We start from the raw sequence: 1,153,433 nt of genomic DNA on the forward strand, positions 1-1,153,433 counted from the left end.
GAGATAAGAGGGAGAAATGTTGGATGTGGTGGAAAGGGAACAGTGGGATGGATGAAGAACAAAAGTTAGTATAAATCTATCTTTTCTTTCTATTTATACTACAATACTTTATTTTGAGGACTGCTTCTTTAATGTTTCTATGGACTGTACTGTACAAGATCTGAGTTTCATACAAATTCGGTTTAAAAAAACAAAACTTGTTCTTAACCTGGGGACTGCCTATACTGTGCAATTTTGGAGACCGCACCTTCAAAAAGATATAAATAGGATGAAGTCAGTCCAGTGGACTGGTTAGCAGTCTTTGTCATAAATTGTACGGGGACAGACTTAGAGACTTTAATATGTATACTCTGGAAAAAAGATGTGAGAGGGGAATATGATAAAGACATTTAAATATCTCTGTGGCATTAATGGACAGGAGGTTTCTTTTTCAAATGAAGGAAAACTCTGGAAGGAAAGGGCATAGGATGAAGGTAGGCTCAGGAATAATGTATGAAAATACTCCTGTACAGAAAGAGTGGTAGATGCATGAAATGGTCTCTTGATGGAGGAGGTGGAAACAGACTGTATCTGAGTTCAAGATAGCATGGGACAGGCATGAGGGTTCTCTTGGGGAGAGGAGGAGACAGATGCTGTAGAGGAGACTGGATGGGCCATTTGGCCTTTATCTGCTGTCATGTTATCCCTATGTTCATTGTGGATGTCTTGAAAACCTGACTGGCAAGGGGGTACTCCAGGACTGACTTGGGAAACACTTGTTCAGAATAGAGAAATTACACGGTGACAAAATTCATCACGGTTCCTGTCCCAGCGGGATACCATCTCCATGTCATTCTTTAAAGAGAGGGGGAAGAATTAGAGTATGAATGGGCCCAACCGCTGATCCTTAAGCCTTGCATTGAAGAATGCTGGTTTAGAAGGACTGAGGTTGAGATAGACACTAATGACACCAGATGGTTAGAACATAAGACCATAAGCGTTGCCATACCAAAAGTCCATCAAGCACAGTATCCTGTTTCCAGCAGTGGCCAACCCAGGTTCCAAGTACCTGGCAAAAATGCAGAGTAGCGACATCCCAGAGCTGAGATTGTAATATCATAATGCCTCATTCTGCCAATGCCTGAGAGCCAACCTAAACAGTGATGTCACAATGGCTTGATTGTCCTGTACTTGGCTCACATAAGAATCAGAATATGAATGGGCCCAACCACTGACCCTCAAGCCTTGCATTGAAGAATGCTGGTGTAGAAGGATTAAGATTGCGATAGGCACTAAAGAATGACACGGGATGATTTCCCGCAGTTGTTCCTGTCCCGGGGACCAAAAAAATATTAGGTGGACTCCTGAAGATAAAATGAGACAGTTACTTCCACTATTCTCATTGCTGTAAATTTGAGAGATTGAAATCATACCCTACTCATTTCCTGGCTGAAGGGTGAAGTTAATTGCAGTCATGCCCAAAATTAACCTATTTGGAGACATTGCCACTTCACTTCTAGGCTGTGCTTAATTAAGTGATTCCCAAACCTGTCCTTGGGGAAACCCCAGCCAGTCAGGTTTTCAAGATACCTGCAATGGATATTCATCGGGAGGCAGTGTATTCAAATTGATGTAATGAATATTTATTGAAGATAACCTGACTGGCTGGGGATTCCCCAAGGATAGGTTTGAGAATCAGTGGCTAAAGTGTTGCAAAAGAATCTTTTTCAGTTGGAAGCAAATGCCTCCCTTTTCTTCTTTTGGAGATGATCATTTATTTTTTGAGGGTGGTTTGAAAAGTTTGGTTAAAAAATAAGTTAAACAACGTAGTCTCCTTTGAGGGCTATGCACTTAAGACTCCTTTTATCAAGCCGCGCTAATGGTTTAATGTGTGTAATAGCGCACACTAAACCGCGGGACGCGCTAGCCGCTACCGCCTCCTCTTGAGCAGGCAATAGTTTTTGGCCAGCGCAGGGGTTAATGCGTGATGAAAAGTTGTGCATGCTAACCCCGCTAGCGCGGCTTGATAAAAGGAGCCCTTAGTCCAGTGAGTTTCCAGTCTTTTTTTTTATCATAGAAAAAATTGTTTACGAAAAACTTGGAAACTCGCTGAACTAAGTTATAGCCCTCGATGGAGACTATTTAACTTGCTTTTTTACCAAACTTTTCAAACCATCCTCATATGTTTTTTCCAGCAGATGGCACCAATTAGCCTTTTCAATTCAGTTTAATAGAGATTTGAAACACAAATGTCAATAGGAAAATATGCTGCTCCTTTCTTTTAAATTTTTGACATACGAGAAGCTGCTAAAAAGTTCTCAGCCCAACCAAGAAGAGAATGATGTGGTGCCATGAAACTTACAAGTTATTCCACATTTTTCTTGATACTTTCGTTTCAATTCATATCATTGAAACGAAAAGTGTCGAGAAAAGTGAATCAACTTGTAAGTTTCGTGGCTCCACATCATTCTCTTTGTGACTGGGCTGAGAACTTTTCAGCGGCCCCTTGTATTGTGATGTCATAATGCCTCATTCCACCAATGCCTATGAGCCAACCTCATTGTTGATGTCACTATGACTTGGTTTCCCTCTACATGTGCCCATAGATGCATTTGCCTTGCTGAAACAAAGTGTCAAGAAAAGTATGGAATGCTAGGCTGCATAGAGAAAGGAATTGCTACCAGAAAAGTGGATTTGTTAATGCTTTGATTTTATTTTTAATTTGGTTAGTTTTATATCCCATCCTCCACAACAAGCTCAGAACAGGTAACAAGTTTGACATAATGCATAGATGAGTTATGAATTTTCATGTGTACAGAAACATTAGATATAGAGAGCCAGGTTTAGCATACAATTTGGTCATTTTACGTTAACATATGGTTATTTCCATCTTCAGTTAACAAAGTTGATCTAGTTCAATGTACTTTAGAATACATATGGTTGGAAGGAGTGACTGGATTTATGGGAAGAGGTAAGCTTTAATTGTTTTCCTGAAGTTCAGAAGTCCTTTGAGGGATCTGATATGAGGAGACAGTTGATTCCAATAGCTTGGCAGGAAGTGGGAGTAAGAATGGTGTCTGGTGCTCGGGAGTTGGAGGGTGTGACCAGGAGGTATTTGCAGACATGTTACCTCCTGGGAGCAGAATGGTCTGTTTGGGACGTATGGAGGAAATTCGGTTGATATGTATCTGGGTACTGTGTTGTGTATGGACTTGTGTGTTATTACTAGGCCCTTGAAGATGCAACATTTGGTAATGGGTAGCCAGTGGGCTGAAAATAGTGCTTCTGAGACAGTTGTGGGTGTGGCGGTTTTTTAGGAGTCTGATTGTTGTATTTCGTGTGCATTGTAGGTGCTGGAGATTTTTTTGCTGTCAATCTGTTGAATAGTGTGTTACAGTAGTCTAGGGGTGCCCAATAGGTCGATCGCGATCGACGGGTAGCTCACCAAGGCAAAGTGAGTCGATCACCCAGGACTCACTTTGCCTTGGCGATCTATTGGGCCGATCAGTCTTCCTCTCCCCGACGTCAATTCTGCCATCGGAGAGGAAGTTCGGGCCAGCCAATCGCTGCCTGGCTGGGCGGAACTTCCTCTCCGATGGCAGAAATGACATCAGGGAGAGGAATGCTGATTGGCCCGAAGCAGGGAGAGCATGCAGCGGCGGTGGCGGCTTTGGGGCCTGCTATCCATTGGTGTCGGTTTAGGTCCTGTTCCTCGATGGCAGTGGCTTGGGGAAGGGCAAGGAGAAAGAAAGAAAGGGGGCAGGCAGGGAGAAAGAAGGAAAGAAGAGAAACAGAAAAAAAGAAAGGGGGCATGAAGAGAGAAAGAAAGAAAGGTCAGGGAGAGAGGAAGAAAAAGTTGGGGGAGGGAATGAGGTGTGGAGGAGAGGAAGCATACAGGCTGAAAGAAAGATTGGATGCACAGTCAGAAGAAGAAAGTGCAACCAGAGACTCATGAAATCACCAGACAAGGTAGGAAAAATGATTTTATTTTAAATTTAGTGATCAAAATGTGTCTGAATTTATATCTGCTGTCTATATTTTACAATATGATCCCCTTTTACTAAACCGCAATAGTGGTTTTTAGCGCAGGGAGCCTATGAGCTTCGAGAGCAGAGCTGGGCATTCAGCGCAGCTCCCTGCGCTATAAACTGCTATCGTGGTTTAGTAAAAAGGGAGGGGGGGTATTTGTCTATTTTTGTATGGTTGTTACTGAGGTGACAGTGCATAGGATCATCTGCTTTGACCTCTTTGAAAAAACCCCAGAATAGGAATGATAACAGTGTGCGTTGTGTTTTTTTAAAATTTTATTGTTGGTAGATCATTTTGACTTGGTCATTTTAAAAGTAGCTCGCGAGTCAAAAAAGTGTGGGCACCCCTGCAGTAGTCCATGCGGGACAGGACGAAGGCATAGAGAAGTTGTGTGAAGTCGGTTTCGGAGAAGTAGCTTCTTATTTTCCGAAGCTGGCAGAAATAGTGAAATGAAGAGGAAGATTTCCTGAGAGAGGTGAGAGCGCAAGGTTTGCTTCAAGAAGTATTCCCAGGCTGTGTGCTTGGTCTTTTGCAGTTAAGATAGTGGTTTCCCAGATAAGAAAGGGATGGGACCTGCAAAAATAAATAAATTAATTTAGAAGCTCTACATACTGCCATGGAATATCTGGGCTTAATGTGCAGGAAAGCCCTTAGCTAAAATGTGTTAAGCCCAGATCATAACGCTTTTAGTAAAAAGGCCCCTTTAATAAGGTAAAGGCAGGGCCAGAATTTTGGGGAGGGGGGTGGTGGAAACAGGGCAATTCCTCTGCTACAAGGGGGGATCTCCAAGTCTACCTGAAGCTGAAGATTGCTGATGGGGTTTGGGGCCCTTTCCCAAATTCCTACCCTAGGTAAAGGCAGCTGCTTTCAAAGATCTGGGATAGAGAATGATATGGGGACAAATTTGTCCCCATAGGAACTCAATTTCCCTGTCCCGTCCCCAAGCGTTTTGTCACTGTCCCATTCCTGTAAGCTCTGCCTTAACCGCACAAGCCTTGAACACTTATGATTTTAAAGTGTTAGAAGCTTGTGCAGATGATGACAGAGCTTAGGCATTGGTGGAATGAGTTATGACATCACAATCTGAGCTCTAGAATGTTGCTACTTAAGGTTTTAAAGTGTTAGAGGCTCGTGCAGATGAGGACAGAGCTTGCAGGAATGGGGCAGGAACAGGAAAAGAACTCGCCGGGATGGGAAAATGAGTTTTCGGGCATGGGTTTTATGTGCTTGGGCTTGGTGCTTCCACTTAATCCACTTCTCAACTACTTTTCAAGAAGACTAATAAAAACTACTACAATGCTTTATCCAAGCCTGAAATTTAAGAATCGAGCATAAAAGCCATGGTATGATTTGTTAAAGATGTGTGGTTTGTGTTTTGCCGGGGGAGTTTTGTTTGGTTTCTTGCTTGCATGATGTTTTTCCTAGCCTGGTATTTCTTCCCATCAATAAGCCACATGAAATTTATATCCATGGGTAAGAGACGTGTTGCTCCAAAGGTACACCAGCAAACTGGCTTGCAGGCTTTTGTACTTCCTTCGCTTCTGCGTTTCCCAGAAACATATCTGGTCTTTCATGGTATAAATATGATGTGTTTTAAATAATTTATAAGCTACTGCCCACATTATTTTTGATTTGCAGTTTAGGGTCAGGATTTCTATTTCCCACAACCACACTCCTGCTTTTCCCCTTGTTCTACCACCAGATATTTTGGGACATATTAGTTGGTTCAGACTCTTATTTAGTAAGTTAGTTTTATAATCCGTACCCCCCTCCCCCCCCCCAGGAGACTAGAATGGGTTACAAGGATGTCTATGCAGAAGTTTTCTTGCTTTCTTTTTAAAGATGCATTTGATAGCTAATATAACTAGAATGTAGGACTAGATTAGGGTTTTCTACTAAGCCCTATGCTTTAAACTTTCTGTTTTTTATTTCTTCCCCCTCCCTAATGTTGTTTTGCCCTTATATGTTTCCTTTACTATTTTTTAAAATTGTATTTCTTTACCTACTCCCTTCCTTCTGTATCATTAATTTGTCTTGTCAGTCATATTTACATTGTCTGTTTCCCTTCAACTATTGTAATTTAATATTTTATACTTTGTACATCGCTTAGAATGTTAATAAGCGATTAGTCAAATATTTAATAAACTTGGAAACTTGGAAGTTTTCAGGAATAACACACATGCTACAGAAAATTGAAAGTTTTTTTTTATATATAACATATAAGCTATGGGAAAACTTAGAATAAAACATCTTTTTCAGAGAAAGAAAAATCGTAAAACCAGAGGACATAATTTGAGGTTGAGGGGTAGTAGACTCAAGAGAAATGTAAGGAAATGTTTTTTTACGGAGAGGGTGGTGGATGCTTGGAATGCGCTCCTGAGAAAGGTGGTGGAGAGGAAAACAGTGACGGAGTTCAAAAAAGCATGGGATGAACACAGAGGATCTAGAATCAGAAAATAATAGTAAAGATTGAAGATCTAAGGCCAGTACGGTGTGTGTCTGTATATGGCCATTTGGTGGAGGATGGGCTGAGGAGGGGTTCAATGGCTGGGAGGGTGTAGATGGACTGGAGTGAACCTTGACGGAGACTTCAGTAGTCGGAACCTAAGAACAGTCCCATCAGAGCTTTGGATTCTTGCCCAGAAATAGCTAAGAAGAAGAAAAAAAAACCCCCAACAAATTTTTAGATTGAATCAGGTTGGGCAGACTGGATGGACCATTCGAGTCTTTATCTGCCGTCATCTACTATGTTACATGCTATAGTGAATCTAAATGCTACAGTATCAATAGGAACAGTATACATATGTTACAGAAAACTGAGCCCTTTTTTTTTTTTTAATGACACGCATGCTATGGGGGGTTGAGAACACCTATGCTTTAGTTAAACTAAGAGAATGCAAACTATATGGAGTCTCAGAATGGTCTCTGCATGGCCTTAATAGATAAGAGAACAGTATTGGCTGATAGATTCAGGTGCCCCGAGTTATGGCGCGCTGGTTCCCAGCCGGTTAAAGTTTGAGACCAGGAAGCGAGTTGGTTTGCGAACAGGAGTGTCATTACCGCCTTCTGGAAGGACAGTAGGTTGTCAGCTTTCCTGATAAGGGTGTTGGTTCCATAGTTTAGGCATGCTATATTGGTACGATCGCTTCCGGGCTGTTTCCAGGTGGAGGCGGTTTGTTGGAGGGTTGGACAGCCTGAATTCAAGTTGCGGTCAGAGGAGCCACCACGGTTGGTAGATTAGGAAGGGGGGGGGGGGGTCATGCCGTGGAAGTGTTTAAAGGCTAACATTTAGTTGTTTGAAGGTCCTTATTACATATTCCATTCTGATGTTTTATTCAATTGTTCCAATTTGTATCTTTATCAGAGAAAAAGCACTCATTGCTCTTCATGAAAAGTTTGTAACTACTGTAAATACTTTAGATACAAGCACAGGGCAGAGGCACTTCCTTTATCTGCTCCTAAAGGGCAGTGTTAAGGGAAAGAGAAGGTGAGGGGGAAGAAGCCTCGTTAAGAGGGAGAGAGTCGGATCACAAATACTGCGAGAGAGAGCAGAAAAGATCTGAACACAAACGGGAGGGAGAGTGTAGGAAAAAACATTCTTGAACTGAAAATGTTCCCCCCACTTCACCCCTAAACCTGCCGCAGAAAACACAAGGGAGTAACACCTTACAAGATCCACTTCTTTTGAAGACTGGCTGTGGAAATTGAGATTTCTCAAGGTAATATACTAATACATTCTGAAATAGTTCTAGCAGCAGGATCACCAAGTTTATTCTTTACAGAAGGTTAATTTCCCTCCTAAAAGACCCCCCCCCAAAAAAAAAAACTCCATCTGATCCCCATCCCCCATTTCAAATATTTTGCGGCAGAGGAACATTTTGGGAATGGGTCAGGTGCTGCGGTTGCGGGGGTTCGGATGGGAGGGAAGGATGGACGGTCAGCGGGGGTTCGGCTGGGTGGGGGGGCAGGTGGAGGCATTGCTGCAGGCGAATCCATGGACTAGGGCTTATTTTGGGGGTAGGACTTATATCAGGGGTGTCAAAGTCCCTCCTCGAGGGCCGCAATCCAGTCAGGTTTTCCCCAATGAATATGCATGAGATCTATTAGCATACAATGAAAGCAGTGCATGCAAATAGATCTCATGCATATTCATTGGGGAAATCCTGAAAACCCGACTGACGTCCTGGACAGGGTTGGGATATTAATGTCTTTCAGTATATAATACATGTATTTTTCCCTTTTGCAATCCCTTAATTATTCCTTTTCAGGCGGCTTCAGATGTGTGGAAGCGATGGGATTAGCCAGGTGTTACAATGCTGGTATCAGATATCAAATTCAATGAGTGCAGGAAGAATGTATGTATCCCCTCTCTTTTCTAGTGCAGTGATTTGGAAAGTTGGTAGAGGGATTTGTGTGCTTGTAGGAGGAAGGAATGCTCTCCCTCCCCCTCCCCCCATCATCCATAAATATTGCTAACTGCACCATCCCAAGGTAGTACAATGAAAGGGGGGCTGCTCCCGCTCTTTCCCATCACTCCACCTTCTCCATTTCAACGTGATGACATAAAATTGTTTTAGCTGTAAATGAGTGCTGAAAGGATTGCGTTTTGCTGGCTAGCTCGTGAATGACTTGGAATCTGAAAAACCTGGGGATGCTGGAATTTTGACTCTACCTGGTTTCCCCGAAAATAAGACAGTGTCTTATATTAATTTTGGGCCCAAAAAACACACTAGGTCTTATTTTTGGGGATGTCTTATTTTTTTTTCCATGTACATGATCATCTCTTCCTTCCTTTCCTTCACCCCAATTCTTCCTCTTTCCTTTCTCTCCCCCACATGTGCAGCGTCTTTCCTCCCCTCTCACCCATCCCCTTGTGCCTTCCCTCTGCAGCATCTTTCTATCCTCCCATCCCTCTGTGCAACAGAACCCTTGCCCAGCTTCCCTCCCACCCTCCCATCCCTTGTGCAGCAGAACCCTTGAGCACCCACCCCACCGCGCAGCTGAACCCCCTCTGACCCTCCATCCTACACTCCCATCTGAACCCCGCCGACCGCAAGCCCTACATACCTCCCTCCAGATCAGCATCAGGCCAGCAATACTCTAAACAGGCTGTTTCACAGCCTTCTCTCATCGGGGCCTTCCGTGTGCCACGTTACTGATGATATCATCAGTGATGTGGCAGAGGGAACTCACTGAAGAGAGAAGGCTGCTAAGCAGCCCATTTAGAGTGTTGATGGCCCAACGCTGCTCTAGAGGGAGGAATGTAGGGCTTGTGGTCACGGGAGTTCGGATGGGAGGGAAGGATGGAGTGTCAGCGGGTGTTCGGCTGGGCGGGGGCACTGCTGCAGGCGAATCCATGGACTAGGGCTTATATCAGGGGTGTCAAAGTCCCTCCTCGAGGGCCGCAATCCAGTCAGGTTTTCAGGATTTCCCCAATGAATATGCATAAGATGTATTAGCATACAATGAAAGCAGAGCATGCAAATAGATCTCATGCATATTTATTGTGGAAATCCTGAAAATCCGACTGACCTCCAGGACAGGGTTGGGAATCACTGCTATAAAGAATTGCTAAAGAATTTTTCTGTCTTGCATATTTTCTGTTTTTCATTCTGCATTCATCTAGTAATTTCCCAAGTAAAATTAAAAGTGAGGTATACTTCCCAGTGAACTGAATTATAGAGGACTTTTATTTACTTTATCTTAATTGTGTTTTGGCCACCATCTTTAGCATTATGACACTGGTGCGGAATATTCTAGATCAGGGGTAGGGAACTCCGGTCCTCGAGAGCCGTATTCCAGTCGGGTTTTCAGGATTTCCCCAATGAATATGCATGAGATCTATTTGCATGCACTACTTTCAATGCATATTCATTGGGGAAATCCTGAAAACCCGACTTGAATATGGCTCTCGAGGACCGAAGTTCCCTACCCCTGTTCTAGATGAACTGTGTAAGTGCTAAGGAGGAAGGGAGCGGCTGATTAGTTCCATGCCCTGGTTAGCAGAAGTTTTCATTGTACGAGTGTTAGAATTGGGAATGTTAAGGAAGGTATAGATTTACCTGTCTGGTTTAGACTTGTTTTGTCTGTTACTCACCTAGGTATAAGGCATAGCTGTTTTCGCTGAATTGCGATTTCACGATGTAAAGCATTGTTTTTACTTTGTAACTTGCCTGGAGCACATATCTGGCGTGGTGAGTAATTACAATTGGAACAAATATTGCATTGTTTAGATTTGCTTTTGTACTCGTCAAAGATGCCATCTAGTAGTTTAAACTGCTACTTCAGTGCACAGTGTTAGTAGCCATACTGGTTTTGCAGACAGGGCAGGTTTAGCCATTAGCCAAGAATAGGTGATCACCCAGAAGAGTAGGGGATGGTAAAGGGCAGCTACAGCCATAGTAACACAATAGATCCCAGTAGCCATGCAAACTCAGTGAAACACCCCTTTTCCCCCCTAATTATGTTAAGTATGATGTCCAACTAAATATCTCTACAGTGGGGACGTGAAGCCAATACCAGACTTCTATGGTCTGTGTCCCATATGAGGCAAGACTAGGATTACCATATTTTGAGCGGTAGAACCCTGGACACATGGCCCCGCCTCGTTCTACCTCCTGTCCCGCCCCAAGCCCCACCCGCACAGCCTCCTTGCCTCTTCCCTGATGAATGTCTGGGTTTTCCTGGTATCCCTAGGCAAGGCGGATCAAGATGGCTGGAGTAGATTTTGGCGGCACCTCAGTAGCTGGGAAGTAGGTTCCAGTGCAAGGCAATCTCTTTTGGCAAGGATGGATTAGAAGCAAGGATGCATATTGTATTCCAAATTAATATCCTCAGAGTACCGGTCTTGCATATCTCAGGGGATGGGAAAGACATAATGGAGCTTAACAAAAGTAAAATGTATGTGTCTGGTAGTGCTTTAGAAATAATTGTAGTAGTAACAAATGCCATTATTTCTTTGTAGGATGTGTCAAAAATTATATAAGCAGGTCTTTTTAAGTAAGATACTAAATCAGTTGATGCTACCAGTTAAATTTATTGAATGCAAACTATGCATTTATATAATTAAGATCAGTAGAAGACGATATGTTAACATTAAAAATGGCAACTTTGTTGCTTCAAACACAAAATCAAAAATGACACAAACCCCACTGGAAAATCAAAAATGATAAACTACAAAAATTGGGGGGGGGGTGAAACCATCAATATAAAAAATCATAAATCATTATTCAATGCTAAGAAAAATGGTACGACTGAACTTATGTTCAAAATATGAAACTCATTTGTGGTGAAACCTCAGAAATTAATTCCCCAACTCATTATAGGGCAGCCTAACCTGATCCATTTGGGGGGTTTGTTGTCAATCACAGGTCAATCACCACCTCCAACCATAATGTGATATTTTGTCCAATTAAAACAATAAATATTATGAATATAAATATTCTTTAAACATTGTAAATGGGGAACTTAGCTTTGAATAGCAATGAAACTTCACAGTCATGATCTCAATGGGGCCTGTTTTGCCCTTAGCTTCATCAGGAGATCAGAAAGATCAATCGTAACTAAACATGTTCCAACCACATTTAACATCCAATAACTGATTGGCAAAAAGTTCAATTTAACCCGTGTCAATGTGCAATCGTCCTCACTAGGGCTTGTACTCCATAGAGACCATGGGAACTTCGGCCTAGAATGGCGTCGGCATACATAGACGCTTTAGCACTTTATTTTCTTAGCATTTAATGATTAATGGTTTTTGATATCGATGGTTTCACCCCACATTTTTGTAGTTTATTAATTTTGTTGCTTCAACATTGCCTCAATCAGTGGTGTAGAAAAGGCATGTTGGTGGCAGTACCAACACCCCTCCTCCTCTCTGTCCCACTCCTCCCCTTGCCAAGCCCATGCCCCCCTCCCCCCTACTTCTTGTTCACCGCCACGAGCAAGAACTTCAATGTGCTCCTCGTGACCATGTCGCCTCTCCCGCTGATGTCACTTTGGGGGCCACGCATAGGAAGTGACATCAGCGGGAGAGTCAACGGGGTCGCGAAGAGCACGTTGATGTTCTTGTTGTTTGCAGTGGTAAACAACTAGAGGTATGGGGCAAGGGAAGGGGTGCAGACACGGCAGGGGGGATGAGGGCAGGGGAGGGGGCACCTCAATAATGAATGGGTGTCATTTACTATGTTACAGGATTGTGGTGTTTGATCATGAAGGATTGTTGTGTTGAAATGATCATGACTGTTGAGTTCATTTATAAAAGTCTTGGGTTTTGGAGGTGGGCTGTGGCCCTGAAAGTTTTATGGGGGGGGGAAGAGTTAATGGTGAAGGCTCATCCAGGGCACCCACGTATTCTTACACCAGCCCTGTTCGTGGACTATGGTACAGTATCTCTTTATTGGCTCAACAGACAAGAATTATCTAAACATAGGTTCCGTCTCAGATTCTGACAAACACGGCAGTTTTCTAATCCCTCCCAGGATCAAAAGCATTTTATTGATCTTATGTAGCTATCTAAATTGTAGAGAACCAATGCAAATACTGCTATTACCCAGCACTACACTTCTACATATAAGCCCAAACAACTAGAAGGGCTTGGGTCTCAGAAACGGAGCCTACGCGCAGCAGTGACACTTTGTGAGTGTCACTGCTGCGCGTAGGCTCCGTTTCTGAGACCCAAGCCCTTCTAGTTGTTTGGGCTTATATGTAGAAGTGTAGTGCTGGGTAATAGCAGTATTTGCATTGGTTCTCTACTATATATTTATATATACTGCTGGGGTATTGTGTTGTAGTTTATACGCTATCTAAATTGTACCATCATAAAAGACGATAGTTCTGTACTGTGCTGCTTTTAATCTTTGCATATGAGATTATGGAATATATGGAAGGGGGGGGGTTGCACCCGCAACAACTTAGAACTTTGGAATGGATGGATCTAGTTCTACTTTTAGAGTTGCAACGGTGAAGGGCGAGGGCAAAGTTGCCATTTTTATCACATGTCGTCTTCTACTGCTCTTAATTGCTACTGGGCTTTCTTAATACTACCGCTGCTGCTATTTCTATAGTGCTACCAGACCCACGCAGCACTGTGAAGAGCCACAAACAAGACAGTCCCTGCTAGAAAGAGCTTACAAACATGGGAACTAAACCCTGACTGAGAAGACCTGCATGCACTGGTAGCTTGAGACATCTGTCTCGGAGATGCACAAGATCCGCATACCAAGGCCAGTCTGGGGCTACCAAGATCACAAGTCCCTAGTGAGATGCGATTCTGTGGATAACCCAGCCCAACATGGGCCATAATAAAACCAGAAAACAAAGGGGGGGGGGGGGAAGGCTAGATTTGGTCTCACTATGGCATGAATTACAAAGTTACCAGGTCCATTATAATATTTAACAGCTGGTACAAAAATAAAAAACCCTTTTCTAAGGGATAGGGTATCTACCTCAGGGGTCTTTTTATTAAGGTGCACTAAGCAATTTAGTGCATGTGAAATGCAAAGACATTCCTTATATTCCTATGGGCATCCTTGGCATTTAGCGTGTGCTAAATTGGTTAGCGCACCTTCATAAAAGGACCCCTTAATTCTCTTGGTAACATACTTCGGTATTCTGGACCTGTAACACTAAAAGCCCTATTCCTTCATCTTATTTTTAGACTAAGCCAATGCCAGAACTTCCAATAAATTACAGAGAACAGTGTGCATATTGGGCCACAGTGCAATATAATCTACTAAACAAATATTCCAGTTTAAAAAAAAAATGGAAAACCTTAAAATCATGACCAATTAGTTTAAATAAACAAGGTTCCCTTTATTGGAAGCCAATGAAGTTTTTCTAAGCAGGGGATATGCACTTTCTCCTTTACTGCCTCCCAATAAAAATCTATCTGCTGTGTGAGGAGCTGCTGGAAAGTTCTCAGCCCAACCAAGAAAAGAATGATGTGGAGCAGGGGTGTCAAACTCAATTGCATAAGGGGCTGAAATCTGAACAAAAAGGCTAAGTCACAGGCCAAATTTATAATTAAGATACTTAGGGGTCCATTTATTAAGGTACGCTAACCGATTTAGCACATGCTAAATGCGCACCTTAATAAAAAGACCCCTAAGTGACTAAGGCTTAGTCTTAGTAGAAGTATAGGGTTACAACGTCTCCAACCCCATGCCGGCTCTGTGGTGTAAACAAAATTAATAAAAAAAACTTTTCTTCTCTCTGTTAGGGCCTAGTTCACACTTGCTGTCTAACATCAGCTCTGGCAGTATACACATTTCAAATCTGACATATTGTAGTCACAAAACAGAAAATAAAATTATTTTTTCTACCTTTTGTTGGTCCCAGGCTCTGTTTGTCTTCTGATAACTTGCTTGCCAGGGTCTCCTGCCCATTTATCATTTTCATCTTTCTCCATACTAACCATTCATCTTCCATCTCTTCCATCGTCCTCCCCTTCGGCTTCCCTTCCCTCCCCCGGAAGGTCTGGCATCTTTCGTTTTTTTCATTTCCATCCCCTCAGCTGCAGTGATGGACCCCATCATCCTCAAATCCACCTTCTCTCCTTTCCTCAACTACCCTTTCATCCAGCATCTCTCCCTCCTTCCCCATCACTCCAGGGTCCACCATCTCTCTCTTCTCCCAACTACCCTCTCTATCCCCCCTCCACCCCATCCCTTGTGTCCAACTCCTCTCCCTTTCTGTTCCTTCCCTCCCTCCATCCCATTGTCCACCATCTCTCTCCCCTGTTTTATTTCATCCCACCCTCCCCTCAGTCTGGCATATGCACATCTGAACCCTTCCTTCTCTCCCTCACAGTACTTCTACACCAGGGACCGCTCCCCCATCTCGAAGGCCTGCTTATTTTCCCCTTTCTTCCTGGTCTCACCTTCAGATTTGGCCTGCCGTTCCTACCCTCCCTCCATCCCGGCTTCCTGGTCTCCTCTTCAAAGCAGTCAGCTGAGGTTCTCCAGCTGGCTATAGCGAACCTCGCAGGCTGCCATCAACCTCGGTAGCACGTTCCCTCTGCCACAGTCCCTCTGATGTACAGGATCACGTTAGAGGGAACATGCTACCGAAGTTGACAACAGCCTGCGAGGTTTGCTACAGCCGGCCGCTAATCCTCAGCAGGCTGCTTTGAAGAGGAGACCAGGAAGCCAGGATGGAGGGAGGACCAGGCGAAGGCAGATGCTTGTCTCCCTCCCAGTAACCACGATTCTTTTCAACACTAAAGTGTAATATTTTTTTTACTTTGTACAGTACAGTATTTTGTATTAAAGTTTTTGGGTTGTGGAATGAATCATCTGAATTTCCATTATTTCTTATAGAGAAATTTCCTTTGATATATGAGTGTTTTGGATTACAAGAATGTTTCCGGAATGAATTATGCTCGCAAACCAAGGTTTTATTGATTAGGGAAACCAAGCCATTGTGACATCACTGATGAGGTTGGCTCTTTGGCATTAGTGGAATGAGGCATTATGACATTGCAATACAAGGGGCTGCTGAAAAGTTCTCAGCCCAACCAAGAAGAGAATAATGTGGAGTCATGAAACTGACAAGCTATTCCACACTTTTCTTGATACTTTTTGTTTCAATGATATGAAACGAAACGAAAAGTGTCAACAAAAGTGTGGAAAAACGTGTAGGTTTCATGGTGCAAAGCAAAAACAAAGAAATCCAACGAATCTGCAGTAAAAGGTGAGCACCAAAATCAAACAAACTGCAGAATGGAATGTAGAAGGTACAGGAATCTTTATTTAAAAAGCATACAAAATTGTAATCCTTAAAAAATGACTCTCATATACATGGAATACGGTGGACGCAACACGGTCCGTGTTTCAGAGAAGCACTCCTTCCTCAGGGGGCTTTGTATCGAAAGCAAGAAATTCTCCTTCTGAGCAGACGCATCTTCAAGGTCGCTATCAGAGTTAATTGGGCTTTAGGAGGAAGGAAAATGTTAGAAACATCTTTTCAATATACATATACAGTGATGTAATAAGGGAGGATGACCTGCCCCAGGTGTGGTCTTCCTAACGGCATGGCACCTCTCCTTCTCTCTGCCCCACCCCCCCATTCCTCTCTTTGCCATGCACCCCTTGCCTTCCCTCGTACCTTTTTTTTTTTACTTCCCTGATGCGAGGTTACTGCCTGCGTCAACATCGGCGCTGTCTCTGATGTCACTTCTGGGACCCGTGCCTAGGAAGTGATGCCAAAGGATGGGTGGACACCAATGTGGGCACACTGTTCATGCCAGAGAAGTTAAAAAGGTAAGGGAAGAAGGTGGGGGAGGGTTGCCACTGCCCCAGGCTTTGCACGCCACTGTAACATTCTATGCATATATGCAGTATATATGTGTGTGTGTGTGCACAGAATGTTAGAATGGGCCAGGCCCATAGTGTGTGTGTAGATACACACACACACACACACACACACACACATACATATATATATATATATATCACATACACTATGGGCCTGGCCCATTCTATCATTCGATGCATATATATGTATATATATATATATATATATCACATACACTATGGGCCTGGCCCATTCTATCATTCGATGCATATATATGTATCTCTCTATCTCTATCTCTATCTCTATCTCTATCTCTATCACATACACTATGGGCCTGGCCCATTCTAACATTCGATGCATATATATGTATCTCTATCACATACACTATGGGCCTGGCCCATTCTAACATTCGATGCATATATATGTATCTCTATCACATACACTATGGGCCTGGCCCATTCTAACATTCGATGCATATATATGTATCTCTATCACATACACTATGGGCCTGGCCCATTCTAACATTCGATGCATATATATGTATCTCTATCACATACACTATGGGCCTGGCCCATTCTAACATTTGATGCATATATATGTATATCTATCTCTATCACATACACTATGGGCCTGGCCCATTCTAACATTTGATGCATATATATGTATATCTATCTCTATCACATACACTATGGGCCTGGCCCATTCTAACATTCGATGCATATATATGTATATCTATCTATCTATTATATATATCTATATATACACATGTATATAATACAGTTGGGACCATAAGGCCATCTAATGTGTCCCACATTCTTTCTCAATAGTGTAGACCAGGGATGGGCAACTCTGGTCCTCGAGGGCCAGAATCCAATCGGGTTTTCAGGATTTCCCCAATGAATATGCATGAGATCTATTTGCATGCACTGCTTTCAATGCATATTCATTGGGGAAATCCTGAAAACCCGACTGGTTTCTGGCCCTCGAAAACCAGAGTTGCCCACCCTGGTGTAGACCCAAGCTAATATCTGTCTTTGCAGCTAAGGATCTACAATGTATATAGCACTGGCAGATGTACTACAGTTTTTATGTACACATTTATTCTATGCTTTCTTCGATCAATGCTAGTTTTGCATCTACACCCATCTTCAGGGTGTAGTACAGGGTGTAGTACCTAGTTCAGGGGTAGGCAATTCCGGTCCTCAAGAGCCAAAGCTAGGTCAGGTTTTCAGAATATCTACAATAATTATGCATGAGATAGATTTGCATTAGAGAATGACACAGTGACGGTTTACCCGCGACCACCGCGTTTAGCTGCGGGTAACCCGCCAAAACGGGGAACAAAAACTAGCAGTCGCTGCGGGGACGGGGACAAGGCCATTCACCGCACCGTGGAGCGGTGAATGGTCTTGTCCCCGCAGTGAGGCATGAAGGATCGCGCGGTCCCCGCAACCCACACCCGCCTGCCCAATCGATCCTAGTGATTAGCCAGCTCTCTCCCTTCTCCTCACCTTAGTTTGTAGGTTTTCTTTTTCTGCGACCCGCACGCTATCAAAGAGCCGCGCACCCGCTGTTGCTCAGTTTTGATCTGCTCTGATGCAACCGGAAACAGGAAGTTGCAGCAGAGCAGAAGATTGAACACTGAGCAGCCGCACGTGCGTGGCTCTTTGGGAAAGCGTGCAGGTCACCGAAAAAGAAAGCCTGCAAACTAAGGTGAGGAGAAGGGAGAGAGCTGGCTAAACACTAGGATCGATTAGGCAGGCGGGTGGGGGCTGCGGGGACCATGCGATCGACCGTGTTCCCGGCTCAAACTGGAAGGAGGGAGTGAAAGGGAAAAGGATTCTGGGCCAAGGGGATGAAGATGGAAAGAAAAACCCACAGCAGGAAAGAAAGGGAAGGACAGTCAGGTGAGCCAGATGCTAGAAGCAGGGGGGGGAGGAAGAAAGAGGGAAAAAAGCTAGATGGGGTTGAAAAGAAGAGACACACTGGTATGGAAGAGGAAGATAGGGGAAATCTGGACACAGGAAAGTAACAGAAAGAGGGGAAATTATGTGCATGGGGCATAGGGACAGATACATAAAGGGGACATGCCATGGGGATGGTATATGGACAAAGGGTGTGGGCAATGGCAGATACATAGGGGAGATATTAGAAATGGGGAAAATAGGAGCACAGAAGCAAGATGGTTTGTGGGGATGGGACAGGGACCGAGCTCGCAGGCTTCAGTGGCTTGCACAAATTACATTGTAACGTGCCATGAAAATAAGAGGGAGGAAGGTAGATAGATAGGCCACGCGAGAGGAGCTGAAGGGTGGTAGAAAGGAACAGATGGTAAAGGAGGGAGGGAAGGGTGGTGGTGGAAAGGAATAGGACAGACATTGAAGGAGGGTGGAGAGGAACAGACCCTGAAGGGAAATGTGGAAGACAGAATGGGAAGAAGACAGATGCCAGACTATGGGGGAGCGGAGGGAAGAAGATGGGTGCTAGGCCAATTGGGGGGGGGGGTGAAGGGAGAGGCACAGTAACAGCAAATGGAAGACGCAGAGAGAAGACACACAGTGGATGGAAGGAATTGAATGAGAAGATGTGGAAAGCAGAAACCAGACAACAAAGGTAGAAAAAAAAAAAAATTCTATTTATTTATTTATATTAGTTGTGTTGATAAAAATTTATAAACAAAGCCCTGCCAGCTGAACATCTCTTTCTCTAGTTCAGCAGCAGGAACTTTGATTTATAAGAAAGGAATAAGCTAAATATTACAGTACTAAGGCTTGTATGGATGCAGCGGTGACGGTGACGGGGTGGTGAAGGGAATGGCGGTGACGGGGCGGTGCAGAGGATGGTGGGCCAGGGACGGGGCGGTGACGGGGACAGATTTTTTCCCCGTGTCATTCTCTAATTTGCATCTCAAGGAGGCAGTGCATGCAAATCCATCTCATACATATTCATTTTGGATATCCTGAAAACCTGACCTGGCTCCGGCTCTCGACTGGAATTGCCTACCCCTGACCTAGTTCCTTGATGGGGTGTGGGGTAAAAAGGTTAGGCTTGGCTCTACCAAAGTCTTAGAGAAGGGGGTCTCAAAGTCCCTCCTCGAGGGCTGCAATCCAGTCGGGTTTTCAGGATTTCCCCAATGAATATGCATGAGATCTATGTGCATGCACTGCTTTCAATGCCTATTCATTGGGGAAATCCTGAAAACCCGACTGGATTGCGGCCCTCAAGGAGGGACTTTGTAATCCCTGTCTTAGAGTAACGGTGGTCCACATACTTCCCATAAGTAAAAGAGGTAGTGAGACGCAGCCTTTTAATTAATACAATTAGCAGAACACAAGTTTTTGATTACTAAGCCCTTTGGCCCAATTTTTTTTAATTCCAACAAAGGATAACAAGAATTAGCCCAAAGATCCATTGTTGGTCTTGGCATATCGATCTCATGCATATTCATTATGGATATCCTGAAAACTTGACGGCTGGGGTGTCCCTAGGACAGGTTTGTGAATAACTAATCATGGATTCTGGATATGAGAAAACAAACTAGCACTGATATTGCCCATCCTCTGCTATATTTTCTGAATAAGATGGAGGTGGTAGTTGGTATACTGTAGGGGAGTGGGTGGGGAGGAGGAATTTGGGGGGGTTGGTAAGCCTAGCTAATGGCTGCATTACAAAGGTAGATGCCAAATATACTAAATTGCACGTTGGGTTCTGAAAACTGTCTTATCATAAAATGACATTTTCTAGCTTGTTAAATACACTCCTGTTTGAAATACTCCATTGCCCCAGGTACATTAGTCAGATTGGGAGCCCCCCGGGACAGATAGGGAGAAATGTTAACCGCTTAGGCCAGGGCTATAAGTGGTGTATAAATACTAGAAACAGATTTATTACCTCATATCGGCTTCTTCTAACCACATTAAAACAACCATCTCCTTTGTTCTATACGGGATGAAATATGGTGCTCGTACAAATTAAACCCTCGTTATCCCACCCACTAACGAAAACATATCCACATTTACACCGAGCCATTTCCCTGCAACATCGAGTGTCCCCCTAATCTTTCTAATTTTGACAGAGTGAAAAATCAATCCACTTGTACCTGAGTGGAGTAGAACGGGTACAAGTGGATCAATTTTTCACTCTGTCAAAAATGACAAAGACTAGGGGGGGGGGGGGGGGAGACACTCGATGAAGTTAATAGGGAAATACTTTTAGAACCAACAGGAGGAAAATTTTTTTCACTTAGAGAATAGTTAAGCTCTGGAACGCATTGCCAGAGGATGTGGTAAGAGCGGATAATGTAGTCTGTTATTGAGAAAGACATGGAGGTAGCCACAGCTTGCCCTGTATCAGTAGCATGGAATAAGAACATAAGAATTGCTGCTGCTGGGTCAGACCCTGCTGCTGTGCCCAGCAGTCCGCTCACGCGGCGTGCCCCCAGGTCAAAGAGTCCAGCCTCTAAAATGAGTCCAGCCTCACCTGTGTACGTCCCAGTTTAGCAGGAACTTGTCCAGCTTAGTCTCAACTTTAGAGAGTGCCCTCTCGTTCTCCCTACCTTGGAGAGTGTGAACAGTCTGTCTTTATCTACTCCTTGGATTGGCCACTGTGAGAACGGGCTGCTGGGCTTGATGGACCATTGGTCTGACCCAGTAAGGCTATTATGTTCTTATCTTACATATGAACTGCAGCTGGTTAAACTGTTACCAACACTGTTCAATATGAGGTTCCAAAAAAAATCTGCCCGTTACTTGACCATTTCAGCATTAGTACAGCTTTAGCTGTCTCTCCCTTTCCCCCAGCTTTCTGCATTTGGGAGGATTGGGAGGGGGATCTTCTCTTAATGGGTAAGAAATGCTTCAGAGTGCTCCTGCTATCCAAACAACAACAACAAAAAACGCTCAAGTTTCTGTTCCAAAGAAATACGACTTTTTGCTGTGAAACTTCTTTAGCGGTTTCCCAAATGGTATAAAGTGGTACCTCGGTTTGTGAGTGTTTCACAAGACGAGCAAAACACTCAGCAAACTTTTGACTCGCAAACCGAGCACTGCCCTGATCAACGAGCACTTACAGCCCAAGAAGCGCCGCTTTAGGGGATTCCTCTTCCGTCTTCCGGCCAGCCTTCTACATTGGGTGTCTTCCGCAGGTTGGAGGACCTCTGTCTGGCCCTGCATGGCCAGGTGCTGTCCCACCTGCGCGTTGCATGTGACGCGCACAGCGTCAATCATCGGCGTTGTGCGTGACGTGTGGGTGGAGCGGTGCTCAGCTGCGTGGGCTTGGGTGGGAGCTCTCCAGCATGTGGGGGGCATCCGACGTGGAGGGCTGGCCGGCGGATGAAGGAGGCATCCCTCTGAAGCGGCACTGTGGGGTTCTCCGGCGGCTGGCATCCCCCCCCCAAAGCGGCACTGTAGGGTTCTCCGGCGGCTGGCATCCCCCCCCCCCCCCGAAGTGGCACTATGGGATTCTTCTTCAGATGACCAACGGAGGAGGCAGACGGAGGAGACGGTGCTGCAGCACCCGGCACCAGACAGGTATAGACCTCGGGTTCTAGAATGAATCGTTGCTGTTGCCACTATTTTCTATGGGGAACTTGTTTTGATAAATGAGCATTTTGGATTACGAGCATGCTCCTGGAATGGATTATGCTCATAATCCAAGGTACCACTATATTTTAATAAGGTGCTGATTCAATACTCAAGTGGATTCAAAATAGCCAGTACAGCTCTTTTTAAGCTTGTATGAGAGTTGTGTGTGAAGATGAAGGTTTCTCCTCTTGATTATTTTGTTTGCCATCATTACTATGCTTTTACCAGACCTTAACCTTGTTTGCAAGCTGCAGGTGTGACTCTTCTGTGCTCCAGAATATTTTCTCAGCTGCATTTACCATATCTACTCATATAAACTGAGATTTGGGGGCCAAAAACTTGGCCCAAAAATGGGAGTCTCTGTTTATATTCAGGTCTGCTGGTCTGCATACCCCCTCTGACCCTGTCCAGACCTGCTGCAGCCTTCCTGTGTGCTTGTCTGAAGCCCTGGGAGTCCAGCGATGAGCTGGAACATGAGGATCCTTCCTGTGTCCTGTCCTGGTTGACTCTAAACTAGAGAATGAAACGGGGACAAATTTTTTCCTGTCCCTGCGAGTTCTTTTCCTGTCCTTGCCCCTTTGCTGCAAGCTCAATCCAGTTCTGAACAAGCCTCAAAACATTTTAAAATCATAAGTATTTGAGGCTTGTGCGGTTAAGGCAGAGCTTACAGGAATGGGACAGACAGGGAAACCGAGTTCCTGCGGGAACGGGGACAAATTTGTCCCTGTGTCATTTTATACTCTAAACCACCCTACCTTACTGATCCCTGTAGACCTTACCTTTAAAGCCCTGATGGTCTAGTGGTGAAGTTGCCAATCACTGTAAATGACAGCAGATAAAGACCTGAATGGTCCATCCAGTCTGCCCAAACATGGTTAAATTCTTGGTTAAATCATCTTTCCATGGCATTTCTGGGACACCAGACCATAGAAATCCACCCACCACATTTCAGATGGGTGACCCGTCAAATGGGTACACGACAATTGCGCTCTGTCAAGGGCAGGAGTGATCTTCCTCTGCTTCTGTCCCATGAGAGCCACAGTCAAAAATGCCCTGAGTTCTCGTTGCAGTCTCGTGAAACCACAGGAACTTATGGCAGGCATTTTTGATCACAGCTCTCACAGAGCAGGAGCATAGGAAGATTGTTCCTGCCTCCTTCACCGCTGGACCACCAGGGCTTCAGACAGGCCTGTAGTGGGCATTGGGGGACAGGGAGGGAGGAAAGAAAGGCTGGGTGCAAGGCAGGGCACTTGAATAAAATCCTCTCTTGCAGTCACTTTTTCTGGCGAGGGTCTGTCTGCGCTTTGCATGTGCAACCACCAGGAACAGCTGCTCTGCTAGCATGTGATTTCTGTATATGGATCTGTAGCAATCTATACGTGCTGTTATCAGGCTGCATTATTGTTAGTCGTCAAGGGCTACTAGGTTTGTAGGATATTCCTTATGAATAATGCATAAAGTTAATTATACGTATATTTTAATGCCTTGTTTTGGAATGAAAAATTAATAAAGATTTATTAAAAAAAAAAAAAAAAGAATTAGTATGGAAAGCAGAATCTTGTCAAACCTGAGAGAAACCTATTGTTTCCAAGTTTTAAACAAGGGTAGGCCTCTGCTCTAATGGAGTAGTTCTCAAATCAGTCTTTGGGACACACCCAGCCAGTCACGTTTTTCATGAATATGCATGAAATAGATTTACATACAAGGGGTGTGGCCCTAGGACTGAGTTGAGAACCCCTGCTCTAAGGGATGAAGTAAAATAGTGTGGGCTGGGCTCTTCTATGCTTTGTTGAGGAATGCGAGATAGATTAGTCAAATTCTTTCCTTCCCTTCTTGATATGCCAGAGCTGTCCAGGAGGTCCCCCTGCTAGTCAGGATATTCCTAATACACATACATTGTTTCTCTATACTTTTAAGGTGTATAGCCTGGAAACCTGACTCGTTGGAATTTCCCCCATGATTGATTTGGGAACCAGCAAACTAAGGTATCATATATACTTGAATATATACTGACCCGAATATAAACCGAGGTAACTTCCCCCCCCCCAAAAAGAAAGAACAACCATTTATGCATTATTCATAAGGAATATCCTACAAATTTGGAAGCCCTTGAAGACTAACAGTAAAAACCCAAGGTCCTTGTGAGAGATGCAGCCTGATAACAGCACAAATAGATTGCTACAGATCCATATACAGAAACTACATGCTAGCAGAGCAGCTGATCCTGGTGGTTGCACATGCAAAGCACAGACAGACCCTCGCCAAATCCAGAAAAAGTGACTGCAAGAGGGAATTTTTTTTTATTCAAGAACTTCAACCACCTGACACCCCAAAACTGCATGTGCCTAATGGGGTATGCATACATAGAAACATAGAAAAAAGCAGCAGAAAAGGGCTATAGCCCACCAAGTCTGCCCATTCCAAGTATCCCCTCCCCTGAATTTACTCCCTTAAAGATCCCACGTGAGTATCCCATTTTCTCTTAAAATCCGTCACGCTGCTGGCCTTTATCACCTGGAGTGGGAGTCTGTTCCAATGATCCACTACTCTTTCGGTGAAGAAGTACTTCCTGGAGTCGCCATGAAACTTCCCTCCCCTGATTTTCAGCGGATGCCCTCTGGTGGTCGAGGGTCCCATGAGCCAGAAGATATCATCTTCTGACTCGATGTGTCCCGTGATGTACTTATATGTTTCAATCATATCTCCCCGTTCTCTTCTTTCCTCAAGTGAGTACAGCCGCAATTTTTTAAATCTTTCTTCATACGTGAGATCCTTGAGCCCCAAGACCATCCTGGTGGCCGTTCGCTGAACCGACTCGATCCTCAGCACGTCCTTTCGGTAGTGTGGTCATACCATCATCATAAGTTCACGGCAACCTTGTGTAAGGCTAATTTCATTGAAGAATGCTGTGGCATGTATATAAAATCAGAAGAAAAAAAAAAGGCAACAGTACTTAGCTATTCCCAATGGGAGCTCAGCCCTTTCCCTGTTTAAAGCTTTATTTGACAGGTGAAGGCAACATTAATGCTGAACTGGTGAAATCGGATTGCAAAGGTTTTCAACTCTCTAGTCTAGACCAGACACATATTCTAGATGCACATTTGCTAAAGCTGATAGGGGGAGGGGGGAATCAAAGACTTCCCAGAAATGAGTGAGCAGGGAAAACTATAGCCCCGAGGGAAATTGCAGAAACAATGCTACAGCAGCAAAATATATCGTGCTGAATCCTGCCACCAGTACAAACCAGAACCATCCCCTAGGAACTATTCTTCTTGTTCTCGGTGTAGTGTGATTTTTATTTTACCTTCACTATTACTACTGTATTTTGTAAATTCTTTAAAAAATGTAACCCTTAAATGGAACAAGATGCCAACCCTTGTAACAGTGGTGTGGGGGGGGGTGTCCCTCTCCTGCCCTCTTCACCACCCCTTATGCCCGCCCCTTCCCATACCTTTTTATCTCCGGCGCGAGCAACCAGGAACCGGTTGCTCGCGTCGGCTTTGGCGTTCTCTCCGACGTCACTTCCTGGGCGTGGCTCCTGGAAATGACGTCAGAAAAAGCGCTGAAGCCGAAGCGAGCAGCAAGTTTGTGGCAGTGCGCGCTGAAGATAAAAAGGTACAGAAAGGAAGCAGCATGTATGCGACAGGGGGGAAGAGTGTGAAGGGGGGAGGAGAGCAGGAGCAGTGGCAGCGCCCTGAGGAAGACTGTGCCCGGAACGGACCATTCCCCCACCCCCTTTATTATGCCACTGCCTTGTCATGCCAATAAAGTTACCTGAATCTTAGTGAGCTAAGAACCACGGACCCCTTGTTCAAATCCCACTGCAACTTATTGGGATCTTGGGCAATTCACTTAACACGCCGTTGCTTCTGGTAGAAGGTACAAACGTAGCAGTTGATGCAGACGCGTACTGCAGGTGAATGAACACGGGGTCTGATGCTCAAAGCTAACGGTGATAGTGGGGGGGTGAGTTGCAGGTTAGCGTGCAAATTATTGTGCGCCAAGGCATTTGTTCAGCTGCATCAAATTGCCACCCCCTTCCAAACAAACAAAAAAGTTTCTTGGGCACATTTAAGCACTAGAAACAACTGCAGGGCGAAAACAGCCTTGAAAGGGTTATTTGAGAGAATTGGTGCTTAGTGGCACCCTGTCCTCTAACCAACGACCCTGCTCCAAAATTAAGAAAGAAAAGCAAAGCCCTGATAGTCTGGGGGACCTCCCCCCCCCCCATGTTTCTCTAAAAAAATCCCTGGGCTCTAATGGCACCATGACCCCTCCCAAATCCTCTCCCAGATCCCCTTATCTCGACAGAGGCAGGAGCAATGCCCACTCACTCTTGCCTCTGGGGGCAGCATTATAGGCTTTGTTTGGTTGGTGCATCCCATTTTGAAAATGATGACACCTGGGGTTAGGAGTGAGGGAACATTGCTCTTACCTCTTTTGAGGTTAAGGGATTTGGGGGGTCTTAGGGAGGGGTGCCACTAAACCCCAGAAATGTTTTGGAGGGGGGGAGTGAGTGTCAGGAAGTCCAATAGACCAGTGGTATTCAACCCAGTCCTCAGGGACCACCTGGCCAGTCAGGTTTTCAGGATATCCACAAGGAATATGGAGGGCAGAGACTTTGAAAACCTGACTGGCCAGGTGGTCCCTGAGGACTGGGTTGAATACCAATGCAATAGACCAGTGGTTCCCAACCCTGTCCTGGAGGAACACCAGGCCAATTGGGTTTTCAGGCTAGCCCTAATGAATATGCATGAAGCAAATTTGCATGCCTATAACTTCCATCATATGCAAATCTCTCTCATGCATATTCATTAGGGTTAGCCTGAAAACCCGATTGGCCTGGTGTTCCTCCAGGACAGGGTTGGGAATCACTGCAATAGACCACCAGGTTTTTTTTGTTGTTGATGGGGTTTGGGGAGGGGGTCTTCTGGTTCACTTGACCAGCAGTGCTTTTATTTTTAAGTGCTGGGGGGTTAGCTATGTTATTTATTATTTCCCTAAAACCTAGGCAGCTTACAATGAAACATCCAAAGTCACTCAACAGCCATTTACAAGGCTAAAAAACCCCAAATTATTTATGGCAGTGGTTCCCAACCCTGTCCTGGAGGACCACCAGGCCAATCAGGTTTTCAGGATAGCCCTAATGAATATGCAGATTTGTATGCATCTCACTTCCATTATATGCAAATCTCTCTCATGCATATTCATTAGGGCTAGCTGGAAACCCGATTGGCCTGGTGGTCCTCCAGGACAAGGTTAGGAACCAGTGATTTATGGGACTGGGGGCTTGTATACTGCATTTTTGTGGCTTTGACATTCAGGGCTCCTTTTATCAAGCTGCGCTAGTGGGGTTAACGCACGTGACTTTTCATCATGCGTTAACCCCTGCGCTAGCCAAAAACTACCGCCTGCTCAAGAGGAGATGGTAGCGGCTAGCGCAGGGGTAGGGAACTCCGGTCCTCGAGAGCCGTATTCCAGTTGGGTTTTCAGGATTTCCCCAATGAATATGCATTGAAAGCAGTGCATGCAAATAGATCTCATGCATATTCATTGGGGAAATCCTGAAAACCCGACTGGCATACGGCTCTCGAGGACCGGAGTTCCCTACCCCTGGGCTAGCGTGTCCTGCGGTTTAGTGCGGCTTGCTAAAAGGAGCCCTCAAAGTGGTGGGCACTGGAAGCTTCAGTGACTTGCCCAGGGTCACAAGGAGCAGCCCTGGGATTTGATCTCACAACCTTTGGGTGCTGAGGCAGCAGCTCTACCTTTCCCAATCAATAAAATTAACAAAACATTTTTAAGTATACAAACCTTCCTAAATACAAAAAGTCCTCCTTTTAATGAAATACCTTTTAATGAAATACTTTTTGGACAAAAAGGTATGTTTTTAGTAACTTCTTAGTTAGGATCCAAGAATATGCTTTTATTTTATTTTATTTTATTTTTTTTTTTGGGGGGGGGGGGGTGTTACCTGATGCTACATCGAATGCACCAAGGTGTGTAGGTGTGGGGTTCAGTCTGACAAATAAGGGAATCTTTCCCATAAATGGTAGTACAGGTAGAGATTGCAAAGCATTTAGAAAGTTCCCTTATTAGACACCCACTCAGTGCATCTCTTTGCTGGTCTTTGCCTTGCAGGGAACAAGGGCAAAACTTAATAAATGGACTTTAGGGCAATGTGGCAGTGGCACCCAGAGCAATTGCCCTTGTTGCCACCTCCACTGATGCAGAGACTTCTTTTACAGGCGAACATAAGAATAGCCTTACTGGGTCAGACTGATGGTCCATCAAGCCCAGAGGTGGCCAATCCAGGTCACTAGTACCTGGCCAAAACCCAAGGGGTAGCAACATTCCATTCAGAATTCTAAAGATTCTAGAATCCCAAAGCGTAACAAAGGCTCCAGAGCCCCAAAGAGTAGCAACATTCCATGCTACCACGTCTTTTTAGCTCCCCCTACCGCCCAGTTTCTCGCGGCTTCACTCCAGTCACTTTACTGTTCCGAGGCGCTTCGGCGCTCGCTCGGCAGTTTCCGGCCGCGCTTCGCCCCGCCCCCTCCCTCGTGGGCTGGGAAACGAGCGGCGGGCTCCTGGAACGCGGAAGGAGGAGGAGAGCACGCGCGCGCCCAGCCACCCGGCTGTCTGGAACGCGGAGCAGGCAAGTTCAGCGAAGGGGGGGAGCGCGCGCGCGCACACGGCTGCCGCACACCTGGAGCAGGAGCCGCTGCCTCTGCCCTCGGTGCCCACCCACCTGCCCCGGAGCGGCGAGGTGAGCTTGCGGCGCACTCGGCTCCTCCGAGGGGAGCGTCTGCACGGGCTGAACTCAGGCGGGGACCGTGCGCACTTGTTGCTTTTTCTGTGCCGCGGCTCGTTCTCTTTACCGAGGGTGAGTGCGCGCGTGCTGCGGTGGGGCTCCCTCTCCAGGTGCGCTGCGCTCTTCTCGGCTTCGGTGAACTTTTCCTCTGTGGAGCGCGCTGCAGCCGGCTCTACTTTTCTCCATAAAACGCCTTCTCCTCGCCCTTACGCGCGTTGTAGTGCGTTCTCCTTACCGGTGCGTTTGCAAAGGTGCCCCCTCCCTCCCATCTTTCCCTACCCTGTGTTTGAGATGATACCAGGGCTGTCTTTTAGTCTAATTCCTCTCCCTTCTCTACCTGCGCGCTTTAGTGAAGTGTTCCTGATTGATACAAGCAGGTTATTAATGTAACTCTTCTCTCTCCCCCCCCCTCTTTTGCTGGTTTGATAAGGGGCTCCTGACTATCTCACAGATTAACCCTTTCTTGCGTGCATTCCCTTCCTATGCAGTTTTTTAGTAAGCTGTTCCTGACTGACATGAGCTCCTAAGAGCCCATTGTAGTGAAGTCACTTCCCTATCTGTGCACTTTGGTGAGATGTTTCTCTCTCTCTCTATCTTCTCACAGGCTGCCAGCGCTTAACCTCTCCAGGCCCCACCCCCTGCAGCCATGCTCCGCGCCTGATCCTGCTCGTCGACAGTGGCTGTCCCGAGGAAGAGCCCGCTCTGCTGGAGACGACATGGCGAGTGGCGGTGGCTATCGAGCGAGCAGTGGCACCACAGACTTCCTGGAGGAGTGGAAAGCCAAGCGCGAGAAGATGAGGGCCAAGGCGCAGAGCGAGGGTGGCCCGGCCCCCACCATTACCGCCGAGGGCAGCTGGAAGCCGGGCCCGGAGCTGAACAATAACAGCGCCCCCCCTGTCGGCCCCACCTCCTTACTCAAAGCCGTTTCCAGGAGGTTGCCGACGGATGAAGAACCGGTCCCCGGTGCCACAGCTAGCAGAAAGGGTCCGGAGAAAGTGGGGACGGCAGTAGCGGTGGTGGCTGGGGCCCCTCAGCAGCAGCTGCTGCCACCGCCGCCTCAGGAAGGACTGGGAGTGTGCACCTCTGACGACAAGGATTCCCCTCCAGCTAAGGCCAAAGACAAGGGCAAAAGCTCCGGGCCCAGCGCTAGGAAGGGCAAAGGGCAGATTGAGAAGAGGAAGTTGAGGGAGAAGAGGCGATCCACAGGTGTGGTGAATATCCCTTCAACAGAGGTAAGAGAAAAGACAGGGCAAGAGGGTAGCTGTGTGTAAAAGGTTCATAACTTGTTGCCAACCAGCTGTGTGTGTGGGGGGGGGTGTGGGGGGGGGAAGGTGGGGCTGGTCCAAAATGAAACCGCTCACCTGTAAGAGCAACCACATTTGTTCCACTTGAAAATTATTTGCAACCAAAGAAATAATAATGTTTTTAGGAAGAGCTGCTTTGTTTTTCCAAGCAAATGGTGACTTTAACTCTCTGTGGTTTCTTTGTGAACTGCCTGGACACTTATTTCAAGATATACCTGTATAATAGGTTGGTGGAATGAGTCATTGAAACACGGCATTATGTTATTAGGTGGTGTTCTTTACTTTTAATCTTCCCTTTTTTTAGAAGGCAATCTGTGCCTGCAGTATTGATTTATTGCCAAGAGGAAACTTTTCCCAGTACTGCTCAAGTTTTAGCGTAGACCTAAACTGACACTTCAAGAACTTTATGATTTTTTTTGTGTAAGGGAAATGAGCTTTCTGAAGTTGATGTATACAGTGGGTTGAAAGTTTTCCTTCTGGGAAGCGAAAACATGTCACCTCCCCTTTCTTTGTAAAGCAAAGATTGCTTCACGCAAGTATGTTTTGGCATTGCATGTTTTGGACCCGACCTTGGCCTAAGGCAATAACTACTTTAAACATTTTTGAGCCTAATGGAATATCAGACTGGTGAGCATAGTTTAAAACCACGGTATTTTTTATTTTTATTTTTTTAATTATTATTTCACATCAAAAGTGCATTGGCACAAGTATATTTACTATTCTCAGGTTTGACAGAAATTGTAAAAATATTTTAGGATGTATTTCAGTACATCAGAATTAGAGAATGACATAGGGACAAATTTTTCCCCATCCCCATGGGAACTCATTTTCCTGCCCCCTTCCTGCAAGCTCTGTGGGGCGCAGTGGTTAAAGCTACAGCCCCCAGTTCCCTTAGGTTGTAGGTTCAAACCTATGCTGCTCCTTGTGACCCTGGGCAAGTCACTTACTCCCCCCATTGCCCCAGGTACATTAGATAGATTGTGAGCCCGCCAGGACAGATGGAAAAATGCTTGAGTACCTGGATAAATTCATGTAAACCGATCTGAGCTCCCCTGGGAGAACAGTATAGAAAATTGAATAAATCTTCACAAGCCTCTCAAACACTTTACAATCATAAGTGTCCGAGGCTTGTGCAGTTAAGGCAGAGCTTACAGGAATGGGACAGTGACAAAACTTGTGGGGACGGGAAAATTGAGTTCCTTTGGGGGGGGAGGGGGGGAAATTGTCCCCATGGTCATTCTCTAATCAGAATCCTGTTTGACTACTTGGAAAATGTGATATTGAACTGATGAGATGAACATAGGAACATAAGAATAGCCTATGAGTAGCCTCGCGACACTGCCCCTGGAAGTCTCGACAGCTATTTTCGTGACAGAGCAAGGGAGGCGCGAGTAGGATCACTCCTGCCGCGTGCGCTGCCGTTAGACCACCAGGGAAACAAGGTAGGCCTGGGATCTTTCCTGTGGGTCCTGGAGGGAATTGATGGTATCTTTTCAGGGAAGGAGGGGGAATGTTGCCTTTTCTTTGGGGGGGAGGAGTGAGCTGAAGATATCTGAAGGGTGAGTTGGAGATGCTAAGTTAATATTTCTCCTGTTTTATATGGCACTTCATTGACCAGGTTACCTGGTTAAAGATCATGTACTACCGCAGTTGTGATCCTGTAAGATACGTAGCTATTTTCTTCCAGGCTCAAAGATTTTTGTTCAGTTAGGATTTGCCATAAATCTGTAGCACCAGAAATTTAGAATATTCTGCCTCAGGAGCTAAAGGAAATTTTTTTTTTTTTACATTTTTGCCGCCTAACATTTGCAGTTTAACTTTACACAGATGTGTGCATGTTCTTTCCCCCTCCCCGACGCTTGCTATGTTGGTACATTTTACTTTTGTGAGTTTCTATTAGTTAATTGCTCGTACTCCTTTATTACGTTCCAAAGAACAAAAAGATTGCTTAATGTTACTCGGAACACTTTTATTCTATAAGGGGTGGGGTTACCAGACGTCTGGGAAAACCTGGACATGGCCTCTCTTTTTTAGAGGACTGCCTGGGTGCCCGGATGGACTTGTCCGGGTTTTGGAAAGCTCTGGCTATGTCTGGAGGGCCTCTGAGCATGCCCGGATGACAAGGACATGGCCAAGATGTCCGAAATTTTAAAAATATGACTTTTGTGGGCAGGACTTGGGGGCGTAACGGGGTAGGGCCATGCATCCGGGATTTTGTTGAGCAAAATATGCTATCCCTCTTAAGGGGGCACAGAAACACTTTATAAAGGCAACGTAAAGCACCTATGTTCTTTATAAAATAATCTACCTTGAAGCTCCCATAGGCTGAGACCACCTTCAAGGGTATGTACAGTATGGGGCTGATTCTGTAAACGGTGCCTAAATTGGCCGGCGCCAGCCCTGCATCAGTCGCGCCTAGGTGCCATTTACAGAATCAGGGTTAGCAGCGCCGATGTAAACACTTAGGCGCCTGGAATGTAGGCCAGGGTTTTGAAGGCCTACATGTCGGGTTTTTGGAGAATAGTGCTTTGTGGTACCTAACTCATGCTCCGCCCATGAGCGCCCACTTAGACGTTAGGCGCCGCTAAGCGCATTACGATAGGCGCCTGTTGCCCAATTAAATTTTTAAAGCTAATTATTGAGGCTGTTAAGGGTATTTTGCAAATTAAGTTGGCGTCCTTTGTAGAATTGGCCCCTATATGTACTAGTATGAATCAAGCCGATATATGTACATTTTGATTACATTCTTGCGCTACTGCTGTTCATGCCTCTGCTTTGCCTATTTCTTATCGGAGTAGAGAAAGTGGCCTAATATTAAGTGCAGCAACCTGAGAGCCAATGAATCTGGGTTCAATTTCACTAGAGGCAGGTCTTGTCAGACCAATCTGATCAATTTCTTTGGGCAACCAGAGAATTGGATAGAGCAGGGGTGTCAAAGTCCCTCCACGAAGGGCCGCAGTCCAGTCGGGTTTTCAGGATTTCCCCAGTGAATATGCATGAGATCTATTTGCATGCGCTGCTTTCATTGTATGCTAATAGATCTCATGCATATTCATTGGGGAAATCCTGAAAACCTGACTGGATTGCGGCCCTCTAGGAGGGACTTTGACACCCCTGGGATAGAGGGAGAGTGCTAGAGGTGGTATATTAGATTCTAGCAAAGCCTTTGGTAGTGTTCCACACAGGTGGCCCCAAAGTGACGGACTGGATTGAGAACTGTTTGAGTGGAAGGCGACAGAGGGTAGTGGTCAATAAAGATCACTCCGAGGAGAGGGATGTTACCAGTGATGTGCCTCAAGTTTTGGTTCTTGGGCCTGCTCTTTTTAACATTTTTGTAAGCAATATTGCTGAAAGGCTGTCGGGATAGATTAGCCTCTTTTCGGATGATGAGTAGACACCCCTGACGGTATGAATAACATGAGGAAGAACCTAGCGAAGCTTAAAGAATGGTCTGAAATTTGGCAGCTAAGAAATGCAAGGTCATGCATTTGGGTCTGCAAAATCCTGAGGGAATGGTACAGTTTGAAAGAGGAGCAGGGCTTGGATATGATAGTATGTGATGATTTTAAAGTGACCAAACAGGTTGAAAAAGCAATGGCAACAGCTAGAAGGATGCTAAGGTGCATAGGAAGAGGTATGCCCAGTAGGAAAAAAGAGGTATTGATGCCTCTGTATAAGACTCTGGTGAGACCTCATTTAGAATATTGTGTACAATTCTGGAGGCCGCACCTTAAAAAAGATATAAAAAGGATGGAGTCGATCCAGAGGAAGGCTACTAAAATCTTTGGAGGGCTTTGTCTTGAGGCATATGGGGACAGACTTAAAGATCTCAATATGTATACTTTGGAAGAAAGGCGGGAGAGGGGAGAGATGATAGAGATGTTTAAATATATACATGGCATAAATGTGCATGAGTTGAGTCTCATTTGAAAGGAAGCTCTAGATTGAGAGGGCATAGGATGAAGTTAAGATGTGATAGGCTCAGGAGTAGTCTAAGGAAATACTTTTTTTTTACAGAAAATTATTGAAAAGGCGGTAGATGCGTGGAATAGGCTCCTGGTAGAAGTGGTGGAAACAAAGACTTTCTGAATTCAAGAACGTGTGGGACAGGCACATTATTACATTGTCTTAACTTTGATTGTAATAATGCTGTCAAGACGGGCACATATTGTATTTACCTTTTCTTCAGTCAAAGGTTGTCAATATAAAAAATATCAAGATCTCCTGACGTTTCAAGCGGCAATAAGGGATAAAGATCTGAACTCTCTAATACCAGCCTCTTGCTCATATCGGCATTTTAGGAGACAATTGAAAACATATTTGTTTACAAGATTTTTAGGAAATTAATGGGCGAAATGGGGGCGGGGATAGGGGGGTCTGGATTTTATTTAACCAAAATCTGTTAACCCTATCCATAGGCCATTATTGAAATGGCACCGGGCAATACATTGTTTATTCCTAGGATAAGCAGCATAAAATCTGTTTATTTCTTGTGATCTATCTGGGTATTTGGGACCTGGGTTGGCCACTGTTGGAATAGGATACTGGGCTTGATGTACCTTTGGTCTGTCCCAGTACGGCAGCTCTTATGTGAGCCAAGTATAGGACAATCGAGCGATTGTGACATCACCGATGAGGCTGGCTCTTAGGCATTGATGGAATGAGGCATTATTCAAGTTTATTAGGATTTTATATACCGCCTATCAAGGTTATCTAAGCGGTTTTTATAATCAGGTACTCAAGCATTTTTCCCTCTCTGTCCCGGTGGGCTCACAATCTATCTAACGTACATCACAATCTCAGCTCTGGAATGTTGCTACCATTTGGGTTTCTGCCTGGTACTTGGGACCTGAGTTGGCCACTGTTGGAAACAGGATACTGGGCTTGATGGACTTTCGGTCTGTCCCAGTATGGCAGCTCTTATGTTCTTAATGTACAGTATTAACATTAAACTGTTAAGGTACAGTTTTTTAAAATTCTGTTTTATAAACTGCATAGAACATAATAGTATTGCAGTATAGAAATAATTTTTTTTGTTATTGTCATTTCTTGTTTATTAAATTTCTTAGCTCTTAATACTAACATATTCTTCACGTTGATTTATGTATCGTAGCTAGTCTTTTGTAAACCACATTGAACTTTACGGTAATGGCAGTATAGAAATAAATTCTTATGGTATGTTATCTATTTTTTTCTATTCTGAGATTGTGCAGAGTTTTAATATGACATCTTGAAAACAGCCTTCTGTAGAAAGTCATGCATTGTTCTTGACACCACAAACTGGCTTTGCCTTTGCCAGGAGATATGTAATCTTATTCGGTTTTTGTCATTCGTTTTAAACATAATACTTTGCATTCCAGAGTATGCACCTGTGTTTGTATAGCCTTTTCACAAACACAAAGTGTACGTGCTTAGGTTCTGGATAGATTTAGCATCAAACTGTACTTAGCATTCCTGGCCTCGCTTTCAATCCACAGAGTATAAGCACTTTCTTTCCCAGGTAAGCACAAGAATGCGTGGAGCAAATTTCCATTCCATGTGGCATCCACCACAAATAAGCCACGCCTACAGTATTTTAATGTATTAGAAGCAACAAGACAATTTAACGTTTCTGCATTTTCTTTGTTTCAGGAAGTATTAGGGTTTAAATATTCTGAAACCATCTTTTAGCTTTTTCTAGCATTTGGAAACAATGTGTGCTTTTTTCTAACAAGGTGTGTGATAATGGTAGACACTCTTGGAAGTACATTTTTCCCTCCATATCTTCGGGGGTTAGGGTCAAGGATGGCCCGCAAATATAGAAAAAAAACGGAAATAACTTTTTTCACTTTCATATTTGCAGGGTTTGTAGTTTAGCCTTCGTGAATACTGTTAAATCGCGAATAAAACTTATCGTTTGTATTCATGATTGTTAAAAAAAAACCCCAAAACGCTGCCATCATGCTGAAACAAGTGCTGAACTTTTCTTCCTGCATCCCTTTCTGCACACTTTTCTCCGACGCTGCTGTTTGCCCGACCATGCTGACAAAAAGCGCAAAACTTTCTTCTCAGCACTCCAGGATGATGTCATTCGGTGGCGGAGTCAGTAAGATGAAAACCGCAAATAATCAAAGTTGCGAGTGCCGAACCCATAAATATGGAGGAATAAGTGTATAAGATTTGGAAATAAGATCATAGGAAACAAGTAGACAAAGCTGATATTTTGAGCAAGCTATTACTTTTATCTAAGGGGCTTTTTTTTTTTTTTTTTAACTAAACCACAGTAAACCCTAATGCATTCTTATTGCAGGCTAAAATGCACTGCTGTGGGGTGTGCTTAGGTGTCCCTTGATAGTTGTGTGAGCCTGTATGGGGGTGGAGAGTAAGTACTGCTAGTCTAATTGGTTAGTATGTGGGCTTTGCTGTGTGCTGATTGGTGCAGGATTGGTGGGTGAGCCCTTACATCCTACAAAATACTAATGGCCATGTGCTAATGGGAAAAATTAGCGGGTGGCCATTATTGCAAAAATGGAAAAATCGGCCATTTAGCAGTGCTAAAAGTGGCCTTGGCATGTGGGAAAGATCCACATTTGGGGCTAGTGCATGGCACTTTTTAGCACTGCTTAGTATAAGGGGGTCCTTTATTTCCAGAACATTCTTTCCAGCCATAAAGAAATTTAGACATTCTTCGTAATTGCATTTCCTTGGTTTATCAGGTATAGGTTGAATGATATGCTGTGGTTATTCCATGATGCATGATGCCTGCTTTCTTTTCTAGTGAGCGTTTGCCAGCACACAGGACAACACGAAGAGATGATGAACTGTGAATATTCTCACAGGCAGAAACAGAGAAGATCAATAATATCAAAGAAACTGCAATTTATTTGATAAGCCAAACCCAACGTGGCCACGTTTCGCACCCAGGCTGTATCAAGGGGAAAATGCTAGTTTTTACAGTAAGAGAAAGGTGCCATCTTGGCTTTTTGAATGTGGGAGAGTGATTTGTCTCAAAAGAAGATGGGGGGGGGGGAAGTGATTCCATTTTTTCCCCTTCTAGCATTTTTTCCCCTGACGCAGCCTAAGGGCGAAACGGGGCCATGTCGGGTTTGGCTTATCTAATAAATTGCAGTCTCCTCGATGATTTTGGTTTGCTCTGTGGAGATATTTGATACTGAAGCTATGGTGTGCTGTAAAATTATTCTATGCGGGATGAATGACTTTTTAAATCTGGAGTCTGGTTCAGTTAATGGTGATCATACTTTCAGCTACCAAGAATCATTTAAAAAGGTCTTGCGTAGAAAACAGATAAAATGCTATAATACTGTTTTAGTTAATTTGAGGTTTATCCTAAATGGAAGCGAGTTCTCAATGTATAGTGAAAGAAGCATAACTTGCATTACTTAACAAGACAAATGCTGCTTTTAAATATTACTTTAGTTCCTGTTCACATCTGAAAGGTACATGACAATTGCGCCCCGTCAAATGCGCGCCCCAACAAGTGCGTGCAGGACAATGGCGCCCCGTCAGTCGCGCTAGTGTTAGGGTAATGTTTAGATGAGGAAAGGGTTCCCATAATCCTCATCTAAACTAGATACCAAGTGAATATTTTAAGTGTGGTGGGTGGGGGGTGAGGGGGTTCCCTCTGCACCCTTCCCTCAAAAAGAGGGTTACTTTGTAACCCTCAAAAAGACAAAATAGTATCCGCTGTATGGAGTGCGATTGATGGAGCGCAATTGTCATGCACCCATTTGACGGGTCACCCATCTGAAATGTGGTGGGTGGATTTCTATGGTCTGGTGTCCCAGAAATGCCAAGGAAAGATGATTTAACCGAGCATTTAACCATGTTTGGGCAGACTGGATGGACCATTCAGGTCTTTATCTGCTGTCATTTACTGTGATTGGCAACCATTTGGGGTTCCCTTGATATGGCTTTATCCTGTTATATGCAAGGTAATGAGTACTACTCGATGGTGTTTTGCTTGCTTGCAGGTGCAGTGGTTGATGTGGCATTGGTGTGTTACAAGGGACCTTTTGCTGCTTGGGCAAAAGCATACTGGACTTTTTGAAGGAGCACCTCATCTTATGTTTGTTTGTTAAAAACTTTATATACCCCCTAATGCCCCAAAAGGATCCAAGCGGTTTACAATGTATAATTCAAAACAAATTGTGAAAAGAACTCCATTGAAAAATAGAAAAGGAAAGAAAAGAAGAGAAAGTGTTGTTGTTTTAAATACATAAAAATTCTATAACAATCAAATTATCAATAATAAAAATTAACTAATTAATACAATCTGAAAATTTTATTAAATTAGCTGCATAAATACAGATTGCAGTCCCAAACTCGTTCCTTCAATTTCAAAAAGCAGTTGGAAAAAAAAATGTGCTTTTAGATGTCTTTTAAAATTTATAAACAATTCTTCTTATCTCTATTCTAAAGGCAGATTGTTCCATAATCTCTAGTTGAGGCAAGATTGGCCTTCGAGATATGGGGAACAGCTACCCTATTATCATTCAAAGATCGTAATAAACACCTTGGTGCATAAAATAACACCAAGTTAGAAATATACGATGGTTGTAACTGAAATAATGCTCGATGTGCCAACATCAAGATCTTAAATTTGATCCTAAATTCCATTGGCAACCAATGGAATTTCAAATACAGAGGTGTCGCATGGTCACGAATGTATGCATGGCCTAATAGAATTGCAGCATTCTGTACTGTTGTCATGTTCTTATAGTTGTCCTGTTCCTATACCTATCTTATGCTTGTCACTGGCAGAATTCAGTTTTCTCTACAGCCACCTGCTAGTAGGAAGGGATAACGCTAGGGTTATCATATTTGTGAAGCCCCACCCTTTGCTCCGCTTCTTACCTAGGCCTGCTGTGTGTAGCAAGCTATAATTGCACTCCGTGCAACTTGCCCTCCATGGCACCCCCATCCTTGTTTTGCGGCCATGATATATCAGGCTTTCAGTTGTGAGTCTATAAAATACTGAGTGACGTGGACCAACCCTTGAGTTGATAATCGTGTGGAAACGACATTAAACAGTCCTCCAGCTGTAACAGATCGGAAGCATCCAAAATAGCAGGCTCTGTGGACTTTATTTCAAAGCACAGCCATGGAAATTAGCTCTCTTTCCTGACCATAGTCAGGTTCAGTACCTCTCCCTCCCAACTTTTTAAAGAAACATTCAGCAAATGGTCATGGGGAAGGGGGAGCAGGTGCAGGTGGAAGGGTAAGGGCCAGATTTGGAAGGTTGCCAGACGAGGAAGGAACTCCGGAGCATTAACACCAACCCCGGCCGGGATGATTTCTTTTTTTTAGGCTGGTGCTGCCGCCACCCCTTGAAATGGGGAAAACCAGACTAAAGAGGCGAATTGAGTAAGCCGCCCAGACGCCCGATGGAGCCCTTTTAAAAAAAGGACATGTCTAAAAAGGCCATGTCTGGGGAAACCCAGACATCTGGTAACCCTAGATAACACCGATCTGTGCAGAAGGGTCTCGTTAACTAAAGAAAAAAAATGATCCGATAAGGCATAATTTCTCCATTATGTGTTATGTTTTTTCTTCCTTCCCTTCTGGTTTATTATTGGAAGCTGCTATGATTTGATACAAATGCCGGTCTATCAAATATATATTAACTCCACATTAATAATGACATGTTTCTTTTTGCAAACATTAGTAGAGAAAATGAAATCCGTATGATGTATACCTGAGTTGCTGAGTTAAATTTTTAGGTACCCTGAGCCTAACTGTCTTGATAACTGCACACAAGGCTCTAATTATACCGTATTTTCACGCATATAACGCGCGCGTTATACGCGTTTTTACCTACCGCGCATACCCCTCGCGCGTTATATGCGTGAGCGCGGTATACAAAAGTTTTAAAACATAGTTCCCACCCCGCCCGACGCCCGATTCACCCCCCCAGCAGGACCGCTCGCACCCCCACCCCGAACGACCGCTCGCACGCGATCCCACCTGCACCCGCATCCACGATCGGAGCAAGAGGGAGCCCAAGCCCTCTTGCCCGTTCGACTCCCCGACGTCCGATACATCCCCCCCCCCCCCCCCGGCAGGACCGCCGACTTCCCGACAATATCGGGCCAGAAGGGAGCCCAAACCCTCCTGGCCACGGCGACCCCCTAACCCCACCCCGCACTACATTACGGGCAGGAGGGATCCCAGGCCCTCCTGCCCTCGACGCAAACCCCCCCCCCCCCCAACGACCGCCCCCCCCCCCCCAAGAACCTCCGACCGCCCCCCAGCCGACCCGCGATCCCCCTGGCGACCCCCACGACCCCCCCACCCCCCTTCCCCGTACCTTTGGTAGTTGGCCGGACAGACGGGAGCCAAACCCGCCTGTCCGGCAGGCAGCCAACGAAGGAATGAGGCCGGATTGGCCCATCCATCCTAAAGCTCCGCCTACTGGTGGGGCCTAAGGCGCGTGGGCCAATCAGAATAGGCCCTGGAGCCTTAGGTTCCACCTGGGGGCGCGGCCTGAGGCACATGGTCGGGGTTGGGGGGAGGGGGGTTTGCGTCGAGGGCAGGAGGGCCTGGGATCCCTCCTGCCCGTAATGTAGTGCGGGGTGGGGTTAGGGGGTCGCCGTGGCCAGGAGGATTTGGGCTCCCTCCTGGCCCGATATTGTTGGGGAGTCGGCGGTCCTTCGGGGGGGAGGGATGTATCGGACGTCGGGGGGGGGCATCAGGCTTTCAGGATGGGGACAGACCTTCAAGGGGGGACAGTGCACGGAAGTCAGGGGGGGTGAACGGAGAGTCGGGACAGTGCACGGAAAGTCAGGGCGGGCGAAAGGAGCGTCGGGCAGCATGCGCGGTATACCCGTGAGCGCGGTATACCAAAGTTTTTGTACATATCATCGTGATTTCTGTGCGCTATACCCGTGTGCGCGTTTTATACGGGTGCGCGTTATTTGCGTGAAAATACGGTAATATCAAGCTGCCTGTAAATGTTCCAAAAAATGTATATTATGCAAAAATAATTATGTACATTTTGTTCAATATACTAGAACACCAAATCCCCTTTTAGGGATGTGGGGCAAGAGCTGCACCCACACTCTTGCATGCAACAGAATAAATGTAGAATTAGGTCAGTCTGGAAAAGCCATTGCTAATACCAAGAAATGAACTGTGAGAAGTACTTTTGAGATGTGCTGTTTAGGATCCTGTTTGTCTGTCTTGTCTGTTTAGAATTAGATTGTAAGCTCTTTCGAGCAGGGACTGTCTTCTTTGTGACTCTATACAGCACTGCGTGCGTCTTGGTAGCGCTGTAGAAATAATTCACAGTACTGTAGTAGTGTGAAGAGTTTCAGTCTTTGGGAAGCAGAGCTGAGATTGTGATGTCATAATACCTCATTCCACCAATAAGAGCCAGCCTCATCAGTGATGTCACAATGGCTTGATTGTCCTCTTCCACCCAGCCAGCAGATTAACCGTTCCCCTTAACTGTATCCATGACATCATGTTTGTCTGTCTTGTCTGTTTTCGAGCAGGGAATGTCTTCTTTGTGACTGTACAGTGCTACCTACATCTGGTAGCGCTATAAGAAATAATTAATAGTAGTAGTACATATGACCTGGAACTTGCCGCTGGTGGAGACAAAGTGCTGGGCTCATTGGATCTTTGTCTGACTCAGCGTGGCTGCTTATTCTTATACGTGTCTCTCCTGTGCTGCTGTTCATTACCAACACCCATTCTTAACTACTGTTGGCCTCCCTTAGTTTTGCAAAATCTATGTTGCAGCTTTCCTTGAAGGGGAAATAAAGGCTGTGAAAGAAATTTTTAGGATCTGAACAAAAGAAATGGAAGTCGGAAAGAAAAGCAACAGGTTGAGAAATCAGGGTTCCAGTTAGAGAAATCTGAGTCTCTTTCGGGGGCAGACTACAAAAGAAGGAAACGAGCCATTAAAATTCTTGCTTCCTTTTGTCCTAATGGCACAACTTCAAGTTTGGTATCTCGTTCGCACTTTTATCGTAGGTTGTTTTTCAGTTTGGGAGAGAGAAAATTCTATCGAGATTCTCAGCTCAGTGAGTTGCATCTAGGAAAGTTTAAATTCCAAACGAAGGGCTAATTAAGAAAAACGCCGCCGGCGCCGCCTCCCTCCCCCTTCCCCCCCCCCCCAAAAGGGAAATAACTTTTGATGACATTGGAATGCCAACTCAGAGGAGGTGCTCGTTATGTAGCGTTTCCTAGATATTTTCCTCTACCCATGGGGCAGTAGTAGCCGAGACTGTTCATCCTTGTCCCATTGTCCGTAGGTAGTGAGTCTGGAATTTTTCCACACAAAGTGACTCATTGTCACTGTTTGTACTTCAGTCTCTTAGCAGCACAATGCCTCGGTTAAGAGAGATTTCTCTAGCTACCTAATGCTTTATATTTATTTCTCTCTAAGTTTTTGCTCTGTGGGCTGTTGCGCTTTGGTTTATAAACAAGTAGTCTGTTAGTTTTAACATTTTACTCGCAATTATAATTTGCATGTAGGAATGTATAAAGTGGGCACCGTCCTTCACCTCCAATGTTCTGTATATCACAGAGGTGCGGCCAGTCTGGAAAAGCCATTGCTAATGTCAAGAAATGAACATTGAGAAGTACTTTTGGGATGTACTGTTTGTCTGTTTGGGATTCTGTTTGTCTGTCTTGTCTGTTTAGATTGTAAGCTCTTTCGAGCAGGGACTGTCTTCTATGTGACTTTGTACAGCGCTGCGTGCGTCTGGTAGTGCTATAGAAATAATTGAGAAGCAGAGCTGAGGTTGTGATGTCATAATACCTTATTCCACCAATAAGAGCCAACCTCATCAGTGATGTCACAATGGCTTGATTGTCCTGATTAACCATTCCCCTTAACCGTAGCCATGACATCATGTTTGTCTGTCTTGTCTGTTTAGATTGCAAGATGAACGAGAGCCCACCAGCTGCTTCACAGCCGGGGTGGGGGGGAGGTGCGCCACTTCAATATTGCATTTTCAGTTGCTAGGGACAAGTAGGTTCCCTGGAATCCTGCAGATCTTTCCTGTCCCTCACTATTGAAAATGCGATACTGATACAGCACCTCCCGCTGGCAGGACTATAGCTGGAGGACTCCTACTTAGCTTTGCGGGAACAAGGGTAGCCAGACCTCCAATTTGAGGGGCACCCAGGGGTGAACTTGGGGGGTGTTGACATATTCCTCACTCATTCCTTGTACATTTGCTGGTGGGGATTCCAAGGCCCCACCAACCAAAGAAATACAGCTCCTGAGCCACTCCTGTTTGCCTCGCATTGCTTCTTTAATGCAGTTGTTGGCAGTGTGCCCTTAGCCACCAGCGGGACATTTTTCATAGCTCCCTGTTGTCCTTCATGAGTATGCTTTCCATGTCTGGTAGTCTTTCGGTAAAACAAATAGGAAGCTCTGCTCTCACCCAAGAATATTGATCATCCTTCGCCCAAATATTTGCTCCATTGTTCAGACCCTATGGGGCTCATAACTGAAACTTAAATACATCTAAAAACCTATCCAAGTTGGCTTTTGGACAGTCTTAAAGATAGAAGGACCCAGGCCCATAAGCCACTCTAACCACTAAATTCATGGTAGAAAATTTGAGCCCACCAAAAACCCCTAAGACCCTACTGTACTGCCATAAAGGTGCCACCTGCAGCCATGAAAAGCTATTGGGGTTGTAGACAGTGTGTATAGGTGTAATAGGGACAGTGTGTGTATGGGTGGGTATAGTGGGTTTTGGGGGGCCTTACCATAACCTATAAGGGAGTTCTGGTGAGAGATTTAGGCACCCTTGCTCTGGGTGTCCAGTCTATCACAATACTGACCCTTCCCACATCCAAAAGGTCTTGTTCTGGGCATTTGGGACTTGGATAGATTTTTGGTTGAGAATTTGGTTTAAAGATAGACGTATTGGCGGTCTAGACGATCAAACGCCTGGACGTACAGATAGACGATTTTCGAAAAACGGAATAGTTTAGATGTACTTTTCGAGAATGGACATTTTACCGGTGCCAACTTTGGATGACTAGCGCCCTACGTTCAAATCGGACTTAGACGTTTCTTTTGATTATGGCCCTGAGATTTTAAGGCTAAAAAGTGCCTCGTGTCTCAGCCGAGTGGAATGAGCCACATCGGGGAAGAGTTGAATCTTTTGACCACAAAAAGTAGATTATTTATTACTAAAATAAGCGACCTAATCGCATTTCTATTTTAGTTCTGGTGTAAGTTGCATGTCACTCAACAGCAGCTTGATTTGCCTTTGACTTAGCCATTTCTGGCAAAACACGGCCACGTTGGGCACTTTTTGTATCCCGGGAGTACGCTGAATAAAAACTGTGATTTTATTATGTATGGTCTAATTCTTTATTAGCCATGTTTTCTTACCATTTTGTGACCTCGTATCCCCTCTTCCTGTATGTGTTTCCCATGGAAACAAGTGTTGCTCAAACATTTTCTCGGCACTTTCCCTTGGTCAATGCCACTGTGACACCCATGTCCTTGCCAAGTGCATCATAATGAACATGCCTGCATAGTGTCCGCATAGGTTTTGACCCCAAACCTGGCATGCATGACCTACATTTTGGGAAGCACAGAGATAAGGTAGAGCCTGTCAAAGCATGAAAATAGATTTCCCACACAGGTTTCAATTTGAGATTTATTGTTACTAAACTAAACCTTAGGTTTGTATACCGCATCATCTTCACATTCGTAGAGCTCGGCACGGTTTACAGGAGATGGGATAGAAAGGAGCTACAATGAAGGGATAGAGGACCAAGTATGAAGAGTTTTTTGAGGACTTAGGATGTCATAGATGGGAAAAAGAATCAGATTTTTGAGAATAGCCAGGTCTTCAGATGTTTGCGGAAAAGTTGGAGGGAGCTCATGTTCCATAGAGAGGAGGAAAGGTTGTTCCAGAGCTCGGTGATTCTGAAGGGAAGGGAGGTCCCTAGTTTTCCTTTATGGGAGATGCCTCTTACTGAGGGGAAGGATAGTTTTAATTTGTGGGTGGATCTGGTGGTATTAGGGTTTGAGGAGTTCCAAGAAAGAGGATACATGGATACATGGAGGGAGGATCCCATGTAGGATTTTGAAAGCTAGACAGCTAGCTAGCATTTGAAGTGGACCCTGGCGATTATCAGTAGCCAGTGAAGCTTGGATAGAAGCGGAGAGACATGGTCAAATTTACTTTTTGTGAAAATCAGCTTGGCCGCGGCATTCTGAATCCGTTGGAGTCTATGAAGGTTTTTCTTAGTTAGGCTTAAGTAGATAGAGTTGCAATAGTCCAATCTGGAAAGGATGATGGATTGGACAAGGACGGTAAAGTGATTTTGATGGAAACAGGATCTAACTTTCCTCAGCATGGGAAAGCTGAAAAAGCATTTTTTTTACCAAGGAATTGAGGTGGTCTTTGAAGGACAATGTAGAATCAATAGTGGAGCCAGAGGGCAGAGAGAAGGAGGTGGGTAGTTGGTTAAGTTTTGGACCAAGCCAAAGGAGTCTTGTTTTGGACTCGGTTAGTTTCATTTGAATAATATGGGCCCAGGATTGGAGGTTCGTTATACTGGAGGCTATGTTCTCAGAAAGGTTGGTGAGGTTCGAATCAGTCTCCAGGAGGACGAGGATGTCGTCAGCATAAGTGTAAATAGTTTCAAGGGGGGATAGGTGGAGGAGTTTTAGGGAGGTCATGTAAATGTTGAAAAGGATGAGAGATAGAGGTGAACCTTGCGGGACTCCACATAACGGTTTTCAGGGGGAGTATGAGATGTCATTCATGTTAACAGCGTAAGAACGAGAACGTAGGAATTTTGAGAACCAGTCAAGGACTGTGGACTTAATACCTATCTCAGAGAGTTGGTATACGAGAATGTCGTGATGGACAACGTCGAAAGTGGCGGAAAGGTCGAATTGTAGGAGAACGGCAAACTTATTTCGAGAATGAAGTTGTTGAACCTTTGAGATCAAGGAGGTCAATAGGGATTCGGTGCTGAAGTTGGGACGAAAGCCATATTGGTAAGAGTGAAGAATAGAGAATCTCTCTAAGTATGATGAGAGTTGGGTAGATATGATAGACTCTAGCATCTTGGTTAAGAGAGGAATATTTGCTATTGGGTGATAGCTGGATGGTGTGGAAGGGTCTAGGTCAGATTTTTTCAGTAGAGGGGTCAATGCAATATGACCCATTTCTGGGGAAAAAAGGCCCGAATGTAGGGCGGAGTTTATGAGTTTGGTAATAGCAGAGATGGCCAGTGCGGGAATTTTCTCGTATAGGTAGGAGGGGAAGGGTCTAAAGAACAGTTGCAGGATTTCAGTTTGAGGCAGAATTTGAAAACCAGGGATTCAGATACGTGCTCAAAGGAAGTCCAGGATCTGTCGTCTGGGATAGAGTTGGAGACCGTTTGGGTAGAATTGGAGTCGGCGGTTATTAGGGAGTTGTAGGAGACTGAAGGTGGGAAGGAGCATCTCAGGGTAGAGACCTTTTCGTTGAAGAATTTTGCCAGAACATCAGCTGAGGGAGAGGAGGGGAGCGAGGTGGGGTCTTTTTTGGAGGTTAAAGAGCACCAGATATTAAATAGTGTACTGCTCTGGTTGTTGGATCTGGAGATTTTTTTGCCGTAGAAGTTCTGTGGTCAGTACAAGCAAACATACAGCAGGACAGTCGGAGGGAATACTCTTGAGTATGTATAAGACTTGCATACACTGAGTCTCCAATGTAGTTGCAAATTCTATCTCATTCGTATTCATGTGGTGATCCTAAAAAACAGTCTTGCTAGGTGTGCCCCTAGGATAAGAGGAAGCATTGCTCTAGATTTGCTGCTTTGATATACAAATTTGTTCATATGAATTCTAAATTTTGTAATTTGTAATTTGTTCATATGAATTCTAAATTTTTTTTTCCAAAAGTTAGTTAAGAGAATGTTCTGAGAATGGGAGGAAATGAGGTGTATATTCTCTGACAAAACCAAAAACCACAATTATTTTATTTATTTATTTTATTTCTTCATTTGTGCTTTGTATACACCTATAAATATTATCGTTTTGATCTTAAGCAGTGCTGATGCAAATGAAAAGAACTGGAAAAATTGTTGAAAAAAATAAGACATTCTAGTGAGACTGAGGAATTAAAACTATGAAACTTCCAGTAAGATCAAGTTTCTTTGATTGGCCAAGAGGTGACCAAATGAGAACAGCCAAGTGCCCAAAATAAAGGTCCATTGGAATATCTTTCTTCAGTGAAACATGAAGAATCTGATAAGGAGGAGGCTCAGTAGCATGTGGTAAAAGAAAGAAAGCTGTCGCAAGGAGCTGCAGTGGCTTCAGTTCCAACTGAAGCGCCTTGTGAGTCCGGGCAAAAAAATGTCTTGTGTCCCTGTTTTACCGTGTCTACTATTTTATCTTCCATTTGCATCTTTGCTTTTCTGACTACTCGACCAGCCTCTCTTAACCTTTCCAGATATTTTTGCCTGTTTTCCCTCTTTCTGCAATCTTTTGTAGTTTATGAAAGCTGATCTCTTATTCCTTAATCTTCTCCACTACTACTTTTGAGAACCAAACCTTTGCAAAGTCTCAAATATATAAGTGGTTGCAGTTGAAGCAGGCCATTCAGAAGAGGTTCTCTGATAAGCGTAACTTAAAAACTCAGTATAGCTTACCGGGTCTGTGCTTCCAGACAGATTTCCTGAGGCATCAGGCAGCCAAGTAGTATAAATTAATATCTGAATTTTTGAATAAGAAACCAAAAACTAGTCTTAAGTACATTTGGAACATTTGGACTAAGCAGCAGATTTTTGCGTCTCAATGGCCACGAATTTGGACTTGGAGAATGAGATGTACAGCGTCAGCATCTATGAGACAAACTTTTTTTTTTTTGTTGTTGCTTTAGTTTCTGGATCCCTGTTAGATTACAAAAACTAGATAGTTCTAAGTCAAATAGATGCTGGCAATGTCATCTCGATATAGGGACACTAGATCATCTGCTTTTCTTTTGTCCCTTGATACTTAACTTTTGACGGTCAAATAAATAGCATACTGGAAGTTCCATTGGCATTGACGTATGACACTGTGTTGTTTGGACTCTTGGCCATCAATAACTTGCCAATAACTTCACATAACAATAGACTACTGCTCATCATGATGGGAGTTGCCATGCAGCTTAGTTTAGAAAAATTGGGACAGGTTAAACTATAGTTTTTGGTGGGAATCCTTGTGCCAAACTTATAAATTTTAACATACGAGAGCAATTCAATTGGGACATTATAAGAAATTTAAGGATGTTTGGGACCCATTGAAAAAATTTTGTAAAGATTAATTATTGGTTTTAGCCCTTTGATTATACACATCCAGGGGGAGGGGGGATATGCCTTTAATTTATCATCTGATGTGTTAGTTTTAATCATTTGTATTACTCTTGCTTATCTTTATATTGTATGTAAGGATGGGTGGGGGAGGGGGAAATATTTATTTATTATATCATTTGATGGAATTAAGTGTTTGTTTTGTACATTGTTTGATAATATGTTGCACTTGATGTTGGTTTTTAAAAAATGAATGGAAAAAAAAGATATGGAAAAAAAAAAGAGAACCAAACCTCTTACTGATATATCTTTTTTAAAAAATTGATGTTAGGTATTTATAGCCTATCAAGATTATCTACACGGTTTACACGGTTGAATATATGGATGGCCATCAACATGGGGTTTTTGTTCTCATCTTTAGTACAAGTATAATAGGTATTAACCAGGAGCCATGAGATCTTGGTTACATTCTAAGAGTGTTTGCTTGAAGGAGCAGGCAGTTCTCACCTAAACTAAAAACTAATGAGGATCAGCCAGCACGGTTTCAGCAAAGGCAGGTCTTGTTTGACAAACTTGCTGCACTTCTTCGAGGGAGTAAACAGGCAGATATACAAGGGCGACCCAGTCGACATTGTATATCTGGATTTTCAGAAGGTGTTCATCAACGACTGCTTTGGAAAATTGCGAGCAATGGAATCGAGGGTGAAATACTCACGTGGATTAAAAACTGGCTGGAGCATAGGAAACAGAGAGTGGGGGTAAATAGACAATACTCGGACTGGAAGAGCGTCACCAGTGGGGTGCCACAAGGCTTGGTGCTTGGATTCGTGCTCTTCAACATCTTTATAAACGATCTGGACATTGGTATGAGTGAGGTGATTAAATTTACGGACGATATGAAGTTATTCAGAGTAGTGAAGACACAGGGGGGTTGCGAAGATCTGCAACGTGACATAATCAGGCTCGAGAAATGGGCATCGACATGGCAGATGAGGTTCAACATGAATAAGTGTAAAGTGATGCATGTCAGTAACAAAAATCTCATGCACAAATACAGGATGTCCGGGGAGGTACTAGGAGACACCTCCCAGGAAAGAGACTTGGGAGTTCTGATCGACAGGTCGATGAAGCAGTACATGCAATGTGCAGCGGCGGTGAAAAGGTCGAACAGAATGCTAAGAATGATAAAGAAGGGGATCATGAACAGATCGGAGAAGGTTATCGTGCCGCTGTGCCGGGCCATGGTGTGCCCTCACCTGGAGTACTGCGTCCAGCATTGGTCACCATACATAAAGAAGGACACGGTACTACTCAAAAGGATCCAGAAAAGAGTGACTAAAATGGTTAAGGGGCTGGAGGAGTTGCTGTACAGCGAGAGATTAGAGAAACTGGGCCTCTTCTCCCTCGGAAAGCAGAGATTGAGAGGGGACATGATCGAAACATTCAAGATACTGAAGGGGATAGACTTAGTAGATAAAGAGAGGTTGTTCACCCTCTCCCAGGAAGGGAGAATGAGAGAGCACTCTAAAGTTAAAAGGGGATAGATTCCGTACAAACATAAGGAAGTTCTTCACCCAGAGAGTGGTAGAAAACTGGAACGCTCTTCCGGAGTCTGTCGTAGGGGAAAACACCCTCCAGGGATTCAAGACAAAGTTGGACAAGTTCCTGCTCAACTGGAAAGTACGCAGGTGAGGCTGGGCTCATATAGAGCACTGGTCTTTGACCTTGGGGGCCGCCGCGTGAGCTGACTGCTGAGCACAATGGACCACTGGTCTGGCCCAGCAGTGGCAATTCTTATGTTCTAAACTTTCTTTTCTATTATGACTTTCTGTTGAAGTGTGTGTGGGGTTTTTTTTTTTTTTTTTTTTTTAACCCTATATGGGCTGCCTTAAAGCACATGCATTGCAGTCCGAGTCAAATGTGAGACAGCTACAGAAACCTAAGAAGTGTCAGTATGAAACCATTTGGCTTATGCAGATAGTTTATCTAACTAAATCTCATACTGTGAGTTAAAGCAGCATTCCTGACTGGCAGATTTTGATAACCCATAAAACCCATTCTAAAAGACTCCCAGTAAGATGGATTTTTTAGGATGTTCATAATAAATATTCATGAGTGTATGGGTACCGTTGTTTGCAGATTCTCATGCATAATTATTGCAAGTATCTAAAAGCCTGATCAGGGTGTCCTTTAAGACCGAGCTGGGAAGCACAATACTGCACCACATGTAGGAGAGTTTTAGGACTTAGTTTACATGTCTATTTCATGGTGATTGTATAGTGCTGCGTACACTTTTCAATGCTATAGAAAATAGTAGTACGTATGACTGCCTTTGCTTTTGGATGCATAATGGCTTACCAAACTGCAGGTCTTGATCCCAAATGGAGTTGCAAAATCCACATTTGGGGTCACTACCCGGGTGGAATGAAGAAAAAAGTCATTGGCTTGTGCATCCTGATTAAACCTGTGCTATATATAACTGGATGATACTATGTACAGGCAGTCCCCGGTTTAAGAACGCCCGACTTACGTCGGACTCGTACTTGCAAACCCGGGTCCCTTTCTGTGCCTACGCGCCCCCTCTTTCTCCCTTCCTGTCCCAGTGTGACCCTACTCCCCCTTTCCATGTCCCAACGCGCCCCCTTGTCATCCCATATTCGTGCCTCCCTCCTGCGGGTGTTACCTCCGCTGGCCGGCTGCTTTCTCCAACCGCACTTCTCTTCGCAAAGCCACGAGCAGCGGCTCCTGCACATGGCTCGCCGCTGATCCGGAAGCCTTCCTTCCGATGCCCATCCAATCTGCCCATCCGCAGCATCCATGATCTTCTCCTCTCCCTAATAAATCCCGGGTTCCTGTCCCACATTTTCTTGAATTCAGACACAGTCTGTCTCCACCACCTCTACCAGGAGACTATTTCACCCTTTCTGTAAAAAAGTATTTCCTTAGATTACTCCTGAGCCTATCGCTTCTTAACTGCATCATATGCCCTCTCATTCCAAAGCTTCCTCTCAAATGAAAGAGACTTGCCTCTTTTTGAATATCTTTCTGAATCCAAGGTATGGCTCCTTACTGTGTGAAGCAATTTTGGCTTTTTTTTCCTTTTGCCCTGTTTATGTTAAACTGGGTTGTCTTCCCTAATGGTCGCTGGTTGCGTGTTAACTGACCTAAAACTCTGTCATCTCTATGGTATGTTTGTACTGCTTATCTCTGCTGAATTTCTCTCTGTAACAGACCTAATGTATATCATGCTCGGTTAAAAATGGTTCTTGCTATGTGATAATGTTTTGAAGGTAAACAAGTGCTCAGAGGACTGGTATGTTGATAGTGTGCATTTCGTATGAGAACTTTGAACTTTTAAGTGTGTGTATGTGTAAACATGATTAATTAGGTGCCTTATGACATCTTTCAAGCCTCTTAATAAAATTGGAATTTTGTTTCATGGATGTATTCCATGTTTTTGAAACTTGTATTTCTTATTCAGGTTAGTAGTAAAGGGAGCTGTTCCCATATGTAGGGTGGTTTTTTTTTTTTTTTTTGTTTCACAGTACATAAGAATAGCCATACTGGGACAGACTGAAGGTCCATCAAGCCCAGTATCTGTTTCCAACATTTGCCAACACAGGTCACAAGTACCTGGCAGAAACCCAAAGAGTAGCAACATTCCAGAGCTCAGATTGTAATGTCATAATGCCACATTCCACCAATGCCTAAGAATCAACCTCGGTGATGTTACAATGGCTTGATTGTCCTATATTTGACTTGCATAAGAATATAAGAATAGCCATACTGGGTCAGACTGATAGTCCATCTAGCCCAGTACCCAGGTCACAAGTACCTAGCTAGATCTCAAGTAGTAAAACAGATTTTATGTGCTTTTCCTAGGATTTTCCCAAGCCATCTGAATAATGGCCTATGAACTTCTCTTTTACAAAATTATCCAAACCTTTTTTAAACCCCACTAAGCTAACTGATTTTACCACATTCTCTGGCAACGAATTCCAGAGTTTAATTACACGTTGTGTGAAGAAATATTTTCTCTGGTTTGTTTTAAATCTACTTCTTAATAGCTTCATTGCATGTCCCTTAGTCCTAGCATGTTTGGAAAGAGTGAGCAAGCGATTTTGATCTTGTCTGCACTATTGGTCTTTTGCTAAAAAGCAAGAGGGTAATGCCAGAGTTAGGGTAAAGTGTGAACATCTTGTCTAACAAGGAGAATTGGCATATTTCCAGATTTGAAGGACTCACTGAAGAGAAGAGGAGGTAAAATGTCCATATATGAATTTCTGGCAAGAAAGAAAAATGTTGATTTTGATGGAATGCCCAGTAGGAATGACTTAGCATTTTGATCACCTGGGGATTCGAGTCCAGTTCTAGTGAATATTTGTGGGAGGAGGAAATATGATCTTCAGGAAATTATTTCTCGAGAATAGTGATACAGCACAATCAATCTCCCATGTAAATTAGTCTTATTTAAGTTAGAAAACCCAATAATTGATATAAATACAGTAACTCTCCTTCCTCCCTCTTGGTGATCCATATTCAGTCTGTTAAAGTTCACTCTAATAGTGTCTCACAAACTTTTTGAAGCTGCCGCACACTAAACTCAGGGCCGCGTATGGAGGGTGCGGACGTCGATGGGATAACATCATACACATGTGTGATGTCATCATGTTGGTGCTTGAGCGGAGGCCCTCCAGATGGGGCCCTGAGCTTGCTATTACTATGCCAGTAAGGAGGGGAGGAACGGGGGGGGGGGGGGAGGAGAAGGGGTGCTGGTGCCAGCTGACTGCCTACAGGACGTACCCCTCGCCATGAGAGGCATGTCCTGTAGGCCAGTGGTCCCCAACCCTGTCCTGGAGGACTACTAGCCAGTCGGGTTTTCGGGATAGCCCTAATGAAATGCACGGGGCAGATCTGCATGCCTATTATCTTCATTACATGCAAATCTCTTTCATGCATATTCATTAGGGCTACCCTGAAAACCTGAATAGCTGGTGGTCCTCCAGGACAGGGTTGGAAACCACTGCTGTAGGGAGTCAGCTGTTGCTGGCACCTCTCCTTGCCAGCATCTCTCGGCACACCCGGAATCTCGCCGCAGCACACAGTTTGTGATAATACAGAATGGTAGACCCTTGAAAAGGTAGCCTTAAATAGTAACTTTCTCATTTCTTGTGGTCTATAATGCTATATATTTATGAGATATTTCAGCATTATTAAAGTGTCTTCTATTTTTCCGACAGTCTCCCTGACAGATGTTAGCTCTATCAGGAAGGAATGAGGTAGAGGCTAAAGCTTTTCTATGTTTCTATGTTATATATGGATATTTTTGAACTATAGGTTAGAGAATGTCACGGGGAGAAATTTTTCCCCGTCCCCGCCCCATTCCTGCAAACTCTGTCCTCATCTGCACAAGCCTCAAACACTTTAAAATCATAAGTGTTTGAGGCCTGTGCAATTAAGGCAGAGCTTACAGGAATGGGGCAGGGACAGTGTCAAAACTCACGGGGGAAATTGAGTTCCCACAGGGATGAGGAAAAAATTGTATTTTTCTTATTATATGCATGCATATATTATATGCATATATTATATACATATAATATATATATTGTATTTTTCTTATATTATATGCATATAACTTGGTGATTTTAATGATTTGCATTGTTTGTATATCAATTTAATTGTGACCCGCCTAGAACTCTCTGAGTATGGCGGTATACAAAATAAAATAATTATTATTATTCTTTACTATAGGTATTATTTAAGGCTGCATTATGATTAAAATTATATTTGTGATTGTGTGATTAAAGGTGTTATGTATTTTTCTCCCACTGCAGCTTCTTGTGACTGAGTAAATCACTTAACCCTCCATTGCCCAGAGTTGCAACAAGCTGCAGAGGGAAACATACTGTTAATCTCAATTACAAATTTTAATTGAAATGCAGCCCTAAAAAAAAAAATCAAAGAATTAAAAAGTAATGAAAAGATAAGAAATTGAAAAATTACAAATTGACCTCCATCTTTTACAAAACCGTAGCACGTTTTTTAACACCGGCCAAGGTGGTAACAGCTCTGACACTCATAAGAATTCTATAAGCATTAGAGCCGTTGCCTCTGTGGCCAGCGCTAAAACCATTTTATGGTTTTGTAAAAGGATGTGTGTGTGTGTGTGAATAAACCAGCATGCAGAATAGCTATAAACGATCATACTGTTTCATAGCCTACATTAGGAAAGCAAGCCTAAATAATATATTGCAGTGATTAAAAATGGAATGTTTTCAGTTACATATACTCCCCTCGATTGCAGCTTTTTGAACCTTCGTTAAGTTAATTGACATTGTATGTTTACCATTGGCAGTATCAATCCAGGTTCTATATTTGCAAGTATATTTATAGTTTCTTTGGCTCATATATATATGTTTTGGCATATTTCATTGTCTCTTGATATTTTGTATGTTAATGTATTGCTTTTATTTATTTATTTTTTAATATTTAATTTACCTGTTTTTATATGTAATCAATTTTATGATATTTTGAACATAGATAAGTTTCAAGTATGCACATATTTATCACATTCGTTTCATATATGCTACTGGCTTTTAATCATTTACTCTGGCTTATACAAAGCTGCGGTAGAGATTTCTACAATGAGCTGGTGAGGTAAATACTCCAACTCTCATTGAATTCCTCTGAGTTGGAGCATTTACCTCACCAGCCCAACTCCATGGCATATAACTTATGACACTATGCGTAAACCCACTCTTTTGGAATGCTCTTCCAACATACCTCCGTCACGAACCCTATTTAAGTCTAATCCGGTCCTGTGAATTACAGGACCAGAGGCAACATGGATTCACTAGAGATAAGTCTTGTCAGACAAATCTGATCAATTTCTTTGACTTGGTGACCAAAGAATTGGATAGAGTGCTTGTGGTATATTTAGATTTTAGCAAATCCTTTGACAGTGTTCCACACAGACGTCTAATAAATAAACTGAGTGCTCTTGGGATGGGCACCAAAGTGACGGGCTGGGTTAGGAACTGGTTAAGTGGACTGAGAGTAGTAGCTAATGGAGATCGCTCTGAGGAAAGGGATGTTACCAGTTGTGTTTCTAAGGATTCTGTTCTTGGGCCTGTTCATTTTAACATTTTTATAAGTGATATTGGTGAAGGGCTGTCGGGTAAGATTTGCTTCTTTGCAGATGATACCAAAATCTGCAATAGAGTAGACACCCCGGATGGTGTGAATAACATGAGGAAAGACCTAGCGAAGCTTGAAAAATGGTCTGAAATTTGGCAGCTAAAATTTAATGCTAAGGAATGCAAGGTGATGCATTCTGACTGCAAAAACTCGAGGGAACGGTACAGATTAGGGAGTGAAGATCTTATGTGCACGACAGAAGAGCGGGACTTGGGTGTGATTATATGTGATGATCTTAAGGTAGCCAAACAGGTTGAAAAGGTGACAGTAAAAGCCAGATGGATGCTAGGGTGCATAGGAAGAGGTACGGCCAGTAAGAAAAAGAAGGTATTGATGCCCCTGTATAAGACTTTGGTGAGACCTCATTTAGAATATTGTGTACAATTCTGGAGACCACATCTTCAAAAAGATATAAAAAGGATGGAGTTGATCCAGAGGAAGGCTACTAAAATGGTACGTGGCCTCCATCATAAGGCATTTGGGGGCAGACTTAAAGATCTCAATATATATACTTTGGAGGAAAGGCGGGAAAGGGGAAATATGATAGAGATGTTTAAGTACCTACGTGGCGTAAATGCGCACGAGTCGAACCTCTTTCATTTGAATGGAAGCTCTGGAATGAGAGGGCATAGAATGAAGTTAAGAGGTGATAGCCTCAGGAGTAATCTAAGGAAATACGTTTTTACAGAAAGGGTGGTAGATGTTTGGAACAATCTCCCGGAAGAAGTAGTGGAGACACAGACTTTGTCTGAATTTAAGAAGGTGTGGGATCTCTTAGAGAAAGGAAGAGAGAATGGTTACTGTGGATGGGCAGACTAGATGGGTCATTTGGCCTTTATCTGCCATCATGCTTCTATGTTTCTATCTTAAATCTTTTTTATTCAGTGATGCTTATGATAAGCATATTAAAGCGTACCATATTTAAATAAAGATATACTTATAAAATAAATCAGAGATGTTTTTGTAAAATTCCTTTATCCTTTTTCCTCTTGTAACTTTCCCTCACTTTCTTTCCTATTAAGATACTTGTCCTACCTTTTTACCTTATTGTATCTTATGTTTACTCTTACAATTAATGTAATCTTATGTAATTCTTTTTCCTTTTACTCCCTTTTTATTATTTGTAAACCGCTTAGTCTTATAATGAGCGATATATCAAAACCTTAAACTTGAAACTTCTACCGCTGTGAAAGGAGTCCTTACTGTATTAGTATTACTATGTTACTTGTTTTAACTGTTTACGGTATGTATACATACTATACAATTTGGACTCCCGACACAGGCATATTTTGCTGAAGTGCAGCTGTGTCAGGTTGTTGGAGATGGATCTACCTTTGAATACTATCACGTTTTTAATTGGAACACCAATGCCCGTTTCCTCTCCATGGTTGTCTCCACTCTTGCTATGTTGGTTGCTCATCTGTGGAGGTTGGTTCTTCTATTGTTGATGTACATAACACACAACGAAATGAAGACAAACACCAGAAAAAAAAAATCCAGTTAGGTTAAAGGTTTGAGTAAGACTTGTATCATACAATGATCTTCTGCATGTTACATGTTCCCAGCCTTTTCTTTCTATTTTAATAACTGAAGACTAGGAAACATGTGGAAGTTATTATTGGAAAACTGAAAAATAATCCTTAACTCCATCTCAGCATGTTCCTCAAGAAAGAGAAGTCTGAGGTTTTCTAACTTATAGATCCTGGCATAAGAGATTCTACTTGGGGCTTCAGGGTCTTAATGAAGTGAAAACGTAAATGAGAACTCTGTAGAAGGTACTATGTTCAAAAGTGTTCATTGCTTCAGATGATGTGGATTATGTATTTTTGTGTTCAGTATCAAATATCAATTTTATTGGCATATACCACAACTAAAAAAAAATTATTGAAGTGGTGGAGTATGTGTATATTCGTGTTTAGCTCAAGCCTTGGATCTGTAAGACCTTTGCTTGCTATTCAGTTATGTTTATGAGAGGTAGTTTCTATTTGGTTTATCTTGGTGACCCTGACAAGGAAGCTATGACCAATGTGAACTGGTTTTACTTCCTGGTCAAAAGTCAAACTACCATGCTGCTGCAGTGTTTTGGCTTTTAGACATGAGCTGTACCAGGATTGGTATGGAATATTTTTAAATCTCTTTATTCAGAAACTGTACCATATTCACATTTCAAAGTGTCTGTATTTGAACATCAAAATTTAACTTATAATCAAGATTCAACTAATCTCTATGTCGTACATAATTTCCTTCTCATTGAGAAAATAAGAACACGAGAAAAGCCATATTGGATCAGACCAATGGTCTATCTAGCCCAGTTTTCTGTTTCCAAAAGTGGCCCATCGAGGTCACAGGTACCTGACAGAAACCAAATAGTAGCAACCTTCCATGCTACTAATCCAGGGCAACCAATGGCGTCCCTCATCTGAATAGCCGACTATAGATGTTTTCTCCAGGAACTTGTCCAAACCTTTCTTAAACCTAGCCGTGCTAACTGCTGTTACCACATCCTCTGGCAACTGTTAAAATGAGTAAGGACATAGTATGACCCTATAATTTATTGATTTGTGTTCTTTGTAGGTTGAATTTGATTTAAATCAAATCGATTTATATCACTAATCAGAAAGACTTGATTTAAATCCTGGTTTTCTTATTGCCACTCAATATTGCCAAAAAAGGAATATTTGTTTCAATTCTCTTTATAACAACTGTATCAAAATGACAGTAACATGCAGTAATAATAACTATGGTTTAGCTCAAATATGACCGTTCCTCAAGGCAGTCTTTAAGAAATATGATGAAATCAAAACATTTACCAACCTGAAGATCCTGCCCGTTCAAACATGTTCCTTTTGTCATTAAATTCTACTATTAAGATCTTAGGAGTAACATTGGATCAGAAATTAACTATGTTAATGAAGTTATACGAAAGGGATTTGCTGCTCTTTGGAGATTACGATCTGTTTGTTCTTATTTTGCTACTTTTTCATTTCGGATTTTATCCCAGTCATTGAAACTTAGGGCTACTTTTACAAAGCCGCGCTAGTGGGTTTTAACGCGTGCAACTTTTCATCACGCGCTAACCCTCGCGCTGGCCAAAAAACTACCACCTGCTCGAGAGGAGGCGGTAGTGGCTAGTGTGGCTGGCGGTTTAGCGCGCGTGAAACAGCTGCCACACCTTTGTAAAAGGAGCCCTTAGTATCTTGGATTATTGCAATCTTATTTGTTTTACATGCCCTCAGAAACACTATAATCAACTAAGTATAATTCAAAACTCAGCTGTCTTATCTTTTGGTTAAAAAAAGTTTGATCATTTGTCATCATATTATAAACAACTATACTGGCTTCCAGTTGTATTGTTTTTGTTTTATTTGAATTTTTTCTGAATTGTTGAATTCTGTTTGTACACGCACCACACAAATGACCAACAATTCAGAAAAAAACTCCAAAGGAAACGAGCAAACAATGTGACTTAAACCAAATTCATTTTTTCAGGATTGTCTTCTCTAATGATTCTGGCCAGAAATGTTTTCAGTACGTGTTAAGTGCTTTGAAAACATATAAGCCCTGTAAATCTTGGATTACCTGCAGGTTGTAATACCTCTGAATAATTCAGATGTAGTTTTCTTAGCGTCTGAGCTGTAGCATCCTGAACCAGCGGGTGTTATCCCCTCCTACCAGCGTATAGAGCTAGAGAAACTGATCTTTTCCAGCAATATCACCAGCATAAGAGTAATGGTGCTCACTGAAAAACTCTAATAAGCCTAATAGGTCTCCATCCCCTCATCCGTCTGCCACCCTTACATCTCTGCAGCTACAACAGGTAACCTGATTTCCCTGTATTTCCTGCAAAGGGAGTAAAGGGGAAAAATATATATCAGAAGGCATAGCCGGAGGAGCAAGTTCAGGGGGATCACTGGAGTCTCACAGAACGAGAAGTTTGAGCGTGCCGGCAGTGTTTGTGCAGTTGGAACTTGAACAACCTGACTTGGGGAGGCAGAGAGGATGTCATTCACACAATTCACAGGGCTGTAGTATGGTACAGTGTTTCCCCCCAAAATAAGACAGTGTCTTATATTAATTTGGGGGTCCAAAAAATGCATTAGGGCTTATTTTTGGGGGATGTCTTATTTTTTTCATGTATAACAATCATCTCTCCCTTTCCTCCACCCCAATTCTTCCTCTTTCCTTTCTCCCCTCCCCCCCATTTGCAGCATCTTTCTTCCCCTCTCATCCATCCCCTTGTGCAGCAACTTTCTATCCCTCCCTCCCATCCCCCTGTGCAAGAGAACCCCACCAATCCTCTTACCCATCTTCTTGTGCAGCATCTTTCTATCCCCCCTGTGCAGCAGAACCCCACTGACCTTCTCACCCATTCCCTTGTGCAGCATCTTTCTATCCGGCAGAGGGAGGGCCGCAAAGCAGACCCTTCAGAGCGCTGCCGCCGCTACTGTTTTTGGAGGCCTCGGAGCGGAGGTATGTCATTCTCATGGTGGGAGGGTTGGTGGGTTTCTGCTTTACAGGGGGATGGGAGGGATAGAAAGATGCTGCAGGGGAACACCGCGAAGCAGCCCATTCCGAGTGCTGCTGCCACTGCTGTTTTTGGAGGTCTCAGAGTGGAAGTATCAGTCCTCACTGGGGTGTGGATCGCTGAACTGAGTAGTCCGATTTTTTTTTTTTTTTGTCGAATTGGGCAGCACTAGTGTCAGGGATAGAGTCGGGGGGCTTATTTTTGGAGTAGGGCTTATATTAGGAGTATCTTTAAAAATCATGCTAGGGCTTATTTTCAGGATAGGTCTTATTTTGGGGGAAATACGGTATTTCTCCTGTCTTTTATGAAGACAAATTGGTACACAATAACAAATACAATCATTGGTGCTAAGTCGGTTGGATTATTGCAATATTGTTTACTAGTATTTAAACCCGTTACATTAACAGGTGCTAGATTTCTCCCCGACCCAACGTCTCCCTTCTCCATCCCACCTTTCAAACTGTTATTTAAAGTTGGCGACAGCAACAGCAGCCAAGTCCCTCTGCCCTTCCTGACGCGACTTCCTTATTCATGCCTGACAATTTGAAGGTAGGATCGTGTGGGACGCTGGACTGGGGTGGTGGATTGAGAGCCAGAGTCCCCGCCGCGTCTTTAAACTTTTGTGGCTAAAGCCGTCTCTCGCTTTGACTGATTGCAGTAGCGCTGTATGGTGTGGGGGCTGTGGCTGACAGGAGTTATGAGGTCATCGGTTGTGGGAGGTCGATATCACATTGAGGAGGCGAGGGAATCGTCTGAGCAGGGGCAAATCTTCTGAGAAGAGGGGATTGTTAAATTGGGTCTGAATAGGAGCAGTAAATATTTAGCGCAGCAGTTCAGTTTTTTAAAACTTTAAAGTTGCCGCGGTGGCTCCTTGCACAATCCCCGCCTGCATCGGAAGCCTTCTCCGACGCAGGTGCGGCTCATGAGAGAAGCCGCCGCAGTGGCTTTAAACTTTAAAATAAACTTCGGCCGGTAGTGCCGTTTTTCGTTGATAGAGGTCTGGGAGAGCAGGGAGGCCAGCGAATTTGTCTGCCCAGCGCTCTCCGATTTGTCTGGCGGCCACTGTCAAAGGTAAGCACGCATACGCACTCCTGCTGGCCACGGACCTACTGATCACAGATCAGAGATCACGGAAGCATGCAGGTAAGAATGCGCATGCGCGGCTAGGGTTTTATTATATAGGATTTTGCAGGTACTCAAAACAGTCTTTCTAGATTACGTATTATTCAGAATATAGCTGTTTGACTTATTTTTGGTTTGAGAAAGTTTCACCATGGTACTCCTTTTTTTCCGTGAGCCTGTTGAGACTCGTGTGAAATTTAAGTTCGGATGTATTTGTTATAAAGTCTCAACTGGTCTTGTACCCAACTATCTTATGGATTCATTCATTTTTGCTAATTCAACGCGTTACCAAAGTTCACACGCTTTTTTCAATTTTCCATCAGTTAAAGGCTGCCAATTTAAAAAAGTAGCATCTTTTTTTTTTTTTTCCTATCGAGCAGCTTGAACCTTAAGCTAATGATATCGACCTCTCCTTCTTATCAATATTTTAGGAAACAATTGAACACATATTTGTGTTCTAAATTTTTAGGGAATTGAAATATTTTATTCAGCTGTTTGTTTATTTAATTTTTGTAAATCGCATAGAACTTAACGGAAATGTGGTATAGAAATCGATTTTTGTTATGTTTGTAATACGAAAAATAAATAAAAAGATCAGGAATAGTAAGTTAGGGGGAGGGGAGAGAGTAACATATGAACTGGATCTTTGCTTAAGTATGGGTGGGAGCAGTATATATGAATGAGGGAAAGTTACGGTACCCCCAAAGGAGAGACTTACACGAGCAAAAAAATGGGAGGCAATGTAGTTTTTTGCTTGATTGTGGCAAAGGTTTGTGTTGGGGATTTTCAGGACTTTCTGCCTGTTTTTTTGCTCCTGAAATCAAGAAGGCTTAAAATTATGTTTACCTTTTTTAGAAGCTTCAGCTCACGTTACCTCACAGATGTTGAGAGCTTTTGTCACTGGAGATCTGATGATTTTGCTTTTTTTGCCAAAAAATAGTCAGTTGTCTTAATTACTTACGAGTAAACATCACATCCTTTCAAACCACAGAAGAGGTCAGAAAAGAAGATTTTATATTGTATATGAAATATACTTGTACATAGCACATTCTGTTCTGTTTCAGAGGAGGTCAGCTTTCTGATCAAGAAAATCTACTACATAAAAGTCTGGTACAGGTCGTGTGTTTCTGCAAATTGCCTCCTGTTAAAACATGCGGTGTTAATTTTGATACTGAGAACACACGGTAGTGAAAAGTGTGCACCAGGAACATATACGTGCTGAGCTCATACTTAATGATTTGGTGTTCTTTACTGTGCAAGACCAGCCAGATCAATGGTTGATCCCCCTATCAGCAGATGGTGGTAAAAATCAGCCCCAGGCTTTGGTAATATTTTCTTCCTCCAACAAATGGGTGCAGTGTGGACTGGTACAGAAGGTGTTTCTTCTTCTAAGACAGTGTATTGCAAACTCTGTGCCGTCAGAGATTCCGGGTGTGCCGCGAGATGCCAGGGAGGAGGAGAGGTGCCGTGCCGACTGACCGCCTACAGGACATGCCTCTCGTGACGAGAGGCACATCCTGTAGGCAGCCAGCAGGCGCCTGTATCTCTCCTCCGTGCGTTTTCCCTTCCAGCACCCCTCACTGGTGGCTCAGGGCCCGTCTGGAGGGCCTTCGCACGTGCGCGGACATTGATGCTACGACGACATGCATGCGTGACGTTATCGTGGCCATGCCCGTGCACTTCTGGATGCCTCGAGCCGCGGCCACCACTTTTAGTGTGCCGTTGCTTGGCAAAGTTTGTGAGACATTAATACCTGCATTACTATGGGTGCAATCTGTAGCCCTTTAGGCTGAGTCCCCCAGTTGACCTGTTGGATTTTGCCCTGCCTTGATGTTTTGGCATGTGGTCCCTGATTTCTGTTTGGACAGGACAATGATTAATTGCATATGCCTGGTTATGGCAGCCGGTATGGAATCTGTGGGAGCTGGTGGTTAAGCAGTGCAATCATCTCCCGTTGTCCCACTTGGAATGTGGATGGAGCCCTGGTACTGTCAAGAGGCAGGTTTGTCTTTCAGCAGGGGCATCACGTTTGGGGCAGTCAGAGATAGTGACTTCTTCTGAGACTTTCTCGTAGTAATGTAGCAGTCAAGAGTCCACAAAAACAGCATGGAGAAAACTGAACCAAAAATACAAACAAAAACTGAAAGAAAAAAGAAAGACATACTATACAAAGCAAATAGGAGAAGAATCCCAAGACACAAAAAAGCTATTCCAGTTACTAAAAGAACTCGCAGACACCAACCCCTACCTGACCAATAACAACACCCTCGGCTACCCTCTTAGCGACATTCTTCAAAAACAAAATTGCAACAATCAGGTCCACTTTCAATGGAACACCTACGCACCTAGAAGAGATCACAACACCCCCCCCCCCACAGAGAAAGAATCAGTTGCAGCAGACAGAACTTGGTCCCACTTCTCACCTATACAATGGTCGGACCTTAACAAACTCTATAATAATACAATCACGCAGCCTGTGACCTCAACCCATTGCCCCCCATACCTACTGAAAACCTCCAGTACACTATTTTGCTCCCTGCTTTTGCAATGGATACAAACTTTACTCACAGACGACCTTTTCCCACAAGACCTCAGCGAAATCATCATCACTCTGATCCTAAAAGAACATAAGAACATAACAACATAAGCGTTGCCTCTGCCGGGTCAGACCAGGGGTCCATCGTGCCCGGCAGTCCGCTCCCGCGGCGGCCCCCCAGGTCCATGACCTGAAAGTGTTCCCTACCTAACTTAAAATACCCATACCCTGTTCACTCAATGTCCTGTAAGGTAAATCTCTATCTGTACCCTGTTATCCCTTTCGCTTCCAGGAAGTCATCCAGTCCCTTTTTGAACCCCAGAATTGTACTCTGTGGTTCAAAAAGGGACTGGATGACTTCCTGGAAGCGAAAGGGATAACAGGGTACAGATAGAGACCCCAAAGGAGCAACAGATCAACCATCCAAATACAGACCCTTAGCCTCAATACCACTTTATGTCAAGCTAATGGAAGGCCTCATAGCTAAAGTCCTAACCTTATACCTAGAAAACCACAACTTACTCCATCCTACACAGTCTGGCTTCAGAACCAACTACAGCACTGAGACCCTACTAGGAACACTCATGTACACCGCTAGACAACACCTCAGCAAAGGCAAAAAAATGCTGATTATTCAACTAGATCTCTCTGCAGCTTTTGACCTGGTAGACCATGACATCCTTCTACAAACACTAGACTCAACAGGAATCACTGGCAAGGTACTATCATGGTTTAAAGGATTCTAACAATAAAGAACTTATAGAGTTAAAACAAACAAAGAAAAATCAGAACCATGGTCCAACCACTGCGGAGTACCCCAAGGATCACCTCTATCTCCCACACTCTTCAGCCTATACATTGCTTCCTTCAGCTCCTGCCTAGACAAACTAGGCCTAACCTCCTACAGCTATGCAGACAACATCACCATTCTCCTTCCTTACGACCAATCAGCTCTCTCCATGGCAGACACAATACACAGAGCACTTGAAAGTGTAGCAACATGGATGAAAGAACACAAACTAAAACTAAATCCTGACAAAACAAAATTCATCCTCCTCCAAGATAGCAAAACCCCAACCATAACAAACCTAGTAATAAACTAAATCTCATACCCAATTCAACCCACTTTAAAACTCCTGGGAGTGCTGATAGACAGAGGCTGTACCATGCAGCCACAAATCAACAAAACAATTTAAAAAAAAAATCATTTGCAGTCATGAGAAACGTAAGGCAAGTTCGAAAATTCTTTGACAGAAAACAGTTCCAACTCGTGGTACAATCCCTAGTCCTAGGCCTAATTGACTACTGCAACATACTATACCTCCCTTGCCCAGCAACCATGATAAAACAACTTCAAACAATACAAAACACAGTCCTAAGACTTATCTACTCGCTGAAGAAATAAGACCACATCACAGAGGCATACCACGACTCACACTGGCTCCCAATACAAGCAAGAGTACTCTTCAAATTCTACTGCCTGCTATTTAAAGCCATAAACGGAGACAGCCCAGCCTACTGGAACAACCGACTAATTCAATCCACCTCAACCAGACACAGGAGAACCCACACACCATTCACACACCCTCCAACCAAAAATGTCAAATGAAAAAAACTGTATGGCAGCCTCCTAGCCACTCGAGCAGCAAAACTTGACCACCAACTCTCCAATTTACTGACCTTGACCACAGACTACAAAACCTTCAAAAAAGAAACAAAGACCCTACTATTCAAAAAAAATATATAAAACCAAACTAAGACAATCAGATCCATTCCAAGCATCACCTGCAATACTCTCTAATCCTTAGCAAATTAGAAAATGTCCAGACTACTCCTTATGTACTTCTAAATGTCCTGACAATTCTTATGTAATCCACATTGAACCGCAAGGTAATGGCGGAATAGAAATCACTAATGTAATGTAATGCTACAGGAAAAGCACCCACCCAAGCTCGGGCATAGGTTAATATATCCACAATCTCCTTCCAGAGACTTGTTCGGGACCCCTGAATCGGTGAGTCTGATTTGGGGGGGAAACAAATAAATTCGAATCGATTCACCGAAGTGACTTGATGAATTGGTTCGAATCGGTGAGTCAGGCAGCACTAATGACAACTAGGAAGTACCCGCTAGAAGGCACTTCAGAGCAGTGCTTGCTATGATAGCAGCCAAATAAAGCTGTGTGACCCCCTGGGAGGTACGGAATGATGATCCCAACCAGAGAGTCCCAACCAGCAGTTTGGGAATCTCTGCATTGGCGCTTTCTCTAAAAAAAAAAGAAAATACTGAAAAATTTATATACGAGGCAAAAAGATTAAAAAAAAAAATTATTTAGGATCATACCTTAAGGCTGTCACTGTGTAATAACTAATCTGAATAGTTTTTGGGCTCTTCTTACTAAACCACAGAAGAACTACTTACTGCGGGCCACTGAGGTAAATGCTCCAATGCTCATTCAATTCCTGTGAACGTCGGAGCATTTACCTTGCCAGACCGTGGTAAGAAGCTCTTCCGCGGTTTAATAAAACCCAGCGTTTATGCAGTTAAGTTTAACAAATAAAATGCTAAATGAGAGAGGTTAGCTAACTACAGTAGTTTGCACCCCCTTTTTTTAAAAAAAAACTTCCTGGATATTTCTTCCAGACGTTATTATAAAGTACTTTGTGGACGAGTGTCCTGGTTTTTCATCTGCCTAATTATTGCAGTTTTACCGATTCCAAAATAAAAGTTAACAATGCATTCATATTTTTTTAGGAGATGTCATGTTAACCTTTGCATGATAAAAAGTTAATGTCCATTTCTGTTCACTTAAGGAGTCATTGAAATACATAGTAACATAGTAGATGACGGCAGATAAAGACCTGAATGGTCCATCCAGTCTGCCCAACCCGATTCAATTTAAATTTTAAAATTTTTTCTTCTTAGCTATTTCTGGGCAAGAATCCAGAGCTCTACCTGGTACTGTGCTTGGGTTCCTATTGCCAAAATCTCCGTTAAAACCTACTCCAGCCCATCTACATCCTCCCAGCCATTGAAGCCCTCTCCAGCCCATCCTCCACCAAATGGCCATATACAGACACAGACGTGCAAGTCTGCCCAGTACTGGCCTTGACAATGGATTTTCACTGAAGGAGTCAGCTTAGAACCCATGTTTTAAGTTTAGAAACATAGAAACATAGAAAAAAGCAGCAGAAAAGGGCTATAGCCCACCAAGTCTGCCCATTCCAAGTATCTCTAAAAAAAAAAAAAAAATACAGTGTCTAAAATCATTACTATGAAATGGGAACTTGGTGTTGTAAATTGAGGAGGAATCTAAAGTGTTTTTGAAGCAATTCATCCTTTCCTCCAGCTAATCTGGCAGTGTGACCTTTGTCTAGTCCTTCAATTTAGAGAGGAAGAAAGACAGACACGGTTGGGAAAAAAAAATTCTAATGAGTTCAGCTGAGGTAACAACACATGATAATGGGAAAAAAAAATTCCTTTTACTAAACAAGGACTTTGGTCTGTAACAAATTGTGTTTTTTGAAGCGGAACAAAGACTTAGCGTGCTTGAGTTTGCAATAAAAAAAAAATACAAAACAAAGGCGGAGGCTGGGTTGCAGCCCACAGGCCATCTGCATTGAGTTGCTGCTAAGATTAATTTCTAAGATTGGGATAACTGAATTCTTTGTGGGCTCATCCCTTATTTTTCAGGGCCATTTGGGCCTAGAAGTAGTCTGGAGGAGACGTCCTTAGGTCTTGGGAGGAAGGAAAGCAAGCTGCTGTTGCTTTTGTCCTAATCTTTGTTGTGCCAAAAAGTAGTGCCGAGTGCTTTTCTGAAAAAAAGAATCCCTTCTATCCCTTGAGCTGGGGAGGACATCAAGTATCGTTAGGCTAGCGAACTATGAATTCTCTAAATTAAATTTTATTTTAATCTTCTGTAATACTCTCAAAGATGTTTAATAGATCTGGCCCCTGGATCCATTTCTGAGGTACTTCATTTTTTTTTTTTAAATTTAATGTGATCTCTATTTACTAGCATGCTTTATTTTCTGTCCATCCTGCTGCTATGTTTGAGACTTTAGGCCTTTTTCAGTCAGTTTTTTGGATGGATTCACCCTTGTCAAGTTTCAAGTTTATTAGGTACCGCCTATCAAGGTTATCTAAGCGGTTTTACAATCAGGTACTCAAGCATTTTCCCTATCTGTCCCGGTGGGCTCACAATCTATCTAACTTACCTTTTTATAGCTTCAAGTTTCCGCTCTATAGATAACACAACTTTTTTTCCTCTTTTGACTTGCTGTTTCAGAGAGAGCAGGGTCACAGATGAAAAGTCACATCAGATCTGGAAATAAGAATAATAAAAACACTGTAAATGTGAAAAGAAATGACAGTAGGACTATATAAGACTTCACAGGCCCAAGAACCTTACCAAGCAGTGCTGCCTTTGCAAAGAAAGCAGGGTCTTGGGTAAAATGTCAAACAGGTTTAAGGATATGAGTGCTGCTCTTCTTTAGCATTTATAAATGTATAAAACTTAATGTGCCCAAGAATCTTGCCATGCAGTGGTCTTTTCAACTGAACGTGATGATAGGAAAGAGAAAGCTATATGCTTCTGAATGACGATGCTGCGACGTCAGCAGAGACTCGTCGGATAAGCGAGGCTTCACTGCATCTTAGATTTGGTATTTTGTAGAACCTTCACTGGGCAAGACTGGAGTTGTTTCTGATCATGGTTTTGATTTCCTTTGATTGTTATGGGATCAGCCGCTTAGCCTCTTCTGCCTTGACTCGAAAGATGACTTCAGGATCCCTTGGGGCTGACGAGGATGACGTCAAATCCTGGCACATCCCTGGTGTCAGGTCTATGCTGTTCAGTCTGACTGGACCCTATATCGGCACCCGATATTGAGGCAGGGGGAGAATTCCTTGACACCGGTGTAACTTAGCAGTGCCAAAAAGTTCTCATGCTAGGACTGATGACTCCCTTGGGTTCTTTTCTGCATTTTAGAGCAGAAGAGACAGTTGGAGGCCTCATGATCAGTTCCTAAACACAGCATACACCAATTGTGCAGGTCAGTCACAGAGATGACCTTGATACACAGAAAAACACTTCTTAAAACCACTGGGAGTTTTAAAGGACGTCGGAGCAAAAATAACCAAAGTGAAATCAAACAGCTCAAGTTTTATTGTTGTTGGTTTGGGTTTATTTCTTTTTGGGGTTTGTTTTATTTATTTCTTTTTTAAACAAATGTATCCAACTGAGTGGTCAGGCCTGAAAGGTCCAAATAAAATAATAAAAAGAGGTTCTGTGTTTCACGAGAGAGAGAACCAGATGAGTTAAAAACAAAACAAAACACATGCTGAGGAGAGCTGGCAGAATGCAGCTGCTGTGTAGAAGAAAACACGCTGCTGGCCCTATGCAAATGAGTCGGGTGGGAAGATAACATGCGGGTTACATTGCTGTCAAAAGCTCCTGAAGATTCTGGAATGCTGGGTAGTGTCCATGCCAAGCACAGTCAGGTGATGTCATTCATATGTGGTAATAATGTATGTCCTGCTGTCCATGGAGAACACCTGCTACAGGTGAATAATTTGACTGGAATATTCTAGGAGGTATAAATAGTTATTCTGACAGAAGTGTCGTGTTCAAATATCCAAGTTTCAAATAAATCCTTGGTAGTCTGAAGCTTAACTACGTGGATTGTTGTATGGATTGTAAGGAGCTTGCTGAGTGTGTGAGTGGTGCCAGTTATCCTCCAAGCTTTGCTAATCCCAGCTCCTGCCCTCGGACCAATGAAACACATACAGTGGAACCTCGGTTTGCGAGTAACCCGGTTTGCGAGTGTTTTGCAAGACGAGCAAAACACTCAGCAAACTTTTGACTCGCAAACCGAGCACTGCCCCGATAAACGAGCACTTACAGCCCAGGAAGCCCCGATTCGGGGTTTCCTCTTCCGTCTTCTGGCCAGCCATCCACGTCGGGTGCCTTCCGCAGGTTGGAGGGCCTCTGTCTGGGGCTGCACGGCCGGGTGCCGTCCCGCTGCGCACACAGCGTCAATCATCGGCGTTGTGCGCGGCGTGCAGATGGGGCGGCACTCGGCTGCGTGGGCTCGGGTGGGGGCTCTCTAGCATATGGGTGGCATCCGACGTGGAGGGCTGGCCAGCGGATGGAGGAGGCATCTCTCTGAAGCGGCACTGCGGGGTTCTCCAGCGGCTGGCGGACATTAGATGCATCCTCCCAGAAGCGGCACTGTGGGGTTCTTCTTCAGATGACGGACGGAGGAGGAGGACGGAGGAGACGGCGCTGCAGCACCCGGCACCCGACAGGTAGAGACCCCGGGTTCTGGAATGAATTGTCAGTGTTGCCACTATTTTCTATGGGGAACTTTGCTTTGATAAACGAGCGTTTTGGATTACGAGCATGCTCCTGGAACGGATTATGCTCGTAATCCAAGGTACCACTGTATATATATTTTTTTGTAGTCCCTTGACGCTCACCTGAAAACCTAGTGTTTCACAAGGTGGGAAGGAGATGGGAGAGAGCTTGCTTACTGGCTCTTAAGTTTATGGGCCGGCTGCTAAATTTAATGAAAATTTGTTGAGACCTGATTTAGGTGGTCCGATTTTGTAAGGGTTTGTCTATTCTGCTGTCCATGGAGAATATTTGCTACAGGCTATTAATATGGTTTTCAAAGAGGACAGAGAGAGAAGTTCTCATTACCCTTCCACGTCTCCTTGGAGTTGTGTTTCAGTTATGTAAACCACAGTTCTTCAACCGCCGGTCCGCAGAAAATTTCTGCCGATCCGCGCAGGGCCAGCAAGATCAAGTCGGCAGTTAAATTTCCTGTCGACTGCGGTTCCTGCTCACTAATGTTCCTCCCAGCCTCAGGCGATTAAGAAAGGCTGCCGACGTCGGGGCCTTCCCTCTCTGAGTCTCGCCTGTTCGGAAACAGGAAGTTGAAACAAAATAGGTGGGACTCAGAGAGTGAAGGTCCCGACGTCGGCAGCCTGTCTTGTTCGCTGCCCCTGCCGAGTTGCTGAAGAGGGCCGCGGGGAATTTATAAGTAGAATGGAGAGAGCTGCAGATACAGGTGCAGGTGGAGGGAGATGGTCAGCGTGTGCGAGTAAGATCCTGGGGAGCCTTCACAGTGACTTCCTCCCCTCCCACCAGCTCTCCTACTTGCCAGGGCAGTGATTTACCGGCAACTTCCTGCAGGCAAGTACTGAGAGCTGCTGGAAGGGGAGACAGCCACTGTAGGAGGCAGGGAAGCTGCTGGATAAAGGGAGAGCTGTTACTGGACTTGGAGAGAGTTAGAAGGAGAGATGCTGCTGGGAGGGGAGGAGGGAAAGGGATGGGAAGAGAAGAGAGTTAATGTTGGATAGAGGGAGGAGGGAAGGGAGAAGAAGGAGAGATGCTGCTGGAAGGGGAGGAGGGAAAGAGATGGGAAGAGAGTTAATGTTGGATAGAGGGAGGAGGGAAGGGAGAAGGAGAGATGCTGCTGGGAGGGGAGGAGGGAAAGGGATGGGAAGAGAGTTAATGTTGGATAGAGGGAGGAGGGAAGGGAGAAGAAGGAGAGATGCTGCTGGGAGGGGAGGAGGGAAAGGGATGGGAAGAGAGTTAATGTTGGATAGAGGGAGGAGGGAAGGGAGAATGAAAAAAAAGAAGGAGGGAAGGGAGAAAGAAAAAAGGAAGGAAACAGCTGGCAGGGAGATTACAGGAGGGGAAGGGGGTCAGGGTGGAATGGAGAGATCAGATGAGGGAAAGGGGAGAGAGGAATGAGAAAGTAGAGAGACATTGATGCTGGAAAGGGGGTCAGCAGAGAAATGAGAGAGGGATAAAGATGCTAGATCTGGTGTAGGAGAGAGAAAAATGAAGAAGGCAGTGAAGCTGGAATGAATGATGTAAAAAGGAAAGAGGAGGAACAGGCTGGATGGACAGGGAAGAGGGGCATAGAAAGAAGTCAGTTACATATGGAAGGGGGAGAGGGCAGACATTGGATGGAACGGGCAGATGCTGGAAGGAAAAGAGTGAAAAGAAGATGAAAGCAGAAACCAGAGACAACAAAAGGTAGAAAAAAATAATTTTATTTCTATTTTGTCATTAGAATATATCAGATTTGAAATATATATCCTGCTAGAGACATAACTGGGGACTGCAGTATTCTGTTAGCATGATATTTCTATGTAGCATTCTATAATAACTTGGCTTGTTCAGTTTTCTTGATAGTAGAGGGGATATATGTGAAGGGGAGGGGAGACGGGTTTTGTTGGTCCGTGCTCTGTATATTTGTATTTATAAAATCACAATTGTTCAGAATATTGTTTCTTTTTATACTTTAATAAAATACGTTCAATATAAAATCATAATTGCGGCTTGTGCAGATGGGATCAGATGGTTTGCGGGGACCGAGCTCGCGGAGATGGGGCGTAAACGGGGTTTTAAAATTTTAGTCCTAGTAGTTTGCCGGTCCACAAAATAATTCTTTTATTTCTGCCGGTCCACGGGTGTAAAAAGGTTGAAGAACACTGATGTTTTTACAAAACTGTAGTGCAGTTTTTAGCACTGGTCGCAGAGGTAACAACTCACCGCTCATAGGTATTCTATGAGCATCGGAGCTGTTACCGCTGCAGCCAGCGCTAAAAATCGCACTATGGTTTTGTAAAAAGAGGGGGGAGGGGGTAAGTTAGAAGTTTTTTTTCCATGTGAGCTCTTTATCAGAGAGTTGTCATCCAGATGTGAGGACATGTATCCTGCTGTTCTTGGAGATAACCTGCCACACGAAGGCAGCTTGTGTTCCTGACCATTAAACAGAAGGTGGTGGTAATGGTTTGGGTTGAATTTTAGTTTCTAAAGAATATTTCTGGACTTTGCATGTCTGATTTCGATATGAGAGGGCTATTCTTGTGGCCTAATAGCAAAACCGTGCAAAAAAAAAAAAAAAAGTAAAAATCTGGGTTTGAATATTAAACACATCTTAAGCCATGTTAAACTAGCCATCCTGTGGCGAGGATTCCCCACTCTCTTTGCAATGATAATTCCTGAATGTGTCCCGACTGTTAGCCATACTGTGAGCTGCTCTGAACTGTAAAGTATGGGCGGATTATAAATATAGTTCTTCTTATTCACAATGATGCCACTTAGAGTGATTGTCAGGCCCCCTAGTGCAGAATTGTTGCTGCGTTGACGGAGCTGGATAGGTGGGGGTAAAAATGAAAATTCATGTTGTGTAACATGAAAATGATCTGGTTCCTACTGCAGCAAAAGTCAGATGGGAGCAGGAGAAAGGGAGCTAGCTGTTCATGCAAAAATACTACTGTGTTTCCCCCGAAAATAAGTCCTAGCATGATTTTCGGGGTAGGTCTTAATATAAGCCCTACCCCAAAAATAAGCCCTAGTTATATTGTCCCTAGATTCGCCGGCGGCAGCACTTCCCCTGCTGCGCAGCCGAGTCCCCGCTGACCCTCCCATCATCTCTCCCTCCCGTCTGAACTCTACCTTGCCCACCCTCCCACCGTGAGCCCGACATACCTCCCTCCAAACGGCATGTGTCGGCAGCACTCTATAACAGGCTGCTTCGCGGCCTTCTCCTGCCGGGGTATTCCCTCTGCTGCATCACTGATGAAGTCATCAGCAACGTGGCAAACAGAAGACCCCGGTGGGAGAAGGCCACGAAGCAGCCTGTTTGGAGGGGGAGGTATGTCGGTCTCGCAGTCAGCGGGGTTCGGATGGGAGGAAGAGATAGAAAGATGGGAGGGTCATCGGGGGATGTGAGGAAGGGAGGGATAGAAGCTGTGCAAGGGTTCTGCATGAGGGAGGGAGGGAAGGATAGAAAGATGCTGCAGAGGGGGATTGGTGAGAGGGGAGGAAAGATGTTGCACATGGGGAGAGAAAGGAAAGAGGAAGAATTGGGGTGGAGGAGAGGAAGGGAGAGATGATCATTGTACATGAAAAAAATAAGACCTACCCCGAAAATAAAACCTAGTGTGTTTTTTGGACCCAAAATTAATATAAGACACTGTCTTATTTTCGGGAAAACAAGGTCGATGTACAAAGATTGCTTGTTCTTCTTTGAGTGGTTGTGTAAAATGCATTTCAAAATTTCCAAGTGTGTAAATACTAGCAACAATATATATTTTGAATGACAGGATAGCAGGCTGTACACTGTGATTTACTTATGGACCTGCATCAACTCGGCAGATTTTTTTTTTTCCTCTGCATCAACAATGAAGCCTAGTGAAGTGTTTAGACTGAACGATGGAATGCAAAGAAACACAGTAGTATAACAGCCTAAACTGGACCTAGAAAAAGGAATTCTGAGAAGCCTAGGAGTTCAACATCTTTTTACCATATAAGGAAACTGATTTAACCATCTTAACTGAGAATATGCAGAAACTTTTATCGTTCATTTTTTTCCCCCCGCGTCTGTTTTAAATGGGATGTTAAATAATTGAATACACATGTAACCCTCAGTAAAGCACACACACACACACACAAAAAAAATCTTAAGTGCAAGCTAAAATTTGCAATGTAACTTAAGCTGCACACACAGTTAACAAAATAGTGCAATATCAAGTACGAGGAGAATTTGTGTCAACGCCAAACAAAATCCTTTTGTTTATCTTTGACAAGATTTGAGAGGTCCTGCAGCAACAGTTCTCATTTAAAAGCCTTGTTTTAGTTACTGTTCCCACCTCCCTCTTCCTAGGGATTGTGCTCGGGTGATTTGGGTATCTTTGTTGGCCCAGAGAGCTGGAGAGAAAAGTTCTCCTTTAGACCAGGCCTTGGCAAATTTTTACTTAAATTTAGGAGAAAGCAGCTGAAACTTCTCTTGCATCTCCTTCTCCAACCCTCCAACACTGTCCAGTGATTATTTTATTTTTTTTTTTTTTGTGGGGGAGAGGTGGGGAAGGAGAAGGTGGGCTGTAATTTCCCTGCTGAATCAGCAGTAGCTCTTTCAGAAACTAAATTACCTAAGGCTCTTTTCATATCCTGTGCCCCTGGTCACAAAAGAAACTTGAGGTGAAATCAGTACCTTAAGGTGCCTTTGCAAAACACTGGCAGAAGCCACTGGCTTCCCTTCCCAAAGGGTGCTGTTATCAGCTGTGTGGCAGCAATGTGTTTTGATAGATTTAGGCAGGGATCTGCTTCACCTATGTCCAATTACCACCAATAATTGCCTGTTAAGATCCCAGTTATTGGTGTTAATTAGCTCATTTTGTTAAATTGCACGCACAAATTAGACAAACACCCAAATTTGCATGCACAATAATTAGGATATATGAGAGTGATTTTATAATTGTCCACATAGATAAAAGGAAGGTACATACTTTCACAGCAAGGACTTTACTGGATTTTTCAGAGTACTTTTCACTCTGGAAATTATCCCAGGGAAAATACTTTTCACATATATATATATGTCTGTATAAGTAAGTGTGTAGAAGTAGTTTTGGATTGGCCCACAGTTTTGTTGGGTGGGCCTTACCAAACTAACTCCCTGCTGCCACATAATTTATCCTGCATCTTGCCCCCTCTCCTTCTGCCCCTGGATCTGACATTTGCCACCATCCTTCCCCACCTGCAGCCTGGTCTGCCCTCCTCTCCCCCTCCCCCCCCACTAGTGTACCTCAGTTCCTGAGTGACAGTGGTGACATGCATCCACTATTCCTTAGCATAGCAGCAGATGAATCCAGAGACAAGTGGGATAGCTCACATCGACCAGCAGGTGGAGATAGAGAAACTGATTAATAGTTGGTCTTATAGACTGGTGTTCCTCTTGTCCATTCAGTTTGCTCTATCTCCCAGCAGGGGTTGGAGCTATCACTCTAGCTCCTGGATTCTGGCTATACCGAGTGAATTGGTGGTCAGTTGGATTCTTCTGTTGGGACTAGTTCACTTCAGAAAGACTGGGGTGCCTGGCTGTTCGGTGCCGGCTTTGGGAGCTACACCTGGGCCCTCCCAGGTCCCTTCTCCACCCTCCCCTCCGGCAGATTGAGGGGTTAACTTGGGCTCTACGGTTGTTCTTTAAAGGGCGTTTGTTGTTTGGAGAAGATTTAGATAGATTGGTGAAAGATTTTGGTGATACCAAAACCCAAAGATTGCCGGAAGATAGGCCTAGGCCCCCTTTAAAGTCATCAGCCTCCAGACAGCATTTCAGGGATGTTAAGAGATATAGGACAGGTAAACCATTCTTCCGGTCTACGTATGATTCCGCCACTTCTTCGAGACCTAGGTTTTCGCAGAAAAGTTCCTTTCGTACAGCGAAACCTCCTTCAGCTCAGCCTGCCCGTGCCCCAACAAGTCGCACGCCACAATGACGGGGTCTTGGCTCCCTCCGCAATTCCCTTAGGGGGGCGGCTGTCGGCTTTTTCGGCGGAGTGGGCCAAAATCACGTCGGATCAGTGGGTGTTGGAAATTATTCAAGAAGGTTACAAGTTAGAGTTCGCCTCTCCCGTCGTCGATTCTTTCTTGGAGTCCCCGTGCATTGGGGCGGCCAAGGGAGACTCGGTTCGACAGACTCTTCAGGTCTTTCTGGATCTTGGGGCGGTAGTGCCGGTGCCACCGGAAGAGGTGGGCCTCGGCACGTATTCCGTATACTTCATTGTACCCAAAAAAGGGGGATCGTTCAGACCGGTGCTGGATCTCAAAAGAGTCAACAAATTTCTCAGTGTTCGCCATTTCCGTATGGAGACGGTTCACTCAGTTATTGCGGCGGTACGACCGGGGGAGTTCCTCACGTCCCTCGATCTCAAAGAGGCGTACCTCCATATTCCGATTTGGCCTCCGCATCAGCGGTTTCTGCGGTTTGCGATCCTAGGCCAGCATTATCAATTTCGGGCGATGCCCTTTGGTCTTACAACGGCTCCCCGCACATTTTCAAAGGTGATGGTGGTAGTGGCAGCATTTCTGCGCAAAGAGGGAATTCGGGTACACCCTTATTTAGACGACTGGTTGATCCGCGCCTCTTCCAGGCAGGAAAGTTTGTCGGTGACTCAGAGAGTGATTTCTCTCCTTCAGTCTTTGGGATGGATCATCAACTTTCCCAAGAGCTCTCTGTCCCTGTCCCAGTCTTTGGTGCATCTGGGAGTGAGGTTCGACACGTGTCGGGGGAAGGTATTTCTGCCCCGAGACAGGGGGGAGAAGTTGATTACTCAGGTTCGTCTACTTCTCGGGTCGCCCAGACCTTGAGTTTGGGATTATGTACAGGTTCTGGGCTCGATGGTGGCGACTCTGGAGGTGGTTCTCTGGGCTCGGTTCCACATGAGACCATTACAGAAGTCTCTACTCTCCCGGTGGTCCCCGGCATCTCAGGACTACGATCGGCGTCTCCAGTGGAGTCCTCGAGCGGCTCTCAGCATGAAGTGGTGGCTCAACGAGTCCAATCTGTTCCGAGGGATGCCACTAGCAACGCCGGAATGGGTCGTGATTACAACGGATGCCAGTCTTCTGGGCTGGGGAGCTCAGTGCCTGCAAGCATCGGTGCAGGGGGTATGGTCCTGGGAGGAGGCCCAGTGGTCAATCAATATGCTGGAGTTGAGAGCTATCAGGCTTGCCCTTCGGGCGTTCCAGTCCGTGATTCAGGATCGCCCGATCAGGGTCTTTTCGGACAGTGTCACGGCGGTGGCGTATATCAATCGTCAGGGGGGTACCCGGAGTCCTCAGTTGGCCGAAGAGGCAATGGGGCTGTTTCAATGGGCGGAGCAGCATGTTCCTCTTCTCTCGGCGGCACACATTGCAGGTCACGAAAACGTTCAGGCAGACTTCCTCAGCAGAAATCTTCTCGATCCAGGCGAATGGGAACTGTCAGCGCGGGCGTTCGATCTGCTGATCCTACGGTGGGGGCTTCCAGAAATAGATCTCATGGCCTCGTCCCGCAATGCAAAGCTGCCTCGGTTCTTCAGCAGATGCAAGGAGAAGGACTCGGAGGGAGTAGATGCGTTAGCTCTCCCATGGCCTCCGAATTCCCTTCTGTATGTATTTCCTCCTTGGCCAATGATAGGTCGAGTGTTACAACGCATCTCTCTCTTTCAGGGCAGAGTGATCCTGGTGGCTCCGGATTGGCCGCGTCGGCCGTGGTACGCGGATCTAATGCAATTATCAGCAGGCGATCGGCTAAGGTTTCAGGTGACTCCGGACTTACTGACTCAGGGTCCAATCTCCATGGAAAATCCGTCCCACTTTGGTCTTACGGCCTGGCTATTGAACGGTCGCGGCTAAGAAATAGGGGCTATTCAGAACAGGTGATTGACACTCTTCTTCAAGCTAAGAAAATTTCTACATCTACCTCCTATGCTAGAGTCTGGAGAATTTTTGAGTCATGGTTTAGGAGGCAGGGTATTTTGCCCTTCAGGGCGTCTCTTTCGGCTATTCTTTCTTTTCTGCAGGAGGGAGTAGCTAAAGGGTTGGCCTATAATTCTCTGAAGGTTCAGGTGGCGGCCATTGCTTGTTACAGGGGCCGGGTTTCTCGCTCGGCACTCGCATCGCAGCCCGATGTGGTTCAGTTCCTCAAGGGGGTTCATCATATCCGGCCTCCTATAAAGCGAACCTGTCCCGCATGGAGTCTTAAACTTGTCCTTGAGAGGTTAAGGGCGGCGCCTTTTGAGCCTTTGTCTACGGCTACGTTAAAAGATGTTACGTTGAAAACGATTTTTTTGGTTGCTATGGCTTCTGCAAGACGAGTGTCGGAACTGCAAGCGCTATCTTGCAGGGACCCTTTTTTGCGTATTTCGGATGCTGGAGTGTCTGTGCGGACGGTGCCGTCCTTCCTGCCTAAGGTAGTTTCTTCCTTTCATGTGAACCAGTATTTATTCCTCCCGGCCTTTCGGAGGGAGGATTGGGGAGAAAGATACTCGTCATTGCGTCTCCTGGATGTGCGCCGGATGGTTCTACATTATTTGGGGGTGACTAACGACTTTCGTCGGTCGGATCACCTGTTCGTGTTGTTCGCGGGCAAAAACAAGGGTATGGCTGCGTCTAAGGCGTCCATTGCTCGTTGGGTCAAAGAGATGATTGCTTCGGCTTATTTGTTGACGGGGAAGCAAGTTCCGGAACAACTTCGTGCTTATTCGACTCGAGCATTGGCTACGTCCTGGGCGGAGTCAGGTGGTCTGTCGTTGGAGGAGATTTGCCGGGCGGCTACTTGGTTTTCGGGAAATACCTTTTCGAGGCATTACCGTTTAGACGTGGCTGCCCGTGCGGATGCTAGTTTTGGCGCTTCGGTGATTGCGGAGGCGGCATTGGCTTCCCACCCGGTTTGAGTTTTGCTTTGCTACATCCCACTTGTCTCTGGATTCATCTGCTGCTATGCTAAGGAAGGTAAAATTATGTTCTTACCTGTTAATTTTCTTTCCTTTAGAAGCAGCAGATGAATCCAGAGCCCCACCCCTGTGGACTATCTGTCTGTGTGTTAGGTGGAACTTTTTCAGTGGGGTATTGTTGGTAATTGTATTCTTACATTTCTAATTTAAACATTTGCTACTGGAAAGAAGTTTTTTGGATACTCATTCTCCTATCTTTGGATGCTTGGACAAGGAGCATAACTGAATGGACAAGAGGAACACCAGTCTATAAGACCAACTGTTAATCAGTTTCTCTATCTCCACCTGCTGGTCGATGTGAGCTATCCCACTTGTCTCTGGATTCATCTGCTGCTTCTAAAGGAAAGAAAATTAACAGGTAAGAACATAATTTTACCATTGTGCTGACCCCATAGGCTTTCCTCTGCTGTGTCCCGTTAGAAAGAAAACAGGAAGTGACCTCAGTGAGGGTAGAGTGCTGTAGAGGGAAGTTTCCGGGGTCAGTGCAGGAAGCAAATGCCTGTTGCTGCTTCTGCCTGTAAAGATATGAGGTTTGGGAAGGGGGAAGGTTAGAGGAGGGAGCTTCCAGGCTGTGGGCTGGTGAGTGGGGGGCAAATGCCAGATCCAGGTGTGGGGAAAAAAGGTGGCCATTGCTGAATTGTCTAATGTGGGCCTGGCCCACCTGTAGTTAAGCCACAGGTGTGCAGTTTCAAATTCAACCCCATGCCCTGCCCTGCCCCCCACCTCAAAAGGAAAACTTCCACCTACAGCAAGTAAAAAGTGCACCAAAATTTTAATACATGTACAGTAAAATCTTGGTTTGCAAGCATAATTTGTTCACGAAGCATGCTTGTAATCCAAAACACTCGAATATCAGAGCAAATTTCTGCATAGGAAATAATGGAAACTCAGTTGATTTGTTCCACAACCCAAAAACTTTAATACAAAATACTATACTTACTTGTATTGTAAGATCTCACTCATTTAGAACAGTCACTTCACTCCTGCAGCGTCAGAGAGAGAAGAACCATCGGCTCAGTTGTGATGTGTGTATATTGTATGTACTTGTATTGCAAGACATTGCTTGCATATCAAGTTAAAATTTAATAAAATGTTTTGCTTGTCTTGCAAAACACTTGCAAACCAAGTTACTTGCAATCCAAGGTTTTACTGTATACTATACCATCATATACCACTGCAGTTTTTATGGTACCATCTTTCAGTGGGTAATGCATTGTTTTACTGTTATAAATAGCTTTGAAAATTGCCTTTTCTAAGTTACTGATAGAACTCAAGCTTGTTTTACTTTTCAAATCATAATATCATGATCCAGCTCAGTTATCACTGTTAACAGTGGGACCTTTAAGAAAAACAAACTGTCTGTGTGCAGCTCTACTTGCTTTTAATTTAATTTTCACAGGTTCTAGTATAAAACCACAAAATAAGGGATCATTGTTAACACTTAAGTTATACCTTTTGACTTCCCCCCTCTTTTACAAAGGTGTGCTAAGCTTTTTAGTCCGCGCTAAACACTAACGCGTGCATGTTATCCTATGGACATGTTAGCGGTTAGCGCATATGTTGATTTAGCGTGTGCTAAATCTGCACTAAAACGCTTAGCGCGCCTTTGTAAAAGAGGTCCTTGGTTTTCATAGGGCATGTCTCTTAACATGTGTAGCACCGCTTATCCCAGGACAAGCAGGCAGCCTATTCTCGCATATGGGCGACGTCATCGACGGAGCCCGGGTGCGGAAGCCTCGCAAGCAGACTTTCTTGTAGAAACTAGAAGTTTCGAGTTGACCGCACGGCGCATGCGTGAGTGCCTTCCCGCCCAGCGTTAGGGCGCATCTCCTCAGTTCTCAGTTTTACGCGGAGCCAAAAAATCCGTCTTTGACTCTCTGCATTTAACTTTTTCATTTTGTGCCTTCTCTACCTCGTGGTTTGTGGTGTTTTTCTTCACGAATCGCTGTTCGTACTTTATTTTATTTCTAGTTATTTTGTTTTTTTTTAAATTTATTTCTTCCGTTCGGCTGCCGGGGCAAGCTGTTCGGCCGCAGCCCAGGGGCTTTGACCTTGCAGCGGCTGTTTTTCCTTCTGTTTCCTGGCCAGCGACAGGCTTCAAGAAGTGTAGCCAGTGTCAACGTGCGATTTCTCTCATGGACCCTCACACCAGGTGCCTCAAGTGCCTTGGGCCACAACATCATCCAAAGTCGTGCGAACGCTGTGCTACTCTTCAACCTTGAGCCCTTAAACGTCGTTTACTTTCAATGGAGAAGCTCTTCCAGATGGATTCATCCACTTCTTCGACTCCGAAGCCGACCTCTGTCTCGCCTTCGACCGAGGGGCCTGCTGCCTTCACTGCTTTGACTTCGAGCCTCATCAGACCTTCTTCGTTTGCAGCGGCTCTTTCCTCGACGACATCTGCTATATTTTCCCCTGTATCCTCAGGTCAGATAGCTCAGCAGACAGTTCCACCGGTAGTGCTTAAGGTGCCTAAGACTTCCAAGTCGAAGCACATTTCCACTGCCTCGGTGGAACCTCCAGCCAAGGCAGGTGGTCTGGTTTCAGACGTGGATCCATCTTTGCCGGCTTCTTTCCAGACCATGTTAGAGCAGCAATTTGTTCAGTTCCTCACCAACATGGGACCGAAGCTAGCTACTCTAATCCAGCCTGGGCATTCTGCAGACTCCCGTGAGGTTGAGCCTCTTCCTGTGCCTCAGTCTGAGTCTACACACTCTATGCAGGAAGTAGAGTCTCTGTGAGTGTCTGGTCTGGCATCTAAGCACGTGAAGCAAGGAGCATGTTCTTTGCCAGTGCCTCGGCAGGAATCCTCACACTCCATACAAGGACTAGAGTCTTTAGGAGTGCATCGAGGTTCCTCTATCAAGCCTCTGGAGCTTTGATCTACAGCCTCTAGTCCTATCCATTCTTTGGTGGCATCGTTTGCTTCCGTCTCCGGGGCGAAGTCTCCTCGATCTTCGAGATCTGCTTCCAAGCACCGTTCTCACCGACGATCGAGGCCTTCATCGAGACATCCTTCCAGGCATAGTTCTTCTTCTAAGGAGCGTCCTTCCTCAACTAAGCCTCGATCTACACCTACTTCTACTAGACCGACGACTCCTCATTCGAGGTCTCCACTTCCATGCCTCGAGGACTCAGCAGCTTCCATAGCCTTGACCAAGTCTCCCTATTCTTTTGAGGCCTTTTTTCCAGCCGAAGCTTCATCTTCAACCCATGCTGCCTCGACGACCTAGAGTCCTTCTCGAGGCACAGCATTACCGAATCAGCTATCTTTCTTCTCTTTTTTTTGTCAGATAGCTGTGGACTTGGACCTTCAACTGGATGCTGGTTCCAAATACTCTAAGGAGTATCTCGAAGTCATGCATCTTCCTCAACCTCCGGCAGAGTCACTTAAGCTTCCTATTCACAAGCTTTTGTCTCAAACTTTTACCAGATGCCTGGAGACTCCTTATGCAATTCCAGCTGTTCCAGGAAAATTGGATTCCAGATATAAAACTCTCCATTGTAAAGGATTTGAGAATTCACAGTTATCTCATCAATCCCTACTTGTGGAGTCTTCTTTAAAAAGATCCCATCCTTCCAAGGTTTATGCTACAGTTCCTCCTGGAAGAGAAGGGAAAACTATGGACAGATTTGGACGTCACATCTATCAAAATGCCATGATGTCCTCTAAAGTCCTCAATTATAATTTATTTTGTCACTTATTTTGAGTTCTTCATTGCTCTTTTGCCTAAATTTCTTACCTATTTAGACACTCAAAAGCACTTTGAATTTCAGGAAGTCATCGCTTCTCTATCACAACTCAGATTACATCTACTTCAGTCGTCTTATGATGCCTTTGAGTTGTCTGCCCGGGCAGCTGCTTGTTCTGTAGCAATGCGTCGCCTTGCCTGGCTTCGTACTATTGACATGGATCCTAATCTTCAGGACCGCTTGGCTAATATTCCTTGTGCAGGCAATGACCTCTTCGATGAATCTATCGAGGCAGCCACCAAGAAATTGTCTGAACATGAAAAATACTTTGCTTCTTTTGTCAGACCTAAGCCAAAGCCAGCTCCTACCAAGTCTATACGTCCTCCTCCCATTTACCAGAGGCGTTTTGCTCCAAGGACAGCTCCTTACACTCACCCTCCTCCTAAGAAACAGCAGCCTCAGAAGCAACAAAAATCTCAACCTTCTCTTGCACCTAAGGCTTCACAGCCTTTTTGACTGTTTAAAACAGAGCATAACCTCCACCGTTCTGTCTCTGACTTCTCTTCCCCCTATAGGAGGTCGTCTCCATAATTTTTACCACCGATGGACGACAATTACATCCGACCTCTGGGTGTTGTCCATCATCAGGAAAGGATACTCTCTTCATTTCACTCAGATTCCACTAAGAGAGTATCCTTCCAGTCCATCCCAGACTGCCCTTCTTCAGGAAGCTCAAGCTCTGCTTCATCTCCATGCCATCGAATTAGTTCCTTTGGAACAGCAGAACATGGTTTTTTACTCCCGTTACTTCCTTGTTCCGAAGAAGACGAGCGATCTGCGGCCCATTCTGGATCTCAGGGCTCTCAACAAATTTTTAGTCAAAGAAAAATTTTGAATGTTGTCTCTGGCATCTCTTTATCCCCTTCTAGAGCAGAACGACTGGTTATGCTCTCTGGATATCAAGGAGGCCTACACTCGTATTCCTATTCATCTGGCCTCCCGTCAATATCTCAGATTTTGGGTGGGGAATCTGCATTTTCAATACAGAGTGCTACCCTTTGGCCTCGCTTCTTCCCCCAGAGTGTTCACCAAGTGCCTGATAGTGGTAGCAGCAGCTCTAAGGAACCATGGTCTTCAGGTATTTCCCTACCTAGACGACTGGCTCATCAAAGATTCCACATATCAGGGGGTTATTGTAGCGACCCAATGGACTACGTAGTTCCTACAAAGTTTGGGATTCGAAATCAACTTTCCCAAATCCCAACTTCAACCCTCACAGAATCTACAATTCACCGGAGCTGTTCTAGATACTATCCAACTCAGAGCATTCCTTCCACAACAACGTCTGGATGCTCTCCTTCAACTCTGTCATACAGTGTCTTCCCGCTCTTCCATCTCAGCGAGACACATGATGGTACTACTAGGTCACATGGCTTCTACAGTACACGTGACTCCTTTTGCCAGACTTCACCACAGAATTCCTCAGTGGACGCTGGCTTATCAATGGACGCAAGCTTGCGACCCACTTTTTCAACACATAAGTCACTCCTTCTTTGAAACACTCTCTCCGTTGGTGGATGCTCTCTTCTAATCTCTCCAGAGGCTTGCTGTTTCAAACGCCACCTCATCAGAAGGTCCTCACGACATTCTTCGACCTACGCTTGGGGCGCTCATCTCGATGGTCTTCGTACACAAGGCCGCTGGACCAGTACGTATCATCAATGTCACATCAATCTGTTGGAACTCAGCAATTTTCAAGGCTCTTAATGCTTTTCAGCATCATTCGGATGGACAACCAAGTCTCCATGTATTATGTCAACAAACAGGGAGGGACGGGATCTGCCTCCCTTTGCCAAGAAGCTCTGAAGGTTTGGGACTGGGTAATCCGCCACAACACCTTCTTCAAAGCTGTCTACATCCAAGGGGCGAAAAATTGCTTGGCGGACAACTTGAGTCATCTTCTGCAACCTCACGAATGGACTCTCCATTCCTCGCCTCTTCATCACATTTTTTCACAGTGGGGAATGCCTCAGATAGACCTCTTTGCAACACCCCACAACTACAAACTGCCTCAGTTCTGCTCCAGTATATACTCTCCTCATCGCCTCGAGGCAGATGCTTTTCTTCTGGAATGGACGAATCTCTTCCTCTATGCATTCCCTCCATTCCCTCTCATTCTCAAGACTCTGGTCAAGTTGGAGAACGATCATGCCACCATGATTCTGATTGCTCCTTGGTGGCCGAGACAACCTTGGTACTCATTTCTACTTCAATTCAGCAGCAGGGAGCCATACCTTCTACCAGTTTTTCCTTCTCTGCTTACAGAGGCAGGGATCTCTGCTTCATCCCAACCTGCAGTCTCTACACCTGACAGCTTGGTACCTCTCAACATGACTCCTCTTCAGTTTTCTCAGTCTGTCAGAGACATTTTAGAGGCTTCTAGGAAACCTACCACTAGACAATGCTATCACCAAAAATGGACTAGATTTTCTACGTGGTGTGTTTCTCATGATAAGGAGCCTCAACTTTCCTCCTTATCTTCTGTTTTGGATTACCTTTTGCACTTATCCACTTCTGGCCTCAAGTCTACATCAATCCAAGTCCATCTCAGTGCAATTGCGGCTTTCCATCAGCCTATTGAAGGGAAACCCCTCTCTGCTCATCCGGTGGTTTCCAGATTCATGAAAGGACTTTTCAATGTCAAACTTCCTCTCAAACCGCCTCAAGTGGTTTGAGACCTCAATGTTGTTCTTGCTCAATTGATGAAGCCTCCATTTGAACCAATGTCTACGGCTCATCTGAAGTATCTCACTTGGAAAGTGGTGTTTCTCATTGCCCTCACTTCTGCTCGAAGAGTCAGTGAGCTACAAGCTTTAGTTGCTGATCCACCTTTCACTGTTGTCCATCATGACAAGGTGATCCTCCGTACTAATCCTAAATTCCTCCCTAAAGTGGTTTCAGAATTTCATCTCAACCAATCCATTGTTCTTCCAGTGTTCTTTCCAAAGCCTCATTCTCATCCTGGAGAATCAGCTCTTCATACTCTGGATTGTAAAGGTGCTTTAGCTTTCTATTTGGAATGCACCAAACCACACAGAACTGCTCCTCAACTTTTTGTCTCCTTCGATCCAAACAAGTTGGGGCATCCGATCTCTAAGCGTACCATCTCCAACTGGATGGCTGCTTGTATCTCATTCTGCTTTGCCCAGGCTGGATTATCCCTACACAGTAGAGTCACAGCCCATAAAGTCAGAGCCATGGCAGCTTCAGTAGCTTTCCTCAGATCTACATCTATTGAGGAAATGTGTAAGGCTGCTACTTGGTCCTCGGTTCATACTTTCACTTCTCACTAATGTCTGGATGTTTTCTCCAGACGGGATGGACAGTTTGGCCAAACAGTATTACAAAATTTATTCTCCTAAAATTGCCAACACTCCCACCATCCCATTCTGGTTAGCTTGGAGGTCACCCATATGTGAGTATAGGCTGCCTGCTTATCCTGGGATAAAGCATAGTTACTTACCGTAACAGGTGTTATCCAGGGACAGCAGGCAGCTATTCTCACAACCCACGCACCTCCCCTGGTTGGCTTCTCTGCTAGCTATCTGAACTGAGGAGACACGCCCTACGCTGGGTGGGAAGGCACTCACGCATGCGCGGTGCGGTCGACTTGAAACTTCTAGTTTCTACAAGCAAGTCTGCTTGCGAGGCTTCCGCATCCGGGCTCCGTCGATGACGTTACTCATATGTGAGAATAGCTGCCTGCTGTCCCTGGATAACACCTGTTAGAGTAAGTAACTGTGCTATTCCATCTTACTAGGCATTGTTTTTTTATAAAGTGATAATTTGCTTTTACTGTGCTTCCATTACTGTTTACAGGCATGGAAATAGATTGTGCTAAACTTGTATGACAGATACAAGGCAAATTTTATTTATGGAAAATCTATTTTATTAAAAATCCAAGCAGACAAATAAGTGGAAAGTATAATACAAGCCATATAACAGGATTCCAATCAGTGAAAATATAATAAAGACAATAAATCCCTGCTAATACCCCAAGTGCCCCTACCCACCAAAAGTAAATCTCTCAACCCACCCAAACTTCACCAACAAAGTATTTCATAAAGAGAAATGATGACAAAGCAAATAATCTCAGAGACTCACAATCTAATCACAGATTCAATTTAAGTATTAAACTACGAGCTTTAGAAGGACCAAAAGTGTTTTTTTACCTTTTAAAGATCAAACAAGCATCTCTAACTTCTTATGTCATCAAACAATGCATCAATTTTTTGCATTGTCAGAAAGATGGCGACGCACCTTGCACCCACAAATGTAATATTTCAGGCCCACATACATACTTTTTGAATAAATAAGCGACAACCTGTAGTGTGCATACCCCAAAGCCTGAAGTTCCCAAAGAGAACACATTTAGATGTAAGGACTAAAAGTCGCCCAACTGATGTACCCAGATAGTGAAAAAGATGCCCCCCAGAAAAGTTGCTCAGAACAAATGTGTTAAAGAGCCAAATTCGTAGCAGATAGCCCGAGAACAACATTGTTTTAAATTCAGTAAGAAATCAACTCTTGGGTGCTTGCTATTGCATTCAAAAGGGCCTCTAATCCATTGACCACTTGGTAAATAAACAAGCTGTAAAAAGAGAATGGACTTGCAAAATATTCATAGAGACTGCCTAGAATTGCATTGTTACTTCTGAGTGGGCATTTGCTGAGCCCAAAATTATTGTAAACATTGTTTTTCTATATAGAATTTTTTAATAGTGGGGTTTAAACAAATTTTTTTATTAATTGTTGTATTTGAATTATAAATGCTGTTACACTTATTGTAAGTTTTTTTTTAAAATGAATAAAGAATTGGAAAAAAAAAAAGACATTAAAAAAAAAAAAATTTTCTGGGAAATTTGTGTTACGGTCCTAATCCCAATGTTTTGTTTTCTCAGTGAGATGTAACATTCCTTGTAATAATGCTTGGAGAAACTTGAGCAATATTAAGAAGATAAAAAGTCTAGGTCTGTGGTTCTCAATCCTGTCCTGGGGGACGCCCCTAGCCAGTCGGGTTTTCAGGATATACCTAATAAATATGCATTGAAATCCAAATAAACACAAGTCCAAATATAAATAAAAAATAAAAATACATGTTTGTGATTATGATGTGTGCAGTATGAGTGGTTTTGGGTGGTAATGTACAGAAGACAAGGTAGATCATTGAAGAAGTGGAACCACCAGTCACACAAGAAAGGTAAGTACACACATACATTTTTAGAATTTACATTATGAATGGGGTCAGTTCCAGAACAGCTGTGTGACAAGGAGGAGTGGTTCAGGGACATTAATGTGGCTATAAGGGACCCTTGGTAACCCTTGCCTCACCTGTGACATTCTTGGTTATGGGTCTGATCACATCACATCCCAAAAAATTAAAATTATTTTTTATTTTTTTAAAATTTATATTTGGACTTGTGTTTGTTTGGATTTCAATACAGAGCATACACAAGTATTGTTTATTGCTTGCACTCCTAGTGAGATGATTTAATGAATATGCATGAGACATATTTGCATGCCTGTCTCTCCATTGCATGCAAATCTCTCATGCATATTCATTAGTGATATCCTAAAAACCCAACTGGCTGGGGGGTCCCACTGGTCTAGGTCAAAGACTGTCTCAGTCTTGCATATCTGCCATTTTCTACTCTTAATTCAGTATGGTATTCCAGTGCAGTTGAAGGGACATATTAACCACTCAGCCTGTATGTTGGTCCCCTCCCCCTTGTTTCATGTCCGTTCTTACCACAACCTCTGGAACGCATTGCCAGAGGCTGTGGTAAGAGTGGATAGATGATTTTAAGAAAGGTTTGGACAATTTCCTGGAGGAAAAGTCCATAGTCTGTTATTGAGAAAGACATGGGGGAAGCCTCTGCTTGCCTTGGATCGGTAGCATGGAATATGGCTTCTCCTTGAGTTTTGGCCAGGTACTAGTGACATGGAGAGGCTACTGGGCTTGATGGACCATTGGGCTGACCCAGTAAGGTTATTCTTATGTTCTTATGATGTTGCTTGAAGCTAACTGGTTGGTAGGAGTTTTGTGAGTCTGAGAATGTCGGTGTACATTTTGTACTGGTCTGGAATTTTGTGTGATCAGAGGAGAGGAATTTGCTTTCTGTTTTGACTGCTTTAGCTAAAATGGTAGCAAAAGAAAAAAAAAGACCTTCATGTTTATGAAATATTTCTGTTATGTTTGCCCACAGCTGACACTTCTCAAATGTGTTTTTTTTTTTTGTTGTTGTTTTTTTAGAGTCCTGATGAATACGACGACGATGAATCGGGGCAGAAGGAGCGGAAAAGGGAGGATGCTGTTACCCAAAGCAACACAATACAGAATGAATCTTTCAGTGTAGATCCCAATGATTCGTATGTACAGCAGGTGAGGAATTAAACCTCAGTGTGAGTGAGGATGCAATATGTTGGACTATTAACCTATCTTAACAATGTCTGTTATAGACCATGAAATGGAATAGAACCATTAGTTTATTGCTCTTGAGATTTTGTAGTAAAAAAAAAAATATTCCTTAGCAACAGCAGCAGATGAATCCAGAGACTAGTGGGGTAGCACACAGGTGGAGATAGAGAACTGATTTACAGGTGTTTCTCTTGGATGGAACGTCTCCTGCACCCTCAGTATACTCTATCTCCAGCAGGTTGATTTTTAACACTTTTCAAATCCCTAATTGTATGAGAAATAAAATACACCTGAAAATGAAATTTTTAACCATCTAAGATGAGAGCTATGTTTCAGGAGAACTTCTGTGACTTGAGGTTTCCGCTTCACCTCTTAACAGTGTGCAAGTAACTTGATTTTTCTACCTCCACTTAAAAACAGTTGTTTTTGTCATTTTTGTGCTAAAATTGCCTACCACTCCCATTTGGTCTTTAGTTTTCATATGGGCCAAAGTAACTGTATACCAGTGCATAGGTGTGGCTCACTGGTTGAGCTGCTGCCTCTGCACCCAGAGGTTGTGAATTCAAATCCCAGTGCTGCTCCTTGTGACCCTGGGCAAGTCACTTAATCCTCCACTGCCCACCGCTTTGAATGTCAAAGCCACAAAAAAGCAGTATACATGTCTCCATTCCCTTTCCCTTTTATCAAGCCAAGTATCCTGTTTCCAACAGTGGCCAACCCAGGTCCCAAGTACCTGTTAGAAACCCAAAGAGTAGCAACATTCCAGAGCTGAGAGTGTGATGTCCTAATGCCTCATTCCACCAGTGCCTAAGAGCCAACCTCATCAGTGATGTCACAATGGCTTGATTGTCCTATTCTCAGCTCACATAAGAACATAAGAATAGCTATACTGGGCTAGACTGAAGGTGTGGCTCACTGGCTGAGCTGCTGCCTCTGCACCCAGAGGTTCTGAGATCAAATTCCGGTTCTGCACCTTGTGACCCTGAGCAAGTCACTTAATCCTCCAGTGCCCAAAGTGACAAAAATGCGGTATACAAGTCCCCGTTCCCTGTCCTTCTCCTCTTTCAAGTAAATAGAGAGAAGGGTGCCTTAAGATGGATCAAGGAGTCTCCCCCTCCCACAAATATTTAGATACCTCGCATTCAGCATCTGTTTACGAGTAGATTGTGCACCCAGCAGAGCTGAAAATTAAGGATTCTCATCTTTGCATTCCTCTAGGTTTATGTATTGTTAATAGGCTACACTTTGCCAGAGAGCTTGTAAAGACTGATTTCAGGGATCTCCTACAGATTACCATCTTGAAAGGGCACTTTCATTGCCTAGTTAGCAGTGCTCTGCATACTTCTGAGCCAAATGATCAGGTTCTTACAGGCAGGTATTTTGTAAGCACATAATACAGAGTCCAATAACACATTCTTGTCTGTGGTGGTGACCACATTCCTTCTTTTATTCGGCTCTTAAAAACTAGAGAGAGAGAGAGAGAGCATGGAGCATTTTTTTTTTTTTTTTTACATCAAAATGTATAGAATCCTTTTCATTTTGGGGGAAGTAGAGAACTGTGTCCATGGATACTTTTCACGTTGTCTTTACAGACAAATAAAAAAGGCTATAGACTCCTGTTTTGTCTCAGGCTTGCCTACGTCAAATGCATATAAAATTTGTTGCCAAATACTTTGAGATTTAGTGCCGCGATTATACGGTATTATCTTTAAACCTTATGCCCTGAGTAGTCAGAATTTTCCGTAGTGGATGAGCACAGTTTTTGTGTCTTAATTGTGACTGCTATAACAAAACATTCTTAAAACCCCGCTTTCTCTTGAACCCATACCTTTCAATTTTTAACCCAGCTAGACTAAATTTCTTGTTTACTACTGAAAACTTAGCCCATTATGTGATCTTGGGCTACTGTACCTGAATGTACTGTACACTGCTTCAATAACTTTCAAGCTTCCAAGGCATATATAGGAAATTAAATAAAGTGTGCTCCGTGAGGGACTTTTACTGACAAAATATAGACCAGCGTCTTGCAAGCTTTTCTACGCCACGGCACACTAAACTCGGGGCCACTCTGGAGGGTCTCCACACATGTGCAGGTGTCCACATGATGACATCATGTGCATGCATGACATCATCAATACATCAGCGTCGGCGCTTGCGCGGAGGCCCACCAGATGAGGCCGTGAGCTTGTTAACCCTAAAATGACTACGCCGGTGGGGAGATGCGGAGAGCAGGAGAGGCGCCGGCACCAGCTAACTCACCTACATGACATGCCTCTCGTGGTACACCCAGAATCTTAAACCAAAAAAAAATTCTGAGAGAAATTATATTCAACAAAACATAAAGGATTCAGCAACAAAAAACTACTACCAATGAATCCACTAATTTAAACACAATATAAATAAATCCAAAAGTTAAGTCAACTAATATTGATCCAAAAAATACTTATTTTGCAAGATAAGTATTTTTTGGATCAATATTGCTTGACTTAACTTTTGGATTTATTTATATTGTGTTTAAATTAGTGGATTCTTTGGTAGTACACCTAGAATCTTGCCACGGCACACAGTTTGCGATACACTGGTATAGACGGAAGGAACTGAGAATTTACGGTAGTTTAAAAAAAAATACCATGATAATTTCATGGCCTCTTGGAAACTTGCTATTCATGTTCCCCTGGACCTGTTATGACATGTAGTTCTGGTGGCCGTATATTGGCTGAGGTAACCTTGGTATGAGGTCCTAATGAGGCTGAAAGTAGTGGAACCACTTCTGCTTCTTTGGGTTAGGGGTCTGCTGGGTCTTCCATCTCTATTAATCCCTGTCCATCTCCATACTTATGACCTGGCTATTAAAAGTGCAAAGCTATTAAGTTGAGGCTCTCACTAGAGAATGACACGGGGACAAATCTGTTTCAGTCTTCACAGGAATTCAATTTCCCCATCCTGTCCCCATGAGTTTTGTCGCTGTCCCTGCTCCATTCCTGTAAGCTCTACTTTAACCGCACAAACCTTGAACGATTTTAAAGTGTTTGAGGTTTGTGCAGATGAGAACGCAGCTTAGGCATTGGTGGAATGAGGCATTATGACATCACAATCTGAGCTCTAGAATGTTGCTACTTAGGATTTTAAAGTGTCTGAGGCTTGTGCAGATGAGGATGGAGCTTAGGCATTGGTGGAATGAGGCATTATGACATCACAATCTGAGCTCTAGAATGTTGCTACTTAGGATTTTAAAGTGTTTGAGGCTTGTGCAGATGAGAATGGAGTTTGCAAGGACAGGAAAAGAACTCGCGGGGATGGGGAAAAACTTGTCCATGTGTCATTCTCTAGTTCTCACCCCTGGTGATTGAGACCATGGTGAAAGCTAGAATGTTTATTTTGGTTTGTTTTCCCCTCTTGGGGAGAGTATATTCCCACTGGTGTGACAGAACTCAGGGAATGACATAAGGCATAACTACTGTTTAAATTTCATTTTTAAGGATCACTACTATTGTTAACCTTTATTTTCAAGTAAACATTTTAAGATTAGCTAACAAAAAATATAAGGTGATAATTTCATTCAGTTAACTTCATGTGTTTTTTTGTTCTAGCATTATTTGCACATATTAGACATGGTTTTTTGTTGTTTTTTTCTGGTGAGTCACCTGTGAAGCTGCAAGATTATCTAATATAGTAGACATGCAGCTTTCTCAGCATCCTCTTATAAAATTGATTTAGTGTTTCAAAGGCTCAAATGCCTTTAATTGTGTGAGAAAAAGAAATCTTAGGAATGCAGCGATTTACAATGCAGGACTTCCCATGAAGTAAACAGAGCAGAAGACCTACTTGACGCCAGCCTCCTCAGAGCTTTATGCTCTAATTTATGTCAGGAATTTGATTCAAATAAACTAGTTCCAGACCAAGAAGAGTTTCCTTGGCTTGTATTGCATGGAACTTAAAAAAAAAAAAAATCACAAAAAACTGGATAAAATAGGTATACCGTACACCTTTTATTCAAAATTTCATGAACTGGAAACTCTTATTTTCTCGAGTCTTTGTCCTTTTGGTTAAATCAGAATCTGTTGTAATCCCCTTCCCTATAGTTCAATCTTAATTCTTTTTTGGTCCAGCCAGACGACCACTGAACTGTAAATCTCTATTTTCTTGAATGGTCTTTGTTCCAACTGTATTACAAATGGTTGGGTACACTTGAGCAGTGCTGTTCTAAAAATAAAGGTGTTGGCACTCGACTGCACAGCTTTAGACAATAAGTTCCCTTCAGGCCTATGTGAATACTCAGAATGTAGTTGTACATGGGTCTGGTAACCTCCAAGGATTCACTAGCCAGTTTGATTTTTAACATCTGGACCTTTAGCATCACTGTGACTTGGAGATGCCTGGCGGTTTTTGCAGAACCGGCAGACCTTTGCACAGAAGATCTCTTGACTTTGCGTTCTACCAAAAGAAGTGTCTTATCTATCTACTGTATTTTCACGCATATAACGCGTGCGTTATACACAATTTTTACAAACCGTGCATACTCTTGCGCGTTATACGCGTGAGCGCGTTGTACAATTTTTTTTTTTTCATTCCGATCTGGCATCCCCCCTGCGAACCGGCATCCTCCCCCCCCGCTCGCGTCACCACCCGTTCCCCGCGATCCTACATCCCCCCCAGCACCGCAAAACATCTCTTACCCGATTGGGCACCAGCACCAATGCACAGGACGTGCCAGTGCCAGTGCCCAAAGATCCTCCCTCGTTGTTGCTGGGCTGGGCGGTGCAAGGGAGATCCTCCTTGTTCTTTGTGCCGGGCTGGACTGGGCTTTGAGCATTTGCGCATGCTCAAAGCCTTCTGGTCTCGCTCTCTCCGAGAATCTCAATCTGAGAATCTCGGAGAGAGCGAGACCAGAAGGCTTTGAGCATGCGCAAATGCTCAAAGCCCAGTCCAGCCCGGCACAAGGAAGAAGGAGGATCTCCCTCGCACCGCCCAGCCCAGCCCAACCCAGCAACAACGAGGGAGGATCTTCGGGCACTGGCTTTGGCACGCCCTGTGCATTGGTGCTGGTGCCGGTGCCCAATCGGGTAAGAGATGTTTTGTGGTGCTGGGGGGGACGTAGGATCGTGGGGGAGGGGGGGGTGACGCGAGCGGGGGGGGAGGATGCCGGTTCGCAGGCCAGAAGAGTAAGCGGGAGTGGGAGGAGGTTATAGCAGCATGCGCATGCGCGGTATACGCGTGTGCGTGCTATATAAAATTTTTTTTACAGAAATGCTTTGGACCCGCATGCTATACGCGTATGCGTGTTATACACGTATGCGCGTTATATGCGTGAAAATAAGGTAATAATGGTTGTGCAGTTGGTTGAAGTGGTCCTTTCTGGCTTGTAGGGCTATAAGAGCAGAATGCTTTCAGTTGAACAGATTAAGCTCAAAGCCCAAGTGTAAAAGGCACTTTGAACGAGTATAAGTTCTGAATCTTATACTGAATCTGAAGGCAGAATCGGAAATCGGTCTTCTGAGACATGAAGAAATGTATCTTTTGAGATAAAAAAAAGTAAGAAAGAAATATGAGAAAAAGTATTGGAGATAAAATCGGGGAAATAGATGAAGAGACTGTTTTCAGAGCTGTTATGTCACGGTGATAAGCCTGACTTGATCTTACTTGTGGACAGAATTGTTATTCAATTCTGAAGAGTCGGAGAAATTCAAACAAACCTCTGAAACACTGGATGATGTAATAGGTCAATTCGACAAATTGAGCGGTAGCAAATCACCTGGATTGGATGGTATACATCCAGAGTGCTGATAGAATTGAACTTGCAAAGCTATTAGTAATTTTTCTTTAAAATCCAGCATAGTAGTGGCCAACGTGACACCATTTTTTTTAAAGGGTTTGAGGTAATCTGGGAAATTATAGACCGGTGAGTCAGACGTCAGTGCCAGGCAAAATGGTAGAGACTATTATAAAGAACAAAATGACAGAACTTATGCGTAAGCAAGGATTAATGAGAGAAAGCCAACATGAATTTAGTCAAGGGAAATCTTGCCCTCACCAATCTACTGGATTTCTTTGAAGGGGTGAATGAATATGTGGATAAAGGTGAGCTGGTTAATATTGTGTATTGCACAGTAAAACCTTGGATTGCAAGTAACTTGGTTTGCAAGTGTTTTGCAAGACAAGCAAAACATTTTATTAAAATTTAACTTGATATACAAGCAATGTCTTGCAATACAAGTACATGCAGTATACATGCGACACATCATCATAACTGAGCCGATAGTTCTCTCTCTGACACTGCAGGAGTGTAGTGACTGTTTTAAATGAGCGAGGTCTTGCAATACAAGTACGCATAGTATTTTGTATTAAAGTTTTTGGGTTGTGGAACGAATTGTCTGAGTTTCCATTATTTCCTATTGGGAAGTTTGCTTTGATATACAAGTGCTTTGGATTACAAGCATGCGTCTGGAACGAATTATGCTCGCAAATCAAGGTTTTACTGTATTTGGATTTTCAAAAGGCATAACAAAATACCTCATGAAAGACTTCTGAGGAAATTAGAAAGTCATGGGATAGGAGGTAATGCCCTATTATGGATTAAGTACTGGTTGAAAGACAGAAAACAGAGAGTAGGTTTAAATGGTTAATATTCTCAATGGAGAAGGATAAATAGTGGGGTTTCCCAGGAGTCTGTGCTGGGACTGCTGCTTTTTAACATATTTATCAATGATCTAGAGTTGAGAATAACTAGTGAGATAATTAAATTTGCTGATGACACAAAGTTGTTCAATCGCAAGAGGATTGTGAAAAATTGCAAGAGGACCTTGGGAGACTGGGCATCAAAATGGCAGATGACATTTAATGTGAGTGCAAAGTGATGCATGTGGGAAAGAGGAACCCGAGCTATAGCTACGTGGTGCCTGGTTCTATGTTAGGAGCCCAGGAAAAGGATTTAGGTGTCATTGTTGAAGATATATTGAAACCCTCCACTCAATGTGCAGCGGCAGCTAAGAAAGCAAATAGAATGTTAAGAATTATCAGGAAAGGAATGGAAAACAAAGATGAAAATGTTATAATGCCCTTGTGTAGATCTATGGTATGGCTTCAGATACTGTGTGCGGTTCTGGTAATCGTATCTCAAAAAAGATATAGCGGAATTAGAAAAGGTACAAAGAAGGGCAACAAAAATGATCCCTTCTTTTTATCATTTTCGTTGCCCTTCTCTGTACCTGATAAAAGGAATGGGATGACTAGGGCTCTTCAGCTTGGAGAAGAGATGTCTCAGGGGTGATATGATAGAGGACTATAAAATACTGAGTGCAGTGGAAAGGGTAGATGTGAATCACTTGTTTACTCTTTCCAAAAATACTAGGACTAGGGGGCATATGATGGAGCTACTAAGTAGTAGATTTTAAACAAACCAGAGAAAATATTTCTTCACACAACATATAATTAAACTCTGGAATTTGTTGCCAGAAAATATAGTAAAATCAGTTAGCTTAGCGGGTTTTTTATAAAAGGGTTTGGATCATTTCCTAAAAGGGAAGTCTGTAGGTCATAATTGAGATGGCTTGGTGAAATCCACTGCTTATTCCTTGGATAGGCAACATGAAATCTGTTTCACTACTTGGGATCTAGCTAGGTACTTGGAACCTGGGTTGGCCACTGTTGGAAACCGGATACTGGGCTTGATGGACCTTCTATTTGTCCCAGTACAGCAATTCTTATGTTCTTATGTGAGTCAAGTATAGGACAGTGAAGCCATTGTGACATCACTGCTGAGGTTGGCTCTTAGGCATTGGTGGAATGAGGCATTATGACATCACAATCTCAACTCTAGAATGTTGCTACTATTTGGGTATCTGCCAGGTACTTGGGACCTGGGTTGGCCACCATTGGAAACGGGATACGAGGTTTGATGGACCTTCGGACTGTCCCAATATGGCAATTTTTATGTTCTAAGCTAAGAATAGCAGCAGACTAGTTCAATAGATAACTTTTTTTTAGGCATGGGTTAGGCGTATTCTATTTAACAATGGAGTTCTTTTTTATTTGTTTTTATTTGATTGTATTTTGTAAACCGCTCGGACCTGTAAAAAGAATGAGTGGTATAACAAGATTAATAAACCATAAACCATTTTTTGTTGAATTGGAGCTTTATTGAGTTGAAATCTTAATAGTGTTTGCCACTAGGGGAATATAGGGAAAAGGAAATCAGGTACCAATCCTCTAGGCAAAGCAGAACAAACAAAAAGGAGGCACTGGCGAGGTCAGATCCAACCTGTGGTCACGATTCCTTTATTCACAGATTGAATCAAAAGTTTAATCACGAGTCTTTTAAGAAATAGTAAAACCAGGCAAAGTTCCAAAGAAAGTCCCGACTAGGATCCGAGTTTCGGCATCTTCTTCAGGGGACAATTTATAAACTTGCAAACGTGCTGTGAACTGTAAGTGAAAACGCGTCGGTGTCTCTACATCCAAAAAGAAGCGCTAAATAAAGGAATCTTGACCACAGGTTGGATTTGACCTCTCCAGTGCCTCTTTTTGTTTGTTCTGCCACTAGGGGAACCCAGGTCTTTTTTAAAATGGAGTCTAAGGTAACAGATTTGGATGATGATATCTTTACAGCAGAATGGAAGCCAGAAAAAAAGCATTGAAAAACTAGTTTGAATGTTGTATTGCTTATTACTAAATAAAATTTTATTATTAGCAGGAGTGGCCTAGTGGTTAGGGCTGCAGCCTCTGCACTCTGAGGTTGCAGGTTCCAATCCAGCACTACTCCTTGTGAACCTGGGCAAGTCACTTAACACTCCATTGCCCCAGGTGCGTCAAGATTGTGAGCTTACCGGGACAGATGGGGAAAAATACTTGAGTATCTGAATGTAGACTATAAGCTATAAGCGATGAGCGATATATAAATAAAATAAATACTCAAATTATATCTAGAAAAGATCTCTGGGAGCTGCTCTAGCTATAAAGGCTCTGTTTTTGATATGGATCAATGTATAATAAAAGTGAATGTCAAGGGCATAAGCTAACCTGCCATATACTTTTATTTTTAATCTCAAAATAATAATTTTTATTTAGGGGTCCTTTTACTAAGGTGCGCTAGCCGATTTAGCGCACGCTAAACGCTAACATGTGGCAACGCGTGCATTATATTCTATGGAAGTGTTGGCATGCGTTAGCATTTAGCGCACGCTAAATCGGCTACCGCACCTTAGTAAAAGGACTACTTATTTATTTAAAAACTTTATATACTGCCTGGAGTTGCATCAGTTTCCATATGAACATACATAAAAACAAAGAACAATGCTAATTACTCTTCAAAATAATATCAAAACACATAAGAAATGGGACCTACAAATCTTCAATAACGTATTTGATAAGGTGTTAACAAAATACCCAGACAGCGTTAGGAAAGGCAAATCAATACCCCCCATGGATTGTTATAAAAGTCATCTTTTTTTTTAGTAATGACTGGGATTGCTATACAGATGATAACACATAACTGGAAAAATCATGATCGTCTTAATTTCTCTTTTTGGTGGGCAAATTTATGTTCCACATATAAGAATGAGAAAATAAATGCGGATTTATTAGGACAGGGCCATATATTTAAAGTGGTGTGGGAATCATTGACATCTTTTATGAATGCAGTAAAATTGGATTGTTTCTTTAATTTGGTATACTTCTATTCACATCCAGGATGGGTGGGAGGAGGGAAGGAATACTTTAGTATTATATTAGACAAAGATTTTGAAAGTGTAAATATGTATCTAGTGTTGATTTATTGATTACTTAATGGAAGGGTGGGATAAAGATATTGTAGGTATATATTTATAAGATGAAAATGTGTTTTGTTCTTTATTCTTTGATTGTTAAAATGTATATTGCATTGTTAAGTTTTTGGAAAATTAATAAAATATTTATGAAAAAAAAAGGAAAGACAAATCAAAAGTATGCGTCTACCAACAGCTTGGTTTTTAACATCTTCTTAAAGCTGTATTAATAGAGCTGCTTTAGGGAATACTTTTCCTCCCTTTTGGTTTTCTACATTTTATTTTCACTTTCACTTTCATTTTTAAAATTGTTTATTAATTTTATATAACAAAATATAGCTGATATACAGTGTAAGAAAACCCCAAGAAACTATACATAAATAACTTAAGACCAACCCCCCCAACCCTCCCAAATAAACCCTCTCACCCCACTATCCTGTATGTGTATAAAAGGATCTTGAACTGAAACCAAATCCAAAATGGTGCATCTTATGCGAGTATGTTATATTTAAAGAGAAATTAACATATGTATCTAGCGGACTCCATGTTTCTTTAAATTTTTGAAACTCCCCAGATTTTTCTGACATCTCTCTTTCAAACCGATAATACTGACATTTTAAAAGGGAGGAAATCTTCCCAGTTTAGGTAGGGTCCAGACAACTTGATGTGCATTGAGAACTTTAGAAGAGGGTTTTGTGCTAATAAATATATCTCACTCTAGGTATTGAATGCTCAACTTTTTTGTTCCACTTTATACTTCTTGTGGAAACCTTGGGCTTTTTTCAGTAAAAATAGTTAACATTCCTTTCTCGGAACAGATGAGATTCCAAAGGGGCATGAATTCTATGCAAAAACTAATGTTGTGGGTTTTTGGGGTTTTTTTTCTTTAAGGAGTCTGCAGAGTTAACTTTGCAAAAGCATGCCCTCAGACTGCTTTCTAAGTTAGAAGGTCATTAACAAATCCCCTCCCCATGTACAGATTCTTCATCCCAACCGAGAATGAATTGTCCTCAGCTCATGACTCAGATATTATATTTGAACTTAGCCAAAAAAGGCTTGTTTTTTTTCCATAACTCCGGGAGGGTTTATTGCTGGCATAATTAACTTACTGGATTCAGTAGGAGGTAATAATGCTGCTTTAAAATGACATCTTTTTGGCTCACGCTGCAAACATACAAGGAAAGTTTTGTCCTACCAACATCAAACTTAACCAGAACCAAATATTCTGCCAAGTTAAATGTTCTTGTGGTAGAAATATAACTTATATTTTATCTTTGTTAGAAGGTCTTTGGTTGTACAGAATGTTTTAAGCAATATCTGAATACACGTGCAGGATATATACAGGCTTCAAAGACACATTATCTTATGAGCAGATTTTCCTGTTTGCTTCAGATGTTTAGCCAGTATCATTGAAGTGCATCTTCAAAAAGGACCTTTTTAAAATGTAAACAATTCCTTCAATGAAAAGTACATTTTATTAAACACAGATGATGCAAAGAACATAAGAGATTTCTCCTTTTTTTTTGTCATCCACCAGACCAGACAAGAATGGATGGGTTAGTCTCCTCTACCAGCAGTTGGAGACAAAATAAGCACTTGTGTCCTGGTTCTTCTTTGGCCTCCCCCATTTCCTCCCAGTGTTACTTGTGTTAAAAAAAATAAGGAGGGGAGGGGGATAAACCCTCTACTTTTTAAGGAGAAGCTGGCTATTCTCTTAGGCTTAGGCAGTTGTCCGGGTCTTGCCACATCTGAATAGGTAGAACTGACGTTTCAGCCATCGTGCTGTGGCTTCGTGCATGATGGCTGAAATGTCAGTTCTACCCACCCAGATAGGGCAAGATCTGGACAACTTCAACAATCGAGAGGTTGGTTGTTGTTTTTTGGGAGGAGGGGAAAAGGATCTGTGGCATTATTTGAACCTGGAGACAGAAGGGAGTTCTTGTGTCAGGACTTGGAGCAGAGAGAGGCCTTGTTGAGTTCAGCAGAGCAGCAGAGTCTTGTGAAGTGGTGGTGAGGCCTGTGAGTAGGAGCAGCAGTGACCACAGATAGAAATGCCATTTGAGAGCTCCCAAGCTACTCTCGTTGCAGGGGTCGCTGAAAGAACTTGGGGCTCTTCAGTTTATACTGCAGTGAAGCAGTAGGGTGTGCTAATGCGATGAGCTGCACTTGGGGACCTGAGCTGGCTCCAGGAAGAGCCTGGCTGGGTCAGATTTGAAAGGCATTTGCCATTTCCCTGTAGGGAATTTTCGATTGCAGGTGGCAACACAGGAACAGCTGAGGGTTTGAATGTATCCTCAACAATGACACCTAGATCCTATACCTGGGCAGTGACTCCTAACGTAGAACTCAGCATCACGTAGTCTAGGGCAGTGTTTTTCAACCGCTGTTCCGCGGCACACTAGTGTGCCGCGAGATGTTGCCTGGTGTGCCGCAGGGCCGCCATCAGGGCAGTACTACCAGTCCTGCATTCAGGGGCCCGGAGCTGACAGGGGGCCCGAGGCAGGGGCGCCAGTAGCTTGCCAAGGCAAAGTGAGTCGATCACCCAGGACTCACTTTGTCTTGGCGATCTAATCTATCGAGCCGATAAGTCTTCTTCTCCCCGACATCAATTCTGCAGTCGGAGAGGAAGTTCGGGCCAGCCAATCGCTGCCTGGCTGGGCGGAACTTCCTCTCCGATTGCAGAATTGACGTCAGGGAGAGCATGCGTCGGCGTCGGCTTTGGGGCCTGTTATCCATTGGTGGGTCCTGTTCCCCGATGGCAGCAGCAGTGGCAGTGGCTTGGGGAACGGCAGGGAGAAAGAAAGAAAGGGGGCAGGCAGGGAAACAGAAGGAAAGAAGAGAAACAGAAAAAAAGAAAGAAAGGTCAGGGAGAGAGGAAGAAAAAGTTGGGGGAGGGAATGAGGTGTGGAGGAGAGAAAGCATACAGGCTGATAGAAGGGGAAGAAAGATTGGATGCACAGTCAGAAGAAGAAAGTGCAACCAGAAATCACCAGACAAGGTAGGAAAAATGATTTTATTTTAAATTTAGCAAAGTGGAGACAGTATTACCACAGTTTTCAAAGGAATTTGCCCAAATAACTTAATAGTTAACTGGGTAAATTCCCAGAGATGAAAACTTCCCTTCACTTACTTTGCACAGTTCTGAATTTATATCTGCTGTCTATATTTTACAATATGGTCACCTTTTACTAAACCGCAATAGTGGTTTTTAGCGCAGGGAGCCTATGAGCGTCAAGAGCAGCGCTGGGCATTCAGCGCAGCTCCCTGCGCTAAAAACTGCTATTGTGGTTTAATAAAAAGGATGGAGGGTATATTTGTCTATTTTTGTATGCTATAAAAACCAAATACAGAGAGAGACTGAGAGCTGTTGACGAAGAGCTACGTGTGTGTCTTTCTTCGATTCCAGCCAGAATATCAGCTTTGTGTTCAGCCAAACAGGCCCAGGTTTCGCACTGAATAAAGTATTTTATAATTTTTCACTATTCTGTTTACTTAATATTTCATAATAAAGTAATTATAAAATACTTTCTTTGTGTTTATTTAATTCCTATTCAAGAGAATTACTTTATATATAGTCAATATAGGCACAGAGTTAAATTTTTTAACATTTTCTAATGGTGGTGTGCCTCGTGATTTTTTTCATGAAACAAGTGTGCCTTTGCCCAAAAAAGGTTGAAAAACACTGGTCTAGGGATCATCTAGACCCAGAGTTAGGCAGGTCAGGTTTTCGGGATATCCACAGTGAATGTGCGTGAGACGGTGGCACAGCAAAAGCGCACTGGACATTGGCATACCAACAATTGCGTGCCGACATCTGCATGGAGGACGAATGTACGCCGCTGGTTCCACTGCTTTTATGCCTTACCGTTAGCATTCTGAGGGGGGTATCCCCCCCATTACACTTAGAACTGCTCACACTCCCGCTGGGGGGAAACCCCCCCCCACTATACTAAAAACTCCCGAACAGCGAGAGAATGGAAGTTTTCAGTGTGCTGGGGGTGTTCCGCCTCCCCCAAAGCCCCCTCCCCCAGGAGCGCCGACCAGTTGTAAGTGTACTAGGGGGGGTTCCCCCCTCAGAATGTTATAACGGTAAGACGTGAAAGCGGTGGAACTGATGGCATGCCTGTGTCCTGCACGCTTTGTCAGTGTATTGCATGAGACAGATATGCATACCTGACCTGCCTGTGGCTCTCGAGGACCGAAATTGCCTACCCCTGATCTAGACTGTAGTCTGAGTATTGTCACATTGTCTATTAGTTTCAAGTTTAGGCATTGGCTGGCACAGTCAATAACATTCATGGTTTTGTTTTTTGTTGAGGCACTGCATAGTTGCTTTTGCTGGGTGCTTAGGAACATTGCTCTGCTAATTTCAGGCCTATGGCTGAATCTCAGCTAACCCGTATTCAAATAACCGGCACTCTCAACCAACTGGCAAAAAAAAATTGTCGTAAAAAAAACCAACCCAAAACAAAACAAAAAAGTCTCCCATGCTCCTCAGAAGATGCCCAAAGTGGTGCTCCTGACCCAACAACCCCCCTCCCTCCTTGCACCCACAAATCCTCCCTTCTTCCCGCTCCTAAGCATCGTGGTGGCCACAAATCTCCCTCTCTCCCTCCGTTCCCAAAGCAGCAGAGCTGGTCCTGACAACTCCTCCTCCCTTCCTCCCTCACCTTAAGCTGGTAAACAGGCAGTTTGTAGCCTGCCCCAGCAGGGCCTTTCTTCTGCCATGTAATGCTATTCGGTGCTTTTTAACCATTGCACAGCAGAGGAAAGGCCCTGCTGGGGCTGGCCATTGGGGAGAAGGGAGAAGTGAAAACGGGAGAGAATGCTGGACCTACAAGTGGGAGTGGGGGAATGATAGAGTGAAGTGGGAAGGGAGACAGAACTATTTTAACAGTAACTCTCAAAATAACCAGAAATTTTCAGTTATCAGCATCCACCAATCCCCATCGGTGCCGGATAACTGAGATTGTATCTAGCATCTGCTTGTATCTTGTAAGATCCATCTTTCCTGTGGTCTTGTTTTTAACAAGTTTATCCTGCCCCCTACTGTTACAGAACACTGCAATATAATGTTGTCACTATCATGCTTTACTGTAGGAAGGGTGTTAGCAGAGTGACATATTTACTTGACACCGAGACCAAAAAGTTCCACTTTGGTTTCATCGGACCACAAAATCCTTTCCCACATATATGTTATCTCCTGATGTTTCTTTGGCCTTATGTTTCTTTGCCAAGGCCATGTGGCACACATAGAGTGTTTGTTTGTTTTTGACAGTGGATTCCCTCTTGCCTTCATTCCATACAGACCATGTTTGCAGAACAATCTGAGCCAGAACCTTCTGTAGGTCTTATAAAGTAAATCATAGGCCTCATAGTGAGCTGCCTCAGACATTTCCTTAACCTATGGTTAAAGACTTCAGAGGGGAACGTCTGATTGAGGCAGTGTCTTAGTGGTGCCATACTGTTTCTGCTTTATACCGGTAGACCTAACAACGCCCCGAGGGCTTTTCAAACACATTGCCATTTTTTTCATATTTATTCCTAGTTTGGTACCTTTTCAAATAACTTTATTATCCCAGGACAAGCAGGCAGCATATTCTTGACTGATGGGTGACGGCACCGACGGAGCCCCGGTACGGACAATTTTAGAGTGATTGCACTCTAAGAACTTAGAAAGTTCTAGTTAGGCCGCACCGCGCGTGCGCGAGTGCCTTCCCGCCCGACGAAGGTGCGCAGTCCCCAGTTTCTTAGTTTCCGTGGAGCTAAGAAGACGCGTGTTTCCAACGGCTGTTGGAAATTTTTTCATTGTTACTCGCCTTTCCCGCTCGCAGCGTTATTTTCTTCGAGAATTGTTCTCTTTCTTATTTTATTTCATTTGTGTTAAAAAAAAAAAAAAAAATCAATTTTTTTTATTTTTTATCGGTCGGCCCCGGCGGGGCCTGTTGGCACCATCGAAGCCTCGGGCTTCGATTTTGCTACGGCCGTTTTTCCCTTCATGCCCCCTTCATCGGGTTTTAAAAAGTGTCAGCGGTGTGCGCGCCCTATATCATTATCCGACCCGCACAAGTGGTGCCTACAGTGTCTGGGTCCGGACCATAGGGCAGAAACGTGCACCCGCTGTAGTTCTCTTCAAAAGAGAACTTTAAAAAATCGTCAAATACAGCAGCGGATCCTTTTCGGTACCGCTATGGAAGTTCCACCGGTATCGACTCCTGCAACTTCCTCCAAGTCGACATCGGTAGTGTCGTCACCGCAAGATCCATCGCCGGTGTCGCACCCCATAGGTAAGCCGGCTAAGAAGCCTTCCCCTACTGTTCTCGGGCCGCCAGTCGAGCATGCAGTGAGCCAAGTCCTGCAGACTGCGCGCCGGCCCCGTAAGCGCTCCGCTCCCATTGAAGTTACTGCCTCTTCATCAGCATCGACTTCGCCTGAGCGTCGAGCTGCACCGCAGGTACCGAGCAAGAAAAAAGCGGTACCGGTGCCATCGGGACCGACTCTGGATGAGTATATTGCTTCCATCCTACAGGTCCAACTTAAGGAGCAACTGCAACAATTGCTCCCGGCTCTGCTGACTCCGAACCTTCCAGTGTCGGTACCTACTGAGCCTTCGGTGCCGATTGTCGACCAGCCTCTTTTATCGGCATCGACGTTATCGGGACCGCAAAAATCTATATCTATGCCTGTTCTGTCGGCAGAGCCGAAGTCTCTTCGACGTACGGCTTACTCGGCTTCTGATCCAGTACCGTTCTCTGACACCCGTACCGCTGTACAGTCACCAGGTACGGTATCGACACGTTCAAGGAAATCGGTACGCAAGACCAAGCATACCGAATCCTCCACTCCCCTTTCTCAGGGCCGTCTTCAATCGGTACGGGACCCTGACTTATGGGATGACTCTGACGATCCCCTCGTACCGAGGAAGATTATTCGTCTGATGAGGATGATCCATCGGTGCAGGATCCTGCTAGTAAGCCAGAGCACTCCTCCTTCACCAAGTTCCTAAAGGAGATGTCAGACACCCTTTCAATCCCTCTAGAGTCTGACTCTAAAAAATCCAAGGCATTTCTCGATGCTTTGGATTTTGACCAACTTCCCAAAGAGTTTTTGAAGTTACCCCTCCATGACATCTTGAGGGAAACTTTTTACAAGAATTTGGAAACTCCTCTAACTATTCCAGGAGCCCCTAGGAAACTGGAATCACTTTATAAAGTGATTCCTATTCCAGGGTTTGACAAACACCAACTTCCCCATGAGTCTCTGCTGGTGGAGTCGACCCTGAAGAAATCTACGGGAGCTAGTGTATATGTCTCTGTCCCTCCTGGCAGAGAGGGCAAGGCCATGGATAAATTTGGGAAACGTCTTTACCAAAATGCGATGTTGGCTAACCATTCAGGTAATTACGCGTTTCACTTCTCTTTTTACCTGAAACATCTCATCCAACAGGTAGCCTCTTTTCAAAAGTATATTCCGGACCGAAAAGTTCCTGCATTTCAACAATGCACCTCCAGCCTGTTGCAACTCAGGAAGTTTATGGTCCGTTCAATTTATGATACTTTTGAACTGGCATCACCACTGCTATGTCTGTAGCGATGAGACGATTGGCATGGCTTCGAGTCTCAGACCTGGATGTGAACCACCAGGACCGGCTTGCCAATGCGCCCTGCCTAGGGGATGAGCTGTTTGGGGAGTCCATGGATACCACCACGCAAAAGCTTTCTGCCCATGAGACACGGTGGGACACCTTGTTGAAAAATAAGAAGAAGCCTCCTCCTCCTCGTCCATTTAGACAACAACCATCGTATCAGAGGAGGTTTTCTGCTCGGCCGGTTCAGCCTCATCCTCCTCAACCTCGGAGGCAACGCCAACAGCACCAACAGGCTCGTCAGCAACAGCCGCCTATCGTAAAGCCTGCCCCTCAAACTAAGCCGACGCAGCCCTTTTGACTCCCTTCTCCAGGGCATTGCCAGTCTTCCTCCCTCCTGTCCTTTTCCACAGCCCATAGGAGGTCGACTTCACGTTTTTCACTCTCGATGGGAAGTAATCACCACCGACCAGTGGTGTGCTCTCGATCATTAGCCCAGGGCTACTCCCTCAACTTTCAGACTCCTCCGCCCTTAGGCCTACCAAAAGAATCTGCTTCCAACAAATCTCAGTCCCTCCTCTCTCCGCTCAAGAGGTCCATCCCTCCTTCTTCTCAATGCCATCGAAGAAGTTCCTCAAGATCAGCGAGGCCAGGGATTTTACTCCCGGTACTTTCTAGTACCCAAAAAGACCGGAGACCTCAGACCAATATTAAATCTCAGAGATCTCAACAAATGTTTGGTCAAGGAGAAGTTCAAAATGCTATCTCTTGCCACCCTATACCCTCTTCTCTCTCAGGGCGACTGGCTATGCTCCCTCGATCTCAAGGAGGCGTACACACACATTCCTATCCATCTGACGTCCAAGGCAATATCTACGCTTTCTCATCAACCAACATCATTATCAGTACAAGGTGTTACCTTCGGCCTGGCCTCCCTCTCCCAGGTGTTCACCAAATGTCTGATTGTGGTTGTGGCCTATCTCCGCTCTCACAACTTTCAAGTCTTCCCTTATCTGGACGACTGGCTGATCAAGGCTCATTCTCCTCAGGCGGTTCAGCTTACCACCAATCAAACCATTCACTTCCTTTGATTGTTGGGGTTCGAAATCAATCTACCCAAGTCACACCTCATTCCAACTCAGCGACTTCAATTCATTGGAGCCATTCTGGACACTATTCGGATGAGGGCGTTTCTTCCACCAAACCGCCTTCACACCATCCTTTATCTCTGTCAGCAGGTGTTTCAGCAAACTTCCATCTCTGCAAATCACATGATGGTGCTCTTGGGACACATGGCCTCCACAGTACATGTCACACCCTTCGCACGTCTCTACCTGCGTACTCCTCAATGGACCTTAGCGACCCAGTGGTCCCAAGCGACGGATCCTTGTTCACAACACATATCTGTGACCTCGTCTCTTCGACAGTCGCTTCTTTGGTGGTTGACATCTTCAAATCTATCCAGAGGTCTGCTGTTCCATCTACCTCCTCATCAACTAGTCATCACCACGGATTCCTCCCCCTATGCCTGGGGAGCTCACTTGAACGAGTTCCAAACTCAGGGGTTTTGGACTACCCAGGAAAAGAAACACCACATCAATTTCCTGGAACTCCGAGCGATGTTTTATGCCCTCAAGGCATTTCAACATCTTCTCTTTCCTCAAGTACTACTCATTTGCACAGACAATCAAGTTGCAATGTACTACATCAATAAACAGGGAGGGACGGGCTCCCGCCTGTTGTGTCAGGAAGCCCAAAGGATTTGGTCTTGGGCGATAGCTCGTCACTTATTTCTGAAGGCTGTCTACATTCAAGGGGAACAGAATTCCTTAGCAGACAATCTCAGCAGAATTCTTCAACCTCACGAATGTCTCTCGATCCCACGACTCTTCAGTCCATTTTCACTCAATGGGGCACTCCTCAAGTGGACCTTTTTGCAGCTCCCCACAACCATCAGCTGCCCCTGTTTTGCTCCAGACTCTACTCTCCTCACCGTCTGGTGCCCGATGCATTTCTCCTGGATTGGACCAGTCTCTTCCTATATGCATTTCCCCTCTACCGCTCATGCTAGTGGACATTGTTCAAACTCAAGAGGGAACGGGCCACCATGATTCTGATTGCTCCACAGTGGCCCAGGCAACATTGGTTCTCCCTTCTACTTCAACTCAGTTCCAGGGAACCCCATACCTCTTCCACTGTTTCCTTCTCTGCTTACTCAGCATCAACAGTCCCGTTCTGCATCCCAACCTGCAGTCTCTGCACCTGACAGCTTGGTTTCTCTCGGGCTGACTTCGGCATCATTCCCTCCTTTTCTCAGCCTGTCCGTTCTATCATTGATGCTTCCAGGAAACCGGCCACATCTTCAGTGTTATCAACAGAAGTGGTCTCGGTTTTCTTCCTGGTGCCTCTTACATCACCATAATCCCATGTCTCTAGCAGTGGGACTGGTGTTGGACTATCTTCTTTCCTTGTCTGACTCTGCCCTTAATCTACTTCTATCAGAGTTCATCTTAGTGCAATTGCTGCTTTTCGGATGAGCTGGTCCATGGAAAACCCCTCTCGGCTCATCCTTTAGTTTCTAGGTTCATGAGGGGCCTTTTCAATGTGAAACCACCTCTTAGGCCCCCTCCTGTAGTCTGGGATCTCAATGTGGTTCTTTCTGCTTTAATGAAGCCTCCTTTCGAACCTTTGGCAACAGCGCATTTCAAATTTCTTACTTGGAAAGTGGTCTTCCTTATAGCTCTCACTTCTGCCAGGAGGGTCAGTGAGCTGCATGCACTAGTGGCCGATCCGCCTTTCATGATAAGGTGGTCCTCCGTACACATCCAAAATTTCTCCCTAAGGTTCTGTCTGACTTTCATCTTAATCAATCCATTGTCCTACCTGTATTTTTTCCGAAGCCTCATTCTTATCCAGGTGAACAGGCTTTGCATACCTTGGACTGTAAACGTGCTCTGGCTTACTATCTTGAATGCACCAAACCTCACAGATCATCTCCTCAACTGTTTTTGTCCTTTGATCCTAACAAGTTGGGTCATCCTGTATCTAAACGCACCCTATCCAATTGGCTTGCTGCTTGCGTTTCATTCTGTTATGCTCAGTCGGGCCTGACACTGGAAGGTTCTGTCACGGGCCACAAGATTAGAGCTATGGCAGCGTCTGTAGCTTTCCTCCGTTCCACTTCCATTGAGAAAATCTGCAAGGCTGCTACTTGGTCCTCAGTTCATACTTTTACATCTCACTATTGTCTGGATGCATTCTCCAGATGGGATGGACACTTCGGCCAATCTGTTTTACAAAATTTGTTTTCCTAATGGCCAAACCTTCCCTCCATCCTCTTTTTGTTAGCTTGGAGGTCACCCATCAGTCAAGAATATGCTGCCTGCTTGTCCTGGGATAAAGCACAGTTACTTACCGTAACAGGTGTTATCCAGGGACAGCAGGCAGATATTCTTGCGTCCCTCCCTCCTCCCCGGGTTGGCTTCTTAGCTGGCTTATCCTAACTGGGGACCGCGCGCCTTCGTCGGGCGGGAAGGCACTCGCGCACGCGCGGTGCGGCCTAACTAGAACTTTCTAAGTTCTTAGAGTGCAATCACTCTAAAATTGTCTGTACCGGAGCTCCGTCGGTGCCGTCACCCATCAGTCAAGAATATCTGCCTGCTGTCCCTGGATAACACCTGTTACGGTAAGTAACTGTGCTTTTTGGCACCGCACCATGTTTGGTAATTTTAGGTCTTTGCATCAGATTTGCAAGGCTTGGTGCAATAGGAAAGCTTGATTCTTCCGCCATTCTGATCAGCTCAAGTTCTATGCTGAGTTGTAACTATGGGCCTATGAGGTAATTTTTGGAAACAGCTAATTTTGAGGATGCCTGTGATAAGAGGATGCAAAGGCTTTAGCAAACAAGACTTTTTGGTTTTGTATTTTTGATTATTTTCTATTTCTGCAACTGTTTGTTCATGTTGAAATTACACAGAGTTCTGGCATGGAATAGTCAGACTGGAAAGTCCCCATGGCCTTTTTTATCTGTTAAGCAGAGTCCTATTTTAATGTCTTTCAAATTGTACAGTGGTGCCTCGCATAACGGACGCCTCGCACAGCGAACGCTGCGCATAACAAACTTTTTGTCTTGCTCCCTATAACGAACTTCGTTTCACACAACGAAGTCGCCCGAGGGGCCCGGGGGGGGGGGGGCGGAACTACTCTCGCCGCTTCCTAATGTGAGCCGGGAACAGCAGCACCCTCCTGTCTGAATGCAGTGTTCCATCATCTCCCTCCACCTTACCTTAGATGCCGAGTTTTCGGCTTTCTTTTTCGGCCAGCCACACACTTTCAAAGAGCAGCACATGCGCGCAATGCTCTGTTGTTCAATCTTCTCCTCTGTACGCAACCGGAAACCGGAAGTTGCAGGAGAGGAGAACATTGATCAACTCCAGCAGCTGCGTGTGCACAGCTTTTTTGAAAGCGTGCGGCTGGGTGAAAAAGAAAGCTGGCAAACTCTGCATATTAAGGTGAGGTGGAGGGAGGGAAATGTAGGGCTGCAGAACGAATTATTTTGTTTTACATGTATTCTTATGGGAAAACAGGGCTGCAGAACGAATTATTTTGTTTTACATGTATTCTTATGGGAAAACGCGTTTCACACAACGAACTTTTCGCATAACAAACTTGCTCCTGGAACGAATTAAGTTCGTTGTGTGAGGCACCACTGTATTTGTTAACAATATTTGAAAAATGTGCAAAGGTATGAAGACTTTTTTTTTTTTTTTTTTTTACAAGGCACTGTAAATTACTTTAAAGTAATTGGTTTTAAAATTTAGCACTAGCTTAGAAGTTATATTTTTTTCTGCAGGAATATTATAAGACTACATCCTAAGATCATTCCTTGCGGCAAAATAACTCTCCAAAAATTATTCTAACAGGAACAAATTTTGCATAGGGGTAAAATTGGTGGAAAAAACACATCAATTTGAAATTTGGTTAGATTAAACAGGGTTTCAGAGAAATAAAACACGTAAAAAAAAGGTCCAAAGCACATGTATGGGAGAAGCCATTACTGCTTATGGTTATGCGGTATAGAAATACGATGTTATGTTCTACTGCAAAGAAATATTGCTACACTAAAACATGGCAGTTAATGGTTTGCTACTTTATTGCCCTCGGCAGACCAGACCAGTCCAGAACATGTAGGTTATGTCCATTAGCCAGCATGAAATTAGAACAAAATGTTAGCACTGTCCTACAGACCCCCTGTATTGGATCTCAACTTGGTATCCTCTCAATTGATTTCTTCACCGTTTGAACCACTTGCCACCACTTTTTTTGAAATTTCTTACATGGAAGGCACTTTTTTTTAGTTGCTATTTCTTCAGCAAAAAGATTGTGAACACAAAGCTTTAGTCCCTTATCCTCCCTACCTAAGTCTTCCCTACCAAAGTAGTCCTCCAAACCTCATCCTAAGATCTTACCCAAGGCAGTACCATTCTTTCAGCACAACCAACATGTTCTCCCTGTCTTCTTTTCAAAGCCACATAAGTCATCCAACAGGGTCATCCTTGCATACTTTGGACTGTTGTTGGATTCTTATATTACCTAGACCAGTGGTTCCCAACCCTGTCCTGGAGGAACACCAGGCCAATCGGGTTTTCAGGCTAGCCCTAATGAATATGCATGACAGAGATTTGCATATGATGGAAGTGATAGGCATGCAAATTTGCTTCATGCATATTCATTAGGGCTAGCCTGAAAACCCAATTGGCCTGGTGTTCCTCCAGGACAGGGTTGGGAACCACTGACCTAGACCATACAAAGGATCTCCATCCATCACAGGTTTACTTTTCTTTCCAGCCATATTCCTTAAGCTATTCAGCCTCCAAACATATCTGATCTACATGGATAGCGTGATGTGTAGCATTCTGCTTTTGCCAAGCTAATCTGGATCTCCCTGTTCCTATTGCCTTGGAGCATTGTCCACTTCTATGGCTCGCTTCCAGCACATTTATTTGTCTATGTTTATTCAGGACTTATATACCATCATTCACGTAACTATCAAAATGGTTTACAGGTTAGTAGAAAGATAGGAATCCCTTTGCAAAAATTGGACAATAAAGAAGAGAGAAAAAATTTCACCAGGTGTTAGACCGATTGCCCCCCCCCCCCCCCTAACCAGGCAAAGGGCCTCCAAGAAATTCCTGGGCAAATAGTTGGTCTTTAAAAGAGCATGGAACCTTGCTAAAGAGAGTTCTATGCGTATCTCAAATGGTAGATAATTCCAAAGAGTGGGTACAGTGGCAAAGCATTACTGCCTTGACAACGCAGCAAGATATGACTGCAAATGCAGACCAGTTATGCTTCAGAATCTTTTTGCCTAATTACTTTCTTCCTCCGCCGCTTTTTTTTCAACTGGATTGTCAGTAGCACCTTTGACGACCCTCAGCTTGGGGAGGCACCAAATGTGGCTACATTATCCTGCCTATTGATGGAGAAAGCAAGGTTGCTTACCTGTACCAAAGTGGATAACAGGATAAAATGCCTACCATCCCCCCTCCAAAAAACAAAATTGTAGATCACTCAATTTCCATCCTTTTTTTTCTATTTTTCTTGTTAAGGGACTGGCTGAAGAGAGCAGTGATGTCATCAAGGCAGGAAGGATATGGTGCACCACATTGGTTAAAAAAAGAAAGGGCTGTTCTGCATACCCAGCTCAAAGAACATGCATCCAAATGTGTCTGCGCTATTCTTTTATTCATGGAGAAACCTCCCCCCCCATTATTACGTTAATAAATCTGGGAGCATTGTGCATTTATGGCAGCAAAATCACAAAAGTAGCAGGTAGAGAATGGGGGACAAAAGTTTCCTGTAGAGTTCTTTTCCTGTCCTTTCCCCATTCCGGCAAGCTCCGTCCTCATTTGCACAAGCCTCAAACACTGTAAAACCATAATCGTCCGAGGCTTGTGCGGTTAAGGCAGAGCTTACAGAAAAGGGGCAGGGGGCACCGACAAAACTCACAGGGACGGGGCAGGGAAATTGGAGTTCCTGCGGGGAGGGGGACAAATTTGCCCCCGTGTCATTCTCTAGTAGCAGTTCCTGAGTTGAGCTTGCTGTCTTTTAAAGGGGCCAGTGTTGGAATAATTCTCCCTTTCCGTGACAATTCCCATCCTTTAGACCAGTGATCTCAAACTCGCGGCTCGGGGGCCACATGCGGCCCGCCAGGTCCTATTTTGAGGCCCTTGGTATGTTTATCATAATCACAAAAGTAAAATAAAATTGTTTTGATCATATGTCTCTTTACCTATAAATTACAATATTATTATTAAAACTTAGCCAAAAGGAAAGATTTATAAACTATAAAGTGTTTTATCTCATGCAAAATTGTCATTTCTTTAATAAGAAGAAATTAACTATTCTTTCTGCGGCCCTCCAAGAACCTACAAATCCAAAATGTGGCCCTGCAAAGGATTTGAGTTTGAGACCACTGCTTTAGACCAATGGTTCCCAACCCTGTCCTGGAGGACCACCAGGCCATTCGGGTTTTCAGACTAGCCCTAGTGAATATGCATGGAGTAGATTTGCATGCCTGTCACTTCCATTATATGCAAATCTCTCTCATGCATATTCATTAGGGCTAGCCTGAAAACCCATTTGGCCTGGTGGTCCTCCAGGGCAGGGTTGGGAACCACTGCTTTAGACACCTACCAGGATGGGAAAGGAGGGGGAGGTTCTCAAGGATGGTGCCTTGTTGGCTGGCAGCCTCAAAATGGTGCCTCTTGCCTCCCCCCTCCCCGGTCCTCCCGTTGTAGTACCACAAGACTACTGCTAGGGATCAAGAGAGATTAAGTATAAGATATGTTATTTAGTTTGCATTAAGTATCTCGTTTCACAGGCAAAACATTCATTAAGGGCAAAAAAAATGCATACATTTGCCATTTAACATGCATTGTTTAGCCCAAAACATGACTTATTTCATTAATGCACATTAGTAATTACCTCTGTTAGATGACAGAGATTAGCTATTCTTTGAATAACATCTCAAAATAAAAAAATTCTTCTGCCAATGCCTTCTCTTAGCTGACGTCTTTTTTTTTTTTTTTTTTTCATTTAGAGATGCTGGAAATTATAGTGCAATGTTGTATAGTGTTAAAGCACTTAAAAAAACCAAACTTTTCAAAGAATTAATTTGATTTCCTTTTTCAATTTTAGGACTCCGCAAAAACTGTTTCGAGTCGATTTAAAGGGTAAGAAATATTTTTCTACCAAGAAATGGGTAATGTTGTAGGTTCAAACCCCTTGCTGTTGTGGGTTCAAACCCCGCGCTGCTCCTTGTGACCCTGGGCAAGTCACCCAGTCCTCCGTAGCCCCAGGTATGTTAGATAGGGAAAATGCTTGAGTACCCAATTGTAAAACTGCTTAGATAACCTTGATAGGCAGTATATAAAAACCTAATAAACTTGAAACTTGATTTTAGTGCATCTGATGGTGGAGTGCTAGCAACACAATTTTATGTTTATGTAATTGGCTTTCAGCTGAATGATCCAGTGGTCTAAGTGGTATTGCGGGCAAATATCAAAAAGTTTTCATGTATACTGTGTTCTTTCTCATATATGTTCTTAATGATTCTCAATTGACATAGTTTAACTCATGTCCATCCTTTTCCCTGTTGTTTTCTTTTTTTTTTTTTTTTTTAAATATTTATTAGAAATTTTTTGGTTTAATATAAGAACAGCAAATAAAGGCATAATACAATCATAAAGAACACTGTACAAGAAAAATACTCAAGGCAAAGTCAGCTTACCACCAACGAGAGGCAAGCACGAAAGCACAGTAATTGGCAAAGTAATACATAATGAGCCCTTCCTGACAATTCAGCAAAAAAACAAACAAAAAAAAAACAACAACAAACAAACAAACAAAAAAGAGAAAACACCACCATCAGAGAATACCCCCCCAACCCCCTCTCTCAAACCACACAATGTAGACTCGCGTTTCCAATACAAGGCAATAAGGCATTTAGCGCTCGCAAGACCCAGTCGCACCAATTTAGTCTGCCAAGGCCATGGTCTCACATTTTGGGTCCCCAACAAGCAGTCTTATGGCAAAAGCAGGACCTATTCCTGTATCCATTGAATGAGCTCATTTGTGACCATTTGCCAGAAGGCCTGGATTATCGGGCAGTCCCACCAGATATGATAGAAGGAACCGGATATCATCCCACAGCACCAACAGACATTAGGAACCTGGGGGTACATAAGGTGCTCCCTGTCTGGAGTGTAATACCATCTAATTAAAACCTTATAAGCGTTTTCTTGACTTAAGACACAGGATGATGCCCTTTGCATCTCCTCACAAATCTGTACCCACTCATCAGTCTGAAACCTGTGCTGTAAATCTGACTCCCAACATTCCTGGAAAGGAAAGTGAACTACTTGGTGACCCCTCAAATATCTATATATTACAGAAATGGGACAGGGAACCTTACCCAGTAAACCCCATAAGTTTTCTAAACATTCCCCTTCCATAAATTGCCCCCTTCCCCACCCTACTGAAATTATAAAATGACGTATTTGCATATACCCCAAAAAATCACCCCAAAACCTCTCATCTCTCCTGATCAGCTCAACAAAGGTAGGTAGTTTCCCCCCTCTAAGCAAATCCCTGAATGTAATATACCCCCTTTCCTCCCATGTACAAAATATCCCCGAGCCTACCCCCCAAAAACTGTGGCCCACCCCGTATAGGAGCCAGCATTGACAATCTCCTAGCACGCCCCTCGATATGATGAAATTTCCCCCTATGTGCACTAAATGCCCAAAAAAAGGATTCATCACCCCTCGTAATCTATCGACCTCCGTAGAAGAAGTCCACATCCAATGCTTCAACAAAACAAACGGAACATAACTCTGTTCAATTTGGACCCGGGTTTAAAGTCCGCAGTAACCCAGTCAAGCACCATCGAAGCTGCGCCGCCAAAAAGTACTAGTGGAGATTTGGGACAGCTCTACCACCCTCCTCTCTAGCCGCCCAAAGCACTGATTGGCCAATCCGTGGTGCTTTACCCCGCCAAATAAACAAAATTCTCTATGTAACGATTATAAGACTCCCTGGGAACCGCTAGCGGCAGTGATTGAAATAAAAATAATAACCTAGGTAATATATTCATTTTAATCACTGCAATACGTCGCCACCAGGACAACCATAACCCTTGCCAGTGCTGTTAATCTGCTCGAACCTATCGCATTATCCTAGCATAATTAAGTTCATAGAGTTTCAACAAATCATGTGGAAGCTGTATTCCCAGATATCTAATACAAGTCTGTGCTCTTTTAAATGAGTAATCTGTCACCAATCCCTGTGCTGCAGCCTCCGTTATAGAAACCCCCCAAAACTCCGATTTATCCAAGTTAATGGTAAATCCCGAGACCTGATGAAACTCTTGAAACACTTCCACTAATACTGGAAACGAAGAACACGGGTCACGAACATGTAAAAGAATGTCATCAGCAAACAAAGATATTTTATATTCCTGGCCCCCCATATGCAATCCCTTAATAATAATAATAATAATAATAACTTTATTTTAGTATACTGCAATACCACAGTTCAGAGTGGTTCACAATGCAAGAGACTGTACATATACAGCAAAGATACAGAGAATTAATTGTCAAGTATAATGGTAATCAGTTTCAATTACAGGAGAGTACCGAGAGGGGAAGGATAAGCCGGAGGAAAGGAAGTACATTGGATTGAGGGGGGAGAAAAGGGAAAGACCGGGGGAGGAAGAGAGGTGGTTAAAGTTTGGTCCGTTTGGCCGGGAGGGAAGGGGTTAGAGAAATTTATCAAAGAGGTAAGATTTGAGAGATTTCCTGAAGGATTGGTAGGATGGAGCAGATGAGATGAGGGAGGTAAGGCAATCATTCCATCTGCCAGCTTGGAAAGAGAGAGTTCTGTCAAGGAATCTCCTGTAGATGCATCCCTTTGGAGATGGGTAGGCAAACAGATAAGACATTGCATGTGCGGTTCGTACTTGGGAATTCAAATTGGTGTGACAGGTATATCGGGGATGAGCCAGTTAAGGTTTTGAAGCAGAAGCAGGCAAATTTGAAGATGACCCTTGCTTCTATTGGTAACCAGTGGAGTTTTCTGTAGAAAGGGCTAATATGTTCTGACTTTTTGAGACCAAAGATGAGGCGGAAGGTGGTGTTTTGAATGAGTCTCAGACGTTTAATGGTTTTCTTGTAGGAGCCCAAATATATGATATTGCAGTAATCCAGGGTGCTTAAGACTAGGGATTGGACCAGTAGTCTAAAGGAAGGGAAGTCGAAGTAGTGTTTGATGGTATGGAGTTTCCAGAGAGTGTGAAAGCATTTTTTGACCTGGGCATTGGTATGGTCTTCAAAAGTTAGGCAGCGGTCCAGGATGACTCCAAGAATTTTGATGATGGAGTTGATTGGGTAAGTAAGTCCATTAAGTTGCAGGGTGGTGGTCGTTAATTTGTGGTTAGGACTTGCAAGGAAGAATTTAGTTTTTTCTGGATTAAGTTTTAGTTTGAACCAAGTTGTCCAGTGTTTGACCATGGTGAGTACAGATGAGATGAGTTGTTCTGTCTCTTGTGACGATGAGGAGATAGGGATGACGATTGTAATATCATCTGCATAATGTAGGATTTCAGATTTTGGTACGATAGCATGTGTTCCTAGTGATGCCATGTACATATTGAACAGGGAAGGAGATGGGAGGAGCCCTTGAGGAACTCCACAGGGGTTGCACCAAGTGTGGGAGAAGGTTCCCTCATTGTGGACTTGGTAGGTGCGGTTTTTTAGGAATCCTGTGAGCCAACTTAGTACCTGTCCCGAGATGCCCATAGAGTCGAGGCAACTAAGCAGAATGTCATGGTCTACAAGGCCTGGTTCCTAATATAACATGCCAACGGCTCCAAGTATAGAGCAAACAACAGGGGTGACAAAGGACACCCCTGTCGCGTTCCACAATGAATATTAAAGAAATTAGTATAAAATCCATTAATACGGAGGCATGCACGCAGTGCCATATAGAAACTTTTAATCCACTGTCCAAACCCCCCACCCAACCCCATCCTGTCAAGCACAGCCCAGAGAAACTCCCATCGTACTTTGTCAAAAGCTTTCTCTGCATCAATAGAAAGCAAGACCATAGGATATTGAAAGGTCTGAGCCCCCCACATCAAATGCAAGGTGCGACGTATATTATCTCCCACTTGACGTCGCTGAATAAAGCCGGACTGATCTATGTGGATCAACTCCGGTAAAACCCGGCCCAGTCTCGTTGCCAGCACCTTCGTAATAATCTTAGCATCTACATTAAGCAATGAGATGGGCCGGTAAGAACCACAATGCTCTGGATCTTTACCCGGCTTTAATAACAATGAAATACCTGCTTCCCCCATAAATCTCGGCAAGGACTTCCCTTCCCTCACCCCATTACAAACACGTACTAATAATGGGCATAATCGGTCACCCAGCCGTTTATAAAAGAGATTAGAAAGACCATCAACCCCAGAAGACTTATCCCCCTTCAAGCCTTTAATAACATCATGAACTTCTCCCTCCGTAACAGGGCGGGCCAAGTCGGCACCAACAGATGGGGGTAACCTAGGTCAGTGTTTTTCAACCGCTGTTCCGCGGCACACTAGTGTGCCGCGAGATGTTGCCTGGTGTGCCGTACGGTCAGGGCCGCCATCAGGGCAGTACCACCAGTCTAGGGAGAGGGGCGGTCCGCCCCACGTGGACAGGAGAGAGCTGGACGGGGGACCCGCGGAGTTCAATACATCTCGAGCCGCGAGGCTCGTCTTCTGTTCCTGCCTGCCCTGCAGCTAACATATAGCCGATCGCAAGCGTTCCCCGATGTCAGCGCTGACGTCGGAGGGAGGGCTTAAGCAAAAGCCTGCCCCCCGACGTCAGCGCTGACGTCGGAGAATACTTCCGTTCGGCTATTTGTGCGCGGCAGGGCAGGCAGGAAGCAGAAGACAAGCCTTGCGGCTTGAGCTTCGTTTTGCTGAGAAAGTTGCAAAGATGGGCTGGGAGGCAAACACGGAACACAAAAGGGGGAGGGAGTGCGTTTTGGACACAAGGCATGAACTTGGGAGAGAGGAAGGGAGGGAAAGAGATGCTGAGGTGGGGGAGGGGATGCGTTTTTGGACACAGAAGAAATGGACTTGGGAGAGAGGAAGGGAGGGAAAGAGATGCTGAGGTGGGGGAGGGAATGGGTTTTTGGACACAGAAGGCATGGACTTGGAAGAGAGGAAGGGAGGGAAAGAGATGCTGAGGTGGGGGAGGGAATGCGTTTTTGGACACAGAAGAAATGGACTTGGGAGAGAGGAAGGGAGGGAAAGAGATGCTGAGGTGGGGGAGGGGATGCGTTTTTTGGACACAGAAGAAATGGACTTGGGAGAGAGGAAGGGAGGGAAAGAGATGCTGAGGTGGGGGAGGGAATGAGTGTTTGGACACAGAAGGCATGGACTTTGGAGAGAGGAAGGGAGGGAAAGAGATGGTTGTGTACACGGGGAATAGAAGAAATAATTTTTGGTCATAGGGAGGGAGTGAGGTACAGATAGTGGCATACCAGGGTGGGGGAGGGGCGGTCTGCCCCACCCCGGGTTTATGTCCCAAGGGGGTGCACAGCTGGCCACCCTCCAGTGTTGTCCCTAGGCCGGCAAATTGCGGCTCTTTAGCCACTTGAGTGCCACCGCCGCCATTGGGAACAGGCTGGCGCCAAGTTCTCCCTGCTTTTCCCTGTGGGGCCGGCCAACTCTCGCCACTCGCGTCAATTCTGACGTTGGAGAGGACGTTCTGGGCCAGCTAATCGCTGCCTGGCTGGCCTAGAACGTCCTCTCCGACGTTAGAATTGACGACGGGTGGCGAGAGTTGGTCGGCCCTGCGGGGAAGAGAAGCAGGGAGAACTCGGTGCCGGCCTGTTCCCGATGGCGGCAGTGGCAGCCTATTCCCCAGTGGCGGTGGCAGCATTATAAAATACTTTCTTTGTGTTTATTTGATTCCTATATATTTATATATAGTCAATATAGGCACAGTTAAATTTTTTAACTTTTTCTAATGGTGGTGTGCCTCGTGATTTTTTTCATGAAACAAGTGTGCCTTTGCCCAAAAAAGGTTGAAAAACACTGACCTAGGTAAATCTAGCTTATCCAAAAATTCCTCAATATTTCCAAAAAAGCCCAGGTGATCCCCATGGCATGTTGTTTTCTTTATGAACTGCTGAAGCCACTTCGCTTTTAGGAATAAAGGAGAAGCCTTTTGAGCATAATGTTGCATTTCATTTATTTTTACATAGCATCGTGCTATTCTGGTCTAGACTGACAGGTTCTGCCACTCTATTAGCAGCAACCTGAGCTATCTAGTGACATCACCAATAGGAGTGGTGCAGATTGAAACTTGACAGCATTTCTCTGACTCCAGCAGATGGTGTCGATTGGATTGGTGTAGCAGGATTCTTCAAAGACCTAATTACCTGTGGTGTAGTGTGGTTGAGCCCTTGGCCTTGTGAAGTTAACAGGGATCAATCTGCGGGCCGTTGCTCTGATTGAACTTGGGGAGTTCTCTCCTCAGCCCCAGGCTTTCTCCCACAGGTCTTGACTTGGTGTAGCTAGTCAGACTGTGGTCCCGAGGGGGTTCACTTGCCAGTGGGAGTGAATAGAATGAGCCCCCTACCCACAATGCCTTGCTTCAAAGAATGATATTGAATAGAAGAGAAACAATAAGGTTTAAAACAAAATAAAAAGGAAAGGCAAAAAAAGCAGAGAGCTCATTTCAGGACTGACATAGTGAGTAAATGGTATCTGTAATATTTAAATTAGGCTGTAGTTTTTGTTGATTGAAATTCTTGACAGACTGATGGATGGGTTGTCCCCCTTTCTACTTTCCTTAGTTTTTTTTTTGCCTCTTTCTACTTGGTTTAATTTCAGTTGTTTTGTTATTGGCCAATTGAGTTTGGCTTTGTTTTATCAGTACTGGAATTGGAAATCTCTGTGATGATTTGGTTCAAATGGTGGACTATCAAAACACAAAACTTAACTAGGAATCATGTTTATCTTAATTGACTGTTAATAAGTGGGCTAGGAATTGGTTGTATCTAGGTGTCTGTATACAGATACTAGAACTACTGTATAAAACATAAGATTGAAGTATCAAGATTGATTGATTGATTGTTTTTCGAAGATTTGTGGGAAGAGCATAACCAGTAGTACACTAAGATACAAGAGTAGAAAGCCTTTCAAAATTTTACAATACATCAAGCTAGAGGTGGTGGGTGTTACTCATATACTAAAGATAAGAGTCAAGTAGGATAAGAGTTGTACAAGAAGCAGGCTGCTTAATTTAAGGTCTTTAAATAGAAATTCCACAAAAGACGAAGAGGGGTTTTAACAGTGAGAGGTATATTTCTCTTTACCTGACCAAGGTGCACATAGGGAACAATAATCCTAACTACAGATACATAATACTGGCTTCTGAGTTACAGTCACTATCACCACCTAAGGAAAAAAAATCTTGGAGTGACTAGAATATTAGGAGCTGGCCAAAACGAGATGGAGAACAAAAACCGAGAATATCATACTTCTGTTTAGGTCCCTGGTGCAATCGCGCTTTGAGTCATATGTGCAGTTCTGATCGCCCCATCTCAAAAAGGAAATAGCAGAACTAGAAAAAGTTCAGAGCAGGGTGATGAGACATGATAAAGGAAAGAACACTTCTGTCATGAAGGGAAGGCTCTTAAGCTCGCATGATTGGCAATGGAATGTTGACAGAATTTTATGAAATCAGGAGTAGGGCAGAATGGTTAAATGGGAATATGTGTTTAACTTTTCAAACACTAGAATAAGAGGATACTCCATGAAGCTAATAACCGGCAGATATAAAATAAATCACAGTGTACCTCCCCACACACATGCATTACATATTTAAGCTTTGAAATCTGTTGCAGAAAGATGTGTTCAAAATGATTACTTAGCTAAGTGGGACTCAGCAGATATCTGTATGTTCTTCTTGTGTGGTTTGCTGTTCTATAAATACAGGAGTTGCCTTTGTATTCTTTAATTATATTGTACTGTAAACCATTTAGACCTGTTGAATGAAGCAGTACATCAAGATGTAATAAACTATAATGTGGGATTCATCAGAAGTTTGGACGAGTTTCTAGATGAAAAGTTTATTTTAAAAAAATGTATATGAGCTGCATAAAACTGGGGCGAACCATTGCTCACTCTTTGTGTAGATTTGTCATAACACATTTTAAAAATGTAATTACATAAACAACAAACATAAATAACCTGACATAAAGGAGATCTCTCGGTCTGGAATTTGGTCCTCAAATGCAATATTGGGGTGGGGGGGGGGACTTCATATTTGCTATATTTGCAGTACAGATGAATTGTATAGCATTCTAAATTTTGACTGAGGCTTCCATGGTGTCAAACACCGGGACAGTATTGGCCCTCTTGGAGGACCAGAAGGAAACCCAGAAATAATATAGGTTTTGGGAATAGTTATAGAAAGAATCTTTGCAACATCAAAGTTATATATTTTTTAATTAATCAGAAGGCTTGTAGTCAACTCATTTATTACTAAGTAATGTTAATGCACATGTTAGATCATATAGGACAAGCAAATATGTGACTTCTTGTTCCCAGATACTGAAAACTGGCACTGTTGAAATTTTGGGCATTTAGAGGGAATGAAAGAGAGCTCCTGCATTACAAAGACTTGACTACAGTAAATGCTTGAGAATCTGCAGGGGCCCTGCACTCGGAGGAATAACTCCTGTTCATAAATCTTTGCTTTTACAAATTTGTACTTAACCTTAGGCTTGAATTTACCCCAAAAGAAGGGTTTGCACTGGTCTGTAAATAGATTCTGGGAAGAAGGAAATGGATACTAAGAAAAAATATTGCAAGGAGGCACTGCAAATCCAGTACTAAATCTTCCAAAGTTTTTTTTCTCTTCATATTTATTTAACTATTTAGCGCACTGTAAACTGGATTTTAAAGCTTTCAAAATGTTGGTTTTCTTTTTCTTTTTTTTACATTGATTTGATTTCTCTGTTTTTAATCCTTGAGGGAATACTTCAACCTAAGTATTCCTTCAAGGTTTATAAACAGAAAAATTAAGTCAATGTAAAGAAAAAGCAAACCAACATGAGATGAAGTACAGAAATGTATCTAAAATATTTGAAAAGGAGAGCAGGATGATGTTTAGGTGCTTTTCGGGATTTTCTTGAAGGGCCTGGTAGATGAGAGAAAACCTGGCCTGGTTGATTAAAGCATGAATTGCTTAATTTAAATAGTGAAAGAAGCCTTCAGAGCACATGGTTTTGTGTTTGTATCTGCGTTTCAAGCGTCTATTATGCCTTCCATTGGTATGGAAGAAAAATAACATTAAAATAAGTGTGATAATAAATCTAAACATTAGATGCAATTGTTAGCCAATTTCAACGGATGGATTTTACAGTTTAACCACAGGTAAAAAGTATTGCCGTGCTTCAGTGTTAGGAACAGTGGAATAGGCACTCAGGGGGACCTGGGCCAGTGGAAGTGCTGGGGGGGGGGGGGGAAGTGGAGGTTTAGAGGCCAGAGCGGCTTGACAACTTCTGCTGCTCAGGCCATGCAGACTAGACTCTGGCAGGGGGACTCTTTGGCTGGCAGGCTGTGAGCATACCCGCTGGGTTGTTGGGGTGTTACCAGCAAATCACTTGGTTCTTGGTTGTCTCTTAAGGCATTTTCGTTTCATTTTATTTCATTTCATTTATGACTGTAATATAATGTATATGTATTCTTTTAGATCAGGGGGTCTCAAAGTCCCTCCTCGAGGGTCGCAATCCAGTCAGGTTTTCAGGATTTCCCCAATGACTATGCTTGAGATCTATGTGCATGCACTGCTGTCAATGCATATTCATTGGGGAAATCCTGAAAACCCGACTGGATTGTGGCCCTCAAGGAGGGACTTTGAGATCCATACACACTGTATTCAGTAAATAAGCTCATATCAATCTCGGGTTGATTTGTACTGTTCCCTCCCCACTTCTCTTCCAATTGTATATTTATTGTGGGGTTGTTTTGTTCTCTGGATTGTGTTTCCAGTGATGCCAGTTTTGTTTATTTATTTTTTGGGAGGATAGCGGCAGCAGCAGTGGGGAGGTTGGACTCAGGAAGTGTTTGGCCCCTTCCAGTCCACCCTTGAGCCCTCCACAAAAATCAGCTTCTGGATGCATCCCTAGTTAGAAAGATGTGTAGATATAGCATACAGCAACACGCTACACAGTTGAGTCACCAGGTGCCACCAGGTAAAGTAATTTTTTTTTTTTTAATTCTTTATTGATTTTCCACATATTAACAGCGCAAAATACAAATATAACAACATATAATATATCAATAAAAGCACATTCGGTTTACAAATATACATGAATACCCATTTCCCCCCAACCCATCCATCCTCTCAATGATTCAAATATGTAGTAATTTAATCCCACCCTCCTCCCACCCACCCTGGATGTATATTCTCAAAGGACCCAATTAAGATAGATGTATCCCCCTCTCCCTGGATGTGTGTGGAAACAAAAAAAACAAAGATAACTACAGTGAAGTAACAAAAGACGTCAACGGACCCCAAACCAGTTTAAACAAATTACTATGCCCTAAAATGTCAGCATTCATGTTTTCATATCTATAGCTGGAGCATAGATTGGCCCACCAAAAAGGAAAATTTAGGCGCTCATTATTTTTCCAGTTTTGAGTTACCATCTGCATAGCTATCCCAGACATAATTAAGAAAAGCCAGCATTTATATCGGTCTATCGGGAGTTTAATATGTAATAATGTACCACATATAACTACCTCATATGTCAAAGGAATTGTTGTTTCCAGTATGAGATTAATCTGTCCCCATATTGACTTCCAGAAGTTGAGTATCAAAGGACAATAGAACAACAGATGATCCAGTGTCCCTATGTCCAGATGACAGTACCAGCATCTATTAGATTTAGAACTGTCGATAACTTGTGTAACCTAACAGGGGTCCAAAAAGATCTATGTAATAAGAAAAACTAGGTTTGTCTCATAGATGCTGATGCTGTACATCTCATCCTCCAAGTCCAAATTTGTGTCCATCGAGACGCAGAAATATACTGCTTTATCTCGATGCTCCAAATGTCTCTAAGACTGTGTTACAGTGAAATCTGTCTGCAGCTGTTGGAACTACTTTTCCCATAGAAATGCATTGGGCAGTTATTTTGAGGAACTTTTTCTGTGCAATCCCTAGTTTAATGTGGCCCACTTTTAAACTCATTTTTTCTTTTATTTTGCACCCTTCCTCCCCATTGACTGATGTAGACAATAAAATACAACTTCTTATACTCTGCAAATTTCAATATGGACTCATTGCGGCTTACAACTACATTTATGATATAGCATTGTTGAAGGTGAGTTCAGCATTGCCATGTCGTTTTAAGGATGTCAATCCATGGGAAGAAAAAGGCTGGGAGGAGCTGAGTCTCCTGGGGAAGAGAAAAGTCTTTAATCTTTTCCTGAACAGGCAATTTGTGCTTAGTCGTCACAGGTGGGCCAGCAAACTGTTCCAGATATGCGGACCTAGGAACTTGAAGGTGGAGTTAAATATTCTCTTCCGACGTACTCCTTGAGAGGATGGAAACGGTATCTTAAATCGTTGCGTGGTCCTTGAATTAAGGAAGGTGTGGGAGACCGGAATGCTGGAGTTTTCTCCGAAGATGGACTTGTGAATCTTCCTATAGTGGATTCTATTTTTTCACAGGAAGCCAGTGTAGTTTGTGTAGCAGTGGGCTTGCCCTTTTGAAGCGGTAGGAACGGAGGATTAGCCCTGCCACTGAATTTTGAAGCATTAGTAGGTGCTTTAGTTCTTTCTCTGTGGCACCATAGTAGAGGGAGTTGCAGTAGTCTAGGTGGGGTAGTAAGATGGCTTGCGCCACCTTTCTTAAGCTGCTTTGGGACAGGGCCGTTCTGATTGATCTTAGTTGCCTCAATCAGAAGAAGAAACTTTTCGCCGAGGAATGAGCTAGCTTTTGAAATGAGGGAGGAATCTAGTGCAACTCCTAGCACCTTTGTGGAATTAGGTTATCTCGCCTGTAGGTAGCACCTAGTTCCTTAAAAAGTAGCAGACTATAGTCGCTGAACCAGAGCACTCTGGTTTTGTGTTTGTTGATTTTAAGGAGGTTGTTATGGGCCCAGGTACCCGGGCTCTCAATGACAGCTTTTATGAGATGCACAATGCCTTCTAGCGATTCTTTAGCTGCACAAAATATGAAAATGTCATCTGCATAGGAGAAAATGTGTGATTGAGGGAAGGGAAGCCTGTTGCCCACTGCTCTTAGGTAGATATTGAACAGGGCTGGTGAGAGCAGGGAGCCTTGTGGGACCCCACAGGAAGGTATCCGGCTTTTGGATCTTTGGCCGCCCTTCCAGACCTCATAGAGACATTATTTTGACTCTTTCGTATAATTTATTTCCAACATACTATTGATTTGGAAAGAATATATTTTGCAGTTCCATTTGTTAAATTGTCATCTTAGTTTATTTGTTTTCTTTAAAATTTTCTTAATTTTTCCAATTTTAATTGTTTTTCAGAGCCTACAATTTATTTACTTAACTCTGTTCAGTCTCTGTTACTCTGTAACTAATATGAAACCATCTTGTTAGCACCTGTGGGAATGTGAAGCATTTGCCATGTCTGTCCATCTAGTTAGATTTCAAAAATACTTCTCATGGCTTCATATACAGTAAACAGTTGGCTGTTTTCATCTTTTCGTAGGCTGTGAAGATGAGTCAGTTTACAACTCTTTGCTTTTTTTTTTTTTTTTTACGGAGTTAACTGTGGATGTCTACCATAGACTTCTTCCTCCTACCACCACCTTTCTCCTTCTTGGACAGGAACATGCTCCCTGAAGAGCATTTTGTTATCCTCATCTACATTTGTGTGTGAACTAACAAATCGATTCTGGAACAAAATCAAACCAGCTTTGTCACTAGAAGCCCCAATGATGAAGTTACGACTGCCTTATTTTGGTCGTACTGTCAGAAGAGAAAGATAATTGGAGAAGGACATCATGTTTAGAAGGATTGAAGGATGATGGCTGGACACGTTGAAAACAACCGTGGGGATGGTGCTGCAGGATCTTAACGGACTACCACAAAACCAGTTTTCTTTTTAGATCTGTAATTCATCAAGTCACTAGACCTTGAACACGAGTCGATGGCACCTAAGAAGTGTTTGAATAACCAAAGAGAAAACTAAACACACAAATGTGTTTTCAACCCATATTTGAAAATTAAGCCCTAACTAGGTAAATCTTTGTCTTACAAATCACATGGTGGTTATAAGTTGATATGTATGTTTTAAACATCAATCATATTTAAAAAAACAAAACAATCAATTGCATACTTTTAAATAGTAGTCCATGTTCTCCAATATGTCTCCCAATTTGATGCACATCCTGTTGTTCACATTTTCTTAAATCTGCCCCTTAATTCTGTTTGGATGTGGGTTTGTTTAGTATTTATTCTTAAGAATTTGTATTTAGTGCTTTCACTCTTAACTTTGCAAATTGGCAAATTCCAGGGCTGCACCAATCCTTCTATTAATTTATTTATTTTTTGTATTTATACACTGCTTATAGCCTAAGCAGTTTACATTCAGGTATCTGGAGTATTGCGTTTAATTCTGGTTTCCTTATCTCAAGAAAGATATAGTGGCGCTAGAAAAGGTTCAAAGAAGAGCAACCAAGATGGTAAAGAGGGATGGAACTCCTCTCGTATGAAGAAAGACTAAAGAGGTTAGGGCTCTTCATCTTGGAAAGGAGACGGCTGAGAGGAGATATGACTGATGTCTGCAAAATCCTGAGTGGAGTAGAACGGGTACAAGTGGATCAATTTTTCCCTCCATCAAAAATCACAAAGACTAGGGGACACTCGATGAACTTACAGGGAAATACTTTTAAAACCAATAGGGGGAATTTTTTTTTTTTTTTTTTCACTCAGAGAATAGTTAAGCTCTGAAATGCATTGCCAGAGGTTTTGTGTTAACCCTTTCAGGACCATAAGGATCGTAGGCCAATTTTTGTGGTTTTGACGACATTTTTATGGTAAAAAGGGCTTGCAGGTGCCAAAAAATTGATTTTTTTTGTGAAATATCATTATTTTTTTTTAAAAAAAATCAAACTTCTGGCTTATGGACAGTGTGGCAAGTGAATCTTCTCGTCAATCTGGCAACGATGCTAATGAATGAATGTCGGAACCAGTTTGTTTACATAAAGGCAGTATCATATGGAATCCATACATATCAAATTTAGAACTGTAGACTATCCCAATCAAAATTTATAGGATTTTAAAGTTATGGGACAAATATGTCCCTTGGTCCTGAAAGGGTTAAGACAGGTGTGGACAATTTCCTGGAGGAAAAATCCATATTCTGTTATTGAGAAAGACTTGAGGGAAGTCACTGCTTGCCCTGGATCGGTAGCATGGAATGTTGCTACTCTTTGGGGTTCAGGGATCTTACGTTGCTCTTTTGGATTCCAGAATCTTGCTATTATTTAGGATTCTGAATGGAATGTTGCTACTCCTTGGGTTTTGGCCAGGTACTAGTGACTTGGATTGGCCACTGTGAGAACGGGCTGCTGGGCTTGATGGAGCATTGATCTGACCCAGTAAGGATATTCTTATGTTCTTATGTACTCGAGTATTTCTCCCTATCTGTCCTGGTGGGATCACAATCTGACTAATATACCTGGGGTAGTGGAGTGTTAAGTGACTTGCCCAGGGTCACAAGAAAACAGCGTTGGGCAGCCCCTAAGCACTGGAAATCCATGTTCTCTGCCTCCATCTGCTTGTTGGGTAGCACTGCCCCACTTGTCTGGAGTGACCTAACAAGACTAGAGCAAAGGAAAAAAAATAGCTAAGAAATGTCACCTTATTTTCATTTATTTTTTAATTAATGGAAGTTGATATTCATGGATAGAAAATATACTTAAAAAAAAAAAATCTGTATACTTTAGAGCTTTTCCAGACAATGACATCCGGTGAAAATGCTTGAGAAAATGATCCTTTCTAACCTTTTTAAAAATCTCTTGGGCAACTTCCAGTCTGCCTTTTTTATTCTGGTCATAGCACTGAAACGCCTCTCATTTCTTTGCTCAGTAACTTTTCTCCACTGTGCGGATAGAAGTTCCTCTTTCGTCCATAAAGCAAATGAGGAAAACGTTAACCACTTCAGTTAGAGGTGCCTGGGTGCATATGTTTGTTTATGTAAAACTTCAAATCCCACATTATAAAAACGTCAATGCGGTTTACAAAACAATAGCAATCATTAACTCAGAATAAAAGGAAAGCCCTATACAGTATAATCTCGTTATAACAGACTTCAAAGGACCTGGAAAAACAGTCCATTATATCCAGAGTTGCATTTTTAAAAAAACTTTATTTTATAGTAGCGTGCATGTGTGAGCAGAAGCTTTTCCACGTCAGTTTTCACGAGGGAGGACACAACCAACATTCCGGAGCCCGAGGAGATCGTAAAAGGAGAGCAGGATGAAAATCTGGTCCAGCTAGAGGTGAGCAAGGTGGATGTCCTCAGGCAGATAGACAGGCTAAAGAGCGACAAATCGCCAGGTCCGGATGGCATTCACCCAAGGGTACTCAAGGAACTAAGGAACGAAATAGCTGAGCCACTTCGACAAATATGCAACCTATCCCTAAAAACTGGAGAGATTCTGGAAGACTGGAAAATAGCAAATGTCACGCCCATCTTAAAGAAAGCCTCAAGGGGAGACCCAGGAAACTACAGGCCGGTGAGCTTGACCTCGGTCCCGGGAAAGATGATGGAAGCACTGATTAAAGACAGCATCTGGGAACACATCGACAACTATGGGCAGCTAAAGTCGAGCCAGCATGGCTTCTGCAAGGGCAGGTCATGCCTCACGAACTTATTATACTTCTTTGAGGGGTAACCAGCCAGGTGGATAAAGGGGAATCCATAGATATCATTTACCTTGACTTCCAAAAAGCCTTCGACAAGGTGCCACACGAAAGACTACTAAGGAAGCTATGGAACCATGGGGTGCAAGGGGAGGTCCACCGATGGATCAAAAACTGGCTGGCGGACAGGAAACAGAGGGTTGGAGTAAAGGGACATTACTCAGACTGGCAATGGGTCACGAGCGGAGTTCCACAGGGGTCGGTGCTGGGACCGCTCCTATTCAATATATTCATTAACGACCTGGAAGCAGGAACAAAATGTGAGGTTATTAAATTTGCAGATGACACCAAACTATATCGCAAGGTCAATAACATGGAGGACTGCGAAGATCTCCAAAAAGATCTGACAACACTGGAAAAATGGGCCAAAAAGTGGCAAATGAGTTTCATAAGAACATAAGAACATAAGCAGTGCCTCCGCTGGGTCAGACCATAGGTCCATCCTGCCCAGCAGTCCGCTCCCGCGGCGGCCCAAACAGGTCACGACCTGTCTAAATCACCAGAAGGTGCCCCCATGCCTCCTTGGTTTCCTAATTTAGTCCTATCTTCCTATCAAAGTCCTAGCCCTCCGGTCTTGCACCTGCACGACCTGGTTGGGTTTCTACATTTATTTTCTGGTTAGCTTTCTCAGTATCCCACGATCCCTTTATCCCTCAGGAATCCATCCAGTCTCTGTTTGAATCCCTGTACCGTACTCTGCCTGATCACTTCCTCCGGTAGCGCATTCCAAGTGTCCACGACCCTCTGGGTGAAAAAAAACTTCCTTGCATTCGTTTTGAACCTATCTCCCTTCAGTTTCTCTGAATGCCCCCTCGTACATGTTGTCCCCTTCAGCCTGAAGAATCTGTCCCTATCCACCCTCTCTATGCCCCTCATGATCTTGAAGGTCTCTATCATATCACCCCTGAGCCTCCTTTTTTCCAGAGAGAAGAGCCCCAGCCTATCCAACCTCTCAGCATATGGGTAGTGTTCCAGCCCTCTTACCAGTTTCGTTGCTCTCCTTTGGACTCTCTCAAGTACCTCCATGTCCTTCTTGAGGTACGGCGACCAATATTGAACGCAGTATTCCAGATGCGGACGCACCATCGCTCGGTACAGTGGCATGATGACTTCCCGCGTCCTGGTAGTTATGCCCCTCTTTATGATGCCCAGCATTCTGTTGGCTTTTTTTGAGGCTGCTGCGCACTGTGCAGATGGCTTCAGTGATGCATCCACCAGCACACCCAAGTCTCTCTCAAGGTTGCTTTCTCCCAACAATGCCCCCCCCAATTTGTAGTTGAACAACGGGTTCTTTTTCCCTATATGCATAACCTTGCATTTTTCCACATTGAAGCGCATTTGCCATTTGTTTGCCCAGTCTTCCAGCTTGTCTAGGTCCCTTTGCAGGTCCTCACACTCCTCCCTGGAGCTAACTCTACCGCACAGTTTGGTATCGTCTGCAAATTTTATAACCTCGCACTTTGCCTCCTTTTCCAGGTCATTGATAAATATGTTGAAGAGTAACGGCCCCAGCACCGATCCCTGTGGCACACCGCTCGTGACTTCCCGCCAGTCAGAGTATTGTCCCTTTACTCCGACCCTCTGCAATCTACCCGACAACCAGTGCTCGATCCATCTGTGCACATCCCCTCCCACCCCGTGGTTCCACAGTTTCCTAAGCAGCCTTTCATGTGGTACCTTGTCAAAAGCCTTTTGAAAATCGAGGTAAATGATGTCGATGGGTTCCCCAATGTCCACCCGACTGCTTATTCCCTCAAAGAAGTACAGAAGGTTCGTTAGGCACGACCTTCCCTTACAGAAACCGTGCTGGCTTGTTCTCAGTAGGCCATTTCTCTCAATGTGCTCGCAAATGCCGTCCTTTATCATAGCTTCCACCATCTTCCCTATAATTGAAGTCAGGCTCACCGGCCTGTAGTTCCCGGGGTCACCTCTCGATCCCTTCTTGAAGATAGGTGTGACATTCGCCAATTTCCAGTCCTCTGGTACCTCTCCAGCTTTCAAGGATAGGTTACAAACATGCTGGATTGTGCCTGCTATTTCTTGTCTTAGTTCCTTCAGAACCCTTGGGTGGATCCCGTCCGGACCCGGTGATTTGCCGCATTTTAACCTATCTGTTTGAGGACATCCTCCTTACTTACCTCTATGTGCTCCAATTTTTCAGCCTGTTCCCCACTCATGAGCTCCTCTGAGTCCGGTATATTAGATGTGTCTTCTCTCGTGAAAACCGACGAGAAGAACGTGTTCAACCTCTCAGCTACCTCTTTGTCCTCCTTAATCACTCCCTTCCTATCCCCATCGTCCAACGGCCCCACCTCCTCTCTCGCTGGTCGTTTCCCCTTTACGTAACTGAAGAATGCCTTGAAGTTTTTTGCTTCCCTGGCCAGCCCCTCTTCGTATTTCCCTTTTGCTTTTCTAACCTCTCGGTGACATTCTTTTTGGCATTTCCTGTGCGCCTGTTGATTTTCCTCCGTTGGATCCTTTTTCCATCTCCGGAAGGATACTTTTTTGTCATTTATTGCCTTCTTTACTTCTGCTGAGATCCAAATCGGGTCCTTTGACCGCTTGTTCTTGCAGCCTTTCCTGAAACTGGGGACGTATGTTTTTTGTGCTTCCTGCAGGGTGTCCCTGAATAGGGTCCAGGCGCTTTCCACAGTCTCCATCCTAAAGATGTTTCTGAGCTTCCTCCCCACCATTTCCCTCATAGCAACATAGTTCCCTTTCTTGAAGTTGAGCGCAGTTGTTGCGGTTCTCTTTACTATGGGTGTCCCTCTTTCTAATGTGAATCTGATCGCATTGTGGTCGCTGTTGCCTAGTGGTCCTCCCACTTCTACCCCTCTTGCAGGCCCCCCTAATCCGTTCAGGATGAGGTCAAGGGTAGCACTCCCCCGCGTCGGTTCCTTGACCAGTTGCTCCATGAAGCAGTCCCTCACAGCTTCTACAAATCCTGTTTCCCTAGTGCAGTTGGAGTTACCCGTACTCCAGTCTATCCCTGGGTAGTTGAAGTCCCCCATCACTGTTACACTTCCAGCCCTGCACTCCTGTCTCAGTTCAGCTTCCAGATCGTGTCCGAGTCCTTCCGGCGTGCCAGGTGGGCGATAGTACAGCCCCAGTTTTATGCCTGCACCCTTGTTTCCCGGCAATTTGACCCATAGCGATTCCAGCCCCTCTGCCTTCGTTGCCATATCCATCCCGACCGAGTAGATAGAGTCCTTTATATATAGTGCTATGCCTCCCCCCTTCTTGTGGGTCCTGTCTCTCCTGTAGAGCTTGTACCCCGGCAGCGCCACATCCCATTGATTCTCCTCTGTCCACCATGTTTCTGTAATTCCAATTATATCCAGGTCTTCCCCCTTGGCCACGACCTCTAGTTCACCCATCTTGGCCATGAGGCTTCTTGCATTTGCGTATAAGCACCGCAGGTCCCGTCGTTTTTCCTCCACCTCTGCATTCACCTCTGCAATCACCTCTGCATTCACCTGGGCCGCCTCTCCTGCTCCCTGTACTTCTGTTTTGCCCTTTGCCTTTACCCTCGTAGCTTTCAGCTTCTCCACATTTCCGCCACCCCACTTCCCCGCTTTTCCTCTGGGTTTTCTTGTCCCCTCCTGGGCCCCGGCCTCTGTTCGATCCCCCTCGTCTTGTGTAGCCCCTATAATGCCCTCAGCTTTCGCCCTCTTGCCACCCAATCCCCCTGTGTCTCCATGCACCTTGGTCTCCACACAGCAAGCTCCCTTTACCTGTTGTTTCCCTCGCTGTCTGATCCTGAGATCCACTGGTCTCTCTACTTCCTCCGTGCAGTCAGCCCGTTCAGCATCTGTTCTGGATACTGTTGTCCGAAGCGTCAACATCAGATCAGCTGTCGGCTTTCCCCCTCTCCTCAGTTTAAAGCCCTCTCGATCTCCTTCCTCACATTGGCAGCCAGTAGTCTAGTTCCCTCTGTGCTCAGGTGCAGGCCGTCCCGCCGGTAGAGCTTACTCTTTCCCCAGAAGGACGTCCAGTTCCTTACAAAGTGGAAGCCCTCCTCCTGGCACCATCTCCTCAACCATGCATTCACAGCCTGGAGGTCTGCCTGCCTTTTTGCATCTGCTCTCGGCACAGGCAGGATCTCTGAGAATGCTATCCTCCGGGTACTCCGCTTCAGTTTTCGTCCCAGGACCCTGAACTGGTCAGTCAGCGTGGCCATGCTGAAGTTCCTCCGGCTCACATCATTTGTTCCGACGTGGATTATCACCGCAGTCTCCTCTGTCTCTGCTCCGTCCAGGATCCTCTCGATCCTATCAGTGACGTCTCGTGTCTTGGCCCCTGGGAGACAAGTCACTAGCCGATCCTCCCTTCCTCCAGCTACGTGACTATCTACCTCTCTCAAGATCGAGTCTCCCACCACAATAGCAGACTTCCCTTTCCTCAGCAACCTCCTCTGCCTCAGGTCCGTGTCCTCGGTGTAGTGAGGTGTCTCACCCTCGGGGTCTCGGTGAGTCACGGTCTCCTCCTCTTGTGTGGTTCCTCCGCTAGGTCCTTCCCCGGTGTCGCCTTGTGTATCCTGGGTCTCGTCTGCCGACATCTGTCTGTGCAGCTGCTGGTCCTGTCCTTCCGCCTTCCTATAGGCCTCCTCGATGAATCTCTCAAGGTCCCTCACCTGGTCCACAATGAGGCCTGCTCCATCTGTGTCCTTGGTTGACCAGCTCGTCTCCTCTATGTTGCGCAGTCCCTCCAGTCCCTCCAGTTCCTGGACCTTGACCCTCAATCTGCCGACCTCCATCCTCAGGCTTTCCAGTTCCTGACACCGACCGCATATGTATGCCCGCCTCCCGGAGGGGAGGTAGTCATACATATGACACTCAACGCAGTAAACTGGGTAGCTCTGCTGGGTTCCTGTAGCCTCCATTTCTTTCTCCTTGCTCCTACGGTCCCTCGGTGGTTGAGAGTGGCTTTTGGCGTGCAGCTAGTTGAAAGGGTAGAGAGAGAGAGAGAGAAGAGTGAGAAGTTGCAAGGGTAGAGAGAGAGAGAGAGAGAGAAGAATGATAAGCCGAAAGGGTAGAGAAGGAAGAAAGTGGTGAAAAGAAATATTTTATTTATTTTTTTTTTTTTTTTTATATTTGGGTTGAAGTTAGGTTTGCTGCTGGGCTGCCTGGGCTCCTTCTCAAGGCTCCTTCGCCGCGCGCCGAACGGCTGGGCGCCGTTGGCTCCCTTCCTCTTCTAGTGGAGCCCGGGCCGATGCGACCTGTGACGCGCGGGGTGGGCGGAGCTAACTCTCGCCGCGACCCCGATCTGCCTGCCTCCCCAGTCCTCCTTTCCTCAGCGTCCCCGGCTCACCTCTCTGCCTGAAACAAAAAAAAAAACAACACAGAGAAACAACTCTACAGCCAGCAGAAGCGCCGCTGCAGGTCTCCTCGTGTCCCGGCTCCCTTCCTTTCAACATAGGGAAATGCAAGGTCATGCATATAGGGAAAAAAAAACCCAATGTTCACTTACAAAATGGGGGGGATCAGCGCTAGGGGTGAGCGACCTTGAAAGAGACCTGGGAGTGATGGTAGACACAACATTGAAGGCATCGGCGCAGTGTGCCACGGCCTCAAGGAAAGCAAACAGAATGTTGGGTATCATTAAGAAGGGTATCACGACCAGGACAAAGGAAGTCATCCTGCCACTGTATCGTGCTATGGTGCGCCCGCACCTGGAGTACTGTGTTCAGTTCTGGTCGCCGTACCTTAAGAAAGACATGGAGGTACTTGAGAGGGTCCAGAGAAGAGCAACTAAGCTAATAAAGGGCATGGAGGACCTCTCATATACTGACAGACTGAAAAAGCTAGGGCTTTTCTCCCTGGAAAAGCGGAGACTTAGAGGAGACATGATAGAAACCTTCAAGATCATGAAGGGCATAGAAAAAATAGACAGGGACAGATTTTTCAAATTAAGGGGATCAATAAGTACAAGGGGGCACTTAGAGAAATTGAAAGGGGAGAGGTTTAGAACAAACGCCAGGAAGTTCTTTTTCACACAGAGGGTGGTGGATACATGGAACGCGCTACCAGAGGATGTGATAAACAGGAGCACGCTACAGGGGTTCAAAGAAGCTTTGGATAGGTACTTGGAAGACAAAGGGATTGATGGGTACAGATAAGAGTAAAGGTAGATTATAGGGATGGGATTAGAGGTAAGTTACAAAATTAATCAGGGACCACTGTTCAGGCACTAGGCCTGATGGGCCGCCGCGGGAGCGGACCGCTGAGCAAGATGGACCTCTGGTCTGACTCAGCGGGGGCAACTTCTTATATTCTTATGTTCTTATGTTCTCTGTCGCAACTTCTGGTTGCGTCAGAAGAGAAGCTTCCGCCCACACACGCATGCTACTGCTTTCAGGCTCCGACGGCTTTGAAGAAGTTACTCAAAACACATCGTGAAGGTAAAAGGGAGGGAGGGAGATAGATAGATTCGGGTAAGTAGGAAGGAGGGAGGGGTGCCAATGGGCGGTGAGGTGGCGAGAGGGAAAGGTGGTGGAGGAAAGGAGTAAACGCTGAAGGGGGGTGGAGAGGAACAGACGCTGAAAGGACATGGGGAAGACACAGTGGGCAGAAGACACTGAAGGGAAATGGGGGAGAAGACACTGAAAAGACAGAGTGGGGAGAAGACGATGGAAGGGAAGAAGACAGAGATGGGGGAGTGGCGGGAAGAAGATGTGTGCCAGACCAATTGGGGGATTGGGGGGGGGGGTTAAGCGAGAGGCACAGTAACGAAGCAAATGGAAGACGCAGAGAGAAGACAGACAGTGGATGGAAGGAATTGAATGAGAAGATGAGGGAAGCTGATCAGTATGTTCCTGCTTAGCAGGAACAGGAAGTGCAGGCTGATTTTAGGCAGGACTCGGTACATAGCCCTAAGAAAAACAGTTTGGTCCCTTTAAATCCTCCATCTTGTAAACTGCTGACCAAACAGGATAGAAGGCAGCCTCAGGTGCAAAGAGCCCTTCCCCTGCGTAGGAATGGGCGTGGCACAGCAGCTCTTGAGCACTTGGAGAGCTGGCTATTGAGGAGGAAGGGAGAGTCAAAGGAAGCTCTCATGTGGAAAGAACCTCCACCTTCTCCAGAGCCCATGGATGTGGAAATGCTGAACCCAGAGTCAGAAGAAGCAGCCCTGATAAACCAAGAACATGAGGAAATGGACTGGAGTGCTTTATCAGAATTGCTGAAGAGATGAAAGTAAGCTGATTGAATGGTGGGCATTTGTTTTGAAAAGCTTTCTTTTTGGTGAACTTCCCTGTTTGAGGGTTTTTTTATGTTTGACTTCTGGGACAATAATTAAAATTGTGGTGATGGTGTGAAGAAGTCACTACTGTATAAGTGAATGCTCTATGCATGTTAGCAGAGGGAAAGTGTGCTGGGAATTTACTCTGCTTATTTGGAAGTTGTTGTTTGTTTGTTTTTTTAAGTCAAAATGGCTACTGCAAGCTGAGGCTTGGCTGCAGTAAGGGAAAACTTGCAAGGATCTTCCAAGAGTATGGAAAAATCCTGAAGGCTGGGGGCAGAATCTGCCCAACATCTGTGTGGAGGGATTTGAGGGTTCATTTTGCTCCTTGTCCTGATAAGGAGCCATTTTTGGCAAATCCGTCAACCTTCTACTCTGCAACTCTGAGGAGAAGGGAAGATCTATGACATTGCAAGGTGATAAAAGTTTTTTTTGTTTTTGTTTTCATGGAGGACTACAAGAGACTGAATTAAGTTTTGTTTCAGTACTACTACAAGGAAATAGGACTTACCTGGGACATAAGGTGAACTATTTTGAGTTCTAATCAGACCAGGCTGATGAGCGCAGCATTATTGAACTGTCAATTAATGTTACTTTAGCTTTTTTTCTTGCTTTCTTTTGATCCTGACTGGATAACAAATAAACCTAAGTTTATCCTTTTGATACTTACCTGTGAGAGGCCATTCTGTTCAGGATGCAAAGTGTAAGCTATCCACCACAGGACTTCCTCCCGTTTGAGGAAGCACGTTGGGGCTATTTAGTGGTTGTGTGCCGGTCCCTGCTATGCCTTAAGGGACAGCCACGCTACAATATTAGTTGTGTTTATACAAATATATAAACAAAGCCCTGCCAGCTGAACATCTCTTTCTCTAGTTCAGCAGCCAGAACTTTGATTTATAAGGAAGGAATAAGATAAATATTGCAGTACTGAGGCTCGTATGGATGCTGCGGGGATTGTAGTCGCGGGGACGGGGCAGGGACAGTGCTCGTGGGGACGGAGATGGAGCGGGGATGGGGGCGGAGACAGTGGTCATGGGGACAGGGCGGGGACAGGGACGGTGGTTGCAGGGGACAAATTTTTTCCCCGTGTCATTCTCTAATTCAAAGTAGTTTAACTGGCTAGAAGAGGTTAGTTTATAGTACCATCTGATGGGAATTTAATACTTCTTTTTGTTGGTTTTTTTTGCTCCGAATGCTCTTGTTCTTACATATTTATTGTACAGTGCTGTGTACGTCTGGCAGCGCTATAAAAATGATAAGCAGTATTAATTGTTTAGGGGAGGGGTGGCTTCCTGCAGGGACCACTCCTGAATCTCTGTCATAAAATTTAAAACAAACTGAAGAAAATATTTCTTCACTCAACATGTTTATAAATTCTGGAATTTGTTGCTAGAGAATGTGGTGAAAGCAGTAAAAACAGCTTAGATAATTTCCTGAAAGTCCATGAGCCATGACTTGGGTAAATCCACTTCCTAGGATAAGAACATAAGCAATGCCTCCGCTGGGTCAGACCTGGGGTCCATCGTGCCCAGCAGCCCGCTCACGCTGCGGCCCAACAGATCCAGGACCTGTGCAGTAATCCTCTATCTATACACCTCTATCCCCTTTTCCAGCAGGAAATTGTCCAATCCTTTCTTGAACCCCAGTTCCGTACTCTGCCCTATTACGCCCTCTGGAAGCGCATTCCAGGTGTCCACCACACGTTGGGTAAAGAAGAACTTCCTAGCATTCGTTTTGAATCTGTCCCCTTTCAACTTTTCCGAATGCCCATTTATTCTTTTATTTTTGGAAAGTTGAAGAATCTGTTCCTCTCTACTCTTTCTATGCCCTTCATGTTCTTGTAAGTCTCTTTCATATCCCCTCTAAGTCTCCTCTTTTCCAGTTACTTGTGACCTGGGTTGGCCACTGTTGGAAACTGGGCTTGATTGACCTTCATCTGTCCCAGTATGGCAACTCTTATGTTCTTAATGTATTGATCTATTTGTCTTCCTCTCCTCCCCTTTCACTTGCTATTGTCTTCGTTGTGATCCAGAGCATTAAAAAAAATAATAAACATGAGAATTCGGGGAGCCTAGAAGAGTGAGAGAACTCTAACACCAGAGGGTGGGTTGGAACATGTTTGGGTGATCCAGGCAGGTGAAGCCCTGTCGATGGCAATGCATGACTCTGTAGTCTTATCATGCCGAACTACAGCAGTTTAGTTTGTCCACTAGCTCCTTTTACCCCATCTGCAATAGAAATGCAGTGGGACAGCCGGCAAGTTCGGGGAAAGATATTTTAGGCTCTCAGCTTGGTCTTTAGAGAACGAGTCTAGGACAATTCATCATGGCCGTTTCAGCGTTATGAACTGACCACAGTGAATTTTCCCATTCAGCATTTGGGGGCGATTCCCCCCAAAATTTATACCCTCCCCTGTCCCCTGGAAGTAACGGGCGAGCCCCCTTCAGCCATCAGCACCCAGGTGCCCTTGCCCAGCTTGCCCTCTCCTGTCGCCTCGGTTCATCAGACAAGATGTGGGGGGGGCGGCAGCTCAGCCCTGATTATATTGCCTAATTCAGTGGCTGCAGTGTAGGTAACTGAGCACCGGAAGGCAAGAAGGGATCCCCGCCCCAGGCTGGGGCCTTATCGGGAGGGAGAGGCCGAAGAGAGAGAGGGGACTTGGAGAGGGAGTCGGCCCCGGAGTTGCCATCATGGCTACCAGACATGTTTCAAGTTTATTAAGATTTTGATATAACGTTCATAATAAAGCTAAGCGGTGTGTGTAAAAAAAAAAATTATATAAAATTACATAACTGTTACATAAAATTTAGGGGATAACACCGTGTCTCGCATATGCATAACATCATCACGTCAACATCCTCGCATGCGCAGAGGCTCATCTGGTTGCGACTCCGCTGTTACAGGGATCCGGGAGAAGAGGAGAGATGCCAGCCAGGATGTGCCTCTCGCCGCGAGAGGCACGTCCTGTAGGCAGGCAGCTGGCGTGGACGATGCTCCTCCTCGCCAGTGTGTCACGGCACACCAGAAATCTCAGGAGGCGCACTGGTGTGCCGTGGCACAGTTTGCAATACACTGGGTTAACATAATGACAAACATAGAATAGGGTAAAGGGATAGAGGGCCAGGGAAAAACTACAATATCTTGATAAGAAATAAAGCAAAGGAAAGTTACAAGAGGAACGAGGGTGAAGGAAATTTTATACATCTTTAAATTGTTTTATAAGTATATCTTTGTTTAAGTATGGCACGTTTTAAAATGTTATTTCATAGGCATCATTAAATTTTAAAAAAAGTTTTAAGATTCAGGGCATGGACGATTCAGCGCTACCATTTTATCGTGGCTGTAATGAACTGTCCACGATGAATCATCCGGTTCCGTGGCTGGACTACCTTGTGAGCTATTGTGGGAAGGCTTCAGTGCAAGTGACAATCTGACCAAACAAAGCATGCAAAATACAAGAAGCTTTATCCTCCGTAAGTAATTTTTTTAAAATCTTTGTCACACATTCATATATCCATCTTTCCACAGCGCAACTAATGCACCTGAAGAAGACATTTCAAATCGATACTCTCGAACAGAACGGACAGGGTACAACCGTTACAACAGGGAGGCTAATTCTTCGACAAATTCTGTACAGAGTAGTGGTTTGGAGAAAAAGATTGAAGAGCTCGAAAGGGTACGTGTATGTCTGTCAGCTTTCTAGTGATGATTTGTGTCACTTTAAGGCACCACAAAGGAGTCGTGAGGATGGCGCCTATCACCCTCGCTACGCCACTGTTATATTCCGCTCTTAATGCAAGGCGGCAAAGCAGATTGCAAGAAAGCCTTCTCATGTAAAGGGATTTTACAATTTGTAGTATATTTTCAAGAAAGCTGGTGATGCTGATTTAAAAAACACTCTTCAACTATAGTGAACACTCTTAAAGTAATTATAGTAAATACTCATATCATAGTATAACTAGATTGTATGGACCGTCAGTCCACCATCAGGGTATAAACCTCCGATTGTTTTTACTCTTCGTCGGTCCAACCTTTATTATTATTAATTTTTGTCAAAGTTTTTAGCTGAATTTTTCGTAAAACAATCAGACTGTATCACTAAAAGCTAAAGCTAAGTGATAGTCTGATTTGTTTTATGAAAAATTCAGCTAAAAACTTTGACAAAAATTAATAATAATAAAGGTTGGACCGACGAAGAGTAAAAACAATCGGAGGTTTATACCCTGATGGTGGTCTGAAGGTCCATACAATCTAGTTATACTATGATATGAGTATCTAATATAATAAAGAGCTAGCCGTGTATGCGCACTCCTATTTGCGTGTTCTGTGTGCATGTAGGTCTGTGGCCGAAGGAGTGCGCATGCGCGCTAATACGTCACCAGCCGATCGCCTCCACAAGCCAGACCGCAGCCAGACGACGATCTCCGTTCCTCCTGCCTCCGCCGATCTCCGTTCCTCCTTTGCCGCCCACCCCCTTCTCTTCCCGCGGGCCCGAATGGCGATTCCTGCAGCGTGTGCATCAGTCTTCACACGCTGCTTCGGGCTCTTCTACTGCCCTGATTTGCTCTGCCGCGTCTCTGATAATTATATTGACTATGGGGTCCTTTTATTAAGACGCGTTAACTGATTTAGTACTAAGACACCCATTATATTCTATGGACATCTTTATAAACCTGTTTGTTTTTTAAATCATACAATATATGATATTATTGAAAGGTACAACTGAGGCTTGTATATATATGTATATACTGGTACATATATATACAAGGTACAACTGAGGCTTATATATATATATATATATATATATATACTGGTACATACATATATATACAAGGTACAACTGAGGCTTGTGTATATATATATATGTATATATGTATATATATATATATATATATATACACAAGCCTCAGTTGTACCTTGTATATATATGTATGTACCAGTATATATATATATATATATATATAAGCCTCAGTTGTACCTTGTATATATATGTACCAGTATATACATATATATACAAGCCTCAGTTGTACCTTTCAATAATATCATATATTGTATGATTTAAAAAACAAACAGGTTTATAAAGATGTCCATAGAATATAATGGGTGTCTTAGTACTAAATCAGTTAACGCGTCTTAATAAAAGGACCCCATAGTCAATATAATCAAATAAGGGCTCCTTTTACTAAGTTGTGATTGCTGTTTTAGCGCGCGCTAGACGCTAACGCCAGCATTGAGCTGGCGTTAGTTCTAGCCGCGTAGCGCAGGTTTAGCGTGCGCTAAAAACGCTATCGCAGCTTAGTAAAAGGAGCCCTAAGGGCTCCTTTTAGCAAGGCACGCTACGTGGGTTAGCGCGTCGGACATTTCATCACGCGCTAATTCCCGCGGCAGCCTAAAATCCTAACGCCTCCTCAATGGAGGTGTTAGGTACTAGCACGGCAGGCGGTTTAGCGCGCGGTATTCCTTGCATTAAACCGCTACCGCGCCTTTGTAAAAGGCGCCCTAAGTCTTTAAGCCGAGTGGGGAATTTGTATAGTTACATGTTTGGAGTCTTCACTCGCTAAATGAACAATGGAAAGATTCTTTTACACTAGTAATATTTTTAACAGGGTGTTCTAAACATGTTGCACTTGGGTATAGGCTTATGATATAATCTGAAGTGTGTAAAATGTTAGCGCACATTTTATTTTAACCGCTTTGATTTGCCCTTTTTTTTTTGTTACCCTTTTCTTTCCTCTGTTGGGGAAATATGAAAAGTATGGGTTTTGTGTTTGGTAATTTTATGGCTGTAAGAATGTTTAAACAAACTGAGATGCTATATGATTTTACACAATATTTAATTCCCTATAGGTTAAACATAACTCTCTTTTTTATTGAGTGTTTTATGTGTATTCTTATTAGGAACTGGCAAAAGAGAGACAGGAAAATACAAGGTTGCTGAAGATGGTACAGGACAAAGATGAAATAATAGGAAAAATGAAGGAAGAAATCGACCTATTAAATAGAGTAAGCCCATGTTCTGGTCTTCTGACAAGATGAGAAGCTTATGTTAGGACATGAAGCTGACTAATGCTGAATTTTTCTGTAGTGTGGCCAAATGTTTTAATGGCTGCAAAAGGAATCCATATTAAAATACACTACAGGTAGTTTCACTCTGAAAATGAATTTTATATTTTTAAAAAATTGTCGTAACACATTAAACTTGCTCAGATATCGGGCTTTGTTATCTGGATAATGTTTTGCATTAAACATCCACTGGAGTCCTTTTTTTAAGCAACTTCAGATCTAATCAAAATCTTTTATAAAGACTTTTTACCTTGAAAACTAGAGCCTTTTTCTAATGTGGCACAGCGTGAAACATCACCAGAGCTGAATGCGTTTTGTCCAGAGGAGATGTTTGAGCATTCAGTAGAAACAGTGTTTACATTATTCTTGGGTAATATATATATTTTTTCATTTACACATTATTGGACATAAAGGTTCATTATTCTGTTGTTTTGAAGAATGTTATTCTGTCTGATTAGTCCCAACTTTATATTAGTACCATTGGAAATCCATTTCATCTAGTGTTTCCCTTTTTCTCTTAATGGGGTCCTTTAATGTGCGCTAACCAATTTAGCGCACGCTAAATGCTAAGGCATCCATTATGTCCTATGGGCATCTTAGCATTTAGCGTGCACTAATCTTTAGCCCGCGCTAAATCAGTGCACCTTAATAAAAGGACCCCGATATGAATAAAAGAAAAAAAATTCAGTAAATCAAAGCAAAAGGTAAAATCGTAAATTGTTATGGTATGTTTTTGCGGCCTGTAGTTTTGGAGTGAGCTTTATTTTGCGATGGAGCACCAATCATGGTGATGATGAAAAAGTATTTACCTGCCTCCTGATTTCCACAATTATTGTATACAGTATACCCCCGCAAATTCACAGTTCGCGAATCGCGGACTCAATCTTTCACAGTATTTTCCGACCGCCTCTTCCTGGTACGAAAGTCAGGCTACACCAATCAGGAGCTGCTTTGACATGCCAGAGAGCGTGTCAAAGCAGTTCCTGATTGGTGTAGCCTGACTTTAGTTCCCGGAAGAGGCGGTCGGAAAATACTAAGAATGATCCTGCACCTGATTTTCAGCACCCAACGGCGCCCCAGCTGCCCTCCCCTGCCTCCAATCTGCTCCTAAACCGCATTTGCAGGTTTTCAAAATTTGCGGGTGTTCTGGAACGAAACCCCTGTGAATTTCAGGGGGGCCTACTGTATATCAGACAGAATGGTTTCTGATCTTTAAAAATAAAATGTAATGTTAGACAAAGGAAACCTGAATAAATACATAAAATCCAACACTCATATCACCCATATGAAAAAATTACAGCCCCCTTAGCTACTCAACCAATTAACCAAACTTAATTGATGAAGCTGATTGATTGAAAATACCCAGGCTTGATTGCAGCTATCTCTACTGAATTTAAACCTCACTGTATATTAAACCTTACCATGAGAGTGACATAGTTGTCACAGAGTTTCTACAAGAACACTATTCCACAATCAAAGAAAATTCCAGAAAAGTTGAAAAAAAGTTCTTGAAAAGGGTTAAAATGCATTTCTATGGCTCTGCCACTCCACCAAACCACAGTGAGAACCATTATCTCCAAATGGAAAAGACTTGAAACAGCAGCAGATCTTCCCAGGGGTGGCCAGCCTGCCAAATTATTCTGAGCGCAGCAACAAGTCATCGAAGAAGACCATCCAAAGAACTGCATGCCTCTCTAGCCTCAGCTAAGGTTCAGTGGTTCATGACTACACAATAAGAAAGACTGGGCAGAAATGGGATTCATGAAAAGAGTGGCAAGGTGGAAACAGCTGCTGTCCAAGAGTAACATCGGTGCTCATTTCAACTTGCAAAAGCATACCTGGATGATCCCAAAGCCTTTTGTCTTTTGAGAATATGCATCCCGTTATGTCTGGTATAAAGCAAATGTAGCATTATGTTTATTGGCTGTTTATAAGAACATAAGAATTGCCATCTCCGGATCAGACCCTGGGTCCATCAAGTCCGGTGACCCGCACACGTGGAGGCCCCGCCAGGTGTACCCTGGCATAGTTTTAGTCCCCATATCATAGTATGCTTCTCAAGGGAGATGTGCATCTAATTTACCCTTACCCGTATCACTCTATGCCACTCTTAAGGAGATGCACTTCTAGTTTACCCTTAAATCCTAGAACGGTGGATTGCTTTTTAATGCATAAATCAAAGCAATGTGCAAAATAACAGCAAAATTAAATTAGTAAAAAAACCCAAAAAACATTAGTTTACAGAAAAGTCTTCCGTCATAGAAAGGCACATTTACTCCATTATTTAAAAAAAAAATAAAAATAAAAATATACACATTATGCCTCTCCCTTCAGGAACTCAGTGTCATTAAAAGAATGCTTCATTGAAAAATGAGTCTTAAGATCAACTAAGTATTTTTTTAAAGATGGTTCAGCCCTAATAGTGCGGGAGAATTCCAAAGAAAAGGGTCCAGAAAATTTGCTTCTTCGCGTGGCTTTGTAATAGGCCTATTTAGGATTTGGCAAGACCAGCCTATGATCATTTATGGACTGTAAACAATGGGCAGGAGTATAGGGAATAGTTAATTTGGCCAGGTATTCTGGGAGGCCAGTATGTGTTGCTTTGAGTTAGAGTATCTTAAAATTCTTTAACAAATTGGAAGCCAATGTAATTTCCAAAGAAGGAGGACGTGATTGCCTTATCTAGCGGAACTTAATAAGAATCCAGTGGTATTTTGAAGAGTTTAGAGTCTTTATCCCTGTATTTTGTGTACCGGCATAGATGACATTGCAGTAGTCCATGACATCCTGGACCAATTTCAATTTACAACGGAGAAAAAAGCTTAGATTTCAGCACTGAGGAGATACAAGTTGAAAAATTCAGCCTAGAATTGAGGATAACTACCAGGTGTTTCTGTTGGATGACCAGTTGAATCAGCGTGCCAAATAGCATGGATGCCACACCACCAAGAACACTTGGATTTAGCGGCCAATAAATGATGTAAATAAATAAGAATAGGATGGATGTGGGACCAGTAATCCAACAGACTGCTGTTTTATTTGGATTCAGAATAACGTGATTCTCCTTAAGCCATTAAAAAACCCCATTCTTAAGCAAATTTGAAGTAGTGAAAGATCAGGGAAGATGTTAGAAGTATAATGAATATTGAGATGTCATCCACATAAAAATATATGCCCAGTCCTGATGTTTGAATCATTAAAGCTAGAGGATTCAGGTAGATGTTAAATAAAACTGGGGAGACGAGGAAAAAAGATCAGATTGAACATTTGAGCAAAGAAATTTAGATTCAAGTTCATGTTTCAAGTTTTATTGAGTTTAATATACCGACCATCAAACATGTATCTGGCCGGTTTACAATGCTAAAAAAGAGAGAAAGAAAAAAGGTAAAAAGTATTTATATATGGGGAGGGGTGAACATTAAAAGACAATAGACAAAAACTTACATGAATTTGAGGGTATTAAGGAGAAGGAAAGGTCAATAAATACATTATTAAAATTAGAGTTAAAAGAAGGGAAGAGAGGGGAAGGATATGACATGAGGGATAGGGTCGCTTCGTAAAAGCGGTTGAGATGATTTTGCTGGATTTGAGGAAGGAAGTATTTAAAGATTATGATATGCATCTTGAAACAGAAATGATTTTAGTTTGGTCTTGAATTTATCAAGAAGATTTTCATGACGAAGTTGAGGTGGCATGGTGTTCCATAAGGTTGGAGCGGCTACAGAGAAGTTCATTTTCCTAGTGTAATAGAATTCTTTGATGTGGGATTCTGTAGAAACGATACAAACCAACTTAACAGAGTCCCTCCCAGTCCAATAGCTGAAAGTATTTTTAGAAAAAGGCCACCTATAGACCTAAAGATACTGTTGGTGCAATAAAAACGACTTCTAGTTTTGTACAGTAAGGTTATCATACCAATAGTCAAACATGATGGCCTAGGGGATACTTCGTTGTCTTAGTACCCGGAAAATTTGCCATTATTGAAGGAAAATGTGTGGTCATCTGTCTGTTAGCTGAAGCATAATTCGGTTATGTCGAAAGACAATAATCCAAAACACAAAAAAAGCAAGTCTACATTTGAATGGCTGAGGAGAAACAAAATTAAGTTTTGGATTGATCTTGACAAATTACTCACTTGAACCGAATGGAAATGCAATGGCAGTGCCTGAAATGATCACAAAAACCTACGAATATTCTAAATTAAAGCAATTACACTAAGTTACTCAGAATTATAGGAAGCATTTGGTTGTAATTATCGCTGCTAAAGGTGGTGCATCCAATTTGGTTTAGGAGGCAGTGACTTTATTTAAAATATTTATATGCCGCATGTCCCAAAATCTATACGGGTTACAACCAACATACTTAAGCATAAATAGTCCATGGAGGGCTCACAATCTTGAGTTTGTATATGAAGCAACCGAGGGTTAAGTGACTCTTTGTAATTTGATGATTTTTTTTTTTTTTTATGGAGGCTTTTGTGTATATTTGTGAAAATGAAACCATGAGTTCAAAAACTTCTGTTTCCTTCCTTAAGGACCTGGATGATATAGAAGATGAAAATGAGCAGCTGAAGCAGGAAAACAAAACGCTCTTGAAAGTTGTTGGCCAGCTGACAAGATAAGAAGAGCGGAGCCTCAGAGAGGAAAGAGTTTGAACACTACTGATATAAATTTTTAGGGTTAAAGCAAGGCTAATACTTCCTGCATTGTCAGAAGTGGAGGAATTAAGTCTTATATTTATTGCCAGGCATCCGGATGGGTGTCTCTTTACTTCGTACGTAAATTTGTATTGCCACTGAAATAACGTCAGCCTTCGGGTTTATTACTTTCGCTCTCACACTATGATCGAGCATCAAACTGGCCTTTGAAAATTGAAATTGCAAATAGGTTTGAAATATTTTAGCTTCATTATCATGTTTGAAACAATGCATGGAAAAAAAATTAATGTAATTAAAGAATTTGTTTGCCATTCATTCAGATGATATGAGAGAACCTGTTTTCTAGTTTCTGTTTTTAATATCAATTTTGAGTTTCAGAAGTGCACCTTTTTAGAAAAAGGTCACACTTGTTTCCTTCTGCAATGCTTCTACTCTGGGTTTGCTGGTAGTCTGACATGTCTTTCTGCCAGTCATGCTCCGGTCCCTCCTATCTCCTGTTGCTTTCGAAAGCAAGGCATGACAAAGGAAACTTTCAGGCCATTTTAATTCAGAATATTTAATCCTGCTGACTTAAAGGAAATAAATTCAGTAGGTTGATGCTCAGTGAGTGGGAGGGGGGCGGAAGTCTGTGTAAAGAAAATTGCTGGAAAGGAATGTGCCTTTATTTCAGGAAAGACTGCAGAGTTGGCTACATCTGAAGCTTGTAATCCTTAATTGCTTGTAAGTGACTTTTTTTTTTTTTTTTAAGCGTTTGCCCAAAATTGATTCTTAAAGGTCCTGGGACAGGAAACTACAGTATCTTCCTAAATATACATGGATATGTGACTTTGGCCAAACTAAATGAGAAAAAAAATGAAATAGGAGCATGCTTTGCATAGATTTCAGAATATATCGTCAACCTTGGTTTAGTTTAACTGTTATTAGATGAGTTGAAGATTTGAACTCCAAGCAGTTAAAATGAAGTTTAACACTTTATAGAATTAATTGATCACAAGTTCTGACTATTTTTATATAAAAACTATTTCAAATCTAGGTAAATTGTGTAGCAATTTTCTGTGTAGCAGTCTTACAAAATTTAATACTTTTTTATAAGTCCTCATTTTGTGAGTTTTCTACATTAGCTCTTGCTTTAATATTAAAAAAAAGTATGCAAGGTGGTAAATCAAAAGGCCTTTAATTTATAAAGGGCTAAAATGTACGTTTACTGTCGTAAGTCTGCTTTTCTATATTGTGTATTTAAATAAAGCCTGGAGCTTTAGTATTTTGCAGAAATGTATTTTATGTAAATACATAACATATCTAACTTTCTTAGATTTTTAACAGGTGAGAGCAACATGGGTGGTGGTGTTTTTTGTTTTTTTGTTTTTACTTCTAGAGTTCAGTTAGGTCTGTAAGTGCAAAAAAAGGGAAATTGTAACCTTGGAAAATGTAATTGTGCAGTTTACAAAGAAATACTGCCATTTCTGTTTTGTTCACTTCTCTAATGATAGGAATTTGTCAAGCACCTGTGATACTTTCCAAGTAGGTGGAATATTTATACAGTCTGAATATGCTGCTTCTAATTCAAGTGGAATCCACCTGTTTTGGTCTACAACAGGGGTCTCAAAGTCCCTCCTTGAGGGCCGCAATCCAGTCGGGTTTTCAGGATTTCCCCAATGAATATGCATGCGATCTATGTGCATGCACTGCTTTCGATGCATATTCCTTGGGGAAATCCTGAAAACCCGACTGGATTGAGGCCCTCAAGGAGGGACTTTGAGATCCCCGGTCTACAACATCCCTGAGCCTTTATCAAGAATCATCAGGGATTTCCCCCCCCCCCCCAATTGTATCCGTTTTCAACTACTTCTACTATTAATTATTTCTATAGCGCTACCAAATGCACTCAGCGCTATACTGAGCCACAAAGAGTAAGAAAACACTCCCTGCTCGAAAGAGCTTACAATCTAAACAGGCAAGACAGACAAACAAGATGTCATGGATACAGTTAAGGGGAACGGTTAATCAGTTGGCTGGGTTGGAGGGCAGAGGAGTAGGGTTAAGGATAGAAAGCTATATCAAAAAGATGGGTTTTTGGTCTGCTTTTAAACAAGGGAAGGGGCTTGACGGACAAACTCGGGTAATTTATTCCAGGCATAGGGGGCAGCTAGATGAAAGGAATGAAGTCTGGAATTAGCACTGGAGGAGAGGGGTAACATTAAGAATGACTTATCTGAAGAACAGAGTTCTCTGGAAGGGTGTATAAGGCGAGAGAAGCACAGGAGCTCCCTCTAGAATCATGGACCCTATATCTAGTCACTGGGTAACGATGTTGCTGCTATGAATGCTACCGCAAGGAATGGAAGTCTTGACCTAGGAATTAAACCCAAGTCCTTTGCATGGCAGCACAATGCTGCCACTGAACCGCCGTATTCATCCCTAAAGTTTTGTGTGTGTGTGTGTGTGTGTGTGGGGGGGTTAATTATTTAATTGTATTATGTAAACCACTTGGACCAGTAAAATGAACGAGCGGTATAACAAGATTAATAAACCATTTGTTGTCAAGTGAGAAGGGATGGGGAACAAGTGCACAGCATTTATTAAAAGCATTTAAAGCAGTGAAATTGTACAATAAGTGACACCTTCATTGTGAACTGCAGATGTATGAATAATACTATAACATCCAATTCATATTCTTCATTTTTGAACTGCAGTAGATATTAAAATTTATTAAATGAGCTGAATAAAGCATTTTAGCTGACAGGGGTTTATTACATAAGTGAAAGTGGTGATTCTAAATCAGAAAATATTTAAAAAAAAACCAAAAAATTTAAAGTAGCTTGGGCTGTTGCAGAAATTTATTCCGAGTACAAGTTTCCCATAATGGATACTTCAGATTTGAAGTTATGGTGGCGTTATATTGGGATTAACAAACCATTAGCAATCGGGACAGAAAGAAAAAATGGATACCCCTAATGTGGCACCGGAGGTGCCGGTACCCGAAGATCGTGCTGCTTGCTGGACTGGGCTTTGAACGTCTGCACATGCTCAAGGCCTTCTGGCTCTCGTTCTTTCCGAGAATATCGGAGAGAGACAGGAGCCAGAAGGCCTTGAGCATGCGCAGACGCTCAAGGCCCAGTCCGGGAAGAGGCAGGATCTTCGGGCACCGGCACCTCTTGTGGGTTAGTTCTGTGTGCCGGTGCCACATTGGGGGGCGGGGGCGATGCCGGTTCGTGGGCTGGGGGACTCGCAAATCGAGTCAATGCTCGGTTTGCAAGTCACAATTTGTGAAAATGTTTTGCTCGTCTTGCAAAACACTCGCAAACCGCGGTACTCGTAAACCGAGGCTTAACCGTACTAGCATATCTCACACAGGGAAGAGGGTGAATTTCTCCACAACTGCTCTGCAGCACTAGAAATAAGTTGTTGGTGAAGCTATTATAAATGGATTATATTCTTATTACTGTAGTACCAATGGGAGTGTCAAACTTTGACTGCTCCTTGTTCGCTTATTTCCCACATGCCAGTTTACTGTGAAATTCCTTGGAGGGACGAGCTAAACTCTAATAGTTTCAAGTTTCAAGTTTATTAGGATTTTATATACCGCCTATCAAGGTTATCTAAGCGGTTTTTCACAATCAGGTACTCAAACATTTTCCCTATCTGTCCCGGCGGGCTCATAATCTATCTAACGTACCTGGGGCTATGGAGGATTAAGTGACTTGCCCAGGGTCACAAGGAGCAGCGGCGGGGTTTGAACCCACAACCGCAGGGTGCTGAGGCTGTAGATCCAACCACTGCGCCACACACTCCTCCAATAATACATGAAACCCACAAAAGAAGCAGACTGAGATATAATTGTCTTTTAAGATGAGAAGCTTGATAGGTATTTCCATTGAGGTGAATTTTAAATTTACCATAACCATTATGAAAATAGTGCTGCTTTTCTCATCTAGTCACCTTGTTTGAAAAACATTTACGACAGGTTAGCGCCGCTAGCGGCTGCATTTTTCCCCTGCAAAAGCTAATTCGGCCTGAATGAATTGTACCTTCGGTGCGTATGAGCTTTTGGTAGATTCATCGTTTGATCATGCATGTTAATTCTGTGGAGAGGTCTGTGTAACGGAATCCAGCCTTCCAAGAGAGCGAGAGATCTCATTGTTTAAAACTACAAGGTGTTAACATTCTGGTAATTTCAACAAAATTACTTACCAAAATTATCCTTACCCACGGGCAGTAGATAGGTAGAACAGAAATTTATTTTACATTTTATTTACATCTTAAATTTGGTATTTAATTAGTAGATGAACTCGTTTGTTTTGTTGTGTTATACTATAGAATTTATCATGATTTTGACTTAAGTACTTTTGCATTTTTTGCAATGGATATGAACTGCAGCTGTGTGTTTACCAGAAACATTTTCATCAAACAGTTTAGTTCAGGAGTAGGAATGTCCCTCTTCGGCCTTCGCCAGGTCAGGTTTTCCCGAATGAATATGCATGAGATCTATTTGCATACAATGGGAAGTAATGTGTGAAAAAAGATCTCGTGTTAATTCATTGGGGAAATCCTGGAAACCCGTCTGGATTGCAGCCCTCGAGGGCCGACGTTGGACAACCCAGGTTTAGTGATTGGAGACAGTACAGCGAGCAAAGCAAAAACATGAACTGTCCTCTCTGTGACCTTGTGAGATTTTTGGTTTATTCCTTTGTGTAAAGGAGAATCCATATCCATGGTGCCATAAATCAGTGGTTCCCAACCCTCTCCTGGAGGACCACCAGGCCAGTTGGGTTTTCAGGATATCCCTAATGAATATGCATGATATAGATTTGCATACCTGTCACTTCCATTATATGCAAATCTCTCTCATGCATATTCATTAGGGCTATCCTGAAAACCCGACTGGCCTGGTGGTCCTCCAGAACCGGGTTGGGAACCATTGCTCTATGACAGTGGTTCCCAAACCTGTCCTGGTTTATTCCTTTGTGTAAAGGAGAATCCATATCCATGGTGCCATAAATCAGTGGTTCCCAACCCTCTCCTGGAGGACCACCAGGCCACAGGTTTTCAAGATATCCCTAATGAATATGCATGAGAGAGATTTTCATATAATGGAAGTGACAGGTATGCAAACCTCTCTCATGCATATTCATTAGGGATATCTTGAAAACCTGACTGGCTGGGGGTCCCCCAGGACATGGTAGGGAACCACTGGCTTATATAATGAAAATCATGAATAATTCATCAACTATGCAGAGAGGAAAATTATTGGCTAGAAAGAGGCATCTACAAATAATTGTGTCTTGGGTAATTTTCTAAACATGCTCTTATCACTACAGTTTCGTATTTGGCCCACAAGGGAGTTCCATATTTTAACTCCTGCACAGCAGTGTTTTGTTGTGGGGCTTGGATTTTCATGTTGTTGTTTTTTTTTTTCTGATTTGCTCAGTTTACCACATGGGTTAGGAGATTTGATGTTCTAAGCCAGGGGTGTCCAACCTGCGGCCCCGTGAAGTATTTTGTGCAGCCCCGGTCGAGTGCGATGCAGTGTTTTCCTCTGCTGCCCCCGGGTGTTTACCGTCTTGCCGGCTCCCTCCTCTGTCTTGCTGCAGCGTTTGCGCGGCCCCAGAAACATTTTTTTCAGCCAATGCGGCCCAGGGAAGTCAAAAGGTTGGACACCTTTGTTCTAAGCAGTTTGCCCACCACCCTTGCCCTCCCTAAAAATATTTTTAACAGCAGTAGTTTAATATCAAGCAAGGTTTCAAATTAATTCACCTTTTATTGAGCTGGAGACAGGCCAGGTGAAAATAAAAATAATCTACAATTGAATGACTTCAGGGGAGTAAAGTCATCCTAGATTCTGATTCAGTTTGAGCCCATCACCTACAGCTTGTTTGACCTTTATTTCCATGAATGAAATAGATATTGATTTGGCTGAGTGATCCTGTGTAATGTTAATAGAACATAAATGTTTTTTTGTCTTTCTGTATTGTACATTTGAGTTATCCTGTTGACATGGCACTAAGGCCAAAATTCTCTACAGTGTGCCGTAAATTAGGTGGCAGAAGGTGCCCTAATGCCGCCTAACTTAATTGTTTTAATTGGAGATAAACACTATAATAATTATCCATGTTGTTTAAAACCAATTAAAATCTAATTTTAAAAAAGTAGGTGTTTGCAAGTGCTTACAAGCAACGGTGTACAACTCCCGTCCATAGAGGCGCCTATGTGTAAAGTAAGTATGGTTATGCCAGAAGTGGATGTAGGCACCCCTATGGATGCAATTCTTGTTGAAAGTAGATGCCGGTAAAACTCTGGCCTACATTTCCGGTGCCTACTTTGGACATGGCTACAATTCTCTAAAGCGGTGCTGTCGTATGATTGGCACACAGTCGGCATCGCTTTTCTAAGCAGCCACTGCCAACAGCACTGTTTAAAGCAGGGGTGTCCAACCTGCGGCCCCATGAAGTATTTTCTGCGGCCCCGGTCGATGCAGTGTTTTCCTCTGCTGCCCCCGGGTCTTGCTGGCTCCCTCCTCTGTCTTGCTGCAGCGTTTGCGGGGCCCCAGAAACATTTTTTTTCGTCCAATGCGGCCCAGGGAAGCCAAAAGGTTGGACACCCCTGGTTTAAAGGATCCAGGTTTTACTTCATATATTGGGAGGCAGGCTCTAAAGTTTGGTCATTACACCATCTATAAAGTTCAGAGATTTAAAGCTTTGGATTTATACCACTTATTACTTTTTTTTTTTAACACAATACTCTAAGGCAGCTAAAATAGGGATAATTATGCAACAATGGAAGAAATTCTTTTCTTATTTAGGTCATCCATATTTTTTTTTTCTTGTCATAATTTTTCTTTAAAGTATTTCAAAAAAAGTGCTTTTTGCAACAGTGTTTTATTATTTTTTTCTTTTAGAAGATGGGAGCCATAATTGAATTACAACAGGATTGCCTTCCAATAAGACAACTTAGAACCCTTTTTGCAAAGCCGCAGTAGCTACACCGAAGTCCATTCAGTTCTTATGGGCTTTGGTACATTTACCATGGCTACAATAGAAAAAAGGCAAGCGCCATGTCCAAACCAACAACTCTTAATTTTATTGTGTAAGAACACGTCCCAACAAGGATCCTAGTTTCGGCATATGAAAATGCCTTCCTCAGGGGACACTGAAACTTGAACAAGTGAGATAATAAAAGAGATAATCGTCCGCAATAACTTGGCAGAATTGTTGTTCAGATGGCAGATTTCTGTGGGGGAAATGTATACTTTGCTTGCCTTTAGAACAGGTGTCTCAAAGTCACTCCTTGAGGGCCGCAATCCAGTTAGGTTTACAGGATTTCCCCAATGAATATGCATCGAAAGCAGTGCATGCACATAGATCTCATGCATATTCATTGGGGAAATCCTGAAAACCCGACTGGATTGCAGCCCTCAAGGAGGGACTTTGAGATCCCTGCTTTAGAACATCTAACACTAGCTGGCGCTGTTGAGCCCCTCATGTGCACAACCGATAAAAGATTCTTAAATTATTGTAAGAGGGTTTTTGGGTTTTGTTTGTGTTTTGTTTTTATAAATGAATTGTATTCAGTTCTTTTAGCTGGTTGAAACTGAGAACATTGGTTGCCCCTTTCATTTTCACTTCTGTTTTAAACCTGAAGAATAAAGATTAAAATATATATGTATAGCCACGTTACACATGAGTGGTGGTATACTCTTAAGCAATAAGCAATTCGTTTTCATAAAGAATTGTTTTACAAGGTGGTATATTTTTATATCCTTTTATTTTGTGTAAGGACAATGCTTAGAGATTTTTTTTTTTTTTTCTGATCCTGCTGTACAATAGCTGTAACATTTTATCTTACTTTCAGGTTTTGTTTTTTTGAAGTGCTGGCATTACTGTTCGTGTTCTCATTGCAGTTTATTTTCTGCTGTCAATTTTTATAGAAATCACGGTTAACTTCATAAATGCTACGGTATCATAATCCAGAGTCTTTTAATTGTTTATATAGAGAAATCATTTGATATTTCACAGATGTATGCATGCACAAAGTTGAACTGTCACTATAAATAAAGATTTTAATATCCATGTTTTCCATATTTTTTGTTTGATTTCCTTCTCACCTGGTGATAATTTAATAAAATTATCCTTAACCGATGATGCATATGAAATATCCCCAGTTACCTAAGTATCTGTTCCCCATTTCTGGTTGAAACCCCAGTCACAGAATTGGAATTTTAATCCGGCTCGTACATTTCCTTGGGCATCATGTTGTCTAAAATTTCATGAGATCATCAAAGGTAGTATTTAACAAGTTACCAACATACATACAATAGATACAGTCCAACGTAGTGTTTCTAAACTTTTATATATGACCCCATTTTAACACTTAAAATGCAAGTGATGCTAGAAGATGAAAACAAAAGGACACCCCCATCTACTCCCCCCCCCCCCACCTAACTTACCCCACTTGTCAAAAGCATTAAGTAGCAGAAAACAGTGGGGTCCTTTTACTAAGGTGGGGTAACCAATTTAGCACGCGTTAAAGATTAGTGCACGCTAAATGCTAACGCACCCATAGAATCAGGGCTGTGGAGTCGGAGACATTTTGGGTACCTGTAATCAGAATCGAAGGATTTATCTATTGACTCCACAGCCCTGCATAGAATATAATGTACGCATTAGCATTTAGCATGCGCTAAATCAGTTAGCACGCCTTAGTTAAAGGATCCCAGTGTGTAGCACATTAATATTTATTTATTATATTCTTTTTTCACCTTGCAAGCTTTTTCAGATACACGGATTTTACTTCCCTGATGTGATGATATAGAAAACTGGACTCCTGAGGAAGCACTGCCTGCTGAAACACAGATCGTCTTGGATTCTTTTCCTATCAATTGGTTCTACCTTTGTTGAATTTGTGCATATATTAATAGCTGCAATCAAGATCTCTGGTGATAAAGGTCATCCGGACAAAGAGTGCTAGTCATCACACCTTCTTTCGTTCCTTGGTTACCTCTGTTTGTGTCCCAGAGCTTGATTCATCAGAGATACTGTTTTACTACTTCATAACGATATAAAGAAAAATTGCATTGTCATTAAATTTGGTTATTATGACAAATGAGTTTTCATAGTTTCTCATGTGGCAGAGACGGGTTCCTATTTTCTGCAGTAAACAGTAGTTCCCACCACACAATGCCCAGAACACACATTTTAAACCATATATAAATCTAGACTACCAGTGGCAAAATATAGTTGATACATGTTATAATAACCTTCAATCAAAACAGAGCCCAAAGCAAAAATACAAACTTCCATTAGCAGACATGTTTAAAGAGCAGATCTAGGAAGGTGGCCAACAGAGGGAATAAAAAAAAGAAGCATGAAATTGGCAGGCAGATAATTTTAAGGAATTTAAGTACCTTAGCACCAGAGCAATAAGGCATCATCCATAATTCCACTTTGTTTGCTTAACGCCTTACTATTTTTTAAAGTTTTGATGATGTTATATGGAGGAGCTTTATGTGCCTAAATGTTCTGAGTTTGGTTCTGAGTAAATAGCATAAGATCATAAAGATGTCCCTTTTTTTCATAAGGATTACATTTAACAGGATACAGCTGTACTGATGGGTTAGTTATTTGATCTTGCACCAATTCTACTGATGCGTGGCCTTCCTTAAACAACGCACACTCAGAAGAGAAAACGGGCCTGGTCAAGTAGGGTATTATCTGCTGTTAGATTGCTTAAGATTGTATCTGGCATGGATGTTGGCAGCCAAACAAAGCCCTATTAAAATTTATTATCTCTAGAACTCACTTTTATAGCTCTTCTGTCTGCAGAATAAAATCATACTTTAATTTTTTTTCCTCTCTCTCTCTCTACTTTTCCTAGATTATTTGCAACTTGATAGAAAGTCACTTAGAACCAGTAGAGAAGTGCCTACAGTTCATCGCAGATAACTTTTAAATGGCAAAAGAATAGAAAAGCATATGCTGCTTTCTTGGGGGGAGGGAGGTGGAATCTAGAGACAAGAATGCTTCTGTTTTGAATCCATTTTCTTTTCTCTTGCCTCACATTTTCTGGTTTGTTATTTTGTTTTAGCGTCTGTGATGTCTTCTGTGTTGTGCTTATAATCCCGGCCATCGCAGCACTTCATGGTCTTGTGGGGGGTGGGGGGAGGCGTTGACTTCGACGGGACGTTATCTTCGGGATGGCGGCTCCGTCGCGCGGCCGAACCGGAAGCACTTCTCTCTGACGTCGGCTTCCGGATGAGGCGCGGAGCCTTGCGCGCAGGGTCAGTGAAGAAGAGGGTGCCGGCCCGAAGGTAACGCCGGGGGCGGGAAACAACAAAGGTAGGAGGACTGATTTCAGTTTCAATTTAGTGATTGGAATTGTGTCAGTTTTGAGAAATGGCATCTGCTGCCTATATTTTGCACTGTTCAGGGAGAAATGCATTTGTGTCTATTTCTCTGGGGGTTGGACTGTTTGCAGAGTCTTGAATCTTAGGGTTTTGTTTGTATATATTAGTACTTTTAGTTTTTGGTCCCGTATTTGCTTAGGGGTTATCTGTTTTCTGGTAGGAATGAATGTTGAAAAGCATATAGTGTGCTTTGTGTAGTTTAATTTTGTGGTTAACCATTAATAAGATTATATTGTGTGTGTATATATATATGAAAAATGAATGGAAAAAAATAGTGTTAAAATTAGTATTATTGGTGGGGGGATGCGGGGTCTGGGTGGGGGAGGGGGGGGTTGAGGGTTGGCCCACGACTTAGCCCAGTGTTCTTCAACCGCCGGTCCGCAAGGTGTAAAACGGTTGAAGGACACTGCTCTAGATACCAGGAATGGCCTACCAGCAACATTAGTTGCAGCCAAGCCACAACAGAATTTCTTTTTGTAATTTTTATTAACCTGAAAATTCAGTAACAATTCTAACCAATGCAGAACACAATATTTGTTAACCCAATAATAATCTCCTCAACCCTCCAATCCTCTCCTTGCCCCCCTTTTTGTTATGGAAAGCTAAACTAAAGTTCTGGACCCAGTGGTTTTCCTTACACCAAGTATGGATACCACAATAAGTCACTCCTTGGGATCACATTGAATGGTCCCAGCTTCTGGCTCTTTGTGGTATATGGTTCCTACACTTTCTAACCATGGAAGAATGCTTGGGACAGATAAAGTAGTGTGCAGTCAGAGCAAAAAGTAATCCCTCCCCCCCCCAAAAAAAAAAAAACACAAACATGGTTGGGCTGGGGATTCACCCATGATAGCAGTACTATGAATTTGATTGAATGAGCAGGCAGCCTCTCCTGCTGCCTGCTCAACCAATCAGATTCCGTCAAGCAAAAGAGGCATAATCTCAGGAGATTCTCTAAATCCTCAGAATCCTCTTAAGGTGTTGATGGCATTGCTCTGGACAGATACAAAGCACTGTGAGAAGGGCAGATGGGGAACTAGCACAAAAAGAGTGGGATTCTTGTATGCAGAACTCATAATTGAACCCTGTATGATCAATTTGAAGGTTTGTTCAGTGCATCTATCGCCTTTTCCATAAAGAAATATTTCCTTAGATTACTCCTGAGTCTATCTTCTTTCACCTCCATTTTATTACTCCTGTTCCAATTGAAGGAGGTCCGTCTGTTCTGCCTTTATACTTTAGAGATATTTAAATTTGCCACGGGAAAATCACTACCATGGCTTTGTAAAAGGAGCCCAAAGTGTGAAGATTAATGAGGCAGTTTTGAATTGCTTATAGCAAATCAAGGCTAGCATTGGCCTCTGGAGATAGAAGAAATAGTTCACACAGTATTGTAATATTCACAGATTTGAGTATTAGCATATCATAAACTAAGTACCCTTGCCATTATCCAGATAGAGTAATGTTTTTGTATATCTTTTTAAATCGGTTAGCATTTCAATTAAGACTTAACTTGAAACAAAGCACTACATTGAATAAATTTCTGGCTACAGTGTACTTCTGACTGATAATAAAGAAACCTTTTAAGTTTGGGATGAAGTAATTATTTTAATTGTCCATTAATTTAATGCTCCAGACTAGTGGTAGATTGCACACAATTGCAGTTGCTAGGTTTTTTTTACAAAATAGTGGCTAGAAGGTTATTGTATGGCTGCATACTGCATAAAAAGAGCACACAAATTCATCTGAAATTGATGTTTACAAAGAGACTGAAATGCAGAGGTGCCAAGGGGTAGCCCATCCCAAAGCTGGAGATTTGCTACCACGATGCTGGATTTTAAAGGCTGGTGAGTGAAGTTTTTAATCACAGGCCCCAGCCATGTCTAAAACCAGTTCTGGCAGATAATATATTCTGAATATTGGCATTCTAATCAATAGATAGAAAATAAAAATTCCTTTTAATACACCTGTCTGGCAATTTTATTTTTTGCAATCAAATATTGATTCCGGGCTTTGTTTTCTCCTTCCTTCTGTCTTTAATTCTTAGCAGGATCTCCTTACCCATTTGGTGTGTCTTTTCTCCATGGCCATCATAAATTTTCCCTCTGCAGGATTCTTTCTTCTTGTTTTGGGGTGAATTAATGCATTAGCAAGCAAACTTTATATATAAATAAGGTTAAATGGAACAGAAATATGTTAGAACACAGACCACATGTTGACTGGTAGCATGCAAGTTTGGAAAACTGAATTCAATGAGACATTAGACTAGGCCATATAGGCTCTGTTGTGGCCCACCTAATAGAAAATTTCAATGCCTGTCACAATTATGCACTTTGGCTAATGTTTTAGGGCATCTAGTCTACAGATGTTTACACTCTGTAAACCACCTAGTTGTAGACGATATATACATTTTTAAAATGAGATACATAAGAACATAAGCAATGCCTCTGCTGGGTCAGACCAGAGGTCCATCATGCTCAGCAGTCCACTCATGCGGCGGCCCATCAGATCCAGGACTTGTATAGTAACCCTCTATCTATACCCCTCTATCCCCTTTTCCTTCAGAAAATTGTCCAAATCCTTCTTGAACTCCAATACCGTACCTTGTCCTATCACGCCCTCTGGAAGCACATTCCAGGTGTCCACCACCCGTTAGGTGAAGAAAAACTTCCTAGCATTAGTTCTGAATCTGTCCCCTCTTAATTTTTCCGAATGCCCTCTCGTTCTCGCACACAATTTTTTTGTTCGGCAATGTTTGATTACTGCTGGTCTAGAAAAGCCAAGAGCTTCCCTCACTTAAAACTTGGGTTTCTAGACTAAGGTCCATACAGTCGTGTGAAAAAATTAGGACACCCCATGAAATACAGTGGTGCCTCACACAACGAACTTAATTCGTTCCAGGAGCAAGTTTGTTATGCGAAAAGTTCGTTATGTGAAACGCGTTAAGCGCAGTGACTAACGACTGCCTGCAGTGCCTGCGCGGAAGGATGCAATACATCGGCAGCGATCGTGGAAGCTCGGGCGACTTCGTTGTGTGAAACGAAGTTCGTTGTATGAATCATGACATGAAGTTCGTTGTGTGCAGCGTTCGCTGTGCGAGGCGTTCTTTATGCGAGGCACCACTGTATTTATCTTTCTGAAGGGGTGGTCTTCAGAACTGCACACAGTACTCTAACCGCCTCCTTTTCAAAGCTGCACTAGCGTTCTTAGTGCCGGCCATGGTGGTAACAACTCGGATGCTCATAGAAATTCTATGAGCGTTGGAGCTGTTACTGCGGCAGCCAGCGCAGCTTTGTAAAAGAGAGGGTAAATGCGGCCTCACCAGAGACTTATACAGATGCGCTATCACCTCCCTTAGTAAAGGGAAAGTGAAGGGCATTCGTTTGCATTCACCATTATGTGGAGAATTTGTTTTTAAATTCTGACTTTAAATTTCGAGGCATTGCCTGATCATTCTGTTTGTATTACTGCTGCTTTGAAAATAATAATAATAAAAAAAATCAACCTCTCATAAAGACTTCCTTGACGTGCCTCCCTTTAGGTGTGTTAGACTGGGTTTATGTCATGAGTTTCTTTTCATAATTGCTGGCCTTATCTTGTGGAACGTTATTTTGTCTACTTAGAACTAGGCGTGGGAGTCATTAAATGATCACACAATAAAGTTTTGCACACACGCATTCTGTGCAGGTTACAGGGCAGATGGCAAATTTGCCACAATGCTCATCGCATATAAGCAGAAATGATGCAATCTTGGAGGTTTTTTTAAATTTTTTTTTTTTTAACACTTGGAAGACTGGGTTAACCCTCCCCCCTCCCCAACTAAAACAAAGTCCATCTCAAGCAGATTCTGAATGCATCGCAACAGATTTGTAATGATATCTTGGATGGAAGAATTTTAAAATAAAAACCAGAGTTCAACCAGTGTGTGCATGCGTAGCTCAACTAACTGGGACGTCTGATCTTTATCTGCTGCAACAGACTCTGTTTCTGTAAAAGTGGAGGCTGGCCCTAGTTCTCCTTTTACTGGTAAGAGGAGAAATGCCTCATTTGCACCGATGCATCAAGCATTCCAGATCTTATTACAAGCCAAACACTGTCTTAACTCACTGAGCGCCCTTTCATCCACTGCCTCAGATCTTCCCAGTGTTGCCAGATACTTTTTTTTTTTATAATCCCGCCCAATTACCTTGTAAAACTGGGTGCTGAACTTAACTTCAGTGGGGACAGTCTTCATCGAGGGCTATACGCGTAGGCCAGCCAGTTTCCACTTTTTTCGTTCAGTACTTTTCCAACGGAAAGAAAAAAAAGTGGAAACTGGCTGGACTGAGGGCTCCTTTTACCACGGCATGATAGCGGTTTTAGCGAGTGTGCTTGCCGCTACCGCCTCCTTTTAAGCAGGCGGTAATTTTTCAGCTAGCGCGCGCTAATCTTGTGCGTGCACTAAAAACGCTAGCGCACCTTAGTAAAAGGAGCCCTAAGTGTTTATTCTTGAGGGGGGCTGCCCCCAACTTTGTGGGATGGGCTGAGAACTTTTCAGCACCCCTTCATATTTCTTTATATTCCCAAGAATACATAAAAATAAAAATTGCATGATCCGCTATAATAAAAGTCATAATATACCTTATTCGTCTGCAAAATATTCGTCAGGTAGAATGTATTGTGACCATTTACCCATAATGAGTGAAAATTTCATGGCGCTCTGGATCTTCAGTGAGGTGTTTCGGCTGAAAGTGTCACCGGTGCCCCTGCTAAGATGGTGCCAAAAAGATAGTCCACTCCCCTTTTTTAGTAAGTACTGTGTGGCCCTCAAGGACCAAGGTTAGGTTACCCATCTCTGTGTGCACGGGGAACCAGGCCGGAAGTGACGTCAGAGACATAGTTGTGGCTCTAGGTTTATTGTGTTTTTAGTTGTCGAGTGTTATGTTTTCAATTTTTCCCTATTTTTTTCTCACATAAGAACATAAGAATAGCCTTACTGGGTCAGACCAAAGGTCCATCAAGCCTAGTAGCTCGTCCTCACAGTGGCCAATCCAGGTCACTAGTACCTGGCCAAAACCCAAAGAGTAGCAACATTCCATTCAGAATCCTAAAGAATAGCAAGATTCCGGAACCCCAAAGAGTAACAAAAGATTCCGGAACCCCAAAGAGTCGCAACATTCCATGCTACCGATCCAGGGTAAGCAGTGGCTTCCCCCATGTATTTCTCAATAACAAGACTATAAACTTTTCCTCCCGGAAATTGTCCAACCTTTCTTAAAACCAGCTACACTGTTCTTACCACAACCTCTGGCAACGCTTTCCAGAGGTTAACTATTCTCTGAGTGAAAAAAAATTTTCTTCTATTGGTTTTAAAAGTATTTCCCTGTAACTTCATCGAGTGTCCCCTAATCTTTGTAATTTTTGACGGAGTGAAAAATCGATCCACTTGTAACCCATTCGACTCCACTCCGGATTTTGTAGACTTCAATCGTATCTCCCCTCAGCTGTCTCTTTTCCAAGCTGAAGAGCCCTAACCATTTTAGTCTTTCCTCATACCTAGCTGTGACAACAATTGTTTTAATATCTGGGATTTAAGTTATGTCTTTTCAGTAGATGCTCAATGTGATTTACATTATGTCTTGTATATGTGATTTTATTTATCATTTTGTATCCCCTCTTTTTTAACTTGTAAATCTCTTAGAACTATTGATAAAGTGTTCAATCAAATGTTAATAATAATAATTATAGTACAAGGGGGACCCGTCTGTAGATTATAATTGTAGAAAAGTTTAAATTAGAGGTTGAAGGCGTCTTTGAATAGAAATGTTTTTCATTTTATTTTAAAGCGCTCTATTATTGATTTGTCTCGCAGTTCAGTAGGCATAGAATTCCAGAGTGTAGGGGCGGTGACGAAGAAGATGGATGAACGCATTGATGGGATGGAAAGGAGATGTTGGGTATTTGATTTTCGTGTTCTTGAAGGAGCGTACGGCATTAATAGTCTTATCTAGAAATTCTGGATAATTTGTGATGTGTGTTTTAGAAGTTAAGAGCAGAATTTTCTATGTAGTTTTATGGGATATTGGAAGAGTGGTTGGTTGGGTTTTTTTGTTGTTTTTTTTACGATATTGAATGATATATAACTGCCTAGGTGTGATTGACATTGTGGTGCCAGTGTGTAATCATGAAGGCTTATTACATGCACAGAATGGTGGGTGTGGCTCTGGCTGCCTTGAGGGCAAACTGGGTGCGACCATGTTGCTTATTTATTTACAATAAAGACAGTGCTGAAAGCTCAACTTGCTTTGCCCACTAAATCATGTGACTGTGGTATTGCAGAAGAACATACGGTATGTGCAAGACTATATCAAGTTTCAAGTTTTATTTTGATTTGATAAATTGCTTATTCAAATGTACTAAGCGAGTTACAATAGAATAAAAATAAACATACATTTAGACATACTATTTGAAATTTAAAAATAATGGGTTGGACCGACAAACTTACAAACTAATTAATATACAAGGAATGGAGGAATAAAGTTACAAATCAGTGCTTTAAAGTACAGTGCTTTAAAGCAGTGGTTCCCAACCCTGTCCTGGAGGACCACCAGGCCAATCAGATTTTCAGGGTAGCCCTAATGAATATTCATGGCGTAGATTTATATGCAAATCTCTCTCATACATATTCATTAGGGTTAGCCTGAAAACCCGATTGGCCTGGTGGTCCTCCAGGACAGGGTTGGGAACCACTGCTTTAAAGAACCATAAATGGAAAAAAAACATTAGGGAGGGAGTAGTATAATCCTGGAGGGTAACTGCTTTACAATTTGAATATAATTTAAAGATTAAAAGCGTCTTTAAAGAGAGAGCTTTTTAAGTTATTTTTAAAACGACTGAGATCATTTTCCTCTCTTATATATTGAGGCATAGTGTTCCAGAGTTGCGGGGCCATCACCGAAAACATATCATGGCGTCTGGTTCCGATGACTTTCAAGGAAGGGACTACTAAGAGCTTTTGGATTGTAGATCGGAGAGAGTGTGGTGAATAAGCATTCTTTTAATAAATTGTGGTTCATTGGTGGACAGAGTTTTAAATATTAAGAGTAATATTTTAAAGGTGATACAGTGTTCATTTGATTTGGTTCCCTAGCTTAAAATTGATAAAACAATAAACAGGTGCTATAACTCCTCTATCATTAAAACCCTTCTAGATGTAGCCATATGAATTACGTAGCTTCTTTGCTGTACCTGGGGTTTGTTAGCATGGCTTTTACTATGCACTTTTGAGAACTTCTTATGCTTGTTAAAAAGAAAAGCCAGCATGGCAAAAATCTGCAATGGCTGCTTAAGGGGAAAGGGATTGGACCAGGTGTAAGTGGTTTACAAGCAGGTCCGCAAGCATTTTCCCTTTCTGTCCCAGCAGGCTCACAGTCTCTCCGATGTACCTGGGGAAGTAGAGGACTAAGTGACGTGCCCAGGGTCACAAGGAGCAGCACGGGCTTTGAACCCACAACCTCAGGGTGCTGAGGCTATAATTCTAACCACTGCGCCACACACGCTTAGGACTGGATTCTGTAACCGATGCCAATATCGGTGACCGCCTTAAAAATGTCAATCATGCAAAGGTACCAGTTTCAGAATCGCGCCTACAGGAAAGATCGGTGCTGGAAAATGTACATCTCTGGCACCTATCTTTGCGTGAATCACGCATACGTCGGCGCTTCAGGCCGCCGAACGCCACTTCCAGCATTAGCCATGCTTATTCAAAGCCCCAGTAATAGCTCTCAAAAGATTCCACAACATAGCCCCTGCCTGCATTACATCCAAGCTACACCAGTACACCCCCAACCGCCCCCTTCGCTCTGAAGCAGGGAGCCAACTCTGCATCCCTCCAGGAAGGTCCCTCCAGATGGAAACAGCCCGTAAGTGCTCCTACAGCCACTTTATCCCTCGGCAGAACTCACTGATGGCGTCTTCTTTACATCTTTCCTCCCATGTGCAGCATGTTTTGTAACCAATCACGCCCTTAACCTACTGTGCATGTTTTTGCTGTAACCCGTTCTGAGCTTCCGGGAGGATGGGTTAGAAATCAAAATAAATAAATATTTGGCGGCCTAAAGCACCTTTTATCAAGTCACCGTCAGGTGCTTCAACCTCGGCATTTTTTTGCCATTTCCAACAGCGTTCTTCAATTAATTTAGGTGTCTCTTTGCAACGCAGCAGTAAAAATGACAAAGACTAGGGGACCCTCAATGAAGTTACATGGAAATACTTTTAAAACCAATTGGAGGAAATATTTTTTCACTCGGAGAATTGTTAAGCTCTGGAACGCGTTGCCAGAGGATGTGGTAAGAGCGGATAGCGTAGCTGGTTTTAAGAAAGGTTTGGACAAGTTCCTGGAGGAAAAGTCCATAGTCTGTTATTGAGAAAGACATGGGGGAAGCCACTGCTTGCTCTGGATCGGTAGCAACGTTTTGAGATTCTAGAATCTTTAGGATTCTGGAATCTTGCTATTCCTTGGGATTCTGTATGGAATCATAGAAACATAGAGTATGACGGCAGAAAAGGGCCGACGGCCCAACAAGTCTGCCCACTCAAGAACCCTCCCTCCCTCCCTCGAGAATCCATCTTTTAAGCATTCCTCTGGAGCGACCCCACCTGTCTGTCCCATCGTCCCTTAAAGTCGAGCGTGGTACTGGCCTCGATTACCTGACGTGGAAGACCATTACATCGATCAATTACCCTTTCGGTGAAGAAGTATTTCCTGGTGTCCCCATGAAATCTTCCCCCACTGAGTTTTAGCGGATGCCCTCTTGTCGCTGTGGGACCCGTAAGACAAAAGATTTCTTCCTCCACCTCAATGCGTCCCGTGATGTATTTGAATGTTTCTATCATGTCCCCCCTTTCTCTGCGCTCCTCGAGAGAATATAGGCGAAGCCTGCTCAAACGTTCTTCATATGGGAGATCTTTAAGTCCTGAGACCATCCTGGTGGCCATTCACTGAATCGACTCCATTCTCTTCACATCCTTTTGATAATGTGGCCTCCAAAACTGAACACAGTACTCCAGGTGAGGTGAGGTTGCTACTCCTTTGGTTTTGGCCAGGTACTAGTGATCTGGATTTGCCACTGTGAGAATGGGCTACTGGGCTTGATGGACCATTGGTCTGACCCAGTAAGGCTGTTCTTAATATGGCCTTAATGTTCCCTTAGGTGGGTGTTTTTCATACTAAAGTCACTTTTAGTGTAGCAGTAAAATACCCAGTTTTTAAATTAATGCCCATATGCTAATGTTGCCCCCCTTCCCCTGAGATAAAAATAAAAGTAATTTTTTAGTGCATGGTGTGTGCATGATAACCCGGAACTTATTGCAGGACACCTGAGCACACCCCATGATAAACTCTTTTATGGTGTGATAATCACGTTACTGCCTACCATGGCTTTATAAAAGGAAGCCTTGGTGTGTGTGATGGGGGTGGAGCAGAGGTGTGGCTGTCTGTGACAGATAGCATGTGTTATGTTTTATGTTATACAAACAGCCAAAAGAAGAACACCTCGCCTCAAAACACCAATGGTACAGCAGAAAGAGACAAGGGAGATGTCCTTTCAACCAATAGCAAGATCTTTTATTAATTCATAGATATGGTTCCAATAAGCATCCTAGTTTTGGCGTGTGAAAACGCCAGGCCCAGGATGCGCATGTACCAGAACTGCCCCCTCAGGGGGACACTGGTGCGAACAGTTCAAACTGCAAGCACGTTTTGAAAATACAGACAAATGGCTAAGAGCAAAACTCTGAGCGTCGGAGTAAAATCAGGTTTTCAGTTCCGCCTTTACCTATTCAGTTCAAAGATGGATTATATTAGAAGAGGCTGAGTCAGTTACCCAGGAAGTTACAGCACTTTGACATGGACATTGAATAGTGTTGCTAGTACAGGTAGATCAGTACTTTTTTTTTCTTCGCCTTATAACCCCATTGTATTATGTAACATCTTTCTTCTCTCATGTATTCTTTCACCATGTTTCTCCAATTCATGATGTAACTTCCTTCTTCTTGCATTTTGTAATTCGCTGATTGTCCAGCCTTCTTTCTATGTGAACCGCCTAGAAGTCAGTTTGACTATGGCGGTATAGAAAAATAAAGTTATTATTATTATTATTACAACTATTAATAACACCCCCCTCCCCTCATTTTAAAAAACTACAATATTGATTTTTAGTGCAGGCCGGCGCACTGAATGCTCTGCGCTGCTCCTGATGCTCATAGAGTTCCTATGAGTGTCGGGAGCAGCACGAAGCATTTAGCACACCGACCTGCGCTAAAAACCACTATTGTGGTTTTGTAAAGGGGGGACGGGATAGTTAGGCCATAGCTACAAGTTCAAATAGGTCATCATTGGCTCATTGTTATGTCCCAAGAGTTCCATTAGACAGTTTAGAAATGGGCTTTTAGAATTACCAGTTCAGTTACTTTAGAAATGTCTCCATGTCTTGGTACAGAAATGCTTTAAAAAGTTTTCTAAACCTGAGATATTGGTCACAAGATCATAGTGTACGAACAAAGAATAGCCTTCCTGCGTCAGACCAATGATCCATCAAGCCCAGTAGCCCGTTCTCACGGTGGCCAATCCAGGTCCCTAGTCCCTAGTGGGTTCCAGAATTTTGCTAATTGATATTGGATGGATCAGGTGATTTGACTGGTAGACTCTTGGGCATGGGTGGCATGAGGCATTAGGGCATCACAATCTCGGCTCTGGTTTACCAGAGACTAAAACTCTTCACACTAAGGGGTGGGGGGTTACTAGATGTCCGGGAAAACCTAGACATGTCCTCTTTTTAGAGGACTGTCCATTTGTCCAGATTTAGGAAAACCCCGACGAACTCCGGCCACATATTGGAGGGTGACGTCGCATATATCTGTGCATGCTCCAGGCCCCCCCCCAGACGCGACCAGAGCTCGTCGCAGAAGAGAGGAGGCTTGCTGGGGGTGGGGCTGGTGGTAGGACGGGGCAGGGTTTTGTGTCCGGGGTTTTCCTTTATAAAATATGGGAACTCTACTAAGGAGGGAAGTTGTCGATGTTGGCAGCCATTGCAGTACAGTCCCATTTTATGCAACGAGGCCTTGGGCTAAAATAGCATGATTTTTAGTAAAATAAGCCATCTTAACAGTAGCACATATTGTTGAATGCCCCCCTAATTTTTTTTCTTTCTTAAAAATAAGTTTGAAATAAACCAGGAAGGTCTGTGATAAAGTAGCGTGGTTGCTGTGTTAATCTTCTTTAATCAATTGAAGTAAGTGTCTGCTCTTTTTATGGGAGAGAAAAGTCTGGACAATAACAAGGAAACCAACTGAAACATTGTCCTGCACAACCCTAAGAGGCCTGTTAATGCCAACAAGCCTTTAGCAAGAATTTTATCAGGGTTTCTGTCACTAATTTAATTTCACGGACAACATTAATGAACACATTCCAGTGCAACTTCTCAACTCTGACCTGAAGACCCAACCAGACCCATGTTCAGGACATTCGGTGAATGTGCAGAAGATAAGTTTGCAAACACGGGCTTTGATAAACGCTAGTTGTGGGAAGTCCTGTATTACAGTACTGTAGGAAGGCTGCAAGTAGTTTTCAAAGCTTCTGTCTAGCACTGTATCCAATAACTTTGTGCTCCTTTAGAAAACGAACAAAAGTACTGTATATATATTTTTTTCTTTAATGTATATTGTGAAGTAACTACAATTGAAACGTGTTTTACTTTGAAAAACTGAATATATAGTCTCTTTCTGCCACCTGGTGGTGAGTGGAACCAAATGCAGCTTTACCCAACCCTTAACAGCTCTCATTGCTAATACACAGTGATAAAAGAGAAAAGCCTGGTTGCAATAGACACTTAAACAGGTATTTAAATCTCTTTCCTTTTTCTCAAGATAACATAGGGCATTCAATAATTAGATCTACCTCCCAGGGTGAAATATATCCCCGGAGAAGGGATTCATATAATAACGAGGCTAAGTATAGGCAAGATATACACCCCAAGATGATAAAGGGGATGGAACTCCTCTTGTATGAGGAAAGACCAAAATGGTTAGGGCTCTTCAGCTTGGAAAAGAGATGGCTGAGGGGAGATATGATCGAAGTCTACAAAATCCTGAGTGGTGTAGAATGGGAACAAGTGGATCTTTTTTTTTTTTTTTAAACTGCATCAAGATTTACAAAAACTAGGGGACACTCAATTACTTGGTAATACTTTTCAAACCAATAGGAGGAAATATTTTTCACTCAGCAACATATGTTGCTTCTAATCTGCTCTGCCCTGATGTGGCCCCGATCACATAGCTGAAGCCTTGAGTATTGGGTATGACCAGGGCAGGCTGGCGGGTACCTTTTTTCGTGACGTTATCTCTGTGGGTGCCAGTGGGTGTTGAGTACCCCTAATATTACATAGAAACATAAAAACATAGAAAAAGACGGCAGATAAGGGCCGCGGCCCATCTAGTCTGCCCACCCCAATGACCCTCCCCTAGGCAAACCCATTCACTATTCAGAGAAGATTAATTTATATTGGGTTTGGCATCCCCAAATATTTTTAATGGAAGTATTGTGTAGGTTTATTTATATGTTTAAAAAACTGTACACTCCATATTAATGCAAAGCTTGTTTGTATGGGGGAAGGGGAGGGAGGTTTCCCATTTTATGTTTAGTGGCTGACCAAGTCTTGCTTTTTATAAAGAACTCAGAACTATGGGGTCCTTTTACTAAGCTTCAGTAATGTTTTTGCACAGGTTTTTCTCATGCACTATGGCCATTTTTACCGATTTTTCTATTTTTTATTTTTTTTAAAATAACAACCATGTGCTAATGTCTCCATTATCATATGCACTCACACTAAAGATGGTACTATTTAAATCTGTTTCATTTATGGTTGGGAATCGTATAACACAACTCTCCAATACTTTACCCAACCTCCAAAATATCCAGTGTTCCCCTCCGTAGAATTACAAATTGTTAAACATACTCTCATATATTTCAAATGTAACAAAATGTGGCCTCAGGTACACCTCCTCCACCCTTAGTAGTGTTCAATAACGGTGGGAATACCGGTGTTTTCATTCCTCATTGGCTCACATTCTTTTTTTGCAATTATTTAAGTAAACTTTTTTTAAACTTTTAACTTTTTTATCCACCGTGCTCTTTTTAGAAGTTTCCTTGAGATTATTCTATTTAAAAATGTTCAAATAAGTTATATACTTAGCTTATCATGCTACTGGATTACATGATCCGACATGTTTCGTAACAATTTGCTTTATCAAGGATCCCCCAGAGCCATTATGTCCACCATCTTACTCAAAGTTTTTTGCAAGATAAAAAATTTAAAAAGTTTTAAAAAAGTTTACTTAAATAATTGCAAAAAAAGAATGTGAGCCAATGAGGAATGAAAACACCGGTATGCCCACCGATATTGAACACTACGAAGGGTGGAGGAGGTGTACCTGAGGTCACATTTGAAATATATGAGAGTATGTTTAACAATTTGTAATTCTATGGAGGGGAGCGCTGGATATTTGGGAGGTTGGGTAAAGTATCGGAGAGTTCCATTATCATATGGCCATTAAAAAAATGATCACATGAGCTCTTACGGCCACTCATTTTGTAGGTGAAAAGGGTTGACACGATAATTTTGTGCTAACATAGATGCACAGGAGTTTAGCGCAGAAGTGCTCACTCCTTGCCCCCTGACAAATCCTGTTAAAAAAAAAAAATTTACAGGTTTGAGGACCCACTCTACATATAGACAAACTACAGACCTGTTTGTACACCCTGAAGAAAGTCACAGCATGATGGTTAAAACATTTCTTTACTGTGGAGCCCTTTAAGTTGGTGCAAGGGTCACGATACCTAGCAGGGTCCCCAAATAACTCCACACAACCAAGGGATTCGACAAGGAAAGGAATTGTAAGATTTATTAGATAGCAATAGAAGAGGAGCGGGTAAGCTCTTCAAATAGGCACCAATTGGTACAATTAGATAATGCAAGATGTTAATGCTATAGGGTAAATTACAAAGGGAAAGGATGTTACAGGTTACCCCTCCGGATTGGTAACATTTCAATGTCCTGATTTACTTCTATAATCAGTTTTTTTTTTTTTTTTTTATTTTTTTATTTATTTATCATTTTATTATTACATCCCATACAAAGATGTTAAAGGAAATACAAAAATTATATATTTTTCTTAGTTAAAAAAAAAAAACTAAGAAACAAAAAAATGAACAATGAAAACAATCATCAAATACAGTCCACAATTAGAGGAGAAGAGACAAAATTAAATAAAGCCCCTCGGGAAAGGGGAACATATACCCAAGAAAATCACAAATTAGGAAATAGAGCAGGTAAGATGTTATCCTATCCATTAATTAATACCGCATTAATAACCTGTTTCATTCGGACTGTTTAGAGATTTCTTTACCCTCCAGGAAAAAACCTAATTGGGCAGGTTCAAAGAAAATATATCTACTCCCTTGATAGGAGATAAAACATTTACAGGGAAATCTTAACTGGAACACTGCCCCCAAGGCAATCACCTTTGATCGATAATTCAAAAATTCTTTCCTCCTAGATTGTGTCCATTTAGAGACATCCGGAAATATATATATCCTTTCACCTAAATAGGTGACCTGTTTCAAATTAAAATACAATTTCAACAACATTTCTTTATCTTGTAAAAATACCAAAGAGACTAATAATGTTGCCCGCCCCCGAATTTCAATATCAGATGATTGCAAAATGGCTGAAACATCCAATTGTGTTTTTTCAGCTTCCACTACTTTTTCCTTTTGCATTTGTTTTAAATAGTAGATTCTTTGTGTCGGAGGAAGACTTACTTCTGGAATATTTAATACAGTCAACATGAAATTCTTAAACAGTTCTTGAGGCGGCATAAACTTAGCAACCGGAAAGTTAAGGATTCTCAAATTCAAATTTTTTTGTTGGTTTTCTAAGTTTTCAATCTTCCTCAAGATCATCATTTTGTCTGACATTTGTTTAGTAAGCAAATTCTTAGTCTCAGTTGTTACTTTTTCTAAATTTTTAAGATCCACTTGATGTTGTTGAATAGAAGTCTCTAAAGAACTTATCCTAGTGGTAGAATTCATGGAAATAGCAACAAAATTAGTGCATACCAGGTGTAGATTCTCTATTGCAGTCCAGATGGATTCCAGTGTTACTGCCTGTGGTCTCACCAACGGCTTGAGGGAGGTAATAGCAGCCAGATTTTCTGTAGCTTCTGCCCCAAGAGAAAAACTCTGGGCTCCTTCAACCTCACCACCGTTCGCTGCCAAAGGCTCCTCACTCCCTGAACGCTGCACCTCCAACACTGAGGTCAGTGTAGTTGTAACCACTTCCGGGTTAATCGCGGCAAACGAACATGCCTCTCTCCTTACACCGGGAGAGCCCTCTTGCATGCTCTGCTCCGCCGACGTTTCCCCAGGTTTGGGAGGGGTGTGCGGTCCTCGCGGGCTCAGCGAGAGAGACATCTCGCTGTCCAGGCTATGAGCTTCCCGGCTCATAGCAACAGCAGAAACGCCCGATATGGAAGGTAAGACTGTAAAGTCAGTAATTACAGTCTGTCTCGGCGTCGAGGATCCAGAGGTAGGTGGAGGGACACCCCTCTGTTTCCCCCTTCTCTTCGGCATGGAGATGAGTTCGCAGAAAGATTTTTAACCAAAAATTAAGCCTTAGAGATGGGAGTGCTCCTCTTAGCGTCCTGCTCCAAACGCCATCTTGTCTCTCTATAATCAGTTTAACACGTTTACCACTACTTTACATACTTAAGTCTGAGGAATGTAATTTGCATAAATGAGGCCTAATGTAGTAAATTGGTGTGCACACAATGTTACCAGTCTAAGAAAGTCTCCGGAAATGTTGCAGCTGTTTTACGTTGGGTACCATGATCCTCGGCGTCCTTGGCGTTCACGTCCTCACCGGTCCTGGAGTCAGCTCGTCGGCTCTGGAACTCTGGAGCACCTACTAAGCTAGCTGAAAACCAACCAATAAAAGAAAATTCTAATCTTAAAAAAAAAAAATACAGAAGAAAGGGGCTAACTAAATGCGAAGAAAAAAAATGGATCAGGGGTTTCCTATCTATCCCTCCCCAACAGCAATGGCTTCTGTGCCCACATTCAGGCAGACTCTCCCCACCTGTCCTAGGCTCACTGTGAATACTGGCTGACTAGCGCTAACCCCAAAGGCAGGCTTTGAGACGGGTCTCGGCAGGCAGGCTTAAATGCAATTTCTAGGGGTAGACTCCACCAGCTAAAGTTCTCCAGCTTTAAGGGGAGAACATCTTTAAAATTAAAAATTTGTGACCAACAGATTTTCCTGCCTCATTCTAAGCCCCAGCCAATCAGATTTGAGGACCCACTATGCCGATCTATATCTAAAGACAAACTGCAGACCTCCCAGCACACCCTGAAGAAATCCACAGCTCAATGACTGAAACATCGGTTCTATCTACCGGCGCCTAAGTTAATTGAGAAACGCTATTGAAAATGGCAAAAAACATTAAAGTTAAACCGCCTTACCGGCGCCCAACTAAAAGGCGCTGGAAACACTTTATGGCGCTCGACACCACGTTGGGCATGGCTAACTCTAGAAGTGATGTTGGGTGCGATTCGCATCAAAGATAGGCACCGGAAATGTAGGCCTGGAAAACCCTAGCCTATCTTTCTCAGAGGTGCATTTCTCTATATGGTGCAGTTGCATGATTGACAAGTGATCGGCGGCTGTTTTTTTAGGTGCCGTATAGAGAATCCAGGCCAAACTGTGGACCTCCCAGCACACCCTGAAGAAACCTACAGCATTATGGCTGAAACGTCGGCTCTATCTGTCCAGATGAGGCAAGACCCAGACAACTGCAGCAATCGTGATGCCAGCCATGGAAGCCTAAGAGGAGAAATAACGTGGATTAGCACGTGATAATTAGACAGTTACCGCAGAATGCCTGAGTGTGTCCCACGGTACAGACATGCAGGAAGCCATTGCTTGCCCTGGATCGGTGGTATGGAATGCTGCTACTATGGCTTTTTGCCAGGTCCTAGTGACCTGGATGGGCTACTGGGCTAGATGGGCCATTGGTCTGAAGACACTTCTCTGGCTTCCAGTCCATTTCAGAATTCAATTTAAATGTGCAAGTATGATATTTTAAACTTTTACGCCATTAGTTCCTATTTCCTTCAATTCTTTGCAGTCTACAAAACCAAGAATTTCCCAAATGTATAAACTTTCTTTCCCTTTAAAGGAACAAAAGACATTGGTTATATTTATCGATCTTTTCATACGTTTTCACAACAGTCTGGAATGAACATCCTTCCCAGAATAGAACACCTCTCTCTCTCTCTCGCTCTCTCTCTCTTGCTCTCTCTCGCTCGCGCTCTCTCTCGCTCACGCTCTCTCTCTCGCTCTATCTCTGTCTCGCGTGCTCTCTCTCTCGCTCTCTCTCACGCTCTCTCTCGCTCTCTCTCTCGCGCTCTCTCTCGCTCTCGCGCGCTCTCTCTCTTGCTCTCTCTCACGCTCTCTCTCGCGCTCTCTCTCTCGCTCGCTCCAAACTTTCAGAAAATCTTTGAACCCCTTACTTTTCAGCAGTTATTGATTTAGTACTCTGTTAGATCGATTAACTTAGTAGTTCTCCAATTTATTCTGAGCCTTACCTCATATAAAATTCATTATGTAAACTGAGTTGAGCTCCTGTGTACAGGAGATGACCCGGTATATAACCTAAGGATTGGATATTCTTATGTACACCTTTGTAAAGCTGCACTATCATGCACTGGCATCTAATGTAGCATAGTAAAAAGGTCTCTAGATCCCCCTGTCTATGAAAGAGTAAAACAATCTTGAATGAGTTTGCTTCTGGATGGCAACCTTAATTAAGGTGTAGGTGAATCGAGCTCTCACTGTTATTAAAAGCATCCCTCAGCCTCTCGGTGCAGAACACAGAACTGGGAGAGGCTAAGATATGAAGATTTATCATCGTATCTCTAAAAGCTAAAGGTTTAGAGTAGATCCTCTGCTTAATTTGAACGTTGCCCTTGGAAACTGCTTAGTAGGTCTTTTGTCTTTCTACGGTAATGTTTGTTTTCAGAATTCTAATAAAATTTCATGGAGAAGTGATTTCAGGTTGTTTGCGAGAATGTGATGTACTTTATGTTGGCTGTCAGATTTCAGCACAGCCCTTTTTTCTGTAAACTATATTTTTTTAGTTTTGGGAAAACAACAACTCGCAAAATATAAATGCGCATTTTTAACTGCTGGAGCCTATACTATCCCGCTGCTTCCATGCAAGGAAGAAGGCAGATAAGAGTGGATATACTTTGTCTGAAGTCGATGAGAAGCCAGACTCTCGGGCTTCTCCCTGGCATATATGCCAGGGCTGCGCCCCATTCCCTAGATGTGCATGTGAAGCTCTGCTTTGGAAAGCTTTCAATTAGAATGGAAACTTCCCTTTTGTGTCTCTACAAATGTTTTGTTTTGTTTTTTTCCAAAATCCTCATTCCAGTCTGCAGTGCCATGACTTGTGGCTCTAGACTACAGGCTCAGATGTCTCCCATGCCATCCTCGGGGACCTTAGTTGAACACTACAGTCAGTGTTTGGGTCCCTCTTATTAGGGTTATCAGATGTCTGGATTTACCTGACATGTCCTTTTTTTAGAGGACTCTCCGGGTGTCCAGACAGCTTTTCATAACCCGGCACTTTGTCCGGCTTTTGAATAGCTGTTGAGGTCGGGGCCAAGTCTGGAGTGCCATCTGCACAAGCATGGATGTGACGTGGTGATGTCACAGGCATGTGCACAGTGTCATTGCGTTGTATCTACGCATGTGCATATGCACTCCAGACTTAGCCGGAAGAGATGAGGTTTGGGTGGAACGGGGCGGGGCCATGGGGGGGGGCAGAAGGGTACGTGGCTTGTGCGGAAGGGGGTGGGGCCACGTGTCCTCTTTTTCCAGATGCAAAATCTGGTTACCCTACTCTTATTAGGGTTACCATACGTCATTCTTTTAAGAAGGTTTGGCCCTTCTTTTGGACTTCTTCAGATGTAGTCCCATTTCCTCAGCAATAAAATGTGAGAATAACAGAAATTCAACTTCCGGGGCTTGAGCACTATATTCATAATATTTTTCACCGCTCGCTCGCTCCCAGATACCAGCTCACTTCATAGAGTTTCCAACAGGGCCCTGTTGTGCAAACTTTAGATTATCGCTGCAGGACGACTAAGTTTAGGTCGGTTCACATCCTGCCGTAACCATCCTCAAAAAAACACCCCTTTCTGCTCTGGGCACACAGTGGGATTCTGAGGCCTAAAAAATCCGTAGATAAGTCTAAAAAGCAGTTTCAATTATCAGCACTTGGACTACCTGTCCTTTAGATCGTCCAAGTGCCGACTTAGGCGGGTTTTTAGATGTACATTGGTACCTCGGTTTATGAGTGCACCGGTTTGCAAGTGTTTTGCAAGACGAGCAAAACATTTGCAAAATCGGTGCCTCAGAAACCGAGCATGGCTCGATTTACGAGCGACCCCCGCAATCCGGCACCTTCCCGCCCCCGTGATCCGGCACCCCACTGATGCTTCTCAGATGCTCAAGGCCTAGCAGAAGAGGAGGCTGATCTTCGGACACCAGCACAAAGCACAGGACATGCCGGTGCTCAGATGAGGGTTAGAAGCATCGGGGGGGGGGAAGGGGGTGCCGGATCGTGGCAGGGGAGTGCCCAATCGCGGGGGGAGGGGGGTGCCGGATCACAGGGGGGCCTTCGGGGGGAGCAATGCCAGTTCTCGTGGGGGGGGGGGAACGCATCAAAGCGAGTTTCCATTATTTCCTATGGAGAAACTCACTTTGATAAACGAGCATTTTGGATTACGAGCATGCTCCTGGAACAGATTATGCTCGTAATCCAAAGTACCACTGTATTTTTGTTTCGATTATGAGCCCCTTTGAGTCCTTTTTTTGGGATGAATGATTTTTGGTGGCTGAGTCTCTTTTTTTTTCTGGAACCATCTGATAACCCCTACTACTGCTGCATTGTAAGTCAGTCACTGATGTGTGTTCATTAACCAAAAGCTGTGTCTACATTTGCAACAATTAAATAATTCTTTAGCAAAGGTAGCAACCATTTTTATTGTCTGTGTCTTCATTTTGTCATCGCCACAAATATGGTACCCCCCCCATTCCTGATTCAGTGACCCTATTCTTGAAAGCAGATTTTTCAACCCACACCCCCAATACATGATGGGGTTTGCTCCCTTTACTCCCTCCCATCTTTTGAAATCGGAGCTTCAGGTAGCAGAGTGCACCCGATTTAGTTCTCAACAATCCAGCCTTGGCTTGAATGTTCCCCCCCCCTTGGAACTGGGTCATTTGACAACACTGATGCTGATCACTTTGGGACACTTTGCTTTGCTTCTCCACAAGGAAGGGGGTAGATTATATATTGTTCAATCAAGTTAATTTGGTTTTTTTTTCCTTTTAGTAACAGCGACGTTTAGCAAAAGAAAGGATTTTCTCTTCTTGGCAGGAATCCTACAGCTGCTCGGTCTTTTTATAAAGCCAGTGGGAGGATGCTAATGAGTTGCTTTGACCTGCTACCTGTTTCTTTTTTAATAATAATAATAACTTTATTTTTTCTATACCGCCATAATCTTGTGACTTCTAGGCGGTTCACAGTGAAGAGGGCTGTACAATCAGCGAATTACAGGGTGAATATTAGGTAAGAAGTCACTGAACGGTCAGTGATTACAGAGTGCAAAGGTTACAGAAGTAAGCTTAGCAAGTTACATCGAGATGGCTGGAAAGCAGATTTACAGAATTTACAGAATACAGAAGGTGAGGAAGACATCGAATTATCTGTGGAAAAACAGAAAAACGTTAGAAAAGGTGCTTAGTGTCAGCATGACGAGTAAGGTCTTAAAAAAGGGGGAGCAGACTGGCTAGGAAATAAATCTATTGAACAGAGTGGTCTTGATTACTTTCCGAAAGGCGCCGTAGGTCAACCTGGCCTGATCAATGAAGTTGCCTAACCAGGTCTGCTGTCTGCCGGCTTGAGACTTAAAAGATCTATCCAGGAAGGTTCTGAATTTTGCAACTTGTGATCTTCGGGTAGGCAAAGAGGTTGCGATTTTCTGGTTGGCCTTGTGGGGGTGTAAAGCTCGAAATGAGGTAATAAATAGTTTGGGGGCCATTCCCCACACCAGTTTGTAGCAAAAGCAGGAGAACTTGAATAAAATTCGTGCCTCAATTGGCAACCATTGTAGAAGTTTGTAGTAGGGACTGATGTGATCACTTTTCCTGTAATATTTAGTATAGCAATATTGTAGGCTTGGGGGGGGGGGGGGGCAGAAAAGAAGCATCGTTTCATAAATTGCATTTTTTTTACCCTAATAAACTCCAGTTGATACAAAATGGGAAACACATTTCTTTCCTTGTCATTTCAGGACTGCCACATTTATATTGTAAAGAATATGACAAAGTCCAAAGGACCTTAACACACTTTATTTAAGCTCAGTAGTTTTTCTCCCCCCCAGTTGGGTTTTCCTAGGGTTACCAAATTTCTGGATTGATCTTGACATGGCCTCTTTTTAGAAGACATGTCCGGGCATCCGGACGGCTTTTCCAAAACCTGGTACTTTGTCCGGGTTTTGAAAAGCTTCCAGCTCGGGACTGCGTCGGGAGGGCATCTGCTCATGCACGGATGAAACGCGGTGATGTCACATGCGTGCGTGTGATGTCATCGTGTCACACCTGCGCATGAGCAGATGCCCTCCCGACGCAGCTCCGAGCATGAAAACAGGTTGACGGGGCAAGGTTGGGGCGGGGCTGGGTAGAACTGGGCGGGCCTGGGGGAGGGGCCGTGGGTCCAGATTTTACAATAGGTTTTCCAGCTGGACCAGACCCAGCCACTAATAAAGCTGCACTGCCTAATGTTTCCCCTCTCCCATTTTTAGCCTTCCCTCCTGACAATTCAGTGATGGTTTGTGATCAGGACAGAGTCCACAGCAGGGATACTTCATTCCGGTCTTCGAGGTCCACAGGCAGGCCAGGTTTTTAGGATATCGTCAATGAATGTGCATGAGAAAGATTTGCATACCAAGGAGGCAATGGATGCAAATCTCATTGTGGATATCCTGAAAACCTGGGCTGCCCGTGGAACTCAAGGGCCGGAATTAAGAACATAAGAGTTGCCGCTGATGGGTCAGACCAGTGGTCCATCGTGCCCAGAAGTCCGCTCACGCGGCGGCCCTCCAGTCAAAGACCAGTGCCCTAACTGAGACTAGCCTTACCTGCGGACATTCTGGTTCAGCAGGAACTTGTCTAACTTTGCCTTGAATCCCTGGAGGGTGTTTTCCTCTATGACAAACTCCAGAAGAGCGTTCCAGTTTTCCACCACTCTCTGGGTGAAGAAGAACTTTATTACGTGTGTACGGAATCTACCCCCTTTCAACTTTAGAGAGTGTCCTCTCGTTCTCCCTACCTTGGAGTTACTCTGGTCTACAGCTTGCTCCAGAATCTTGTACATGTGTATCCTGGGCCTGGCCATTGAGTGTCACCATTGTGCTACAGCTGTGACATTCTTTCCAGCCTCTGGAAGCTGTGAATATTCTGTAGTTTCCACTCCATTCTCAGTTCTGGTAGGCACAGGCTCCTGTTTTTCTTAGATAAATGTGTAGTGAAATCAGTGGCAAAGCGAGGGTGAGAGGTGGTCGGGACGGTGGCGCCCCTCCTTCACCCTTTTCTCCGTTCACCACCCCTACATGCTCCTTTCCTGCCCCCCCCCCCCCCGCCGTGCACACCTCTTCACTTCCCCCGTACCTCTGTAACGCTTCTGGTTTGAGCAGCAACCCCCCAACCTGCTGTTATGCCTGCACAGGGGTGGGTCCAGGAAGTGACATCAGAAGAAGAGCCGACGCAGGTGCAGCTTCTCCAGCCTGCTGCTCACGCTAGCCTGGCTCCCTCTGAAATTACTTTTTGGTCGCAGGGCCAGGAAGTGACATCAGAGGGAAAGCCAGAGAAGCTGCTCGTGCTGCCGAAGACTTAAAATAGGTACAGGAGTGGGAAGGGAGGGTGCCAGTGAGGTTTGGGGGCATGGAAGGAGTGTGTTTGTATGTGTGTGGGAGGGGAGGTGGCATAGAAAGAGCAGGGGTGGAGAGGAGGGCATGGGGGGGTGCAACTGCCCCAGGCGCCTCCTACCCTCACTGCCTAGCTCTTCATTCTGTTTTAGATTTCCAATCCATTCCAAGGACTCATTTATAGTCATGGAGGTGAGCCAGTGGTTTATCCACAGGGAATACATTAGAGCACAGTTCTTCAACCGCCGGTCCGCAAAAAAATCTTGCCGGTCCGCGAAGAATTCAGGACCCCGCCGCAGCAAAAGGTGCCGGCGTCAGCTGACGTGCAACTTCCTGTTGCCGTCGCTATGCCGGCACTCCTGCCTGCCACCACCGACTCCTTCCGCATATGTCTCCGCACCCCCAGAAAAGCAGTGGCAGGTCTGTGTGCTTTTAACTTCGGCACACAGCTGCCCCTAGGCAGTATTTTAGCGCGGTTTCATGAGGCAGCCTCGGGGCCTTTGGTAGGCCGGCCCACATCGCATCATCGAAGCGGGCCGGCATACCAAAGGCCCCGAAGCTGCCTCATGAAACCGCACTAAAAATACTGCTTAGAGGCAGCTGTGTGCCGAAGTTAAAAGCACACAGAGCTGCCGCTAGCCTACATAGAGGAAACATTTGCTGGAGAGGGAAGGGGGGAAGGGAGTAGAGGTGCTCCTAGACAAGGGAGGGGAAGGGGCCACTGCTGACAGGGGAGAAGGGGAAGGGAAAGGGAAGAGAGTTACTGTTGGATAAGGGGAGGAAGAAAGGGAGAAGGTACTGCTGGAACATTGGAAGGAAACAGCTGGCAGGGAGATTAGAGGAGGGGAAGGAGTCAGGATGGAATGGAGAGATCAGATGAGGGAAAGGGGAGAGACAGAGGAATGACAAGGTAGAGAGAGATTGATGCTGGGAAGGGGGGTCAGATGAAAAATAAGGAAAGAGGGACAAAGATGCTAGATCTGGTGTAGGAGAGAGGGGCATAGAAAGAACGCAGATACCATATGGGAGGGGTAGGGGTAGGGGTAGAGGGCAGACAGTGGATGGAAGAGGCAGATGCTGGATTGAAGAGACAGAGGGCAGACGCTGGATGGAAGAGAGTGAAAAGACAATGAAAGCAGAAACCAGAGACGACAAAAGGTAGAAAAAATAATTTTATTTCTATCTTGTGATTAGAATATATCAGATTTAAAATATGTATCCTGCTAGAGCTGATGTTAGACATAACTGGGGAGTGCAAAGCCCAGGCAGTGCGTCTTTAGCTTCCAGCTGGCTTAGGGCTTTCTCTGACCAGGAGGCAGTTGCCCTAGTTGCACTCCCCCTATCACCATTCCTGCCATGTGTGACTGCGGTATTCTGTTAGCATGATATTTGTGTAGCATTCTGTAATAATGTGGCTTATTCAGTTTTCTTGATAGTAGAGGGGATATATGAGACGGGGGTTTTATTGATCCTTGCCCTGTATTATTTATATTTATAAAATGACAATTGTACAGAATATTGTTTCTTTTTATACTTTAATAAAATATGTTCAGTATAAAATCATAACTATTTGAGGCTTGTGCGGATGGGATCAGATGGTTAATGGGACCGAGCTCGTGAGGACAGGGCAGCAATGGGGTTTTTTAAAATTTCAGTCTTATTAGTTTGCTGGTCCACGAAATAATTATTTTATTTCCGCCGGTCCATAGGTGTAAAAAAGTTGAAGAACACTGCATTAGAGGATGCTTGTTATTATCTAGCCAGTGGTGTACGGAGGGGGGAGGACCGCCCTGGGTGCATGCCCTATGGGGTGCACAGCCGACTGGGTCCAGAACCTCCTGGGACCTGCAATTCAGTGCTGCTGCCGGTGCATCCTCGCAGCCAAGAAAAAGGCTAAGAAGCCAGCGGGAGCGGCGAAAGTGCCCTTTAAGGAACACCCTCCCAATCTGGCTCTATCCTGCCTCCTTCGTTGACGCCACCAGACAGCTTTTTCAGGCAAGGTTGACCAATGGCTGAGAACGCTGTCCAGTAGCGTCACGAAGGGGGTGGGGTAGAGCCAGTTCGTGAGGGTGTTCCTTAAAGGACGTTTTCACCGCTCCTGCCGGCTTCTTAGCCTTTTTCAAACTTTAGCAATGGTGTACCAAGGGGGGGAGGGAGTCAAAAAATGATGGGCTGGGGGGTGTAAAAAATGATGGGTGTGGCTTGGAAGTGACTTGGGATCTGCACAGTCCAAGAAGATGAACAAGTGAAGCCTGGTTAATTGAACTAAGAGAGGAGTGGAACAAGCAACAGGTCAGTAGTGGAAACACAATAGGAGATGGCCCTATAAAGTGAAGAAGGAGTCCTACTAGCATCAGAAAATACTAAGGGAAAATGGCAAAAGGAACAGGAACCTCCTACTAGCTAATCTAGCAGAATTGCTTTGTTTTTCCAGGTCCTGGTCAAATGGTTGCAGAAGTTCAATGCCCTTGACTGGAAATATAAAAGACTGAAACACTTGCATATCCGATAAAATATCAAATATAAGCGATCAGAGCTTGATCCCCAGAGAGAGAACTACTCAAAAGTATTTGTGTAGGTCAAAGGAGTTTCAAGAATTGGTAAAAGATAAAGAGTAGGTTAAGAACATAAAAATAACCTTACTGGGTCAGACCAATGGTCCATCAAGTCCAGTAGCCCATTCTCATGGTAGCCAATCCAGATCACTAGTACCTGGCCAAAACCTAAAAAGTAGCAACATTCCAGCATCTCAAAGAATAGCAAGATTCCGGAACCCCATTGAGAGCAACATTCCAGAACTGAGATTGTGATGTCATAATGCCTCATTCCACAGTGATTCAAAGCCAGCCTCATCAGTGATGTTACAATAGCTTGATTGTCCTATACTTGACTCACGTAAGAACATAAGAATAGCCATGCTGGGTCTAACCAATGGTCCTTCAAGCCCAATAGCCCATTCACATGGTGGCCATTCCAGGTCTCTAGTACCTGGCCAAAACCCAAGGTTCTGTACCCTAGCTGGCTAGGAATTAATAAAAGATGGAACTGCAGCAACTAATCAGCCTCCAACTTCTCCCCTTCCAATGGCGTGTACAAATTGGATGTCGGAATCTCCATGACCTTTAGGAGACGGGGGCTTTATGGACATATTAAAGAAAAAGGGGGAAAGGGACAGAAAACTCAATTCAAAGCATAAATTTGTTTTTTTAATTTGTGACCATTTCAGCGATAAGAAGGACTAAATTAAAGCACTATTAAGTTCTGAAGAATTGTGCTCCTAATTATTTCAAGTAATTACAACATTGAAATGAACGAGGTGAAACAATGTATGCAATCCAAGGAATCCTACAGTGCTGGTTAAAGCCACTGAGGTGAACAGCAGTCTCGGCATCCTAAAGGCTTTTACAGTATTAAGAGCAGAAAAAGAGACATTTTCCATCAGCTTGAAAAGAATTGACTCATCCAAGGCACCCTTCATGTGAACTGGCAGGACTTTCAATCAAAATTCACAACAGACCACCTCTGTGTGATAAATGGAAATGTGTAGAAAGCAACCTATTCTGGGTTCTGAAATGCTCCCATTGTGGCCAGGGCATGTTTGTTCCCAACTGGAATAGCACGATTACATCATTGGCATGTAATAAGATAGTAATACTGATTATTTTTATATCGCATCCGGCAGAACCATCCAAGCCAGTAATGTGGCCTTTGCAACATACCCCCCCCCCCCTCCCCCAAAGCTTCTATCTTGAATCGCAGCTAAACAGGGAAGACAATGGACAGGACACAATTTTGGAGCCCCTCTCCCACCTCTCTTGCATCCTGTGCAGTCACACTACCTGCGCACTGCTCGCAATGGTCCTGGAACCTACGCAGGAACAGAAATGAAGGCTTCCGGGGCAGGCTGACAGCAGCAGGCTCACCTTGCTGATGCTGCTGGCCTGCCCGAAGATTGAAAATTTTAGCAGAGGAGGTAAGTGGGGGACAGGGGAGAGCAGTGGCTGGAAAGAGAGAGCCCCATATCCTGCTGGGGGAGGGGGGAATGGAGGGGGGGAGAGAGAGAGAGAGAATGAAGCACCCATGGGATGGGCATTGCAGGAAGGGGGAGAGAGAGAGAGAAGCATCCTCAGGGAAGGGGGGACAGGAGAGAGAAACAGAAAGCATTAAAAGGGTGGAAAGGGGGACTAAGGAGACGGATGAATGGTGTGAGGTGGGTCAGGGCAGGAGCAAGACTGGTGAGAGGCAGCGGTGGGGCTAGAGGCAGGGCAGGGGCTAGACTGATAGGAGGTGGGGCCAAGAGTCCTCTTTTTTGACTTCCCAAATATGGTAACCCTAGCTGTACAATGGTATAACATTTATTTATTTATTCAATTTTCTATACCATTCTCCCAGGGGAGCTAAGAATGGTTTACTTGAATTTATTCAGGTATTCAAGCGTTTTTCCTTGTCTGTCCCGGTGTGTTCACAATCTATCCTGGGGCAATGGGGGGGGGGGGGGGGATTAAGTGACTTGCCCAGGATGCTGAGACTAGCTTTAACCACTGTGCCACACTCTCCCCCATGCCAAAATCTGCAGTCTTTCTCTTTTTAAAAAAATTTAATTTCTGTCAAGAGCTGAAAATCCAAGTTCGCAAAGATAAGAAGATCTAAACGGTAGCAAAGTCTTGATTGCTTTGTTGCTCGAGTTAGGATAACTACTGCATAAAAAATAAAATTATTTGCCGTTAGTTTTCAGGGACCAATCATGTCAAAGAATGATGTTTGTCTGGGTGGTTCTATCCTTACGCTCACAGACGCTCATAACATTGACAAGCTCTGGCGTACATGACGTACTTGCCATCTATTCCAGTACATACTTATAAAGGGAATTTTTAAAAATAAAGTAAAATTCTGGAATCTCTCATGGCACACCCGGAATCTGTTCAGGGCACACCACTGTGCAGTGGCACACAGTTTGAGAACCAGCCCTGCACCTAGCTAGGGTTGTATCGGAGGTAAATTGGGCCCTGATTTCTGACTGGTTCAATTCCAGCCTTCTCCTGCTCAGTGATACATAAAGAGCACCACCTAGAGACTGTTCTGCAGCATAGCTAGAAAATGTCTGCTCATTAACTGTGTGTGGATATATATATATATATATATATATATATATATATAAAGTCAGGTGTTGTACTTCAATTAACACTGCATCGCATTAATATAAGCCCTGCCTCAGGCTGGTGTGCATTTAGCAGGGCTCACTTGACACCAGAGTTGATTCTTTTCCTCGTTTCTAAACACTGCTTTTTTATCGTTGATGTGAGTTCTTAGGTACAAGAGAGGGTCAGTGCCCAGAATCTGGACATAGAAGGGGTAATTCTACATAGGTTATCTAATGTGAACAGTCAGGCTCTGTGCCTGCCATGGTCCCAGTGAAATTGAATAGGAAAGGTGGAGGAAAACCCAGAAAGCAGTCCTCTCAGGCTAAACCACAGATCCAGATAGCACAGCCTGAGGATGGGTTAGATCCAGAGTGGGAGGATGTGGAGATTCTCCCCAGCCACTACACTCCTTTGAACCCAAACATATGTTGTCAATCTAGTCCTGTGTATAGGAAACCATGCAGTCTCCCTAACAGCCACCGGGGGAGCCTAAGAGAGCCTCAAGCCAGAGCAAGCTCAGGCGGGTTAGGGCATGGCTCTCCTCATGAAAAGCCTGCAGATTTGACTAGGCTGTTGGAGAGGATAGGGAAGAGAAACATGCCTCTCCCCAAGGAGCAGTTTCCCAGCTTAAGTCAGGGTAATGCCTTAGACCCTATGGAAATAGAGGAAGCTTGTTCTTCTACATAATTTGCAGCACCAACTCAGGAGGAACCAATGGAGTTTCAGGAAATGCTGATTCCAGGAGAGCTGTTCCAAGAACCAGAGTTAATGTACATGAGTCTAGTTGCCAAGCACTAATGAATGCAGTGCTGAGTTTGGGACATTGTTTTTGAAATGGCTGTGTTTTACTGCATTTGTTTTATTTTGGTGATATTTTTCTGCTCACTTATTGACTGAACTGTACTGCTTTGGTACTAAAGTTAAGTACCCTGTGTTTAAAACCCCAGCTGTTTGGTTTTGGACTCTGTGTGGTGGTTGGGCACTGGTGCCTGCGAAAGAAACTGTGTTTTTTTCTGGTTTTTCAATTTTACAGCCAAGCTAGTAGGAAGCTGAGTACTTCCACTATTTTAGGGAGAAGTTTGCCACTATCTTGGGTGGGAATTTTTGAAAGCAATTTGAGAAGCTTTTTGAAAAGTCAACTTGTGGCAAGACTCCTGTCCCCAGACCTGCTTGTTAGCAGCTGGAAGCTTCCTTGTATGTTTCTTTTTGTTTGAATGTTTAAATGTTTGGATTGTTGCAACTTAGGGAAGTTGAACTTACCTGGAACCTGCATTAGGCAGGCTAGTGAAAAGAACTTTGGGGGGGGGGGAACCCTTTTTAGAAAAATAAAGTAGAGTTTTGGTTTTGGAGAAAGAAAATCCTGGAAGTTTTACAGGAGTTTTCTTTGATGGTCGATTTTGTTGTGCTTAAATTTACTGGAGGGATTTGGCACATCCTGACAAATAAACCTATGTTGGGAAATTTCCTTACAACAGAACTTGTTTTTGCACTCTTTATTTTTCTTGGGGGAGGGGGGTTATACCTTGCAGGGCTAACTCCATCTTGAGTAGCACACCTAGTCTGTGGCTGCTTGGGGTGCTGTTGGCCATTCTGTGAGACCCCAGTGGTGACACTGTGAGGATGAGAATTATCCAATTATCCCTCTGCTGCTGTTCTTCCCTATAATCTGCTGTTCTGAATATCTTATATGTGAATTTGTATCCTTGTTGCCCATCGTTTGCCATGTTACCGTGGCCAGTAACCAAAACATGTACATAGGAATTTCTACTGCAGCTCTTCATCCTTTTAATCTGTTGTTCTGTCTATCTTCTGTATGTGAAGTTGTAACCCTGTTGCTAAACCTTCTACTGTGTATATAAACTTGCAACCCGTTCTGTGCTCTTCTGGGAGGACGGGCTGCTAAATTCGGCTGGCTAAATAAATAAGGTGAAATTTATAACAGCAATTAATGCACACATATGGCCGTTATAGAATGCTACTTAAAAATATGCTATTATATCGTGGTCACTGAAGGGCCCTCCATCCGAAACCTTGTTACACAAACAGCAAGGAGAAGAAAAAAACCTCAAACTAACGTAGCAGCTTTACTGAACATACCACTTCTAGCCGCTTACAAACATAAAAAAAAAACAAACCTCCACCTTAAATCAAACAAGGTTTCAAAAATGAAAGTAAGCCATTCAGGTGCACACAAAAGGACTCGTCTTAAATATGGGCATCCATCTTCCAGCAACATGTCTCTTTCACAATTATCGTCCCAACCGTCTTCTCAACAAGTAAGGTTACCATATGGTTCCAGAAAAAGGAGGCCGGATTCAGACATCCAGGTTTTACTTCCATTGAAAGCAATGGAAATAAGGAGGACAGACTGAGACATCTGGGCTTTATTTCCACTGAAAGCAATGGGAGTAAAACCTGGGTATCTCAATCCGTCCTCCTTTATCTGGAGCCTTATGGTAACCCTACCAACAAGGAACCTTGTTTCGTCAAAAGCCTTGGCTGCTTCAGGAGATGATCCAAGTCATCTCAAACTGCATGGTTGGAAAATTACTAGCATGGGCTGCCTTGGTAGAGATAAGGCTAAAAATAGATATTTTTCTCATCTTCAGTGGAAAGAGAGGCCTTTCATTTTAAAAGTTGAAAGGGGGGGGGGTGACTGCATAAAAAAGAAGCTTGGAAGGGCCAAAGGGACTCAAGAGACTTACAGATCACTGAAACCACACAAAGGGAGTAAATAGAGAAGTTAACCAGTGGCCCAATTGTCTGTCTAACTTTGGATACCATTTACAGAATGAGGAGGCAGGAAGTTAAGAAGGTGGTAGGAGATAAGAAAAAATCCTTCAGGACATGGAAAAAGGATAAAACTGAGGAAAATTGGAAAAAGCACAGGAAGCACCAAAAAGAATGCCACCGCGTAGTCAGAACAGCAAAGAGAGAATATGAAGAGAAACTTGCAAAGGAGGCACGGAACTTTAAACCTTTCTTTCGATATATGAAAGGGAAACAGCCGGCGAGGGAGGAAGTGGGACCCCTGGATGAGGGGGATAGGAAAGGAGTGGTAAAGGAGGAAAAGGAAGTGGCGGACAGATTAAACACGTTCTTCTTGTCGGTCTTCACAAAAGAGGACACATCCAATGTTCCGGAACCGGAAAGATTCTTCAAGGGGGACCAAGAGGAAAAATTATCGTGCATGGAGGTAAGCCTCGAAGACGTACTCAAACAGATAGATAGGCTAAAAACTGACAAATCGCCAGGCCCGGACGGAATTCACCCAAGAATACTAAGAGAACTTAGAAACGAAATAGCGGAGTTACTGCAACAGATTTGTAACCTATCCCTGAAAACAGGGGTAATACCGGAAGACTGGAGGATAGCAAATGTTACACCTATCTTCAAGAAAGGAACCAGAGGCGACCCGGGGAATTATAGACCGGTCAGCTTGACCTCAGTTCCGGGGAAGATGGCCGAATCATTGATCAAGAACAGTATCAGTGAGCACATAGAAAAAAATAAGCTGATGAGAACAAGCCAGCATGGTTTCTGTACTGGAAGATCCTGCCAAACAAACCTACTGCACTTCTTCGAGGGGATAAGCGGACATTTGGACAAAGGTGACCCCATAGATATAGTATATCTAGACTTCCAGAAAGCCTTCGACAAGGTACCTCATGAGCGCCTTCTAAGGAAACTGTGGAACCACGGGGTGGAAGGGGACATACACAGATGGATCAAAAACTGGTTGGCAAACAGGAAACAGAGGGTAGGAGTAAAGGGACACTATTCTGACTGGAAAGGGGTCACAAGTGGCGTCCCACAAGGGTCAGTGCTGGGACCGCTGCTATTCAATATATTTATTAATGACTTGGAAACAGGGACAAAGTGTGAAGTTATAAAATTTGCGGATGACACAAAACTCTCCGGTAAGGTTAGATCTGTAGAGGAATGTAAAAAAACTCCAAAGGGATCTGGACAAACTGAGTGAGTGGGCAGATAAATGGCAGATGAGTTTTAATGTGGAGAAATGTAAAGTTATGCACATAGGGAAAGGGAACCTGATGTACAACTACATGATGGGGGGATGACATTGGGAAAAGGCAACCTAGAAAAGGACTTGGGGGTTTTGGTGGATAAAACAATGAAACCGGCAGCACAATGTGCAGCGGCCTCAAAAAAGGCGAACAGAATGTTGGGCATTATCAAAAAAGGTATCACTACCAGAACCAAGGAAGTTATCCTCCCGCTGTACAGGGCAATGGTGCGACCGCATCTGGAGTACTGCGTCCAGTACTGGTCGCCGTACCTAAAGAAAGATATGGCGATACTCGAGAGGGTCCAGAGAAGAGCGACAAAAATGATAAAGGGCATGGAAAACCTCTCGTATGCTGAGAGGCTGGAGAAGTTGGGGCTCTTTTCCCTGGAAAAGAGGAGACTTAGAGGGGATATGATAGAAACTTATAAGATCATGAAGGGTATAGTGAAGGTAGAGAGAGACAGATTCTTCAGACTGGCGGGGGCCACAAGAACTAGAGGACACTCAAAAAAATTGAAGGGAGATAGGTTTAGAACAAATGCTAGGAAGTTCTTCTTCACCCAGAGGGTGGTGGACACCTGGAATGCGCTTCCAGAGGGGGTGGTTGAGCAGAGTACGGTTTTGGGTTTCAAAAAGGGATTGGACGAATTCCTGAGGGGTAAGGGAATCCAGGGGTACAATTAGAGGGTTACTATACAAGACAAAATGCTCTTGAGTAATAGAACACTATAGGTCATTGACCTGGGGGGCCGCCGCGGGAGCGGACTGCTGGGCATGATGGACCTATGGTCTGACTCGGCAGAGGCCATGCTTATGTGCTTATGTATAATGAAACAACTAAATGAAACCATCTAACTAGCTTTCTTGTAAAACGTATTTGTAGGTTCTGTTCTTGTTGAAAGAACCATCATGGTGAGAACAGTCCCAATTCTTTGGCAAACACTGGCGTTCCGTACTTTAACTGTGGCTACACCTTCTTCAATACCCATCACTAGATGATGACATCAAATACTATATAGATGATAGGAAACTTCAAGGAACTAGTTCGGTGGTGGTTGCAGGTTTCTGGGTCTCACTGCGTCTTTGTCAGGTAGAAACTGACGTTTCAGCCACCATGCTGTGGCTTTCTTCAGGGTATGCTCTGAAATCTGCAGTGTGCCTTTGGAAATAGTGGGTTCACTGACCTACTTGGGAGCAGGGCAATCCACCAATTAGATTTTTGGCAGGAAAGTCGGTCAGAAATTTGAGTTTTGTTGTGAAATTCCATAGACTGGAAAAAGTCTCTGGTAGGTTTCAAGATGTTCTAACCCGTGGACCCTGATCAAAGACGTAGCGAGACTTGGAAACCTGTAACAAGCACAATGCCAGCTGTGGAAACCCTGAGAAAACATCTAGTTCAGTTACTTAACTGTGAACGCAGACAACACTGTTCTCTCTAAGCTGAGCGAGAGTCCTCCAACCACATTGCTGCCAGTGGAGGGTACTGTTTCAATATTGTACAGTATTCTCAATTGCTAAGGATGGGTATGTACTCTAGAACAGCGTTTCTCAAGTTGGTCCTGGAGAACCCCCTTGCCAGTCAGGTTTTCAGGAATATGCATAAACTTGATTTGCATGCACTGGCTCCATGATATGCAAATTTCTTTCATGCATATTCATGGTGGACCTGAAAACCTGACTGGCAAGGGGGTACTCCAGGACTGATATGGGAAGCACATGCTCTAAACACTTAAAGTTGTGTATATAAATTGTGAGCCGCTTTGGTATAAAGCAGATTATAATAAACTAGCTCTTTAAGCCCGTTACATTAACGGGTGCTAGAGACACTTCCTCCCTTTCCCCTTCCCCTTGCATTTCCCTTTGCACGGTCTCCCTCGTGATCCGGACGGGGTGGAGGGGGCTGCCGGCCGGGGCCGGCGGAGAGGAGCTAGGCGGCTGGAGGAGTAGCAGCAGTTGCTGCCGATCGCAGCCTCCGTCCTACCTGGATTTGCTTTTTTTTCTGCATCGGGAAGGTGGAGAGCGGGCTGCGAGGTTCGCTACAGTGGCTGGCGAACCTCAGCAGGCCGCTTTGAAGAGCAGCGGCAGCGGGAGGGAGGAGTCTCTGGAACACGCGCCTCCAGCTAGCGCAGGCGCCGTGAGGTGTGACACAGAAGCACACCTCACGCCACCAGGAATCACGATCTTTGAAAAGCGCATGCGCGCTTAGCCTTTTATTATTATGGATGCTATAAATAAATAAATAAAATCATGCAGAGCTTGACTACCCTTCGCTATTGAAAACGTGATATTGGAAGAGCACCTCCCCCTTCCCGGCTGCAATGCAGTTGGAGAACTCCTGCTCAGCTTATAGGGAACAGTGGCAGACAGGCATAATGTCATAGTTGGTATACATTAAAAATGGAATCTAATTATTCTAAGGAAGGGTCCCACATGTTTATCAGTTCTGTGGTTGACTATGTTGTTATTCTCGTACAATGATATAGACTTCAGATTGCTTGATTTGAAACTGTAATCTACCAGGCATAACAACTAAATGCATTAAAAAAAAAAAATGGCTATAATTTGGTTAATGCTACAGAATTTGAGGCATTTTGTTTGTCTGTACAATTTTATAAAGTCTTTCACAAACTTTGTTTTTAAAGTATTACAGTATTCTTTGAGGCTGGACTCTTTGTACTGCTCTGCCCTGTGATTGCAAAAATAAGGATTGTGTAGGAGAGAATTTATGACCGAGATCAATTGTAACCTTGATTCTCGCTGCAGGGAAATACTGCAGTACAGTACTTTTGGAAAGAATTTAGAAAAACATACAGAGGAACACATATAATTCCAAGGCATTACCTGAATTATAGTTATTATAATGCTCTTAGCTGTTCCGAGTTGCAAAATAGAATCTTAAGGGAAAGTGGACTGGTAAACTGGTGACCAGACTCATTTAACTGGCTGTCACTGGAGTCTGTTTATTATAGACTAGTGCTGACATTATATCACTTTTTATTTACATCATGGTCACTGTGGACGTTAAATAAGTAACATAGTAACTTAGTAACATAGTAGATGACGGCAGATAAAGACCTGAATGGTCCATCCAGTCTGCCCAACCTGATTCAATTTAAATTTTTTAAATTTTTTCTTCTTAGCTATTTCTGGGCAAGAATCCAAAGCTTTACCCTGTACTGTGCTTGGGTTCCAACTGCTGAAATCTCTGTTATAACTAACTCCAGACCATCTACACCCTCCCAGCCATTGAAGCCCTCCCCAGCCCATCCTCTACCAAAAGGCCATATACAGACACAGACCATGCAAGTCTGCCCAGTACTGGCCTTAGTTCAATGTTTAATATTATTTTCTGATTCTAGATCTTCTGTGTTCATCCCATGCTTCTTTGAACTCAGTCACCGTTTTCCTCTCCACCACCTCTCTCGGGAGCGCATTCCAGGCATCCACTACCCTCTCCGTAAAGTAGAATTTCCTAACATTACCCCTGAATCTACTACCCCTCAACCTCAAATTATGTCCTCTGGTTTTACCATTTTCCTTTCTCTGGAAAAGATTTTGTTCTACGTTAATACCCTTCAAGTATTTGAACGTCTGAATCATATCTCCCCTGCCCCTCCTTTCCTCTAAGGTATACATAGTCAGGGCTTCCATTCTCTCCTCATACGTCTTCTGGCGCAAGCCTCCTATCATTTTCATTGCCTCCTCTGGACTGCCTCAAGTCTTCTTATGTCTTTCGCCAGATACGGTCTCCAAAACTGAACACAATACTCCAAGTGGGGCCTCACTAATGACCTGTACAGGGGCATCAACACCTTCTTCCTTCTACTGACTACGCCTCTCTTTATACAGCCCAGCATCCTTCTGGCAGCAGCCACTGCCTTATCACACTGTTTTTTCACCTTTAGATCTTCGGACACTATCACCCCAAGATCCCTCTCCCCGTCCGTGCATATCAGCTTCTCTCCTCCCAGCATATACGGTTCCTTCCTATTATTAATCCCCAAATGCATTACTCTGCATTTCTTTGCATTGAATTTTAGTTGCCAGGCATTAGACCATTCCTCTAACTTTTGCAGATCCTTTTTCATATTTTCCACTCACTCTTCGGTATCTACTCTGTTACAAATCTTGGCATCATATGCAAAAAGGCACACTTTTCCTTCTAACCCTTCAACAATGTCACTCACAAAACAAAATTCCCTCAACTTTTTGCATTCAGCTTTGGCTCTTCCCCCCTTCCCCCTCCCCCCCTCCCCTCCTTCCCCCCTCCCCCCCTCCCCAGTAGTTTCTGTTCCTTTTACTTGGGTTTCTAATTTATGAAATTACATTTTTCATGGATATAAATCTCTGAGTGGACAGACCTAAATATTTATAGAAACGGAGAAAAATGAAGGCAGATAAAGACCATATGGCCTATCTAGTCTGCCTAACCATGCCATCCACTAGCTCTTCCTCCCCTTAGTGATCCAATGTACTTGTCCCAAGTTATCTTAAATTCAGATGCACTCTTCATTTCCATGACCTCCACCAGGAGGCTGTTCTGAGCATTTATCACCCTTTCTGTGAAAAAGTATTTTCTGAGGTTATATCTATCCCCTTTCACCTTCATCCTTTGCCCTCTCATTCCAGAGCTTCCTCTCAATTGAAAGAGACTCGCATACGCATTTAGGCCACGTAGAGATTTAAACATCTCTATCATATCTCCCCTCTCCCCGCCTTTCCTCCAAAGTATGAGGATATTGAGATCTTTAAGTCTGTCTTGGACAAAGGAGGGAGGATGTGGCCTAGTGGTTGGAGCTGCAGCCTCAGTGCCCCGAGGTTGCGAGTTCGATCCCAGCCGGCTCCTTGTGACTCTGGGCAAGTCACCTAACCCTCCATTGCCTCAGGTACCACAGCCAGGAAAGACAGGGAAAACACTTAAGAGTACCCAATTGCTATTCAATGTATTGAAAACCACTTTGGGTGAATCTCTTCATGAAAAGGCAGAAAATAAATAAAGCCTTCCTCTGGGCCGACTCCATCCTTTTGATATCTTTTTGAAGATGCGGCCTCCAGAATTGTACACAATATTCCAAATGAGGTCTCACCAGAGTCTTATACATGGGCATTAATACCTCCTTTTTCCTACTGGCCATACCTCTCCCTATGCACCCTAGCATCCTTCTAGCTTTCACTGTTGCCTTTTCAACCAGTTTGGCCATCTTAAGATCATCACATACTTTCACACCCAAGCCCTGCACCTTTTTCATGAGCAAATCTTCAATTCAAAGGTTGAAATTCAATGGGACTCAACTAGGCAGGAGCTGTTCTTGCCCAGTGAGCTCTGCTGACTGAGTCTTGACCTGATAATCAGATAGTGCCATTGAATTATCACGTCTGCCCACCTTAGCACTCTCTTATTAGAACCAGGATGCTTCAGGAGTGGAACATTAGCAGAGCCCAGTACTAGCAAGGGTGGAAGGCACCCTGGGCTGTTGGCCTCCTACCCTCTCCTCCACCGCCTGCCTGGTCCACCAGGAAGTGACTTCAGAGGGAGAGCCAAGGCCGGCATGAGCAGCAGGTTGGAGCTTTTGCTTGCGCCGGTGAAGGTGAAGGGAAGGGGCACATGCATGTGGTGGGGGTAGGGTGGGAAGGAGCTGGGGGTGAAAAGGAGGAGAGGCGCTGGTGCCCCCATTAAGATGGTGCCCGGGGCAGTCTGACCCCAATCCTCCCTCTTGCTACACCACTGGCAGAGCCAGAAGTTATCAGACATGTCAAGTTGCCCAGTTCCTAGCTGGAGATTTTGGGACAGTCTTGAGATTTCTGACCATCCCATCCCGGTGCATTATGGGACTCGCAACATTGATTTCAAAGGGCAGAATCAGGCACTACAAATCCCACACTCTTATGAGATTTCCGTTCAGAATTAGGACTGGCCAAAAGTGTCCATTCTGGAACTGGGTAACTTAGCTTCTATGAGTTATCTGTTGTTGATATTTAATGCTGGGTCTCTGATATCTATTTTGCAAGTAGGAGCATATAAATGGTGGTCCTAGTTGTCCAGATTACCACCTATGTACTGACTCTGAATATCGACGGTGCTCAAAAAGCTTCTGGATGTGCCTCAAACCCAGATACGGCCAGCATTGAATATCTGGTTCAAAATCAGCCAGTGGCAGCTAGCATTTTCAAAATACTGACTGTAGGCTGAGGGTTGTCTGGTCAATGAACTAGACCAAATATTTTTTCAAGCTGCATAAAATATGCACTTGATGGAGATGGAAGAAAGACAGATCGTCAGATTTTTCTGCTAAGTTTTGGATTAAGCAATTTTATAACTGGGATCTTATTAATGTTGTCCTCTAGGTGGCAGTTAAGTTTTTGTTTTGTTTTAAATGAACAGGGTTAATTATGTTGTCAAATTCATTATACAGCTCTGCTTCCAAATCTCTTACATCAACTACAAAGCAGAGTCTTTTAAAAGGCAGATGTGAAATAAGCAAGAACGTGCTGTTTGCAACCAAAATCAATGCTATGATTAGCTGAAGGTACTTCAGGCTGTGGATTGTCACTATTTAATGGTACGTGCCTGGTGCTGGAAGCCACTGGCCCTCTGGGTGTCTTCTTGACAGCACAGCAGAACAATAATAAAAGACTTGGTTATATAGCTAACTATTGTACTTTTTAAATAAAGGACAGGGTTTATGCTAGAGGCGGTCACAGGCGATACAGTTTAATGGGCAGGTTTTGGCTATTATTTGGGATTTTAGCATGTGTACAAAGTATTCTTTCAGACCCTACCAAGGAAAAATTCTCTGCAAATGACAACTCATTGAGGAATAGCACACCATGTGTAGCTAGATTGTCCAGCAGGGTGGGTCACAATCCACTTCCAATATACCACCACAATTTAAGATGGTCCTTTCACCCTTTGCACATCTTTTTTGAACCAAGTATAGCCGGAGACTGAGCATTTACTGACACCTATTTTGTAAGCATTAAGGGCTCATAGGGTAATCAGGGGAGTGTGTGGAGCAGTTGTTAAAGCTATAGCCTCAGCACCCTGAGGTTATGAGTTCAAACCCACACTGCTCCTTGTGACCCTGGGCAAGTCACTTAATCCCCCCATTGCCCCAGCTTCATTAGATAGATTGTGAGCTCACCATGACAGACAAGGAAAATGCTTGCGTACCTGAATAAATCCATATAAACCATTTAGAGTCTCCCTGGGAGAACACAAAAGAGTAGAAAATTGACTAAATAAATATTGTGAAAAGTTTCAGCCTCTGATAAGCAGAACTGGTATTGTGACATCATAATGCCTCATTCCACCAATAAGAGTTAACCTCATCAGTGATGTCACAATGGCTTGACTGCCCTTTACTTGGCTCATTTTTGCTACATTTTGATTTCTAGAGTGGCGCAGTGGTTAAAGCTACAGCCTCAGCACCCTGAGGTTGTGGGTTCAAACCCACGCTGCTCCTTGCAACTTAATCCTTCCATTGCCCCAGGTACAGCCAAGGAAAAATGCTTGAGTACTTGAATAAATTCATGTGAACTGTCCTGAGCTCCCTTGGGAAAACGGTATTGAAAATTGAATAAATAAATAAATAATCCTACACTAACCAGATAGCATGAGCTAATGTAGATACGCTAACTGCTTAACCCTGCCCACTTTCTGCTCCTAGACGTACCCACCTCAGACAAAAAAACATAAAAATAATTTTAACGTATGGGTTAGCAAGTGCACATTTGGCACTTAGGGCCAGATTCTATAAACGGTGCTTAAATCAGCAGCCACCTACATGTGAATCATGCTTAGGGCTCCGTTTAACGAATTGCAGCTAACGAAGCCTACCAGAAAATTTAGGCGTCTGCATGTCGACCAGGGCTTAACTGGCTTATATTGTAGACGCTTAAGTTCTATAGTGAATCAAGTCTAACGGCGCTTAAGTCCATTCTAGCGCATGCACACTCCTACCTGCGGTGCCCTACAGCGCACGGAAGACGGGAGCACGCAGGTGGGAGTGCGCATGCGCACTTAGGGCTTTATTATATTAGATGGCCCTTATTGTGTGTCCCGCCGTACGCCATTTTACTTTGCATTAGTCACATGTTACTGCTTAACACAGCTTAGTACAAGGATCTTTATGTAACCACATACACATTTTGGAGATCTATATGGGGGCAAATCAACTTGATATTGGAATCCTCGATTCCATTGACCTATGAGATGGGAATATGTGGGACATCATCACAGACCAAACCATTATTAGACAGGCATAGGGGTGGGCTCTAAAAACTGGAAGAATTGTGGCAGACTCCAATTTACCTTTTGGTGGGAATTTTTATGTGTATACTATAAATATGAGAAAATTTATTCGAAAACATTGTGCCATAATAAGAGGTTAAAATTAATATGGAATCCATTGACAAAATTTGTTCATTCTGATTAGTTGAATTATACCTTGATTTTCCTTTTTAGATTGCATATCCAGGATGGGGGGGGGGGTTATATATTTAACAAGTGTTGTCTGGGATTTTAATTTCATGAATATCTTTTTGTTCTCAATCTAGGGTGGGAGGGAGGGGAATAATTATTTTGGATTAATTTCTGATTGATGTATTATTTGAAAGCACTGTTCCAGATTTGAAAATCAGTAAAGTTTTTATAAAAAAAATAATAATAACCACATACACGTTATTCTGTAGATTCTTCTTTTGTTTTTTTCTCTCTCTCCTATTATTTAATTTTTAAAGATTGTAAACTGGTTAGATGAATTACTGATGAGCAGAGAATCAAATAGTAAATAAACTTGGAACACAAGGGACCGCATTGCCAGAGATTGTGGTAAGAGCAACTGAATCTTTGGGAAGGTTGTACCAAAAACCAGATAGAAATATAAGGCTCTATTTGTGATTTATAAACAGTTGTGCAGAATATTGTCCCTTTTCATACTTTAATAAAAAGTTTTAAATATAAAATCATAAGTATTCGTGGCTTGTGTAAATAAGGGCAGAGTCCATGAGATGAGGGTGGGGGGATGGGAATAGCGCTTGTAGGGATGAGGTGGGGACAGGGACAGAGTTTGTGGGGACCTGGCCAAATTTTGTCCCCATGTCATTCTCTACTTGGAATTCTGTCTCAGTTCCTCCATCAAAACTGGAAGAATTATCTGCAACCAGCCTCTCACACTATCTAATTTGCTTCTAAGTCACTTCCAACCCCCCCCCCAGCACACAAACTTTTTATCTGTTGAATTGCTCCACTTCCAGTGATATTTTTCATGCTTCATCATTTAAGTCAACATTCTTAGCAGGTTCAAAATGTTGTCAGCTTACCTCAAACTGCTGTACCTCTTTAGACAACTCTCCTTATTTCAGATTTCTTTGAATATTTCCCCTGCCTCACTCCACTGGCGTAGTAAGGCCTTGCGGGGGGGGGGGGGGGAGTCCACCTCGGGCGTGGTCTTTGTAAAGGGTGCAAGCACCCGTCCTGCTCTCTTCCCCTCCCCCCCGCCACACGCCCCTTCCCTCATACCTCTTTAATTTTTCCTGCGTGAGCACTATTACAAACTTGTTGCCCACGTCGGTGTCGCCTTCCTGCGATGTCACTTCTGGAACTCACGCCTATGTCAGAGGGATAGTTGACATGACGCGGGCAGCAAGTTTGTGCTGTTCCTCTTGCCTGGAAAATTAAAAAGGTATGGGGGAAGGAAGGGGGGTCAGATTGATTGAGGGGGGGGGAGGGGCATCACTTACCCTCGCTTTCAGCCTTGCACCTCTTCTTTTTTTTAACTACCACAATTCCACCAACAGTTTTTTCTTTCTAAATTGCAGCCTTGGGATGAATGTCGATGTTATCGAGAGGAAATGTTCATAGGCTTTTGAGAGAAACAAAATCATATCTATTAGAGCACCCCTCTGTTTAGGATTCATCCAGTTAGAAGACACATCAGTGTCCCTGTTAGGCGCTCAGAAGTCTCAGGATTATTTTGTACCAATTATCATATCAACAAAGCAAATCAGCTTAAAAGTATTGCAGGTTTATGTAACATTAATCTATGTACTGTACATGTAACCTAAAGCCATGTGATATTCTTGTAGCACACTTTTTATTCTTGATTAATGCTCAGTGGAATGCTATATCAGCTTCTGTGAAATAAATTTAGTCATAGCTCTGTATCCAAGTTTCCAAGTTTGTTAAATTTGATATACCACATTGGAAGAACATTTATGCGGTTTATATTTAAAAATTAAATTAAAATAGAACTACATAAACAATAGTAAAATACCATATATACTCGAATATAGGATGAGATTTTTGGGCCAAAAAAATGGTCCAAAAATGGGGGTCTCGTTTTATATTCGGGTCATCACCCAAAGACCACCCGACCCCCCTCCTGGACTTGTTGCAGGCCTCTCTCGGCCTGCTGTATGACCTGGTAGGCCAGGATGGGAGGGATCCATCCTGTCTCAGCTGATTCTAACAATTTTTTTACCCGCCTGCGTATCTTTTTTTTGCCTTTATGAATCTCTGGTGGTCCAGCGGTGTATCAGGCAGGAGCAAGCTTTCCATGCTCTTGCCCCGCACTGAGCCCCTCCCTCCCTGGATGGCTGCCTCAGATCTCGCAGCCAGTAGGAGCGAGTTTTACGAACTGCTCCCTTAATGTTTTGAAGGGTGTGTCTGGGGCAGAGATGGGGAATTCCTGCGCTAATCAGTTAGAAAAGCTACATCACTGTGCGTTAACTGGTTACTGCAATAATAACAAGTGAGCCTTTACCACCTACAAAATGGGTGGCGGGAAGAACGTACGTTTTTAAAATGGTTGCGCACTAATGACAATATTAGTTCACTTGACATTTGAATTACAGATTAACAAGTAGGGAGAGGGATTTTTTTTTGCCCATAGAAACATGATGGCATTTTAAGGCCAAGTGGTCCAACCACAGCATCCACTATGACAAGGTACCTCACGAACGGCTATTTAAAAAGCTGTGGAACCACGGGGTGCAAGGGGATATCCACCGATGGATCAAACACTGGTTGGCAGGCAGGAAACAGAGGGTCGGAGTAAAGGGCCAATACTCAGATTGGCAATGGGTCACGAGCGGAGTTCCACAGGGGTCGGTGCTGGGACTTCTACTCTTCAATATATTTATTAACAATCTGGAGACAGGGACGAAATGTGAGGTTATCAAATTTGCTGATGACACCAAACTCTGCAGCAGGGTTAGAAACACGGCAGACTGTGAAGACCTGCAAAGGGACCTAACGAGACTGGAAGACTGGGCAAAAAAGTGGCAAATGAGTTTTAACGTAGAGAAATGCAAGGTCATGCATGTAGGGAAAAAGAACCCGATGTTCAGCTACAAAATGGGGGGAACACTGCTAGGGGTGAGTAACCTTGAAAGGGACCTGGGGGTGATGGTCGACACATCACTGAAACCATCGGCACAATGTGCGACAGCCTCAAAGAAAGCAAACAGAATGCTGGGCATCATCAAAAAGGGTATCACAACCAGGACGAAGGAAGTCATCATGCCACTGTACCGCGCGATGGTGCGCCCGCACCTGGAGTACTGTGTTCAATACTGGTCGCCGTACCTCAAGAAGGACATGGCGGTACTCGAGGGAGTGCAGAGGAGGGCGACTAAACTGATAAAAGGTATGGAAAAATTTTCATACGCTGACAGGTTAAAAATGCTGGGGATGTTCTCCCTGGAGAAGAGGAGACTTAGAGGGGACATGATAGAGACCTTCAAAATCCTTAAGGGCATAGGGAAAGTAAATAAGGACAGATTCTTCAAACTGTGGGGAGCCACAAGCACTAGGGGTCACTCGGAGAAATTGAAAGGGGACAGGTTTAGAACAAATGCTAGGAGGTTCTTTTTTACCCAGAGGGTGGTGGACACATGGAACGCGCTTCCGGAGGATGTGATAGGCCAGAACTCTGTACAGGGGTTCAAGAAGGGTTTGGATAGGTTCCTGGAGGATAAGGGGATAGAGGGGTACAGATAGAACTTGAGGTAGGTTATAGGAATGGTCAGAGACCACTTCACAGGTCGCGGACCTGATGGGCCGCCGCGGGAGCGGACTGCTGGGCGAGATGGACCCCTGGTCTGACCCAGTTGAGGCAACTTCTTTTGTTCTTATGTTCCTCCTCTCCCTAAGAAATCCCACATGCCTGTTCCATGCTTTACAAGAGAAGACACATCCAACGTGCCTGAACCGGAAAAAATCTTCAAGAGGGATCAAGAGGGAAAATTATCATACATGGAGGTAAGCCTCGAAGACGTGCTCAAGCAGATAGATAGATTAAAAACTGACAAATCTTCGGGCCCAGACAGAATCCACCCGAGAATACTGAAAGAGCTCAGAGACGAAACAGCGGAGTTACTGTGGCAGATTTGTAATCTATCCTTGAAAACAGGGGTAATCCTGGAGGACTGGAGGATAGCAAATGTTACACCTATCTTCAAAAAAGGATCGAGAGGCGACCCGGGGAACTACAGACCGGTGAGCTTAACCTCAGTTCCGGGGAAGATGGCCGAATCATTTATCAAGGAAAGTATCAGTGAGCACATAGACAAAAAATAATCTGTTGAGAACAAGCCAGCATAGTTTCTGTAAAGGAAGATCATGCCAAACCTACTGCATTTCTTTGAGGGGATAAGCGAACAACTGGACAAAGGTGACCCTATAGACATCATATATCTGGATTTCCAAAAAGCCTTCGAAAAGGTACCCCACGAGCGCCTATTAAAGAAGCTGTGGAGCCACGGGGTGGAAGGGGAAGTGCACAGATGGGTCAAAAATTGGCTGGCAGACAGAAAGCAGAGAGTAGGAGTAAAGGGACACTACTCTGACTGGAAAGGGTCACGAGTGGTGTCCCACAGGGGTCAGTGCTGGGACCGTTGCTGTTCAATATATTCATTAATGACCTGGAAATAGGGACGAAGTGCGAAGTTATAAAATTCGCGGACGACACAAAACTCTCCAGTAGGGTCAGAACTGTTGAGGAATGCAAAGAACTACAAAGTGACCTGAACAAACTGGGTGAGTGGGCAAAAAGATGGCAGATGAGCTTCAATGTAGAGAAGTGTAAAGTCTTGCACATAGGGAAAGGAAACCCAATGTACAGCTATACGATGGGAGGGAGGGTACAGGAGAAGGCAACCTAGAAAAAGACTTGGGGGTATTGGTGGATACAACGATGAAGCCAGCGGCACAATGTGCAGCAGCCTCAAAGAAGGCGAACAGAATGTTGGGCATTATCAAAAAAGGTATCACTACCAGAACAAAGGAAGTTATCCTGCTGCTGTATCGAGTGATGGTGCGCCCGCATCTGGCGTACTGCGTCCAATACTGGTCGCCCCACCTTAAGAAGGATATGGCGATACTTGAGAGGGTCCAGAGAAGAGCAACAAAGATGATAAAGGGCATGGAAATCCTTTCATATACTGAAAGGCTAGAGAAGCCGGGGCTGTTTACCCTGGAAAAGCGGAGACTTAGAGGGGACATGATAGAGACTTATAAAATCATGAAAGGCATAGAGAAAGTGGAGAGGGGCAGATTCTTCAGACTAGCGGGGACATCAAAAACAAGAGGGCATTCAGAAAAACTGAAAGGAGACAGATTCAAGGTGAATGCTAGGAAGTTCTTCTTCACTCAGAGGGTGGTGGACACCTGGAATGCGCTTCCAGGAGAGGTGATAGGACAGAGTACAATATTGGGTTTCAAAAAGGGATTGGATGACTTCTTGAAGGAGAAAGGGATTACAGGGTATAGATCGAGGGTTACTATACAGCATACTTCAGGATTAGGGTATAAACAATTTAGGTGGTGGAGAACTTACAGGTCATGGATCTAGGGGGGGCCACTGCGGGAGCGGACTGCTGGGCACGACGGACCCCTGGTCTGACCCGGCAGAGGCAATGCTTATGTTCTTATGTTCAGTCACCATCTATGTTTCCACCACATCTTCAGGGAGACTGTTCCATTCATCCACCATCCTTTCTGTGAAGGGAGGGGGGAGGGTCTATGAGTGTCTGGAGCAGCGATTTGGTAAAAGGAGGGGTTGCTTTGTCTTAAAAAAGGCACGCTAAATCAATTTAATAAATGTTAATCTATGAATATGCATACAGTTGATTCCTGCATGTTTAACAGTTCTAATACACATAACAAAATTTTTATTAGCAAGAAAGTTTGAAACAAATTGAAAAAAATGTCCAAAACTTAAGGGGGCGGGGGGAATCATAACATGACCCAACAGTGAACCTACCTTTTTCACTGCACATTCCTAAAACATTCATTTAGTGTTTCATGACCTTTGAACTGCATACAACATCATTTGTAAAATCAAGAGTTGAAGCACTTAGATATCAACAGGAAATAAAATATTTTTATTGAGTATCTATTAATATGGTAAGTTCTTTAACAACAATCAGAAAACTCTACTGTGGGATCCACTACACAAAGTAAAACAAAGAAAACCCCCACCTCATCGAAAATGAAGGCGATACACAGCTAGAATTGTCAGCTCGTGGGTTACGAGCGATATGGCAGGAGAAAAACACCCCAAGATTTCTACAGGATACAGAGAAAACCTACACATAGAAACACTCAAGCAGGCAGTAAGTATACACAAAGGCAACTAGGATTTCTACAGTATCGGATTCTAATACTTTACACAGCTTTTGTCAGAAAGTTACATGTGGCTGAGAATGAAATGCTGTCTTGGCCAAATAACAGGTTCACTTAAGGTCTTGACTTAGAATCCTGGTGCATTACCAGTCTTCTGTGGGGCCATTCGGTCAGGCAGTACAGGAGGAGAGTGCATTATATTCGTAATGCAACACTAGCTGGCAGTATGAACCTGCGTATTACAATGGCCAATTTCTATGAGCAACTTATAGTCTGCTAAAATGGAATTGAGTTTCAGTTGCCTAGGCTCTCTCTCTCTCTCTCTCTTTCACACATCAGGTTTGGTCCCTTAAATTTTCATCTAATGTGCTCTATTTTTATCATTCATATTAGTAGAAAAGTTTATCTTATAATAGACTTCACTTGTGCCTTTTCCAACGTGGTGAAGAACAGTGGGAAGGCTAATGGGTTCTCTCCTTTGGGCCACTCTCTTCTCTGACTGAATGGATAGTAAAACCAATTTAGACTTGCCTAGCTGACACAGTGATTTGCCAATTCAATATGGTTTTTCTCATGGGTGCCTTCTGTGCCAGTATGGCAAGTGTGAATCTGGTCCTTTTACCCCGTTGCTGTAGGCTCTCCGCTCTCGTTTCTCTAAATGACACTTCCACATCAACTTGCCAAATGATTCAAGAGAGACGGGTAACTGAACCGTTGCATTAATAAGGTCCTTCTTTATCATTGAAATGACCAAAGGGGGATACCACAGGAAACAGATGTAAACAATTATTTTACAGAACATGAAATATTGGTATTTAGCGATAGGCCTTCCAGGCTATATTGATTTCCCAGAAGGATTTGAAAAATGATTTTCTTTTTTTTTTTTTTTTTTTCAGTTTCACAGCTTTACAGAGACTCCTATTTATTCATACTTAAAGCTACGTCATCAAAAAAATGTAAACAAGGATACCAGGTGACTCTCCATGCCTTAATCATTGACTGTAGGGTACCTGACCACAATCTTTTGCTTCTTAATGCTCAGACTGAAGACATTAAACTACTCACAGTCTGCAAACCAACAAAGGTTGCAAAAAGATTGAAGAGTAATGCCCCAAATGGCCTGTTGAAAGCAGAAGAGATGCGTTTTCCCTTAAAACAATCTTGCCTGTGATACGAGGAAAGAACGCTGGAATGTCGCACAGTGCTTGACAGAATGCTGCAGGGTCAGCTTGCTCTGAACAAGCTCCAAATGGGTCCACGGTAGCTAAACTTGCTTGTGCTATGCTCACCTTCGGCAGTGTGGTACGAGGGGTATGGCAGTATTGTTACGACATCGCTACGGAATAAGCTGATCGCTGTCCACTGAAAGAACTACAGTTCTAAGCACACGACGGCAGTCACAGTGATACACAGAGCAGTCGTTTGAGACTTTCATGGAATGACTAATAGCTTTCTATCAGTGCTATGTACTACAGAATAACATTGAAAAACTCCTGAAATAATCACCCAGTACATACACCAGGGTGTTCTCATGAGTTGGGACCTTGTTCTAGGTTTCTTCCTTTTTTTTAAAGGATAAATTAAAATTCATTAAATACAAATAAGATATATATGTATATATATATATATAGATATATTTATATTTATAAAAAGTCACTAGCTGTTTTGGCTTACTCGAAGTACATTCAAAATTATGGCTAACTTTTCTTCTCAGATGGGGTTAAAATACTGCCCATTTGATATGAAAACCAGTATGTGGCATGCGTGTGCATTGCTAGGTAAGGTAACGCCTTTCATCTTCTCTGATCTGAATTAGCGTGATCAACTATATTTAGTCAACTAAAGCCCAATGTGTACACACAGATATTGTGTGAACTCACAAGAGACCTTCATTCTTTCTTTCATGAAACCACCCGATGTCCACGGGCAGTGGTAGGATTTCACCAGTGCAGCAAAAGGGACCTAACCCTTAAAGCTGGCCTCCATTCTTGCCTTTTCTGAGCCGATCATGTGTCCTTCCCATAGATCACTCCATCGCGTCAACTCTTTCTCAGTGCCTACGTGTAGGGCTATGAGAGTAGCTTAACCTAAGAAACACGGCATACAATATACTGACTTGTGGCTATGTTTGCTTGAGGTCAGCTGTGGAGCTGAGTGCTCGGTTGCTGATGAAAGAAGCCTAGTAGTTGGACTCTTGGAACACCCTCAAAGTTCATTTTAAAGTTGTCCTCCACGGTGGCAGTGGAGCTCTACTAGTGCCTTACAAGTTGGAATTTTTGTCGGAAAGCGGACAATAATAGATTATCAACTCTCCTATATCTCAGTCAATTTACATCATTTAAAATAGAACATCTTATTAAAAACATCTAGTTATGCACAGATTAGGAAACGTCGACAACAAACAAATACGCGGACTAGAAATAAATGTTCTGCATACTGTTATATACAATGGTGTGATACAGTAAATAATTTCAGTCATGCTCTCTCTACACATTATATTGCTTAAAAGAAGGGTGGATTTGGAGAGCAGTGGCAGGGAGGAAAAAAAAGAATGTGGGGCTAGAGCTCTCTACATTTAAGGTTGTGCAAATCAAAACAGAATTTGAAGTATCACTGATCTCTGGTAGGAATACAAGGCTGGAAATTAAAGGACCCATATTACTGAGGTATTTACAGATTCTGGCTAAGGAGCACTCTATGGGGGAAAATGCAGAAAGGCTTTTCAATTTTTATTCTTGACCGCAAGCATCCCGTCAACCTCTTCCTCAGGCTGCAAGGTGTGCCACTGTGCAATGGGTCGCCTGGGGTTGGCAAGCATGTCCGACCAGTGTCGCAGCTCCGCACCAGTGCTGTTGTAGCCCACAAAGACTTTGCCAATGGCATCGTTTTTTCCAATCTTGTCATAGTCCAACACAGTCACAACAACTTGTACTTTCTAGAAGAAGATAACAGAGAGGCAGCAGCCAATTAATGAGCAGCACAGACAAAACAGACAGTGAGGTGGAGGGGGGGGGGGGAGCAAAAGCATACATTGCCGCTGTTTGCAAGAGGGAGTCTGCGTGCGTCGCACAGAAATTGTAATAGCTGCACTCAGTCTGAGATAATATATATACTCAATCTGTTCATTTTAGATGTCACAAGGCGTATTACTCAGTCATGGAAAGAAACCCAAGCAATCAAAATAAAATAAAAGTAATTCGTTCCTTCCCAATTCCATTCTCTTTAGCAGTAAAGTTGCATGAATTGCCAGATGGTCCGATGAAAAACTGGCTATGGATAAATCCAGAATCGTTTCATGCGCTGGAGACGGCTGTTGTTTTAGAGCATTGTAATGTGACAGATATAGCTTTTAAGACTTAAAGAGTCTGGGTGTTTTTGTCTGTATGTTTTTTTAAATGTCTCCTTTCTTTTCTGATTGTTAGCAGGTGAGTTGCCTCTCTCTTCCACTCCCTATCCTGATACCCAGTAGAGATCCTGTATGACAAGACGCCATTGAGAAAAACAAAACAGCAGCAACAATAAGCCAGAGGAATCTTTCTATACAACTCCCTGTATCTTCCTGTGTTGGTAGGTCTTTATTTAGACCAGTGTTTCTTAACTCGGTCCTGGAGCAGCCCCTTGCCAGTCAGGTTTTCAGGATATCCGCAATGAATAAGCGTAAATTTGACTTGAATATACTGCCTCCGTTGTATGCATATTCATTGCGGATACCCTGAAAACCTGACTGGCAAGGGGATGCTCCAGACGAGTTGAGAAAACACTGATTTAGACACAGGCAATTGTCCAGGGCACCTTGAGGGTATTGACACATGTATTAAAAGGAATAAGACTTGATATCTGCCTTTCAACGTGCATCAAACATGCAAAATCACATGCATTTTTAGTGTAACATTATTTCAAGGTAGTACAGACTACATTAAAATCACAGGCAAAGCATACAAAACGCCTCATTATTCCGTAAAACAAACAACACAGCTTGAGTTGTACTTTATAAGCTGCATTACACCAGGAAAATAACGTCAACATGCAGCCCAATGCTCCTCTTAAAAAAGGTTAACCCTGTTCTAAAGTGTCCCCCACTCCCTTTCCCTGGCAAAGACTCCCCACAGAAACATACCCCCAACCCCATCCCCAAAACACACATAAGGTACCGAGTTGAGAGCCCCTCCCCCATTCTCGGTTGGCTCATCCTAACCCCTTTACAAAGACCCTCTATCCTGCTGTAAGCCATCCCTTGCCCTACTTTCTGCAATCTGTGGAGATTTAGGGGCCACAGGCCAGGAATGATCTCCAGTCACTTCAGTTCCTGGGTTCAAAATGGTACTTGTGACCTCTAATAGTAGTTCCACAGTACAACTGCTAGTGGTCAGTCTGCTTGTATGAAGGTCTTTGAGGTTGACTGTCAGTCATTTTGGAGTCTCCAGTAATGCTGCCCGATTCACCGATTTGAATCGATTCACCAATTCCCTTCGGTGAATTGATTTGAATCGATTCATTGTCTGAGAAAATCAGACTCACCGATTCAGTGACCAATACCTCCCCCCCATTAGACCTGACATACCTCTGAGGCCTCCTGAAGCAGCTGCAACAGCAGCAGGGGACGGTCAGCAGCAGCATTGTTCTGAACAGGCTGCTTGCAGTCTGCCCTGCTGGAGCCTTCCCTCTGTTGCGGGGCAGGCTGCAAGTAGCCTGTTTAGAGCAATGCCGCTACTGACCATCCACCGCTGCTGCTTTAGGAGGCCTCGGAGGTATGTTAGGTCTCACAGTGGGAGAGTCTGTGGGGTGCTGCTGCATAGGGGAATGGGAGGGATGAAAAGCTGTTACAAAGGGGAATGGGTGGGAGGGGAGGAAAGCTGCTGCTCAGGGGATGGGAGAGGAGGAAATATGCGGTACATGGGGGAGAGAGGAGAGAAGAAGAATTGTTGGGGTGGAGGAGGGGAGAGAAGAGGGAGAAATCCTATATATGGTGTAGGGGAGGGAAACATGCATAGAGAAGAGGGAGAAATGTTGGACATAGGGTGAAGGGCAGGGAGAGATGGTACACGGGGAAAGAGAAAGAAATGTAGCTCATCATAATGTAGGGGAAGAAGGGAAAGATGCTGCATGGAGGGGAATAGAGAAGTTTGACCCAGGGCACATGGCAGGGAGAGGGAGAGAGAGAGAGAGAGAGATGGTAGACAGTGGGAAAGAAACAAATGTTGGTTATGACAGTGGAAGGTAGAAAAAAGTCATTTTCTTTTCTATTTTGTGACTACAAGATGTCAGATTTGAAATGTGTACTCTGCCAGAGCTTGTGTTAGACAGTGAGCATGAGCTAGAACCTAACAGAGAGAGGAAAAGTCTTTTTTGTTTATTTTGTTTACACCACTGTGCCGGTGTGGGATTGGAGAGGGAAAAGGGGTGGGTGGGGTGGTGGAAAGGCTACAAAATAAAGCCACCAGGACATTAAAAAAAAACCTGATTGGGCAGGAAAATCAAGAGGACGAATCAAATTGAATTTTTTTTCCCTGAATCGGGCAGCATTAGTCTCCAGGGGACCTGCCTTGGCTCTCCAAGCTACAAGCAGGGATTAATGCCCTCACCTTCCAGTCTTGCCTAGGAGTACCAATAGGTTAAATGTGACCCTTTGTACTGATGCTAGTGTTTCACTTTTATGCTCTTCAATAGAGCAAGTTCCAATAACACAGGAGTCAAGAAAGTAAACAGTAATGACATTGGAATATTTTAGCAGATCAATAATTCTAAGAATGCCATTTAGAGTTCTACCTACTGACCAGAGGTTAGGACAGACATGGACAACTCCGGTCCTCGAGGGCCAGGATCCAATCTGGTTTTCAGGATTTCCCCAATGAATATGCATTGAAAGCAGTGCATTCAAATAGATCTCATGCGTATTCATTGGGGAAATCCTGAAAATCCGATTGGATTCCGGCCCTCGAGGACCGGAGTTGCCCATGTCTGGGTTAAGCAAATAGGACTCTAATCTATCGTTACTTTGTGGTTCCCAAACTGAAGCAAGGAAGCAGTTGGACATATAATCCTGCAGTTAGAAAATTAATTTCAGAAAGAGCTTTAATGGAGCTCTAATATCTTCTCTAAAAGGTGATGGAGACCAAAATGCAACAACACTGGTTTCCCAACAGATTATGTCTGCTATGTTGAAATTACAATGAACTGGTAGTTTTACCCTCTTGTTACATAGTTTTATGTAACCTTTCTCTACAATGTGGTGCAACTATTTCCCTTTGATGCTGTAAATCACCTAGAACCTGTACTGGATAAGTGCGATTAAGAAATCATGGTTAGATTAGATTCTTCACGAACAGGTTCTTAACGGTGAAATGCACATCCTGCTGAGTTAAGGAATAAAATGGCCTTTTTATAATAACAAGAACAACAAAAACAACTGAAGATATACTTGTTTTACACTGCTTTTAATGATTTGGAACAACATTTTAGAAAAGACACACAAATCAGAATTCAGATGTCCAGGTTGGGATATCTCAAATTCTGCTAGCATTTTAGAACAGCATTTACCAAAGTACAGCGTTTTATAAAATACAGGGAGAAATGGATGTTAATGCACTGGTTTCATGCAGCAGGAGCATCCATTTTTTGAACCATTTTGAACCATAAAAATCTGAAATATCAAGGGGCACTGAATATAGTAGAGGGTGTGTGTAATCGAAGCTTAAAGGGCAAAGAAGTCAAAGAATTACTGTATAACTGGATAAGACTTCTCAGTATGCAAATAAGCAAAATATATATCTGACTTATAAAATAAGTAAAGTGTCCACATACACTCAGACTTGTGAAATTTGACCAAAAGCATTAGCTCCTATAGCCAAACCCACCGCCCCATCACTGTGTATGACTTATTTTGAAAAAAAGCTTGAAAAGGACATACTGTTCAAGTGCTCAACTAATTTTCAATGGCAAAAGAGAGAAAGAAGTTCCCACTTAGCTTTCAACTGTGTCAGCAGGTCCCAAGGGACCAAAATGGGTCTAGAAACATCTGTGACAGCAGATAAATCCTTCTGTTTTGAAATGCCAGCATGTGACGGAGGACAATATTTAAATTAGGCAGGAGAACAACGTTTAAATTAGGACGGAGGACGTTTAAATTAGGATGGAGGACAACATTTAAATTAGGCAGAAACAAACATATATTTTTCCTAAGCAGCCATAGAGTCCGATATCCCATGCCAGTTTCATAATTCTCGCGACACAGACAAAACCAAAAGAGGGAACAGCCTGAATCAAATTATAACAAATTAAGATTTCATGATGACCGATAAACACCAGCTAGGAGAGAGAGCCTGGATGAACATGGTTTCAATGATTTCTAAACCTGCAATAATACCTGAAGCTAACTTTTTCCACTCAAATGGCTCCATCAAAGAAAAAGCTCTGTTACTTGTTTCCATTAAGGAAAGCTATCTTGCCAAGGGAAGAAGTATAATCTAAGTCCTTCATACTTCAAAGCTCTGGAAGGCTTGTAGATCTGTAGCACTGAGGCAAAATAATGTGAAAGCTCATTTATTCATAATATTCAATAGAAATACAAAGAAAAAGAGGGCCCTTGTGAGAGAAAAGACTTTGCACTAAAAAATAAGATTAAAGTACACTCTTTTTTATGAATGGCAACTCCTCTGGGAAGTCCCTCTTCTCTATGTCCTTTGACTCCTTTTCAAACTCCTGAGTCCGTTCTGCTGTGTTCTTTGCCTGTAAAAGATTGCCTAAGTCTTCTCGAGGGGTCTGTGGATAGATTGGGTTTATTGTGGAACACTGTTTTCTGTAAGTCCGACTTTTATATTGATTGTAACCTGCCATGAGATATCTTTTAGGATGGGAAAAATGACTAATTGTATGAATGTATGATTTATGTCCAAAAAATATAAGGTCTAATGAAGCTATTTATCCACAGATACATAAAATACTTCTTTACAAAGGGGTGCTGCGAAGTTCTCAGCCCAACTAACTTTCTAAGTTCTAAGCATTATTTTGCCACTGTAGCTGAAGAATGTTCTTTTATTTTGCAAACTACCAATTTTCAGAATTGTAATTCTATCTTTTGACATTGTTTCAGGTCATTGATTGAACAATGACAACAAAAAGTGTGGAATTTTCAAGTCCCTATTCTTGCAGAAGAAAACTCCAAAGGGAATCCATGAATGTATGATGCAAACATTGAGTGACAAATGCCCATCTTACTCCACAGTGAAGAAGTGGTGTGCAAACTTTCAGCATGGAGATTTCAAGACTGAAGATGCGGCAAGGTCTTGGAGACCTCAAACGTTATCAACTCCTGAAGTTGTTGACCATGTCCATGACCTGATTGTGGCAGATTGGCGTATATCAGCCAAAAACAATTGCTGAGACATTACAGATATCCAGGGAACATATTAGGTGTATAATCTATGAGCAGCAGAGTATGTAGAAGCCGTCAGCCAAGTGGGTGCCCAAAAGTTTGAATACTGATGAGAAACAACGTCGAGTGGACACTTCCAAGTTGATTTTGCAGCATTTTCAGTGAGCTGGTGCCAACTTTTTGGAATAACTAGTTACTGTTGATGAAACATGGTTACACTACTATGATCCTGAGACAAAACAACAGTCTGTGCAATGGCAGTACTCAGTTTCTCCAAGGCCAAGGAAATTCAAGACCCAAAATGTAGCAGGTAAGGTCATGGCCACAGTGTTTGGGATCATGAAGGTGTTGTAATGACTGTGCCTATCTTCCAAGGTGCCAAAAAGCTAATGCAGAATACTATTATAACTTGCTGTGCCAATTAAAGGAGGCATTGAAAGAAAAAAAATGAGAGGGAAATCTGCGGAATGGAGTTCTTTTTTTGCAAGACAATGCACTGGCTCACAAGGCTGGCAAAATGATGGATGTTTTGATGCAATTGGGGTTTCCTTGCATAGACCATCCACCCACCAGATCTTGCTTCATCTGTTTTCTGTTTCCAAACCTTACAAAGAGTTTGAAAGGGTGACAATTTTCAAGTGATTTGGAGGTGATTGCAGCAGAGAGATGCAGTATTTCCAGTGACCAGTAAAAACAAAACAAAAACTGCAGATCATGTACAAGATGCAGACACTGTTTATTGTAATGTAAATGGTATAACAACTATTTACCAACCAAGTGGACCCAACATTGGTCCGTGTTTCGGACAGATTGCCTTCCTCAGGGGTCCGTGGTAAATAAGTTATTGTAACAAACAGCAGTAAATTGAATAAACAAGTGCCGTTCAACCTCCGATATCGCCTTGTCATTGCGACACACATCTATACCCGATATCGGAGGTTTGAACGGCACTTGTTTATTTCAATTTACTGCTGTTTGTTACAATAACTTATTTACCACGGACCCCTGAGGAAGGCAATCTGTCCGAAACACGGACCGTTTTTGGGTCCCCTTGGTTGGTAATATAGTTGTTATAACCATTTTACATTACAATAAACAGTGGCCTGCATCTTGTACGTGATCTGCAGTTTTTGTTTTGTTTTTGCTGGTTCTTTGGATCACTGCAGTTTTTGTTGGATTCTTTTTGTATTTCAGTGACCAGGCATCAGAGTGTTTCTTGGAAGGGTTTCAGAAACTTCAGACATGATGTGCCAATTGTGTTGAACTTAGGGGTGACTATGTGGAATAACTTGTATGTTTCATGGCTCCATGCCATTCCCTTCTTCCTTGAGAACTTTTCAGCACCTCCTCGTAATAATTGTTTTGGGAGTCAAAAATAACTTAAAGACCCTGATGTATGAAGGAAAAAAGCCTCAGAAATTAAGTGTTGTACCAAACTAAAATAGTGTTAGCAGCACAACTTGTGCAAAATTATATACTTTTTAGTTTCTGAGAAGGGACCATCTGAATGAAAATGTATTATTTTGGTTGTGTTTTAGAGTTTCTCTTGGCTTGATTCTTTAAAAGACGCCTGAAGTTAGTCACTTAAAATGGTGTGCCTAGCTGATCTAGGCACCTCACAATTTTTTTAATTGGCTTAATCAGTACTGATAATTAAACAGCACATTAAAAACCAATTTAAAAAAAATTAATTTTCTAGTAGATGCCTACAAATTCCCGGTAGACATCTACAACGAGGCGCCTACCAGAAAGTTGGTATGGTTAGGGGCAGAATTTGGGTGTGGTTTGACTTAGGCATCAGGAGGTGCCTACCTTAGGTGTACTCATACTCAAGCAACCTGCACTCTTACCCAACCTGCAAAAAAAACCAGTGGCCCACAAAAACCTCCAACTTGTCCTCCCTCCAGCCCCTGAATCAGCAGCAGCAGCAGTTCTGACCTACCAACACCCCTTCCCTCCATTACCCAAAGAAGTAGCAGCTGCCAATCAGCAGAGGCAGTGCTCTAAATAGACTGCTCACAGCCAACCTTGGCAGGGCCTTTCTTCTTCCGCATCACTTTCGACGTGGAAGAGGAAAGGCCCTGTCAGGGCTGGCTGTGAACAGTCTATTTAGAGCACTGCCTCTGCTGATTGGCAGCTGCTGCTTCTTTGGGAAAGTGAAGGGGGTCCAGAAGGCCAGACCCACATGGAGGGAGGGAAGACCTGGGGCAGGGAGGTGGACCAGGAGGGTGTCTGGGGGAAAGGTCTAGCATGTCCAGCAGGGTGAAGGGTAGAGGAAGGGAGATGAATGGATGTTGGACCCATAAGTGTGTGTATGATGGGGGGGGGGGGGGGGGGGGGGGGGGAAGAGAGAGAAAGTGACCCAAACCGGAAGAGAGGAACAGATGCTGGACCTATAAGTGGGGGTGGAGGAATGATAGAGAGAGGAAGAGAGTGAGGTAGGAAGGGAGACAAAACTATTTTTACAGTAACTCTCAAGCAACCGGAAACTACAATTATCTGGCATCTATGAATCTCCATGGGTGCTGGATCACTAAGACTCTACTGTATTAGGACTTTTAGTTTGTGGTCCTGTATTTGCATAGGGTTCATTGTGTGACCAAGGCAGGAATGAATGTTGAGAAGTGCTTATTGGCATCATGGCCCCAAATAGGAAGATATTTGTCAAATCTCCTTTAGGACTCAAAATGGCCCGCGCTTAAAAATTTGCAAAGACCACTGCTCTAGGCTATGAATGTTGCCCTCTACATTAACCCCAACCTTAGATGACCCAGGGGGAGAGCTACACCCTATATCAGTGGTCTCCATCACGTTGCCTCATGGATTGCAAACACTTGGTTAAAATGTTCTTCAATTCCTGTACATGTGTTAATTTCAATCTTACCCACTTGATACTGTAACTGCAAACAATTTCTTATGTGTTGCTCAAGTGTCTCATCTATGGAATTTGCTACTGTTGACAATCCAAAATTATCATTCCCTGGTTTCTCACTTACCATACAAAACAAATATGTATTCATATCATGCTGTCACCTCAGTAACACTAATACAGAAGCCCTTCACTACTAGATACTGTGAAGCAGCAGCAAAACCTGAAAATAATTATGTGACTCAGGAACTATGTAGCATACAGAACCTATGGTCAACAGATCTGCAACATTTCCAGTTGGGGATGGTGGCAGTAGTTATTATCGGAGGTGTGTGTGTGTGTGTGTGTGGGGGGGGGGGGGGGCAGTCAGAAAGCAGGATCTCTGCTCTCCCCAGCTTGGAGGCACACAATTTTTAAGCGTAAAGCTTGTCATCTATACCAATATTTTTGTGACGCACCTCCCAGCTCTTGGGTCACAACAGTGTATCCTGACACACTAGTTGAGAACCACGGCACTAGACAGATAGTACCTTGATAACCAATGTGTTTAAATATTAATTATTGTTTATCTTAGACGGCCAAGGCTTAATTTTTTTTAAATTAACATCATAAAGTGATTTATTTAGGCCCATTATATTCAACAACAATATAGATCAAATTCGTAATCTTTTCTGTTGGCTGATGTATTTTTGTAGATGTTTGGCATTTTGCATTAATAAAAGATGAATCATGTCAATAATTTTGCACTGCACAAACAGTTCTATCAATTCACATCATCTCCATTTTGCTGGTAGCTTATTTTGCAACAAGGCACATTTAACATTCGTAATGAGCTGGGGAAAAATTGAATAAAAGCTCCTTTTGTTATCCTTATAACTTTTGTCAGTGCGCTTCTTAGACAGACTCGATCTTTCTGATCATTTTAATTCCAAACCCATTAACAGAAAAGAGGCACAATCGGCCTGAAGAGTAACGTGGTTCAGCTTTATCGGAAGCTGAATCAAGTTGTCCTTCTCAAGGCCGATTTTGCTTCTTTTCTGTCGGGTCGCATCTTATGCAACTTTTTGGGCCCAGATTCTATAAACAGTGCCATAGTTTAGGCAGCGGTAGGTGCCGTACCACCATGTAACTTAATTGCGTTAATTGGTTTTAATTGATGAGGTAATTAACCGTACTGTTGAAAACCAATCAAAAACTCATTAATAAAAGTAGGTGCTTTAGACATCTACAAAGGTAGGCATTGTAATTGCATCTAAGGAGGCATCTAATGATGCCTAAGGACAAAGTAGGCATGGTTTGGGGCAGAGATGACCTTAGGCGCCATTAGACGTGATTCTTAAAAGAACTTAGATGTCTGCAATGTAAGCCAGCAAAACCTGGCCTATATTGCAGACACCTAAGTTTTCTGGTAAGAGCATAAGAATTGCATTACTGGGTCAGACCAATGGTCCATCAAGCCCAGTAGCCCGTTCTCACAGTGGCCAATCCAGGTCACTAGTATCTGGCCAAAACCCAAGGAGTAGCAGCATTCCATTCAGAATCCTAAAGAATAGCAAGATTCTAGAATCCCAAAGAGTAAACAAAAGATTCCGGAACCCCAAGGAGTAGCAACATTCCATTCAGAATCCTAAAGAATAGCAAGATTCTAGAATCCCAAAGAGTAACAAAAGATTCCAGAACCCCAAGGAGTAGCAACATTCCATTCAGAATCCTAAAGAATAGCAATATTATGGAATCCCAAAGAGTAACAAAAGATTCCAGAACCCCAATGAAAGCAACATTCCAGAGTTGAGATTGTGATGTCATAATGCCTCATTCCACAGTATTTCAGAGCCAACCTCAACAGTGATGTTACAATGGCTTGAATGGCTCACAAAAGAACATAAGAAAAGGCATAATGGGTCAGACCAATGGTCCATCAAGCCCAGTAGCCCGTTCTCATGTTGGCCAATCCAGGTCACTAGTATCTGGCCAAAACCCATGGAGTATCAATATTCCAGAATCCCAAAGAGTAACAAAAGATTCTAGAATCCCAAAGAGTAGAAACCTTCCATTCTATCGATCCAGGGCAAGCATTGGCTTCCCCCATGTCTTTCTCAATAACAGACTATGGACTTTTCCTCCAGGAAATTGTCCAAACCTTTCTCAAAACCAGCTATGCTATTTGCTCTCACCACAACCTCTGGCAAATGCATTCCAGAGCTTAACTATTCTTTGAGTGAAAAAATATTTCCTCCTATTGATTTTAAACGTATTTCCCTGTAACTTCATCGAGTGTCCCCTAGGCAATGTTAACCATGATTCCTCAAACAGCGCCTAAGTGTGCTTGACAAGCAGCCAGCACCATTTTTGTAGGTGGCTGCTGATTTAGGAGCTGTTTAAAGAATCTGGCCCTTAGATCCCTCTCTTCTGGTATCTAATTTCAAACCCATTGCCACTTACTGCCAAATGACAGCTGTTGGCCACTGATTAGTCAACACTTTATGGGGTATTTCGGTGTAAATTTATTTATTTATTTGGTTTGATTTATAACCCATCCTCCCCAACATGCTCAGAATTGGTTACAGGGTTGACATACATAATACATAGAATATGAAATGGATTATGAATTTACATGCTCAGCTGTCTGATGAAAAACAAAAGGAAAATCTGCAGAGATGATGTACAAAGCATCAAGCAACTTTATTAAAATTAATAAAATATGGTGATTTCAATAGTGGTTTCTCATGTGTGAAAATGTGGAACCCAACATGGGCTGTGTTTCGGAGAAACACTCCTTCATCAGGGGTCCAGATGCGATAAAGTCACTATTGTGAGAATCGTCTCTGCAGTTTTGCCTTTTGTTTTTCATCAGTTGACTTGTCTACTGCAGACTTGTTGGATTTTTTCTTTTGTTTTGGCATACTCAGCTGTTTGAATAGTTTGCTAAGAATGCAGGCTGCCTAGATCAAAACTTTCTTTTGTGCATTTTTCATGTGGACGTATTTATATTCGAGAATGGCCAAAAAAGATAGACATACTAAGGACCAAAAACGTCTACCTAGGCCATTTTGTAGATAGACGTCTTGCTGTTTTGAGAATGGACATTTTCTCTACTGGATTTCTGGACGTCTTTCCCAAAACATCCAAACTCATACTTAGATGTCCTATTGACAATTCCCCTCCACACCAGCATTCTTTAACATCAAAGTTGTGTGCCAGTCTGTTATAGAATACTAGCGTAAGTCTGCAGTCACGCACCAAACTGTAAGTTCCGATACTTATTCCATGTCTATGGCTGATGTAAATGGTGAAACTTAAGTGTGGGAGTTGGGCACTTAAATGCAACTAGAGTGTTCGCCCGGTCGGTGGTTCGCGGTCCTGGTCATTCGCGGTATTTTCTGACCGCGAACCGCCGACAAGGAGAGGGCAGCGGGAGAGGCAGGAGAGAGCAGCCGGAGCGCCGCGAGTGCATGAAATCACTCGTGGTATGCTCTGACTGCCTCTTCCTGCACTAAGTCAGGCCTTATCCAATCAGGAGCTGCTTTGATTTCCTGCACTCGCCGGTGCTCCGGCTGCTCTCTCCTGCCTCTCCCGCTGCTCTCTCCAGTCTCCCCCATTGAAAAACCGTATTAGCGGTTTTTCACGATTCGCAGGGGTTCCTGGAATGGAACCCCCACGAATATTGGGGGAGTACTGTATTCTACAAAGTGTGCGCAAGAATAATTGGAATTCTCCTATTCATGTTAATACCCCCTTTTTACATTTGCGAATGAGGAAGTTAGGTGCGCCATTTATAGAATAGAAGAATAAGGGGAATTCATCAACGGACACTAACACATTGGCACACGTTAATTGCATTAGAGTGCACTAATGATTAGTATACACTGAACGCTAGAAATATAATGGGCGTCTTGGGCATCTTTAGCATTTAGGGTGCACTAATGCAGTTAGTACCCATTGGTGAATTCCCCCCTAAGCCTTTTAGGAATGCAACAGCAATTTAATGCCAATTACTGTTTGCTAATGTGTTATTGGTTGTGATGGAGCAGGGCACGGTGCTCAGGAAAGGTTTTATACATACACACATACCACACTTTGTAGCGTTCAGAACAAAAAGAACTCTTTATTAAACAGCAGGGAAGATCCTGTTTGTTCACAAGTTTTCCTTAATGGTTTCTTTTCCAAAGCAACAGCTATGCTTTTCAACTTTCCTGTTATTTTCTGTTGACATCCTCAGTAGGGCTTGCCAAGCCCCAAACCAGTCTTTATCACAGTTGGAAGAAACGGTTTTATGCAGCACTCAATCACTGCTCTGGTCAGGCATTAGAATACAAGCTGAGTTCTCCACATAGGAGAATCTTACCTCTAGCAGATTCTATCAGCAAAACAGGTAAGCTCTTCCATTCAGCTTCCCTAGCTCCTATGTTCCCTCTGGGTCCTCCATATGCAGCAAAGCTGATCCACACTTACAGCCCAGATACCCTCAGCAAAGCTGTCAGTAACTATTTCCCCTTGTGTAGTCTTTTTTTCTCATCTCAAGTGCAGTTAGCTTCCCCAGGTTTCTGCCACAGCCACATCTAGGAGAAAGCTAGGGAGTCCCTCTCTCTAACGATTCTCCTTTGTGGCAGATAAACGCCTCTCTGCTGAACCCCGCCCCCTGACTCAGCAGGGTTACCTTGTTAAGGTAGTTATAAAGCCCAGTGCAGTCTGGGACATGCAGTCCACTCAGTCTTGGGTTGGCAGCCCTTGCTGTATGGAGGTGGAATGGTAGCATTAGCGGAAGATAACCCCTTACTCTTCCACATTGGTATTTATCATGAATTATTTGATAATTAAATGCGAGTTAGTCAATTATGTTATACACATAACAGACCCTAGTCTAGAACTTAGCACCCAACTGGGCCTCTAACTTTAGGGGCCATTTATAGAGTATGGGTGTTTATTTTTTGCCTTTCAGAGCCATTTGGAAGTCATAATTGCATCAAAGAGTGCACGAGATGTTAACAAAGGCTGCCTACATCCTTGCCAGTTTGCACGGTTTCTGCTAAACATTTCCAATATCTAAGATTGAGAACTTTAAAGGCAGGATTGATCAATGTTTACACTGTACCTGGATTTGCTCAAATGGCACTTCAAAACTGAACGACTCATTGTAGTAGGGATTAAGCGTGTTCTTCTTAATCGTGGTTTTCTTTTTCTTCAATCTCTTTCCATTCTGCATCAGATGGATTTTCACATAGGGATCTGAAGAACAGCCATGATAAAAGGCAATTAAGTACAAAACACGATCATCATGCTATTTGCAAAGTGTTTACTGCAGCTCTAAACACGTTAACAGCACAATGTATTAATTTAGCACACGTTGTCTGCCACATTAAACACGGATCCCCAAATTCAATATACAGCACCATACGTTGGCTGTGCAAATTGGTATGCACAGCCAATTTCCATGCACAACGTAATTATTTAACAAGATATATCGGTGCCGATAATTGCCAATTAACAGCTCATAACTGATGCAAATTAGCACTAATTAGATGTTACACACACAACTCGGTAGGTGCATTCTATAAAGTGGTGTGCATCGGTTCTAGTGTGTTAATCTCAAAAGGGGGATGGGTAGATCATGGGCATTCCTAAAAGTTAAGTGCACTGGTATAGAATACGTTTGATTTGCAGGCACCTTAGGTGTAAGTATTTAGGCCTGGTTTTTCTTGGCCTAAATGGGTAAATGTTGCTGATGAGTAGAAACCTAGAAAATGACAGCAGAAAAGGGCCACGGCCCATCAAGTTTGCCCACTCTAATGGCCCACCCCCCTAACTTCTTCTCCTAAGAGATCCCACATGCCTATCCCATTTTTTTCTTAAAATCTGGCACGCTGCTGGCCTCAGTTACCTGCAGTGGAAGATCATTCCAATGATCAACCACCCTTTTGGTGAAGAAATACTTCCTGGTGTCGCCATGAAATTTCTCGCCCCTGATTTTCAGCGGATGCCCTCTTGTGGCTGTGGGTCCTTTAAGCATGATTCTATACGAGTGCGTGCCTTTTTTAGAATTTTCCTAGGCGCAATTATAGTTGGCGTGGATTCTTTTGGCGCTATATATAGAATCGGTCACTGAAAGGGCAATTCTATAAACTAAGTGCCCATATTTACATGTCCCATATGTGTGTAAATGCATAAAATACAAGTACAAACACAAAATATTCGCTTAAATGTGTACTTACCTACCAAGGTGCCAAAAGGGTGCCTAAGCCCCAGTGGCGTAGTAGAGAGGGGTGGGGGGGGCGGTCTACCCAGGGAGCCATCTTGGTGCCAGCAGGGAATAGGGATGCTGGCATCTATCCTCTTCTCTGCCCCGCCCCTTCCCCCTCCCCCTACCCCACTACCGTACGTTCACCCCCATTCTCTTCCCTTCTAAACCTAGCACATAAACTCAGGTGCCTAAGTTAATTGAAGAACCTTGTTATAAACAGCAAAAAAAATGGTGAGGTTGGCGTGCCTACTAGCGCCAAAATAAAAGGAGCCAGAATTTTGCCTATGTAGGCACCTGAGGCTACCAAACGCCAAAGTAGGCGTTGCCAACACTGGAAGTAGCATTAGGCAGCCTAAAGCACCTATTTAGGTACAATTCACACAAAGATAGGTTCTGGAAATGTAGGCCTGGAAAACCTTGGCCTACAATTCCAGCACCTATCTTTCCCGTAGGCGCAATTCTGAAACCAGCGTCGAGTCCTTCAACTGCATTGCTGCCAGTGGGGTGTTGTTGCTTCAATGCTGGATTTTCAATCACTAGGAACAGGCAAGTTCCCTGAAGTCCTGCAGAGCTTGTCTGTCCCTTGTTATTGAAAATGTGATAGTGAAACAGCAACCCCCCCCCCCCCCCCCCCCCACTGGCAAGACTGTAGACAGAGGACTCCCACACAGCTTAGAGAGGACAATGCCCAATAATGCTGCTAGGAATGTAAGCAGTTCACTCATTGGTGAAAAACATTGACTTGTTTTGAAGTAGCCCAAATGGCTGAGAACCAAGGGTGCCCTATTGAAATCCTATTGTGGCTCTTTGAAACCTTGGGCAGGGGGTATGGTCTGCCCCAGGTGCCAGCAGGCAACCTGCTCTCCACCCCCTGCTCCTTCCCCATCCCAAGTTTCCAAGTTTATTAAAATTTTGATAAAATGCTAATCATAAATTCTAAGCTTGTGCCGCTTCCCTTCCCCTGTACCTCTTTGATGCTCATGGCGTGAGCAGCAACCACAACCTGCTGCTCGTGTCGGTGTCGGCTCTTCCTCTGACCCGCCTCTAGGAAGTGACATCAGAGGAAGAGCCGACACTGGCGCAAGCTGCAGATTGGAGTTGCTGCTTGCACCAGGAATGTTAGAGGTATGGGGAATGGAAGGGGCTCGCATGTGGCAGGAGAGGGTGGGGGAGGGGCACTTTAGAAGCTTGGTCGGGATGCAGCGGATCAATATTGAAGGGGGGACTTCTTGATAAAGCCTTTGGCAAAACATGTCGGAGATTACAGGTCCCCCCTACCCGACATAAAAATTTTGAACAACAGCGACATGCGATCAGCAAGCATGAAAAGCTACGGAAAAGAAAAGTTGTTTAAGCATTTGAATTTTTATAACGTTACAGCACTAAGACAAGCACTTGAGAAGCACTTCGAAAGTATGGAAGTTTTAAGAATAGCAATAGCAATAGTAATAATAAAAAAAAAAAGTCTGACGAGGATCAATTTGCCTTGGTATACCTCAACCAGAAATTGATTGGTTGGCGGAAGGCACATTCTGAAGACTTAAAAACAAAATTAAAATTAAAAATTAAATTATTTATTGAATACTTAATATCATGCTATAAACTGCTGTATTTTAGCATTGATAATTTATTGGCGGTTAAGACAAATAAGAGGTTACAACTTTTCACTTTATAGGGCACTCAACTGATGGCAGTTGGACGCTCCAAAGCAGGTATTCTGTAACACCGTGCCTAAATTCTGGGCATGTCCCTGACCCATCCATGTCCCGCCCATGACCACGCCCCATTAGATTTGCATGCTAAGAAATTAGGCACATAATTTCGTGCCCAAATTTGGATGCCCTTTAGAGAATCCAGGGGCTTACTCTCCAATGCCTCAGGTACAAACTTGGATTGTGTTTCCTTAGGATACAAGAAAGTAAATGCTGTATGTGCATGCATGCATGCCTCTTCCCTTCCCACATACCTCTATAACGTTTCTGGTGCGTGCAGCAACCCCCAAGTTGCTGCTGCCAGAGTCAGCTCTTCCCCTGACATCACTTCCTGGACCTGCACCTAGGAAGTGATGTCGGAGAAAGAGCTGACGCTGGCACGACAGCAGCTTGGTGGTTGCTGCTCGCACCAAGAATGTTACAGAGGTACGGGGGGAAGGGAAGCGGTGTAAGTGCGTAGCAAGAGTGGGTGGGGAAGAGGAGCGTGTGGAGATGGGTGCATGGAGAAGAAGGCGGAGGAGGGAGAAGAAGGCGGGGGTGGGTGCTTTGATAGCTTTTGAGCTTACAGGAAGTGTATAAAAAATGAAATATACAGTACAAATAAGAGTACACCATCATAAGCGCGCCGACATTTGTGTGCAGGACATATGCGCGCTGCCGCTTCCGCTGCTTGTAAGCCTTTCCATTAGCGGTGGGGGGAGGGAACCCCCCCACTACATTTACAAGTCCTCGCGCTCCCTTTGGGGGGGCTGGGGGGAATCCCCTCCAAGTACACTGAACTCTCGTTCTCTTTTCCATTTTCGCTGTTCGGGCGTTTTCAATGTAGTGGGGGGTTCCCCCCCCCCACACCTCCAACGGGAGCATGAGGACTTGTAAATGTGGGGGGGACACCACCCACAGCGCTAACAGAAAGGCTTAAAAGTGGCAGAAGTGGCAGCACGCATATGTCCTGCAAGCAAATGTCACCGCGGGATTGTCGGTGCGCCAAAGTCCAGTGCACTTTTGATGGGTCACCCAAATAAGCCCCACTATGCTGATCAGATACCTTACAAAGCCATAAACCTTTAAGGTGCTATGGGTTATGCTGCCTTCCTTTATATCCAATGGTTTATGAAAGCCATTCAAATGCCCGATTCTGGGTTGCCCGCTAAAAATAGTTCTGAGAAAGCCAGAATTTTAACCTCTCTCTTGCAGACAAAAGGGCACCAGGCAGTCAAAAGTCTCCTGGAAAAGAACACGGGGACTGATTTCTCATAAAGCCTTTCCTGTCAAGCACGCAAAAGAACACTCTCTTCCTGGAGCGTTTTGCAGCAGCGAGCTCCGACGCAGCTGTTTTAAAATGCACCCCCTGTAGGCATAAAGCACTACCAGATCACACCACACTCCCCCGCAGGTAGAGAGTAGAGTTGTAACCTTAAAAGGTCATTTCATTCAATACAGTAACGATAGCGAAAAAGTAGAGAGCAGTTAATAAATGATGCCCTGAGTTCCTGGGTACAACGTGCAATAGCTTTGGGAAGGAGAGGGCCTTCCAGCTCTGCTCTGGTCCTTTTCATTCTAAAGATCAGCACGAGACGCTAATGAGAACCACTGATACAAATGATGTATCTGCCAACAGCTCTATCTGCCAAGCCTGCTGCATCCCAAAAGACTCCTTCTGCTCTCTGTTAAATGAGAAAGGCAGTGTACAAGTCCATATTGCTCCAGGAACAATGAAAGCTAAGCAGGTTCCAATGCAAGTGACAATCCTTTGTTGACTGTGCCGGAGTCATTGGGGACATGTTGATTTGCAGTTGCTTCTTTCAGTTTCTAGGAACATTTACCACCTTGGAATACATACTAGAAAAAGTATTTTTCTTTCTTAGGAAATAAGTTCAAAGACAGCCAAGATTCATTTGTATCATATTATAGGTCTCTTCGTGTACTATCTCTTCATTTTGTTGATGATCTCTTACATTGTAATCTGCCTTGAATCCCAGTTGAACTAGGCAAAATATAAATAATAGAACAGAATAAGATTCTGCCCTGCTGTACAGGAAGCTTTGGTACCTTTAGCAGAGTAAGAGGGCTTCTGACTGGTTTTTTTTGCCCCACAATTCCTGGAACAGGGGCTGTGTCTTCCCGACAAGGTGGGAGGATACATTCTTTGGAGGGAAACTCTAGGCTGGTATAAATACCAGCACGAGTTCCCTGATATTTGTTCCAGATCCCTATCCACTGCACCTTAACACAAGAGGACTTTGGCTATAAACCGCTTCAAACTTCACGGTATAGCGGTATATAAGAAATAAATTATTATTATTATAAGTCCCTGATCAATTCCTTACCATCGGAGAAAATCTAGCACTGGTTGCCCATAGCTAGTAGAATATGGTTTAAAATTTGATATAAGACTTCAGATAATTCAGAACACCGCGGCCGAGCTAATCTTCACAAAAAGCAAATTTGATCATGTTTCCCCACTTCTGTCCAAACTTCACTGGCTTCCAGTAATTTCCAGGGTTCATTTTAAATGCGCCTGCCTAGCTTTTAAGATCCTACACGGCATCCTCCCTCCCCTAATTCCTCTATCTTGGAACTCCTCGAGTCCTGATACCACCAGGTCCACCCAAAAACCTAAACTATCCTTCCCCTCGCTAAAAGGTATCCTCTATGCGGGAAAATTGGGGAAATCTCTCCTCTTCAGAATCACCGAGCTTTGGAATAACCTTACTGCCCCACTACGGAATCTGGGCTCCTTCCAACTATTCCGAAAGCACCTGAAAACTAGGCTATTCACAAAAAATGTAATGCTCTCTTCTCCCTATACTCAACCTCCAACCCCATTATGCTGTTCCTTCCTATATTAAGCTCTTGAAAACCGTGCCGAGCTCTATAATTATGGAGAGGATGCGGTATATAAACTTAAGATTTAGTTTAGTTCAGTTTAAGCTGAGGCTCTTTGGTACTTTACACCATCCATTGTGCACTTCGAATCAGAAAGTGCAAAGCAGTTGGATGTTTTGATGTTACGGAATGTGAGTTTTGAGAAGACTAAGGGTGGCTTCATTTTCAGGAACATGTGGGATCGATTGCCCCTAAGCATTTGTGCTTCTGTTTGAAAAGTATTTGAAAACATACTTAAGTTCCCTGTGCCTTTCCTTCTAATTAGAAAGGGTGGGTAATACTGATGGCAGAAGTGAAGCAGTACACTTTGTTGTTGTGTGTGTGCATTTTATGTGTTGGGTGATGGCTTTATGATTGCTTTTATTATACTTCAACTAGGTGGAGGTGAAATGTAAATTCTATAAATAAATAAAGTTGAACTTCTAATCTCCAGGTTGTAGCATCTTCTTACCTCTTAAAGAAAAGGTCCTTGATTAGCAAAATCTCTGACCCTAAATACAGGGAATTGGAACCGGCCATCTTAGTAAAGAAAGAAGCAGGTCGGAGCGACTACCACGGCCTGCCACAAAAAGGTGGGGTGGGGGGGGGCCTCCTGGGATGGGAAAAGGGGCAGAGGGGAAGGAAAATAGGAGCAGAGGAGCCAATAGGGGAGAAAGGGGGGAGGGGAAGGCAAGACAAGCAGCGGGCCTCCTTAAAGTGGGTCATCACTCGGCACAGCCATCTTTTTAATGGCATGCTGGAAGAGAACACCCACCGTCCAACCCACTGCGCTAAATGTCAGCACCTTTCTGGCATAAGTGCGAGGGCAATGGCCGAGCTCATCGCAGCAGGCAGGATTAGTGACCTAGGGGGGCCACGAGATGAGTGGGGGGGGGGGGCACGTAGGAGGAAGGGGACTAGGATTTGTGCCACCCTATAGTGAGGGCTCCTACCCCTTGATGGCTAATGAGAAAGCCCTCTTGGACAGAGGGTCACGTCTGAGAAGTGACCTGCAGTACCCACTCGCGTACTCGCTTGAACGGTGAAAGGGAGATGGGGCTGTCAGCGGGGCCTGGGAAGCCTGGACGGTGGCTCGGGCCCAAGTGGGAGTACAGCATGGCTTGAACAGTGGTGCCTACTCATATACAATCAATTACACGCTCAGAGAATGACTAATGTGGATGGCAGTGGCCCCAGCATCCCCTACTTTGTGTGATAGTGTGTCCCCCCCCAGGTCTAGATCAGGACAGTTACTAGCCAGGGTAGAAATCAGTGATAGATAAGTAGTTATTGTTAGTACTAAGCACTGTTATACCTAAGTAGGAATGAAGTTGCATGTTGGGCGAGAGGCGATAATTACCGTATTGCTTATTGTTATGTAACTATGCTGCGGCCTACAATAAACTTCTCTTAGTGGAATAATTTATCATGGACTCAGACTACAGTTTGTCGGGAAGGAGAGGAGGGGTTCTGAAGGAGCAGGGAGTCCCGGCTGAGGCCTCCCCAATTTGAGCTGTTGGACTCTTTCAAGGGAACACAGGACTACCACCACTGCCTACTGTGGATCAGAAAGAGGAAAGAGGAGCTCAGAGAAAATCGAAACTGAGGAGAGTCTCAAAAGATCAACTAAGGTACAGCCCCCAACACCAGATATCCACCTGGGGAGAACATGGTTTATTCTTATATTTATATATTAAAAATAGAGAATTAGAAGAGGATCTAAATTTTCAAGTACCTTTCTTATTTCTAATCTTAATGTATATTTTCTGTAAACCGCTTAGAACCTAACGGATGTAGCGGTATATAAGAAATAAATTATATATATATATATATATCTAAAGACTAACTGTGCATAATACAAGTTTTGTAAATATAAATAGCTGCTCTGAAGCCATGTCCCAATTATTTGAACTCCCAGTGTGGTTTGGAACAGATACCCAAATTTTGATTTAAAAATAAATAAAAAAATAAAGGTGCTTGAGAATGTGGATTAAAGAGACACCAGTCCAAATATCTTTATAGTAACCTGTCTCGTGACTCACCAGGCAAATAAGGGTTAAAAAAAGATCTATTCTGTGATATAGAATAGCCTGTACTTTCCTTCCACTGTTACTCTGCACTAATTATTAGACATTCGGGAAAACTAGAAGTTGTTTTCTAGAAAACACATGGCAGGTGGGCGTGAGGGGTGATTTTTAATCTCCCCATGTAAGCTTATTTACAAAAAGAAGCTTATTATGCTGTATTGGTTCTTGAGCAGCTCATACATCAATGTTTCTGAACCTGCATGTGGACTGCCGTAGTCTTCATTGTTAGTCACAGTGAGAGGAAGAACTTTGGGCTAGATTCACTAAACTTACCGATCGTGTACTGATGGTTTTGCGATCGTTTCCCGACCCGATTCACTAAACAGCTGTGCAATCAATCTGTGATCCGATCCGCATGTGCAAATGAGGGGAAATGCTATGCATAAGTAGGAAGCCATCGATTCACTAAACAGAAGAAGGAACACCGATTGGGTTTGCCGATCCTAAATGAAGCGACCACTGAGGACCTTGCTGACTCTCCTGCTCTTTGCTGTCCTGCCTCTTTGTGAGCCTGTGGTTTTAACCCGCGGTTTTAAAGCGTGTTCTGTTCCGTAGTCTGGCTGCAAAGCGTATTCTGTTCCATTCTGCCCGCACAAATTTGATTCCTTTCGGGAGCCACCCCTTCCCCTTTGTTTTGACCTTGCTTGTGCAGAGAGCAAACGCATGCGTGGATCGCATCTACAGCCAACCAGGATGGTCTGCGCGTGTGTCGCGATCGCTCTGCAGCGATCCGTGGGGCATGCGTCCGATCCAATCTGCACATGCAAATGGAGACTCTTTAGTGAATCAGTTGCCCGGCAGAACTCGGCCACGAATCGCCCAACAACGATCTAAGCCTTTGCAAGTTTCGTCATGGCAGATGAGAAAGATATGTCTGTAAGAGTATGCCAGAGGTGTGCAATTGAATTTTGTGTTACACTTAGAAAGAGCGGCAATGAAACTCTTGAAATGTTATGGCAAGAATGCCGTAACTGCACAAAAAGAAGTTCTCTTCAGACGATGAAGTGAAAAACGTCGTAGCCACAGCGCTAAAAGTGATGTCGCAAAAACAGTCTACTGCACGTCTTTGAATTATTTTTTTTAAACACTGCAAAAAATGTATTGAATGTGAAGGACGCTACTTTTAAAAAGAAAAATGTTCAGATCCTGTGAAGTCAGCTAATTCTGAATAAAAACAAAACCAGTCTTATTACTTTTTAATCAGCCCTCGTAGATACAAGTGCTTTTTCTGTTCCCAGTGAGTTCACAATCATAACTTACAAATTAGCTCTTTTAAAATTGCCCATAGCTCTTTGCAAGTTGACAAAGCAAGCACAGAAGTATCCCTTTGGAAATTCCTTGTGTGGGCAAAGTACCCATGAGTCTTCAATATTCCAGCAGCTGCTGAAAATCACCTTCCCTTGATGGGCATTGCATGCCTCAACCTGAAACCAGCTTAGAGGAAGCTATTAAAGAGCTGCATTAACAGTGGAGCATTGAAGAGGAGATGCTGATTAAGGATTTGCAGGACTCTCACCATGAATGCACCATTGCTGCAACACTTCAAGCCTGCCTGACTCAATTAACATGTATTGGTCCCAGGAATTGAACATAACCCTACTTTTAGTGTGGATTTAAAACCTCATAGTTTGAAACACTAACAGCACAGATTTAAGTGACTCGTACACAATTAGGTGCTGCTTTTGCATGCTACAGGAGCACTGTGTTATCTGGAACCAGTGGTGTCGTAAGGGGGGGGCGCGGTCCGCCCCAAGAACCATTTTGATAGGGGCGTGGCACCTGTCCTCCTCTCTGCCTCCCCGCTCCTTCCCCGCTCCCTCACTGCCACACCCGCGCACCGCTTCCCTTCCTAGCGGCGAGCAGCAACCCATAACCTGCTGTTATGCCTACGTCGGCTCGTCTTCTGAACACTGCCTAAGACAGACTAAACCATGCTGGAAATTAAAAATAAAGATTTAAGGATTTGCAAGTAAAGAAATTTTCATATTAAGATTCTGTTTATAATTGTTAGAAATGCTCTATAGAATTTTCTTAATAACCAGAATGAAAACCCTCCGATTTACGGGAGATTAGAGAAAGACACTGGCCAATTATCCGAGGGAGGAACAATGGATCTGCCGCTCATCAGACTTTAAATAGCACAGGTGTTGTGGAGACAGAACAAGGACTGTATGATGGATGAGTAATACTATACAGATAAAGAAGACCCTGTAAAGAACGAAGAGCTAAAAATTGGCAGGGAAACGGCTTTTTCTGGTTTATTTGGGATTTTTTTTCTGGCAGATAATACAAAGGACTCAGTAAACTCAAAAGAGATTCTGAAACACAGGGCAGGAAACACAGAGCTCCGACACCATGGTATAAAAATACCGTGATGGGAGCGATTTTTATCCCAGGACAAGCAGGCAGCATATTCTTGACTGATGGGTGACGGCACCGACGGAGCTCCGGTACGGACAATTTTAGAGTGATTGCACTCTAAGAACTTGGAAAGTTCTAGCAGGCCGCACCGCGCACGCGCGAGTGCCTTCCCGCCCGACAGAGGCGCGCGGTCCCCAGTTTCTTAGTTTCCGCGGAGCTAAGAAGACGCACTTTCAACGGCTGTTGAAATTTTTTCCACAAACGCCTTCCCGCTCGCGTAAACCTTTTCGGTATTTTATTCCTTTTTTTCTTATTTTCTTTTTCAAAAAAAAAAGAGAAGAATTTTCTTTTCTTTTTTTCGGGTTCGTCCCGGCGGGGCCTGCTGCCACCATCGAGGCCTCGGCCTTCGATTTGGCAGAAGCCGTTTTTACGTTCATAGTTTATAGTTTATAGTTTATTCAATTTTTGATTAAACGCCTTTTCGATACTACAAAGCGTTGTACAAAGTAAAAAGTATTAACATTTAACAAAAATGACAATTAAACATACTTTCCTATAGTAAACTACAAGACTACAGACCATACAAACTGGGTAAATGTTGACCCGTAGGCCGTAGAAACATAAGGAAAAGGGGGAAGAAATACACTTGTAATAGGAAAGTGAGGAACATCTAAGGGAAAAACACTTAGGAACTGGGGAGCAGTATAAAATTAATAGTTAAGGGAAAGTAGTTCAGTTAAAAGCATCGTTAAAAAGAAAGCACTTTAAATTGCTTTTAAAATTTTTTAGGTTTTTTATTTTTTACGTTCATGCCCCCCCAACCCGGTTTTAAGAAGTGCCAGCGGTGCGCGAGGCCCATTTCTCTTACCGACCCGCACAACTGGTGCTTACAGTGCCTCGGTCCTGACCATCGGGCGTCCACCTGCACCCGCTGTGCCACTCTGAAAAAGAGAACTCTAAAAAACCGCCAGATTCAACAGCGGTTGTTGTTTGGTACCGAGATGTCGGATTCGGCGGCACCGACCCCGACTTCGGCCCCGACGCAGTCGGCACCTACCTCATCGACACCGCGCCGGCGTCGCTTTCCTCAGGTAAGCCGGCTAAGAAGCCTTCCCCGCTGGAGCGCCCTCCGGTCTCAGTGGCAGCGAGCCCAATCCTGCCGACCTCGAGGCGCCCGCGGAAGCGCTCCGCTCCGATTGAGGTTAGCCCTTCGACCTCGGGTACCTCTTCGGAGTGTAGAGCGGCACCAAAGGTACCGCAGAAGAAAAAAAGCGGTACCGGTGCCTTCGCTGGACGAGCGAATTGCCGCCGTCCTGCAAGTACAGCTTAAAGAGCAATTGCAGCAGCTCCTGCCTGCTCTTCTGACACCGAGCCTTCCAGTCCCGGTCCGGTCTGAGCAAGCGGTACCGGCAGTGGAGCAGCCTCTTTTATCGGTATCCACTTTGTCGGTACCGGTACATACAGCTTCCTCGGTGTCCATGCCAATTTTAGCGCCGGAACCGAGGTCTTTACACCAGGCGGTGCAAACTTCGGCACTGGCACACCCGATAACATTTCCCGGTACCGTTTCTCAGAGGTCTGGTAAGTCGACTCACAAAACTCGACACCTAGAACCCGCCACACCGGAGTCACGGGACCGTAGCTTTCAAGTGAGGGACCTTGATCTGTGGGGTGATTCAGAGGAGCCTTTCCTCTCTGAGGGAGAGTGTTCGTCAGGGGACGAGGATCCTTCTGGTTTAGATCCGTCCTCCAAACCTGATGCAACTTCTTTCACCTCTTTTCTCAAAGAGATGTGCGACTCTCTCTCTATTCCCTTGGAGGCTGAATCCAAAAAATCCAAGGCATTTCTCGATGCACTGGACTTTGACCAACCTCCAAGGGAATTCTTAAAATTGCCTCTCCATGATATTTTGCGAGAGACTTTCTATAAAAATCTAGAGACACCTTTGACCATTCCAGGAGCTCCTCGCAAACTGGACTCCTTATATAAGGTCATACCTATTCCTGGCTTTGACAAACCGCAACTCCTCCATGAGTCTTTACTGGTGGAATCTACTTTAAAGAAATCCACGGGGGCTAGTGTGTACGCCTCTGTCCCTCCTGGCAGAGAAGATAAGGCCATGGATAAGTTTGGCAAACGGTTGTATCAGAATGCGATGCTAGCTAATAGATCTGGGAACTATGCTTTCCATTTTTCGTTCTACCTTAAGCATCTCATTCAAACTTTGTCAACTTTTGAGAAATACCTCCCTGACCGTAAAAGATCTGCCTTTCGCCAAACTTCTTCATCGCTCTTACAACTTCGTAAGTTCATGGTCAGATCAATCTATGATACCTTTGAGCTGACCTCTAGGGCCACGGCTATGTCAGTGGCCATGCGGCGACTGGCCTGGCTTAGAGTTTCAGAACTCGATGTCAATCACCAAGATCGCCTGGCCAATGCACCTTGCTTGGGGGATGAGCTGTTTGGAGAATCCATGGACTCCACTACCCAAAAGCTCTCAGCTCATGAGACTCGGTGGGACACTCTCCTTAAAATGAAAAAGAAAACCCCACCTACCAGGCCTTTTCGCCAGCAGTCGGCCTACCAGCGTAGATTTGTGGCTCATCCTTTACCACAGGCCACACAACAACCCAGGCGTCAGAGGCAACAACAGAGGCAAGCTGCTAGACCAGCACAGCAGCAACAACAGGTGAAGCCTCCCCCTTCACAAAAATCTACTCAATCCTTTTGACTTAGTTCTCCAGGACATAGCCAATCTTCCTCCTTCTGCCCACCTTCCGCAGCCCATAGGAGGACGCCTTACTCTTTTCATAAGCCGTTGGGAAACCATCACCTCGGATCAGTGGGTCCTCAACATCATCCGCCATGGCTACTCTCTCAACTTTCAGACACTTTCTGCCCAAAGTCTGCCAAGAGAGTCTGCTTTGAACACTCCTGAGGTTCAATCCCTCCTCCTTCTGAACGCCATAGAGGAAGTTCCTCTAGATCAAAAGGGGCAGGGATTCTACTCCCGTTATTTTCTAGTCCCCAAAAAAACAGGAGGTCTCAGACCCATTTTAGATCTTCGCGATCTCAACAAATACTTGGTCAAAGAGAAATTCAGAATGCTCTCTCTAGCCACTCTTTACCCTCTTCTCAATCAAGGCGACTGGCTATGTTCCCTCGATCTCAAAGAAGCATACACTCACATACCGGTCAATCTGGCCTCCAGACAGTACCTACGCTTCATGATCACTCGTTGTCATTACCAGTACAAGGTGCTACCCTTCGGTCTTGCCTCCTCTCCAAGAGTGTTTACCAAATGTCTGATTGTGGTGGCTGCTTTTCTACGTTCCCACCACCTTCAGGTGTTTCCTTACCTAGATAATTGGTTGATAAAGGCCAATTCATCTCAGACAGTACTACATCCTGTTTCTACGTTTGCTGGGGTTCGAGATCAATCTACCCAAATCTCATCTCATCCCCACTCAGAGACTTCAATTCATTGGAGCAGTCTTGGACACAGTCCTCATGAGAGCGTTCCTGCCCTCCAACCGTCTTCAAACGCTTCAATCTCTATGTCAGCAGGTGCTTCCACAATGTTCCATCTCTGCCAATCAAATGATGATACTCTTGGGCCACATGGCCTCCACAGTTCATGTCACACCCCTCGCACGTCTTCACCTGCGCACTCCTCAATGGACCCTAGCTACCCAGTGGTCCCAAGCGACGGATCCTTGCTCACGACACATATCTGTGACATCATCTCTTCGTCAGTCTCTACAATGGTGGTTGATATCCTCAAATCTCTCCAGAGGTCTTCTGTTCCATCTACCTCCTCATCAACTTGTCATCACCACCGATGCCTCCCCTTATGCCTGGGGAGCTCATTTGAACGAGTTCCAAACTCAAGGACTTTGGACAGCTCAGGAAATGAAGCATCACATCAATTTCCTGGAACTCAGAGCAATGTTTTATGCCATCAAAGCCTTCCAGCATCTTCTCTTTCCTCAAGTCCTCCTGCTGTGCACAGACAATCAAGTTGCGATGTACTACATCAACAAGCAGGGTGGGACAGGCTCTTGCCTCTTGTGCCAAGAAGCCCAGAAGATTTGGGCTTGGGCCACAGATCACCATCTATTCCTGAAAGCTATCTACATTCAGGGAGAACAGAATTCCTTGGCGGACAAGCTCAGCAGAATTCCCCAGCCTCAAGAGTGGACACTCGATCCTTTAACTCTGCAGTCCATCTTCGCTCAGTGGGGCACTCCTCAGATAGACCTCTTTGCAGTTCCTCACAATCACCAGCTGCCCCTATTCTGCTCCAGACTCTACTCTCCTCACCGTCTGGCAGCGGATGCATTTCTCCTCGATTGGTCCAATCTGTTCCTGTACGCTTTCCCTCCCCTGCCTCTCATGTTAAGAACCTTATTCAAGCTCAAGAGGGAACGAGCCACCATGATTCTGATTGCTCCACGGTGGCCCAGGCAACATTGGTTCTCCCTTCTACTTCAACTCAGTTCCAGGGAACCCTTTCTTCTTCCACTGTTTCCTTTGCTGCTTACACAACATCAGGAGACCCTTCTACATCCCAACCTCCAGTCTCTGCACCTGACAGCTTGGTATCTCTCGGGCTGACTTCGACTGATACTCTTTTGTCTCAGCCCGTTCGCTCCATTCTGGACGCATCCAGGAAACCGGCCACTCTGCAATGTTACCATCAGAAGTGGACTCGATTTTCTTCCTGGTGTCTTCTTCATCATTTTGATCCCACTTCCCTCGCAGTGGAGACGTTGTTGGATTATCTTCTTTCTTTGTCTGACTCTGGCCTCAAGTCTACTTCCATCAGAGTCCACCTCAGTGCTATTGCGGCTTTTCATGAGCCAGTTCATGGAAAACTCCTCTCAGCTCATCCCTTGGTGTCCAGATTCATGCGGGGTCTTTTCAATGTGAAACCACCTCTTAAAGCCCCTCCTGTTATCTGGGATCTCAATGTAGTTCTTCCCGCCTTAATGAAGCCTCCATTTGAACCTTTGGCTACCGCTTCTTTCAAGTTTCTCACTTGGAAGGTACTTTTCCTTATTGCTCTTACCTCTGCCAGGAGGGTCAGTGAACTACATGCACTAGTTGCAGATCCACCTTTTACTGTCTTTCATCATGACAAGGTGGTTCTGCGTACACATCCAAAGTTTCTCCCTAAGGTTGTCTCTGAATTCCATCTCAACCAATCTATTGTTCTGCCTGTCTTCTTTCTGAAACCTCACTCGCATTCTGGAGAACAGGCTCTGCATACTTTGGACTGTAAGCGGGCTCTAGCTTACTATTTAGAGCATACTAAGCCCCACAGATCATCTCCCCAACTCTTTCTGTCCTTTGATCCGAATAAATTAGGGCGTCCTGTTACTAAACGTACGTTGTCAAATTGGCTTGCAGCGTGCATTTCATTTTGTTATGCTCAGTCTGGACTGACACTGGAAGGTTCTGTCACGGCCCATAGAGTTAGAGCTATGGCAGCATCTGTGGCTTTCCTCCGTTCCACGCCTATTGAGGAAATCTGCAAGGCTGCTACATGGTCCTCAGTTCACACTTTTACATCCCACTATTGTCTGGATGCATTCTCCAGACGGGATGGACACTTCGGCCAATCTGTTTTGCAAAATTTGTTTTCCTAATGGCCAACCTTCCCTCCATCCCTCTTTTTGTTAGCTTGGAGGTCACCCATCAGTCAAGAATATGCTGCCTGCTTGTCCTGGGATAAAGCACAGTTACTTACCGTAACAGGTGTTATCCAGGGACAGCAGGCAGATATTCTTGCGTCCCACCACCTCCCCGGGTTGGCTTCTTAGCTGGCTTATCCTAACTGGGGACCGCGTGCCTCTGTCGGGCGGGAAGGCACTCGCGCATGCGCGGTGCGGCCTGCTAGAACTTTCCAAGTTCTTAGAGTGCAATCACTCTAAAAGTGTCCGTACCGGGGCTCCGTCGGTGCCGTCACCCATCAGTCAAGAATATCTGCCTGCTGTCCCTGGATAACACCTGTTACGGTAAGTAACTGTGCTTTCAGGAACGGGTGATGCTCAGCATGAAGAGCATGCAAATTATATGCAGAGCTGCCCCAGTAAAAAGGGGAGGAGCTGTGCCTGTCACCTGCTCAGAAGAGCAATTGCTAGGTATAGCTCTTCCCCCCTTCATCCCTCCTGTCAAACGTTTCTTCTGCCATGCAGCTGATAACTCTGCTGGCTTCTCGATCAGCTGAGCAGGGCCGCAACTTGAAGAGGCAGACCTTGAGGCCGTAGGGTTAGGACATCCCTCCTGCTGATCTTTCAACCAAAGGTATTGGGGGGGGGGAGTAAATGCTGGGCTTGGGGGATCAGTGGGAGAAAGGGAGGAATCGTGGGGACACTCTCTGTTCTCCCTGCCGGTTCAGCTGATTATGGCAGGGGAACCTCCGATCAGCTGAGCTGGCAGGATTCTCCAAAGCCGCTGATTGGCAAATTTGGGGAATCCTGCTGGCTCAGTTGATTGTAGATTCCCCTGCAGCGATCAACTGATACTGGTGAGCCGTGGATTTTTCTTTTTTTAATGGACACAACTGTTATGCATGTGTTGGTAATAATTTGCAAAATCTCCTTTCTCATATAATGCTCTGGGAAACAAAACAGAAGATTGGATCAGAAGAGCCACTTGAGGAGGTGATGTTAGTACTGAAAAAGGATTTAAGTACTTTTTGCAGGTCGGTGTGTGGTAAAATCGGAACTCAGAGCACAGGGAGTTGACTAAAGGCTCATTAATAATGAGAAAAGTGAATTAGAAATTGCCTTCTCATCACAAAGCAATAAAACTATGCCGCATTTCAATTTTCCATGGCGAAGTCGCAATGATTTGCAAATTGATAAATAACTTAGTATGAAATTACGCTTTATTTTCTATCGTGAACATATAGAGGAAGGGAGGCTACATTTCCTCCAATATGTGTAGCAAAGTAGAAAGTGCTTGGACAGAGAATGGAACAGTTGTATGAACCCAACAGAAGATTCCAGTTCAGTGGGCATTCCTTGATTTATTTGCATTTAGATCTTGCCCTGAGATAAGCGTGGCTGTAAGAACAACTGAGCACTTTCCCGAGGGAGCAGTGCTGCAGCTGACCAACTGGAAAGCCCTAAATTATCTCCCGATGTGAGTTGGAGTATCAAGCCCTGCCATGGCCCAGTGAGAAAGCTTTATCTGACCTGGGGCTGTGACCATGCAACATCTTTTGCAAATATTCATTAGTGGGAAGAAATATAACTTTGGGAGATGGGCTCTAGAAGTCTGCATGGACAGCATAAAATGTGCTTTAAGGAGGGAAGAGAACATATAGATCTCTTTCTATAAAACAGTGTCTCAAACTTTTTAAACTCTGGCACACTAAACGAAGCAAATGTTTTTCATGGCACATTGTAATTGAAATTATAAAATTGCAAAACCAACAAAAAATAAAATGTGAGAGTTATTTATTTAAAGTTATTTAAGCTGTGTGGGTAATTGTAACAATGGTGAAGCTAAAGTAGACAGAATAGAATTTGCTAATCAATGCGATGGATGAGCTTGTTTGGGAGCGCAAATTAATTCAAAACGTGGCTCGATAGTCGACAAGCAAACCCACATTTCATCATCCACCATCTGCAATTCTCTTTTTTTTTCAGAGCTGAAAATCCAAGTTTGCAAAGATAAGAAAATCCAAACGGTAACAAAGCCTTGGTTGCTTTGTTGCTCAAGTTAGAATAACTGCTGCATACAAAATAAAAATAAAAATTAGTTGTTGTTAGTTTTCAAGGACCAGTCGCATCAAAGAATGATGCTTGTTTCGGCGGTCGTATCCTTATGCACACAGAAGCTCATAACTTTGACAGACTCTTGCATACGTGACGTACATGTCATCTATTCTAATGTGTACTTATGAAAGAAGTTTTTGAAAATAATGTAAAATTCTGGAATCTCTCGTGTCGTGGCACATAGTTTGAGAAACACTGCTATATAATATTGTCATCAGGAGTATTGCCAGACACCCAATTCTGAGTGGGCTTCAGCACCAAGTGGGTAGGCAAAGGAACCCTGTCCCCCAAGCAGCATCTCTAAACTAAACTAAACTAAACCTTAAGTTTATATACCGCATCATCTCCACAGATGCAGAGCTCGGCACGGTTTACAAGAACTTAAAATATAGGAAGAGAAGGAAAAAAAAAGGTTTACATGAACTTATATATAGAAGAGAAGAGTAAGGAGGGATAGAATTACATTTTAGTGAAAAGCCAGGTTTTCAGTTGCTTGCAGAATAATTGGAGGGAGCTCAGGTTCCGCAGCGGGATAGTAAGGTCGTTCCAAAGAGAAGTGATTCTGAAGAGAAGGGATTTTCCCAGTTTGCCTGCATAGCGAATACCGTGTAGAGAGGGGAAGGATAGTTTATACCTGTGGGCGGGTCTGGTAGAGCCAGGACTCGAGGAGTTATATGATAGTGGGATTAAGGGAGGGAGGATGCCGTGAATGATCTTAAAAGCCAGTCAGGAGCATTTGAAATGAATTCTGGAAATCACTGGGAGCCAGGAGTGGGGAGACATGGTCATTCTTGCGTTTTGCAAAGATCAACTTGGCTGCAGTATTCTGGATTAGCTGGGGTCTTTGAAGACTTTTTTTTCTCCATACACCCCCCCCCCCCCCCCCGGTACCTTTCAAATGCTTCAGTGCTGAGCTGGCAGTGAGCAGCAACTCATATTGACTGCTCGCAGCAGCCTTGAACCTTCTCTCTGATGTAACTTCCTGTTCACGGGCATCAGTTTATATAGAATTTCCTCATTTTGCTTTTCAAAAGTAAAGCGTTATCTTAAATGCTTATAGAATTCTTCCATTTCATACCTCTATTTCCTCACTTCTCTTTCCTGTTATTGAAAAGAGAGTTATTTTCCTGTCCTAAGTTTTATCATAAACCGCTTTAATACTGCCAATTTCGGTATTTCAAAAACCCGATGAACAAGTAAAAACATTTTGAGGGTAAATTTTAAGGAGCTGCCTAGTTTTAGGTGTTAAGTGTATGTAAACTCTGGTATTTTAATCATTTGCATGCCAAAGTGGCCTCTTGTAAAATACCAGCTAGCATGAAAATGCACATGCAAATTTCATAATGCATGGATTATGCATGTCGATTATACAATTCCTTAAAATATGCAGAAAATATTAGTGTTATTGTTCACAGGTTTCCCACGTTTTGTGGCTATGGCGAATCTCTCTTGAAAAACAGAGAACTGCTTGTCCTGTTTTGCCCCTAGAGCAGTGGGGGCTACAATTGACCATTGCATTGTGTGTCACTCCAGTAACTCCATTAACTTATTTGTTTATGCTTTTATAATCCACTATACAATGAGGCAGATTACAAGAAAGCATAATCTCGATAATGAAACAAACCAATAATGAAACATCGCACCAAAATTAGCATACCCACACAATCAAAATAGAGAGCAGAAGAGCTTACATATAATTAATGAGCCTGATATTCAACTGGCAGTGCTCAGCTTTCTAGAAGCATTGTAACATGATGGCAGATAAAGGCCAAATGGCCAATCCAGTCTGCTCATCCGCAGCATCCACTATCTCCTCCTTGCCCTATTGGCTAAGGCTCTTAACATTTGCATCTCCTCTCCCTATTGGCTAAGGCTCTTTACACCTGCATTGTGAGGTCACAAAGCATTATGATTATAGAAACAGATAAAGACAAATGGCCCATCCAATCTGCCTATCTGCAGTAACCATTATCCCACATGCCTATCCCAGGCTTTTTTTGATTCTACTAACCACTGCTGGCATTATACCAGAAAATTCAATTCTATAGAAGATGCCTAGCTGATCTAGGTGCCGAACTTAATTTTTTAAATTGACTTACTCAGCACTGATAATCGAATGCACCATTAAAAAAAACAATTAAAAAATATTAATTTGTTGGTAAACGACTATATTGAGGTGTCTTCCAGTGCCTACACAGAAAGTAGGTGTGGTTAGGGGATGATTCAGGGCGGAGTTTGAGCATGGAATGGCTTAAACACCACTAGATACTTACCATAGGCACGTTCATTTAGGCCAAGGCGCGATTCTGTACCTGGCACCGTCGCATGACTGACATGCAATTGGCGGCCAATTTTAAGGTGGCCGTCGACAGCGGTACGGTTACAGAATTTGGGCCTAGCAGGTTATGTGTTGCTGAAAATGACTGAGTGGAGTAGAACGGGTACAAGTGGATCAATTTTTCACTCCTTCAACAATTACAAAGACTAGGGGACACTCGATGAAGTTACAGGGAAATACTTTTAAAATCAATAGGAGGAATTTTTTTTCACTCAAAGAATAGTCAAGCTCTGGAATGCGTTTACCAGAGGTTGTGGTCAGAGCGAATAGCGTAGCTGGTTTTAAGAAAAGTTTGGACAATTTCTTGTAGGAAAAGTCCATAGTCTGTTATTGAGAAAGACATGGGGAAGCCACTGCTTGCCCAGGATAGGTAACATGAAATATTGCTGCTACTTGGGTTTTGGCCAGGTACTAGTGACCTGGATTGGCCACCGTGAGAATGGGCTACAGGGCTTGATGAACCATTGGTCTGACCCAGTAAGGCTATTCTTATGTTCTTAAACAGGTGATTTAACTAACCAGGAGCTGTTTCTCACTGGTTAAATCACTTTAAATCTCAACTTGCACATTCTTAAACAAACACATACCTCCACCCCCCATAAATCCAGTTATTATTTAGATAACATACCCATTCAACCTCTGAAAGCAGGCAGTCTCATCCTAAAGTCTGATATGTACCAGGAAGAACTGCATTCCATTCCCTGGGCCCTGCTATGGAGAAGGAACGATGCCTTGTCTCTTTCAAAATGAATCTATTATAGCGCTTCTGCTTTCATGTAGAAAAAAATACTTACTTGAAGCTGCATGCTGACTTTATCTTACCCATTTGGAAATACAGTATATCATCTACTCTTGCTCTGTCCTTGGGCTATTTAGCAAAGAAACAAATTTGTTATGGGTATAGCAAAACCCTTTTTATGATAAAAGTGTCTCTTTCTGGCGGCATTGTATTTTCAGTTACCACTGTTTATTTCAGATCTTATATAAAAATGGCTCAGGTTTGGGCTCATTTTTTTTTTTTTTTTTAAACTTAAAATTTTTATAAAATTTTTGGTTTGAAAATATACATTACACAAGGAATGGTTACATCAATGTACAACTCGTAAGACACAACCAGAAAAAAAAAATGTTTAAAGTACACAAGTCAAAAGTAGATTGGAACCGCTCTACATAAAATAAACATTCCTGCACCACAAATTCACATCATAAACCAAATACTTCTGTACCCAAAAGTCGGGTGAACCCACTGAATCAGCAGGCACCCCCAATTTGCACCATTCTCCATCTAGAACTCCCTAATCCCCTGCCATGGATGTATAGAATGTGAATAAAAGCCACCACCCAGCATATAAAGCAATCCCATTTGGGTTCCTATTTTGAACTTCACTTTTTTTTTTTTTTAATGGACTGCTCATCCTATTGAGAATGTCCATCATCTAAGACACTCTGAGCAGTGTATTTCACGGGATCGTAGCACAGTTAAACAAGCCGTCATTTCTATGATATCTTTATTAGGAAATAATGCAAAGACTTCATTTTGTCTTAGTTACACAATGCTACCTTTCCTAAAAAAAGCAAACCAAAGAGGCTCCCCACTATCTTTATCATGAGAGCAGCTCAAAGGGGAGAGACTGAATGAATAGTGCAGGAGAAAAAGCCTATAGCCGCGCTTTAAGTATAATAAAACCTATCGATTGCATTATACATGAAAATTGTTCAAAGACAAGGGCTCATTATAACAAGCAGACACTATAAGCACCTCTGATGGCCTCTGTTCAGCCCAGGAACTTGAAAGAAAGCTATGGCATCAAAAGAGATTAACAGTCTAGATTTGTACACCGTCGCTAAAAAGCTCTCACTAGTGGGCATTTAAATAGCATGCCTTTGCACAAAAGTGTGAATTTTGAGAATGAAAAGCATTGGATGTGCTATAAAACTGCCAATGAGATGCAAGATCTACCTAGCACAGAATTCCAAGCTAGGAGCATTAAGTATGAACAGCACACAGGGAAAAAGAGCTACTCGTTTCATTCTATAGGGTGCCTTAGTCAACAAATAACTCTGCCAGTGATACATGGGGAGGGGCCTAAGGTCCTGAGTGACTCAGGATACAGAGGGAGGAGTCTACGGCCTGATTGACTCAGATGCTAAAAGTACCCTCCCCATGATGCACTGGAGAGGGGAAGGCCGGAGAGTATGGGGGTGGGTGGGAGGGGTTTGAAGGGAGCATCTGGTGGTAGACAGGAGTGGGCATCCCTCCTGCCTTCTTTTTTTTGGGGGGAATGGATTGGGGGGGGGAGTGCCTAGTGCAGGGGGGCCTCCATTTTCAGGAGGGAGTGGGCATCCCTCCTGCTATTTTTTGTTTGCGTGAGGGGCCTCTGTTGGCAGGAAGGAACGGGCAACCCTCCTGCCATTTTTCATGTGTGTGGGGAGGCCTCCATTGGTAGGAAGGAGTGGGCATCTCTCCTGCCATTTTTGCTGTCACGGGGGGGACCTCCGTTGGCAGGAAGGAATGGACATCCCTCACTGCCGTGGAGGGGGGAGGTGTCCCGTGCCGGTTATAAATAATATATTAATTTCAGGGCTGAACTATCGGTATGACACGTGACTGGTCATGACCAGTCACTTTTTTTTGGATCTCTAAAAGCATTCGCTTTTTTTGTGCATCGTGAAGTGATATTAGCACATCAGTCACTCTGCAAGTTTACATGACATTTCAATGTTAATGACCTTATTTGTTGGCTGGATTGTAGAATAAGCAATCATGCAGAAAACCACACAATGAGCCATTTTCTGCTTCGGGTTGGCAAATGCGATCATCGCTAAACCAGTCAAAACCAGTTTTTCGTATGTTTAACCTATAACCTGTTCTGAGCTCTTTGGGAAGAATGGGACAGAAAAATGACTTAAATAAAAAAATAAATATTTTGTGTGAAAAATACAGACCTACAAATAACCAGGCAAGAATGACATTCTACCGAAATACCCAGGGCTGGTTTATTTACTGCGTGTTTCAAAGCTTGTCCTAGCTTTAATCTTTTCATTTTTGAACATGAAGGACCATTTTGCCATTCTTGTAATTAGGCCAACAATATCACATCAATGACAGGAAGATGAAAAAAAGAAATGCGAGCTTAGATTTTGTGTGCAAGGATCTGCACTACAAGGACCATTAAAAAGAATTGAGTTGCAGGGTTAAGTCAAGTTTATTTATGTTTCATCAAAGCTGGTATTTATTTCCATGAGAATTCCATACTTTCTCTTACTATATTTCACATTTCTGTTGTTCAGCTAGCAAAAGGCAATTCAAACTCTCCTTTTCTTGGACCAAGTCAGAATTAGAGGTCTGCATGGGAACTGGGATCGTGGAATCCTGCGGGTCCCGCGGGGTTCTCTCGGGAATCCCCCCTCACCCACAGGTCCCTCATGGAGACCCCCCTCTGGCCCACGGGACACCCATGGGGACCCCCCTCTAGCCAACGGGACTCCCACAGGGATAGAAGGCTTTGGAAGCACGGTTCGTCCATATAATATAACGGACATGTCAGCCTTAGTAAAAGAGGGGGTTTATAAGTTAATTACCTGAACAGAAAACAAAAAAAAGGGTTCCACCAAAGAGATTCCACAAGGAAAACAGTAGCACAAACACAAAAGAAACTGTGGAATTGATGATCCTGTCAGAAGTAATTGCTGCTTTTTATGGGGACGGGTGGGAATGGAGGTAATTCCTTACGGGGATGGGTGGGGACAGAGAGGATCCTGACGGGGACGGGTGGGGACGGAGAGGATCCTGGTGGGGAAGGAGAGGATCCTGGCAGGGATGGGTGGGGACGGAGAGGATCCTGACGGGGACGGGTGGAGATGGAGAGGATCCTGGCAGGGACGGGCGGGGATGGGTGGGATTTCTGTCCCCGTGCAACTCTCTAGTCAGAATCTGTTGAATTTTCTGCTTATAACCATTCTCGTGTGAAAAAAAAAATTTATTTATTTATTCACTTTTCTATACCATTTTCCCAGAGGAACTCGGAATGGTTACATGAATTTATTCAGGCATTCCAAGCATTTTTTTTTTTTTAATTTATAAGCTTTTACAATTATCATCAAGCATTACAATCTTGAAAAGATCAGAATATATAAAGAAAAAAGTTTAACATAGATACACAAAAGTGTATTTTAGAAATACTATCTATTATTTTGTCCACAATATTGGAATCAAGAAAAGAAATAAATTTCAATAAATTGAACAAAATTATTCAGATTAGAGTAACGGTAATGGTTATCCATCCTACAACCGATTAACAGGTCATTCTTCAATAGACTAAGGGCTCCTTTTATGAAGGCGCGGTAGCGGTTTAACATGAGTAATACCGTGCGCTAAACCACCGGATGAGCTAGCAGCTACCGCTTCTTGATGGAGCAGGTGGTAGTTTTTCATCCAGTGCGTGATGAAAAGTCACGCGCATTAAACCCGCTAGCGTGGCTTTGTAAAAGGAACCCTAAGAAACCAGCCCTTCCTTTGGTCCTATAAAATCTAATAGGTATTTGGGCTCAAGAAAAGGACAATTTTATTTTGATAAGAAGTAAAGCATTTTGCTGGAAATTTAAGCAAAAAAGTAGCCCCGAGTGCTAGGACTCTTGGCCTCAAGGCCAAGAACTCCTTTCTGTGCCTCTGGGTTTTCTGAGCTAAATCTGGAAAAATTCTAATATTTGAGCCCAAAAACTTGTCATTGATATAACGGAAATATAAACGTAAAACATTCCCTATCACTTTCCAAGGCTAGAGTGGTTCTATCCGTAATTACCTCAAGAGAACTTTCCAGAAATAAAGACAAATCAACATTATCTTTAGATTTTTCCTTAGGAGTAGACTCCCCCCTGAGGTCTCCTAATATCTAAGTAACAAGCCCTAACAATTGGAGGTAAATTTTCCAATGGAATGGCAAGAACTTTAAAATATTTTCTTGCCATCTCAATTGGTGAGATTGACGGGACATTTAGGAAAATTTGAAAGCCTTAAGTTATTTTTCCTAAGTGAGTTTTCAAAGTTCTCCAATTTACGAGAAATAAAGGATCTTTCCTTAACCAGTTCCAATTGGACAGTCTTTACTTTCTTCAAACTTTCTTCTTGTTTCTCCAAAGACTCAATTTAAGGTTGGCGTCCATGATAGATATGGCCTGCCAAAGCGCCTCCATATCAATTTTTTCCAGTCTTTTCAGTTCCCCTAAACTGATGTTTCTACCTCCAGAAGCTCCTCTCACTTCTCCTTCCATGGCGATAGGGGATAGCTGGTCAACATCTCCAGCACCGTCCTGCTGAGGCTCCAGTGCTGGCGTCCCTCTTCTGCTGGAGTCCAGTCCTCCCTCACCAGTCTGCTGAGCTCCTGCAGCTCCCTACACCAATGAACTTCCAGGTTGGGGAGGAGTTGACCTCTGCTCCGGGCTCAGAAATGCCTGGGCAGCTCCTGCGTTAAGATCCCCTGAAAACTCCAGGTTCACCTCCGAAGTAGAGTGGGTCTCCACATTTGAACGGGCAAAGGCAGCCGATATCGTCGGCTGAATCATGTGCTGCAAGGTCCCAGACACTGGAGGGTTAGAGCGAACAGTCCTCTTTCTCTTTCCCATGCCGGGTTAGAGTTGCACTTTAGTGGTAAGTGGCCTAAAGGCAAAAAAGAAGCTCCACAACTCACTGCCTCCCATTCAAGCGTCTGTCTTTGATGCCATCTTGATTCTCCTGTGGGCACTCAAGCATTTTTTCTCTTTCTGTCCTGGCGGGCTCACAATATATCTAATGTACCTGGGGAAGTCTGACAAAGATAAATCATGGTATGGTGAGCATAATTCAGGAAAACATAGTATTACAAAGCATGGCTAACTTAGTATGGTATGACTAGCAAAAATGGTTAGGCAAGCATGCATGATGAAACACAGCATGGAAGATATGGAACGGCAATACTGAACATGAGGCATAGGCCATCAGGCTCATAATAAAAAAACAGAGATGTCCAAAAAGCATCCTAAATCGACTCTTGGACATCCTAATCCTCTGGATGTTCAAGTGCCGATAAGTGAAACCGCCTTTCTGTACATCTAGCGAGGTGTTCCAGCCTCTGTACGTTCAGAGCACGAGATTAGCATGGTGGAAGGCACGTTATGGGCGGGCTGTGGGTGGTCTCAAGGGTGGGTTAGACATGGACGTCTTGCAGCGATAATAAAACATTTTGCAAGACATCGTGGATGGAATTTATATGTTTGGAACCAGACCTGTTTTAGAAGGGTCTAAGTGCCATAAAGGTGCCCAAACTGACCAGATAATCACTGCATGCATCAAGGCAAGATACCCCCACACCCCCACACTGACCCCCTTTTACTACACAAAAATGAGAACAAAAAGGTACACACCTGTCTAAAACAGCAGCATCCGGTATGGGGAAGCCTAGTAAAGCTGCACACAGGTGTCTTAAGTGGCCTAGTGGGTGGGCTAATGAACCATAGAGAGGAGGATCCAGGCCCATAAGCCACTCTAACCACTACATTTATGGTAGAACGTGTGACTTATAACCCCAAATCCTATTATACTGCCATATATGTGCTACCTACAGCCATATGTGCTATTGAGGTGGTACACAGGAGGGTATAGTAGGTTTTGGGGGGCTCACCCTAAATTATAAGGGGGTTATGGTAAGATATACAGCTGGTACCCTATATGTGAAGTTCACAACAGTGCCCTCTAAGGTATCCCATTGCTCTGGCAAGATGTCTATGTGGCCAGTCCATTACTAGACTGGCCCCATCCACGTCCAAATGGTCAGGATGAGGACATTTTTAACCTGGATGGTTTTTTGATCGAAAATGGGGTATAAAGTTAGATGTTCTAGCAGCCTAGACATTCCGGTGGCCAACACGTCTAAGTAGATGATCAATCAAAATTTATATTTGGACGTTAAGCAGTTTGTCATTCGAAAATGGCCATTTTTTTTAACCTCCAACTTTGGAAGTTCAGCTGGAAATGGCCAAATTGGACTTAGACCTTTTTTTTTTTTTTTTAATGCTCCTCCATTTCTAAGCAGGTTCAAGATCAATACTGTCATACTAATGTAATTAGAATCCTTTAACTTATTCCCAGATGCCACCTTGTAAAGGACATTTGACACCATTTACAGAACCCACTTTCTTATAATAAATATAGGGTTGTACAGAAAAATAAACACTTTTTTTCTTTTTGTGGCTCTGGATAAGGGCCTAAGGCCCTGATTGCTCAGGTACACTGGGAGGGACCATAGACTCTGATTGGCCCAGGTACCTAAGGCCCCTCCCAGAGGAGGGGCTTTAGTCACCTAGGTCAATCAGGGTCTTGGGCCCCTCCCCGTTGCATCCTGGGATGCACTGGGAGGGGAGCCTAAGATTATTTCTGTTCCTCTGGATTTCAAGTTCAGTCATGAAAGATCCAGGATGGCCAACCATACATGTACCTGGGGCTTCTACCCCCCTTACATTTATAATCTTTCCCTTCTAGCCTAGCCAACACAGTGACCCAAGGTCCACTACAAATTCTTCAGGAACCCAATTATGATACAACCTGAGTCTCACACCAGTTATTTTTTACAATAAGTTTGTCTCTGGTTATAACGGAGAAAACACTTCTGTATAGCAATTGTTTACCGTAGTTTATATAATGAGCATTGGAATCTCGATCTCAGTAGGCTTTACAGATAAACTTGATAACTATCATTAACCTATCATAAATTGGCAAAGTTATTGGTAAAAGCTATTTTAAATAACGATAAGCCTATCATGATGTGTAGAGGGCTACCAGGGAGCAATCAATGTTTTCCTTTTGAACTAATGGTTTGACCAAGAGCACATGATCACATAGTAGGCTTAGCCAGTCTAATCAGCTTCCATCACTGTAGCTAAGGATATTTACCAGCTAATGGTCATACATGTTTGATCATTTGCAGGTTTATCCCCTTTATGCCTTTGTGTTCGGGTGCTTCATGGAATGAAGGTAATAAGAATTTAAGAATAGTCTTACTGGGTCAGACCAATGGTCCATCAAGCCCAGTAGCCCGTTCTCATGGTTTCAAGTTTCAAGTTTAATCACATTTGATGAATCGCTTATTACAATATCTAAGCGATGTACAATTTAAAAATCATCAGATGTTGGTATTACATAAAATTTAAATAAGTCAGACATAAGACAGACAATTTTTAGACAGACATGAATGAGTAGGGAGAAAGGGGAAAGTTACAATTTTGTTGTTTGTTAGAAATTACATAGAAGGGAAAAAACAGTAGGAAATAAAGGGGTAAGGTAAAATTTTGTTAATTATTGTAAAATGTAAGAATTTTGAGTATATCGTATCGTGAATCAAATTTGAGTATATCGTATCATATATCAAATGCATCTTGAAATAGATATGTTTTTTAAATTTTCTTAAAAGAGACTAGATCTTTTTCGCTTTTAATAAAATTTGGAAGGGAGTTCCACAATGTAGGGGCCATAACGGAGAAAATATCATTCCGTCTGGTGCCGATAATTTTCAGTGAGGGGATTGAAAGTAAGTTCGATGAGGATGATCTTAGAGTACGTGCAGAGTTATATGGAATAATCATTTTTGATATAAATAAAGGTTCGTTGGAAATTAGTGTTTTGTAAACCAGAAATAAAATTTTGAAAGTGATTTGGTGAGAAATGGAAAGCCAATGAGATTTGATAAATAATGGGGTCACGTGATCATATTTTTTTGCTTTGTAAATTAATTTAATTGCTGTGTTTTGGATCATTTGAAGCCGTCTTTTTTCTTTCTGGGTTATGTTAATTAAGAGGGAATTACAATAGTCTAATTTTGAGATGATTAAAGAGTGAACCAAAATGTTAATTGATTTAGGGTCTAAAAAGGTAGAAATTGAACGAAGAAGCCGAAGTCTGTAAAAACATGATTTAACTATTTGGCTAATATGGCTGTGGAATGATAGATCTACATCTATTATTACCCCAAGAATTTTCAGTTGAAATACAGATTCTAGAGGAGTGTTATCCAGTATGAATGGTATTTTTGAAGTTATGTTTCCTTTCCAAGTAAATAGCATAGTTTTTGATTTTTGAGTATTCAAAGCTAGTTTATTGTTTAGCCAGTTTTTTATTAGTTCTAATTTATCATTGATGCTTTTTATTTCTTCCTTTTTTTCTGGATTGAGAGGGTGAATGAGTTGGATGTCGTCTGCGTAAGAAAAGGCTGTAAAGCCTAGTGATTGTGAAATAGTAATGAGAGGCGATAGAAAAATATTAAATAAAAGAGGTGATAGTATTGATCCTTGAGGTACCCCATAAGTAGTAGAAAAATTTGCAGAATAAACGTCATTAAATTTAACTCGAGATGTACGGTTTGATAAAAAAAGAAGTCAACCAGTTAAGGATTTGGCCTTCTATGCCTAATGAATGCATTCGATTTAGTAGAAGTTCGTGGTCAATTGTATCGAATGCAGCAGATAAGTCTGAGATGAGAGCTACAGATTTGTGCTGGTCAAGATAGTAGTGGATATTTGTTACGAGACCGATCATTGAGTATTCCGTACTGTGATGTTTTCGAAAGCCAGTTTGGTTGGGATGTAATGCGTTCGAAGATTCTATGAATTCTGAAAGTTGTTCAAAGACTAGTTTTTCGGAAAGTTTCATTAAGAAAGGTAAGTTAGAAATGGGGCGGTAGTTAGCTATGTCGTCTTGACTGGTTTTGGAATTTTTTGGTGGGCAATCCAGGTCACTAGTACCTGGCCAAATCCCAAGGAGTAGCAATATTCCATGCTACCGATCCAGGGCAAGCAGTGGTATGCTTCCCCCATGTCCCTTTCAATAACAGACTATGGGCTTTTCCTCCAGGAAATTGTCCAAACCTTTCTTAAAACCAGCTACGCTATCTGCTCTTACCACAACCTCTGTCAACACGTTCCAGAGTTTAACTATTCTCCAAGTGAATTTTTTTTTTCTTCTTATTGGTTTTAAAAGTATTTCTCTGTAACTTCATCGAGTGTCCCCTAGTCTTTGTAATTTTTGATGGAGTGAAAAATCGATCCACTTTTACCCGTTCTACTCCACTCAGGATTTTGAAGACTTCAGTCATTTCTCCCCTCAACCTTATCTTTTCGAAGCTGAAGAGCCCTAATCTTTTTAGTCTTTTTTTTATATGAGAGGAGTTCCATCCTCTTTATCATGATCGCTTTTCTTTAAACCTTTTCTAGCGCCACTATATCTTTCTTGAGATAAGGAGACCAGAATTGAACACGATACTCCATTCAATAATCCAGGCTACCTGCAGGCTCCATTGCAGGAAATCCCCTCATGAAAAATTCCCATGCTCTGTTCTGGATGATACATATTTTTTAGTGCATGTTTCAGTAGGATGGAACACATTTACCAGAAATCCTATCTCCAAGAGAGTCCTGGGAGAACCACTGTTAGCATCAATGATACAAACTCACAGTACAGGGGATGTAAGAACACAATACAAAATGCAGTACAATCTAATCACTCTTACCACGTAACATAACATCAATCACATTTACACCTTGCTAATGATTTAGAATAATCAGTGGGAGCATAGTTAAATTTTCCAGAGTCCCTTTTAAATCTTATCTTTTTCAGCAGACAGTCCTAAATCCCCAGTGTCAACTGGGCTTCTATTATCTAAGCAACACTAAGGAAGCAAGACTGTGGTGATTGCTTTCTTTCAAGTTCAGAATATTAAACAATCCAAATGCAGTTTTTTGTCCCTCAGTGGCATCCCGGGTCTTCCGTGAACATTATTTCATGCACCAACGTACATTGTGCTCCCCGTACTTTTCCCTGAGCTTGGGAAGAAGCAGGTCGGCTCGTTTGTAGAAACCAAACAGATGCATTGTTCGGTTTCACGGAGTTACAAATGTGTAAATCTGCACACAAAGACCAATTTTGTTTTACCCATTTACATAGCATGGGGCACAGATTATCAGCTGTTATATTCCGCAGCACCATGGTAACAGGAACATCTGGAGTGGTTCTTCTGTGACTGAAAACGGTCCTCTAGGATTGCCAAGAGCAGAATTCTCTCTTCTTCTCGCTGTGTAATATGCAGCAAAAACTTGACTATTAAACTGAGCAGGAGAGAAACTACTTGCTTTGGATACCTGCTACTGCATTGTCATATGCTCTGTCAACAAAATAATAGGAGCCTATAGAGATCTGAATGGCACTGTAGGATAATTGCACACCACAGAGATTTGTGAAAGGACACCTACATTCAATGTATTATTTGCATTCACAAAATAATGTAAAAGAACCTGCCTCTGGAATAAATACTTAGACTTGCTTTTGGATTTAGTAAACTGAAGGAATGGAGGCAGTCTCCAATGAATCCACCATAACTTTAATTTAATCGGCCTTTGTATAAATTGATTCCTTCCTTGAACTGGTATATTACATTACATTAATTTAGAGACTTCTATTCCGCCATTACCTTGTGGTTCAAGGCGGATTACAAAAGAATTATGGTTGGTCTGTTACAGAAGGAGATCATTGGACATGGCTAGAGAAGGTGAAGAATAGGGCAGGTAGTTTTGGGGGGTCGGAAGGAAGGAGGAGTTCGTGATGTTGAGACTTATTCAGGGATTTCTTGAAGAGTATGGTTTTTATTTCTTTTCTGAATAACTTGTAGTCTGAGGTTGTTATCAGTAGCTTGGAGATCTGGCTATCCAGTTTCGCTGCTTGCGTGGCCAGGAGACCGTCGCAGATTTTTTTTTCCGTTTCATTTCTTTGATTGGCGGGTGTATGAATGGGTTGTGAGTTTTTCTATGTCTGGTTGAGGTATTATGGATGAGTCTGTTGTTCAGGTAAGTTGGGCTGTCTCCACTTATAGTTTTAAATAGTATGCAGTAGAATTTGAATAGTATCCTTTCTTGGACTGGGAGCCAGTGTGTTAGTGGGAGCCAGGCTATTGTGTTAGTTTAGAAGATCTTTTACTAAGATGTGTTGAAATCTGTTGAAAGCAGTTAGCTTAGCAGGGTTTAAAAAGGTTTGGCTAATTTCCTAAAACAAAAGTCCATAAGCCATTATTAAGATGAACTTGGGGGAAATCCACTGCTTTTTTCTAGGATAAGCAGCATAAAATCTGTTTTGACTCTTTTGGAATATTGCCAGTTACTTGTGACCTGGGTTGGTCATTGTTGGAAACAGGATACAGGGCTGACCCAGAATAGCAACTCTTATGTTCTTAAGTAATGAGAGACTTTCCTGTCCGTTAAGCATATATTTGGCAACAAAAGCAAAATCCAACCAATCTGCAGTGAACAACAATCAAAACAAAGAAAAACTGCAGACCAAAGTACAAGATGCAGGCTAGGTTTATGAAAACTATTATTAGTTGTGGTGAGTGTGCTGGAAGAACAGTGGCCCTTTTCGGGGCTGCCTGGTTGGGTTTATTTTTGTTGCGGTTCAATCTTATACCTTTCAAATTAGTGACACCTGATGAAGGCGTGTTAACCGAAATACGGACCGTGTTGGGTCCCCTGGTTTGTACAAAGGTGGTGACACTAACCGCAACTAATAATTGTTTTCATAAATCTAGCCTGCATCTTGTACTTTGGTCTGCAGTTTTTCTTTGTTTGTTAAGCATATATTTACCATGCAAAATTTAAGGCATTTTTCTAATAATTTTTATTGAGGTTATGCACTAATGTTTCATTAGCACATGTTACCTATAAAAAGTTGTACAGAGCAGGAGAATCACCTCCACGAGTCAATCACAGACAAACAGCGGAGATGTCCAAAGAAAATAGATAAGCTGGTGTGTATCATGACTCTGCTTTATTCACTCAGTGACTCGACATGTACATGCATGAGTCTAACGCAAAGTAGAAACACCAAATAAGCATTTGGCCCACTCTATGTGACATGCATGTGAGAAGCTTGTACAGCACTCCAATGAAGAAGCTCAGGAGTGCTGTACAAGCTTCTCATATGCTTGTCATATAGAGTAGGCCAAATGCCTAATTGGTGTTTCTACTTTGCATAAGACTCCTGATGCAGGCTGGTTGGGCCAAAACATGTACACTTAGTAAATTGAGTTATTGAGTGAATAAAGCAGAGTCATGATACACACCAGCTTACCTGTTTTCTTTGGACATCTCCACTGTTTGTTCACCTGTAAAAAGTTAACATGGGAACTCTTATCATCTCATATTTAGGAGGTACTAAGCATCCTTTTTCCTAAGGTGTGCTAATGGATTTAGCACAGAAACATAGAAACATGACTAAAACTTAGTTTTATAGACCGGGTCTTCAACCAGAAGGAGCTCGACACGATTAACAATAAAGTAAACATAATACTTAAACATAAGAAGAATGTAGCTGAAATGACTTAATTTCCAAAATGTTTGGAAAACAAAAAAGTTTTCAGAGCTTTCCGGAATACGATGAAGGGGCCTAAACTTCTCAGTGTAAGCGGTAACTCATTCCAGAACTCAGTTTGAAGATGAAAGAATGACTAAATCTCTTGATAGATCTGTTTTTATCCCTAAGGGAAGGAAATGAAAGTTTTAATTTTTTTAGTGCTTCTAGCAAGATGAGATCTATGCGCATTCCAGTTTAGAGGGACCAGGGTGATAAAGATGACTAATAGAATCTTAAATGCAATACAAACGCACTTGAATTGGATTCTAAGGTATACTGAAAGCCAATGTAATTTCGTAAGCCATGGGGTTATGTGATTGAATTTACTCTGACGACAGATAAAGGTTAAATGGCCCATCCAGCCTGCCCATCAGCAGCATCTACTATCTTCTCCTCTTCCTTTAGTCTAAGGCTCTTAACATCTGCATTATGAGGTCATAGAGCTCTATGCTTAGAGAAATATACAAACATGATGGCAGATAAAGGCCAAACGGCCCATCCAGTCTGCCCATCCATAGCATCCACTACTCCTCCTCTCCCTAAAAGATCCCACATGCCTGTCCCACACTTTCTTGAACTCAGACACACAATTATCATCTCCACCACCTCTTCTGGGAGAATGTTCCACACGTCTACTACCCTTTCTGTAAAAAAGTATTTCCTTAGATTACTCCTGAGCCTATCATCTCTTTACTTCATCCTATGCCCTCTCATTCCAGAGCTTCCTTTCAAATGAAAGAGACTTGCCTCTTGTGCATTTATGTCATTTAGGTATTTAAATGTCTCTAAAATATCTCCCCTCTTTTGCCTTTCCTCCAAAGTATACATATTGAGATCTTTAAATCTACCCCCATACACCTTAAGACGAAGACCACCGACCATTTTAGTAGCCTTCCTCTGCACCGACTCCACCCTGTTGATATCTTTTTGAAGATACGGTCTCCAGAATTGTACACAATATTCTAAATGATGTCTCACCAAAGTCTTATACAGGGGCATCAATATCTCCATTTTCCTTCTGGCCATACCTCTCCCTATGCACCCTAGCATCCTTCTAGCTTTCACTGTCACCTTTTCAACCTATTTGGCCACCTACAGATCATCACATACCCAAGTCCTGCTCTTCTTTTGACCATCCACAGCTGGTGAGATGTATACATGGGCAAGTCCCTGTCGCATGTAGGCACCTGCGCTTTCTCCGATGTCACTTCCGAAAGGAAGTGATGTCAGAGAGAGCTCCGAAGCTGACGTGAGCAGCAAGGTCAGACATCGGGTGAAGCACATAGCGTTTGAGGCTCGAGACAGTGGCGTGTCAGGTGGATTAGTGTATTCTCATAGAGGGTCAAGGGAAGAGGTGAGTTGCAATTGGAAAAAAAAAAAGCCTGAGCTAAATCCCAAATCCCTTATCTTCCTTGTCCACCATTAGACTGCCTGTGGTTCGGTGATGGGACAAAAGCGTGCGAGACTTCGGCGCGCCGGCATTGCAGCACAGACAATTCAGCGCAAGACCCCAGTGCCCCGCGTGCAAATGACTATGAACCGGCTTGGTGATGGGACAAAAGCGCGCAGACAATTTGGCGCAAGACCCCAGCGCGCCGCCTAAAAAGTTACTTTTAAAGAACTCCGACGGGGGTTGTGTGTGTGGGGGAACCCCCCCACTTTACTTCATACTCTTCGCACTGCCGTTGGAGGGGGTGTGGGGGGTACAACCCCCCACATTATAGAGAAAACTTAACTTTTTCCTAAAAAATCAGGAAAAAGTTAAGTTTACTCTATAATGGAGGGTTCCAAACCCAACCCCCCCATGGCAGCGCGAAGAGTATGAAGTAAACTGGGGAGGTTCCCCCCCACACCCCATGTTGGAGCTCTTTAAAAGTAACTTTTTAGTCGACGTGCTGAGGTCTTGCGCCGAATTGTCTGCGCTGCAATTTCGGTGCGCCGAAGTCCTACACGCGAATGACTATGAACCCTGTGGCTCTGGTGTATAGTGCCACACGGAGAGACCTGGACTCATTTTGCACCTCATGCCCCCTCAGTGTTTGGCTTCCAGCTTAGGTCTGTCACAGCAAAAAGTGAACTTGGAATGGGATATACAGTAGGTAGAAAATCCCAAGGTAGCTGTGAAAAAAAGGCTTGGAAGGCCCAGAAGGAGAGGAGAAACCTGCCAGGTAAAATAAAATTTCTGTGTTTCTTAGCTGCACACAGGGCTCAGCAGGTGCCCTGGCAATCAGTCCATGGAAACTTATATATACACCATCAACTGAACGAGCTGAATCACTTCCCTTACATCTCCCAGTAAGCTCTTAAAATAGAGAATGCACTGATAATTAAGTCAATTATAGAAACAATAAGGTAAGTGCTTTTATTCAACAGAAAAGCTGATTTATAATCAAAAACATGGAATCTTCCTCCGTTTTTTATTCTTCTAAGTACAAATGCAAATGAAAATTGATCTACAACAAAACAATAGGAACTGGAGAGACTTTAACTGCATCAAATCACAGGGATGCTGGCAAAAGAAGAGTCTGAAAGCTTTCAAAAGGCTAAACAATGCAACTGTGCTGGTTTTTATTTTTTAATGCCATTTATATTCTTTTAAATTTTATTTTTAATTTTAGTAAACATCTCTGATTACACCTTGCATTTTTCTTTTTTTAAGCAGTTGCGCTGTATATGTTCCCCCTTGAAAAACAAATAGAGCCTGACTGGTTGAAGGGTGTATTACTAGAGATACCATATGGGTGTCGGAATGGAGGAGCCACAGGGGCCATGGCCTCCCCATAGATTGGTGGTCGCCAGTCAGTTATGGCTTACTTTCCTACCCACCCACCCCTCCCCGCGCTGTACTTTTATATCTTTGGGCAACCGCCACACAGCGTCAACAAGCAGGCCTACCCCAGAACCCTTCATCCTACTTCCCGGGGCAGGCCTGCTTGTTGACGCTGCGAGGCAGCTGTCCAAATATTTAAAAGTACAGGAGGAACTGGATGGGGGAATCAGGAGCTGGTGTGAGGCTCTGACGTAGGATTCTGATGGCTAGGGCAGAGCTTTTGGGACCCCCCACCAACAAAACAGCATTCCGTGCCTATGGCTCCAGAAAAGGAGGACAGATTGAGAGCTAGATACACTAAACAGGATCTGTAATATCACGTGGGTCTGCTGCAATCAGATTTTTGGATGTGAGAGCGACTCTCATACCTGCGCAGAGCTGGCAGGGGAAGCCCCAAAGCAGTCTCCTGCCACTCAACTGTTTGGGGCAGGAAACCTTTTTTTTTAAATTTTATGAACATAGATGTTGTGCGTGTTACCTATGCACAATATCTGTCCCTAGTACAAAAAAAAAAAGTTGTGTTAGCTCCGCTCCCAACCACAACTGTTGCAACCTCCCCAACAACCGTGGGTCCCCAACCCCCCCAAATGATGATGGCCGCACCCATGAGAGACAGGAGGAATGCTCACTTCTTCCTGCCTTAGCAACCCATGGCAGAAGGGATGCTCCCCTAAACCTCCCCCCTCCGAACCCCTCTTATACCTTTGTCCAAAGTTGAGAGTAGGAGGGAGGCTTGGTCCCTCCAACTCCAAAGCCTGCCAGTCCAAAATGGTGGGCCTTCTCCTCCCTGTTGCATCATTTGATGCACAGGGAGGGGCCTAATGCCCTGATTGGCTCAGACTCCTAAGACTCCTCCCCTTGCTCAACTTTGGTCTCAGGAGTCAGAAGGAAATGTTGTCATAGGATGACCAACAAGAGGAATATGAGCTCTCGATCTGAGATTCCTTTTATTACACCCGATTATGGACTCTTCAAGCTAAAGCAGAGTTACTTTTGCAGAAACATGTTTGGAACAGGCTATGGGATGAGACCCAGATTGAGATACCATCACCTGGATATACAGGTATTGATAATGTAAACATACCCGATTGAACAATATACTGTATATCTAAATGGGAGACCAACTTATTGAACCTGGAATTTGGAAAGTATGTTTAATAGCCTCCAAAAGGTATCTATCAGTAAAGGTATGAATGAGAAAGGACATAAAGTTCTTTATTGGTTGTACCTCACTCCAGACCAGCTGGTTCAGATCTATGTCAGGTAATCATGTGTGTTGGAGGAGATGTGGAGATATTGGCACCTTCTTACATATTCGGTGAGACTGCTCTGTAATATAAATGTATTGGAGTATGATATTGGAGGTGTGTGGTGTAATAACTGGAATTAAGTACCCTGGTGGAATTCAATATTGTTTCTTACATATGAAACCACCACATGTAATTAAAGCTCAATGTACCTTGCACTACTGTACCGTTACCTCCCTCACCAATTCATGCTCTCCACTAAGAATTAGATCTAGAATTGCTTCACCACTTGTCGGTTCCTGAACCAGCTATTCCATAAAGCAGTCCTTGATTTCATCAAGGAATTTTATCTCCCTAGCATGCCCTGATGATACTTTTACCCAGTCAATATCAGGGTAGTTGAAATTACCCATTATTACTTAGTGTTACCCAGTTAGTCAGCCTCCCTAATTTCTGATAACATTTCAGCAGCTTCCTTTTATCATGGTCGTATACTCCTATCACTATCCTCTTTCCCTGTTACCCACAGAATTTCTACCCATAGGGATTCCAAGGTGAGTTTCTGCTCTTGTAGAATTTTTAGTCCACCTGATTCTAGGCACTCCTTAACACATAACGCTCAGGGCAGGATTAATTCTTCGAGGGCCCCTAGGCACACAAGTACACTGGGTCCCCCTGGCCCTACCCTGCCCCTACCCGCCCATGTCCCGCCCCCATTTATCTGTTTTCTTCTTTACTTCCATTTGTATTTCTTTTTTTTTTTTTTTAATTCAAAACAAAGAAAGATTAACATAAGAACATAAGAACATAAGAAGCGCCATCTCCGGATCAGACCTTCGGTCCATCAAGTCCGGCGATCCGCACACGCGGAGGCCCCGCCAGGTATACACCTGGTTTATTTATAGCCACCATATCTTTATATGCCTTTCTCAAGGAGATATGCATCTAGTTTGCTTTTGAAGCCTGGGACTGTCGATTCCGCAATAATCTCCCCTGGGAGAGTATTCCAGATGTCCACCACTCTCTGTGTGAAGCAGAACTTCCTGACATTAGTCCTGAACTTGTCCCCCCTTAGCTTCATTTCATGTCCTCTTGTCCGTGTCAAATTGGACAATGTAAATAATCTTCTCTGCTCTATTTTGTCGATTCCTTTCAGTATTTTGAAGGTCTCGATCATATCCCCCCGCAGTCTCCTTTTCTCAAGGGAGAACAATCCCAGTGTTTTAAGTCGATCCTCATATTCCAGTTTCTCCATACCCTTCACTAGTTTAGTTGCTCGTCTCTGCACCCTCTCCAGCAGTTTTATATCCTTCTTTAGGTAGGGAGACCAATGTTGGACGCAGTATTCCAAGTGAGGTCTGACCATTGCCCTATAAAGCGGCATTATTACTTTCTCCGATCTACTCGAGATTCCTTTCTTTATCATGCCCAACATTCTATTTGCCTTCTTTGCCGCTGCCGCGCATTGTGCCGACGGCTTCAGGGTCCTATCTATCAGTACACCCAGGTCTCTTTCTTGTTCACTTTTTCCCAGAGTTGCACCTGTCATTTTGTACTCGTATTCCTTATTCTTACTGCCTAAATGCATTACCTTGCATTTCTCCACGTTGAACCTCATTTGCCATTTCTCCGCCCATTTTTCTAACCGACACAAATCGCTCTGGAGTTCCTCACTATCCTCCTGCGATCTGATTGCCCGGCAGAGTTTTGTGTCGTCTGCAAACTTGATGATCTCACTGGATGTTCCGTTTTCCAAGTCATTGATATAAATATTAAAAAGGAATCGGCCCAAGTACCGAGCCCTGGGGTACACCACTAGTCACTTTCTCCCAGTCAGAGAACTTCCCATTTATGCCCACTCTCTGCTTTCGGTTTTCCAGCCATTTGCCTATCCATCTTTGTATATCTCCCTCTATGCCATGGCTTTGTAGTTTCCTGAGAAGTCTTTCGTGTGGAACTTTGTCGAACGCTTTCTGGAAATCCAAGTATATTATGTCCACCGGCTTTCCACTATCAATTTGCTCGTTCACGGTCCTCAAAGAATTGGAGTAAATTCGTCAAACACGATTTCCCTTTCCTGAATCCATGTTGACTGGGTTTCATCAAGTCGTGTGTGTCCAAGTGCTGAACTATGCTATCCTTGATCAGTGATTCAATCATCTTGCCGGGGACAGACGTAAGACTCACAGGTCTATAGTTGCCCGGTTCTCCTCTCGATCCTTTTTTGAAAATTGGTGTGACGTTTGCTTTCTTCCAGTCGTCTGGTATCTGTCCAGTTCTGATTGACAGGTTTGCAAGTTTTTGCAATAACTCTCCGATTTCAACCTTCAATTCCTTCAAGACTCTCGGGTGAATTTCATCCGGTCCAGGGGATTTGTCACTTTTAAGTTTGTCGATCTGGTAGTATATCTGATCCAAGTTCACTTCAACTGTGGTGAGGCTGTCCTCTATTTCTCCTGTAAACAGTTTCTCCGCTTCAGGTATTGTTGAGGTGTCCTCCTTCGTAAAGACGGAGGCAAAGAAGGAATTTAGTTTGTCTGCGATTTGTTTATCTTCCTTGATGTACCCTTTTATTCCCTTGTCGTCCAGGGGTCCCACTGCCTCTTTTGCAGGTTTTTTCCCCTTCACGTATCTAAAAAAGTGCTTGAAGTTTTTGGCCTCCCGGGCTATTTTTTCCTCATAGTCCTGTTTTGCATCCCTCACCGCTTTGTGACATTTCTTCTGCTCATCTTTATGTTTGTTCCAGGCTTCGGTTGTCCTCGTGCATTTCCATATTTTGAAAGAGTCCTTCTTTTCTTTTATGGCTTCCTTCACCTGTATGGTAAGCCATGACGGTTCTCCTTTGCCTTTAGTTCTCCGATCTTTAGAAATCCTCGGAATGTAGAGATCTTGTGCTTCTGCAATAGTATTTTTCAATAGGCACCATGCCTGATCTACTGTTTCAAGTTTGTCCACCATCTTCTCGAGTCGTTTTGTTACCATGGCTCTCATGCAATCGTATTTACCCTTTTTTAAAGTTTAAGGTGGTGGTTAAGGTTTTGGCATGTTTCCTTTTCCCGATGTCCAGTTTAAAGTTGATTACATTGTGATCACTCGTTCCCAATGGAGCCCTGACTTCTACTTCTGTTATCGGTCCCTTGAGACCATTTAAGACTAAGTCCAAGATGGCGTCGCCTCTTGTCGGCTCTTTTTACCATTTGCTCCAGGAAGCAATCCCCTAGCACCTCCAGGAACTTGGCCTCCTTGCCGCAGTTGGAGGCTCCTAGTTTCCAGTCTATTCCTGGGAGATTGAAGTCTCCCAATATAACTACATTGCCTGTCCTGCATACTTGTTTGATTTCCTCCATCATTTCTGAGTCAGTGTCTACCGCCTGTCCTGGGGGACGATAGTAAAGGCCAATTTTTGTATCTGCGCCATTTTGACCAGGAATTTTGATCCAGAGGGACTCCAGCTTCTCTTTCCTGTCTGTTGTAATCATTCCAACAGAATCTATTTCTTCCTTAACATATAGGGCAATACCTCCACCTTTCTGCCCTTCTCGATCCCTTCTATATAGTTTGTATCCCTGTAGTACTGTGTCCCATTTGTTTTCTTCATTCCACCATGTTTCTGTTATGCCAATGATATCCATGTTCTCATGTCTTGCTATCATCTCTAGTTCTCCCATTTTGTTTCCTATACTTCTAGCATTTGTATATATGCATCTAAGTTCCCTTCGTGTTACCTTATTGGACCTTCTACTCTTGGCTGTCCTTACAGTTTTATTTACGGTATCCTTTACTGCTCCTGTGTTATCTTCCATGTTTGCTGTGTGGTCTTCCCCTCCTGTGTCTGAGTTGTCCCTTCCTGCTTGTTCTCCTTTGTTAGCTGTGAGGTCGACCTCTCTTATGTATGAGTAGTAGTCCTTTGTTCCTACGTCGGGGCATCCTGTTGTCCATACCATCGACCGGTGGTCGACTGTCGGCTTTCCCCTGTCCTTCAGTTTAAAGCCTTCTCTATTGCTTTCTTCATGTTGCCTGCCAAAACTCTTGCTCCTTCCTTGTTGAGGTGTAGTCCATCCCTTCTGTAGTACTTGCTTTTTCCCCAGAACGCCGTCCAGTTTCGCACGAAGTCGAAGCCTTCGTCTTCGCACCATCGTCTCATCCAGGCGTTGATTGCTTGCAATTCCCCTTGTCTCTTTCCATCTGCTCTTGGTACAGGGAGGATTTCAGAGAAGGCCACCTTCACCTCCCTGATCTTCAGTTTTCTTCCGAGTGAGCGGAACTGACCCTTCATCTCTTCCCTGTCATACTTCCGCCTGCTCACATCATTTGTTCCCACGTGGATAAGCACAGCGGTGTCCACTCCCCCTGCGCCATCTATGATCCTGGAGATCCTGTTGGTCACATCCTTTACTCTTGCTCCAGGCAGACAGGTGACGACTCTGTCCTCTCTTCCTCCTGCGGTGTGGCTGTCCACGTGTCGTATAATGGAGTCTCCTACGATGATCCCCATCTTCTTTATTCGGGAGTTCCTTGGGGTGCGTAGGTCTACGTCCTTGGAGTAGTGCCAGTCCTCTTCCTCCAATGATACTCTTGAAATTGTTCCCTGTTCTTTGAGCGAGGGGACATCTTCCTGTGCTCTCACTATTCCTCCTGGTGTGCGGTTTTCTCCTACCTCGTCTTCGCTTTCTTCTGTGTTTGCATGGGTGTCTTCTCTACTCACATGGGTTTCCTGAGTACAGTTTTCCAGCCCTGGGATCTCTACGTGGTGCTGATGGGCTTCCTCTATGAACATTTCTAGATCCTTGACCTCGTCGTTTGGGCTGTACTCCACTAGAATCTTCTCCTGTGCTCGGATTCTGTCTTCGAGTTCCATCACTGTTCCCTCCAATAGTCTTACCTGACATTTTCAAGCTATCCCTCTCCATGCATCGATCGCAAATGTATGCCTGGATCCCCGAAGGGAGGTAGTCATACATATTGCAGTCGATACAGAAGACAGGAAAGCTCATCTTCTGACTTCCTTGAGCTTCCATTTCTTGCTTCCTGTTTGAGTGAGTCTGTTTGTGTTACAGTGCCTGTGCCTTTGTGTGCTTGTGTCCCTTGCCTGCTGCTTCCTTGTGTTGCTTGCCTTGTTGTCTCTCTCGTGTGTGCTGTCTCTGCTCTACCTCACCTTGATTGTATGTGCAGGTTGGTTTCTTTTTGTGTCTGTCTCTTCCTTATCTTTTGTGCTTGTCGATTCCTTACCGGTCTGTTCTCCTCTGGTGTTCTTGAGTGTGTAGTGCTCGTCCCTTGCAAGGCCCTTCGCGAAGGCGCTCTCGCTAAGGCGAGCGCCTTTACCGCGCGCCTTCGCCGCGCGCCGAACGGCTGGGCGCCGTTGGCTCCCTTTCTCTCAAAGGGGAGCCCGGGCCGATGCGACCTGTGACGCGCGGGGGTGGGTGGAGCTAACTCTCGCCGCGACCCCGAACTGCCTGCCTGCTGCTTCTCTTTCTTTTCTGGCTTTCCTCCCCTCTCCTCTCCTCCGGAGCTGAAGAAAAATCAACAACTAAGACGCCGCCGCAGTCCGCCTCGTGTCCTGGCTCCCTTTCTCTCAAAGGGGAGCCCGGGCCAGTGCACAGTTTTTCTTCTATGCAACCCCCAAACATCTCTGAACAAAATCCCCCTTCCTTCCCTTCCCACCCAGGAATTTATCTCTGAACCCTTTCCATACATATATAAAAGTGATCAAATATTTGTAATACTATCCGAAATATAAGTCTATATTAATAACCAAGTTTACAATGCCTCTCAACTGCCTCACTCTACATCAACCAAGTGTATGTATGTATAAACAACCAAATCTGTAACTCCTCTAGTACTTTCCACTCCATGTATGTTAATTTGCAATGAAACAACAAGGCAAGCAGACCACCAAAGAATCCAACGTGAAACAAAAGAAGATTGGCAGAAAATAAAGAGATTCAAATCAGGTTAATTCAAGGTGCTCCCAAGAAACATTGCCTGATGCATTTCGTCAAATAGGCTAGTCAATGCTAACAAAAAAACATGTCTTTCATACAAACCAGAACACAGAAAACACCTTCGCCTAGTATGGAATATGTAATCACAAACTAACCTCTCCCCCTTTTACAAAACTGTAGTATGGTTTTTAGCCACGGCCAGCGCTAAAAAATGCTGTACAGTTTTGTAAAAGGGGGGATAAAATAGAAATACGTAGACAAAGGTTAAATAAAACCACCAAGAAGCTGGACTCTGCATACAATGCAACACCACGGAAAACAGCAATGCATGTCCCCTAAAGCAAAAAAATAAATAAATAGAATTTTTTTTCTACCTTTGTCTTGTCTGGTTTCAGCTCTCCTCATCTTCTTGTCACTCTATTCCTTTAATCTTCTGTCCTTCTGTGCCACTTTCAGAAACTGTATGCCTCCCCCTTCCATCTTTCCCTTCACTCCCATTGGTCTGGAATCCATCTTCTTCCATTCCCTCCTCCAATGGTCTGGCATCTCTCTCCTCTCCTCTTCTTCCCTTCCCTTCTCTCTCCCACACTCACACCCCCATGGTCTGGAATTTCACTCTCTCCTCTCCCTTCCCTCCCTTCCATCAGCATCAGCCCCCTTTCGTTCCCTCCAACCCAATTAAATCTAGTATCCTTCCCCCTTGTGTTTTTCCCCCTTTCCCTGCACCCCAATTCCATCAGCATCTTGCCCTCTTTCTTTCCCTTCAACCCAATTCCATCCAGTATCCTTCCCCTTATATTTCTCCCCTTCCCCTGCACACCAATTCTATCAGCATATCTGCCCCTTTTTCTCCCTCCACTACCCTTCTAGGTCAGAGGGGGTCCGCTGAAGAAACAGAGGACCTCAGTGTTTTTTTTTCCTTAATGCTGGCCCCCCGGGAAAGATCAGCAGTGCTGGGCCCCCCCGGCGGGAGATCGACAACACCACCCTCCCCCCGGCATCGCCATCAACCAACCTGAATAAGTGACGTCAGAGGGGGTGGACCGGCAGATGCAAAGAGTTGCTGCAAGGTCCCTTGATGACTGCGTCTGCCGGTCCAACACCTCCAATGTCACTTACCTCTTCTCTGAGCAGAGCCGGCAGACACAGTCATTGACCTTGCAGCAACTCTTTGCATCTGCTGGTCCACCCCCTCCGATGTCACTTATTCAGGTTGGTTTGATGGCAATGCCGGGGGAGGGTGGTGGTGTCGATCTCCTGGGGGGGCCCAGCACTGCTGATCTTTCACAGGGGGGGCAGCGCTGGGGGGGGAGGGCAGCGCTGCCAATCTTTCCCGGGGGACCCGCGTTGCCAAGGGAAAAAAAAAACAAACAAACCGAGTCATCTGTTTTCATCAGGTCCCCCCTGACAACTTCGGGCCCTAGGCACGTGCCTACTTGGCCTATTGGTTAATCCGGCCCTGATAACGCTACGCCTCCACCGTTTCTATCTACCGTTCTACCTATCACTACGATATAACTTGTACCCCAGTATGACAGTGTCCCATTGGTTATCTTCCTTCCACCAGGTTTCAGAGATGCCTATTATATCTATCTTTTAATTTAGTGCAATATATTATAACTCTCCCATCTTGTTTCATAGGCTTCTGGCATTTGCATACAGACATTTCAAACAGCGTTTGCCATATCTATTTACGATAATTTGCAATCTTTAATAATTAGCCTGCTCTGAATTTTAAGGAAAACCATGTCTACTGCGGCCTACATTACAATCTCACTATCAGGATGCTCTGTCTTCCTTTTTATGATATCTTTTAAAGATACCTTATCCCGAACATGCTCTTTTGAGTGACTGTCGGTCTTCCCCCAGTTTCTAGTTTAAAAGCTGCTCTATCTCCCTTTTAATATATTGATGTCATGCAGCCTGGTTCCACCCTGGTTAAGGTGGAGCCTATCTTTGCATAATAGGCTCCCCCTTCCCCCAGTATGCTGCCCAGTTCCTACCAAATCTAAACCCTCATCCCTGCACACATTATCAACAGATGATTTTTTTTTTTTTTTTTTTTTTTAATTATATTTTTCATATTTACATTTCAAGTATATAACTTGTACAGATAGCAATTATAGATCAAATCAATACACAAAAAATACAATATACAAAAGAAAATTTTTTCCCCCCATAATTGCTCTAGTCTCCAAATATATGAGATCCAAAATGTAGATAGCGGAATCAATAAAGATAATCATTAACTAAGGATAACTATGACTGGGTCAAGCTGATATCTAGTTGGAATAGTCACCTCTTATAATTTCTATTTAGGGCTAGTAACTTCTATCCTTTTCCAATCGCGACAATGAAAGGAAAGTGGTCAATTGGGAAAGGTTCAAAGAAGACATATTTTTGTGAGGAAAAATGAACCACACATTTACATGGGTAACGTAGAAAAAAGGTCGCCCCCCCCCAATGCAAGAACCCAGGTTTTAATAAAAAATAATTCTTTTCGACATCTTTGGGTGTCCCTAGCTAGATCTGGATACATTTGTACTTTTAAACCTAGGAATTCTTTCTGCATGTGTTTAAAGAAATTTTTCATAAGCCAATTTTTTTATCTGGGGCCGTAGCCACCATCAGTAGGAATGTAGCAGGTGAAAACTGATTCTGTATCAGAAAGTTCAAGTAAAGCAGTTACGTTCAATATCAGGAGCAATAACTTGCTGCTGAGTTTGTAATTTTCCCGGTAGGTAATAGACTTGAGAAATAGGAGGTAGTAACTCCTCTGAAATTTTCAATACTTCAAGAAAATATCTCTTCAACAATTCCACTTGGAGTGTACAAAGCACTCCTGGTGAAATTTATCAACCTAATGTTATTTGCTCGTGATGAGTTTTCTAGCGACTCTAATTTTCTTCGCAAATTTATGTTATCCTTTATCAATACTTCATGAGTCTTTTTAAAGGTATTAATTTCTTGGTTGATATTTCTTGGTTGATATTCATTAAAGAAGTCTTGGAATCTAACACATTTCTGTTTGTAAGTTTTTTATATCTGTTCCTTGAACCTTCATTTTTATCTTCTAAATGCTGAAAATGAGGATTAATTAATGTAGGCGAGAGTAGCCACAAGGTCCCAAATAGCTTCTAAAGTTATCTCCTGGGGTTTTCTGAAACCAGAGGTAAGCAGAGTGTAGACCAAAGGAACCCCTCCATTTTCATTGCTTTCCATCCCTTGTTGTTACCTTGGATCTCTCGCCCCCATGCAGGAATCTCCACTTCAGAGCCCAATTCTGGAGAGTACTCACCCGAAGATAGGGTATCCAGTTCAGCTCTTGCCTTCTGATGATCTTTCCAGCCTCCTGGACTTGCAGCAGCTGATTCCTTTCAGGCTGCTCCGTCTGCGGCGAGCTGGTGCTCCAAGGATGTAAGGGGCGGAACCCTAGCATTGGGACTCAGTGTGGGTGTCCCAGTCCCAGGGAGAATGCTGCGGGTCCACTCACTCGCGGCATCTCCAGCAGGAGCATCTCCAAGGCTGGCTTGTATCCGGCGAAGGAGTTCTTCTATGTTGCCGAGCCCGGTTCGAAGAGGAGCTCCGCGAGGCCCTCAGCAGAACTCTTCCCTTTCCGTTTCGGCATCGTCCCAAAGGTAACTTCAGAAAAAGTTGTATAGATCACTCCGAGCCGTGCCTCACAGCCCGATCAGTCGGTGGCCATTTTGGATCCAGATAATTGATTTTTATGAAAATTGATCTTTATTTGCTTTATGTTAAAGCTTACAGTGATTAGAAATGGGTGTCTACATTTATTTCATAAAACTTGAAACGGCTGAGGCGTAGATATGACTGAAGTCTACAAATCCTGAGTGATGTAGAATGGGTACAAGTGGATCAATTTTGTTCTGTATCAGTATTCACAAAGACTAGGGACACTTGATGAAGTTACAGAGTAATACTTTTAAAATCAATAGGAGAAAATATTTTTTTTCACTTAGAGAATAGTTAAGCTCTGGAATGTATTACCAGAGTGGTTAATGTAACTAGTTTTAAAAAAGGTTTGGACAAGTTCCTGGAGGAAAAGTCCATAGTCTGCTGTTGAGACAGACATGGAGGAAGCCATTGCTTGCCCTGGATCGGATAGCATGGAATGCTGCTACTATTTGGGTTTTGGCCTCTTTGAAGACAGGATACTGGGCTATTTCTTATGTTTCTATGTGATGAATATTTACAATGGAAGATACCAGTTAACTGTTTTGCATATGAAAGTGTATACTACATAGGTATTACTCATGCACTCTGATTAGTTGAACTTTTCAGGACCAGGGGTTGGGGAATGGGATTGGGATGTTTTGGATATTTCTTTCTTAGAATGATTGTTAATTCAACAAGATGTTTGCAAAGGTTGTATTATATTCGAAACAAATAAAATAGATTTTTAAAAATGGGTTTTGTTACCAAAAGATGTGCTATTTTTTAGCACAGGATCTGGTTTTAACTGCAATGAGACCCCATTCACACATCCTCCAATCAAAGAAGTTAAATGGAAATGATTATATGACGGCCTCCTAGCCACCTAAGCAGCAAAACTAGATAACCAAATCTCCAATCTACTGATAACAACCCCAGACTACAAGACGTTCGGGAAAAGAAATAAAGCCTATACTCTTCAAGAATCCCTGACAAAGTCTTAATACCACAAATACCTTCCTTCCCCCATCTTCTTCCTGACCCCCCCAAATCAACCTGACCCTCTCTTTTACCCCTCTCTAAAAATAACCAGAGATCTTCTATTGTAACCCCTCCATCTATTACTCTTTTGTAATCCACCTTGAACCCACAAGGTAATGGCGGAATAGAAATCTCTAATGTTAATGTAATGTAAAATAACCTGTTTAACGGTAGCACCCCTTAATCAAAGAAAAAATAAAATTTCTCTAGAAATCAAAATCCACTGCTACATGTTATTAAAAGTGAGCCAAGTAGAGGAGATTCAAGGCATTGTGACATCACTGATGAGGTTGGCTCTTAGGCATTGGTGGAATGAGGGCATTATGACATCACAATCTCAGCTCTGATTACCAGAGACTAAAACTTCACACTAAGGAAGGACTTTATCAATATGGGTTTAATGTCAAGATGTCTTATCTTACTGTTAACCCAATTATTATTAAACTACAGTAGGTCTCTTTGCATAAGTTGGAACCTGTGATATAAGTTAGTGATAAAATAACCTGTCTTGACAGTAGCCTTGTTGATAACTCTTCCCCAAAAGGCATTGTTCTATAAGAAAGCCTTCTCTTTTTGTGGTCAATGGATTTACATATTTCCAGATAAGATTTGTATTATGTAGCTTAGGTGGAAGGCCCGAGAAGTAGATGTTCTGGTTCCAGGAGTTACATTCCCTCGCAAATGTTTTGATTTCCTTTTAGGGTAATATTTATGTATTCTTGGAATCTTTGCAATTAGAAAATTTCCCAAAACAGAGAAATCTAAGAGAGACCTTGTTTTCCCTTTGGATTAAAAAAAAATATATATTATTGTTTCCTTGTTATTCTTAATTTAATTGGTGTTGGTGAGTGATGCTCTGGGGGAGGGGGCGGGAGAATCTTTGAGAATAGATTTTTGTAATTTTGGATGGTTGTCCAGATCCTCCATGATATAATTTTTTTTTTCTTATTTGATTACTCTTATATTATTTCTGCATTCTTTCTCCTTACTCTCTGTGATATGGACTGGACTATGTATTTGGTTTTTCTTTGATATTGCCTTTCTAGGATATTGCTGGTTCTCATGAGTTTACATTATGTGTAAGCATTGAAGTTCTATAAATACAATTTTAAAAAAATTCTGGCACTTATATCCAGGAGTAATTCAGTTTAGCAACCTATGAGGTGTCCTTTTAAGCATGCATATAAAGCTGCTTGATTTCTGCCTATTAATGTTATATACTCAGAAAAAAAAAACCCCACTTTAGATAATGTACATCAGAGTACTGTTAAGAACAGATGCATACATTGATGTGTGCGAATAGGTGGAAGGCACACATTCCATTTTAATTATAGGAAAAGTGTTAGAACAAATTGTCTTTTGGATCTTCTCAGCTCGAAAAAGTTTTATTTGCAATAACGATGTTTAAAATAACTTACATTAAATACTTACTTTGTAAAAGCTATGCTTAACTTGTCTCTCTTTTCCATTGCAATCATTTAACCTAAAAATGATAAACTGTTCCATGACACAAACAATTCCCTCTTTCTTTAATATCTCTGTCACTGACACAAAAACACATTGCCCCCGAGTACAACAGATAGATTTGCCATTCAGACATGAAAATATAGAAGTTTAATCAAAATTTCTACAGTACGTATTTCCCCCCTACCTATTGCTTATATACCGAAGATAAGTTAATTTGGAATTGATAGGTGAGAAATAGTTAGAGGACTATCTACTAAAAAAAGCCGTAAGATTTTGCACTTACCCTCCCCAATCTATAATTTGTATACCCAATTTAACACTTATCCCTGGATTCTAATGTAGGTTGCCCAAGGTTGGGCGTGAAAACCATGAGTGCAGTTATTGTATCCGCATGTAAATTCAGCTGTCAATAATCAGTATCTTGGTGCTTATTGGCGCTCATTGGGAGATATCCATTGATCTGCCTTGCACCCTATTCTATGACCTGTGTAACTAAATTTGATAGCATGTAGCTCAAAAAGGGGGCATATCCATTGGAAGGGTAGTTCCTGAAATTTAGGTGCGGCCTACTTTAGGATAGCTTTTGAGCCGTCCTAAATTTGGCAATTAGCCACTGAATATTGCTGGTGCCCACATAACGTCAGATTCCTCCCTAACATCGTCCTCAGATTCGGCCCCCTGACTTGCCCACTTCTTTGGTGAGCAGTCAGAGGTGATGTTCAGGGTCCCTGCCTGGTTTTAATGTTGCTGCATATCGGTGGTTATAAGCAGCCCTAGGGGATTTAGCCAAATTTAAAGTTCCTTCTTTGATTTTCAAGGCTCTTGGACAAAATGAGCTGGATGGCCTAAGGAATAAGGTAGTCTTTGGCGTACCTTGAGAGCTTCCTAAATCTCTAAAGGCTTCCTATAATCTCTAAAGTCTCAAGGATGATTGCTATCTGTAGCCCTTCTGAAAAGAAGCTGTACAATGTGATACCTGTCAGTGAACCTTCTCAGGGAGTAGCCCCCCCCTCCCCTTTGCAAATTCACTTCGACTAGAATCTACTCCTGGTTACCACTGCTTCAGGAAGCAGGCAAAGCTATCTATTCTCTCCACATTTGGGCTAGCTTGCTGCCTCGTAACCAAGACCATTTCTACATACCTTTTTCACCTGTGTATATAAATTGCTGTCATTTTAGCCAGAAATGACCTTGTATGAAACCAGAGCGGAAGGAAACCAGCCAGCTGCATTCTGCATTTCGTTGACAGTCCCCTGAAGCCACTTAGTTGATGAAACAAGGTGTCCTTGTCGGGACCCTCTTTAGTGTGGGATTGGAGAATGCTATTTAAAGACTTTTTGATTCTTTTGTTATAGGCAACTTTATGACACAGTTATTCAACTTGGAGATAAGAGTTTTTTTCTAAATAGACCTATAATGGTGAGATGTATTGTATAGATCTCCTGGGACACTGAGGTCTTTTTCTCCATCTATAATCTTGCCATCTTTAAAGTGATCACTGTTTTGGAGAAGATTTTCGTTTTACTTGCCCATTCTCAATGACTGTCCTATCCATCTTGTTTGCCCATATATCTCATCTGCCCTTGCCCCCTATTAAGATGTTTCAGACAGTGCCACTATCACTTCCATGCTGCGTGTTATAGCTTATCACTTGCATTCTGTTGACGTTTATCATATTTTTGTTATCAAGTTATAGACCTGTTGATAGTTTATCTGTATCAGCCAAATTATTAGAAGCGACTGTTTCTAAGCAACTGATAAGTCATCTAGACTCATATAATCTTTTGCATCCTACTCACTCTGGCTTTTGTAGCTACCATTACACAGAGACTGTGGAACCCATGTATTAAATTGCATTAGGTTTAGTACTTATCACACAGTAACAGCAAAGATTAAAGTGAGGTAAGTGCAAATCCTTTGTGGTAAATGCAAGGGCTATGCCCTCCATCTGTCTTGTATTTATTGCACAGGGCACACAGTATAAGGGCACTGCGTTACATGCCTGGGCCAATAGCGTGGGTCCTTTGGGCTATTAGCCCAGGCCGGTAATGCAGTCTCAGTGCTGCCAAAATGAGAGCTGGCTGGCATGGGGCAGCTGTTTTTTGGCTATTTCTATTACAGCCCCCCAATCCGATCCACCCAGTTCCAGCTCCCATCCCTTAATATTACTAGTTATCATTTCTTTAGCGCTGAAAGGCGTACGCAACGCTGTACATTTAACTACAATAGACAGTCCCTGCTCAGAAGAGCTAACAATCTAATTAGATAGAAGGACATCTCAGGGTTGGGGAGATTATGGTACAAGAAATGATACAGTGGGTATAGGTATCAGACAGCAGTGAGGTGGGAGTTAATAGTTGAAAGCAGTTTCAAAAAAGTGGGTTTTTAGCTTGGATTTGGATACTGCTAGGGATGGAGCATGACATATTGATTCAGGCAGCCTGTTCCAGGCATACGGTGCAGCAAGAAAGAAGAGACGGAGTTGGCAGTGGAAGAGAAGGGTACAGAAAAAAGGGGCTTGCCCGATGAACAGAGTTCACAGGAAGGAACATAGGGTGAACAAAATGCTAGGAATGATAAAGAAGGGGATCATGAACAGATCAGAGAAGGTTATCATGCCGTTGTACCGGGCCATGGAGCATCCTCACCTGGAGTACTGCGTCCAGCACTGGTTGCCTTACATGAAGAAAGACACGGTACTAATCGAAAGGGTCCAGAGAAGAGCGACTAAAATGGTTAAGGGGCTGGAGGAGTTGCCGTACAGTGAGAGATTAGAGAAACAGGGCCTCTTCTCCCCTTGAAAAGAGGAGACTGAGAGGGGACATGATTGAAACATTTAAGATAATGAAGGGAATAGACTTAGTAGATAAAGACAGGTTGTTCACCTTCTCCAAGGTAGAGAGAATGAGAGGGCACTCTCTAAAGTTAAAAGGGGATAGATTCCATACAAATGTAAGGAAGTTCTTCAACCTGAGAGTGGTGGAGAGCTGGAACGCTCTTCTGGAGTCTGTTGTAGGGGAAAACCACCTCCAGGGTTTCAAGACTAAGCTGGACAAGTTCCTGCTAAACTGGGATGTACACAGGTGAGGCTGGTTTCATTTTAGAGCCACTGGTCTTTGACCCGTGGCCCATGCAGACCGCGTGAGCAGACTGTTGGGCACGATGGACCACTGGTCTGACCCCAGCAGTGGCAATTATTTTATGTTCTTATGTTCTTAAGTGAAGAGAGATATTGGGGGGGCTTCAGAGTGAATGCACTTGTAAGTCAGTAAGAGGAGTTTGAACTGTATTCAGAAATAGATGGGGAGCCAATGAAGTGACTTCAGGAGAGGGGTAATGTGAGAATAGCGGTTCTCACAGAATATGAGTCGTGCTGCAGAATTCTGAATGGATTGAAAAGGTGAGAGATGGATGCGCGGGATGGCTTGAGAGAAGTACGTTGCAGTAGTCTAAGCGTGAGGTGATGAGAGCATGGATAAGGGTTTTTGGTAGTGTGTTCAGAGAGGAGAGGTCAGATTTTGGTAATATTACAGGAGGAGGAATGACAGGTTTGGCAGTTTGTTGGATCTGAGCAGAGAAGGAGAGAGTTCCTCATTTGATCTCTCCCCAAATCACAGTTCCCACCTCCCAATACAGCCCTCCATTTGATCCCCTTGATCAGTTCCTACACAATGATACAGCTCCTCCATCTGACCCTCTCCCATACATTCTTGGTGTCCTCGAAAGGCCCCGCTTTGACAGTCTGCTCCCTCTGCATACCAAACACTGCCCCTTCAAGAAACCCCAGTTTCTGATAGAACAAGCCTGACCCCAAAAGAGAACTACAAGTCAAGAAATAGCTTGCTTAATCTCTCCTCTTTCATATCATGCAATTTAATGTTATTACTGCCAAAGAGGATCTGCTAGAACATTTGAGTAGAAAGAAAGCAGCAGCCATTTTGAAAAAGATTTGAAAGCTGCTGGAATTGCGAGGAAAAAGATAACACAGCCATTTTGAATGGAAACTGTTGAGACTCTTTGAGAGAAAGTGGCATTTCACCTCTCTTTTGAAGGAGAATTACATCTGCAGGCTGGATTTGATATAATAGTTTCACTTGTACAGAGAGCTTTATGTTTTTTTAAAGGCAAATGAACTACTATAGAACTATAATGATTTTCACTTCAGAGGAGTGCAATTTGGACTATCACCAGAACTACATTACAAGTTAACCATGGAAGGGATTATCTAAAAAAGCTGGTTGGGACATTTATGCTCCTGGGAATTCCTGTGTATGTATACATGAGTATAACTACTTGATTTCTTGTTGACACACAAACTTATACCCTTGATAGTACACAATAAATTAGTCCAACCTGACAATTTTCTATGACAGCTGCATTTGGTCGAGGTAATAAATATAACAATTTTGAACTGTCTCCCCATTGCAAACACTATACCCTAAACCTCAATACTAACTCAGTGGTCTCCATGGTAGTGTAGTGGTCTGAGATGGGAGTAATGGTGTTTCCTTGGGTTCAAAATGGTACTCCCATATATGAAAAGATGACTTCCCCCCTATTGGTAGTGCTGTGGGATTACCATAGGGGTTATTGGTGCCATTCTGAACCCAAAACCAAGAAAGGCACTGATGTTTTATACTATCAAACAATAAATACCAGTACACCACTGCTAAACCCCACAATTCCATGTTCAAATCACATATGCTCCTCAGAATGCCACACCAAGGAATAGTGTGGTAGCACGTTCCTCACTGGAACATTATATTATGTATATTTTTGAACTAATGTGCACTTATTTACGTACTGTGATTAATAATTTATAATTTATAAGTGACGAATATTATCTAAAGCAAACATTTTTTAGTATTCTGTGCATTAAAGTGACTTAGCTTTTGAACCGGGGTCTGCTTCATTCTCCACCGACGCATTTCAAGGTTTTCTTCAGGGTCGGGGACATGAAGAGCAGAATTATCCGGGATTTATAGCATAACGCTAGTCCGTGGCAAAGTTATCCGATGGCTACATTCCGGTGGGGAATGAAGCAGACCCAGTTCAAAAACTAAGTCACTTTAATGCACAGATATACTCAAAAATGTTTGCTTTTAGATAATATTGTCACTTTATAAATTATTAATTATTAATCACAGTACGTAAATAAGTGCACATTAGTTCAAAAAATATCACACAATATAATGTTCCAGTGAGGACGTGCTACCACACTATTCCTTGGTGTGGCATTCTGAGGAGCATATGTGATTTGAACATGTGAATTGTGGTGTAATGTGGTGTACTGGTATTTATCGTTTGATTCTGAACCCAAAGCAGTACTGGTACAAAATCAGAGGACTGCTGTCATCTCAAACCAGTAGTCTACCAGGGAGACCTAGAGAGGTTGGGGTAAGGGAAGGGTATAGGGGGCTAGTTTTGGGAGGGCTGCTGTATGGAGAATGGATCGCTTGAAAATAGCTCCTATTGAACCCTTGATAAAGCCATTATATGGCGAAACGGGGTCCCATCGGTCTGGCTAGTAATGCTGCATAATAAAGATAAGTGACAAAAACTTACTGAGACTATGTCTTATTAAAATTCAACTGTAAAGTAAACCAGCAACAGTAATGATTTTTGCACATCAAGGAGGAGGTGGCAAGGGTTTAAAGATTAAGATATTAACCCCCTTAATTTCAATATTGCATATGCATGTGTTGCCCCCCTTCTGTATATAGTCCACTCAGAGTGGTTCATCTATATTTGTAGAAGATTCATTTAATCTCACTTCATCATCTTCTTTATTCTGGTAGTGATTCATTGTGTTACAAATTAGACAACACTTGACTTTCACCATGATGAAGAAGTAGGTCCATTTCACATTCACCAGGAAAGTGGTAGGTTTTGCTCTTCTTTAGAACACTCATCTTCGTTATACTGGGGTGGCTGGATGTAAGAAGGCCAAATCTGCTGTTAGTATAAACACTGGCTGAATCTGGTCCAAAACTGTCACTGTCCCAAAGAATTAAAGATCAATAAGAACTGAAGACCTCTGGATGATGTGCAATACAAGGACTGGAGATGCCAAACCACACATGCAGTTCTAAAGTAAAAATAAGAATTCATCATACTGGCACCAATAATCAAATACCACCAAACAATCATAGAAAAAAAACCAACAAACACCTGTCCAGCAACCAGATAAAATCAAATACCATCAAACAAGTTCAAATACCACCACACGTGATTTAATAATTCTGCACACAGTGTAGAATCAAAGCAAAGGCATAGCGAAATGAAATTGCAGAGGCAAGCAAAAGTCACAGTGGTTTGAACCAACTCGAAGGCAAGGCATAGGCAAATTAGAACAAAATTGGCAAAGCCCGCCAAAATCACCAATTTCTTGACACTGTTGTGTGTGTCTGCCCGAAAGCGAACTGTAAAGTGACCAACGACCAGCACATGACACAACTAATATAGTAAGTGTATTCAGGTAAAGTCCAGGTGAATGGATATCGCCAGGTATATAACACACTTCTAAGGGGTGTTGGAGTGGGGGCAGGAATGGATGATTCGGAGAGGCAAGAGACCAGGTATGATGCCCGGGCATGTGGCGTATCATCGCGGGGCACGGGTGGTGGCCCCCTGGGGTAACCACAAACTATTGGCACGAAAACAGGCGCCTCCAATACACCCGCAGGCAAGATTCCCGTAGACGGGGGAAAAAAGACAGGCAAAGGATCAGCAGCGGCGGCAAGACCTTGGCAGACGACCTGCCGGCACGAGCATCTCTCCTAGCGATGGGGCGAGCTGCTGGAGCCAAGTGGGGCTGGCGATCTACCTGTTGGACATGCCTGCTCTATATTATCAACCCTACAACATCTAACTATATTTGTATGGGTAAAGTAGTTCCTAATTCAACATCCTAGCCACATAAACATTGTTGCTATACCTTTGTACATTTAAATATGCTTTATGGTTTCATCCTGTCATAAGCTAACCCCCACCATAAAAAAAAAAAGTTAACAAAATTATTCGCTTCAAGCTAGACTGTTTTCCATACCCTCTTAAGAAAAGTTGTAGATCAGTGCAGACTTGGTACTCCGGATTGCGCTTACAGGTCAAGGCATTGAAGTCTGGGTGACCACATTAGAATCTCCTGTGCTCTTATCTCTTATGCTCCGCCATGGCACCTCCACACGTTTATCACTATACAAGCGCTAGGAAACATTTGTATATATGTTTCATTTCATTATACCTTCACATAAAAGAAGTGACCACAAAATATCACAAAAAGGCCACCAGTCTGTAAAAAGTCATCTGAAAATGTATCTTGTAGCAAGTAGAGCAATTTAAGGCTGATTCACTGTGACTTTTTCCCCACTCTCTGCCTAGGAATCGGGCTTTTAAAATGGTTATACATTTTACCTCTCTAGCACTGATAAATCTGTAGAGTACAATGTCACTCATCTTCCTTCATTGCTTAATTTCTGAGCGCTTACCGTCCGCCTGACTGCATCATCGTTTTCTATTAGCATCTCATATTTCCTGAAAGCTCTTTATCAGTTTATCGGAAAAGTTAAATAATTACAGGCCGTAACTGTACCTCATGCCATCTCCTACATCTGCTGAATGCTGAGAAAGTTTATGAAGATTTTCTTTAAATCTGACACATTACGATAACAGTCAAAGAACATAAGAACAAAAGAATAGCCTTAGTGGGTCAGACCAGTGGTCCATCAAGCCCAGTAGCCCGTTCTCACGGTGGCCAATCCAGGTCACTAGTACCTGGCCAAAACCCAAGGTGTAGCAATATTCCATGCTACCAATACAGGGCAAGCAGTGACTTCCCCCATGTCTTTCTCAATAACAGACTATGGACTTTTCCTCCAGGAACTTGTCCAAACCTTTTTTAAAACCAGCTATGTTAGCCTTTCTTATCACAACCTCTGGCAATGCGTTCCAGAGCTTAGCTATTCTCTGAGTGAAAAAAAATTTCCTCCTCTTGGTTTTAAAAGTAACTTCATCGAGTGACCCCCTAGTCTTTGTAATTTTTGACGGAGCGAAAAATCAATCCACTTGTACCCGTTCTACTCCACTCAGGATTTTTTTTATTAAGGTAGGCGGTTTAGGTCATGGCCTGTATCTCAAATGTGTATGTTTGTGTTAAGTTGTAGATGTTATATGCTAAGACTTTTTTACATCCGCAGTCACTGTGTCTTTTTCTCAGTAGAATAATTTGTGATAGTAGTTAGCATTGACAGAGAAAGGCTTGGACTTGAAAACTTGGATCCCAAGGGGAAGTTTCTTTCCATCCCTACTGCTTTGATTCATGGCGATTGGATAGGATGGAGAGACAGAAAGTGAAGTACTAGCAGAAATTACTACTCCTACTACTACTATTAATTATTTCTATAGTGCTACCAGATGCACACAGCGCTGCACAGAGTCACAAAGAATATGAAAACAGTCCCTGTTCGAAAGAGCTTACAATCCAAATAGGCAAGACAGATAAACAGGATGTCATGAACACAGTTAAGGGGTTGGAGGGCAGAGGAGTAGGATTAAGGATTGAAAGCTATATCAAAAAAGTGGGCTTTCAGTCTGCTTTTAAACAAGGGAAGGGGCTTGACGGACAAACTCAGGTAATTTATTCCAGGCATAGGGGGCAGCTAGATGAAAGGAATGAAGTCTGGAATTGGCAGTGGAGGAGAAAGGTAACGCTAAGAGTGACTTAACTGAGGAACGGAGTTCTCTGGGAGGTGTATAAGGAGAGAGAAGCGAGGAGAGATATTGAGGGGCAGCAGAATGAACACACTTGTAGGTCAGCAATAAGATCTTGAACTGTATGCGATAGCAGATAGGGAGCCAGTGAAGTGATTTAAGGAGAGGGGTGACATGAGCATAACGAGGTTGGTAGAAGATGAGTCGGGCAGCAGAGTTTTGCACAGATTGCAAGGGGGAGAGGCGACACAGCGGGATACCAGTTAGGAGTAGATTGCAGTAATCTAAGCGTGAGCTTATGAGAACTTGGACAAGGGTCCGGGTATGTGCTCAGAAAGGAAGGGGCAAATTTTGGTGATATTGAAGAGATAGAAGCTTGGATATTCGTAGAACATGAGAGGTCAGACTTGAGGACCACTCCAAGGTTGCAAGAAGAGGAGACTGGAACAATAACAGTATTATTTACTGAGATGGAGAAAAGAGGAGGAGCAGAGGGTTTAGGAGGAAAAAAGGAGCAGCTCAGTCTTGGACATATTTAGTTTCAGATGACAGCAGGACATCCAGGCAGCAATGTCAGCCAAACAAGCAGAGACTTTTTCCAGGACTTTAGGTGAAATTTCAGGTGTAGAGAGGTAGATCTGGGAGTCATCAGCATATAGGTAATACTGGAAGCCATGGGAGGAGATCAGGGCACCGAGGTAAGAGGTGTAGAGAGAGAAGAGAAGAGGTCCTAAGACTGAACCTTGGGGTACACCAACTGCTAGCGGGTAGCAGCAGAAGAGGGACCCACCAACACATACATTAAAGGTGCGTTGGGAAAGGTAGGAGGCAAACCAAGAGAGGACAGAATTCACAGAATCCAAATGAGGACAGCATATCAAGGAGTAAGCTGTGATTTACAGTATCAAAGGCAACAGACAGGTCAAGAAGGATAAGGATAGAGTAAAGACCCTTAGATCTGGCAAATGAACAAGTCACTGCAGACCTTAGTGAGGGCAGTCTCTGTGGAGTGTTGGAGGCGAAAACCAGACTGTAGAGGATCGAGAATCTGTTGAGTTGAAAGGAAGTCCAGGCAGCAATGGAGAATAGCACGCTGGAGTATCTTGGATAAGAATGGAAGAAGGGAGACAGGATGATAGTTGGACGGGCAGGAGGGGTCCAGTGAGGGTTTTAGAGATAACACATTTAGAAACACAATAATGAAAGGAGAGTTCCATGATCTCAAATATTGCGTTCGATTCTTGTTGCCTTATCTCAAAAAAGATATAACGGATAAAGGGGATGGGACTTCTCTCATATTAGGAAAGACTAAGGTGGTTAGGGCTCTTCAGCTTGGAAAAGAGAAGGCTGAAGGAAAATATGACTGAAGTCTACAGAATCTTGAGTGGTATTGAATGGGTTCAAGTAAATCAATTTTTTACTTCATCAAAAATAACAAAGTATAGGGGACACTCAATAAAGTTACAGGTGAAATACTTTTAAAACCAATAGGAGAAAATATTTTTTCACTCAGAGAATATTTAAGTTCTGGAACACATTGCTAGAGGCAGGGCAAGATTAAGGCATAGACAAACTATGTACATGCCTAGAGCCCAAATGTATAGGAGGGGCCTTCTCAGATGTGATAATTCAATGGCTCCCAAGGCAGATTTTTGATTTTTACTAGAAGAAAGAAGAGCCAAGGGATAGAGAGGGATGCCAGGAGCAAAGGGGGAACTATTGCTATCCACCTGTTCATTGTCTTCCAGCCAGCAGGAAAGAGTCTGGAAACAGCTCTGCTTACATGCTGCTTCTTCCTTTGTCGATATTCCTCGACAGTCAGACACATGCAGCCCCTTTTGTGGAAGTGGGATGGATTTATATTACGATAGGGACCCAATATATATATTTGCCTAGGGTTTCAAGAAATGGTTAATCTTGCCCTGCCAGAGGATGTGGTAACAGCAATAAACCTACCTGGTTTCAATAAAGGTTTAGACAAATTCCTGCAGGAAAAGTCTATAGTCTGTTATTGAGACAGACATAGGGAAAGCCACTGCTTGCCCAGGGATTGGTAGCATGGAATGTTGCTACTATTTGGGTTTTTTGTCAGGTACTTGTGACCTGGATTGGCCACTGTGGAAAGAGGATACTGGGCTAAATGGACTATTGTTTTGACCCAGTATGGCTATTATGTTCTTATGACTTCAGTATTGATTGGGTAAATGTCTCATTGGGACATACTAGGAAGGTTAAAATTTCTAGATGCCATAATTGACTGCTTCATGGAGAGGAAAAGTTATTTTCAATCTAGTTCTTACTGGAATATAGGTGTCAATATGATCAAGTTTGTCATAATCAGATGAAGAAGAACATTATTCAATTTTAAAATTAGGGGCTATGATATAATTAGGAGAAAGCTAAAAGGGGTGATTGTCAGAGTCAAAAGTTTGCACAAGAAAGGGTGGTAGATGTATAGAATAGTCTCCTGGTAGAGGTGGTGAAGAAAAAGACTGTTTCTGAATTGAAGAAAGCATGGGACAGACACATTAGGTCTCTTAGGGAGAGGAGGAGATAGTGGATGCTGTAGATGGGAGACTGGATGGGCAATTTGGCCTTTATCAGCCATCATGTTACAATGTTCTCTATAACTATAAAGTTCTATGACCTTACAATGCAGATGTAAAGAACCTAGCCAATAGGGAGAGGAGGAGATAATGGATGCTGCAGATGGGAGACTGGATGGGCCATTTGGCCTTTATCTGCTGACATGTTTCTATGTTTTTATGATCTGTAATTTACCATTTAATGGCCATAGTACCTGAGGACTAGAGGATGGCCAAAGGAATGCTGATTTTTGAAATGGACTCCATGGGTGATCTGTGAAACTACATACTAATGAGCTTGATGTTGGTCCTGGGCAAAATATTAGAATCTATTCCATGAAAACATAATTACTTGCCACATAGGTATACGAGTTAAAGGAAATGAGTCAGCATGGGTTTAACAATGGCAAGTCTTGCTTTACTGATTTATTAGATATTTTTTTGAAGGTAGAAACAAACATGTAGGATGTGAGTGAGTCATCTGATATGGAGCAACATTTTAGGTAGAAAATATAAACAGGAACAGAGATATCCAGGTCAGGATGTCTCAAGGTTTGCTAGTATTTAGAACAGGATCTGTTGTTGTGAAAGAGTTTCCTGGACTTGAGGGATGAGGGCATTTGAGGGGAGTTTAAACAAGAGGCAACTAAGATATCTTTATGGTATTAGAGGTCAGTAATTTGAGGACTGCTCAGGTCTGTGTACTATTGCTATGTCTTTTTATGGTACTGCCTTTGAATGTACTACATGTAAAAAAAGAATTTGTCAGGAATGTGAGACCTCTAAAAGAGAGTATAAATATCCAGAAGCATCCATTTTTCAGGGCAATATATCATCCAATCCGCACTTGCAATCAGATAGCCATTTTAATCTAGATAGATTTGGAACCCTGATCGTACAGGAATCTTGGATTGAAGGATGGTGGTGGTAATGAGAGTAAAGCTTGTTTAAAAACAAACCTCCATTTTTTTCTCATATGCTCCTGCATCTGGAATCCTGGTTTTTTAAGCTGTCAGGGTGGTCCTGTATCTGATTTTGTTCAGTTACTTTTCAGCCATCCTTTCATCACCCTAAAGAAAGATGGCTGAAATACCGATCAAGTAAACTTGGACAGCTTCAAGAATCAATCCTTCATCTATCTCATAGAATATTGTTTTCTGACTTAAACACCTGGCATGCATTGGCAGAATAATTTCATCAAGTACATGATGTTTACATCAGCTCATGTAAGCTTCTCAGCAGGCAAGGATGCATAATTTGAAGAGGACTCTGCTTTGGGCTTTCTTTGACCTATAGTTGATGGATTTAATGATTTTCTTCCAACCTACATGGAACTTCACACAGCTTCACATCTACTACAGAGGTGCTAATAGAGTATGCAAAACTCATACCCTGGTTCCATATGTGAATTTGTAGGTTGGTTTGTAAATTGAAAACATTAAAGTTGATGTGTATCTGCCCTCATTTTTCCCCTTAAACCTAAGAGACATACCGTATTTGACTTGAAGCTTTTCATCTAAGACTACAATTCTGAAATCAGTTCTTAACAGACAAGTTGTGAATCGCATGATGTTGTGTTTGACAGCGTTTTCATCTGATGTATTGTTTTGAGGTAAGACAGGGTTATTGAAAAGATAATATTAGAGACAATTCAACACATTGAACTCTCCTTTGGCACTTTCTTTGCCACAGTCAGATTCCTGAGGGCATGCTTTAACAGAATCTATATTTTTTCAGATGTTTATATATTAAGCAGTCAGTCACTCAGTAACTCAGTGTACCATCAGCTGTCCAAATTTGTATACACAGGGTACTGACATTTGTAGCACAAATAAAATGCACGGCATATCGTCCAGTATAAAAAATACACGGATCCAAGTACATTCGCACATTTCCTCGTTTCCAATTTCTGCAAAGAATTAAGAAAATTTATTGCGTGGGATGTCTGAACATACCGCAGATCATATCTAGAATCTAGTTCAGCTGTAATCATTTCTTCGTAGGCCTCAAAAACTGAAGAGGCACATTTCCATTCCTTGTATCAATGACTGATGAGAGGTTCACCCAGACTAGCAGAGATGGCGGGACACAGAGGGGAAGGATAACTGTTGAGAGCCAACTTCATCCTAAACCAATTTCCTATATAAAACTCTTCTTAATTTTCAATATAGCCACTTTCACACTCTTCTGGTATTGCAGCTCATTGAGTTGAAAACACTCAAGAGATTATGCCTTGATTTCATAGATGCAAGAGATAGCCAAAGGTGCTTAGAGCTGATAATATTTCTTGACAGCTTGTGTATTATTGTGGTTTTATTATTACTGCTTCCAGTCACAATGTTAGTGATAAGAAATGCACAACGTTGTTCCCAACTGTTAACTGATTGTCCTAATTCATCATCTAAGTAGAAGAATAAGAAATCAAATAATATTTCACTTAAGAGAACATATGAACATAAGAATTGCCGCTGCTGGGTCAGACCATCGTGCCCAGCAGTCCGCTCATGCAGCGGCCCTTAGGTCATAGACCAATGCCCTAACTGGGACCAGCCCTACCTTCATACATTCTGGTTCAGCAGGAACTTGTCTAACTTTGTCTTGAATCCCTGGAGAGTGTTTTCCTCTATAACAGCCTCCGGAAAGAACGTTCCAGTTTTCTACACTCTGGGTGAAGAAGAACTTCCTTACGTTTGTACGGAATCTATCCCCTTTTAACTTTAGAGAGTGCCCTCTCGTTCTCTCTACCTTGGAGAGGGTGAAACAATCTCTTTTTCTCTACGAAGTCTATTCCCTTCATTACCTTGAATGTTTCAATCATGTCCCTCTCAGTCTCCTCTTTTCAAGGGAGTAGAGGCTCTGTTTCTCTAATCTCTCACTGTATCGGCAATGAGCTGGTGGCAACCCTGACTGTGTGCTCAGCCCACTCTGCCTACCTGGACCCGTGGAACCAAGTTTGACACCAGTTTGAAAGGCTGGGGATGGGAGTGTGGAGTAGGCCACAAAAGTCGCCCTGTGTCAAGAATCCGCTGCCTAATAGCACCATAGCACTGCGAATACTACACAAGCTGCTTCTCTGCACTTTAAACCATTTTAAGCAACTTTATATTTTAGATTTTACTTTAATTTTACCTGTGTTTTAACTGTTCTACTGTTTAATTTTTTTTTATTCAGCTTCTCTTGCTTCTTCTGCCGCCGCACAGCGGCGGCGCGCCAGACACCTCCCCCCAACAGGTCAGCTGATGTACTATAAAACCGGGCCTTTTGCGGCGCACGCCAAAGGAGCGCACAAAAGGAGCAGATCCTGCTCCTTAGTGCGCGCCTTCGTGCGCAAACAGAGGGCGCCACTAATAATACATTTTTTCTCCCCAACAATAAGAATACTACACAAAATAAAATTTGGTTTCATATTTCTTTTATTGCTAAGTCTGCGTTTCTTAGGAATACAATTTTCTACCAATATCTACTCATCACAGCTTTAGGATGTCAGGCAACATACCCACTAATAGTATTTCAACCATCGTCCCCCACAGTACGCAAAAAACATTCCATACTACTCCTCCTTATTAAAAATTCCAATATCTACTTTATCTTATAACAAAACTGAAAACAAATACACTAACCTCTTTAGAATTGGGCTCATTAACACCAGATCAATTAAAAACTAATATCATCTTATAAAGGACGATATAGTCCACAACAATCTTACATTTCTTATTTATTACAGAAACCTGGCTCACTGAAGGTGACGAGGCCTACACTATCATTCTGTTGTCCCCCTAACTATGAGTACTTATATAACCAACCGTCATAACCGCAAAGGAGGAGGTTCTAGCAGTTATTTGTAAACAAAATCTATTAAACTTACATGATCATTCTCCAAAGGCTTCCACAGTTGAATATCTTCATCTCAAATGTAATCTAAATAACCAACTTATTTTTCTACATGCTCTATGTTCCCCCCCCAAATTGGATCAAAATATACTTTCACATCTTCAAGATATTATATTTGATTTTTGCTCCGGGACACAGATTCCATTGATTTTAGGAGATTTTATACATACATTTTGACGATATTTCTAATCCACACACCAAAGATCTACTAAATATTCTAAAGCCTCTAAACATTCATCCAAAAATAGCGGAACCAACACATATAGCAAACCACACACTGGATATGATTTTTTCCCCACCTATCTCAACAACTTACATTTCTGACTTGACCGTAACGCCTGTCCCCTGGTCAGATCACTATTTTATTTCTTTCTCTCTAGAAATACTTAAACACAACTTACCACAATTTTTACCAAAAACCTAAAACCATAACTGCTCGTAATTATAACAATTTGGACGACACAGACATAACTTCTTTTCTTGATCCTTCAATCTTAACGTCTTACACTGATTCTATTGAAAATCAATTATCAGCCTGGAATACATCTCTCTCATCTCTTCTAGATTTTAAAACTACCACCGATAACTAAAACCATTTCTGTGCGTAAAATTATAAACCCTTGGTACACAGCAGAACTCCATTTGATAAAACAGCAATTGCGTTCATTGGAGCGGAAATGGCGAAAAAAATAAAACACCAACTAACCTTCAAATCTACAGGGATAAACGTCACACAGTATAAAAATAAAAATCAATCAGGCAAAAAAAACCTATTATTCTAAAAGAATTGATAAAGCGAAAAACTCTTCTGAATTATATAAAAATTTTAAAATCAATAGATCCAAAAAGTAACATAAACAACTCTACCCAAAAATCTACATTAAAAGCCCAAGAACTAGCTGACTACTTTTGTTCTAAAGATCAACAACATTCGTAATTCCTTTTTGTCAAACACAACAAACAATTCTTTAGTTTCTGATCTAACTAAATCTATTCCAATAGCTAAATGTTCAAATTTTAATACCCCTTCAATTCAAGACATTGAATCCATTTCTAAAGCAAGTTAACCTAAAAAACTCTCGTTCCAACAACATTCCACCTTTCTACCTAAAAAAACATTTTTCACATTTTGGACCTTTCATTCATTCTCTTATTCAGACCAGTTTACTTACTGCCACAGTCCCATCCCAATGGAAGACAGCAATCATTACTCACCATACTTAAAAACCATAAAATTAGCATTAATGAGTTATCTAATTATCGCCCGATAGCTAATTTACCATTTTTAGCGAAATTAACGGAAAAATTGGTTTTAAACCAACTTTCCGAATTTATAGAAAACACAAACGCACTCCATCCAAATCAAACAGGATTTCGAAAATTTCATAGCACAGAGTATTCTTTAATAGGTCTAACAACAAATATCCAATACTTCTTAGACCACCATAAATCTGTCATTCTTTTCTCTTTGGACATCTCTGCAGCATTTGATACCATTGAATCATAACTTGCTCTTAAATAGGCTAGAAGAAATCGGTATAACAGAGAACGTTCTTTCCTGGTTCACTTCTTATCTTGCAAACCGTAAATCAATAGTCAGGTTTAACAACGATGAATCCGCAACTTATTCCTCCTCATTCGGCATTACCCAAGGATCTATACTGTCACCTTTGCTGTTCAATATTTTTCTCTCTCCGTTATTAGTTATCTGCCAGTCCATAGGTTTCATTCCATATTCTTACGCAGATGATATTCAATTAATTCATCCTTTAGATCCAGAAAAAAACACTGAAATCACAACCATAAATCATAAATTGGAAATAGTACAAAACTGGCTCAATGCAAACAAATTAGCACTCAACTTAAATAAAACCAAATCAATGTTATTTTCCTGGAAAAAAGATTTAACTCTATCAAATCCTTTTACTCTTAACAATATCCCACTTAACTTAGTCTCCTCTGTTAAAATCCTTGGAGTAATAATAGACGACAAACTGGACTATCATGAACACATTTCTAACACAGTAAAAAAGTGTTACTATAAATTAAGAATGATTCGCTCAATTGCCAAATTTCTCAGTTTAACATCAATCAAGATACTTATACATTCATTAATAATATCTACACTAGACTACTGTAACGCCCTTCTTCTCAACATTACACAGAAAGAAAAAAGGAGATTACAACTAATACAAAATACAGCCATTAAATTAATATTTAACGCAAGAAAATATGACCATGTTACACCTTTGCTAATAGATGCTCACTGGCTGCCAATAGGTCATAGGATTACATTTAAAATTATATTACTAATTTTCAAATCACTATTATCAAATGAACCTTTATTTATAACTAGATACTTAATCCCACACAATACACAACGATCACTACGCTCATCTGGACAAAATTTACTTGCTGTACCTTCTTTGAAAATTATTGGAACACGTAGATCAGACATATTCACTGTGATGGGACCTCTATGGTGGAACGCCCTGCCACAGTACATTAGAATTGAAAAAGATACCTCTTCATTTAAAAAATTATTAAAGACCTATTTATTTAACGACGCTTTTAATAATTGAAAACTTTTTATATTTCTTGGATATGCTTTTATCAATGCTATGGTTTTAAACATCCCCTCCTTTTGTACCTTCCTTTATTTCTATAAAAAACTTAAAAATTGTAACTTTTAACCTTTTTTTCCTCCCGACTCATGTATGTATAATATGTAATTATTATGTATATTGTTAGTTTCTTTTTATTGCTCTTTATTGATTTTGTACATCGCTTAGTAATTTTAATAGGCGATTAATCAAATACACTAATAATCTTGAAACTTGAAACTTAATGAGTGGCATAATTAATGGAAGCATAGCATGCTCTGGACAGCCAAAATGATGAACTCATCCAGTTTTGAAGATCAGAAACTTCAAGCAGATTACTAAGTTTATGCTTTTTCTATGTTTGATTTATTATATATGTTCTCTTGTGGACCGCCAAGAACTTTGGATTGTATGGTATAGAAATATATATTACATTACATTAATGATTTCCATTCCACCATTACCTTGTGGTTCAGGGTGGATTACATAAGAATTGTCATGATGTTACGATATATATAGGCAGATTACATAAGAATTGTTATGAAATTAGGTAATACATAATGGGTAATATGAACATTTTAGATTTGATAAAGAGTAGATAATATAGTAGGTGAAGCTTGGGATCTAGTCATGTTAAAAAGGTTTTATGTATTTTTTTGAAGAGTAGGGTTTTTGTTTCTTTTTTGAAGGTTTTGTAGTCTGTGGTCGAAGACAGCAGATTGATGAATTGTCTGTCTAGTTTTGCTGCTCTGGTGGCCATTAAGTTGTCATATAGTTTTCTTCGTTTGACATTTTTGGTTGGCGGATGAGTGAATAGTAAGTGGGTTCTCCTGTGTCTGGTTGAGGTGGATTGAGTTAGTCGGTTGTTCCAGTATGTTGGGCTGTCTCCGTCCATAGCTTTAAATAGTAGGCAGTAGAATTTGAAGTATACTCTTGCTTTTATTGGGAGCCAGTGTGAGTCGTGGTATGCCTCTGTGATGCGGTCATATTTTTTCAGTGAATAGATGAGTCTTAGGGCTGTATTTTGTAATGTTTGTAGTTGTTTTATCATGGTCGCTGGGCAGGGGAGGTATAGTATGTTGCAGTAGTCTATTAGTCCAAGGATTAGAGATTGTACCAAAAGTTGGAATTGTTTCCTGTCGAAGAATTTTCAAATTTGTCTTAGTTTCTCTTGGTTGCGAATTATGTTTTTATTATTTTGTTGATTTGTGGTTGCATGGTATAGCCTCTGTCAATTAGTACTCAAAGAAGTTTTAGCGTGGATTGAATGGGGTATGAGGTCAAATTTATTACTAGGTTTGTTAAGGTTGGGGTTTTGCTGTTTTCTAGGATGGATAAAGTTTGTTTTGTCAGAGTTAAGTTTTAATTTGTGTTCTGTCATCCATGTTGCTACTGTTTCAAGTGTACTATGTATTGTGCCTATCATGGTAGGCGCTGGATGGTCGAAGAGGAGAAGAATGGTGATGTCATCTGCATAGCTGTAAGAGGTTAGGCCATATTTGTCTAGGCAAGAGCTGAGGGAGGCTATGTATAAGTTGAAGAGTATGAGAGACAGAGGTGATCCTTGGGGTACTCTGCAGGGGTTGGACCATGGTTCAGATTTTTCTTTGTTTGTTTTAACCCTGTAAGTTCTGGATTGTAGGAAGCCTTTAAACCATGATAATACCTTGCCTGAGATTCCTATGGAGTCTAGTGTTTGTAGGAGGATGTCATGGTCTACCAGGTCGAAAACTGCGGAGTGGTCAAGTTGTATGATCAGTGTTTTCTTGCCTGTACTGAGGTGTTGTCTAGCTGTGTCCAGGAGTGTTCCTAGTAGGGTCTCAGTGCTGTAGTTGGTTCTGAAACCAGACTGTGTGGGGTGGAGTAAGTTGTGGTTTTCTAGGAACGAGGTTAGGGTTTTAGCTACGAGGCCTTCCATTAACTTGACATACAGTGGGATTGAGGCTATGGGTCTGTAGCTGGATGGTTGGTCCATTGTTCTCTTGGGGTCTTTTAGTATCAGGGTTATGATGATTTCGCTGAGGTCTTGTGGGAAAAGTCCATCTATGAATAAAGTTTGTATCCACTGTAGGAGCAGGGATCGGAATAGTGTACTGGAGGTTTTCAAAAGGTATGGGGGGCAGTGGTTAAGGTTACAGGCTGCGTGGCTGTATTTATTATATAGTTTGAAGTTTGACCATTGTATGGGTGAGATGTGGGACCAGGTTTTGTCCAGAATATGGTGGAGGTCGATGTATTTGCGTGAGTTGTAAGTTATTTTTTTGTGTGATTGGTGTGCTTTTGTTATTGGTCCAGTTAATTTTGAAGGAGTAAGTGTAGTGATCTGACCAGATGGAACGGTTCCATTTTCCGTTTGACGTTTGGATCTCTGGTTGTGTGGGTTGTTGGGACATGTAGGCTGCGATGTCGAGTTGGTGTCCTTTTTCATGTGTGGCTTGAGGGTCTAAAATTTTGTATGTTAAGGCCTCGAGGTATGAAAGTAAGGTTTCGACTTGTTTGCAGGATTGATTTTCAAGGTGGAGGTTGAGGTCGCCTAGGATTAAGTTGTAGGTTGTCATTAGTAAGTTTCAGTGTATAAACTCTTCAAATATTGGTTTTCTGTGTTCCAGTTACCTGGGGTTATGTAGCAGAGCATGCATGTTAGTGTTCTTTTGAGTGATGTGCTTGAAAGTTGACAGGCTAGTAAATCCATGTATGGGTTTGTTGTTTTGTCTTGTATTTTTAGATTTATGTGTTTCTGGCTATGATGGCAATTCCTCCTCCTCTTTTATTTTCTCTTTAGACCATTGTTATCTTGTGGCTCTTTGGGCAAACTTCTGTTATTTTGGGGTCTGAGTCAGAAGTAAGCCAGGTCTCTGTGAGGAAAAGGCAATCCAGGTTTTCTTCTTCTATTCAGTTTTTTATGTGTTCTGTTTTGGGCCCTTTTCATCCTGTTGTTTTTGGAGTTGAGGGTGTACCTGACTATCTAGGGAAGTTGTTCCTATTGCATGATCCAAATGTCAAATGAATGTCCCAAGCGTGTTCAGGCAAATCAGAGCCTCCTTCTCTGACAACTGGGCGGACTTGAGCCTTCAACACAAAGGAATGAGGTTCAGTAATTTTCTTTTAGGAGGAAGTCAGTCTAAAGCAGTGGTTCCCAAACCTGTCCTGAGGGACCCCCAGCCAGTCAGGTTTTCAAGATATCCCTAATGAATATGCATGAGAGAGATTTGCATATAATGGCAGTGACAGGTATGCAAATCTCTCTCATGCATATTCATTAGGGATATCTTGAAAACCTGACTGGCTGGGGGTCCCCCAGGACAGGTTTGGGAACCACTGGTCTAAAGGATTCTACTTTTAAAGGAAAAAAAAGGTTTCAGTTTGTTGCATGATGATCATTCAACAGAGTTTTCTTTCAGCAGTTAAAGAGGTAGCACTGCTAAATGTTGGTACACGATAATACAATCTAAATAACATAGATTGGCATGTACTGATAACATTGGAAATCTTTGTTCCCTTTCCTAGGCATAAATGAGTTTCCTTTTGATGTCCTCTGCTGCGAAATGCTGCTTTATGTGAAAGGCCATGTGTATCACATTGGCTGAAACCTGATGAGGAGAAAAGTTAGAGCCAGATAAGAAGCCACAAGGTTGCAAACTATCTTGGGAAATGATCATGTCCTGATGGGCTCTGGCATAGGTTGACTCTTTTTCTTTGAGGCAGTAGCGTAGAAACGGGGGGGGGGGGGGGGGAGGAGAGGTGGGGGGCAGTCTGCCCTGGGCGCCAGCATCCCTCCTCTTCTCTGCCACTACCTCTTCGCACTCCTCCCCTCGCCATGCATGCACCCCTTTCCCTTTGCCGTATCTCTAGTTGTTTATCGCCGTGAGCAACAAGTTCAATGTGCTCCTCGTGACGGTGTCATCTCTCCCGCCGATGTCTCTTCCAGGTGCCGCGCATAGGAAGTTTCAAGTTTATTATGGTTTGATATACTGCTTTAATACCAAAGCGGTTTACATTATAAAACAATTTTAAAACAAATAAAAATAATTAAAAACAAGGGAAAGGACACATATATGTGAATTTGAATTGTCACGACATAGCACAAGAGGAAAAAAAGGGGAGGGTTTAAAATTTATAAAATAAAAAAAATTGAAAAGGTAATGGGAAGAACGGGTGATCCATTTAACGAAATCTCAAAAGTATCCTTAGAGAGAGAGGTTTTAAGGTTAGTTGGACTTTCAGCTCAGCTGGAATCTGTTTCAACTAGGTCTAACAATGCCATTAGCATCCATTCAGAGTTATTCATATTTTTATTTATTTTCCCCACATTTATTCCCACTCTCTGCATTGCTTCTTGGTAAGGGAGGAGGAGGAGGTCCTCATCACATCTCGGTGGGGAATAGGAATGTCTTCTCCAGAACTGGTACATCTCACTTGTAGGTATCACTTTAGTGCAATGATTGGGATTCCCTCCCTCTCCTCCCAATAAATAGTCACTTTCTAATATACTCAAATCTCACACTGAGGAAAGTGATTCCTTTCAGTTAGCCTGCTTTCATACTTTTAAAAGCATTTTCTGCAGGGGGGAAATTTCAGGATAGTTGCAAATGATTACAGACAATCTTTTTTCCTCACCAGATCAATTGAAAACGTAACATAAAGCCTTCATTAAATATTTAAAATAAAATCTGAACAAATAAAACAAACTTGAGGATTATTTTGAACCAATCGTTTTTCGAGGGTAAAAGGGCTTGAAAGCAAATATCTAACTTACGATAAGTAGCATCCAATAATCTGTCGAAGCTACCTCCAATAAAACGCTTCCCAAAAATAATGATCTCCCCGAAAATAAGTCCTAGCATGATTTTCGGGGTAGGTCATAATATAAGCCTTACCCCCAAAATATGCCCTAGGTAAGACTCCTCCCCTCCCATTCCTTTGTGCACCAGAACCTCACCGACCTTCCCACTGTGAGCCTTACATACAGGGTTGCTTCATGGCCCTTCCCGCCAGTGACTTCCCTCTGCCTGCTTCACTGATGATGTCATCAGCAGTGCGACAGAGGGAAGTCCCTGGCGGGGAAGGCCACGAAGGAGCCCGTTGCCAGTGAAAACCTCATTGCATTAAAATGGCGATCACAGTAAAAACCTAAGGAAAAGAAGCAAACAATTACTTTTATTCTTTTGCTAAATTATTGCTATTTGAATTTATTCTGCATCAAACAATTTGGGTGAAGTTACAAAATTTCAGTGACGTGGCAGAGGGAAGGCTTCGGAGGTATGTAAGGCTCACAGTGGGCTTATTCTAAGACTTTATTAAAGCAGCAGTGTTGCAACAAGAACTCGACACGAGTTGTGTTTCGGCTGACTGACCTGCATCAGGAGTCAATATTTGCAGAAAGATATTTCTGCAATCAGCTTGCTCATTAATGTGACATAGCAGAAATTCTCCAGCAAGAGACCATTGAAGATGGCACCAAAACCGACGCTGAAGTGTACAGAATAAAGGTGTACTGTACATGCAATATTTTGTGTGTCTGAGCAGGTATAAATATCTATGACATCAGTCCTGATGATCTTCCACCTTGGCTAAACTAAACTAAAGCTTGGATTTATAGACCGGGTTATCCCCAGTTAGGAGCTCGACTCGGTTAACAAAATTATAAAATAACAAGAAGGTTTCTAGTTAAAAAGATATAGCAAAAATTCATGAGCAGGAATAGCCAAAATAATCATGCCTTAATTCTTAATAACTAATATATCATCTATGAAGGCCCTGTAGATATTTTGTTAACAATAGAGTTTTCAAAGTCTTGCAAAATGATTGAAAAGAACCCAATCCTCTTATTGCAAAAGGGATTCCATTCCAAATCTCCGTTAGTCTAAATATATATGACTGACCCAATTTCCCGACAGATTTTATTTCCTTAAGCGAGGGGAATGAGAGTTTATAGTTTTGGGGTACGCCTTGCATAACATGCTCTCTTAGCGTTCCAAAATAACGGTGCCAAAGGTATAAATATACCAAACAAAAGTTTGAACACAATACATGCACATTTGAACTGAATCCTAAAATGAACAGGTTGCCAATGAGGCTTTCTCAGTAGCGGGGACACATGTAGGCCTGTATCTGCCCGATATTCAATGCTATTTAGCTGACTGGAGATGGTTCCTGGCCGGCTAAGCAGGCATAACTGCTAATATTCAGTGGGAAGTATAAGGCTGTTTTCCACTGAATATTCTGGTTGATGACCTAGCCCAGTCACTGGCTATGTCCTGCCAACATTCGTTGGCTAACTGGATAAGTTAAGTGGCCAAATAGATGTCCTAAATAGCAGGTCTATAGCATAAGAATGGCCATACTGGGTCAGACCAATGGTCAGTCTATCACAATTTCCTGTTTCCAACAGTGGCCAATCTGGGTTACAGTACCTGGCAGAAACCCAATCCAGAGCAAGCAGTGGCTTCCCCCACTTCTGTCTCAAGAGCACACTATAGACTTTTCCTCCAGGAACTTGTCCAAACCTTTTTTAAACTCAGCAGTATTAACCATCACAACCACATCCAGTGGTGTAGCGAGGATGAGAGGTACCTGGGCCGGTGGCACTCCTCCCCGCCCTTTTCCCCTGCCCCCCCCCCCCCATACCTCCAGCTCTTCACCAGCGTGAGCAGCAACTCCGACCTGCTGCTTGTGCCAGCGTCGACTCTCCCTCTGATGTCACTTACTAGGCACGGGACCCCTTCCCCCTACCTTTTTAACTTCGGCGCGAGCAGCCATCGGATTCAGCACTCTCTCTGAAGTCATTTCCCAGGTGCAGGTCCTGGACGTGACGTCGGAGAGATCACCAAAGCTGACGTGGTAGCAAGTTGGTGGCTGCTTGCGCTGAAATTAAAAAGGTATGGGAAAGGGGTGCGCGCGTGGCAGGGGGAGGAGTGGGAATGGAGGGAGGAGAGGAGGAGGGATGCTCAGGGGGACTGTCCTTCGACCCCATACTACGCCACTGCTAGATTCCACTCCATTGCTTAGGGCTGATCACTATGAGCACTCGTAGCACAAACTGACTGTACTGTTATGTCAAGAAAACTCTTTTGGGCTGATATTTATCCACTTTACTAAATGACAAATATCTCCATCAAACTGGCAATCACGTTTTTCATCTTGAAATAGAAACTTCCATTGTAGGCAAAAACCAATAGAATTAATGGGCTTCGCATAATAGAACTCTGCAAAAAAAAGCTGTTTACAGATACTAATAATGCCTTTCGGTTTCTGTATTTTCTCAGCACCTATAGGTCAAATCAATATTCTTTCATTAGAGACAGACAACATGGTTGATAGAGAAGCCAGAAATCTTGTGCTGGATGGACAGGGCCAGCGTTAGGGAAGGACAAATGGGGCAATTGCCCTGGGCTCTAAATCCTGCCCACAGCTGAAGAAGGAACAGCCTGATGGAAGGTTTGAAACTAGAGAATGACACGGTGACAAAATTCATCACCGTTCCCGTCCCCACGGATAACCGCAGGAAACCATCTTCATGTCATTCTTTAAAGAGAGAGGGAAGAATCAGAGTATGAATGGCCACAACTACTGACCCTCAAGCTTTGCTTTGAAGAATGCTGGTGTAGAAGGACTGAGGTTGAAACAGACACTACAGAATGACAGTCTCTGGTATCCAGAGCAGATATTGTGATGTCATAATGCCTCATTCCACCAGTGCCTAAGAGCCAATCACATCAGTGTTGTCACAATGGCTTCATTATCCTTGGCTCACATAAGAATCAGAGTATGAATGGCCACAACCACTGACCCGCAAGCTTTGCTTTGAAGAATGCTGGTGTAGAAGGACTGAGGTTGAAACAGACACTACAGAATGACAGTCTCTGGTATCCAGAGCAGATATTGTGATGTCATAATGCCTCATTCCACCAGTGCCTAAGAGCCAATCACATCAGTGTTGTCACAATGGCTTCATTATCCTTGGCTCACATAAGAATCAGAGTATGAATGGCCACAACCACTGACCCGCAAGCTTTGCTTTGAAGAATGCTGGTGTAGAAGGACTGAGGTTGAAATAGACACTAGAAAATGACATGGGATTATTTCCCGCGGTTATCCGCGGGGATGGGAACAGTGATGCATTTTATCACTGTGTCATTCTTTATTTGGGACCCTTCCAAATTTCTGCCCTGGGTGCCCCAACATGTCTAACTTCAGCTCTGAGGGAGAGGAATAATCTTAACCTGCTTCTTCCCACTGGATAATATGGATTTATTCAAAATGACACTGGGAATGATGTGCTTTTTTGTCTTTTTTTGTTGTTGTTGTTTTTGCCTGAAAAGAAAGAAAACCCCTTGGATTTCAAGTTGTTTAATGAGTCATAAGTGGAGGCAGATTTTAGAAAGAATGTTCTACCCAGAAGAAGGACATCCAAGTCTCATATTTTCAAACAGAATCTGATGACGCAAAGCCTGTTCTAAAATATTGAGACATGGATATCCAAGTTCTGGCTATGTCTAGCACGAACTTCCATTTTACAAACTGAAAACGTTCAAACGATGAATTTATTTATTTAAAATTATTTATAACCCGCTTATCCACAAATCTAAGCAAGGAACAAAACCACATTAAATAATACAAAGAAAGTCAAACGCAAATTAACTAAAACATACAAATTCAAAACAACAATGCAAAACATGGAACATGAAGAGTAAAGTTATTTATTACTTGTTATTTGGAGTAGAAAGAACAGCCACAACTCACACTGCCATATTACTTAAGTTTAAGTTTATTAGGATTTTATATACCGCCTATCAAGGTTTTCTAAGCGGTTTTATAATCAGGTACTCAAGCATTTTTCCCTCTCTGTCCCGGTGGGCTCACAATCTATCTAATGTACCTGGGGCTATGGAGGATTAAGTGACTTGCCCAGGGTCACAAGGAGCAGCACAGGGTTTGAACCCACAACCCCAGGGTGCTAAGGCTGTAGCTTCAACCACCGCACCACACACTCACCCCGAAAAGCGCTCAAATAATACAGTTTTTACTAAACTAAACTAAACTAAGCCTTAGGTTTATATACCGCATCTGCTCCACTGAAGTGGAGCTCGACACGGTTTACAGAGTTTAAAAAATATGGGAAGAGAGAAGAGAAAGAGTTTACAAAGCATAAAAAGAGGGGATGTAATCAGGAGAAGAGATTATTATATGCTAGAGAAGAGCCAAGTTTTCAGTTGTTTTCGGAATAGTTGGAGGGAGTCCAGGTTCCGCAGAGGGACAGAAAGGTCGTTCCAGAGGCCGGTGATTTTGGAGAGGAGGGATCTACCCAGTTTACCTGCGTGGAGGATGCCGTGTAGAGAGGGGAAGGATAGTTTATGTCTGTGGGCAGATCTGGTGGTAGTTGGTGTCGGGGCGAGGAAGGATAGAGGGATTAGGGGCGGAAGGATGCCGTGAATGATCTTGAAAGCCAGGCAGGAGCATTTGAAATGAATTCTGGAAAGTACTGGGAGCCAGTGAAGATTGGTAAGTAGAGGGGAGACGTGGTCATATTTGCGTTTAGCAAAAATCAGCTTAGCCGCAGTGTTCTGGATAAGCTGGAGTCTGCGAAGACTTTTTTTTTCGTTAGGCCTAAGTAGATGGCGTTACAATAATCGAGTTTGGATAGGATGATGGATTGTACAAGGACGGTGAAATGCTTTTGGTGAAAATAGGATCTAACTTTCCTCAGCATGTGGAGGCTGAAAAAACAAGATTTTGCCAGGGAATTCAGGTGATCGTTGAGGGAAAGGGAGGAGTCGATAGTGATGCCAAGGACCTTGCTTGAGAACTCAAGGTGTAGAGCAGGGCCTGTGGGTAGGGTGAAGAGGGCGGGCAGGTGAGCTAATTTTGGGCCGAGCCAGAGTAATTTTGTTTTTGATTCATTTAATTTCATCTGTACTGAGAGGGACCAGGCGTGAAGTCTCATTATGCATGATGTGATGTTCTCTTGGAGGTATGTAAGGTTTGGATCTGTTTCGAGGAGGATTAGGATATCGTCTGCATATGTGTAAATTGTTTCAAGGGGGGATAGTTTAAGGAGCTTCAGGGAGGTCATATATATGTTGAAGAGAATAGGGGTGACAATAACACTAGAGAATGACACGGTGACAAAATTCATCACCGTTCCCGTCCCCGCAATTAACCGTGGGAAATAATCCCATGTCATTTTCTAGTGTCTATTTCAACCTCAGTCCTTCTACACCAGCATTCTTCAAAGCAAAGCTTGCGTGTCAGTGGTTGTGGCCATTCATACTCTGATTCTTCCCTCTCTCCTTAAAGAATGACACGAAGATGGTTTCCCGCGGTTATCCGCAGGGACGGGAACGGTGATGAATTTTGTCACTGTGTCATTCTCTAGTTTTTACCCCTTTTCTAAAAGACCAGAGTATTTTAGATTAACATAGACATAAAGGTAAAGCATTCCGAAGTGGCCCTGGACAGAAAACATAGACTTACGATTCCCCATAAACCTTACCACTGCTAAAGATGAAACCCCTAAACTCGATCTGTCTAAAGACCGTAACTCACGCGACGGACAATACCACTGCAGAAGAGAGCGGACATTTAACGGGTAATTATGTTGAAGGACTTTAAACATCACACAAAGAACCTTAAATTCGACCCACATGCTAATTGTTAACCAGTGAAGCCCACCAAGTATCGGAGTAATATGTATGAATTTTGAAGCGTGAATGATAAGGCGTGCCGCAGCATTTTGCGCCAGCTGCAGTGCTCGTAGAACATATTTAGGGATACCTGGGACAAAACAAGGGACATTGACATCTGTGTGGCAGCATTGGAATATTCATAGTATAAAAGGGCTCCTGCCATGATCCTAGTGAAGCGAATGCATGACCTCCAGGGACAGGAAAAATACCCACTGTGATTTCACTTTTCCCATTCAGTGGAGAATGCTCAATCAGAGCACCTTTCTGAAACCTGAACATAAGAATAGCCTTACTGGGTCAGACCAATGGTCCATCAAACCCAGTGGCCCATTCTCACGGTGGCCAATACAGGTCACTAGTACCTGGTGAAAATCCAAACAGTACCAACATTCTATGCTACCAATCCACGGCAAGCAGTGGCTTCCCCCATGCCTTTCTCAATAACAGACTGTGAACTTTTACTCCAGGAAACTGTCCAAACCTTTCTTATAACCAGCTATGTTAACCTTTCTTATCACAACCTCTGGCAATGCGTTCCAGAGCTTAGCTATTCTCTGAGTGAAAAGATATTGCCTCCTATTGGTTTTAAAAGTATTTCCCTGTAGGTTCATTGAGTGTCCCCTAGTCTTTGTAATTTTAAATTGAGTAAAATTGTATCTCTTTTACACCAATCAGGATTTTGTAGACTTCAATTATATCTCCCCTCAGCCTTCTCTTGTCCAAGTTGAAGAGACCTAACCATTGAGTTCCATCCCCTTTATCATCGTGGTCGCTCTTCTTTGAAACTTTTCTAGCTCCAATATTGGTGACCAGAATTGAACACAATACGCCAGGTGAGATCGCACCATGGAGCGATACAGAGGCATTATACTATTCTTAGTCTTGTTAGCCATCCCTTTTAAAATAATTCCTAGCATCTTTGCTTTTTTGGCCACCGCCACACATTGGGCGGAAGGTTTCATCATATTGTCTACAATGACACCCAGTTCTTTTTCTTGGGTACTAACCACCAAGGTGGACCCTAGCATCTGATAACTATGAGTTGGATTATTCTTCCCAATGTGCATTACTTTGCATTTGTCCACATTAAATTTAATTTGCCATTTGAACTCCCAGTCTTCCAGTTTCCTAAGGGCTGCAAGCAATTTTTCACAATCTGCATGCGTTTTAACAACTTTGAACAGGTTAGTGTCGCCTGCAAATTTAATCACCTCTCTCATCGTTCTAATTTCAAGATCATTTATAAATAAATGAAATTACACTGGTCCCAATACAGATCCCTGTGGCACTCCACTGTTTACTCTCCTCCATTGAGAAAAATGACCATTTAACCCTACCATTTATTTTCTATCCGATAACCAATTCCTAATTCACAACTGAACTTTGCCGCCTATCCCATGTCTCTTTAATTTTCTCATGTCAGAGGCCTAAATATTTTCATCCATGAAAATGGCCATGGATACAAAAATAAAAAAATCAGCCATTTTATTGCTGCACTAAAAATGGCCTTGGTGTGCTGTAAAGACCCATGTGAAGACGTGCTATGTCCACATTGTAGTGCTTCTTTTTAAAAAGGGCCTCTTTAAATGCAATGAAACACTGTATTATTTAACTATGCTGTTGAGATCAATTTTTGTCCCGCAAATTCCTCCACTAGTCGACTAGATTGAAAAGAGGGGGAAACCTTTTTGTATATAATTGGTTCTACCAAGCGGAAACAAAGACAGAAATAAAAATGATTTTAGTGTTTACGAAGCACAATATTTGCACAGTTTGGGAGTTTTAATCCTAACTAAGATATCTTCCTTAGCAGTTCCAAACACTGTTGCAGTTCTTTTAATCTTTTGCATCGGACGGGATATAAATAAATCTTATTATTGTTTGTATCTTTAAACATCATTAGACTAGAAAAGGGATTGCATTCAATAACTCTGCTGGATCTTTTTTTTCTAATTTTATTTGGGGTTGGTACTTCATGATAATTAACTCATTTGCATGTGATCCTGCTGGAGCCCTGGCAGATAATTTATAGATGCGCTCCAGAAAGGCAGGCCTAATGCTTTTGCTTGGCAATTAGCATATCATTGGCAAGAAAGCCCTGCTCTAGACTGCAATTCAAAAAGCTGCACTTATGTACTTAATCCTTGAAGGTCACCCTAATCTAATTCAGGAAGCACTTAAAATACACAATCAAATGTGTTACTTTTTATTTTTTTACTTACTTTGAAACTACTTCTCTCGATACAATTTTAAAATGTTGCATCTACTGTTGCTACAGTCTCAGCCTTCTATATCTATGGTGCCCTTTTACTATAACCGCGGCAAAAGTAGCCTTAACGTGCCCTAACTGCAGGTGTTTTCTGCATGTCAAGGCCTTTTTGCCATGGTGGGACACAGCCAGATTTTCCTATATCTGGAACTAATGGCCATGTGCTAATTGCTCTATTACCCCCACATTCTTTATATGGAGCCTATGGCTGTGCACACACATTGTCACGTGAAGCCAATTTGTGCACACGATTGACCGGACTAATCAGCACCAATTAGCAAATAACACTTCGGAACTGACGCTAATTAAAAGCCATGCACAAAACTCGGAGAGTGCGGTTCTATAAAAAAGTATGCGCCAGCTGCAGTGGGTGAATTTGAAAAGGGGGCGTAGCCAAGGATGGATGGGGGCGTTCATAAAAATTATGTGCATTGCTATAGAATATGATCCGCACACAATTTAGGCACAGACTTTTCAGGTGGTTGGAGCTGGCCTAAAAGTTAGGCGATGCACTGGCGTTTAGTATGCTTCTGTAAGGTGTGCGTAACTTTTACAGAATCACGTTTAATGCTGTACTAGTCCTGTTACCCCTCTCCTAAATTCACTTCATTGGTTTCCCATCCATTTCCAAATACCATTCAAACTCCTCTTGCTGACTTAGAAAAGCCCTCACTCAGCTGCCCCTCACTATCTCTCTTCACTTATCTCCCCCTATGATCCCCCCCTATGAGCGCCGCTCAGCAGGTAAGTCCCTCCTTTCTGTGCCCTTCTCTTTGGCTGCCAAGTCCAGGCTCCATCCCTTCTGCCTTGCTGCACCGTATGCTTGGAACGAACTGCCCGAATCCCTACGGCAGGCTCCATCTCTGGCAGTTTTCAAGGCCCCGTTAAAAGCCCACCTCTTTGAAAGTGCTTTCAACTCCTAACTCCTCTCACCTTGGGTTCTGCAGCCCCAACTCTATATGTCATGTCTGTCTGTCCAAGTTAGAGTGTAAGCTCTTCTTAGCAGGGACTGTCTCTAATTGTCAAAATGTACAGCACTGCGTATGCCTTTCAGCGCCATATAAGTGATTAGTAGTAGTAGTTGTAAGCTCTTCTGAGCAGGAACCGTCTATAAATGTTAAAATGTACAATGCAGCGTACGCCTTTCAGTGCTATATCAGTGATTAGTAGTAGTAGTTGTAAACTCTTCTGAGCAGGGACCGTCTATAAATGTTAAAATGTACAGTGCAGCATATGCCTTTCAGTGCTATACCAGTGATTAGTAGTAGTAGTTGTAAGCTCTTCTGAGCAGGGACCGTCTATAAATGTTAAAATGTACAATGCAGTATATGCCTTTCAGTGCTATATCAGTGATTAGTAGTAGTAGTAGTTGTAAGCTCTTCTGAGCAGGGACCGTCTATAAATGTTAAAATGTACAATGCAGTGTATGCCTTTTAGTGCTATATCAGTGATTAGTAGTAGTAGTTGTAAGCTCTTCTGAGCAGGGACCGTCTATAAATGTTAAAATGTACAATGCAGTGTATGCCTTTCAGTGCTATATCAGTGATTAGTAGTAGTAGTAGTTGTAAGCTCTTCTGAGCAGGGACCGTCTATAAATGTTAAAATGTACAATGCAGCGTACGCCTTTCAGTGCTATATCAGTGATTAGTAGTAGTAGTAGTAGTTGTAAGCTCTTCTGAGCAGGGACCGTCTATAAATGTTAAAATGTACAATGCAGCGTACGCCTTTCAGTGCTATATCAGTGATTAGTAGTAGTAGTAGTTGTTGTAAGCTCTTCTGAGCAGGGACCGTCTATAAATGTTAAAATGTACAATGCAGCGTACGCCTTTCAGTGCTATATCAGTGATTAGTAGTAGTAGTAGTTGTTGTAAGCTCTTCTGAGCAGGGACCGTCTATAAATGTTAAAATGTACAATGCAGCGTACGCCTTTCAGTGCTATATCAGTGATTAGTAGTAGTAGTAGTAGTAGTTGTAAGCTCTTCTGAGCAGGGACCGTCTATAAATGTTAAAATGTACAATGCAGTGTATGCCTTTCAGTGCTATATCAGTGATTAGTAGTAGTAGTAGTTGTAAGCTCTTCTGAGCAGGGACCGTCTATAAATGTTAAAATGTACAGTGCAGCGTACGCCTTTCAGTGCTACATCAGTGATTAGTAGTGGTCAGTACTAGTCAGTACTGATTTTCCATATATAGAATATGGCCCTTAGTGCGTGGCCATTAAAAATAATACTGTGTGAACCCTTACTGCAACTCATTTTGTAGGCAGTAAAGCCTTCATTCTCTAAAGTCCGTCTAAAGTTAAGCACCGATTATTAAAACATAGGCTCCCATTATAGAATCACACTTAACATCTCCTAAGTGTGCTTTGGTAGCGTTCAGCATCCTAACATTTTGGTGTCCCCCATTTACGCCAAGGTTTTCTTCTTCTAAAGTTAGGCATCGATATTGGAGCCTAAATGACACCTAATTCACAAAGAGGTGCCTAAGTCAAAAACCCACCCAAGGTCTGCCTCTAACCACACCCTCGTTTAGTGTAGGCTCCTTGGGCTCGGTGCCTCCTTTCATAGAATTGTTGTGGGGGTTTTTTTTGGAACTGGTAATTTTTATTAATGAATAGTGGCAATTACAAGCATGTAGAGCACAAGCAAATTTGCACAAATCAGAGTGGAATTGTCCAGAAGAGAATGATTACATTACATTAGTGATTTCTATTCCTTGCGGTTCTAAGCGGATTACAATTTAGAAGTCTGGACATATCCAGGAGAGTTACAGAACAAGGAAGCAAGTATATAGCAGGTTACAAATTAGTAGTCTGGACATTTCCAGGAGAATTACAAAACAAAACAAAGAAGCAAGTATATAATAGGTTACGATGATGAATAATAATACATTCGGGATACAGTGGTGAGTTACGCAACGTTGAAGGAAGCAGTTTTCTGGTTACTGATGGTGATTTCTTATTTAGGATTCTGACTATGTAATGGGGAAATGGTTTGCAGAACTGACTAGATGTTACTCTGGTGGTTGTATTCATGAGAGAATAATCTAGTGAGGTTAGAATGATGGGAAGTGTTTTTTGAAAGAAGTATCCTTCAATATATCTGATGATTTGAAGATCTTTATTGTTCAGACATCAATAAAATACAATAAAGATCTTCAAATCATCAGATATATTGAAAGATACTTCTTTAGTGCACATCATTCTCTTCTGGACAATCCCACTCTGATTTGTGCAATTTTGTGGTTGTGGTGTTGTTTACCCCTGTTTTTTTTGTGTTGTGCCCAAGCAAATTACATACAACCTTACAACAAAGAATAACAAAAGGTACCCTGGAGGAGTAATTTGAGTGTGTGTGTGGCAGAGGGGATCTTGCCTGCCTTGGGGGCGGCGGCTCTTTATTTCTCTGTTCCTGCCTGTGACTGGTGCCGTGTTCGGGCAGGTATCTAGAGAGACAGACTGTGATGTCATCCGGGTCTGTCTCCTCCAGTTTAAGAGTGCTGCTGCGCGCAGCTGCAGGGCAGGGCCAAGGGGAATGCTCTAAGGCAGGGGTCTTAAAGTCCCTCCTTGAGGGCCGCAATCCAGTCGGGTTTTCAGGATTTCCCCAATGAATATGCATGAGATCTATTTGCATGCACTGCTTTCACTGCATATTCATTGGGGGAAATCCTGAAAACCCGACTGGATTGCGGCCCTCAAGGAGGGACTTTGAGATCCCTGCTCTAAGGGGAACGTTTGGCCCCTTGGGAGCCCCTTGGAGTCACAAGGAGTCGCGTGGATTGCAGGAAAATCTTGAGCTTGGGTAAGAACTACTTTATAACTATTTTCATGGGTAAAAGGAAGGCAAAACCTAAAAGTTCTACCCCAGCTATGGCTGGCCCCATGGACCGCCACCTGATTGTATTACCACCAGCCTCTGTAACTCAGGATTCATTATCTACATCGGGGGCACCGCTGAGTCCCCTCGATAGAACTCCTCCCCCTCCACCAAAGTCAGGAGCTATGGGACCTAATTCGGAACCTATAGCAGCCTCAGAGGGATCTCCAAACCCGCCAAGTAACTCAAAATTGCAATTTACTTTATTGTCTAAAGCAGGGGTAGGGAACTCCAGTCCTCGAGAGCCGTATTCCAGTCGGGTTTTCAGGATTCCCCCAATGACTATGCATGAGATCTATTTGCATGTACTGCTTTCAATGAATAGTCATTGGGGAAATCCTGAAAACCCGACTGGAATACGGCTCTCGAGGACCGGAGTTCCCTACCCCTGGCCTAAAGCTATTTCCTTATTGGAGGGTAATGGGGGTGAGCAGAACCCACCTGAGGAACCTAAGGACATTAGTTTGAAGGACTTATGGCAAGTTAATATGAGGGTGAAGGGATTATGAAGATCAGCAATTAAACAATCTTCAGATTTTTCACTAGATGTAAAAAAAAACAAAAAACCCCAACTTGAGAACGTTGATTCTAATTTATTACTATTGGATAATAGAACAATGTTAATGGAGTCACAGGTTTCCACACTGCAGCAAGTTTTTATGTCTGTAGCTACAAGATTCATGTATTATCCATTCAAAGTTTGAGCAAATGGAAAATATAGCTAGGTCAGGGATCTCAAAATCCCTCCTTGAGGGCCGCAATCCAGTCGGGTTTTCAGGATTTCCCCAATGAATATGCATTGAAAGCAGTGCATGCACATAGATCTCATGCATATTCATTGGGGAAGTCCTGAAAACCCGACTGGATTGCGGCCCTCGAGGAGGGACTTTGAGACCCCTGAGCTAGATCAAAAAATCTCCGTGGGTGGGTGGGGGGAGGGGAATGTATTATTGTTTGCTAGACTTAATTATCTATATTATTGAAATTAAATATGTACTTCTATTAATTATGGGGAGGGGGGGGTGAAAATGATTATTTTTTTTAAATTATTTGTGTATTTAAAGTGCGTTCTGTGTAGTGTTTATGTTTAAATTCATTGTATGGCACTGTTACCATTTGAAAATTAATAAAGATTTATTAAAAAAAAAAAAAAAAATCTCTGCTTTGTTAATTTTCCTAAGACCCATTTGATGTCTGCCGAAATTTTGCTTAGAAAATACTTTAACAAAGGATTAACAAATACAAATATTGAATTGCTATTCTATACCTCAGAAAAAGAAGGTAACATCGGAAAGGGACGAACCTATTAGTATTTACAGAGTTTGATTTAACAAATTTCCTGGAAGAGTCCCAAGATACTATATTAACTAGGTCTATACTCTTGATCATGTGTTTAAGTGAGTTGGATAGGAATTTGATAATGAGATTATATTTTAAGAATAGATCTATGAAATTCTGTGGTGATCTCGTTTCTATATTTCCTGATGTTGCTAGGGCAACACAATATCGAAGAAAATAATTTCTTAAGTTAAAATCTCAGGTACTAGCTTTGAATGCTGTATTTTTCTTAAAATTTCCTTGCAAGTGTATTATTAAATTGCAACAAAAAGAATTTATATTTTGGGATCCTGCGCATTTGCAACAATTGCTAAGTAAACAGGAACAGAGCAAGGATAAGGAAGTTGAAAATAATTGCTGATCTTTATTAGGAGTTAAAGTAAATAGAGCACATAAGAAGGCTTAGCTCAGTTTATTCTGAGTTTAATATTTTCTTTGTAATATTATGTTTAAGTAACTGCTCCATTATGTTGGGCTAGAAAGATTATATACTGAGGAAAAGGTTTGTTTGCCTGATTGTTTATGGTTGTGTTATCTTTATTCTTTACTGTTCAAGCATTTTTCTCTATTTGTCCTGGCAGGCTCACATAGAGAATGACATAGGGACAAATTTTTCCCCGTCCCTCGAACACCTATGAGTTTAAAGTGTTTGAGGCTTGTGCAGATGAGGATGGAGCTTGCAGGAACGAGGCAGGGACAGGAAAAGAACTCACTGGGATGGGAAAATGAATTCCCACGGGGACGGGGAAAATTTTGTCCCTGTGTCATTCTCTAGGCTCACACTCTGTCTAATGTACCTGGGGCAATGGGGATTAAGTGACTTGCCCAGAGATTTAAACCCACAACCTCAGGGTGCTGAGGCTATGACTCTAACCACTACCACACACTCCCCATATTCTGGGTCAGTAAGGCAAATTTGCAGTGAGAAATGTTTGCAGGGAAAATTTGTGAAAAGATTTTATTGCAAGCTAAGATGCATTAAATTAATGTGTATTAGTAATCAGATGTCCCATTTTCTGCAATATGAACTGGTTACTATTAACGTGTAATAATGCATTAGATGTTGGCACATTTTAGTAAATCTATAACTTTTTCTTGCACATTGGCGTGCCAGTGCTGGTAAAACGTACATTATTTTCTACTTGCGCCACTCTGTCTACTTTAAAGGTGATGGGCAAATTATTTGATCAAAAATATTTGTGTGTCTATTCTGCCAAATTCCTGCAGCTCTGCAGTTCATTGTACACACACATAAAAAGATTCTTCTGGCCAGTGGATAAAAAGTGACTTAGTTCATTAAACCAAGCAAATACATTTGGGATCCAGAGAATGACAATACAGCAATTCTAAGGTCACATTGTTCTTAATGACTCAAACTCCGTGCATACTCTACAGAGAAATTACAAGAATGCCCAGTGGTAATAATTTAATACACAAGAGAAAACTATAAAGGTTGAAAAATGGTCTGGGCAAATGCTTTGCAACCCAGTCTTTGGGTGAAGTATGTTTTCTTGCTATCCCTATATTTCTTACAGTATGTGACATGAATTCCTATCAAATTTCCATCTGTAGCTACTTTAAAACCTCTTGAAACAAAAAACAACAGAACCAAATTGCAGATAGGGAGTGTAAGGCCCATCTAGTCTGCTCAATATATTTCCTTTTTACCGCGATAATGCCTAGTTCATCTCTCGCTATCACTTCTGTACAACTAAAGATTGTCTGTGCTTAATCCATCTTTTCTAAAATTCCTTGTCTTTGCCTCCACCTGTTTCTCCATTGGGAGACTCTTCCAAGCACTCATCAAGCTTTCTGTGAAGATAGGGTTACCAGACGTCTAGATTTCCCTGCCCGATGCGATTTGTGGACAAGAGCGGGGGGGGGGGGGGGGGGGACGGGAAGTAGGATTAGGGTGGGGATGGGCAGAACTGGGCGGGCCTGGGGCAGGTCGGCCCTATGTGAAGAGAAGTTTGGAAATAGGTCAATTTTCAAATTCCACGTCAATGAAGTTGAATCCCTTTTCCCTTTCTTCTTGGAAAAGAATAATGAAGACAAAACACCAAAATGAAAAAGAATCGAGAACCTTATACTGTACACATTTAGGCCCAGATTCTATAAACGGCGATGTCAGCAGCAACCGCCTTAAAAATGGCCGCCGATCGCATGTTAATTATGTGACGGTACCATTTATAGAATCACGCCTACTTTTCTTGTGAATCAAGCCTATGGAGGTTCTTTACGATGCCTCGCCTACAGTGACATTAGGCATTGTAAAGCGCCTCTGTAAGCGTGATGCAGGTGGTGTTTTTTAGGCACCAGTAGGCGCCTCGAATTTTTTTTTTAACCTCTTTTAAATGGTGTTTTGCACTTAATTTAGGAGCTGAGAGGGCGCCTACCGGTCTCTAAGTTAAGGTGCGGTTTATAGAATATGGGCCTTATTGCTTCCAACAGAAATGGATGCAAAATGTTTCGCTCAACTACAAATGTATAAGGCACAAGTGATTAGATTCAAAGATAAACTCAGAGAGCTGACACGGCCGTGTTTCAGCAATGATGTCTGCATCAGGAATTGTGCAACCCATAACTGATGTCACACAGCTTATGTAATGAGCTTCTTTTTGGTAGTGATCCAAACCACCCAAGAGTATAATAGTCAGCACTCTCAGTATGTAGAAACAGGCTTTCAGATTTTCAAAAAGAAATTTGAATATGATGAAAAAAATCAAGGGTTTGAGAAATCAAGATAGTTCTATACTTACACCCGGACTTGGACACGAATACTTGACAAAATTGCATCTTTATCTTGAGCTTATTTCGGGGGGGGGGGTTGAGGACTGGGGGGGCTCTCCTGAAGAACTAACTGGGGGGCCCTCTTTGCTGGAGGTGGAGCTTGGGGGTGGGGTGGGGAAGGGGTTTGTGGAGTTCTGGTTGCTGATGGGTATCAGGGGCTTGATTGTATAATTGGGGGTAATTCTGTGATTTGTAGATCTATTGCTGTGCTCTCTGATTGATGGCTGTATGTTCTGTTATCCATGATATTCATAGTATGGTTTGTATATTTTCAAAACTTTTCAATAAACATTTATTGATTAAAAAAAAAGATAGTTCTTCATGGCAGTTGTATAGTAAGGGGGGGAAGAGGGGCAGTCCACCCCGGTTGCGGTCTTGGTAGGGCCTACTCTCCGCCCCCCCCTCCCGCCGCACTCATGCACCCCTTCTATTCTCTTCCCTCGTACCTTTTTAATTTTTCCTGCACAAGCAGCATTGCAAACTTCCTACCTGCATTGGTGTCGCCTCTCTGACATCACTTCCGGGCCTCGCACCTAGGAAGTGATGTCAGAGGGATAGCCAATACGAAGCGGGCAGCAAGTTCTTGAGGTTGCTCATGCCTGGCAAATTAAAAAAGTACGGGGGAAGGGAAGGGAGGCATGTGCGAGTCGGGGGGGGGGAGGGTTGGGAAGGAGCAAGGGGTGGATAAGAGGGCAGGGAGGAGCTTCTAGGCCCATTTTCAAATTCTCAAATTCATCAGCTGCAGTTGCGATCTGCTAATAAAAACAGTTGGGTAACTACTGTAAATTCCCCAGCTCTATTTGCTATTCTAAAATTAATTTATTATTATCTAAGGCATAGTTTTTTCCCCCATTACCAGCAGCATCATTGCTTTTATGAGCTGCCACAATTGCTCTGTAAACCAATGCTGAGGTGACACTGCATTCAGAACACCATCCAAGAACACACTGGTGTGTCAACAAAAGAGATGTCAGAGTTCCAGAGGCCTGGTGGTGTAGCTGGAAAAGGCACGGTCTGAAAGATTTGGTCTTTGACTTGACTTAAAATGGGTGGCCTTTTGCTTAGAAAGTGCAGAGAAGTGCCTGGCGTCTCTTTCACGATCATTAGCTTGCTAGGAAGACGGTCCTGGAAATCCCTGCTACCTTTCCCTACACACCAGGTTTCAAGTTTATTTCAAATTTATTATACCGCCCACTCGAACCTTCTAGGCGGTGTACAAAAATGCCTTAACAATATACCAATTAAAATATAATTTAGTCTAAAACAAACCGAGGGAAAAAACGATTTAAGGACACAGATGAACGGTGACGGGATAATCGCGCGCCAGACGCCGGTGCGCCGATAATCCAGCGCAGACAATTCGGCGGAAGACAGAAGCGCGCGGGGAAAAAAATAATTTTTAAAGAACTCCGACTGGGGGTTTGGGGTGGCAAACCCCCACTTTATTGGTTAGTGTTCGCCCTGCTGTTGCAGGGGAGGGTGTGGGGGTGAAACCCCCCACATTATAGAGAAAACGGAACTTTTCCCCAAAAAAAATCAGAAAAAGTTCCATTTTCGCTATAATGGAGGTTTCCAACCCACCAAACCCCCCTCCAACAGCAGTGCGAAACACTAACCAATAAAATGGTGGTGGGGGGGTTGTTGCCACCCCAAACCTCCCGTCGGAGCTCTTTAAAAATTACTTTTTCCCCCGCGCGCTTCTGTCTTGCGCTGAATTGTCGGCGCTGGATTGTCAGCGTGCTGACGTCTTGCGCTCCACTGTCTATGAACCGGGAAGAAGGGATTCGAATTACAATTGATAGAAAGAAAAGAAAACACTTAAGGAAAAGAACAGAAGTTTGGGGAAATGAAAATGGAAATGTTACTTAAAACTAAGTTGTCCTGTAAAGGACAGTTTAGGTTACAAAGGCATCGCCTCTTTTTCTGATTTTCTTATATAAATTAGTTTTCACCGAAGATTTAATGTTTGCCGATTCACCAAACAAAAGTGATCTCTTTCTCCAATTTAACTCCATATAAGTAGTTCTCTCATAATTCTTAGTGGCAAGAATGCTTAATGAGCTGTGAAAAGACATCCAGGTGGGTAGTGGAAGGTATTTTTCTCATGCACATCTGTTTCATGATAATATGAAACATCCCTCATCCGTTCCACTCGTTTGTTTTCTCATCCCAGCTACTGAGGTACCTCAGTTCCTACAGCTTAGTCAACGAAACATCGCTCTGTTTTTAGTTAATCACAGATTTTCCTTAGCATGGCCTTGCTATTTTAACTCAGAACATCTGAACTGTTTTTGTTTTTCTTTGACTAGATCAGAGGCTGCCCAAGTCCGGTCCGTGAGATCTACTGGCAGGCCAGGTTTTCAGGATATGCACAATGAATATGCATGAGAGAGATTTGCATACCAAGAAGGCAGTGCAGGCAAATCCCTCTCATGCATATTCATTGTGGATATCCTGAAAACCTGGCCTGCCAGTAGATCTCGAGGACCGGACTTGGACAGCCCTGGAATAGATTGTAAGTGCCAAGGGGCAATTCTATAACTTGACCCTTCAAAGGTGCCTCGATATAGTGTGCTGAATGCCCGCTCTATAAAGGCATCTTAATGCCAGGCTTCCACTAGAGATGACTAGTTTACAGATCTATAGCTGTAATAAGTCAGTATGCTTAAATGCACCATCAAGTTTCAAGTTTAATGTTTTTTTTGATTAATCGCTTAATCGTATTTCTAAGCGATGAACAATTTAAAATTACAATAACTTGGAGACAATACAATACAAAACTATGTATAACGACATAAGGGATTAAAAGTTTAACTGAACAAACTCATAAACACAAGGAAAGAAGGGAGGTGAAATACAAAATCAATATCGAAAAGTAGAACAAAAAGGGAAAAGTACAAAAAGGGAAACAAATAAAAGCTATAATATGATACAATAAAAATAATTTGACCTACGAACTGTTTAGTTAATTACCAAAGGCATCTCTAAAAAGAAATGCTCACTCAACTTCTAGTATTCATAAAATGCACATATATGTAAGAGACAGGCCCATCTGCCATGCAGTTACACACTATAGCACTTTACATGCTTCCTTATAGAATAGTCCTTGTCCCTGGGTTCTATATACAGGCAGTCCCCAGGTTAAGAACAAGTTTTGTTTTTAGCGCTATTCGTAAGTCGGATTTGTTTCTTGCTGCTTCCCTCTGCTCCCAGCTGCTACCAGGGTTCCCTCTAAGGTACAGCATTCACAAACCACACCCTGCTCTTTTACTAAGGCACGCTAGTCGATTTAGCATGCGCTAAATGCTAATGTGTCCATAGATGCATTAGTGTTTAGCACTCGCTAAATTGGCTGGCGCGCCTTAGCAAAAGGACCCCTTAATGTGGCCATTTATCATTCCTGAATCTGCTGCAGGAGAAGTGTAGGAGCCTTTGCCACTGGAAATACTGCTCAGTGAAAACAAATGAAGCCGCAACCATGTTCTTAAGTACGAGTCGTACTTAAGTCGAGCGTCTGTAACGCGGGGACGGCCTGTACATGTAACTGAATTGGCCAATAAGCTGTCAGCCATCAAAAATCGGATGCTAACAACCAATTATTGATGCGGGTTAGAATTTGCCCAAATCCCATAACCCAGGGGAGAAGCATGGGCAGATCATGGATATCCCTAAAAGTTAGGCGCACTGTTATAGAAAACGCCCAATCTGTTTACAGTTTAGGCGCAGCCACGTAGACCTAGTTTTCCTTGGCCTAAATGGGTGTGCGCAAATGTTATGCCTACAGCTGCTATGCATTATTCTATGTATAGTGGGAGTCTTTTATAGAATCACACTAAGCACTGTGCTGATTGGTGCCAATCGTTGAGCATCATATATAGAATTTGGCTCTAAGGTAGGGATTCTATAAATGGCGCCTAGCGGCGCCTACATTGTAGGCAACGCTTGGCACACCTGTCAATCAGATGCTAGGCACCATATACAGAATCAAGCCTGGCGGCGCCTAAATGGACTTAGGAGTCACTAGGCGACCTAGACGTAGGCGCTGCTCCATCAGGCCGGCTTTTCACTTGCCTAATTTGGCGGCAACAATGTCGGACACTTAACGCAACCACACCTATTCTTCGCCCATAACCATGCCTACTGTTTGATATAGGCGTCGTTAGGCATCTTTAGGTGTGGGAGGGTGCTTCCCCTTAAGCATCACTAGGCATCCTAAGAGTTAGGCGCCAAACTCTTAAATTGGTGGTGGTGGTTTTTTTTTTGATTGGCTGAAAACCAGCATGATCAATTACCACACCGATTAATCTAATTAAAAAATAAAAGTTAGGTGCAGATCCTAAATTAGGTGTCAGTAGGCAGCCACAATTAGGGTACCTAGCGATGGCTAATGCAGGCACTATTTATCGAATATGTCCCCAAGTCCCTGTAAGCCAGGTTTCTACCATGGCCCAGGGCGCTAAATGCTCCAACGCGGCTCCAATGCTCAGAGGAACTCTATGAGTGACAGAGCAGCGTTGGGTCATTGAGTGTTCCAGGCCTTGGTAGAAACCTCTACTGTGGCTTACTAAAAAAAGGGGGAGGGGATACGTTTCTACCTGAATCAATGGAGGGTGAAGGAACATCAATGTGAAAAGTGAGATTTGAACCCTGGCCTCCCATCTTACTACTCTAAACTTGTAGGTTTCTGCTTCACTGCACGAACTGTACCATTTCTGTGATTTCCAAAGACAGCCTAGCATCTGGCTCTTAAGAATAAAACATAGTAACATAGTAACATAGTAGATGACGGCAGATAAAGACCCGAATGGTCCATCCAGTCTGCCCAACCTGATTCAATTTAAATTTTTATTTTTTTCTTCTTAGCTATTTCTGGGCAAGAATCCAAAGCTTTACCCGGTACTGTGCTTGGGTTCCAACTGCCGAAATCTCTGTTAAGACTTACTCCAGCCCATCTACACCCTCCCAGCCATTGAAGCCCTCCCCTGCCCATCCTCCACCAAACGGCCATTACAAAACAGTAGAACTAGCCAGTAGTCTTGACCATTAAGCTGCAGATTAACAATACAGTGGTACTTGGATTATGAGCATAATCCGTTCCAGGAGCAAGCTCGTAATCCAAAATGCTCGTTTATCAAAGCGAGTTTCCCCATAGGAAATAATGGAAACTTGCTTTGATAGGTTCCCCTCCCCCCCCCGAGGCCAGCAGCGCTGCTCCCCCCCCCACGAGTACCGGCATTGCTCCCCCCAAAGGCCCCCCCATGAACCAGCACCCTCCCCCCCACGATCCCCCCCCCACCGTCATCGGGCACCCCCCCACTGTGACCTGAGGTCCCTCCAACCCACCCAAACCCTCTTCTTACTTTGCTGTAGCCTCCGCAGCGGCACCGGCACCACCATGTCCTGTGCGTGGTGCCGGTGCCTGAAGATCTGCTTCCTGTGCTGGGCCTTGAGAGTTCACGTTCGACGTGAGAGTTCACATTCAACGTGAACTCTCAGGCCTTGAGAATGCGTACGTGCTCAAGGCCCAGCACAGGAAGCAGATCTTCAGGCACCGGCACCACGCACAGGACATGCTGGTGCCGGTGCCGCTGCGGAGGCTACAACAAAGTAAGAAGAGGATTCGGGTGGGTTGGGGGGACCTCAGGTCGCGGCGGGGGGGGGGTGCCTGATGGTGGCGGGGGGGGGGGGGGTTGTGTGTGCGGATCGTGGGGGGAGGGTGCTGGTTCGCGGGGGTGGGGGGGTGCTCACAAATCGAAGCGCGCTCGGTTTCCGAGGCGCCGATTTTGCAAATGTTTTGCTCGTCTTGCAAAACACTCGCAAACCGGTGCACTCGTAAACCGAGGTACCACTGTATATCAAATGAATGCGATAAAGTTTATAGATCACTTGGCTCTTATGATCACCATAACTGATTAAAAAAAAAAACAAAAAAAACCCCAAACAGTAAGGAGAGAAAACTAACATGGTATAAGATTTCTTTTTTCTCTGTTCAAAGGCCATTACCTTTACGATACTGAGCACATCCAATAAAGACAGAACCACAAATGAGGAAATAGTGGAACAATTTCTTATGTTATCAGCATGCACACCAGTGACTGCGGACTTTTTTTATCATCTAAATCAGTGTTTCTATTGAATTACGGTAATGTGTATGTTTGTGGGGTTGTTTTATTTTTTTGTTTTTCCTTTTAGGTTGTTAGCAAAATTGTGTGAAAGGAAAGGATTGTGTGAGGGCTTGGAAAAGTCTCGCCTGTGTCAGAGCCACCAAACAGGAAGGCATTAGGTCTGTCGCAGATGGATTTAAACTGCCTGATCGCGTCCACCCTTCAAAACTGATACTTTGCGTAAATGTCTCTGAGAAAGGTCTGCCATCGCAATAATGTGCCAGCGACACACTCCAGGCACTGTGTATTCTGCCAACCCCCTAAGCTCATAGAACACCTGCGTCTCCCCTCATTAGGGCTCTACGATGATGCCTTGATTGTGTACTGACCCTTGTTATGTAGGACGGTGTGAGTGAAATGCACAGCTATGCCTTCCTGAAAACATCAGTGGTAATATACAGAAATAAAACACAACATAAAGGAAATAAGGTGATACCTTTTTTATTGGCTAACAATGCATTTTTTGATTAACTTTCAAATTTTATAGTATTTGTAATTTGTATTACAAAACTTACACAGTCAGCATTCTGCTTATTATACAGGACTCATGTATTTTGCTTATTTTCATAGGCATAAAATAAGAGAACTGCCTTAGCACATAAGCTGAATTGAAATATGAATGGGGAAGATAAATTTTGAAGCTATTTAATTGCCTGAATATGACGTTCCTCTACCAGACTAGGGATCTTTTAGAGAATGACATGGGGACATATTTGTCCCTAACCCCACGGGATCTCAGTTTCCCATCTCGTCCCAGTGAGCGCTGTCCCTGTCCCACTCCTGCAAGCTCTGTCCTCATTTGCACAAGCCTCAAACACTTTAAAATCATAAATAGCAATATTCTAGAGCTCAGATTGTGATGTCATAATGCCTCATTCAACCAATGCTTAAGCTCCATCCTCATCTGCACAAGCCTCAAACACTTTAAAATCATAAATAGCAACATTCTAGAGCTCGGATTGTGATGTCATAATGCCTCATTCAACCAATGCTTAAGCTCCATCCTCATCTGCACAAGCCTCAAACACTTTAAAATCATAAGTGTTCGAGTCTTGTGCGGTTAAGGCAGAGCTTACAGGAATGGGGATGGGACGGGGATATTGAGATCCTGTGAGGATAGGGACATATTTGTCCCCGTGACTCCATATGGACTTTCAGATGATTCAAACCTTTAATTAGGTTCAAAAGAACCATTCTGGAGCATGTTTAGGCTTAGGAGTCAGAAGGTAAGATGGGATACCTGACTATGGTGTTTTATCAGTTAAGGTAAGGACTTTGAATTTTTTTTTTCTGTGCATGCCCTTTGCAAATGTAGTCAAATCCAAACAAGAAAGTCCTCCCCCCCAAAAAAAAAAAAAATTACTGCTGTAGATACTTAGAAAGAAACTCCAAAAAGCAGTTGAACCTGATATCCAGGATGTACAGCAAATTTGTCGTCCTGCTTTGATTACAGACCTTTGGATTAACTATCAAGTTAAGTCTGAGTTTACTATTTTATGGAGTTGGCTGGGGGGCGTCTTCTAGCGGGACTCCTGCTTTCTTATAGCGCCTGTGTGATTGATAAATAAATTTATATCACTTCTTCAGTTATTTACATAATTAATTGTTTTGAGCACACGAGAGGTGTCCAGTGATGGTTGCGAGCACAGGTTGGTTGATTTATGTCTTACATGTTAAGCGCTGGAGATTCTTCTCCCTTTGCTGACCTTACACACTGAGGATACCCCGTTTCACATATTAACTTATTTATTAAATTATCTGCTCAGATGCTCTAGTAAGAACCTATTGAATTCAACTGCTTTTTGGAGTTTCTTTGCAAATGTAGGCCACATAAATTAAGCATGTATTTGCAGAAGAGTTCTTGGGTGGCACATTGGCAATTACAGTGGTACCTTGGATTACGAGCATAATCCGTTCCAGGAGCATGCTTGTAATCCAAAATGCTCGTTTATCACAGCAAGTTTCCCCATAGGAAATAATGGAAACTCGCTTTGATACGTTCCTCCCCCCCCCCCCCGAGGCCAGGGCGCTTCTCCCCTCCCCCGCTCGCAAAGTCCCCCCCCCCCGCGTGATCCGGCACCCCCCTTGAGAACAGGCACCCCCCGCCCGACCAACTTTAACTCACCCCCCCATCTGGCACCGGCACGAGAACCGCTCCCCCCGCTCGCAAAGGCCCCTCCCCCGCTCGAATCGGCACCCCCCTGCGAGAACCCTTCTCGAGATTCTCGGCGAGAGGGAGAATTAGAAGGGCTTGAGCATGCGCAGATGCATGCTCATAGCCGGCAGAGACTGGGAAAAAGAAGATCTTCAAGTGGCACCAGCACCGGCACTTGTGGGCTGCGTGACGGTGCCAAAGGGGGGGGTGAGTTAAAGTTGGACGGGCGGGGGGTTCCTGTTCTCGCGGGGGGGGGGGGGTGCCGATTCGAGCGGGCGGGGGGAGCGATGACGGTTATCGGGGGGTGCTCGCAAATCGAGTCAACACTCGGTTTGCGAGACACGTTTTGCGAGAATGTTTTGCTCGTCTTGCAAAACACTCGCAAACTGGATTACTCGCAAACCGAGGTTTGACTGTACATGTATATATGCACACATATATTAATATATGTAAGTATTCAAAACATTTCTGCATGTTTTAGATTTTTGGGCATTACATGCATTTGTCCACGCCTTTGTTCTTTTAAGAATTGATGACTGTAATATGATTTATTGCAGTATTTCATCAACAAACTTACGTCGCCTGCAGACACTTCAGAATTCAGCTGCTCATTTTTTTTGCAAAGCCAAACTATATGACCATGTTACTCTTTTATTGATTCACCTATATTTAGTGGCATAACGAGGGTGGGTGGTGGTACCCCTCTTCCATTCTCTTCCTCCCCCCCACCCTGCCACACGCACAAGCCCCTTCCCTGCTCCTTTTTAACTTCAGCTGAAGAATGTGGTGAAATCAGTTAGCTTTAGCAGGGTTTAAAAAAGGTTTGGATAATTTCCTAAAAGAGAAGTTCATAGGCCATTATTTGATCACATTACACCGATACTTCAGGAGCTTCATTAGCTGCCTGTTAGTATGCGGGTCGAATTTATGGTTCTTTATGTGATACTTAAGGTGTTTCAGCATAATTGTCCGTTCTCTTTTTCAGTGGCATTGTCCTTCACGTGATCTACAGTCTTCAGATAGTTTGAGATTAGAAATTCCATTATTGGTGGCTGTGAGGCTTACGGGGAACTGCAAATCTTTGTTTTCTGTGCAATGCCCGGCGTTGTGGAATGCCTTTCCTCTGGCATTGCGACAATCGAATATGCTTTGGCATTTCAGAAAAGGGGTAAAGCTGTGTTGTTTGAGCGCTTCTTTTGTGCGAGCCATGTGGCAGTCTGAGGATGTGCCGTTCTTTTTTTAGGCTGTTTCTTTTTTGATGTCATGCATTTGTTTGTACTTTTGGGTGATTTTTGTATGTGATTATTGTTCCCTGCTTAGATTTATGGATAGGCGGGTTATATATAATTTTAAATAAATCAGACACAAAGGAGGAATTCTAGATCAGAGTGTCTAAATTTAGGACTCTGAAGGGCATCCATATAGCATCTATTCTATAAGGGAAAGTAGGCAGCTACTTTCCTTAACTTTCCTTAACTGAGTATATATGGGAATATGCGGTTAGGCACAAGCACTTATACCAGTCACTTATACACAAGCCACTTACGTAAGCTCAAAAACTGGTGCCAGAAAAATTAGTTCTAAGCAGTGGCGTACCTAGCATATGTGACACCCGGGGCCCATCATTTTTTGACACCCCCCCATCTGTACAAAAAACATGATTTTTAGTAACAAGCCACATGTCACACATGAGTACCTAGGAAAAGGCAGCATCTTACATACTGCAGTGAGCAGTACATCAATAAACCCATTGTAAAACTAAACAAGCCAGACTAGTACAGTTCAATCCTGCAGTCAATCCTAACAAAAAAACATGTCTTTCGAACACACAGAACACAGAAAACACCTTCGCCTAGTATGGAATATGTCATCACAAACTAACCCCTCCCCTTTTTACAAAACTGTAGTGTGAATTTTAGCCATGGTGGTAAGAGCTCTGACGCTCATAGAATTCTGAGCATCAGAGCTGCTACCACCACGGCTGGCGCTAAGAAACACTCCACAGTTTTGTAAAAGGGGATTAAAATAGAAATATGTAGACAAAGGTTAAATTGAACCAGTAAGAAGCTGGACTCTGCATACAGTGCACCACAGAAACAGTGACACATGTCTCCTAAAGCAATAAATAAATACAAAATTTTTTTCTACCTTTGTCTTCTGTGGTTTCTGTTTTCCTCATCTTCTTGTAACTCTCTTCCTTCCATCCACTGTCTGCCGTCTCTCTTCCCCTATATGGCATCTTCTCTCCTTCTATGCCCCTTCCAGAAACTGTATGCTTCCCCCTTCTATCTCTCTTTTCACCCCCATTGGTCTGGCATCTCTCTCCTCTCCTTCCCTCTCCCACACCTTGCCTCTGCAATCCCTTTCCCTTTTCCCCCTCATTTTCCTTTTCTGCATCTGTCTAGATTACGTTCTTACTACCCTCTCATCAATGTCCTTTTTTACTGTCTACCTAAAGCTTGCCACCTCTTTCCCTCACCCCTTTTCTCCCCATCATGTGCCCTCCTTTTATTTATCCCCTCTTTCCATCATGTACCCTCTTTCTCCAAACCTTCCATCTAGTACCTTCTCCTCTCTCTGTCCACTTCCATCCAGCGTCTACTCCCCTCTTTCTCTCCTCCTATTTCCTTCCTGCATTTGCTCCCTTATCTCTCCCATCTGCACTTCCATCCAGCATAGGCTCCCCACTACCATCCAATGTCTGCCCTTTCTCTCACCATCCAACCCTCTTCAATCAGCATCTGCCCCCTTTCTCTCCCTCCAATATCCTTCCCCCTTATGTCTGCCCCCTTTCTCTGTACATCAATTCTATCAGCACCACCCTTCCATACCACCCTGCCCCCTTTCTTTCCCTCTACCACTCTTCCATTCCAGCAATCCTGTTCCTTTCTCTCCCTTCATGCAGCAAGGTCCCACGATGATTGTAGCTGCCGGCTGCCAGTCCACTCCACTCCGACGTACTTGCTGTGGAGCAGACTCAGCAGCCGCATGCTGGAAGGTCCCATGATGACTCTGCTCCAGAAGAAGTAAGCTACGTCGGAGGGGGTGGACCCGGCAGACGCAGGTGGCAAAGTCCTGCAGTGACTGCATCTGCCGGGTCCACCCCCTCTGAAGTAACTTACTTCTTCCGGAGCAGAGCTGGCAGACGAGTCAGCGTGGGACCTTCCTGCACCTCGGCACGGCTGCTGACTCTGCTGCAGTGAAAGTAATTCAGAGGTAACGTGACCATTTATTTTTTTCATCAAAAGGTGACTGTGTATCCTTTCTTTCATTTCTTTCTTTCTGCACTCAGGCCCAACAATTGTCCATTTCTATTCCCTCCCTCCTTCCTTCCCATGTCCTTAGTGCCCCCAATGCCTCCTTCCTGTGTCCATAGTGCCCCCAGTGCCCCCGTCCTGTGTCCTTAGTGCCCCCAGTGCCTCCGTCCTGTGTCCATAGTGTCCCCAGTGCCTCCTTCCCGTGTCCCCTTCCTGTGTTCATAAGGCCCCCAGTTTCCCTTCCCGTGAATGGCTGGCCCGGAACTTCCTCTCTGACATCAGAATTGACGTCGGAAAGACTTCTTGTAAGCGGGAGGAGGTAGGATCGTAGCGGTGTGGCTGGGGGAAAGGAAGGACAGGAAGACCCGGACCTGGCTGACTGTGCACCCCCCTAAGCCGTGCACCTGGGGTGGACCTCCCCCTCTTGGTACGCCACTGGTTCTAAGCAGTATTTTATTCAGGACAATCCGAAATGAATAACACTGAGCCGATTCTTGTGCCTACGCTTAAGAGCTGCTATGTATGCCAACTGAAATCTGGTATAAATGCCGGCGCCCAACTCATAAACATGAGATATACATACTTTTTTTTTTTTTTTTAAATCAATCAAAAGCTTTACATATGGTAGAATTGTGCTCAGAGACCTGGAGAGGCAAACGGAGGTCAAACCCCCAACCACCTCACCACCCAGTCATTGCCTTATTCTCCACACTTTTTAGCTCATACGATTTCTCAGTGTGGACTGCTGTATGATTCTTAGCGGTCCTTTTATCATGCTGCGGTAGGGGGGTTGAACGCGCGGAATGCGGTGCATTGAACCACCTGCCGCGCTAGCCCCTAACGCCTGCATTGAGCAGGCGTTAGTTTTTTAGCCGTCCGCGGGGGTTAGCGCGTTATGAAATGCCCGACGCGCTAACCCCGCTAGTGCCGCTTGATAAAAGGAGCCCTTAGTCTCTAAACAACTGTTGAAAATAACAGCTTGAAAGCTGGCTAAGCAGCGCTTTCAAGTGTCTTCAAAAAATGAGAGGTGAAGGCTAATCAGAAATCTGACCCTTTCATGCTGGCTAGTAATTCTCTTGAGCCTATTTTTTGGTTTCCGGAAGCAGCAATCGAAACGCGACATGTCGGAACCATTAAATAGATAGATAAGTGCTCTTTTTATTTTCAACAGTTGTTTAGAGACTAAGAATCTTAGAGCAGTCCACACTGAGAAATCGCATGAGCTAAAAAGTGTGGAGAATCGGGCAGTGGTTGGGGGTTTGACCTCCGTTTGCCCCTTCAGGTCTCTGAGCACAATTCTACCATATGTAAAGCTTTCGATTGATAAAAAAGTATATATCTGATGATTATGGGAAGTTCTTTGTGATGTCATATATTGAGTTTTTTAACTTCTCTTGTTTTAATACCTTTTTTTTCACCCCGTTTATTTTGATTTCTAACGGCGCCCAACTCATGGCATTTCAGCGCATTCATGACACAGTTATATAAAACTGCATGCAAATTTTCAGAATAGAAACATAGAATATGAGGCAGAAAAGGGCCATCGGCCCAACAAGTCTGCCCACTCTAAGAACCCTCCCCCCTAAGCACTTCCTCGAAGTGAACCCACATGCTGATCCCATTTTTTCTTAAAATCGAGCACGTTGCTGGCCTCAATTACCTGAAGTGGATGATTATTCCAACGATCAACCACCCTTTTGGTGAAGAAGTACTTCCTAGGGTCACCATGAAATCTCCCACCCTTGATTTTTAACGGATGCCCTCATGTTGACGTAGGTCCTTTAAGGAAAAAGATGTCTTCTTCCACCTCAATACGGCCAGTAACATATGCTCCAGATCCACCCTTGCCCCTTCCCTGACCTCCCCCCCCCTTTTGAGATGCACACTGTTGGATTTAGGCGCTCGGGGTAATAGGATAGCATGCAAGAAGAAGCGGTCGCAAATCCATATTTCACATTAACTTGTTTAGTTGCAAATGCATCTTGAAACCATGTCATTTTGGAGCTGATATTTCAAGCGCCATATATAGAATCTGGGTTTCAAAGCAGAGATTCTCATAAAAAATGGACTTTTGAAAACAAAACATGTTTTGTGCATTTGTGAATACATCAATCTATTCTGTTGTGTGATTTCATTTATGTCTTATGAACGGTTATTGCTTTTCTGTATTACTACACAAGCTGCTTAGGGCACTATGGAGATAATAATATTATAATAGTGTTTTGCCTTTCAGAATGGAATCAAACCTATTTAAGATGAATCTCCGTAACAGTGTCAGTCTGCCAGGTTGTTCTATGAAGAGCAAATACAATAATTATTTTGTGTTTTTTTTGTCTGTGAAAACAGCTCATCCATTCTTTAAGCTTTTGCCATGTAGATCCTCCTCCAGCTGTATCTTAAGCAACTTCCTTTATGCTGGTTCCCTGACTAATTTGTGCAATTAATGTACTGCAAAGGTATAATCAACCTTTCAGCCCATATCTTTTTAAAGAAGTGAGCTCTGAAATGTCAGCATGTACAATAACGCTGCTGATGTGGTGTGTCAGGATGAGAGCGCTGTAAAATTAATCCTCTGGCTTAGCTGCACAACAAGGAGGGAATGTATCTCAAATGCTGGACTAGTGTTTATAGGGAACCAGTGGCGTAGCAAAGGTGGTGCGGACCAACCCGGGTGCTGAGTCGTGGGGGTGCTGGCACCTCTCCGCCCTGCCTCCGCTCGCACCATCCCTCCCCCACATCCTGTACCTCTGTATTATCTTCGCTAGTGCAAACAACTTCTGCCTGTTGTTCATGCCAGCCTGGTTCCCCTCTGAATCACTTCCGGGTCACAGGGCCAGGAAGTGACATCAGAGAGAAATCCAATGCTGGCACGAGATAATGCTGCTACAGCTACTCGCGCTGGCAAAGATTTAGAGGTGGGGGGTGGAGAGCACAAGTGTGGAATGGGGTGGGAAGGAGCTGGGGGGGGGGCACAGAAAGGAGGGTTGGGGAATCTCCTACCCTTACTATGCCACTACAAGCAACAGTTCCATTGTCCAAGGTGCAAAAAAATATATACAGTTTTGACTATGATCCCTCTAGGGACAGAGAAAGTATCTATATGTCATGTGTAAACCACTTTGTTGTATCCCAGAGAGGCAGTATATCAAATTTGACCTGTTGAGCAAAAAATGACTAAAAGTGAGGTTACAAATAACAGAGGTAAAGGCTATAAAAGTTTGGAGGGGGAATTTATTTTTCAAACTTGTTACCAGAGGATGTGGCAACAGTGGTTATCATAGATGGGTTAAAAAAATTGTTTTAGACAAATTCCTGGAGGAAAAGTCTATAATCTGCTATTGAGAGAGACATGGGGGAAACCACTGCTTGCCCTGGGATCCGTAGCATGGAATGTTGCTACTCTTTTGGTTTCTGCCAGGTACTTGTGACCTGGATAGGCCACTGTGGAAACAGGATAGTGGACTAGACAGACCATTGGTCTGACCTAGTATAGCTATTCTTATGTGAGCCAAGTATAGGACAGTCAAGCCATTGTGACATCACTGATGATGTTGGCTGTTAGGCATTGGAGAAATGAAGTATTATGACATTACAATCTCAATTCTGGAATGTTGCTACTATTTGGGTTTCTGCCAGGTATTTGTGACCTGGATTGGCCACTGTTGGAAACAGGATAGTGGGCTAGATGGACCATTGGTCTAACCCAGCGTGTGCTCCAGACCCTTCAGATACAGCATGAGCTTGTCGAGGAAGAAGAGAGGAGGTTTGTGGGGGCGGGGCTGGAGGCTTAACTTGGAGGAGCTGGGGCAGAACTGGGTGGAGCCAAAAGTAGAAGTAGGCGGGGCCAGGGTAGAACAGGGTGGGGCCATGTGTCCAGATGTTTGCGGCCCGAAAAATGGTATCCCTACTCTTTCCCACATGTATTACTTTGCAAATTAAACACCATCTGCCATTTTGACGCCCAGTCTCCCAAAGTCCTCTTGCTAGATATGGGTTATCTGGACAGTCGGAAGCCATTCCTGGCAATCTAAATAGTGCTGAATATTGGGTCCTGAGTGTCTAAATTCCATAGTGTGCAACTGAAAAGGAGGTCAGTGGCATTCCAAAAATTTGAGCACGGTGCTATAGAATAGCACCATTTCTTTGCCTAAATGCTGGCATTTACACCAAATTTTAGCTATTTAAATGTCCATTTATAGATTAGAGTTTAGTGCCAGGATTCATGCCCATTTTGGACACGAGAATTTACATCAACCGATCCCTGGTTTAAATCCCTGTGCCTAAATTAGGTGCAGATGCCCTGAATTCTCTGACGCTGCTTGTCAATCCCAGCATTGTCCCCTGACCCTCTCATGCCCCTCCCATGGCCACGCCCCCTTTCCGGATCCACACGTCTTTATAGAACAGTGACAATTCCAACTACTGCCAATTAACGTCAGTGCTTGTTAGCAACTAATTAGCAGTGCTAGTTGGCTTGTTAAGCAATTAAATTGTGAATACAAATTTGCATATGTATTTTTGAGAGGTGTATATAGAATTAGGAGGTCCCTGTCCAATGTCTGGATCGCTGTTTGAGCTCCTGAGCTTGGATGGCCCAAGACCGGTGCCTGAATCCCCCTCATTCTTTAGATCCAGGTTCCAGACTGTCCAAAATGTGTTCACACCCTTTCTTCTTGTTAATGAGGCCCTGCTGTTGTGACAAAGTCACTGTCCTAGCTATATCTCACTTTGAGGGTAGGGAGCTAGAATCTTCTGCTGCTGGAACGCCTGCTTCTCTCCTGCCTTTACTTATTGCCTGCCTTGCTGATTGTCCAGCCCTTCTTTATTGTAAACTGCCTCGAACTACTACGTCTTTGGCAGTATATAAGAAATAAAATTATTATTATTATTATTATTAAATAGACCATCTTGACATCTTGCTGAGAAGCTACTTCCCTTTCCTAATGAAGCACTACAGCCTCTATTATTCTGCTGGAGGGAAATTGAAATCTTAACGGGCCTGACTCATATCTTGGTTTCTCCCACCCAGGATGTCTTATTCCATAGCTATTTTTTTTTTTTTTTTAGCTTAGAGCAGCAGATTGTAAGAGATAGCAGTCATGCTAATAGTGCTTTACAAACACAGTCTACCCCGACCCTGAAGAATAATTCGAAACGCGCGTTGGGAAATACAGGGGGGACGTGCCAGCTAAAAGATATTCACTACGAAGCTAAGTTTATAACCATTTATTTTATAAAATGAAAAGTATATTTTAAATTATAGATTTATAGTAAGCACAAGAAAAAAGAGTAGGTGCATGGGACTGGTGATGATTGCTGCCATGGGGTGTTATGCTACACCATCGGCAATCTGAAGACCCTATGCTATAGATCATGCTCGACTGTGTGGAAGTTTGTTGGGATTACATATTGGGCCTAAGAATATAAGAACATAAGAATTGCCGCTGCTGAGTCAGACCAGTGGTCCATCGTGCCCAGCAGTCCGCTCCCGCGGTGGCCCTTAGGTGAAAGACCAGTGCCCTAGCTGAGTCTAGCCTTACCTGTGTACGTTCTGGTTCAGCAGGAACTTGTCTAACTTAATCCCTAGAGGGTGTTTTCCCCTATAACAGTCTCCAGAAGAGCGTTCCAGTTTTCTATCACTCTCTGAGTGAAGAAGAACTTCCTTACGTTTGTACGGAATCTATCCTCTTTCAATTTTAGAGATTGCCTTCTCGTTCTCTCTACCTTGGAGAGGGTGAACAACCTGTCCTTATCTACTAAGTGTATTCCCTCCTCTGTTCGAGGGAGAAGAGGCCCAGTTTCTCTAACCTTTCACTGTACAGCAACTCCTCCAGCCCCTTAACCACCTTAGTAGCTCTTCTCTGGACCCTTTCGAGTAGTACCGTGTCCTTCATGTACGGTGACCAATGCTGGATGCAGTACTCCAGGTGAGGGCGCACCATGGCCCGGTACAGCGGCATGATAACCATCTCCAATCGTGTCCCGACCAGTTTGCGAGCCTTCTCCGACCCCGACCCGATTCACTAACTTTCTGCCTGATCCGATCCGCACATGCAAATGAGGGGAAATGGCATGCATAAGTAGGAAGGCAATGATTCACTAAACAGAAGAAGGAACACCGATTGGGCTTGCCGATCTAAAATGAAGTGACTGCTGAGGACCAGTGGCTTACTGTCCCTGCCGACTCTCTTGCTCTCTGCCGCCCTGAAATTCCAGTTTTCAGTCACGTGTTAAGATGTGTGCATGAATCCTAATCGGATCCAATTAACTGCAATAATTGACCATTAGAGCACAATTATATCTAGTCATCAGCTCATTACTCAATTAAATTGTACATGCAAATTGGTTGTGTGCAATTTTAGGTGCTATAGATGGAATCCAAAGGGTAATGGGGCTGAATATACAGATTAAGTTGATCCAGTGACTGCATAGGCTGAAAATCAGGCCCAGTATATTAATTTCTCATCACAAGACTTTGAAACGAATAGATTAGTGCCCTTCTACGAGATTCATTACTTACCACACAAAGCTAAAAAAGGATGGTACAATAAACTGAAGTTAGTATATATTCAGTATACTGTACCGGCTGCTCTTCTTTATACTGCATCTTAAATTTAATTAACCGTCAAATTAAGCTTGACAAAGTTGTCTTGTTCAGAAGACATACTGAGATTTATAGTTAATGTTAAAAAAATAACACCCTTACATTTTCCACACCTTTTTTTTTTTTTTTTTTTTGCGCACAGTGAAAGCTCCACAGCCAGAAAATTATCCTTAGGGCCATATTATTTTTCAACATCAATACAGCTGCAGTTCTGTATAATTGGGATTCTATTTTAAATATAAGCTTTGTAAGGTTTTCTGTGCAGCACTCTTTAGAAGGATTCAGTTGAGCATGAGAAAATACGAGTTTAGAGGCAGAATTTTATAAGGGAAGGTACGGTACCTATGAATTATGCAAGTCAAGAGGTTGAGGTTAATAACTTAATTAAAACATGTAAAAACTTCAATGCTATTTAACGTGAGCTTAATTTGACGGAATGGGAAAGTATTTATAATGTACCTTCCTAGCAGGCTTTCTTTAGCTATTGCTTTCTCCCTTTTTTTCCTGTATGGTTGGTGTGATGGTCCTCGTCGATAAAGGAGACCTATTTATTTATTTAATTCTCTATACTGTTCTCCCCAGGGAGCTCAGAACGGTTTACATGAATTAATTCGGGAACTGAATCATTTTTCCCTGTCTATCACAATCTATCTAATGTACCTGGGGCAATGGGGGAGATTAAGTGACTTGCCCAGGGTCGCAAGAAGCAGCGTGGGTTTGAACCCACAACCTCAGGTTTTTCTGTAATGGCACCTACACTCTGGAAGTCTCTTCCGCTTTATGAAGGGCATAGAGAAGGTGGAAAGGGACAGATTCTTCAGCCTATTGGGAACTACAAGAACAAGGGGGCACTCGGAGAAATTGAAAGGGGACAGGTTTAGAACCAATGCTAGGAAATGTTTCTTCACTCAGAGGGTGGTAGTTACCTGGAATGCGCTTCCGGAGGATGTGATAGGACAGAGTACATTAAGGGGATTCAAGGAGGGATTGGACAAGTTCCTGAAGGATACGGGGATTGAGGGATATAGATAGAGGTAGAGATAGGATTATGGAAGGGTATAGATAGAAGAATAATGGGGATTGAAATGTTTTAGACAAAGGATCACTTGCAGGTCATGGACCTGATGGGCCGTCGTGGGAGCGGACTGCTGGGCGCGATGGACCCCTGTTCTGACCCAGCAGAGGCAACTTCTTATGTTCTTATGTTCTTTATCTGTGTTCTGAAAAATCCTTTCAGGCGTTTAAGTGTCAAATGAAAGCTTACTACTTCAAGATGGCATCTGATCCCGATTCCTGATCATCTTTTTTTACCTTATGGTCATCTGACTTGGCTCCTGATCTCCAGCCTTAATCTATCTCTATTTTTATCTTAAGACTTTGTAAACTTCCCTGCCCTTGTTGCCTATTTGTGTCATGTCTTTGTTAACCTGTCTGTGTTTATTCCCTGTTTGTTTCTCTGGAACGACCTTACTATCCCGTTGCGGAACCTGGGCTCTCTCCAACTATTCCGCAAGCAACTGAAAACTTGGCTCTTCTCTAACATGTAATTCTATTTTCCCCCTTACGCTTCCATTCTATATATGAGCTCATGTAAACCTTTTCCTTTTCTCTTCTTATATTTTAAGTTCTTGTAAACCGTGCCGAGCTCCACTTCCGTGGAGAGGATGCGGTATATAAACTTAAGATTTAGTTTAGTTTAGTTTGTCTGTTTTGATTTGTAATTATTCCCCGTTGTTTTTATATTATGTAAACTGCTTTGATTGGACTTTTTTTTCTGCAGTTTATCAACTAAAATAACTGCAACTGTTAAAATCCGAAGTGTTCGAGGCTTTTGCCGTTAAGGCAGAGCTTACAGGAATGGGACAGGGATAGCGACAAAACTGGCAGGGTTGGGACGAGGAAATGGAGCTCCTGCGAGGAAGGGGGACAAATTTGTCTCCGTGTCATTCTCTAATCCTGGTGCTAAACGCCATTCTAGAAGCGGCGTCCAACTCGGAGTGCTCAGCAGACATTTCTTTTCAGCACTTAAAAATTCGGTGCGTAATACCGCGCGCTAAACCACCGGCCGCCCTAGCCACTACCGCCTCCTCTTGAGCAGGCGGTAGTTTTAGGCCAGCGCGGGGGGTTAAAGCGTGATGAAAAGTCCCGCGCGTTAACCCCGCTAGCGCCGGCTTGATGCAAAAGGCGCCCCTAGTTCTATTTGTACAGGTAGCAGAAGAGAACATAGGGCTCCTTTCACTAAGCTGCGATAGCGGTTTTGGCACGCGCCGAATTTTAGCGTGCACTAAACCCACACTACACGACTAGAACTAACGCCAGCTCGCGTGCGCTAAAACCGATGTCGCAGCGTAGTAAAAGGAGCTCATTGGTACCATCCATTAGTTTGGGCCGGCTATTCATCAAGCCTGAACTAAATGGATAATATCTCTTTGGCAGCTGAATATCGCTGCTAAGGGAGTAAATTATTATTATTTTTTTTTTGTGAATTCTTTATTGATTTCATACAAATGACAGAACAGTATGTATTACATACATTACACTAAAATCCTTACAGGTAACATAAATATCATTCAATAATTTCAGTTTTTTACATATAATAATAGCAGAATATATCCTAATATCTAATACAAATGAAGAATAAAGTTACCCAAATGTCGCTATCAATATTTATTCCCCACCTTCCAACCCCTCACCCCCCTGGACGTGTAAAATAAATGAACCAAAGAAAAGATATGATAAATATATATTATTATATTTTTACAAATTTAGTCAATGGGCTCCAAACTTTATTAAAAACTTCACTAAAACCCTTACACTCTGTAGTAATTCGCTCATATCTGTACATAGTGCACACATTCACCCACCAAAAAAGTATAATTTATTCTATCATGGGTTTTCCAATGACTGGTAACCAATTGAATGGCTATTCCTGTTAGGATCATAAATAGACGTGGGTTTCACATGTAATTCTATAAACTGGAAGCCAACATTTATGTGCTGCTGCCACTACTAATTATTTCTATAGCGCTACCAGACGTACGCAGCGCTGAACAGAATCACAAAGAAGACAGTCCCTGCTCAAATGAGCTTACAATCTAAACAATCAAGACAGACAAACAGAATGCCAGGGTAGGGGTTACTGTTCGAGGAGATGGTTAAGCTGCTGGATAGGGTGGTGAGCAGGGTTATGAGTTGAAGGCTGTCTCAAAAAGGTGGGTTTTAAGCCTGTTTTTGAACAAGGGAAGGGGGCATGGTAGATGGACTCAGGAAGTTTATTCCAGGAATACAGGGAAGCAAGATGACAGGAACAAAGTCTGAAATTAGATGTGGAGGGGAAGGGTACAGATAAAAGCAATTTGTCTGAGGAATGGAGTTCTCGGGGGGAGGGGGGAGTGTGTATAAGGAGAGAGGAGAGATATACTGAGGGGCTGCAGAATGAACACACTTGGAGGTTAGTAATAGTCATCTGAGCTGTATGCAAAGGCAGGTAGGGAGCCAGTGAAGTGATTGGAGGAGAGTGATGATAGTGTACCTGGAGGACTCCTTCTCAGCTTCGATTGGAACAGTGATGGGAAGGAAGGGAGTATTTTGGTTGTTAAGAGAGATGGGGTTTCTTTGCTGTGGGTGAAAGAAGAGGGAGTCTATGGCATTTTCCACTTGACCCTGACTGTGTGTGCCTCAAGGCAGATGCAAAAGCTCATATGGAATGGATTCCAAACAGACCTGTGTTCACAATGGAAAATACCACGTGACTCGCCAAGAGCGTTAAGATCTGCTACTCAACATCTACTCTTTGTGCCCGCCGTGCAACTACTTTTTCAGTAACTGCCCCCATGATCTGGAACTCACTGCCAACTTATATTAGAGAAGAGCAAAATCTAGATAAATTTAAAGGAGCGTTAAGATGTTTTCTTTTTAACGACGCCTTCGAACACTGACTTTTCCTTTTCTGCTTTTTTTTTTTAAGGTATCCAGAGGCAAAGAAGGTTCTCCCATCCGTTCCTATTGTTTCTCCCTTGAATGTCTCTTTCCTGTGCTTTATTGTAGTTCTCCCCTCTTCCCTTTTGTGTAACTGTATGTCGAGTCTGTGTATTTTGTTTGTTCACGTCTATTATTTTAAATTTGTATCCCACTTTTGTCATTGTAAATCGCCTAGAATCTAAGATAGGTGTTAATCAGATTTTCAATAAACTTGTAAACTTTTTTGGGAGAACACTCAAATCATGCATCCACATCCCCTAGAAAAATACATTTCCCAATGATCTAAATGTGCAAGTAGTGGCTTTCTGAAATTGCTATTTCATGTGTATGCAATTTGCATATATAAAGTTTGCCATTTGCATGTATAGATGCTTCCAAAATATGGATAAACATATGCGAATGAAAGTAGAATCCTCGATTTTGATCCTAACTTTAGAAGCATTTACACTACATATATAGCAACAGGAGGGCGAAAGTCCAAAAGAAAAGAAACTGTGGAGGTATATAAAAAATAAAGAACCTTGAAGCCTTGAGTCTGATGTCAAAACTTAAGTTGTGGATGATTTTCACTGTTTTTAAGACTGTGGATTATCTTCTTGCCTTGAATAAAGCCTGCATCAGCAACCTCAGATGCCACAGTTTTGTTCAGTACGTATATAGATCATGCAAATGTCATTTCATTCACAAAATTGAAAGACGTTAAATCACATTTTCCTTGGAACTACTCTACTAGAACCAAAAACACATCTGTTCCCATTCTCTATTACTTTTACGGAGAGGGTTGCAACAGAGTATAACACTAATGCAAGAGATTAGCTGAAAAGACAGTTTGGAACATTGTCACGGAAAGCGGCGTGACGGATGATAATTAATGCAAAAAGATATAGCCCGCTAATGCTGATCTTGCCAGGTGCATACAGGCAGAAGAGGTTCTGTTCGGAAAGAGAGATTATAGAGGGTAGGTTTACGGTGAGGGACACCCTGAAGGATATTGTCCTAGCTATGTAAAGTTTTAGATGATAAATGGTTTTATAAATGGTGATGAGGGACAGCCAGCTAGCGACATGGGTTTTGGGCAGAGGTTTTGGATAGAGAAAGAAAGCTTCATGTCGCAGGCGCAGGAGAAGGTTGCTGAAGGCAAAGAAGTAGATAAGGTTTCCCAGGGAGAATTTGTTGAGAAAAAAGGGGGAGTGGATGGATGACAAAGCCCCGGGAGAAGCCACCGCCAGCTGAAGAGAGCTGGGAAAGGAAGATAAGCTAATGAAGGAAAAAAAGACTCTTTGTAAAGGAAACAAGTCAATATGGAGTGCAGAGGAGAAGCAAAATGCAGTTCCAGTTGGAATGGAGGGGTGAGGGAAACTTCTTGCTGATTCAACTGTGCTGGGTAGTGGAGGTACCATGAGGAGAGAGAGAGAGAGAGAAAAAAAATATCTAAAACTGCCATCTAAAACTCACTTTGAGTACTATAGGAAACAAATTAACAATTTAGTCCAGTTTCCAGTGGACAGGTGAAAATATATTTATTTATTTTTTATTTATTCAATTTTCTATACCGTTCTCCCAGGGGAGCTCAGAATGGTTTACATTAATTTATTCAGGTACTTGAGCATTTTTCCCTGTCTGTCCCGGTGGGCTCATAATCTATCTAATGTACCTGGGGCAATGAGGGGATTAAGTGACTTGCCCAGGGTCGCAGGGAGCAGCGTGGGTTTGAACCCACAACCTCAGGGTGCTGAGGCTGTAGCTTTAACCACTGCGCCACACGCTCCCCTATTTATTTAGGGCTTGACATTCAGCCTTCCTGGTTGACCCTTTGTTTGGCATTGTTGCTTTCGATGGCTCTTATGGAAGATCCCCCGGGGTGGCAATCTTCAAGCTGTGCTATGGAAAAGGCAACAGGAATGGATCTTCAAGAGCCAAACGGTTTAAACAAGGAGATCGAACGGTGGGCGTTTCTGCCTAGGTAGGGGGCTTGGCCCTGGCCAGGTATCCCCTTTACATCACAGTTCTTACTTCAAGTCAAGTTTTTTTTTTTAACTTTGATTCAAAATCCACTTTTCCCGGGTGAATGGCGTCACGTCCGGGTTAGCGTAAGAGTATTCAGTTTTAGTTGCAAAGAGCGTTGAAGAGCATCCCTTGCAGTGAGGTAACCTTAGGTTTTTTGATGTTTTGTGTGAAGACACGGAGTATGAAAATGGTTAATAGCGCATAGAAAGACCTACTTCGGGTTTTCTGAAGCAGTGAAACGCTTCAAAACCCGTACGGCTGCCCGGCCCTAGTACAAATAAGCTATTTCAAAGTTTGAGACATGTGTTAGCTGCTGAAGTTTTTGCTAGTTTGAAAAGTGCTGTGATTGAAAAAAGAAGAGAATTGAACAGCTGGGGCCGGTGCCCAAAGTCTGCTCTCTTTAAAACTTTTTTTTTCTGAGCGCTTGTGAAGATGACACAATTTATATAATTGTTTGACAATCAGGGATTGTTTATTTTGTTGCATTGTATCTCATTATCCCTGGAGATCGCTTAGGACTAGATTCACTAAGCAAACCGATCGTCTACCGATCGGTTTGCGACCCCTTGGCGATCAGATTTCCCTCCTGCACTATTCACTAACCTCTCCTGCGATTCGATTCAAATCCGTGCATGCAAATGAGGACAAACACATACAAATTGGACAGCGACACGATTCATCAACCAAAAATTTAAAACCGACTGGGCTGGCCGATCAACCCAAGAAGCGACTGCTGGAGACCAGTCGAAAACGTCTTTCCGACTCTCCAGCTCCATAGAAGCCCTGCTCTCTGCCCTGATCTGTCTCCTGCCTACATGCTCGCCCCGAATGTCCCCTGCTCTGCCCTGCACCGTGAGCCCGTGGTTTTAACCCGCAGGTTTAAAGCAGGTTAAAACCACGGGCTCGCTGTGCTACAAAAGTAAACTAAACTTTAAAAAAAAGTTGCGGCCGGCCCGCGGTTTTAAACGTCCCCTTGCGCCGATGTCCCACAAATGACTCCTGCCCTGCCCGCCTCCCTCTCTATAGCTAAGCTAGCCCATCCAGCTGTCCAGCCCTGGCCACCCTCTCCCCGCACCTTTTAAACTCCTTGGGTGCAGGAGGGGTGGTCAGTCCCTCCTGCTCCAGCCCTCCTCCGATGCAAGTGCGGCCTTAGGCCACACCCCGGTGCATCATGTGATGCACAGGGCAGGTCCTAAGGCCTTGATTGGCTGAGGCACCTCGGGCTCCTCCCATGGGAGGGACCCAAGGCACCTTAGCCAATCAAGGCATTAGGCCCCTCCCCGTGCATCATATGATGCACCGGGGTGTGGCCTAAGACCGCTATTGCACAGTGGCTGGCAGGGGGTGTAGAAGCAGGAGGACTTCACGCTTCCGCCTGCTCCCGAAGATGAAGCCTAGGAGCAAGAGGGACCGGGCACCCCCTCCTGCTCCCGAAGAGAAGCCTTGCCCTAATGAGCAGGAGGGACCTGGCACCCCTCCTGCTCCCAACAATTTAAAAGGTACATGGGGCGGGTGGGCCGGACCCGACCTGGGGTGGGCCAATCGTGGGTGAGGCAGTGGGGCCGGTCGTGGTTTAATTTGGGGGATGTCAGGCCGATCTCTCCTGCTCTCTGCCGCCCGTGGGTTTGCACTGCAGGGAATGGTGGCAGAGAGCAGGAGAGTCCTGCGATCAGGCAAGAGAGATCAGAGCACGGCAGGCAGGAGAGATCAGGGCCTGGGTGTGTGTGTGGGAGGTGTCGGACAGGGCCAGTGTGTCGGGCCGGTGTGTGGAGTTAGTGTAGGCTCTCCTGCCTGCCCTGTTATGCCCCGATCTTTCTTCCCTGCTCGCCGGATTCTGCTGCTCACTGCCGCCATTCCCCGCAGTGCAGGCCCACTTTTAAACCACGGGCTTGCACTGCAGGGAACGGCGCAGAGAGCAGGAGAGTCCGGCAAGCAGGCAAGAGAGATCTGGGCAGAGCAGGGCAGGCAGGAGAGATCGGGGCTGAGCCCTGACAGCAGTGACAGGAGGCTGCTTCTCCTGTCACTACTGTCAGGGTGTGCGCATGAGCGGGTATCGCTCTGGCCGTGGGCAGGGGGCGTGTTAACGATCGTCCCCATTTGCATTGTGACCAGGCAGACAAGAAGCATGCCAAGGTCCCAGCTAAGCCCGGAGGAAAAGTTAAAAAGAAAACCCGGATGGGATTGTATAAAGGGTGTCCTAAGGGAAATAGGGATGATTCTCAGGTTGACCACCAGGGGGAGCCTGAAATTTCCAAGGACCTCCTGGATGAACAGTATCTAGGCCACCACAGGAGGAGCCCTAGAGCTAAGTTGTTCCCTGCTGAGTCAGCCAGGTTAGGGTGTGTCCCTAGAATATATAAACCAGCAGCTGAGAGCAAACAGTCCGGCAGGCTAGGGAGAAGGTTCAGACCTTTCCTCCCTGAGAGTCTCCTCGAGCCAAGCAAGGGTGATACAGCCTCACCTATGGAGGTGCACAAGGCCGGAGAAATGCTGGAGGAAGTCTTTTCAGATTCTGATCTCCCCATGGAATTGGACAACCTGCCTGAGGAAATAAGTTCTGGTGAAGAAGCCATGGAGGTTGGTTTTTCCACCAGCTGCAACTGCTAACTGGAAGAAACAGTAAGTGTATTTTTCAGCTTGCTTTGTTTGAGAGACTGTTTTGTTGAAGCTGAACCTTTGAGGATCTTTTGGTTTTTCTTTACTGTTTTGCATTTTTGCTTTTATGAAGCTGATATTGTCTGTTATTTTGGGAGAGGTTTGCTGTTACCTGGGTGGGAATTTTGTAAGCTATGTAATAGCTAAATTAAAGCAAACCTGAGGCACTCTCCCTTGCCTGGCAGTGAATTGCATGGCTGCCAGAGGCTTCACTTTGAAGCACTGAGAATAGGGTATCCAGTGCCTTTAACCCTATTGGTTTTTTTTGATGAACTGAATATCCTGCTCAGGAGCAGGCTGATTTAAACCCTGAGGTGAGCAAGAAAGTGAAAACACTTTGGACCTTATATTTGAACTGTTTATTGCTCTTACTTTTTGAGATTGGACTGTTTGAAGTTTGATGGTCTACTTACCTGTTCTGTGGGCCTCATAATTTTCCTGACTTTTATGTTTTGGAAAGAATAAAGCTGAGGCATTTTGATTTATTACCTTTTTGGGACATTGTGATTTTTGTTTTCTAATTGGTGTCAGTCCAGGCCTGCAGGGTGACTCCAGGCCGGGTCACACGCTATTGCTGTTCATTATTGTAACCACTAGAGGTGCTGTGGAGTCCCTTGCCGGCCACAGTGGTGGTCACAGCATGCAGGCCTTTACTGAATTGGTCGGCCAGCATGCAAACGGAAACGGATTGCACACAGTTTGAAGGTTTAGTGAATCCTGGCCTTAGTAGTTAATCTCCCTAGTGAGTGTTGGATCTTATGGAAGATCTATCTCTCCCCCAAATGCCTAAAACTTGGCCTTGTTGCTCTCGTTCAACATCAAGTTACATCAGTGTATCGCAAATTATGCGCCTCCTGAGATTTCAGGAGGAGGAGAGTTGTCCGTGCTGGCCGACTGCCTACAGGACGTGCGCCTCGCGGCAAGAGGCACCTCCTTTAGGAAGTCAACCGGCGCAGATGACTCTCCTCCCAGCTGGCGTCTCTCCTCCTCTCCCTGCACCTCCCGGATCCCTCCACCGAATCGGGTCGTGGCCAGATGGGTGGACGTTGACGCGATGACATCACGCATGCACATGAGGTCATCACGTCGACGTCCACACACTTCCGGGTGCCTTGCGGCCGGGGCACAGGATATAGTGTGTCGCCGGCCGGAAAGTTAACAAGACACTGAGTTAGGTAAAGCAGCTGTTTTCACCATCTGCCAATGGAAGGGTTAAACCTCTTTGAATACTGACACACTTATCTTTGTTTTAATCATAAATATGCAAGGCAAAAACCAATATCAATAAAATTAGGCAACAAGACATTGAAATCCCTCCAACCCTTTTCAGAATTCTTTCAAATCCTAAAATGTCTGCATTTGCTCGACATCTACTTTAGGGCTGTTACACATATGATTCATACACTGTATCTCACCGTTCGGTTATCGATAAATAGGCATTTAAAACATTACCAATTGTAGAACCAGCAGGACTGAAAATGCATTGACTTGATAAAGATATAAACCCCCCCTCCTCCCCAGTATTCAAAGCTATTTAAGCAGCCAGAAATGGCTGCTGACCAATTAAATTGCATTCAGGCAGCTAACGCTGAATATAACTGGTTGTCTCTACTGATATTCGTTTAGCCAGTTAAGTTAGCACCAGCCCAAAACCCCTAGATATTCAGTGCTGGTCACTGGCAAACAGGCGAATGGCTTCCAGTGGGATTAGCATTAGGTTAATCACTGAGCAGTTCAGAAAGTAACTGAAAGTCCATTTGTTTGCCAAGCTTTTGGGCACTGATTCTATAAAAGATGCCTAAAGTTAGGGATCTAGGAGCCTAATTTAATTATTATAAAAGCTTAATCAGCGCCAAAATAACCAATTTACACTTCATAACTGTCTTACATCAAAATGAATTGGGTGTTAGGCGACTAACTCAGTAGGCACCTACTACTTTCAGGTAGGCGTTGCCTACCAAAAAGTAGCCATGGTTAGGGGCAGTATGGGGGGCAGATTAAGAGCATGTTTTGTGTGTGTTTAATGCCTAAAGTGGACTCGGGTGCCAGTATTTAGGCCGAGAAAGCCCTGGAATAAATAGGGCGCGCTTAAGTCGACTTTAGAAACATTGAAACATGATGGCGGATAAAGGCCAAATGGCCCATCCAGGTGCTAGGTGCGATCCTATAAACAGCGTCTAACTGAAGATTGAGAGGCGCTATACACCGCATTCCTTGGCGCCTATGTCGTAGGCGCTGTTTGAAGAATCGGGGCCTTGGTGCTGGATAAGGAGTTTGCCCCTAATGGTTACCGATAGCATGCATGTGCTGTGCAGAGCGAGGCTTGGCCGGTTTTCTGTTTATTCATTCTTAGTTGCTATTAATCTCTGTTTCTTGGTATTGTTTTTACTTTTACATTTTTTTAAATTTTGTGTTTATTATGTATGTGAAATTGTAATGCATATAATTCTTTAAGTGGGCTATAAATGTCATAAATAGCTAACTAAAAAAAAAAAAATTTCTGGCACAACAGAAGGCAACTTCCTGTGCACTTACCTGATAAACCACCTACATCCATCTTTTTCAGATTCTTTGCCTCTAGGATAACAACAGTCAGTTTGCCAGCAGTCGGCACATAGCGGAGGGAAAAGCAGATGTCGCCCAGTTTCTCTTGCTAGGAAAAGAAACAAGGAAATACTTAACTATTTGTCACCTTAACCATCCAGCAGAACAGTAAATAGTTTCACAAGACAGGCCAAGTTTCAAGTGTATTAAAGGTTTGATATCCTGCTTCAAGGTGGTTTACATAATTAAAACAACGGGGAATACATGAAATATGAAAATAAACAAACAAATCACAATTAATCATGAAATACTAATCAAAACATAGAAACAAAAGGGAAATGAGAAAAGAAAAAAAAAGGGGGTGAGACATTAGGTTGGGAAGATTTAAAAGCTGTCATATTTTACAGATTTCTTTTGGTATAAAATGCCTTTAAACAAAATACAAACCTGAAAGCTGGTGAGGAATTACATGCAAATGGTATCCTCATTCTCTGATACCTGAGAAGAGGAACCATGTTGTGTCAAAGCGCAAAGACATTCATATACCTCAGAGGCATACATAATGTACATAATGCATGAGCTGTAAGGAAGGCGTCATCTATGATCGTGTAAGAGGTCACATCTGTACATGTTAAGAAAATACATGAATACCATCAAGTAGTTAACTGTTCACTTAACCTGCTTGCTGCTGATTTACGTGGGCGAAATTCATTTTTACATGTGCAGCACGCAGCATCCAACTCTTTGAAAATTTGCCCTCTCCTCACGTCCCTTGTTTTTGCAATCCTTCTGAAGCCTTAAATCAGCTGCACTGATTAATTTGAGAGCATTTAGAATTTGGACCCTGCCATAGCAGTCTGCTTAGAAAGTATCATTCCATATAATAGATCCACTTTGGAGAATAGAAGAGAAATTTTTACTGTAATCTCATCTGAACTCCAAACAAGGCTGGTGCAAAGCGATAAGGCACTCCAGGGCCCTCCCTCGAGTAGTTTTCCAGCCCCTAAAGCCCCCACCCTTAAGATTTTGAAAATCAAACACAACGTTCACAGTCACCCCAATGCCACCCCTCCCAGAACCATTATGTAAAAACAAATAACTGATCAAAAAGAACACCCCATGAATGGAACCTTTGCTATGCACCTCAATACTATTTAAAGGTGAAAGAAAAAGGTTCAGCATCACAGACATAAAAAAACTGTTGCCAATATGAATGTATATATAGGGAGATATAACGATTTATTATTAAATTCACGAATTAATCTCATTAGGTATGCTATGTGTGGCACTTCTTCACCACTTCTTAAAGGCATTTTATACCAAAAGAAATCTGTAAAACATGTCGGCTTTTAAATCTTCCCAACCTAATGTCCTAATGTTCTTCAAGAAGTATAATGGTAATATTTAGAAATGAAACAAAAACAAAGGAAATACCTTTTTTTATTGAACTAATTCAGAGCATTTTATGATATAGCTTTCGAAGGTAACCCCTTCTTCTTTTGATCAGAAATAAGCAAATATTGACAAATATATGTAAGGGAAACATGAAAGCATTTCAGTGAAGCAGGAGGGGTGGATGGGTGGGTAAGTAAGTAGGAGACAGAGAGTTGGCAAAGCAGTTTAAAAAATTTTTTGTAGTGGGAAAGGAAGCCAAGGTCCTTGTTAAGTCCTGTCTGGGAGGTATCAAAATATTTCATCATTTTAATTTCAAAGGTCATATGTTCTTGGATTGTCATAAAATTTCCTTTTAGTATTCTCACCATAAAATCATTGGTGCAGTGGTCAGTTTTTCCAAAGTAGTGTTCAACAGAGGTAACATCCTGATTGGCACTGTAATTTTTAAAGTGATACCTGTGTAAGTTGATCCTAGCCTTTAGCATCTGGCCTGTTTCACCAGTGTAACATCCTTCTTTGCACTTTTTGCATTGAATGATATACACCTCGTTAGAAGATGGAACATGTAAAGGATCCCCTTATGTAGAATGGTTTTCCCATAGGAATGACCGTGGGATCAGAGATGTGCTCGCACAGTGTGCAGCTTGCCACACCGCAAGGATGCGTGCCATTCTCTTCTTTGTGGGGTTGTGTCGGGAGTTTGCTTTTTGCCAGTTTCTGTTTCACATTAGGTGGCTGACGGAAGGCCAGCACAGGTGGAAAGAAATGAAAGATATTTTCAGCAACTATTAATCTGAGTAAATGGGCTGTTTGGAACTTGCCAACTGTCCCTGTGGACAGTTCTTGAGTTTGTACAGGTGTTGGATCTATGGTTTTGCTTCAGCTGTAACTGCTCTTTGATTCCCCCAGTAGCTGCCACCTCACGTAACTGTTTAGGCCAGTGGTCTCAAACTCGCGGCCCGGGGGCCACATGTGGCCCGCCAGGTACCATTTTGAGGCCCTCGGTATGTCTATCATAATCAAATGTAAAATAAAACAGTTTCTTGATCATATGTCTCTTTAGCTATAAATGACAATATGATTATTAATATTTAGCCAAAAGGAAAGATTTATAAACTATAAAGAGTTTTACCTCATGCAAAATTGTCATTTCTTTAATAAGACATTAACTATATTTTTCTGAGGCCCTCCAAGTACCTACAAATCCGAAATGTGGCCCTGCAAAGGGTTTGAGTTTGAGACCACTGGCTTAGGCTGTCTCAAGGTTATGCAGGCCCTGACTTTAGAATGGAGAGACTCAGGCCCAGATTCTATAAATGGCACCTGGAGTTAGGCACCTAGATGAGTGTTCCTAGCCGATCTAGGCACCTAACTTAATTATTCAATTATGCTTAGTCAGTGCCATTAATTGAAAAGCGCCATCAAAAAGCAATTAAAAAAACAAATGGCTGGCAGACGCCTAAGTCAATAAGCACCTACCAGAAAGTAGTTGTGGTTAAGGGTGGATTCTGGACACATTTTGGTTATGGTTTGATTTAGGTGCCAGTAGGCTCATAACCTTAAGCCTACTCATTTAGATGAAGAAAACCTTGGCATTAATGAACTGTGCCTAAGGTTTCAAGGCCTACCAGCACCTAGCACTGCTTAGGCACCACTAGGTGTGATTTTATAAATGGAGCCTAGCGGATGGTTGACACCTAGAAGTTAGGTACTGTTTGCAGTGAAGCATTTTTGTTTCTTTCGGTCCTTATGATTTCTATATATCCAGCATCGCAAGCCAGTCGTGGAATAACCCCTTAGCCAGTGGCGTAGCAAGGAGGGGGGGCGAAGGGGTGTTCCGCACTCCTCCACCCCTCGCCATGTGCGTGCCCCCTTCCCTTCCCCCGTACTGCTACTTGTTTGCCTCTTCGAGCAACATAGAAACATAGAAACATAGAAACATGACGGCAGAAAAGGGCTATAGCCCATCAAGTCTGCCCACTCTACTGACCCACCCCATTAAGTCTGAGTACTAATGACCTAGTTCCTTAACTTGACCCTCGTAAGGATCCTACTAGGGCATCCCATTTATTCTTAAAGTCAATAACGCTGGTGGCCTTGATCACCTGCTCTGGAAGCTTGTTCCAGTGATCTACAACCCTTTCTGTGAAGAAATACTTCCTTATGTCACTATCGAATTTCCCTCCTCTGAGTTTGAACGGATGCCCCCTTGTGACCGAGGGTCCCTTGAGAAAGAAGATGTCTTCTTCCACCTCGACACGTCCCGTGATGTATTTAAATGTCTCAATCATGTCCCCCCTCTCCCTGCGCTCCTCTAGAGTGTAGAGCTGCAATTTGTTTAGTCTTTCTTCGTACGAGAGACCCTTGAGCCCCGAGATCATCCTAGTGGACGTCCGCTGAACCGACTCAACTCTAAGCACGTCTTTACGGTAATGTGGCCTCCAGAATTGTACACAGTACTCCAGATGAGGTCCCACCATGGTTCTGTACAGTGGCATTATGACGTCGTCAATGCTTTCCTCATGACCACATCAGCTTTCCTGTTGACGACACTTCCGGGTGCCACGCATAGGAAGTGATATCGGAGGGAGAGCCGCCGTGGTTGCGAGGAGCACATTGATGTTTTTACTCGCGGTGGTGAACAACCAGTGGCACGGGGGAAGGGAAGGGGGCGTGTACACTGCAGGGGGGATCAGGGACTGGGGCATAACGGTGTGACTCGGGCAAAATGGGGTGGGGCAAGGCAGGAAAGGGGCCCGGCGGGGTGGGGGGGGGGGGGCGGCTCTCACCATTTCTATGCCACTGCCCTTAGCCAACATAGTTTTCAGGGTATCCACAAAGGATGTGCATGAAATAGATTGGCGTGTAGTAGGGAGTGTGCATGCAAATCTTTCTCATACATATTCATGTCAGGTATCCTGAAAAACAGACTGGCTGTGGATTGCAACAGGATTGGCTTCAAAAACACTGACTTTCTCATTTAAACCACTGGTTTAGAAGAACTGCCTGCTTGCCATTATTGTGAAATGATGGTTTCTGCAAAGTTGATTTTTCATAAATGTTCTGTATCACACTGCGCATGAAAGTCCATTACATCAGTGGTTCCCAACCCTGTCCCGAAGGACCACCAGCCAGTCGGGTTTTCAGGACATCCCTAATGAATATGCATGGAGCAGATTTGCATGCCTGCCATCTCCATTATATGCAAATCTCTCGCATGCATAGTCACTAGGGTTTTCCTAAAAACCCGACTGGCTGGTGGTCCTCCAGGACAGGGTTGGGAACCACTGCATTATATGGAGGGCCTAAAGTTTGTGAATTCTCTTGCAAATAGGCCCTACGCATGTTAAAATGTGTACAGTTTGGTTTATTTTGTCCCTCATGTGCTAAACAATAACCTATTTAGGGCTAGATTCGCTAAGTAAACCGATCGAGTACCGATCGGTTTGTGCCCCTTAACGAGCAAATTTCCCTCCGGCCTGATTCGCTTCGAATCCGTGCATGCAAATGAGGAGAAACGCATGCAAATTGGACAGTGACCCGATTCACATCACATCAACGGAAATTTCACATCAACGGAAGAAGCGACTGCTGGGGAGCAGTCGAAAATGTACTTCCGTCTCTCCAGTTCTATTGAAGCCCTGCTCTCTGCCCTGTCATCCCCGATCTCCTGCAGCCCTGATCTGCCTGCCATGGCTCATGTGGTCATGCACCCCTGGGCTTGCCTGCCCCGAATGCCTACCTGACATGTCCTCTCTGCTCCCCCTGGCTCTGCCGCCTTCCCTCCAGTGCGAACCCGCGGGTTTAAAGCGGGGCTGCACGCCACAGTGCAGCCCCACTTTAAACCCACGAGCCCCCCCTGGAGGGAAGGATGGCACTCACCTCTCCCCCACAACCAACACGGCCCTTGGCCCCCCCGAACGGCACGGCCCTCGCTCTCCCTCCCTGACCGTCACAGCCCACCCACAGCACCAAAAAGTTGGGAGCAGGAGGGGTGCTCGATCCCTCCTGCTCTTAGGCCTCCCACCTCCCCAGCCCACTCCTGGTCATCCCAGGTGGTCGGGCCCAGCCCACCCACCCCAGTACCTTTACAATTGTTGGGAGCAGGAAGGGTGCCCGGTCCCACCTGCTCCCAGCAGGCCCCCATCTTTGGGAGCAGGAGGGGTGCCCGAACCCTCCTCCTGCTTCTCTGCTGCTGAAAATCTTCAGGAGCAGGAAGAAAGTCCTACCTCCTGCTCTCTGGCCAGCCGCCACCCCAATAGCGGCCTTAGGCCCCGCTCCGGCGCATCATTTGATGCACGGGGAGAGGCTTAAGGCCCTGATTGGCTGAGGCGCGCTAAAGATTAACACGCTAAATTCTAAGACATTCATTATAGTCCTATGGGCATCTTAGCATTTAGCGGGCACTAAATTGTTTAGGGCACCTTAATAAAAGGACCCCATAATGCATGCATTAAATGCATTTTTACAAACTGCACCCCACCATGCACTATACCCCTAGTTCTATAAAAAGTGCTGAAAATTGCACAGGCAAATTTGGGCACGTATCCCTGATTTAATCAAATACCAATTTAATCAAATTACAAACTACATAATTAGCACCAATAATTTGTGTTTTAACCAGTGGAAATAAAAAGAAAACGCCCGTGGGTCAAAAACAGGAAGTTGAAGTCAGAGAGTTGGAGCTAACAGAGTAAGCAGTTGCGCTCACATGGCCTGATTCTATAAATGGATTCTAGGTTAGGCACCACCAGGCATCTTAATCGAGATTGTCTAGTGAAGCCTAGCCTAAATCCAAGCGTAATTTAATTTTTTTAATTGGTTAATTGGCATGGTAATTGATCACGCCGTTACAAACTGTTAAAAAAAATGATAGGGTTACGCGCCTTCTGACACCTAACAATGCCTAAATGAAAAGTAGGCATTGTAAGCGGTGGAGAATAGGCGTGGTAAACTTAGGTGCCATTAGGCATTTGAGATAGGCACCGGTAAATTAGACCAGCTTTGGCCAGGTAAAACCTGGCCTAATATACTGGTGCCTATCTCAACGATGCCTAAGGATGGCTAGGTAGGGTTACCAGACATCCGGATTTACCCGGACATGTCTGGGCATCCAGACGGCTTTTCAAAACTCGGCACTTTGCCCAGGGTTTGAAAAGCTTTCAGCTGGGATCAGCCGTCGGGAAGGCTTCTGCGCATGCGTGAATGCAACGCAGTGACATCACGTACATGCACACATGCGCCTGATATTGTCATGTCACATCGGCGCAGGGGCGGATGCCCTCACGACGCCGCTCCAAACAAGTGAACAGGTTGATGGGTGGAGCTGGTGCATAACAGGGTGTGACTCAGGTGAAACAGGGTGTGGCCAGGTGGGCCTGGGGTGTGGTCATGGGTCCAGATTTTACTTTTAACCCTATGCCTAGGCACCACTAGTTGTGATTCTATAAAGGACAACCCCGAGGAAAGGAGCCTCAGGCCGATAGAGGCTGCAGCCTTACAGCTGTTTTTTGATGTTGCAGCTGGTTTGGAGAAGCAGCAAGGATGGGGGAGGCAGTGGAAGTGATGTGGGGAGCTTAGTCTCCCCGAGCACCCATTGCTTAGCGGTAGATTTGTCTCCTGTGAGCGTGACTGGAACATGCATGCATTAGTAATGAGAGCTTAATTTTGTAAATTAAAGCATAATTGCAAATCAAGCAAGAAAAGAAGAATCATGCTACAAAAATTTTGGCAAAGGTATTCGTTGAGGTACGGCAACAGTAGGATTATAGCCCCATGCAGGGGCTATGTGAGACGGATGAGTGCCTCTGCTGGTGTGATTATCTTCTGGAGGTGCTTTATTGCTATGATGAGTTTCATTGTCTGAATAATTCATTTCAGTAAATTACTTTGATCACAAGATGGAGGCCACCGGTTAGTGTTAAGAAAGTTCCAGCTGTGAGGTTCACAGCTATTAACCTATTCCTTTAGAACAGAGAGCTGCCAATCAGAATGCTGCCTCTAATTCAGACGCTTAGCCTGTTTCATTAAATTTATATAAATCCAGGTACCATTTACTGCAATTGAGCTCAGTGGGAATGAAATCAGGCCATAATAGCAACAACAGCAGTTTTACTGCTTTAGAAAAAGGGCATTTTTAAGTCCTTTTAAAAATTAAACTCTCTCTTAATGAAAAGAGAGATCTAGAAAAGATATTGTTAAAAAAAAAAAAAAAACCAGACCATTCCAGTTTGCCACCTGCCTTCACTTATATTTTTTTACCCTGGCAAAGTAGATTACTGCTGCCGTTTTATGAAAAATATGACAAAAGCAAAATTTAGAATATTCTTCACGAGGGCTTGATGTAAAGATGCAGGTATAATCCAACACAAAACTGGGACAGCAATTTTTCAACCTCACAAAAAAGCTGGAGGAAATGATATACAGAATAGAGAATGACACGGTGACAAAATTCATCACCGTCCCCGTCCCTGCGGATAACCGCGGGAAACTATCTTCATGTCATTCTTTAAGGAGAGAGGGAAGAATCAGAGTATGAATTTCCACAACCACTGACCCACAAGCTTTGCTTTGAAGAATGCTGGTGTAGAAGGACTGAGGTTGAAACAGACACTACAGAATGACAGTCTCTGGTATCCAGAGCAGATATTGTGATGTCATAATGCCTCATTCTACCAGTGCCTAAGAGCCAATCACATCAGTGATGTCACAATGGCTTTATTATCCTTGGCTCACATAAGAATCAGAGTATGAATGGCCACAACCACTGACCCGCAAGCTTTGCTTTGAAGAATGCTGGTGTAGAAGGACTGAGGTTGAAATAGACACTAGAAAATGACATGGGATTATTTCCCACGGTTATCCGCGGGGACGGAAACGGTGATAAATTTTGTCACCGTGTCATTCTCTATTACAGAACTACCCCAAAACAAAATCCCACAGATCAAAACACACTCATTTATTTGCTTCCAATAATAACATTAAAAAAATTGAAATGTTTTGAATATGCTCATAGATCATCTTCATATTGCAAAAACAACCATGAAGTTTCCTCAAAAAACTAGTGGTTGTCTTGTAATGTTCTATTCATAACCCTATAGAGTGGTTAGTAACTCAAACAGCCCATCCTAATTAATGAAAGTAGGTGCACTTACCTTACCCTCCCCCTCTTTTACAAAACTGTAGTGCGGTTTTTAGCACTGGCCACGGCGGTAACAGCTCAGATGCTCATAGAATTCCTATGAGCATTGGAGCTGTTACTGCTACGGCCAACATTAAAAACTATGCTACGGCTTTGTAAAAGGGGTGGAGGGCGGGAAGGAGGGATCCCTGACGGTGGCTTCGGCGTGGGGGCGGGCAATATTCTCGGTGGGGGGCAGTGCCACGTACCCTCCAACAAGCGTCTTGCGTACCCAACGACAGATTTGCATATAATGGAGGTGACAGGTATGCAAATCTGCCCCATGCTTATTCATTAGGGCTACCTCGAAAATCCAACTGGCTGGTGGTCCTCCAGGACAGGGTTGAGAACCACTGCTCTAGAGGGCTCATAACCTGTATTTTTATAGGATGTTGGTATGATGATCATGATTGTTGTGTTTAATGATCAAAGTCTAGGGGGTGCAGCTTGTAGGCAGCTTGCAGGGGAAAGCCATACCTGACTCCAGGGTGGGACTGGAGAGAGACAGAGAGAGAGAGAGGCTGTGCCACCAGTTCCTACTTGGGGGGTTAAGAGAAAGCACCTCGAGGAGAGAAGAGGAAAGGGAAGGGGGGGGTTGGAAGGAGAAAGAAAGAGAAAAAATCATCTGCAGGAGAGGGGAGGTTCAAAGGAGAGAGAGAGATGGAGGGAAAGAAAGAAGCACCCGCAGGAAGGGGATGGGGAGGAGGTTGGAAGGAGAGAGAAAAGCATTAAAAGGCTACAGCAGATGGTAAGGGGGGGGGGACTAAGGAAATTGCTGAAATGTGGGGTGGGGCAGGGTGTGGTGTGTAGAGCTGGGGCGGGGTCATGTGTCCTCTACTTTTGTTTTCACAAATATGGCAACCCTTGTTATTGACTAACATCTTCTTTGTATCTAATAAAGCTCTTGGGCCCATTTTTCATCAACCCTCTTTTATTGCATGCCACCAGTCTCATTGGCAGAAAGAGCTAAAGAACAGAGGTCTGCATGGGAACGGGGATCCCGGGAATCCCGCGGGAATCTCCCCTTAACCCATGGGACTCCCATGGGGACCCCACTCTGGCCTATGGGACTCTCATGGAGATGGAAGGCTTTGGAAGCAGGGTTTGTCCATATAATATAATGGACACGTCAGCCTTAGTAAAAGAGGGGGTTTATAAGTTAATTACCTGAACAGAAAACAAAAAAAGAGTTCCACCAAAGAGATTCCACAAGGAAAACAGCAGCGCAAACACAAAAGAAACTGTGGAATTGATGATCCTGTCAGAAATAATTGCTGCTTTTTATGGGGACGGGCGGGAATGGAGTTAATTCCTTGTGGAGATGGGTAGGGACGGAGAGGATCCTGACGGGGACGGGCAGGGACAGAGATGATCCTGGTGGGGACGGGCAGATATGGAGAGGATCCTGGTGGGGACGGATGGGATGGAGAGGATCCTGGTGGGGACGAGCGGAGACGGAGAAGATCCTGGCGGGGACGGGCAGGGACAGAGAGGATCCTGGCGGGGATGGAGAGGATCCTGACGGGGACGGGCGGGGACGGAGAGGATCCTGACGGGGACGGGCAAGGACGGAGAGGATCCTGACGGGGACGGGTGGGGACGGAGAGGATCCTGGCGGGGATGGGTGGGGACGAAGAGGATCCTGGTGGGGACAGGCGGGGATGGGTGGGATTTCTGTCCCCGTGCAACTCTCTACAGTACAGAACCAAACAAATAACAACATTATCGTTAAAGTTCCAATAAAGGCCTGAAACTTTCTTGGAAATTTGGTGCTAATGCATTCCGAGCCAGACTATTAGGACTGTGAATGTTTGTCCTTCAGCATCCCCGACTCCAGTCAGAGAAACATAAGCTGTGTGTGAGAGCCAGATTCCGATCTCCCACAAGTCAGTGCACTCACTGAGCCTTTGGCCTGAGCTTTGCTATGGGACTTTTGAATGATTTATAGACAGTGGCTGCATTAGACGAAATCAATAACAACAACAAAAAAAGTGCTGGAAGAACTAGGGACTCAAGAAAATGCCACATTGGTATTGTTCATTTAGAAAGCCATTACAATCTTCTTGCCTTTTGTGAACCAAAAAGGAAGTAGTGTTTGAAGGCACTTGGTTTCAGACATTAAAGAGAAAAGGACGCTCTGTTATTTCAAAAACAGGGGGTCATGGGGATCAAACGTCTCAAGCTTCAGCTGGAGTTAAAATGTCAACACTACAAACACAAGGAGCAAAGAAATATAGCGAGAACGTTCCCCCTCCCCGGTCTCCATTCACCGCCATGGCAGCTACCAAGAGGCCTCCTCCCGTCGCTAAACACAGTATCCAAACGCTTGCTTAGGTGACATTTGTCAGCTCTTCCTCTCTGCACTGATGCCCGCAGCTGCCTGCTCTGCTTTAATGCTCGCATCTCATTCTGTTTTGCCACTTGGCTTCGCCTCATCTCCTGCCTGATCATATTTCTAAATGTCACTCAAGCTTATGCAGGCCAGTGCACAAAAACAAAATTAATTTAACTCATAACAGAATGTTAATATTATTACTTTTGACAGCATGGAAAACTTATTAACTATAGCTTGTCACAGGGCTTCTTGCTGAATGAATAGTTTAAGCACAACACGGGGATGAAACATAATACATTTGAAAATCTTTCTTCCCCCCCTCCTCCTTTGGATTATAAGACATTGTAAGAAGTCAACTAACATGCTCGTGCGTAATTACAGTAAAATTATATGGCTCTTGTGCTGGCTGGAGAGGTAAATCTTTGGCCTATTATAAGAAAAATGGTAGGACGCCATCCGGCTGCATGCCTAAAATCATTTTATAATAACTGCATCCATGAGGTCTAAATTGCATTAGTAATGTACTGGAAGTCTAAGACATCTATAAGCTACAGACAGAGAATTGCTGCAAGAAACATGGGATTCTAGAGACAAAGTGAAATCATATTTGTTCTGGTGCTTGGGAGGGGGGGGGCATTCAACTCAGTTCAACTCATGGTCATAGTTTGCGTAGGGTTACGGACCCCTAGACCCACCCACATGCCTGCCTAGTTCCACCCATCCCTGCCCCGTTATGCCACAGCTCTGCCCCCAGCGCACCCCTCCCGCTGCCTGTTCATCAGGCAGGAAGGCATCTGCGCATGCGTGGATGCAATGCAGACACATGCATGTGCGTGTGCCTGCGACATCAACTCATTGCATTCACACAGGCGCAGATGCCCCCTTCCTGATGCAATTTTTTTTCAAAACCCGGACAAAGTTCCGGGGACACCACCCTCCACTGGTAGGAATGCAGTTGGAGGACTCCTATTCTGATTGATCACTCTGCCCTGTATTTCGGGGACAGTATCTCTCATGCTCATAAGAACATAAGAATTGCCATACCGGTACAGACTGAAGGTCCATCAAGCCCAGTATTCTGTTTCTAACTGTGGCCAACTCAGGTGCCAAGTACATAGCTAGATCCTAAGTAGTAAAATAGATTTTATGCTGCTTATCTTAGGAATAAGCAGTGGATTTCCCCAAGCTATCTCAGTAATGGCCTATAGGCTTCTCTTTTAGGAAATTATCCAAACCTTTTTTAAAACCCTGCTAAGCTAACTGATTTCACCACATTCTCTGGCAACAAAGTCCAGAATTTAATTACACGTTGTGAGAATAAATATTTTTTCCAGTATGTTTTAAATCTACTACTTAGTAGATCGCATGCCCCCTAGTCCTAGTATTTTTGGAAACAGTAAACAAGTGATTCACATCCACCCCCCACCACTCCACTCAGGGGAAGATTCTCAAAACCCATTGTGTCTTTAACAATGGTCGCTAAACCGATTCCAGCTGGTTTAGCGCGGAAGTATTCTACTGGCCAGTTCTCAAAAGGGCTCACCGTGGTCTTTTCCGAGCTTCCTGGCAGACTCCAACTCTGCCATGCAAATGTATTATAATGAGTTCATTAATATTTAAATAAGTACTCTGGGCGATTCTCTATTATTGCCAGGTGAATCCCTAACCTCACTGTCCTACATTTGTGGGAAAATGTTTCTGACACGTCTGAACTGTCGTAGCCTTACTTTCTGGTCAGTGCCTGAGTGCTGATTTGCCTTATGGGAGGGGCCTTAAGCAATCTGGGCCAATCAGAACTTTGGGCCCCTCCCCTCTGAAATCACTTCTTGTTTGCAGGGCCAGGAAATGACATCAGAAGGAAAGCCAATGCCAGTGCAAGCAGTAGGCTGAAGAAGCTGCTTGAACTAGTGAAGATTTAAAGAGGTACGGGGAGGGCCCGAGTGTGCCATGGGGGGAGGGGAAAGAGGGGGGAGGAAGGCACGAAGTTACTACCATCCTGGATGCCTCTTATCCTTGCTATGCCACTGAGTAAAGGTTCTAGACTTTAAAAAAAAACTAACTTTGTTCAGATCGGGGATTATATCAAGGAATTGTCTGGATGGGAACATCTGGAAGAAGCAGGAAAGCAGTGGGCAAAACTGAAAAGAGCTATTGTAAGGGCAACAAACCATTTTGTAAGGAAAGCAAGTAAAAGTAAGAGGAAAAGAAGGCTGCTTTGGTTCTCAAAATTAGTAGCTGAAAATGTAAGGCAAAAGAGGTTAGCTTTCATAAACTACAAAAGATCGCAGAAAGAGAGAAAATATCTGGAAAAATTAAGAGAAAATGGTAGAGTAGTTAGGAAACCAAAGGTACAAATGGAAGGAAAAAAAATAGCTGACATGGAAAAATGGTGGGACAAAACCTTTTATAGATATATTAGTGACAGGAAGTAGTGCAAAAGTGGCATTGTGAGACTCAAAGGTGAAAGGAAGAAATATGTAGAAGCTGATAAAGATAAGGCTGAATTATATAACAGATATTTCTGTTCTGTGTTCACAGCTGAAGCACTGGGAGTAGGACCACAGAAGACAAACACTTTACTTAGAATTGTTGGCGCTACCGTTGGGAGGGGACGGACCCCCCCCCATTACAGAGGAAACTAATTTTTCCCTAAAAAAGAGGGAAGAAAGCTGTTTCCTCTATAATGGGGTGTTCCCCCGCCCAAACCCCTCAATGGGAGTGCCAACAGTTCTAAGTAAAGTGTGTGTGTGTGTGTGGGGGGGGTTGTTTCCCCCCCCTTGGAGCACTTTAAAATACTGTTTAAATCCAGCGTACTGACGTGCCACTGGATGGCATTTTTGGCGCCTCTTTATCTTGTGCGCTTTCGTCTGTGTACCCTTGGGAGTGATAGTATGTGATGATTTTAAGGTGGCCAAACAGGTCGAAAAAGTGATGGCGAAAGTTAGAAGGATGTTAGGGTGCATAGGGAGAGGTATGGCCAGTAGAAAAAAGGAGGTACTGATTCCCCTGTATAAGACCTCATTTAGAATATTCTGTACAATTCTGGAGATCACACCTTCAAAAAGATAGAAAAAGGATGGAGTCGGTCCAGTGGAAGGCTATGACAATAGTTAGTAGTTTTCATCCTAAAGTGTATGGGGACAGGCTTAAAGATATCAATATGTATACTCTGGAGGAAAGGCGGGAGAGGGGAGATCCAATAGAGATGTTACATGAAGTGAGCCTCATTTGAAAGGAAGCTCTAGAATGAGAGGGCACAGGATGAAGTTAAGAGGTGATAGACTCAGGAGTAATCAAAGAAAATACTTTTTTTTTACAGAAAAGGTGGTAGATGCGTGGAATAGGCTGTGGAGACAACGACTGTGCCTGAATTCAAGAAAGAGTAGGACAGGTGCATGGGATCTCTTAGGGGAAGGAGGAGATAGTGGATGCTGTGGATGGGCAGACTGGATGGGCCATTTAGCCTTTATCTGTCATCATATTTCTATGTTTCTAATTCCACTATATCTTTTTGGAGATACGGCAACCAGAATTGCACACAGTATTTGAGGTGTGGCCATACCATAGAGCGATACAAGGGCATTATAACATTCTATTTGCTTTCTTAGCTGCCACCCCACCTTGAGCAGAGGGTTTCAACATATCCTCAATGATGACAACTAGATCCTTTTCCTGGGCAGCGTCTCCTAACGTGGAACCCTGCATCACATAGTTATAATTTGGGTTCCTCTTTTCCATATGCATCAATTTGTACATGTTCACATTAAATGTCATCTGCCATTTTGATGCAAGGTCCTCTTGCAATTTTTCACAATCCTCTTACAACTTAATAACTTTGAACAACTTTGTGTCATCAGCAAATTTAATTATCTTTAGGTTTCAGCAGGACTAGTGTTGCCAACTGGGTCCAGTTTTGCCTGACAGGGTTGATCTTATCCAAGATTTTCTTCATTGCTTGTAGGGACTTGAAGTTTTGATTTCCAAACTAGACTACCTAAGATAAAACTACAAGTCCCCGCATGCAATGGAGTAAGACATGAAATAGATGAATCCTGTTGGCAGGGCCGGATTTTTCTATAGGCTAACTAGACTTCAGCCTAGGGCCTCAAGATCAAGAGGGGCCTACATTCAAATTGTTAGCAAAATTAAAATTACACTATTCTAAAAACAGTGAACACTAAAACACTGAACCGAAAATAAGGAGAAATTCTACACTTTGGGATCGGAACCGGCTCCGGCTGCAACGGGGCGCCGACTCGGCTTCTCCCTTTCTTTTTTTTGCCCTGGAAGGAGGATCGGGGAAGGAAAGACGTCAGTCCGGAAACAGCTGGGCAAAGCCCAGCCCCACGGGGAGAGAGGCAAAACGTGGATCCGTCAGGACAGGGCGGCCCAGACTGGCATCGGGGGTGGGGTGGGGGGGGGGTTTCAGTGGAAGGGGGATGGGAGTCAGGCAGGCCGAGGTGGGGGGGGTTTAATGGAAGGCAGGCAGGCAGGATGGCATGGGGGGTTTTCAATGGAAGGGGGATGGGAGGCAGGCGGGCATCGGAGGGAGGGTGAGGTGAGGAAGGACGCACTGGGGGCACTATGGACATAGGAAGGGGCAATGTTGTGTGTTATGTTTGATTAGTTATTGTTACAAATACTATATATGGTGCTGAGAATAAATGTCCAAATAAGTATTGTCGATTTTTTTTAATTTTTTATCTGTCACATTTTTTATAAAGGTTAGTACCAATAAATAACATGTTTCATTTAACATATTGATATATATCACAGTAATGATGTATTTTATTATCTCTCATGTAATTTACAAACTTAAAAATGGGAGGTGAAAGGGCCTCATAAGTGGAATAGCCTAGGGCCTCCTTTCATCTAAATCCAGCCCTGCCTGTTGGGCAAATCTGGAGCCAACTGGCAACCCTAATAGAGCCTGGTGCAGTCTCATTGGTCATAGTGGCATAAAGATAGCCCAGATGCCTCTTTTCTTAGCACTTGGGAATACCAACTGGCTCCAGATTTGCCCAAAAAGGTTGATCCAGTCCTGTGCTTACCCCACTGCATTGTAAGGTCTTGTAGTTCTAAATTCCCTAAGAAAAGTTTTAAGTTTCAAGTTTTTATTAGTATTTGATGAATCGCTTATTCGGGTTGCTAAGCGATATACAATTACATAAAATAATGTTATTTACTTTAAACAAGGTAGCTTCGGACTTACAAATCGGATAGATCGGAAACAAGACGGATAGAGGGGTAAAGTTACATATTTGTGGTTTAAGAAAAAAAAAGGTTAAAGATAGGAAAAAACAGTAGGATGGGTAGAAGACTGAGCCAAAAAATCTTCATCTAAAATTAGATATTAAATGCGTAAATCCAGGACTGGCAATGAACTATATGGAGTTAGGAAGAAAGATTCCCTTGATCTCTCATGTAAAGCCCTAGCCAAAACGAGCATGTTTTAAAATTCTATATGCGCCTTTGAGCTGGTTTAATACCTGGTGTGGAAAGATTTCCACATCCACACATATTCCTTTTGTAATGGGCAATGCAAATGCAGATTTTAATCCTGCTCAAGCCACACCCAAACTATGCCCACTGAAGTCTGCATGATATGGATCTCCATATATTACATTACATTACATTAATGACTTCTATTCCGCCCGTACCTTGAAGTTCTAGGCGGATTACAAAAGATACTAACTGGACATTTCCAGGAAAAATACAATGTAGGAGTTATGGTTTACAAAAAAGATAACTGTACATTTCCAGAGGAATTAAAATTCAGGGGGTTGGTTACATTTTTGGGGTGAGGGAATTAAAGGGGAGGGGGATAAGGGGAGGGGTTAGGATGGGGATAAAGGGAGGGGCTAGCTGTATAAATATTAGTGAGCTTTTGAAATCTGATATAATCAACGTCAATGCTGCTGTTTACATAAGGATATGTTTCAAAACTAATGGTCTTCGTATCTAATTTGGCTTTTTGTGGATGATCAGAAGCTCAGTTGCATGTTGTAAAAGTGCTGTAAGAAAACAAGTCAAACCAAATGACTTTTTCCCCAACTGTCTCTTTATTGCTGTTTTCTTGAGTTTCACTGTCCCTCCAATAAAACAATTGGAACGCATAGGGAAAAAAAAAAACCCTTTCAACTTCCTGTATCATTTGTAAGTTTTTAAAAAAAATTTTGTCTCATTTTCTTTTAGACATTTATTTTGTTCAGTTTCATTTTGTTTTTAGAATTAGTTTTTGGTTTTTTTTTAAGGACAAGAAAAATTGCAGCAAAAATACAAGACATAGCTAGGGAGTCACTCATTGAGCCTTCGGCGTGAGTCTTTCTATGGGATTTTTTGAATGATTTATAGACTGTGGCCTTAGTAGAACAAATCAATAATAATTTAAAAAAAAGTGCTGGAAGAACTAGAAAATAAACACTCTTCCTGGAAGGTAGATATCTCCTGTCCCAACCCAAGTTCAAGACTGGTGTGTGCCTGATAGCTATTAACACGGGGGGGGGGGGGGGGGGGAGGAGGAGTTTAATGGAACTAGACAGAGACCTGACATTTTGGGGGAACATAAGAACAGCCTTACTGGATCAGACCAATGGTCCGTCAATGGCCCATTCTCACGGTGGTCAATCCAGGTCAATAATACCTGGCCAAAACCCAAGGAGTAGCAACATTCCATTCAGAATCCTAAAGAACAGCAAGATTCTAGAATCCCAAAGAGTAGCAACATTCCAGGGCAAGCAGTGGCTTCCCCCATGTCTTTCTCAATAACAAGACTATGGACTTTCCTCCATGAACTTGATAAGAACCTAAGAATAGCCTCACTGGGTCAGACCAATGGTCCATCAAGCCTAGTAGCCCTTTCTTACGGTGGCAAATCCAGGTCCCTAGTACCAAAACCCAAGGAATAGCAACATTCCATTCAGAATCCTAAAGAATAGCAAGATTCTAGAACCCCAAAGAGTCGCAACATTCCATGCTACCGATCCAGGGCAAGCAGTGGCTTCCCCCATGTCTTTCTCAATAACAGACTATGGACTTTTCCTCCAGGAACTTATCCAAACCCTTCTTAAAACCAGCTATGCTATCCGCTCTTACCACAACCTCTGGCAAATGCGTTCCAGAGCTTAACTATTCTCTGAGTGAAAAAATATTTCCTCCTATTGGTTTTAAAAGTATTTCCCTGTAACTTCATCGAGTGTCCCCTAGTCTTTATAATTTTTGTACCCATTCTAACTCCACTCAGGATTTTGTAGACTTCAATCATATCTCCCCTTAGCCGTCTCTTTTCCAAGCTGAAGAGCCCTAACCGTTCTTTCCTCATATGAGAGAAGTTCTATCCCCTTTATCACCTTGGTCGTTCTTCTTTGAACCTTTTTTAGTGCGGTTATACGTGGTATATAATTAATAAAATAAATAAATAAATAGGCGTGACTCTTTAAAGAACTTAGGTGCCTGCACCGTAGGCCAGTAAAACCCTGGCCTTCATTACTGGTGCCTGTGTTATTTTGTTAGGCGTGATTCTGTAAACAGTGCCCCGCGGCCTGTGCCATTTTTTATAGTCACCTGATAATTTAGGTGCCGTTTACAGAATTCGGCCCTTATTGTCTTGGAACTTTTTGCTGTATTTCATAAAGTTTCCGTGTGTCTAGGCCAATGGGCTAATAATTTCTTTTAATCGGATTTTCTTGTATACCGTAATAAGCTAAAAGCAATCCCATTAGGCACAAAAATGACTTATAAAATTAGCCACTGAACAATCACATTTTAATCTATCTTTCAAAGTTCTATCACCTTCCTGTTCAGCAGTCTACTCTTTCTTTTCATTGAGTTGTGTCAAAATAAATGTTGCAGTATGAAGAAAATCAATCCTTGGATGGGGGCTGTTGACTTAAAAAAAAAAAAGCATAGATTTTACGTTGGAGTTTGTCTTGACAGTCTATAGATTTTATTTTGCTTAAATCTAATTTATTGATTGCCCGCGGCAGAGATTGGAACTTGTGCTATGGCAGCTTCTGTTTAGGTAAAATTGCCAGCGTTCCAGGTTTGTTTTTATCTTTTTTCGATGTGAGAAATCAAACATGAATCTTGAGAGAGTTAAAACCCCCACTGTGTCTGGTTTTGAAACTGGTAACCTGCAGAGATAGGAGCTGGCACGTTACCTGCTTGCTGCGAGCGAGCTGGAAGCTTAGGTCTGCGGCTTCGTCCCTGAGAAACCGCATTGGCTCTCAGGACTCACACGAAAACCTCTGGGACCAGCACCTTGTTCACTTTAGTTCAAGAGACCCTGAGCTGACACGAGGGCCAATGCAAAAAGCTAACAGGAGCTAAAGCGTGCCCTTGACGAGCAATTTGCTGCTCATTAATGGCTGTATGCTGAAAGGGCTTCGTCGCTGCCGCTGAATAAGTGATCAAGCTACTCTGCAGCACGCAGAACTGCGCGCTGATGTCCATTGCGAGGGCTCAGCGCCAGAAATCTACTGCCAGGTCTAAGACTGGCGAAAAGCCCCTGTGGCTTGGATTGACTCCATTTCCTTCCCCTCTGTCCCACTCCAGCACCTCCCAACCATCAAGATCACCTGATCCCTCCCGTTCCCTCGCGCCTCCTGGCTACAATATTAAAAAATTTCCCATGGCAAACACCACCCCGACAAGAGCAGCTTCCTCCCTCCTGCCCATTTCAACTATTTCCTTGGTGGCTAATAGCACTCCTCCTCCTCCTGACCTTATTTTAATATTCTGTAATAGAATCTTAGCACTAAAACGTCGTTCTACAATTGGCGCTAAATGCATGGTTTTGGGGCATCTAGATTAAGATGCCAATTCAAGGCATTGCTCTTCACATTTGAAGTGGCAGCATCGATTGACCTGCGTCATCTCCCACTACTGTCAATAGTTCGACCACTGAGAATGTCCTTGGGGTATCTCAGAAGATGTTAAGAAAGAAGAGGCCAAAAAAGTAGCCCAAATACGCTAAACTTTATTCAAAGACCAGTACCCAGTCTCTTCTCCTATACCACTCAACGCAAGACATCCTGCCTGCATTAGGGGGCCCTTTTATTAAGGCGCGCTAACCCAGTGGAGGACCACCAGGCCAGTCGGGTTTTCAGGCTAGCCCTAATGAATATGCATGAGAGAGATTTGCATATAATGGAAGCGACAGGCATGCAAATCTGCTGCATGCATATTCATTAGGGCTAGCCTGAAAACCCGACTGGCCTGGCAGTCCTCCAGGACAGGGTTGGGAACCACTGCGCTAACCGATTTAGTGTGTACTACAGATTAGTGTGCGCTAAATGCTGAGACACCCATAGCATATAAAAGGATGCCTTAGCGCACGCCGAATCGTTTTTTCGCGCCTTAATAAAAGGACCCCTCTCTGAGCATCGGAGCAGCATGGAGCATTCAGTGTGGCTCCCTGCGTTAATAACTGCTATTGCGGTGTAGTATAATGGGGGATAAATCCGGAGGATGTAAATTCCTACCTAAAGAGATTGCAAAAACCTCCCTTTCCAAAATAAATTCACACTAGCAACTTAAACGGTACACTGCCTATATCTGGAGCAGCACGGATTCGATTAATGCCTGCTGATCTACGTTCAAAATAAGTCAGAAAAGGCAGAGGGTGCTTTGAAGCAGAGGACCAAGGTAAAGAAGAAAAAAAAAAAAAGCCTATTGAATACCTAATGTGACTTCTGTCTTGCAAATGAAGCCTTTGAAACAGCGAACTCCAGTGTGGATAGCACTATTTATGGTCCAGCATAAAAAACACCCCAAAACCCCACAAACTTAACATGACAAGTTTCCCAAGGGAGAGACAAAACCGATATGTTAAGTAGCGGAGCTTCAAATTTATGTAAACTTAGTTGACTTTGAACTTGAATAGACAAAACAGATTACCAATACGCTTTTTGGCTGTGTGCGTTGGCTTAAAATTATTATTCAGCACAGGCCGGACAACACACAGCGGTTATGTGATGGGCTTAATTTCTCAAGGGAGAAAAAGACCATAATTATCCTTTTTCCTGCTTACAGCATGACATATGGTCCAAAAATGGATTTTGCTAACAGCTTTGGTGAGATCTTCTAGGCAACTAGTTCGAGATAAGGAGCGCACCATGGAATTATAAACTATAAATCAACAAAAACAAATGTTGCATTGCCCCTGAAGCTACTAATATGATTTTTTTGTTTTGCAGTCACTCATGATGTTACTCTCTCTCTCTGTTTTTTTCAATATAATTTATTTTTCTTTATGGTTATTTGATATACCGCCTTTGCTCACAGATATCAAAGTGGTTTACAATACATTGAACAGTAAGCGGCTACTCTATGTAATTTCCCTATCTGTCCCAGCGGCCCATGGGTTAACATAGGATGATACTAGAGCCTTGAGATGCTGCTGTTGTACTTTCATGAGATTATTTTGAGTTTCTGAAGGGAGGGGCTTCTGCACTTATTCAATTATGCACGGACACACTGTACTGCATGATACTTTTTCCTCTTTTAATTAATTGGTCTTCCTCTAGCTGCCTGTCATATGGCCTTCATCTAATCACATCTGACAACACTAATCTGTCTACATCAGAGAGTAATTACACTATCCTATCCACGTCACTCCCACCATTCTAGGTGCCCAAATTTTCTCTCACTTGAGTTCCTGCTCCTTGTATGACTCCTGGCTTCCGAGCCCTGCAGAATGTCAGTGGACCACATTGAGAAATGGAGGGGGCATCACCTTGTGTTTCTCAGTGCTCTGCTGATTGCCAAACTGCTTGTGACCTATGAGTTGGTTTCTGCTCATTGTTTTCAGTGCCTGATGGGTCTGATAAAACTGGTTTCTTATTCAGAGCTGCCACAAAAGTGCTAGAAAGAGGGATTAGGACTAGATTTCCAGAAAATTCTCTCTGAAGAAGGAAACTGAGCTTCTTCATCCCCTTCTGTCAGCTGCCACTATTATATATACATAGAAACCTATCCGGATTAGTAAAATGCTTAGTACTGGTCCCAGTGTCTCCTTTTCTACTGACTTTCTGTACTGCTCAAATTCTTTACCTCCCTTCATCTGGAAAAAAAAAGTCACTGTTTTGTGAATCACTGTATAGACAATTCTACTACTACTTTCCATTCAGTAGTATCCAACCCTTGGATACTCTTAGGCCAGTCCTCGCCATGCTTCCTTTTTTCCCAAGGCTTCTTTCAATTGCTTGATGTTCATTCCTGTGTCATTCTTGATGGTATCCAGCCAACGGGCTTTTGGTCTCCCCTGCTTCCTTTAACCGCTGACCATTCTGATTAGCACGTCCTTTTCTAGTGAATTCGCCGTCATCACATGTCCAAAATAGGTCAATTTCTGTCTGCTAATCTTGCCTTACAGGGACAATTCTGGGTTTATATGATCAAGAACATCTTTGTTGGTGATCCTAGCTGTCCATGGGATTAGTAGAAGTCTTCTCCAGCATCACAGCTTGAAGGTGTCAATTTTTCTTCTATCTGCTTTCTTGAGTGTCCATGTCTAGTAGCAATATGTTGCAATTGGGAACCCAATGACAGTGATCAATCTTTGATGGTGACTGAGACATCTTTGCACTTCCATATTTGGTCCATGATCACCATGGCTACACACTGCAGTGCTAATCGACATTTGATCTCTGCTGTTGAACTGCCACTTTGATCAATGAGGGACCCAAGGAAAATGAAGCTGTTAACTACTTCTATTTCTTCATTGTTGATCTTTATGTGGACTTTCTTGTTGGCAGTAGTCATGATTTTGGTCAATTTAACTGTACAGGAGAGCCTCTTACCTGGTTAAATCTCCTGAGCTGGGCTATCTAATGTAATCTAATCTATATGAGTCTTTCTATGCCTAATTAGGTTCAAGGTAATGTGCAATTCAAGTGATGAACAAAATGCATAGAAGAGCAAAGGAATAAGAACACGGCATGCTAGGAGGAGAAGAGGGAGAATAAGAAGATGAGTCTTTTACAAGGGAAGTATAGTGTAGACGTTAGAAGTACAGTTTGCATTAACTGAGGATATGATGTTTATTGAAGTTGAACAAACTACCGATTATCAATGGAGTGTAATATCTCAAAGAGAAGAATTTTTAGTTTCTTTTGAAATCTGAGACAATAGGGTTCCGCTTTGATGGTTATTGGGAGGCTGTTCCATGTCTTTGTGCCGATTAGGTGATAAGTGTGTTAAATACGTGTTTGTATTTTATTCCTTTAGATGATGAAAGGATCAGAAGAAGTTTCTTAATGTTTCTGGTCGAAGTGGACCAAGAGTTGATGAGGCTGCGGTTTATGAGAGGTTCAGCTGAGCTTACATATAAGATGTGATACATTATGCATGATATTTTGAAGTTAATGAATGTAGATATGGGCAGCCAATAAAGACTGCTGAAATAGAGTGATATGGAATCATTTTTTTTTTCAGTTTGAAGATTAGTCATATTGCTTTTGAATTAGTTGTAATTTGCAGATGAGGGTGGTGTTTGTAGCTGCCTAAAGGGAGTTGCGGTAGTCCAGTTGAGGCAGTACTATCATTTGTGTCAATATTGTGAAGTGATGACTATGGAAGAAAGGTCTGATCAGTCTGAATTGTCTCATGCTACAGAAGGCTTTTCTCCGCAAGTTGGAGATTTGGGGTTCATAGGAAAGGGTAGAGTCCAATGTGACCCCGAGTATTTTGAAGGTGTTATCAATATCTTGTTTGATTCCTGGAAGCAAGGTGATAACTGTAGGGACTGTTTGCAGGTAACTGTGAAGCCACAGTACTTTGGTCTTTGCTGTGTTCAATTTGAGATTTTTGAGTGTAGCCTATGTTTGTATCTTGTCCATGCTATTGGCAGTTCTCTGGGAGGTGTCATTGGAATTAACTCCTCATCTCAATTGAGTGTATCTGCTCAAATTTAGTAACACTTAACTGGACAATGCCACTGAATACCAACATTATCTGCTCCTGCACTATTCGGTTAGTGCAGGGGCAGCAGTTGGGTAGTTGTCAGAGCCAGTACTTAACTGGTGTTTTATTTAAGAGGCACCCTGGCATCTATTCCTAGGTTTGCTCCAGCATCAGCCAAGAGAAGAACTATCCTGAAGAGGGAGATCTATCTACACTTCACTCTGCCTCCCTCTAATGGCAGACTTTCCCTCTTTTCCCTAGGCTGCTATCCCTCTAGAAGGTTCCTTGGCATTCAATAAAAGACCACAATCTCAAATTCAAAGTCCCACTTCTTTATTCAGCTTAATTCAAATGTATAAACTTCCCTCTTTTTACTCAGAAGACTCTTAGGAAATCTCTTGGTTTCTTCTAAAGAATTAAGAGCATGTCTCCTCCAAAGTGAACAAGGCTATAGAATCCTTGTGCTTTAATTAAGATAAGTGCAACTCCAATAATATACATATAATTTTATGACAAGTTATTATTTTAATAGAGTCTGCATTTAGAATATTGAAAACATATTAAGTAGTTCAGACTGATGATGATATTGGTGAGTCATGAGTTTATAACACCTGTGTGAAACGAGTTACCATCATGCTCTGGTGAGAGAGAGATTATTGATGGTTTAAATTTTTGAAGGTGAACTGCATCTCTAAAGTTAAAGGACTGACAGTGTTGAGCTTTATTGGACTCTTGCAAGGAACCTGTGACCTCGATTAGCCACTGTTGGAAACAGGATACTGGGCTTGATGGACCTTTGGTCTGAACCAGTACGACAGCTCTTACAGTATATTCTTATGATTTTTAGTCTTGTATTGAGGTACTATTGACATATCTGCAAGAAGCCTAGTAATATAGCAAGATAAAGACTAATAAAAGAAAAATCAGCAACAAAATAGAAACTTACATCCTGGTGACTCACTTGAGAAAGGATAGTTGTGTACATTTAGCATCGCTATAAAAATGATAAGATGCAGTAGTGGGGAGCTATAATTGATCTGTAAAGAAATTACCCAATGCTCAATTGTCATTTATTTTTGATGAAACTATCAAGAAACTTTCAATATAATTCTACTACAATAAAACAGAAATTATTATGGCTTATAGCTATAAAACTACAAGTACAACATTTATTTTCCTGAAATAGGTCTCTGACAAACCCCAGATAACAAATGATATTTATCATCAGTAGTGCAGTAAGGGGTGGGGGAGGGAGTCCGCCCCAGGCACTATCTTGATGGGGATACCAGCACCTGCCTTCCTCTCTATCCCCCCTCCCTCCCCCGCTTCTTCCCACTCCTCCCCTGCTGCATGCATGCCTTCACTTCCCCCCCCCCACACTGTATCTCTAGCTCTTTGCCGGCGTAAACAGCAGCTCCAACCTGCTGCTGGCGCCAGCATCGGCTCTCCCTCTGACGTCACTTCTGGATTCCACGCCTAGGAAGTGACGTCGGAGGGAGAGCCGATGCGGGCAGCAAGTTGGTGATGTTGCTTTCGCCAGGAAAGTTAATAAGGTAAGGGGTGGGCGTTCGCGCGCGCAGCAGTGGGGGTTGGGGAAGGGGCACCACTGCCTAGGGCGCTACTCACCCTTGCTACGCCACTGTTTATTATTTAAGTGAAATTAACTTTGAGTACATTGTCCTCTATTTATTAAAGGGCCCTTTAAATAAACTTGCAATTACCGTAGCTTTATTGAAGATTTGACTGCACAGAAGCTGCAAATTAATGCATCACCTAGAGAGGATGCTTCCACTCTTCCTTTTTTTTAATTGCAGGTTGTGAATTAATATTCAGATTAATATGAAAGATCTTAGAGGATAATTCTCTTCAGATTGCATAATGTTTGGCACCAGGACCACAGTTATATGCCTAACGTTAGGTGTGAGCATTTAGACTAGCTCAATGGCTGCACCTAAATGTAAAAAACAAAACCATACATCAAATGTTGTCATGATGTCATCTCAAAAACAAACTTTATAGACAACTCAAATGTGAACAAAAAACAAATTACGGAGGTGACCAGTGGAGTACCGCAGGGCTCGGTCTTGGGCCCGATCCTGTTCGACATATTCATAGGAGACCTGACTCAGGGGCTTCAAGATAAAATCACATTATTCGCCGATGACGCCAAACTATACAGCATAGTAAGTAAGAGCACTTTGCCCAACAGTATGAAGCAGGACCTACTTCTATTGGAACATTGTTCCTCGACTTGGCAGCTAAGCTTCAATGCTAAAAAATGTAAGGTAATGCACCTTGGCAGCAGAAATCCATGCAGAACTTATACACTAAATAGTGAGACCTTAGCTAGGACTAAGGCAGAACGTGATCTGGCGATCATTAGCGAAGACATGAAAACTGCCAATCAAGTGGAGAAGGCTTCATCAAAGGCAAGACAAATGATGGGTTGTATCCGTAGGAGTTTCGTCAGCCGTAAGCCCGAAGTCATAATGTACAGATCCATGGTGAGACCTCATCTGGAGTATTGTGTACAATTCTGGAGACCACATTACCAAAAAGATGTGCTGAGAGTTGAGTCGGTTCAACGAATGGCCACCAGAATGGTCTTGGGGCTCAAAGATCTCCCGTATGAGGAAAGGCTGAACAGATTACAGCTATACTCACTCGAGGAACGTAGAGAGAGAGGAGACATGATTGAAATGTTTAAATATATCACGGGCTGCATCGAGGTGGACGATGATATCTTCTTTCTTAAAGGTCCCTCGGCCACAAGAGGGCACCTGCTGAAAATCAGGGGTGGGAAATTTCATGGCGACACCAGGAAGTTCTTCTTCACCGAAAGGGTGGTTGATCATTGGAATGAACTTCCACTTCAGGTGATTGAGGTCAGCAGCGTGCCAGATAAAAGAAGTTATACGAGCACCTACTAATTGTGGCCAAATTAAGAGCAATTATTTCTTGTCAACATCAATTAACAGCTCATGATTGTTACATGCATAACTACTACCGATTTCTAACTTGCACGTACAACTGTATAGAGTCAGTTAACACCTATTTAGGAGGTAGTATGTGGTCCTGTGTTAACACTGCGTTAGTATATCATGTTAATTGCCAAACACTCTCCATATCCACGCATGCCATGCTTCCTTAATGTGGCTCTATGCTAGGGGTGTTAACCCCTGGATTCTGTATAGTTTGTCCGCAGCTAGACAAGGGTCCCAGATATGCGTGTGTAAAATAATTAGTCAATTAGGTGATAACAGTGAATTATTGGTATTAAGCACGTAATTGACAGTAATTAGGATTTACTCTTCCATTCTATATATAAGTTCATGTAAACCTTTTCCTTTCTCTTCTTATATTTTAAGTTCTTGTAAACCGTGCCGAGCTCCACTTCCGTGGAGAGGATGCGGTATATAAACTTAAGGTTTAGTTTAGTTTAGGCATGGATCCGTCCTTTGCCCTAGGCCAGGGGTAGGCAATTCCGGTCCTCAAGAGCCGGAGCCAAGTCAGGTTTTCAGGATATCCGCCATGAATATGTAAGAGATGGATTTGCATGCACTGCCTTCTTGAGATGCAAATCTACCTCATGCATATTTATTGTAGATATCCTGAAAACCTGACCTGGATCCGGCTCTCGAGGAATGGAATTGCCTACCCCTGCACTAGCCTATAACACATAAGGCCAGATTCACCAACCTGCTCGATCGGGCCCGATCTGGGCAGGTCCGACAAATTCAGCAAACTAAAATATGCAGATGGGGGCGATCGGAGGAACGCCCACATCTGCTGGCACAGATTGCTGTTCTGAGATCCCCACGCATGCGCAGACCATCTATAGATGGTCTGCGCATGCCTGTTTGAGCCGCAATCTTTTTTTTAATATTTTTTAAAACTTTTATTATTAGTTTTTAGCCTTGCGAGCCCGTAGTTTTAACCCACGGGTTAAAACCACAGGCTTGCAGGGCGGGGAAGGGCAGGAGAGATTTGGGGAAGAAGGGCAGGAGAAAACTGAGGCAGTGATGTGTCGAGTTTCAGGGAAGGGCAGGAGAGACTCGGAAAAGAAGGGCAGGAGAAAACCAGGGTAGCGATGTGGCGATTCAGGGCGAGCAGGCAGGAGAGGGTGGCGAGTTGGTTAGAGAGCAGGGCTTCCAGAGTAGAAAACGTTTTTGACTGGTCCCCAACAGATGCTTCTTCAGTTGATCAGCCAGCCCAGTCAGATGTGAAATTTTGTGTTGTGAATCGCGTCCCTGCCTACTTTGCATGCGTTTCACCTCATTTGCATGCATGGATTCGAAGCGGATCGCAGGAGAGGTTAGTGAATGGGGCCCGAGGGAAATCTGGTCGCAAGGGGGTCGAAAAACGATCGGTTTGCTTTGTGAATCTAGCCCATAGCATGCAACTTCAAAGAGAGATGTGGTCATGGGAGGGACAGGGAAGGGTTGGGGATGTTTCCAGAACTTAGGCGTGGTTTTCAGGCTTAAGTGCTTATACCCAAAGTTAGGCAGAGACCCCTCAATTCTATAAAGTCCACTTAAAGTTAGGTGCACCTAGCCAATGAAGGTGCCTAACTTAATTGAATAATAGACTTAATCAGTGCCGATAATTGGCAAACAATACCTCATTATTGAGGTTAATTGGACTTAATTGGAAATCAGGCACCAAATTTGCTAGGCGTGATTCTATAAAAATTAGGTGCCTTGTCCAAAGCGCCTACCTAAAAGTTGGTGTGGTTAGGGGTGGACCCATAATCGTGAACTACTGTTTGAGGTAGGCATCATTGGGCATCCTTAGGTGTGGGAGGGCACCTCAACTTAGGCCTTGCTAGGCATCCTAAGAGTTTGGCGTCAAACTCTTAAATTGTTTAATGTTTTCTTTGATTGGCTATATTGGTCTAAGGTGGTCTACATTTACCCATGGTGGTTAAAAAAACGCTGACCACTGTGTGCTGAATATCAAAAATGGATATTCATGACTGCAATGCTCCCTTTGAATCCAGGCTTCTAAATATGTAAATAGCAGAATCCTGAAATTGCCATTTACACTATATATAATCTACTTATTTAAATACTGGTATTTAGATGTGTAGAAGCTGTTCAAGGCTTCTAAAATTACCTCTTAAATGTACTGATTTACATAAGAGAAGGATTATATATAAGTATTATGACTCAGTTTAACAATTGTTCTTAGCGTTCTAGAGAGATTCATTTTTTCCCTACAACTTTGGGCATTCTGTTAATTGAAATTTGACCCAAGTACATTTGTGTACTATGAGCATTCGTTAAGAGCTTTCCTAGGGTCTTTTCACTTTTAATATCTCTTTCTTTCACATCTAGGCGAGCCATTACAGCGACAGACTTCTGAAAACAGTAGATGTCAGCTTCCTGTGGAACGTAATTTAAAGGAATTTTTAACGCAGTCACTAGATGTCACCCTAGAGAGCAATGTTTGGATTATGCTTCCTGATGGGGGCTGTCAATATTGCCCCACAGCCTACTCAATCCTTACTGGCCAGAGGAATGGCAAATGAGATTGTGCATTGAATTTGGACCTCTATATTAGCCTAAGATCTCTCATCTAAACCATGCCATCATTGAACTAAATAATAAAGAGCGTTATGAGGATATAGCTTTTCTTATTCATCGCAACAGTCCAGTGACTGATGGGGAGAATAGTTTTCAACAGTAATGCAATAGCATGAAAGTTTTGCCTCAGGTCTTTATCTTATCAAGTCAGTAATAAGCAAAAAAGGCTTCATCCCAGCTATCGTTATTACCATGATAAACATCTCACTGATTTTTAAGCTAAAGTAAATGTTATACAAATGCAAAATGAGATCCTTTAAACCAAAATAACAGTTTCAGAGCCATTGTAATGGAAAAATATGTACTGCTGAAGTTTCTACCAGTACAATCATTGACTACTATGTTAATCAGGAGAATGCAGAATTCATATTCAGTTTCCAAGAAAATTAATTTTAACATCAGTGATGGTAGAAAAGAAAGGACCACAGAGAAAAATGAAAGTTTCAGTGTCAACTTCAGATCGAACTACCTAAACAAAGGAAACGCAGTGGTGGGTAGGATACCATTTTATACACAAGAATCTAATTTCATTCTTTGTCTAGGTATTTTTAATGCTTCACTGACCCTATTATAAACTTTTGCATGGAGAGAATGGATTGTCATTTTTAGAAAAAATTAAAACTATCCTGGAAGAGGAATAAAGCTACTTATCTGGAAATCATTTATTTTCTTCTGTTTAAGTATTTTATAGCCTTGATTGAACAAAAAAAATGTAAAAGATGATGTGAGAAACTGCAAATAGAAAAAAAACCATTACAAAGGACTCCCAGTAGAAATTTCTACATTCTTGCATGATTTATTACACGCAATTAAAAAAATTAATCAACCAATGCAAAAGTCCATCAAACTACAGACATCATTTCTTGTGTTATCATTATCAAGCATGATTAAACTGAACAAAAGAGAGTAAAGTTACAATCCATCTTAAAAATCTTATATACAATTAGAAATTCTGAGAAAGACCATGTACAAATGGGTAGATGTCTGATATATCAAGAAAGCCTGGGATAGTCACGTGGGATCTCTTAGAGAGAGGAAGAGATAATGCTTACTGCGGATAGGCAGACTGGATGGGCTATTTGACCTTTATCTGCCATCATCTTTCTGTGTTTCTAAGGACACACTGAACCAACATCAAATACAGAATGTAGTAGCAACAGCAAGAATTTGTCATTATACTTGCCTTCAGTAGCTTATGAGTAGAAGAAGGCCAAAAATATATGTCTGGAAGACAAAATGTAAACTACATAGTAACATAGTAAATGACGGCAGATAAAGACCCGAATGGTCCATCCAGTCTGCTCAACCATACACTCTCTATAAATTAATAATTTAATTTAAATAGTCTTTTTTCTTAGATATTTCTGGTCCAGAAATCCAGAGCTCTGCCCAGTAATGTGCTTAGGTTTTATCTACTGGAGTCTCCGTCAAAACTCACTCCAGCCCATCTTAACCATCCCAGCCATCAAAACCCTCCCCTGTCCGCAACCTCGACCGAAATTCCATATACGGGACACAGACCGTGCAAGTCTGACCAGTACTGGGCTTTGCTCCTTCAATCTATACACATTATTTTCTGATTAGAGATCCTCTGTATTCATCCAATGCTTTTTTGAACTCTGTCACTGTTTTCCTCTCCACCACCTCCCTCGGGAGTGAATTCCATGCGTCAACCACCCTCTCCGTAAATGTTACATGAATGCGACGCAAGCAGCGAAACTGGACCATACCATCTCCAACCTGCTGATAACAACAAGCGAGTTTAAAACTTTTCGCAAAGAAATCAAAACCCATCTATTCAAAAAATTTATACAGATGTCATAACTCTAACCTGGATTCCCCTCAGCGTAACTCCCCCCATCCTCCCCCCCTTCACCAGTTACCCTTCTCTTCAAAGCCTCAAGCATGTCAACTGCTTCCCTAACTGAATATATATACTGGAACTGCACTATCTCCTATTTGTACAGCATCCCGAATTGTAAACCCACAGGAAAAGCCCAATCTTCCTTGCCGTATCCCATTGCCTAAACTGTACTGCACCATTCTTCTTGTAACTCTTCTGGAAATGTCCAGAAGTCTCTTTGTAATTATCCTGGAAATGTCCAGTTGTCTCTTTTGTAATCCGCCCAGAACTGCAAGGTTGAGGCAGAATAGAAATCAGTAATGTAATGTAATGTAATGTAACATTTCCTTACCTCTTCTTTTTCAGCACTTTGCAAGTCCCGCCACTCTTCAGTCACATGACCAAAATCTACTGTATTCATAGCCACTTTGACCTCTCCAATGATGTCATGTTTAGAGAAGCGATCAAAGTCGTACACTGCCATCACCAACGTTTTCCCACCTAATTCAGAATATGGCACCTACAGCAAACAAAAAAAGAGAGACACTGAAAAATAATTCACCCCCACCCAACAATGAATTGTGTTTCAAATCAATTTTGCTCATCAGTCAGTTAACACGCTGGCCAACTTGAGCTATGTGAAAATTATGACTAATTTTTCTGCTGTTCTATTTGCTGAAACTGCAATATGCTATTTGACTGAATAAGGGGGCAGTCCATGCACTATGATATACTGAACACCAAAAACATTGTTTTACAAATAGTGCTGAAACAGAAACTGGGGATCAATTATTTACCTCAAAGTCACTTGAGTCTTGGAGATCACAGTCTCAGGACTGATAATAAAAACATAACGATACATATGATATGCTATTTTAAAATGTTTTATCAGCCTAATTTTACCCCTTTCCTCATATTATATACTTTTGTTTTCTTTCCTATCAAAATATTATATTTCTTTTGGATTTTTGCCTTTTCTGGTCCTTTGCAAGCACTTGTTTTATTATGTTCAACTCCCTTTTAACAAACTTTTATCATTGTAAACTGCTCAGACATTTGAGGTATATCAAGATTAATATAAACTTGAAACTTGTAATTTGAAGCAAGGTCCGTGGGGAATAGTGAGGGCCTCCACCAGTGTCTCGCAAACTTCAGGAAGATGCGGCACACTAAACTTTGTGCTGCGGCTGGAGGTCATCCAGAAATGCGCAGACGTCAATGTGATGATTTCATGTGCATGCGCAAAGGCCCTCCAGACAGGGGGAGAAGGGGGTACTGCACATAGAAGAGGAGCAGTGCCGGCACCAGCTGACTGCCTAAAGAACGTGTGTCTCGCCGCAAGAGGCACGTCCTGTGGGCAGTCAGCTGGCGCCTCTCCTCCTCGCTGGTGTCTCGCAGCACACTTGGAATCTCACCATGACACAGAAGCATGCCGCAGTCCAGAGTCTCCCTGCACAAATAGGGGTGGCAGCGCATGGCAGCTTGAGGCAGAAGCAGGCAGGGAAAGGGGAATGGTATGGTAGAAAAGGAAGGGGGAAGAGTGGGGTAAGATGGGTGGCGAAATCTGAGTCAGGCAGAGTAAGCTAGGCCAAAAGTAGAGAAGAAAAGAGGGGGAGTCAATTGCGTAGAGAGGGCTGGAGGCGCCCCTTCCTCCGCTCCTTCCCCGATCCCCCCCCCTGTCCCCCAAATTATTCACCACCGTGAGTAACAACTTCAACATGCTCCTCGTGACCCCGTCGGCGACATACGTGTGGCACCCGGAAGCTGGAGAGATGATGCAGTTGCGAGGAACATGTTGAAGTTCTTGCTCACGGTGGTGAACAGCTAGAGGTGCGGGGGAAGGGAAGTGTGTGCGCATGTAGTGAGGGGGGAGGAGTGGGAAGAGGCAGAGGGGGCAGAGAGGATTAGGGGGTGCCGGCGCCCTCCCCTCCCCCCTTACTACAACACTGGGAGGAGTAAAGCAGCAGTGGCAAGATTCAAAACAGCAGACATGGCTCTCCCGACTTCATAAACGATAGCTAACATTTCTTCTTTAGGGGCCCTTTTACTAAGCTGTGCTAGGTGCTAATGTGTACCTAAAATGTTTTGCATTAGTTATGACATCTGTGCACTCTTTATTTGTCTATTTTGGGGGGTAGGGGGCATGCCAGAGACAAAGAATGGGCACGGATGTACTAATCAGCTAACATGCTAACATTACCACCGCACTAACTGGTTAGCACATCTGTAACACGGGAGCCCTCAGCAGCTCTTAAACTGGGGGGCGCTACGTTCTTATTTTAATGACTGTTGTGCTAATGCTAATGTTAGCATACAGATATAAATGGAATGCATTTTTTAAAAAAGCCTTTTTGACGGCCACGCTAGAATTAGGCTTAGCACACGGAAAAGCCCCACGTAAAGGCGGGCTAAGTACATTTTGTAACATAGCTGCATTACCTTAGTCCTCTTGAAATGTCCAATTATACCAGAGAATAGTATCCCGGCATTTCTAGTACTGCAGTCTAACACTATCATCAAGTACATTGCAGAAAAGAGCCAAATTCAGGCTAATACGCCAGCTGTTCAGATGTGTTTTGGACAGATGTTGAGGGTGACGGTGTTATTAGTGACATTTTTAATATTCAGCGGGAAATGAGGCAGGTCAGGTGAAGTGGATTTGAGTGGATTGATTGGAAATGCTTAATTGAGAACTTGCTTGGACCTCTACTGAAGGGTTGGTCAGTTCTAATTTTTATTGTATAATTAAGGATGCTTTCCGGACACACTTAGCAAAAAAAAAAAAAAAAATTTGCTTATATGAGAGTGAAAACACAAGCCTGGGCAGGCAATTTCTCCTGTTTATATGCATTGTATGTCTTTATACCTTACAGGGCTAAATTTAAATCTGTAAGTTTGATTTTCAAGGTCCTCAGACAAAATGGGCCAAAATAAGTAAATAACAAGCTAGCCCCTTATACATCGTTGAGACTTCTGAGGTCTTCTCAGGAACATCCCCCCCCCCCCCCCCCCAAATTGTACGATGTGATACCCACCAGCGAGCCTTCCACGCTCTGGAACTTACTCCCAGAAGGGCTGCATCCAACTCAAGACTACCTCTACTTCAGGAATCAGGCTTTTCACCCAAGCCTTTAATACATAGGGTGATTGACTCTAAACTCATTCTGCACCAGGACTCTCCCACTGATGTTACTTCCAGGTGCCACGCATAGGAAGTGACAGAGGGAGAGCCGATGGGGTCGCGAGGAGCACATTGTTGACCGCCGTGAGCTAACAACGTCAACTAGTGGTACGGGGAAGGGAAAGGGTGTGTGATAGGCGGGATTGGGAAAGGAGCGGGGTGGGGGGGTGGAGATGAGGATGGAGGAGGGGGTGCCAACACCCCAGGCACCTCTCACCCTCACTACGCCATTGCTCTCCACTATAGGACAAGCTGTATTATAGAAAAGCTTTAGCGTCATAATTATGTTATTTGAATATTCTAATTTGGACTTATTAGATGCTTCATAAGTGTTATTTCTCCCTTTAAGTAAAGTATATATTTTTTAACTGTTTCATGGTAGTCCTATTATTAAGTTTCAATTTACTGATTTTGACTTTACTTCGTTTGTTGTATTTATGTTTACATTTGGTCCGCTCTCTCTGCAGTGGCATTGACCTTCGCTTGGGTTACGGTCTTCAGATAGCTCGAGTTTAAAAAGTTCCGTCATTAGCGGTGGTGAGGCTTACGGGGAATCATAAGTCTATGGGCTCCTTTTACTAAGTTGTGATAGCGTTTTTAGCGCGCGCAGAATTTTAGTGCACGCTACGCGGCTAGAACTAATGCCAGCTCGATGCTGGCGTTAGCGTCTAGTGCGCGCGCTAAAGCTGCTAGCACAGCTTAGTAAAAGGAGCCCTATGTTCTCTGTCCAGGGACTAGCGCTACGGAATGCTTTATCTTTGCGCCAAACTGACGTGCTCTGGTATTTTAGAAAGGGGATGAAAACTATCTTGTTTGAGCTAGAGAGTTGTGTGGGGACAGAAATCCCACCCATCCCCGCCCGTCCCCACCAGGATCCTCTCCGTCCGCACCCGTCCCCGTCAGGATCCTCTCCGTCCCCACCCATCCCTGCCCGTCTCCGCCAGGATCCTCTCCGTGCCCGCCCATCCTCGTCAGGATGCTTTCCAGCCCCACCCATCCCCGCTCGTCCCCACCAAGATTCTCTCCGTGCCCGCCTGTCCCCGTCAGGATCCTTTCCGGCCCCACCCATCCCCGCCCGTCCCCACCAGGATTCTCTCCATCCCCACCAGGATTCTCTCCGTCCCCACCCGTCCCCGCTAGGATCCTCTCCGTCCCCACCAGTCCCGCCAGATCCTCTCCATCCCCACCCGTCCCCATCAGGATCCTTTCCGTCCCCACCCATCCCCGTCAGGATCCTCTCCGTCCCCACCTGTCCACGTCAGGATCCTCTCCGTCCCCACGCATCCCCGCCAGGATCCTCTCCGTCCCCACCTGTCCCCGCCAGGATCCTTTCCATCCCCACCCGTCCCCGTCAGGATCTTTTCCGTCCCCACCCATCCCCGTCAGGATCCTCTCCGTCCCCACCCATCCCCACAAGGAATTACCTCAATCCCCGCCCGTCCCTATTAAAAGCAGCAATTACTTCTGACAGGATCATCAATTCCACAGTTTCTTTTGCGTTTGCGCTGCTGTTTTCCTTGTGGAATCTCTTTGGTGGAACCCTTTTTTTGTTTTCTGTTCAGGTAATTAACTTATAAACCCCCTCTTTTACTAAGGCTGACGTGTCCATTATATTATATGGACGAACCCTGCTTCCAAAGCCTTCCATCCCCGTGGGAGTCTCGTGGGCCAGAAGGGGGTCTCCGTGGGAGTCCTGTGGGTTAGGGGGGATTCCTGTGGGACCCCCACGGGACCCACGGGATTCCCGCAATCCCCGTTCCCGTGCAGATCTCTAGTTTGAGCGCTTTTTTTGGTGTGAGCCATGTGAGAGTTTGAGCTGGGGCAGTTCTTTTTAATCCAGTTTTTTCTTTGCTGTTTTGGATTTGTCTGCATTATTTAATGTGATTTTGTTCCTCGCTTAGAACTTTGTGGATAAGCAGGTTATAAATAATTTTAAATAAATAAGTAATATAGGATAATGCCACTGGATTTTCTAACAAATTATTTATTTGACCCCATATTGATTGGCATGTCAATGAGGGCTAAAAGCCAAATATCCTCTAATAACAACAGGCAGGGGTTGCCATACAACAGATTACGAATAACTGGAAAAATTGGAAGAGGCTGAATTTACAGCTTTTGGTGGAACTCTTTATGCCACATATTCAAAATGGAAAGGATAATTACTGTACAGCAGGGAAATTTTTAAAAATTTCAGGTTATTTGGGAGCCATTAACAAGATACTGTAAAAGATTGAAATTATTGAATAGAATAAATATTAATTCCCTTTTGTTCATACACGTCCAGGGTGGGGTGGAAATATTTTATGATTTCTTTTGTTTTTGATTAATTGTTGGATATAAGGGAGGGGGGGATATTTGATGAAAGCTATAATTTGATTATATAATAAGTAATGTTAAAGTATAAAATGATTGTATTTTGTGTTATACTTATTGTGAGTTTTAAAAATCGGAATAAAGATTTATAAATAAATAAATAACAATCACTTCATAAAGGTAGTTAATAAATCCCAATAAATAAATGCATAAGAGCAGTTTGAGGCTGAAAAGCAGCTATTGGGGAAGGATTTTGACATAAAACACATTCAGCATTTGAGCAAAGGACGTGTGGGAAGCTGTGTAGTGCTGAAATAGGTAGCAATAAAATTACAATAAGGAACATGGGGCCAACCTGGCTCCAAGCCATTGAACGCATTATCAGCCTCATTAAATTCGTGGTTAATAACCCTTGGTATGTAGGCTCAGAAGCCAGTCAGGTTTTCAAGATTCCCACAATGAATATGCATGAGCTACTTCCATTCCATGCAAATATTTCTCGTGCATATTCACCGAGAAAATCTGAAAACCTGCCCGGCTAGGTGTGTCCTGGAATACAATGAATAATTGGACAAGCGGCACAACAATTGGATATTACACAACCAGCGACGAAATCCTCCATTTCTTATTTTAAAAAAAGGGCTTTGAAGAATAGTGGCGCTAAGCGCTATTCTGAAATCAGGTTTAAAATACTGAGTGGAGTGGAAAGGGTAGATGTGAATCATTTGTTGGTTCTTTCCAAAAATACTAGGACTAGGGGGCATGTGATGAAGCTACTAAGTAGTAGATTTAAAACAAACCGGAGAAAATATTTCTTCACAGAGCATGTAATTAAACTCTGGAATTCATTGCCGGGAGAATGTGGTGAAATCAGTTATCTTAGCAGGGTTTAAAAAAGGTTTGGCTAAATTTCTAAAAGGGAAGTCTATAAGTCATTATTCAGATGGCTTGGGGAAATCCATTGCTTATTCCTAGGATAACCAGCATAAAATTTGTTATACTACTTGGGATCTAGCCATGTACTTGACCCCTGGGTTGGCCACTGTTGGAAACAAGACACTGGGTTTCTTGGGCTTCTTGGACCTTCAGTCTGTCCCAGTATAGCAAATCTTATGTTCTTAAGTAAAGGACAATCAAGCTATTATGACATCACTGATGAGGTTGGCTCTTGGGCATTGGTGGAATGAGGCATTATGATATCACAATCTGAACTCTGGAATGTTGCTACTCTGTATTTCTGTCATGTACTTGGGACCTGGATTGGCCACTGTTGGAAACAGGATACTGGGCTTCATGGACTTTCAGTCTGTCCCAGTATAGCAACGATTTTGTTCTTATGTTTAAATGCTGGCATCAAATTAGCCATTCTGTGCACCTTTATGAAGGGCTCCTGATGTGCCTATGGGCACATGCCCTTTTGAGTTATATGCTGGTAGAGTTAGAACATATGAATTGCCGCTGCTGGGTCAGACCTGTGGTCCATTGTGCCCAGCAGTCTGCTCCCGCGGCAGCCCTTAGGTCAAAGACCAGTGACCTATCTGAGACTAGCCTCACCTGCATACGTTCTGGTTTAGCAGGAACTTGTCTAACTTTGTCTTGAATCCCTGGAGGGTGTTTTCCCCTATAACAGCCTCCGGAAGAGCGTTCCAGATTTCTACCACTCTCTGGGTGAAGAAGAACTTCCTTACGTTTGTATGGAATCTATCCCCTTTTAACTTTAGAGAGTGCCCTCTTGTTCTCCCTACCTTGGAGAGGGTGAACAACCTGTCTTTATCTACTAAGTCTATTCCCTACAGTATCTTGAATGTTTCGATATTGAATGTCCCCTCTCAGTCTCCTCTTTTCAAGGGAGAAGAGGCTCAGTTTCTCTAATCTCTCACTGTTCGGCAACTCCTCCAGCACCTTAAACATTTTAGTCGCTCTTCTCTGGACCCTTTTGAGTAGTACCGTATCCTTCTTCATGTACGGTGAACAGTGCTGGATGCAGTACTCCAGGTGAGAGCGCATGATAACCTTCTCTGATCTGTTCGTGATCAAGTCAGGTTTCAAGTTTATTTTAATTTGATGAGTCGCTTAATTTAATTTTTACTAAGCGAGTTACAACATTTAAAAAAACCCAAACATTTATTTTAACATAATGTTTAAAAATTTTAAAACAATAGATAAGACCAAGAGACTTACACACCAACCGAGACACTAGGTGAAAAAAAGGGCAGAACTACAATTCAATATTTTTAGAGTGCAGGAAAGAATCATAAATGGAAAAACATTGGGAGGGGAGAGGTGGAAACCTGGAAGAAGGTAATGTAAAATTTTTGAACAAAATTTAATGATTAAAAGCATCTTTAAAAAGAAAACTTTTTAAGTTACTTTTAAAATGACTCAAAATATTTTCCTCTCTCAATTGCTGAGGTAAAGTGTTCCAAAGTTGTGGAGCTATCACTGAGAACATATCTTGTCGTCGAGTTCCAATAATTTTCAGGGAGGGAACTACGGTACTAAGAGCTTTTGGCTAGTAGACCGAAGGGAACACGACGTACTATAAGCAATAAGTGATTTATTGATAAATTGGGGTTCATTAGTGACAAGAGTTTTGAATACTAGTAATAAAATTTTAAAAGTGATAGGGTGTTTAATAGGAAGCCAGTGAGATTTGATCAGTAAAAGAGTAACGTGATCATATTTTTTACTATTATGAATAAGTTTAACGGCAGTGTTTTGGATTATTTGTAATCGCTTCTTTTCCTTTTGCGTAATATTTTTTAATAATGAATTACAATAATCAAGTTTGGCAATAATTAATTAATATATTTAATGATTTTGGCTCTAAAAACTTAGAGATTGAGCGGATCATTCGTAATCTATAGAATCAAGATTTTACGATGTTACTTATATGCTCATGGTAAGAAAATTTGTCATCAATGATGACACCAAGTATTTTTAAGGATGATACAAGCTCCAGGTGAGTGTTATCAAGAGTGAAAGGGGCACTCAAGCTTATTCCCTTTTTCCATGGAAACAGTAGAGCTTTTGTTTTTTGTATGTTAAGAGCTAACATGTGGGAACTAAGCCATTGTTTAACCTTCTCTAGCTTTGTGTTGATCTCAAGTATCCCCTTTTTAATCATCCCTAGCATTTTGTTCACCTTTTTCGCTGCTGCCGCCGCACATTGCACAGACGGCTTCATCGACTTGTTGACCAGTACTCCCAAGTCTCTTTCCTGGGGGGTCTCTCCAAGTATCGCCCCGGACATCCTGTATTTGTGTATGAGACTTTTGTTACCGACATGCATCATCTTACACTTATTCACGTTGAACCTCATTTGCCATGTCGCTACCCATTTCTTGAGCGTGTTTATATCACATTGCAGATCTTCGCAGTCCCCCTGCATCTTCACTACTCTGAATGACTTCGTATCATCCGCAAATTTAATCACCTCGCTCGTCGTACCAATTTCCAGATCGTTTATAAATATGTTGAAGAGCACGGGTCCAAGCACCGAGCCCTGTGGCACCCCGCTGGTGACGCTCTTCCAGTCCGAGTATTGTCCATTTACCCCCACTCTCTGTTTGCTATCCGCCAGCCAGTTTTTAATCACCCTCGATTCCATGGCTCGCAATTTTCTGAAGTAGCCGTTCATACGGTACTTGTCGATCGCCTTCTGAAAATCCAGATATGCAATGTCGACCGGGTCACCCTTGTTAATCCGCCTGGAGATAGTCAGAAAATTCACGACAGGCTATATTAGACTAATTGCAACAGCACCGAGTGATTTTCTTCACTGTGCTGCAATGATCTTCCCATACCAGAGGACAAAAAGATATTACTAAAGATAAGTGCAGTTTTTTTATCTGAAAGATTTTGGAAATAAGTATTGATGAAAATAATTTATTGAAAGGAGTTTTTTAGACCAAGGATGTGTTTCCTATGACAATTTCATAATTGCCATAGAAGTTCCCCGAGTTTTCCTCTTGGAACACCGAGGTCTTTTCTCCGTATATTTTGGATACCTGCTAGATTGAAGTCTTTGGTAATGGACTTTAGCATATGAATATTTGTTTTGTGGTTCTATGTTAATTTGTAATTGACCATGCCATTAACAACTGATTTAAAAACAATTTTTTTAATTACTAATTAAGATTAGGCATGGATATCCGTGCAGTACCTAATGTCACCTAAGTCGAGGCGCCATCTAACACCTAATAATGCCTACCCAAAGAATGGAAAATAGGTGTGGTTAATTTAGGTGCCACTAGGTGTCAGTAACTTAAGCCAGGTTGATTGAGAACTGCACCAACCAGCACCTAAAAGCTAGGCGCAGTTTATAGAATCAGGTCCCATATGTTGAGTCTGGTGGTATGAAATTCTTAAGTTAAGATATCTATTCAGGTTAAATGCTTGGATATTTACTTACATTATACAGTTTACAGTTTTATTAAATTTGATAGACCGTCTGACAGCCAAAGGCCGCACCTTCAAAAAGATATAAAAATAATGGAATCGGTCCAGAGAAAGGCGATTAAAATGGTTGGTGGTCTTCACCATAAGGTTTATGGGGACATACTTTGGAGGAAAGGCGGGAGAGGGGAGATACGTATGATAGAGACATTTAAATAGCTACGTAAATTAAATGCGCTTGAGTCTCTTCAATTTAAAAGGAAGCTCTGGCATAAGTGGGCATAGGATGAAGTTAAGAGGTGATAGGCTCAGGAATAATCTAAGGAAATACTTTTTTACAGAAAGAGTGGTAGATGCGTGGAACAGTCTACTGGAAGAGGTAGTGGAAACAGAGACTATGTCTGAATTCAAGAGGGCCTGGGATAGGCATGTGGGATCTCAGAGAGAGGAAGTGATAATAGTTAATGCGGATGGGCAGACTGGATGTGACATTTGGCCTTTATCTGCCATCATGTTTCCAATCTAATCTGGAATTTCTAAGTTGTACTATGTGCTAACGGATTCAAGGCAACTTACAGTCTGAAATTATGGGAGTACAAATTGGTATATTGCTAGTAAATAGGAGAAGATACAGTTCTATAGAGAGATAGGAATTGTTCAGTTTTTGAGTAGTGAGTAGTAGACAAGCTGGTAGGTTGCGTAGTATAGGTATCGATGAGATAGGGGGTAACATCTGAGAACTAATTGCTGGTAGAGTATATGGAGTTGAAGAGGTAAAAACAAACATAAAAAAGAGAACTCCATAATGAGGTAGGCAGACCCCAAAAGGACCCACTCTACACACAACAATATAAAACCCACCCAAACCTTCAAGCCCATATAACACATCACTTTCATCCATGCTTACTCTTCACCCGGGGAGGGAAACCAATGCTAACTGAAAGAAAACCAGTTGAAAAACTTGCTTGTTCTTCTTCATAGACTATAGGGAAAACCTAGATTTATTGTATAAAATATTTGGCTGCAATAAGCATTCTAGATTTTCACATTGACAAAAAAATGTGCGCCCTTTTCATTTTTCACACCACAGGGAAACTGGTAGAGAAACACCTGTTTCTTCGTTCCAAGCAATTAAAAAAAAATTATCAAGATGAAAATCTGCATCAGCATTTTCTGAACTAATCAAAGTTAATTTAGCAAGTTACAGTTCAATGTCAGCATTTTGATATTATACTGAATGGATGAAAGAATATAACTCAAAAGTTAGGCCTTTTACGTCTTTTGTGATTATTAATAAAATATAGTAAGATGGTGTTCAACAAAGCCTGTAGGGGGCATGAGATATATCCCCAGTCCCTTTAGCCCAGACATGGGCAACTCCGGTCCTTGAGGGCCGGAATCCAATCAGGTTTTCAGGATTTCCCCAATGAATATGCATTGAAAGCAGTGCATTCAAATAGATCTCATGCATATTGATTGGGGAAATCCTGAAAACCCGATTGGATTCCGGCCCTCGAGGACCGGAGTTGTCCATGTCTGCTCTAGCCCCACATTCTTCAAGGGAAAGGGAAGCGGGATGGGATTTGAGATATCACCTTTCTGTGGTTATAATCACAGAAGTTTGCATACTATATACCAGGGGTTTCAAAGTCTCTCCTTGAGGGCCGCAATCCAGTCGGGTTTTCAGGATTTCCCCAATCAATATGCATTGAAAGCAGTGCATTCACATAGATCTCATGCATATTCATTGGGGAAATCCTGAAAACCCCGATTGGATTGCGGCCCTCAAGGAGGGACTTTGAGACCCCTGCTATATACATATACTTATTTTTGTACCTGGAGCAATGGAGGGTTAAGTGACTTGCCCAGAGTCACAAAGAGCTGAAATGGAGTCTAGTTGACATACTTTATTTCACGTGGGTGGGGCAAAGAAGTATGTCTGGTTAGCTGGTACCATTTACTACTTTGAAGTGAGTAACACATTAAATGCAGGGGGAGGTAAACTCAATCCGTCAGAGCTATAACCCAGGTGGGTTTTCAGGATTTATAGAAACATGAATGCAGATAAAGGCCAAATGACCCATCTAGTCTGCCCATAAATATGTGCTGTGATTTGAACCCATGACCTCTGGAAGATGAGCACAGGGCTTTTACAGCCTCCCTTGTATGCAAAGAGGTCTCATTCATATTCATTGTGGAAATCCTGAAAACCCAAATGGGTTTTGCCCCTCTCCACAACATTACTGCCTGGTAATATGGACAGATTACAGGCCTAGGTAGGGTTACCGTATATTTCTCTGGGAAACCCCAGACACATGACCCTACCCATTCTGCCTCCAGCCCCACCCTGCTCCACCCAGCCATTTCTGCCTCTAGCCGCACCCAGTTCCGCCTCCAGCCCCACCGCATTCTGCCCCAGGCCCCTCCCCCGCAAAGCCACCTCTTTTCTTCCGGACGAGCTCCAGATGCGTCTGGAGAGCCTGGAGCATGTGCGGGTGTGTGTGACTTCATCCGCGCATGCTCAGAGGCTCTCCAGATGCAGCCGGAGCTCGTCGGGGCTTTCCAAAACCCGGCCGGGAGCCTGGACAGTCCTCTAAAAAGAGGACATGCCCGGGTTTTCCCAGATGTCTGGCAACCCTAGGCAGGCTTTGAGATCTTTAGTAAATATCCCATTAAAGTTGTCTTGATAATAGTCCTTTTCAATGCAAGCTAGTAAAAAGATCCATTAAACAGTACAGAAATGATCTGAACAATTAAAGATTGTCTCTGCACTGATATCTTTTACGGGCGAGGCACTGTTTATGCATTTGAAATTTAAAAAATGAATGCTATTATATATATAAAAAAAAGCTCAATAGACCTTATCATCAAAGATATGGGCAAAACATTTTTTTTAAAGAAACAGTTTTGAGATGGAGAAGTTTTGCACATGGAGTAGTAGTTTTGGCTCCTGGGGATCTATCTTTTTGAGCAGTCACAAAGCAAGAAATTGTTATTTTTCACTCTTCCAGTGTAAGAAGTAATCAGTCATCAGAAGACTGAGCATGTCATCTACAAGTTAATAATTCCATACACTTCCAATAGAACATTAAGATCCGCTGAACAGCATTTGCTGACGATTCCTTCCCTTAAAATTATTAATACTAGACGACAATTGATCTTTTCAGTCACGGCCCCCCAAACTTGGAATTCTCTCCCTAGCCACTTAAGGGAAGAACCCAATATAGAGAAATTCAAGGGTAAACTAAAGAGCTTTCTCTTTAAAGATGCCTTTGTAAATTAGTCATTTAGTCTTCTAACTAATTTTATTTTTTCTCTGTAATTTTATTGAAGTAATTTTTATCTTCCCTCTCCTTATGCATCTCCCTTATTTGTTTCTATAACTTTTAAACAAATTGTAACTCTTCTCCATCTCCTCCCTTATGTTCCTAGTTTTGTTAAATTTGTCAATAGTCTCGTTAGTCTTAGTTTTGTTATTTACTGTATTATTCCCCTTATTTTGTAATTTTATTATTATGTACATCGCTTAGAATTTAGATTAAGCAATTAATCAAATTATTATTAAACTTGAAACTTGAAATATAAGGAAGCTACATGTTTACTTATCAATGAAAAATGTTTATGCTCTCATGCTATTTCAATCAGTCCTTCGAAGTGGTTTGCAAACATCACATATGAGAGATTTGAAACACAGTAGGGTTACCAGACGTCCGGATTTCACCGGACATGTCCTCCCTTTTGAGGATATGTCCGGGTGTCCGGATGGCTTTTCAAAACCCGCCACTTTATCAGGGTTTTGGAAAGCCTTCCTCAAAATCACCATCGGGCAGGAGGGCAACACGATGATGTCTGAAGCGCCCATGCCCTCCTGCCTGACCAGAGCAGACAGCAGGACTGGGGTGTGATGGGGCGTAGATGGGTGGAACTCGGTGGGTCTAAGGTGTCTGGATTCTCAGAATGGAAAATCAGTTAACCCTAGTACTGGGCCTATGCAGAAGAGCTGCGCTTACCAGTTTGGTCTTCTGTGCAGGCACCAGTCACAGCTCCTCCCCCTTTTTCTGGGCTACTCGGCACAAATAGAGTGTATATAATCTGCATGCTATTTCTGCTGAGCATAGCCCATCAAAACAAAATTGCTCCCAACCAAGAAGGTTTGGATAGGTACCTGGAGGACAAAAGGATTGAGGGGTACAGATAGGAGTGGAGGTAGGTTTAGGGATAGGATTAGAGGTAAGTTACAAAATTAGTCTGGGACCACTGTTCAGGCAATAGGCCTGAAGGGCCGCCGCGGGAGCGGACCGCTGGGCAAGATGGACCTCTGGTCTGCCTCAGCGGAGGCAACTTCTTATGTTCTTAACCCAGTATTTTGTTTCTGGGTTGCCGGCGCTTTATGTATCGGGCTCTGCTAGTGAAAAAGACCAGTTAGCACCGAACAGGCGATTTAACCGGCCAGGAGACATTTCTGCTTGGTTAAATCGCTTAGAATATCGACCCCCATTGTGTCTTCTTCCCCTGTGCTATAAAATATTGCATGCCCTCCAATTCCAAGATTTTCTGTGGTTCAGAGAAGCATGTCTGAAAGTCAGCAGCTACCAGCTAGATGTGGCGTTCATCTTTACTGGAATGAGTGAGGAAAAGAATGACAGGTAATTATGCAGTGAATACCTTGAAAGTGAATTGCTCATTGAAGACAGGATTAAGGGTCTTTCTGTGGACTTTGGTCTCAAATTTCTTCTTCTTATCAGGCAGCAAGAAGACTTTCACATAGGGATCAGATGTACCACCCATGTCTAAAGCAGGTAACTCAGCTGCCTGGATAATTCCTACCAAGAGCTTAAAGAGAAATGAGAGACGGAGCAGAAAAGAATTTTAAACACACACATCTGTGGCGGGTCACCTATCCACAATCTTCTGCTATTCTTCCAATTTTTCAAGTTCCATTTCTCTCTAGTTGTTCTGCTTTTTAATAATTTTGCACTCTGGCAGGACCCTTGGCACAGAAAGAAAGCCAAACCTCAGACCTCACAAAACCAATTACTGCAGAAGCAGGATCTGAAAGGGCTAATTCTGAGCACAAAGAACAGCTTTTATAAGGTTGATGATTACTGCTAAATACAGAAATCATTTTAGAAAAGAGACTGCAATCAACTGGCCGGTTGCTGGGGCTACATTTGCATTTTTCTTTTCTTTGACAAGGAATTTGTGAATGGGAAATATTCTAGCAAATCATTGGGAACTAGCACTTGTGAGCCGAAAATTTATACTGAACCTCTTAAGAGCACTCAAAATCCCATGGAAACAAAGTTGCATCTGGGAGGGAGGGGCATATGGAGACTTTAGAACAGTGCGTCACCAACTTTTTCCGCCGCAGCACACTTAATTCGGGGCTACATCTACAGGGCCTCTGAGCGTACGCAGATGTCGACCGGTGACGTCACACGCGTGTGCTTGACGTCGTCATGTCGATGTCCGTGCATGCTCAGAGGCCCTCCAGGCGCGGCCCTGAGTTCAGGGGCCTTCCAAAACCCAGACAAACTGCTGGGTTTTGGAAATCCCTCCGTTGCTGGAGGGACAGGGAGGAGGAGAGGGGCAGTGACAGGTTTCTGCTTCGCCGTGGCATACAGTTTGCGATTCACTGCCTTAGAATCTCCTGTGTGCCCTGCCTTCATTTCTTTAGAAACAGTGGCTCAGTTTCTCTTTTCAGTGTCATGAAGAGATGGATGTACGACCTTGTCTGAAGTGATACATAAAATTTAGTGGAAGACCTTTAACACAGATATCAGTCTTCTACACAACTTCTTCATCCCCTATGGGCAAACGACTGGCTGCAGGGATGGTGCAAGGAGATGAACTTCGGATTCCTGCACCATGGAGAAGCATTGCAAGGACTACTGGGACAAGACGGGTTACACCTGACTAGAAGAGGGAAGAACGTCCTTGGACACCGTCTAGCCCGCCTACTTCACAGGGCTTTAAACTAGGTAAGTTGGGGGAGGGTACGGGCACAAATTACCTACCTGGTATGCTAAACTGTCAATACTATTTTGAGGCTGAGACGAGTAGTATAAACACTTTCGAGTCTAGGGAAGGTTCACATTATAATTCTGGGTCACATTGTAATTCTGGATCTAGGAGGAGTACACATTGCAATTCTTGGTTAGGGGAGTGTACACACTGTAATTCCGGGACTAAGGGCAGTACACATTGCAAGACTGGGTCCAGCGGGGGTATACACATTGCAAATAGTGTGGAAGGAGTTCAAGTAGCCCATGCGGGAACTCCCCCACAGGATACACACATTTCCGTATTTGGAATAGGTACACACTGCTCTGGGTCTGGGGAGTCCGGGTCAGGTACAAGATATAGCTCTGGGTCTAGGGAGAATACAAAGTATGTGAATAATGCTAAAAGCGTCCAAGTAATTCAAACAGGAATATCCCCACTAAGACATAATAAAAACATAACATGGAAAGCTATGTACATTAACGCACATAGCTTGGGAAACAAGATACTGGATCTGGAAACAGAAATAAGGAATGCCAACCTGGATGTGGCGGCAATATCTGAGACCTGGCTCACAGACTCTCATGGATGGGACATGGTCATACCAGGTTACAACCTGCTTCGCCGGGACAGGGAGGGCAGATTGGGAGGAGGTGTAGCATTATATACAAAGGATGACATTAAGGTCACAAGAATCACAGATGTCCAATACACTGGGGAATCCCTTTGGGTTAATTTGGCCAGAGGGAAGGACAAATGCCTGTATCTTGGCGTTACTTACAGACCCCCAAAACAACAGGATGACCTGGATATGGAATTGATTGGAGATATAGAGAATATCACCTTGCGTGGGGACACAGTATTGTTAGGTGACTTCAACATGCCTGATGTTGATTGGGGCACACTTACCGCTGCTTCCGGCAGCAGCAGGAGGTTATTAAACTCCTTGAAGGGAGCACATCTCCCTTGGTCAGGTATTCTGCTCTGGAGTCCTGTTCCCTTGATTGTTTGTAAGAGATGAATGCTTTTTTCTTTTCTTTGATGAGGTCTGAGATCTCTGCAGTCTAATTGGTGTTGGAACCAACAAGGGATCAGGCAATACTGGACCTGTTACTTACCAATGGTGAAAGTGTCACAGAAGTCTCGGTGGGAGACACATTGGCCTCCAGCGACCACAACATGATATGGTTCAATCTTGGGAAAGGCTTCAATAAATCTACAACACTAACCAAGGTCCTCAAATTCAAGGACACAAACTTCCAAGAGATGGGTGACTTTGTTCACCAGATGCTTCAAAGCCAAGCAGAAACCAATAGTGTGGAAGAAATGTGGTCGACTTTGAAAGCCACCATACAGGAAGCGACGAACCGTTATGTTAAGCTGGTAAGTAAACGCCGTAGAAACAATAAACCACAGTGGTTCACTGCAGAGATCTCAGACCTCATCAAAGAAAAGAAAAAAGCATTCATCTCTTACAAACAATCAAGGGAACAGGACTCCAGAGCAGAATACCTGACCAAGTCAAAAGCCGTCAAAACAGCAGTCAGGGAAGCTAAATTCAACATGGAGGAATCTCTAGCAAAGAACATCCAGAAGGGAGATAAATCATTCTTCAGGTATATCAGTGACAGAAGTAAAAACTTAGGGGGAATAGTACGTCTAAGAAAACCAGACGGAGACTATGTGGAAAGGGACTCAGAAAAAGCCCAACTGTTAAATGAATACTTCTGCTTTGTCTTCACCCGAGAAGCGCCGGGGCATGGACCTCAGCTACAGACAAGGACTGACTCAATAGACCCATTTAGCGATTTCAAATTCACGCTCAACAGTGTCTACATGGAGCTGTCAAAGCTCAAGGTCTACAAGGCGATGGGACCAGACAATCTGCACCCCAGGGTGCTCAGGGAGTTAAGTGATGTCTTGGCGGAGCCGCTGTCAGCGCTCTTCAACCTTTCCCTTAGTTCAGGTAGCGTCCCATTGGACTGGAAGAAGGCTAACGTTATTCCACTGCACAAGAAAGGCTCCAAGACAGAAGTGGCAAACTACAGACCAGTGAGTCTCACATCAATAGTGAGCAAACTAATGGAAACTCTTATCAAACACCAATTGGATACAATCCTGAATGAAGAGAATCTACGGGATCCCCGTCAACATGGATTTACTAAGGGGAGATCCTGCCAATCCAACCTGATCAGCTTCTTTGACTGGGTGACGGGGAAGTTAGATGTTGGAGAGTCCCTGGACATCGTATACCTGGACTTTAGCAAGGCATTCGATAGCGTACCTCATCGCAGGTTGCTAAGCAAGATGAGTTCCATAGGATTGGGCGACACATTGACGAAGTGGGTTGGGAACTGGCTTGGAGGCAGGGTTCAAAGGGTGATGGTGAACGGCACCCCCTCTGCAATGGCAGAGGTGATCAGTGGGGTGCCCCAGGGCTCTGTTTTAGGCCCGATACTATTCAATATCTTTATAAGGGACTTGGCAGAAGGGCTCCGAGGTAAGATAACATTATTTGCCGATGTTGCCAAACTAAGCAATGTAGTAGGCAAAAGTACAATAGGAAAAAATTCAATGCCCGACAACATGATGCACAATCTACTCTTACTAGAGACCTGGTCTAAGACATGGCAGCTCAGCTTCAATGCCAAAAAATGCAAAGTTATGCACCTGGGTACCCAAAATCCATGCAGGACTTATACCCTTAATGGCGAGATCCTAACAAGAACGGTAGCAGAACGGGACTTAGGGGTGATCGTCAGTGAGGACATGAAGGCTGCCAATCAAGTGGAGCAAGCTTCTTCCAAGGCAAGACAAATCATAGGTTGCATACGCAGGGGCTTCGTCAGCCGTAAGCCTGAAGTCATTATGCCTCTGTATAGATCCATGGTGAGACCCCACCTGGAATACTGTGTACAATTCTGGAGGCCGCATTACCGTAAGGATGTGCTGAGGCTGGAGTCGGTCCAGAGAATGGCCACCCGGATGGTCTCGGGACTGAAGGATCTCCCGTATGAAGAACGGTTAGATAAATTACAGCTATACTCGCTCGAAGAGTGCAGAGAGAGGGGAGACATGATTGAGACGTTCAAGTATCTCACGGGCCGCATCGATGCAGAGGAGGATATCTTCTTTTTCAGGGGTCCCACGGCAACAAGAGGACATCCGTGGAAAATCAGAAGCGGGAAACTGCGTGGTGACATCAGGAAATTCTTTTTCACCGAAAGGGTGGTTGATCGCTGGAATAGTCTTCCACTTCAGGTGATTGAGGCCAGCAGCGTGCCTGATTTTAAGGCCAAATGGGATCGACACGTGGGATCCATTCGCAGAATAAAGGCAGGGGAGGGTCAGTAGGGTGGGCAGACTGGATGTGCCGTGGCCCTTAACTGCCGTCAATTTCTATGTTTCTATGTTTCTATGCCAGGGCTGCCCAAGTTCAGTCTTCGAAAGAGATAAGGGGAAACAAGAACGAGAAAGAGAGGAGGAGAAACAAGAATGAGAAAGAAAGGTGAGAAGAAGAGCATAGGACCTATGCTCTTCTTCTCACCTTTCTTTCTCATTCTTGTTTCTCCTCCTCTCTTTCTCGTTCTTGTTTCCCCTTATCTCTTTCTACCTGTTTTCTTCCTTTCCCTTTCAAGATATCCTTCAGTCAAATGTTAGATATCCCACTTAAGACTCTTCCCTCCATATTTCCTCCCCCTCATTATTTCTTCTCTAAATGCTAGTTTTCAGACATCCAAAACAAGAACAGAACTTCTAAAATAAGAAACACAATGACACAGTAACAAGGTTCGTGGAGCCAGATCCCAGATCCAGGCCTGATTAGGCTGTAAGCCCAAAAGGCGCAGGAGGAAATAGCCCTGATCTCCCAATCCCAAACCAAGAGCATCATAAACCTTTCATCATACATACTCTAATGTCCTAAGAAGCACTCCGGTATTTCCCGCCGTATGCAGTGTTTTCTCAAACCTGATTATTCTGGAAGTCATAATCCAAAGAGTACTGGAGTTTTCCCAGTTTCTCGTCTTGCTTCGGCTCATCTTTCTCCTCTCCGTCCGTTAACCCAGTCTCTGCGTCGTCGTCGTCATCCTTGAGGGCCTAAAAAATACAAATCTGACTTTAACCACGGTTGACTTTGTTGACAGCGTAGTACACAAATGGGCTATCTGCAGACCTATGGAGAAGTTTTTCAAATCAAGCACTAGGTGAGGTATGTGTCTGGTGGGGGGGGGGGGAGAACCCCCTATCATATTTATGTAGATTTTCTATTTTTTACTTCTATTGTGCAAGGATTTTAATCAACAAGCAATTTGAAAGTGATGAAAAAGAGTAAAGGGCCCGCGAGCTAAGCATTTACAGTTTCTTGCAAAGCCTGAAAACCAAATAAAATGTCAACTTGATATTAAAAATCCTTTCTAATCGTGTTGCTTTCTTATCAAGACAAATGTGGATAGACATGCTAACAAACAGGTGAAACTGCAGATTCATCTAAGGAGAACCAGCTTTGAGAAATGTCAGCTGCACTGTCATTCTGCATGCATGAATGGAATATTATATAATGGAATAGAAGATATTGTCCTACGAGGCTACGGTGTTGAATTAAGACCACTGGACCTCGTTTGCTAAGTAATTCCTCCCATTGGGTATTCATGGGAAAAATTCTTAAGGCTGATTCAGACCTTTAAATCTCTGGGGGGGGGGGGGTGAGTTCTCAGTCCTCTCCTTTGAGCATTGTTAAGCTGGTCAATTTGTTTGTGGTTTTACCCGTAGCCTAGAACAGGGGTGGGCAGCCTGTGGCCCTCAGGACAAATGCGGCCCACCAAATAATTTTCGGCATCTCACGAGACTATGAGAAGCACATACAGAAAACTAGAGTTTTGGTCATTTTTAATCTATATTTCACAAATATTTTCTGAATAGCTACTCTAGCAGTTTGTTTCCATCATTTTTGTTAAATTTTTATTTATCACAGAAGGTCTAAGGAGCACTGTGCATTTCTGATTTACGTAATGTCGCAGCCCTCTTGGGATAGCACCGACGTCCATTAGCTCTCTATATATAAGGATTGTCCACCTCTGACCTTTGAAGGTTATCTACATTCAGACTCATTAAAGTTCTCAAAGACAGCTTGTAATCTATTCACACTGGGTGTACGTTATATTTTTTCCCCTATATTAAGGGGTCCTTTTACTAACCTGCAATAAGCATTAGCATGCGCTTACTGTGGCAAAAAATGCACTTCTGTGGGATGCACTCAGGCATCCTGTGGTAGTTTTTGCATGTGACATAGTAACATAGTAGATGACGGCAGATAAAGACCCGAATGGTACATCGTCTGCCCAACCTGATTCAATTTAATTTTTTTTAATTTTTTCTTCTTAGCTATTTCTGGGCAAGAATCCAAAGCTCTACCCGGTACTGTGCTTGGGTTCCAACTGCTGAAATCTCCGTCAAAACCTACCCCATCCCATCTAAACCCTCCCATCCATTGAAGCCCTCTGCAGCCCATCCTCCCCCAAACGGCCATATACAGACACAGACCGTGCAAGTCTGCCCAGTACTGGCCTTAGTTCAATATTTAATCTTATTTTCTGATTCTAGATCCTCTGTGTTCATCCCACGCTTCTTTGAACTCAGTCACCGTTTTCCTCTCCACTACCTCTCTTGGGAGCGCATTCCAGGCATCCACCACCCTCTCCGTAAAGTAGAATTTCCTAACATTGCTCTTGACTCTACCACCCCTCAACTTCAAATTATGTCCTCTGGTTTTACCATTTTCCTTTCTCTGGAAAAGATTTTGTTCTACGTTAATACTCTTCAAGTATGTGCACACACTACCCATGCATTAAAAAAAATCAGTTTATATTTTTTAGAATTAGGGGGCGAGTCTGAGGATAGAGAATAGGGATATTCTGTGTGGGAGAGTGTGACGCAGTGGTTAAAACCATATCCCTAAGCACTCTGAGTTTGTGGGTTCAAACCCATGCTGCTCCTTGTGACCTTGGGCAAGTCACTTAATCAACCCATTGTCCCAGGGACATTAGATTGATTGTGAGCCTACCGGGACAAACAGGGAAAAATGTTTGAGTACCTGAATAAATTCATGTAAACTTTTCTGAGCTCCCTATGGAGAACAGTATAGAAAATTGAATACATAAATAATCAGTTGGCTCGTGGGTTCAAGGTTTCAAGGTTTCAAGGTTTATTCAATATTTGATTAATCGCCTATCGTAACTACTAAGCGATTTACATTTACAGAAAATACATAATAAAAGATTAACAAGAATATAATAAAAATATTTAAAATCAATTTAAAACAAACTAGACAAATTTGGACATGAAACATTGGGAAAGAAGGGGAAGAAATACAATTTATAATAGGAAAGGGGGGATAATTAAGGGTAAATACACAGAATGGATGGGAAAACAAAATAAATATATAGCTGACTGAAGTAAAAGGGCATTACCACAGGTTAACTGATTAGCATGAGAGCCTCTGCTGCCTACAAAATAAGTAGCAGTAGGGACTCGTACACTAAAGGTCGTGTGCTAATGGGAAAATTAGCATATGACTATAAATAGAAAAAGCAGCCATTGTACCTATGTGGAAAATGGTCCTAGCAGATGCGAATGACTTGAATAAGCATGCCCCAAAGTAAGTTCTTAGAAAATTGAAATCTGATTATTTAGGACTCAAGAGTTAAAAGCATTTATGTTCTGCTCTCACATTCATAAGAGCAGATTGCTCGGGATGTATAGGCTGGAGCCCTCCTGCTCCCAGTGTGTATTGCTGAAGCCCCCTTCTCCTGCTTCTTTTTGTGCGTGTGTAGAAAAGCACTACTGCAGTCTCCATTTTGTTAGCTAGCACATGGCTTAGAAAGCATTGATGTCCCATCCGGTTACACTTTGAATATCTGCTAGTCTAACTACAGCTTAGTTGGAGTACAATATTACCCAGTACAGTGTCAGGTCAAAAGCGCGCCGGGACAAAGGCGCGCCCAGACAATTGAGCGCAGTGCGCGCCGCCGCACCGCTCTAAATTACTGTTTTTAGTGCTCCGACGGGGGGGCGTGGGGGGAAACCCCCCACTTTACTTAATAGACATCGCACCGCGTTGTGGGGGCGTTGTGGGGTGTGTGGGGGGTTGTAACCCCCCACATTTTACTGAAAACTTCACTTTTTCCCTGTTTTTAGGGAAAAAGTTCAGTTTACAGTAAAATGTGGAGGGTTACAACCCCCCAAACCCCCCATAACGTCGGCGCAATGTCTATTAAGTAAACTGGGGGGGGGTTCCCCAACAAAACCCCCCGTCGGAGCACCTAAAAACTGTAATTTAGAGCAGCACGGAGGTGCTGGTTGAAGTGTGGATTCTGCATTAAGATCATCTGAACTGTAAGTTTATTTCTTTGTCTTAAGTTTTATATTAAAGTAAGCTTGCTTAAGGAATAACAGAATCCAGCCTGGTAATATTAGAGACTACAGGTTCAATGAGTTTATCTGTCTGAGATCCCTCGAGATAAGCCTGAGCACAATTTTTCAATTAGCAGGACCTGCTACCTGGATAAAGGCCATTGATTTTCAATGTCTTTACCTGGATAGTGCCACTGGAAATCGTTACAGACTGTTCTGATATTAAATGGTCAGCACCTGTGTGGTCCATGCCCAAAGCCAGGAAATATCCAGATAGTGGTGGTATTCAATACCTGGTATTTCTTTAACTATCTGGGCAAATTAGGTATCAAGTGTTATCTAGTTACTGGTACTGAATATTGGAATTATTTGGAATTAATGAAGCGTCATTACCGATATCTTCATAGTGACAAGTGCTGAATATTTGAGTATATATTTAAATGCTAAGACTTGTTTGAAAGACAAAGTCCTAATCTTCTCTTCCACTGTTTCAGTAACCAGCTTATCGCTGGAGAAAGAGCGGCGTTTAGCTTCATTATGGAAAAGAGTGGATATTCTATTAAGGTGAGCAAAATGTTTCCTTTTATTTTTTTCTTCTAAGAGGCTTTATTTCTTAAGAAATGAGATCTCTTCTTTTTTATTTGACTGTAAGCACCCTTATTGTAAGATAATTAAGGGAATGATCTTCCTTTGAGAAATGTTCACCTACTGAAGAATCATTCTATTTTCTGTAATATGAGTTTGTCTAAAACGATAGAAATGTGTCCTCAATTTTTGGCTTGTTTCTCTGATATGGCATTCCTCTTCACACTTTTCACAATGGATCATGTATGCTACAATGCAAAAAATGTGAAGAGATATGGCACAAAATAAAAACTGACGATGCATATCTATCTTTGCACACCACCTTGAAATCAAAATCCTCCTGAGAGTCCCCTTCCCTAGACACTAGAACTCTCTAGAGTGTTCCCCCAGCAGACCCTCATCCCCACCTCTGGTTCCACTTCCAGATCTTACCAGGGGTCCCTGGTAAAGCAGTGGAAACAGAAGCAATCAACACTCACTCTTGCTCTTGTAGCTTCAGATTCAAAATTGCATCTATGACCTCTAGTGGTAGTGTCATGATACTACTTCTGAGGGTCGGAGAGCCTTGGTTGCAATGTCTGAGGGGTGAGGCATCAAGGAGGGGTGTGATATTGGGGCTGAGGGGGATGAATGCTGAAGGGAGTAACAATTTTACAAAGCTGCTTCCATGCAAATATGGGAAAAAGCTGCACACTTTTTCCACCCTGTGCATCTTTGTGAAATTACTTTTCCTGCTGGACATGGAGACATATGTAATCTGCAGAGTGAAAAGGGAGAAGGAGATTTCAACTAATTTATACAGTCAGCATAACAAGTGACAACATGATAATTTCACATTTAGGAAGAGTTGAGCCAAAACAGTATGAAAAGAGAAATGGGAGTCCATTCCATAACGGAACAGTAAACAGGAGCTTCATATTTTAAAGTTCTATGAGTTCACTTCAAAAAGTGGCTAGTTCAGTGTTATCAAAACCCTGAAGTTTGCATTAACTTTTAGCTTTCTTCAGGGTCACCATGACAGTAGCTTCTGTCTTCCATATCTCTTTGCTTATTGTTCAGACATCCTCTGTCACACTGTGCCTGGGAATAACATCATGGCACTGATGATGGAACTGTCTCCTGAGAGTGATTAATGAGTCCGAATATAGAATAAATTCTTTGGTGACCAAGGTAGGCTGCAGGACAGAGGACGTAGGGAGAAAGTGAGGAATCTTTTATCTGGAAAGCTTATTAATCATCAGATATATCCTATTCACCTACAGGAAGTCTGAATCAACCCCTACAATAGAAGCCATAGGTGAGTTCTAATGAAACAAAAGCATTTCAAATGCATCTTCTTTAGATGAATACGTGGACTGAAAGATACCATCATGCCACTAGCAAACGCATATACACAGAAGGAAAAAAAGACCACTCGGTGCAATATTTTTGTTCATTCAAACTCAATGCACAGTGAGGCTGAAATAAATTAAGAATTCATGCATTTTGCTAACAAGGCAACAACATTATCATTTGGGGATTCTGATTCAGAATAGGTAAGGTGAGTTTTTAACCTTAGTATTAAAGCAGGTGAAGACCATCATTTTTACAAAAGCAGGCATAGGTGTTTGAAAGCAGAAATATAAAAAAAAAGCTTAAGTTTCCCTGATGAATTATAAAAATCAATCTCAAGGAATCCTCTGCTCTGGAAAGAGTATCTATGTGCTTATTTTACAACTTATTTCTACACCGCTGCTAGAAATGTACAGTGTTATACCTGTCTATGAACTTGTGCCTATCCATCATAGGAACCAGCAGTGGTGTGGGAAGGGGGTGGTCCGTCCTGGATGCTATCTTCATGGGGGCGCCAACACCGGTCCTCCTCTCTACCCATACAAGGGGTAATTCTATAGTTATATGCTTCTATAAAGGCACACACAGAGCCCCTGATTGGTGCATATTCTATAATGGAAAGAGGGTGCCTATTTTCTTTATAGAGTACTAGCATAGTTGGGTATATACATATGTATGTGTTTAGGTGCAAGAGTTATGCCAGCCATAGAGCTGGCACTATTGTATCTGTGTAGTCTGGTTGCTGGAGATAAGAACATCTAGCCCAGTATCCCATCTTCACAGAGGCCAATCCGAGTCACAAGTACCTGGCCAAAACCCAAATAGTATCAACATTCCATGGCTTCCCCCATGTCTTTCTCAAAAACAGACTATGGACTTTTCCTCCAGGAATTTGTCCAAACCTTTCTTAAAACCAGCTACGCTATCCGCTCTTACCACAACCGCTGGCAATGCATTCCAGAGCTTAACTATTCTCTGAGTGAAAAAATATTTCCTCCTGTTGGTTTTTAAAAGTATTTCCCTGTTAACTTCATCGAGTGTCCCCTAGTCTCTGTAAAGCTAATATTTTAAACATCTGTGCATGCAACTACCATGTATGTGTTAATGTCTACTTTAAAGAATTACTCCTATCATGTCTTCTGTTATATGGCTGAATGGAGCTGTTAGCTACGGTTGTACTCTATGAGGGAAATTGCTAAAGACATGTGAAGCATAATTTTCAAAAGCACTATTTATGTATATACAACCCTGCTTTATGAATGGAAATGCCTTTGAAAATTGCTCTTAGATAGTCCAGGTGCAAATCTGAGCACATATTTTTCTCAAGTGAAATTTCACAAGGTCATTTTTCTTTAGGAAGCATGATGTAAAGACTAGTCGGAAAATACAGTATTTATTTATATTTCTATCCCATCCTTCCAACAGCTTAAAATGGGTTAGAAAAGGACATTCACAGTGTAGGGAGAGGACATGAAGCTAAAGACAGGACTACAGAGGACAAAAGAACTACAAAAGGAAGAGAGGATACAAGGGGATAGTTTCCTAACTATAGAGGGACGAGAAGATACAGATAATAGCTTTCGAAGGGGTCATGTTTTATTTGGAAGTTGCCCCCTATATATCACTTAGTAGCAGTAATGTCTCCTTAGAAAGCTTTGAGCTCTGTTGCCTGACTGTAATATCTAGAAGCCAATGGAACCAGACTGTCTTGTTTTATGTTAGTGGAACAAGTTCACAATTGATTTGTGAACAGTTGTCAGTTGTCAACGCTGGATGATGCTTTTAAAGGCAACTGGAAATGCTCTGGTTGTGATCACAGCCTGACTTGCTTGACATGTCTTTAAAGGAAGTTCTTGGAACTCTTCACTTTCAAGAGAGCTCGTGCAACTGGTCAATGGGAAAGCACATTTTCGAAATGTTTATTGCAGATAAAGGAGTTTATTGGCTTTGCCGGCAGTTTGATGATTGCCCCTTTATCATTGGAACTCTTGTTCCTTGTCTTATCTCAAGATACGAAAATAAGAACATAAGAATTGCCTTACTGAGGGCCAGATTCTCAAAACGTAAGGTTGCCTTTAACGTGGTCGCTAAACTGGTTCCAGCTGGTTTACCCTGCATGCATTATAGCGGCGGATCATCAAAATGGCTAGTCACGGTCTTTAGCGAGCTTTCTAGCAGTCTCTGATACATCACAGAGTCATTCTCCAAGCGCAGTGTCAGCTTTTGGCGACCAAAAATCAGTGACTGGTCCGTGGGTACAGTTCAGCACTGTGAAAAGTTCATCTTGTGGTGTGTATTTTGACTGTGGCTAATGAAACTAAATAAAAATTGCATGATTCACATAAATTATAGGGGCCTTAAACAAACTGGGCCAATCAGAGCCTCAAGCTCCTCCCCAGATGCACTGGGGAGGAGCCTAAGGGCGTACCTATAGGAGGGGCCTTAAACAACCTGGGCCAATCAGACCCTCAGGCCCTTCCCTAGTACATCCCAGGATGCACCAGTGAGGAGAAGGCCCATCATTTTGAAGAGGCGGGCCTGCTGGCCAGAGGGAGTAGGCAACCCTCTGGCCAACCATCTAAGGTAAGGGGGAGAAGGCGGGGATCCTTGATGGCTGCCGCTATCTGTCTGCTGTGAGGACGCCACTGACTGTCTCTCTTACCTGCTGGAAGAATGCCAAAAAGAAGGGGTAGAAGTATCGGTGGTGTCTCCCAACGCTCGGAAGCCCCGTTGCCTGCTGTGGATGACATTTTCAGGCGTCTTCTAAGTGAGGATGCTTATTTTTGAAACATTTGCTGGTCTCCTTTAACTGCAAAGATGACATCCGCTATTGATCAAATGCGATGACCAGATTGCGCAAGCAATACAGATGGACTCAGCTAGTGAAGTTTCTTCTATGGGTAGCTTAAAAATACTGTAGACTGAACTTCATGGCACTAACTTTAATTGGAAATCTTAAGCTCCAACTAATACCCAGGGGGCTAAGGGACAAACATATTTTTAAATAATCAAGCTTTTCTGACTCGCTGGATTTCTATTCCAAATAAATGTGCCGCAGATCTTATTGCGTTCATTGTGGAAACAATATCACAAATAGAACAGGACTAGTTAGTTCACAACAAACTGTTTCCGATTTTGATCAGCAGCTGGAAGATATGCAAGCTTGGTTCTCTGAGTTCAACTATTCTTTACGGCACACAGAGCTGGAGAAACTGACTCGAGATGAATATGGTTGCCGACAAGGCATGCTTTATTCATGGTTACCCTGAGTGAAGAAGGGATCTAAACAGTCCCAAAGTGTGCCATTTGAATCTTCTAGTGATTCTGATTCCAGTGGGAGTAATGGTGATGGTACTCCCAGATTTGACCCGCCATGCCTTTTTTTATTTTTATTTCGATTTTAAAAAATATTTCTTACATAAATATGGAATATGGAAATCATATCAAAATACAACAAAAACAACAGAAATATATACAATTATCTCAAGATTCCATCAAGTCCCCTTTAAGGGAGAGAAATACAACTATCTTTTACACAAATAAAATGAGGCACAATGGGAAATTAATTCCTCAATATCTAAGGTGCAATATTTCACTTATTACTACTCCTCATTACCAGTCACTTCCCATGACTTTTAAGAAATTGCTCGTTGGAAAGAATCAACAAAATAAATTCTTTACTTTAAAAAAAACTAAACATTTACAAGGAAATTAAAAAAAAAAAAAATTGCACCCAAAGCAACAGTTTAGTTTTCAAAGCCAAAAATGTTTTTTGCCTTAACTGAGTGGTCTTGGCAACATTAGGTAATAACATCACCCTTGCCCCACAAAAAAAAAAAATATTTTTTTTTTTTTCCTTAAAATAAAGCTTCATAATCAAAGATTTATCAGACTTACTAACACAAGTTACCAAAATAGTTCCAGGTCTTTTTTTAGAACAAGGAAAGTGTGATTGGAAGCCACAAGGCAGATGCGATAACAGCCTAGTCGCAATCAATGCTCATTAACCAGCCACTGATCCAGCTTTCTATTGCTCAGGAGTGTGGGGTTTTGTTTTTTTTTTGAAAATTGTATTTTTTCCATCCTCCCTTTTGTATCTAGTCATTGGTTTTATTTTACCCCTTTTTAATATATATACTTATTTAAAATGTATTGTAAACCGCCGACGTACTGTTAGGCAGAATATCAAATTAAAAATAAACATGAGCTCCTTTATCTGGGCTTGGGTCTGGTTCTCACAGTTAATTAAGACTCATTTCAAAAACATTCAAAGTCTTTGCCTTTTTTTTTTATTATTATGCTTTTTTTTTCAACTCCCCCCCTCCCCAAGTCAAGTGTCTTCTGTGGTGGTTGTTTAACAAATTGTTCAAATAGAATTCATTAAAACTTCATTTTTTGTTACTAGAGACTTTAGTCAGCTTTACTCAGAGATGGTCACAAATTTGTACATGCTCCGAGGAAAGTGTAAACATATCTTTGCACTGCATGAGGGTAATTTTATATAGCAGGTTGTCTGAATTAAGAAGGGGACAAGGCACCTATTTGGAGCCTATTTTATAAAGACAAAAAGGTGCCCATGTCTATTTATATATTAGCACAAATCTTACAGAACTTATGGGTAATTGCACCTAATTAATTTATATAAATAAGAACATAAGAATAGCCTTACTGGGTCAGACCAATGGTCCATCAAGCCCAGTAGCCTGTTCTCATGGTGATCAATCCAGGTCACTAGTACCTGACAAAAAAACAAAGAGTAACAACATTCCAGAATCCCAAAGAGTAACAAAGGATTCTAGAACCTCAAAGAGTATCAAGATTCCTTGCAGAATCTCAAAGAATAGCAAGATTCCAGTACTCCAAATAGTAGCAACATTCCATGCTACTGATCCAGGGCAAGCAGTGGCTTCCCCCATGTCTTTCTCAATAACAGACTATGGACTTTTCCTCTAGGAAACTGTCCAAACCTTTCTTAAAACCAGCTCCACTATCCACTCATAGCACAACCTCTGGCAACGTGTTCCGGAGTTTAACTATTCTCGGAGAGAGGACATGATCGAAACATTCAAGATAATGAAGGGAATAGACTTAGTAGAGAAAGAGAAATTGTTCACCTTCTCCAAAGTGGAGAAAACGAGAGGGCACTCTCTAAAGCTAAAAGGGGATAGATTCCGTATAAACGTAAGGAAGTTCTTCTTCACCCAGAGAGTGGTAGAAATCTGAAACGCTCTTCCGGAGGCTGTTATAGGGGAAAACATCCTCCAGGGATTCAAGGCAAGGTTAGACAAGTTCCTGGTGAACCAGAATGTACGCAGGTAAGGCTAGACTCAAATAGGGCACTGATCTTTGACCTAAGGGCTGCCGTGTGAGCGGACTGCTGGGCAAGCTGGACAACTGGTCTGACCCAGCAGCGTCAATTCTTATGTTCTTAAATATTTTCTCCTATTGGTTTTAAAAGTATTTCCCTGTAATTTCATTGAGTGTCCCCTAGTCTTTGTAATTTTTGACAAGAGTGAAAAATCGATCCACTTGTACCCTTTCTACTCCACTTAGGATTTTGTAGACTTCAATCATATCTCCCCCCTCAGCCGTCTCTTTTCCAAGCTGATGAGCCCTAACCTTTTTAGTCTTTCCTTGTACGACAGGAGTTCCATCCCCTTTATCATCTTGGTTGCTCTTCTCTGATATATTTACTGAAAGTTCAGTTACAAAATCTGTGAATTATTTATTCTATCAAACTTATCACAGATCCACAGATCAAAGGGGTTGCCATGGGGGCCACAGTGCTCTGATGTTCATAAGTTTAATGTTCAAGCCCAAAGTATGTACAGTAAATTCATTCAAAGTGGTTACCCTGAAAAAATAATGGGAAGGGCTTGGAAGCGAGCTAGGTGCTGTCAGAGGGAGTAGTTAATTGATTCTGTTTCATCAAAAGCCGAAAATCCATTAGTTTGCATTCTGCCATATTCGGCACAAAGTTATGAACTGCGAGATATTATTAAAAAGTATTGGCCAATGTTGGAAATTCACCAAAGTTCGCCTTCAGCAGAGGTAGGAATCTGGGTGAAATGTTGAAAACACAGGGGAGTCTGCAGTCCTTCTCTGGATCGAAATGGGCATTGAGTTTGTGGTCAGTGTGTATATTGTAAGCATGTATATAATTAGAAGGATTCCCATACCCCACAAAGCCAGAAAAAGGTATTATGTAAGGACTAGCAATGACGGCCACACCTACAGTGGTATTAGGCTCTGGTAGGCACTTTTGCAGGCGCAGTTCCAGCATTGTTTTTTAGGCGTCTTGAAATTTTTAAAAGTAGCATTTTAAACGGTGTTTAAGTTAAGGTGCCGTTTAGAGAATATGGGCCTTAGTGGTATAACAAGTATAAAATATACATAAAATGTGTACTTATAAGTTAGGCACAAACACTTAATCCAACCATATGGCTTTTTAAATTCAGTGCACCTAAATGTTGGAGATATGTGCATGACATCTTAGAGAGAGGAAGAGATAATGGTTACTGTGGATGGGCAGACTGGATGGGCCATTTGGCCTTTATCTGCCATCATGTTTCTATTTAATATGTGTGATTCCTGCCTATGCTTCACCCACTCTGCCTATGTGTAAGTTCACCTGTAAAATATATTCTATGTAAGACCCATGTATTGTGTACTGTATATGCAGAACAGTGCTTAGGCAGAATTTTGGTACAAACTCGTGCTGTGCACACATATGCAACAATGGGCTCCTTTTGTCAAGTTGCGCTAGCGGGGTTAACGCACGTGACTTTTCATCACGTATTAACCCCTGCGCTGGCCTAAAAACTAACGCCTGCTCAAGGGAGGCGTTAGCAGCCAGCGGTTTAGCGCACGGTATTACCCGCGTTAAACCGCTAGTGTGGCTTTATAAAAGGAGCCCTATATGGTACTATTCTAATGAAAAAAGTACACAACTTTGAATTTGTGCCCTATAGAAGTACCCTGAATATCTTACAGTAAAGTATACTGCATTAGGCTACTTTTTTTTTTTTTGTTGTATTTCTGCAATGTTGCTTAACTTGAGCTTTCTAATATATTTCTGCTTGCAAATTATCAGAAGAAAGGAAATCCTTTTTGTCCCAGAAGAGAAATCAATTTAGTTCAGCCTTCTGTCACGTGCCAGAGCTGTGCATACAGTAACTCTCAGCTGAGAAACTGCAGCTCTCCGATGGCTAAGCAGAGACTAACAGAGCTTTTAGGTCAGGTCTGCCAAGTAGCAAAATAAACCTACCACAAGGGACAATCCAGAATAGCCATGAGACACAACATAGAAAAGGAGGACATAGAAGGAAGAAACACAAATTAAGACATCACACACGAACATTGGTAAAAGCCATGGAGAAATGACCACGTTAAAACACTGTTTGGACTCATTTCATCTGGTTTAGCTGAGATGCAGTGTCAGCATTTGAGGTTGTCTTTGCCTTCTACAGACAAGATGGAAAAATGTAATACATTTGCATTTTTAAAGCTAACAAAATCTAATGAATGCTCCTAAATTATTAAGGCCTTTCTGCTCTACAAAGAGCCTATTACCACAGGTGATATCCAAATGCAGTACTGTGAATATATTTTGATCACCACATCACATAGAAAAAAAACCTGAGGTTTAATGTCTTGTATGTAAGCTCTTAGAATTACAGTATGAGATAATTTCAGAATACAGTATATTTCTTCTATAATTGTCATAGTATTATTTTTCATATTCCAAAATTAAAGGCCTCTTTTATTGGCATTAATGAGTTAACACAGGGTTTAGTGTACACTGTTAACATGTCAGCTTGCCACATAATGGGGGTCCTTTTATTAAGATGTGCTAACTGATTTGGCGCACGCTAATAATTAGTGCTCATTAAGGGGCAGATTCTCAAATCATGCGTCCCGATTTTAGACAGTGGTAGGCAGCCAATTGGGATGCATGATTTTAGAAAAAATGATGCTGAGGACGTACGCCTGTGAGGAAGGCATCTGTGGTGCGTCTACAGAGCGGAGCAGGTATGCTTAAGCATGTACAAGCTGGGGCGTAAGTGTGGTTTTGCCCGGAAGTGGCCTTGGACGGGCTTAAGAGTCGGTATGCTTCTCCGTAGATGGGAGATAGACGCCTTAAATGCTGGCCTACGTTTAAGGCGTCTGTCCGGGAGTGCAGACCTGATTCCGAATAGGATGCCGCCGTGTGACACGCGATCGGCGGCCGTTCTTAGGCGGCTGCTGATACCGGCATCCTATACAGAATGAGACCCTAAATGTAAAGAAGCCCTTAGGTATAAAATGGGCTTCTTAGCTTGCTCTAATTGTTAGCGCCAGCTAAATCGGTTAGTGTATCTTAGTAAAAGGACCCCCAGGAGCGCTAATTCCCAACTTAACTGCATAGGATGGACTTGGCAGAGAATGGCACAAATCGGCCCAGATTCTATAAACTGTGCCTGAAGTCTGGCACCTATATCGATGCGCTTAGGACTGCTTTTAAAAAACCGCTGTAGAGTTTTCACAGGCGCCTAACTTGGTACCTGCCAGAAAATAGGCATGGTTAGCGGGTGGATTCTGGGAGGATTTGGGGCTTGGTTTGACGTAGGAGCACCCATTTAGGCCAAGAAAACCCTGACTGCTTAGGCGCTGCTGGGCGCTATTCTATAAATTGCACCTAGCGGATTATTGACAGCGGGCCATTGTGCCTAACAGTTAACACAGGGTAATTTACCGCTGTTAGCTATCAACACGGCAGAGATGGTCAATCACCTAATGTCAGGCATTTAACGTGTGGTACACGTACTGTATCACAAATTGTATGCCCCGGAGGATTCCAGGTGAGCCCCGAGATGCTGGCGAGGAGGAGAGGCGCTGACTGACTGCTTACAGGACGCGCCTCTTGCAGCCCCTGCGCCTCTCCTCCTTCCCCTCACCTCTCCTTCTGCAGCACCTAAAATTCTGTAAGCTACACGTGTAGTTCAGCTTAAACAACAAAAGAGACAAACTCTACCAGACTATCATCAAGATCAAAAGTGGGGAGGGTATATAATTATTCACAAAATATTATAAATTCCTTATAAATATATTGGATGAAAATTTGAAAATATAAAAACCGATGATTGAAAAGACAAGCTAGCATTTGCTGTTCTATCATGGACAGGTAAGGGGTGTCTAAGGTCCCTCCACCTTTGTCCAAGATTTCCACAATTGATCTGAGCTATTTGTGAGGAATCTTCATGTCAACTTAGGTTTTTATATTTAAAAATTTTCATCCAATATATTTTTAAGGAATTTGTAATATTTTGCGAATAATTATATACCCGCTCCACTTTATACTTAAGCCAGCTCCATGGCTTATGTAAGAACCCATGCCTAAATGTAGGCATTTATTGTACTTTCCTTTATAAAGTAGATGCCATAAAGGTGCTCAGTTATAGAATTACCCCCTTCCCTATATGTCACACCACTGTGCAAACTCATAGCAGAGGCATGTGCTGATAACTTGAGCTAATTCCCCTGGTGATGTCTTAGCACACGTTAGTAACAATGATCCTTAATGTCATAAGCATGGCTGGTTTCATAGTTATTATGACAGTAAACGATATCAAATTGACTTTTTAACACAAAAATTTTGTTCTGCTAAACTTTTAACTCTAATTTACCATTTATTCTGAAGCCACTGTGAAAATTTAAAAGTCTGGTCATTTATCTAAGACAATACATTCTACAACGTCTGATACTATAAGAACAAGAACAGTATTACATTATGCAAAACAAATTCAACTTAGGTATCTGTCAACAAAGTACAAAAGGCTTGCCCTGAGGGAAGAAAAACACAATACTTATTGTCATTAGTACATTTGCTTATAGACAATTTAAACATTGTGAATTTGACTTTAAAACTGTAGAACCGAACTAACTTGAGAGTAGAGAATGACACGGGGACAAATTTTTCCCTGTCCCCGCGGGAACTCATTTTCCCATCCTGTCCCTGTAAGTTCTTTTCCTGTCCCTGCCCCATTCCTGCAAGCTCTGTTCTCATCTGCACAAGCCTCAAACACTTTAAAATCATAAGTAGCAACATTCTAGAGCTCAGACTGTGATGTCATAATGGCTCATTCCACCAATGCCTAAGCACCGTCCTCATCTGCACAAGCCTCAAACACTTTAAAATCATAAGTAGCAACATTCTAGAGCTCAGACTGTGATGTCATAATGGCTCATTCCACCAATGCCTAAGCACCGTCCTCATCTGCACAAGCCTCAAACACTTTAAAATCATAAGTAGCAACATTCTAGAGCTCAGACTGTGATGTCATAATGGCTCATTCCACCAATGCCTAAGCTCCGTCCTCATCTGCACAAGCCTCAAACACTTTAAAATCATAAGTAGCAACATTCTAGAGCTCAGACTGTGATGTCATAATGCCTCATTCCACCAATGCCTAAGCTCCGTCCTCATCTGCACAAGCCTCAAACACTTTAAAATCATAAGTAGCAACATTCTAGAGCTCAGACTGTGATGTCATAATGCCTCATTCGACCAATGCCTAAGCTCCATCCTCATCTGCACAAGCCTCAAACACTTTAAAATCATAAGTAGCAACATTCTAGAGCAGGGATGTCAAAGTCCCTCCTCGAGGGCCGCAATCCAGTCGGATTTTCAGGATTTCCCCAATGAATATGCATGAGATCTATTTGCAAGCACTGCTTTCATTGTATGCTAATAGATCTCATGCATATTCATTGGGGAAATCCTGAAAACCCGACTGGATTGCGGCCCTCGAGGACCGACTTTGACACCTGTGTTCTAGAGCTCAGATTGTGATGTCATAATGCCTCATTCCACCAATGCCCAAGCTCTGTCTTCATCTGCACAAGCCTCAGCCGCTTTAAAATCCTAAGTAGCAACATTCTAGAGGTGATGTCATAATGCCTCATTCCACCAATGCCTAAGCGCCGTCCTCATCTGCACAAGCCTCAAACACTTTAAAATCATAAGTGTTTGAGGCTTGTGCACATGAGAACAGAGCTTGCAGGAACGAGGCAGGGCCAGGGACAGCAACAAAATTTTCGGGGACAGGATGGGGAAATTGAGTTCCTGCGGGGACGGGGAAAAATTTGTCCCAGTGTCATTCTCTACTTGAGAATCCTTGTGCCCTGCATGTAAGCAGTGGCATAGTAAGGGGAGAGGTTGGTAGACCACCCTGGGCGCCATTGTGGTGGGGGTGCCAGAACCTCTCCTCTTCTCTGCCCTCCCCCTGCTTCTTCCCACTTCTCGCCGCCACATGTGCGCCTTCACTTCCCCCTCACCGTACCTCTAGCTCTTCACCGGTGCAAGCAGCATTTCCAACTTGCTGCTCGCAGCAGCATCGGTGCTCCCTCTGACGTCACTTCTGGGTCCTGCGACTAGAAAGTGGCGTCAGAAGAAGCGCCGACGCTGGCACGGACCACAAGTTGGAGATGTTGCTTATGCCAGAGAAACTAAAGAGGTCTGGGGGAGGGAAGGAGCACACGTGCAGAGGGTGGGGGAGGGGCAGGGAAGGAAGGAGCGGAGGGGGCACCTCCTACCCTCACTACGCCTCTGCTTGTAAATTAATCAGTTCACACCTGGAATACTGGATCGATGCAGGTGCCATAAATGGATTGAACCCTAACAATATTCTAAGCTCCAATTTCCTTTATCTGAACAATACCGTTAAACTTCAGCCATACCTAATGAAAGCAAATTAGAGTCAGTATTCAAAGTATTTTCATTGTCCGCGCATACTGTGGTTTTTATATCATTACTACTGTGTTTTCTGCTGGTAAAGCTGATTGTATTGTTTTGCATTGTTCACAACCACTTTGGTTTGCCTTTGTATTCTTTGTATGCCCTGTGTTACTCTGGTTGACCTCAATAAACATGATTTTTTTAAAAAACAAAACCCCAAGAAATGACCTCTGGTCGTTTAAATGGCTTCTCCGGGGCTAACTGGGCACATTCGGTGACCCTTAACAAGACACTGCTGGTAAAAATGCCTGGTTAGCCTAAGCCTAAACTTGCTACTTATTTCGGGGACGGAGTCAGCATTTAGCCAGTCAAGCGCAAATATTCATCCTTTAACCAACTAACATAACCGCATAAGTAGGACTATATAAAATCCAGTCAAATGTTTAGGTGGTTCATCGTAGCTGTTTAAGTGTTGAATATCGCACTTAACTGGCTATGATTTAGGCTGCCGTATGTGCTCAATGCTAGCGCCGGAACATGGCCTGGCATGGAACATTCAGGAATAAAGCTGGCAGTGGTCAGCAAAACACTGACACCTACTGGCTAGATAATGACTCTGTAGTTCCCACTGAATAGACTGATTATCATTCTATACTTTTGGTGGAAAGTGTATTCATTTTATGCTAAAATAGAAGTCACTGAAGACATTTTTCTAGCAAAACAAGAAATGTGGAAGTGCCCACTCAAGTATAAAGATGACTCAAGGGTGTCAATTATAAAAATGTAAGTAGATCCCCAAAAAATGATGTAGAAGTAGCCCAACAATCAAAGTTTTGTACAGCTGCACCTGATACGCTCCGTGTTTCGGCAAACAATGCCTTCCTCAGGAGTCCATATATCACCTATGTGACTCTGGTCAAGTGTAGCATTAGTTCCATCACACATCCGAATTCAGCATGACAATTCATAATCTAAGACTGTCCTATTAAGCTTTCTAGAAAGAGGGCTTTTGGCAGCCCTGCAGGTTTATTTCCTTTTTCAAGGACTTGTATTCGGACAAGCAGAACTAATGCTATACTTGACCAGACTCACATAGGTGATATATGAACTCCAGAAGAAGGCATTGTTTGCTGAAACATGGAGCGGATCAGGTGCAGCTGTACATCACTTTGATTACTAGTCTAGTTCTACATCATTTTTTTATGATCACTTGTGTCTTTCTGTAGGTTTCTACACAGGATGCTTAATGAGGTGTCTCCTAGCTCAGAAGAAAACTGATGAAAGTATCATAGCCAGTGGTGTAGTAAGGGGTGGGGGGGAGATCCGTCCCAGGTGCTGTCTTGGTGGAGGCGCCAGCACCCATCCTCCTCTCTGCTCCCCAACTCTTTCCCCGCCCCCCCGCCAAGCGTGCCCAATCCCTTCCCTCATACCTGATTAACATTCACGGCTCAAACAACAACCCAAACCTGCTGTTTGCGCCAGAATCGGCTCTTCCTCTGACATCATTTCCTGGATCCATGACTAGGATGAGACATCAGAGGAAGAGCCGACGCTGGGGCAAGCAGCAGGTTGGGGTTGCTGCTTGCACCGCCAATGTTAAAGAGGTACAGGGAAGGGGTGCATGAGTGCGGCAGGAGGGGACAGGGAAGGAATAGATGGGGGTGCGGAGAAGAGGGTGGGGGAGAGGTGCCATATCCCCCTCCCCGGCGTCTCTCACCCTTGCTATGCACTGATCACTCAACCCTTCACTGGTTCTACAAGGTGCCATGCAACGTTCAGAGCGCCATTCATCAAGGGGACAGTTCTAGAACTTGGTGCCTCCAATTAGTCACACCGATACCATTTCCTGAGTGCCAGTTTTGCAAAGGCAGCCATGCGCAAAGACGCTGTTGTGGAATTCTAGTGTAAACCTGACTTGGTACGTGTAAATTTAGGTACGGCCATGTACGCCAGGTTAACGGCAGATATAAATGGGCGTGTCTAAATGGGCCACACGACATGCATAACTTTTAGAATTCTAGAAGTTATGTGCTTAAGTTGGAGAAACAACCATGCCTCTCCCAAGCTCCCCTCGCAGTTACAAGCTGAGTCGTTCATGTGTTACCTTGTAGAATAGTCCTCTCACCGTAGACGGGAGTATCAAAATATTTTATATCCAATTCTCTACTAACAAGTTAATGCTTCTACAAAAAAGAGAATTTACTAATTTAAATTATTATCAAAAAATCTGTATCATAAATATTATAAATAATAGCGCTCAGTAAAAGCCAATGTGAACTATATAATATGCGAGCGCAGGATTCATTTAGTTCATCAAGCTTAAGTCATCATTGCACTCCTCCCTCCCTACCCATAAATAAAGCAGGTTAAACCCAGCAATAAAATAAGAGTAGAGGATGAAATAGTTGTAGCCTCCTGGGCTCAGCTGCAAATCCAAAAGTGCACAGTGCTCTCCATCAAAATCAAAAATCACAAGTTACAATAAATGTTCAAGTTCATTCATCCAATTGTAATATATCAGTCCAAACAATTCATCTATGAAGTCCCAGAGCTTCCTCGACACAGTATGTGATCTCCGGTGAGTTGACACAATACGTGTTTCCCTGTTCGCTTTATCAAGAGGAAGATGTTTGCAGCCTGTTATTGGAATAGAACCCCGCACAGGGCTTCATGGTGGCATTACTACTAGCAAGCATTTTCAGTTTTTGATTCTTGATTTTGATGGGAGCACTGTGCACTTTTGGATTTGTAGCTGAGCCCAGGAGGCTACAACTATTTCATCGGAGATAAGTACTCCTCTACTCTTAGGAGTCCTTTTATCAAAGCGCGGTAGGGGTTTAATGTGCGGAATACCGCACGTTAAACCGCCTGCTGCGCTAGCCGCTAACACCTCCATTGACGAGGCATTAGTATTTTGGCTTGCCGCGGGGATTAGCGCGTGATGAAATGTCCGTCGCGCTAACCCCCATAGCGTACCTTGATAAAAAGAGCCCTTAATTTATTGCTGGTTTCAACCTACTTTATTTATGGGTAGGGAGGGAGGAGTGCAATGATGACTTAAGCTTGATGAACTAAATGAATCCTGCGCTCGCATATTATTGGCTTTTACTGAGCGCTATTATTTATAATATTTATGATACAGAATTTTTGATAATTATTTAAATTAGTAACTACCTTGTAGAATAGCACATAGTGCACTTTCATGCCAATTCTGGTACCTCTGATATTTTGTTAAGTGGTACATAAGTGTAGGCGCCAACTTATAGAACTGCCCTCAGTATATCAAGTTCCCAGAATTCCATAGGAACTCAATAGCTGCTCTCCCCCTGGAACAGAAAAGAAAATTTATCTCCCAAATTTCTTGCTTTGTGATTATGGGATACAATCAGCTAAAACAAAGTGCATTAGATTCAAAACCTCTGTGTTAGCTGTCAATAGATAAGGTCTGTTGACCCATGAAATCCAAACCGATGCAGATTACGTTACCTGGTCTTTCATGGTCTTCCCTAAATCTTTAACATCTTTCATGTTAATGGCATTCTTTCCTCCCTTTTCCTTCCCCTTCTTTTTGTTCTTCTTTTTGAACAGACACTTTTTACAGACACAGAAGCAGCAGGTAAGAATTAAGAGCACTGCTACTATGGCTATGGCTATTAAGGCCCATTGCGGCACTGGAAGAGAAAAAGACACGGCGTAACGTTAATGGGTCTTTAAAACATTTCAAGAATATTTCATCTCTGATCAAGCAATACGAGATGTTAAGCTGTACGTTACAGGTTAATAAATGCATTCCTCAGCAGTTTGTGTTCAGACTTTAGCTCATGATGTCGCTAACTAGTAAGAAGGCTGGCATTCCGTTGGTTAATACCTAAACATGCATGTAGATGACTAATGTGTGTTTTTACCGGTGCTCTCTCGTGATACTAGACATGCATTCTTAGATATCAATCAAATGTTCCATCAATCATACAGTTCATGCCATTTTCTAATGAGCTGCTTATGCATCTTAGAAAATCATTCACTTGTTTTGTGTAAAGCAGCATCTTATGTTGAGTGATATCAATTCAAATAGCCACATCATACTTTTCTTATAGAATATTATGGAAGGCTCAACGTATGGAAGGCCTATACCATGTGTACTTACAGAGGCAACTCAGAGATGTTAGTTTTTGGGGTGGCCAGTATTTATTTTGGAAGCAACGTTGTGTGCATATCCGTACCAGAGGTGGAAGCTTGAGGTAAGATGTAGGGAAAGGGGGTTAAGTAAGGCCATTTTATAATATGGAGGAGATGTATTGGATCAGTGAAAGAGGTAGGGTAGTCATCTGCTGCAGAGACAGACCAGACTGGTATACAAGCACCTCTGAAGGGCTTAATCTATGGGAAAATTTCCTGTCGAGCCTTTATCTAATAAGAGGAAATAATGAGAGAAGATGGGGCACAACGATTAAAATTGATAGTCTTCCAGTATCAGACCAGTGGCAATAAAAGTTGATATCAACCTTTTTATTAGTTGTAATGTTTTCTGTTTAATGATAAATTTGTGTTATCTGCATATCCATTCCACAGAAAGCATTTGGTTTCGTTACCAAAAATCTGCTTCTGGTGAGTCGAAACTGAAGGAATTACCTCTGATTTAACGATCAATAAAATGAAAAATGATCCCTGTTCCCTTTAATCAGTTTTAATGAGGTCATTTTTTGCCAACCCGCTGCCCTGAGTGAGAATCAATCCATTCTAGACAGTGGTTCTCAACCTTTTCTTCATAGAGCCTCCCCCCAATAACTCCAGATGGGCTCTATGCCCTCCCTTCCCCTCGCTTTGCTTTGGAAAATGTAGTCATTATTTCAGCTATTGTAATTAACTCTTACTCATTCAAAGGAATACAACATATGCAAATGTGGAATATTCCTCTCTGTCCTCAGCAGTGAATCGATTGGCTTACCTCGCTGGTTCCTCTTTCATTTGGCAGTGATTAAACAAGTAGTTCCTTTCTACATTATGGGGGAAAGAGGGTGGGATGGAGAGTGAGAGTAGAATCAGACAGTCATGCTCATTCCCCACTCCTCACCGATTTAACAGGCAGACAAGCAGGGACAGAGTAGACAACTCAATTCATCTCCAGGCTAGCTTTCCCTCATGGAGTGCGGAGGGAAAGGAGAGAGAAAGAATCAGATGTTGGTTTGCTTCCTGTCTTACTCTCACCTGGGTAGTGATGGCTGTCTCAGTTTCCCCATATTGAGAACCACTGATGTAGTTTAAGATTGTTGGCAGACACTGATCAAAGGCAATGCATGGGATGACTATCAACCTACCTTTGCAAGTCATAAGGCTATGGGGTTTGATCATTACTCTGCATAGTAAAGAGGCGTAAGTTTGCATAAATTCTTTCTAGCAAGCAAAACAAGTCTCGGGTATTTATTTATTTTTGCCATGCATGCCCATACTAGATTTTCTGCAACGCTAAATGTTTTGCAAGGAAGAAATGAAGCTGACACCTGAAACATGCAATCAAACCGATAATGTTCTCCTTACAGATAAACATTCCTGATGCTGCTTTTGCTTGCCTTATTGTGCACTGAAATAAAAGCCCAAAAAAAAAAAAAAAAAAATAAGATCAAAATATCTGGTAAACAACAGAAACTGAACTAAGTCATTTTCTTTGTTGATATTTCTTCCGCCTATCGGAGCAGTATGATAGCTCTTCGCTGTTAACATGAAAGCCACTGCAAAGATTACCCACGGAAAAAAAAAGAAAAGGGAATTAAATTTGACATGTGGACTTCAGAGCATCACAAAAGGAAAATGGAGAGAGAAAACTGGTTGATGAAAGCAGCCAAAGAGAATAAAAATTATAATTCTCAGAAGACACGTGACTGTAGATATTCCATCTTGAAGCTGTACGGAAGGAAAATGCTTTCTTATTTAAGCAGTTTGTCTTTTTCAGAGCATGGCGATAATATGGACTCTTGTTAGGCAACAACAGACATTTCTAAGTGGTTTTACTGTTAGGCTAGAGGCTGCCTCTTTTCTATCAGCACATATTGAAATGCAATGGAATCATGAGCACCGGAGACAGATGTGAAGCCTTAATGCATTCTTTGGTCATTTGATTTAAAGGAACAGTTTTCAAGTCTGTTCAAACATATTAACCTTTTCTTACACTGATAATGAGAAACAATGAATGTCTTTTATTCAAAAGCTTTGCTCCAAACCTTTAATTGTGTATCTTTATCACCCTAGAGGTCTATGTTCAAATTTTCTTTAAAATAAGTATTACAAGTTTACACTCCTGGCAGAATTCTGCGAGTGCAGAATTTCTGCAGAATTGAGTGCAGACAAGGGCACGTGTTGGCTTAGTCTAGGGTTACCAAATTTTTGGTAATGAAAATCCAGACTCATGGCCCCGTCTAGTTCCACTCGGTCCCGCCCTGTTCCTCCTGAGTCATGCCCTGTTCTGCCCCCAGCCACACCCCTCAACCTGTTGGCTTGTCAGGAGGCCATCTGCACATGTGCTGGTGTGATGTGATGACATCACACACATGTGCAGATGCCTTCCCAACGTTGCTGCCAGCTGGAAGCTTTTCAAAACCTGGACCAAGTGCATTGAGACATCAGTGGGGGTGCCAGCAGGGAAGAGGGCTGGAGAAGAGGAGGGGCACTGTGTCGGGCTGATTGCCTACAGGATGTGCCTCTCGCTATGAGTGGCACATCCTGTAGGCAGTCAGCTGGTGCCTCTCCTCCTGAAATCTCAGGAAGCACACAGTTTTCAATACACTGGTTTATGTGAACCACAATCTCACCAGGAGTACATTTAGAAGACTCAAACACGCATAGTTAAATCACGAGTCTGATAGTGGTGCAAGGATTCACACTACACAAAGAAGATGTAGAGAGCCCACGAAAAGCAAAACAAGTAGACAAAACAAGTGGGAATCAAACTATGGCATGTGTAGAGGTGACAAGTTATAATAAAATGCTCTTTATTCTCATGTAATGGACTCAACACATGCTTTGAAGCAGTTCATATGAGCGGAGCATTAGTATGAGTGTTTTTTGACTGAGCTCTTTATTTGTTTGTAAGATCTGATACAATTTGACTTGGACTCCTGATGAAGGCAATTCGCCGAAACACAGTTTGTGTTGAGTCCATTACATGAGAATAAAGGGCATTTTATTTTAACTTGCCACCTCTGCATGTGCCTCGCATTGATTCCCACTTGTTTTGTCTACAAGGATTGTCAACATATTATCATATATAGCATTTCCTTCTTTAATTTTGATATACACTAAGAAGTACAATGACTGTGGATTAATCACACAACTGAGGACATTGAAGTTATCCTCTTTGTTCGATTAGATTGTAAGCTCTACTGATACCTAGTAGTAGGTATCAGTAGAGTTTACAATCTAATTCCACTCTAATTACAATCTAATTACAACTCTAATTCCAATCTAATTATGTTGATTGACAGTGTGGAATGCTATGCACCATTTCTCATGCCCTTAGATAAGTGGCTCGTAACCCAGTCCCAGCTGGTTGGGTTTTCAGGATATTCTCAATGAATACACATGAGGTTGATTTGCAAGCACTCAATACCCTGGATTCTATATATGGCGTTGAAACTCCAGCTAAATCTCAAAACAACTCCACAAAAATTAATCGCACAAGCGGCGATGCTCACTGCAAAAATAATTTCTTAAACGGAGGAAGAAGCCTCAGGTTGAAGAGAGCCAAATAGTCAGCTCAACTTTTCCAAAATTACTGGCCGACTGAGGGCAGCAACAATGTGGCATACTCATAACATGTTGCCCTGAAGAAGTGGTCAGTGTATCATGAAACGCGGGCCCACTTAGGAGGGGTAATTTTGAAAGGTGCTCATATGGTTGATTTGCCCTTAATTTAATTCATATCAGCATTCTGGAGTTTTTTTTTAGGCAGCTTAGTAAATAAGCGCCTTAGAAATACAGAAATATAGATGGATAGACGAATAGAAAGATACATGCGGCATATTTTGTCTTGAATCTTAGACTGTAAACCCCAAGGACAGATAAAATTTCTACTGAATGTAACTCACTTTGAGTTATTACTGGAAAAGGTGTGAGTTAATTCTGACTAGGGGCCCTTTAACTAAAGCTAAGTGCTCACTAATTGACATTAGTGAGCGCTAAGAAGCATGTGACTCCCATAGGTATAAAATAGGATGTGTAGCAAATGAGCCCCTTAGTTCTCTTAGATATATAAGACACAGCCTAATTAATATTTTAAAAACACACAGACTATGTGGTTTTTCTTAATATTAATTGTTTTATGTCATCTTGAATGGCTTTTAACGTGAAGAGGAAATAGAAAACTTTTATAAATAAATATATATGAATACATTATATGAAGCTTTGGCTGAAACAACTTGAAAGCTTCTTGCTCTGGAAGATGTCACAAGGAGGAGGTTAGTACACCTAGGTCAGGGGTTGGCAACCTGCGGCTCACGAGCCACATAAGGCTCTTCTCCCATGTGGCTGCGGCTTTTCTCCCATAGCCTCCCAGACTTACTGAAGTACTTGGTGGTCCAGCGGGGGCCTTTGTGGCAGGAGCAGAGTCATCTCGCTCCTGCCTCCTAACAACTGCCTCCTAAAATGGCTGCTGTGACCTTTCACTACAGCTCGCAGTACTACAGGAAATGCACTCACAAAAGGTTATGGCAGTCATTTTAGAAGGGTGCCGTGAGGAAACAGGAATGAAAGGGCCAGGTTTCTGCCCTGAAGACCTACGCTGGACTACCAGGTACCATGGTAAGCTGGGGGGGGGGGGGCCCTACCTATGCATGGTGGAGTGGAAAGAGGCAGGGGCCTTGTAGGATTGACCAGCCATTCTCCTGTCCCGAAGATCCATCCTGCTGGACCTGTTCCCTAGGTAGGCCTTTGGGAGGAGGGGGTATTGTGGGTTGGGAGAGAGATCAAAGGGACGGGGCCTAGAGAGGGAAGAGAGCCTTGGCTATGTGTTGGGTTGGGGGAGGGAGAGAGGGATGAGAGTTGCAGAAACAATGCGAGGGATTGTACGGGAGAAAGAGGGGAGAGAAGCTAGAACCTGAGCAGGGAAGACAGTGAGAAACCTGGAATATCTCAAATCCCCTTTCTACCCATTACGGCTCTTTGACAGGGGAGATATGATTCAGACGTTCAAATACTTGAAGAGTATTAACGTAGAACAAAATCTTTTTCAGAGAAAGGAAAATGGTAAAACCAGAGGACATAATTTGAGGTTGAGGGGTGGTAGATTCAAAGGCAATGTTAGGAAATTCTACTTTACGGAGAGGGTGGTGGATGCCTGGAATGTGCTCCCGAGAGAGGTGGTGGAGAGTAAAACTGTGACTGAGTTCAAAGAAGCGTGGGATGAACACAAAGGATCTAGAATCAGAAAATAAGATTAAATATTGAACTAAGGCCAGTACTGGGCAGACTTGCACGGTCTGTGTCTGTATATGGCCGTTTGGGGGAGGATGGGCTGCAGAGGGCTTCAATGGATGGGAGGGTGTAGATGGGCTGGAGTAAGTCTTAACAGAGATTTTGGCAGTTGGAACTCAAGCACAGTACCGGGTAAAGCTTTGGATTCTTGCCCAGAAATAGCTAAGAAGAAAAAAATAAAAATTTAAATTGAATCAGGTTGGGCAGACTGGATGGACCATTCGGGTCGTTATCTGCCGTCATCTACTATGTTACTATGTTTGTAAATCTTGGGTCAAACATTTAGGATAAAATGGCTCTTTTCTTTAAAAGGGTGGATCTCTGTAGAGAGCAGCACTAACAGTGACTAATTCCTCATGCGTAATTACCAGGGATGTGCTAACGTTGATAAGATACTCTTTGAATAAAGTTGCCCTTAAAGTACAAGTAAGATCAAAAACAGTCCTGAAAACCTGAATGCTTTCCTACTCCTTCCCCATAAAATTCACATTTAAGATCATCCTTTTAGCTGAGCACTAGAAAAAATGTTTCTGATTGCTCGTAATTAAGGGCATGCTTCACTGGCTTTTGATGCTTGCCATTCAAATGAATTTCCTTCTGTACGAGGACATATGCACTCACCGAAGCATCATGCTTGCCGTGACAGATGCTTATTATTAGACAAGACATTCCCCACCTTATTGAACAGAAGAATAGCCTTACTGGGTCAGCCCAATGGTCCATCAAGCCCAGTGGCCCGTCCTCACGGTGGCCAATCCAGGTCACTAGTACCTGGCCAAAACCCAAAGAGTAGCAACATTCCATGCTACCGATCCAGGGCAAGCAGAGGCTTCCCCCATGTCTTAATAACAGATAATCTTGACTTTTCCACCAGAAATTTGTCCAAATCTTTCTTAAAACCAGCTATGCTATCCGCTCTTACCACAACCTGTGGTAACGCATTCCAGAGCTTAACTATTTCCGAGTGAAAAAATATTTCCCCCTATTGGTTTTAAAAGCATTTCCCTGCAATTTCATTGAGTGTCCCCTAGTCTTTGCAATTTTGCTGAGTTATTTACTGAAAAGAATACACAAATGACCTAAAAGAATAACAAGTCTCAGGCAGTAGTGAAGCAAACTAGAAACAAGCAGTTCACCAGCTCCCCAAAATAGGATAAAGCAACAGCTAAGAGATAATCCTATCAGTCAGATCACTCACATCGTATATTTAGCAACTAACGCCCTAGCAACCTTACTCACCAACAATGGCAACTCGCCCTCCTAAAACCCTGCTTGTCCTTCTGTTACTCGCCCTCCTCATATCCAATTGGAAAACAGCAGGCTACCATACTTACTCCATCCCAATCATTACAACAGACCTCAGGCAAACTCCACCTGCCAGGAAACCCCACTCCCTCAGAACTCTGACACCATGTCCTAACTCCAGCCTAGAAAGCATCCCAACATTCTGGGGTAAACGACCTCCGCCAAAACCCAAGACAAACAGCCATAAACACTTGACACCCCCAAGAAGCTTCCTCAACTCAATCAGTTCACAATTCTCCTTCACAAATTTCACACCAATAAAATGTGCTTACATGAACATAAGATCAATCAATCCAAAGGTGGAATTAATCAAAGATTGGCTAATCAAAGATCATCTAGGATGCCTATTCTTAGCTGAAACCTGGATCACTTCAGACTCCGACCCAAGCATAATAGATCTCTGCCCAAAAGGATATAAATTAGAGCTTGTCTGTCGAGAAAACAAACGAGGGGGAGGGTTAGCCATCATAGTAAAAAAACAACTTTAACTTAAAAGTCCTAGCCAAGAACTCATCTCCACACCTAGACCTTCTAGCCTGTCAACTCTCCGATAACACACTCTCCGGAAACCTGACCTGCATTCTATGCTATGTCACACCAGGGAAATGGTCCACATCAAAACAAGAACTCGAAGAATTCATTCTCCAGAATTCACTAACTTCCACCCACAACTTACTCCTCGGAGACTTAAATCTCCATCTAGAAGACCACTCCTCCAAACAAGTAGAGGGAATACTCTCATATCTCGATACCCTATCCTATCAGATACTTAACCCCGAACCCACACACGAAAAAGGCCACCAACTGGACATTGCAGCATTCACGTCCCATAACCTTGACACTCAAAACATACACACATCCAACGGTATATGGCACCCCTCCCTCTGGTCTGACCACTACAAATACACTTTCACTATAAATTGGGCTCAAAACTACCACAAACCCGCACCCCAAAAAATCCACATCAACACACGACAGAAAATCAAGCCTACTACATTTTGGGAGAAGGTAGATCCAGCATTCGACCACATCAACCCCAAAGAATTTGTAACTCACTGGCGTACCCTTAGCGAAGCTACTTTGAACGAGCTAGCACCAATAAAAACAAAAAACAAAATCTGTAGACCTTCAGACAAATGGTTCGACGCCGAACTTCTCCATTTAAAAAGACAATGCAGACATCTCGAAAGAATATGGAAAAAACAGAAACAAGACCAAACAAAAGTAGCATGGAGAATCCAAATCAAACAATATAATATCAAACTAAAGGAAAAAAGGAAAGCATACTACTCCAAACTAATAGGTACTGAAAACCCAGACTCAAAAATACTCTTCAATATTGTAAGAAAACTCACGGACACCAAACCTTTCCTAGCTACTCAAGGAAACCAATCTCCTTCAGCCCACCAATTAGCAGACTACTTCAAGCACAAAATCACCAATATCAGATCCACATTCAACAATTCACTAACCCTCCTCGATGAGATTACAACAACACCAACAATAGATGAAGCCATAGTAGCTGACAGAACCTGGACTAACTTCCCCAAAGTACAATGGAACGACATGACTCGACTATACAACAAATATAGTAAAACTTCTTGCGACCTAAACAGCTGCCCATCGTACCTGCTAACAACCGCATCCATCAAGTTCAAAGCTAACCTCATGAACTGGCTACAATCCACGTTCACAGATGGTCACTTCCCACCAGAACTAGGCGAGATTATTATCACCCCCATACCGAAAGATCCCAAAGCTCCAAACAATAATCCAGCCAACCACAGACCCATCGCTTCAATCCCATTATATATCAAACTACAAGAAGGTCTTGTAGCACAATACCTCACCAACTACTTAGAAGACCACAACATACTACACCCATCACAATCAGGATTCAGAAAAAACCACAGCACAGAGACACTACTTGTATCTCTAATGGATATAGCCCACCAACACCTCAGCAAAGGGAATAGGATACTACTTATCCAACTAGATCTTTCAGCAGCTTTCGACCTAGTGGATCACAACATACTACTCCAGATACTAGACGCCATAGGGATCACAGGTTTGGTACTCAACTGGTTCCAAGGCTTCCTTAAAACTAGAACTTATAAAGTAAAGACAAAAGACCACATATCTGACCCTTGGTCAAACCCCTGTGGAGTACCACAAGGATCTCCATTATCACCCATACTTTTCAACCTCTACGTATCCTCACTGGGCACCACTCTAGACTCCCTAAATATAGTCTCATTCAGCTACGCAGACGACATAACAATCCTTCTCCCATTCAATACCCAAGACCCCAACTCATCAGGACGACTGAAAAAAACTCTGGAAACGGTAGAAACATGGATGACCAACCACAAACTGAAACTGAACACGGATAAAACCAAATTCTTGCTGCTAGAAAAAGACAAAGAACCTACCTTAACTGATCTGATGACAAATGCAATCACATACCCAATACAGCCAGCACTCAAAATCCTGGGAGTAACGATAGACAGGAGATGCACAATGCAGACTCATACTAACAAAACCATCCAAAAAGCCTTCTACACCATGCGCAACCTGCGAAAAATAAGAAAATTCTTTGACAAAATACAATACAGGATCTTAGTCCAATCACTTGTACTAGGACTTGTAGACTACTGCAACAGCCTTTACCTACCCTGCCCAGCTTACATGACCAAACAATTACAGACAGTACAGAACACAGCACTCAGACTTATCTACTCGCTAGGAAAATACGATCACATCACTAATGCCTATCTCGACTCACACTGGCTACCGATACAAGCAAGAACTCAATTCAAACTATACTGTCTATTATTCAAAGCACTAAACGGAACAGCACCTCTCTACCTAAACAGCCGCCTAACCCGAAACCTCTCAACTAGAGTAAGGAGAACCCAGACCCCATTCACCTACCCCTCACTCAAAGGCACAAAACGCAAAAAGCTATATGACAACCTACTTGCTACACAGGCCGCGAAAATTGACCCCATCATATCCAAGCTGCTGACCACAACTACGGACTACAAAGCGTTTCGAAAAGATATAAAAACCATACTATTCAAAAAACATATTCCAATATTATAATCTACCATCATCTTCTCTCCCTTCATAACCTCCTGCAACTCACAACCAACTGCAATCTCGTCCCCATAGGCAACATCTAATCTAGTAGCAACGGGCGAAAAGCCAATTCATATCTAGAAACACAGTTTCCCCAAATACCGAAAAATCAGATATAAAAACCTAGGAACAGACGATCTTTTTGGTAACATAAGATTATGCTTTGTAATGTTATGTAATGTAATATAAGGTTATGCGTTGTAATATAACATAAGGTTATGCCTTGTAATATCATGTAATGTAAGTTATGCAATGTATTGGAATAATAAGGTAAAATAACATAAAATAACTCTACGTAAAGTCTTGTAAAGTTATGTAAGATAAATTATGTAAGATAAATTATGTAAACTTAATGTAAGATAAATTATGTAAACTTAATGCAAGTTATGCAAGCACGGTAAGGATAATGTAAAGTAACACAAAGTAACACCACGTAAAGTTATGTAAAGTTATGTACGAAAAGTTATGTAAAGTTAGGTATGCAAAGTTTGTAAAGTTATACAAATAATTGTATTGTCATCGCCTGGAAATGACCAGCCATATTCTAATGTAATCCGCTTAGAACCGCAAGGCACAAGCGGAATAGAAATCACTAATGTAATGTAATGTAATGTAATGCTTATGGAATAGTGTTGCAAATCAAAATGGGTACTCTGTGGGATTTGTTTCTAATAAAGCGTGTTGTATTTTAATTTCTTTAGTGTCAAAACTTTCATATATTTTTCTTTTTATTAGTATATTGTGTTTTTGTAATTTTTTGTATATGTGTTTTCCAGCCCTGTTGGATGATTGTGGTTTTATAAGAACTTCAGTAGTGGTGGTGGTGGTGGGGAAGACATGAGAAACAGGGGAAGATGGCAAGCATTGAGGCCAGCCACAAGATGAAGAGCAAAACTGATCTACATAATAGGAAAACACAAGAAACATACCCCCCTTTTTTTACAAAACTGCAGCGCGGTTTTTAGCGCCAGCTGGGGCAGCAAGAGCTACGGTGCTCCTAGGAATTCTATGAGCATCAGAGCTGTTAACGCCACGGATGATGCTACAAACCGTGCTACAGCTTTGAAAACGGGAAGGATAGCTTTGGATCAGTAGAACATGAAACAAGATCAATAAATAAAAAGACACTTTTACTGAGCAGTGCAAAGAGTGGCTAATGCTATCCTCATTGTGGGACTTTACTTAATGCAGAGGCCACTTGTAGTGCAGCAGTAAAAAGACCCATTTTCCCTATTATGATGTATTAATTTCCACAATAGCGCATGAGCCCCTACTACCATCTACTCTGTAGCCAATAAAGGCTGGATTCTATAAATGGTGGGAACAAAAAAGGGAGTGGGGAAGGGACACAAGTCAGACCACTATAAGGACAATTAGGTTTATTGAAATGTCAACAAGTTTAAAGTAAAAGTACACATAAGAACATAAGCAGTGCATCTGCTGGGTCAGACCAGAGGTCCATCATGCCCAGCAGTCCGCTCACGCGGCGACCCATCAAGTCCAGGACCTGTATAGTAACCCTCTATCTATACCCTTCTATCCCCTTTTCCTTCAGGAAATCGTCTAATCCCTTCTTGAACCCCAATACCGTACTCTGTCCTATCACACCCTCTGGAAGCACATTCCAGGTGTTCACCACCCTTTGGATGAAGAAGAACTTCCTAGCATTGGTTTTGAATCTGTCCCCTTTTAATTTTTCCAAATGGCCTCTCGTTCTTGTAGTTTTTGAAAGTTTGAAGAATCTGTCCCTCTCCACTTTCTCTATGCCCTTCATGATCTTGTAAGTCTCTATCAGGTCCCCTCTAAACCTCTGCTTTTCCAGGGAAAAGAGTCCCAGTTTCTCCAATCTTTCTCTATCTCTATCTCTCTCCCTTTCTCTCTCTCTTTCTTTCTATCTCTCTCTATATATATTTCTCTCTGTCTCCCTTTCTCTCTCTCTTTCTGTTCCTCTCCACTTTCTCTATGCCCTTCATGATCTTGTAAGTCTCTATCATGTCCCCTCTAAACCTCCGCTTTTCCAGGGAAAAGAATCCCAGTTTCTCCAATCTTTCTCTATCTCTCTCCCTTTCTTTCTCTATTTCTCTCTCTCTCCCTCTCTATCTCTATTTCTGTCTCTCTCCCTTTCTCTCTCTCTTTCTTTCTATTTCTCTCTCTATATATTTCTCTCTGTCTCCCTTTCTCTTTCTCTTTCTGTCCCTCTCCACTTTCTCTATGCCCTTCATGATCTTGTAAGTCTCTATCATGTCCCCTCTAAGTCTCCGCCTTTCCAGGGAAAATAATTGCCAATTAACACCTCTAATTGTTGTTAATTGGCTCATTAAGTAAATATGTTGTTTGCGCATCTCAGGATTATAATCAAAATTTGGTACACAAATTTTGGTGACCTTTGTAGAGTCTGTGAGTATATGCTTTAGAAGCTGCATTTAGGTATTCAATTTTATGCCAGATATAGACAATGCCAACTTACAAGAGTATACTATTAGAAGACTTTCACAGGGAATCATTCTTATAGAATAAGCTTATCACCCTTGTTAATTAGGTGCCTCAGTTGTGGTCCCCAGTTATAGAATTGCCCCCAGCTTATGCTTCATTTGGGGGTAAAATTTAGCTGGCAGTGGTCAGGTTTTCCATAAATGCTGACTGCCATTGGCTAAATTAGACCCTGATATTCTGTATTAACTCCTATCTGGGCACTGGCATTGAATATTGAATAGGTGTTTGGAAGCATCTACAAGTTAATCAGACAGAGACAATATTCAGTGCTGTACTTGGAAGTTACCAAGTAAGTCATTGAGTGAGGGGGAAGGGGAGAAGAAGGCGAGAAAGAGGTCAATGCAGGATAATGGTGGTTCTGATGGGGGAGGAGAGAGACGAGGCAATGCTGGATGGTTGGACAGCGGAGGAGAGTGAGAGAGGGGAAATAATAATAACTTTATTTTTATATACCGCCATACCACAAACAGTTCTAAGCGGTTTACAAGGGAAGACACTGTATACAGACAGCGACATTACAGAGAACGTTTGAAATAACCCAGAAAGAAAAAAGACGGCTTCAAATGATCCAAAACACAGCAATTAAATTAATTTACAAAGCAAAAAAATATGATCACATGACCCCATTATTTATCAAATCTCATTGGCTTCCCATTTCTCACCGAATCACTTTCAAAATTTTATTTCTGGTTTACAAAACACTAATTTCCAACGAACCTTTATTTATATCAAAAATGATTATTCCATATAACTCTGCACGTACTCTAAGATCATCCTCATCGAACTTACTTTCAATCCCCTCATTGAAAATTATCGGCACCAGACGGAATGATATTTTCTCCGTTATGGCCCCTACATTGTGGAACTCCCTTCCAAATTTTATTAAAAGCGAAAAAGATCTAGTCTCTTTTAAGAAAATTTTAAAAACATATCTATTTCAAGACGCATTTGATATATGATACGATATACTCAAATCTGATTCACGACACGATATACTCAAAATTCTTACATTTTACAATAAGTAACAAAAAATTTTACCTTACCCCTTTATTTCCTACTGTTTTTTCCCTTCTATGTAATTTCTAATAAACAACAAAATTGTAACTTTCCCCTTTCTCCCTTCTCATTCATGTCTGTCTAAAAATTGTCTGTCTAATGTCTGACTTATTTAAAATTTTATGTAATACCAACATCTGATGGTTTTAAAATTGTACATCGCTTAGATATTGTAATAAGCGATTCATCAAATGTGATTAAACTTGAAACTTGAAACTTGAAATTACATTGGCATGTTAGGTTTATCTGGAAGTGTTTTGGAAGCAGGTTGAGGTATATCAGGTTGAAGTGGGGTCAAAGGAATTTGTCAAAGATACGTTTTTATTGACTTCCTAAACTTTTGGTATGAAGGTGCGTTTGAGATGAAGTTGGTTAAACATTTGTTCCATTTGAATGCTTGGAATGATAGTGTTCTATCGAGGTATCTCTTGTAGGTGCAGCCCTTTAGGGTTGGAAAAGCGAACAACTAGGTCCTGTGTGTATTAGTTGTGCCTGGGAATTTGAATTGGTGAGACAGATAGGTTGGGGATGAACCTGTCATGGTTTTGAAGCAAACTTTAAAATGACCCTTGCTTTCACAGGCAGCCAGTGTAGTTTTTTGTAATATGGACTTACATAGTCTGATTTCTTGAGGCCATAAATGAGACGGACTGCTGCATTTTGGATGACTCTCAGTCGTTTGATGGTTTTCTTGAGAGATCCCAAGTATATAATATTGCAGTAGTCTAAGGTACTTAAAATCAGAGATTGAACCAGCAGTCGAAAGGAAAAGAAATCAAAATATGGGGTTTGGTAGTTCTAAACATTTCTGGTGGGAGTTTTTTGTTCTGTTTGTATGTTAAAAATGTAAAGCATTAATCACATTATTAATGCATTATGGACTAGATTCAATAAATGGGCACTGAAAGAAAATGTCCAAGTTGGTTGCCATTTATAGAATAGAGTATAGTACAGAATCTGCACCCAACTTTGGGTACAAGGCTTTACACCAACTGAAACCTAGTGTATATCCTTGCATATACATAAGGCGCAGATCCTCTGAATTCTATAATATACTTCTTCCTCGGTATTCACGGGGGATAGGGGCAGAGCCAGACCGCGAATTGAGGAAAAACCGCGAATAACTTCTTGTCCGGCTCTGACTCAGCCGCTTTCCCCCGGCATCCCGGCCTTACCTGATGGTCTAGCAGGCTTTCGGGGCAGGAGTGATCTTCCTACGCTCCTTCCCCGTGCAGATCGCCAATAGGAAATGACTGCCGTGAGTTCCCGTAGGAAGATCGCTCCTGCCCCGAAAGCCCGCTAGACCACCAGGTAAGGCCGGGATGCTGGGAGGAAGGCTGGAGAGAGGCGGGAACGTGGTAAACTATGGGATTCCCCCCCCAAAAAAAATTGCAAATATGTGAAACCGCGAGTGTCGAAACCGCAAATGGGGAGGGGGAAGTGTACTACAAACATCTTTAGTGAACACCCCTGACCCACCCATGCTCCTCCCAGTGACACACTAACAGGTTTGCAAATAGAATGGCTTTATAGAATGGCTCTTAGTAAGATGCATACGCAAATCCAAATGGTTGTCAATTAACTTCAATAATTGTTAGTACCCAATTTTTGGAACTAATTAGCTCATTATTCAAATTGCGGGATGCCATATAGAGAATCCGGGGGTAAATGTACAGCCCTAGTTTTGAGATTTGTATTCCTTTACAGACAATAGTTTCATGCTATAATTTCATTAATTAATACTGTCTGTGGCTTTTGGAAGCCTGGACCAGAGAACCCATCTTTGATTGATAAATGCTAGTGTGAAATTGCAGGACAGAATATCCCCAGCACATATTAGCTTTTCTGATTGATTTATGTGAGATTTTATAGGTCTATTGTAAGATATAATTACAACATTCTGTACGTTTTCACTTTCCTGATGCCTTGGACACTAGTGTGGTGTGTGCAATCATTTACTTTGTATTCTAGGAGCCTATTTAATCTGATTTTCTGCTCTAGGATTTGGCAAAGTTAAATTAAGAAACCTCATATATTGTTTTCTAGTCTTCAGTTCTGTTAGAAGAATATAAGTTGCTTTCTGTTTTCTTAGGGAAACTGCCTGACCCATATTTGGAGTGAGAGCTTCCCCCTGTTCCCTAAAGAACCCCATTTTTAAGCATCTGATTGAAAGGTACCATTGTGTCCCTTGCCTAGATTTGTTAGCTTGTAAAGCATATATTTTATTACATTACATTACAGATTTCTATTCCGCCATTACCTTTTGGTTCAAAGCGGATTACAAAAAGAGTTATGGAAGAAGGGTTACAACGTTAGATCAGAGAAGGTTTCCAAGAGAGGGAAAAGTAGGATCTGGGGTTAGGGAGGGGATGGTAAGGGGGGGGGGGGGTTAAGCTTTATTAAGGGATTTCTTGAAGAGTATAATTTTTATTTCCTTTCTGAACATCTTGTAGTCTTGTAGTATATATGTAAATTTTGACTTCCCCATGCTCCACCCAAGCTGTGCAACTTATGGAGGTAGGAAAAGGCATCTTGACTGGTAAGTTTAATACTGTCTGCAATACTTAGAGTCTTGGTCATAATCACGCATCAACTACTAGAGTTTGGAGGGTTTGAAGTTTCTTTGTAAGTCCTGGAGTAAATTATATTACAATAGCCCAGTTTGGTGGTAAAAAGAAAAAAAAAAAGAGAGTTATTACTAAGCTAGAAGTAAAGAAATAAATCCTTTATGATTAATTCCACTGATTGTCTCAGTGAGCTAAATTTAACATGTCAAGTGGAGTCTGTGAAATAGATCTAAAATCCAAATTAAGCTATGGACTGGGGCCTTTGTGTGACTCTTTTGCTTAGCTGTGGAAATGTTCAAACTGTGTGGCATATTCTCAAGGACTTCCTCTGACCACATTTATAGGTGTTAAACCAACTGAAGTCAGTATTATAGGAATCTATCGCTTGGTTTTGTGGTTTCAATATTCACTAAGAGGCCTATTTAGCAAACTGTCCTCCTCCTTTTACTAACGCGTAGTGTGGGTTTTAGCACCGGCAGTGGTGGTAAGTGCTCCGACGTTCATAGAATTCCTATGAGCGTCGGAGCAGCTACTGCTGCTGCCGACGCTAAAACTTGCGTTTCGCGTTAGTAAAGGAGGGGGAGTGTCTTATTTTTTATTATAGGAATTACTGTAACTAACAGGTAATGCAGCACCTTAATGGTTAACGATTCCTGCATTAAACTACCATGGAGGAAGATAGGGAATGAGTGGGGACTGTTAAAGCTGCAGGGAAAGCAAGAGCAGTTGATATTTCAAGAGGTATGTGTTATCTAGTTCAGTGGTTCCCAACCCTGTCCTGGAGGACCACTAGGCCAGTCGGTTTTTCAGGATAGTCCTAATGAATATGCAGGAGAGAGCTCTGCATATAATGGAGGATTTGCTAGGCATGCAAATCTGCTTCATGCATATTCGTTAGGGCTGTCCTGAAAACCCGACTGGCCTGGTGGTCCTCCAGGTCAGGGTTGGGAACCACTGATCAAGTTTATAGTTGATGCATGGTAACGGTGGTTTCTCTGTGTTACCGGCGTTATCAAAATGTTTGGAATGCTTCCAACCAGTAATGCAAAAGTTTTGCACGTACTGTGTAATCAATTTTATTATATGTGCTATGTAAAATCTTAGCAAAGTTTAATAAATGAGATCTTGAATATATACATATAAAACACAGGAATAAGGCTTGGCAGGCATCAAAATACATCTCAAATCAATAGTACCTCAAGAATATAGCATATGCTGTAAAATTTTATGCAAAAAGCTTAAGGAGTGTGTGGCGCAGTGGTTGGATCTACAACCTCAGCACCCTGGGGTTGTGGGTTCAAACCCCGCGCTGCTCCTTGTGACCCTGGGCAAGTCACTCAGTCCTCCATAGCCCCAGGTATGTTAGCTAGATTGTGAGCCCACCGGGACAGATAGGGAAAATGCTTGAGTACCTGATTGTAAAACCGCTTAGATAACCTTGATAGGCGGTATATAAAATCCTAATAAACTTGAAACTTGAAACTTGATAAAATGAAGAAAAAAACACACATCAAACTTGTAATGATGATGATAATAATCTATAATAATAAAACGCTAAGCGCGCATGTGCACTCTCACCGCATGTTCCTTGAGATCTGATCGGTTGGGATGTGCCAGCAAGAGTGCGCATGCGCACTTACTACGTATCCGAAGGTGCGCTAGAGACGCGACAGGCGCGTTCGGCGGTGGGATCTTTAGAGGCAACCACAGAGGGAGAAAATAAAAGTGTACCATAGTCGTCAGAGGGCACGGGTCAGTGGTCCGGGAGTGATAGAAAAGGAGAAGCGAGAGTTGGTGTCACTCGGAGACGGCCGACGCAGCCCCTGTCACCGCCTAGGCCTCCCGGCTACTCACACGCACCCTCCGAAGGGCTGGGGCATAAAGAGCGCCTCCTGCCCCCCCCCCCCTTCCCCGGGACGAACCGAGAAACGGAGCCGGCCCGGCCTCCGCGACAGACCCGAGGAGCCCAGCAACTTTCCGCCCCGGCTCTTGCGCTGACCCCGCCGCCCGGAACCCGAGTCCTTTGCCGCCCCCATTTCCCTTACCGCGGTCCCGACTACGAATCTGGCGATTCCAGCAACGTGTGCAGCAGTCTTCACACGCTGCTTCGGGCCCTTCTACTGCCCTGATTTGCTCTGCCGCATCTCTGATGATGTCATCAGTGACGTGCCATAGTAAATCAGGGCAGTAGAAGGGCCAGAAGCAGCATGTGAAGACTGCTGACATATATTCTAGTGTCTCTGATGACATATATTCTAGCCCCCTTTAATGTAATGGGCTAAAATACTAGTAATAATAATAATGCGTGATGAATGTGCTCAGAACCCCCCCCCCCCCCACACACACACACACCTGTCAATGGAACGGACCAATGGAACGGAGAACCATCATGGCACATTCAGTTCTCTATTTACACCAAAACTCAGATATATAGTTGCCTCATAGAGCGCACAAAAAAGGACAGATATAGCAGTGAAATGAGTGTAAATTCATACCAAGATTGTAAGAGCTGTAAATCAAGTATCCAGCATATCAAGTGAAAAGTAAAAGAAAGGGTTACTTATCTGAGCACTGCTCTAGTTGTATAGAAAGTCCCAATGCTCTATTATTTGCCCATACGAAGGGAAGAAGGACAACATCAAAAATTACGTATATCACAAGAGGACCAACAAAAATTAAATATCTCGACGATGTTGGAATAGTCGGATAGGGAAATGGTCACACCAGCAACTTTACTTCTTACAGTTGCCTTGGCCCCAGACAAAAACTGGTTGCTGAGACTTTATTTCAAAAATAAGTTAAAAGACTTCTTGGGATACAGAATACAAATGTTTCCAGACCTGGCACGAGACACCCAGAAGCGTCGTCGTGAATTTTTTATTTTAAAGCCGGGAGTTATTGCCCTTGGAGCTTCTTTCTTTTTACGACAGCCATGTAAATGTGTGATATTATATCAAAAGCAAAAATATGTTTTCTTTGATCCTATTCAACTGACAACCTTTTTGTCGGCTGCACACCTGAAAACTGGGACAACATGAGTGCTCAATGTTAATTTGGACACTTCCTCCAGTTGATTGAATCCCTGTTTTCCTTTCTTTATATTTCTATGATTTACTTTAGAATGCTCCCTGTTTATACTTCTTGGATCTATGATTTGAGGACTTGAGCTGGAGTTAAGTTTTATTTTAAGAACATAAGAAACGCCTTCGCCGGATCAGACCTAGGTCCATCTAGTCCGGCGATCCGCACATGCGGAGGCCCAGTTAGGTGCTCCTTATTGGAGACCCAGATTTCCCGTATCCCCCGATGTGATTTGCAAGAAGGTGTGAATCCAACTTGCGCTTGAAAACCAGAACAGTAGTCTCTGCCACAACCTCCTCTGGGAGGTTATATTAGTTGGAAATTTTGTGTTCTTTAACTAGCTTCATCTTTTTGTACAAGTGGATACTTGATATGATTATGAAAATATGGTAAAAAAAAAAAAAAAAGAAAGTCCCAATGCAGCAACTTGAGGTCGGGAAAAGAGGTCAATCCAAAGGTAAAAGTCCAATATCCAATCTGGTGCTATTATCATTACAAGTTTGATGTGTGTTTTTTCTTCATTTTCTTATGCTTTCTGCATACATTTTTACAGCATATGATATATTCTTGATGCACTATTGATTTGAGATACATTTTGTGAGTGCTGATTCTACTTCTGTTATTTCCGAGAAATGTTTTAGGTATCAAAATGCAGTCAGTCATTTCCGAAATAAGTCTTATGCTATTAGGTATCTAAGCCGGTTTGCCTATTAACTGTTTGCAGAGCTTTTGTTAAAGTTTTATCCAACCTGAGGTATCACCAGTAACGAACTAATTCTCCGTTTCTTCAGAATTAAAGATGTTGTCTATAGAGAAGTTATAGGCAGAGAAAATGGAAAGCGAGTTCATGAAGCATGAGGAAATCAAACCAAATGAAGCATCCCTCTCAGAAGAAAGTAAATGTTAGGCGTAAATAGCAGTCATTAAATTCTAACACTGGGAAAGATTGACTCGGAATTTAAAGAGGTTGTTGGAGAATTTTTGTAAATATTTATAGATTTTTCAGAAGCAAGTGTGTCACAGCCCATTGCTCCTCCGAGGCAATTTTCCTGTCATTCACTTTCAAGACCATCCAGATTCTTGCTATGAAGAAACGTGTTTTAAATTTCTGCAACATTTCCCGTACAGCCTTTCATCATGAAGAGGCTTACAAAACAGACTCAAAGGTCATGGTCCACTCTGGGGTGAAACTAATTCAGTATACATTTCTGATTATCTTCTTATAAAGATGCTGGATCTGAATCTCTATCCATCTCCCAGCTGCTCTATCTAGCACCCACTATAGGCTTTTCTCCTCCTCTTCTCAAAATATGTAACTTTTCCCCTCCTTTCCCTTTTTACCTTCACTTTCAAGTTTGTCCAGTTAGTGTCTTTGATGTTCACTCTTATCATTTTTAAATATCTATTATTTTCTTCTCTTTTTAAAATTTTATTGTTAACCGGCCAGATACTTGCTGATAGTCGGTATATTAAAAAGTTAATAAACTTGAAACTATATCCTGAGTGTTGTTCCAGCATAATTTTACAATAACAAATGGTACAGTAACATTTGAAAACTGAGTAGGAAGTCTTCTGGGGTACGATCCACCCTCGCATGCAGAAACATAAATAATTTGTGTTTCAGGTGAGGAGTGGCCTAGTGGTAGAGCTGCTGCCTCAGCACCCTGAGGTTGTGGGATCGAATCCCACCTCTGCTCTTTGTGACCTTGGGCAAGTCACTTAATCCTCCTTTTTCCAGGTACAAAATAAGTACCTTTATATATGTAAACCACTTTGAATATGTAACCTCAAAAAGATGGTATACAAGTCCCATTGCCTTTGTGGTCCTTTGAAATGTCTTGTTCCTGATTTCCAATGTCACTCTATCCCCAACCTTTGTGAATGGGAAAGTCCTACTTCCTTGGAAATCCCCTTCCATACCTTGGATCCTTTGTTGCTCAAGCACGTTACCTGGCCCTCACTCCTTTTCCAAGTTGTATCTTTTGATACTTTTGTCACCCTTCTTCTTTGGACCAATATCAGCTTGGCTGGCTATGTCAAACACATAGTAACATAACATACATAGTAACATAGTAGATGACGGCAGATAAAGACCCGAATGGTCCATCCAGTCTGCCCAACCTGATTCAATTTAAATTGTTTTAATTTTTTCTTCTTAGCTATTTCCGGGCAAGAATCCAAAGCTCTACCCGGTACTGTGCTTGGGTTCCAACTGCCGAAATCTCTGTCAAAACCTACTCCAGCCCATCTAAACCCTCCCAGTCACTGAAGCCCTCCCCAGCCCATCCTCCCCCAAACGGTCATATACAGACACAGACCATGCAAGTCTGCCCAGTACTGGCCTTAGTTCAATATTTAATATTATTTTCTGATTCTAGATCCTCTCTGTTCATCCCACGCTTCTTTGAACTCAGTCACAGTTTTACTCTCCACCCCCTCTCTCGGGAGCACATTCCAGGCATCCACCACCCTCTCCGTAAAGTAGAATTTCCTAACATTGCCTTTGAATCTACCACCCCTCAACCTCAAATTATGTCCTCTGGTTTTACCATTTTCCTTTCTCTGGAAAAGATTTTGTTCTACGTTAATACCCTTCAAGTATTTGAACGTCTGAATCATTTCTCCCCTGTCTCTCCTTTCCTCTAGGGTATACATATTCAGGGCTTCCAGTCTCTCCTCATACGTCTTCTGGTGCAAGCCTCCTATCATTTTCATCGCCCTCCTCTGGACTACTTCAAGTCTTTTTATGTCCTTCGCCAGATACGGTCTCCAAAACTGAACACAATACTCCAAGTGGGGCCTTACCAATGACCTATACAGGGGCATCAACACCTTCTTCCTTCTACTGGCTACGCCTCTCTTTATACAGCCCAGCATCCTTCTGGCAGCAGCCACCATTTTTTTCGCCTTTAGATCTTCTGACACTATCACAGCTTAACATAGCCCAGAAATTTAATGCTGGTCACCAGAATTGGCCCAACATTGAATTTCAGGAGATAGCCGGGCTGCATTCTGCTTCTGAACATCAGGCCCCTAGAAACACAATACATGATGAGTTACAAAATCCCTATATAGGTCCTATGCAACTTAGAAAATAGAATCCCAGAGTGGGGACCAGCAACTAACAAAATTCAATAATTAAAACAAATCAAATAAAAATGATTTTAAACACTTATGAAAAAGCATACCATTTGGAACTTGGTACAGTATTCCAAACATATACAGTATAGGCTGAAAGAAGAATATAGACTTAAACAATCGCTTAAAGCAAATATCTTTAACAGAAGGGTGTCTCATTAATAATTGACCCTGGAGTCGAAGGGAATGGCATTAAGAAGACTGAGACTGGTTCTAGAGCATCTCCATGTAGAATAGAAAACACAGTACAAGCCATTTTAAAAGCTGAATCAAAGCAGGAAATGCAAGCAATGCCTTCTGAGCAACGCAGGAAGGGGTCAGGGTCCCCACAATTCCTTCCTCCCCTGTCTTAACTCTGCTTCAGATGCGTCGCTCTACAGCTCCTCCCTAGAGCCCAGCGCTTTGTCCGAGTCAAAGTAAAGCCCAACCAGGAAAGCAATGTGATGCCAACGAGCAGAAAAAAATTCTGATCACTGCTCTTTTCTATCTATCTATAGAAACACCAATCTTAATTCGAGTTGACCCTTTCAAATTCTACTCTGAGCTGTTAAATATGGCTTTCTTCTGTGTATGTATACCTGTAACCCATGTTGACTTTTATTATGTATGTTAACCTGTAACCCGTTATGAATTCGTTGGGGAAGGAAAATCCGGAACCATGGCCACGCCCCTAGGCCCACCCAGTTCTGCCCCCAGCCACGCCCCCACACAGCATCCACACATGTGCTGACGTGATGCAATTACATCCGCGCAGAAGCCTCTTCCCGATGTGATTTTGAGGGGAAGCTTTTCAGAACCCGGACAAAGTCACAGGTTTTGAAAAGCCAACCGGACCCCCAGACATGTCCTCAAAAAGGAGCACGCGTCTGAGGGCTTTTCTCCCTGGAAAAGCGGAGACTTAGAGGAGACATGATAGAAACCTTCAAGATCATGAAGGGCATAGAAAAAAAAAAAAATAGACAGGGACAGATTTTTCAAATTATGGGGATCAACAAGTACAAGGGGGGGGGCAGGAGGGGAATCAAGATGGAGTCGGAGTGAGTCGAGCTATCAAGTGGCTCCTGCTCTGCTCGGCATTTTCTTCAATTTTTCAACTTTTTCTTATAGAATTTACCTGCTATGCCCAAGCGCAGGGGTAAGCAGAGGAGTGTGCTTCCTGCCTCCTCTTCCACTTCACTGACTCGGCAAGCGGCAATAACATCTTATGTTGTCCCAGTTGGAGAGGGCGCATCCGCAGACCGAGGAGGGCAGACCTCGGTCCTGGAAGGCGACGTTTCGCTTAGCCCCTTTGGGCCCGGAGTTCCTCCGCGTCCCGGGATGATGTCGGGGACGCCCTCAGACGCACAGGAAGCGCCGGAATTGATGTCTCCGGCGGCGCTGCAGGTCTCACCCCTGACCCCGGATGGAAACCACAGCTTGCTGACTTCCTTACAGTTAGCATCGGAAACCAGAGGACCTGAAAGTCAGCGGGAAGCGGGGAAAGTGGAGATGGATCCTATGGTGGAGTCCCCCGGAATAGCTACCCCCGCTCCCCTGATTAAACCAGCGGTGATCGACATGGAGGCATTATGGAGCGCTATGGAGACTTTACATAAGGTATGCTCCCAAATTGTACTTTCCACACAAAATACTAATAGTAAATTTAAAACTTTTGAAGAGAAACTCCAGCAACAGTCTCTTAGAATGGACAAATTGGAGAAATCTGTGGCAGATGGGAAGATTACTACTAATTTACAACTTAAGGATAAAGTTTTACTTGCTAGGAAAATTGAAAATTTGGAAAATGTTAATAGGAACTTGAATTTGAGACTTTTAAATTTTCCTGTTTCCAAGTTTCAATCTCCTAGGGATCTATTTCATTCCTTTTTGAACACTGTTTTGAAATTTCCTGAAAATAACATGCCACCATTACAAAAGATATATTACCTAAATTTACCAAAGGAGGATAAAGATAAAGGGAACGCCATACCGGGAGAATTGGATCTCACTGGTATGCTGGAGACATCGCAAGAAGATTTATTGCCTAGAGCCACTTTATTGGTAACTTTTGTCTTTCTTCAAGATAAAGAAGCAATTCTTCGTCTATTCTATAGGACTGAAAAGGTGGAATTTCATGGATTCAAAATTTCTATATTTCCTGATGTATCTAGGTGGACACAAGCCAGACGTAAGAAGTTCTTGGCTTGTCGTCAGTCTGTTTTGAGTTTAGGGGCAACTTTTCAATTACGTTTCCCCTGTATATGTTGCATCACTTATCAGAGTAATAGATATATTTTTTATGAACCCGATCAACTGCAGTTTTTTCTTGAAGGTAAAGTAACCACAAGAATTCCAGATACCTCCATGGAATCAACCCAGCAGGCCATTAGTTAAATAACTCCAACTGCACTCTGTTATTTGTATTGTATTAATTTAGTTTATTTCTTGAAACCAACTACCCTTGGAAGTGATTGATTCCTTCTCCTCTCAGATTGTGGACTTTACTCATAGTTACTATGTGGCATTATTTCATAATTAATATTTGTTTTTCTTATTGGATTGTTATATTTCCTTCAAGTACTGATTGACATGTTAAATTGTAAAAGTATAAATAATAAATGTAAAAAAAAAAACAAGTACAAGGGGGGCACTCAGAGAAATTGAAAGGGGAGAGGTTTAGAACAAATGCCAGGAAGTTCTTTTACACACAGAGGGTGGTGGATACATGGAACGCGCTACCGGAGGATGTGATAAACAGGAGCACGCTACAGGGGTTCAAAGAAGCCTTGGATAGGTACTTGGAGGACAAAGGGATTGAGGGGTACAGATAAGAGTAGAGGTAGATTATAGGGATGGGATTAGAGGTAAGTTATAAAATAAATCAGGGACCACTGTTCAGGCACTAGGCCTGATGGGCCCCCACAGGAGCGGACCGCTGAGCAAGATGGACCTCTGGTCTGACTAAGTGGGGGCAACTTCTTATGTTTTTATGGATGTCTGGTAACCCTGGGAGAATGGGATAGAAAATAAATTTAAAAAATAAAGATGGCATAAGCAAGCATACAACCCACTAAATACTGTGACTTATTTGTTCACACTGCTAGAAAGACCGGGAACACCCCTTTAAAGACGCTTCGTTTTTCTACTAGTATCCAATGAAGTGATTGCAGCACAGAAGAGTTATGACCTAGCAGTAGAGGTGTGTGTTAATTTTGGGTTGGGTGTATATGTTTCTTGCATATGTCACAAAAATCCAAACAATATGTAATAAGTAAATGAATCATAGAGGCTACATCATCTTGTTAAAAAAAAAAAAGGCTAGGCCTTTCAAGGCAAACACAAGCTAGAGTAAGAAACAAATGAGTAGAAATCTGGCTGCCATAACACAATTCGTGATCCAGCAGAAAACCTAAACTTGAAACTCTTCCAGTTTTATTTCCCTTGTTGCCGGACAGCCCTCGGGAGTATATTTCCAAGCTGCCAAATATGTTTCTGGTTCTTAAACTTGATATACCGCCTTTCGTGGCAGTACAGCAAATGCTCAATAAACAAACATGAATACAGCAAAGCAGTTTGCTGTTAAAAGTAGGGTAAAGGAAGGAACAGAAACATAATATAACAGAAAGAGAAGGTTCAGAAAACAAGGACAGAAAAATAATGTAGTCAAATCCAGCTCTATCAGAGGAAAATTAAGGCGTTGTCCAGGTACGGTTTCGAAAAAGACTATCAGCTACCATTAACATGTTTCTCTCATTCTCTGTCTATCTCAAGAAAAAGAAGCCCACAGTGAATAAATATAATGAAGCCTCAGGTGTGCCTGCATTTTGCTGATTAATTATACTCATTTCCGAGCTCATCCTCTGTAGAATTTTCTTCTCTGAAGTAAGAATGGTTTCCCACTAGCCTGGAGGAGATGCACTGCTCATAAAAAGAGTCCATGAAGAGGAGCCTCAGTACAGGGAAGAGAAAACCAGAAGGCTAGGACATGTGTTTTGCATCGCAAAGGCACGCCAAGAGCAGATGGGACACGGCTGTCATTTATTTCAACTCAAAATAAAGAAGGAATAAGAAGATCCAAAGACATGTTTTGGCACAGTATATAACAAATAATAAAACTATGATGATCTGAATAAAGTTAAATATGTTTTCTCCGTGTTTGCACTAAGGGAATGCCTGGGGGGTTGAAAGAACATGGCAACGTGGAGGGGGAGTGATAAATGAAAGCTTTGTACAGGTCATTTCGGTATTTTCTAAAAAGTAGCATACAATTGGGATCTGAAAGCTACACTACCATATGGGGAAAATTCTATAAATGGTACTCAAAACTTAGCACCAGAAAAATTGGGTGCTTAACAGTATTCAATAACAGACATTCCGGGATTGGCGCCCCTTAAAGAATAGCAAGTATCACCTGGATGCATGCTCAACTTTGGGCTCGAAGAATTACATTAACTGAAACCAGATGTAAAACCTAGCGCAAGTTTTCAACCTACCAATGCCCCTCACATGGCCACTCCCCCTTTGTAGAGCCATACAGACCACTTACGCACTATTCCAAAATATGGGCACATACAAGGGGGGTGCTGAAAAGTTTCTCAGCCCAACCAAGAAGAGAATGATGTGGCTATGGCTTAATCAATGATCTGAAACAATGTCAAAACACAGAATTTTGTTTCTGCAAATTGGCACTTAACGAAATAAGATAACACTCAGAATTTAGGAAGCTGGTTGGTTGTGCTTTTGTGTGGAACTGCCGTTTCTGCCCTATTTTGGTGCCTTGCATCCGATAGAACAATTTTGTGTGCTGAAAATTCAGTGCATGAATTAAAATATTGATAGGTTCTTTATTTGGTTAGAAATAGTAATATGTGCTCCCCATTAATGTGGGCTTAAAAGGAATTATGTATGTATGGTTTGATTATGTATTGTTTTATGTGATTTTCCTTTTTTCCTTTGGAATTATTGGATATTGTAATGTATTCAAAATTATAAATTAAAAAAAAAAAAAAAATATTGATAGGTTCTCCTAGTTTTGAAGTGGTAGCCTGGGAGACCTGCATTTTAGCCACAGGCGCCCTCCAGATGCGGCCCTGAACTTGGGGACTTCCAAAACCCAGACAAACTGACAGATTTTGGAAATCTCTCCGGGCACCTGGACAGTCCTCTAAAAGGAGGACGTCCGGGTTTTCCCAGACGTCTGGTAACCCTACATTAAACTATGTTGAATGCCAAGTTTGACATTTTGGAGGGAATTTTCACAAGTCATTTTCACTCGCACATAGCCACTTGTGCATGTAATTAAAACTGCAACCAGCATGAAAGTATGTGTGTCAACCTGATGGTGCATAACTTGCCGATAGGCATCTACATCAGTGGTCCCCAACCCTGTCCTGGAGGACCACCAGGCCAATCGGGTTTTCAGGCTCGCCCTAATGAATATGCATGGGAGAGATTTGCATATAATGGAAGTGACAGGCATTCAAACCTGCCCCATGCATATTCATTAGGGCGAGCCTGAAAACCCGATTGGCCTAGTGGTCTTCCAGGGCAGGGTTGGGGACCACTGATCTACATGGTACAGTTCCCAGTTTTGCATGTAGGTCCTGATTCTATAAAGTCCACCTAACGGCACCTAACTTAATCAATCAATGGCTTAATCGATGCTGCTATTGGCACTCAACATCTCACAATCGACTTTAATTGGACTTAAAAACTTGATTCTATAAAAAGTTGGTCCCAGCCCAAAGCTCCTACATGAAGAGTGAGCGTTGTTAGGGGACGATCATGAGCAGTGGTGTAGTAAGAGGGGGGTGGACAAGGGGGGCAGTCTGCCCTAGGTGCCGTCACCCCCTCCTCCTTTCCGCCCTCCTGCATCTTACCATTCCTCCCCTTCATGCGTGTGGTCCCTTCCCTTCCCCCCCTACCTCTAGTTGAAGTTGTTGTTTATAGCGGTCAACAGCAAGCTCTTTGCGACCTCGGCGGCTCTCCCGCTGATGTCACTTCCGGGCGCTACGCATAGGAAGAGATGGAGGGAAAGCCAACGGGGTTGCAAGGAGCACATTGACCGCCACGAACAACAATTTCAACTAGAGGTACAAGGGAAGGGGGAGGGCACGCACAGCATTCGGGATCGGGGAAGGAGCGAGGGAGGGGTGCCTCTTACCCTTGCTACGCCGCTGATCAAGAGCGTGTTTTCGAATTAGGCACCTCTTTGTGAATTAGGTGTCATTAGGTGCTGATATGGGTGCTTAAGTTTAGGCGACGAAAACCCTGGCATAAATATGGTACGCCTAAATGTTAGGGTACTGAATGCCACCTAAGCATGCTTAGGCAATGCTAATCTTGATTCTATAATGGGCACCTAAGTTTTATAGCATCATTGCCAATATCGGCGCATAACTTTAGATGGATTTTATAGAATCATGGCTGTAGAGTATAAATACACTACTTTATGTTCATATTTAAGCTAAGCAAAAACATTTAAAGTTGCTCTAGAAAGAATATAACTGTCTATGTCTGTTAGACACAATTTCTGCTGCTTACACTAGTTTGATACTATGCGAAAGACCATTTTTTCAGTAACAGCTCCCACTCTCTGGAATGCTCTTCCATCATGCCTCTGTCATGAATCTTCATTAACTAAATTTAAATCCATTCTCAAAATTTTCTATTTAACGATGCCTATGATATGATATATTGAAGCAGGGAAAAAAAAATTAATCTCAACCTGATCCAAGATCAATTTAAATAATTCCCTCTTTTCCCTTTCTTTCTTTCCTATCAAGATAGTGTGGTTCCCCCCCCCCCCCCCCCATTACTTTCTTACCCTAATGTATTTTATGTCTAATTTTATTATAAAGGCAAAAACTGCAGTGGTGATGTACAAGATACCAAGGGCTAGATTCACTAACCTGCCTCTCTGTGCCCGATCTGTGTCTGATCCGCGGCAGGCCGACCAATTCAGCAATGCTCAGCATGCAAATGGGGGTGATCGGAGGAATGCCCCCCCACCGACTACACAGATCGCTAGTGAACGATCCTGAAGCATGTGGAGACCATCTGTAGATGGTTCACATATGCTTATGGAACTGCAAGCTGCTTTTTTTTTTTTTTTTTTTTTTACTACTACTACGCGAGCCCATGGTTTTAACCGCTTGAAACCCGTGTGTTAAAACCATGCACAAGGCTCGCAGTGCGGGAGAAGGGCAGGAGAGTCGGGGCGGTGAGACCGGGCGCAGGGTGGAAAGAGGAGAGTTGGGTCTGAAGGGCTGAAAAGGGCAGGACAGAGCAGGAGAGTCGGGGCTGAAGTCAGGCTGAAAAGGGCAGGACAGGGCAGGAGAGTCAGGGCTGAAAAGGGCAGGTGAAGTCAACAGAGAGCAGGAAAGGTCGTGATTTTTTTTTTGATCGGCTAGCCCAGTCAGTGTTCCTTGAAAACTTTAGTGAATCGCGTCCCTGCCTACTTTGCATGCCATTTCCCCTCATTTGCATACATGGATCGGAGGAGAGGTTAGTGAATCGGGTTGGAGGAAATCGGGTCGCAAAGGGCTCACAAACCAATCGGTACACGATGGGTTTGCTTAGTGAATCTAGCCCCAAGTCTTTAATGAACAATCATAAAAAAATAAATATAGTCATAAAACAGTCTCCTTGATTGATTCCTGCAAAGCGATCATGGTGTAGATGTAACTCCTCCTGGTTATGGTTGTCTTGTATGACATGGACTCCAGAAGCAAAAGTCCTTCATCATCCCAGAAAACAGTTGCTATGACTTTGCCTACAGATTTTTCTGTCTTGAACGTTTGTGGGGTGGGGGATGACTTGTGCTTCCACTGCATTGACTCCATTTGAGATTCAGGATCTCTGTGATAAACCCGTCTCATCTCCAGTCTCCAAATGATAAAAAAAATTCACTTGGTATTCACGGAGCATTGCCAAGTTCTCCTAACAGTACAGAAGTCTCATGGCCTTCTGACATGTGTCAGCAATCTTGGAACCCATCTTGCACTAACCTTGGGCATGCCCAATTTGTCATGAATTATTTTCCAAACTGTACCTTCCAAGATGCCCATTTCTTCAGCTATTTGGGAAACCTTAATTCGTCTGTCTTGGCAAAATTAAATCCTCAATTTTCTTGTACATTTTGTGGAAGTTGCTTCCACAGGTCATCCAGTGAGAGGGTCATATTCAATGGACTCTCTACCCCACTTAAACGGCTTGCTCCAAAATTTTACTTTATAGGATGATAGGGCAGACTCACCATAAACTGCAGTCATGCGTTCATGGATCTTCTTTGGCTTTTTCTCTTCTTTTGTGAGAACTTTTATCACTGAACGGTGCTCCAAATCTAGCAATTTTTTTCTTGATTCATACAAGGACTCTTCTGACATCCTGTCTCTTGAAATGTTAGACTCACACTGAGCAGTTACTGTGCATGAGTAACCTTGAGACATGTCACAACATGCACAGACTTGTTTAAACATGTTTGCTACTTTCTTTTATACTCAGGTAGATAAATTATTGAAACCCTCCTATTTATTTACCCCCAGATTCTTTAAATGGTGCCCAAATTTGCTCACAGTCCTGAGATCTATGCCCAAATAAATTAATTAATCAGTTATTGTTGTTAATTAGTACTAATTTGGATTTGCGTATAAATCTGGCTATGTGCCCATATTCTCTCTCGTGCAACCCAAAAGGAGGCATGGCCATGGGAAGGGCATGGGTGGGTTAGGGTCGTTCCCAAAAATTACACATAGGGCTCCTTTTACTAAGCTGCAGTAGCGGTTTTAGCGCACGTGTGCTAGACGCTAACGCCTCCATTGAGCTGGCGTTAGTTTTTCCACATAGCGTGGGGGTTAGCGCGCGCTAAAAACGCTACCTCAGCTTAGTAAAAGGAGTCCATAGTGTTATACAATTTGGGGGATGTACACCCAAGTTGTGCTCCAGCATTTTCATCAGATTTCAGCTAGTTTAAGACTTTGGGCTCAAGGATCCCCACTAGGTCCTAGTCTTTAAAGTGTGCTCATCCTAAAACACTCATTGAATAATGCTGAGCACTGATTTTTCCCATTGCCATTATCTGAATCCAGCCCTTAGTGTTGGCTCCTAAACTTAATACAGCCCTTTAAATATTGGACTATAATACCTTTTCCCTAAAGCGACAGTGAAAACAAATATTTTGACCACGTAATCTGATTTAGATAAGTAATACAATATGCTCCGTTTATCGGGACTCAAGACTCATATAATGGACAATCTACTGTCACCGACATAAAAAAAATTTGATAGCAATTTCTTTGCTGAATCTGCCATCTTTTTGAGAGGTAATATCTACAGGGTGTTATTTTATCAATATATACGCAATTAGTAAATAACAGAATCTCTAGTTAAAAGTCCAACCACAGCCTCTCTTCTAAGCAAGTGAATCCACAGTGTATTTTTCCTGACAGAAAATTGGCAGGACGGAGAGGTGAAGCAAAAGGTCACTAATGAATCCGAACACTGTAAAGTTCATATTTTTAGTCTTCAATAAATTCCATCCAAAGGAAACACTTTCAAGGGCCTTAAAAACCGAGGCCAAGATTCTCTTTTCAGTTGAAAACACAATGTAAAATCTCCCTCCTGTGAAAGCTTTTAAGTGCCATTATTGTAGAGAACAACACAAGGAACAATTTATTGACCGAGCGCTTCTCAACCCCCCCCCCCTTTTTTTTAAGCTCACCATAATTTGTACCACAGACCTAGAAAAAGAAAGAAAATACAAGTAGAATATTTAGCAGAAGGCATACAGAGTACAGATAGTAATGCAGTCAATTCTCCCTCAGCACTTCGTGCACATTAACTCTTGCAGTGTTTTCTAGGGTAAAAGTTTTTCAAACGCTGCACTTTGTTTCCAATCGGGGGCTGCTCGCTATGTTACATTACATCACATTAGTGATTTCTATTCCGCCATTACCTTGCGGTTCAAGGCGGATTGCATAAGAGTTGTCATGAAGTTACAAGATATATAGGCGGATTACATAGGAATTGTCGAGAAATTAAGGTAATACATGTTGGGTAATTTAAACATTTTAGATTTGATAAGGAGTAGACAGTGTGGTAGGTCAGTGGTCTCAAACTCGTGGCCTGGAGGCCACATGCGGCCTGCCAGGTACTATTTTGAGGCCCTTGGTATGTTTATCATAATCAGAAAAGTAAAATAAAACAGTTTCTTGATCATGTCTCTTTAGCTATAACTTACAATATTATTATTAAGACTTAGCCAAAAGGAAAGATTTATAAACTGTAAAGCATTTTACCTCATGCACAATTGCCATTTCTTTAACAAGACATTAACTATTTTTTCTGAGGCCTTCCAAGTAGAGGTCTGCACGGGAACAGGGATTGTGGGAATCCCGCGGGAGCCCCACGGGAAACCCTCCCTAACCCAAGGGACTCCCACGGGGACCCCCCTCTGGCCCACGGGACTCCCACGGGGACCCCCCTCTAGCCAAAGGGACTTCCACGGGGATGGAAGGCTTTGGAAGCAGGGTTCATCCATATAATATAATGGACACAGCCTTAGTAAAAGAGGGGGTTTATAAGTTAATTAGCTGAACAGAAAACAAAAAGGGTTCCACCAAAGAGATTCCACAAGGAAAACAGCAGCGCAAACACAAAAGAAACTGTGGAATTGATGATCCTGTCAGAAGAAATTGCTGCTTTTTATGGGGATGGGTGGGGATGGAGGTAATTCCTTGCAGGGATGGGTGGGGACGAAGAGGATCCTGACGGGGACGGGTGGGGATGGAGAGGATCCTGGTGGGGATGGGTGGGGACGGAGAAGATCCTGGCGGGAATGGGTGGGATTTCTGTCCCCACGCAACTCTCTACCTCCAAGTACCTACAAATCTAAAATGCGGCCCTGCAAAGGGTTTGAGTTTGAGACCACTGGTGGTAGGTGGAACTTGGGAAGGAACTGATGTTAGGCAACTTAGGTGGAGATGAAGATGACAGATCAGATTGGTGACCCCTTTATCCTTTCATCTTTCGTACATAGAAATAGCACTTTCTAAAGAGAGTGAAAAACTTTGAAATTAGTGCTGTAAGGGCCAGATTCTCAAAACTTAAGAACATGGTCGCTAAACCAACTCTAACCATTCCCTAACCGGCCATAACTACTCCTTCAAAAACATCCCTTTCAGCTCTAGGCGCACAGTGGGACTCAGAGGCCTAAAAAGTCTCTGGATACGTCTAAAAACACGTTTTGATTGTCGGCACTTGGATGACCTGTCTTTTAGGTCATCCATGTGCCGACTTGGTTGGGTTTTTAGATGTATTTTTGTTTTGATCATCAGCCCCATAGTGGTTTGCCTTTTGAAAATGAACATTTTCTTACTGCCGACTTTGGAAGTCCAGAGCCATAAGTCCAAATTGGACTCGGACGTATGTTTTGAAAAGGCCCCTCTTTTGTGTGTCTAAGTGCTTTGAAAATGAGTCCCTTAATGTAATAATTTAAGAGTTATTACTTTTGCCTATTATAAAGACATAATATCAACGTTGGATATGTTTAATGCACATTTAAATAGCCATTCACTGTTGTATAATATTGTTGGGCCTACAATTTAGCCACACCCTTTCCTTTGCATCGTGTCCGTGCTAGAGAACTGGATTACTAAATTAATGGTATGCAGGTGCCTGCTTTTGCAACATCTCTCCTCTTGCTAGTGGGAATTTCAAGTGACACAGCAAAGCTGCTCACTATCAATTTTGCAGAAACTGCATCTGCCAGATTGCCAAGATCCATTTCAGAGATGAAAATCAATTAATATTCTAATTTGTTATCTGTCATTAGTGGTCACAGTGCATTATACCTAGCGGTTTGTGAGACCTACAGGATAACCCTTGAAAACACAAGCTGTAAAATTTCCCACCGTATTTTTAATTCACTCATGATATTGTTTGCTGCAAAATTAAGAATCAACCTAGCGGCATCTCTTTTGAGAGCAGTAGCCTAGGGAATTGTAAGATGCCTGCAATTCAAATCACTTGAGGTGTCAAGTTGAATTTTGAAGAAACCGCTAAATTAACAAACAAGATATTCATCCACTCACCCACTGATCATCTGAAGCACTATGAACTTATCATAATTCACCAATAGAGTGGATTCACAAAGTGTCTTTCTTTCCCATAGACACCGTTAATAAATCAAGCCCATGGGATCAGATGTATTAGTGGATTCCTTCCTTGGTTCATAGACAATTTGGCGCAAGACAGAAGCGTGTGGGGAAAAAGTAATTTTTAAAGAGGTCCGACGGGGGGGTTTGGGGTGGCAACCCCCCTACTTTATTGGTTAGCGTTCACGCTGCTATTGGAGGGGAGTTCGGGGGGTTTGGAAACCTCCATTATAGCGAAAACGGGACTTTTTCTTATTTTTTTCGGGAAAAGTTCCGTTTTCTCTATAATATGGGGGGGTTTCACCCCCCACGCCCCCATGCAACGGCAGCGTGAACACTAACCAATAAAGTGGGGGGGTTGCTACCCCAAACCCCCAGTCGGATATCTTTAAAAATTACTTTTTCCCCCGCGCGCTTCTGTCTTGCGCCGAATTGTCAGTGCTGGATTGTCGGCGCGCTGGCGTCTGGTGTGCGATTATCCCATCACCTCCTTCCTTATTTGGCTCAGATTCTATAAATGATGCCTGGAGTTAGATGCCTAGATTGGCCTGCCTAGATGATCTAGTGCCTAATTTAATTATTAAATTTGGCTTACTCGGCGGTATAAATTATATGTCAGCACAGTAGTTCAACGTTGCTTTTATCGATTGCATAGGATAAGATCTCTGTCTAAACCGGGGGTGTCCAACCTGCGGCCCGAGGGCTGCATGTGGCCCCGTGAATATTTTGTGTGGCCCCGATCGAGGGCGATGCAGTGTTTTCCTCTGCTTCCCCTGGGTGTTTACCGTCTTGCCGACTCCTTCCTCTATCTTGCTGCAGTGTTTGCGCGGCCCCAGAAACATTTTATTTGGCCATTGCGGCCCAGGGAAGCCAAAAGGTTGGACACCCCTGACCTAAACTATTAGAACCTGCTTCTCTGAACATTTTGATTCACTCTCTTGTGATCTCATGTATCAATTATTGTAACGCCCTCTTTAAAGGCGCAACAAAAAAAGAAATAAGAAGACTCCAACTAGTACAAAATACTGCAGTAAAAATTTTATTTAATGCAAAAAAAAAAAAAAAAAGATCATGTCACCCCGTTTTTACATAAAGCTCACTGGTTTCCTATACAACATAGAATCACCTATAAAATTATATTATTAATATTTAAAACCAGAGAAAATAATCAGTCTGAATTCATTAATAATCTACTTATCCCTTACAACCTTACAAGGACTCTGCGATCTACAGCTCAAAACCTTCTTGTTATCCCATAATTGAAACACAGAAATACATTAAGGTCCGCAAGTTTTTCTGTTAGCTCCCCTTCTCCTTGGAACAGTATTCCAAACTATTTACATGAAAAACTTACACTAACAGACTTTAAGTCAAAATTAAAGACATTTCTCTTTCTCGACACTTTTGATATCTTAAGAACAACCTAACACTTAGAAGGAGTCTTAATACTTGTTCCCCTTCCTATTGTTCTTCTCCTTTACATATTTTCTTTTTCTTTACATATTGTAGTTCCAGCCCTCCTTTCCTTCTTGTCTCTGTTTGTTAATTTTTTGTTAGTTTATTCGTCCTTAAAAGCTAGTATTTGCCCTAGTGTTGTGTGTTTTTAAACTGTATTTTAGTTAGTAGATAGTTTTAACATTTTTGTACACCGCCTAGAAGGTTTGATTAGGCGGTATAAGAAATTTTAAATAAACTTGAAACTTAAACATTGAAAAACTTGGTTACATTTTCTAGGTAAAGGCAAAGTGAATAGGAAGCATTTTCTTGTAGACAAAAGTTTCAAGTTTTATTAAAATTTGTTATCCCGCTTATTGCATTTCTAAGCAGCTTACAATTAAAAAAAAATTATAAAGGATACAAACTATAGTCATCACAAGGCTTACATTTGTCTTGGACTATGATTACATTGGGTTAAAGGGGTGAAGTACAATATTTGATAGGAAAGTTAGACAAAGAAGGTAAGTACATGGGGGAGAGGTTAATTACATCTGTGCAGAGCGAGATTCAAAATGTTATAAGTTATAGATCGAACGCGTCCTTGAACAAAAATGTTTTTAGATTTGGTTTAAACCTGTCAAGATCTTTTTCTTCCTGAAGGTGAATGGGCATTGAATTCCAAAGTTGTGGGGCCGTGATCAAAAATATTGATGAGCGTGTGGTATCATAGATTATTTGTTGAGGTGATGGTAGTACTAGGAGATGTTGATTTTGCCATTGGAGTGTTCTGGTAGGTGTGTAGGGGATAAGTAGTCTATTTAAGAATTCAGGGTTATGGGAAGTTTGGATCTTGAAGGCCAGTAACAAAATGGTTTCTACACCCTCTATACCTTAGAGGGCAATGAATTAGGTACAGTAGTGGGTAGACTGGGTGGTCCAAATTTCTAACTGCCCTTTGTCTGTTAACATCCAAAATTAAACCACTATGAAAGTCAGGAAAACACGACTAGATTCACAGGCCCTGATTCTATAAAGTCCACCTAATATTAGGTGCCAAGATCATCATCTAATTCAATTGAGAATAGGCTTAATCAATGCCTGTATTGGCACTCAACACCTCACAATCAGCTTTACTTGGACATAATTGAAAGCTAGGTGCCTAATTAAAAAAACTTGATTCTATAAAAAGTAGGCGCCCTAGCCAAAGCGCCTACACTAAGTGGGCATAATTAGTGCTGGATCATGGGCGTGTTCTCAAATTAGGCACATCTTTGTGAATTAGGCTCTGATATCGGTGCCTGACTTTAGGCGACACAAACCCTGGCATAAATTGGGGATGTGGCGCACAGTAGAGAATCAAATTGTTTAATTGAATAAAAAACATAAATTAATATTGAAAATAAAATTAGAGTGCTCAGTGTGATATCTTATTCAAAACCAGCAGGTTAATAGAATGAAGATGTATTATCATTGCATCATTGCACTCACCTACCTACCAGCCCTAAACAGCTTGTTGGGTATAAGCTGTTCAAGCAAACAAATATCAGTAAATATATATAAAAAAATACGTTGGTTCAACTTTCCTGTTGAGATTTTCTGACGGCGTGTTCCCTCCATTAGGAGTTCCAAAGTTTTTTCCTCCTGATGATGCAATTTTTGGTGAAACACGATCGGTGTGGAGGAAATGTTGGACTTTTTCAGTTTTCACGCCAAGGAGTTTTGGCTACACTTTGACTCTGGAGAAATTTTTTTAGCGGTTGTTTAGATTTGGGGACTCACTTGTTTTGTTGCTACCATTTCCTAACCAGCTATAACAACATGGAACAGTACATTGCACAACTTCTAGTGCCTACGAGCAGCTCTTAAGGACACTTACGACCATCTTGAGAAAACATACTTAATAGTGGTGAATTTTGCATCATTCATCTGTTAATCATTTTCTTCTCAATTCAGCTAAGTATTTTTTTATATATATTTACTGATATTTGTTTGCTTGAACAGCTTATACCCAACAAGTTGTTTAGGGCTGGTAGGTAGGTGAGTGCAATGATGCAATGATAATACATCTTCATTCTATTAACCTGCTGGTTTTGAATAAGATATCACACTGAGCACTCTAATTTTATTTTCAATATTAATTTATGTTTTTTATTTAATTAAACAATTTAATTCACTTTATTTGATACATTATAAAGTTAGTGAATTGATTATCATAATTTTTCTCCAATTTATTTATACTTTGTGCACAGTCTAAGTATCATTAGGTGACGCCAAGCATGAGTCTATAATGAGTGCCTATGTTTTGTAGAATTGGTGCCTATATATGTGCCTAACTTCAGGCAAACTTTACAGAATCAGGGCCACAATGTTTATATTACAAAACAGAACCATCAGTGAGTTGCATGCTTTCAGTTACCTTCTATCTCAAGCCTAAGGGTGTGCAACTTCATCCAAGTGAATTTAAAGGCTTCCCATATTTCTGACCCAATCATGCCTATAGCTACTACTACTCCTGGCTTATCTATGTTTGCCTATCGCAGACGTCGGTTTCAATTGTCCTCTGGGCCTCTGGCCAATACCATCTCCCAGTCCACAAAGAGCCGTCTGGCACAACCTTGTACCCAAGTGTATCTCTAAAGGCACTGCACATGGTGCCTAGAAAATGAGATCTCTTGCATGGTTCCAAAATACTTTGCAACCGTTTAAATATTTAGGGCTGGATTCTGTAACCAGCGCCTATGTTGGTGGCCACCCGGTTACAGAATCATGCCTAAATTCAGCCAAGATAGGCTCAGAAAACCCTGGCCTACATATCAGCAGCCTAATTATGTCGCCGTGGAATCCTAAAGTCAGGCCACAGCAGCCATAAGCTGATCAGTTAAGCCAGCAGTGCTCCCTTATGCTGTGGCTTTGGGGAATCCTGCAGGCTCATCTGATGGGGGGGGGGGAGGGGGGAATATCCCTGCCACAATCAGCTGAGTGGCTACAGCAGGTGACAACCTGACATCAGCAAGAGGGATGCCCACTGCCTCCTGCCGGAATCCCCAACCACCCTTTGAAGTCCCCCAGTAGGAGGGATGCCCACCCTATCCTGCTGGAACCTCCAACCCCTCTCAAAGTTCCATGGTAGGAGAGATGCCCACTCCCTCCTTCTTGAACCCCCCCAACCGTGATAGGATGGGCCTTAGGTGCCTGGGCCAATCAGAACCTTAGGCCCCTCCCTGGTGCATCCTAAGATGCATCAGGAAGGGGACGGCCCACCATTGTGATGAGGCGGGCCTGCTGGTTGGAGGATGTAGGCATCCCTCAGGCTGGCCATACAGCAAAAGGTATGGGGGCAGGGGGGGCTTGGGGGATGTCGGGGTGTGGAGTTCAGGAATATTGCCGGGTAAGGGGTGTCATGAGTTCAGGGAGTTTGGGAATGTCAGGGTGGGGGATTGGGGGTATTGATGGGGGCAGGTAATGGGTTCAGGGGGGTCTGCAGGCAGGAGCGAGTGGACATCCCCCCTGCCTATTGCGGCTTGGGGGCGTGCTTCGGGGGTTCTGGAAGGTGGGAGTGGGTATCCCTCCTGCCGATGTCAGGGGGGGGGGGGGAGTCCCATGCCATAGCCACTCAACTGATCGCAGCTGGGGTATTTCCCCCTGATCAGCTGAACCAGCAGGACTCCCCAAAGTTGTGGCTTTAGGGAGCACTGCTGGCTCATCTGATCAGGGATAACTTCCCCTGCCTTGATCAGCTTATGGCAGGGGCTCTCAACTAGAGAATGATACGGGGACAAATTTTTCTCCATCCCCACAGGAACTCAATTTCCCCGTCCTGTCCCCACAAGTTTTGTTGTTGTCCCTGTCCCATTCCTGTAAGCTCTGCCTTAACCACATAAGCTCGAACACTTGTGATTTTAACGTGTTTGAGGCTTGTGCAGATGAGGACAGAACTTGCAGGAATGGGACAGGAAAAGAACTTGCCGGAATGGGATGGGAAAATGAGTTATAGCGGAAAAATTTGTTCCTGTGTCATTCTCTACTCTCAATCCAGTCCTTGGGACATACCAGGCTGGCCTGGTTTTCAGGATACCCACCATGAATGTGCATGCTTTGCCTTCACTGTGTGAAAATCTGTTTCATGGATATTCATTGCGGATATCCTGAAAACCACATTGGCTTGTTGTGCCCTGAGGACTGGGTTTGAGAATGCCTGCGCTATGGCTTCTAGTCAGGAGCTTGCGCGGCAAAACATTTTGCCTTCTTATCAGCTTCCCAAAAACAATTCCATAACACAACAGTATTTCTCCCTGATTGTTCCTAGTTTCCTTTGGGGGGTCTGAGTCTTAAGCCTCACTGAATTCCGCTTCTCTGGGATTGCCTATTCTTTCTGGAGAGTTTCACTTTAGCTTTTTTTAGAGTTTAAAAGCAGTTATCCTAATTGGCTCTAGGTGGCGGTTCATAGACAACGGCACGAAAGACAAAAGCGCGTGCCGACAATTGAGCGCAGCGTGCGTCGCCGCGCTGCTCTAAATTACAGTTTTTAGGGGCTCCAACGGGGGGTTTTGTTGGGGAATCTCTCCAGTTTACTTAATAGACATCGCGCCGGCGTTATGGGGGGTTTGGGGGGTTGTAACCCTCCACATTTTACTGTAAACTGAACTTTTTCCCTAAAAACAGGGAAAAAGTGAAGTTTTCAGTAAAATGTGGGGGGTTACAACCCCCCACACCCCCTACAACGCCCTCACAACGCGGTGCGATCTCTATTAAGTAAAGTGGGGGGTTCCCCCCCACCCCACCCCCCCGTTGGAGCGCTAAAAACAGTAATTTAGAGCGGCGCGCGCTGCGCTCAATTGTCTGGGCGCGCCTTTGTCCCGGCGCGCTTTTGACCTGACACCCTAGGTGGCAGATGGCTTTCACCTGAGCTCTGAATGTGGTTGTCTCACTTCATGTCAACTCTCTCTCATTGTTCTTCAAACTGTTTTGGAGCTCCCCCTTGTATTAGGCGGTATAGATAACATAGTAAGCACTGAAGCTTATCACATCTATCCATTTATTTATGCATTTGGAGCTTTATTTATGGTAGAGTTTTCAAAAAATCTATGGCAATTCTGTAACACATTTGTATATATATATACAGTATTTTAAAAACTGTAAAAATGTATTATACGTTCTTTTTTTTACATTTCATATGTGTCGAGAACATTTATTTGGGAAAAGTCATCTTCTTAATCAGTGCTGGAAAGGGAAGAAAGGCAAAATGTAAGCATGGGCAGGTAACAGATGGCACACCAGGAAGACTGCTGTATTTCTGCCTCTAGATTGTAGCGAGTGGAGATAGAGGACTAGGGAGAAAAATAGGGATCACAGCGACAGCATAAGGACACCAATTCGCTTGCTTGCATAAGGCACTGAAATACCTAGTTAGAACTCTGAAGAGAGATTAGAAAACAGGGATGGGGAAGGATTCTATGGAATGGGAGGAGATCCCATGAGAGAAGGAAAAGGGATTTAGAGGTTAGAAGCAGAGGAGTAAGAAATGGAGGGGATAAAAGGAAAAAGTACTCGGAGATGAGAGGAAAAGTGGGGGAATCCAGAATCAGAAAAGGGAGGAAGGAAATGCAGGAGAGTAATGGTAATAAATTAATAAATATAGCCATACGTTTCAATAGATGACAGCTGCTCATAAGGCATAACGTGGTTGGCACTGTTCCCTCTAAGCTGAGTGGGAGTCCTCCAAATGTATTGCTTCCAGTAGAGGGTGGTGTTTCAACACTGTGTTAATTCCTCAGAGTTCTGCAGAGCTTGTATGTCCCTCACTATTGAGAATGTAATAGTGAAATAGCACCCCCCACTGGCAGGAATGTAGGTGGAGGACTCCCACTCAGCTTAGAGGGAACATGGGCGATCGGTAAAGAAAACTTTGTGTATGTGCTGAATATTCTAATAGCTCTCAAAATTCTCCACCTACCCAAGTTCATAGACATGGCAACTACATGATGCATTGTAACGGTAACCAACTTTGATAACTATGTCCCTAAGGGCTACTGTTAAGACATTTTATTTTACCTCTAAGTTGTGCTGGATTTTATGCAAGTAAAATCTGATAACCCTACCTATTACAGAATCTGGCCCTAAGTAACTTGCCCAGCATCACAAGCAGCTGCTCTAACTAGGCCAGTCCTCCAGATTTTTGTTAAATTTCTTTTTTGTCACTAATAGTCTTCAGTAGAGCGCCTTCTTTTTCACACCCAACAATATGGACAAACATACAAATGCTTTCAAAAGAACTGGTCACTTGTTTTTAATTCTGTCGATGGCCCCTTTTCACTTACGTGGAATTTTATTCAGTTGATTCATAAACTTCTCCTTAAAATGAGAGAAATTATCCCCCTTTCCTTCTTCGGGAAGGGCTGCCTTCGTGGTATTATTTGGCAGTTCAGACGTGACCGCTGCGGCTGGTGGCATCACTGCAGTCTCCTGGGGGCTCTCGCTCAACCTCATCTCGGCTCCCATGGTATCTGAAGGGACGACATTGGGGAAAGAAAAATTTGAAAAGGTTAAAGCTCATTCCCCCATCAGCGGTGTTCTACTTTTGCAGAGACATAGCTGCGTTAACGGGCACATCTGCTTGCTGAGTAAATATTACATCTTTAGCATATTACTTCATATTGGTTTGTGCAATATTTATTAAGCCAGAGAGACATTTGTTTTTCTGTAAGGCAATACAAGTGATGGTTATTACAGATCTTTTTCTTTCATTATTGCAGGCATTTAAGATCGTGGCTCTGTTTGGTCTTTTGGAATTGCTCAGCAATGGTAATGATTTGGCTAAACGTATTTACAGCTGTTCCATACATCATAGGACACTATTCTGCTCTTATTACCATGGAAGGCCAAATGTTCATTGTTCAGTGCTGAAAAGTATATTGTATATTATATAGAGTGTGAAAAAAGTATCAAGTGATGATCTTAATTGACTCTAGGTTGTTGACAGAACAGGAACTAGTTTGCCTTTTGGTGTTTTTTTTTCCTCTTGCTTGCTTATTAAAGATAATTTTCCTTCCTGCCATTATCTCTGACATTATGGTATACAATATACACTTCTAAATTATTAGATCTAATTGAGACATAGAAACATGATGGCAGATAAAAGCCAAATGGCCCATCCAGTCTACCCATCCACAATATCTACTATCTCCTCCTCCCCGAATTCAGACACAGTCTTTGGCTCCACTACCTCTACTGGGAGACTATTCCACACATCTACCACCCTTTCTGAGCCTATCATCTCTTAACGTCATCCTATGCCCTCTCATTCTGGAGCTTCCTTTCAAATGAAAGAGACTCGACTCATGCCCATTTATGCCATGTAGGCATTTAAATTTCTCTATCATATCTCCCATCTCCCGCCGTTCCTCCAAAGTATACATTCCTGAAGCTACAATACTCACAAAGATGGGGAACTCCTGAAAAATGAACACAAATAGCTCACATAGCAAGGCTTTTTGTTTCTTTTCTTAATTAAAACTTTCTAAACCCTTCTTTTTTGATCAGTGAATTGCAAATCTGCCTCCTTGTGCCTGAATAACCATTTTAGTGGCGTCACCTGAATACATAGTGAGGGATTCATATTCCTTCCTCTTTCTTCTTTAATTCAGGCATTCTTTAATTCGAGCACGGCAGATAAAGAAAGACTTGAACGGTCCATCCAATCTGCCCATTAGTTCATTTCATTAAAAATACATGATTGAATTAACTTGTCTCTTTTTTGATATTTCTGGGCCATAGACTGAAGTCCACCTGGTATAATATTAGGTTCAAACTTCTGAAGTTGCCATCTAAGGTCACTCCAGCCCATCCAACCATCCTGTTGTTTACAGGATAACTACTGTAAAGTCTGTCCAGTAACATCCTCACATTCCAAGTTAGTGGAGTTCCCATTTATTCCCTCCCCAGCCCATCCTACACCAAATCATCACATAGGGGACCAAGTTAGTTGAGCTTCTTCTATTCAAGGGTTGGGGAAAGAACAGAGTGTTCACTTCCGGATGTAGAGATAGACTTGCATTGATTGAAGCCTTATAGTGAGTGCATTGCAAAGTGAGGGCTACTCTGGAGAAGGCTCGTGGGCGGGTGTCACATCGTGTAATGTCATTTGGCACAGAAAAGTTTATTACTGCAAGAATTCATGTGTTTCTCTGTATGAAGCCCCACTTGTAAAAAAAAAAATTCACCCCATCAACCCTTGAATTTGTACCTGAGAGAATAGGACTTAGGGTTGCAATGAGAGATATAGGATTTAAATTAGAGAATGACACGGTGACAAAATTCATCACCGTTCCCGTCCCCGCGGATAACCGTGGTAAACCATCTTCATGTCATTCATTAAGGAGAGAGGGAAGAATCAGAGTATGAATGGCCACAACCACTGACCATCAAGCTTTGCGTTGAAGAATGCTGGGGTAGAAGGACTGAGGTTGAAACAGACACTACAGAATGACAGTCTCTGGTATCCAGAGCAGATATTGTGATGTCATAATGCCTCATTCCACCAGTGCCTAAGAGCCAATCACATCACAGTGGTGTCACAATGGCTTTATTATCCTTGGCTCACATAAGAATCAGAATATGAATGGCCACAACCACTGACCCACAAGCTTTGCTTTGAAGAATGCTGGTGTAGAAGGACTGAGGCTGAAATAGACACTAAAAAATGATATGGGATTATTTCCTGCGGTTATCCATGGGGACGGGGACGGGAACGGTGATGAATTTTGTCACCGTGTCATTCTCTAATTTAAATCCTGATCTCCTTGACTCTCCGTGTATGGTTCTAACCTTTAAGCTACACTTTCATATTAACTATACCGTTTATTTCCCTATAAACAGCAGCTAAAATCTATTTACATAAGCAGGGTTGCAATATATGTGTAAGTTAAATTAAATGTGCATGGTTCAGTTGTAAGATACTGCTGAATGCCTCTGCTGTTTGGCAGCTGAACAGTCTAGATTGTAAATGAGGGATTTTGCAGTTCTGACTTCTAGCTAATTCAAAACTTGAGCAGACGAAATAGTTTTGACAACAATTGTGATGCTACATTTAAAAAATGTAAAAGTGAGGAGAACATCCTAAAGGTAAGACAAAGAATGCATCGACAAATGATATATCAAATGATTCGTTAATAAAGAACTTTCTGTGTGTCAAATTAGGACATGACTTGAACTGAAAACCTTGCACCGTAAGGATAACTAAAGCAAATTGTAACCAGTAAATCGTATATTATGTATATTAAAAAAAATATATATATATTTATTCATTTTAAAATAATTTAATAAGTGAAGAACAATAAATAAAACATTTATACTATAGACATGTATTTTAATATTAGACCCTAGATAGAATCGTCTATATGGACATCCATACATTTGATCATCCAGACCGCCAAGTCGTCTATCTTCATACCGCATTCTCAACCAAAAATTCATCCAAGTCCCAAATGCCCAGAAGACCTTTTGGATGTGGGAGGGGCCAGCATTGTGATGGACTGGCCACCCAGACATGGCAACAGAGTAGTGGGACACCTTACAGGGCACTGCTGTGAACTTCACAAAAAGTGAAGAAGTCAAGTATTAGCGCTAATTGGCTCATTATTCAATTAAGTTGCATGCACAAATTGGGCGTGTGCAGAAACTTGAGCAAGCAACTCAAAAGCGCCATTTATAGAATTCAGGGGACAGTATGCATTCTTTCCCAAAAGTACATCCCATAGGTGCATGTTTGATAGTTTGTGAATGCGTACTGGTTTGCACAGGCATCAAGGGTAACTTGACTTGTATCAAGTTAGGATAAAAACTTGTATCGGAAATAATGTTTGTTAAACCTATAACCCATTCTGAGCTCTTTGGGGACAACGGGATAGAAAATTAATTAAAGAAATAAATAAATCTGGATATATTCTAGGAAAGGCTCAACATCGGGCAGAACCTTTTCTAAAATACTACTGGAATTTGACACATCTTGATCTGGATGTCTCAATTCTGATTTCTATGTTCTATCTAACACCTTTATGGCTACTGTAAGGTGTCTCAATTCCACTTCCTCTAGGGCAGGGGTAGGGAACTCTGGTCCTCGAGAGCCGTATTCCAGCAGTGCATGAGATCTATTTGCATGCACTGCTTTCAAAGCATATTCATTGGGGAAATCCTGAAAACCCGACTGGAATATGGCTCTCGAGGACCGGAGTTTCCTACTCCTGCTCTAGGGGAATAATTTCTTTGCAAAGCCTGTTGGTTACTGCTGACATCTCCTGAAGCCCTGAAAAAGCAAATGCTGCTGGAACATAACCACGGGGGATATGCTTCTGTTTTCAGTCTTTCCTTTAAGATTTTATGTCAAATGAACAAACATACTTTTTCTTCTTTTTTTTTTTCAATATAATTTTTATTAACTTTTCAAATAATACATCTTATACATAAATTAAACATATCGATCAAAAATAAAGGAAAACGAATAACTTAATACAAATTTATACATAAAATAGAACATATACTAATAAACTAAAGTAAACATAAAATAAAGCAAAAATACACACAAGAGCTACAGAATCTTTAATCAGAAACAAAAAAGTCTCATTTAACTATAATAGGTTTCTACAAAAATCATCTAGTGGGGCCCATTTCAGACTGAAATTAACAATGTTATTAAATTTGAAAGCTATCATTTCTTCATATTTCCTAATCATACACAAGTGATTCCACCATTCGTGAAAATTGAGATTGGAGTTGTCTTTCCAATTGCAGGCAATATGATGGATAGCCAGAGCAATCGTGTCAAATATTTTAAAGTACTTTGATGGGATCGAGATATCTGGGCACGAGGAGCACAAAATAATGACGCTGTAAGAGATAGAGATACCACTGTCTAAATGAGTTGTAGAAAGTATTTTCGGCCTAATGCTTGACCAGAATAAATGTACATTAGGACACTCAAAAAGAAGATGTATAAGATTGCCATGCTGAGAATTACATGACCAGCACTTCCCTGATGATGTTGAGAGTTTAAACTTGGCAATTTTATTAGGGGTCAAGTAGGCCCTCTGAAAAAAAAACCATGTAGATTGGCAAATTGAAGCTGACATAGTGGGCCGAGCTGATAGAGACCAAAAGGAGTTCCAGTCTACTTCATCTGGGATTAAATTCAATTCTTCAGCCCAGAGGTCGTCAAAGGGGATTACCACTTCCTTTTCCACTTCTCGCATAATTTTATATAACTTGGATGCGGGAAGGGGTAAAACGTGGACCTCACGGACCTGACGGACCTCGCGGATTTAAAACCGCACGTCCTTAAAAATCTGAGGTCCGTGTCCGTGCCGCTTGCAGTTTCTGTCTCTTACAGACCTCAATGACATTTTAGCTCTGACGGATCCGTATCAGCATAGGGAGGGAAAAGTATTAGGATCCGTCAGCGCTAAAATCTCATAGAGGTCTGTCAGAGCCAAATTCTATGTCGGGCTTAAAGGATAAGCAGAGCGCAAAACGGCAATAATAAGATCAGGCATACATAAGAAGGCTTCTGCTCTGCCACTCCAGCACTAGTCTCTGGCTCTGACAGACCTCTATGAGATTTTAGCGCTGACGGATCCTAATACTTTTCCCTCCCTATGCTGAGATGGATCCGTCAGAGCTAAAATGTCATAGAGGTCTGTAAGAGGCAGAAACTACAAGCGGCATGGACACGGACTTCAGATTTTTAAGGACGTGCGGTTTTAGATCCGCGAGGTCTGTCAGGTCTGTGAGGTCCGCGTTTTACTCCTTCCCCTTGGATGCTCTTTTTCTCCCCTCTAAAAGGATTTGAATAAGCTTAGAGAAGTTAGGTGAAATAGGTACCCTTTTGCTACATAGGGATAGTAAAGAATTAAGAGAACCTGAAATCTCTTGCCAGTTATGTGCCTCTACAGTAGATTGGTCCATCGTTTGTTTCAAATCGTGAATTGGTATAATTTTACCTTGAATAGCTAGTTACCTGAGAAAGAGCCCATATGTTCCTTAATTTGCAAATTTCTTCAATCCCAGATAAACTGTGAGGATCAATGGCGTTGTTAAACCATATGGGAATATATTGTACTTCCATAAAATTACCATTTATAGATTTGTAGAATGTAAGAATATTAGAGGCTGAAGACTTAAGGATCTTTAAGGATATATTAGATGGAAGTTTATCCATGAACGGTACTAGATGTATAGGCAGAGGAGAGATAAGCAGTTTTTCAAATACCTTCCATCTTGGAACATCCCATTCATTTGAGTTTGAAAACCAACCTAGACATTGAGCCAATCTAAAAGCTAAGTGGTATCTTTTAAAAATAGGGAAAATTAGCCCGCCTCTAATCTCAGGCAATTGTAGTTTACGAAGTGCTATTCTAGGTACTTTACTTTTCCAAAGAAACTTACTAATAAGGCTGTCCACTTTCTTATATAAGGAGGCTGGAAATGGTAAAGGTATCGTGCTGAAAATGTAATTTGGATGCTAAAACCATTTTAATGGCTCAGCTTTACCCCACCAGGAGAGAAAAAGAGGAGACCAAGACTGTAAAATAGAAGTGGTTAACTCAATAATATAATTAGAGTTCAGAGGAAGTGTTTTAACCACAGAGGAGCTATACCAAATGCCCAAATATTTGATCTTTTCAGCTTCCCATTTGAAAGGATATTGCGAGATATGATGTTTTTGTATACATGGAGTTAATGGAAGGAGTGCTGATTTACTCCAATTAATCTTATATCCAGAAAATCTAAAAAAATCATTGATACAAGTTAGTAAATGAGGGATTGAATCCAACATGGTATATACAAGTATATCATATGCATAAATGGAAAGCTTAAAAGATGAATTATCAATAGATATACCTTTGATAGACTGGTTTGCTCTAATAGCTATCGCTAAAGGTTCTAAAGCTGGATTAAAAAGGAGAGGAGAAAGTGGGAATCCTTGTTTGGTGCCTTTCTTAAGGGGAAAGTAACTTGATAATAGACTGTTGACCAAGATAGAGGCTTGGGAATTATTATATAGAACTTTGACCATCTGAATGAATTTTTAATCAGAACCAAACCATGTTAAGGTATGAAAAAGATAGTCCCACTCTATCCTATCAAAAGCTTTTTCGGCATCCAATGAGAGTGTCAATATAGGATCCTTGGAATGAGCTTTATGGGCCAAGATATTCCAGAAAAGACACAAATTATCATTTGGATATCTATTGATTGTAAATCTGCTCTGATATCTGTACAACAAGGTTGGAAGAACTTCCTGCAATCTATTGGCTACAATTTTAGCATATATCTTATTCTCTGTATTTATTAATGAAATGGGCCTATAATTTTCTACCCCGGAATGGTCTCTATCAGGCTTTGGAATTACTATAACCGTAGAATCTAGAAAACACCCCTTGCATGAAGTATCCAAATTCATGGCTCCATAAAGATATTGTAGTTTTGGGATTAAAAGATCAGAAAAGGCGTGATAGAATTCTATATTTAACCCATCATTACCTGGAGCCTTACCCCTAGGCTGGTCTTTTATAACCTTAAGAATTTCTTCTTTTTGGATATCTCCACCAACAAAGCATTGTGATCATTAGAAATGGTGGGATGAAATAGATTCTTGGTAAAGTTATGAAACATGGATTCAGAGAACTGTATTTCTGGAGAAAAGAGTTGTGCGTAACATTTTTGAAACTGACCAGCTATGTCTGTGTCTGAGAAATAAGAATTATTCTGGGAATCAACTATATTAGAGACTTTGGCCCTGATTCTCTAAAAGTGCGTCCCGATTTTAGGCAGCTGTAGACGTCCTACAGCTGTCTAATCAGCCAATCGGGATGCACGTTTAAAAAAAAAAAATGCTCCCCAGGCAGGCCTGAAGGCGCCTCCGGGAGCCTAGGGAGACCCGCAAGATGCCTAAGCTCGTCTAAGGGCCTTAGGCTGAACCTAGGCGGCCCTACGCGTCTCCCTAGTAGATGAGAAGCTTAAAAATGTAGGCCAGCAAAATGCTGGTCTACATTGTAAGTAGACGCGGCCGCTATACTTATCGCGGCAAGGGATCTCTCTGCCGCTATAAGTATAGCGGGCCGTGGCCCCTGACCGATCACTGGCAGGAGGGTGCCCAAACCCTCCTGCCCGAAGACGCACCCCCCCCCCCGACACTACCGACCGCCCCCCCCGACACTACCGACCGCCCCCCCGACATTACCGATCCCCCCCCCGACAATATCGGTCGCTGGCAGGAGGGTGCCCAATCCCTCCTGCCTGAAGACGCACCCCCCCCGGCGCTAACAACCCCCACTCCACCAAACCTGTTCTTACAGATGGGTCTTGCACGTCGAGCAAGCAGGCACGCCTTGTCGAAATGAGGCGGGCCCACCCCTTCCCGGCCCATCCCGCCGAAGCCTAAGGCCTGATTGGCCCAGGCTCTAGAAGCCTGGACCAATCAGGCCTTAGGCATAGCGGGTCCGCCCATTCCCACTTAATCTAAGGCCTGATTGGCCAATCAGACCTTAGACTTAGTAGGGATGGGCGGACCCGCTATTCCTAAGGCCTGATTGGTCCAGGCTTCTAGAGCCTGGCCCAATCAGGCCTTAGGCTTTGGCGGGATGGGCCGGGAAGGGGCGGGCCCGCCTCATTTCGACGAGGCATGCCTGCTTGCTCGACGTGCAAGACCCATCTGTAAGAACAGGTTTGGCGGAGTGGGGGTTGTTAGCGCCGGGGGGGGGTGCATCTTCGGGCAGGAGGGATTGGGCACCCTCCTGCCAGCGACCGATATTGTCGGGGGGGGCGATCGGTAGTGTCGGGGGGGGGGAGCGGTCGGTAGTGTCGGGGAGGGGGGTGCGTCTTCGGGCAGGAGGGTTTGGGCACCCTCCTGCCAGTGATCGGTCAGGGGGCCATGGCCCGCTATACTTATAGCAGCAGAGAGATCCCTTGCCGCGATAAGTGTAGCGGGCCGTGTCTAATCTAACCCGATTCTCTAACCCGCGTCTGTAACATGGACGCCGGTTACAGAATCGGGGTTTAGTTTAGGCCGATTCTGAATAGGACGCCTCTCCCAGGCGTCCTATACAGAATCAGGGCCTAGGTGTCTTGCGGGCCTCGCCTTCAATATAGGCGGCCTGCCTGGGGAGCATTTAAAAAAAAAAAACGTGCATCCCGATTGGCTGATTAGACAGCTGTAGGACGCCTACAGCTGCCTAAAATCGGGACGCACTTTTAGAGAATCAGGGCCTAATTGTATTTATTTTGGATTTTAAATACTGTGCAAGCGTATGACTAGCTTTATTATTTTCTGCATAAAATCTTGAGTTCTGAATATTCATAAGCTGAGGTCAATGCCTTATTAAATGTATATTTTAGAGCCTGAAGTTTCGCATATAGTTGAGGAATAGGAGATAGTATATATTCATCCTCTATTTTTTTATGTCTAATTCCAAATCTGATTTAATTTTTTTACATTCCTTGTTTTTATCTATAGAGTAACTAATGATGTATCCCCTTATGGTTGCTTTAAAAGCATCCCACCAAATATCAGGTTTATAATCAGATTCTTTATTCAGGGAAAAATAATCTGAAATTTTTCCCCGGAGGAATGAAATAAATTCTTTGTGTTTTAAAAGTAAGGAATTAAATCTCCAAGGAGGTTTTGTAGAGGTAGATATTATATTGTGCAAATGAAGAGAGACGGCTGAATGGTCAGATATTGTTCTACAGAGAATAGCAGGTTTTGTGATATATTGAATTAATTGGGAAGAGATTAAGAAGAAATCAATACGCGAATAGCTGTTATGCGGATGGGAGAAAAAGTTAAAGTCCTTATCTTTAGGGTACAATAACCTCCAAGGATCTAGTAAATTAAAGGATTTTTTGATATCTATGATTTTCATATTATATTACATTACATTAGTGATTTCTATTCCACCATTACCTTGCAGTTCAAGGCGGATTGCATAAGAATTGTCATGTGTCTGTCAAGTACTCCATCTTGCACCAGGTTAAAATCGCCTCCTATAATATATTTTTGTGCAGAATTTGCTATTTCTGTAGCCACTTCATCGAAGAATTCAGGAGTGTCAGCATTAAGAGCGTACAGGTTCAATATGAAATAAATATTGTTATTGATAGATAGTTCAATAGCTGCCCACCTGCCTTGATTATCATTAGATTGTTTAATTACGTTGGCAGGAAAGGAATTTCTTAATAGGATGGCTAATCCATTTTTCTTTTTCATAGCTGGTGAGGAAACTATAAGTTTAAATTTATTATTTTCCATTCTACGCGAGCCGGAAAAACTTAGGTGGGTCTCCTGCAGAAGGATCACATCAGCACTGATTGAGTCTAGATATCCCATCACTTTTGTTCTTCTTTTTTTTTTTTAATTCTTTATTGATTTTCTAAACTTTAGAAGTGCAATACACAAATATATATCATATAATAAGTTAATAAAAGCACATTCAACTTACAAATATGCATAACCAACCATTTTTTCCCCCGCACCCCCCCCCCACCCAATGATTATTCAATAAAACACAGAAACATAGACTATCCCAATAACCTTCCCTATTCAGATTAAAAATAGCCTCCCACCTTCCTCCCACCCCAGTTGGACATACTCAAAAGTCAAATTAGGACAGCTTAAATAAATTACTGTGCCCCAAACTATCGGCATTCATTTTTTCATATCTATAGCTGGAGCACAAATTTGCCAATCAGAAAGGAAAATTTAGGCATCATAGTTCTTCTAATTTTGGGTTTCCATGGCTATCCAGGTCATGACAAGAAAAAGGCGGCATTTATAACGATCCATAGGGGGTTTAACATGTAATAACGTTCCACATATGACCGCCTCATACATCAATGGAATTGATGATTCTAATATGTTGTTAATCGTACCCCATATTGACCTCCAAAAGTTAAGTATCAAAGGACAATAGAACAATAGACGATCCAGTATCCCTATGTTCAGATGACAATGCCAGCATCTATTAGGTTTAGAACTGCCTAACTTGTGTAACCTAACAGGGGTCCAAAAAGATCTATATATCAGAAAAAAACATGTTTGTCTCATAGATGCTGACACTGTACATCTCATCTACCAAATTCGTGGCCATTGAGATGCAGAAATATACTGCTTAATCTCAATACTCCAAATGTCTCTAAGACCATTTTTTGGTTTTTTTTTCAAGAAATCAGATATTAATTTATACCACCGGGCAGCCTGATGCTCTAATGAATCTATCTGGAAGCATAGGACCTGCAAGCTGTAATAATTTTTTAGATTTTGCCAATCAGGGAACCCCTTTTGAATGGCTTGCTTCAACTGCAACCACTTATAATTTTGAGACTGCAATATCAAATGTTTGTTGCAGTCGTGAAAAATCATTTTCCCATTTGATAGAACATCATCTAGTGTATGAATGCCTGCCTGCATCCAGTGCTTCCAGGTGACCCCAGATCCGCCTATTTGAATCTTGGAGTTTAACCACAAAGATTGATAAGTGGATTTCTCTACCGGAACATCTGTTAATTTATTAATAAATTTTAAAGTTTTCCAGGTGTCAAATATAATACTATTGTCCTTAACATATCTGGGTAATCTGATACTCAACTTATGAAACAGTCGTAATGGGGACATCAATTGCCACTCTAAATATAACCAATCAGGGAGATGTTCCATGAGCTCGGGGAGGATCCAATACATACCCTGATGCATTATATAGGCCTGATGATACCTATAAAAATTGGGAAAATTTACCCCACCCGCCGCAAAGTTTTATGGAGATAGGATTTTGATTTTTTCAGATGTGGCCAGACCCACGCAGCTCAGGAGGAAGGCCTTTTTAGCCTTGAAACCTAGAGTTGTGAGTCTGGGAGCTACTTTTTTTTCCTGAAATTCCCATGTAAGTGCCTCCTGCATATACAAAATAAAAATTATGTTTTTTTTCAATCCAACACAATTAGATATATTTCTTTAAACTCATGAGAAATAAGTTGAAACTAATTTGTTCCGATTTAAAATTGGGAACGTAATTAAGAATATGGTGCATAGTAAATTTGGGGACATTTTGTCCTGATTATTTTCTTTGGTTTTTCTTAATTTTCTTAAAAATAGGAAGTTCTTTCTCTCAATATTGAGGATTAGATGCATTTATTTTAAATATAAATGTATAAAAATTTATTTTTTGTGATTATCATATTTCTAACTTTGTTTGTAACAAATTTTGAAATTCTTAATTAAAAAAAGTGTGAGAAGTACTGTAAGAGTTCAAAACTAACATTGGCATGAGGCATCCAAATATCAGTCTCCCCTTCTCCCCCATCTAGGACCAGACTGTTATGAATAGTATCAATAGTGGAAAGTTATCAGCATTTCCAAAGGCTAAAAACCTCATTAAAAATACTTCTTAAGAAGGATTCCTGCCAACAACAATCTAGCACGAGGAAAATTCAACATAGAGATTGACATGGGACAGTTTTTTCCACCAATACCTAAGCTTCGTCCTTATCTGCACAAGCCTCAAACACTTTAAAATCATAAGTAGCAACATTCTAGAGCTCAGATTGTGATGTCATAATGCCTCATTCCACCAATGCCTAAGCTCCGTCCTCATCTGCACAAGCCTCAAACACTTTAAAATCATAAGTAGCAACATTCTAGAGCTCAGACTGTGATATCATAAGGCCTCATTCCACCAATGCCTAAGCTCCGTCCTCATCTGCACAAGCCTCAAACACTTTAAAATCATAAGTGTTTGAGGCTTGTGTGGTTATGGCAGAGCTTGCAGGGACAGGGACCGTGACAAAACCCGTGGGGACAGGACGGGGAAATTGGGTTCCCATGGGGGCAGATTTGTCCCCATATCATTCTCTAATTCAACATGCACAAATTCTTAGTCCTTGATTTCAGATGTAGAGAAAATAAGTCCTTGATAGAGGAGGTGGAGACTGCCTGAACAGATGCCACCCATGAGTCCAATGTAGCCAGATGTTTATCAATAATATTCAAATTAGTGCCAATAATGCTAATCTCTGGTGGAACACGGTTAATCTCTGCCATAAATATAAGTTAATTGCAGCTAGGAAAACTAATCGACTGATTTATGTTGAGAATGTCTGGTGTCGAATGATAGATTTCATTGCAATAGAGGAAATATATCAGTTATTAGAGGGGGAAGGGGTTATTGACATCGCTTCATCTTTCTATGGTTGGCATTTTGATAGGTTGTTGTTTAGTACATTCTGTTCTATTCCATTCAATTCAAGGCATTTATAACCTGCTTACATCACTCTGGATTCATAGCGGTTTACAAAAAGACATTAACATATACTGTTAAAAATTTACAAGCTTTTCACTAATTGGAGGAAAGGTGGGAGAGGGGAGATACAAAGGAGTTATTTAAATACCTAGGTGAGCATGCGTGGATGACGTCACACACATCTGCGCTTGCTCCAGGCCCTCCAGACGTAGCCGGAGCTTGTCAGAGAAGACGAGTGTGGGCAGAGCTGGAGGCTAAACTGGGAGGGGCTGGGTGGAATGGGGTGAAGACGAAGGCGGAATGGGGTAGGGCCAGAGGCAGAACAGGGCGGGGCCATTTGTCTGGATTTTTGCAGCCCAAAAAATGGTAACCCTAATTTTGACCATTCTGCGGTATATCAAATTTTAATAAAGATAAGATATGTTTCTATGAAAAAAGGTATTCAAAGTTTCTAAATATTTATGAAATATTAAAGGTTTTATGGGATTCTTTTACTAAGCTATGATAAGCACTAATGTGTGCTTGCCTTAGGTTAAAAAGTACTATTATGGGGTGCACTTAGGCTTCCTGCAGAACTTTTATGATTGGAGCATGCTTCACACTTGCTAAAACATAGATTTAAGTGATAGCAATCAATTTGTTAATTATAGTTATAATTATTTATACTATTTACAGTATTTATACTTGTTATTTTGATTTGCTAAGGTCAACAGTTGCCCCTGACAAAGCCTTGTAGGCAAAACGTGGCCATGTTGGACCTTATGTTTTTCTTTATGTATTTAAGTTTCTCCTTGGAACTCACCGTCTTCTTAGCGGACACTCAAAATATAATTTCCACTCGTTCAACTTTGTTGGTAACTCTCTTGTCCGAAAGAGATAAATTGCTAGTTTTAAAGAAGTACTTTAAATATAAAAAAGTTGTTTTTTGTGGGCAGCCAATTCAAATTTTTTCTGATATTATGAAAGCCACCCAGGAACACAGGAAACAGTTCTTGACCCTGAAATCCAGGGTTTAGGCTATTAGAGCAACTTTTTCCCTGCATTTTGATCATGCTCATTTGGAGAAATTTCTATTGGAACATGAAAAAAGGGTAATCAAAACAGAAAATGGATCTCAATATTCAGTTACCAAATGCTAGGGTACATCTTGGGATTAGTGCCCAAGAAAAGGATCTGGGTGTCATTGTAGACAATATGATGAAACCTTCTGCCCAATGTGCAGCGGCATCCAAAAAAGCAAACAAGATGCTAGGAATTATTTTCCAAAAGGGATGGTTAATCAGGAACAAATGACTATTTCAGCTTTATTCGAACTTTCAGTTAAAGAAGCAGCAACACCTGCAACACTGATTTTGACTGTGGCTTTCTCACCTGATAAAGGCTGGATTCTGAGACTTTTCAAAAATAAGAAAAATTAATTTCTTGGATTTAAAATACAAATGTTTTCTGACCTTTCACATGAGACGCGAAGACGTAGATGTGAATTTCTTCTCTTAAAGCCTGGTGTTATAACTCTCGGAGCAACATTCTATCTTAGACATCCTTACATATGCATTGTTCATTATCATACACTCAAACACGAGGTATGTTTTCTTTGAGCCTTTTCAATTAACAACCTTCTTATCGTTGTCACGTCTGGAGAAAGAAAGAACGTGAGCTCTTTTGATTAAAATGTGCTAGTCTTTCTCAGTCAAATAGCTATTTCTAGCTTTATTAACCTTTTCCTATCGTGTGTCCTGGATGATGGGACATTCCAAAAATGTCATTGCCATCGTATGTCCCATACTAATAAAGAGCCAGGAACACAAAATATTTGAATTTACAGACTTATGACTTCCTGAAACCAGGAAGTGACTTCAGAGAAGAGCCAAGACTAGTGCAAGCATCAGGTTGGAACTGCTGATCATGCCAGTGATGAGTTAGAAGCACGGGGAATGGGAAGGGGCAGGAAAGGACGCATGGAGAGGAGGAGGAGAGATGCCCAAGGTGACCTGCACCCCAAACCCCCTTACTATGCCACTGTTAATGCCCTCTTAAATTGCCTAGGGCAACTTAACTGCCAGCATTCAGTGATACTTAACTGGTTAGTGATGCAGAATATTCACAGTTAGCACCTGAGCCAAAACCAGCCATCTTGGGGCATTAAGATAACTGCTTCAATTGGATCACATAAAACACAGTCTTATCTTTAAGTGGTTCAGCTTATGCAGTCAAGACATGAATATTACATAGTAACATAGTAGATGACAGCAGATAAAGACCCGAATGGTCCATCTAGTCTGCCCAACCTGATTCAATCTAAAAATTTGTCCATCCTCCCTCAAACGGCCATATACAGACACAGACTGCAAGTTTGCTCAGTACTGCCTTAGTTCTTCAACATTTACTATTATTTTCTGATTCTAGATCCTCTGTGTTCATCCCACACTTTTTTGAACTCTATCACTGTTTTCCTCTCCACCACCTCTCTCAGGAGGGCATTCCAGGCATCCACCACCCTCTCCGTAAAGAAGAATTTCCTTACATTGCTCTTTAGTATCCCACCCCTCAACCTAAAATTATGTCCTCTGGTTTTACCATTTTCCTTTCTCTGGTAAAGATTTTGTTCTACGTTAATACCCTTCAAGTATTTGAACATCTGAATCGTATCTCCCCTGTTCCTCCTTTCCTCTAAGGTATACATATTCAGGGCTTCCAGTCTCTCCTCATACGTCTTTTGTCGCAAACCTCCTATCATTTTCGTCACCCTCTGCACCGCTTCAAGCCTTTTTGTGTCCTTCGCCAGAACGGTCTCCAAAACTCAACACAGTACTCCAAGTGGGACCTCACCAACGACCTGTACAGGGGCGTCAACACCTTCTTCCTTCTACTGACTACGCCTCTCTTTATACAGCCCAGCATCCTTCTGGCAGCAGCCACTGCCTTGTCATACTGTTTTTTTCGCCTTTAGATCTTCGAACACTATCACCCCAAGGTCCCTCTTCCCCTCCGTGCATATCAGCCTCTCCCCTCCCAGAATATACGGCTTCTTCCGATTATTAATCCCCAAATGCATTACTCTGCACTTCTTTGCATTGAATTTTAGTTGCCAGATATTAGACCATTCTTCTTACTTTTGCAGATCCTTTTTCATGTTTTCCACTCCCTCCTCGGTGTCTACTCTGTTACAAATCTTGGTATCATCTGCAAAAAGGCAAACTTTTCCTTCTACCCTTCAGCGATGTCACTCCCAAACATATTGAAAAAGATCGGCCCCAGCATCAAACCCTGAGGTTTGACTCCACTACTCACCTTTCCTTCCTCTGAGTGACTTCTATTAACCACCACCCTCTGGTGTCTGTCCGTCAACCAATTTCTAATCCAGTTCTTCACTTTGGGTCCTAACTTCAGCCCTTCAAGTTTGTTCACAAGCCTCCTACACTTAACCATATAAGCTTTAGCATATAACCTATAACTAGATATTCAGTGCTAGTGCCTAGACATGGTGGCATTAGGTATCTGGGAATATAGCTGGCAACAGTCATAAAAATACTGACTGCCACCAGTCGGTCTGTGTGCAAAGTTATCCTAACCCCTCCCCAACCCCTCAGGAATGACTCTGGGCAACTGTGAAAAAGCCTACCTCTGTGCATAAAACGCTCTGTTACCCACAGAAGTGTCTTGGAAAGTTGATCTTCCTAGTAGGACTTAGAAATGGACTAAACAAACTTGTTAGCCCTCTGCCATCACTATTTGATCTGTATGAGGTTTGCCACTGCATCCCATGTGTTACCAAAGACTTCAATGAGTGTGGCTAGGACTCTTCAGCTTAGAGAAGGGACAGCTCAGGAGAGATACGATAGAGGCCTATAAAATACTGAACATAAGAACATAAGAATTGCCGCTGCTGGGTCAGACCAGTGGTCCATCGTGCCCAGCAGTCCGCTCCCGCGGCGGCCCTTAGGTCAATGACCAGTGCCCTAACTGAGTCTAGCCTTACCTGCGTACGTTCTGGTTCAGCAGGAACTTGTTTAACTTTGTCTTGAATCCCTAGAGGGTGTTTTCCACTATAACAGCCTCCGGAAGACTCTCTGGGTGAAGAAGAACTTCCTTATGTTTATACGGAATCTATCCTCTTTTAACTTTAGAGAGTGCCCTCTCATTCTCTCTATCTTGGAGAGGGTGACCAATATGTCTTTATCTACTAAGTCTATTCCCTTCATTATCTTGAATGTTTTGATCATGTCCCCCCTCAATCTCCTGGATAGACGTGAATCCCTTGTGTACTCGACCGAGTGGAATAGAATGGGTAGATGTGAATTGTTTTGTTTACTCTTTCCAAAGATACTAGGACTAGGGTCATGCAATGAAGCCAATAAGTAGTGGATTTAAAAATAAGCCAAAAAAATATTTCTTTACTCAGGCACGGTTTCTTGAACTGGTGCCGATTTTTTAGTTAAAAATACCATTCAAATGACATTTTTAACCAAGTTTCAAGAAACCTACTGGTGCCCCAAAAATCAGTGCTGTAATTGAGCCTACGTAGGCGCTTTAGGCCACCGAATGCCACTGTAGGCGTGACCATTGCCAGAAGTGGCATTAGGCAGCCTAAAGCACTCACATAGGCATGATTCACACAAAGATAGGTATAGGCCAGGAAAACCATGGCCTATATTTCTGGCGCTTATCTTTCCCACAGGTGCGATTTTATAAATGGCGCCAATGCCTGATCAGTAGCTGCTTTTTAGGTGGCTGACGATATCAGTGCCGTTTATAGAATATGGTCCTCAATGTGCAATTAAACTTTGGAATTCATTGCCAGAGAATGTAGTGAAAGCAGTTAGCTTAGCAGGATTTAAAATAGGTTTGGATAATTTTCTCAAAGAAAAGTCCTTAAACCATTATTCAGATGGATTTGAGAAAACCCACTCCTTATTGCTAGGATAAGCAGAATAAAATCTGTTGGGGGTTTCTTTTCCTTTCAGAATTTTGCCAGGTAGTTGGGACCTGGATTGGTCGCTGTTGGAAACAGGATTTTGGGCTTGGTGGACTTTCGGTCTGTCCAAGTGTGGCAACTCATGTTTTCATGCAGCTTGCCATTGCAACTGAGAGGATACAGCAAATGGTCAGAAAATTACTCTGGCCAGCGCTCTATACCACATAGTAAAGGATCATTTTTTTCTCTCAATCCGTGACTCCATGCAAGTGACAGCAAAATAAGTGCCACAGATGCCGCCTGCCTCAGCTAAAGATCGCACACGGAGACATTTCTTTCACTGCCACCTTTCTTTGTTCTGTTGCATTTGTGAATTATGCTCCCTTTGTGCACATGTAATTAGAGTGCCGAACAGATGTGGTTTACTTTGCTTTAAAGTGATAGGACTTCTAAATAAAATGATAATGATTCACTGCAGCACTGATGTCATTCATCATAACAGGGACTTTGCTCCACTGAAGCAAAAGCGAGGAAATGGGATGCCAACAAATATTTTGTGCCTAAAGGAATTTAGTTCCATTTAGTGGTAATTCTATAACGGGGTGTCATGATTTAGGCGTGATAATGCTGCACACTGAGCACAAAGGACCTGATTCTGGAAACTTCATCCCGATTGTAGGCAGCAATGGGTGTCTTACTGAGTAGGTGTCCTAATGGACTAATCAGGACGTACTTTGTAAAATAAATCTGTGTGGTGAACAACACCTACACAGTAGGCATTTGACATGCACCTATGGAGGTATATAGGCGCGCCTTCAGATGCCTAAGGCCAGCGTAAGCATGGCTGCAAAATGCTGGCCTACATCTAAGGCGGCTGTCTGAAAAATAGATGCAATTCTGGATGTGGAACCTATTGGTGATTGACACACAGTCGGCGCATGTTTTGCAGGTGCTGTTTCCAGAATCAGGCCCAAATTCTATAACTGTATCTATGGTAGGTGTATATACTGTAGGTGTGACGAACATTTGTAAGTTACAGTATTCTGTGTTTGTAAAATGGATGGGACTTGTATACTGCTTTTTCTGAGAGGCACTTATTTTGTACCTGGCTAGAGTCACAAGGTGCTGCAGTGGGAATTGAACTCACAACCTCAGGGTGCTGAGGCAGCTGCTCTCACCACTAGGCCACTCCTTTGCTCCCAGTGACCTATGTTGCTAACTTCCTCTCTTAGTGTGAAGCGTTTCAGCCTCTGGTAACCAGAGCTGAGCTTGTGATGTCATAATGCCTCATTCCACCAATAAGAGTCAGGTGATGTCATAATGCCTCATTCCACCAATAAGAGTCAGTCTCATCAGTGATGATACAATGGCTTCATTGTTCTATACTTGGTTCACTTCACTTCTGATGTTGTATCTGAGGAGAGTGTGGCACAGTGTAGAAGCAAAAAGTTCTACAGTAAACCTCCGTGAAGGCACGGTTCGCGTATCACGGACTCAGTAATTCGCGGTATTTTCTGACCGCCACTTCCTTATACTAAAGTCATGGTTACACAATCAGGAGCTGCTTTGCCACGCTATCTGGTGTGTCAAAGCAGCTCCTGATTAGTGTAGCCTGACTTTAGTACCAGGAAGAGGCGGTCGGAAAATACCGCAAATGATTTTCAGCACCTGCAGGCACCCCAGCTGCCCTCTCCTCCCTTCGATCAGCCTTTTAAACCTCATTTGCGGTTTTTCAAAATTCACAGGGGCTTCTAGAACGGAACCCGCGTGAATTTCGGGGGAGTCCTGTATACAAAGCTATCAAATATACTGCAAACGTACGTGTACAGAACTAGATCTAGTAGAACTTGGCTAATATTATGCTAAGAAGGGTGGGGACCTAAACGTGGGAACACACCCCGCATCTTGTTGGGTTCATGAATATTATCACCGGTCTCCCAACACCTTCTTGCACTCTAAAGTGGGTTTTTAAAGTTTTATACTCTAAAGTGAATTTTTAAATATTTTTCTTTGTGCTTAATTCACACCCCAAAATTAGTGGATAATCTCTACAGTTGCCAATAGTTCAAACAGGAGAAACACTTAGCTTTACTACTCCCCCATCCTGCTCCTTGTGACCCTGGGCAAGTCACCTAATTCTCCACTGCCCCCAGGTACGTGAGATAAACCATGAGCACACCAGGGAAAATAGGGAAAATGCTTGAAGTACCTGTTTGTAAACTGCTTTGAGTGTGGTTGTAAAACTACAAAAAGGTGGTATACAAGTCCCAATCCTTTTCTCTGATGTCATAATTCCTCATTCCACCAATAAGAGCCAATCTCATCAGTGATGTCACAATGCCTTCATTGTTCTGTACTTGGCTCACTTCTGATATTGTATTGGTGGAGAGTGTGGTGCAGTAGTTAGAGCTTCAGCTTCAGCACCCTGAGGTTGTGGGTTCAAATCCTGCATTACCCCCTGTGACCCTGGGCAAGTCCACTGCCCTAGGTACATTAGATAGACTGTGAGCCCACTGGGACAGCTAGGGAAAATGCTGAGAGGGGATTTGATAGAGACTTTTAAAATATTAAAAGGATTTGATAAAATAGACCAAGAAGAAGCATTACTGAAATATTCTGATGTGACACGGACAAGAGGACATAGCCTGAAACTGAGTGGCAGCAGGTTCAGGACAAATGTCAGAAAATTCTGTTTCACACAGCGCGTGGTGGGTGCTTGGAATGCACTCCCGGAGGAGGTTGTGGAGGAGACGACTGTTCTGGTATTCAAGCGCAAGTTGGATGCACACCTTCTTGCATATCATATTGAGGGATACGGTAAATCCGGGTCTCCAAAAAGGAGTACCTAAATGGGCTGCCGCGTGTGCGGATCGCCGGAGTAGATGGACCTCGGTCTGATCCGGTGAGGGCGTTTCTTATGTTCTTATGTATGTAAACCACTTTAAGAGTGGTTGTAAAACTGCAAAAAGAGAGTACAAAGTCCTAACCCCTTTCCCTTTATTTGCCTAACTTTAAACACAAGCACTTGCACTAGCTCAGTGGCTGGCAGGAGTGCTCGCTGCTAGCTGTCATGGGAGACTTTCCTCTCTGAGCACACTGCCAAAACCTGTCGCCTAGACCAGTGTTTTTCAACCGCTGTTCCGCGGCACACTAGTGTGCCGCGAGATGTTGCCTGGTGTGCCGCAGGGCCGCCATCAGGGCAGTACTACCAGTCCTGCATTCAGGGACCCGGAGCTGACAGGGGGCCCGAGGCAGGGGCGCCAGTAGCTCGCCAAGGCAAAGTGAGTCGATCACCCAGGACTCACTTTGCCTTGGCGATCTAATCTATCGAGCCGATAAGTCTTCTTCTCCCCGACGTCAATTCTGCAGTCGGAAAGGAAGTTCGGGCCAGCCAATCGCTGCCTGGCTGGGCGGAACTTCCTCTCCGATTGCAGAATTGACGTCAGGGAGAGCATGCGTCGGCGTCGGCTTTGGGGCCTGTTATCCATTGGTGGGTCCTGTTCCCCGATGGCAGCGGCAGTGGCAGTGGCTTGGGGAACGGCAGGGAGAAAGAAAGAAAGGGGGCAGGCAGGGAAACAGAAGGAAAGAAGAGAAACAGAAAAAAAGAAAGAAAGGTCAGGGAGAGAGGAAGAAAAAGTTGGGGGAGGGAATGAAGTGTGGAGGAGAGAAAGCATACAGGCTGATAGAAGGGAAGAAAGATTGGATGCAGTCAGAAGAAGAAAGTGCAACCAGAAATCACCAGACAAGGTAGGAAAAATGATTTTATTTTAAATTTAGCAAAGTGGAGGCAGTATTACCACAGTTTTCAAGGAATTTGCCCAAATAACTTAATAGTTAACTGGGTAAATTCCCAGAGATGAAAACTTCCCTTCACTTACTATGCACAGTTCTGAATTTATATCTGCTGTCTATATTTTACAATATGGTCACCTTTTACTAAACCGCAATAGTGGTTTTTAGCGCAGGGAGCCTATGAGCGTCAAGAGCAGCGCTGGGCATTCAGCGCAGCTCCCTGCGCTAAAAACTGCTATTGTGGTTTAATAAAAAGGATGGAGGGTATATTTGTCTATTTTTGTATGCTATAAAAACCAAATACAGAGAGAGACTGAGAGCTGTTGACGAAGAGCTACGTGTGTGTCTTTCTTCGATTCCAGCCAGAATATCAGCTTTGTGTTCAGCCAAACAGGCCCAGGTTTCGCACTGAATAAAGTATTTTATAATTTTTCACTATTCTGTTTACTTAATATTTCATAATAAAGTAATTATAAAATACTTTCTTTGTGTTTATTTGATTCCTATTCAAGAGAATTACTTTATATATAGTCAATATAGGCACAGAGTTAAATTTTTTAACATTTTCTAATGGTGGTGTGCCTCGTGATTTTTTTCATGAAACAAGTGTGCCTTTGCCCAAAAAAGGTTGAAAAACACTGGCCTAGACTACTGCAACTTGCATTTCACAGGATTTCCACTTAACCATCTCTTTCCCCTTCAGTCCATTCAAAATTCTGTTGCACGACTTATATTCCAGCAGAGTTGTTAGGCTCACATCACTCCTCTCCTCAAGTCACTTCATTGGTTCCCTATCCATTTCCACATACAGTTCAAACTTCTCTTACTGACTTACAAGCGTATTCACTCTGCTGCTTCGCAATATCTCTCTTCTCTTGTCTCTCCCTATACTCCTGCTCAGAAACTCCGTTCATCAGTCAAGTCCGTAGGGGGTGATATACCCTTCTCCACTGCCAACTCCAGTCTCCATTCCTTGGAATAGACTCCCTGAGTCATTATCAGGCTCTGCCTCTAGCAGTATTCAAATCCATACTAAAAGCCCACTTTTTAAAAGGCTGCTTTGAACTCCTAACTCCCACTCACCATAAAATTACCTACAGTATATACTCGAATATAAACCGGAATTTTTGGGCCCAAAAACTGGCCCAAAAATGGGGAATCCCGGTTTATATTTGGGTCATCCCACAGTGACCACCCAAACCCTCCCGGACTTCCTGCAGGCCTGCCTTAGGCCGGGACAGGAGGGATCCCTCCTGTCTCCTGCCCCGGCCGACATTAATAATTTCCACCCTCCCTCCTTCCCTCCCTTGCGGTCCAAGTTTCAAGTTTATTAGGTTTTTATATACCGCCTATCAAGGTTATCTAAGCGGTTTAACAATCAGGTACTCAAGCATTTTCCCTATCTGTCCCGGTAGGCTCACAATCTATCTAACGTACCTGGGGCTATGGAGAACTAAGTGACTTGCCCAGGGTCACGAGGAGCAGCACGGGGTTTGAACCCACAACCCCAGAGTGCTGAGGCTGTAGCTCCCGCCACTGTGCCATACACATGTAGGCGCTGAAATCCTCGTTTGTAAACGTAGTAGTCAGCGGCGCACCTGTACTGGCACGCAAGAGCGAGCTTTTTGTGCTCACGGCCAGCCCTGCACCGCTCCTTGATAGGCTGCTGCAAGTTCTCGCGGGATTTGAAGTTCTCACGGTAGCCTATCAAGGAGCGGTGCAGGGCCTGCCGGAAGCACGAAAAGCACGCTCCTGCGTGCCGGTCCGGGTGTGCTGCTGACTACTACGTTTACAAAGGAGGATTTCAGCGCATACATGCTGAACCACCAGGAAAGAGGTACGCGAGGGAGGGTGGTAATTATTAGTGTTGGCCAGGGCAGGAGACGGGAGGGATCCCTCCTGTCCCGGCCTACCACTAGGTGGTTTAAGTTAAAGGGAATGGTTACCATAATCTGCTGGCTGGGTTAGAGGGCAGAGGGGAGTACGAGATAATCAAGACATTGTGACATCACTGATGATGCTGGCTCTTTTTAGGGGGAAGAGAGTACAGGGAAGTAAGGTGGGACAGTGTTCAGAGCCTGGCAGGGAGTGGGGCTTGGTTCACAGCGTGGTAGGGAATGGGACTGAGAGCAGGGCAGGGAGTAAAGGGGCTGGGTGCAAAACCTGGCAGGGAGGGGGCTGAGTGCAGAACCTGGCAGGGCAGGACACTATTAAGCCGTCCGACTTATATTCGAGACAACCATTTTTCCTCCTTTTGGGGGGAAAATTGGGGGTTTCGATTTATATTCGGATCAACTTATATTCGAGTATATATGGTTTGTCCATCTTATCATCCTCTCTGCAAGAAACTCCCCAACCCCTTTATGTCCTGTCTGCTTGCCCAAATTAGATTGTAAGTAGAGAATGACATGGGACAAGTTTTTCTCCTGTCCCCGCGGGAACTCATTTTCCCGTCCCATCCTGGTGCGTTCTTTTCCTGTCCCTGCCCCATTCCTGCAAGTTCCGTCCTTATCTGCATAAGCCTCAAACACTTTAAAATCATAAGTAGCAACAGGTTCATAGTCATTCGCGCGTGGGACTTCAGCGCGCTGACATTGTAGCGCAGACAAATTGGCGCAAGACCCCAGTGCGCCACCTAAAAAGTTACTTTTAAAGAGCTCCGATGTGGGGTGTAAGTGGGGAACCCTCCAGTTTACATCATACTCTTTGTGCTGCCATTGGGGGGTGGGGTTTGGAGGGTTGGAACCCTCCATTATAGAGTAAACTGAACTTTTTCCTGATTTTTTAGGAAAAAGTTAAGTTTTCTCTATAGGGGGGTTGTACCCCCCACACTCTCCCCAACGGCAGCGTGAAGAGTATGAAGTAAAGTTCCCCTCACACCCCCGTTGGAGCTCTTTAAAAGTAACTTTTTAGGTGGCGCTCTGGGGTCTTGCGTCGAATTGTCTACGCTACAATGTCGGCGTGCTGAAGTCTCACGCGCTTATGTCCCGTGCGCTTTTGTCCATCACCGTAGCAACATTCTAGAGCTCAGATTGTGATGTCATAATGCCTCATTCCACCAATGCCTAAGCTCCGTCCTCATCTGCACAAGCCTCAAACCCTTTAAAATCCTAAGTAGCAACATTCTAGAGCTCAGATTGTGATGTCATAATGCCTCATTCCACCAACGCCTAAGCTCCGTCCTCATCTGCACAAGCCTCAAACACTTTAAAATCATAAGTGTTCGAGGCTTGTGCGGTTCAGGCAGAGCTTACAGGAATGGGGCAGGGACAGTGACAAAACTCACAGGGACGGGAAAATCAAGTTCCTGCGGGGACGGGGACAAATTTGTCCCCCGTGTCATCTCTAGTCACAATAGCTTGGTTTCCCTATACTTGTGCCCATTTACTAGATGTGTTTGCCTCCTTGAAACGAAAAGTGTCGAATAACTTGTAGGTTTCATGACTCCATATCATATTTATTTAATTTTCTATAGTGTTCTTCCAGGGGAGCTCAGAACAGTTTATATGACTTTATTCAGGTACTTGTGCATTTTTTCTGGTGGGCTCACAATCTATCTAATATACCTGGGGCAATGGGGGGATTAAGTGACTTGCCTAGGGTCACAAGGAGCAGCATGGGTTTGAACCCACAACCTCAAGGTGCTGAGGCTGTGCTTTAACCACTGTACTACACACTTTATAGAATCACACCTAGTGGCACTTAAAGTGGTCTTAGGCATTAATACACATCCTAATCTCAGGCACAACCATATTTATGCCAGGGTTCTTTTTGACCTACATACTTATGTCCAAAAGAGCACCAACATGTCAAACACACCCACGATCCACCCCCTAACCTTGCCTACTTTCTGTTAAGCACCAAGGACAAGGCGCGTACTTGAAAGTGGTAGGCATCTACCATCCAATTAAGTGCAATTAACTTCAATTTTAAATTAATTGCCAATTATCAGCACCGATTGAACTTTTTAAATAATTGTTAGAGGCCTAGATCAGCTGGATGCATCAATCTAGGCACTTATCTTTAGGCATCATATATCTTGGCCATAAGTGACCAGCTAAAGAGTGAGGGGTATAGTGCAAATATATGTAAATTGTGTCCCATTGAGTCATCAGTTTGAGTTCTGAATATCTACATCCAGTATTTATATATCAAAGTATGACATAGATATCTATGTCAGCTTAACACATTCTTTGTCTTTCACAGCGCATTCTGTAAAGCAATTAATGTAAACATTTCACGTAGTTACAGGGCGGGATGACTGCCGTATAACAATCAAAAGAGGAGGACTAAAATCAATACTGGCAATGTGCTGCACATATAACAACTCAGATTCAATTTCCAGACTGAAGAATGCAATGCCGTGAACTATGATTTGTGAACAGGGCCTCACTCAATAAAGCTTTTTTCCATAGGGACATTAAAATAAAGGTGGTAACCTTTTTATTGAACCAACTTAACACATTTCAGATTGGTTTTTGGAGAGCTGTACCACCTTCCTCAGGTCACAACAAAAGCAGCTCTTTAAAAAGGGTGATGTCATTGAGATATACAAGCAAATCACTGGTTGCGTTATGATGGCGGTATTGGTCTCCCATGCTGTAGACGACCGCTAATAGACCAGTTATAGACATGGTGTAACTGTGGGCACCTACATACAGCAAGGGCATGCTTAACTCGTTGAATTTTTTTGAGTTGAGCACCTATGTGGCAGTCCTGCCCACGCCTTCCATGATCTACCTTTAGAATGCTCTCTTTGCAACTATGTGCTATGCAATTTACATGCACTTAAGTAGGGTTATCGGATGTCTGGATTTATCCGGATATGTCCGGGCATCCGGACAGCTTTTCAAAACCCAGCACTTTGTCCAGATTTTGAAAAGCAAATAGCATTGGGAGGGACATCCGTGCATGCGTGGATGCAACATGGTGATATCATGCTCACGCACACATGCGTATGACATCATCGTGTCATATCTGCACACGCATGGATGCTCTCCCGACCGAGATGAGCAGGCTGAGGGAGGTGGGGCTAGGGATAAGGCTGGGGCTTAATGTGGCATGGTTGTAACAGGGATGGGTGGAACTGGGTAGACCTAGGGTGGGTCTACGGGGTTCGGATTTTACATATGTAAAATCTGGTAACCCAACACTTAAGTATTTTACTGCCTCTTATGCACTTAAGTGTACTCTTGCCCATGGAAGTGGCAGAATTTTGTACATTTATGCATACAAATGGTAAATAAATTTGAGTGTCTGGTTATAGAATTAGGGGGTTTCTATCTTGCTGTACCATATGCCTGGAACAGTCTTCTTGGATGTGTTCAAATCCTGCTTAAAGAACATCTCTTTGAGACTGCTTCTCAATCCAAAACCAGCAATCCTTTTTATTCAACAGGTTTTTAATGTAATGTGTTGAAAGCAGTTCCAATGCCCTTTGATCTAGAGCAGGGATCTCAAAGTCCCTCCTTGAGGGCCGCAATCCAGTCGGGTTTTCAGGATTTCCCCAATGAATATACATTGAAAGCAGTGCATGCACATAGATCTCATGCATATTCATTGGGGAAATCCTGAAAACCCGACTGGATTGCGGCCCTCAAGGAGGGACTTTGAGACCCCTGACCTAGAACATTCTCTAACAATGTATACATGTAAATAGTGTGGTTTAAGACGTATTGTAAATAATATTTAGTAGCAGGGATTCATTCATACCACAAAGACACAAAACTGTTGACATAACACAATATCTGTGTAAATAGTGACATACATTCACACATGCAAAAGGCATACATGGGGTCACTTTTATAATGTCACAGGTGTACAACCTGAGAGGCCCTTTCAGTAAATTTTGGCCAAATAGCGTTGCTGACTGGGCCTCGAGGAACCTCACAGGGGGGAAAAAATAGCATGGGATTGGGTTCTAAGGAAAGGTGGAGGGGGGGGGTGAGATTGACTAAATAATATACACTAACGCCCCAATTCTATAAACGGCATCTAAAAAATAGGCGCCGAGGAATGTGGCGCATAGTTATTGTCAATCTTGAGTTAGGCGCCGTTTATGGAATTGTACCTAGCAGTGCTTAAATTGGCCTTACGCACTGGTAGGCGTCAAAATCTTAAGCATCCCCTATTTGTGCCAGGGTTTTCTTGGCCTAAATACCAACGCCTAAGTTAGGCACCTAGCCATAAAACATGCCAAGACCCATCCATAACCACGTCCACTTTCTAGTAGGCACTTTGGGTCAGGTACCTACCTGAAAGCGATAGGCATCCTACCGAGTTAGGCACCTACCACCAAATTCATTTTAATTTTTAACCATTATGAGTTCATTATCACTCATTAATGGCAGCGATTAAGCTAATTTAAAAATTAAGTTAGGCACCTAGATCAGCTAAATGCATGCAAAGCACCTTCATATGAAGCAATTTGAATATCACAATTTGTGCTGAGGTTTCCCCACTATGAAAAATGTGTCAAATCTGTGAAATAGCAGATAAAGGCCAAATGGCCCATCCAGTCTGCCCATCCACAGTAACCATTATCTCTTCCTCTAAGACAGTGTTCTTCAACCTTTCTACACCTAAGGACCGGCAGAAATAAAATAACTATTTTGTGGACCGGCATCGGTCCGCAGACCAGCGGTTGAAGAACACTGGGCTAAGTCGTGGGCCAGACCCTGCCCATCTCTGCCCAGTCTCCAACCCAGACCCTGCCCCCATAGTCCTAATTGTAACACTATTTTTTCCATTCATTTTTCATATATACACATAATATAATCTTATTAACAACGCATCGATCGCACCGCGGATCGGCAGTTGAAGAACACAGTTTCGGGCCTGATGCACATGCCGGCCCTGTGGACCGGCAGGAAATTTCTGTGGACTGGTGGTTGAAGAACACTGCTCTAAGATATCCCATGTGCCTATCCCATGCCTTCTTGAATTCAGACACAGTCTCTGTCTCCACCACCTCTTCCGGGAGACTGTTCCATGTATCTACCACCCTTTCTGTAAAAAAAAAAAAAAATCTTCCTTACATTACTCCGGAGCTTATAACCTCTTAACTTCATCCTGTGCCCTCATTCCAGAGCTTCCTTTCAATTGAAAGAGACTTGACTTGTGTATTTACGCCACATAGGTATTTAAACGTCTCTATCATATTTCCCCTCTCCCGCCTTTCCTCTAAATATACATGTTGAGATCTTTAAGTCTGTCCCTAGAAAGTCATAAGATTAAGAATTAGTGAGAGTTTAGATGACAGATTAAAACTTTTTTTATTTCAAAAATTTGTTTTATTAGATGAACAGTGATTTTATGATTTTTGTTTTAATTTTGAGAGCTTTAGAATTATTGGTTCAATTAGTGTTAACGTTATAGTATTTGCAGGCTATAAGCTTTGTATAATAACACCAGCATAGTTTCAAGGTGCATGCTTTTTCTGGAAATAGCATATTTTTTCGCTCCATAAGACCCACCCTAGATTTTAAGGAGTAAAATAAGAAAAAAAAGATTCTAAACCAAATTCTCCCTGCCAGGCTCTGCACCCCACACTGAATGCCAAGCTTTGCAACCTTTCCCCCCTCCCTACCAGGCTCTGTATCCTGTCCCTTCTCTGGTGGTCTAGTAGTAGGCCGGGACAGGGCAGACAAGCCTAGTGGCTGGCAGGCAGATAGGGACAGGGCAGGCAGGCAGGCCTCTCCCCTACCAGGCAGGCAGACAGGCCTCTCCCCTTAAATGTAGCCCCCCCCGGGCAGGCCTCCCCTTCCCAGGCAGCCCCCCAGGAAAGCAAGCAAACAGGCCTCCCCCTCCTTGACATCCCCCCTCTAAGGCAGGCAGGCCTTCCCCCACCAGGCTTCCCCGCAGGTAGGCAGGCTCAGCCTCTCCCTTCCTATTTTTAATTCGGCAGGGCAGGCCCCGCCCCCCCGGTTACCTTTTTTTTTTTCATTCCGTCACCCTCCCTCACTAGACGCGGCTGCCTGCCTGGTCTCCGCAAGCAGTGATGGCTGACGTGACTCGAGTCCTCTTCTTTTTCCTTGCAGCAGAGTGGTGCAAAGGGCTGACTGCTTGGTCTTGTGCCGCTTCCCGTGAGAACCGAGTTCTCGCGGGAAACGGTGCAAGATTGGGTAGGCAGCCCTGTGCGCTGCTCTGCTGCAAGCGAAGAGGACTCGAGCCGCGTCAGCCGTCGCTGCTTGCAGGGACCAGGCAGGCAGCATCGTCTAGCGAGGGAGGGCGACGGAATGAAAAAAAAAAGGTAACGGGGGGTGGATGGAGGGGTTGAGTATTCCGCACCCTTATTTCCACCCCCTTTTTGGGGGTGGAAAAAGTGTTTCTTATGGAGGGAAAAATACAGTATGTGGGTCATCTTATAAGAGCCCTTTTCAGCATGGGAAACAGGCTTTTTATTTAGAAAAAGCCTTGTAAAATTAGCATTGAATATGCCCCGAGTGACACATTGAAAGTGGATCAAAGGAATTACAAGAGTGCTGCTGGAATTTGAAGCTCTTTCAATAGCTTACTACTGCAGTGCAGTGCTGAGACACTTTATTTACCACATTATTTCAAGGTAAGGCTTTGTCAATATAAGCAGTGAACTTAGGAACAGGTGTTTCTAACTCATGGAAATTATAACACTAGCTTGTGGCATGCTATCCTGACAGGAAGGCTACTAAAATGGTGCGTGGTCTTCGTCATAAGGCGTATGAGGACAAACTTTGGAGGAAAGGAGAGATACAACAGAGATGTTTAAATACCTACAAGGCGTAAATGCGCATGAGTCGACTCTCTGGAATGATGAAGTTAAGAGGTGATCTGTTCAAGTGAATGGCATTTCTTGTGTATTTTGTGGAGTTTTTTGAGAGACCGATGACTGTGACTAAGTTGTGCTGAATGATGAGGGTTCATTGATTCTAGAATGACACGGTGACAAAATTCATCACCGTTTCCGTCCCCGCGGATAACCGCGGGAAATAATCCCATGTCATTTTCTAGTGCCTATTTCAACCTCAGTCCTTCTACACCAGCATTCTTCAAAGCAAAGCTTGCGGGTCAGTGGTTGTGGCCATTCATACTCTGATTCTTATGTGAGCCAAGGATAATGAAGCCATTGTGACATCACTGATGTGATTGGCTCTTAGGCACTGGTAGAATGAGGCATTATGACATCACAATATCTGCTCTGGATACCAGAGACTGTCATTCTGTAGTGTCTGTTTCAACCTCAGTCCTTCTACACCAGCATTCTTCAAAGCAAAGCTTGCGGGTCAGTGGTTGTGGCCATTCATACTCTGATTCTTATGTGAGCCAAGGATAATAAAGCCATTGTGACATCACTGATGTGATTGGTTCTTAGGCACTGGTGGAATGAGGCATTATGACATCACTATATCTGCTCTGGATACCAGAGACTGTCATTCTGTAGTGTCTATCTCAACTTCAATCCTTCTACACCAGCATTCTTCAAAGCAAAGCTTGCGGGTCAGTGGTTGTGGCCATTCATACTCTGATTCTTCCCTCTCTCTTTAAAGAATGACATGAAGATGGTTTCCCGCAGTTATCCGCGGGGACAGGAACGGTGATGAATTTTGTCACTGTGTCATTCTGTAATTGAGTCTCCCCTTTTTGGGTGGTGCAGGGGTCTTATAATAGGTAGGGTTATTTTGTCTGGGTTTTTAAAAGCTTCCAGATTGGAACCTTATCACAAGGGCATCTGCGCATGCACGTGGCATCATCGCATCACATTTGCGCATGCACAGATGCCCTCCTGATGCGGCTCCAAGCACCAGAAGAGGTGGGGGGGGGGGGGCTGAGAAGGCATGGGGTGTGACAGGTGGAACAAGATGGGGCGGGGCCATGGGTCCAGATTTTGCAATCATAAAATCTGGTAAAACTAATCCTAAGGGTCCATAAAAGATATTCACTTAAAGCAGACATGACCGGGTTAATTTTTCCCTGAAAAGGACAGGGATGTTCAGTTTAATGCGAATCCCAACAAAATCATTAAAGAATTTAAAAATAGAAAAGAATTTAAGAAAATGAGTATATTAATACTATGTACGAAGACGTCTGCAATACATCATCTCCCAATAGGTTTTAATATTCATCATTCTACAGTGCTCGGTCATTCATCAGCCTGCTAATGAAATATCCAACCTCTGATCTTCGGAGAGTGGCATTTATTTAGATGATGAACTACAAAAAGCCATTTGTTTTGTCTTGGTGGAAAGATATGAAAGTCTATGACGAAGATCAGATGTCACATCAAAATAGCTTTTTGAATAATACCAGAGATAAATTGTATAGAATTAAGATAAATGACTCATTTAGGGTCCCTTTTACGAAGCTGCGTTAGAGGTTTTTCGCACGAGCCAGTGCGGTAAATGATCCAACACTCATAGAATTCCTATAAGCGTTGGAGCACTTACCTCCTTGGCCCGTGCTAAAAACCTCTAGCGCAGCTTCATAAAAGGGGGAGGGGGTTAGTTTATTATATATAATTCACTTCCTGCATATTAAGATCCGGATTCTCTAACCAGCACTGAATTTTAAGGTGCCAGAAGGTGTCCAAACTCAGTAAATAAAACCCCAAATGCTGTACAAACAATGTTTATGAGTTTCAAGGTGCCTAAGATCGCGCCTCTGTAGAAGCTTTAGGCCATCTAATGCCACTCTGGGTGTGGCTAACACCATAAGTGGCATTAGTTGTCGTAAAGTGCCTATGTGGGCACAATTCACAACAAAGATAGCCACCAGACATAAGAACATAAGAAGTTGCCTCCGCTGAGGCAGACCAGAGGTCCATCTCGCCCAGCGGTCCGCTCCCGCGGCGGCCCATCAGGCCCTTTTGCCTGAGCAGTGGTCCCTGACTAGCTTTATAACCTATCTCTACTCCTATTCCTGTAATTTACCTCTACTCCTATCCCTATAACCCATCTCTACATTTATCTATACCCCTCAATCCCTTTGTCCTCTAGGAACCTATCCAAGCCTTCCTTGAAGCCCTGTACAGTGCTCCTATCTACCACAGCCTCTGGAAGCACATTCCATGTATCCACCACCCTCTGGGTGAAAAAGAATTTCCTAGCGTTTGTTTTAAACCTGTCCCCTTTCAATTTCTCCGAGTGCCCCCTTGTACTTGTGGTCCCCTTTAGTTTGAAAAATCTGTCCCTGTCTACTTTCTCTATGCCTTTCAGGATCTTGAAGGTTTCTATCATGTCTCCCCTAAGTCTCCGCTTTTCCAGGGAGAACAGTCCTAACTGTTTCAATCTGTCAGTATATGAGAGATTCTCCATACCCTTTATCAGCTTAGTTGCCCTTCTCTGGACTCCCTCAAGTACCGCCATGTCCTTTTTGAGGTACGGCGACCAGTACTGGACACAGTATTCCAGATGTGGCCGCACCATTGCACGATATAGTGGCAGGATGACTTCCTTCGACCTGGTGGTGATACCCTTTTTAATGATACCCAACATTTTGTTTGCTTTCTTCGAGGCTGCGGCACACTGCGCTGACGCCTTCAGTGTTGTGTCAACCATCACTCCCAGGTCTCTTTCAAGGTTACTTACCCCAAGTAGTGATCCCCCCATTTTGTAGCTGAACATCGGCCTGGATAGGGTTTCTCTTTTTGAGGACATATCTGGGATTCCAGAAGGCTTTTCAAAACCCGGCACTTTCTTCAAGTTTTGAAATAGCATCGGGAGAAATAGCATCGAGAGAAATAGCATCGGGAGGGGGAATCCGCGCATGAATGGATGCAACGCGGTGACGTCACACACACGTACACGCGACATCACGTCGCATGCGCGGATGCCTTCCTGCCCAAGGGAGAGGCAACAGGGGCGGGGCTGGGGGGCAAAGCTGAGGGTGGAGCTGGGGCATAACAGGACGAGGATGGGTGGAACTCGGCGGGCCTGGGAGCAGGTCCAGATTAATTTGGTAACCCTAGGCCTGGAAAACCCTGATCTACAGTTCTGTCACCTACCTTTCCTAAAGGCACGATTCTCGAAGTGGCACCGTCGTGCGATTGACACGATTGGCGTCCACTTTTTAGGTGGCCGCAGATATCGGCGCAGTATAGAGAATCTGGGCCTAACTGTTTACCACGGTGTCAGGTCAAAAGCGCGCCGGGACAAAGGTGCGCACAGATAATTGAGCGCAGCGTGGAGGAGCGTGCCGCAGAAAATTACTGTTTTTAGGTCTCCGACGGGGGTGTGTGTGGGGGGAACCCCCCACTTTACTTAATAGAGATCGCGCCACATTGTGGGGGCGTTGTGGGGGGCTTGGGGGGTTGTAACCCCCCACATTTTACTGAAAACTTAACTTTTTCCCTGTTTTTAGGGAAAAAGTTAAGTTTACAGTAAAATGTGGAGGGTTACAACCCCCCACAACGCTGGCGCGATCTCTATTAAGTAAACTGGGGGGGCTCCCCAACAAAAACCCCCATCGGAGCCCCTAAAAACTGTAATTTTCTTCGGCGCGCGCCTTTGTCTTTCGCGGGGTTGTCTATGAACCGTTTACCACGCTTGTGATGACATCATGCTGGATGCACTTGTTTTTGATGAATGGCATTGATTTATAGAAATGCCACCATAATATCTGGGCATCGCGTCACGGGTAGCATTTGTCTCGCTAACTGCTGCTGAATATCGACGTGAAAATGTTCAGCAATTTTTATCCAGTCATTTTTTTTTACACCTTTACCCCATTTCTTGCAGCCTTCATCTGCGTTTGTGCTTTGTAATATTTATTCTGAACAATGAATTCTATACTGCGGATCAAATAAAAAAAAAAACAACTAATATCAAAAATTTGTGTTAAACTGTGTGCAGCCATGAAATTCTAATGCGGCCCAGAGAGAGTTCTCGCTGTTCAAATGCTTTTTCTATGTAATTCAGCGAACAACATCCATTCTGTCAACAATAAAAACATAAAATCCTCGATTGTTGGGGTTTTTTTTGGGCTTGAACATAAAATACATTTATATTTATGAATTTAATTTCTGTAGAAACTACATCTTTAATATACTGTATCTCAGCAATTAATAACTACCAAGCAGATTAATTATGCAGCTGGAATATTTATACTGAATAATGCAACTACAAGGTTTTTAGCTCCAGCAGTAATCTGCTAACATGCCCACCCTTTGTGACACAGTTTTCACAATTCTTTCTTCGAATAATATGCAATTAATATTTCTTATTCCCAGTAATCAAGGGATTAGTAAAATTAATTAGAACATGTGAGATGGCTCAGACCCTGAAGTACCGGTCCATAAGATCTGAGGAGTGCAATTAGTTTCATCCCACAGTGTCAATAATTGTTAAAACTGTGTGTTAAGATTAGTAGTTTAAATCGCATCATTTCCTCAAGGTATTTAAAAAGGTTCCATTAGGCTTTCAAGTATTTTGAATGACTCCATGCTCCCCTTTGTAGTAGGGCATGCTGATCCTGTACATATTAATTTGTTCATCATAATTTCTGATGTGGGTAGGATGCATGGAGTCTTAGAAAAGCTAAGGTATGCATTGAAAATGAAGGTCATCAGTGGATGGCTAATTCCTGTCAAGAGGAACATATCATTATCATTATTATTATATTATATTGTATATATGGCCATTTAATAGATGGTTGTGAGGAGGGGAGGGTACCAGTGCAAGAATAATGAGCACCCTAGGTGATCCTTTGGCCTTATACCCCCCATTAATTTTCACCCCCCCATCCTCCTCTCTGCCACCGCTCCTTTCCACCCACCCCCAACCACATGTGCACACCCCTTCCCGTCTACTGTACCTCTTTAATTTTCCCGGCATGAGCAGCATCATGAATTTGATGTCCATGTCGATGTTGGGTCTCTCTCTGACATCACTTCCTGGTCCTGCACATAGGAAGTGACGTCAGAGGGAGAGCCGACATGACACGGACAACAAGTTCAGGATGCTGCTTGCACCGGAAAAATTAAAGAGGTACAGAGGAAGGGACGTACGCATGGCAGGGAGGGAGAGAAGAGGGCATGGGAGGGGCACCACCACCCCAAGCGTCACTCACCCTTGCTATGGCAGTGTTCACACCCTAGCTTGATAATTGAAATCAACAATTAAGATCATCCCATAAAACAAAGGAAAAAGAATGTGCCAATGATTCTTTGAATTTGTGTAGCTGTCAGAACCTGTTGTTTTCCTTTGATTGCAGCTGTTCTTTGCTGCTCCTAAGGCAGGTGACCATCTAATCTTGCTTATTGGTGGATCCAGCCCTTGTATACTGATGAACACAGATGGTTGAGAATACACAGTAACATAGGTAAAAATATGGCTCATTCAATCTGCCCAGCTGAACTTCATTCACTTTGGGTAGATACACAATTCCAGAATTGAACACAACAACAACCCTTTGCCTAGCTTGTGTCTTTTACCTGACTTGTCAGTCCTCCATTCATAATGGAGGGATTTGGTATGCAAATAACATAACATAATAACAAATTTCTAGACCACATAGCCATAAGTTCAATGCGGTTAACAAAAGATTGTACTATGAAGAATACAGAAAGATCTAATTAGTTAGAAATTTTGAAAAAAGAAAGGTTTTCAGCAATTTTCTAAAATGTTCATAAGAGCTAGATCTAAGTAGAAATCTTTATCGTAGTATGCTGCTTGGTATGAAGGAGTGTGCTCCTGATATTTCTTACTTTTACAGCCCTTAACTGACGGAAACGTAAAAAGGGCATGTGACTTTCTACTGTTCTTATGCGACACTATGAGGAACCTGTCGGCAAGGTATAGTGGAGCTGTTCCAAAGGCAGCTTTATAACATAAGCATCCCAACTTAAAGAACAGCCGGGCCTCAACCGGAAGCCAATGCAACTCACGGTATCTGCCCCAAAGTTGCCAAAAATCTGTTACATGGTAGAACAGCAACATAGTAGATAATGGCAGATCAGGACTGATCTGATTTATTTTTATGTTCTCATAAAAATCACAATATAATATTGTAAGAAAATGAAAAGATCCAGATAAAGGCAAACATTAAATCTTTTACACCACATCAAGGAAAGAAAACAACAGCCATGACTAGACTAGAAATACAAAGACATAATTATAGGAACTGGTACCGTGGCGTAGTAAGAGGGGGTGGGGATTCCCAGGTGCTGCCTAGGTAGGGGGCGCCGGCAACTCTCTGACCCACTCGCGTCCCCGTACCTCTTTAAATTTTTGCTCCCCTCTGAAATCACTTCCAGGTCACGGGGTAGGAAGTGATAACAGAGGGAAAGCCAATGCCGATGTGAGCAACAGGCCGGAGAAGGTGCTCGCACTGGGGAAGATTTAAAGAGGTTCAGGGGAAAGGAAGGCACAAGTGTGGCAGGGGTTGGAGAGAGTGCAGGGGGCACCACCGCCCCAGGTGACTCCTACCCTTGCTACGCCACTAGTACTATTATTTATGCCCAAGAACACAAAAATAGCCATACTGGGCCAGCCCAATGGTCCATCATCCTGTTCCACAGTGTCCAATCCAGGTCACAAGTACCTGTCAAAAACCCAAATAGTAGCAACGTTCCATGTTACTAATCCCAGGGAAAGCATTGGCTTTCCCTATTCTACCTCCAGGAACTTGTACAAACTTTTTTTAAGCTCTGCAACATTAACCGCTGTTATCACATCATCTGGCAACACATTCCAGAGCTTAACTATTCTCTGAATGAAAAATATTTCCTCCTATTGGTTTTGAAAGTATTTTCCTGTATTTTCATCAAGTCTTTGCAAGTTTTGATGGATTACAAAATTGATTGATCACTCAGGATTTTGTAGATTTCAATCCAATCTCCCCTCAGCCCACTCTTTTCCAAGCTCTTTAGTCTTTCCTCATATAAGAGGAGTTTCTTCCTACCCAAATTTGGTTCAGAAGTACGTGCTCCAGCCTAAAGATGTTTTTCCTTATTTGCAGTTACAACACTATGTCCGCACTGTACCACCTGAAACCTTGACTAAGACCGTTTTTGACTCATTGAAAGAAGCGTATTGTTTGGAGGCACAGTCTATGATAACTCTGTGCTTCCATCATAAATTTTGTTGGAAGAGGCCCTGGGCTATGACTTTGCTTCTTTGAGCGAGAGGTGGTCTGTCGATTTGGGGACCCCTATTTCTGTAGAATTGCTGCAAGCTTCATTGAAGTCTTTTAGGCAGTCCTGGGCTTCCATTCCTTTGTTTGAACTGCAACATAAACTACATCTCCCCTTCTAGGGCCTATCATGTTGCCCTTCATCCAGATTCTTGTTGTCCTAAATGTGTGTGTGTGTGTGTGGGGGTGGGGGGGTGTAAATGCCATTTTGGGCCATATGTTTTATTCTTGTCCTTTTGTGTTGAAATTTTGGAAGTCTCTTTGTCATCACAATGCAAAACTTTGGAATACTCGTTGTTTGCCTCATCTGAAGATGCTTTTTACTACTTCAATCTTGACTCATCCTGTACCGAGAGGTCTACGTACTTCCTGAAGCATGCATTATTGCTGGGGAAAAAGTCTACTTTGGTGCATTGGCTTGCTGCACATCCCCCTACCCTGTTGCAATGGAGATCCTTGATGATTTCTCAATTGAAGATGGCACTCTTGGACATTTCTGAGATGGACTCAGTTAAGTGACATCAAGTACAAATTATATGGGAGCCTTTTTGGGCCTCCTTGACCAGGTATGCTGAATATTTGACTGTATAGTGGTTGTCTACTTGTAGTACCTGTAGTACTTGCTCTCATGCTGCTCCATGCCTTCTTTCTTTCCTTTTATTAATTTTTTTCTTTAGGGATGGAGGAAGGGGTGGGTTTTTTGGGTTTATGAAAATTGGTCTGTGTTACTTGTTGCCATTGTGATTTTGGATTGCATTTTTTTGACCAATAAAGAGTTTTGAACATAAGAGGAGTTTCATCCCCTTTATCATCTTGATCACTATTCTTTGAACCTTTTCTAATTCTATTATATCTTTTATTGGTGTTTAAACCCGTTACATTAACGGGTGCTAGAGTAGATGTCTGTCTGTCTTTCTTTTTTTCGATCTCTCTCCCTGCCCCGTCTATCTTTTTTCCTTTCTTTCATTTTCTCTCCCTGCCCCATCTATCTTTTTTTCTTTCTTTCTCTCTCTCCCTGCCCCTTCTATCTTTCTTTCTTTTTCTCCCGCTGTCTTTCTTTCTTTCTGTCTCTCTCCCTGCCCAGACCCTCACTGAAGCCGCTTTCCAGCTTTGCTAGTTAAGGGATCCCTTGCTCTTTCCTCAGTCCAGCTGTGACCAGCTGCCCCGCACACACCTGCCAAGCTACACAATGGGCAAACACATCCCGTCTCCCCTCCAAACCCGTTCGCTCATCCTTGGTGCTGGATTACTGCCTGATGTTTAAACCCGTTACATTAACGGGTGCTAGAATAGATGCCTGTCTTTCTTTCTTTTTCTCTCTCTCCCTGCCCTATCATCTTTTTTCTTTTCTTTCTTTCTCTCTCTCCCTGCCCCATATATCTTTCTTTCTTTCTTTTTCTCTCTCTCTCTCCTGCTGTCTATCTTTCTTTCTTTCTCTCTCCCTGCCCAGACCATCACTGAAGCCGCCTTCTAGCTGTGCCAGCTAAGGGATCCTTTGCCCTTTCCTCAATTCAGCTATGGCTTCCACTTTCCAGTGGCTATCCCATGTCTCTCTTCTCACCAACCCAGGCTCCAGCTCCCAATCAGGCATCTTTTTCCTTCACCACCCAAATATCAGTAGCAGCGGCAGCAATCCTGACTCACCAACCCCCCATTCCTTACCCAAAGCAGCAGTGGCAGCGCTGTAAACAGGCTGTTCATGGCCAGCCCCGACAGGGCCTTTCTTCTACCGCATCCGAAGTGATGCGGCAGAGGAAAGGCACTGAAGGCTTGCCGCGAACAGCCTGTTTACAGCGCTGCCACTGCTGCTTTGGGTAAGGAATGGGGGGTTGGCGGGTCAGGACTGCTGCCACTGCGCTGACGCTTCCCTAGTCGGCGGTTCTTCCCTGCTCAACAGCTTCCTCTATGGAGTCGCCACCATGATGTTTGCCACTTTAAACTCCGTGCCTCAGCATGCGCAGTAGAAGGAGCCAGAAAGCCGCCGCACACAAAACGCCACAGGGTCCTTCTACTGCGCATGCGGGGCCATGGAGCTACGGATCACGGAGGCAGTGATCACGGAGGTAGGAGTGCGCATGCGCGCTTAGGGTTTTATTATTATTATTGATGAGATACGGCAACCAGAATTGAACATAATACTCAAGGTGAGGTCAAACCCACTACTTTCAAACTTAAATGAAAAAAACTTTAGGCAGCATTCTCTTGATCAGGTTTATCAAAAAAAAAAAAAAGTTTCCAAATGAGTGGGACCTACAAATACATATCTATTATTTCCATAAGTGATTATAAAGAAATAAAACAAAAAAACCCCAAAGGAAATAAGGCGATACCTTTTTTATTGGACTAACTCGAGGCATTTTATGATGAGCTTTTGAAGATAACTCTTCTTCTTCAGATCAGAAAAAAAGCAAATGTTGTGACAAATATCAGTATATATAAGGAAAATATGAAAACATTTCAGGGATAGGAAGAGGAAGGGGTGGGTGGGCAGGAGATAGAATTGGCAGAGGTTTAAATGTCTTTATAGTGGGCAAGAAAGCCCTGATCTCTGTTAAGTCCTGTCTGGAAGGTGTCAAAATACTTTATCATTTTGATTTTTGCTCTAATAGAGCTTGGTACTTCTAAAGTAGTTCCAAGTGGTGAAAATTATCCAGGTTGAAGAGGTGGAATCCATTCTTCAGGCGTTAGGAAGACTGCAGTAGGGTAAAGGGTAATTCATGATCCTTTACCAAGCCTCAAGGGTTGATCCACAGGACCTTATATAGTAGAAATGAAAACTGTACCACCACTGGAATGTTTTGGTTTTCTTTTCCCTATTCTGATGTACATAAGAACATAAGTAATGCCTCTGCTGGGTCAGACCAGAGGTCCATCATGCCCAGCATTCCACTCACGCGGCGGCCCATCAGGTCCAGGACCTGTATAGTAATCCTCTATCTATACCCTTCTATCCCCTTTTCCTTCAGGAAATCATCCAATCACTTCTTGAACCCCAAAACCGTACTCTGTCCTATCACGCCCTCTGGAAGCGCATTCCAGGTGTCCACCACCCTCTGGGTGAAGAAGAACTTCCTAGCATTGGTTTTGAATCTGTCCCATTTTAATTTTTCCGAATGGCCTCTCGTTCTTGTAGTCTTCGAAAGTTTGACAAATCTGTCCTTCTCTACTTTCTCTATGCCCTTCATGATCTTGTAAGTCTCTATCATATCCCCTCTAAGTCTCCGCTTCTCCAGGGAAAAAAGCCCCAGTTTCTCCAATCTTTCAGCATATGAAAGGTTTTCCATACCCTTTATCAAGCGTGTCGCTCTCTTCTGAACCCTCTCGAGTATCGCCATATTCTTCTTTAGGTACGGCGACCAATATTGGACGCAGTACTCCAGATGCGGGTGCACCATTGCCCAATACAACGGCAGGATTACTTCTTTCGTTCTGGTTGTAATACCCTTCTTGACTATACCTAGCATTCTATTTGCGTTCTTAGCGGCCGCTGCGCACTGTGCCGATGGCTTCATTGTCTTGTCCACTATTACCCCCAAGTCCCTGTCTTGGGTACTCTCACTCAATGACAGCCCTCCCATCATGTAGCTGTACCTCGGTTTTCTGTTTCCTACGTGCAAGACTTTACATTTCTCTACATTAAACTTCATCTGCCATCTTATTGCCCAGTCCCCTAGTTTGTTCAGGTCCCTTTGTAAATCTTTGCAGTCACTGATAATCTCCTCCTCCCTGCACCTCCGGGCTCTGAAATGCACACGCCCACAGATACACAACTGCTGGCTTCGGTCTAGGGCTGAGACTTGGTTTTTAAGTACCTCAAGCTCTTGTGATGATGTAACCAGTCAGGCATATCCGTGGAGATGCCTCTTTGCTTGGAGTCTCCAAGACAGCTTAGAGTCTTGATGTTCTGTGGCAGGGGCTGTAATGATGTCCCTGATCAGGTATCTACAGAGTTGCCTGTTCACTTGTAACCTCCAAGACAGCTTAGGGTCTCAGCATGCTGGTAAGTCCCAACACTGGCATTTTACAAACTGTCCACAACAGTTTAATATTTCATGCACCTATTTTACAGTGGTGAGGCTCACCAGTTTATATATTGAGCACTGTAGCTTTTACACAGAGCAACATTGAATATACATAAATTTTTTTTAATGTTGCTGCCAGTGTTTAAAAAAATATTGACTCGTACTGGAATAAAGAGCCAGATGGACGTTTTTCTCACCAAGCCGCCTAAATCGCTATTTTCAAAACCTCTTTTTTTTTTTTTTGTTTAGACGGATTTCAATGCTGCTCATCCACAGTTTGTCTAAATCTCAATGGGGTGTCTTAGAGGCATGTTTTGGCTTATGACTTGGATGGTTTTTTTTTTTTTGCCATAATCAAACATTTTAGAAGACATCTAGGACACAGTTTGGCCATTTGGGGCTAGACCTGTTTTACAAACTAAGTTCCAAAAAGGTGCCGAAGCTGACCACTGGATGGATGGAAGCATGACCCCCCCTCCTACCTCCAAAGATGTGAACGAAAATGGGGCATACCCACCTGTATGACAGCTGCAGATGTTATGGACAGTCCTATGAAAGCATCAAGCACGTTCTTGGAGTAGCCTGGTGGGCAGTGCAGTGGACTCCAGAGAAGGGGCTGAGCTTACCAGAAAATAACTCTTGATATCATATCCAATAGAGAATGTCTATCTTTAGCATGATTTCCAATGTACTCAACCCTAAAAGTCTGTAAAAAGTCGGTTTCTCCAACTCTTCAGGGAGATCAAGGTATAACTATGGTAGTTTGTAACTATTAATACAATTGATTTTTTGATTGATCTTTCCCCTTCCTGTAAGCTTGACTTAAATGATGATTCAGTGGAAAAATACTAAAGCAGAACAGAATTTCCATTAAGCAGCTCAGCCTGCAGGAATCTTAATGCCATAGACCAACTCGATCACTGCTGGAGTATGTTAGAGCAGCGGGTTGGATATGTGATGGGCAATTTTGAAACCCTGCAGTTTCCTTTGAAAAGCCTTCAGTGGACTAGTGCTAATAACATAGAGTAACCTACACAGGGGGATTTTTAAATGAAATCCCCTTGCACGCAGCAGTGGGCCAACCTTAAACCTGCCCATGGCAACCATTCCTTTTCCCTGTTATAGAAGGAGGATGGGTGAATTGATATTCTTTCCTCTCAGGTACACAAATTTACCTAAGGAAATCCCTTTCAAAAATTGTTGCCACTAGATGTGTAAACTTAGGCATTTCTTTCTTTCTGTCTTTCTCTCTGCCCCCTGTCTATCTGTCTTTTTTTCTTTCTCTCTCTCTCCCCCTGTCTTCCCTTCTCCCTTACTTTTGTTTTCATTTGTACAATCAACTGCTTCTCCAAAGTTTGCAACACAATTATTTATTTGCCATGTTAGAAAAGCTAATAGCCTCAGCAAAAGCTACCGTGGCAATACCAAATGACAAAAACACTTCTAGACTTGAACTTCCAAGCAATAAACTGGGCACAAAAAACTGTACTTTGGTTCTTTAGTGCATACAGAACACATCTAAACCCTTCACCAGCATTTGAAGATTTTTCCAACGCTCCATAGGTAACAGTAATCTAAGCTATTGCAGTTACTGATGAAGCGGAGAAAGTCAAGCTGAAACTCAGTTCAGGAAAGCAAAAAAAAAAAAAAAAAAGATAGGTGTATTCAAAAGCAGTTGAAATTCCATCCCTTTGTGATGGTCACATAGATAATAGCAGCAAACTGTAATCACTGTATAACATCTTATGCAAACTGTGAATGATGGGGGATCTAGTTAAAAGAGAAAAAAGAAAAAAAAAAAAGGTCGGTCTGCTGACGTTCTAGAAACCACAAAGGGCATTTAGGCATGTCACTCAGAATGCAGGTATCCAAGTAAGACATTTTAGTGTGATGAATAAAGAAGAAGAAAAAAAAGAGATCAGAGATGGCTGTAAATTACAAAGCACAGAGAGTGAAAAAATTCCATTTCTGTCTCAAAAGAAATTTCAGCAAGGGCTCTGGGATACAAAAGATGCAAGATTAGCATCACTAGCTATCTGACAGAATGGTGGTAGCACTATATAACTTATATCTTCCCCAGACTTTGGTGATCATGGCCCACCATGTGATTGATTTACTTAAAAAGATACCGCAGTGATTTGCCATTATCTTTGGCAGCTTCCAACACCTGAGCTTTCCTGGTGGTCTCTTCTTTGAGTAATAACTGGGCCTGGCCCTGCTTCAAAGATTTTACCAGGTTCAAGCTCTCCCAAGAAGGTGAAAGAGCATAGCACAATTTACTGAAATATAGTTGATAATGAGTGATATCATGACTCATGCATGTGATAAAATGAGTCAAAATTCTGAGTTACTGGACAAAACAATCACTGATCACAGCATACTTTGGAAACAGTAGCTCTCAAACCTGTCCTGGGGGACCACCCGCCAGTCAAGTTTTCAGGATATCCTTAATGAATATGCATGAGACAAATTTGCATGCCTACTACCTCCATGCTATACAAATCTGTCTTATGCATATTTATTAGGGTTATCCTGAAAATCCGACTGGCTGGTGGCTTGCAAATTGCTGTATTATAGCCTTTGAACTCTTCTGATCTTGATTTTATTCGTAGAAGATAAACCAATATATTGGTCTACAATAAAAACATCTGAGTTCATTGGCATGAGTTAAGAAAACATAGAAACTTCCAAGTGATCCTGCAGGTTAATGTCCATATCAGAGATTGTTAGCTATGCCAGGCATCTCATGGCAATGGACATTGCTGATGCTCTGGATGATACATCAAAAGCATCAAATGTCGAATGTGCCATGAACTTTCAAGTTTGCAATCAACTATGAATGGTATCCTGAAAGTCCTGTAGATGGTCCGATGGGATGTACTGTTGAAAATCAGCCAACTTCTTAAGAAGGTGTTTGAGGTAGAACATCATGTAAAAGCTGTAGTTCAAAACCCTATTAGTTAACTTAGAGTTCTTATAAAGATGTCAACCCAACTTGTCCATGGTGTGACCCTCACGACCAGGTGGTGCAGTAGCATAAACTCTGGAGCTAAAGGTTTTCTTAAGAATGGCTTCAACCAGCAATGACTGATGTGACAATTGTGGTTTATCAAACCAAGGACAAGATTGAATCCTATGAAGAGAGCCAATTTCCCTTGGGGCTGTAGTAGTGAAAAGAGGAATCACCCAGTGCTTAAGCAGATTATGCAAAGTTTCAAGTTTATCGAGGCTTGATATACTGCTTTAATTACCAAAGCGGTCAATGTTATACAAGATTTAAAGGCAACAAGAAATTCTTTAGGAGGCTTATCAAAATCCAATGCCTCTAAGAGCTCTGCCCTAGGCTCAAGGTCAGATTCTAACTTAATAGGCAAGTCTTTTCCCATGTTTCTAATGAATTTGGTGAATGAGAGCCCCTCCGGAGGAAATATTCACCTGGGAGGTGGAGGCGACGGATCTGAAGGAATTCCATAGGATTATGGAGCTGATAAAGTAGGTTCATTTTCATTATCAAAAAGGTGAGATAGGTCAGTATCAATATCTGGTGCAGCAGGAGACTTTCTGCATGACAGAGGAGAAGGCTGTTTCTTGGAGTGTGAAGCATGACAAGAAGGACTTCTTCTATGACGCTGGCACCGATCCAAACACGATGACGATGAACGACATCATCTGGAACATCTGGATCTGGATCTGTGATGTGAAGAGGAGGAATCGGAGTCACACAAAGCCCTTTTAGATACAGAAGAATGTGCATCAGTATAATGCAGTGTCTTCCTGGACTGCTATGATGGTGGTATGTCTCGATGCAGATCGATGATGAGTGGACGTAGATCTTCGATTCGTCAATGTAGAGTGGTGCTGCCTCGATGTAGATCTGGATCTGGTACCCTTGGGTCTCAAGATTCTATGCTCTGGCTGGGCCAGTACCGAGGGAATCAATGTTTGCATTGGTTTTGAATAGAGTTTAAAAATGTCATCGAGTTCCCTGCTAAGGAACTCCTTCAGCTGGTCTCAGAAGACTTGCACTGGTACCATTGGCTCAACAGCCAACTATGTGTGCTGCAGGGTGTCTAGAGGTGGGTGACCTCGATGAGAATGCATCCCTTGCAGGAGACACTGCCTGCACTGAAGGAGACCATTGGCATCTGCTCTTGGCCTGCTTCAACGGACTCAATGGAATGGAGGCCTGAAACGCTGGCTGGGAAGACAGTTTCTTAACAGGCTTTGATGGAAGAGTTGTATCCGATGTCAATGCCAGTACCGCCAGTACCGATGGACCTGCCTTGTTACCAGAGTTCATCGCCGAACCAAAAAGCTTCTGCTGCTGGGTCTGCTGAGCCTTCAATGAGCACTTTTGTAAGGTGGAACAGCGAGCACATGTATCTACTCGATGTTCAAGCCCTGAACATTGTAAACACCAGCTGTACAGATCAGTGATGGAAACTGGGTGCTGGCACCGAGAGCACTTTTTAAAACTGCTCAGACATGGATGGGAAAATCACAGCAGCGAAGTAGAAAGACTCAATGGTGAAGAAAAAGGAAACACATATAGAAAGGACCAGAAGGCCTGACTGAGGAACTGGCTGCAAAAATAAAGACAGAATTTTCAACATTTTTTGAAAAACTAAATGAAATATACTATTACTAGTCTTTAAGCCCGTTACATTAACGGGTGCTAGAATATATGTATGTCTGTCTTTCATTCTTTCTTTCTCTCTCTCTCTCTCCCCTTGGCCGCTTTCTGTCTCTCTCTTTCCTCGGCTGTCAACCATCACCCCTTGCCTGTTCCACCTGTCCAGCAGTAGGCCTTCTCCCTTCCTTTTACCTCCCCCTGTCCAGCAGCACTCCTTACCTGCTCCCCCTGTCCCTCCTCCCTGCTCTCCCTGTCCAGCAGCACTCCTTCTCTTTTATAACTTTTTTTTTTTTTTTTCAATATGGAACATATTAGAGCCTCAAAAATGAGTCAGGAGGTATTGAATTTACTTTCTTTCCTCTTCCAAAAAAATGTTGGTTTTCCACTCTAAACCACTTTTTACATAAGATGGGAATGGTTGTTTTCAATGTGATCAACCACACCCACATGCAAACACCACCAAACACTTTTAATAAACTTAATCCGGTTAGAACTTGGCATTGAACTTTGGAAAGGACACTGCTGTCAAGAAATACCAAGTAGATGAGACGTATACAGTAAGCCTCAATGTGTGAGAAGACGCCAAGTCCAAGTTAGATTAAAAAATAATCATATCTGCTAATGCAAAGTTTTCTAGTTCGATACATTTTAATAGTGAGAAGTAGGGCCATGGCTTTAAAAGTAAATGAGAATTTCAGGGCATAACAAAACTACAAAGTGCATCCCTTCTTTTACTGCCAATAAACACAAATCAATACATAGTATAAAGCATCAGAAAAAAATAAGAATGCATTCCAATTCCTTAGATGATATCGGATAAGTTTTCACTGTCACTAATATCACCCAATATACCCCTGGACTTGCAAGAAAGAATAGCCCAATTCTAAAGCATCATTAAATGTATTAAAAAAAACCAGCCCAATAGATAGCAACCTCATCTTTCCATCCCACTCTCCAATCACTAAAGAACACAGGCAGAGCATTTCTTACATTCATTTAAATGCGTTTGTACTTGGGTTTATAAGAGAACCAAGTTTAAATTTTGGACAAAGTCCAAACACTTTCATAGCTTTGCAGGGCGCACACGCTCAGCGAGAGGAAACTAAAAGTCTGACACCTGCCAGTCGGGGTCAATGTCAAAGGGAGCAGCTGGCACCAGGCACAGACCGAGCCGGGCTCTTTCTTGCCTTCGATCATCTTCCAAAGCAAGCTGCACGTGGCAGCTCCCGGTGTCCGCGAGGAACCCGGGACAAAGAGGTCTCACCGTGCCCTTTCTAGGTCAGGGTGAAAGTCACTCCTAAGGCCTCAGCAGCTCCGGGCACCATTCCTTTCACGTGCTCACGAGGAGCCAGCGGGTCCCCCGGCCTCCCACACCGGCAGCCCCCCCGCCCCGTCCCACCCCGAGAAGACAAACGGCGCCATGTAGGGCGGAAGCGGGAGGCGGGGCCTCAGCACCGGCCGGGCAGCTCGCGCCGCCGGCACCCAGGAGCTCGAGGCCGGCGGCGGACATGCCTGGCGTGCCATGGTGCAGGAGGAACAGAGATGGGTGGCGGCGTGAGGAGGAGAGCAGGTGGTGACGTAAAATGCGCACATGCGCACTCGTGTTTCCGCGACAGATTAGGGAACACGACTTTTGAGTGCGCATGCGCGGCCTAGCATTTTATTATATTAGATAGAAAAAAACAAGAAAAAAAAGAGCCGAAAGGCAAAATACGACTGACAGGAAGGCAATTTTGGATGGAGTCCAAAAAAACAGAACATCGCTCGGTGGAAAATGAAGAATTGAGGAACCGCAAGCCGACATTGGGTGGGAAGGAACTCACGCATTTGTGATGCAGGCAGTCTCAAAGCTTCGCAAGACAGTCTCAAAGCTTCGCAAAGTTTCAAGTGACAGTGCACTTTTCACTGTCCGTACCGGGCTCCGTGGATGACGTCACCTGCATGTGAGAACATGCCACATGCTTGTCCTAGGATAACCCTAACACGGTTTGATAAAAGGGGTCAAAATGTATTAAAATACAAAAAATGACCAAGAGGTCAATGTATAAACAAATTCCCCCCAAACAGTAGGAATGCGGAAGAAGGACTTGACATGGTGCTATACTTTGGCATCAGGAGTCTCAACAATCAGAATGGCTCTAAACACAGGTGTCTATTGTCTGGGGTTAAATGATTCTCAAAAGGAAATCGGTATAAGTGATTTCCCTGCAAAATGCTCCAGCAATGTGTGTGTTTAAAACTTAGGTGTGCGTATTTAGGCCTGATTTTTCTTGACCTAAATGGGTGTGCCTACATGTTAGCGATGCATATGGCCACTAATTGCAATTCTATACATGGCACATGCCTTTTATAGAATCGCACTAAGCGCCATTATGATCGGAGATGATTTTTTTTTAGACCAGATTCTATACAAGGTGCCTAAGTGTGCTCAGCGCGGTTGTCAATCAAGCGCTACGCGCCTTTTATAGAATCATGCTTAGCGGTGCCTAAGCGGACTTACTCGTCACTAGACATATGCACTGCTCCATTAGGTCATCTTTTCACTTGCCTAATTTGGCAGCACCTATGTCGGATGTCTAACGATGCCAAACTCAATCACGCCTATTCTTTACCCATAACCTTGCCTACTTTATAAGATAGCATTAGGCGGCATTATGCGTGGGAGGGTGCCTCCACTTAGGCGTCACTAGCCATCCTAAGAGTTTGAAGCTGAACTCTTAAATTGCTCATAATTACGCTGGCTTTTACAAAGCTGCGGTAGTAACCTCTACCACGGCTTTATAAAAGGAGCGTGGCTACTCCATTCATTGGATAAGTCTCTCTTGTCTGTTCCCTTCTCCTCTATAGAACACCAAAAAAAAACTCTATGGAGTGACGATGTTCCTAAATGGACTTTATTTGAAAGAGTCAAAGTCCCAAAGGTACACTGAAATCATCCACATAAAATAATTTCATTCACATAAAAATAGGTTATCCACATAAAAAGGTTCATAGACAATCCCACGAAAGACAGAGGTGCGCGCCGACAACTGAGCACAAGACGGAGGCGCGCGCCAAAGAAAATTACAGTTTTTAGGGTCTCCGACGGGGGGTTTTGTTGGGGAGCCCCCCAGTTTACTTAATAGAGATCGCGCCGGCGTTGGGGGGGTTTGGGGGGTTGTAACCCTTCACATTTCACTGTAAACTTAACTTTTTCCCTGAAAACAGGGAAAAGGTAAAGTTTTCAGTAAAGTGTGGGGGGTTACAACCCCCCCACCCCCCACAATGCCCCCACAACGCGGCGCAATCTCTATTAAGTAAAGTGGGGGGGGGGGGGGTTCCCGGCACGCTTTTGACCTGACACCCATAAAAGCCTTAAAGGACCTAGTCCGCTAGGGTTACAGAACCCAACACGTTTCGACAAAAAGTCTTCTTCAGGGGTCCCTGGGGGTCCTTTCTATTGCAAACGCAAGCAGTGTCTCACTTCTGGTTCACCACACAATTGTTTCCCATGTATTCACCTTTATAGGACCCCCCTATTTTTATGTGGACGAATTTATTTTTATGTGGATGAAATTATTTTATGTGGATGATTTTGGTGTACCTTTGGGACTTTGACTCTTTCAAATAAAGTCCATTTGGGAACATTGTCACTCCACAGAGTTTTTTTGGTTTTCTCTGGATTTTCTTCTCTGTGGATATCTTGGGGTCAATTCCTTTTGTTTTTTGCCCTTCTCCTCTATAGCCAACTCCCAACTCCGTCCCTTCTGCCTTGCTGTGCCGTTTGCCTGGAACAAGCTGCCTGACTTGGTATGTTGGGCTCTGTCTCTGGCAGTACAGTATTTAAATCCAGGCTGAAGACCTGCCTTTTCGACACTGCTTTTAAGTCTTAACCCAACCAATTTGTAAAGCACATCTGTTTATCATTCACTCTGTAGCCCCCTACCCTCTCGACTGCTCTCTTTGTATTTCCCTATATGAGCAGCATAAATTGATTTACCATTTTTATCCAGTGTGTCTTTCATAATTAGATTGTAAGCTCTTTCAAGCAGGGATTGTCTCTTGTGTGTTTAGTATACATGCGTACATCTGATAGAGCTATAGAAATAATAAATGGTAGTAGTAGTTATTGCCTGATAACCAGCACGGTCAATTTCCAAGCTAATTAAGCCATTTCAAAAAAATAAATTTGGGGTGGATCCTGAACTTAGGCATTTCTAGGTGACTGCAATTAGGACACCTAGCTGTGCCTAATATAGGCTTAGCATACTCTAGCATTAGGGCCCTGATTTAAATAGTTTTGTCAGAGATAAAGAACAAGGAAAATCTTTCAAAAATACAAATGTCTGTTTCCTGTATTTGTTTTCCTACACTTAACAATAATAAATCAATACTTTTAATGACAACACTGGTTGGTAACACAAGTTTCCTCAAATTCCCGTGTCATTGCTCGCAAAATTCTTCCTTAATTTGACAAAGGTTTTTAAAAAGAATTTTATTTTCACACTCTGTAGAAAACTTCCTTCTCGAATAACAATTCTTATGCTGGCTTGTTTTAAAAAAATGATCACAAATTGTCTCCTGAAAGCAAAAGGGTTGTCTATATGCTAGATCTGAAGAAGTAAAAAAAAAAAAAAAAGAGAAGTGAATTTTAATGTGCTTATTATAAATCATCAATAACACGGTAAAGTATCAAAACAACAGTTTGACATTCAAAATGATCTTACGGCATTTTATTGAAATATATGTCTATCTCACTTCATACAAACATTGCATCTATAATACTTTTGCTTTCAGGTGACAAAATATACTTTGGAAATAATGGAAAAATACAACAGAAAAAATATTTCTTTAGCTGCTTTTTTTCATGCACTGCTCTACAATTTGAAGTTGCTTAATATGGTTGGTAGTAGAGAATGACACAGGAACAAATTTTTCCCCGTCCCCGCGGGAACTCGTTTTCTCATCCTGTCCCCTTAAGTTCTTTTCCTGTCCTGCAAGCTCTGTTCTCATCTGCACAAGCCTCAAACACTTTAAAATCATAAGTAGCAACATTCTAGAGCTCAGACTGTGATGTCATAATGCCTCATTCCACCAATGCCTAAGCTCCGTCCTCATCTGCACAAGCATCAAACACTTTAAATTCATAAGTAGCAACATTCTAGAGTTCAGATTGTGATGTCATAATGCCTCATTCCACCAATGCCCAAGCTCTGTCTTCATCTGCCCAAGCCTCAGACGCTTTAAAATCATAAGTAGCAACATTCTAGAGGTGATGTCATAATGCCTCATTCCACCAATGCTGAAGCTCTGTCCTCATCTGCATAAGCCTCAAACACTTTAAAATCATAAGTAGCAACATTCTAGAGTTCAGATTGTGATGTCATAATGCCTCATTCCACCAATGCCCAAGCTCTGTCTTCATCTGCCCAAGCCTCAGACGCTTTAAAATCATAAGTAGCAACATTCTAGAGGTGATGTCATAATGCCTCATTCCACCAATGCCGAAGCTCTGTCCTCATCTGCATAAGCCTCAAACACTTTAAAATCATAAGTAGCAACATTCTAGAGTTCAGATTGGGATGTCATAATGCCTCATTCCACCAATGCCCAAGCTCTGTCTTCATCTGCCCAAGCCTCAGATGCTTTAAAATCATAAGTAGCAACATTCTAGAGGTGATGTCATAATGCCTCATTCCACCAATGCCGAAGCTCTGTCCTCATCTGCATAAGCCTCAAACACTTTAAAATCATAAGTAGCAACATTCTAGAGTTCAGATTGGGATGTCATAATGCCTCATTCCACCAATGCCTAAGCTCCGTCCTCATCTGCACAAGCATCAAACACTTTAAATTCATAAGTAGCAACATTCTAGAGCTCAGATTGTGATGTCATAATGCCTCATTCCACCAATGCCGAAGCTCTGTCCTCATCTGCATAAGCCTCAAACACTTTAAAATCATAAGTAGCAACATTCTAGAGTTCAGATTGTGATGTCATAATGCCTCATTCCACCAATGCCGAAGCTCTGTCTTCATCTGCCCAAGCCTCAGACGCTTTAAAATCATAAGTGTTCAAGGCTTGTTCGGTTAAGGCACAGCTTACAGGAATAGGGCAGGGACAGCGACAAAACTCGCAGGGACAGGATGGGGAAATTGCGTTCCTTCAGGGATGGGGAAAAATTTGTCCCCGTGTCATTCTCTAGTTGGTAGCCCCGCTGCTCTTGTAAATGTTTGTGATCTTTGACTATACTCAATATACTGTCCAGTACAAATATCTGAAATAATAATAAAAAAAAATAAAACAAATCCAGCAGCTAATTAGGATTCTACATGAACAACATTTCTTTCAGGTCTGTAAAGCCATTACATGACTGCTAAAATGCCTCTCTCTTAGGCCATCATACAATTCTTTGCTATGAAAAAAATGATGCTTTTCATTTCTCGCATACCACTAGCTTTCCACACCAGGGAGTCTAACATCTCATTGAACCTCTGATTTATCAGTTAAGAACCCTGAATATCACCATACGAGTAGAATATCATTATCGATGCATCCCTCACAGACCCTCGACAATCATGTTTGGTCTCATCAGCCTTTTTTTCTAGCGAAAAAAGACCGAGCATTACTAATGTGCTTTCAGATTTCTGATGATAAAGCCCATTAACTGATTTTGCTGCTCACCCTCCCATATCCAGGGATGTCAGGCTGTTTTCTTGGTTATGTATAATAAAGCCACTGGAACTTGAGATGATGTATGCTAGCGCCCTCTGCTCTCTTCCCTGCCGCACGCTTGCCCCCTTCTCTTTCCTCTTTTTAACTTCTCCGGCATGAACAGCATGCCAAGGTCGCCCTCTGCCGTCACTTTCTAGGCGTGGGTCCCAAAAGTGACATCACAGAGAGAGCTGATGCGGGCAGCGACCTCGCGCCAGGGAAGGCAAGGGGAGGAGGAAGGGAGCTGCACCCTTAGTAAGATGGCACCCAGGGCAGACCGCCTCTCCCCCCTTACTACTCCACTGTTTCCCAAATCTGAACATCCTAAATCTAGGCAGCCATATTTTTATTATAATAAATTACTCATGGAAAAGTCAACTTTCAGCCTTCCCATCAAGTTTGCGGACCTATATTACATTATCTAACAACACAGGAACCTTTTTTTTTTTTTTTTTGCAAGGTTGATTTAATTTCAATCATCTTCACAATAAATGCTGCTATGACAATGCAAAGCAAGCGGTCTTTAATTTTGACAGGTTCAGGCTTTAATTTGATAAAATCTCTGCATCTGTGATGTGCTCCAGGTGAGGATATCACTTTACATCATTGTCTAAAACCCCTTTCCTGTCTGAGACTTATACGAATTAAATTCCCATGTCACTGTCCCCAGGAATCCTAACTTGAGCCATTATTTAAATTAGTGTTAAAAAAAAAGGCACTCGTTGAAGACATGGGCAGATATTTTAATCGTGCGCCTTACGCTATGCAATCAGACTGTCCTTTGAGTAGAATGGCCCTCTGAATGCATGGTGTGTCCTTTTAAATGGACTGTAGTTTTATGAGGCAAATTGCAATTTTATGACCATGTTTTGTTATAGTGGCCTCATTTATGAAAACTACTGGCACAATTCCCCATTATTACCTCTCGGTGATCTCAACGAGCAATTGGACATTAATGTCAAATTTCACTTTTTCCAACAGTAAAAGCAGATCGTAAAATGCCAAGCGATACAATCTACCTCAAAATATCAATATCTGTTCTCTGTAATTGATGCTGTATTTGTTTTAAAAGACCAGGACTGTGAATGTAAGGATAATAACAAGTCAGATAAGCATCCCAGAAAGAAGCAGAAATGGGAAGGTCCACCCAGGCTGCCTGTTGTGCTGTTGTAGGCCTTTTGCAATCTGTGACGGCCTTTCTTCCCCTGCTACGAATGTAATTTTATAAAGCGGCATTCAATTTTTATATGTAAATGATTAGAATACCTCTAAACAGGGCCGAAAAACTCTCACCACAACCATTTTGTTTTCCATTGGATCCTCGGTGGGGCACAATAAAATTCTTCGATCTAGATTAAACACCATATTCGTCATTGGTCCATTTCTCTACACATTTCTCTGAAATGTTCTCAGGTTTATAATTTTGAATAATCTTTTTTTTTTTAAATTATATTTTTATTATTTTCAACTTAACTTTCAAGTATTACACTTGTACAGAAAGCAAGAATAGAATGGATATCAAATACAATAGTAATATAATTCCTAAGTTAACAAATATACTATTTATGCTCAAGTCCACAAATTAAGATCCAAGAATTAAAGAAACTTGGCGAATAAAAAAAAAAGAACAGTAATAATAACAGAAAACTGAGAGCTATAGCATTGAGATAGGGGTCACAATATCTAAATTATAGGGCTCAAAGATTGTTAACATTCAGACGAGACATAGCCACGAAGTTGGTCAGTTGTGATGGTTCAAAAAACACATATTTAAACGTACGATAATATACAATACACTTACACGGATGTCTCAAATAAAAAGTTGCCCCCAAGGATAAAACCCCAGGTTTCAAAAGAAGAAATTCACGGCGGCGCCTTTGCGTCTCCCGTGCCAGATCTGGGAACATTAATATTTTATAACCAAGAAAGCTTTTTTGTCTATTTTTAAAGTAAAGTTTTAACATTTTGAATAATCTTAAATTTAATAAGCCCTCCCTACCATCTTTTACAAAACAGCATGGTTTATAGCACCGGCTGCGATGGTATCAGCTCCGACGCACATAGGAATTCTATGAGCGTCAGAACTGTTACCACCATGGCCAGGGCTAAAAACCATGCTACGTTTTTGTAAAAAAAAAAAAAAAAAAGGGGGGTCATTTAGGAGGGAATTAATCAATTGGCGCTAACCGTGAAAGTACGTGCTCAATGCTAATGCCACCCATTACATTCCTACAGACGTCTTTAGCATTTAGGTCCAGATTTTACAACAGCCACCAAAGGTTAGGCGATGATAGCCGTCCTACTGCCGCCTAACTTAATTAGTTTAATTGGGTTTAAGTGGTGCGATAATTGGTCATGCCATTAAAACCCAATTAAACCCTTGTAAAATTTTTTAAAAAGGAGTAGGTGACACTACACGGCCTCCAGGACCAGCGCCTAGGTTCCTGGCAGCTAGTGTCGCATAGTGACGCCAAAGGCCAGAAGTGGGCCTGGTTAGGGACAGTGCTCGACTTCGGTGTCACTATGCGCCATGTCATGTCATGTCACTATGTCACGATTCATGAAGGACCCTAGGTGCTGGACATTCAGGCCTGTAAAACCATGACCTAAATTTCCGGCGCCTAGAATAATGGGAACTGCAAATCTGTGATCGACAAGCGGCTGGAGCCACTTATAGAATCAGGGCCTTAGTGCGTGCTAATCATTAGCATGCACTAACATGGTACGCCTACGCCCATTGATGGATTCCCTTCTTAAAGCATTTATCATAAGGTACACTTATTAGACATCCTTACATTATTAATTTTACATTATCAAAGAGTGCTGTGGCTATTGCCAGCATTCGTTTCCTATACTAAGGGGACCCCTTTAGTCACTACCCCTGAAGCAGCTGCAATAGGTGAAACATGACCAGGTTGAGCTATTTTTTTAAATAAAAGCATGGCCTGGTTGAGCTATTTTTTTAAATAAAAGTGCTCTACTTCACCTTCTGCGATCTATTCTCTTCTTTCTGTATAACAAAGAAACACCAGTGTCATCTAGCACAGCTATGCACAGCTCTTGGTGGCTCCCTGGAGCCCCTTATTAAAATATGTTGCCATGTGAGACCTGTATTAATGACCCAAAATGATTTTTTTTTTTTTTGTTTGCCTGCAATGTATGATTTCTGCCTTATGCACTGGAAAGGAAGGTCAGAGCCTCGGGGAAAGCAGAATCATGCTGGTGATTCACCCAAGGGATGCTGAGAAATGAGCTTAGATAATCAGGCCAAGAGGGGTGGGCAGGGGGTTTCTATGGAGAGCAAGCAATTTTTCTTCGGGACTCAGAAACTGGGCTGCACAATACCAAGAAACAGACTGCAGGTCGCTTATATTGTTAAGGTGAATAGATATATTCAGGGCTTATTTTAAGACTGCTTCTGCATCGCAATGATTGAGCAGATCCCTGGGTGATTAGATAGTTGAAAGGTGTGTATATATATATATATATATATATATATATATATATATATATAAATTAATGTTTGCCGTAACTTACTAAACTAAACCTTAGGTTTGTATACCGCGTCATCTCCACAAGCGTAGAGCTCGGTACGGTTTACAGGGTTAGGTTGAAAAGGAGCTACAATGGTTATAGAAAAGGAGCTAGGAAGATAAAGAGGGAAGGGGAACCAAAAATGAGAAAATAAATTACATTCTAGATAGAGTCCTTAGATGATAGCTCTGCACCGTTTCAACTTCAGGATTCAGATGCACTGAGCAGCGGCAAAGCAAGGGAAGGAGGCACCCGGATAACTACACTATGCACCCCCACACTCTTCCCCCATGATCAGCTGGATGTTTCAACTATCTTGGAGACCTCTGATAAAGAGGCTGCTAAACCCTCTACTAGCATCAGTGGCTCTTTAACCTGATAAAATGTGGATCTTGATAATGTTCTTTAAGAACAGACATAAGAAAGTTTTAGGGGTTAAGACTCAAATATTTCCAAAAGTATCTAGAGATACACAAAAGCGAAGGCGTCAGTTTTTACTTTTGAAAACTGGAGTTACTTTGATAGGAGGGTCTTTTTATTTGAGATATCCATGTAGACGCAGAGTAAAGTATCGATCTGTGAAGTACCTGTTTTTTTTAACCTTCTCATCTAAAAGATATAAATGCTTGATTTAAAAAAAAAAAAATTGAAACTTGATAAATAAAAAAGTAAAAAAAACAAACCCCCCAATCCAACCCTTTTCCATTTCAAACCAAAGACAACTGAACCTCTTGCAGAAAGAAAACATCAGCTTTGCATTTTAAAGATACACCATGACCTTTTTCTCTTGTTTGTTCGGTTCATTCCGTTCACACTAAGAAATACCATTTTAAGTTCTATCTCATTGTCCATTCTCACAAGCATTAAAGATAAAGGACCTGGTCAGCATTGCTATTTGTTCACTTGACTGACCAAGTCTACCAATGAAAAATTCAAAGTATGGGGAAACTATTGGATCTCATTTCCTTGGATACCTTGTATAACAAAATCATTCCCTAGAACGAATTAGTACACCAGTGCTGCAACAGGGTAGCAAACTCCATCAAAATGCTGGGATCATTGCCCAGGAACATAGACAGCAAAAGAATACAAGAACAAAAGGTAGAGACAAAGGAAAGGAATAAGTAAGCATTCCATAGACATCATCTGTTTCAAGGGGATTCTGTTCTTACTACGATACCAGCGTTTAATGGAAAATAGTCGTTTCTTATACACTATGAAGGCCATGAATAAGAACATAAGAATTGCCATACTAGGACAGACCAAAGGTCCATCAAGCCCAGTATCCTGTTTGCAACAGTTGCCAATCCAGGTCCCAAATACCTAGCAAGACCCCAAGTAGTAAAACAGATTTTATGCTGCTTATCTTAGGAATAAGCAATGGATTTCCCCAGATCATATCAACAATTGCCTATGGACTTCTTTCTTTTGGAAATTATCCAAACCTTTTTTAAACCCTGCTAAGCTAACTGATTTCACCACATTCTTCAGCAATGAATTCCAATATTTAATTGCATGTTGTGTGAAGAAATATTTTCTCCAGTTTGTTTTAAATCTGCTATATAGTAACTTCATCGGATGCTCCTAGTATTTTTGAAAAGAGTAAACAAGCGATTCACATCTACCCTTTCCACTCCACTCAGTATTTTATAGACCTCTATCATATCACCCATGAGCCATCACTTCTCCTCATTGGAAAATCATCCCATCCTTTTTATCATTTTCATCACCCTTCTCTGTACCTTTTCTAATTCTGCTACATCTTTTTGAGATATGGCGACCAGAATTGCATACAGTATTCAAGGTGCGTCCATACCATAGAGCGATACAAGGGTATTATAACATTTCCATCTTTGTTTTCCATTCCTTTCCTGATAATTCCTAACATTCTATTTGCTTACTTAGCTGCCATCACACATTGAGCTGAAGATTTCAATGTATCTTCAACGATAACATCCTTTTCCTGGGCAGTGAATCCTAACATGGAACCCTGCTTCACATAGCTATAGTTCAGATTCCTCTTTCCCACATGCATCACTTTGCACTTGCTCACATTAAATGTCATCTGCAGTTTTGACGCCCAGATGATAAAGGGGCTGGAACTCCTCTCATTTGAGGAAAGACTAAAAAGGTTAGAGCTCTTAAGCTGGGAAAGAGATGGCTGAGGGGATATATGATTGAAATCTACAAAATCCTGAGTGATGTAGAACGGGTATAAGTGGATTGATTTTTTTATGCTGTCAAAAATTACAGACTAGGGGACACTCAATGAAGTTACAGGGAAATGCTTTTAAAACCAATAGGAGGAAATATTTTTTCACTCGGAGAATAGTTAAGCTCTGGAACGCGTTGCCAGAGGTTGTGGTAAGAGCAGTTAATGTAGCTAGTTTTTTTTTTTTTTTTTTGAAAGGTTTGGACAATTTCCTGGAGGAAAAGTCCATAGTCTGTTATTGAGAAAGACATGGGAGAAAGCCACTGCTTGCCCTGGATCGGTAGCATGGAATGATGCTACTCTTTGGGTTTCTTTCAGGTACTAGTGACCTGGATTGGCCACCCTGAAGACAGGCTACTGGGGTCAGTAGCATGGAATGTCGCTACTTTTGGGGGTTTTGCCAGGTACTAATGACCTGGATTGGCCACTGTGAGGACAGACTAATGGGGTCATAACATGGAATGTTGCTACTTTTTGAGTTTTTGCCAGGTACTTGTGACCTGGATTGGCCACCATGAAGATGAGCTACTGGGCAAGACAGAACATTGGTCTGACCCAGTAAGGCTATTCTTATGTTCTTATGTGCTCTTGCAATTTTTCACAATCCTCTTGCGATTCAACAATTTTGAACAACTTTGTGTCATCAGCAAATTTAACTATCTCACTAGTTATTCACATCTCTAGATCATTGCTAAATATGTGAAAAAGCATCGGCAAAGACCCCTGGGGAACCCCACTATTTACCCTTCTCCACTGAGAATTTTGTTTCCTGAGACATAATAATGTACAAAGTGGAAACGAAAGGATTAATTCAGAATCATTGAATGAAATACTAAGTGAACCCCTAGCATAGGCTCCTTTTGATCAAGCCGCATTAGGATTTTTTATTGCTGGCCACTGCGGTAAAAGCTCCGATGCTCATAGGAATTGTATGTTGGAGCTTTTACCAAAGCAGCTGGCAATAAATAACCCTAACCTGGCTTGATAAAAGGTAGTCATTATTTGGCTAATTGGAATCATATTCTAGAGTAAAGCTGCATGACTTAGTTTGGGTATATCGATTCCTGTATAAAGATCAAAAGGTTTTGAGTTTGGTCTTCACCTTAAGTTAGAGGGAACTCACCATTCCTCAATGTTTCATGTTCCTTTTATTTTCAGGGGTAGAATAAGCCAGACCTGGCCCCAGTGGCTTTCGCTTGCAATCTCATCACCGAGAACTTCTTTCACTCTCTTGCCATTGATGTTGTCAAGTCCTGATTTATTACCTGGTTATTTATCGTTGACATTATTGCTGAGGATATATGTGTTTTGATAAGCAAGTACAACAAGGGTCTTTGTAATTATGGTGGTTGGGAAAGAGTTAGACGGATGAGATGGGACAACTTGGCCATTCCAGATCCATATGTTTATCTCATCACCAAGAACTTGGTTCACTGTCTTGCCATTGATGTTATCAAGTCCGTGACCTTGATATTTAAATGGATTTGTTCCAGTTGCCCCCAGGATTTCAAGAACCTGATGCTATCTAATCGAGCGAAAGAGTAGCCTAATGGTTAGTGCAGTGGCCTTTGATCCTAGGAAGTGAGTTCAATTCCCACTGTAGCTCCTTGTGAACCTGGGCAAGACGCCTAACCCCCCATTGCCCCGAGTACAAAAAACACCTTAACTGTGAGCCTATGAGGGGCAGAAAAAATACCTGCACATCATGTGTACAACGCTGACTATCTCTAGTAGCACTATAGAAATGATTAGTAAGAAATTTCACTACTATGGGTTGGAGGTAAGTTATCTTTCACTCATTCAGTTTCAAAAGATTTTAACAGACTGAATACATACATTTTTGAGGAACATTTGTTCCTTCAGTGATCTTAGAAAGATCTAAAATTCAAACATCTTCCCTCTAGTAGTGATTTTTTAACTCTTCATTGTTCCACTGGACTGCATTCATAATTTTCAATTTAAGCTGACATTTCAGTCCCGTTTTCTCACATTCTCCTATTATTAATCCACCCTTGAAATTACCTTAAGTTAGCAGACAGATCAGTGATATACCCTTTGGTTTCATGACCTGGCTGAATCATGCTTTTAAGGCACTGTATTTCTTTCCATCACGGATCCGGATAGGCTTTGCCCTGTATCTGGGCAGCACAAATTTTCTGGGGACAGAAGTTCCCACTTTCACCATGTTATTTCAAGAAGAGACTGAAAAACTTCTTTATGTCCCTTATTCATAGGCGTCAGAACGGGGGAGGCCACATGGACCATGGCCTCCCACCCATTTCTTACTTTATATCTTTGGGGTAACTGCTGCGCAGCGTCAACAAGCAGGCGTGCCCCGGAACCCTTCATTCTACTTCCAGGAGCAGGCCTGCTCATTGATGATGCTGTGCGGCAGCTGCCCCAAAGATTTAAAATACAATGCCGGGAGGAGGTAAGAGGTGGAGTCAGGAGCTGGTGATGGGCAGTGCCGTAGGGTTCCACTGAGGCTAGGGCAGAGCGCCTGGACCTCTTCAAACCAAACAGCATCCCGCTGCCAAGACCTTACTTACTGGCATACTCAGTCACATAAGAACATAAGCAGTGCCTCTGCTGGGTCAGACCAGAGATCCATCATGCCCAGCAGTCCGCTCACGCGGCAGCCCATCAGGTCCAGGACCTGTATAGTGATCCTCTGTCTATACCCTTCTATCGCCTTTTCCTCCAGGAAATTATCTAATCCCTTCTTGAACCCCAATACCGTACTCTGTCCTATCACGCCCTCTGGAAGCGCAATCCAGGTGTCCACCACCATTTGGGTGAAGAAGAACTTCCTAGCATTGGTTCTGAATCTGTCCCCTTTTAATTTTGCCGAATGCCCTCTCGTTCTTGTAGTTTTCGAAAGTTTGAAGAATCTGTCCCTCTCCACTTTCTGTATGCCCTTCATGATCTTGTAAGTGTCTATCATGTCCCCTCTAAGTTTCCAAGTTTCAAGTTTCCAAGTTTTGTTAGTGCTTGATAAATCGCTTATTAAATACCTAAGCGATGTACAATTCAGGTAAAAAATATAAATACAAATACATTGACCTTTAAATTAAAAACAAAACAAAACAAAAAAACATACTGGGTTAACACACATGAAACAAGCGGGTAGAGGGGAAAAGTTACAATATATTTGTAGAGGAAAATATACATATAAGGGAAAAAATAACTCAGGGAAGGGAAAAAAGCGAAATTAAGGGATATTAAGCCTAGCGTTAATAAGACAAAATTTATAAATCTGAGATTCATATGTTAAAAGCTTCCTTAAAAAAAATAGGTTTTTAAAGCTCTTTTAAAAGAAATGAGGTCCTTTATGTCTCTAATGTACTGAGGTATAGAGTTCCATAAGGTAGGGGCGATAATTGAAAACATGTCTTGTCTTCTAGTACCAATAATTTTTAAAGATGGAATTTGTTAACAAATTTTTTGAAGCTGATCTAAGGTTCCGTGAAGCGTTATAAGGAAAGAGCAGTCTAGTGATGAACTGAGGTTCATTATAGTTCAAAGATTTAAAAACTAGCAGTAATATTTTATACGGGATTCGATGAGCAATAGGAAGCCAGTGGGAGTCTATCAACAGAGGGGTGACATGGTCAAATTTTTTTGCGTTATAAATTAGTTTGATTGCAGTGTTTTGAATGATTTGTAGCCTCCTTTTTTCTTTTTGCGGTATATTGAAAAAAAGGGAATTGCAGTAATCGATTTTGGAAATAATCAACGAATGGATCAATATATTTATAGACTTAGGTTTAAGAAACTTGGATATAGAACGAATCATGCGTAATTTATAGAAACATGATTTAACGGTGTTCCCTATGTTCTCGTGAAATGAAAGCTTGTCATCCAGGGAAAAGAGCTTGTCATTCTAGGGAAAAGAGCCCCAGTTTCTCTAATCTTTCAGCATATGAAAGGTTTTCCATACCCTTTATCAATTGTGTCGCTCTTTTCTGAACCCTCTCGAGTATCGCCATATCCTTCTTAAGATACAGCGACCAATATTGGACGCAGTACTCCAGATGCAGGCGCACCATCGCCCGATACAACGGCAGGATAACTTCTTTCGTTCTGCTTGTAATACCTTTCTTGATAATACCTAGCATTCTGTTTGCCGCCTTAGAGGCCGCTGCGCATTGTGCCGACGGCTTCATTGTCTTGTCCACCAGTACCAAATCCTTTTCTTGGCTACTTTCACCCATTACCAGCCCTCCCATCGTACAGCTGTACTTCGGGTTTCTGTAAAATTAGATGTAACCCGTTCTGAACTCTTTGTGGATAACGGGATAGGAAACAAAATAAATAACCTGCCATCCGGAATGGAGTTAATAAGCGCCACGGTGTACATAAGATATCAACCATTTTTAGCAGCAAGCCTAACAAGATGGTAGGTTTGACTTAATAATCTCCTTTCCTACTGTGAGCTACCACACCATTGAAGACCTATTCCAACCCTGCTTATTGCCATTAATGAATGTTGATGTTCAAGACTTGGAGTTGTTCCTGGAGGTGTCTGCCCATTTTTATGTCATTCCATCTGCTAACTCAGCAGCATGACACTAATTTCATAGAAAGCTGCTTCTATCAGCAGTTTTATTCTGAGATACTGATTTTAGACTCATTCAACTCTTACTACCTGCCCCCTCACTTTTTTGGGGGGGAGGGTGGGTCGGGGGGTATTCCATATCTATATGCGTACCGATATTCAAAAGCTGTTCATTTACTTGAGTTCTTCTATTGCCTTACTATAATTGTATTCGACTCTGACCTTGTCATGATCCTACGTTATTTAAACGTGTATCCTCACCTCTGATGTATGATCTTCTACTTAACTCCTATTAATCGCATTGAACTTTACAGTGTATTGCGGTATAGAAATAACATTTTATGTTATGTTAATAGCCCATCTAGTACGTCAACAGCCTAACCCAGCAATTTTCTGAGAGCCATAGGCTACTGTTCCCTCAGAACAGCATTCCAATTTTCCTTAGGTTGGCATCAATGGCATGTAACGACTTGAGCCCCTTCCCTTTTGGGTGCTGTGAATTCTATCTATGCAAGCGTCTCCAATCTCTGGGTCACCTGGGAGTCATACCAGAATCTCTGCAAGTCAGCAGGTTTCTACAGATTTAACTTACCAATGAATAAAGAGGGCAAATTAGACCCAAGAGACATATTAAAACTTTTGATAGTTAAACATGTTCATGTTCTTGATTACAAACTAGGGATTAAGACTTTTTTGAATTGTGCAATCAGAGCAAAACATTTTCTGCCTTAGTTTCCAGCTTATTTAAACAGGAAGCATTTAAGTAAATTAGATAGCCAGAATTACTTTAATCAGTGGCGTAAAAAGATGGACTGAATACAGTTTTAGTCAACTGCAGTAAGTGTAGGACCAAATCCAACAGGTATTTATTCCAATTCTGTGTCTAGATGAAAAATAACTTAGCCATTGAAATGCGAAAAGAAAAATTCAAAAGCCCCACTCAGGGAATTACATCTTCTCACAAGATTGAAGAGACACACAAAAATATACTCAGACTATATCACACAACACTTCATGAATACCAAACAGTGCTCAGAAACTGGTGATTATTGAGAGCAAAAACCCTGGACAACTCGGTAGTTTTAACAGATGGCATTTAAGGTTTCTATCATTTCAACGTAATCTGAATATCCAGGAAAGCCACTGATTCAGAGCTCAAAACAGGAGAATCGTGGCCCCCACGATTGCCTATCTCCATGTGTCAGCATTTGAAGAAAAGTTTCTTTACAGCTCAGAATTTTCAAGCATATTTTTTTATGGAAAAGGTACATTGACGACATTTTTTCGGTTTGGTTACCATTTGCTCCTGCTTTTTTGACTTTTTTTTACAATGGCTTAACGGATGCGACTCTAATCTCACGTTTTCTCCTGTTTTGAGCTCTGAATCAGTGGCTTTCCTGGATATTCAGATTACGTTGAAAGACTCGCGATTCATCACGTCACTTTATCACAAGCCTACAGATCGTAACAACTTACTGCAGTATGACAGTCATCATTCGCGCCACTGTGGGGCAGTTCTTAAGGATTGTGCACTACTGTAGACCAGTACAAAGAAAATGCTCAAGATATGTGCACGAGATTTAAAGAGAAGGGGTACGCTGCAGCGGTGATTAGAAAAGCTTACAAATGCGCGTTATAGGCACAAAGAGATTAGCTTTTAGCCAGGTCGGCGTCACAAACCTTGACTGGTCTGGTTTGTATACTGCCTTATTCTTCTCAAGTTCAAAAAACGTAATCCTAAACTTCGGCACATTCAAGTGCATGGGGGTTTTTCCTCTCCCCCCCCCCCCTTCCGGTTTGCATATGCAAGAGGTAGAAATCTGAGAGATAAAGTGATGCGATCGCAATATCTGCTCCCCCCTGCTTCTACACCGTTGCAAAGTGGACATCGACAGTGTGGCCAATGTTCAATGTGTGCAGACATTTTTTTGGACATTATTCATCCCCGTCTACAGTACAAATTTGAACCTAAAATGTCGACAAATTGTAACCCATCTGGCGTAGTTTACCTGATTGTCTGCCCGTGCAATTTCTTTTATGTGAGGCACACCACACGAAGTATTAAATTACGTGTGGGGGAACATCTGAGCAAAATTCGACATGGTGACTTATCTGGCTGGAGAAGGCGCACATGATCTCTGACTTGAAGTATACTATGATGGAAGCCCCGCAGTTACCTCGAGGTGGTAACCTTATGGAAGTATTATGGAGAAAAGAGCAAAAAGGGATTCATGACCAGTGTTGTGTGATATAGTCTGAGTATATTTTTGTGTGCCTCTTCATTTTTGGTAGAAGCTATATAATATAGATACAAGGGGGCAAAATCTGTAAAGCAGTGGTTCCCAACCCTGTCCTGGAGGACCACCAGGCCAATCGGGTTTTCAGGCCTATCCCCTAATGAATATGCATGAGAGAGATTTGCATAGAATAGAAGTGACAGGCAGGCAAATCTGCTCCATACATATTCATTAGAGCTAGCCTGAAAACCCGATTGGCCTGGTGGTCCTCCAGGACAGGGTTGGGAACCACTGCCGTAAAGGACATCTAAAAGTTAGACGTCGTTTAGATGTCCAGCAGCACAACGCTAAGCGCAATTCTATTAAGCATGGTTCATAGACAACCCCGCGAAAGACAAAGGCGCGCGCCGACAACTGAGCGCAAGATGGAGGTGCGCGCCGAAGAAAATTACAGTTTTTAGGGGCTCCGACAGGGGTTTTTGTTGGGGAGCCCCCCCCCCCAGTTTACTTAATAGAGATCGTGCCGGCATTGTGGGGGGCTTGGGGGGTTGTAACCCTCCACATTTTACTGTAAACTTAACTTTTTCCCTAAAAACAGGGAAAAAGTGAAGTTTTCAGTAAAATGTGGGGGGTTACAACCCCCCAAACCCCCCACAACGCCCCCACAACGTGGCACGATCTCTATTAAGTAAAGTGGGGGGTTCCCCCCCCGCGCCCCCCCCCGTCGGAGCCCTAAAAACAGTAATTTTCTGCGGTGTGCGCCTCCACGCTGCGCTCAATTGTCTGCGCGCGCCTTTGTCCCAGCGCACTTTTGACCTGACACCATTAAGCATAGAACACAATAGAGAATTACGCTCAGTGGCGCTCAGCAAATTTAAGCACCTCGATAGTTAGACGTGCTTTATAGAATCACCTTTTAGGTGTCTCATAGATGTCTTCACGTCTATAATGTTCTTGCATTTTAGCGTTATGATGTCATTAGAATGACAATTTTATGCTGTTTTGTTTTGTTTTTTTACATTAAAATGGCATGCAGAAGGCAACCCAATTTTACAGAAGCACCACTCTTATATTTTATTTATTTATCTTTAATTATTTATATTTGGCTGCTTTATCATATTTCCCTTCTGTCCTGGTGGGCTCAAGGGGATTAAGTGACTTGCTCAGGGTCAGAAGGAGCAGTGAAGGGTTTGAACCCACAGACTCAGGGTACTAAGGCTGTATCTCTAACCACACTGTGCCACACACATTCAGATATTAAACCACATGTCAGTTAAAAAGCCAAGCATATATCCTCTTGATTCATAAGCAGTTATGAGGAGTGTGTGGCGCAGTGGTTGGATCTACAGCCTCAGCACCCTGGGGTTGTGGGTTCAAACCCCACGCTACTCCTTGTGACCCTGGGCAAGTCACTCAGTCCTCCATAGCCCCAGGTACATTAGCTAGATTGTGAGCCCACCGGGACAGAGAGGGAAAATGCTTGAGTACCTGATTGTAAAACCGCTTAGATAACCTTGATAGGCGGTATATAAAATCCTAATAATAATAATTTCTCTAGGATAAATATCAAACATGTACCTTCAACACTTGTCCAGTTTCTCTTTTGGCTTCTGTGTTCCTCAATCAAAGCACATTAAAAATATATATATATATTGCATAAACCATCTATTTTTTTGGTGTAAAGAGGACTCCTGTTTGATAATAACGGAAAATGAAGTTTAATAATGCATTACTCAAGCAAAGAACACGATAGCATGTATTGCATACTAAACTTCATTCCCAAAGTTTAAGAAAATAAGAAGAGAAACCCTATTCACAATGGCTGTGGCTCAGAGCAAGTAAACATGTTTGATGCACAACCAATGACTATGTGTTGGGGTACCTGACCATACTACTAGGGATTTGAACCCATGACCTATGGAAGATGGAAACTGTGCCTTTAGCCACTGAGCCATATGTGCTTCCTTTTAGGCAAGGGTCCCCGCCATGTGAGATGATACCTTAGAAGATCATAGCCATCTCAGGATATAAATAAGTTTCTATCTGGACCCTGGAAAGGGCAGAGTACAAATGTAAATGGCAAAGTCCACAACCCATACTCTCTTATGAGACCTAAAAGAGGCTGTTAAGGATTTGGGGGGGGGGGGATTTCAACCCATATCTTGTGAAATAAATACCTTTAACCACTAAGTCACAGGAGCTTCTTTTTAGATAAGGGTTCCTATTATTTTTTTAGTGACATTTTGCCATCATGTGCTTTGCTTAAGTAATGCATTATTAAACATCTTTTTCCATTAATATTAAAGAGGAGTCCTCTTTACCCTCCCAAAACAGAAGCCCCATTCACCTATATATGGATACCTAAGTGATGCCTAAGTCGCGTACACCTAACTCGCGCCTAACATTTTAGGTGAAAATACAGATGCGTTAGGACGCTGAGCGCCATGCAATTCTGTAAGTGGACGTCCATATTAAAATCATGCCCACGCCTATCCCGTTAGGTGCTGCTTTTTCTGGAGGGCGTCTATGAAATTCTGGACACCTATTTTGTGAATCGTGCACAGCCTTTGGACGTCTAACTTTCAATTATTGCTTGTTAAAGTCATTAATTGGGCTTATTATCCAATATATTTGGATGCCTAACTTTAGACGTCCTATATAGAATTTGCCCCAAGGTGCCTTCTCTGCAAACATTTGTATAGGGATTATTCTATCTGAAATTATTACTTTTGCTAGAGAAATTACAGCTATTTCTTATATGATTAAGGAAAAGGAAATGAACATCTGTTCATTATTTAAATTTGATATAGAAGCTTGCACGTAACTTACTACAGGTTTATATTCCACTTCACTAGAAATGATAGGTGTTAATGTCAGTCCTGCAGATCTAATATCCAGCCTGGCAAATACAAAGAAAGAAGTTGATAGCAAATGCTATTCTCTTTTAAACATTCTATTTTGCGTAGACAAGAAGAAAAGCCAATCTGATTGCACGGTAGGATTCCAGTCGCTTCGCTCGGAAAAGATTGGGTTTCTATTGTTTACTAAAGAAGAACATTCTATTGCAATCAGAATGCATGACACAACATTTTATCAAAGATGCCATTGTTGCATCTCAGTATGTATATTCAGACAGGACATTTTGCTAACAATTTCTTGGAACGATTTATGGCCTTTTCCTGTTAACTTTCACTATAGAATTGGATCAAAAATTTTTTTTGGGGGGGGAAGAAAAGAGCCACATGTAACTCATTTTTGTAAAATGGAGAGAGAAATCTAGTTCAAGATAATGCAAAGCAAAGAGGTTAATTGTTACTATACATTTTACAGATGTTTATAATGTAAAACTTGTTTTGCAAGCAATTTCAAAGGATCATATATTAGTTTTCTCATTTTCCATGCATGGTGAAGCGCGAGGTTAATGTCATTTTCAGGTCAATTTTCAAAGCGAAGAAATAAAAAGAAAACAAAAAAATGTTTGGCACGTCATATAGGGGGATATCTACAAATGGCACCTTACAGCTTCCACTACTTAGCTTTTCTCTAGCGCTGCTAGATGTAAGCAGCATTGTAATTTAAAACATTCAAGGGACAGTCCCCGCTCAGTAGAGCTTACAATCTAATCAGTTAGAAAGGACAAGTTGAGAGTCAGGGAATTTCTCAGGCCTGGGAGTGGAGGTTGGGAGTTAAAGCAGCCTCGAAAAAGTGGGCTTTTAGCCTGGATTTGAATACTGCCAGGGACAGAGCTTGATGTACTGACTCAGGCAGTGTGTTCTAGGTGTATGGTGCAATAAGAAAGAAGGAACGTAGCCTGGAGTTGGCAGTAGAGGAGAATAATGCAGATAAGAGAGACTTGCCTACATCCACAGTTAGAGGGGCATAATAATAATAAAAAAGGTTTAAGTCCGTTTTGGGCCTAGAACGCTAGTCGCCCAAAGTCGGCAGTGTCCAAAGTCCATTCTCGAAATATATGTCCCAAATTTTTTTTTTCCCCGAGAATTGTTCGCTTATATGTCCAGCCTTTTGATCGTCCAAACTGCCAAGTCGTCTATCTTTATACCGCATTCTCGTCCAAAAATTTGTCCAAGTCTCAAATGCCTAGAAAAAGATGTTTTGGATGTGGGCGGGGGCCAGCAGAGTGATGGACTGGCCACCCAGACTTGGCAACAGAGTAGTGGGGCACCTTACAGGGCACTGCTGTGAACTTCACAAAAAGGGTGCCACATATGCATCTCACCACAACTCCATATAGGTCATGGTGAGCCCCCCAAAAACACCCCCAAAACTTACTATACTCACCTGTCTACCACTTCAATAGCCCTTATGGCTGCAGGTAGAACCTATATGGCAATACAGAAGAGTTTTGGGGGTGCACATGTTTCACCATAAATACAGTGGTTAGAGTGGCTTATGGGCCTGGGTCCTCCTCTCTATAGTTCACTAGCCCACCCCCCAGACTACTTAAGCCACCTCGATGCAGCTCTACTAGGCTCTCCTATGCCAGGTGCTGATGTTATGAAGGCAGGCATGTACGTTTTTATTCCGATTTTTTATGGTGGTGTGTGTGTGGGGGGGGGGAGCAGTGGTCACTGGGGGAATGTGTGGGGGTCTGTACTTTGTGTCTACAGCAGTTATCTGGTCACTTTGGATGTCTTCTTGGCACTTATACCTTTTTTAGATCGCCTAATTCACAACTTATAAGTTCCATCTAGGCAGAATCATCAAACTTTCAATTATTGTTGCAGGACGACTAAGTATGGTCAGCCTACATCTCGCCCACCTCCCACCCTAACCACTCCTTGAAAAATGCCCCTTTTTGCTCTGGACGCACAGCAGAAGTCAAAAGGCCTAAGAGGAGCGTGTGGCGCAGTGGTTGGATCTACAGCCTCAGCACCCTGGGGTTGTGGGTTCAAACCCCGCGCTGCTCCTTGTGACCCTGGGCAAGTCACTTAATCCTCCATAGCCCCAGGTACGTCAGATAGATTGTGAGCCCACCGGGACAGAGAGGGAAAAATGCTTGAGTACCTGATTGTAAAAACCACTTAGATAACCTTGATAGGCGGTATATAAAAAAATCCTAATAATAGATACATCTAAAACCCATTTCGATTATCGGCATTTGGATGACCTGTCTTTTAGGTCATCCAAGTGCCGATTTAGGCAGGTTTTTAGATATATTTTCACTTCGATTATGAGCTTCTTAGGCACCAGGAAAATCTGCACTAAGGGCTAAATTCTATATATGATGCCCAAAAAATTGGCAGTGAAAAAAAGCACAATTTTATTTATTTATTTATTTTGATTACTATCCCGTCCTCCCAGTAGCTCAGAACGGGTTACAAGCCAACATTCACAATGGAAAAACATTTTAGACAGTGCAAGACTATACAGCAACTTAAGTATATTTTGGACAGTTCAAAGACTATACAGCAACTTAAGTTCAGGAGAGTGCAGAAAGGAGGGGGAATATAAGGGGGTCAAGGGGTAGTTTGCAGTTAGAATTTCAGTTGAAGAGGAGGGTCTTTACTGCTTTCCGTAAGGTCATCAGAGAGTTCTATAGTCTGATTTGTGGGGGGAGTTGGTTTCAGAGATAACATAAGACCTTTGGTCTATCAAGTCTGGTGATCCACACACGCAGAGGCTCAGCCAGGTGTACACCTGGCATAATTTTAGTCACCCATATTCCTCTATTCCTCTCGTAAGGAGATGTGCATCTAGTTTGCTTTTAAATCCTAGAACAGTCGATTCCGCAATAACCTCCTCTGGGAGAGCATTCCAGGTATCCACCACTCATTGCGTGAAGCAGAACTTCCTGATATTTGTGCTGGACTTGTCCCCTCTCAGCTTCAGTCCGTGTCCTCCTGTCCGTGTTAGATGGGGGATGAAGTGGCTGTAGGAGCGTTTGCAGGTGGTTTCTGACAAGAGAGACCTTCCTGGGGGGATACATAGGTGTTTCTCTGTTTCAGGGCAGAGGAGGCGGGTGGGGGTGTAGAGGGTTAGTTTGGATCCTATGTATACTGGGGTGGTGGCATAGATTCTTTTATGTGCTATCACCAGGGCCTTGAAAGCACAGTGTTGGTTGATCAGAAGCCAGTGCTCTGCGTGGAGGGCTGTGGAGATAGGGTCATGGTAGTTGAGGTATGTAGGAGGCGGATTGTTGCATTTTGTATGCACTGCAGGCTACACTTAAAGTTAGGTGCAGTTTACAGATCAGTGCTTAGGTCTGGAAGCCATGACTAATTTAAGCATGGTCATTAGCACCTAGGAAAATGTGGTACAAATGCCTGTGCCTACTTTTAGAAATGGATGCCCTGACTTTAAGTTACATGTATAATTGTAGAATAATGCCTCTGATCCACCTATGACCTCCCCATTTCTGCGCTCCCTTTTGTGACTTGCATGTAAAATTTAGGTTCAGATCTCACACCAAAATTGACATGGGTAACTTGTAATTGATACTAACTAGCACAAATAATTGCTTGTTAAAACGCTAATTATCAACACTAATTACCATATTTTTCACTCTATAAGACGTACTTTTTTCCCCCCCCCAAAATAAGGGTACATCTTATGGAGCGAATACCCAACCCTCCCTCCCCCTCCCCCGGTTACACCCCCACTATCTCCCTCACAAATTCAATCTGGTACAACAACATCTGGTCAGTCCACCTACTTGCTAAATTCCAGCTGCTCTGAAGTAACACAAAGCCCAAACCCTCAATTAATCACAGAAAGAGACCCCAACCACAACCTTCAGACCATCCCTGAACCCCACTGAATTCTGGTCCCACTTCGAACTACTCCCCAATTTCAACACAAGTTTGGAGTTCACTGCAAACTGGAACAATGCCAGCACATTGATCCTGGACAAAATTGCACCACTTAAGAAAGGCAAGAAAAGATGCCACATAATTGAGGGATGGTATGACAAGGAACTAACAGCTCTAAAACGAAAGGCACGCAAACTAGAAAGAATCTGGACCAAAACCAAGAATGAGAAGGACAAAGCAACTTAGAGATCCATGATACATGAATACAAAAGAATGACAAAAGAAAGCGACACACCTACTACTTGAATAAAATAGGATCCACCACTGCCAACAGTAAAGAGCTCTTCAAACTAATCAACACCTTATTTGACGTCAACCAACACAAAAGAGCCCCCTCCATCCAACTTCCATCCGCAGAGACCTTCGCATCTCACTTCAAAACAAAAATCCTCCTACTAAGGTCATCTTTCCAAACCCTCCCCCCTCAATCACCCTTTCACCTCTACATGCTTCCGACTTGATTCAATCCCAACCGACATGTACTGGGACCATTTTGAAACTCCTGACTAGTTCCAATTCCTCTGACTAGTTCCAATTCCTCCGACTCTACAACAAATTTGCCAACTCCTATTGCCGCCTTGACAGCTGCCCACTTAGCATCATGAAATCAGCTCCTGCACCCTTCAAAGCAATGCTCTACAACTGGATTTCACAACAAATGATCAATGGTAAATTTCCAACTGATCTCGGCCACATACTCATCACTCTCATCATCAGAAACCATAAAGATCCAATATCCCTACCCTCCATCTACAGACCAGTAGCCAACATCCCTTTCTTCACCAAATTGATGGAAGGACTGATCCACATGGCCCTGACAAACTACCTGGACAAATTCTCAGCTTCTGCACATACCACAGCCATAGCCTCAATCATAGGTCACATCTCCCATATACTTAGCACCAGGAAACAAGCACTAGTACTCCACGATATCTTACTCAGCTGCCTGGATGCTATCGGCATTATGGGCCAAGTACTAAACTGGTTCAAAGGCTTCCTGAAATCCTGATCCTACCAAGTTGTCAATGAACAAGCCTACTCACAACCATTGGCCAACCCCTGCGGCGTCCCACAAGGTTCACCTCTCTCTCCTACCCTCTTCAACCTCTACATGGCCTCTCTTGGACACACTCTATCAAAACTGAACCTCAAATGATACATTTACGCGGATGATATCACAATCATCATCCCCATCTCTACCCTTTCGTCTGAAACTAGTGACTTCATTACATCAGTCATCAACCAGGTGGCGCAATGGACAAACAATTATAAACTTAAATTAAACCCAGAAAAAACCCAATTCTTCATGGCCTCCCCGACCACCAAAAACACTGAATCCTCACTTGACATAAATGGAAGAACCTTCCCAATCAACTCCACGATAAAAATCTTAGGTATTACCATCGACCAACAACTCACATTTGAGACCCGTACCAGCATCCTAATCATAAAATGCTTTAACCTTCTATGGAAATTACGCACACAAAAACTGTTCTTCGATCCAAAACACGGCGGTGCATCTGATCTTTGGCCTGAAAAAAATCCGATCACATAACCCCATATTACAGAAAACTGCACTGGTTTCCGATCGAGGCCAGAATCATCTTTAAATTTGGTTACCTTTGCTACAAGACACTATTCGGCACCTCACCCACCTACCTCCTGAATCACTTCATCCTAATCTAATCTAATCTAAACCTTAAGTTTATATACCGCATCATCTCCACGAATATGGAGCTCAACACGGTTTACAAGAACTTAAATAATAGATAGAGAAGGAGAAAGGTTTACATGAAACTTATGTGTAGAAGGGAGGAGAAAAAGGGGGGAGGATAGAGTTACAATTTGGTAAAAAGCCAAGTTTTCAGTTGTTTGTGGAATAATTGGAGGGAGCCCAGGTTCCGCAATGGGATGGTGAGGTCGTTCCAAAGTCCTGTGATTTTGAAAAGAAGGGATTTTCCCAGTTTGCCTGCATAGTGAATGCCGCGTAGAGAAGGGAAAACTAGTTTATACCTTTGGGCGGTTCTGGAGGAGTCGGGACTGGAGGAGTTGAAAGATAGTGGGATAAGGGGAGGAAGGATGCCGTGAATGATCTTAAAAGCCAGGCAGGAACATTTGAAATGGATTCTGGAGATCATTGGGAGCCAGTGTAGTTTGGCAAGGAGTGGGGAGGCATGGTCAGATTTGCGTTTTGAAAAGATCAATTTGGCTGCAGTATTCTGGATTAGTTGGAGTCTTTGAAGACTTTTTTGATAGATTTAAGTAGATGGCATTGCAGTAATCTAGTTTGGATAGGATGATGGATTGGACAAGGAAGGCAAAATGTTGTTGACTGAAGTAGGATCTTACTTTTCTCAGCATGTGGAGGCTGAAAAAGCATGATTTTCCCAAGGAATTGAGGTGGTCATTGAGGGAGAGAGAGGAATCGATAATGATGCCAAGGACTTTGCATGAGAATTCAAGCCTGTGGGTAGTGCAAAAAGGGTGGGCAGGTGTTCGAATTTTGGGCCGAGCCAGAGTAATTTTGTTTTTGATTCGTTTAGTTTCATCTGTACCGAGAAGGACCAGGAGCGGAGACAAACTCCGACCCTCAATACGTTGATATTCTCATTCTTGATAGAACACTTTCCTTCTAAGCAGGCATCTGGAACAACACCCTAAGCAACCTCCTCTTAAACTCCACAATGTACCAAGCCCTCAGAGGAGCACTGAAAACCCATCTATTTGACAAGTTTGTCTGATCCTCCAAGCCCCCATAGCCCCTCCGCCCCTCTCTTCCCATTTCTCTCCCCTTTCCCCCCTCTACTCCCACTTCCCCCTCTCTTTTCCTCTTCCCCCTACCCCTTACTTATATTGTTAACTGTCCTCACATTCCTACTTTGTAACTATCCACTTCTGTTTCCACTATTGTACACTGTCTAGAACCGAATAGGTTCATTATCCACTTTGTACCTTTCCGCTACTGTAAACCGTCTTGAATTGAAAAGGTATGACGGGATATAAATAAAGCTTTATTATTACTGTGCACTTAGGTCCAGATTCTGTATAGGATGCCTACATTAGGTGCCCTAATCAAGAGTGCCTAGCTACACTTAACTTTGGAATACACACACAGCTTTTTTTTAATTGGCTTAATTGGTGTGGTAATTGTGACAGTTTTCAGCCAATCAAAAAAAAAAATAAATAAAATCACCACTTAAGAGTTCCATGTAGATGCGTAGAAATGACTAAGTTGAGTCCTCCAGAAAGGCTGAAATATCTGCACTAATTGAGGCGGCCTATTCTTTGCCATGGTTCTCACTCTTCCTTAAAAGTACACATAGGTGATTATTTTTCTTCACAGTGCTGAAGACGAGTTAATTTAAGGCTGACAACTCAGAAGAGACGCAGACTTGGAAAACTGTGACAATAGCATGCCTGTGAATACACTTAGCATCAGAGATAACAGTTTGAAATATTCATGACCCAGAAACAGAATTGAAAATAGAAATGTCATAAAAAGCTGCTACAGCACTGGCATCATGTTTGTTATCACACAAAAATGAAAGCCACATAGCAAGTTCGAATTTAACAGAAACCATTTAACTCTCCTTGTGGGTTAAACCCCACTTTCAGATTCTATCCGTACCAAATAAAAGCCTACCCTCACATTGCTTTCCCTTGAATGAATTCCAACTGCTTTTTATCACTTCAATTTCAAACATATTTGTGCTAATGTGTTTATAACTTGGATAAAGTGCATTTCATTTCAACTAATTCAAGGGGAAATTTAAAAAGAAACTAACATGCTATAGTGAATCTGCCCAAGCTACTTACGGGGTATGCTAAAAGCTTTTAGAGTGCACCTTAAATAGGAGCTAGGGCACAAATAATTTAGAGGTAATTTTTGAAACTTTAGACGGCCGCTTCCACACACAGGACTCAAATCGGTACATGGCACCCAAATTTGGGTCCAACACAATGGGCTCCTTTTATGAAGGCGCGGTAGCGGTTTAATGCGCGTAATACCGCGCGCTAAACCACCGGCCGCGCTAGCCGCTTCTGCCTCCTCTTGAGCAGGCGTTAGTTTTTAGGCTAGCGCGGGGGTTAGCGCGTGATGAAAAGTCACGCGCGCTGAAGCCGCCAACGTGGCTTCATAAAAGGAGCCCAATGTCTTCCAACCAACAAAGGAAATTTGAAGTGAACTTGAGGTGGGAAGGTAGTGGTGAGTTTTGGTCATACTTAATACAGTATTATCTAATTGCAATTATCAAAGTAATTACCGGGCAAAGTCAGTATGGAAATTTGTCAAATTCTTTAAAAGTGGCAATTTCTTGGCCCTACCAATGCTCTGCAAATTATATCTGTTCAGAGGGGTTTGTGTTTGGAGAATGACATTCTACAAGTTGGTGTGTGAGGAACAAAACTATGGCAATTGTCGAAAAAAATTGGATTTACTTTGTGTGACAGAATCATGTTTATTGAATTTGGATATTGAAATTGTGAAACAATGTGGTCTTTTAACTTATTGTTGAAGCTCTTGTAGAACATAAAAAAATGGGTGGGGGGTTCATAATTTATGCAAAATTTTTATGTTATATGCGGATACACACTAATTATGAAGGTATTGCTGAGGGGTATCTAATGTTGAGTTTTCTTCTTGTCTTGCACTGTTCTCCAGAATTGTTAGCAAATTACTCTTCTTACCTGATCTTATCTTTTCACTGCCTTTGAATCTAGTCAAATTATGGATTTTAGGAGATTTTCATATTCCCTTTAGTCCTGATTCTGTGATTATATTTTATTTCAAATTTTGGCATCGTGTTCTTTTGAATAAATTGTAACTAGGGCAACATATGTTGTGGATCAAATTCTTGATATGATTTTTATGCCTGAGTTGTTGATAATAATACATGTTTCATTTCCAGTCATGGTTTACAAGAGACACAACATGATCCCTTTTTTTGGCATTCAGGCCCTAATTCTGCAAAGTGTGTTCCAATTGTAGGCAGCTGTAGGTGTCCTACAGCTGTCTAATCAGCCAATCGGGAGGCACCTTTCTGAAAATAATGCTCCCCAGGCAGGCAGTCTATATCGAAGGTGTCTCCGGTAGCCTAGGGAGGCCCAAAAGCCTGCCTAAGCTCGCCTAAGGCCTTAGGCAGTCCTATGCGTCTCCCTAGCAGAGCGGGAGACCCTTACAATGTAGGCTAGCAAAATGCTGGCCTACATGGTGAGAAGACGCGGACGCTACACTTTATCGTGGCAAGGGATCTCCCTGCCGTGATTAGTATAGCGGCCGCAGCTATGGCTGCCAGTCTCCCCAACCCCCCCCCCGACGTTCGTGGCAGGAGGGAGTCTAACCCCTCCTGCTGAAAGAATCAGCCCCCCCAAAGATCGCCGGCAGGAGGGTACCCAAACCCTCCTGCTAGACCTCCCCCAATGACCCCCCAAGAAAATGCCCCTCCCCTCTTCTCCGCCCCCCCCATCTGCTCCTTTCCCGCCCCCCTCCTGCCATGTGTGCACCCTTCCCTTCCCCCATACCTCATTAACGTTTGCGGCGTGTGCAGCAATCCCAACCTACTGCTTGCACAAGCATCAGTTCTTCCTCTGGTGTGGGTCCAGGAAGTGACATCAGAAGGAGAGCCGACGTTGGTGCGAGCAAGCAGGTTGGGGGTTGCTGCTCGCACCGTAAACATTAACTAGGTATGAGGAAAGGGAAGTGGCGCACGTGCGCTCGGTATTTGGGGGTGGAAGGGGAAGGGGCGGGGGAGGCAGAGAGGAGGACAGGTGCTGCGCCCAGGGTGGACCGCTTCCCCCCCCTTAGTATGCCACTGGTTACACATACCACTTACTGCAAACATAGAAACATGATGGCAGATAAAGGCTAAATGATCCATCTAATCTGCCCATCCACTGTCTCCTCCTCTCCTTAAGAGATCCCACGTGCTATTAAGAACATAAGAACATAAGTATTGCCTCTGCCGGGTCAGACCAGGGGTCCATCGTGCCCAGCAGCCTGCTCCCGCGGCGGCCCTCCAGGTGCTTGACCTGTAAGTTCCCACCACCTGAATTGTTTATGCCCTAATCCTGACGTATCCTGTATAGAACCCCTCTATCTATACCAGTGGTCTCAAAGTCCCTCCTGGAGGGCCGCAATCCAGTCGGGTTTTCAGGATTTCCCCAATGAATATGTTTGAGATCTATTTGCATGCACTGCTTTCATTGTATGCTAATAGATCTCATGCATATTCTTTGGGGAAATCCTGAAAACCCGATTGGATTCTGGCCCTCGAGGAGGGACTTTGAGACCCCTGATCTATACCCTGTAATCCCTTTCTCCTTCAAGAAGTCATCCAAACCCTTTTTGAAGCCCATTATTGTACTCTGTCCTATCACCTCTCCATGGGGGTTTTGCCAGGTACTTGTGACCTGGATTGGCCACAATGAAGACAGGATACTAGGCTAGATGGACTATTAGTCTGACCCAGTAAGGCTATTCTTATGTTCCTATGTCCCACGCTTTCTTGAATTCAGCCACAGTCTTTCTCCACAACCTCTACCAGGAGTTTATTCCATGTATCTACCACCCTTTCTGTAAAAACCCCCCAAACAGCACATGCATTCATGTTCATCAATCAGTCACAAATCCCTCACGTATGCCTTGAATCACATCCAAATAGCAAAGTTAATAACATTTTTTAAATGTCACCTTTTCAGATCTGTAGTCGTTCTCCTCTTCAAAACCGACAAAACTATATTTTAATCATGCCTTTGTTCACAGATGGTGAAACATCAGAGAAAGTAAATGGCACAGGCACGGTTGCTTTTGGGTGGGGTTGGGTAGATGAGTTCCTGCATTTTACCAGAAGACTGTGTACTTACATTTTTGATTCTATTTTATTACTTCTGTATATGCATTTGTTTGATGAAATATAGAAAAGTCAAAACTTTGCTGAGATTTTAGAAATAAAGAGGTTTTATTTTTTTAAATTCAGCTACTTGTCTTGGACTACTAATGTACTAGACATATCTTGCAACATTCCTTAACTGATCTGTGAAAAAATGGCCAGTTTCTTCCAGGGGAAAGTAGGTATTTCACATGTCCATTTGGAGAATGATAGAGAGCTGAAAATTTATTTATAGGACTTATATTCCACATTATCACTCAGTTTCTAGGCGGTATATAGAAAAGTAATCAGGTATTTTCCCTATCTGTCCTGATAGGCTCAGAGCCTAACTGTGCCTGGGGCAATGACTAGTTAAGTGACTTGCCCAGAGTCACAAGGTGCAGGCTGGGATTGAACTCGCAACCTCAGTGTGCTGAGGCAGCAGTTTTAACCATTAGGCCACACGCAAAGGAGGGGAGGGGAGAAAGGGAAAAGTACGATTGGGTTTATCTTTAGGTGTGTTTAGTCTGTCCCCTGTGGATCATATGAGGAAATCTCCTATGATGAGACAGACATGGGAGAAGCCACTGCTTGCCCTAGATCAGTGACATGGTACTTGTGACTTGGATTGGCCTCTGTGAAGACAGAATATTGGGCTTGATGGACCATTGATCTGACCTAGTTTGGGTATTCTTATGTTCTTATGTGAACCAAGTACCGTATTTTCACGCATATAACGCGCATACGTGTATAACACGCATACGCATATAGCACGCGAGAACAAAGCATTGCTGTAAAAAAAAAAATCTATATAGCACGCACACGCGTATACCGCGCATGCTGCTATAACCTCCTCCCACCACCCCCGCTTACTCCCTCTTCTGGCCTGCAAACCGGCATCCTCCCTCCCCCCCCCCCGCTCGTGTCACCCCCCCTCCCCCGCGATCCTACATCCCCCCCAGCACCGCAAAGACATCGCTTACCCGATTGGGCACCGGCACCAGCACCAATGCACAGGACGTGCCAGTGCCAGTGCCCGAAGATCCTCCCTCGCCTGGGCTGGGCTGGGCTGGGCGGTGCGAGGGAGATCTTCCCTCTTCCCTGTGCTGGGCTGGTCTAGGCTTTGAGCATTTGCGCATGCTCAAAGCCTTCTGGTCTCGCTCTCTCCGAGATTCTGAATCTGAGAATCTCGGAGAGAGCGAGACCAGAAGGCTTTGAGCATTTGCGCATCACAAACTGGGGACAAGCCCCCTATAAGTGTTTCAATGCTCTATCATTGCATCATCTCCGTTGGTAGAAAGAGTTCATTTGTGAAACTTGTGAGATGAAATTAACTGTGATAACAAAGTAATTTACCAGGAAGTGATGTAACTATGGGTGAAGAGGCAGGAAGAAGTTTCACTCTGTTATTGATCCAGCTTATGGGGGCTCTCTGAGGAAGCCAACGGCAAAATGCGTTAGAGCCCGCTGGAGTGAGACTGCTTCCTAATCACCCATGCAAGCTAAGTTTCAGAGTTTTTTCAAATACTTGAAACGTTTATAGACACCTTTGGTTTTCAAAAAATTACTTTGTTATCAAAGTTAATTTCATCTCACAAGTTTCACAAATGAACTCTTTCTACCAACGGAGATGATGCGATGATAGAGGATTGAAACACTTATAGGGGCTTGTCCCCAGTTTGTGATTTCACCACCTTTTTCAAGGTTCTGAGCACCTCTATGGTTGAAAGATTCTTTTCATATAAGAAGTTCTCCTTGTTTTGTTTAGTTGTTTGGTTCTATCCTTTGGGGGACGGCGTTATTATATATATTTTGACCCAGTAGTTTTTGATTGATAAATAAATAAATAAATATACAGGGTGCCCACAAAAACACTCCTTGATTTTAAATGGTTACAAAACCAAAATTTATTGGAATATTCTTTCGCTTTTGAGGCTACAGTTTCATCAACTCATAAAGTTTCATATGGTATCTGTTGATTACATACACTTGATGTGCGCCCCACCTGTTACTCGGCAAACATTGATGCGATAATTGAGCTCGGACCAGACTCTCCGAAGCCTATCTGACGTGATTGCATTTCTAGCTTCAGCGATGCGTTCCTGCAGATCATCCATAGTTGCAGGTCGCGGAGGTACGTACCCCCAAAGGAAAAAGTCACAAACAGTAATGTCCGGTGATCTCGGGGGCCACTTGAGGAACACCTGGTCATTTTGTAGTGTTGCGTTGTCTTAAGGTTGTAACTTCTGCACCAATTGCAGCTTATAAGGGTGATAGTGCAAGCGACTGTGTAAGATCTTGCTAACCGTGCTTTGTGGGACTTGTATTTGCTGTCATCTTATTTATAAACATATTCCAATAAGTTTTGATCTTGTAACCATTTAAAATCAAGCAGTGTTGTTGTGGGCACCCTGTATAAAGTACAGGCTCTACCTTCACCTTATGAATACAGTTTAGCAATTTAGGGGGGAATTCATCAAGGGCCTGATTCTCTAAAGAACACCGATCACGCATCGGCGTCCTTTAGAGAATCGCATCTTTTTTTTTTTTTTTTTTCCCTAACAGATGCCTTAAATGTAGGCCTGACAAGTCATATACTGGTTTGTCTAGTGAAACTAACTTTACAAACAAGCTAGTGTTAAATTCATCCACCCTTGGGGGTGTATCTATCATATGTATGGACCTTCAGACTGCAATCGGGTATATACCACCAGTTGCTTAATGCTTCGTCGGTCCAACCTTTATTAATTCGGTGTGTCACTCTCCTATTTATTAAAGTAACATTTTTTGGTTATATATTTTTTTGTATATGTAAAACCTATCATTTTTTCAATAACAGACCATCACTTTGCTTATAGTGAGCCTGTTCTGTCTTCACCTCTCCCGACATGCATGTTTCATAAAGAAACCTTTCTTCAGGGTCGAGAGAAACTGTAAACACATAAAATCATGCCTTATTTTCTCATAAATATAAGACAAACTACAACAGTTAATGCCTTTCCTCAATCATACTTAGAAATAAAAGTAGAACTAGAACCACAGGAACCCTGCGCTTACCGGTTTGAGGGAGCTGCAAATACCTTGTAACATGGCCGCGGTTTGCAAGTTTGCTCATTACATACAGCTGGCCACTCGCACATCATCGGGAGTCTGACATCATCATGCTCCCAGTGCGGGGCTCAATTCGGGTAGAACCGGAAATGACATCATTAAGCTCTCATAGGATAGACAACCATTCAATCTCCTCATTTAGACCTTTGGGAGCATTTTGCAGGCAAGTCGTCTGTCTTGTGCCTACGGAGACGAATAGGGATGCTTATGGACACCTAAGGCCACTTCTGGTGGAAGCCACATCCATGCCGGCCTTGGGCATTCGTAAGCACGGGACAGACACCTACAATGTAGGCATCATTCACAGTATCCATTTTTTGAAAATGTGCTTCCCAATTGGCTAGTGAGACAGCAGTAGGACGCTTACCGCTGCCTACAATCAGGACTCCATTTGTAGAATCAGCCCCTTAGTATATAATAATTATTAGTCTGCGCTATATAAAGGGCCTCTTAGCATTTAGTTCACACGTGAGCTAAATTGATTATCACATGCAAAATTGGTTAGTGCCCCTTGATGAATTCCCCCCCTTAGCAAATTAATCAGCTCAATTTTATCTGCAGAAGTGCTGAAAATTGATGAAGAAGTGAGTTATTAGCTACTTGCCAGTAAATACATAATTCACTTGGAATATTAGGCTCATTATTTTAAAGCATTGCTAGTAAAAGTTCAAGCGCAATATAAATAGTTATTATATAACAATGAAACAGGGGTTTAGTGAACTCTGCCCATCTTCGCTAGCAGAATTTCATTAAACTACATTGAAAATGGTTTCTGGAGGCATGTCAAAAACTATAAACATCTTTCTAGAACAGTTAAATTTGTATGCAAGAATTATAGTATGCCTGATTTAATATGCTTATCGATCCTTGTACTAATTAATGTGCAATTATTTTCCTTCAGCAGTTTAGCTTAATCACAGTCATTTAAAAAAGATATGAACCTTGTGTCAAAGTAATCTTTCAGACATTTGCAAAAATGAAAGTTAAGTTTTTTTATATGCTACTAAAATATTCAGAAATTTGCATGAGTCTTTAAAGCTTAATTTTATGGCACGAAGAATTCAAGAATGTCATTGCTTGGATTTCAGAATAAGAAAGCATGAAAATCACAGAGATGAAGAGAAAGATAGAGAGAGAAACATGTGAAAGTTGTTTGACACTAATTAGAAGTTTGTCCAAGACTTATGCTGGCTTTTACTAAAACGCGGTAGAGCTTCTAATTGCGGGCTGGTCTTTGACCTGGTGGCCCCTGCGGGAGCAGACTGCTGGGCACGATGGACCACTGGTCTGACCAGCAATGGCAACTTCTTATGTTCTTATGTAATTGATATGACACTCATAGGAATTGAATGAGCGTCGGAGCATTTATTTCACCAGCCCAGGGTAAGAAGCTCTATCGTGGTTTAGTAAAAGGAGCCCTTAATTAGAAAGCAGTTTTTTTCTTTGATTTAAATTTTGGTTTATTTAGGGCTCCTTTTACAAAGCCGCAGTAGGTCGGTTGAGAAAAATCTTCACTTCGTATCAGCTTTGATGCGGGAAAAAGCGTTTGATTGGGTGCGTTGTGATTTTTTTTATATGCCACCTTGAGCAAGTATAGGTTTGCGGGGCATTTCATCTCAGCCTTGCAGGCCTTATATGCATCCCTGGTGGCGCTTCTTCTGGTGAACGGTTGTCGGTCTTCGTTGTTTGAGATTTTCCATGGTACGAAGCAGGGGTGCTCCTTGTCCCCGTTACTATTTATCTTGTTGTTAGATCCCACCCCCACCCCTGCTTCGGGCCATCCACCAGAACCCAGAGGTGCAGGGTGTATCCATTGGTGCTTTTTGTTTTAAGGTGGCGGCTTTTGCTGATGATCTGCTTGTTCATATTACGGATCCTAAGCGTTCTTTGGAGGCTTTATTGGAAGCGATACGCAAATATGGGAATTTCACGGGTTTCTGCTTGAATTTGGGTAAATTGGAGGCCCTCTCCTCATTGCCGGAGTTGCGGGATCAGTGGGAGGCTTCATTTCCGCTTCACTGGGCATCTTGGAATGCAACTCCCGGCTTCTCCCGGTTGCCTCTATTCCCTTAATGTTCAGGAGCTCCTTGCTCGTACATCCCAACAACTGGACCGCTGGAGAGATCTGCCACTCACACTGCTTGGTTGAATAGCATTGATCCGCATGGTCATCTTTCCCCAATGGTTGTATGTGCTCCGGATCTTCCCATTGCACCTTCTCAAGAAAGACTTGTGGGCTTTGCGTCAGATCTTGTCTAGGTTTTGTTGGCAGGTTGTGTTATGATTTCTTGGTGGGTGGGTGGCAGTAGGTATATTCCACATTTTGGGTTGTACAGTTTAGCTTGTCTTTTGTGCCACTTAAAAGACTGGTTGTTTAGGTAGCTTCAGTATACCCCTACCTCTCTTGAAACTGCTATGTATGCCCCTTACTCCCTTCTTGCTTTACTTCATCTCCCATCTCGGGATTTGCTTAGGGAGGTCTGTGGCACCGTGCTTTTGGCTTCTATGTGGCATGGGAAGGATTGGTGCGGTGGCTGGGGGGGAATCCGAGGGTGACTGATTAATTGCCCCTTACAGGCAATCCTCTTTTTGTGCCTGGGCTCGACAATTCTAGTTTTCGCCGTTGGAAAATGTTAGGTATCTCATTGGTGGAACATCTATTATCAGCGGGGGTGGGGGGGGAGGGGGGGCTGAAGCCTTTGGCCACGCTCCAGGACTGTCTGGAGCGTTGCTGGGGGGACACTTTTGCCTATTTCCAGGCTAAGCACTAGTCGGCCTTCGTATTCGGCTTGTAGGAAGAAAGACTGTTGTACATAGGAGCATGCTCAGTGATGAGGTATGAGAGGGAGTGGGTAAAAGCTTCTGAAGTTTTGAGGATTCCTACAGATCCTGGCGGCTAGGGGGGAAATAATCCACTGGTCCCAGGATAAAGTGGGACTGTACAAGAGTATTTCCATTCTGACAGAGGCAGAAATTCAGTTATTCTATCACTGCTTATTTCTAAAATGCTACAAGTCAGACAATGCTATACATAATAATAATAACTTTATTCTTGTATACCGCATTACCATGGAAGTTCTATGCGGTTAACAAATGAAGAGACTGTACATTTACAGCGAAGTTACAATTTCAGTAATGTTACACTTACATTTAGGATGATACATTTTCAGTGATGTTACATTTACATTTTAGAAGATAAATTTACGGCAGTTTTTTTTTTTTTTTTTCCGCTAGGTTCCGGTAGGTGGTTACATTTGCTGTAAGTTACATGCTGCGGAGAAGAGACTGGGGGAGAGTCGAGGTCAGAGGGGGAGGCAAGTAAGAGGGTGAATAGATCAGAGTAATTTGTCAAAAAGGTAGGTTTTGATTAACTTCCTGAATGTTTGATAGGGGGGGGGAATTGGAGATGAGAGTTGAGAGACATTTGTTCCATTTGCCCGCTTGGAATGCTAGGGATCTGTCGAGGAATTTCTTATAGAGGCAACCCTTCAGGGATGGAAAGGAAAACAGGTAGGTATTTCGAGTACAAGAGGGGCCAGCAATTTCAAGGTGCTCAGCTAGGTAAATTGGTGAAGAGCCTGCTAAGGTTTTGAAGCAGAGGCAAGCGAATTTAAAGATGATTCTTGCCTCCACCGGCAGCCAGTGGAGTTTAGTGTATTAGGGGCTAACGTGGTCATATTTTTTGAGGCCGAAGATGAGGCGGACTGCAGCATTTTGCACACTCATTAATGCTAATTTGTGACACCATTCACACGTGTAAGTGCGCTTATTCTATAAATCAGCATGTACAAGTGACGCCTAAATTTGAGCACCCATTACAGAATTGCTCTTCACATATCCTATTTGGCTGCCACAACACTGTCCAGTTAGGCTCCGATTCTATAAATGATGTTTAAAGTTAGATGCCTAGATCGAAGTGCATGGCTGGTCTAGGCACCTAACTTAGGCCCCCTTTGATGAAGTCGCGTCAAGCTTTTTTTTAATCACCGGCCACGGTGATATTAGCTCTGACATTCATATGAATTCTATTGAGTGTCAGAGGTTTTACTGCCGTGGCCGGCGATAAAAAAGCTTAATGCGGCTTCATAACAGGTGGGAGGTTATTAAAAATCATTTAAAAATTAATTAGCCAATAGGTGTCTAACTCGGTAGGTGCCTATCATTTGACGTAGGTGTCTATGCCGAGGCACTTACCAGCAAGTAGGCATGGTTCGGGGCAAATTCTGGGTAGATTCAGGGTGGATTTTGAGTGTGGTTTGACTTAGGTGCACTCATTTAGGTCATGAAAACCCTGGCCTAAAGTTTATTGTGCCTAAGGCTTCAGTGCCTACTGATACTTATGAGCGCTTAGACTAAACTAAACTAAAACTTAGTTTAATAGACCGGGTCTACAACCAAAAAGTGCTCGACTCGGTTTACAATAATGTAAGTATAGTACATAAATATAGAGGAAGAATGTAATCTAGAATAGCTTAGGACTCCTTTTACGAAGCCACAGTAGCGGTTTAACGCACGTAATAGCGCGTACTAAACCGCCGGACACACTAACTGCTACTGCCTCATCTTGAGCAGGCGGTAGTTTTCCGGCTGGCGCGGGGGTTAGTGCGTGATGAAAAGCCGCGTGAGTTGAACCCGCTACCACACCTTCGTAAACATAAGAACATAAGAAATGGCTTCGCCGGATCAGACTCTAGGTCCATCCAGTCCGGCGACCCGCACCCGCGGAGGCCAAGCCAGGTGTTCCCTGCTGAGAAACCTTGTTTACTCGTATCCCCCAATGTGATTTGCAAGAAGGTGTGCATCCAACTTGCTTTTGAATCCCAGAATGCTGGTCTCCATCACGACCTCCTCAGGGAGAGCGTTCCAAGCGTCCACCACTCGTTGTGCGAAACAGAACTTCCTAATATTTGTCCTGGGCCTGGTGCCCCTCAGTTTCAGTCCATGACCTCTTGTCCGAGTCACATTTGACAATGTGAATAACGATGTTTCTTGCTCTATTTTGTCAAATCCTTTTAGTATTTTAAAAGTCTCTATCATGTCTCCTCACAGTCTTCTCTTCTCGAGGGTGAACAATCCCAGTTTTCCGATACCTTTTACTAGCTTTGTGGCTCGCCTTTGCCTCTTCTTTAGGTAGGGAGACCAGTGTTGAACACAGTACTCCAAGTGTGGTCTGACCATTGCTCTGTAAAGCGGCATTATGATGTCCGCCGATCTACTTGCGATTCCCTTCTTTATCATGCCCAACAACCTATTTGCTTTCTTTGCTGCCGCTGCGCATTGAGCCGATGGCTTCAGGGTCCTGTCTATCAGTACCCCCAGGTCCCTTTCTTGTTCGGTCTTGCCCAGTGTCATACCTAACATTTTATATTCATGTTCCTTGTTTTTCTTACCCAGGTGCATCACTTTGCATTTTTCCATGTTAAACTTCATCTGCCACTTTTCTGCCCATTTCTCTAGCTGGTTCAAATCTCTCTGAAGTTCTTCTCTGTCCTTTTGTGTCCCAACTACCCGACATAGTTTTGTGTCGTCCGCAAACTTGATTAAATTACTTGTTGTTTTATCTTCTAGGTCGTTTATGAAGATATTGAACAAGATGGGCCCAAGAACCGATCCCTGGGGTACACCGCTCGTTACCTCTTCCCAGTCCAAGAACTTCCCATTTATGCCCACCCTCTGCAATCTGTTTTCTAACCATTTGCCTATCCATCTTAGTATATCTCCTTCTATTCCATGGCTTTGTAGTTTCTTTAGAAGCCTTGCGTAGGAAACCTTATCAAACGCTTTCTGGAAGTCCAAGTATATTATATCCACCGGTTCACCGCTATCAATTTGTTTGTTCACCTCCTCAAAAAATTGAAGTAAATTAATCAAACATGATTTCCCTTTCCTAAAGCCGTGTTGGCTAGCTCTCATCAGGTCGTGATTTTCCAGGTGTTGCTCTATGCTATCCTTTATTAGTGCTTCAATCATCTTCCCAGGAACCGACGTAAGACTCACAGGTCTATAGTTGCCCGGTTCTCCTCTCGATCCCTTTTTGAAGATTAGTTTCCAAAGTGCTTAGTAAAGTAAGAAAGTTTTCAGGCATGATTCTATAAACTGTGCCTAGCCGATGACCGACAACCATGGTCAGCAGCATCTAGGAGTTAGGCATCATTTACAGAATCAGGCTCGTAGGGGGAAATTCTATAACCAGCGCCTAAATTTAGGTGTCGGTCGGCGCCCTGCCGATGCCTAAGTAATTGAAAAAATGCAGTCAGAAACAGCAGTGTTGAAGCGCCTACCAACCCCTAAATAAAAGGCGGTTGAAATGGCCGCTGGAATCATGGCTAGGTAGGTGCTATAAGCTGCGGAATGCCAAAGTAGGTGTGGCCAACACCGGAAGTGGCGATAGGTGGGCTAAAGTGGCTACCCAGCTGCGAATCACGCCAAGATAGGCGGCTGAAATGTAGGCCCGGGAAACCCTGGCCTACATTTCAGCTGCCTATCTTTGCCACTAGAGGAGGGGGGGGGGATTCCCCTGCCGCAATTGGCTGCTGTGATCTAGCGGCAAAGATAAGCGGCTGAAATGTAGGCCTGGATTTTCCGATCCTACATTTAGCTGCCTATCTTGACTGAATAGGCGTGATTCTGTAACTGACCCCCTGAAATGAATGACAGGCGATCGTCGGCCACTTTTAAAGCTTTATAGCGCCACTTTTTAGCGCCGGTTAAAGACTCCGGCCCTTAGTGCCAATGAGATCTGAGGTGGAGTCAGAGCTGAAAGTTACCTAGGCACACTGATTACGTCTGGTACCACCTCTGAATATTGATGATACCTGGATAACACCCGTCAGGTTGGTATCTGTATGGGGATGGCATCAGGACCTTTTTAACCTGCTATGGGACCCTGGATAAATATTTCTGGGTAGGAACCTCCCCCATGTTATGTACGTGTCAGAAGGGGCGGGACAAGTTTCAAGTTTATTTAAGTCGTGATATACCACTTTTATAATCAAAGTGGTTTCCAATTAATATAAAGTGTTAAAAAGTTTAAAATATTAAAAAAATAACATAAAGGGAACGCATAAACAATAATAATCAGACGCAACATTATACACATGGGCAAATAGGGAGGATACATTGCTTACAATAAAAGAAGGGAGGAAAAAAATAAAAGGTAAAAAGGGAGTCTTTGATGTACGTTAGGCCTATTGTCTGAGTTTTTTGAACAAAAAAATTAAGTATAGATCTCTAAAGCATCTCTGACCAGTAGCTTGAAGGCTTCTTGTTGCTGCCACTGGCCTGATCTCAGAGTCCCCTTCTATGCAGAGGCCCAGGGCAACTGCCCCTTTTGTCCATTGCAAAAAGCAGCCCTGGCTGGCACTGAATATTAAATCTAATTCATTTGATAGAGGCCAGCATCTAAAGAAACACTGACCACCTCTGACTGAATATTACCCCTCCGAACATACATATAAATGATAGACACCTTAAAAACGTAAGTTCTAATCACAACAGAGACAGAAACTAGCAAAACTGATTCCTGGATTTCACTGGTTTTAGAGATGGCTGACTCCCAATCTCTTTTCAAGCTGCATCTTTGTAAAACAGAAAGGTTTTAATTTCAAAGGTCAGACAGAAAATGTTAATGGAAACAGAACGCAGTCAAGTCAAATAAAATAAGAAAATAAACAGTTTTTCCTTAAGGGAGTCTGCATCTGATTTAAACGGCCCTCTGGCCAGGTTCTAGCTACTGTGGCCCAAAATGAAAAATAATCAACTTATTCATCAGAACTTTTCCGGGGGGGGGGGGGGGGGGGGTCTTATTTATTTTACTTATGTGCCTAATCATTGAAAGCACCAGAAGTTACTAATGTTAGATAGTTCTTGAAATGTAATTACAAGAACACAGGAATTTATAAATGGATGTTGAGCAGGGTGGCTTTAGAGGGCATTCATTAACATTGTATGCTTCCAGTGGATGCTTCCTAGAAAACAGTGAAATGTTTACAACAGCAAGTGAGCAAGCTTCCTGACACTTTAATCTACTACTGCTACTATTAATTATTTCTGTAGTGCTACCAGACGTACGCAGCGCTGTACAATGTCACAAAGAAGAAGATAGTTCCTGCTCGAGAGAGCTTACAATCTAAACAGACAAGACAAGACGGGATGTCATGGATACAGTTAAGGGGAACGGTTAATCTGCTGGCTTGTACAGGACAATCAAGCCATTATGACATCACTAATGAGGTTGGCTCTTATTGGAGGAATGAGGCATGACATCACAATCTCAGCTCTGCTTCCCAAGGACTGAAATTCTTCACACTACTACTACTACTATGAATTACTTATATTTGTATAGCGCTACCAGATGTACACAGCACTGTACAGAGTCACAACAAGAAAACAGTCCCTGCTCAAAAGAGCTTACACTCTAAACAGACAAGACAGACAAACAGGATTACATAGATACTGTTAAAGGGAATGGTTAATCTGCTGGCTGGGTTGGTGGGCAGTGGGGAGTAGTGATATGGATTGAGGGCTTTGAGCACAGTCATGATTAATAGCTGAATGAGGGATCATTAAGAGTTGGGTGTGTCCAGTTAATACTGCTCTTAAAAAAAAAAACAAGGTTTCAAGGTTTATTAAATATTTGATGAATCACTATATCTTTATACAAAGCGATGTACATAATGATAAAATAAATTTAAAATACATACAATATACGTAAACATTAGAAATCAGACGAGACAGACAACAATTGGAAGGGAAGAAGGGTAAAAGTTACATCTGTTATATTAAGAAAAACAGTTAAGGGAAAAAACATCAAGGAACATGGAGGTTCTTAAAAGCGAAATTTGTAAAATAAAGAAAAAATTTAGATATTAAAAGCATCTTTAAAAAGAAATGTTTTAAGGGATTTTTTAAAGGAGGATATGTCTTTTTCAATTTTTATGTATTGGGGCAATGAGTTCCACCATTGGGGACCAACTACGGAGAACATGTCTGATCTTCGTGTACCTATTATTTTTAAAGAGGGAACAACTAATAGATTTTGGGAAGATGATCTAAGTGCACGTACGGAACTATGGGGAATTAGCATTTTTGATATGCACTGAGGTTCATTGAATATCAAGGTTTTAAATATAAGTAGTAAGACCTTAAACTGTATACGATGGGTAATAGGGAGCCAATGAGCGTCAATGAAAAATGGAGTTACATGGTCGAATTTCCTGGCATCATAGATTAATTTAATAGCAGTGTTTTGAATAATTTGCAATCGTCGTTTTTCTTTTTGAGTGATATTGAGCAACAAAGAATTACAATAGTCTAATTTTGCTATTACTAATGAATGAATTAATATATTGCGAGATTTGGGTTCAAGAAATTTGGATATAGATCGGATTAAGCGTAATTTATAGAAACAGACTTTAACTATATTGTTGATATGGTCTTTAAATTCTAATTTTTCATCGATTACAACTCCTAAGATTTTTAATTTGGGAACAATTTCAATTGGCGTGTTGTTAAGAAGGAAAGGCGAATTTAATCCGATGTCTCTTTTCCAATTAAAAATCATAGCTTTTGTTTTAGTTATATTAAGTTCTAATTTATTATTATTAAGCCAATTTTGAACTAGTTCGAGTTTTATATTTAAAGATTTAATGTCTTCCTGATTTTCAGTATTAAATGGGTGAGTTAATTGAATGTCATCTGCGTATGAAAAAGCAGTAAAGCCAACAGACTGACACAGATTCAATAATGGTGCAAGATAAATATTAAATAAAAGGGGAGATAAAATAAATCCTTGAGGAATTCCAAAGGTCGTTGTGTATGCATCGGAATATTCTTTATTAAATTTAACACATGAAGTTCGATTAGTGAGATATGATGTGAACCAGTTAAGAACTTGATCACAGAAACCAATTGATTCTAACCGATTGAGAAGGAGATCATGGTCAATTGTGTCAAATGCTGCAGAAATGTCTAGGGAAAAAAAGGCGACAGATTTATGATGATCCAGGAAATAATGAATGTTATTCGTTAGGCCGATCAGGGAATGTTCCGTATTATGATATTTGCGGAAGCCTGTCTGATTAGGATGCATAACGTTAGTTGATTCAATGAAATTGGAAACCTGATTAAATATCAATTTTTCAGTCATTTTGGCTAAAAAAGGGATATTTGCAATTGGACGGTAATTTAAAGGGTCGTTTTTACTGGATTTATGATCTTTAAGCAAAGGAATGATAGTAGCACTTTTCCAGAGAGCAGGAACTGAAGCAGTTTGTAGACTTTTTAGAATAATGGTATGGATGAAAGGACCAAAGAGATGAAAATTTTTTTTTAAGTAGACTGGGTGAAGAATTTCAGACCCAGAACTTTTTAAATTTATTTGAGAAAAAAGTGTTTTGATATCATTGAGAGTAGGAAGTTTGAAATTTGAGCATTTAGCTATTGGAATATGGTCTCCAGGATGTTTACTTGAAGAACTATTAGTTGTGTTAGAGAGGAATGTACCTCGAATGTTATTGATTTTTTGGTTGAATGCATCTGCAATATCTTGTGCTTTCAAGAGAGATATCTGATTTGTACTATTTTTTGAGTTATAAGATGTGATAGATTTTAAAATGTTAAATAGGGTAGCGGAATTTTTTGCTTTATAAATTTTTTCTGTATAAAATTTTTTCTTTGCCTGATTAATTTTTGTTTTGTATATGGCTGCTTTTTCTTTAAAATTTAGAAGATTTAATTGGGACTTAGAATGACGCCATTTTCTTTCTAATGCTCGGAGTTGTTTTTTTAACAGATGTAGTTCAGCCGTATACCATGGGTTGGATAATTTTCGTACCGATAAAGATTTGAAAATTATTGGTGCTTTAGTATCTAAAAGTAAATAAAGAGAAGAGTTCCAGTGTGAAAGATGATCATCAATTGAGGTAGGCATATTGTCGATAGTAGATACATCAAAAAAAGGTGATATGTCAGCATCTTCTAAACTTGCAAGATCACGGTATGGGATTAGATTGGGTTCATTTTGCTTTTGGTGAGTTATTAAGATAGAAAAAGATAAGGTAGCAGAAATAAAGTAGTGGTCAGACCAGGGTACAGAGTTGACTAATGGAATTGAGCATTTAATATACTGAGATTTGGGAGAAAAAATCATATCCAAAGTATGATTTGCTGAATGAGTTGGACCTACTATTGTTGGAAACAAATTTACCGAATGAAGCATATTTAATGTATCTTGATTATTGATATCTGAAGCATTGTCAAAATGGATGTTAAAGTCTCCTAAGACTAGAGGGAGTAATGATGCTGAGCAGAAATCAAAGATAAGATCTTGAAGTAAAGTTATTTTGTTTTGACCTACTGGTGGAGGAACGCATAACAACAAAAAATTGAGGTTAATATTTGAATTAAGTTTGAGATCAAGGTATTCGATAGAGGAATTTCTATTAGATTGGTCATTGAGATTAATTAGGTTAGATTGGAATATAGCAGCAAGACCACCGCCTTTACGGTTTGGGCGATGGTTAAAAATATAATCATAATCGCTCCTCCTAAACTTACTTGCTCCACTTCATCACTGACGCTGAAACCGTGGATTGAAGACAAAGTTTTATTTTATTTTTCTTTCCAGCTTATGATTTATCTTTAATCTTATCTATTGTTTTGCCTTTTGTCTTTGTTTTGTTCTATTTCTATCATTTAAATTTCTCCAGAATTCTACTGTTCAACGGCTCCCCCTTCTGCTTCTATTCCTTTCTCTCCTCTCTTCTACCTTCCAAAGTATTTAGATCAATGCTGTCTTGTTAAAATGTTTATTTTATTTTTATTTTTCCTCTAACTCTACTTTTCACTTCTCTATTACCCTCCAGGTACTTTAGTTAGATTGTGAGCCTTCGGGACAGTAAGGGAATTTTTCAAGTACCTTTCTTATTTCTAATCTTAATGTATATTTTCTGTAAACCGCTTAGAACCTAACGGATGTAGCGGTATATAAGAAATAAATTACATTACATTACATAATTCGGTGGGAAACAGTATGAAAGATAGGCTTCCTCGCCATCAGAGAGCCAGGTTTCACAACACCCCAAACCAACACCTTTTTAACCTTCTTGGCTTGGATCTTAATAATATATGATTATAGATTTTCATATTATTCACTGATTTCATATTTTATGGGTTACCACAAAAATTACACCCAGATAATCTAATTTTAGTAAATACAGGAATTTAGCTATTCAGAGCTTGCTGTAGCAATTAAACAATTCATGTTAATGGCTCACTCGTTTCCTTTTGACCATGCTGAAAATTGACATATTTGTTATATTTTTCATAGGACATTAACACTCATAATTTGTTGCTGTTATGGTTTGCAGTGTCAGAAATGGCTCAGTCGAAGCAGTAATGCATTACTTAGTCATATAATCTGGAGTCTTAGTCTGGCTGTTTCTGATTAATAGCAAACCACGAGTGGCGATGTCATAGAGACTGTGCAAACCTCTCGCCAGCTCCTAAAAGGCAACCATCCAAAAGCAGACAGAAAGTAGTTTAAGCCATTCCACCCAAATTTTATATTATTTGTAGAGCTCTGAAGGTTAGTAAAGATATGGAGAGCGAGAAATCTGTATTCTATGCCTTAGAAATTCATGCTGATGCCTGGTCTCCTGGGCTGAAGGAACATTTTAAAAAGAGGGTTTTAGAGACAATTTGTTCTCCACTCATCGTGATCCCTAAAAAAAAAAAAAAAAGGTCTTTCAAAAATTGATCCAAGGCTATAATTTCTACGCTGCTTCTCTTCAATTTCCTCTCTCATAATGTAGTTGGGTTTTTTTTTTCCCCATCTTGAAATGGCTTTAAATGCAATCACATTTTACCCATATAGTGCTGCATGACAAAATAAGCTGCTTACTGCAAACTCTCAGCCTTCTGGATGCTTCTGATTTTATTTACATGGAAATCTATTTCATTAATGTTTGCCATTCATGCTACACTACAATTACTTGTAATAATTACTGCCTGCAGTGGTTCTGACTAGTCTCTTCCCTAGATAACAGCATCAAAAATTGCACCTCTATCGAGCGGTGCTTTCCAACTAGTTTCTCTTAACCTTGGGATTTTTGTGGACCGATAGCTCTAATAAATGTAATATTAAAGTGAAATTGTTCTCTTCTATTGACTTTTTAGAAAGGCAGGTATTATTTAAATCATAAGTTCAGGGAGTTTTGTTGATTATTGAAGGAAATAAAATGCTTAAAATTACGGTTTCTCATCTAGCCTGCTTTCAGTGCTGCCTCTGCTGACCAGCTTTCGCTGCTGCTTTGGGTAAGGAAGGGAGGGATGGATGGAGGGAGGAATGTATGGAGGGGGGTTCGCGGCTTAGGACCACTATCACGGTTGCTGCTTCGGGGCTTACTTAGGGGCTGGAGGAAGGGAATGTTTATGGATCAGGTCCGCTGTTTTGGGGGTGGAGGGAGGGGGGGGGTGTTCACGGTCTAGGATCGCTACCGCAGCTTCGGGGCTTCCTTCAAGGAGTGGGGGGGGGAGGTTGGTAGCTCAGGACCACTGCCACTGCTGTTTTGGGGGACAATTTTTTTTTTTGCTAGCAATTTTTTTTTTGACAGTTGGGCGAGTGTGCCAGTTGCTTGAGTACCAGTTAATCAGGATTCTACTGTAAATTCCCAAAAATCAATCTATTTATGCACATATAAGGGGGAATTCTATAAATGAACACCAGAAAAGACTGGTTCTATAAAAGGCACACACTCTTTATAGAATGGCGCTTAGTCTATTAAGTTGAGTGTTCATCTTGGGAGCGCATCCAAATTTGGGCACCTTAAATAGAATTTGGGGGATATTCTATAGTGTTTATTTTAGAAGTGGGCCGAGTCTGGGCAGTGTTGGGAGGACTTACACTTAGACATGTAACCTATAGAATATAGGGGGGAATTCATCAAGTAGTGTTAGGGTTAACATACCTATGGAGCTTCAGGAAGACCGTGAAAACCTTCCTCTACCGTACAAACCTCCACTACCCGACCTACTGAATACAAACGCCATTCTGAGTTCAACGTAACTGTGCTAGCTACTCTCACCCAGAAGCTGCATAGTGTAATATGTTATATTTTGTCATGTCCATATTGTCAATGATGTCATCTCTATCATGTCTTGACCATATTGTAACCTGTTCTGGGCTCCTTTGGAAAGATGGGCTAAATAAACGAACAAATAAATAATAAACACACATTAGGACCTGATTTTCTAAAGGACGCAGATCTCAGTACCTCGCCTAAGAAGCAGCCACCGATCTTGTGTCAATCACGCATCAGTGTCCTTTAGAGAACATAAGAACATAAGAAGTTGCCACCACTGGGTCAGACCAGAGGTCCATCGCGCCCAGCAGTCCGCTCCCGCAGCGGCCCATCAGGTCTATGACCTGTGATGCGGTTCCTATCCATTTCTGTAACCTACCTCTTCTTTTTATCTGTAACCCTCAATCCCCTTATCTTTTAGGAACTTATCTAAACCTTCCTTGAAACCCTGCAATGTGCTCTGGGCTATCACAACCTCCGGAAGCGCGTTCCATGTGTCCACCACCCTCTGGGTAAAAAAGAACTTCCTAGCATTTGTTCAAAACCTGTCCCCTCTCAATTTCTCTGAGTGACCCCTTGTATTTGTGGCTCCCCACAGTCTGAAAAATCTGTCCCTGTCCACTTTCTCTATGCCCCTCAGGATTTTGAAGGTTTCTATCATGTCTCCTCTAAGTCTCTGCTTTTCCAGGGAGAAGAGCCCAGCATTTTCAACCTGTCAGCATATGAAAAGTTTTCTATACCTTTTATCAGTTTAGTTGCTCTCCTCTGGACCCCCTCAAGTACTGCCATGTCCTTCTTGAGGTACGGCGACCAGTACTGGACACAGTACTCCAGATGTGGGTGCACCATTGCCTACATTTAAGGTGTGGATACTTACAGTCACCCCAAGCCACTTCTGATTGAAACCACACCCACGCCAGCCTTAGGCATTGGTAGGCATGCCTAGACACCTCCATAGGTGTGAGTCAGATGCCTATATTGTAGGCATCCTTCGCAGAATGGATTAAAAAAAAGTACGTCCTGATTGGCTGGTGAGACTTCAGTAGGACATCTACCACCACCTACAATCAGGAAGCCATTTTTAGAATCAGCCCCTAAGGGTTGGTGCCTAAAAAAAAATCAGCACTGACAAGAACAGCGCTTAGTGCAATTCTATAAGGTGCATGTACCTTTCATAGAATTGCGCTTAGCGCCTGTGTGCATCACATAACTCAGGTGCACCCATTTAAGCCAAGTAAACCCAGGCCTAAATGTTTGTGCCTAAGTTGTGCATGTGTCGAGCGTATTCTTTAACAATGCGCCTAAATTTTAGGAATGCTCACAATCGGTCCATGAACCACCCCTGGCCATACGCCCTTTTCAAATTCAAGTGTCAGTTATGAGGTGTTAATTACCAATTATCATCACTGATTGGGCCAACTAAATAAAGTTGTGCACGCACATTGGCCACATACACCAATGCGTGCGTACCACATGAGGTGCCATATACAGAATTTGGGAGTAAGAGAATTAGTGCACGCTAAATTCTAAAGCCCATTTTACACCTGTGGGCCTTTAGTAGGGTTACCAGACGTCCGGATTTCCCCGGACATGTTCTCCTTTTGAGGATATGTCTGGGAGTCCGGACGGCTTTTCAAAACCAGGAGGGCATCCGCGCATGCACAGATATATGCGATGATCTCACGCGCATATTATGTCTCATCTGCGCATGCGCGAATGTGCTGCCCAATGAGAACAAGCAGCGGGGAGGGCGGGGATGGGACAAAACCGGGGTATGATGGGGTGTGGGGGGGCGGGTCTAGGGGGGTCTGGATTTTCCAGACGGAAAATCTGATAACTCTAGCTTTTAGGCCCTGATTCTATAAAAGATGCCTAAAGTTAGGTACCTAGATCGGCATGCTCAGCCGATCTAGGTGCCATTAAAAAACAATTAATTAGCTGGTAGGTACCTAACTTGGTGGGCATCCACACTGAGGTACCTACCAGTGAGTAGATTACTGCGGCTACTACAACTTATCATTTCTGTAGCACTGAAAGGCGTATGGAGCTCTGTATACTTAACATGTAATAGATGGTCCCTGCTCAGAACTTACAATCTAATTTGGGACAGACAGACAGGACATGTAGATGTTGGGGACATGGTTAGGGACAGATTCAAGGTGGATTTGGGGCAGATTTGGGTGTGGTTTGATTTAACACCAGTAGGTGCCTACCTTAGACACACTCATTTAGGCCAAGAAAACCCGGTCCTAAATGGGAGTACGCCTAAGACTGCCTAGGTGCCACTAGGTGTGATTCTATAATTAGCGCCTAGAGGATGATCGACAACTACACTCAACAGCACCTAGGAGTTAGGTGCCGTTTATAGGGGCCAGATTCCATAAATGGCACCAAAGTGCATCCACATTGTAGACGCCACTAAGTGTATTTGTCAATCAACCATTAGGCGCTGCTTATAGAATCTCACCTAGTGGCACCTAGGCATGCTTAGACATCACTAGGCATCCTAGAGGTAGGCGCCTGTATATTAGGCCAAGTTTTACCAGGCTTAATTTACCAGCCTCCAGTCATATTACATGGGCTTGTCATGCCACTGGGGCTGGCACACGTCTGAGAGGCTGAAACCTATGTCATCGGTAGTTTCACTACCAGCAGGACTTCCCAAGTTGGACAGGTTTCAACTGAGATGTCAGACTAAAGGTGTACCACCATTCTGGGCAGCAGCAGATGGGCAGTGTTGGAAGTGGAGGATAATGTTTGATGTGACAGTGGCAATAACATCGAATTTATACTATGCAGAAGGCCTGGCAATCTACTTCTATATTCTGCCAAGAAAACTCGATGATTTTCATCAAGTTGCTTGGATTTGAACACGAGTTGATAGCACCTAACTATTTATCAGCACTTAACTCGGATGCCTAAGTCAGCCACACCTATTCTCTGCCTCTAACCATGCCTACTTTTCAGGTAGGCATCATTAGGCATCAGAGGGCGCCTCAACTTAGGCATTGCTAGGCACCCTAAGAGATTGGTGCCGAACTATTAATTGTTCATTTTAATTCATTTTTTTTGGATTGGCTGAAACTGGAGCAGTCAATTACCATGCCAGTTTTTTTTTAAAAGTTACACATGGATCCCAAAGTTAGGCCTTGCGTCCGTGATTAGGGCACCTGGTGGCACCTACCATAGGTGCCATTTATAGAATCTGGCCCTTAGTGTTTAATGTGCAGTAAAATGCGGTAAATCCCAACGCTGCTTGAAGAATTGCCCGCATAGTGGTACTTGGGTGCCATAGCAGAATCTTAGGTGCCATATCAGATTATAGAATCTTCCGGAAAGAAATCAAAACAATGTTATTTAGGAAATATGTCTTGCAATGCTAATTCAATATTTGTCTAATAATAAGCTTTGAAATGTAATTCCCTGGAAATGTCCAGATACCTCTTATTGTAATCCGCCTAGATCTGAAAGGTTAAGGCAGAAGTCAATAAATGTAATGGACCCATCTCCAGCATCATAAGAAGATAAGAATTGCCGCTGTTGGGTCAGACCAGTGGTCCATCATGCCCAACAGTCCACTCACGCCACGGCCCTCTGGTCAAAGACCAGCGCCCTAACTGAGACTAGCCCTACCTGCATACGTTCTGGTTCAGCAGGAACTTGTCTAACTTTGTCTTGAATCCCTGGACGGTGTATTCCCCTACAACAGACTCCGGAAGAGCGTTCCAGTTTTCTACCACTCTGAGTGAAGAAGAACTTTCTTACATTTGTACGGAATCTATCCCCTTTCAATTTTAGAAAGTGCCCTCTCGTTCTCCCTACCTGTCCTTATCTACTAAGTCTATTCCCTTCAGTACCTTGAATGTTTCGATCATGTCCCCTCTCAATCTCCTCTGTTCGAGGGAGAAAGGCCCAGTTTCTCTAATCTTTCACTATACGGCAACTCCTCCAGCCCCTTAACCATCTTAGTCGCCCTTCTCTGAACCCTTTTGAGTAGTACCATGTCCTTCTTCATGTGCGGCGACCAGTGCTGGATGCAGTACTCCAGATGAGGGCGCACCATGGCCCGGTACAGCGGCATGATAACCTTCTCTGATCTGTTTGTGATCCCCTTATTTATCATTCTAGCATTCTGATCGCCCTTTTTGCCGCTGCTGCTTATTGTGCGGACAGCTTCATCAACTTGTCGATCATAACTCCCAAGTCTCTTTCCTGGGGGGGTCTCTAGTTGCTAAGATTTAATCCAACTCTATGGCTGGTGTAATTACATGCACACCATATACCCACATATATAGAAAGGAAACTAGGCACCTTTTTAATAAGCGACACATTGCATAGTAGGAGATACCTGAAGCCCTATTTTACACAGAAAATAGAGATTGAATTGAGAGGTCCAGGTTGGGACACGCTCAATTCAGTTGGTATTTTAGAAAAGAATCTGGCAATATAGAGAGGGGTTAAAACCAAGAAAATATAAAATGTGCCATTTGCAGAGGATTTTAAAAAATAATTGTTTTGATTCAACTACTGACTTGAGAAAGAAGTGATTTTATTTATGGGTTACTGTCACTGGACTTCATTTATCAAGGGTTGCTGTGGGGCAGAAATTGGTTTTTCACTGGAAAGCTGCTAAATCAAATCACTGCCATAATTTTGAAACCAACAAAACATTTATCTTGTACAGTCTGCATTGTTATCTTTAACACACAACTATGAACAAGATATTAAGCAACTTCACAGAATAAAAAGGGGGATTTACTAAGTATATCCGGAATATTCCATATAAGAGATTAATACACAAGCTATGTATGTAGTATAATAATAATAATAATAATTTTATTTTTATATACCGCCAAAGCCATAGTAGTTCGAGGCGGTTTACAACAAGAAGAGTTGGACAGTCAGCGAAAAAGAATAACAAAGAAGTCTTTGGTTACATAAAGTCACAATGTAGGGATATCGAGTACATGTGATAAGAGTGCGAGGAAGGTTAAGAGTTCTTGGTTACAAATCGGTTAAACAGATTGGTTTTAACTAGTTTTCTGAAGTTAAGATAGGATGAGGAGTGCTTGATGATGTTGCCTAGCCAGCCGTTCTCTTGACTTGCTTGGAAGGCAAGAGTTCTGCCAAGGAATCTTTTGTATCGGCAGGTTTTTATTGTAGGGTGGCTGAACATATGGTTTTAGTTACCAATGAAAAAGATTCAACACTGCCTTATGGGAAAAGGCACCTTCCCTAAAAATCCCTGTAGTATAATGCATATTATTGGGCAAGATATCATGGAGACAGTTTAAATGATGTGTTATTACTGTTCCTTTTCTATGAGTTAAGAAGGGTGTAGCATCTAACCAGAAAAGGCAACTTTTACCTCCCAATCCCAGGCTTGATACAAAGCATCTTACATATGCCCCCCCCCCCTTTTTATAAAACCGTAATGCGTTTTTTAGCACCGGCCGTGGTGGTAGCAGCTCCAACGCTCATAGGAATTCTACTACTGCTACCACTACTTATCACTTATATAGCGCTGAAAAGCGTACGCAGCGCTATACATTCTGACATTTATAGACAGTCCCTGCTTGGAAGAGCTTAAAATCTGACTTAGACAGACAGACATGATATATAGGGTTGGGGGATGCAGAACCCAAAGTTAGAGGAGTTAGGAGTCGAAAGCACTCTCGAAGAGGTGGGAATTCTATGAGTGTCGGAATTGTTATCGCCGCGACTGGTGCTAAAAACCACGCTACGATGTTTCTTTTGCCATCTGAGTCACGAAATACCCTATTTCTCTGATTACCATCATGAGCTGTCTCTTGGGCTTCTTGAGTTTCCTTAGAGTATATGTAATACGAGATGATCTTGATATTGTTAACAGTCTACATTTTCCCCAGTTGCAGTCAGAGACCTCTGTAATTTCTTTTAAGTAAATTCTAGGTCTCATTATGACTAACCCCAACATTTCGTTAACTCATGGCTACTGACATTAGAAAGATGGTCTGTATGAGATAATGTCTTGTGGTGCCAAATGATTTTCACTTTACAATGGTAAAACTTGCAGTGCCCCAAGGGATATTCAAATACTTTGAAATTTTCTTATTGCCTTTTCCCAGCTCTATGTTTGGTATATTAAGGTTTTTGCTTGTAATTCACGGTGCAACGCCACCACTAGCCTTTTTATAACAACGATGCCAGCTATGGATGGCATTCCTGAGTTTTGCATCTGGCTTGTTTGGTCGATCCTTATTGCTCTATGGTTTTTCCTTCCTCTCAGGGGACATCTTGGTTCCCTCCACTGTAGCTTGCTACATGTTCTATCCATGTCCACTGCTTTGTTCCTGCTTTGAGATCCCAATTCCTCTTGGTATCCTACTTTCTTGCTGGGATCTAGCTTTGTACCTGATTTGGTTTTCTGGTTCCTTCTGCTGTGCCCTTATTTATCTAGGACTCCGTACCCTGCTTCATGCAACTGTTTTAGGCATAGGATTGTTCCTTTCTTGTTTCTGTATCTTGTGGTTCTATCTGCTTCAGTGCCAAATCCCACTCTTCATCCTGAAGCCCTCTTCACTGACAAAATTGTCAATGAACCTCAAGGAGCTGGCCTCAGTCCTAATCACCAGGGAAAATTCCTGGAGGCACGGTTCCAGTGATGGATGGAATAGGGGTGGGGCAACTGACTGAGGAGCAGAAACAGATCAGTGAACTTTAAATCATAGTCTTAATTACAAGACACTTTCTCTAGGATCCTCTGTCCCAAAATCCCTCCTACTTCAACACCATCCTACTCTTCATCACAAGTTCCTCTTTACTGATAAGAACATAAGAATTGCCATATTGGGACAGACTGAAGGTCCATCAAGTCCAGTATCCTGTTTCCAACAGTGGCCAATCTAGGTTCCAAGTACCTTGCTAGATTCCAAGTAGTAAAACCGATTTTATGTTGCTTATCCTAGGAATAAGCAATGGATTTCTCTGAGCCGTCTCAATAATGGCCTATGGACTTCTTTTAGGAAATTATCTAAGCCTTTTTTTAAATCCTGCTAAGCTAACTGATTTTACCACATTCTCTGTCAACAAATTCCAGAGCTTAATTACATGTTATATGAAGAAATATTTTCTCCAATCTGTTTTAAATCTACTATTTAGTAGCTTCATCGCATGCCCCCTAGTCTTAGTATTTTTGGAAAGAGTAAACAAACGATTCACATCTACCCTTTCCACTCCACTCAGTATTTTATAGACCTCAATCCTATCACCCCTGAGCCATCTCTTCTCCAAGCTGAAGAGCCCTAGCTGCTTTAGCTGTTCCAAATAGGGAAGTTGTCCTATCCCTTTTATAATTTCATCACCCTTCTCTGTACCTTTTCTAGTTCTACTCTCTTTTTTGAGGTGCGTTGACTAGAATTGTACACAGTATTCAAGGTGCGGCCTTACCATTGAGAAATACAAGGGAATTATAACATTTTCATCTTTGTTTTCCATTCCTTTCCTGCTAATTTGTAACATTCTATTTGCTTTCCATTTGGCATTAGATTTTGTTTTAGTTATGATTTTTCACTGATTTCCTCCTTATGAGTCTCAGTTATTGTTGTGGAATATATGAGGGGCCACTGAAAGGTTCTCAGCCCAACCAACAAAACTGGAGCAGTCTCCATCGAGGGCTATACACTTAATCCAGTGATTTTACCACTTTTTATTTGTTAAAATTGCTGAACTAAGTGTATAGCCTTCGATGGAGACTGCTCCAGCTTTGTTAGTTGGGCTGAGAACTTTTCAGCGGCCCCTCGTATCCCCTTCCTTATGTGGTCTGTCCTGTTAAGTTGAAAGAGTGGTATATCAAACACTGTCAATAAATAAATTAATAAACCATAATGGGACCCTTTTATTAAAGAGCAGGAGGAGAAGAGGGACAGGGGAGATATGATACAGATGTTTAAATACTTAAAAGGTATTAATAGAGAACCAAATCTTTTCCAGAGAAGGAAAAATGGTAAAACTAGAGGACATTTATCGAGGTTGTGGGGAGGAAGACTTAGGAGTAACGTTAGGAAATTCTTTTTCATGGAGAAGGGTGGTGGATGTCTGGAATGCCTTCCCGAGGGAAGTGGTGGAGAGGAAAACAGTGACTGAATTCAAAAAGACGTGGAATAAACACAGGAGGATCTCTAATTAGAAAATGAATGGTATAAATTAAAGAAGACCTGTATTGGGCAGACTTGCACAGACTGTGCCCCATATGTGGTGATTTGGTGTAGGATGGGCTGGGGAGGGCATCAATGGCAATTCTAGTAACTTGACTCATGTTACTGACCAGACTTCACGGTAGATATCCTGCAAACAACGGGATGGGTGGATAGGCTGGAGAGAGCTTAGATGGCAACTTCAGCTGTTAGGATCTAGGCAATACCAGGTGGACTTTAGTCTATGGCCCAGAAATATCAAAGAGACAAGTTAATTTAATCATGAATTTATAATGCGTATAACTAATGGGCAGATTGGATGGACCATTTACAATGTTACAGCATTAGAAAGTGGGCTTAGTGCATCTTTCTAATGTACTAAGCCCAGATTCAATCAGCAGTATTTAAGGATAGAAAAAGGCTGTGTTTACATGCACTCTTTGCAAAATAGTGGCATTGGGCCACTTTCAGCCATTGAGCAAGTTTGCAAAATAGTGACATTGGGCCACTTTCAGCTATTGGGCCACTTTGCAAAATAGTGACATTGGGCCACTTTCAGCCATTGGGCCACTTTGCAAAATAGTGGCATTGGGCCACTTTCAGCCATTGGGCCACTTTGCAAAATAGTGGCATTGGGCCACTTTCAGCCATTGGACCACTTTGCAAAATAGTGGCATTGGGCTACTTTCAGCCATTGGGCCACTTTGCAAAAGAGTGGCATTGGGCCACTTTGCAAAATAGTGGCATTGGGCCACTTTCAGCCATTGGACCACTTTGCAAAATAGTGGCATTGGGCTACTTTCAGCCATTGGGCCACTTTGCAAAAGAGTGGCATTGGGCTACTTTCAGCCATTGGGCCACTTTGCAAAAGAGTGGCATTGGGCCACTTTGCAAAATAGTGGCATTGGGCCACTTTCAGCCATTGGGCCACTTTGCAAAATAGTGGCATTGGGCCACTTTCAGCCATTGGGCCACTTTGCAAAATAGTGGCATTGGGCCACTTTCAGCCATTGGGCCACTTTGCAAAAGAGTGGTATTGGGCTACTTTCAGCCATTGGGCCACTTTGCAAAATAGTGGCATTGGGCTACTTTCAGCCATTGGGCCACTTTGCAAAATAGTGGCATTGGGCCACTTTGCAAAATAGTGACATTGGGCCACTTTCAGCCATTGGGCCACTTTGCAAAATAGTGACATTGGGCCACTTTCAGCCATTGGACCACTTTGCAAAATAGTGACATTGGGCCACTGCTCATATTTTTTCAGAGTTATTTAAGGCTGCCACAAATCATAAAACAGCATGGGACTTAGATTTGAATGCTCTCGTGAAAACAAATGATCATCCACCTTATCTTGCAGGGTTATAGAAATGATAAGTAGTAGTAGCCATACCTAACAAGATCCCCACAAGCAACAGCCTTAGATGTTGCCAGATTTATTTATTTATTTATTTATTTATTTTTTACAACGCTCATTCCAAAGTTCTTGGTGGTTTCAAGAGAACATACACAGTAAAGCAAACATAGATATAAGGTTACATATTGCAATAAATACTTCCAAACCTATTTATAGGTAGTACAATTATCAACTAAAAAAATATCCCAAGATTAATGCCTATCAAAGTTATGTAAGCGGTTTATAATCAGGTACTCAAACATTTTTCCCTATCTGTCCCGGTGGGCTCACAATCTATCTAATGGACCTGGGGCAATGGAGGATTGAGTGACTTGCCCAGGGTCACATGGAGCAGCACGGGATTTGAACCCACAACCTCAGGGTGCTGAGGCTATAGCTCTAACCACGAGGCCATTCCTTCCTAGGCATACTGATGTAAGTGCCTACATTTAGGCGCACTTTATAGAATTGGGGGGTTAGCGCCCCCTATCAAGGAGGTGGTATGTGCACTCATGGAAACTGTACAAGTGACTGTGTGGTAAAATACTGTGTCCTAATAGTAGCAATGCTCAGTCCACACCCATTTCCTTTTCAAGCCACCCATTCCTGTTCCATAACCAGTCATGCAGTTATGGTTTATAGTTTTTTTTAAATTTAATATACTACCTTTCCTTATGGAATAACAGAGTGGTTCACAAAATTTATAAAACATACAGTAAAAATAACTATGTTCCAAAAAGGAAAAAGAAAAACAATTTTTTTCCTCTCTTTTTTTAAATAAAATTAAAACTATTAAAAATTAAAATAAAAAATAAAATAAAATTGCAAGCTGCAGTATTAGTAAATCCTAACCTATATCAGAGATATCCAACTGAATAGAGGAAGCCTATTCAAAAAGATGTGTTTTTAATAGAGTTCTAAATCTTAAATATGTAAGTTCAAGACACACTGAGGATGGAAGAGAATTCCAAAGAGACAGTGCGAGACAAGAAAACGCTCACTGTCTGGTATGTTCATAATGAATTGAACATGGAGAGGGACTATAAAGGCATTAGTTATTCAAACAGCGTAAAGCTCTTGTTGGATAATAAAGACAAATCAAAAATGAAAAATATGAAGGACTATTGCAATGTATTGATTTAAAAGTCAGGATAAGAATTTTAAATTTAATATGAAACTGAATCGGCAGTCAATGATATTGAAAATATAACGGAGTAAGATGATCATAACATGATGCATTAGATAAAATAGAAATAGCTGTATTTTGAACAGTTTGCAGTCTTTGAATTTGAATCTGCATAAATACTATTACAATAGTCCAGTTTTGTGAAAATCGAAGAATAAACAATTATCTTTCGTGCATCCTTATCAAGAAATGAACAAATTGAACAAAACTGTAATAACTGCTGATATTTGATGTCCAAAAGAAAGCTGATGATCCAAAATAACACCTAAATACCTAAATTGAGAACGTGGATTAGACCTAAGACTAGGGGCTCCTTTTACGAAGCCGCGTTAGTGGTTTTAACGCACGCAGCTTTTTAGGGCACGCTAAACCCACGCTACATGGCTGGAACTAACGCCAGCTCAATGCTGGCATTAGCGTCTAACACGGCCTGCAGTTTAGCGCGCACTATTATGCGCTTTAGACCCACTAGCGCAGCTTCGTAAAAGGAGTCCTAGGTGAAACAATTGGACTAGTGCTCTTACCTGTGATCCAACAAGCAAGAGATTTAGAAAAATTAAGATGCGTTTTATTATCAGCCAACCGTTTTGATATTAAATGCAAGACTGTAGTCATTAAAGAATCATCTGGACCTACAGAGTTTGTCTCATATAACAATAAAATAGCGTTAGCATAAAAAAAGAATACCTTGCTCCTGTATCATAAATGCCAAAGGACTTAGAAAGATATTAAATAAGAATAGGAGCAAATACAGAACCCTGAGGTACATCACAAATAATTGGATTTATAATCATTAGATTGACCATCTGAAAAAAGTGCCTGAAAAGAGCGATTGCTTAGATAGGACCTGAACCAAGAAAGAACAGCGCCAGCAGCACCAGAGTTTTGTACACATGAAAGAAGAATGGAATGATCTACCACATCAAAAACGCATGACCTGTCATTCCAGTGTACTATGGGAAGGATTCACTAACCTGCCCGAACGAGCCCGATCCGTGCAGGTCCGACGAATTCTGCAAACTCTAACATGCAGATGAGGGCGATCGGAGGAACGCCCCCATCTGCAGTTTTTTTTTTTTCTTCTTCTTTTATTTTTGAACATGTAAACCGCTCTGCCTTATAGGAAGAATGGTATATCAAGTCTCTGTCTCAGTTTTTTCACCACATACCTACCAACTGGCTTTTTAATTCCCAAACTCATCTCCACCCTGACCTCTTTCACCAGCCCCCTCCTCAACCTATCTCCAAAGATTTTAATAAATGTGCACCTCAGAGAACAGATATGTTTTCTATGAACCGCAGCAGTTATCTAAATTTATTGCATCTCAGGAAATTAAGTAATTGCTTATTCTGATTCTTTTAATCCGTTTAGAAAAGAAAGGCTCAACGGCAATCGAGCCTCCCTTTGATTTTCCTGGTTATATAATTTGTATGTGAAATTTCAGCAACTTCAGCTCTGTCTCTACTTAATAGTGGACTAACTATATTGTGTAATCAAAATTTACCTTGAATTACTTGGATTAGTGATATTTTTCTTTTTCATTATATTTTTCTTGTATTTTGATTGTGATTGTCAAAATTATAAAACTAATAAAGAAATATAAATATATTTTTTTAAAAAGTGCACCTCAAGCGCTGCTCTTTAGTTTTTCTTGCTCATTCTTTGTTTTTGGGAAAAGTCTGAATTTTTTCTATCAGTTTTGTGAAAATGCATGCCGTTTCTACTTCTGCTTCTCTCAAATCGTGCACTCAGCACTGTTGCTCATACCCCTCATGGTCTAGCGTGGCGCAATGATGACACTCAGGCATTTATCAACTCAAGTGGAATTTATTTGGCCACAGCCATAACAGCACAATTACATCAAACTGTTATCAACTGAACATAATAATCAAGCATGAACGGTGATGAACTGTACACTGTAACCACACTTCAGAAAATGGCATAACACGCAATGTACATCACCAGGCAACATATAAGCAACTGATGGTCAGACGCACAGCATCTGCCTCTCTATCCCCGCACAATGTGGGGCGCCGTACAAGCTTCCCCGGCTCACCGGACCCTTCCCGTTCAAGGAGGTGTCCCCTTGTTAGCAGTACGTTGTTGTGAAGATCATGGCCTGGCCCCCTGCCATCCAAGCAAGGCGACGTGCCCCATGTCTTAACCACTGTAAAGATGTCTGCCTTCTACCCATATGCTGTGCTTACCTGCCAGACTGGCTGCGACAGTAGTGAAGGGTGGGCGGGAGGGAAGTCGCATCGGTCTCCCTGGATCGCCGTCGGGAAAAGGGGCGACCTCCCTTCTGCTTCCCCTTCTTCTCCTAACCCCCACCCCCACCCCGACCCGGCTTCCCTCGCTGATTGGTGTTTCCTTCTCCTCCTCCCTTCCCCCTCCCCCTCCCCCCTCCCATCTTTTCGCTCTGGCTTCGGCCGATTTGGCCTCGCTCCTCCCTATACGGGATCGGAGCTTGTTCTTTCTACAAGTTTGAATTGCAGGAAGAGCACGGCGAGGTAAAACCTTGATCGGTCAGCCCAATCGGTGTTGCAGGGTTTTCTTTAGTGAATCGCGTCCCTGCCTATTTTGCATGCCGTTGCCCTCATTTGCATGCGCGGATTGGAGGATGGTCGGAAGACAGGTAAGTGAATCGGGCCGGGGTCGCTAAGGGGTCACAAACCGATTGGATTGCTTAGTGAATCTAGCCCTATGTTGACTGCATTTATGCGTTCACAGTTTGCCAGAGCAAATTCATGTGTATTTCTATATATGTAATTCTTTATTCATACCCCGCCTTTCCCAAGACGGATCACAGTAAAGTACATAACACAAACGTAATCACAAATAATATAATAGATCAAACATCAATATAACATAATAATAATAATGTAAAGCCTCCTAAAATTGCAAAGAGGTAACAGAGCACTTAGATAAATATGGCCCTAACTTTAAGACGACTTTTGAAGAAGATTCTACAATGCGTATAGCATCACAAAGAAAATCAAATCACTTTATATAGTAAATGGCCCCTATGAGGGAATTATTGCAATTACATTAAAAAATAAGTGGAGAAAAAGAGACCTCAGAGAAATGACCCTCACATCAAATCATGCAATTGGGGACTACAGTACAGTGATTGGTCTCTCTCAAAAAGCTCCACAAAGTACATATATCCAAAACGATCATTCAAAAAAGGATTGCAAAACAATTTTCTCAACACAGAAGTACCGTATTTTCACATAGATAACGTGCACCCGTGTAAAACGCGCACATGGGTATAGCGCGCGAAAAACACAAATTTATGTACAGAAATTTTTATATACCGCGCACACCCGTATACCGCGCATGCCGCCCCGACTCTCCCATCGCCATCCGACTCTCCTTTCGCCCGCCCCGAGTCTCCTCTGGTCCTGACTGCTCGTTTCCAGCCCTGCCCCGAGTCTCCTCTGGTCCCGACTGCTCGTTTCCAGCCCTGCCCCTGGAAGGTCTGCCTGTCCCCCCTTGAAGTCCTGTCCCCATCTTGAAAGCCTGATGCCCCCCCCACCGACGCCCGATTCATCACCCGGAAGGAGCGCTCGCACTCCCACCCCGAAGGACCGCTCGTACCCCCACCCGAAGGACCGCTCGCACCCCCACAGCCTCCCCCCCTCCCCAATGGAGAAGTTGTCTACCTTGTTTCCGGATGCCAGCCCAGCTGCTTCCTCTGCCGGCGGTCCTGCCCCTTCTCAGAGCCCTGTGCTGCGCTGCTTCCTCTTCCGGCGGTCCCGCCCTTTCTCTGACGTTATATGCGAGAAAATACGGTACTGTAGGCAAACCCCAACATGAGCAAAACTCTCTGTTGCAAGGAGTCGGTCTCAGTCCGGAAACTGACGGCCTCTTTTACAAAGCCACGCCAGCGGCTGCTACGCGGCAACAGCCCCAAAGCCCTTTAAATCTCTATGGGCTTCGGGGCCACTAGCGCGGCTTGGTAAAAGAGGCCATGAAATTTAACCTGCCAGACTCAACAGCAGCCCTATTTCGCTCACAACTATCTCAAGAATCCTAGCATTTGTTCTCACAAAATAACAACCAGATTTTCATATCACAAAGAAAATACCAATATGGTACTCCCCCGATATTCGCGGGGGTTCCGTTCCAGGAACCCCTGCGAATGCTAAAAAACCGCAAATATTGTTTTTAGCGAGGGAGATAGGAGAGGGCACTTGGAGAGAGCAGCCGGAGCGCCGGCGAGTGAAGGAAATCACTCGCGGTATGCTCCCCCCGCCTCTTCCTGCACTAAAGTCGGGCCTCACCAATCAGAAGCTGCTTTGTCATGCAGCTCCTGATTGGTGAGGCCTGCCTTTAGTGCAGGAAGAGGCGGGCGGAGCATACCGCGAGTGATTTCCTTCACTCGCCGGTGCTCCGGCTGCGCTCTCCTGCCGCTGCGGCTGTCCTCTCCTGCCCGGTCATTCGTGGTTGGAAAATCCGCGAATGACTGGGACCGCGAACAGCGAACCGCTAACACTGTATTGCATGCACCACTATGAGCCTACAGAACAGTTTTGCAGCAGCAGTCATGCATGCTTGCATATTGTACAATGCGCAATTTATGTATGCATTGAGTTACTTGTCAATGTTCAATACTCGGCTCTTATAGTATTAGTACCTTGCACACTTAGCAGATAGAAGTGAAGCAATGTATACCATATATAGTTTAATCTTAAACTCTTTTAATAGGTCATCAGATGTGGTTTCTGTATATGATCACTTTTAATCCACGGAAATGTGTGCACATCTTAGGCAGCGATTTCATAAACTTTAGTCGTTACCTAGCACTTTTCATTGACCCAATTTTCTGCGTTTTATTTATATGTTTTCTTCATATGTTTCTTTTCTGCATTTTATAGATACGCTTTCATACTATGTTTTATTATTAATTATTATCAAAAATTCTCACTTTCATAAATGTACTAAAAGACATTTCTCTTGCATACTCAGGTTTATTATGTCGGCTGGGGACTGTTTTCCTCTGATATGTTTCGCCCAGTGGCTTTATCAAGGATGTCCCCTATGAACGCTGTTCAGTCCACTTCTCACCGCCCTCAGTGCACTGAAAAGCACATCAGGTCCTATGTAAGCAATCGCTATAAATATATATACGGAAAGCACTTATGATGACCTATTAAAAGAGTTTAAGATAAAACTATATATGGTTTACATTGCTTTGCTTCTAACTATCATAGTATTTGTTGACTGACTTATCTACATCCAGATGAAATAAACTGCGGAGTCGATATTACTGAGAAATATCAGCACTGTGAAACATTCGGCACTATCTGCTTTCCCAGTTCCTTTTCCGTATTCATTGGGAAAAGCACAACCACAGGCTCTTGGCAGCATGCTATCGTGTTCCCCTCCCCCACCAAGGACTACGGGTGAGCCCAACTGCATAAGTGAATGCATTGGACCTAAGTGCATCCTAGATGGGCATAAGCATTCTTTACTTGAATCCAGAACAAAAAAATAGAAAGCAATATTTGTAAGTAACAAATCCTCCATACAGAAGGTTCATTGAAGCTGTGTAAAATTGCATGATAACTGTCCCCCATCAATGGCTGATCCTCCAAAATGAGAACTCTCAAATTTTAAAAGTCATTTGAAAGAGTCTCTCTTCTCTACTGTAATGTTCAAATGTTTGAGTGATTTCAATTTTCTATACTTTGATGCCTCCTTCCTAGAGGATGCCTGCTGTTTCACCTGTCCTACCTAGCATGCGACCTTAAATTATGGTTGATTGTTATAAATGGAGAATTTTTAACATACCAAGTAGGTAACATTCGAACGGCCTTTTGGTTCAACCGCAGATCTCTTCTAAAATTTTAGTGTAGTTTATTAATTAGAAAAAGAAAAAACAGGGCAGACCTCAACTACTTGCCGTTTCTTAGCCAAAAAAGGAAGGAAATCTTCAGAACCTCTTAAAAGTGAATAACAGGTCCTTACCTGGTACCAAAGAGGACACTCCTTGTAGCTGTGTGTTGAAAGTGAGCTAGCAGCTATTCCCCAGATGCAAACGATGGCCGAGTACCGGCTGTTCATTAATCACAGAACAAGGATCCTGGCATTTCTGCAGAGCTCTCTTAGATATATAAGTAGGCACAGCCACACAGGATTAATGCACAGTGCCAGGAACAGATTTTCTCTCTCTCCCCCCTCTTGCTTCGGTGATGCTGCTCACGTCTCTCACAAGGCAGCTACTCAAGCACATTCAAGGGCATTCCCCAAGAAACAAGATGCTAATTCTATATCTGGAGCCGCCACTAACTAAACCAGGTCTAGATGCGCATCCCGGCACGTTGAAGAAGAGAACGTGAGCCAGCAACATAGGCTGTTTAAACTGATGTATAATGCAGTTGAATGCAATGCTTTCTTACTCTCTTGTAACCCTCTTAAAAATACCTATTATCAATAAGTATTAGATGGCAAATGTAGTGAATACAGAGTTTCAAAACACTAATTATATTTCAGCAAAGAAATGTATTTTGCAGACGTATCTACAGTAGGAGTGGAGTAGAATGGGTGCAAGTGGATCGGTTTTTCACTCCATCAAAAATTACAAAGACTAGGGGACACTTGATGAAATTGTAGGGAAATACTTTTAAAACCAATAGGAGGAAATATTTTTTCACTCAAGAGAATAGTTAAGCTCTGGAACACGTTGCCGGAGGTTGTGGTAAGAGCGGAGAGCGTAGCTGGTTTTAAGAAAGGTTTGGAGAATTTCCTGTAGGAAATTGTCCATAGTCTGTTATTGAGAAAGACATGGGAGAAGCCACTGCTTGCCCTGGATCGGTAGTATGGAATGTTGTGACTCTTTGGGATTCTAGAATCTTGGTACTCCTTGGGATTCTGTATGGAATGTTGCTACTCTTTGGGTTTTGGCCTGGTACTAGTGGCCTGGATTGGCCACCGTGACAACGGGCTCCTGGGTTTGATGGACCATTGGGCTGACCCAGTAAGGCTATTCTGATGTTCTTAGGTTTGATTAGCCAGACATATGGCATACAGCCCAAGTCTCAGGATCTTGAACACAGTTTCAAAATAAGAGCCTTTGATTACTAGATATTTCTTCTAATGTGAGTTCCTTTGGTCTCACGAGACTACAATGGGAGTTCCCGTTGTAGTCTTGTGAGATTATGGGAACTCATAGCATGGGTGCACAGCACGACTCTGCACGGGGCCAGAGTGTAGGAAGATCGCTTCTGCCCTGTGTCACCGCTAGTCCACCAGGTAAGGTCCGTGCATGAAGTTGCCACCGGAGCTGCGTCCACGGCTGTGCTCCTGGGGCGGCTGCTCGCCTCCAATCGCCTCCTCTTCCGATTGCCTCATCCTCCTCGTCTTTATCCAAGTCCCAGAGCCAGTTCTGGGCAATGCGGGCTGCCTCTGAGTGATTCTCGGTGAGGGGGGAGAGGGGGAGGAATCACGAATAGTTGAAACTGCGATCGCTGAAACCGTGAATAGGGAGGGAGAAGTGTACATAATATACAGTTTACAGGTTAAATTTGTCATAGTTACATTGCAAGATTTTTCAATACAAGTTTTTATCCTAACAAGACACATATCGAGGATCTTGTATCCAGTGGCGTAGTATGATTAGATGGCGCCCCCCCGCACCCTCACTCCTTCTGCACTCCCCCTGCTACTTCTCACCACCAATCCACACTTGCACTCTTCTTCCCCTCCCCCTTACCTCTTAATCTTCGCCAGTGCAAGTGGCTTCTGAGACCAAAACAAAACTTCTTTGGCTTGGCCCGAAATTGGATCAGCTACCCTCCCTCATCCCACTTCCCTCTGGCGCCACTCCGCAGCTTGAGCACTCTAGCAAAGTTCTGGGCATCATCATTGACTCTTCATTGTCCTTTAACGAACACATCAACTCCCTAGTAAAAAAATGCTTTTTCAATCTTCATATGCTAAGGAAAGTCAGATCCTGCTTCCACCAGCAACATTTCGCTGTCCTTGTCCAATCCATCATTCTTTCCAGACTGGATTACTGCAACTCCATCTACCTAAGCCAAACAAAGAAAAGTCTTACCAGACTTCAACGGATTCAGAACACCGCAGCTAAACTAATCTTCGCAAAAGGCAAATTCGACCATGTCTCCCCTCTTCTGTCTAAGCTTCACTGGCTCCCAGTCTTCCTCAGGGTTCGCTACAAATGCGCCTGTCTTACCTTCAAATCTCTTCACGGCATCCTTCCTCCCCTCTTTCCTCTATCTTGGCTCTCGAGTACTCATTCCTCCAGATCCACTCAGAAATTCAAACTATCTTTCCCTTCTCTAAATGGCATTTCCCACACAGGAAAACTTGGAACGTCCCTCCTTTTCAGGATCACCGAACTGTGGAACAGCTTTACTGCCCATCTTCGGAGTTCGACCTCCCTACAACACTTCAGAAAACATCTGAAAACCTGGCTTTTCTCCAAAATGTAACTTCCCCCTCCCCCCCTCTCCTTCCTGTTTACCAAGCCCTCCTTCTTTCCATTGGAGCTCCTTTCTTTGATTTTAATTCCTGTAAACCGTGTCGAGCTCCACTTCTTTGGAGATGACGCGGTATATAAACTTAAGGTTTAGTTTAGTTTAGTTCTGCAAGTGTGCTCCTCGCACCAGCGTTGGATTTCACTCTGACATCACTTCCTGGCCCCGTGATCCAGAAGTAATTCAGAAGGGAACCAGGCTGGTGCAAGCAACAGGCAGAAGTTGCTTGCGCTAGCGAAGATAATAAGGAGATACGGGTAGGGAAGGGATGGTGTAAGGGTGGTGTGGTACGTCAGGAAAGGACGGAGAGGTGCCAGCACCCCCACCGATTTGGCAACCTGAGCGGTCCACACCCCCTGCACTGCTTGTATCAATATACATTTCTTTGTAATCTATTGGTCCTGGGCGAGGGAGTTATGTGAACAGGTATGTTTTTATTGCTTTCCTAAAATTGAGGAGTCCTTCGAGGAATCTGATCTGCAGGGGAAATGGCAGATGCCGCTTCATGTGAGCAAGTGCAAAGTGACCATGCGCTAATGCTGCTATTAGCCCATGGCCATTACCAAAAGTTAACATATACCCAAAATAGAAATTTCAAACTTGGAAAAAAAAAGAAATTTTTTTCATCATTTCAGGTAAGAAACCGTGTGAAATGACATGGCAAATATTTAAATTTCCTATGTTGTTTCAAACGCATATTCCTAGTGATCATTATACCTTGATGCTTATATTCAGGCTGTTGAATATACAATCCGAACTTTATGTGAATAAGTTATCTGTACAAAGTTAAGGTTGCTGTTTCTGCATTCAGATTTTTACAAATTCTATAGATGCCTTACTTCAAAGCCCTCCAATTTCAAACACGGAACACACTCCAAGAAAAACTGCCACAACCTATACTAGATACAACAAAAAAGGCAAAAATAGTCAAAACAGGTTCACCAAGGGGGCGCTCAGAGTCAAAACTGTGCACACCGCACAAGCCACATAAAGACTGGCATAGATAATACCATAATTAAAGGGTGCTCTCAGCGTGAGCGAGCAGCGACGGGAGACAAGCTCCAACGCTTCACAGATCAGGTAGAGGTACAATACCCCCACCCGCACACCATCACTGAGCACCCTAAGTGTGCAATAAATCAAAATGAACAAATTCACAAATCAAAACGAGTGAATCAACTAAGGTGAATAACAGGTAAAACCTGAGCGGCCCCTAAATGAAACCTACCAGCCAAAACCCCAGCGCAAAGTCAAACAGCAATAAAAAGATAAATTTAGCTGAAAAATAAGGCAGGAACACATCTATTATGGTATTATCCATGCCAGTCTTTAAGTGGGTTGTGTGGTGTGCACAGTTTTGACTCTGAGCGCCCCCTTGGTGAACCTGTTTTGACTATTTCTGCCTCCAATTTCAAACAGCATTTTATTTCATTTATTCCATATAGTATACCAGCATCAAATTAGTCAATCAGATACTATATCCTTTCCATTCTTCACTTATACCAGGGGTGTCAAAGTCCCTCCTCGAGGGCCGTAATCCAGTCGGGTTTTCAGGATTTCCCAAATGAATATGCATGAGATCTATTAGCATACAATGAAAGGCAGTGCATGCAAATAGATCTCATGCATATTCATTGGGGAAATCCTGAAAACCCGACTGGATTGCGGCCCTCGAGGAGGGACTTTGACACCCCTGACTTATACCCTTTAGATTTCAGCGATGTGTCTCCGCTGCAATCCAAACTTCATTGCCGCTAAGAGGGGAATACATCAAATCTTCACTGATCCAATAAATCTATCCAATCTTTAATTTTAATATATGACTTATTTTTTAACCTTTGTTTAACTTGTTTTATTTAAATAGTTTTCGGTCAATAATAAATGCTTGTTTTAAAGCACATAATGTAGCTTTACGATTCAGTCGGCTCATGTTTTGCGTTTGCTGTATCAAGGTAAACACCCCCTTTTAATAGCGCCACCACCACCACTCTCCTGCTCTAATTCTTCGCAGGAGAGTGGCGGTGACACTATAAAAGAGTGTGATTGAATATTATTTAATTAAAACAAGTTAAACGGAGGTTAAAAAATAAGTAATAAATTAAAATTAAAGATTGGATAGATTTATGGGATCAGTGAAGATTTGGGGCTCCATTTATGAAGCCGTGTTAGCGGCTTTAGCGAGCGCGACTTTTAATCATGCGCTAACCCCCGCGCTAGCCGAAAAACTACCACCTGCTCAAGAGGAAGCGGTAGTAGCTAGTGCGGCCTGCGGTTTAGCGTGCGTTAAACCGCTAACGGGGCATCGTAAAAGGAGCCCTTGATGTATTCGCCTCTTAGCGGCAATGAAGTTTGGATTGCGGCAGAGGGACATCGCTGAAATCCAAAGGGTATAAGTGAAGAATGTAGAGCAGGTATTTGAATGACTAATTGACTAGAGAATGACACGGTGACAAAATTCATCACTGTTCATTCTTCAAAGCAAAGCTTGAGGGTCAGTGGTTGTGGCCATTCATACTCTGATTCTTATGTGAGCCAAGGATAATGAAGCCATTGTGACATCACTGATGTGATTGGCTCTTAGGCACTGGTGGAATGAGGCATTATGACATCACAATATCTGCTCTGGATACCAGAGACTGTCATTCTGTAGTGTCTGTTTCAACCTCAGTCCTTCTACACCAGCATTCTTCAAAGCAAAGCTTGTGGGTCAGTGGTTGTGGCCATTCATACTCTGATTCTTCCCTCTCTCCTTAAAAAATGACATGAAGATGGTTTCCCGCGGTTATCCACGGGGACGGTGATGAATTTTGTCACTGTGTCATTCTTTATAATTGACTTCAAAGCTCAGTTTCGGCTGGAACACAGAGAACTTTCTGTGAATTCAGTGCTATTTAACTGGCCACAAATGGTGGTGCTGACCAGTTAAATAGCACTTAACCGACTAAATGTGAAGGAGTATGTGGCACAGTGGATAGAGCTTCAGCCTAAGCACCCTGGGGTTATGGATTCAAACCCCCGCGCTGCTCCCTGTGACCCTGGGCAAGTCACTCAGTCCTCCATAGCCCCAGGTACGTTGAATAGGGAAAATGCTTGAGTACCTGATTGGAAAAACCGCTTAGATAACCTTGATAGATGGTATAAAAAAAATAGCCTAATAAACTTGAAACTTGAGAGAGGAGGAGGGGTGTCAGTGCCCCCACGACCATGGGGTGGGTGGACCTGGGGTGGACCACCCTCCTCGCTGCCCCCCCCCCCTTACTACGCTATTGGGTTTCAGAAACATCCCTAATGAAATGTAGAAACAGTGATGTGAAAAATATTTACCCCCCCCTTTTGATGTTCTCTAATATTTCTTATATATCAGACAGAATGGTTTCTTATTGTTAAACAAAATGTAATATTAGACAAAGGGAAGCTGAGTAAACAAATATAACAGTTTTAAAAATTATTAGTTCATTTATTAAGGAATAAAATTACCCAATACCAATAATACACATGTGAAAAAGCCGCGAATATGGAAAAACCACAAATAACTTTTTATATGTTATTCGCAGTTTTTTGTAAAAGTTAGTGTTTTTAGTATTGAAACCGCAAATAACGTTCCAACAGTTATTTGCGGTTTTGGGAAACAGCCACTATTATTACTATTGAAATTTGCAATTTTGGGAGAATAACAATATTGCTTGAGTACCTGATTTGGGGGAATAATAAAAATGGTTGAGTGCCTGATTGTAAAACCGCTTAGATAACCTTGATAGGCGGTATATAAAATCCTAATAAACTTGAAACTTGATTGCACAACAATACAGTAGTGTACGTATAGTACAGTAATAATCTCAGGGTAGAAAAAAAAGTTCATACTGTTTTCTCAACAAGGAAAAAAACAAGTGTTCAATACTGTACTCAGGCAGTGTCTTCATCCTATACAGGTACTACCAGGGCCGCCATCAGAAATTTCTGGGCCCCTTACTGAGCAATCCTATTGGGCCCCCCCACGCACCCCTTCCTCCCCCGCTTTTGTCCGGGAGGGTGCTATCAGGAAATCGGCAGGGGACAAAAAAAGTATGACAGCAGTGTTTATTGTTGTGCACAGCAGAAGCATAATACAGGAATTTGTGCTATGGTGGCCTAAGACCAATGTTTCCTCTAAAGATTGATGAGGTGTGTGCAAAAAAAAATATGCATGAGCGACAAGTTACATACTCCACAAATTTATCAGCAGGCACGGAGGACGCATTTTTAAACGTAGTTTATCCTTGTACTCCTTATGTATTTTTAATCATCTATGGATATGTTTGTATGTTTATTGTTCAAATGGTTTTATTTATTTCCCCAAATTTATTTTTGTTATACGCATTGAAAATATTTGATATTGCGTTTAAATCAAAATCTCAATAAACTTGAAACTTGAAACAAGTGCCCGTGAGATTGTGGGAGGGTTAAATACTCAAAACTTAGAAGAATAACAATTTACTTAAAGTTTTTGCTACGCCAGCTTTCTGGTATCTTTACATACAGTGGCGTACCTAGCATATGTAACACCCGGGGCCCATCATTTTTTGGCACCCCCCCCATCTGTAAGAAAAACATGATTTTTAGTAACAAACCACACGTCACACATGAGTACCAAGGAAAAGGCAGCATCTTATATATTGCAGTGAGCAGTACATCAATACACCCATTGTAAAACTAAACAAGCCAGACCAGCACAGATCAATCCTACATCGTCAGTCCTAACAGAAAACCATGTCTTTCAAACACACAGAACACAGAAAACACCTTCACCTAGTATGGAATATGTCATCACAAACGAACCCTCCCCCTTTTGCAAAACTGTAGTGTGGATTTTAGCCACGGTGATAACAGCCCTGACGCTCATAGAATTCTGAGCATCAGAGCTGCTACCACCACGGCTGGCGCTAAAAAACGCTCCACAGTTTTGTAAAAGGGGGGATAAAATAGAAATACACAGTTTCAACGCTCTAGCTCAGAGATGCCCAAACTTTTTGGGCTTGCGAGCTACTTTAAAATGACCAAGTCAAAATGATCTACCAAAAATAAAATTAAAAAACACAAAGCACACTATACGCTGAGAAAATGTTAATTATCATTCCTATTCTGGGTTTTTTAAAGAGGTCTAGGCAGATGACTCTATGCATTGTCACCTCAGTAACAGCCATATAAAAATAGACAAATATACCCCCCATCCTTTTTATTAAACCACAATAGCAGTTTTTAGCGCAGGGAACTGCGCTAAATGCCCAGCGCTGCTCTCGACGCTCATAGGCTCCCTGCACTAAAAAACACTATTGCGATTTAGTAAAAGGGGGCCATAGTGCAAAATATAGACAGCATATATAAATTCAGACACATTTTGATCACTAAATTGAAAATAAAATCTTTTTCCTACCTTTGTTTGGTAATTTCATCAGTCTCTGGTTGCACTTTATTCTTCTGACTGTGCATCCAATACTTCTTCCTTTCTTTCAGCCTCCTGTATGCCTCCTCTCCTCCAGACCTCATTCCCTCCCCCAAATTTTTCTTTCTTTCTCTATGTCTGTCTTTCTCTGATTCTGTGCCCCATTTTTTTGCTTTGTTTCTGGTTCCCTGTCACCCCCCCCTTCTTTCTTTCTTCCTTCCTTCCTCTGTACCCCATTTTTTGCTTTTTTTTCTGGCTCCCTGTCCCACCCCCACACACACCTTCTTTCTTTCTTTCTTCCTTCCTGCCTCCCCCATGCCACCACCGCCGCGGAATAGGCTGCTGCTGCCGCTATCTGGAACAAGCCATCTCCCTGCTTCTCTTCTGCACGGGGCCGACCAACTTTCACCGCCCGACATCAATTCTAACATCGGAAAGGACGTTCCGGGCAGCCAGGCAGTGATTGGTTAGCCAGAACGTCCTCTCGAAGTCAGAATTGACGTTGGGCCGTGAGAGTTTGTCGGCCCTGCAGGGAAGAGAAGCAGGGAGATCAAAGAATACGGTGCCGGCCTGATCCCCGATGGCAGCAGTGAGAAGGGAAGGGAAGCAGGTTTGGCACCACTACTCTAGACGAGCCGCGAGCCGCACTCTAGGGAGAACAGTGGACCGCCCCCCCCTTGGTACGCCACTGGAGCAGCAGTGTGTCTGGCCGGCTCGTTTGTTCAAAGCCGCGAGTGGCGGCTCCTTGCGAGATCCGCGCCTGCGTCTGAAGCCTCTCTGATGTTGTGACGTCAGAGAGGCTTCCGATGCAGGAGTGGATAGTGCAAGGAGTCGCCAACCCGCGGCTTTGAATGAATGAGCCGGCTGCTGCTCCAAAAGGAAGAGAATGATCGCCTCCAGACCTCGGGCCGCAAATAAAACCTGGAGAGCCACACACGGGCTGCGTGTTTGAGACCGCTGCCTTAGAGGGAACACTGCCTAGGACCCTGGGGGAGCCCGGGCCCCCTGTCACCTCCGGGCCCCTGAATGCAGGACTGGTAGTACTGCCCTGATGGCGGCCCTGGGTTCTACAGAAGGAGACGAAGAGGTTATAGCAGGCAAGCAGCGATTCCCAGATATTTTTGGGCTTATGGCAGGCAAGCAGTGATTCCCAGTGATTTTCAGGATTCAGTAATAGCGATTTTCTCCATGCATGCTGGGAAGCAGCGTTTCTCTCTATGGATGCTGGGAAGGAACTTTACTCATGATGTAATTTTGGGGGGGCGGAGTCAGCCTGCGAAAAATCGCGAATAAGCGAAACCGCGAGTGCCGAAACTGCGTATACGGAGGGAGAAGTGTAGTACTTAGTGTAAGTTTACGTAATGGATCACGCTTAGAAGATTCACCACTGCTCCAAGTCTTCTCAGTTTGGAGATAATGCTTTGGAAGACCCAGCGCTTTAGAAATGGCTTTGTAGGCCTTTCCAGATGTTTTTTCTTGTCTCTTTTGGAATTTCCTTTGACCGTGGTATGGTGTTCTTAAGGTAAGGCTCAATATGTTGTGAGGCTTAGATTCAACAAAGAAGAACCCAAAAATGGTAAAGCCCAAAAAAACAAAAATGAACTGTGGAAAAGATGTTCCCCATACAGTCATTTATTGAGTCAATCAAATGTTGCAATATTACATTCATAGAGCGAAATTCACAAATGTGTAGGCTGGTGTGGAACCCACAAGATCCTTGTTTCGACTTCGACACCACCTTCAAGGAGATGAACAAATGTGGACATTGCCTAAAAAGATGGAACCAACCCCTTGACTCCTGGGAAGCTCGGTCACCTTTCTTTTCTCTAGTGAAGCAAATTTGAATCCTGGTACCCGCTTGTTTTCTGGGCTCCTTCTATCAGGAAAATTTGTGGATGATATGGGTTTGGATAAGTTTGTACACCACTTTGGTTGTACCACAGAAAGGTGGTATATCAAATTCATAACCCTTTACCTTTCCTAAAATAACTCCCCTTTTGTAAAAGTACAGAAGGGGTTTTTATCGCCGGCTGGCGTGCTGAAAGCTCTGCGCTCTTAGTGCCTTCCTCAGTACTCTTTTCCACCTTTAGAAATAATTTTTGCAGAATGAGGTTATTGCAAAGAACTTCTATTGCATTTAATCTCTCTGGGGTGGGGAGGGGAAGAAATAATGGATATAATAGGAGAGGGAGAGAGATGTGGACAATGGGATGGAGGGAGGGAAGGGCCAGAAAGGGAGATAAGTTTGGCACAATGGGTGGTGTGGCGGAGGGGAGATAGAGATACTGGATAGGAGGGGGTGGTGGGGAAGGGGGAGAGATGCTGGATGAAAGGGTAGTTGAGAAAAGGAGAGATGGTGGATCTGGAGATGGTGGAGTCCATCGCTGCAGCTGCGGGGATGGAGACAAAAAAAGGAAAGATGCCAAACTTCTGGGGGAGGGAAGGGAAACAGAAGGAGAGGACAGAGATGGAAGATGGATGGTTAGCATGGAGAAAGAAGAAAACGACAAATGGGCAGGAGACCCTGGCAAGCGAGTTATCAGAAGACAACCAGAGCCTGGGACCAACATGATTTGAATAATGATCAGACAACAAAAGGTAGAAAAAAATAATTGTATTTCCTGTTTTGTGATTACAATATGTCAGATTTGAAATGTGTATCCTGCCAGAGCTGTTGTTAGACAGCAAGCATGAACTAGGACCTAAAAGCGAGAGGAAAAGTCTTTATTAAGGTGCGCATTTAGAGCGCGCTAAATCGGTTAGTGTACCTTAATAAAAGGACCCCTAAGTATCTTAATAAAAAATTTGGCCCACGACTTAGCCTATGTTTTAGATTTTGGCCCCATATGTGATTAGTTTGACACCCCTGGTGTAGATGCATATGCAAGAGTGGCTATGCATGCAAATCTCTCATACATATTCATTAGGATAATCCTGAAACCTGTATAGTTTGTGGTCTTTATGGACTGCAGATTTCCCTTGCCTGCTCTAGCTAATATTCCAGGCTTAGAAGATCTAAAGACAGACACAGATTTAAATATTATTGCTGTCATTGAACTGGGACATAGCCTTGATAGGCTTAATCTTATCAGAAATGACAGAGTAGGCAGAAAAGCAAGAGAAAAAGCATTTAATATTAAAAAAGGGTATTAAAGGAAGAGCAATGCAGGAGGTACAGGGAAAGGAGAAAGCATTGTGTGTTAGCTTGGAAAAGGGAGATGGCAGTTTCATCTGCACTGTAGAGATAGGCATACCTTTAATATAAACAGAAGAGTTTAATAGAAATCTAGTGAATTATATAAGATAGTTATAAAGGTTTTGCAGGTGGATGCAATAGCCATGAATTTCAGGATCGGTTTTGATGCTGTTTCACATAAAAGGATCATGAATAAATTGAGTAGCCTGAGGGTGGACTTCCTGGTGATAGACTGGATTAGAAACTGGCTGTTACAAACATCAGAGGGTGGCAGGAAATGAAGTCCTTAACTCTCCATTGTATCACTCTAATAGTACGTGTTCTCTTAGAAAGCTGCTACAGTGATATAATGGAGAGTTAAGTAAGGGTGGTTTACCATTTTGCAGATACTAAGATATGAAGAAGTACTCAGAGTAGAGTATGACATGGTGACAAAATTAATAACCGTTCCTGTCCACGCAGATAACTGTGGGAAACAATCCGGTATCATTCTTTAGTACAGGGGTAGGGAACTCCGGCCCTCGAGAGCCGTAATCCAGTCGGGTTTTCAGGGTTTCCCCAATGAATATGCATTGAAAGCAGTGCATGCAAATAGATCTCATGCATATTCATTGGGGAAATCCTGAAAACCCGACTGGAATATGGCTTGTGAGGACCGGAATTCCCTACCTCTGCTTTAGTATCTATCTCAACCTCATCCTTCTACACCAGCATTCTTCAATGCAAGGCGTGAGGGTCAGTGGCTCTGCCCATTCATACTCTGATTCTTATGTGAGCCAAGTATAGGATAATGAATCCATTGTGACATCGCTGATGAGGTTGGCTCTTAGGCAGTGGCAGAATGAGGCATTATGACATCACAATTTCAGCTCTGGAATGTTGCTACTCTTTGAGTTTTTGCCAGGTACTTGGGACCTGGGTAGGCCTCTGTTGGAAACTGGATACTGGGCTTGATGGACCTTCGGTCTGTCTCAGTATAGCAACGCTTATGGTCTTATGTTCTAACCATCCGGTGTCATTCTTTAGTGTCTATTTCAATCTCAGTCCTTCTACACCAGCATTCTTCAATGGTAGACCTGAGGGTCAGTGGTTGTGCCCATTCATACTCTGATTCTACCCTCTCTCCTTACAGAATGACATGGAGATGATTGCTTGCAGTTATCTGCAGGGACGGGAACGGTGATGAATTTTGTCACCGTGTCATTCTCTAACTCAGAATGAGATGTAGTCTAAGAAAGTTTAGGACATAGCCAAATGCTTGCTAAGTTTCAATGCAAAAATAATGCTTTTGGGGAGCAGAAATCCAATAGAGTAAAACATGATGGGTTTGAGATACCGATAAACAGAAAAGAAATGTCAACATGATAATTCTTGATGAAGTCAAGAGGGCAAAGCAATATGGTAAGGCAATAGGCACAAGGAGAGACATAATTAATAGAAAAAGAAAAAGAGATGATTCAGCTGCATCGGTGTCTCCTCCCCTGATGAACTGCTCAATTCTGGAGGCTGTACCTCCAAAAGGGGATAGACAGAGTAGAAGCAATCTAGATAAAGGCTATCAAAATGTTGAGAGATCTACACTAAAGCCTAAATTCTCTATATGGTGCTTAAAAAATTTGGCACAAAAAAGGTGGTTTATAGAATAACGTTTAGTCCGGGAACCATGCCTAACTTTAGGTGTGGCCATTTATACCAATGGAAACGTGGTTGAAATTGTCTTACCTCAATTAACTGCTGCTCCCCACTTATTCTATAGCTACTCTCGTAACTTGAAGGAATGTCTCCAAGCTACCCTTGCCCCTCCCATTTTTGCTCCCCCCTTTTGAACTCTTGTGTGGAATTTAATTAAAACCAATTATCAGCAATAATTGCTCATTAAAATGCTAATTATTGGTGCTAGTTGGCTCATTAGTCAATTAAATTGTGCACTTGCAACTTTTAACACTTTTTAATGAAATCAGAGGTAAATGTCTTATTAAGACATTAAGAACAATTCTATAGCTCAGGGTTCCCAACCTGGGGTACCCACACCCCCAAAGGGTGTGAGATGGAATTTCAGAAGGCACGACAGAGTGACTCATGTCCATTAGTGATAAGTCATCACTAAGCCAACTGCCAGTGTGCCTTCAGCGGTGGTTGTAATATTACTTTTGTGAGGGATGCAAACATTAATCAAACATTTCCTAGGGGTGTGGATATAGCTGCTATAGCTGGATGCCTGCATTTAGATGGCCTTCATGTACATAAACCTACAGAATACCAGGATTTTCTTGTATAAGAGTACACATATGCATAACGTTAGCAGCGTAACCTGGTGTCTATATTGCATGGCCCGTAGAGTGGAACAAATTGTCTACTACAATAAGACAAATCATAAATACTGAAACTTTCAAAAACCAATTAAAAACTTGTTTGTGGAGGCAGTTTCATAAAATGGACCCTTTGTCTACAGCAATAAAGCTTAGCAAAAAAAAAAAAAGGCCCTGAATGTTATAAGATTCCTCCCAAATGTTGAAGCCTACATACTGTGAAACATTCTGAAAATATACAGTATATAGAAAGTTATGACAGAAAAAGCAGGCTGCCTAGTCCATATTTTCTACCCTTAACATCTCTCTCTTTAAAAAATTATTTAAAAAAAAACTTATCTCAAAAGGAAGGGGTACAAGAGGGAACCTTATCTAAAAGTTATTTAATTTCTTATATACTGCCTATAAGCTTGAAAGCTACTGAAAAAGTGTATATTTGGGTATTTTATGACCCTGAGGGGCACACAGTCTAAGTTTGTATCAGAAGCAATGGAGGGTTATGTGACTTACCCAAGGTCACAAGAAGTTGTAGTGGGATTTAAACTGGGTTCTCCTCATTTTCATCCCACTGCTCTAGCCAATAGGCTACTCCTCCACTCTACCAGCTGTATTTTGTTCGGTATACTTTAAATATTGTGATGTTTAGGTAAGAAACTCTGGGCAAACAGTAAGAAGCAAAGCAAGGAGACCCAGTATTCCACAGGAAAATGGAAGCAATCCAAATATAGACAGTCTGTGGAAAACACAATATTCTTGACTTTCCTTATTTCTTCTAAATGTCTTCAAATAGTCCAAAAACTTGTCCACATAGATCATACAAGGGATGTGTTTCGGCTGACAAGCCTTCCTCAAGGGTCCAATGGTAAATGTGCACAAAACAGTTTTTTGTGCTCCAGCGCTAAGCTATTGGCTTCGCTTTTATAAATTTGATCAGTGTTTTCAAGATTTGGTAACTTTCCTCAAATTCAATAGACCATTCACCATCGGACTCTTCAGGAAGGCTTGTCAGCCGAAACAGAGCCCGTGTCGGGTCCATTAGCCTTTTTATGATCTATGTGAACAAGTTTTTATACTATTTGAAGACGTTTAGAAGAAATAAAAGAATATTGTGTTTTCCACAGATTGTCTTTATTAAGAAACTCTGGACATCATTTTCTGTTGCATAATAATACCATCAAAGTATATTGACAATACACAGAATAAGACCTATGACCACCAGAGCACCAATGTATTGTCCTTCTTAGACTACTTGTCTCTCACTGTCTGATCCAATCATCTTGTTAATAAAAGAGGCTTTCAAAGTGGCTTCTCTCTGACATTTTTTACATATAATTCATGCAATTCAGCTTGTCGCAAGACTTGCAAATGAGAGACAACTAACGGGCCCCGGAAGGAACAAGAAGTATCATTTAAAAATAGATATCCAATATTATTTTGTAAGAAGGACACAATAGTTGAAAATAGATAGCAGTGATAAGTTTTAATCTCCAATGCTGGAGTGTGGCAATGTTTTATTTTTTTTACCTTTCATGAGTAAATGCCACATCTGCATGCACAGAGGTGACCCTAGAGATCAAAATCCGCTACGCTACTTAATTAGCTTTCATACAAAACAATAGCATTGTGATGTTATTAGCTACAATCCACAACCCCCCCCTCCCCACCCCGGCATAAGGTACTTATTTCAATATATGTACTGCTGTTGCAATGCCAATGTCTCCCTGTGGCAGTATCTCCACTGGGTCCTTTGTTGTCACTGAAAAACACTGCACCATCCGTATCAGCAAAAGGCAGATTTTGTCTTTCTTCTCTTTGTAGTTTATTCTTCAGCCTTGGCATATTAAAAAAAAAAAAAAAAGGCAGAACTGGCAGGGTGCATTTATACATTTTACTGTCTCTAGACTGGAGGGTCATTTTTTCAAATGTGTTGGGGACCAATTTTCAAAGAGATTTGCTTAGGTAAACAGATGCTTCCCTATGGAAATGCCCTTTTACTGACCACAGAGCCCATGACATTTGCAAAGCTTCAGATAAAAGTGTCACCCGACTCACAGGTATCCCTACAGATCCCTCATCTCAGACATATTAGCTAGAATAGCTGCAGAGGATAAGTAGAATCCAATTCAAGATAGCCTGCATGGTTCATAAAGCAATCTATGGACTAACCCAATGAATATGCATGAGATCCATTTGCATACAAGGGAGGCAGTGCATGCAAATAGATCTCATGCATATTCATTGGGGAAATCCTAAAAACCCGACTGGATTGCGACCCTCGTTGCCCACCCCTGGACTAACCTCTGATATTAAAGTTCCACACTCCTTCAATTCACGAGTATCGCAATGCTTCAAACTAACTTTCCCATCGCCTCAATAAGTTTGGCGGAAGATGTTTGAGGCTATCTTTGAATACAAAGGACCTCTTATCTGGAGCAAACTGTCAACATACCTAAGACAACCCATCACTCACCTTGACTTCCCAAAAAAGACATATCTCTTCTCTCTGTAACCAGTCCCCTAACCCTTCACTTCCTCCCCCTAACACCCACAAGATCGGGCTTAAATATGTAACTTCAAGAACTTGATCTAAATCAGGGGTGTCCAACCTTTTGGCTTCCCTGGGCCGCAGTGGCCGAAATTTTTTTTTCTGGGGCTGCACAAACGCTGCAGCAAGATAGAGGAGGAAGCCGGCAAGACGGTAAACACCCAGGGGCAGCAGAGGAAAACACTGCATCACCCTCGATTGAGGCTGCACAGAATACTTCACGGGGCCGCAGGTTGGACACGCCTGATCTAAATCTTATTATAAACCACATAGATTCCTTGTAGATGAATGCGGTATATAAGATACTGTTTTGGATTGTATTTTTGATTCCTGCACTACTATTTAATTGACTTATTCTAAATTTTGGTTTCAGAAAAGGCAATGAAGTAAAAAGTGCTGGTGAGATTTAACAAGTGAATGAGTTCCCTCTCTCCCTACTTTTCTTTCACAGATTTGTTCTACCAGTTTTTTCTACTGATTTACCTAATTAGGAGAACCGGTCTTTGTCTTTGATTAGACTCTACCTCTGGCCTAGCCCTGAGACCCATGCCTTTCCTGGTTCTCCTCAGAGTCCTATAGTTTCTTTTCTGCATCTCTGGGACAAGTTGTAGGTTCTACCCTTTATGGGACTGAACAGACTTTTAAATTATCCTTGAGATCTCTCCTCTGTCAGAGCCTTCTCTTATGTAACCACCTTCTCACATCTACATCAGCACAATAAATATTTGGGGAGGAATTCACCTTGCTGAATCAAAGTGGTAAATAAATTCAGGATTAAACTAAAAACTCATACCACACCAACTAAATATATATATATTTTTTCTTCTCCAACAGCCAGCAAATTAAATACGAACCGCTTTTAAGAAGCGATCCACTCCCCTGATGTTATATTGTCCCCTCATCTTCCCTCCCTTTTAAATTGTTTTTCTTTTTATCAATCTATTTATTAACTTTCCCTTTCCCTTTATCCTCAAACTCACGTTTGTACTTGTAATTTGACTAATCAATGTTTACACCTCCCCCCCCCATTTTCATAATGATTTATTTTTAACCTTTCATTTTTAATATTGTAAACCAGCCAGGTGTCCGTCAATGGTTGAAACTTGAAACGTAAATAAATAAAGGGTACCTGAAACAATGGGTGCTAAGTTAGAATTCTAGAATGACAGAGTTGGGTGTCAAATCTGATGCAGAATACTAATGTAAGTCCACATTTGCATGCTGAACTCAGGCAAGCAAGACCACGTCTTTGGCTGGCATAATACGGGCACCTAAAATTAGCAGTTATTTATTCATTTATTTTTATTTATTTATTTATTTAGATTTTTATCCCATCCTCCCAGTAGCTCAGAACAGTTTACAAGTAAACATTCACAATGGAGTGAATTGGACATACAAGATTATACAGTAGATTTAAATACTTGGACATACGAGACTGTGCAGCAGTTTAGATATAGGGACTCTAGAGCAAATTAAGACCAGAAGTTAAATATAAGTAGTTTTAGTTTAGTTACAAGTTATTTGAGTATAGGCTGAGAGTGGACTATAAAGAAATTTAGGCAGAAGATTAGAATGGAGAAAGAAGGGTAGAGGTGGGGTTTAAGGGGGTTGATTTTCTAAAGCGTGCCCTGAAACAGTTGCAATGCTCATGACCCCACCCATGCGCCTCTCATGGGAATGCCCCCTTTGCAGTTACATGCCAGACTATTTGGCCAGCTAGTTATAGACTCTAGGCCCCAATTCTATGTACAGCACCTAAAACATAGGTGCCAAGGAACATGGTGCATGGCGCAAGTAAATCTTAAGGTAGGCGCCGTCTATAGAATTGCACCCAGTGGCGTATAAGCTGGACTTAGGCACTAGTAGGGCTTCCTAACCTTAAGCACATCCTATTTATGCCAGAGTTTTCTTGGCCTAAACGCCAGTGCCTAAGAAAAGAACAGTTGCCTACTTGCAAAAACCACCCATGATCTGCCCCGAACCACACCTACTTTCTGGTAGGTGCTTCGGATTCGGTGCCTACCATCCAATTAATTTTAAACTAATTATGAGGCGCTAATAGTTCGTTATTGGCACGGATTAAGCTTTTTAAATAACACTGGACAACAAAGCTTTTGCTTCTTCAACACTTTCGGGCGTATCTTACACGTTTTGGGCTGCTGATCGTGAAAACCATGTTTAAAATTATGTATCACGTACCGTTTTAAGAAAAGAAAAAAAAAAAAGTACATTTTTACAATTTCTTGTTATACTTTCAGGCTAATGCAATTAATGTTGATGTCAAGATTAAGGAGGACAATTTTGTTGGTCCACAGATCAAACACGTCATCAATGACAAGAGTCAGGCCAGAGAAAATCGCCTGGAAAGCAATCAAGGATGCTGCTGAGAATTTTCTTAGCAGTTACAGTGTAGCAGAAACTTTGTGCATTAAAACACAATTAAAGATACCATTGTGTTTCTCAAAATTTCTACGTGATACAGTCAGTGGGGGAATTACATTTGTGTTTATTTTGAAGGGGTCTATCGTAACCACCAGTTTGTTTTAAGGAAGCAAAAACTTTTGGAAAAAATTGTGGTCCAGTGTATTTAAGTTAGGGGCCTAAATTGTCTAGGTGCGCCAATTTAGGTGTCTAACTTTAGGTGTCGTTAATAAAATCTGAAATATGAATGGGATGTCACAAAAAGTTAGTGCTGCTATAGTTCCAATAAAGGGAGTTTCAAATAACTGGAGGAAAAAGCCTCAGATTGGAACCCTTCCACCACCACAATGGTGGTCCAAGGTGGTCGGGCGAGCACCTCACTGGCAAAAAACCTCCAGACCAGCTCCCAATAATAGTGAACTTAAAGCAGGACTATGGTGCAAAGATAGAGGATAATTTCCACTTATCACTTGGTTGATCGGTACACCGACGATGGCCAGCGTTTCACATCTCTGCTGCCTCAGGGTGTATAGCAATCCGATCACACTTTAAACTGGACGCAAACCACATCTCAAGATCAAAAGATCTTTTGATCTTGAGATGCGGTTTGCGTCCAGTTTAAAGTGATAAGTGATAAGTGGAAATTATCTTCTATCTTTGCACCATAGTCCTGCTTTAAGTTCACTATTATTGGGAGCTGGTCTGGAGGTTTTTTGCCAGTGAGGTGCTCGCCCGACCACCTTGGACCACCATTGTGGTGGTGGAAGGGTTCCAATCTGAGGCTTTTTCCTCCAGTTATTTGAAACTCCCTTTATTGGAACTATAGCAGCACTAACTTTTTGTGACATCCCATTCATATTTCTAGTGAAAGTGTTTGCTATAACATTATTGATTTTTCACATTTCCGGGTTATTTTTTGTTAATAAAATCTGAGCCTTAGCACCTAAACTAAACTAAACTAAATTAAACCTTAGGTTTATATACCGCACCATCTCCATGGTTGTGGAGCTCGGCACGGTTTACAGGAATTGTAATGAGAAAGGAACTCCAAGGAAAGGGCTAGACGAGGATCGGAGGAAAGAAGGAAGTTAGAGGGCTAGGATGTCAAATGAGTAGGGAAGTGTTAGATTTTTGAGAATAACCAGGTTTTCAGATGTTTACGGAAGGGTTGGAGAGCACTCAGGTTCCGAAGAGGGGAGGTAAGGTTGTTCCAGAGCTCGGTGAGTCTGAAGAGGAGGGGAGTGCACTGCGGTGCCCAAGTGTTGCTTCAGCCCCATTTTGGCACTTAACATCCGTTAACTCCCATTGCCATGCAGTGGCATAGCGAGGGTGAGAGGAACCTGGTGCCCCTCCCCCACCCTCATCTCTGCCCCCCCACTCCTTCCCCGATCCCTCTTGCCGCATGTGCCTCCCTCCCCCATAACTCTTATTGTTCACTGCCGTGAGCAACAAGAACTTCAGTGTGCTCTTCGAGACCCTGTTGGCTCTCCCTCTGATGTCAACTCCTATGCACGGCACTCATAAGTGATGTCAGTGAGAGAGACGATGCGGTCGTGAGGAGCACATTGAATTTGTTGAACAACTAGGTATGGGGGAAGGGAAAGGGGTGCACGCGGAGAGGAGGAGGGGTGCTGGCGCCCCCACCAACATGGCGCCCTGGGCGGACCACCCCTACCACTACACCACTGTTGCCATGCCAAAAGTTTGGTGCCTAATTCATGCCTAACCTTTGGCACACTATATAGAATTACGCCTCAAACAGTATATACCACCAGTACCAATAGCTCGAGGCAGTTTATAATAAGAATAAATCGCAATAATAATAACGTGCAAGTCAAAGAACAGTAATTTCCAAACAAACAGATAATTAAAGAGATCCTTCTAAGTACAATGTCTTGCAAATGATGTTTTCAGAAGCTTTTGTTATGACATTCAATGCAACAGCTGTATGTTCTGAATCCTCCACATTTTCTTTCTCTTCCACTGATCTCTGATGGAGCAATCCACGCAAATTAACTGAATCACTCTCCTCCCGCCCCAACAGGTATTTTCTTTGTTGGTTTTTTTTCTGTTCAATTGTGTGTCTAGTTAGATCCGGTTATATGAGGTTGTAAAATGCTATGCACACCTGGTAGGGCTGTAGAACTAATAATACCAGGGTCGATATTCAGCTGGCAGCACTCACGTGTCTGGCCTAAGGCATTGAATTTCCAAAAGATAAGACTGACTTTTGTACAGTCCTACTGTATTGATGTGGTTATCATGACTGGCTGAACGCTGAATATTGGCACTTAACCAGCCACGTGCCAACTCTACTCTCAGTATACCCCCAAAATGGCCAGTTTTCAGCGGCACTAACTGGTCAAGTGCAATTAGAAATGACTGGTTAGCCCCAAATAGGTGATTTAACTGGCCAGGAGCCGTTTCTGGCCAGTTAAATTGCATTGAATATTGACTGGAATATTAACAGAGAAAAGAGTTGGTTCTGGGGGCATGCACTTTACTCGGGGCTCTCGTTTAACAGGACACCTAGTTGGAGCTTATTCTCTAAAGGAAGATAGGTGCCTACTTTCCGTGATAAAATTCTACGTGGTTACAATTTAGGTGTGTGCTGGTACAAGTGTTTGTGCCTGACCATAGTTGCAGGTCTGCCAGAATTTATCAACAAACTTCTGATTCCTCAGCGTTCGCTCCGATCCTCTAATCAAAACTTGCTATCCATTCCAACACTAAGGCACATTAGCACTGTGCGAACTAACATATTCTGCGTAACTGCCCCCACTCTTTGGAATTCAGCCCCAAATCACCTAAGAGAGGCTAGTACTCTTGATATCGTCAAATCCAATCTAAAAACATTTCTTTTTAAAGACGCTTTTGAAACTTGACTGTCCTTTTAAGGATACATTAAAACATCATTAGGTCTGGCTTTTAGGCTGCCCTTCCTTGTTCCCCCTCCTTTTGTTTGTTCCTTATTTGTTCTTTATTATCCATATATTGTAGTTCTTTCCCCTTCTCCTCTCGTTCCAATTAGTCTATATCTTTTTAGTCTATCTATGTCTTATGTCTTTACGTTTGTTGATTGAGTTTTTGCCCATTTTTTTTAAGAACATAAGAAGTTGCCTCTGCTGGGTCAGACCAGGGGTCCACCATGCCCAGCAGTCCGCTCCCACGGCAGCCCATCAGGTCCATGACCTGCAAGTGATCCTTTGTCTAAAACCCTTTAATCCCCATTTTTCTTCTATCTATACCCTTTCATGGTCCTATCTCTATCTCTATCCCTCAATCCCCGTATCCCTCAGGAACTTGTCCAATCCCTCCTTGAATCCCCTTAATGTACTCTGTCCTATCACATCCTCCGGAAGCGCATTCCAGGTGTCCACCACCCTCTGAGTGAAGAAAAATTTCCTAGCATTGGTTCTAAACCTGTCCCCTTTCAGTTTCTCTGAGTGCCCCCTTGTTCTTGTAGTTCCCAATAGGCTGAAGAATCTGTCCCTTTCCACCTTCTCTATGCCCTTCATGATCTTGTAAATCTCTATCATGTCTCCTCTGAGTCTTCGCTTCTCCAGGGTGAAGAGCCCCAGCCTTTCTAGCCTCTCTGCATATGAAAGGTTTTCCATACCTTTTATCATTCTTGTCGCTCTTCTCTGAATCCTCTCATGTATCTCCATGTCCTTCTTTAGGTACGACGACCAATACTGGACACAGTACTCTAGATGTGGTTGTACCATCACGCGGTACAGCGGCATGATGACTTCCTTCGTTCTGGTTGTAATACCCTTCTTAATAATACCCAACATTCTGTTTGCCTTCTTCGAAGCTGCTGCGCATTGTGCCGTTGACTTCATTGTTGTGTCTACCAGTACACCCAAGTCTCTTTCAAGGTTTCTTCCCTCTAGTACTAATCCCCCCATTTGGTAGCTGAACATTGGGTTCTTTTTCCTTATATGCATGACCTTGCATTTCCCTACATTTATAAACTTGCTATTAATGTGCTATTTTAATTTTGTAAAACCGCTTTGAATTTGGATAAGGCGGGATATCAAATTCTAATAAACCTTGAAACCTTAAATGTTGAAGATATACATTTGATCTGCAGTATTCCATAGACTGCATATGTAAGTGTGAGTCTAGGCCAGGCTCTGCTAATGCATACATCCTCTTGCAAATATATGCTGTGTATTGACCCTCAAGTTTATAGAATTAGAGTCATAAAGGGAGGAATTCTTAAAATGATACTGCTATTTGGATTTTTGTCAGGTCCCTGTGACCTGGATTGACCACTGTGGAAACAGGACACTGGGTAGATGGACCACCGGTCTACCACTCTACTTATCACTTATATAGCGCTGAAAGGAGTACACATTTTGACATTTATAGATGGGAAGAGCGTGGAAGAGCTTACAACCTAACTTGAACAGACAGACATGACATATAGGGTTGGGGATGCAGAACCCAAGGTGAAAGGAGTTAGGAGTCAAAAGCACTCTCAAAAAGGTGGGCTTTTAACTGGGCCTTGAACACTGCCAGAGACGGAGCCCGCCGTAAGGATTCGGGCAGCTTGTTCTAAGGATATGGCGCAGCAAAGTAGAAGGGATGGAGTCTGGAGTTGGCAGTTAAAGAGAAGGGCACAGACAGGAGGGACTTACTGGCTGAGTGAAGCTCATGAGAGGGAACTTAGGGGGAGATAAGTGAAGAGAGATAGTGAGGGGAAGCCGAGTGAATACATTTTAGAGGAGTTTAAATTGTATTTGGAAATACAATTTAATGGGAAGCCAGTGAAGTGACTTTAGGAGAGGGGTAACGTGAGTATAGCATCTCTCCTGGAATATGAGTCATGCAGCCAAATTCTGGATGGATTGGAGGGGAGCGAGATGGCTAAGCGGAAGGCCTGAGAGTAGCAAGTTGCAGTAGTCTAAGTTCGAAGTGATGAAGGTGTGGATAAGGGTTTTGGTACTGTGCTCAGAAAGAGTTGGATTTTAGTAATATTATAGAAGAAGAAGCAGCAGGTTTTAGCGAAATGTTCTGACCCAGTATGGCTATTATGTTCTTAGGTAACTTGGGTACATTTAAGGGCACCATATTCTATAAATTGTCCTCCGGATTCTAAATATGGAGTTGGGAATTCAGTGCTGAAATTTGCATGTGTATCTTCCAAATTAATTAGCTTATGAGAATATTAATTGGCAATAATTTAAATTTTTGTGCACCTCCCTGCTCATATCCAAATGGGCTTGATTTGGATGTTTTGAACATGGACCTTTTTTGTATGCAAAAATGGCCAAAATAATTAGATGCCTTAAGGGGCCAATGCGTCCAAATAGGTTATTAAAAAAAATATTGGACATCTAGAAGTTTTGAAAATGGATGTCCCCCCTCCACCCCAGCTTTTGGATATCTTGCAGGAACTATTGAAAATGCCCTGCCACGTCTTAAAAATGAGCTTTGAAAATAATGATTTTGACAGTTTTGTGAAAAAATGTCCATCTGCTGCTTTGTCCCTTTTTTAAAAATGTTTTTCTTTTGCAAAAATGAACCCCAATATATGCTACCTATCATTCAAATAGCTAAATGGTTTGCAATCTATACATATTACATCATATAAACTCCAGAATAGAGCCTTCCATGGCGCAGTGCCAAGTTCATAGCAGAATACTAGCAGTAAATGTGAGAGGTTGAGATCATGTGTAATATGTTCTGACATGGAAGTGAAGTTCATGATTGTTATTAACCCCGTTTGAAGGGACAACGCTGATCATATTATATGAGCTCCAGAAGGAAGCTCTCATTAGGAGTAAATTTGGGATTAAGATCATATCAGACATATCAGACTGGCTTGCAAGTGAGTTATTTCCTGTTATATATGCACAAAACTAGTCCATTTGGTAACACTGCCTTTGAGAGAATCCAGTACCCTGCAGGACCAATGAAACTACTAGAACTCAATTTGTTATGCATTAAAATGCATTTGTATTAGAGTAGGTAGCATATTGCTTGTGGTGTTTTGGTTGATGAAATAACACATGACAGCCGTAACCAAAACACATTTTGACTAAGATTATATTTGTACTGCACTGTTGTTTTGCAGGCCATTATAACCAGATTTTCTGAACAGACTAAACTGTTAGGGCTCCTTTTACAAAGGCGCCTTAACGCATGGAATAGCGTGCGCTAAATTGCCGTAGCCTTTTGAGCAGGCGGCAGATTTTGGGCTAGCGTTTAGCGCACCTTCGTAAAAGGAGCCCTTAGTGATAATGTAGGCCCTGACATCTGATAAAATTGTGTTAGCATGTTACAAGCTCTAACCTATTCTAGAAAAGTTAACTATACACACTGCTAACTTGTGTCGGTGTTTGAGTTCACTCCTAAAGCACCCCTCATTCCAACAAACCTTGTTCTAAGTTAATGATTCTCAAGCCTGTCCTGGGGACCACCAGTCTGTCAGGTTTTCAGGATACCCCTAATGAATATGCCTGAGATAGATTTGCATTCCTGTCGCCTCCATCAAGCAGCATTATGGGGCAAAGACCTAAAACAATTGCTTTCGCCCTCCACTTACGAGGAATTCAGGAAGCGCCTAAAAACATACCTATTCCTGAAGTACCTAGACAACTGACCCGCACACCTCTCTCAACAACAATTTTCTTGACCTATTTCTCACTCTCTTCTCCCTTCAGGTCACTCATTTTGTACCTCTTGTAATCTTTTGTAAACCGCATAGAACTTCACGGTATTGCGGTATATAAACTGTTATTATTATTATTATTATATGCCAATCTCTCCATATTTGTTAGAAATATCCTGAAAAAACTGACTGGTAGTCTCCTAGGGCAGGTTTGAGAACCACTGCTCTAAGGCATCCAAATACCACCTCACCCTCTCATCTAATTTGAGGCAAAGAGAAGTATGAGGTTGACTGTCATTATTCAATGTTTGGAAGCTACCATGATAAGAGGAGGGGGGAGTAGGAAATCTGTCTATCCCTTCCCCTGTTTTTGATGATGTAGGCAGGGGGTGACCAGGGAGCTTGGATAATCTTTTATCATTGGGGGATGTTGTTTGGTACCTCAAAGTGGTGGAGAGGGGCTGGATGCTACAAGGAGCCATCAGAAGGGGGTGATGTTTCACAGGGAGGAATGGAACCTGCAGATGTGCATTATCACGGCTGGTGATGTGCATGTTACTAGCACGATGAGTGCATGTTCTCATGGTTATTAATGTCTGCAGATTGCTGCTGGTTATGGTAGCAAATGCTATATTTAGGTAAATCAGTGACATTATATACTACAATTTAGTATATAATGCATAGTTTATATACTATAGTATATAATGCAAATACATGTACAGTATATAATATACAGTATATAATACATAATTTGTATAATACAGTATATAATGCATAGTTACCACTTATATATAATATCAATGAAATTATATACTACAATTTAGTATATAATGCATAGTTACAACAGTAACTAGTTCCTGTTAAAACTATGTATTAATGGAGAATTTTTACATGGCTTAGTAAACAGACCTATTAAATTGATGGTTCAGATATTTTGCAAATCTCAGTCAATTCTGCTCTCTTGAGACCCTGAGCATATCAACGGGTCAATGGGTCTTCGTCTATTGAAGTTTGATCCTAAGCCGACATGGCTCAGATTCCCATTTTTCTTCTTGTTCACTGAACTTGGAGAAGAGTAGCTTTGCGATGGATATTCTCTTGATGATTGACTGCTGTATGATTGGTGTTAAAGGTCAGACATTGGTCCAATGAAATGCTAAAATCTTTAGAACTCTTTCTTTGTGTTCTCCCTTTGAAAGGTTGAACAGATCGGAACTGAAAATCTTGTCAGCTTACTTAAGCGGTCAAGTCACTCAAACAGTTTTTAACTTATTGAGGGCAAACAGTGGGAAATTAAAACACACATACAGAAAGCAGATATTCATCACATATTTGAAAACAAAATTGAAGCCTTAAAAAGAAGATACTTGGATGAACCCTACAGATATTGTTTCAATGGATGCTTTGATAATACTGTTCATCCCATCCACAGATATGTAATTATTATGTACCCCTTCAGTTTCCTGAAAACCTGCTGATTTTTACCAAATTACAAAATGTACATGAAATGCCTTTTTTCAAAAAATTATTTTCTTACCTCAACATACATGAAACACTTTCCTGACCGTTATATGCCATACTGTCCTTATTGTTTTCTAATAAATACCAATGAAATACAGAAGTTTATTTTTGGTATCATAAATGAAAGATTTCTGTCATTATTGTTTATTCATCCATGTTATCCCATAGATTCTTATACAGCAGACAGTGAAGGGAGTTTTTTTAATGAGGTGATATGAAAGTGGTTACCATTAGTTCAACTCTACATCATAGAATTCATGTATGCACTAGGTTTCCTCTACCTAGTTCCCAATGTTGTTCATATCTTCAGCTGTGTACTTCAGAAAAGGCATAATGGGGGAAATTCTATAAGAAGGCACCTAAAGATAGGTACGTAAAGTTAGCACCTAAATTAATTAGCAAACTGATTTTAATTATTAGCTTTAACAAGCTCATAATAATAATAATAAAAAATTACTTGGGTGATAGGTAATGCTGCCCGATTCGCCGATTCTAATCAATTCACTGATTCACTTCAATGAATCAATTCGAATCGATTCATTGTCCGAGAAAATCTGACTCACCAATTCAGTGACCCCTCCACCCTGATGACACCTGACATACTTCCGAGTCCTCTTAAAATAGCAACAGCCACGGTGCTCTCAATGGGCTGCTTCACAGCCTTTCCTGCTGGGACCTTCCCTCTGCGCATCACTGATTATGTCATCACTTACGCGGCAGAGGGAAGCCCTAGTGGGGCTGGTCGCGAAGCAGTCCGTTCAAAGCACTTCCGCTGCTGCTGCTTTAGGAGGCCTCTGAGATTTCATGCTGGGAAGATTGATGGGGTGCTGCACAGGGGAATGGGAGGGAGGGATGGAAAGCTGCTGAGCAAGGGGATGGGTGGGAGAGTAGGAAAACTGCTGTGCAGGGGATGGGATGAGAGGAAAGATTTTGCACATGGGGGCAGAAAGCAGAGAAGAAGAACTGTTGGGGTAGAGGAGAGGAAGGGAGAGATGAAACAAAGAGGTAGAAAGGGGTGGGAGGGATAAATCCTTCATTTGGTGGAGAGGAGGGAGACATGCATTACAGGTGCTCAAGTTTTAAGTTAGGTGCAATTCTGTAATAGGTGCCTAAATGTGATTGACAAAAGATAGGTTTCTATAATATAGGCAGCTATCTTTTCAAATGCCATTTACGGAATTTCCCTCAATGAGTTTTACACATGTTGAGGAAACTTTTAGTAGCCTTACTGAGATTCATGGATTTGCTGAACACAATTTTTCATGTGGGTTCACAAGCACAAAAGTCTCCAGGAACTCAGCATCTCTTTTTTCTACATGAAGAGAAATGGGAATAAAAGTACATATGTTGTTGTTATTCGGTGCCATCGACTCGTGCTCGAATCCTAGTGACTTCATGAATTGTGGATCTAAAAAGAAATTGGTTTTGTGCTAGTCCGGAAATGTTCTCCAACGTCATCCCAATGGTTGTTTTCAATGTGTCCAGCCATCTGATTGCAGGTCGCCCCCTTTGCCTGGTTCCTTCGATCTTCCTAAACATGATGTCCTTCTCCAGTGATCTCTCTCTTCTGATGGTGTGACCAAAATAAGACAGTCATAACGTCATCATTTGGGCTTCAAATGACATAGCCAGTTTGATCTCTTCCAGAATCGATTTGTTAGTTCTTCTGGAGGTCCAAAGCTCAAATGAGTCAATCTTCTTTCTGTCTTGTTTCCGTGGAAGGGCATAATCAAAAGGGACGTCTAAGTCCATTTACGTCCATTTCGCAAGTCATCCAAAGTCAAAAAGTGCCTAAGTGACATTTTCGAAAGAGACGTCCAACTTCTTTTGACTTTCGAAAATTGTCCAAATTATACGTCCTGCAGATCTGATCTAAAATGTCTATCTTTATAGTCCATTTTTGTACAAATGTCCGTCCAAGTCAAAAACAACTAGAACAAGCCCTGTTGGACGTGGGAGGGGTCTGCAAAGTGATTGACAGAACACCCAGACAGGGCACCTAAATAGTGGGGTACCTTACAGGGCACTGCTGTGAACTTCACAAACAGGGTGCCATGGCTTCTCCTCACTACAGCTCCCTTATAGGTGACGGTGAGCCCCCCCAAACCACCTCCAGAATCCCCTAGACCCACTTATCTACCACCCCTATAGCCCTTATGGATGCAGGAGCCACTTATATGCCAGTACAAAAGGGTTTTGGGGTGTATAGGGGAGTGCACATGTTTCAGTAACAATGCAGTGATTACAGGAGCTTATGGGCATGGGTCCATCTCTCTATGGGTCTCAAACCCACCCCCAAAATGACTTAATCTGCCTCTGGGTTGGACGACTAGGCTTTCCTATGCTAGGCAGCCAGGTGATGATGGTATGGAGGCTGAAATTTCAAGTTATGATTAAAAATTTTATTGGGGTGAGGGGATGTTAGTGATCACTGGGGTAGTGTGTGGGGGTCTGTGTCATGTGTTTTCAGTGATTATCTGGTGAGTTTAGGTGGGTTTTAGTGACTTAGATCATGTTTTAGATGGTCTAAGTCAAAACGTCCAAGTTTCCTCTAGGCTCTGTTTAACTTTCGGTTATACATGCTGTACGACTAAGTCTAAGCCGGCCCACATCCCACCCAACCCCCGCCCTCGACACACCTCCTGAAACGCCCCATTTAGCTTTGGACATTGAGCAGCTCTATGAAGGCCTAAGTCGTTTAGAAATGCGTCCAAAACCCGGTTTGATTATCGGCACTTGGACGTTTTAGAGAAATGTTCGTCCAAGTGCCGATTTAGGCTGGTTTTTGGACATTTTTCTCTTATGAGCCCCATAGTGTCCAGCTTTCTAATATGAAACTGAGCACTAAGAAAATGAGTGCGTTGACAAGTCTGATCTTCATTTGGAGCTTTACCTCCTTGCTTTTGAACACTTTGTCGAGAACCATCATTGAAAAGCAACCAAGTGCTATTCTGCAAACTACAGTACATATACAAAGCTTGAAAAATGCCATTCTGCCTAAACAACAATATCCTCCAGGAAAGTCCCTATTTATTGCACGTGATTTTCTGCAGCAATCTTTTTTTTGGTAGGGTGCATAATAAAAAGAAACAAAGATGCATTTAAAATCATAGAACAAAATAATTGGTTTAGGACCCAATTTAGTAAAAGGCATAAAACCTAGACAGCAAAAATTTGGGCACTAAGTAACAATTCAGTAACAGAAATATTGTACATACAGAAGTTGCAGTTATAAAATAATAATGTTTGTCTGCATTTTGGCACTTAACTAAGCAGAAATTTCACCCATCTCCCATGGAATCCAATCCATACCCATCTGTACCCGCAAAGATTGATTTCATTCCCAGCCATCCCCACAATTACAGTAATCTCCTCCATTTCGTCAGAACCCACAGGAGTTGATGCTGCTATTTACTTGCTCATAGCCCTCTGTTTCTTCCCAACCCCAAAAGCTTTCCGTGTTCTTTTTGGATGGTATTCACTATTCAACCAATGAGTGTTGTAAGCCTGAGTCTGGTGCTCTAGCAGCCTCTCTAAGTATTCCAAGCCTCATTCTGGAGTCACCAGAGATTTTGACTCCTGTGAGATTCCCACAGCAACTTCTTCCATCCCCAGAGGAATCCTATGGAATGTCTTCCATACCAGTGGGAATGCTGCGGATTCCACAGAATTCCCACAGTCCCTTTTGATAGGTGATATCGAGCCAAAGTTAGACAAGTTCCTGCTGAACCAGAACGTACGCAGGTAGGGCTCTGTTAACCCTTTCAGGACCAAGGGACATATTTGTCCCATAACTTTAAAATCCTATAAATTTTGATTGGGATAGTCTACAGTTCTAAATTTGATATGTACGGATTCCATATGATACTGCCTTTATGTAAACAAACTGGTTCCGACATTCATTCATTAGCGTCGTTGCCAGATTGATGAGAAGATTCACTTGCCACACTGTCCATAAGCCAGAAGTTTGATTTTTTTTAAAAAAAAAATAATGATATTTCACAAAAAAAATCAATTTTTTGGCATCTGCAAGCCCTTTTTACCATAAAAATGTCGTCAAAACCACAAAAATTGGCCTACGATCCTTATGGTCCTGAAAGGGTTAAGGCACTGGTTTTTGACCTGGGGGCTGCTACGGGAGTGTACTGCTGGGCATGATGGACCACAGCAGTGTCAATTCTTATGTTCTAGCTCTCTGCACCTAGCTCTAGGCATGAGCACTTACTCCATGTTAAGAGCTAGTATAAAGGGTTGCATGTTTAAATGTGTAACTGACAGTATTCTATAACTAAGTACTTAATTGCTTTGAAAATTCCTGGCCTGCCAAAAAAATTCCTTGTGGAAAATCTCTGTTAACCAAAAATGCTAATAGGATCCTCAAGAAGGTCAACCTCCTACTTCATATGCCTCAATGAAGGAAAAGACCTCAGAACACCACACCATAAGAAAGACTAATCAAGAAAAAGTAAAAATAATAAAAGTAAGGCTATAGAACACACAGATACAAAAATAAATTTGATTGTGGGCTATACATAAAACAAGAAGGTTTTTTTGACCAACCACCACCCTATTATCATTGGAGAACTTTACATGTTTCTATGGTGTGATGTTCTGAGGTCTTTTCCTTCATTGAGGCATATGAAATCCCAAATTCATGACCCCCTTGGAACTGGGTGCCACAGAAATTAGGTGCTGTGTTTTCACCGTAGAATAGGGGCATGTGACATGTGGAACTTCAAATTACTGCCAATCAATTCTTGTTGACACAAATCACCGATACTTAGGGCTCCTTTTACAAAGGTGCGTTAGGGCCTTTACGCGCGGAATAGCGCGTGCTAGCCACTACGACCTCCTCTTGAGCAGGTGGTAGTTTTTTGGGTAGCGTGCGCTAATCCGGTGCGTGCGCTAAAAACGCTAGCGCACCTTTGTAAAAGGAGCCCTTAATACCATCTTGGCACCAATAAGTGAATTAATTGCATTTATTTATTTAGATTTTTATCCCGTCCTCCCAGTAGCTCAGAACGGCCTAAAGCAAACATTCACAGTGGAGAACATTTGGACAATACAAAGACTATGTAGTAGTTTAATGTAACCATGGGTTACAAAATAAATTTGAAATATGTTATAGTTTACCCAGGGCAGAAGACCTGACAGAAGTTTTTTTTTTCTCTAATATTTTAAAGTGAAAAGTTTTTTTTGTTGTTAGCCAGCAAAATTAATGCTGTATTTGCCTGATTGACAGTAAGAATTCTAGAATGCTGATGTCTGCATCAGGTCTGATGATCTCATGCAGAAGTGAGCAGTGCTGGTCAGGATTCAAAAACTGCCAGAGAGAGGAGTTGGGTAGTGATCAGTCTGGAAGACAGGTTGGTTTGGGGTTGCTTGAGAATAGTTTAAGATACATCGTGGGTGGAAAAAGTTTAGGGAATTTGAATTATCCATTCTTTTCTATGGGTAGTTAGTCAAAAAAGTAAAGAAACAAATATAATTTTCAGGGTGATAGGGTTTTGCTTCCTTTGATTTTTTTTAGTTAGGAAGTAGGTACGTGTGATACGTATGGGATATATATGATATGAGAGTTGTTTTTAGTAACAATGGCTGTTTAAGAAACCATCTTCTACTAAAAGGATCCTAATACCAAATAACAACTTTCTTTTTTTAAAAGGGGAACTAGAGTTCAGAAAGATAACTTGCACCTGGTGAGCCAGATTTAGTCAAAACAGGATATGAGTGACTCAATCGAGAAAGGGGGAAAAGCAGGATATGCATAAACCGGATCCTGACCATAATACTTTGAGTAAAAAAGTGCCTATATGCTCATGTTTGAGCACAATACATAAACCGGATCCTGACCATAATATATGCTCATGTTTGAGCACAATACATAAACCGGATCCTGACCATAATCTGGGCATAAAAAGACAGGCAGAACTCAGTGGAATCGGGACTTCTCGGGACTTCTCCACTGCTGAAGAGCTGTGTGATGCTGATATGAGATGAATGCGCTGCCTCCGATGTTTCGCTAGTCCCCCGATATCGGAGTGATGATGCAATATATGGTAATAAATTATTGATTCCTTACTGCATGATTTCATTATTATAAAATTGTATGAATAAACCTATATTATGCTTTCAGTCATCTGTGTATGCTATTAATTTTCCCAGTCAGGGAGCTGGTGAGGGGAAGGGAAAGTGGGATATAGCATTACCCTAAGAATAATAGCAGTACATTAATTGGCGTAGTCGGCAGGATCTCCGTAAATAAGACCGAACAATGTTCCGGCGTAAGGAGAAATCTAAAAAAGAACCTGCAGGGATACCTGGCTGGACCGGGGACCCGTATGAAATAATAGCGGCAGAAATGGCCAATCATGGATTGGTGGAATCATGGAATAAGGAGTTAAGGGAATTTGAACCAAAGAATGTGGTACAAGTACTTGAAACAATCCCTGTAAAAACAGGTGAAGCAGTTACCCTGGCTCGAAGGAGTTGGGTGTTGGCCTCTGCATACCGTGGGGTGCACAAGCGGTTGCAGACGGCACTTAAACCAAAGAATGTGGTACAAGTACTTGAAACAATCCCTGTGAAAACAGGTGAAGCAGTTACCCTGGCTCGAAGGAGTTGGGTGTTGGCCTCTGCATACCGTGGGGTGCACAAGCGGTTGCAGATGGCACTTAAAGAGAAAGGGAGAGTAGAACAGAGTAAGTTAGAATTAGAGGGACGGTGTCTGGTGCTGGAATGTAATAGTAAATTATTAAAGGATAAACTGGAACATTATCAGGATGTAGCAGAAAGAGCAGCTGTAAAAGTGGCACAATATAAGTATAAAAAGAAGAGAAGGAGGGAAATTCCACAGTATGGAGATTTTCTTTGTCTGAGCTGCTGAGATATCTTTCAGAAATAGGTATCGATCTTTAAAATGTGCTTAAATATTAACATATGGTGGATTTAAAATGTAGTAACTTGCAATTACCTTGTTAGCAGCAGGAGGATTTTTAGATTTTTAGAATGAAAACTTTACGAGCATACACAGGGAAATGTATGCTGTTTGGAGTTACGATCAGCCGTGGGGAAAAGTTCTTGTTGTTTTTAATGTTGAAGAATAATTAAGGTATTTTAGTAGTTTAGGAGCTGTTTGTCTGAAAGTTCTGTACGAGAATGTAGCCTGAATTTTTCCCTTGTTTATAAGAATGTTGGAAGAACAGAACTGTAGGATCAGAAGGAATTAGAAAGTGATATTAAACGAGATGGTTTAGGAAAGAAAAATAAAGGTTTAAAAAGTCTAGCTGGTTTCAAGGCTGGAAATTGAATGCAAAGTATGTTAGAATAAGGTATGTGATTTGAGACAAATAATTTTGTCAAGCCAGATAGTTACGTGTTCTGGCAGTCGTAAGAGTGCCTGCTGGTTTATACAGCACATTTGTTTGAAGATAAGGTATGTGAAAGCCGGATCTCAGGCATGTTACAGTAAAAGAATACTTTTCTGAAAAGAAGAAAGATTTATTCTAGCAATAGATGCCATGCTTAAAAGAAATATTGTGTTTGTGACGGTGTACAACAGGAAAAAGTTTCCTTGCCTTTGTATTTTTATCTCAGTGTTTCAAATTAGTTTTGAATATGACTTTTTGTGCCCCTGCATGGTTTATTAGGGAGTAATTAAATTTAAATGCATTTTAACATTAAATTGGGAAGTTTAAAATAAAAAGATTAACAAAAGTAGAGGTTAAGTACCTATACAATTAAAATAAATGTGAAACAAAAGGCTTGTTAACCTTGGTTAACGGAAAAGAACAATTATAATAAACTTTTATGTAAGTGGATGAATTCGGAATTGAAATTTTGCTTACTTTTTACAAGTAAGCTCTTCAGGGTAGGAACCTAATAAAGAATATGGATTGAGAATAATTTTACCATGTAGAGAATGTGTCTGCCTGTTTAAATTTTCCTGTGGCCATATTTGGTGCCACAGGACCCTGAAATAAGTCTATTTAATCTGTGTGTTTTGTGTTTCAGGAAAAAAAAACCTTTTTTGAATCTTTTCAACAATTCAACACAGAGACTGTGACTCTGCGATACAAGAATTAGTCATGTTTGCAGAGGGGAAAACGTGCCATGTGTTTCTTTTCTTTGTTCTTTTGTTAATGAACATGTGCTTTCCTTCCAGGATTTACACTACCAGCAGTACCACATTCCACCACTAGAGCTGTGGAGAACACAGAGAAAAATTCCGAAAGAACATTATGAGCAATTGGTAACCAGATCCAGTTATGCCTCAAAAGGAATAACTGTCTTGGGAGGGGTGATTGATGCTGACTATCAAGGGGAGGTTAGGGTAATACTAATTAACTTAGGTGCGGAGGATGTAATAATAGCACAGGGAGAAAGAATTGCACAACTGTTGCAAATTCCTATATATATAGCTCCGGTAAGAGAAACCACAGCCTCTACAGAATTGACGGTTAGGGGGGCAAAAGGGTTTGGATCCACAAATACTGTAAATGTTGGGGCCAAAATATGGATTAGCAACCGAAATGGTCCCCCCTCTCCCGCTGAAGTGATAGCAGTGGGACAAGACCGTACGCTATTGATAATGAGGCCCGGTGTAGAAAAATGGGAATATGTCCCACAGGAGAAATGTTACCTACGGGAGTAATACTGTGTTTAATTTTACAGGAAACCCTAATCGTCCTAGGCGTATTCACAGTCCTTGGTATCGTATCTTTGGGTCACGTAGAAGGATGGACTCCGGCTAGGCGTCTGGTTTTGGATGACAATGCTCGATTTCAATGGGGATGGAGAAGTGCTACCAGCAGACGACAACAGGAAAAGTTTAGTTGTGAAAAAGGACAGAGATGTACAATAGCTAACATCACAACTAATGTGGACATATGGAAAGGCCCTCACAATGACAGAAGAGGGTATATCTTTTATGCCCTATATCAGAGTCAAGTAGTGGTAAATGTCACTGCCCATGTGTCACTTCTATGTTGCTTAAAGACTGTGTTCCCAGAATTAAATACAAAACAGAAATGGCAGGCAATACAAAATTGTAGCACCTGGAATGGAACTGTGTTGCATCTGACATTAGAAGACCCCAAATATTTTCTATGTACTAATGCATCTCTTATTAAGAATCGTACTACATGGGCAGATTTTATTATCTTTGTAAATATAGATTCTGCAAAAATTGATCCAGGGCAGGTTAAACGATTACCGTCAACATGTGAAATGGTGGGTCAGCAGGCGGAACAAACACGTGTACAATTTAAAATTACCTTTCCTCCCTCTAGTCGATGTAGATATAGGAGAGTCTGGTATGATACTATTTTGGGAGGATTTGGAACTATTACCGGGACAATAAACAGTTATGATATAGAATCTTTAGCAAATAGGCTGCATAACGCTGGAAGTAAAATTAATAATGCTTTAACTATACAAGCTAATTGGATGCCTACTATTTGGTACCCAATGACACTAGCAGCTGGCGTGGATAATGATATGTTAGATCTTTTTAATGCTAGTAATTCTCTAACCTTCCTTATAGATACTAATATTACTCACATAATCAATTGGACTATATGTTCTTTGCAAACATTACAGCAGCAACAACAGAAAAATGTCTTTCAAACACAACTTTTGACAGCAAATGAACAAGTGTGGAGGACCGTCTTTTCTGATGTAATCCATGCAGGCCATTGGCTACAAATACCTAGTTCGGGGATAAGGTGTGAGGAAACCCTATGTCAGGGATATTTTACCATTTACAATGTAACCAAACAGAGTATAATGTGTAAATACATAGTGATGCCTTTACTAATTGGGTCAGCTCCTAATCAACACTTTTGGACCCCCACCTTTTATGGACAGGTGATAGATATGTACAATCGTACCCATGATTTAACTTTTTGTGATAACACTTTAAGTGGAAAAGTTTGTAAATTACAATCTGCTGTATATGAACCATGTTTATTGCAAAATACTGTAAACAAATGTGAATGGACTATTATGCCAATAACCTATAGGTATATGGTCGAAATAGCACCACAAGTAGTATGTGTAGTAACTGATCAACCAGTGATACCAGGAATGGCAGTGCTTTTTTCGGGATGTATTCATAACATTTCAGTATTATAAGAACGTGGCTATCATTTGGAATAGCACTAAATGGGATGTTCCAAATTGGGATTTAAATTTGACCAGATTTAAGCAAATATTAACTCAATCAACCAAAATACAGAGTGCCATCCGATACCTAAATCAAAGTATTATGGCTCATCAGCTTACCACCACTATTGCAGCAGACTCGATAGTGACAATAGGGTCAGGAATAGCTGATGCTACTTCACATCATTGGTGGGATATATTTTTAGGATATTCACCTTCAGCTAAAACGACTCTGGATTGGATCATCCATCCTCTGTTAATAGTTGTTATTCTGGTAATAATTTTATCTATCTGGAATTGTTATGTGGCATATGGCATTTGTTGTAAACAACAAAAAGTGATGATGGTTACATACAACACTCATTGTTAAGGACCGAATGTGATACGTATGGGATATATATGATATGAGAGTTGTTTTTAGTAACAATGGCTGTTTAAGAAACCATCTTCTACTAAAAGGATCCTAATACCAAATAACAACTTTCTTTTTTTAAAAGGGGAACTAGAGTTCAGAAAGATAACTTGCACCTGGTGAGCCAGATTTAGTCAAAACAGGATATGAGTGACTCAATCGAGAAAGGGGGAAAAGCAGGATATGCATAAACCGGATCCTGACCATAATACTTTGAGTAAAAAAGTGCCTATATGCTCATGTTTGAGCACAATACATAAACCGGATCCTGACCATAATATATGCTCATGTTTGAGCACAATACATAAACCGGATCCTGACCATAATCTGGGCATAAAAAGACAGGCAGAACTCAGTGGAATCGGGACTTCTCGGGACTTCTCCACTGCTGAAGAGCCGTGTGATGCTGATATGAGATGAATGCGCTGCCTCCGATGTTTCGCTAGTCCCCCGATATCGGAGTGATGATGCAATATATGGTAATAAATTATTGATTCCTTACTGCATGATTTCATTATTATAAAATTGTATGAATAAACCTATATTATGCTTTCAGTCATCTGTGTATGCTATTAATTTTCCCAGTCAGGGAGCTGGTGAGGGGAAGGGAAAGTGGGATATAGCATTACCCTAAGAATAATAGCAGTACAGTACGGTGACTCTCCATAGAGGAAAGAAGAAGCACTGGTACCCAACGGCTGTGTAAATAAAACAACGGAACCCTGTGAGAAAAATTTACATCTGAACTCTGTGAGGACAAAATTCTTTGAAAGGACTAAATTCTTTGAGGAAAACTTTATTTGAGATCTTATTCTAAAGTTATTTAGATGTATATAGTTTTTGTTAGAGTTGTAACAATAAACCAATAAAAACTTTTATTCCTTGTATTTTTTTATTTAGGGTCATTTTATATTTTATGTTAACTTTTCCCTCTTTTTGTTATAATTCTTACTTCTATCTGGTTAGGTAACCTAAGACTAAAGGTTAAGAGAGTGGGAATTGGGAGTTCAAAGAGGGAGGGGTTACATTAAGTACAAGGACTATACAGCAATTTAATAACTCCTACCAGTTGCATGTCCAATTTTTTTAGCGCCATTTATAGAATTTGGGGATTAATGTAAGTGTGTTTTAAACTATATACTTTCTAGTTACTCTGAGGAGGGCACTTTTTAGATAGGTCAATTTGCCTGGGTAAGTGGCTTTGAAAATTGTCCTCACTTTAATGTTGATACTTTATTATGTGATGCACATTGGGGACTATTCTGGAAAAATAGTGAGAAAGATGAATTAACTTTCATTGAGATGCATGCTGAAACCCACTGAATTTTTTTTTTTTTATAGAACATAGGATTCACAAAAGTTCATTTTCAGAGCTCAGGAAATGATTTTGTGCCAGGAAACCATTCTTACGCTCTTAAAATGCAAAAGCGAACCAAGACTGTTAAATCGGAAATGGCCCCAAAATGAAAGCTGGACCTTTTTATTCTTACTCTAAGAAATTTGTTTCCAATGAATAAAAGCAATCAACCACCTGATTATAGTATTGAGTCTCTAGTTCTAAAGCGATTTCCAAATAATTTTTATAATTTTAAATGCATCTCAAAAACGCTTTTAAAAAGGATAATTTTTCCTTCCAATCTCCAGTCTGTATGAAAGTATCTAAAACCCCCCCCAAACAAACGTGTTTTTGAGATACATTTAAAATTATAAAAATTATTTGGAAATCTCTTTAGAACTAGAGGTGCAGTACTATGGGCTCCTTTTACGAAGGTGCGCTAGGGCTTTAATGCACGGAATAGTGCGCGCTAAATTGCCGCGCATGCTAGCCACTACTGCCTTCTTTTTGAGCAGGCGGTAAATTTACGGCTAGCGCGCGCTATAGCGTGCGCTCATCCGGTGCGTACGCTAAAACCGCTAGCGCACCTTCGTAAAAGGAGCCCTATATTCACGTGGTTGTTTGCTTTATTCGCGGAACGCAAACTTCTTACGAGTGCAGCTACAATTTATGGTTCTCCAATTATTCCTTTGTTTTTTGAAAAGTGGATTCTAAGACCTTTTTGTTCGTAATCAGATTCCAGGTTTACCCACTCTGGTTGTAATCTCTTTCGTGGGTGAAAACTCAATGCTGTAGGAGCCCAAATATAGAGGTTTCCCAATGGATTTCTCGTTGTCACTGAAAGATTTCTAGAAAGGTTAGATGAACCTATTTGTTCACTGGCCCCATTATGTTCGTTTTTATTTGGCCTCACGTATCTGTTGGTACTACTCAATGAGTCCAAAGAAACTATTTTATCATGTAATGTATATGCCCTTCCTATGCCTGCGTTCTACTAGTTTAGATATGTCACCTGTAATAACTATGAAAAATTGCTCTGTGCCTCATGTTCTACTGTGTTCCATCACTTTTTGAAGCTTACTCTGACTACCAAAGGGAGTTCAGATGCAAGCAGTAACAAATCTAATTTAACCCCACTGAGTCTCAATCTCTGCTTCTAATAGCCATTTTGTACAGCCAGAAAATCTCATCAATGGAGTCTGTCTCAAGCCTACTCTACCGAGCAGAAATGAAGAATGTGTTTATATAGAAATACCAAGAACGCCAGCGTTATGAGACGCATTGAATAGCATTGTGGAACAAAGTACTGCACATGTGTGCTTTTTCTCTTTATTGGCATAGCAGAAGCTAAATGTACCTTATGAAACTTTTAGGGGAGTACAGTGAGGAAAAGGTTTGCTCTCAAAGTATACTATAACAATTTCCCAAGCTGTCTGCAGAGATGACTTTAATAAGTGGTGTAGCTATTTCTGGATTCCATTATAGTGTGAAGCAGGGTTGTTTAAAGTATCAGTTGCCATTTTAAGCCAAATTTCTCTACGACAGACAAGGCAGTGAATTACATTGAAATAGTCCCAGTAGATCTATTTTATAGAACAGTACTTCCTTAGGGGGGAAAAAATCCTTTTTAAAGATGCATTTTATCTTTATAACTAGGGATATTCTCTGGACTGTTATGCTGTCAGCTGTTTTTTTAAGTCCACAAATGAACACTCAGAGTGTCACTTCCATTAATATATTTCTCTCCCCATACTTTCTCATCAAACTTTGAGCTGTAGAGCAGGGCTAGGGCACTCCGGTCCTCGAGAGCCATATTCCAGTCGGGTTTTCAGGATTTCCCCAGTGAATATGCATTGAAAGCAGTGCATGCACATAGATCTCATGCATATTCATTGGGGAAATCCTGAAAACCCGACTGGAATACGGCTCTTGAGGACCAGAGTTCCCTATTCCTGCTGTAGAGTATTGTTTCTCTTGCCAGCCCTGGAGTGCCCACTCTTAAACAGTCTGGTTTCAGGATTTCCACACTGAATATGTTTAAACAGATGTATATGCAATGGGAGAAGGATTAAGCAGCTTGAAGATGGGACACAATAGTAGGAAACTGGACCAGAAATTGGTTGAGAGACAGCAAGCAACAGAGGGTGGAGGTACATGGAATTCACTCAGAAGAAAGAAAGGTACAGAAGAACATAAGAACTGTCATATTGGGTTCGACCAAAGCTCAATCTATTCCAGTGTCCTGCTTTAAGCAGCGGACAAGACAGGTCACAAAGTATCTGACAGAATCTCTCAAAGTAACAAGATGTCATGCTACCTAAACCCCTCCCCTCCAACCCCACTTTCAGGGATACGCAGTGGCTTTCCTCAGGCCTATGTTAGCAATGGTTTATGGACGTTACCTATAGGAATCTGTCTAAACCTTTTTTAAAGCCAGCTACTCTGAGCAATCATTTTACCACATCCTCAGGCATCGAGTTCCACAGCTCAAATATATGTTTGGTGAAAAAATATTGTCTCCTTTTTTAAAAAAAATGTATTACTGTGTAACTTCATGGAGAATCCCCTCGTTTTTGTATTTTCAGAAAGAGTAAGCTAATTGATTTGAGTTTACCTATTCTACTCCACTCAAAATTTTGTACATTTCTATCATAATTCCCCTTAGTCTTCTCTTCTGCAAGATGGAGTCATAACTGCTTACAGGGATGGCTCTATGATGAGGTCACCTGAGGCAGAGTCCTTAGGAACCTCTTTTCTGAGAGCAGCATCCTGTTGTCTGCCAGCCTATCTATTCATCTGTTATTTCTGTCGCAATCCTTCCCTGGCATTTTCTCCTTACATTCCCTCCCCCTTGGCCAGCACCTCGCCTCTTCTTTCTTCCATTCCCCCCTCCCCCCCCCCCACTACCACAACACTCACACACTTTGAGTCCACCTTTAATTGTTCAAAATGTTGCCAGGTGACAGCAGCAATTTGCATATGCTGCCCTTATGAGGCCAGCCCAACATCTTCTCTCTATTGTGGCCCACTCCTGTGGAAATAGGAAGTTATGTCAAAGAGGGCAGGCCACAGCAGAGAGAAGATGTCGAGCCAGCCTCAGATGGACAGTGTATGTAAATTGCTGCTGCCTTCCGGCAACTTTTAGGTTGGACTCATACGTACGAACGTGGTCACTCTCTCTCGTTCCCTTCTTCCTCTCACCATTTGGGTCCAGCATCTCTGTTCTTCCCTCCTCATTGACTGACAGGAGCAGAATGCCTGAGGTTGGCTTCATTTGGGCCTTTCCTCTGCCGTGTCTGCCTAAAGGAAATACCACAACAATCCATAGCGCTGTATATTTCTGGCCTACAAATCATTCATTCACACCGAGGGACCTCAGAACACCACCCAAATCTACTTGTTTTGTGAGGCAGCATTCCTCACTGGTTTCCTTTCATTAGGATGTGAGTTATAATAACTTTATCATAAATATTTCATTATACACTTACAAAAAAAATTATTTTTATGTTTTCTTTAAACTCTTCATAGCTGATACTAATGTATAAATCTTATCACTGAACTTAGTGAAATTAAAGACTTAGCTCCTAACGTTGCTGCACCAGTCCCTTCCAACATTAAGACCTACGGGCTCCTTTTACGAAGGTGCGCTAGCGGTTTTATCGCATGCTAGTATAGCGCACGCTAGCCGAAAATCTACCTCACCATAATAAAAGGGAACCAGTGAGGAGTGCTGCCATGCCAAACAAGCAGATTTGGGTGGTGTTCTGAGGTCCCTCGGTGTGAATGAATGATTTGTATGTCAGAAATATACAGCGCTATGGATTGTTGTGGTATGTGAATAATGAATATACTGTGCCCAGAAGTGTGTGATATGCCTAAAGGAAGTGGCATATAGCCAAAAGAGCAACATTATTAGTCACTTTTAGGACCGAGATGGAAAAACAAGATATTCTTAAACTGTATTTTATAAATAAAAATGCTATGTTCTGTGGTCAACAGATTAATGTTTTTCCAGATGTCTCTAAACAAACACAATACAGGAGGAAGCAATTCCTACAACTTAAGGCTAAAGCCCTGAGTGTAGGTGCTTAATTTTTCCTTAAGTTCCCCTGCAAGTGTTTGATGGTATATCAAGATACCAAATATGTTTTCCTAGATCCAACTCATTTAGAGAATTTTCTTATAGACAAACCTAAATTGGATATTTTGCCTGTTATTAATGCAGAGGCTGAGATGGAATGAGAATGAAAACGATGATAATTATTTTGCTTGACTCTAGAGTGTATTAACGTTGAAGATATTGATGTTTAATTATTGCTTTTGATAAAGGCTCCAACAGGAATAGCCAGCCCTTAATCTAAACTAAACTAAACTAAACCTTAAGTTTATATACCGCATCATCTCCACGGAAGTAGAGCTCGGCACGGTTTACAAGAACTTAAAAATGAGAAAGGGTAGGAAAAGGTTTACATAAGTTTATAAATCGAGTGGAAAAGTAAGGGAAAAGAAATTACATGTTAGAGAAGAGTCAGGTTTTTAGTTGCTTGCGGAATAAATGGAGTGAGCTCAGGTTCCGCAGCGGGATAGTAAGGTCATTCCAGAGACCTGTGATTTTGAAAAGAAGTGATTTTCCCAGTTTACCTGCGTGGAGAATACCATGTAGGGAGGGGAAGGAGAGTTTTAATTTATGGGCGGTCCTGGTGGAGTCAGGGCACGAGGAGTTGAAAGAAAGTGGGATTAGGGAAGGAAGGATGCCGTGAATAATCTTAAAAGCCAGGCAAGAGCATTTGAATTGGACTCTGGAAATCACTGGGAGCCAATGAAGATTGGCCAGGAGTGGGGAGACGTGGTCAGATTTACGTTAATAATGTGGACTTGATGAATACCATTATTTTTTAATTTTGATATATTTCCTTTACAATTGTTTAATTGCCTGAATTTGTTATATGTTGTAACAATTAATAAATTTAATAAAAAAAAAAAAAAAAAGGAAGTGACATTATAGAAAGCAGACGTGGCAGAGGAAAGGCCCAAGGCGTTCTGTTTACAGTGCTACTCCTGTCAGCCAGCAGGGAGGGGAGGAATGGAAATGCCAGATCCACGTGGTGAGAGGGAGAAGGGAATGGGAGAGGTCATTAGATGCTTGCCCTGCACTCTGATTATTATGAATAATTTTCCAATTTTTTTCCTCCTTTATGAGAGCTTGCACTGCAATTGTCTCACCAGACCACGGCCGACATGGCCAGTGTTTCGCTTCCTGCATCAGGATAGAGGTCCTCAAGCTCTGCCTGAAATTGAAATCCTGTAACTGCACATTGGATCCATTTCCATCCTATCTATTTGAGAAAATACCCGCACAGGCCATCTCATCTCTCACCAAACTCATAAATTCTGCCCTACTCTCAGGCCTCTTCTCACCTGAAATGGGACACATTGCATTGACCCCCCTACTGAAGAAGACTGACCTAGACCCCTCCATCCCATCCAACTATCGCCCTATAGCAAACATCCCACTCCTAACCAAATTGCTTGAGTCCATTGTCTCCTCCCAACTCTCAGCCTACTTGGAAAGATTCTCTATCCTCCTACCGTATCAATACGGCTTCAGACCCAACTTCAGTACTGAAACCCTCCTGGCCTCCCTAACCTCGAAGATCCAACAACTCCACTCTCACAAAAAATTTGCCGTTCTACTCCAATTCGACCTCTCTGCAGCCTTCGACGTTGTCCATCATGACATTCTAATCCTCCTACTCTCCAAGATAGGCATCAGCTCCACGGTCCTTGACTGGTTCTCGAATTTCTTACGTTCTCGCTCTTACACCGTCACCAAGAATGGTACCTCATCCTCCCCGTGGAAACCGACATGTGGAGTTCCACAAGGCTCCCCCCTATCCCCTATCCTCTTCAACATTTATATGTCCTCCCTGAACCTCCTTCACCTTTCCCCCCTAGAAATACTCTACACTTACGCTGACGATATCCTGATCCTCCTCGAGACCGACGCAAACCTCTCCAATCTCGCAGCAAACATCTCCTCATGCATAACCAAACTTCAATCCTGGGCTCTTGCTGTACAAATGAAACTAAATGAATCCAAAACCAAGCTACTTTGGCTTGGCCCCAAACTTGATCATTTACCCACCTCCATCCCACTGCCCACAGGCACCTCTCTACAACTAGAGTTCTCTAGCAAAGTTCTGGGCATCACCATAGATTCCTCGCTATCCTTCAACGACCACCTCAACTCCCTGATAAAAACATGCTTTCACAGCCTTCACATGCTGAGGAAAGTGAGGTCCTGCTTCCACCAAAAACACTTTGCCGTACTCGTACAGTCCATCATCCTCTCCAGATTGGACTATTGCAATTCCATCTACCTTAGCTTAACAAAGAAAAGCCTCCACAGACTCCAACTAATCCAGAACACCGCGGCCAAACTCATCTTCTCAAAAAGCAAATTTGACCATGCCTCTCCACACCTGTCCAAGCTGCACTGGCTTCCTGTCATCTCCAGGGTCCATTTTAAATGTGCCTGCTTAACCTTCAAGATGCTCCACGGCATCCTTCCACCTCTTATTCCTCTATCCTGGAATTCCTCAAATCCATTCTCCACCAGATCCACGCAAAAATTAAAACTATCCGTCCCCTCCTCAAAGGGTATCTCCCTCGTCGGTAAACTCGGGTCCTCCCTCCACTTCAGAATCGCTCAGCTCTGGAATAGTCTCCCTTCCCCTCTCCGCAACTTGAGCCCCCTTCTACCATTCCGTAAGCTTCTGAAGACTTGGCTCTTCTCCAAAACGTAACCCGTCCCCTCCCTATTATTATCACACCTAACCTCTCTCTTACTTACTTTTATAAACCCACTGGAGTTCCGTTGCTTCCTATCCATGTAAACCGTGTCGAGCTCCACCTGTGGAGATGATGCGGTATATAAACCCAAGATTTAGATTAGATTAGATTAGGTCCAATTGTTAACAGCATTCTTCTTGTTCTTGTTGTGCTATTTGTTTAAATCTAAGTTATCATAAAGGAGAAAATAAAATTAATTGGGAAAACATTCATGATAATCACAATGAAGGCATGAATCCAATCATGAAATGGGCGGTTGTGTTTGAATCCCAGAAGTGGGTTATACAGCCTTATCCAGAGGATTGGCGGCAAATGATATGGGAATGTTATACATGGGAAGTTTCACTCACAAATTTGAAAGCTTAAAAGATTATGAATTGTGCCGGGGCTAAACACAACACAAGCACCTACATGTCTCTAAAATATAGGTACTCAGAACCAACATCAGAAGCCCAAATATGCCAATGGAAAATTTACACCTACTCCAAAGATGGTATAAATGTGTGTGTTTATCTAATATAATAAAAGCCTAAGCGCGCATGCGCACTCCCACCTGCGTGTTCTGTGTTCCATGTGCTGTAGGACCCCACAGGTAGGAGTGTGCATGCGCGCTTAGGCAGAGGCTGTCGGCCGTGGCGGCTCTTGGCGGCTGCATGCCGCAGCGGCTGTTGGCGGCTGTCAGCGGAGGCCAGGGAGTGCGCATGCGCGCTTAGACGGAGGCTGTTGGCCGCGATGGCTCTGGGCGGCTGTAGGCCGCGGAGGCCAGACGCAAGGTAAGGGGTGCTGCTGGACAGGGGAACAGGAAAGAGGTGCTGATGGACAGAGGAAGAGACGGTGGGGGGGAAGAAAAAGGAAGGGAGGCCTACTGCTGGACAGGGGGACAGGAAAGAGGTGCTGCTGGACAGGGGGGAGATAAAAAAAAGTGAATAGGGCTGTTGCTGGATAAGGGAGCAGTGAAGGGGTGGTGGTGGACACAGGGAAGGTATAAGGAAGGGAGAATGGGTGGACAGCAGAGGAAAAATAAAGACAGAAATACAGAAAAGCGGCTAAGGAGAGAGAGAAAGAAAGAAACACAGACACACACATATATTCTAGCATCCGTTAATGTAACGGGCTATAAGACTAGTTATAAATATATACTTACATATTATATAACATATATACTGTACTCCCTGGATTCTATATATGGTGTACAGATTTGTGTATCACACAAATTCTCCCAATACCTATAGGCTATTGCCAACTTGAAAAATCTTTACTTCATATATATATATATATATAGACCATGGAGCTCAAGTGTCTGCTGGTGTCACCCTTAGAACTAGTCTCGGTGTACACCCATTCTGCAGACTATCATTGATCCAACTGTCTATTTTTATGAACATCTAAAAATTTTTCTTTTAAATTCTCTTTTTTAGAAAAATTTTTCCATTTATAAATACGTGAAAAACAATAGATGTCTTGCATCCATAGATGGTAAATTATCTACAGCATTTTGCTTAGCTTTTAATGTAGCTTTTTAAGCTGTTGTTACTTGTTACAGATTTGTGCATTCATATTTGTGCACACGCCCACGATGTGTATGCAGTTTGAGAAATGAACCCTCAGCTATCGATAATTGGGTGCCAACAACCAATTATTGAAGTTAATTGGCACTCATGCCTATTCTGAAAAATTGCATGCCTCATCACAGAACATGACCTCAGCATGCCTTAGGGGTCAACTTTTGTTTCAGCAGGCATGTTTTACTACTTGGGATCTAGCTAGCTACTTGGGACCTGGGTTGGCTACTGTTGGAAACAAGATACTGGGCTTCATGGACCTTCGGTCTGTCCCAGGATGGCAACTCTTATGTTTTTAACTATAGGGCAGTCAAGCCATTGTGACATCACTGATGAGGCTGGCTCTTAGGCATTGGTGGAATGAGGCATTATGACATCACAATCAGAGCTCTGGAATGTTGCTACTCTTTGGGTTTCTGCCAGCTACACGGGACCTGGTTTGGCCACTGTTGGAAACAGGATACTGGGCTTGATGGACCTTTAGCAAATATGGCAAATCTTATGACTTTATGTCTAAAGTTATTCATGAGAACCAGTATGAACCACAAGAGTGTGCACCCGTACTGCCGATTTTTCCTGGAGCCAAATATTGAGCCGTTATTAATTTTCTCCCCCCTTTTATCAAACTAAATACTGAGCCACTCATTCTATTACTATGGGTGTGTTGGCATTTAGCTTGCACTGCTTGACAGTGAATAACGGCCGAAAACTCTCCCAAATATTCAGTGCTGGTCACTAGAAAGAGCGCAACGATGAACATATGGCCTTACTGCTGACCATGGACTAGATTCACTAAGCAAACCGATTGTGTACCAATCGGTATGCGACCCCGGCCCGATTCACTTACCTGCCTTCCGACCATTCTCCGATCCGCGCATGCAAATGAGGGCAACGGCATGCAAAATAGTCAGGGACGCGATTCACTAAAGAAAACCCTGCAACACTGACTGGGCTGGCCGATCAAAAAAAAAGGGACTGCTGAGGACCAGTCGCTGAAACCCTTTCCGGCTGCCCTGCCTTCTGCCGCCCTGCTTTCTGCCCTGTCAGCCCCTATCCTGCAGCCCCGAACACGCTGCCTGCCCCGACTCTCCCACCCTTCCCTGCACAAGCCCATGGTTTTAACCCACGAGCTTAAGCGGGTTAAAACCACGGGCTCCCAAAAGTTCCTCGATCGCCTTGTAGTGCAGGGAAGGGTGGGACAGTCAGTGCAGGCAGGCAGGCAGGGTGTTCGGGTTCAGAGCTGGAAGGCAGGCATGTTCGGGGCAGGCAGGCAGGCAGCACTTTTGCTGCGCTCAGTGTTAAAAAATAGAAGAACAAAAAAAAAAACCAACTCCGATGGCCAGAGGTCCCGCGCATGCTCAGACCATCTACAGATGGTCTGCGCATGCGCGGGGATCGCTATAGCGCGATCCTTGCCTGCAGATGGGGGCGTTCCTCCGATCGCCCTCATCTGCACGTTAGAGTTTGTAGAATTTGTCGGATCCGCCCGGATCGGGCCCGATCGGACAGGTTAGTGAATCCTGGCCCATGAGACTCCCACAGTCTAAATAAAGCCCTGTATTTTATTACAGCAGGCGAATCTTATGCATATTCATTATGGACATGTCGAGAAGCAGATTGACTAATGAGTAAGGGGAGCACTCCATGATCAGCTTGAAAAACGGTGACGGGACTAAATCGCGTGAGACAACGGTGTGCAGACAACTGAGCACAAGGATGACGGCGCGCCGAAGAAAAGCACTATTTTAAAGAGCTCCAACGGGGGTTGGGGTGTGTGGGGGGGGGAACCCCCCCACTTTACTTAACAGACATTGCGCTGGCGTTGTGGGGGGTTTGGGGGGTTGTAACCCCCCACATTATACTTAAAACTGAACTTTTTCCCTAAAAAACAGGTAAAAGTTTGGTTTCAAGTATAATGAGGAGGGTTACAAGCCCCCCACAACGCCAGCGTGATGTCTGTTAGGTAAAATAGGGGGGTTCCCCACCAACACCTCCCGTCGGAACCCTTTAAAATAGTGCTTTTCTTCAGTGCGCCTTCAACCTTGCGCTCAGTTTTCTGCGTGCCATTGTCTTGCGCGATTTTGTTTATGAACCTGAAAAACATTCCAGTAGGGGAACTTTCAAACTGGTGCTCCCTCCCCCTTCCATGGGAAAACTCTAGTAGAGGTGCTATTACCCCTACTGATTAACAAAACTGGGAAATATCACTGGAATGTCTAGAACAGTGTCTCACAAACTTTCCAGCCAGCGGCACACTAAATCTATTGCCCCGGCCAGAAGGTACCCGGAAGTGCGCGGACGCCCATCTGGCTGTGACCCGCTTCGGCAGAGGGATCCGGGACTTGCAGGGAGAGGAGGAGAGACGCCGGCCGGGAGAGGCACGTCCTGTAGGCATTCGGCCTGCGTGGACGCCTCTCCTCCTTGCCAGCGTGTCGTGGCACACCTGAAATCTCAGGAGACCCTTGGTGCGCTGCAGCACACAGTTTGTGATACACTGGTCTAGAACCTATGAAAAAAAGAAAGATGTTTGAGCTGTGAGAAAAGCAAAAAAGATAAAATGCATTCCTCTGAATGAGATGGAGCTGAGATGAAAGAAAAATCGCTTTGCTGCCGGAGTCATTTAAATAAAATCCTGCCATGCGTCTTCAGCCGTCTCTGATTACAGAAGGAAGTTGAGAGCTAGTGTGTGTTCACACCTCCTGATCAAAGCTACGGCAAAGATCACTAAAAGCATGTTTATGCTTGATCTTCAGCATTCGCTGCTATTTATAAAATACAAGAAGGAACCACTTTAAAGTCATCATTTCATTTTAACTTCTACCATTTGGGCTTTACTTCTTGTGAGGTGAAAACCAATAAAAAAAAAATCTCACTAGAGAAGAAAGTAAGACGTGACTAGGAGAGCTGGGTTTTGTCATGTCAAATGGTTACAAGGTCGCGCCCTTCAGCAGCGAGTCTGCAGTACATATGCTATGCTTAGTGTCCAAAGCTATGTTTCTTTGTGTTGCATCCAGATAAAACAAGATCCTCACGCGTTGATAGGTACAGACAACAGCAAATGTCACATATACCATGATAGCTAAGGAGAGGGTTGAGTCACTCCCTAATGTAAAGAAGTTGCACACCCCAATTTTCTAAAAAGTGTGCGAATTTGCATGCACAAGTTATAGAATAAGGGCAAGTGCATGCATAACTTAATAATGGGCTGATAATTCGTTTTAATGAAAAATAATAGGCTATAATTAGTAGCTAGGCATGTAACTGCCCTTAGGGCTAGATTCACTTACCTTCCCAATCATGTCCGATCCGTGGCAGGCCGACAAATTCTCAACGCGTCCTCATGCAAATGGTGGGCGATCATAGGCACGCCCCCCACCGACCACACAGATCGCTCTCCAGCAATCCTGACGCGTGTACAGACCATCTCCTTTGCCTGTAGATCAGGGGTCTCAAAGCCCTCCTTGTGGGCTGCAATCCAGTCGGGTTTTCAGGATTTCTCCAATGAATATGCATGAGATCTATGTGCATGCACTGCTTTCAATGCATATTCATTGGGGAAATCCTGAAAACCCGACTGGATTGCGGCCCTCAAGGAGGGACTTTGAGATCCCTGCTGTAGATGGTCTGTGCATGCTCACCGCAAAGATAAAGCTTGAAACTTCTTTTTTTTTTTCATTACAGAGTTGGAAACTATTGCGGGCCCGTGGTTTTAATCCACGGGTTGAAAGCGGGGCTGCACTGTGGGTGAAAACCATGGAATCGGGGCAGAGAGCAGGAGAATCAGTATCGTGACAGAGAGCAGGACATCGGGACCGAGAGCAGGGGTTTTTAAGCAAGTGACTGGTTCTCAGCAGCCACTTGCTTTTTGATCAGGCAGCCCAATCGGTGTTGCTGAAATTGTTTTGTGAATCGCATCCTTCCTACTTTGCATGCCGTTCCCCCTCATTTACATCCGCAGATTGGATCGGAGGATGATCGGCACAGAGGTTAGTGAATCAGGTCAGAGGAAAATTGGGTCGGTACATGATTGCAAACACAATCAGCGGGCTTAGTGAATCTTAGTCTCTATTCTATAAGTTGTGAGTTTAACTTGCAGAGTGTGTAACTTAATAAAAACATAAGAATAGCCTACTAGGTCAGCCCAGTGGAAGTGGAGCTCGGCACGGTTTACAAGAACTTAAAATATAAGGAGAGAAAGGATCAGTGGTCCATTTAGCTCAGCATCCTGTTTTCAACAGTGGCCAATCCATATAACAATTATTTATTTAAAAATTTATATACCGTTTAAAACTAAATGATTTGCATAATTTACATACACAGTATTTAAAATGAACACACAATAAAAACAAACCCAAGTAGTAGCAACATTTCATGCTACCGATTTCTTGCATCACCACTCACACTCATTACCCCAAAATCTCCACTTAGAACTGTCATTCTCAAAACTCAAAACTGGCTTAAAAAGAAATAGTTTTCTCTAGTGCATATTAATGCCGATACTGTTTCTTATCTCATACTAACTCAGCAGTGCCCCTTTCTAAGCCTCCTTTTCTTCGCTCTTTCTCTGGCTTTCATCTCGATTACATATTTTATAGTTTCTTTCCTTTTCTAATTATATTTTTATTGTAAAGCACCCTGACGTTTGCATTCGAAGGGTGGTGTATCAAACTCAATAAACTATAGACCATTAAGGTCTTGTAAGAATCAGAGTTGAAAATGGCAAGGACTGAAATGGCTTACCAGCAGAAATGGTGGAACCATCAATTTAATAGATTTTGACATGCTGCTGATAGAAATGAAAGGCAATAGTGAGTGAAGTGTTGAGAGGTCAGAGAGGAAACAAGGTGATTAAGAGAAGGGAGCTGGTGTTGAGCTGTATAAGGGACATTGTCTATTAGAGAATGACACGGTGACAAAATTCATCACCGTCCCCGTCCCCGCGGATAACCACGGGAAATAATCCCATGCCATTCTGTAGTGTCTATCTCAACTTCAATCCTTCTACACCAGCATTCTTCAAAGCAAAGCTTGCGGGTCAATGGTTGTGGCCATTCATACTCTGATTCTAATGTGAGCCAAGGATAATGAAGCCATTGTGACATCACTGATGAGGTTGGCTCTTAGGCATTGGTGGAATGAGGCATTATGACATCACAATCTCAGCTCTGGAATGTTGCTACTCAACCTCGGTCCTTCTACACCAGCAATCTTCAAAGCAAAGCTTGCGGGGCAGTGGTTGTGGCCATTCATACTCTGATTCTTATGTGAGCCAAGGATAATGAAGCCATTGTGACATCACTGATGTGATTGGCTCTTAGGCACTGGTGGAATGAGGCATTATGACATCACAATATCTGTTCTGGATACCAGAGACTGTCATTCTGTAGTGTCTGTTTCAACCTCAGTCTTTCTACACCAGCATTCTTCAAAGCAAAGTTTGCGGGTCAGTGGTTGTGCCCAATTATACTCTGATTCTTCCCTCTCTCTTTAAAGAATGACATGAAGATGGTTTCCCGCGGTTATCCGCGGGGACGGGAACGGTGATGAATTTTGTCACCGTGTCATTCTCTATTGTCTATGCAAAGTGGAAGAATTCGAAGTGGACATACTGGCAGGGTCAATTTGGTCTTAATCTGCCAATTTTATGTCAGATGCCATGTTACAATGCTATACATATCCATTTTTGCATTTTAAACAGATGACAAGTTGAGTGAGAGTAGTTTATCAGAGTCGTATTTGTCCTCCCTCCCCCCCAATCCCTATTGTGCATGGTATTATCAGCTTTATTATAAGGAGGGCAGTTTCCCAAACAACTTATCTAGACAAATAGGAGTAAATTCTCAAAAGGCCAACAAAATTTAGGTGCTGAGATGATGTGTGCTAAGCGTGAATTCTACAATGACAGCTGTGCTTGACTGAACCAATCAGGGCCTTAGGCTCCTCCCTCTGTATCCCAGGATTGGCTCAGACTCCTAAGGCCCCTCCAGGAGTCTGAGCCAATCAGGGACTTAGGCCCTTCCCCGTGCATCACATGATGCACTGGGGAGGTGAAGGCCTGCCATTTTCAACTGGCGGGCCTTGGAGCAGGAAAGAGTGAGCATCCCTCCCGTTCTCAACATCTGAGAAAGGTACAGAGGGAGAGGGGCTGTCGAGGGAGCATCTGATGGCAGGAGAGAGCGGGCATCTCTACTGCCTTTTTTGGGTAGGGGATGGTTCGTGGGGCTATATTAGCAAGAGGGAGTGGGCGGGCATCCCTCCTGCCATTTTTTCTGCCATGGGAGGGAGTTTGCCAATTTTTTATCATGGAGGGTTGGCACTGCAGGAGGAAGTGGGCATCCCTCATGCCGATTTTTGCTGGCGTGGGGGAAGGGGGTCAGGCCCTGGTGCCAGTTCATTGGAGGAATGTCTGGGAGGGCTGTCATTGGTGGAAGATTTTTTCTTTTTTTTAATGAGACAGATATTGTGCGTGTGTAATACATGCACAGCATCTGTGTATATTAAAATCATAAAATCTTTGAACTGAAAAAAAAAATAAAAAAGTTATGGGTAAGACAGGTAAGTGACTGATCTTGACAAGTCACTTTTTTATAATGCTAAAACCCATTGCTTTTTTTTGTGCATCATCAAGCGATGTTAGTGCATCAATTGCTTGGGTAGTATGCATTGGGTTTTAATATTAAATAGCTACTTTGCATGGCGATCGAGGGGAAAAACATGCGGTGAGCTGTTTGTGCATCGGGTCAGCAAATGTGATCATTGCTAAAGCAGTCAAAACTGGTTTAGCGACGAGAGCAGACTTTATTGCATCTAGCTCTGAGTGACTGGTTATGATTAGGAAATTTATGATGGAAGCTTTGCAAATTCCAAGAGATTCTTTGCCACCATTAGTTAGACCAGTGTCTCTCAAACTGCGTGCCATGGCACAGTGGTGTGCCCCGAAGAGATTCAGGGTGTTCCACGAGAGATTCCAAAATTTTATTTTATTTTTAAAATTCCTTTCATAAGTATACACTAGAATAGATGACATGTACCTCGCATATATATGCAAGAGTCTGTCAATTTACAAGCGTTTGTGTGTGTAAGGATACAATCGCTCAGACAAGCATCATTCTTTGACGGCAGTTGGTGGATGATGAAATTCATGTTTGCTTGTCAACAATCGAGCCGCGTTTTGAGTTAATTTGCACTCAAAAACAAGCAAATCCATTGCTTTGATTAGCAATTCTATTCTAACTAAGCTTAAAGAACTTTAAATAAATAACTCTCAAATTTAATTTTTTGTTGGTTTGCGCAGTTTAACAATTTCAATTATAATGTGCCGAGAAAAACATTTGCGCCGTTCTGTGTGCCAGAACTAAGTTAGGGTTACCAGACGTCCGGGAAAACTGGGACATGCCCTATTTTTAGAAGACTGTCCAGGTGCCTAAAGGGATTTCCACAAACTAGCAGTTAGTCCAGATTTTGAAAGTCCCCAGCCTCAGGGCTGTGTCTGGATGGCATCTGTAACATCATACACATGCGCATTACAGCATCTTGTCAATGTCCGTGTGAGCACAGACGCAGTCCTGAGCTCAGGGAGGTTTGTGTGGGGGTCAGGGCCGCCATCAGAAATTTCTGGGCCCCTTACTGAGCAATCCTATTGGGCCCCCCCACGCACCCCTTCCCCCCCACTTTTGTCCGGGGGGGGTGCTATCAGGAAATCGGCAGGGGACAAAAAAAAGTATGACAGCAGTGTTTATTGTTTATTGTTGTGCACAGCAGAAGAATAATACAGGAATTTGTGCTATGGTGGCCTAGGATCAATGTTCCCTCTAAGGATTGATGAGGTGTGTGCAAAAAAAAATATGCATGAGCAATAAGTTACATATTCCACAAATTTATGAGCAGGCGCGGAGGACGCATTTTTAAACAAATGTAGTTTATCCTTGTACTCCTTATGTAATTTTAATCATCTATGGATATGTTTGTATGTTTATTGTTCAAATGGTTTTATTTATTTCCCTAATTATTTAAATAATCACAGCTTTTGTAAACAATAAATCTTAAATAATAATCTAATTAAAGATGTGAAGTGCTCAGACCTTATAACCTGTGTTTTTAGTGTTATCAACAAAACGAGGTTAACAAGGGGACCATCATAGCCTTCACAGTCCCCAAACCACCTGTAATTTGTAAAGGAAGGAAGATGTACTTATCTTTGCCAGGTGGTTAATGGTAATGTTAATCCTCGTTCATACCAACATGAACCGTGTGATGTGACGTTAAAACTTTTCTCTCTTTATGCTGTTCAGCCTATGGTCCCAGTCCCCCCGACCTAGGTTTCGTCTCTTCGTCAGGGAGGGACATTAGTGCTAGAGAAATACCATAAAATCATTAAACTTCTTTATTTAATATATCTAAGTTAAAAAATCCGAGAAAATATCGTGAAGATTACTCATGCTCATTCATGATAAAAGTTATAAATGTAATCTCATAAGTTTGTCATACCTATTACTGGCTCACTAGGACTGGACCGGACCAAAGAAGTGGGCGAATTGAGCTCCTGAGCCCAGGATATAGGGTTTATAAAGAAAAAACAGGAACTGAAGTAATAAATTCAACCGGAAATGAGATCAAGCAGAAAATATCGTGACGATCCTAGAATGATTATACTAATAGCCATTCTATCTCTGAATTCAAGCCATCTGGAAAAAGGGTATGCCAATTGTAGATGAAACGCTGTTCCTTTTGTATTAATAATCTGGATAGATCTCCTTGAAAATGTTTAACATGAATCAGTACCGTATATTGAAGATCTTTAAGAGAATGTGCTTCGCTCATCCAGTGAGAAACCAAGGGGGCGGTGATACGTTTGGTGCGAATGTTGCTCATGTGTTCAAAGATAAGTACATCTTCCTTCCTTTACAAATTACAGGTGGTTTGGGGACTGTGAAGGCTATGATGGTCCCCTTGTTAACCTCGTTTTGGTGATAACACTAAAAACACAGGTTATAAAGTCTGAGCACTTCACATCTTTAATTAGATTATTATTTAAGATTTATTGTTTACAAAAGCTGTGATTATTTAAATAATTATCGATTTTCATCACAGAGGTAAGTCAATTATTCCTCCTGATATAAGTTAATTTATTTATTTCCCCAAATTTATTTTTGTTATACGCATTGAAAATATTTGATATTGCATTTAAATCAAAATCTCAATAAACTTGAAACTTGAAACGAGTGCCCGTGAGATTGTGGGAGGGTTAAATACTCAAAAATTAGAAGAATAACAATTTACTTAAAGTTTTTGCTTCGCCAGCTTTCTGGTATCTTTACATACAGTGGCGTACCTAGCATATGTAACACCCGGGACCCATCATTTTTTGGCACTCCCCCCCCCCCCATCTGTAAGAAAATCATGATTTTTAGTAACAAACCACACGTCACACATGAGTACCTAGGAAAAGGCAGCATCTTACATATTGCAGTGAGCAGTACATCAATACACCCATTGTAAAACTAAACAAGCCAGACCAGCACAGATCAATCCTACATCGTCAATCCTAACAGAAAACCATGTCTTTCAAACACACAGAACACAGAAAACACCTTCGCCTAGTATGGAATATGTCATCACAAACTAACCCCTCCCCCTTTTACAAAACTGTAGTGTGGATTTTAGCCACGGTGGTAACAGCCCTGACGCTCATAGAATTCTGAGCATCAGAGCTGCTACCACCACGGCTGGCGCTAAAAAACGCTCCACAGTGTTGTAAAAGGGGGGATAAAATATTAATACACAGTTTCAACGCTCTAGCTCAGAGATGCCCAAACTTTTTGGGCTTGCGAGCTACTTTAAAATGACCAAGTCAAAATGATCTACCAAAAATAAAATTAAAAAACACAAAGCACAATATACGCTGAGAAAATGTTAATTATCATTCCTATTCTGGGTTTTTTTCAAAGAGGTCAAGGCAGATAACTCTATGCATTGTCACCTCAGTAACAACCATACAAAAATAGACAAATATACCCCCCATCCTTTTTATTAAACCACAATAGCAGTTTTTAGCGCAGGGAACTGTGCTAAATGCCCAGCGCTGCTCTCGACGCTCATAGGCTCCCTGCACTAAAAAACACTATTGCGATTTATTAAAAGAGGGCCATAGTGCAAAATATAGACAGCATATATAAATTCAGACACATTTTGATCACTAAATTGAAAATAAAATCATTTTCCTACCTTTGTTTGGTAATTTCATCAGTCTCTGGTTGCACTTTATTCTTCTGACTGTGCATCCAATACTTCTTCCCTTCTTTCAGCCTCCTGTATGCTTCCTCTCCTCCAGACCTCATTCCCTCCCCCAACTTTTTCTTTCTTTCTCTATGTCTGTCTTTCTCTGATTCTGTGTCCCATTTTTTTGCTTTGTTTCTGGTTCCCTGTCGTCCCCCCCCCCCCCCCACATCTTCTTTCTTTCTTTCTTCCTTCCTGCCTCCCCCATGCCACCACCGCCGCGGAATAGGCTGCTGCTGCTGCCGCTATCGGGAACAAGCCATCTCCCTGCTTCTCTTCTGCATGGGGCCGATCAACTCTCGCCGCCCGACGTCAATTCTAACGTCGGAAAGGACGTTCCGGGCAGCCAGGCAGCGATTGGCTAGCCAGAACGTCCTCTCGACGTCAGAATTGATGTCGGGCCGCCGCGAGAGTTGGTTGGCCCCGCAGGGAAGAGAAGCAGGGAGATCAAAGACACGGTGCCGGCCTGATCCCAATGGCAGCAGTGAGAAGGGAAGGGAAGCAGGTTGGGCACCACTACTCTAGACGAGCCGCATTCTAGGGAGAACAGTGGACCGCCCCCCCCTTGGTACGCCACTGGAGCAGCAGCGTGTCTGGCCGGCTCATTCCATTCAAAGCCGCGGGTGGCGGCTCCTTGCGAGATCCGCGCCTGCGTCTGAAGCCTCTCTGATGGTGTGACATCACAGAGGCTTCCGATGCAGGAGTGGATAGCGCAAGGAGCCGCCAACCCGCGGCTTTGAACGAACGAGCCGGCTGCTGCTCCAAAAGGAAGAGAATGATCGCCTCCAGACCGCGGGCCACAAATAAAACCTGGAGAGCTGCACGTGGGCTGCGTGTTTGAGACCGCTGCCTTAGAGGGAACACTGCCTAGGACCTTGGGGGAGACCGGGCCCCCTGTCACCTCGGGGCCCCTGAATGCAGGACTGGTAGTACTGCCCTGATGGCGGCCCTGGTGGGGGTGAGCTGGGGTGGAACTGGGGGCGGGGTTGGGGCAGATCAGGGCAGGTGTCCTGTTTTTATATTGGAAATCCAGCAACCCTAATACTATGTGGACTGGCATGGATCTGAATCCCAGTGTAACTCCTCCCTCTTCAAAACTCCCTATTTTCAGTTTCTTAAGAGGGAAAAGTTAAACATAAAATCTAAAATTCTTTTAAAAAGAATTTACAAGAAATAAGAGTTTTTGTTATTTTATTATTACAATTCTAAAAGATATATATCCAAATAACTTTAACATAAAATCCCAAATAAACTTTTCCTCATAGAATTTAGTCCTTTCAAAAGATTTTTTTCACAGATTTCAAATGTAAAATTTTCTTATAGGACTCTGTTGTTTATTTTACACAGCCGTTGGGTACCAGCGCTTCTTTTTTTCTTCTTTTGGGATTCCGTTTTGATCAACAGCAAACCAACCGACTTCCTAACAAAGAAATCAAAGGGAGCAAAACCCTAACACCCTGAAAAATATGTTGGTTGCTTTAATTTTCTTTAACTACACATAGAAAAGAAAAAATAATTGAAATTCCCTAACTTTTCCAACCCTGATGTATTTTAAACTATTCTCAAACAAACCCCAGACCAAACTGTCTTTCAAACTGAATTCTTCCCAACTTTTTTTCTCTCCCTGGCAGTTATATAATCCTGACCTCCACTGCTCACTGCTACGTGATCTCATCAGAGTGATGCAGACATAAACATTCCAGAATTCTCACTCTCAGGCAGGCAATACAGCATTAAATTACCCAGCTAACAAACAAAACTTTTCACTTCAAGATAAAAACTATTTCAAACTTATTTTTGTAACCCATGGTTACACCAGGGAGCTAGAAGGGAGGGCACACAAGACAGTTTCAATATCTCAGGTTTTCTGGAGGGATCTGAACTAGTAGAATCAACAGCCACCCTATTTGTTTCTTTTGCCTTGGAGTCAGATAAAACCTGGGCCCTCAAATTATAGTTTCACTATAAAGATGTGAAGTTTCTAGGTCAGAAGTTTTTAATATTTCCTGACCTCTGTAGAGCCAGCTAAGGCAACGGGCATTTTTAGCTCTTAAATCACAGCTTTGTGACATAAGAACATAAGAAATGCCTTCACCGGATCAGACCAAGGTCCATCTAGTCTAGTGCTCTGCACACGCGGCGGCCCATTTAGGTACTCCCTTTTGGAGACTCGACTTTACCGTATCCCTGAATATGATATGCAAGAAGGTGTGCATCCAACTTGCGCTTAAATCCCAGTACCGTAGTTTCCGTCACAACCTCCTCTGGGAGTGCATTCCAAGCACCCACCACTCGCTGTGTGAAACAGAACTTCCTGGCATTTGTCCTGAACCTGCTGCCACTCAGTTTCAGGCTATGGCCTCTTGTCCGTGTCACATCTGAAAATGTTAGCAATGCTTCTTCTTGATCTATTTTATCAAATCCTTTTAATATTTTAAAAGTTTCTATCAAATCGCCTCTCAGTCTTCTTTTCTCGAGGGTAAACAGTCCGAGCTTCCTGAGTCGTTCTTTGTAGCTCAAATGCTCTATTCCTTTGACAAGTTTCGTGGCTCGCCTCTGCACTTTCTCCAACACTCGGAGATTTGGTTTTCCTTCAATTTCCATGCAAATGTTTTGTTAAAACTGAAACACAAACGTATGTTTCTACAGATCCTAACTAGTTTAAGAATTTTCTAGAAGCTAGGAATCCCCCTGTGCCAATATCTGTCTCCACTCCTACACCTAAAGAGACTTGGGACTTGTAACTCGCTTAAATATTTAGCTGGATGATTGATCAAGTTTCCTGAGTTTTCCTCAATATTAGTTCATTTTTTTCTCCTGCTTAACTAATTTTTTTTTTTTATTGAATGCTTTCCTCTTTTCTTGGGTATGTTATTATTTACTATTCTTTCCACTGAATTGTTGTATTAGATATATTTCTGTTTTGTCAAGTTCTCTTATGGTGTCACTTTTGTGGGTATTACATTGCATTACATTAGTGACTTTTATTCCACCATTACCTTGCGGTTCAAGGCAGATTACATAAGAGGTTATCTGGACATTTCCAGAAGAGTTACAGAATTGAACGGGTTACTTCAGGGGACTGAAGTGCTTCCTGCGGTGTTAGTTTGTTTTGATGGATTTCTTTAAAGTTTTATAGTCTGGAGTCGTGGTCAGTAGATTGGATAGCTGGCGGTCTAGTTTCGCTGGCTGCGTGGCCAGTAGGCCATCATACATTTTTTTGCGTTTTGACACCTCTGATTGGCGGGTGTAAGAATGGTGTCTGGGTTCTTCTTTGCCTGGTTGTGGTAGTTCGGTATGTATACACTTCTGCATGTAAGTGGTAGCAAAGTGACAAAGTGTTAGTCTATAAGGGTGTATGCAAGGGTGGGGGAGCATTCATGTGTGGCACATAGGTCAGGCATGGGCATGCTTCCACTTGCACACTTAACTTGCAGAAGACTGGACAGATCATATGGATTTTATCTGCTGTCATTTTCTACATTTACCACCAAGCTTTAAGTAACCTTGGGGTACCTGATTGGGCAAAATTCTGGGTTATAAAGTAGTCAGGGGCAAGCACCTCAGTTCCTCCATCCTTTGGGCAGAAGGGAAGACAAGCTTTCAGTGGCCTATTTCAGTGCCCAGGATCAAAACAATCTTTCTTAAGAACACTGGCATAGTAAGGGTGGGGGGAGGGCAGTCTGCCCCAGACATGGCCTTTGTAAAGGGTGAAGGAACCCATCTTCCTCTCTGCCCCCTCCTTCCTGCCCCCTCCCCCCCGCCGTGCACGTGTGCCCCTTCCCATCCCTTCCCTCGTACCTTGCTGCCTGCATCGGTGTTGCCTCTCTATGACATCACTTCCGGGCCCCACACCTAGGAAGTGATGTCAGAGAGATAGCCAACACGACGCGGGCAGCAAGTTTGTGCTTTTGCTCTCACCTGGAAAATTAAAAAGGTACGGGGAAGGAAAGGGGGTGCATGCAGGCGGGGATTGGGAAGGAACAGGGGGGCTGCCACCGCCCCGGGCACCACTTAGCCTTGCTACGCCACTGCTTAAGAAAATCACTGATCAGTGTGGAGAGTTGTTGGAAGGAAATAAGTTTAGGATAAAAACCTTCAGGGCAGCACTGCTGGAAAGAATTTCAGTTCAGCCCAATCCAGACGCTACCAGATAAATCAAGACTGGCTGATCAATTGACTCCTCTTTGCAGACTTCAATCTTTTAACCCACAAGAGAAGCAGACTCCTTGTCTCATCAACTTCGGCAGCTGTTCTTAAGCGAGTAGTCAGCAGGGATGTGCATTCATTAGCCTTGCCTTAAAAATTCAGCTTGCTTAAAATCAATATAACTAACAAGGTATAATTTATTGCCTTATAGATTTATAATTATGCAACTACTACTACTACTTATCATCTGTGCAACTAGATATACACAGCGCTGTACTTCAAAACATAAAAGAGAAAGACCCTGCTCAAAAGAGCTTACAGTCTAGTCAAGAAAAACAAGCTGGGCGAGAAGGTGCATCAATACACAGTGGTCAGGTGGAATAATATTGGTGCTTAATACAACACAACATAGTCTGCTATTGAGACAGACATAGGGGAAGCCACTGCTTGCCCTGGATTGGTAGCATGGGTTGCCAGACGTCTGGATTTACCCGGACATGCCCTCTTTTTAGAGAGCTTGCCCAGGCGTTTGGACGGCTTTGCAAAACCCAGCATTTAGTCTGGGTTTTGAAAAGCAGATCATGTCAGGATGGGCATCCGCGCATTTGTGAATGCAACGCGGTGACATCACATGTACACGTGCGTGACATTGTATCGCATCTGTGCATGCGTGGATGCCCTCCCTACCGAGACAAGTAGGCTGAGGGGGCAGGGCTAGGGGTGGGGTTAGGGGTGAGGCTGGGGCGGGGCATGGGCGTGGTGGGGAGGGGGGGGGTGGAACTTGGCAGGCCTGGGGGGGCGGATCTATGGGTCTGGATTTTATATAGTAAAATCTGGATCTGGTAACCCTAATGTTGCTACTCTTTGGGGATTCCACATGGAATGTTGCTGCTCTTTGGATTTTTGCCAGGTACTTGGGACCTGGATTGGCCACCATGAGGATGGACTACTGGGGTCAGTAGCATGGAATGTTGCTACTATTCAGGATTCTAGAATCTTGTTACTCTCTGGGATTCCGGAATCTTGCTGTTCTTTGAGATTCTGTATGGAATGTTGCTACTATTCAGGATTCTAGAATCTTGTTACTCTCTGGGATTCCGGAATCTTGCTATTCTTTGGGATTCTGTATGAAATGTTGCTACTCTTTAGGCATGGCCACCAAGAGAACGGGCTACTGGGCTTGATGAACCATTAGTCTGACCCAGTAAGGCTATTCTTATGTTCTTATATACCATAAATACCTTGACAAAATTAATTGCAGTTTACAAATGATATGAAATGGAGACAGTATCCAGAATTACAAAATAAAAATCCACATTAAATTCATTACTCCTTTAACACGTTAACTAAACAAATAAGTTTTCAAAACCCTTTACAAACTTTTGTAATTACTCACTGAAGTTACATGATCTGGTAAATTTTCCCAAGATTTTGCAGCTTGATACGTAATTGTGGAAGTGAACAATCTAGTATATCTTATTCCCCTCACCTCTGGAAAACAAAGTGGAGAATTTTGTCTTAAGCTCTGCAATCCTCCTTCAGAATAGCATGGCAAAAAAGTTTTAGGCAATTCAAATAAATAATGTTACAATAATCTATCAATGACAAAAACAAAGATTGAACTAACAAATGGAAATGATGTTAAGAACATAAGAATTGCCGCTCCTGGGTCGGACCAGTGGTCCATCGTGCCCTGCAGTCCGCTCACGCGGCGGCCCCCAGTCTTGAAACCCTGGGGTGTGTTTTCCCCTACAACAGCCTCCGGAAGAGCGTTCCAGCTCTCCACCACTCTCTGGGTGAAGAAGAACTTCCTTACGTTTGTATGGAATCTATCCCTTTTAACTTTAGAAAGTGCCCTCTCGTTCTCTCTACCTTGGAGAGGGTGAACAATCAGTCTTTATCTGCTAAGTCTATTCCCTTCATTATCTTGAATGTTTCGATCATGCCCCTTTCAGTCTCCTCTTTTCAAGGGAGAAGAGGCCCAGTTTCTCCAAAATACTTTCTAATTCTCCTCAATTTCCAGAACAATCCAAAATAATTTTCTATCAATAAATTGATATGAGATTCTAATGATAAATTACTATCAAAATACACACCCAAAATCTTAATTACAGTATTTACTGGGTAATCAATATTATTAATCGACAGAAGACTATCTTAATTGAAAATATTGGGAGTGTCTACTATTAATGCTTTAGTTTTTTCTTTGTTTAATTTCAGTAGACACCAATGAGTTAATTCTACATAGGTCACCCAAAGTTAGGCACCAGCATGATTCTATAAAGGCTGTACTTCATGGAATGGCCTTTGTAGCATGCTGAGAACAGCTCCGCTCTCCTTCCAGCCAGCTTGGATTGTTTTCCTTCATGTTTTTGATGCTTTCAGCTCTTTAATCCTAATGGGTTCCTGACGAAGGGACACCTTGTCACCGAAACCGGGCTTGGTAGAACCCTGTCCGAAGAATAACTTTTTGAATCAGTCCTTCCTTGGACTTTCCGCTATTGGGAGGATTTTGTCCACTCTTCAATCTAAGATAAGTTGAATTTTACTTCGGGAGTTGACTGGGGGGGGGTTCTCACAGTGGTATTTTGGCTTTAATTGACTTATTTGTGTGACTTATTAATTACTCACTGCCCTATTTTTCACCAATTTTGGTTAGGCACACGTGAGATATCCAATGATGGTATGCAGATAGGGGCTTTCTGCCTCTGCCCTAGTGTGTTAAGCGCTGGAGGTTCCCCCCCCCCCTCGCTAATCCTTCACACTGAGGATATCCCGTTTAACAATTATAATATTTGATTTATATATATATACTCATTGAGGGTTTGTTACCCTGTTCACACATTGTTTTGCTAGAATACCACTCTCAGAACTCGTTGACTTTACTGCCTTTAGTTTGTCTCCTTTGTAGCATGCTAGCATAGCATGCATATCATGCTTAATTTTGAGTTTCAATTTACTGCATTGGGAAGTAAAACACCTATGACAACATATTGCATGCCAAAGGCTGGTGTAAATGCTTGTGACCAACTAATAATGGCAGACAGGTGCATAAATGCATGTATACTAAAGCACTACACCTATATTCAGGGAACGCTCGTGACCTGCCCATGCCCCTCAGATGGCCACACCCCCTTTGGAGTTATGCACTATAAAATTTAGCTGCACATGTTATAGAATAGAGCAGACACATGCATAACTTTTAATTATTCCAGATTAAGTGCTTGCTTACACCAATTATTGATTGTTAATACCAATGTATTTATTCAATTACTTTGGACACAGACAGTGGCGTAGAGAGGGTGAGAGGTGTCCAGGGCAGTGACACCCCTCCCCTGCCCTCTTCTCTGCTCCCCCACCCCCATCTGCGCCTTCCCTGCCCCCTCCTGCCATGCACGCGCCCTTTCTGTTCTCCCAAACCTCTTTAAAGTTCCCGGCGTAAGCAGCTACCCCAACCTGCTGCTCGTGCCAGCGTTGCCTCTTCCTCTGACGTCACTTCCTAGGTCCAGGAAGTGATGTCAGAGGAAGAGCCGACGCTGGTGCGAGCAGAAGCTTGGGGTTTCTGCTTGCACTGGGAACGTTAGAGGTACAGGAGGAAGAGAAAGGGTGCACATGGTAGTTGGGGAGTGGGGAAGGAGCGGGGGATGGAGAGTGGGAAGAGTGCTGATGCCCCCACCAAAATGGCGCCCAGGGTGGACCCCCCCCACCCCCCCTTACTAAGCCACTTGACACTGATCTTGGCTCCACATACAAAATTGAGTGATAAACCTTAGTCATGCTATATAGAATTCTATCCTCCCCCATCATTCAAAACAAAATATATATATATACTCTGGCTACCCTATACTGATTGATGATAAGGCTGTCACCATAGCTATTCTTAGCAGGTTACCACAAGTTTCAAGTTTATTAGGATTTGATATACCGCTTATCAAGGTTATCTAAGCGGTTTTTACAATCAGGTACTCAAGCATTTTCCCTATCTGTCCCGGTGGGCTCACAATCTATCTAACGTACCTGGGGCTATAGAGGACTGAGTGACTTGCCCAGAGTCACAAGGAGCAGCGCGGGGTTTGAACCCACAACCCCAGGGTGCTGAGGCTGTAGATCCAACCACTGCGCCACACACTCCTCCACAACCTTCTTGAAAACCTTATAGCAGGCAAGTATTTACTATTGTGCTTAGGTCTTCTAAGTTTTCTTAAAAAATGACTTCCTCTATGCCTCTAGTTTACAAAATAAAATCATGCCAGCTCAAAAGATTCATCGACAAAACCTTCGCCTTCCAAGCGGCCAAGCTGAACCCTTGGCTAGCCCAAATGATGCTAGAGGCCCCGACCTACCTAGACTTCAGAAAACTTCTCAAAACACACCTCTTCCGCGAACAAGACCCTTAATCCTTACTCCCCGCATACACTCCAACCCCCCCCCACCCCCACCTCCCTCTCCCCCCCCTCCTCTGGTTTCCCACTCCCTCCATTTTATCTTCTAACCCAACTATGATAAACCTGTGCTAAAACTACTTTGCCTCCTTCCACGCTACCTGCAATTCCGACAAAATTTTTGTAAATCCGGGTTCAGACCGGATCCTAATGTAACGGATGTAAACCGCCTAGAACTCTTTGGGTATGGCGGGATATAAGAACCTAATAATAATAATAATAATAACTAATGATTGCCATTTTTTTCTCTTGTGCAAAAGATGTTTACTGCTCAGAAAGAGGTCCTTGTTGCAATAGATAAACAAGCTATACTCTTTCATAACTCATTTTCTCTTTTCTGAAATCATTAGAGGAAAGTCACAGTAACTCGCCATGTTTTTGCCAGTGATCTGTTGATGTTATCTAGGAAAACTGTTAAACCAGCCACAGACGTTTACATTCTGTGCCCATCCACATTGACACTTCTGCAGTCTACCTCAACACCTCCAGTCTTTAATTTGTCTCATTCGGCTCACATTTTCAGGCATGTTAGAGCATTCTTTCTAAATACTTATGGTATATAAAGCTGATAGAACAAAATTAAAATTTGAGGATGTGTAATCTCAGCAGGGATAGTATATTTTAGAAGTGTAAGACTGCGATATGCAGTGACAAACAAGGTCATGGTGATTCAGCAATGTAATACAGTAAGTATCACTTTCTGGAGCTCCCGTTGTAATAAGATTTGTGCTATCAACCACTTTTTCAACTCTCCAAAGACTTTTTTCTTGATGCAATCCCCACGTAATTATAAGCACTGTTCCGTCTAAGCTGAGTGGGTGTCCTCCAACTGCATTGCTACCAATAGGGGGTGGTGTGTTTTCAATTGCTATGGACAGGCAGGTTCCCTGCAGTCCTGCAGAATTTCCCTATCTCTCACAATTGGCAGAACTATATGTGAAGGACTCTTGCTCTGCTTGGAGGGATCAATACTTACAAACAGAGAAGGAATTTAGTCAAATAAGGGCTGATTCTGTAGCAAGATACCTATATGAGAAATCCAAAAAGTTGCCTATGTTCTAAAAACAACATACTTGTAAACACTTTTCCAAGAGTCCAATTATTTATGGTGCAGAGTCAAAGAACTAATATCAACTCAAAGCCCGACACAATTCATAATCTTTTAAACTTTCAAATTTGTGAGTGAAACTTCACAGATTTAACATTTCCATATCATTTTCCGGCATTTAGAGCCTACTTCTGGGATTCAAACACAACCGCCCGTTTCATCATTGGATTTTTGTTCTTGTTTTGAACAAGGAGAATGCTGTTAACAATCGGACCGCCACCTTGATGCAGGAAACAAAACACTGGCCGTGTCGGCAGTGGTCTGGTGAGGCAATTGCAGTGCAAGCTAAGTGCTATTTATTTGGTTCATAGATGAAAGAACGCAGGACAACTGCGCAAGGACAAAAACGCTAAGAAAAATGCACGCAGGATGTCAGTGCGCCAGATTAAAAGGTAACTTTAAAGTGCTCTGAGGGTGTGTGGGTGTGTGGGACCCCACCACACTCCACACACTCCCTCAGAGTGCTTTAAATTTACCTTTTAATCCAGCGTGCTGACATCCTGCACTCATTTGTGTTAGCGTTTTGTCCATGCACAATTGTCCGGTGTGCTTTAGTCCCATCACCATTTATTTAAATCTAAGTTATCATAAACAGCGGCGTAGCAAAGCTGAGAGGTGCCTGGGGCGGATGGGCACATCCCCTGCCCTTGTCTTTGCCTCCCCGTTCCTTTCCCGATCCGCCCTGCTATGCGCATCCCCTTCCCCTGTACCTCTAGTTGTTCACCGCTGCAACATCTTCAACGTGCTCCTTCCGACCCCGGAGGCTCTCCCTCAGACGCCACTTCCTATGCGCGCCACCTAGAAGTGACATCAGCAGGAAAGCTAACGTAGTCACGAGGAACACATTGAAGTTGTTGCTCACAGCGGTGAACAACTAGAAGTACGGGGGAAGTGATGGGGGGCATGCACATGGCAAGAACAGGTGTGGGTAGAGGCGGAAGGGACAGAGAGGAGGAGGGAAGCTGGCGCCTCCACCAACATGGCGCCCAGGGCAGACCACCCCCTCACTACGCCATTGATCATAAAGGAGAAAAAAAAATTTTGGGAAATCATTCATAATAATCACATTGAACGCAAGAATCCATTGATGAAATGGGCGGAAAATGTGTATGCAAATTCAAATTACTGCCAATAAACTGTAATCATTGTTAACGTCAACTTATTGCAATTTCACGGCTTGTTAGATAATTTGCACGCTCATCTTTGATCCCCACAAATCTGTGGCACATTTTTCAGCACCGCACTCTCGTATTTAGACTAGAGAGTTGCATGGGAATAGAAATCCCACCCATCCCCGCCCGTCCCCACCAGGATCCTCTCCGTCCCCACCCATCCCCACAAGGAATTACCTCCATCCCAGCCCGTCCCCATAAAAAGCAGCAATTACTTCTGACAGGATCATCAATTCCACAGTTTCTTTTGTGTTTGTGCTGCTGTTTTCCTTGTGGAATCTCTTTGGTGGAACCCTTTTTTTGTTTTCTGTTCAGGTAATTAACTTATAAACCCCCTCTTTTACTAAGGCTGACATGTCCGTTATATTATATGGACGAACCGTGCTTCCAAAGCCTTCTATCCCTGTGCAGATCTCTAATTTAGACTCCGAGGGATCACATAAAGAATAATATTACCCCCTAAAGTGCCATATTTAGATGTGCGCATTGATGCCTCCTACGAACACAATGTGGGTGAGTGTGCCTAGAAATGGGCCCATAGAAGACCACTTACGATCATATTCTATAATGGAATCTTTGCTGCTTGATGCCCTAAAAGTCAGTGAGTTTGTAGGTAGGATACAGCCCATGGGACAAAATGGGATCACTTGAAGACAAGCTGCAGACACAGAAACATGAATGTGAGCCAGGTTTAATTCTTGTGACATCTTAGTGAAGCTGTTTGAGCTTGCTGGTCTCTGAGAAAGGAATCAGGTGGATTGTGGACAGAGAAAAGAAAGACTGTGTCTTGGAGACTAGCGGTGTCAAGAAGGGGAAGAAATGAGGCGAAATGAAAAGGGGGTGGGGTGGGTGGGGGTGCTGCAGGAAGAGGAAATAACTGACAGCAAATGCAAGAGCTTTAATGAGAGAGAGAGAGGAAGCATGTGTCTGCGTGGATCTCTCTGTCTATCTCCATCTGGGTGCCTCTTCTCCTGTGTCTGTGTGGGTGGGTCTTTTTCCGTATGTGTGTGCAAGTGTTGATATGTTTTTTTCTGTGGTGAGGACAGTGTTGTTTAAATAATTTCCCTTCAGAAATTTGGGCTAGCAAAGTCTACAGGCACAAAAGTCTCCATTTGTATATTTTTAGCCACCGTGTATAGAGGGACTTTTTTTAACATTTATTTGATTTAAATATTGATAATATTTGAATAAAAACACTTATTAAAACTGTTTTATGCAAGGTTTTACAATTTTTTTCAGTCTGTGCCCTTCATCCTTAACTTGCCATGTAAACCCCTAGTTACCTGGACAAATTCCTTTGGAAAGGGGTTTGTGCATTGAGCTGTGAACCTGGGGAGCTGGGTTTGAGTCCCACTGCAGCTCTGGTAAGTCACTTAACCCTCTATTGTCCAAGGTATAATACTTAGACTGTGAACCCCCCACCCCATCCTGCACCACTGGGTGTACCATTGCCATCTCTGTATTATAGATCTGCTAACCCCCTGGCTTGTCCTTTCCTCAATGATTCCAGCTTGACTATGTCTATGGGCTGTAAGTGTTCTTCAGAAGAATTGCCTTTTTCGGCCAATGAGCCAACAGGCAGGCAGAGAGAAAGGCAGATAGTGAAAGAAAGAAAAAGAGAGAGAAATAGACAGTGAAAGAAAAAGAGAGAGAGAGAGAGATAGTGAAAGAAAGAGAGAGAAAGACAGACAGATAGTGAAAGAGAGAGAGAGAGAGAAAGAAAGACATAGTGAAAGAAAAAAGAGTGAGAAAGACAGATAGTAAAAGAAAGAATGAGAGAACGGGGGGGGGGGGGGAATAGCACAGATTGCATGCTAATATCCTCCTCTTTGAATTTTTTTCTTCTTCTCAGATTCAGTTGCCCCCAGGGTGTCAATCACACACTTCATTTGGGGTCAGAATCTGCCTGCCGGAATAAAGCATTTATTGACATAGCCAGGGTCTATACTCCAAAAACATCCCTGCGGACTCCCCCTTCAGACACGTACAGCAGCTGTTCTGGCAGCGGCGATCAAGTAGATTTTCATGGTTCTGGCACTATTGTTTTAATTGCTGTATTTTTTACTTTTCAGTTTCTGAGTAGGCATTGCTTATAGCATTTATTATTTCACTACTCCCCTGCCCTTCCAGGGCTCTGCTCTTGTTAAATGGCACACATCATTTCCAGCCAAGTCTCCTAATTGCGTTAGGTCATCATCCCAGCCATAATTCGAACTCTGAAAATCTGAAGAGCCCTCAATCCTTGCAGCTGCTCCAAGAGTTCACCCTGACATGTTTGGTCTATGTTTTCTGTCCATTTGTCTGTTTTTATTAAATCGTATGTGTATCGGTAAAGTGCAGGACGTGCCTGGTAATACTACATGAAAGACAATAACAGAAACAATGCCCTTCCTTGTACACATTTCTAGCCTGAAGGCTTCATAGCACAGGTTTGATCACAAGGCTTCACAGTCAGCATACGGTATATGTACGGTTCTCAGGCTGACAGCTTATATTGTCCAGCAGAGGTCTGTAGGTGCTAACTCTTTATATCAAAATCATTTCAGTGGACTCCATACTTCCTTCTTCCCTCCCCATCAAAACTACAGACTGTGTTTTATGAATATGATGGTCGACATCCAACCAAGCACCTTTTAAGAAAGGTTTGGACAATTTCCTGGAGGGAAAGTCCATTGTTATTGAGACAGACATGGGGAAGCCACTGCTTGCCCTGGATTGGTAGCATGGAATGTTGCTACTCTTTGGGATTCCAGAATCTTGTTATTCCATAGGATTCTGAACGGAATGTTGCTACTCCTTGGGTTTTGGCCAGGTACTAGGGACCTGGATTGGCCACCATGAAAATGGGCTACTGGGCTAGGTGGACCATAGATCTGACCCAATAAGGCTAATCTTATGTTCTTATGAATAACTTCAGATCGACAAGTTATGAATGTAAAATTATGCTTATTTTCAGCAGGCCTGCGTGTTCGGGTGTGAATGCTTAAAGTGCCAGTATCACTTAAATAAACAGCTTATTTAAAACTATTCCTGCTAGTTTTGCATTCAGACTTGAATGTATAGGCTAGATAAAGGGTGGGGAACCTTGGTCTCCTTGAGGGCTGCATCTCAAATGGGTTTTCAGGATTTCCACAATGATTGGCAGCAGACAACAAGTAGACCATATGGAGATAAAAAGCTGGAGTTAAAAACAGTTTCCACCAGTCACAACCAATGTTCCCTCTAAGCTGAGCGCATGAGCGATCGCTCACTATTTTCATTGGCGTCACTCATAATTTTTCTCATGTCGCTCACTAAAATACTGCAGTGGGAAACTGAGGACTGCATAGTAAAATCCCCGACGCACTTCCGACGCAGGTGGGGATCGTGAGAGGAGCTGCTGCCACGTCTTCAGTGGCGCACCAAGGGGGGGGAGGTCCACTCCGGGTGCAGCCTTAGGGGGGGTGCACAGCCGGCCAGGTCCGGATCTGGCTGGCTGTGCACCCCCCCTAAGGCTGCTGTCAGAGAGGAAGTTTGGGCCAGCCAATTGCTGCCTGGCTGGGCAAAACTTCCTTTCCGCCGTCAGAATTGACGTTGGGGGAATGCTGGTCGGCCCGACGGTGGGAAGTAGAGAGAGCTTGGGCCAGCCGCAGCAGTGGCTTTGGGGCCTGTTTCCCCCGATGGTGGCAGCAGTGGCTTTGTGGAGGGTAGGGAGAAAGAAAGAAAGAAAGGGGGCAGGCAGGGAGACAGAAGGGAAACAGAAAAAAAGAAAGGGGGCATCAAGAGAGAAAAAAGAAAGAAAGGGCAGGGAGAGAGGAAGAAAAAGTTAGGGGAGGGAATGAGGTCTGGAGGAGAGGAAGCATACAGGCTGAAAGAAGCGAAGAAAGATTGGATGCACAGTCAGAAGATGAAAGTGCAACCAGAGACTCATGAAATCACCAGACAAGATAGGAAAAATGATTTTATTTTAAATTTAGTGATCAAAATGTGTCTGAATTTATATATGCTGCCTATATTTTGCACTATGGCCCCCTTTTACTAAACCGCAATAGTGTTTTTTAGCGCAGGGAGCCTATGAGGGTCAAGAGCAGCGCTGGGCATTTAGCGCAGTTCCCTGCGCTAAAAATTGCTATTGTGGTTTAATAAAAATGAAGGGGGGTATATTTGTCTATTTTGTATGGTTGTTACTGAGGTGACAATGCATAGTGTCATCTGCCTTGAGCTCTTTAAAAAAAAACCAAAATAGGAATGATAATTAACATTTTCTCAGCGTATAGTGTGCTTTGTGTTTTTTAATTTTATTGTTGGTAGATCATTTTGACTTGGTCATTTTAAAGTAGCTCGCAAGCCCAAAAAGTTTGGGCACCCCTGAGCTAGAGCATTGAAGCTGTGTATTTCTATTTTATCCCCCCTTTTACAAAATTGTGGAGCTTTTTTTAGCGCCAGCCGTGGTGGTAGCAGCTCTGATGCTCAGAATTCTATGAGCGTCAGGGCTGTTACCACTGTGGCTAATATCCACACTACAGTTTTGTAAAAGGGTGAGGGGTTAGTTTGTGATGACATATTCCATACTAGGCAAAGGTGTTTCTGTGTTCTGTGTGTTCGAAAGATATGGTTTTCTGTTAGGATTGACGGTGTAGGATTGATCTGTGCTGGTCTGGCTTGTTTAGTTTTACAAGGGGTGTATTGATGTACTGCTCACTGCAATATGTAAGGTGCTGCCTTTTCCTAGGTACTCATGTCTGACGTGTGGCTTGTTACTAAAAAATCATGTTTTTCGTACAGATGGGGGGGGGGGGGGGGTGCCAAAAAATGATGGGCCCCGGGTGTTACATATGCTAGGTATGCCACTGTATGTAAAGATACCAGAAAACTTTTGAGTATTTAACCCTCCCAAAATCTCACGGGCATTCGTCCTCTGCGCCTGCTCATAAATTTGTGGAGTATGTAACTTGTCGCTCATGCATATTTTTTTTGCACACACCTCATCTATCCTTAGAGGGAACATTGGTCACAACAGACCCAGGACTCTTGTATGAGAGTTGCAGTAAGCCGTTTTAGGACACCAGATAATTTTTGTCATTTGTCATTGGTAGAAGCTGTTCTCCTAGGACAAGCAGGATGAGTCAGCCACATATGGGTGTTGTCCCAACACCTCCCAATTTGCGGATAAGCTCTCCAATAGCTCAGAGAGATTTTTTTTTTTTTTCTCTCTGAGCACGTGCAGTGCCTGGGCCCCACTGGGCATGCCCGAGCCCTACCCATTTCCCCCTGCTTCCCCCTAATCCCCAGTCTTTAGTTTCCGCCCGTTCCCATCGGTCGGATTTTTCTACAGCTCTCCATTACAACTTTTCTACTCATCAACTTGAAGATGCCTGAATCATCTAAAGAAACAACTGGGATGCAGGAGGAGGATGAACACACTGGATCCTCATGAATTGTGCGCCCACTGATTGGATCCGGCGCTTGAGGTTTCCGTGTGGCTTGCATTATGCGCACATGTCACCAAGTGCACGCAAGCTAAGGAAGAGGGCACTGAGAGACTTCATGAAGAGAAGTGAGGCCTGAGAATCTTCCTCCAGCAGCCATCCTCATCAGAATGCAGCAGCGGGGGATCCACAAGCTACAGTGGCAAGGAGCCTCCAGGATGCCCTGGCTCAGCTAATCCCCCCGCCTCCACTTGGCCTGGTAGAGAAATATCTCCCGGAGTCCCTGCATGTTGCCGCTTAGAACCAGCCTCTGCAGGGCAGCCGATAGGAGTCTCGCCAGACCGAGAGATCTCTCCAGGAATCCCTGCATGTTGCCACGCACAGCCATCCTCTGCAGGGCAGCCGATAGGAGTCTTGCATGCTGCTGCGTAAATCCACAGCCTCTGCAAGCAACAGATCGGGGCTTTCACCCTCCAGACGGCATGCTGCCTCTTACAGCCAGCCTCTGCAGGGAGCCGATTGGGGTTCAAAGGTAAGTCCTTTCTGCTTGTTTTTGGGAAAACCTCTGATAATCTGTTGCAGCCCCGAGAATCCTGCCCCACCCTCCTCCCAATCTGAATTTAAGGAGAAAGAATCTCCCATGCTTTTTTCCCTTGGAGGGGACCTGCAGACCTCTCCCCCCAGTAGGAGACATGCTGCCCCAGAGTTCAGCTCATAAAGGACATGCTGAAAAAAAAACAAAAAAAAACCTCGATGTTTCTTTCCCTCTTGGGGTCCTGCAGAGTCTACAATTCACACCTTTCCCACCCCGCTCCCCTCCCCCTCTCATGTTGGGAACGAGGAGTCTGCCTTTCTCAGCAGGGTGCTGATATCTTCAGAGATGCGGCATGTCAGACCATGCCTCTCCAAAGGTGGGGGTTTGAAACTCCTCAGTCTAAAAAGCTGTTTGCTCTTCATAAAACCTAGGCAGAATGCTTTTCCAGCTAGCATGAGGGACTCTGTACTATTCATGATTTCTATAGCACTGAAAGGCATATGCAGCGCTGTACAGTTTAATATACAATAGGCAGTACAGCAGCAGAAGCCCACGCAAGAGGCATTATCACTCCTCTTTCTCTGCCTCCAGGCACAGTGGGAAACGCAGCCAGGAGCACTGGCACAGATGAAGGGGTGCATCCTGCCCCTTCTCTGCAGGCTCTCCCCCCCTCTCAAGAAGGACAGAGAAGGGCCGTGGGGTACATGGAGCCACCCAACCAGTCAAGTGGAGCAGCACATGAACCTGCGAACCACCAGGGGTGGGACCAGCAGCCACAGTTAATCCTCCTGCTGACCCACTCCTCCCTCAGCGGGCTACACTCCCCACTATGCCCCCCTTTAGAGGGAGCCACGCACAACAACATGGCGCGGTTCAGCGGCATGCCATGCACCCAAGCAACGGAGGAACAAGCTACACACCAGCCTCCATCCACGCCCCGAGTCACCACCCACAAAAATAAATAAATATTTACTAAAAAAAAACAAAAACAAAAACCCACAAACGAGGACTCACCCCAAGTCCCTCCAGAAACTCACAGCCTTTCTCAAGATCCACGTGGGTGGACAACAAGTACCACAAATCAATTACTAAAGAAGTGTGAAAACCAAATGGAAACACAAGCTCACTTCTTGAATCACATGTAACAATGTAATAATTTGTTTTTATATATACCACGCCTCAGAGACCAAGTATAACAGCACACATTGGCTAAATACTTTGTTGGGTCTTGATATCTATCATTGGCAAGTGGTAAATTTAGGTATTTTTATCCTTTTAATTTTCTTCTTAACTATTTTTTGTTTTTTTATTTATTTTTTTCTTCTCACAGAATTTTTAAACTAGATGTGAACATCTTATCCACCAAATACTATGAAAGATAGCTCTAAGATAGTGCATAATATTCAAAGACAGCACTTATCTGAAAAGCAGTTCACACTGTTTGTGATCCCAACGGGGCCACCGTTTCACCTGAAGTGGCTTCGTCAGGGGAACGTCGTGAACAGTGTCTGAAATGAATAACACAAGTTATATTTATCTCAATAGTATTCGAATATGCACAAAAACTAAATTTTAAAACATGTTCAGTTACTTAGCAAACTTACGGAACCAGCGTGGCTTCAACATATATCTTTCAAAAAATGGCGTCGGTGAAAACCAACGCTAAGCAATTTAAAGGGACTTTAATCAGCTGTCGGTACAGCGTGAACAGCGTCAAAAAACGTAACTACGTGATGACGTCTGTGAAGCTGACATTGTGGGAAAATGCACAAAAAAAATTTACAAAAAAAATTTTTTTTGTGCATTTTCCCACAATGTCAGCTTCACAGACGTCATCACGTAGTTACGTTTTTTGACGCTGTTCACGCTGTACCGACAGCTGATTAAAGTCCCTTTAAATTGCTTAGCGTTGGTTTTCACCGACGCCATTTTTTGAAAGATATATGTTGAAGCCACGCTGGTTCCGTAAGTTTGCTAAGTAACTGAACATGTTTTAAAATTTAGTTTTTGTGCATATTCGAATACTATTGAGATAAATATAACTTGTGTTATTCATTTCAGACACTGTTCACGACGTTCCCCTGACGAAGCCACTTCAGGTGAAACGGTGGCCCCGTTGGGATCACAAACAGTGTGAACTGCTTTTCAGATAAGTGCTGTCTTTGAATATTATGCACTATCTTAGAGCTATCTTTCATAGTATTTGGTGGATAAGATGTTCACATCTAGTTTAAAAATTCTGTGAGAAGAAAAAAATAAATAAAAAAACAAAAAATAGTTAAGAAGAAAATTAAAAGGATAAAAATACCTAAATTTACCACTTGCCAATGATAGATATCAAGACCCAACAAAGTATTTAGCCAATGTGTGCTGTTATACTTGGTCTCTGAGGCGTGGTATATATAAAAACAAATTATTACATTGTTACATGTGATTCAAGAAGTGGACAACAAGTACCCAAGACAGAGTTCTACAAGGCCTGAACTACCAGTACCAGTACTTCACGCAGGCAGTGGCGATTCCAGTCCACAAGAACCTCCTGGACTGCAGAGACAAGATTTGGCTGACTCCCTCCTCAGGGCAACCAACATCAAGGAGACTGGGATTGAAGTACCAGATCTTTCCAGCCCAGGGATTCGACAACCCGCAGCAGCCATACATGGACATTGCGGTAGTTTAAGAGAAACAGGGCAGCACGACCCCCCCTCCAACCCCCGTCAGGGAAGGACCTGAAAAACCCTGGTTTCCACGGGGAAAAAGACCTTTGACGGTGCAATGCTGAGCGCACAAATTGCTGCGCTCCAGTTCCAGATGCAGCTTTATCAGGAGGCCAGTTAGAGGAAATAAATAAATAAAATAAAATAGAGACTCCAGCTCACAACTGAGCCAGTCCACACTGGCAGCAGTCTGTGCCCCAGCGCTCGCAACAGTAACATAACTGCTATGCAAACAAGCACCACCCGAAGGGCAGGGCATCCAAGGGCAGCCCTCTCCCCAAGACAAAAACAGAACCTTGACCACCCTCCAGCCCAGCAGGATCAGATTGTCTGCGAAGGCTTGGCTCAGGATCACCATCGACCAGTGGGCCCTCAGCATCATCAAGCAGGGATTCTGAAATTGTCTCCACTCCCGCCCCCCCCCCCCCCCCCCCCGAGTGAGCGAGGCACCCTCCATCTGACGACCCAACTTTCCTGCAGCAAGGAGAGGACCTGCTTCGGCAGAATCAATAGAGGCGGTGACGAACAGAGGAGATCACCAAGGGGTTTCTACTCCAGGAACCCCCGCGTCACCATGGACAAGGACAACGCTCGTTCCTGGATCTCTATAAGCTCAACAGATGCATACACAAGGTCCAGATACACTCTCTGGGTACAGTCTTGGCCCTGTTACAGCCCGAGTATTGGCTAGTATCCCATGCACCCAGCCCACAGGAGGCATTGTCGCTTCTAAAGCCAAGACAGACGCCTCCAGTACAAGGTCCTGCCCCTTGGACTCTCAACGGCTCCAAAAGCGTTCACAAAGTGCGTGGCAGTGGCACATCCTCGCCTTCAAGGGGTACGCGTCCTATCTTATCTCGACAGCTGGCAGCCCCGTCAACCACCATAACCCTCCTCCATGAACTGAGGTTCCTCATCAACTACATGAAATCCCACCTGATACCCACCCAGGGGATATCGTTCATCTGGGTAGTCATCGACACCACGCAGACCAAGGCCGTCCTACGGGACTACCAGATCGACGCCATGACATCCCTGGCCCAGTGCATCCCTGCCAGCAGCTCATCGTCAGCACGCTCCAGTCTTTGTTGTGTAGCACACCAGACTACTCATGTGATCCCTGAAAGGGCACCTCAGACGTCACTGGGACCAGTGTACCCAACCTCTGACCACCCACCTACTGGAGCTCAGGGCCTTAGGGAATGCCCTCGAAACCTTCAAACAGGCAGGGCAGTCCTCACCCAAACAGAAAACCAGGTGGCCTTGCACTATATCAACAAACAGGGAGGGACAGGGTCAACCTCGCTATGCAAGGAAGCTTGCCACATGTGGGAGTTCTCCAACTCCATTCAATTCCCCATCCAGGCAACTTACCTCCTGTGGGAGCAGAACGACCTGGCAGAAAGACTCAGCCACCAGCTGGATCCCGATGAGTGGTGTCTCAACCCAGCGGCGATGAAGAAGATCTTCAGCACCTGGGGCACACCGAGCATCAACCTGTTTGCAACCGAACCGAACTCAAAATACTTGACCTTCTGCGCAAAGAGATCAACCCATCGCCGTCTCAGCCCCGACGGTCTGTCTGTGAGTTGGAACACCCTAAGTCCTGCAGAAGATTCTTCAGGACAGAGCAACGGTGATCATGATTGCCCTGTTCGGGCTCCTGCAACCAAGGGATAGCGGTTCACCCACCTCTCCCCGCTCCCGATCAGTGCAGTTCTCATTATACAACGCGGGAACCTTACCCTCCACCACGACCTGCGTTCCTTAGCCCTGACCGCATGGATGATGAGAGGATGAACCTACCACAAGACGTGCAGCACACTCTTATGGCAGCCAGAAGACCTTCAACCAGAAAACGCTATGGGTTGAAAGGGAGTAGGTTCCGCTACCAGTGCACAGACACGCAGCGAGACCCCTACAACTGCTCCATACCGGACATCCTGCAGTACATACTGAGCTTATCTCAGGGGGACCTAAAACCCACTTTCATCAAGGTCCACCTAAGTGCAATCACGGCATACCACGCTGGCCTAGACAGCAAACCAGTGTCGACGCATCCAGTAATCACAAAATTTCATGAAGGGACTGTCCAATCTGCACCCACCGGTCAGACCACCACTGCCCGGATGGGACCTCAACTTGGGGGCGCATCATCTCACCTCGACCCCTTCAAACCTTTGGGGGAGGCAGATCCCGTATTCCTGGCTGGGAAAACCCTGACCATCGTGTCTACCGACACACTCCCTCATGAGAACAGGATGGTACCCAGAACCCACCCCGATTCTTGCCGAAGGTGGCTTCAGCGTGCCTCCCGGCACTCTACATCTCCCCACAAGGAGGCACACTGCCACCTCAGCAACACCTCCTGGACTGTGTGCGGGCCCTGACTATGCAGCAGATTAGACAAGCCTCAATTGTTCATCTCCTACGACCAAAACAGACCAGGACTTCCGGCCACCAAACGCAGGCGCTCGCGCTGGATATAAGAGTGCATCCCCTTCACCTATAGAAAAGCGCAGCATCAACCGCAGGTGGGAGCCAACGCCCACCAGCGCAGAACCATAGCCAACACAACGGCACATCTGCACCACACACCAATAGGGGACATCTGCGATGCAGCCACTTGGTCCTCCATGCACACCTTCACCAAGCACTACTGCCTCGACATAGCATTCCACGCTCCAAATGCATTCGGCCGAGCAGTCTTGGAAGTAGCTCTTCCCTCCCGGGAGGGACAGCAACCACTAGCACAGCCTTGACAAACACTGATCAAGTAGGGTGTTATAAATATCGACAAACACTGTTCAAGTAGGGTGTTATAGATATTGATTAAGTAGGTCTTCCAGCACTCCTTCCTAGACTGAATGTGGAATAGGCAAGTATGAATTCTCACATGCAAGTACGATTTGTCACTGTTGACCAGTTGGTTTCTCACTGTTCATTGATTGTCATTGACCAATTTCACTGTTCTGTGAGTTAAGTAGGTCTTCCAGCAATCCTGTCTAGTCTGAATGTGGAATAGGCAAGTATGAATTCTCATATGCAAGTACGAATTGTCACTATTGACCAGTTATGAATTGTCACCGTTGACCAGTTGGTTTTCTCACTGTTCATTGATTGTCATTGACCAGTTTTCGCTGTTCTGTGAGTTAAGTAGGTCTTCCAGCACTCCTGTCTAGACTGAAGGTGGAATAGGCAAGTATGAATTCTCACATGCAAGTACGAATGGTCACTGTTGACCAGTTGGTTTCTCACTGTTCATTGTTTTGTCATTGACCAGTTCATTGTTCTGTGAGTATCATTGCTCAGTTAACACAGCACTTTATCTAAAACCTTGTTTCCACAACTTTACCTGCTTTGCCTGATTACCCTGCCCGGCTCGGCATCCACAGCCAGGCGAAGGATGTACAAAGCGCTAAGGCGCAGGTCCAGTCGGTACATCCCTCGGCTAGGGAGTCACCCATATGTGGCTGACTCATCCTGCTTGTCCTAGGAGAAAGTGTAGTTACTTACCTGTAACGTAGGTTCTCCGTGGACAGCAGGATAGTCAGCCACACAACCCACCCCCGTCCCCATACGGCCGACCCGGCCACAGCTAGGAACATCCTGGGGATTAGGGGGAAGCAGGGGGAAATGGGTAGGGCTCGGGCATGCCCAGTGGGGCCCGGGCACTGCACGTGCTCAGAGAAAAAAAAAAAAAAAATCTCTCTGAGCTATTGGAGAGCTTATCCGCAAATTGGGAGGTGTTGGGACAACACCCATATGTGGCTGACTATCCTGCTGTCCACGGAGAACCTACGTTACAGGTAAGTAACTACACTTTTTTAACTCCAGCTTGTTACATGCCCCTGAGGCAGCCTTTAAGGTGATGAAATCTTGCTTTTATCTCCATATGGTCTGCTTATTGTCTTTTGTTCCACATTGGATTCTAAAGTGGACCAATCGTTTTGTTGTTTTCTCACACAATGATTGGAACGCACTGCCTAGGGTTACCAGAAGTCTGGGAAAACCCGGATATGTCCACTTTTTAGAGGACTATCCAGGCTCCCAGAAGGACTTTCCAAAACCTGGTATTTGTCCACGTTTTGGAAAGCCCCAACGAGTTCTGGCCACATCTGGAGGGCCTCTGAGCATGTGCAGATGACGTCACACACATCCGCGCATGCTCCAGGCCTTCTAGATGCGGCCAGAGCTTGTCGGGGAAGGAGGCAGAACTGAGAGGGGCTGGGGCAGAACAGAGTGGGGCCACATGTCCAGATATTTGCGGCCAGAAAAATGGTAACCCCAGCACTGCCTCATTTGTATGCAAATAGAGCTCATGCATATTAATTGAGGAAATCCTGAAAACGTGACGGGGATGTGGTCCTTGAGGACTGAGGTTGCCCTCCCCTGGGTTAAATGGAGAATTGCTGCATTTTACCACTTCGCTTTTAAGGGCAAATCTAAAACAAGGCACCCTGGGGACACATGGCAGGATCCTAAGTAAACAGGCAACTAAAGTTGCACACAAGCCCCAGTGGCACAACAAGTCTGTGTACCATGACTGCGTAGAACAGGGAAGTCCAACCTTTTGGCTTTCCCGGGCTGCATTGGCTGAAAAAAACGTTTCTGGGGCTATGTAAACGATGCAGCAAGACAGAGGAGGGAGCCGGCAAGACAGTAAACACCCGGGGGCAGCAGAGGAAAACACTGCATCGCCCTCGACCGGGGCCGCACAAAATACTTCACGGGCCGCAGGTTGGACATCCCTGGTGTAGAAGAAAGGTCTGGCAATCTACTTCTGTATTCCACCACGAAAACTTGACAATGTTCATCAAGTCGCTAGGATTCGAACACGAGTCGTTGACACCCACCAACCCATTTTACACAATAAGACCCTGTGTTAAAATAGCACAACCTGGAATAAAATGACCCCTTTTAACAGTAACCAAGGTAAATAACTTCCCCATCTTAAGGTTTTATTAAAATTTGATTTAATCTCTTATCAAAGACAAACATATAGCAATTGCTTAGCACCTTAGCATACTAGAATACTCTCTAGAGCAGTGGTCTGAAACTCGCGGCCCGCCAGGTACTATTTTGAGGCCCTCGATATGTTTCTCATAATCACAAAAGTAAAATAAAACAGTTTCTTGATCATACGTCTCTTTAGCTATAAATGACAATATTATTATTAAGACTTAACCAAAAGGAAAGATTTATAAACTATAAAGAGTTTTACCTCATGCAATATTGTCATTTCTTTAATAAGACATTAACTATTTTTTTCTGAGGCCCTCCAAGTACCTACAAATCCAAACTGTGGCCCCGCAAAGGGTTTGAGTTGGAGACCATTGGCTTAACTGTAACCATGACATCCTGTTTGTCTTTGGGAAGCAGAGCTGAGATTGTGATGTCATAATGCCTCATTCCACCAATAAGAGCCAACATCATCAATGATGTCACAATGGCTTGATTGTCCTGTTCTCCCCTCTGCCCTCCAACCCATCCAGCAGATTAACCATTCCCCTTAACTCAGTGGCCTCAAACTCACGGCCCGCCAGGTACTATTTTGAGGCCCTCGGTATGTTTCTCATAATCACAAAAGTAAAATAAAACAGTTTCTTGATCATACGTCTCTTTAGCTATAAATTACAATATTACTATTAAGACTTTAGCCAAAAGGAAAGATTTATAAAATATAAAGAGTTTTACCTCATACAAAATTGTCATTTCTTTAATAAGACATTAACTATTTTTTCTGAGGCCCTCCAAGTACCTACAAATTCCAAAATGTGGCCCTGCAAAGGGTTTGAGTTGGAGACCACTGCTCTAGAGGAAGTTAACAATAACATAACATTGGTACTTGCAAATTCCATTTGCCTCTCATAACTACATTCACTCTCAAATAACTACCAAACTCCAAAATTAGTGGCAAAACATTGGCCGCAGCTTTATTACATCAAAACTTAACAGTAACATAACAGATCACCAATCAATACAAATAACTTCCCCCCATAACTTAGCAGTACCGCACTAGCTGTCTATTACCTCAGTCTTTAACTCTTATCACCCAATTCACACAACCTGTGTTACCGCAAGGCTATGCTCTGTCTCATGGCAGTATCGCACATGAGATCCAACTTAACACCACCAGTAAACCCCAAAATCTTGGTGAATAATGTATCCTCTTCCCCTCCAACCCTTTCTTCTCTACCCGCTGCGACTGCTGATACCTTACCAAACACTCCCCACCTCCCAGCAAAAGGGGACAGCTTTCAACCCACTGCCTCCCTCACCAACCCCCCCAAAACATCCCTTCCAGCCTAAAGCCCAGCACTTTCTTCCTCCCAACTCCTCCCCCTGATTTCCCACCGATCCCCTCTCCTTTACCTTCTCCACAGCCAACCCTCCAATCTTCTCATCATCCAAGTATCTATTCCCCTTTAATCCTTTTCGTTTCTCACCTACCCTTCCCCAACTCTCTAACCTTTTCACATCTTCTTTCCCTATTCCTAACTACCACATTCACTTACCTATTTCCCCAACTATTCCCTCCCCACTCCCCTTCTCCCATCTGTCAGGCTCATGGGAATGCTCTCCCTACGTTATCAGGCCTCTGCCTAAAACAGAGGTTTTCTAAATGCCACTAGCAAATTATTTCAAGACTGGTTACTAATAAGCAGTATTATGTAAATTGCATATGTAAGTTAGAGCCTCACTCATTTGTATACCCCTCTTGGTATTACACCCTAAGAAGCCAAAAAGAGCTGCGCAACACCCTTTGCAGAACTCTAGCTTAGTGTGAATCTTACGGCCAACTCTGAACGCTGGATTCACGCCCAATAAAACCTAGTGTAATGCTGGCACCCAATTAGGCATGGAAATGACCCCATTCCATAACATGGCAGTTATATCCTGGGAATACCGTTGACCTGCCATGCCCCTCTCATGGCCACACCCTCTGTTGAGTGGCGTGCTATGAAATTTAGGTGCGAATAGCGACAAGTACAGATGCATGTACAAACCCAAATTGATGACCAAGAACTCCAGGCATTGATTACTGACGCCTCGTTACTTATGCAGTACTGTTTGACCAGTTAGCTCAGAGGTGGGCAACTCCAGTCCTCAAGGGCCGGAATCCAGTTGGGTTTTCAGGATTTCCCCAATGAATAGGCATGAGATCTATTTGCATGCATTGCTTTCAATGCATATTCATTGGGGAAATCCTGAAAACCCGAATGGATTCCGGCCCTCGAGTTGACCACCCCTGTTAGCTTAACCATTTAAAGGCCAAATATCAGCACTGATCTGGTTAAGTGCTGGCCGTCTGCACATGTCCTGATAATAATGCCAATACATAGACGAAGCCTTGGACAGCCCACACAACAGCCAGTTTGGGCTTTAGTAGTCAGCACCCTAATTGTGATCATCAATTAGGGTGCAGACCATAGGAATATAATGGGCATCTTTAGAGTTTAGAGCAGGGGTCTCCAAAGTCCCTCCTCGAGGGCCTAATCCAGTCAGGTTTTTGGGATTTCCCCAATGAATATGCGTTGAAAGCAGTGCATGCCCATAGATCTCATGCATATTCATTGGGGAAATCCCGAAAACCTGACTGGATTCGGCCCTCGAGGAGGGATTTTGGAAACCCCTGGTTTACAGCATGCTAATGCGGTTAGTGCCCACTGATGAATTCCCCTCTCAGGAGCACTATCCAGGTAAGTGCCCACTGCATATTCTCTTGGGGCCACTTAGCACTCTCTTATCTGATTAAGTAGCTTTGAATATTGACCTCATAATAAAAATCAATGCATTCAATCATAGGAGCCCCAATGGTGAGTGCAGGTAGGTGCTGAGCACCCTCAATATTGAGCAAGTTCCTTCACTGTGTCCAGGGAGGGGTCATTTGTATTGTGCTTGGCACCCCCAGTCATTTTGATACATTGGCATCTATGCATACAATATAGCTAGCCCATAAATTAAACCCATAAATTCAGCCCACCCTGGTTATGCATTTCTAATCCCTTGGATTAATGAGCCAGGAATTATTAAACATATATAGGCTGATATTCAGACCAGGGAAGACAAGCCAGATAACTCCTGCAGTCAGCGCTGACCATGGATATTCAAGGCCAGGTCATTTCTGGCATTGAATATTCTGGGTTTTTTGTCTGGTATAAACTTCACCAGCTAAGTCAATATTCAGAACTGGCCGGTTAAGTTTATAATAACCAAAGAAAGGACAGCTATTTGCATGGCCTGATTTGGCTACTAAACTTGGCCAGTCAGCATCAAATTTTCCCGATTATTGTGTGATATAGTCGGTTAACTTTTAGCCACTAACTGTGAATATTCAGCGGAGATAACTGGATATCTCACGCTGAAGATCCACATTTAGGGCCCTTTTTTATACCAAGCCGTGGTAGCGATTCTCCTGTGGCAAATGCTCCGAAACCCCTAGGAATTGAATGGGATTCGGTGCATTTGTCACTACTGCGATATTGTAAAAGCAGCCCTTAGCCAGATAAGTGATATTTAACTGGTCAGCGCTGTTTCTGGCTGGTTAAATAGTCCTTAATGTTGGTTGGATATACTGTACATCACACACGAACAAATGCTGCATCATGGCTAAGGATGGAAACTGTTGATGTAGTACGGCATGTGTTGATGTAGTACGGTATTCCCCCAGAGGCATATGTAAGTGAAGGACTGATTTCTCCTCCTTTGTCTTTAAATCGAAAAAGTATTTCCATTAAGTTGGCAATACACAGCCAGAGACTAGTGAATACAAAGTTTTGACGATTCTACATCAAGTAATATTTAGAAAGGCACCCCGCTATCTGATGCAAGCTCTAAGAAAATACCAGCCATCTCGTTTTTTGAGGTCAGAATCTGCTATGAGGTTGAGCTTTGAGCATGTACCTGAGGTGCATTGTTAAAAAAAACATGGATGGCAGCAATCTCGGTAGTAGGTCCTTGATTACAGAATGATTTAAATGGGTCATTGAGGCTGTATCAAGATCTGAAGAGTTTTAAAAAAATCTCTGAAAACTCACCTCTTTGCTAAGGCATTTTTAAAAACTGGTAGCCCTCTGATGATGTTGAAATTGTACGGATGATTAATCTGTTGATGAGTCTGTGGTATTGTTGATTTTTCTTTGTACAAGGGGGTCACTCGGAGAAATTGAGAGGGGACAGGTTTAGAACAAATGCGAGGAAGTTCTTTTTTACCCAGAGGGTGGTGGACACATGGAACGCGCTTCCGGAGGTTGTGATAGGCCAGAGCACATTACAGGGTTTCAAGGAAGGTTTAGATAGGTTCCTAAAGGATGAGGGGATTGATGGGTACAGATAGATGTAGAGGTAGGTTACAGAAATGGTCAGGAACCACTTCACAGGTCATAGACCTGATGTGCCGCCGCGGGAGCAGACCGCTGGGCGCGATGGACCTCTGGTCTGACCCAGTGGTGACAACTTCTTATGTTCTTATGTAAAGTGTAATCCACTTAGGTTTTAAGTGGAATAGAAATGTTTAAAATAAATAAATAAATGCACTAAACAGTACCAGTCTTCTGACATGCATTATCTTGCTCTTTCATAGCTTGATGTTGCTTTCACATAGAATGGTGCAAAATCTGTGCACAATACATAATAAGCCACATAATTATGCAAAACTGCTTATTATCTAAGAAAGCATACTTAAAATGAAGCATATTAAAACAAGTAATTGGTAACGCTGACCCACTGGCTTGGAAAATTTGACTACACCTCAGGGAGGTAAACTACTGTGATAACCTAAATGTAAAAAATATACCTTCTGACTGATCAGCATGGCATTAGTATAGGTCATTAACATGAAATATGCATATGGGAAGCCAGTGTACTAAAATGCAAGAACATGGCCCATTAATGTGTGTTAATGAGATAATGAGTGTTAGCAGCCCGTGTTCTTATATTTTAGTGATTTTTACATTTTTAAAATTTTATTATTTATTTATTATCATTTTCAAACTTATATCAAGCATAATAACTTGTACAGAAAGAACTTAAACATAAGAACAAATTCCATCAAAGTTGACATTGCAACAATCAGAAAAAAAGGAAAAAAGAACATATATATGTTATGGGGGTAATAATCAAAAAACAGCTTAGGCCTTTCCCCTACCTCTAAACGCACAGAGAGAAAAGAGGTGTGTTTAGAGGAGGGGAAAGGGTAGGCAGTGGGCGGGAGGTGGGCCGACCTACACCTAGCCGTACAACAGGTATAACCAATACAGTTTAGTCGGCACTTAGACCTTTTTCACTTAGACGAAAGAAAACCAGGTCTAAGTGCCGAACCACGGGCTGCTGAGCTGATGGCTGCTGGCGCCATCAGTTCAGCGGCCCGGCAACCTAACTATCGCGGCAGGAGAGATGCCTCATCTCCCCTACCGCGATGCCATCACTCTTCTACCCGAACTGCCGCGACCCGCGGCAGTTCAGGTAGAGGAGTGATGGCATCGCGGTAGGGGAGATGAGGCATCTCTCCTGCTGCGATGCATCACCCCCCCCACACACACACAACATTGGGGCAAGAGGGAGCTCAAGCCCTCTTGCCCCAGCCAACCGCGGCACCCCCCGACACGATCGGGGCAAGAGGGAGCCCAAGCCCTCTTGCCCCGCCGACTTCCCAACTCCCCGACAATATCGGGCCAGGAGGGAGACCAAGCCCTCCTGGCCCTGGCGCCCCCCCCCACTAGTTGTTCGGGCCAGGAGGGAGCCCAAACCCTCCTGGCCACGGCGACCCTCTACCCCCACCCCGCACTACATTATGGGCAGGAGAGATCCCAGGCCCTCCTGCCCTCGACGCAAACCCCCCTCCCCCCAACGACCGCTCCCCCAGAACCTTCAATCGCCCCCCCAGCCGACCCGCGACCCCCCTGGCCGACCCCCACGACACCCCCATTCCCCTTCCCCGTACCTTTGTTTAGTTGGCCAGACAGACGGGAGCCAAACCCGCCTGTCCGGCAGGCAGCCAACGACGGAATGAGGCCGGATTGGCCCATCCGTCCCAAAGCCCCGCCTACTGGTGGGACCTAAGGCGCCTGGGCCAATCAGAATAGGCCCGGGAGCCTTAGGCCCCTCCTGGGGGCGGGGCCTTGGGCACGTGGTCGGGGAGGAACATATAGGATGGGATCACATAAAATCCATTAGGATCTGAAGATTTTATATTTGGGAGGTTAAGCTGTTTTTAAAAAAATGTAGGTTCCCACAAGAATTTACAAAAGGGAGCCAGAATCACAGCTTAAAATCAAAGTAGGTCTGGTTTGGGCTGGAAATGACACTAATAATGTAGGCTTTTAAAACCCTGGCGCACATTTAACGGGAGCTGTGATACTGAAAATGGTGCCATAGCGTGATCAATACCCAACTGGCAGCCATCGATTACGGTGTCCTTTGCAGAATCTGGCCCTAAAAGACCATTTCTAATGCTACTGTCAAATAGAGCTTTTTGTTTTGTTTTTGCAGGTCCCGTGCTGAGTTTTTCATTATCTTTATTTTATTTATTTGAAATATTTATAACCAACACAATCCTAAGAGTTCTTGGCAGCTTACATGTAAATAAACATCTGTAATAAAATCTTCAACAGGCTCTTCTTTTGATTTTTTGCAGCACCCCTCCTGCATGGTTTGTTCCCCTCTGCTATGGTGCTGATCAGTACCCCGTAACTGGTTAACGCAGATTTAACATGGGAACTCTTAGAACCCCCTAAATAGGAGATAGTAAGTGCTGATGCATTTAATTTTCTGGCAGGTCTCATTAGTTTAACCCAAATTTTATTATGGATGCATTTCCGCGTAAGCTGCCAAGAACTACAGGGTTCGTGCGAGTTATAAATATTTTAAGTAATAAATAAATAAAGCTAGTGGAAAACTCAGCATGGGACCTGCAAAAACAAGAAATAAAAACCCCTCTCTTTTACAGTTGCATTAAAACTGTAAAAGTCCCATTGTTAAAACATACCAATTCCATTTACTAATAATAATTAGGATTTTCATGTCTATCTTGCTTTTTTAGGGTGCATCTGAATAGATGGATTACAGCAGGTGAAATACGCTAATACCAGAACTAACGCCATTTTGGTGGCTGGAGTGAAATTGTCATGAAAAACTAATCGATAATTTCAGACAAAACTAAAAACATTCTTATTTCAAGATGCATTTCTCTGCTCTTGAACCCTTCACCATCAAGTCAGCCAACCGCTTTTAAGAAGCGATCCCATCCCTAATGTTTTATCCCCTCCCTTTCCTTTTCCCTTTAACTTTTTTTTTTCTTTTTTCTTCTCTTCACCATAATAATGTACTCTTACTCCCCTCCCCTCTTTTCTAACCCCACCATCATGTTTGTTATCATAAAATGTCTCCAATATACACTTCCCCTCCTTTTCATAAGTATTATTTTTTATAAGTTTTACTCCTATTCTTATTTTATCATTTTATTGTAAACCGGCTAGATACCAGTTGATGGTCGGTATATTAAAAATTAATAAACTTGAAACTTGAATGATGGATAGCATTAACCCTTTATTTGGCATGGCTCTTATGGGAGATCTACGTCTCCAAATGCCAGTTTACTTGGCACTGTTGCTCTTGTTCAACATCAAGGGCTCCTTTTAAAAAGCCGCGCTAGGGCCTTAATGTGCGGAATAGCGCCCACGCTAGCCGCTACCGCCTCCTTTTGAGCAGGTGCGCACTAATCCGGTACGTGCGTTAAAAACGCTAGCGCACCTTTGTAAAAGGAGCCCTGTGACACGAATGTGAAACGTATGGTATGAAAGGATTATTAATATTGAATGACACTGCCTAGGATCCATGATAGCTGTTACAGGGAAACACAAGTATTATGAGAACGAGCAAGGCCAGAAATTTTTCAGCACCTGCTGATAAATTTCCTATTATGAGAGCAGGTCACTGTCAGCACACGAGCAAAGCCAGGAGTCTTCAGCACTTGATGATAGGTGCTTGACAGAATCACACCCTCCCTGCACGAGATAAGCATGCGTTTGTAAATCCAATCTGGCTAGAGGGGATGAGGGAAAAAGTATCCAATCCATAAAGAGGGGCTGGGTATACAACCCACGAGCTAAGCTAGTTGTTTTCAAGACATGCTGATTGGGGATTACCCTCTCAACATGAGGTAAGCACGCGTTTGTAAATCCAATCTGGAAAAAGGGGATGGGGAAAAAGTACAATTTAAGGGAGGAAAGTTACCTGTAAAGAGGGGACATTTTTTTCCATTACTGACGAGCTGTGTGATGACATATTGAATAAGCCTCCTGAATGTGGTCCCCCATCGGAGTGATGCAATAACCGGTAACGTATTGATTCAAACTCTGTACTTAATCAATGATTATGGCTAGAAATATTGTATATATGTAATATTATGGCTAGAAATATTGTATATATGTAATAAAACTTAATTTGTATACTATTTTGATTTCCTGGCATTCTGTCCAGTGTGGAAAGTGACTGAAGGTATTTGATAAGCCTTTTTTAAATAGTAATACATTAATTGGCGTAGTCGGCAGGATTTCTCTAAAGAAAACCTGAGCGCTCTTGTGATACAGGAATGTTCAGGAAGAGAGAGAAATCCTCAAAAGAACCTACAGAGGTGCCCAGCTGGACCGAGACACCGTATAATTTAATAGCACAAGAACTAGCCAATAATCATGGATTAGCAGAGTCATGGGAAAAGGTTCTGGGAAGTGCAGAACCAATTGATCTTGTACAAGTTTAGAAAAATGCCCCGATAAATTGGGTGATGTAGTTGCCCCGATAAATCAGGTGATGTAGTTGTTCTGGGTTCTGGGAAGGGCAGAACCACTTGATCTTGTACAAGTTTAGAAAAATGCCCCGATAAATTGGGTGATGTAGTTGCCCCGATAAATCAGGTGATGTAGTTGTTCTGGGTTCTGGGAAGGGCAGAACCACTTGATCTTGTACAAGCTTTAGAAAAATGCCCCGATAAATCGGGTGATGTAGTTTAGAGAAATAAAAATGCCCCGATAAATCAGGTGATGTAGTTTAGAAAAAATGCCTTGCTGCCACAAAATATAAGATGTTGGAGTAAAAGTTCCTTTGTTTGAAAGAGCGAACTGCAAAGGGAGGGATTTTCACCCCCACCTTTTTCCTCCTTCGGCGGGCTTTTTGAGTTCTCCTTTGTTCACCAGGCAGAGGGGAGGGGGAAGTGGGAGGAAGCAGGAAAAAAAAAAATAGAGAGAGACAGCATGGAGTCTGTCTGCAGTTCTACGAATGTTGCAAAAACAGGGATCGATATTTAAAATATGCTTAAATATTAACAAATTATGGATTTAAATGTAGGAATTTGTAATGAAATTAATAATGTAAGCAAGGAACCAAAGGGTTTATGGATAAAACTTTACCAAGCCTTATGCTATTTGGAGTTCCGATTAGCCGATATAAGCTACTTGAAGTTAATTGAAAGTTGTTTTGCTGTTCAGGAAACAAAGAAAGTTTATTTAAGTTTGAAAGAGTTTCTGTAGGGTAGATCTATGCTGTTAAGAACAATGGAGGTAATTTAGGAGCTATTTGCCTGATATAGCCTGAATTTTTTTTTTCTTTTCCTTGTTTCTTTAAGAGATGGTTAAAAGCTGGGAGATAGTCTGTAGAACGAACGTACAAGAATGTGGAAGAAAGCTTTGTGAGACGTGTTAAGGAAGGATGTGCCTTTTGTTGTAGTAACAAGCAGGGACTAATTGTCAGCACTGCTTGTAGACTGGCCGCGGACTTTTCAGCAGTCCGAAATAAGTTTTTAAGAACGATAAAAGAATATTGGAAATGTTATAAAATGTTAATGTATATTCCTGTAAGTAGGTTTCAGATTTGTTTGAACGTGCCCAATCTCAATTTGCATTCCCATGGCAAGGGAGGCAATTTACTTTTACTAGGCTACCACAGGGATGGTTACATAGTCCTACCATTTGTCCTCAAATAGTAGCGGAACATTTAGATGAATTTCAGAAATTCACCTCTATACAAATTTCTCATTATGTTGACGACATATTGATACAGGGAACAACGAAGGAAGAGGTGAAAGGGCAGTTGGATTTATTAATTGACCATATGAAAAAGAAGGGAAGGGAAATAAATCCAACAAAAAATACAAGGACCGGCAACGTCGGTAAAATTTTTAGGAATTCAGTGGAATAGAGGATATTAGGGAAATCACAGAGAAAGCAAAACGAAAAATATTTGATTTTCCCACTCCAAAGAATAAAAAATATGAGTTTATGTGGGGAGAAGAACAGCAGGTTGCTTTTGGAAATGCTAAACAAGCCATACAGACAGCTGTAGATTTGTGGCCCATGAGAGAGGGGGAAGTGGAATTATATGTATGGCAAAAACAAAGTGGGAAACGGGTACCCTTAGGATTCTGGAACAGGAAATTCCCGGAAGCAGGTGAAAAATATATTCCCTTCGAAAAACAACTTTTAGCATGTTATTGGGCGTTGGCTGAGACCGAACAGATTACCTTAGGTCATACAGTACTATTGTGACCACAAATTCCAATTATGCAATGGATAATGTCTGATCCCAAGTCAAATAGAGTAGGATATGCTCAGGAACAAAGTATTATTAAATGGAAATGGTACATTTCTCAAAGAGCTAAAATAGGTGAGCATGGGGTAGCTACTTTGCACGAAAAAATAGCTAATATTCCTAACGGAGAGCTGGAAATCATAAAGCCAGTATATGCTCATGAATCCCCAGTGAAATGGGGAGTGGGATATCTTTTTACTGACTCCTGGTCGGTCGCTAATGGTCTTGCTACATGGTTAATGGGGTGGAAGTCCCATAATTGGTTAACTGTGGGGTAAAGAATTGTGGCAAGACATAGAAAAAATTGTACAGGAGACAATATTGTCAGTATTTCATGTAAATGCACATATGCCTGTTGATTCAATGGAACGATTGTTTAATTCCCAAGCAGATGCCGCAGCTACCATTTCTGTAACAACTACTAATGAAATTCCTAAGGTGGAAGAATGGTTGGAAGGTACAGCCATTTGGACACATCAGAAAAGTGGACATCTTGGAGAAAAAGCTACTTACAGGTGGGCTCAGGAACGAGGGATTCCTTTGATCTAACATGTGATCAGAAAATGTCTGGTGTGTCAACATATCAAGAACGGGAAGTACCACATAAGGTAATGGGGCACGGGGCGATTTGCCAGCCCAGATTTGGCAAATAGATTTCATAGGACCGTTACCCGAAAGTCGTAAATGTAAATATATGTGTACTGCTGTAGATTATTATTAGCATTCCCTTGTGCTTCTGCGTCACAATGGAGCACTCTAATGACTTTAGACATGATTATTCAGTATTATGGTATGCCCTTACAAATACATTTTACGGGAGGGCAGATAAAAGAATATGCTAAGGAAAATAATATTGAATGGGTATATCACATGCCCTATTATCCCCAGGCAGCGAGATTAATTGAATGGATGAATGGACTTTTGAAAGAGGCCCTTAAAAAACTAACTACAGATGACAAATATGGGCAGTGGAGGGATAATGTAACCCCCAATTTGACGATTGGGAAACTGTCCATAGCCAAAATCTGGATTAGCAATCCTAAAGGACCTCCGGAACCAGCGGAGGTGATTGCAATCGGGAAAGATAAGGCTCTCCTTGTAATGAAACCGGGAGTGGAAAAATGGGAATATGTCCCTCAGGAGAAATGTTATTTGAGAGAGTAATAATGTTTTCTGAAACTTGCAGATATACGTGTGCCTTGGAATCCTTGGAATATGGTATGGGGTAAGAGGCGCTGCCCCCGGGCGACGTATTACAATTAAAGAAGGTGTCGTTACGTCATGGAGATGGAAGCATTCTTCAATGAATCGGAAGCAAGATAACTTCACTTGCAGCGCTAACTCCAGATATATCATTGCAAATGTGACAACAAGAGACCATACATGGATTACAGAGATTAAAAGCAATGAACACACTAGAAATAAGCAGATATGGAGGACCGTGTTTAATAAACAATTTCAAGCACCAGAAGTACAATGTAATGATACTCACTGCATAGGAATGTTTAAATATGTAGTGTTACCCCTCATACTAGGGGAACCTCAGAAGCAATTTTTCTGGGCACCTAAATTTAATTTTAACATTTTGTGACTCCACATTGCAAGGGCGAATTTGTAAATTACAATCAATAATATATGATGTGTGTGAATGGACTATATTATTGAAATAGCACCACGCGTAATATGTGTGGTGACTAATGAGCCAATAATACCAAAAATGATAGTACCCTTTGCAGGATGCTTACACAATATGTCAACACTTCTTTGGCAGAATCAAACTTATGTTTGAACATCTGATATAGGATTTAGAACAAATGTATTCTGGGAGAACAACTTTTCCGTTCCAAATTGGGATTTAAAGTTGGGAAAGTTAATACTAGGATCCCGTAGGATAAATCAGTCCATAAGGAATTTGAACAAAAGCATAATAGAGCACCAGATTAGTAATTATACTAACCATAATAGTACTTGTTCTGTCCTTGTGGAATTGTTATGTGGTTTATGGACTATGCTGTAAATCAACACGACCCACGATGGTATCCTGTGGCAGTATCACTCAATAAGGACCGAATGTGACACGAATGTGAAACGTATGGTATGAAAGGATTATTAATATTGAATGACACTGCCTAGGATCCATGATAGCTGTTACAGGGAAACACAAGTATTATGAGAACGAGCAAGGCCAGAAATTTTTCAGCACCTGCTGATAAATTTCCTATTATGAGAGCAGGTCACTGTCAGCACACGAGCAAAGCCAGGAGTCTTCAGCACTTGATGATAGGTGCTTGACAGAATCACACCCTCCCTGCACGAGATAAGCATGCGTTTGTAAATCCAATCTGGCTAGAGGGGATGAGGGAAAAAGTATCCAATCCATAAAGAGGGGCTGGGTATACAACCCACGAGCTAAGCTAGTTGTTTTCAAGACATGCTGATTGGGGATTACCCTCTCAACATGAGGTAAGCACGCGTTTGTAAATCCAATCTGGAAAAAGGGGATGGGGAAAAAGTACAATTTAAGGGAGGAAAGTTACTTGTAAAGAGGGGACATTTTTTTCCATTACTGACGAGCTGTGTGATGACATATTGAATAAGCCTCCTGAATGTGGTCCCCCATCGGAGTGATGCAATAACCGGTAACGTATTGATTCAAACTCTGTACTTAATCAATGATTATGGCTAGAAATATTGTATATATGTAATATTATGGCTAGAAATATTGTATATATGTAATAAAACTTAATTTGTATACTATTTTGATTTCCTGGCATTCTGTCCAGTGTGGAAAGTGACTGAAGGTATTTGATAAGCCTTTTTTAAATAGTAATACAAGCCCCAAGTTACCTAAAGCAGCCGTTTCACCATCTGCCAATTAAAGGGTTAAAAAGCTTTTGAGAAGATATCTCTGTTTGTAGAAGCTTTTTTCTTAAACACTCAAGGAATACTGTTTAACAGGAAGCAGTAAGAACATAAGAAGTTGCCTCCGCTGAGGCAGACCAGAGGTCCATCTCGCCCAGCGGTCCGCTCCCGCGGGAGCCCATCGGGCCTATTGCCTGAGCAGTGGTCCCTGACTATCCCTATGACCTACCTCTACTCCTATCTGTACCCCTCAATCCCTTTGTCCTCTAGGAACCTATCCAAACCTTCTTTGAAGCCCTGTAACGTGCTCCTGCCTATCATAGCCTCCGGAAGCGCGTTCCAGGTATCCACCACCCTCTGGGTGAAAAATAACTTCCTAGCGTTTGTTCTAAACCTGTCCCCTTTCAATTTTTCCGTGTGCCCCCTTGTTCTTGTGGTTCCCCATAATTTGAAAAATCTGTCCCTGTCAGTAGATGCAGGATGAGAAATTTTTATGTTTTCCCTATTTAAGGGAATGGCTCAAAAGGAAATCAGGCGTCTGCAGATCACCCAGAATGCTTCAATTAAACTTATTATGAAAGCCAAGAAATTTGATCATGTGACTCCTTTACTTAAAAAAGCACACTGGCTTCCAGTCGCACATCGTATAATGTACAAATTTAAGTTTGCTCACCTTCAAAATCTCTGATATTTAAAACCCCAGCTTTTATCTATAAAGTATTGATTCCTTACACTGCATCTAGATTACTGAGGTCAAATGACCAACACATATTAGTCATTCCCTCCCTTAAAATTATTAGCTCACGACGGCAATCCATCTTTCCGTTACGGCTCCTCAAACATGGAATTCCCTTCCAATTTATTTAAGAGAAGAAAAAAGTTTGGAAAAATTTAAGAGCAAACTCAAGGGTTTTCTTTTTAAAGATGCATTAAATGACTAAATGAATTGCTTAGGAGTTTCATTGTATCTTTATATTTTTTGAGAGCTTTTCTCCTTCCCCTTCCTACTGTTTTTGACCTTAAATGTTTTTCTTTTTATTAATCAGACTGTATTTCTTTCCTATTCTTTCCTTGTGTTTTATTATGTTTGTAAAGCTGGCTTTGATTATGTTTCGTAGATTTAGTCTTTTTGTTAGTTATGTTTGTTTCCCCTAACTTTGTAATTTTAATGATTTGTTCATCGCTTGGAATTTGGAATGAGCGATTAATCAAATTTTATAATAAACTTGATAAACTTGAACTTGATTATTTTATGCTATTGATTTTACTTTGTATTTTACAACCTGCTTTAGGTTTTAGGCAGGCTATAAGTTTTAAAAATAAATAAATTGCCATTCTCCATCTTTCTGTTAGTCGTTTCCTTTTTTATTATTGGTACTGGTACTATAAATTGCTCTGGTCAGTGACGTAACCATGGGTGGATCCAGGCCCACCAAATTTGGGCTCAGTCCCTCCGAGCACAGCACATTTATGGGGTAACTAGTGGGGATCCCCCAAGCCCTGCAAGCTAAAAACTGGGGTGGGATTGAGGGCGGGACTGAGGCAGGATGGAGCGGGGATGGATGGAAAGGGGGGGTCTAGGGATCTGGATTTTCCAAACGGAAAATCTGGTAATCCTAGTTTAATGCAATTCTATAAAAGGCACCTGCTATATATAGAATCATGCTTAGCGGTTGTACACAGCATAATCTTTAAGCGTTTCCATATAGGCCAAGGTGTAAATACCTGCGCCAAAGTTTGCATGGATCTGGCATATTCTATAACACTGTGTTTAACTTTTCGGAATGCCCATAATCCATCCTGCTCCTCTCCTGGCTATATCTCCATTTAAGATTGGTGCTCGAGAAGGGATGCGCACCACTGCATGAAACGCAAACAAAAAGTTGTGCGCATAACTTCTAACGAGGGTCAATTAGCATCAATTAGGTATTAATAGCCAATTATCAGTGCCGATTGCCTCGTTAAACGAGTTGCATGAGCAAATCGGCTACAGAATTTGGGCCTCTATGAATAACTTATTGTGATATTTTGAGCTGTATTCGGCACTGTTTGCTGGAGGATTTTCTGGCTTTGAGTTTTGTAAAACACATTCCGTTATTCTATGAAACATTTATTTTTCCATTTAGGAAGGGTTTGACATGAACAGCTTTCTCTTGTTTTCAAATTTCTCATCTGCTCAGCTCCTCGTTTTTCTCCCTCTCTGATGTCTATTTGGTCCATGTATTTAATGTGTTTCTTGTTCTTTTTCTTTTTGATTGTACATATAATATGATTCTGGAATTGGGTTGGGTGTGTGGTCACTGCTCTCAGATGTACTGGAGCTGGCTATGCTCACTATCTGGAAAATTGTTCCTGGGCTGTGCCTCTCACAGTTATTCTTCCATTTATCCTCGTGTAGCTATGGTAAAGCTTCAAAAGACAAAATCAATACTTATATAGTGGACCAATTCAAGTCATTCTTCAAACGACTTATTTAGTGTGCTGATCACAAGCCTTCAAATAACATGTGGTGAGGCAACAATTTTGAGATCAGGAAAGTCATGTTCTTCTTAAATCAGATCTGTCTCAGAAGCTGTCTATTAGTTCACTAAGGAACGCCACATATCAACAGACTGTGACAGGTATATCCACTCCTGAGGGCATGCTCTCCTATAGGGCCACCTTGAAGACACAGTGAAGTCTCTGGTGGTGGCAAACCAAATGTGAAGTTTGTTCTCTCCAGCTAGACACAACGCATATCTCTGGTTCATTAATGAAATGATTCTTTACCTTAGAGAAACCAATGGCTACATACTGGGGGAATCCCCAGCCAGTTAAGGTTTTAGGATATCCACCATGAAAATTCATGAGATAAATATGCATACTGTACAGTCAAGGTGGGTTACCGAGATTTTCCCCAATGCAAGTAGACAAAGTAGCAGCTTGATCTGTGATTTTTTTTTTTATTATTATGATCCCTCCCTCCCCCCAATAATATTTTTCTGCTTTTGGAAGATTCTGTTAGGATTTTTACTGTAACTTCTTTTATTCTGGAATTTCAGTAAAACTTATGAAGAAAATTCATTTAGTGAAGAATACAGCTGCAAGATTGATATATATATAAGATGTCTAGATATGACCATGTTATACCTTTATTGGTAAGCCTAAACTGGCTTCCGGTCAAACTACTTATTAAGTTTAAGTTATGTTGTTTGGTCTTTAAAACGCTGTACGAGTAGGAACCAGATGGTTTTCCCTAGTTATTTCAGATGCTGGGTTGCTTCAAGAGTTGTAATCAAGACTGTTCATTATTATCTTTTCCATCAATGAAAGGACTTAAACTTAAATTGGTATATGAAAAATCTATCTGCTATCGAACTGTTAAAGCTTAGTCAGGGTTCATTTACAAAATTTTGATTATTGTACTTATGCACTCATAACACCAGCATGTTAGTACACACTTTTACTGCCACTAAATTAGCCCTGCCTTATAGAATAGTGAGCAACCAGATGCATGTGCAAATTGTAATGAATGCCAATTAACATCAATCATTGGTTGTTGACAATGGTGCAGTAAGGGGGGAGAGGAGAGGATCTTGGGAGTGCCGGCACCTCTCCTCCTTACCACCCTCCACTCCTTCCCTGCCAATCACGTGCCTTCAATTCACCCCCACCATACCTCTAGCTCTTTGCTGGCTCGAGCAGCAGCTCCGACCCGCCCTTCGCACCGGCCTCAGCACTCCTCTCTGACGTTACTTCTAGGTCCCGCGACTAGGAAGTGGCATCCGAAGGAGAGTCGATGCCGGCACGGGCAGCAAGTCAAAGATGTTGCTCACGCCAGGGAAGCTAAACAGGTATGGGGGAAGGGACGGGGAGCACACACAACAGGGAGGGCAAAGAAGGGGGCAAAGGGGAGCGCTACTGCCCCGGGCACTTCCTACCCTCAATATGCCACTGGTTGTTGACACCCAATAACTGATGGTTAAGAGCTCATTAACCAATTAATTTGTGCGCACATCTCAGCATTGCACCCATATTTGGGCACCGTATGTAGAATCTGGGGATAAACCACTTATACCACTTATAGAATAGAGAGTAGTACTCTTAACTGATATTAAGTACCAATTCCTGGCACTTACGAACACAAACCCACAAATTCAATAAAGTGCACCTACAGTTAGGCACCTGTATCAGCGTGACTAGCTGATGTAGGCACTTAACTTGAGTAATAGGTTAAATTGGTGCCCATATCTGGCACTCTTAATTGGCATTAAGTGGAGTTAACTGAAATTTAGGCACTTAACTTGATAAGCGTGATTCTACACTAGTTAAGTGCCTAGTGCAAAGCACATAGTTATAACTGGGCATGATTAGAGGCAGATCATGGGCGTGGTTTTGCATTAGCAGCCATTGGCCAACTAACTTAGGTGCAGACATTTAGGACAATAAAACCCCAGCATAAATCAGGTTAGAATGTTTAATGGGCACCTAACTTTTATAAATTCGTGCTTAGCGCTGCACTGGTCAGCCTCGTTTTTGTAGGCCACATATATAGAATCAGGCCCAAAGAGCGTATTAACTGCAGGCACCCAATAATAGAATTGTATTGATGGCTTCACACAAACGAAATTTTGTAGGGGAACTAAGTTGCAGGTCTTAATTTTTACTATTTTAGATTTTGCAGTCATTTTTTTGGCCTACCTAACAAACAAAGAAGTTGTTTTACTAAAGGGCATTTAGCCCTTAACTTACTGGTAGTGCATGCAAACAGGCTACCGCAGAAACGCATTACAGCATTTTTACACAATACTGCCTCTTTGTGTGCATTAACCAATGCATCACTTATATTTTTTTAAGTATTTTTAGGGAGAGAGTGTGTCATGGGCGAAGAGTGGGAATGGACGCATTAATCGCCCACTACTTATGAGGAATTTCGGAAACGTCTGAAAACACACCTGTTCCTAAAGCATCTAGACAACTGATCCTCTCTTCTCTCTCCCCTCTATAGCGATTAACTTGTTCTATTGATCACTCTCTCAAAAATGGATTTCCTGTCCTATTAACCCTCTTTCTTCCTCCCCTCTTAAAGTCAATCAATTTGTACCTTTGCTTAATCTTTGTAAACCGCATAGAACTTCACGGTATTGCGGTATATAAGCTGTTATTATTATTATTATTATTATTATTAATAATCAGCTAGCTCATGATATTTAACTCGTGCTAATTGGCTATCACAGAGTTCACGCAACAGCTCTTACCCTTTCTTGAGAAAACGTTCTCTTTTCAGGCCGCTAAAATGAATACATGGCTCGGAAAAATGATGTTAGAAGCTTCTTCTTATTTAGATTATAGGAAATTACTAATGACTCAATTATTTAATAGGCTGACATCGTAATGGTTTTACATTTTCTCCTGTTTTCAACCATGCTCGCATTTTATTCCTTATGCTTTTTACTTACATGGTTTTACATTTTTATCTTGATTAATTTTATTGAAATGTTTGTATTTTTTATTCTGATTAATTATGCTGAAATGTATGCACTGCCTTTTATTGTATCGTATTGAGATTTTGTATTGAAAATGTATGTATGTACTGTTTTTTCATGCTGTGAGCCGCTTAGAACTTCCCTGGAATGGCGGCATATAAATAAATAAATAATAATAATAAATCTGGGCTTAGTGTATGGTAAAATCCTGCGTTTTTAGATTTCAAAGAATCTTGCCACAAAATCTTTCAAATATCTATGAGAGGATTGCTTATTACTTGTAGTTATATTCTGTAAAATTGGATGAAATATGTCCAACCCATATATCTACTTTAACAATGGAAAGAGTGTAAATAAAGTTTCTTGCAGCAAAAACATATTTGACATGAAAGCAGTGGTAGGCCTTTGACCGTTTGTCTTTCACACCAGGGAGTTATCCCGTGTAAGACTAACCATGGAGCTCATTTTCACCCCAAAGTTGTCACACCGTGAGTTTTAATCTAATCCCTGCAGGTGACAATTAGAGAAATACAAACGATTCAAAACAGATAGGGGTATGTTTGTCCTCTCATCTCCGAAGGAGTTGGGACACACAAAGGAAAAAACGCCTCATGGAAGAGAAAAGATTCTTTAGCATTGATCACTTTGTACTAGCTAAGGCTCCCCAATAAAGACTTCACTTGTAATGACATTTTAGACTTACATGTAAAATTGTCAATCAGTTTGATTTCATTTCAATAAAAGAGAATAACACTAGAAATCTATTTTTTTTATTACAGGGAATATGCACATGTCATACAAGATCACAAACCATGAAATAAATGGCAGGTGAATATTAAGCCAAGAGCTTTAATAGCTACGTTTATTTCTTTAAAGACATTGCATGCCTGCAAGGGGGGTCTTTTGACTAATGGGATTAAATCACCTCCCTTGCCAGAGACCCTGTTGTGACTAACTAATGGTCACTGCATTTCAAGCAGTGCAATCATGAAGGCTAAAATTGCAAAAACAGCACTTGAAAATTTATCTAATGACTTACTTACACTACATTTGTCATTCAGCAAGCTTCCATTTCCATGGCTCATACATATTGCCACATTCTAGTGTGTTTCATACCTTTTTGGATTTTTTTTTTTTAGGAGGGAAGAATACATGCAGAGACCCAAACATATCATAAACCATCAAATATATCACTATGATTTCAAGAAAGCCTGGGTAGGCACGTGGGATCTCTTAGAGAGAGGAAGAGATAATGGCTACTGCAGATGGGCAGACTGGATGAGCCATTTGGCCTTTATCTGCCATCATGTTTCTATAACAATAAAGCTCGATGACCTCACAATGCAGATGTAAAGAGCCTTAGCCAATAGGGAGAGGAGATGCAAATGTTAAGAGCCTTAGCCAATAGGGAAAGGAAGAGATAGTGGATGCTGCGGATGAGTAGACTGGATGGGCCATTTGGCCTTTATCTGCCATCATGTTTCTATATAACTAATTAAATTCACATCACAATATTATAGATATAATACCAATCATTACATTTTTTAAGTAGTGCTCTGACCCACAACCTACAGTGTTCAAGTGTATAAAACAGAGCACAGGCTGCCATCAGGCCATCATAGCACCATTTATGGCTGTACCACCTCATACAGTTCTAACCGATCTATATAATTAATAGCTCCATAATTTATCTTCTATGGTGGTAATTTCGCAATAGATGGTTACGTGACAGGCAGCTTTGTGTTGAAAATGCTCATGCAAATTCTTAAAAAGCTCCTGGAAGCCGAGAAACACAAGTCCTCCCTTCGACTCGAATTCCGCGAATATGTGTGCTTCCTCAGGAAGGGATTATCTAATAATTCAAAAGAAAACAAATAATATATAACACCTTATATCCATCTTCTCGAACACTCTACCTCCCAATTAATATATGTAATCTATTATAACATATCTATCCATATTTATCTGAAATCCAAATACCTTAAATCAGCCTCCATGGATAGAACCAACCATACTGCTCCAACTCAGCAAGCAACTAACTGACAAAGTAACGCCGTCGCTCTCCTACCTGAAATTTAAATGGAGAGGGTGGCGTCACTTCCGTATCCACCCCCTGAATGCCCATTACCTATTTACTTATATATATAATGCCCAAATTTGGGTACTGAACAAAATGGGTGCCGAGTGCTATTTTATAAATGCCACTCCAAGTTGGGCACCACTTAAAGCTGGGATCCGTGCCCAATTTTGGGCACATGGATTTACTGAAACCTGTGCCTAAATTAGATGCAAATACCTCAAATTCTATAACTGTGTGTGCATCTTTAGCGAATGCGCCTGACCCGCTCATGCAGTTCCTTCTTTTCTTTTGAATTGTACACTAAAATATTTACGTACATGCGCATCTTTATAGAATACTGCCTAGCATGCCCAAAATCAACACCCAATTTTAATTTAATTTCAATTAAAACTAATTAGTGCCTCCCCGAGAACTCCGTTCTTCAAGTAAGCTGATTTTACCTGTACCCTTCTCCTCCAATGCCAATTCCAGGCTTCATTCTTTTCATCTCGAGGCCTGGAACCAACTACCTGAGTCCGTCCATCACTCCCCTTTCCTTGTCCAAATGTAGGCTGAAAACCCACCTTTTTGAGAAAGCCTTCAACTCATAACCTTACTCCCCTCTGCTCACCACCCTAGCCAGCAGTTTAACCATCTCCACTAACTGTAACCCAACCTTGGAATCCTGTTTTTCTGTCTTAATTGATTAGATTGTGAGCTCATTCAAGCAGGGTCTCCATGACTCTGTTCAGCGTTGTGCACGTCTGGTAGCGTTCTAGAAATAATTAATAGTAGTGGTAATTAATAGTATTAAGGCCCCAGTTATCGGTGCTAATTGACTTTTTATGCAATTAAATTGCATGGTCAAAATAGATGCACACCCAAATTTGCACACATGGTTTTGAGAACCTTTTATAGGAATTGGGGGCATTTATATTCAAATTACCAGCATGCTAATTTAAACAAGCAACATAGACATAGGATACTTGGCCTACAAAAATAAAGTAAAACTAGCAAAATCCAAACAAATTGCTTTATAAAATTTCCTAACGTTGAACCTGAAGAGTCCAGCTGCCCGATATTCAGACTGTGGGAGATAGACGGCTCTCTCCCGTGGTTTGCTATGAAACTGGAAACTCAGTGCCAGTGCCATATCTGGCAACCGGCATTGAATTTCTGGTTTCCATTTGGCTGGCTGAGACATACTGTAGCTGGCTACACCGATATTCAGCAGCTGGCCAGCTAAGTCCAAGAGGCCAAAGATTAGTGGTACCATATTTAGTAATGCAAAATCCCAGACACATGGCCCTGCCCCATGCTGCCCCCAGCCTCACCTTGTAATGCCTCCAAGCCCAGGCCTGTTCTGCCCAGCCCCGCACCCATAAACCCATGTCTCTTTCTCTCTGACCCCCAGGTCACATCTGGAGAGCCTCTAACAGACGTGGATGCGTGTGACATCATCTGTGGATGCTCAGAGGCCCTCCAGACATGGCCAGAGCTCAATAGGGCTTTACAAAACCTGGACAAAATGTCAGGTTTTAGAAAGCCCATCTAAGCACCCAGACAGTCCTTTAAAAAGAGAACGTGTCCGGGTTTTCACGGACATCTGGTAACCCTACCAAAGATAGATCTGCTTTTTAGGCGGATCTATCTGGATCTTGAACTTAGCTGGTGAGTCTCTGAATTTTGGCAGTGTCCAGCTATGCTATGCAATATAGTCACTCACAGGGTTATCTACTGAATGGGATATTCAGTGGAGACAGCAAGCGATCTGTTGAATATCGGCAGATAGTCGGCTATGTGATATTTGACCAGCTGGGAGCCCTTCCCAGTCAGCTCAATAGTGCTGAATATCAGGACTATTAGAACATAAGAATAGCCTTACTGGGTCAGACCAATGGTCCATCAAGCCCAGTAGCCGGTTCTCATGGTGGCCAATCCAGGTCACTAGTACCTGGCCAAAGGAGTAGCAGCATTCCATTCAGAATCCTAAAGAATAGCAAGATTCCGGGACCCCAAAGAGTAACAAAAGATTCCGGAACCCCATAAAGAAGCAATATTCCATGCTACCGATCCAGGGCAAGCAGTGGCTTCCCCCATGAATTTCTCAATAACAGACTATGGACTTTTCCTCTAGGAACTTGTCCAAACCTTTTTTGAAACCAGCTACTTTAACCGCTCTCACCACAACCTCTGGCCTAACAAACCTCTGAAAATATCATTCAGTGGTTAAAATGATGCACAGAAGAAAGCAACTGGGTATCTGCTGTACATAGCGAACTCTGCAGCCTTGGGAAGAAGCCAGGTCAAATGTCATCTGAGCTGCTCAGCCAGCCACACATAAAGCACACAGCACCGATAATATTCAACAATGCTGTTTGCTCTTTCTGCTTCGGTGGCCCATCTGGTCCAAGTTCCAGGCAACCCAACACACAAACAGTTCCTTATCCTTCCATATTAGCCATAGAATTTTCCTCTTAGCAGCTTTGCCTTGAATAATGAGTGTGGCCTTTATTTTGTTCTCTATTTCCAAAACACTTTTGAGATTGTGAAGAAGCCAGAAACAGTTTTGCTCGGCAAAATTGATGTTAAATGGCAGCTAAACTCTTGAAAATGCATTTATATATGCCGTTTCCCTTGCCTTCCCTAAACCTGCCCAAAAGAAAAGGAATGCCCCTTTTCAATTACAACCAAAAGCATCATTACGAACACCACACAAAGAGAACAATTTTCAGACAGGTCAATTCCTCCAAATACAATATGTCATTCTTTACCCATGTAAATAGGTTTGAAAATTGTTGCCTAGGCAGGTCATTTGGGGAAAAGTCCATAAATATTTTTTTTACCTGTGAGCTTTGCCTCGATTTTTAAAATGGAAGTTTACACATGCCTTTGCTTTGAAAGTTGCAACGGGTACAGAGCATCAGGGGACATCTACACCTGCTTTATCCAAAGAAAATAGTGTGCCTTGATTTTCAAATGCAACCTAGGTACATTAGTTTACTCTCCTGATTAAACCCAACCTCCTGACCCTGAAAACCTCCTCTATAGAATCATATGTATGCATCTAGCCACTCTGAAAGAGGGCAATTTCCAGACAGCCAATATCTTTTATTTCTTTTTGGGTCTAGCTGACACCTTTGCCAGTAGTAGCTCTGGTGAGTTATATTCAGATACACTAGGTATTTCCCTGTCCCCAGAGGGCTTACGATCATTGCTCATAAATAGCTTTGAAAATTATGCTCCAAATGGTTAGAAAATGTATAACTAGATAGATCATGCTGTCTCCTTTTCAGACAACTGGGATATAAGAATTTGCAATAACTCCAAGGCTAATGCTCTACATACAGTCTTCACAGACCTTTCTTTGACAAAGAAAAAACACCCAGGAGAATAAAAAATGCAAATCAAAAGAAAGCAGTTTATACAAGACGCAGATTAGACCTTTCTTTGGAATTGAAGACTATTTCATATGCTTGTTAAAATTAGACACTTATCAGTCTCTTATGGCTAACAGGGGCTACCTACTCTGAGATGCCTCTGGAAAAAAAATCATGGATGGTGGAGTTGTTTGAAATGGTTGTTTATGTGCAAAGAGTAATGTACACCAGAAAAGAAGTGAGGAAGGGACACAGTCAATCAGATTCAGGGACAATCGATTAATTAAAACAATATAAATCACTGATACATATATAACATCTACATAAAACAAAGCAGGCATAATAAGGAATCTTTCAATCCTTTTTCAGCTCGCAGCGTTCTTCAAATTTGTGTCTTAAGGTATTGCGTTAGGCAGCACGCCCCTAACAGGATATCAAGAGCATTTCTTTTTAGTTTTATTATCTGTATTCTGGCGCCATTTACTGGGCTTCATTCATACACCCCTGAAGAAGGCTTCTTTAGCCGAAACACGGACCGTGTTAGGGTCCAGCATGAAAAGGATTAAAAGATTCCTTGTTATGCCTGCTTTGTTTTATGTAGATGTTATATATATTTCTCAGTGATTTTTATTGTTTTAATAAACAGATTGTCCCTGAAGTTGATTGACTGTGTCCCTTCCCCACTTCTTTTCTGGTTTACATTTTCACACGTGGGGTTGTTTGTTTCCTTTGTATTGTGGGATACGAAGAGAAATGTACACCTGACTTGCATTCATTGTGCAGAAGGTTTCTGGTATAGTCTATGCATATTTCAAGAAAAAGAGAAATTTGCCATTTACATGGCAAGTCAGTTGCAATCAGTCATAATGTATAAAGCAAATCAACCATGGAAGTGCTGGAGTTCCTTTGATATGTAAGGTGTAATTTCAACAATTTACCCTGGTAGTTTGGTTGGTGAAGTGCAAAAAAATATATATTTATATGCTTAGCTCTGAGGTAAATTCAAGACTGCTTTTAAGATATGTGATTTGGAGGTCATCTGATGAGGAGAACAACGTCAAAGAGGTCAGGACCAGCATTAATATCAATCCAGACAAAAACTGGGGAGTGGATATTCAAACAATTTGTGCTTTGGTATCAGCTATTTGTGTATATTTCAATAATTTATCTGAGAATGAAAGAAAGTAGCAAGCATGTTGAAACTAGTCTGTGCATGTTGTGACGTGTCTCAAGGTTACTCATGCACATTTGGGGCTCAGTGCAAGTCTAACATTCCAAGGGACAAGAGGTCAGGAGAGTCCTCGTGCGAATCAAGTAAGAAACTGATAGATTTGGAGCTCCGTTCAGTGATAAAATTTCTCACAAAAGAAGGGAAAAAGCCAAAGGAGATCCATGAATGCATGACTGCATGGTGCGTCTTGCCCCATCATCCTACAAAGTAAAATTGTGGAGCAAGTGGTTTAAGTGGGGTAGAGAGTCTATTGAAGATGACCTTCATACTGGACAGCCTGTGGAAGCAACTTCCACAGAAATGTGCAAGAAAGTTGAGGATTTAATTTTGTCAGATAGATGAATTAAGTTTCCAAATAGCTGAAGAAATGGACTTCTCAGCAGGTACAGTTTGGAACATAACTCATGACAAGTTGGGCATGTCCAATGTTAGTGCAAGATGGGTTCCAAGAATGTTGATACCATGTCAGAAGGCCACGATGCTCCAGTGTTGTCAGGAGAACTTGGAGATGCTCCGTGAAGACCAAGTGAATTTTTTTTTCCATCGTTTGGTGACTATAGATGAGACTTGGATCTATCACAGAGATCCTGAGTCCAAAATGGAGTCAATGCAGTGAAAGCACAATAGTGTCGGGTTTTGAAAAGCCATCTGGATACCCTGTCATGTCCTCTAAAAAGAGGACCTGCCCGGGTAAATCCGGAGATCTGGTAACCCTAGGCAGGGATCCTTAAATCCAGTCCTCAAGGCCCACAGCCCAGCCTGGTTTTCAGGATTTCACTGCTTGCATGCAAATAGATCTCATACATATTCATTGTGCCAATCCTGCAAACCAGGCTGGGTTATGGACCTCGAGGACTGGATTTGAGAACCCCAGAATTAGGGAATCAGATAAATTTAAATGCATGAAGATTTTCAATAGAAACCCCTAAACCACATCAAAAATTTTGTATTGGTCTATCTCTTGAAAGAAATACAATAAAGAAAGTCATGACACGAGCTGATTTTAGATTTTAACTTTCTTGCAGAATAAAAGACCAGTAACTGGTTTCCACTTTGTTGTGCAAGAATGATACGTTCTTCTAAATCTTCATTGAAAATCTGTCTTCTATAATCAACCTCTTTGCAATGCTCCTCCATGCTCAGTTTATTGTGGCTAAGCTGAAAGAACTAGTGGCATAGGTAGCTAAGCAGGGGGATCATTAGCAAGAGTTATGAAAAGCTAGAAAGGGGACTGCTGAGCATATTGGAAATGCAGACCTAGCAAAGTATTTTTCTTTCTTTCTTTTTTTTTTTTTTTTTGTATTCTCTGTCAGAAACACTGTCGACTGGCATTCCTGCCATGAACAAGAAAAGTTTGCTTTCTTAATTCCTTTTCTTTCCTGATCTAAGTTAGAGGGTGGTACCTAATATACACGTTCACGCAGATGAGCCTGAGGTTTTCATTTTCAAGAAACAAAAATAAAATTGGATATGTGTCTAAAGAATACCTTGAAGAAAGAAAGCTTAGTATTGGTTTCCTGGGGCCAATTCTGTTCAATATCCTTGTGAAAGATATTGTTGAAGGGTTGGAAGGAAAAACAGTCATTTTTGCAGAAGACATGAAGATTAGCAACCCAGATTTCATCTTAGTAGGAGTGGAAAGCATGAGTTGTGATCTATTAATTAAAATCAGAAGCTTGGCCTAATGGTTGGTAGTATAGCTTAATGGAGAAAATGATGAGTGATCCATTTGGGATGCAAAAAGCCAAAGGAACTTACAGTATATGCAATGGGAAGGGAAAAGGAGAGGGAATGGAGACTTGTCTACTGTCTTTGGCATTTCAAAACTGACATTCAAAGCAGTTGGCATGGAAAGATTAGGTGACTTGCCCGGGGTCAAAGGGAGCTGCACTGGGATTTGATCTCACAACCTTTGGGTATGGAGGCAGCAGTTCTACCAGTGAGACAGAGACTAGAGATTGGAGTACACAGACCAAGAAAGAGTGATAGTGTGTAAAAATCTCAAGGTGATAAAACAATGTGACTAGGGGATGGCCAAGGCCAGAAGGACACTCAACTACATAGAGAGGGGTATAACTAGCAGAAAAAAAACATGTGAAAACATCCCGTAAAAAGTCATTGGTGAGGACCCCCTTTGTTCAGTTTTGGAGGCTATATCTTGCCAAAGACACAAAAAATACTTCAAGATCTTCAGAGGAAAGCAAAAAAAATGGTCATGCATTAGGAGACATACGAGAAAAGATCTGAATATGTACTGTATACCCTAGAGGAGAAGAAGAATAGAGGAGATTTAGATATTTAAATACTTGATAGGTATTAATGAACTAACAAACCCTTTTCTAAAACAAGGGCTCTGTAGAGGACAGAAAATGAAACTACAAAGAGGGAAACTTTAAAGCAACATCAGAAAATACCCAAAGGAACGGTACAGTTTAGGAGTGAAGAACTTAGTAAACAGTGGGACTTGGGTGTGATTGTGTGTGATGATCTTAAGGTGGCCAAACAAGTTGAAAAGGTAACGACCAAAGCTAGAAGGATGCTAGAGTGCATAGGGAGAGGTATGGCCACTAAGAAAAAGGAGGTTTTGTGTACAATTCTGGAAACCACACCTTCAAAAAGATATAAAAAGGATGTAGTCAGTCCAGTGGAAGGCTACTAAAATGGTATGTGGTCTTCATCATAAGGTGTATAGGAACAGACTTAAAGATCTCAATCTGTATACTTTGGAGGAAAGGCAGGAGAGGGGAGATATGATAAAGATATTTAAACACCTACGTGGCATAAATGCACATGAGTCGAGTCTTTTTCATTTGAAAGGAAGCTCTGGAATGAGAGGGCATAGGATAAAGTTAAGAGGTGACAGGCTCAGGAGTAATCTAAGGAAATACTTTTTACAGAAAGGGTGGTAGATGCGTGGAACAGTCTCCTGGAAGAGGTGGTGGAGACAGAGACTGTCTGAATTCAAGAAAGCCTGGGATAGTCACGTGGGATCTCTTAGAGAGAGGAAGAGATAATGGTTACTGTGGATGGGCAGGCTAGATGGGCCATTTATTTATTTATTTTAAAAATTTCTATACAGTTTTTTTTCAAAATGATTTACAAGGAGTTACATACATAAAATGTTAAAAATCTATACAAAATAAAAAAATAAAATAAAACAGGCATGTTCATTCTTGCATAAAATCAATTGCTCAAAAAAAAAAAAGCATCAACAACATTTTCTTAAATGAATTCCGCTCTCCATATTTTTGAATCTGGCCTATAAGGCCATTCCACAACTTGACTCCTGCACATGTGAAAGTCATGGCATTTGTATCTACATGTTTAGGGTTGGCCTTTGTTTTCAACAATGCGTCACCTTTGGAACGCAGGAATCTTTGTGATTGATAACGAGACATCATATTCTTAAAAATTTCGGGCATCGTACCATATAGAAATTGATGGCATTACATAATTGCTTTGTATTGAATTCGAAATGCAACTGGCATCAAGTGCAGTTGTCGAAGATATGGAGTTATCAATCTGGCCGCGGCGTTCTGGACCACCTGCCTTTATCTGCCATCATGTTTCTATGTTTCTACAGAAGCGGTGGTGGATGACTGGAAAGTTATTCTGCAAAAGATAGTGTAGACAGTAACAGAATGCTAAAACAGTGACAGAATCCCAAAGGGCATGGGATAAGTGCAGAAATTCCGTGTATGGCAAGAGGATGGAATGAACATGTAGAACATTTTCACTCAAAGGAGAACAAATTACTCTCCCACTCTGAAAAAAGTGCATAAAGGAAAGTAACCTGCCTGAAGTAGCAGTTACTACTGAAAAAAGGTGTGTGTGTGTGGGGGGGGGAGGGGGGTCTTCATGAAGAAACAGGTACAACCCCAGCCATCTTTCTGCCATTGTTTACAACCTATTGTTTCCAACCTATTGACAACAACCCCAGACTACAAGATGTTCAGAAAGGAAATAAAAACTATACTCTTCAAGAAATCCCTTAATAAAGCTTAATACCATGATAAAGCTTAACCCCCCTCTTACCATCCCCTCCCTAACCCCAGATCCTACTTTTCCCTCTCTTGGAAACCACCTCTGATCTAACATTGTAACCCTTCTTCCATAACTCTTTTTGTAATCCGCTTTCAACCAAAAGGTAATGGCGGAATAGAAATCTGTAATGTAATGTAATGTTTACTATGAACTTCACTCTCAAGGCTTCTATTAAACAGGAGATGTTGGGGGTCACTATTCAACTATGTGGTCAACGTATAATTTGAGACATCTTAACACAGATGTTTTCAGATCCCATATATGTTTCAACAATATTCTCCATGTAGGCAGTACTTCTGAACATTCATGGTCACTTAAAACTTCTAAATTAGAACAGGCATACTAAATGTACTTAAATGTCATCACTAATTGGCATTTACTTATGTAAATGGCAGGTGTTATTCTATAAAACACATGCTGAAAATCACTTATGGCTAGATTCTATATAAGGCACCTGAAAAAATTGGTGCTGAAAAAGAAAATTACCAAGTGGTTCATAGACAACAACGTGGAAGACAAAGGTGCGCGCCGACAACTGAGCGCAAGACGGTGGCGCGCGCCGAAGAAAATTACTGTTTTTAGGGGCTCCAACGGGGGGTTTTGTTGGGGAGCACCCCCAGTTTACTTAATACAAATCGCGCCGGCGTTGTGGGGGGTTTGGGGGGTTGTAACCCCCCACATTTTGCTGTAAACTTAACTTTTTCCCTAAAAACAGGGAAAAAGTGAAGTTTTCAGTAAAATGTGGGGGGTTACAACCCCCCAAACCCCCCACAATGGCCCCACAACGCGGCGCGATCTGTATTAAGTAAACGCCCCCCCCCCCCCGTCGGAGCCCTAAACACAGTAATTTTCTTCGTCGTGCGCCTCCGCGCTGCGCTCACTTGTCTGCTCGCGCCTTTGTCCCGGCGCGCTTTTGACCTGACACCTTGCCAAGTGCTATTCTATAAATGACACAAAATTAGGCACAGTTTATAGAATAGAACTTACACCTGGGAACCGTGCCTAACCTTGGGCATTTGCATCAACTGAAACGTGGTGCAAATCTTTGCGCCTAATCTAGGCGTGGATATCCCTTATTCTATAACTGTGAAACCAAGGAATGACCTGATCCACCCATGACCCTCCCATTTCTACACACCATTTTTTGACTTGTATGTGACATTTAGTTCTCAGTCCAATCAACCAACTTCTTAAATTCTAAGTGTTATTTTACCACTGTAGCTGAAAAGTGTTAGGTTATTTCATTTAGTGCCAATATGCAGAAATGAAGTTCTGTTTTGACATTGTTTCAGATCCTTGATTGAACCATAGCCACATCGTTCTCTTCTTGGCTGGGCTGAGACATTTTCAGCACCTCCTCGTATGTCAAAATTTAGGCCTTTGGTGGAAAGGAACGGAGAAACACTATTTCTATGAATGCAGGAACTCTTGGTCAGTGTTTCATTATCAGGTGAATAAAATCTTCTTAAACCACAGAGTTTATGGCTGATCCTAATGGAAGAGAGGTAACCATTACATCAAAAGATCCAGCTGCAAGTATTGAGTGCAGAGCAGATTCCTTCCAAGATAAACTGAAAAACTAGGCCATTTACATAAGTTCTCTGGATACAGAACTTAAAATCAATTTGTTCATGTCATTGCTACCCAGAAATTGAAATCTGCTGGCAAATGAACAGTGTTTATTTCCCAGATTAACCAAATCTGGCTGTGTTTGCTTGCCAACTCAGCTGAAAGGGAAAGATATAGTATTAAAAACCATTTAACACTGGAAGTGATACTTTCTCTAAAAGTCCCTGAAGTGAAAATGCACTACATCTTGTTTTTAATCTGTATGGTAACTGACTTCATAGGGAATGGTCACCAACTTTTCTCTTAGAGAGAAGAATAGATAATGGTTACTGTGGATGGACAAACTGAATGGGCCAATTGGCCTTTATCTGCCACCATGTTTCTATTTTTCTAACCATAAAGCTTTATGACCTCACAATGAAGGTGTAAAGGGGCTTAGCCAATCAGGAGAGGAGGAGATAGTGCAGACTGGATGGGCCATTTAGCCTTTATCTGCAGTGATGTTGCTATAACCATGTTTGCTTTCATTATGGAAGAATGGTGGATACATAGAACACTCCAGATACAGAAAAACATTGTAGGGGTGGTCTACATCACCAGGACAGTCCTATCTCCCACAGGAATGGACCTAGGTACCACAGAAGCCGGGTTGTACAGAAGAAAAGATGTGGAGCCCGATCCTGGGCTTCCAGAAGTTAAAATTGGTAAAAATTTATGAACAAATAAAATGTTTCACAATATATTAAAATCCAAACACATTCCAACGGTATAAAGAAAGTGATTGTACTGCGTTTGGAATGCATCATAGGAACTGTAGAATTTAATCCCGAGGAAAAAAATCCTGAACTGCATATACCACATGGCTTTGGAGTTAAGATCAAAACCAGAAGTAGCTAAACATTCTCCATCCTGGGACTGGGTAATTTTGATGTCTAAGGGAGAGAGGCAAGTAGGGTGACCCTAAGTTGCACAGATTTTCTCTTTCTTAGAGCTTCCCCCTTCTCCTCTAGGGACTTTGAGAGTTTCACACTCAAGTTATTGTTTCACTGTACAGTCACCTATCTTAACTTACCTAATCTCTCCTCTTATTGCTCCCCTCTAGTACAACATTCCATCAAACTCTTCTCCATAACCCCTCCCTTCTCTCTGCAGGAACTGAAGAAAGTGTTTTCACACTTCTGATTGGTTCATCCTGATGGTCTGGACAACTCAGAGGCAGGACGTAAGGGAGCCATCATGGACCTTTCCTCAACTTTTCACTTCAGACACTTACTCCCAAACTCTATATATAGTGGCCCAAAAATTGGTACTGACTAGAACGGCGCTTACCGAGATTCTACAAGGTAGAAACATAGAAACATGCTGGTAGATAAATGCTAATGGCCCAACCAGTCTGCCCATCCGCAGTAACCATTATCTCTTCCTCTCTCTTATGAGATCCCACGTGTCCATCCCACATCTTCTTGAATTCAGACACAGTTTCTGTGTCCACCACTTCTTCCAGGAGACTGTTCCATGCATCTATCACCCTTTCTGTAAAAAAGTATTTCCTTAGATTACTCCGGAGCCCTCTCATTCCAAAGCTTCCTTTCAAATGAAAGAGACTCAACTCATGCGTATTTACGCCATATAGGTATTTAAATGTCTCTATCATATCTTCCCTTTCCTGCCTTTCCTCCAAAGTATACATATTGAGATCTTTAAGTTTGTCCCATATGCCTTATGAAGACCACACACCATTTTAGTAGCCTTCCTCTGGACCGACTCCATCCATTTGATATCTTTTTTAAGGTGCGGTCTCCAGAATTGTACACAATATTCTAAATGAGGTCTCACCAGTCTTATACAGGGGCATCAATACCTCCTTTTTCCTACTGGCCTTACCTCTTCCTATGCACCCTATGTATCCTTCTAGCTCTCGGTTTCCAACCTGTTTCACCACCTTAAGATCATCATACACAATCACACCCAAGTCCTGCTTTTCAGTCGTGCACATAAGTTCTTCACCCCTAAACTATACCATTCCTTTGGGATTTTGCAGCCAAATGAATGACCTTGCATTTCATAGCATTAAATTTTAGCTGCCAAATTTCAGACCATTCTTCAAGCTTCACTAGGTCTTTCTTCATGTTACTCACACCATCTGGAATGTCTACTCTATTGCAGATTTTGGTATCTTCTGCAAAGAGGCAAATCTTACCTGACAGCCCTTCAGCAATATCATTTATAAAAATGTTAAAAAGAACAGGGCCCAGAACAGAACCTTGAGGCACACCACTGGTACCATTCCTTTCCTCAGAGCGATCTCCATTGATCACTACTCTCTGTCGCCTTCCACTCAACCAGTTCTTGACCCAGCCCGTCTCTTTGGGACCCATACAGAGGGCAGTGAGTTTATTAGATGTCTGTATGGAACACTGTCAAAGGCTTTGCAAAAATCTAAATACACCACATCTAGCACACTCCCTCTATCCAATTCTCTGGTCACCCAGTCAAAGAAATTGATCAGATTTATCTGACGAGACCTACCTCTAGTGCACAGGTGTCAAAGTCGGTCCTTGAGGGCTGCAATCCAGCTGGATTTTCAGGATTTCCCCAATGAATATGCATGAGATCTATTAGCATACAATGAAGCCAGTGCATGCAAATAGATCTCATGCATATTCATTGGGGAAATCCTGAAAACCCGACTGGATTGCGGCCCTCGAGGACCAATTTTGACACCCCTGCTAATCCATGCTGCCTTCGGTCCTGTAATCCACCAGATTCCAGAAACTTCACTATTCTCCGTTTTAAAAGTGTTTCCATTAATTTGCTTACCCCAGAAATCAGATTCATTGGCCTGTAATTCCCTACTTCTTCCTTACTTCCTCTTTTGTGTACTGTAGAGGGTCCACATCCGCCCTTCTACAGTCCTCCGGTACCACTCCCGATTCTAGAGAAGCGGAGTCACCAGAACTTCCCTTAATTCCTTCAGCACCCTTGGTGCACAAACTTTTAAAGAACAGTGCTTAGCACCTGTGTGTGTCACATAATTTAGGTGTACCCATTTAGACTAGCTAAAACCAGGTGTAAATGCCTGCGCCTAAGTTGAGCATGCATTGGGTATATGCTATAACAATGCAAATAACTTTTAGAAATGCCCGTGATCCACCCCTAGCAATGCCCCCTTTTCAAATTCACGTACTGCAAGTGAAACATAGAAACATAGAGTATGACGGCAGAAAAAGACTGTCAGCCCAACAAGTCTGCCCACTCAAAGAACCCTCCCTCAACAAGAACCCTCCTTCTAAGCATTTCACCGGAGCGAACCCACATGTTTATCCCATCGTCCCTTGAAGTCGAGCGCGTTACTGGCTTCAACTACCTGACGTGGAAGACCATTCCATCGATCAACCACCCTCTCGGTGAAGAAGTATTTCCTGATGTCACCATAAAATCTCCCATCATTGAGTTTGAGTGGATGCCCTCTTGTTGCCGTGGACCCATAAGGAAAAAGATATCTTCCTCCACCTCAATACGGCCCGTAAGATATTTGAATGTCTCTGTCTTTATCATGTCACCCCTCTCTCTGCGTTCTTCGAGAGAATATAGCTGCTGCCTGCTTAGACGTTCTTCATATGGGAGATCCTTAAGTCCTGAGACCATCTTAGTGGCCATTCGCTGAACCGACTCCATTCTCTTCACATCCTTTTGATAATGTGGCCTCCAAAACTGAACACAGTACTCCAGATGAGGTCTCACCATGTACAACAGCATTATAACTTCAGGCTTTCGGCTGATAAAACTTCTTCGGATGCAACTCAGCATACTGTTTATAGAATTGTGCTGAGTTGTGTATATAACTTTTAATTAGTGCCATGTAGCATCAATAACAAGGTGTTAATTGCCAGATATCAGCACTGATAATCAATTAAGTTGTGCATGCACAACGGGTGCCATATATGGTGATTTGGTTTAGGGTGAGCTGGGGAGGGCTTTGATAGAAGCTCTAGTGACAGAATGGTTAGGATAATCTGGAGTGAGCTTCAATGGCAACTCCAGCAGGGGGAACCTAAAGACAGTATCGGATGGACTTCTATGGTCTATTGCCCAGAAATATTTTTAAAAAGACAATTTAACCATGAATATACTGTATAATGAGTGTGACTATTGGGCAGACTGGATAGACCGTTCAGGTATTTATCTGCTGTCATTTACTATCTTACTATGTATAGTAGGAGTAGGGAACTCCGGTCCTCAAGAGCCGTATTCCAATCGGGTTTTCAGGATTTGCCCAATGAATATTGTCACTCCTGCCCAGCTCCTGTTCACGGCAGCGAGCTGGAACACTGTGACTGTTCCTGTCCATACGTGTACCCTTTAACCAGGGTACCCTTCAGGCCTTCTTAGGTGTCTGCCTAAGGTATAATATCAGATTCCCTGACATTACCAAAAGAAAAACAGGCAAGGGAAAAGAAACTCACACACCTCAAAATCCAGTATAGTAGAATAATCAAACAAAGGTTTTATTATGTTCACTGGTTGCATTGAACAAAAGGAAAAATGCTTCAGCTTAGCAGACCTCAAAACAAGCACTCAAAACTATGAGGCAAAACACAAGCTGTTCAAACAGAGCAAAACTTTCAAAAAAATCCAGTGTCCAGGTTTTTTGGGTGTGTCTCATCTTAACCTATCGTTCCACTGCCTCTGGACTTTGTTAGCACATCTATAAACAGTCCTGTTCACCAGAGTAGTTTGGATTTTCTCAAAGCTGCTTCAGCTCCAGCAGCTGGGTCATTTCACAGGCATACTGTAGCTCTGTAAACCGTATTCTCTTCTTTAGCACAGAATTCACAGGGTCCGTGCAGGCTCTCAGCACAGCTCCCTGCTGTGCCTTTCAAGTAATTAATTATGCACAGCTGTGAGGAAGAACGCTCTCGGCTCAGCTTGGCTGCTAGCAGAGAGAACAAAAAAATGCCAAAACATTTGCTAGCTTTACAACTAAAGCTTTCAAGCAGCAATTAACAGTTCATTATCAGCAGGGAGAGAACTACAACTCCCCTTTAAACTATCACTGGCATAACTAGTAGCTTCACTACTGTGGACACAGGCAATACACATCCCCTTACTGCTTATCAATGTCCATGGACACCTCCTCCGGTCCTACCAGACTTTCTTGGATTTCCATGGGTTCCCCTGGAGTTCCTTCCTCACTCCCTGGGTCAGCAGTAAGCTCTTCTGTGTCCACCATTTGCCAGTCTCCAGCCTCCTCGGACTATGGATGAATCTCTCCCGTTTGCCTCCAGGCTGCTTCCCCCCGGTAGCCTCCTCGGCTCCTCCTCCCCTGACTCTCTCTCAGCTGCTCTGTTTTAACCCCCTCTAATTCACCCCTCCCTGCTCTGAAGAGGGGGAAGGGAGAGAAATCTCTCTGCAGCTGTGCCTGTCTCAGTGACAGCTTCCTGTGCTGAGACTGGCCTTCTGGGAGCTGTAGTTTCTTAGCTCCTGGGTTAGTCCCAGTGAAGTCAGCGCTTATAACATCAGCAGGGCCAACCTGATCTGCTCTCCTGCAACGGGGTTTCCTGCTCTTCTTCCCTAATTCTGTGTCAAAGCTAGTAAGAGAGCTAGATTTGTCACAATATGCATTGAAAGCAGTGCATGCAAATAGATCTCATGCATATTCATTGGGGAAATCCTGAGAACCCGACTGGAATACGGCTCTCGAGGACCGGAGTTCCTTACCCCTGATATATAGAATTTGGGAGGGTACAGCCTAAACCAGCACAATAAAGCTCCACTTTATGTCTGCCAGATTGGTTCTTCAATATTTATCTATCATAGCTTCTTAACAAGCACCCTCAGTCAAAGAAGTCTGACTTAAGAACGTAGGAAAATAAACATGACTTACTACATATCTTAACTCCTCTATTCTCAGTTAGAGTAACTTTACCTTACATGAAGCAGGATTAGGTTTCCTCCTCCTATTCCCTCCCCCACCTTTGAAAAAACGGGAGAAACTTTTTGTAAATCTGTCCCTTGTTTTAGATGTGTGTGCTGAAGAATCCCCCAATGAAGGTTTAATAATTGGAACGCCAAAAGTATGTTAGCTGCACCCTGGCTTCAGGAGTGAAATACAGACAGTGCTGGAATCCTAAGGGATAGATAAGTGCAGTTTCACATGTTATTAGTGCACTTTGCTGTATTTGTTCTATGGAATATCTCATATTTACGTAATTTAAAAGAAATGTTTGATGGATAAGACTCAGGAATAGGAAAGTTTGGGGAGAGGAACAAAAGTTTGGGATTGGTGAAGTGGGTTCTGAAATAGCTGTGTGCTATAAGAGGCCCCATGATCCCTTTCTCATGTTGAATTTCTGATGTTCCTCTCCTGGTTAGTTTTAGTTCTTAAAATAAATTTTAAGAGCATACTTGTGAAAGAGCAATCTGGTGTATGGGATGTTAAGAAGATATTTCAAACAAATATCTGAAAACAAAGAAGAGGCACAGGAGATATCAAAACCAACCTACATATACTTTATTAATAGTTTGTCCAAAGTTCAATAACAAGCCCTTGACATGCAAAATAAATGTAGTCCAGTCTAGGATCCAAGTTTCGGCAACTGCATCGCCTTCCTCAAGGGACAACAAAGGATTTGTAATGCTCTGCAAATGTTGCGTTTTAATACGTCGGCGTCACTATTCAGAAAAGATGTGCCTAAAGAAGATATTTTGAAAGTTGATTTTTTGAAACCATTTTGGTGTAGAAGACAGAAGATAAAGAAGTTGCTGTATGATAATTGGAGTGATTCTACCCATTTTAAAGAAGTGTTGATCACTACCCTGGTGTTCTCTTTAGTAACATAAAATGGCTACCTCCAGATAATTAGCGAAGCAGATTATCATTTTCATGATGAAAGTCTGCAGTTTCCCTTAAATGTTTTTAACATCTTGTTGGAGTTAACATAAAAGAATCTGCCTTGTCTTCAGATAATACCGGGGCGGTCAGTGAAGATTTTCGGTAACATTGTACCTCTTGTTATCTTTTCATATCTGTGTTTGATGGAATACCATTTTAACTCTTTATATTTCAAATAGATTGTAAACCATGGCACTGTGCAGTTCTAATTGATTGTTACAACAGTCTGGAAGCTTCCTGTAGGCCACCGGTGTTAATGAGATGCTTGACCTCAAGAAGTTGATCTGATACTTGAAGAATTGCATCAGTGCTTTATACTGCGGATTACAAGGACGTTTGAGTTTGACTCATACTCAAATAGTTCATCAGACATTCCATGAGTTTCCCATTTTCCTTATTAATTATCTCAGTTAAGCTTAGGCGTTTCATTTCTAACCTGAAGCAGGAAAATTACAACAAGCATGTAATATGATTCTAATGTAATAAATTAGCTAATCCATTCACAAAATGCCACCTCAACATGAAGATAACGCTGAGGCATATCTCTATGTTTGCAAGACATTTGATTAATTTTGGAATGTTATTAATTTGCTCATAACAGTCTTGGTTTCAGATCTGAGTTTTATATCAGGAATGCAAGAGGCAGAACAGGATTAATTTTATCTTTTTGGTCAATTTTGAAGTGAGATTTGTTCATTAATGCTTTAAGTTAAATGCATGGTGCTTGTTTGATTTAATAGTAGAATGGAAAAATTCTTCCTACGTTGTATAGTATATTAGGAGATCACTGGAGATAATTATAAATAAATAGTCAATTTAATTGAATATTAATATAAATTTTTAATTTTGTGATGGGTCCTCAGTTTACACAACTCGATTGTCAGGCCCAGCCTTTAACATCGAGTTGAGAGTTGTATTAACCCGAACGGGTTATTCAGGTATGAAACATCCCTGGACCCAATTTAATAGTGAATAAAGTGCAAAATCACCCAACCAAAATTAAATCACCATTCATCTCTCTAATATACTACTGTGCAATGTATTATTGCTACAAAATCCAAAAATCAATTTGAGATTCAACTTCCAAAATTCTTCCTCTAGTATCCAAAGTTAAAGAGTGAAACAGTTCATAAAGTCAAAGAAGCAGGTACTTATCCTTGCAATGTGAGGGCATCAAATGAGACGTCACATTGCTGCTCCTTGATCTGCCGGGATAACGTGGGCGTTTCCATGCTGCAGCGCCATTTTTCATTTGAGTTTCTATTGCCTTTTGGCTGAGTTTGCTCTCCTCCTCTCTCCCACCAGTTCAGTGCTACTGCTCCAGAGGAAGGAGGAGTGATCCTCCGAAACGGAACCCCGTAGAACTTCAATATTGCAGCAAGAACGATGGACTGAATGTCTCTCATTTGACGCCAGAGCAACAAAAAAGGAAGGAGGGGTCCAACCTTGTCTGCAGAAAAAAACAACCAGGAACAAACAAAAACAAACTGCAGATGTGTACAAGATGCAGGCAGAATTTATTGTGACAAATATAAATTTATAAAAACCTTTTTACCAAACAAGGGACCCGACACGGTCCGTGTTTCGGACAAACCTTCGTCGGGGGTCCAATATGCAAAAAGGTTTGAAAAATATGCCACAAAAAATATAGAATAAAAAATCATAAACCAAAAGGTCCAATACGCCGAGAATCGCCAACTGCTGTAAAGCGTCTCACAAAGTAAAAGTCACTTTGTGAGACGCTTTACAGCAGTTGGCGATTCTCGGCGTATTGGACCTTTTGGTTTATGATTTTTTATTCTATATTTTTTGTGGCATATTTTTCAAACCTTTTTGCATATTGGACCCCCGACGAAGGTTTGTCTGAAACACGGACCATGTCGGGTCCCTTGTTTGGTAAAAAGGTTTTTATAAATTTATATTTGTCACAAAAAATTCTGCCTGCATCTTGTACACATCTGCAGTTTGTTTTTGTTTTTTCTCATTTGACGCCCTCACGTTGCAAGGATAAGTACCTGCTTCTTTGACTTTATGAACTGTTTCACACTTTAACTTTGGATACTAGAGGAAGAATTTTGGAAGTTGAACCTCAAATAGATTTTTGGATAATTAGAATTATCTCCAGTGATCTCCTAATATATTATACAACGTAGGAAGAATTTTTCCATTCTACCGTTTGTTCTATTCTTTCCTATTTGGGTTTTTGAGATTTACAAACCAAATGTTTGATTTAGTAAACATTAAACCACGCTAATGTTCTTTAACATATTACTTTATGTTGGTAAATGAGCTCATAGATTGTAAGCCATCTAGCAACAGAGAAATACCTTTTGCCTTGAGCTATCAATTTAAAAAAACCATGTGAACAAAATCTGCCTGAACAAAATTCTGTAACATTTGTGCATTGATGGAAAAAATACAGTCTTAGTTGAGTTTAAAATCTGCTGTGAGGATGTTTCCCTAATCTTAGCACTGTTTGAAATATCCTGAATAGAGAGGTTGGTATGATAGCACTTGCAAAAGGATGGAAGGAGGAAGGAAACAGGGAGATTATGAAGTATCGAAGAGAAAATATGAAAAATAATTGAAAACCAAGATGTAAATAAATAGAATAAGAAAAAGTGTAAACAAGATGAGAGAGAGAGAAGGGGAAAAGTATGCAAGAGATGAAAACACTGAAATCCTAGGGGAAAAAATAGACTGAAAATACAGACAAAGCCTTGGGCTGATCAAATGAATCCTGTTTTTGTCACTTTCTGCTGTATTTGATGGTTTCTAGATGACTGCTTGCAATTCAGCATCGGAATATTACCTTGGCAGTCAGCTCTTTAGCACATCTTGTAGACAGTGCTGTCTCCTGATGAGTGACTGTGTCTAGTTGAAAAATATCAACACAAATGCAATATGAACTCCCATTCACAAGAGCCTTGAATTGCATTCATTGGCTCTCTCAGCTGGAAATTCAGCTGTACCCCCACAATATAAAACAGAAAGCACTGTCATAATCCCTCTCACTTACAGAAGCTAAATTACAGAGTACAAGACTATAATCACATACATTTATAGCAGAAAGTGGCAGAAGGAAAATATAATACACTAAGATACTTAGTGGCGATTTTCTTGTAATTTTCATAAAGGAGATTTGTAAGGCTTCAAAAGCTCATGCACTATAATATCTTTTTGGCTAGTCCTTTAAAAGGTATCACAATGCAAAAAAAAAAAAAAAAAAAAAAAAATCTTTTTTAAAAAAAAATCAATTCAAAGCATGTTTCTGCAACTTTTCATTAAGAAATATGAGGTCGTAAGGTCCCAAGATGCAATTCTTTCCTCCCACCAGCAGGGACATTTGTGAGTCTCCAAGGAAAGCTATTAATCCTCCCAACTTTAAAACCCATACTTCCAGCTGCCATCTATCTATCTATCTTCAGAAATCCTGCTTACAGATTGCCAGAACTTGGTCATTCCCAGCACCTTCCACATGGGAATTCTGCTTTCAAGAATTACTTCTCTGTTCAAGTCCAGCTATTTTCTTTCTGTTGTTTATTCAGCTTTGCCTTGATTGAGCTATTGCCCCTTCTGCCTACTTGGTCTCCCCCATTTAAATTCCACTGCCTGCTGCAGTCCCATTGTAAGAGAAAGGTCATCCATGCAGGCAGAATATGTCTGCCTGGTCCAGCAAGTACCCTCTCTAGGCTTGCCTTTGCTTACATATATGCCTGTTCCTGGTTCATTTCCACTTCATCTTCAGTTGATTATGCCATGGTAGTCAGCTTGACAGCCAAGCAATACTGGTTCTTACTTTCATTGCCTAAGCCTAATTACTACTCCTTGGACTGGCAGCAGTAGTAATTTTCTGCCAGGTCATGTTCGGTTGCGGGTTAAAACCATGGGTTTATACTGTGGGGAAGGGTGGGAGAGTCGGGGCAGGCAGGCGATGAGGGAAGCTTGGGTCAGGCAGGCAGATCGGGGCAGGCAGGCGGTCAGGGCAGCTACAGTCGGGGTAGACAGGCAGATTGAGGAAGCAGGAAATCGGGGCTGACAGGGCTGAGAGCAGGGCTGCAAAAGGCAGTCGGAAAGGGCTTCAGCAACTGGTCCTCAGCAGTCGCTTTTTGGGTTGATCGACCAGCATAGTCGAATTGGCAGATTTGTTTAGTGAATCACGTCCCTGCCTACTTTGCATGCAGTTCCCCTCATTTGCATGCGCGGATCGGAATCGGATCGCAAAACAGGTTAGTGAATAGTGCAGGAGGGAAATCGGGTTGGTACATGATCGGTTTGCTTAGTGAATCTAGCCCATAGACCCTTTTATTTTAACTTCCTTTTTCCCCCCAGTACAGCTGCACCAGTACATTAATTCATTACTTTTTAAACAATTACTATCGATGGGCAGGGAGTGGGATGCTATGACAGAGAGACCCAGACCGCATATCAACAGACTCAAGGTTGTATGTCAGGATGGAACTGAAACCCATGCTCTAATGCCAGACAGTAGGTACTACAATAATCTCTTGTTTATTGCTTATGGTTTAAAAATCAATTCTCTAAGCTGCCATCTAAATTTAGGAACCAATAGTGCACCTATTTAATAAGACTGCTATAGGTCTGTATTCGTCCGGCTGAGATATAGCCAACTATGCCAGTATTCGGCAGCAAGCTGTCTAAGTCTCAACGGCCAAAGATATACCACCTTTTTAGACAGTTGTCTTGAGCCACTGAATATTGGCAGTGACTTACCAGTAATATTCAATACCAGTGCCGTCATAGCTAATTAGGCAAGTAGAACTACAAAAACAGCAGCCCTAACTTTGCCTGGTTAGCTATATGGCTATGGTACTAGGGGAGAGTGCGGCACAGTGGTTAGAGCTACAGCCTCAGCACTCCGAGGTTGTGGGTTCAAACCCACGCTTCTTCTTGTGACCCGGGGCAAGTCACTGAATCCCCCCATTGCCTCAGGTACATTAGAAAGATTGCAGGGAAAAATGCTTGAGTACCTAAATAAATTTATATAAACTGTTCTGAGCTCTCCTGGGAGAATGGTATAGAAAACAATAAATAGTGTGAAAAGTTTCAGCCTCTAATAACCAGAGTTGGTATTGTGACATCATAATGCTTCATTCCACTAATAAGAGCCAACCTCATCAGTGATGTCACAATGGCTTAATTGTCCTATACTTGGCTCACTTTTACTACATTTTGATTTCTAGTGGGGTGCAGTGGTTAAGGCTACAGCCTCAGCATCCTGAGGGTGTGGGTTCAAACCCACACTGCTCCTTGTGACTCCGGGCAAGTCACTTAATCCCCCCATTGCCCCAGGTACATTAGACAGATTGTAAGCCCACTAGAACAGACAGAGGAAAATGTTTGAGTACCTAAATAAATTCATGTAAACCGTTCTGAGTTCTCTTGGGAGAAAGGTATAGAAAATTACATAAATAAATATTGGACATATCCAGATAGCTTTGGGGTGGCAAAGATTCAGATAGAACCAGCACTGAGGCCCTGAATCTATAAACGGAGCTTAACTTCTAGGCACCGTTGAGTACAATTGTCAATCATCCACTAGGCTCCGTTTATAGAATCATGGCTAGCGGTGCCTTAGTGAGCTTAGGTGCCAGTAGGCATTGAAACTTTAAAGTGCACTCCCATTTATGTCAGGCCTAAATGAGTGTGCTTAAGTTAAGCACCTGCCAGCGCCTAAGTCAAACTATGCCCAGAATCTGCCTATTAACTGCGCCTACCTTTTGGTAGGCGCCTTAGAGTAGACCATACAAAAATTTTGGACACTATGGTTGAAGAAATTACAACTAGATCTACACTTTTGGTATCCTTTGTGTTCTTACAAGATAAAGAAAATTGATGAGACTTTTCTTTAAAATGAAAGAACCGGTCTTTCTAGATTCTAAGACTTCTATTTTTCCAGATGTATCCAAATGGACTCAAGCACGAGGGAGAAGTTTTTTGTTATTGAAGCAGTATGTTTTTGATTTAGGGACAGGATTCCAGTTACGATATCCTTGTAAATGTCTGGTTTTCTTTGACCAACAATCTTATGGTTTTTTTAACCTTCTCTATTGAAATTTTTTCTTGAAGGAAAGGGTGTAATGTTTAGTGATCCAAATTGATAGATAGGTCCCATTTAATGAATAATATTAACACTGTTAATTTCCCTTTTTCCCCCCCCCCCCTAAAATCTGGTTCTCCTTTCCAGAATTTGTATTGCCTCCCTCTGTGTGTGGACTATTTAAGAGTCAACTGTAGTTTTTCCTTTTTCTCTTTTTTGATTATTTGCTTAATATTATGTAAATTGACTCTGTATTTCCTTAATCGTCATTATCTTAATCAATGTAAGTGCAAATTGTTAAAAAAAATAAAACAACCCCCCCCCATAAGATGCATAGGGTCCTTTTACTAAAATGCACTAGCCTTTTTAGCACACGCTAAACGCTAACGCATCCTTAGGCTATAATGGACGCGTTTGCTAATATTTAGTGCGTGCTAAAATGATTAGTGTGCCTTAGCAAAAGGACCCCATATTTTTAGAGATCTTTAGAAGATTATAAACTAGGTTTTTAAAAAATTTATAACTGAAACATTAGCTTACCATGCCAGATGATCCTAAATTAGGAGAATTTTGGGCTCCTTTTACTAAGTTGTGCTAGTGTTTTTAGTGCATGCTAACCCCGTGCTACGTGGCTAGAACTAATGTCAGCTCAGTGCTGGCATTAGCGCCTAGCGTGCACGGCATTGTAGCATGCGCTATTCTGCGCGTTAATGCCCTAACACAGCATAGCAAAAGGAGTCCTTTGTCTCTTAGGAAATAAAGTTTTACAACAACCATGATTAGGTAAAAGAAGATAAGGACTGACATTAGTTTTTAAAGATTTTTTTTCAAGGCTGATAAATTAGATACTATTATATCCTCTGAAATTAAGATATTAATTTGTGAAATTAGTGATTCTTCTTTTATGGGCTCTTTCTGTTGTATCATTTTTTATTGTTCTCCAGGTAAATGGGACAAAGATAAAGAAATGTAATTTTTTTTAATGTTGCACAATACTCTAGTAAATACCATTCTGAATCTCCATTTAGAAACCTTTTCGAATGAAAACGCTAAGGAATGGTATTTTTTTATGAGTACTATAGATTTTTATTTCCCTTCTAGTCAAGCTACACATTTAAAAGGTCATTAGTTAGATGTTATAGGAATAACTAAAAAAGATGGAATAAATCTGTCCCTTTTAGTAGGTAATTGGTCCCTAGTTCCATGGTGGATCATTTCCTTTTAGGTTTTACTTTAAAAGGGAAAGAATGAAAAACTGTTATTAATGTTATACTAGAAAAGATAGAGTTCGAATTTAGACAGAAAATCCAATTAGAAACATTTTGGGAAGGTATTGACTCTGAATTTTATGATAAAAATATATCTCTATTAGATTTAATTAATAATTGGAATCAAATCACTTCTTGTTTATTAAATAAATTTACTCCATTACAGAAGAAGAGAAAAAAAGATTAGACATAATGCAGGATGGTTTAATGAAAAATCATAAAATTTAAAACAAAACTGTAGGAAGTTAGAACGTATTTGGAGAAAAGATAATGCTGAAGTGAATAAAAATAAATGGAAATTAGCTACTAATCATTAAAAAATTACAAATGACTAATAGGAAAAGAAAATATTATGCCGAACAAACAGGATTGGAAGAAGTTGTCTCAGTTAGCTGGTCTTTGACCGGAGGGCTGCCGCGTGAGCGGACTGCTGGGCATGATGGACCACTGGTCTGACCCAGTAGCGGCAATTCGTATGTTCTTAAGAAGATATTTAAGGTTACAAGCCAGTTGATCTCAGTAGAGGATAAGATATCTTCTTCATTTGACACAGCATTGGATGCTGAAAATTGAGAAATTACATTTGCAACTGAACCTATCTCTGATGGAAGAAAAACAGGATCTATTAGCAGATATTGGTTATCCTTCAGATAGAATATGGCATTCCTATGAAAAATTAGAAGGAAAAAAAATGTGGAAAATTAATATCTGTATGCTAAATCTTATTGTCAATTAGAAATTTCCATCTCATAATTTTGAATATGCTGTAAGTGAGTGGTTAAATTTTAAATGTTTTCAAGGTATATTCCCAGAGGAATTAGGGAATATTATTTTGACACCGATCCCCCAAAATAAAAATAATAGGTTTAGCAGAGGTTTCTAACTATAGGCCAGTAGCCTCAATACTGATTTTTGCAAAAATTATGGAAGCTGGGTAATTGGATATTTTCAATGCTATCTGGATACATTTAGGGCCTGTTTTACAAAGCCGCGCATAACGCCCCCGAAGCCTAGAGAGATTTAAAGGGCTTCGGGGCCGTTGCCGCGCGGCTTTGTAAAACAGGCCCTTAGTTTGCTTCATAATGCACAATCCGGATTCTGTAGAAATTTTAAGACGGATACCGTTATCTCTGCAAAAGTTACAACTGCAAGATTATGGATGAGTAAAGGTCTGCCAACAATAGTCCTGCAGTTTGATTTGTCTTGCGCATTTGGGCCTCCTTTTATCAAGCTGCGTAAGGTTTTTAATCGCAGATTCCTGCGGTAAAAGCTCTGATGCTCATAGGAATAACAGGAAAGGTATTATCTTGGTTTTACTGGGTTTTTAAGGCAGATCCTATCAAGTGAACATGAAAGAGAATTTATTAGGGAAGTGGTCAGCTTGATGTGGCGTCCCACAGGAATCTCCCTTGTTGCCCATATTGCTCAATGTTCTATTAAGCTCATTAGGAGTAAGGATAAAATCTATGAGTTTTGAAGTTTTAATTTATGCAGATGACATTATCGTACCATTGCCTGTACTGGAAAGATGGAATTTAGTTTTTGACAAAATTAACTTCTTGTATAGATCGTTGGATTACCTCCCATAAATTAAAGATTAATAGGGAGAAAACAAAGTTTCTTCTGTTGAGCCCAAAGTATCGTCCATGGATAGATAATAAATATCCTAACTCAGAACAATTTACACCAGTTTGAATCTTCTGTAAAAGTATTGGGAATTAATTTGGATAATCAAGTTACAATGGAACATTATTAATTTGTGTAGGGTAAGGCTATTGGGGAAATCTATGTTTCTGTGTTGTATTGAATAATCATTAGGTGGGAGAAAATGATTTGGTTATGTATATTTGTAAGTTGAATGTGCTTTTGTGGATTAATTGTATATTATATATCTGTATGTTGCACTATTGCAGTTTGGAAAATCAATAAAGAATTAAAAAAAAAAAGTTACAATGGAACAACAGGTTAATTGTGCAGTTAAGAGCTTGCTTTCAGTATTGAGAAAATTGAGGCAAATAAGAAAGTATATTAAATCTGTAAAATTAGTACAAGCACTGATTTTATCCAATCTGGATTTTTTTTTTTTTTTTTAATAATTCTTTATTCAGTTTATAACTTACATCAAGTACATCAACATTGGTACTAACATTTTGACATAGATTTATTACTTGAAATTCTACAATTAATCTTATCAAATTAAATTTATCCCCTTCCCTCCCATCCTTTTATATTTCATAAAAACATTTTCCAATAATAAATTCCCGCTTGCCCCCACCCAATCTGGATTATTGTATTGCTGTAATAATGTCCTGATTAGAAAAATGCAAATTATTAAAAATACTGCAGCAAAGCTTATTTTTTTCTGCTAGTAAATATGATCATGTCACTCCATTGCTAAGATCTTTACGTTGGCTACCAACGGAAGTCAGAATTAGATTTAAAGTGAGTATTTGATTCAACTAGTAGTCTCATCTTTTAATTGCAAGAATGGTCTAAATTTAAACTATCCCTCGGTTAAAGGAGTGAAATATAAGAACATGTTTGTTTCTATTTTCCAATATCAATCAGTTGTTATATGGAATAGCATTTCATTGGAAGAGAGATGGATTACGAATTATCTCAAATTTAGAAAGATAGTCAAAGTGATGTTATTTGAAGAATATCTAAACTGAGATGACTTTGAAAAGTATAAGGTTGAAATATGTGAATGGTTTTTATGATTTTTATGTAATTCCTGGATGTTTCTTGTTATCCATTATATTAAATTTGTAAACCTTATAGAGCTGAGAAGTTTAATGGTGAAATATAAGTACTGTATTGCATTGCATTGCATTGCATTTAACAAGGCAATCGGCACTGATAATTGACACCTAGCAACTGAAGCTAATTGGCACTAATTACAAGCTAGAAATATGACAGCAGCTAAAGACCAAATGGCTCATCCAGTCTGCCCATCTGCAGCATCCACTATCTCCTACTCGTCCTAAGAGATCCCAAGTGCCTGTCCCATGCTTTCCTGAATTCAGACAGACTGTCTCCACTACCTCTACTGGGAGACTAGTGCATGCATCTACCACCCTTTCTGCAAAAAAGTATTTCCTTAGATTACACCTGAGCCTATCAACTCAACCTCATTCTATGCCCTCTGGAGTTTCCTTTCAATTGAAAGAGACTTGTCTCTTGTGTATTTATTCTCATGTGTATTTTTACCGTATAATATTTACATGTCTCTATAAAATCTCCCCTCTCCCACTTTTCCTCCAAAGTATCCATATTGAGATCTGGAATCTGTCCCCATATGCTTTATGATGAAGACTTATGGACCGACTCTATCCTTTTTACATCTTTTTGAAGGTGCGGTCTCCAGAATTGTACACAATATTGTAAATGAGGTCTCAGCAGAGTCTTATACAGGGGCATCAATACCTCTCTTCCTATGCACTCAAGCATCTTTATAGCTTTTGCCTTTTCAACCTGTTTGGCCACCTTAAGATCATCACATACTATCACACCCAAGTCCTGCTCCTCTTTCATGCACAAAAGTTCTTCACCCCCTAAACTGTACTGTTCCCTCATATTTCTGCAGCCCAAATGCATGACCTTGCATTCCTTCGCATTAAATCTTAGCTGCCAAATTTCAGACCATTCTTCAAGCTTCACAAGGTCTTTCCTCGTGTTTTTCACTCCATCAGCGATGTCTACTCTATTTCAGACAAACCTTACCAGTTAGTCCTGTAGCAATATCACTTACAAAAATGTTAAAAAGAACAGGCCCAAGAATCGAACCTTGATGCATACCACTGGTAACATCCATTTTCTCAGAGCAATCTCCATTGACCACTACCCTCTGTTATCTTCCACTCAAACAGTTTCTGACCCAGTCCATCACTTTAGATGCATTCTATAAAGTGGTGCATGTCACTTCTAGTGTGTGAAAATCAAAATGGGGGGGGTGGCGGCCAGGGAAGGAGCATGGATGGATCATGGGTATTTCTAAAACTTAAGTGCACTATTATAGAATATGCGCTATCCATGCACAACTTAGGTGCAGGCATTTAGGCCTGGTTTGACTTGGCCTAAATGGGTGCCTCTCAGTGTTATTCCATGTATAGCCACTAAGCATGATTCTATTTATAGCAGGAGCGTTGTATAGAATTGTACTAAGTATTGTGCTCATTGGCGCCAATTTTTTGGTGTCAATTCCTGAACTCAACTTTGGGTGTGAGGACTTGCACCAACTGAAATTATGGCATGCAAATTGGGCACGTATGCCCCTTATTCTATAATACTGCGCCTAAATATTCAGAATGCCCCGATTCCCCTATGCCCTTCCCATGGTCACACCCATTTTGGCTGGATGCCCATCATTATAGAACAGTATGCAGGCAGATGTACCTGCAAATACTAGCTGGTGCCAATTTCCAGCAGCAATTGATTTTAGTACCCAATTATTGAGTGCTAATGGCTTGTTCACCAATTAAGTTGCATGGCTCTCGGGATCACGCCCAAATTTGGATGCCCAAATTGGGTGACCTTTATAAAATCTGTGGTTAGTGCACAAAGTTATACATGGAAGTTAATATAATAATTAGCTGCTAATTAGTGTTATATATCAGTTATTAGTGTTATTAGTGTTAGCGTTATTAGTGTTATATATCAGTTAACATAAGAACATAAGCAATGCCTCTGCTGGGTCAGACCTGAGGTCCATCGTGCCCAGCAGTCCGCTCACGCGGCGGCCCAACAGCTGGACTCTCCACAATATTCGGCTCCTCTCACCAGCTGCACCAGCGTCGGAGAAGGCTTCTGATGCTGGCAGGGATGGAGAGGAGCCGCGGCGACACCTCGCGGGGCAGGAAGGGAAGCGCCAAAAAACCACTCCAGCTGCTATGTTCTTCGTGGTCCCGACTCCAGCAGCGTGTGCAGCACTCTACACACGCTGCTTCGGGGCCTTCTACTGACCTGATTTGCTCTGCCGTGTCTCTGATGATGTCATCAGTGACATGCCAGAGTAAATCAGGGCAGTAGAAGGCCCCGAAGCAGCGTGTGTAGAGTGCTGCACACGCTGCTGGAATCAGCAGATTTGTCGGGACCGCAGGAAGGAAGGGGGGGAATGGAAATGCTACTACTGCACAGGGAAGTGGTGTGGGGGTAGGGAATGCTGCTGCTGTGGCTGCTGCACAGGGAAGTGGTGTGGGGGGGGGGGAATCGAAATGCTTCTGTACAGGGAAGTAGGCTGGGGGGAAATGCTGCTGCACAGGGACATGGAGGGGTAGGGAATGCTGCTGTGGCTGCTGCACAGGGAAGTGGGGGGGGGGGAAGAATGACAGACAGCTAGCACCCATTAATATAATGGGCTAAAATACTAGTATAGATTATAATATGTATATGTGCATACTTGAAAATTATAGATGTAGACATTATCACCTGGTCTGAAGCAGGTATATACATAAGTAGATGTGATTTTGGTCACTTATTCTAATATTTTATAAAAAGTAGGGGCTCATTTGTCTTTGTAAAATACTGCCTAAGTAAACGCCTACTTGTACTCTTAAACCAGATGCCCAGTTATAAACTACCTTCCTAAAATGGAAAAACCCTTTAGCACACCTGGCCCATAATGTGGTTCCAATCAGAACTCTGTTGCAAGCAGTCATCAACGGTCTCAATTCATACTAATTGCCCAGACAGGCCTATTTCGAGGATAAAAATGTACATTTTTGCCTTTCTGCAGTGCCTGTAGGATGCTACCATTTGAGCACTTCTGGCTTGTCAGCTAGTTTCTGCTATATGATTTCACCTTTTCTTAAGACGATAGGAAGGTTACTGTGCCCAGTGCCCCATAGGAATCAAGTGACCTAGTTTCCTGCTAGTTCTGAATTTTCTAAGGCTGCATGCAAATATGAAATCTGATTCAAGTTTCATCTCCGCTAGAACAAAAATTTAACTGCTATAATCAGTGCTCCAAAAAGCAGCGAGGGCATTCCCTCTAGTTCAGAACTTTGCGTGCTGCTGCAAATAACTCTACAGAATACGGAAAATGAAGATTGGAAGTGAGACAGTAGGAATAGTACCCCGAGACCTAAGAAGCATGGCTGGTATTTGAAAACAAAGAATTCCATGAGACTTGCAAGAATACACTAATGGAGTTTGTCCTACAATTAAAATGTCCACTCAATGTAGCATAGCTGCATCAAAGGCAGCTAAAGCTTTCTTTAAAATATACTTTGTTGGCCCTAATAGGATCTAGAAAACAAATTGAACATAGTATACAATAATCAGCTTTCTGACTGAAAATACCAATGAGCATGCATAGCTCCAGGGCTGAGGGCTAGATGAATTTCAGCCATAATGTGCAGCAAGAAGGGTTTGCAAGGAAGCTGTAGGGAAGCCTTATTATTGGATCAACTCGATACTTCTATGACCAGCTTTTCCTTCATCAGGTCAGCATAGCTCTCAAAAACAAGTCACAGATGTACTGAGCTGATAAGGTTTTACCTACAGTTTGTCGTCATTTGTTTTCACATGGTTAAGGGGTCAAAGGGGGTAATTCTATATAGTTAGGGTTACCAAACGTCTGGATTTCCCCAGACATGTCTGGACGGCTTTTCAAAACCTGGCACTTTGTCTGGGTTTTGAAAATCTTCCCGACAAAATCGTGTTGGGAAGGGGCATCCGTGCATGCACGGACACAACATGGTGACATCATGCGCGCATGCATGCACATGACATCATTGCATCGTGTCCGCGCATGCTGTCTGGGGCGGGGTTGGGGGACGGAACAGGGCATGACAGAGGCGGAACTTGGCGGTCCTGGGAGGCGTGGCCATGGGTCCGGATTTTCCCAAAGGAAAATCTGATAACCCTATATATAGTGCAACAAAAATTGGTGCCAGGAGGGAGATCAGGGGGGGAACTTAAAAATGAAAAAGTAGTTATGCAGGTCCTGGCCCATATAACTGTCTTATGAGGACCCCAGCTGAATACTGGGTGGGATCTCCATAAGCTCTGGTGGCCACCCTACACCAGCCAATATTCAGCACTATGAGTTTAACTCAGGGGTCTCAAAGTCCCTCCTTGAGGGCCGCAATCCAGTCGGGTTTTCAGGATTTCCCCAATGAATATGCATGAGATCTATGTGCATACACTGCTTTCGATGCATATTCCTTGGGGAAATCCTGAAAACCCGACTGGATTGCGGCCCTCAAGGAGGGACTTTGAGATCCCTGGTTTAACTGGACAAACATGGTGCTGATCGGTTAAATAGCATTTAGATGGCTAAATCTGAATTCATTGTGAGATAACTGGTTATCTCTGCTGAATATTCACAGTTAATGGCTAAAATTTAACCTGACTTATTGCACAATTTTCAGTGCTCACTGGCCAAATTTACAAGTCAAATCAGGCCATACAAACAGCAGTCATATCTTTGGTCGCTATCAATCAGCTAGCCCTGAAGATTGACTTAGCCTATAGTCTGATCGTTCCTTATATTCACAAATATTCATAATTTATTGGACAAAGTTCTATTGGGGGTGATTTGATTTTTTTTTTCCTTCAATTTTTGGGTATTTTGTTGTAGTGTTCAGGCACAGACACAGGTGAGGCCAAGGTGGTACTTGGCAGGACCCTCCAAAAGTCCACAGGGATAACCCTCCATGAGTATTAGTGTACATACTGAGGCTTTATAAAGAATGCGCCCTGGATAGGGAGGGAGAGGGGGAATAAGGAGGGAGAGGCTGGCCAAAAGGGCTATATGGAATAGTCGTATTCAATTTGATTCGGCCCTGAATAATACCCTGAAGACATTATGGCCCGGATTCTCGAAATGACGCCATTGTTGGCAGCCACCTTAAAAGCGGCCACCGATCGCATGTCAATCACCATTTAGAGAATCGCACATCTGGCATAGATAGATGCCGGAAACGTAGACCAGGGTTTTCAAGGCCTACATTTAGAACATAAGATTTGCCGCTGCTGAGTCAGACCAGTGGTCCATCGTGCCCAGCAATCCGCTCACGCAGCGGCCCTTAGGTCAAAGAACTTTGATGTGCCTACCAGCGCCTAACACCACTTTCAGTATTAGCCACGCATACAGTGGCATTAGGCGCGATTCTGGTCCTGTTTTTAGGCGCCAACAGATGCTGAAATTTAAGAACATAAGAATAGCCTTACCGGGTCAGACCAATGGTCCATCAAGCCCAGTAGCCCGTTCTCATGGTGGCCAATCCAGGTCCCTAGTACCTGGCCAAAACCCAAGGAATAGCAACAATCCATTATCTCAGAATAAGCAAGATTCCGGAACCCCAAACAATAGCAACATTCTATGCAGAATCCCCAAAGAGTAGCAAGATTCTAGAATCCCAGAAAGTAGCAACATTCCTTGCTACCAATCCAGGGCTACCGATCCCTGTAGCTTCATCGAGTGCCCCTAGTCTTTGTAATTTTTGATGGAGTGAAAAATCAATCCACTTGTACCTGCTCTACTCCACTCAGGATTTTATAGACTTCAATCATATCTCCCCTCAGCCGTCTCTTTTCCAAGCTGAAGAGCCCTAACCTTTATAGTCTTTCCTCATATGAGAGGAGTTCCATTTTAAATGGTGTTTCCCTCTTAACTTAGGCCGCCCTGTTAGGGCGCCTACCGGCGCCTAAGTTAAGGCACTGTTTATGGAATATGGACCTCTTTGAATTTGGCGAAATAGTGATTTAAAATTCAAATACGAATAATCTGGGGCTCTACTACATCTTACTGAAATAAAACACTTGATTTCTAATTTCACGTTGCTTCCTTTATTATTTGTTATGTTAAAGCTCGGTACCCATTATCCATATTCGCTATTCGTACTTGGCTGAATATTTTTCTTTATCCATATTCTACTAAGGGGTCCTTTTCTCAAGCTGCAGTATGGGTTTAATGCGCGTAATACCGCGTGTTAAACCGCCTGCCACACTAGCCGCCAACGCCTGCATTGAGCAGGCGTTAGTTTTTTTAGCCGGCCGCGGGGGTTAGCGCATGATGAAATGTCCGACGCGCTAACCCCGCTAGCGCGGCTTGATAAAAGGAGCCCTAAGTAGTAAAGCTTGTCATTCAGTACTGCTGAATCATACGCTGAAAATGTTGGAAAACCAAGGTCTTCAACATATGTAGAATATTTCTAACAAACAGCAGTAAATCCCTGTTCTAATGTGAGGAGGATATTCAGTGAAAAGCCAGCGAGCTAATCTCAAATGTGCAAGAATATTTAACAGGCTTAGTCTTTTCTAATAAATGTCACAATGTAATATGTTACAGTTCAAGGAGATTGCTATTAAAATATTCAATTTAAGACCATAAAACATTCTTATACCTGGATTTCATTGCACATTAATTTTCCTCCCCGCCTCAGAAAAGGGCCTGTGGAGCTGATGCACCAGAATATTTCCATGTGAGAACTGGATAGTGGTCAAATAAAAGATATCACAGCCAGGTATGTTTTCAAAGGCTTAACTATTTATTGACTGTCCAGCATCCCAGAGGACCAATCAGGGAAAGGTGGTTTCGGTTTGCTTCCTATGGGACATTTTAGTATGCTGAGAAGCCATGATGGTCTCAAACTCTACCTCTCACTAAAGCCAACTACCCAAAACAAATAACCTTACCCATTTCTTACTCTTTTTTTAAATAAACAATTTTTTTTGTTTTTGTTTTTGTAAGATCTTGCTGTAATACATCTTGGATAATTATTTTGTAATCCGCCTTGAGCTGCAAGGTAATGGCGGAATAGAAATCCCTAATGTAATGTAATGTAATGTACCGCCAGAAAGCAGAGGGTGTACTGCTGAACAGTGAGTACCCGTTTCATTTTTTGTTTGATCATGTTGGCAGCTCCAGTATCCCACATGAAAGTTTAATTTTTTTGTAAGTTGGAGCTGGCATCAGGTTCGCTGGTCCTGAGGCAGTGGAAGCACACCATGAAATGATCGCTGACCTTATTTAAATTGAACATAAGAACATAAGTACTGCCATCTCCGGATCAGACCTTCGAACCATCAAGTCCGGTGATCCGCTCACGCGGAGGCCCAGCCAGGTGTACACCTGGCGTAATTTTAGTCATCCATATCCCTCTATGCCTCTCGTAAGGAGATGCACATCTAGTTTGCGGTGGATTCTGCAATAACCTCCTCTGGGAGAGCATTCCAGGTGTCCACCACTCGTTGCGTGAAGCAGAACTTCCTGATATTTGTCCTGGACTTGTCCCCCCTTAGCTTCAGTCCATGTGTCACATTAGTCATTGCAAATAATTTATTTTCCTGCTCTATTTTGTCGATTCCTTTCAGTATTTTGAAAGTCTTCATCATATCCCCTCGCAGTCTCTTTTTTTCAAGGGAGAACAATCCCAGTCTCTGAAGTCTTTCCTCATATTCCAAGTTCTCCATACCTTTTATTAGCTTCATTGCTTGTCTCTGCACCCTCTACATGTTAAATCTTGTTCTTAGTGATTCAACATTAGAACTTTTGAAAACAGTTAATGACAGCCAGATAATGCTACTTTGAAAGTTTTTTATGCCTATGATGTGGACTCACCCAGTACTGAGGCTTTTTCTTTCTAGTGCATTAATATGATTGGTGTTAAGCTGATTATTTAAAAGTGGAGAGTTTTTTTGAATTTAAGCATGTGGTATGTTAGCTATATTTGGGTTAGTGCAGTGGTTCTTAAACCTGTCTCTCCAACCGTATTTAATGTTTATCTAACCTCATTGGGTCATTTACTAAATAGCTTACAAGTAAAATTTTATATTTACGCAGATGACATATCTATACTTCTCCCTTTAACTGATTTTACAACGGAAGTGATGAATCGGATTGCATTTATTCATACACAAGTGGAAAATTGGACGTCTATATTTAAACTGAAACTCAAGGATTCCGGAACTTGGAGGACAAGCAGATGGCTGGCTAACGGCTGAGCTCCTCTCTAAGAGCATTTTTCAGTTGAATTTGAATAATAATTTTTCTTCTGATTTAAAAATAAATTCCTGAAAATGATTTCAACTAAGCAAAAGATCCATGAAGTTCCTTCTAAGTCAACTGGGAAGACAAAAAGAATGAAAGAAGACTCTCAGTCAAGTGAGGTTCCTCTGCCAATGGATGCTTTGGACTTTATTGAAGTGCTAGAAGAACTAAGGAAAATAAACATTAATATAACGGAAGTGAAACAGGAGATTAATATTATAAATAATAAATTTGACATATTAAACAACAGAATGGACAAGATAGAAAATAAAATGGAAAAGATTGAAAATTTACAGCAAAATTACAAAGAAGATCATACCATATTAATGGACATGAAAAAAAAATTAATTGATATGGAAAACAGATCGAGAAACCAAAATTTAAGAATTATTGGATTAAGAGAAGATGTTGAAGGAAAAAATATGATCTCTTTCCTAGAAGAGGTTATTCCAAAAATTCTCCCAATAAAAACAAAAGGAATAATAGAAATAGAAAAGGCACACAGGATTGGCAAGAAGAAACATCAAGAAAAAGAGAAACCAAGAACTGTTATATTCAGGGTAAGAAAATTTCAGCATGTTTTAGATATCCTACAAGCTGCAAAGGAGATGAAAAATCTCGCATATAAAGATTCTAAACTGTCTTTTATTCAGGATTTTGCTAAAGAAACTGTACAAGTTAGGAAACAATTTTTACTCCTAAGACAACCATTGAAAGAAATAGGTGCTAAATATGGATTATATTACCCAGCATCTATGAGAATTACATATAAAGAAAAATCTTTTCAATTCGAAGATCCAGCAAAACTTAAAGAATTTATATCATCTCTTGAATTACCTATGAGTTAAAATATATTGGTATCTGAAAGATGAATGAAATATATTTTTAATAATATTTATTTAAAGTCTTTTAAATAGATAAAATATTTATATCTAGAAAATATAGGAAAAATATAATTTTTATATGCTTTAAAAGGATGTAAAATGGCACCTGAAAATGATCTACCAACTGTTTTGGAATAGTTTTAAAATAAGAGAAAGATTCCACTTAAGAATAGTGATAGCAGTAAGTAAACAAATATTCACATTTACCTGACGTCAAGGAAACAGAATGAAGAGTGATGGAATTTTGAAAGGGAATTCTCAAGAACCTTAAGGAAGGCTGGACATTTTTCTGAAGTGATTCTAAAGAAGAAGAACAGAGGTGATAGGAGAGAACAGCTGGCTGTGAAAATGAAAGAGACAGCTTCATTTATAATATGGACTAAGAATTTGTTGAACAACACAGCAAAGAATAACAAAGTACAGCCGGATACAGGAAGAGCTGATGATTCTAGACATGAAACACGGTGTAAAGACAATAATCTAAGAAGAACAGACAAGAATGTAAGAACTGAAACCCTTGGAGGTGGAACTAAAGCCTGCAAGAAGGGAATAGCTACTTGTATAGGGTCTTTTTTATGGCTCTGGCATTCAAGCAGTGGATAATAAAGGATTAAGTAACTTGCTGAGGGACACAAGGAGCAGCACTGGGATTTGATCTCCAAACCTCTGGGTGCAAAGGCAGCAGCACTACCAGTGAGCCACAGACCTTCTCTCTCAGAAATTACAGAGCACAGTCCTAGAGCAAATGGACTCGGGCTCCTGTGTAACCCATGGATTTGGTGGCTTTAAATGTAAACACCCAAGAAGTTGCCTGGGTTACCTACACATAAATCCAGTCTAGAAGATAAAAGTGTTTCTTTTTAGCTAATCTTGGGCCCTTTTTACTAAGCTGCTAGGCAGCTCATGCACACCTAACACAACTTAAAATAGCTAAAGTGTCTAAAATATCAGAATCCATTGTTTCTTTTCTATGTGCTGCCTGATTAGACTAGATACAGGACAGATCTTATACATCCGTCACTTATTCAAAAAAAATGGTATGTGGATGCAAATGGGAAAAATAGTGATATTTATTTAGTAAAGATGAAAGGAAAGAATGAGTACAAGGTTTGAATGGAATGAATGGAATATGTACACTTGAGAATATGAATGGTTGTTTAAATTGGAAAGATTGATGTTTCCCTTATGAAACAAAAAGTAAAATCGTATATTCAGATTAAATTGTTTCGGTAATATATTCATAATATAAATGAAAAATGTATATTAAATTTCTTCATATGGATAAGATGTATGAAATAGAGAATTTCGTCAGAATATTTAATATAGTGGGAAATAATAAAATAAAATAAAAATAAAAATATATAAATAAATACAAAAAAAATAAAAAAATAAGTATATATATATTAAAATGGATATGAGGTTTACAACACTGAATTGGGAGATATGTAAAGAGGAAAAACAGGAATTTAAGTATTTAAAATGTTTCAACTTATAGAATATAGGGGAAATAATGAAATGAATTGCTTGGGAGGGGGAAGAGGGCTAGTCTGATAGTTTGACTTCAAGTTATCGCATTCTAAGAAGGGGTGGGATAAGGGAGGGTGTAGGGATGGGTTTCGGGGATTTTATTAATATAATCTGTAAGAAATTAAGGGAGAAAAGAAATATATCTTATAATAAATTAAGGGAAATTAAATTTTTACAAAGAAAATATACATTGCATAATTTATTGAAGTTCATATTTGTTATTAATAATTCTAACAATGGAGCTTAAAATATTATCGCTTAATGTTAATGGATTGAACCATCCTATCAAAAGAAAGAAAACCCTTTTATATCTGAAACAACAAAATATAGATATCTGCTATATTCAAGAGACACACTTATCAGCTATAGAATCTAAAAAATTAAAAAATACATGGATAAAACATTGTTTTTATGCACCAGCTGTAAATAAAAAAGCAGGAGTTGCAATTTTGGTAAGCAAGAGATGTACTGCAAATTTCAAATTTATTTCAGCTGATCCCTTAGGAAGATGGTTACATATAGACATGAAAATGGGAAATACTACCATGACACTGTTCAATATATACGCACCTAATACGAACCAAATTGAATTTTTTAAAACTCTGCAACAAATATTATTACCACTGGCTACTTCAAACTTAGTGGTGGCTGGGGATTTTAATGCTGTTATAGATCCAATTATGGACAAAAAACCTAGTAAAAATATGAAATCATTAGGATTAGATAATTTAGTAACAAATTGTGATTTGAAAGATATATGGCGAATATTTCATTTTAATGACCGGGAATTTTCATTTTTTTCCCATGTTCATAAATCTTTTTCAAGGATAGATTATATATTGGTTTCAAATTCATTAGTTCAACTAGTAACACAAGCCTCCATAGATCCAATTATTTTATCTGATCATGGTGGAGTGTGGATTAAAATTAAGATAGTTGATAAAGAAGACAATAGACCTATATGGAGATTTGATAATGCCTTGCTTGTTGAACCAAATTTTATTGAGGAATTACAAGTGAAAATCAAAGATTATTTTCAAACTAACAATACAAAGGATATTTCAATAGAAATATTATGGGATGCTTTTAAAGCAACCATTAGAGGTCAAATTATTTCCTTTTCGGCATATATAAAAAAAAAAATTAAAGAACAATTTAATAATTTGGAAAAAGATATAAAATTACTGGAATCTAAATTAATTAAAAAATGGGAATATTCTACATTACAAGACCTCTTGAAAGCTAAAGGGAAATATAATGAATATTCTTCTAAGTTAATTAGGAAAGATTTATTTTCTCAACAAGCATTGTATTATGGAAATTCAAATAAGGCGGGAAGAATATTGGCAAATTATCTAAAAGCTAAAAAAAGGAAAACAAAAATAGCAATGATAAAAGATGAAAAAGGAAATATTTATTCTCAAAATGGACCGATTATAAAACAATTTTTAAATTTTTACAAAAACCTGTATTCTTCTGAATCTTACTTGGATAAAGAAAAAGATGGTAAAAAATTTTTAAAATCAATTAAGGGACCGAAAATTCCTGAGCATATAAAAGAAAATTTAGAAAAGCCAATATTAATAAACGAATTGCAAACAGCATTGAAGTCCCTTAGAGTTGGATCCGCTCCAGGTGGAGATGGTTTTACTATAGAGTTTTATAAATCATTTCAAATTACCATATTACCATATTTATTAAATTTATATCAGACTCAACTTACTAAAGGATATATTATGGGTACCATGGCTGAATCGTTAACTATTGTTTTACCAAAGCCAAATAAAGATCCCACACTGGTTTCCAATTACAGGCCTATTTCTTTAATTAATATTGATGGAAAAATATTGGCTAAGATTTTGGCTATTCGTTTAGCTAAAGCTCTCCCTTTTATTATTGGAATACACCAAACAGGATTCATTGCTCAAAGACATTCTTCTAACAACACTAGAATGGCATTACATATGTTGACTTTGTCCAAAACCTTAAAAGATCCAGTTTTCTCTGTATCTCTTGATGCAGAGAAAGCTTTTGATCGTGTTGAAAGGACCTTTATGTATCAAGTGATGGAATGGTTTGGAATTGGATCAGGATTCGTTCAAATGGTTCAAACTTTGTATAGTTCTCCTGTTGCTAAATTATATATTAATAATAATTTTTCAGAAGTTTTCAAATTGCAAAGGGGAGTTAGACAAGGCTGTCCTTTATCTCCTCTGCTTTTTGATATTGTATTGGAACCCTTATTATTAACTATTCAACAGACAGAGGAGATAGAAGGTATTCCGCATAAAGATCGAGAATATAAGATTTCAGCTTATGCAGATGATATATTGCTCTATTTGAGAAATCCTGAGACAACCATTCCTTGCTTACTTAAGTTAATTGAGAATTTTGGGAAATATTCAGGATATAAGATAAATTGGTCCAAATCAGAAGTTCTTCCACTCAATGTACATTGTACAAAAGGCTTATTCGATTCATTTCCTTTTCTCTGGAAGGAAGATGGAATAAAATATTTAAGCATTTTTATTAAAAACACATTGGAAGAAACAATAAAAATAAATGAAAAATTATTATTGCAAAAGGTCACGGAAATGTGTGAGCAATGGAATCCTTTACACCTTTCATGGTGGGGGAGAGTTCAAACTATTAAGATGATGATTTTGCCTGTAGTTTGTTATCAGTTGGGCATGCTAACTGTATTTTTTCAAGGGTCCTTTTATAAAAAGTTAAATAGCATTCTATTAAAATTTATTTGGCTGGGGAAAACTCCTAGAATAGCTTTGGTATCTTTACAAAGATCAATTTCAGAGGGAGGGGTAAATTTTCCAAACTTTTATAGGTACCATCAAGCCTATATTTTGCGTCATGGTATGTATTGGATCCTCCCAGAACTCATGGAAAAACTCCCAGATTGGTTATATATAGAATGGCAACTCATGTCTCCAATTCGATTGTCACATGTTCTCAGTATCAAAATGCCTAGTTATAGTAAAGATAATAAAATACTAGCAGACACATGGAAAACTCTAAGATATATAAGCAATTTAACAACTATTCCAATTTACAAATCTACAAATCAATCTATATGGGTAAACTCCAGGATTCAAATTGGAGGAGAAAGACTACTCTGGAAGCATTGGATGATAGCAGGAATACGTATATTAGATGATATCATTTCTAATGGTACTATGCTTGAATTTTCACAGTTGCAACATAAATTTGGACTGAATAAATCAGAAAATTTTAGATGGATGCAACTGAAGCATGCCATTCAGGCGGGGTTCCCTGACTGGAAAAATCTTAATAATCATTATAGTATGGAATTCCTTTGTTTTCAGACAGACTTCCTGGGTCACCAGGCCTCCCAGTGGTATAAATTATTAAATGGATTTACTAAGAAGAAATTAAAAACTGGTTTAAGAGATATTTGGAGCATTGAGATTAAGCATGAAATTACTGCATCTCAATGGCCACGAATTTGGTCTTGGAGGATGAAATGTACGGTTTCAGCATCTATGAAACAAACTTGGTTTTTTCTGTTGCATAGAACGTTATGGACCCCTGTTAGATTACAAAAACTAGATAGTTCTTTGTCTAATAGATGCTGGCATTGTCATTTAGAAGTAGGAACTTTAGATCATTTATTGTTTCACTGCCCATACATTATGAATTTTTGGAAATCAATTTGGGACCAAATTAATAATTTATTAGAAAACCCAGTGGCATTGACTTATGATACTGTAATATTTGGTATGGAAATGAGAACCAAAAGTCAGATTTCGGCAAATAACAACAAATTATTACTAATAATGACTGGAGTTGCCATTCAACAAATCACATTTAACTGGAAAGATTGGAAGAGATTAAACTACAATTTCTGGTGGAACTCTTTATGCCATATTTATAAAATGGAAAGGTTTATTGCAGTACAACGGGGCTATCTTAAAAGGTTTCAGGATATATGGAAACCATTAATGAAATATTGTAAAGATTAAAGTAAAACTGATTCCCTTATATTAATTATTATTTTAAGATGCAGGGGGGGGGGTATTTTAATATCACATGTTTTATATGATAATAAAATATATGGGTGGGTGGAATGGGATAGGGATGGGGTTAAGAATTTATGAGATGTATCAATGAATAATTCTAAGTGATGTATTTATTATTTATGTGAATGAATATATTATAACACTTTATGTAATCTTGAAAATGAATAAAGAATACAAAAAAAAAAAAATAAACTGAAACTCAACCCGGGAAAACCAAAGTTTTTCCTCGCTAGCCCTAATGAAAAACTTACTGAATCAATGCTTCATTTAAATGGACACAACTGTTTCTACTTTAAAAATATTAGGGGTCACATTAGATCGTTCACTGTCATTCAAAGCTCATACTGATTTATTGCTCAAGAAATGTTTTATTATCCTTTGGAAGTTGTGCTCCATAAGGAAATACTTCGACTTTATGGGCTCCTTTTACTAAGGTGCGCTAGCAGTTTTAGCATGCACGCTAAACACTAACGCCTCCATGGAGCTTGCGTTAGTATTTTTCATTTAGCGCGTGGTTTGCTTGTGCTAACCTTTAGCGCGCGTTAAAAACGCTAGCTCACCTTAGTAAAAGGAGCCCTATGTCTTTTAAAATTTTAGTACAATCGTCTAATCTCTCAGTATTAGATTATTGTAATATCATTTATTTGGGTTCCTATTAAAAAAAACAACAATCAGTCGATTGAGAATAATACAAAACACAGCAGTCCACCTGATTTTTAATCATAAAAAACATGATCATATTTATTCTATATATATAAAATCGGAGGTATGTATGTGTGTATGTATGTGTGTGTGTATGTGCCGCGATCACGCATAAACGGCTTGACCGATTTGAACGAAACTTGGTATGCAGATCCCTCACTACCTGGGGTGATATGTTCTGGGGGTCTCGTGGCCCACCTGCACACGTGGGCGGAGCTACACACAGAAAATCAGATTTCACCCATTCATGTCAATGGAAAAAATGTAAAAAGCTGCCAACGCAAAAACGGCTTGCCCGATTTGAACGAAACTTGGTATGCAGATCCCTCACTACCTGGGGTGATATGTTCTGGGGGTCTCGCAGCCCATCTGCCCACATGGGCGGAGCTACAAACAGAAAATCAGATTTCACCCATTCATGTCAATGGCAAAAATGTAAAAAGCTGCCAACGCAAAAACGGCTTGCCCGCTTTGAACTAAACTTGGTATGCAGATCCCTCACTACCTGGGGTGATATGTTCTGGGGGTCTCGCGGCCCACCTGCACACGTGGGCGGAGCTACAAACAGAAATTCAGATTTCACCCATTCATGTCAATGGCAAAAATGTAAAAAGCTGCCAACGCAAAAACGGCTTGCCCGATTTGAACGAAACTTGGTATGCAGATCCCTCACTACCTGGGGTGATATGTTCTGGGGGTCTCGCGGCCCATCTGCCCACATGGGCGGAGCTACAAACAGAAAATCAGATTTCACCCATTCATGTCAATGGCAAAAATGTAAAAAGCTGCCAACGCAAAAACGGCTTGCCCGCTTTGAACTAAACTTGGTATGCAGATCCCTCACTACCTGGGGTGATATGTTCTGGGGGTCTCGCGGCCCACCTGCACACGTGGGCGGAGCTACAAACAGAAATTCAGATTTCACCCATTCATGTCAATGGCAAAAATGTAAAAAGCTGCCAACGCAAAAACGGCTTGCCCGCTTTGAACTAAACTTGGTATGCAGATCCCTCACTACCTGGGGTGATATGTTCTGGGGGTCTCGTGGCCCACCTGCATACATGGGCGGAGCTACAAACAGAAAATCAGATTTCACCCATTCATGTCAATGGAAAAATTGTACAAAGCTGCCAACGGCAAAAACGGCTTGCCCGATTTGAACAAAACTTGCAACACATCTTCCTTTTCAGTTTAAGAGATTGCAAATTCCAGCGAGACTTGCATTCTCTATCACAATCAACAAATCACAGGGACAGACTATTACATACTGTGGAGTGGATTTAAGATCCCCCTGTTTTTCCCATGGACAACTCTATGTTGCTTGCTCAAGGGTGGGTTCACCCAAGAATTTATATGTTCTTGCTCCTGGAGGTGAAACTAAAAATGTTGTTTATTATCAAGTTTTGTGTTAGTTGTATTGTATTCATTTTGTCAAATATTTCACATTATAATTTGAATATTGTACTTTTTATAAAGCTGTAAAAAAATAATTTCATTCACCACTATAAAGTATCTTTATTTGAATCCATTTACAGTGTTATTGCTATAATTAAATACCCCTGCAACGCCGGGGCATCAGCTAGTAGCTTATATTATCAAAAGCTTCATTGGTTGCTATTTGAAGCCAGAGTGTTATTTAAATTCGGCTGTATCTGTTTTACAATTTTATTTATCTCTCTTCCCATTTTAGATTTTATAATATTAAAAAAAACATTTGGACCAGCTTGGTTCTCTTTTCCGTCAGTAAAAGCATGGCGTTATAAATTTTTTTTAGATAGGACCTTGGCATTCCAGGCTGGAGTAATGAATTCATGTTTGAACGTTCTTATTTCCCCTTCACTTTCCTATTATCAATTTCGGAAAGATCTTAAAACTTATCTATTTTAAAAAAACCTGAAACACAGAAATGATTTTAATTTATAACCTTTATTAATCCATTTAAGTTTCTAATTGATTATTTGGTGAATTTGTAATATCAGCCGAATTCCATTTTTGAATAAGTTTTAGGGTGCTGCTCTTTCTTTGCTTAGGGTTCCTTTTACGAAGCCACATTAGCGGTTTAACGCACGTAATAGCACGCGCTAATTTGCCGGCCGTGCTAGCTGCTACCGCCTCCTCTTGAGCAGGCAGTAGTTTTTCGGCTAGCGCGGGGGTTAGCGCATGCTAAAAAGTTGCGTGCGATAAAGCCGCTAACACGGCTTCATAAAAGGAGTCCTTAGTGTTGTCTTACTTAGATTTGTGTCATTTCCATTTTTTAACATTGCTGTATGACTGTACTTTTATGCCTAGTGCATTATTATTGTGAACTGCCATGAACTGATGGTTTGGCGGTATATAAAAATAAACTAAAAAAAAAAAAAAGCCCAGTCAGTCAGGTTTTCAAGATATCCCTATTGAATATGCATGAGGCAGATTTGCATATAAGAGAGGTGGCAAGCATGCAAATCTGCCTCATGCATATTCTATAGGGATATCTTGAAAACCCAAATGACTGGGGGTCTCTGAGGACAGGTTTAAGAACCACTGGGTTAGTGGACATTTAGACCCTTAAAAGCAATTGTCTAAACATAAGGGGCCAGATTCTGTAAACAGAGCCTAAATCAGCAACCACCTACAAAAATGGCTGTCAATCATACTTAGGCACCGTTTAAAGAGTCGTAGCTAATGGCGCCTACCAGAAAACTTAGGTGTCTGCAATGTACGCCAGGGTTTTACTGGCCTACATTGCAGACTGAATTGCGCCTAATAGCGCCTAAGTCTCTCTCTGCCCCTAACCACACCCACATAGGCATAAGGCGCCGTTAGGCATCCTTGTGTAAATGCAATTCCAGCGCCTACTTTTTTTAACAAGTTGTTAATCGGTTTTAAATGATGTGGTCAATTACTGCGCCATTTAAAGCCAATTAAAACAATTAAGTTAGACAGCAGTAGGGTTCCTAATGCCACCTTACGGCGCCATTTATAAAATATGGCCCAAGATGTATATTTTTTGTCTCCACTGAAAATAGGTACGGTGGGGGTGAAAGGGTGGCCTCACAGAGGTAAATTTGAAAACTGCATGCACTTGCATTTAGTTTTCCAAAAGTATTTAAGCTGCATGCATGCTGTGGATGTCAATGCACTGGACTCTTAAGATTCTCTTAACATTAGCATCCTTTTGAGGACACGTCCAGGGGTCCAGATGGCTTTTCAAAACCCGGCACTTTGGGTTTTAAAAAGCTTCCTGACATAATCAAGTTTCAAGTTTATTAGGACTTTATATACCGCCTATCAAGGTTATCTAAGCGGTTTTTACAATCAGGTACTCAAGAATTTTCCCTATCTGTCCCGGTGGGCTCACAATCTATCTAACGTACCTGGGGCTATGGAGGACTGAGTGATTTGCCCAGGGTCACAAGGAGCAGCGTGGGGTTTGAACCCACAACCCCAGGGTGCTGAGGCTGTAGATCCAAACACTGTGCCACACGCTCCTCACGTCGGAAAGGGGCATCCATGCATGTGCAGATGCCGACTGGGGGCGGAGCGGGACAGAGGCAGAACTGGGCAGTCCTGAGGGCGTAGCCATGGGTCCGAATTTTCCCAAAGGAAAATCTGGTAACTCTATCTTAACATGTCATGGTGTGTGCCGTACCTCTGCTGCATTAAGAAGCAATGGTTAGTCACGATTTATGAAGGTAGCTTGTGTCTGAAAACTGGCTTCTTTGTGTGAGCTTCAAAGCACATTTACATTCTTTGCTCTTAGATGTCCTAGTGAAATATTTACTGTACCTATAATAATTGTTTTCTAGGACCAAACAGAGAAATAATAATAATACTAATTTAAAAAGCAAGTTTGTAATGAGCAAATTAAGCCTAGCCTGCAACATAAATTAAAACAACACATTTCTAAAGAATACCCCCCCCCCCCCAGACCAGTGCTTAAGTTACACTATATTACAAATTCTTGCATTTCTGGATATCATATAGGGACAGAAGGAAACCTACTTACAAGATAATTCAAGAAGCTAAACACAAGCTGAGAATATTCCAGGAACGTGAAAACATGTAAGAAAGAGCACTTCAGAGAGGAATACTCTTCCAAAGAAGGAAATGCTCAGTTAATCACTCTTCCATTTCAGACTTGAGTTTTTATTTGTAAGCTGTACTAGATTCTCTGCAGGCTTTACTATTTTTTTATTGAAACAGAAAAATAAAGGAGATGATGATGCCACAAAAAGCCAACAACCAATAAACGATTCACCAAATGAACTAGAGAAAAGTAATTTGCTACCAAAGTAATATACAACAAAAAAATTCACAAATAGGAGAAAAAGGACTTCAGTAGAAACCCTCCTATAGGAGGGGCCTTAGGTGCCTAGGCCTATCAGGGCCCCTTAGGCCCCTCCCTGGTGCATTCTAGGATGCACTGGGAAGGGGAAGACCTTGCCATTATGAAGAGGCGGGCCTGCCGGCGGGAGGGAGTGGGCATCCTTCCTGCCAGATTGTCTTAAAGGTATGGGGTTCTAAGGGGGGTGCCGGGGTGGGGTACCAGGAGTTCGAGGGGTGCCAGGGTTGGGTGCCAGGCATTTGGGGGTGCCATGGTTTAGTGCTAGAGGTTTGGGGGTGCCATGGTTTGGTGATAGGGGTGCCACAGTTTGGAGTGGGGTGTTGCGGTTCGATGGAGCCTGGCAGCAGTAACGAGAGGGCATCGCTCTTGCTGATTGTTCTGAGGAAAGGTACAGAGCGGTGTCAGGGGGTTGTCAGGGATGTTGGAAGGAGGGGCGTAGGGCGGGGGTCTCTGTGTGGGGGTTTGAGGGATCGGTGAGTGTGAGGGAGAGAGGGAGGGCCGAAGAGAGGAATTAGATCTCCCTGCTGATTCAGCTGATCCTGTCAGGGGAATCCCTCATCAGCTGAGCTGGCAGGATTCCCTGAAACCAGCTCAGCTGATCGGGATTCCCATGCTGCAATCAGACAAGGTAATTGAGCACATCTGCAAAACTTGCTTTTGTGCGTTTTTCATGTGGACGTTTTTATTTTTGAAAATGACCAAAAAAGGTAGACATCCTAAGGACCAAAGCGTCTACATAGGTCATTTTCAAAAATAAAAGATAAAACGTCTGGATGTTTTGAAAATGAATATTTTCTGTACTGGATCTCTGGACATTTTTTTCTCAAAGAATCCAAATTAGACTTAAACGTCCAATCTAAAAAGTAGGCACGGTTAGTGGTGGAGTGTGGGTGTGGGTGTGGAATGAATTAGGCGCCCGTGTTTTAGGTCAAGAAAACCCTGGCTTAATATACCAGCGCCTAAGTTGCAGATGCCTACTGGCACCTAACTCAACTTAGGCATCACCAGGCGCGATTTTATGAACAGTGCCTAACTTTGAATGACATGCAGTAGGTGCCGTATTTTCCCATGCATTATGGTGCTAAGGGACAAATATTGAGGCCCTTTAAATGAAGCTCAGAGCATGCCAATGGACATTAGCATGAGTTAAATGCTGCATATCCTATTTATACCTATGGGCCATGTGACACTTAACATATGCTTATTTCCGTTAGCACATGCTAAGTTTTAGTAAAAATGCATTAAGCCATACACACCTTAACTCCCCTTGATGAATCAAATGAATACTAATAATTCACATTCCTTTAATTTAGGAGATAAGTCCTATAGTTTGGAACACATGCTGAGAGTAGAACAAGCATTAGTTCTTAATTGCGGTATCCTTTGATTCTTGATTATTTCTTAATTTTACTCTCACTGGAACAATACTTTTGTTATAAATGTTAAGCATTGCTTTGTTGCAAGTGCAAATTAACAGGGACAGTTTAAAAGTGTATTAAACTACTTTATTTATTAGAAATTGTTCAGATTCATAATACAAATTAGCTGTATTATATAATTTCATAATTATCCTGAAACGAAATAATCAAAGGCAAAGTGGATATTACTTGTGTTCAAGGACAATACAGGTGAGATCAGTGGCATAGGGAGGTTAAGAAACACCCTTCCCCCATCCTCTTCTCTGCCCTCCCCCCCCTCCATCTGCTCCTTCTTTGCTCCCTCCTGCCGTGCACATGCGCCCTTTCCATTCCCCGTACCTCTTTAACTTTCCCAGCATGAGCAGCAAATCTAACCTGCCACTCGCGCTAGCATCAGCTCTTCCTCTGACATCACTTCCTGTGTGCGGGTCCAGAAAGTGACATCAGAGAAAGAGTCGACACTGGGGCGAGCAACAGGTTTGGGTTGCTGCTCATGCCGGGAAAGTTAAAGTGGTACAGGGCGGGGAAGGAGCAGGAGGGGGGCGGAGCGGAGGATGGGTGCCGGCATCCCTACCAAGACAGCGCCCGGGGCAAACTGCCTTATTATGCCACTGGGTGAGATGACTCAAATGCCCTTTTACTGAAGAAAATCAAGCTTTAGCACCCTAACGCCGCCTAATATAATTGGCTTTAAAAGGCGTGATAATTGATCATGCCATTAAAAACATGTTTAAAAAAGTGGGTGTTGTAATAATCTCATCTACAGCAAGCCGCCTAATGGCACATGACAGAGTAGGCGTGGTTAGGAGCAGAGATGACATTAGGTGCCGTTAGACGTGAGTCTCAAAGCAACAGGTCTACATTGCAGATGCCTAAGGGCCAGATTCACTAACCTGCCCGATCGGGCCCAAACCGGGACCGATCCGGACAGGTCCAACGAATTCACTAAAGAAAAATATGCAGTTGGGGGCAATCGGAGGAACGCCCCTATCTGCCTGTCCGGATCACTGGTGTGCGATCCCCGCACATGCGCAGAACATGTGCTTTCCGTGCAGTTTGCCTGCGCATGCGTTTTGTGTCTGGTTTGGGGTTTTTTTTACTGTTTTGCTTTGTTTTTTCGGGCATGACTCTCCTCCTGTTATCCCCGGCAGTGGCAGCCTCTTCCCTCATGCTACTTGCTCTCTGCACCATCCCTGCAGTGTGAGACTGCGGGTTTAAAGCGGGGCTGCAATGCGGCATGCAGCCCCACTTTAAACCCGCGGATTCGCACTGCAGGGAAGGCAGCAGAGATCAATGTGGAGCAATTTCAAATTCAGGGAGTCAACAGGCACTGCCCCAGGGCTTCTGCAGACCCTGAAACAGGCAGCGAGATCGGGGCAGCAGAGAGCAGGGCAGAGGCGGCAATGGAGCAGGAGAGTCGATAGAGAAGTGTACAACTGGTCCCCAGCAGTCGCTTTAGGAGTTGATCGGCCAGCCCAGTCGGATCGAGAATTTTGTGTTGTCAATCGCTGCCTTCCCTATTTTTGAATGTCCCTCCCCTCATCTGCATGCATGGATTGGAGGATAGTCGGCAGAGAGGTAAGTGAATCAGGCTGGAGGGGAATTTGGTCGCTAAGGGGTCGCAAACCGATCGGTACACGATCGATTTGCTTTGTGAATCTAGCCCTAAGTTTTGTGGCAGGCGCTGTTAGCTGTGATTCTTTAAACGGCGCTAAGTGTGATTGACATGCAGCTGGCTTCATTTTTCTATGCAGCTGCCGATTTAGACACTTTACAGAATCCAGCCCATAGTGTTAACGTGTGACTAGCACATGACAAACGGCTATGATAAAATATGTTAAAGCACTTGTGGTATTTTGTCAGATTCTACATGTCAACACATTATCTCTTTTTAAAACGTGTTGAGCCCAGATCTCATTGTATTTAGTAAAAGAACCCTTTAGTCAGTAGCTAAACGCCTAGAACTTTGGATAGCGCAGAATACAAGTGCAAAAATAAATCAATAAATTATATTTTCATTTTTATTAGTGTTAAACATTTTTGCTGGCTTTTACTAAACTGTGGTAGAGCTTTTTAGAAACATAGAAGATGACGGCAGAAAAAGGCAATAGCCCATCAAGTCTGCCCACTCTAATGACCCACCCCCCTAGATTTTACCTTCCCCCCCCCCCAGAGATCCCACGTGTGTATCCCATTTCCTTTTAAAATCTGGCACGCTGCTGGCCTCAATCACCTGAAGTGGAAGTTCATTCCAATGATCAACCACCCTTTCGGTGAAGAAATACTTCCTGGTGTCGCCATGAAATTTCCCACCCCTGATTTTTAGCGGGTGCCCTCTTGTAGCCGAGGGACCTTTAAGAAAGAAGATATCATCTTCCACCTTGATACGGCCCGTGATATATTTAAACGTTTCAATCATGTCTCCTCTCTCTCTATGTTCCTCGAGTGAGTATAGCTGTAGGTTGACGAGGTAAGTGCGCCAACGCTCATAGGAATTGAATAAGTGTCAGAGCATTTATCTCGCCAGCCCATGGTAAAAATATGTTTATATGATTTTAGACACTTTTTTATGAAATAACATTGAAGAATGACTCAGCGTTGGTACATATTGAAGAGAACTTTGGTGGTTTTGTACTCTTGCACTTTTTTTTAGTGTGTTAATGTGTGGCATGAAGGGAGTTTTAGTTTGATTTTAAGTTGATTATATTTTTAGATTTTAAATGTTATAAGAAATAAAATGTGCAATGTATTGTTTGATAAAATATTATGTACTGGTCTTTAAGCCCGTTACATTAACGGGTGCTAGAATAGATGTGTCTTTCTTTCTTTCTCTCTCAGAAGAGAGTCCTTGGCCGCTTTCAGTCTGTCTGTCTTTCTTTCTGTCTCTCTCTCTCCTTGGCCGCTGTCTGTCTTTCTTACTTTCTGTCTCTCTCATTGGCCCCTGTATGTCTGTCTGTCTTTTTTTCTGTGTGTGTCTCTCTCCTTGTCCGCTGTCTGTTTTTTCTTTCTTTCAATCTCTCTCCCTGGCCCCCTGGCCTTCTGTGTGTGTCTTTCACTCCCACCTACCTGTCTTTTAGTGTGTCAGTCTGTCAATGTCTCATCTGGGGTATTTTTCTTTCAATCTCTCTCCCTGTAAATTATCGTGCCCCATCCTACCTTTTTTTTTAATCACGCGTTGTGTAGGGAAGGGCAACCGGCACACAGTAACTGCTGCTGGATTAGGTTAAACTGCCACTCGAAGCAAATTGGTATGCGCGCACGCGCCGAACATGTGCACGTGCTGAATGCGCATGCACCGCACGCTTTACAATTTCTCTGCCGGCAATGGAGGTACAGATGCACGGAGCCACGAAAATTGAAGTGCGCATGCGCGCTAAGGGTATTATTATATAGGATGCTTTGTATGGAAACCGCTTAGGTTTAAGCGGTCTAGAAATTTAAAAAATAAACACATAAAATAAATAATACATTGTATTGCGATTTTCGTTTTCTCTATCGGTATAGAAAAGGAGGCACCCAGTTACAGAATTGTGCCTAAGGTTAGGTGCTGTGATGATGCACGCTAATCATTAATTCTATTATGGCAATTATGCATATAATCGATGATATAGAATACTAGTGTGCGTACACAGACAAGAGCACTTAAGTTAGCGCACAGGCTGTGTTTCTTGACACAGTTTTTTTCATGTGGCTCAAGGGGCGGGGATAATATTGGCAAATAGGTCGGCTGAAGTCAAATGATAGGTTAAACTTTCTCTTTTTTATTTGTATGTATGGACTTGAATTTATTTTATTTATTTTTAGTCTTTATATACCACTTATAGCCTAAGTGGTTTACATTCAAGTACTCAAGCATGTTTCCCTATCTGTCCTGGCAGACTCACACTCTATCTAATGCACCTAGGGCAATGGGGGATTAAGCGACTTGCCTAGGGTCACAAGGAGCAGTGTTGGATTTGAACCCACAACCTCAGGGTACTGAGGCTGTAACTCTAACCTCTGTGCCTCTGTGATTCTTTCCTTTTATTCATTGGAGTCCCTTTCATTTTTATAATTTAATTTATATACACCGCTTTGTACCTTGAATGTCACTTAATCCCTCCATTGCCCCAGGTACATTAGATAGATTGTGAGCCCACTGGAACAGACAGGAAAAAATGCTTGAAGTACCTGAATAAATTCATGTAAACCGTTCTGAGCTCCCTGGGGAGAACAGTGTAGAAAATTGAATACATAGTGTGAAACGTTTCAGCCTCCGATAAGCAGAGCTGGTATTGTGACATCATAATGGCTCATTCCACCAATGCCTAAGAGCCAACCTCATCAGTGATGTCACAATGGCTCACTTTCACTACATTTTGATTTCTAGAGTGATGCAGTGGTTAAAGCTACAGCTTCAGCACCCCAATGTTGTGGGTTCAAATCCACGCTGCTGGGCAAGTCACTTAATCCCCTCTTTGCCCCGGGTACATTAGCTTGATTGTGAGCCCGCAGAGACAAACAGGAAAAAATGCTTGAATACCTGAATAAATTCATATAAACCGTTCTGAGCTCCCTGGGGAGAATAGCACAGAAAATTAATAAAATAAATAAATATGTTAAAACCCATGTGCTTAAGTGATATCCACGCCCCTGACCTTCCCATACCTCTCCCAGGTACCACTTCCATTTGAGTTGCACATTATGGATTTTGCCTGTGCAATTTATAGTATCCCAAATAAGGGCCATTATGTGCACACGTACAAGAATAGCCAAAAATTGGTTAATAACAATTAGCTGCTAATTGACAAGTTATACAAAAAGGCTCTATTTTATAACTCATAATATTGGGGGCTACTGCTTAGACCTTGGGGGCTACTGCTTAGACCTGGAATGTTCATATTTAATAGCACTTCTGTTTCTGTAGACAGGCTTCTCATTTGAACAGTCCTTGGCATCAGCTCTCTCTGTTTGAGGCATGCAGTCATATGTCATAGCATTACTAATTTATAAAGACAATCTTCCATTCAGTTGAACATTTTCTTAGTAGGAGAGAAAAAAAAAAATTACTGGTCGCCATGCAGGACTTACAAGAAGAATTCTAATCATAAAAGTGCTGCTATCTCTCCATAACCTTTGTGCAAGATACTTTAGCTCTTTGAGCTGTATGCAGGCCAACTAAAATTAAAAACTTGTCACTTATGTGCTTCTTTTAACAGCTTCCCTTTCAGAAGCTGTCAGGTAATGTATGCAGCCACCCACTTACAGGAAGCTTCTTGCTCTCTGCCTCTTTAGGATAAAACTTCACCCTTCAGGTAAAAATACTGCATTACTGAAGTCACTTGTTTGGGCAGTATTCATTGACCTGTTCGTACAAATATTATTGTGTCTGCTCAGCATTTGCTGACCACCGCGGTGCACAGGAAAGAGGAAGCTGACTTCAGAGCTTTTTCCCTAAGGCCTGGAGCTGGTCGTTTAGGTCTGCCGGTTGGGTGGGTTGAGTCTGGAGCCTCATGTGAGGCACTTAAGAACATAAGAATAGCCTTACTGGGTCAGACCAATAGTCTATCAGGCCCAGTAGCCCGTTCTCACGGTGGCCAATCCAGGTCCCTAATACCTGGCTAAAACCCAAGGAGTAGCAACATTCCATTATCACAGAGTAAGCAAGATTCCGGAGCCCCAAACAGTAGCAACATTCTATACAGAATCCCCAAAGAGTAGCAAAATTCCATGCTACCGATCCAGGGCAAGCAGTGGCTGCTTCCCCCATGTCTTTCTCAATAACAGACTATGGACTTGCTGACTATTCTCCTGGTTTAGCATGGTAACTTGTGTGGCCTTGATTGCAAATCTTCAATCATTGTCGTCACGAGAGCGTTACCTGCTGGATATTGATTATATCCCCTGAGGCAGGCTTAAATGCCGAAACATGGACCATGTCGGGTCCACGACATACAGTGATTGTATGATAGAGACTATTAAAATTATATTTTAATAAACATTTACTCATCTAATTTATCATGATTGATGTGTATTTATTTATTCATTTTTATAGCCCGTCCTCCCCAGTAGCTCGGAACGGGTTACAATAAAATAAAAATAAAAATTAGGTACTTGTGAGTTCCCTAACTGTCCCGAAGGCTCACAATCTAGCTAAAGTACCTGAGAAAGCAATTATTAAATAGTAAAGATATAATAATTCAAAGAATAAAAATAAAAAGAATAACACTAAAGTAAATCAAAACCTCAAAGACCCAAAGCAGTCCAAGCAAGACAGAGTAGATTACAGGTGGAAAGGAGAAGGCAGGACACAGTTGATATTGAAGTCCACCATCAAAATCACTGCCGGACCTAAGTGGTTTACAATGGAACAATTGAATACTGAAAGGAAATCCATTAAACATATTCAGATAGGAAAGAAAGAGATAGAGACAAGATATGGACATCCCAACAAGTATTCAGTGAGTAAATTAAATTAAAATTTAGAGTTAAAAAATAAAATATATCAAATAAAGTAAATTCCAGTCAGACAATAGGATCTGATGTTAGAAGTTTGTAAAGATGACGTGCCAAGGAGCGAAAGTTGGTATGCTCATTGAGCCCTGAAGTATGAAGCCACCACATAATATGTCAGCCATGAGGTTTCCCAGGATGCAATCTTGAGTGCTAGTCATTTGGATCAGAGTCAAGGCAGTGCCAAAATGTAGGCTAGTCATTTGGATCAGATGCACTCCGCATCAGCCGGACAACCGCCATTATCATCTCGGTGCATCAGCTGTACTGTTTCATCCCCCACTTGTACAATTCTCTATTGTCTTCTCGTGGGGTTTGTTTCCTTGTTCTCTTCACAAATATTATTGCCAGATGCACCATACGAGGGAAGAAGAGCTGCAGCCGAACATTTTTGATATGGGGAATGCATGAGTTGGGTAGTGATACTATATAAGTCAGTCTATCATCAAAACCCTAAAGTGATGCTGAAGGCCAGAAGTGGGCGTGGTTAGACGGCGCCATCACTATGCGCTGCTGGACAACGATTCTGACAGGACCCTAGGCACTGGAAATGTAGGCCTGTGAAACCCTGGACTACATTTCTGATGCCTAGGGTCCCGTCACGCCAGTATTCTGGAAGCGGCGCCTTGTTGGTGATTAATATGCATCAGGCGCTCATCTTGTAGGTGCCTGCCGTGGCAGGTGTCGCTTACAGAACCAGCCCCTCTGTTGCCAGAATAGGGGCATATGTCAATTACGTGCGCAAGTACAAGTTATTGCCAATGGTCCATCTAGTCCAGTAGCCCGTCTTCATGTTGGCCAATCCAGATCACCAGTACCTGGCAAAACCCCAAATAGTAGCAAAATTCCATGCTACCGATTCAGGGCAAGCAGTGGCTTCCCCCATGTCGATCTCAATAGCGAACTATGGACTTTTCCTCCAGGAACTTTTCTTAAACCTAGCTTAACCACTCTTACCACATTCTCTGAGTGAAAAAAAAATTTCCTCCTATTGGTTTTAAAATTTCCCTGTAACTTCAAGTGTCCCCTAGTCTTTGTAATACTTTTTGATGGAGTAAAAAAATTGATCCACTTGTATCCGTTTTACACCACTCTGGAATTTGTAGACTTCAATCATATCTCTCCTCAGCCATCTATTTTCCAAGCTGAAGAGCCCTCCTTTGTTCAGGGCTGATTTTTTCAGAGCCATATCTAGAATTTGATCCTGAGTTTCTCCTCAGAAGAGATTTAGGTCAGAGAGATCAGACCCATCCCATCCATGCCAAATTTATCTTTCTGCTCCATCTGTGAAGTGCAACAGAACTTTGTGTGAAAAATACCTTTTCTACTCCTTTCATGGAGAGAGATGGTACCAAAATGTACTTATGTGACAGCTATAATTTGTATGCAACAGAAAGCAGTGCTATTCATTATAAAATCTTCCCTAGATCAAGTCATGGGGAAAACTTTTGCTATATTGGAGCTACCATGTGCCATTCTGAGAAAAAATCATGACAATGATAAATTGGGCCAGAATCAATTTATATTTCACAGATAAAAATGTATCTTGGCAAAGAAAGAGCTGTGCCTTAAAGTATCCCAAACTAGCACCTGTGTTGATAGAATGAAACTGAACCATGCCATTTCCAAAAACCACGTAGACATCTTATAGTTCAAAGATTTTATTGTTTTAATATGCAATAAGTACAAAAAGAGAAATGTTAACGAGGCGAGATACAGACAAGTTGTACACGTAATAAACCATAGAATATAAACTATGTAATAAACTACAGAACCATAGAATTCAATATTATCCACTTAATACAACAAGCTGATCTAAGCCTATATATAGAAGAGAAATGTCGACAAAACACACAACCATGACTACTAGAGTGTCCAAGGTACAGGTCTAGTCATGACCAGTGTTCCCTCTAAGCGGGCGGGTGTTGTGAGCAAACTTTTTTCACCGTGAGCCAAAAATATCGGGCGCCAGCAAGTTATGAGCCAACTCGCCCGATTCTCCTCTCGCCGCCCTGCCATCTGCCGTACGCCTCTTCCGATCGTGCGCTGTGACGAGAAACGTGTGCGCTGCGATGTAATATTTTGTGCGCCAGCGCACGCCAGCGCAGCTTAGCGGGAACACTGGTTCAAATGGTTTTATTTATTTCCCCAAATTTATTTTTGTTATACGCATTGAAAATATTTGATATTGCGTTTAAATCAAAATCTCAATAAACTTGAAACGAGTGCCCGTGAGATTGTGGGAGGGTTAAATACTCAAAACTTAGAAGTTTTTGCTACGCCAGCTTTCTGGTATCTTTACATACAGTGGCGTACCTAGCATATGTAACATCCGGGGCCCATCATTTTTTGGCACCCCCCCCCATCTGTAAGAAAAACATGATTTTTAGTAACAAACCACACGTCACACATGAGTACCTAGGAAAAGGCAGCATCTTACATATTGCAGTGAGCAGTACATCAATACACCCATTGTAAAACTAAACAAGCCAGACCAGCACAGATCAATCCTACACCGTCAATCCTAACAGAAAACCATGTCTTTCGAACACACAGAACACAGAAAACACCTTCGCCTAGTAAGGAATATGTAATCACAAACTAACCCCTCCCTCTTTTACAAAACTGTAGTGTGGATTTTAGCTACGGAGGTAACAGCTCTGATGCTCATAAAATTCTGAGCATCAGAGCTGCTACCACCAAGGCTGGTGCTAAAAACGCTTCACAGTTTTGTAAAAGGGGGGATAAAATAAAAATACATAGACAAAGGTTAAATTGAACCAGCAAGAAGCTGGACTCTGCATACAATGCTTCACAGAAACAGTGACACATGTCTCCTAAAGCAATAAATAAATAGAAATTTTTTTTCTACCTTTGTCTTCTGTGGTTTCTCCTTTCCTCATCTTCTTGTAACTCTCTTCCTTCCATCCACTGTCTGCCGTCTCTCTTCCCCTATATGGCATCTTCTCTCCTTCTATGCCCCTTCCAGAAACTGTATGCCTCCCCCTTCCATCTCTCCTTTCACCCCATTGGTCTGGCATCTCTCTCCTCGCCTTCCCTCTCCCACACCTCTCCTCATAGTCTGGTATCTCCCCTTCCCTGATTCTCTGGCATCTCTCTCCTTTCCTTTTCTTCCATCTTTCGCTCCCCCTCCATGCTCTCACATCTCCCCCTTCCTTTTCCCTTAGACTGGCATACCTTCCTCCTACGCTCCAAGCCCTGGCATCTCCTTTAATTCCCTCCCTCATCTTCCTTCTCCCTCCAGCTGGGTACCGCAACACTCTTCCCTGCAGCTCTGCACTTCCCCACAATTGCCATGCTTCGGTTCCTCTTCTTCCTTCCTTCCTCCCCCCCCCCCCCCCGCGGGACCCTGCGGCACCATCAACTCTTACTCCCTCTAATGTCGGCCCTGCAGCTCCAGACTTCCTCGCACCTTCTCCCCTCCCCCTTTGGATCGCTATTATTTTAAATGTTATAGCCGCGGAGCTGTATCCATCAGTGGAGATGTCTAACCTCGGCCTGCCCCGGAACTCTTACTGCAGCAGCCGCCCGTCTAGGCAGGAACAGGAAGTCACTGTTGCAGTAAGAGTTCCGGGGCAGGCCGAGGTTAGACATCTCCACTGATGGATACAGCTCCGCGTCTATAACATTTAAATAATAGCGATCCAAAGGGGGAGGGGAGAAGGTGCGAGGAAGTCTGGAGCTGCAGGGCCGACATTAGAGGGAGTAAGAGTTGATCCCTCGGGGTCCCGCGGGGGGGGGGGGGGGGAAGGAAGGAAGAAGAGGAACCGAAGCATGGCAATTGTGGGGAAGTGCAATCCCCCCAATGCGTCCCCTTACCTTACCGACGCGTGTGTGCGCTGTGAAGAGAAACTTTGCGCTGCGATGTAATATTTTGTGCGCGAGCGCAGGCCAACGCAGCTTAGCGGGAACACTGGTCATGACCACATAGATATCTTGGTTGGGGATATGCAGCCGTTTGAAATGACATCGCAAAATATGAACAAAATTCCCCATGTCGGGTTTTTTTTTAACATTTTTATTATTTTATTAAATTACAATAGTGTAATACATTTAATTGAAAATAGTAAAATATTACAAAGAATACACTATTTTAAACAAATGTTATAGAATCATAACTATACCCAACCCCTTTCCAACAATTATTAATATTGACAATACTAAACATCTTTAATATGAAGATTTTTTTAGTACCCACTCTAGATAAATATAGGAGTCGTCTATTTATGATCATAACAGGTATAGCCATTCCACTGATTACAAGTAATTGGAAGAACCATGATAGAATAAATTATACTTTTTGGTGGGTGAATGTATGCACTATTTACAGATACAAACGAATTAACGCAGAGTGTAGGGGTTTTAATGAGGTATTTAATAAAATTTGGAGCCCATTAAATAAATTTGTAAAAACATAATAGTGTATTTTCATCATATCTTTCCTTTGGTTTATTTATCTTTACACATCGGGGTGGGGGGGGGTTGGAAGGAGGGGAGTAAATATTGATAGTGATATTTGGGTAAATTTATTTTTCATTTGTATTATATATTAGGTTATATTGTGTTATTATTATATGCAAGAAAATGAAATTATCGTATATTTATGTTACCTGTACAGATATTAGTGTAATGTGTGTAATACCTACTGTTCTTTCATTTATATGACACTGTTTTTGATTAAAAATCAATAAAGAATTAAAAAATATATATATATTTTGTCATGGACAGAGAATGCATGTGGAAATGTTAACCAGCTAGCGTGTTAGGATTACCACTTGCTAAATGGTATATGCTAGGTTAATGTGGGAACGCTTAAGCCCTGATTCTATAAAAGACACCTACAGTTAGGCACCTGGTTTGGTGCGCCTAGCCAATCTACATGCCTAACTTAGGGCTCCTTTTATCAAGCCGTGTTAGCGGGGGTTAACGCATGTGACATTTCATCACGTGTTAACCCCCGCGCTGGCCTAAAAACTACCGCCTGCTCATGGGAGGCGTTAGCGCGGTGGTTCAGCGCATGATATTACGCGTGTTAAACCGTTAGCGCGGCTTGATAAAAGGAGCCCTTAATTTTAATTGCCTTAATCAGTACTGATAACATGCTTAATTAGTTTGATAATTAGCTTAAATTATAATTAATTGGGTGGTAGGTACCGAACTCGGTAAGCTCCTACTGATTCTGGTAGGCGTCTACCGTGGTATTTTCCATGTATGCATCTAAAATGGACTTTTATGCTAGGGTTTTCTTGGCCTACATACCAGTGCCTAAGTCCAATAGGCGACAGCTCACAACCTGCAAAAAAAAAAAAATTTAAAATGCTTTATTTATTTATTTTTAGCATTTATATACCACTTATAACCTAAGTGGTTTAAAACATTCCACGTGAAATCTGGGTTTAGTGTGCAGGAAGATCCCACATTAGGACAGACTCCACTGGATTCTATATAAATCTGGGGTGTCCAACCTTTTGGCTTCCCTGGGCCGCACTGGCTGAAAAAAATGTTTCTGGGGCTGCACAAACGGGGAAATGCTGCAATAAGACAGAGGAGGGAGCTGGCAAAACGGTAAACACCCGGGGGCAGCAGAGGAAAACACTGCATCGCCTTTGACTGGGGCCACACAAAATACTTCACGGGGCCGCAGATTGAACACCCCTGATATAGATCATCCAAAGTTGGATGTACAATTTTGGATGTGGATATAAACTAGTACAGAACTTGCAGGCCTGAAAGGGCCCAGAGCCTGTACGTCTAAGAACAGCATTGTATAGTTTAATGACTTGTCTTTTTGGCTGTGGCTCTAGCCAGCTCCAGCTGAGTTCTAGTCAGTAATTTATGCTGGAACCAGTGTTCCCGCTAAGCTGCGTTGGCCTGCGCTCGCGCACAAAATATTACATCGCAGCGCAAAGTTTCTCTTCACAGCGCACACACGCGTCGGTAAGGTAAGGGGACGCATTGGGGGGATTGCACTTCCCCACAATTGCCATGCTTCGGTTCCTCTTCTTCCTTCCTTCCCCCCCCCCCCCCCCGCGGGACCCCGAGGGATCAACTCTTACTCCCTCTAATGTCGGCCCTGCAGCTCCAGACTTCCTCGCACCTTCTCCCCTCCCCCTTTGGATCGCTATTATTTTAAATGTTATAGACGCGGAGCTGTATCCATCAGTGGAGATGTCTAACCTCGGCCTGCCCCGGAACTCTTACTGCAACAGTGACTTCCTGTTCCTGCCTAGACGGGCGGCTGCTGCAGTAAGAGTTCCGGGGCAGGCCGAGGTTAGACATCTCCACTGATGGATACAGCTCCGCGGCTATAACATTTAAAATAATAGCGATCCAAAGGGGGAGGGGAGAAGGTGCGAGGAAGTCTGGAGCTGCAGGGCCGACATTAGAGGGAGTAAGAGTTGATGGTGCCGCAGGGTCCCGCGGGGGGGGGGGGGGGAGGAAGGAAGGAAGAAGAGGAACCGAAGCATGGCAATTGTGGGGAAGTGCAGAGCTGCAGGGAAGAGTGTTGCGGTACCCAGCTGGAGGGAGAAGGAAGATGAGGGAGGGAATTAAAGGAGATGCCAGGGCTTGGAGCGTAGGAGGAAGGTATGCCAGTCTAAGGGAAAAGGAAGGGGGAGATGTGAGAGCATGGAGGGGGAGCGAAAGATGGAAGAAAAGGAAAGGAGAGAGATGCCAGAGAATCAGGGAAGGGGAGATACCAGACTATGAGGAGAGGTGTGGGAGAGGGAAGGCGAGGAGAGAGATGCCAGACCAATGGGGTGAAAGGAGAGATGGAAGGGGGAGGCATACAGTTTCTGGAAGGGGCATAGAAGGAGAGAAGATGCCATATAGGGGAAGAGAGACGGCAGACAGTGGATGGAAGGAAGAGAGTTACAAGAAGATGAGGAAAGGAGAAACCACAGAAGACAAAGGTAGAAAAAAATTTCTATTTATTTATTGCTTTAGGAGACATGTGTCACTGTTTCTGTGAAGCATTGTATGCAGAGTCCAGCTTCTTGCTGGTTCAATTTAACCTTTGTCTATGTATTTTTATTTTATCCCCCCTTTTACAAAACTGTGAAGCGTTTTTAGCACCAGCCTTGGTGGTAGCAGCTCTGATGCTCAGAATTTTATGAGCATCAGAGCTGTTACCTCCGTAGCTAAAATCCACACTACAGTTTTGTAAAAGAGGGAGGGGTTAGTTTGTGATTACATATTCCTTACTAGGCGAAGGTGTTTTCTGTGTTCTGTGTGTTCGAAAGACATGGTTTTCTGTTAGGATTGACGGTGTAGGATTGATCTGTGCTGGTCTGGCTTGTTTAGTTTTACAATGGGTGTATTGATGTACTGCTCACTGCAATATGTAAGATGCTGCCTTTTCCTAGGTACTCATGTGTGACGTGTGGTTTGTTACTAAAAATCATGTTTTTCTTACAGATGGGGGGGGGTGCCAAAAAATGATGGGCCCCGGATGTTACATATGCTAGGTACGCCACTGTATGTAAAGATACCAGAAAGCTGGCGTAGCAAAAACTTCTAAGTTTTGAGTATTTAACCCTCCCACAATCTCACGGGCACTCGTTTCAAGTTTATTGAGATTTTGATTTAAACGCAATATCAAATATTTTCAATGCGTATAACAAAAATAAATTTGGGGAAATAAATAAAACCATTTGAACCAGTGTTCCCGCTAAGCTGCGCTGGCGTGCGCTGGCGCACAAAATATTACATCGCAGCGCACACGTTTCTCGTCACAGCGCACGATCGGAAGAGGCGTACGGCAGATGGCAGGGCGGCGAGAGGAGAATCGGGCGAGTTGGCTCATAACTTGCTGGCGCCCGATATTTTTGGCTCACGGTGAAAAAAGTTTGCTCACAACACCCGCCCGCTTAGAGGGAACACTGGCTGGAACCTGGTGGTGTCTGTTGGTTGTTATGCAGACAGAACAGATGTCCTCTTTTAGTATGCTGATAACACTAAGCAGATGACTTGTTTTTGGACATGTGCTATCCTGTGTGTTTGAAAGGTAAATATTGCATGCGAATGATAATATAAAGGAAGTCCCTCAGCATTATGCTTGTAGCTCATCTTTGGAGTGAACGCATGCACTGTCCAGAAATCCCTTCCATGGAAGAAGCTCCCCACCTGACTGTAAAGGGCTACCCAGTTTGTGAGAGGTGGAGGATGCAGGCCAAAGCACCCATGGTGATGTATTATTTCTTTTTTCTGTAAATAAATACTGTATTCATTCTTAGAAGTTAGTGTGTGCTGTTCTATTCTCTTAATAGAAATCAGTGGGTTGTGAAATGCTTTTTACACTGGTCTGTTGTGACAAGTACAGCTAGGCAAAACAACTAGTTGGCTAATTAGTTGATATCAACTATTGAGGTTAACAAGTGCTAATTGGCAGCCAAGTTTACCTCGTTGATTGCATTTATGTTTATATTTTGGTCATTTTACTATTATGCTGTTAACAAAATTGTAAATTTTATGTTAAATTGTACTTACTGTACACCGCCTTGGGGGAATCTCTTCATAAAGGTGGTTAATAAATCCCAATAAATAAATAAATAGACAAATTAGTAGTTGTGCATGGATCTGCCCTAGACCCCTATTTTATGGCCTTCATGCTTAACTTATTTTGCATGCAACTCCAAAGAGAACATGGCAAGGGAAGGGGCATGGAAGAGTTCAGGGCACTCCCAGAATTTAGGCCCACAGTTATAAAATGCTTGCATTTGCTCACTTGATAGTAGTTGGGTGTGAGCATTTACATGGCACACATGCTTGTTCTAAAGGTTAGACGTGAAATTCCACACTAAGCTAGTCTTCTATAGAGTTCAAGGCGGAGCTGTCTTTATAGAATTTACCCTATGCATTTAAAAGGTTTTAAAAACTTCTCTTTTTGTGAAAGCTTTTTAAACAGATGAAGAGTACTGTTTAATAGGAAGCAGTAGATGCCGGCTGAGTAGTTTTGGGTTATATTATTGTTTACTATTTTATTTAATTGATTTTATTTTTATTTTATATATGTAGTTTTCTAACCCACTTACGGCCTCTTTTACAAAGCCACGCAGCAACAGCCCCGAAGCCCTTGAAATCTCTATGGGCTTCGGGGCCGATAGCGCAGCGCGGGTTTGTAAAAGAGGCCATTAGGTTTTTGTAAAATAGATAGATAGATAAATGAATTCATTCATTAATTAGAGCAGGGCCTATCGCCTGCATGACTCTGTACAGCGCTGCGTATGTCTGGTAGCACTCTAGAAATAATTAATTGTAGTAGTAGAAATAAAAAAAAAAGGATCAGAGTGAAATGAAACTCCTGTAAATAATAATAATAATAATTTATTTCTTATATACCGCTATACCAGAAGTTCGAAGCGGTTAACAACAAAAGTACATACAGTCAATTTAAAATACAAACTGAAGAAAAGGTTAACAATCTTTAAATACAATAAAGTCTATAAGAATGCATCTTTTAAAATCTAAAAGTTAGGATAATATAGTTTCAATAGAGGAGTGATAATTAAGGATGGGCAACTAATTCATCCTATCGATTCATATTACCTACCAACGCCTGGAAAAAGATTTGATATGTAATGTAATATAACTGCTTCATCCAATGTTACCAAATCTATACTCATTCTGTAACTATGTCTTACCCTAAATGTCACGTACCCTCCTGGAAATGTCCAGCTTCTTCTTATGTAATCCGCTTTGAACCGCAAGGTACAAGCGGAATAGAAATCACTAATGTAATGTAATGTAATGTAATGTAATAAAATCATAGTAAATGACATAGGCAACTATACGAAATGAAGATTTTTGTCCTGCATGCCCTCCAGTCTTCTTTCCTTCCTGTATCTTGCTTGAGCCCACAAATAAAAGGCACATCATTTCTTTTACATGATGCCATTTCCATTCTGGGATTTTTAATTGGATTCCTTGTTAACTTTTGAACCAGAAATATCATCTGTACTTAAAATGGTTTTTATGCTCTTAAACAAGTCCATTCAATTAAGCCCTTATTCATACTGGAAAACCCAGGTCTTTGTAATGATTCGGTACTTTCTAAATCATTGGAATTCCTTGTGTACTGGATGGAATCAGTTCTCTTTACATTTTCTAAGCAGGTTACAAAACTACATATATAAAATAAAAATAAAATCAATAACATAAAACAGTAAACAATAATATAACCCAAAACTACTCAGCCTGCATCTACTGCTTTCTATTAAACAGTATTCTTCATCTGTTTAAAAAGCTTTCGCGAAAAGGGATGTTTTTAAAAACCTTTTAAATGATGAATATTAGCCGTTAACCTTAACTGTCCTATCAGGTTATTCCATAGTTGCTTCAAAACAGCAATGCGTGGCTTCTTGCCAGCATTAAGGTCCAGCATGCATCACCAATTTTAAAAAAAACCCCAACTTCACTGGTTACAAATAAATCTTAGAATTTAAGATAATTGATTTTTGTTCACAAGGTCCTGCCTGATCATCCTGTTTTATCTCTCCAATTTGTTGATTCTACTCAATCAACTTGTTCCCAATACATTTTTTTCTCCGTGTATGAACTGAAGGTAAATTATCTCATTGTGCCTATGGATTTTCACACTGAAAGTAAATATGCACTTTTGCAAAGTATTATAAGCTATTTCTTTTTCACGTAGATAGCAGTAAAGTGACTGTTTGGGGACTCAAGTACACATCAATATCAGAATTCTGTGCATTTATGCACAAATCTTTAGAATCTATAAATGGCACCCAACTTCTGAGATGCATGTGCAAATAAATTGGATAATGTGCTCTGAACCATCAATAAGTGAATGCTTCTAATTGTTGATAAGAACATAAGAAGTGCCTTCTCCGGATCAGACCTTCGGTCCATCAAGTCCGGCGATCCGCACACGTAGAGGCCCTGCCAGGTGTACACCTGGCATAATTTTTAGTCAACTAAATATAACAGGAGATTCAATTAAATAAATCAGAATGTATACCAAACAAATTGAATAAAGATTTTAGTAGCTGGACATCGTTCACACCACATATATCAAAGACCTTCAGGCTACACACTCTCAATAACGTAACATATGAAAAATAATGTAGACATAAAACAACGGAGAAAAATGAACCTCAATTGTGAGAGGCCAGGACTACACAAGTACCTGAACCCATTCACATCATCACGGGTTCATAAAAAAACTCCGTGTACATTTAAATAATTCTCATTCATACGTTTTGTCAAAAACTCTTTTTTCTTTTTCAAACTTTTTTATGTGTGAGCCCAGTCAATAGTATTACTAATCTATTTTTCAATTTTTCTCCGTTGTTTTATGTCTACATTATTTTTCATATGTTACGTTATTGAGAGTGTGTAGCCTGAAGGTCTTTGATATATGTGGTGTGAACGATGTCCAGCTACTAAAATCTTTATTCAATTTGTTTGGTATACATTATAATTTTTAGTCACCCATATCCCTCTATGCCTCTCGTAAGGAGATGTGCATCTAGTTTGCTTTTAAATTCTAGGACGGTCGATTCCGCAATAACCTCCTCTGGGAGAGCATTCAAGGTGTCACCCACTCTCTGCGTGAAGCAGAACTTCCTGATATTTGTCCTAGACTTGTCCCCCCCTTAGCTTCATTCTGTGTCTTCTTGTCCGTGTCAAATTGGACAATGTAAATAATTTTTTCTGCTCTATTTTGTCGATTCCTTTCAGTATTTTGAAGGTCTCGATCATATCCCCTCGCAGTCTCCTTTTCTCAAGTCTCTTAAGTTGATCCTCGTATTCCAGTTTCTCCATACCTTTTACTAGCTTTGTTGCTCGTCTCTGCACCCTCTCCAGCAGTTGTATATCCTTCTTTAGGTAGGGAGACCAATGTTGGACGCAGTATTCCAAGTGGGGTCTGATAATTGCTCTATAAAGCGGCATTATGACCCTCTCCGATCTACTCGTGATTCCCTTCATCATGCCCAACATTCTATTTGCTTTCTTTGCCGCCGCCGCTAATTGGCACTCATTAAAATTTGTGTGTGCATATGGCTGCATGATAATCTATAAGGCATGGCACTCAACTCCATGGCATATATCTCAAAAGTGGATCTGGCCATGGGCGTGTCAGAGGCATTCCAAAGAATTGTGTGTGGAATACAGAATACTGCCTAGCCATGCCTAACTTGGAATGGAACTTGAAAATGGAATGCTTTAATAATAAGATGAAGTTTTTATAAGCAAAAAAGATGAAGAAATATTTATAAAATTAATATGTTTAAAGAAAATTTTCATGACAAGTTACGAGTTGAACTATAAAATATAAAAAGGAAAAAAGAAAAAAATATTAGGTTTGATATACACAGGGTGAACTCAGTGAGGAGTGCTGCTACACTGATATCTTTCAGAGTAGCGTTCTGAGATATCCTCAGTGTCTATATATCAAAGTTTAGTTCTTTGCATTTGGAGTTATACATGGCAAGATAGCTGGTTTGCTTTGGACTGTTATTTAATACTTGCCACAAAGCCATTGATTTCTAACTTGGGTGCTGGCATTTATACCAGATTTCAGCAGGTCTAAGTCCGATACTCAGAAGTTAGGTGCAGGATCGGTGCTAAACACTATTCTATTGGTCAAGCCAGGCTAGAAGACTTGGCGCACATCATTTATAAAATAGCGCTTAGTGTAGAATTTTTTTGGTACCTTAGTTTTTCCATAGATCACTTAAAATTAGGTGCCGGGATGATAAGTGCTAAGCATGGATTCTATAGGGTGGGCCATGGAAAAGTAACCCGCCTCTAATATCGGTGCCACTCCCCTAGTTCCTTTATCTTGGAATCTTTATAGATTCTCTTTTGCAAGGGGTGACCAACAACTCAAACTATCCTGTCCTTCTAGCAAAGGTATCAAAGGAGCCAAGATCTTTGGTCATTCTTTGACCTTTAAGTTTTCTCAACTTTGGAATAATCTCCCACTCTTTGTAAGAAGTTCTGTCTCCCTTCTGTTTTTTCGTAAGTCTTTGAAAACCATCCTATTCACTAAGCATTTTAGTAACTAATTCCTTTTCAATTTCTCTTTCTCTTCAGTTCTTATTGGCCTAAACTAATTATTGTAAACCGAGACGAGCTTTCCTGGATTATAGTCTCAGTATATAAAGCCAAGCATTAGATTAGATTAGATTGGGAGGAGGCCGTAGTCCCTTGCTCTCTGGCCACGAGTGTTGCCCCATGTACAGTGTTCCGGCTTTATTTTGCCTTTCTATTCAGTCCTACTGTGCACATCACATCACAAAGATGGTACAGGAAGGGAGTGGTGAAGGAGGAGAAAGAAGTGGCAGAAAGACTTAACATGTTCTTTTCGTCTGTATTCACAAAGGAAGACACATCCAACATACCTAAGCAATTCTTCAATGGAAATCAAGCAGAAAAATTAACATCCATGGAAGTGAGCCTTGAAGATGTACGCAGGCACATAGAAAAACTAAAAACTGACAAATCCCCGGGTCTGGACGGAATCCATCCAAGGGTTCTGAAGGAATTAAAGGAGGAGATAGCGGAACTACTGCAGCAAATTTGCAATCTATCCCTGAAAACAGGCATGATCCCAGAGGACTGGAAGATAGCCAACGTTATGCCCATCTTTAAAAAGGGATCAAGAGGTGATCCAGGAAACTACAGACCGGTGAGTCTGACCTCGGTTCTGGGGGACATGGTTTCTGCAAAGGGAGATTGTGCCTAACGAACTTATTGCACTTCTTCGAAGGAATTAACAAACGGATGGACAAAGGAGACCCCATAGACATCATATATCTAGATTTCCAAAAAGCCTTTGACAAGGTGCCCCATGAACACCTACTCCGGAAACTGAAGAACCATGGGGTGGAAGGAGACGTACATAGACGGATCAGAAACTAGTTGGCGGGTAGGGAACAGAGGGTAGGAGTAAAGGGCCACTACTCGGACTAGAGGAGGGTCACGAGCGGGGTCCCGCAGGGCTCGGGCCGCTGCTATTTAATATATTAATAAATGATCTAGAAACAGGGACGAAGTGTGAAATAATAAAATTTGCAGACAACACCGAACTATTTAGTGGAGCTCGGACTAAAGAAGACTGCTAAGAATTGCAAAGGGACTTGAACAAACTAGGGGAATGGGCGACGAGATGGCAGATGAAGTTCAACATTGAGAAATGTAAAGTATTACATGTGGGAAACAGAAACCCGAGGTACAACTATATGATGGGAGGGATGTTATTAAATGAGAGTACCCAAGAAAGGGACTTGGGGGTAATGGTGGACATGACAATGAAGCCGACGGCACAGTGCACAGCGGCCGCTAAGAAGGCAAACAGAATGTTAGGCATTATCAAGAAGGGTATTACAACCAGAATGAAAGTTATCCTGCCATTGTATCGGGCGATGGTGCATCCGCATCTGGAATACTGCATCCAATATTGGTCGCCGTACCTTAAGAAGGACATGGCGTTACTCGAGAGGGTTCAGAGGAGAGCGACGCGTCTGATAAAGGGGATGGAAAACCTTTCATACGCTGAGAGATTGGAGAAACTGGGTCTCTTTTCCCTGGAGAAGAGGAGACTTAGAGGGGATATGATAGAGACTTATAAGATCATAAAGGGCATAGAGAGAGTAGAGAGGGACAGATTCTTCAAACTTTCGAATAATAAAAGAACAAGAGGGCATTCAGAAAAGTTGAAAGGGGACAGATTCAAAATGAATGCTAGGAAGTTCTTCTTTACCCAACGTGTGGTGGACACCTGGAATGTGCTTCCAGTGAGCGTAATAGGGCAGAGTACGGTACTGGGGTTCAAGAAAGGATTGGATAATTTCCTGCTGGAAAAGGGGATAGAGGGGTATAGATAGAGGATTACTGCACAGGTCCTGGACCTGTTGGGCCGCCGTGTGAGCGGACTGCTGGACATGATGGACCTCAGGTCTGACCCAGCAGAGGCATTGCTTATGTTCTTATGTTCTTATACACCACAAATCGTACCGAATAACATGTGTGCGGAAACTGAAAGAGCCCGACAAAATTAAACACGTAAATTACTGTACATAGTTGCTGACTATGATTGTTGACGGACATTTGGACCCATCGCTATACTTCATGATGGTTGAAACTTGGTTTCATATACCAGGTCGCGTAAATTCCCAGAATACGAGGTACTGGTCCACTGAAAATCCCCACTTAACTCACAAAACACCACTTCATGACCAAAAAAATTGGTGTTTTGGTGCACGGTGTCAGGAACATGAATAGTGGGCCCAATTTTCTTCAAATCAACTGTGAATACTGCGGTTTACTTGGACATCTTTGAACAATTTTACGACCAACTAACACCAGAAGAAAAAATGAACTGCTTTTTCCAACAAGATGGGGCAACATACCATACCTCACATGACTCACTGGCACGGGTTCTGAACTGTTTACAAAAGAGTGACCTGTGAGCAAGGGTTATGGCCACCATGTTCCTTGGACTTGTCCACATGCAATTTTTTATCAGTGGAGAAATTGAAAGCAGAAAGTGTACGCCAACAATCCACATACGCTGGATGAACTCAAGGAAAACTTCACAAACACTATTCGCAGCACCATTGTTGAAGAGGTGCAAGCAGTATCAGCCAACATGATCTGACGTGCCTAAAGGTGCATAGATATGAACAGGGACCACTTTCACCCTCTGTTGTAACTTGTGGGTAAGTAACTAATAACAATCCACTTTTCCGTTGTCTACCCTGTATAATAGCAATTGTGTAAGTTAAGTCCTTCTTTACATACCTAACTTTAGGCATGAGCATTTAAGCAGGGTTCCACGTTAGGAGTCACTGCCCAGGAAGCTCATTATTCATGACCATTGATTAGAAATCTTGTTGTAAACCACATTGAATCCTTGCTGAAACTTGTGATATAGGAGAACAGGTATGATACGGTATGGTATGGAAAAGGATCTAGGTGTCATCGCTCAGTGTGCGGTGGTGACTAAGAAAGCAAATAGAATGTTAGGAATTATCAGGTAAGGAATGCAAAACAAAGATGAAAATATTATAATGCCCTTATATCACTGTATGGTAAGGCCACACCTTGAATACTGTGAGCAATTTTCGTTGCCGTATCTCAAAAAAAGAAATAGTAGAATTAGAAAAGGTACAGAGAAGGGCAACAAAAATGATAAAAAGGGATGGGATGGCTTCCCTATGAGGAAAGGCTAAAGCGGCTAGGGCTCTTCAGCCTGGAGAAGAGATGGAACAGGGGAGATAGATAAAGGTCTATAAAATAGAGTGGAGTGGAAAGGATAGATATGAATCATTTGTTTATTTTTTCCAAAAATACTAGGTCTGGAGGCATGAAATGAAGCTACTAAGTAGTAGATTTAAAGCAAACAGGAGAAAATTTTCTTCACTCAGTGTAGAAACTCAAACACAGAAACATAGAAACATGATGGCAGATAAAGGCCAAATGGCCCATCCAGATTGCCATTCCACAGCATCCACTAACTCCTCTTCTCCCTAAGAGATCCCACATGCTATCTTGAATTCAGATAGAGTCTTCATCTTCACCATCTCCACCATGCATCTACCACCCTTTCTGAAAATAAGTATTTTCTTACATTACTCCTGAGCCTATCACCTCTTAACTTCATCCTATGGCCTCTCCCTCTGGAGTTTTCCTTCATCTGAGAAAGACTTACCTCATGTACATTAACACCTTTTCTCACATCAGGCAGCATTTTAGGGTAAAGATCTAGAACAATTGCTTACGCCTACTACTTATGGGGAATTCAGGAAACACCTAAAAACATATCTGTTCCTGAAGTATCTAGGCAGCTGACCAGTACAACTCTTTCTCCCCAATAACTGATCCCTTGAGCTGTTAATCACTAGCTTCCACCCTGTTAAGCTCAATCAATTTGTACCATCTTTTAATCTTTGTAAACCGCATAGAACTTCACAATCCTGCGGTATATAAACTGTTATTATTATTATTATATTTAACGTCTCTATCATATCCCTCTCATCTTTATTCCAGAGTATACATATTAAGTTCTCTAAGTCTGTCCCCATATAATTTATGACAAAGACCACTAACCAATTTTGTAGTGGCCCTCTGGACTGACTCTGGAATTTGTTGCCAGAGAATGTGGTGAAAACAAAAGTCCATAAATCATGAATAAGATGACTTTGGGAAATCCACTGTTTATTACTAGGATATGCAGCATAATATTTGTTTTACTACTTGGCTGGTGATGAAGCTGATTGAGTGAACAAAGCGCCTGGAGAGGTTGGGTTGGGTTGGTGGTCATAGCCCTTGTGCACTAGTGACATCTAGTGGTTGGATGCAGGGTCCATGATCATAGGTTCTGGAAGGGGTCTTGGATACACAGCTGAAAGACAATCACTGCAACAACTGGACCAAAGCAAGTTAGCTGAGAATACCAAACAGAGAAAGCATCCCTGCCTAGGTTTGAATGAAGTCTTGTGGCGCCAGATCCAAATGCTGGTTCCAGCTGAGTTAGAAGTCCAAAATAACAGGAGGAAATTGAGGGATTACAAAAAGAAATGGAGATCCTCTGCTCATTGCCAAGGCACAAAGTGGCATGACTATTCTAAACTGCTGCTGCTTCTAACCCAGACATTAGAATAAACACGCCATAATTCTATTACTTTCTAGGATGATTGTGAGCTAATAAGTCAAACATGAATTCAATTCCTGTTGGAGTAATGGAGTGAGACTGCCCCCACAATTACATTCAGTATGCCCAGTCCACTCTGATATCTGTAACAGACCACGCTTGTGCCAGCGCCGTCCTATCTTGACTGTTGATTTGTGCAGTCTCCTAAAGCTCTCTGTATTACATGAATTTGTCTTTATTATGCCTGAATAATAGGGAAAAATAACTGTCATTAAACAAAAAGCCATTAAATCCATCAAAGCTGTCAATTATATTATAAAGCAAAATATGTGTAGAAGCAGATGAAATTTGATTGCAGTTAACTACGTGGGGATGATGGGTAGACACTTCTTGTGCTGCACATGCTGTGGTATTTTCCCCTCCTCCACAACACCATTTTCCCCTCCTCCACTGTAATCAACATTTTTTGTTCTTTTAAATATTTTTTTTTAGCAATAACAAAACTGGGATTATTAAAGCCTGCTGCAGATGAGATGAAAAGAAATGGCATTCACAACCCTTCTGAGATGCAAGAGTGGTAAAAAGGAAAAGTAAATGTTTTAAGTGTCTTAGAGTACCACAGTTCATGCATGTGGACAGAGAGTTCGATCATTGCATTGAGCTTTTATAAAATGTAGCATCCCAAACGTCTAGAGCATTGCAGATGCTTTGATATGTCCTGTTAAAGCAACCAGGGAGACTCAATGCAAAGCAGTTGAGGTCTTTCACATCTGTCACCTGTGATCCTGTCTATCAGAAGCCGGAAACTTGCAGCTGAGCTAAAGGGGTCACTTAGCTGCAATCTAAGTACAAGGCATCATGAGCACCAGGGGTAGAAAGAAGTGCTCGCCCCCTGCAGGAGCACATGGGACTAACAAGAAGTGCAACAGTTCTTAGTGAGCCTTCCCTGCATTTACTGCTATCCTGTTTCATCTACACTAGTGGCCAAAATTATGGAAACAACTTTAAGTTTCTCGAGATCACAGAATTTTATTTAACTGTTGCTCAAGTTACTTATTTAATCCTGCAGTCTTTGATTGTTTCTAAACATTATTGGTAATATTTCTGTAGTAATTTTTATTTTGTGCTAGGAATAAATTTTAGCGATTGACGTCAAAAAGGTAAGCAATCGGTCGGGTTTCTTTTGATATGTATTGCTTGGATTTTGAGCGCATACATTAAGCGCATACAGTAGAGTAGGTTGTTTATGTAGGGTTACCAGATTTTCCTGAAGGAAAATTTGGATCCATGGCCACGCCTGCCCAGTTCCACCTGTGGCACGCCCTGTTCTGCCCTCCAGCCCCGCTCCCTGATGGCATCCGCGCATGCTCGGACATGTCACTTACACGTGCATGTGAGCGTGATGTCACCTTGTTGCGTCCACACATGCGTGGATGCTCCTTCCCAATGCAATTTTGACAGGAAGCTTTTCAAAATCCAAAGTGCTGGGTTTTGACAAGTCGTCCAGACCCCCAGTCAATTCCTCAAAAAGGAAGACATGTCCAGGGAAATCCTGTTTAAGTGTTTCATTTTGATGCTGTGATGGTGTTGTCACAGCTTATGGATGTTGTCTAAAGGCCTGTTGTGCAATATGACAAAATTTGAATTGCTATTTTTCATTAATTGTGATGTAATTGAATTAGATGAATATTAAGGGCCTGATTTTGGAAAATGCGCCTGCCACAGTAGGTGCCTGCAAAATGGGTGACTTCATCCAGAATCATATTTATTTTTTATATATGGACGCCTTAAATGTTGGCCAGCGTTTTACAGGCCTACATTTAAGGCATCTGACTCGTACCTAAGAAAGCACCTAGGCAAGCGTATGGACGCCTAAGGACACTTCCAGAGTAAGCCACGCTTATGCTGGCCTTAGGCATCCATAGGTGTGCCTAAGCGCTTCCATAGTCGCGAGTCAGATGCCTACATTGTAGGTGTCAATTGCCGCATTAATTTTTTTTTTTAAAAAAAAGTGCATCCCAATTGGACAAAGGTGTTGTGAAGCGATGAGACCTGAATCTTCATATCTGGCAGTGATGGTGTCCGCCATGTTCGTCGGTGACTGGGCAAGGCCTGCTTGCCAGAATGTACTACTGCCACCATGAAGCATTCTCTGAGTGAGATGGCGTGCGGCTGAATGTCCAGAAATGTGGGTCAATTGCAGGAGCTTGTTGGAGTGATAAATGCTGACAAATTCATAAAGGAGGTCACATCTTTAGTGCCAGTTAACCATTCATTTTTCAACAGGATGGCGCCCCATGCCACCCAGCCAAGAAATGCCTCACCTGGTTCAAAGAGAACAAGACAGAGTTGCTGGAGTGGCCAAGAAACAGCGCAGATCTCAACCCCACCGAGAACCTCAGGGTCAGATTAAAGAGCAGTAGCGTCAAAGCAACTGTCCAACAAACCTGAGCTGATAGCAGCAATAATAAACTCCTGATTCCACATAATAACACCTATTGATCTCCAAAGACTTGTGGACAGCATGCCAAGAAGATGTGAGACAGTAATCAAGGTTAAGGGATATAAAAAAATGCTATTAGTGAAACTGATGAAGTCATCGGATAACTGGACAAGTTATTATTGGCTTGGGTAGCTTATGAACAGCATTATTTGTGTGAAATGTGCCAAATATTATGCTGGTCTTATTAAGTGATTGCAGAGTTTCTGTTATTAGTAAAATATGTATGCATTAAATACAATTATGATGTTACAACCATGTGTTTTTTTTAAAGTGTAATGCCTAAAATAGTGTGATGTAGTGGTTAGAGCTAAACCCCACACTGCTCCTTGTGACCTAGGCAAGTCACTTAATCCTCCACTGCCCCAGGTACATTAGACAGACTGTGAGCCCACTGTGACAGATAGGGAAAATGCTTGAAGTACCTGTTTGTAAACTGCTTTGAATGTGGTTGTAAAACTACAAAAAGGTGGTATACAAGTCCCAATCCTTTTCTCTGATGTCATAATGCCTCATTCCACCAATAAGAGCCAACTTTATCAATGATGTCACAATGGCTTCATTGCACTATACTTGGCTCACTTCTGATATTGCATTGGAGAAGAGTGTGGCGCAGTGGTTAGAGCTACAGTTTCAACACTCTGAGGTTGTGGGTTCAAACCCCTCAATGCTCCATGTGACCTTGGGCAAGTCACTTAATCCTCCACTGCCCCAGGTACATTAGATAGACTGTGAGCCCACCAGGACAGATAGGGAAAATGCTTGAGTGCCCGATTTGTAACTCGTTCTGAGCTCCTTTGGGAGAACAGGCTAAAAAATTGAATGAATAAATAAATAAAATGCTAGGTCCATAGTTTTGGCCACTAATGTATACTCTTTTAGCCTGGCTTGACATAACTGTTTCATCTATGCTCCTGCCCAGGGAAGGAGGCCCTGATAAAAGCAGACTGGAAAAAAAAAAAAAAAAATCAATGCTGAGGGTAATCTGCAAGTGATCAGAGGAAATACCATTGATCTGTGACCCCCTGACTTAAAAGTCTGCATGAATAAATCCAAAGCATCAAGGCCTCATATTCTTACTAATCATAAATGCACAGGAAGCTGGAGGATAAAGGGGACACAGAAATGAAGACATTTCTCCATAATATTACTCTTTAGATACAGATTTGGAAACTTAAAAATGGAATTTCAGTTAGGACCTCATTTACTAGGCTATGCTAAGGTTTGCAGTTAAATCTCAGTAAATGCCAAACTGCTTTGTTGAGGTGGTGTTAAGCACTGCTCTCTCTGGGTTTCTGACCAACTGACTTTCCCGCCAAAATTCAAATTGGTGGACTGCCCTGTTCCCAATCAGGTTAGTGATCCCACTATTTCCAAAGTCACACTGCAGACTTCAGAGCATACCCTGAAGAAAGCCACAGCGTGGTGGCTGAAACGTCAGTTTCTACCTGACAAAGACGAAGCGAGACCTGGAAACCTGCAACAAGCACAATGTCAGCTGCAGAAACCCTGCGAGAACATCTAACCCAGCTCCACGGGGAGAACATCTTGAAACCTACCAGAGGCTTTTTTCCAGTCTATGGACTTTCACAACAAAACTAAAATTTCTGACCAACTGGCTTTCCCGCCAAAATTCAAATTCGTGTACTGCCCTGTTCCCAATCAGGTCAGTGAACCCATTGTTTCCAAAGTCACACTGCAGACCTGACAGAAATATTTCATACATAAACAAAGAAAAATGAAAGCAGATAAAGACCATATGGCCTGTCCATGTCATCTACTCACCCTTAGAATCTGTGCACTTGTTCCAAGCTTGCTTGAATTCTGATATACTCTTTATCTCCACCACCTCCAATGGGAGGCTGTTCCATTAATTTACTAACCTTTCTATAAAGAAACATTTCCTCAGGTTAATCCTGAGTCTATCCCCTTTTACCATCATCCTAAGCCCCTCATTCCAGATCTTCCTTTCAATGGAAAGAGGCATCCCTCCTGTGCATATTCTATATGCCACATGGGTATTTAACATCTCATAAGAACATAAGAATAGCCTTACTGGGTCAGACCAATGGTCCATCAAACTCAGTAGCCCATTCTCATGGTGGCCAATCCAGGTCACTAGTACCTGGCCAAAACCCAAGGAGCAGCAATATTCCATGCTACCAATTCAGGGCAAGCAGTGGCTTCTCCCATGTCTTTCTCAATAACAGACTATGGACTTTTCCTCCAGGAACTTGTCCAAACCTTTCTTAAAACCAGCTACGCTATCCGCTCTTACCGCATCTTCTGGCAATGCGTTCCAGCGTTTAACTATTCTCTGCGTGAAAAAAAAAATTCCTTCTATTGGTTTTAAAAGTATTTCCCTGTAACTTCGAGTGTCCCCTAGTCTTTGTAATTTTTGACGGAGTGAAAAATCAATCCACTTGTACCCGTTCTACTCCACTCAGGATTTTGTAGACTTCAATCATATTGACAGGAACCACATTACAGGTCATGGACCTGACGGGCCGCCGCGGAAGCGGACCGCTGGGCACGATGGACCAATGGTCTGACCCAGTGGTGGCAACTTTTTATGTTCTCCCCTCAGCCGTCTCTTTTCCAAGAGGAAGAGCCCTAACCGTTTTAGTCTTTCCTCATACGAGAGGAGTTCCATCCCCTTTACCATCTTAGTAGCTCTTTTTTGAACCTTTTCTAGCGCCACTATATCTTTCTTGAGATAAGAAGACTAGAATTGAATGCAATACTCCAGCTTAAGTCGCACCATGGAGTGATACAGGGGCATTATAACATTCTTAGTCTTGTTAACCATCCCTTTTTTAATAATTCCTAGCATCTTGTTTGCTTTTTTGGTTTCCGCCACACATTGGGTGGAAGGTTTCATCGTATTGTCTACAATGATACCCGGATACTTTTTTTTAAGCGCTAATCCCCAAGGTGGACCCCACTGTTATTCTTCCCAATGTGCATCACTTTGCATTTGTCCACATTAAATTTCATCTGCCATTTGGACGCCCAGTCTTCCAATTTCCTAAGGTCCGTCTGCAATTTTTCACAATCTGCATGCGTTTTAACAACTTTGAACAGTTTAGTGTCATCTGCAAATTTAATCACCTCACTCATCGTTCCAATTTCCAGATCATTTATAAATAAGTTAAATAGCACCAGTCCCAGTACAGACCCTTGCGGCACTCCACTGTTTACTCTCCTCCTTTGAGAAAAATGACCATTTAACTATACCTTCTGTTTTCTATCCGATAACCAATTCCTAATCCACAACTGAACTTTGCCACCTATCCCATGACACTTTAATTTTCTCAGGAGCTTCTCGTGAGGAACTATTTTAAAAGCTTTCTGAAAATCTAGATACACTATATCAACCGGCTCACTTTTATCCACATGTTTATTCACACCTTCAAAGAAGACGAGCAAATTGGTGAGGCAAGATCTCCTTCGGCTGAACCCATGCTGACTCCATCTCGTTAAATCATGTTTGTCTACGTGTTCCACAATTTTATGTTGGCCCTTAAGTGAGGCTTACCAGTCCGTAATTTCCCGGATCTCCCCTGGAGCCCATTTTAAAAATCAGCGTAACATTGGCCACCCTCCAACCTTCAGGTACTACAGACGATTTTAGTGACAGGTTACAGAACACTAACATCAGGTCAGCAATTTCATGTTTGAGTTCTTTTAGTATCCTGGGATATATTATCTTTCTTCCAAAGTATACATATTTAGACCTTTAAGTATGTCCCTATACCCTTATGACGAACACCACTGACTATTTTGAGCTGCCCTCAGGACCATCTACAAGGAATTCTGGCATTGTGTGAAAACCTGGTTGTTCCAAAGATATATGGGTGATTTTGGATTGAATGTGTTCTATGTTTTTTGGGGTTTTTTATATAATGAGTTGCTTTCTTGAAAAAAAAAATATCTTTCACATTGATTGCTTAACTTGGAAATTACTGAATTTATTTTACTCTTTTAGGATCTTGCCAAGTACTTGTGACCTGGCTTGGCCATTATTGGAAAATAGGATACTGGGCTTGATGCAGTGGTATAGTAAGGGAGGTGGTGGATCGCCTCAGGCACCATCTTGCTAGGGGAACCGGCACCCCTCTTTCTCTCTGCTCTCTGCTGCACACACCCCTTGCCTTCTCTGTACCCCATTGCTGCCAGCTCTCTCTGACATCACTTCTAGGTCCTGCACTTAGGAAGTGATGTCAAAGGGCGAGCCAACACCGACGTGATAAACGGTACGGGAAACAAGAAGGGGCATGCATGCTACCATCCCGGGCGCCTCTCAACCTCTCTATACCTGTTGATGGCCCTTTGGTCTGTTCCAGTATGGCAACTCTTATGTTCTTATGTTCCTGCATTCAACAGCTAACATAGTAAGAGACTCCTTGTTGAATTAACTGTGCTGAAAGGAAATATCAGGTTTGAGGTCATAGAGTCGCCAGGTTTTTTTTCTGAGCCTATTAGATGTTGCTTTAAAGTCCAATTGGAAGATGACCCTTTGAGAAGTTTGAAATGCAATGGACTGCTACCAGCAAATCATGACAAACATAAGTTCATGCATTACCCACTGCTTCATTTTTTATATTATAAATATCTTTCAACTTCTCATCCCTCTATTAGTCTAATTGCTGCAGGTTTATAGTTTGCAATGAATCAAAAATTCCACTGCTTTATCATGTCTCCGAAAGGTTCCATGAAAAATATTCTAGCTTCTGCTTCCTGAAATAAGCCTCACACATTTCATTGCTTAACTAGTTAACACTTCTGCTTTTCAGCTAGAACCACCCCCTCCCTCCCACACCCCCCCTCAATTTCCAGAATGCAGTGAAGAAGATTAAGACAAGCCACATTGAAGTGAAGAATCTAGAATAAACTCATGATCTTCAAATCACGAAACTTGGTCTGGTTTTATATCTTCAGTAACAATCTCTCTCCCTCATTTTTGCCTGGATCAAGCAACAGTCCTGGAAATTGTTTGAGTAGCGCAATCCTTTATTGGTTCTAGGTTGATACCTTGCTCTTTGCTTAATACTTCAGTTTTGTTTTTGGGTTGGTTTTTTTAAAATTATATTTTAGTACATACTTTCTACATATGCTTTGAAAAAGGAGAATGTTTAGCTGAAAGTGTACATTTAGATTTTGTTTCCGCAAATCCTCAAGTAATCAAAGTGGAATTCTGTTCCATAACTGCACATTTCATTATAGAAAATGTACAGTATATTTTATCATAACACCATAGCAGAAAAATTGACTGGTGGACACAGTCAAGAAAAAGCTCATCAGGTTAGTTCTCCCTAAGGGAAAAGGGAAATAGGATGTGATAAAGCTGTTGAAAATGTTGATGAATTTAGCTTTGCCTGGCTACAGATTTAAAGTTTTTAAATTAGATTTCGAGTACCATGGATTTCACAGTAGACAGTAGACAGTTGTGCACTTTTGTGTTTTGATATTTTGGGGAGCACATAGGATAGGGGTGGGTGGGTGATACATGAAGAAAACAGGTTACATTTTATGATCATCTCTCAGCCCTATTTCAAATACATGATATGATTGAAAATAGCAAGTGAGAGGACCAGCTGAGCTCGGACTACTCTTCCGTCATTGATTTGCTGCTAAGAACTAAAGCTTGCCTCTTTGAGTCAAAATTCTAATTGACTTGTCTGCAACCTTTTCTAGTGGCAAAACACTATCCTTTGCAGGTCAGGCTTCAAAAATAAATTGCAGCAGCTCATCCATATTTCATGCTTTGCAAACATTCACAAATCCCTTTCACGGAGATCACCTGTGCTATGGAAGCAGTAAATAATGTCCCGTATCTCTCATCTTCCAGCTCAGACTTCTTTCTGGTTTAGAAAACAAGGGAAATGACTTTGGTAATCTCAGTCTAATCTCCTATATACTGTAAATTGTAGCAAAGAAAAAAAAAAAAAAAGCAAATATAAACACCTTACCAGCAAATGCTACAGATTTTCAGTGTTTCAGATGATTTCATAAATTACATTACATTGTGCTTGTAAACCGCATAACCACAAGTTCAACGCGGTTTACAAAAGACTATTAACAATAAGCATAGTACAAATGAATTAATTAATAAATCAGATACTTGGAAAATAGATAAGTCTTCAGCTGTGTTCTAAAATGTTTATAAGAATAAGCTGTGAGGGTCCTAAAAATGTCTACCGCAATTTGCACAACATAAGAAGGGAAAGCAACCCATCTTGAAACGAAGCACTTCAAACTGATTTTGTGAAAATCAAATTCCCGTCTGCCATACTTATGCTTTTCAATGCTCAAGCTCTTGATTGTTGGACTGTGATTGTTGACTGTGAAACAACATGAATCTCTGGGCCTTCATTACTAGGGTTACCAGACATTCAGGAAAACCCGGACACGTCCTCTTTTTAGAAGACTGTCCAGGCTCCCGAATGGACTTTCCAAAACCCAGCAGTTTGTCTGGGGTTCAGAAAGCCTTGACAAGTTCTGGCCCCATCTGGAGGACCTCTGAGCATGCACAGATGACGCCACACACATCCATGCATGCTCCAGACCCTCACGAAGTGGCCAGAGCTCGTCAGGGAAGAGAGGAGGTTTTGTGGGGGTGGGGCTGGATCCGAATGGAGTGGGACTGGAGGAAGAACTGGGCGTGGCTGGGGCAGAACAGGGTGGGCTGGAAACGGGTTGGGGAGGGGTCACGTGTCCAGGGTTTTCCAGACTAAAATATGGTAACCATATTCATTACTATGGGGTCCTTTTATCAAGGCACGGTGGGGGTTTAACACGCAGAATACTGCAGGTTAAACCACCTGCCGCACTAGTCGCTCACGCCTCCATTGACCAGGCATTAGTTTTATTGCTTGCCATGGGTGTTAGCGCATGATGAAATGTCCGACGTGCTAACCCCGCTAGTGCGGCTTGATAAAAGGACCCCTATATATATTTTTTTTAAAAAAAAATCTTATAACTCTGACGCTAATCATTATGGTAAAGTCTGAAGCTTATGGGTGACCTTGAAAATTCTTATCTGCACTAAAGGACTTTAAACATAATAGTCCTATAGGTAAACGATCTGTTTCTGTCACAGTTAGCACAGCCCCTCTAGACTGAGCTCAGCAAAATACTAACCTCAATTAACATTTTTTCTTGCTAGTATTTATTTATTTTAAAAATTTATATACCGTTTAAAACTAAGGGGGTCCTCATATCAAGCCGCGCTAGCGGGGTTAGCGTGTCTGACATTTCATCCCACGCTAACCCCCGCGGCCGGCTAAAAAACTAACGCCTGCAGGCGTTAGCGACTAGTGCGGCAGGCAGTTTAACGCGCGGTATTATGCGCGTTAACCCCCCCTACCGCAGCTTGATAAAAGGACCCCTAAGCAGTTTACATAATTTACATACCTAATATTTCAAATAGACAGATGATAAAACAAATACATAATAATATAAACATGTGATAAAATAAACATGCAAACAATCCTCGGAATGATATCAGAAAGAATCAACCACCTGGGAGCAGAAATGAAATATTAGCAAATGCAGTGTTCACATAATACAAAAGAACATCATCTTAGCTGTTCACAGGTGGTTCAACACTCCCCAAAAGGGGAACTGGGTAGATGCGCTAAGCTGCACTAAGCTTTTATAGTAAATGGACCCCCTTATACAACTCACTACCATATCCATACCAACAGACACACAACAGCCAGCAATACATATCATACTGACCACACCAGGCAAATCCCCATAGACACCCCAACTTGAGAATGACACGGTGACAAAATTCATCACCGTTCCCGTCCCCGCGGATAACCGCGGGAAATAATCCCATGCCATTTTTTAGTGTCTATCTCAACCTCAGTCCTTCTACACCAGCATTCTTCAAAGCAAAGCTTGCGGGTCAGTGGTTGTGGCAATTCATACTCTGATTCTTATGGGAGCCAAGGATAATGAAGCCATTGTGACATCACTGATGTGATTGGCTCTTAGGCACTGGTGGAATGAGGCATTATGACATCACAATATCTGCTCTGGATACCAGAGACTGTCATTCTGTAGTGTCTGTTTCAACCTCAGTCCTTCTACACCAGCATTCTTCAAAGCAAAGCTTGCGGGTCAGTGGTTGTGGCCATTCATACTCTGATTCTTCCCTCTCTCCTTAAAGAATGACATGAAGATGGTTTCCTGCGGTTATCCATGGGGACGGGAACGGTGATGAATTTTGTCACCGTGTCATTCTCTAACCCCAACCATACTGCCATTGCCTATTCTTTGTGATGTGGCTTTTGTTTTCCTGTTTTGATATTGGCTGCATTATCAATAAAAATTATTTAAAAAAACCCAAAACAATGATATCATAATTTGGATACTAAAGTACATGGATAGTTCATCAATTTTAGTAGAGATAGCTAGAAAAAGGCATCTACAAATAACAGCGTCTTAAGTCGTTTTCAAAGCCTGCCCTTTTCACAGCAATTTCGTATCTGACCCACCAAGGAGTTCCTTAACTTAACTCCTGCACAACAGAAAGTCATTTGACCAGTCTCGACAAGTCTTGGATTCACAGACGTCTTCAGTAAAGCTAAATTCTCAGAACGCATAACTAAGTATATTATTTTTAAACAATTCTGGGATGTTTCCATACAAGAATTGATGGCAAATCATCACTGTTTTATATTGTACTCTGAAGGCGACTGGAAGCCAATGCAATTTTTGGAGATGTGGTGAAATCTTTAGACAATCCCATTATCAATCGTGCTGCTGCGTTTTGTATAACCTGCAATGCATTAAAACGGTGTGCATTTATTAGGAAGATAAAGTAACAGCAATATGTTTTAGAGAATGACACAGGGATAAATTTTCCCCCATCCCCGCAGGAACTCAATTTCCCTGACCCATCCCTACAAGTTTTGTCACTGTCCTTGTTCTTACCCCATTCCTGTAAGCTCTGCTTTAACTACACTAAATTAAACTAAACTAAACCTTAAGTTTATATAACACATCATCTCCACGAATGTGGAGCTCGGTACAGTTTACAAGAACTTAAAATATAGGAAGAGAAGGAAAAATAAAAAGTGATTTAAGTGTTTGAGGCTTGTACAGATGAGGACAGAGCTTGCAGGAATGGGGCAGGGACAGGAAAGGAAAGGAACTTACAGGATGGGACGGGAAAATGAGTTCCCACGGGGACTGGGGAAAATTTGTCCCCGTGTCAATCTCTAATATGTTTGCTAGGAATTTGTAAGGGAGGCACTAACAATTTAGCATGTGTTAATGATTAATATGCACTAAACACATGGAGGGCTATTTTCAAAAAGGACGTCTAAGTCCGACTTGGATGTTTCCTGTTAGACGTCCAAAATTGGCAGTGGAAAAATGACCATTTTTGAAAGGTGAACTGCTAGATGTCCAAAAATTATTTATTTTTGAAAATCCTCTATTTGGACGTCATGGCTACTGGATCGTCCATGTTGCCAAGACGTCCAACCAAAAAATCATCCAAATAGCAAACATCCAGAATAAGCCCATTTAGACATGGGAGGAGCCAGCATTGTAATGTACATGCCACACAGACATGCCAACAAAGCAGTGGGGGCACCTTAGAGGGCACTGCTATGAACTTAGATAAAGTATGCCAGATGTACAGCTCACCAGAATCCCCTTATAATTTAGGGTGAACCCTCCAAAATGCCTCCAAACTCCACTATACCCACTTGTCTAGCACTCCAATAGTCCTTCTGGCACCTTTATAGCAGTATAGTAGGGTTTTGGTGGGCTCACACTTTCCACCATAAATGGAGTGGTTAGAGTGGTTTATAGTCCAGAGTCCTTCTCTCTATGGTTCACTAGCCCACTCCCACCTGGCTATTTAAGACACCTGTCTGATGCCCTACTAGGCTTTCACATACCAGATGCTACTGTTCTACACACAGGTATGTAGTGTTTCATTCATAACTTTATGGGGTGGGAGGGGGGTCAGTGACCATTGTGAGATTATGGGTGGGTCATTAGTTAATGCCTTCAGTGATCATTTGGCCAGTTTAGGTTCCGTTTTGTCCCTAGGCTTGACATCCTACAATTTTTTTTTTTCCCTTCCTTGAGTTATTTTCCCTTTAATGTATTTTTTCTTCTACAAACATATTGTAACTTCCCTCCCCAATCCTCACGATTCATGTACGTTAACCCAGTAAAGTCATTGTATTTGTCTGTCTATTTTATTTGAATTGTACATCGCTTAGATATTCAATAAGCGATTTATCAAGCACTAATAAAACTTGAAACTTGAAAACTTAGACGCTTCTAAAACATGTTTAGCCTAAAAAGTCTAAGTTCCATCCAAGACATTTTGGAAAAGCTTCATTACCGCAAGACGTCCAAGTTAAGCTTGCCCAAAGCCCCAAAATGAGTTTGTCGATAACATGCCACTCTCGACCTCTGGATGCACAGCGGCTTAAAAGTACCACTAGATGTCCAGAAAGTTGGTTTTGAAAATTGCCATGTGAACATCCCGGCGATTAAGATGTCCAAGTGCTGACTCAGGCATTTTTTTTTTGACGTTTTAGTGTTTTGATTTTATGAGCCCCTATGATACCCATATGGGCATCTTGGCTTTCTAATGCACACTATTCATTAGCGAACTCTAACACAGTTAGCGCATGCTAAATCGCTTAGCATCTGTTGATTAATTCCCTCCCCAAGTGCACAGATCATCTGGCCTTATCATCTTTGAGAAATAATGGGCTCGTTGAATCACAATCCATTGTAGAGTTTCCCATGTAAGTAGCAACTTCATATTGCACTGACTTCTGCAATCCATAAGGAAAAGGTGGAAATTTTGAACACATAATATTAGGTTACTCACATCTCCTGGTATGGATGCTATGATCTTGTACTCTTCTTATTTCAGGGTTTTTATTTCACTGTAAGGAAGAAAAAAAATAAATTAATTTACCTTATGAATCCTGTTGCACCCTGGCTTTTATGCCAATTTAATTTTCCCTTGGCAGTCTTGAAAGGTTTGAGCTCACCACTAGGATAGATTGTTATCCTTGCATGAGTTGAATGGTGACACTGAATAACCAGTTAGGGTGAAACAAATATTACACATGGGTACACTAATATATTTGAGACCCAGGGGCTGGATCTTAACCATTGAAGCAACAGGCACCACTGTGGTAATGCTAGCAAGAAGTAAAGTCATTTCAGATGTAAAATCATCCTAGATTTTATAGGGCTTTTTCACCTCATTATATGAACATATTACATGTTGTGCCATCCTTAAAAATAGACACGATTCCAAAATGCATGCAGCACTTCTTTCATCTCTCTAAATCAGGGGTGTCAAAGTCCATCCTTGAGGACCACAATCCAGTCAGGTTTTCAGGATTTCCCTAATGAATATGCATGAGATCTATTAACGTACAATGAAAGCAGTGCATGCAAATAGATCTCATGTATATTCATTGGGGAAATCCTGAAAACCCGACTGGATTGCAGCCCTCGAGGAGGGACTTTGACACCCCTGCTCTAAATGAAATGCGGTCTGTGTCAAGTCAAAGAAGATTTCAATAAACTATTTACACATTCCATTTTTTTTTTTTTTATTTCCACTATTGCCTGTCTTATTCTTGTGTCTAGATGATAACATGTACACATGTAAATGATACCTATATCATATAATTTAGGGAAAGGGATTTTGGACTTGTATATCACCTTTTGTAGTTTTACGGCCACACTTAAAGTGGTATACATACAAGTACTTCAAGTATTTTTGCCATCTGTCCAGGTGGGCTCACAATGGGGAGATTAAGTGACTTGCCCAGGGTCACAAGGAGCAGTGGGGGTTTGAACCCATAGCCTCAGGGTGCTGAGGCTGTACTTTAACCACTGCACCACATTCTCCTCCAATACAATATCAGGAGTGAGCCAAGTATAGCACAATAAAGTCATTGTGACATCACTGATGAGGCTGGCTCTTAGGCATTGGTGGAATGAGGCATTATGACATCACAAGCTCAGCTCTGGTTATCAGGTACTGAAGCATTTTTTCCTATATGTGTTAGTGGGCTCACAATCTAACTAATGTACCTGGGACAGTGGAGGATTAGGTGACTTGCCCAGGGTCACAAGGAGCAGTGTGGGATTTGAACCTACTTCAGGGTGCTGAGGCTGTAACTCTAATCACTATACCACACTTTATAATTTGCACATGTACCTGTAAATCCCCAACCCACTAGGGTTTTCCAGAAAAACCTAAAGTTGTAAAAAAAATGTGTGAATTGAAGTTTTCCCCAAGACCTTCTTGCAAGGTGTTGAACAGCATCATAGGCTTTATCCTGACTATCTCAAGAAGACATTGAATGCTTGATTGTTTTGAATGCCATTGGTAGATGATTACACCAAAATGTACATGTTTAACTACTAGTGAAGTGTGTTAAATTTATGTTATTTTCCACAATAAAGTGCAGCTATTAATCCATTTTATTAAATTCTGCTAGATTTTTTTTTTTGCATAAAATGTCTTTTTATCAATGTATCATTGCTGAGTGTGAAAACAAAAGTTATAGATGTAATACCAACAAATTTGCTCCATTAAGAAAAATAATAACAAATTTTAAGCAAAATGGAGCTTTATGTAATCAGTGGCTTTAAGTGACCTGGGCTTAAATTTTTTAAATTATTTTCTCATTAAGCACAATCAATTTCATGGGAACAACTTCAAATTGCATAGTTTTTTCTGGATAACCCCACCCCCCACCCATGCTCTGCTTCAGTTCCAGCCATGTGCACACCCAGCCATGTGATACCCAACAGGGTATGAAATCATGCTGAGAACTTGTGTGCTAGTTGGTATTCTGCAAGCAGTGGCGTACCAAGGGGGGGGGGCGGGAGGGGCGGTCCGCCCCGGGTGCCAGCCCTGAGGGGGTGCTCCCGGCCTTGCCGTTCAGACCTCCCCTCCCCGAAGGACCGCTCGCCCCACTGACCTTCCTGCACCACCTGTGAAGCAGCCCGCAGCAGGATCGCGACGTCAGCGATCCCTGAGCTGCTTGGGCGCTGCTTCCTGCGCCGCGGTCCCACCCCTCCTCTGACGTCAGAGGAGGGGCGGGACCGCGGCGCAGGAAGCAGCGCCTAAGCAGCGCAGGGATCGCTGACGTCGCGATCCTGCTGCGGCTGCTTCATAGGTGGTGCAGGAAGGTCAGTGGGGCGAGCGGTCCTTCGGGGGGGGTGGTGGGGGGGGACTAAACGGCAAGGCCGGGAGCATAGGTAGTGCTGCTTCATAGGTGGTGCGGGGAGGCCAGGGGGGCGAGCGGTCCTTCGGGGTGGGGCGGGCGGGCAGGCAGGCAGGCCTTCAAGGGAGGACAGGCCTTCAAAGGGGGGGGGACAGGCAGGCCTTCAAGGGGGGAGGCAGGCCTTCAAGGGGGGGGGGGACAGACCTTCGGGGGGTGTGCAGACCTTCAAGGGGGAGGGACAGGCCTTCAAGGGGGGGCAGGAAGGCCTTCAAGGGGGGGCAGGCAGGCCTTCAAGGGGGGAACAGGCCTTCGAGGGGGGTGCAGGCCTTCAGGGGGGGCGCAGGCCTTCGGGGGGTGCAGACCTTCAAGGGGGGAACAGGCCTTCAAGGGGGGGACAGGCCTTCAAGGGGGGACAGACAGGCAGGCCTTCAAGGGGGAGACAGGCCTACAAGGGGGGACAGGCCTTCGAGGGGGGTGCAGGCCTTCGGGGGGTACAGACCTTCAAGGGGGTGCAGGCCTTCAAGGGGGGACAGGCCTTCAAGGGGGGGACAGGCAGGCAGGCCATTTAAGGGGGAGACAGGCCTACAAGGGGGGGACAGGCCTACAAGGGGGTGGGACAGGCCTTCGGGGGGGTGCAGACCTTCAAGGGGGTGCAGGCCTTCAAGGGTGAGGGACAGGCCTTCAAGGGGGGGCAGGAAGGCCTTCAAAGGGGGGCAGGCAGGCCTTCAAGGGGGGACATATCTACAAGGGGGTGGGACAGGCCTTCAAGGGGGGAACAAGCCTTCGAGGGGGGTGCAGGCCTTCAGGGGGGGACAGGCAGGCAGGCCTACAAGGGGGGGACAGGCCTACAAGGGGGAGACAGGCCTATAAGGGGGTGGGACAGGCCTTCAGGGGGGTGCAGGCCTTCAGGGGGGGTGCAGACCTTCAAGGGGGGTACATGCATACAAGGGGGGGGGACAGGCCTTCAAGGGGAACAGGCAGACCTTTAAGGGGGGACAGGCCTTTGGGGGGACCCTGGTTTAGAAGTACACGGAGGGAAGGGGGTGTTCAAAGAGACGTGCATATGCCAAACTTTGGGGGGGGGAGGAAGAAATAATGGGTCTGAAAATAGAGGAGAGGGAGAGAGATGATGGACTATGGGATTTAGGGAGGGAAGGAACAGAAAGGGAGAGAAATTGGACACAAGGGATGGTGTGGAGGAGGGATAGAGATACTGGATAGGAGGGTAATTGGGAAAAGAAAGGGAGAGATGGTGGACTCTGGGGTGGTGGGGAAGGAGGGAGAGATGCTGGATGAAAGGGTAGTTAAGAAAAGGTGGATCTGTGGAGGGAGATGAAAAAAAGGAAAGATACCAGACTTCCTGGGGAGGGAAGGGAAATGAAAAGGGAGGACATAGTTGGCAGATGGATGGTTAGCATGCAGAAAGAAGAAAGAAGGAGACCCTGGCAAGCAAGTTATCAGAAGAAAACCAGAGCCTTGGACCAACAAGATTTGAAATATAACCAGACAACAAAAGGTAGAAAAATTAATTTTATTTTCTGTTTTGTGATTATAATATGTCAGATTTGAAATGTGTATCCTGCCAGAGCTGGTGTTGGACTGCAAACGTGAGCTAGGATTTAACAGAGAGAGGAAAAGTCCTTTTTGTTTCTTTATTTTATTTACACCACAGCGCCAGTGTGGTTAGGAGAAGACAAAGGGGGTGAAAAACCTATAAAACCCACCCAACTGATTTGAAAAAAATCACCCAACTGGGCAGGAAAATCGAATTGAAAAACCAATTCAATAGGCTGAATCGAATCGAAATTTTTTTTCCTGAATCTGGCAGCATTAGTTTGCGCTACTGTCTTAGACTTTAGGACCTGGCATTGGGGAGAGATGGCATCCTCAGTATTTTATAATGCAAATGAAACGAGGATTTGGTCAGACTTTTGAAGGGTCTGCAGAAAAAAAATATTGTATAGGCCGGGGACATGAGACAGCAGGAAATGGGAACTTTTCTTCCTTCTATTTTTGTGAATGGAAAGGCTGAGGATGTCAGAGAGTTCAGTTAAAATATGTGCTTTATAAGAAAATATAATAATGTGTTTTATAAAGTTTATAGCATAGCTGGCCTACCCAGAGAGGTGTTCCTAATGGTGGTGGTGGCAGCGTGTCAATGTGTTGAGAGGAAGAGGTAGTCTGGGAAATTCTGCTGAGCAAACTCCGGGCCCATTTCCACCCCCCAGTTAGTCAACTCCACTCAACTGGTTCACACACTGAGTGGGTATTTGGGTGTTGTTTTGGGATCGCTTCCAGTGGTTTATTAGTATCTCCTTCTGGTCCAAGGAAGGAAACTTTGTTATCCTTAGCATTGACCTACAGAATATGTTTGTAACAGCGTTGCTTGTGTGGCATTAGGCTATGTAGTGATCGAAAGAAAAAACCAGACCTTTGCACATTTCTACAATGCCTTTGATTTCCAGGCTCCTGCTCAGCGTCAGTCGTTCCTGAAGAAGGGGGAGTGCTCCCCCGAAACGGAGTCCCGTTGGACGTTTGGTGACTTACTGACTGCTTACCAGAGAAGCTAAGTATCTTCCTGTGGCTTTAATAGATTGAATTTGGACACTTGGTTCTTTTGCCCCCCTGGTTCAGGGGAAGAGACTGCTCACAGTGCACATTTTGATTTGTTTGCACAATAGCACTTTTGAGTTATTTAGCACTAAAATTCACAGAGAGCCCTAGGATGTTTCACAGTTGACACCTTCTAGGTGCTAACCAGTGGCAGCCGTTTCCTCCTGAGGTCGGAGGTTGGTTGTGTGACTGAGGGCTCTCTTTATAAATTATTTCTTAGGATTATTTTAAGTGAGTAATCTTTGTACTCCAATTGTTCGTGCGGGCAGTCTCCTCCCCTGTACACAGTTTTCCTCCTTGGGGCTAGGGAGACTCGTTTTTTCATGGTTTAAAGCTGGCAACAGTCAGTGAAACGTTAATCATAGCTGGCTGAATATTGGATCCCACATGTTTAGCATCCTGATTGCTGATAAACACAAACCCTTTTGAAATTTTAGTTCTAAGTTAACACGGAAAAAATCAACTTTTCAAACCAATGAAACTGAACTGGGAGCCAACAACATTCTTATTTTCTAGTAGAAACTATCTACTTTATATTGCAAGAAAGATCATAATCAAGGATTTCGAGGTTTATGTTTATATAACTTGACTAGATCAGAATAGGGATATCTATCCCAGAAAATCAATCTGGATGTAGGATGGGGGTCCCTTGGAGAACAGAAAGGGACAATGTGGTAAGGGATGTCCTTGGTTGGCTTGGAAATTGGGATGGCTACTATAATTAAAAAAAAAAAAAAATCCATCCCCTTTAAGGTGGCACCCCCGGAGCAGTAAGCTATGCATTATTAGTCCCCTGCTCCTGGAGAAGAAAATTGAAGCAGCTTATCACCAATGGAGTCACTAATAAAATCTCCTTTCAATCCCATCAATCTGCCATATTCTTTTCGACACCACACGGAAAACGATTTTTTCGACTGTAGCACCTTCCAAATCATCTTAAACAAGAAGACTGTGGATCCAAATTCAAATCCTATCTTAAAACGTTTGTGTTCAAAGATGCATTCAGTATATAAGAGGGCCTCTTTGTCGATAGAAATCAGGAACATTTTCTTCTCCCCTTTTCCTTTTGTTCCTTCCACATTTTTTTTTTTTTTAATGACTGCAATGTAAACTTATTCCTTCCACCCATTTTGTATCATGTTACTGGTTTTTGTTGTTTGTACCTGTCTCTGTTTTTAACTCCCTTTTATCTTATATTTTTTTATTATATTTTGTAAGCCACACAGACTGAGAAACTACAGCTTAGCTACTAAAGGGAATACTTTATAACTGTGTGTATGGGAAAAATGTACACATATACTATTCCTTTTGCAGACTTTGCTGGATGTTACTGTGAAGTGCACATGTACTTAGAAAATTACCCAAGGGAAACTATTTGTTTACATTTACATCTGCTATTTGCAGCTCTCAACCTTCTAGGTTAAAATATTTGCATACATTTGAATTTTCACTGCTTTGAACAGAGATGTGTGTTATTCACTAGCCCTATCTCTCAGAGTCTCTTCTCCTCCCAGTGGGATTAAAGTAAAACAGCTTCCTTCTAATACCCAGCCAGCAAACCTGACAAACTTGGAAAGAAACCACATTTTTTTCCACTTGTATCAGAGATCATAAGAACATAACAATTGCCGCTGAGTCAGACCAGTGGTTCATCATGCCCAGCAGTCCACTCACATGGCGGCCCTCTGGTCAAAGACCAGCGCCCTAACTGAGACTAGCTCTACCTGCGTACGTTCCGGTTCAGCAGGAACTTTTTGTTTAACTTTGACTTGAATCCCTGGAGGGTGTTTTCCCCTAGGACAGACTCCGGAAGAGCGTTCCAGTTTTCTACCACTCTCTGAGTGAAGAAGAACTTCCTTATGTTCGTACGGAATCTATCCCCTTTCAACTTTAGAGAGTGCCCTCTCGTTCTCCCTACTCCTTATCTACTAAGTCTATCCCCTTCAGTACCTTGAATTTTTCGATCAAGTCCCCTCTCAATCTCCTCTGTTCGAGGGAGAAGAGGCCCAGTTTCTCTAATCTTTCACTGTACAGCAACTCCTCCAGCCCTTTAACCATCTTAGTCGCTCTTCTCTGGACCCTTTCGAGTAGTACCGCGTCCTCCTTCTAAATTTCTGCTCTGGTATTTTTTTTTGGGGGGGGGGGAGGGAGCTACATCACTAGAGCAAACTACTATAGGATGTCTTGTCTCTCTGAAAGCCACAGACATACTCCAGCTTTAATGTTGTGCTCTGTTTTCCAGCTCATCATTATTCATGTAAAAGCATGTTAAGATCAGTGGCAGAGCGAAGGTAAGTGGACCTGGAGCAGGGCACCCCTCTACTACCCCCTCCCCCACTTCTTCCTGTCCCTCCTGCTGCGTGCACCCCCTTCTCTTCTCCTGTACTTTTAAAATTTTCCATGCGAGAGCAGCAGCATGAACTTGCTGCCTGTGTTGAGTCGACTGTCCCTCTGATATCACTTCCTAGGTGCCCGGATATGACGTCAGAGAGATGCGACACCGACATGGGCAGCAAGTTCACCATGCTGCTCACGTAGGAAAAACTAAAGAGGTACGATGGAAGGGAGGGGGCACGTGGTTAGGAGGTGCAGAGGGGAGGACGGGTGCCTGTGCCCTTAACAAAGACCGCACCAGTGACCACAGACAAACTCTGGCACTAATATTGTGCTCTGTTTTCCAGCTCATCATTACTCGTGTAAAATCATGTTAAGACCAGTGGCTTAGCGGGGGTAAGTGGTACCAGCCTCTCCGCGGCCCTCCGGCCCTTCTCCCATACCTTTTTAATTTTCCAGGTGAGAGCAAGAGCATGAACTTGCTGCCTGTGTTGAGTTGACTATCCCTCTGACGTCACTTCCTAGGTGCAGGGCCTAGAAGAGACGTCAGAGAGGCAATACTGACGTGGACAACAAGTTCGTAATGCTGCTCACGCAGGCAAAATTAAAGAGGTATGAGAGAAGGGAGGGGACACTCGCACACAGCGGGGGGGGGGGGGGGAAGGAGGGGGGCAGAGAGGAGGATGAGTGCATGTGCCTTTTACAAAGACCGTGCCCGGGGCAGATCGCCCCCCCCCCCCTCCCCACACCCCTCTTACTACGCCAGTCACCACAGACAAACTCCAGTCCTAATATTGTGCTCTGTTTTCCAGCTCATTACTCATTATTCATGTTAAAGCCTGTTAAGATGATTAGCTGAAGTGCCTCGTGGTTTTAATTTATCCCCCATTTCCTCCATTCTGCCCTTCCTAGAGGAGTACTAGTCTGTCTGGGGCTGCACATATTTTCCGTGAACAAAGAACGAACAGAATTAGCAGCAGTTCATGGAAAACTTTGCGTTCATGTATTCAGTTAGTACAAAAATGGTAAAATGGGAGGTATTTCTATGTTCCAGGAGGGCTCACATTTGTACAGAAGTAAAAGAGTTAAAGTGGGAGTTACATTTGAGTAGGGTTACCAGATGTCTGGGAAAATCCAGACATGTCCTCTTTTTAGAGGACTGCCTGGGCTTCCAGACAGGCTTTTCAAAACCCGGCTTTTGTCTGGGTTTTGGAAAGCCCCGACAAACTCTGGCCGCATATGGAGGGCCTCTGAGCAAGCGCGGATGACGTCATACACATCCGGGCCCTCCAGATTGTGACTGGAGCTCGTCACAGAAGAGAGGAGGCTTGCTGGGAGTGGGACTGGAGGCGGAACTGGGCAGAGATGGAGATGGAACCAGGTAGGGCTAGAGACGGAACAGGGTGGGGCTAGAGGGGGAATGGGGGCAGGGTTATGTTTCCGGGGTTTTCCTTTATAAAATATGGTAACCCTACATCTGAGTCCTGTTGTTCAAAGTCCACTGCACTGACCACTGGGCTACTCCTAACACTTTCTTACTACTTTATTAAGAATGGACATAATAACTGAAGCAGTCATAGAGCCTGGTATTCAATTTCATTTTCACTTCTTAGGAGAGTGGGAGGGGTTAGTAACGACTGGGAGATGAGGGAGGCATTCATGCTCAATCAGGGCACATTTTGCACCTTGGATACAACTGAAACAGATCCAGATATAAACATCTTTCTTTTTTGCCTTGGACATTTCTTTCCATTCCCTTACTGCATAAGAGATGTCCTAATTTTGAGCTTGCCCTAATTCCATCTGAAATATCCCTCCAAAACACCTCCATGCCATCTGGACAAACTGCGGTGTAAAATGTCCAAATTCTGCCTTTCAAAAATCGTGATTTGGATGTTTTTTGGCAGATGGAATTTTGGGTGGCCCATTTGGAGAATCTTATCTGCTTCCAAAATTAGCACCGATGTCAGGTTCACTGGTCCTGAGGTAGTGGCAGAACGTCAAGAAACGATCATTGGCCACATTAATTTGAACCTTGAATTTCAAACTTTTGTGTAGAGTGATTTTTGCTAGCACAGTATTTTTAGAGACAAGTTCAACAGTTTTTCAATGCTTTCATAAAAGTTTTTTATGCTGATAATGGGGAGGAGGTAGGGTCTTATGACTCACCCAGCACTGAGGCGTCTTCTTTCGTGTGCATTGCGATTACTGGCATTGAATTAGACTGCTAATGAGTGGAGAGTTTTGGTCTTATTAGGGAGTATAAAAATTAATGCACACCCATATCAAAAATTGAGCACCATTGATATAAACTTGAAATTCAAGCAATGACAAATAATGTCTAATGCCTGACTACTGGATCATTTTCATTAAACATGAAAACTTTTGCAATTCACAGATTCGTCCAAGATTCATGATATTATTCAAGTATCCAATGATGTTCTCTATAGATACTATATATAGCATATTACGAGATACTGTGTTTCCCTGAAAATAAGCCCTAGCATGATTTTTAAAGATGCTCCTAATATAAGCCCTACCCCAAAAATAATTCCTAGTTAAGATCGACCCCTGAAGCCACTCCTTGATTCCTTGACTTCATCCCTGACCCTAGTGCTGCCCGATTTACCAATCATCTCTCCCCTCTTCTCCTCCACCCCAATTTCTCCCCCCCCACCCCCTTATGCAGGATCTTCCCTAGCCTTTTACCCATCCCCTTGTGCAGCAGATCCAAGGCCTCCAAAAATAGTGGCAGCACTCTGAATGGGCAGAACCCCCCCAACCCTCCCATCGTGAGCCTTACCTCCACTCCGAAGCCTCCAAAACAGCGGCGGCAGTGCTCTGAACAGGCTGATTTGCAGTCTTCCCCGCCGGGGCCTTCCCTCTGCCCCTCTGCCACTGCTGTTTTGGAGACTTTGGAGTGGAAGTATGTCAGGCTCACAGTATGGTGGTGGTGGTGGTGAGGGGGGGAGGTTGGGGGGGGGGGTTTGTTGCACAGAGGGATAGAAAGACACTGCAGAGGGAAGGCCCAGCCCCTGCAGGGAAGGCTGCTAAGCAGTCTGTTCAGAGCACTGCCACTGTTTTTGGAGGCCTCGGATCCGCTGCACAAGGGGATGGGTGAGAGGCGAGGAAAGATGTTGCACATGGGGAGGGAGATAAAGGAAAGAGGAAAAATTGGAGTAGAGGAGAGGAAGGGAGAGATAATTGTTGTACATGAAAAAAATAAGACATTCCCCAAAAATAAGCTCTAGTGCGTTTTTTGGAACACAAATTAATATGACCTTGTCTTATTTTCGGGGAAATTCGGGTAGTAAATTTCTCCGATATCTCTCCAATTCTTTCTCTTTCTTTTCTCCCATATTTATTTCTTCTTCAGTTATGAATCTGTTCACTGACAAATGCCACCATATTTTTTTCAGTTTATAAGAAATAGACAGGTCTACACCAGGGTAAAATGCTAATGCAAGCCAATTGGTATTTGTCATTTCTTGTTTTGTTACATCTCAGGCTTATATATTATTTTCTTTGATTGTTTTTTTTTTTTTTGCAGCTGCACCTATTTGTCTCACTTATGACTAGTCTAAGCTGAATGTTATACTTGTCTTCTAAAGCAACCAAAGCAATGACAGTAGTAAAGGGATTTGCTGAGAATTTAGGGGTTAAGAAAGACATATCCTTTTTGCGAAATGTTCAAAGTCATGCACCTAAGACATTCAGTATCAATAACAAAGATAGGACTGCGGTTTAAAATCGTATCTACAGCTTTGGAACAAGTGATACCATCTCTGAGAGACAGGAGTAGATTAGCCCAAGACATGAGGTTATCGAGTGACAGTGTACACAGTACAACAGCACAGAATTCAGGCAGTATCAAGAAAACAGAAACATTCTCATACACAATAACATTAAGTATAGCCTATATATAACATAGTGCACACTGTAGTATTTTCAGGGGTGCTACCAACCTGTGGTAAGGGGAGAGGAAAGGCTTCATGAGAGAGACGTTCAATAAGTGGCTCAAATCCTGGTGTTGTCAAGAAGGCTTTAGAAGCATTGGAGGATGAGGCAATATATGGAAAAACAAAAGGCTCTATTGTAAGGATGGCCTACTACATCTTTGCATGGTGGGAAGGAGGTTACTTGCTGAGAAATTCAAACTGTATGTTACTAGGTGTTTAAACTAGAATGTGGGGGTGACAAAGGAAAGAATGTGTAATCAAAAAGTCACCCCCCCAAAAAAAAAAAAATGAAACAGCAGTGGGGAAGGTAATGCTAACACCATCATCAACAAAATAGAGGAGAGTAGGCAAAATGCTATACAGAAAAGTAAAATATTGTTGGAAAGCAATAAGCACGAATGCTCAAGATTCAGGATCTGCAAGCCCTGATAATAGAAGCTGACTTAGATAGTACGTGGTTCAATGATTCCCCATGAGTGGGATATAACCATGCCTAGGGTTACCAGACGTCCGGATTTCCTCTTTTAGAGGTCATGTCCGGGCGTCCAGATGGCTTTTCAAAACCCAGCACTTTGGTTTTCAAAAGCTGGTGTGAGGCTGGAGTGCATCTGCACAAAATGCTGGCCTACATTTCAGGCACCTTCCACTGGCCTAGGGCCGCCTAAGCTCGCCTAAGGCCACTTCCGGTTGAAATCACGCTCACGCCTAGTCTTAGGGGAGGTTAGATGGCCCTACGTGCCTCACTAGGTTCCCAGAGGCGTCTACAATGTAGGCGGCCTGCCTCAGGAATTTTTTTCTCTCCCAAAAACGTGTGTCCCAGTTGGCTGCCTAAAATCGGGACACCGATTGTAGAATTTGCTCCTCAGTTTTCACGATATTTGTAAACAAAAAAAAAAGTTCTGCTGTTTACATATTGTGGTCTTCATTCACTTAGTGAGAATTTGGATTGATTTTATTAAGGAAGCAAGTAAATCATAGCAAGGTTAAGTTTAGAGTAGGATTTAACAAGGTTAAGTTTAGAGTAGGATTTAAGCACACACTGTGAATCATTGTACAACCACCACTTTAAAAAAAAACCCTCTATCCATTCAGGCCCAGATGCATTGCTATGGCAACAACATGCTAAATACCAGGTTTGTAGGAGCAAATATGTAAATTATTGATGAATACAGAACTGTCTCTCTTGGATGCCCTCCCATTGAGATACCAAACCTAGTGGTTATAGAAAGGAAGTAAGGCTGATAGACAACACAGTGAGCTCTGATTTTAAGGAATTTCAGTACTTAAATTCCAGTTTAAATTGAAATCCTTGTATTGCAGTCACTAAGCAGAGAATACACGGAAACAGGCACCATTCAGGCCATTGCCAGCGAGTAAGAAAGATAATATTTAAGAAAATTCAACACGTAGTCTGTGCGCAAAAGGTGATACTTATGAATCTGGGGTGTAGCAATTCAAGTGAGCAGTACACGATGGGCTTATTATTTATTTCTTGAGATTTATTAACCGCCTTTATGAAGAGATTCACCCAAGGAGGTACAGCAGGTTTAACTCAACATAAAACTTACAATTTTGTTAACGGTATAACGGTAGTAAATAGACCAAGGGGCTCCTTTTACGAAGCTGCGTTAGCGGCTTTATCGCGTGCAACTTTTAAGCATGCTAACCCCCCGCGCTAGCCGAAAAACTACTGCCTGCTCAAGAGGAGGCGGTAGCGACTAGCGCGGCCGGCAAATTAGCGTGCGCTATTACACACGTTAAATCGCTAACACGGCTTTGTAAAAGGAGCCTCAAATATAAACATAAATACAATGAACAAGGTAAAGTCAAAATCAATAAATCGAAACTTAATAATAGGACTACCTTGAAACAGTTTCAAAAATATACTTATTAACAGCACTGAAATTCAAATGATATAATAAATATGAAAAGGGAGACATAATACTTATTAAACGTCTACTGAGCAGAAATCAGAACATGCAAATAACACAGATATGACACTGCTGCTTTCCTATAACACAGCTTATCCTATAGCTGAGGAGTCAAATGCAGATATTAGATGGGGACAAGATGGGTGGCACAGCGTGTTTGGGGATAAACAAATGGAAGGCTGAACTCAAGTTAAGTTGTTTATACAGTTAAACAAGGATTAAAGAACTAATTTAGTTAGTATGTGTGGCCAGCTAGTCCTGGTGCAGAATGAGTGTATGAGAGAGATCTGAAGAGCAGAGGAACACAAACTCCGCAATCAACAAGAAAACAAAAAGTCAGATAAAACAATTTATTAAAGCTTGTCAACTTCTTATTGCCTCAACAGGCCTGTTCTTTCTTTGTGGAAATGTTTCAAATATCCACAATGTGAGCATAGAACATAGATCCAATCAAGTACATGCTTCAAAACTTGCCGCGCCCCTTTAATGCAAACACAATAAAAGCGTGAAACCCAAAACTCAAAATTTAAGCCTCGGTCTTAGTTTCGGTATATGAAAGACAGACTTGGGGTAGGCGTAGGTGCTGGAGTTAACTGTTACTGCAACTCTAGCCGTGGGGCGGTGTAGACACTGGATGGAAGGAAGAGAGTGAAGAAAATATTAGGAAAGCAGAAACTAGAGACAACACAGGAAAGAAAAATATTTTTTTACTTTTCCCTTTTTGCTTTAGGATAAAGTAGTATTGTAGCTGTTTTGATAAACTATTTCTATAGAAGAGGGAGGTGTTAAAATGATTGGTTCTGGGATACAGAGGAAGGAGCCTAAGGCCTGGTTGTCTCAGACGCCTAAGGCCCCTCCCCTTTGAGAGGCTCAGAATTTGGTGGGGTACCCTCTGTTTTTGATTACCTGTCTGCACAGTGTCAGCACTGAGTTAACCTGTTTGATGAGGTGAACATGGGTGACAACCTTGTTCCAGGCTGCAATGAATGATTCAGTCCACTCACATTTTGATGTTGGATATCTCTTGGTTATCTCCGAGGCCACCTTTTGCCACAAGTTCTCAACTGGATTCAGATCCGGAGATTGGGCAGGCTAGTCGATTGACTCGATGTTTTGACGCTTCTAGTTGATTACCTGTTTGGAGCGATGGAAAGGTGCATTGTCATTTTGGAACAGGAACTGGCCTGGAAGCAGCTGCTGAGCTGTTGGCACCATGCACTTTTGCAGTATTGTGATGTAGTTGTTTCTGTTGACCATTCCATCGACAATGTGCAGACGTCCTATGCCACTGGCAGCCATGCAGGCCCAAAGTATTACCTTCAAAAAATGCTTCACAGTGAAGTTGAGGCACTCAGGCTTGAACTTCTCTCCAGGAAAGCTCCTTACGCTGAAAAGCACCTTTTCTCACATTTCACATGTCCAGTTTGAGCGCTTCCATGCCCACTCGATCCGGTTGGGCCTTTGGACGTCAGGCATCAGTAGCTTTTTGCGTGCTTTGCAGCCCTGCCGACCAAACTGCAGGCACCAGTGATGAACTGTTCATGAGCTGACACTGACATGACACTTGTCTGACAACTCACGCAGTAGCTGAGGTCAACTTGTGATTGGTCAATGAAATCCATCAAAGTGCATGAAGTTGATGCAAGAGGACAAACGGACTGAGGCTTGTCTACCACTAAACCCATCACTTTCTTCTTTTGTACAATCTTTACTACCGCGCTGTGACTACAGCTAATTTTGTTGGTGATCTGGCAGCGTGAAAATCCTTCCTTGCTCACTACTGACACACGAGCACGCTTCTTCAATGTCAGATTCTGAGTCTTTTTCATGGTTAATGCAGAAAGTGAATAAAACCCCAAACACCCACACTGCTGTCCTGTTACCTAGATGGCTGGACTGTGATGTTCCCGTATCAACAACATTGTAAAATTAGAAACAAGTGATCTTAAAAAATTGATTCTAATAGCCAAATGTATGCATGCTTACAAAGGGTTAAGGAATTGAGCATGTTCCACTGGTGTGCACTATTACTGGAATATTTATCTGAATGTGAATTGAGTTTCCATTCCCTCTGCTTTTTTGTTCCCTTATAATGTGGTACACAGACAAAGCTATTGGGTCAACAAAGAAATTAAAATAAAAGGTCAGAAAGTTTAAAGAATGCAAAATTCACAAATGGTATTTAGATTTTTGTGCAGCACTGTACACATTGACTCTTAAGCAAAGCATCACAATAAATTAAATATAGGATTGGATTCATTGTGAAGGTGGTAATCAAAGTTGAACAAGAGAGACCTGCTTGTTGAAAATCTTTCAGAAAGTTAGTCCAATCCAAACTGTCTACTGACACATCTGATGGTTGATTTTGAAATCTTACATATATAATAACCTTTATTTAAAGAAGGTATAGGTTCCTAAGGAATTTGTAAAACTTCCTGAAGATATTTCTTCAGCATTTCAACCAAGCATATCGATAGTGATTTAGGAAAGCCCACCAATCATAAATTCAACTATCTCATCTGATTTTTCAGGGCCTCTAACTTATCATGCACAGTAGTCTTTTATCTTTAATCAAAGCCAACTTATAAGATTGAAGTTTATCAATTTAACGTTCAAAATCACCCAAAAGGGTGTCCAAATCCCCAAACATTCCTTGCTACCTGTCACTTGAGGCTGTAAGAAATAAAATTTCTCAATAAACTTAGCCAGTCATTCAGAGAGGGACATTTCCATCTTACTCCATCTTATCTATAGCAACCAACATTTCCTTCAAAAGTGAATCCAAAGACTCAGTCTCCTTGCTGTTATCAGGAAATATGATGGAGGCCCTTCCATTTCTGGAAGCCTCCCCAATACCACCATCTGAGGTAAGGACCAAAATATTAATAAAGTCATCTCTGGAACCCAAACATTGCACTGACACTGCCTTACTGAGCAAAACTGGAGCAAAAATGCCATCTGAACCTCTCTCAGTTGCACTGGCCTCAATTTTGGGTTTCGGAGGAATGCTATATAGCTCTGGGCTGAAGGAGTAATCACTTCTTATAGCTGACACTATGTCCCCAAAGCAGCAGTACACTTCTGAAGCTAAACCCTCTTGCAGGTTTCACATACAAGCCCAAATTCTGCTGCCTGGGGAAGGGGGTAGCACCAATCAAAGTAGGAAAGGTTCATGCCTCGCTTTTCTATTTCCCCATCAGGTATGATCCACCAGCAGAGCTCTGGAAGAAGCAGAACTCAACCACTGCATGTGTTCCTGGTGCCATCTTACCTCCAACACCCAAGTTTTTCAAATCTTTTATAGGAAGCCTGCTATAAAATTACCTAGAAATGTTTGCTGTATGTTTAAAAGTGGAAATGACTTACCAATATCCTCTAAATATTCTCAGGGAGTTGTGGGAGGAGAAAATATTCAATGTCTCCAAATAGATCTGAAGAATATTTCAGCTATTTTGGAAGAATCTATAACGGATTCCTCGGTAAGGACTACTTTGCTGGCTTCTTTCATCTTTGAACAGGACTTAAATGCATTTATGAAACAATACTTTCGACGGTCTGAAGAATTATTTCATGGTAAAAGAATTTGGGCTTACATAGATGTTACGAAAACTACAGAAGAAAGAAGAAAGCTGTTTCTCTCTATTCAACAAGAGACAAGGGCATTGGGGGCTTCCTTCTTATTGGCACACCCTTGTAAAAGTATTATTAAATATGCAGAAGTCAAATATGTTTTCTTTCTCCCAGATCAATTGAAGGCCTTTTTGAATTTAAAGAAAATCACCCTAGTATAAACGATGGAAAGACAAGAAAAAGGGACAAATTTATAGTGTTATGCCTTTCCTTAAATAATATAACTTAAAATTTGACTTCTCGTTATTTCTCTTGCTTAACTCCCTCCAAATTGTGGTCTAAAGAAGGGAAAAGCTTATTTTGGATTTATATTGTGATGTTAATAGATATTATTCCTACTGTATTTCACTAACAAGAAGTTTTTCTTGTAAATTTATGTTGAAAATGATAAATAAATTTTAAAAAAAGTGGAAATGGCATGAAATAAAACTAAAAAGAACAGAACAGAAAAATAAAAATAAATAATGACTGTGTTCTGGCTGTATACCCATAAGAAATGTGAGCTGGCTCAGAATAGCTTGGATTGATTATGTTCTTTTGCAATCCAAATGCCAAATGTGCCTCCTATACATGGTATAATGTTATTGGCATAGGAAGAGAGTAAACATGCAGGAACAACTTCAGGAGAAAAAAAAAAGCAAATAAAATATTGTTTTAGTCTACTGGAAGCTTAGATACGAATGGGCATAGGACTCCTGTCTTTCATCTATGTCGGCTTTCCTTAATCATCATATCCCCCAACTTCCACATGCATGCATCGACCGGTACCCGGTGAGCGGAGATGAAAGGGAGGAGGAAAAAGATGGAGGCTGAGGGCCAGCAGGAATTTTCATGGCTCATTTCACAGTTCTTGTTTCACACTGCAGTGACTTCTCTCAGCTTGCACCCTGTTATGCTTTATCTTCTTTTGCCACAAGCATGAGGCACTGACACGTTTAAGATCAAATTTAGCAGGATTCAATCGGGGTATCCACAGGTTTTACACTGATATGCTATAATAGCCAAGCCATTCTTCTGTTTCCCCAAAGAAATAAAAGCATGCCCTGCACTCTTTATATCTACGAAGACTGCAAAATATTTTTCTAAAATAAAATTAAGGCTAACCTTTATTTTATTGAACAGCATTTTTTTTTTCCTTTGCTGTCTGCGAGACATAGTTGTACAGATCAAATGCTGTTTAGGTTGAAGACTTCTAAATCTATTAAATGGCCACAGTCTCTGAAAAGGCCACTGGCTGGGCATTTTATTCTGTCTTGTTTTCTTGCTCTTTCAGATGAAGCCCTTTAACTGTGCTTGATTATAATTTAATATTAGAAAGGCACTCCTAATTTTATAACTAGATAAAATGAAAGGAATGTAAAATGAACCTTATAACACTTTCCTTGAAACTGTGTGGCCTCCAAGTGAGAAAGAAAAATTGCTTAAGAAGAGCAGGAAAAATCATCCTTCTTTGTCTAAAATTTCAACAAAACAAGACTGCTGAACTCTGTGAATGTGCACAATGGGCCTGATTCTGTATAGGACACCTGGTTTCAGCAGCCCCTAAATCTCTAACCAGTGTCTATGTCGCAGGCGCTGGTTAGAATCACGTTGCCGCTGAGCTGATCGCGGCAAAGGAATTTCCCTGCTGTGATCAGTTCAGTGGCAACCACAGCAGCAAGGAACTCCCACACAGACACGAAGTCAGGCGGCAGGAAAGATGCCCACTCCCTCCTGCCACCCCCCCTTGAAGCATCCCCCAGCAGGAGGAGTGCCCATAGGAGGGGCTTTAGGCTCCTGGGCCAAACAGAGTCTTAGGCCTCCTTCCCAGTGCATTCTGGGAAGACTCCTTAGGCACACTGTTTAGGCCAGGGTTTCTTGGCCTAAATGAGTACACCTAAGTGAAACCGTGCCCAAAATCTGCCCCAAATCCACTCCTTACATGCCTAGTTGCCTGTAGGCACCTTGGTGTAGACGTCTACCTCGAAGTGATAGATGCCTACTGAATTAGGCGTCTACCTGCTAATTTGTTTTTTAATGGCACTTTTAATTATCACCACTGATTAAGTCAATTAAGGAAAAAGTTAGGTGCCTAGGTTAACTAGGCTTGCTGATCTAGATATCAAACTGTAGGTGTCTTGTATAGGATCGGGGCTTTAGTGCAACTCTTAATAAGGCTTAACTTTGGGACAATGTACTAAATCTGGTCCTTATGTGCTTGCACCAAAAATATTGAAAGTCAGTGTGCCCTTTCTCTCTTGCTGCTGGAACAAACTGCCCAAATCGGTACGTCATGTTCCAACCCTGGAACTATTTAAATCCAGAGTAAAAGCATTTAGCTCATAACCCTCTCACCCTAAGCACCCTGAGAACTCCTTTAGCCCCTACTTGTCCTTATGGCTGTTAATTTAGATTGTAAGCTCTACTGAGAAGGGACCTTCTCTTAAATATGTTGTTGTACAGCACTGTTATCATCTATCAGTGCTATAGAAATATTAAATAGTAGTAGTAGCCCTAAGGGAAACTGAGACATCAAAAGGTGTAGGGTTGGACAAATGACCTACCAGAAAAAGAGCAGTGGAGAGTTAGCTCAAAGATTTAGGGGTCCTTTTACTAAGGCATGCTAGCCGATTTAGCTAAATGCTAACAGGTCCATTATATTCTATAGACGCGTTAGCGTTTAGAACATAAGAATATAAGCAATGCCTCCGCTGGGTCAGACCTGAGGTCCATCGTGTCCAACAGTCCGCTCACGCAGCGGCCCAACTGGTCCAGGACCTGTGCAGTAATCCTCTATCTGAACCCCTCTATCCCCTTTTCCAGCAGGAAATTGTCCAATCGTTTCTTGAACCCCAGTACCATACTCTATCCTATTATGTCCTCTGGAAGCGCATTCCAGGTGTCCACCAAACTTTGGGTAAAAAAGAACTTGTAGCATTCGTTTTGAATCTGTCCCCTTTCAACTTTTCCGAATGCCCTCTTGTTCTTTTATGTTTTGAAAGTTTGAAGAATCTGTCCCTCTCTACTCTCTCTATGCCCTTCGTGATCTTGTAAGTCTCTAACATATCCCCTCTAAGTCTCCTCTTCTCCAGTGAAAAGAGACCCAGTTTCTCCAATTTCTCAGCGTATGAAAGGTTTTCCATATCTTTTATCAAACGCGTCACTCTCCTCTGAACCCTCTCAAGTATCGCCATATCCTTCTTAAGGTACGGCGACCAATATTGGACGCAGTACTCCAGATGGGGACGCACTATCGCCTGATACAATGGCAGGATAACTTCTTTTGTTCTGGTTGTAATACCCTTCTTGATTATGCCTAGCATTCTATTTGCCTTCTTAGTGGCTGCTGCACACTGTGCCGTCGGCTTCATTGTCATGTCCACCATTACCCCCAAGTCCCTTTCTTGGGTACTCTCATTCAATAACATCCCTCCCATCGTATAGTTGTACCTCGAGTTTCTGTTTCCCACAGAACTTTATATATGTAATACTTTATATATGTAATACTTTATATTGTAAAACTTTATATATTGTAATATTATATATATGTAAAACTTTATATATGTAATACTTTATATATGTAATACTTTATATTTCTCAACGTTGAACTTCATCTGCCATCTCGTCGCTCATTCCCCTAGTTTGTTCAAGTCCCTTAATCGGCTAACGTGCCTCAGTGAAAAAGGGGGTTATTTATTAACCACCAGAAAAAGATTCAAGATGGGGGCCATGTTTTTGAGCTTACAGCCTGCATCAGGAGTCGTAATATCTTGTAGGCAGTGTTCCCTCTAAGCGGGCGGGTGTTGTGAGCAAACTTTTTTCACCGTGAGCCAAAAATATCGGGCGCCAGCAAGTTATGAGCCAACTCGCCCGATTCTCCTCTCGCCGCCCTGCCATCTGCCGTACGCCTCTTCCGATCGTGCGCTGTGACGAGAAACGTGTGCGCTGCGATGTAATATTTTGTGCGCCAGCGCACGCCAGCGCAGCTTAGCGGGAACACTGGTTCAAATGGTTTTATTTATTTCCCCAAATTTATTTTTGTTATACGCATTGAAAATATTTGATATTGCGTTTAAATCAAAATCTCAATAAACTTGAAACGAGTGCCCGTGAGATTGTGGGAGGGTTAAATACTCAAAACTTAGAAGTTTTTGCTACGCCAGCTTTCTGGTATCTTTACATACAGTGGCGTACCTAGCATATGTAACATCCGGGGCCCATCATTTTTTGGCACCCCCCCCCATCTGTAAGAAAAACATGATTTTTAGTAACAAACCACACGTCACACATGAGTACCTAGGAAAAGGCAGCATCTTACATATTGCAGTGAGCAGTACATCAATACACCCATTGTAAAACTAAACAAGCCAGACCAGCACAGATCAATCCTACACCGTCAATCCTAACAGAAAACCATGTCTTTCGAACACACAGAACACAGAAAACACCTTCGCCTAGTAAGGAATATGTAATCACAAACTAACCCCTCCCTCTTTTACAAAACTGTAGTGTGGATTTTAGCTACGGAGGTAACAGCTCTGATGCTCATAAAATTCTGAGCATCAGAGCTGCTACCACCAAGGCTGGTGCTAAAAACGCTTCACAGTTTTGTAAAAGGGGGGATAAAATAAAAATACATAGACAAAGGTTAAATTGAACCAGCAAGAAGCTGGACTCTGCATACAATGCTTCACAGAAACAGTGACACATGTCTCCTAAAGCAATAAATAAATAGAAATTTTTTTCTACCTTTGTCTTCTGTGGTTTCTCCTTTCCTCATCTTCTTGTAACTCTCTTCCTTCCATCCACTGTCTGCCGTCTCTCTTCCCCTATATGGCATCTTCTCTCCTTCTATGCCCCTTCCAGAAACTGTATGCCTCCCCCTTCCATCTCTCCTTTCACCCCATTGGTCTGGCATCTCTCTCCTCGCCTTCCCTCTCCCACACCTCTCCTCATAGTCTGGTATCTCCCCTTCCCTGATTCTCTGGCATCTCTCTCCTTTCCTTTTCTTCCATCTTTCGCTCCCCCTCCATGCTCTCACATCTCCCCCTTCCTTTTCCCTTAGACTGGCATACCTTCCTCCTACGCTCCAAGCCCTGGCATCTCCTTTAATTCCCTCCCTCATCTTCCTTCTCCCTCCAGCTGGGTACCGCAACACTCTTCCCTGCAGCTCTGCACTTCCCCACAATTGCCATGCTTCGGTTCCTCTTCTTCCTTCCTTCCTCCCCCCCCCCCCCCCCCGCGGGACCCTGCGGCACCATCAACTCTTACTCCCTCTAATGTCGGCCCTGCAGCTCCAGACTTCCTCGCACCTTCTCCCCTCCCCCTTTGGATCGCTATTATTTTAAATGTTATAGCCGCGGAGCTGTATCCATCAGTGGAGATGTCTAACCTCGGCCTGCCCCGGAACTCTTACTGCAACAGTGACTTCCTGTTCCTGCCTAGACGGGCGGCTGCTGCAGTAAGAGTTCCGGGGCAGGCCGAGGTTAGACATCTCCACTGATGGATACAGCTCCGCGGCTATAACATTTAAAATAATAGCGATCCAAAGGGGGAGGGGAGAAGGTGCGAGGAAGTCTGGAGCTGCAGGGCCGACATTAGAGGGAGTAAGAGTTGATGGTGCCGCAGGGTCCCGCGGGGGGGGGGGGGGAGGAGGGAAGGAAGAAGAGGAACCGAAGCATGGCAATTGTGGGGAAGTGCAATCCCCCCAATGCGTCCCCTTACCTTACCGACGCGTGTGTGCGCTGTGAAGAGAAACTTTGCGCTGCGATGTAATATTTTGTGCGCGAGCGCAGGCCAACGCAGCTTAGCGGGAACACTGCTTGTAGGGTCATCTGCAGTGTTCCCTCTAAGCGGGCGGGTGTTGTGAGCAAACTTTTTTCACCGTGAGCCAAAAATATCGGGCGCCAGCAAGTTATGAGCCAACTCGCCCGATTCTCCTCTCGCCGCCCTGCCATCTGCCGTACGCCTCTTCCGATCGTGCGCTGTGACGAGAAACGTGTGCGCTGCGATGTAATATTTTGTGCGCCAGCGCACGCCAGCGCAGCTTAGCGGGAACACTGGTTCAAATGGTTTTATTTATTTCCCCAAATTTATTTTTGTTATACGCATTGAAAATATTTGATATTGCGTTTAAATCAAAATCTCAATAAACTTGAAACGAGTGCCCGTGAGATTGTGGGAGGGTTAAATACTCAAAACTTAGAAGTTTTTGCTACGCCAGCTTTCTGGTATCTTTACATACAGTGGCGTACCTAGCATATGTAACATCCGGGGCCCATCATTTTTTGGCACCCCCCCCCATCTGTAAGAAAAACATGATTTTTAGTAACAAACCACACGTCACACATGAGTACCTAGGAAAAGGCAGCATCTTACATATTGCAGTGAGCAGTACATCAATACACCCATTGTAAAACTAAACAAGCCAGACCAGCACAGATCAATCCTACACCGTCAATCCTAACAGAAAACCATGTCTTTCGAACACACAGAACACAGAAAACACCTTCGCCTAGTAAGGAATATGTAATCACAAACTAACCCCTCCCTCTTTTACAAAACTGTAGTGTGGATTTTAGCTACGGAGGTAACAGCTCTGATGCTCATAAAATTCTGAGCATCAGAGCTGCTACCACCAAGGCTGGTGCTAAAAACGCTTCACAGTTTTGTAAAAGGGGGGATAAAATAAAAATACATAGACAAAGGTTAAATTGAACCAGCAAGAAGCTGGACTCTGCATACAATGCTTCACAGAAACAGTGACACATGTCTCCTAAAGCAATAAATAAATAGAAATTTTTTTCTACCTTTGTCTTCTGTGGTTTCTCCTTTCCTCATCTTCTTGTAACTCTCTTCCTTCCATCCACTGTCTGCCGTCTCTCTTCCCCTATATGGCATCTTCTCTCCTTCTATGCCCCTTCCAGAAACTGTATGCCTCCCCCTTCCATCTCTCCTTTCACCCCATTGGTCTGGCATCTCTCTCCTCGCCTTCCCTCTCCCACACCTCTCCTCATAGTCTGGTATCTCCCCTTCCCTGATTCTCTGGCATCTCTCTCCTTTCCTTTTCTTCCATCTTTCGCTCCCCCTCCATGCTCTCACATCTCCCCCTTCCTTTTCCCTTAGACTGGCATACCTTCCTCCTACGCTCCAAGCCCTGGCATCTCCTTTAATTCCCTCCCTCATCTTCCTTCTCCCTCCAGCTGGGTACCGCAACACTCTTCCCTGCAGCTCTGCACTTCCCCACAATTGCCATGCTTCGGTTCCTCTTCTTCCTTCCTTCCTCCCCCCCCCCCCCCCCGCGGGACCCTGCGGCACCATCAACTCTTACTCCCTCTAATGTCGGCCCTGCAGCTCCAGACTTCCTCGCACCTTCTCCCCTCCCCCTTTGGATCGCTATTATTTTAAATGTTATAGCCGCGGAGCTGTATCCATCAGTGGAGATGTCTAACCTCGGCCTGCCCCGGAACTCTTACTGCAACAGTGACTTCCTGTTCCTGCCTAGACGGGCGGCTGCTGCAGTAAGAGTTCCGGGGCAGGCCGAGGTTAGACATCTCCACTGATGGATACAGCTCCGCGGCTATAACATTTAAAATAATAGCGATCCAAAGGGGGAGGGGAGAAGGTGCGAGGAAGTCTGGAGCTGCAGGGCCGACATTAGAGGGAGTAAGAGTTGATGGTGCCGCAGGGTCCCGCGGGGGGGGGGGGGGGGGGGAAGGAAGGAAGAAGAGGAACCGAAGCATGGCAATTGTGGGGAAGTGCAATCCCCCCAATGCGTCCCCTTACCTTACCGACGCGTGTGTGCGCTGTGAAGAGAAACTTTGCGCTGCGATGTAATATTTTGTGCGCGAGCGCAGGCCAACGCAGCTTAGCGGGAACACTGGTCATCTGATATATAATCACACAATCTCAGAACATAAAGGAGAGCAGTATAAGGCGTTCCAGCTCTGTATTGCATCAGTGTCTAGTTTGCCAAAGTCTGCTATTCTAATGTTGCTGCGACCAGGGCGGGATTAATTCATCGAGGGCCCCTAGGCACACAAGTACACTGGGCCCCCTGCCCCGCCCCACCCCACCCCACCATGCGCCCAGGCAGGCGGAAACAGGAAGCTGCGTCAGAGGGAAGCTTTGGGCAAGCAGCACCGCTTGCACAATTACAGTTCCCGTTGCCTTTCTTACCCGCGTTGCTTGCTTGTCTTACTTTCTGTCGATTGGGGGGAGGGCCACGTTGCCGATCGGGGGGGACTTATGTTGTTGATCGGGGAGAGGGGCCCACGTTGCCGATCGATGCTGGAGGGGCCCATTGCTATTTGGAAAAAACAATGTTGATGCCCTCCTTCATCGGGCCCCCCTGACCATTTCGGGCCCTAGGCACGTGCCTACTAGAGAGTGCACGGGACAGAAATCCCACCCATCTCCGCCCATCCCTGCCAGGATCCTCTCCGTCCCCACCCATCCCCATCAGGATCCTCTCCGTCCCCGCCCGTCCCCGTCAGGATCCTCTCCGTCCCCACCCATCCCCGCAAGGAATTACCTCCATCCCCGCCCGTCCCCATAAAAAGCAATAATTACTTCTGACAGGATCATCAATTCCAGTTTCTTTTGTGTTTGCACTGCTGTTTTCCTTGTGGAATCTCTTTAGTGGAACCTTTTTTTGTTTTCTGTTCAGGTAATTAACTTATAAACCCCCTCTTTTACTAAGGCTGACGTGCCCATTATATTATATGGACGAACCCTGCTTCCTATGCCTTCCATCCCCGTAGGAGTCCCGTTGGCCAGAGGGGGGTCCCCGTGGGAGTCCCGTGGGTTAGAGGGGATTTCCGTGGGAACCCGCGGGACCGGCGGGATTTCCGCTATCCCCGTTCCCATGCAGACCTCTAGTACCTACTTGGCCTATTGGTTAATTCTGCCCTGGCTGCGACATGCGCAAGGTTATTTATCCTACCTTACTCCTATATGTGCTTGCACATAAGTGCATGGGTGTTGGTCTCTATCCTTTGACATTTGAAGGTGCACAAAAATGCTTTTGGAGCTGAGAGGCTCTGAGAACAAGCACCAAATCCTCTCTGCCTCCCCTCTGCCATTTCCAACAGGCTGGCCAAAGCATCTTTTCTGTATCAAGAAAGAAAAACTGTGAGCTGAATATCTGTATTCCTTTGCACAGCTCAGGAATTTTGAACAGGCCACTGTCTATTGACCCTTTTAAAGTTCAAGTCATCGTGGAAAAAATGTCATGCCTTCCAGTCTCAACATCCCTAAAAATGTTCTTCCTCCATCACAACGCAAAACATTTTCACGCATAAGTGCACAATGTAATCTAAAATGAAGGGATATGCCTTAGCAGGATATACTTTGGCGGAATACCTATCTCTTCAAAACTGTCAAAATGATAAGTGAGCAAAAGGTGGGGGCGAGGGAGAGGGAGCCATTTACGCCTGCTGGAGATAAATACAGCAAGGTATTGATCAGACTCATAATGCTGTGGACTAGAGTTCTAATGATTCTATCAGTCTTAGAGGAACCTGGAATCTTTGCAAAGTTAAAAGGCTAGAAACGTCCTTATTACTTTGCACTCTCACTGTGGAACTGAGTGTATGTGTGTGGCGGAGGGGGTTCAATTTTTGAAATGTCCACATTAGAACTAAGGCTGCATACACATTTCCCCCACTGGCTTGCTCGAAGTCTTAAAGCAAAAATATGCAGATGTTTTTGATTTGAAATGTCATCAGGTATGAAGTACACATAATGGTCAATTTATTAACGTGTGGTAAAATCTGGACTTAACGCAGTTTACACTTCTCCCTCCGTATTCGCGGTTTCAGCAATCGCGGTTTTGATTATTCATGGTTTTTAGCTTGTTGGCTCCTCCCCCAAATGACATCAGCTTGCCTAGAGAAACAGCTGATTCCAAGCATTTACAGAGAAAATCGCCGATTCCCGTCACTTTCTTCACCGTGTTTTGCCTCTCCTTCAGGAACAGGCCAGGTCTCCCACCATGTTATTCGCGGTTTCACCATATTCATGATGGTTTTTAATAGAAAACAGCGAATAACATATGAAAAGTTATTTGCGGTTTTTCTGTATTTGCGGTTCTGTTAATCCCTATCACAGCAAATATGGAGGGAGAAGTGTAATTAGAGAATGACACGGGGACAAATTTGTCCCCGTCCCCACAGGAACTCAATTTCCCCGTCCCCGCAAGTTTTGTTCCTGTCCCTGTCCCATTCCTTTAAGCTCTGCATTAACCGTGGGGACGGGGAAAAATTTGTCCCCATGTCATTCTCTAAGTTTAATGTTGGACTTTCCTTTGCATCAGACCCAGATTGATCCCAGCATTTTTGCAGAACTTTTGCTTCGTTTTTATTTGGAGATCATAGAAACATAGAAACATAGAAGATGACGGCAGTAAAGGGCTACAGCCCATCAAGTCTGCCCACTCTGCTTACCCACCCCCTGTCTATGCCCTAATGACCCAATTTCCTTATCTTGACCCTCGTAGGGATCCCACATGGATATCCCATTTATTCTTAAAGTCTGGCACGCTGTCTGCCTCGATCACCTGCACTGGAAGCTTGTTCCAATGATCAACCACTCTCTCTGTGAAGAAATACTTTCTGGTGTCGCCATTAAATTTTCCACCCCTGAGTTTAAGCGGGTGCCCTCTTGTGGCCGAGGGTCCCTTGAGAAAGAAAATATCATCTTCCACTTCGACACGTCCCGTGAAGTACTTAAATGTTTCGATCATGTCTCCCTTCTCCCTACGTTCCTCGAGAGTGTAGAGCTGCAATTTGTTCAGTCTCTCTTCGTACGAGAGACCCTTGAGCCCCGAGATCATCTTGGTGGCCTTCCGCTGAACCGATTCAATTCTACGCACATCTTTACTGTAATGTGGCCTCCAGAATTGCACACATGGTACCTGCAAAGAATATCAAATCCAGAAAAGCGGAATGAAACTTGCTTAACAAAAAGTATCACCACACTCCAATTAAAGTGAAACCAGTCACACTGATATCTCATATATGTGGGAAATGAAGCTCAAATACACAAACACCCGCTATGCACTGGTGTCTTCACTGCGGTAATGAATATTATCATCGGTTCAAATATACCCACTAAGGCTGTACCAGGAAAGCCGACAACAATGAAAGCTTAGAAGAAATAGCAGTTGATTGTGGGGTGGTGTTTATGCACGAAGGCCGAAAATAGTTATGGGTAGGGTTACCAGATGTCCAGGATTCCTCAGACATGTCCGAGGGTCCAGACGGCTTTTCAAAACCCGGCACTTAGTCTGGATTTTGTAAAGCTTCTCAATCGCAAGCAGGAGAGGGGAGGAGCTAGTACGGGACTGGGGTGGAGATGGGTGGGTCTAGGGTGTCTGGATTTTACAGTCGTAAAATCTGGCAACCCTAGTTATGGGACTGTAGAAAACTTCAACACCAGACGAAGCTTTAAATAGCAAAACGGCAAGAGCTCCCGTTGGGTGAAAGCTAAGGGCTCCTTTTACGAAGCCGCGTTAGCGGTTTAACGCGTGTAATAGCGTGCGCTAAACCACCAGACGTGCTAGCCGCTACCACTTCCTCTTGAGCAGGCAGTAGTTTTTCGGCTAGTGCATGATTAAAAGTCACGCGCGCTACAGCCGCTAAAGCGGATTCGTAAAAGGAGCCCTAAGTATTCGCCTAACTTTACTACAGTTAAAATTTTAATCTACTGAGTACGGCCTTAGTGGGTATATTTGAACCATAGAAAGGGGTGAGAGGGAGAAATCCTGCATATGGTGGAAGGGAGGGAGACTTGCAGGAAGAAGAGAGGGAGAAATGTTGGACATAGGGTGGAGGTCAGGGAGAGAGGGTGCATGGGGAGAGAGAAAGAAATGTTGCATATGATAATGGAGGGGAGGAAGGGATAGCTGTAATAGAGAAGTTTGATCCAGGGCACAAGGCAGTGTGAGAGAGAGAAAGAGATGATAGACAGTGGGAGAAAACCATAAATGTTGGATATGGCAGTGGAAGGGAAGGTACAGAGATGAAAGATGGATGGTGAGCACAGAGTAAGAAGAAAATGTCAAATGGGCAGGAGACCCTGGTGAGAAGACAAATAGAAACCAGAGCCTGGGACTAACATGATTTGAATAATAAAATGACCAAACAGTAAAAGGTAGAAAAATAATTTTATTTTCTGTGTAGTAATTACAGTGTGTCAAATTTGAAATGTGTATCCTGCCAGAGCTGGTGTTAGTCAGCGAGCATGAGCTAGGACCTAACAGAGAGAGAAAAAGGCTTTTCTGTTTATTTTGTTTACACCACAGTGCTGGCGTGGGGTTGGAGAGGACAAAGCGAGGGGGGGGGGGGATGGGTGAAGAGGCTACAAAATAAACACACCAGCATGTTTGAAAAAAACGCCCGATTGTGTGGAAAAAATGAACCAAATCAAAAAATCAGTTCAATAGGCCAAATCAAATCGTTGATTCATGGTGCATACTGAGGCAATATTCAATGGTGAATTTCCTCAGTTTTCACTCCCTCTATCCAAAGAAACCATTATTCTGCATGTCCTTCGCTGATTCAGTCTTGGAATGGAGAATCCATGTTTCTGACCTCGTGGCTGCCACATGACTAAAGGCCAAGCACTGTGCATGGGCAAACTATCCAACAGGCAATGTACAAGTACATATGTTGCATTTGGCTTGCTCTGTTCCAGTTATCATGTAATTTCTGATTCACCCTCATACATCCCAGTATTCTTTGCTAGGTACAGTTTGCTGGAGAACTAGCTGCTTGTTAAGCAACAGCTGCTTTAAGAAGCTGACTACAGATTTAAGTTTGCCTTTCATTTTTATGAGTACATTTAGTGAATTTTCACAGGGTTTTACAAAACAGCGCTTGAGGTTTTTAGCACGAATCGACAAGGTAAATGCTCGGACACTCAGAGGAATTCTATGGGCATCAGAGCATTTGCCTTGCTGGTCCACACTAAAAACATAAGACCATAAGAATAGCCTTATGGCTATTAGGTCAGGCCAAAGATCCATTAAGCCTAGTAGCCCGTTTTCACACTGGCCAATCCAGGTCACTAGTACCTGGCCAAAACCCAAAGAGTGGCAACATTCCAGAGCCCCAATGAGAGCAACATTCCAGAGCTGAGACTGTGATGTCATAATGCCTCATTCCACCAATGCCTAAGAACCAACCTCATCATTGAGGTCACAATGGCTTGATTGTTCTATACTTGGCTCACATAAGAATAACCTTACTGGGTCAGACCAATGGTCCCTCTAGCCCTGTATCTCATCTTCACGGAGTTCAATCCAAGTCATAAGTACCTGGCAAAAACCCAAATAGTAGCAACATTTCAGCATCTCAAAGAATAGCAAGATTCCAGAACCCCAATGAGAGCAACAGTCCGGAACTGAGATTGTGATGTCATAATGCCTCATTCCACAGTGCCTCAGAGCCAACCTCAGCAGTGTGATGTTACAATGGCTTAATTGTCCTATACTTGGTTCACGCAAGAACATAAGAATAGCCTTACTAGGTCAGACCACTGGTCGATCAAGCCCAGTATCCAGTCCTCACAGTGGCCAATCCAGGTCACTATTACCTGGTCAAAACCCAAAGAGTAGCAACATTCCAATGCCATTTAATAAACGGAGCCCTTTGTATCTTAGAGGTAGCGTAAAAGTATTTAAGAATATAAGGGTGTATGGTATGTAGTCATAGTTTGCTGGAACTTGTTTTCAGTGTGCATTGTTAGCAGCCAAAGTAATTATAAGTCTACGTTAACAACAATGCATTAGTGTATTTTTAGTATGTAGCTTTTCAGTATGAATTGTTAGCAGCCAGTGTAATGAATCAGTGATGTAGTCTATATTTAATTAACAATGATGTACCACTGTATGTTTTTTTTTAACTAAATGTTTGTTTTGAATTTAATTTTACAGCTGTGCTGAACATTAGCATGCTTTCTTAAGGAGTATGTAATTGTGACACTCTGCAAACTGCTATGTAATATTCTCTGTATGACATTTTACTCACTATTTTTAATGTTTCAAGTTTCAAGTTTCAAGTTTATTGGTTTTTTATATCCCGACCATAAAACAAATATCTGACCGGTTAACAATAAAATTTTAAATAGGAAGAAATGAAATATTTAATAAAGTTTTAGGAAGATTAGTGAGAAAAATAACGACATATAAAACATATAAACGGACTTGACAGTGAGGGTAAATGGGGAGGTAGGGAAAAAGTTACATAATCTTAGAAGAAGTGAGATAGAGGGAAGGGATATAACATAGAGGGCGGGAGTGCATGATATGAGTGTCACTTATTTATGCAATTATTGGTATTTTGATAATGTGATGTATTATTTTAGTTATTAATTTGGATCCCTTTTCATGGCTCTTTTTTTGGTCTAAAATTATGATTTTATATATGTGCTTTAGAATTTTGTCCCTGATGCAGCCCTATTTTCGGTGAAACGTGGCTCACGTCAGGTGCTTTTTATGATTATTTCAAAGCAGCAATTTCAACAGCTGGCCCAAAATTGTGGAATGCGCTGAATGGACCGTTAAGATTATGTTCTAACTTTGGATACTTCAAAAAACTGCTGAAAACTCCCTTATTTGTACAAGCCTTCTTTGAATAAGGAATTACTGCTTTTATGTAATTATTCTTCAGGATCATTTTTACTTGTTGAATTTATTTATTTATTTATTTATTTATTGTTGAGTCTGCATTTTAGAATGCTTTTATTTGAATTTGTATTTTTGGTAGGTCTTTTCATTTTATGTATGTTTACTTTGTAATCCGCCTAGCTGATAGGCAGACTAGAAATACTTGAAAGAAAGAAAGAACTACTTTTATTACACCTGGGATCCATTCTTCATTCAGTCTTTTCCCTCCTTCTTTACACTTGTTTCTCTACATGTGGAGGGGCATAATCGAAAGGGACGTCTAAGTCCGTTTACGTCCATCTCGCAAGTCGTCCAAAGTGAAAAAGAGCCTAAGCACATTTTCGAAAGATACGTCCAACTTTTTTGTACTTTCGAAAATCGGCTAATTATTCGTCCTGCCGATCTAATCGTCCAAGCAACTAAATCGTCCATCTTTATACCACATTTTCATCCAACTTTCCGTCCAAGTCCAAAACGCCTAGAACAAGCCCTGTGGGACATGGGAGGGGTCTGCAAAGTGATGGACTGCACACCCAGACATGCCACCTAAATAGAGGGGTACCTTACAGGGCACTGCTGTGAACTTCACAAAAAGGGAGCCATGGCTTCTCCTCACTACAGCTCCCTTATAGGTCATGGTGAGCCCCCCAAACCACCTCCAGAATCCCCTAGATCCACTTATCTACCACCCCAATAGCCCTTATTGCTGCAGGAGCCACTTATACGCCAGTAAAAAAGGGTTTTGGGGGTGTATAGGGGAGTGCACATGTTTAAGGATCAATGCAGTGATTACAGGGGCTTATGGGCATGGGTCCTCCTCTATATGGGTCCCTAACCCACCCCCAAGATGACTTAAGCTGCCTCTGTGCTGGACGACTAGGCTTTCCTATGCCAGGCAGCCAGGTGATGATGGTCTGGAGGCTGAAAATTAAAATTGTGATTAAAATTTTTATAGGGGTAGGGGGGGTTGGTGATCACTGGGGTAATGTGTCGGGGTCTGTGTTATGTGTTTTCAGTGCTTATCTTGTGAGTTTAGGTGTTTTTTTGTGACTTAGACCATGTTTAATTTGCCGGCCGCGCTAGCCGCTAGCACGGGGGTTTTTCGGCTAGCGCGGGGGTTAGCGTGTGATAAAAAGTTGTGTGCGATAAGGCCGCTAACGTGGCTTCGTAAAAGGAGCCCAAAGTCTTTTATGTTTAATATCTTCTAAAACAATTCATCTTAGAAGCAACAGAAAAACAGAGCAGTTAGCTTTTGAATCTCAATAGAAATCTTAATTCTAATAGCTGATATATCCTGGGCAGTATTTTAACTGCCAATAGCTTCCACCATGTAAACAGGAACCTTTTATGTAATTAAAAGCCCATGTTGTTAGGGATTAAACTGATTGAATCACCCCTCCTGGAATCTTGTTGGGCTAATTACCAAAGTTCTTATTTGATTTGCCAAAAAAGAAGAAGAAAACCCCAACAACCTTTTGTCAGTTTTAATGGATGGAGGGGACTAATTTCACGTCTGATGATAATTAGATCCATTCATTAAGTTATTAGTGAGCAGAGAATGTAGAATAATTGTAGTTTATCACTAAGTACAAACTACTGTAGCTTGTGTTTTAAACAATTAGATAACTCTATGGTACAGTATACGTCTTTTTAATGTAAAACAATTTATCTTCCTGCAATGACAAAAACACTCTGCTCAGAAAAGAATGTGCTCTGTAGATTGTATATTTAATTAATCAGCATGCAGAAATAAGCAGAGGCGGATGTGATTTAAGATACTGATTCAACGTTCCTCTCTTACTGAAAAGAGATGGAGAAGCTTAAGCAGTCATGTAGCATAAAGACCCCAAACCAGAGTCTTCAAAATGAACAATTGTGCAATTAGAAAGCAAAAGCAACATAGAGCCGGCTCTAACAGACTTCTATTCTGCAACTGCCTTTTGCTTATGACAGCCACACGATGGCATCACAAAATGACAGCATGTCATGATGTTTGGGGAGTGGAGTTTAATTTCTCAATGCTGTTAATATTTTGCAAATTAATCTGCGGCAAAAACAGTTCTTATATGAAAATATAGGTAGGAAAGAACGTTTTCTATATATCATATGATACGGAGTAAACTGTTTACTGTTGCACACATGGTATAAATTACCCAGGGGCCCTTTTACTAAGCTAATACCCCCTCACCCCAGAATTGAGTCCCTCCTCCCCCCTCCCACCCCTTTAAGATCCTCTCCAACAGACCTTAATCTCCATGAGTAGTTCTCTGACACACCTATAACTCTCTTTTCTTTCTTTTTTTAACATTCCAGAATCCTCTTCAAATGTGCCTGCTTAGCGTTCAAGATCCTACACGGCATCCTTCCTCCCGTTATTCCACTCCTTTGGAACTCCTCAAACCCTAACTCTTCCAGATCCTCCCAAAAACTGAAACTATCATTCCCTTCTACAAAAGGTATATCCCGCGCAGGAATACTAGGAACATCTCTCCCCTTTAGAATCACAGAACTCTGGAACAACCTCACCTCCCCGCTCAGAAATTCAAACTCCCTCCAACTCTTCTGCAAACACCTGAAAACTTGGCTCTTTTCAAAAATCTAACACCTCCCGCTCTCCGGTACCTTGACCCCTCTCTACCCTCTTAGTTCCTTTCCTGTTACCCTTCCTTCTCTGGAGTTCCTTTCTATCCTAATTCTGTAAACCGTGCCGAGCTCTACGCTTGCGGAGATGGCGTGGTATACAAACCTAAGGTTTAGTTTAGTTTAGTTTAGAGACACACCTGGTGATTGTATGATAGTCGAGTGGGTCATGACTGTCATGCTTTTTCCTCTGCTCCCATTCCATGTGGCTCTTGATGTCAGTGACCGCGCCAACCTTATGGAATTCACTACCATTGAACCTCCGGGAAGAAATCTCCATGGACAAATTTAGGATCTTTTCCAGATAAGTCCCGCCACTAATGCAAAAAGTGCACGGGCAAAAACTTAAGCCACGCCACCTTATAAATTATTAAACTATTGAAGCCCTCCGAGGAAATTATTCACATGATTTGAATAATGACTCGGGGGATTCAAGGGGGGGGGGCAGAGCCCCCCCTTGTATATCACTTTCCCCAAGTATTCACTTAGCATGGTGTTAGCTAAAACTGTGGCAGGGGGGTTAACTTTTTGGCGGGGCTTATCTGGAAAAGATCCCAAATTTAAATTCAGCTTAAAGATGTTCCTATTTAAAGATCCTCTTGGCTCAAAGACTGCTTGTGAAGTAGCTTGCAAACAGCATTAGTGCTTTACAATGGGAGTCAACTATCTGAACTACAGAGCGGGTCAGTGACTCCTATGGTAAATCAAAGTGAGGAAAAAGTTCAGATTTTACAGTACCTTCATAACTTTCTTCCCTAAGTAGTAAAGTTGGAAGAATTCTTATGTGCTGCAAGTGCAAATATTTTTAAAAGATTGCCTTTCCTATATTCAATTTTATTTAAATATCTTTCATGTATTTTTTCTATAAACAATAGATTTTTGTCATATGTATTTTTTTGGTAGCATAGGGACACATTTTATGCTATGAGATCCTCTAATAGCACGTTATGGTGGAATAACTCCTCTTAATGGGAGCCTTTGTTGATAACCTCCCTCCTAAACGATAGCAAACATATTGCTAAACATGTTGACTCGTCCCTCCTGTTAAAGTATCTCAGTTTACATAGATTGTCATCTTGAAAGGACAATCGAATCTCTGTAGCTAATGGCTCCAAAATCCCAGGATACAGTGCAGGCGATAATGTCATGAAAACCACAACAATCACAGACAGAACTGGTGGCATTCATTTTTTGAAGCACCAATCAATCTAGAAAAGACTGAATTCATGGACTTGGAAGATTGCAGATGATCTGCAGTAAAAAGGAAAGAAAATGTACTCTTGCATTCTCCTGGTGTTGCTAATTGAACTGAAGACTTGAGACCCATTCTGGTTTCATCCATTCAAATATAGCCCTGTGATTTTGGGGACATTCGATAAAGTTACAGGGAAATACTTTTAAAACCAATAGGAGAAAATTATTTTTCAGTCAGAGAATAGTTAAGCTCTGGAACGCACTTGCCAGAGGTTGTGATAAGAGTGGATAGCGTGGCTGGTTTTAGGAAAGGTTTGGACAATTTCCTGGAGGAAAAGTCCATAGTCTGTTATTGAAAAAGACATGTGGGAAGCCACTGCTAGCCCTGGATCAGTAGCATGGAAGTTGCTACTCCTTGGGGTTCCGGAATCTTTTGTTACTCTTTGGGAATCTTGCTATTCTTTGGGATTCTGTATGGAATGTTGCTACTCTTTGGATTTTGGCCAGGTACTAGGGACCTGATTTGGCCACCATGAGAACGGGCTACTGGGCTTGATGGACCATTGGTCTGACCAAGTAAGGCTATTCTTATGTTCTTATTGTAACAGGGACTAGAAGACCAGGATGATAATGGAGTTCGGTGGTTAGCACTTCAAACTTCTGACTCTACGGCCATAAACACTCCCCTGGAGGAACACAACAGCTCCACTTGAAATGGAACCCAGCAGATAGCGTAGCTGGTTTAAAGAAAGGTTTGGACAATTTCCTGGAGGAAAAGTCTATAGTCTATTATTGAGAAAGACATGGGGAAACCACTGTTTGCCCTGGATCAGTAGCATGGAATATTGCTACTCCTTGGATTTTGGACAGGTACTAGTGACCTAGATTGGCCACCATGAGAACGGGCTACTGGACTTCAGGAACCATTGGTCTGACCCAGTAAGGCTATTCTTATGTTCAGTATTTATGATATAAGCCAACCAGTCCAAGCTAAAAAAAAACCCAAAACCCTCCCCTTTTATGAAGCTTCATTTTTTATCGCTGGCCGTGGCGGTAAAAGTTCCAATGCTCACAGGAATTCTATGAGAATCAGAGCTTTTACTGCCGTGGACAGAGATATAAAATGCTAGCACAACTTTATATTAAAAAAAAAGGGGGGGGGAGGTAATGCAGTAAAAACTGGAAAAAAAAATAGAAAGAAAAAGCAGAGATATATGTTATAATTCTGAAAATGAACTGTAAACATTCTTATCAAGTCGAGAGAGAAATAATAATAGTCGCTGTTAAACATGCCTCTACTTTTTTTATTTTTCCATAGAAGTAAATAATTGGTAGGGAGCCAATTTTGAGATTTTTATACTTAATGTTTCACTTTTGGCAACTTTTATTGGTGTTTTTGATGTTCCTAGAATCCGTGTGATTGACATAAAAATGAATGAGCAGTTAGACACACTAATGAGGTCATTATAGAAAATTTGTGCAGCCTAGCTAGGCCATATGGTCTTTATCTGCCTTCATTTGCTCTGTTTCTTAATAGACCAACATGTGCAACAGATTCTTTTAGAAGGCTGCAATTTACTTGTATAGGTCTGCAACATGCATATTTTCTAAGAAGGGCACATTTTTGGGTAAGTCAGAGAAGGATGCATGTTTTCTATTTTGTAATGGCAATATTTATTTATTCATTCATTCCATTTTCATATACTGTTCTCCCAGGGGAGCTCAGAATGGTTTACATGAATTTATTCAGGTATTCAACCATTTTCCACTGTCTGTCCCAGCAGGTTCACGATCTATCTACCGTATTTTCACGCATATAACGCGCGCGTTATACGCGTTTTTACCTACTGCGCATACCCCTCGCGCGTTATACGCGTGAGCGCGGTATACAAAAATGTTTTTACATAGTTCCCACCCCGCCCAACGCCCGATTCACCCCCCCCAGCAGGACCGCTCGCACCCCCACCCCGAACGACCGCTCGCACGCACTCCCACCCGCACCCGCATCCACGATCGGAGCAAGAGGGAGCCCAAGCCCTCTTGCCCGGCCGACTCCCCAACTCCCCGACAATATCGGGCCAGGAGGGAGCCCAAACCCTCCTGGCCACGGCGACCCCCTACCCCCACCCCGCACTACATTACGGGCAGGAGGGATCCCAGGCCCTCCTGCCCTCGACTCAAACCCCCCTCCCTCCAACGACCGTCCCCCCCAAGAACTTCCGACCGCCCCCCCAGCCGACCCGCGACCCCCCTGGCCGACCCCCACCCCCCTTCCCCGTACCTTTGGTAGTTGGCCGGACAGACGGGAGCCAAACCCGCCTGTCCGGCAGGCAGCCAACGACGGAATGAGGCCGGATTGGCCCATCCGTCCCAAAGCTCCGCCTACTGGTGGGGCCTAAGGCGCGTGGGCCAATCAGAATAGGCCCTGGAGCCTTAGGTCCCACCTGGGGGCGCGGCCTGAAGCACATGGGCCCCACCCATGTTCAGGGAGGGTGAACGGAGAGTCGGGACAGCGCACGGAGAGTCGGGGCAGTGCACGGAAAGTCAGGGAGGGTGAACGGAGAGTCGGGACAGCGCACGGAGAGGCGGGGCAGTGCACGGAAAGTCAGGGAGGGTGAACGGATAGTCGGGACAGCGCACGGAGAGTCGGGGAGGGCGAAAGGAGAGTCGGGGTGGCCAGAGGAGAGTCGGGGCGGGCGAAAGGACAGTCGGGCTGCATGCGCGGTATACCCGTGAGCTCGGTATACAAAAGTTTTTGTACATAAAATCGTGGTTTCTGCGCGCTATACCCGTGTGCGCGTTTTACACGGGTGCGCATTATCTGCGTGAAAATATGGTAATCAGGGCCGGATTTAGATGAAAAGAGGCCCTAGGCTATTCCACTTATGAGGCCATTTCACCTTCCATTTTTAAGTTTGTAAATTACATGAGAGATAATAAAATACATCATTACTGTGATATATATCAATATGTTAAATGAAACATGTTGTTATTGGTACTAACCTTTATAAAAAATGTGACACGGATAATAAATAAAAAAAATTGAGAACACTTATTTGGACATTTATTCTCAGCACGATATATAGTACTTGTAACAATAACTAATCAAACATAACACACGACATTGCCCCTTCCTATGTCCATAGTGCCCCCAGTGTGTCCTTCCTCACCTCACCCCCCCCTCCGATGCCCGCCTGCTTCCCATCCCCCTTCCACTGAACCCCCCCCCCTCCGATGCCAGTCTGGGCCACCATGTCCTGACGGATCCACGTTTTGCCTCTCTCCCCGCGGGGCTGGGCTTTGCCCAGCTGTTTCCGGACTGACGTCTTTCCTTCCCCGATCCTCCTCCCAGGGCGAGAAAAAGAAAGGGAGAAGCCGAGTCGGTGCCCTGTTGCGGCTGGAGCCGGTTCCGATCCCGAAGCGTAGAATTTCTCCTTATTTTTGGTTCAGTGTTTTAGTGTTCACTGTTTTTAGAATAGTGTAATTTTAATTTTGCTAACAATTTGAATGTAGGCCCCTCTTGATCTTGAGGCCCTAGGCTGAAGCCTAGTTAGCCTATAAGAAAATCCGGCCCTGTATCTAATGTACCTGGGGCAATGGGGGGATCAGGCAACCTGTCCAAGGTCACAAGGAGCAGCATGGGTTTGAACCCACAACCTCAGGGTGCTGAGGCTGTAGCTTTAATCACTGTGCCACACTCTCCCCATTCTCTTCTTGGTTGGGCTGAGAACTTTTCATCTGCCCCTTGTATTGAGATGTCATAATGCCTCTTTTCACCAATGCCTAAGAGCCTCATTGGCTATATTTTTTATTTGGATTTAATCACAACTTTTTCAGTACTCCTGCAAGTGAGTTACACTCAGGCATTACAGGTTTTTCCTTATCCCTGGAGGCCTTACATAGAAACATGATTGCAATAAAGGCCAAATGGCCCATCCAGTCTGCCTGTCCGCGGCATCCACTATCTCCTCCTCACCCTATTGGCTAAGGCTCTTTACACCTGCATTGTGATGTCATAGAACTTTATGGTTATAGAAACATTGCTAATATAAGAGCCTTACTCCAGATGAGAGGGGTCAGAAGAACTTAGAACAAAAAATAGAGACCAAACTATTTAGTGGTGCTCGGACTAAAGAGGACTGCGAAGAATTACAAAGGGACCTGAACAAATTGGGGAAGTGGGTGATGAAATGGCAGATGAAGTTCAATGTAGAGAAATGCAAAGTATTGCATATAGGAAGCAGAAATCCGAGGTACAGCTATACAATGGGAGGGATGTTATTGAGTGAGAGTACCCAAGAAAGGGACTTGGGGGTAATTGTGGACAAAACAATGAAACCTATGGCACAGTGCGCAGCAGCCGCTAAGAGAGTGAATAGAATGCTAGGCATAATCAAGAAGGGTATTACAACCAGAACGAAAGAAGTTATCCTGCCATTGTATCGGGCGATGGTGCATCTGCACCTGGAGTATTGCGTCCAATATTGGTCGCTGTACCTTAAGAAGGATATGGCGATACTCGAGAGGGTTCAGAGGAGAGCGACACGTTTGATAAAAGGTATGGAAAACCTTTCATACACTGAGAGACTGGAGAAACTAGGACTCTTTTCCCTGGAGAAGAGGAGACTTAGAGGGGACATGATTGAGATCTGTAAGATCATGAAGGGCATAGAGAAAGTGGAGAGGGACAGATTCTTCAAACTTTCAAAAACTACAAGAACGAGAGGGCATTCGGAAAAGTTGAAAGGGGACAGATTCAAAACCAATGCTAGGAAGTTTTTCTTCACCCAACGGGTAGTGGACACCTGGAATGTGCTTCCAGAGGGCGTGATAGGACAGAGTACGGTATTAGGGTTCAAGAAGGGATTGGACAATTTTCTGAAGCTGCCGCACGAGCAGACTGCTGGGCACGATGGACCTCTGGTCTGACCCAGCAGAAGCACTTATGTTCTTATGCTCTCTATTCTCCAAACACTTTTAGAGTTTTGGGCTATAAGAAGTTTTGTTAGCCCAAAACCTTAAAAGTGTTTGGAGAATAGAGAGCAGGTTTCTATTTTTTGTTCTATAGAAACATTGCAACATGATGGTAGATAAAGGCCAAATGGCCCATCCGCAGTAACCATTATCTCTTCCTCTAAGAGATCCCATGTGTCTATCCCACGCTTTCTTGAATTCAGACACTGTCTCTGTCTCCACCACCTCTTCCGGGAGACTGTTCCACGCATCTACCATCCTTTCTGTAAAAAAGTATTTCCTTAGAATACTCTGGAGCCCATCACCTCTTAACTTCATCCTATGCCCTCTCATTCCAGCTTCCCTTTCAAATAAAAGACTCGACTCATGCGCCTTTATGCCATGTTGGTATTTAAATATCTCTATCGTATCTCCCCTCTTTTTTTGTAACTGAGGCAATGGGCAGTTAAGTGATCTGCCCAAGCTCAGAAGGGGCAGTAACAGCATTTGAACTGGGTTTCTCTGGTTAGCAACCCAGTCCTCTGACCACTAGGCTACTTTTCTAGTCCACAGGGACAAATGGCTCCTGCAAAATTCCCTCCTGATTTCTAAGAGAAAAATGAGATCAGCAATGCCCTCTGTTCCTTCACTAGTGCTCCATAGTCAATCATCATGTATATCTGTTTTGCAAAATCTTTGTATCGGTAGAGAGTACACCCTAGGACTGTAGTGAGCTACTCGTATGTGTGGGTAGTGTGGTCACACAGCGCACAAAGGAGGTTAGAGCTCCAAAATTTTGTCCTGTCCATTGCCTTCCCTGCTTTGCTGTGATGAAGTAGGTAGGATAGGAGCTGTAGGAGTAGAGTTACCAGACGTCCGGGGGTCTGGACGGTTTTTCAAAACTCGACATTTTGTCCGGGTTTTGAAAAGCCTCCTCAAATCGCGTCGGGGAGGGAGGAAGTCCGCGCATGCGCAGACTTCCTCCCTGTCCAATAGCAGACAGCCGGGGAGAGGGGCACTGGAGGCAGGACTAGGGTGTTACAGGTTGGGGATGGGTAGAACTGGGTGGGTCTAGGGGTCTGGATTTTTCAATTGGAATATCTGGCAACCTTATATAGGGGTGTGCCACATGGGGTATGTTTTCAGCTTGGAACAATCCTGGCGCACAACATCTTGGGTGCTGAATATTGACCATGCTCCATCACTGTATTTAGGGCAGGGCAATTTGTATTGTATTAGGAATTCCAAATCATTTTGAAATGTTGACGTCTATGGCCTTGCTTGTATTTATGGCTACTCCCATATAAATATCCAACCAATTCATTAAGATGTATTGAGCCTTCTTGGGATTACTTCTGGTTAGCATCATCCAGGAATGTACTTGAGAGATGGTAATCACCGATGGTGTATAAGACACACATTTTCATCTCTTCTTTTGATACAGATTAGCATAAGTTATAACGAGGATCTTATACACACAAAAGAAGTACCTTGAACTGGAAAGATGATCCTACACACATCCTCTCAAAATCTGTATTTACTTGGCAGCTGCAAAGCCAGCAAAAGGGTTTCATCAAGTTGTTGGCAAGCACAGTGCCATTTTAGCAGATGGGCATGAGAGCATGCAGCCAGTAGATCACAAAAGTGAATCAGTTCTTGCTCCAGAGGAAAGTATTGTCGGAAAGGAACTGGCAATTCTGTCTCCATCCTGGACTGGCATACTTCCTAATCCTAACAGGAAAATGCCTCTATAGATCCAACTATCGGTTTCATTAACTATTGCAATAATAAATCACCATTTCCATCACTTTAATGGCGTTTTGTGAAGTGGAAAAACTGGCTGATTTGGCCTGTTCATGGAAAGGATTTGGTAGAATGTTATTTTTTCCTATCTCTGGTTAGATTGCTATTTGGGCATCTTAGAATTTCAGATATATTGTTTAATTTCAAGGATTTAAAAAAAAAAATGATATACAGTGGTGCCTCACACAACGAACTTAATCCGTTCCAGGAGCAAGTTTGTTATGTGAAACGTTCGTTGTGTGAAACGCGTTTTCCCATAAGAATACATGTAAAACAAAATAATTCGTTCTGCAGCCCTACATTTCCCTCCCTCCACCTCACCTTATATGCAGAGTTTGCCAGCTTTCTTTTTCACCCAGCCGCACGATTTCAAAAAGCTGTGCACGCGCAGCTGCTGGAGTTGATCAATGTTCTCCTCTCCTGCAACTTCCGGTTTCCGGTTGCGTCAGAGGAGAAGATTGAACAACAGAGCATGCGCGCATGTGCTGCTCTTTGAAAGTGTGTGGCTGGCCGAAAAAGAAAGCCGGAAAACTCGGCATCTAAGGTAAGGTGGAGGGAGATGATGGAACACTGCATTCAGACAGGAGGGTGCTGCTGTTCCCGGCTCACATTAGGAAGCGGCGAGAGTAGTTCCGCCCCCCCCCCCCGGGCCCCTCGGGCGACTTCGTTGTGTGAAACGAAGTTCGTTATAGGGAGCAAGACAAAAAGTTCGTTATGCGCAGCGTTCGCTGTGCGAGGCGTCCGTTATGCGAGGCACCACTGTATTTGAAAGTATTTCTCTGTGTAATTTACTACTTTGTATACAAAAATAAGCTTTTTGAAGTTAACTGTCTGATAGGGGCTTATTCTATGAAAAACCGTAGGGGATAAATTCAGTAAATTTGGGCACCCCCCCACCAAAAAAAGTTAAACGCTATTCTATAGATGGCTCTGAGTCAGGCACCATTTATAGAACAGTACGTCGCACCGGGACCCGCTCCCAAAACAAGGCGTAAGGTTTTATATCAACTAAAACCTGGTGTAAATCTTAACGCCTAAATTCAGTGCAGAATCACCATATTCAGTAACAAATGCATGCTGCGTTTGACTGTTGCTATTTCTGAGGACAGGTCATAGAAACATAGAAGATGACGGCAGATAAAGGCCATAGCCCATCAGGTCTGCCCACCCTACTGACCCACCCCCAAGTCTACTATCTTAGGGATCCCACTCCTGGTGACAGGTTCCCTTGGCTTAACCCTCTAAGGGATCCCACATGGGCAACCCATTTGCTCTTAAATTCTTGCACAGTGTTTGCCTCGATCACCTGCACCGGGAGCTCGTTCCAAGGATCAACCACTCTCTCGGTGAAGAATTATTTCCTGGTGTCGCCATGAAATTTTCTGCCCCTGAGTTTGAGCGGATGCCCTCTTGTGGCTGAGGGTCCTTTGAGAAAGAGAATCTCTTCTTCCATCTCAATATGGCCGGTAATATACTTAAACGTCTCATAAGAACATAAGAAATGCCTCTGCAGGGTCAGACCCGAGGTCCATCGTGCCCAGCAGTCCACTCACGCAGTGGCCCAACAGGTCCAGGACCTGTGTAGTAATCTTCTATCTATACCCCTCTATCCCCATTTCCAGTAGGAATTTATCCAATCCTTTCTTGAACCCCAGTACCGTACTCTGCCCCTATTACGTCCTCTGGAAGCGCATTCCAGGTGTCCACCACACGTTGGGTGTAAAGAAGAACTTCCTAGCATTTGTTTTGAATCTGTCTCCTATCAGCTTTTCCGAATGCCCTCTTGTTCTTTTGTTATTAGAAAGTTTGAAGAATCTGTCCCTCTTTACTCTCTCTATGCCCTTCATGATCTTATAAGTCTCTATCATATCTCCTCTAAGTCTCCTCTTCTCCAGGGAAAAGAGACCCAGCTTCTCCAATCTCTCAGAATATGACAGGTTTTCCATACCTTTTATCAGACGTGTCGCTCTCCTCTGAACCCTCTCGACTAACGCCATATCCTTCTTAAGGTACGGCGACCAATATTGGACGCACCATCACCCGATACAACGGCAGGATAACTTCTTTCGTTCTGGCTGTAATACCCTTTTTGATTATACCAAGCATTCTATTCGCTCTCTTAGCGGCCGCTGCACACTGTGCCGACGGCTTCATTGTCATGTCCACCATTACCCCCAAGTCCCTTTCCTGGGTACTCTTATTCAATAACATCCCTCCCATTGTATAGTTGTACCTTGAGTTTCTGCTCCCCACATGTAATACTTTACATTTCTCAATGTTGAACTTCATCTGCCATTTCGCCGCCCATTCTTCTAGTTTGTTCAAGTCCCTTTGCAATTCTTCGCAGTCCTCTGTAGTCTGAGCTCCATTAAATAGTTTGGTGTCTCCTCTCTCCCTACGTTCCTTGAGTGAGTACAGCCGCAAATTTTTCAGCCTTTCCTCGTACGATAGATCCTTAAGCCCCGAGACCATCCTGGTGGCCATCCGTTGCACCGACTCTACTCTCAGCACATCTTTTCGGTAGTGTAGCCTCCAGAATTGCACACAGTATTCCAAATGAGGCCTCACCATGGTTCTGTATAATGGCATTATGACTTCAGGCTTCCGGCTGACGAAACTCCTGCGGATGCAACCTAACAACTGTCTTGCCTTAGATGAAGCCTTCTCCACATGATCAGCAGTTTTCATGTCTGCGCTGATGATCACTCCCAAATCTCGTTCTGTTGAAGTTCTAGCTAAGGTCTCACCATTCAAGGTGTAAGTTCTGCACGGATTTCTGCTGCCGAGGTGCATGATCTTGCATTTCTTAGCGTTGAAGCCCAGCTGCCAGGTCGAGGACCAAAGCTCCAACAAATGTAGGTCCTGTGTCATAGCGGCTTACCACTAAAATTTAAAAGCTCATGGAAAAGAATACCATATAGTTATAAAAAAGAAAGAAGTCAATCAATCACACATACACAAAAGAACATCAATCAATATAAAAAGCCTAGACTGTAGCTGTTGAAGAAAGTTTAAAAAGTGGGTTTTTAAAAGCACTTAAAATTTTGGGAAAGACAGTTCACTTCGAATATGAGGTGGGAGGTCATTTAATGGGAAAGAGAATTAAAAGTAAAAAGCAGACAATCTAGTTGATTGCAGATGTGAAAATTTAGATGATGGTATGTAGGGAATAGTTAAAGGAGCCAGATAAGAGGGTCTAATACAATATAATACAAAGAGGGCCCCTCTCTTATCTGGCTCCTTTAACTATTCCCTACATCCCATCATCTAAATTTTCACATCTGCAATCGACTAGATTGTCTGCTTTTTACTTTTTATTCCCTTTCCCATTAAATGACCTCCCACCTCATATTCGAAGTGAACTGTCTTTCCCAAAATTTAAAGTGCTTTTAAAAACCCACTTTTTAAACTTTCTTCAACAGCTACAGTCTAGGCTTTTTATATTGATTGATGTTCTTTTGTGTATGTGTGATTGATTGACTTCTTTCTTTTTTATAACTATTTGGTGTTCTTTTCCATGAGCTTTTAAATTTTAGTGGTAAGTTGCTATGACACAGGACCTACATTTGTTGGAGCTTTGGTCCTCGACCTGGCAGATGGGCTTCAATGCTAAGAAATGCAAGATCATGCACCTCGGCAGCAGAAATCCGTGCAGAACTTACACCTTGAATGGTGAGACCTTAGCTAGAACTTCAAGAGAGATTTATGAGAATGACACAAAATCTTGAGCCAACATCTGTATTTTACAGGAAGCCAGTGGAGACAAGTAAGAAATGATGCAACATGGTCGTAACATTTGGCCTTACAGAGAAATCTAGCAGCTGTATTGTGAAGAGTCTGCAGTCGATGGAGAAGAAGGTAAACCACATGCCTAAATGCCCCGGTTCAGTGCTTGGACCCGTGCTCTTCAACATATTTATAAATGACCTGGAAATTTGTATGACGAGCGAGGTGATTAAATTTGCAGACGATACAAAGTTATTCCAACATTGGTCTCCCTACCTAAAGAAAGATATAAAACTGCTGGAGAGGGTGCAGAGACGAGCAACTAAACTAGTGAAGGGTATGGAGAAACTGGAATATGAGGATCGACATAAAACACTGGGATTGTTCTCCCTTGAGAAAAGGAGACTGTGTGGGGATATGATCGAGACCTTCAAAATACTGAAAGGAATCGACAAAATAGAGCAGAGAAGATTATTTACATTGTCCAATTTGACACGGACAAGAGGACATGAAATGAAGCTAAGGGGGGACAAGTTCAGGACTAATGTCAGGAAGTTCTGCTTCACTCAGAGAGTGGTTGACATCTGGAATACTCTCCCAGGGGAGATTATTGCGGAATCGACAGTCCTAGGCTTCAAAAGCAAACTAGATGCATATCTCCTTGAGAGAGGCATATAAAGATATGGTTGGCTATAAAATAAGCCAGGTGTATACCTGGCAGGGCCTTCGCGTGTGCGGATCGCCGGACTTGATGGACCGAAGGTCTGATCCGGAGATGGCGCTTCTTATGTTCTTATGCTCTTATTCAGAGTAGTGAGGATGCAGAAGGATTGCGAAGACCTGCAATGTGACATAAACACACTTGAGAAATGGGCAGTGACATGGCAAATGAGGTTTAACGTGGATAAGTGTAAGGTAATGCATGTTGGTAACTAAAATCTTATACACGCCTACAGAATGTCTGGTGCAGTACTTGGAGAGACCCCGAGGAAAGAGACTTGGGAGTACTGGTCGACAAGTCAATTAAGCTATCTGCGCAATATGCAGCGTCGGCGGTGAAAAGGGCGAACAGAATGCTAGGAATGATTAAGAAGGAGATGACATATCAGAGAAGGTTATCATGCCGCTGTACCGGGCCATGGTACGCCCCCACCTGGAATACTGCGTCCAACACTGGTCGCCGTACATGATGAAGGACACGATACTACTCGAGAGGGTCCAGAGAAGAGCAACTAAAATGGTTAAAGGACTGAAGGAGTTGCCGTACAGCGAGAGATTAGAGAAACTGGGCCTCTTCTCCCTTGAAAAGAGGAAACTGAGAGGGGACATGATCGAAACATTCAAGATAATGAAGGGAATAGACTTAGTAGATAAAGACAGGTTGTTCACCCTCTCCAAGGTAAAGAGAAGGAGAGGGCACTCTCTAAAGATAAAAGGGGATAGATTCCATACAAATGTAAGGAAGTTCTTCTTCACCCAGAGAGTGGTAGAAAACTGGAACGCTCTTCCGAAGGCTGTTATAGGGGAAAACACCCTCCAGGGATTCAAGACAAAGTTAGACAAGTTCCTGCTGAACCAGAACGTACACAGGTGAGGCTGGACTCGTTTAGAGCACTGGTCGTCGACGAAAGGGCCACCACGTGAGCGGACTGCTGGGCATGATGGACTAATAGTATGACCCAGCAGTGGCAATTCTTATGTTCTTATAGTATTCTATAAGTTATTAGTGCAAATGTGAGCCCTGCCCACACTGCTATATAAATTGTGACATGTATATCTCCCAATGTTATAAGATAAGACCTTTTCTTTCAAATCCCCACCCTTCTCGCTTTTGGCTATATAACCCCTTTTTCAAAACCATGGTAGCATCTGCCGTGCAGCAATGCTGTGACGCCCATTAAATCTCCATGGACGTCTGAGCAATTACTACAGAAGCAGCCACTACTGTGGATTTGTAAAAGGAGCCCTAAGTCAATGCATGGTCAAATTTTATGTGGTTGAACTAAGGCAGGATTAAAGGTGCTGGAGTAGATTCAAAAGTAAGTCACATCACTGGAGAAAACGGATTCAGTCATCTGATTAATGTGTTTTTCCTCTCAGCTTGAATTATACAAATATGGGGCTTACATTTGCATTTGTTTTATTAAGATGAGGAACCAGCAATGTCTGCAGAAAAATTATATCACTCCCTCCCCAAATTTTTTTTATTTTTTATTTTATAAGGATAAAAATCTGTGAAAAAATACGAAACCTCACAAAAAACCTTTAAAATTATTTATTCAAAAACACTCAAACATATTTACTGTCAGTAGTTACATCTTGAATTTAAAAAATACCTATATACTCAAATATAAGATGAAGTAAAAATAATTGTCAAAGTTGGTTGGGACAGGAGATGAGAGGGATCCCTCCTGTCCCGGCTTGCCACTGGACTACCTGGTCATACGGCAAGCTTGGTGGAGGTCTGCAGGAAATCGGGAGAGAGGGGGGATACGGTATAGGGCAGGAAGCTGGGATAGGGTGCAGAGCCTGGCAGGGAGGGGGGACAGGGTGGAGTGCCTGGCAGAGCAGGGAGTGAGGGGGCTGGGTGCAGAGCTTGACAGGACAGGGCACATGAATATTTTTAAAAAACCCTCCCCCCACTTATATTCAAGTTAACCTTTTTTTCTTCTTTTTTTGGGGGGGGGAAATGTACCTCGACTTATATTCAGATCGTCTTATATTCGAGTATATACGGTAGAACTCGCCGGGTGAGGTTTGCAATAAGACTATGTTATTTTACTTGAGCTTGAAAATAAACATTGCAAAACTATTATGCTATAAATTCATTCCTCATTTTACTGATGAAGTTTATAAAACTTTTTTTTAGCAAACTGCTAACCTGATTTGTCAGAACCAGAATTAGAAAGGAATTATGCTAGCAAACATCAGATGCTGATCTCACCTTCCTAATGAGCTGCGTGAAATCAAAAATAGTGTTTCTTAATTTGATTGAAAGTTTAACATTTGCTTGCTTTTATCTTGCTGCACTTAAATTACGAGGATATCCTATTAGTTAAAACTCTATAGAGCATAATCTACATAGCATACGACTGTCTTTGAGTGGGAAAAGTGAAGGGTACAAGTAAAATATATCCAAACCGTGAGAGTTAGCCAGGCTACTCCTGTGGTCAGTGGCGAGCCCAGAAATAAATGCTGGGCCCTATCCAGGGACCGGCATTAAATTTCTGGATTATTTTAAACCGCTAAAAATATAGGGCTCCTTTCACAAAGCCGCAGTAGAGGTTTCTACCACTGACCGTCAAGGTAAATGCTCCGATGCCCCATAGGAATTCAATGGGCATTAGAGCATTTAGCTCACCAGCCTGCGGTAGACACCTCTACCGTGGCTTTGTAAAAGTCAATGATAGCTGGCTAGTCCGACATTCATCGGCTAGCCAGCTAAGTTATAGTGGCCAAATATAGACCTGCTATTTATTTAGTCGCTCAACTTAGCCAGCCAGCCAATGAATACTGGCTAATTTGCAAGACATAGCCGGTGACCAAGCTAGCTGCTAATCACTAACATTCAGAAGCCATCTCGCATTGAATATTAGCACTTAGCCATTACTGGCCGGTCACATAGCCCTAATATTGGGCAGATTGAGTATAAAGAATATGTGGGACCCGATATTCAATAAATACTGAGCCCCTAAATTTAAACTCCCAAGTTAGGTTCCTAAATTTGCATCCTGTTTTCAGCTTAAATTTGTAGCTAAAAATTCCATTCTAATTTAGGAATTTAAACGCTATCCGGCCATTAATTTAGCTGGCTGAAAATAGCCACTGACCAGTTAAATTGCTTGTTCACAGCTACCTGGCCATTTACAGCGGCACTTAACCAGTTATTTTCACTGACTTCAAAGGCAGTTAGCTTGTGGGCATTCCATGGCAAAGTTGGGTTAAGTAACGATATTCAGCCCCTCACCACATAAGTAAACTGCTTAAATCGGGCTGCATAAATGGCCATATAAGCAGTTTGGCTTATGCAATCAAGGGCTAAATATTGACTTAGCTGGCTCACAAAGAAAACGGGTGTTCAATGTCAAAGCCCAGACAGGACCCAGCATAGAATATCTGGGAATAACACCAGTGGAGGGCAGCAAAACATTCACTGCTGCCAGCTGAATATCAGGGCTTATGCTTATAAATTTAGGCTTGCTAGATTTATAAGCCTAATGCCTGATTCTCTCTCTCTCTCTCTCTATATATATATACTAGTGTTTAAGCCCGTTACATTAACGGGTGCTAGAATATATCCTGTCTTTCTGTCTCTCCATGGTCCCCTTCTGTCTCCCCTCCCCCAAAGCAAACCAAGATTGCTCCTAGGCCCCCTTTCCCTGTGCAGCAGCAGCATTTCCCTGCCTTCCCTGTGCAGAAGCAGCATTTCCCCACCACACACACACTTCCCTTTGCAGCATCAGCATTTCCCCCCCCCCACACACACACACTTCCCTGTGCAGCAGCAGCAGCATTTCCCACACACACACACACACTTCCCTGTGCAACAGCAGCATTTCCCACACACACACACTTCCCTATGCAGCAGCAGCATTTCACACACACACAAACACACACACTTCCCTGTGCAGCAGCAGCATTTCCCGGCCTTTCCTGTACAGCAGCAGCATTTCCCGCCGCCCCCTTCCCAGCCGCCGCGTTTAAATTGAGAGAAAAGAGCTGCAACGTGCTACCGCTGGCTTTGGCGTCTTCTATCCACTGTGGCCAACACTAGCGGAAACAGGAAGTAGTCAGAGAGGGCGGGCCACAGTGGACAGAAGACGGCGAGGCCAGCGTTAGTACGGTGCAGCACTTTTCTCTTAATTTAAACGCGGGTGAGCCGGCCAGAAGGAGGAGGCTTTGGCGGTGGTGAGTGAGGGCGGGAGGGGGGAGTCGCCGGCTGTGCTGTGTTTCTCCGCGTTGTCTGGCCACCGCATCCGCACTCCTGCTGGCCACGGACCTACTGATCACAGATCAGAGATCACAGAAGCATGCAGGTAAGTGCGCATGCACGGCTTGGGTTTTATTATATAGGATAGCGCCTAAAAAGTCAGCACCGACTAGAAAGGCAGTTAGTGCGATTCTACATGGTGCATGTATCGTTTACAGAATTGTGCTAAGTGTCTGTGTGCCTCGCATAACTTAGGCACACCCATTTAGGCCAGCTAAAACCAGGCCTAAGTACTTGCGCCTAAGCTGTGAGCACATTGGGCATGTTCTATATCTGCCCAAGATCCACCCCTGACCATACCCCCTATTCAAATTTGCACGCTGCAACTGGCGCAAGCATTTTATAGAATTATGTTCTCCGAGTTCTGCATGTAACTTTTATTTAATGCCGATTAGCATTGGTTATGGGGTATAGATTAATTCATTGATGTGCTCATATCAACTATGTGCGCATCAGATCCTACATTAGAAGAAAACTGGATAGTTTATACAACTCACCAAAACATCAATCCGCAATGAGCTACATTTTTGGGAATTACTCAGTTACTGTAGAAATAAAATGATCCCTAGAGGATTAAGAATACTAAAACCACCGAGCATGCATTTGGATAATCAAGAATTTTTAAACAAGTGGTGCCCAATTCTTAACAAGTGCTTACTTGATCTTATGGTTTTACTTGCTGAAATAGCAAAAGAAAAGAAGGAATCCACTAAAACAGAAGCAGATGCCAAACTTAGAATTCTAGAAGCACAAATCCCTCAATTTGACATTGAGATGCAGGAAAGTTCAAAACACTTGATGTGGTATACTTAGTTTTTAACAAAGCCTTTGTCACAGTTCTGCATAGATAACTTATAAACACATGTCCTTCGTATAGGCCCTAAAGTAACTGAATTATGAACCGGTAGAGAGCAAGATGATAAAGGGTAATGGGAATGGAGTTCACTCTGAGAACAGAGATGTTACTAGTGGTGTATTGCAAAGCTTGTTCTTTTTAACATTTTTGTAAGTGATACTGCAAAATCTGCAGGAAGGTAGACACATTGGTGATGTGAACATGAGTAGGGACCTGGCAAAGCTTGAAGAATTCTCCAGAATTTGGGAGCTAAGATTTAATGATAAAAAAATTGCAGGAACATAGATTTGGGTTACACAAACTTGAGGGAGCAGTACAGTTTAGGAAGTGATGTACTTTGTGTGCATGAAAGAGGAGCGGGACATGGGGGTGATCATATGTAATGTTCTTAAGGCAGCCAAACAAGTAGAAACGGTGAAGGCAAAGGTGCGTAGGGACAGGAATAGCCAGTAGGAAAAAGAAGGTGAGGATGACTCTGTAGAAGATTCTGGTGGGACCTCATTTAACGTACTCTGTACAGTACTGAAGACCACACCTTCAAAAAGATAGAAACAGGATGGAGTTAGTCCAGAGGGCAGCTACTACAATTGTTAGTGGCCTTTGTCATATATGGCAGATTTAAAATATTTCAGTATCTATACTTTGGAAGAAAGGTGAGAAAGGAAAAATATTCTAGAGATATTAAAATTCCTCCATGGTATAAATGCACAGAAAGCTCTGGACTGAGAGGGCATAGCATGAAGCTGAAAGGAGACAGGCTCAGAAGTAACCTAAGGAAATACTTCTTCACAGAAAAGGTGGTAAATACATGGAATGGCCTCTCTGTGGGAGATGGAAGAGATGAAGACTGTATCTGATTTCAAGAAAGCTTAGGACTCATGTAGAGAATGACACAGTGACAGAATTTGTCACAGTCCATGTGGATAACCGTGGGAAACCATCCTGTGTCATTCTTTAATGTCTATTTCAACCTCAGTCCTTCTACACCAGCATTCTTCAATGCAAGACTTGAGGGTCAGTGGCTGAGCCCATTCATACTCTGATTCTTATGTGAGCCAAGTATAGGATAATAAAACTATTGTGACATCACTGATGAAGTTGGCTCTTAGGCATTGATGAAATCGGGCATTATGAGATCACAATCTCAGCTCTGGAATGCTGCTACTCTTTGGGTTTCTGCCAGGTACTTGTGACTTGGGTTGGCCACTGCTGGAAACAGGATACTGGGCTTGATGGACCTTTAGTCTGTCCCAGTATGGCAATGCTTATGGTCTTATGTTTTAACCATCCGGTGTCATTCCTTAGTGTCTCTCTCACCCTCAGTCCTTCTACACCAGCATTCTTCAATGCAAGGCTTGAGGGTCAGTGGTTGTGCCCATTCATTCTCTGATTCGTAAATGAGCCAAGTATAGGATAATGAACCTATTGTGATATCACTGATGAGGTTGACTCTTAGGTATTGGTGAAATCAGGCATTATGACATCACAATCTCAGCTCTGGAATGCTGCTACTCTTTGGGTTTCTGCCAGGTACTTTTGACTTGGGTTGGCCACTGTTTGAAACAGGATATTGGGCTTGATGGACCTTTGGTCTGTCCCAGTACATCAATTCTTATGTTCTTATGTGAGCCACGAATTGGACAATCAAGCCATTGTGACATCACTAATGAAGTTGGCTCTTAGGCATTGGTGGAATGAGGCATTATGAGATCACAATCTCAGCTCTGGAATGCTGCTACTCTTTGGGTTTCTGCCAGGCACTTGTGACTTTGGTTGGCCACTAATGGAAACAGGATACTGGGCTTGATGGACCTTCAGTCTGTCCCAATATGGCAATGCTTATGGTCTTATGTTCTAACCATCCAATGTCATTCCTTAGTGTTTCTCTCACCCTCAGTCCTTCTACACCATCATTCTTCAATGCAAGGCTTGAGGGTCAGTGGTTGTGCCCCTTCATTCTCTGATTCGTATGTGAGCCAAGTATAGGATAATGAACCTATTGTGATATCACTGATGAAGTTGGCTCTTAGGCATTGGTGGAAGCAGGATACTGGGCTTGATGGACCTTCAGTCTGTCCCAGTATGGCAACGTTTATGGTCTTTTTTCTAACCATCTGGTGTCATTCTTTAGTGTCTTTCTCAACCTCAGTCCTTCTACACCAGCAGTCTTCAATGCAAGGCTTGAGGGTCAGTGGTTGGACCCATTCATACTCCAATTCTTCCCTCTCTCCTTAAAGAATGACATGGGGATGGTTTCTCATGGTTATCACAGGGATGGGGATGGTGACAAATTCTGTCACTGTGTCATTTTCACTAAGGGAGAGGAAGGAATAGTTGACTATATGGACAGAGCTGTCAAATTACCTTTTTCAGGTGGGAGACCTTTTGGCTAGATTTCTGCCAACCTCATCCTGGTATATTATGGAACCTGCAGCACTGATATCAATGGATAGAATCATGGACTAGAAATCCTAAACTGCTTTGGGATTTATAAGTTTAAAACCAGGACCAGCCAATAAATCTCCTTCTTGGAATGGGTTACTTGGCAGCTCTGCTTGGATGGGCAGACTGGATAGGACACATGGTTTTTATCTGCCTTCATTTTCTGAGTTTATAGTTAATATCGACACAGGGAGATTAAACAGATGTAATACCTAAACAATGTGTGTTTCTTTATTACTTTCATTAGTAAAGCATTGCTTATTTCATATTAATGAAGACAAAATCACAACAATATAAATTACTGGATAAACTGCCTCACAGAATGGAAAATATGAAGTTAGCTTATTGAAGTTTCTCATGGCTACCTCTGTAAGACTCAGGGAAACATGTACATTAGAGAATGACATGGGGACAAACTTTTCCCCGTCCCCGCAGGAACTCAATTTTCTCTTAACATCCCAGCGAGTTTTGTCGCTGTCATTGTTCCTGTAAGCTCTGCCTTAACCGCACAAGTTTTGAACACTTATGATTTTAAAGTGTTAGAGGCTTGTGCAGATGAGGATGGAGCTTAGGCATTGGTGGAATGAGGCATTATGGCATCACAATCTGAGCTCTAGAATGTTGCTACTTATGATTTTAAAGGGTTTGAGGCTTGTGCAGATGAGGACGGAGCTTAGGCATTGGTGGAATGAGGCATTATGGCATCACAATCTGAGCTCTAGAATGTTGCTACTTATGATTTTAAAGGGTTTGAGGCTTGTGCAGATGAGGACGGAGCTTAGGCATTGGTGGAATGAGACATTATGACATCACAATCTGAGCTCTAGTATGTTGCTACTTATGATTTTAAAGGGTTTGAGGCTTGTGCAGATGAGGACGGAGCTTAGGCATTGGTGGAATGAGGCATTATGACATCACAATCTGAACTCTAGAATGTTGCTACTTATGATTTTAAAGGGTTTGAGGCTTGTGCAGATGAGGACGGAGCTTAGGCATTGGTGGAATGAGGCATTATGACATCACAATCTGAGCTCTAGAATGTTGCTACTTATGATTTTAAAGGGTTTGAGGCTTGTTCAGAGGTGGAAAGAGCTTGCAGGAATGGGGCAGGGGACAGGAAAAGAGCTCGCCGGGATGGGAAAATGAGTTCCTGCAGGGACGGGGAAAAATTTGTCCCCATGTCATTCTCTAATGTACGTATCAAACTCTTCTCCAAACTCACATACAAAAACAAACAAAAAATTCAGAAAAGCAAATTAACAAAACAAATCTCCATAAGTCCCTCATTCACCACATCCTCCCCCTGAGACACGGAAAGACAAAACAATCATAGCAAGAAATCCTACCTATACCCTAGTATACTGTATAGAAGTATTTTATTGTTACTTGCATTTGGGAGCCAGAGGGGAGAAGAGAAGCCCACTTTTCTAAATATTGATGCTAAAATGAACAATACAGTAAAAATGGAGTTACACAAAGGCAGGTGAACAAAAGGTTCTTGTCAGGTTGTCAGCAGATGATATGGTAAGTATTACTAATTGCAGTGGTCAGGCTCTCACATTCACAAACCTGTCAGGGTCTCTTGTTTTAGTGATGTAATGCTCCCCGTTAGTACAAAGCAAATGAGTCACTGATTAAATTGATTTCAGTCGATGGAAATTACATGTACAAAAACAAAGCAAAGTTCAAGAATACATAAATTAAAATGCTGTTAATACCTCTTGATGGAAAGGGTCTTTGTAATGACCTTCATTTCCACTCAAAGGATACAAATGTTACTAATACCAAGGTCGGCGATAAAGAGAGAAGACCAAACAAATAATTTATTTTAGTTTTGTAGTGTCAGATTCTCTCCAAGGCATGAACGGAGGATCGACTCCCTTGAAAGAGCTTTTCTATTTCAAAGTCAGCTTTTAATCTCCTCCCTGGGTATGTCATAGAAACATAGAAAGGTGACGGCAGAAAAGGGCTATAGCCCACCAAGTCTGCCCACTCTACTGACCCGCCCTATCAAGTCTGAGTGTCTTACTAGGCCTCTGTAGGGATCCCACGTAGATGTCCCATTTATTCTTAAAGTCAAGCACGCTGTTGGCCTTGGCCACCTGCTCCGGAAGCTTATTCCAGTGCCCTACCACTCTTTCCGTGAAGAAATACTTCCTAATGTCACCCCTAAATTTCCCTCCTCTGAGTTTGAGCGGATGCCCTCTTGTGGCCGAGGGTCCCCTGAGTAGAAAGATGTCATCTTCTACCTCGACACGACCCGTGATGTATTTAAACGTTTCAATCATGTCTCCCCTCTCCCTGCCTTCCTCCAGAGTGTAGAGCTGCAGTTTGTTCAGTCTCTCCTCATACGAGAGACCCTTGAGCCCCGAAATATTCCTAGTGGCCATCCGCTGAACCGACTCGACTCTAAGCACATCTTTGCGGTAATGTGGCCTCCAGAACTGCACACAGTACTCCAGGTGAGGTCTTACCATGGTTCTGTACAGTGGCAATATGACCTCAGGTTTCCTGCTTACGAAACTTCTATTGATACATCCCATCATTTGTCTTGCCTTGGATGATGCTTTTTCCACCTGATTTGCAACCTTCATGTCTGCACTGATGATCACTCCCAAGTCTCGCTCAACTATCGTCCTGGTCAACGTTTCTCCATTTAAGGTGTAGGTTTTGCATGGATTCCTGCTACCGAGGTGCATGACCTTACATTTCTTGGCGTTGAAGCCCAGCTGCCATTTTGAGGACCAGTTCTCCAATGTAAGCAGGTCCTGCGTCATACAATCCTGCAAATCATTTTCCCTTACTATATTGCATATTTTGGCGTCATCGGCGAATAATGTTACTTTACCCTGAAGCCCTCGTGTCAAGTCCCCTATGAATATGTTAAAAAGGAGTGGACCCAGGACTGAGCCCTGCGGGACTCCGCTGGTCACTTCCGATGTTTCAGAGAAGGTGCCATTGACCACCACCCTTTGAAGTCTACCACTCAGCCAATCTTTGACCCAAGTAGTTAGCGTCTCACCTATCCCCATTGATTTCATCTTGCTTAAAAGCCTGCGGTGTGGGACACTGTCAAAAGCTTTACTAAAATCCAAGTACACTATGTCCAGAGACTCCCCGGAGTCCAGCTTCGTTGTTACCCAATCAAAGAAGCCGATGAGATTAGATTGACATGACCTACCCCTAGTGAATCCATGTTGATTGGGATCCCTCAGATTCCCATCCTCCAAGATCATGTCTAACTTGCGTTTAAGTAGTGTTTCCATGAGTTTACACACTATCGATGTGAGACTCACCGGTCTGTAATTCGCAGCCTCTGCTCTGCAACCCTTTTTGTGCAGAGGAACGACGTTAGCTGTTTTCCAATCTAGTGGGACTCTCCCCGTCCTTAGGGAAAGATTGAAGAGCATGGCTAATGGCTCTGCCAGGACTCCGCACAGCTCTCTGAGCACTCTTGGGTGCACTCTATCTGGTCCCATGGCTTTGTTCACCTTGAGTCTTGCCAGTTCGCTGTAAACGTCAGCCGGTGTGAACTCAAAGTTCTGAAATGGGTCTTCCACGCTTGAATTTGATACCAGCTGAGGTCCGTGTCCAGGTGCCTCGCAGGTAAAGACTGAGCAGAAGTATTCATTCAGTAGTTTGGCTTTGTCAGAGTCTGCTTCTGCGTAATTCCCATCTGGGGTTCTAAGGCGTACTATTCCGCTGGTGTTCTTTTTCCTATCATTAATATACCTGAAGAAGGATTTGTCCCCTTTTTTAATGTTCTTTGCTAGGTTTTCTTCCACTTGTAGTTTGGCCTCCCTAACTGCTGTTTTGACCTCTGCAGACCTGGCCCTGTATTGACTGTTAGCTTCTCCTTTCCCCGTACGTGTGTATGAAAGAAATGCTCTTTTTTTCTCCTTGATGAGATACGAGATTTCATCCGTGAACCATTGAGGTTTCTTGTTTCTTTGTTGTTTATTTACCGATTTTATGTAACGGACAGTTGCCTCCTGTAGGGTCAGTTTCAGGATTGACCACATAGCTTCCGCATTATCAGTTTCCTCCTGATCCTGTAGCGTTTGCTGGACGAAATCTCCCATGCGTGCGAAGTCCGCACCCCGGAATTTGAGTACCCTCGTTTTTGTTTGTGATTTAGGGAAGCCCTTCCTAAGGTTGAACCATACCATGTTATGGTCACTGGAGGCTAGCGTTTCTCCCACCGAGACCTCCGAGACGCTTTCTCCGTTTGTAAGTACTAGATCTAGGATGGCCTGGGCCCTAGTGGGCTCATGTATCATTTGTTTAAGCCGTACTTCCTTCATGGACGATAATATCCTCCTGCTCCCACAAGTTGTTGCTGAGAGTGTATTCCAGTCTACATCAGGCATGTTGAAGTCCCCTAACAGAACAGCGTCCCCCCTTAAAGTGATATTCTCAATGTCTTCAATTAATTCTGCGTCCTTGTCCTCCGATTGTCTTGGAGGTCTGTATACCACCCCAAGGTATAAACATTTTTCTCTGCCTCTGGCCAGGTTTACCCAGATGGATTCCCCGGTGTACTTGACATCGGTGATCCTGGTTGTTTTGATGTTTTCTTTGATGTAAAGTGCAACCCCTCCTCCTAACTTGAGGAAGTGGTCCTGGGGCCTAAGAAGTCTGTCAAGGCAGGCGGTCACATCACGTATTCTGGACCGCCTGTCATGAGGGGCTACAGCAGTGGTCTCAAACTCGCGGCCCGGGGACCACATGCGGCCCGCCAGGTACTATTTTGCGGCTCGCGGCCTCTAATAGTGCTGCTCGCTCTTTGCAATGTTCTCTGACTTCCCCCTGGCCTCCCACTCTTACTTTCAGATAATTACTGCGGCCTGCAGAGAGGATTGCCGATGCTGCAGCGATCCTTGCAGGCTGCCGTGGTCCTCGGCAGCATGTTCCCTCTGCCGCAATCCTGCCCCTGATGTCAGAGGAGGGGTGGGACTGCGGCAGAGGGAACGTGTTGCGGAGGCCGATGGCAGCCTGCAGTAATTAGCTGAAATTAAGACTGGGAGGCCAGGGGGAAAGCTGGAGGACGCTGCAAAGAAGTGCAGGCCTTCAGGGGAGGGGGGAAGATTTATAAACTATAAGGAGTTTTACCTCATGCAAAATTGTCATTTCTTTAATAAGACATTAACTATTTTTTCTGCGGCCCTCCAAATACCTACAAATCCAAAGTGCAGCCCTGCAAAGGGTTGTTTTTTAAGACCACTGGGCTACAGCATACCATATGAAAACAGTTTGTCAAGCTCTGGAAACAAAAAATTATTTTACTTTAAGAGAGACAAATCTGTATGTAAATGTTTCCATGTAGATAGAGGAGAGCTTCATCTTTGGGGTAATTACCCATTGTAAGAACATAATTTGTACAAGTGATAAGAAAGAGAGATTTCCTGCTGACCTTGAGACAACCACCCAACTGGAAGCAAAACTGATTGAAAAATAAGTTTCCAACAGAAACATAAAAGAAAAGAATGGCACAAGTCCTTGTGATATATCAAGATTATATATATAAGATTTATTTACCGCCTTTTTGAAGGAATTCACTCAAGGCCGTGTACAGCAAGAACAAGTCAAACATAAGCAATGGACAATTACAGCAGTAAAATTATTCAAATTTAAATCAAAAGTATAGCATAGTATGCTACATTACAATGTCAACACAATATGTGATAAAGCATGTTAATAGACTGCATAGGGTGTAAGTAAAGATGGAAGATAAAGCTAGATAAGATAGAGTAGCAGGAGTAAGAAAATCCGCAGAAAAAATAGTTAATGTCTTATTAAAGAAATGACAATTTTGCATGAGGTAAAACTCTTCATAATTTATAAATCTTTCCTTTTGGCTAAGTTTTAATAATATTGTAATTTATAGCTAAAGAGACATATGATCAAGAAACTGTTTTATTTTACTTTTGTGATTATGATAAACATACTGAGGGCCTCAAAATAGTACCTGGTGGGCCGCAAGTTTGAGACCACCGTGCTATATAGTATGTGTAATCAATGTCAGCAATGCTAGTTTTGAAAAGCTGGCAACAAGCGATGTCATCGCGTCACACCAGCACATGCATGAATGCCGTCTGACATCGCTCGTTGCTCGTGCAGGTCGAGAGGGCGAGGTGTGAGGAGGGCCTGAGGGTGGAATGGGGTGGGGCCAGCTAGAATGAGGCGGGCCTGGAGGCGGGGCTATAGATTCGGATTTCCCTTTTGGAAAATCTGGTAACCTTAGAATGGGGCATAAGATCATTTGTAGTGATGCCATTTTCTCTAAGGTCTTAGCTAAGAGTGCATTCCAAATTTCAACCTGTGGCGGTCATTTCATCCACATGTGGATAGTCCAAGCCCTCTAAGGAATTCTCAGCAGTCAGCTTTTTCTCATCTCTGATCTCCTTCCAAACTCTGGAAGGTGCCATTTGTTTCAGGTAGTACCTTAGGGAAAACTTAATTAGAAAATGGTCTCTCCATGATAGAGGTGTAAATTCAATACTGCTATCTCAGTATTCTGGGATGTTAACCCCTTTGTAGAATACCAGGTCTAGCATGTGACCCTTTGCATGTGTTGGAGAATTGATCACCATGTTCTTTGATCAAGCTAGCGCCTCTGCAGCGTGTCTTTAATGATTCTTTATTTTTTTATTACCCCTGATGTAGTGTCTTTGAGCAGCGAAACAGGTGTACCCCTGTCGGGAAAAGTCGATGAAGACAAGCACAAGGACTGCGTTCCCAGCGAGCCTGTTCTGGACATTTAAGATAAGTAACTGAAAATGACATGAAAGTATTATTTTCTGTTGCCTTGGACAGAGGTTTGTGAACTATTGTTAGTGCCTCATGCCAGCTTTGGATACTGCTTTACTAACAATTTTTCCAATTGTAGCCAACAATATTCAAGTTTATTGGCATGGAGTCAGAGATTTAATCAACCATACACTTAAGATAAAAAGCACAGTTATGTTCAAAGGAAGTTTGGCGTGCAAGATTTAAATATTTACGTATGGAGTTTTTTATACAGACCTATGATGATACAGACTGTTTTGGGTATCTTGTTTTTCTCCACTGTTTATGTATTTATGATTTTGTTTGAATGGCCGTGGTTCTCTCCAATACTTATTAACAGCATGTTTTTCATTTGTGAATTGAATCTTAGTGCTGTCATCATGTCTAGGTAAACAGCTATGATGGTATCTGGGATTGCAAAGTGTAAATTGAAATCTCCCATGATCACCATTCAAGAGAAATTCAGGGTCACTTGTGTAATCAGATCAAGGAGTTCTTGCACATTTGACGTGTTGTTATGAGGTGCTCAGCATACCATGGACAGCCAGATTGGTTTCTCTTGTAGCTGGATTAAAAGAGATTCTGATTCATTTAGCTGGGGGATGGTGATTCTCCGCAGTTTGATTATATCCCGAATCAGCACTGTTACCCCTCCACCCCATCTTCCTGGTGTTGGTTGATGTTGAAAACTGTTGGGTATGGTTCAGTCGGTGGTGAACTCCCACTTTCATATAGCCAGGTTTCACTTATTCCTAAAATGTCAAGATGCTGTTCCTAGATGACATCATGGATCACTGAGGATTTAGAACATAAGAATATAAGAATTGCCGCTTTGGGGTCAGACCAGTGGTCCATTGTGCCCAGCAGTCTGCTCACACGGTGGCGCTTAGGTCAAAGACCAGTGCCCTGAGACTAGCCTTACCTGCGTTCTGGTTCAGCAGGAACTTGTCTAACTTTGTCTTGAATCCCTGGAGGATGTTTTCCCCTATAACAGCCTCCGGAAGAGCGTTCCAGTTTTCTACCACTCTCTGGGTGAAGAAGAACTTCCTTACGTTTGTACGGAATCGATCCCCTTTTGACTTTAGAGAGTGCCCTCTTGTACTCTCTACCTGTCTTTATCTACTAAGTCTATTCCCTTCATTATCTTTAATATTTCGATCATGTCCCCTCTCAGTCTCCTCTTTTCAAGGGAGAAAAGGCCCAGTTTCTCTAATCTCTCACTCTCCGGCAACTCCTCCAGCCTCCTCCAATTGATCTCGATTTCCCCAATCCTATAGTTCCAAAGGGTGATCTGGGTGCTGGGAGTAGCTTTGGTATGTCGATGTTGTTTTCAAATGTTATTTATGCAATTTCATTAAAAAATTACAAGACACATTCCTATTAAAAAAAATGTGAGATATGATTAAATACCTCCTAGGTAATCACAATATAGATAGAAAAATAATATAGGCAACACACATTCATTCAAATATTCTCACAAAATCCTCAACATGAGGGGATAGAGCAAAAAGAAAAAGAAGCCCTATTAATAAAAAAGGGGAAGAAAAAAAAGAGGAAAAAATACAACAGATTTCAGATTACTTATCTACTGAACAGAAGATCGTGAACATATCAATCTAACAGCAGTCAGCTTTTTCTCATCTCTGATCTCCTTCCAAACTCTGGAAGGTGCCATTTGTTTCAGGTAGTACCTTAGGGAAAACTTAATTAGAAAATGGTCTCTCCATGATAGAGGTGTAAATTCAATACTGCTATCCCAGTATTCTGGGATGTTAACCCCTTTGTAAAATACCAGGTCTAGCATGTGACCTGGGGAGAAGAAGCCTGGGGAGTAGGTATAGCTAAAGGGACCTTTTGTGCAAGAAATAGACAATTGAGAACTATCACAGAAAATAAATTTCTTATCCCTATGTTTAATAAAACATTCAAGGGATATCTAAGCAAGAACGTTGCCCCAATTGGAGGACTCTAGGATGCATTATCAGAAATTGTTGTCTTTTTCTCTGGGTAGTGATTAGGGTGGAAAGAGAAAATTTCACTGTTTGTCATTGTATTAATGGACATAGGTACTCAGTAAAGTTTTATTTCCTGGCGCTATAAAAACATAAGAACATAAAAATATCCTTACTGGGTCAGACCAATGGTCCATTAAGCCCATTCTCTCAGTGGCAATCCAGATCACTAGTACCTGGCCAAAACCCAAAGAATAGCAACATTCCATGCTACCGATCCAGGGCAAGCAGTGGCTTCCCCCATGTCTTTCTCAATAACAGACTATGGATTTTTCCTCCAGGAACCTGTCCAAACCTTCCTTAAAACCAGCTAAGCTATCCGCTCTTACCACAACCTCTGGCAATGCGTTCCAGAACTTAACTAATTTCTGAATGAAAAAGTATTTCCCTGTAACTTCATTGAATGTCTTCATGAGTAATGTCATGGTTATTTGATGCTTGAAAGTTGCTGTATTGTTTTTTGTTGTTGATGTTTCCCAATAAAATAAAATGATAATGAAGTGGACTCACATGGCCCACCACACTGCTTTAATTAGTGGTTTGCAAGTGCAGATTCGAAAGGGAAGAAATGAAAACTTTGAAATGGCAGCTTTGGCATTATTGAGCCCTGAAGGATGTGGGACTCTAATACAGTGTCTCCATCAGTGACAGCGCACTTTGATTTGCTGTGCTTAAGCTAATGAAGTACGATGGAACAGGCTCTGATAACTCATTCACCAGTGCTCTTGGATCTAGGTCAGTCTCCTTAGTGTCTAGCAAATGAGTAATACATATTCATAAGTTTCTTCATGCTAATGGATTTGGTATTAGCGTTACTGCTTAATAGCTTGATGAGGCATGCATTTTGCATGAAGTGTTGTCCTTTATTATAATGATTCTGTTGCTGCAAATAGTCTTGGCAGAATGTTCCTTCCTTTATAAGGGGTGACACAGCACATAGCAAAATGTATTCACTAAGAGGTTTTCTGTACTAAGCTATGGTAAACGTGAAGGGACATTTTAGATACTGTGTCTAAGCCCAATTTGGACATCTTGAGAAGTGTGTTCATATCAAAAAATAAAATAAAATTAAACAAGCCTTCAAGATTCTACTATAGAAGCCTTTACTCCTTCATATTCAGTAAGCAATTCCAAATCTTTTTAAATTTTTTCATATTGCCACACTTAATTGCATACATTTTCTCATATTTGCTATACAAACCATGTTCCTCCATATGTTATAGTCCAATTTAAAGAAGTCTTATATTTAGCTTATTTTACAATTATTTTATTATAATTACTAAATTATATTAGGTTTAAAAAAAAATATCATCATTTTATGATTAAATTGTAATGATTTATTAAAATTTAATAAAATATTTTGGCAAAAAAAAGAAGTGAGTCCAAAATGCGGATGCCAAAAACATCCATTTTCAAAACAACTAGGCGTCTTTTTTTTTTTTTTTCTGAAAATGACCTGTTTCGATGTCTTGACCATCAGGACGTCCGACTTTAGAATGCGTAACGTTTTTAGCTATTTTCAACCACTAAAACATCTAAGTTTAAAACTTCCAAACCCAAGCCATTTGGACATAGGGAGGGCCACCATTTATAAACTACACTGGCCACACGGACATGTCAGCAGAGCAGTGGGGCACCTTAGAGGGCACTGCAGTGAACTTCACATAAAGGGTGCCATGTGATGAGCCCTCCCAAACTCCCCTAAAACCTACTATACCTACCTGTCTACCACTCAATAGCCTTTATGGGTCCAGGTGGCACCTATATGGCAGTATAGTAGGATTTTGGTGGGCTCACACTTTTCACCATAAATGTAGTGGTTAGAATGGGATATGGGCTTTAATCCCTCTCTCTCTATGGTTTACTACACCACCTAGGAGAACAGCAAAGATGTCCAAAAAACTGATGTGCTTTATTAATTCAATGACTCGACACGAACGTGTTTTGGCCACCCTGGCCTGCCTCAGAAGTCTTACAGAATCTCACACCAGATCATGCAGAGTACAATGTGTCTCAAGACAAAATCACAATATGTATAAAGGGCACAATTCATTGTCCAGAATGTAGTACCTGAAGATTGGAGGGTGGCCAATGTTACGCCGATTTTTTTTTTTTTTTTTAATATATATATATAATATTTCTTTATTGAGCAAACCAGCACACACAGAACATAACAGAGTAAAGGGACATCCATCAATCCAGAAAAAACCGCCCTACCGGGCATACAGAGAACAAAGGTCATAAACACAACCAAGATCAGATGTCTCAGGAACAAGAGGTGCTCAATACAATTTTCCATGTAAAACCCTCGGAAAACCCCCCCAGGACGGATTCCAGGGGAGATCTGGAAAATTACAGACCAGTAAACCTGACTTCAGTGCCAAGAAAATAGTGGAAACAATTATAAAAAATAAAATTGCGGAACACACAGACATAATTTAATGGGACAGAATCAGTATAGGATCAGCCAAGGGAGATCTTGCCTCACCAATTTGCTTGACTTCTTTGAAGGTGTGAATAAATGTGGATACAGGTGAGCTGGGTTGATGTAGTGAAACTAGATTTTCAAAACGTTTGTGACAAAGTTCCTCATGAGAGGTTCCTGAGAAAATTAGAGTCATGGGACAGGAGCAATGTTCAGTTGTGGATTAGGAATTGGTTATCAGAGAGAAAACAGAGGGTAGGGTTAAATCGCCATTTTTCTCAATGGAGGAGGATAAATAGTAGATTGCCGTAGGGATCTGTACTGGTATTGGTGCTATTTAACTCATTTATAAATGATCTGTAACTTGGAACGACAAGTGAGGTGATTAAATTTGCAGATGACACTAAATTGTTCACAATTGTTAAAATGCATGCAGATTGTAAAAAATTGCAGGCAAACATTAGGAAATTGGAAGACTGAGCGTCCAAATGGCAGATGAAATTTAATGTGGACAGATGCAACTTGATGTACATTGGGAAGAATAACAGGACGCTAGGAATTATTTTAAAAAAGGACGGTTAACAAGACTAAGGGCTCCTTTTACAAAGGTGTGTTAGGGCCTTAATGCGCGCAATAGCGCGCGCTAAATTGCCCCGGGCGCTAGCCGCTACCGCCTCCTTTTAAGCAGGCAGTAATTTTTCAGCTAGTATGCGCTAATCTTGTACATGCGCTAATAACGCTAGCGCACCTTAGTAAAAGGAGCCCTAAGAACGTTATAATGCCTCTGTATTGCTCCATGGTGCAACCTCACTTTGAGTATTGCGTTCAGTTCTGGTTGCGGAACTAGAAAAGGTTCAAAGAAGATGATGAAACTCCTCTCGTATGAGGAAGGACTAAAGAGGTTACGGCTCTTCAGCTTGGAAAAGAGATGGCTAAAATGAGATATTATTGAAGTCTATAAAATCCTGAGTGGTGTAGAATGGTTACAAGTGGATCAGTTTTTTTACTCCATCAAAAATTACAAAGAATAGGGATTGCTCAATGAGATTTTTGGGCCTAAAAATGAAGGACTTGGTTTATATTCAAGCCACCACCCAATCACTGGAATGCTGTCCTCCCTTTAACCCCCGATGACCCCCAGCACTTCGGTAATACCTCACCACTGCTGCCCCCATGCCCCTCCCCTGATGAACAACTGTACTGCTGTCCTCCCAACTCCAGCATGATCCGTGCTGTTGCCCTCCACATGCTCACCCCTGCCCCACCAGCATTGCATTTACCCATTCAGAGCTGAAGAAAAGTTGATCTGGCTAAGGCCTTGAGCATCTATGCATGCTCAAGGCTTGCTGGCTCCTGCCCCTCTGAGATTCTCAGTGTAGGCAGGAGCTTACAGGCTTTGAGAATGAGCAGATGCTCAAGATCCCATGCTGGATCAGTATACAGAATTGATGGCACTGAATGGGTAAGCACAATGCCAGCAAAGGGGATGGGGGGGGGGGGCAAGCGTTGATGGCAAAGGCATGGGTCACCTTAGGCAAAGGTTCCCAAGATGTGGTGCTGCTAGAGTGGGGCATGGAGGGGTTAAGAAGGAGTGTTGCTGGACCTGGGGGAAGAGTAAGGGTTGTTTATGGACATGGGGAGTGAATAGAGTGAGTGGTAGTAGTAGTACCACTGGGACCTTGGGGGGGGGGTGGAAGGGGGAGTGAATGGTTCTGCTGCACTTGGAGGAGTGAGAGTATGGGGTGCTGCTGGAACCGGCAGGGGGATATGATCGAAGGGTACTGTTGGACCTGGGGAGGGGATGAGAGTAAGGGGTGCTGCTGCACCTAGAGACAGGGTGAGAGTAGGAGGTGCTGGTGAACCTGGGAAAGGGGGTGTGAGTATGGGGTGCTCATGGACTGGGGAAGGGGGTGTGAGTGAGGGATGCTGGTGGACCTCTTTTTTCTGGCACCTTGTGCACTGTGGTGTTAAGCTAAGGTTTTAGCATTGATGCCTCCCTCTCCTTCAGGGAAAAGGTCTCACTCCTTACATTTCCCTTTTTCTTCCCTTGGCCTCTGAGGCAGAGGACTCAGCTACCCTCTCTGTGTCCCTAATTGGGCAGGAAGCTCTAACGCCTCTTACGTCTTTAGATTCCCCTGGTGGAAAGAAGGCACACGATACCTCTCTACACTTATTTTTCTACTTTCCTCCAATTTTGAGCTGCCACAGGGAGAGATAGGAGTAGGTGGTAAAGAGCAGGGAGATTATGGTGGAGGGGGTAGTTTATCTAAACAGATATTGTTTAAACTTCTGTTACTGTAATTGTTGAATGGTTTTGTATTAATAAAAATATTTAAAGTTTTAAAAAAATTGTTAAAACTTAGGGCAAGATGTTTAGATTTTGTAGACTGACTCACCAGAATCACCCAAATTTTTAATCGTGGTTTATATTCGAGTCAACCTTTTTCCTTAACCAGTAAAGAATTCAGCAACTTCTTCAAAGAGAAAATAATGAAGCTAGAGAAAGATAATGGTCTAAATAACAATATAGAAATATACACACATATGAAGGGAACAGAAGACACAATGGAAGAGTTCAAACTCATCACAGAGATCCAGGTGAAGAAATTACAGAGAAGAGTGAAACCAGGCCCACCATCCCTCGAAAAATGTCTGATACACCCAATGAGAGAGCGCAAAGGCCCAGGACTCTCCTGCCTCATGGACCTTATCAATAAATCATTACAGTCCAGACAAGTTCCACTTAAATGGAAACTCTCAGGCCCAGATGCACTAAAGCCAACGATCGTCGATAAACCTATTTTGACAGCTGTAGCGACAATTGCATTTGCTGACCCAATGCCCAAAATGGCTAACCACGTGTTTTTCCCATCAATCACTCATTTTCCGATCCGCCATGCAAATTAGCTATTTAATATTAAAACCCCATGCAAACCAGCCAAGCAATTGATACACTAACCTCACTTGGCTATGCAAAAAAAAAGCAAGAGTTTTAGCAATTCTCGTAAAAAAACTCACCAGGACTAGACCTGTGTTACCGACAGGTCTGCCTGGTTCGTTGGGGGTTTTTATTCTTTTTTTCAATGGAACAGTTATTTTGCATGAGTTACACACGCTCTCCCTGACGACCTCTGACGAGTAGTAGTAGTATCCACTATATAGTCTTTAATCAGTTAATATCTTGGTCTTATGTTTTTCCTTATGTTCTTTGTAGTTGGTTTTTAGGCCTCTTACACATTTTCAGCTTTTCTTGGCAGACATCTCCCTAATGTTACAAGATGGCATCACCTTTACCAGGTAGAGTTAGACAAGATGAGGCTGTACTGTTTAATATCACTCTACCTTTCCTTTGAAGCAGTTTCCTTTCCTTCATGCTAGATCCCAGAAAAAAAAGCTGGCAAATAGTCTGCGAGTTCCAAAAGGAATGAAGGCATTGGAGCAGACATGATGATAAAAATTAACAGGCAATCCTATTAATTAATGAATTAAAAAGCTTGCCTGACACGGCCATGTTTCACCAAGCGCATTTGCTTCAGGGGCAAAACGTACTTTATAGTTTGAGCCTTTCACTTCATCATAGGCATTACAGGACCTCCAACCTCCTAGGGAGTCACTGTTCAGGCACATTTCTTAATTAATTTATTACTAAAGTATCCTGCTTCTTTTATTACTTAGTCTGTTCCAATGTCTTCATTCCTTTCCATTACACTATCTTGAATCCCTATGGGTATATATTAATTTGCCAGAGCATGTTTATTTCTTGCTGGTATATTATCCTCCATCCATTTCAGCCTTGTGTTGGGAAAATTTAATTTCTTTTATCACCTCTGTTGCTACTACCTTTACAAGAGTTTGCATACCAGGAGATTTCAATATTCATTATGATGAGCCAACTAGTTCCTATGAAAGAGCATTTATGCTATTTTATTAAAATTTTAGAGTCTCTTGGATTTACATTCTAAAAGAAGGAAAAAAAACTTTTTCATAGGATGTAGATGGCGCCTTACAATGAATATTATTGAACCAACAAAGAAGTCTTCCCTTTTGTGACTTTCCCTCACTTTCTTTCCTATCAATATACTGCAGTTCTTCCCCCACCCTTATCACTTTCTTACCCTAAAGTATTTTTATGTTCATTATTATTATGTATATATGTCTTTTATTAATATGTATGTATCCCTCCTTAATATATAATTTCACTATTTTCTCCATTTTATTGTACATAAAAACCTAAATAAACGTGAAACTTAATTTTTGTTTTTTTGCAATGGAATTTGATCTTTCTGATATTCTGTTGTGGATCTTCTATTGTGGATGGATATATATTTTTTTATATCTCTTGATCTGTTGATCATATGCCATTGAATGACCCCTGAAGCAGCCCTTTAGATGAAACATGACCATCAAGTTTTTTTTTTATTTTTACATGTATCAATATTTTAATACATTTTTAAAATATTCAGTGCTGTTTTCTAATTTTTCTTCTCACATAGGTTTCCTGTTATCATCCAATATCTATACAGGGCTGATGGCATGCAGGTTGGATGCCAGGACAAATATTTGAACCGCAAAGTCTACCAATAGCCTGTGCCTTCTTCAGCTTGGGTAGGCTTGGGGCTTTTTGTAACATGGGAGCCAAGAATAATTGTCCTGTTTGCTCCCCCCACCTTAAATGCTGGATCCGTATCTTTAATGAAAAATATGAAATCCCAGTAGCATGCAAATGCGTAGACACCAATTTACAATGCTCTCAAAAGAGGTATAAATGTGTACATGTATTCTATGCATCTTGTATAAAGTATGTGTATCCATTGCATTTCTGCCTCTATTCCACAAATCAAGAACACATCGAGACATAGCTATCAGCATAGGCTATTGTTAAAATGTTTTATTTTAGCAAAGGTCTCCATTTTATGCAGTGACACTCAGCTAAAGGGTATGGAAAACCTTCCATATGCGGAAAGGCTAGAGAAGCTGGGGTTCTTTTCCCTGGAAAAGCAGAGACTTAGAGGGGACATGATAGAAACTTATAAGATCTTGAAGGGGATAGAGAAGGTGGAGAGAGACAGATTCTTCAGACTAGCGGGGGCAACAAAAACAAGACAGCATTCAAAAAAACTGAAAGGTGACAGTTTCAGAACAAACGCTAGGAAGTTCTTCTTCACTCAAAGGGTGGTGGATGCCTGGAAAGCACTTCCAGAGGAGGTGGTAGGACAGAGTACGATTTTGGGTTTCAAAAAGGGATTGGATGATTTCCTGAAGGAAAAGGGCATTGAAGGGTATAGGTAGATGGTTTCTATACAGGATATTAAATGAATAGGGAATAAAATGTTTTAGGTAAAAGATCACTTACAGGTCATGGACCTGGAGGGCCGCCACGGGTGCGGACTGCTGGGTGAGATGGACCCATGGTATGACTCAGCAGAGGCGACGCTTATGTTCTTAAATAAGGAAAAATGAAATGGCTCTAGTAATCAAAATTACTGCTACATGTAAAAGTGAGTCAAGAGTAGGACAATCAAGCCATTGTGACATCACTAATGATGCTGGCTCTTTGTACTGGTGAAATGAGGCATTATGATATCACAATATTGGCTCTGGTTACTAGTGACAAACTATTCACATTAAAGAGGGAAGGGAATGTTATTCACGTGGGCTACCATTAAGATGGATTATTTTACCATTAAGGGCTAGATTCACTAACCTGCCCGAATCGGAACAATCCGTTTCCGATTCAGGCAAGTTCGACAAATTCACTAACCTAAAATATGCAGATGGGGGCGATCAGAAGAATGCCTCCATCTGCCTACACGGATCGCGCATGGGTAGACCCGTCCTAGCCGCAACTTTTTTTTTTTTTTTTTTTACTTTAAACTTCGGGGCCCGACTCTCCTGCTCCTATGCGGCGGCGGTGGCAGCCTCTTCCCTCCTTCCCTTCAGTGCTTGCCCACGGGTTTAAAGCTGGCGCTGCGCTGCGGCATGGAGCCCCACTTTAAAACCACTGGCTTGCACTGCGGGGAAGGGCGGCAGAGAGCAGGAGAGTCAGGGCCTGCAGGCAGGAGAGATCGGGGCAGGCAGGCTCGTTCAGGGCTGCAGGAGATGGAGCTGACAAGTTAGAAAGCAGGGCGGCAGAAGGCAGGGCTTCAGCGTTCCTGCCTACTTTGCATTCAGTTCCCCTCATTTGCATGCGCACACCAGAAGTGGCTCGCTACACAGGTTAGTGAATACTGCAGGAGGGAAATTTGGTCGCTAAGGGCTCACAAGCCGATCGGTACATGATCGGTTTGCTTAGTGAATCTAGCCCTAACTCTTCTCAACTCCCAACTCTAGACTCTGTCCCTTCTTCCTTGTTGCGCCGTATGCTTGAAACAAGCTGCCCGAATCCCTACGGCAGGTTCCGTCTCTTCGATAGTGCTTTCAACTCCTAACTCCTCTCACCTTGGGTTCTGCAACCCCAACCCTATATGTTAGGTCTGTCTGTCCAAGTTAGATTGTAAACTTTTCCGAGCAGGAAATGTCTATAAATGTAAAAAAATGTACAGAACTGCATATTCCTTTCAGCGCTATATAAGTGATAAGCAATAGTAGTAACTCATGCCACGTTTTATGGAATGAAACCTAGCTACTAATAACAATAGGAGTCCACATTAATAACTCCTCTCCAAAAAAGTAGAATCAGTCTTTCAGTGCTCCTATTTTATAAACTCATATGCCATCATGCAATTTTACAAAAGTCATTTTCTACATGTAAAATATTTTTTTTACATATGGAAAAAAAAAACCCTTATAAAATTACCCCTCCCCCATGGTTGACACTATTCTTTCCCTATACATAAACAGCATCATGGTCAAGAGAGAGCTAATTAATGACTTAAAGATAGTGAATATGTTTTGCAGGATAAATAAAATGCATTTATTTAAGAATAAGTTCACCATTGTTCTGGAAACTGTGCAAAATCACGACGACGATGCATGAAATATTGTTAGAATGTGAAGGAGATTCGTGTGCACAGTTGGACGCTAGCTTCTCAGTTTTTCTTTGGAAAGATAAAACTTGTTTCTTTATGAAGAAAAGACTATTTGGCAGTTATTGATCAAGACGGCAAAAGCCAACATTTGGAACCGAGATGTAATCAGTGGCCAACGTCATTTAAATCCTAAGCAAGTGCAGAAAAATGAAAAGCAAACATTATAAGGCACTTAGAGGTGTTGAAATGAAAGGAAATTTCATAATGATAAAAAAAGAGCAAATCGTCGCTTTTCTCTCTAATACATTTCCCACTGAAATCCTGGTCACAAATGGGGAATAATGCATCCATTAAAAGCAGTTGAATTTTATTGCTGCGTTTGACTATAAATTTGTGAATCTGCCACCGGCTCATGTTCCTGACACTAACACGCCCACTTAATATTTAAATTGATTCTGTTTTTAAGAAATCTGTCTTTATGTGCTTTGAAAGCTAACCTTACTTGCTAGATTTTAAACTAAAAGAAGATACCATCCATGCAACGATGCAAGCACGAAATAAAAGCATCTGCCCAAAGAGAAGCAGCACTTATCAAATCTGAACATTGGGGGAGGGGGGAATTCATCAAAAGGCACTAACTGCATTAGCGCATGCTAAACACACTCACAGGAATATAATGGACATCTTTAGCATTTACCATACACTAATCATTAACACATGTTAACACGATTATTGCCCTTTGATGAATTACACCGGAATACTCAAACTCTGAGCATATTTCACAGACAGGGTCTTTGGGCTAGATTCACTAAGCAAACTGATCGTATACCTATCGGTTTGTGACTCCTTTGCCACATGATTTCCCTCCGACCCGATTCACTAACCTGTGTAGCGATCCCATCCCTATCCATGCATGCAAAGGAGGGGAATCGGCATTCAAAGCAGGAAGGACGCGATTCACAAAACTTTTTTCCCTACACACACCGACTGGCTGGCCAATCAAGAACAAGCGACTGGTGAGGACCAGTCGCTTGTGTAAAAAACAGCTTTGCCTCGACTCTTCTCTCTGGCTCCCCTGCTCTCTCTGCCTACCCCAACTCTCTCTAGCTACCCCAACTCTTCCTTAGACGCCTCCCTAAGGAAGTCCCTGATTGGCTGAGGTGCCCTAGGCCCCTCCCAAGGGAAGAGCCTGAGGCGCCTCAGCCAATCAGGGCCTTAGGCCCCCTCCCCATGCATCACATGATGCACCGGGGCATGGCCTAAGGCCCATATTGTGTCGCGGACCTGGCAGAGCAACAGGAGCAGGAGGACTTTACGCTTCATCCTGCTCCCAAAGATAACTGGAGGCGAGGACTAAGGATCAGGAGGAACCATGCACCTCTCCTGCTCCCAACTATATTTTCAAGGTACGGGGAGGAAGGGGTTCAGACAGGTCTGACCAGGCCAGGCCCGACCAGGGGTGGGCCGGTCGGGGGTACGTTGGGCTGGTCAGGGTGTGTGTGCGGTGGGCCAGTCGGGAGCGGAACCCTCGTGTCGGGTCAATTTTTTGGTTTGGGGAGGGAGAGGGGAAGGGGCACTTGTCGGGAGAGGGAGGGGGGTTAATTTTTTTTTAATCGGGCTGATATTTTGCATGTGTAAAACATGCAAAATATCTGCCCGATAAAAAAAATTTAAAAAAGCCATCAGAAGCACTGACAGCAGTGACAGGAGGCTGCTTCTCCTGTCACTACTGTCAGGGCTCTAGCAATCCATGCAGTTGATTGGAGGCGTGCCTCCGATCGCCCCCGTTTACATGCATATGGTTGGGGAATCGGTCGGCCTGCCTCCAATCGCACATGGATCGGACTCGGATCAGAGAGTTAGTGAATCTAGCCCTTTATGTGTTTTGCAGGTTGCCCAGAATTCGGTTGTTAGGACGCTTTTTAAACTGGGAAATGTGAACATGTGTCAGAATACTACATCAAATTGTATTGGCTAAAATTAGATTATCGGATACGTTACAAACTGTTGGCTATGGTATTCTTGTGTGTACAGGCTAACGCCAAGGTATCTGGTCGATAGTATTATTCTGTCATATGGTCTGCTCCTGAAACTCCGTTCTGTGGAACATGCTGGCTTGTTTGTTCTATCTGTTAAACAAGTGCGCTTGAAAGTGTCTAGGACAAGCATGTTCTCCTGTATAGGCCTACAGGCATGGAATGAGATCCCTACATATATACGTGAGCAGGGAAACGTGTATAATTTTAAGAAATGATTGAAGAAGTTCCTTTTTTGTAAGATGAAATATGAGAACTAATTTTTTTGATAACTGTAAGCGCTGGTTGCTGATAAGTTATGATTGTCTGATTTGTTTGTATTGTCTGGGAAGTTTTTTTAATTATGTATGTACTAGTTGTAACCCGCTTTGTATAAAGTGGGATATAAGTTAATAAACCATAAACCACATCCTGAAACACTGGCGATCTGCCCTCTGCGACTCCAGTCTGGTTATTTGCCTTTGATTGGCTGCATTGTTTCATTCCGAACCCATGACGTTCCATCCACGTCACTACGTGTTTCCTTGATGTAAAGATGGCAGCGTGGGCGTTTCCACGCTTCAGTGCCATTTTCTTTTTATTCCAGACAGTTCAGTTGGACGAGACGAGCAGTGCATTTGCTCCCGACGAAGGAGGGGTGCCCTCCGAAACGGAGCTCTGTTGAGCGAACATTACAAGGCATGCTCGAATCTGGCTTCAAGTTAAGTACATTGGGATTACTAACTTTTGCACAATAGCATCAGCATATTCATTGCTAAGGCCTCCTGTCTGAACTTTGAATTGAATATATCGAATACATTGATTGGACGCTAATTGAGTTTACCGAGATACATTGCTTGAACTTTCACATTATAATTTTTGATTTTGCACTTATACACTGAAGGGTCCAGGGATATTTTACAACTTAAGAACATAAGAACATAAGTATTGCCTCTGCCGGGTCAGACCAGGGGTCCATCGTGCCCAGCAGCCCTCTCCCGTGACGGCCCTCAAGGTCCTTAACCTGTAAGTTCCCACCACCTGAATTGTTTATGCCCTAATCCTGATTAACCTTATATAGAACCCTTCTATCTATACCCTGTAATCTCTTTCTCCTTCAAGAAGTCATCCAGGCCCTTTTTGAAACCCAATATTGTATTCTGTCCTATCACCTCTCCTGGAAGCGCATTCCAGGTGTCCACCACCCTCTGAGTGAAGAAGTACTTCCTAGCATTCGTCTTGAATCTGTCTCCTTTCAGTTTTTCTGAATGCCCTCTTGTATTGATGTCCCCGTTAGCCTGAAGAATCTGTCCCTCTCCACCTTCTCTATACCTTTAATGATTTTATAGGTCTCTATTATGTCCCCTCTAAGTCTCCGCTTTTCCAGGGTAAAGAGCCCCAGCTTCTCCAGCCTTTCGGTATATGCAAGGTTTTCAAGTTTCAAGTTCAAGTTTATTAGAAATTTGATGAATCGCTTATACATGAATTACTAAGCGAATTACATTAAAATCCAAACTATGCATACATTAGAATACAAGATATGCATACAACATATTAAAAAAAAAAAAAAAATGACAACTCAGAGAAGGGGTTAGACCAACAGACCAACAGACAAAACTGGATGTGGAGGAATGAAGGGATAAAGTTACAATATTAATAATATTAAAAAGAGGGAAACTATAGGGGAAAAAACATTAGGAAGGGTATCTTTTTTTATTTTTTATTTTTGATAAAGGGTCTACTGCACTGTGACTATTCTATTCAAAGGGTAAAAGCATCTTTAAATAGGAAGGTTTTTAGATTAATTTTAAAACGGCTAATGTCTTTTTCGTCTCTTATATATTGGGGTAGAGAATTCCAGACTTGGGGGGCTACAATTGAAAATATATCATGTCGTCTAGTGCCAATCACTTTTAAAGAAGGGACTATCAGGAGACCTTGGGTCGATGAATGAAGGGGGCGAGAAGAGTTATATGGAATAAGTATCCTATTTATAAATTGTGGTTCGTTTGTGGATAAAGTTTTAAATACTAAAAGTAGAATTTTAAAGGTAATGCGATGGTTAATGGTTAATGGTTTTCCATGCCCTTAATCATTTTTGTTGCTCTTCTCTGGACCCTCTCAAGCATCACCATATCCTTCTTAAGGTGGGGCGACCAGTATTGGACGCAGTACTCCAGATGCAGGCGCACCATTGCTCTATACAGCGGCAGGATCTTCCTTTACAGAAACCATGCTGGCTTGTTCTCAACAGATTATTGCTTAAACAGGGGTTCCTGAGCAGAGTTGTTAAAATTGAGGACCCTCAATACACTTATATATATTTATTTATATTTAAGATTTGTTGTTACATTATTTTGAGTAACTGAACTTAGTATCTCCATAGCCTCTAAGATTGAAAGATTTTTTTTCGCATACTAGAGAAATAGAGAAGACAGAATTCAAATCATGCCGCTGTTCTTTGTGAATTTGGCAAAGTCATTTAACCATTTAACCATCTATTACTTCAGATACTTACAAACTAACTGGCCTGATTATTAAAATTAACTAAGCAGGTAGACCCAGATTCTATAAATGTTGCCTGAAATTAGATGCTCCTTGTGCCAGTATTGGATTACCTCTGACATCACTTCCTGGCTCTGTGACCCGGAAGAAGTTGCTCACACTAGCGAAGATAATACAGAAGTATGGGGTGGGAGGGAGGAATGGAGAGGCGCCAGAGCCTCCACCGACTTGGCAACCAGGGCGGTCCGCACCCCCATTACTATGCCACTGATTTTATCTATTGATGCATTTTTGAAACTCAGTTCTTCTGCTCCTTTCTTTCCTTGCCAAATTCCTCCACCAGTCCCTAGAGAGTTACTTGCTGGTCCCAGTCCTCCAGCACATCTACAGTCTGCATCCTTAGGAAAGAAACTATTTCTTTCCTCTATGGAAGATCCCTTGAGACACACTAATCTCTAAAGTCTAGCCCTTCTCTTAAAAACAGATTCTGCAAACTCTCTGCTTTTATTGAAAGGGCTGTTTCACAGCATGTGTTGCAGCAGGAAAGAATAGATGCACCATGAAAAGCATTTCTAAGGGTTTCACTTTCAACCCAAGTAGATTTTCTCGTCTAATGTTATACAGAGAAAAAAAAGTCCTCAAAATTCTAATGTGGTGCCTAACATAATTGCATGCACTATGAAATGACAATGGGAAACTGTACTAAAAGGTACACAATGAGCACATACAAAACTGAGCTAAAATTGATAAGAAAAGAGGCTGTAAAAACTTTACATTAGGGAACTGAATTGCATTTATCAACGCCCACAGCCAAAGCTGTCAGACATCAGTAGAGACAGTGTCAGTACCTTCAATCATCAAGTTACAAATTAAATGCCACAGCAGAAACTGAAAGGAGAAAAGTGCACAGGGAAGCTTTGGGTCACAATCCCCCTGCCAGGCAAAAAGAAAATCTTCTGGATGAACTCATCATTGCCAACGGTATGGTTTCTTTTCTTTTCAAATTTTTTAAGAGGGGGAGTGAAGATCTCAGGAGACAACAAACACGGGACTGATAAAAGTTTTTAAAAAAACAATAAAAACTGGCAAGACAAAATACAAAAAAATTTCTCTGTGAGCAAAGACAGTTAGATCTTCTACTGAAAGAAAGAAAAGACAAAATGCAGCATCTCTGTAGAACGGATCATTATAGAGTGTGTTGTTCCACACATCACTCATCCTGTGAAAGAACAAAAATCTTATATGCAGAGTGGCCAGGATAGCTCAAATGATATAAGTGAGGGGCTGACCAGACCCAGTGTCAGACTAATGAAGGCATATCCCCGCTCTTATGTGGGGTATGTTGATCCTAACCAAGAGACTAACAGGCTCATAATTAGAGAATGACACGGTGACAAAATTCATCACCGTTCCTGTCCCCACAGATAACCACGGGAAACCATCTTCATGTCATTCTTTAAGGAGAGAGGGAAGAATCAGAGTATGAATGGCCACAACCACTGACCCACAAGCTTTGCTTTGAAGAATGCTGGTGTAGAAGGACTGAGGTTGAAACAGACACTACAGAATGACAGTCTCTGGTATCCAGAGCAGATATTGTGATGTCATAATGCCTCATTCCACCAGTGCCTAAGAGCCAATCACATCAGTGATGTCACAATGGCTTCATTATCCTTGGCTCACATTAGAATCAGAGTATGAATGGCCACAACCACTGACCCGCAAGCTTTGCTTTGAAGAATGCTGGTGTAGAAGGACTGAGGTTGAAATAGACACTAGAAAATGACATGGGATTATTTCCCGCGGTTATCCGCGGGGACGGGAACGGTGATGAATTTTGTCACCGTGTCATTTTCTACTCATAATCAAAAAGCATAAACGTCCAAAAAGCATCCTAAGTCAGCCATCCTATTCGCCAGGACATCCAAATGCCGATAATCAAAATTGTTTTTCTGTATATCTAGCAAGGTGTTCCAGCCAGTGCTCCCTCTAAGCGGGCGGGTGTTGTGAGCAAACTTTTTTCGCTGTGAGCTAAAAGCCAGCAAGTTATGAGCCAACTCGCCCGATTCTCCTCTCGCCGCCCTGCCATCTGCCGTACGCCGTGCGCTGTGACGAGAAACTTGTGCGCTGCGATGTATATTTTGTGCGCCAGCGCACGCCAGCGCAGCTTAGCGGGAACACTGGTTTCAGCCTCTGTTCGTTCAGAGCATGAGATGGGCGTGGTGGAGGCGTGTCATGGGCGGGCTTTCAGCAGTCTTAAGGGTGGGTTAGAAATGGATGCTTTGCAGCAATAATCAAACATTTTTGGAATTTATGTTTGGAATTAGATCTGTTTTAGTAGGGTCTAAGTGTCACAAAGGTGCCCAAACAGACCAGATGACCACTGTACACTTCAAGGTAAGACACCCCCACAGTCCCCCAGTGCTCACTGACCCCTTTCCACCATACAAAAAGTGAGAACAAAAACAGCAGCATCTGGTATGGGGAAGCCTAGTAGAGCTGCACACAGATGTCTTAGGTAGCCTGGTGGGTGGGCTAGTGAACCACAGAAAGAAGGACCCAGGCCCATAAGCCACTCTAACTACTACATTTATGGTAGAAAATGTGAGTCCCCCCCAAACCCTACTGCCATATAGGTGCCACATACAGCCTTAAGGGCTATTGGGGTTGTAGACAGGTTGGATGTGAGTTGGGGGGGTCAGTATAAACTATAAGGGAGTTCTGGTGAGATGTTTATCTGGCACCCTTTTTGTGAAGTTCACAGCAGTGCCCTCTAAGTGCCCCACTGTTCTGGTGCCATGTATGGATGGCCAGCTCATTTCAGGACTGTCCCCTTCCACATCCACATGGTCTTCTTCTGGGCGTTTGGAACTTGGACAAAATTTTGTTCAAAAATATGGTATAAAGATTGACGTCCTGACGGTCTGAGTGTCCCAATGGCCTGGACATCCAGATTCAGGATTAAAAAAATAAAAAATTCTAGACGTATGGTGGTTTGCCTTTCAAAAATAGGCATTTTCTTACTACTGACTGTGGACAACTAGTGCCATATGTCCAAATCAGACTTAGACATATGTTTTGAAGATACCCCTCTAAGCGTGATTCAAAACACTGCAGTCAGGTTAATCTTCAACCTGAAAAAATTTGACCACTAAACCTCATTCTATCAGAACTTGCACTGGCTGACAATAGAGGGACAAGTACTCTTCAAATTTGGCTGCCTCTTCTACAAAACACTACACGGCTTACTGCCTGACTAGCTTACTAATCAGCTCACTTTCGCTGAGCCTGGTCCACCTACTCGTCAACAGTCATTTTTCTCCTTCCCCTCAATCAAAGGTTGCTCAGAAAAGATTAATCAACAGACTCCTATCATAACAAACTGCTCCCGGAGACCCAGAATTGAACAAATTGGTCAAAGCATCACTCTCCTACATGCACTTCAGAAGGCTCCTAAAAACAGACCTATTCTCTACTGTATATTCTGAAATCCTTCTTAAAGAGACTTTAGAGATTTAACTCCAATTATCATCCAAACTTGCCAAGTCTTGGTATAAATCATTGACACTGGTCAGTTATACTTCATTTGGCCACCTCTTTTACAAATCACTATTCAGTCTACTGCCCTCTTCTACCTCCTCATCAACCCCAATTGTTAACCTTTGTAAACCTGTTAACTATAGTTCCCTCTTATGTTGTAGCTCATTGACTTTGATCTGCTTTTTCTTGTTTCATCCAGTTGAGAAGAATAAGATCATGCAAACTGGGAAGAAAGTGAAAACCAGGATTTTGATATCGTATTTTTACAATATTATGTTCTTCTGACACGCATTGTTCCATTGTTAAAGTTATAGCAAGTGCCATTTGATTGTGTAGGGGAGGGAGGAGCCTGACTTTAGGATGGTGATATATTACTAATTTAGAATAGTGAAAGGTTAATTTAAGGTGTGCTGTTTGTTTGAATACTATGTATGTTTTTATGGAAACTGCTTAGATCTAAGCAGTCTACAAATTTTTTAAATAAATAAAAAATTTTGTAAACCGCATAGAACCGCAAGGCTTATACAATATATAAATAAAAACGTAAGTGAAATGTGCAGTAACAAGGAGTCAACAGCTGATAAGTGGACTTATGGCTTAGTCATCTAAGTATCTGGAGGTCATATATACAATCAAGGGTTTGTGTCAACTAGCTTAGTAAAAGCTCTATGTTATTCAATGCGATTTAAAGGATGAACCTGATTCCAGGATTGAAGAAACAACTCTCAATAATATTAATTTTTATTAAGACTCATCTAAACACACTGAGCCAAATTATCAAAACATAAGACAGAAAAGAGACAGAAATGGTTGTTCCAAAAGCAACTGCAGATAAACGTAAGAAAAGTTAATGAAAATAAATCCAATAACCTCAAGCTATCAACTTTCCAAAAACAAGACCCTGTCTTTTTAGAGGACATGTCCGGGCGTCTGGACAGATTTTCAAAACCCGGCACTTTGTCTGGATTTTGAAAAGCTTCCAGCTCAGGACCACATCAGGAGGGCATCTATGCATGCAACGCGGTGACCTCATCGCGTCACACCTGCGCATGCGAAGATTCCCTCCTGACACAGCTCCAAGCGTGAGAACAGGTTGAGGGGGCTGGGGCATGACTTGAGTGGAACGTGGCGGGCCTGGGTGGACCTGGGCGGGCCTAGGGGCGGAACCATGGGTCCAAATTGTACAATAGTAAAATCTGGTAACCCTACTAGTGGATGATTGACAGTAGTGTTCAAAGTCATCTATGAGTTAGGTGCTGTTTATAGAATCAGGGTCTTAGTGCAGGATTTTTAATATGCTGATTTTGTCATGCAATAGCCATTAGCACAAGTCTGCATTAATAGCACATGTTAAATATCACACTAACTGCTTAGCACATGTTATTAAACATCGCTCTTAGTGCACAGTAAAGGCTTTTAGTCTTTGGTAACTGAATGGACAGATGCTGGAAATCCCCAATCCAACCACCCCTCATTAGTTAATACAGAGCCTCTGCAGTTATTGCATGATAATATGGGCAATTACCATGCAGTAACATCAAAACTTTATCACACTTTAGCACAGTGTATCGCAAACTGTATGCAGTCCAAGATTTCAGGTGTGCCACGAGCTGCCGGGGCGGAGGAAAGGTGCTGGCTGACTGCCTGCAGGACATGTCTCTCACAGCGAGAGGCATATCCTGTAGGCAGTCAACCAGTGCCAGCGCCTCTCCATGCATCTACCCTTCCAGCACCAACACTCCCTCCCCCCCCCCCACACACACACTGGCAACTCAGGACCTGTCTGGAGGGTCTTCATGCATGCGCAGACATCGGCAGGATGACATCATGCGTGCGAATGATGTCATCGTATTGATGTCCGTGCACTTGGATGCCTCGAGCCACAGCCACCGCATTTACTCCCTCTTCCACGAAACCGCGCTAGCGGCTTTTAATGCAGAGAGCTGCGCTGCTTCCGATGCTCATTGAGTTCCTGTGAGTGTCGGGAGCAGCGCGGGCCTTTCAGCGTGGATCTCTGCGCTAAAAAACGTTAGTGCAGTTTCATAGAAGAGGGGGTTAGTGTGCCATGGCTTGACAAAGTTTGTGAGATACTGCTTTAGCAGAAGGGACCCCTTAGTTATATTTCTTACTATTTTAAATCATTTATTCAGGATTTAATTACCACCCTTTTGAAGAGATTCATCCTAGGTGGCGTGCAATAAGAAATATCCAAAGATAAACAATAGACAATTACAATAGTAAAGTAATTCAATCAATATATGGCATAGTATGATACTTAAAATGTCAACAATACACATTCACAATTTTTAGCTAGCTAAAGATGCCTCCAAAATCGAATCTTCCCAAAACTGAGTGCAGATCTTGCTGAGGTGTGTATGTCAATTAAATCCCCACAGTCAACCATTATAGAACATTTAAACAGTGAGAATGGAAATAATGTGGTTATTGTATCTGAAATACTGTACCTTCTTCATTATGGTTCATAAAAAAGAATTCTTTTCTCTTCTACTAAGAATCAGCAGAGTTTAATCTCATTCTAAAAGCTTTGCTATAATAGATTTTCTTAGAAACTAGGGATCAATATTGAAAGCTTTCCGATAAGAAGATTTATCCGCTTATCTATACGCCCCATATTTTGTGGTCTTGTCCTTTTAGGTAAGATTGTCGAATATGTGGTCATAAACTTCAATGGACTACTTATCCATTTCATTTAGGGCTGCTACTTTTCTGGTCCTTAAACTTTTAAAAATGACTTAGATAGTGACCGAGTATAGCTGCTATCTGGCTAAATTTTGGTCCCATCTTTGGAATGCTGCAGAGCCCCCCCAAATGTGAAAGGCTAAACTTTGGCTAGACATCAAATTGTCTGGCCAAAATGTAGCCAGTATCTTGAGTCCAAATTCTCTGTATATGGCTCCATACGTTGTGTGTGCAAATCCGTGTGCACAGCCAATTTGCACACGCAGCTTAATTGTTTAACAAGACCAATTGGTACTGATAATTGGCAATTAACACCTAATAATTGATTCTAATTGACACAAATTAAAAGTTATGCACATATAGTTTGGTCGGTGCTTCCTATAAAGGGCTAGATTCACAAAGCAAACCAATCATGTACCGATCGGTATGCGACCCCTTAGCGACCAAATTCCCCTCTGGCCCAAGTCACTTGCCTCTCTGCCGACCATCCTCCGATCCGCGCATGCAAATGAGGGGAGGGACATTCAAAAGTAGGAAAGGCAGCGATTCACAACACAAAATTCTCGATCCGACTGGGCTGACCGATCAACTCCTACAGCGATTGCTGGGGACCAATTGCACACCTCTCTACCGACTCTCCTGCTCCATTGCCGCCTCTGCCCTGATCGCTGCCTGTTTCAGGGGCTGCAGAAGCCCTGGGGCAGGGGGAAGAGCAGACTGATCTTTGCTGCCTTCCCTGCAGTGCGAGCCCACGGGTTTAAAGTGGGGTTGCACGCCGCAGTGCAGCCCCGCTTTAAAACCGTGGGCTTGCACTGCAGGGAAGGAGGGAAGAGTCACAATTACCAGGCGCCCCACCCATGGAATAAACCCTTATGTGCCCCGGCCACGCACTGTCTGCAGGCCACTTGCCAGCACATTTTACAAAAGAGCTGCAGGCTATGGCCCTGGTACTTGGGGATAGGCAGAGCCTTTCAGCCCGGAAGCCTCCGCCTCGCCGTCCTCACCCCCGCAGTCTCTGCTCTCCGTTCCTGGCTTGATCAGACCACCTCGGCCAGAGATAGGAGCAGGAGAATTGGACCCAAAACCAGTAAAAAAAAAAAAAGGCACAAAACGCATGCACAGACTATCTGCAGGGAAAGCAGATGGTCTGCGCATGCACGGAGATCACACACCAGCGATCCGGGCAGGCAGATGGGAGCGTTCCTCCGATTGCTCCCATCTGCATATTTTCCTTTCCTGAATTTGTCGGATCTGGCCAGATCGGGCCCGATCGTGCAGGTTAGTGAATCTGGGCCAAAGTGCTGTGCGTCTGTTCTATTGTGTGACTCTGGAAAGTGGTTTGGCCAGGGGAGAAATTGGGCATATCATGGGTGTTTCCTAAAAATTACGCACACTGATGCAAAATATGACCAATCTGTGCACAACTTAGGGCTCCTTTTACAAAGGTGTAGTAGCGGTTTAACGCGCGGAGCGTGCGCTAAACCGCCAGCCGCTACCGCCTCCTCTTGAACAGGCGGTAGTTTTGGGCCAGTACGGGGGTTAGCGCGTGATGAAAAGTCACGCGCATTAACCCCGCTAGCGTGGCTTTGTAAAAGGAGCCCTTAGAATTGCCTTATGGGCAATTCTATAAGGGTGCTAAATATTATGTGCCCAAAATCTGTATGTTAAGATCAGATTCCGTTATAGAATACTGTCACCCTCATATGTGTGAACCTGTGTATGACCTGCTCATGCACCACCCACGTATATGCTCTCTTTGCAGCTACATGCTAAAGCAATTAGGTGCTAGCTTATAGAATATCGCCCAGATGCAGTTGGGTGCTTAACTATCATTTGTACCCCCCTGCGCACCAATTTGGATGCCTAACTTCCATTTTAACCATTCAATCTATCCAATTGACTTTCTGTAAGCCATAGACCCCAGACGCAAAAGAGCTGTCATACTGGGACAGACTGAAGGTCCATCAAGCCCAGTATCCTGTTTCCATTAATGGCCAACCCAAGTCAATAGTACCTGACAAGATTCCAAAAAAGTAATACAGATTTATGCTACTTGAGTGGAAGAATGGCCTAGTGGTTAGAGCAGCTGCCTCAGCACCCTGAGCTTGTGAGTTCAATTCCCACTGCTGCTCCCGGAGTGACTGGGCAAGTCACTTAACATTTCATTGCCCCAGGTTCAAAATAAGTACCTGTCTAAAATATGTAAACGGCTTTGATTGTAACCACACACGGAAAAAGCAGTATACAAGTCCCATCCCCAGGAATAAGCAGTGGATTTTCCCAAGTCCATCTTTAATAACGGCTTTTGTTTTAGGAAAATATCCAAACCTTTTTAAAATCCTGCTAAGCTAACTGCTTGCACCACATTCTCCAGAATTTAATTACTGAATGAAGAAGTATTTTCTCCAGTTTATTTTAAATCTACCTCTTAGTATCTTCATTGCATGCTCCCTAATTCTAGTATTTTTGGAAAGCGCAGACGAGTGATCTCCATCTATCCATTCCATGTTTGGATTTCCCTGCACTTATTTGTAACTAAGGATTCTCTATGCTTACCTCAGGCTTTGAATTCTGTTGTCTGTTATCTTAGTCCTGAGAGCATAAAATAGACCATTTTACCTGTATTATAGGTTGTAATATTTTAGCCAACCACAAAAATGTCCCAAAACTGATCATAGACTTAGACACATAGAAACATGATGGCAAATAAAGTCAAATAGCCCGCCCTGTCTGCCCATCCACAGCATCTACTATCTCCTACTCTTCCTAAAAGATCCCAAGAGAAAATAGATGGGTAGACTGAAATGTAATGTATTTGTTTCAATTCAAAGAATTTTCCAATGGCATAGTAACTATCTCAAGAGTGGCACAGTCTACAGTCAACATGGTAATGCTTATCTACGAACAGTAAGGTTGATGCTTTGTACATATTTTTACCAATTAGGATTTGATTAGATTTTTGCTAGTTAGCATTAGACTCATTTTACAAAAGCAATAATTCACTTTTAGAAAGATGAATATTCTTAAGAGAAAACTCCTGTACTCATCAGAAGTGGAAGGTTATCATGCTTTTTAATTGACCATTCATCGTGTTAATTTTAGCATTATCGCATGTCCTGTCATCTATCAGTAGTTGCATAAATTAAAAATGGTTGTATCTCATCACTTAAATTCCCAAAGCTTTTATTTTAAGATTTCTTGTTTTTTACAGATGTCCTTTTTATCATTATGTACAATAAACTAATATACACCACAAAGAGACACCAATAATGAGTCTGACTGGAAGGGAAATGAAGAACAATGGTTATATTTCTTTCGATATTCTCTAAGACCATCATCATCTACCAGTCTCATGCAATCCTTATATTTTCTCTTCTATAAAACTTATTGGACTCCAAGTCAGCTTCATAAAGCTCATTTATCAGATCCAAATAAATGCTGGCACTGTAGTAATCAATTAGGAGATCTTAAACATATGATATATGAATGCCCTATTGTTAAAATGCTTTGGAATTCAGTTTAGAAAACTATAAGTAATATTTTGCCCATCTCAGCTCCATTATCTTTTGAGATTATTTTATTCCGGGGTCACTCGCCCTGCCTGGTACCTTGGATTTATGGCAATCCAGATTATTAGAGGCCTAAATTGCTATTACCATTCAAATTATTCTACCACATTGGAAATCTGCTCATCTGTTAAACATTACTTTTTGGTGGGCCATTGTATTGATAATCCACAATTTTGAACGTAAGGCTAATTTTCTCATGAATAAGGGGTTCAAAACTACCAAAATCTGGTCTCCCCTATCAAATTTATCCTCTCTCAGTTGATGTTCCAACTATTTTCATGACAATGAACATTGACCTTTCTTAATTATTTTCTTTTCCTTTAGTGACTAATAGGTATCCCAAGATTTTTCATAGTATTTGTATGGTTTCATATCTGATATTTATTTTTCCTGATTGCACCTATAGTTTGTTCTGTATAATATCCATGGTATAATGCTGTTATTTTTTTTCTGTTATGTTATAAAATTTCAATAAAAAATTTTAAAAATGAAATGAGACATCAATAATAATTTGATGTACTTTGAAGCACTGCAATGATCAATTGAAGCTTTCTCTCTTAAAATGTAAGTTTAAAAAAAATAAAATAAATAAAGTCATGTTGATAAGTTAGTAAAAATTTCATCCGGTCTTTAGCACATTGAAAAACTTTTATAAAATGGTTCCCAATGTGTAAAGGAATATTATAAAATCACGCAATTGATCTAAATGTAAAAAGTACATACATGCTAAGCAGTCAAATCTAGTCCCAAAGAAAGAATGGATGCTTGAGAATAGCTCCTATAGAACCCTTGATAAAGCCATTATTGGCGAAACAGGTCCCTCGGTCTGGCTACTAATGCTGCATAATAAAGATAAATGACGAAACGTACTGTGATAATTTTTATTGAAATTCATTCCTTTGTACATCTGCATGACTGCTGTCTTTGACATGTTTCTCTGCACTGTACCTGGTTATTCTCTGCCTCAATAAACATGATATTACAAAAAAAAAAAAAAAGGATTAAGGATTAACCTTTTCCTATCGTGTGTCCCGGATGATGGGATATTCCAAAAATGGCATAGACAGTGGATAAACAGTCTGTATGGACTAATAAAGAGCCAGGAACACAAAATATTTAAATTTACAGACTTATGACTTATTTACATTATGTTTACAATAGCTGTAAATGATAACGGTGAATAATACAAAACTTTGCTAAAATAATTACGATTGGAACCAGCGTAGCGTAAAATTTACTATGATAGGAAAAGGTTAAGATTTAAGCCTTTTCAATTTTAACATATGCTGCCCCCTCCTATATAGAGTTCACTCTGAAGTGGTTTCACCTATATTTGTGGAAGGTTCCATGTAACCTCACTTCATCATCTTCTTTATTCCAGTAGAGGTACCCACATATATCCCCAGATTCTATAAAATGTATGCACAGGTTTGGTCATGTACCCAAATTGCATGTCAATTTAATAGAGTAAGAAGCTAATAGTGCCCATAATTGGCATTTTAACAAGCAATGATTAGTGCTAATTAAAATCAATTACATGTTACACATGTAAATTTTAGGTATGAGTCAAAACAGGGGGCACAGAAACAGGCAGGTCATGGGCAGGTTGGGCATTACTTTAAATTATGCACATAATTATAGAGTAAGGACATCCACACTTAAATTTAGTGGTATTCTATGAACTGTTCCTCATTTTAAGCGCAGCTTATAGAATAGCGCTATTTTTTCAGTGCCAATTTTTGGGGCGCTATATAAAGAATTTAGCCCATAGATTGTATCTGAATATTGGGAAGGTATAAGTTACAAGTAAATGCATATATTTAAATAGCTTTGAATGGTGAAATAAAACATGTGTGTTCTGGCATGCCTTCTACTTTTTTGAAAAGTAAATTAACATGCGACATTTCCAACTACACACCATAGAGCATTTCTTTTACATCAGAAGAAACATGTAATGAAGAAGTGAAAGTGTACTTTTAGATGATGAAGGGTTAATTATTCCAATGTGCCACAATACACAAGGACTAATTCAGTAAATGGTGCTGAAATTCAGGTACCAAAAAGTGGATCTCTGTTTTGCTGGTGTGGAAATTTGGCTCCCTTCTTCAAAATGGTGGCTGCCACCTCTGGTGGTAGTGTTGTGGTACTCCTGCTAGTGGTCAGGCTGCCATATAAGGGTTATGGAGCTAAGAAGCTCCGTGGCTAGAGGGCCTCTTCAGGGAGAGTCAGGGGTCTGTGGGGTGAGTCTTTTGGAGGAGGGGAGGCATCTTTTGTTTCTGCCCCTTTAGGAAATGCTCCCTAAAAGCAGAATAATACAACTTGTGAGGCTGATTGAAAATTGCACTGTGCTTTACTGCAGGAATGACTAACTCGTGTTACTACAGGTTAGTGACTGCTTAATAACTGTCCCCATAAATATCAATCAACTGAGATTCATCCAACCTGCTCTATAACTCCTCATGCTATACAAGTCAATCTTTAAATGTGCTAGTATGCTATACAAAGATTTATAGGTTCCATAAAATGCTTAATGTTCAACAGATTACATTAGCATTAAACATACTACACCAGATATTCTGAGAAATTTATTCCATCTTCTATTTGCTTGTGAGATAGCCACAAGCTATAGGAAATGCTATACCCAAGCACGGGAAAAAAGTATTTACTTTCCAATCATGTCTAAAGTTAAATTCTAAAAGGCTTTCTCAAATGCGTTCTATAGCAAATAGCTCTTTTTGTGCCAGGAAAGGCTAAATTAATCAGGGAGATTGTTTCAATCTCTCTTCAGCCATAAAACTCGCAAGGAAGACATAGGCACCAAAGGAAAAAGTTCAGCTTAACCATTATATTTTGAAAAAGTTCTCTGTGTAATAGTTTTTTTTCTGAGTTACAATAGCTCATTGGGCACCTTTGTGAACCTCAGACATAGGTCTACCAGTTAATTTAGAAACTGAGACTATCAGCTCTTTTAAACATATATCCAGAAATTGGGGGGGGGGGGGGAGAAGGGGTGGCTTCTGCCTTCATTTCCCCTGAGTCTTCCAAAGCTTTAACATCTACAGCTGTTTTACGATGAAGCTTTTATTTACTCCATTCCATGCAGGACAGAGTAATATAAAAAAAACTATAACCTTAAGACCAAATCATCAATAATGGCAGAAGTGAGACATGAAAAAGCTATCACTGTAGCAACAAGTTCATTCGAAAAGCCAAAAGTTTTTGATTCTATAAGGTTGTGGAGTAATGAAAATATACTGTTCAATAAGCTCATGCAACTGGATTTCCAACACCATTTTAATAGCAACCCAGGAAACACTTGAATTGGGCAACAAATCTTTATGAAAACCATTTAAGAAAATAACAATGACAAATAAAAGAAACCTAATATATAAATTTTACCCTAGTACACCATGTTCCCTCAAAGCCCGTGGGCTGCATGCGGCCCCCCAGGGACTATTTTGCAGCCCGCGATCTGTCCTCTCCACTTCACAAGTTTTCCGATTGTGGAGAGGACAATCGCATACAGACCGCGACTGCGGCTCACCTATAGCAGGGGTCCCCAATCTGCTTCCCTTCCCTTCTCACTGCCCTCCCTCAAGCCACCGCAATCGGGGAACAGGCCAGTGCCGAGGTCCTAGCTCTCCCTGCTTATCTTCCCCAGCTCGGAGCCGACCAATTCTCGCCACCTGACGTCAATTCTAACGTCGGGGATGAAGTTCCGGGCCAGCCAATCTCTGCCTGGCTGGGCTGGAACTTCCTCTCCGACGTTAGATTTGACGTCGGGTGGCGAGAATTGGTCGGCCCCGCGCTGTGGAAGATAAGCAGGGAGAGCTAAGACCTTGGCGCTGGCCTGTTCTCTGATTGCGGCTGTGACGGCCTGTTCCCCAATGGTGGTGACTTGGGGGAGGGCAGGGAGAAATAAAGAAAGAAGGGGGATGGGAGACAGACAGAAAGGGGCATGGAGAGAGAAAGACAGAAAGAAAGGGCAGGCATGGAGAAAGAAAGAAAGGGGGCACGGAGAGAGAAAGACAGACATATAGAAAGAAAGGGGGCATGGAGAGAGAGAGAAAGAAAGAAGGGGGCAGGGTGAAAGAAATAAAAAGTTGGGGGATGGAAGGAGACAGATGCCAGACCAGGGGAAAGGAAGGAAGGAAGGAGGGAGAGAAAGGAAAGAAAGAGATGTCAGACCATGGAAATAGGGACGGAAGAAGAGAGAGATAGAAGGGAAGGTAGACATGGAAACATAGATTTTGAAAAGAAAGCAGAAAAATTGAATATTAAGTTAATGCCAAAGATGGATGCAAGGCAGAAAGTGAAGACGGAGAGAAAAACAGTCAAAGGACAAGAAGGCCCTGGAAACAGTTAAAAGCACAGAAAAATAAAGTCACCAGCCAAAAAAAGGTAGGGAAAATGATTTTACTTTCAATTTAGTAATTGAAATGTGTCAGTTTTGAGAAAGGAAAGATATTAAACTTTAAATGCGAGGGCCGCAGAAAAAATAGTTAATGACAATTTTGCATAAGGTAAAACTCTTTATAGTTTATAAATCTTTCCTTCAACTGTTAAAGGAAAGATTTATAAAGTATAAAGAGTTTTACCTCATGCAAAGTTGTTATTTCTTTAATAAGACATTAACTATTTTTTCTGCGGCCCTCCAAGTACCTACAAATCCAAAATGTGGCCCCACTAAGGGTTTGAGTTTGAGACCACTGCTCTAAGCTGTGGAGGAGTCCTCCAATTACATTGCTGCCAGTGGGGGACGGTGTTTCGCTATTGTATATTCAATCATAGAGACAGACAGGTTCTTTGTAGTCCTGCAGAACGTGCCTGTCCCTCGCTGTTGAAAACTACCACTAGCTCTACCACGCTGACTCCTGCTTAGCTTAGAGGGAACATCACTTGCATGGATTCATATACGTGAAGAAGTGATTTCTATGGGTTCAGATGATGCAAACTGTTACTAACAGGGCTGCCAGATTTTACTATAGTAAAATCCGGACCCCCTAGATCTGCCCCCAGGCACACCAGTTCCACCCATCCCCACCCCATTACACCCAAAACCCGCCCTAGCCCCCGCCCGACGCGATTTAGAGGAGGCTTTTCAAAACTAGTGCCAGGTTTTGAAAAGCCATCCGGACCCCTGGACATGTCCAGGGAAATCCAGCCATCTGGTAACCCTAATTACTAATTGATGCGAGTCCTTCACTAGTCAAGGGGATGAAACGATCTCAGTGAACACATTTTTAATATGTTTTGCTAATGATGTATTCCCTTGTTCCTACATTGCTTCCAAGTAAGATGCCCCATAGCATTTCTTTCTAAGATGCATTTCTCTCTGAAGCTGAGCATCATAGCAGTGTTAATAGAAAACAAAATGCACAACGAATATTAATCAAACAGAAATTACAAAGTAATGAATTCCAGAGGTCAATTAGAGGACAATCCAAAAATAATGGTTGTGCATGAGTTACACAGATAGACAGCAGAATCCCAGCACAGGCAGCCTAGTTTAGAGAGAATGCAGAAATCAGAACAGAGATGTCAAGGCCAGGACCTGCCCAGTTCTAGTAGTATTTTACAATGGATCTGCCAATTTAGATCCTTATCCTTATGTGTAAGCACCAGCTACATATGGCAGAAATAACCATTCATTTCTCAGATTCTAAAACATCAATGGAGGCAACTTGCATCTCTCAGTGTGGGCTCTTCTTACATGTACAAATGGGTATTTTGTGTAAGTGCCGGCACGTAGATGTGTATGTCTGCCATTTTGGAAATCTATACCTTGATGTAAATGCACCAAGTACAAAGGCCGCTATCTTTCTACACTAATAATTCTGAGTGGGAAAACCACTGGCTTTCTGTAAAGCACTGCCCAAAAAGAGCTCTTTTACAAAACCTATACCTATCCAGAAGCAACTATGAATCTCAGCATTGATCTGTTTGATCAGAGAGATAGATTCCCAGTCTGAAATGGGGAATAAGTGTGTAGATTTTGGTTCCACCCTGGTCTGCCTCCTTGCCATAATTACTTAGAGGGAACGTTATCTACCTTAACCAATATAGAAATCAACTCAATCAATTACCCCATTTAACCCGCCCTAAAACTACTAGGAATGACGATAGATAGATGCTGCACCATGCAACCACAAATAAATAAAACAATACCGAAATCATTCGCAATTATGAGAAACCTAAGACAAGTCCGAAAATTCTTCGAGAGAACACAATTCCAACTCATAGTACAATCCCTAATCCTTACATCCTCTATCTCCCCTGCCCTGCAACAATGACAAAACAATTACAAACAATTCAAAACACAGCTCTGCGACTCATCTACTCATTGAGGAAACACGACCACATCACATAAGCATACCTCAACTCACACTAGCTTCCAATTCCGGCAAAACTACAATTGAAATTCTATTGCCTTCTATTTAAAACAATTAACAGAGACAGCTCAACTTATCTGAACAACCGCCTCATCCAAACCACCTCAACCAGGCATAGGAAAATTCACACTCCATTCATACACCCTCCAATCAAAGAAGTTAAACCGAAAAAAATATATGATGGCCTCCTAGCCACTCAAGCTGCAAAACTAGACAGCCAAATCTCCAATCTGCTGATAAGACCCCAGACTACAAGATGTTCAGAAAAGAAATAAAAATTATACTCTTCAAGAAATCCCTGAAAAAGTCTTAATTCCACAAATTCCTTCCTTCTTCCCACCTCCCTGAAACTACCTGATCTCCTATCTATTATTTCCTAGAAATGACCAGATATCTTCTTTTGTACTCCACCTTCTATAACTCTTTTGTAACCCGCCTTGAACTGCAAGGTAATGGCGGAATAGAAATCTCTAATGTAATGTTATCCAGCTGCGTTAGGGGCAATTATATCCATTATATTATTAGGATTTTATATACCGCCTATCAAGGTTATCTAAGCGGTTTTACAATCAGGTACTCAAGCATTTTCCCTATCTGTCCCAGCGGGCTCACAATCTATCTAACGTACCTGGGGCTCTGGAGGATTAAGTGACTTGCCCAGGGTCACAAGGAACAGCACGGGGTTTGAACCCACAACCCCAGGGTGCTGAGGCTGTAGCTTCAACCACTGCGCCACTGCAGGTTCTCTTGCCCTAAAACAGAATTAGTTAAATTTCTCTGGAGTAAATACTACTACCAATCATTTCTATAGCGCTATTAGACATACACAGCACTGTACATCATAACATAGAAACATGATGACAGACAAAGACCAAATGGCCCATCCAGTCCATCCGCAGTAATCATTATCTCTTCCTCGAAGAGATCCCGCAAAGAAGCAAATCTTACCTTACAGCCCTTCAGCAATATCACTTATAAAAATGTAAAAAAGAACAGACCCAAGAGCAGAACCTTGAGGCACACCACTGGTAACATCCGTTTCCTCAGAGCGATCTCTATTGACCACTACCCTCTGTCACCTTCCACCAACTAGTTCCTGACCCAGTCCGTCACTTTGGGACCCATCCCGAGGGCATTCAGTTTATTTATTAGACACCTATGTGGAACACTGTCAAAGGCTTAGAAGAAGAGACAATCCCTGCTCAAAAGAGCTTACAATCTAGTCAAGACAGACAAACTAGACAAGAAGGTGCATCAATATACTGTGCTCAGGTGGGGGAATTACAGAGGGAATAGCAAGATTCCAAGCGGAATCCCCAAAGAGTAGCAACATTCCATGCAGAATCCTCAGACAGTAGCAACGTTCCACACAGAATCCACAAGGAGCACTACTACTACTTATCATTTCTATACTGCAACTAGACATACACAGCACTGTACATCAAAACATAGAAGAGACAGTCCCTGCTGAAAAGAGACTACAATCTAGTCAAGACAGAAAAACTGGACAAGAAGGTGCTGGGTGTGTGTGTGTGAAATTACAGAGGGTGTAGCAAGATTCCATACAGAATCCCCAAAGGGTAGCAAAATTCCATGTGGAATCCCCAAAGAGTACCACTACAACTTATCATTTTTATAGCGCTACTAGACATACGCAGCACTGTACATCAAAACACAGAAGAGACGGTCCCTGTTCAAACAAGCTTACAATCAAGTCAAGGGGGACAAACTGGACATGAAGGTGCATCAATACATAGTGCTCAGGTGGGTAAATATTAATGAGATGCAAACTGTGCTCATTACTATGTAAATACAATAATGGGTCTTGCATTATGCAGCAGGTACACACCACAAGCTTTTGTGTAGCCAGTAAAACAACTTCAGCTCAAAGCTATGGCCTAATGCTGATAGATCACATGTCAAGGGCCAGTCAAAGCTGTCAAACCGTTCATCTTCATCCTTCCCCAACCATATGTCAACATCCCTGAACAGACGCGCCACTTTCTTAATAGGCGTCTTTCCAATATAAGAAAACATGAGACTACCACTAGGGGTTGATGATACCATTTTGGAGGATGCTTCTGGGTACATGTAAGAACAATTGGAGATCACTCTTGCCAAGTATGGTTGGGAGTGAACCTTCAGGGACTTGGGCTTCTTTTTTGGGGAGACTGGAGTATGACTGGAGATACAAGTGATGATCGGTGGTCAGGTGAGGATCAGGGGTACAGGTGATAATCAGGGGGCGGGGGAAGTAAGAGATAATCATGGGGGGGAGGGTTGACAGTTACAACTGGATCTCTAAGCTGTGGCCATAGCTTTGAGCTCCAATATTCTCAGGTTGCTGGAATAACACTGATTGTGAGGTGGCCCTCAAGCAGCATTATTCATTTACTGTAGGCGTTATTAATATGGTACCGAGATACTGCAGGTTGGTGACTCCAGAGGTAAATAAACAAAAACAAAAGAAAGAAAAAAGTTGGTCTTTTACCGCACCTTGATGTACATGTGTAAACCACAGCTTTCTAAAATGAGTTTTTTAGGTTTATTCGGGCTATACATTTAAATGCCAACATTTGCATGTGCAAACTGTGAATAGAGCATCTAAAATAAGAGTCAAAGTGTTTCCCGAAGTCAAGTCAGGCGTGGAGTTTGGAGGAGGCATATAATGAAATCAGAGCTGACTAAACGTACAAGGGAACTACTAACTGCATGACATCATCTGCGCTTAGCACAACAGACACTGGCAGTGAAGCTTTGATGGAGGAGGCGATGTGAAACCAGGAAACAGCTCAAGCATGTGCAGTATTTGAAGCACACTTGATAGAAATCAAAAGCGTTTCATCAGAGAGGATTAGATCCTGCAAGATGACGCTTTCATCTTGAAACTGGCAATATATTGTTATTCCTTCCACTGAACTCAAGGCTACAAGTTATTAATGAATTAAAATTATAATGAATGAGCAGTGGGCATATGCCATGATGACTTTTAATTTACTACTCCCTGAAATGCAGCAGGAGATGGCAGTCATAAACTACTTCTATTAAACTCTCTTTTCCACACAGTTTCTGCTCTGTTCTGGATTTCTACCATGGCATTTAAGGAACTCATTATGGTAAAGTGATATTAAATTAAGCATTGCTTTTTTCTGGTGGAGTTATACATATATTTAGTACTAGTGAAATAACGATTTGGAAAATCTTGGCTGTATCCTCAATTTCTTGATCCAAAAGATTGGATTTTTAACTCGCGCAAATGAACAGAGCCCATGATGCACTTGGAACAGAGTTACAAAACCTTGAAATTGCCTACAGCAAACTTCCAACTTAATCAAATTGCTCACATTAACCCATGCACATAAAATATTCTCAGGCTTCTGGGTTCTGAAGGAAAAGCTGCCAGAAAAATTAACAATTAGTTCAGAGAGAAAAGTAGTGGTAGAAATATGCAGGAGTTAATATTCTAAACAGCTTTTGTTTTCCTTTCCATTCAGGGAACCTGTCAAATTTTCTGCTTAGGTGCAAAGCAGTCAGGGATCTTAAAACAAATTTTCAAAGGGTAACTGCACTGCATTTTCCCTTTGAAAATTGCAGATGTACAAAGTACCTGCAGTCTTCAGATACATGTTTTATGAAAAATATTGGGAATATAGGTATGAAAAATTTTATTTCCAAATCCCACCCAAAAGGCTGTCTTAAGTTTCAAGTCTATTATGATTTGATATACCGCTTTAGAATTCCTAAGCGGTTTACATATAAACATCGCTAAAATAGGGAGAGCAAACCTGACTAATAAAGAGAACAGGGCGGACGAACAGCAAGGGTTACATCATTTCATAAAATTTAAATAAAAAGAATGGGGATGGGAAAGCACAAAAGGCTGTGGGAATAAAATGATTCAAAATCCTAATTTATACCCCTTAAGCATCTTTATAACGAACGGTTTCGAGGCTTGCTTTGAATTTAGCCACATTGGTTTCCTGCCTCATATTCGAAGGGAGGGAGGGAGTCCACAGTGTGGGGGCTATTACTGTGAAAATTGTATTACGGGTCGTATCGTAAAAAATCTGGTGGATGGAAGGAGTTAGCGCACTATATTAAGCTCCACTCAATTGGAAACTCTCATATCTTGGCATCCCAAGTCCTCTAAATTTTCTTCACACTTCTATCTCTAACCCTCTGTTGTAGTTCCTATTTCTTCTACTGTAAACCGCGCCGAGCTCTATGAACGTGGAGATGATGCGGTATACAAACCTAAGGATTAGATTAGATTAGATTAGATTAGAAAAGTGCATCTAGCATTCATCCACCAAAGACTCTTTACTATTCAGGAAAAGGCCTCAGAATTGGAGCCCACGTGCAGTCATGTCATAGACTGAGGTGATCAGCGTAGTTTTCTTAGCTCCATGCTCCAGTCACTGATAATTTTGCAACTATTTTTATAACTATTTTTCTTTTTCAGACGTAGTGTAGTTATTAATTGTATGTTTTTCTTCTATTTTACTGCTAAATCCTTGTTATAAGTTATCTATAATACCATTCACCATTTATCACCATTTTTTTAAACCACTTTAAAAAAAAAAAAACAAAAAACACTTTTTTAAATATGCACCTGTCCATTCTACTGAAAAAGATTGACATCTGAAGTACTTATCTTAAGCGCAACTTGTTCTTAAAGAATGCCGACACGGCCAGTGTTTCGCGGAGTTTATTCTTATCCGCTGCTTCAGGGCCAGTGTTAGGGCATCAAAATATATTTCTGTTACATTCTGTCAAGGATTTTCAGAAGTTGCCAGAAGATTTTGTTGGGACGACTGAAGAACCCTGCAAGTTGTGAGTGGAATTAACAGTCTATCTATGAAAGCCGGTGAGTGATCCACTTTAACTTTAAAAGTAAGAAGGATAATTTTGGTGTTTATTCATTTTAAAACTTTCAATAAGTGTGATACAATATAGAATATACAATCAATTTCATTTAACCTCACTTAAAACTCTTACACAATTCCTTCAAAACAATTACCCTCCCTCCCCTACCATCAGTTCCTCATTCAAAGACCTTAACTATCCCATCCTCCCCCTGGATGTGTACAAACATCATGACAGGGGTTGCCATACAACATATTACGAAAAATTGGAAAAATTGTGGTCGTTTAAATGATACCTTTTGGTGGAATTCATTATGTCACATTTACAAAATGGAACGTATTCTGGCCATACAGCAGGGGCATTTAAAGAAATTTAGGATGGTTTGGGGACCATTAGAAAAATACTGTAAAGACTGATAATATTTTTCTTTTCCTATGCTGATTGTAAGAAGGAGAATTTTGAATGTGAACCAGTGTGCATTTTTCAAAAGAGGAGTAACATGGTTATATTTTTTTGCCTTGATTAGGTAAAAAAATATGGTGAGGCCCCACCTGGAATACTGTGTGCAATTATCGCATTATCGCAAGGATGTTCTGAGACTGGAGTCGGTGCAGAGAATGGCCACCCGGATGGTCTCGGGACTCAAGGATCTTCCATACGAAGAACGGCTTGACAAATTACAGCTTTACTCGCTCGAGGAGCGCAGAGAGAGGGGGGACATGATCGAGACGTTCAAGTATCTTACGGGCCGCATCGAGGCGGAGGAAGATATCTTCTTTTTCAAGGGCCCCATGACAACAAGAGGGCATCCGTGGAAAATCAGGGGCGGGAAACTATGAGGTGACACCAGGAAATTCTTTTTCACTGAAAGGGTGGTTGATCGCTGGAATAGTCTTCCACTGCAGGTGATTGAGGCCAGCAGCGTGCCTGATTTTAAGGCCAAATGGGATCGGCACATGGGATCTATTCACAGGGCAAAGGAAGGGGAGGGACATTAGGGTGGGCAGACTGGATGGGCCGTGGCCCTTATCTGCCGTCTATTTCTATGTTTCTATGATTAATACTGCTATGTTTTGTGTTATCTGAAGCCTCCTGATGTCTTTTTCTGTGATTCCCTGATAGAGTGAATTACAATAATCTAAGGACTCCTTTTAACTAAGATGTGCTAAGCATTTTAGCACTAAACGCTAACACATGCATGTTAGTCTATGGACACGTTCGCATTTAGCGTGCACGTAGATTTAGCATGCACTAAAACGCATAGCGCACCTTAGTAAAACAGAGGGTAAGTGTGAGATGACCAGCGAGTGAATGAGGATATTAAGAGAGTTGTGATCCAATAGAGATGAAAGAGAACAACTCATTTTGAGTTGGAAAAAGCATTTTTGAACCACAGAATGCCTCACCTAAATGGGACAAAAATGATAAATGTTCCAAAACAGTGCATATATTTTTAGATGCATTTGAGGAGCAGTGCTTCAATATCACAGTCTACAGTGTTCCCCAGGTCGTTCGCGGTTCGCGGTCCTGGTCATTCGCGGTATTTTCCGACTGCGAACTGCCAACAAGGAGAGGGCAACAGGAGAGGCAAGAGAGAGCAGCTGGAGCGCCGCAAGTGCAGGAAATCACTTGCGGTATGCTCCGACCGCCTCTTCCTGTACTAAGTTAGGTATTATCCAATCAGGAGCTGCTTTGACACGCAGCTCCTGATTGGATAAGGCCCAACTTAGTGCAGGAAGAGGTGGTCGGAGCATACCGCAAGTGATTTCCTGCACTCGCTGCTCTCCTGCTGCCCTCTTCAGGCTCCCCCATGAAAAACCATATTCGCGGGTTTTTTGAGATTCGCAGGGATTCCTGGAACGGAACCCCCGCGAATATTGGGGGAGTACTGTACTTAGACAAGTAGGTTTTTATCCAAATAAGGGGCTCACTTACTAAAGCACAGTAAGATTTTGCACTCCTGGATTCTATGTATGCCACCAAGATTTAGGCACTGAAAATTGGGCATGGATGCAAGATGCATGTACATCTTTTTTTTTTTTTCTAATTCTTTATTGATTTTCAAATTTTGACAGTGCAACACAAATATATTAAACATGAGCATTATACATAACACACTTAAAAAATACAAAATTAATCCATTACCAATCCTTTTCTCCCTCCCTTCCTTACATAACTATTACATTGCACATGCATATATTATTGCAATATTATAGATAAAAACCTTTAGCAATCCCAAATACCTTCCCCTCCCCCACCCCCGGATGTGTAAGGAATCTGTAAAAAGGGAGATACCTGACATTCATTGCAATTCAACATATGCAGTCAATGGGCTCCACACCTTATTGAATGTCATACTAGACCCCCAAACACTCCTCATTCATTCTCTCATATTTATACGTGGAACAAATATTTGCCCACCAAAATGTGTAATTCGGTCTGTCGTAACTTTTCCAGTTCCTTGTAATCATCTGGATGGCTATTCCAGTCATAATCAAGAAGAGCCGGCTTTTATATCTATCTAAAGAAGGCTTAATATGCAATATTGTACCACAAATTATGGCTTTGTGTGCATCTTAATCATCTAGAATTTATACCATCAACATTCCATGATACCGATCCAAGGCAAGCAGTAGCTTTCCCCATGGAAAACTATTCGTATGCTGACAGGTTGAAGATGCTGGGGCTCTTCTCCCTGGAAAAGCAGAGACTTAGAGGAGACATGATAGAAACCTTCAAAATCCTGAGGGGCATAGAGAAAGTGGACAGGGACAGATTTTTCAGACTGTGGGGAACCACTAACACAAGGGGTCACTCGGAGAAATTGAGAGGGGACAGGTTTAGAACAAATGCTAGAAGGTTCTTTTTTACCCAGAGGGTGGTGGACACATGGAACGCGCTTCCGGAGGTTGTGATAGCCCAGAGCACATTGCAGGGTTTCAAGGAAGGTTTAGACAAGTTCCTAAAAGAAAAGGGGATTGAGGGTTACAGATAAAAAAGAAGAGGTAGGTTACAGAAACGGGCAGGAACCACATTACAGGTCATAGACCTGATGGGCCGCCGCGAGAGCGGACCGCTGGGTGCGATGGACCAATGGTCTGACCCAGTGGTGGCAACTTCTTATGTTCTTATGTCTGTCTCAATAGCAGACTAGGAACTTTTCCTCCAGTAACTTGTCCAAACCTTTTTTAAAACCAGCTATGTTAACTGTTCTTACCCTTGTTTTTTTTCTTCTTTTTCTCACACAGTGACTTCATTAAAATAATATTGTACAATTTCTACAATCATTCATTTTAGGCGATACTTCCTGAAATCTTTTCAACTAATATTCATGTATACCTCTTATTTGAATTTCAGTGCTGTTAATAAGTATTCTTTTGAAACTGTTTCATGATAGTTCTATTATTAAGGGCTCCTTTTACGAAGTCGCAGTAGCGGCTTTAACGCGTGTGACTTTTAATCACCGCTAACCCCCGCGCTAGCCGGAAAACTATTGCCCACTCAAGAGGAGGCGGTAGCGGCTAGCGCGTCAGCGGTTTAGTGTGCGCTATTACGAGTGTTAAACCGTGTTGGCGGTTTAGCGTGCGCTATTACGCGTGTTAAACCACTACCGCGGCTTCGTAAAGGAGCCCTAAGTTTCAGTTTACTGATTTTGACTTTATTTCATTCATTGTATTTGGTGTTTTTACTAGTGTTATGCTGTTAACAAAATTGTTAAGTTTTATGTTGAATTATGCCTGCTGTACTCTAACCTTGGATGAATCTCTTTATAAAGGCACTTAATAAATCCCAATAAATCTAATATAATAAAACCCTAAGCCACGCATGCGCACTTCCACCTGCATGCGTCCGTTTTCCGTGAGATGTAGGGCACTGCAGGTAGGAGTGCGCATGCGCGCAAATCTCTCTCTCTGGCCGGCAGAGAATCTGTACACAGGACTCACTGCTCTTCAGCTCCTCCAGCCAGTGGCAGACCAAACAGGACCCAATCGTGGAACAGTTTTCGTCGTCGGCGTCTTCGCTCCTCTCCCCGGCACACCCAAACCCCCGTTCAGCCTCCCATCCGACCCTACCTTCGGCTCCCTTAGTCCCTTGCCGCCGCTCCTCTTCTCTTCCCGCCCCGCGGTCCGAACAAACGTCCTGACTCCAGCAGGGGCCGCGGCACTCTAAACACGCTGCTTCACAGCCTGCTACTGCCCTGATTTGCTCTGCCCGACACAGCAGAGCAAATCAGGCCAGTAGAAGGCCGCGAAGCAGCGTGTTTAGAGTGCTGTGGCCCCTGCTGGAGTCAGGACGTTTGTCGGGACCGTGGGAAGGGGGCGGCAAGGGACTAAGGGAGCCGGCCACACCGTAGGATGGGAGGGAAAGGTGGCTGCTTTGGGGGAGGGGTGTGCTGCGAGGCAGACAGCTTTGCTTGGGGGGGAAGACAGAAGGGGGGCCACGGAGACACAGTCAGGGATGAACTGGAGAGGGAGAGGGAGAGGGAAAGGGGGCTGCTTTGGGGGAGGGGTGTGCTGGGAGGCAGACAGCTTTGCTTGGGGGGGAGACAGAAGAGGGGCCACAGAGAGACAGTCAGGGAGGAACTGGAGGGGGAGAGGGAAAGGGGGCTGCTTTGGGGAAGGGTGTGCTGGGAGGCAGACAGCTTTGCTTGGGGGGAAAACAGAAGAGGGGCCACGGAGAGACAGTCAGGGAGGAACTGGAGGGGGAGAGGGAAAGGGGGCTGCTTTGGGGGAGGGGTGTGCTGGGAGGCAGACAGCTTTGCTTGGGGAGGAGACAGAAGGGGGACCACGGAGAGACAGTCAGTGAGGAACTGGAGGGGGAGAGGGAAAGGGGGCTGCTTTCTAGCACCCGTTAATGTAACGGGCTTTAACACTAGTATATAAATAAATATGTTGACACTTTTTAAATTGGTGCAAACAACAGTCAGTCTCTAACAGACAGCAAGATTTTATCAAAAGAGAAAAGGTAAAAAAAAAATTACTAAATCTGACAGTTATCTCCTAACAATCTTTATGTTTTTACTGAGTATGCTTGATTCTGACTTTAATACAGTTCATAAAAGCTGTGATTTTCTTGTTTGTGCTGAAAAGCTACTTCAGTGGAATTTTAAACAGTTTTTCCTTCAATCCAGTCTCTTGACTTATGCTGAGCTTATTAGCCTCAGGGAATGCCTCATTTCTTAAAGACTATTGTTTCAGTAATCTCTAAAACAGGTTGCAATGCTTAATGGAAAAGAAGTAAATTGGATTTAGTACATGACGCACATGTAACATTGCCACCTTTTAAGTTGGCTTTATAGCACAATCAACATTAAGTTTGGTGTAATGGAGAAGTAGCTGTACTGACTGTTGACTAATGTCAGCATTGCTATTGTTTTATGGCTTTAAACGTAGGGCCCAGCTTTGCAAGGAAGACAGCAGGGGAAGAGAGGCTGATCAGGTCAGACCTGCATTTTCAGCAGCACTGAACTGAAGAGTGCCACTGAAAACCTAGGCAGAAAACTAGCTAGTACCCTGGCAGTCTGGGGACAGAATCAGGGTGAAACACGATCTTACCTGCATGCAGTGGGAAAAGCCACAGGGGTCTCAGGGGTCTGGGACCCCTCACTTTGCACTCAGGCGCACTCCAAAATTGCAGCACTGGAATGCATTGCTTTCTAAAGCTCTGAGCACCATTTTATGCCATGTCACATCCATGCCATACATTCACTATGCTATGATATGTCTTATATATCACTATGGGGTTCTTTTATTAAAGCGCACTAACTGAAAACTTCACTTTTTCCCTAAAAAAAGAGGGAAAAAGTTAAGTTTCCAGTAAATGAGGGGGGTTACAACCCCCCAAAACCCCCACAATGCCGGCGCAATCTCTATTAAGTAAAGTGGGGGGTTCCCCACCAACACCCCCCATCGGAGCCCCTTAAAATACTGTTTTTCTTCGACGCGCTTCCACCTTGCGCTCAGTTGTCTGCGCTGGGTTGTCGGTGCGCCTTTGTCATCACACGCTTTTGACTATGAACCCCACCCCATCTATATGAAAAATATGATTTTTAGTAACAATCCACATATCGCACAAGAGTGTACCTAGGAAAAGGCAGCATCTTAAACACTGCAGTGAGCAATAGAACACCAACACATATATTGCAAAACTAAACAAGCCAGATCCCGCACAGTCAATTGATCCTGCAATCAATGCCAACTGAAAACTATGTTTTTTTCTTACACACAGAACAGAGATACACCCTCGCCCAATATGGAATAATCACAAACTAAAAATAGAAATATGTAGACTAAAGTTAAACTGAACCGCCAAGAAACCAGACACTGGATACAATGCAACACCACAAAAACAGTAACACATGTCCTCTAATACAGTGCAAAATATAAAGACAGTAGATGTAAATTTGAAAAATCTGATACATAACAATCACCACTTTACAAATTAACAAATAAAAATAAAACAAATAATGAGAAATAAAAAAATACCATTTTATTGGACTAATCCCCGTAAGCTCGGTCCCCTTCCCCGCAAACCACCTGATTTCATCCACACAAGCCTTGAATTGTTTTATATTGAACTTATTATATTAAAATATAAAAAGAAACAATATTCTGTACAATTGCCAATTTATAAATCAGCGTCTTCTCCCCACTCTCTCTTCCCCATTTCCTTTCAGCGTCCTCATAGAAATTAAAGTCTAAATAATGCCAGTCACATAACAAAACATGATTTTACAAAAATAATTATCTGCAAGCCTGCAAGGATTACTAGATATCTTTCAGCAGCTCCCCTCTCCCCCCCATACCTTTGTGGTCAGGTGAAAATGATCTACCAACATTAAAATTTTAAAAGCACAAAGCACACTGTACGCAGAGAAAATGTTAATCATCATTTATATTCCGTGGGTTTTCAAAGAGGTCAAGACAGATGACTTTATGCAATGTCACCTCAGTAACAACTATACAAAAATAGACAAATATACCCCTCTCTCTCTACTAAACCGCGATAGTGGTTTTTAGTGCAGGGAGCTGCGATGAATGCCCCCCGCTGCTCTCGACACTCATAGGCTCCCTGCGCTAAAAACCGCTATTGTGGTTTAGTAAAAGGGAGCCATAGTGCAAAATATAGACAGCATATATAAATTCTCAAAACGGATACATTTTGATCACTAAATTGAAAATAAAATCATTTTTCCTACCTTTGGTAATTTCATCAGTCTCTGGTTGCACTTTATTCTTCTGACTGTGCATCCAATATTTCTTCCCTTCTTTCAGCCTCCTGTATACTTCCTCTCCTCCAGACCTCATTCCCTTCCCAAAATTTTTCTTTGTTTCACCCTACCCCCTTCTTTCTTTTTCTTTCTCTCCATACCCCCTTTCTTTCTGTATGTCTGTCTTTCTCTCTCTCTCTGTGCCCTATTTCTTTCTTTGTTTCATTCTGCCCCCTTCTTTCTCTCTCCATGCCCTCTTTCGTTCTGTATGTCTGTCTTTCTCTCTCTCTCTCTCTCTCTCTCCGTGCCCCATTTTTCTATGTTTCATCCTGCCCCCTTTCTTTCTTTCTGACTCCCTGTCCCCCCCTTTCTTTCTTTCTCCCTGCCCTCCCCTCCCCCATGCTACCACCATTGGGAAAATGGTGCCACCGCCGCTGGGGAATAGGTTGCCACTGCCACCATCGGGAACAGGCCGGCACCGAGTTCGCCCTGCTTCTCTTCCCCGCAGGGGCCGACCAACTCTCACCGCCCGATGTCAATTCTAACGTCGGAGAGGACGTTCTGGGCCAGCCAGGCAGTGACTGGCTGGCCCAGAACGTCCTCTCCAACATCAGAATTGATGTGGACGGCAAGAGTTGGTCGGCCCCACAGGGAAAAGCAGGGAGAACTCGGCGCCAGCCTGTACCCGATAGCGGCGGTGGCACTCAAGTGGCTAAAGAGCCGCAGTTTGCCGGCCTAGGAAGAACACTGGAGGGTGGCCAGCTGTGCACCCTGCTGGGGCGTAAACCCGGGGTGGACCACCCCACCCCCACCCCGGTATGCCACTGTCTGTACCTCACTCCCTCCCTATGACCAAAAATTCTCCTTTCTTCCATTCCCCGTGTACACAACCATCTCTTTCCCTCCCTTCCTCTCTCCCAAGTCCATGCTTTCTGTGTCCAAAAACACATTCCCTCCCCCACCTCAGCAAAAACGCATTCACTCCCCCACCTCAGCATCTCTTTCCCTCCCTTCCTCTCTCCCATGCCTTCTGTGTCCAAAAATGCATTTCCTCCCCAGCTCAGCATCTCTTTCCCTCCCTTCCTCTTTCCCATGCCTTCTGTGTCCAAAAATGCACTCCCTCCCCCCTTTTGTGTTCTGCGTTTGCCTCCTAGCCCTCATCTTAGCAACTTTCTCAGCGAGGCTCGTCTTGTGTTCCTACCTGCCCTGCCGCGCACACATAGCCAACCGGAAGCCTTCCCCGATGTCAGCGCTGACATCGGGAAGACTTCCAGTCGGCTATGTGTGCGCGGCAGGGCAGGTAGGAATACAACAAGCCTCGTAGCTCCAGTTGTATTTAATCCCGCGGGTCCCCCGTCGTCCCCGTTCAGCTGTCTTCTGTGCACCCCCTTGGGGCGTGCACCCGGGGCGGACCGCCCCCCCCCCCCCTAGGTACGTTACTGGCAACACAGGTAACTTCCCAAGCTACAAGACTTTGAAAGCACCAAGTACCAAGCTCAAAGAGGATTCTGCAGCAATATGGCCTTCCTCTGCTCCTCCTCCAACTCTCCGATTTTTGAGACTTCTGGAAAGAAGCTGCACCCCCTCCAACTCATTAAGATCTACTGTATAATCTTGCCTATGGACACCAAAATTTAAAACAAGAAGAATTGCCAAAATAATCTTTCCTGCTTCAATCTTTGAACAATCAATTATATATCCTTGGGAAGACAGTTCTGTCCTCATCCTTGCTTGCAGGTAGGTAGTACCTCTGAAATTAATTTAATTGCGAATATGAGCATATAAATAAATCTGTCATGGCAGAATGCAAGCCAGACTTTCACCTACCATGAAAATTTATGGTAGAAAAATTTGTTACAACATTTTTCTTTAAAATATGACAGTTATGCCCAAAGAGCCTGACTCTCTAAACACGCCTAACTAAAATTTGCATGTAACTTAATTTTTAAAGGGTTAAATGGCATGGTAATTTAATGGGCTATTAAAAAAATATTTTAATTGCCAATTAGAGTTGAGCACAAAGTAGGCATGCCTAGGGGTAGAGGTGGAGAATAGCCATGGTAGTCTTAGGCGCTAGGCATTTGAGGTAGGCAGTAGTAAATTAGGTCAGGCCTAATATATCGACTCCTGGCCTAATACTAAACTAAACTAAACCTTAAGTTTATATACCACATCCTCTCCACGGAAGTGGAGCTCGGCACGGTTTACAAGAACTTAAAATATAAGAAGAGAAAGGAAAAGGTTTACATGAGCTCATATATAGAATGGAAGAGTAAGGGGGAAAATAGAATTACATGTTAGAGAAGAGCCAAGTTTTTAGTTGCTTGCGGAATAGTTGGAGAGAGCCCAGGTTCTGCAGCGAGATAGTAAAGTCGTTCCAGAGACCTGTGATTTTGAAGAGAAGAGATTTTCCCAGTTTACCTGCATAGAGAATACCACGTAGAGAGAGGAAGGATAGTTTATATCTTTGGGCGGGTCTGGTGGAGTCAGGACTCAAGGAGTTAAAGGATAGTGGGATTAGGGGAGGAAGGATGCCGTAAATGTCTTAAAAGCCAGGCAGGAGCATTTGAAATGGATTCTGGAAATCACTGGAAATACAATATCGACACCTACCTCTAGGACACCTAAGTCTGCTTAGGCATCACTAGGTGTGAGTCTATAAATGGTGTTGTGCAGTTGATTGACAATTACATGGAGTGGCACTTACAATCAGGCCTAAAATGCATAATGAATGGGCTTCAACGATCATTAAAGTTTTGGTCAAAGTGGCAGATTTTGCACAAAATCTTTCCTTCTATTTGTGTCCTCAAAATGTTGATATTGGAAACTATTGCATCTACAAAAAAATACTCCAGAAAGAAATCCTTCCTTGCCATATAGACATGCCATCAGATTCACAGAACTCAAAATATGATTTCGGTGCTTACCTTCAATGTTGACCATCACCCAACTCTTTAATATTTTTCCTGTCGAAAGTGACACACAATAGACCGCTTGACCTAGGACATCAGTATCTGCAAAAAAATTGAAAAATAAATATATTTAAAACCTTCTCTTTGGAGCTTGTGCTATAAAAAAAAACAATTCTATAAACTAGATGCTTATATGTATGCATCCCTTGCATTCATAAATGTATAGGATTTATGTATGTAAAGAGTAAGGGACTTGAATACCGCTTTTTCTTTATGATTTACACAGTCAAAGCGGCTTTACATATTTTAGACAGATACTTAATTTTGTACATGGGGCAAAGAAGTTTTAGGTGACTTCCTCCAAGCTGCAGTGGGAATTGAACTCACAACCTCAGGGTGCTGAGGCAACTGCTCCAACCACTGCAGACATGAATAACATACCTATATAACATGTAAATGGAAGGAGGCATATACATGGGCAAAGCACTGGCGGGCTATAGAAAAGGCTCCGATGGGCACAAAATAAAGCCGCTTAGCACCTCTCAAATATGAGGCAGTAAGTGTTCCCAAGTTAATTTTTTGCAATTCTTGCGTGCTAATGGAAAAATTAGCATGGAACCTGCAAAATGGAAAAAAATGAAAAAGCCCCTAATACTACCACATTGAATTTGGGTTTAGTGCAAGAGAAAGTCCCATGGTAGAATGCACTAAGCCTAGGTTCTAACACCCTTTAGTTAAAAGGCCCCCTAAATAAAGCTCTTGGTATGGGAGTGGAGGGGTTAACAATAGACCCCCCCCAGTTCATCAAACTAATGCAATTACAAACTTCATATGCCTTGATTTTATATTCGGGCAGGTCAGGTACAAGGTCATAAGCTGATCCGAAATAGACAGGAACCGCTAAAGCTCTGTTTGTATAAGCTTCCAGCACACAATCTGCTCTGCATATAGAATGTATCAGATATATGTTATGTTAAAATCTAGGTTTGCTAGGTAGAAAGTATATGGTGTATTTACTTTCTAGACTGCTGTTAACTTGTCTTGTTACTCTGATTAGCTGCTAATACAATATGTTGAGAAAGTGATGAAGTTTCATTGTCATTTCAGCCTCATTTGAGAAACGGCGCAGTTATAAATTGAACTGCAGATGCCAAACATTTACGCAATGCCCAAGAGAATAATGACTTATTTAGTAGAAGAATCTATTCCAGCAAATGTCTAAATACAGGTTCCTGCAAGATGTTTTTCTATGGACCTTTTCCTATTTGCATTATCACATTTTATGAAAACTGATTTTTGCCAGGGAGAGTGTGGCACAGTGGTTAAAAGCTACAGCCTCAGCACCCTAAGGTTGTGGGTTCAAACCCAGGCTGCTCCTTGTGACCCTGGGCAAGTCACTTAATCCCCCCATTGCCCCAGGTACAGATAGATTGTGAGCCCGCTGGAACAGAGAGGGAAACTGCTTGAGTACCTGAATAAATGCATGTAAACCATTCTGAGCTCCCCTGGGAGAACAGTAAAGAAAATGGAATAAATGTAAAAAAAAATAATAAATGCAGTGGAAAAGTACCTCTGAGAATCCCTGTTTTCATTAGACATAAAAGTGCTTCACTTCAGCCGGCCTGTAACATTTTTCCCAAAATATTAATTTGATTTGAAGCCATGACGACCGAATGACTAGGTGCCCTGCACGTTTGCTTGTCCTTTGTGTTTTTCTTCTTTATTACATTTTCAAAATCAGGAAGGAGATAAGCGCGGACACAGGCTGCCATTATCAATATCAAGGAGACATAGGCAGAAAGATATTTGAACAAAATGAAATTCTGCATGTCAATAGTAGACAGCCGGCTGTTGGGAAGTGCTTGATAATTAAATATAAGAAAGAGCCTCAAAATCTGGGCCTTTTACAATGATGTGATGTGGCAGGCACAGCAGCGTTAGGCCTGATAAGAATTTGCAGTTAGTGGGAAGACATCGAATCATCTTGCTTGCGTTAGAACAGGACAAAACAGTTTGTAATGCTATGAGAACAATCCAAAAAGTTAGAGCATCCTTTTTCTTTTTGTCAGAATAGCCCTTGAAATCCCAGGTAAAAGGGATTTTCCAGGCTTAGAGGGAAAGTTGTCAACATGGGATACCATCAAGACGTGTGATTTTAGCACAGGTCCAATTTTATCCAGTGTAGACTAGTTACTAATAACAGGGGGTAAACAGTAAAACATACCTCCTTAATGATATATACAGAATATACAGAACTTTTTTAAAAAAATAAATCTTTATTGATTTTTAAACTTTGACAATGCAATACAATTATCTGAACATAAATATTTCATAAAACGCATTATTAAATATACAATTTATACTTAGAACAATCATTTTCTCCCCTTACCAAATTACTACAATAAGACAAATTATGTAATTATAATATAATTAAGTATTTTAATAAACAAAATATCTTTCCCTCCCCCCTCCTTCCCCTGGATGTGTAAGGAATTCTACCAACCTCAAAAAAAAAAAATAAAATATATATATATTACAATTATTATGATGTTACAAATATAGTAAGTGGACTCCAGACTCTATTAAATGTACTGCTAAATCCCAAACACTCTGCATTCATTTTTTTTACAGAACTTTAAAAGATTGTTGAAATGGCAATACAATACAGGGAATGCGTCTGTTATTAATGAAGAGGAGATGATGACAGCAAGGTGCTGGTCACCTACGTATTTTATTATTTGCATCTTTTGCTCTGTTTTGTGGTGTATTTATTGCAGACTAGTTGAGGTCTGCAAAAGCTGCTGCTTTTATATTTAATTAAATAATTTAATGCTAAACTAATTTATATTTGAGGCTTCCTAAGTTTTTCTCTCTCTCTCTTTTTTTTTTAATAGTTGCTTTTGATGTTAGGAGGTTAATACTATATATTGATTTTTTTTTTGTTGTTGTTCTTACTATATGATCATGAATTACACACTTATGATAATGGCATGAAATCTTTTTGGGGGGTTAAGGGACAAGGGAGGGTTTTCCCTGCCTAACTTGCTTTGTTAAGGGGCTACGCCAGGAAGCAGAATTAGTGTGGATGTTAAATCCAGATGAGTTTCGCCTAGGTTGTATTGTTCATTGGCCGTATGGTTTTCATTTACTGGTGGGTGCCCTGAAGCATTCAATACCTAGAGATACCATGATACTGTATTTTAGATAGGAGTGAGATGTGTGTGTGTGGGGGGGTGGGGCTCTTAAATAGAATAGAAGAGTACAGTGCTTGTGGCTGTTAAATGCTTTGATGCCACCTCAAAAGACAGCATCCCTCTGCTATTTGGTTATATAGTAGGTTTTAGTATATGTGCATTCGAACACCCAAATTCGGCTTATCTCCCCAGATCATCCAGATTTGTAAACCTTCGGTGCTATAGCAAGGTTCACCCTCTGTCCACCTGGATGGACAGGGTGACCTCAGAGAGCATCAGGCAAGCCAGCTGCCACAGAGAAGTTTCTCTCTCTTCTGGCTGCCAAATTGGTGTTCTTTAATGAAGGCCCAGTAGAGGCTGTTGAGAACCAGAAGCACATCATCATGGTTCAGTAGGGCAAGCTATATCTTGCACATGAAACATGCAGAAAAGCATGTGCATGTGATGGACAAAATGCTACTTCTATGTGAACCTGCATGAAGACTTCGCATAAAGTGCTGCCACTTTACAGGTGGATGTGCCCTCAGGACCCTAGCAAGGCCCTGATGCTCTAAAATCGCCAATAAAATCCTGTGGGTCGCTGTAATGCCGGTAAATTGTCCGATTTTAAAACAGCGACCGATGTTCAAACAACTTTGCATGCAAATGAGGTTTGTGGAGATCCTCCATAATCCCATCCAATCGGTCGTAGGAGAAAGCGACCCACACATGCGCAGAATAGTTCAAGGCTAGAGGCCCAAATATTCACAGGAAAAGCTATGTTATAGTTATGCATGAGCATATTTCCAAGTTTCCAAGTTTATTATAAAATTTGATTAATCGCCTATTCCAAATTCTAAGCGATGTACAATTAAAAATTACAGAGTCGAGGGAAACAGACATGACTAACAAAACTATTACTAAACATATTAATATTCAATAAATACATACAAGGTCAAACATGGAGAGTTTAGAGAAGAAATACAATTTAATTCAAAAAGAAACGATTAAGGCAAATAACACATTGGGAAAGGAGAAAGACACTCATAATATTAAGGATGAATTAAAGGCATAGGCAATTCATTTAATCCTTGAATGCATCTTTAAAAAGAAAACCCTTAAGTTTGCTCTTAAATTTATCCAAAACCCTTTCCTCTCTTAAATAAATTGGAAGGGCATTCCAAGCTTGAGGAGCCGTAACCGAGAAGATAGATTGACGCCGTGTATTAAAAGAAGGGACGACCAATAGATGTTGGTCATTTGACCGTAGTACTCTCGATGTAGTATATCAATCATAGGCGTGCCTTATTGTAGCGTGTCAAAGGTGAACATAATAGGCATGCATTATTTATGTCTATAGCCATAAGGCGCTCATATCGCATAAGCGATTTTAAAAGTCTGGCACAATTTCCTTTTCACTCATGTGGCGGTCATAAGCGTGATTTTTCTGTGCTTTAATGCGTTGGTAGTAACTGCTAATGAACGTCATACATGTCATATAAACACATTCATCCATGTTATAGGAAGAGAGGAGGGGAGGGGCAGATAAGTACCAGCAAACCAAGCAAATGCTTTTTCTCTAAACTGCTTCTGCGGCACCTATATGCTGCCCCTGAATTTTTTAAAAAACTTTCACATCTGATACAATCAGCAGCTTTTAACGAGCGTGCATGAGATGCACCTTCAACACACACACTTGAGACACATTTCTAATACACGCATATATGGCTCTCCATATGAAAAATGAATCCTGTTATTTTAATTTCTAGAATCTTTAGCCCAGACTTGCCAGTTTATACTTTTTGGCGTACATGCACATGAGAAACACCTTTAACACACACGCCTGAGATGTGCTTTTAACACACTATTGGCACCTCCAGACCAGTCAGTAATTTTGGTTTGTTATAGGTCAACACTTCATTTAGTGCTCATTTTAATATTAATGACCTTGTTGTACTACATTTGCATAGCTGAGTTGGAGGCTGCTACGAAGCACTGAAAAGACCGCGGTGAGTCATTATGAGCATTGATAGGTAAAATACTTCAGCGCTAGACCGGTGAGAACTGGTTTAGTGTCGATCGTTAAATGCATGGTAGGTTTAGTTTCAAGTTTATTTAAATCTTGATATACCGCTTTTATAGTCAAAGCAGTTTCCAATTAATACAAAGTTTTAAAAAGATTAAAAAATAAATAAAAAATAAAGGGAACAAATTCACAATTACCATGCAAGCACAACATGATACAGATGGGCAAATGGGGAGGATACATAGCATAAAATTTAAAAAAATGGGAGGTAAAAAACCAAAGGTACAAAGGGAATCATTAATGTAAGGCCTGATGTCTGAGATTTTGGATTAAAAAATTAAGTATAAATCTCAAAAGCATCTCTGAAAAGAAATGTTTTAAGATTAGATTTAAAATTATTGAGATTCTTTTCTTGCCTCAAGGTCAGAGGTAAAGTATTCCACAGTGTGGGAGCGGTTACGGAAAAGATTGTTTTCCGCGTTGTATCATAAAACAGTTGGCGGACTGAAGGGGCCGCTAAAAGGTATTGTTGGGAAGAATGCAGAGTTCTATGTGGATCATATGGAATTAACATCCTATCTATAAAGGATGGAATGTGATTAGATTGAACTTTAAAAGGAAGAAGTAGTATTTTGAAAGTAATCCTATGTGAAATGGGTAGCCAGTGAGCTTTTCTGAGGAGTGATGTTACATGGTCAAATTTGTTAGCGTTAAAAATTATTTTTATAGCAGTGTTCTGGATAATCTCCTGATCTCCTTTTGAGTGATGCCCTGATAAAGTGAATTACGGTAATCTAAAGTTGAAATTACTAAAGAATGGAGAAGAATATTGATTGAATTCGGGTTAAGTATTGATTTGAGAGATCTGATCATTTTTAGCTTGAAACATTTAAAAGATAGCATGTTGTCCAGGACCACTCCTAGAACATCAGGAGTGGGATCCCTAGGATAGTAGACTTGGGGGTGGGTCAGTAGAGTGGGCAGACCTGATGGGCTATGGCCCTTATCTGCCGTCATCTTCTATGTTTCTATTAATTTCCACATGCAGTCTGCAACCCTGTCTGTAATTATGTGTTCACTGATTTTATAGTTAGGATGTCTTGAAAATGGACATTGTATATGTGCATAAGGCAGATTTTTTTTTTAAAGATATTTGCACATGGATGTTGGCAGTTTTTATTTCCCGTGTCGTTCTTCAGAGGCGGTGATCTGCATATTTGCCATCCGCTGCTTTGTAAAACGCTGTCACTATCCTCCACATACATATCTAGAAAGCTCTTTCCTCACAGATACGGTTCATCTAAAATGGGGTTCATCATATGCTCTAGTCGTCAAAGCATATTAAGTTCAATTGGATTGCTAAACAATTTTTGTGCATATGTTAATTCATAGGTGTATGCACAAGTAAATTGCACACACATAATTTGTTTAAGCATCCAAATCAGCCAAGTACATGCTGGTAAATATACACTCCTGTTCTGTGACCTTATCCTCTATCATATGAAAACAAGAGTCTACAGAGCAAGAGTTTCAAAATATCCACCATGGCTATTCACGAATGGTACTTGAATGCATATGGTCTAAAAATGAGGTTCCTTTGCAAAATCCGACTACCATTAAATTGAGCATTCATTTCAACTCTGGGGCCAGTACTAATTCTAACTCTCTTTTCTTCCTACAGCTAGTTTTCTGGTACCCTATGACGGCTTCTAAATCTTACTGCTGCTCGCCTCTCATATGTGTGTTGAATTTGAATTAGTGTATTTTGTTATGAGCTGAATTGTGCATGAGTTTATATTAAGACGGTGTCCTTAGGTAAATGTTCGTAAATGCCTATGAATGCAACATTTTTAATAACTCAAAGGAACCCAAGTTAATATTCTACTGCAAATTGAACCTTCTTACTCTGACATAACCTAAGTGACTAAACTGTCTTTTGTACCTACAGGTAAGACAACAAAGCTTAAAAAGAAAAGGTTCTGCATGAAATCATTGGTAATTGGAATGTTAGCAATTTTTTCTCCCACTTATGTCTAAATATAATTGTTTATAAGCAGTGAAATATGCTATCTAAAGAATGAACACAAAACATGGAAAGTCAGGTTTGTAAATGACTCTCTTGCTTCAGATTTAGGCCTCATTCTGAAGGTCAGTGCACAGGTAAATCCACAAACGGTATCTTTATCAAATAATGAGTGTGATAAATGTCCTTGAATTCACTGTTTCATGTAGTATGCTCCTTACTATTAAAAAAGATGTGTGATTTAGTTCAAATATACGAATCTTACTGACTGACAAATGCATTCATTTTGCAGCTCCTCAGGGCGATGAAAATTAAAGGGATGGGACAACTTCCATATCAGGAAAAGTTAAAGAAGCTAGGAATCATAAGCCTGAAGAAGAGATGGCTCAGGGGAGATATTGTATGATAGAAGTCTATAAAACACTGAGTGAAGTGGAACGGGTAGATGTGAATCGCCTGTTTCACTTTCCAAAAATACAAGGACTAGGAGGCATGTGATGAAGCTTCTAAGTAGTAGATTTAAAACAAACTGGAGAAAACATTTCTTCACACAAATTCTGGAATGTTTTTTGACAGAGAATGTAGTGAAATCAGCTTAGCAGGGTTTAAAAAAGGTTTGGATAATTTCCTAAAAGAGAAGTCCATAGGTCATTATTGAGATGGCTTGAGGAAATCCACTGCTAATTCCTAGAATAAGGAGCATAAAATATGTTTTACTACTTGGGATCTTCCTAGGTACTTGGGACCTGGATTGGCCACTTGTTGGATCAGGTTGCTAGACTTGATGACCCAGTATGGAAATTTTTAGTAGATTTAAAACAATCTAGAGAAAATATTTCTTTGCTCAATGTGTAATTAAACTCTGGAATTCATTACCAGAGAATTTGGTGAAGCAGTTAGCTTAGCACAGTTTTAAAAAAGGTTTGGATAATTTCCTAAAACAAAAGTCCATAAGCCGTTACTGATGGACTTTGGAAAATCCACTGCTTACTCCTGGGAAAAAAAGCTTAAAATCTATTTTACTATTTTAGGATATTGCCAGGTACTTGTGAACTGGGTTGGCCACTGTTGGAAAAATTATACTGAGCTTGATGGTCCTCCAGTCTGTCCAAATATGGCAAATGTTATGCTCTGAGTTACTATTTCCATTTGAACATAAGAACATAAGCAGTGCCTCTGCCGGGTCAGACCAGAGGTCCATCCCGCCCAGCAGTCCGCCCCCGCGGCGGCCCAACAGGTCATGTCCTGCCTTAATCACCAGAAGGGGCCCCCTTGCCCCCTAGGTTTCTCATCGAAGTCCTATCTTCCCATCAAAGTCCTAACCCTCTGGCCTTGCACCTGCACGACCTGGTGAGTTGTCTATACTTATGCAATTCCCCAGCACCTCCCTCAGTACCCCACGATCCCCTTTTCTCTCAGGAATCTGTCCAATCCCTGTTTGAAGTAATAATAATAATAATAACTTTATTCTTCTATACCGCCACAATCTTGCGACTTCTAGGCGGTTTACAATCAAGAGTGCTGGACATTCAGGCAAGTACTGATCTAATATAATTCCTATTGTTTTTTTTCTTATTTGTTCTATTTCCTATATTAAATTGTAGTTCTTCCCCAATTTCCCTATGAAATATACGGTCTTCAAAATTGAACACAATACTCCGAGTGGGGCCTCACCAATGACCTGTACAGGGGCATCAACACCTTCTTCCTTCTACTGGCTATGCCTCTCTTTATATAACCCAGCATCCTTCTGGCAGCAGCCACTGCCTTATCACACTGTTTTTTCGCCTTTAGATCTTCGGACGCTATCACCCCAAGGTCCCTCTTCCCGTCCGTGCATATCAGCTTCTCTCCTTTCAGCATATACGGCTCCTTCCGATTATTAATCCCCAAATGCATTACTCTGCATTTCTTTGCATTGAATTTTAGTTGCCAGGCATTAGACCATTCCTCTAACTTTTGCAAATCCTTTTTCATATTTTTCCACTCCCTCTTCTGTGTCTACTCTGTTACAAATCTCGGTATCATCTGCAAAAAGGCACACTTTTCCTTCTAACTCTTGAGCAATGTCACTCACAAACATATTGAACAGGATCGGCCCCAGCACCGAATCCTGAGGGACTCCACTACTCACCTTTCCTTCCTCCGAGCGACTTCCATTAACCACCACCCTCTGGTGTCTGTCTGACAGCCAGTTTCTAACCCAGTTCACCACTTTGGGTCCTAACTTCAGCCCCTCAAGTTTGTTCAACAGCCTCCTCTGAGGAACTGTATCAAAGGCTTTGCTGAAATCTAAGTAAATTACATCTAGCATATGTCCTCGATCCAGCTCTCTTGTCACCCAATCAAAAATTTCAATCAGGTTCGTTTGGCACGATTTACCTTTTGTAAAGCCTTGTTGCCTCGGATCCTGTAACCCATTAGATTCAAGGAAGTACACTATCCTTTCTTTAAGCAACACTTCCATTATTTTTCCAACAACTGAAGTAAGTCTCACCGCCCTGTAGTTTCCTGCTTCATCCCTGTGACCACTTTTATGAATAGGGACCACATCCGCTCTCCTCCAATCCCCAGGAATCACTCTCATCTCCAGAGATTTGTTAAACAAGTCTTTAATAGGACTCGCCAGAACCTCTCTGAGCTCCCTTAGTATCCTGGGATGGATCCCGTCTGGTCCCATCGCTTTGTCCACCTTCAGTTTTTCAAGTTGCTCATAAACACCCTCCTCCGTGAACGGCGCAGAATCTACTCCATTTTCTCTTGTAACTTTACCAGACAATCTCAGTCCTTCTCCAGGATTTTCTTCTGTGAACACAGAACAGAAGTATTTGTTTAGCACATTTGCTTTTTCCTCATCACTCTCCACATATCGGTTCCCAGCATCTTTTAGTTTAGCAATTCCACTTTTCATCTTCCTCCTTACACTAATATATCTGAAAAAATTTTTGTCTCCCTTTTTTACATTTTTAGCCATTTGTTTTTCCGCCTGCGCTTTCTCCAGACGTATCTCTCTCTTAGCTTCTTTCAGTTTCACCCTATAGTCCTTTCTGCACTCCTCTTCTTGGGTTTTTAAATATTTCACGAACGCCAACTCTGTCGCCTTTTTTTAATTCAATCATCTTTATTGACATTTTAAAATATACAACAATTGGGCAGGAATGAACAACTATCCAGGTCATTGGGAACAACAATGATGCAGTTCGTCAAACACTATTTTGCTGGCAGTGTTTGACGAACTCTTTCGCCTTTATTTTCTCCGCCACAAGTCTGGAGAACCATATTGGTTTCCTTTTTCTCTTTTTTTTATTTATTTTCTTCACATAAAGGTCCGTAGCCATTTTTATTGATCCTTTCAGCTTAGACCACTGTCTATCCACTTCTCTTATGTCCTCCCATCCTCACAGCTCTTTCTTCAGGTACTCTCCCATTTCATTAAAGTCCGTACGTTTGAAATCTAGGACTTTAAGTATCGTGCAGCCGGTCTCCACTTTAGCTGTTATATCAAACCAAACCATTTGATGATTGCTACTTCCCAGGTGAGCACCCACTTGAACATTAGAGATACTCTCTCCATTTGTGAGGACCAGGTCCAATATCGCTTTTTCCCTCGTGTTAATTGATATTCATTTGAAGTTATATACCAATCTGTCTATAGCATGTGTGCCTAAATTTCATACTGTGAAACTCAAAAGGGGTCATGGCTGTGGGAGGGGCATAGACGGATCGGGCCATGCCCAGAAATTAGGCATTATTTGGACACCTATCATCAGTTGGGCACAAGCATTTGTACACATCCCCCTCCATATTTGTGGGGGTTAGGGGCACAGCTGGCCCACAAATACCCAAAAAATCACAAATAACCTTAAGGCCGACTGACCCATCCCCACCTCCTGGACCTCTCTACTGTACTTACTTTTTAAAACCTGGTGGTATAGCAATGAAGTGGGGCAGGAGCGATCTTCTTATGCTCCTGCCCTGTGCAAAGCCGGGAACAAAAATGGCTGCCATGGGTTCCCGCAAGACCACTGTAACTCACAGCAGCCATTTTCGTTCCCATATCTTCACAGGCAAGAGCGTAGGAAGTTCACTCCTGCCCTGCTTCACTGCTAGACCATCAGGTTTTAAAAAGTAAGTAAGTGGATAGGTCTGGAAGGTGGGGGTGGGTCACCCAGACGAAAACCATGAATAACCAAAGTCGCACATTCCAAACCTGCGAATATGGAGGGGGATGTGTACTAGCTTTTGGCAGGTGTAAGTGCTTGTTCCCCAAGTTAGGCACATGAAGCATGCCAAGCAGCTATTCTACAAAGGGTGCTCAATGAAGAGCTCCCTTTACAGAATTCTATCGACCTAATTTTGGTTGCCATATACTGATTCTGGCCCCATAGGCCTGGAATAGACTTCTTAACAGAAGGTCATTTTGAAGACTAATAGGGCGACGAGATTTGGTCTTGCAGGAATGTCTGGGAAGTGAAAACTGTTTTATGAACTTAATGAACATTTATACTGATTTCGCTAGCTTCTTTAATGGTTTTTAACAACGATTCATCTAATGTGTAGCACTAGCAACACTATGGAGGTGAACTCTAGCTCCTGATGAAACCTTAGTGAAATGGGCAAGCTCCATTAAGCTGATTACCTCATTGCCGAACTACAAGTCTTAAGCTGTGTTCCTGCTTAAGTTAAACTCTACCCCTCCTTTTACAGAACCCCAAAAGTGTTTTTTAGTGCAGGCTGGTGCAGTGTGCTGCTCCTGACACTCATAGAGTTCCTATTAGAGAATGACACGGTGACAAAATTCATCACCGTTCCCGTCCCCGCAGATAACCGCGGGGAATAATCCCATGTCGTTTTTTAGTGTCTATTTCAGCCTCAGTCCTTCTACACCAGCATTCTTCAAAGCAAAGCTTGAGGGTCAGTGGTTGTGGCCATTCTTCCCTCTCTCCTTAAAGCAGGGGTGTCAAAGTCCCTCCTCGAGGGCCGGAATCCAGTCGGGTTTTCTGGATTTCCCCAATGAAGATGCAATGAAAGCAGTGCATGCAAATAGATCTCATGCAGATTCATTGGGGAAATCCTGAAAACCCGACTGGATTCTGGCCCTCGAGGACCGACTTTGACACCTGTGCCTTAAAGAATGACATGAAGATGGTTTACCGCGGTTATCCGCGGGGATGGTAACGGTGATTAATTTTGTCACCGTGTCATTCTCTAGTTCCTATGAGCATCGGGAGCAGCGCAGAGCATCCAGCACACCGGCCTGTGCTAAAAACTGCTTCCACAGTTTTGTAAAAGTGTGTGTGTAGGGGGGGGGGGGGGTTAAAAGTGCTGAAATATTGTTTCTTGCAAATTGATAACTTCACAGTTGTAGCAAAGAGGTATCTGTACACAAGGTTGGGGAGGTCTCACTGGGGGCCCCTGTCTACCTTTCCCCTCCCCCCAAGTCAGAGTCAGACACCGTCCCAGACGCGCCGCAAGGAATGGCTGCGCTGGGAGAGTCTCCTCTTCAAATCTCCCACTGCCCCTCCCCTCCACCTATCCCTGCCTAGCCCCTTTCCTTTCCAGCCTGTCCTATCCCCCTAGAGCCCACCCCACCTCGTGCCCACCCCCCGTTATTCGCTCCAGGACTTTCTTACTGCTGGGGGAAAGGTTTTTCTGGTTTGTGATGGAGTGTTGAAGTATATATGGCGATTTGAATAGTGCAACCCATATCTGCAGCACAACTGAAGTCTTTCCTTCCCCGTGAAGACGGAAGGTGTCTTTGTGTGTTATTACACAAACATGAGAAACAGCACTGACAGTGCTATACAGTTTTCAAATGAACGCACATCCATCGTGATTAGGAGGTAAAATCTCATACAGATTATAAGATCTAGTTCAGTTTATCTTCACAGCAGGCTGCATTAAAAAAAAAAAAAAAAAGAGGATAGTACAAGCATCTCTCTCTATAGGGTTAACTCTTTGGCACTAAGCTGGCGAAATTTAATTCCCTGCTTCTGGATAAGATTAACTTTAACATTAGTACAGATAATTCAGTAAAGGAGTCTGCATGGAACATGATCATTCTTTATTTTTAAATACATTCACCTTTGAACTTTCGTTGTTCTTTGACATGTGATTGATCCCAGTGAAGACTATTGATGCACTTATTATTTGCTGGCATGGAACATGGGAGAACACGTGTTGGAAAATTTCATACTCTTGCAAGCAAAATATGCAATAGTACTTCAAAGCTCACAGCCAGATGTCAGAACATATTTTTTACAATGCAAGGCTGCTCAAAATCATCTATGGATAATGAACCATGGCAACTCTAGATTTGATGAGACAACTTGATAATGAAGGAGTGCATGGAATCCAAAAGGAATTCTGAAAGTCTGCCAATGATGCGCATATGTGCACTCGCCCCCCCCCCCCCCCATGCAACCTCTCCCTCCCATCCCTCCTCGCTTTTCAAAAACAGCAATGGTGCAGCTTTACAGAAGTAATGGATACCTCAGTTCAGTTGTAACATATCTTTGAAATGACTAAAAGGCATTTAAAAAAAAAAAATTAGTATTTATATACCGCCTAGCAAGATTATCTAAGTGGTTTGCAATCAAGCATTTTCCTTATCTGTCCCGATGGGCTCACAATCTATCTAACATACCTGAGGCAATGGAGGATTAAATGAATTGCCCAAGGTCACAAGGAGCAGCATGGAATTTGAACCCACAACCTCAGGGTGCTGAGGCAGTAGCTCTAACCACTAGGCCACTCCTTCCTGCCAATATTCAGATCATTTTCAGAATTCATTTTTTCACTTTCGTGCTAGGAAAAACCCAGCACTGGGGTAATTCTATGTAAATATTAACGTAGGCCAATTACACACATGCCCCCTGATATTCAGCAGAATTTAGCTGGCTAAGTCCCATTTGGCCTGCTTTCCACCAATAACCTGGTAACCAGTTATGTTACTGCTGATTTTCATTGGCTGGCTGGCTAAGGCACACAGCCAGATAGACCCGCCTACAAAGACTCCCACCATCTGCTAAAATATTTATTAAAGGCTGCAACCCAATCAGCCAACCATAATGCTTTCATGTGGAAGTAAAGGTCAGTGGCCTCTCCTTTGAAGATGATGGCCTACTCAAAGAGGTTCTCAAACCAGCCAATCAGGTTTTCAGGATATCCACAATGAATATACATGAGATCAATTTGCATACAAAGGAGGCAGCATATGCAAATCTATCTCAAGACTTCATTGTGGATATCCTGAAAATCTGAATGACTGGAGTTCCGCTAGGATAGGTTTGGGACTCATTGGCCTACTCAATGCACCTCACTGGCAACGACTAAGATTTTTTAAAAACTGAGCTCCTTAATTTAGACATGTCAATCACAGAACAAAAGGACAGTGTAACATAACAGAATGATACGAATCTCTTAAGATTATGTATCTTCAGAACCTAGTGACATCTCCTTGTTTTTGAAGTATGGTTATATTGTGTATGCACCCATAAACCTTCAGTTTTTTAAGGATTCAGTAACAGTTTTCTCATCCAATCAAAAATATCTTCTAAACAGGGTTCTAACAATTTCAATTGGAGGTGTCCATCTTCTCCAAGGAATACAGAAATCTGAGAGTCATCTGCATAGCCTGATACTGCCTTAACACTTCATAGAAATGTTAGAATATAAATGTTAGAAGTAAAGGGAGCAATCCTGAGGAACTCTGCATTCCTTAAACCATGATCCCAATAAATCCTTTTTTTCTACTTGAGTTCTTCCTGACAAAAAAGCTTCAAGCAAAGATGCTATTACCCCATCAGTTCAACATCCTTAAGACATTCCAAAAATGCTAATGATGTTATTATATCAAATGGTATGAGACCTCATTTAGAATACTGTGTTTAATTCTGGAGACTGTGCCTTCAAAAATATATAAACAGGATAGAGTCGGTCCAGAGGAAGGCTACTACAATTGTCAGTGGTCTTCATCATAAGGCGTATGTGGATGGACTTAAAGATCTTTGAAGGAAATCTTAATTTATCAGATACTCTAAGAAACCAACTTTCTTCAGTATGCATCACTTTTTCCATGCACCCCCATCCTTCATGTTTTTTCCCATTCCTCTATCTCATTTTCCTCTAACAATTATGTAACTTTTCTTCTCCTCCCAACTTACCCTCACTGTCTAGTCTGTCTGTAAGTGTCATATATGTTTACTCTAATTATTTATACACCCCCCCACTATTTCTTTCTAATCTATATTAAAATTTTTATTGTTAACCGGTCAGATATTTGTTTTATGATCGGGATATTAAAAACTAATAAACTTGGAAACTTGGAACTTGGCGGGAGAGATATGATAGAGACATTTAAATCCAATCTCAAAAAATATATCAATTTTATTAGCCTAGTGGTGAAGATACCCACTGAAGTTGAGAAAAGCCTCAACTGCATCAAAAAATGCTTTCAATATCAGATGGCAACCCAGCGGGTTATAAGCCAGTCAAATTCTGTCTCGTAGGCAAAAAACTCCACCAAGTACAAAATGCTGTTTTCAAAAATGGGTTAACCCACACCACTGTGCACAAGAAAAAAACAGAAGAACCGCAAAAAGAACAGGAAAATAATTTTAAGACGAAGCTAAAGATATTTCTCTTTCTTGATGCCTTCGAGACCTAACTGTCCTTTTAAGGGCAATTGAGTTCAACATTATTGAGTTCAACATTATTTATAGCAGCCCCTCCTATTGTTTTTTCCTTAATTGTTCTCTTTTACTTTGACTAATGTAGTTCTTGCCTTTTTACCTTTTGTTTTTAAAAGTCTTCGAAAGTTATTGTTACAGTTTGGTGACGCAATGTCAGCTTAAACTTGTATTTTAGCTAAAATATGTTTTATGTTTTTATGAATTTGTACACCGCCTAGAAGGCTGACTGGGCGGTATAAGAAATTTTAAATAAACTTGAAACTTAACTTATCTTCACTAGCTGGTATCCATGCTCACAGACCATTGCAATCGGGCCCACAGCTGTTAATGTTGAAATCACATCTCAACTAATCCACAACGCTGTGGTAAAGAAAAGCAGCAATTATTCTAGTGGCTGCATCAGGGAAATATCCAATGTTCTCTGGAGGGAGAGACATTTAAATATCTACATAGCATAAATATGTATGAGGCAAGTCTCTTTCAATTGAAAAGAAACTCCAGAATGAGAGGGCATGGGATGAAGTTAAAAGGTGATAGGCTCAGGAGTAATCTAAGGAAATACGTTTTTTTACAGGAAGGCTGGTAGATGCGTGGAATAGTCTCCCAGTAGAGGTGATGAAGACAAAGGCTGTGTATGAATTCAAGAAAAAAAACAAAAGGAATTGGCCCCAAAATATCCACAGAGAAGAAAATCCAGAGAAAAAAAAAAAAACTCTGTGGAGTGACGATGTTCCAAAATGGACTTTATTTGAAAGTGTCAAAGTTCCAAAGGTACACTGAAATCATCCACATAAAATAAATTCATCCACATAAAAATAAATTCATCCACATAAAAATAGGTTATCCACATTTTTAAGCTTAGATCTTTCCTTCCAAACAGAGACCTTGCTAGATGTCAAATACAGAAAGAACAAGGTAACTTCACAAGGACTTAGCTGTGCAGGAAATGTGAATCTCCTCATACACCCACCATATAGTGCAAAAATGTGCAAAGGTCTGTTTTTTTCTTTCAATCACTACATAGCCTAATGCCACACAAGCAGCGCTGTTACAAACATATTCTGAAGGTCAATGCTAAGGTTAACAAAGTTTCCTTCCTTGGACCACAAGGAGATACTGACAAACCACTGGAAGAAGTCCCAAAACAACTACCCAGGCACCACACTCAAAGACCCACTCAGTGTGTGAACCAGTTGAGTGGAGTGGACTAACTGGGGGCTGGAAATGGGCCCGGAGTTTGCTCAGCAGAATTTCCCAGACCACCTCTTCCTCTCAACACATTGACACGCTGCCACCACCACCACCATTAGGAACACCTCACTGGGTAGGCCAGCAATGCTTATAAACTTTATAAAACACATTATTATATTTTCTTATAAAGCACATATTTTAACTGAACTCTCTGACATCCTCAGCCTTGCCATTCACAAAAATAGAAGGAAGAAAAGTTCCCGTTTCCTGCTGTCTCATGTCCCCGGCCTATACAATATTTTTCTTCTGCAGACCCTTCAAAAGTCTGACCAAATCCTCATTTCACTTGCATTATAAAGTACTGAGGATGCCATCTCTCTCCAATCCCAGGTCCTAAAGTCTAAGACAGTAGCGCAAACTAGTGCTGCCCGATTCAAGAAAAAAAAAAAAATTAGATTCGATTCAGCCTATTAAATTGGTTTTTCGATTCAACTTTCCTGCCCAATTGGGTGTTTTGTTTTGTTTTTTTCAAACATCCTGGTGGGTTTATTTTATAGCTTTTTCACCCCCCTTTGACTTCTCCTAACCACACTGGCGCTGTGGTGTAAGTAAAATAAAGAAACATAAAGGACTTTTCCTCTCTCTGTTAAATCCTAGCTCACGTTTCTGGTCTAACATCAGCTCTGGCAGGATACACATTTCAAATCTGACATATTATAATCACAAAACAGAAAATAAAATTAGTTTTTCTACCTTTTGTTGTCTGGTTATTTTTCAAATCTTGTTGGTCCAAGGCTCTGGTTGTCTTCTGATAACTTGCTTGCCAGGGTCTCCTTCTTCCTTCTTTCTGCATGCTAACCATCCATCTCCCATCTCTGTCCTCCCCGTTTCCCTTCCCTCCCCAGGAGGTCTGGCATCTTTCCTTTTTTCGTCTCCCTCCACAGATCCATCTTTTCTTAACTACCCTTTCATCCAGCATCTCTCCCTCCTTCCCCACCACCCCAGGGTCCACCATCTCTCCCTTTCTTTTCCCAACTACCCTCCTATCCAGTATCTCTATCCCCCCTCCACATAATCCCTTGTGTCCAACTTCTCTTCCTTTCTGTTCCTTCCCTCTCTAAAAACCATGGTCCATCATCTCTCCCCCTCTTCTCTATTTTCAGACCCATTATTTCTTCCCACCCAACGTCTGGCATATGCGCGTCTCTTTGAACCCCCCCATTCCCTCTGTGTATTTCTACACCAGGGCCCCCCTCCCTGAAGGCCTGTCTCCCCTTAAAGGTCTGCATCCCACCCCTGAAGGCCTGCACCCCTCCCTGAAGGCCTGCACCCCCCCAAAGGCCTGCCCCCCCTTGAAGGCCTGCCTGCCTGCCTGCCCCCCCCCCCTTTGAAGGCCTGTCCCTCCCTTGAAAGCCTGCCTGCCTGTCCCCCCCCTTGAAGGCCTGTCCCCCCTTTGAAGGCCTGCCTGCCTGTCTCACCTTTGAAGGCCTACCCCCCTTGAAGGCCTGCCTGTCCCCCCCTTGAAGGCCTGCCTGCCTGTCACCCCCCCCCCCCTTGAAGGCCTGCCTGTCTGCCTGCCCGCCTGCCCCACCCTGAAGACCTGATGCCCCGACCCACCCCGAAGGACCGCTCGCCCCCCTGGCCTCCCCGCACCACCTACGAAGCAGCCCGCAGCAGGATCGCGATGCCAGCGATCCCTGCGCTGCTTCCTCCGCCGCGTTCCCGCCCCTCCTCTGATGTCAGGTGAATAATAAGAATTTAAGTTTGGTTGATGTGAGCCATGAAGAGATACTGAGCAGTGCAAAGCTATTCACCCTGCTAGATAATGGAGGCAATGGGTGGTCTTGAATTGATAATATATAAAAATATCTTTAACCTGAATTCTTGCATTCCACATTCCTTCTAGTGTAAATCTCGGGCAGTTTTCAGTATTTATAGTCTTAGGTATATGGATATAATTACCTAAGACACGCGGTCTTTTAGCCAGAAATACAGTACAGTACATAAAACTCATTGTGTAACCCTGCTATTCTCTTTTTGTGTCCTTCAGCACATATATCACTAAATCTCCATTTTGTTTTCTGAAAGAAAATCAATGCAATCTTGCAGCTCTTCAGGATTCTCAAATGTTTTGGTCTTATTATTCACCTGCCTGGATAGACAATCCAAATCTTGTTTTCTTATTTCTTGCTTGTTCTTGAATTGCTGGAAATAATCTTCCTTTTCTGCCAATTGACTTTATTTAGATCCATAGGAATAAAAATGGTCACTTCCTCTCACATTAAAAGTGCCCATACCTTGAGGTTTTCAGTATTTCCAATTGAAGCTATCTCAATATATGAATTACCATTTACCCCAGGTATTTTTTGTTGATGAATAGAACACAAACAACAAAATCAGAACATGGGATTATGGAATGCACAAGTAACTAATATAAATCCTACATGTTCATTTTAAAACATGATATGCAAGTTTTCATTAATCTCTTAGGAATTCCATCGAGTCATGTTTTTTTAAAAGATGTGTTAATAAATTTTATAAACTGTTGCAACCTCTAAGAGGAGAAGAAAAGCAGCCCAGGCCCTGCCCAGCTTCACAAATGGTATTTGAAGTTTCTTTGCATCAGCTTGGTGTTACAGCAGACATCTGATGCAGGCAACATCTGCTGAAATGGTGATTTTGAGCCAATCAGGGCCTTCGTCCCTTTCCACTGCATCCCAAGATGCATTGGGAGGGGAAAGCCCCATCATTTGCAGCATGCAGCCCTGTAGGCAGGAGAGAATGAGCTTCTTTCCTGCCGTTTGCTCTTCTGAATGGTAAGGGAGGGTTTCTGGGGATGTGGGAGGGAGCCCAGGAATGTTGGGAGGACATAGGGAGGGAGGCAGAGATGTCATGGGAGGTACGGGATATCAGTGGGATGTTGGTATGTGAGGGAGGATGTGGAGGATATCAGGGGGATGTTAGTATGTGAGGGGAATATGGGGGATATCAGGGCAATGTTGGTATGTCAGGGGGAGGAATGTAGGGCTCTGCAGTTCCACTGATCCTTGCAGGGGGAACCCATCAGCTGAGACACCAGGAATCCCCAAAACCGTCTCAGCTGATGGGAATTCCTTCTGCTGCAACCAGCTGATAGGTAGCCTACAGGAGGGGGGTTTTCGCTCTTTGGATGGTAGGAGGGGTCCATGACCACTGGGGGAGTAAGGGGGAGGTCATGCCTTAAATCCTCCAGTTGTCTTCTTGTCAATTTAAGCACTTTTGTGGAACTTAACTCAAACAGGACCTACTACTATTGGAACAATAGTCATCGACTTGGCAGCTCAACTTCAATGCTAAAAAATGTAAAGTGATGCACAGGTGTGATAGGTAGTGTGAGTAAGATCTTTTTCGGGCATTCTCAAGATGGAAGGATCATCCTGAGGACATTCATGGATTGTCTCTTAGTACTGTTTCAAAGAGGAAACAACAATTTCTGATTTAGCTGATCCACCACAGTAGCTTTAGCAGAAACATCTCCAGAAATGCTATTGAATCATTACCTTCCATTCCCTGTGAAATGGATTTATTACTTTAATTCCTTTTATGCATTTTCTAAGCCCCCTTTTTCTTCAGCAGTGCTCGGGTTTGTGCTATAGTTTTGACACAGGGTCTTCCAACAAGGAAGTTCTTGTTTATAGTTCATCAGTTTAGTTTGTAATAAAGAGAAGGGCTCTGAAGCCACCTTCTTTTAAATTTCTTCTGCTGCACCATGATTCTTAGTGATTGGTTCCTTCAGGGATTGTAGCTCCTTCAGGGTCATGGGAAAAGAGATTTCAGAAGCAGAGGTATAACCTAGCATGTAGAGCACCAGGGTAAGAATCAGGGAGACCAAGTGCCAATCCTCCTTCTACTCACTTTCCTTTCTATTACCCTAAGCACGTCTTAGATTGTAAGCTCACCTGAAGCTCAGATTTGGAAAAGGCAAGTATTTATTTAAGTCCCAGGGCAGGTTACAATCAATACGCATAAAAGTTAGACATACAAGTATTTAAATCTAATCCAGTTTCCCCTATAATCCAGTTTCCCCTAATCCAGTTTCTGAAATTGGCAGAGTCCTGTCTGCATCTTTTAACTCCAATGCCAAAAGACATTTATGTGTTGCCTAATTTATCATTGGCCATGACAGTTATATCTTAAAATGAATATCTGAAAGAAACAGCAATTTTGCTTGCAGGATTTAATATTTTGTATGTTTCCCCCCAGCAAGCAAATATCTTCCTCCCCACTCCACCATGTTCACCTGGCAGCAACTTTCTAACCAACCCCCCCCTCCCCCCCTCCTAGGAGCTGTAATGCCCGCGTCTCTAGCTGCAAGCTGTGGCTTTATCTATGGACACTACTGGGCAACTATAATTGAGGATACAAAGGATTGCAGTTTTAAAACAAACCTTTTTATTTTCCGACATTTTTCCTCACTGACAGCAGTTGTCGGAGAGGTAATTATTAGCTGGACCAGGAGCTATCAGACTAAAATTGGCAACCACAGGAGAATTTGTGTGTATCTGAGCGATTAACTTGCACTGTTAACGATTCTCCACAGTAAGGCACGGATGTGTGTTGCTGTGCCAAAAAAACCTTTATCGGATGCAAAATCCTTGTGCTTTCTGAAGACTCATTTTTGACCAGATAGTAGGATTATGCTAAACTGTATTGCTTATTGGTTCAGCAGTTTCCTCTGGCTCCTCTGTACTTGCAGTCCAAATCAGATCCAGAGCTGAGATCTGCATCAATAAGCTTTTATTTCCATCTACCTGGGGATTGCCTTCTATTTTATTTCCCCAACCCCAACAAACTTAGGGCCTGATATTCAAAGCAATTTGAGTAGGCAGAAGAGATTCCATGCTGAGCATGAAAGAACAGATGCTGTCTGTGATCAAATCTGCTTTCTTCCAGATACAAGTGCTTAGTAGATTGAAACCAATGTTATCAAACTATGATTTTTGCATAGTAGTTCAAACTGCTATTATTCAGACACTAGATTACTGTAATGCGCTTTATTTATGTGGCTCTTGCCAATGGTGTGCTCCGACTATTGAAAGATCGGAATGGAAATAACCTTTTTCTCAAGATTCTTTAAAGGCTCGAGGGAATACCAACTATAACTCATCGTTGGTCATTTATGCAATTTTATGACCCTGCCATTTAATTTATATCGGCTGAACTACCAGACCAATAAAAATACGTCTAAATGAACAAAAATCTCACATTAATACTCATAATGTAATTGTGCCGCTGGTACAGCACTGGATGGATGCATATTATACTGTGCTGGATATGAAAAGGGCGAACAGAATGTTAAGAATGATTAAGAAGGGGATCATGAACAGATCGGAGAAGGTTATCATGCTACTGTACTGGGCCATGGTACACCCCCACCTGGAATACTGCGTCCAGCACTGGTTGCCGTACATGAAGAAGAACACGGTACTACTCGAAAGGGTCCAGAGAAGAGCGACTAAAATGGTTAAGGGGCTGGAGGAGTTGCCGTACAGTGAGAGATTAGAGAAACTGGGCCTCTCCTCCCTTGAAAAGAGGAGACAGAGGGGACATGATCAAAACATTCAAGATAATGAAGGGAATAGACTTAGTAGATAAAGACAGGTTGTTCAGCCTCTCCAAGGTAGAGAGAACGAGAGGGCACTCTCTAAAGTTAAAAGGGGATAGATTCCGTACAAACATAAGGAAGTTCTTCTTCACCCAGAGAGTGGTTGAAAACTGGACCGCTCTTCCGGAGGCTATTATAGGTGAAAACACCCTCCAGGGATTCAAGATAAAGTTAGACAAGTTCCTGCTGAACCGGAATGTTAGGGCACTGGTCTTTGACCTAGGGGCCATCGCGTGAGTGGACTGCTGGGCACGATGAACCACTGGTCTGACCCAGCAGTTGCAATTCTTATGTTCTTTTTATTGACTCTCTGGACTGTAAGTGGGAGGGTGGCAATTTTGAGAAACCTTGGGTTTGAGGACCGTGGGTGAGAGGGTGGCATCCTTATGTTCCAAGTTACTAGAGTTCCCATTGATGATCTTCCCAACTCATCCTACACCAAATCACCATATATGGGACACAGACCATGCAAGTCTGTCCAGTACTGGCCTTAGTTCTTTAATTTACATCTAAATATGATCATATCACACTGGTGTTAAAAAAAAACTACACTGGTTGCTGGTTGAGGCTCGAATTGAATATAAAGTCCTGACTGTAATACATCAGGTGCTTTATGGTGCGGCTCCATTGTACCTGATTCAAATTTTGAAAAGATGTTCTCCAAATCGAAATTTACTGTCAGAAACAACTGAGATTAACTGAGGAAAGGAATCAGAAAGTACATATTTAAAAAAACAGCAAAGCTGCTGTGTCGGTAGCAGGCCCAAGACTTTGGAACTCAATGAAAGGGACTTTGGGAATTTGTACAGATGTTAAATCTTTCAAGATATTGTTAAAGGCCTCCCTATTTGTGAGATTTTTCCTTTCTTGACCGTCTAAATGCAGATAGCTAACAGAGTATCCCTATATGGACTTGAAGATAAGATGTTGATTCTCCTTGCGGTTTTTATATATATGTATTACCTGTTACCCACTTAATTGATAAGCGGGATAGAAATTTTTTTAATAAATCCTTCATTTTCTAATTAGAGATCCTCTGTATTTATCCCATGCTTTTTTAAATTCCATCACCGTTATCCTCTCCACCACTGCCCTCGGGAGGGCATTCCCGGCATCTACCACCCTCTCCGTGAAAAAGAATTTCCTAATACTGCTCCTGTCTTCCTCCCTGCAACCTCAAATTATGCCCTCTAGTTTTACCATTTTTTCTTCTCTGGAAAATATTTGGTTCTATATTAATACCTTTCAAGTATTTAAACGTTCCCAGCCTTCTCTCCCTTTACCTTCCGTGAAGTTGAAAAAACTGCCGGCCTCGGCAGTAATTCAGATACGTCGCCCGCAGCTCCCCTTCCTGCTTTCCACGTCTGCCAATGACGCAACTTCCTGTTTCCACCCGGGTGGATTGCAGAGGTAGACACAGAAAGCAGGAAGGGGAGCTGCGGGCGACATAGCTGAATCACTGCCGAGGCCGGCAGTTTTTCAGCTTCACTGAAGGTAATGGGAGAGAAGGCTGGGAACATGCTGGGCCACGGGGACTATCCAGAGTCTTGGCACTGGGCCATGAGAAGGGAAGTTCCCGGACCATGACTCCTAGGCCAGGATCACCCCCTCATGGCTGGCACCTGGAGGGGAACATTACTAAAAATATTTTTTTACATTGGGGGGGTGTCAAAAAACAATGGGCCCTGGGTGTCACATGCCCTAGGTACGCCTCTGGTAGGGGATACTAAATTTCACACAAATCACCTCTACTTCAACATATACATGGTGTACCTGAATGTAACTCACCTTGAGCTACTATTGAAAAAGTTGTGATCAAAATTAATTAATCCATCAATCCATGTGTTTCCTTAATAGTGGTAACTAAGCAGACATATATATCTTCTTTGTCCTCTGTCACTCTTATTTCAAACTTCATACTGGTGAAATTTTTATCCAGAAACACTTTATTTACTGAAATCCAAGAAAGTGTAGTAATGATCACAAAATCTGGAAAAAAAACCAAAACCTGAAAGCTGTGAGTCACTACTGAATGGAAGCATAAAGTTTATGCTCTTTCCTTAAATCACAGCAATTCTTACCCTTAGCCAAATGCTTTGACCTCTTTCAACCAGCCTATTCCATACTGGTACACACTTATTTGCTACTAAAGCTCAATCACAAGCTTAAGCTCTGGCCTTGACCTTCAATTTATGTGAGGCATCAGAAAACATGATCAACCTGATGAAATACGACCTCAGTGCAGACCAAAGAAAAAGCTTGCTATTTTCTTGCGATGTGGAAATAAAATGCGTAGGACTAATAAGCTGTCAGCCGAAAGGCTAACATTTGACATGTTCTCTTCCCAGTTGTTCCAAATGCTTAATTAGAGAACATTAAAGTGGGACAATGCTGACCAGCTGTCTGTCTGTAAAGTCAACAACAGAGCTAGATCCTCCAAACCATGACCTTATGGATGTAGGGCCTATCAAAAGTCATTGTAAATGCTGGAGGTGGGAGAAAAGATAGAAAAACACAACCGTTCCAGCTTTTTCTTATGAGCCTTTGAACGATGACCCTGTTAGCTGTACATTCTATAATGAGCAATATGCAGAGACTTGAACTGCAATGTTCTGTGGCTTATGCCTCATCACCTCTATTAACTTTTGTAAGGTTAGCATGAACTTGTACTTTGCATCTGGCTGTGATACAGTGAAACACTTTCTCGACACCTCACCAGCACACTACCTCGCTAGACATATCTGCATACTCTTTGGTGTAAATCTCCTAACATCTTTAAGCCTGAGAAGATCTAAGATACTAGGTACATCCAGGCATGAGTCATCAACTCCTTTTGCAAATCTAAGATTCAAATGTAGGGTTTAGATTAGTTCCTTTGAAAATTGGTGTTCACACCAAAAAGAACTTCATCACCACTTCTTTTCAGGCATTTCTTCTCCACAGTGCTTATCAGAAAAATGGACGTGAAAGAAATCAGCAGCAGAACAAATGAGTATAGTTTAACCCTTTATTTGGCATTGTTGCTCTTGTTCAAAATCAAGTTACATTTAGTAGCCGTTTCACCATCTGCCAATTAAAGGGTTAAGATGCATTTATATTTCTAAAAGCAAATTTTTATTTTTACATACCAGCTCTACATCGTTAATTTTTCTGCCTTTTTAAAGGAAGAATTTTGATTTAGATTATTTAAATAAAAATGGATTAGGGGTGATCATTTAGTAGCATGCACACAGTTCATTAGCACACTTTAAGAAGTTTAGGATACACTAAGTGGTCCTTTTACTAAAGCTGTGACAAAAGTGGCCTTAGTGCACTCCTTGCACAGGACTTTCCCCCATGCTAAGGCCACTTGTGCCCTGGCCAGAAAATAGCACATTTTTCTAACTAGTGGCCACACTCTAATTTTGCCATTAGTACATGGCCATTAAAAATATTTACCGCATGAGCCCCTACTGACACATATTTTCTAAGTGGTAAGGGCCCATGTACAAATACCACGCTAATCAATTAGCGTGCAGTAATGCCCCCCTTGGATGGGCATTACTCACGCCCACTCTCCACCTCCTAACATGCCCCCCTTGGATGAAAATAAAAAATATTTTTTAGCACTCGGTGTATTCGCACAAGCGCACATCTATGGTAAGCTTTTTTAACTTGAGGTAAGCATGTGCTAGTAGTGCTTACTGCGGTTTAGTGAAAGGATCCCAGAATTAGCTAAATGCCAAAATGTCTATAGATTTAAAATGTGCTAATTCTGTTAGTGCACGCTAAGCAATTCATAGAAACAGAGAAAAATGAAGGCAGATAAAGACCATATGGCCTATCTAGTCTGCCTTACCATGTCATTAACTATCCCTCCTCTCCCTTAGAGATCCAATGTACTTGCCCAAGCTTTCTTGAATTCGGATACACTTTTTGTCTCCACACCTCTATTGGGAGACCATTCCATTCATTCACTATCCTTTCTGAGAAAAAGTATTTTCTGAGGCTACTTCAGAATCTATCCCCTTTCACTTTTATCCTATACCCCCTCATTTCAGAGTCTCCTTCAACCGAAAGCAACTCGCCTCATGCACATTTATGCCATGTAGGTATTTAAACTTTAGTAGAAGGGCCCCTAAATTAATTTAGTAAGTAATAATTGATAGGGTGCCTTAATTCATTAGTTAGCACACAGCAAGGTGCTTGTTTTGGAAGTGCTATTCTAGTTTTAGATAGGCAGAAACCCGCATTTACGATTTGAGCCGCGCAAATACGATTTGAGCCGATGACGTAGCTACAGTTTCTAGTATGTCTGCTCAGTTTTGTACTTGCAGCATATGGGGATCTGAGGCTTTTTTCCTCCGTTAATCAGGATTGAATTAATTTTGAAACAATCAACAGTAGAAAGAAGATTTTTCACATTTCAAAGCTGATTCATAGACTTGAGTTTATACGAGAGATATTAATTGTGAATATAATTGGTTCTCTCTTATTCCTGTATATATTATTGGTTGGCAGGAATCTATTTTCCTCAGTTAAACCCTTTTCAACATCCATCCCTTCCCCTGTTCCTAAAATGTAAATTCATTCAGAAATAACAACACAAAGCTGGTTAGTCGGAACTTGAAGGTCATTCAAAGAAAGACTTGCAGAAAATCTGATATTATGAACTAAAATCTTTCTTGTCAAAGATGAAACCAGTCTCAATAATGTATTTTCCAACAAAAATATTTAATTTTTCCTGCTGTCAAGCTACAATGAATGTATAATCCATACATCTTATCAGACTATGACATAAATCTCAGCTACTTATATGTTCCTTTCTCTCTCAACATGTTATATACCCAAATTTCACTAAAAAAGATTAAAAATGAATGTGTATGTTATAAGTTATAGGTTTATTCTGCCTATAACTAAGTGGAGTGCAGCATAACATACATAAAATTACAAATACAACAGCACAGACATCAACAGAAAACCACAATTATATAAAATTCTACAATCCCCTCACAAAGCCCACCCTCGTTGAAATTGCACTGAAGTACATCAGATCCATAATACCTGAGCAAAAAGATAAATATTTCAAAAGTCTTTTAAACTTATTTTGCCCATATATGTGATCTAAATTGATCCCACGGAAGCTGTCAAGCAAGTGGGTTTCTCCAAATGCACTTTCCGTAAAGATGTGCAGCTGACCCAGATCTCAAAGGTCGATTAGGCCGACATTATTTTTTGCAATATTGAAGAAAAATAATACATAGACTCATTCTTCAACATTTTGTGAATCAACAATACTTTAAATAATATCTATTCTCTAACTGGTAGCCAATTGTTTTGGACTATATCGCAATTGAAAAGTTTAGCCAGCTAAGTGATTCCTTTATTCTACTTTACCATATATAATTGCTTATGGGATGAAGAGAGCAAATAACTGAATTTTTTACAAAAGTACGTATGTTCTTTGCATTTATTATAAGAGACCTCTTGAAAAAATTCACTTTTGATATCATTATATGTTCTTAAAAAACTTTTGCATAAGAGAAAAATGATGTAGCGTTTGTGGATTTCACTGAGCAGCATTTCCAGTGGCCTAGACTCCATAGACTCAGGAATGATGCATGGCCACTTTAAGAACAGTGTGTGGTTGTGCATGCTATACCTTAGAGGGAACCCCAGTAGGGACAGTTGTCCCTTTTGTCAGCTGGGAGCAGAGGTAAGCAGCAAGAATCTGAAAATCTACAAGTTCTAAGTTACATACAAATCTGACTTAAGAACAGCTTTAAAAACGTAACTCGTTCTTAACCCGAGGACTGCCTCTATATGTACACATTTATGGAGATACACTTATTGACTGAATTACATTGTGTCCCAACATGACATTTATCAGAAAATCCGGGCAAGACCATCAAGTTCAGCATCTTGCCACTGACTGTGGTCAACACAGGTCTCAAGCAGCCCCAGGATCCCATTCCTTTTTGTTCATATCCAAGGATAAACAATATCTTTCCCAAGTCTAAATGGTAAACAATGGCTTATGGACTTTCCTCCTAGAACAGAGCTATGCTAACTGTTTTGACCAATCTTCTGCCTCTCATCTAATTATTACAGAAAGGTTTTTTAACCCTTAATTGGCAGATGGTGAAAACGGCTGCTTTTACATAACTTGATGCTGAACGAGAGCAACGGTGCCAAGTAACAGGCATTTGGAAATGCAGATCTCCCATAAGAGCCATAGAAGCACATGTTGCAACAATGCCAAATAAAGGGTTAACCTATCAAACACTGTTCTCTCTAAGCTGAATGGGAGTCTTCACCTATAGTCCTGCCAGTGGATGGTGCTGTTTTGCTATCACATTTTCAATAGTGAGGAACAGGCAAGCTCTGCAGGACTCCAGTAAACTACTAAGCAGCACTGTACATCAAAACATAGAAGAGACAGTCCCTGCTCAAAAGAGCTTACAGTCTAGTCAAGACAGACAAACTGGACAAGAAGGTGCATCTATATACAGTGCTTAGGTAGGGGAATTACAGAGGGAGTAGCAAGATTCCATGCAGAATCCCCAAAGAGTAGCAAGATTCCATGTGGAATCCCCAGGAGTAGCAAGATTCCTTGCGGAATCCCCAAAGAATAGCAAGATTCCATGTGGAATCCCCAAAGAGTAGCAAGATTCCATGCGGAATCCCTAGGAGTAGCAAGATTCTATGTGGAATCCCTAGGAGTAGCAAGATTCCATGCGGAATCCCCAGGAGTAGCAAGATTCCATGCGGAATTCCCAAAGAGTACTACTATTACTTATTTCTATAGCGCTAGACATACGCAGCGCTGTACATCAAAACACAGAAGAAACAGTCCCTGCTCAAAACGTCTTACAGTCTCGTCAAGACAGAAAAGTGGACAAGAAGGTACATCAATACACTTTGCTCAGGTGGGGGAAACCTGCTTGTCCCTAGTGAGAGAAAACACATTCGAGCACCACCCCCTACTGGCAGCAGTGCAGCTGGAGGACTTGCGCTCAGTGCATATGTATCTGTTCCATCCCACTCATGATTTCCTAGTACTCAATCTAACTCTTTCCAAACCTAGTTAGCTATTCTTAATAAAGAAGGCATTCCATGCTGTTATCATTTATGTTGCTGTTCTCTGAAGCAGAACTGCACACGATATTCAAGTTGTGCTTTTTGCTTTGTTTTTAGGGGATTTTATTTAGTGCTTTTGGATTTTGTTTACATTTTATCAGTATTAGCTCAAGGTGAGTTCAGGGCAATAAGTTATCTTCCTGTCCTCTTACAATCTGATTTTGTATATGAGGGTGGTGGTCATTCTATCTAATGGGTATTAACAATTATGCACTTAAATAATTAGACAATTATTCACTTAAATGATTAGACTTAAATAATTCACTTAATGATTCACTTAAATGATTAGACAAATTGCATATATGCACCTATATGTACAGATGTGTGTGTCAGCCTAGAGGCCTCTGGGAGACTAAAAGGTGTTAATGTCTGATTAAGAGGGTGCTTAGGACAATGGTGCACAGATCAAGCCAGAGACTTAATCCCATCACCATGCTTGCAGGTTTCTCACCCTCCTTTGTCAATTAAATTGACCATTGTCTCAAACAGTTTGCAAGTTCTAAACAGAAAGATACTGGGAGATACAATATTTTCTCTATTCAGAATAAGATTCCAAGGTATAAAAGCCTGCTCTCTGCTCTATCAAGTTATCTCTCTCTTTTTCTATGGAGCTATCAGGAGAGGGGTCTTGGCCCTCTCTCTCTCTTTCTATCTAGCTATCTCTTGGCTCTTGGCTTGGCACTCTGGCTCCCCCTCTCTCTGTCTATCCTTCCCTTTATCTATGGAACACGAAGCTTCCTAGAACTGCAAGCTTCTATGTCCCTCTTTGCCTCTGACCTCTGTAAGGCAGTGAGACTGCTTGCTCTCTGCTTAAGTGTAATGCTCTCTGCTTAATTGTAATGCTTATAAATATTACTTTTCTGTAAGACTATTTCTATAATATATTCTTTATATAATCACCCCTGGCTGTGCTTCTTATTTGATTCTATCCCTAATGAAACTTCTGTGAAGGAACTGAACCTGGGACCTGGCGTCTGTCAATGCGCATTTCACTTAACCCCTACCACCTAATATTGTGGGGGCCACTTTCAAACTGACAGTGTGTAAATGTCAAAATTCTGCTGATGTTTGGGAAGGCCTCACACTTGCATATGGAACTTGTAGAATGCAATATATTACGTACATATGTCTAACATTTAGGAATGAACAGTAATGGCATAGGTGCTCACGTCTAGAGTACTAGCACATATTTAACTGGCTATACCTGTATTCTACAAAGGTAGGGTTATCAGATTATCCAGATCAAAAATCTGGACACATGGCTCCCCCCAGTTCTGCCCGTCATGCCCCAGCCCTGCCCCCTCAACCTGTTCACTTGTTGGGAGGGCATCTGCACATGTGCTGGTGTGAGATGATGTCACACACATGCGCATGGCATCACCATGTTGCCTCCGCACATTCGCAGATACCGTCACAACGTCGCTGCTGGCTGGAAGCTCCCCTAAACCCAGAAAAGTGCCAGGTTTTAAAGAGCCATCCAGACCCCTGGACATGTTCTCGAAAAGGAAGACATGTCCGGGGAAATCCAGATGTTTGGTAACCCTATACAAAGGGACACAGGCATGGAGGAGTGGAAGAGTCGTCTAATGGTTAATGCAGTTCCCTGAGAGCTAGGGGAGTTGGATTCAATTCACACCCTTTGCATAAAGCTCAGTGCCATTCAAATGCATTTTTACATTTTCATTAATTGTTATATGCAAAGAAGGAAAATGGCCTCAGAGCCCCAGGCAAAAGGATCACATTTAGATCAATGACTTAGAAATGACAAAAACTTAATGGGTCAAGAAACCTCCTAAAGTCCAGCAAACAACTCTCTAGATGTGAACATAGTAAATGATGGCAGATAAAGACCTGAATGGTCCATCCAGTCTGCCCTGTAATTCCATGCATTACAATTTCATGATTAAATTAAAATGTCATTTTTCTTTGTTATTTCTGGGCCATAGACCTTAGAAGTCCACTCGGTACTGTCCTTAGGTTCCAACTTCGGGAGTTGCTGTTGAAGGTTACTCCAGTCCAGTGGCAAACCAAAGAGGGGTGGGGGTGCACAGCTGGCCACCCACCGGGGAATAGGCTGCCGCCAGGGAAAGGCTTCCACTGCCATCATCGGGAACAAGCTGGCCGAATTCTCCCTTCTTTTCTTCCCTGCAGGGCCGACCCACTCTCGCCTCTCGAAGTCAATTCTGACGTCGGAGAGGACGTTCTGGGCCAGCCAATCGCTGCCTGGCTGGCCCGGAACGTCCTCTCCAACATCAGAATTGACGTCGGGCAGCAAAGAGTTGGTCGGCCCCACGGGGAAGAGAAGCAGGGCGAACTCGGAGCCGTCCTGTTCCCGATAGTGGCAGTGGCAGCCTATTCCCCAGCGGCGGTGGCAGCATTTTCCCAATGGTGGTGGCATAGGGGAGGGGAGGGAGAAAGAAAGAAACGGGGGGGGGGGACAGGGAACCAGAAAGAAAGGGGGTAGGGTGAAACAAAGAAAAAGAAAAAATGGGGCACGGAGAGAGAGAAAGAAAGAGGGCATGGAGAGAGAAAGAAAGAAGGGGGCAGGGTGAAACAAAGAAAGAAATGGGGCACGAAGAGAGAGAGAGAAAAAGACAGACATACAGAAAGAAAGGGGGCATGGAGAGAGAAAGAAAGAAGGGGGCAGGATGAAAGAAAGAAAAAGTTGGGGGAGGGAATGAGGTCTGGAGGAGAGGAAGCATGCAGGAGGCTGAAAGAAGGGAAGAAATATTGGATGCACATAGTGGTGTACCAAGGGAGGGGCGGGGGGGAGGTTCGCCCCGGTTGCAGCTTTAGGGGGGTTGCACAGCCGGCCAGGTCCGGAAAATGGTCGATCACCAAGGCAAAGTGAGTCAATCGCGGAGTCCATCCCGGGCTCCGTGATAGACTCGCTTTGCCTTGGCGATCGACCATTTTCCAGACCTGGCCGGCTGTGCACCCCCCTAAGGCTGCCGTCGGAGAGGAAGTTCAGGCCAGCCAATCGCTGCCTGGCTGGGCGGAACTTCCTCTCCAATGGCAGAATTGACAATGGGGAGAGGAATGCTGGTCGGCTCGACGCAGGGAAGCAGAGAGAGCTTGGGGCAGCTGTGGCGGTGGCTTGGCAGCCTGTTCCCCGATGGTGGCAGCAGTGGTTTGGTGGAGGGCAGGGAGAAAGAAAAAAAGGGGGCAGGCAGGGAGACAGAAGGGAAACAGAAAAAAAGAAAGGGGGTATGAAGAGAGAAAAAAGAAAGGGAGGCAGGGAGAAAGAAAGGGCAAGGAAAGAGGAAGAAAAAGTTGGGGGAGGGAATGAGGTCTGGAGGAGAGGAAGCATACAGGCTGAAAGAAGGGAAGAAAGATTGGATGCACAGTAAGAAGAAAGTGCAACCAGTGACTCATGAAATCACCAGACAACAAAGGTAGGAAAAATTATTTTATTTTCAGTTTAGTGATCAAAATGTGTCCGTTTTGAGAATTTATATCTGCTATCTATATTTTGCACTATGGCCCCCTTTTACTAAACCGCAATAGCGGTTTTTAGCGCAGGGAGCGTATGAGCGTCGAGAGCAGCCCTGGGCATTCAGTGAAGCTCCCTGCGCTAAAAACTGCTGATCAGTATTTGCTGTCCATTCCATCATGGAAAGTAATTGGCACCAGAAGAACCACAACTTTCTCTATCTTGGGACCCCAGCTTTGGAACAAACTTCCAATTTTTTTGCGCGTTGAAACTTCTTTAGAAAAATTTAAAAGGAAACTAAAAAAACTATCTTTATAAAGATGCATATGAAACCTAGATCAGATAATCTCTTTGATTTCTATTATCATTTTAGATCAAGTCTTTTATTTTAAAAAAAACAAACCCAGTTACTTTTAGACCAAGTTTCTGTAAAACCTTTTAATATCCCTCCTGATGTTGTTCTTCCCTAAATGTTTTTTCTTTTTGGTTATTTTATTTTAAACAAATGTAATTTATCCTTGTATTCCTTATGTATCTTCAAATAACTAAAGATAAGATTGTATGTTTTTATTGTTTAAATGGTTGTTATTTGTCCCCCCAAAATTACTAGTGTTAAACGCATTGAATTATTTGATATTGCGTTCAAATCAAAACCCTAATAAAACTTGAAACTTGAAAAACTTGACACTACCGGAAGTTGCATCAGAGACGACCTTTATGGCAGCCATATGCAACTACAACGCTCCGGCTGCTGTAAGAAGGCAGTTTAGACATCGCCGGCCACAGGGCAGGGAGGTTTATCGGACCGGGCCTGTTGTCCGGGGGGTGGGGGGCGTTGCAGATCTTGTTGCCAAAATCGGAAAGGTGAGGAAGGGAGAAAGATGGGCCTGTGGTGGATGAAGAGATTGAGAGAAGGGGGCAGATGATGGAAATGGGTAGAAAGAGGAGAGAGAAGAGGTCAGATGATGTAAGTGGGGAGAAGGGAGAGCAAATGCTGAATGGAAGTGGATAAAGAGAACATACACTGGATGGAAGGTGGGATAAAGAAAAAGGACATATGCTGGATGGGGGAAGAACATAGAGTTAGTGAGATAGTGGAGGGGTGAAGGAAAGGAGTGGCATGCTGTGAGTAGACATAGTGAAAAGAGGGAAACTGAGGACTGCATAGTAAGAAAGAATTTAATTTAAACGGAAGCAGAAAATAAAGAAGGAAGACCAGAGAAGGAAAGGGAAGAGAGAGAGGAGAGAGAGATGCCAGAGAACGGGGAAGGAGACAGAGATATCAGATCTGAGCGGAGGAAATGAGAAGAGAGAGATGCTAAAAACCACAGGGGGGAGGGAAAGAGAGATGAAAGGAGAAAGATGCCAGACCATGAGGGAACAGAGGGAAGATGATGGATGCCAGACCCAAGGGGGGTGGGGGCTAGAGGAGAGATGGAAGGGGGAGTCATACTGTTTCCGGAAGGGGCATAGAAGGAGAGAAGATGCCATATAGGGAGGGGCAGAGAGATGGCAGACAGTGGATGGAAGGAAGACAATAACAAGAAGATGAGGAAAGCAGAAACCAGAGAAGACAAAGGTAGAACTAAAAATTTCTATTTATTTATTGCTTTAGGAGACATATGTCACTGTTTCTGTGGTGTTGCATTGTATGCAGAGTCCAGCTTCTCGCTGGTTCAATTTAACCTTTGTCTATGTATTTCTATTTTATCCCCCTTTTTACAAAATTGTGGAGCGTTTTTTAGCACCAGCCGTGGTGATAGCAGCTCTGATGCTCAGAATTCTATGAGCGTCACCGTGGCTAAAATCCACCCTACAATTTTGTAAAAGGGGAGGGGTTAGTTTGTGATGACATATTCCATACTAGGCGAAGGTGTTTTCTGTGTTCTGTATGTTCAAAAGACATGGTTTTCTGTTAGGATTGATGGTGTAGGATTGATCTATACTGGTCTGGCTTGTTTAGTTTTACAGTGGGTGTATTGATGTACTGCTCACTGCAATATGTAAGATGCTGCCTTTTCCTAGGTACTCATGTGTGACGTGTAGCTTGTTACTAAAAATCATGTTTTTCGAACAGATGGGGGGTGTTACCAAAAAATGATGGGTCCCGAGTGTCACATATGCTAGGTACGCCACTGCTCCAGTCTATGCAAACCATCTCCTTTGTGGGATTCAGACCATGAAAGGTTGCCCATTCATATTCTAATTAGACATCCTCTGTGTTCATCCCATGCATTTTTGAATTCTGTCATCCTCTTTACCATCCACCACACTCTGTATAATGCCTCTATATTGCTCCATGGTGCAGCCTCACCTAGAGTACTGCATTCAATTCTGGTCTCCTTATCTCAAGAAAGATATAGCAACACTAGAAAAGGTTCAAAGAAGCGCGACCAAGATGGTAAAGGGGATGGAACTCCTCTCGTATGAGGAAAGACTAAAAAGGTTAGGGCTCTTCAGCATGGAAAAGAGATGGCTGAGGGGAGATATGATTGAAGTATACAAAATCCTTAGTGGAATTAGAATGGGTACAAGTGGATCGATTTTTCACTCTGTCAAAAATTACAAAGACTAGGGGACACTCGACGAAGTTACAGGGAAATACTTTTACAACCAATAGGAGGAAATTTTGTTTCACTCTGAGAATAGCTAAGCTCTGGAACTCATTGCCAGAGGATGTAGTAAGAGCGGATAGCGTAACTGGTTATAAGAAAGGTTTGGACAATTTCCTGGAGGAAAAGTCCATAGTCTGTTATACATGGGGAAAGCCACTGCTTGCCCTGGATCGGTAGCATGGAATGTTGCTACTCTTTGGGTTTTGGCCAGGCACTAGGGACCTGGATTGGCCACTGTGAGGACGAACTACTGGGCTAGATGGACCATTGGTCTGATACAGTATGGCTATTCTTATGTGAGCCAAGTATAGGACAATTAAGCCATTGTAACATCACTGATGAGGTTGCCTCTGAGGCACTGTGGAATGAGACATTATGACATCACAATCTCAGCTCTGGAATGTTGCTCTCATTTGGGTTCCGGAATCTTGCCATTCTTTGAGATGCTGGAATGTTGCTACTCTTTGGGTTTTGGCCAGGTACTAGTGACCTGGATTGGCCACTGTGAGGACAGGCTACTGAGCTTGATGGGCCATTGGTCTGACCTAGTAAGGCTATTCTTGTTCTTATGTGAAAAAAGAATTTCCTAATATTACTGTTAAGTCTCAACCACAATATATGTCCTCTAGTTTTAGCAATTTTCCTTTTCTGTAAAATGTTATCTAATATAATAAAATGCTAGGCCGCGCATGCGCACTAAAAAAATCATGTTCCCTGATCCGTCGTGAAAACACGATTGCGCATGCGCGGGTTTTACGTCACCACTTGCTCGCGGCGGCTTTCAAATAATTTAAAAAAAATTCCACAGCTGCGGCGGCCTTCCTCACCGTGAATGGTACCGGCTCCTCTCTCGAACTGCACCAGGATCGAGAGAGGAGCTGCAGCGCCGGCTTTCAACTTAAAACAAAACCCAACTGGAGATCGCCGCCCTCACCCGCTCCCACTGTGCAACCCCCCCCCCCCCCATGGGAGGATGCGCCGCAGCAAAGTGCTGCACAGGTATTGGAGGGGGAGAGACATATCGCTTCTGCATCGGTACAAACATCCCTCCAGCGTTGGCTCTCGCTGCACGTTAAATAGGCTGCTTCGGGCTTTCTCCTGCAGTTGAGTCCCTTTGCCGCGTCACTGATTACATCATCAATGACGCGACAGAGAGACTCAACGGCAGAATAAAGCAGAAGCAGCCTGTTTAGCGTGCTGCGGCTGCCAACGCTGGAGGGAGGTTTGATATTAAAGTCATCTTGCTGGGAGGGTCGCAGAGTCAGCGGGGGTTGGGCTGGGAGGGGAGAGAAGCGTCTGTCTCGGGTGCTTCAGGCAGCAGCAGCATTTACAATTCGCTGCTGTTGCTGGCTTCAGCCCTTCCTCTCTGGCCGGTCCTGCCTACTTCCTGTTTTCATGAAGACAGGACCGGCCAGAGAGAAAGACCTGAAGCCAGCAACAGCAATGAATTGTGAATGCTGCTGCTGCCCAATGAAGTAGTTAAATGAGGAAAGGGAGCAGAGGGGGAGAGAATGGCTTGGAGGGAAGGAGGAAGGTATGCCAGACCAAGGCAAAAGGAAGGAAGAGATGGAGGGAGGCCATATGGGACAGAGAGAGAGAGGGCGGACACTGGATGGGAAGAGAAGAGAGGGCAGTGAATGGAAGGGGCAACATAGAGGGTGAACAGTATTCTAGCACCCGTTAATGTAACGGGCTTAAAGACTAGTTTATCTAATAACATGCTAAAATGGTCCCGTAATTTCAAAGAGTTTCAGGTCAGGAAATTCACTTTTTCCCTAGTATTTTACAAAAGGCTCTGCTGAATGTGGAAATTTTACTAAAATGCATATTAGGCCATGCAGGAGTGCTGGTATTTACAGCCAGCGCATTCACTTTACAAACATGCATATACGGAGGAACAGCATCTACATATGTAAGCGCTGATTTTAACACTATGCACATGTATTTGTTAGTGTTTAAAAAGCTCCACATCCAAGAGGAGCCAATGAAGGAGCTGAAATAACTGTTTCTTCTGAATTTTTAAGGTGGTGTCAGATACCATAGGAGTTAGAAGAATTGTCCCTTGAATCCCAAGTTGAGACGTCAAACCAAAATGATCTGGCAGCTGACATGCCTCAGAGGAGTTGTAAAAGCTGATGTGAAAATTCATTAAACTATATATGTATTCATGTATTCCCACTGTACAATGGGAATGCCATGTGCCATTTTCAGCCTGCCCAAAACATGCCCCTTGAAATCTGTGTCTTGGGCATTTAGTTCTACTGTGATCTCCAACATTTTTCAGCTATAAATCTGATAAGAAATAAACATTCACTTTACACTTCTCCCTCCATATTCGCTGTGATAGGGGATTAACAGACCCACGAATACAGAAAAACCGTAAATAACTTTTTCAGATGTTATTTGCTGTTTTCTATTAAAAACCAAGCTAACGTAATTTGGGGGAGGAGCTAGCAAGTTAAAAAATGTGAATACGGAGGGAGAAGTGTAAGTAAATAATTTTCTTTTTTTTTTTAAAAACATTTTTTTGTTCATTTTAAAGCCATAAGTAAGTGCAAAATGAAATACAATCATATAATTCTATAAAAGCACTTAAATACAATTACAATTATAATCTATGACAAAATTATATCTAAGAACTACACTCAAATTGAGAACTGAAAAATACATTCCAACCCGCCCCACCCACCCTGGACGTGTACGACCAAAGGGCATAATCACCAATCACTCTTTGCAAAATTTTGTCAATGGCTCCCAAATCTTCAAAACTTCTTATAACATCCCTGATGTATGGCCATATTACGTTCCATCTTAAAAACATGACAGAGAGACTCCCACCAAAAGGAATAGTTCAGTCTATCCCAGTTTTTCCAATTCCTTAGAATAAGCTCTATGGCAACCCCTGTCATAATAAAGAGAAGTTTATTATTATGGGATGATATTTGGCTTTTAGCTCTCATCATAGTGCCAAATAACACAGTGTCATATGTTAGTGCCACTGGATTTTCCATTACTTTGTTTACCTGATCCCAAATAGATAAGTAAATAATTTTCACCATATGCTTCTCTTAAGGAAAAAAAATAGAAAGCAAGCATATACAGATGAAAATGAGTGCATTTTTAAATTTAATTCTTTACTTTTTTTCATCTTCTAAAACTCAGTATGACAGCTGTAATTACAAAAGGCAAAGCTATTTGAAAAGCTTTTTATTAAAGATGCTAGAAATGGAGGGAGGTGGGAGGGATTCAGACACATGAATGAGCAGTTATTACTAGATATTTCAAGACATCAGCTTACTCAGAGTAGGTTTTAAACTGAACACACAAAGAATAAATAGTTTGGATTTAATTATTCACCTTTTGTTCAAATCTGAGCTCCTCGAACTCTCTATTGCTGTGGTCAGGGTAGCTCCCTGCTGGGATCCCAGTTACCAGCCCTCAAAGGGGCTTGGTGTCAACTAATAACAGGCCTCTCTCTAGAGAGCTGCCTCTGTTCATCTTGGCTTTCAGGTGCTGATAGTACCTCAAAAAGGCAGGCCTAGTCACATCAAGGTTCATTCGGAGGACGCTCAGGGACATAAACTATACACACAAACCACGTGCAGTAACGTGTGAATGAAATCAATATAAAGGGTGCTCTCAGTGTGAACCATCAGCGATAGGAGTCCAGCTCCAACACTTCACTTCTAGGTCGAGGCAATAAGCCCCCACCCGCACACCATCATAGAGCACCCAGGGTGTGCTGAAAATCAAAGCAAACTTCACCAATTAAACCAATAAATAAACGAGTGAATGACTCAATATAAATCAAACAATGTGACCTGAGTGACCCCCGAACAAACCCTGCCAGCCAGACCCCCCGAAAAATGCAACTACAAAATCAAAAAATCACCATACAAAAAAAGTAATAAATGAATACTTATCCAAAGAAGAAATCACAAACTGCAACGCAAAAACCGCACCAGGAGAAAAGGTTCTACCGCGCTGGTTTCAGGGAGGAGCCCTTCTTCAGGAACCTGTCCCCCGACGGAAACAAAATCGCTGAGGTCGGCTGGAGGCTGGAGGCCCTGCCCAAATCATGCTAACCCTGCCACATTCCGCCCCCTTTCCCATCCCCACACAAACCTCATCTCTTCTTCCCTGAGCTTGGGGCCACGTGTAGAGGACCTCCAAGCATGCACAGATGTGACACAATGATGTTACATGCATGCACGCAATGTCATCTCATCACATCTGCAGATGCTCAGAGGCCTTCCAGATGCAGCGCCGAGTTCTTGTCAGAGCCAGGGCCTTCCAAAACCTGAACAAACTGCTGTTTTTTTAAAAAATCTGTCCAGGTTCCTGGACATTCCTTTAAAAAGAGGACATGTCCAGTTAAATCCAGACATCTAGTTAAATGACTTGCCCAGAGTCCTAAGGAGCTGCAGAGGGAATTGAACTTACAACCTCAGGGTGCCGAGACAGCTGCTCTAACGACTAGACCACTCCTTCACAAGAACTCAGCTCACTGAAGATCTCTTTTGACTTAAGAACATAAGAATTGCCCAGAAGTCCGCTCACACGGCAGCCCTCAGGTCAAAGACCAGTGCTCTAAATGAGTCCAGCTTCATCTGTGTACATTTTAGTTTAGCAGGAACTTGTGCATCTTTGTCTTGAAACCCTGGAGGGTGTTTTCCCCTATAACAGATTCTGGAAGAGTGTTCCAGTTTTCCACCACTCTCTGGGTGAAGAAGAATTTCCTTATATTTGTACGGAATCTATCCCCTTTCAACTTTAGAGAGTGCCCTCTCGTTCTCCCTACCTTGGAAAGGGTGAACAGTCTTTCTAGTATCTGTTTCTTTCTTTGGTTTTTTCCAACCCTTCATAAATATTAATTTACTGAAAACTTTCAGTGGGGGTGGCCACTTTAGTCTGTAGCAGCAAAATATGACAGAGGAACTGGTGGTAGCTGATCAAAATGACACATTTACTGAGGCAGGAGCTTTCAAGGACAAGAGACTAGCTTATCAGCTGTCCTAAAAAATCTCATGCCTCAATAAATTGGATCATTCATAAGGTGCCACCAGCCTCTGTCATTTTTAATTTATTGAGAGAAGGTCCAAGCTGAAATCCAAGGTAGGCTGTTGATTTCTGGTAAATGTTTTTGGAATTGCCGTGACCTCCGACCAGCTGCAAGGAAGCATTTGAAAGCGCTTTTGCAAAAGTTTTGAATAATGTCTACATTCAGAACCAAAGCATAGTAAAATAAAGAATGATTTCTCTCTGTAAAATGTAAATATATCTTGAATGCCACCGGAGGAAAGGAATAATACAAACAGATGTTGAACAAGCGTGGAAACTACACATCACAAGAAGCGTAGAAAATGTATTTACCAGACCAGAAAGTGAAAAGCTCTATTCAATGAGACACGAGACCATTACGAGTTTGATAAATGGGAATTAGTTGTCGACTAATGATGCTCTCTGTTAAATTCTTGGCCATGAGGAAAGATAATTAGAATCACCAAATACTCCGTACTTCAAGCTGGCATCACTTTCATAATATAATAAAACTTATCAGATTCATTTGCAAGCTTGTCGGGTTCCTAGCACAAGACTCGGAACAATTTGCTCTGCCCTGCCACAGCAGCCAGGTAGTTGAAAGTGGACACATTTTAATCAGGAAAAATTTTTTACTTAAAGCTACCTGATGAGTCATGGTGCACGCTGCCATCACTGGCAGTTGTGCTTCTCACTGCTATTATTTATAGAAAAAAAAAAAGTAAGGAGCATAGACTGCACATGCCATTCTCCTCGGCTCCATTGTGCTGTAAATTACAGCCCTAATACGTCTAAGATCCGACCTTGCCTGTCAGTATTGCAGTGAGTCATCACTCTGGTTTGAATAAATTTCCGACGCTAAGAATCCTGCAGAGTTTTTTTCTTTTTTTCCTGCCAGTACTAATTCACAGGTCGCTCTGCAGCTTGGCATCTGTTGTAGCTATGGCCAACCATAACTTCAATTAAGATGGTTTTATTTCAGGTGCTCCCAGGTCTTGCTCTCATACTATATTGTGTTTTATTATTTACTCTCTTAATTTTTTTTTTTTATAATCTTTATTCATTTTCAAACTTTCATCAAGTGTACAAATAAAATAAATAACTTTGAAAAACAACACTTGAAAATCTTCCTACAGTATCATAAAGTGTATATATAAACCCTCATCCCTCCCATCATCCCCATTATTACTAAAATAAACAATACATGAACCACTCCCCCTCCCTATAGTATATGGTGTATATTTCAATAGAAAAATGGTGTTTAATCATTACAAAAGGATGTCAATGGCCCCCATATTATTATTTTATTATTTACTCTCTTAATTTTTTTTTTTTTATTATGCAGCAAGAGTACTAATCATTTATTTTCAAAAATTTCTTCATCGCTTACAACCTAAGCGGCTTACAATAGAAAACATACATATTCATAGCATACTTGAACATCTTACAACATATCAGGTTTCAGGTTTATTTAAAAATTTGATATACTGCCTTATTAAAATTCAAAGCAGTTTTACATAATATAAAAACAAAGTATAATAAGAACATACATTAGAAACAAATAACAAACAATGCTACAAACAATTAAACGCACTAACAAACATTAACTTACCGATACAAGATGGAAATGGGCAGAAATACAATTTGTATGAAGAGAAAGAGAGGGGAAGAGGAACCAAAACAAAAGGAAGGGGAACAAAATATAAATAGTCTAGAATAATGTAAAATAAGCTAAAGTAATTAAAAAATGGCAAGGAACAGATTTCCATTGCCGTCCTTAGAAGGACTATTATACATCATATGCGTCTTTAAAAAGAAAAACCTTCAAGTTACTTTTAAATTTGTCAAGGGATGTAATTTCTCTTATATAATTTGGTGCTGAATTCCAGATGGTAGGGGCCATGACAGAAAAGATGCTAATGTGCATAGTGTTAATATATCTTAAAGAGGGGATGGCAAGTTTTGATTAGATGAACGTAATGTACGATGGGGGGGATATGGGGGATTAATAGTCTGTTAATAAAATCAGGTTGGCTGTAAGTTTTGGTCTTGTAAGTCAGCAACATTATTTTATAGGTAATTCGATGATCTATAGCAGGGGTGTCAAAGTCCCTCCTCGAGGGCCGCAATCCAGTCGGGTTTTCAGGATTTCCCCAATGAATATGCATGAGATCTATTAGCATACAATGAAAACAGTGCATGCAAACAGATCTCATGCATATTCATTGGGGAAATCCTGAAAACCCGACTAGATTGTGGCCCTCGAGGAGGGACTTTGACATCCTTAATCTATAGGAAGCCAGTGAGCTTTGATCAAAAGAGGTGTGACATGATCATATTTACGTGCTTTTGAAATAATTTTAATGGCAGTATTTTGAATAATCTGAAGACGTTTTATTTCTTTCTTAGTGATTCCTTTGTATAGTGCATTACTGTAATCCAGGCATGAAATAACGAGCGAATGAATAAGAATATTTAATAATATTTCCATATGATATATGCATCCTATCCTTCTGTAGATAATAGCTAAAACTAGCATAATACTTCTACAAATACTCGCTAAAACTAGCAAATGTTAATAAAACTGGTCACCCTTAATGAACCTGCAGTAAAAAGTGGCTGTAGCACCACTTTACACAGCCTTAGCATTTCCTATCTGCTAAGGCCAATTTTACTGCTGGGATATAATGGCTGATTTTTCTTTTTTACTTAGTAATAGTCATGCGATAATTTTCCCCATTAGTGTGTGGGGGCCACGCAGCATGGTTATCAATAAACCGCTAAGCACTGCTTACAGAATCCTGCCTAGCGGCACTTAGGCATTGCTAGGTGTCCTGGAGGTTTTACCAGGCCTAATTTACCAGCACCTAATTCAGATTTTAGCAAGGCCCAAGTCAACCATGCCTGTTCTCTGCCCCAGTCCCACCTACTTTTCAGGTAAGCGTCATTAGGCGTCGGAAGGCACCTCAAATTAGGCATCACTAGAAGCTGCACGGAATTCCATGACTAACTTTCAATTTTTTAAAATTAATAATTCAATTATAGTCAATGGTGCGGTCAATTACCACTCCATTTAAGTTAATTGAAGTAATTTAGGTTAGGATGACAACAGGGCCGGATTTAGGGTGGGGAAAAGAAGTTAAGAGCTTAGCACTGATTTTCAGTCCTAATCTTATAAATTAGGCTCCTACATCTAGGTAAAAGAATGGCAGGCCTAAGTTTATGACTACAGGTATCGCCTATATGGCAGTATAGTAGGTTTTAGGTGGGTTTTAGTGGGCTCACACTTTCTACCATAAATGTAGTGGTTTGCATGGGATATGGGCCTGGATCTCCCTCTCTATGGCTCACTACATCGCCCATGAAGCTACTCCAGACACCTGATTGCTGCTTAATACAACTGGTCATACCATCTAAAGCTGTCATACTGGTTCATTCATATATTTGGGGGTGGAAGAGAGTCAGTGACCATTTGGAAAGGGTGGGGACCGTGCCTTCATCCCTTCAGTGGTCATCTGGTCAGTTTTGGTAGCTTTGTGGCACTTGGATGCATTTAAAACAGGTCTAGCTCGGGACGTCCAAATAGCATCCTGGACATCTTGGCAAAAGTTTTATCCCTGCAAGACGTACAAAGCACATCTCCTACATGCCCCCTTAACATTTAGAAGTCTTGGAGGGTGAATGCCCTGCAAGACACCTAAAAACTTGGTTTCAAAAATCGGTGCTTGAACGTTTTGGCAATTAAAACATCCATGTGCTGGTTTATGTCGTTTCTTGGATGTCTTTATTTTTTGAAGATGAGTCCCATAACTTTTAAGCTTCGAAATTAAGATGAATTTTCAGCTAAGAGGTTATGCTCATATGTTTGGCCGAAAATAGGCTACACATTTAGGAGCTTACATTTTCTGAATATAAAGTCTTAAATTTTAATTGACCTGGAGGCTGAAGCAAGTTGGGAGGGTAAAATAATGGACTGAGTAGTAATGTCAAAAAACAAACTTTCATTTTAAATTTTATACAAAAAAATGAAAACTAAGAACAATTCTGCAGAAGGTATATAATAAACAGCTTATTCCCTCAGTGGCACTGTTCTCCTTATTTAACATTTTAATCAACACAAAATAGGAAATTACCTTCCAGGAAAGCCAATAATTACTTTTTTGGCAGTCCAACAGAATAATTTAAATGTTTTAATTAACAATCCATTTTCCTTTTTTTTTTTTGTATTGCAATCAACAGCAAGCTACTCATATTAGGAAAAAATAATGGTATCTCCACAGCTTTTGGGGCACAAGTGACATTGTAATAGCTCATAAAAGATTTGCTTATTCTTACACTGAAAGTCAAAGAGATCAACTGGGATACCGTACCATATATTTTCTTCTATTCCGCACGTTTCAACAAAGATTCAATGCGGTTTACAGCAAGATTTTTAATCAGTGGGCAAGAACGATGAATTACAGGTTTATGACGAAGACCACTGACAAAGACCACCGACCATTCTTCTTCTGGACCAACTGCATCCTGTTTATATCTTTTTGAAGATGTGGTCTCCAGAATTGTACACAATATTCTAACCCCTCCCCCCCCCCTTTTTCTTGCAAAACTGTGGTGCAGTTTTTGGCGCTGGCCGCAGCTGTGCCAGCTCCGGCACTCATAGAATTCCTATGAGCATTGGAGCTGTTGCCGCTGCGGCCGGCGCTGGAAACCATGCTGCAGTTTTGTATAAGGGGGAGGGGGGCAGGGTAAATGAGATCTCACCAGAGTCTTATACAGGTGCATCATTTCCTCCTTTCCCCTACTAGCCATTCCTCTTCCTATGCACCTAATCATCCTTGTAGCTTCTTTCACCATGGCCTTTTCAACCTGTTTTGCCATCTTAGGGTCATCACATACAACAGGGGTGCCCAAAAGGTTGTTCGCGATTGACCAGTAGATCGTGAAGGTAATGCAAGTCGATCGCAAAGCCCATCCCAGGTTCCGTGATAGACTCAGAGTCTGTTATAGGGGAAAACACCCTCCAGGCATTCAAGACAAAGTTGGACAAGTTCCTGCTAAACTGGAACATGCGCAGGTGAGGCTGGACTCATTTAGAGCACTGGTCTTTGACCTGGGGGCCTCCGCGTGAGCGGACTGCTAGGCACGATGGACCACAGGCCTGACCCAGCAGCGGCAATTCTTATGTTTTTAAGAAACAGAATGTCTTGCATTTTGAATTATTGGTTTCGAACTGTCTCTGCAAGGGAAGGATGGGAGATAAGAGCATATTATTTGTACCATTGATGATTATTAATTGTTATATTTATTGTTAATTTGTTTGGATATATTGTTACACTTATTGTAAATTTGAAAATGAATAAATAATTTTTTTTTTTTTAAAAAGAACTGTCTCTGCATTTCAAGTTATTGGTCTGAAGAGAAGAGTAATACTTGAGTTACTTAGCAAAGGCTTGACTGATTTATTAGACATATCAAATTCCTCTTTATAAAGCGTCTTATGGGGGCACCATCTCCACATGTTACTATTGCTCATATCATGACCAAAGAAGGACTTTTGGGTGATGCCAAATGGGCACCGCTACCGGAGTATAGACTTTTGGGAATTCAAATGGCAGCATGTAAAAGTTCTCTCTCAACTTCTGGTGCAAGGTGCTCAGGTGAAGTGATTTCTCTGGGAGAGCTCCATCTCTAGCAGTATTCAAATATAAGTTTTAAAAAACATTTTTTTTCAAGACTACTTTCAACTCCTAAATCCTATCATTTTCTCTACAAGAAACTCCCTAACCCTATAGGTCCTGTCTGTCTAAATTAGATTATAAGCTCTTCTGAGAAGGGACTATTACTTGTTAAATGTACAGTGCTGCATGCGACTTTCAGTACTATAGAAATTAGAAATAGTAGTAGTGGTAGAAGAAGAAAGAGTCAGGCCCTTGGAAGTGAAGGGAGAACTGTGCTGAAGTGGATGGAAGAGGCCTCTGAATGGGGTGATGCAGCTGAGAACACAAGGCCCCACTCCTCCCAGGATTTCTCCAGGGGAGTGGTACTCTGTGTCCTCAGCTGCACGGCAACCAAAAGGTTGTCCCCTTGGATCCACGGAAAAGTAAACATCCAAAGCAAAAGAAACTGTGGAGTCTGAAGTTACTGATGCAGGCTTTATTAATACAAGAAGATAGTCCACAATCTTTGTAACAGAAAAGTTCGTCCACAGCTTCAGTCAGTGAAGAGGATTCAACACAGACCGTGTTTCGACCTTTAATGTCTTCCTCAGGGATCCCGATTGGTCTTTCCAAAGAACTGGTGGTTGCAGCAACCTACACCTGGTGCAGGTGAATACTTTCTTTGAAAGCTGGGCGTAGGTTGCTGCGTCAACCAGTTCTTATGGATCTGAGCAGTTTATAGTTAAAAACAAGAAAATCAATAGGAGCTCCAGCAGCCAATAGGAAAGAAGCCATTCACATCAAAGTGCTCACACAATACACAAAATATTCCTTATTGTTAGTGCATCACTACCTGTCTGCCATCCCCATGCCATCTCACCCCAATGTCAACTAGGAAAAAGTTGTTTACTCTATAATGGAGGATTCCAACCCCCCCCCCAGTCCCCCCAACGGCAGCGTAAAGAGTATGAAGTAAACTGGGGGGGCTCCCCACTCATACCCCGCATCAGAGCTCTTTAAAAGTTACTTTTTAGGCGGCACCTGGGGTCTTGCGCCGAATTGTCTGCGCTGCAATGTCGGCGCACTGAAATCTCACGCACGAATGACTATGAACCCTTTTATCTATAGAATTTGAAACTGTACTTGCAAACTAGCTCACAAGCTCTTTGCCTCTTTGGCTCCACAGTAATAGTCCCCAGCCTCTAAAATCAACCCAAGCAGTCAAATGTTCAGGAACATTTCCAAAAGTTTAGTAAATGATCCTTGCTGCCCAGCGAGATACAGAACGGCAATAAATCAAGAGAGCTTTGTCTATTTCAGGGGTCTCAAAGTCCCTCCTCGAGGGCTGGAATCCAGTCGGGTTTTCAGGATTTCCCCAATGAATATGCATGAGATCTATGTGCATGCAGTTCTTACTCTGAGCAATACTATGAGTCGGATGACTAGAGCGTACTCGGGAGACCCTTGTTACAGCGCCGGTTGGCGCGAAACATGTCGGGTTAGACTCCCAGACGTTGGCTGATAAGAGCTAAGTATTTACACTACCCTTGATATTAAGAAAAACATTTTTTAAAAAATATATATGAAGGCATTTTTTCACAATTCTATAAAGTTAAAAAGATATGAGCAGCCGATGATGAATGGCCACATAAATCTCCACGCAGTCACAAGATAGTACAGCGGTGGAGTGGTGGGGCTGAGGCACACTCATGAAAAACTAAAAGCATTGTTATTGAAATTGTTATGCACTAGTCCAGCTATTTTGATATTTTCACATATTAATATGAAGCAATAAATTTTCTGTGACAGGTTCAGCAGAAAAATATTAATGGACACTTATTAAAAAGAACTTAATAATTTCTTACAAGGTAGACATTAATTTCCGGGTGGAATAATACATTTTCTGAAATTACATTTTGATTTATCAGTAATGAAGTTACCAGCATGAATGTTTATGAAAATTAAGTACAAAATTATGAAGAACAGATAATACAATACTATAGCAAAACAATATTATGCAGGTAATGTCATCAAACTAAAAGGTAATTTCAAGTGCCTTCAAGGAACTCTAGAAGAGATATCATATCCTTACCATTATGGATCATTGAAAGATTCCATGAGTAACAGAAAGAAATCTTGTAGCATCAACCATTACTTCATAGTAGTTAATAAATAGAAATAAAGCAACAAAAAAGATCCAGAAACACGATTTTGGGTAATTCCATGTCAACTGGTCCAATTTAAGGAGGGTCCCCACTTGACATCTTCTGCGGATACAAGAAAAGGGGCCCCTTTATTTGGGCCACTTTATGTATCCACAGAAGATGTTGAGTGGGGACCCTCCTTAAATTGGACCAGTTGACATGGAATTACCCAAAATCTTGTTTCTGGGTCTTTTTGTTGTTCTTTTCTTTCTTTCTTTTTTATTATTATTATTATTTATTTATTCATTTTCAAAATACAATTCAAGATTATACTTGTACAGAAAGCTTTTAAGACAAGAAAATCTAAAAAGAAAACACTTCAAAATACAAACTTTAGCTTAAATCAGCTGTAGTCCACAAAACATCCAAAATGTAATATATAAACGGAAATAAGGAAAAATGATACGAATTAATTGTTAGGGGCGTCTAATACATTCTATAGCCCTCCTTTCTTTTCCCTCTCAAGTCGGGATAGGGAGAGGAAAGCTGTCAGCTGGAAAGGCTCAAAGAAAACATATTTTTGAGAATTATTCTATATAATACACTTGGAAGGGTAACAAAAATAAAAAGTTTCTCCAAGAGTTATAATTCCTGGTTTCAATATAAGAAATTCTTTTCTACGCCTTTGTGTATTCCTAGCCAAGTCAGGAAACATTTGTATCTTAAAGCCCAAAAAATTATTTTGCTCTATTTTTAAAGAAAAGTCTCAATATCCAATTTTTATCCAGCATTAGGGTTAAAGTCACCACCAATGTTACAGAAGTAGCCATTTCTCTGTCTGATAACTCCAATAAATCTGATACATTTATTGGTCCTTGACTATTCCCCTGTTGCTGGTTCTGATTTTTGTTTGGTAAATGAAGGTAACGAATCTTCAGGCACTTCCAGTATTTCCATCAAATAGCGTTTTAACATTTCTCGAGGAGTAGTCGTTGTAATTCGTGGAAAATTAATCAATCTAATATTATTACCCCTTGAGAAATTTTCAAATGTCTCAATCTTCCTTCTTAAGTTCACATTATCTTTCATTAAAGTTTCTTGATGTTGTTTGGAAGATTTTAATTCATTTTTAATACTCTCTAAAGATATCTTAGAGTCACCAATATCTTGTTTTAGCTGGATAATTTCCTTTTCCTGCTCTTTTATTTTCCCATCCATTTGTACATGTTGAATATTTACTGTTTTCACTAAATTGGCCACCAGATCCCACAAAGCGTCCACAGTAACTTCTTGGGGCTTTACTATAGTAGGACATTGCAAGTGTGTTTATACAAAGCTTTGCTCACCAGCCGGTAGCTCTCCTCCACTTCCACTAGCTTGGGATGGTCTAAGTTCTGTTGTTACAACATCTTCCTCCATACTCAGGCTCTCCTGTGAAACCTGGGAGCCTGAGTCGGCATTCACCATATCACTCCCTGTAGCCTCTGGGAGAGAACATATCCCGACTTCCAGTAGGTTTTCAACCTCTGGGGAGCTGGTAGCTTGAGGATGCGGGGGAGGTGCTTTAACATCAGGACTCAGTGTGGTCTCAAGGCCTCATAGAGACACCTCCATTCCGTCTTCCTGGAGTGTCTCAAGCGGCGGCATCACTGACAGCACCATGACGCCCTGCATTCGCCTTAGAAGTTCCTCGATATTGCCGGTGGTTGCTGTTCCGGAGGCTTCAGCAGCACTCCTGCCTTTCCTTTTCAGCATGCCGAGGTAAGAATAAACAAGCCAAAGCACCTAAAAGGTGCTTTCAGGAAAAAACTGCACAGGCGTCTGCTCAGTAAAACACATCGATGACCATCTTGAATCAGGTGTAAACTGTTGTTTTATTTCTATTAACACAATAAAGGCACGGTTGATGCTACAGGATTTCTTTCTGTTGGGAGATCATGTCCCAAAACTTTGGTTATCCTCTCCTGAAAACATTTCATCAGTTTCTGAGATGGTTCAGTGGGGATCTGTAGACCACTTGATATGGAATGACCCTATTACCATTTTTAATTGGACTATCAATACAATTTTTGCTTATCTTTCAAAGATAGAACCTTCTTCCTCAGCTAAAGATGACAACATCAGAATATAAGTGAAATATAGAAGCAATCTAATGATTGTCTCATGGGTAAAGTTGTGTTAGGGATGGGGGGAATACATGGAAAGATGGATGGAAGATAGGAAGGTGACAAAGCAGTACAGATTAATTCATGGTTTATAATGTGATAAGAAACCCAGAACTGTATTAAGACCTGTCTTGGTGTCAAAATATAACATCATCTTAACTTCAAAGGTCTTGCAAATATTCTATGCAGTAGCTCATTTAAAGATATTTGATGAAAATAAAGCATTACACATGGCATGTAGCAGAACTGGTGAAAGGCCCTTGATGAGAAACTGGCATTGCCACACTGATTATGCAAAATCAGGCAAAATTGGCAAAAAAAAGATTACATTAGAAGACTCGGGGGGTTTTTAATTTTGTTTCAGAGAAGTTTGTATGCAAAATATGTGCATTAAATCAACTTTATACATAAAGAAAGCTCTGAATTAATGTGTCTAGCATGGATTTACCTCTGAAAATACAGTATATCTGAAAATTTGCCAAAACGTCTGAAAATGATCCTGTAAACAAATCAGAAATATTTTCTACTATACATGAAAGTCCATGAATAAGCAGCAGTATTAGAAATAATTCAAAGCACATAAACTGAATAGATTTTTTTTTTTTTTTTTTTGGGGGGGGGGGAAATGCCCAATATTTTAAGAAATGCCATGTCGTAAATGTAACTTTTTGAAATAGCAAGTGTTGAAGCTCTGGCATTGCTCTTTTCATCTGAATAGATTACAATACAGTTATTTTGCGAGACTGGGCTTTCCAAGAATTGCTTTAAGTGAACATAAGAGTTTCCATACTGGGACAGAGCGAAGGTCCATCAAGCCCAGTATCCTGTTTCCAACAGTAACCAAGCCAGGTCACAAGTACCTGGCAAGAACCCAAAAGAGTAAAACAGATTTTATGCTGCTTATCCTAGATATAAGCAGTGGATTTTCCCAAGTCCATCTTAATAATCGCTTATAGACTTTTCTTTTTGGTGATTATCCAAACCTTTCTTTTAAACCCTGATATGCAACTGCTTTCACCACGTTCTCTGGCAATGAATTCCAGAGTTTAATTACATATTGAGGGCCTGATTCTACATAGAGCACTCAAAAATTCAACGCCAGCTTAGTGCGATTCTACAAGGTGTGCGTACCTTTTATAGAATCACACTTAGGGCCCCTTTTACTAAGCTGCGCTAGCGGTATTAGCGCATGCGTTGAACTGCCCCGCGCGCTAGACCCTAACGCCAGCATTGAGCTGGCATTAGTTCTAGCCGCGTAGTGCGAGTTTAGCGTGCGTTAAAAACGCTATTGCAGCTTAGTAAATGAGGGGGTTAGCGCCTGTGTATGTCGCATAACTTAGGTGTGCCTAAGTTGTGCATGGATCAGGTGCATTCTATAACAATAAATATATCTTTTAGGAACAGGTGTGATCCCCACGTGATCCATCCCTGGTCATGCCCCCTTTTCAAATTCATGCATTACAACTGGTGCATACTTCCAAGTTGTGTGTAACTTTTAATTAGTGTCAGTTATGGGGTGTTAATTGCCAATTATCGGTGCCAATTAGGCCGATTAAATTAGGTTATGAGTGCAAATCAGCACGCACAACTTAAGGCACCATGGTGACAGGGCAATCGCACGCCAGACACCAGCGCGCCAACAATCGAGCACCGACAATTTGGCGCAAGACACAAGCGCCCCGCGGGAAAACATAGTTTTAAAGAGCTCCGACGGGGTGTGTGTGGTGGAACCCCCCCCACACACTTTACTACATTTGGGGGGGTATGCGGGGTCAACCCCCACATTATAATGTAGGGTTCCAACCCCCCAAAACCCCCCCCAACAGCAGTGCGAACACTATGCAGTAAAGTGGGGGGTTCCCCACTCACACCCCACTTCGGAGCTCTTTAAAACTAAGTTTTCCCGTGGCGCACTGGTGTCTTGTGCTGAATTGTCTGCCTTCCATTGTCGGCGCGCTGGTGTTTCGCGTGCGACTGACTATGAACCAGGCATCATATACAGAATTTGGGGGTGAGTGAAGAAATATTTTCTCCAGTTTGTTTTCAATCGACTACTTAGTAGTTTCATCACATGGCCTCCTAGTCCTAGCATTTTTGGAAAGAGTAAAGAAACAATTCACATCTACCCTTTCCACTCCACTCAGTATTTTATAGACCTCTATCATATCTACTCTGAGCCATCTCTTCTCCAGGCTGAAGAGCTCTGGCTTCTTTAGTCTTGCCTCATAGGGGAAGTCATCCCATCTCTTTGATCATTTTCATCACCTTTCTCTGTACCTTTTCTAATTCGGCTATATCTGTTGAGGTGTGGCGACCGGAATTGCACACAGTATTTGAGGTGCAGTCTTGGAGTGCTACAAGGACATTATAACATACTTCTTTTGTTTTCCATTCTTTTCCTGGCTAATTCCTAACATTCTATTTGCTTTCTTAGCTGCCGTTGCACATTGAACAGAAGGTTTCAACATATCATCAATGACACCGCCTAATATGGATCCTTGAATCAGAGGAAGGCTACTAAAATGGTTGGTGATCTTCGTCACAAGGCATATGTGGACAGAGTTAAAGACCTGAATATGTATACTTTGGAGGAAAGACAGGAGAGGGGAGAAATGATAGAAATGTTTAAATACCTACATAGCATAAATGTGCATGAGGCGAGTCTCTTAGAATTGAAAAGAAATTCTGGAATTAGGGGGCATAAGATGAAGGTGAAAGGTGATAAATTCAAAAGTAACCTCAGAAAATATTTTTGCACAGAAAGGGTTGTGGATCTTATTTCAAGAAAGGTTGGTACAAGCACATTGGACCTCTAAGTGGGGATAGTAAATGGCATGGCTAGGCAGGCAGACTATGACCATATGGTCTTTATCTGTCTTCATTTTTCTCTGATTCTCTGTTTATTTTATTAGACTTGAAACCGTATACCTCTTTTAGGCAGAAATGGCACAGCACTTTACAAAATAAATATAATTGACAGAATAAAGTAGGAAGCAGAGTAACATTTGCATCCATAATTACAAAAGAAAAGGGAAAAAAGAGAAAGCCATACTGCCAAGGCCCATGCTTCTATGTTGCCAAAATCCATGTACCACTGTGTTGTATTTCAGATGCCAAAGGCATTATTAAAAAGATATGCTTTCAAATGTTTCCTAAATCGTACATTGGAAGGTTCTTAGCATAAATAGCAAATAATTCCAGCGGGAAGGATCTGTGACAAGGAAAACATAGTCTAATCAATTTTAGGATCTTGAAGGTTATTCTATGATATACAGGAAGCCAATACTTCTTTTTAAACAATGAGGTACCGTAATGTGGTCCCATTTCTTCACCCCTTTAATAATGCTGATAGCAGTATTTTGTAACAATTGAAGATACCACATTTTGATAACTACAGTACTACTACAACTACTACTACTACTATTAATTATTTCTATAGTGCTACCAGATGTATGTAGCGCTGTATGGAGTCATAAAGAAGACAGTCCCTGCTCGAAAGAGCTTACAATCTAAACAGCCAAGACGGACAAACAGGATGACATGGATACAGTTAAGGGGAACGGTTAATCTGCTGGATGGGTTGTACAGGACAATCAAGCCATTGTGACATCACTGATGAGGTTGGCTCTTATTGGTGGAATGAGCCATTATGACATCACAATCTCAGCTCTGCTTCCCAAAGACTGAAACTCTTCACACTACTCCCACTACTTTGAATTATTTCTATAGTGCTACGAGACGCACGCAGCACTGTACAGAGTCACAAAGAAGACAGTCCCTGCTCAAAAGAGCTTACAATCTAAACAGACAAGACAGACAAACAGGATATCATGGATACAGTTAAGGGGAATAGTTAATCAGCTGGCTGGGTTGGTGGGCAGTGGAGTAGGGTTAAGGATTGAAGGCTGTATCAAAATGGTGGGTTTGCAGTCTGCTTTTAAACAAGGTAAGGGAAGGGGCTTGGCAGACAAACTCAGGTAATTTATTCCATGTACAGGGGGCAGCTAAATGAAAGGAACAAAGTCTGGAATTCGCAGTGGAGGAGAAGGGCACAGATAAGAGCAGCTTATTTGAGGAATGGAGTTCTCTGGGAGGTGTATAAGGAGATAGAAGAGAGGAGAGATATTGAGGGGCAGCAGAATGAACACACTTATAGGTCAGCAATAGGAGCTTAAACTGTAAGGCAGTGAGGTGACTTAAGGACAGGGGTGACAGGAGTGTAGTAATTTTGGTAGAAGATGAATCGTGCAGCAGAGTTTTGCACAGATTTGCAAGAGGGAGAGGCGATACTGCAGGAAACCAGTTAGAAGTAGATTGCAGTAATCAAAACGTAAGGTTATGAGAGCATGGACAATGGTCCAGGTAGTGTGCTCAGAGAGGAAGGGGCCAATTTTGGTGATATTGAAGAGATGGAAGTGACAGGTCTTAGCAGCTTATTGGATATGCGTAGCAAATGAGAGGTCGGAATCGAAGACGACTCCAAGGTAGCGATAACTCAAAAACCTTCTTGCCTCTCTTCCCACGTGTACAATTCCTCTGGTACTTGACTGATACCTACCTGGTAAAGTACCAATACAATACTGCAGTTATATGTGTCCAGATTAGGCTTTAAGAAACTATTAAAAACGTATCTGTTTGTCGATGCATTTATGTGATGGAATTTGACTGAGTTTGAGAGGTGTGGCTTGGGATAGGTCAAGGATTTGGTTTATGTACTCTGATGTTATTCTAAAGTTATGCAGGATTTGTCTTTATAACTATTATGTCTATATTGTAAAATTTTAATGTATTTTTTATGTGAACCGCATGGGCTATATGCGGTATATAAGTTTTTTAAATAAATAAATGTCAATTATGATTCCTTTAGTACAAGGAAAATCTCAGCTTCTATAAATGTCTAGCAGAGCATCTGAACAACTGGTCCACAGGGCATTTTATCTCTTAGACTGCAGTGTAATTGTATTAATGATTTATTAGAAGATCCATACATGTGACTTTTTCCTCCAAACCACTTTTCATTATTTCAAGACCTTTTGCATAAGGAAGCGTATAGATTTTAAATATCTCATTTTGCATGGGAAATATGAATAATTAACGTTCCCTATTAAATCAAACATGAGTATATGCAATCAATTGAGATCTCATCTATATATAGAAAATTTATTCATGGCAAAAGACTACATTCATCTTGTTAGACTCCAAGATGCAGGTGATACCCATGAGGCTCCAACTCACGAAAAGATTAAGTAGAGATTAGAGTCTTAGTCCCGTGGAGCCCTTCTGGTTTTCCTCCAGTAATTCTGATCTCTCATTCTTCCTGTCTTGATAAACTGGGATTAATCACTGTCTAGGTTTAATGCACTTTAGAACTTCACAGCACAGTTTGATTTAAAGCTATTGGCACCCAGGAAAACTTTCAGCAACTAGTATGATATTTTCTCTACTACCCATAGGGATTGGCCAGATCCCTTAGGCCGCTTCCAAAGGGGGTGGCCTAAGGGATCTGGCCAATCGGAGTCTTAGGCCACTTCCAGTGCATCCCAGAATGCACTGGGAGAGAGGCCTAAGATTCCAGTAGGTCCAGGTGCCTAAGGCCTCTCCAATGGGAGGGGCCTTCAGTGCCTGGGTCAATCAGGGTCTAGGCCCTTTCCCGGTGCATCCCATGATGTACCGGGAAGGGGCAGGCCAGACATTCAATGGAGGCTGGCCTGCCAGCTGGAGGGAGGAAGCAGGAAAACTGAGAGTACACTAGGACAGCAGAGTGAGACCTTCTATTAAACAAAGATGCCTCTCATAAGAACATAAGAACATAAGCATAAGAACATAAGCAATGCCTCTGCTGGGTCAGACCTGAGGTCCATCTTGCCCAGCAGTCCGCTCACGCGGCGGCCCAACAGGTCCAGGACCTGAGCAGTAATCCTCTATTTATACCCTTCTATTCCCTTTTCCAGCAGAAAAATGTCCAATCCTCTCTTAAATCTCAGTACTGTATTCTGCCCTATAACGTCCTCTGGAAGCGCATTCCAAGTGTCCACCACACGTTGGGTAAAGAAGAACTTCCTGGCATTTGTATTGAATCTGTCCCCTTTCAACTTTTCCGAATGGCCTCTTGTTCTTTTATTTTTTGAAAGTTTGAAGAATCTGTCCCTCTCTACTCTCCTCATGATCTTATAAGTCTCTATCATATCCCCTCTAAGTCTCCTCTTCTCCAGGGAAAAGAGACCCAGTTTCTCCAATCTCTCAGCGTATGAAAGGTTTTCCATCCCTTTTATCAGACATGTCGCTCTTCTCTGAACTCTCTCGAGTAACGCCATATCCTTCTTAAGGTATGGCGACCAAAACTGGACACAGTATTTCAGGTGTGGGCGCACCATCGCCTGATACAGCGGCAGGATAACTTCTTTCGTCCTGGCTGTAATACCCTTCTTGATTATACCTAGCATTCTATTCGCTCTCTTAGCAGCCGCTGCGCACTGTGCAGTCGGCTTCATTGACCTGTCCACCATTACCCCCAAGTCCCTCTCTTGGGTACTCTCATTCAATGACATCCCTCCCATCGTATAGTTGTACCTCGGGTTTCTGCTTCCCACATGCAATACTTTACATTTCTCAACGTTGAACTTCATTTGCCATTTTGTCGCCCATTCTCCTAGTTTGTTCAAGTCCCTTTGCAATTCCTCACAGTCCTCTTTAGTCCGAGCTTCCCTAAATAGTTTGGTGTCATCTGCAAATTTTATTATCTCACACTTCGTCCCTGTTTCTAGATCATCTATGAATATATTAAATAACAGCGGCCCGAGCACCGAGCCCTGCAGAACACCACTCGTGACCCTCCTCCAGTCAGAGTAGTGTCCCTTCAACCCTACCCTTTGTTTCCTACCTGCCAACCAGTTTCTGATCCATCTATGTACGTCTCCGTCCACCCCATGGTTCTTCAGTTTCCGGAGTAATCGTTCATGGGGCACCTTGTCAAAGGCTTTTTGGAAATCAAGGTATATGATGTCTATGGGGTCACCTCTGTCCATCTGTTTGTTAATTCCTTCGAAGAAGTGTAGTAAGTTGGTTAGGCACGATCTCCCCCTGCAGAAACCATGTTGGCTGGTTATAAGAAGTTTGTTTCTTTCCAAGTGATCATCGATGCTTTCTTTTATCAGTGCTTCCGCCATTTTTCCGGGAACCGAGGTCAGACTCACTGGTCTGTAGTTTCCCGGGTCACCTCTTGATCCCTTTTTAAAGATGGGCGTGATGTTGGCCGTCTTCCAATCCTCCGGGATCATGCCTGTTTTCAGGGATAGATTGCATATTTGCTGCAGTAGTTCTGCTATCTCCTCCTTTATTTCCTTCAGAACCCTTGGATGGATTCCGTCCGGACCTGGAGATTTGTCTATTTATAGTTTATCTATCTGCCTGCACACATCTTCAAGGCTCACTTCCATGAATGTTAATTTTTCTGCTTGATTTCCATTGAAGAATTGCTCAGGTTCCGGTATGTTGGTTGTGTCTTCGTATGTAAATACAGACGAAAAGAACATGTTCAGTCTTTCCGCGACTTCTTTCTCCTCCTTCACTACTCCCTTCCTGACTCCATCATTCAGCAGTCCCACCTCCTCCCTAGCTGGCTGTTTCCCTTTAACATATCTGAAGAACGGTTTGAAATTACGAGACTCCCTGGCTAACTTCTCTTCATACTCTCTTTTAGCTTTTCAAACCACACGGTGACATTCTTTTTGATACTTCCTGTGCTCTATCCAGTTTCCTTCAGTTTTGTCCTTTTTCCATCACCTGAATGAATTTTTCTTATTACTTATCGCTTCCTTCACTATTTTAGTCATCCATATCGGGTCCTTTATTCGACTCTTTTTGCTCCCCTTTCTGAATCTGGGGATGTAAAGATTTTGCGCCTTGCTCACCATGTCCTTGAAAAAAGACCAGGCCTGTTCTACCATCCTCCATTTCTTGGAAGTGTTCCTAAGTTTATTCCTTACCATTTTCCTCATTGTTTCATAGTTTCCTTTTCTGAAGTTGAAAGTTGTCGCCATGGTTCTCTTTCCTTTTGGTATTCTTGCTTCAACCTTGAACTTGATCATGTTATGGTCACTGTTTCCCAACGGTCCCACTACTTCCACTTCCTTTGCTGGTCCCATTAACCCATTTAGGATTAGATCCAAAGTGGCATTTCCTCTCGTCGGTTCTCTAACAAGCTGCTCCATGAAGCAATCTTGTGTAGCCTCCAGGAATTCTGTTTCCCTAGCGCATTTTAAGTTTCCAAGACTCCAGTCTATCCCAGGGTAGTTGAAATCTCCCATAATAACTGTTCAACCGTTTTTGCATTCTTGTTTCATCTCGGCTTCCATTTCCTTATTGATATCTCCGGTTTGCCCGGGTGGGCGATAGTATAGGCCCATTTTTATTTCATGTCCCTTTCTTCATGGCATTTTAACCCATAGCGATTCCAGCTTGTTGGTCATCTCCGCTGTGTCTATTCTTGTCGATTGTATGGTTTCTTTTATGTATAGGGCTATTCCACCTCCTTTCTGTCCTGACCTGTCCTGGCGATAGAGCTTAAATCCCGGCAGTGCTGTATCCCATTTGCTTTCCTCATTCCACCATGTTTCAGAGATTCCAATGATGTCTAAGACTTCTGCATTGGCCACGGCTTCTAATTCCCCCATTTTGTTTCCTAGGTCCTTGCATTAGTATATATGCAGTTTAGATCCTGGCATTTAAGTGTCTTAATTTCCTTTCCCTGTGTTTCGGTCTTTAGTGTCTTCTCTTTTGGTACACTCCTTCAACCACTTCTTCTGGGTTAGTCGACTCCTGTAATTTGTCCTTTGTTTCTTCCGAGCCTTGCATTCCCTTAGTATCATCACATGATACCTTCTTCCGAATCATCGACGCTAGGTCGACTGTCGGCTTTCCCCTTCCTCTTAGTTTAAAGCCTGTTCTATTCCTCTCTTGACGTTGTTTGATAGAAGTCTTGTTCCCGCCGTGCTCAGGTGCAGTCCATCTCTCCTGTAGAGCTTGCTCTTGCCCCAGAACGTTGTCCAGTTCCTCACGAAGTGGAATCCTTCTTCCTCACACCATTTCCTCATCCACGCATTTATTGATTGTAGTTCCTCCTGCCTTTTCACATCTGCCCTCGGTACCGGTAGGATCTCTGAGAACGCTATCTTCTGGGTCCTCATCTTCAGCTTCATTCCCAGGATCTTGAACTGTTCTATCAGCGTGCTCCTTCTGTAGTCTCTCCTGCTGACATCATTCTTCCTGATGTGGATCATCACTGCGGTCTCTTCCGTCTCCGCTCCTTCCAGGATCTTCCCAATTTTGTCCACGATGTCCTTGGTTCTTGCTCCTGGGAGGCAGGTCACCAGTCGATCCTCTCTCCCTCCTGCTATATGGCTGTCCACATGCCTTAGGATCGAATCTCCCACTAGGATTGCTGACTTTCCCTTCTTCAATTTTCGCTTCGGTCTCAGGTCAATGTCCCCGGTGTGCTTCGCTCTTTCTTCTTCTGGGCATCGATTAGCCAATTTCTCTCCCTCTCAACCCAATGGCTGTCTCTTCAAAAATGTTGCAGATATGAACTTAGATTATAAGCCCTCTGAAGACAAGGAAATACTTACTGTGACTTGTCTTGAACTACTACTGGAGAAGACAGATAAATAAAAATGAATAACTATATTAATAAAAAATGGAGCTGCTCAACCCCTAGCAGTAGTACTACAAGACTATGGCTATCGGGTCAAACAGCACCATTTATGAAGAGGCAGATGCTAGGCAGAAGCAAACGGTGATTGCTCCTGCCCCCATCATCCAGACTCATAGGCTGGTCTTGATCCTTAGATTTCTGTGATTGAGCTAACAAGCAGCCTTCTATGCCTACCAATGGATAGGAGGTTGGAAGTCCTTCAGGATCACTAGCCACCAAGGATCAGAGGTCCTTAGTGGTCCAGGGAGACCTCTATGTCCATGAGGAAATGTACCATCATATCACACTAAGTGTGCACTTTACAAACGAAAGACAGCAAAACAAAAGAACTCAAAAGAAAACCAAAATGCAAAAGAAAAACCTTCCCCCATCAAAAGAAAAAACAAGGTAGGACAGATAAATACACTGCATGGGTTATATCTGACCAATGGGCCCTAGTTTGGAGAGCCCTGCTCAAACTAATTTAGGGGGCAATTCTATAGGGTGAGTCAAAAGTAGGATATGGTATTTATTCATTATTTCTCTTATATCTTAGGTGTCACAAATAACATTTGTGTGAAGTTTTTGTATCAGTTACATCATTTCGCTTTTACTTGATTATTGTTCAGTAGTGTATTATACCTATTAATGATGGCCTGGCTCCCCTCTGAAATCATTTCCTGGTCACAGGGCCAGGAAGTGACATCAGAGGGAAACCAACACTGGCACAAACAGCAGGCTGGAGAAGCTGCTCATGCTGGCAAAAATTTGAAGAGGAACTGGGGAGGGGCAGGGAAGGAATGGGGGGGGGCACAGAAGGAGTAAGGGAGGGGTCAGAAAGGTGGGCATGGGGCACCACTGCTCTGGCCACTGGAGGCGAGTCTCTTTCAATTAAAAGGAAGCTCTGGAATTAGGGGGTATAGGATTGTGAATCTCTTTTTACTTTATTATATTTTTGTTATGTACATCGCTTAGTGATTATAATAGGCGATTAATCAAATTTTGTTAATAAACTTGATAAAACTTGATGACAGTGAAAGGGGACAGAATCCAAAATAACCTGAGAAAATTCTCAGACTTTTGAGAAGTACTAAACAAAGAGGCTGAAGTCCTGCTCTTTTGGTCCAAAAGTCTAGAGAACATGTCTTTGATTGACTGTCCTGATGCGTTTCATATTATTCCATTCTAGCAGTGAGGTTGCCCAAGACAAAGCTTTTGTAAACAGACTGATAATAAAGCCTATTTTGAGCGAAAGAAATGTAAAGGTTTACACTGTTGAAGGAATCCCCAAAACTCTTTGCTTACTCCATAGGTAGATAAGTAGTCATAGGTGACTATTCCATTTACTGAACAAGTTAGCCCCCTTAAGCAACTCAACCTTTTGCTGGAAGTTATGTCTCATTTAACTAAGAATCTACTCCACCATTGCACGCGCACTGTATCGTGCAATGGTGCGCCCGCACCTGGAGTACTGTGTCCAGTACTGGTCGCCGTACCTCAAGAAAGACATGGCGGTACTTGAGAGAGTCCAGAGAAGAGCAACTAAGCTAATAAAAGGTATGGGGGACCTCTCATATACTGACAGACTGAAAAAGCTGGGGCTTTTCTCCCTGGAAAAGCGACGACTCAGGGGAGACATGATAGAAACCTTCAAGATCATGAAGGGCATAGAAAAAGTGGATAGGGACAGAGTTTTCAAACTAAGGGGAACCACAGGTACAAGGGGACACTCGGAGAAATTGAAAGGGTAAAGGTTTAAAACAAACGCCAGGAAGTTCTTTTTCACCCAGAGGATGGTGGATACGTGGAACGCGCTGCCGGAGGGTGTGACAGGCAGAAGTACGCTACAGGGCTTCAAAGAAGGTCTGGACAGGTACCTGGAGGACAAAGGGATTGAGGGGTACAGATAGGAGTAGAGGTAAGGTTATAGGGACAGGATTAGAGGTAAATTACAAAATTAGTCAGAGACCACTGTTCAGGCAGTGGGCCTGATGGGCCGCCGCGGGAGCGGACCGCTGGGCAGGATGGACCTCTGGTCTGCCCCAGCGGAGGCAACTTCTTATGTTCTTACTCACCACTTCTTCAATCCTGTAACCCTATGAACCTTTTAGCTTTCATATTCTTTATTATGTAAGATTGTATTGCTGACTTTGATTGTAACCTCTTCGCTGATTGTCCAGCACCTCTTGCTGTAAACCGCCTTGAACTTATATGGTTTTGGTGGTATATAAGAATAAAATTATTATTATTATTATTTGAACAGTATCCACTAAGGGCTAGATTCACTAAAGCCCCCTTACCTGTCCGATCCTGTTCTAATCCGTTTCTGAGTCTTGCTGGCCGACCCATTCACTAATGGCTCCCCATGCAAATGACATAATCGGAAACACGCCCACAAGCGATCCCAAGGATCGCTGAAGACCGATTGCGACACAAGCGCAGACCATCATTGATGGCTGAACATGCGATTCGTGCTTGCGCCACTCTCCTGCACCAGCGAGGTCAAAACAAAGGGGGAAGGGTTGGAGAAGTAATGGCAGGCAAAGGCCATTGATTCAAATTAGGTCAGAAGAGCCGCTGTATCACCGAGGCTGTTGGATTGGGGGACAAAAGAGAAGAAGATAGGGCAAAACAACTTGGATGCAAGGCTGGGCCAGCAAAGAACAGACCCCTGCAGATGCCCTAACCAGAACACGAAACCCGCCCTAACTCTCCTGCTCTCTGCTGCCCTTCTCCGCAGTGCGAGAAAGGAGTGAGCCACTGGTCCTCATCAGTCGCTTGATTTTGGATCGGCCAGCCCAGTCAGTGTGCCTGAAAAATGTTGGTGAATCGCTGCCTTCCTAGATTTTCATGTCATTTCCCTCACTTGCATGTGCGGATCGGATCGGGTGCGGACAGGATCGGCCAGAAGGTTAGTGAATCGGGTCTCAAAGGGGGTCGCAAACCGATCAGTACACGATTGGTTTGCTTAGTAAATCTAGCCCTAAGTCTTTCAGCATGTTAAGTATCTCAGCTGCCTATTCCATCCCAGCTTATAAATTGAGTTTGGGTTGCTACCAGCATGTCTAATTAATGACCAAGGAGAAAGTATAATGGAGAGCCTGAAGGACCCAGAAAACCAGACCACAGGTAAGGTGTCTAGGTGCACAGTTAGAATCAGGAAGCAAAATGTCTGAGTTTGGACTAAAGAACAAGACAAAATTTCTGGGTATTGGACTCCAACCAAAGATAGAAAGAAGGCAAGACAGAGGTTCGTGGAGATGGTGCGGTATATAAACCCAAGGTTTAGTTTAGTTTAGTTTAGTTTAGTTTAAGATGACATCTTCAAGAAGTCTGTTGTTCCAGCAAAGGGATGTCTCTATTATTCTCCTTATAGGCTTTCTCTGAAACATACATCTCTCCCTCCGTATTCGCGGTCATCCAAGTGCCGATAATCGAAACGGGTTTTTAGACGTATCCAGAGACTTTTTAGGTTTCTGAATCCCAAATGTGCCCAGAGCTGAAAGGGGTGTTTTTTGAAGGAGTGGTTAGGGTGGGATGTGGGCCGACCTAGGCTTAGTCATACTGCAGGGATAATAGAAAGTTTTACGAGGCTTACACGTTGGGACTTAGGCGATGTAAAAACAAGTCTAAGTATCCGGAAGGTATCCAAAGTGACCAGATAACCACTGCAGACACAAAATACAGACTAGAGAATGGCACGGGGACAAATTTTTCCCCGTCCCCGCAGGAACCCAGTTTCCCCGTCCCTGCAAGTTTTGTCATTGTCCCTGTCCCTGCCCCATTCCTGTAATCTCAGTCTTAACCACGCAAGCCTCGAACACCTATGGTTTTAAAGTGTTTGAGGCTTGTACAGATGAAAACAAAGCTTGCAGGAATGGGGCAGGGACAGGAAAAGAACTCGCTGAGACGGAAAAATGAGTCTCTGTGGGGACGGGGAAAAATTTGTCCCCATGTCATTCTCTAGTACAGACCTCCAACACATTCCCCCAGTGATACAGCCATAAAAACTGGAACAAAAAAGTATATACCTGCCTCCAGAACATCAGCATAGGAAAGCCTAGTAGAGCTGCACGGTTCATAGTCTTAAGCGCGCGAGACAGACGCGCGCCGACAAACAAGCGCCAACAGTTCATCGCAGCACTTCATCGCGCCAAAGAAAAACCTTCTTTTAAAGGACTCCGATGGGGTGTGTGGGGTAGAACCCCCCCCACTTTACTTAATAGTGATCACGCTGGCGTTGGGGGGGAGGTTGGGAGGGTTGTAACCCCACATTATACTGTAAACTCAACTTTTTCTCTATATTTTAGGGAAAAAGTTAAGTTTTCAGTATAATGTGAGGGGTTACACCCCCCACACCCCCCCAACACCAGCACGATCCCTATTAAGTAGAGTGGGGGGTTCCCCCACACACACCTCCCGTCAGAGCCCTTTAAAAGAAGGTTTTTCTTTGGCGCGATGAAGTCCTGTGCTGAATTGGCAGTGCTCGTATGTCAGCGCGCGTCTGTCTCGCGCGCTTATAACCTGTCATCGAGCTGCACAGAGGTGGCTTAAGTAGTCTGGGGGTGGGCTAGTAAACCATAGAGAGGAGGACCCGGCCCATAAGCCGCTCTAACCACTGCATTCATGGTAGAAAATGTGAGTCCACCAAACCCCCCCCTAAAAAAAAAAAACCAAAACAACAACAACAAAACCAAACAACCTTACTGTACTGCCATATAGGTGGCACCTATATGGCAGCTATAAAGGATAATGGGGTTGTAGACTGGTGCATATAGTAGGTTTGGGGTGGCTCACCATGACCCGCATGGGAGTTGTGGTGAGATGTTTATGTGGCACTCATTTGTTCTCAATTTCTGTGGATAATGCTATCCTCCTCCCTGTCTCGTCAGCTCGCAACCTTGGGGTGATCTTTGACTCCTTGCTCTCCTTTTCTGCTCAGATCCAACAAACCGTCAAATTCTGTTCCTTCCTCCTCTACAATATTACCAAAATCCGTCCTCTTCTCTCTGAACACACTACCAAAACGCTTGTCCATGCTCTCAACACCTCGCATTTAGACTACTGCAACGTACTTAGAAACACAGAAATATAGAAATAGACGGCAGATAAGGGCCACGGCCCATCAAGTCTGCCCACTTCAATGATCCTCCCTATCTATCTTTGCGGATAGATCCCACATGTCTGTCCCATCTGGCCTTAAAATCTGGCACGCTGCTGGCCTCAATAACCTGAAGTGGAAGACCATTCCAGGTCTTCCGTGCACCCATCTCTCACCTCTTCAATCCGTTCAAAATTCTGCTGCGCAATTCATATTCCGTGAGAGCCGCTATTCTCATATTACCCCTCTCAAGTCACTTTATTGGTTCCCTGTCCATTTCTAAATACAATTTAAACTCCTCTTGCTGACTTACAAGTGCATTCACTGTGAAGCTCCCACAAATCTCTCCTCACTTATCTCACCCTATGCTCTCCCCCTCATGATCTCCGTTCATCGGGCAAGCCCCTCTAATCTATACCCTTCTCTTCCATTGCCAACTCCAGACTCCGTCCCTTCTTTCTTGCTGCACCGTATGCCTGGAACAGGCTGCCTGAATCAATACGTCATGCTCCAAGTTAATATGTCAAATCCAAGTTAAGTCCCACTTTTTTGAAACTGCTTTCAACTCTTAACTCCCACTCACTGCTGTCAGATACCTATGCCCACTGTATCATTTTCTCTACCATAATCTCTCCAACCCTGAAATGCCCTGTCTAAATTAGATTGTAAACTGTCTATTGTATGTTAAAATATACAGTGCTGCGTACGCCTTTCAGCGCTAAAGAAATAATAAATAGTAATAGTAGTGCCCTGTAAGGTGCCCCACTACTCTTTTGCCATGTCTGGGTGGCCAGTCCATCACTTTGCTGGCCCCTCCCACATCTAAAATGTCTTGTTCTAGTCGTTTGGGACTTGGATGATTTTTTGGACGAAAATGTAGTATAGACGTACTAGAGGTCTGGATGATCAAATAGCTGGAGGTAAAAGTAGACGATTAAAAAAAAAAAAAAAAATTTGGGGACATATTTTTTCAAGAATGGACTTTGGACACTGCAGACTTTGGGCGACTAGCGCCCTAGGCTCATAACGGACTTAGACGTTTGTTTTGATTATGCCCCTCTATGTATGTTAGCCTGTTACCCGTTCTGAGCTCTTTGGGGCGGGATAGAAAACAAAATAAATAAAGAGTTCAAGCCCCATCTTTTCTGACACAAAGGCCAAAATGTTTCTCTACAGGGTAGAGAGATTTTGCAACAAACACTCTACATTCTAATGGGTTCATAGTCAACTTGGCGAAAGACAAAGGCGCGCGCTGACAACTGAGCGCAAGACGGAGGCGCGCACCGAAGAAAATTACAGTTTTTAGGGGCTCCGACGGGGGGTTTTGTTGGGGAGCCCCCCCAGTTTACTTAATAGAGATCGCGCCGGTGTTGTGGGAAAAACAGGGAAAAAGTGAAGTTTTCAGTAAAATGTGGGGGGTTACAACCCCCCACATCCCCCACAACACCCCCACAACACGGCGCGATCTGTATTAAGTAAAGTGGGGGGGGGTTCCCCCCCCGTCGGAGCCGTAAAAACAGTAATTTTGTGCGGCGCGCACCTCCACGCTGCGCTCAATTGTTTGCGTGCGCCTTTGTCCCAGCGCGCTTTTGACCTGACACCTTCTAATGTGATGTGTCAAATAAACTATTGAAATACAGTACTTGTTTAACATAATATGGCATTCATAATGCAAGAATGTGTTCCCTTGATCTACCTCTTTAGGATTCCTTGCATTTCCAATTTAGAATTTTGAGGTGGGCCTGAACAGAATGATATGGTGGTGGAGACAAAGACTGTATTTGAATTTAGTAATAATAATAATAATTTATTTATATGCTGCCATACCGGAGAGGTTCTAAGCGGCTCACAGCATGAGAAAAACAATACATAAATACATTTTCAATAAAAATCGAGATAAAATACAATAAAAGGCAGTACATATATTTCAATAAAATTGATCAGAATAAAAGGTAGAAAACATTTCAATAAAATTGATCAAAATGAAAAAGCAAACCATGCAGGTAAGAAACTTAAAATAGAATGCAAACATGGTTGAAATAGGCGAAAAGATAAAACCATTACGATGTCAGCCTATTAAATAATTGAGTCTTATCCGCTAAAACTTATGTTGCTGCCCTGAGTACTGATGCTAAGGAAGTAGTGACTAATTCCGCGGAAATAGTCACATGCTTCAAAACTTTTTATTAGTCTCTTTACTCGTCAGAAGTAAGTGACTCGTCTGCCACAGCCAACTTTTTGGATTTTCTCCCTCGCTCGCCAATATCGACCTCACATTATCAAGATCTTTCTCACCCTCTACAATCTGATGAAATCGAAATAGCTATACGCCAATTGGCTAAACACAAAGCCCCCGGGCCTGACGGGCTGACGGTTGAATTCTATAGGGCATTTCTACCTCAGTTGTTACTTCATATTCATGCCTTCTTTTTGTCCATTATTCAATCTGGCAAAATTTCGGGTACCTTCACGGAAGCGACCATAATAGTCCTTGCTAAACCTGGTAAATCTCCCTTGTTAGTGACCAACTATAGACCGCTGTCACTAATCAATACGGACGCTAAGATATTCGCGAAAGTTATAGCCACTAGGTTACTTCCTAGCATGCAACATATTATTTCTCCAGACCAGTCAGGTTTTATGGAGGGACGCTTATCTAGCGATAATACAAGACTCCTGACCAATGTTATTTGCAAAGCCGGAAGCCTGCCAGATCCCATTTTGCTTATGAGTTTGGATGCTGAGAAGGCTTTCGACCGTATTGAATGGAATTACATCTTTCAAGTTTTAGATTGGTATGGCTACCCACCTTACTTTATTTCAATGATTAGGATGCTTTATTCAGCACCCACCACTAAACGGTTTATTAATGACCTTTATTCTGCACCATTTCATCCTAATAGGGGAACTCAACAGGGCTGCCCGTTGTCACCCCTCCTGTTCAACATTGCTCTTGAGCCTTTGCTAACAGCGATTCGAACAAACTCTAATATTAGGGGTATTCAAATGTCATCTGTTCATGTCAAAATCTCTGCTTATGCTGATTACATCCTCTTATACGCGATTCCTTCCTCCATTCCTCATATTCTTGAACTAATATCTTCCTATTCAGCTATATCGGGTTATAAACTAAATCTCTCTAAAACCGAGGTTATGCCACTTGCCCTGAAACGAAAGAAGATATAATACGATATGGATTCATATGGTCCCCACTCCCCACTCAAACTTAAGTACCTGGGCATCTACTTTGGACCGACAATAGAGGATATGGTGGCGTATAATATGGAACACCTGATGTCTAAGATCAAACGTCTTACATCACAATGGTCGCCCCTCAAACTCATTTGTTAGGGCCGTCTCGACACTGTTAAAATGAAGCTTGTCCCAATCATTAATTATACTTTATCCATGCTTCCCTGTCTTTTGCCGAAACAGGATTATAAGAAAATTGAAAATATTTTGATTTCTTTTCTCTGGAATGACAAAACTCCCAGAATTAGTATCCAAAAACTCAAATGTACTAAACTGAATGGTGGAGTGAACTTTCCTAGCATATACAATTACCATCTGGCTTTCTTATTAAGACAAAGCATGAGGTGGACTGTTTCATCCCAAACTGGCTGTGTCCCTCTTGAATCGAATGGTGATCCTTTATTCCTTAAACATGCCCCAGCTATGCATGGATTATCGGTATTAGAACAACAACTAGTGATATGCTCTACTCTCACAGCAGTTAGAACTTTAGACAGATTAACTGAGACTCCATGGGCCACATCTTTGACTGCTCCGCTATGGAACAACCCCAGATTTAAGATTCAGAATAAAATGGTGTCCTGGAAACTCTGGCAGGGTCATGGAATTTGGAGTATCTCCCATTTATATGATGGCAGAATTTGGTATACATTTGAAGCCATATGCAGAACGCACAATTTACCATCCTCTCAATTTTTTAGGTGGCTTCAATTAACTCACTGTATCAAAAAGGCAATGGTTACTAGTGCTTTCACTGCAGACTTACCTACCTATCTCGTACATTGTGTCTCTATTGCAGCTTCAGGTAAGTAAGCATCTAAATGGTATAAACTAATACAAAATTACAAATATACACCTGACCTGGCTACAAGAGAAGTGTGGCATAGAGAGCTCTCCATTACTATGGAGGAGACTGGTCTCAATTATGGCTATCGGCTGGAAAAGCGCTACACTCCTCTTCTATGCTTCAATCTGCATATTTTCTGCTGCATAGGGCATATTGGACGCCCTGCAGATTAGCGAAGATAGATACGTCCAAACCCAAGTTATGCTGGTCTTGCAATCTGCATGATGGCACCTTGAGACACATGATCTTTGATTGCCCGATGCTCCAAACTTTTTGGAAATTGGTTTGGTCAGACATATGTGGGATACTCCATTTTACAGAGGATTTCTCCTTTGCTATACTCATCTTGGGTGCTCCTGCCTTTAAATCTTCTGTCAAAGATTCAGAGGGTTTACTGCTGCAAGCTCTTTTATTGCTGGCTCTACGGATCATTTTCTCTAATTGGAAGAATTTCAATGATGTTTCACTTGCAGCCTGGTGGGCTAATGTCACCCTCATTGTCAAATATGAATCTCTATATGCACGGAAGATGGGCTCATTGCGCCATTATCATGATGTCTGGGATCCTGTGTTACAGTTATGCTCTAAATATGATTAATATTGCCTGATCCATCTTGCTGTGACATTGCTGTTATTCTGCTTTTAATATGGCTATGCACAACCCTTTTAAGTTCCTTTCGCAATCACCTTTTGTATATCTTTTTATTTTGTACATTTCTACTTTGTTCTCACTTATATGCAAACTGCAGTATTGGATGTTAGACCTGTCTCATACTATTACTCCTTCTGTACAGGCGACGGTTATGTTATCTGATGTTTTTTGCTGTTGAAAATTTTCCTGTTTGTCTTTATTTCCATATAAAACACCAATAAATTTTATTGAACTAAAAAAAAAAAAAAATAATTGAGTCTTTAGTAATTTCCTAAAATCAAAATAAGAAGAAGCTTCTAACATCATTTTTCCGAGCCATGTATTCATTGTAGCGGCCTGAAAGGAGAAAGTTTTCTCAAGGAACCTCTTGTAGCAGCAAGATTTTATGGAAGGATAAAGTATTTACTTTATCCTTCCATAAAATCTTGCTGCTATCGTGCACTCTCCGTGTATTTTTATTAAAATGACTCCAAGAAAAATGAGAAAGGAGATAACCTGGTGCCAGACCAAGTGCTGCTTTGTAACAAATGCAAGAAAATTTAAACAATACTCTAGACCAGTGTTTTTCAACCTTTTTTGGGCAAAGGCACACTTGTTTCATGAAAAAAATCACGAGGCACACCACCATAAGAAAATGTTAAAAAATTTAACTCTCTGCCTATATTGACTATATATAAAGTAATTCTCTTGAATAGGAATCAAATAAACACAAAGAAAGTATTTTATAATTACTTTATTATGAAATAAAAATTATAAAATACTTTATTCAGTGCGAAACCTGGGCCTGTTTGGCTGAACACAAAGCTGATATTCTGGCTGGAATCGAAGAAAGACACACACGTAGCTCTTCGTCAACAGCTCTCAGTCTCTCTCTGTATTTGGATTTTATAGCATACAAAAATAGACAAATATACCCTCCATCCTTTTTATTAAACCACAATAGCAGTTTTTAGCACAGGGAGCTGCGCTGAATGCCCAGCGCTGCTCTTGACGCTCATAGGCTCCCTGCGCTAAAAACCACTATTGCGGTTTAGTAAAAGGGGACCATATTGTAAAATATAGACAGCAGATATAAATTCAGAACTGTGCATAGTAAGTGAAGGGAAGTTTTCATCTCTGGGAATTTACCCAGTTAACTATTAAGTTATTTGGGCAAATTCCTTTGAAAACTGTGGTAATACTGCCTCCACTTTGCTAAATTTAAAATAAAATCATTTTTCCTACCTTGTCTGGTGATTTCATGAGTCTCTAGTTGCACTTTCTTCTTCTAACTGTGCATCCAATCTTTCTTCCCTTCTATCAGCCTGTATGCTTTCTCTCCTCCACACCTCATTCCCTCCCCCAACTTTTTCTTCCTCTCTCCCTGACCTTTCTTTCTTTTTTTCTGTTTCTCTTCTTTCCTTCTGTTTCCCTGCCTGCCCCCTTTCTTTCTTTCTCCCTGCCGTTCCCCAAGCCACTGCCACTGCCACTGCCATCGGGGAACAGGACCCACCAATGGATAACAGGTCCCAAAGCCGACGCCGACGCATGCTCTCCCTGACGTCAATTCTACAATCGGAGAGGAAGTTCCGCCCAGCCAGGCAGCGATTGGCTGGCCCGAACTTCCTCTCCGACTGTATAATTGACGTCGGGGAGAAGAAGACTTATCGGCTCCATAGATTAGATCGCCAAGACAAAGTGAGTCCTGGGTGATCGACTCACTTTGCCTTGGCGAGCTACTGGCGCCCTTGCCTCGGGCCCCCTGTCAGCTCCGGGCCCGGCGGCCCTGCGGCACACCAGGCAACATCTCGCGGCACACTAGTGTGCCGCGGAACAGCGGTTGAAAAACACTGCTCTAGACCAGGGGTAGGGAACTCCGGTCCTCGAGAGCCGTATTCCAGTCGGGTTTTCAGGATTTCCTCAATGAATATGCATGAGATCTATTTGCATGCACTGCTTTCCATGCATATTCATTGGGGAAATCCTGAAAACCCGACTGGAATACAGCTCTTGAGGACCGGAGTTCCCTACCCCTGCTCTAGACTCCACCAGTAATTTAAGAAAGCTTGGGACATGCACATAAGATTTCTAAGGGAGAGGAACGGATGGTAGATGGTATGGCTGGGCCGACTGGATAGGATGTTATTTATCTACTGCCATTTTCTCTATTTCTATCTCCATTTGACCCAACCCTCAAGGGGTCCAGAGGCTGAAAGGGAAAGGAGCAATCCCTACACTCTACTTCAGGAGTAGGCAGTTCCGGTCCTCGAGAGCCGGAGCCAGGTCAGGTTTTCAGGATATCCACAATAAATACGCACAACATAGATTTGCATCTCAAGGAGGCAGGGCATGCAAATCCATCTCATACATATTCATTGTAGATATCCTGAAAACCTGACCTGGCTCCGGCTCTCGAGGATCGGAATTGCCTACCCCTGCTCTACTTCCTCAGTGACTGTCTCCATCAAAATAGCACCATGATCCTTAGGAGCTAGTTTCACGGTACTACCACTAGGGTGAGTTGCCAAATAAAATACCACTAGTGACCTGTTGTGAAAAATAAAGCAACTCTTTCTTCAACACATGAGCTATTTCATTTTAGATGCAGATGTAGAATTTTGATATGCTGGAGAAGTATATCTGAGAGACATTTTGGCACTTTTTTTTCCCCCGACATACCCTGCCTGCAACATAAGAAGAATCATTTAATGTACATCACTGTCACATTGCAAATGCACAAACTTCTCCCAAAATTGTTTCATCGTAACATTTCACCAGCTATGGAATAATTTTTAAGGTTTGACAAACTGTTTTGACAAACATTTTTCAGCATGCCAGAAGCAGATCCAAATAGTTTTGCTCCAGATTTTTTTTTTTTAAATCTGTGCTTGGGATTTTCTTGGATGGGCAGATCCAGTCCGGATCTTTCAAATTTCTTGAAACTAAGGGCTCCTTTTACAAAGCCGCGCACGACTTTTCATCACGCGCTAACCCCCGCGCTGGCTGAAAAACTGCCACCTGCTCAAGAGGAGGCGGTAGCGGCTAGCGCGGACGGCGGTTTTCTCGCGCACTATTACACACATCAAACCGGGCCTTGGGGAATTTGCTACATGGGAATCACTGCCGCAGCTTTAATAAATGGTCTCTCCCCCCCACCACCACCACCACTTAGCGCTGCCTGGTAAAAATCTAATGAATAGTGGATCAGAAGAATGTCTGAAAATTTTGTCACATGCAAAACAAACAGGCTGAAATTCATATAGTAAAATTTTGACTTTGAATGTTTTGCCCATACCCCAGCAGAACATACACCCTGAATGGTGAAACCTTAGCAAGAACTGTCGCGGAATGGGACCTGGGTGTAATCATTAGCAAAGATATGAAGACTGCCACTCAAGTGGAGAAAGCTTCGGCCAAGGCTAGACAAATGCTGGGTTGCATCCGAAGAAGTTTTGTCAGCCGAAAGCCTGAAGTCATAATGCCGTTGTACAGGTCCATGGTGAGACCCCATATGGAGTACTGTGTTCAGTTTTGGAGGCCACATTATCAAAAGGATGTGAAGAGAATGGAATCGGTTCAGCGAATGGCCACTAAGATGGTCTCAGGACTCAAGGATCTCCCATATGAAGAACGTCTAAGCAGGCTGCAGTTATATTCTCTCAAAGAACGCAGAGAGAGGGGAGACAGATAGAGACGTTCAAATATCTTACAGGCCGAACCGAGGTGGAGGAAGATATCCTTTTTCTTACGAGTCCTACGGCAACAAGAGGGCATCCGCTCAAACTCAAGGAGGGAGATTTCATGGTGACATCAGGAAGTACTTCTTCACCGAAAGGGTGGTTGATCATTGGAATGGCCTTCCACGTCAGGTAGTTGAGGCCAACAATGTGATCGACTTCAAGAAACGATGGGATAAATATGTGGGTTCACTTCGGGGAATTGCTTAGGGCAGGGGTGTCCAATGTCGGTCCTCGAGGGCCGCAATCCAGTCGGGTTTTCAGGATTTCCCCAATGAATATGCATGAGATCTATTAGCATACAATGAAAGCAGTGCATGCAAATATTCCTCATGTATATTCATTGGGGAAATCCTGAAAATCCGACTGGACTGCAGCCCTCGAGGACTGACATTGGACACCCCTGGCTTAGGGGGAGTGTTCTTTTAAGGGGAGGGTTCTTTTGAGTGGGCAGACGTGTTGGGCCGATGGCCCTTTTCTGCAGTCATACTCTATGTTTCTATGTTTTACAAAATTGATCTGGCGCCAACACAGAGCTTAACGTGGAATGTGCTGTGTTCCGCATTAGTTTTCAGAGGTGTGTGCACTAATTTTTTTTTTTTTTTTTGTATTTTTTGAGGGGGCATATCAGGGGCAGAGAGTGGGCATTCTTGCACTAATTAGGTAGCACATCTATAGTATATTACAATACACAAACTGGTTAGCACATGGTTAACACAGGAGCCCTTACCATCTACAAAATAGGTGACAGGAAGTGGCCACACTCTAATGGCAATATTAGCAGATGGTCATTAATGGAATACAATTTAAAAACAGGGGTTTTTACAGTAACAATGGCTTTAAAGAGGACTGAACAAGTGACTGAGGGGCAAAGTTATGAACAATGGCTACCATTAACATGGGTGATTTTAATGTACAAAATGAGACCTGTGCTGAAATAGCATGCGTTAGTGGTCTAATAACTCATCTTAATGATGGTCCCCGTTAGTATGAAGAGTTTCAGTCGCTAGTAACCAGAGCTGATATGATGATGTCATAATGCCCCATTCCACCAATGCCTAAGAACCACCCTCATCAGTGATGTCACAATAGCTTGATTGTCCTATACTTGGCTCACTTTTAACACATACTGCAGTGACTGAAATTTTTACAGGCCTCATTCCATAAAATGGGAACTGTACTAAAATAGCAAGAGTTCTGGCAAAATAACCCATGTTAATGGTGGTCCATATTGATAACTTCCCCCTCCGCAACTAGGATTTATGATGCTACTCTGCTGATATAAGAAAGTAGCCTGCCTATTTCTTGAATGCTCTTCCATGTTTGATGGTTCAGTAAATATGACAAAATAGTGAAGTAGTATTGGACAGTGATAGTTTATACACAGTATTAATATTCTCCTTATTTCCTGATAAGAACATAAGAATAGCCTAACTGGGTCAGACCAATGGTCCATCAAGCCCAGTAGCCCATTCTCACGGTGGCCAATCCAGGTCACTAGTACCTGGCCAAAACCCAAAGAGTAGCAACATTCCATGCTACCGATCCAGGGCAAGCAGAGGCTTCCCCCATGTCTTAATAACAGACTATGGACTTTTCCTCCAGGAATTTGTCCAAACCTTTCTTAAAACCAGCTTTTACCACAATCTCTGATCATTGGACATTTATAAAATAAGCATGAAATAGGTACATTACAGGAGGGGGGGGGGCTGCTGAAAAGTTCTCAGCACAACCAACTTCTTAAACTCTGAGCATTATTTTGCCACTGTAGCTGAAGAGAGTTTTATTTGATTTTGCAAACTGCTTAATGCTATGTTTTGACATTGTTTCAAATCATTGATTGAACCATGTCAACGAAAAGTGTGGAATGCCAAGCCGTCAAGAAGTTCCTATTCCAACAGAACAAAACTCCAAAGGAAATCCATGAATATATGATACAAACATTGAGTGGCAAATGCCCATCATGCTCCTCTTTTTTTAAGTGGTATATCAGATTTTAAATAAAACTTGAAACTTAAATAAACAGTGAAAAGTGGTATGCAAACTTTTAGCATGGAGATTTTGAGACTGAAGATACAGCAAGGTCTGGGAGGCCTCAAACGGTGTCAACTCCTGAAATTGTTGACCATGTCCATGATCTGATTTTGGCAGATCAGCAAATACTCATCAGATCTTGCTCCATCTGACTATTTTCTGTTTCCAAATCTTAAAAAGAATTTGAAAGGGCAACAATTTTCAAGTGATTCAGCGGTAATTGCAGCAGTGGAGCAGTATTTCCGTGACCAGACATCAGATTATTTTTGGAAGAGTTACAGAAACTTCAGACACGATGTTCAAGTGTGTTGAACTTAGGGGTGAATATGTGGAATAATGTGCAAGTTTCATGGCTTCCTGTCATTCACTTCTTGGTTGGGCTGAGAATTTTTCAGCAGCCCCTTGTATTGTGATGTCATAAAGCCTCATTCCACCAATGCCTCTGAGCCGACCTCATCAGTGATGTCACAATGGCTTGGTTTCCCTATACTTGGGCCCATTTATTAGATGCATTTGCCTCATTGAAACAAAGTGTCAAGAAAAGTGTAGAATAACTTGTAAGATGGCTCCCTGTCATTCCCTTCTTGGTGGGGCTGAGAACTTTTCAGCACCCCCGTGGAATCATATATTTTTAAGTGCTCTTTTATAAGATCCCTCTTCTTATTAGTTGAAGTCAGTCCCATTTTAGTGCTATAGCGTTACCAGGGCTGGTGCTGTGCTCTGCATGCAGATCTGGGTTTGATCTTGGATCAGTTCTTCCGATTCCCAGATCAGCTGTGTCTGCTGATGTCACGGAAGAGGACACACATTACTAGCATGGCTGTGAATGCCAAGTGCAATTTAACTACATTTCTGCAAATGTAGCTAACTTCCCCATGCTATTTGCCACATTAGAAGTTAATGCACAGTGACAAGCTCTATGTTAACTGCACACTTTGATGCTGGAGTAGGAGGATGAATCTCTAGTAGCTAAATTAAAGGCCTGGCATTGTAGGGTACTGGAAGGAGCTCTAGGACATGGATCTCAACAAAAACTATCACTGCAATGAAGAGTGAAAGTAAATATTCCAAGAGACATTCCCTAGGTAGGTGTAATCAGAGGTCTCAGCATGCATGCACATAGATCTCATGCATATTCATTGGGGAAATCCTGAAAACCCGACTGGATTGCGGCCCTCGAGGAGGGACTTTGACACCCCTGCACTAATCCATGTGTGAAAAGTATTTGTATATTTTTGGTGAGGACGTGCCAGGGGGGGTGGAGAGTGGGCATTCTTGAACTAAACAGCGCATCCATATTTGCACATGCTAATTGCTTAGTGAAAGAATACCACAAAAGACCATTGGGCTGGATTCTGAAACCAGTGTCAATATCAGCAGCCGCCAATCGCATGTTAATTATGCATCATTGCTGGTTTCAGAATCACGCCTATGGGAAATATAGGCGCCGGGAGTGAACGCCAGGGTTTTCCTATCTTTGCGTGAATCACGACTACCTAGGTCAGGGGTGTCCAATGTCGGTCCTCGAGGGCCGCAATCCAGTCGGGTTTTCAGGATTTCCCCAATGAATATGCATGAGATCTATTAGCATACAAGGAAAGCAGTGCATGCAAATAGATCTCATGCATATTCATTGGGGAAATCTTGAAAACCCAACTGGACTGCAGCCCTCGAGGACTGACATTGGATACCCCTGACCTAGGTGCTTTAGGCTGCCAAACACCATGCCTACATTGCCATTCAGTGGCCTAAAGCACCTACAAAGGTGTGATTCTGGTACCTTTTATTTAGGTGCTAGTAGGCACTTCAGCATCACCATTTTTTGATGTTTCTAATTCTTCAATTAACTTACGTGACGGTAGAGTTTTAGAATTTCTCCCCTTATGCTTACAAAATAGATGGCAGTAAGTGCTCACATGGGAATTTTTCTCATATTAATGGCCATCACAAAAGAACGGAATGAAGTCCTCACAGAATAAACACAAGTCCACAAAGAGCACGGAGATGCGGATACTTTTGGCATGGAGCTTGATGCTGTAAATTTCCAGGCTCTTCACACTAATTTTTAACTAATCTAATCTAATCTAATCCTTAGGTTTGTATACCGCATAGAATCTCATTACAAATTATATACTTTTTGACCCTTGAAGTAGGCTCTTCGAACCGAAACATGGATCATGTCCGGTCTTATCATTTCTATTTAATAAAGATTGATATGAAGACAAGTGGAAGCCCATTTGGCTTGACTTATTTAAGACCGCTTTGGCTGTTTGTCTCAAGTTTTATCCCTGCTCTTCATGCACTCTAATGTTTATTAATGGCCATCCGGCAACGGCAACATTAGCGCATGGCTGTTAATACATGGAAAACTGTCCATTTTACGGTTGCAGTAAAAATAGCCCCAGCATGTGGGAAAACTCTATTCTGTGATGCACTAAGGCCACTCTTTACTGCAGCTTAATATAAGGGACCCTTAGTTAGAGAGTGGTAAGGATTATCTGCTTTGACCAGTTTGGCACTATCCAGTTAGTGCCAGAGTGTTCTTGGGCACAGTTGGAACAGATGCCGACTCTTGCTAATTTTACCCAGTAAAATTATAGCCAGTCAGCATTTTAAAAAATAGTCTGTATATTGACAGGCGAGAATATAGTCTGCTTTATACTAGAGAATGACACGGTGACAAAATTCATCACTGTTCCCGTCCCCACGGATAACCGCGGGAAATAATCCCATGTCATTTTCTAGTGCCTATTTCAACCTCAGTCCTTCTACACCAGCATTCTTCAAAGCAAAGCTTGCGGGTCAGTGGTTGTGGCCATTCATACTCTGATTCTTATGTGAGCCAAGGATAATGAAGCCACTGTGACATCACTGATGTGATTGGCTCTTAGGCACTGGTAGAATGAGGCATTATGACATCACAATATCTGCTCTGGATACCAGAGACTGTCATTCTGTAGTGTCTGTTTCAACCTCAGTCCTTCTACACCAGCATTCTTCAAAGCAAAGCTTGCGGGTCAGTGGTTGTGGCCATTCATACTCTGATTCTTATGTGAGCCAAGGATAATGAAGCCATTGTGACATCACTGATGTGATTGGCTCTTAGGCACTGGTGGAATGAGGCATTATGACATCACAATATCTGCTCTGGATACCAGAGACTGTCATTCTGTAGTGTCTGTTTCAACCTCAGTCCTTCTACACCAGCATTCTTCAAAGCAAAGCTTGCGGGTCAGTGGTTGTGGCCATTCATACTCTGATTCTTCCCTCTCTCCTTAAAGAATGACATGAAGATGGTTTCCCGTGGTTATCCGCGGGGACGGGAATGGTGATGAATTTTGTCACCATGTCATTCTCTACTTTATACTTTATTTTCTTTTAAAATTTTAAAATGGGTTTGTAAGCTTATCTTACAGTACATTAAAATTGGTTATAGCTGCACAGTGTGGAAAGTTAAAAGACAGTTCAGTAGTACAATTGGCATTTATCCCAAGGTCATTTAAATAATTACCTTCTATAACTCCAAAGATAAAAATGTTGGCTTTGCAAATTGTTTGTGCCATGGACCAGAGTGTATTCTAAGTGTGACAGTCATATGGTGGACTCCTTGAGGGGAAGTAAATGTTATCAAGATGGATGATAGCAATAGAGGCCAAAAAACCTTCAAGGTTGAAAAAGTGGTCAATGAAGCACTATATAAAGAAACAAAGATACATTGACAGTACAACATTGCCATTTACCTTGAGTTTTATACTGCAATTAACATTTTCACGTTACAGCATTTTCCTGCATTAGGAAACAGACTCGGATCTCTGGTTGGTACAAGCACCTGCATGGCCTTAATTTAGTTTTTGAAGACGGTCTCAGAGAAAGAATGACTTTAAAGTGGATTTTTTTTTTCTGTAGTGATGAGGAAGCTAAGTGAAAATGTGTCTCAGCGTGTGCAAGTGTGGTGACTCAAAGGTTATTTACAGAATATGTTAACATTCTAAACCACTGGTGGAGGAAAAAAACTGTTTAAATACTGATTTCTATTTTTTTAGCCTACATTTCAAAGGAAAAAAAAAAGATTTCCAAGATGTGCGGGGTGAGATTTCTCTAATATTGTTTTCTTAGGGTCCTGTCCACAGTAGATTTACAGGATATGTTGGGGGACGTCCAAAGATGGCAACACTAATGGGTTTTAGGTGAATTTCACAACTAGCGAAGATGCCTATTTGAGAGGCTCTACCTGTCTGTCTGTCCATCTGCATGCACAGGCACATAGATACGCACATACACAGAGACACATGAATGGAGGAAGATATAGAAAATACTTATACAGATACACAAAGACTCAGACACACATATGTGTGCATGCCTCATACAGCCCCTGTCAGCCTAGTAAGACATGCTTTACCATGACTTTTCACACCTGGTGCAAGACATGCATGAGTTTGCAAATGGAGGAAGGGAACATGTGCCATTTTGTCCAATTAAAGAACATACTTTTCATTGTGTCACTTTTGGATTTATCTGTGGACTGCAGATTCTTGGATACACGTCCCAGAAATCGAGCTCTTTCTTGGTGGAATGCCAATGAAAAAAAAAAATAATAATTAAGAGGCACCTATCTTCTTAGGCACGATACTACAAAAAAATAGGCACCTGTCGCACGGTGCCTAACTTCAAAGTAGGTGTGCTTAGGGGTGGGGAAAGACGCAGGCACCGCTAGGCGCAATTCTCTAAAGGACTTAGGTGCCTATAATGGGCTTAGGCGTGATTCTCTAAAGGACTTAGGTGCCTATAATGGACTTAGGCGCGATTCTCTAAAGGACTTAGGTGCCTATAATGGACTTAGGCGCGATTCTCTAAAGGACTTAGGTGCCTCTAAAGGACTAAGGTGCCTTTAAAACCCTGGTCTGTTTTACAGGTATCTAAGTTTTAATTCTGTAATTGGAGCCCTAGTGTGATTGAAATGCAATAGGTACCTGTCTTTTCTAGGTGTCCGTTACAGAATCTGGCCCTAAGTGCTAATTTTCTGCAGCCATCTTGCGTCAAATATTAGTGCTTAGCCAGCTAGATGCTATTTAACCAGCCAGGAGCTGCTCCTGGATGGTCAAATATTGCTGAATATCTCCACATTTGGTGGTCGTGCCTTAAAGTTCTGGAGGGGCATAATTTAAAAAAGCGTCTAAGTCCCCTTTAGGCCTAAGTCCTTAAATATTCAATGCAGAAGCAGGGAAAGTGTCCATAACCAAAACAAACGTCCTTGTTTTGATTATGGCCTTCCTCTGCCTAAACGCCCAATCTCCACTATGTCTACAAGTACATCTACACGACGTCTACACTTTTTAGCCATAATGAAACAAAAAAACGCCTAAGCCCCAAGAGTCCAACAGAAGGGCTTTTAGGCGAAGGAGGAGCCAGTCCTTCGCCTAAAAGCTGGATTCTGTAACCGGTGTCTGTCAAAAACCGGTTACAGAATTTCCCCCCCCACACACACAATCATCATGTCAAACCGCGACCCCCCCATCCCGACAACATCGGGGCAAGAGGGAGCTCAAGCCCTCTTGCCCCGGCCAACCGCGGCACCCTCGACGATATCGAGGCAAGAGGGAGCCCAAGCCCTCTTGCCCTGCCGATTAACATCGGGCCAGGAGGGAGCCCAAGCTCTCCTGACTCCAGCGACCCCCCCCCCTGCCCCCCGCGACTGGCTTGGGCCAGGAGGGAGCCCAAGCCCTCCTGGCCCCGGCGACCCCCCCACCGCTACTTGAATGGGCCAGGGGGCAGCCCAAACCCTCCTGGCCCCGGCGACCCCCCCCCCCCCCCGCCGTGACTTGAATGGGCCAGGAGGGAGCCCTGACCCCACCTGGTTTGACTACATCTAAATCAAAAAGGTCTAAGTGCCGACTAGGCAACCTGTAAATGTTTTGGTTATACCTGTTGTATGCCTAGGTGTAGGTCGGCCCGCCCACTGCCCGCCCTTTCCTCTCCTCTAAACACACCTCTTTTCTCTCTGTGCGTCCAGAGGCAGGGGAAAGGCCTAAGCTGTTTTTAGATACATCTAAAAACCAGCTGTGGTTATGAGTACTTGGACGATCAGGCTTTTTGATCGTCCAAGTAGCCATTTAGGACACTTTATAGACGGGGATTTTTTTTATTATTACCCCCATAGCGTTTTGGGAACAGGTTATAGATGCTGTCTCTGAGGTATTGAGTTTCCCTGTGAATAAAATCAATTGAATGCTGCCTGTTGAATGTTGCCCCTCCGGTATCACTGACCCGCCGTCGCAAATGGATTACTCAAGTAGTGATGGCTAGCCGCCTCATAGTGGCGGCCGCCTGGAAAAAGCGAGAGCTCCCCCTTTTGGATGGTGTTCTTGAGAGAGTTAACCACATAGTTTTGATGTCCAAATTAACTGCCCCTTTGTAGAAACGGGGCTCTCTCATTTCCAGAAAATCTGGGCTCCCTTTCTTGCTTGGAGTGAGACATTTCAACCCGTGCTATGTTAGGGCTTTCAACTATTGCTGACACTCTCACTACCCAGATTAACCATTTTGAGATTGTTATTTCTAATGGAGGGGCGGAGGGGAGCTATTGGAGGGTTGGGTAGTGGAAAGGGGATGCTTTAGGAGTTGCCTTGTTAGGTTCATAGAATCTCTCTAGGAGGTATTGTTTAGCCATGTACTGAAGAGTGGCAGTACATCGTAAGTGGAACCCATGGTGTTACGTTGGTTGTACTTTTATGACCTTTTGATATTTTAAGGTGCAACATTGTCTTTTTTCTATTTTGCTTTATATGATTCAATAAAATGTATAAACTTGAAAACAAACATCCTTCTTACCTAAATAATTCCTGGACACCCTTGTAAACACTACTGTGCCCTAAATTTTCCATTCACTTTCTCCTTTCACTCCACCGATCCTTGGTCTGCTGATAAACTTGAGAAGATACCAATTCTACATCAATTCACATAGGCCAGAGGGTCAGCTCATCATTTTCTTCTCATGGTTGACCCTTCCGAAAGAATCAGACTTATTAGTCCGAAAGGAATCTATTCTGAAATATGTACGAGTATCATTCACCAGGGATTTGCATTATCAATCGCCAGGAAAATGCATATGAATCATCAGGAATCTGCATATCAGTCACCAGGAATTTGCTAGGTCATTTTTGCATTTATTTCATTTCCTATTATACAGAAACAAAACTCCACATTTTGTAGCATTTTTCATTTCAATTTCAAACAAATGCACAAACCAAGCACACGACATGGCCAATGACAATATTACATCCTTCAATCATTGTTTTTTTAGCCAACCTTTAAGCATCTTGAATCAGGTTTAAAATAAGGGGTTTTCATCTGCTTCTTGCCTTAGAAAAATGTTTCAAAATGTCAACACAACCTTTCATATTTAAAAAAAAAAAGTGCTCATTTTAACTTTATAAACATCTTGATTTAACCTTATAACATCCTGACTTAATAAGGTGGTTGCAAGAAAGGATAAAAGCCAAATGAGTACTTAAAAACAATTCAGCCCAATCCCTCGGTGGTTTCTTTCCTACCACTCTATATCTCCAATGCTTAGCAACATTGCTGAAGAAGCCACCTTTAATTTTGGCCAGCATTATCTTTCCTTGGCAATTTCCAACGAGCTAATTGGTTTTGTCCTCATTAAGGGTCCGTAAAAGCAGCCGATGTAGCAAACACTGCTCTACAAAGAGAACAGCTGTTCTAATGTTATCGTACACCGCTACACTTCCTGGACAGGCTGGATTTGTGCCTCGCTCCAATCTGTCATCTTGTTTAGAAATGAATTTTTCCTTTGTTTTGTTTACCAGAGAATTGGGTAAATCGCTACCATGTGGAATGTTTTAGAGGAACGTTGCTGAAATTTCAAAACATTTTACTTGATACCATGCATCCAACTAGAATGATAGTTTTATTTGGTTTTCACTTACCCTGTTCAAGGTCGTTTATCATAGGTGACTTGTTTGCAGGAACCTACAACATAACGGAGATATAGTAATACTAATGAAACAATTTAGAGTCACATATGGAGCTGTGTTGCTAATTCAAGCCTTATGGCTGATCAACATTTCTTGATTTTTTTTTTCTTTTGCTACAAACTTCCTACACATTAAGCCCCAGTGAATAAGCAAGCTTCACAGACGTGGTTTGCTGACTGCCAGCATCATTAGTACTTATTCCCTGATGCCTTTCTGAACCGAGGTGCTCTGGTAGGCTGAACTGACTTTCTAGCTACTATTCACAGATTTGATTTGAAAAGGAGTTTCTTTAAGCTGTGAAAGTTTAACAAGTAGGGAAAGCATACAGAGCATGGCTCATGGAATTCTTTCCAACCTCTCTGCATGTGTGGGGTGGGGGAAGGTTGGTATGTGCATATATGTTTGTGTGCTGGTACGTGGCCAGTAAGTAAGTCTGTGATCAGGAGAAGAGATGATGGGGAAAGGCAGAGAGGCAGTTTGACGGCTACAATTACCAAATCCCTGTGCTTCAGTTAATTAGTGCATGTATATTGTTGATGAAGGAGCTTCTTACCCTTTAAAACTATATTGGATCATTTTGGGGCAAGGCTTCTTTTATAATAATAATAATAATAATAAAGTTTATTTATATCCTGCAATACCTTAAAGTTCAGAGCGGTTTACATCAAGTGAAACTGCCAAACACAGTGAAGGTACATACATGAATACATGCATGAAATACATCACTAAGATAGTTTAAACAAATTTATCATATAAATAAGTTTTCAGAGATTTAAATGTTTGATATGTAGACGAGTTTAGTAGCAATTCACTTATGGTTTTACCCCAAACACCAGCTTGATAGGACAGAGTTTTATCCAGGAATCTTTTATAAACACATCCTTTCAACGTAGGAAATGAGAACAAAGAAGCTCCGCGTATATATCATAAATATGCAGAAAATACAAAATGTTTTGAAAGGTAAATAGGTGCAAAGCCTAACAACATAGCATAGACATGCAAATTTAAATATAATTCTGGCTTCAACTGTTAACCAGTGTCATCTAAAATAATAAAACGCTAGCCGCGCATGCGCACTCAACTGCGTGCTTCTGTGATCCCTGTTCCGTGAGATGTAGGTCCGTGGCTTTGCTGGAGTGTGCATGCGCGAGTCCCCAGCCTTACTTAAGTTTCCAGCACCTACCACTCGCCGCTAGTGCTGGACTTCCTGCTCTCCATGTCGGCTCCTCTCACCCTACCTCGGACTTAAACTGCTGTTGTGAGACATGTCAGGCGGGGATCGACAGAGGAGCTGCGGCACCTTTTCAAACCCTCCCCAGCACTGCCGCCATCGTTGCTAAGTTTTTAAAGTCCGGAAAAGCCGTCAGCCGTGAAATATGCAGGTGGCATACTTCACGGCCGATGGCTTTTCAAACCGCCCCCCCCCCCAGCACCGCCGCTATCAATGGTAAGTTTTTTTTGTTGTTTTTTTTAAACATGGTAGTCCAGCGGTATCCCTACCTCGCTCTCGCGGCTGCCAACGCTGGAGGGAGCTTTGTTGTTAAGGCCTGGCTTCTTCGGGCAGCAGCAGCATTTAAAATTCGCTGCTGTTGCCAACTTCAGTCCTTACTCTCTGGCGGGTCCTGCCTACTTCCTGTTTTCATGAAGACAGGACCGGCCAGAGAGGAAGACCTGAAGCCTGGCAACAGCAATTAATTATGAATGCTGCTGCTGCCCGATGAAGTTCAAGGAGGAAAGGGAGCAGAGGGGGAGATAATGGCTTAGAGGAAAGAAGACATGGCAGGGCATGCAGGGAAGGAGGAAGGTATGCCACACCAAGTGAAAAGGAAGGGGGAAAGGAAGGAGGAGATGCCATATGGAACAGAGAGAGAGAGAAGGCGGACACTGGATGGAAAGAGAAGAGAGGGCAGTGAATGGAAGGGGAAAAACAAGAGGGTGAACAGTAGATAAAAGGGGTGAGAGAGGAGGGACAGCTGCTGAATGGAAGTCTGAGGGACAGGGGACGCAGACGTTGGAAAGAAGTGGGGAGAGAAAGAAAGACAGATAGTGGGAGGGAGGGAGACAGAAAGGAAAGAAAAAAAGAGACAGGGGCAGGGAGAGAGCCAGAAAGAAAGAAAGACAGCGGCAGAGAGAGACAGAAATAAAGAAAGACAGACAAACATATATTCTAGCACCCGTTAATGTAACGGGCTTAAAGACTAGTTTTTTTATAATATGGGCTGATATGTTCAGATTTTTTCAAACCAAAAATCAATCGTATCGCTGTATTTTGAATAATTCTCAGTCTCTTGATAGTTTTTTTATAATAAGATCACAGGTAAATGATATTACAATAATCAAAAGTACTTAATACAAAATATTGAACTAGTAACCTGAAAGATGAAAAGTCAGAATATGGCTTTAAGGAGTGCAATTTGCAGAGAGTACGGTAAAATTATGTCCTACCTGTTAATTTTCTTTCCTTTAGACACAGCAGATGAATCCAGAGACAAGTGGGATAGCACACATCTACCAGCAGGTGGAGATAGAGAACTGACTCGCAGGTGTATATCTTGGATGGAATCCCTCCTGGCCAGCCAGTATCGCTTTTTCCAGGAACAATTCAGCCCCGTATCAACAAACTTCTTTCACATAAACAGAAAGAACATCCTGATCCACCATGGAAACCAACCTGCGAGAGAAAAACCAAAACCCCCCGCTCTGAGAACACACCAGGGTGGGGCTCTGGATTCATCTGCTGCCGGCGCTAATGAAGGTAAAATTATGTCCTACCTGTTAATTTTCTTTCATTTAGATGCAGCAGATGAATCCAGAGACAAGTGGGATGTAGCAAAACAAACCTGAAACCGGGTGGGACAAACCTACCGCCTCTGACAGATGTAAACATATAAGGCCTTAGAGGCCGCACAGCCCTTCCTACTACCAGGAAGAGTATAAAGAGGTGAACCGACCTCCAAAATCATAAAGAACATACGGATAAAATTTTTATAGTGGGGTCAATAATGTAATTTATCCCATTTAGTACTAGAGAAGTCTCCTTGATTTTAAGTGGACTTGCTACAAAAACTTTTGTTTTTTTCTGAATTCAGTTTAAATTTGAAATTCCTGGCCCATTGTTCCACGCGATCAAATATAAGAACATAAGAACATAAGAATTGGAGTCAGCATCTTCCTTCTATCCTGATCACCCACCCACTGGATGCTAGCATCTCTCTTCATCCCTACCCTACTGTCCCCATCCCTACCCCTGAGCCTCAGCAACTCTTCCTCTTTCCTTCCTTTGGGCTCCTTTCTGGTGGCTCAACAAGTGACACTCTTTCGTCCCTTCTTCCTGTTACATCCAAGGAGTCTAAGAACATCTCACAATTCCTCCTTCTTCCAAGTTATCTGATCTCATACTCCTATGTCATGTAAAACTCTTTGTCAGACAAGAAGGATTGGAACTATGATAATACCAGTCCTATAACACCAATAGATCTCAGGCATTCTATTAAAATCACATGATGGATCATGTCAAAAGCTGCTGGGCTATCAAGAGTTATCAAAAGATAATGTTTCCCCTATCAAAAACTATTTTTACTACAGTACATCAATTAAGCAGTAGAACCTCTGTGTCAAATTGAATTTGGTCGAGCCAACCATGATAATCCAGAAACTCAACCAGTTGATCATATACTAGTTTTTCCAGCACCTTGGCCAAACATGGCAGGTGGGATATCAATCTGCCACATGATTGATGTCCAAAATTTGAGCTTGTTTTCTTCAATGCTGATTGAACTATTCCAGTTTCAAAGCTCTTATTAACAATCACAGTGAAGATAGATAAAGAGACTTCCTTCAAAGTTTTAACTATTGTTGAATGATAACAATCAAAATCAGTGTGAATCGTTCACTCTAATAAACATTATTTCCAACCATTGATGGGTAACTCTAGAAAAAGAGCCTCACAATTCATCAATAGTCAACAGACAGGCAATACAGGATCATCAAAAGTTTTGCTATACTCATCATCTTTTCAGTGATACCTGCAAAATTTGTCATTATTGGCTCTCTACGGGAAAGGAAGGACTAGTTGATAGAACTCTGGAACTAGAGGGCATAGGATGAAATTAAGAGGCGATAGGTTCAGGAGTAATTTAAGTAAATACTTTTTTTTTTACAGAAAGGCTGGTAGATGAGTAGAACAGTTTCCTGGAAGAGGTGGTGGAGACAGAGACTGTGTCTGAATTAAAGAAAGTATGGGATAGGCATATGGGATCTCTTAGAGAGAGGAAGAGATGATGGTTACTGCAGATGGGCAGACTTGGCCTTTATCTGCCCTCATGTTTCTATGTTTCTATATAAGAACATAAGCAGTGCCTCTGTTGGGTCAGACCAGAGGTCCATCATGCCCAGCAATCCGCTCACGCGGCGGCCCATTAGGTCCAGGACCTGTATAGTAATCCTCTATCTGTACCCTTCAATCCCCTTTTCCTTCAGGAAATCATTCAATCCCTTCTTGAAACCCAGTAGCGTACTCTGTCGTATCACACCCTGTGGAAGAGCATTCCAGGTGTCCACCACCCTTTGGGTGAAGAAGAACTTCCTAGCATTGGTTCTGAATCTGTCCCCTCTTAATTTTTCAAAATCCCCTCTCGTTCTTGTAGTTGTCGAAAGTATAAAGAATCTGTCCCTCTCCACTTTCTCTATGCCCTTCATGATCTTGTAAGTCTCTATCATGTCCCCTCTAAGCCTCCACTTCTCCAGGGAAAAGAGGCCCAGTTTCTCTAATCTTTCTGCATATGAAAGGTTTTCCATACCCTTTATCAATCGCATTGCTCTTTTCTGTACCCTATCCTATATCCTTCTTAAGGTATGGCGACCAATATTGAACGCAATACTCCAGATGCGGGCACACCATTGCTCGATACAACGGCAGGATAACGTCCTTCATTCTGGTTGTAATACCTTTCTTGATAATGCCTAGCATCCTGTTCGCCTTCTTAGAGGCCGCTGCGCATTGTACCGAAAGCTTCATTGTTTTGTCCACCAGTACCCCTAATTTAGTATTTAAAATTTGCGCTTTACTTGGGGGTTTCAATAAACTTGAGACCACTGCAAATAAGTCCTTTGAGCAAGAGGGAGCCTTTTCAATCTTTTATTATAATACATCTGTCTTGCTGAAAGAACAAGCATCTCAAGAACATGCTAATGTCTGATAGTATCATGCTTGAGAGTCCCAAGAGGGAAATTTTTACCACTACCTTTTGCTTTTCTGCAAATTCTACTTCATTAATCAAATATCATTAACAAACTAAGAGGCTCAAGAACCTGACCTGCAATCTTTTCCTTAAAAGGTGAAACAAATCTACCTCTACAGCTTGATCAACCTCTAAGTAGCTCAATGACATCTAATCTTAGAATTAACTTATTGCTTAAATCAGTTATTTCATAGGATTCCTGTAAACAAACTCTCATACCCAGAGGCGTAGTAAGGGGAGTGGGGGCACTTGCACCTCTCCTCCTTTCTGCCCCCGCCATGTGCCTTCACTTTTCCCCACCGTACCTCTAGCTCTTCACCGGTGCAAGCAGCAGCTCCAACCTGCTGCTCCCTCTGACGTTACTTCTGGGTCCTGCAACTAGGAAGTGATGTCAAGGGAGAGCCGATGCTGGTATGGAGAGCAAGTTGGAGATGCTGCTCATGCCAGGGAAGCTAAACAGATACAAGAGGAAGGGAAGGGGCACGCACACAGCGGGGGAGCAGGGAAGAGGGCAAGGTGGGGGCGCCTCCCTCCCTCGCTATGCCAATGCTCACACCATTCCCTCACTGCACTGCTTTCTACCCAAATAACAACTAAATTCAATTAAAAAGTGATCAGACCAGGGAACCTGATAAATATTGTCAATCCTAAAAGAATGCTCACCAATAAAAATCAAATCCAGGCAGTGGCCTTTAATATGAGGGTCTGCATCACTCACTAATTGCCAACCAAGGGCCTCAATAGAAGTGAAAAAATTATTATTATATAGGATTTTTTGGACCCCAGTTCATTTGAATAAGGTAGATAGTTCTAAGTCTACTAGATGCTGGCATTTTCATTGACATAGGGACCTTGGGTCATCTGTTGTATTATTGTCCAATTATACTTAATTTCTGGAAGTCAATTTGGGGATAAATAAATACTATTCTTGAGTCATCAATCCTGTTAACCTACGAAGCCATAATTTGTGGTACAATATTGCATATTAAGCCTTCTTTAGATAGATATAAAAGCCGGCTTTTCTTGATTATGACCGGAATAGCCATCCAGATGATTACATATAACTGGAAGAGTTACAACAGACTGAATTACACATTTTGGTGGACAAATATTTGTTCCACGTATAAATATGAGAGAATGAATGTTGAGTGTTTGGGGTCTAGTATGACATTCAATAAGGTGTGGAGCCTATTGACTGCATATGTTGAATTGCAATGAATGTCAGGTATCTCCCTTTTTATAGATTCCTTACACATCCAGGGTGGGGGGGGGGTGAGGGGAGGGGAAGGTATTTGGGATTGCTAAAGGTATTTATCTATAATATTGCAATAATATATGCATATGCAGTGTAATAGTTATGTGAGGAAGGGAGGGAGAAAAGAATTGGCAATGGATTAATTTTGTGTATTTTAAGTGCGTTATGTATAATGTTCATGTTTAATATAGTTGTATTGCACTGTCAAAATTTGAAAATCAATAAAGAATTAAACAAAGAAATGAAAAAATTCATATACACTTTGCTATCATGACAATCAGCCAACATATAGTAAAATCACCTAACATCATATTTTGTAGATACAAATTTAGATTAGCTAAAAAATAAAGAAAGAAAAATCAGTGTACAATTTCCCCAGGAGCTGCATTAAATAACACCATATTTAGTAATTTAGAAGAAATTATTAATATCTCCATCCCATCAATAGTCTCACTCTGAATTTCCCTAGAAATTATCAAGACCATCTCTTTTTCCTCTTTTATGTACCTTAGCCACAATAAATGCCAAATACCTGGGTGCAAACAAAAAAATATCACTGCTGTATCTTCAATCTAATCATATAACATAAGTTAGTTGTTTAGACATAAACGCCAACATATAAAAATCACATACAGTCTCATTTACTTCTTACTGTGTCTTCAACATTAAAGCTTTGTATATTAACAAAGACTTTTCTTTTTGTCAAAGTATTTTTGTATGGACCTTCGGGTAGCAATCAGGCAAACCAAGCCAGTTGCTTGAACTCTGTATCAGTCCAACCTTTATTCATGTTTTGTTCATATTTTAATCATGTGAATGTAACTATTTTTTACTTTTTTTGCTTATTAATATAAAATGCAAGCAACCTCACTTAACTTATCTTATAGTGAAGTGCTCCTATATTCTCATCTCCCAATATGCATGTTTCAGAATGCACTCCGCGGCCATGTCTAAATCTCGTGATAGCCCCCGCATATTGTAAGCGTTTCTGCTCTTTTTATTTCTCTAATTAAGCTCACTAGAGACAATTCCTGCTTTACACGTTGTTAGACTTTAAGGACATTAGACTCAATGCTTTTTAATATTGTCTTATAGCATTCCTCGACCCTGAAGAAAGTTTCATTCTGAAACATGCATGATGGAGAATATAGGAGCACTTCACTATAAGATAAGTTAAGTGAGGTTCCTTGCATTTGATATTAATAAGCAAAAAAAGTAAAAAATAGTTACATTCACATGAATAAAATATGAATAAAGGTTGGACTGATACAGAGTTCAAGCAACTGGCTTGGTTTGCCTGATTGCTATCCAAAGGTCCATACAAAAATACTTTGACAAAAAGAAAAATCTTTGTTAATATACAAAGCTTTAATGATGAAGACACAGTAAGAAGTAAATGACACTGTATGTGCCAGCCTTTTATATGTTCTCTCAAACACAATAGGAGGTAATCCCACTGCTAACAGTACTTCTTTCAAAAATTGCTTTTATAATTACCTCTTTGGGTCCTCAGAGGGCCACCACACACTCAAATCATTTCATTGTGTGGGGCTTTATGCTCCCATTCGTCATTGGGCCCATACTTATTATTTAAACTTTTTAAGGTAGTGTTGAATATAAATATAAATACTAAAGTACTTAGCTTTAGGTTAAACGTTATTCGGGGGGGTAGAAATATCCGCCAACATGTTTCGCCCTTACAACTCAGGGCTTTATCAAGACTCCCTCACCCGTTCGTCAGCCAACTAATTCAAGGTAAGGGGGAGAGGGGTCGGAGGGGTGGTTGTTGTTGTGTGGCGGTAGAAATATCACAAATCATTTCATTGTGTGGGGCTTTATGCTCCCATTCGTCATTGGGCCCATACTTATTATTTAAACTTTTTAAGGTAGTGTTGAATATAAATATAAATACTAAAGTACTTAGCTTTAGGTTAAACGTTATTCGGGGGGGTAGAAATATCCGCCAACATGTTTCGCCCTTACAACTCAGGGCTTTATCAAGACTCCCTCATCCCTCCGGTCAGCCAACTAATTCAAGGTAAGGGGGAGAGGGGTCGGAGGGGTGGTTGTTGTTGTGTGGCGGTAGAGAGTGGGCATCTCTCCTGCTGCTGGGGGGTGTTGTTTGTAGTGGGAGAGTGGGCATCTCTCCCGCTGTTGGGGGGTGTCATCTCTCCCATTGATGGGGGGGGGGGGGAAGGTGTTGGTTGGCAGCGGGAGAGATTGAAGTCTCTCCTGCTGTTCTTGTGTTTTGGGTTTTTTTTTTCCTTTTTGTGCACATGCCCATCGCTTTGATCAGTGATGGGCACATGCAAATTTAGCGAGTCTTTGCTACTCTCCGCCAACCAACGCTAGCGACGTGATGGTGGCAGTAAAATGATTACTAAACACAACGAACGGGTGAGGGAGTCTTGATAAAGCCCTGAGTTGTAAGGGCGAAACATGTTGGCGGATATTTCTACCCCCCCGAATAACGTTTAACCTAAAGCTAAGTACTTTAGTATTTATATTTATATTCAACACTACCTTAAAAAGTTTAAATAATAAGTATGGGCCCAATGACGAATGGGAGCATAAAGCCCCACACAATGAAATGATTTGAGTGTGTGGTGGCCCTCTGAGGACCCAAAGAGGTAATTATAAAAGCAATTTTTGAAAGAAGTACTGTTAGCAGTGGGATTACCTCCTATTGTGTTTGAGAGAATATATATGACTATCCTTCTTTCACATTTATTATCAACGTGCCTAGTGATTCATTTTATGAGCCTTTTATATGTTGGCATATATGTCTAAACAACTAATTTATGTTATATGATTAAATACCTGGGTGGACATAATTGATTAACTAATACTATATCCTCATCAGTGAGCCAGGATTCAGTTACACAAAGAACATCTAAGGATTTATCTTTAATCATATTGAATAAAATTGGAACAAAATTTAGAATTGACTAAAGCAATCTTTAACTTATTCCAAATAAATCTAACTCTAAAACTGGAAAGGAGAATTGTAATCAACTGTTTAATTCTCAGTGTTAATAATTTAGCCTTAGTTAAGTCTCCATATCTGCCTTTACCACAGGAATATTCTGTAGACCTAGTCCATGTTCAACCAAACAGATTGTCACCAAAAACAGAACCCCAAAATCCCACACACCCCTCAGTCCACCCAAAGTCCGGTGCACAAAAGAGAGCTCCTTTGTCAGCATGCAGTGCCTCTGGAGTTGTACAGCATGTTTTCAAGGTACAGAACGACCCGATGATGTCACCAGGAGGTTGTCTTAATAGTCTTCTGGGTGCACACAGTCATGGAAGAGCCACTGAAGAACAAGCAAAATCTCAGTCAGGGAACCCAAATGGTAGACACAAAAAGAAATCTTTCTAGCTTAGATAACACACACAGCTCACGTTCCCTCTACCCCTTCCTGTTTGTGGCCTGGCATCTCTCCACCCCCTTGGTAGACCGTGAACCATGAACTTTGCTTGTGTTGCCAGCAATGTTGAAGATATGAAGCATCAAGGCAGCGCAGGCTCCTTCCCTATGCCATGTCCAGCTCACCAGAAACATGAAGTTGCATCAGAGGAGTCAATTATGGGAAAAAAAATTTTTTCAGATTATTAAGAATGGTTGTTCTTTCCAAAAAATGAAATAATAAACCAACAACAAACTACTCTAGATATCAACGCAATTTTCATTGACCATATCTCTTCAGTATGCTTTAATTTTCACTGTTCATTTTAGCTTCTGGGCACACTTTCTGTTTTCTTTGTGCAGAAAATTATGCTTTGAAGGAATGAACTGTGAAGGCTCATGGCTGCCAAAGGTTATCCTAAATATATCTAGAAAAAGATTAATAAAACAAAACATCATCCACAGACTACAAAGTCAACACAGCTGTGTGCTCATAGTGATGCTTATGGAACTAATCATGGGTTTGTGGCATGCTTAAGTATATAAATAAACGATTTAAAGGTCAGAATTATTACAGATTTGCATATCATACTTTTAACATTCAAAACACTCCTTAACAACCAGCCAGAATTCTTAAACAATTTTATAATTCCCTACACCCCAGCTAGAACACTGAGATCACAATCACAAAATCTTTTAACGGTTCCATCTCTCCATATTATTAGCACTGCACAAACAACACAAACTTCTCCGTCACAGCCCCATCTCTTTGGAACTCATTACCCCCGGAACTACGGGATGAACCCAACCTAGATCTTTTCAAAGAAAAACTCACAATGTTTCTTTTTAAAGATGCATTCAACCTCTAATGCACTTACCTTATGAAACATCTTTATTTCTGCTTTGGTTATCAGATGGGATCTCCCTTCCTTCTGTATTTCCACTATATGGCTCTCTTTCCTATTTTATAATGTAATTCTTTATCTTAATCCTATCGTTCCAGTAGGTCCTGTATGTTTTAATGTATGTTAACCAATTTTGCTATTTTTATTATGTACAAACCGCTTAAAAGACTGATAGGCGGTACACAAATTTTTATTAAACTTGAATCTTGAAACATATAGCATCCTTTGTATAATTCATCTACTTCCTTAAAGAAAACAGTTTTGCCCTCAAAAACCCTAGCATTATTTTCCATCTTTCCATGTGTATAAAAAAATAAGAAGCAACATCAAATTACAACAGTTGAGCTCAAAGAAAATATATTACTGTTTATTCAGGCCAGCAGATAGATCTAATCTAATCTAGTCTTAGATATTTTAATAAATCTAATTCTAACGAAGCAGGATTGGCTCAAGGGCGCCAAATGCTTGCATTACCAACTCAGGCTTCACTGTAGCTAGAGGATAGTTTGATCTCACTGCTATGCTCTGTTCTGTGCATGACCAATGGCACCACCTCAGATTTAAATAGGACACATACTTCCTATTCTTACATTTCAATCTCAGCCAGTGCTAGAGAACAGCGTGGAGAAGATCACATCACCGACAGCAAAGTGACAGGCTCTTGTCACTGTGAAAGAGCAGGTACAGATGAGCTAGCAGGGCAGATGAGGGTGAATACCAATGCGGATGAGGGTATTAAAGCACCAATGCAGACCCGAAGGAGAGCCTGCCAGATCAAGATGTAGCTCAGAGATCCACAATTCATTGAGACCTGTCTGATGTTAAAGTCTAACACAGAGAGCGACAGAGCACACCAAACACAATACTGCAAAAAATGCACAAAGAACCTCAATGAACAGAGACTTATGCTTATTGACCCAACATGAGCCGTGTTTTGGCGTACAATGCCTGCATCGGGGGTTAGTCAATGCGCAAAAAATGCAGTTACCAAACTTCAGGGATCAGAATCAGTCCTAAAGACAGAGCACAGAGAACAATCTCAAAAGTCCTGTGTTACTTCAGCAGGAAACTGAAAGTAAAGTCTGAAATTTTTAGGTTGGTCCAATAAAAAGGTATCACATCCTACAAAAAATTCAGTTTTTTCCAAAACCAATATAGCACCTTGGACATCCTTATTCTGAACAATAGAAAACTGGATGTAAGGAAACTGGACTTGGTGGTAAAGGGAAAATGACATTGGGTTAAAGAGGTATCAGCTTCAAGTGATTGTTCTGTGAATCACGTGGAGAGGGAGATCCACAAATTCCAAGAAATGCAGTCGGAAACCAAGAAAATATGTCAGGTCCAGGTGATTTATCACTTTTTAACTTGCCAATTTGGCTTAGTACATCTTCCACATTCACCGAGCTTTCTTTCAGTTCCTCCACATCATTACCCTTGAAAACTATTTCCGGTTTAGGTAGATCTCGTACATCTTCTTTTGTAAAGAGCAAAGCAAAGAATTCATTCACTCTCTCCGCTATGGCCTTATCTTCCCTTGAGTACCCCTTTTGCTCCTTGATCATTCAACAGTTCCACGGATTCCCCTACAGGTTTTCTGCTTCTGATGTACCTAAAAAAATTGTTATGAGTTTTTGCCTCTTTTGCAAGTTTCTCTTCATATTCTTTCTTAGCTTTCTTTATCAATGATTTGCATCTAACTTGCCAGTGCTTGTGTCTCTTAGTTTTTTCATTCGGATCCTTTTTCCATTCTTTAAATGATTTTTTTTGGCTGTAATAGCCTCTTTCACTTCACCTATTAATCATGCCTGCTCTCGTTTCCTCTTCTATCCAACTTTGCTGATACATGGAATATATCTGATCTGGGCTTCCATAATGGTATTTTTAAAGAACATCCATGCTTGGTATATAGTCCTAACCTTTGCAGCTGATCCTTTTAGCTTCTTTTTAACCATTTTCCTCATTTTATCATAGTTGCCCTTTTGAAAATTAAATGCCTCTATAGTAGATTTCTTTTGTGACATCACTCCCAGTATCAGGTCAAATTTGATCACGTTATCAAATTTGAGCTGATACCAGGAGTGACATCGCAAAAAAAAAAAAATAGCAAGGGCCATAAATTCGGAAGATGGAAAAATGTGCCACTGGGTGAAATGTCCTAACTGGCCAACTCTCCTATATCCATTCTTCACCCATGCCATGCCCATTCTGATAAAAATTCAGAAAATTGCTTCCCTCAAAAAGTTGAATATGCTCATTCCACATATCCCTTGCCTAATTTATATACAGTGGATGTCTTTAGTAAAGCTAGAATTTTGCATACATTTTTTTACATTTTGCTTTAGCTGGATTCACTGGACTCAGAATAGAGATAATTTTTTTATCAGAAAAGTAATTCTTAATGTCAGTGAATAAATGTAATCACATCATCTATTGAAAAAAAAAAAAATAACTTGCTGTCTCTGAATAATGAGAGAACTGAGTAAAGCCTTTATTGGAGGGGTTTTAGGTGGACCTTTAGTCAGGATCAAACAGATTATCTTCTTAGTTTAATATACTGTATGTGTTGATCTTTATAGTACCTTTCAGATATGCAAAGTTGCCCTCCCTAACCTCACCAGCCTCTGGAAATGGGCAGAACATATATACGCCCCAACTCCTGCTGTGATGTCTTTCCAAAGGGCCAGATCCTCAAAACTTAAGGTTGCCTTTAACACGGTCGCTAAACCAGTTCCAGTTGGTTTAGCGTGCATGTATTTTAGTGACAGATTATCAAAACGGCCTACCCTGGCCTTTTCCGAGTTTACTAGCAGTCTCTGATACTGCTATGCAAATGTAGTACAATGAGGTCATTAATATTAAAATGAAAACTTTGAGTGATTCTCTATCATCGCCGAGTGATTCCTTAACCTTGTTGTGACATATTTGTGGCCAAAATTTGCCGACTAGTCTGAGCTGTCATAACCTTACTTTTTGATCAGTGCCTGAGCGATGATTGGCTCAGGCACTGACAGGAAAGTAAGGTTTGAGGGAGAGAAGAGGAAGCCAGGGTTTGGCCAGGTACTAATGACCTGGATTGGCCACCGTGAGAACAGGCTACTGGGTTTGATGAACCACTGGTCTGACCTAGTAAGGCTATCCTTTTGTTCTTATGCCCATGTTTCATTCATACATTCTAATTTAATATACTCCTAAACACCTGTGAAATCCAACTCAGAAAAAGCAAAGAGGAGAAAGGTGGAAAGCAGACTAAAAATCTCCCATTCTTAGTGGATTAAACAATTTTTCATAATTAAAGAGCAGTTAAAGACAATGCTAAATTTCCAGAAGTTTCACATACATACCCTGGCTACATGGCTATCACATTAACTAATTAAATTGCTGGTGTATGGAGTTATGTGTAAGAAACCTGTATTTATATATCTATTTTACAAGGCAATTACTTGGTTGGCTAAACCATAATTAGTAATACTTATTATGAAGTGGTCAGGTGTCGCTGGAGTTAATCTCTTCCTGTATTTCCAGTGATTCACTGAAACACAGATGGTAATCATCTACTTCTAAGAGTTGCCCTTGATAATGAGGATAACGAGTTTTGTAATGGAAGAAAGCAGTCAATGCCTCTAAACATATTCTAAACGTATTTATTGTAGTGTGTATCGTAGGTGATTGGACAGGTTGCACAGGTTCAGGAATGCATAATGCACTTCCATGCTTTTTACAGTATAGACTGTTGTTTTTAGCAGACCAATGCAGGGCTGCATTTAGGTTTGTAGACTAAATGAAAGGTTTGAAAAATAAATTCCATCACCCCAGCAAGGAATAGATTGTGGTAAAACTGAGAAATATATAAATATTTATTTTTGTAATTAGATATGTTGTGGCTTACACAGAACTTACATAAATCATGGACAATGAATATAGATTGTCAGGTAAAGAGGGAATATGTCAAAGAAAACCTACCCCCCCCCCCATATATCTGGGTAAAGCTATTAAACCTTATGAAAAAGAAAAATTGAACATACAAGATAAAATCCAATCATTTGCCTTCTATGTAATTATATGGATCCCATATACTTACTCAAGTCCTCCAAAAGAAATCAAACCTGCACTATTTCTATCACACAAGGAAATCTCCCTGCTGCGATCAGCTGAGTGGCCATAGCAGGGACCCTCCCCCTGGGGGGAGGGGGCATCAGCAGTTCTGACAGGAGGAGGTGGGCATCCCTCCTGCTGAGGGCTTTGATGGGGAGAGTGGGGCATCAGTGGCTCTGGCAGGAGGGAGTGGGCATCCTTTCTGCCGAGGGATTTGGTGAGGGGAGGGGTTCTGGCGGGAGTAGACATCCCTCCTGCCGGCTGATTTTGGAGTAGGGGGGATTCCCTGCTGTGGCCACTCAGCTGATGGCGGCAGGGAGATTTCCTTGCCACGATCAGCTCAGCGGCCGAGTCCATTTGAAATGTAGGCCAGCATTTTGCCTACGTTTTAGGCATCTATCATGGCCCTAGGAAGATGCATAGGGCTGCTAAAGGTCGCTCAAGGCCACTTCTGGGTGAAACTATGCCCACACCCAGCCTTGGGTGAGCTTAAGTGTTCTGATGTATCTCCTTGCACCCATGATAAACATCTACAGTGTAGGTGGCCTGCCTCAGGGTTTTTTCTGTTTTTTAGAAAACATGCATCCTGATTGGCTGGTTAGACAACATTTGGACGCCTACCGCTGCCTACAATTGGAACACCGATTATAGATTGCCCCCAAGTATTTGTAGGACAACCTGAAAAACATAGCCCTTACTGCAAGCACCCAAGATTTTAAAGAGAGAAAAACTCTTTAGACAAAGATTAATAATCTTGGCTCCATCAAGGAATATAGATATCTTTTGTTTAAAAAATATATATTTATTTAAATGTTCTTACTAACCACATTCATGGCAGAAGCACATTCAGTGGCATTCAACTGGACAATACCATAGAAAGTAGCTGGTTAGCACATAAGCTGAAACTGACTATTTTGTGGGCGATATTCAGTACTTAAAGGATCCTTTTACAGCATCTAAACCAGTCACTGTACTCTCCTTAAAAGTTAGTAAATTTGAGAATTGGTCATTGCCACTAGGTGTTGCTGTTATGCAATGGCAGACTCCAATACAATTAGCCTGGAGATGAACAATTCAGGAAGCAGAAGCTGAGCTTGGGAGTCAAGCCAGAATCTTCACATAGCAGCATGCAGCACTGCCATTGGCCGGTTCAAGTTAAAGCTGTTGTTTTATTTTTTTTCCTGCTCTAGCCATTCTATCCTCTGTTCACTACCTGACCCAGTTATCACTTCTTTCTGCTATTCCATTTCTATTAATGGCATCACCGGCATCAGCCTATACTAGAAGGGGAAAATAAAACAACAGTTGATTGAAAACAATATACATGCTGGTTAAACAGACTTGCACGCTTTACAATAAGCATTGATTTATTCATCTGGAACTGACTGATGGATTTCTCTCTCAGTAGATCAGAGGTATTTAGAGCCTAGAGTTTCTCTTTCTACACATTAAACAGGGCTTCCAGGACTGCTCATATATCATCCAGGAAAAAAAAATGTTAAAATAAAATTCATTTCCCCACATGTCAGTTTTATGAAATATTATGGAGGTGATTTAGGAAAGGATTTTTTGAAGGAGAAATGGGGGAAAATTTTCAGAGCACCCCCTTTTTTTTTTTTTTACCTAGCTTATGTCTCTTCACTGGCAGCTAGATCAAGATACGTTACATTAGAAACAGCTGAACCGCCCATTTCACTAATCTGTATTAAACTATGGTAATACTTATTAACACATGCCCAATGGCGTAACGAGGGGCAGAGGCACCCCTCCTCCGCTCTTGCCTCCACTCCACCTCCTGCTCCTTCCCTGATCTTACCTGCCGCGCGCCCCCTTCTTCCCTGATCTAGCCTGCCGTGTACCCCCTTCCCTTCCCCCGTACCTCTAGTTTAAGTTGTTGCTTGCAGCGGTCAACAATGTGCTCTTCGCGACCCTGTTGGCTCTCCCTCTGTCACCCAAAAGGGAAGAGGAATGCGTGCACGGAGGGGAGGAATGGGAAGAGGCGGGGGAGAGGAGGAGGGATGCCGGCGCCCCCACCAAAATGGCGCCCAGAATGGACCACCCCCCTCTTACTATGCCACTGCAAATGCCCCATATTCTCAGTGAGGCCTAGTTACTAATTAAGGAAAATTTGTAATATTTGTGCACTCAGGGCCACATTCTATAAACGGTGCCATAAGTTAAGCTGTGGTAGGCACCCTAACTTAACTGGCTTTAATCCGTGCGGCAATTGATTGTGTTGTTTAAAAATGATTAAAAAATTCATTAGGAAAAAAAAAGTAGGTGATGGGAGGCATCTACAGTTATGCCTAAGTGGGCGTGGCTAGGGGACAGAGCGGGACTTAGGTGCCATTAGGCGAGATTCACTAAAGAACTTGGACATCTGCAATGTAGGCCAATAACAAACCCTGGCCTACATTGCAGATGTCCAAGTTTTCTGGTAGGCACCGTATCTATGATTCTAAATATATGATTCGTAAATGGTGTCTAAGCGTGACTGATATGTGGCCAGTGCTGTTTTTGTAGGCTGCTGCCAAATTAGGTACCATTTACAGAATCAAGCCCTCAATGCATAGAGTTACCAGATTATCCCAAAGCTAAATCTGGACCCATGGCCACGCCCCCCCCCCCAACCCATCCAGTTCTGCCCGTTGGAAGCTTTTCAAAACCCAAAAAAAGTGCTGGGGTTTGGAAAGCCGTCTGGACATCCGGATTATGTCCTTAAAAAAAGGACATGTCCGGAGAAATACAGAATTCTGGTAACCCTATCATTGCACCTATAAATGTTTAGCATACTAGCATATACAGTATGTTCACTTCTGTGCATATAAATCAGTATACCGCATTCCTCAAATATCCACTTAACTTACATAACACATGTTAGCGAGGGAAAGGAGACTTGTACTCGTATACTGTCTTTTTGTGGTTGCTTTTCAGGCAGCTAGTTGGGACACTGAGTTACGTACTTTGTTTGCTTCCTTGGGCTCATATATGCCCTTTTGAAAATTATTGAAAGCTTCTTTATTTGTAAGATTTCTAGGAAATTAATGATTGTATTATTAATTTTGTAATTCGCTGTTTTGTAAACTTCATCGATCTGGAAGGCTTTGCGGTCTAGAAATGCACTGTAATGTAATGTTGTCTAATACCGAAGGAAAAGTCCATAGTCTGCTATTGAGACAAGCATGGGGGTAGCCACTGCTTGCCCTGGGATGAATAGCATGTAATGCTGCTACTATTTAGGTTTCTGCCCGATACTTGTGACCTTGATTGGCCACTGTGGCTATTCTTATGTGAGTCAAGAGTAGGACAGTCAAGCCATTGTGACATCACTGATGAAGTTGATTCTTAGGCATGGGTGGAATGAGACATTATGGCATCACAGTCTCAGCTCTGGAATGCTTGCTACTCTTTGGATTTCTGCCAGGTACTATGGAAACAGGATACTGAGCTAGATGGACCATTGGTCTGACCCAGTATGGCTGTTCTTATGAGCACATTCACATACATACACATAAGTGTGAACCCTGCCAACTCCACCCATGCAAATGTTCACCTGCAAAAAACACACTTTTGAAGATACTCATGTACTTATAGAATGCCATCTGTTTGTCTATTTCTCACCTGCCCTTATCCAGGGCGAGTTACAGATTAACATACAAAATAAAACATTTACATTTGTCGTACAAAACACTTCAAGGACACGCTGTAACAAATTACATACTTACATATCAAATCAAATTACATATAAACATACACGTCGCATCAACGACGAATATCATTTAAGGCCAATACTGGCCAAACCCACACATACATCAAAATATAAAATTCCAAAAGTCATACAAGATGCCTCAATAACAGGCATCATTAAAACAAACCAGACCATCGAACACTTCCGTGGCCAGCACTCAGCCCTAGAGTCATCACTCCTTTTTCCTCAGCCAAACTCAGACCCTATATTTCATTTTACAGAACAAATGTCTTTTCAGCAGTTTCCTAAAGTTCTGTACATTTTGCTGCTGGCGAATGTATCCTGGAAGGTTGTTCCACTCCCAGGGGCCAATGCAGTGAAAGACACTGTTTCCGGAAGAGGAAAGCCTATGGCTGGATTATTGTTACCTACATATATATGTGCTTACAAATACACATACATAATGAGCTTTAGGTAGATCCTTATAGAAGTATATCCGTGGTGCTGTTTTAGCTCTGAACAGAATCATCTACCAGAGATAAAATCAATTAGAGTATGTCACTCACTTTTTAAAATCCGTCAACTGAGCTATGCAAATGCCCTAAAACCCTATTTGGCTGTACCCGTCTTCAAGCATATCAATCTCATTGTCCTAAACACAGTCCATGAGCTGGTTGAGTGTCCATGTCTTGTCAGTCCAGCTGTTGGTTAAGGAAGCAGCAGGACAGATTTCTGACAAAGGGACACCAGCTGTTTTAGAGAGAAAAACAGTGTATTAGGAAGGATGAAACTGGAAGTTTGCACGCTTCATCAAATCCTGACATGTCCAACTTGAAATGATCTGAGATGGAGATACACTGAGGATTAGAAGGCCTTGCACTGGTGCAGCAGCCTGGTTTATTAATGTATCGATTAACTGATGCCTGAGAGATTATAAAAGAAATACTGTTTACTGCTTCATAACTCTCTCAGTGCAAGCATTAAAAAGAAACGATACTTTATTTCTGCTCCATAGCATTTACAGCTACCTAAAGCACGATTTGTTTGTTTTAAAGCAGAAAACAGTAGTGAAGCCAAAAATGATTTTTTGGTGGGGACTCTCAGGTAACATAGGTAGAGCCTCGCTTCTCCCAATATTTATCTCCTACTTTTCTTCCTCATTCCCTTGTTATCCTTCTCCACCATAAATTAATCTTACTGCAGTTGAAAGGGATCCCCAAGCCTGACCAGTCCTAGAAATCTGGAAGCTCCGAGTCAATCCCTTGGATTTAAAAACATTCCCGGAGCAGCAATAGGGCACAGGAGGCATGTATGTGCATCATTTTGATGCAGCAGAAAGAGTACTGCAAAACATTGGCCACAATTGGGACACAAGATTGAGTGTCACAGACACCTTCTGGCAGTGGCATAGTAAGTGGGATGGGGGTGCGGACTGCCCCAAGTGCCATCTTAGCAGGGGTGCATGCACCTCTCCTTTTCTCTGCTCCCCTCTCCATCTCTCCCCCTCCCCCCCCCCCACACATGTTGAAGTGTTCACCGGCATGAGCAACAACTTCCACCTATTGTTCGAGTCGTCCTCGGCTCCTTTCTGACTTCAATTCCTGTTCGCAGGGGCAGGTGCTCAAGCGGTTGAGAAAAGTAGGGGGCAGTAAATACCTGCATTATTTTTCCTAAAGATTGCCTTTGCAAAAAGCAAGCACAAATTGTGCAGCCATTTTCTTTAGGCAATGATCAATGCACGACATCCTACAAAGGCTGGTTTAATCTCATCAAACCACATGCATGAAAGCTGCCCATGGGGTACTCGTTTATCAGAGGCTGCTTTTACTATGCTGCAGTAAGCACAAGCACATGCTTACCGCAGCTTAAAAAGGCGTAATAATAATAATAATAACTATTTTTCTATACCGCCATAGTCAGACGACTTCTAGGCGGTTCACATCGAAAGAAGGCTGGACATTCAGTGAATTACAAATGTGTGAGGGGAATGTTGCAGAAGAAAGGGGGGGGGAGGGAATGTAAGCGGGGTTGAGAGGGGAGGGGATGTGAGAGGGAGTTGGGATTGCCTGAGAGATTGTTTCGGGTTTGTAGGGGAAAAATGCGTAGAGCGAAGGTCGGTCTGTTTAGGTAATGAATTTGTCAAACAGAGTGGTTATGATTGATTTTCAGAATGCGTTGTAGGTCTGTCTGGTTTTATTTATGTATAATGAGGGACACATTGAGGTGTCCCCTAGTAAGTTCCAAATGAGTGCATGCAAACCATGCATTAAAGAGCTTTTTGAATTTATCTCTTAGAGCTCATGTCTGGGAGTATGGAGTGGGTGTGACAGTGCAAATTCATTAGCACAGCTACACTACTGCGCATAAATCAGAGCAGAATTAGCGCATGAGTCCTTATCACCTACAAAATAGGTGGTGATAAGGGCTTGCACGCAGTGGCGTAGCGAGGGTAAGCAGGCGCCCTCCCCCACCCTTTTCTCAGCTCCCCCTCCTTCCGCGTCCCCCACCACATTTGCCTCCCACTACCTTCCCTTCACCCTTCCCTTTTTAATTTACCAAGCAAGAGCCACAGTGCAAATTTGCTGCCTGTGTCGTGTCGGATATCCCTCTGATCGCTCTTCCTAGACCCGGGGCCCGGAAGTGACGTCAGAGAGCAGTGACTCCGAAGCGGGCAGCGCATTCATAATGCTGCTCGTGGAAGAAAAATTAAAGAGGTACAAGGGAAGGGGCACGCGCGTGCGGTGGGGGGGGGGTCAGAAAGGAGGGGATTGAGAGGAGGATGGGTGCCTGCACCCTTTACAATGACCGTGCCAGGGGAGGACCACCCGCACCCCGTTACTATGCCAGTGCATGGGTATATATTTGAGTTAGGCGTTTCTTTCAGAATTAGGTGCCATTAGATAATTTCCTAAAGGAAAAGTGGATAGAAGGGTATAGACAGAGGATTAATATGCAGGTCCTGGACCTGATGGGCCGCCACGTGAGCGGACTGCTGGGCATGATGGACCTCTGGTCTGACCCAGCAGAGGCACTGCTTATGTTCTTATTAAGTGCCTAACTTAAGTACAAGTATTTAAGTGAATTAAACCCTGGCATAAATAGGCTGCACCTAAAGTTAAGAAACCTATTGATGTCTAAGCACACTTAGGCGGCATTAAGCATGATTCTATAAAGTATGCCTAACTGTTATAGAATTGTGCTTAGTGCCACACTAGTCAGTGCTGATTTATTTAGGCGTGCTTTATAGAATTAGGCCCAAACTGCTTGTTAAGCTAGGATTCTATACAGAATGCTAACTTAGCACAGATCCTCCCGGTGCTTAACCTGGGTGCCATTTGTTGAATCCACCCTTTACTGTACATTAATTTTTTCATCTAATATGCAGCACGACGCCATTTCTACAAAACTAGCGCCACGTACTGTGGTGCTAATGAAAGATTAGATTCTTACCTTCCATCCTTTATTCTGGGACTAGTGGGCATTCTATGACGTAGTGGAACAGTGGGGGGTGTCCCACGTTCGACCTCATGGCAACTTCAACAATCAAGAAGGTCGATCAGTTCTTCAGTTTACGTATAGAATCACACTTAGTGCTGGCTAAGCAGCCTTTTAGATGCGCCATTTTTATGCCAGGGTTTTCTTGGCCCAAATGCCTGTGCGTAAGCTATGTACACAATGGTGCCTAATTAAAAAACACACCCATGATCCGCCCCTAACCACGTCCACTTATAATTGCACGTTGTGGACTAGGCACCTTTCAACTAAGTCCAATTAATGCAACTGTGAGGTGTTAATTGCCAATTGCTGGTGCCGATTTAGCCTATTATTCAATTAAGTTAGGGCCTACATCAGTTAGGCGCACTGATGTAGGCGCCTAACTTTAGGAGGACTTTATAAAATTGGGGGGCAAGTGCAAAATTTACCACAATTAAAGGACCTCTAAAATTTCTCCTTGTTCTCTCCTTCATGGCTGAGTTAGCTGCATCCAGGTGCGGAGGCAAAAATGATTTTTTCATCCCTATTTGTGAGGGCCCGATGCACAAAGCTCCAACACCACGGTAAAAAAAAAATCAAGTATTGGGAGTAGCTTTTCCACAACGGGTGATGCTCTGCTCAAATAGCATGCAAATTATATGCATGCTATTCCTGCAGAGCAGCCCCAGTAAAAAGGGGAAGGAACTGTGCCTGTCACCTGCTCAGAAAAGGAATCACTAGGCACAGCTCCTTCCCCCTGTCAAAAATCTTTTTCTTTTGCCTGCTGCTGCTGCTCCTTGCCAACTCATCTGTTCATGGCAGGGGAACCCCCAATCAGGTGAGCCGGCAGCAATCCCCAAATCTGCTGGTCGGCAGCTTCGGGGCAGATTTCCCTGCCACAATCAGATGAGTAGGCAGGGAAAGCAGCGAGTGACCCCCCATCCCCCTCCCACAGAGTCCTGAGCACAGCATTAAATAATAATAATAATAATTTATTCCTATATACCGCCAGACCACGAATGGTTCTAGGTGGTTCACAGCAGTTAAGGCTGAACATCCAGCGAATATACAGTTCAAAAAGATACATCAATTTCTAGAATGCACACAATACATGTTGTATTTAAAAAGCATTAGGAAACTTGGTTTACAAAAAAAAGCAGGCATGACCCAACTATCCCATTCCCATCTCCTGCCAAGCTGCTCTCCCCCCCCCAGGCTGGGACCCCTAACACCTGCAGACACCCCAATACCCCCTACCTTTTCTTCTTGAATGATAGACCTGAAAGCCCGCCTCTTCAAAATGGCGGTCATGCCTGGTGCATCCTGGGATGCACTGGGAGAAGCTTGAAGCCCTAATTGGTTTTATTTTAATGGGCTCAGCTGTTGTGTACTCATACAACAGACGCACAGCAGCTACTGGCAGCTCTGGAGCTGCTGGAAAATTTCTGTTCCAATTATTCGATGCTAGGGGCATTCTCTTTGGTGCATTGCTAGAAGAGCTCATTTAAATAATAAAGAGCTCCTAGTGATGCATTTATGTAGGGTTCTCATTGGCTGCTACGATGATCCATAGCAGCCATGGAGCACTCTTCTGCACTGGGAGGACAGCTTTCGTACCAATAAGAGTGCTTTAACGACTCTTACTGCCACAGAAAGCTTTTGTGCATTGGGGTCTGAGTCTGCTCAACTCCTCTTGAATCAACCTATGGGTTATAATAAAGGGATTGATCATTCCTTACACCCCATCTGCAACAAAAACTCATTACTGGAAATGATACAGTAGTGACTCATTGAACATACTCTGATTGAAGCTACACATGGCATAAACACCTTAATTCTGCTTTTGTGGATGGCAGTCAGGAGTTAAACTGGAACTGTCATACTTATGAGACAATTTCTAAGATTGTTCTCTTTCCCACACACTGTTTATGAAAATATGTTTAATCCTTTGGAACTTCTCCCTTCCTTTTTCTGCTTTTATTTGCAGACTCAGAGAAAAATAAAATAATGAGAACAAATAAGGAATGGGGAGATCATCTATTCCGCTCAACACCTTTCCCATTACATAAGGATTATCCATGCTTATCAAAATGTTTCTTCTTGAATTCCACCACAGTTTAATGTTTCATTTATATCATTTTTGGTTTCTATTTTGCTTTGTTCACTGTTTTATTGTACTTGTGCAAGCTAGCAATATTACATGGTATTAGATGGTATTTTTGAAGGTATTTTCACAGGTGATTTTCATTCAGAATTGTCTATTTGAAAATCACCCTCTTGACAAGGGGGTAAACTTATGTGTGTGAGTTTACTTGTTCAAAGAGGTGTTTCTGAGGGCAGAGCTAAGGAGGGGTTTATTTACTTATGTGTACCATTTTGAAAATTAAATCATAAGTTCACCCAGAAAAGTGATGCCCCTTAAAGAGGAGGAGTAAGCATAAGCACACAGATTTCCTGGGGAAATTTTCAAAACATATTTTGGCTTTGGAAAATCCAGCAAAATATCTAGGCATCTTTTACTTACACACACAGTTATAAGTGCTATGACCACAATGAATATTTTCATAGTCTCTCAAAATGTATATGAGTTTGAACTGAAATTAGCCTATCCTTGCGTTTAAAGAACAAGGTGTCATGTACAAAGGAGGCTTTGGGAGGCTCACAGGAAATACTGTGGTATGCTTTCCACATGCTCTCCTCTGTTTTTTAAATAAAGCCCAAAAAAGCTTAGCACCAACCTTGGAACAAGTGTTAAAAATGATCAGCCTGCTGCTGCCCCAAATCATCTGTTAATCAGTCCTGAACCTTTTGACCAGTTAGCACTTGTGATTCCCTTTCCTCCCAAATGCTAAAAATCAAAAGTCCAACCACTCCTTGAATCTCCAGCTGTTGAATATGCAGTTGATCTTTGTGTGTTTTGAGAAACAAAAATTTAACTACAACCATATGTTTATACAAGATACTCCAAAACAGAACAGGAGCATCTCTGAAACCCTATGAGGATTTTGATAAGAGCACTAAAGTCTCACCTTAGAAATATACAACCTTGTGATGCTATTGCAATGCTGTCCATGATAATGAGGTAGTGATCTTATCTTAACAAGTTTTTCTATTTCACCTTTACCTATATAGTAGAGAATGAATAGTGACAAAATTTGTCACCATCCTCACAGTTAACTGCAGGGAACCATGTCATTCTTGAAGGAGAAAGGGAAGAATCAGAGTATGAATGGGCCCAGCTACTGACCCTCAAGCCTAGCATTGAAGAATGCTGGTGTAGAAGGACTGAGGTTGAGATAGACACTAAAGAATGCCCGTCTCTGTTATCCAGAGCAGATATTGTGATGTCATAATGCTTCATTCCACCAATAAGAGCCAACCTCATCAGTGAAGTCACAATGGGTTCATTATCCTATACTTGGCTCACATAAGAATCAGAGTATGAATGGGCCCACCCACTGACCCTCAAAGTCTTGCATTGAAGAATGCTGGTATAGAAGGACTGAGGTTGAGATAGACACTAAGGAATGACACCGGATGGTTACAACATAAGATCATAAGTGTTGCCATACTGGGACAGACTGAAGGTCCATCAAGCCTAGTATCCTGTTTCCAGCAGTGGCCAACCCAAGTCACAAGTACCTGGCAGAAACCCAAAGAGTAGCAGCATTCCAGAGCTGAGATTGTGATGTCATAATGCCTGATTTCATCAATGCCTAAGAGCCAACCTCATCAGTGATGTCACAATAGGTTCATTATCCTATACTTGGCTCAAATAAGAATCAGAGTATGAATGGGCTCAGCCACTGACCCTCAAGCCTTGTATTGAAGAATGCTGATGTAGAAGGACTGAGGTTGAGAGAGACACGAGATGGTTTCCCATGGTTAGTCATGGAGATAGTTCAAGGATGGATAACAGAACAGACCAATTTGTCCGGGAATTACAGATTTAAAACATTAAAAAACTCACATAGCACAATTACGCCCAATTTAAATCAATCATGATGGAAACAGAAAATATTTTAAACATTTTATGAACCATAGATAATGCCAACAGATGCATAATCCCAAAGGAAGTTGGTCCTAAAAACTAACCAGTTGATATTGGATTGACAAAGAAAATTGTCTAATAGACTTTACATGCCCAACTACAAAACCTTCAGGAAAGAATTGAAAACCATGCTATTCAAGAAATTTGTCAAATGATCTAACTAAAGTTTCAAGTTTATTAAAAATTTGTTGTACACTCAATGTCAAATACTTCAGTGCATATAACAATTTTATACAAATAAACATGTGGAGGGGCATAATTGAAAGGAACGTCTAAGTCCATTTTCGTCTAAGTCGCAAGTCGTCCAAAGTAAAAAACAGCCTAGGACACATTTTCGAAAAATACGTCCAAATTTTTTTTGCTTCGAAAATCGTCTACGTATACGTCCTGCCGATCTGATCATCCAAGTCGCTAAATCGTCCATCTTTATACCACATTTTCGTCCAACTTTTCATCCAAGACAAAAATGGCTAGAACAAGCCCTATTGGACGTGGAAGGGGTCTGCAAAGTGATGGACTGAACACCCAGACATGGCACCTAAATAGTGGGGTACCTTACAGGGCACTGCTGTGAACTTCACAAAAAGGATGCCATGTCTTCTCCTCACTACAGCTCCCTTATAGGTCATGGTGAGCCCCCCCAAACCACCTCCAGAATCCCCTAGACCCACTTATCTACCACCCTAATAGCCCTTATGGCTGCAGGAGCCACTTATATGCCAGTACAAAAGGGTTTTGGGGGTGTATAGGGGAGTGCACATGTTTCAGTATCAATGCAGTGATTACAGGGGCTTATGGGCATGGGTACTCCTCTCCATGAGTTCCTAACCCACCCCCAAGATGGCTTAAGCCGCCTCTGTGCTGGATGACTAGGCTTTCCTATGCCAGGCTGCCAGGTGATGATGGTCTGGAGGCTGAATTTTAAAGGTGTGTTTACTATTTTTATGGGGTTGGGGGGGTCAATAATCACTGGGGTAGTGTGTGGGGGTCTGTATTATGTGTTTGCAGTGCTTATCTGGTGACTTTAGTAGGGTTTTTGTGACTTAGACCATGTTTTAGATGGTCTAAGTCACATCGTCCAAGTTCTGTCGATCCTGGGCTGTATAACTTTCGGTTATACTTGCTGTATGACTAAGTCTAAGCCGCTCCATGTCCCGCCCAACTCCCGCCCTCGACACTCCTCCTGGAATGCCCCATTTAGCTTTGGTCGTTCAGCAGCATAATGAAGACCTAGATCATTTAGAAATTCGTCCAAAACCCGTTTTTATTATCAGCACTTGGACGTATTTTGACAATGTTCATCCAAGTGCCGACTTAGGCCGGTTTTTGGACGTTTTCCTCTTTCAATTATGAGCCCCATAGTATATATGTACAAATAATTTCCCAGTTCACAATGCATATTCTATCTATCAACCTTGGAATCTCCCTGGAAATGTCCAGACCAACTCTTGTAAACCGCCTAGAACTGAAAGGTATAGGCGGGATAGAAGACACCAATGTAATGTAATGAAATTCTTAGCCTTCAGAAATGTCAACTTGAAAGTAATTTATTACCATACTATACATTTTCTTCTATACTGCAAATTTCAACAAGGATTCAATGTGGTTTACAAGATTTCTAACCAGTGGTCATGAACAATGAATTACAGGTTTGAAGAAGTAAAAATATCTTTACATGTTAAATTATGGCTTGAAAAGAAGAGATGAGTCTTTAGCACTCTCAAAGTCGTAATATGTGTTCAGTTGACACAGGTGTTGTGGGAGGCCGTTCCAAATTTTGGGGTCTTGGAACGCATTCCAGTTTGGCGTTTCCTCTTCATGAAATTATAGGCCAAAGAAGGGCTGATTAGGCCTTGCTATAAGTCTGGGGTCAACCTCACCTCTTAGAGACCTGACTAATACCTTCAACTACTATAGAACCAAGTCTGTCTCTTCAGTGGGGCAGGCTACTAAGATCATCAGTTGAAGGAGGTCCGATACCTTCCTGGGCTCTTGAGATCACTCTTTTCCTTAAGAAAAACAGTTATCCCGACCCATTGAGTCAGCAAAATGCTTGATCTGGGAAGATGGTTTGGCAGTGCTTTCTGTGTTGACACTGGAGATGTGGTGCCTCATATGCTTTTGAGCATTTGTAGTGGTTTTGAGAGGTTCAAAGGGATAATTTCCCTACATAATTGTTTTGTGTTCAAGTGTGTAAGAAGTTGAAGTACCTGATTTGCCTAGTTCTGCTTCAAACACAATGTCAGAAAAACCTTCTTTCTTTTCTGGAATGTGTGTGCCTACATGCCAAGGTGATATCAACAATTAAGATGGTATGTTTAGTTGCAACCCTTTCTTCCCTTTTTTAAAATGCACATGATATTAACAGTCATGTGTGAAAGAGACAATGAGACTATGAGATGAACACAGAGTTCAGTGACGGAGATAATACATTCAGAGATTAAGATATAGAGGAAATGGACTAATAAATCATGCAGATTCTTGATTACATAAGAGTTTTAAGGTGCCATCCACATGGCACATTTTTGAAATCAGAATGCAAATGCTTTCCGTGATAGGGCTCTGTCTTTCGGAGCATTTCTTAGTTCATCTGTACACTGCAGCATCGAGATCTATGCAGCTAAAAGTCTTATTGAAGCCTTATTGAATTAAATAATCTGATTGACTTAATGTCGCTTGTTAGATAATTTTGCTAAATACTTTCACTAATTTGCACTGCAGTAAATTCTTTTTTTTTTACAGTTCAAAAGTAATTCACTGACTATATAAATTGAAGCCTGTAGGAATATCTGTAATCTCTATACTTCTTTTTATAGCAAATGCCTGGAAGAGGAGCAGAACCAATATATTGGAGACTTTAGCAGCTGATGCTTCTCACAATTAACTATTCTTTTCAAGTCTAAAGAGAATGCTACTGCATCATCTATTTCCTCTATCTTCATAGCACTGGACCAGCTGCTCCCAAAAAAATAGCTTTATATGTAAGGGCAGATCCTGTTCCTCTTCATAAGAAAGGAAAAAGGAAGAAGAATGGAAAGTGTAAGCTGGTCAGCCTAGTTAGGAATGAGCCAGTGAAGGCAGATTCTACTGAAGGAAAGAACAGTGAAATATCTCAGATCCAGGAATGTGATCACCAGAAGGAGATCATTCTGGACAAATTTGATGGGTTTCTCTGATTAGACAACCAAAAACATAGATCAGGAGCATGCGTGGAAGATGATGGGCTTGAATTATAGCAAAACATTTAACAGTTTCCCATACAGAATGAGCAAACTTGTGGGCCCCAATATGGTGCACTGAAAGACAATGTAGTTAAATGTCAAAAAGCAGAGCATGGTGGGAAATGGAATTCATTCCAAATAAAGAGGGGAGACTAGTGGAGTGACTCAGGGATCTGTTTTGGGAGCAGATCTGTTCTCTGTCTTTGCATGCAACACTGTGGAGGAGTTAGGAGGTTATGTTTAGCTCTTTTTGTACCAGGGGAAAACAGAAGAGCAAAATACTGCAGAGATACAAATGCATAATTAACCAGAGCAGAGTGGACGGAAACCAATGGTAAAGGTGGTCCAAAAGTAAGTAATAAGGTGCAATTGAAAAGTCTTTATTGAGTCTTTAACCTTTAAGTTCATATATCACAATGAATTTTCAGCTGAAATCTTATAGGTCATGCTGATATAGTAAAACTAATGGCATGCAAATTAGAGCCTCCTTGTGGCTGTGGGTGGTTTGCTTGGCACTCCATTGCCCTAGGTACAAAAACTTAAGATTGTGAGCCCACTAGGGACAGAGATAGTACCTGCATATAATGGGAACAGCACTGCGCACGCCTAGTAATGCTATAGAAATTAGTAATACTAGTAGTAGAAGAGTATAAATCTCATTGGCTCAACACAAGTTGTGTTTTGGCCGTAGACCTGCCTCAGGAGTCACAATATAGGTTGTAATCTTAAAAATAAAGCAACAAATAGAACTCTGACCATCAGGGATGGAAGGTTACTGCCTCTAGAAAGAGCCAACGGGGACCCTGGTAGTAAGTGCTGTGCTTTCAGTTGAGTGTTCTGCCCCTAGAAGAGACTGACAACCATCCTCTTTTTAGATGCATTAAAACCTGCAAATGTGGACACATCTAAAGGTGTACAATGTGATCTAATAAAGCTTAGAAGTAGCAGACATAATGGAAGGGAGGATACCATTATTGCATAGTTCACCAGGGTAGATTACTCCAGACAAAAGCTACGAAGATGCATGCCAAACATTCTATAAATTAAAAATTAAGGGTATGTAAGTAGCAGCACCTGCTATCTGATAAATGCCACTAACCAGGGCCATTCACTTATTTGCAGTGACTTTTTCTGTTAATGACACTGAAAATCATTATGGTCTGTCCTGGTGCAATCAGGATACTGCCTAATGGAGACACAAAATATCCAGATAACGGTGATATTCAGAGCCCACATCTGGATAACTATTTGGGTAATACAGGATAACAAAAAATCTCTCTACTTGGGTAGTGGTTGGTAGAAAATTCAGAAATTCAACAAAGAAAATCTGGGCATATATCTAAAAACAAATAATATCAAAATGGGAGAAAACAGAATAATAAGGATTTCCCTACTTCAATAAAAATCACATGGAAATCCTAATAACAAATCCCTAACTAATCCTATTCTAAAAATAATAATCCTGGATGTGGTTAAATGACTGAGAACTATTATCACATTATTATATTACTACTATTTTAGCCCGTTACATTAATGGGTGCTAGAATATATGTCTGTCTGTCTTTATTTCTGTCTATCTCTCCATCTCGCTGTCTTTCTTTCTATCTGTCTCTCTCCCTGGCCCCCTTTGTCTGTCTTTCTGTATCTCCCTGCCCCTGTGTTTTTCTTCTTTTCTTTCTGTCTCCCTTCCTCCCGCTGTCTGTCTTTCTTTCTATCTATCTGTCTCTCTCCCTGCCTCCTATGCAGCAGCATTTCTCTCCCCTCACATCCCTGTGCAGCAGCCACAGCAGAATTCCCGCCCCCTCCATTTCCCTGTGCAGCAGCATTTCTCCCACCTTACTTCCCTGTGCTGCAGCAGCATTTCGATTCCCCCCACTTCCCTGTGCAGCAGCCACAGCAGCAGCATTCCCTCCCCCTCCATTTCCCTCCCCCACACCACTTCCCTGTGCAGTAGCAGCGTTTTCCCTACCCCTACCCCTTTCCCTTCCTGAGGTCTGGCCGGCTCCCTTAGTCCCTTACTGCTTCCCCCTCTTCCTTTCCCGCGGTCCTGACAAACCTGCCGATTCCAACAGCGTCTGCAGCACTCTACACAAGCTACTTCCGGGCCTTCTACTGCCCTGATTTACTCTGGCATGTCCCTAATGACATCATCAGAGACATGGCAGAGCAAATCAGGGCAGTAGAAGGCCCCAAAGCAGCATGTGTAGAGTGCTGCGGACGCTGCTAGAGTCGGCAGGTTTGGAGTCGGAAGTCTTCTCCGATGCTGGTGAGGTTCGAAAATAAACTTTGTCAGTCTGGCTGGAGCCGGCATGTCCGCTGCGAGAGAGAGAGAGAGATGCGTGGTAAGTGCGCATGCGCACTCTGCTGACCTCGGAACTACAGATCAGGTAACAGGGTGCACATGCACGGCTAGGGTTTTATTATATTAGATTTTTAGAATAGAATGAGTTAGGGATTTGTTATTAGGATTTCCATGTGATTTTTATGTCTAAAAACACAGACAGGGTTTGAAAGAAACATTAACTACTATGTTTAAATACTGACCCATGAGGATCTAAAATGTATACCCTAAAGGAGAGAAGAGATGAGAGAAAGAATATGATAGCAGCATTCAAATACCTGAAAGGTATCAATAATGCACAAAGGGAGCAGCTCATTAAGGTAATATTTATAGATATAGTAATACATAGGTAACAGGAGAAGCACCCCCATGAATCAGAAACCAACAGACAGCGGAGATGTGCCAAGCTAAAACTCTGCTTTATTCATTCAATAACTTTCAAAACACTGTTTTATTCATTCAATGATTCAACATTTACACGTTTTGGCTCGAATGGCCTGCATCAGGAGTCTTTTGAATGATACTTCATACTTTGTGATTTAACAATTGTCATTTATTGATGAAACACTGTGATGGGCTTTACATAATAAATCAACTCAAGGAGAACTCTTGTCGCGTATCCAAAAAGAGGCGCTCAAGGAGGATAAGGCCATAGCGGAGAGACTGAATGAATTCTTTGCTTCAGTCTTTACGGAAGAAGATGTAAGATATCTACCTGAACCGGAAATGGTTTTCAAAGGTGATGATGCAGAGGAACTGAAAGAAATCTCGGTGAATCTGGAAAATGTACTAAGCCAAATTGACAAGTTAAAAAGTGATAACTCACCTGGACCGGATGGTATACATCCAAGGGTAATAAAGAACTCAAACATGAAATTGCTGACCTGCTGTTAGTGATCTGTAACCTGTTGTTAAAATCATCTGTAGAACCTGAAGATTGGAGGGTAGTCAATGCTACGCCAATTTTTAAAAAGGGTTCCGGGGAGATCCAGGAAATTACAGATCGGTAAGCCTGATTTCAGTCCTGGGAAAAATGGTGGAAGCAATTTTAAAAAACCACGTAGACAAACATGATTTAATGAGATAGAGTCAGCATGGGTTCAGCCGAGGGAAATCTTGCCTCACCAATTTGCTTGACTTCTATGAAGGTGTGAAATGTGAATAAACTTGTGGATAAAGGTGAGCTGGTTGATGTAGTGTATCTAGATTTTCAGAAAGCTTTTGACAAAGTGCCTCATGAGAAGCTCCTGAGAAAATTAAAGAGACATGGGATAGGTGGCAAAGTTCAGTTGTGGATTAGGAATTGGTTATCGGATAGAAAACAAAGAGTAGGGTTAAATGATCATTTTTCTTAATGGAGGAGAGTAAACAGTGGAGTGCCTAAGGGATCTGTACTGGGACCGGTGATATTTAACTTATTTATAAATGATCTGGAAATTGGAACAACGAATGAGGTGATTAAATTTGCAGATGACACTAAACTGTTCAAAGTTGTTAAAACACATGCAGATTGTGAAAAATTGCAAGCAGACCTTAGAAAATTGGAAGACTGGGTGTCCAAGTGGCAGATGAAATTTAATGTGGACAAATGCAAAGTGATGTACATTGGGAAGAATAACTCAAATCACAGTTACCAGATGCTAGGGTCCACCTTGGGGGTTAGCGCCCAAGAAAAGAATCTGGGTGTTATTGTAGACAATACGATAAAACCTTCGGCCCAATATGCGACGGTGGCTAAAAAAAGCAAACAGGATGATAGAAATCATTTAAAAAGGGATGGTTAACAAGACTAATAATGTTATAATGTCTCTGTATCGGTCCATGGTGCGTCCTTACCTGGAGTATTGCATTCAGTTCTGGTCTCCTTATCTCAAGAAAGATATAGCAGCACTAGAAAAGGTTGAAAGAAGAGTGACCAAGATGATAAAGGGGCTGGAACACCTCTCGTATGAGGAAAGACTAAAAGGTTAGGGCTCTTCAGCACTGAAAAGAGATAAGGGAGATATGGTTGAAGTCTACAAAATCCTGAGTGGAGTAGAATGGGTACAAGAGGATCAATTTTTCACGAGTGTCAAAAATTACAAAGACTAGGGGACACTCGATGAAGTTACAGGAAAATACTTTTAAAATCAATAGAAAGAAATATTTTTTCACTCAGAGAATAGTTAAGCTATGTAACGCATTGCCATAGGTTGTGGTAAGAGTGGATAATGTAGCTGGTTTTATGAAAGGTTTAGACAATTTCCTGGAGGAAAAGTCCATAGTCTGTTATTGAGAAAGACATGGGGCAAGCCACTGCTTGCCCTGGATCGGTAGCATGGAATGTTAAATGATCATCTCTCCTTAAAAAGCCCTCACTAGACCCTACATCCTCCCTCCAACTACCGCCCTATTTCCCTCCTCCCCTTCCTATCCAAACTACTTGAATGAGCTGTTCACCGCTATTGCTTGGACTTCGTTTCTTCTCATATTCTTGACCCACTTCAATCGGACTTTCACCCTCTCCACTTTACAGAAACTGTCCTTGCTAAAGTCTCTAATGACTTCCTCCTGTCCAAATGCAATGGACTCTACTCTGTCCTCAGCTCCTCAATCTGTCTACTGCCTTCGATGCTGTTGATCACCACCTCCTCTTCGACATGTTGTCCTCGCTGGGATTCCAGGGTTCTGCTCTCTCCTGGTTTTCTTCCTATCTCTCTCAACGTACCTTCAGCGTATATTATGGTGGATCCTCCTCCACTGCCAGCCCGCTGTCTATTGGCATACACCAAGGCTCTGTCCTGGGCCCTCTTCTCTTTTCCATATACTGTATATCCGCTCTCTTGGTACACTGATCTCCTCTCATGGTTTTCAATATCACTTCTATGCTGACTCCCAGATCTACCTCTCCACCCCAGATATCTCTACAGGAGTTCAGGCTCAAATTTCAGCCTGTCTGTTCGACATTGCTACTTGGATGTCTCACCGCCATCTCAAACTGAATATGGCTAAAACTGAACTCTTTCCACCTAAACTCACCTCTCCTCTCTCCCTGTTCTCTATTTCTGTGGATAACACTATCCTCCTCCCTGTCTCTTCAGCTCGCACCTAGGGGTGATCTTTGACTCCTCTCTCTTCTTCTCTGCTCAAATCCAACAAACCACCAAATCCTGTCGCTTCCTCCTCTATAATATTACCAAAATCCATCCACTTCTCTCTGAACACACTACTAAAACCGTTGTCCATGCTCTCATCACCTTGCGCTTAGATTACTGCAACGTACTTCTCTCAGGTCTCCCACGCACCCATCTCTCACCTCTTCAATCCATTCAAAATTATGCTGCATGACTCATATTCCGTGAGAGCCGCTATTCTCACATTACCCCTCTCCTGAAGTCACTTCATGGCTCCCCATCCATTTCTGAATACAGTTGAAACTCCTCTGCTGACTTACAAGTGCATTCACTCTGAAGCCTCCCAATATCTCTCTTCACTTACCTCCCCCTATGCTCCTCCCTGTGATCTCCGTTCATTGGGCACGTCCCTCTTATCTGTGCCCTTCGCTTCCACTGCTAACTCCAGACTCTGTCCCTTCTTTCTTCCAGCACCGAATGCCTGGAACAGGCTGCCTGAATCAGTACATTATACTCCATCCCTAGCAGTATTCAAAGCCAAGCTAAAAGCCCACTTTTTTGAAATTGTTTTCAACTCTTAACTCCCACTCACTGCTGTCAGATATACCCACTGTATCATTTCCTCTACCATAATCTCTTCAACCCTGAAATGTCCTGTCTAAATTAAATTGTAAGCTCTTCTGAGCAGGGAGTATCTATTAAAATATACAGCGCTGCACATGCCTTTCAGCACTATAGAAATAATAAATAGTAGTAGTAGAAATGTTGCTACTCTTTGGGTTTTGATCAGGTACTAATGACCTGGATTGGCTACCTTGAGAATGGGCTTGATAGTCCTTTGGTCTGACCCAGTAAGGCTATTCTTATGTTCTTATTTTGCAGCCATAACAAAAAAAATATCTGTATTGAATAGAGCCTTTTGAGTAGCTTTTCCAAAAATATGCGCTGACTTTTCCGTAAAGTATCTTTGAAAGCAAATCCAGCTGTCTTGACAAATATAAATGTACAAATAAGACAAAAGACTTTTTATAAAGAAGTCTATTTTTTTTTTTTCAAAAGCAGTGCATGTAAAGTCAGAGCAAACATTTAATTAATTGACCAAAGGAGTATTTGTGAGGGTAATTTCCATCTGCAGACACTGCACTGTGCCAGGTGAACTTCCAGGTTTACAAAATTGATTCACACAAAAAGCTCCCCGAGGCCTCAGTTCGTACAATTGGTATCTTAATCTGTTCTACCTGCTCCACTGTTAATTTTGCATATTTTCAATTAGAGCGTTAAAAGGTGTTGAAATGCATTATAAATATTTGTCAAGTCACGAGATTCTCCGTACTCTGTTCCCTGTGTGTGTGAGAGAGAAAATGGGTTGGGAGATCAAAAACAGAAGTCAATTTTCCATGGCGCCCTAATTAGACTAAAATGATTGAGGGATAACATTTGCTGCGAGGGCTGCTGACTTTTCTCTTTCTTTTTTTAATGATGTGATTAAAGTATGCTTTTCTCTATTGCGTGCCCAAGCATTCATCCTTTCTCGCAATGTCACGTGTATCCGGCTGCAGCCATATCAGCAGCTCAGTTTGAGAGAATGTCTCAATCTCACGACTTGACAAATATTTATAATGCATTTCAACACCTTTTAAATGCTCTAATTGAAAATATGCAAAATTAGTAGTGGAGCAGGTAGAACAAATTAAGATTCAAAATCTGTATGAACTGAGGCCTCAGGGAGTTTTTGTGTGAATTGAATTTGTAAACCTGGCAGTTCACCAGGCACAGCGCAACGTCTGCAGATGGAACTTCCCCTCACAAATGCTTGTTTTTAGTTTATTTTGTCTTTTGTTATATTATCCTTGTTTGTTTTACGTTGATGTATACCAAGTATGTAAACCTATACTCTGGCCTGGACCATGTGAATAGAGAGGATTATAATGTTTTTAAATAAAATAAAAATAAACATTATTGAAACGTTTGCTTTGACATTCCATGCCTTGCTTCCCCCTCCCAAAAAAACACATCTTTTTAAAAACAGTCTTATGTCCCATATGTACATTTACTAAACAGCTGCTTTTGCTTTCAAAGATAATAATATATCTATCTATGACAGGGTTCTCGGCCCAGTCCACAGGACGCACCTGGCAAGTCAGGTTTTCAGGATCGCTATCATGAATATGCATAGGATAGATGGGGATATCCCTAAAACCTGATAGGCTGGGAGCGTTCTGAGGACTGGGTTCAGAACCTCTGATCTGAATGCATCTATATCAGTGTTTCTCAACTCGGTCCTGGAGTAGCCCCTTGCCAGTCAGGTTTTCAGGATATCCACACTGAATTTGCATAAACTTGATTTGCATACACTGCCTCCATTATATGCAAATTTCTTTCATGCAGATTCATTGTGAATGTCTTGAAAACCTGACTGGCAAGGGGGTACTCCAGGACCGAGTTGAGAAACACTGTATATCTATAAAGTAAAATACAATTTATACTTGGATATTCACTGCCAGATATACATTTAACCACCTATGCTGAAACTGGCCAGTTTGCAGGTGGTCTGAGGGTGGAGTTAGGTACAACCATTTTCAATCCACCAACTGGCTAAGTAACCGCGTAATGTTAGGACAGCAAAAGAGCTGATTAATTGGGCACAGGACAGTGCCAAGTTAACTCCTGGGTTAGTGGTCATACCTGGATATTCAATACTAGAAGCCACACATAACCTGACATTGAATATCCTGAGCTAGTTCAGCCTGCAGCCAGAAGCAGCTTACCAAGGTTGATATCAACTCCATAATAAATATACTGTACTAGTGTTTAAGCCCGTTACATTAACGGGTGCTAGAATAGATGTCTGTCTGTCTTTCTCCTGCTCCCTGTCTCTTTCTTCCTTTCTTTCTGTCTCTCTCCCTGCCCCGTTTATCTTTTTTCTTTCTGTCTCTCTCCTTCTATCTTTCTTTCTCCCTCCCGCTTTCTTTCTTTCTGTCGCTCTCCCTGCCCAGACCCTCACTGAATAGGCCGTTACATTAACGGGTGCTAGAATATATATGTGTGTCTGTCTTTATTTATTTCTCTCTCTGTCTCCTTAGCCGCTTTCTGTATTTCTATCTTTCTTTCTTTTTGTCTTTCTTTTGGCTGTCCACCACCACCCCTTGCATGCTCCCCCTGTCCATTCTCCCTTCCTTTTATCTCCCCTGTGTCCACCACCAGCCCTTCACTGCTCCCCTTATCCAGCAGCAGCCCTTCTCCCTTTGTTTTACCTTCCCCCTGTCCATCAGCACATTTTCCTGTTCCCCCTGTCCAGCAGTAGACCTCCGTTCCTTCTCCCCCCCCACCACCAAGCAGTCTGCAATAGTTACATTTGTGAACTTCAAAAAAGCTGAGAACATTGTTATCGAGAAATAAATGCTTCAAGTCAAGCAGACCTTGAAAATCCAGCCCTGTTCCATTTCTGCTGGCATCTTTGTGTTGGGGGTGGCTGCTCCCTGTCGCTTTCAGGCCTTTCCCGGGGCGCTTTAACCTGCGGTAAAGTGCGCGAGCGGCTCCAGCACCGGCTTCTCCACCCGGACCCTGGGCACGCGCCTGCTCCCGGAGAGTAGCCCGAGAGGGCGGGAAGGGGGGAGCGGCTGCCGTGGTGATCTTGCTGACTCCGTTGCCGGAATTATTTTTCAGTTTAAAGGTGCCACGGCGGCTCCTCTAACGATCCCCGCCTGCATTAGAAGTGTTTTCTGAAGCAGGTGCGGCTGGTGACAGGAGCCGCGGCGGCACCTTTAAACTGAAAAAATAACTCTGGCAAGGGAGCCGGCCAACTGGCAGTTCAATTGGGAGCTTCAGTCTGGCTTTGCCGTATTTTTTTTTTTTTAGTTGAAAGACGTGGCGGTGGCTCATCTCATGATCCCCACCTGCGTCGGACTTCCGACGCAGGCGGGGATCGTGAGAGGAGCTACCGCTGCGTCTTACAACTAAAAAATACAATACGGCAAGGAGCAGCAGGGAGCAGGCCAGATGGAAAAACGGAACTCTAAGCAGCGCTTACGCACTCCTATCTGCGGGTCGCTACAGCTCACGGAAAACGGACGCACGCAGAGGAAGTATGCATGCGCGGCCTAGCGTTTTATTATATTAGATATATAAATACACACAGACACACACATATATATATATATCAGTACTCTTTTTCTTTATTAAGAGTGTTTCTAGGAAAAAAAATATCAACTTAAATGAATATTAATAATTACTAATACGGTAAATGGAGCATGAAGGAAATTTGCACAGGTGATGAGCTATAAATCTCCTGCCATCTCTTGCATTTGAAATGATATAGTCAACTGCACATGCTTCCTGATATGGTATTAAAGAATTATAAAATGTGCCATAAAAAAAAATATATATATTTTATATCTTTTTATATCCTTTCATAAGAACATAAGAAGTGCCATCTCTGGAACAGATCCTAGGTCCATCAAGTCCGGCGATCCGCACACGCGGAGGCCCCGCCAGGTGTACCCTGGCATAGTATTAGTCCCCATATCACTCTAAGCTTCTTGTCAAGAGAAGTGCATCTAGCTTACCCTTACCCATGTCACTCTATGCCACTCATAAGGAGATGTACATCTAACTTACCCTTAAATCCTAGAACGGTGGATTCCGCAATTACCTCTTCTGAGAGAGCATTCCAGGTGTCCACCACTCATTGCGTGAAGCAGAACTTCCTGATATTTGTCCTGAACTTGTCCCCCCATGTCCTCTTGTCCATGTCACATTGGACATTGTAAATAATGTTTTTTTTCTGCTCTATTTTGTCGATTCCTTTCAGTATTTTGAAAGTCTCGATCATATCCCCTCGAAGTCTCCTTTTCTCTTCCTGTTGAGAATACAGTTCCTGACAAGCCCTTATCTTATCTGCCGTGCAATAAATTAAGTTTCAAACTCTGCAATTCAGCCTAAATCAACTTCACATTCTCAATAAAAGGAGTGGAGGAGTAGCCTAGCAGTTAGTGCAGTGGCCTGAGACTGTGAAGAACTGGGTTCAATTCCCATATGTAAGCCACTTTGGGTAGGCAGCCCCTAAGGCAGGGGTAGAGAACTCCAGTCCCTGAGAGCCGTATTCCAGTTGGGTTTTCAGGATTTCCCCAATGAATATGCATGCGATCTATTTGCATGCACTGCTTTCAATTCATATTCATTGGGGAAATCCTGAAAATCCGACTTGAATACGGCTCTCGAGGACCGGAGTTCCCTACCCCTGCCCTAAGGGAAGGTAGGTTGACTTTCTGTTCAGGCTTTTAAAAATTTATTCTACTATATATGAAAATAGTATATACTGTTTTCATTGCTCTTAACTAGAAGCTTTAATCTGTGAGTATGACTTAAAGTTAAGGAGGGAAAGGATTTTGGATTTAGCTCATGATTTTTCCAACTGAAGTCAAGGCAAGTTACAATGAGGTATACTAGGCTTTGATGGAGTGCTTAAGCCACCTTAAGAGACCTAGGCCTGGGAAGCCCATTTTGTCTGCCCATTCAAGATAAAAATATTTGAGAAATACTCAAGTGTAAGAGATGACAGACCCAATGTCATGCACAATGCGAGAGATGTACATAGTGGGAAGGATGGGCAAGGCATAACACAGATTGTGCTTCTTCTTATGTGATCTATGTCACTATGTGCCCTTGCCTATGGGTATATATAGGGAGCACAAAATAATCTGTATGTTTCCGATTGAATTAATATGTTGAGTTACCTTAAAACAGCAGCTTGCAAACTCCTCTAATATCTCATTGAGTCATGAAAGTAGAGAATCTAAAGACCAAATTTACAAACTTGGAAACCATGTACCTTTGAATGAATTGTGATCAACTCCTCAACTGAAGAGAACATTATTGGGTATTTACTTTGGGTACTGTGCAACCTGGAGGATTTAATGAAGATTTTGAATGGGTGACATTGGTGGTTAATGTTTGGACTTTGCTGCAAAGTCCCGACTTTTTGTCTCATAATTAGTTTCACATCAAGGAAAAATGATTCTCTTATTGTGCTTCATTGTCCATATTAGGCAAGCTCTTCTATCGAAGAAAATATTGCTCATATACGATAGATTTATTTAATTGATCAACTAATTGAACCAATTCCTTTTACAAAAACCCGTGGTTTGAGTTATTCCGTAAAGATATTGAGAAGGGATCTTCATGTCTTACTGTTTGCCAAAGAGAATAAGAGAGACATAGTATGCTCTCTCTTCCTTATGACAAGAAATTTATTGTATTCCCAGCCAAAAAAGAACTGTCATAGCAATGCAGTCAAATACATTTCTTCAAAGTAAAACAGTAAGAGCAGCATATTGCTTCTCAATTTCATCAGTTCCACACCAGAGGCAAAAAGATAGATAATGCTACCAAGTACTGACTGTATAATCTGCTTTTATAAGCATGGCATCTTGTGTTCAAAGACCTATAAATTCCTACAGTCTGATAATATTGAATCACACAAATGCACACCATGGAGCATTACCACATACACTCTCACTTTCCTACACCTACTGCTATCACAGTGATCTATGTGGTCCTGTATCAGCAATATGGAGCCTCAGAGCAGAACAGGGACACAGTTTTCTCATATCTTCTCTAATATTGAATATTAATATTAGTATGCACAAAGATATATATTTTCATTTGCTCATGTTTGGCAACATTAACCTTTAGCCTTGACTTATATGATAACTAGTGAACAAATACCTTTTCCTTTTACTGCTCCCACAATTTGTCAAGCCCTGAACTGTAAAGGATTCTATTTGGAGGCCTCTAGAGACTGTCTTGCCATTCGTGCTACTCTGAAGATGAACTGCAGAAATGTTCCATGAAACTGCTCCAAATTGCTGCCATTGCAGAGACATCAGAACAATCTACAGCAATCACACACTCACCCAATTGAGCCTGAGCCTGCTCCAAAGTGGGCACAATATGCCTTTGCCAACTGTGTGCAACAACTATTCTGGCCACTGTGAAATCTAATAACATTACTTTCTCTTAAGGATCGTCAAGATCTCCCACTCTGCCACCCAAAAGGGTGGTCTCTATCTTCAGAGGTACTGTATAACGCACCAATTTACTCATATACACCTATTCTGTATTCTGAATTCATTACTTCTTCAATCTAACTATGTCACTGACTGTTCAGCTCTTCTTATTGTACTTGCATTCATTGTACTTGTATTCATTGATTCTATATTGTAACTATGTCGCTGTCCAGCTCTTCTTATTGTACACCGCCTCGAACTACCATGGCTTTGGCAGTATATAAAAAATAAATTATTATTATTATTATATAGTATCACAGCTAATGTCACTGTATTTCAAGGGACAATATAATAATAATATCCTACCTAATGCAAAATAATCTGGAAAATAATGACGATTCAAACAAAATTGCAATGTAGAAATCACTTTGACATATGAAATGCGAACACTTGGTATGAAAAATAGAAAGGATCATTTCAATGTACGAGTGTAGCATTTGCCAGAGCAATGCCAATGGTCCTCTTTGCCTGGCAGAGCAGACTGGCAACTTTCCAAATAGCGTAGCTGACCATAAATAAGTAGCATGTCTTATATTTTTATTCTCAAGAATTATATTTTCAGTACAATTTTTTTCCAGTCATTGAACAAAAACATTAACTCATCTGGGAGGACATTGTTACCATTTTTTACAAGATATTTTTGCAGTAACAGAAAATAAACTAAGGCACTAATTCTATAGAAGTCTGTCTAAACTTAGGCACCAATATAAGCAAGGATTCCAGAAAACTTAGGCGTCCATTATGGAATCATGCTTAGAATTGCTTAAGCTTGCTTAAGTGGTGCTCAGCATCCTATCATTTAGGCATCCCCAATTTATGCCAGGGTTTTCCTTGCCTAAACTTAGGTGCCATATCAAAGCCTAATGGCACCTAATTCACAAAGAGGTGCCCGACTCAAAAACATGTCCATGATCTGCTCCTAATCACGCCCACTGATAGTGTAGGTGCTTTGGGCTAGGTGCCTATTTTTTATAGAATCAATTTTTTGTATGAGGTTTTGAGTGCCTGTAACAGCACTGATTAAGTATATTACTCAATTAAGTTAGGTGCCAATATCAGTGTCTAACTTTAAGCAGCCTTCATAGAATCAGGACCTAAGGGCTAGATGCACTACGGATACCGAATGGATCACTGTTGGCCGATTCTCTGGCTGATTCTCCAGCAGTGATCAATGTGCTATCAAGTTTGCATGCATGATTGGTAAAGCCAATTGGTCAAACCAATAAGGGCCTTAGGCTCCTCCCTCAGTATCCTGGATACAGAGGAAGGTGCCTAAAGCCTGATTGACTCAGACGCCTAAGGCCCCTCCTTGGCACGGGGGTGTTCTGCATGGCAGGAGGGAGTGGGCATCCCTCCTGCCAATTTTTTTTTTGAGGGTGGTTGGGAGGGGACAGTGGCTTGAGGGGGGGGGATTTTCTCTTATGCTGCTTTTGTCAGGGGTTATCGGGGAGGGCCATCATCGGTGGTGAGAGACTTTTTTTCATTTATGTGACAGATATTTTGCATGTGTAACACATGCAAAATATCTGTGCCATTGACAAAAAATGAAAAAAAGTAAATCAGGCAGATCTGTTGGTAACATAGTTACTGACAGGACTAGTAGACCAGTTGGTTTTTCCAATCGCAAAAATCCAATTTTTTATTTTTTTATTTTTTGGAATATCATTTTTTTAAAGAGTCAACAAGAGAAACAGGCAGGGTACAAGGATGAAATAGGAAATATGCAAACAAAGGCATCCAGTACAAGGACACAATAGCCATCAACAAGAATACATAGTATGCCAAGAAGACACGGGACTGTCCGCCTCTCTTGCTGGCCCCATAAATTTTTATTTTTCCTATCCAACCGATGTTAGTGCATCAATCGCTTGGCCACTTTGAATGGGATTTTAGCTAATTTGCATGGCCGGATCAGAAAATGGGCGATCGAGGGGAAAAACACACAGTGGGCCGTTTTGAGCATCGGGTCAGTGAAAGTGATCATCGCTAAAGCTGTGAAAACAGGTTTAGCGACGATCACTGACTTTAGTGCATCCCAAAGTGTCAATTCTTATATTTATTTAGTTTCAAATATTAATAGCTTGCACCAGCCACACAGATCAGGGCAGGACACAATAGATGCTTCAGATTGATAAAACTCCTAATGCTCAAATTCAAATGTGGTAGTATTTGAATTGCACCTGCTATTGAGGACTCAATTCTTATAAAAATATAAGCAAATTAGTTATCAATTGTTATAAACAGATTGGTTGCTGGGTAGGAGATGTATTCTAAAATATTAAGAGAGCTTAGTATGAGGTTTACCAAAATTATAAATTACGTAAACACAACTAGTTCAATACAACCCCACTTAGGTTCAAATACTGGCATTTGCAAATGCAGCCCACTTACATGCCCAGCACTGATTTAGGGCTCCTTTTACTAAGCTGTGTCAGGGCTTTAATGCGTGGAATAGCACGCGCTAGATGCTAACGCCAGTGCTAATCTGCTGCGTGTGCTAAAAACGCTAGCGCACCTTAAGGCTCCTTTTACAAAGCCGCACTAGTGGGGGTTAACGCACGTGACCTTTCGTCACGCGATAACCTCTGCGCTGGCCAAAAACTACCGCCTGCTCAAGAGGAGGCGGTAGCGGCTAGCGCGTCCAGCGGTTTAGCGTGCGCTATTACGGGCGTTAAACCACTAGTGCACTTTTGTAAAAGGAGCCCTTAGTCTCATTAATTCAGCAATATCACACTAACAAGCCAGAAAAAGCTTACAGAGCCTTCAGGGCCCTGGGATGTACAATAAGCCTTCCATACTTCTTGAAATTTTTGGTCTGTTGTATTTTCAGGATAAGTCCACTAGACATTATAACTTACCAAATATATACGAACTAGGAATTATCTTTTCAATTGTTAAGGATAGGTTTTAAGGTCAAAGACAGCATAATTTCTAATAAGAACATAAGAACATAAGCATCGCCTTTGCCGAGTCAGACCATAGGTCCATCGTGCCCAGCAGTCCGCACCCGCGGCGGCCCCCCAGGTCAGTGACCTGTAAGTGATCCTTTACTTAAGACATTTTATCTTATATAGTACCCTCTAACTATATCCCTCAATCCCCTTTTCCTTCAGGAACTTGTCCAACCCCTTTTTGAAACCCAAAATCGTACTCTGCTCTACCACCTCCTCCAGAAGCGCATTCCAGGTATCCACCACCCTCTGAGTGAAGAAGAACTTCCTGGCATTTGTTCTGAATCTGTCTCCCTTTGATTTTCTTGAGTGCCCTCTTGTTTTTGTTTCCCCCGCCAGTCTGAAGAATCTGCCCCTCTCTACCTTCTCTATACCCTTTATGATCTTGTAAGTTTCTATCATGTCCCCTCTAAGTCTCCGTTTTTCCAGGGAAAAGAGCCTTAGAGGGGACATGATAGAAACCAAGTAGGTCCAAAGCAGCTCACATGAAGTTCAACAGAGGTACCAAAATCATGCAGTTACAACATAAAGTAAAACCAAATGAATGGTTATGATTGCAGCAGGTTTCTGGTCTCGCCGCGTCTGTGTAGAAAGAACCAATGTTTCAGCCATCACGCTGTGGCTGAAACGTTGGTTCTTTCTACACAGACACGGCGAGACCCCGAAACCTGCTGCCATCATGACACCAGCCATGGAAGCCTAAGAAAACAAGTGAATTTTTAGATATTTTCCAAATGAATAATAAGATTGTTGTTTTATGGGTAGCGGTATAATCATTCCAAATTAAGACCACCTGAAATAAAAAAGAGCCCATCAATTTTCATCTATCGATTTCATACTGCAAACGTGTAGTAAGAAAAACCATGCTGAGTCAGATCAAGGACCACTAAAGGCTCCTTTTACGAAGGCGCGTTGGCGGTTTAACGCGTGTAATAGCGCACGCGCTAAACCGCCGGCCGTGCTAGCTGCTACCGCCTCCTCTTGAGCAGGCGGTAGTTTTTTGGCTAGCATGGGGCTTAGCACGTGATGAACTGTCACGCGCTCTAAAGCCGCTAACGTGGCTTCGTAAAAGGAGCCCTAAGTCTAGCATCGTGTCTCCAAAAGTAGGTTTGTTTTTCATAGGGATAAACTATTACTCTACTAATTCTACCTAGCAAATAATTTTTTATAGACTTTTTTTTCTGCAGGAACTTATCAAAGCCTCTTTTAAATCCAGTTGTATTACCTGCCTTTGCCGCAAGCTGAAGCAACAGATCCTCAGCTTAATTCTACAAACTTGTACGCCCAAATTTATGAGCAAGGCAGTTAATTGGAGTTAACAGCAAATTGTGGCTTAAATTGGTGTTAACTGGTAGCAGTTAGCAACTGCGCACCCAGCGGTCCTTAGCCATTATTCTAGAACAGGAAATTTAGGGCTCCTTTTACGAAGCCGCGTTAGCGGTTTAACGCATGTAATAGCGTGCGCTAATTTGCCGGCCACGCTAGCCGCTACCGCCTCCTCTTGAGCAGGCAGTAGTTTTTCGGCTAGCGCGGAAGTTAGCGTGCGCTAAAAAGGTATGTGCGATCAAGCCACTAACGCGGCTTCGTAAAAGGAGGCCCTAAGAGTTTGGGAGTAATCTTAGATACATCCTTAAATTTTTGTAGTCGCATCTCTTCAGTTGTGAAAACTGGTTTTGTTTTTTTTAAAAGATCCGTATGGTTCTAAAAATACAGGATTTGTTGTCAGCTGCAAACTTTAGATTAGTTATGCAAAGCTACTTTGTGCCACACTTAGATTATTGTAATTCTCTTCTGTGTGGTTTACTGAAGACATTACTTAGAGCAGTGTTCTTCAACCACCGGTCCATGGACCAGTGCTGGTCCACAGAAATTTCCTGCCGATCCACAGGGCCAGCATGTGCATCAGGCTCAAACAATGTTCTTCAATTGCCAATCCACGGTGCGATCGATGCGGCGTTATCTTCGAGCCAGCTCCCTCTTCCTCACTGATTCAGTGCACAAAGCCACAGGCAGTGGCTCCTACGGGCATCCTGCGCCTGAACCGGAAGCCTTTTCTCTGACGTTGCAACATCAGAGGGAAGGCTTCCAGATGAGGCACGGGACGTGTAAGGTACAATTAGTACTATTATGGGGGTGGGGTCTGGGGTGGAGATTGAGTAGAGATGGGCGGGATCTGGCCCACGACTTAGCCCCGTGTCCTTCAACCGCCAGTCCACGGACCGATGCCGGTCCACAGAATAGTTCTTTTATTTCTGCCGGTCCATAGGTATAAAAAGGTTGAAAAACACTGACTTAGAGCACTTCAAGTAGATCAGAACGCTGCAGCTAGGGTGATAGCAAGATTACCTCGCTACTCCCATATTACACCTGTACTAGCTAGTACTTCACTGGTTGCCGGTCACTTGGAGAATACAATTCAAGATATTAACGTTGATATTGAAATCTATACGTGGCTTATTGCTTAAGGTGATCGCTTCTTTCTCGCTGCTACATGCTCCTTCTCGTTCTTTAAGATCACAAGACACAGAATATTTGGTTATTTTTCTTCAATCCACTTTGTGACCAAAATGGCGAATCGTGCTCGCATGTTTCAAATAGCTGGACCATCATTGTGGAACTCAATCCCAGATTGTATTTGTTTGATCACTGACCTTTTGGCCTTTCGAAAGTTTGAAAGCCCACTTTTTTTGACTAGCATTTTCAGATTTGGGTATTTTTTAGTTTTGCTATTATTTAGTTGATTTATTTGCAGATTTTTTTGAATTGTATATTGTATGGTGATGTTTTATTTTGATCTAAGTCTGTCTAGTTTTTTTTATGTATGTAATGGTGTTATATAGACATTTGATATGCGGGTTACAAATGTTTTAAATAAATAGGAAGCTTCACGCGCAACTTCCAGGGGACATGGATGAGAGAGGAGCATATGCACATGTTACAGAATACAAGGAGTTACACACCTAGGGCTCCTTTTACGAGGTGCGTTAGCGGTTTAACGTGCATAATAGCATGCGCTAAACTGACATCCGCGCTAGCCGCTACCGCCTCCTCTTGAGCAGGCGGTAGTTTTCCAGCTAGCGCAGGGGTTAATGAGTGATTAAAAGTCGCTAACGCGGCTTCGTAAAAGGAGCCCCTAATTTGGGCACAGTATTTACACCTGCTGAAACCTCAGTGAATGCTGGTGTGCAACTAATGGCAGTTGAGCATGTAGGTGACTATTGCATGACATTACGCCTACTTTCTGGGAACGCCCCATGGCCACACCCCTTTTTGAGTTGCACACTATAAAATTTAGGTGCACATTTTACAGAATAGGATGCAAGGCAGATCCACACAGACTCAAATGACTGCCAAATAACAGCAATTATTGACTGGATTTGGATCGCCAAGCTGCACGCAAACTAATTAGTTAATGGGCTGTTAAATTTCTGCACCCGACTTATGCATTAGGCGCTTTACATTTTTTTAAAAAAATGAAATCAGCCTAAACCATAAAAATTCAAACACCAGTATAGAACATGGCTTAAAAGGAAAGGGATGTAAAACACCGATCTTTAACCAAATAACAAGGTAAAAATAATAAACAGAGATACCATAGGAAAGGGAAATATATGCCCCTACCACACAAAGAGTGTCCCCCATAGCTATGACTATCATTAACAGTCAAAGTAATGCCTAAACAACCAAACTTTCATTTTTTTTAAAAATCTCAGGCTTGATCTCTCTAACCTCAAATGCAGTAGCAAAGAATTCCAGAGGGAGGATGCTACTACATTAAAAGCTACATTTCTGTAAGAGCTTTGGGCGACCTATATAAAATCCGGAGGGGGGAGAGCATATCAGATAACACACCTTTATCCATTCGTTTGTTCACACCTTCAAAAAGCATGTTGATTGGTACAAGACTGTCTTTCAAGGACCCATGATGATTCATTCCAATGAATCCATATCTAATTATATGATTTGTTGTTGGCATTGGTTTTTCAGTATAACTTCAGCCATTTTGACCCTGCTAGTACAAGGGTGGTTTAAAAAGTTTGGTAAAAAAGCAAGTTAAATAACACAGTGTTCATTGAGGGCTGTACACTAAGGCCCATCTATAAACGGCGCTTTAAGTTAGGCACCGGTAGGTGCCCTACCGGCACTTAAATGGTAAAAGCCATTTAAAAATGATTAAAATATCATTTTAAGTAAGCCTTCAGTGCTTTAAAATGCCTAAGGTTGAGTAGGCGTAGTTAACACAGGCATTCTATAGCGCCTCCGTAGACATGATTCTTGTCAAAGGTAGGCGCAGGAAATGTAGGCATTTAAACACTGGCCTACATTTCTGGCGTCTACCTTTGAATTTTTCACTGGGAACTTCCTCCAGCTCTGCAGGATCTTTGAGACCAGCCATTATGACTTTGGAGACCCTGTGGGATGTCATTCAGGCTGGCGCTTCTCTAATAACTATAACTGATAAACTGGTGGATAGTTAACAACATTGGCAGATCCTTTTCTAACACATCACTGGAATCGAGAACATTCCATCGTGGATGCCTCAATTCTGATTTCTACGTTTTACACAAGATGGTGCTTTATAAAGTGTGGGGGGAGCTTGACTGAATACAATTCAGACTTGCAACAATTTTATGTGATATCGTTGAAATTCAAATTTAACTATTGACTTGCTGGGTACAAAGATGCGCTAGCATTTTTAGCGCCGGCTTGAGCGGTAACAGCTCAGACGCTCATAGGAATTCTATGAGCGTTGGGGCTGTTGTCGTGGAGGCCGGCGCTAAAAATGCTAGTGTGGCTTTGTAAAGGAGGGGGTAAAGGATAGCACCAAAGATATACCATAAGTTAGTTTATAATTCTTATAACATGCCAGGAATTTCTTCTGTTCCTTCTAATGAGTAAACTTTTGCACTAATCAAGCTTGCAATAGAGAATGATGAGTGTACTTCATAACTGGAAAGCAATCAGTAACCTTGTGATTAAAGATAGATGCAAGTCACAGACTCCCTTTGATTAGTATCACCCTTCCTGATACATTTCACCTATAACCTAAACAGCAAATAGATCATATTTAGAAAATAATCTTACCAGTATCAATGTACTTAATGGTAATCATTTCAAAGCCTGATTGGCAGCAACCTCAATTTCATTAACATTTTTTTATATCACCGTTACAAAAGAGCAACCGGAATTATCCCAAATTTAATGTTGCTTTTGGTTGAATGATTTTGTAATGATCTATGTTAGGATTTCTTTACCCCCTTTTTGAAGAAATTCACCCAAGGTAGTGCATAGAAGAATAAGTCTTTGTCTGATCTTCAAGAACCTCAAAGGAAATGGTCCAGAGTACTTGAAGAACAGATCTCCCTCTACATACCTCAAAGGTCAATAAGATCTTCCCAGGGAGTATCTTTAACCACACCCTCTCCAAAAGACATCACATGATGTGATACCCACCAGCGAGCGTTCTCTGGAGAAGATCCCACATTCTAGAATGAACTCACTGAAAGGCTTTGCTTAACACATCAGGAAGCAGGTGAAAGTTTGGCTCTTCAAATCAGGCCTTTAATGGAAGAATAGCAAACTTGCTAGACACACACATACAGGAGTGACACTGGCTGTACATACTAGAGCAGGACATATTTCTCCGCTCCTACCCTAGCTGAGAATTTTCAAGCATCATAAGAACATAAGAATTGCCGCTGCTGGATCAGACCAGTAGTCCATCGTGCCCAGCAGTCCTCTCACGCGGCGGCCCCCAGGTCAAAGACCAGTGCTCTAAAATGAGTCTAGCCTCACCTGTGTACATCCCAGTTTAGCAGGAACTTGTCCAGCTTAGTCTTGAAACCCTGGAGGGTGTTTTCCCCTACAACAGATATCATATGCAACTTCTTTAAATTAGTCTCCTTATTTTCGTACTAACTCTATTTATATGCTCCATCTTTACTTACATTCTATGCTGTCCATTAAAATGTTTTTACCATATACAGTACCCCATCCAAATCCACGGTTTCAGTATCCGCAGATTCGGTTATTCGTGATTTTATTTTATTTTTTAGAAATGCTGCATCCCGGACCTTCCCTGGTGGTTTAGCGGCGACACGAGGCAGGATCGATTGTCCTACGCTCCTGCCCCGTGCAGACCCTACAACGGGAACTCACATCAGCCATTGTGATGACAGCTCTGCATGGAACAGGAGCGTAGGACGATCGATCCTGCCCCACGTCACCACTAGACCACCAGGTAAGGTCTGGGGAAGATCCGGGATGCGGGGGTGGGTCAGAGCCAGCCCTGAAAGTTATCCGTGATAGTTCAACATTCGTGGGCCGGCTCTGCCCTTAACCCCCGTGAATATTGAGGGTCTGCTGTATTGTGTTGACATTGTAACATAGCATACTATAGGGCTCATTTTCAAAAAAAAAGATAGACATACAAAAGACGGAATTTCAGTGCTGTTAAATGTCTACATTTTTTTATTACTTTTCATGGTAGTCTTAATTTGAATTTGCTTTTTTTGAGTTTACCTTTTGGATTGAATTTATATTTGGTCATTTTAGTATTGTTATGCTGTTAACAAAATTATAAGTTTTATGTTAAACTGTACCTGCTGTACACTGACTTGGGTGAACCTCTTCATAAAGGCAGTTATGACTGTGGCAGTAACATCTCGGATGCTCATAGGAATTGTATGAGTGCCAGAGCTATTACTGCAGTGGCCAGTGATAAAAATGCTAGCGCAGCTTTGTAAAGGAAGGGGTTAATGATTTATTATTTAACTCTCTTAGTGCTCTGGAACATTTTAGTTTTGTGGTCACAGCTTTGCAGGCCAAAAGATTGACATGACCAAACAAACAGTTCAAAGTGACCTGTCCAAGGAAAGATAACACTATAAAGATTATGACTTGCTAACTGATGTTGATATGCATATAGATAAAACATGTCAATTATACAGCTCACTGAATGTGTGGAAAAATCAATCTTTCGATTGAAGCCTAAACAATCTACTGCATTGATAAAATCAACTAAAACCAACATAGCTCTTTCATCTACAAGGAAATCTCTGTGAGGGACCCTGAATCACTAGTGGCCATGCCCTACAAAGACTCTAGGGGTCAGTCTTCCAAATAGAGGAGAGCTCCCTTATTGGAAGACTGATTCCTAGCTCCACTTTCCAATATGTTGCTAGGAGTCAGGTACTGCCATTTGTAAGGTTTTGGTGCCAAGGCAGGAAGGAGTTCCCCATTCTGGTTCTCTACAGTTTTGGGGGAGTTGGGGTTTAGGGGCACCCTCAGTTAAGCACAGCCTCTTGTCAGATGGGATGAGATTTAAGGCAGGGGACAGAGCCTGAGGGAAGTGAATCTGAGCCCTAAACTGGAGCTTGGGGGTCTCTGGGAGGGGCCACCATGGACTTAAGGCCCCTCCCAGAGAGGGCTTTGGATATCACTGGGCTGGGATACAGTGATGTGGGAAGACCACTGGCCTACCAAGGAATCAAAGCCTCAGGAAGACCTCTGAATTGGGGCCAATGGGTACAAAATATCACCATGCAGAATCTGCCTGGACCCAGAAATAAAGTTTATTGTGGCAGTTGCATAAACTTTCACAAAAAGTGCTTTCTTTACAGAAGTTTACTAGTAAGATGCCAAAGGTTTTGCGTGCTAAACAGTGCAAATATACTATCATTTTTTATACTTTTGCTTTTTTCACCAGCATATTTCGCTATTTAGAGCACAGAGCTCCTTTTGTGAAAAAGACTTGCACATCAGGGCCATAGATGGCATGCCCTCTTGGGCAGGAAGCCATTGTCTGAACCTGAAATGTAATTTGCCATGAGATCAAACATAATTAAATCAAGATGAAAATCTGAATCAGTCAAGCCCACCCAAAACAAACTGTACTGCATTGATGAAATCAAATGCTGCTTCTATCCGAGTGCAGCCAAGTATTTCTGCAGAGTAAAAAATTGATATATTCCAAAATTATTGTCAGCTATAATCTAGTCTTTTCTGCTTCATGTTTCTCACATATTTAGATACAGTAATTACTTAATTAATGACTCTGGTAAAGAAAAGATGAGATTTAAGGCATGCAATACATTCTGTAAGGAAACTGGTGAATATAATCTTTTCTGTTGTTCAATGTCATTTCTCGCTTCCCATGTTTTAATCAAAGTCAGCTATTTCTGTCTTGCTTCGAACTAATGGCTCAATCATATTTACCGGTACATTGGTTTAATTCTAGAGCAATGCTTTTTGAGCAATGCAACTGAAACACAAAGAATGATTACTTGACAAAACATTACAAAATAATTGTGTGAACATTCCATATTTTTATTTCATGTTCAAAAAGCAAATTTAGGCTTATGGTAGCCCTTTGGTATGGATATGGATTTTCATGGATAGGTATTTGCAGTCCATTCTGTTTGACACTTGCATTTTGGAATGCACCCCAGTATCAATTACCTTCAGTAAGTCCTTGAAAGCTGTGTCCCTCATGATGGATGTCTTCAAGATCAATGTTTTGTACTTGTGCAGCCTGTTTACAGTTACATTCTCTATCACACTGTCACTTCCCCTGAGCAGGGTGAGCTGGCGCTATTTATCTGTGTCAGCAGAACCTCTCCGCTTACATGCGAGATGTTCGAGCTTATCAAAACAACACTTGAGCTAAAATGGTTCTCTAAGAACAAAATGCTACAGGTTGATCAATACTGGGCTCACTTTGTCCTTGAGAAATGCCTTGAAAGAATGGGACTACTAATTCATTCACAGATTAACAAGGTCCTATTCTTCTACAATAAGGATAACAGCAAAACTGATTCCAATTAAACATGGAAGGTTAAGCTACAGAGTTTTTGCATATCAAAAGGTATGGTAATGAGAATAGGTTGTAGATGTGTTAGTAGCGAGGTTTATATTCCAGAATCTCTTACCAATTTGAAGTTGAGATTCAACTTCTCAATGGGAGTGGGTTATTTGCAAGATTTCTTTTATCACACTAGCTACCCTTAAGCATCTGTTAGCTTTGAATGAGGTAAGGAAGCCAAGGCATTAATAGCAAACATGCAATAATAACCTGAGCTTCAGCATTGAATGCTTTAATACAACTGGAAATTATTGTGATTTTGTTTGAATATTACCTTCTACTAATTTTGCTTTCATGAAGCATGCCACGGAATAATGGAACACCAGGTACTTTGCACTTTTAAGTTTTGCATGCTATCATTGTGCGAGATTCTCCATATATTGTTATAAAGTTGATGGTTCTAACTTCTGCTGAAGGTTCTACTAATTTCTTACCGTCATCCATGAATTGCCATTATGATTGAACAGAAATATAGAGCTGGATTCAGTAAATGGTACACATCTTTATACAATAGTGCTTAGCAAAATGCACACAAATCCAAATTGTCAATAACTGATGTTAGTGACCAATTATTGGTGCTAATTGACTTGTTAATTAAATTGCACACACAATTTTGGGTACCCTAGACAGAAAAAACTATTTCATGCATTTATCCCTGGAGTCTATTACCTTCAGTGCCAGATCTGGGTGTGGGTACCTATAGGTACTCCTGAGAAGGGGAAGAAATTTCTCCCTTTTCCCTCCCTCCCTACCACCACCATCACCACTATTATCACCATTGCCCCTGGTCAGATTTTCTCCTCTCCCAAGGTTGTCCTTCAGAGTAAGATCAGTGGCACAGCTACAGCAACTCCATGTGTTATTAGGGAATGATTCAGATCTCTTATTGAGCTTAGCTGTCAAAATTAATTATGAAGGACTGGAAGGATTTGGAGTCAATATCTTATAATGCATGGTACAATTTGGTTTGCTAGACTTACAAATATGAAGTATATATTTGGAGGGAAATGGCCTAGTGATTAGAGCTACTGTCTCAGCACCCAAAGGTTGTGAGCTCAATTCCAGCCAGACTTTGGTCAAATCACTTAATAATAATAACAACTTTATTTTTATATACCGCAATACCACAAACAGTTCAATGCTGTTTACAGAGGAAGAGACTGTATACAGACAGCGATATTACAGAAAACTTTTGAAATTACATTAGCATGTTAAGGTTAGATAAATTTATCTGGAAGTGTTTTAGAAATACATCAAGGCTGAAGTGGAGTCAGAGAAATTTGTCAAAGAGATAAGTTTTGATTGACTTCCTAAAAGTTTGATAAGAAAGTGCGTTTGAGATAAAGCTGGTTAAACATTTATTCCATTTGTCTGCTTGGAATGATAATGTTCTGTCAAAGAATCTCTTGTAGATACAGTCTTTAAGGATGAAAAAGCGAACAAGTAGGCACTACGGTGTGTAAGTTGTGCCTGGGAATTCAAAATGATGAGACAGATAGATTGGGGATAAACCTGTTATTGTTTTGAAGCAAAGGCAAGCAAACTTAAAAATGACCCTTGCTTCCACTGGCAGCCAGTGTAATATGAGCTTACATGATCCAATTTCTTGAGGTCATAAATGAGACGGACTGCAGCATTCTGGACAATTCTCAGTCATTTGATGGTTTTCTTAAAAAATTCCAGCAGTCGAAAGGAGAAGAAATCGAAATAATGTTTAACGGTATGAAGTTTCCATAAAGTGAGAAAACATTTTTTTGACATGATCTTCAAAAGTCAGGCCTCAGTCCAAGATAACACCAAGGATTTTGATTGTAGAATTAATTGGGTAATCTGACCCATTTAATCTCAAGGAGGTAGTCATGATCTTGTTATTAGGACTTGCCAAAAAAATCTTAGTTTTTTCCGAATTCAGTTTTAATTTAGATTGCATAGTCCATTGTTCTACCTTGGTAAGGACAGATGAGATAAATTGTTCTGTCTCTTGGGTCAGTGAGGTTATGGGAATAATAATTGTGATGTCATCCGCGTATATATACGATTTCAGTTTTAAATCGGATGACATATTTCCCAGTGATGCCATGTACATATTGAAAAGTGAAGGGGAGAGTGGGGAGCCTGCAGGGATTAACTCACCATAGCCCCAGGTACCACAGCTAGACTATAAGCCTGCCAGGACAGATAAGAAAATACCTTATTACTATTCATGAAAAAGACACTAAATAAATCCCAATAAATAAATATTGCCACAAAGTTAGGTTTGATAAATGTGGCACCCTTTTACAGAATTTTTTTTAAATAAATTACATTCCGCATATCCTATAAGGATTACAAATTATTCAGGTACTCATGCATTTTTCCCTAACTATCCAGGCGGGCTCCCACTCTATCTAATGTACCTGGGGCAATGTGGATTCAATGACTTGCCCAGGGTCACAAGGAGCAGTGTGGGATTTGAACCCATAACCTCGGGGTGCCGAGGTTGTAGCTCTAACCACTGCACCACACTGTATAATCTTATAAATTGTATCTATGTTGATGTGTATCTAGTATCTATTCTGCATCTGCACTGCCTATGATGATTGCCTGCTGTGTTTTCTTCACTTGTACATAATTTAAATAAATGTGGAGGGGCATTTTCGATAGGACGTCTTAAGTCGGAATTTGGACATTTTGAGAAAGACATCCAGAAAGTCAGTAGTAAAACTGTCCATTCTCAAAACTGCCACAACTTAAAAAACAACAACAAACAAACAACAATCTAGATGTTTTAACTCTTAGTACATCTTTTTTTTTTTTTTTTACATTCCCATATATAAAGATGTCCACATGAAAGACCCATAAAAGCAAGCTGTTCGGATGTGGTACCCAATTGTCCTATCCTGTCAGAACAGCTTGCCATCAGCTGATCACAGCTGAGCCAGTGTCGGGGATTCCTGCCGGCTCAGCTAATGGGGATTCCCCCTGCCAGGTTGAGCTGAACTTGCATGGAGACTCCTCTTTCCCTCCCTCCCTCACAGTCAATGATCCCCCCGACCCCTCTACAGAGCCCTTGCACTACATCTCTCCCCTCTAACATCCCCTGACACTCCCCCAACATCCCCAAACACTCCTGACATCCTCCCATCCCCCCATGTACTTTTGATACACAAATCAGCAGAAGGGATGCCCACTCCCTCCTGCCACTGGGCCTCACTGAACCCCGACACCCCAACCCAAACAGTGGCACCTGCTGAACCCATGGCACCCCCACCCCGACACCTCCTAACCCCATGGCACTCCACCACAGCACTAACCGAACCCCTGTCACCCTACCCTGACACCCCCAAACCCCTGTCACCTCACCCCAATACCTCCTGAATCCCTGGCACCCTACCTCGACACCCCCCAACCCCATGCATTTGAAGGCAATCAGGCGGGGAGGGAATCCCTTCCTCCTACCGGGAGGCCTGCCTCTTCATAATTGTAGGCCTTCCTCTTCCCGGTGTATCCTGGGATGCACTGGAGGGGACTAAAGCTGTGATTGGCCCAGGTGGGCCAGGTGGGAGAGGTCTTAGGCTCCTGGGATAATCACAGCCTTAAGTCCCTGCCAGTCAATCCCATGATGTACTAGGAAGGGGAAAGCCCACCATTATGAAGAGGTTGGCCTGCCTGCGTTAAAGAGTATGCACACCTGAAAGAATCATGCTTAGGCTGCAAGAATTGGCTGTAACATGGGGTACCAGACTTACGCCTGCTGAAACCTGGTGTAAATAATGGTGCCCAAGTTGAGCGCGCTGACCCATTATTCAATAACAATGTGCACAATTTTTCTGACTGGCCCTGAAATGCCCATGTTCTCTTATATACTAGCAACTCTATTGAATGTCCGTGTCAAACGGTCTATTGTAAGGTCATAGGTAACTGACCCTACCTCTTGTAATGTAATCCAACCTTGAACTGAATAGGTAAAGGCGGAATATATAACATAAAACTTAACATAGGATTGGGCACCCAGCATTATAGAACAGCACCCAGCCAGATGTGTGCGGAAACCTCTGGTACCAATTAACATCAATAACTGGTTGTTAGCATCCATTTAGGCCCTGATTCTATAAAAGACAATTAAAGTTATGCACCTAGATCGGTGCACCTAGCTGATCTATGCACCTAACTTAATTATTTTAAAAACCTTAATTGATGTCATTAATTGAAAATTACAATGAAAAAACAATCATAATTAATTAGATTGTAAGCGCCTATGACTTCAAGGTAGGCGTCTACCAGAACACAGGCATGGTTTGGGGCAGTTTGAGGCAGATCTTGGGTGTGTTTTGACTTAGGCACACTCATTTAGGCCATATAAATCCTGGCATAGATTGTACCAAAGGTGTCAATTCTTACTGGCACCTAAGACCACTTTAGGCGTCATTCTATAAATGGTGCCTAACTTATGATCAACACTTGCACTACTTGGCGCCTACATGTTAGAATCAAGGCCTTATTACTCATTAATGGCTCCTTAGTCAATTAAAATGCATATGCACCTTGGCAGCAAACCCAAATATGGATACTATATATGGAATCTGAGGTCCTGTGTACTGTCATAAAACCTCTGGCAACTCGTAATTTGCAAGAGATGGAAGTTCTTGGACAGATACTGTCTCTTTCGTTTCTGCATGATCACCTCCGTCATGCCCCAAGATGACAACATCCTTGAGATTGGGATTTGTATACCGTCCTTTTGTGGTTTAACAATAGAGAATGGCACAGTGATAAAATTCATCACCGTTCCCGTGGATAACCGTAGGAAACAATCCCCTTTAGTGTCTATCGCAACCTCGATCCTTCTACACCAGCATTCTTCAATGCAAGGCTTGAGGGTCAGTGGTTGTGCTCAATCATACTCTGGTTCTTCCCTCTCTCCTTAAAGAATGACATGGAGATGATTTCCTGCAATTATCTGTAGGGACGGGAACGGTGATGAATTTTGTCACCATATCATTCTCTATTTTACAACCACACTCAAAGCAGTTTATGTACAAGTACTTCAAGCATTTTCCCTGCCTGTGCCAGTGGGCTCACAATCTATTTAATATAGATGGGGCAGTGGAGGATTAAGTCACTTGCCCAGGGTCACAAGAAGCAGGGTGGGGTTTGAACCCACAACATCAGGGTGCTGAGGCTGGAGCTCTAACCACCATGCCACACTCTCCTCTCTTTGCTTCTGCGAATATGTGTTAGAAGGTCAAAGTATATCATACAAGCGAGACACAAACAGCACAAAGGGCCTTCAGAATAAGGAATAATCAAACAAACTTTGTGTTGTTTGTGTCTCACCATCCTTGCTTATGAAAACTGAGTTATTATAACACTGGGACACTGTCCTGCAGTGCCCATGTGGCCACATTGATATTTAAAAAAAACAACAAACTATCACAGACCTTTTAGCAACACAAAGACTATTTTCGGGAAGGAATAGCAGAAGTTTCATTGAACACTCAAGAGCATTCGATTCAACCATTTTCTCTCAGACACTGAGTAAGGAATTAAACATAGAAAATGATGGCAGATAAAGACCATATGGTCTAGCCAATCTGCCCACCTACACCAACTGCTCTGCTTTACAATCCCTTCCTCTCACTCAGAGATCCTGTATTTGTCCCATGATTTCTTGAACAAAATAAGAGGCATGAGCAACTTGTACAAAATGTCCAGGAATCAAAACAGTGAGATGCGCCAGATAGTTTTGATAAACCTCTGATAGCTCGCACAAATCCTGACTTGGCCACCTTTTGTTCCTAGGCTGCTTTAGGTGAAACAGACCCACAATTTCTTAATATTCATTTTGATGCTGGAGCTGCTCTGAACCTACCAGACCCCAGGCCAGGGGGCGAGGGAGGTTTATTCAGAAGGAAGAAAGCTTTTGGGGGGGTAGAGTTCAAGCTAAGGCCTCTTTAATGGAGACTTCTGGGAGCATTAGACTATGACTGAATGGCCTGATGCTCCCAGGAGACATTAAAAGGAATGCAGCTTGTGAGGTTTATCACATGTTGTATGCGTTATGTACCATAGGAGTCAGTAACCTGCTGTACTGAGAAAATGAAGGGCTAAAATATGGATATTCAAGGTACTAAAATGGCTGAAACAAACATTTATTTCCTAGCATATGAAGGTCCCAGAAAACAACGGGCTGTCAATCTGCAAAATCCATAATAGGCAACACCAAAAACAGATTGGTAAAGAAACAACAGTCTGTAACTTCACAGAACTTTTATTGACCACATAAAAATTAGTAAAACACACAAAATAAAAAAATAAAAATACATAAGTAATTAAAAGTCCATTACAGCCATGTTTCGCCCTTATAGGGGGCTGCAAAAATCCTACTGTTACAAGACATAAAGAAGGTTTTACCATTAAGCAATACCTTTGAAGGAAGGGCTGTGGCTCAGTGGTTGAGCTGCTGCCTCTGCACCCAGAGGTTGTGAGATCAAATCCCAGTGCTGCTCCTTGTGACCCTGGGCAAGTCACTTAATCCTCCAGTGCCCACCGCTTTGAAATATCAAAGTCACAAAAAGGCAGTATACAAGTCCCTAATTCCCTTCCCTTTGGATGACACCTTCTGGCCCCCAACACAGCCCCTGTAAGGGCAAAACATGGACTTGTTTACTTATGTTATGCAGTGAATAAAAGTTCTGTGACATTACAGGACCATTGTTAATCTACCAATCTGTTTTTCATGTTGCCTTTTCCAGGACATGGACATCTATGGGTCCATTTCATAACATGGATTTTCCTGTGCTGCTACGTTGGCATCAATGTACCTATTTTGCTGCATTCATGTTTTAGGTATTTCAGTTTGTAAAATGGATGCGCATAGTGGATCTAAGCAGTGCATATCGTGTTTCCCCGAAAATAAGACCTAGTGTGTTTTTTGGGCCCAAAATTAATATGACTGTCTTATTTTCAGGGTATGTACATGATCATCTCTCCCTTCCTCTCCTTCACCCCAATTCTTCCTCTTTCCTTTCTCGCTCCATATGTGCAGCATCTTTCCTCCCCTCTCACCCATCCCCTTGTACCTTCCCTCTGTAGCATCTCTCTATCCCTCCATCCCTACCATCCCTCTGTGCAGCAGAACCCTTGCCCAGCTTTTATCCTTCCCTCCCTCCCATCCCTTGTGCAGTAGAACGCCGCCACCCCCCACTGCTGCGCAGCCATCCTTCCCTCTCATCCGAACCGCAAATGAGCCCTACATACCGGTACCTCCCTCCAAATCAGCGTCAGGCTGGCAGCACTCTAAAAAGGCTGCTTCGGCCTTGTTCGCCAGTGAATTCCCTCTGCCGGCGAATCCCGACTTGGGCTTATTTTTGGGGTAGGGCTTATATTAAGATCTACCTCAAAAATCATGCTAGAGTTTATTTTCAGGGAAACACGGTAGATGTTAATTTCTCCATGTATTTCAGAATGCCAGCAGATCCTGTCCGAAAATACAAGAATCACATCAGTATTCCGTTGAACGTCCTTTCTAAAATGCCACTCTCATTCATCAGAAATCCTGGAAATAGTCAAAAGTATAGACGCCTGCACTGTAGGGAAGAAATAATGTTTTGATTCTCACACATCTAAATAAAGTCAAGGCACATCCATGGAAAAAAGGTTTCTGGTAATACAAGCACAACCATGAAATATGGAAAAAAGGCTCGGGTTGTTCTATTCTTTTTTTTTTTTTTTGTATACTCATGTTTATTGAGCAGTAGGAAACAACGGTCAATACAATACAAAAAGAACAAGCAGAAGAAGCACCAGATACATTGCATTGCAGTACAGTAGCAGTTGTCTTGCCCTGTGCCCCCACAAAGCACAATATTCTTTCCAATGCTCCTGAGGGTGGGAAGAATAAGTCTGCAACTCATAGAGAGCCAAGGTTCGCATGCGAGTCGACCAAATTGGAAAAGAGGGCGCCTCAGGTGAGGCCCAATGTTGCAGAATAAGCTTCTTCCCCAGCAAAATCGCATGGAGTACAAATTTCTGAGAAGAAATGCTGAGATGTTGTTGAGACAAGTCCTGCATGTCGCCCAATAACAACGCAGGTGGGTTCCAAATTAAGGTGCAGCAAAGGGTGGTGTCAAGGCTAGCATGGACTGAGTCCCAGAAAGAGAGAGCAGGGCAAAGAAAAAAAGAATGCAGATAGGTTCCCGGGGAAAGATGACATTTGACACATAGATCATCGGACCACAACTTCATGATGAAACCTCTAGATCTGGAGAGGTAGGCTCAATGCAATATCTTAAATTGGGTCTCTTGTAAAGATACATTTTTGATGAAGATATATATATTCTGAAAAAAAGTCTGTAGGTCATGGAGAGAGACCGACAAGCCTAAGTCCCGGGACCAATCAGTCACAACGGGCTGAAGACAATGCTCCCCCTGAAAATCTCGACCCTCTTTATACCAGGTAGCAATCTTGTTCTTATGAGGGGGAATGAGAAGAGCCGTTTCAGCCAGAGTGCCACAGTCCCAGGCGTCGGGGGTCAGAGCAACGAGCAAATTATAATAGTGTTTAATTTGGATATAGAGGTAATTATGTGTGGTACCCCAGTGGGTACACAACAGCGAAAAAGAGGGAAATCGCCCACCCCCCAAATCCAGCAGATCAATTATTGTGGTGTCGCGCTCAAGGTGACCACGCAGGCCAGGCAGACTCCGAAATCCAGGTATAAAACCGGGATTACCAATCAGAGACAGAAAAGGGGACGGGTGATGCACTCTATGTTGAAGTCTCCTCCACCAAGCCCAAGCCCTGCGAAAGGCGAGAAGAAAATCCAAGGAGGGGTAGCGTAAGGAAACCGTGGCGCCCGGGATCCCATGTATGAACGAGACAAAAGAAAGAGGGGAGCAACAAGAAGCCAAAAGAGCCGGTGGGGAGTAGCGTCTGTGTGTAGTCAAATGTTCGTGAATCCAGCGAAAGAGGGAGGCAATGTTGTAAAGTCGTATATCCGGAAGACCGAGTCCCCCCTGCTCCTTACCTCGAGATAGTTTGGGGAAGCCGATTAGGGCCTGTTGATCCTGCCATATAAACTTGCGGATAATAAAGTTATAATGACGTTCATCCTCACGACTAACCCAAAAGGGAACTGATTGAAGAGCATACAACAGTTTGGGGAAGAGAACCATTTTGACCAAGGCCACCCGTCCCATCAAGGATAAGGGCAGGGATCTCCAACGGTGACAAAGGGATTTAATCCAGCCGATGACAGCGGAGATTTTGGCTTCATAGAGCTGTTTCGGATTTTTATATAAAAGAATCCCCAGATACTTCAGTTTCCCATGCGCAATGCCCACCCCCAACCGTTCATGCCAGGGGTCATTCGGAGAGTCATGGAGAAGGAGAGCTTCAGTTTTGTCGTAATTAATTTTTAAACCAGTAAGAAGGCCAAACGAGTTAATGATATGCATCAAACAGGGAAGGGTGACATTGGCATGCTTAACGTAAAGCATCATATCGTCTGCGAACATACTAATACGGAAGTCAGACCCCCCGACGCCTAAGCCCTGTAGAGTCTGGTCTTGGCGGATTCGGATAGTTAAGGGTTCAAGAGAAAGAAGGAAGAGCAGGGGAGATAAGGGGCAACCCTGCCAGGTGCCCCGACCTAGAGGAAAAGGTTCAGAGATCCCCCCATTGATCAACAACTGTGACTTAGGGCAAAAGTACAAAGCAGACACCCAGAGGGCAAAATCCCCCAAAATGCCATATCGTTCATGAACCCAGAAAAGATGACGCCACAAAACCATATCAAACGCTTTCTCTACATCTAAGCTGGTGATCAAGGCTCTGTCAGATGCTTGATAAGGGAGTTGTAAGACTGCAAGGACTTTAAGTAAGTTCATGGAAGCATGCCTAACGGGAACAAATCCGACTTGATCTTCATGGATCAGGTCCGGAAGCATCGTATTAAGGCGGGACGCCAAAATCCCAGCCAGAAGTTTAACATCCTGATTCAGGAGAGAAATAGATCGGTAAGAACCCAATTGATCCACAGGTCTCCCGGGTTTCGGCAAAATAATAATGAAAGTGCGATTATGAGCATTACCGGGAGGAGTTTCCGTCCGAAGGCCCATAAAAAGCCTGAAGAGATCAGAGAGCAGAAGGGGGCAAAAGCTTGTAAAACTCCGGGTAAAAGCCATCCGGCCCCAGAGTTTTAGCCAGTTTAAGGTTGCGAATAGCCGTTTGCAACTCCTCCCCACTGATCGGTCGATTGAGCAGGCGGCTCTGGGAAGCAGAGATCCTGGGCAAACACAAGTCGGAAAAGAAGGCATCCCGAGCCTGATCATCAGGTGGCTGTTCAGCGTACAGATGTTGGTAAAACTGGAGAAACTGTGTCGTGATCTCCTGTTGCCGAGTATGTACCCTGCCCGCCCGGTCCTTGATGTGAGGGATAACATGTCGAGCTCGAGGGGGCTGGATCAAATTTGCAAGTAGACGTCCAGTTTTGTTTCCCCAAGCATGCAGTTAGTATTTATAAAAATAAATGCTTCGAGAGGCCCGATGAGAAAGGATAGTATTGATCTGATGTTTAATAACTTGAAGCCGGTCCCTCAAGGCTCGTGTAAGACTCGAGATATGGGAACGCCGTAGGCGTTGCAGCTCAGCAGTCAGGGCCAACAAGACCCCATCGCGTTTTTTCTTTGCAGCTGCTGAGTAGGCGAGCACATGACCCCTCATAACAATCTTAGCGGCCTCCCAATAAGTAACCGAGCTGACGTCCCCCGCACTATTGGTAATAAGGAAATCATCCCACTTTTGCCCCAAATAGGTCTGGAAAGTGGGGTCTAAGTATAAGTGGGGAGACATCCACCAGATTCTGCTAGGAGAAGCAGGAGAAAACTGAAAGGTGGTTCCCAGAAGCGTGTGATCCGATACAAAGGAGCGGCCATAACAGCCCGGGTCAACTTCGGAAACAGTCCAGCACAAACAAGTATGTAATCAATTCTAGTATAGACATTATGAGGGTGGGAAAAGAAAGAGAAGTAACTATCATCCGGATTCAGGGTCCAACAGTCCCAATTCACGATGGAGGAAGGGGATCCCCCTGTCATAGTGGCCCCTAGACGCTGATTTAGCAGGCCTGCAATCCACAAGGGGCTCCGCCACCACATTAAAGTCTCCCCCAATGAGCAGCTGATGGGAGGAGTAAGGCGCTAAAAGCCCCACCAAGGAAGAAAAAAAAAGCATGAGAATAAACGTTCGGGGCATAAACAGTACCCAACACCAAGGGGCATCCCCACAGTTCTCCAATTAGAAACAGGTATCTGCCCTCTGGATCCCTGAGCTCTTTATGAACGCTGAAGGGGATATTTTTATGAATCAAGATTGCCACCCCTCGTTTCCGGGAACAGTAAGCAGAGAAACTCACCTGTCCCACCCAATCCCTCCGGAGCTTGAGATGTTCAGTGGGGGACAGGTGGGTTTCCTGGAGAAACGCTATGTCACATCGCTCCCTCTTCAGATAGGCCAGAATCTTGGTGCGTTTCACCGGAGAATGGAACCCATCTACATTCAAAGAATTAACATTTAAATTAGCCAGGAGAAAAAAGGGTAGTGGCAGAATACAGAGATGACAACAAAGATAGTGGACGGGGGGCGTCCCAGCCAAATCCCCCCATCCCACTTGCAGCAAAGAGTAAGTGCCCAATCAACAGCCACGGCAGCCAAGCAAAAAGCAGGCCCTCGCACCACTGCCACCCGAGAAAAAACACAGTCAACCTCGCCACACATACACACTCTCACACACAACCCTATCCCCCCTCCCCAGACTATATAGTCTACCCCTGCACAACATAACAGCATAGAAACACCAGCTCCGGGCTGCCCCAAGGCAGCCAGTAAATATATATAGAATCATGTAGAAACCCAGAGAGAAATAAGCGAAATGAGCAAAACAAACAGTAGCATGCATAATGCAAAGACCATATCAAAATGCAATATAGAGGGGGGCACGTGATGCCGGGAGAGTGATCGGACGTGCCTCTGTGTAGCTCCGGGCCGCGCGCACATTTCCTGCTAAAACTCACTGCTTTTCTTTGACCGCCGGTCCCGTTCTACAAGCGACATTGCTCCTGCTTGACCGGCCGAGATCTTTTCCTTCTTTTCACGTGCAGCGGGACGTGTTGATGGCCGCTAAACCCGCACGAACCGCGCGGGACAAAACGAGGGGAACGGACGCCAAAATGGCGGACGGACACGAGGCGCCGGTTTTTACCTTGGAGGCAGCAGCAGTTCAGGAGCTGACCAGATCCCTCACACTGGTCATGGAGGATAAGCTGGCCACCATCCACACCTTCATGGAGGGCATCAAGGAAGGCCTTGACTCCCAGGCTGGGCGGCTGCAGAGAGCTGAAGACCGCATTGCTCAGCAGGAGGACGCTGTGGCTAACCATGAAGAGCGGCTGCGAACACTGGAATCTACAAATAAAACTTTATTGGACCGCCTCGAAGATCAGGAGAACAGAAGCCGACGTAACAATCTCCGATTTGTGGGGGTCCCTAACTCTGTTCGCGATGTGGATCTGAGATGTTGGCTGGAGGAATGGCTGCCAAAGGCTGTTGGCCTACCTGACACACCGGCGCCGTTCTTTATTGAGCGTGCCCACAGGCTGGGAGCACGGCGAGAGGATGACATCAGGCCACGACCGGTCATTGCAAGGTTCCACAACTACGCTGTGAAGGAAAGGGTGCTTGCTGCCTACCGTCGTGACAAAAATATGACCTTGCAATTTGAGGGGCAAAAGATTCTTCTCTTCCAAGATTTCTCCCCTCAGGTTTCATCTAAACGCCGGGCCATGGCGCCTTACTGCGGTGAGCTCTTCAAGCGCAACATCCGCTTTGCCCTCTTGTACCCAGCTAGGGCTCGAGTATCTTATAACAACACCATCACTTTCTATGATACTCCGGAGGCGTTGGAGGGCTTCATCAAATCTCTTCCTGCGATGGCACGCGGGGACCGGGGGGTCTCTTGATCTGTGAGGGACTCCTTCTTTTCCTGACCCCCAGACTGCCCCCATGTGCCTTGTTCTCTTGTTCCATGTTGGGCGAGCAGTCTGGCGGGGAGCTGCTGATGTTGATGCTGGTATGTAGACCCCTCACTTTGCACTGGTGTGCCAGGGGCGTCTCTTTTGAAAATACTACGCTGAGGCTGCCAACTCCTGCATGTTCCCGGCATGGGGTGACCCTGCAGCTGAGCCTGGACATCTGTGTCCTATTGGGGACCACCTCTGGGTAACGCTCGGCCCTTCATCTAATGCTCGGGCGCGGCTGCCTGTTACACTGGGCTCCCTGTTTTTTCAGTCTTGCTCGCACTGTGGTGCAAATGTTTCTGCTGTATCTACCCAATGGTACCTGTGCCCCATATTTGCCTTATGGAATTTATCAGCCTTAGTTGCTTTCCTCTGATTAGAATGTACTTCCTCATGTAAATAACAGAATACCAAAAAACACTTTTTCTTTTTAGGAGGCCTGAGTGTCTGATATCTCGCTCCCATCTGTCCTTTATAGATATATATACTCATATTTATTTTTATTCTTAATTTGTTGTTGCCACTCTCTGGGTCTGGTCCGCTTTATCTCTTATCTCTGCAAGGGCCCTGGTCGTGATGTAACAGCCCTTATCTTGCATTGCCGCGGCCCGGGGCTACCTGCTGGTTTCAGCCATAAAAGTTGGGGATTAGCGAGGATCTTCCTCGCTGTGATGTATATTGGGTGGGTTGGGAGGGGAGGGAGATTGAGTGTTTGGGTGCTTGTGGATTGCACGGTTTGTATGTTTCTTTGGGGAGGGTTGTGAGGAGGGGGGAGGGACGAATGAGAATGACTGGGGGAGTGTGTATGTGTATGGCTCGGGTATGTATGAGGGGTATGTATGATGGATGGCTTAGCCTGAGCAGGTTAACTTGGTATTTCGGGAGCGGGTGGAGGCATTGGCTGGGACGGCCTCCACAGCTCGTCCTATGGTTTTTCACTGTTTTTTATATGCATTTCTGTAAGTTCCATGGTACAACTGCATGTTAAATCACTGAATGTGGATGGAATTCATTCACCCATTAAGCGTACAAAAATCCTAGCATACCTTAAGCGTGAACACACTGACATTGCATTCTTACAGGAGACTCATCTGAGCTCTGGGGAGCACGGGAAGCTGCGCAGGGGCTGGGTGGGCCAGGTACACGCGGCCCCATTTACTTCTCGTAAATGCGGAGTAGCTATTCTTATCCACAAGAACATACCCTTCCACGTCCACAGCCAAATCGATGATCCCAATGGGAGATTTCTAATTTTGGTGGGTGAACTTTTAATCTTATGCAATATTTACGCCCCTAATACTTACACCCATGCTTTCTTCACCTCAGTGGTGGGTCATTTGGCACCTCTCATGCCCCAACCGACCATCATGGGGGGTGACTTCAATTTTGTTGCTAATCCTCAATGGGATCGTAGACCGGCCAGACCGGTACCGAGGGGCCACTTCTCTAGGGGTATACACTTCCTCATTAAAGAACTGGGATTGTTGGACACCTGGCGCACACTACACCCCACTGAATTTGATTTTTCTTTCTACTCGCACCCTCACAAGTCTCACTCGCGCATCGACTATTTCCTAATCTCCGCCTCTCTATTTTCGACCCTATCGGCCTCGACAATCATGCCACCTCTTGTATCTGATCATGCTATGCTCAGCCTTGACTTACATTTCGGGACACAGGTTGAGGGACGTATTTGGCGGATGTCTCCTTTCCTATACAAAGACGCGGAATTCCGTGAATTCTTTCATAAACGATGGGAGGAGTTCCATAACACTAACTCGCCTTCAGACGTGGACCCCGTTGTCTACTGGGAGGCGGCTAAAGCGGTCCTGCGTGGCCATATACTGGCATACGCGGCGTCCATGAATAAAAAACGAGACGGGGAACTCTTGGCTCTGTCGAGGGACCTCGCCAGCTTTCGTTCTCTCCATATCTCTCGCTTGGACGATGTCTCCAGACAGGCTATGCATGACGTTAAGCAAAAAATTAATCTCCTGTTGGACCAAAGAGCTAACCGTAACATCTATTGTTATAAATACAAACTTCACCGCTGGGGGGATAAAACGGGGAGATTGTTAGCTAACCTGGTGCGCCCACACAGAACCCGCCACACCATTACCTCCATTACAGATAAAGGGGGCGTTACACATGTTACTCACTCAGCCGTCACAGACCAATTCGTACGCTTTTACACAGACCTCTACTCCGCGCAACCTTATGACAAACCTGCTAGTGATTGTTTCTTCCAGGGCCTCTGTCTACCAACCTTGACGGACGCACAATGCCAAGCCCTTAACGGTCCCATCTTAGGAGAAGAACTACAGACTGCTATCAAAAAGCTCAGGCTGGCCAAAACTCCAGGCCCAGACGGCTTTGGCCCTGAATTCTATAAATTGTTGGACCCCCCGGCACTAGCTTCTCTTCAACAATACTTTATGGGACTGCGGAGCGTCCTACCTCCTGGAAATTCGCATAACAGGGCACATGTGATTCTTCTTCCTAAGCCCGGACGCCCAATGGATGCTTTGGGGTCGTACCGTCCCATCTCCCTGCTTAACCAGGACGTAAAACTCTTGGCTAGCATCTTGGCGGCGCGCCTTAATAAATTCTTACCAGCGCTCATTCATGAAGATCAGGTTGGTTTTGTGCCTGGTAGGCATGCGTCCATGAATCTCCTACGGGTCCTTGCTGTGTTACAACAACCACGTACCGCTTCCGACAGGGCCCTTATCACTAGTTTGGATGTAGAAAAAGCGTTCGACATGGTCTCTTGGCCCCATCTCTTTCAGACACTGGGTAGATTTGGGATTCAGGGAGACTTCATGGCCTGGCTGTCAGCTCTGTATCATTGTCCCACGTCCCAACTCCTGGTAAATGGAGGACTCTCCCAACCATTTTCTCTGGGACGGGGTACTCGCCAGGGTTGCCCACTCTCACCCCTCCTTTTCCTCCTCTCGCTGGAACCCCTGGCGGCGCGTATTCGCCAAGATGCGAAGTTGGAGGGTTTAGGGGTGGGCTCTAATGAATTTCGCATAAGTATGTTCGCGGACGACATGCTCTTATATGTCAACCATGCTGACCGGACGATGCCCGCCCTGATGTCCATCTTCCAGGCGTATGGAGTCTTTTCTGGTTTGAAGATTAATTTTGAGAAAACGGAGGCTCTAATTTTAGGGGGCTCCCGGATGGAGCCGTGGTGTCAGAATCTTGGAGTAGGTATTGCACCTGGAAAGCTGAAATACTTGGGTATTATGCTTTTTCAGGATCCACGCAAATTGTACGAGGCTAACATATCCGCTACTATTGGAAAGATCAAAACCTTATGCCTTAAATGGCAGTCGCTGCCTCTTTCGCTTATGGGGCGTGTAGCCTTGGTTAAAATGGTGATGTTCCCGAAACTACTTTACCCACTACAAACTATACCCGTCTGGGTGACCCGTGCGGATGAGAGAGTCTACCAGTCTACTATTAGCTCTTTTGTGTGGAGGGGGAGGAAAGCACGTATTAATGTCGTTAAACTGTCCCAGAGTCGAGAGCGTGGGGGCCTGGGCTTACCATCCCTTCGCTTATACAATGTAGCCGCGCTCCTTCGCTGGATTCATGAGCAACTAGTTTCTTCACGCCGCTATTCCCCTGACTCTTTACTAGAGGACTGTTGTTTACCGTGGACCTTTTCCTCCTTTCTTCATGGAACAGGGAGGGGAGGTGCGCGACCCTGCTCAGCCGCTTTACCATTCCTCCTTCCATTCAGACGGGCATGGCGTTGGTGGCGATCTCTTCAGGGTAGGTCGCCCACTGTATCGCCCTTTCTTTCTCTCTTTGGGAATCCTAGTTTTGCGTCTGGGGTGGGGGGGCCTGGCGGGATTGAGGGATAGAACCGCACGTACTACGACTGTGGGGGATGTCTTAGCCCTGGGCGGGGGGGAATTCCCTTCCTTTGCACAAATGCGGAAAGCATGGCACCTACCTCCAGCACACATGTACACTTATTTGCAAATTCATCACTACTTTCACTCCTGGGCTCGTGCGCATGGGGATGCCTGGAGAGGTGGCCCCTTGGACTTAGTTTTCCTTACCACCCCTACTGCTTCGAACAAAATTTCCACGTGGTATAAGGCGGGGAGGGACCATCTAGGAGAGGGATGCCTACGTATTGTGGGGGGAGAGTGGTCCACAGAGCTTGGTATGCAGGTGACGGGTGACGATCTTAGGCATCTATTTCAAACCTTGTACCTATATGTGAAGGCATCCGGCCTGCAGGAAACCCAATACAAAATATTACATAGGTACTACCTCACTAGGGCTAGAGGCCATCACATGGGCTTGTGGGGTACTGACATATGCACTAAATGTACGTCTCATAGGGGTGATTATGTTCATTCCTTTTTCACATGCCCCAAACTACTTTTTTGGAGTCAGGTACAGCTCCATTTGGCGACCGTCTTGCAGCGTGCTGTACCGTGGAACCCACCCGCCCTGTTATTGGGAGATATCACAGATTTTACCCACCATGGACTTGAGTTTTCGGCCCACAAATACATTCTCCACGCGATCCTCGTGGGCAAACAACTCGTCCTACAGTCCTGGGCTGCCGCAGAGGTTCCGACCTATTGTATGTGGACAGCGAGGATGCAACTTCAAGCACGATTTGAATTGGACACTTATGAATCCCGCCTCCAGCCCCACTGGAAGCAATATTGCTTCCTTTGGAGGGAATCTTTGGCTCGGATTGCTTAGCTTTTCGATGGATAGAGTGCTTAAGTATTTCTGTATTGCATTTCTGTACTGCATGACCCTATATATTCCATCCTAGTCCCTCTCGACTCCTACTTTTGTGTCTCATATTTCTGTACCTCCTTACAATGCACTGTCATGTTTTTATCATGTACTCCTCTCTCGAACAGGGTGCAGCAGGTTCACGTCTGTTTCATTGCATCTTATTGTTATGTAATAATCGAATGTCATTCCATTCTTGCTCGGGCGGCTAGGGCCCATCTGAATACTTTGCTGAAGTATAAGAGTGCGTATGTGGGGTTGATTGTGGTCCGCTTGGAGTTGTGCGTGTTTGAATGTGGTATGCTTGCTGTGCGTTTGTGGAGGATCGTTTGGGGATCCTGATGCTGTCATAGGTTAATTACTGAGAAACTGTGAACGAGGAATGCTGAACGGTTCACTGTTTTTCTTTCTCTCCACTGTTTACTACTTCACGGTATGCCGGGCAATTCTTTTGCATTATCTCCCAAGAGCATATTCTGTTCTGGCACATGTTTATGACCTGCTCTTACTTACATTGTTTGTTTGTGTGGGTGAGCTTACTGACCTTACGGGTTGTGTCTTCGCTCCCCAGGTACATTGTTAAGTACTGTTGTATTTATGCATTGATTTCTCGATGTACCAATGTTTCTCGGTGTACCACTGTTGTTTGTGGATGTTCATGCGTTTCTTGTTTAATAAAAATGATATTTAAAAAAAAAAAAAAAAAAAAATGCAATATAGAGGAAGGTATGCAAACAGGGAATCAACAATGAGCAATGAGCAATAGGAAGCTTTTGAATAAATTGCTCTATTGCCTGCGGAGTGTCCAGAAAGGTAACCTTGTTATTATAGAAAATGCGGGCGCGTGCCGGATACAGGAGAGTAACTTTGATATGGCGCTTGAAAAGTTCATTGCAGAAAGGAGCCATAGCCCGCCGCTGGTAGGACACTTGAGGAGAAAAATCTTGAAAGGGAAGAATTTTCTGTCCTTTAAATTGCAGCTCAACCCCTCTACGGTACAAAACAGAATTCTCTCCTTTACCACAAAGTTGAGAAACCGGGCAATAACAGGGTGCGGGCGCAGCTTGCCTTCCTTGCGGGTTCCCACTCGGTGAGCCCTCTCAATCAGCACTGGGGTCAAAGGGGCCTGGATATCAAAAATGGTGGGCAGACAGGCTTCAAGTCGGGTGCGGAGGTCCACATCCCGCACTGAGTTAGGAATCCCAATAAAGCGCAGATTATTTCTGCGACCGCAGTTCTCCTGGTCTTCAGCACATTCTTTCAAGGTGGTGGTGGAGGTTTCCAGCGAGCGCAGCTGCTCCTCGAAATTGTCTGTACGCACCTCTTGCTGAGTGATATGATCCTCCGCTCGCTGCAGGCGATTAGACCGGGACTCCAAACGCTCCTTCATTTCCTCCATGAAGGATTGGATTTTAGTGAGTTTGTCCTCCATAACAAGCGTGAGGGACCGAGTGAGCTCCTGCACAGCGGCCTCTTGCAATGTAAACATGGGCACCTCGTGCTTCTCCGCCATCTTAGGTGAGGGCGCGGTAGTTTTGGCCTTGACTCCCCACTGGGATTTAGTTGGCATAACCTGAAGAGGCACCGCAGAAAACAACACGCGCACACGCGCCAAGGTTTAGGAGGAGAATAGGTGCAAATTCGCTGGGTTCTTTCACGATTGATAGGGTTTAAATCAAAAGTTTAGAGCGAAGCAGCCCGGAGCTGTGGAGAGGCACGTCCGATCAGGTCTCCAGCATCACGTGTCCCCCTGTTCTATTCAAACAAGATCAAAATCATCATGAATGATTTCAAAATATTTGAGGATCCCAAAGAACAATAAAATGATATTGATTTTCTTTCTGAAAAGAAAATTGAGGCTTGAGTTATGGGCCTGATGCAGTAAATGGCACCCCAGTATAGGCATCACAACAATCCACGCACAACGCTATTCTGTAAAAGGTGCTCTGAAATTTATTTCTTCATGGTTTTAGCCTGCTTTACCGATAACACTAAGAAAAAATTACAGAAGTTACAGGCATAATGAGTGCTCTTTATAGAACTGTGTTGGTCACCAATTTCCGCACCAACTTTGGCTGTGAAAACTTAACACCAACTGAAACCAGATGTAGATCTGTGAATCTGACCCATCCATGCTCCTTCCATGGACATGCCCCCCCCCCCCCCTTGAAGTTGCACATAGATATACTTAGCTGCTATCCTATAACATAAGAACATAAGAGTTGCCATACTGAGACAGAAAGAAGGTCCATCAAGCCCAGTATCCTGTTTCTAACCATGGCCAACCCAGGTCCCAAGTACCTGGCAGAAACCCAAAGAGCAGCAACATTCTAAAGCTGAGATTGTGATGTCATAATGCCTCATTCCACCAATGCCTAAGAGCCAACCTCATCAGTGGTATCATAATGGCTTGATTGTCCTTTACTTAAGAACATAAGAGCTGCTATACTGGGACAGACTGAAGGTTCATTAAGCCCAGTATCCTGTTTCCAACAGTGGGCAACTCCGGTCCTTGAGGGCTGGAATCCAATCGTGTTTTCAGAATTTCTGCAATGAATATGCATTGAAAGCAGTGCATGCAAATAGATCTCATGCATATTCATTGGGGAAATCCTGAAAACCCGATTGGATTCTGGCTCTCAAGGACTGGAGTTGCCCATGTCTGACCTAGCTAGATCCCAAGTAGCAAAACAGATTCTATACTGCTTATCTTAGGAATAAGCAGTGGATTTCCCCAAGTCATTTCAATAATGGCCTATGGACTTCTCTTTTAGGATATTATCCAAGAATTTCTCAAACCTTAATCTAACCACGTTCACCACATTCACTGGTGGTGAATTCCAGAGTTTAATTACACATTGAATGAAGAAATACTTTCTCTAGTTTATTTTAAATCTTATACTTAGTAGCTTCATTACATGCCCCCTAGTCCTAGAGTAAACAAGTGATTCACATCTACCCTTTCCACTCCACTCAGTATTTTATAGACCTCTATAATATTATCCCTGAGCTGTCTCTTCTCCAGGCTGAAGAGCTCTAGCTGCTTTAGCCTTTCCGCATAAGGAAGTTATCACTTTCTTATCATTTCATCACCCTTCTCTGTATCTTTTCTAATTCTGCTATATATTTTTTGAGACGCAGTGACTAGAACTACACAAAGTATTCAAGTTATGGTATGAAAGTCACTCGGAGGAAGGAAAGGTGAGTAGTGGAGTCCCTCAGGGTTCGGTGCTGGGGCCGATCCTGTTCAATATGTTTGTGAGTGACATTGTTGAAGGGTTAGAAGGAAAGGTTTGCCTTTTTGCTGATGATACCAAGATTTGTAACAGAGTAGACACTGAGGAAGGAGTGGAAAACATGAAAAAGGATCTACAAAATTTAGAGGAATGGTCTAATATCTGGCAACTAAAATTAAATGCAAAGAAATGCAGAGTAATGCATTTGGGGATTAACAATCGGAAGGAGCCATATATGCTGGGAGGGGAGAGGCTGATATGCACGGAGGGGGAGAGGGACCTTGGGGTGATAGTGTCTGAAGATCTAAAGGCGAAAAAACAGTGCGACAAGGCAATGGCTGCTGCCAGAAGGATGCTGGGCTGTATAAAGAGAGGCATAGCCAGTAGAGGGAAGAAGGTGTTGATGCCCCTGTACAGGTCATTGGTGAGGCCCCACTTGGAATATTGTGTTCAGTTTTGGAGAACGTATCTGGCGAAGGACACAAAAAAGCCTTGAAGCAGTCCAGAGGAGGGCGATGAAAATGATAGGAGGTTTGAGACAAAAGACGTACGAGGAGAGACTTGAAGCCCTGAATATGGGAGATATGATTCAGATGTTAAAATACTTGAAAGGTATTAAATAGAACATAATCTTTTCCAGAGAAAGGAAAATGGTAAAACCAGAGGACATAATTTGAGGTTGAGGGGTGGTAGGCTCAAGAGCAATGTAAGGAAATTCTTCTTTAAAGAGAGGGTGGTGGATGCCTGGAATGCGCTCCCGAGAGAGGTGGTGGAGATGAAAACGGTGACGGAGTTCAAAAAAGCGTGGGATGAACACAGAGGATCTATAATCAGAAAATACTGTAATAGTAAATATTGAAGAACTAAGGCCAGTACTGGGCAGACTTGCATGGTCTGTGTCTGTATATGGCCATTTGAACGGGCTGGGGAAGGCTTCAATGGCTGGGAGTGTGTAGATGGACTGGAGTGAGCTTTGACGGAGACTTAAGTAATTGGAACCTAAGAACAGTACTGTTCTTAGGTTCTAATTACTTAAGTCTCCGTCAAAGCTCACTCCAGTCCATCTACACCCTCCCTCCCAGAGCTTTGGATTCTTGCCCATAAATAATAATAACTTTATTCTTGTATACTGCCCATCCATAAGGTTCCGGGTGGTTCACAAAGAAGAAGAACTGTACAATCAATGAAGTATACATAAAATTCTGTAAAGCATAATTATGAAATAAAAAATAAAAGTACAGTTATGTAACAAACTTATCAAAAAGGTACGTTTTTTAAAACTTTCTAAAAACATTATAAGAATGCATTTGGGCTTAACCAAAAGTTCATTTTTCCTAATTGGAAGGCAAATGTCTTATTCAAAAATCTCTTGTAACGACAAACCTTAACAGAAGGGTACATAAACATAAAATTGTTATGGGTATTTTTTGATGATCTATAACAGTTAAATTGGGAGGATAAGTACCCCCGGGCCAGGCCAAAAAGAGCTTTAAAGCAAAAACAGCCAAATTTAAAAAGGATGCGTGCTTCGAAAGGTAACCAATGTAATTGCTGGTAAAAAGGACTGATGTGGTCATATTTCTTTAGACCAAAAATTAGGCAAACTGCCGTATTCTGTAATAATCTAATACAATTTAAATTTTTCTTATAGGATGCCAGGTAGATAATATTACAGTAGTTAAGAGCAGACAGAATTAAAGACTGTACCAAAAGTCTGAAAGAAGCAAAGTCAAAATATCTTTTAATAGTTCGAAGTTTCCAGAGGATTGTAAAACATTTCTTTATCATAAGATCTGTGTGATCTTTGAACGATAGATGACGATCTAATATAATCCCCAATATCCTAATTGAGGGGACGATGTCAAAAATTTGATCATTGATTAGAAGTTTATTATCTAAAATAATATCATTAGGACTGGCAAGAAAAATAGCTAAGAAGAAAACAACAGATTTTTAGATTGAATCAGGTTGGGCAGACTATATGGACCATTCGGGTCTTTATCTGCCGTCATCTACTATGTCATCTACTATGTCATCTACAGTCAGCTATCTCCCGCAGTCTGCAATGAATCTGAAATTCAACGCTGGTGACTGGCATTGAATTTCCAGTCTATTTTTTAGGGGCTGGCTGAGCTATTGCCGACTATGCTGATATTCAACAGCTGCCTGGCTAAGACTTTGTAGCCAAAGTTAGAACCGATCTTAGCTCGTGAGCTGCTGAATATTGGTGGTATGGCTATGCCATCTGATATAGCTGGCCACCAGCCAATCTGCTGAGCCAGATATTTAGTGGGTGATAGTCGGCTATCACCCTTTGAATATCTCCTCAAGTCACTTCACTGGCTCCCTATCTGCCATCGCATACAGTTCAAGCTCCTATTGCTAACCTACAAGTGTGTTCATTCTGCTGCCCTCAATAGCTCTCTTCGTTTCTCTCTTCTTATACGCCTCCCAGAGAACTCCATTCCTCAGATAAGTCACTCTTAGCGTTACCTTTCTCCTCCACTGCCAATTCCAGACTTCGTTCCTTTCATCTAGCTGCCCCCTATGCCTGGAATAAATTACCCGAGTTTGTCCATCAAACCCCTTACCTTGTATAAAAGCAGACTGAAAGACCACCTTTTTGATATAGCTTTCAATCCTTAAGCCTGCTTCTCTTCCCTCCAACCCAGCCAGCTGATTACTTGTTCCCCTTAACTGTATCCATTACATCCTGTTTGTCTGTCTTGCCGGTTTAGACTGTAAGCTCTTTGAGCAGGGACTGTCTTCTTTGTGACTCTGTAGTAGTAGTGTGAAGAATTTCAGTCTTTGGGAATCAGAGCTGAGACTGTGATATCATAATGGCTCATTCCATATAAGAGCCAATCGCCTCAGTGATGTCACAATGGCTTGATTGTCCTGTACTCCCCTTCTGCCCACCAACCTGCTGATTAACCGTTCCCCTTAACTGTATCCATGACATCCTGTTTGTCTGTCTTGGCTGTTTAGATTGTAAGCTCTTTCGAACAGGGACTGTTTTCTTACTCTTTGTGATGCTGTGCAGCTCTGCGTGCGTCTGGTAGCGCTATAGAAATTATTAATAGTAGTAAGTGCTATTTGGTTGGCCAGAAATCGCTCCTGGCTGACCAAATCTTGTTGAATATCAGGTGGTATATGTAAAGAGGAACACTAGAGTGAGAAAATTCGTTTTTTGTGTGCTGCGATCTTGGCTACGAGAATGCATGCTGAATATTTTTTATTTGCACTGCTATTATAATCACAAACAGCAATTTGCACATGGTTTAAGCGGGATTTCTGATTGCAACTGGACTAACGACAGAAAATCTGTGAGTAGCTGAGAGACTTAAGAAGAATTACCGACAGTCAGTTATGTAAATTTCTTCAAGTCTGCAGGCTAATTTGCTTTTGGAACTTTGATAGTGTCTAAATTTTTACTGTAAAACAATAACAAAAAAGGAGTCTTCTACTGCCACTATGGAAAGGGGATAATATTGAGACTGGCCAGGGGTTTCCATTTGATGGACTAAAAATGGGGCCCTCAATTTGGTGTGCACATTGATAGAGTTGCTTTGGAGCAGATGCCTGTATAGCCCCTAAAAGTACACAAGGGACTTTCAAGACGAAACCCTTTGCATACATCCTCTGTCTGAGTCTGCCTATGTCTGTTAGACAATACTCGTAAAAGTGCATTTTTACCTGCTGAAAGAGGGGTGTTAATCCAAGTGTTTTGGATTTTTTTTGCAAATGTACAGTTCTGGTCAAAACATCTTAAAAGGTCAGGCCCTTAAGTGCAGGATTTTAGAAGGATTCCCAGCACTGAAATGACCAGAGAGATCTGCTGAAAACAATTCATGTTCTAGAACATTGGTACAATGAAATCAATGTTCGTTCAAGTGTACAGTTTATTCTGGCAGGAAATCTCAAAATGTTTGGTATACAGGTATACTGGCTGCTAATACTAAAACAATGTTGCATATGTAGATACCCATAAATCGTGTTTCACAATAAGGTGGGCATGTCCTCCGAGATGGGGTAATGTTGGGGTCCATATTCCGTGGGATTTATCCAGGTAGGAATGGGGCCTATCCAGATAGGTCCTGCCTGCCAGCTGGATTTATACCCAAATTTTAGCAGTATTATCTAGACAACGTCAATGAATATCCTGTTAAACCACCTCAGCACTGTCTGGGTAGCATTAAGCAGAGCTTGGTGGAGCTGGGAGTTACCTGGTTAGCAGCAATATTTAGTCCGCCAACTGGATAACTGCCCATATAAAGTTAGGACAGAAAAGGCTGGCTTAACTTTATCCAGTTACCTATCCGGGTCTGAATAGTAACAGTACCTGGATAAGCAGCAACAGCCAACCTATACCAAGATCTTCAGTGCCAACTAGCATCCAGATTCTGGAGCCAAATATTGAGTACAGTATATAAAAAACACAATGGCCAGAATTTTTTTAAAAATGTTGACTGCCACAGACTGAATATTACCCCTTTAGACCCTGATTCTATAAAAATACGCCTAAAGTTAGATACCTAGATCAGCACACCTAGCTAATCTAGGCACTTAATTATTTAAAAAGCATAATTGGTGGCGATAACAAGTTAATTAGCATTTTATATGTGAAATAGTTTTTATTAAATATCATGGCAAATAAACATGCGAACAGCAAAAACATTTTATGAGAAAACCACACTCTTCCAAATCCCCAACCCACCCAATCCTCCCCCCACCCACATCCCTCCCCATCCCACCCTTCCCGGGCAGCAACAGCGGAAGAGAACAGAGTACTAAGATAACATATATTATCAAAATGGTATGCAGATCAGGCTGTCCATAGTTGTTGTTGAATGGGTGTGACAAATGTTAAACTAAACAAGTACCAGCATTGGCGGAACAGCCTGCCCTTTTTTGTTTGTAAATCCATAATGTCCCTTCGTTCCAATAACATTTGCTGCAGCATAAGTGATCTCCACTGCTGTAGAGAGGGAGGCTGAGGTGAAAGCCACTGGGTCAGAATGCATTTCCTGCCCATAAGCACAGTCTTGCGGAGAAATGCCGCACATCCCGGCTTGGGCGGATGAAAACGAATTTGTGAAGTTAGGAGAAAACTGGGGTGTAACCTCCACGAGCATCCCCATAGTGCGGCCAACGTGGATATTAAAGTCAACCAAAATGTAGACACCAAAGGGCATGTCCAAAACATGTGACCAAAGGATGCCATAGGAGAGGAGCATTTTCCACAACCAGAAGTCGCACTAATCCCCATGATCATAGCCCTCTTAGGTGGATAGAACGCTCGCAGTAAAAACTTGTAGTTGCGTTCTTTCTCCATCGAAGACAAGGTAGGATCGCGTCCCACTCGAAGTCCCCTTCGAAGCAGATCCTCGGATATTGGTATCTGTAGGTCAGCCGACCATTTCTGAGCGAGAGAAATAAAGTCCAATTCTCCAGACAGTTCTTGCAAGAATTTATGATAAAATTTGAGGGGTACATGGTCGTGTGCCGTTAGATCAAGAGCTTCTCGTAAGCTGGATTGAACCTCGTCTCTTAACAGTACAGGAGTCAAAGTCTGTATGTAGTGGCACAGCTGTCGATGAGCAAACCAGTCCCCGAGTACAAAAGTAAACTCGGTCTGTAGATCAGGAAGTGGGGTCGGAGTACCCATATCCTGCACCACCTGGAACAGGTATTGAAGACCCAGAGAAGTCCAGCGTCCAAAAACAACGGAGTCCATGCCAGGCGGGAACGCTCCGTTACCCGCCACAGGAAGGTAGGGAGTCGTTTCAGAAGAAATGTGCAACAACCTACATAACTTTTTCCAGGCTGATCGCATGACCTGCAAAAAGGGATGATTGTATATAGATGGCAAATCAGGCAACTGTCTAATATGTAAAAGGTAACTGAAATGATACGGTCTGAACTCAAAGCATTCATTCTCAGGCCGGGAAAACCAGGAGGTATTGCAAAACCAATCATGTAGGTGTCTAAATTGACATGCAAGTGCAAATCGAGATATATCCAGTAAGCCCATCCCCCCCCGGTGTTTTGGCAGCATCAACTTAGACAGAGCTATCCTAGCCCGCTTTCCCTGCCATAAATAGGCAGAAAGGTGGGAGTTGAGCCGCGTTATGTGGTGTGGTGTAAGCATAATAGGCAACATTTGCATAATGTAAAGCCATTGCGGCAAAAGCATCATATTGTACAATGCTATGCGACCAGAAAGGGACAGGGGGAGCTTCCTCCAACCCGTCAGAGTAGACAAAGTACGCTGTAGTAGGGGAGTGACATTAATGGAATACAATCTGTCCAGGTCCTGAGGGATCACCACCCCCAAATAGGTCAGCTGAGAGGAGGCCCACTGTAAAGGAAATTCACCCGGCCAACCCAGACGCACCCCAGGTGACGTAGGCAACGCTATGGACTTCTGCTTATTAAGCACCAGACCTGAATAAATGTTAAATTCATCCAGAAGTTCCAGAGCTCGGGGCAAAGAATGGTGCGGATCGCCCAACGTAAGCAGAAGATCATCCGCGAATGCCAGCACCCGCAACTGTGCGGAGCCCTCAGGTAACCCCACTATTACATCGTCTCTTTGCAGTGTGCGTAATAGAGGATCTAAGTATAGAAGAAAAAGGAGGGGCGAAAGTGGGCATCCTTGTCGCGTCCCCCTGCCCACCACAAAAAAGGAAGAGCGCACTCCATTCACCAAGACCGATGCCCTGGGTCTCAAGTAGAGCGAATGGATCAACGCCAGGTAACTATCGGGGAACCCCATGTAATGTAACACCTGGAAAAGGTAATGCCAGTGGACTTTGTCAAATGCCTTTGCTGCATCTAACCCAACCAACAACCCTGGCGTATGGGTCCGCTGAGCACGAGAGAAGGCCAAAAGCACCCGGCGTACATTAATTACCGATTGGCGAGATCGTACAAAGCCCACCTGTTCCGGCACAATCACAGCTGGAAGTAGAGTGGCCAGCCTGTCTGCCAAAATACGCGCCAAGATTTTCAGGTCTACATTCAGCAGTGATATCGGGCGGTATGATTCAATATCCGTCGGCGGTTTAGAAGGTTTTGGGATCAAGGTTATCAAAGCATCGTTTGCATACCGCGGGAGGGCACCAGAGGTTTGTACCGCAGAGTAATAATTTAAGAGAGACCCCCCTATTGAGGACGATAAAATCTTATAAAACTCTGGAGAGAAGCCGTCCGGACCCGGAGCTGTACACGATTTCAGGGTTTTAATCGCCTGTAACACTTCCGGGAGCTGCAATTGTCTATCCAACCGAGATATTTGAACCGCCGATAGTTTGGGCATCCCAGCGTCCTCTAGGTAATCCCCCACGTCCGGGCCCGTATAAGGACCAGGGGATGAATAAAAGGCCTCAAAATAATTTTTAAAACAGGTGGAGATATCAGCCGCGGACGTCAGTATTTTTCCCGACTTCTCCTTCAACATAGCTATATATCGAGAGCCCTTCCAACTCTTCGCGACGGAGGCTAACAACTTCCCAGATTTATTGCCATATTTATAAAATTGATATTTGCGAAAGAATAATAATTTCTTAGTGCGCTCATGAATTAGAGAGTTCAGCTCCGCCAAAGCGGCGGTGTATGCCTCCCTAGCAGTTACAGAGGGAGAATGCAGTAACTCCCGTTTCAATTGAGTTGACTGTTTCTCCAGCAATACTATACGATGAGCAATTCTCCGAGTCCTAGCGGCCACATAAGCAATCACCTCCCCGCGCAGTACCGCCTTAGCAGCGTCCCAAAATAATATGGGTTGATCTAAATGTGGAGCATTAAAAGAACAGTATTCCTCCCATTTCCCAGATAAAAACTCCCGAAAGTGAGGATCAGAATGCAAATAAGAGGGAAATCTCCAACCCGACCCCACACCCACCGCACCCCCCAGTGCTACATCTAGCCAAATCATATGGTGGTCAGAAATTTCAAGGGGGCCTATTGTTGCCTCAGAAACCCAAGCAAATTTGTGTTCAGAAATCAAGGTGTAGTCAATTACCTTAATTAAAATTAATTAGATGGTAGGTGCCTAACTCAGTAGGCGCCTACTAGAAAGTAGACATGGGCAGATCTTGGGCGTATTTTGTATGTAGGCTCCTAAACTTGACTTAGGTGCTAGCATTTAGGCAAAGAAAACCCTGTCATTGATAGGGAGCACCTAAGGTTAGGGCATCTATCAGTGCCTAAGGGCTCCTTTTACAAAGGTGCGCTAGGGCCTTAATGCATGCAATAGCGTGCGCTAAATTCCCAAGTATGCTAGCCACTACCGCCTCCTTTTTAGGAGGCAGTAGATTTTCGGCTATGTGCGGTAATTTTGTGCCCTAAGTCTAGTTTAGGTGCTGCTAGGCATGATTCTATAAACAGTGCATAATTGAAGATTGACAGGTGCAATGCACCATGTTGCTCGGCACCTATGTCTTAGGCACCATTTATAAAATCAGGGCCTTAGTTTTTTTGTTTGGACTGTAAATTAAGGTTCTCATGAATTCAATAAAATATCTGAACACGCAAACGAGCTTTCATTAAGACAAATGTGTTTTGTGGATTACTCTACACAAAAAGACAGGGAGATCTGCATAAAGTATACACCTGTATCCTAATTGTCCTTTCCAAAAGTATGCTTATGCAATCAGCTATGTTTAATGCCAGAACTGAACAAGCCCTTTGCATTGTCAATCTCTTTAAACAGCCGACGAGACTGAGCAAGACAATACACTCTGATTGAAACCGTACACGTAGTAAGCAGCGTCTGTAATCAGTCTTGAGTTTGGCGAACGTGTTTTCAATGTTCTCGCAATAAATTCATCTAAATAAACTCATGCAGTCCCTCCTGAGACTCATTTACTGTTTGATAGCTTTTACATGCGTGCTATCACAAGGTCATCTATCAACTAACAAGTAACTTCAGTCTGGCCCAGTGTTTGACAGTAAATCTTTTAAAGCAACATCACCTGTGATTATTACCTGATACAAACAATCCCATGCTCCTCATAAAAGGGCATTAGTGTGAAAACTGATAGGGTGAAACCTGATGTTTAATTAAAACACTAGTAACTGTACTGATGCACAATGCTGAGCTTACTGTGATACTTCACTTGGACAAGTAGGAATTAGCTCAATAAACAAGTAGTAGGCGAGACATTTTTATGTCTCTAAGCCAATATATTTGTAGCTCTCAAAAGCTAGTTATAGATGTACTGATTTAGTCCCATAAAAGCTTGTTTGTTGACCATTATGCCTGCATTTGGAACATCATTTAATGCACCATACAAATACTTTTGTAAAGGAACATCAACCCTAATCTTATGACACATCAACTAAGTATTTCCTTTGAATAAAATTCAATTAAAGTGAAGTCAGAGCAATAAAGGAAAGGATCAATACAGCATTCACTGATAGAGACCTATCCATCAGACTCAGTGGTCCACCTATCTTTGTTAGTTCTACTCAATTTGTAGCATTTTTAATCATTGTAAACCGCATAGAACTTCACGGTCCTGCAGTATATAAACTGTTGTTGTTATTATTATTATTATCTACTATTGTTTTGAGACAAAATAGATTTACCTGGAGCTTGGTTTCCTAGATGTTGGAAAAGTGATGACTCCTTATTGATGGACTCAGACTGATGGCTGAGACCATTCCTTATGAATGGTGTAAGTAAAACACTTTGAAGTATCAGTATTGTAATGAGGTACAAAAACATGCAAACTCCTGATTTCCAGTTTTAAGGGCATCACATGCAGTACACTGCTCAACACTAAGGATTACTAATGGTTCAAAGCCAATAAACGAATGGAAATTTCAAATCATTTGCCGATTTAAACAAAAGCCTTAACACCTCAGAGTTGCATAGACCTAGCTACAAGATTCCTATTCCAGAACACACACACACACACCCCCATGCCAAAGCTGTCACTGAGCTGGAGGCCAAGATTATTTATTTAGAAGTAGACATAGCAATTAAGTCACTCAGGTTGGGCAAGAGTCCTAGGGCAGATAGCTTATCATTGTTTTACAGATGTTACCTGCAACTCATTCCCTAATTAGTAATTGTATTCAATAACATATAGGGGAAAGGGGTGTAACATATTTCTGTTAAACAAAAGGTAAAGCAGTTGGAGTCAGAAGATTTGGATGTTGCAGATCATATGACCTTTTAACAAGTTCTCTTGAGGCAACATAGACCAAGACAGATAGAATAATGCATTTTGGTGAACAGATTATTTAGCTTTTTTAGTCAGGGTACAAGTGCACAAGTCCTGCAATTTGATTTAAGTACTGTAATGCCTTTGACTTAGTCGATCATGTTATCCTAGTTGACTGTTTGGAGTCAATTGGACTTTCTGGTAATGTGTTAAAATGGTTTCAGGGTTTTTTGAGTAACATAGTAACATAGTAGATGACGGCAGATAAAGACCCGAATGGTCCATCCAGTCTGCCCAACCTGATTCAATTTAAATTATTATTATTATTTTTTTTCTTCTTAGCTATTTCTGGGCGAGAATCCAAAGCTTTACCCAGTACTGTGCTTGGGTTCCAACTGCCGAAATCTCTGATAAGACTTACTCCAGCCCATCTACACCCTCCCAGCCATTGAAGTCCTCCCCTGCCCATCCTCCTCCAAACGGCCATGCACAGACACAGACCGTACAAGTCTGCCCAGTAACTGGCCTAGTTCAATCTTTAATATTATTTTCTGATTCTAAATCTTCTGTGTTCATCCCACGCTTCTTTGAACTCAGTCACAGTTTTACTCTCCACCACCTCTCTCGGGAGCGCATTCCAGGCATCCACCACCCTCTCCGTAAAGTAGAATTTCCTAACATTGCCCCTGAATCTACCACCCCTCAACCTCAAATTATGTCCTCTGGTTTTACCATTTTCCTTTCTCTGGAAAAGATTTTGTTCTACGTTAATACCCTTTAAGTATTTGAACGTCTGAATCATATCTCCCCTGTCTCTCCTTTCCTCTAGGGTATACATATTCAGGGCTTCCAGTCTCTCCTCATACGTTTTCTGGCGCAAGCCTCCTATCATTTTTGTCGCCCTCCTCTGGACTGCCTCAAGTCTTCTTACGTCTTTCGCCAGATACGGTCTCCAAAACTGAACACAATACTCCAAGTGGGGCCTCACCAATGACCTGTACAGGGGCATCAACACCTTCTTCCTTCTACTGACTACGCCTCTCTTTATACAGCCCAGAATCCTTCTGGCAGCAGCCACTGCCTTGTCACACTGTTTTTTTCGCCTTTAGATCTTTGGACACTATCACCCCAAGGTCCCTCTCCCCGTCCGTGCATATCAGCTTCTCTCCTCCCAGCATATACGGTTCCTTCCTATTATTAATCCCCAAATGCATTACTCTGCATTTCTTTGCATTGAATTTTAGTTGCCAGGCATTAGACCATTCCTCTAACTTTTGCAGATCCTTTTTCATATTTTCCACTCCCTCTTCGGTGTCTACTCTGTTACAAATCTTGGTATCATCTGCAAAAAGGCACACTTTTCCTTCTAACCCTTCAGCAATGTCACTTACATACATATTGAACAGGATTGGCCCCAGCACCGAACCCTGAGGGACTCCACTAGTCACCTTTCCTTCCTTCGAGCGACTTCCATTAACCACCACCCTCTGGCGTCTGTCCGACAGCCAATTTCTGACCCAGTTCACCACTTTGGGTCCTAACTTCAGCCCTTCAAGTTTGTTCAACAGCCTCTTATGAGGAACTGTATCAAAGGCTTTGCTGAAATCCAAGTAAATTACATCTAGCATATGTCCTCGATCCAGCTCTCTGGTCACCCAATCAAAAAATTCAATCAGGTTCGTTTGGCACGATTTACCTTTTGTAAAGCCATGTTGCCTCGGATCCTGTAACCCATTAGATTCAAGGAAATACACTATCCTTTCTTTCAGCAACACTTCCATTATTTTTCCAACAACTGAAGTGAGGCTCACCGGCCTGTAGTTTCCTGCTTCATCCCTGTGACCACTTTTATGAATAGGGACCACATCCGCTCTCCTCCAATCCCCAGGAATCACTCCCGTCTCCAGAGATTTGTTGAACAAGTCTTTAATAGGACTCGCCAGAACCTCTCTGAGCTCCCTTAGTATCCTGGGATGGATCCCATCTGGTCCCATCGCTTTGTCCACCTTCAGTTTTTCAAGTTGCTCATAAACACCCTCCTCCGTGAACGGCGCAGAATCTACTCCATTTTCTCGTGTAACTTTGCCAGACAATCTCGGTCCTTCTCCAGGATTTTCTTCTGTGAACACAGAACAGAAGTATTTGTTTAGCACATTTGCTTTCTCCTCATCACTCTCCACATATTTGTTCCCAGCATCTTTCAGCCTAGCAATTCCATTTTTTATCTTCCTCCTTTCACTAATATATCTGAAAAAATTTTTATCTCCCTGTTTTACATTTTTAGCCATTTGTTCTTCCGCCTGTGCCTTCGCCAAACGTATCTCTCTCTTGGCTTCTTTCAGTTTCACCCTGTAGTCCTTTCTGCTCTCCTCTTCTTGGGTTTTTTTATATTTCATGAACGCCAACTCTTTCGCCTTTATTTTCTCAGCCACTAGGTTGGAGACCCATATCGGCTTCCTTTTTCTCTTGTTTTTATTGATTTTCTTCACATAAAGGTCCGTAGCCATTTTTATCGCTCCTTTCAGCTTAGACCACTGTCTTTCCACTTCTCTTATGTCCTCCCATCCTAACAGCTCTTTCTTCAGGTACTTTCCCATTGCATTAAAGTCCGTACATTTGAAATCTAGGACTTTAAGTATCGTGCGGCCGCTCTCCACTTTAGCCGTTATATCAAACCAAACTGTTTGATGATCGCTACTACCCAGGTGAGCACCCACTCGAACATTAGAGATACTCTCTCCATTTGTGAGGACCAGATCCAATATCGCTTTTTCCCTTGTGGGTTCTGTCACCATTTGTCTGAGCAGAGCCTCTTGAAAGGCATCCACAATCTCCCTACTTCTTTCCGATTCCGCAGACGGAACATTCCAGTCCGCATCCGGCAGGTTGAAATCTCCCAACAGCAGAACCTCCTCTTTCCTTCCAAACTTTTGGATATCCACAATCAGATCCTTATCAATTTGCTGCGATTGAGTCGGAGGTCTGTAGACTACACCCACGTAGATAGAAGTTCCATTTTCTCTTTTCAGAGCAATCCATATCGCTTCTTCCTCTCCCCAGGTCCCTTGCATTTCGGTCGCTTGGATATTGATCTTTACATAGAGAGCTACTCCTCCACCTTTATGACCATCTCTGTCCTTCCTAAAAAGATTATATCCCGGTATGTTTGCATCCCATCCATGTGATTCACTGAACCATGTCTCTGTGATAGCAACAATATCTAGATCTGCCTCTAATATCAGGGTTTGCAGATCATGAACTTTGTTGCTTAGACTGCGAGCATTTGTGGTCATCGCTTTCCAGCTATTTTTCAGCGATAATCTCCTTTTTCGTATGGATTTTTGTGTCGTTTCACTTTCCGTTGCAATACTAAGAAATGAGTTGCTGATATTGCTTATGTTGCAGCCTTTACTAAGAACATAAGAACATAAGAACATAAGCATTGCCTCTGCTGGGTCAGACCAGGGGTCCATCGTGCCCGGCAGTCCGCTCCCGCGGCGGCCCCCCAGGTCCATGACCTGGAAGTGTTCCTTACCTAACCTAAAATATCCATACCCCATTCGCTCAATGTCCTGTAAGGTAACTCTATCTGTACCCTGTAATCCCCTTCGCTTCCAGGAAGTCATCCAGTCCCTTTTTGAACCCCAGAATTGTACTCTGTCTTATCACCTCTCCGGGAAGCGCGTTCCAGGTGTCCACCACCCTCTGAGTGAAGAAGAACCTCCTTGCATTCGTTATGAATCTGTCTCCTCTCAGTTTTTCTGAATGACCTCTTGTTTTAGTTGCCCCTGCTAGTCTAAAGAATCTGTCCCTCTCCACCTTCTCTATGCCTTTCATGATTTTATAAGTTTCTATCATGTCCCCTCTCAGTCTCCGCTTCTCCAGGGTAAAGAGCCCCAGCCTGTCCAACCGTTCGGCATATGAAAGGTTCTTCATACCCTTTATCATCCTCGTTGCCCTCCTCTGGACCCTCTCGAGTATTGCCATGTCCTTCTTGAGGTATGGCGACCAGTATTGGACACAGTATTCCAGATGTGGGCGCACCATTGCTCGATACAGTGGCAGGATAACTTCCTTCGTTCTGGTAGTGATACCTTTCTTGATAATGCCCAACATTCTGTTCGCTTTTTTTGAGGCCGCTGCACATTGTGCCGCCGGCTTCATTGTGCTATCTACCAATACCCCCAGATCTTTTTCTTGGCTGCCTTTCCCGAGTACCCTCCCTCCCATCGTGTAGCTGTACATGGAGTTTCCTTTCCCTATGTGCAAGACCTTACATTTCTCCACATTGAAGCTCATCTGCCATTTTTTTGCCCACTCACTCAGTTTGTTCAGGTCGCTCTGCAGTTCTTTGCATTCCTCAACAGTTCTGACCCTGCTGGAGAGTTTTGTGTCATCCGCGAACTTGATAACTTCGCACTTTGTCCCCATTTCTAGATCATTAATAAATATATTGAACAGCAGCGGTCCCAGCACTGACCCTTGCGGAACACCACTTGTGACCCCTATCCAGTCAGAATAGTGCCCCTTTACTCCTACCCTCTGTTTCCTGTCCGCCAGCCAATTTTTGATCCATCTGTGCACGTCCCCATCCACCCCGTGGTTCCACAGTTTCTTCAGTAAGCGTTCATGGGGCACCTTGTCGAAGGCTTTTTGGAAATCTAGATATATAATGTCTACTGGGTCACCTTGGTCCAATTGCTTATTTATCCCCTCAAAGAACTGTAGTAGATTTGTCTGGCATGATCGGCCTTTACAGAAACCATGCTGGCTCGATCTCATCAGATTATTTTTTTCTATATGCTCATTGATACCTTCCCTGATCAGTGATTCGGCCATCTTCCCCGGAACAGAGGTTAAGCTCACCGGTCTGTAGTTTCCCGGGTCGCCTCTCGATCCTTTTTTGAAGATCGGTGTAACATTCGCTATCTTCCAGTCCTCCGGGATTTCCCCTGTTCTCAAGGACAGGTTGCAAATATGCTGCAGTAGCTCTGCTGTTTCATCTCTGAGCTCTTTCAGTATTCTCGGGTGGATCCCATCTGGGCCCGGAGCTTTGTCCGTTCTTAATCTATCTATCTGTCTGAGAACGTCTTCGAGGCTTACCTCCATGCATGATAATTTCCCCTCTTGATCTCCCCTGAAGATTTTTTCCGGTTCTGGCACACTGGTTGTGTCCTCTATTGTAAAGACCGACGAGAAGAACTTGTTTAGCCTACCAGCCACTTCTTTTTCCTCTTTCACCACTCCCTTCCGGTCACCCTCATCCAGGGGCCCCACCTCCTCCCTCGCTGGTTGTTTCCCTTTCACATATCGGAAAAATGGTTTGAAATTTCTTGCTTCCTTGGCCAGTCTCTCCTCATACTCTTTCTTGGCTTTCCTGACTACTCGGTGACATTCTTTTTGATGCTTCCTGTGCTCTCTCCAGTTTCCTTCAGTTTTATCTTTTTTCCACTTCCGAAATGATTTTTTCTTGTCTCCTATCGCTTTCTTTACTTCACTGGTTATCCATGCAGGGTCCCTCGTCTGATTCTTCTTGGAACCTTTCCTAAATCTTGGTATATATAGGTTTTGCGCCTTGTTTACTGTGTCCTTGAAGAGGGACCAGGCTTGCTCCACAGTCCGAGTTTCCTTGGAGCTGTTTCTGAGCTTCTTTCTCACCATTTGTCTCATGGCATCATAGTTCCCTTTCTTGAAGTTAAATGTTGTTGCCTTGGTTCTCTTTCCCATAGGTAATCCTACTTGCACTTTGAACTGTATCATGTTGTGATCACTGGTTCCTAGTGGTCCCATGACCTCCACATCCTTTGCTGGTCCTTTCAGCCCATTGAGGATCAGATCCAGAATCGTTGATCCTCTCGTTGGTGTCTCGACAAGTTGTTCCATGAAGCAGTCATGGACTGCTTCCAGGAACTCCGTTTCCCTTGCACATTTTGAATTTCCAAGACACCAGTCTATACCAGGATAGTTGAAATCTCCCATAACTATGGTGTTTGGGTTCTTGCATTCCTTTCTCAGCTCGGCTACCATTTCTGTATCCTCAGCTTCAGTTTGCCCTGGTGGGCGGTAGAACAGTCCCATCTTTATCTCGGATCCGTTGCTTCCTGGTACTTTGATCCACAATGACTCCAGTTGGGCATTTGTCACTGCTGTGTCCACAGTGGTTGAGTGAATGGTATCTCTTATGTATAGTGCTATTCCTCCCCCTTTCTGGTAAGTCCTGTCTTTTCGGTAGAGTTTGTATCCTGGCAGTACTATGTCCCATTTGTTTTCTTCGTTCCACCATGTTTCCGTGATCCCTATGATGTCTAGTCTCTCATTATTGGCCATGACTTCTAGTTCCCCCATTTTGTTCCTTAGGCTCCTTGCATTAGTATACATGCAGTTCAACTCCCGGCTTTTTCCCTTCCTTTCTATTTTCCCTTGCATTCCATTCTTCATTTTGTCCCCTTCCTGACCTGCCAACTCCTGAGTATTGTCTCTTTTGTCCTCTCTTTGTGGTAGATTCCTATTGCCTTCCCCTTGTGGCGTGTTCCTATTGTCCTCCTCTTGTTCCTTCTCATCATCCAGTCCCATTTTGACTTCCCCTTTCAGCATGCTCATCCTTTCCCCCTCTCGCTTCATCTGACTCCCTTGTTTGTTCATAGTCTGTTGCTTGCTACTTGTGTCTTCCCCGTAATCTTTCCCCTACTATCACATCTTTTCTTTTGCCGGGGGTGGTCTCTATAATTGTCCTTCGTACATACACCACCCCCACCTTCTAGTTTAAATGCCTAGAAAAATATTGTCTAAATTTCTCTGCAAGGTTTCTTTTTCCTGCTGTAGTAATATGTAGCCCATCAGTGCAATATAGCTTCTTGTCCTTCCATGTATTTCCCCATCCTCCTATGTACCTGAAGCCTTCTTGATGACACCAGGCTCTGAGCCATCTATTAAAGTCCTCTGTGTTTTTCACTCTTTGCTCTCCTTTTCCATATGCAGGCAGTATTTCAGAAAAAGCTAAAGTCTTTACAAAAGGTTTCACGCCCTCACCAAGCTCCCGAAAAGCTTTCTGTGCTGCAAGTGTGGAGTTGTTGGCCAGGTCATTTGTTCCCAGATGGATAACAACATCAGTGTTAAAATCCTTAGTTTCTTCCTTAATTATAGTCAGTATTTGCCTGGAACTCCTGGTAGCTGAGGATCCTGGAAGACATTTCACTATTTTGGTCTCCTCGCCCTGTGTTCCAAGGTTAATGCCTCTGATGATGGAATCTCCCAACAGTAATAGTTTTCTGTTTTTGGCTTTTTTATTTGTACTTAGGGTGCTCTTGTTCTCTTGAGTTTCCTTCATTGGTTCAAGTCCCACCTCCCTTCTGTTTTCCTGAGTATCGCAGTGCACTAGTGGAGCGAAGGAATTCTGTATAGGTAATATTAGTGAAGGTGGATGTTTCTGTGTTACATGTCGCAGTCTTCCTGAGCCTACTGTGACCCATTTATTCCTGGGCTGTTTTATTCTTTGAGGTAGAGGTGGTAAGTTGGTATGATTTTGTGGAGTGATGGAAGCTGCTTTAATTGTATTCAATTCCTGTTTAAGTTTGCAGAGCTCCTCCTTAATACTGGCAAGTTGAAGACAGATGGGGCAAGCCTTAAGCCTCCAAATAGTATGTCTTGGAATTAAAGCACCACAGTGATTGCATAGAATAAAGGTCATCTTGATTGGTTGTGAAGTGACCAGAAATATAGGCTCTATACCACCTAAAACACAGTATTTTAAACCAAACTGCAGGTTCTATCAGTGCTACCCTAAAACACAGGATTTATAACAGGATTTTCCCTACTTTAGTCACCCTGAGCCACAGGCACCAGAAATATAGGCTCTATACCACCTAAAATACAGTATTTTAAACAAAAATGCAGGAAGAGGAAATAAGATTTAACAGAGGAAAGAGAAGGATTTATTTTTTTGTGCTTTTTTATATTTTTTTTTTTAGTAAGAAACAGGGAGGAGAAGAGAAATTAAGCAGATATAATGCTGAAAACTAGTGAAAAGAGCAGAATATGAAATGTTGAGTAACTTAGCTTTTAGAAGTTCACAGGGCAGCCTTGTTTCAGCAATGTCCCAAAGATAATGCAATTAACCTTAGAAGTAAAACAGAGCCCCTCCCTTCTCCACCTAATCAGACGCAATGGCTAAAAACTAGTGAGTCAGAAATATAGGCTCTATACCACCTAAAACACAGTATTTTAAACAAAACTGCAGGTTCTATCAGTGCTACCCTAAAACACAGGATTTATAACTGGATTTTCCCTACTTTAGTCACCCTGAGCCACAGGCACCAGAAATATAGGCTCTATACCACCTAAAACACAGTATTTTAAACAAAAATGCAGGAAGAGGAAATAAGATTTAACAGAGGAAAGAGAAGGATTTATTTTTTTGTGCTTTTTTTATATTTTTTTTTTAGTAAGAAACAGGGAGGAGAAGAGAAATTAAGCAGATATAATGCTGAAAACCAGTGAAAAGAGCAGAATATGAAATGTTGAGTAACTTAGCTTTTAGAAGTTCACAGGGCAGCCTTGTTTCAGCAATGTCCCAAAGCAATGTCCCAGAGTAAACAATCATACCAAGTTTATAGTGACAATAAACAATCCTTCATCTGGGTAAACTCATGTGGAGTCCCGCACGGTTCCCCCCTATCCCCTATACCAGCGATGGCGAACCTATGGCATGCGTGCCAGATGTGGCACGCGAAGGCCTTGCAGCTGGCACGCGGGAAGGTCCGCAATAGAGAGATGCACGGGACGCGGGGATCCCGTGGGGACGCCTCCGAGGGTCGCGGGGTTCCTGCGGGGCTGGATGTACTAAGTCGCGCAGCTTTTCTCCCTACCTGCTCTGCTTGCAGCACAGAGCCGAACGGAAGTCTTCCCGACGTCAACGCTGACGTCGGTAAACAAAGCCCTCCCTCCCTCCGACGTCTACGCTGACGTTGGGAAGACTTCCGTTCGGCTCTGTACTGCAGGCAGGGTAGGTAAGGAGGAGTAGCCTCGCGGCTCGAGTGGCTTCCAAGGGAGAGGGGCGGTCCGCCTCGCCCCGCCCTGTGTGCAGCACAGCCGGCCAGGTCCCCTTACGTTTGTGGCACTAACCCGACCGACCGACAACAGCCCTGGTCCGACAAACCTCCCTGCCCTTAACCGCGAATCTAAATTACCTTCTTACAGCAGCTGTAAGAAGGAAATTTAGATTCGCGGTTAAGGGCAGGGAGGTTTGTCAGACCGGGGCTGTTGTCGGTCTGTCGGTCGCGGAAGCGCCACAAAAGTAAGGGGACCTGGCCGACTGTGCTGCACCCGGGGCGGGAGAGAAGGAGGGGGGAGAAGGACGCTGAAAGCACTGGGGAAGACAAAGGGGTGAAGAAGGACGCTGAAAGGCCATGGGGAAGACGGGGTGGGGGGGAAGGACACTGAAAGCATTTGTGGAAGACAGAAGGGGGAGAAGGACGCTGACAGGACATGGGGAAGACGGGGGGGGGGGGGAGAAGGACGCTGGAAGCACATGGGGAAGACAAAGGGGTGGAGAAGGACGCTGAAAGGACATGGGGAAGATGGGGGGTGGGGTGGAGAAGGATGCTGAAAGGCCATGGGGAAGACAGAGGGGGGAGAAGGACGCTGACAGGACATGGGGAAGATGGGGGGGGAGAAGGACGCTGAAAGGAAATGGGGATGAGAGAGTGGGGAGAAGACGCTGGCAGGGAAGAAGACAGAGATGCCAGACTATGGGGGGAGCGGAGGGAAGAAGATGGGTGCCAGACCAATTTGGAAGGGGGGAGAAAGGGAGAGGCACAGTAACAGAGCAAATGGAAGACGCAGAAGGAAGGATGGAATGGATGGAAGGAACTGAATGAGAACATGAGGAAAGCAGAAACCAGGCAACAAAGGTAGGAAAAGAATTCTATTTCTTTTTTTCTTTTTTTTTGCTTCAGGATAAAGTAGTATATTAGTTGTGTTGATAAAAATTTATAAACAAAAGAGGCTCTGGTAGAAACCCGTTTACAAAGTGTGTATTCTTCCCAATTAATATTTCCAAATTAATAAAGTCTTTTTGCTTATTTGTAAATGGGTTTCTACCAGAGCCTTTAATTCAGTAGCATAATTAAATGAAATAACTATTTCTGAAGTTTATAGGGACGGGTGGGGACGGAGGAGATTCCTCACGGGGACGGGCGGGGACGGAGGACATTCCTCACGAGGACGGGTGGGGACGGAGGGATTCCTCACGGGGACGGGTGGGGACGGGTGAGACTTTGGCGGGGATGGGTGGGATTTCTGTCCCCGCGCAACTCTCTAGTCCGCAATTAAGATATGCGGTGCAGTGGGAGGCGAGTGTGCCGGTGTCTGCTTTGCAGCTCACCTGGCAACAGGGCCGGACTGGCCATTGGGAGGACCGGGCATTGTCCCGGTGGGCCGCGGCCCATCCTCCTGTGCTGGCTGCAGTCCTGTGAGTGGATGTTTAGCCTGCCTGTCTTCCCCTTAGTATCCTATGAGCCAGGCAGTGTGTGAGGGGGAAGTGGGGGGAGGAAGAGAAGCTCCACACTGAGTCTGTCACAGGAACTCAGTGAGGCTGTAGTGCGACTCCACATGTGACATCTGTAATCAGGAACAGTTCCTAGTGCTCCCATGCTAGAGAGATGAGGATATGGGGGGAAGTTAATGTGTCTAATAATGTGCTCCTCTGTAAAAACCTCTGTATCTTCCATGGGGGACATGCTAAATTTGAGGAAATAAAAAAGCTGCTTATGATGATTGCATAGAGAAGTTCAGTAAGCTGAGAGGAGGGCTGGGCTCTCTGTGAACAACCAACACACTAATCCTCTGCGCTGTACCTTATGGAAAATTCAATATAGCAAAAAACAGTAAAGTGTATATGTGGCCCTTCACAGTGCTTTTGTAAACATCATAATAAAATAACAAAGGCTCCAATAATGAAAAATAAAAGTCCTTTTCCCATACACTCAGGTTGCACAAGTCCGGTTTTCACCCGGACAGTATATTTTTTGACCAAAACGGATGTCTACAATTAGTAAAATTCCCCAATCACATATTTTTTTATGGGGACGGATTTGTATACAGCACTTCATTAGATTTTTTTTATTATACAAATTTTATCTTTTTGTAGACTTGAAGTCTTGAACAAAGAAAATGAGTACAGCAAAAAAAGCAAAAACAGATAGTGGAAGACCATTCCAAGAGGCCTGGACAGAGACATATGGAGTGATTGAACGCAGTGGGAAAGCATTGTGTATTATGTGTAATGAAAGTGTTGTGTCTCGCACATCAAGTGTCAAACGTCACTTTGAGACCAACCATAACAGTGTTGCTGAACTTGGTTTAGCTCAAAGAAAAGAGTTCCTTGTAGGAAAATTAAAGAAATATCACTCCCAGTCTCTTAGTTTTAGCAACTATCTTTCAAAAACTAATCATCTTACAGTTGTCAGCTTTCAAATTTCACTGTGCATGGCAAAACATGGTAAGCCCCTCTCTGATGGAGATTTTATCAAAAAGGCAATTTTGGCTGGGAGTAATTCACTCTTCCATGATTTCCAAAACAAGGATAAAATTGTGCAGCGCATCTCTGAGATGCCGCTAAGCAGAAATACTGCAAAAGATAGGGTTCTGCGAATGGCTGCTGATGTTAGTCAACAGCTTACTTGCGACTTACAAAAAGCACCCTTCTACTCCATGTGCTTGGATGAAAGTACAGATATTACTAACCATGCAAGACTAGCGCTCATTTTGCGTTATGCTACTGGTGACATCATGAGAGAAGAGCTGGTAAAACTGCTGTCTTTGCCTGGAAGAACACAAGGGATAGATATCCACAATGCTGTGATGGAGGCTTTTTCATCATTAGACATAAGTCCAGAAAAAGTGGTTTCAGTTACAAGCGATGGAGCACCTAGCATGGTGGGGACAACATCAGGATTCATTCATTTCTTTGCTAAGGAAGCAAAACATCCACTGATTCAATTTCACTGCATAATACATCAAGAGGCTCTCTGCGCCAAAGAAAGCAGCAAAAAACTTGACGATGTCCTCAAAGATGTAACATAAATGGTGAACTTCATCATGGCGCGTGCTCTTAATTTTCAACAATTTCAAGCCCTTCTTGATGAGGTTCAGGCACAATATAACACTTTACTGATGTACAATAATGTCCGGTGGCTGAGCAGAGGACGAGTGTTAGAGAGATTTGTGGCCTGCTTGGAAGAAGTTAGGCTATTTATGAACGAAAAAGGGGAAGACTATCCTCAACTCACCAACATGGCCTGGCTTACCAACCTCATGTTCTTTACAGATTTTACTAACCACTTTAATGTACTAAACAAAAAATTACAAGGCATGGGAAAAACAGCAGAAAGCATGTTTAGTGACATCAAAGCTTTTGAGAGAAAATTGCATGTTTTTGAAAAAGACCTTGAGAGTGGACAGCTAAAATATTTTCCCAACCTAAAAATACATTTGGATAATTCTACAACATTTGTGGACAGTCATAAAAAACACAAGGAAATCCACAAAGCATATTCCACCATTGTAGCCGAAGCAAAGGAGAATTTTAGTAAAAGATTTTCTCAGTTCCGTAAGATGGAGACAACCCTTTCATTTATAACTTCCCCAGAAAAGTCCACATTTGAAGATCTTGATCTTTCCTGCTTACAGTGGTTGGATATTCAAAATTTGGAAATGGAGCTACTGGAATTTCAAGAAAGCTCTATCTGGAAAAGTAAATTCAATGACCTGTGTGCGGCTCTTGAACGTATTGAGTGTGAAAGGGTGACAAATGAAATCACTGCTAGCAGTTCTGAAAATGAAATCCTAAAAGCGTGGAATTCTCTGCCAGACAATTTTAAGTCCATGAAAGCACTTGGGATTGCTCTTCTTACTTTGTTTGGGTCATCCTATGCTTGTGAGCAGCTGTTTTCAGCTTTGAATCATATAAAATCTGATGCTAGAAACAGATTAACGGATGACATGAGTGCTGCATGTGTTGCTCTGAAATTAACGCACTATGAGCCAAGGATTGACAAGTTATCAGCATGCATGCAACAACAAAAATCACATTAATTTTTTTCAGAGCATGCCCAATGCATATGTTTACATGAAGCAGTGTTTTCAGTTTGCAGTTAAGACACTTTCTAAGTTATTTAAATATTATTTAAAGATGTTATTTAAAAAAGGGACTTTACATGCCCCTGTTGTATTCCAATCTGGAATTTCCAATAAAAACGGTTGGTTTAATTGAAAGCTCTTTTGTTTTCTTTACATCATATTATTAGAAATGTAATGATTTAACTATTTTCTAATTTGACTGTAAATTTTACAAAAAAACATGTATAGACTCTTTGGGAATGCACACCGAGTCTTGACACAGTTAACAGTTTTAAGAAGTTTATCTTTTTTTTTACTCAGGATACATTTGACATGTTATGTGAATAATACATTTAAAATATATTGTGTAACTGAATCAAATTCTTCCTAAATTCATTAAATTGAATGAAATCATTAAAACATTATAAATTGCCAATAAATTGAAATGAAAACCAAAGGATTGTGAATCAAATTGATTCTCTGACAATACAAAGATTCCAACCTTTAAAAATGATGTTACATAGTTCAGGCAACTTTATAAAGAGTTTTTAGATCTTGTTATTAAGGTTTAATTGACGTGCTGGCACTTTGAGGAAATTCTTTGCTTTTGTGCGGCAGTTTGGGCACTCGGGCTCAAAAAGGTTAGCCATCACTGCCCTATACTGTTTAACATTTACCTAACCTCATTGGGGAATCTATTGCAAAGTTTAAAAGTCAAATTTTATATCTATGCTGACGACATCACTATAGTTTTTCCCTAACAAACCTGAGACAAAAAATCATCTGGCATCTATTTTAAAGCAAACTGAACTATGGTTGGCTGAATTCAAATTGAAACTCAACTCAGAAAAAACCAAATTCTTTCTGGCGAGTCCAAATGATAACATCAAAGATTCATCAATTTCCTTGAATGGACAAGACTTTCCTATTAACAATTCCATAAAAATTCTGGGAGTAAATCTGGACCGCTACCTTACTCTAGATGCACACACGGAGTTATTGGTTAGAAAAGGTTTCTCGACATTATGGAAACTGAGAACCATCAGAAAGTACTTTGATGCAACTTCATTCCATTTACTGGTACAATCCTCCATTCTAAGCATGCTCGACTACTGTAACATCATTTATTTTGGGTCTTTCAAGAAAACCATTCAAAGACTCTGAATTATTCAAAATTCGGCAGTTTGATTGATTTTTGGTATTAAAAAAATGGGAACATATAACTCCCTATTATCAAAAACTTCATTGGCTGCCCCTGGAAGCAAGAGTTCTGTTCAAATTTGTCTTTGTTTCAAATCTATTCTTGGTTCGGCCCCTATGTACTTGGTTTCTCATTTTAACTTAGATTGTTCTATTAGGCCTACACGTAGAGTTTATATGTTTATCCATCCAACAATAAAGGCCTGCCGATACAAAAGATACCTGGACAGAACACTCACTTTCCAAGCAGGTCAACTGAACGATTGGCTGGGTAACATTATTACGCACTCCTCATCCTATCTAAGTTTAAGAAAACTAGTAAAAACAAATTTGTTTAACCGATTTGTAACCTAAGAACTCTTAAAGCCCTATCTCTTTATTCTCTAACCGACTTGTAACTTAAGAACTCTTAAGAACTTTTTTCTGTAATCTGCTTACATGTATTCGATGACTTTACATTGTGCCTATTTTCGCTGATTGTCCAGCTCTTCTTATTGTAAACCACCTCGAACTATTATGACTTTGGCGATATTTGGTAAAGTTGCGTTGGTTGTGAACAAATTAGTTAAGGTCTGGGACAATAATAAGTTAACAACTCAAAGATTCATGTGTATATTAATACCGAGATATTACATGTAGTGTAGAAACCTGGCCAGTAACAAAAACTTTCCAAGACAGCCTAGACAGTTTTGATTTACACAGCTTAAAAAGAATCCTACATGTTAAGTGACAAGATAAGGTTAAAACCAAAGCAGAAAGAGAAAATAAAAATAAACAGTAAGATACTACAGCAACTTTGACTTAGATGAAGTGTGCTGCTCCTAGTGATCCTGGGCAAGTCACTTAATCCGCCACTGCCCCAGGTACATTAGTCAAACTGCAAGCCCACCAGAACAAACAGGGAAAATGCTTGAGTACCTGATTTGTAACCTGTTCTGAGCTCCTTTGGGAGGACAGGCTAAAAAAATATCAAATAAAGAAAGAATGGATGTACAGTGTATAGCAAGGCAAGCCATGAACTCAAACCAGAAGGAAGGCCAAGAAAACCAGTGTTGAACAATTGGAAAGCACAGCACAGTAGACTGTCCAATCACACAGCATGAACAAACAGAAAAAAATCACTAGATGCCATCATTCCAAGGATCGTCAAGTGTCTTTTATTAATAACCCATATTGGGCCATGGTGCCTATATCAAGGATCAATAGAAATGGTCCAGCCTCATCAAATTAATGCTACACATAAGATGAGAAACCTTTGAGAAACCTTTTTCATATGTCTGGGGGGAGAGGTGATAGGGGGGAGAAGGACCTCTTCCTCTTTGCCAGATTTTTAATGGTCTATGGCTTCAGCTTCAGTCTTATCCTGCAGCTCTGAAAAGTAGCTCAGTTTGTAAGGGTTAATCACTGGGCGTCCGACACGACAGAAGGTTACTTACTATCCAGCTACAAGAGGACACCAAGGGCTCATTTTACTAAGCCACGTTAGGGCTATAACGCGTGGAATAGCGCGCGCTAAATTGCTGCCCACGCTAGACCTTAACGCCAACATTGAGCTGGTGTTAGTTCTAGCCGCATAGTGCGGGTTTAGCGTGTGCTAAAAGGCTGCGTGCGCTAAAACCGTTAATGCAGCTTAGTAAAAGGAGCCACAAGGATCCAAAACATGCCCAATCCATCTGTAGCACTTGGAAAGGACCTCATTGAGCTGGACATCAATTCATCAGAACCAGTCGATGAAACCTCAGATTGACAGTGTGGAAGATGTGGCTGTCTGTCTTATTCGCCGATTGGTTTAAGAAGACATAACATGATAAGGTAAGGAAATACCTTCAAGAATGCAGTTTATATAAGTCTATATTGCTCGTAAACTATTATGTTAAGATACTAACAAAATTATTAGCGAGTAAGCTTAAACAATATTTTTCTTACTTGATTCAAAGACACCAAACTGACTTTATTATGGAGCATCTGGGGTCAGGCAGAATTGGATGTGCTATTAATCAATCTAGGCCAAAATGCTTTCTCTAAAGGGGATTCACTGTTAGTATCACTGGATGCCAATAAAGCCTTTGATGATTGGGTAGCATGGCCCTTCCAAGAGCTTTTGGGGAGGGAAGTGGCCTAGTGCTTAGAGCTGCTGCCTCAGCACCCTGAGGTTGTGAGCTCAATCCTAGCCTGCTCCTTGTGGCTCAGGTCAAGTCAATTAACTCACCATAGCCTCAGGTACCACAGCTAGATTGTAATTCTTCTTATGTTCTTATTAAAAAAGATTTAGATAATTTCCTAAAGAAGAAGCCCATAGGCCATTTTTGAGATGGCTTGGGAAAATCCATTGCTTATTCCAAGGATAAGCAGTATAAAATCTGTTTTACTACTTGGGATCTAGCTAGGTACTTGGGACCTGGGTTGACCACTGGGCTAGATGGACCATTGGTCTGACCCAGTAGGGCTATTTTTATGTTCTTATGTAAGACAAATATAGGACAATCAAGCCATTGTGACATCACCGATGAGGCTGGCTCTTAGGCATTGATGGAATGAGGCATTATGACATCACAATCTCAGCAATGGAATGTTGCTACTCTTTGGGTTTCTGCCAGGTACTTGGGACCTGGGTTGGTCACTGTTGGAAACAGGATTCTGGGCTTGATGGACCTTCAGTCTGTCTTAGCATGACAATTCATATGTTCTTATCTAAATATTTCACAGTGGATAAATTATACCAGCTCTGGCAAAAAAACAAGCAAACATTCAATACCAGCAAGAGATCGAGATATTAGGTGGTCACGAAACGGACATAGTGGATACATCCACTTTATTAGAGAGATCAGAATCAGAGAACTCTGTCTCTGGAGCTCTACTGGTTCAATTAGCCTTGCATGCAGACCGCAAATAATTAATGTATTTTTGTTTTTCAGTCATTGTGAGGTGCAATTTTTGAATTTTCTAATCAGGATTTTTCCAAATGTCTCCAAGGGAAAAAAAGGAGATAATTCTTGTTATACCAACCTGCAATTTTACAGTTGGGAGCTTTATTTTAAGTTCTCACATAGCAGATTGTAACCAGTAACTGTATATTATCATTATTTATCAAATGTACAATAAACAATTAGCCCCTAGCTTGTATCCAGTTTGGATAAAAACCTGTATCGTAAATTTGTACAGAAATTATGTTTGTTAAGCCTGTAACCTGTTCTGAACTCTTTGGGGACAACGGGCTAGAAAACTAAAGTAAAATAAAAATATATATATATGTGTTGTAAAATGTAAGGATAAAAAGTATGAGTTCTTTGTTCAAACTCATTTGTCTACATATATATATATATATATTTTTAAAGAATTTACACAGCATCTCTAGAATCCAGACAAACAACAATGTTTGTTTGTTTTTTAATTGTAACCTTTCTCACTTCATGGAGGTAAAAGCTAAGGCTGACATCTCTTTCGTTTGCCCTAGTGCAGGGGTAGGGAACTCCGGTCCTTGAGAGCCGTATTCCAGTCAGATTTTCAGGATTTCCCCAATGAATGTGCATGAGATCTATCTGAACGCACTGCTTTCAATGCATATTCATTGGGGAAATCCTGAAAATCCAACTGGAATGCTTTCAATGCATATTCATTGGGGAAAACCTGAAAACCCGACTGGAATACGGCTCTCAAGGACTGGAGTTCCCTACCCCTGCCCTAGTGACATGGAAGGTAATTCTATAACAGGACACCTACTTTCCTTTATAGAATATTAGAATAAAAGAAGTAAAATACATGCTTATAATATAGGTGTGAGCACTATAGCACTGGTGGACATGACAATGAAGCCGACGGCACAGTGTGCAGCGGCCGCTATGAGAGCGAATAGAATGCTAGGTATAATCAAGAAGGGTATTACAACCAGAATGAAAGAAGTTATCCTGCCGCTGTATTGGGCGATGGTGCGTCCGCATCTGGAGTACTGCGTCCAATACTGGTCGCCGTACCTTAAGAAGGACATGGTGTTACTCGAGAGGGTTCAGAGGAGAGCGACGCGTCTGATAAAGGGGATGTAAAACCTTTCATATGCTGAGAGATTGGAGAAACTGGGTCTCTTTTCCCTGGAGACTTAGAGGGGATATGATAGAGACTTGAAGATCATGAAGGGCATAGAGAGTTTAGAGAGGGACAGATTCTTTAAACTTTCGAATAATAAAAGAACAAGAGGGCATTCAGAGAAGTTGAAAGGGGACAGATTCAAAACGAATGCTAGGAAGTTCTTCTTTACCCAACGTGTGGTGGACACCAGAGGAAGTAATAGGGCAGAGTACGGTACTGGGGTTTAAGAAAGGATTGGACAATTTCCTGATGGAAAAGGGGATAGAAGGGTATAGATAGAGGATTACTGCACAGGTCCTGGACCCGTTGGGCCGCCGCATGAGTGGACTGTTGGGTACGATGGACCTCAGGTCTGACCTAGCGGAGGCATTGCTTATGTTCTTATGTTTATGTATTCACACCTATATGCTGGAGACACATAAACAAATGATAGCATTCTATAAGTTATGCATGAGCGAGTCACCGCTATACCCCAGTCAGACTGTATTTATGTCTATGACCACCTGTAAAATACACACCAAGTAAGATATGCACTAATTTACAGAATAGTACCGAGGCAGAATTTTAATATTTATACATGTTTTTGAGGGTATACATACTGCTATTCTAAACATTTTCATGCCAAATCAACACAAAAACTTTTAACACCCACTTTATAGAAACAAAGAAACATGACGACAGATAAAGGCCAAATGGCCCACCCAGTCTGCCCAGCCACAGAACAGTATTTATCAATTTTTCTGTGGCCACAGAAAGCATAGAACCCTCCAGATCTGTGAGCCAATGGCATCTTATTAAGGACTGATCCAGGACCCAACCCCAAATGTAGACTTTAGTTGCTAATTTCTGGACTAATTTTATAGTTAGATCCAGTGGGAAGAAGGCACACAGGGCGATGGTGTTCCCCACCCGGATCCTTCCTCGCTCCCATGCTGCATTCATGTCCTCCCTTCCCCCAAACCTGTTTAAATCTTCGCCAGCGCGAGCAGCTTCTCCAGCCTGCTGCTTGCACCAGCATCGGCTTTTCCTCTGATGTCACTTCCAGGCCTTGCAACCCGGAAATGATTTCAAAGGGGAGCCAGGCCGGTGTGCGCAGCAGGCCAGAAAAGTTGCTCATGCTGGTGAAGATTTAAAGAGGTACAGGGATTGTTTATTGTTTATTGATATTTTTGATTAAACGCTTTATCGATACTTCAAAGCGTTGTACAGAGTTTAATATAACATTAATACAACATAAAACAGTTATGACATATCTATATAAAAAATTTTTACAATGTTGCCGACAAATTACTTACAGGGTAATTATGGGCCCTAAGGCTCCAAAACACAATTAGGAGAGGGGGGGAGAAATACAATTGATATAGAAAAGCGTGAGAGACATTCAAGGAAAACACGAAAGGGACTGGGAAGTTAAATGAAATAGTAAAAGCTGGTATATCTCAGAATTTAAGAAATTTAATTAAAGGCTTCTTTAAAAAGAAAGCACTTTAATTTACTTTTAAAATTTTTTAGATTTTCTTCCATTTTTAAATCTAAAGGGAGATTATTCCAGATCGTTGGGGCTGTTACAGAGAAAATGGATGTGCGACGAGTGCCAATTATTTTTAAAGATGGAATATTGAGATTGTTTTGAGATACGGATCTTAATGCTCTCGGTGGATCATGAGGAATCAAAAGTTTATCTATGAATGCTGGTGTATGGGACTGTAAAGTTTTAAATGTTAATAGGGCGATTTTATAAGTTATCCTGTAAGAGACAGGCAACCAGTGAGCATTTTGGGAGAAGGGAGGGTGCAAGCATGGCGAGATGGGGCAGAGAGGTGGTCAACCCATCCCCACCCCTTACTATGCCACTGGCTAGGGTTACCAGACATCCAGATTTCCCCAGACACGTCCTCCTTTCCGAGGGTCTGGACAGCTTTTCAAAACCCGGCACTTTGTCCGGGTTTTGAAAAGCTTCCTTTAAATCGCGTCAGGCAGGAGGGCATGTCCTCCAGCCCAATGAGAGCAGGCAGTGGGGGTCAGGACTGGGGCGAGATTGGGGCGTAATAGAGTAGCGATGGGTGGAACTGGGCGGGTCTAGGGGGTCCAGATTTTACTAATGTAAAATCTGGTAACCCTACCACTGGCTGGATCCCTCCTCAAGCTATTCACACCACCAGGGTCTCTACCCTATTATATAACACTTATAGCCTGTACTCTGGGTATAAAATTAACGAATTAGTGCTTTTCATACTTAGATTTACAGAAGCATTAACAAGTAATACACATTGTGATTACAAGCGCCCCCTATGACAGGCTAAGCCTCCCCAGCCCAACTGTCTCTCCTTCTCCTTTCATCCACCGCCGCGGTGCGGGAACCGCAAGGCAGAGGCGCGGGACCACGGAAGTTCACTTCAGAGGAGGAGGGACCGGCCACCGGAAGTTTACCTCAGAGGAGGCCGTCGTTCAGTTGCTTCGCGCAGCTCCCGCGTGGCGGAGGTAGGTGAAAGGGGAAGGCGAGAGAAACAGGATAAAATGGTGCAGGCAGGGGGAAATGATAGACGCAAGAGAGAGATTGAAGTCTGGGTAATATGAATGAATTCAGACTGGATAGGCAGAGAAAAAAATGGAAGAAAGCTGAAAGGAACAGTTGGATGCATTGGAGGAGCTGATGAAGACGGAAGAGAGTGGAAAAAGGAGACCTTTGGAAAGAGCGTTAAAAGAAGAGATGAAAGCAGTAACCAGAGAGACTGGGGCCAACACCATTTAAAAAATGAAATGGCCAGACAGCAAAGGCAGGAAAAGTAATTTTTCTGTTAATCTAGGATGAAGTAGTGTGGTGGTTAAAGGAAAATAAGGTGACGCCTAGCTTTCAGAGGCCAAAACTTCTTCCTTCGGGTCTGGACAATATACAGGTACTGCTTTTATAGTGTGCTTAACTGAGGGTTCATTATTTAATTACAGTACTCCAGTCCTTTGAAGGGTCCACTAGGGGCAGCCTTTACCTTAGTTCTTTCTCCAGCACAACTTGTAGCTGTAATGAATCAAACCTAAATTGCAGAAGGCTGTTTTGGCCTCTGAAAACTAGTTAAAAACTGTAATAAGTTAGCCCCCCCCCCAAAAAAAAAAAAGGTATGAGCGGTGAAGCTGTTGTTGCCACAGACGGCGCTAAAAACCATGCTATGGTTTTGTAGAAGGGAGGGGAGAAAGGGGCTATTTGTTACTCCAATTGCTGCATTATAAATTGTTCCTGTTTTTGAGATTTACATCCGTTCTTATTATATTTGCACAATACAGAAGAAAACGTGTAACTGTTTGTTTCTTTGGTGCTGCCCTGTGTGCAAACCGTAGCTTCTTGGGGCAGTGGCATAGTAAGGGAGGTAAGGCGGTGCTGTCTTGGTGGGGACTCTGGCACCTCTCTACCCCCCCCCCCCCGGTAGTTCTTTAAATTTTTGCCAGCGCAAGTAACTACTCTGGCCTGCTGCTTCCACTGGCCTGATTTCCTCTGAAATCACTTCCGGATCTTAGGGCCAGAAGTGACATCAGAGGGAAAGCCAACGTCGGTGCGAGCAGCAGGTCAGAGAAGTTGCTCGTGCTGGCAAAGATTTAAAGAGTTATGGGGAAGGGAGGGTGTTAGTGGGGCATGAGGGGCACGGAAAGAGCAGGGGGGGCGGAGAGGAGGGCGCCACCTCCCTAGATGCCTCCTGTCTTGGGGGTTTCATTTTTGTCTGCATATTTCTATTTTTAGTTTGTGGTTACTTATAATATACTTGAGGATCTACCTGTGTCTGAAAAAGGCTGGTTAGTCTGTTAGCACTGTGGGCCAGATTCTAAAAGAGATGCCTACCTCAATTACCCAAACCACCTATTAGCCAGTGAAAAAAAATAATTGGCTGATAGGCGCCTACCCGATTCTATAAAAAGTATCTATCGCATGGCACCTAGTGTTTGCGTGTTTGCGGGCCAAAGGCATCCGCTAGGCACGATTCTCCAAAGAAGTTAGGCACCTGCAATATAGGCCAGTAAAACCCTGGCCTACATTACTGGTTCCTATGTTTTTTGATATGCCCCATTAGGCATGATGCTGTAGACAGCACCTAACATGATTGACATGCAGCAGGCACCTTTTCTCTGTTCACCTGCCAATTCAGGCACCATTTACAGAATTCAGCCCTGAACGTCTGTGTAGGATTGACCTGTATTAATCCATCTTGTTTAGTTTTCCAATAGGTGTATTGATAGGGTTACCAGATATCCAGATTTCCCCGGACATGTCCTCCTTTTGAGGATCCAAAAATAAATCACATCTGGAGGGGACATCCACATATGCGTGGATGCCTTTCTGCCTGACAAACAAGCAGCCGCTGGTGGGGGGGGGGGGTGTGGAGCTGAGGGCAGAGCTGGGGCATAATAGGGCGGGGATGAGTGGAACTGTGCGGGCCTGGGGGGCGGGTCTAGGGGGCGGGATTTTATCATTTATTTATTATTTTTATTTAAAAAAATTTCTATACCGTTTACAACTAAACGGTTTACATAGTTTACATACATAGTTTTAAAACAAAAACATGATAGAATAAATATACAAACAAACCTTCAAAATCATGGCTACAAAATAATACTATAACTTTGCATAATAACGATCATGAGTAATTCATCAGCTCTACCAGAAAAGAAAATTATTTCTAGAGAAAGGTGTCTACGAATAACTGCGTCTTTAGTAAATTTCTTAACATGCCCCTTTCACGACAATTCCATATCTGACATAAAATCTGGTAGCCCTATGTATTGATATTCTGTTGCCACTGTAATGTTTACAGGGCCGCCTTTTCCTAATAAGATCCTTGTTGTAGAACTTCTAGAAGGTTAGTAGTGTTAAAGTATTGCTTTATAGGTCCTGAGTGATTTTGTAGGATTTTGTATTACTTCACAATATGCTTGGTACTGAATTGTGGATTTATAGTTAGCTCATGCCTCTTTCAATTGTAGATCAATGTAAGTTACTGGTACATTCAGTTAGAGCAAGATATTTTCTTGTCTCTGGGGAGGCTTACAATTTGTTTGAACTCAAGATTATAATAGAATAAGAGACTTGTCCGTGATCAGAAGGAGTGGCAGTAGGACTGGAACCCTGGCTTCCAAGGATGTTTGATAACTCAACAATAAACTAAACGCCCACAGATCTGAAGCCTGGTGGTCATTTGGTAACCTGCCAAAAAATCTGATGGGCAAATCATTTTATGGTTGCCATTAACCACAAGATTTCTGTTACAGTGTTGCTGAACATCACTGTTTACATGGTGAACAGATGCTAGAGAGCTAGGTCTGTCAGCAAGCCAAGTGTTAAAGCAGTTACATATTATTTCCAGAATACTGAAAATATTGTTCTATTTAATATGTTATATTAATTTGGTGCATTATTATTATATTATTTTTTTTACATATAATTTGTGGAGTATATTCAGTGTGACAACTGCTATAGTTGCATAGGAACCATGTGGAGGGGCATTTTTGAACATTTTGGGGAAAGATGTCCAAAAATCCAGTACAGAAAAATGCCCATTTTCAAAACTGCAAAATGTCTTTTTCTTTTTTAACCAAAATGATCTATATATTTAGACATTTTGGCCCTTAGTGCATCTATCTTTTATGGCTATTTTTGAATACAAAAGTGTCCAAACGAAAAATGCACACAAACAAATCATTGGGATGTACAAGCAGCCGGCATTCTTAGCAAACTGGCCACAGACAGCTGAGCAGAGGGCCATTTCATTCTCAAGCTGGTCCTAGAGTACCCCCTTGTCAGGCAGGTTTTCAGATTCAGATTTTGGATTTTAGCACCGGCCGCAGCAGTAACAGCTCCGATGCGTCCACATCTTGAGTACTGCGTCCAGTATTGGTCACCGTACCTTAAAAAGGATATGGCATTGCTCGAGAGAGTTCAGAGGAGAGCGACACGACTGATTAAGGGGATGGAAAGCCTTTCAGACGCTGAGAGATTGGAAAAACTGGGACTCTTTTCCCTAGAAAAGAGAAGATTAAGAGGGGATATGATAGAGACTTACAAGATCATGAAGGGCATAGAGAGAGTAGAGAGGGACAGATTCTTCAAACTTTCAGAAAATAAAAAAACAAGAGGGCATTCGGAAAAGTTGAAAGGAGGCAAATTCAAAACTAATGCTAGGAAGTTCTTCTTTACACAACGTGTGGTGGACACCTGGAATACAATTCCAGAGGAAGTTATAGGGCAGAGTACAGTACTGGGGTTTAAGAAAGGTTTGGACAAATTCCTGCTGGAAAAGGGGATAGAGGGGTATAGATAGAAATTTACTGCACAGGTCCTGGACCTGTTGGGCCGCCGCGTGAGCGGACTGCTGGGCGCGATGGACCTCGGGTCTGACCCAGCGGAGGCATTTCTTATGTTCTTATGTTCTTATGCTCATAGGAATTCTGCTGCAGCCGACACTAAAAACCATGCTACAATTTTGTAAAAGGGGGGTAAGTATGACATCTACCGTTGCCTAACCTAACGCACTGTTTATAGAATCTGGCCCTAAATGTTCCATGCTATGCGTAACTGATAGTATTCTGTAAGTTCTATATATAAATTGGAGACCATTGGTTTACAATGTTTTGTAAGCCTGCCCAAATCATGCCGATTGGAATTTAAACAAACAGGGGACTCCTTTGTAGGCATCTACCTGCCCCTACTTTTTTTTTTACGAGTTTTTAATAATTTTTTAATAGTGCAGTCAGTTACCATGCTGATTAAAATCAATTAAAGCAATTAACCTCCCCCTTTATAAAACCGTAGTACGGATTTTAGCACTGGCCGTGGCAGTAACGGCTCCGACGCTCATAGGAATTCTATGAGCGTTGGAGCTGTTACTGCCACGGCCGGCGCTAAAAACCATGCTACGGTTTTGTAAAAGGGGGTAAGTTAGGTGGCATTATGGCATCTACTGCTACCTAACCTAATGTGCTGTTTATAGAATCTGGTCCTAAATGTTCCATGCTATACGTAATAGATAGTATTCTGTAAGTTCCTTATGTAAATTGGAGACATGCCCATGCTCTACCCACATGTGTGCTCCCATGGCAGTTACATGCTAAAGCATGTATATACCTTATAGAATAATGCATATGTTCTGTTATTCTGTGCATTTTTATGTTAAATACAGGGTAACTATATGCACCAAGTTATTGATTTGTCTTTATCGATTTTAGTCTTTATTTACCATTTTACTATGTTATTTTATTTAAAAATTTATAGCCTGCATATCCATCAATTCTATGCAGGTAACAATAAAACATACATAATAAAATTGCACAAAAAACATAAATAACATACAGTCAACACCATTTAACAATAAATAAAACAAATCACATTCTCAATTAAATACAATATCATAAAAAACTAACAGAACTTTACTTTTAAAATTATACAAAAATCCAAAAAAACACATGACAAAAACAAAACTTCAAATTACTAAACTCTGCTATAAACCCTTAAGTATTGAGTCTTCACACCAATTAACAAGCAAACAAATGTCTAAACTCTCTGACTCATTTATGTTATGTTACTTGTTTCTTGTTAGTTATTGAATGACCATGATCTTTTCAGACCTTGGCTAAGTTAGAATCTGTAATTGCAAGCTTTCCATATGAGAAAGATAAAGCAACATTTAAAGACCATTTTCTGTTGTTCACTTAGGGCAAGGAAAGGTTTATGGCTTGGTCAACTAATACAGTCCATAAGCTGATTGGCTTATTTTAAGGGCTCACTTGTCTTTCAAACTGCTTTCACACCAACCTCTCTTCTCTCATACTTATATAATTCCACTGGAGTTCCGTTCCTTCCCTAACCATGTAAACCGTGTCGAGCTCCATCTGCGGAGATGATGCGGTATATAAACCCAAGATTTAGATTAGATTAGATTAGATTCATTTATAGAACAAAGAAATGAAATCAGATTTTGGACTAAATCCTAGGAAAGCCCCCTTTAAGCTCCAAATTCGACAGTTGCCTTAAATTAATCAATACGTATTGGCCACATGGCATACAGAGTACAATAGGAAACCAAATATATTTTGTACAGTGGATTTATAAACCAGAGACACTGATTAACTCTCCTTAAAGTTTACAATTAATTAATGATCAGTCTTTGTTCATTTGAACAATTTTACCAGAATGCTTATTGTTTTCTAAAGGATGTTCAGAATAACAGTCAAATATCCTTTTAAACACCATCAACAAAATAACAGAAAGGTAAAGAACAGTGTTGAAGCAAGGAGGGTGTGTGTGGGTGGTGTCCATCCTGGGTGCGGTCTTTCTAAGGGCGCAGCACCCATCACCCCTCTCCTTGCCATGCACGCACCCCTTGCCTTTTCATGTACCTTTTTTACTTCCCCAGCGCAAGGTTGCTGCCCGCATCTGGTCTCTGAAGTCACTTCTGAGACTCACGCCTAGGAAGTGACATCAGAGGGTGAGCTGACACCGACGTGGGCATGCTGCCAGAGAAGTTTAATAGGTATAAGGAAAGGGAAGAAAGTGCACAGACAGCAAGGAGGGTGGGGAAGAGGGCGCAGGGAGGGGCGCCGCTCACCATTACTATGCCACTGGTAAGGAAGGTAATTTTATAAACCAATTTTGTGCCTAAAATGGCTCTTTCAAAATTAAGGGGCCCTTTAACCAATTTCTGGTAAAATGTAGCCTTAGTGCATCCTTACGCAAGTCATTCCTGCGGGTTAAGGCTATATTTACTGGCGGATTAAAATGGTCGATTTTTCAATTTTCTGTTTGAATGGCCAAGTGCTAATTTTCCCATTAGGGTGTGGCCATGTGCATGTGAACCTTTACCACCACCTACTTTGTAGGTGCCTAAGTTAAATCCAAAGCACTGTTTAGAAGAGGTTTTAAAAAAAAACATTCAAGGCGCCTACTGGAGGTGCTTTATGACGCCTAGCATCACTGGAGACATGACTAATTCCAGAAGCAGCATTAGGCATCATAAAGCATCACTGCAGGCACAATTCAAGTGAAAGGTAGACGCTGGAAATGTAGGCCTTGAAAACCCTGGACTACATTTACAGCACCCAAAGCTGTGATTCTATAAACGGCACCATTGCATGATTGACACACGATCGGCCGCCGAAAATGACGCCATGTATAGAATCTGAGCCTAAGGGGTTCCTGCACTAACCATGTGTTAATCAGTTAACATATTGCAGTGTAGCTGTGTTGATTAGTGCAAAGTATGGCTACTCTCCATCCCCAGACCTGTCCCCTGTGCTAAAAAATGAATGTTATTTTGTAGCACGTGGGTAGTGCTCACACATCCTCAAATTACCATGGGATGTTTCATTTTTAGCTGTGGTAAGCATGTGTTAGTGCTCACCACAGCTTAGTAAAAGAAGTCCATAATTTATTTATTTAAAACTTTTTTATACTGTTTACATTAATTAAAACATACATAAAATAAAAACAAACCTTATCATAAAATCTTAAATTGGAATCGGTTTACACACAGTTGCAATTGGCCCAACAGAGCATTCTACATTTTAACAACAGCAATGCACAAAAACATCACTCTGGTGTCTGCATAATTTCACTGCGCTATTGGAATTAATAGCTTTTGTTTTCGTAAAGATCTATTGGGTTTATAGAGTGCTACAACTTGTCGAAAGTACCTTGCTGCTTGATGGTAAATAGTCTGATGGACTACAGAAACAACTTTATGTTGCATCCGAAATACAACTGGTAACCAATTTAATTGCTTCAGAATTGGAGTAGAATTCCTATGAACATCAGAACTTTTACTGGTGTCCCGTAGGGGTTGGTGCTTTTGCTGCTATTCAATATATTTATAAATGACATCGAAACAGGGACGATGTGCGAAATAATAAAATTTGCAGATGACACCAAACTATTTAGTGGTGCTTGGACTAAAGAGGACTGCGAAGAATTACAAAGAGACCTGAACAAGCTAGGGGAGTGGGCGACGAGATGGCAGATGAAGTTCAATGTAGAGAAATGTAAAGTATTGCATGTAGGAAGCAAAAACCTGAGGTACAGCTGTACAACGGGAGGGCTGTTATTGAGTGAGAGTTCCCAAGAAAGGGACTTGGGGGTAATAGTGGACATGACAATGAAGCCGTCGGCACAATGCACAGCAGCTGCTAAGAAAGCGAACAGAATGCTAGGTATAATCAAGAAGGGTATTACAACCAGAACGAAAGAAGTTATCCTGCCGTTGTATCGGGCAATGGTGCGTCTGCATCTGGAGTACTGTGTCCAATATTGGTCGCTGTATCTTAAGAAGGATATGGCGATACTCGAAAGGGTTCAGAGGAGAGCGACACGATTGATAAAGGGTATGGAAAGCCTTTCATCCACTGAGAGACTGGAGAAACTGGAGCTCTTTTCCCTGGAGAAGAGGAGAATTAGAGGGGATATGATAGAGACTTACAAGATCATGAAGGGCATAGAGAAAGTAGAGAGGGACAGATTCTTCAAACTATCAAAAAATACAAGAACGAGAGGGCATTCAGAAAAGCTGAAAGGGGACAGATTCAAAACCAATGCTAGGAAGTTTTTCTTCACCCAGCGGGTGGTGGACACCTGGAATGCGCTTCCAGAGGGCGTGATAGGACAGAGTACGGTATTGGGATTGGACAAATTTCTGAAGGAAAAGGGGATAGAGGGGTACAGATAGAAGACTATTACACAGGTCCTGGACCTGTTGGACTGCCACGTGAGCGGACTTCTGGGCACGATGGACCTCTGGTCTGACCCAGCAGAGGCACTTCTTATGTTCTTATGTTCTTATGCCGCAGCCGGTGATAAAAATTGCTAATGCAGCTTCATAAAAAGGTGGGGGGGGGGGAAATTTGACCATTTAGAGAGGAATTCATTAAGGGGCATTAACCGATTTAGCATACACTAATGATTAGTGCATGCCCGTTATATTCCTATGGGCATTTTAGCATTTGGCAAAAATCAGTTAGTGCTCCTTAATGAATTCCCCCCCTTTAGTGAGTCAAATGATGCAATGTTATTTATAGAAGTACTAAAAATAGATGAACAAATTAGTTATGTTTGTCACCTGCTGGCAAATGCATCACATTTCAAATATAAAGCTCAATAAAAATATTTCATACTAAGAATAAAAATACTTCATAGCATGCATAATACTCTTCCAAGTATATATTTCTCGGAAGGAACTATTCTTCCAGTTGTTAAAGATGAGATCCCTACACTTGTGGTTTTATTTCATGGGGAGAAAATTGTTCTCTGCAGCTTTCATACTCCCAAAGCTACCAGTATTATTTTTTTTTATATCAGCAAGAAGAAAAAAAAGTCACCTTTCAAACATTTGTTGTCTAATCTCTTGAGTATTTGAACATTTTATATAATTTCATGCTGTTCCAATTCCAGGCTTTCCCTTATAACGTCACTTCTTATTCATTTGTTTTTATCACATTTGAACAGGCTCCACTAATCCTTTGCTTTAATATATATTTTTTTCTTTTTGGATTATGTAGCATGTAGAATTTTTAACCTTTTCATTGACTGCCAGGAGCTTTGGGCTGCAGAAAGGAATATTTTCTACTATGTGCCATAACTCAGGGGTTACACAGAGAAACAAAACACAAAGCAGTGGACACAAAATATTCAAGTAGCAACAATTGAGTTATTTTTCTAATCATTATACAGTATGGGGCTCATAATCGAAACTTAAACGCGTCTAAAAACCCACCCAAGTCAACACTTGGATGACCTAAAAGACAGGTTGTCCATGTGCCGATAAACCTATTTTTTGGACGTATCTAGGAACTTTTTAAGCCTTTGAATACCACTGTGTGCCCAGAGCTAAAAGTCCCGGTAGCTGAAAACTCTTCGTCGGTCCAACCTTTATTAATTATTCATATGAACTCATTTTCTATTTTTTCTTATTTTGTATAAAATTTTCATTTGAATTGAAGGAATATCACTTAGCTTATCGTGATCTGTTCCTAGATCACAATAAGCTAAGTGATATTCCTTCAATTCAAATGAAAATTTTATACAAAATAAGAAAAAATAGAAAATGATTTTGTATGAATAATTAATAAAGGTTAGACCGACAAAGAGTTTTCAGCTACCGGGAGTGTTTGGCCTGGTGGTAGTCTGAAGGTCCATACAAGTAAAACTAGTATCTATGGATAGTCCTTGATGTGATATTGTTAAGACCACTAAGTATATGATTTGATTGACTAAGACAACAGTAGCTACTTTTCATTTTGACAGAGCTGGCATATCTGGAGTGGTTAGGGTGGGATGTGGGCCAACCTAGACTTAGTCATCCTGCAGGGATAATTGAAGGTTTTACGAAATTTCCTGGATGGAGCTTATATGTTGTGAATTAGACGATGTAAAAACAGGTATAAGTGTTCAATAGGTATCCAAAGTGACCAGATAACCACTGCAGAAACAAAGTAAAGACCCCACACACTCCTCCAATGTTCACTGACCCCCTCACACCCCTGCAAAGATTAGAATAAAAACGTACACACCTGTCTCCAGAACATCAGCACCTAGTATAGGAAAGCCTAGTAGAGCTGCACACAGGTTTCTTAAATAGCCTGGGGGGGTGGGCTACTGAACCATAGAGAGGAGGATCCAGGTCCATAAGCCACTCTAACCAATACATTTATGGTGGAACATGTGCACCCACCAAAACTCCTCAAAACCCTACTCTACTGCCATATAGGTGCCACCTGCAGCCATAAGGGCTATTGGGGTTGTAGACAGGTGGGTATAGTGGGTTTTGACGGTGTTTTGGGCAACTCACCATAACCTTTAAGGGAGTTCTGACAAGATGTTTATGTGGCATCCTTTTTATGAAGTTCACAGCAGTGTCCTGTAAGGTGCCCCACTGCTCTGTTGCCATGTCTGGATGGTCAGTCCATCACAGTGCTGGTCCCTCTCGCATCCAAATGGTCTTGTTCTGGGCGTTTTTAGGATTTAGACCAACGGCCTCTTTTACAAAGCCGCGCAGCAACAGCCCCAAAGCCCTTTAAATCTCTATGGGCTTCGGGGACATTAGCGCAACGCAGCTGCTAGCGCGGCTTTGTAAAAGAGGCCATAAATTTTGATGAAGAATGTGGCATAAATATAGATGTACTGGCGATCTGGACAAACAGTAGCCTGGACTTCCAGATAGACAATTTTCAGGAAAAAAATATTTTTGACATATTTTTCAAGAATGGGCATTTTCCCACTGCCGACTTTGAGCGTCTAGCGCTATACGTCCCAGTCAGACTTAGACGTATGTTTTGATGATGCCCCTCCATGTAATCCACCTATTTCACCACTTCGTGGATCAGCTTTCACGCAGAGCTTATTCTAAGATAGGTCATCAAGATATAATAAAATAGGGCAATTGTTTTGTTTTTGTCTTTGGTAAGTTTTAGGTGACTATTGATGGGGTTTTTTTTTTTTTTTTAATGTATTTATGTTTATTTGTATTGGTCAAATTTTTTATTTCTGTAAACCACTTCATAGCTTCTGGGAATGATGGTATATAAATCTGATAAACAAGAAAGCAAATAAATACATAATTGTAACAGTTGGAAGTGCAGCTGGTGTACTTTTCACATGTTAGCAATCTCCACACATCCTACAAACATTGTGCAAGCTTACTATTTGTGAAGTGATTAATACAGGCGTTTGCACCCATCCCCCCATCTTTCTCCAGTGTCCATAAATCAAACACAGAGACAAGGTAGTTGTGGCATAATCCAAGCCTAGCTTTATGGTTAAAAAACACCAACCAATAACTCTCATAAGCATGTCCCAATTAAGCCAGGACTGTATAACAGCATCTCACAACAAATAGGGTTACCAGACATTCGGATTTACCTAACATGTCCTCTTTTTAGAGAACATTTGCGGATGGCTTTTCAAAACCCGGCACTTTATCCAGGTTTTGAAAAGCTTCCACCTTGAGACCGCATTGGGAGGGCATCTGTGCATGCACAGATGCCCTCCAGTGACATCACATGCATGTGACATCATCGCGTCACCCCTGCGCCTACACAGATGCCCTCCTGACCGCAGCTCCGAGCATGAGAACAGGTTGAGAGGGGCAAGGCTGGGGCAGAATGGGGGTGTGACTTGGGCAGAACGGAGTGGGGTTATGGGGCCGGATTTTACTGGTAACCCTAACAATAACACATCTGGCTAGTCAGTGTAAGTGAGCACAATGCTTGACATGGACAGAATAGGATTGGAATGGTCTGCAATCCCACTAAACAAATATTCAATCCCCATTATGCTCATGAATTCACGCTTAATGCACTTCATTCGGTGCTCTATTAATGACATTCTTTTGGAAGGAAAAAAAAATCCAAATGAAAATGGCACAAAAATTTTGTGGCTGCCTTTCCCTACAACATGCTTCAGAGGCCCAACCAAATCCCTGTAGAAATTGATTCCAAGGTGAGACTTTTCTACTCTTGTCCATAAAACAAAGGAGTGCCACAGATCCACATACTTGTCTCCAGATTCTGTGGAGGTGAAAAGGAACAGATTGAGAATGACACGGGGACAAATTTTTCCCCATCCCCGCAGGAACTCTATTTCCCCATCCCGTTCTTGTGAGTTTTGTCTCTGTCCCTGCCCCTGCCCCATTCCTGTAAGCTCTGCCTTAACCGCACAAGCCTTGAACATTTATGATATTAAAGTGTTTGAGGCTTCCGCAGATAAGGACAGAGCTTGCAGGAACAGGCATCATCATCGACCTCCTCTCTTTCCTTCAACGACCACCTCAACTCCCTGGTAAAATCATGCTTTTCAATCCATCATCCTTTCCAGACTAGACTATTGTAACTCCATCTATCTCAGTCTATCTAAAAAAGTCTTCAAAGACTTCAACTTATTCAGAACACTGCGGCCAAGTTGATCTTTGCAAAACGCAAATTTGACCATGCTTCCTCACTTCTGTCCAAACTCCACTGGCTCCCAATAATTTCCAGGGTTCATTTCAAATGCGCCTGCCTAGCTTTTCAAATCCTACACAGCATCCTCCCTCCCCTTTCTTGGAACTCCTCAAGTCCTGACAACACCAGGCCCTCCCAAAAACTTAAACTATCCTTCCCCTCACTAAAAGGTATCCCCTATGCGGGAAAATTGGGTAAATCCCTCTTCTTCAGAATCACAGAGCTTTGGAATAATCTTGCTACCCCACTATGGAATCAGGCCTCCTTCCAACTATTCCGTAAGCACCTGAAAACTAGGCTTTTCACAAAAATGTAATGCTCTCCCCCCTTCACTCAACCCTCAATTCCAATGTGCTATCCCATCCTTTATTAAGCTTTTGTAAACCGTGCTGAGCTCCATAATCATGGAGAGTTTGCGGTATATAAACTTAAGGTTTAGTTTAGTTTAGAGCAGGGACAGGAAAAGAACTCACGGTACGGGAATATGAGTTCCTGCAGGAATGAGGCAAAAATTGTCCCCATATCGTGCTCTACAACAGATGAAACCCAACCCTGCAGCACCTCTAAATCAACATGTAACATAAGGAGCTTGTAAAGCACATAACAACAGAATCTAGTGCAGTGGAGGGTATCTATGGTTCTCAAGGGCCACAACCCAGTTGGGCTTTTAAGATTTCCACATTGAATATATATGAGATTGATTTACAAGTACTGCTAGATCAATCATGAAAACCCAACTGGGCTGTGGCTCTCAAAGACTGTGATTGCCCACCTCTGATCTAGTGAATCACCAGCGACTAAAAGTGCTGAGTTGCTGCAGCTGAATGCTCTTGTGAGGCTGCATGGGAAGCTGCACCAGTTCTGAAAGAATGAGTCCCAAACCGCTGTGAATTAAGCCGTATTGCAGCTAAAGATCTTCGTAACACTGCAGCAAACTGTAGCCGACCTTCATCAACCAGGCAAGATAAACTGCCAGGAATGTTATAAACAGCAAAGGAACTAGCTGCAGATACTGGACAAGGCTACTGATGTGGCATTGGATGCAAGATCATCCACCTCTGGATTCTATAAAAGTGGCCCAAAATTGGGCATGGATCCCCCAGATCAGTGCCCAAAATCATTAGTGAATGGACTCCAATGATTTAATTATTAGAGTTAGCAAGCACTTAATTAGCACTACTTATGATACGGGCACTAATCTGGCTGTATGCCATGCTGTACCAATGCCTGGTAAAGGCCACTACCTGTAAATCCACTCAAATGATATCTTTCTTCAGACCCTCAGAAATGCTACCATTCACTCTAATAAACTTCATAGTGGTTGGATTTAAACATTAAATCCTCACCGGGTCATTTATATTTATAGATATTTCAAATGATAATATGTTATCAATTCACTTCACATATATTTTGAAAATAAAGCTAATACTTAGCTAAAGTGGTTCATTCAAGGGATCAATCGCCAACATGTTTCACTCTGAATGGGTTTCATCAGGGCTCAAATCCAGCACTTTGCTTCCTGACCCCCCCCCCTTCTTTCTTTTGTGAACTTTGTCTCCCCACTTCCTCCTTCCATCAGTTTTCTTCAGTTTACAGGTAGTGGCTTTTACCAGACCATTATCCTTCAGGAACTGATGTTATTGATCCTCTCATTAACAATATTTTGTAAACTTCCTGGGTATAAACTATGCTGTATCAATGGGCACATAAATTGGATCACTCGCAATGCAAAAGGGAGCATGGCCATGGGAGAGGGGGACTGAGTGGGTCTGGGGCATTCACAAAAGAATAGCGGGAATCTGTACCTAACGAGCACATCAGGATTTTCATCAGGATTCAGCTGAAGTACGTCATTGGCACCAAACGTTGAGCATGGAATTCAGCACTCAGGGCCGGATTCTATAAATGGTGTTGGTATTGGCAGCCACCTAAAAACGGCCTCCGATTACGTGCCAATCATGCATCAGCGCTGTTGATAGAATCCTTCTGTTTTTAAAACAGGTGCCTTAAATGTAGGCCACCATTTTACAGGCTTACATTTATGGGGCCTGTCTTGCGCCTACGGAAGCACCTAAGGCCACTTCTAGTACAAGCTACACCCATGCCACATCCTTATTCACCCCTAAGCGTTTCTGTAAGCATGATACCGGTGCCTTAAATGAAAGCACCATTCGTAACTCCATTTCTTTACAAAACGGACTTCCGGATTGGTGATTAGCCGGCAGTAGGGCACCCTACCACCGGTTAACCTTCGGTGTGTTTTCAAGAATTTCCCCCATAAATCTATTTAAAGAATGCTCATCCTGGAGCACCTTTATAGAATAATATTGAGTGCCGAATTTTATCTGTGCTGAATTTTGGGCACTATTTATAGAATTTTCCCCATAACCCCCTCCCCCCCCCCCCCCATGCCCTGTGCCAAGTTAATCTACCTTAAAATAATACTCCTGTAAATTCATCTTACAACAATAAATGGAACAACCAACTCAATGATTCCACCAGAAAAAGTCAAAGAAAAGCCCCTTTAATTTACATCTAGACGAGGTGATATCTTAAATATAGCTAAGAATATCTCATGAAGAATGGGAAGATGGACCAAACATGTTGCCACTGCATATGAACCAAAAAGAATTCAGTTTAATCAGGAAACCTTGCAATCGTGAAATACAGGCCACAGACATAATTTCTAAAACAGCCGCCTGAACAGAAATCTTCAGTCCCCTGGTGTACACAGCACACTGATATACTCGGTCACTGGAAATAAGTCCATTCATAACATGACCTAGTGAAGTCTGAAACATGATAAATCTCTCTGCAAATGTCATATGCTCTCCAAACTAACTGAGAATCAGATCCCATGGCGGTCTATTGTCTAGAGGCTCTGTCTGCTTCTAGTACAACCAAAACCAGGACCACTGGAAATGAGACAAAGCATCTGCAATGTCATTTTCCACACCTGGCCTGTGTTCAGCAGTAATCATCACATTTAAATGTATGCAACTTCATTCAGGGACTGCTTGTTAAATCAGCACACACCTTTCCAGTGGCAATTCAATGTACTTCTGTGTCCCAACAGAGCTTAAAATCTAAGAGGTAAATATTCAGCTGACAGTGGTGAGCATTTTTTTAAGCTGCCATGGGCATTAATCCTAAATATGCAATGTCGGGCCATGTCTGGGCTCTGGCATTAAAAATCCGGGTTTATGTGGCCGACTATCTCTTATGCAGTTAAGTGCCGTATTTAGCACTTAGCTTCCTAGGCAGCACTGCATAAAGACAGAACTGGCTTTTCCTTAGCAAACAGCAGCAGATGAATCCAGAGACTAATGGGATAGCACACATCTACCAGCAGGTGGAGATAGAGAAACTGATTAACAGGTGGTCCTATTGGCTAACACGCTTCCTGCATCTTCAATATGCTCTATCTCCCAGCAGGTGATGGTTGCTATTCACCTAGCTCCTGGATTCTGGCTGTGACTGGGCAATTATTTTCTTCTGTTGTGGTTTCTCTTCAGTGAGACGGCAATTCTATTTCTCCTGTTGAGGTTTCTCTTCAGTGAGACAGAGGTGTCTGGCTGAACGGTGCCAGCTTTAGAGGTTACATCTGGGCCCAGCCCTCCTCCCCCCCCCCCCCAAGGTCTCTGCCTCACCCTCCTTCCAATGATAGAGCATCTGACTGGGACTCAGTTTTTCTTCTTTCCCTTCACTGTAAAAAAAAAAAAAAAAGAGACCACAGTGACTATTAAACATTTCTGCCCTCATAGTGCTGAGCAACCGACATCTGCTGACACTATCAACAAAGTTGTCAGTATATGTTTATTTGAACTTCTTTTCTGGTTTCTGGTTGTGGTGGAGCTGCGGAAGTCTACAGAAGGAATATGTTTTTTTTAACAAACACTATCTTTTGTAGAGTTGTGGAAAGTAAATTTACATTTGTATGACGTTTATTCAGTAAAGGGTGACTTCAGTTAGGGTGTATGGATAGAGCTTCGTTGACGGAACTGGTGCCTTACCGCGTGTTGTAGGCTCATGCATGTTTTCATACTCTGGCAGCAGCGCCACAGCGGTAGTGGGATTTCTCCCCGAGGCAGACTCTGCTTGGCAGTTCCCGCAGCTGGGTGGAGGTGAATATTTGGATGGCTCCGGGTGTGTTCTTCACATAGCCGGTTCCTGAATGAGCGCAGGAGGTACGCGCTTATTTTCCTAAGTTGAGGAGAACGAAGCAGCATTCATTTATTTCTCTCCAATGTTCATTTTAAGCATTTTATGCCATGACAGTGGGAAAAGTTTTTTAATGGTTGGCTCCGGGAAAGTTTTTAATGCACTTTTGATAGAGCCGGCTCATTTCGGCATGAAACAGGCACACGCTTGGGTCTCCAGCACTAGCAGGAGCACCACAGCATTCACGGGGTTTATTTTGCAGCTGACATAAGTCACTGTATCCCACGGCTTCCCTGTTTTTGGGGTTCTACGTGTCAGGAGTGTTTCAACAGTTTTTGCCACTGTTGCGGTGATATACCTTGTGTGGGTGTTTCCCCACTCTCTCTACATGAAAAGACTTAACTACTTTAATCGGGACTGTACTGTTACACTTCACGGTGCTTAAGAAAGAGATTATGCCCTGTGCTCAGCCACCCAATCTCGTTTTTTTTTTTTTTTGCCATTATGGGTTGGCAGAAGGCAAATTGCTGCACACTGATGTCAGCAGCATGAGAGTACTCTGTGTTTCATACGGGTATCTTCTTGTCTCTCTCGAGGTCCCTGAAAGGTGAGTCTATGGAGGTATAGAGGTTTTCTTATTCTTTGTGCCTCTGTGCAGTGCTGTGTGTGTCTGGTAGCACTAAAGCGCCGTGTGTGTCTGGTAGCACTATAGAATTGATTCCTGAATGTAGTACGAATAGATTACGAATTGGGGGAGTCTCTAGGGTCATAACGGCACTTCACATCTTTCTGTGGGCAGAACTGTCTTTTCTATTTCTAGGGTGCCAGGGACTGCAAGTTTCAAAGCTTCTCGCACAGATTTCTCAGGTCGCCATCTTCTCATGGCACCTGCTAGACAGTCCCTCAAACTGGCAAGAACAGCTGTATGGCTCCTTCTAACCAGGGACAAGTTACCTATTCTCCCAAACCCACAGAGTAGCAAACGCTAAGTGGATGTTGGAATCATCCCTGAAGCTCTCTTTAGGGATGTGATCTTTGTCTGATAATAATTAAGGTGCAGATTGATTCCCATGGGGCGGCCAATGCAGCTTCTAGATTACGTCTAGTATGTCTTCACTTTAAAGGCAGTACATTTTTGGCTAACATTGCATGGAGTTAGTACTGTTTTCAGAATTCCAACATACTCCATCTTACATCGAAAAGCAGGATTTTTTGTGGGAAAGTTCCTTTCTTCTTCCAGAATTTACAGCTCTCGTCCAGCCATTCCCCGACTGTCTGCTCTTCATTCTGAAGGAGTCTTCACTTCCTCTGGTAACTCTTATGCTTTCTCGTGAGGGGGTAGACACTATGATGTCAGGTCAGGGGGCTTTGGGCATTTTTCAGGATGATTGCAACTTTGAATCCTCCTCCCATTTCAGATTCTTTCTTGGAGTCACCATATATTGAGCTTCCAAAGGTTACATTCATGCGAGACCCCTTTTAAGTGTTACTGGTACTTGGGGCAGTAGTTTTAGTTCTTCTGAAACTAAGGGAAGTTATTCCATTTACTTCATAGTGCCTAAGATGGAGGAATTGGTCAGACGGGGGCTGGATCTCATTCTGGTAAATTAGTTTCTCAGAGTTAGACATTTCCGGTGAAAAACAGAGAATATTTACAATTTCCCTATAGATACCAAATTAGCACTATCTTTGCTTGGCTCTCATCGAGTAGCGCTATCAACTCTGGCAGATGCCATTTGGCCTAGCCACAGCTCCACAAACATTTTAGAAAATGAGGGCAGTAGTGGCGTTTTGGCACAAACAGGAGATTTAGGTACTTTCTTTTTAGACGACTGCTTAATTCGGATGTCTTCCAGCCAGGTCAATTTGTCAGACACAAACGGGTGATTTCTTTTATTTGAACTTCTTTTCTTCAATTCTTTGGATGTGAATCTTCAAATTTCCAAAGAGCTCTTTTCTCCTGTACTAATTATTGGAATATCGAGGGATGTTGTTCACATAGGAGAGGAATGTGTTTCTTCCCAGAGACTGGGGCAACAGGTTAGTCTCAGGTTTGCATTCTTCTTCAGTCACCAAGAACAAGAGTATGGGATTCTGTACAGGTTCTAGGATCTATGGTGGTGACTCCACTGGGAACTTTGGCTCGCTTTCATGTAAGAACGCTACAGCTGTCGCTTTTGTTCCAGTAGTTCCTGGTACTTCAATGGGTGGAATCTCATCTTCCTCTTCTGTCAGCGCATCATTTTACAGGACAGGAAAAGGGTTTAGATAGACTTTCTCTATGGCCGAATAGAGAAAGAGAGTCCTGGCCGCAGGAAGATGCGCAGTGTCATTATGCCCATAGAGACAGCCCGAACTTGGAAACTGTTTGTACTACCTTTAGGCATATATATCCTGTGCCACTACTAGACACATGCAGCTCAGCACAGAGGCCCAAATAAGGACAGTTACCAACAGACAAAGGCTCATTCTGCAGGGACCCCAAGAGAGACAATGAGATACCTGTGTGAAATACAGGGCACTATCTTACTGCTGATCTCACCGTGCCGTGAGTTGCCGTATGTCGCCCCAGTCCGGAGACAAACCGAGACTGGGTGACCTAGCACAGGTCAGAGTCTCTCTGGTAAACCCCTTGAGTGCTAACCCCAGAGTCCGATTAAACAAGCAGCTTCCTTCAAAGGAGTACAGCAGGAACACAGACATAGACATATAAAGCTGCCCAAGCTTGTCCCAAAGCTGGTGAAACACATACAACTTGTCTGAACCGGAAAGGAGAGAAGCCCCAGCATACCCTGACCAAAGTCAGCTGGAAACAAACTACTGGAACACTGCAGCTCTACCGCCATCGCCGGAGACCCAAGCGCACGCCTGATTCTCACTGACACGTGGCCGCTGCATCAACGCTCCTAGAAACATAGTGGGATTCAAGCCCCACAAAATTTACCCTGCCACGGCTTGCATAGAAATAAAATCAGACTCAGGGAATAACCAGAAGAATGGCCCACAGCGCCGGAAAAAATATGTCTCATCTCATGCTGCTATAAACCGGCACCTGCACAATCAGCTGCACATGGCCGTGACAAACACCGATGAAAGAGAGCCTCAGAATAAACAGGACTACTATTGCTACACTGAAACCCAACAATGAGAACAAGTGTGAGCATGAAATCGCACTGCTACTGCCGCGCTGTAACCAACAAGGAAACCAAGCGCGTGCATGCAAAGGGCGGGAAATCCCGGCTCCCTCCACGGATTTCTAATCATAAAACTTAGCCTCAATAAAATATCCATGCCTTAAACATACGTTGACCGAACCCACATTACTAAGACTCCCAAACAGAACCTGAAGTTCAAACAGACATACTCACAAGCTTGTTGTTAGGGCCGGTTGAAGCCAGTTAAAGCTGGTTGATCAGCAGTAACCAAGCAGAATGGAGGAACTGTAGAATCCTGCCTAGGTATCACTAAGCATCTTAGAGATAGGCACCGGCATATTAGGCCAGGTTTTACTTGTTCTAATTTACTGGCAACTAACTCGGGTGCCCAGCAATGCCCACGCCAACCACGCCTATTCTCCTCCCCCTAACCACACCTACTTTTCAGGTAGGTATCGTTAGGCATCAGAAGTCACCTTGACTTGGGCATCAATAGACATCCTAAGATTTCAGCACCAAACTCTTAATTGATGATTTAGGGATCCTTTTACAAAGGTGCGCTAGCGTTTTTAGCGCACGCACCGGATTAGCGCACGCTATAGCGCGTGCTACCTGAAAAACTACTGCCTGCTCAAGAGGAGGAGGTAGCGGCTAGAGTGCCTGGCATTATAGCGCCCTAACGCACCTTTGTAAAAGGAACCCTTCAACTTTTTCAATTAGCTGAAAAATGGCACAGTCATTTACCATGCCAAACAGAATCTGGCCAAAATGGTATAGTCAGATAAAGATCATATGGCCTATACAGTCTGCTCATCCATGCCATCTGCTCTCCCTATGTACTTGTCATAAGCTTTTTTAAATTCAGATACTGTTTTCATCTCCCGCACCTCCAGAGAAGTCAGAGGCCTTTAGTCCCCTACCTAACCTAATCTAATACACAACTTATTACTCGCACTATACCAAATAGGTCTCTTTTTTTATTTTTACAGAGAAGGGAAAGAAGAAAAAAATTGAGACCCAGTCAGACCCTCTATCACTGCAGGGAGGGTGAGGCAGGGACCTGGGGGGGCCCAGGTGTAGCCCCTAAAGCCGGCACCGTTCAGCCGGACACCCCTGTCTCACTGAAGAGAAAATCTCAACAGGAGAAATAGCATTGCCAGCTCACTGAAGAGAAACCTCAACAGGAGAAAATAAAGTTCCAGTCACAGCCAGAATTCAGGAGCTAGTTGAATAGCGACCTTTTCCTGCTGGGAGATAGAGAATACTGGATAAACAGGAGGAGTGCCAGCCAATAGGACCACCTGTTAATCAGTTTCTCTATCTCTGCCTGCTGGTAGATGTGGGTTATCCCATTGGTCTCTGGATTCATCTGCTGCTGTTGCTAAGGAAATTGCTTTCAAAAGCAAATCAAAAAATGTACTGTAAGTCCAACAAAAAGGTACACTTCTCCCTCTGTATTCGCGGTTTCGGCACTTGCGGTTTTGCTTATTCGTGATTTTTTGCATGCTGACTCTGCCACCCAAAATTATGTCATGAGTAAAGTTTCTTTTCTTTTACTGTACCGATAAAAAAAGTTTCACGCTTATCCTTTAAAGAGAGCTTTGTGGTCCTATAGATGTTTACTTATGTGGGGATACTAGGAATATTTATAATCTGAACTTTATTCATTTGCTGGCCATTATACAATGTTTTCAGAAGTGGGCAAATCTACCTTTATCAGTCATGGGAATAACAGGATTATATAAAATGATAATATTCCCTATTTGGTTGTACTTTTTGAAGAATCTTCCATTATGTCTACAAGCAAAAGATGTACAATGATTACATAAACTGCTTTGGCGCATTTGCTGGATCAAGTTTCAAGTTTACAAAAAACCATGAATAACATATAAAAATTTATTTGCAGTTTTTCCATATTTGCGGCTATGTTCCGCCCGCATCCACCGCGTTCTATGTTTCTATGAATATGGAGGGAGAAGTGTATCTTCTTTTCTTTTTGTTTTGTTTCTATTTATGACCTTTAAAAGTGAACTAACATGGCTACTCCGTCACATTCTTTGCAGAATGCTCGCAAAAAGCTTTCCACAAAATAATTGCATTTATAGTTAGCTTTGTCTTGAATGTTTAAGTCTTACTGGATTTATTGCAAAGGGAAATTAATTACTTGTTATGATTCATATTGTTAGTTTACTTGATGCCCACAGTACAATTATGAAGTGTGCAGAATTTCTCTCTTTCAAGCCAATTGCATTCATTCATTTCAATCAGCTGTTCAGAAGTAAATTCTAAAAATACCCTCTGCATCTTGCAGGGCTCATTAGAACAAGTAGTTTCCATTACTAATCAACTGAGCATTCAGACTCAGATGTTGTACTTAAAATGATGGTAGTATATAATTCAGGTCTATCACTGTTGAAAAGTCAATTAATCTCATTTGTCTGAATACATCACTTTGCTGTTCTTGCTGTTTATGGATGATTATCCACAATGTAGAAGACATTCTTGTCTTTGAAGAGATTGGAAGCAAAAGGGGAAAAATAAACAAGATAGCATAAGAAATTAACACATAAGAATTGTCATTCTGAAGGTCCATCAAGCTCAGTATCCTGTTTCCAGCAGTGGCCAACCCAAGTCACAAGTACCTGGCAGAAACCCAAAGAATAGCAACATTCCAGAGCTGAGATTGTGATGTCATAATGCATCATTCCACCAATGCCTAACAGCCAACCTCATTAGTGATGTCACAATGGCTTGATTGTCCAATTCTTGGCTCACATAAGAATATAAGAATTGATGTACTGGGACAGACCAAAGGTCCATCAAGCCCAGTATCCTGTTTCCAACAATGGCCAACCCAGGTCACAAATAAGTGGCAAGATCCCAAGGAGTAAAACAGATTTTATGCTGCTTATCCTAGGAATAAGCAATGGATTTCCCTAAGCCATCTTACTAACTGCGTTCACCACATTCTCTGGCAATGAATTCCAGCTTTTAATTACATGTTGAGTGAAGAAATATTTTCTCTGATTTGTTTTAAATCTACTACTTAGTAGCTTTATCACATGCCCCCTAGTCCTAATATTTTGGGAAAGAGTGAACAATTGATTCACATCTAACCTTTCTACTCTACTCAGTATTATATAGAACTCTAATCATATCACCCCTGAGCTGTCTCTTCTCCAAGCTGAAGAGCTCTATCTGTTTTAGCCTTTCCTCATAGGGAAATCGTCCCATCCCTTTTATCATATTCATCACCCTCCTCTGTACCTTTTCTAATTCCACTATATCTTTTTTAAGATATGGTGACCAAGTTTTCAAGTTTTTTTCCAAGTTTCAAGTTTTTATTAAAATTTGATAAATTGCTAATTTTGTATTAGTAAGCGAGATACAAAAAAATAAAAGCTATTAAAACATAAACATGTATTTTTACAATCCAAAAACTAACTATAAAATAGAGTAGGCAATCCAACATACAGACCAATTGATACAAAAGGAGGTAGAACTACAGTTTAGTATTTTAAAGTTCAGAGGAGAAACATGTATGGGAAAAACGAACGGGCAGGGAATCAAAAAGAAGAAAAGGAAAAAGAAGATGGAATAAAAGAATAGGGAAAAGGTACAGGACAAGTAAGATTAAAGAGGATCCAACTGGGAAAAGATATGTTGTATAAAAACAGAATATGGATTAAAGGTTGGAAGCTTCCTTAAATAAAAAGCTTTTCAAATTACTTTTAAAACGGGTCAGATTAACTTCCTCTCTTACATGTTGTAGCATAGCATTACAGAGCTGAAATGTGGGTGGAGTCCAGCAAGCCACATGTATGAGGTGCAGCCAGAGTCAATTCTATAAAGTGTGCTAAATGTTAGGTGCCCAAAATCTAGGTGCTAGAGAATGACACAGGGGACACATTTTTTCCCCATCCCCATGGGGACTCATTTTCCCATCCCAGCGAGTTCTTTTCCTTTTCCTGCCCCCTTCCTGCAAGCTCTGTCTTCATCTGCTCAAGCCTCAAAGACTTTAAAATCATAAGTGGCAACATTCTAGAGCTCAGGTTAAGGCAGAGCTTACAGGAATGGGGCAGGGACAGGGACAGCAACAAAACTCATGAGGATGGGATGGAGAAATTGAGTTCCTGCAGGGATGGGGACAAGTTTGTCCCCATGCCATTCTCTACTAGGTACATCTGGCAGCACTATACAGTACATGCAAAGATAATAAGTAGTAGTAGTAGAATGGGGAAAAGACATTTCTTTCCATAAGGCCCTGCAATTTTTAGATAACCTTAAAATAGGTCAAGGCTGATATTTAGCGCTATTCAGATGGCAAGGAATGGCTCCCAGCCGTCTAAATAGCACTTAGCCAGCTATCCATTAATATTCAGCAGGGGATTGCCTGCTATCTCACGACTTCTGCAAAGGAAGATCTTGCTTGACGAACTTGCTGCACTTCTTCGAGGGAGTAAACAGGAAGATAGATAAAGGTGACCTGGTCGACATTGTATATCTGGATTTTCAGAAGGCATTTGACAAGGTTCCGCATGAATGACTACTTCAAAAAATTTTGAGTCATAGAATCGAGGGTGAAATACTCACATGGATTAAAAACTGGCTGGCGGATAGGAAACAGAGAGTGGGGGTAAATGGATAATACTCGGACTGGAAAAGTGTCACAAGTAGAGTGCTGCAGGGTTTGGTGCTTAGACCCGTGCTCTTCAACATATTTATAAACAACCTAGTGGGGTGATTAAATTTGCAGACGACACAAAGTTATTCAGAGTAGTGAAGACGCAGGAGGATTGCGAAGACTTGCAACGGACATAAACACGCTTGAGAAATGGGCCACGACATGGCGAATGAGGTTTAACGTGGTGATGATGTCATTAACAAAAATCTTATACACAAATACAGGATGTCTGGATGTCTGGTGCAGTACTTGAAGAGATCCCCCCAGGAAAGAGACTTGGGAGTACTGGTCGACAAATCAATGAAGCTGTCTGCTCAATGTGCGGAGGCGGCGAAAAGGGCAAACAGAATGCTAGGAATGATTAAGAAAGGGATCATGAACAGATCAGAGAAGGTTATCATGCCGCTGTACCGGGCCATGGTACGCCCTCACCTGGAATACTGCATCCAGCACTGGTCGCCATACTTGAAGAAGAACACAGTACTACTCAAAAGGGTCCAGAGAAGAGTGACTAAAATGGTTAAGGGGCTGGAGGAGTTGCCATACAGTGAGAGATTAGAGAAGCTGGGCCACTTCTCCCTTGAAAAGAGGAGACTGAGAGGGGACATGATTGAAACATCAAAAAAATGAAGGGAATAGACTTAGTAGATAAAGACAGGTTGTTCACCCTCTCCAATGTAGAGAGAACGAGAGAACGAGAGAACACTCTCTAAAGTTAAAAAAGGGGATAGATTCCGTACAAACGTAAGGAAGTTCTTCTTCACCCAGAGAGTGGTAGAAAACTGGAACGCTCTTCCGGAGGCTGTTATAGGGGAAAACACCCTTCAGGGATTCAAGACAAAGTTCCTGTTTAACCAGAACGTATGCAGGTAAGGCTGAAAAGATAGGCTGCAGATCTTTTCATAGACTGACCTTGCAACGACCCAATTGCTGTATATAATATTGGTTTATTAGCAATAAACAAAAGGCAGCTTACATTGGGTTAAAAGGATAACATACATACAAAGTGTCCAGCTTCTGTTCATGGATCGGTCCCTCCCCCTCCCCCCACCCTCCTTATGCCAGCCAGAATGCCACTTAAATACTTTAGTTCAGTAGCCTAGGATATCACCTAGTTACAGATTACATACTCACTTTCCATTGGTTTATCACATGCATCATTTCTATTGGCTATATGGTCTTTACACTTATCATGGAGCCATATTGAAACATGACATCACTTAGTGTCAAAACTGACCTTTCTATTTCCCTGACACTGTATTCTTAATACTAAGGTCAATAATTTCTGAGAGCAAGCCTCCTCTATCCTGTGCTTCATTGTAGTTCTGTCAATAGTTCTGATAATTCTTTGGTAGGACTTTTTATCCTGTACTATTGCTTGAGTTTATCTAATGATGTCACAGTCAGCAGATCTCTGCCAGTTTCTAGAGCAAAGGTGAATCTACCATAGAGCATACTGTCTCCTGCTGACAGGGAGAAATATGATTGTGCAGAAGCTTGAATTCATAAGCACAATGTCTCTCTTAGAAATATAACTTTTTGGGGTCTCGTTGGTCTTCGCCTATATTTTCATGCAGGTCTTATTCCTGATTCTTCCTCATTGCCTACATTTTCATGCAGGTCTTATTTCTGATTCTTCCTCATTGCCTACATTTTCATGCAGGTCTTATTTCTGATTCTTCCTCAGTTAGGGTACTGGTCTTTGACCTAAGGGCCGCCACGTGAGCAGACTGCTGGACACGATGGACTACTGGTCTGACCTCGCAGCGGCAATTCCTATGTTCTTATCTCCGGATTGGCTAGTAGCCATCTATGTTGTGTGACTTAGCCAGTCATTGCCAATATTCAGCGGTTCGCCGGCTAAGTTTGGTGGCCAAAAACAACCACCTGAAAGGGTGCCATTCTATGGCACAATCAAAACAGTTAACATATTATATATAGATACTTTTTCTGTTCATAGCAAGCTCACAATCGAAGTTTCTTTGTGCCTAGGGCAAAGGAGGGTTAAGTGAGTTGCCCAGGGTCATAAGGAGCTACTGAGTGAATCAAGGTGGATATTCAGTGCTGATACCCATATAGGGCCTGAAACTGATTGTTCTGGTTTAAGTTAACCAGAAGCAGTCAGTTTTTGATAAATGCTGACTGCTCTCAGGTGAATATTGAATCCTATGAAGTTCATAATTGAAACAGAAAAATGTCTAAAACCCCACCTAAATCGGCACTTGGACAATCAAAAAGACAGGTCTTCCAAGTGCTGATAATCGAAACGGGTTTTAGACATATCTAAAAGCAGCTTAGGTCTTTTCTCTGCCGCTGTACACCCAGAGTGAAACGGAGTGTTTTTGAAGGAGTGGTTAGGGCGGGATGTGGGCCGACATAAACTTAGTCGTCTTGCAGCGATAATTGAAAGTTCAACGAGACTTCCTAGATCAGTGGTCTCAAACTCATCGCCCAGGGGCCGCATGCGGCCCGCCAGGTACTATTTTGAGGCCCTCGGTATTATAAAGAATGATTCTTTATGGAAAACTTGTGCCTTAAGGGTCTGGTGGTTGCATCCTGGAACATTGCCCGCCTCACTGCCGTAACCTCACGCAAGCGCTTTCCTGCATCTGTACGTGATTATCCTCTCCACTCCAACTCACAATAACATACAGACGCAGCAAAGCGCTTGCTTGAGGTTACAGCAGTGAGGCGGGCATCGCTCCAGAACGTAAGGTAACCATTGGAGGAAGTGCAGCTTGTGTGTGTATCTGATACTGGAGGACGTGAGAGCTGAAGGTGGTTGTGGACGCGACCACTGTACACTTAAGGCACAAGTTTTCCATAAAGAATCATTCTTTATAATACCAAGGGCCTCAAAATAGTTGGTCCAAAATCTTGTCTCTTGCAGTTGATACTTTGATAGTTTTTCACTTTCTGCAAGTTGCACTGCTTTCAGCTGTGTATAGCTGAAATTATCAGAAGCAATTAAAGAAAGATTTGTAAACTATAGTTTATAAATATTTCCTTATTTGCTTCTGAAAATTTCAGAAATTCCATATTTTGGATTTGTAGGTACTTACCTCATGCAAAGTTGTCATTTCTTTAATAAGACATTAACTATTTTTCCTGCAGCCCTCCATGTACCTACAAATCCAAAATGTGGCCCTGCAAAGGGTTTGAGTTTGAGACCACTGTCCTAGATGGAACTTATACGTTGTGACTTAGGCGATTTAAAAACAGGTATAAGTGCCCAGAAGGTATCAAAAGTGACCAGATAACCACTGCAGGGACAAAGTAAAGAGTTTTTGGATTTGGAGTTTTTCACAAAGTAAAGATCCCCACACACTCTCCCAGTGATCACTGACCCCCCACCAGTACCATAAAAATTGGAATAAAAAAGTACATAACTGCATCCAGAGCATCAGCACCTGTCATAGGAAAGCCTAGTAGACTTGCACAGAGGTGTCTTATGTAGTCTGGGAAGTGGGCTAGTGAACCATAGAGAGGAGGACCTAGGCCCATAAGCCACTCTAACCACTGCATTGATGGTGAAATGTGCACCCCCCAAACCACCCCCCAAACCCTACTGTACTGTCATAAAGCTGCCACCTGCAGCCATAAGGGCTAATGGAGTGGTAGACAGGTGGGTATAGTAGGTTTTGGGGGTGTTTGGGGGGCTCATCATGACCTATAAGGGAGTTGTGGTGAGATGTTTATGTGGCACCCTCTTTGTGAAGTTCATAGCAGTGCTTGTAAGATGCCCTACTACTGTGTTGCCATGTCTGGGTGTCCAGTTCATGACTTTGCTGGTCCCTCCCACATCCAAAAGTTCTTGTTCTAGGCGTTAATGAGTTGGACAATTTTTTGGATGAATATGCGGTATAAAGATAGACTACCGTATTTTCACGTAGATAACGCGCACCCGTGTAAAACGCGCACACGGGTATAGCGTGCGAAAAACACAAATCTATGTACAGAAATTTTTATATACCGCGCACACCCGTATACCGCGTATGCTGCCCGACTCTCCCGTCGCCGCCTGACTCTCCTTTCGCCCGTCCCGACTCTCCTCTGGCCACCCCGACTCTCCTTTCGCCCGCCCCGACTCTCCTCTCCCCCTTGAAGTCCTGTCCCCACCCTGAAAGCCTGATGCCCCCCGATGTCCGATTTACCCCCCCCCCCTGCAGAACCGCTTGCACCCCCACCCTGAAGGACCACTCGCACCTCCACAGCCTCCCGACCCCCCCCCCCCCATCATGTAGAAGCTCCTACCGGTGTCCTGCTGCTTCCTCTTGGCGGTCCCAACTCCCTGACACTATCGGGGCAAGAGGGAGCTCAAGCCCTCTTGCCCCAGCCAACCGCGGCACCCCCGACATGATCGGGGCAAGAGGGAGCTCGAGCCCTCTTGCCCCAGCCAACCGCGGCACCCCCGACACGATCGGGGCAAGAGGGAGCTCAAGCCCTCTTGCCCCAGCCAACCGCGGCACCCCCGACACGATCGGGGCAAGAGAGAGCTCAAGCCCTCTTGCCCCCCCGACTCCCCGACACGATCGGGGCAAAAGGGAGCCCAAGCCCTCTTGCCCCGCCGACTCCCCAACTCCCCGACAATATCGGGCCAGGAGGGAGCCCAAGTCCTCCTGGCCCTGGCGACCTCCCCCCCCCCGCTAGTTGCTCGGGCCAGGAGGGAGCCCAAGTCCTCCTGGCCCTGGTGACCCCCCCCCGCTAGTTGTTCGGGCCAGGAGGGAGCCCAAACCCTACTGGCCACGGCGACCCCCTATCCCCACCCCGCACTACATTACGGGCAGGAGGGATCCCAGGCCCTCCTGCCGTCGACGCAAACCCCCCTCCCCCCAACGACCGCCCCCCCCCCCCAAGAACCTTCAACCGCCCACCCAGCCGACCCGCGACCCCCCTAGCCGACCCCCACAACACCCCCACCCCCCTTCCCCGTACCTTTGTGTAGTTGGCCGGACAGTCGGGACCCAAACCCACCTGTCCGGCAGGCAGCCAACGACGGAATGAGGCCGGATTGGCCCATCCGTCCCAAAGCTCCGCCTACTGGTGGGGCCTAAGGTGCCTGGGCCAATCAGAATAGGCCCGGGAGCCTTAGGTTGGGCCCATGTGCCTCAGGCCCCGCCCCCAGGTGGGACCTAAGGCTCCCGGGCCTATTCTGATTGGCCCAGGCACCTTAGGCCCCACCAGTAGGCGGAGCTTTGGGACGGATGGGCCAATCCGGCCTCATTCCGTTGTTGGCTGCCTGCCGGACAGGCGAGTTTGACTCCCATCTGTCCGGCCAACTACACAAAGGTACGGGGAAAGGGGGGTGGGGGTGTCGTGGGGGTCGGCCAGGGGGGTCGCGGGTCGGCTGGGGGGCGGTCGGAGGTTCTTGGGGGGGCAGTCGTTGGGGGGAGGGGGGTTTGCATCGAGGGCAGGAGGGCCTGGGATCCCTCCTGCCCGTAATGTAGTGCGGGGTGGGGGTAGGGGGTCGCCGTGGCCAGGAGGGTTTGGGCTCCCTCCTGGCCCGAACAACTAGCGGGGGGGGGGGGGGTCGCCAGGGCCAGGAGGACTTGGGCTCCCTCCTGGCCCGATATTGTTGGGGAGTTGGGGAGTCGGCGGGGCAAGAGGGCTTGGGCTCCCTTTTGCCCCGATCGTGTCGGGGAGTCGAGGGGGCAAAAGGGCTTGAGCTCCCTCTTGCCCCGATCGTGTCGGGTGTCGGGACTGCCAAGAGGAAGCAGCAGGACACCGGTAGGAGCTTCTACATGATGAGGGTGGGGTCGGGAGGCTGTGGGGGTGCGAGCGGTCCTTCAGGGTGGGGGTGCGGGTGGGGGTGCGTGCGAGCGGTCCTTCGGGGTGGGGGTGCGTGCGAGCGGTCCTTCGGGGTGGGGGTGCGAGCGGTCCTGCGGGGGAGGTGAATCGGACGTCGGGGGGGGGGAACTATGTAAAAAAAGTTTTGTACAACGCGCTCACGCGTATAACGCGCAAGGGTATGCGCGGTACATAAAAACCACGTATAACACGCGCGTTATATGCAAGAAAATACGGTACTTGGCGGTCTGGACGAACAAAGGGCTGGACGTACAAGTAGACGATTCTTGGGAAAAAAATATTTTGGACATATTTTTCGAGAATGGACTTTGAATGTTTCCAACTTTGGGCGACTAGAGACTTAGGCTTAAAACGGACTTAGATTTCTTATTTTTTTTTTTTTTTTAATTATTCCTCTCTTTCTGTTTACTATCAGCTAGCCTGGGATGTTGGATTCATATAGCTGCTCAGGTTGGTATATTAAAAGTCCAGGATCTTTAAACTGCTGCTGTAACTAGAGCCTTGATGTAGCCAGAAACTGAAAAGTATTTAGTTTGTCATCCTGAGGCCAGGAGCCTAGACAGACTGTTTGCTGTGAGTTGTTTTGTTTGTAATAAAACTGCCATCCTTCTACCACTTCCAACTCCATTCCCTGACAGTATCTGCCATCTGCTTCCCTCACACATAGGCAGCAACAGTGTCACCACACTGTCCTGCCAATGGGTCTGAACCGTGCTCTGTAACGACTATCAGTAGCAATTAAAAGGGTTGTTCGGTCTACATATCTGTGCATTACTTTACCAAGTCACCGAACTGCAGTCAATAGCACTAACTTGTGTTGATTAGGTGGAGTTTCTGACATGAACACATGTAATATGCAGGCTGATTTTCTAAAAGAGGATTAAAGAACAATTCTGTAACCTAGATAAACATATTTACATGTGTGTTGCACAGGTAAATGTTTAGAATGCTAACACTTATGCATGGAAGTGGAGAAGTGGCCTAGCAGTTAGAGCAGCTGCCTCAGCACCCTGAGGTTGTGAGTTCAATTCTCACTGTAGCTCCTTGTGACTTTGGGCAAGTCACTTAACATTTCATTGTCCCAGGTACAAAATAAGTACCTATCTAAATTATGTAAACAGTTTTGACTGTAACAGAAAAAGCAGTATATTCGTATGAAATCTCATCCCCTTTACATACAAGTGTAAGTGCTAGCAGGACGCTAACACACTATTTATAGTAATATAGTAGATGATGGCAGATAACCTGAACAGTCCATCCAGTCTGCCCAGCGCTCATACTCATTATTAATTCATGGATAAACAATGAATGTGCTATAAAATAGTCTTTCTTTGGCATTTCTGGGATGCAGCCCTTGTAAGTTCACCCTTCAGTGTCCTCAGGTTCCTACTACTGGAGCAGCCATTGAAGCCCTCTCCAATATATCCTAAAGTCCAGGGATCTCAAAGTCCCTCCTTGAGGGCGCAATCCAGTCAGGTTTTCAGGAATTCCCCAATGAATATGCATTGGAAGCAGTGCATGCAGGTAGATCTCATGCATAGTCATTGGGGAAATCCAGAAAACCCGACTGGATTGCGGCCCTCGAGGAAGGACTTTGAGACCCCTATCCTAAACGGTCTTGCTGTTTACGGGACACAGACCATAGAAGTCTGCCTGGCACTGGCCTTAGTTCGAAAAACAAAATTGAACCCAACAGATCCGCAGTGAATATGATGAAACCAAGTGCTTTCTTGTGCTTGGTTTCATCATATTCACTGCGGAGGTGATGTTTGTGATGCTAGCATTTATTCAGTCAATAAAATGATGTAGGGTCTGGCCTCCAGCCAAGCATCAAAGACACCTTGTGACCATTGTATTTGTTGATTTAGATTGTTGTACTGTTTTTAACATACAATATTTTGTATTTAAAAATGTTTGTATAATAAATCAACGTCTGTGCATGCATGGAGGCCCGTGTTGCCGCAACCCCACTGTTACAGGGATCCAGGAAGTGCAGGGAGAAGAGGAGGGACACTTGCAAGGAGGAGAATCGTTCACACCAGTTGACTTCCTACAGGACATGCCTCTCACCGCAAGAGGCACGTCCTGTAGGCAGGCAGCCAGCATGGATGACTCTCCTCCTCGCCAGTGTGTCGCGGCACACCAGAAATCTCAGGAGGCACACTGGTGTGCCTCGGCACACAGTTTGTGATACACTGGAATAAACACTGGCATGAATATTACCTCTGCAATCTTTTTTGTGTGACTGGCCTTAGTTCTTCACAGCCAATGTTACCATCTAAGTACCACTCAACACATCATACACTTACATAGCAGAAATTTGCAAAGGGACGTGCATAGGGGAGGAACACGGGTGGGACTTAGATAGGGCTATGCATATTGTGGTTCCATATAAGCACCTGTACTCTAGCTCTAGGTCTGGTGTATCTTTGGGTGCCAATTATAAAAACAATGGAGTGGATGGCAGTAAGAAATAGGCTTGAAATGAACTGTTTAAGTTAGCAGTAGTTTTAATTCTCTTCGGCACCTTTTAGTTTCTTTCACAGTGAGAATCTGCAGTTTGTCGTTTTATGAGATACTACAGTTTCTATATTATTCTTATAAGAAAACTTGATTCTTGATGCAGGCCAGTTGGCCGAAACATGCACGTGTCAAAAGCCATCATAAAGCTTGGTTTGTTTATCATTTCAAGACTACTGTTACTGCCATCCATTCTGTTGTCTTTGTGATTGTTTTTTGACCTGTGGAGGAGCTTTTGTTCTTCTGTCATTTTTGCATAACTGTGGGTGCCTACACCTTAGTGCACTCATACTGAGTAGCTAGAGTCATACCTGCTGCTTTGTGAAAAAACATGCAGGCTACCTCCTCTGTGCTTTTGATGTGGATTGTATCAGCCACGCTCAGCAGGTCAAACCCTTCAATTAGAGAATGCCACGGGGATAAATTTGTCCCGTTCCCTGTAGGAACTCAATTTTCCCATCCCATCCCTTTGAGTTTTGTCCTTGTCCCATTCCTGTAAGCTCTGCCGTAACCACACACGCCTTAAACACTTATGATTTTAAAGTGTTTGAGGCTTGTGCAGATGAGGACAGAGCTTGCAGGAATGGGGCAGAGACAGGAAAAGAACTCGCTGGGATAGGACGGGAAAATGAGTTCTCGTGGGGACGGGGAAAAATGTGTGCCCCTGTCATTCTCTACCCTCAATATCATTTTTGAACTGTGAATGTCATTGGTTTTGCTTTGATCCCATCCTCTGGGCTTGATTGTCAGACTGTGGAAGGCAGCCCGGGTAACTCCTGCGGTCAGGGTCAGAACCAGAAATTCAATGCCAGGACCATGTGCAGTGAATGGCATTGAATTTCCAGTTATATTAAGTCATGTTTGGCATACCCGGCCAAGCCAATATTCATCAGCTGACCAGCTAAGTCATAGTGACCAAAAATAGACCTGTTATTTAGGCTTCTCTATCTGGCTACTTAACCTAGCTGGTCAGCCATTGAATATGTGTGCTGACAGGCTATGTTGCACAACACAGGTGGTGACTAGGCTAGCCGCTGACCGGGATATTCAGCGGAAGATAGCTGGCTGTCTTCGACTGACTATCAGTGGTTAGCTGACCTAGTGCTATTTAACTGGCCAATAGTTCTTCTTGGCTGGCTGAATGGTGCTTAATATCACGCAATCCGTATTTATTTCACACCAGTTAATCTAATCATAGATCTCATTAAGATATAACAAAAATGTCTTTCCTGCAAAAGCCTGAACAAAAAAAATAGGTCTTTGCTTTGTTTCTAAGATCATCTTCTACTGGAAAGGTGTGAAATAAACCTAATTATTTCTTGAAACTTGCTGATAGGCACCCATAACAGAGGTAACAATACTACAAGATATCAAGTGTGGCATGAACACACCAGGGAATGAAAACAGGGGCACAAATCACTGTGGCATGAGGGACATATTCTATTAAATGGTGTCTAGCCAAATTCCGCACACAATTACAAATTGTTTAATTGCCATGTTCATTAAAAGCAATTAAACAATTCATTTAACATTCATTGAAGTTGCGCATGGAATTCAGTGTTCTGCCTACCCATGCCTACCTGAAAAGTGGGCGTGGTTAGGGGTGGAGAATAGGCATGGTATGACTGGCACCTAACATTATGATGCCTAATGGTGCCTAAGTCGAATTAAATGGTAAATGATGCCTAGCAGTTGATTAACAACTGTGCCGAACAGTGCCTAGGAGACACACTACTAGTTCCATTTAAGTTTCAAGTTTATTAAGTATTTGATATCCTGTCTATCATTACGTCTAAGTGGTTTACAATAGGTTAAAACAAGGTTAAAAATAAAGGGTTAAAAACCCCCATCACACTAGGACAAATAAACGAGAAAACATATTAACTAGAAACACAAAAGGGGGGGGAGGGGAAAATATAATATTCAATTAAATAAAAAGTCAAAAGGGCTTACCCAATGGGACACTTTGGAGCTGATTCTAAGTCACCAAAAAAAGGGCAAAGTGGCACAGTAGAATAAAGGCCGTAATGTACTAGGAAAGAATCGAGCAGCTCCAACATTGGCAGGAAGATGTCAAGGAATTAGGAGAGAGCAAAGTAGCAGCAATATTGGAAGGAAAACCCGAAAGCACCAGAAGAGGAGTAAAATGGCACCGATACCGGTACTTCTCAATTTTCTATCAAACATCTTACTGCATATCCTGGCTTTTGTCTGACGCACAAACTCAGTCAAAGGGCAATTTTGTAACTAGGCACCCACATTTACATACATATCGCATAAGTGTCAGCAGGAACCCAAAACACTATTAGATTAGATTACATTACAAAATTTATTGATTTCTATTCCATCTTAACCTTGCAGTTCTAGGCAGATTACAATAACAGACAAACTGGAAATAATAGCAAAATCATAGTTCAGTAAATACTATAGAGCAGCATAAACTTATCCTGACATATTTCCTGAATAGCAAGGTTTTTATTTCCATTTGGAAAGTTCTATAATCTGGCGCTGCATATAGAATTCTGATGATATGGTGCTCTAGTTTTGCTGCCTGGAAAGATAATAGACTCTCCAACATTTTATTTTGCTTTATACCTTTAATTTAAGGGTAAGTAAATGAGTTCTGGACTCTTCTAGATCTGGTCATGTTTTTCATACCCAAACGCCCCATTCAAGTAGGTTGGAGTGGAGCCATTCAAGACTTTAAATAACAGACAATATAATTTAAATAATATATTTGTGTCTGTATTGGAAGCCAGTGTATCTCTAGATAAGCAGTGGTTATGTGGTCATATTTAAAGATCAATTTGAGAGCCATGTTCTGTACAAGCTGCTACAATAATTTAGCAACCCTAGAACAAGGGTCTGAACCAGAAGATGGAATTGTACCTTTTCAAAGAATTTTCAAATATATCATAGATTTCGCATAACTATGAATGATTTCTGAACAACTTTGTTGATCTGTAATTGAAGGGTACAGCATCTATCTATTACCACTCCTAGAAACTTTAGGGCAGGCATCAATGTGTAAGTAACTGAGTTTACTTCTATGTTGGTTAAAGTAGGTATTCGTTTCTTTTCTATAGGTAAGATTCTAGTTTTATCTTTGTTCAATTTTAACCTATGAGACTCTATCCAATTTTCTACTATTTCAAAGATCTCTTGCAGTTTTGATGTTGTAGTAGCTGTTGGGTGGTCTATGGATGTAAGGAGGCTGATGTCATCAGCATAGCTATATGACATTATGCCTTCTTGTAGATGTAGAGATTGAACAACATTGAGGACAGTGGGGGTACGCTGCAGGGATTAGACCAGGTCTCTGAATTTCCTCTTTTGGTTTTAACTCGGTAAGTCCTTGATTGCAGGAATCCTTGGAGCCATGTATAAACCCTACCTGAGATACCTATTGCTCCCAGTATTTGCAATAGAATGGCATGATCTGCCAGATCAAATGCTAAGGATAGATCAAACTGTATGATCAGCACCTTCCTACCTTCACTCAGCTGTTGTCATGTTGTATCAAGTAGGGATCCTAATAGTGTCTCTGTGCTGAAGATGGCCCAGAACCCTGACTGCGAGGGATGTAGCAGGTTGTGATCTTTTGAATAATTTGAGAGATAATATGCTACTAAGCCTTTTATGATCTTTACGTAAATAGGTATTGAGATAGCGGGCCTGTAGTTGGATGGTATGTTTATGGAGGCTTTTGGATCTTTTACAGTTGGGGGTGATAATTATCTCACTGAGTTCCAGTTCCAGTTTTGAAAGCAGAGTTTGTGCTCATTCCATGAGCTGAACTTGAAATTGCAGTGAGGATGATTTTAATAGGTGTAAGTGGCAGCTATCGATTTATCGAGTTCATATGTGACACGGGTATGTTTTTGATAAATCTTATTCAGATCAGGCCATTTTTTTGTTGGGAAGTCATTCCATATCCTATCTGCTGCAATAGCTACTCCTTCTGGAGAGGAGATAATCACACCTTCCAGGAGGCCAGAGGTTCCAGTGAATGAGGCAGTGAATGAGACAATTGCAATCTTACTTCAAAAAATTATTTCAATTGAGTGGCTGTAGCGGGGGGGGGGGGGGGGGGGGGGGAGGTCTCTTTTGTTAGCTAGGCAGGAATTAGTATCTATGAGCTCTCTTAATAGTTTCAACAGGGTTTTTTTGTGTCTTGAACCTGTTTTCTGATTTAGCTTAGACTTATACAGTTTTTACAGCTCTCTCCATTCTATCTTTAGGTGAGCTAGGTTCTTTTTTCTCCAATCTCTCTCTAGTTCCCTAAAGCATCTTTTGAGTAGAAGTAGCTCATTGTCAAACCATTTGTCTGCTCGCCTATTGATCTTGTTCTTTATATATTTTGGTGTCATGTTATCTAAGATTTCAATTCTTACGGGCCATAGTCTTTGCTCACACAGTCTGCCTTATTTCTGAATAGGGAGGAATCTACTCTCTGTCAAGTCTTATAAGTTGATCTTTGATTTTCTTTCCTGACACTACCTTGTGCCCAGTTAATATTGAAAGTGTGCATATAATGGTATGACCAAAGAGAACTATTCCAAACCCCATTCGAGATAAGGAAAAAGAGACTGATGGGTTATGACTGCAGCTATATCTAATTGGTATTCCTTCCCATGTGTGGCTTGGGGATCTGATAAATGATAAGATAAAGCATCAAGATATAGATCCTTTACTTTCTTGAAGGAGCAATTCCTAGATAAAGATTCAGGTCTCCTAGAATCAGATTATATATTGATGTTAGCGAGTTTCAAAATATGAGCTCTTCAAGCTCTGATCTTACTGCCTTCCATTTCCCTGGAGTTATAGAACCTAGCATACATGTCAATGTCCCCCTCAATATAGTGTTAGATAGGTGGCATGCGATTAAATCCATGTTTAGGGGGATGGGAAGGGGGGATGGCGGGGAGTTCTGGGTTTCTGGGGTTACTGGGTAGATGGAAATGACGCATGACTTTGTACTGTTATGCTTTGCTAAGCGGATCTCCCGCCTTTGTTCGATGTCTTTTGTATACTGTAGTTTTCCTATGGTTCTGCCTGCTTTTCAGTCAATAAAAATTGTTTACAATCTAAATCCATGTTTAGAGTGAAAACTTTGTCCAGTATTTCAATATTTATGAAGCTCTTTATGTGTATTATAGCCCTCTCCCTCACATTTTCTCTGAACAGACTACCACTACTTTGTAGACTGGTGAACAGAATTCTTTTATACAGAGGACAGAATCCAAGGTCAGCCATGTTTAGTAAGAAGCATCAAAGAACAAGGAACCCAATAAGGAAAGAATGTCTAAAACGGTATACAAAGATTATTCTTTCTAATAGGGCTCACCGAGAGAGATTGCTCATTAGCAACCACACTATTAAATTGTTATATGTGGCAAAAATAAAAGCCAAAACATGCATAAAATGTGGAAAAGAGAAGGTCCTCAGTATTCACAACTCAAATGCAGGAACTTCCTGCTACAAGAGTTGTTGAATTTATATATAACCAAGAAGGGTAATTAAGCTTGAAACATCCTTGGACCTTTCAATATGTGGTGATTATTTGGCACATTATGGACATTGAACTACAACATTGCTAATGCCTTAAGATAAGTACATCTTATTATTCCATATGTGGATTGTACTGATTGCAGCTTGACTAGATGGGAATGTCATCAGGTGATTGGACTCTATGTATAATTATCACAAGAAAGTGCACACCTTGAGAGATTTTGCAAGTGTTGATTTTTCATGTTATTTTTGGTTGACTTGACACATATCAAAAGGTCCAAGGATGTTTCACGTTTAATTACCCTTCTGGGTTATATATAAATTCAATAACTCTTATAGCAGGAAGTTCCTGCATATGAGTTGTGAATACTGAGGACCTTCTCTTTTCCACACTTTATGTATGTTTTGGCTTTTATTTTTATTTTTGTCACATAAAACAATTTAATAGTGTGGTTGCTAATGAACAATCTCTCTCGGTGAGCCCTATCAGTAAGAAACAAACATTCTGGCTAGTTGACCTCTACCCAGTCCTTCACTAGGGTAACCTTTGGCCTCAGAGCTCTGATATTCATAAAGACACAGGGTATGGGGATATATTCTATTAGGTTGCTTTTTATGTTGTGGGGTAAAGCAAGTTATTTGATCACAAATTGAGCTGGGGAGATTTATCCAATCATTTGATAAGTATGCTGGTCTTCTGCCCCATATAGTGCTGCATATGGGAAGAGCAAACCACAAGGTTTCTATTTTTATAGATTTTCCTAACCCGAGTGATAAGATCTGTTTCCAGTTGTTACTATTGGAATTGAAAATATTTCATTTAAAGCCACTTTCCAGCCAATTATCAGCAAAGTGCGGAACAAGATACAGTATATTCTTTCCAGATTCATTTTCAGTTGGGTGGGTAGTGGGTAGTAGTTAAAGCTGTTATATATGGAGGCAAAAGTGTATGAGGAGAGACTTGATGTCCTGTTGAAGTATACCGTGCGAGATATCTCTTATACTTTCTGCTTGATTGTATTGGATTCACTCACATTTAGAAGACATCCAACAAAAGTCGCATGAAGGTTACACGAAGGGCCATACAAAGGGCCCGCTGGTGGGAGGGGCCCAGATTTGTTGGGGTGGGTCAAAAACCAAAGGAGTTTGGGGCAAAAAGGGAAGATGGTGACCCCCTTCCTCCTTGCTCTGCTGGATGAAGATAAAGAAGATTTTTTTTCTTTTAATCGCTGGCCCTTTAAAGAGCTGAAAAATGGCTCAGACTTGTTGGGGGTAGGGAAAGCTCCAACAGAGTTTTGGGCAGTCAGATTTGGTGGGACAAGGAGAGAAGATGGCAGCCCCCTTTCTGCTTGCTCTGCTGGACGAAGATGAAGAAGATTGCACCTTGCTAAGTATTATTCTGTAATGATCTGCATGCAAACTTTTTTGGTGACTCATAATGTGGAACCTTGCATCATGTAGCTATAGTTTGCTCACATTAAATGTCATCTGCCATTTGGATTCCCAGCCTCTTAGTCTCATGGCCTGGCATTGAATATCTGGGAATAATGCCAACAGCATCTAAAAAACACTCACTGTTGCCAGCTGGATATCAACCCCTAGGTGCATAGAACTAGTTATCAGCACTAGATACCTAACGTCCTCTCTTTGTCTGACCATGACCTCTGGTCATGCTCATTTTTAAGGTAACTAACTTTAAACGTTAACAGGCACCTGAATTTAGGTGGTTATCGGGGGAAAATTTCAATTAGGTACATCTAAGCACCTTTAACAACCCTCCCCCCCCCCTTTTTTTACAAAACCATAGCATGGTTTTTGGCACAGGCCGTGGCAGTAACAGTTCAGATGCTCATAGGAATTATATGAATATTGGAGCTGTTACTGCTGTGGCTGGCGCTAAAAACTGCACTATGCTTTTGTAAAGGGGAGGGGATAATTAGGTGCCTAGATTATTGATGATCAGTCTAAAAGCCTCCTTGAAGATTACATGACATTTGACTACCCAGTCGTCAATAAAACAATACTTTGATCAAAGCATCTTATGAGTGTTTTTTTTGTGGTTACATATTCAAAGTGTTTTACCTATTTACATTTACTTATTTTGTATCTGGGGCAATGGAGTCACAAGGAACCATGCTGAGATTTGGTCCCACAACCTCAGGGTGCTGAGGCAGCAGCTCTACCACTTGGCCACTCCTCACCTCATGATACCATACCAAATGAACACCAAATAACCCTGAGGTTTCCACTGAGTCATACTAGATTTGAAATTGTGTTGAAATGAAGAATTCTGTATTCCACTGCCAAATCCCTTGAAACATCCCGTTCATGCTTAAAAAATAAAGCAAAACAAAAAAGGAGAGAGAGACGCTATATCTTCCAGGAGCAATGCTACTAGAAGCTGCGTCCACCTCATGTAGCTCCTCTTTAGGGATATGCATGTGTTAGAAGGCATTTAATTCAATTACGCTCCTTTTTAAGGAATGTAATGCATGTGAAATCAATTGAACTACTGGCTGGTCCTGTAATTTAGAGCTTGGCGCCTTCTCACACCTAGTGTACTTCTGTAACAATTTGTGCCCATTAAGTGTGGAAAAGAATATGTGAGATACTGATTGACTAATGAGGAATTGTCTTATCTGATTCTTGGCAATCAGACTAAACTTAATAAAAGATGCCTTACGTTTATTTACATTTTTGATCAGCCTAGTTGTAAAAGTGATTTTCAATGGAAAGAATACATGTTACTCTACAATAGACTTTAGTGTTTGATAGAATAATGTATGTCTTATGGGCCTCCGCGTGTGCGGATCGCCGGACTCGATGGACCATGGGTCTGATCCGGAGATGGCAGTTCTTATGTTCTTATGTTCAGAGATATGTAAAGAACAGCATATGAAAAAGGTAATGGATTGATGAAGCATTGTCAGATATGGGATCCATTGGAAAAATGTATCAACAATAACTGTAGATTTAATTTTTGACGGGTTGGGGTTTTTAAAAAATATTTTTCTGATATGGTTATGTATCACAGATCCCTGAGATTATATAAATGGTGTGCAAATTGATGTATACAAAATCTGAACCCCACCCAGTATGATGTAGCTGGTAGGGATCCCCAAGCCCTGCAAGCTAAAACCTTTTGAAATCTGTCCTGCTACATACCTTTAAAGAGCCAATATTTGCCGGCACCGAGCTGCGTGACTGATACATGCCGCTCGCGCCAGCCTTCCTTTTGACATATTCCATCCATGCAGAAACAGGACGTTGCATCAGAAGGAAGGCTGTGGGGCTGGCATAAGCAGTGTATATCGGTCATGCTGCTCACTACTGGTGAAAATTGGCTTTCCAAAAAGTATATAGTGAAGGCAGCAGGGGGCTTAAGACCACAGAGTAGCAGGGAGGGCAGATCACCTGGGCAGAAGAGGGAGAGATATGCCCACCCAACTTAGATCCAGGCCCACCCAAAATTGGGTGTCTAGTTATGTTCCTGGATGCATGCACAACTTGGCCAGTGAGCCAATTAGCACTGATAATTGAGTGGTAACAATCAATTATTTGTGTTAATCGACAACAATTTGGATCTGTGTATGCATCATGCTAAGCACTATTCTGTAAATGTCTGTAAATACATGTTTTTAATGCACTGTTCAAAACAGAATGTGGCTATGGGTGGGATGGGGCATTCACTAAAGATGCATGAGGTATTTCCAAATACCAAGGATCTATGCCTAACTTATGGGCCATGATTTACACCAGTGATCTCAAACCCTTTGCAGGGCCACATTTTGGATTTGTAGGTACTTGGAGGGCCTCAGAAAAAAATAGTTAATGTCTTATTAAAGAAATGACAATTTTGCATAAGGTAAAACTCTTTATAGTTTATAAATCTTTCCTTTTGGCTAAAGTCTTAATAATAATATTGTCATTTATAGCTAAAGAGACATATGATCAAGAAACTGTGATGTGATGATGATAAACATACCGAGGGCCTCAAAATAGTACCTGGTGGACCGCATGTGGCCCCCGGGCCACAAGTTTGAGACCACTGATTTACACCATATTTCAGTCGATGTAAATGTTCAACACCCAAAATTTGTCATGGAACTTGGCTGTATGCCAATTTTTAAAAAAATGGTGTATGAGGTTGGGTCTTGAAAACTGCCTTTTTGTGGTTACACATTCAAAGTGGTTTACTTAGTTTGTACCTGGGAAAATGGAGGATTAAGTGATTTCCACAGGGTCACAAGATGCAGCGCTGACATCTGATCCCACTCCCCCAGGATGCTGAGGCAGGAGCTCTACCACTAGGACACTCCTCACCATAGTTTATAGAGTAGCCCATGTGCATTGATATTTTTTTTTATACCCAAATTTGGGCGTCATTTACTCAATTTAGTCCTTAATACTCATATAAAAAATAAATAATAAAAATTTAGCATATGTTAACTCATAGGCAGCTATTTTGTTGGGGGTGGGGGGCAAAGACTCCACTCTAGCCTCAGCAGGATCCTATGGCGCGACCTCTCTCTCCAGCTCCCGACTCCCCCATCTACCTTCTCCAGTTGCTGTATTTTTAAACCTTCCGGTAGCCGCCGCGCAGCATCAACGAGCAGGCCTGCCCTGGAAGTCTTCATTCTGCAGCGATATTGTACAACAGCCTGCTGGAAGATTTAAAATTGCAGTGGCCGGGAGAAGGTGGGAATAGAGCCATAACGGAGTGCCAATTTTTGGGAAGGCTGCATCTGTGGTCTCCACTGATCCAATGTCTATGTGTTAACTTACAAATTATGAAATATAAAGGGTTCCTTTTACTAAGCTGTGTAAGTGCTATCTTGTGCTAACCACAGCTTAAAGTTGCCAAAGGCATTTATGGGGATGAAATAGCATTTTACCAGTGGAAACCGTGAGTTGAATGTTGCATTTCCCCTCTCCTTTCCTGTTGGTAAATGTTTGTGAACTCAGGTAAGTTTACTTGCAGTAAAAAAAAAAAAAAAAGAGCAGGGTTAAGTCATCAGAAAGAAGTACAGACATAGGGAGATTTTGGTCAGATGGTCAGAAAAACATTCAATGCAAGTGCAAACATACATATATACTGAGGTTTGAGTTCCTTTCTCACAGCTAGTCACAGGTTTAGAAGGAAACCCTGCACAAGCTTTGCTTGAAAATGATCTTGAAGTCCCACAGGTAAAACATACACACAAGATTTCAAAATAGCCAAGGGAACTGATTATTAAACCTTTTAGCCTGAACAAAAATATTTGTGTACTTTGTAAGTAAACAATAAGAGCTCAGTTTTCTAACAGAGTACCAGTTTAAAATAAGAGCAAAAGAAAGTCATGTAGATTAAAGTCAAAGTTCACTGAGCCCAGCACTCTGTCTCTAGTCCAGACCAAAAGTACCTGGCACATTTCCAACAAGTAGATCTCTTTCTCTTAGCTCATTAGGTCAAGGTACACAGTCAAACTTATCAAACTTGATTCTTTTCTATACACCATCAAGATCATAATGTTCTTTAGATGCCAGCCAATTGGTTATTCCACCCCCTACTGGACATTCAGCCTTCTTCTTTATTGCCCCTAAGTTATGGAACGATCTCTCTCCACATGTTCAGAGCATCACAGTTTTCTTGGCTTTCAAAAAACAATCATTTATTATGGAATCCTTGAGATGTCCCAGCGGAGCCCTATAGGGGACATATAGCACAATATTCTGGACTTTGTTTGATAGTTGGCTATTTTACTTATTTTAATTTGATAGAGGTTTTTTTCTATATGTTTGTTTTTAGATTGTAAACCACTTTGGCCATAGGAATTGCAGTTTTCTAAATATGATATTATGTACTAGAAATGTTAATTTTCTTTTTTCTTTTCTATTTTTAATGGAGTTGTTTTCACAAATTTGATTGAGTTGTGATGTAAACCGCTTTGATCCTTTTGGGCTGTATAGGCGGCATATAAAGATTTTAATAAACATAAACATACTTTAAATAAACAAATAAACATTTTCTGGGATAAGCAATGGCTCTCCCATGTCTCTGGCTAATAATTTGAAATTTATTAGGGATCAGGCAGGTAGGCCTTTGGTGATACTGGGGTGGGATTAGCGGGTCTTTGTATGTTCTGGAGGTGGGAGAGAGGGAGGGGGATCTTGTAAGGAGGTTCTGCATGTTCCATGGAATGGGAGAAGATATTGGGGGGAGAGGAGTTTAATATGTTTTAGGAGTGGGAAGGAGGGAGAAAACATCATAATGGTGGGTTTCCTGTTATTCTACTGGATGAGAGGGAGGGAGTAGGATCATCGGGGTGGGGAGAGTAGCCAGATGGACTGAGGTGGGAGGGGTGATCAGAATTATGGGTATTCAGGACCTGGCCAGATATCCTTAAAAATGTCAATATTTAGCCAATATATTTGAAAGTGTCTTTCTTATCCAGGTCCCAGCTGAATATTGTCTGGGACTTGCATAAGACCTGATGGCTAGCACATAACCAGTTAGCTACAGATATTCATGCTGGGGCTAAATCTGTCTGCGGTGGTCGACATTTAAAAAGTACTGCCATAGGCTAAATATTGACAGATATGTTTCTATAAATACAATCCAGTCCAGATGACTTGTTATTCTTGAGTTTTTAAATTTCATCTTTTATATCTTCTAGACTTACACTGATACACTCTAGTTGCTCCAAGTCATCACTATCCAAGAAGGTTTCTGGTTTAGGTATGACCCAAACATCCTCCTCAATGAAATCAGAGGGAAATAAACCATTTAGGAGTCGGCATTGAGCCAGTGTCGGTCATTGGCAGCACCTGGAAGTTAGGCAGGTAAGGCTGATATTCAATGCCATACCTGCATAGCTAATGGGGAAATATTAGGGCTGCCTGTTTTTTTTGTGATCCAACTTGCCCTATTAGCTATGCAGGCCCTGGCACACAGCTCCTCACATAACTTCAGGCTCTACCCCCAGACCCGCTTGGCACTAATTGGACAGTGCCACAGTAGTGCCATTGAGTATCAGCTTCCAGCCTACTCGACATATTTTAAGGGTGCAGAAGACTTCCCTTCCACTTAAAGCACACTGGATATTGACCCCTTTTCCCCTTGGTCATCAAGCAGTCTAACTGTCTCCATCACAGGCTCTTTGCTTCGTATGTACTTGAAAGATTTTAAGCATTAAATTTTTGCCTCCATAGCAAGTTTCTTTCAAGGTCTTTCTTTCTTTCTTGGCCTGACATTACTTTATTGCATCTAACTTGCCATTACCTGTGTTCAGCCCCATTTTTCTTCGTTAGAGTTTGCTTTCCATTTTCTGATAGATGCCTTTTGGTTTCACTGCATCTTTCACTTGACCATTAAACCTCTCTGGCTGTCATTTGACTTTATTCTGATCTTTTTTTTTTTTTTTTAAATGCACTGGGTATATTTTTATATAGGCTTCCAAAATGTTTTATTTCTCATCTGACTTTTTGACCCTGGTATCCCACTCATTTTACTTTTTCTTTCTAATTTTCCTCATTTTATCACATTCTCACTTTTCAAAAATTAAGTACAGTGGTGCCTCACACAACGAACTTAATTCGTTCCAGGAGCAAGTTTGTTATGCGAAAAGTTCGTTATGTGAAACGCGTTAAGCGCAGTGACTAACGACTGCCTGCAGTGCCTGCGCGGAAGGATGCAATACATCGGCAGCGATCGTGGAAGCTCGGGCGACTTCGTTGTGTGAAACGAAGTTCGTTGTATGAATCATGAAATGAAGTTCGTTGTGTGCAGCGTTCGCTGTGCGAGGCGTTCTTTATGCGAGGCACCACTGTACTACTATAATAGATTTCAGTATCTTCCTTCCAGTGATGGCAAATTTGACTACTTCCTAGCAACCCCACCATCAATATTATATATTTTTAGTATTTATACACTGCTTATAACCTAAATGGTGTACATTCAGGTGCTCAAGTATTTCTCCCTATCTGTCCTGGTGGGCTCACAATCTATCTAATGTACCTGGGGTGATGGAGAGTTAAGTGACTTGTTCACAAGGCGCAGTGCTGGGCTTGAACCTGTAACCTCAGGCCGCTGAGGCTGCAGTCCTAACCACTAGGCCACTCATTCACTCATTATCTTTTGCACTAGGTTCTGTGCATCAGTAAAGTCTAATCTTAAGTACAAGGTAACTTTCTCTCTGCTCTGTTTCCATGACTAAAGGCTCCTTTTACGAAGCCACGTTAGCGACTTTATCACATGCGACTTTTTATCACATGCTAACCCCTGCGCTAGCCGAAAAACTACCACCTGCTCAAGAGGAGGCGGTAGCAGCTAGCGCGGCTGGCAAATTAGCGCGTGCTATTACGCACGTTAAACTGCTAACGCGGCTTCGTAAAGGGAGCCCTAACTGTTAAGAACATAAGTCGCCAAAGGTCCATCATGCCTAAGTATCCTGTTTCCAAGAGTGGCCAATCCAGGGTATTATATGGTATCTAAAACTTTATAAAAATCCAAATCTACAAGAAGGGATGTCCAATAAATCACAAATTCACAAAAACACCCCTCAAAGACCAGGGCTATGAAAAAAGGAGAAAAAGACCTCAGTGTCTAACAGGGGCTCTAAAAAAAGCTTCCCAAATAGACAAGCCAGTCTCAGACAGAATTTGAAACTGGCAGACACATCCTTGGTCAAAAAAACTCCTTTAAACTCTATTAATATTCAGAGTCACATATTTCTTTTGATAAATTTTGTTTAAATTTTCAAATAATTTTTCATAAATAGTGTCATAAAAGTCACTTATCTGAATAGATAGCTGTTTGGACGTAGTCGTGGGGTTAGAAAGCAGGAACAAAAAATGCTCCGTGGGAAGTCAGCTGAAGGCTAATTAAAGCATATCCAATGCAACACTTCAACAGGGCTCCCTGTTTCGCTATAATGCTTCGTCAGGGATTTTGAGCGTCCATTCACCCGCTTCCACTCCTGTCACATTATAGCGAAACAGGGAGCCCTGTTGAAGTGTTGCATTGGATATGCTTTAATTAGCCTTCAGCTGACTTCCCACGGAGCATTTTTTGTTCCTGCTTTCTAACCCCACGACTACGTCCAAACAGCTATCTATTCAGATAAGTGACTTTTATGACACTATTTATGAAAAATTATTTGAAAATTTAAACAAAATTTATCAAAAGAAATATGTGACTCTGAATATTAATAGAGTTTAAAGGAGTTTTTTTGACCAAGGATGTGTCTGCCAGTTTCAAATTCTGTCTGAGACTGGCTTGTCTATTTGGGAAGCTTTTTTCAGAGCCCCTGTTAGACACTGAGGTCTTTTTCTCCTTTTTTCATAGATTCTGAGACGTAGCCCTGATCTAAAACTTTATCCCATACAGGTACTAATGAGACACTTACACAAAACGGTATTTCAACATTGGGATATTTGAAATCTGTAGATCAAAATTTTGAGAAAGACAGCAGTCAAAATTCTCAATAACAAAATATACTGCTATTAAAATGCAACAGCAAAACTAACAGTTGCATGTATGGTGATAGTAGTCCCAAAATATTTAACAAAATATCATTTACAAAATCAGAATGACAGCAGCATAAGTCAAGTTTCAAGTTTAATACAGATTTGATTAATCGCTTTATCTAAATTCAAAGCGATGTACATAATGATAAAATTACAATATAAAAGCAAAATCACAATAAATAAAACTAACAAGGCTAATGACAAATTTGACAAAAACTAGAAACAAAGGGAAAGGATGGGGAAGAAGTTACAATTTAAATAAAAGTTGAAGAAACATGTAGGGAGGGCACATAAGGAGAGGGTAAAAATAAAAATAATAATAAGATAAAATGTAAAAGATGATAAAAGTTGAAAGTGAGACTTGAAAGAATAATTTAGAAGATTCTCGTGAGTGTTATAAGGGTCACTTTAAAGCAAGTTAATTTATGAAGGCATCATTAAAAAGGAAAGTTTTTAGTTTACATTTGAATTTTTCTACATTAGTTTCTTCCCTTAAATGACTAGGTAGAGAATTCCAGGTTTGAGGTGCAGTAACTGAACCATACATGCTGGGACTGCAAATTTCAATCATTGACTAAAAAACTCCACTAAATCACAAACTGGGAGGAAATCAGTCACCCATAAAAGTAAAACGTAGAGACACAAATGATTCCAAAAGTATACTAAACACAAATTTTTTTTTCTACCTTAAATCAATTCTTCACATGAAGAGCAAAGTAGAACATAAGAACATAAGAATTGCTGCTGCTGGGTCAGACCAGCGGTCCATCGCGCCCAGCAGTCCGCTCACGCGGTGGCCCCCAGGTCAAAGACCTGTGCCCTAACCGAGACCAGCCCTACCTGCGTTCGTTCTGGTTCAGCAAGAACTTGTCCAACCTTGTCTTGAATCTCTGGAGAGTGTTTTCCCCTATAACAGACTCCGGAAGAGTATTCCAGCTCTCCACAACTCTCTGGGTGAAGAAGAACTTCCTTACGTCTGTACTGAATCTATCCCCTTTTAACTTTAGAGAGTGCCCTCTCGTCCTCTCTACCTTGGAGAGGGTGAACAACCTGTCTTTATCTATTGAATCTAATCCCTTCATTAACTTGAATGTTTCGATCATATCCCCTCTCAGTCTCCTCTTTTCAAAGGAGAATAGGCCCAGCTTCTCTAATCTCTCACTGTAGGCAGCTCCTCCAACCCCTTAACCATTTTAGTTGCTCTTCTCTGTACCCTTTCGAGTAGTGCCATGTCCTTCTTCATGTCCGGCGACCAGCGCTGGACGCAGTATTCCAGGTGAGGGCATACCATGCGTACCAGGGCCCGGTACAGCGGCATGATAACCTTCTTCGATCTGTTCGTGATTCCCTTCTTAATCATTCCTAGCATTCTATTTGCACTTTTTGCCGCTGCTGCACATTGTGCAGACAGCTTCATCGACTTGTCAACCAGTACTCCCAAGTCCCTTTCCTGGGAGGTCTGTCCAAGTACCGCCCCGGACATCCTGTATTCATGTATGGGATTTTTGATACCAACATGCATTACTTTACACTTATCCACGTTGAACCTCATTTGCCATATTGCTGTCCATTTCTCGAGCATGGTTATGTCGTGTTGCAGATCTTCACAGTCCCCCTGCGTCTTCACTACTCTGAATAACTTCGTATCGTCCACAAATTTAATCACCTCACTCATCGTACCTATTTCCAGATCATTTATGAATATGTTGAAGAGCACGGGTCCAAGCACCGAGCCCTGCGGCACCCCAATAGATCTTCATAGGGAGAAGTGGCCTAGTGGTTAGAGCTGCAACCTCAGCACCCTGAGGTTCTGAGTTCAATCCCAGCCTACTTCTTGTGATTATGAGCAAGTCACTTAACCCTCCTTCACCCCAGGTACCACAGTTAGATTGTAAGCCTGCCAGGACAGACAGGGAAAATACGGAAGAGTACCTGTTTACTATTCATTTTGTTATAACACCACATTGGGTGAATCTTTCCATGAAAAGGTGGTTAATAAAAATATAAATAAATAAAGTGACCAACAGGGATTCCTGTTTTGTCCATGCTGCATCAGGGGAATTTTTCTGTGTTTATTTAAATACCCCAGAGTTATTGCAGCTTTTGTCATACCATTCCCATCAGGACATTCTAACTTCTGCATTTTGCCAGTGTCTCTTGAAGAAACCTTACCCTAAACCAGTGGTTCCCAACCCAGCCAGTTGGGTTTTCAAGATATCCATAATTAATTTGCATGAGAGAGATTTGCATACCTGTCACTTCAATTATATGCAAATCTCTCTCATGCATATTCAATAGAGATATCTTGAAAATCTGACTGACTGGGAGTCCAGCAGGACAGGGTTGGGAAGCACTGCTCTAAACTATATGCTCCAGCTGTTAGCTTCTCCCAAAAATCTGGTTTAAAAGCTTCTGTAGATCTCATTTTTAAAAGTTATTGCCAACATCCTGATTCAAACTTGATTATTGGTGGAGCTTATCCCTTTAAGATAGGCTTCAATAGAGCATCTTTGTAGTTGTCATCAGCATTATTCTGGATAGTGTCACAAACCCGGCACCAGAGTTAGGTTTGTGCCAGAGAAGGGACAAAAACCCCTGATTGTTAGGAGAGCAGACCAGTACAGCAGCCCTCCTACAAACAGTTCCCAGAGCTCTGTCAGTGACAAGGGTGCCCTAGAACAAGAGGTCTGGGAGGAGGGGAAACCAGAGGAGAACATAAGGTTCTCTAAACCTAGAGTTGCTCCTGTTAAAACTTCCCATAGGAGACAAGCTCCTATCCAGCCCAGCCCCCATCTGCTTAGGCTAATAGAAAGACAGCTGAAAGCTCAGAACCAGGATGCCCAACCCCCATTCAGAGTAGGGCATGGCTCTCTGAAGGCTGGCCAAATACAGCAGAGCAGGCTGAGTAAAGTCAGTCTGGATCCAGCTCTGGAAGGAGACTTATGGCCAGGTGCTTCCAGGTTTCAAACTGAAAATGAAGTTGAGATAAGAGACCTGGATGAGCCGTCTCTGCTTGATGGTCTACAGACTGAGGAACCTATGGACCTTACCTGGGAGCTTGAGGAAATTCCCATGGAGGAAAGCTAAGTTTCTCTTTGTGTTTTTGGCACTGCATTTTGTTTGGGACTTGTGCTAACTGCTTGTGAGTGGGAAGCATTGTTAAAGGCTCCACTCCTGAAGAAATCTCTTCAATTAGGGAAGGACTGTGAACTGTATTTTTGAATGTGGGGATTTTGTTTTTCCTCATGTGAAAATAAGATTGTGCTATTGATTGAGGTTAATGGGAGTTGAGGGGATTGAATCCACAAAAGATCCTGGGTTGGGATTGTGGGGCCATTTTTCTGGCAAGTTTTTGTAAAGTGGATTCAGCAACTCCCCACCCCCGTCAGCTTACCTGAACTGGCAGGGGAAAGCCTGTACAATTCCAGGCTATGCTGGAAGAAGCAAATGGACTTACAATTATCAATTATGGTTTTCATGGTCTGGGACTAAGGCTAATTAAGACCAGCAGTGATATACCCTGAAGAAAGGGGCTGCTCAGACCTTGGCTGACTTATTAGCCATTTTCTTTGAGCTGTATTTTGGTTTTGTTTTGAACTTGCTATTCTTTGAATGTGGACTTTGAGAACAGTAGCTACAGTGTTGGTTTCTACGCTACTGTCAAATAAAGCATTGAACATTCAGCTAACATTTCATTGAACATTCAGCTAACTGGTTTTCCTTATATATTAGCTGACATTGAATCACCAGCAGGGCTTTTCACCTGAGAAAGGCACGTCTGGATTTTGGAGTCTTGCGCACGTCCCGGTAGCCATTCTGACCAGCTTGTACCGGGTGTGCGACAATAGTCAGTGCCCGACAACATCTTGATACCAGTTTTGAATATCCAGGTTTATGAGGCTAGCTGTCTCTTATGTGGTTAAGTGTGATATTTGACATATAACCATAAGAACATAAGACTAGCCATAGTGGGTCAGACCAATGGTCCATCTAGCCCAGTATTCTGCCTTCACAGTGGCCAATCCAGGTCACAAGTATTTGGCAGAAACCCAAATAATAGCAATATGCCATGCTACCAATCCCAGAGGAAGCATAGTCCATAGTCTGTCTCAATAGCACACTATGGACTTTTCCTCCAGAAAATTATCCAAACCATTAAAACATTAACCGCGCTTACCATATCCTCTGGCAATACAATCCAGAGCTTAACTATTCTCTGAATGAAAAAGTATTTCCTCCTATTGCTATTAAAAGTATTTCCCTGTAACTTTATTGAGTATCCCCTAGTCTTTGTAATTTTTGATGGAGTAACAAATTGATCCATTTGTACCCATTCTACGCCACACAGGATTTTGTAGACTTCAATCCTATCTCCCCTCAGCTATCTCTTTTCCAAGCTGAAGAGCCCTAACCTTTTTAGTCATTCTTCATACAAGAAGAGTTCTATCCCCTTTATCTTCTTGGTCACTCTTCTTTGAACATTTTCTAGTTCTGCTATATCTTTTTAGAGGTAATGCAACCAGAAATGAACACAATACTCAAGGTAAGGTCGCACTGAATATCAACAGATAGCCCTGATCAAGCAATTTAACCAGCTAGGAGCCATTTCTGGCCAATTAAATCACTTTGTATATTAACCCCACAATGTCAGAGCCCTTATTTTCTCCCTACATGCCTTCATGAAATAGCCGCTTACGACAGAGACTATAAAACCTTATCCCTTCATCCGCTTAGCCTTTCTCCCCAGATTGAAATGGTCCCTCAGGAAATCCCAGCACTCCCCTTCCTGGCCAGTTTAGATCAAAGCAAAGACAAAGAGACAGCCTCAGGGAGAGGTGAGGGGAGAAAAGTTAAGCATTAGGAAGAAGAACTTAAAAGGATGAGTCAGAGGCAGAAGGAGGGTGCCCAAACTGAAGGTAGGACTGTGGAAACTAAGAAAGAGCTCTACTCTGTTATGTCATTTCAAAAGATTTCTCGACAAAACCTTTGCTTACCAGGCGGCCAAGCTGAACCCTTGGCTTGCCCAAATGATACTCGAGGCCCCCTCTTACCTTAGTTTCAGAAAACTTCTCAAAACGCACCTTTTCCGTGAACAGGCCTTTTAATCCCCCTTGCCCCCTATTTTCTCCCCTTTCCCACACTACCCTGCTCCTTCGGATTTCCCTCTTCCCCCCCTCCCCCGATTTTATCTCTCTCTCGCTATATCATACCTTCAGTGGCGTACCTAGGGTATGTGGCACCCGGGGCCCATCATTTTTTGACACCCCCACCCCCCCACCCCCATGTAAAAATTTTTTTTTTTTTTTTTTTTTTGCAATAACCATGAAATGGAATAAATGGTCAGAATAGAAACAGGCAGTGAAAATTTTCTTTTATTGAACCTCATATATGTAACCATTATTCCAAACATAACATAACATAAATTATGTCTAAATTGTCATGACATTAGAAGTACATATGGAGTAGTTGCAGGTGATGCTTGGGACAGTTCTGATTGTGTTAGTTCGGTTTTATGTGTTTTTTGAATAGAAGGGTTTTTATTTCTTTTTGAAGGTTTTGCAGTCTGTGGTTGATATCAATTGGTTGTAGAGTTGGGGGTCGAGTGTTGCAGCTCGAATGGCTAGGAGGTTGTCGAACAGTTTTTTTTCTTTTGACGTTTTTGGTTGGAGGGTGTGTGAATGGTGCACAAGTTCTCCTATGTCTGTTTGAAGTGGATTGAATTATTTAGCTGAAGAAATTAGTTACCCCCCATTCCAAACACATTAATTCTCTTCCATTTTTGTTCCCATTATAAAAAACACTGATAAGTTCCCAGAAAAAAAATACATTAAAATAAGAAGTGAAAACAAAGGCCCCTACAGATGAGAACATAACATAAGAATAGCCTAACTGGGTCAGACCAATGGTCCATCATGCCCAGTAGCCCATTCTCATGGTAGCCAATCCAGGACACTAATACCTGGTCAAAACCCAAAGAGTAGCAACATTCCATGCTACCGATCCAGGGCAAGCAGACACTTCCCCCATGTCTTAATAACAGATTATGGACTTTTCCTCCAGGAATTTGTCCAAATCTTTCTTAAAACCAGCTACACTATCTGCTTTTACCATAACTTCTGGCCACTTCATTTTTAAGTTTAGATCTTTCCTTTCAAACAGAGACCTTGCTAGATGTCAAATACAGCACAAGGTAACTTCACATGGACTTAGCTGTGCAGGAAATGTGAATCTCCTCATACACCCACCATATAGTGCAAAAATGTGCAAAGGTCTGTTTTTTTCTTTCAATCACTACATAGCCTAATGCCACACAAGCAGCGCTGTTACAAACATATTCTGTGGGTCAATGCTAAGGATAACAAAGTTTCCTTCCTTGGACCAGAAGGAGATAAACCACTGGAAGAGATCCCAAAACAACACCCAAAGACCCACTCAGTGTGTGAATCAGCTGAGTGGAGTGGACTAACTGGGGGGTGGAAATGGGCCCGGAGTTTGCTCAGCAGAATTTCCCAGACCACCTCTTCCTCTCAACACATTGACACGCTGCCACCATCACCACTAGGAACACCTCACTGGGTAGGCCAGCTATGCTATAAACTTTATAAAACACATTATTATATTTTCTTATAAAGCACATATTTTAACTGACCTCTCTGACATCCTCAGCCTTTCCATTCACAAAAATAGAAGGAAGAAAAGTTCCCATTTCCTGCTGTCTCATGTCCCCGGCCTATACAATATTTTTTTTCTGCAGACCCTTCAAAAGTCTGACCAAATCCTCGTTTCACTTGCATTATAAAGTACTGAGGATGCCATCTCTCCCCAATCCCAGGTCCTAAAGTCTAAGACAGTAGCGCAAACTAATGCTGCCAGATACAGGAAAAAAAAATTTTGATTCGATTCAGCCCTATTGAATTGGTTTTTCAATTCGATTTTCCTGCCCAGTTGGGTGATTTTTTTCAAAACTCCTGGTGGGTTTTATAGCTTTTTCACCCCCTTTGGCTTCTCCTAACCACACTGGCGCTGTGGTGTAAATAAAATAAAGAAACAAAAAGGACTTTTCCTCTTTCTGTTAAATCCTAGCTCACGTTTGCAGTCCAACACCAGCTCTGGCAGGATACACATTTCAAATCTGACATGTTATAATCACAAAACAGAAAATAAAATTAATTTTTCTACCTTTTGTTGTCTGGTTATATTTCAAATCTTGTTGGTCCAAGGCTCTGGTTTTCTTCTGATAACTTGCTTGCCAGGGTCTCCTTCTTTCTGCATGCTAACCATCCATCTGCCAACTCTGTCCTCCCTTTCCATTTCCCTTCCCTTCCCAGGAAGTCTGGTATCTTTCCTTTTTTTCATCTCCCTCCACAGATCCACCTTTTCTTAAATACCCTTTCATCCGGCATCTCTCCCTCCTTCCCCACCATCCCAGAGTCCACCATCTCTCCGTTTCTTTTCCTAATTACCCTCCTATCCAGTATCTCTAACCCTCCTCCACACCATCCCTTGTGTCCAATTTCTCTCCCTTTCTGTTCCTTCCCTCCCTAAATCCCATGGTCCATCATCTCTCTCCCTCTCCTCTATTTTCAGACCCATTATTTCTTCCCCCCCCCCCCAAAGTTTGGCATATGCATGTCTCTTTGAACACCCCCTTCCCTCCGTGTACTTCTAAATCATGGTCCCCCCCAAAGGCCTGTCCCCCCTTAAAGGTCTGCCTGTCCCACCTTGAAGGCCTGCACCCCCCTTGAAGGCCTGTCCCTTCCCCTTGTAGGCCTGTCCCCCCCTTGAAGGCCTGCCTGCCTGTCCCCCCCTTGAAGGTCTGCACCCCCCCGAAGGCCTGCACCCCCCCGAAGGCCTGTCCCCCACTTGAAGGCCTGTCCCACCCCCTTGTAGCTTCTCCCCCCCCTTGTAGGCCTGTCCCCCCTTGAAGGCCTGCCTGCCTGCCTTTCCCCCCTTGAAGGCCTGTCCCCCCTTGAAGGCCTGCACCCCCTTGAAGGCCTGCACCACCCCCCTCGAAGGCCTGCACTCCCTTGAAGGTCTGCACCCCCCCCCGAAGGCCTGTCCCCCCCTTGAAGGCCTGTCCCACCCCCTTGTAGGCCTGTCCCCCCCTTGTAGGCCTGTCCCACCTTTAAGGCCTGCCTGCCTGCCTTTCCCCCCCTTGAAGGCCTGTCTCCCCCTTGAAGGCCTGCACCCCCCTTGAAGGCCTGCACCCCCCCTTGTAGGCCTGTCCCCCCCCCCCTTGTAGGCCTGTCCCCCCCCTTGTAGGCCTGTCCCCCCCTTGAAGGCCTGCCTGCCTTTCCCCCCTTGAAGGCCTGTTCCCCCCCTTGAAGGCCTGCACCCCCTTGAAGGTCTGCACCCCCCCAAAGGCCTACACCCCCCCCGAAGGCCTGCACCCCCCTGAAGGCCTGCCTGCCCCCCTTGAAGGCCTGCACCCCTTGAAGGTCTGCACCCCCCCCGAAGGCCTGTCCCCCCTTGAAGGCCTGCCTGCCTGCCTGTCACCCCCTCCCCCTTGAAAGCCTGCTTGCCTGCCCGCCCGCCCCACCCTGAAGGCCTGATGCCCCGACCCACCCCGAAGGACCGCTCGCCCCCCTGGCCTCTCCGCACCACCTATGAACAGCCGCAGCAGGATCGCGAAGTCAGCGTCAGCGATCCCTGCGCTGCTTCCTGCGCCACGGTCCCGCCCCTCCTCTGACGTCAGAGGAGGGGCGGGATCGCGGCGCAGGAAGCAGCGCAGGGATGCTGACGCTGACTTCGCGATCCTGCTGCGGGCTGCTTCACAGGTGGTGCAGGAAGGTCAGTGGGGCGAGCGGTCCTTCGGGGGTGGCGGGGGACTGAACGGCAAGGCCGGGAACACCCCCTTAGGGCTGGTACCCGGGGCGGCCCGCCCCCCCCGCCCCCCCCTAGGTACGCCACTGCATACCTTTAACCCTTCCTTCTGTATTACCGTTACCTCTACCTAATCTCTTCAAAGAGTTCCCCCCCCCACTTCATTGCCTGTAACTTTGTCAAAATTTTGTAAATCCGTGTGTTATCACGGACCTTAATTAATGGATATGAACTGCCTAGAACTTTACAGGTATGGCGGTATACAAGAATAAAATTATTATTATTATTACTCTCTTTTGCCTGCAGTAAAGGACTGCTGTAAGGAAATTCTACCTTTATTCCAGTGCCTGACTAAAAGTTGTGACCAGATACTCTCTAAGCCAGTGGTCTCCAACTCAAACCCTTTACAGGGCCACATTTTGGATTTGTAGGTACTGGGAGGGCATCAGAAAAAATAATGTCTTATTAAAGAAATGACAATTTTGCATCAGGTAAAAAACTTTATAGTTTATAAATCTTTCCTTTTGGCTAAGTCTTAATAATAATATTGTCATTTATAGCTAAAGAGACGTATGATCAAGAAACTGTTTTATTTTACGTTTGTGATTATGATAAACATACTGAGGGCCTCAAAATAGTACTTGACAGACCGCAAGTTTGAGACCACTGCTCTAAGCTGTGCACTAAATCTGTGCTGCTGACTGGCAGGAGAAGGGAGGAACTTAGACTGAGTTTTGTTCAAGCTTTGAAAGCAACTAGTATTTTCTTTAAAGTCTACACCTTTGAGAGGCGTCCTGTGAAGAATCAGACTCCACATACTACTTTGTTATTAAAGAGCTTTTTTCTTCCACTCCAAAGTTTGTATGGGTTTGCGCAGTCCCCTTGCTGTGCACCAGGTCCCGCACTGGTACACCACTTAAAACCAGCTGCAGTATAGCACAAAGTTACATTTACTGGTCCACAATAAGCGTAAATGCATAAATGGACTTTGGGGCCTAATTCTATATATGGTGCCCAAAAAATCAGTACTGATCAGCAAGGCACTTAGCGTGATTCCCTAAAAGGCTTCTGCTATATATAGAATCATGCTTAGTGGCCATACGCAGCATAACGTTTAGGCACACCTATTTAGGCTAAAGAAAACCAGGCCTAAATGCCTGTGCCTAAGTTGTGCATGGATCAGGCATATTCTATAACAGTGCGCCTGACTTTTTTAGGGACGTCCATGTGCCGCCCATGCTCCTCCCTGGCCACACCCCCTTTTGAGATTCTTACACTAGAACTGATGCACCACGTTATAGAATGTGCCTGCCAAGTTGTGCCAATTTGCGCCAATGGGTTTGTTAATTAAGTTGCACACACAAATCGACTGTGTGCACTAATTTTCATGCACAACCTATGGCACCATGTACAGAATTTGGGAATTTGTGTGTATTTACAGCTATTATAAAATGTCTATACATTGCAATTCTGCTCTGGCCCTATGCCCCTAGGAATGCCTATACTCAGTCAATGTAAAAGTAAATGGTCTCTTTCCATGTGATTATTTTTCCCCATGAATACACACACACACGCACATTTTTTTTTTATAAGATTCCTTTTCTGGATGTACATGATATACATAGAGACCCCCCACCAATAAAAAAAGGGACATTTGCAAAGATTTTCTGTGCAAGTAAATATATTTGCAAGCATAAAAAACGTTTTTGAAAATTGTCCCTCAGTGCAGTAAATGTGCACACAGGCCCAGATTCTATAAACGGTGTCAGACATTAGGCACTTAAACTTACCCCCCCCCCCCTAGAATTCCTAAAAAACGTGCTACGCTTTTGTAAGAAAAGGGGTGGTTAATTTATTAATTGGCTTAATCAGTGAAAATAATTGAAAGCATCTTTTAAAAAACAATTTGAAAATTTTTTAAAAAATTAATTTTCTGATAGGCGCCTAGCTCAGAAGGTGTCTACACCGAGGCACCTACTGGCAAGTAGGCATGGTTAGGGACAGATTCAGGGCAGAGTTGAAGTACCTACCTTAAGTGCAGTCATTTAGGCCAAGAAAACCATGGCCTAAATGACCGTGCACCAAGCAGATGATTAACAACTGTGCCAAAAGGAGCCTAGGAATTAGACACCATTTATAGAATCATGGCTACACTGTTTCACAATCGCATGTGTTAAAGGGAACATAGAAAAAGTACACATGGTGACTTCATTTTCAAATCCCCATGCATATTTTTTTGGAGTGTACTGAGAACTCTTCTGCAATGCAGGTTCCTTTTACCTATATTGTCTGTGCCAGATGGATTTTCAAAGGGAAAATCCATGGGGAGATTTCCTATCAAAATGAGCTTGAAAGTCTGCCAGGACTGACCTGCAACCTCCACAGGGGAGTCTGAAAATTATGTTATTTATTCCTTGGAGAGGTTGCAGCTTCATTGTGATCAGGTGTAGTCACCATTCCTTTCCCTTTATGCATTCTCGGCATGCTACATGTCTTATCGTATGTTCGTAGTGTCTCTGCCATCTCCCTCCCACACTCCTCTTCACCCTTCTCTGCAGAGTTGTGCTTGTTGCATACCGATGACAAGGAATAGAAACAGAGCAGTGTTATGCTGGGTTTCATTTCATATACAGGTTTTATGAGCAATACTCAAATTTGTTTTTCTTTTTAGCAGTTTGAATACAAAATGACCCTTTTATTTTATCAAGTTTCTTTATGTAAACCGAGTTGAGCTTCTAAATTAGGAGATGACCCGATATATAAACCCAAGGATTAGATTAGATTAGATCTTGCACCATTTGCCTCTTTTTATATCAAAGCAGTTTCCACTGAATCAGCTAGAATAACCGTGCTGTTGCTAAACCAAAGTGTGGTCAAAAATTTTAATAAAAACAAAAACTGTGGATACAGATGTTCTGGAGATAATTTATTAAACACTGACATATAAAATTCAATTAAAAAAGTACAATGCTAAAAAATATTGTGATGAAAATCCAACCGGACCCTACACGGTCCGTGTTCCTCAGGGGTCCAATGGTTTGCAAACTCACATATAAAGAATTGGACTGAAAACAGTCTATTATCTTTAAACATATGAGCAAAGAACACCGCAGACATGGTTTTATATGTCAGTGTTTAATAAATTATCTCCAGAACATCTGTATCCACAGTTTTTGTTTTCATCGGTGGATTGTTTTCACTGTGGATCATCGGGTCTCCCCATTTTTCTTTGTTGTGCAAAAATTTTAATAAACATAAACATATCTGCCTACTGGTATAATCTAATCTAATCTGGCATTTCTGAGTTGTGCTATGTCCAAGCGGATTCAAGGTGATTTCCAATTTGAAGTTATAGGTTAAAGGTATAAGCATGGAGGACACATATCCTTGGATTCATAAACTTGCACGCTCATATTTATACCTAGCATTCAAATAAGAACATAAGAAGTTGCCTCCACTGGGTCAGACCGAGGTCCATCTCGTCCAGCGGTCCGCTCCCGCGGCGGCCCATCAGGTCTGCGACCTGTGAAGTGGTTTCTGACCACTTCTATAACCTACCTCAAGTTCTATCTGTACCCCTCTATCCCTTTATCCTCCAGGAACCTATCCAAACCCTTCTTGAACCCCTGTACAGAGTTCTGGCCTATCACTTCCTCCGGAAGCGCGTTCCATGTGTCCACCACCCTCTGTGTAAAAAAGAATTTTCTAGCATTTGTTCTAAACCTGTCCCCTTTCAATTTCTCCGAGTGACCCCTAGTGCTTGTGGCTCCCCACAGTTTGAAGAATCTGTCCTTATTCACTCTCTCTATGCCCTTAAGGATTTTGAAGGTTTCTAGCATGTCCCCTCTAAGTCTCCTCTTCTCCAGGGAGAACAGCCCCAGCATTTTTAACCTGTCAGCGTATGGAAAATTTTCCATACCTTTTATCAGCTTAGTCGCCCTCCTCTGCACTCCCTCGAGTACCGCCATGTTATAGAACACGGGCAATTCTGTGTGCATCTTAATATAATAATTGACTGTTAATTGCAGTTAGCCAATTATCGGCTTAAATTGTTAACTGGCACTAATTAGCACCAATTAGCATTTGCACGCAACTGAAGTTTCTATTCAGATGTTGTGCCTGCTGATTCCATCACATGGAACTTCTGGGCAGGTCAGGGGCATGCCAAGGAGTTAGGCATACAGGTTTTAGAATACTAGGAGTTACCTAACTGCCAACATTTAAGTGCAAGCACTTACACTAGCCTTTGGCATGGCATAGATGCTCATGGCGAAGATGACCTTTGGTGCTCAGTCGCTTTTATTGTATAATATAACTCAATACAACCACAGAACTGAGACTAGATAACAATGGCGCAAAATTTACTTCTTTATCTGGGATTTGCATTTCCCACCATCAAGTATAATTATAATGTGACAACATTTTTCAAATTGTTATTCAATGATTCGCCATTGCATCATCAGATAGAAAAATACTTCACACTTTAAGAACACAAGCATTGTATGCCTTAAGATGCTTTACGAGTGTTCACAATTTATCACAGTGTTGATTACTCAATGATCTTTAATTACTATACTTTCCCAATATTTCGATAAGATGTTCAATCACTGAAACAACTGGTACTTATAGGGATCATCAGACCACCCCTCGAGTAGTATAACTCAAGGCGGTATCAATCTTCACTGATCCCAACTTTAAGGTTTAAACATGTCAAATTTTCTATAATAGTTTAGTGATTTTTTTTGTGCATTTCTTGTGGCATAGTTTAACTTAGGTTTATTTTCGGTCCATCCCCTTGCCGATGCGATTCGTTTTCGTTATCAAGGTCAGGGATATACAAAGCTGAATATCAGTTCAACTATTCATAAACTGTTACCCACTTAGTTGATAAGCGAGATTGAAATTTTTTAAATGCATGGCCTTTTTCAACCTCACTTCTAGCAAAAAGTTGAACTATCTCAAGATTTCTTTGATTTTCATTGGTCAAAACCATCTGTGAACCTTGGTTCTGCTGTCTCCATATACTCCATTATTACACACCCCACCCACCCCCTTTTACTAAGCTGTGGTAGAGGTTTCTACCACAGCCTGGAGAAATAAATGCTTTGATGCTGCTCTGACGCTCACAGAATTCCTTTGAGTGTCAGAACAGTGTCAGAGAACTTATTTATTTACTAGTTTATTAGCCCGCTACATTAACAGGTGCTAGCAGCCATTCTCCCTTACTTTTACCTCCCCCTTGTCCAGCAGCACCCCTTCCCTGCTCCCCTTGTCCAGCAGTAGCCTTTCTCCCTTACTTTTACCTTCCCCCTGTCCAGCAGCACCCCTTCCCTGCTCCCCCTGTCCAGCAGTAGGCCCGCTCCCTTCCATTTAATTCCCCCTTGTCCAGAAGCACCCCTTCCCTGTTCCCCCTGTCCAGCAGTAGCCATTCTCCCTTAATTTTACCTCTCCCTGTCCAGTAGCACCCCTTCTCTGCTTCCCCTGTCCAGCAGTAGCCATTCTCCCTTACTTTTACCTCCTCCCAGTCTAGTAGTACCCCTTCTCCCTTACCTCCTCCCCCTGTGCAGCATTCGCTAGACCGGGCAGCCTCGGGGCTTTTGCTAGGCTGACCCGCCTCGCATTATCAAAGTGGGCCAGCCTAGCAAATGCCCCGCGGCTGCTGGTCCAGCCTCTGGCTGGGGAAACCCCGCTAGTCCCTGTCTGTGTGCCTGGCAGCGATTTCTTGACCCCCTAGAGGCCTGGACATTTTCTGTTCGTCAAGGCGCAGGTGACTGGGGTGTGGGGGGGACGCCATTGCCGTTTATGCGCATGAGAATGGAGGCCGATAGAGAAACCGTCGCAGGGTCCTACTGCGTATGCGGGAGCATGGCACCACAGAGGCACGGAACACGGAGTTTGAAGTGCACATACGCGCTAAGGGTTTTATTATAGCGGACTTAGCGCTCCGTGCTGCGGTATAAACCTCTACCATGGCTTAGTAAAAGAGGGCCACAGTCTTTATAAATAAATTAGTCTCTCTCATTTTTGGAAATAATATTTAAGGACTAGATTTCATTTAAAGATGTGAAAAAAAGCTTATTTGCATATGGAATCTATGTAGTCTATGTCTATGGAATCAATTTTTTCACTCTTTCAAGAAGTACAAAAACCAAAGGACACTTAATGAAATTACATAGGAATACGTTTAAAACAAATAAGAGGGAATATTTTTTGCTCAGAGAATAGTTAACCTCTGGAGCTCATTGCCAGAGGAGGTGGTTACAGCAATTAGTGTAGCTGGGTTTAAGAAAGTTTTAGACCAAAAACAACTTTTACTCTAGAATTGAGTACGGTATTATTCTTCTACTTGCTGCTCCAGGGCCTGTTTCAGGGTTTCAGGTTTATTTAAAACTTGATATATCGCCTTATCAAAATTCAAAGCGGTTTTACATAATATATAAAAAACAAATTTCATTAAAATAACATTAACAGACTGATACACTGACAAACAATGACATACTGGTATAAAAGGTGACCAGGCAGAAATACAAAAGAGGAAAGGGAAAAGCAGGCAAATAATTTAAAATACAAGGCAAATGGAAGAGAACAAGTTTCCATCATCGTCCTTAAAAGGACTATCAAATATTATATGCATCTTTAAAAAGAAAGGTCTTTAAGCTACTTTTAAATTTATCGAGGGATGTAATTTCTCTTATATGGTTTGGTACGGAATTCCAAATTATAGGGGCGGTAAATGAAAAAATGCTATTAAGCATAGTGTTAATATATCTAAGTGAAGGGATAGCTAATAGGTTTTGATTTGAGGAACGTAAGGGATGATGAGTATTGTGAGGGATTAATAGCCTGTTAATGAATTCTGGTTGACTGGTTATTTTTGTCTTAAAGGTTAGTAGCATTATTTTATAAGTAATTCGGTGCTCAATTGGGAACCAGTGTGCCTCGATCAGAAGGGGTATGACATGATCATATTTACGTGATTTTGAAATAATTTTTATAACAGTGTTTTGGATAATATGAAGGCATTTTATTTCTTTCTTTGTAATTCCTTTATACAATGAATTACTATAGATCAAGCATGAAATGACTAAAGAATGAATGAAAATATTTAAATATGATGGATCTAGTAATGTGGAAAGAGATCTTATCATTCGGAGACGGTGAAAACATTTTTTAACTACTGAGCTTATTTGTTCATGAAATGTGAATTTTCTATCTAAGATTACACCAAGAAGCTTAATGGAAGTGACTATCTGAATAGAAACAGATTTTAGACTTATGGGGCAGGGTATATAATAAAGCCTTCCTTAACCGGAAAGATCATAACTGTAGTTTTACTAATGTTGAGAGCTAGCATATTTGAGCTTAGCCTGTCACTGATTTGTTCCAATTTCTGATTAACGGATAAGATGTCGGTAGGATCTTCAAGATTGACAGGGTGAACAAGTTGGATATCATCCGCGTAAGCAAAAATTGAGAACCCAATGGATTGTTGTAATGTAATAAGATGTGCGAGGAAAATATTGAACAGCATAGGAGAAAGAATGGAACCTTGAGGGATTCCGAAATCATTAGAGAAAGTGTTAGAAGAGGTACCATTAAATACCATTGAAGAACGATCTATAAGGTATGATGTAAACCAATCTAAAACTTGATCAGTGATCCCTATATCCTGAAGCCTGTGAATTAACAATTGATGGTCTATAGTATTGAAGGCCGACGATAAATCAAGTGAAATAAGAAGTACTGATTTATGATGATCCAGGTGGTAAATAATGTTGGTGGTCAACCCAATCAAAGACAGTTCTGTTGAATGATGTTTATGAAACCCTGTCTGATTAGGTTGAAGGACGTTGTTTGTTCAATAAAGTCGGAAAGTTGGATGAAAACAATCTTTTCTGTAAGTTTGGCCAGAAAAGGGATATTAGGAAATAGGGCGATAATTGGAAATCTCAGCTACACTGACTTTGTTGTCTTTAATTGTAGGAAAGACAGCAGTTTCTTTCCATTGTTTAGGTATGGTACTAGTAGTGAGACTAGTTTGAATGAAATTCAGTATATGCGGGCCAAAAATTGGAAAGTAACGCTTCATAATATGAGGGGGGATAGTTTCAGCACAAGAACCTTTAGTATTCAGAGTATTAATCTCGGTCCATCATCTGTATTATTGCCTTCCCTATGTTTGCAACCTGTAACTGAAGTGTGGACATCTGTTTCATAAAGTTCTTGGCCTATTGAACCTTCTTGAGTGGCTTCATAATATCAGCCATACTGGATCAGATCAGTGATCCATCTAGCCAAGTTTCCTGCTCCAAAAGTGGCCAATTCAGGTCATAAGTACCTGGCAGAAACCCAAATAGTATCAATATTCCATGATACTGAGCCCAGGGCAAGCAGTGGCATGTCTATTTCACTAGCAGACTATGGACTTTTTGTCTAGGAATTTGTCCAATCATTTTTTAAACCCAGATATGCTAACCACTGTTACCAAATCCTCTGACAATGAATTCCAGAGCTTAACTATTCTTTGACTAAAAGAATGTTTCTTTCTATTTGTATTAAAGGCTTGGGCAACAGTCACTGTTCTATAAATTGGGTACACTCTTGGCACCTTGTATAAATAGGTTTAACCCCTCTCCCTTTTTATCAAGCTGTGCTAGAGCTTTTTTACCGTGGGCTGGTGAGATAAGTGCTTTGACGCTCATAGAATTCCTATGAGCCAGCATGCGCTAAAAACTTCTAGCGCAGCTTGATATATAAGGGGCCCTCAATTTCCTCTACAGTGAAGTTGGTGCCTCTGCTTTGTGTTTTGAAACAATAAAATAGAAGAAAAAGTGAAAAAGAGTACAACTAGATTCACAGGAAGACTCTGAAAAGCTGCTTAAAAGTGAAATTGCTTCATTCAAGCCCTGAATGATGCTTCCTAAACAATAAGATTTAATTTACTGCCTCTTTCTAAAGAAACTGCTGATGCCTTCCTTCTAGTCTCCTTATTGAAAGTTTGCTGTAGGCTATGTGAGTATTGAAAAATCCACCTATGCCCCCTCCTTAAAAAAACAAAAATAAAATGCATCTCATGAACTTATTTTCACCAGTAATTGCTTCCTATGTCACCATCAGCTAAATAACATGCATATCCAGTTAATAAAACAATAAATAAATATTTGGGAATCTCCTTTACTGGTTGTCAATACATTTTTTAATGTGGAAAATTACAAGTGTGGAGGGGCATAATCAAAAATAGTCTGATTTGGATGTAGAGCACTTATTAAAATGTCCACTTAGCAAAATGCCCATTCTCGAAGAGTATGTCCAAAATATTTTTTTTCGAAACCGTCTATCTGGACTTCCAGGCATTTGATCATCCAGACCGCCAGTATGTCTATCTTTATACCACATTCTCGACCAAAAATTTGTCCAAGTCTGAAACAAGACCTTTTGGATGAGATAAGGAGCAAAGAGCTGCTTAACATGATATTTCCATATTTTTAGATTGGTGGCTACATTAAGGTCTTCAATAGCAGTTTTTAGCATAGGGAGCCACAAGGAATGGCCCGTGCTGCTCCCAACACTCAATGAGTTCCTATGAGCATCAGGAGCAGTGCGGGCCATTCAGCGCAGCACCCCGCACTAAAAACTGCTGTCGCAGTTTGATAGAAGAGGACCTAAGTTTAACACAACCATTTTATTTTTAATGCAGTTGTATTATGGATCTGACTGATACATTATTAACATTAGTGAATGCACAATAAGGAATGTATGTACTGAATTCATTTCAAATGTGCTAACATGCACGTTAACAGTAAAGACTTTAATAGCTAGGTCATTTAATACTAGGGAGAAAAGATAAGTAGAGATTTTGCAGTTCACCCTTTCTCAACAATGTGAGGTGAATGAACTGAATTAAAGTCCTTTCGTTCCCTTGTGTCTCTCCTGACTTTGATATTGATGATTATTTTTTGGTTTACGCTAGAATTATCTTTATTCAGGTTCTGTAATGCACATGGGAAAGAAATACTTCATCAATTCAATAAAACCTATTTAGACTCCACGTAGGAAGAAGCACTGAGCTGTCCATGCGGTAATAATGGTACCCTCCACTTCTCAGATAAGAAGTTATGAAAGAACAATCAAAAAGGAAGTGGAAATAGTTGGAGATACCAGTTCTTTTCTAGGCCAGGGAGTAGCTTCAATTTACTAGCCCTAAACTTAAACATATCATGCTGCCAAGGTTACCAACTTGTGCAATAGTTTAGCGATAGGTAGGCAGAAGGTCAAATTCAGCTCCCCCTCAAGCAAAATAGCAGAATGGACCTCCAGAGAAAGTGGGATCTACTTCAGAAGATATAGAAGTGTCTGTAGATGGGCCATATCCTTCAGAATAGAATTGCTAATCAATGCGATGGATGTGCTTGTTTTTGAGTGCAAATTAACTCAAAACGCAGCTCAATAGTCGACAAGCAAACACGCATTTCATCATCCACCATCTGAAGTCGTTCTCTTTTTTTCAATTTAATTTCTGAGCTGAAAATCCAAGTTTGCAAAGATAAGAAGATCCAAATGGTAACAAAGCCTTGATTGCTTTGTTGCTCAGGTTAGGATAACTACTGCATGAAAAATAAAAATAAAATTACTTGCCATTAGTTTTCAAGGACCAATCACATCAAAGAATGATGCTTGTCTGGGCGGTTCTATCCTTACTCACACAGATGCTCATAACATTGACAGGTTCTTGCATACGTGATGACATACATGTTATCCATTCTACTTATGAAGGGAATTTTTAAAATTAAAGTAAAATTCTGGAATCTCTCCTGGCACACCCAGAATCTCTTGGGGCACACCACTGTGCCTTGGCACACAGTTTGAGAGACACTGGTATAGAAAAATTGAATAAATAAGTATAAAGGCTGTTTAGGCAGAATTTATGTTATTTACTAGGGGCCCATGTTTTGAATGGGGTAAAAAAATCAACTTGTCCTGAAAATAAAAATGGGGCTAATTAGTAACTATATTTGTCACACAATTTCTACTTGTGAATGCAGAGATGAAAGCAAAGCATATACTATTCTAACAGAAATAATGTTAAGTTCGCACGCAAGCACAACCTCTTTACGGAGCTTTGTTTCAACATGCCCACTATTCCCCTGAAAATAGGGAAGAAATCTAATTTGCTGCTATTGCTCTGATTTCCAATTAAGTGATCCTAGAAAGATTTGGTTCAGACTTGAAAGATGCTTAGCGGAAACTGTTAATCAGCTTCTGACGGGGCATGCTGGTTTTGCTTTCCTTCTTTTGCCAGGAGGTACAGCAATTAAGGTATTTTTCTTCTTTTCTTAAATGAAAATGGCGCATTTGGAAGTTAATGCCTATTAGTTGATCCCTGAAGGAACCACAGAATAGATAGATCAATAAATGATACATGAAAAAATGTGGTGCCCTGTCCTTATTCTCTCTTTCCTTGAAAAGGAGGTCATGGATGAGGGTAGTATTATACAATAGCATCTTAGCAACTTAGATCTTGTTTAGTAATATTCCATTTTTAAATGTAGGCATTACTTCCCTCAGTAGGACACATATCTACCCTAACCCAGGGTATGGGAATATTGTTGACCTGTGTACTTCTCTACAATTCCTTACCAATTCTAAGTATCAAAAAAGCTGTAAGCATAATAATTATAAATGCTTTCTCCAGGTCATGCTTTGGAATGTAGGATATTTTGTTTGTAGAATTAACTTTTATGCAATGAGGTCCACCAAGTTCCTGTCTGAATATTGACTGGTGCTTGGTTAATTTCTGGATGACCACTGAAACCCAGATATGCTAGAAGCTGAACATGCCCCAGCATTTTATATCTTATCACTGCAGGCTGAATATCAGCTGGTATGGGTTTATTAACACTATTTATAAGACTGTTAGCAATACTCCTCACCTGAATCATTGTCTGTCTTGAATGTTTGCTGAGTTGCCCTTTGTCATATTACAGTACAGCTAAAAATTAGGTACACAGTGGTACCTCGTAATCCGAACTTAATCTGTTCCACAACCCTGTTCGAGTTCCAAGACAATTTTTCCCATTGAAAATAATAGAAACTGGATTAATCCGTTCCTTGGTCCCACAAACTCAGATAGGGCCCCCCCTGGCAGAGACAGCAAGATCGGCAACTACAAGCGGTGCTCAGCCCAAAGTTTCCCTCTGACGTGAACTGCCTGAATGGAAACAGGAAGCTGCATCAAAGGGGAAGCTTTGGGTTGAGCAACACTTGCAATTCCCGTACGTTTGGATTTCAAAGCAGCATTCGGATTCCGGAGGCAAAATTTAATTTAAAAAATAGTTCGGATTCCATGTTGTTCGAGTTCTGGGGGGTTCAGATTCCAAGGTACTACTGTATCTATAAGTATAGCAGGTCAGATGGTTATCACTTCAGAACAGTGTTGGAAAAACAGGGCAGCCCTTTTTTCTGTCCTCACCTTATGTAGTTATTTAACGAGGGGGTGCTGAAAAGTTCTCAGCCCAACCGACCAACTTCCTAAATTCCAAGCATTATTTTGCCATTGTAGCTGAAAAGAGAGTTATCTTATTTCATTAACTGCCAATTTGCCAGGAGTCTCTTCTGTCTAAATCACATTGATTATCAGGTCTATAGACTTTAAGTGAGGATAAAGGAATTCCTATTTAATGCTTCTTTTGTGGAGCTTGCAAAACATAGCAATTTTGTACTTTACGGTATTCTTGGTATTCTTTCTAATGCTGACCATTTACAATGGCAACCAGAGGAAGAACATAAGAATAGCCTTACTAGGTCAGACCAATGGTCCTTCAAGCCCAGTAGCCCGTTCTCACGGTGGCCAATCCAGGTCACTAGTACCTGTCCAAAACCCAACGTGTAGCAGTATTCCATGCTACCAATACAGGGCAAGCAGTGGCTTCCCCATTTCTTTCTCAATAATATCCTATGGACTTTTCTTCCAGGAACTTGTCCAAACCTTTCTTAAAACCAGCTACACTATCCACTCTTACCACATCCTCTGGCAACACGTTCCAGATCTTAACTATTCTCTGAGTGAAAAAAAAAAGCAGCAACTCAAGAAACCATTTTTTTTCCTTCTTTTTGTTTCATTTTTTAGCTTTTACAAAATGAGTTCAATGCATGTGAAAACTCATTCAGTGTGCTATAAAATGATTTCAGATGACAAAAATTTTCAGTGCACACTAAAAGAAAAAGAGAGCACATCCCTAGCGGCCACAGATGCCAACTGCTTCACCAAAGGGCTCCCCACAATTTGTCGGACCCTGCAGTGTGCCTTATTAAAATAACAGTGAAGAGTTACTGCTGTATAATTGCCCAGGCATTTTCCCAATGGATTTGAAAATGATGCAGGCCCACATCCCATTGTCTTTGAAGCCTGTTGCTTAGCAACAGAGAAAACAACATTCTGAAAATATACTAGTGCCTTGCTCCCTCAGCACTCTTGACTGATTTCTCTTTGGAACTCGGACAATAGTATTATGTCAAAATGTCTCTTAAGGCAAGATACTAACCAATCAGTATGCAAAAAATAGACAAACACATTTAATAAGTGCAGTCAAATCGTAGAATCTTCATGCACTATTGGAGCACGGATCTGAATGTGATTTTAGATATATTTTACCACTTAGACGTGACTCAATGAACCTTGAATTTTTTTTTCCTATCCTGTACCTATGAAAAAATGCTTAATTAAATAAAGGCTATTGAAGGCTAATGGAAAATTACTTAGTATGTTCAAATTGCTGTGTACGCTTCTCAGTGAAGGAAACCACTCATCCAATTTTTTTCTGCTATGCATTTTTCCTTTCTGAAATATCCTTGCTGTAGTTCATGCATTCTGCTATACTAGATACAACCAGTCTCTACAACCATTACATGACCCTCAGGAACCTCTCTAAATATAGACAAAACCTCTAAGGTCCTCAGAGTTATCTTATGAACCCCAAATCTCCAACTTATGGGGGGAAAAAACCTTCTATAGCATGAGACAACTAAGACTAATCAGATTCTTCTTCCATGATCATCACTTTGCCATACTGACACAGATGCTTGTGCTATCCCAACTAGACTACTGTAACTCTCTCTAAGCTGATATTAACTCTACCCTCATGCACAAACTACAACTGATGCAAAATACAGCTAATACAGACTAATATTCAAACTGAAAAAATATGATTCTATCTCATTGCATTGGTTACTTATTAACGCTCAAATTACTTTCAAACTATCATGTTGTTTCCGAAGAACACCAGATTCATTTGGTGTGATATAACATTTGTTGAGCCGAGGTCATCTGTGGGTAATAATCATTGGATGGGTGGGGTGGGTGAAATGGGGGTAGATGGTGGTGGGAATATATTATGTGATTCAAGGGTCTATAGAATATGGATTGACAAAGGTAGAAAAGGAGGTAGGAAAGGGTTAATGGTCAGAGCTTGTATGGAAGAAAGGGATTGGGGAAAGTTTGAGGAAATTAGGATGAAGCAGTGGCGAGATTGGTTGGATATTTGTGGTGGGTTGGAGGGAGTTCTGTGAGGAAAAGGGGAGAGTAGGGTAGTCTCTTCAAGGGAAAGCTTATCCCTCCCTCCCATGTGTGGTGGTGTCTGTTTTGTGTTAGTGTTGGGGGTTTGTTTTCCAGGTGGTTTGGGGAGGGTTTGGTTGTGCTTTTGGGTTGGGGGAAGCTGGTTGTAGCTTTTGCGGGACGGAAAATGGGGTACTGGCCCAGTTGGAGCTGGAAAATCAGCAGTTACTAAATAAATAAATAAATAAATGTAATGCTTGTAGGCAACACCTCTGCGAGGGGAAGTATGGTCTGTCATTATCATGGGTGGATGTTATAAAGACTTAACAGAAGTTAGTTTTGACAACAAATAGCTCTCTGGCGGGGGGTGAAATATGCATTGGGAGATTTGTTGCATGGCCTTTCATTACCACGGGTCATGTATGGAGGATGTTATAGAGATTAAAGACTTAGGAGCTAGTTTTGACACCGAATAGCTCTCTGAAGGGGGGGGGGTGAAATATGCCTTGGGGGTTTGTTGGATTTGAAACACGGATTGTATTATAAGTGGATATACAGTGCTCCCCCGAGATTCCATTCCAGGAACCCCCACGAATCTCGAAAAACCGCGAATACGGTTTTTCATGGGGGAGCCTGAAAAGGGCAGCAGGAGAGCAGCTGGAGCGCCGCGAGTGCAGGAAATCTGTGTCAAAGCAGCTCCTGATTGGATAAGGCCCGACTTAGTGCAGGAAGAAGCAGTCGGAGCATACCACGAGTGATTTTCTGCACTTGTGGCGCTCCGGCTGCTCTCTCCTGCCTCTCCCACTGTCCTCTCCTTGTTGGCAGTTCACGGTCCGAAAATACCGCGAATGACCGGGACCACGAACCGCCATCTGCGAACAACCGGGGGAACACTGTAATAGGATAGTTAATAAAGCTGCAGCCAAATATTTATTTCAATAAAATTGAGTGGTGTGATTATTGGCTGATGGATGAAGCTGTTAGTAGCAGATGACGGAGTGCAAATTCTAATGTTATGCATCTAACAGTTTAACTGAGGTAATTTATAAGAGAATGTTATTGGATTGCTTTTATTTGTGATAGTGTTTATCTGTTAGTTTGTATATTTAGCTATGCTTATGTATATTTGTTGTAACCCAAATAGATTTTTGAGATATGTAGGATATAAATGTTTTAAATAAATGTGTAATGTTCCACATCCTATATGCAAACTCTGCAGAGCCACTTATAAACCTTTTCGTCAACTTTACTACTACTACTGCTATTAATTATTGCTATAACACTACCAGACACATGCAGTGCTGTACAGAGTCACATAGAAGAAGACAGTCCCATCTCGAAAGAGCTTACAGTCTAAACAGACAAGACAGACAAACAGTGGATGTCATGGATACAGTTAAGGGGAACCGTTAATCAGCTGCCTGGGTTGGTAGGCAGAGGAATAGGGTTATGGATTGAAGGCTATATCAGAAAGGTGATCCTTCTCTCTCCCAAAGGGATTAAGGCCTAAATTCACTAACTTTCCCGAATCGGAACAATCCGTTTCCGATTCGGGCAGGTCCGACTGATTCACAAATCAGTCATATTCAAATGGGGGCAATCGGAGGAACGCTCCCGTTTGCGAGCATGGATCGCAAATGTGTGATCCCCGCTCATGCGCAGCCCCTGACAGTAGTGACAGGAGAAGCAGCCTCTTGTCACTGCTGTCAGGGCTTGTAATTTTTTTTAATCAGGCAGATATTTTGCGTGTTTTACACGCTCGCAGTGTGGGGAAGGGTGGGAGAGTTGGGGCAGTCAAGCAGGGTGTTCGGGTTCGGGGCAGGCAGGCAGCGTGTTCGGGGCTGCAGGATAGGGGCTGACAGGGCAGAGAGCAGGACGGCAGAAGGCAGGACATCTGTAAAGGGCTTCAGCGACTGGTCCTTAGCAGTCGCTTTTTTTTTGATCGGTCATCCCAGTCGGTGTTGCAAGGTTTTCTTTAGTGAATCGCGTCCCTGCCTATTTTGCATGCCGTTGCCCTCATTTGCATGCGCGGATCTGAGGATGGTCGGAAGACAGGTAAGTGAATCGTTCTGGGGTCGCAAACCAATCGGTACAAGATTGGTTTGCTTTGTGAATCTAGCCCTAAGGCACTAAGACCTGGAACAATCTTCGTATAATTATCAAGACAGAACCTAACTACCCCAGATTTCGAAAGAAACTGAAGACTTTCCTTTTTGGGAACATATACTCCATCAGTACTTAAGTATGTTCTTCAACAGCAACCAAAAACAAAAATTCAAAAAATTGCAAAAATCAAAACAAAATGGAACTTTTAATGTAAAACTTAATAAATCATCATTTTATCCAATGTAGTAATCCATACAAGGTTAGATAATCTGTGGCAGGGAGGAAAGGCCTCAAACTATATGTTCGTGTCACATACGAGCCTCACGGCCCTTCAGCCAATGCGGACAAAAAGTTTCAATCACAGGCCTTCCTCCTACCACCTCCTGTCTGAACAGTAATAGTGCACCATGAACTACAGGTACAGATCTGTTGCACTATTACTGTTCAGATACGCATACGGTACTTTGATGTCTGTTCTGATTCTCTGAAGAAGATATTGCGAAATGAGCTCAGTAGAATCAGAAAGAATCAGAATTAGTTTTTAGGATGATTGGTCTGATGCCACTGAGATAAGTGGTTTTTCATATTTTGTAGTATTTATATAATATAAGCGTGATTTTGCACATTACATAGTGTGCTTTTAACTTCCCCTCACAGCTGCTGCTAGTGTTAGTTTAGCCACAATTCTATCAGGCAACCTCGGGGCCTTTGCTAGGCCAGCCTGCTTCCGATGATGCAACTTCCTCTTTCGTTAAGTTTAGGCATCTTTCTAGGCTTGCAAAAATGCCTAAAATGTAGGCTGCCTGCCTTGGGGGTGGGGTGGTTTTTTTTAAACATGCATCCCAATTGGCTGATTAGACAATGGTAGGACGCCTACCGCAGCCAACAGTCGGGACGCCGTTTATAGCATTTGCTCATTAGTCTGTTTAAGGGAGGGCAGCCTTCATATACAGAGGGCCGCATGAATGTCAGCACTATCCCTAGTGGGCCACATCATTACATAATCAGAAATGCACAAAGCTCGATAGATCTGTGATAAATAAATAACTAAAAATGATGGAAACAAACTGCAAGGATGGCTATTCTGAACATATTTTGAAAAATACAGTATTAAAAAACTGCCAAACTCTAGTTCATGATGCTTTCTATATATATTTCTCATGGTCTCAGACTCCGCAAGTTCTGCTATTTTGGCACAAGGTCTCATTGGATAAAATGGGACCCTGTGCTAGAATAGCATGACTTGTGGTAAAAACTAACCCATCTTAACAGTAGCACACATTGTTAAATTCCTCCATTTAGTAGGGTTACCAGATTTTGCATCTGGTAAAGGAGGACACGTGGCCCCCACCCTGTTCCGCCCTTGAGCCTGCCCTGTTCTGCCCCTAGATCGGTCCAATTCCACCCCAGCCCCACCCCCCTCTGCCTCCCAACCCCAACCCCATGCAAACCTCGTCTCTTCGGGCTGGGTCTGTAATGCATGCGCGTATGCGTGTGACATCACCGTGTGGCATCCACACATGCGCAGATGCACGCTAGACTCGGCCCCTATCTTAGCAGCTTTTCAAAACCTGTACAAAGTGCCGGGTTTTGAAAAGCCGCTCTGAAACGAGGACTTGTCTGAGCAAATCTGGGCACCTGGTAACCCTACCCCTTAGTCCTCAAAGGCACAATATTTCTTTTTGCTCTAGAGATTTTTATGTTTAACCCCTTCCAGTGAACTTCCTAAGAAATTAGCTGTCAAAAAAATATCATACTTGCTTTTCTACCACACCTTTTATGACATGTCACTGATAAGCTGTCCTACAGTCATCCAGGATGTGTAAACTATCATCAGCGTTCTGCGACTGTTTCCAAGGATTGTTCAAGACTTATCATTGTAGAATGATGATTTACTGCGCCTGGTCAGACCATTAGAGATCAGGACTCAATAAGCTTCATAAACTAATACCCAAACCTACTAAAAAAAATTCATTTGAAACTGACAAGATATTAGTAATTTCTGAAGCTGCATTTCTTTGCCAAGCAAGAAAGAGTGTGTCCTTTATTTAAGCTCCTCTGAATCCTTATCTAAACATTTCAACGTGTGTTTTAAGCACAGCTTCTTTTAAATGTCCCCTTTTGCTTGTAGGAAAAACATTTTTGCATTATTTATACCCTGCTCAAAATATAATTGGCCTATATCACATGGAGTGCTTTTGAAAATACAGGAAATGGAATAGGGCAAAGAGAAAAAGCAACTAGGAACATTAGAATTTTTATATTAGATCACCTGGTTATATAGCAGCTTGACAGGTTGTAGGTCTTCTACTTTGCAGGCATATATTCCTGATTTCTGGTTTTCAAAGGCTCATTTAACTTTTAGCTGCTAGTTTGTAAAAGGATTGTAATGAGTGAGAAATCGCTGTGGTAGCAAACACCATCCAGACCGTCACCCATTCTGCCTTCATCTGATTTTTCACTTGCTATATTGAATTTTTCTTCCCAGACTGCACTAATTTAACACTCTATCACTTTGAGCACAATGTGAAAATCATACCAATATATCTATATTTTTTTGTCATTCACAATATTGTGAAACAACCTACCTCAGACAAAAATTGATGCTCTGAGGGTCTTGAAATATAAAAGTCCTTCCTTACACTTTGCGTCTATACACTATATCACCAATTTATTTTTGAATTCCTTTTTCTTCACTGTGGTTTATTTTTCCTGTTCAAGCGTAGGAACCTGTGTTTTCACAGCCTGAAGCTGCAACATCAGTCTGTTCCCATTTAAAGAACTGTGATCCTAAGAGTTCACGACAGCAATATACCTCATGTAAATATGCAGTAGATGGGTTTGCAAAAGACATTTTAAAACTACAATTTGCATAACACATCAAGGTATAAGGCATTTTTGTGATGGATTAAGAACTGGTTGAAAGATAAAAAACAGAGAGTAATAATAATAATAATAATAATAACTTTATTTTTGTATACCGCCATACCCAAGGAGTTCTAGGCGGTTTACATTAGATTAACAAAAAATTACAAGTGGTTTAAAAACAATTGAACAATATTAGAGGCAAGCAATAAATAATACGTGGTTCGAAAACAATTGAACAATATTTGGAGCAAGGAGGTAGAATGAAGTTAGGAGAAGAGAGGGGGGTAGGTTAGGGGGGGGAGGGGGTGGGTAGGTTGGGAAAGGAGGTGGAAGGGGGGAGGAGGAGATTGTTGTTCATTGGAGAGGGGTGTTAGGTGTCTTGTCCATGGAATAGGTGAGTTTTGAGAGATTTTCTAAACCCAAGGTAGGTGGGGGCCTCAAGGACAATTTGGGCTAGCCATGGGTTCAGTTTGGCAGCCTGGAAGGCAAAAGTTTTATCAAGGAATCTTTTGTAGTGACATAGTTTTAGGGAGGGGAAGGCGAAGAGTTGAATTCTGCGGGAGTACTTGTTTATGTGATTCAGATAGAAGTGAGGGTTTAAGTAGCTTGGGGATAGGCCAAATACTGTTTTATAGCAGAAGCAGGCAAATTTGAATAGGACTCTGGATTCAAAGGGTAGCCAGTGAAGTTTGTGGTAGAAAGGGGTGACATGTTCCCATTTTTTCAGGCCGAATATGAGGCGGACCGCAGTGTTCTGGATCATTTTGAGTCTTCTAATGGTTTTCTTCGTGGAGCTCAAGTAAATAATATTGCAGTAATCTAGTATGCTAAGGATGGAGGATTGTACTAGCAGGCGGAATGAGGTCTCGTCAAAGTATTTTTTAATGGTGCGGAGTTTCCATAGCACCGCGATGCATTTCCTAACTGTGATGTCTGTGTGTTTCTCCAGGGATAAATGTTTATCTAGTGTGACTCCCAGTATTTTTAAGGTTTGTTCGAGGGGGAAAGTAGATCCTTTCACTTGAATTGTGGTGTCTTTGATTTTGTCGTTGGGGGTGGCTATGGTTTAAATGGTCAATATTTTTAATAGAAAAGGGTAAATGGTGGGGTTCCCCAGGGGACTGTGCTGGGACCACTTCTTTTTAACATATTTATCAATGAACTAGAGATGGGAATAACTAGTGAGATGATTTAATTTGCTGATGACACAAAGTTGTTAAATCACAAGAGAATTGTGAAAAATTGCAGGAGGACCTTGTGAGTCTGGGAGACTGGGCATCAAAATGGTGGATGATGTTTAATGTGAGCAAGTGCAAAGTGATGCATATCGGAAAGAGGAACATGAACTATAGCTGTGTGATGCTGGGTTCTAGGTTAAAAGTCACTGCCCAGGCAAAGGATCTAGGTATCATTGTTGAGGATACTTTGAAAGTCTCAGCTCAGTGTGCAGTGGCTAACAAAGCAAATATAATGTTAGGAATGATCAGGAAAGGAATGGAAAACAGAAATGAAAATGTAATAATGCCCTTGTATCACTCTGTGGTATGGCCGCATCTCGAATATCATTTGCAGTTCTAGAAACAGTTGTTATAGCCTGGGCTTACAGGCCCTGATTCTGCAAAGTGCGTCCCGATTGTAGGCAGCTGTAGGCGTCCTACAGCTGTCTAATCAGCCAATCAGGAGGCATGTTTTCTAAAAAAAATGCTTCCCAGCAGGGCCGGATTTAGATGAAAAGAGGCCCTAGGCTATTCCACTTATGAGGCCATTTCACCTCCCTTTTTTTTTTTTTTTTTTAATATATTTTTATTGTAGGAACAAATCACAAGAGATACAATCAGCAACCAAGCCAAAAGGGAATAACACTATAGAAACAATAATACAGATAAGCAATTAAGTTTGTAAATTACATGAGAGATAATAAAATACACCATTACTGTGATATATATCAATATGTTAAATGAAACATGTTATTATTGGTACTAACCTTTATAAAAAAATGTGACACGGATAATTAATAAAAAAAGTCGAGAACACTTATTTGGACATTTGTAGTACTTGTAACAATAACTAATCAAACATAACACACAACATTGCCCCTTCCTATGTCCATAGTGCCCCCAGTGTGTCCTTCCTCACCTCAACCCCCCTCCGATGCCCGCCTGCCTCCCATCCCCCTTCCATTGAACCCCCCCATGCCATCCTGCCTGCCTTCCATTAAACCCCCCCCCCCCAATGCCAGTCTGGGCCGCCCTGTCCTGACGGATCCACGTTTTGCCTCTCTCCCCGCGGGGCTGGGCTTTGCCCAGCTGTTTCCAGACTGATGTCTTTCCCTCCCCGAGTCGGCGCCCCATTGTGGCTGGAGCCGGTTCCGATCCCGAAGCGTAGAATTTCTCCTTATTTTCGGTTCAGTGTTTTAGTGTTCACTGTTTTTAGAATAGTGTAATTTTAATTTTTCTAACAATTTGAATGTAGGCCCCTCTTGAACTTGAGGCCCTAGGTTGAAGCCTAGTTAGCCTATAGGAAAATCCGGCCCTGCTCCCCAGGTAGGCCACCTATATTGAAGGCGCCTCTGGGAGCCTAGAGAGGCCCAGAAGACCACCTAAGCTTGCCTAAGGCGAACCTAGGCGGCCCTGCATGTCTCCCTAGCAGAGCAGGAGACGCTTACAATGCTGGCCTACATGGTAAGTAGACGCGTCCGCTATACTTTATCGCGGCAAGAGATCTCCCTGCCGCGATTAGTATAGCGGCTGCAGCTACAGCTGCCAGTCTACCCAACCCCCCCCCCCCCCCCGACATTTGTGGCAGGAGGGTGCCCAACCCCTCCTGCCGAAAGAACCCGCCACCCCAAAGATTGCCGGAAGGAGGGTACCCAACCCCTCCTGCCAGACTCCACCAATGACCCCTCCAAACAAAATGCCCTAACCACCCTCCTTGGACCCCCCAACGGCCTCCCCGAAGATCACCGACAGGAGGGTGCCCAACCCCTCCTGCCGGACCCCCCTCCAAGAAACCCCCCCACCCCAGAACCCCCCTCAAGCTTTCTGCCAAGTTGACCGGATGGGTCTTCACAATGTCTGGCCAGCAGGCCCGCCCCCCCTCCCCCCCGTACAACCCACAGGATCCTAGGGCCTGATTGGCCCAAGCGCCTATGGAATTGACTATAACTGTGGATTAATTTTTGATTTTTGATTATTATGTTTTTTGGCATTTTTGATGTGAATGGGGAGCACTTTTGGACTTGAAGCATTGTGAGCCCAGGACATAACAATTGTTCCAGCAGAGATAAGTACTCTTCTATCCTTTTTTGAATGTTTTCAACTTGTTCATAAAGATATTACAGTTTACTGGTAGGGAGGGAGGGGTGCGATGATGTATTCAAGCCTGAGCTGGTAGAGTCCTGCACTCTTATACCTAAAAGTTCATTGTGATAAATTATAAATTCTCTTTTTAAAGACATTCATATTTGGACAAACCCATTATCAGATGTGCTGCCGGTTGATGGCTTCTGTTTAAGACTACATGATTCCTGATGCAGATATCAGTCAAAACACAGCAAAAATGGCAAAAAAGATGAGCCCCTGTTGTTTTCTAATATGCTACTGTGGTTATTGTATCTCTGGCAGCCAAATAGTATCCTTTATGACCTATCCATTTCCCCCCTGGAAATTCCTATATTTTAATCCTTCAGGTTACAGTGTTTTTGCCAGGAACTCTTTTCCTCTTACTTGTGAAGATCTATTAGCAGAATCAGGAATAGAGTTCCCTTACATCTGGGGCAATTTCTCCTTTGCATATGCTAGCAGTGTAGATTTTCTGCCAGGTCACTGATTTGGAACCACTGGTCACTGATCTGGAACTTTTTTGAACTGTGGCAAATTGCTTCCTTTACACTATTGTACCTGAAGTGCAAAGTAGAGATTCCCATTAGCCCTGGCCTGGTATCTTTATTTTAGAAAATTATCTTTGTGCGTTCCTGCAATGGGATTTATGAAAGCATAAGGATACTGTCACAATCATATCTCAATATACCAATCATATCACAATATACAGCTGCAGTACTCTGTATGGAAAAGCTGTCTAAACATTACAGTATGAAAACAGCATGATCTAATGACCTGGATCCTTAAAAAGAATAATATAGAATATTCTTGTCCTTGCAATATCCTTTTCCTTGAAAGAGTAGCCAGCCTCTTATGTGCCTAAATAAAGAACTTGAGTGGATAAACGTGGTATGAATGCTGACCCAGAAAAGAGTGTATACAAATAATGCCATTACCATATTGGATGATATGAAATAAATAGTATTTGTGTAGAAGGGAGCTATGTCTAGAATTTGCTTAACTTGAATAGGTGGAAGCATGTTGGACATTAAATAATGAATGTTGTATTCCAAAAATACTAGGACTAGAGGACATGCGATGAAGTAGTAGAATTAAAACAAACTGGAGAAAATATTTCTTCACACAATGTGTAATTAAACTCTTGAATTTGTTGCTGGAGAATGTGGTAAAATCAGTTAACTTAGCGGGGTTTAAAAAAGCTTGGATAATTTCCTACAAGAGAAGTCTATAGGCCACTGTTGAGATGGCTTGGGTAAATCAACTGCTTATTCCTAGGATAAGCAACATAAAATATGTTTTACTACTTGGGATCTAGCTAGGTACTTGGGACCTGGGTTGGCCATTGTTGGAAGCAGGATACTGGGCTTGATGGACCTTTGGTCTGTCCCAGTATGGCAATTCTTATGTTCTACCTTGACGCAGCAGAACAAAGCATGTTAGTAGGGAGCCTGCTTGCTGTTCTAATTGCTGCAGTTTAGATAACTAATTTTTGCAGATACAGTTATATATTTCAAAATGTTTCAAGAAAGTTTAATAAAAACATACAATCTCATAAGAACATAAGAACTGCCGTTGCTGTGACCTGTGCCCTAACTGAGACCAACCCTACTTGCGTTCGTTCTGGTTCAGCAGGAATTTGTCCAACCTTGTCTTGAATCTCTGGAGCGTGTTTTCCTTTATAACAGACTCGGGAGAGCATTCCAGTTCTCCACCACTCTCTGGGTGAAGAAGAACTTCCTTACGTTCGTACGGAATCTATCCTCTTTTAACTTCAAAGAGTGCCCTCTCGTTTTCTCTACCTTGGAGAGGGTGAACAACCTGTCTTTATCCACTAAGTCTATTCCCTTCATTATCTTGAATGTTTCAATCATGTCCCCTCTCAGTCTCCTCTTTTCAAGGGAGAACAGGCCCAGCTTCTCTAATCTCTCATTGTACGGCAACTCCCCCAACCCCTTAACCAATTTAGTCGCTCTTCTCTGGACCCTTTCGAGTAGTACCATGTCCTTCTTCATGTATGGCAACCAGTGCTGGACGCAGTATTCCAGGTGAGGGCGTACCATAGCCCGGTACAGTGGCATGATAACCCTCTCCGATCTGTCGTGATCCCCTTCCTAATCATTCCTAGCATTCTGGTTGCCCTCAATTTGTGGTTCATTGAGAAATAATGCCAACAGAATTTGTGTATGATGGAAAAGCCAGTATTAATTTCTGAAGATCCAACATACACATTTTAGTGATATTGAGGTGAAAGAATATATGGCATTTCAACTCTTTCACTTTGAAGAAAAGTTTTTATACCATTTATTTTTAGCTCTATCAATATCTTCAACGCTGTTCCCTCTAAGCTGCATTGTTGCCAGTGGGAGGTGGTGACTCAATATTGTGCTTTCAATCACAAGGCAGGTTCCCTGGAGTCCTGCAGAGCTTGCCAGTCTCTCACTATTGAAAATGTGGTAGTGAAACAGCATTCCCCCCCCCCCCCACTGGCAGGACTGTAGGTGGAGGACTCCCACTCAGCTTAGAGGGCACACCAGCATATCTCCTACTGAGCACAACTTCAAAAACAATGTCTTTATCCATACAGAACTATTTAATTTCTTCATTTGGTCCCCTAAGTTGTAAGAATTTATGGCATATCAGAATTGCTTCTCTCTCTCCATTTAAGATCATTGGTACGCTCCAAAATAATTCACCATGCCTCTCTCCACAACTAATAGACCATTTGTATTTCCTGTAGTGATTCTAGACCTATGGTCGGTAAATCTATTCTTTACCATCTAAAGGTGTTGAAGCAATGTGAAAAGGTGGTGTCCAAAGCCAGAAATATACCAGGTTGTATAAAATGAAGCATAACTAGCAGAAAGAAGAGGTATTAAGCTCTTGTCCAAGTCATAAGTGATGCCCCAATTGGAGCATTTTGTTCAGTTTTGGAGGCCATATCATGCTAAGGACATAAAAAGATATGGAGTGGTTCAGAGGAAGGCAGCAAAAATGGTTATGGAGTTTGTGCAAAAAAGATATATGAACAGATTTGAAGACCTGAATATGTCCACCATCGACTAGAGCAGGGGTAGGCAATTCCGGTCCTTGAGAGCCGGAGCCAGGTCAGGTTTTCAGGATATCCACAATGAATATGTATGAGATGGATTTGCATGCACTGCCTCCTTGAGATGCAAATCTATCTCATGCATATTTATTGTGGATATCCTGAAAACCTGACCTGGCTCCGGCTCTCGAGGACCAGAATTGCCTACCCCTGGACTAGAGGAAAGGAGAGACAGCTGATATTTGATACAGACATTTACCCCCTCCTTTACAAAGCTGCGCTAGTGTTTTTTAGCACTGGCCACAGCGGTAAGAACTCTGACGCTCATAGAATCCCTATGAGCATCGCAGTTCTTACTGCCGCAGCTGGTGCTAAAAATGCTAGCGCGGCTTTGTAAGGGAGGGCCTTAAATTCTTTTCAGAGATGGGAAAGTAGTAGAACTTGAGAACATGAATTGAAGTTGTAAGGAGGTAAACGTAAGAGTACTCAGGAAATACTTTTTCATAGAAAAGATGGTGGATCCCACGAATGCCCTCTCAGTAGAAGTGGTGGGGACAAAAACTGTCTGAATTTGAAAAAACACATATAGAAAGAGGATGGAATCAAAGTAAAACTTAACTCACACATTAAGCAAGGCATAGTGGGACCATATTGATCTTTCGGTACTGTCATTTACTATGTTACTGTACATAGAACTTAGTACATGAATAGATTATTATGCACATCATAAATGATAGCTGGTATGTAGTTGCTTGTTTGAGTCTATGTTTTTATTGGTTCAACTGAGTAACATACCATACCATTCCATATTGTTTCTTATACCCTGCAAATGTCAACTGGGAATCTACATTCAAGAATAAAAATCACATTTTCCACATGGTTTATCTAACATAGAAACATAGAAACATAGAAACATAGAATATGACGGCAGAAAAGGGCTGTAGCCCATCAAGTCTGCCCACGCTAATGACCCACCCCCAGACTTCACCCGGCTAGAGATCCCACATACATATCCCATTTCTTTTTGAAATCGAGCACGCTGCTAGCGTTAATCACCTGCAATGGAAGTTCATTCCAATGATCGACTACCCTTTCGGTGAAGAAATACTTCTTGGTGTCGCCATGAAATTGCCCACCTTTGATTTTCAGCGGATGACCTCTTGTGGTTGAAGGTCCTTTAAGAAGGAAGATATCGTCTTCCACCTCGATGCGGCCCGTGATATATTTAAAAGTCTCAATCATGTCCCCCCTCTCTCTACGTTCCTCGAGCGAGTATAGTTGCAGTTTATTCAGTCTTTCCTCATATGGGAGGTTCTTGAGTCCCGAGACCATCCTGGTGGTAATTCGCTGAACCGACTCGATTCTCCGCACATCTTTTTGATAGTGTGGTCTCCAGAATTGAACACAATATTCAAGATGAGGTCTCACCGTGGATCTGTACAGGGGCATTATGACTTCGGGCCTCCGGCTGACGAAACCTCTACGGATGCATCCCACCATTTGTCTAGCCTTGGATGCAGCTTTCTCCACCTGCTTGGCAGTTTTCATGTCTTCACTAATGATTACTCCCAAATCACGTTCTGCCCTAGTCCTAGCTAAGGTCTTACCATTCAGAGTGTAAGTTCTGCATGGGTTTTTGCTGCCAAGGTGCATGACCTTAAATTTTTTGGCATTAAAGCCCAGCTGCCAAGTCGAGGACCAATGTTCCAATAAGAGCAGGTCCTGCTCCATACTGTCGGGTAAGGTGCTGTTATCTACTATGTTGCATAGTTTGGCGTCGTCGGCGAATAGTGTTATTTTACCTTGAAGCCCTTGAGTCAGGTCTCTTATGTATATGTTGAAAAGGATCGATCCCAAGACCGATCCCTGTGGCACTCCACTGGTCACCTCCGATGTATTGGAGGGGGTACCGTTAACAACCACCCTCTGGATTCTACCGCTTAACCAGTCATTGACCCATGTCGTCAATATCACTCCCAATCCCATCGAAGTCATCTTGCTCAACAATCTGCGGTGCGGGACACTATCAAAAGCTTTGCTGAAGTCCAAGTACACAACGTCTAGAGACTTCCCCATATCCAGTTTCCTTGTAACCCAGTCAAAGAAGCTGATCAGATTGGATTGACAGGACCTTCCCTTTGTGAATCCATGCTGCTGGGGATCCTGTAGATTCTCCTCGGTCAGGATCGTATCTAATTCTTGTTTAATAAGTCTTTCCATGAGTTTGCTCACTATTGAGGTGAGACTGACCGGTCTGTAATTTGCAGCTTCCGTTCTGCAACCTTTTTTGTGCAATGGAATGACGTTAGCTGTTTTCCAGTCCATGGGGACTTTTCCGGTACTTAGGGAAAGATTGAACAGCACGGATAGCGGTTCTGCCAGGACATCACACAACTCCCTAAGAATCCTGGGGTGTAGATTGTCCAGTCCCATGGCTTTGTTCACCTTGAGCTTTGATAGTTCGCCATGGACGCTGCTGGGTGTAAACTTGAAGTTTTGAAACGGGTCTTCCAAGGTTTGCCTTGTTTGCAGTTGTGGACTGGTCCCCGCCGCCTCACAAGTAAAGACTGAGCAAAAGTATTCATTTAGTAGTTTGGCTTTATCAGAATCCGTTTCTGCATAGGTCCCGTCTGTTTTCCTGAGACGTACTATCCCATCTGTGTTTCGTTTCCTGTCGCTAATGTATCTGAAGAAGGATTTATCCCCTTTTTTAATGTTTTTCGCTAGTTGTTCTGTTTGAATCTTGGCCTCTCTGACTGCCGCTTTGACTGCTTTAGACCTGGTCAGATAGTCTTCTTTTGTCACCCTGTTTCCTGTATGCTTGTAGGAAATAAAAGCTTTTTTTTTTCCTTGACAAGATCCGAGATCTCTGCAGAGAACCACTGGGGCTTGTTCTTCCTCCGCCATTTGCTTACTGTTTTTATATAGCGGTTTGTTGCCTCATGCAAGGTGCATTTCAGGATTGACCACATAGCCTCTACATTATTGGTTTCAGCTTGGTTTTGTAGCGCCTGATGGACGAAGTCTCCCATGCATTTAAAGTCAGTGCCCCGAAAGTCGAGGACCTTTGTTGCTGTGTTTGATCTAGTGAAGCCTATCTTGATGTTGAACCATACCATGTTGTGGTCGCTGGAGGCTAGTGTATCGCTTACCGAAACTTCTGAAACGCTTTCTCCGTTGGTGAGTATCAGGTCCAGTGTCGCCCGATCTCTGGTGGGCTCCAGCACCATTTGTTTGAGTCGCGCCCCTTTTATGGAGGTTAAAAGCCTTCTGCTGCCGCTGGTAGTAGCGGAAAGTGTCTTCCAATCAGCATCGGGCATATTGAAGTCCCCTAGCAGAACCGTGTCCCTGCGTAAAGTGATGTTCTCAATGTCTTTGATTAGTTCCATATCCCTGTCTTCCTGCTGTTTTGGGGGCCTGTATACTACACCCAGATACAAGCATTTTTCGTTTCCTCTGGCCAGGTTCACCCAGAGTGATTCCCCGGTGTAGTTGACATCTGTGATTCTGGTGACTTTGATGTTATCTCTAGTGTATAGTGCTACCCCACCCCCTATCCTTCCCTCTCTGTCCCGACGAAGTAAGTTGTATCCTGGTATAGCCATGTCCCACCCATGTGAGTCTGTAAACCAAGTCTCAGATATCGCTATTACATCGAGGTCGGCATTCGTTATCTCTGTCTCTAATTCTAGAATTTTATTGCCTAAGCTGTGTACATTAACATACATAGCCCTCCATACTTTGTTTGCTAAGACCCTGTGTAGAATTTCCCGCCTGAGTTTGAGTGGCTTTTGTATGATTGTTTTTACTGTGTGAACTTACCTCGGTCTCAGAAATGGAGTGTCGATTCACCTCTCCTGGAAAATTACTTACTGTGCTAGTACATGAGTGGGTACCCTCCCCCAACTTACCTAGTTTAAAGCCCTTTGGAGGAGGTGGGCTAGTCGATGTCCGAAGTCGTTCTTGCCTCTCCTTGTCAGGTGGAGTCCATCTGGTCCCTGAAGTCCCTTTAGTGCCTCTCCATGGTCCAGGAAGCCGAAGTTCATGTCCCTGCACCATTCATGTAGCCACTCGTTCGTCCTCTGGAAACGCTCCTCCCTGGCTCTTCCCTTGTCTCTTACAGGGAGGATCGAGGAGAAGACCACCTGCGCTCCCATCTGCCTCAGCCTCTCACCCAGGGCTCCAAAGTCCTTAGGTATGTTCTCTGGGGTGTTCCTGGCAGTGTCGTTCGTACCCACGTGAATAAGGAGCATGGGGAAGTAGTCCTCGGGCCTGATGAGTCGGTCTAGGCAGGCGGTCACATCCCGGATCCTGGCCCCTGGCAGGCAGCAAACCTCTCTCGACTGCATATCCGGTCTGCAGATTGGTCCCTCGGTGCCCCTCAGCAGGGAGTCCCCAATGACCACTACTCTGCGCTTCTTTTAGGGGAGAGGATCAGTTGTCTCTGGAACTGGGACTGTCTGAATGTTGACCTCCTATGCCTCGCTCGCGGGTCCTTCCTGTAGTATCTGGAATCTGTTCCTCAAGGTTATTAGTGGGGTTGATGTAGGGCTGCCCTGTGTGCAAGAGAAGGAGACAGGAGATGAAAAAGAAGAATTAGAAGAATGTTTTCCATGTTTTCTTGTGGAGGAGGTTACCAGCTGCCAAGAGTCAGCGTCCCCATCCTCCTCCTGCACCCCAGTCGTTGGTGCTAAGGTTGTAGGTTTGGTCAGTTTGGGCGTCTTGAGGATGATCTTGCCTGGCTCCTGCTCAGTGATCTGGGACAGCTCTTGAATAACCTCGTCAATGAATGTCTCGTCCTCTCTGATGCTCCTCAAGTGCTTCACCTCCTCTCTTAGGCTCATCAGCTCTCGCAAGATGTCTCCGTCTAGCTGGTCTATCTCGTCCGTCTGTGTGGAGGCTGTCGTTGTCTCTGGGGATGGGGATGGGGATGGGGAGGGCCTCGGTCTGTACAGAGACCTCTGCTCTCTGCCCTGGTTTTCCCTCTGTCTGCACGTGAACCGAGGCCATCCCCTGGATTCCTTCTGTGACTGGGCTGCCGGTCTTGATTGTAGTCTTAGCATTCCTCGTTCTTCCTGCCATTTCTAAGAAAAAAAAACTTTTTTTTTTTTTTTTAAGATAGTTTCAAAGTGTGAGAGTGAGAGTGGAAGGGATAGAAAGACTGGTAGGGTCTGGTATGAGAGGACTGTCTGCTTGTTTACTAGCTAGAAGGGAATGAGAGTTAAGTAGAAAAGATAGTCTAAATGTTAAGTAACTAGTTGTATGTGCCTGGTATGTGTGGAGTTCTTTTCCTTGGTGGTTGTTCCGGAGCCCTCCCTTGAGGCCCTTCTCAAGGCCCTTCGCAAAGGCGCTCTCGCTAAGGCGAGCGCCTTTGCCGCTCGCCTTGGCCGCGCGCCGAACGGCTGTGCGCCGTTGGCTCCTCCCCTTTTATGGGGGGAGTTTAGCTGGTGACGTCGGGGGGGTAGGCGGAGTTATCTCTCGCCTCTTCCCCTCGACTCCGCTCTCTCTGTTCTGCTTCCCCTCTGCTCGTTCTGCTCTTTCCTCTCCGCTGTTGTCCCTCTGTTCAAACTGCCTCTCTCGACTGCTATCTGCTTCCTTCTGCCTCTCTCCGATGCTTCCTTCAGTCTCTCTCCGCTGCTATCTGCCTCTCTCCGCTGCTATCTGTCTCTCTCCGCTGCTATCTGCCTCTCTCCGATGCTTCTTTCAGTCTCTCTCTGCTGCTATCAGCCTCTCTCTGCTGCTATTTGCTATCACAGCTCAACTCCGTTCAGCTTCCTTCCACCCCCACGTGCGTCGGGTCAAGTTGAGCTGCTCAGCACCTTCTAACTCCAACAAGCTGGTTTCATCGCCGTTGGCTCCTCCCCTTTTATGGGGGGAGTTCAGCTGGTGACGTCGGGGGGGTAGGCGGAGTTATCTCTCGCCTCTTCCCCTCGACTCCGCACTCTCTGTTCTGCTTCCCCTCTGCTCGTTCTGCTTTTTCCTCTCCGCTGTTGTCCCTCTGTTCAAACTGCCTCTCTCGACTGCTATCTGCTTCCTTCTGCCTCTCTCCGCTGCTATCTGCCTCTCTCCGATGCTTCCTTCAGTCTCTCTCCGCTGCTATCAGCCTCTCTCCGATGCTTCCTTCAGTCTCTCTCCGCTGCCATCTGCCTCTCTCTGCTGCTATCTGTCTCTCTCCACTGCTATCTGCCTCTCTCCGATGCTTCTTTCAGTCTCTCTCTGCTGCTATCAGCCTCTCTCTGCTGCTATTTGCTATCACAGCTCAACTCCGTTCAGTTTCCTCCCACCCCCACGTGCGTCGGGTCAAGTTGAGCTGCTCAGCACCTTCTAACTCCAACAAGCTGGTCACCTCGCCGTTGGCTCCTCCCCTTTTATGGGGGGAGTTCAGCTGGTAGATGACAACAGATAAAGACCCAAATGGTCCATCCAGTCTGCCCAACCGTACCCTCTCTTTAAATTACTGATTTAGTTTAAATTTTCCTTCTTAGCTATTTCTGGGCTAGAACCCAAAGCTCTGGTCCAGTACTGTGCTTATGTTCTATCCTATATAATAAAAGGTTAGTGGCGCATGCACTTTTAGAAAAGCGTGATTACTGCGGCCGTGGTGTGTGATCCGTGGCCGTGTTCCATTTTAGAACCCGGCCAATGATCACTCTGGCCACTCCCCTCCTCCCGCCCTCACCAACCCGAAGGAAGCTCAACAGACCTCCCGCCCTCACCTCACCAACCCGCTGCTGTCGCTGCCGCTGATGCTGATCCTTCTCTTCGGGGCAGCCTGCGATCGTGGCCGGCTTTGGCGGGCCTCGCGGGCCGCTTTCCAGCCTCGGTGGCACGTTCCCTCTGACGCACGGGATCACATCAGGGGGGAGTGTGCTTTCGGGTTGGGGAGCGGCCTGCGAAGTTCGCTGGGGCTGGCCACCACGATCGCGGCCTGCTTTGAAGAGGAGTAGGCCAGAAGACGCCGGGATGGAGGGAGGGTAAGCAGGGGGATTAATTCAGGGGGCCAGAGGGAGAGGGAAAGGGGCCATGGAGAGATAGGGAGAGGGAAAGGGGGCTGCTTTGGGGGGGAGGTGTGCTGGGGACAGACAGTTTTACTCTGGGGGGAAGACAGAAGGGGCCATGGAGAGACAGGGAGAAGGAAAGGGAGCTGCTTTGGGGGAGGGGTGTGCTGGGGGAGACAGAAGGGGCTATGGAGAGATAGGGAGAGGGAAAAGGGGCTGCTTTGGGTGGGAGGTGTGTGCTGGGGGCAGACAGCTTTGCTCGGGGGGGGGGGGGGGAGACAGAAGGACACAGACAGCGGCCAAGGAGAGAGAGAGAGAAAGAAACATAGACAGACAGACACTCTATTCTAGCACCCGTTAATGTAACGGGCTTAAAGACTAGTGTCTTATATAATATGCTAAACTTGAAAATATGATTGAACTACTATACCTTTAATACATCTGCCAATTTGTAATATTCAGAGCTAGTATATGCCAATCTGAATATATTTCTGGATATATATTATGCCTTGTTGTAATAATGTATAAAACAATGGGGCTCATTTTCAAAAAAGAAAACCATCCAAAAGATTTCATAAAGTGGTAACTTGGATGTTTAGATCACCAAAACATCCAAAACACCATTTTCAAAACCTACTTTCTAAATGGTTTTCTATGCAGTTTCTCAGTGGTGCGTCTAAATTTCATGGTGGCATGTTGGGGGCATGTTTGTGGCAGGATTGGAGTGGGCATAGGACTGGGATGTTTTGCAGCAATAACTGAACATTTTACAAAACAACCAGAGCCCCATTTAGATGTTTGGCGGTTAGACCTGTTTTAAAAATGCATAAGTGCTAAAAAGGTGCTCAAATTGACCAGATTGCCCCCCCCCACACACACACACACAAACACACACATTCCCCTGTGGTTGTTGACCCCCTCCCATACCCCAAATATGTGAAAGAAACAGTACATACCTCTATGACAGCTGCATATATTATGGCCAGTCCTAGTACAGCAATATGCAGGTGTCTGGAGTAGCCTGGTAGTCAGTATAGTGGACCCCAGGCCCATATCCCTCCCTAATACACTTGTGGTAGAAAGTGTGTGCTCACCAAAACCCTTCTGTACTGGCATAAAGGTGACACCTGCAGGCATAAGGGCTATAGTAGGTTTTGGATGGGTATTGGAGGGCTTCTCATACAATATAAATCATGCAGAAATATCCATGCCCTACAAATGCCCACTCTAGCAAAAATAAATAATATTTTAAGAACATAAGGACATAAGAATAGTCTTACTAGGTCAGACCAATGGTCCATCAAGCCCAGTAGTCCGTTCTCATGGTGGCCAATCCAGGTCACTAGTACCTGGCCAAAACCCAAGGTGTGGCCAGGTATTAGTGGATTTAATGTAGATAAATGCAAAGTGATGCATATTGGTAAGAATAACCTGAATCGCAGTTACTGGATGCTAGGGTCCACCTTGGGGATTAGCACCCAAGAAAATGATCTGGGTATCATTGTAGACAATATGATGAAACCTTCCGCCCAATGTGCATCACTTTGCATTTGTCCACATTAAATTTCATCTGCCACTTGGACTCATGCACAGATTAGGAATTTACCTCAGGATGCCTGAGCATGTCTTGTAGTAAGCAGTGGTAAGCATGTGCTAGCAATTACTACAGCTTTGTAAAAAATAAAAACCTATGAATTTTGGGCAACAAATAAAAAATGTTGATATTTTAAGATGTTGGATTCTCAAATAAGGTACCTCATTTTTATTAATGTAGTCTGAATCAAGGTCTTGCTGTATTTGTATTTGAATATTGTTTTGTATTTCCAGTGCAGGATCATTGACAAGTTTGACATAATGTTGATCATTAGCCCCCCTTTACAAATCCACATTAGCGGCTGCCATGCGGCAAAAGCCCTGAAGCCATTTAAATCTCTATGAGCAGTTACCACAGCAGCAGCCGCTAGCGTGGCTTTGTAAAAGGGGGGAGGGGTAAAAAAACTTGAGAAGCTTCACTAATCTTCTGTGTTCTATTGCCATCAACTATGAAGCCTCATCTATCTGCTGCCTTGATTATAAAATCACTATTATCTTCTTACGGGATTCCAGTATAATTAGTCTGATGGACTTCAGTGGCTAATTTCAGATTGGATATTATAATTGAAAATTATTTAGCCAAATCTCATCATCAGTCCAAACCAAAAGTCTCTTTTGAAGCTATTCTTTAGTCATTCATAAATAAGTTATCAATTAAATACACCCATCTTAATTAGATGCTTCAAATTCCTGACATGACATCATGTTTCGCTGGAAGGCTGTTTCCCTATAATGATAGCAAAATTCAAGCATCAGTATAATAATGAAGTAGCTAATCTGTTGCTAACCACCAAACCATAACAGCCCATCTTATACTGCACATCCATTCAATCTTAGCATCCATTCAATGGCAGCATTCAAACCACACGGAGTCGCTGTTCAATTTATATATCCATTGCTGTTCCTGATAATTCAACTATCTTTCACTGTTACTGCCCTTCCACCCTATTTTAATACACCATCTTTTATCACCCATAGAATGATTATTTTCAAGTTAATGTGTCACAATAGGGGTCTGAATGTTCTTAGTGGTGATACGAGATTTGAGTTCAGTTTATCTCTGCCTTATTGGATGGTTACTTCTGGCCACATATATCAAATTATGCAGGTGCTTAGGCAACATCCTGATCTTCCTGATGCCCCAGCTGGATTTCGTAAGGGCAGAGGGACCCGTGATCACATCACAAACTTGAGGTGGATCATAGGAAAGGCGAGGAAGTACCAAAAGAAGCTCTATCTGTGCTTCATTGATTATACCAAAGCTTTTGACGATATATGGACGTAATAAGTCTTCTTGCATGTTTCATAATTAATAAGTCCAAAAATTCAATAGCTGTTTGTTTATAATGAAAAACACATTTCAAAAACAGGTTCTATTCATTGAGCCATATTTCAAATTTCATAAGTTTTTCCAGTGATCCATACCAAATAAAAAAGATGTCATCAAAGGAGCATTTAAATAACAATATTTTAGTAAAGCTGGCAGTCCTGTATACAGTTGAAGCTTCAAATTCAGCTACTTATAATGCCACAATCGAAGGAACTACAGTAGCACCCATCACAATTCTATGTCTTTGCGCATAAAAATCCCCTTATACCAAAAATAATTTTCTATAATAACCTCAACCAAAAATTCAGAAGAGATTTGACTATTCGAGATATCTCTCAAATTCACGTGTGTTCAATAACCTCAATTGTCCCCTCTTGCGGAATATTTATATAGTGAGGTAGTACTAGTTGTCACTAACCACTGTGATATGCGGAGTATGCCTGCTAGGGTTGACCCTGATCTAAACCCCCAGGTTAGAACAGGTAATTTCCCAGCCACTCAAGTTAAACCCCAAAGTAACCTTCTGCCTGACATTTCTTCCAAATCCAGCAGAGGGAGCTTGGGGGTAGAAGTTCAGACTTCCCCTCCCCCATCTCTGCCCAAGGCTGCAAACCGGAAATGCACTTCAGCTGGGGAGGCTGGGCGGGGCTGTAGGCTCCTTAACCGAAGGTCTGAACGGTTAGAGAGGGAGAAGCAGGGCTGGAGAGCAGGAGATGAGGTTCAAACACAGCTCCCTCAGGCTAGCTCAGGGCTAAGAGTTTGCCAGGATCCTCAATGTGCTGAAAGTATGGAGATTGAGGAAAGTGAAACTGTGCTGTCTCCTGAGTGCTCAGACAGTCTGCAAGACATGGAATTGGAAGGTGAAGCAACCTGGGACGATCAAGCCATGGATATCGGCGTCTCCAAGGCAATTGCCACCCTGCCTGACTAAAGGTATCATAATTCCATTTTACTTTAAGGACACTAAATTGTCTTGTCTTTTTCTGGTGTATGTTTTACCAGTGTGGTGGGGGGAATTAGCCCCACGTTCGAGGTGGGATAGAGGGCTCTTCATGTAGCGCATGTCAACACGTGGAGCACCACCACCTGGCCAGCATTACTATCTGCTAAAGTAGTGCAGTGCAGGTACACTTTGCTTTTTGAGCCAAATTTTGTTCTTTGTTTTTTTTTCCTTGGAATGGGAAAGGACTGTTTGTGTGGCTGCTGATTGAAGCCAAGAACTTTAAAGATAAAAACTCAGAAGGGCTGAGGTTGTGGTATTTTTCTTTGGACTATCTTGAATGAACATTAAGTTTACTTTTGGGAACTGTTGGATTGATCTGAAGAAACTGGAACAAAGTTTATTTGCCTTGTTTTGCTGTGGAATACAATAAATCCAGTCCAGATTTTTGTTCTGATTTTTTCCTTTAAGTTAAGCCAGTATTCTGACAACTCTTGGGGCAGCCTCTCGCAGCTTACAAAGGCCCCAAAATCTTGTCCCCGCATTCCTGGACTCCTAGCACTGAGAGTGCGGGTGACACCACGTTGTCTCTTTGATCTCCTCAAGATGTTCCAACACTCTTAATATATGAGATAAATCTTTAATATATGATGGAATAGCCTTAACATGTTGTTTCAAAAAACAATCCACAAACTTTGACAGGCGTTTAGGAATGGAATGCCTTGTGGAAACTATTCGTCAACCTAGAGGTGACTCAACATCTTTATGTACTTTTGGAAGAAAATATATATAAGGAGTTTATGGATATTCCTGCACCAAAAGATGCCTTAGTAGATATCAACATCTCACTGGATTCACAATATCCAATATTGCTATTCTCAGTTCAGTCACTAGATTACCCAAGAGTTGTCTATGATATTTCTCATATCACAGTTGATGCATTGCTTCAGAGTTAAAAGTCTTAGATTTAACCACTACAACACCTCCTTTATCTGCTTGAGTAATAATTATTCTTTCTTCTTTCTGTAATGATTTTAATGCATATTCTTCATTAGGCTAGTCAAACTGAATCCTCAGAACATCCCCCTTTTTTTCAAATATCTCTAATTCTTTCAAAATCAACTCTCTGAAGGTTGTTATTCTAGGATCCATTGCTCCCGGTAGATACCATTTAAAAATAGGCTTACATATTGAAATATCAGCTGTACTCTGGTTTTCTGAAAAATACGCTGATAGTTGCAATTTTCTAAGAAATGTATAAAAAGAAACCTGTAGCTTAAATGGACCGTATACAGATACTGGAACAAAACCAAGGCCAAAATTCAAAACAACAAGCTGTGTATCAGAAAGTCTATATGATGATAAATTAGTCACTACAGATTTTGAACAGTCTTCATTCTCATAGTCATTACTCCTAATCTGTTCTGGCCCCTTCTCAGACCTCTCAGATGTCCCCTGTTGTCTCATCCTCTGGTGGATAAAAAAAAACCTTCTGAAACTTAAGTATTTGATTACTGGTCACTACCCTCCTCACTTCTATACTCAGATTTACCAGTTGAACCTTCAAATGCCACCTTCTTCTTTTGATTCTTCAATATTACCTTTCTAGTCCAAAGGTAGATCATCTTCTGCTGATAGTCATGCTCATCTCTCCTAAATATTTTAACTTTAGTCTCAGAAGTTAGACAAAGTCTGTTGTGTTTCTCATATTCCTCAGACACAACTTTTTCCTTTTAATTCACCTCCATATTCGCAATTTTAGTTTTAAGATCCAATTCTACCTCTGTGGTAGTTTCCTCTATAAGTAACATCAGGTCCCGACTACACTGATTAAATATATGTGGGCGGAAGTAACTGTTCGAAAAGCAGAGATTAGCTGAACACAAATCTTGATCATCACTAAGTATATTCAGTCCCCTATTTTGACACATTGGTTTGAAAATAATCATTCTGTGGATGATATTAGATGGTGTATAATTGTTTGCATTGAAGTAGGGTGGGAGGGTAGTAACGGTAAAAGATGGTTGAATTATCGCGTACATCAATGGATATATAAATTGAACACAGTGATCCCGTGTGGTTTCAATGAGATTGAATTGATGACATTTGTTTGATATTAGAAAGTCTGTTATTGAGAAAGACAAGGGGGAAGCATAGATCAGTAGCATGGAATGTTGCCACGCCTTGGGTTTTGGCAAGGTACTAGGGACTTGGATTAGCCACCATGAGAATGGGCTACTGGGCTTGATCGACCATTGTTCTGACCCAGTAAGGCTATTCTTATGTTCTTAATGGAGTGGCGTTATCGACATCAAGGCATGCATGCTGTATGATTGGTTACTGAGGTTATTTGCATCTGATTTAAAGACAAAAGAACACTGTGGCCTTCTTTGAGACTGACTAGAAGATGACCCATGTGTAGAATAAGGTAGGCTGGTTGTGGTTTGGTGGTTAGAAGTAGTTTAGCTACTTTATTATTATACTGACACTTGAATTTTGGTATCATTATAGGGAACAAGCCTTGAAACAGCCTTCCAGGGAAACATGATGTCATGTTAGAAGTTCCCTTTTGAAGCATTTAATTAAGATGAGTGTATTTAATTGATAAGTTATTTATGAATGACTAAAGAGTAGCTTCAAAAGAGATGTTTGGTTTGGACTGATGAACAGGTTTGGCTAAATAATTTTTCAGAGTTGTAATATTCAATATTGTTTTAACATGTCCTTAAAAGGACGTTCAAGTTTCAAAGGGCCCATTAGACTCACAAATAATGATCTTCAGAGATCTGGTTCTATAAGATTTTAGAGAAATTAGAAGTACAAAAAAATTAACATTATATGAAATGAGAGATGAGCTTTGAAAGAACTGTATCATGCTGATTTTATAATCAACATTCTCAATATGGCCAATGCACTGTACTTTGTCTATGTGAGAATCAAATATGCCACTATAATATATATTCTCTTCTCACATTATTCCAGTAAAATTAGTTTGATGGACTTCAGCAGTTAATTTCGGATTAGTGCTGGCCTCCAGACCGATCCTTTTTGTTACCCGTCCTTTTTATATTTTTTACATAATTGTTCTTTACTTTTCATATATTGTAGTTCTTCCCCCTTTTTCCTCTCGTTCCAATTTATTTCATGTTTATGGTCTATCTATGTCTTATGTTTTATGTTTTGATGTCTGTTGAATCAGTTCATTCCAAACTAAACTAAACTAAACCTTAGCTTTATAAACCGGGTCATCAACCAGAGGAAGCTCGACTCGGTTAACAATAATTAAGAAAGATATGCTAAAATTACAAGGGGATTAATTTTCAAAGTGTTTAGCAAATAAAAAAGTTTTTAATGATTTGAAGAAGAACTGGAAAGGACTAGGACATCTCAAAATTAAAGGGAGTTCATTCCATAATTGAGAAAATTTGAAAGCCAAAGAAAGACTAAAGTTCTTGACTCTTAATTCCTTTCCTGGAAGGGAGAGAAAGTTTGAATTGTTGAATTCCTCTTGCACAAGATGAATAAAAATACCTTATAAGATTTTGAAAGTAATGCATGCACATTTAAATTGAATCTGGAGATAAGAACATAAGAAGTTGCCTCCGCTGGGTCAGACCAGAGGTCCATCGCACCCAGCAGTCCGCTCCCGCAGTGGCCCATCAGGTCCATGACCTGTAAGGTGATCCTTGTCTAAAACCCTTTATTCCCCTTTATGCTTCTATCTATACCCTTTCATGATCCCATCTCTACCTCTATCTATATCTCTCAATCCCCGCATCCTTCAGGAATTTATCCAATCCTTCTTTAAAACCCCGTAGTGTACTCTGTCCTATTACAACCTCCGGAAGCGCATTCCAGGTGCCCACCACCCTCTGGGTGAAAAAGAACTTCCTAGCATTGGTTCTAAACCTGTCCCCTTTCAATTTCTCCGAGTGCCCCCTTGTTCTTGTGATTTCCAATAGGCTGAAGAATCTGTCCCTCTCTACCTTCTCTATGCTTTTCAGGATCTTGAAAGTCTCTATCATGTTTCTTCTGAGTCTCTGCTTTTCCAGGGAAAAAAGCCCCAGCCTTTCTAACCTGTCTGCGTATGGAAGGTTTGCCATACCTTTTATCATTTTCGTTGCTCTTCTCTGAACCCTCTCAAGTATCACCATGTCCTTCTTAAGGTACAGTGACCAATATTGGGCACAGTACTCCAGATGTGGGCGCACCATCGCACGATACAGTGGCATGATGACGTCCTTCGTTCTGGTTGTAATATCCTTTTTAATAATACCCAACATTCTGTTTGGATAAACTGAAAGCCAATGAAGGCTCAAAAGCAAAGGAGTCAAATGGTTGAATTTGCTTTTTCCATAAATCAACTTCGCAGTGGTATTCTGAATCAGTTGTAAACTTTGGAGACAGGTCTTTGTGATGCCAAGATAAATAGCATTACAATAATTTAGCCGAGATAGTATAATTGATTGGACCAAGACAGAAAAATGATGTTGATGGAAAAGAGATCTAACCTTCCTCAGCATTCGTAAACTGAAAAAGCATTTCTTAACCAGATAATTTATTTGATCCTTAAAAGATAAGAGAGGAGTCAAAAAGGACTCCCAAAATCTTAGAGGAGAACTTGAGCTGCAAGGAAGCTCCAAAATCCAGTACAGTGGGAGGAAGGCAGTTCAGTTTTAGGCCTAACCACAAAAGTTTAGTTTTGGCTGCATTTATAATAACAATAATAACTTTATTCTTTTATACCGCCATAACCAAAAGTTCTAAGTGGTTTACACTAAAAAGAGCTGGACAATCAGCAAAATACAATAATACAGTAAAAAATACAAATATTTATAAAATAGAATTTCAATAATAAACTCACTAAGTAATAAACTTATTGAACAAAAGACTCCTTTTACAAAAGTGCGCTAAGGCCTTAACGCGCACAATAGCACGTGTTAAATTCCCGAGCGCGCTAGCCACTACTGCCTCCTTTTTAGGAGGCGGTAGATTTTCAGCTACCACGTGCTATAGTGCACGGTAATTTTGTGCGTGCGCTAAAAACCCTAGCGCACCTTCGTAAAAGAAGCTCAAAGTGGTCTTAATTGATTTCCGAAAACAGCAATAGGATAACATAGCTTGATGAATACATTTACCTAACCAAGATTGTTGCCTACCAGCCAAGTTCATGAAGGGGGAGGGGGTTTCAGGGTTTTCTGCAGCAGCCACTCAGCTGATCACAGCAGGGGGATTCTTTGCCTTGATCAGCTGATGGGAAGGGATCAGGTGCGATTCTCTAACAGGCGCCTGTGATATGAGCGCTGGTTAGAGGATCAGGTCGGTTAGACAGGGTTGGGTATCTGTCCCTTAGGGCAGACGTGATTCTGTATAGGAAGCCGGTGTGCAGTTCTCAGCTGCTTATTAGGCGGCTGCAGAAACAGGCGTCCTATACAGAATTTCCCTCGAAATTAACTGCTGGTCTCTTTGTTGCCTGTATCTGTTCATCAGTCTACTTCATTCTGTCTCTCAGTCTCAATATTGTCTTCATCTTCTGGGTCTTCTTAGATTTCCTCTGTCTTGAGTTTTCCCTATTCCAAGATGTAGATTTGTTATTTATTTATTTTAATCCATAATAGAAGATCCATTAATGTTTAACTGAATGAAACACTTCTGGAAGTAGTTTCCTAGATCATTTTTCAATGAACGGTATACAATGTATTTTTCATAATCTCCCTCATTTTCTGAAGTTTCTTAATCTTTGGTCAGTGATATACAATATTGTTTTGAGAAGTGCTT

At 42.5% G+C, this 1,153,433-nt stretch overlaps 3 protein-coding genes and 1 long non-coding RNA gene across 7 annotated transcripts; 3 read left to right on the top strand and 1 right to left on the bottom strand.

Annotated features, from left to right (window-relative positions):
* Positions 1–28,387: 28,387 nt before the first annotated feature.
* On the top strand, positions 28,388–149,725 carry PAWR (pro-apoptotic WT1 regulator). 4 transcript variants are annotated; one of them, XM_033951674.1, is made up of 7 exons: positions 28,388–28,539; positions 29,300–29,927; positions 88,953–89,081; positions 114,660–114,694; positions 141,268–141,415; positions 143,638–143,742; positions 148,337–149,725. In XM_033951674.1, exons 2-7 carry the CDS (start codon positions 29,412–29,414, stop codon positions 148,421–148,423), a joined length of 1,020 nt encoding a protein of 339 aa, XP_033807565.1. In that variant the 5' UTR covers positions 28,388–28,539; positions 29,300–29,411; the 3' UTR covers positions 148,424–149,725. The 4 variants fall into 4 exon arrangements, with proteins under 4 accessions (XP_033807565.1, XP_033807564.1, XP_033807566.1 ...); XM_033951673.1 differs by having other exon boundaries at positions 28,501–28,650; XM_033951675.1 differs by lacking the exon at positions 28,388–28,539 and adding an exon at positions 28,557–28,767.
* Positions 149,726–153,714: 3,989 nt separating this feature from the next.
* Positions 153,715–156,536, top strand: LOC117363617. The gene is made up of 2 exons (XR_004540106.1): positions 153,715–155,735; positions 155,876–156,536. It is a non-coding gene; the product is annotated as an uncharacterized LOC117363617 (long non-coding RNA).
* Positions 156,537–207,909: 51,373 nt separating this feature from the next.
* SYT1 (synaptotagmin 1) lies at positions 207,910–864,332 on the bottom strand. The gene is made up of 10 exons (XM_033951677.1): positions 864,246–864,332; positions 756,242–756,299; positions 454,427–454,612; positions 411,782–411,966; positions 391,222–391,350; positions 385,915–386,082; positions 371,707–371,874; positions 340,105–340,222; positions 222,077–222,210; positions 207,910–208,679 (listed from the first exon to the last, which is right to left on the bottom strand). The coding sequence occupies exons 3-10, from the start codon at positions 454,605–454,607 to the stop codon at positions 208,467–208,469; spliced, it is 1,296 nt and encodes a 431-aa protein (XP_033807568.1). The 5' UTR covers positions 454,608–454,612; positions 756,242–756,299; positions 864,246–864,332; the 3' UTR covers positions 207,910–208,466.
* LOC117363614 lies at positions 600,317–605,489 on the top strand. Its single transcript, XM_033951672.1, has 2 exons — positions 600,317–600,331; positions 602,946–605,489. The coding sequence occupies exons 1-2, from the start codon at positions 600,317–600,319 to the stop codon at positions 604,404–604,406; spliced, it is 1,476 nt and encodes a 491-aa protein (XP_033807563.1). The 3' UTR covers positions 604,407–605,489.
* Positions 864,333–1,153,433: the final 289,101 nt, after the last annotated feature.

This window comes from Geotrypetes seraphini, chromosome 7 (genome assembly GCF_902459505.1).
Source record: "Geotrypetes seraphini chromosome 7, aGeoSer1.1, whole genome shotgun sequence".
In the NCBI taxonomy this organism is placed as follows: domain Eukaryota; kingdom Metazoa; phylum Chordata; class Amphibia; order Gymnophiona; family Dermophiidae; genus Geotrypetes; species Geotrypetes seraphini.

What these genes read in the sequence shown, in the direction of transcription:
- PAWR (XM_033951674.1), top strand. Translation starts at nt 29,412, where the DNA reads ATGGCGAGTGGCGGTGGCTATCGAGCGAGCAGTGGCACCACAGACTTC. An exon ending in GTTTCGAGTCGATTTAAAGG is followed by an intron (nt 114,695 to 141,267) that starts GTAAGAAATATT and finishes ATCTTTCCACAG; the next exon opens with CGCAACTAATGCACCTGAAG. An exon ending in AGATTGAAGAGCTCGAAAGG is followed by an intron (nt 141,416 to 143,637) that starts GTACGTGTATGT and finishes TATTCTTATTAG; the next exon opens with GAACTGGCAAAAGAGAGACA.
- SYT1 (XM_033951677.1), bottom strand. Translation starts at nt 454,607, where the DNA reads ATGGGAGCCGAGATGAGGTTGAGCGAGAGCCCCCAGGAGACTGCAGTG. An exon ending in GGAAGACCATGAAAGACCAG is followed by an intron (nt 391,351 to 411,781) that starts GTAACGTAATCT and finishes TGTATTTTTTAG; the next exon opens with GCCCTCAAGGATGACGACGA. An exon ending in AAAGTGCTGAAAAAGAAGAG is followed by an intron (nt 340,223 to 371,706) that starts GTAAGGAAATGT and finishes TTCTTTTCCTAG; the next exon opens with CAAGAGAAACTGGGCGACAT.